This window comes from Diabrotica virgifera, chromosome 4 (genome assembly GCF_917563875.1).
Source record: "Diabrotica virgifera virgifera chromosome 4, PGI_DIABVI_V3a".
Classification (NCBI taxonomy): Eukaryota; Metazoa; Arthropoda; class Insecta; order Coleoptera; family Chrysomelidae; genus Diabrotica; species Diabrotica virgifera.
This window is the reverse complement of record NC_065446.1, coordinates 101034004-102187436: the sequence shown is the minus strand read 5'-3', so window position 1 is coordinate 102187436 and position 1153433 is coordinate 101034004. Positions and strand designations below refer to the sequence as shown.

General features: G+C 33.4%; 9 protein-coding genes and 2 long non-coding RNA genes across 22 annotated transcripts; 7 read left to right on the top strand and 4 right to left on the bottom strand.

Moving 5' to 3' along the window:
* The first annotated feature begins 84382 nt into the window (after positions 1-84382).
* Positions 84383-85165, top strand: LOC126883627 (uncharacterized). The gene has a single exon (XM_050649280.1). It carries the CDS (start codon positions 84383-84385, stop codon positions 85163-85165), a length of 783 nt encoding a protein of 260 aa, XP_050505237.1.
* Positions 85165-93553, top strand: LOC126883626 (uncharacterized). The gene is made up of 2 exons (XM_050649279.1): positions 85165-85642; positions 93438-93553. Exons 1-2 carry the CDS (start codon positions 85165-85167, stop codon positions 93551-93553), a joined length of 594 nt encoding a protein of 197 aa, XP_050505236.1.
* A 37034-nt stretch (positions 93554-130587) lies between these two features.
* On the bottom strand, positions 130588-253808 carry LOC126883876 (uncharacterized). Its single transcript, XM_050649567.1, has 16 exons — positions 253555-253808; positions 235159-235231; positions 229451-229647; positions 220993-221199; positions 200722-200886; positions 200538-200665; positions 192427-192594; positions 188646-188872; positions 181331-181656; positions 178562-178721; positions 164155-164426; positions 163549-163769; positions 150619-150740; positions 142870-143164; positions 136906-137025; positions 130588-131002 (listed from the first exon to the last, which is right to left on the bottom strand). Exons 1-16 carry the CDS (start codon positions 253595-253597, stop codon positions 130850-130852), a joined length of 2877 nt encoding a protein of 958 aa, XP_050505524.1. The 5' UTR covers positions 253598-253808; the 3' UTR covers positions 130588-130849.
* On the top strand, positions 182163-184048 carry LOC126883877 (uncharacterized). The gene is made up of 2 exons (XR_007697729.1): positions 182163-182528; positions 183673-184048. It is a non-coding gene; the product is annotated as an uncharacterized LOC126883877 (long non-coding RNA).
* Positions 253809-286233: 32425 nt separating the features above from the next.
* Positions 286234-286869, top strand: LOC126883625 (uncharacterized). The gene has a single exon (XM_050649278.1). It carries the CDS (start codon positions 286234-286236, stop codon positions 286867-286869), a length of 636 nt encoding a protein of 211 aa, XP_050505235.1.
* An 810-nt stretch (positions 286870-287679) lies between these two features.
* LOC126883624 (uncharacterized) lies at positions 287680-288240 on the top strand. The gene has a single exon (XM_050649277.1). The coding sequence runs from the start codon at positions 287680-287682 to the stop codon at positions 288238-288240; it is 561 nt and encodes a 186-aa protein (XP_050505234.1).
* Positions 288241-317859: 29619 nt separating this feature from the next.
* On the bottom strand, positions 317860-773993 carry LOC114338869 (uncharacterized). 4 transcript variants are annotated; one of them, XM_050649556.1, is made up of 16 exons: positions 773854-773914; positions 412657-412729; positions 405348-405544; positions 404269-404475; positions 396167-396331; positions 390191-390312; positions 386591-386758; positions 374342-374568; positions 372979-373301; positions 360311-360470; positions 356855-357234; positions 345596-345816; positions 343469-343590; positions 335569-335860; positions 320205-320321; positions 317860-318095 (listed from the first exon to the last, which is right to left on the bottom strand). In XM_050649556.1, exons 1-16 carry the CDS (start codon positions 773897-773899, stop codon positions 317943-317945), a joined length of 2973 nt encoding a protein of 990 aa, XP_050505513.1. In that variant the 5' UTR covers positions 773900-773914; the 3' UTR covers positions 317860-317942. The 4 variants fall into 4 exon arrangements, with proteins under 4 accessions (XP_050505513.1, XP_050505512.1, XP_050505514.1 ...); XM_050649555.1 differs by lacking the exon at positions 773854-773914 and adding an exon at positions 423384-423627; XM_050649557.1 differs by lacking the exon at positions 773854-773914 and adding an exon at positions 423331-423349.
* On the bottom strand, positions 436366-872002 carry LOC114338870 (uncharacterized). Of its 4 annotated transcripts, none has more exons than XM_050649561.1 (16): positions 871861-872002; positions 866215-866281; positions 862647-862843; positions 858422-858628; positions 849665-849829; positions 837233-837354; positions 528535-528702; positions 528179-528405; positions 526507-526832; positions 515038-515197; positions 503555-503862; positions 500595-500815; positions 495034-495155; positions 492401-492692; positions 440407-440523; positions 436366-436606 (listed from the first exon to the last, which is right to left on the bottom strand). In XM_050649561.1, the coding sequence occupies exons 1-16, from the start codon at positions 871904-871906 to the stop codon at positions 436451-436453; spliced, it is 2901 nt and encodes a 966-aa protein (XP_050505518.1). In that variant the 5' UTR covers positions 871907-872002; the 3' UTR covers positions 436366-436450. The 4 variants fall into 4 exon arrangements, with proteins under 4 accessions (XP_050505518.1, XP_050505516.1, XP_050505517.1 ...); XM_050649559.1 differs by lacking the exon at positions 837233-837354 and adding an exon at positions 536443-536564; XM_050649560.1 differs by lacking the exons at positions 837233-837354; positions 849665-849829 and adding exons at positions 536443-536564; positions 552661-552825 and having other exon boundaries at positions 871861-872001.
* On the top strand, positions 724608-1033522 carry LOC126883875 (protein white). Of its 5 annotated transcripts, none has more exons than XM_050649566.1 (12): positions 724608-724818; positions 914680-914914; positions 929744-929982; positions 932914-932985; positions 935853-936187; positions 976072-976240; positions 984865-985023; positions 995140-995271; positions 996002-996230; positions 1016907-1017012; positions 1024194-1024365; positions 1033267-1033522. In XM_050649566.1, the coding sequence occupies exons 2-12, from the start codon at positions 914800-914802 to the stop codon at positions 1033363-1033365; spliced, it is 1827 nt and encodes a 608-aa protein (XP_050505523.1). In that variant the 5' UTR covers positions 724608-724818; positions 914680-914799; the 3' UTR covers positions 1033366-1033522. The 5 variants fall into 5 exon arrangements, with proteins under 5 accessions (XP_050505523.1, XP_050505522.1, XP_050505519.1 ...); XM_050649562.1 differs by lacking the exon at positions 724608-724818 and adding an exon at positions 749850-749882; XM_050649564.1 differs by lacking the exon at positions 724608-724818 and adding an exon at positions 876018-876185.
* A 35241-nt stretch (positions 1033523-1068763) lies between these two features.
* Positions 1068764-1110331, top strand: LOC126883874 (uncharacterized). 2 transcript variants are annotated; one of them, XM_050649554.1, is made up of 4 exons: positions 1068764-1069001; positions 1074220-1074513; positions 1087202-1087416; positions 1110183-1110331. In XM_050649554.1, the coding sequence occupies exons 1-4, from the start codon at positions 1068942-1068944 to the stop codon at positions 1110196-1110198; spliced, it is 585 nt and encodes a 194-aa protein (XP_050505511.1). In that variant the 5' UTR covers positions 1068764-1068941; the 3' UTR covers positions 1110199-1110331. The 2 variants fall into 2 exon arrangements, with proteins under 2 accessions (XP_050505511.1, XP_050505509.1); XM_050649552.1 differs by lacking the exon at positions 1110183-1110331 and adding an exon at positions 1093590-1093932 and having other exon boundaries at positions 1068765-1069001.
* Positions 1110332-1112627: 2296 nt separating this feature from the next.
* Positions 1112628-1116974, bottom strand: LOC126883873 (uncharacterized). The gene is made up of 3 exons (XR_007697728.1): positions 1116367-1116974; positions 1113434-1113604; positions 1112628-1112774 (listed from the first exon to the last, which is right to left on the bottom strand). It is a non-coding gene; the product is annotated as an uncharacterized LOC126883873 (long non-coding RNA).
* Positions 1116975-1153433: the final 36459 nt, after the last annotated feature.

Sequence of the window (1153433 nt, the reverse complement as noted above, 5' to 3'; positions counted from 1 at the left end):
GAGTTTTTTGATTATAAAAATATTTTGTCTGATCAAAGAATATGTTTCCTCGTAAAGAATTTGAAAAAACACATTGTAGTGAATTATAATCGAAGATATGTTTATAGTGATATTGTTGTTTTATTTTAAATAGGTAAATATTGGTAGCAGTTTTTGTAAAAACTGTGAATAAATTTTGTGTGATTTTATTTGAAACATAATAAATAAGATTGCCGCCCCCCTATAAAAGAACCCCCTAGAATAGAATAGAACAGAAAATTTGTGGTTTCTCGAAATGCGCATTTTTTGAATTTTTGTGCATATCTTGAGCATATTTCGTAATTTTTTACCGCATATATATGCGCATATTTCATCAAAATTAATCGCATATAAATCCGCTCCCTAATTATTATAATAATAATTTGTTTTATTCTTTTTAGCTTAATGCCTCGACAACTTATGGCCGTTGGCGTGGTACAGTGGATTTATGCAATCAGGTACCTAGTGTAATGTGTAGTGTGTGTGTTGAGTAAATGTCTTGTTACTTAGTAAAGTCGACGTCATTGTCTTTACAAAGAGACGCTAATTGTATCCGAACGTCTGCGGTCCCTCCGGTGAGTACCTACCGATCCCACAAAGATATAAACTATTTTCACCCAGGTTAGAAATGAAAAATTCTCCACCCAGGTTAGATTCGAACTCACGAACTTTTAGGTCCAAAGGTAGACGCTCTTACCACGAGTTAATTTGTTTAATTAAAATTCAAAACATGATCCTTTTCAGTTGTGTTGTATGTTGCATATGTATTGGGTATGGACTTTCAGGTGTGTGTTGATTTCGGGTGTTACTGTTGAAATTTTCTTGTTCTTGACTTATTCTTTAAGTATTGGTAAACAAAGCCTGCTGCATTCTGCTGATAGATTTGCTATATATTTTTCTTCGTTGAGTAGGATGAGCCCTGCTTCTTTGCCTTTTCTCTTTTTCATGTCTGTTGCTTAAAGCAATGATGCAATGAGACAGACGACAGACGGCAGTAAACTCTTTCCTAACCAGTGGCTTAGCTAGCCCCACAGGGGCTCCATATCAAAGTTTGTCGATGGGCCCTTTTCCACCACTGATATGGCATAGTGCTAAAAAAATTTTCAACAAAAGAAGCAAAAACGCTTGTATAGAATAGAATCGAAATATGCTTTATTGTCACGGAAAGTTTTACAATTTTATGGACAAAGCTTACAAAGATTAGGAAAAAAACAATAACAAATACAGTTTACTGAAATTGCAAAAATCATCAATATTATTATAAAATAAGAGATAATGAAATAAAACAAAACAATATAGGGTGTTTCATTAATAATTGGAAATATGTAGATTCCTGGGCTCAAAATATTAAGGATTCACCCAAATCAGCTACTCCGGAAATCCGGATTACTCAGCATGAGTAACTTTTAGTACTGGAATACCTTATAATTTAATAATCTAGTGTCAAAAATGTTTCAAAATTAAACACACAAAAAATAATGCGATAAAATATCCGTTGACCTACCCAAAACGGACGCATATGATGGGTACTAGAAATTCGCAATTGATGAAATCGATTCATCTCTGGAATAAACGAACCACTTTTCATTTTTTGTTTTTGGGTTAAATCTTAATATTTTGAGCCCAGGAATCTACAGGTAAATTATTTCCAATTATTAATGAAACACCCTGTATATTGCAAAATTTAAATAAATTGCAAATTGCATATTACAAACTTAGAAACTAATAAGTTCTGCGTATAAAACCCTAATAATATCTAATAAACCTAATAAACTCTAATAAACCAAAGTCGAAAAAGAGATTTGAATTGTTGAGACTCGTTGTTTTAAAACAGATTCAGTTTTTTCAAGCCAAGTGTAAATGGACATAGAAAATGAACGTAAACAAAGAAGCTCTGTACTTTAACGGCGAGCGAATGACAAATACATAGATATACCTAAATACAATTTACCTATAGATAAGGAACATATTACACGAATATATACGCAAACAATACACAGTGTTTCAATGTTTCAAATATTCAAAGGTAAAGCGATTACAAATATTGCAATTTGGCATTATACATTATACAATGTCTCACATACAACCAACAGTGAATAGACAATAAAAAGTAGCTTGAAAACAAAAAAACTCTGTAGTTATAGAAAGGCGAGAGGCAGAAAATAGATAGGTATCTGTACATAAATATAGTTTCTGTTTCTATTATAGATAAAGTATCCATTTCACGAAAATGTCGAAATCCAAACAATATACACTGTTCAAAGCGTTTTAATAGTGAAATAATTCTAGAACATTTTGTTCATTTTTTTAATGGAATTTTGTGTCGACATTCCGCACTGGGGCCCCTGAATGTCGGGGGCCCCATATAATTGATAGGGCTGATACGGCGGTAGCTACGCCTCTGTTCCTAACCTAATTTAGCTTTGTGAATGAGTATTTATTGTAATGAGGATGAATGGACACCAGTCCATAGTACTGAACAGAAAGTACTGTTTTAAAGTCGTCGGAATAGTACAAGCTATATATTATTCGACGCGGCTCAGCAATACGAGAACAAATATATATTTCCGGTTTCATGACTGTCTGTTTGTCTGGCCGTCAACGAAATACGCCACTATAACCGCCCAGTGTCTACGATTTTGTCTGCTCTCAAACTCTCAGAGCAGTCACCAAAAATCGACACATCCTGCCCCTGGGTACAAAGGTTATAGACGCTTCAGTCAAAACGGCTCCTACAATCCACACAACCACACGCACAATCAGATACACCGCATTCACTGTTCAGCTACAGAGTTGCCAGATGTGATTTTATAAATCTCCCACTTAGAAACTGAAATTCCCTCTAATTGAAGCTCAAATCTCCCAAATTTAAATTTTTGGCACATTTTAATGAAGTAGTAGTCATATGTAAAGAAGAGTAAACCAAAATTATACTACTTATTAACAGAGGCCCTGGAAATAATTCATAGGTCCTATCGTCTTCGATTATAATGAGAGTATAATATACAGTTCTATGTACATTCGCAAATTTAATTCCCCTAGACGGTTTCAAATTACCAAAAAATTGTGGGAAAATACCCCAATCTGGCAACCCTGTTCAGCGACGATCTTTCAGCGATTAAACGAGCCAGCCGCGCCAGTAAAAACGTATCTTAGACGGGACTTACCATAATACTTATAACAAATCCACAGGGTACCAGGCGGTGCCGTGGTCGAAAAATTGTTTAAACAATTTTTTTAAACAAATTCAGAAAAGAAAATTTTTCATTTTGAACAAATTTTTTTTAGATAACCTATGGTCATTCTGAGTAAAAATGGTTCCTTGTCATTTTTCTCTAAGATTGATTGTTGTCGAGTTATACGCGATTTAAGATTTGAAAAATGCGAAAAAATGGCCATATACCTAACTCGACAACAATCAATTTTAGAGAAAAAAATCACTAGAGACCTTTTTTGCTCAGAATAACCCAATTTATCTAAAAAAAATTGTTCGAAGTGAAAAAATTATTTTTGTGAATTTGATTTAAAAAGTTGTTTAAACAATTTTTCGACCAAGGTACCGCCTGGAGCCCTGTGGATTTGTTATAAAGGCCTCTTTTTGAGTAAGTTTTTGCAAAAAAAAACCATCGAAATAATTTCGCTAACGGGGGCAACTATAGAGCTTGGGCTATAGCGCTAATTGTTAATAATTAAAAACAACAGCTTTGTAATAAAATCATGACAAAAATTTCTTCAGGATCTTGAAGGAGGGGTTTTAAACTTTGACTTCGTCACTTTTTGACTCTCATATTAATAATTTTTAATCGAGTTATTAAGCCTTAAAAATGGCCATTTTCGCATTTTTAAAGTTTAAATCGCGTTTAACTCGACAACAATCAATTTTAATGAAAAATGACAAGAGACATTTTTTACTCAGAATGACCCAAGCTATCAAAAAAAAAATTGTTCGAATGAAAAAAATTATTTTTGTGAATTTGTTTTAATAAGTTTTCAACCAAGGCACCGCCTGGCTCTCTGGATTTGTTCTAAGGACCTCATTTTGAGTAATGTGCAAAAAAATTGAATCGAAATAATTTCGCTAACGGGGACGAAGATACAGGCCGGTCTAATTAGTTATTTGATGCGTATGCGATTATCAAATATTGTCGATTCATCATTTGAGTGTCACACAATCGTTGGGTTATCGATGAGATAGAATTACCGCCCACACACTACTACTTACATGTTTAGAATTTTTCCACGAAATCAGGGCTTAGTTAGGTATTTCTTATCTACAGTTTTGTCTACGGAATGGGTGTTTGTTATTTTTATAGCAGGATTTTTTATTTTAGATCTATAGAAAAACTAATAATGTCATCCAAACAAAATAAAACTGATCTATTTAATTTCTCAACTTTTATGTTAAAATTAATTTTTGCTTTTTGATTTTTTTTTGTAAATATTTTTGCAATTTTTGATCCTCAATTTTTGCGCCCCTAACGGATGGCGCCCGTGTGCATTTCACACTTTGCACTTATGGTAGCGGGGGCCCTGGGAACCCGGGACGCACTTCTTGCACTAACTGTATTATTGCAGAAATGCCGAGATCAAAGGAAAGACGTCTTTGCTGTATTTATTGACTATGAAAAGGCCTTTGATCGTGTCTAGCATCACAAATTAATTACATATTAAAGGATAAAGGAGTTGATAATTAAGACGTACGAAGGGTTGTATACCGTCCCCACTGTTATTCAATCTAAATTCAGATAGAATATTTAAAGAAGCGCTGCATAATTTGGAATGGGGCGTGAAAGTTAATGGAATCCTGATAAATACAATCAGATGTGCAGATGATACAGTTATTTTAAGTGATGACATGAATGGATTGCAATGCCTTTTAAATGCCATTGACACAGTGGGAACAGAGTTTGGCCTAAACATAAACTGTTTAAAAACAAAATACATGGCGTTTAGCCGTTTAGCACATCACGATTCACGGTTATATGTTGATGGCCATATACACACACCCAAACTTATATGGAATCACCATATATTTCAAAGTAATATTTATTTCTTTTAAAAAATCTTGACATTGTTGCGAAGAATAAAGGTTTTTATTGAAATTAAACAAATATATAAGACAATCGGATAGTACAGCTCGGTACGGTATAGGTTATTGGCTTGAGTTGCAAATTGAACGAAAATAAATAAACTAACTTTTGCGTCCAAAAACGAAAAAAATGCCTGATGTGGGGTTATAGAACTTACAACGAGGAAAGATTATTGGTCTTGTGGAGAGAGTAATGTTCTCAGAGGGACATGACATAGCTGTAGAGCTAGGCGTACTACAGGGCGTTCTGTCCAAAACCTATGCTAGGCAACAGGAACTAGGAAAGCCCAAAAATAAAGCAAGGGAAAGTCGCCAAAAATAATAACGGCTTTCCAAGATCGTTTAATTGTCCAATCAGCTGGAAGACACCCAACCATTTCTCACCTGCAGCTCCAAAGGCAGCTTTTGAAAGCTACAGTTGTAACTGTTTCAGTTGAAACGATAAGAAGAAGAGTGCGTACCAAGAAGTATACAGCAGGAGATAGTTATGGGTTCCCGAGTTATCCAGGCAGCAAAAGATTGATCGCCTAAATTGGTATCTTCACCACCAAAACTGGAACATTGGAAATTGACAAAATATGCTATTTTCAAAAACAGTCAGGATTTATGTAAAATCAGATGACCCATGAAATCGTGTACTTTTTAACTGCTCACAGGTATGTTGATAACCTGTAGTCAGGTTCTGGAGAGGTGCAACAGGAGAAAATTTAATTTTATTGCATGATAATGGACCTCTACATACCATTAGAGTGACTACAGACATCCTTGAAGAAGATGGTATCCCTTGTTTGGAGTGGCCTGTTTGCTCACCCAAACTTAATCCTATAGAGTATTTGTGGGATATGCTTAAAAGAAAAATTAGAGCTCACCGGGATAATCCACAAAACACCGCACGGCTAGTACAAGCTCCTCTTAAAGGATGGAGCAACCTACCACAACAAAATGTTGATAATATGATTAGGAGCGTGCCCACGCAAATTGAAGCTTGCATAAGGACTAGAGGTTAAAACACTGACTACCACAAAATACAAAAAAAAAAATTATAAAAACAATTTAAACATTATTCGTTTTACATTGAAATTTTGTATGCTATTGACTTTAAAACAACTACTTTCAATGTGTTTGTTAAATACTTTATTGTTTTATTTAATTTATATGTATTTGTTATTAAATTGCTTTAAAATAAATATTGTTTGACTTCGTGTGTTCGTTTTTTTTTTGAAATTCGCACGAAAGAGTAAGAAATATCAGATGATTCCATATAAGTTTGGGTATGTGTAATTCAAAGAGTATCCAGTTTTAAATATCTTGGTTGCCATATTACTGAACAACTAGATCCAGATAAAGAGATAAAATGTAGAATCGAGATAGCCTCACATTTCTAAAAATGAGGTCATTCTTTAGTAATGATAACTTGCAACTTCAACTTCGAAAGCGTATAATTAAATTTTACATTTGGTCAGTCCTCTTATACGGTGTCGAAGCATGGACATTAAAAATATCCACCATTAATCGTTTGGAGGCCTTTGAAATGTGGCTGCACAGATGTACACTAAAAATACCACGGGCGGCTATGCTGACAAATATGGCAGTCCTTAAGAGACCAAATGCTTGATAATATCAAATGTAGAAAGATGGCCTATTTTGGACACGTAGTGAGGGGAGACCGATATAATATTCTTCAACTTATTATGATGGGCAAAATCGAAGGACGCAGAGGAATTGGTAGAAAGCAGGCATCTTGGTTGAAGAATATCAGGGAGTGGAGAGGCATAAAGAAAGCAGAGCAACTTTTTAGAATAGCTCGAGACAGAGACAGTTTCGCCTTGTTAATCGCCGACGTCAAGGGGACTTGATAGGGCAGTTAAGAAGAAGAATGTAAACTTTAAAACAAAATTTTTGAACAAAATTTGTTGAAAATCTACATAATAAATAAATAATAAAATTCCGTTATTCAATTTTAAAAATACTATTTTAACATTACGTACCTGTAGATATAATTTGTTTAAAATATAAATTATGGTAGGGGAGCCCAAGCGGGGGTTTTTGCAGTTACTCGAGCGCGTCAGATTATTACGTACATGGGGAGAAACCTTGTACCCTGAAAAAGTACCTCTACCATATGTTGGCTCTTAATGCAGGGGAGTTCGTTAAGGGGGGCCGAAAAAAAAATCTATCCTTAGAAAAACTCGAAATCGTCAGATTAAGATGAGGTAAGTTAGGTACACGCAAAACAGTGTATATTTAAAAAATCTGACGATTTAAGCGCTGCGTAAGGAAATGGGTGATACCCAAAGTTTCACAAGAAAAAAGCGAATAATTCCCGAAATGAATGACAGATCGAAAAACTAAAAAATACCTGCTTAATATTTTTCAAAAACCTATCGAATGATACCAAACACAACCTACCATGGAGTGGGGGTAAATTTTAAAATTAAAAAAAAAATTTAAATAGGAATCCCGCGAAAAACTGTAAAACACACTTATACAATATTTTTGAAAAATCTATCGAATGGCACCAAACACGACACCCCACGGAGGTGGGGTGGATGGTTACTTTAAAATCTTAAATGGGAGCCCCCATTTGTTATTGCAGATTTGGATTCCTGACGTAAAAATAAGTAACTTTTACTCGAGACATTTTTTCGAATTATGGATAGATGGCGCTATAATCTAAAAAAAACGATTGTTGGAAATGAAAAATTAAATTAAAAATTGATTAAATTGATGAAATGAAAATTATATCCCCACTAAAATGGAAATCTTTACTTAAATTTTTTGGTTCTAGGACCTACTCTTCACAACCCAATAGGTCCCCATAACGTTCGAGTGGCTGCACATTTAGCATACTTTGCTCCCCTATCATTAATAATAAATATAAATCATAAAATTATCGGGAATCATTGTAACTTAACATCACGAATTGTCTCGGACAAACTGCACGACCTGCCGTTCTAGAGTTTTATTATTCAGCCAATCGCGTCCATTACTGGACACATGCCTCCCTCAGTTCTTTAAAGTGTTATCTAAAGTCACTGCTCCATAAGTTTGTACGGGCAAACCACATTGGTGATACACCTTTCACTTGAGACATATGGGAATTTTTTAGAATATTAGTTTGCAAAATGCTGCTCATTTCAGACATATTCGCCCCTGTATTTCATGTGTTTGATTATCTCAGCTTATTTTGATCTCGTGTCCCAGATATTTGTACTTAATTGTCTGTTTGTTGGATGGTATTACTGTCAATAGTTATATTTCCACTCATTATAGACAAGGCTAAAACGGCGGGTTCGTTGGAAAAAATATTCCCATGAGATTTTTTTGCATAATCACATTCTTGAGACACCCCACAATAAGGTTCAAGAAGTCGCCCACGCGAAAAGTGGTCCAATTTTTATTTTTAATTTTTTTTTAAATCAAATTGCAAAAATCAATATTTTCGTCCCCGAGATTTTTTTTTACATTTTTCGGACCATTTCGGACAGAAAAGGTTTCTTAAAATTTTTCTCTAAAGTTGATCGTGTTCGAGTTATAAGCAATTTAAAATTTGAGAAACGCGAAAATGGCCATTTTTAAGACTTAATAACTCGGTTAAAAATGATTATTATGAAAGTCAGAAAGTGACTAAATCAAATTTAAAGCCCCCTTTCATGATCCTGAAGAAATTTGTGTCATTAATTTAATTACTAAGCTGGTGTTTTTAATTATTAATAATGAGTGGTAAGATCGTATTGACGCGGCTGTAAATGTGAGTGCGAGTGAGATGCGGCATTGGACTGCCTGAACTGCATCTCTTTCGCACTCATCATGGACGGCCGCCTAATACGTGGATGCCGCTCATTATTTTACTTAAAAATAACAGCTTAGTAATCAAATAATGACAAAAATTTCTTCAGGATCTTGTAGGGGCGCTTTAAACTTTAATTTAGTTATTTTCTGACATTCATAGTAATAACTTTTAACCGGGTTATTAAGCCTTAAAAATCGCCATTTTTCGTTTTTTCAATTTTAAAATGCTTTTACCTCGAAAACCAATAACTTTAGAGAAAAATTATAAGAGACCTTTTTTATCCAGAATGGTCCAAAAAACCTAAAAGAAATTTGGTTCGGCCAAAAATATTGATTTTTAAAATTTGATTAAAAAAATTGTTAAAAAATATTTAGACCACTTCTCGCGTGGGCGACTTCTTGAATCTTATTCTGGAATGCCTCTTCTTCTTCTTCTTCTTAGCCTTCTATCGTCCACGTTTGGACATAGGCCTCTCCCAACTCCTTCCATCGGTCTCTATCCTGAGCAACATATTTCCAATTCGTTCCGGCTACTCTTTTAATATCATCAACCCATCTCATCTGTGGTCTTCCTCTCGGTCGTTTACTTTGGTAAGGTCTCCAATGTTGTATCGTGGCATTCCAACGTTGGTCTTTTTGTCTAACAGTGTGGCCTGCAAAGCTCCATTTAAGTTTGGCAACTTTTGTTGTTATGTCCTCGACTTTTGTTTTTGATCTTACCCAGTCGCTCCTCTTTTTATCTGACAGTCGTATACCTGACATTGCTCTTTCCATAGCTCTTTCTGTTGTAGCTAGTTTATTCATATTTGCCTTGGTTAGGGTCCAGGTTTGACACCCATATGTCATGATAGGAAGGATGCACTGGTTGAACACTTTGGTCCTCAAATATTGAGGTATTTTGCGGTTCTTAAGTATCCAACCAAGTTTTCCAAATCCTGCCCATGCTAGTCTTGCTCTCCTATTAATTTCCGCACTTTGGTTTTCTTTGTCAAGTTTCAGGATTTGGCCTAGGTAGATATATTCCTGGACTTTTTCTATCTCACTGCCATTTATAGTTATGCGTCTGGGGTCATCTGTGTTTGTCATTATTTTTGTTTTCTTCATGTTCATTTTTAGACCGACGTATTGGGAGCTGCCTGCGAGTTCCTCTATCATAATTTGCAGTTCCTCGAATGAGCTCGCTATAATCACAATGTCGTCAGCGAATCTGAGGTGATTTAGCTTCTTGCCATTAACGTTAATGCCATAGGTTGACCAATTTGTCGTTTTGAAGACGTCTTCTAGTGCTAGGTTGAAAAGCTTTGGCGATATTACGTCTCCTTGTCTCACGCCTCTCTTAATAGGGATGGGATTTGTATTTTCGTCTAGTTGTACTATCATAGTTGCATTTTCATATATATTATGTATTAGTTGTCTATATCTCGAATCTATTCTACAATTATTAATAGCTTGTTCTATGGCCCACATCTCGATACTATCAAACGCCTTTTCATAGTCTACGAAGGCAAGAAATACGGGTAGTTGGTATTCATTTGCCTTCTCTATCAATGTTCTCATTGTCAGCAGATGGTCTGATGTACTATATCCTTTGCGGAAGCCAGCCTGTTCCACTGGTTGGTAATTGTCCATTTTGTAGGTCAACCGGTTGTTAATAATTCTCATGAATAGTTTGTATACTTGACTGAGCAACGATATCGGTCTATAATTCTGTAGGTCACATTTGTCCCCTTTTTTGTGTAAAAGTATTACTAGACTTTCGTTCCAGTCTTTAGGGATCTTGCTATTATGGAGACATTTATTAAATAGCTCTGTTAGTATAGGGATTGTTACTGTCTTGCTTATTTTCAAGAGCTCGGCAATTATACCGTCCTGTCCTGGAGCTTTATTATTTTTTAGTTCTTTTAAAGCTCTTTCTATTTCGAATCCCTTTATATTTGGTAGTACTTCTGATCCCACGTTTTTTATTTTTCTTTTGACGTTCTCCTTTGTTGATTCATTAGGCTGGCTTTGCGAGCTGTACAAGCTTTTGTAGAAGTCTTCGACTATTTTTGTTATTTTATATTTGTCCTTCTCTTCCTTACTATTGGCGTCTTTAATTTTAATGATTTTTTGAACACCCAATGCGGGTCTTAGACATTTTAAGCCTCTGTTGTTTTCAATGACTCGCTCTATTATGTTCTCGTTCCATTTTTGTAAGTCGCGTTTTAGTTCTTTTCTAATTGTTTTATTAAGTTCTATGTATTCTTGAGTATGGCGTTTGTTTTGCGTTAGTAGTTGTCGTCTTTCCGTCATTAGTTGTTTAGTTTCGTTGCTTATTTTGTCTTCTTTAGTACTTGTTTTCTTTGCGACCTGTAGTCCGGCTTCGAGAAGGTTCTTATTGATGTTTTTGTTAATTTCGTCAATTTCATCTTGATTATGTGAAGGATCATATTTGAACTTATCCGCTAAGACCTCTCGGAATTGCTCTTCATTTGTTTTTACTTTAAAGGCATCTATTCGCGTTGTTTTTTAAATAATCTTTTCCTCTCTTCTTTCATGTTAATATTTATTTTTGCTCTAACTATACGATGGTCACTACCCGTTGTTACGTTGTTTATTGTTGTTACGTCTTCGAATATTCTTTTGTTGTTTGAGAGAAAATAGTCTATTTCATTTTTGGTGGTTCCGTTAGGTGCAACCCATGTCCACTTTCTGTTAGGTTTCTTTTTGTAGAAGGTATTCATAATATACATGTTTTCTTGTTCCAGAAATTCCATAAGTTTTTCTCCCCTTGTGTTTCTTGTGCCGAATCCAAAATTTCCAATCTTGCTTTCAGAGTCTTCAATCTTACTTCCAATTTTGGCGTTAAAATCTCCCATTATTATTATTTTGGATTCTCTGTTGGTGTCTATAGCTTTTTTAAGATCTTCGTAAAAAGTATTTATTTCTTCATCAGTTGCCTTTTCAGTTGGAGCATAAACTTGCACAATCTTTAATTTGGTTTTTGGATTTAGTTTTAAAATCATGTATGTAACCCTGTCTGAGATGCTGTCAATTATTTGAATTTGTGATTTTCTCTTCTTGTTGATTAAGAAACCTACTCCACCGTACGTATAGTCTTCATTGCCTTTATAATAGAGCCTGTTGCCTGAGTGTAAGTCTACATACCCTTCACCTCTTCTTTTAACTTCTGATAGTCCCATTATATCCCAATTCATATTCCCTAATTCCTCTTCTAGTTCGTAGAGTTTTTCGTCTTTTGCCATGGAACGGATGTTGTAAGTTGCTATGTGGAGTTGTTTGTTGTTCTTCTTTTTCAATGTCGACTGGAATGCCTCACGAATGTGATTATGCAAAAAAGATCTCATGGGAATATTTTCTCCAAAGAACCCGCCGTTTCCGCCTTGTCTATTACGAGATTTGTTATAACTTTATATAATATTAGATATTCATCCATTCAAACATTGTAATATCAACAACGTTAAAAAGAAAGTTAGTTCCACGTTTCTTTCAGGTGCGAGCTCCTTTGAACTACCGTTAACGAGATCCACGGCCTCGGAGTAGATGTTTATAGGCCAGGAGGCGTGATGGAATCACCATCCAGGAAGAAACGGAGAGAAGGAGCATGGCGTTGTGGTCGGTTATCCTGCAGGATGCACTCCAATTCCCGAATAGCGACCGACCGACCGAAAAGCTGGAATATGCGTGGGTTGACGTCAGGTTCGTTTCGTTTCGTTTCTCTCTTCTCTCGCTGAAATGTCAAAGTTCGGCCTCTTGTAAATCGATAAAGCGCCCTGAATTACAGCACCCGGGCCTCCTTCCGATTATCAAATAGAGCGGATTTTAAATTTGCTCCTAACGACAGAAATCTGTCATGATATTTAAATGTTGGCGATTGAACCGAATGCGAATTTAGAAGGTGTTAAGCCATATACAGAATGAGTTTTTAAGTGACTATTTGAGTATTTAAATTTTTGCTTGTGAGGGTTTTATATTACAACAGATCTAATGGTAGTATTTACTTTGTTATCAAATTTTCTGTCTTCTTAAAATATGTTCTATAAATTTTATCTAGTCGTGTTCTATAGAGTTTACTTTTTAGGCGTCCCCACAAAAATCCAGGAGAGACAATCTGGTGACCGAAGAGGCCATTCGATGCTGTCTCTTCCCCCAATCCAATGCCGTGGTAAATTTTGTTCTAAATATTGACAAACAAGTAAAGCATAATGCGGAGGAGCAATGTCTTGTTGAAAAGTCAAACGATCTTTTCGTCAAGGATCCTATGAGTAATTCTGTTAAGGAGAAGCTTTTCTAATATTTTATATTATACAATGCTGAGTAGGGCTATGGGGCGGTACTTTTCTGGATACATCATTTGGTTTGTACGGTTTTGAAATTGCAATTATCTTTGTTTGTTTAAGTGAGAAAGGAATGTTGAATAAGTAAAGTATATCAGTATAGAACATTGCAAGCCACTGTTTAGTGTATGCATCACTGTGTATCAGGTTGTGCAACACTCAGGATGGATGCCATCAGACCAGGGCCCGGATTACGTACACTCGATACGCATCGTATCCGCCATGTTTTACCGTAGCGCCTTATGGGAAAACATGGCGGATACTATTCGTATCGAGTGTTCGTAATCCGGGCCCTGGTGTTTTACCTGATTTTATCTTCTTTCAGCGCATGTGTCATTTCACAAATAAGAATTCGACACAGATAAGATTCCGTTTTGTTCGTTTGTTTTAATTCCCTTAAGTCTCTTTTCGGTCTTGTGGAGCTGTAGATAGGGATACTCTATGGGAAGCAACCCTGTTAGGAGACATTTTATCCTTTCTGGATTCCAGTTGGTTAGCTCCTACAAATTTTCGTAACATGGATCATGCCTGCCAGCTTGATTTTCTGAAGTCAAGGTTGTCGACAGTCTCTATCCAATTTTGGCGACTAGTTTGGCGACTCCATCGATGTTGTGTAAGAGCTCGTCGGCTATTTCTCGATCTGTGCTTCTCGGCTATTCTGTGCGTATAAGTCTTCAAATGTTTCAGTCCACCCGGGCATATATTCTGTGCGATAACCCCTAGGGGTGGTTTTCCTTTGCAGCGCTTATTACTACATACACAAATATCTCCTAATTTTTGCTGGTTGGTGGGATACAGCTCATGGTGTGGTCTAGTTGTTCAGATAACTTCTTTCAGTTGGCTTTTCTAAGATTCCATCTAGGTTGAGGATATGAACTAATAATTAGGATTGATATGCCAATGGTGATAAACAGAGGATGATGTTGAGTATGTGGAAAGTATGCAAAAATACTTCTCGCAGTTGTTAGTGGTCTATCGTTGGTATCTTTTGAAACAAACCATATACTTTATGGTTATTTCTTTTCTCCATGCAGCTGAATAATTAATGTTCCTGTGTCATTGACATAGAAAACTAGATATGGTGCTTTGCTGTTAGGACCATTACTAGTGCCTCCCCATTTTTATCATTCGTGGTATATCACGATATAAGTGGTATATGGTATACCGTCACATTTCTTGGTGGCTGTTGAAGTCACCGATGTATATAGTAGGATGTGGATGATTCTTTACTATTTCTTATTTTCATGTAGTTTCTGTAGGTTTATATAGGTATGTTAACTACGGTATTCTCCCCAATTTTGGTGACCACTTCATGTATATTATTTTCAGAAAGCAGGAAAGCCGGAACATATTTTCTAAATTGTTGCGAATATAGACTCCAACTCTGTAATTTTGATTGTAATATGCTCCCAGTAAATCTCAGCCCGGCATCTTTCCCCTTAGATCAAGCTGAACGTTGTCTTCAGCATGGGTCCCTTGTATGGTTACCAGGTTAATGTGGTTATCGTATAGAATTTGGCATAACATTTGGCATTTTGCTTTGCTTATACCATCGAAGAACCTATACGTCAGAGTTTAAAACAAGAAATAAATGATAACTTAAAGAAAATCAAACAAGACGTGATAAAAACAACAGATGTTAATGACAAATGGAACATGATATATGAAACGTTAGTAGAAGCAGGAAAGAAGATGTTACAGACAAAAATAAGAAAGAAACGGAGATGGATGACTTCAGAAATCCTATAGATAATGGTGGAAAGAAGGAAACATAAAGGCAGGAGTAAGGCAAAATACAAAGAAATACAGAGATTAATAGGAAAGAAAATAAAAGAAGCCTGGCTGGCACCTGGCTGGCAAATCAATGCAGTGAAATAGAAGAATATTCTAAAAAGCATGATAGCTTTAACATGCACAAGAAAATAAAGGAAATCACAAATACACAGCGAAAAAAGAAAGATGACCTTCTTAAAGACATAAATGGGAAAATTATTATAAAAGTCAAAGAGAAATTAAAAAAGTGCAAGACATACATAACAGATCTGTTTGAGAATAATAGACTAGAACTGGAAGAAATCGACAGCGAAACAGGACCAGAGATCATAATGGACGAAATCGAACAAGCAATACGAAACGCAAAAAACGGAAAAACTGTAGGTCCAGACGAAATACCTGCGGAATTATTGAAGTGTCTAGACGATGAAACTCTACCTATACTACTGGATTTGCTTAAGGCTATGGGTACATAATTCGCAAATATTTTACGGCTATCCCTACCTTTTCTGTATTTACATGGCAAATTACGTGTAGTAAAATTCACGCTGGTATGGATATGTACATATTACTAGAATGTCATTCTACTTGACAATGTCATAACTAGCTTAAAGAGATGGCTTTTGAATGTTCTTGGATAACTTTTATTTTTTGTATAATTGCAAATTATTAATTCAGTTAATAAATGTGATAATTTTTTCACTAGCTATGTATTCAGTGATTGTAATACTATGTACCTACAACAAAAACTAATACTCAATCGAGAAAAGAGCAAAAGTGTTAAAGTGATTTTTTAATAATTATATTGTTACTATGGAACGCTTACAATTTTGAACATCTTTAAAAACAAAATACTTGGATCACAGAATATATCTTAATGTATTCTCTGCTTCTATCTTCCATAAATAATACACAATAAATAACTTTTTATAAAGTTCACCTCTTAAATCAATTATTTATCAAATACACTATATATCAATATTATTTTTAATCAACAACTAAAAATATTCCCGATTCATGTCAAATAATTATTTAAAATTGTCACTGATTGTCAGTGTCTGACTGACAATATTCTATTCGACTAAGTGCGTTGTATGACAAAGATAGATTTGGCAAATATTACCACGGACATTGTGTTAATTTTTTTCGAATCCTGAAAAAACCAATAAATATTTTTGAAAAATGTAAACGCAGAATGAAAGACTAAATTATTACCAAGGGCCGAAAGTCCCTTAGAATAAATAAAAAGTTTATTTTCAATGAGATATTTGAAATTAAAAATAACACTAAATTTTCTCTTAGTTTTTCACCCCTGTAACTTATTAAAATAAACAATATAGAAGTTCTCAGGGACTTTCGGCCCTCGCTAATAACGTAATCTTTCATTCTGCGTTTAAATTTTTTAAAAATACTTATTAGTTTTCTCAGGATTCGAAAAAAATGAATCCCCATTTGAATAGCATTGCAGCCGAAAAAACGTACCGATCCTCTTAAGTACATATATATAAAACTGGAAAAATCCCTCAGGACTGGATGGTGTCCATCTTTGTAACAATACCAAAAACAATATATGCCAAAGATTGTTCGGACTATAGGACCATATCACTAATAAGCCATACCCTCAAAATATTTCTAAAGGTGATTCATGGAAGATTTTACAGAAAGATGGAAGATGATATGGATGATACCCAGTTTGGGTTCCGCAAAGGACTTGGAACAAGAGAGGCATTGTTTGCGTTTAATGTTCTCTTTCATAGATGCTTAGATATGAACCTGAATATTTATTCCTGTTTTATCGACTTCGAAAAAGCGTTCGACAGGGTCCGACATAAAAAACTAATACCTAGAATTATTGAAAAATAGAGATATAGACAGACGAGATTTACGAATTATTATCAATCTGTATTGGAATCAAAAAGCCAAAATAAAGATAGAAGAACAGGAGTCCGAGAATATCGATATAAAGAGAGGAGTAAGACAGAGTTGTGTTCTGTCGCCGCTACTGTTTAACGTGTACAGTGAAGCCATATTTCAGGAAGCGATAGCGGAACTAAGTGTTGGAAAATCTATAAACGGAAGAATAGTAAATAACATAAGATTCGCTGATGACACCGTTATAATGGCAGACACCACGGAATTGCTACAAGAATTGTTAAATAGAATTAACGATTATTGCATTCGATATGGACTAAAAATAAACAAGAAAAAAAAATAATGTGTGTGTACTTTGTATGTACGCACGTAAGAAGTTATACTTCTACTACATATTATGTAATTTTTAAGACAATACCAAAAATTTAAAAAAATAAAAGAATAAAACGCACACAAACACATTGAAAAATACCACAAAGAAAAAATGATTTCTGAACGATAATAATTGTTGGCAAAAATTTTAAATACGCATTTTCTGAAAAAAAAAATTATATAACAAATATACTTACAATCATAAAAAAATAAAAAAATAAAAACTTGCATCGGGAATCGAACCCGTGAATTTCGGGTCGCTTTGATTCGTAATCGACGCCTAGACTCACTCGTCCAATTCCACATTATTTGTCATGTGGAAAAATAGGGTAACTGAACGTTTTACTGTTTGACAGTTGTTTTGAATATAATTAAATTATGTAGTTTAAATTTTGTGGAAGAAAATATTAAAATATAACAAAACAGTAAGAAAACAATATATTAGATGAAGATTGGTAGAACTTTTGTTGGTAATCAAATTAAGTATGTAAATCAAAGCATTGCATACCTACTAGATAAATAAATCTACGCCAAAAAATCATAATTTAAAAATAAAAATCGGACCTAATTTGGGATTTCTCTCTAAAATCCCCATTCTTGAGAAAATAAATGTACAGTAGAGCGTCGATTATCCGAACGTCGATCAACCGAACGACCGCTTATTCGAACTATCGACTCCCGGGTCCCGCACTCGAATACCGAGCAAGCGTTAGTAATTGACGCTTAAAATATCTTCAATTTTCTTCAATATTGTATCCAAAAATAATTATGTTGTTGCAAAGACTGCACTTTTTTGTTTAGTTGCTAGTTGTCATTATCAAGATATAAATAAATATGTAGGTATATAAATATGGCTTTTATTCACTTGTGGATAAATATGTATGACTATAAATATGTATCAATATATTGTAGTTCGATTATCCGAACAAATCGGTTATCCGAACACCTATGTCCCCCAATTAGTTCGGATAATCGACGCTCTACTGTATTTCAACCTAATCCAAATGTATAATTACAATATGCTTATAATAAAAACTACTTACCAAATTAGAATGAGTTTTCCTTATCCAAAATAGTCCAAAAGTCGAAAAATATAGGTAAATGAAAACTATTTAAAAAGGCAGTATAACTATTAACTAACTTTTGTTTGTTGTTTCTTTTCACACAAATTTTAAAATGCAACAACCATAAATAATCTAACTACAGCTGTGCCACAGCCGCCATATTGAATAATTTTTGACATGTCATTTGAACATCCAATCAGAACAAAGTTATAATGCGCATGCGCCGGGATCATAGGTTTTAACATATAAAAATTCACCCTCATATCGCCGGTAAAGAAGTATAACTTCAAAAACTAAATTTATGATTGTCTCAAAAACACAACATGCAATCGCCTTCATGACATTCGTGTTCATTGCCGACATGATATTATTGTTCAACGACGCCAAAAACCTTGGATAAGGAGTTTGCATTGATTTTGTATCAAATTTTTACAAAACTCCAGGTGCACCGGAGATTATCGCCGTCATGATATTCGTGTTGAGCGCCCCCTAAAATGCAACGATTAATAAGTTTGCTTCGATTTTGTATCGAATTACCATAAAACTCTAGATCAGACGCATTTTTCATTAGAGCTTCACGATATTCGATAAAAATATCGATATTGTATTGATATCGTATCGAAAATCAATACGATACCGATACAATACATACCTTAGCAATATGAATGTCGATACGATACTCATTCTTTGAAATCAATACAATACTCTTGTATTGTCGATACGCCTGCCGCGATATTATTAAGAATATTGATATCGGGAAAAAAAAATAAAACGCCACGTGAGTGCTACATAAGCCTATTATACAGTTCAAAAATAAGAGTGATAAGACGTACAAGTCCGTATGCTTTCCATTGATGCGAGAGAGAAGGATGATGAACCCAATAAGTCAATCAATTTCGATATTTTATTTTTAAAATCATCAGATAATATCGATGTTTTAAAAAAGAAATTGAAAACTACTTGCAGTCTCCAAGATCTGGACCAGACACAAATATTTTATTATGGGGGAAATCATATAGTAGTGTTTTCCTTGTTTTATCTCGGATAGATAGGGATCTTTTGTGTGTCCAAACGACGTCCGTACCAGTCGAGCGGCTTTTTTCTGAGGCAGCGCTGGTACAAAAAAAATACTAACGGATAAAAGATGCGCTTTAAAACATAAAAGTATCAAAGAACTCATTTGTGTGAACAGATGAATGAAGAGCTCTTTAAAAGATAATAATGAAGACCTCGTTACCTGTGAGGTTACAATGTAATTTATCCTATTTCTAAAGAATTGTTTTTTATTAATTTAATCCTTTTCATGTCGATATTTTATCGAGTATTGTATCGATATCGTATCGAAATCAATATCAATACGATAAAGTATCGATATTGTATCGTATCGTGAAGATCTACCCCTTATGGACACCATGTGTCTCGGATACACCATCGCCGACATGATATTCGTATGTAGCGACCCCAAAAACTGCCGTGTACCGAGTTTGCATAGATTAGTATCACATTTCGATAAAATTCCAGGAGACGAGGCCAGTACTGGGCACCCGAGACCTCGGAGATCATCGCCTACGTGATATTAGTGTTCAACGACCACAAAAACCTCGAATAAGGAGTTTGCATTGATTTTGTATCAATTTCCTCCAAATTCCAGGAGACGAGGCTCGTCGTTAGAACCAGGTGCATCGGAGACCGTCGCCGTCAGGATATTCGTGTTGAGCGTCTCCTAAAACTAGGCTTACCATACGTCCTAGTTTGACCGGGACGGTCCCGGTTTGAGTGTCCTGTCCCGGCGCCCCGGCCGGTTTGCATTAGCGTCCCGGTCAAACTTGAACACCATCAAATCACGGCCATTAATCAAGAACCGTATTAGTGCTCGAAACACAAGGCCAGCACAAGTGCCATTGCAAGCTCATCTACTATACCGTTTTTCAACAATGCCAAACTCGCAGAAAATGAACTTTCCATTGTTGCTAAAGAAGCTACTTTTGCATTCCATACAACAAGACCCGATATAATTTTTACATCTAATTGCTCCTCAAAGTTAATTTTGATGCTGGTTGAGCCCAAACTCGGGTCTCCGCGTACCAAATGCCAAGCGATCATTACGGGAGTGATTGCACCGAGAGCAAGAGATCAACTACACAACGAGCTAAAGCAATTTTTTGAGGATTTCAACTTTCAACAGACACATCAAACAGACATGATGTTAAATTGACATCGATAGTTGTTAGGTACTATATATATATAAAGGGTTGTCTACAGCTAATGCCGTTTCCCTTCCGTCAGCCAGGACTTCCATTTTTTTCGATCTTCCCAGTCTCCGTCTTCCAATCCTTTCTTAGACATGGCTTCGTCGACTTCATTTTTCCAAGATCTTCTAGGTCGTCCTCTTCTTCTCGTTCCTCTTGGGCTCCATTCTGCAACCTTGTTTATCCAAGTGTTTTCTGCTCTGCGTACGTGGCCGTACCATTTCAGTCTTCTCTCGTCTATATATTGCAGGGCATCTTTTTCCACTTGCATTCTTCTCCTTACCTCCTCATTTGTTATTCTGTCTCTTCTGGTGAGACCACAGCATCTTCTCCAGTATTCCATTTCGGTTGCCAGAATATGTTCTATATGTCATGATGCTTCTTACTATTGTTTGGTATATCATTCTTTTTGTTTTTCCCTTGATGTTTTTATTCCAGATTACATTATGGAGTTGTCTGATGCAAGATCTTGTTTGTCCCAATCTACTTTTTATTTCTGCTTCTGTTGTTCCGCTTTTCGACATTATAAAGCCCAAATATTTAAAATTCTTCGTTTCTTTTATTTTAACTTGTTCTTCTACTTCTAAGTTTTTTACGTCTTCTTCCGATATTACTAAGTATTCCGTTTTCTTCATATTTATTTCCAGGCCCACCTTTTTGTATTCCTCTTTTAGTTTTCTTACCATGTAACTGATATCCTCTTCATCTTGAGCCATCACCACCTGATCGTCTGCGAAACACAATGTGTAGAGATAATCGTCCCTTATCGGTATTCCCATACCCCTACACTTTGTCTTCCAAGTTGTTAGTGCGTGTTCTAAAAATATTTTAAATAGAGTCGGTGACATTGGGCATCCCTGTAGTAATCCTTTTGTTGTTTTGAAGTTAGCAACTACCTTGTTTCCGATTTTTATATTTACTTCATTTCCACTGTACATGTTTTTGATTGCTTGTGTTAGATTAGGTGGTATCCCTATTTTAGTCATTGCTTTGTACAGTTCTTTCCTTGGCACGGTGTCGTATGCCTTCCTAAGGTCTATAAACGCCATGTGTACATCTTTGTTCTTAGCTCTTTTTTTCTCTATTGTCTGTTGTATTGTATGGATATGATCTAGACATGATTTCCCTGCTGTAAAACCTGCTTGTTCTTCTCCGATTTTACCTTCTTTGGTACTTTTTTACTTTGGTAACTTTGTAACTGAAAGAGGTATATCTGTAAAGTTACTCGATTTTCCATGTGTCGCCGGAGAAACGTCTGAAATCTTGGCAGATGACGCAATGTCGATAATAAAAAAAAACACGAAATACAAAATAAGGTGGCTGCTTTCTGTTGTGATAACAGTAATACAAATTTCGAAGGGGTAAGAAGGCGAGGCATGATCTAAGCGAAGATCGGTGGGATAACCGCATTTTATCAATGAAATTCGATATTTTTAAGACATTCCAGAAGCCGCTACAGATAAAATGTTTTAACAGCCCATTAATCATTCCGAATTAGTAGATGGATATTAGTACAGTTAAAATAATTAAGACGATAATGATTTAATGAGTGAAATTTCAAGTTTTCTCTACTTTAAGACAAAAAAAGCAAGCTAATTAGCAGAACCCAATTAGAAATTATGTTGCACATCATATTTGAAACATTATTTAGTTGAAAAATCTCATTTTTGTTGGCAAAAAAATATATTAATTTGTCTGGACTAAATTATAGTTCTGTTATCTTAAAAGAGATATGTTATTATCAACATTAACACAGTGTTGCCAAACTGCATTTTGTTATTTTGAGTGTAAATTTTCCCAGGGATCTCCGAGGGTACATACCAACGTATATTCCAGGCTGAAGGAATATATCGGCGTTAACGTAAAAGGCATTTGTTGCAGCTCACACATCGTTCACAATACAATTCAACATGCAGTTGATGGTCTTCTTGCCGTAATAGAGACTATCGTTGTAAAAGTATACAAATATTTTTGTATAAAATATTATATTCTTCTTCTTAAAGTTCCATCTCCTAGCGGAGGTTGGATATCATAATGGCTATGGTCACTTTGTTGGCTGCTGCTCTGAACAGTTGTAATGAACTACAGTTAAACCATTCTCTAAGGTTCCTCAGCCAGGAGATGCGTCTTCTTCCTATGCTTCTTTTTCCTTGGATCCTTCCTTGCATAATAACTCTCAGCAGCTCATATTTCTCTCCTCTGGTAATGTGACCTAAATATTCTAGTTTTCTTGTTTTTATACTGTTCATAATTTCTAACTCCTTATTTAAACGTCGTAGCACTTCAACATTGGTAATCCTTTGAACCCACTGAATTTTCAACATTTTTCTATAACACCACATTTCGAACACTTCTATTTTTCTTATGTGTTGCCTTTTCAATGTCCAAGCTTCCATTCCGTATAGTAATATAGAAAATATGTAGCATCTTAGAGCCCTCAATCTGAGAGGCAACTGAAGGTCTTTGTTTGTAAGCAGTGTCTTCATTTTTATAAATGCTTGCCTTGCAGTTTCAATTCGGATTTTAATTTATTTGCTTTGGTCATTTTTGTCATCAACCCAGGTTCCCAGATATTTGTATGTCTTTACTTTTTCTATTTGGGTTTGCTCTAGTATTAACCTTTCATTTCCATGTTGTGCTTTTGAGACAATCATAAATTTAGTTTTTTTCTTGTTTATTTTGAGTCCATATCGAATGCAATAATCGTTAATTCTATTTAACAATTCTTGTAGCGACTCCAGGGTGTCTGCCATTATAACGGTGTCATCAGCGAATCTTATGTTATTTACTATTCTTCCGTTTATAGAGATTCCATCACTTAGTTCCGCTATCGCTTCCTGAAATATGGCTTCACTGTACACGTTAAACAGTAGCGGCGACAGTACACAACCCTGTCTTACTCCTCTCTTTATATCAATATTCTCGGACTCTTGTTCGTCTATCTTTATATTGGCCTTTTGATTCCAATACAGATTGATGACGAGATAAGTCTCGTCTGTCTATATCTCTGTTTTTCAATAATTCTATTAGTCTTTCATGTCGGACTCTGTCGAACGCTTTTGCGAAGTCGATGAAACAGGAATAAATATCCAGGTTCATATCTAAGCATCTTTGAGAGAGGACATTAAATGCAAACAATGCCTCTCTTGTTCCAAGTCCTTTGCTGAACCCAAATTGGGTATCATCCATATCATTTTCTAGCTTTCTGTATAATCTTCCATGAATCACCTTTAGAAATATTTTGAGGGTATGGCTTATTAGCGATATTGTCCTATAGTCTGAACAATCTTTGGCATATATTGTTTTAGGTATTTTTACAAAGGTGGACACCAACCATTCCTGAGGTATTTTTCCGGTTTTATATACTTCATTAAACAGATCCAGTAGTACAGGTAGAGTTTCATCGTCTAGACACTTCAGTAATTCTGCAGGTATTTCGTCTGGACCTACAGTTTTTCCGTTTTTTGCGTTTCGTATTGCTTGTTCGATTTCTTCCATTATGATCTCTGGTCCGGTTTCGCTATATAAAATATTATATACTCGTTGCAATTAAGAGTTTAGTGAAACACCTGACATCCAGTACAAAAAATTAGTGAAACATGGAAATACAAGATTCCTGTCTTTATTACTAGCCGTGGAAAGAATCCTGCAGCTAGACGAAGGCTTGAAATATTATTTTCTTGCTCAAGTAAACTGCCTTCTCGCATTGCGACAGTTCTTCGCAACGGAAATTGGAGCACTTTACTTTTGGTTTGTGCTCGGACGGTTAAATGTATTTAACAAAACCATTGAGCCTATGGAGAAGACTAACTCAACTGCGACAGATGTAGATATGGAGTTGACAAAGTGAAAAGCTAATCTTCAAAACAGGATGGAAAACAAATTTCTTCCACGAGCAGCTAAACAAATTCTTAACCTTTACCGAGCGGCATAATTTTACACCGGTAACAGACGGCATAGGTACAATTGTACCTATTACATATTTTCTGAAAAATTCCTTAATCTAAAGGGAAATATTTGTTAGTTTTAAGATAATATTATATATTGCTAGCATAACTGGTAAAAAATTGTGCAATATTGCAATAAATGAATAATAATATTCGGTAATTTGTTCTTGTATGGATTTACAGACAAAGATTGGAAGCCGCTTTTAAGTAATCCCTGTTATCTATCGTAAATTATTGAAATCACTGCAACAATAAACTTTTAGAAATAGTGGTCGTAAAAAAATTCTAGGAAGAGTAGCATTGTATTGTATTTCAACTGGAAACATAGATCTCATTAACATTTAGTTGTTGGTGTTTGTCAGTATGTGTATACCTGAAAATTTTCATTAGTATTAATGATTCTACATCTACTTTACCAAAATGCCGACAAAAGAGGTATAAATAGAATCAACTAAGAAAACTTGTATGAGATGGGGAATATGGAGTCTCTGCGACTCATACTTGCAGCTATGTTTCGTGATCATCTCAAGAATATGCTAATACTTATAAGATTTGACATCAAAAATACCTGCCAATAACGCAAAAAAGCCGATAAGGGTGTACTCATACGAGATATGTGGACAATGCTGAATAAAAATATTCAACAAGACTACAAACCATCCCAATGCATAACCATAGATGAACAGTTGTGTCCGTTTAGAGGCCATAACTACAAAATGTACACAATATATATCTTCCAGACACACTAATCATAGTATTTTGGGTTTGTAATGCATCATACACCTTATCCCATACAAATTCATCTTTATATTTGAAAAACAGAATATGGTTCCCTACAAGTTAACGTTGACAAATGAACAGTTTTGGATCTGGTCACGTCTTATAAAGGTTCTGGGCGAAAGGTTACCACAGATAACTTTTTACCAGTTTTGAACTCGCTAAATCTAGAATTTGTGTCACGACGTTAGTGGGCTCATTTAGAAAAAAAAAGAGATTTCTGCTCACCAATATGAAAGAAAGCAAGGAAAGAGCTGATTTTTCACAAATATGGCATACAATCATGATGCTACTCATATTTGCTAAGGAAAAACAAAGCAGTAGTGTTACTCTCGTCCATGCATATGGTAGGACAAGTAGCCTGAAATGATTAAGTATTAGAGTAAAACTAAAGGGAGGTTGATACTATGGATAAAATTCTGGGTGAATGTACGCTCAAGCGTCGAACATTAAGTTGGTACTTGACCTTTTTTTATAATATAATTGACGTCACTGGCTTAGTATCCTACATTATATCGAGACCACAATCCATTACAAAAAAAAGGACCAACGCAAGAAGTTTTTTTGAAGGATCTTTCAAAAGATCTTTGTCTTGCTGTAGATACTTCTCCTCAAGTATCTCACAGCATTCGTGGATCTACTTCAGTAACACGAAGTTACCATGTTTGTGAAAACGAACGGAAAAGACAGCCTAAAACGAGAAAAAGTTGTGTAGTATGTTTTCTACCTGTGTGTGACGAACATTCTTTGTCCAAAAAGGCCTTGTATGTTGCGAAAATCCACACTAACATCCATTTTTCATTTTTGAATTTTGGTTCAAATAAACTATCATTTAAATACAAAATGGATTGTTTTTGAAATAACATTTATTAAAAAAAAATACAAGGTACAAATGTACCTATGCCGTCGTTTATGGGGGTAGGAAGAATTTAAGCCCCCTGCTGGGACTAAACGAATATTTCTTTGTTATATTTGGCTCACATAATCTACTCGATAAATGTAGAGATGTCACAAAAGTTCAAGTCTCTATCTCTTTAGCAAAAAAAGTTATCAAAATTTAAAAACTCAAAAGTTACAATTGTACCTGTACCGCCCGACAAAGGTTAAATACGTTGAAAGATTCCGTAAATGTCGAAATCTTTTTGAGTGACGTTCTAGCCTTTTATGAGCGCTGCATTTCGTATTTAGCGTATTTAGAATTATGGGAAAAGTACTTCAACGGAGCCGAAGATTTTGAGTGAATCTGCTCGAAAGATGAGAACTGGAGTGAAAGCGAAAACGCAACAGAAAATATAAATAAAATGCAAAAACCGCAATCGAAAACCCAAATAATGATTGATGAGCTATTTAATGATGTGTTATTGGCAAAAGGCTTCTCCCAAATTTCTAGTGAAGCTAGTTACTTCGTAAAGTGTGTCCAGCTTTTCAACCACTTTCACAAGCAGGATATTAAGGTGCTAAATTAAAAAAATCGCGGTGGTTTGAAGATCGGAGGAGGAATGGGGAATGCGTTGTGGAAGCCTTGGTTACGTGCTAGCTCAACTTGAACATGTCATGCAGTGAATTTTATGACAAAATTAAGTATGACAAAGATATTCTGAAGAAGGTGCACTCTGGTGAAAAATATTAAGAACGTGCAAGCAAATAATAAAATTTTGTTTGCATTTCAAATAGGAAAAACACAAATTAAGCGAAAAGCAAAACGGAAATGACCATCTTTCTCTTCTGAGTTCCGGTTTGGCTCTTCATAATTATGGTAAGCCTACCCAAAACCCTCCGAGTAATGAGTTTGCTTTGATTTTGTATCGAATTACTATAAAACTCTAGATCAGACCCATTATGGACCATTTGTCTCGGAGACCTTCGCTGACATGATATTAGTATGTAGCGACCCCAAAAACCGCCGTGTAACGAGTTTGCATTGATTAGTATCACATTTAGATAAAACTCCAGGAGACAAGCCCAATCGTGGGCCTCGGAGATCATCGCCGACATGATATTAGTGTTCAGCGTTCCCAAAAACCTTGAGTTACGAGTTAGAATTGATTGTGTATCGAATTTCCATAAAACTGCAGGAGACGAAGCCTATCCTGGGCAGCACCTGCTTCTGAGACCATCTCCGTCATGATTTTTGTGTTAGCGAGCCCAAAAACCCGAAGGTAGCAAAATTGATTTCATTTTCATCTATTATTTAAGAATTACAAATTTATCATTGTTCATCACTTCGAAATGCCTTTGGAAAATGAATGCATTTTCCTTATTCAATAGTGCAATTGTCATTTCGTCGTCACCATGTTTACTTAAAAAGTATCCTAACGCTTTTCGGCTGCTAATCCAATGACCCTCACCGTTGACATTTATATGACACTTCGTAACCAACCTACAAGACGTCGACTTAAATTTTGCTTCAAACATGTAAAATTTTAAAAATTTGTTTGTTCTTTAAGGCTATGGGTACATAATTCGCAAATATTTTACGGCTATCCCTACCTTTTCTGTCTTTACATGGCAAATTACGTGTAGTAAAATTCACACTGGTATGGATATGTACAAATGTACATATTACTAGAATGTCATTCTACTTGACAATGTCATAACTAGCTTAAAGAGATGGCTTTTGAATGTTCTTGGATAACTGTTATTTTTTGTATAATTGCAAATTATTAATTCAGTTAATAAATGTGATAATTTTTTCACTAGCTATGTATTCAGTGATTGTAATAACATGTACCTACAACAAAAACTAATACTCAATCGAGAAAAGAGCAAAAGTGTTAAAGTGATTTTTTAATAATATATTGTTACTATGGAACGCTTACAATTTTGAACATCTTTAAAAAAAATACTTGGATCACAGAATATATCTTAATGTATTCTCTGCTTCTATCTTCCATAAATAATAGACAATAAATAGCTTTTTATAAAGTTCACCTCTTAAATAAATTATTTATCAAATACACTATATATCAATATTATTTAATTAACAACTAAAAATATTCCCGATTCATGTCAAATAATTATTTAAAATTGTCACTGATTGTCAGTGTCTGACTGACAATATTCTATTCGACTAAGTGCGTTGTATGACAAAGATAGATTTGGAAAATATTACCACGGACATTGTGTTTATTTTTTTTGAATCCTGTAAAAACCAATAAATATTTTTGAAAAATTTTAACGCAGAATGAAAGACTAAGTTATTACCGAGGGCCGAAAGTCCCTTAGAATAAATAAAAAGTTTATTTTGAATGATATATTTGAAATTAAAAATAGCACTAAATTTTCTCTTAGTTTTTCACCCATGTAACTTCTTAAAATAAACAATATAGAAGTTCTCAGGGACTTTCGGCCCTCGCTAGTAACGTAGTCTTTCATTCTCCGTTTAAATTTTTTAAACATACTTATTAGTTTTCTCAGGATTCGAAAAAAATGAATCCCCATTTGAATAGCATTACAGCCGAAAAAAACGTACCGATCCTCTTAATGTTTTTAAAGAAATTTTAATTGTACCGGCACATAATGAAAACACACTTATATTGCAGTGGTAACTATTATGCTTCTAACTAGAATACACACAGGAATTTTCCAAGGTGTTTTTTATTCACTAAGTCTTTAACATGATGACACTAACTTTTTTATACACCTTTTTAGCCACCAAACATCAGCATTTTTTCATCAGCATTTTTCAGTACATCACAAATGATAGAAAAAAAGGTAAGTCCGTGATAATATACATTTTAGTGAAATGACATTTTAGTTAAATCTGACAGTTGTCACATTTTATTTGCAATTTGGCATAAAACCAAATCAATTGTGTTTATTGCATTTATAAAATGGTATTTTCTTTGATTTGTACTCTTATAAATTGTACAGATTATATTCGTAGATATATTATATAATTCGTAAATATTTCTTTTTTTCGATTATAGCGCCATCTATTGACAACTAGAATAAATGTTATAAATGTCACCGATGAAATGTAATCAACGACGTGCGTTTTTTTCTGTCACATACAATTTAATGCGTTTCAATGAAATCGAAAAACTGTGACGCACTGAAAGATGCTCATGAGAAAAAGCATAGCACACTTTGGCTTTCATTTTTGGCTGCTTAACCAAAGACCCTCACCATTGACATTAATATCAATTAGACAGCTGTGATCATTCTTTAGTTAAATAGTGAAGCGATAAGCTACCACAGATAATTAAATACTATTGAAAAATAATATTTCAATCAACTATGATAGTTATTATTTACCCTAGACTAGCTCAATCTCCACCTTGTCTTAATAAAAAAATATGATCTCTGAAAATCTAGAATGGAGCAAATAAAACAATAATTTAACTATACTAAATTTAAAATTTCTTGGTCTGTTCTCTCTTGGACCAAGCGAGGACCAGGCGAGGAGTAGGCAGACCGCAGAAGAGGTGGGCAGATGATATCAAACAAGTAGCGAGCAAGCAGTGGATGAGAATTGCCAAGAGTAGAAATCGATGGAAGCAAATGGAAGAGGCCTATGTCCAGCAGTAGACGAACACAGGCTGAAGAAGAAATTTAAAATCAAGATGCAGTAGAAATAAACAAAAGACACGTTAAATGCTACAAGTATCACTCCCGAATCATAATTTACAATGTATAAACTTTGGAAATCATGATTTGGGATTTACAATGTATATTTACATTGTAAACTATGATTCGTGGGTGCTCCTAGTAGCATTTAACGTGTCTTGGTTTGCTTATTTCTACTGCATCTTGATCGTAAATTTAGTATAATCATGTTTATTTTTTATAAAAGACATAATTAAGTAATGTATTAAAAGATATACAAGACCTTGCCACTTACCAAAATCTTACAGGTCAGATTATACTATATGGTATATTTACTATATGATGGCACTTGCCATCACTGGTGTCTTGCGGTTGGTTCTGTAACTGGCTCTGGGGTCATAGATGTTCGGAACCACCAGGCCTACAGGTGTTGGTTGGTTGTTAGACGTGTAGTTGATGGTCATCGCTGCATCGCCGGCGACATTGGGGGCTCCAGGTTCAAAAAGTCCTCCCGGTGAACAGAGCTGGGCAATACCCGGGTACAAATATCCGAATTTTGTACTCGTAAGTACATTTTGGATACTCAGTACCCAGTACCCGAGTACATTTTCAATAAAGTACTCGGTACTCGTACCCGTAGCGTATGGGTAAAATACCCGGTACCCGCGTTTATTATACGAGTACATTTTCCGAGTACTTTTTGCAAGTCTAAACTTGTCGCTGTATGTGGAACAGCAAATTAATAGCAACCCGCAAAACGCCGTTTTCAGTATCAGTCCATTCGCAAAGTCAAGCAAACGCATATTCTCTTATGCCATAATAATTAATTGCCCTTCAAGAAATGCTCTGAAGAACTGATAAAACTTTGAAAAATTAGTTGTCTTTTTTTTTTTTTTTTTTTTTTTTTTTTTTTTTTTTTTAATTAATGGCTTTGACATAGCCAATTAGCCAGACTATTTGTTTTTTTTTTGTATGGCATTACAATAACAATTTTAAGTTAATATCTAAGCCTACTTATTATCTAAATTTACAGGGTGTTATAATATATTAATGGATACATTTTTCAATTTTGATATTTTTACAATTTTTAATTTTATTATCTAAGCCTATTTAAAATTTAAATTTACAGGACGTTACATATTCGTAAAGACATTGTAACGTCTGCTTATTTTTTGGAAAAAGAATTTCGTTTAAATCAAGGGCGGATCCAGGAAGGGGGCCATGGGGGCCATGGCCCCCTCTGAGAATTTAAAGAAATATACATTTAAATATTTTCAGTTCAAATGTTTTTAGTTTCAATTATATAAAATATATGTACAAAACAGGGGATAAATATGTTTTCTAGACTAGAATTAAACAAAAGCAGCAACACAAGCTTCAAGAATGACATAGGATATTTTGTAAATCAAAATGTTGATAATCTTACAAAGTGCCAATTGTTAGAATGACCTTGGCAGCCATCAAAATCGTATCAATTTCCATATTCTGTACACACAAAGAATAAAAAAGAAATGAAACGTTACTTGGATCACCATCACTTAGAACAAAGTAGTTGGTTGGTACTTTCTCACAGTCAAAAGGTTGTTTTACAAGTATTGCGTTTTATTTTTCTAATGAAAAATATGGTCACAATAAAAGGGATGACAGCCCAAAGCCTTGTCATGAAATCTTTAATATCTCTCGCCAAACTCATGGACAACGACGAAGCCATACAAACCGATGAAAAAACATCATACCACAAGGAGTGCGTTCAGGTTGGGCTGGATTTTCTACAGAGTTATCGCAACTCGCAAAAGCCAGTGATTAACCAGATAGACTCTCAGAGGTCTAAACAGATAAATGTAAATAGAGAAACACTACGACCAATAGTAGAGTCTAAGTCTATAGTGTTCTTAGGTCGACAAAATATTCTCTAAGAGGCCATCATGATGATGGCCTCCTGCTTCTGGACGAAGATGCTGGATCTAGCAATGAGGGGAATTGTTAAGGTTTGAAATCGCATCAGGAGATAAGACTCTTAAACAACACCTATCCGCAGCATCTTTCCGAGCAACATACATTAGTAGCACCAGTCAAAATCAATTGATAACATGTGGTGAAGAAATAATTCAATAAAATAATGAATCAGGTTCAAAGTGAAAATTAGTACTCTGACATATTTGACGAATGGACCGACGTATCCCATGTGGAACAACTTTCTCTAAATTTGAGATACATACACAATAACAGCATTCGTGAAGACTTTGACGGTCATTGACGCTTATGAGAACATAAACATAATTAGTGAAAATCAAGAAATAGGGAAAGAACAAGGTCTGACAGGAGAAGCATTGGGAAAAACAGTATTAAACTTGTTGAAAGAACTTCACTTGGATTCGAAGAAATGTGTAGGAATCGCTACTGTCTTAACTAATACTGTAATAACGATAACTTTTGAATGTCTTAATGACACTCAAAAGTGTGTAAAAGTACCTTAAAACTCACCATTGTAAACCTATTTTTTAAAAATTACCCCCAGACCCCCGGTACCCTCCCCAAAAAAAGTTCATGGCCCCTCCCGAAAATCGGTCCTGGATCCGCCCTTATTTTAAATTGACAGGTAAAGGACAATTTAGATCAATTAACTTTTCATACATTACTTTAATATTTTGTCTGTACTGTCCACACTCCAATATGAGGTGCTGTAGATCTCCCATTCCAACACAGGCGCAATATGGGTTATCACTGATACCTATGCTGTTTGTATGCTGAGGTTAGTGCGTGATTTGACCTCATTCTGTTTATTGTTTTTATAAATAGCCTATTTGATTCTTGTTTAAACCATCTCTCATTGGGAATTAGTGGTTGGCAATTTCTAAAATTTATTCCCGTTGTACTTTGGTTATATACACGTTGCCAATTTTGTTTGCAATGGTTTTTACTGATATTATCTATATCGGTTACTGGTAGAAGTTATTATTAGTTATCTTAAAAGCCAATAAAATTAATCAGTGAGTGTGAGTGGTGTTATACTGATTAAAGTAAAACCTGTGTTACCGGCCACCTGCCAAAATCAGCCACCTGTACTTACGGCCAGTTTCAAAATTCCGCAAATCAATTATATGTATATTCGCTTATTTATGACCTGCTATTTAAGGCCACTTTTATAATACGGACTCGGCCACATATTCACATATTTTTAAAGCCCATTTTATAGAAATTGAATGTGAATGTTAGCCAAAATAATTTTGTCTATTTGTTGATGGAAATTCCCAGTACTATTTATTAGGACCTAATGGGGCGTTTAAACACGGCGATAAGTTGTGCAACTAGTTGTGATGACAAGTTGCTGTGATTTGTTGATGATTGAAACGCTGTTTAGACGCTGCGATAAGTTGACCACAACAAGTTGAAGAGGGGACCATTGTGTACCACAACAAGTTGAAGAGGGTCTAAAAGACCCTTTTAGACCCTTCAATGAATTATAACTACAAAGTTAACCTCACTGTATAAATAAAAATAAGCACAACGGCAATGGTTTATTGATGCCATATTTTTTTATTTATTGTCAAAATTTTAAAAAATTATTGATATTGCTAATTTACTTTATATCTAATAAAGGGTGAGTTAAAACTCAAGTACATTATTTTTTCAGTAAAATTTAAATGGGATACCCTGTATTTTATATCAATATTAAAAAGTACCATTACCGTACTTTAATTTGTATACAACATTACCTATGCGTACGTTCAGAGTGGAGCGAAGAAAGAGTGCGAGCAAAGAGCAAAGAGCACAAGCAAAGAGCAAAGAAGTGTACGTTCAGAGTGGAGCGAAGAAAGAGTACGAGCAAGGAGCAAAGAAGTGCTAAACCAGAGTGGGAGCTGGTAGTTACGCCGAGACGAGAGTTTAGTTCTTTCCCACTCGGCAGTCATAGATAGTTATTTTCTTTTTTTTTTAGAAAACTCCTCATTGAAAACGTGGTACTTCCTAACTCGCAGAAAATGTTAGAGAATTCATCGTAAAGGCAGGTATACATATGCGCTCTGCTCGGTGTGCGAGCCGCTCGCGCGCAGCATGTTCGTCAGATTAGTACGTGTTTTCAAGTGGCGCACAAACGGCACGCACACGGCGCACCACAATCTAACTTCTGTCGGTTTTTCAACAAAAGCTTTGATGGTTCGCAATACGTATTTGGACGGGTTTGCGAGTGGTTTGTTGGTTTTGGCGCGCCTGAGTTGAAAATATAAAAAAAACATTCATAAATTAAAAATTTAACTTTGTTTCTGGTGAAGCAACACAGTTGGAAAAAGCAGATATAATATTATAATTGTCACCGGAAAGCGAAAAAGGTAACGCACAACTAGAAAGAACCTATAGATTTCTAACTTCGTTTCTGGTGAAGCAACGCAGTTGGAACAAGCAGATATATTATAACTGTGTCACCGGAAAGCGAAAGAGGTACCTCACAACTTGGAAGAGCCTATAGTTTTCTAACTTCGCTTTTGGTGAAGAAACGGAGTTGGAATAAGCAGATATATTATAATTGTGTCACCGGGAAGCAAAAAAGGTAACGCACAACTTGGAAGAACCTATAGTTTTCTAACTTCGCTTCTGGTGAAGCAACAGAGTTGGAACAAGCAGATATATTATAATTGTGTCAACGGAAAGTGAAAAAGGTAACTCACAACTTGGAAGACCCTATAGTTTTCTAACTTCGCTTCTGGTGAAGCAACGGAGTTGGAACAAGCAGAAATATTATAATTGTGTCACCGGTAAGCGAAAAAGGTAACGCACAACTTGGAAGAACCTATAGTTTTCTAACTTCGCTTCTGGTGAAGCAACAGGGTTGGAACAAGCAGATATATTACAATTGTGTCAACGGAAAGTGAAAAAGGTAACTCACAACTTCGAAGACCCTATAGTTTTCTAACTTCGCTTCTGGTGAAGCAACGGAGTTGGAACAAGCACATATATTATAATTGTGTCACCGGTAAGCGAAAAAGGTAACGCACAACTTAGAATAACCTATAGTTTTCAGGGACTACCTTCTTCGCTTTCCGGTGACACAATTATAATATATCTGATTGTTCCAACTGCGTTACTTCACCAGAAATGAAGTTAGAAAACTATAGGCTCTTCCAAGTTGTGCGTTACCTTTTTCGTTTTCCGGTGACATAATTATAATATTCTCTGCTTGTTCCAACTGCGTTGCTTCACCAGAAACGAAGTTAGAAAACTATAGGTTCTTCCAAGTTGTGCGTTACCTTTTTCGCTTTCCGGTGACACAATTATAATATATCTGCTTGTTCAAACTGCGCTGCTTCACCAGAAACGAAGTTAGAAATATATAAGTTCTTTCAAGTTGTGCGTTACCTTTTTCGCTTTCCGGTGACAATTATAATATTCTGTTTGTTCCAACTGCGTTGCCTCACCCGAAACAAAGTTAAATGTTTAATTTATGAATGTTTTTTTTATATTGATAACGATTTCCGAAGTGGAAGTCGAAACGTCAAGTAAACTTGATTTCAAACTCGAATTGTGGCTTATGTCCAAATAAAATAGTAAATGTTATTTTGTATTTCTCACGCCGGTAAGAAGACAACAATGAAATGACCTTTTTTACATTGTTCCGCATGTATATTTTTTATTTCAGCTTCGAGATGGATGACGTCACTAGTATGTAAATGCCACAAAATCATAATTTAAAAATAAAAATCGACCTGTTTCCGGATTTTTTAGTCGTCGGTTTACGAAATAATGAAGTTATTCCATTTGGTTTTGCTACACTGTAGAACGTAGAACTTTGGAATCCTGAGAAAACTAAAAATCCTAAGTATTTTTGAGAAATTTAAACGCAGAATGAAAGATTTGCCTGAATTCAGGTTGCCTGAATGACACAATATGGAGAAATAAAAATATCGGAAAAGATATGAAAGGCAAAATTTACAACAGTCATCAGAATAATAATGACATACGCGGTAGAAACACCCGACACAGAGAGAACAAAAAGATTGCTCGAAACAGCGGAGATGAAAACCCTTCGAAAAATCGATGGTGAGACTCTATGGGACAGAGCTGGAAGTGCAGATATACGACAGAAGACAGGGTAAAAAACAGAAAAATAGAATGGAATGACCATATATAAGCCGAATGACAACAGAGTAGTCAGGACAGCGAGAGACGGTTTCCCAATAGGCAGACGATCAGTGGTAAGACCATGAAAACGATTGCACTACTACTTACTAGAGGCACATTGAAAAAACAGACTGTCATGTCTATACAAAAATTAGAAGAAGAAGAATTTATGAAAATTTTGATAATTCGTGATGAAAAACAAAGTATCTGACCTCTGGTAGAATAAATTTAAACTACTATAAGTGGTATAAACAAACCAGAAAATTGTTGATTTGAATGGAATTTGGTCACTATTCAGAAATTTTTAGTAAATTTTAGCATTATGAGTACATTAAAATATTTTAAATCAAATCGGTATTGTTCTGTTCCTCAATTAAATGTTTGTTTATACCATTTATATCGGCTATTTTCCTGCATTCGACCTGCCCTCTATATTCCGTTTCAATCGCGAATAAATAAAAAATTATGGCATCAATAATCTATTGCTTTTGTGCTTATTTTTATTTATACAATGAGTTAACTTGTTACAATTTTCGTATAAAATTGGTTATAACTTTGTAAAATACCCTGTATAACATAACAATCCTTTATACATTTGTAATGGCGAAGTTAAGAAGATTTTGAATATAAAATAAAATACAGGGTGTTCCATTTAAAAAAACATAAGTTAGGTCTGCCACTATGTTATCGAACACCCTCTGTAACATTCTAATTAATTTTGAAATGTGAATCTCAAAGTTGTCTACAATTTTTGTTATTAACTTTTATTGGATCTATATACTTATATAATTATTATATCTATTACTATAACGGATCTACGTAGCTTTACCCCACTAATCAATCACCCTGTACATTTAATTGGATATGTAAATAAATTCTAATTCGGTAAGATTCTCCTAAATTGATGCAACCCAACTCCAATGATAAATCACTGTACCGTTTAGACACGACGATTCAATCCAAGTTGATTCAATCCAATACCAACTTCAACCCAACTCCAACTTTGATAAGTCGTGCGATGCACCGTTTACACACAATGATAAGTTGCAACAACTCGATTGACCTTGATAAGTTGTTTGATTTATCGCTGTGTTTAAACGACCCTTAAGGAGATTAATAACCTTCATCGGGTCGGTTGTCACAATAGGTTCTTAAAATCCTATAATAAAATATAAAAGTGTTGTAAAAGAGAAACGTTTGTTATATTTATAAGTATGATTACAAATTCACAAAAGTTGGCCGAAAAATATGGTGTAAGAACTCAAATTTTCAAGGGATATAAAAAAATAAAAGTGGGTTGAAAAATTCTTTAAAAAAGCTTAACATCAATATGTTTTTTCCGTAGTATAGTTTTCTTTTATATTAGGATATTAAAGTAGTTTTAGTACAGTTGAGTCCACGAGTCTTTACCCGTGCGTCATCATTTAAAGCATACGAAATAAGTCGGAAATTTACTAAACGCAACAGCAAGTGACAGAAAGTGGGTATTATTCCGATCACGGGTTATAGTATAAAATTTGACGTTATCAAATAAATAGAATGTCAAATTTAAAAAGTTCCAATTACCTTTTATGTATTTGTGGACTACAAAAACTGGAAATAACGGCCACCTTTCTATATCGGCCAATAGTTCCTACATTTTTAGTGGCCGTTACTGACAGGTTTTATTGTATTAATCAATGATCAATTTTTAAAATTCTTATTTTTTTATTTCTACGTTATTTTATGTTTTCATGTCTCATAAATAAATATGTCTGGAGAGGCAGAGATAATTATTACCTTCTTACATTTTTCGGGTTCTATATTCAAATGTACTCGAAATAAGTACCCGAGAAATTCGGGTAATTGTACTTTGAGTATTGTACTCTGAGTACTTTTTTTGAGCAATGTAATCGATACTCTGTACTCGTTCCTCAAATATGAAAAGTACCCGGTACTCTGTACCCGAGTACAATTTATCAGTACCCGACCCAGCTCTGCCGGTAAAGGGGTTGCACAGTTAATTTATTATTTTGAAGCTATTTTCTTGTGGCATTTTTGTAATTAACTAGTTTTGATGGGAAATAAGCCACAATTTTACTAAAAAAATGATTTTATTAACGTTTCGACGTCCAAATCGGATGCCGTTGTCAAAATACAAAAAATATTAATGAATTAACAAAAATGTTGTTGCTTATTAAAAAATTCTTCTAATAATTTATTTAATCTGACTCAGTTATATCGCAAAATTCAGACATATATTATACATTTTAAAGTAGAAGACTTTAAAATAATATTGCCAATATTTATGAGTGGCGTTCCTGGGACGACTTTACTGAAATTTTTAACGCGAGAATTTTACTGTCACCGTTGCATGTGGTTGTCTTTTTAAAGACAGATCACATGTTATGATTTTTTTGTGACGGATATTCTTGAGTTGGGGTTGATTTCATGTAATCGAATGAACTATCTTTCAGTAAAGTCGTCCCAGAAACGCAACTCATAAATATTGGCAATATCATTTTAAAGTCTTCTACTTTAAAATGTATAATATATGTCTGAATTGCCGATATAAATGAGTCAGATTAAATAAACTATTAGAAGAATCTTTTACTAAGCAACAACATTTTTGTTTAATTCATTAATATTTTTTGTATTTTGACAACGGCATCCGATTTGGACGTCGAAATGTTAATAAAATCATTTTTTTTGTAGTAAAATTGTGGCTTATTTCCCATCAACTCTAGTTAATTTATTATTTGTGCAGAAAACTACAAATATAATGTGTACAGGGTGATTCATTAAGAATGTCCAATCTCTGAGTTGTAGATTCTAGACCTCAAAATATTAAGATTTAACCCAAATCACTTATATAAAATGTGCCTTGTTACTGAGTTACAGGGTGTTCTATTTAAAAATTTAATAATCATTCTTACCCAGTGCATTAAAACTATTTGACATATCCTTGTCATACTTTGCAGAAAGTGTATTTGCCGTACACCCTACTAAATTATGATAAACAAACGTTTCTGGCTACTACCAGAGGCGTACGACAGGGGACAGTGCATGGTTTACCCTTCCCAAATTCTTCGCCACTGGCGAAATTGCTATTTTAGCACAATATTTCGATTTTCTAATACTTTCTATGTAAATAATATACTTTTATACGTAACGTTAAGGTCATTAGTTTTCGAGATATTTGAAGTTGAAAATGAAACTTTACAGTTATTTTGATTAATGTATTGTGCCCCTACATTGTTAACTTCAAATATCCCGAAAATTAATGATTTTATCGATACGGATGAAGAGTATATTATTTGCATAGAAAGTATTGGAGAATCTAAAAATTATGCTGAAATGGCAATTCCATCAGTGGCGTAGAATTTGGGAAAGTTCAGCCAATCATTTCCCCTCTACGCCTCTGGCAATAACCAGAAACGTTTATTTAACATAAATTAATAAGGTCTGCAGTACCTACACTTTTTGGCAAGCTTGATACGGCAATTTCAAATACTTTTAAAGTACTGGGTACAAATATTTTTTAAATTTTTAAATCAAACATCCCTATTACATAAATATTAACTATTTGTATCCAGTATTTTAAAAGTATTTGACATATCCTTATCATACTTAGCAGATAGTATAGATACTGTACAACCTACTAAAATATGTTAAATAAAACTTTCTGGCTAGTACTAGACGCGTACGACAGGGGAAAGTGAATGGTTGACCCTCCCCACATTCTACGCCACTGGCGGAATTACTATTTTATTGCAATTTTTAGATTCTCCAATACTTTCTATCCAAATAATATACTCTTCATCCGTACGGATCAAATCATTAGTTTTCGGGATATTTAAAGTTAAAAATGAAGGAGCACAATACATTAATCAAAATAGCTATGCCGTTTCATTTTCAACGTCAAATATCTCGAAAACTAATGACTTTAACGTTACGAATGAAGAGTATATTACTTACATAGAAAGTATTGGAAAATCTAAATATTGTGCTAAAATAGCAATTTCGCCAGTGGCGTAGAATTTGGGAAGGGTCAACCATTCACTTTCCCCTGTCGTACGCCTCTGGTAGTAGCCAGAAGAGTTTGTTTATCATAATTTAGTAGGATGTACAGTACATATATTTTCTGCCAAGTATGACAAGGATATGTCAAATAGTTTTAAAGCCCTGGGTAAAAATAGTTATAAAATTTTTAAATAAAACACCCTGTAACTCAGTAACGAGCCACAATTTATTTAAATGATTTGGGTTAAATCTTAATATATTGAAGTCTAGAATCTACATCTCAAAGATTGGACATTCTTAATAAATCACCCTGTATAAGACACCAAGACTAATCAAATGCAAAAAGACCCATATTAAGCTGCACCCCCCACCATCGCGAATAAAGTTCGGACTAGGCAAAAAATTTAGTGCTATTTATGTGCTAATTAGTTGCTCTATTCCGAATTTTGTTGCTCAAACCGTTTACCAGGAAATCGCGTTGAAAGTGGGGGGGTGCAGGTTAATGTAAAGCTGCACCCACCCACACCGAAAAAAGCTCTAACTTCTTGATTTTTTTGGTGATAAATTTAGTGCTATTTATGTGCTAATTAGTTGCTCTATTCCGAAATTTGTTGCTTAAACCGTTGACCAAGAAATCGCGTTGAAAGTGGGGGGGGGGGTGCAGGTTAATGGCAAGCTGCACCCACCCAAACCGAAACAAGCTCAAACTTCTTTATTTTTTTTGGTGAAAAATTTAGTGCTATTTATGTGCTAATTAATTGCTCTATTCCGAATTTTGTTGCTCAAACAGTTGACCAGGAAATCGCGTTCAAATTGGGGTGGTTCAACTTAATGGCAAATTGCACACACCCACACCGAAAAAAGTTTAAACTTATTGATTTTTTTTTGAGATAAATTTAGTACTATTTATGTGCTAATTAGCTGCTCTAATCCGAATTTTGTTGCTCAAACCGTTGACCAGGAAATCGCGTTCAAATTGGGGGGTCCAGCTTAATGGCAAGCTGCACCCACCCAAACCGAAAAAAGCTCAAACTGATTGATTTTTTTGGTGAATAATTTAGTGCCATTTATGTGCTAATTAGTTGCTCTATTCTGAATTTTGTTGCTCAAACCGTTGACTAGGAAATCGCGTTGAAAAAGGGGGGGTGCAGGTTAATGGCAAGCCTGCATCCACCCACCCCGAAACAAGCTCAAACTTCTTGATTTTTTTTGTTGAAAAGTTTAGTGCTATTTATGTGCTAATTAGTTGCTCTATTCCGAATTTTGTTGCTCAAACAGTTGACCAGGAAATCGCGTTCAAATTGGGGGGGTCCAACTTAATGGCAAATTGAACCCACCCACACCGAAAAAAGTCCAAACTTATTGATTTTTTTTTTGAGATAAATTTAGTACTATTTATGTGCTAATTAGTTGCTCTAATCCGAATTTTGTTGCTCAAACCGTTGACCAGGAAATCGCGTTCAAATTGGGGGGTCCAGCTAAATGGCAAGCTGCACCCACCCAAACCGAAAAAAGCTCAAACTGATTGATTTTTTTGGTGAATAATTTAGTGCCATTTATGTGCTAATTAGTTGCTCTATTCTGAATTTTGTTGCTCAAACCGTTGACTAGGAAATCGCGTTGAAAAAGGGGGGGTGCAGGTTAATGGCAAGCCTGCATCCACCCACCCCGAAACAAGCTCAAACTTCTTGATTTTTTTTGTTGAAAAGTTTAGTGCTATTTATGTGCTAATTAGTTGCTCTATTCCGAATTTTGTTGCTCAAACAGTTGACCAGGAAATCGCGTTCAAATTGGGGGGGTCCAACTTAATGGCAAATTGAACCCACCCACACCGAAAAAAGTCCAAACTTATTGATTTTTTTTTTTTGAGATAAATTTAGTACTATTTATGTGCTAATTAGTTGCTCTAATCCGAATTTTGTTGCTCAAACCGTTGACCAGGAAATCGCGTTCAAATTGGGGGGTCCAGCTTAATGGCAAGCTGCACCCACCCACACCGAAAAGAGTTCATACTTATTGAATTTTGGTGATAAATTTAGTGCTATTTATGTGCTAATTAGTTGCTCTAATCCTAATTTTGTTGCTCAAACCGTTGACCAGGAAATCGCGTTGAAATTGGGGGGTGCAGTTTAATGGCAATCCTGACCCACCCACACCGAAGCAAACTCAAACTTCTTGATTTTTTTGGTGAAAAATTTAGTGCTATTTATGTGCTAATTAATTGCTCTATTCCGAACGTTCTTGCTCAAACCGTTGACTAGGAAATCGCGTCGAAAATGGGGGGGGGGGGTGCAAGTTAATGGCAAGCCTGCATCCACCCACACCGAAACAAGCTCAAACTTCTTGATTTTTTTGGTGAAAAATTTAGTGCTATTTATGTGCTAATTAGTTGCTCTAATCAAAATTTTGTTGCTCAAACCGTTGACCAGGAAATCGCGTTCAAAGTGGGGCGGTGCCAGCTTCTCATTAGACGCACAACGAAACACTTGTATGTTCACTAAAACAATGAGAAATAAAATCAGATAGAAGTATAATTTGATGGTACGTGTTCCCTAAATTATTTTAGTACCAAATAATATGTACGAGTAACTTATTTATTTAACATAGAACAGAGACACTATATACATACTTCCACATTTTGTAATAAACATACAAACTTTCACCAAGTAACCATCATGTTGATGTAAGATACGAATATGAGTGTGAATTATAAATTTCTAAAAAAATACAAAATCTTTGTGGCTTGTGAATGTTTTAAAAATAAAACAATTGAATATTAGTCTTAAAGGTGGTGTTGAAGCGGCTGAAGTTTCATTCTTCGGTGAGGTATCTTACAGTCCGACCAGATTCACTTTGTATTTGAGATTTGGATGCGCATTGTTGTTGACTTTCGGATTTTCCAAATTTTGTGATTTTTACTTTGATAACATCTCGTCAAGTAAAATACCTGCACGGTACCAAAATAAAATTCAGAAAATGTGGAAAACCCGGACGCCAAGCATTAGTGCACATCCAAAATCTCAAATACACACTGAATCTGGCCCGACTGTACACTGGTGAGTGTTTTATAGAAATCACTAATATAGTTTTAAAAATTTTTATTACAAAATCTAATACAATATCTTACATTTATTGATTATTATATTAACAGAAATAAAATACATTTTGATATAGCACAAATTATTTGCGGTAAAACTCAAGCAAATCTATTAAATTTTTTCTACAATCTTTTGATAAAGAAGACTTTTTCGCTTGTCAATGGCAACGAAAAGTTAACGTTTACTGAGTACCGTCACTTTATAGCGCTAGCGCGTTAAAGTTTGATTACCGCGCGTCGTCCGTAGCAACCGTACAACCATACAATACTCGTACAATTTGAAAATTCAAATTGAATAGTTATTTATGTATTAAGAACGAAAAGTGATACATTATTCCTTGAGAGTAAGAGTTACCACTCGACCGTAGCGGAGAGCGGTAATTACTCGAAAGAAATAATGTCACTTTGCGCTTGTAATACATACAACATTTTTTCTACAATCACTTAATAAAATGAAACTATTTTTAAATCACTAACTTTATTGTAACTATTTTATATCTGTCGTTATAATGTCATAACATTAACTTTTATATCTTTCAGTTTGAATGTTCAATGTGATTGTATTGTATGGTTGTACGGTTGCTACGGACGACGAGCGTAAAATCAAACTACGCGCTAGAGCAGCGTTTTCCAAATGGTGGGTCGCGACCCGGTACCGGGCCACCAAAGCAAAATGCCGGGTCGCCTCGCCTCGCCGTTTCACATGAACATCTTCTTTTAGACTGCGAAGTGCGTTGACTATCAAAAGGGAATGTTTAAAGAAAACTTTTTTTGAATTAATTGAATAATTCAAGGAAGAAATTTCAATATTCTTAGAACAACATCCACCAACGGCTAGGGATGCAATATTTCAATTTAAAGACAGTTTTCATGATGCCAATCGGTTAATCAAGGTAGCGTATATTTGTTATATTTTTGACTTCTTCAAGAATTTAAATATGACATTACAAGGTAGCAATGTAGTACAAGAGAAGCTGGAAGCTGCAATAAAGTTTGCAAGTTTGCCATACTTATTTAAAAACACCCTGTATCGATGAAAAATAAGGCGAGCTGTTAAATTATTACCTAACTTTTTTACTATCCAACATAAGCGAATGAATCGAAAAACAGAATGTTAAGAACACATGAGGCTATAGTTGGGTTTTAATTTCAGTATTTTATAAATGCAAGAATATTCCACAGGGTGTGGTGACTTTGAGAAAAAATTACTTTTTGATTGGTACACCCGGTATACAATAACAATGGACAGCCGGAGTGATGACGTAGAAGTGTCAATTTTTATTGACATATGTCATGTCAGAGTTTTCCAAACAAACGTTGTTTAGTGTGGCAAATTTGTATTTTTTATTGTTTTTTTCAGTTTTTACAGAGAATATTTCTGTTTTTTGCAATATTTAAGTATTATTATAGTTACTACAACAGTTTTAGAAGGTTGTGTAAATAATAAAGCATGACGTTTTATATAAATAACAATAAAATGTATGTCTCGGTAATGTAAGGTTACAAAATTTATTTGTTTTTTATAAATTTTAGATTTTATATTTTATTTTATTTTTTTAGATTGAATACTAATTAAAAAGTCTTGAGATTCGGTAAAACCTTACTTTTCAACGTGTTTACAATCTTTGTTTGCAAGTGATCATCATAACACTGAATATAGCCGCAGTTGGCTGTGACGTCACACTCCGGTCGTCTATTTACCTGTCTAGCAACAATATTATTAAACGAAAATGTTCAAAAATATATCGAAAACAGGTTTAGGAAATATGAGACATAAAAAGTGACCAATTTTTAAGGTGATACGTTAATTTCTTGGAGAAATGTAGATATACATAAATACAATAAAGATAAAGAACAGATTATACGAACATACATAATATACCCGAACAATACATACTGTTTCAAATATTCAAAGATAAAGCGATTACAAAAATTGCAATTCGGCATTCTTCAATATACATTATACAATAACTCACACACAGCCAACGGAATTGACAATGAGAGATACCTTGAAAACAATAAAGCTCTGTTGTTATGGGGCAGAGAATAGATAATAGGTAAATATGATTTATATAGGTATATATAAAGAATCCACTACACCAAAATGTTGATATCCAAACAACATACACTGTTTCAAAGCGTTTTAATAGTGAAATACCTGTAGAATATTTAGTTCAACCTTTGCAAATGGAATTTTGTTTCGACATGCCGCGATGGGGCCCTTGAATGTCGGGGGCCCCGTATAATTGATACGGCTGATACGACGGTAGCTACGCCCCTGGCGTTAAGTAACAATGTATTTTAAATGGGATTTACTTTTTCGCACTGTTTGTAACTTTCGAGTTGTCATGGTGACAATCCTTAATTTTCGCGTTGTCATGGTGATGACAATATGAGCAATGAATTATAACAAGAATTTTGACAGTTTTGTGGTTTGAAAGTAGTTGTAATTTTTAAATTTCAAAGTTCTAAAAATTGTAGAATAGAAGAGTTACAGCTTTTTTTATTTGTTTATCGTAGATAAAATATTGTATGAAACTGTGCGTGAAGTACTTTTTGCGAACTTGCTCCGTTGTCGCTCGTGCTCTAAAAATCGCGTGCGATCGCAAAAAGCATACTTCACGAACTGTTTCATTAATAACTATTTTAGCACTCCATTGGAGCGTTAAAAATGCTACTTTATAGCACTAGTGCTTTAAAATTTTTAAGGCACTGCAGTTAAAAGTGAATTGTCAAATTGTGAAAAGTCAAAATATTTATATTTCATTTACTAACATTAATATTAATAGTAAAACTTGCACAATTTGAAAACGGTGGTTTAAAGGTTTTTTTAAAATTTAATTTAAACTCTATTATTGCATTTTTAACACGTTTGTAGAAAAAACAAGTTTATATAACGGTATAATATTTTCACTAAGAATTTTTAGATATTCCCCTCGAGTGTAGACAACCAGTTCTATCTTTTACGGGTGATAGGTTTCATGGTTTCAGCAATTAACAAAAATATTGTATTTTATATATTTATAACGTTTGTAGAAAAAATATTGTATGATATACGTGTTAAAAAGTACATTTTTAAGGCACTCATGTGAATTTCAGAATTCGCTTCGCTCATTCCGACTAAATATATTCTTTATATGCAAAAAATTTGAATGAATTTTGAATTAATTCGTTTTCAAGTAAGTACATTTATCAGCAATAGTCGTAACGTAATTGTTGTAAACCATAGTTTTATTACTAATTAGCTAATTAGCACATAAATGACACTAAATTCTTCACCAAAAAAATCAAGCAGTTTGAGCTTTTTTCGGTTTGGGTGGGTGCAGCTTGCCAACGCGATTTCTTGGTCAACGGTTTGAGCAACAAAATTCGGATTAGAGCAACTAATTAGCACATAAATAGCACTAAATTTATCACCACAAAAAAATCAATAAGATTGAACTTTTTTCGGTGTGGGTGGGTGCAGCTTGCCATTAAGCTGGACGCCCCCATTTTGACCGAGATTTCCTGGTCAACGGTTTGAGCAACAAAATTCGGAATAGAGCAACTAATTAGCACATAAACAGCACTAAATTTTTCATCAAAAAAATCAAGAAATTTGAGCTTTTTTCGGTGTGAGTGGGTGCAGCTTGCCATTAAGCTGGACCCCCCACTTTGAACGCGATTTCCTGGTCAACGGTTTGAGCAACAAAATTCGGAATAGAGCAACTAATTAGCACATAAATAGCACTAAATTTATCATAAAAAAATCAAGAAATTTGAGCTTTTTTCGGTGTGGGTGGGTGCAGCTTGCCATTAACCTGCACCCCCCACTTTCAACGCGATTTCCTGGTAAATGGTTTGAGCAACAAATTTCGGAAGAGAGCAACTAATTAGCACATAAATAGCACTAAATTTATCACCAAAAAAATCAAGAAGTTTGAGCTTTCTTCGGTGTGAGTGAGTGCAGCTTGCCATTAACTTGCACCCCCCCCCCCACTTTCAACGCGATTTCTTGGTCAACGGTTTGAGCAACAAAATTCGAATTAGAGCAAATAATTAGCACATAAATAGCACTAAATCACTAAATTTTTCACCAAAAAAATCAAGAAGTTTGAGCTTTTTTCGGTGTGAGTGGGTGCAGCTTGCCATTAAGCTGGACCCCCCACTTTGAACGCGATATCCTGGTAAACGGTTTGAGCAACAAAATTCGAAATAGAGCAAGTAATTAGCACATAAATAGCACTAAATTTTTCACCAAAAAAGTCAAGAAGTTTGAGCTTTTTTCGGTGTGGGTGGGTGCAACTTGCCATTAACTTGCACCGCCCCAATTTCAACGCGATTTCTTGGTCAACGGTTTGAGCAACAAAATTCGGATTGTAGCAACTAATTAGCACATAAATAGCACTAAATTTATCACCAAAAAAATCAATAAGTTTGAACTTTTTTCGGTGTGAGCGGGTGCAGCTTGCCATTAAGCTGGACCCCCCCACTTTGAACGCGATTTCCTGGTCAACTGTTTGAGCAACAAAATTCGGAATAGAGCAACTAATTAGCACATAAATAGCACTAAATTTTCACCAAAAAAATCAAGAAGTTTGAGCTTTTTTCGTTGTGGGTGGGTGCAACTTGCCATTAATTTGCACCCTCCACTTTCAACGCGATTTCTTGGTCAACGGTTTGAGCAACAAAATTAGAATTAGAGCAACTAATTAGCATATAAATAGTACTAAATTTATCACCAAAAAATTCAATAAGTTTGAAGTTTTTTCGGTGTGGGTGGGTGCAGTTTGCCATTAAGCTTGACCCCCCCAATTTGAACGCGATTTCCTGGTAAACGGTTTGAGCAACAAAATTCGGAATAGAGCAACTAATTAACACATAAACAGCACTAAAATTTTCATAAAAAAAATCAAGAAATTTGAGCTTTTTTCGGTGTGAGTGGGTGCAGCTTGCCATTAAGCTGGACCCCCCACTTTGAACGCGATTTCCTGGTCAACGGTTTGAGCAACAACATTCGGAATAGAGCAACTAATTAGCACATAAATAGCACTAAATTTATCACCAAAAAAAATCAAGAAGTTTGAGCTTTTTTCGTTGTGGGTGGGTGCAGCTTTCCATTAACCTGCACCCCCCCCACTTTCAACGCGATTTCCTGGTAAACGGTTTGAGCAACAAAATTCGGAATAGAGCAGCTAATTAGCACATAAATAGCACTAAATTTATCACCAAAAAAAATCAAGAAGTTTGAGCTTTTTTCGGTGTGGGTGGGTGCAGCTTTCCATTAACCTGCACCCCCCACTTTCAACGCGATTTCCTGGTAAACGGTTTGAGCAACAAATTTCGGAATAGAGCAACTAATTAGCACATAAATAGCACTAAATTTATCACCAAAAAAAATCAAGAAGTTTGAGCTTTTTTCGGTGTGGGTGGGTGCAGCTTTACATTAACCTGCACCCCCCCACTTTCAACGCGATTTCCTGGTAAACGGTTTGAGCAACAAAATTCGGAAGAGAGCAACTAATTAGCACATAAATAGCACTAAATTTATCACCAAAAAAAATCAAGAAGTTTGAGCTTTTTTCGGTGTGGGTGGGTGCAGCTTTACATTAACCTGCACCCCCCCCACTTTCAACGCGATTTCCTGGTAAACGGTTTGAGCAACAAAATTCGGAATAGAGCAACTAATTAGCACATAAATAGCACTAAATTTTTTGCCTAGTCCGAACTTTATTCGCCATGGTGGGGGGTGCAGCTTAATATGGGTTGCAAAAAGTTTAATTGAGATTTATCCAACTACAAAAATTTGGTATTTGGTCTATTGCTTCATTTCCTCGCCAATTTTGAGTTTTCAATATTATGTTTTTTATAATTATTGAGTACCTAAACATTCTAAAATGAATAAACTCGATTTCCATTGAAAATCGTGCTTGTTCACAACTCCCAACTATCGAATAATTTTCTCGCAAACTTATAGAAGTTTATAAGCATACTACCAAACATGGTAATTACAACTCTGCTTAGCTAATTCAGAATTTATGCACCACTTCCTTATTAACTAGTGCCATCATTAATATCAGAAGATTAAGTTGTCCTGGTTGTGTATAGTCAAGGCGTTTGGTTGTAAAATTAAAGCTAAATAATATAAAAGGTATACCTACATGCAATTCATTAGTGTATGATTGAAATACACACAACTAAACTTATATGGAATCATCTGATGTTTCTTATTATTTCGTGCGAATTAAAAAAAAACGAACACACGGAGTGAAACAATATTTACTTTAAGGGGATGGGTACGTATTTTCGGCTGCAATGCTATTCAAATGGGGATTCATTTTTTTCGAATCCTGAGAAAACTAATAAGTATTTTTGAAAAATTTAACGCAGAATGAAAGATTACGTTATTGCCAAGGGCAGAAAGTCACTGAAAACTTCTATAATGTTTATTTTAATAAGTTACAGGGGTGAAAAACTAAGAGAAAATGTAGTGTCATTTTTAATTTCAAATATCTCATTCAAAAGAAACTTTTTATATATTCTAAGGGACTTTCGGCCCTCGAAAATAATTTAGTCTATCATTTAGTCCTGTCGCCAGGGGGGGTACAACGGCCTCGTTAATTCAGATGGACTTACTCAAGTTTTTTTTATGTATTTTGACCCGTAGAACACGAATTTTTTGGGTAACAGTTGATCCGGATGTCGATAAGATTGTTATAGACCAAGAACTTGAGGAATCAAATAACAGCGATTTTTGGCAAAACAAAACAATATTTTGTATTTTTTGGGCCATTTTAAGTAAAAAATATTTCTACAAGTTTTTTCGTAGGATGCACAGTTTTCGAGATAAACGCGGTTGAACTTTAAAAAAATCGAAAAATTGCAATTTTTGAACCCGAATAACTTTTGATTAAAAAATAAAATAGCAAGTCTGCTTACCGCATTTGAAAGTTTAAGTCAAATTATATCGGTTTTGATTATTTGCATTGGTAAAAATTTATTTTTTTATTGTTTAACAAAGCTATAAACACGTAGGGTTTCCCGTGCTTTTACATGCGTTTTAACGCATGTAACGTAGAAATAGTCTTGATTGCACTAGTACCTATTCTACCTACTCGTTCGATTTTAAATGAGAAATCATAGAAACATCACTCACGCACTAGTTGTTTGTAGCTTTGTTTAGCAATAACACAATAAATTTTTAGCAATGCAAATAATCAAAACCGACATAATTTGACTTGAACTTTCAAAGGCGCTAAGCAGAATTGCTATTTTATTTTTTAATCAAAAGTTATTCGGGTTTAAAAATTGCAGTTTTTCGATTTTTTGAAAGTTCAACCGCGTTTATCTCGAAAACTGTGCATCCTACTAAAAAACTTGTAGAAATATTTTTTGCTTAAAATAACCCAAAAAATACAAAATATTGTTTTGTTTTGCCAAAAATCGCTGTTATTTGATTCCTCAAGTTCTTGGTCTATAACAATCTTATCGACATCCGGATCAACTGTTACCCAAAAAATTCGTGTTCTACGGGTCAAAATACATAAAAAAAATTTGGGTAAGTCCATCTGAATTAACGAGGCCGTTGTACCCCCCCTGGCGACAGGACTAATTCTTCGTTTAAATTTTTTAAAAACATTTATTAGTTTCTTCAGGATTCGAAAAAAATGGACACCATGTCCGTGGTGATATTTTCCAAATCGAACATTCGCTATCTGTCATACAACGCACTGAGTCAAATAGAATATGATGACAAGACAGTGACAGTTTTAAATATTTTAAATATTTGACATGGCACCGGGAATATTTTGAGTTGTTGGTTAAATTATATTGATAATGTATTTGATAAATAATTGATTTAAGACCTGAACTTAGTTATTTATTGTTTGTTATTTAGGGAAGATCCAAGCAGTGAATACATCAGGATTATATTCTGTGATCCAATTATTTTGTCGTTAAAGATGTTCAAAATAATTGTAAGCGTTCCATAGTAACAATATATTATTAAAAAATCACTTTAACACTTTTTCTCTTTTCTAGATTGAGTATTAGTTTTTGTTGTACATATAAATTATTACAATCACTGGATACATAGTTAGTGAAAAAATTATTACATTTATTAACTGAGTTATTAATTTGCAATTATACAAATAACAGTTATCCAAGAACATTCAAAAGCCATCTCTTTAAAGTTAATGATGACATTGTCAAGTAGAATGAAATTCTAGTAATGTTTACAGTGTGAATTTTACTACACATAATTTGCCGTGTAAAGCCAGAAAAAGTAGGGATAGCCGTAAAATATTTGCGAATTATTACCCACGGCCAATAATACATGACAATCAAATAAAATAAAAAAATATTTAACAAACAAATTAGTCCAGAAAGCCACTGCGCATCCGCTAGGAAAAATATTCTGATTCGGATTTTTTGCACAATCTTACTCAAAAAGGACTTCTTTTAACAAATTTGCATGTTGCCAGGACCAAAATGTGGTCAAAAATTTTTTAAACGTTTTTTTTTGTTTTTTTCTTAAAATTATTTTTTTGCACGGAAAAAAGTTTTTTTAGGTTTTTTGGATAATTTCAAACAGAAAAGGCATTTAGTGACTTTTCTTTAAAAATGATAGCTTTTGACATATAAGCGATTAAAAATTGAAAAATTGCGAAATCGGTCATTTTTAACACTCAAAAACTATGTGAACAACTGAAAATTTGAATCTTGCCAAGGTAGGTAGATATTCTTTAAACATCGATTGATGAAATCCCGAAAAGTTTTTTGCAATACAATATTCAAAACTCCTTTGTTTTTTAATTGCTAATCAAGCGTGCGCGACACTATTTTCCACCGACAGTATGGTGCAAATGAAAGGAATAAATTCGTTATTTCGTAAACCGGCGACTTTAAGGAAAAATCCCGAAACAGGTCGAGTTTTATTTTTAAGTTATGATATTGTGGCATATATGGTATACTAGTGACATCATCCGTCTGGGCGTGATGACGTAATCGATGATTTTTTTGAATGAGAATAAGGGTCGTGTGGTAGCTCATTTGAAAGGTTCTTCAATTCTCTATTCAGTAATGTAAATATTTACATAATTATTTATACTATTTATGTCCATCTACTTCTTTTTTTGTCAAATAATTTATTTTAATAAAAATTTTTTAGACACCCTGTATAAATAATTATGTAAATGTTTATATTACTGAATAGAGAATTCAAGAACCTTTCAAATGAGCTAGCACACGACCCCTATTCTCATTCAAAAAAATCATCGATTACGTCATCACGTCCAGATGGATGACGTCACTAGTATACCATAATATATGCCACAATATCATAACTTAAAAATGAAAATCGACCTGTTTCGGGATTTTTCCTTAAATTTGCCGGTTTACGAAATAACGAATTTATTCCTTTCATTTGCACCATACTGTCGGTTGTAAATAGTGTCGCGCACGCTTGATTAGCAATTAAAAAACAAAGGAGTTTTGAATATTATATTGCAAAAAACTCTTCGTGATTTCATCAATCGATGTTTAAAAAATATCTACTTACCTTGGCAACATTCAAATTTTTAGTTCTTCATATAGTTTTTGAGGGTTAAAAATGACTGATTTCGCAATTTTTCAATTTTTAATCGCTTTTATGTCAAAAACTATCATTTTTAGAGAAAAGTCACTAAACACCTTTTCTATTTAGAATGATCCAAAAAACCTAAAAAAACTTTTTTCCATGCAAAAAAAATAATTTTAGGAAAAAATAAACAAAAAACGTTTAAAAAATTTTTGACCACCTTTTGGTCCTGGCAACATGCAAATTTGTTAAATGGAGTCCTTTTTGAGTAAAATTGTACAAAAAATCCGAATTAGAATATTTTTCCTAGCGGATGCGCAGTGGCTTTCTGGACTAAATTGAAACTAGTTGTTTTAAAGTCAATAGCATAAAAAATTTCAATATAAAACGAATAATGTTTAAATTGTTTTAATTTATTTCTTTTTTGTTTTTTTTTGTAGTTAGTGTTATTATCTCTAGTCCTTATGCAAGCTTCAGTTTGCGTGGGCATGCTTCTAATCAAATTATCAACATTTTGTTGTGGTAAGTTGCTACATTCTTCAAGAGCAGCTTGTACTAGCCGTGCGGTGTTTTGTGGATTATCCCAGCGAGCTCCAATTTTTCTTTTAAGCTTATCTCTTTCCAGAGATAAGCTTTCTTCTAAGCTTATCTAGAGGGTTAAGCTCGGGCAAGCAAGCAGTCCACTCCAAACAAGGGATACCTTCTGCTTCAATGATGTCTCTAGTCACTCTAATGATATGTGGAAGTCATGCACGAAAATTAAATTTTCTCCTGTTCCACCTCTCCAGAGCCTAACTACAGGATATCAACATACCTGTGAGCTATTAAAGCTTATTGGATGAAAATTAAAGGAGTTTCTTACGGATAACAAGTCCTCTCCAGGACATTACAGTTCCCCTTGTATATTTCTGAACAGATATGACAGTTCTCATTATTGCTCATGTCTTCCTCATCCTCTAAGTACACGATTTCGTGGATCATCTGCTTTTACACAAATCCTGACTTTTTCTGAAAATAGCACATTTTGTCAATTCCCAATGTTGCAGTTTTGGTAAAGACACCAATTTAGGCGATCAATCTTGTGCTGCCTGGATAACTCGGGAACCCATAACTGTCTCATACTGTATACTTCTTGACACGAACTCTTCTTCTTATCGTTTCAATTGAAACAGTTACACCTGTAGCTTCCAAAAGCTGCCTTTGGAGCTGAAGGTGAGAAATGGGTAGGTGTCTTCCAACTAATTGGACAATTAAACGATCGTGGCGAGCCCTTATTACTTTATGGCGACTTTCCCTTGCTTTATTTTTGAGCTTGCCTAGTTCCTGTTACCTAGGATATGTTTTGGACAGAACGCCCAGTTTTACGCCTAGCTCTGCAGCTATGTCCCTCTGAGAACATGATTTGCTCCACAAGACCAATAATATTTCCCCGTTGTAAGTTCTATAACCCAACATGGAGCATATTTTCGTTTTTGGGCGCAAAAGTTAGTTTATTTATTTTCGTTCAATTTGCAACTCAAGCAAATAATCTGTACCGTACCGGGCTGTATTGTGTACTATCTGATTGTCTTATCGATTTGTTCATTTTCAATAAAAAGCTTTATTCTTCGCAACAATAACAAGTTTTTTCAAAAGAAATAAATATTGCTTTGAAATACATGGTGATTCCATATACAGTTGAGTCCGCGAATCTTTACCCGTGTGTCATTATTTAAAGCATAACAGCAAGTGACAGTAAGTGACTTGCTGTTGCGTTTAGTAAATTTCAATTTCCGACTTATTATCGACTTATTTCGTATGCTTTAAATGATGATACACAGGTAAAGATTCCCGGACTCAACTGTAAGTTTGGTTGTGTGCACTTTTAATGCAATTTTATCGATTTTAAATTTTTATTTGCGAGACTCGTCCTCACCAGAATAGAAAAAAATGTCGACAAGCTCCTCATCCCACAACAAGGAAATTCAGACTCGGCAAATCCTGCACCGGTCAACCCTCGCACTAATAGAACACATTTAAGTGGGCTTCGAAGAAAAACGTATAACAGGGGCTGCTTTGGTGAATTTGACAGCAGTCTATGATACAGTAAGGCACAAAACATTGCTCCACAAATTGTACTACACTCTCAATGACCACCATCTAGATAAGGTCGTATATTCCCTACTACAACACAAATGTTTTTTCGTCATGATAGAGGGCAAAGTAAGTAGGTGGAGAGTTCAAAAGAACGGTATCCGACAGAGAATGGTTTTAGCACCAACGCTTTTCAATATATATATTATACAAACGACCAACCCACGCCGACTGAAACTAAGCACTACGTCTATGTTGACGATCTCGCAATATTTACTCAAGGAAAATGCTTTGAAGCGATGGAGGAGAAATTTGAAACTGCATTAAAAGCAACGACGGAGTACAACCTACAGCATTCCCTGAGACCTAATCCTTCTAAAACCCAAGTCTACGCCTTCCACCGTCGCGCAAAGGAAGCCAAACGAAAACTCCAAATTGCGTAGAATAGTAATGCATTAGAATACACAGACCAACCTATTTATCTTGGAGTAACTTTGTACTGGTCCCTCACCTACAGACCACATTGCATAAAAACGAGAGGGAAAGTAACAATATTATTAAAAGCATACTCAGAAAGCTAACGGGAAGTAAATGGGATGCATGTCGTGGCTTCTTAAGAACAACGCCATAGGCACTGTGTTTGTCAACTGCTGAATATGCGTGTCCAGTTCGGGGCAAATCTGCCCACATGAGACAAGTTGATACTGCGCTAAATGAGACAAGAAAAGCTTCCTTGGAACAATGCCGGATGGACCGCACGAGTATATTTCTCTTCCCCAAGTTCAATGGACCGACCAATCTCTGGCCTTTAAAATGTGAAAAAATATGAATAGTATAAGAACGGGAGTCCCTCCACTAAAATCAGACATGCGAACTTGGGGGGAAATAGACCAAGATGATGTGAACTGTGACTGTGGAGAAATACATAATATGAAAAATCTTCTTACATGCAGAAACTGTCTTCAACGGAATACCCTCGAAAATTTGTGGCTATCCAACCAAGATGGAATTGACGTAGCATGAAACTGGACCGAAATTATATCAATGACATGTCCGGACACGATGAAGTAAAGTAAGTAGTTTGTAATTTGAGAATAATTTCCAAATCATTCCGTTGCTTACCTGATTATATCAATCGGTTAAATATCTTCCGTCTGCTTTCGAAGGCTGGCGATCATTATGACTATTTGCATGCTGTTTACAGCTGACCCACTGACCCACCTATCATGGACGATCGTTCGAGATGGAAGCGAGTTGTGCAGTCACTCAAGACAAACTCCGGATTGTAGTGCTACCAGAAGAAGAAGAAGAAGAAGAAGAAGAAGAAGAAGAAGAAGAAGAAGAAGAAACAGAAGAAGTTTACAGCTGCTCTAAAAAGCTGATTAGATGAACAATTCAACCACTCCCTAAGATTGCACAACCATGACATTCATCGTCTGCCAACGCTACGCTTTCCTAACATTTTTCCCTGCATGATATTCTGTAGAAGTTAGTATTTTCTTCTTCTCAGCATGTGGCCAAGGTATTGTAATTTTCGTATCTTGATTTCATTAAGCAGTTCTCAGAGTTCTCTATCTTTTGAAAGTCTTTGCAAGACTCCTTCATTCGTGACTCTGTCTACCTAAGATATTCTCAGGATCTTTCTGTAAATTCTATTCTGTAAATTCAGTCTATATTCGTAAGCCACAACACGTAACGTAGTCCCTCTTCGTTTGCCTTTGTTATCGTCCACGTTTCGCTACCATATATCACTACGGGTGGTATGCTTATTTTATATAGTTGTATATTTGTATGTTTTGCTAGTTGTTTCGATTTTATAATGTTTTGAAGGGCATACATATACTTGTTGTCGACTTGTATCCTATTTATTTCTTGGGATCCGTTATTAGTATGGTATAACTAGACCCAAACCCACACATCCAAAGTGAAAGTTATCTTTCAACACCAAATTGTTCTTTATGGTCCATATATTATTCAGTCAAAAGTTACACCATTTTGAGCGTCGCGTTTGGGGGGGAGGTGGGAGAGAAATCGGCAAATTAGTAGTTTGTTACGTTTTTCGTCAATAGTTCTAAAACTATGCGGTTTAGCGTGAATAATGTTATATACAAAAATATTCTACATTAAATTTTAAACAAAAAAGGCACTATGCATAATCCTCCTAGAAGTAACGGTAACGGTTCTAAAGTTACGGAGGTAGCATAGTATAATTGGTCCAAAAAAAGGCCTAACCCCGTCATCCAAAATTAAAGTTTTCCTCCAACACCAAATTGTTCTACCATATATAGTATATGATCCACCACATATTGTTCAGTAAAAAGTTACACCATTTTGAGCGTCGTGTTTGGGGGGGGGGGGGAAGGGAGGGGAGTAGTCGGTAAATGAGTAGTTTTTTAGTTTTTTACGTTTTTCGTCAATATTTCTAAACCTAAGCGGTTTAGCGTGAACAATATTCTATACAAAAATGTTCTACATTATACTTAGAACGAAAATTTTACTGTTGGAAAGATATTCATGCGACATTGTCGATAGAAAGTTCAGAGTGGGTTTCTTCGTACCAGAGATTTATATGGCCTAGGCCTGTAGAAGGCCTGTTGCCTTCAGAAGCCACCTCTTGAAGGTGGTGAGTTTGACGTTCCTTCAATGGCTTATCAGTAACATACCACCCGCCATTGAAATAGCAAATTATATTTCAAAAAACACAAACCTGTTAAATAAATTAGTTTCCTCAGTAATAACATTAAAATTTGCCAAAAAAATGTAAAAAATATGGAAAACCTACACTTTACACCCTCCTTAACTCCGAAACCGTTGATTTTAGAACAATTATGCATCGGACCTTATTCGTTTCAAATTTAATGCAGAACATTTTTGTGTAGAATATTGTTCACGTTAAATAGCTTACGTTTAGAAATATTGACGAAAAACGTAAAAAAAGAATGTGTGTGTACTTTGTACGCACGTAAGAAGGTATACTTCTATTATTTATGATTTCAACGAAATCAATATAACAGTTTATTTATATTTTATTTAAATATTAAACTTATTTTAATACTTACTACTTTCCAAAAATTTTTTTTAAAACAATACGAAAAATTAAAAAAATAAAGGAATAAAACACACGCAAACACATTGAAAAATGCAACCAAAGAAATTATTTCTGAACAATTGTTGAGAAAATTTGAACTAAATACGTATTTTCTGAAAAAAAATATAATAAATACTTACAATCATAAAATGTATAAAAAAAAATAAAAACAATAACAATTTGCATTGGGAATTGGGAATTGAACCTGCACTCCACGCAGAATTTAACTACCGAGACATGTGAATGAAGTGGAAAGATATACCTAGCAACTAAACGTTTTAAAAAATGTTTGACAGTTGCTTATTCTGTTAGTTTAATCAAATAAGTTTGATTCTTGTGGAATTAAAATACGACAAAATATGGACTAAAAAAGCAATACCTATATTAGATGGAGATTTTTGTTGGTAATCAAATTATGTAAATCAAAGCATTACCTACTAGCTAGGTAGGTACATTTTACAAATAGGTATTTACCTAATTTGTAATTTTTTATTACAATACTGAAACATTTACAATAAGGTACGTACCTGTTGCTTTTAAAAACTATTTAAAAAATCACTACAATTATGGACTTGCTTTTTGTCACTGCCCTCACAACAATAAAAACTAATATACACAACATTTTGTTTATCCAGAATCTCCATTTGAACAATTATTAACAGATGATTTTAACACCCAATCAGATCCCTCATAACGTTTCATACCATACTGTCGGTGTGCCCATGCGCCCAGCAAAATCAAAATTTACCCTCGTGCCTAAAGAAGTATAACTTCAAAAATTACTAATTTACCGACTTTCCCCTCCCGCTCACCCCAAACTCGAGCTCAAAATGGTGTAACTTTTTACTGAACATTATGTGGACCATGGATAGAACAATTTGGTGTTGGAGGAAAACTTTCACTTTGGGTGTCTGGCTTATGCCTTTTTTTGGATCAATTGTATCATACTATTATGGCCTTTAATTATTGTTGTTCCAATATACTTAAATTATCTGACGCGCTCAAAGTTAAAGTCATCAATGGTGATGTTCTGTTCAATCTCATCTTCTCTGCTTACTTCACGAAGCTGACGAAATGTTTCTCATCTGAAAGTAGAAAATTATTCGGTAATTGCCAATACACTTACAAAAGTAAAACGCTGAAAGAAAATAGCTTTAGAACAATATTAACTACTTAATTTGTAATTGTGTATTCGTATTTACATTTTTTCCAAACTGCGAAAGAAATTTACTTATTGTTGGGTAGCTTCCACATACGGACATACAGACATACACTTCTTTGTTTTAAAATTCTGCTCATGCGAAGCATCCTTTATTTGTTCAGCATATTGTGTCAGGAAAAATTCCTTACTTGATTAAAGAAATTGATAAAAAAGTCAGTGCCCCCCATTCCAGTAAAATCTTTGGTGCACTTTATACCTCGGCTTTAACGTAAAGATGTTGTTAAATAAAAGTGGAGTGATGATATTTCAGTTTTAAAACTATTAGACATTTTTTCTCGTTTAACAAATGTAAGTTTGTTATGGAGACTGGAGAAAACTTGGAGATACCAAACAGGGGTGGACTTGTTGCAATATATTTCTATTTGTAGAAGTTTGCTAAGTCAAGCAGTCAGATTTAACGAGTGAATATCTTTTGTGATACAGTGCTAATTGTTTTTATGATTTCTGCGAGTTAACTATTAGTCGTTTAGGGACAACAACTGAAAAAATTAGTTTGGGAAAAATCTATTCAAATTGAACAGCTTCTTTTACATAAAAGGAGTATCGGAGATGGACGTAGTAGAAGCCCGAATAGAAAAACCAGGAACGAGGTCGATCGATTTTATGATTATTGACAATAGGCAAATCTTTAGAGACGTTACCTAATACAGTAGTACCAGTTTTCATCAGGTAGCATTCATAGAATGACAAAAGCCTCGATAGAAACAGACCTTGAGAAAAATACCACATGATCATTAAAGAAGTCTACACCTATCTGTACAGCGCCTTATAAAACAAATGCATTTAAAGAACACATCAACAACATTCTCGAAAGCAATAATAATACAGACGTAAATGTTAACATTCTGAATGACATTACTTCTTCTTCTTGTAGTTCCTTCTCCTCTCGGAGGTTGGCTATCATCACAACTATCCGTACCTTATTGGCGGCTGCTCTGAAAAGATCTACTGAGCTGCAACTATACCACTCTCTTAAGTTTCTCAGCCAGGAAATACTTCTTCTTCCTATGGATCTTTTACCCTTAATTTTACCTTGCATTATGAGCCTTAATATCTCATATTTCGCACCTCTAGTAATGTGGCCTAAATATTCTAGCTTTCTTGTTTTGATGTTCTTTATCACCTCGCAATCCTTTTGCAGCCTTCTTAACACTTCTGCATTTGTAACTCGTTAGATCCATGGTATTTTCAAAATCCTTCTATAGCACCGCATCTTAAAGGCTTCCAACTTCTTTATATTTTCTACTTTAGTGTCCAGCTTTCCAGTCCATACAACAAAGTCGAGAACACGTAGCATCTTAAGGCTTTTATCCTCAGCTCCAGAGGAAGGTCTCGATTAACAAACATCTTTTTCATTTTTATAAATGCTTGTCTTGCAATTTCAATGCGTGTCCTGATTTCTCTACCCTGGCCATTGTTTTCATTTACCCAGTCTTCACTCTTTCTACTTGTTTTCCCTCGATATCCAACCTTCCTACTGTATGTTGCTTAGAAATAATCATGAACTTGGTTTTCTTAACGTTCATTTGTAGTCCATAGTCCATACTGACTTGATGTAATCTATTTACTAATAGTTGCAGTGCATTTAGACTGTCTGCAAAAATAGGGGTGTCGTCTGCGAATCTTATGTTGTTTCAGATTTTTCCGTTTATTGATATACCCTGTTCTTCATCTGATATTGCTTCCTTAAAAATAGCTTCGCTGTACAGATTGAATAACAATGGAGACAACACGCAACCCTGTCTCTTGATTTTTATGGCCTCTGTTTCGACATTTTCGATTTTAACCGTTGCTTTTTGATTCCAGTACAGATTGACAATAACCCGTATATCTCGACTGTCCACATTCTTCTCTTTTAAAAGTTTTATGAGTTTCTGATGTCGTACTCCATCAAAAGCCTTTTGATAATCTATAAAGCAGACATAGAGATCTTGGTTCATATCTAGTCGTCTTTGCGCGAGAACGTTAAAAGCGAACAGAGCCTCTCTCGTTCCTAGTCCTCCTCTGAAACCAAAGTGGGTGTCATCTATGTCTTCCTCTATTTTTTTTGTATAGTCTTCCATGCATTATTTTGAGGAATATCTTAAGTGTGTGGCTTATTAAAGAAATTGTTCTGTACTGGGAGCATTCTGTCGCATGTATTGACTTTGGTAGTGTTACAAATGTGGACAGCAACCAATCCTGGGGTTTTACTCCTGTTGTATATACCTTGTTGAACAGATCTAAAAGTATATGCAGTGTTTCTTCGTCAATGCATTTAATTAGCTCAGTGGGTATCTGATCTGGGCCTACTGCTTTTCCGGTCTTTGCATTTCTAATTCCCTGTTCTAATTCGCACATTATTATTTTCGGTCCTGTTTGTTCCTGTGGTTCTTCTTGTGTCATTATATCATCGTCGAATAGTTTCATTATGTATTCCTGCCAAAACCTTAATTTATCTTTGATGTCTGCGATGAGTTTACCGTTATCATATTTAAGTATCCCATAGTGTGGTCGCTTTTTGGTACTTGTTAGTTCTTTTATTTTTTATGCATATTAAAACTGTCGTATTTTCTGTCATACTCTTCTATTTCTTTGCATTGTTCTGTTAACCACATTTCGTTGGCCTTTTTTATCTCTACTTTAATTTTATTTTGTAGTTCTTTGTATTTTGGCTCATTTCTCCCTTTGGCTTTTCTGCTCTCTTCCATTAATGCTAGAATTTCCGAAGTCATCCACTTCTGCTTTTTATTTGTCTTTGCAGGCTTTAAATTTTCTTCCCCAGCCTTTGGCAATGCCTTCTGTATTTTATTCCATTTTTCATTGACATCTTCTGATGTTAAAATTTCTTCTTCTACTTGTGTTAGATTTGAGTTGACTTGTTGGATCATTTTTTGATGTATTTCTGTTTTTCTTAATTTCGTATAATCAAGTGATGGTTTATTTTTACATCTTACTCTCTTTTTGAGTTTCAAGTGCATTACTGCTATCAGCGGGTTATGATCTGAGTTGACATCTGCTCCGGAGTACGCCTTTACTGCTTTAATTGAATTTTTGTATCTATTTTTGACCAGTATATAGTCTATTTGGTTTCTGACGATGCGATCTTTGTTGTCTGTAGGAGATCTCCAAGTGTACAATCTTCTGTCGGGTAGCTGGAACATTGTGTTCATTACTGCCAAATGTTCATTTTGACAAAAATCCACGAGTCTATCCCCTCTTTCGTTTCTGACACCTAGTCCAAATTCCCCAACATATTCGTCAACTTTTCCTCTCCCGATTTTAGCATTAAAGTCCCCCGTTACTATCGTAATGTCGTCTTTTCTAATAGCTATTAAAATTGTGTCTAACTCCATTTAAAACTGTTCTATCTCCTCTTCATCCTTATCAGCTGTTGGTGCGTATACTTGAATTAAGTTAATTTGTTGTATGGTCGTCTTCAATTGAACCATTATCATTCTCTCTGAATAAGGAGTGAAGCTGATAATTGATTTATTAGTTTCTCTGTTTAACAAGATTGCGACTCCATAGCGATGGGCCGGATCGTTGTTCCCAACATAATACATCATGCCATTTTTGGTTGTAAGTTTACCGGTGTCTGGCCATTGTACGTCACTTACGCCCAGTATATTTATTTCAATTCTGGTCATTTCTTGTATTAAATTATCTAATTTTCCTGGCTGGTACAAGCTTCTTACATTCCATGTTGCAAGTCTTATTGGTCTACATTTGTGTGTTCTTAGACTATTAATTTTATTATCCAAACGAGTATTTTGCTTGCTCTCGACCTGGAAGGCCTCGTCTTTTACATGATTTTTTCCTTCCCTGCCGGATCTTGGTTTCCGAATTCCATGATCCGTAACGGCTTGACTTTTTTACGTATTTGCCATGATGAATGACTAGGGATGTTCTGTTGAACCTTTAATGCAGTGGTTTCCCGTTGCCTTCTGCATTCTTCTGCAGTTGACCAATTTATTGGTTCTTCCGCCTTTGGAGTCGATTTCTCAGCTCCAGGACAAAAGAGTGTCCTACTACCTACCGACTCATCCGCCCGAAGCCGTTGGTCAGTAAGCAGGGGATTGCTTATACCGGCAGTCACTCGGTCCCTATCTGCGTTAGCCATCAACATTGATGTTGCCCACCTTATACCACGTGGAGGTGCAAATTCGGATTTTTCCTTCATCGAGATTAAGACCTTTCGGCATTTCCTAATCTCTCCAGAGCTTTAAATGACATTACAATATAAGCTAATAGACAGTAATAGAGGAAAGCCAGAAGATTCACTGCCAAAAAAATCATGTAAAGAAAGAATTAGCCTCTAAACACAAGCATTAATGGAACAGAAGAGAAAAAGATAAAGTAATAGAAGCAAAGAACACCATGAACTTGGAGAGATAAGCAGAAGAATACAAAAATTTATTAGATGGATAACCGAAAGCACAAAAGTGAAAAAATCCAACAAATGATTAAAGATAACAAGAGTCTTAAAGTTGTAAGTGTAGAAAATTAACAAATGGCAAAAAAGAAATAAAGAAATTAAAGGATAAATATGGAAATATTATCACCAACAGGGATAAAATACTAAGGGTAGTAGATGATTTCTAAATATAATTATACAAAGTCAACAAAACCATGATGAGCAACTAACAGAAAAGTAAAAAAATTCAGGAAAAAGATTAGTCAACCAAGAATCGAAAATGATGCCTGATACTCGTATGTCAACAGACAAAATAAGAAACAAAATAAGGAAAATAAAGAAATAAAGCTCCGGGAGGAGATTATCTGTACTCCAAACTGATCGCGAACATTATACAATAATGTAACAATGACTGTAAGACTGCACAAATATACAAAATTTATAAAAATCAATAGTAGTCCAAGTAATGAAGCTTGAAATAGGACAAAACCTCGCAATTTTTAAAGAATGGATCGATTTGCTTGAAAATTTGAGAATAAGTAGTGGATAGTCCAAGGATAAAAATCTATATGATACCGAAAGGCGCTTTTACCATGGGGGTGGTTGCCACGCCCTGTTGGGGGTGGAAATTTTTTATTATATTTTGACCGCAAAAGTTGGTAAAAACGTTCATTCTAAGCAAAAAATGTTCTATACATTTTTTTGATAAAATTAATAGTTTTCGATTTATTCGCTATCGAAAGTGTTAGTATTATATCGAAAAATCAATGTTTTCTGCTAATAACTCCAAAAGTTTTCGTTTTATCAAAACAACCTTACTTAACAAAAATGTACTATTTGAAAAAATAAACAAAACCTTGTTTTTTAATTTTATTTAAGACCAACAGTAATCAAGATATATTTTATTATATGTTAGCTCTCCTTTGTCAAATGCTAAATATTGTAGTTTCAAAGTCAAAAGACGGGAAAAATATGCATTTTTCGAGAATAACTTGTAAAAACTAATTTAAAGAACTTAAAAATATCTATCTCTAAAAATAAAAAAGAAGTCTCTAGCTCAAAAATTAAGTGACTTATAATGAAAAAAATGTCACTCCCTATTTTTTTCAGCGCAAAAGTGGTCGGAAGAAACCCCGTAATCACCACCCTAATTAAAACTAGTCATTGACCTTATTTGGTCTTATTTATTTATGTATTATTAATAGGTTCAAAAAGTTTGACCGACTTAGAATGATTCGTTATTAAAAAAATGAAGTTAACAGCGATTAACGAATTTTTGTAGTTTGGAAAAAATGGCTTTTTCTTCTGAATACAAAGATTAGCATCATAGATGTGAAAAAATGTTTAAATATTATATTGTAGTCAATTTAATTCCCAAGAATTTGGTATGAAAAAAATTTTTCTACAATAAAAATTAAGTGAGCTATTGACAATTAAAACTTGTAATAGCATGCAAAAACCACCTTTACCAACCCTTTCAAAGTCACCTCTTTTTGTGACTAAGCATTTTAATAAGATTTAATATTAATAAGCTTGTAGATCTTATAAAAACCTACAAAATTCTTTTATACCAAACTTTCTAAGATACAAAATAAAAAAGTTACGGTTAAAAAATTAATATATTTTTTGAGAAAAAAAAAGGAGAAATCCCATTGGAAGCATAATAATGTAAGTTAGCGGTGTTTTTAGTCATTGGCCTTATTCATTCTTCTTTATTTGTGTATTATTAATAGATTCTAGAAGTTTGTCTGGCTTAAAATGATTAGTTTTTAAAAAACTGAAGTTAACAGCGATAAAGAATTTTTGTAGTTTTGTAAAAAATGCCATTTTCTTCAGAATAGAAAGATTAGCATCAAAGATAAGAAAAAATGTTTAAATATGAAATTGTAGTATATTTAATTCTTAATAACTTGGTGTGAAAAATTTTTTTCTACGACAAAAATTGAGTGAATAGTAAATGAGTATACTATAGAATGACATTGATTTTTTCCATATAAAACTAACATTTTCGATAGCGAATAAATCGAAAACTATTAGTTTTATCAAAAAAATGTATACAACATTTTTTGCTTAGAACGAATGTTTTTATCAACTTTTGCTGTCAAAATATAATAAAAAATTTCCACCCACGAGATGGGGTGGCAACCACCCCCATAATAAAAGCGCCTTTCGGCATCATATAGATTTTGATCCTTGGATAATCCACTACTTATTCTCAAATTTTCAAGCAAATCGATCCATTCTGTAAAAATTGCGTGGTGAAAAGCTTCGGTTCCTGGACTATAGAGGAATTGGACAAAGAGACACATTATCTTTCCAAGTCTTTACGGCAGTACTGGAAGATGCCTTTAAATAATTGGAGTGGAACGCCAAAGGAATCAATGTCGACAGTGAAATGCTTTCCCACCAAAGATTCGTGGATGACATAGTTCTGATAACAGGACTTAAAGAGATTGGGACTATGCTTACTGAGTTAGATGCCGCCTGTAGGGAAGTTGGTTTGAACATAAATTTTGGAGACACAATACATGACAAATCTGGTACCAAGCGAAAATCTAAAAGTCGACTGGAATGAAATAGCATTAGTTCATAAATATAAATGGTTAAGTTGGTTATGAAATCCAAATTGTTAGGGACAATCAAACCGCTGTGTTGCAAAAAGAATCACTTGAGCAACATGCCAAATTATTTGAAAAATAATACATTTGACCAATATGTCCTTCCAGTTATGACTTACGGCGCCAAAACACTTTTCTCAATCCAGACTACATCAATTAAATTCAGTGTGGCCCAAAGAAGAATGGAACGTTGGAGAATGGAATGGTCGTTATTCTGATTCCCAGAGAAAGGGTTAGAAACGAGGAAATCGGAAGAACAGATGAAGAACAGGCGTCACAGATGCCATAAAGCGCAGAGCATGGCTGAAGTGGAACTGGGCGAGCCATGTGGAAATCGGCAGATGCACTTAAAGTTTATATGATAGATCTTGTTATTGTAGACTTAAGACATCAATAGAATATAATAAATGTCCGTACCAGAAGAGGATCAAATGCGAATTCTGATCACTACCTGGTCGAAAATATGGCAAAGACTCGAATCTCAAACATAAAAAAGGTAAGCGGTCCTAAACACGAACGATACAATGTAGAAGGACTCAAAGGTATGAATAAAAATAAAGAACATAAAGAATATATAAAAATCAAACTAGAAAATAGACCCAAACATGAAAACATAATTGATGAGTGGGAAGAGTGCCAAAACATTATAAAACAAGCAGCTGAAAAAGTACTTGGCACTAAAGGTAAATAAAGAAGAATAGGAATGAATGACTAGTTTCACGACAAATGTCAATATACAGTATAGCCCGAAATAAACAGTACTGAAGCTGATACGTACGTTTATTATTAATTATTAATAATTGTTAAGAATTACTTGGCAGGTCTATACAAGTTAATTTGAGAATGACAGCGTGCAGAAAGAGAAACCTTTGTTTCAGTTTCAGTACTGTTTATTTCGGGCTATACTGTATTATACCAGACAGAAAAATAGATACAACGTGGACACATACCCTGACAAGTAGAGGAGGAATATAAACAACTACGTAAAGAAGAAAATAAAAGACACCGAAGAGAGAAGGGAAAAGATACGAACAAAAAAATTCAAGAACTACAAGAACTAAGTAAGCCAACATAGACAAAGACAAGAATTACCAGGAACCAAACAAAAGTAGAAAATAATACAAAAGGAGAACAACGATGTGTAGAGATTAGGAGGGTAATATATTGACAGAACAGCAAGGAAAACTAAGAAAATGGAGAGAGGATTTTAAGAAAATGCTTAAGGAAGATAGGAATGAGGTAGGAGAGATAATAGGAGAGAAGCATCCTCATATACCATTAGATCAAGTAGACAACAAATGATGGATGGAGAAAAATAACCAACCACAAAGAATAAGAGAAGTTCACAGAGCCAAAATTACCATAAATCTTAAGGCACAAAGAATGAGGTGACTTCCCACTATCATACTAAAAGAATGATAGTGGGAAGATTGCCAAAGATAGACTTACGTAAGAGGGCCATAGGAAGTAGAAGAAGGGTAGGACCTAGGATGAACAGAAAAGGTTGAAAGTTGGACTGAAGAAGATAAGCAGAAGACAGAAGATAAAGTATCGTCAAGAACTTTAGTAAAAAATAACAAAGTATTTTAAATGTAACTTTTTGCCTAAGGCCTATGGTGCAGTGTACACAAAATTTGTTTAGAAATCTTGCTTTTGAATTCAATTTAGGCCTTTTACTAAATCTGGTTAAGATCAGCTAGCAGCAAGATATCAGCCGAAATTGACTCTTCTTCTTCTTCTAGTGCCGGCTTTAGTAATGAATGTTGGCTATAATCATTGCAAATTCGTCTCTATCTTCTGCTTTTCTTAAAAGCGTCTGTGCGGTTAACCCGGTCCAGTTGCGAATGTTTTTCAGCCAATTTGGTCTCTACCAAGATTTTTATTTATTTATATTTTATTTTATTTATATTCTATTTTTCCTTCAATTTTCACTTTATAATCAGCTTCACTAAAAATTGAGATAGACCCTGAACAAGAAATAACGGATATAAAAAGATTAGGAAAGCAAAATGGCCAAAAATAAAAACAGACCTGTACTGATAGAAATAAGGAGCGAAACTAAGAGAACAGATGTACTGAAAGGATCCAAGTATCTTAAAGGAACAAAAATATATATAAGTGAAGACTTCCCAAAGCAAGTAATCGCCGAAAGAAAACAACTCACGGAACATATGAAAAAAGCAAGGGAGGGAGGATACCTGGCACATTTAAGATACAATACATTATGGATAAATCGAGAAAGGTATTCTCTCGACCAACTTCAAAGCGAAGACATAAACGAACCGGCAAAAGAAACATGTCCACTGGGAAAAACAATTGAAGAAGATAGTAGAGCACCGGAGAACAAAAATAATGCTAGAAAATTTAGTCAAAGATCTCCCATGGGAAGCCCAAGCACAGAAGATAATATAGCAAAAATAACAAAGCTAAACAATACTCCAAAAAACTAGGGAATAATTCAGCAAATGATAAAAATCAGGAACGAAAATTGGCTATGAAAAAGGAAACGGTTTTAAACAGTATAATGAAAAACAAAAAACAAAAAAATAGAAGTAAAAGAAAAAATAACAGGATAAGAATAGGACCATGGAACATTAGGACTTTATTAAGAGCAGGGAAAATGGAAGAGCTCGCGAATGAGATGGAATAGTACAAGATCGAAATCTTAGCGTTACAAGAAATTCGATGGAGAGATCAAGGAGCGATAGTAAAAAATAAATACACAATGTTTTATTCCGGAGATACCAAACAAGGACATAATTCCTAATTGGCAGTAAATTAAGGGACAAGGTGATAGATTTCAAAGCAATATGTGGAAGATTAACTTATGTCAGAATAAAGAACAAGCAATCCAATTTAACATTCATTAATGCATATGCTCCCACTGAGAATGCGAAAGAAGAAGACAAAAATGATTTTTACGAGAAACTCGAAGAGATATATGAAAATATACTCAAGAATGACATAATAATTTTACTAGGTGATTTCAACGCAATGATAGGAAAGGAAGATATAAACAAGGACGTCGCTGGTAAGGAAACTCTCCACACAAATACGAATACTAATGGGAGAATGCTTTGTAACCTAGCAGCAGCAACAGACACATTTATAATGAGCACACACTTCAAACACAAAAAAGAACATAAGGTAACGTGGCTAATACTAGGATCAACTGAGGGTAATCAAATCGATCATATTTTGATTTCAAAAAAGTGGAGGAGAACAATTCAAGATGTCAGGTCGTACCGTGGTGCAAATGCAGATTCTGACCACTTCTTAGTAATAGGAAATATGGAAATGAAAATAATTAAAGACCCAAAGAAATACACGAAAAGGAAAAATGGGAACGTAAGGAAACTAGATTCGGATACTCTTCAGAAAGATTATTCTAAAGAGTGAGCGGTCGTGGAGTAACGGCATAAACGCTGGCCTCATACGCCAGTAGACGTGGGTTCGATCCCTGCCAAAGACAAACCATTTTCATTTCCAATAATGACACGAGCCGTCTCACCGTGCCTCGGAGAGCACGTAAAGCCGTCGGTCCCCCTGGGCTAGTGTACATCGGCACTAGTTACTTAAAACAGGGTTAAAGATGTAAATGGCGCCGGAACTATCCGAAAGGATCTCCCCGGTAAAAATGCCATACGATATTATTATTATATTCTAAAGAGTTTGAAGCAAATTTAAAAGTTACGAACGCTAATAACATAGAAGAAACGTGGAAAGAAATAAAAGGGCACATTTCGATAGCGGCGGAAAAAGTAATAGGATACAAAGAAATAAAAAGGCAAAAAGAATGGTATGACGAAGACTGAGAAACAGCAACCAGGGAAAAAAAATCTAGCTCGAAAGAAATGGCTGAAGACAGGTAGAGAAGAGGATTTGGAAGGATATAGGAGAAAAAAAAAGAGTCAGACAAATGCTCTTTCTGCTGCTTTGTAAATCTTCAGTTTAATATTCTGAGTAAGCTTCTTATCTTTTAGGAAGTTATTGTATTTCCAGTAGGCTCTGTTTCCTGCCTGGATTCTTTCACTGATTACGATGCTTCTATCGTTAGTTCCATTAACTGAGACTCCAAGATATTTAAAGTGTTCTACCTTTTCAAACTTATTTTCACCAATATTTAAACTTGTTACATTATCTGCATTTTTTCTTGAGCAAATTAGGTATTTTGTTTTGTTTTGATTTATTTCTAAACCCCTTTTGGATGCTTCCTTGCATAACTTCGTAAATTCTTCCTTTAAACTATTCAGGTTTCTGTTAATTAATGCTATGTCGTCAGCATACGCCACAAGTTGCGACATCTATGTTATAATTGTACCTTTTATATCTGTAGCTCTTATTGTTCCTTCTATTGCGACATTAAATAATGACGTTGATAGAGAGTCACCTTGTCGTTATCCACTTGCTATTTCTAAATTTTTCTTGATACCGTTATCTGTAATTATTGCTGCAGTCGATCCTTCCATTGTCATTTTCGTAAGTTTTATAAGTTTCATTGGTATATCTAGGTTTTTCATGTCTTCTATTAGGTCGGGTCTTGTTAAGCTGTCAAAGGCTTGCTTGAAATCTACGAAAAGGATGTGTAAGTCGATATCATGTTCGTAGCATTTCTCAATTTACTGTGTGATTATGTGAACTGCGTCTATTGTTGACTTTCCCTCTCTAAATCCGTGCTGGTAGTCTTCTATTTTAGTTTCAATGTATTTTGAGAGTTTTTGTCTGATTAGTGCTGTCAATATCTTGTAGCAGCTGTTTAACAGTGTTACTCCTCTATAGTTGTTGCATTTTGTAGTGTCCCCTTTCTTTAGAATCGGAAATATCCATCCAGTTTTCCATTCTTAGGGCATTCTTTCTTCTTCCCAAATCCTTGGTATTAGCTCGTATATTTTCCGTTGTAGTTCTTCTCCGCCTCGTTTTATTAGCTCGTTTGGGATTTCATCTGGGCCTGCTGCTTTCTTTTGTTTTAGGTTTCTTATCACACGTAAAATGTCCTCATATGACGGTTTTTCGATTTCGATTTCATCATCAAGGTCTGCATCCTGTGTATATTCGAGAGAACTTTCTCTCGCCTTAAATAACTCTTCGTAGTATTTCTCCCATACTTTGGCATCAACCTTAACTGTTGGTTTCATCTTATTTTGTGATTTTATATATTTGTAAAGCTTTACATTATTCTTGCTATTTACTTCCATCTCTTCTATAACTTCATCAATCCATATCTTTTTTTGGTTGTACAGCATTTGTTTGAGTCTTTCTTTTTTCTCCTATACTCTTCAAAATCCTCTTCTCTACCTGTCTTCAGCCATTTCTTTCGAGCTAGATTTTTCCCTGGTTGCTGTTTCGCAGTTTTCGTCATACCATTCTTTTTGCCTTTTTATTTCTTTGTATCCTATTACTTTTTCCGCTGCTATCGAAATGTGCCCTTTTATTTCTTTCCACGTTTCTTCTAAGTTATTAGGGATCGTAACTTTTAAATTTGCTTCAAACTCTTTAGAATAATCTTTCTGAACAGTATCCGAATCTAGTTTCCTTACGCTCCAATTTTTCCTTTTCGTGTATTTCTTTGTCTTTAATTATTTTCATTTCCATATTTCCTATTACTAAGAAGTGGTCAGAATCTGCATTTGCACCACGGTACGACCTGACATCTTGAATTGTTCTCCTCCACTTTTTTGAAATCAAAATATGATCGATTTGATTACCCTCAGTTGATCCTAGTATTAGCCACGTTACCTTATGTTCTTTTTTGTGTTTGAAGTGTGTGCTCATTATAAATGTGTCTGTTGCTGCTGCTAGGTTACAAAGCATTCTCCCATTAGTATTCGTAGTTGTGTGGAGAGTTTCCTTACCAGCGACGTCCTTGTTTATATCTTCCTTTCCTATCATTGCGTTGAAATCACCTAGTAAAATTATTATGTCATTCTTGGGTATATTTTCATATATCTCTTCGAGTTTCTCGTAAAAATAATTTTTGTCTTCTTCTTTCGCATTCTCAGTGGGAGCATATGCATTAATGAATGTTAAATTAGATTGCTTGTTCTTTATTCTGACATAAGATAATCTTCCACATATTGCTTTGAAATCTATCACCTTGTCCCTTAAGTTACTGCTAATTAGGAAGGCTGTAACCATTATGTCCTTGTTTGGTATCTCCGGAATAAAACATTGTGTATATATTTTTTGCTATTGATCCTTGATCTTTCCATCGAATTTCTTGTAACACTAAGATTTCGATCTTGTACTTTTCCATCTCATTCGCGAGCTCTTCCATTTTCCCTGCTCTTAATAAAGTCCTAATGTTCCATGTTCCTATTCTTATCCTGTTAGTTTTTATTTTACTTCTATTTTTTGTTTTTTGTTTTTCATTATACTGTCTACAACCGTTTCCTTATTCATAACCAATTTCTTTCCTGATTTTTATCATTTGCTGAATTATTCCCTAGTTTTTGGTGTATTGTTTAGCTTTGTTATTTTTGCTATATTATCTTCTGTGCTTGGGCTTCCCATGGGAGATCTTTGACTAAATTTCCTAGTATTATTTTTGTTTTCCGGTGCTCTACTATCTTCTTCAATTGTTTTTCCCAGTGGACATGTTGGAATACCTTTCTCCATTTATCCATAATGTATTGTATCTTAAATGTGCCAGGTATCCTTCCTCCCTTGCTTTTTTCATATGTTCCGTGAGTTGTTTTGTTTCGGCGATTACTTGATTTGGGAAGTCTTCACTTATACAGTACGTAAATCGTTCTGCTGGACATAGAGAATATACATTGAGAGAATTGTGGCAACTGCGCTAACCTGTGTTCGTTGAAGCTTCTGTTCGAGTACGAGTTTTTGGTGCAATAGAGCTGTTAGAACGAATAGAATGAGTGACTTTTGAAGCAAGGCTATCCATAAATAAATCAAAAACAAAGTTAATAATTAATAAGTTAATAATTTTACTTTAATTTTTATATGTTTTATTTAAATTTCAAAACTAAACAGTTTTTTCACTCCCTTAGGCCAAAAATATTTAGCTATTGCATTGTCATATTTTGACGTTTATTTGTGTCAGTCGAAATGAATTGTCAATTTTGAGGTTAATGCTCCTTAATGCAAATAACTATATTGTCATCGAGAGAGCTCAGTTGCCACAAGTATCTCAATATAATACAATGTAGGTATTTATGTATCTAAATATATACAATGTATGTTCCCTATGTCCAGCTGAACGAGTTACGTACTGTATATATTTTTTTCCTTTAAGATACTTAAATCCTTTCAGTACAACTGTTCTCTTAGTTTCGCTCCTCATTTCTATCAGTATAGGTCTGTTTTTTATTTTTGGGCCATCTTGCTTTCCTATTCTTTTTATATCCGTTATTTCTTGTTCAGGGTCTATTTCAATTTTTAGTGAAGCTGATTATAAAATGAAAAGCGAAGGAAAAATAGTTGGTAGAGACCAAATTGGCTGAAAAACATTCGCAACTGGATCGGGTTAACCACACAGACGCTCTTAAGAAAAGCAGAAGATAGAGACGAATTTGCAATGATTATAGCCAACATTCATTACTAAAGCCGGCACTAGAAGAAGAAGAGTCAATTTCGGCTGATACCTTGCTGGTAGCTGATCTTAACCAGATTTAGTAAGACGCTTAAAATGAATTCAAAAGCCAGATTTCTAAACAAATTTTATGTACACTATACCATAGGCCTTAGGCAAAAATTACATTTAAAATATTTTTTATTTTTTACTAAAGTTCTTGACGATACTTCTCTATCTTCTGTCTTCTGCTTATCTTCTCCAGTCCAACTTTCAACCTTTTCTGTTCATCCTAGATCCTACCTTTCTTCTACTTTCTATGGCCCTCTTACGTAAGTCTATCTTTGGCAATCTTCCCACTATCATTCTTTTAGTATGATAGTGGGAAGTCACCTCATTCTTTGTGCCTTAAGATTTATGGTAATTTTGGCTCTGTGAACTTCTCTTATTCTTTGTGGTTGGTTATTTTTCTCCATCCATCATTTGTTGTCTACTTGATCTAATGGTATATCAGGATGCCTCTCTTCTATTATCTCTCCTACCTCATTCCTGTCTTCCTTAAGAATTTTCTTAAAATCCTCTCTCCATTTTCTTAGTTTTTCTCGCTGTTCTGTCAATATATTACCCTAATAATCTCTACACATCGTTGTTCTCCTTTTGTATTATTTTTTACTTTTTTTGGTTCCTGGTAATTCTTGTCTTTGTCTCTGCTGGCTTACTTAGTTCTTGTAGTTCTTGAATTTTTTTTGTTCGTATCTTTTCCCTTCTCTCTTCGGGATCTTTTATTTTCTTCTTTACGTAGTTGTTTATATTCCTCCTCTACTTGTCAGGGTATGTGTCCATGTTGTATCTATTTTTCTGTCTGGTATATTATGTATATTGACATTTGTCGTGAAACTAGTCATTCATTCCTATTCTTCTTTATTTACCTTAGTGACCAGTACTTCTTCAGCTGCTTGTTTTATAATTTTTTGACACTCTTCCCACTCATCAATTATGTTTTCATGTTTGGGTCTATTTTCTAGTTTGATTTTTATATAGTATTATTTATATTCTCTATTTTTATTCATACCTTTGAGTCCTTCTACATTGTATCGTTCATGTTTAGAACCGCTTACCTTTTTTATGTTTTAGATTCGAGTCTTTGCCATATTTTCGAACAGGTAGTTATCAGAATTCGCATTTGGTCCTCTTCTGGTGCGGACATTTATTATATTCTATTGATGTCTTAAGTCTACAATAACAAGATCTATCATATAAACTGTAAGTCCATCTGCCGATTTCCACATGGCTCGCCCACTTCCACTTCAGCCATTCTCTGCGCTTTATGGCATCTGTGACGCCTGTTCTTCATCTATTCTTCCGATTTCCTCGTTTCTAACCCTTTCTCTGGGAATCAGAGTAACCACCATTCCATTCTCCAGCGTTCCATTCTTCTTTGGGCCACACTGAGTTTAGTTGATGTAGTCTGGATTAAGGAAAGTGTTTTGGCGCCGTAAGTCATGACTGGAAGCACATATTGATCAAATGTATTATTTTTCAAATAATTTGGCATGTTGCTCAAGTGATTCTTCTTTGCAGCACAGCGGTTTAGTTGTCCCTAACAATTTGGATTTCATAACCAACCTAAGCATTTATATTTATGAACTAATGCTATTTCGTTCTAGTCGACTTTTGGATTTTCGCTTGGTACCAGATTTGTCATGTATTGTGTCTCTCCAAAATTTATGTTCAAACCAACTTCCCTACAGGCGGCATCTAACTCAGTAGGCATAGTCCCAATCTCTTTAAGTTCTGTTATCAGAACTATGTCATCCACGAATCTTTGGTGGGACAGCATTTCACTGTCGACATTGATTCCTTTGGCGTTCCACTCCAATTATTTAAAGGCATCTTCCAGCACTGCCGTAAAGACTTGGAAAGATAATATACCGTTATGTAAACCAATTGTAAAACCAAAATGTTAATGCGGATTGATTCACCGCGACAAACGAATTGGAAGAGCCCAAAGAGGGCGGCAATCACTCCGCTAGGAGTGTGGATGCCATGATGATGATGAAGATGATAAATCAGCTTCAACAACTCGTACCTATCATTTCTAAGTATGTGACCCAAATATGCTGTCTTTCTCCTTTTAATGGTGTTCAAAAGTTTTGACTTGAGAACCAAATTGACACAAAATTTTTTTATTGATGTGTTTTTGCAAAATTGGTTATATTTTGTTTAATAAATAGAAAAGATACTCAAGATGACCATTGTCAATTTTAATAAAATTTTCTTCGAATTCTTTCTTTAGCTTACTTTCCATTTATATTAAATCTCAAAAGCTGTTCTAATGTTTCTACATCTATTCAAATCCAGAACTTCAATTTCGTTTAATTGAAATAGTCTCTGATTACAAGTATAATTCCTTAAAAAACTAATCTACCCGTACCCAGATTTAGCCGTTACGGGAAGCTATTTTTCGTTTATTTTTTGTACTCTAAAAGATTGCCGAACTATTTTGCAGCCCAGTCCTGTAGTCTAAAAGAGTTTTGTAGACAACAATGGGAAATTATCCGTATCTCAACCACTTTCTACATGTTTCGTCAATCTGATTTTCTTGGAACATGGTTGTTAACAGTATATTTTTTTGAATGGGGATGGAAAATTGGAGATAACCAACCAGATAGATCCGGACGTCTGCAGGAAGTTAGCAGAGAAGTTTATATCGACATTTTTTATCACTTTATATATATATATATATATATATATATATATATATATATATATATATATATATGTATAATAACAATAACAGTATTAAGCTTAATGCTTAATTATATATATATATATATATATATATATATATATATATATATATATATATATATATATATATATATATATATATGCTTTCTGTTGTTTTCCGGGTTTGACTCCGCGTTGAATAATTTTGGTTTTGAGAAAAACCATTATTTTGACGACGTTTCAGCAAGATCTCACTTGCCATTGTCAAGTCAGGTAGTTCCGCTTCTCGCTGTTGCTTGAAGTAGACTGAATTTTTATTCACGATACCGTAACTTATATAGTTGACCCTGATGTATTTGCTTGACCTGCGCGTCTCTTGGATCTGGTGATTGGTCCAGTATATGTTGGGGGGTCTGGAAGGGTGACACACGTAGATGTCGTTGCTTGATTTATTTTGGTCTTTCTCTTCAATACCGTTTTCCATGTTGTAGGAAGCCGTTGCGCATCATCTCTTTGGTTTAGACCGTTGGGATTTCTTTCGATTTCTATCGATTCTCTGATTTCACGTTCTCTTTATGTTAAGGGTACAACAGAGAAAATAGGGAGAGTGCTGAGAAAACATAACATAGAAACGATATTTAACACCACGTATACGAGATTCCGTGTGGGGATTGTGGAAAGTCGTACATTGAACAGACCAACCGAAGAATCCATGTAAGACGAGAAGAACACCGAAATGCCATCGAAAGGGGAGAAACCACGTCATCCCTTGCACAACATGTCGCAAATACAGGACATAAAATAAACCTGAACCAAACAACGATGTTAGCTAACATAGAAATCAAAAGAAAACGTGAAATCAGAGAATCGATAGAAATCGAAAGAAATCCCAACGGTCTAAACCAAAGAGATGATGCGCAACGGCTTCCTACAACATGGAAAACGGTATTGAAGAAAAAGACCAAAATAAATCAAGCAGCGACATCTACGCGTGTCACCCTTTCAGACCCCCCAACATATATTGGACCAATCACCAGATCCAAGAGACGCGCAGGTCAAGCAAATACATCAGGATCAACTATATAAGTTACGGTATCGTGAATAAAAATTCAGTCTACTTCAAGCAATAGCGAGAAGCGGAACTACCTGACTTGAAAATGGCAAGTGAGATCTTGCCGAAACGTCGTCAAAATAATGGTTTTTCTCAAAACCAAAATTATTCAACGCGGAGTCAAACCCGGAAAATAACAGAAAGCACATATAGCTCCCGCGGAAACTTCGAGTGTAACACATATATATATATATATATATATATATATATATATATATATATATATATATATATATATATATATATATATATATGGTTTCTGTTGTTTTCCGGGTTTGACTCCGCGTTGAATAATTTTGGTTTTGAGAAAAACCATTATTTTGACGACGTTTCGGCAAGATCTCACTTGCCGTTGTCAAGTCAGGTAGATCCGCTTCTCGCTGCTGCTTGAAGTTAACTTCAAAGTTGATGCCTCGCATTATAATAATGCCGCGCATTATAATAATGCCTCGCAGTATAATATATGCATGTATGAACAACTGAACAACTAATTTATTAATTTATTTTCTTTTAATCTGGTTCCCCTGGTGAATCGATTTATTTACGACATTGATGATGCGTCGTTTTCATTATGCAATTTTTCGTGGATACCTTTTATGACGTTGAAAAGCTTTGCACTAATAAACCATTGCCAACGTCATCCATTTAGATAACCAAACTCCACCGTGATATTTTGCATAATAACTTATTTCTTTGGTGAATGAGGCCAAAGAGGCGCCTGACGTTTCGTCACTCAATACGTTTAATTGAAAAACTCTTTACGAACTGAAAGTGAAGTATTCGCTCTGTAAACGACATTTTTATATATCTCCGTGAAAATTTCAATTTTTATGGAATTGCCTGTGTGGGAATGAATCGATCCTGTATCAGACATCTATAAGTAGCCTTTCTCGCTTCCCACGCGGTCTTAACTTGCTTCTGTATTTCCTTATATTGCGTTGGTAAAAAGCGTCTATTTACTAGCTACTGTTATTCAAACTGACTACTAATAGGCGAGCGGCTTACTCCTAAAAAGAATATACATACCAACTAAATAGGTATCGAAACAGAATATACCGACTTTTGCTTTTCTGCCGCTCCAAACGGCAGATTTTCATTCGATTCTATAATATGACATATTTTGCAAAGTTCAAATATGTTTTAATTTTTCCAATTTAGTCCATTGAAATGTTACATTAGGGTTGCATTTTTTAGACGAGTCAATTTTATTTTTTTAATGTGTAGGGGGGATCAGTAGAAGCTTAAGTTAAAGTTTTTGGGGTCACCACCCTTGTCCCCCGGCCGCCATCTTGGAAAAGGAGTGCAAAGGGGTTTCGCGCTATATCTCGTGAACTACCAACCCTACGGAACATCTAATAAAACATAAAATGTTGCAAATTAAATTTAATACAATTTTGTTTCTATTACTTTTTATCGTCAAGTGACCAACAAAAAAGTTATAAACAAAATTAAGAGAAAATTTTGTAAGAAGTTTCCTTTTGGAGGTTATAACTATTTTTCCGTTCATTTTACAATAAAATAACATCATAGAGATTTTATAGAGGATTTTTCAACGAAAAACTTCCACTATAAAGTTGTTTAATTTTATTTATTTATCTAAGTTTAACAGCGCTCCAAACTTGACCAGATTCTCGAATTCTCATAGGAAAAACAAAACCTTGGGCTTATTTTCTATCTAGTCGTATATATTTTTTATTATGATATTTGTTATTATGATTTTAACATTCCTATGCTATTATTAAGCTATTTTTAACCCTTTTCCCGGCCACCTGTGAGGTAGAGTCTGCAGGCGCGTTTTTTGTGTGGTATCCCCAAGAGGCCTAATCCACGGACAATTTCTAGACAAAATAATATTATTTATTATTATGTTGAAAAAGATCTATCATAGTTATTATTTTTTAATTTTTTTCGATAGTCCAGGCTGCGAGTCAAGATCTGAATCAGTATCCTAGGTGAATTTTTGTGGTATATTGAGAGTTAAAATTGGCGTCATTGTCGGTAATTCATCTACTAATTCATTTTCTTTAATAATTAATGTTGATATGTCCGCCATATAAAGGGAAGAAAAATGTTCGCCGACAACAGTGAGTAAAGATGGCACGACTTTCCCATTGATAAATAATTTTCCCCAGAGGTCTCTTACAAATAAAATAACCACCACTCATGATGCGCTCTTACAAAAAACACAAAATGCTTATCTAAACATAAAAATATAAATTTCACCCACAAAACTCTCAATAGTACTATCTATAAAACTCAAAATACTTTTCACAATTTTTGATACGACTGCACGTGGCCAAATAGGTAGCACAACTATAAGAATAAGTTAAGTAGAGGGGACCGACTGCTGTGCCACCTAGGATAAATTATAATAATAAAAGTAATGGCAGGCAGATATTCAGTCCGGTACGGAAGAAAAATGACGTGAATGCAAATTTTTTCAATTCCTGTTTATTGCGCAATTAACTTTTAAAATACTATGTAAAGATGATACAAAAAGACAGAACTGTAAAAATGTGCTGAGCCACTATATGGTAGTTGCGTCGTTACTGAAATACGCGCTATGTTAGACCTTGTTTCAGATGCATAATGACGCAACTGTAGATAGGGTTGAAAATGGGGCGATTAAATTAAGATAACGAAATTCGAACCAATATCGATGAAAATAAAAGCCAACGTTGTCAAAAAACAAACGCCATACTGATGCTCCTGGACGATTACTCTTCATTTAATCCCTATTTTAAATATTTAAATAGCGTTTTTTGCTCTTCTGAAGAACTTTGCATTTTGCGGTTGCATCATTCTTCTTCTGGACCGGCGAATTCGTCCTCAAACAACTTCTTGGGCCTTTTCTATATATGCTTAGGGTTCTAAGTTTTATAGTGGGGAGGAAGGTCAAAAATAAATTAATAATAGCATAGGAATGTTAAAATCATAATAAAATGTATGAACAAAGAAAATATTAAGATAGAAAAGTAAGCCTAACATTTTGTTTTTATTGTATCCCTATGAGTATTCGAGAATCTGGTCAAGTTTGGAGCGCTGTAAAACCTAGATAAATAAATAAAATTAAACACCATTATAGTGAAAAGTGTTCGCTGAAAAACCCTCTACAAAATTACTATTACGTTATTTTATTGTAAAATGGACTGAAAAAAAGTTGTAACGTCCAAAAGGAAACTTGTTAAAATATCTTTACGTATTTTTGTTTATATCTTTTTTGTTGGTTACTTGACGATAAAAAGTAATAGGAACAAAAGTGTAGAAAATTTAATTTGCTACGTTTTATGTTTTACTAGATTTTCCGTAGGGTTGGTAGTTTACGAGATATAGCGCGAAACCCCTTTGCACTCCGTTTCCAAGATGGCGGCCGGGGGACAAGGGTGGCGACTCCAAAAACTTTATTGACTCCTCTAACAAATGCAAGGTATGGCCTAAAAAATGTAACATTTCAATGAACTAATTTCCCGAATCGCCTCCAATAAAATTTTTTTAGTCGTATCTCATCTAAATAAGTACATTTTTTTCTTGGTAGTTTTTGGAAAAATGCTTCCTATTCGAGTTAATTGCATATTTTGTTGAAAAAATGCCTTAATTAGTGATTTTTGGAATTTTTGTTTTCTAACACACTTCAAATGAATTGGAATCCTACAAAAACCATTATAATCTTTAAACATTAAAGTACACGGAAGAATATTTTGAAAAGGATAAGTGGTTTTTATCTTGCTAAAAACATAGTTTTAAATTTATTCTTCTTCTTCCTCTTTTTGTATAGACATGACTGTGTGTTTTTTCAAAATGCCTTCAGTAAGTTGTCGTTCCATCGTTTTCGTGGTCTCTCCACTGATCATCTTCCTATGGAGGAACCGTCTCTCGCTGTTGTTACTACTCTATTTGTTGTCATTCGGCTTATGTGGTCATTCCATGCTACTCTTCTGTTTCGTACTGAGTTCTTAATGTTGTCTACCTTGCATATCCGTAGTATGTCTGTAATTCCAGCTCTGTCCCATAGTGTCCTACCATCCATTTTTCGAAGGCTTTTTATCTCTGCAGTGTCTAACATTCTTTTTGTCCTCTCTGTGTCAGGTCGTGTTTGTGCCGCGTACATCATTATTGATCTGATGCCTGTTTTGTAAATTTTCCTGCAACTCCGTTTTTTTCTCCGAAAACCTTCAACATCCTTGAAACCTTCAATATCCTCTCAATTGACGCAGTTCAACCCAGAAGCTTGGTGAGTTTATTATTTACCTATATTAATTTTATGGATGAGGTTCTTTTAATGGACGAGGGTAAGGAAATGTGCGCAGATATAATGAAAATGGTTAAAGAGTTGCTACAAGAAAACAAAGAAAATCATGAAATAATTAAGAATATAAAAGAAGAAAACCAACAACTACGCAAAGACCTCGAAAATTTGAAAGGCAGACTGGAAGGAATGGAAAATAAACTCGAAAGCAAGGAAAAAGAAACAACCAAAAATAATATTGTCATAAGGGGAATAAAAATAGAACAGCCTGATGCGGATAAACAAATAGAACAGCTAATTAAAACAAAACTCAAGCTAGATGTTAAAATAACATACGTTCAAAATATTCCACTAAGGGAGAACAAACAACTGACAATTGCTACAGTTGCTTACCTAACGGACAAAAAAGCAATATTGCGAGAAAAAAGGCAATTGAAAGGAACACATATCTTTATAGACGAAGACCTAGGTAAGAATTAACGAAAAATACAGAAAATTATACGTGACAGGGCTAACATGGAAAGGAAACAAGGAAACAGAATAAAAATGGGTACAAAAAGTTGTGGATAAATGGAGCACTGTGGAGATGGAGCAATGAGGGAGAGAAATTGGAACCAAACGAGCATACAAGCGCAAGTCCAAATCCAAAAAACTGATAACTGAAATAACCGAATTGGAAAATAGGGAAACAACCGCAAGAAAAAGGAAAACGAGCACACAAGAAGATAAGATAAAGTTAGACAATAAGAAACGGAAGAGAATAAATAAAAGAAAAATAAAAATTGGATTTTGGAACGTGAGGACACTACTATAATCAGGAAAAATGCAGGAAATGGCAAATGAGCTACAAAGATACAAAGTAGATATTGCTGGATTACAGGAAGTCAGATGGGGAGGACAAGGCAAAATAGAAAAAAGTGATTATACAATATGGTATGCAGGAGAGGATAAACTAGGGCAAGGAGGGACAGCATTTTACATCAGAGGAAAATTAAGAAAGGAAGTCTTAGAATTTAAAGCAGTCGATGACAGAATATCATATATAGTAGTGATGAAATAACCAAACAAGACTTTTATGATTATAGCATATATCTTTTATGCTTTTATGATTATAGATTATGTGGCATAGCAGCAGCACTAGAAATGGAAATAAGTAGCACCAAATATCAGCATAAAGATGTACACAAAATAACATGGTTAAGACCTGGAACTAATACCGGAAACTAAATCGATCACATTCTGATCAAGAAAAAACAAGCGAAGTCAATAAATGATGTACGATCATATAGAGGAGCGAACATAGACTCCGACCACTTCCTGGTGATTGCAAAATGCAAAATTAAGGCAAAACCAAAAGGAACAAGAGTAGCGAAAAAGAAATGGAACATACAAAAACTGGAGGAGGATGAAATAAAAGATAGATACAAAGAAGAACTTAAAAGAGGAATACAACACGAAGAACAAGAAATAGAAGAACAATGGAAACGAATTAAACAAGCCATAGAAAAGGCAGCGGATACAGAAATTGGCACAATAAGAAACATCAAAAGAAATGAATGGTTTGACCAGGAATGTAGAGAACAAATATAAAGAAAGAATAAAGCCAGATTGAAATGGATAAACTCAGAAACAGCAGAAGATATGGAAACATATAGGAGAGCAAGGACAATAGCAAAGCAAACATGTCAAATGAAAAAGAAAAGAAAATTAGAAGAAATAATGATGGACATCGAAAGAGAAAACATGAAAAAGAATACTAAACCACTATATAATTACTTAAAATTAGGAAAAAAAATCAAAACCGATGGTAGCCATAGAAGAAGACATTTGAATAAGACATTTCGAGGAATTATATAATGCAACAGGTGAGACGACACAGAAAGGGGACATAATAAGGATAAGACAGGACGCGGAGGAATACAAGGAACCTACATACGAAGAAGTAGCAGAAAGTATCAAGAAGATCAAGAACAGAAAAGCAGCGGGTTATGACAACATAAACGGAGAACTCATCCAATATGGTGGAGAAGCTCTAACTAGAAAAATACATGAATTAATTGTAACGATTTGAAAAGAGGAAAGAATGCCAGAAGACTGGAAAACGGGAATAATTATAACGATACCTAAAAATGGAGACCAAAAAATATGCAAAAACTATAGAGGAACTACCTTGCTAAATGTGACATATAAGGTCATGACGGGAATAATAAAGAACAGACTAGCAGAGCATACCGAAAAAATCATAGGAAATTACCAGTATGGATTCAGAAAAGAAAAATCGACGATAGACGCTATTCACATAATAAGACAAATCATGGAAAAAGCATATGAACACAACATGGAACTGCATATGCTTTTTGTGGATTTTAAACAGGCCTTCGATAAACTAAAAGAGGAGAACTAATAGAAGATCTAACACGCATAAAAATACCAGGCAAATTAATACAGTTAATAAAAATGACAATAAAAGAGGCACAAGCAGTAATAGATTTAGGTTGTGGCAGATTGACAGTTAGCCTACGACCACATATGTGTTGACCGGCTGGGGAAAGAAGAGGAGACGGATTGACGGACGTCTGTCAGAAGATTTTAGAAACTGAGAATACAACTGTCATAATTTTTCTTACTTGTTTTAGTATGTAGTTTGTTGTAAATAAACAAATAAAATAGTTTAAAGTGTGCCCCGACTACTTTGCAGCCCGCAAACCGGCCACATTGGTGACCCCGAGAAAAAGACTGTAAGTACAAGGATTTAAAGACGACATTATGACAGATAACGACCAAACAATGCCAAACGATAATGCTACACCATACGAAGGCAATGATCACCCAATAATTGCACGGGTAGGCATAAAAGCTCCAGAGTTTTGGCGCAATGAACCAGAACTATGGTTTCTTCGGCTGGAGGCGCAGTTCCGACAAGCCAAAATAACATCTGACAACTGCAAATTCGATCATACTGTTGCTAGTTTAAACAGTGACATACTAATAGAAGTGGCGGATATTGTAAAGAATCCAACTGCTGGCAATGCCTATACACAACTGAAAGCTCGCCTTCTCGAAAGGTATGGCATTAGCTCAGATGAAAGGATCCACAGATTAATGGAGCTCACTCTGGGTGACTTAAAACCCACTCAACTACTCCACAGAATGCAAGCTCTGGCCACGGATAGCATTAGTACACAAGTTCTAAAAAATTTTTGGTTGGACCGCCTACCACCTTCGGTTCGAAGTGTTATATCTGTTCTTGATGGAGATCTAGAAGAGCTTGCTAAGAAAGCCGATAAGTACCTCCGATGTTCCAATTTTCCAGTCATGGCTGTTACCGAAAGCCCTATCTTAGACAAAGCAGTGGCTGCATTGAATGACCAAGTGAGCGCTTTATCCAACAGATTAGCTGTAGCTGAAGAACGGCAACAGATTCAAATGGTCAAGAGTGCCAAGTCATCATCTGACGAGCAGTGTTACTACCATCGAAGATTTGGTGCACAAGCAAAGAAATGTAGACCACCCTGCAGTTTTACAAAAAACGACGAAAGGGCGCAGTAATGGCGGCAACTGCAGCCCCTCACATACCACGCCGCCTCTTCATTACCGATAGTGTTCTCCAACTTCAGTTCCTTATTGATACAGGGGCAGACCTGAGTGTGCTTCCACGTAAAATCTGCACTGCGACTCGGCCCAGCACTGTATGCCTATATTCTGCCACCGGATCGTGCATCCAAACGTATGGGCAGAGACAACTTTCATTAAACCTTGGTCTAGACCAACCTGTAACATGGACTTTTGTAGTCGCAGATGTCACCACACCCATACTAGGAGCCGATTTTCTTACACATTATGGCATTAGTGTTGACATGAGAAACAAACGACTAGTAAGCTCAAATATGTCAAGCAGTATTACCTGTGTGTCTCGTCGTGTTAAAGTACCAGAAGTAGGCCTATCCACTGCCCATCCTTACGATCGTCCGGCAGCCACTATACCAGAGGATACTGAAAGGGTCCAGCACTATATTGAGACTCGAGGTACACCAGTATTTTCTAAACCACGAAGACTTCCACCAGATCGTTTTCAAGCTGCACGAGCAGAATTTAATGAGCTGATGCAGGCAGGCATTATCCGACCATCAAAGTCATCTTGGGCTAGTCCGCTTCACTTGGTTAAGAAGTCCAATGGACGATGGCGAGCCTGTGGAGATTTTCGCCGTCTAAATGCCATGACCAAACCAGATCGCTACCCAATACCGCACATCCAGGATTTTGCTAACCAGCTACATGGAAAGAGAATTTTCTCTTGTATTGATTTGGTACGTGCTTTTTACCAAATTCCAGTCCACCCGAAGGATGTACAAAAGACGGCTGTAATAACCCCCTTTGGACTTTACGAGTTTCTCCGAATGCCATTCGGTTTGCGAAATGCTGCCCAGACGTTCCAGAGGTACCTCGATCACCTTTTTCGAGAATGCCCATATGTGTATGTATACATCGACGATATTTTGGTTGCCTCGGAGACTGATACCGAGCATGAGAAACACCTGGCATCAGTACTTCGGATTCTGGAAGCAAATGGACTTCAAATCAATAAGGATAAATCAAAATTCCGTGAAAGTGAAGTAAACTTCCTGGGTGCCACGGTCTCCCCAACTGGCGTTCGTCCATTGCCGGCTAAAGTAGGCGCAATTCGTAACTTTCCACAACCTACGACCTATCGACAGCTACGAAGGTTTATGGGTATGCTCAATTTCTACAGACGTTGGTTACCAAATGCTGCGAATGAACTAATGCCATTAACCGACTTACTGTCTCAGCAAAAGAAAAAGAAGCAAGAACTGACATTAACACCAGCAGCTGCAGCAGCTTTCTCCAAAGTCAAAGAACTCTTGGCCGCGTCGACTGAATTGGTTTTCCCAGCACCGAATGCCCAATTGAACATGTCAGTTGATGCCTCAGATGTTGCCATCGGCGGTGTTTTGCAACAGCTTATAGGTGAACATCTACAACCCATCGCTTTCTTCTCTAGAAAGCTTTCTAAGACGGAGCGAAACTATAGCACTTATGACCGAGAGCTGCTGGCCATATTCAGTGGCATACATCACTTCCGCCATTTTCTTGAGGGCATGCCGTTTACCATTTATACTGACCACAAGCCTTTAACGTTTGCCTTCCAACAGCGACATGAGCGGCAGTCCCCACGACAGATACGCCAACTAGAATTTATTGGACAATTCTCGACCGACATTCGACATATTCAGGGTGCAGCCAATATCGTTGCCGATTGTCTCTCACGACCCGAAGTAGACGCTGTCACAACACCCATTACGATTGACTATAACCGGCTATCCGAAGCTCAGACTACAGATGAGACTCTCCAACAAACTCTGAACGATCCTGCTAGCTCCTTACAACTTCAGCGAATAGTTCTACCAGATAGCCAACGACCTATTTATTGTTCAGTCCAAGATGGTCGTATACGAGTTTATGTGCCAGCTGTGTTCCAGAGAGACGTTTTCCTGAAGTTCCACACGCAGTCCCACCCAGGACATGCTGCTACATTACGAATGATTGCCGAACGCTTTGTGTGGCATAACATGAATCGCCAAGTCAAGCAGTGGTCACGAGAGTGCATCGAATGTCAACGTGCCAAAATTGGACGTCACACTGTTACACCTGTGACACCTATAGGAATGCCAGACGATCGATTCGCACACATACATGTCGACATTGTGGGCCCACTTCCAACAAATCAGAACTTTCGATACCTGCTCACAATCATCGATCGTTTCACAAGATGGCCCGAGGCCATACCTATCTCGGAAATTACAGCCGAAGTTGTTGCGCAGAAGCTCCTTGAGGGATGGATATCTCGGTTTGGTGTGCCAGCAACCATAACAACGGATCGAGGTAGGCAATTTGAGAGCCACTTATTTCGCCAGCTCAATAGATTGCTAGGTGTACAACATATTAAAACCACTGCCTACCACCCACAGTCAAATGGATGTATTGAACGTTTCCACCGAACCCTTAAGGCTGCTCTCATCGCCGCGGACACAGTATCGTGGGTTGACGCCCTCCCTCTGGTCATGCTAAGCCTTCGAAACACTTTCAAACAGGACATTGCGTGTACAGCCTCCGAGTTAGTGTATGGTAAACCAATATGTCTCCCTGGACAGCTGCTTGTCCCTAGTGCTGCTACACCCGACGAGCATAGTTTTGTCCAACGACTACGTCAGACCATGGGAGCATTGCGGCCTATACCGACGAGCAACCACTCAGTCCGCACTGCCTTTGTCCATCCGGATCTGCAGACTACGAGTCATGTGTTTGTGCGGACTGATAAAGTAAAGCCTCCGCTTACACCTCACTATACCGGCCCGTTCAGAGTGTTGGAACGAAGTGACAAGTTTCTAACTGTAGATGTCAAAAATGTTCCTCAGAGAATTTCCATGGACCGACTCAAGCCAGCATATATTCCAGCGGCCCAACAGGTACAGGAAGAACATGTATATGCCAACCGTCTGATGAGTAACACGGTCAACATTGCCGTTCGAAACCAGTAGGTTCTTCACTGGAGGGGAGCCCTGTGGCAGATTGACAGTTAGCCTACGACCACATATGTGTTGACCGGCTGGGGAAAGAAGAGGAGACGGATTGACGGACGTCTGTCAGAAGATTTTAGAAACTGAGAATACAACTGTCATAATTTTTCTTACTTGTTTTAGTATGTAGTTTGTTGTAAATAAACAAATAAAATAGTTTAAAGTGTGCCCCGACTACTTTGCAGCCCGCAAACTGGCCACAAGGTCAAAAGACAACAGAGAAGATTAGGGTCCAAAACGGAGTCAGACAAGGGGATGCCCTGTCAACTGAGTTATTCATTACAGCTCTAGATTGTGCAATATAAGAAGCAACAAATAACGGAATAATTAATAAAAATGCAGTACAAATAGTAGGTTATGCAGATGATGTCGTTATAATAGCTCGGGACAAAAGATCATCAATTAAGGCATTCTCCGAAAGAGAAAAAGGGGCAAAAAGGAGAGAACTAGATATTAATATGGAAAAAACAAAGTACATGAACGCAAGCAGATTCAAGAAAACAAGACTAACACAAATGATAATAAATAATTACAGATTTGAGGAAGTAGATACATTCAAATACTTGGGAACGATGATTAGTAGAGATAATGAAAAAATAGACCTGAAACACAAACTACAAGCAGGAAATAGAGCTTACCACAAAAATAAAAAAATAATAAAAGATAAAAAATTAAGCAGAAATACAAAGATGCAAATATATAAGACTACCAAAAGGCCAGTGGTAATGTATGCCATAGAAACCAACACCCTAACGTTAAAAGAAGAAGAGCAGCTGAAAGTATTTGAAAGAAAAATAATGCGCAACATTCTGGGACCAAAAGTAATAAATGAAAACGAAAGAAGACCCTGGATGAACCACGAAATAGAACAATGGATGGAAGGAGAAAACATAGTGAAAGAAGCAAAAGCACGAAGAATAAGGTGGTATGGTCATATAAGTAGAAAAAGTGAAGATGATCCCATTAAAGTTATTACCAACTGGATACCCCCTGAGACAAGAGCACGAGGCAGACCAAAAGCAAGATGGAAACAGCAAGTCAAAAACGACTTAAGAGTTATGGGAATTCGAAACTGGAAAAAAAAGACTGAGAACCGAAATGAGTGGAGAAAAGTAGTGACGGAAACGAAGACACACCAGAAGCTTTGAGGAGACAGATTAGAAGAAAAGTGGACTGATCCCCCATGTCTTAACGGATCATTAAAATGAAAAACAGCTATAACTTCCACGGGAGTGTACAGCTTATATACATATACATATTAATTTTAGTTTTATGTTTAATTGTATATAATAACCGTTAAAACCTTTCCGAACATAAATATATACATTGTGTTCCAATGAAAATTTGACCCCCCCCCAGAAATTCAGAAACGACGAGTTTATTTACAATTAAAAAAACACGTCGGTTTGTATTGAAAAAGGGACGAATTTTCATGCAAAATTCATGCCCTCAAATATAACCCCCTACTGCCCGAATCAACCCCCAGATTTTTTAAATAGCAATTGTAGTCGAGCGGCACATTCTTTGAAAAGTATTTTTTTCTCTACATGTCCCTTTATTTTTTTGAGTTTGCGGAATAACCTTAAAGATAATTCCGGATATAACTAATTTATATTTGTTAAGTCCAAAATTATCTTCAAAATTATTAGGTAAATTAAAAAAAATTAGAGTACCGTATAGAGAAAAAAATTACCTTCCAAATGATGTACCACTCGACCACACTTGCTATTTTAAAAAAACTGAGGGTTGATGCGGGAAAGTAGGGGGTTACATTTGAGGGCATGAATTTTGCATGAAAATTCGTTCCCCTCCCAATATAAATTGACATGTTTTTTTTAAATTTCGAAGAAACTCTTTGTTTCTGAGTTTCTGGGGGCGTCAAATTTTCGTTGGAACAGTCTGTATACACGGTGACGCAGATAAAGGGCCTATTAGAAATATCTCGAGAACTAAAGGCAACTGAATCATGAAAATTGGAATGAAGGGGTTTTAAAGACTGATCTATTTAATGAAAATATTTTCATCTATTTGGTACTTCCGGTTATACCGGAAGTTGCTTATAACTTGGTTTTTTTTAAATGGGACACCCTTTATATTTTCACATTTTTGGATTCTCCTTGATTATTCTTTCTTAAAATATGAGGTTTTATAATATTATACAGGGTAGTTTTACGTTTTTTTATTAATTTCGTAGCAACTTTCACACCCTGTAGAATTGTAGTAGTTTGATATCAAAAACTCTATTTATATTTAAATGATTTTTAATATAGTCTACTATTGTTAAGAATTATAAGTATAGCTAAATTTTTAATTTTAGTATACAGGGTTGGTCGAAACTCGGAATGAGTATTTTCTGAGTTTTCTTAAATAGAACACCCTGTATTTTAGTATTGCAATGAAATACTATTTTACGGTACTTTTTAATTTCTTAAGCATACCCTATACCTAACTGCTTTAATTTGTGAATTATTGGTGATTCAAACCAAACAATACGTGAAATTTTTTTAAGTTGGCCGTGAAAATGTTCTATCACAAAAAGGTTTTCGGAAATAAATACATATTAATCTAGACTGGTACTTAAAATTGCCAATAATGGTTGAGCTATCAAAAGAACTACGTAGTTAAGATTGCTGCTGCGATTAACAATTAAGCACAAATTAAAGCAGTTAGGTATAGGGAATGCTTAAGAAATTAAAAAGTACCATAAAATAGCATTTCATTACAATACTAAAATACAGAGTGTTCCATTTAAGAAAACTCAGAAAATACTCATTCCGAATTTCGACCAACCCTGTATACTAAAATTAAAAATTTAGCTATACTAATCATTCTTAACAATAGTAGACTATATTAAAAATCATTTAAATATAAATAGAATTTTTGATGTCAAACTACTACAATTCTACAGGGTGTGAAATTTGCTACGAAATTAATAAAAAAAACGTAATTGTCTTTTAAACTACCCTGTATAATATTATAAAACCTCATATTTTAAGAAAGAAGAAATCAAGGAGAATCCAAGAATATGAAAATATACAGGGTGTCCTATTTAAAAAAAAAACGAAGTTATACGCAACTTCCGGTATAACCGGAAGTACCAAATATATGAAAATATTTTCATTAAATAGATCAGTCTTTAAAACCCCTTTATTCCAATTTTCCCCCAAATAGGCCCTTTATCTGCCTCACCCTATATACAGTAAAACCTCCGTCAACCAAAATAATTGAGTGAGGGAGGGTGTTTCGGATAACAAGAATTTAGGTTAAAAATAACATTGTTTTTGTATTCTTCTGGTATCAAATTACATAGTATTCTTGGTCAAAATTGGTATTAATAATACTAAGAGGTGATTTCGTAATGTTTTCTTTAATATGTAAATAAAGATTAAAGCAATAAAATTAAGTCTAACAATAAAACACTAAAAATCGTTTGTTTTCTATACTTCCACAAAATTTATTATAACTATGTGACTACTGCTGTTTCGGCAGAGTGCATTTCTCAAGTGATTTAGTTTACTATGTGTTTGCCTTTTTAAAGTCTTTAACTGAAGAGGTTCAGAAGTGGGGAGCTGTTTGTCTCGAGTTGGTCATTCAGATTTATTTCTGTATTTTTTAATTTATTAATTTCCATAGATTCTAATAAAGATAGCTTAAGGCTTTTATTTTGAATATGCAGAATTTGAAACCCTTCATTAAAAGAATGATTATGATCTAGAAGGTGAAGTGCGTATGTAGAAGTGTCTGTTTTTCTATTGTTGAAAGCCCTTTTGTGTTCTGCTATCCGTTTGTCAAAGGTTCTGCCAGTTTGACCGATGTAAGTTTTCGGACAGTCACCTCAAGTTAGTTTGTAGACACCACTCTGTAGTTGTTTTTTCTTTCATGTCTACAAACTAACTTGTGGTGACTGTCCGAAAACTTACATCGGTCAAACTGGCAGAACTTTTGACAAATGGATAGCAGAACACAAAAGGGCTTTCAACAATAGAAAAACAGACACTTCTACATACGCACTTCACCTTCTAGATCATAATCATTCTTTTAATGAAGAGTTTCAAATTCTGCATATTCAAAATAAAGGCATTAAGCTATCTTTATTAGAATCTATGGAAATTAATAAATTAAAAAATACAGATATAATTCTGAATGACCAACTCAAGACAAACAGCAATATATTATATTATATATTATATTTTATTTTGTCAGGTATACTAAAACAAATTTCTTCGGCGCGTTTGTATCATTCTGGAATATAGTCGTTTTTATTCTCTCATTTTTCCTTTTCCTGAATAAAAATATAAGAGGAATATTGAACTATCCTTTTAGAATGCGCAGAGTTGTTCAGTCTCTATGGCTACTAATGATAATCTCACTTACTAAAACAGCAATTTACCTTCCACCAGCAGCATGCCTTATCGCTTCAAACTCTCATCTAGCCACGCCGAGAAAAATCAGAAGTGGAATAGAGAATATCTAAAGTTCCCTTATACGAGAATGATAAACTGACAATTTCCTTTCAGATTTTGTTTTTAAACAAGCTGTATTTACATAGAATACCAAATAGACCTTTTTTTGTTTATAAGATTTTTCCTTTAAATTGTAATGCGTAACATTAACCCATTATAGACCGGCGTCCTATTTATAGATCACTTAAAATTTTATTTTTTTAAGCTATACTTCTTTACGATCGTGAGTGAAATTTTATAATACCGGGCTCATGTGCACACAGACGGCATGTAGTTCGTTGCTAATCTTTCAAGATATGCATATATCAGCGCTGTCAGCGCAAATGTCATTAAAAGTATATATTAGTGTTTTTAGTAAATGTATTATTTATTATAATTTTTGTGTCATTGGATTTGTCGTCCTCGGGAATAAGATATTTTATAATAATAGTAAGTATATTTAAAGTATTTTTGTATACTTCACTTGGTCTATTAAATTTGTCAGTATGTATGAGAAATGTTTTAATAAAATTTTTTTAAAAGTGGTAGGTAAGAAAGTTAGTTTAATATTTAAATAAAATACAAATAACCTGTTAAGTATATTTATTTCTTTGAAATTATATAATAGAAGTATAACTTCTTACGTGCGTACAAAGTACACACACATTCTTTTTTTTCAACCCTTGAAGTTTGTTTAAATTTCAAGAAAAATTTTCCGAGGTTATTTTATGCTGTATTATACTGAATTATGTTTTGTTGTATTATATTTTCAATATTCACAAGAGTGTTTAAGAGGAGTGCTGGAAGAGCTTGAGGAAAAAGATAATAAAAAGATAATACGGCCAATCACCAGTGGGAAGCCAACAGAAATATTGTGGTACGACTGGGAGACGAAGTGACTGAACGTCTAGTGCAGGCTCTGGAAGTATTTGAGTATGCAAAACCTGAGGGCCGGCAACTATGTATGGATTCTTTTACCTGAGACCTTGAAGAAAGAAAAACTGAATCTTGCCGGAAGGTGAGATGGCAGGGAGTTTTTGTAGCTACGTAACGTAACGTATCTCCCTATACGTAAAGCACTAACGTATCGTAAGAATGATGAACGTTAATAGGTAGTTTTTGTAACTGCCTAACGTAACGTAAAGTTATTTTTAAATTCCGTTGACATTAAAAATATAAAACAATGTTTACACAATATAGATATAGTTAATAAATAAATATAAAAAAAGGTAAATGTGAATGATGAAATTGTATGGTTTTAATTGCTTCTATTTAAATATAAAAATATTATTTTTCCTTAGTTTTAAATTTTTTATTTTTGTTTATACCTACTTATTAGTTGTAAATTATTGTACCTACATCAGAATTCCAGTATAATGTAAATAGTGTGTTCATATTTATTTGAAATTTTTACTGAAGTTAGGGCATTTGTTTATCTAGTTATTGTGGTGATCACTGTATTTCTTAAATACAAGATTTGTTTGTTTTGCTTTATTAATAGACAACTTAAAAAACAATCAAATTTTAAATTATGAAGTTCCAATTTCCAATAACAAACATAGAATAATTTTACACAAATATACTAAATGAATATAACCTTAAATGTTTATACACGGACAATCCTCTGATACTCTGATGAAATGTTGATTTGGTAGGTAATCGCCGTAATCGGGTAAGATCCGCTTGTGCATTCGGTAACTTTCGTCTCGATAGGGATGCGTCTGAACGTACGTATCAGAGCGTTACTTTAGGTAATACGTATCGAGATACGGGAGTTCAACCATTAATGCGCAAGCGTATATGTCAAAATGATGCGTTACGTTTACGTATTTGTGTGCACAAAAACTCCCTGGTGTTTTCTTACCCCCTCCCCCCATGTTAAGGGCAGATAAAAAGCGATTTTTCGCAAAAAAAAATTTCTTTTTATTTTTGGGTCATTCTAAGAAAAAAATGTTCTTACAAGTTTTTTCGTAAAATGCATAGTTTTCGAGATAAACGCGGTTAAACTTTAAAAAAATCGAAAACGTGCAATTTTTGAACCCGAATAACTTTTGATTAAAAAATAGAATAGCAATTCTGCTTGCAGCATTTGAAAGTTTAAGTCAAATTATACCAGTTTTGATTATTTGCCTTGCTAAAAATAATTTTTTTTATTGTTAAACAAAGCTATAAACAAACAGTGTTTGAGCGTTTTGTCGCATGTCCGCATCGAGCCAAGGATTAAAACCGAACGGAACCGACTAGGTACATAGTCCAGAGTCCAGAGTAATAAGGATTTTCTCGGGACACTCAAAGATCCAGGTAGCTGACTACTTTTTTAGTTATTGTAGACCTATAGGAAGAAAACCTATATGTTTCCTGCCTAGAGTTCGCGTCCGTTTTTTAATTATTACCTAATTACCTATTACCTTAATACCTAAAAAATTAAATTTTGTAATTTTATGTCAACTATTTATCTTTTGAATGGGGTGCCAAAAATTGAAAAAATCGCGATTTTTGCACCAAATTGTTAATAATTAAAAAACAGACGCGAACTCTAGGCAGGAAACAGGTAGGTTTTCTTCCTATACGTATACAATAACTATAAAAATAGTCAGCTACCTGGATCTTTGAGTGTCCCGAACATGGTCTATTTCTAGCTTATTACCCACGCGGTACGAATGGATTAATATAAGTTTATGGATATGTAATATGAAGTAAAGAAACACAGACTTACTCACAATCATTTAATTTACTTCGACGACCGGTTTCGATCATCTTCTGGTCGGCGTTTTTTTTTCTTAGATCGAACCGGGTGGCCATGGGGCCCGTGCTACAGCCTGAGTAGGCTTATTGCACACCGCTCGGTCTCGGGTTAAACCATCATTGGGTTTTTGTCCCCAATGGGTTCGGGATTACTTAACTTGAAGTTAAGTCGTCTGTTACCTATAAGAGGTCCATTCTCCCAGCTAGCAGGACAAGACCCTTTATTAGGTTCTTGACCTGACTTCTGACACTTAGGTTCGAGTTTTCGACCCCGTATTGCAGTCGCCATCGGGTTTGGGCTGGACAGTCAAATATGACATGTGAGGCAGTTTCATCTGCCTCCCCACATTTCCTGCAAACAGGGTCTCCGTGAAAGATCCCCATGTTGTGCAGGTGTTTTCTTAGGGTGCAGTGTCCGGTTAGTAAGCCAGTTACCGCCCTAAGCTTTTTCCTTCCGAGTCGTAGGGCCTCATCGGTTAGCGAGGGGTTTGGCCGCCCCATCATTAACTTGCTGTGCCGCTGTCCCGAAATATCGTTCCAGTGTCGGGTGTGCTGCGCAAGGATCCATTTAGCAACGGCTTCTTTGACAGCCGATTTGGTCACCCCTAGGCCAGGCTCAGGCCCAGTAAGGGGGACAGCCGAGCCCTCTCTCGCAAGTGAGTCGGCTCTTTCGTTTCCTTCAACCCCCGTATGTCCCGGCACCCACCCGAGTTCCACTCGGTTTCGGTAGGCCAGGGTTTCCAGGTGTTGTCGGCATTCCAGCACGAGCTTAGAGTTAATTCTCCAGCTGGCAATGGCCTTAAGTGCTGCCTGACTGTCCGAGAGAATACGTATGGTCCTATTCTCAAGGCCCATTCGAATATTCTCTACGACGCAAGTCGTGATAGCAGCCACCTCCGCCTGGAATATAGTGGTGTACTTCCCAAGAAGCATAGATATGCACACCTCGCGTTCCACACCATACACTCCAGCTCCAGAGCGCCCGCCCATCACTGAACCGTCCGTGAACCATGTTAGCTCACTCTGCGGTCTTTTATCCCCCTCCAACGGGGGTTTTAACCCCAGCTTGAAGGGAGGATCAAATTTGTGAGTGACCGGACTCTAGTCACTTACCATATCCAGGATGGGGTCACGAATGTGCCCCACAATCCTGGTGTGCCCGTATGACCTTTGCCTCCAGACACCATTTAACTGCAGCCTGTAGGCCCCTAGCCTCACCTCGACCATCACCAGAAGGTGCAGGGGAGGGAGTCCCATGAGTACCTCCATGGCTGCCGTCGGGGTACTTTTCATTACCCCGGTAACACAAAGTAGTGCTAGCCTCTGAACTTTCCCAAGTTCTTTGGCTGCACAACTTTGGTTCATTTTTGTCCACCACACAGCACTAGCATATGTGAGGGAGGGCCTCACTATAGCAGTATAAATCCACTTAGTGATTCCCGGGCTTAAGCCCCAAGTTTTGCCAATTGCCCTACGAGCAATCATGAGGGTTTTCTTGCCCTTGGCAACGGTCGCTGCTAGTTGTGCATTCCAGGTTAGCTTGGTATCAAGCATAAGGCCCAGGTAGCGCACCTCTGTAGCCAAATTGAGTTGCACACCCATGAGTTTGGGGGGCGTGAGGCCCTCCAATTTCCTCCTGTGTGTGAACGGTATAATAACTGTTTTTGAGGGGTTAACACTTAAGCTGACCCTCTCGCACCAGCTTTCTACGACTTTTATAGCCCGGAGCGTTAGCTCCGAAACTACGTGTGGAATCTTCCCCCGGATTAAAATACAGATATCATCTGCATAACCCTGGGTGTAGAATCCCAAGTTATTCAGTTCTACCAGAAGTTCGTCTACCACTAGGTTCCATAGCAGCGGGGATATTACTCCCCCTGCGCTGTTCCCTTTGTAGCAGTGACCCTCATGGTTTCCCCAAATAGTGAAGCCTGTGCCTGTCGGCCATGCAGTGTGGAGCTAATCCACCTGCGACAGGTTTCATCTATGCCGTGCCTCTCCGCCGCCTTAAGCATGGCATCATACGTGGTGTTGTTAAACGCTCCCTCGATATCGAGGAAGGTACCAAGCGCCACTTCTTTGTGTTCAATCGTCTCCTCTATCCTAGACACCAAATGGTGCAAGGCTGAGTCGCACGATCTGCCCACCCGGTAAGCATGTTGATTGCAGTGCAGTGGCCTTTCTTTGAGAAAGGTTTGCCGCACATGCATCCCCATCAATTTCTCTAGTGCTTTTAAAATAAAGGACGGGAGAGTAATAGGTCTATATGCCTTGGGGTCTAGAGGATTCTTGCCCGGCTTAGGTATAAAGACCACCCTGGCCAGTTTCCAGTCACGCGGGACATACCCAAATGCCACGCTCGCCCGGAAAATCCTGCACATGAGCGGTCCAATAATGTCCCACCCCTGTTGCAGTAATACAGGATATATCCCTTCTGGTCCGGTGGATTTATAGGGTAAAAATGAGTGTATGGCCTATTCCACCCTAGCATATGTGACAGCCTTTTTGCCGTTTCCCAGCTAGCTCTAGAGGTTCTGTTTTCCAGTCCCTCCTGACCCAGCCGAGCATCCGGCTCATTGGTTACCACCGAGTCAGGGAGATGTGTCTGGAGCATAAGCTCCAGTGTCTCCTTGCCATCTGCTGTAAAGCCACCCCCGGGGGCCTCGAGGGTCCCCAGTGGGTTAGCCGGCTGTTTGGAGAGTATCCGTTGGAGTTTAGCAGGAGCGGGAGCCGTGGCGATCTCCTCACATTGCTTTCTCCAATCTTTTCTCCTAGCCTTTCTCACAGCTTTGTTAAACTTGGTCAGAGCCCGGGCATATCCGGCCCAGTCATCTGTTCTTTTCGCTTCTTTAAAGAGGCGCCGAGTCTTTTTCCGCAATTTGCCCCGGTCGGCGTTACAAGTGATTAAATGATGCCGTTACAAGGGATGCTTTGTAAGTTCATCGATAACATGTTTAAACGATCTGTATATTGTAGAGATCGAAACCGGTCGTCGAAGTAAATTAAATGATTGTGAGTAAGGCTGTGTTTCTTTACTTCATTTGAAATGAACTCACATATGCAACCCATTCAACATTTTATGGATATGTACTTATAACATACAATTTCACCTAAAATAGTACTGGCGAAGCGTCCATGTAACCACTGTTACCATTGGTAACAGTTAAAAATCTTGCAAATAAATATTTTATGACGATGAATAATTCTATTTACCAATATTTTTACCAATAGAAATATATTATTATATTATGTGGTAATAGTACCTAACTCAATAAATCGTCAACTACTCGTAGACACGAAAATATTGGCGAGTTTATGTGACTCGGTTGCACTTTATTATACTCTGTCAGCAGACTCATTTCTGGTTACAATGGTTATATACCCACGCTGGCACTCGGGACCGGCTAGTGACTGAAAATTTTGAAGAAGCGACGGCATAATCGCGCTGTGTATCAGTAGCGCTGTTACCAGATTTAAAATTGGTGACAGTACCTATAAAAAGTGTGCGTGCAGTTAACCATGGATAAGTGTCGCTTCTTAATCGATCAACTACTTGAAAAGTAATTCTCCTTGTATAATTTTGAAGAAAAAAATGAGATTGAAAATGAAAGACCTATTTTAAACAATTTAAAAAAGGAATCAACAAAAGTAGTTCGATATTTTAAATTTAGTTGGTACAGTGAAAATCCTTGGTTATATTATGGTTGCAAGAAAAATACACTGTATTCTTGACCATGTCTTCTGGTTTCTACAGAAAAATGGGTGGACCAGGTTCACGATTTTAATAGTGTTAGATTTTTAAAAAGGAGACATGGAATTTCTCCGTTACCTACATATAAGATGTATACCCAATTTGATTCAGTTTGGCATAACAAAAATCAAAAGTTCTCTTAACCAAGCTTTTAAAGCAAATATTGCTAAACATAATGAGTTTGTTAAAAAAATAGATAGGTATATCCTTAGCACACTTATAATAGATACTGTATGTTTTTGGGCCAAACAAGAACTAGCGTTTAGTGGTCATTTTGAGTGCGACGACTATGACAATCCAGGCAATTGTTAACATTAATTGCCAAAAAAGATCAAAAATTTTGTCAACATCTAGAAACATCTGTTTTTTCGAGAGTTTCAAGTGATATACAAAATGATATTATTGAAGCTACACTCACTGGCACAAAATTCCGCCACCCAAAATTTTTGATTAAGTTTGACAATTTATAACTTTATTATTTGTGCTCCGATTTTCAAGATTCTTGCACCAGTTTGTAGGTACATGTATTCTTATTGTTTGGTATTATTCCAATAACAAAAAATTTTGCTTGCATGTCATTGTACAGGGGTGAAATGAAGCGTTGTATTATCTCCTAATTTTAAAAAATTCTGTGGAAAAATGGAATAGCTGATTTTGTTTCATAGTCCTGTCATATTTTCCCGGAGGCATCACGAACATTTTGTTTTTGAATTATCCGAATATCTTTTTTCTTGTAAGAGCTGTACCATTTTTTGTAAATAAAAACACTGATTGACTCATACAATTGAGGTTGGATTGATAAGATTAGAATGGCCCGCATGCAGCCCAGATCTCAATCATATTAAGCATTTATGGGATGAATAAAAAAAGCTATTTGCCGTCATCCTAGGCCTCCAGAAAATTTGGTACAGTTATGCCCCTGGTAGAGGAATATCGGGCTATTCCCCAGGCAAGGAAAACACAGGCGAGCAGTCGTTGCTGCAAGAGGTGGACATAACCGCTATGGAATTGTTTGGTTTTGTTGTTAAATTTGTTTTGTTTTGTTAATTTTAGTGCGTTTGATATTTTTAATTAAATAAACCTTCAAAGCAGTGTTTTTAATTACAGCTCTTACAAGAAAAGAGACATTCAGATAATTCAAAAAACAGGACCTTAGTGATACCTCCAGGATAATACAAAAGGAGTATGAAACAAAATCAGCCCTCCAATTTTTCCACAGAATTTTTTAAAGTTAGGAAAAAAAACAACGCTTACATTCACCCCAAAATTTTTTCTTACCGGAATAATAGCAATTGACATCAATACATGTATGTACCTACAAACTCGTGCAAGAATCTCTAAAATCGAAGTACAGATAATAAAGTAATAGATTGTCAAACTTAATCAAAAATTTTGGGTGGCGGAATTTTGTGCCGGTGAGTGTATATATACATTTAGCCATATCTTCATTTTTTTAAATAAGATTTTTTGCATCTGGTTTTGGTAACACTTCAGAAAAAGTCACTCGTCGCCACTGTAAAATAGATCAAAATTTTAATAATTTTATATAATATAGGTAGGTACATTAACTCCTTCAGTCATAACCGTCGTAGATCTTCATATAATTATATGAAACTTGGTAAACAGTAAACAGTCATGTTAATAGCTTGCAATCTTTACCATTTATAAAAACAACTTATTTACATGAAATATTGATTAATACTGACAACTAACGTTTATACAAATACTCGTCAATCCATTTTAAAGAAAAACTTTTAAATAGAAAGTTGTAGTAAATTAAAAAAGCCACAATTTGAGATGAGGACCGCATTCCACCAATGGATTTGGTGCGATGGTGCCTTGTTATCCCCTCCCTTCCCCTATGTTAAGGGCAGATAAAAAGCGATTTTTCGCAAAACAAAACATTTTTTTTTGTATTTTTTTGGGTCATTCTAAGTAAAAAATGTTCTTTTCGTAAAATGCATAGTTTTCGAGATAAACGAGGTTGAACTTTCAGAAAATTGAAAAAATGCAATTTTTGAAACCGAATAACTTTTGATTAAAAAATAAAATAGCAATTCTGCTTGCAGAATTTGAAAGCTCAAGTCAAATTATACCGATTTTGATTATTTGCATTGCTAAAAATTATTTTTTTATTGTTAAACAAAGCTATAGACCAGGGGTGGCCAAGCTCATTGATAGTCCGAGCCCTTTTTCAAAATTTGAAATGTTTCGAGAGACGCAATTAAACAATTATCTAAAAAGTGTACAGAAGGTATTCAATTTTTCTCTCACTGTTTGGATTTCACGAATTTTAAAGTGAAATAAAATGGTTAACATCGTTGTTTCAAATATTCAAATAATTCTACAAGCAGCTTTTGCTAATTCAGGATACTTCGATTGTCCATCATCCTTCCATCTTTTTCTGGGGCTGACTACTTATCTTCTATCGTCTTTCAAAAAACACCGCCTTTAACCCTCTGTCTTCCTCTGATTTACCACATGAACTGCCCATCTCATCTTAGCGAATAATTAGCTATACAGTCTTAATTTAGATTGTCTTTTTAGCTGCTTAGATCTTAATAATGATGCTAGGGAGTATAATGTTTTATTCCACGCAACTATCCTTACTGAGACCTCTTTTTAGATGAGCCCATCAGAATCAAAACCTGCTAAATTCTAAATTTTTCGTTCTGCTAAATCCAAACTAAGTACAAATTTCTGAAGATGTAATGGGCGTGCAGAAAAATTACAAATTAGTGTGCCATTTTATGATATTTATTGATGCCCCTTTGATTGAAGAATACCGGATAGGTTTTGGAAAATTTACATTTTTATATCGGCGTAACCAGGGGGGTTTTGGGGGTTATAACCCCCCCCCATTGGGATGTACTTTGAGCTCTATATGCTTAACACCATACCCTTCAGAGACCTTCCAGTAGTTGTAACCCCCCCTTTAAGGTAGTTGTAACCCCCCTTAGGATCATCCTGGTTACGGCTATGCATTTTTAATATTCTTTTAGCCTCCTGACAAAATTTCAACACATGGATCTAGCAGGTTTTGATTCTATAGGTCTCAGATATAGTTGTCATGTGTGATTACCGCCATATATTTAACTCTTTTTTTACCAATTGCAAATTGTGGCCATTAATAGTTATGTTCTGCCTAACTCCTTGGTCTTGGAGTTTTGGGTATTAGCATGTATTTCGTCTTCTCTACATATATTTGACGGCCCAGACTACCTGTTTTCTCCTCGAGTTGTGAAAACAACTCTCTTACGTCTCTTGTGTAAATTGAGTGACTGCACCTATATCATCAGCAAATGACAACAATAGTTTTGATCCTCGATTAGCAAATCTTCCTGTCAGCTTAGATCATATATTACTTATTACATAATATTCTAAGGCAAAATTGAATAGCAACAGTGATAAGGGGTCTCCTTGTCCAAGTCCTGATGTTACACTTAGTCTTTTATATTTGTTGTCAGTAATTTAAGACATTTTGAAAAACAAAAATTAAAAGTAAATCAGGTCCATTTATTGAGAGCCACAAATAATCCTTCAAAGAGCCACAGTTTGGCCACCCCTGCTATAGACACATACTGCTTTGTTAATAGGTTTTAATCCTTGGCGCGGTGCGGACATGAGACAAAACGCTTAAACACTGTTTTATTATAGCTTTGTTTAACAATAAACAAAAATAAATTTTTAGCAAAGCAGATAATCAAAACCGGTATAATTTGACTTGAACTTTAAAATGCTGGAAGTAGAATTGCTATCTAATTTTTGAATCAAAAGTTATTCGGGTTCAAAAATTGCAATTTTTCGATTTTTTAAAGTTTAACCGAGTTTATATCGAAAACTATGCATTTTACGAAAAAACTTGTCCGAACTTTTTTTGCTTAGAATGCGAATGCCCCAAAAATTAAAAAAAAATGTTTTCTTTTGCAAAAAATCACTTTTTATCTGCCCTTAACAGAGGGGTTGGAAGGAGGTAACAAGGCACCGTAGCACCTTCCGGCAAGATTCAGTTTTTCATTGTACAAGGTCTCAGGTAAAAGAATCCGAACATAGTTGCCGGATAGTTGCCATCAGGTTTTGCATACTCAAATACTTCAAGAGCCCGGTCTAATCTGATGAAGAGTCTCCTAGAGACAAAGAAATTCGGTGGTGTCTTGATGAAGTGCAAGAGAATGTTAGAGAAAAGAAAGAGGCTAGAAAAAAGTATGATAGAGTGAGAACAAAGGGAAATAGGGAGCAACAAGGTAACAAAGAGGAAAGCAAAGCGCGCCGTAGTTACTACTAATAGACGGAGAAGCAGCGCTGAAAAATCTCTTTAAATTTACTAAAGCTAAATTTTTCACAGTTGATTACTGTGATTGTGTAGAGAAACATACTGCGGTCGGTCAAGCGAAACGTAGAACAGGGGTTACTGAGAGGGTATCAAAGTTGCTTTCGTACGAAGGTAATTAAATCCATTTACTAAGGCTGAAAATCAGTTCACACATTCTAAATTGAATAAAAATAAAAGTTATTATAGTCGGTCAGCTGTATGACGGAACAGAGCCGGTCGGTCGGCCCCAATAAATGTACAGGGTTATTCACTATATTTTGACCCCCTTGTAAACTGCTTTATTTACAGAATTAGAAAAAATGTAAAATACAAAAGTTATTCGATTTTTTAATTATGATTTTTTGACATATATATCGTACTAGTCAGGTAATCCATCTGGGCGTGATGACGTAATCGACTATTTTTTTAAATGAGAATAGGGGTCGTGTGCTAGCTCACTTGAAAGGCTATTCAATTGTCTATACAGTACTATAAACATTAAGATCATTATTTATACAGGGTGTCCAATTTTTTTTTTGAATTATTAATTAAATAATTAATTTAATTAAAAAAATGTTTTTGGACACCCTGTATAATTAGTCATGTTAATGTTTATATTACTGAATAGGGAATTGAATAGCCTTTAAAATGAGCTAGCACTCGACCTCTATTCCCATTTAAAAAATAGTCGATTACGTCATCACGCCCAAATGGATGACGTCACTAGTACGATATATATATATATGTCAAAAAATCATAATTTAAAAATCGAATAACTTTTGCATTTTACATTTTTTTCTAATTCTGTAAATAAAGCAGTTTACAAGGGGATCAAAATATAGTGAATAACCCTGTACATTCACTGGGCGGGGCCGACCGACCGGCTCTGTCCCGTCATACAGCTGATCGACTATAATAACTTTTATTTATATTTAATTTAGAATGTGTGTACTGATTTTCATCCTTAGTAAATGGATTTAATTACCTTCGTAGGAAAGCAATTTTGATACCCTCTCAGTAACTCCTGTTCTACGTTTCGCTTGACCGACCGCAGCATGTTTCTCTACACACTCACAGTAACCAACTGTGAAAAATCTAGCTTTAGTAAATTTAAAGAGATTTTTCAGCGCTGCCTCTTGGACTATAATAAGGAAAGATCGTCTGCACAGCTGTATGAAGAGTTGGAAACATTCGATGAAATGAAAAGGTTATAATAGCATTGCTAAAGTAAGGGTTAAGTCATCAAAAGACTTGACTCATGTACGGCAGATTAAGAGTGTAGATGGAAGAGTATTAAGAACCAATGCAGAAATAGATCAAAGACAGTATAAGTACTTACTTTGGAAAGTTTCTAAACGAAGAACATCAGACGAGAAACAGAGCATGCGGGATCCCAAATGAAAATGTAATACCGAAGATAGCGAGATAGCTAGAGACGAGTTGTCGAGACGGTAAATAGGATGAAAAATAGTAAAGCAGTAGGACCTGATGAAATACTTGTGGAGGTTTGGACAGCTCTAGGAGAGGAATGGATTGACATTTCGTGGCAGAGAGAACTGTAGAGCGAAGGTTAAAGACAGAGACATCGATAGGAAAACAGTTTGGGTTTATGCCAGAAGAAAAGAGAACTACATTTGGTATTTATAGATCTTGAGAAGGCGTACGACACAGTTCCTAGTCAAGAGCTATGGACATGTATGAGAGATAATTGGGTTCCTGAGAAGTACGTAAAGCTCGTGAAGGAGTGCAAGTAGTGAAGAGAAACAGAGCATGCGGGATCCCAAATGAGAATGTAATACCGAAGATAGCGAGATAGCTAGAGACGAGTTGTCGAGGCGGTAAATAGGATGAAAAATGGTAAAGCAGTAGGACCTGATGAAATACTTGTGGAGGTTTGGACAGCTCTAGAAGAGGAATGGATTAACATTTCGTGGCAGAGAGAACTGTAGAGCGAAGGTTAAAGAGAGAGACATCGATAGGAAAACAGTTTGGGTTTATGTCAGAAGAAAAGAGAACTACATTTGGTATTTATAGATCTTGAGAAGGCGTACGACACAGTTCCTAGTCAAGAGCTATGGAGGTGTATGAGAGATAATTGGGTTCCTGAGAAGTACGTAAAGCTCGTGAAGGAGTGCAAGTAGTGAAGAGAAACAGAGCATGCGGGATCCCAAATGAGAATGTAATACCGAAGATAGCGAGATAGCTAGAGACGAGTAGTCGAGACGGTAAATAAGATGAAAAAAAAAAAAATAAAGTAGTAGGACCTGATGGAATACTTGTGGAGGTTTGGACAGCTCTAGGAGAGGAATGGATTGACGTTTCGTGGCAGAGAGAACTGTAGAGCGAAGGTTAAAGACAGAGACATCGATAGGAGAACAGTTTGGGTTTATGCCAGAAGAAAAGAGAACTACATTTGGTATTTATAGATCTTGTAGCGTACGACACAGTTCCTAGTAAAGAGCTATGGAGATGTATGAGAGATAACTGGGTTGACCTGATGAAATACTTGTGGAGGTTTGGACAGCTCTAGGAGAGGAAGGGGTTGACATTTCGTGGCAGAGAGAACTGTAGAGCGAAGGTTAAAGAGAGAGACATCGATAGGACAACAGTTTGGGTTTATGCCTGAAGAAAAGAGAACTACAATTGGTATTTATAGATCTTGTGAAAGCAGTTCCTAGTCAAGAGCTATGGAGATGTATGAGAGATAATTGGGTTCCTGAGAAGTACGTTAAGCTCGTGAAGGAGTGCACACCAAAGTAAGTACTTGTGTCGAATTGACAAAGTTCTACAGTGACGGTTGGTTTGCATTAAGGCTTTTCACTGCGTCCCTACCTGTTTAACCTTATATATGTTCTACCAGAGAATAGTTATTGAAGAGGAAGGACTGAAGATCGGCAGGTCTAAAATGGAATATAAATATGTGGTTGGGAGAAACAAGAATGGTTGGATAATTACTTTGAGAACTAGGACGAGTAGGGAAACAAAGAGCTAAAAGAAAATATATACAATAGTGTGGTGAGAATAGCACTGATGTAAGTGTGGCCCTATAAAGAAGGTTCAGGAAAAAAAGATGAGCTGATGTGATCATGTTACGGTGGTTGTTGGGTAAGACTAGAATGGAGACGATCAGGAACGACTTGATTATGGAAAGAGCTAGGGTAACTAAAGTCCCAAGAAAAATTTTAAAACAAAGACTGCAATTACACGTAGACATGAAAATTTGTCGGACGAAAGATAGAGTGTTATGAGTGGCGAAGAAGAAGAAGAGAAATTAGAAACAGCGATTCCTGAAAAGGGACAACTGAGCAGGAAGAAGAAACAGAATAAAATCAGTCAGATAACGAAAATATTTGGTCAAATAAGAATTATTACTAATAAAAAAATATGAAAAAATCATTATTTTTTATTATTATATTATTTTTTTAAGAAACGCTCTTCTTTAATTACGAGTGACTTAAATTAAAAATATAAAAAAGTCAACTAAAAAGCAAAAAAAAAAAATTGAAAAAATCGTAACACATTCGTCAAAGAAAAGCGTGGCGCGTCTTCATCGAATAAACGGTTTTCGCCCCACGCTTTTCTTTAACGAATTTGTTAGATTTTTTCAATATTCTTTATTTTTTGCTTTTTAGTCGATTTTTTTATAATATTTCGAATTTCAGTCACTCGTAACTAAAGAAAAAGCGTTTTTAAAAATATTTTTTCATATTTTTTTATTTTTTACTTTGTAGTCTTACACTTTTCAAACATTAAAATATATCGTCATGTTTACTAAAATATGTGTAAAACATATGATGTACAAACATGAAAAGTAGTCGGAATCGGTAAAAAATTTGAAACTTTATTGTTCATTTATGAAGCATCACGTAAACAATTAACGTAAAAAGTGAAATTATGGTTCATATAATTAGCAACAATCTGTAAAAGTTTCAAGTTTCTTCATTGAAAAAAACAAGAGAATTTAAGCATTTTCGTTAAAATGGTTTTTTATTTAAACAATTAATAAACATACAAATTTTTTTTATTGACTATTCGTGTATTGTTCCCGCGAATGCATAGGTCTGCAAATTTTTAGTCATTTGCATTGAAGAAAAGGCAGTTAAATTAGTGTCCAAAGATTTGATCCAAACGATTGAACTAAAGAAAAGCGATTAATTAATTAATACGCCAAAACGCATTCTAATGTTAATTGTAGCACAAAACGTCTCTACCGGTGGTTTTTCTAAGAATAAATAAGACTAAATAATTCTAAGATAAAAACACGAATTTTTTTGAATTCGAATTTTGGTTGAAATTTTGTTTTGTATCGTATTGAAATTTGACACGAATAAGCGTCGATTTTTATATAAACAAATTTATGAGCGTTCAAACTTTGAAACTTTATTGTTTATTTATGAAGCATAACGTAAACAATTAACGTAAAAAATGAAATTCTGTATAGTTCATATCATTAGCTACAATCCGTAAAAGTTGCAAGTTTCTACATTGTAAAAAACAAGAGAATTCGAGCATTTTCCATTAAAATCGTTTTTTTATTTAAACAATTAATAAACATAAAAACATTTTTTTATTGACTATTCGTGTATTGTTCCCGCGAATGCATATGTCTGCAAATTTTCATTCATTTGCATTGAAGAAAAGACAGTCAAATTAACGTCTAAATATTTGACGCAAACTATTGAACTAAAGAAAAGCGTTTAAAAATCCCAAAGTATAACCAAAAAAATCGAAATGCCTGTCATCAGGACATTAATCATCATGTAATCATTTTTATTTTGGTGACAGTGTCAACATATTTGGTTTATTGTAAAAGACCGATACTAATATAACTACTATTAAAACTCGACAACAACTTTTAGTTTGTCCTATATACCAGTAGATAAAAATCTGTAGTGTTTAAAAGAAGTTTTTAATGTTTAGCTACCTCCAGAAGGACCAGCACGAACTTGTTTACGAATACTACAATAAACGAGAATCCTTAAAAGAGGGAGGGAAATTTGTGCCCAAGTTTTGACCTGCCATAGTAGGTCGAGGTCAGGGCTGGTCTCGCCCGCACGCTTCTATCTCTCTCTCGCAGCAGCAGGAGCAGCAGGAACAGCAGGATTCGGTCGATGGAGCTCTGCGCAAACACAATACACTCGGCCCGATTTCGGATAACGTACACAGATCTTGCCAATTACACCTACAGCTTTTTTGTTATCTTTTTTTTTAATAATTAACATATTTATAAATCAATTTGGAAATATCTTTTAAAAATAAACAAAAGTGTAAAACATAATATGTACTATCGAAAAATATAGTGTAATGGTAAATATAGGAAAATCCAGATATAATTTTATTTATAAAGCTCAATAGGCCTTGAACGCCGAGGGCTTAAATACAATTATACTATTTATCTTCTTCTTCTTCTTATACTTGTTGTAGATCTGTCGATCTGTTTATTCCGGCGTTGAAGTATTTCTTGACAGGTAGACTGCCAGCTATCTCTCCATCTTTTTGGTGGTCTCCCCGGTGGATGCTTGCCTGCTGGTTTTCCTTCTAGCGCAATTCTTGGTAGTCTGTGCTTCTCCATCCTTTTTACATGACTGAACCATTCTCTTCGTCTTTGCCTACCCCATCTGACTACATCTTGCACGCCACATTGTTCCCTGATGATGTTGTTTCGTATTCTATCTCGTCTTGTCTTTCCTGCTATTGCTCTTAGTGTCTTCATTTCGGCTGTTCGTAGCATGCTTTTGGTTTTATTGGTGTCTTCTCTCTTGATTCAATGCCATAGGTCATAACAGGTCTGATGCAAGTTTTATAAAATCTAACTTTGCTTTCCATTCTCATATATGGGTTATTCCAGACCACATCTCTCAAACATCCGGACAAGACCTTGTTAATTTGTCCTCTTAAGTCTCTGGCTGGGTCATGATAACTTGATAACTCTACACCTAGATATTTGAACTGGTTTAGCTGTTCTATGGGTTTCCCCTCTACCACCAGCTTGCATTTAATTGGGTCTTTCGCAATGGTAATGCATTGTGTTTTCTGCGTGGATATGTTCATGTTGAGTCGTCGACATGCTTGATAGAATTGATAAAGTTGTCTTTGTAGGGCATCCTTGTCCTCTGCAATCAGAGCTGCATCATCCGCATTGCTCTGCAATCATAGTTGTAGCGATTCCACATCTTCTATTATTTCATCCACTTGCATATTGAATAGAAATGGACTGAGGCTGTTTCCCTGCCTGATTCCTCCTGGTGTTGGTATGTTGGCCGTATTGGTGTCGTTTTGTTTTAATTTTTGTCGTGTTGTTATTGTTCATTTGTTTTATGACTTCAACAATGTTTGCCGGTATCCTTTTTTGCTTAATTTTTTTATTATATCGATAAGTTTGACTCTGTCAAATGATTTCGTTAGGTCTACGAAGCAAATATATGCAGGTTTGTTATATTCTATCGACTTCTCTTTCACTTGTTTCATGACAAATATTGCGTCCGTCGTCGACCTATCTTTTAAGTTCGTTATACAATTCCTCTAGCTCCTTGTTTGTTCGTCGTACCCAACCTTCCACCATCCACATATAGCTCTGAGCATTTTCCTTTCCCATCTTTCCAATTTCTCCATATTTGCGTATTTACTGCCCATATGTCACTGTGGGTTTTCTCGATATATATTTGGATTTCATCAGTGTTCTTAGGCTTCCCATCTTTTTATTTCCCTTTGCCAATCTGGCATTCAGTTCCCATTCTTCCTGACCTTTCTTTTCGATAATAACCCCCAGATACGTAAAATGGACACTATTTTGAAATTATATTATTGATTCATTAGATATGAAAGTAAACTGTTCTTGTTGCACTGTATTTCCGAGTATCATGTACTTTGATTTTTTCTGGTTTATTTCAAGGTCAAAATATTTGCCTCATTTTCTAATCTTTAATAGTGATGATGAAAAAGTAACTATCCGTTACAAAGTACTCGTTACTTACGAATGCCGAAAGTAACGATTACTATACAGAGAGGCAAATCGTTACTTTGATTACTCTGTTTGAACTATTGTATCTACTTTGATTACTTTGCTTACTCTGATTACTTCGTTACTTCGTACCAATCGTATCAGAGCGAGTAACGACTATTATATCTACTTTTTTTTATTTATTTATGCCTCAACCTCAAAGGGTCATTGGAGCAATACAGTTAAAACGTTTAAAATCTATTTAGTACATTTATAGAATACAAGTATGATGCTTGTACGGTGTCTTGTAGTTTATATTGAAGTCTCTCCATGCAATAGAGAAGACACTCCAGTAAAATGTGGCGAACACTGAGCACAATATCACATACGTAGCACTGTGGTTTTACTTCACTCTCCAGCAGATGTTTATGCGTGATGGCGGTGTGGCCTATTCTCAGACGAGAGAGAATGGTTTGAAGTAATCGCTTATTTGGGGTTGATTTCCAAGGTAGTATTGTTTTATTTTTTATTTTATTGTTTTACTTCTTGCAGTTTGGATGTCGATTGATCCCACTTCGTCTGCCAAGCATTGATTACCAAGTTCTTGATTACAGGTTTTACATCTAGATGTGGAATGCTTCTGATTTCTACAGCTTCCATGCTTATTACTGCTAGTTTTGCCAATGAATCTACTTCTTCATTACCAGCAACTCCGATTTGTGATGGAATCCATTCAAAGTTGACATTGATATTCATAGTTTGCAATTGGTGTAATGCTGATTTAATAAGTAGTAGACTTGGATGACGAGGATATAGGTCATTTAAGGCAGTTACAGAACTTAGGGAATCCGTAATAATGACAGGATTTTTCATGTTATTTTCTACCACAAAATTTATTGCGTTGAAGATAGCGGTTAACTCGACTGTATACATGGAAGTTAATTTCGGGAGTTTAATTAATATTTTAGTTTTATTGACCATAAATGCTGCTCCCACTCCGTCCATGGTTTTAGAGGCATCGGTATATATAAGATTATGATTACCGTATGTTTTGAGTTCTTGGAGGGCATATTGATATAATACTTTGGGATGGTTATCTGTTTTTTATGTATGGAGAGTGGAGAGTTTGGTATTTATAGTTGGGATAGAAATAGTCCATGGAGGAACAGTGTTGACAGTTGGTAAAAAATACATATCTGGAAATTCGAATTCAAGTTCATTGAGGTATTTATTGACCCTTTCATAAAAAGGAACGTCAAGCCTAGAATGTCTTGTAAAAATATTCCTAAAACGGTCTGAATTTACGGAGTGGTTAACAGGATTCATGGGATTTGCCTGTATTGATGCCGCATATGTTAGGGAAAGTTGTTTTCTTCGAAACTCTAGGGGGCTTCTCCAGCTCCACAATGTAAACTTTCAGTTGGGCTAGTATAAAAGGCACCTAGTATGGTTCGCAAAGCACTATTTAGTATTCGATCCAGTTGTTTTATCAAATATGGTTTTGCTGAATCGTAAATAATACTAGTGTAATCGAGTTTAGACCTGATCAATGACTTGTACATAAGAGTCAGTGTTTTACTATCTGCTCCCCACTTGTTGTGCGCAACCGTTTTTATAATGTTAAGTGCAGATTGACAAGTACTTTTTAGGTCATGAATGTGGTGATTCCACGATAATCTGTTGTCAAATATCATGCCTAAACACTTAATTTTCTCAATATATTTAATTTCTTTGTTAAACAGTTTTAGTTCTGAGTGATATAACTTCGTTTTTTCGAAAATAACATAGCCTTTGATTTTGTGGTTGATAATTGAAACCCAATAGAATTTGTCCATGATTCGAGCTTCCATAACACTTTCTGTAGATGGGCCTGGAGAGTCTTTTCATTTATTCCCTTAACAAATATGATTAAATCACCAGCGAAGAGTCTAGCTTTTACTGGTGAGGCACAAGCGGAGGTAATATTTATTGCAACAAGAAATAGGGAGACGCTTAAATTTGATCCTTGGGGAATTCCATTTTTTTGAATTTTTGTATTGGATAAAGTTCCGTTAACTCGTACCTTGAAAGTTCGATGAGATAAGAAATTTTTTATGAATTGTGCTATATTACCTTTTATTCCCCATTGAATAAGTGTTTGAATAATACCATGTCGCCATACTGTATCGTATGCCCTAGTTATGTCAAAAAATACTGCGATACATTTTTGTCCACATGCCATTGCTTCATGAATCTCAGACTCTAAACTAATAAGATAATCCAGTGTTGAACGATTTTTCCGGAATCCGCTTTGTTCCGGGGCAAGTAATTTTTTATTTTAGTTTTTGTACTTGCAGTAAGAAAAATCACTTAGATTCACTCTATACGTAAACCTAGAATTACTTTGTTGGTTTTTAACACATAAATAACTAGTTTTATTGTGGAGCTTGTTTTAAGCGTACGACTCGTTCGATTTCTAATTAGGAGACTATTATATCTACTTTGATTACTTTAATTACTCTGATTACTTCGTATCAATCGTAACAGAGCGAGTAACGACTATTGTATCTACTTTGATTACTTTGATTACTCTGATTACTTCGTACTTCGTGAAGGTCGTTATTATATCTTAATACCTATACAAAATACCTATCTACTGAGAAATATGATTCTCGATATGATTACCGGTACTCAAATGCAAAAGTAACAAAAGTAATCATAGTAATCAAATAATTTTAATCCCTTAAACAGATTGGTGAAGGTTGTTGTTATATCGGAATACCTATACAAACCTACCTACTGAGAAATACGATTCTCGATATGATTACCGGTACTCAAATACAAAAGTAACAGAAGTAATCGTAGTATCTAATCAAATTATTTTTATCCCTTAAACAGATCGGTGAAGGTCGATATTATATCGGAATACCTATACAAAATAGCTACCTACTGATAAATACGATTCTAGATATGATTACCGGTACTCAAATACAAAAGTAACGAAAGTAATTATAGTAATCAATGTAACGAATACTGTAAATGATTACTTTATACAAAATACCTACCTACTGAGAAATACGATTCTCGATATGATTACCGGTACTCAAATAATAAAGTAACAAAAGTAATAAAATAGTAATTAAAGTAACGAATACTCTAAATGATTACTTTATACAAAATACCTCCTACTGAGGAATAAGATTCTCGATATGATTACCGGTATGTACCTACTCAATCAAATACAAAAGTAACAAAAGTAATCATAGTAATCAAAGTAACGAATACTGTAAATGATTACTTTATACAAAAGTAACGATTTGTAACGAATACTCGAAAGTAACTATAATCAACATCACTAATCTTTGATAACATTCCGTTATTTTTTTCTTGTTTTCGTAAGAAATTGTTTTAAATATTTGGCATACTAAAACTTTGGTCCAATCTTTGGGCATATTTTGCTCTTCCCATATCCTCCTGATACGGTTATACATCCTTTTTTATAGTTAGTTCTTCTTCTACATTGTTTAAAATTTCCGCAGCTATTTAATTTTCACCCGGTCTTTTGTTATTTCTGAGTCCATTGATTATACTTTTAATCTCTCCTTCACTAGGCACTCCTAATATTCCATCATCCTCTATAAGGAAATTTTTATTCTCATCTGAATTTGCCTATGCAGTAGTTCACTAAAATGTCTCTGCCATTACCATATACCTATCGCTGATTATGTTTCACTTGTGAATACCGATAATTAATGAATCAATACCAAACTATGTACTTATAATATTTGGTATAAAGGAGGAAATTGAATTAGAAGTTTTAACTCATTAAGGGAAACGGAACAATATGCAAAATTTTGACGCATTTCAAAATTTTTAATGTGTTTTAAATGTATTCATTTTTTTCGAATCCTGAGAAAACTAATAAATATTTTTGAAAAATTTAAACGCAGAATGAAAGATTACATTATTACCGAGGGTCGAAAGTCCCTGAAAACCTTTATAATGTTTATAAGTTACAGGGGTGAAAATAAAAGAGAAACTTGAGTGTGATTTTTAATTGCAAATATTTCATTCAAAAGAAACTTTTTATTTATTCTAAGGGACTTCTGCCCCCGGTAATAAAGTAGTCTCTCATGCGTTTAAATTTTTATTCGTTGTTTTCGCACAAACTTACTCAAAAAGTGGTTCTTGTTCTTATAACAAACCCGCAGGGCGCCGGGAGGTGCCGCGGTGGGAAAATTGTTTAAACAATTTTTTTTAAACAAATTCAAAATATAATTTTTTTTACTTCGTACAAATTTTTTTAGATTACATGGGTCATTCTGCGCAAAAATGGTCTCTTTTGATTTTTCTCCAAAATTGATTGTTGTCAAGTTATATGCGATTTAAAATTTGAAAAATGCGTAAATGGCCATTTTCAAGGCTCAATAACTCGGTTAAAAATAATTATTATGAAAGTCAGAAAGTAACCAAATCAAAATTTAAAACCCCTCCTTCAAGATCCTGAAGAAATTTTTGTCATTATTTTATTACAAAGCTGTTGTTTTTAATTATTAACAATTAGCGCTATATAATTATAATTTTTAATCGAGTTATTAAGCCTTGAAAATAGCCATTTTCGCATTTTTCAAATTTTAAAGTACGTATAACCCGACAACAATTAATTTGGGAGAAAAATCACAAAAGACCTTTTTTGCTCAGAATGACCCATGTAATCTAAAAAAAAAATCGTACGAAGTGAACAAATTTATTTTTTGACCGCGGTATCTCCCGGCACCCTGTGGATTTGTTATAAGGACCTCTTTTTGAGTAAGTTTGTGCAAAAACAACGAATCGGAATAATTTACCTAATGGTGGCGAAGATACAGCTTGGACTATAGCGCTAATTGTTAATACAGTGGAACCCCGTTAACTCGGATTAATCGGGACCGCGGCCGATCCGGGTTATCGAAAATTCGGGTTAGCCGGAGAAAATGGTAAAAATTATTAAAATATGGTATGCTTACAGATAAACTCCGTTATAATTGGCACACAGACACTTGTAAACCACGTTCGCGTTCCACACATACAAAGCGTCGTCGAGAGTCTCATTTTTAGCTTTCTTATCTTTGCACCGATTGTCCAAACTGTCTTTTGTTATCATTTTGAAACAAAAACAACATTTTAAGTTTTATTACCATTACGTAGACAAAAAATCACGCAAACACAAAATCTGAATATATTTACGAACGATTACAGAATGGAACGAACAATGCGACTTTACTACACACAATACCGTCTCGCAACGAGAACGAACTTATGTTATTTAATAAGAGTGAAGACTAAGACCATTGTTTGAAAAATAATTTAATAATTTTTTCTAAACAATGCTAAGACAGTTTCAAGTAAATAAAGGATACTACAGATGCCTGTTGGTTTCGATAACACATTTTTACTAAGGTATATTATGTATCAAATTACACAAATACGCATTATCTCTCATTGTATAATGTGTTTGACACTGAAAATTAAAACGAATGAACTACATAGGAATTCGCTAAAGCGACAAATTTTTACGAAGAAAGTTTATTATGATAAATAAAATTAGCCTGAAAAATATAAGATATTATAGTATTCGAACAATATATTTATAAGGAAAGATAAAAGAAAATATTTTAAGATGTTGAAAAGAAATTGGAAAATCCAGCATAAAGGACATACATTTTTATTGTTGGATAGCGCTTATCTAAAAGGTACCAAGCGCCAAATTGCCATTTCTGACTTAATTACATTAACTGGCCGATAATATTAAACTATGTTTATCTAAAAATTCCCAAGCACCAACTAAACGTCAGAGACCTCTTTTGGCAAAGGTTACCAAGTTGCGTGTTATGAATTATAGGACTCTGTTTATCTCTAAACGGATCCAAGCGACGAAAGTTTTATCATGTCGCATGTCGCTTGGATTCCTTTTGACAATTTATTTCAATCATTTGGTTTTCTTTTGATTAACGTGTTTTCGTAGAGTCCTTCTGATAATCCTCTTTAAGAAGTGCTGAAATATATAAGATGATTAAAGAAGCTGATGAGTCTGATTTGACTCTACAGACCAAGAACAAGATGATGAACAAGAAGATGAACCACAACACCACACTCGTCTAACAGGTCGACTAAAGAAAGGGGGATTTGCAAAATATCCCGGACACTCTTTTAAATCCAGAAAAAAAATTAAAAGACGGTAACAAAAAACACTACACACTGAAAGGAATATTGAAGGAACAAAATCATATATCGACTTTCAGTGTAAATGTACATTAAAATGTAATGAACGCTTAATGAATGTTGACAGGTTATTAAAAAAAGGTTATAATTGAATGGTATGAACAACTTATTAATGTTCTGTTATTTAATAAAAGGATCCAAGTAAACAGTAGTTTTATATAAAAGATCCAAATCCTAAAATTAGTATTTAAACAGATTTATATACATTATTTAGATTTTATCAAAAAAGAACCAAGCGCCATTTCATACTACAAAAAAGAGAAAAACTATTTTATTATATTTTTTTATAGAAGACAAATATCTAAACACAATCTTTCCCCTAAAAAAATTGAGAAACTTAAAAAATGATAAAATGCCGATTTTTAAAACTGATAAATCTTTAATCTTAATTTACTCAAAACTGCAAAATGGCTGTTGGTACCTTTTTGATAAGCGCTAATGTTTGTCTGATAAAAATCGGTCCGGGTTAGCCGGACTTCCGGGTTATCGGGGGCCGACTTATCGGGGTTCCACTGTAATTAAAAATAACAGTTTTGTAATAAAATAATGACAAAAATTTCTTCAGGATCTTGAAGGAGGGATTTTAAACTTTAATTTGATCACTTTCTGACTTTCATATTATAATTTTTAATCGAGTAATTAAGCCTTGAAAATGGTAATTTTCGCATTTTTCAAAATTTAAATCGCGTATAACTCGACAACAATCAGTTTTAGAGAAAAATGATACCAGACCTTTCAGAACGTCCCAAATTATCTAAACAAAAATTTGTTTGAAATGAAAAATTTTTTTTTGTGAATTTGTTTAAAAATAATTGTTTAAACAATTCTTCGACTACGGCACCGCCTGGCACCCTATGGATTTGTTATAAGGACCTCTTTTTGAGTAAGTTTGTGCAAAAAAGCGAATCGGAATAATTTCGCTAACGGGGGCGACGGTACAGCGCCGTCTATTTATAGGTCACACTTCATCGGCGTAACTTTCCTTTCGGCCCACAGGTATCTGCAGATTATAGTTAAACGAAAAACACAAACAAAAATATCAAATATTTTATTCAAAAATTGTATTATTATAAAAAAACTAAAACAATTATTAATAATCTAAAAAATGGATATCAATAAACTAAAAAATGAACAATACATACTCTAAAAGTAGTAAAATATTTACAAATTATACTAACACTATTTAAATATTTAACCTAATGAAAGACAGTAGATTATGTTAAAAAATCATGTACTGTTTTTATTTTCACAAAGTTATCATAATGAAAAACAAAATTGAAAAGAAAATGTTTTTAAAAACCCGCAAAAAATTCCTAATCTTAAAAACCGGACAAATCAATTTGCGCCTTAGTAAAATATCACAACAAGAGTAGAAAGGAAAAGTCACCGAAGAAAGAAGAGAGAAAATAACAACACAGAAATTCAAAATTACAACAACTAAGTAAGCCAACAAGTACAAGAAAGTTTTATCAGTAACTAAATTCAAGTAGAAAATAATTCAAACCGTAAACAACGATATAAAACATATACTATATATCAACGATAGACAAGAAGGGTATATTGACAGTACAACAAGAAATGCTAAGAAGATGGACAGAACATGTGAAAGAAAAGCTTGAGAGAGTTAGGAGACACAAATATAGCATTAGACCAAGCAGACAACAGAGGAAAATGTCCAACAACAATAGGCAATATTAGAACAGTAACAGGGAATAGATACTAAGGAAAGTATATGGCCAGGTGCAAGAAAAAGACGACACAAATGTGTTTGAATAAGCAGTTACCAGCCAATGGGAGTAGCGATCTTATTGTACAATAACGTAAACAAGGATACCAGTAAGAATGTGGAAACTACCATGGAATCACGCTGTTGAACGCAGCATACAAATAATGTCTAAGTCCATTTATGGAAGGCTTATTCATATGTATTTTATACCTCTAGAGACGTGGCCTAGAAACTCAAGTTTTCTCGACTGTATAGTAAATATAATTTCAGGTTAAATATTCAGTCTTTCCAGCACTGTCTGATGGATTGACATCATTCATTATGCTTACAAGCCGGTAATCATCACAGATGGTAGGACGGGACTTCTTCTTCGGAATGGCGACAAAGATGGAGATGAGCCATTATTTTGGAATTAATGCAGTTTTATATACACTCACCGGCACAAAAAAACGGGCACCCCAAAAAATGGGTCATTTTTAATGATTTGTATTTCCTAAACCTGATATCCGATTTAAGTAATTTTTTTAATATGTTATAGTCTTATTCTTTATCAATATCGCTGTGATAATATTATTGCCATTGTATACAAGGTGTACGAATCAAAATGTGTTTTTGTCTCAAACTTTGGAACACCCTGTTGAATGTTCTAGCGTTTATAAAATACTGAAATTAAAACTCAACTATAGCCTAAGGTTTTCTTAACATTATGTTTTTTGATTCATTCGCTTATGTTGGATAATAAAAAAGTTAGGCACTTTAACAACTACCCCGGTTTTTCGTCAATACAGGGTGTTTTTAAATAAGTACGGCAAGTTTTAAAGGGTAATTCTGCATGATAAAATAATGACAGTTTGCTTTGTAAACGTTAGCCCTCAAATGCTTCGTTTCCTATATAGGGGGTGTTGAAATTGTTCTTACAAACTGACGATTTATTTATTGCTCTAAAACGGTTTGTGATATGCAAATGAAATTTGGTAGATTTTAAGAGGTAGTTATTGCGCATTATTTGGCATACAATTAAGAATTTTATATTCACCTTTGGCGTGCATACGGGATATATCTAAAATGTTTATACCCGTATGCATGCCAATGGTGAATATAAAATTCTTAATTGTATGCCAAAAAATGCGCAATAACTACCTCTTAAAATCTGCGAAATTTCATTTGCATATCACAAACCGTTTTAGAGCAATAAATAAATCGTCAGTTTGTAAGAACAATTTCAACACCCCTATCTCGGAAACGAAGCATTTGCGGGCATACGTTTATAAAGCAAACTGTCATTATTTCATCATGCAGAATTACCCCTTAAAGATTGCCGTACTTATTTAAAAACACCCTGTATTGTCAAAAACAGGGGCAGTTGTTAAAGCCTAAATATTTTTATTATCCAACATAAGCGAATGAATCAAAAAACAGAATGTTAAGAAAACCTGAGGCTATAGTTGGGTTTTAATTTGAGTATTTTATAAAAGCTAGAACATTCCACAGGGTCTTCCAAAGTTTGAGAAAAAAACACAGTTTGATTATACACCCTGTATACAATGACAATGTACCTGCCTAGCAACAATATTATTACAGCGATATTGTTAAAGAATAAGGCTATAACATATTAAAAAAATTACTTAAATCGGATATTAGGTTTAGGAAATACAAGTCATTAAAAATGGCCCATTTTTTAGGGTGCCCGTTTTTTGTGCCGGTGAGTGTATAATTGAACGAGTCTACCAAAACAGATATACAGGGTGAATGATTAGTGGGGTAAATCTCAATAGATCCGCTATAGTAATAGATAGCAATTAAAGTTAATAACAAAATTTTAGCCACCTTTGAGCTTCACATTACAAAATTAGTTAGAATGTTACAGGGTGTTCGATAACACAGTGGCAGACCAAACTTATGTTTTTTTTTTAAATAGAACACCCTATATTTTATTTTAAATTCGAAATCCTGTTAACTTCTCCATCACAAAAATATAAAGGTTTGTTGTGTTATACAGGGTATTTACAAAGTTATAACTAATTTTATATATGAAAATCGTAACAAGTTCAACTCCTCGTATAAATAAAAATAAGCAAAAGAGCAATGCTTTATTAATGCCATATTTTTTTTCGTTTTGTCAAAATCTTCAGGAATGATTAATATTGCTAATTTTCTTTATACCAAATACAGGGTGAGTCAACACGCAAGTACATTATTTTCTCAGTAATTTTAAATGGAACACCCAGTATTTTATACCACTATTGAAAAGTACCATTACCGTACTTTAATATTTAGATAACATTCCCTATGCGTGGCCACCAACATGCGACCAGTAGCGTGGCCACCCAAATCACCAGAATTTAATAAACTGGACTGATTCTTTTGGGGTTACGTTAATAATGAAGTTTATAAAATACATACCTCCAACAACAAGGGATGGGATGAAAAATAGAATACAAAGTGTATTTCGACGTGTTAATTTACAAATGCTTCGTAGAGTAAGTAGCTCGTTCAATGATCGTTTTTAGGCGTGCATATATGTGTTAGGAGGTAATTTTGAACACCTTATGTAATTAAATATGAAAAATATTTTATTAAAAGTAGCTTCTAATTGTTTCAAACATGTTTATTTTGCAAAATGTATTACTGATAAATTATTTTTCCACCTACCTCTACCGAAAGTATACCTTTCCGGACCTGATTGTAGGGAGCAAAGTTGTACTTTTCCTCCCTAGGGAGGAAAATATTTTTCCTCCCTAGGGAGGAAAAGTAAAAGTGACGTCATGGTATTTCATTCATGAAATATAACTTATTGACGCCCTGTATAATATCTATTTTCTATTACGAAGTATCTATACATTTTAAAGTTTATTTATAAAACATCCTGTATTTTGCAGAATGGTAAAAAACAGTAAATTGTTATTTTGATTTGACAATGTTTACATTATTAATTTGACTTATATTTGACAGTTGACAGTTATATTGTACCTATTTGTTGTTTTAGTTCTAATAGATTTTGTTGGTTAGTTACATAAATAAATTAAGTAAAAATGAAAAAATGACTTGTTATTTGAGGAAGGTGGAAAACCCATATGTATAACATGGGAGTAAAGTGCCTTTTCCTCCCTTGAATGATTACTGCCCTCCGCTACGCGTCGGGCAGTAAACTTCATTCTCGGGAGGAAAAGTTACACTTTCCTCCCTTGTTATACAAATAGCTATTTCCACCTACCTCTACCGAAAGTATACTTTTCCGGACCTGATTGTAGGGAGCAAAGTTGTACTTTTCCTCCCTAGGGAGGAAAAGTAAAAGTGACGTCATGAAATTTCGTTCATGAAATATAACTTATTGACGCCCTGTACAATATCTATTTTCTATTACGTAAGTATCTATACATTTTAACGTTTATTTATAAAACACCCTGTATTTTGTAGAAAGGTAAAAAACAGTAAATTATTATTTTGGTTTAACAATGTTTACATTAATAATTTGACTTATATTTGACAGTTGACAGTTATATTGTACCTACTTGTTAGTTTTAGTTCTAATAAATTTTGTTGGTTAGTTACATAAATAAATTAAGTAAAAATGAAAGAATGACTTGTTATTTGAGGAAGGTGGAAAAACCATATGTATAACATGGGAGTAAAGTGCCTTTTCCTCCCTTGAATGATTACTCCCCTCCGCTACGCGTCGGGCAGTAAACTTCATTCTCGGGAGGAAAAGTACCACTACAAATAGCTATTTCGTTCTTTATTTGTTACATTGTTACATTTACATAAAAAGTAGTGTTTAATTGTAGTCACAAAATGTTGTATTTTGTGTTTGTGTGTTTTTTTTTGTAAACTTTATTACAGTGAAACCTCTATCCGTCTCTCCATTAACCGTCACCTCTGTTAACCGTCAGGGTCCGTACATAAGTTTAATTGACTACATAAGCAAAAAATGAGTCAATTCATTTTGTTTGAGCATTGAGATAAGCCAAACGAATGGTTAATTTGTGAGGTGGATGCAGACAGCTATCAAATGCTGACAAATGATGAAATCGATGAAATGGCAACAGAGGCGGACGAAGAAGGAAGCTGATACAGACTTGGAATTTGATGGTAGCTAGGTTTGAAGAAGCTAAATTTGAGTAAAGAAGCTAAAAAAGCTGCATAGCACATACAACAATTCATCGAGTGGTATTCTCAACAAGGAGAAGCCAATAAAATAGATTGCATGATCTTACTCCGATTAAGAAACTCAGCTGTTGCAAAATGTGAAGCAACAGTAAAACAAACAAAGATTTTAGAATATGTTATACCAAATTGATTCGATTGCCCATACATAAATCCTTCTTATATTGTGAAATAGAAGATACAAATAAAATTTAAGAGTTGTACTCTGACATTTTCACTGACACTGTACTAATTTTCTTTCTTTATTTGTTACATTTACATAAAAAAGTAGTTTTGAATTGTTTCAAAAATGTTGCATGTTGTGGTTGTGTTCTTTTGTAAAATGTATTACTAATAAATTATTTTTATTTCTTTATTTGCTACATTGTTACACTGACTCCGGATTGATAATCAGTAATCGTCAATTGTCAATTCAGTCATGGCTTACTTAAAATTTAGATAAATTTAGACAACTAAAATAATTTGCTTTGAAAAATGAAAATATCTCGAAAACTAATCAATTTGGACGTAGGGAATGTTATATAAAAATTAAAGTAGGGTAATGTTACTTTTCAATAATAATATAAAATACAGGGTGTTCCATTTAACATTACTGAGAAAATAATGTACTTGCGTTTTGACCCACCCTGTATTTGATATAAAGAAAATTAGCAATGTCAATAATTCTTGAAAATTTTGACAATAAATAAAAAATATGGCATTAATAAACCATTGCCGTTGTGCTTATTTTTATTTATAAAGGGAGTTGAACTTGTTACGATTTTCATACAAAATTGGTTATAACTTTGTAAATACCCTGTGTAACATAACAAACCTTTATATTTTTGTGATGGAGAAGTTAACAGGATTTCGAATTTAAAATAAAATATAGGGTGATCTATTTAAAAAAACAAAATTTTGGTCTGCCACTGTGTTATCGAACACCCTGTAACATTCTAACTAATTTTGTAATGTGAAGCTCAAAGTTGGCTACAATTTTTGTTATTAACTTTTATTTCTATCTATTACTATAGCGGATCTATTGAGCTTTACCCCACTAATCAATCACCCTGTACACAGGGTGTTTCATTGGGAAAGTAACATACGTTAACTGTAGAAAGAGGACACTTAGGGGGTCTCAAAAATACCATACTTAATGGGTCTTACTTCATTAATAACAAAGATACTGGGTGTTTTATCTATTTTGCCATTTTCTTATTTGGTTCATAACTTTTTAACCACACTGTATATTCATTTTATATTTGGCACGCAAATATTCTTTAAGGTGTGTAATAAATTAATTTATTTACAATTGTAAAAAATCCAGGTCCGAATTAAAAAATATTGGAAAAATATTCCGACCCAAAAACAACACCCTGTACATTAAATTTTTTTAAAATGGATTTTGCATTTGAAAAGAAGATCTTCTTCTTCTTCTTCCTCTTTATAAGCAATTCTGCTTGTTCATTGGCGGATTGATACCTCTATGGAAGGTTGTCGCTCCATCTTTTGCGCGGTCGGCCGATACTTCTTCTGCCGATTGGTGATTTATCTCGTGCTATTTTGACCACACGTGTCTCCCCCATTCTGGTTATATGGTTGTTCCATTCTTTTTTTATATTTAGTGTCCATTCGTTTATAAACTGTACGTTACATTGTCTTCTAATATCTTCGTTCCTCTTTCGATCTCTCAGTGTATTTCCTGTAATTCTTCTCAGTACTCTCATCTCTGCCGTTTCCAGTAGTCTTTGTGTTGTGGCTGTATCGGGTCTTGTTTCTGATGCATATGTCATTATTGGTCTTACACTGGCTTTATAAATTCTTGACTTCATCTCAGTGTTAATATGTCGGTTTCGCCATATAGTGTTATTAAGGCATCCTGCCAATCTATTTGCTTTTTGTACTTGATTTCTCACTTCTTTGTCTAGGTCTCCGTAACTTGACAATGTAATTCCAAGGTATTTTACTTCCATTACTTGTTCAATACTGATACCATCAATTTCTATTTTGCATCTGATTGGTTCTTTACTGATTACTAAAGTTTTAGTTTTTTGAGATGAAATTGTCATATTGAATTCTTTTGCTCTTATGTTAAATCTGTGGACTAATCTTTGCAGACTATCTTCATCTTGGGCTATCAATATTGCGTCGTCTGCGTAGCAGAGTATTTTTACTTCTTTGTTTCCCATTCTATATCCTCTTCCTTTGTTGACGTTTTTGATGATTTCATCCATGATTAAATTGAAAAGCAGAGGACTCAATGAGTCTCCCTGTCTTATTCCGCTGCCTATATCTACAGGTTCTGTAAGTTGTCCATCTATTCTGACTTCCATCTTGTTATTTTGGTAGATGTTCTCAATAGTTTTTATGATATCTAGAGGGATTTCTCTATTATACAGAAGGTGGATTACATCCCTGAGTCTTACTCTGTCAAATGTTTTCTTTAAGTCAATCAGACATAGAAATGCTGGTCTATTATACTCTAGTGATTTCTCAGTAATTTGCTTTATGACGAATATTGCATCTGTACACGATCTTCCAGTACGAAAACCCTGTTGTTCATCTGCTAAACTTATCCTCTGATTCATTACGTCTTGTAAGATTTTAGTTGTAAGTTTTAGGGTAGTATTTAACAAGTTGATACCTCTGTAGTTCTCTGGCTGCTTTTTATCTCCTTTTTTGAATAGTAGGATTAGTTCGCTCGTTCTCCATTCTTCCGGTATTTTACCGTGTTTTATGATTTTGTTAATTAATGTTGTTAATTGTTCTGTCATTGCTGCTCCACAATATTTCAGTAGTTCGTTTGGTATTCCATCCTTACCTGCAGCTTTTCTGTTCTTCAGCTTTTCGAGTGTTTTTCGTACTTCCTGTGCACTTATATTAACATCTTCATCTGTGGTAATTTCTGGTGTTTCCGGTTCTAGCATTATTTGTTCTTCCTCTGCATAAAGCTTTTTTAGATAGTCAATCCATGTATCCTTTTCTATGTGTTTTGGTTCTATTAGTTCCTTTACCTCCATTCTTTGACCTCTTATAAAGCGCCATATTTCCTTTTGGAGACCATAAAAATCATGTTCCATTTCTTTCGAAAAACGTTCCCAGTGATCGTTTTTTATTCTTCTTACTACTGAATGTGTTTCGTTTCTTATGGTCTTATAATTATCGTATGCCTCTTGTGTTTTAGTTGACATGTATTTTAGGTAGGCTTTTTTCTTCTCTTTACATTTTTCCTTCACTTCTGTACAAAACCATGGAGTTCTTCGTCTTGGAAGCGATTTATTTTTATTAATGTTTCTTTCACCAAGAACTTCCTTGGCTGAGGCTAAGATATTAGACTTAATTTTTGCCCAGCTTTCTTCGACTCCGTCACTTTCTGTGGTATACATGTTGCTGCTTTTTTCCGTTAGTCTTTTTTGGAATAGGTATCTGGTGGAGTCGTCCTGTAAGCTTTCGACTTTAATCTTGGTGGTGTATTCTGCTGTTTTGTTATCACATAGATGTGTTTTCATTCTGATTTTGCACAATACCAATTTATGATCGCTTCCTATTTCTGCTGATGTTAGTGCTCTTACATCCAAGATTAGAGACGGGTGTAACTCTCTATTCGACAGAATATAGTCTATCATAGATCTTTGTCCTCTAATGTTTTCAAAAGTGTATTTGTATTGTTCTTTGTGAGGGAAAAATGTATTGTTAATTCGTATTTCATTTATGCTGCAGAGGTCCGTTAGAAGGTCTCCGTTTTCATTTCTGATATTTTCATTATATCGTTGTTTTATTCCCGGAACTGTGTCATTGCCAACACGGGCATTAAAGTCACCCATAATGATTATATATTCATCATTTGGGATCTCGTTTATTACAGTCTGAAGGTGTTCATAGAAGTTTTCTCTTATGGTGGCATCCCTGTTGTTCTCAGGTGCATAGATCGCTATCACGTTCAGAGGCTTGACATCCAGTTTGACTTTTACACTAACTATTCTTTCGGAGATATATCGGCACTCTTGTACTTGGTGTACAAATTTTCTGTGAACTAGCAGTGCGACTCCTTCCTTGGCTCTTGTATCCTTTGCAACACCACTGTAAATCATCAGATAGTCATCCAGCATAATTTGACCCTTTCCTTTTTTCTTTGTCTCTTGTAGTGCACATATGTGTATATTTTTTTCTACAAGCTCTTTTGTGATTTCCTGCTCTCTTGTGTTTAGAGACTTTACATTCCAAGTACCGATGCGAAGTATATTTTTCTTTTTCCATAAATTCGTTGTCCTTTTTCTCGCGTTGGTCGTCGTAATGAAATCATTCCTGTTCCGAGGCATAATCCTGTTTCTATGAGCTATGGTTTTAACGTCTATCAGTAGGGTGCTAACCTGGCTGTAGACCCCCTCCTCCTTTATCCGGGCTTGGGACCGGCAACAGTTCTGTGAGCTACTCGATCACACCAAACAAAACTGCAGGCGGAGCTGAAAAGAAGATGAAAAACTAAATTTAATGGTACACTTGGAATTTTCGGCAAAATGATTTTTCTGGGAAAATTTTGAATTTGAATTCTGAAATTATGTGAATTGCGAAGCTCGAAGTAAAAAAAATTAAAATATGACTGAATTTTAATCAATACTATTATTTAATCTAAATTGGTAAAATATTAACACTTTGACACATAACTAATTTTTAATGGTGGTAATTTTGAATAGGTACTTTAGTTTTGCCTAGTTATTAGTTATTACCTCGCAAATTTTTGCTGTTTTGTTTTAATCTTTAGATACTTTGTTGATTAAAGTTATGTATTTTTTATTGACTCTTTATTATTTATTCATTATTTATAGATAAATATTAGCTATAAACTATTTGTCACACATAATAAAAACCAATGAAATGTTAACATTTTACCAATTTAGATTAAATAATGGTGTTAATTAAAATTACGGCGCATTTTATTTTTTTTCTACTTAGAGCTCTCGCAATTCACATAATTTCAGAATTCAAATTTGAAATTTTACCAGAAAAATCATTTTGCTGAAAATTCAAAGTATACCATTAAATTAAGTTTTTCATCCTCTTTTCAAATGCAAAATCCATTTTAAAAAAATTTAATGTACAGGGTGTTTTCTTGGGTAGCAATATTTTCCAATATTTTTTAATCCGGACCTGAATTTTTTACAATTGTAAATAAATTAATTTATTGTACACCTTAAAGAATTGCGTGTCAAATATAAAATGAATATACAGTGTGGCTAAGAAGTTATGAACCAAATAAAAAAATGGCACAATAGATAAAACACCCAGTATCTTGGTTATTAATGAAGTAAGACTCATTAAGTATGGTATTTTTGAGATCGCCTAAGTGTCCTCTTTCTACAGTTAACGTATGTTACTCTCCCAATGAAACACCCATTAGTTAATAATTAATGATTAATGATTAGTTAATAATTAATTTACCCGTTGGATTAAATTTTAAACCCACTAGTACTCATTACGGGTACGCCTATGGCCGTTTCCGTAAATAACTACCCTTATCTAAAATTGGCTATCATAACGGTACTGGCACAATTAGTGTCGGTATGACCAACGCAAATAACTGGAGTCCATTATTATAAACGGAACCATTTTTTATTGCATTTTTGCCTGTACACAATGTTTTGGAAATAGACCCAAAGCATCCTATTTATGGTGTTATTGTTATCTGTTAGTATGAGAACAGTAAGTTTCCGTTAAGAAACCTCTCCAAAGTTTACTACCTACATTCCGTTAGGTATGACATTTTATACAAAGCGGCATGGTATTGCGATGTTTTATTGGACTTTCCGTTTCTGTAAGATTTCAAAGGAATCACTGTCCCTTTCGAAAACCTCCGTTAGGTTCGTTGCTTTCTCTTGCGGTCTGTTTGAAGCGCGACCCTATTTCAAAGGATCTATTTTTTTTAACACTTTACAACTCAAATAACGTTACTTTACTTAAAAACGCAAATAGGTCGGTTCCTTTTGAGAAATGCAATTTTTTTGAGTAGGGAGATTATATCCCCACTTTTTTAGAAGGAAAGCATCGCAAAGATTGCGAGGAAGGACAAGGACTTAGCGGCTGAATGGCTAGAAGTACAGACGTGTGTCTCTAGAGTACCGTATATCTGATCTACCGTATATCTTATCTGAGTGATATTCACTCTCGTATCGTATCTGTAATTGGATTTAACATCCGATTAGATTCAATTACCAAATAACTTCAGTGTTTGCTTACTAAGTAAAGTAAATAATATAGAGTCAGTGAAGATTAAGAGGCAGAGCAACTGTAAGTGTCTTAATAATCCTACCTAAAACTATTTCCAAACATAGAGCAATCTAAGGGCTATCTACCGCAACATATCTTCATCTGTGGTTAAGGCTAACCTCCGATGAATCTCATCAGTGATTTCCTCAATAGTTTTTTATTCATTAATAAAACTTTTCACTGTCAAAACTAAGTACAAACATTCACTAATTCCTTAATAGCTGTGCGATTGGCTTTTTGTTTATAAAACCAAGTACGGGCTGGGCTGGTTTTTGATTTTTGAACAGTAAACATTTGTTAACTTTGTATGCTTGCATTCAATTTTATTATATCTTTGTACGTTATATTTTCTATCAATCATTAAGGTTACCATATCCGTTATCTCGAGATAAGCTCTAGTCCAGTAAAGAGAGATTTCTCATTATAGATGCTTGATTTGTTTTTTTTAATTCATAACCAGGCTCTCTTTACTGTGTTTTTAATTGTGCATGTTTTTGTTATAATATGTTACTTGTATTTATTCCATCATAATTTTTGTTTATTTCTAACTGTACACCACAACACATTAATTGTTGGTGCAGTTTTGATGGGTGTATATACATTATTTTCTCTTTATTTCTTGTGTTTTTTTGGTCTCACCCTTCTGGTGAGCCATTTGTTTAATATATTGTTTTTTATTTATTTTACTAGTTTTATTTATCTACTCATAATAAATTCCCTTATAATAAATTACCGCTAAATATTTACTAATTAACTGTCTATATCTTTTCTTGTATTTGGTCTCAGAACCTCATTATCTTTCTGTTTTCTACCTGTTTTCGTTTCTAAGGTTTCTTAATTTTCCCCTTTCAACCCCAAAAAGTTAAGTGGCGCCCTGTATCTCTTCTCTTATCGTAGGTAACTTTACCTATCTATCTTTGTATCTGTTTCGCTCTCTTCTCTAAGCCAGCTTCTCTTGTCTTATGTTTACCTACTTCTTCTATTGACTCCCTTCCACGTTTCAAAAGCTAGTTTCGAACCCACGACTCGCTCTCCACCTACCATCTGGCTGCCGTCGCAGTGTCTCCATTGGTGACCTTTCTAGCACCATCCACAAAAAGGTTTCCGAGGTTACAAGACGTCCATGGAAACACCCTGTATATTTGTCATCCAGTATTCTTAAGAGATCACAATAAATTATTTCATCTCACCTTACTGCTTTTTACTTGTCAAAACCTAAACAATAAACAGAAACGAAAAGTAAAATCTATGTTGGTAGAATTTCAAGACGTAAAATGACCCTACTATAGTACAGTAAAACTTGGATAATTCGAATCTCAAGAGACTGTTAAAAAAATTCGAATTATCCAAAAATTCGAATTAAAAATATCTACAAAAACAATGGATACCTACCTCGCGATATCGCTTGCAAACGTTTTAATTACTATTTTTGCACGAATTTTGCCAACCGAAAAAAAGGGCCAACCAAATTCGACCAAGAATACCAATTAAAATATTTGCAAGCTATAAAAAAGACATACATACTTTAATTTTTTTCAAAGAAATTCTAAATTTTTAGCTGCTTTTTAGAATGTAGCTTCTTGGTAATGACAACAGATTCTAAGATATTCAGAGAAGATAGTAGAAAAGTTCGAATTATCCAAAATATAATTTGAATTATTCACGATTTTTTACCATTACTTATATAGGAAATGCTAGGGAGCAGAATAAAAATTTGAATTAAAGAAGATTTCGAATTAGAGAAGTTCGAATTAAGCAGGTTCCACTGTACTTATAGAATTTATAAACAATCATACCAACCATAAAAAATGCTTTTTTATAATTATTGTCAATTTTAATTGATGGAAACGTGATCTGGAAATAAAACAAATTGTCATCATTTGGATTTTAAACTACATTCGCATATAAATTTAATTTTAAGACTCCCTAATGTGCCGTATATATTTTCAAAAACTTATTTCTCATTCCAAATAAGTGCTCTACATTTATACCAGCCACAATAAGAGAAGAATATTTAATAATAAATATAAAACAGTACTTAAACTTATATTGTTAAAGTCTTATCATAGCTTAATCAGTTCTTCTTCTCCCAGTTCACTCTATGTCCCATACCAGAATGAAGAAATTTGAGTAAAATATGCTTTTCACCGCAAATGCCTGTGTTGTCATCTCCGTCTAATGGGTAAACGTTTACACCAGCAAATCCGTTAGTCTTTATATATTCTCCCTAAAAATGTTAACGATGTTATTATTTATTCAATGTCAAAACATACATATCTTAAATTAGTATTATTTTTTTAAAGTAAGGTTTCAAACTGCTATCGTAAAAATTGGAGATAACTACACCGACGAAATCTCCACAGAACGAGGAGTCACAAAAGGTTGCATTTTGTCGCCAACATTGAACAATGTTTACTCTTCTTCTTCTTCTTCTTCTTCTTCTTCTCCTTCTTCTTCTTCTTCTTCTTCTTCTTCTTATTCTTCTTCTTCTTCTTCTTCTTTTTTTTGTATAGACATGCTCTGTCTGTTTTTTCCATGTGCCTCTAGTAAGTTGTCGTTCCATCGTTTTCGTGGTCTTCCCACTGATCGTCTTCCTATTGGGGAACCGTCTCTCGCTGTCCTGACTATCCTATTTGTTGTCAATCGGCTTATGTGGTCATTCAATTCTATTCTACTGTTTCTTACCCAGTTATTAATGTTATACACCTTGCATCTCCGTCATATATCTGTACTTCTAGCTCTGTCCCATAGAGTATTACCATCGATTTTTCGAAGGATTTTCATCTCCGCTGTTTCGTGCAATATTTTGTCCTCTCTGTCGGGTCGTGTTTCTGCCGCGTATGTCATTATTGGCCTGATGACTGTTTTGTAAATTCTGCCTTTCATTTCTTTTCCGATATTTTTATTTCTCCATATTGTGTCATTCAGGCAACCTGCGGCTATGTTTGCTCTATTCACTTGATCTTCCACTTTTGTTTCGAGCCTCCCGTAGCTAGATAGTATGATGCCTAGGTATAAACTCCATCACTTGTTCTATTATCTGATCTTCCAGCTCCAATTTACATATTATTGGATCTGCTGTTATAACCATGCATTTTGTCTTTTGTGAGGAAATTAACATGTTAAATTTTCTGGCGATTATGTTGAATTGGTGTAGCATACGTTGTGAATCATCTTCACTTTGAGAGATTAGTATTGCATCGTCCGTATAGCAGATTATTTTAAGCTGTTCTTCTCCCATTTGGTATCCTTTTTTAGTTCTTAATTTTTTTATTATCTCGTCCATGATCAGGTTGAACAATAAAGGACTCAAGGAATACCCCTGTCTTATCACATTGCCGGCTTCAATTGGGTCAGTTAATTCATCGTCCACTGTTACTTTTATTGTGTTGTTCTGGTAGATGTTTTCGATCGTTTTAATTATTCCTAGAGGTAGGTACCCCTCTCGAGTATAACAAATGGATAACGTCCTTTAATGTGACCCTGTCAAATGCTTTCTTAAGGTCCACGAAACATTTATATGCCGGTTTGTTTTATTCCAACGATTTCTCTTGAACTTGCCTCATAATAAATATAGCGTCAGTGCATGACCTTCCCGACCTAAAACCTTGTTGTTCTTCTGCTAATGTTATAATTTCATTCAATTTGTATGTTATCACTTTGGTTGTTAATTCTAATGTTGTGTTTAATAAGTTAATTCCTCTGTAATTCTCCGGGTCCGATTTGTCTCCTTTTATGAAAAGAGAGGTATTAGGATGTTTGGTCTCCATTCTTGTGGTATTCTGTATTGTTCTATTATTTTTTGTATTAACTTTAATAGTTGTTTAGTTAGATCTTGTCCTCCGTACTTTAGGAGTTCGTTCGATATTCTGTCCTCTCCTGGAGATTTTCTATTTTTTAATTTTCTTAATGCTTCATTAACCTCTCCCTCCTCGATGTTTATTTCTTCGTTTGTTGTAACTTCAGGTGTTGGTGGTTCATTATCGTCGCCTTTAGCAAATAGAGATCGAAAGTAGTCTGCCCATGTTTCCTTCTGAATGTGTTTCGCTTTTATTAATTCGTTCGTTTCCTTTCCTTGCCCTCTGATCATTCTCCATACTTCTTTTTGTGTTCCATCTGTTTTGAGAAACTCTGCCAGTGCTCCAGTAAACAATGTTTACTAGGACCAGTTATCTAAAAAGGCAGGTGAGATACAGCCATATGGAATAAAAATCAACGGAGAACTACTTTTAATGTAATTAGATACGCGAACGATATAGTAGTTTTGTCAGAGAATATTGAAGGTCTCCAAATTCTGCTTGATCGTACTCACGAAGTAGGAGAAGAAATGAGCATTAAAATAAACTCAAAGAAAACTAAACTTTTAGGTTTTAGTCGTAACCCACATCCAGACGCAGAGCTTCAATTAACTGGAGTACAAGTTGAAAAATCTTACAAAATGACATATTTGGGAACTGTCATAACGGACCAACTAGATCCAGACATAAAAATAAAACGCAGAATAGCAATGACTAAAACTACTTTCATGAAAATAAAGTCATTTCTTTGCAATAATCATCACAGTTTAGAACTAAGACGAAGAATGGTTAAGTGCTATGTTTGGTGTGTAGAGTTGGTGCAAAACCTCGTGAACCTTGAAGATGCGTATGTATAACCGGAATAAAGTGAAGCCTAAAAGGATACGACTATTTTATTTGCTGCGAATTGCGCGACAGGGTCCCATCTGCAACCTGATATTTTCAGTAATGTCGGATTCAATCGTTTCGTTCGTATATTGACGTCATATAATGAATGAATTAGGTTCACGAGATTTTGTAACAGCAATACTTTTGTATGGTGTAGAAGTATGAACACTAAAAGTATCGAACATGAACAGAATTGAAGCATTGAAAATGTGGATTCATACAGAGATGCTGAAGATACCTTGGACAACAAGAAAAATTAAGGAGGAAGTAATAAGGACGGCCAACAAAGATAAAGAATTGCTAAAGACTGTTAAACACCAGAAACTGTCTTATCTGCAACATATACCTAGTGAGGAGAAATTGTTATAGAATACTGCAACTGATCCTTAGAGACAAAATAGAGGGCCGTAGAAGTGTAGGAAGAAAACAAGTTTGTTGGTTAACAATCATTTCTGCATGGACTCAGATATCAAATGCAGGACAATTGAGGTCATGAGAGCCGGAGTGGCCTAAGTGATTTTAACATTACTTTACATAATCAAAGAAAATGATCAGAAGCTATCAATGTCCGATAGTTTTAGTAATTGTGTGTTGACTAGTGTTGCCCAAATGCAAGACTAAGACGAGACTTGGAGAGTCTTGGTCTTGGTCTTGCATCAATACACCTGGTCTTGTTCTTGGTCTTGGTATTGCCCTCCCGGTCTTGGTCTTGGTCTTGCAGCAATAGTCTTGCAAGTCTCGCAGTTACCCACTAGCATATTGCTATTTATTAAACGTTACTTTAGATCTTAGAACAACGTAACAGTATAGGTACATTTTCAGCTTGACTTAACACACAGGGTGAGGCAGATAACCTTTCTATTAAAAATATCTCGAAAACTAAAAACAACGGAATCATGAAAATTGGAATAGGGGGTTTTTGAAGAGTGGTCTATTTAATGAAAATATTTTTATATATTTCCTACTTCAGCTTATAAGTTGCTTATAACTTCGTTTTTTAAAATGGAACACCCTGTATATTTTTACATTTCTGAATTTTCTTCCATGTCTTCTTTCTAAAAGTATGAGGTTTTGTAATGTTATATAGGGTAGTTTGAAAGATAATTACGTTTTCTTATTAATTTCGTAGCAACTTTCACACCCTGTAGAATTGTAGTTATTTGGCATCAAAAACTTTATTTATGTTCAAATGATTTTTAATATAGTCTACTATTGTTAAAAATTATTAGTATGTATATTTAAATGTTGCGTTTAATATACAGGGTTGGTCGAAACTCGGAATGAGTATTTTCTGAGTTTTCTTTAATGGAACACCCTGTATTTTAGTATTGTAATGAAATGGTATTTTATGGTACTTTTTTATTTCTTAAGCATTCCCTATACATAACTGCTTTAATTTGTGCTTAATTGTTAATCGCGCCAACAATGTTAACTACGTAGGTATTTTGATAGCCCAACCATTATTGGTAATTTTTAGGATCAGTCTAGATTAATATGTATTCCTAGATTAATATGTGTTCCAAAAAATTATTTGCGATTGAAAATTTCACGTATTTTTTGTTGCAATTAATATTTGGCTTTAATCACCAATAACTCACAAACTAAAGCAGTTAGGTATAGGGAATGCTTAAGAAATAAAAAAGTACCATAACATATCATTTTATTACAATACTAAAATACAGGGTGTTCCATTTAAGAAAACCCAGAAAATACTCATTCCGTGTTTCGACCAACCCTTTATTCTAAAATTAAAAATTTAGCTATACATACTAACAATCCTTAACAATAGTAGACTATATTAAAAATCATATGAACGTTAACTGAGTTTTTGATGGCAAACTACTACAATTCTACAGGGTGTGAATAGTGCTACGAAATTAAAAAAAATGTAATTCTCTTTTAAACTACCCTATATAACATTACAAAACCTTATATTTTAACAGCGAAGACATCGAGGAGAATTTAAAAATGTAAAAGTATACAGAGCGCCCCATTAAAAAAAAATGAAGTTATCAGCAACATCCGGCATAATCGGAAGTAGGAAATAGATAAAAATATTTTTATTAAATAGATTACTCTTTAAAACCCCTTCGTTTCCATTTTCATAATTCTGTTGCCTTTAGTTTTCGAGATATTTCTAATAGGACCTTTATCTGCTTCACCCTGTAGACATAGTAAAAACCAGCCAAATTAATAAATGTCTAATCAACTCACATCGGGTGGGGTTTGAACCCACGATCTAAACTACCCCTGCCTATACTCTCACTAACTGAGCTATCTACCATATCCTACGGGAGTCAGTCTGTTTCTTTAAACGTTTGCATTTAATATCCTTATATTTATTACATATGTGCTAAAACATGGTTAAAACACAAAAACCCAAACAAATGACGTGTAAACTTGACTGTATTAAAGAACATTCTCTGTCTAAAAGTCTAAAGAAAGGAATTTTGTTTGATCCATTGATATAAAATTGCACACTCTGCAGAAAGGTTAAAAATGTTACATAAAATGTTTAATCTTTATACGATCTGGTATTTAGAATCCTACTAATTGATAAGGAAAAACAATTGAGTGTGTGTTGTATTATATTTTTTATCAACTTTAGAAAGTTTCAAGTTACTGTCGGCGTCACAACACAGATTATTTTATGAAAGGACAGCTATTCTCAAAATCTAGACAATTACATACAATTAATTTCAGAGCGAAGGTGTGCGTCGCCGTCGTCTGCTAGGAAAGAATGTATTATAAAATATATAATTTTTACATTGTAATAATTTATTATGACCTCTGAGTACGTGTCAAATAAATATGTCAAATGTTCTTTTAATGAATATTTTGATTCGCTATGTATGTTTATTGTATTGTTCATAATCCGCATTAGTCCAATTTTCCAAATTTTTGTTACATATTTTTTTGCGTCTCATAGTCTCTAAGCATATACCCGAACTACTATATTCCCTAAAATGACACTCAATCCTAACTGCAAGGCGCAAGAGTCTCGCAGGCTTAGTTTTGTTCTTGCTCAAGTCTTGCAAGGTCAGTCTTGGTCTTGTTCTTGCTAAAATAAAGCGGTCTTGGTCTTGGTCTTGCGAAAACGCAAGAACAAGACCAAGACTGCAAGACCAAGACCGATTTTGGGCAACACTAATGTTGACCAATAATGATTCTTGGTCAATATAAAATTACTAAAACAATCGGACATTGTTAGCTTCTGATCATTTTCTTTGATTATGTAAAGTAATGTTAAAATCAGTTAGGCCACTCTGGCTGTCATGGGCTCAATTTTTCCATGTTGCAAAAGATTGAGAAGCCTTCGCATTGGTGATCGCCAATATGGCACGTGAAGAAGAAAAAATATGAAGTCTTAGTTACCTATCAATTTAAATATAAATTGAATCCAAATTAACAATAATAAAATTGATCTTAATATAAAACATATTACCTTTATCCATACAGAGTCTTTATTGTTGTAGCCAATCCAAACTGTGTCATTATATAAATAAGGTGACTTGGTTTCGCTGTCCCACTTTTCTGTAAAACCTTTTTGATATTGGGAACATATCTAAAACAAAACAAAATATGTAAATTAAAAGTATACTAAACACCAATTTTATACGAGGTATACCAGGGAACAGAACGAAAAACAAAAAAGATAAGACTACAGAGTGGAGTTAGACAAGGAGATTCTATCTCACCCAAACTATTTACTTTAGCTATAGAAGATATGTTTCGAACTTTGGAATTGTCAAAGCTTAACCTAAAGGCTGTTTTAAAGAGATGTTCTTCTTTCCAAACTTTCCAACCCAATACGCCAATACCAAAAAAGGCAAAAACCTTCGATCAGTACGTATTACCGATTCCGACTGAAATATGGGAAACTAGGGAACTGAAACATGGGCTTTTAACAACAGGGTAGTCCACAAACTTCGACTGACTCAGAGAGAATGGAACTTAGAATGCTCAACATTAAGCTCAGTGATCGCAAAACCAATGAAGAGATAAGAAAACAATGAAAAGTAACAGATGTGATCCAGAAGATTACCATGTTAACTAGGCAGGGCACATGGGAAACATAGGAAAAAAATGGAAGACAACCGTTGGACAAAGCGAATTTTTGAATTGTGACCAAGGGCAAGTAAGAGAAGTAGAGGCAGACCTTGTAATATATGTGGTGCCACTGTTAGGCAACCAACATGACATGACCCTGGTGGTGACATAACCTGTCATCATAGGGGGCAGTCAACATGTGAATGTGTCATGAAAATGATCACAATAAAAGGTCTTGAATCAAACATATTCTATTTATTCATCTTTATACCCTGGCAGGTTTACCAGGATATTACATGGTGTCAGGTGTTTATTCGGGCTAAAAAGTCTACTAGTTTTATATATTTTGTGACTAATATGGAGAATTTGTGCCGACCTCCTGAACCGTTGACCCTAGATGGAAATATAGCGGCAAACTGGAAAAGATTTTCACAAAAGTTTGAGTTATTCTTGACAGCCACAGGATTGCTAGATAAGCCAGAAGCACAGAAGATAGCCGTATTCTTGAACCTTGTGGGCGATGAAGGACTGGACCTTCACAATAGCTTTACATACACATAAGAGGAAGAGAAAAAACTAGAATCAATCATAAAGAAATTCGAAGATTACTCCTCGCCGACTGCTAATTTGATATTTGAACGATTTAAGTTCAATAGTGTAATGCAAGCCGAAGGCCAAACATTTGACAACTTTCTCAAAGAGCTGAGAAAGGCAGTAAAAACTACTAGTTACCAAGACCAAGGTGAAATGGTAAGAGACAGAATAGTAATGAGTATATGGGACCAAAAATACCCAAGAAAAACTACTAAGAGAACCAAAACTAACATTAACAAAGGCTATTGAATTCTGTAGGGCAGTTGAGGTCAGTAAATCACAATCCAAAGCTCTTCAAAGTGAATTAGGAGTTAATGCATTGAGAAGTAAGCCATCGTCATCGTCAACACCTAATTTGAACCAGAGCAGTTGCCATAGATGTGGATACAAACACAAGAAAAATGTAAATTGTCCAGCGATTGGTAAAAGTTGTGCCAAATGCCAAAAGCCAAATCAATTTGCTGCAGTATGTAAACATGATGAAAAGAAGAAAGAAAAGAATAGAAGCTGGAAACAAAAAAATGTGCACTTGGTAGAGAAAGAAGACAACAGTAGTGACAGTGATAGTGTATGTGATGTACATTTCCTAAGTTCAATAAATGTAATAGATTCAGTAGATTCAACATGTAGAAAAAGTGTGAAAGTGTTTGGAAGCAAAAGATAAACATAGGACACAGTCATGTAGAATTTAAACTAGACACGGGTGCTGAAGAAAGTCAGAAAGTGTTGTGCCATATTATGTTTAAAAAAAACCTGAAATTAGATAATAAACTAAACAGAACTTCAGTAACCCTGTTATCTTATGGTAGTCCAGATTTCAAAATTAAACCTTGTGGAGAGATTAAGTTATTATGCAAAGCTAATAAGTGTGAAAGTGTTATTAAATTTATTGTTGTTGATTTAGATAACCAAATACCCTTATTAGGGCTACAAGGGTGTTTAGAATTAAAATTAATAAAACGGTTAGCTTATGTAGGACAGGGTGTGGATGTTGTTTTTAGTTCGTTAGATAACGTAAAAAGCAGTATAATTCAGTTTTTGATGGTTTAGGAGAATTTCCGACTGAGCAGTGGCGGCTCGTACCACTTTAAGAAGGTAGTGCCAGAACTCGGGTAGCCGCCAAAATTTTTAGTGGCGGATTCACGATATTGTCAAAAAAAGGTATACTGACAACAAAAACTAAAAAAAAATATGCGCGGATACTTCTATCTTATGTATCTTAAGTTTATTGATCTGAGGTGCCAAGCAATTGTCCAACATTGATCAAAACAGTTCCGTAAATTAATTAATAATAAAAACCTCTTAACCTACTACCAGAATTTACTGCTGATAGTAATAGTGCTTGAAAATTGTTATTACGATTTAGTCTCTATTTACTAATTTATAAAAATATTACTATTTCATTATTCACACACATGCACAAATTTTTGTAATGTCACTTTTAAAGTTTACGATATATGAAGTTCATTCTCCTATTTTTTCGTTGCAAAGATTTCAATGACTTTATAATTAAAATTATCAATACAATTTACAAAATGCTTTTCTGCAGATAGCATACCTAAAGCACTATGTTTTAGCATCGAAAAACAGCGTTCTGCTTCAGATGTTGATATAGGAATGGTAATTAAAATACTTAAAAGTTTAGTTATTTCTTCAAATGTGCTTTTTAAACCTTCCCTCTACAATAAAACCGATAGCGAAACAGCCCCAGAGGTAGTACTTAATTCGTCTCGCTAATACAGTACCTACTTCTAATTCAGTTTTAAACCGAGTTTTGATTAAAAATTAAAATTGTCTCCATGTTTCATTAAGAAATGATTCGAAAAACTGATGCTTATAAGCAGAAAACTTCTCCGACATAAATAAATTAGAAGCAACTAAATGTCCGGAGAAGGTAGACCTTTGAAAGATCTGGCACTTTGAATAATATGAACCTTAAATATGCCTCTATTTTCTGAATTTTCTTTTTCGTCGTGACCTCTTTAAGCTAACTCGAAAGCTCCACAACACCTTATAACATTTGTAGTTTTTAGCTAGCGAAAAACCACCAAAAAATTTTTTTAAGATACTAATCTTCATTGTCAATTAATAAATTAAACTTAAGAAATAATCAAAATACATATCAAAATACCCACGATCATGATGTACTAAAAGTTTAATTATAAATACAAAAACTTTTTAACAGAAAATATACATAATAAAAGCGACAAACCAGCACGTAAAGAAACTGAAAATAAATAGACCTGCTATCATACCCTCGTGCCTGGCACAGAGATTCTAATTTTAAGGTATACTAATAGTCCAATATAGCTCTTTCTCTATCACTTACATAGAATGCTCGTAAAATCTTTCTCTCTTTAGTCGTGCCAGTACTGACTTCGGCACGAAGGAGATTCTCTCGTCGAATACTGTCCGCTGTCGGCAGGGATTGTATTACGCCCATAGTTGCCATATTTTTTATAATTTATGAAGATCAAAAGAAATACACACAAAAAAATTAACAGGAATTAAAAAGTTTTGAAGATAAAAAATATGCTTCTGCATAGTTAGCAAGGTAGTGCCATGGCTCTATGGCACTGCCTCACGTGCCGCCACTGCGACTGAGTACCACATAACCTTAAAAAGCAATGCTAAACCGTATGTTCAGCCCCCCAGTAGGGTACCTATATCACTTCATGATAGACTCAGATATAAATTAAATCAACTTGAAGATCAAGGTGTCATTAAAAAAATAGAAAAACCTGGCGATTTAAGGTTGTGTCTTAATCCTCAACGTTTAAATAATGCTATACAACGAGAACACTTTTTAATACCTACAGCTGAAGAAATTGCAGTCGTTGTGTGACAAAGAATACTTCACTGTCTTAGATATGAAAGATGGCTACTTTCAAGTCAGGATAGACGATCAAAGTGCTGATTACACCGCTTTTGGAACCCCATTTGGGAGGTACTGATTTGTTAGGTTACCTCTTGGAATTTGCTCAGCACCAGAAGTTTTTCAATGAAAAAACTTTGAAATATTTGGAGATTTAGATAGAGTGGGACTTTCCTTTGATGATCTTATTGTGACAGGCTCAAATGAACAAGAGCATGATCAGAACCTAAAATTGGTCCTAGAACGAGCACTAGAATACAATATTAAATTTAATAGCTCTAAAGTTCAATTTAAACTAAAATCAGTAACGTTTTTGGGACAAATTTATTAAAAAGGTGGAGTTCAAAAAGTGGACTATTATTGATGTCTCATAAAGTCATAGTGCCCCAGTCACTGCGTTTAGAAATGTTGAAATTGCTGCATGAGGGTCACATTGGCATTGAAAAAAGCAAAGCTCGTGTAAGACAGATATTATATTGACCAGGTATTAATTCTGACATTGAACATCACATTAATGCATGCAGAACATGTGAGTCGAATGCACACAAGCAACAGAAAGAAACTCTGCAACTGTACCCAATATCTGAGCGCCCTCGGGAACGCCTAGGCCTAGATATTTTTACATATGCTGGAAATAGCCACCTAGTTATATTTGATTCATTTTCAAATTGGTTAGATCTGCATTTGATAAAAAATAAATCTTCCAAAGCTGTTATTGGGGTATTAGGAAGAGTGTTCTCTGTGTTTGGTTCACCAGATTGTATAACATGTGATAATATACCATTTGATAGTTTGTATTGTAAAAATTTTGCCAGAGAATGGAATTTCAAAATCATCACTAGAAGCTCGAATTATCTACGCTCCAATGGTCTCGCTGAGAAAGGAGTAGGAATAGCAAAAAATATAATTAAGAAATCAGTAAAAGAAGGTGATACTGAAATCTCATTACTTCAATACCGTACCACACCTCTCAAGCATATTGGTTACTCCCCGTCTCAATTGTTAATGAGCCGGATTTGTAAAACTAAAATACCTCAGTTCAGAGTTATTGCAACCTAAGTTATGTGAAAATGTGCTTGAGAAGCTGCAACATAGGCGCAATACATATAATAAGTATTATAATAGAAGTGCCAAAGATTTACCACCGTTAACAAATAATACTGATGTTACAGTTTACAATCATGTTCAGAAGAAATGAAAACCAGGGCAAATAGTTAGCCAACATGGGACATCAAGGTCCTAGATGGTTTTAAATGAAAAAGGAGACACAGTTAGACGCAACAGAGTAGATTTAAGAAAATCACTAAATGTGTTCAAATAGTTCAAAACAGCTTCTGAACATGATACTAAACAATGTAGTCTGTTCAATCCTGATTCAAGTGACCCGCCCCAGTGTGAATTGAATATCTTGCCCACTGAGCAAAGAGAGTCTTGTAGAAACCAGAGAGATAGTGTTCATGGATTGCCTCTTGTGGAGCCAGTCTATGAACCATCGCTTAAAACTACTAGGTCGGATCGCTCTGTAAAACCCCCTGAACGCTTAGATCTATAAGAGGGAGGATGTAATATATGTGGTGCCACTGTTAGGCAACCAACATGACATGAGCCTGGTGGTGACATAACCTGTCATCATATGTGAATGTGTCATGAAAACGATACAGGTCACAATAAAAGGTCTTGAATCAAATATATTCTATTTATTCATCTTTATACCCTGGCAGGTTTACCAGGATATTACAGACCTCAAACAAGATGGACTGATGACAACCAGCGAATGGCTGACTACGCAAGGATGCAGAAAACAGCAAACAGCAATGAATGAACACACCTAAGGGAGACTTACATCCGATGATGGATGGAATAGCTGTTAATGATGATGATGATACTTACCTGATAATACCGTAAAATTCCTCCCACACTAGGTCCGGCTCCAAGAACAGGAGCATGCACACCATTCTGGTTTTTGTCTTTTAACAAAAAGCTTATGCCGTAGAAGGCAACGCTTAAAACAATTTTCTCTTTATTGAGACCAGCTTTTATCCAGTTGTTTGCGACAGCTTCCATGTTGTAGTGCTGTTTTTGCCATTCAGTGTCCTTTGATGAAGCATATAAATTGTTGTGATTGCTGGTGTATTGATTTATGTCGACAAGGCCGTATGTGTTGAGTGTTACCCAATCAAATAACCTACAAGCAAAAATGTTTAGTCAATGTCAAGATAAAACCTTTTTGTGGTTAAAATATTTATTTATATAAAAGCTCCAACGCCCCTGAGGGGCATAAGGAGTTTCGAGAAAGAAGAAGATTTATATAAAAGAGAAAAAATTAGAGTAAAAACAGCTCTAAAGTTATTTTTTGAGGCATTTTATGTAAAAAATATTCTATGATTCAGGCTGTCCACTTCTGCAAATGCCAGGTTGTATGGTTGGTTATCTACCGTTAGTACTTAGTAAATTTATTATTATTTCCGTTAGTAGTGGCTGCTGTTATCAGGGCCGGCTTAACCTTCCGAAACTAACTTAGGTTTTCTGAACATTAAAGGTTTCTACAAATATTATCATGCACTCATCGTTTCACAAAGATGAGACTTAACGTTCCCGAAAACGGAGTGGGACAAGCCGAACTGAACCGACTACAAGCACAACCAGATTGTCGATCTTTCGATGTACTTCGCGGTATTAGGTATGATACGAATGCGTGATACGAATGGATTACTTATTATAAGCAAATTATTTTTCTTTATTTATTTGTTACATTTACATACAAAAGTAGTTTTTAAGTGTTTCAAAAGTAGTGGTTGTGTTTTTTTTCTGTAAAATTTATTACTAATAAATTATTTGTCTTTCTTTATTTGCTACATAGCCCGATCAAAGAACAATCTGACCCAAAAAAAACTAAAGGAAGGATGAAAGATAACTTAAAAAATTATTTTATTAACGTTTCCACTTCCACATCAGACGTTTACATACAACAAAAGTAGTTTTTTAGTGTATCAAAAGTTGTGGTTGTGTTTTTTTTTGTAAAATTATTACTAATAAATTATTATTTGTCTTTCTTTACTTGCTACATAGCCCGATCAAAGAAAAATCTGACCAAAAAAAATGAAGGAAGGATGAAAATTTGGGAATAGGTAGTTGAAATTGTCTATTATTATATAAGAAAAAGTTTACAGTTCTACATTCCCTCCATTTTACAAAAGTGGAGGGGAATACCCCCTTCTCGGGGGTGAAAAATATACATTCAAAATAAGTCCGGTATTGGATAAAATGATTTATTCTAAGCAACTTTTGTTCTATAGAGTTTTTTTACTAAGTCAATAGTGAATATGTTCATTTTTAACAAAAAAAAAACATGTTTTTGGACAGTGTTTCGCAAATAACTCAAAAAAGCAAGTGTTCTATTGAAAAAAATATTCTTAGCAAAAATATAAGTAGCTTATATAAAAGTGAAAAAAATGGTGTATGTAATAAAATATATGTAAAACCTTTAACAAGATCAGAGAAGAACATGCAATAGAAAAGAAAGAGAAGAGAAAGATTTGGATGAATGACACTATACTGCAACTTATCGAAGAAAGAAGAAAATAAAGAACAACAAAATAATGTACAACAAGATTCAGAGACAAATAAAAACCGAAATGCGAAAGGCCAAAAAATGGTTAAAATCACATGATAGTGATTCTTAGAAAAAGATTTGTTAGAACAAAGACATAATAGGTAACATGCTTAAATAGGTGAAACAAGCAGCTATAGTCTTCCGAAATCCAACACAGCTAGCAAACTGCGAGAACAACAGGAGAATATTATCACAGACAAAAATTAAGAAATCTGCATATGGACAAAATACATAGAAGAACTCTTTGATGATACTAGATTCGATCCGAAGTCAATAGGTAGGTACTTTTCGAGTTATTCGAAGTAGAATGTAGAATATGTTCATTTTTAACAAAAAAAAAACCATATACAATCTACATGCATTGTTTAAGTTAAATTGTGGCTTATTTCCCATTTAGAATAATAAATTACATAAATGCAACAAAGAAATAGCTTCAGAATAATACATACTATAATAATATATAATATAATAATATATTAGGTGATAATGAACAATGATTTAGAATAAACAATGTTTTAAATACTTTTAAACTTATAAGATTTTTAGAAGTTTTATACTTTTAAAATACTACTTATAATAATCCATTCGTACCTAATATACCGCGGATACATACATCGAAAGATCGACAATCTAGCTGTGCTTGTAGTCGGTTCAGTTCGGCTTGTCCCACTCCGTTTTCGGGAACGTTAAGTAAAGATAAGTCTTGCATGCCCCGGAATCTCATATGGAAAATTTGGGGAATTTCCCCCACCACTTCCACACCGGTCAGCTAAATAAAGAGAAATGACAGCCAGAATATGTGATTTTATTTATGACTTGTATTTTTGTTACACCCTGTATAATAGGTGAATTACGCCATTCAGCTCTACACGGTTAAATTCCTTTTGTAGATCTATGAAGCAACAGTAAACCGGGACGTTGTATTCTAGTGATTTTTCCATGACTTGCCTGACGACAAAAACTGCATCGTTACAGGATCGCCCGGACCTAAAGCCTTGCTGTTCATCTGCTAGATCTATTTCGTTGGCGATTTTGGTGGTTATGACTTTTGTGGTCAATTTAAGAGCTGTACTAAGCAGGTTTATTCCTCTTTAGTTTTCGGGTACCGTTTTATCACCCTTTTTAAACATTAAGATCGTTGTGCTAGTGCGCCAGCTGTTAGGTATTGTATGTCCCATCTAAATCAATAAGTGTAATCAGATATGTGTATCATCTAAATCAATACTCAATAATTTCAAAAATTCTAACAAATAATTTGCTAATCAGTAACTGGTATAAAAAACCTAGACTAACTGCGGTCATCATAAAAGATTCTTCCCTCCACCTTTAAAAAATACCGACTATTTTTAGTACATTTTTTTTAGCTAGCTTTTAAATACATAGCTCCGCAAATGACAGTTATACTTTGGTCTGCAGAATCGGAACTTTAAGCATTAATGCATTTGTAAAAAATACCGAAAGAGCACTTATATATTTTTGTTATTTGTAGTTTTTTTTAAGGACAAAAAGCGCAAGTTTGAGTCTAGCAAGTGTTCGGCTTGCACCCCTTGGATTTGGCACCCGTGGCCTCGCATCCCTTGCACCCCCCGGGTTGAGCCGGCCCTGTATGTTATGAATATGTTTATTATAAATAAACACAACCTGACACAGAGAGAAAGGATACCAGACAAAAAGGATACTTGAAACAGTAGAGATGAAAACCCTTCGAAAAATTGATGGTAAAACACTATATGGGACAGAGCTAGAAGTGCAGATATACGATGGAGATGGAGATGCAAGGTGGAAAATATCAAGAACTGGGTAAGAAACTGAAGAGTATGAATATCAGCAAATAGAGTAGTAAAAGCGGTTCCCCAATAGGAAGACGATCAGTGGGAAGACGACAAAAACGATGGAACAACAACTTACTGGAGGTACATTGGAAAAAACACTGGACGGAAGGACCGCCCGAGAACTTTATCGTACCGATATATTATCGTTATGGTACTAGATACTGACATTCTATAAAAATAACAAAGTTACTCGTTATTTTGATATTTTAGAAACACCTTGTGTACTTGAAAGTATTTTATGGTTCTAGGCATCATTAATTCCTGCAGTTGAGAAAATGTTCGATGCCATATTTCGGGGACACACTATAGATGTGTAGATTATAGCATAAATCAATAGAATATTATAGTCATACTTTCATTTCAAATTAGTTCATTTTTCTGAGAAATTAATAGTTTACAATATTTACATTTCATTCTATTTCGATTACGCCAGTCAATGAGCGAGATTAACAACAAGATATTACCTCCGAATTCTATCCTACTGCATGGATTTTAATCAAATTTTGGGAGTAGCCCAATCTCCTAATTCAAAGTCTATCCTACATATATACTATGGCGCTTTTATCATGGGGGCGGTTCCCACCACTTCTCAGGGGTGAAATATTTTTATTTTCGAATTACATGGAGAAAAAGGAAGATTTTTAAGAAAATTTAAAAATGCATTCTATAATTTGATCTCATTTTTTAGAAAAACCATTCATTTTAAACCCGTTCAACTTTTTGAAAGTAGAATAACACTATATTAAAAGGTATTGCAAAAGAAAAACAATGCATTTAAATTATGGTGGATGGGGAGTTGAATTTATATACTTCTCATTTTTCCTTAAAGTACATTAGTCATATATTTTTTTTGCACCATATCTCGCTTAGTTTGTAAGTAACCGACATTTAACGGTGCTCGTTTTAAAGGCATTTTCAAACACTGCAAAAGGTGTTGGTAGCATTATACACCTTAAACCTACCGTTCCTCTGTCATTTCAAGTTGAATACATCAATTTGTGCATGCACCAAAAAACAAACTATTTTCACCTACCATATCTCTTTTTATATTATAAATAGAACATTTACGAAAGAACGAATCTCTTTATTATTTATAATCTAAAAAATGTTTTATATAGTGTTTTTAGTTCGATGCATAGTTTTTAAGGAATCACAAAAAATCCGTCCGAAAAGGTGTCATTTTTCAATGAAAATGACCAATTTTTAACTATGCAAGACTCAAAAAGCATTGGGTTCTCAAAAAAAGTATAGACCAGTTTTTGCTTAGAAATAGGTTCTTTAGCCACTTCCGTGCTTATTTTGACCAACAAATTTTCCACCCCCTTGAAGAAGTGGGAACCGCCCCAAGATAAAAAGCGCCATAGTATATAGGGTAGATTTCGTTTCTTGGGCTATTCCCTACTTACTGTGAAAATATCAAGTTACATCAATGTAGTAGGACGAAATTCGGAGCCAAATACCCTCATTGACTGCCCTACAATAATGCTCTGCTATGATCGCGTGAGAGAGGACACACATAAGATTATAGCAAAATTTCTATTTACCGTAACTTTTCGAGTTTTTGAGCTACAGCAACTAATTTTATGTCATTGGAAAGGTAATTTTACATTCTTTCAAAATGTGTAAAAATATACAGAGCGCATCTAAAAAATAAGATTTTTTCTTCACTTCCTGTTCAACCCGAAGCTATATTTTTGGTAAAATTTATTGTGATAATAGATAATAAAGTACCATATATGTCTGCAAAATTTCAAATTTCAACTTCTATTAAGAAGGAAGTTACGGGCACTCGAATATTTTTTAATAAAAAATTCATAACTCCCCTCCTATGGGGAGTTAAGAAATCTGACTATTGTCATTCAATTTATCCATAGGATATCAAAAATATATCAAAAAATAAAAACATTCCTTGGAGCCATTTTTGAGAAAATCCAGTTCAAATTTTGACCCCTTAAATATAGGCAACCCGTAACTTTTCCTGAAAAACGATAATATTCTTCTTATAGCCCCATCTTTAGGCTACCTATATAACGACTTTTTCAAATTAAACTTATCTTAAACAAGTTTTTAGATAGTTAGGGAAATGTGTCGGGTGGGCGGTCGGCCATGTTGGCCGCCATTTTGAATTTGGAAATGTCAAATTCGGTATTTTTACTTACCTATCGATGGGCTAACTTTGAGTTGAATTTCATTCATTTCGGTCAAAATTTGCAAAAATGGGCCCTAAATAACCCCCCTATTTCGGCCCCCTTTGAGAGGTTTTTTTTTAAAAGCTTAGTCTCTCGACAAAATTCTCTTAAACTTACTCATACCGAATTTCATCGAAATCGGTCCAGTAGTTTTTGCTGGGCGGTGGCGACATACGTACGTACGTACCGTACGTACATACGTACGTAGATACTTCCGACATGTTTTTTTATTTGCTTTTTAGACTCAGGGGACTCAAAACGTCGAAAAAAAGTGAAATCTGAAAATTTTTTTTTGCACGATCCAATAACTTTTTCTATTATACTATACTACGTATAAAGTACGATAAAATAATATCTATTATACTATACTACGTATAATATAGTACGATAAAGTAATATACTATACTACGTATATATTACGATAAAGTAAAAAACGGACAGTTATATCTACACAAAAAGAAGATGAAGGATGTCTTTAACACAGCACAAAATATTATGAAACATATAATTGCAAATCAGTGATACGCATATCACTTTTGAAGTTAATAAATAAAGATAACAAATAGTCCTCGCCAGTGGGGGTACAACGACCTCCTTAATTCAGATGGACTTACTTAAGTTTTTTTAATATATTTTGACCCGTAGAACACGAATTTTTTGGGTAACAGTCGATCCCGATGTCGATAAGGTTGTTATAAACAAAGAACTTGACCAATCACATAACAGTGATTTTTCGCGAAACAAAACATTTTTTTGTATTTTTTGGGTCATTCTAAGCAAAACATGTTTTTACAAGTTTTTTCCTAGGATGCATAGTTTTCGACATAAACGCGGTTGAACTTTCAAAAAATCGAAAAATTGCAATTTTTGAACCCAAATAACTTTTGATTGAAAAATAAAATAGCAATTATGCTTACCGCATTTGAAAGTTCAAGTCAAATTCTATCGGTTTTGATTTCTTTCATTGCTAAAAATTAATTTTTTATTGTTAAACAAAGCTATAAACACATAGTGATTGAATGATGTTTTCAATGCATTTCTCATTTGAAATCCAACGAGTACGCGCATACAGACAATTTCTACGTAGATTACGTACATTAAAACGCATGCATTGGGCACGGGAAACACTATGTGTTTATGGCTTTGTTTAACAAATAAAAACTTAATTTCTAGCAATGCAAATAATCAAAACCGATAGAATTTAACTTGAAGTTTCAAATGCAGTAAGCAGAATTGCTATTTTATTTTTTAATCAAAAGTTATTCGGGTTCAAAAATTAAACTTTTTCGATTTTTTGAAAGTTCAACTGCGTTTATCTCGAAAACTATACATCCTACGAAAAAACTTGTAAGATCATTTTTTGCTGAGAATCACCCAGAAAATACAGAAATATGTTTTGTTTTGCGAAAAGTCACTGATATGTAATTCCTCAAGTTCTTTGTTTATAACAATCTTATGGACATCCGGATCAACTGTTACCCAAAAAATTCTTGTTCTACGGGTCAAAATACATAAAAAAACTTGGGTAAGTCCATCTGAATTAAGGAGGTCGTTGTACACCCCCTGGCGACAGGACTAAAAGATACGGAACAAAGAAACAGCGGTAGGGAAAAAAGAAACAACTAATGGAACTAAAAATTATTAATAAAAAAATTTAAAATAAACAGAAAGAAAAATGGTAGTGCCTTGGAGATCTTCTGTAGGTATACCGTAAATAAAAAATACGTGGAAAAGTAGGTAGATAAAAAAATTAAATAGAAGAAAAAATAAATCATTGACACCTGAATTGTAGAAATGGTTTAGCAGGGGTAAAACTCATATCTGAATTTTGGTGGTTACTTGGTGATTACTTAAGATATTTACGTCTTTTAGAGATTTCAAAAAAGAATTTGAAATTATGCAGCATGAAAAATTTAAGGAATCTGATATTATTAATGAGCAATAATATACGTCCGCAAATACAAAGTTGCTATAATAAGGTTGATTTATAAAAGTTTCTATTTACCTGTTCATCTCCTTGGGATTATAGCCAGTTTTATCAAAATCAGGACGGACGGAGGCGCTCAATAGCCAACCGTTGATGTCAGCTTCTTGTCTTATTGTTTCGATGAATCTGATGTAGTTATCCTAAAACAGAATTGCATAAGAGTAAGAGAGTACTTTTAGTAGGGGAAGAAAGTATGCTAAATTTGCAGTTACTCGAGCGTTATGGGGACCTACTGAGTTGTAAATAGTAGGTACTAAAACCAAAAAAAGTTAAGTTGAGTTTTCTATGAAGTGGGAAACTTTCCATTTTTTAATTTAATTTTCCATTTCCAACAATCGTTTTTTGCGATTATAGCGCCATCTATCTATAATTCGAAAAAATGTCTCGAATAACAGTTACTCATTTTTACGTAAGGAAGTCAAATCTGCAATAAAAAATGGTGGCTCCTATTTAAGATTTCAATTTTAAAGTAATCCCCCACCACACCTTCGTGGGGTATCGTTTTTGGCACCCCTCTCCGTGGGGATCGTATTTGGTATCATTCGATAGGTTTTTGAAAAATATTGAACACGTATTTTTTAGTTTTTCGATCTGAAGTTCATTTCGCGAAATATTCGCTTTTTTTGTGAAATTTTGTGACTCGCTAATTTGCTTACGCCCAGAGGCGGCTTTACCTATTGTGCAGGGTGTGCGGTGCACACGGGCGCCGGGATATTGGGGGCGCCGAGCTCCAAAGATCGGGTCCTTTACTTTGTTTTAACATAAAATATGCTTTAAAACGATTAATTAAAAATTACATTGGCACTTAAGCGCGATTTATAGATTGCCACCCGCTCGTCCTACCTTTTGATTCATTTGAAGACATACCGACAATATTTCCGAAATCGGTTGTGGAACCTATAAAGGTCAAATTGCTTGTCGCGGGATAATTTTGCGAAATAAACTTTGACGGAATGGATTAAGTATTATATTTAAGTTAACATGTAAATATAAAATAAAGCGGTTTTTCTTCTTCTTGTTGTCTTTTTTCCTTATGCCTATTACGGCGTCGTATTATGGTCCGTTGTTTCTTTCACCCATTTTTCCACTCTATTCTGTTTTTGGCTAGGCGTTTCATTTCTTCTTTCGTTTTCCCTCGTGCATTTCCTATGTCCTCTATTTGATCCCTCCAATTCTTTCGGGACGCCCTCTTCTCCTTTTTGTTGTGTTTCCCATTTCCAGAATTTTCCTGGGCATCCTTTCTGGTTTCATTCTTATCATATGTCCATACCATTCTAGTTGTTTATTTTGAATATTATATAATATTTGGCTCTATTTCAGTTCTTCTTCTTATTTCTTCATTTCTTATTCTATCCCATTTTTATTTTTCTACGACCTTTCTTAAGTATTTCATCTCCATGGCTGCTATTTTTGACTCATGTTTCTTCTGTATTGTCAAATTTTCGACTTTTCTTTTGATTAAAATTATTTAATAGGAAGACTTTCTTTTATTGCTACCACAATTATTGCGACTTTCAGCGTGAGTCAGAGCTTGGAGTCAACATTGTCGCAAAGTCGATTGACAAATTTATCACTAGTAAGTATTGAACATGAAATAAAAATTCGAGTAAGTGATATTATTCAAGATTTTGCTAATGCAAAAGCACGAAAACTATCTTTATCTACTTTATGCCATATTATGTATAAGTTTTTAGTTTGTGAAAACTGTCATTATAGATAGCAGTGCGTGAAGCGTTTAAAGTGTGCGTGAAGTAACAATGTATTTTAAATGGGATTTACTTTTTCGCACATTTTCAATCGATTTTTGGCACACTTTCATATAATCAAATATCCTTAACATTCGCGTTGTCATGGTGGTGACAATATGAGCAACGACTTACAACAAAATTTTTGACAGTTTTGTGGTTTGAAAATAGTTAGGATTTTTAAATGTCAAAGTTCTAAAAATTGTAGAATAGAAATGAATTCCAGTGACGAAGAGTTACTGTTTTTTTATTTGTTTATCGTAGAGTAGGTAAAATATTGTATGAAACTGTACGTGAAGTACTTTTTGCGAACTTATGCGATGTATAACACTCGCTCCGTTGTCGCTCGTGCTCTAAAAATCGCGTGCGTTCGCAAAAAGCATACTTCACGAACTGTTTCATAAATAACTATTTTTGTAATATGTTGTAGTATGTGAGTCCAGTAATAATTTGTTAATAAATTGTTATTAAATAATCACAAAGTTGTTCTTTGTTATTCATGTAACCAATTCCTTCCTAAAAGTACTATTTACTCGTGTACTCAAACCTGTCAAATTTCCTCAACCAGTTTTCAACCATACTTCATAAATAAAAAAGTTCATTTTTAATTAAATATTTTTAACAGATTTGGGTAGGTTGTTCTGAAGCCTTGAATACCTATTGGCTCCCGACATCATTTAATATTGCACTATTTGCATCTAGATTTGTGTTTACATTATAAGCGTACCTAATACCATCTAATACCCTATGTACTAGTGCTAGGTCTATTCGACTATTCCATTTTTACTGCGCGTCTACCAAAGGGCGCCAGCGCATCGACTGCACACGGGCGCTACATGGGCTAGAGCCGCCTCTGCGTACGCCCCGCTCAAATCGTCAGATTTTTTAAATATATACTGTTTTGCATGTACTTTACGTGATAGATTTTTTTTCGGAGCCCCTTAACGAACTCCCCTGTATTAAGAGCCAATATATGGTAGAGGTATATTTACTGGGTACAAGGTTTCTCCCCATGTGATAATCTGACGCGCTCGAGTAACTGCAAAAATTCCCGCTTTTGCTCCCCTACCATTTATGTAAATCCTTTAACTAATATGTGTGATGTTGTTGGTATAATAAATACAACGCTGCCTATAGAAAAAATAGAATACCTTACCATAAATGTAACGACTAGAAATATTAAAAAGAGTAAACACAGTAATCAGATAAATTTTAGAAATAACATACAATTATGTATATAAGTTTGGTGTATTAAAGAACGACTTATTTAGATAAAAGCATTTTATATTTCATTTCGATTCAGAGATCATTACCATTTCTCTATGGACCATTTCGAACTTTTGCTCTCATCAGGAGAGCTTGTAATGATGCTCTGAATCGAAATTAGACATATTTGCCAATTACAAAGAAATAATCAACATTTAGACGCACTTGCGACCTCTATTAAAGAAACGACGAAACCCAAAAGACTCGATTTTCAAACAAATAAACATTTAAAAATAAAATCTTTGGATTTCGTAATTCGGAAACAGATTCTCTCTTATACCTATAACCCATCCTTCTAAAATTTGCAAGGAATAAAGGGTGATGAACTGGTCAGGCCATGGACTTCGGGGGGTACGAGGTTTGCAGCGCAGTATATCGTGCCCCCAGTTGTACATGCTATGGCATGCTGGACGAGCCATACAGCCTGTAGTCACTACCCCGATGTATGAGCGGGAACACAATATGCATAAATACTCATACGCTCATGAATCGCACCTGGCGAGTCATGAGGGCCTTCACATTTCACTCTTCTTCAACTGGTCTTAAGTGAAATGTTCTTTGATCTATCCTATCAGCCTTCCTTGGCTAACTCTTGTTTTCTTCCGACCCCGAATGGCTATTAGGTTTCCGAGGGCAGACGGGTCACTATTTTATTCACACCATCTATTATTTCCTCTTAAACTCGCCAACACGCATGGCAAGCGCGGCGTTTTAAATTGCCATTTTCCCTCGAAAAATGAAATGTCAGATAATAAAGGAAGATTACCCCAGGTGAGTAGGGTTCAAAACCCAGAGTCTCACACTGATCTATCAGTCTGTCCCACGGATTCTGGGGGGGACAAAGTTCTGACACAACCTGAGAAAAACACAAAGCGATTTACGATGAAAGTTGCAACGCTTAACGTTAGATCCCTGATGTCGGAAGACAGATTACTGGAATTAGAAAACGAACTACAGAACATTAAATGGGACGTAGTCGGACTCAGTGAGGTAAGAAGACGAGGAGAGTCTCTCGAAACACTAAACTCTGGTCACCTACTTTACTATATGGGAAGTGAACACATCTCTGTAGGAGGAGTAGGCATCATAATACACAAGAAACTCTCCAAAAATGTGGTGTTAGTAAAAGCAATATCTGAGAGAGTAATTTATATAAATATACAGTTAAATAAAAAATGTACTGTTAAGTTCATACAAGTCTATTCACCAACATCAACCCATCGTGACGAAGAGGTAGAACAATTTTACGAGGATATATTAGAAGCCATAAGAGAGAATAATGCCCACTACACTGTCATAGGTGGTGATTTCAACGCAAAAATGGGAACACAGTTAGATGCATCGGAAATATCTCTGGGAAATTTCGGAAGTCCGGGTAGAAATGAGAGAGGTGAAATGCTTTTGTCATTTCTACTAGAGAATAATCTTTATCAAATGAATAGCTTTTTCTACAAAAAGCTACACAGACGCTGGACATGGAGGAGCCCAGACGGTAATACCCGCAACGAAATAGATTATTTTATTACAGATAAAAAATTTATATTTAGAGATGTGACCGTTCTTAATAGATTCTCGACAAACACTGACCATAGGATGGTTAGAGCTACCATTGAGATACCAACTCATTTAGATAGAAGCCATATATTAAAAAAGAAATACTTTCACTGGACACGCCCACAAGACGAAACAGCATTTGGAGACTACATTAATAACACTCTTGATCACACCATAATATCAAACGATGTCGATGAGTTGAACAAACAAATAGTTGATACAGTTAAACTGGCACAAGCACGTTTTTGCCCAAAGACCAAACGAGATGAAAAGATCACTTTAGAAACACAACACAAAATAACAGAAAGAAGACAGTTAAAAAGTGAAAGGGACATTGATCCACAAACCATTAGGGCACTCAATAAAGACATATCGAAAGCTGTGAGAAGAGATATTAGGAAATTTAAACATGAAAAAATAGTACAGACTATAGAGCAAAACCGGAGCATGAAGGTAATGAGACGAAAAATGACGACAAGTAGAAAAGAAATTTTCCAGCTTAGGGATAAAAATGGTGAGATAACAACAGACAGACAGAAAATACTAGGAATAGTCGAAGAGTTCTACACTATATTATACACAAACCAAGTTAACAATGTCATAAATCCAGAAAATAGACACACGGTACAAAACCAGGGATCTGAGGATATTCCAGAAATTAGTCAAGATGAGATACAATATGCACTCCAAAAAATGAAAAACAACAAGGCTCCGGGAGATGATGGAATAGTTACAGAAGCTATAAAACTTGGCGGAACTTCTCTTCTGAAAAAAATACAAGACCTCTTCAATCTCTGCTTGTATAGCCAAAAATTCCTATAGCTTGGAATAACTCAATTACAATTCTTATGCATAAGAAGGGTGACAACATGAACCTAGAGAATTACAGGCCAATTTCTCTACTCAACCATTTATACAAACTGTACACCAGAATAATAACCAATCGATTGGAAGCAAAATTTGAGCTGTACCAACCAAAAGAACAGGCTGGTTTTCGCCCCAACTACGGTACAAATGACCACCTACAGTGCCTCAAAGTCTTGATTGAAAAATCAATTGAATATAATAGACCTCTAGTTCTAACGTTTATAGACTTCCATAAAGCGTTTGATACTATCGAATTACCCGCACTACTTAAGGCATTGGAAGAGTGTCGAATTGATCATAGGTACACCAATATTATAGAAAATATATACAGAAATGCTACAACAACTATAAATCTGCACGGTCCTACCAATAAGATATATATCAGGAGAGGTATTCGACAGGGAGATACTATGTCGCCTAAGTTGTTCATTACTGTACTTGAACATGCTTTGAAATCACTGGAATGGGAAAATAAAGGAATAAATATCGATGGTGAGATGCTCAGTCATCTTCGATTCGCAGATGATATTGTTCTGATTTCAGATGACCTAAAAACTGCCAATGATATGTTGAATGAACTCCGCAATGCAGCACGTAAAGTAGGTCTAAATATTAATTACCAAAAGACCAAAATGATGACGAATTTAGTTCCGAGCCATCCTTTAAAGGTAGAAGACGTCGAAATTGAAGTTGTTGACAGCTACATATACCTTGGACATACGGTAAAAATTAGCAGAGACAATCAAACTGCTGAGCTGCTAAGAAGAATAACTCTGGGATGGGCAGCATATGGAAGACTACGTGATATTTTTAAAGGTGATATACCTATCAGCTTAAAAAGAAGAGCCTTTAATCAATGTGTCCTGCCTGTTCTTACATATGGCGCAGATACACTTACCCTAACAAGGACATCTGCACGAAAACTACAAGTGACGCAACGTAGAATGGAAAGATCATTGTTGGGCATAACGTTAAGAGATAGGGTAAGAAACGAAGAAATTCGTAGAAGAAGTGGTGTAGAAGACATAATAAAACACATAGCCAAAATTAAATGGAAGTGGGCAGGACACGTCGCTAGAATGAAAGATGATAGGTGGACCAAAAAAATCTTGGAATGGAGACCGAGAGCGGATAGACGAAACCCGGGAAGACCACCCACAAGATGGACTGACGACATAAAGAGGATTTGTACCAACTGGATTGCAGCAGCGCAGGATAGATCTGAATGGAAGTTTTTCGAGGAGGCCTATGTTCAGCAGTGGACGACTATGGGCTGATGATGATGAAAGGGTGATGAATGCAGAGACATGGGCAGTCTATATAGTTGCACTCCACAACACATCAATTGAACGAGGCAAAAATCAACAAATCTGTTTCCTAGTACTCAATACGTGAGTAAAAACGCAGGTAGATAAAGGCATTTTATATTTAATTTCGATTCAGAGATCATTACCATCTCTCTATGGACCATTTAGAACTTTTGTTCTCCTCAGGAGAGCTTGTAATGATGTTCTGAATCGAAATTAGACATATTTGCCAAGTATGCCAATTACAAAGAAATAATCAACATTTAGACTCACTCGCGACCTCTATTACTACTTATTTCTTCATGCAATGACTTTCCTGAACACGCAGTCTTTAAAAAATACATTAGAACTAGTGTCAGAAGTGGGATGAATTGAAGTCGTGATCGAATGTGAAAACAAAATAATTAAAAGAAAGTAGGTGCCATGCTACTCCATTCCATGGACAGCATATCGTAAAAATAAGTCTGTGTTTCAAGAACTAAATATGCATAACAGATCCATTACAACAATCAACAGAAATGTGTTGAGGTACACTTGGACCTTGAGCGAAGATAATATGTGCAGAAAATTGAAAGCATTTGAGATGGGTCTGTATAGGAGAATACTTAAAATCCCGTGGACTGAGCGGGTCGCAAATGAAGAGGTCCTCAGGAGAATGAAGTATAACCAAGAGGTATGACTACCATAAAATCTCGAGAGTTACAATACTTCGGACACTTTATGGGAAATTAATCCAGATATAAACTCCTACAAGCCACCCTGCAAGGAAAAATATCTGGAAAGCGAGGTCCAGGAAGTAGAAGAATATTCTGTTTAAAGAACCTCAAAATCTAGTTTAACACAACATCTGTGCAGCTTTTTCGCAGATAAGATAAAGATTGCCTGGATGATCGCCATTCGTCACAGATGGGCACATAAAGAAGAAGACTTTGGATCATTTCACTAGAAGCAAAGAGAGCATGGGAAGACTGATCGTCGAAGGCAGAAGATCTAGAGGCAGATCTCCTTCACGGTGGTCTGATCAAATTAAAAAATTCACAGGAACCTCCCTGTTAAAAATATCTCACAAGGCTCAAAGTATAGTTAAATGTAATAGTCTAGGAAACAGAGGTTGAACCTCGCAAAATGGACACAAGTCCAATTTAATTTTTTTCTGGTATATCAAGGGGTGCTTATTATGAGACTAACATTTTCTTAAAAAATTTCGCCCCGGAACCCCTTTTTCATCCCATAAAGGGGCTCATTTGTGGTTTTTGCGAAACGTAGCCCTTCCTGTACGTTTTAAAAAAAATTTACTTAATAGTAAAATGAAGAGGACTATATTTCCTACTATTTATTTCCCGACAGCATATGTCTATCACACACCGTTTAGCGGGGGTGGCGCCCCAAAGTTGACAAATTTTTAAAAAAGATGTTTTTAAAAAATTATTTTTCCCTAACTGTACTAAAAATTAAGAATAAACCCTGCGGCGATTAATCACAAATAAGTGGCTGATTTTTTTGGTATAGGCTTCATTTAAGAGCAATTGCAAATTTTTTAATTACAGGGTGTTACATTTTAAGGTTAGGATTTTAAGGATTTTAGGGTTAGTATAAAATCTATCACATGGAAATGGGAAGCAGCATTTTCATTACTGTGTTAAGGTGGAGAAAAAGTTTCGGAACAGTTTAATACGGACACTTTTAGGCGACAATTACTATATTAGATTGATACGGCTAAAACACTGCGATGGGGAGGGCAACGGGAAACCACCCCATTATAATCCCTAGTAAAGTTATCATGAAATCAATTCGTGAAACGAATAACATTACTGATCATGGGCTGCGGAACTCAAGATCCGGCAGGGGAAGGAATACAAAATTAAACCACAGGGCTTCCCAGGTCGCTAGCCAGCGAAATCCCTGTGAGCAAAACATCACCAGACATAAGATGAAAATGAAGAATCCTTGTAAAATAGCTACATGGAATGTAACAACTTTATATGAAGCCGGTAAGCTGAGAAATCTACTCTCTGAAATGGACAGACTAAACATTACTATCATGGGGGTATGTGAAACAAGATGGCCAAATACAGGGAATTTCATAGCACACGGATACGCCGTTTATTTTTCTGGAAATCAAGACCATATGCATCAAAACGGAGTAGCAATAATTATGAAACAGCATATTAGTAAATATGTGACTAACTTCATCCCAATGTCAGACAGAGTAATTTTAATACAGCTGAATGCTAAACCTGTAAATATAAATATCATCCAAGTTTATGCTCCCACTACAGATGCAGATGAGCAGAAAATGGAAGAATTCTACCATCAAATAGAAGAAGTGCTAAAAACAACAAAGAAACACGAAACAACAATAATTATGGGAGACTTTAACGCTAAAGTTGGACAAAAGATGACACAAAACATCACCGGAAAGTTCGGCTTGGGAGAGAGAAATCAAAGAGGTGAGCGTCTAATAGAATTCTGCCAAGAAAATGACTTCGTCATTACAAATACCTGGTTTCAACTTCCAGAAAGGCGTCTCTACACGTGGAAATCCCCTCAAGATGGACATCAAGGTAAAATAGTACGGAATCGAATAGACTACATCCTAATAAACCATCGATTTCGGAACAATATTAAAGATGTAAGAACTTACCCCGGCGCCGACATAAACTCAAATCATAATTTACTCTGCTCCAAAATACAAATTAAATTAAATAAACTAACAAAGCCAACTAAGCCTAGTAAGATATATCTCGACCCCCTTAAAAACACCCAAACGCGCGAACACATAGCACAGCAGATAAATAGTAAAATGCACAGAATATCAAATATACCAAACGAAAACAGAACTATTAACGAATGTTGGTACAATATTCAAAACTCGATTTTAGAGGACGTAAGGGAATCTTTAAAAACACCTACAATGTTGGCAAAAAATGAATGGATGAACCAAGAAATTCTAGACTTGATGGAAGTTCGACGAAAATACAAAAATAGAAATATTATCAAATACCGTAAAATTAACAAACTCATAAAAAGAAAAATTAAACAGGCCAAAGAATCCTGGCTCGAGAATTCATGTAAAGAAATAGAAGACCTCCAAAAAAAGCATGACAGTTTCAACCTCCACAAGAAACTTAAATATACCTCCGGAATTAGAAAACAGAAAAATGCTCACGTACTTAAAACCGCAGACGGAAAAATTTGTGATCACGAACAACAGTGCAAAGAATGGGAGAGATACATCAGTGACCTTTTTGACGATGCTTCTCGAGAAAATGCTCCAAATACTACCTGTGACAAACAATTAGACAGAGGTCCCAGTATACTGAAGTCAGAAGCCATAAAAGCAATACAACAAGCCAAAAACAATAAAGCACCTGGACCAGATCAAATCCCTGTTGAGCTACTTAAACTTTTGGATGAGGAAAACATTACCTACTTGACTACTTTCTTTAACAAAATTTACAACGAAGGAAAAATACCAGATGATTGGTTGGAGTCACTGTTTATAACATTACCAAAGAAAAGCAGGCCCACCACATGCAGCGATTTTAGACTAATCAGTTTGATGAGTCACACACTTAAGATACTTTTACGTATTATACAAAACCGAGTATTCCTTCTGTGCGAAACTAGAATGGGTAATAAGCAATTTGGATTTAGAAATGGTCTAGGAACTAGAGAAGCACTATTTTGTATGCGCGTTCTATTACAAAAAAGTTGTGAATTCCGAAAGAACGTTTATGTTTGTTTCATCGACTTCGAGAAGGCATTCGACCGAGTACAACATGATACACTTTTCGATTGCCTGCAGGCAGCAGGACTTGACCACTACGATATAAGACTGCTGAAATACTTATATTACAATCAAGTAGCCTCTATCCAAATTGGAGAAAGTCGTACTGAAAAACTGCCGATAAAACGTGGAGTACGACAAGGTTGTGTTTTATCACCCACCCTTTTTAATCTGTACTCTGAAGAAATCTTTAGGGAGGCTTTGGATGACAGACAAGAGGGAGTAAGGCTAGGCGGAGAAGTAATCAACAATATTAGATACGCTGACGATACAGCCATTCTTGCTGAAAATTTACAAGATCTTCAGACACTACTAAATCTAGTCAGTGAAGCAAGCTATCGGAGAGGCCTTAAAATCAACATTTCAAAAACAAAGTGGATGGCAGTTGGAAAGATTAATATAGATCAAGGTGAGCTTTCTCTTGATGGAGAGGAGTTAGAACGGGTAAATCATTTCAAGTACCTTGGCAGCTGGTTAAATGTAAATTGTGACTCTGATGAAGAGATAATAACTAGGATCGAAATATCACGGAAGGCTTTTGTGACCTGGAAACCAGTTTTATGTAATAGAAACCTGTCGATGAATATTCGAAAGAAGGTGCTGAAATGTTATGTGTGGTCTATCCTATTGTATGGTTGTGAGACATGGACGTTAAAAACCACAATGCTAAACAAAATAGAAGCATTCGAATTGTGGTGCTATCGACGAATCCTAAAGATATCGTGGGTTTCGCACACTTCCAATGAAGATGTTCTTCAAATGATGAATTCGGAACGTCTGCTCATAAGCATCATAAAGAGGAGAAAAACAGAATACTTCAGCCATATAATTAGAGGACCTAAATACCATCTGCTTCGCCTTATAATACAAGGAAAAGTGGAGGGAAAGAGATGGATTGGTCGAAAGAAACTTTCATGGCTGCGTAATATTAAAAAATGGTGTGGCTGCACAGTAGAAGAATTATTTCGCGCAGCAGCCGATAGAGAGAGATTTCAAGAAATTGTAAACATGATGACGGCCAACGTCTGAATACAGACACGGCACCTAAAGAAGAAGACATTTTAAAAAACCACTTTTTATACCATCTAAACCGCCTATGCTAGAGTAAAAAAACTTTCAGCGATTATCCATCTACTGGTGTTATTTACAAATTTCTATAATGCACCCCCACTTTTTTCCGGAACCACCCCGAAAAAAAGGAGAATTAATAAAGAAAGTGATGTTATTGGAATCCTTCCCCTTTATTAAAATGCTTCATATATTATTTTGTGCACGTTCTTATTAAACATGCATGGTCACCAAAAACGAATTCTTGATGCAACCCCTGTAGCCAAAAATAAAAAATAAAGGGGGTTGAAAAAAATTTTGTTTTTTTTTTGCATTTTGGCCCATATGGACATATGCTCCATCAATAGGGTTTTTCATAAATATATATGATTATTGCAACATCCCTGCGGAAAGTACCCCTATCCTTGAAAATAAACTGCAGAAACTACCCCTATTCCTTGGAGAGCATGTTTTTACGATTTTCTCATTACCTATGCATTTTTTAAAACAAAACTTATACAGAATTAAAGACCACTATTTTCTCTATAAATAAGGTCCTATGGATTTTTTCGTATAAGCAACCGTTACGGCACAGTGGCGCCGTAAACCTCAGAAATGCTTTGGCGGGCTCCAGTTTTTGTTTTTTTTTTCGTCACCTATTCATTTTATTGATAATGCACTTATGGAAAATAAAAGAAGACTCTGTCTGCTACACATTATGACCTATGCATATTTTATTTTCTTTGCACACTAAAGCCACAGTGGTTGCCCAAAATCAATTTTTGATTATTTTCTTTATTAATTCTCCTTTTTTTTGGGTGGTGTATTATACCAATTTGTAAATAAAACCAGTACATGGATAATCGCTGAAAGTTTTTTTACTCTAGCATAGGCGGTTCAGATGGTATAAAAAGGGGTTTTTTAAAATGTGTTTCTTCTTAATGTTCATTACAGTTAGGGAAAAATAATTTTTTTTAAAAACATCTTTTTTAGAAATTTGTCAACTTTGGGGCGTCACCCCCGCTAAACGGTGGGTGATAGGCGAGAAATAAATAGTAGGAAATATAGTCCTCTTCATTTTACTATTGAGTAAATTTTTTGTAAAACGTACAGGAAGGGCTACGTTTCGCAAAAACCACAAATTTCCCCCTTTAAATGTTAGTCTCATAATAAGCACCCCTTGATATATCAGCAAAAAATAAAACCGGACTTGTGTCCATTTTGCAAGGTTCAACCTCTGTTTCCTATACCAAAAAGTAAAATAAAATTAAGAACAGAGCGAAGCCGAATATGAGAATCAGCTGAAAAGGAAGGTAGAATAAAAAACAAAAAGTAGATAAGAACAAAGTAAATATTTAACAGTTTTTCTCACTTTGTCACTTTCTGCAGGATAATTCCAAGCGATGTCTAGTCCATCAAAGTGATATGTTTTTATAAAATAACCAGCACTTCCCAAGAAAGCTCCTGTTTTGGCAGCGTGACTAGAAACTCTGGTGAACAAAGTGTTATTACTAGCTGCATCTCCACCAACACTTAATAGAACCTTGAGGTTTTTGTTCTTTGACTTCAGGTCATTTATCCTGTTGTATAAACCTGAAATTTTTGGGAATATTAACATAAACGTTTAAAGTAGTTCACAGTTAATGTATTTTTACTTGAGTACCAAATATTTTTAGTGAAATGGCTCTTTTAACGAGCAGCAGTTAACACTGAATAGAAGACTTTTCCAATTATTTTAAGCGTTATATAGATATGTATATATAATCGGTTCTTAACGTTCTATGACGTCTTCCGATTCCCAATCGCCATTGCTCTCGATCGTAGCACATGTCTTCTTTCAAGCCTCTTTCTCTGATTTCCCTATGGATTCCTTCTATCCAGCTTTTCCTAGGTCTTCCTCTTTTCCGTTATATAGATAATCTTTTAAAAAAACTTGATACTCGAAGAAAAACAAACATGAAAAAATTTGATAAATTACCCCTTTGTTCTGTATCAAGATCCAGTGGATCATCTTCAACTCTAACATCACCTTTATCCCAAATACCAATAAACTGGTAAATAATGTGAGTACACAATGTAGCATCAAAGTCTTCAGGATTTACGTTGTGGTATGACCACCAACTGGCGTATGTGCAAATAACTTTTTTGCCATCTTTGTCCATGGGAGGTAGTGTGGTAGTTCTGGGTTTGTTTGATTTTGCAAAAACGCAAGTGGGAGCAGGTCTACCATAGGAGCCCTTTATACAATACCTGTAAAAATGAAAATTTAATATAAATTATCTACGGATTGAGTACTTGGGGATATTTTAAATAGAAAATGGTATTTGCCAGCCTGTTTAATGCCAAATATAGACTGGATCGAAAAATATAAGATTGTAAAAAAATGCAACAGACGTCTTTCCTACTGTCTATGTTGTTGTCTTGTTTTTAATTTTAATGGTTCAAACTACATATACAGGATGTCCCAGACTAATTTATCCAAGCTATATCTGTTAGACGAATAGAGATTTTCGAATGGGACAAAAACTGTTCTATTGCATTTGTAATACACTTAAATAAGGCGTAGAAAAAATCATCCCCTAAATATTCACCCCTTAGTTACAACCCCTAACTTTAATTTTTTTAATAGCACCCTGTACATTTTTTTTATAATTTTGGATCTGGTCTTTCATCGTCTATTCAACAGATTTTTTAAAAATAAATTCGGCTTGTAAGTAATCAAGAAAATGTCAGTTCATTTTTGTTAATTATGTGTCCTAAACTAATTTTTCCAGGCTATATTTCTTAAACGAATAGAGATTTTCGAAAGGGACAAAAATTGATATATTCTATTTGAAATACATTTTAATATGGCGTAGAAAAAAACCATCCCCTAAATATTCATCCCTTATTTACAACCCCTAACTTTAATTTTTTTAATAGCACCCTGTAACTAAGGGATTAATATTTAGGAAATGATTTTTTTTCTGCGCCATGTTAAGGTGTATTACAAATGGAACAGATCAGTTTTTGTCCCATTCGAAAATCTCTATTCGTTTAAGAAATATAGCCTGGATAAATTAGTCTGGGACACATAATTAACAAAAATAAATAGATATTTTCTTGATTACTTACGAACCGTTTTTATTTTTAAAAAATCGGTTGAGTAGACGATAGAAGACCACATCCAAAACTATAAAAAATGTACAGGGGGCTATTAAAATTAAAGTTAGGGGTTGTAACTAGAGGGATGAATATTTAGAGGATGATATTCTCTACGACATATTAAAGTGTATTACAAACGAAATAGATCAGTTTTCGTCCCATTTGAAAGTCTCTATTCATTAAAGAGATATAGCCTGGATAAATTAGTCTGGGACACCCTGTATATCAATCACAGATAAGCAAGAATTGAAATTTTGCTTGCTTTATTTTCTCAATATGCTATTGAACCAATAAGCCTTCTTTATGACTCGTAAAGCTACTTACCAGAACAATTGAAGGGTTTATTTAAAAAACAACCAATGTCAAAAAAAAAGGAAATTTTAAGAAATAAATAAAAAGTGAATAAACAGATAGTATGCCAATGTTTTTTTTTCTAATTTTTATGAATTAGAATATGTACAAACAAATATTATTTAATATACTAGGTGCCAAAAGGGTATTTACTTTTTGAAAAAATAATCAAAAACACTTTGACATTGGCTGTTTTTGACTGAAAAAACCCACGACTTGCTGCAAATATTTTATGAATCAGAACGTAGTGTTTTTTTTCATTAAAGTTATGTTCATCTCCTGCTATCGCCATCTTCATCAACGTACAGTTGGTGCCGGGTCAGTGACTCGAAATTTTTGAAAGAATAGAACGATTTGCGGGATGCATATTTACAGATGCTAGCGTGTGTAGACACCAGGGTGTTGAAATCAGTTATGGTTTGGAAAAACAGTACATTTACAGATGCTAGCGTGTGTTGACACCAGGGTGTTGAAATCAGTTAGGGTTTGGAAAAACAGTACATTTACAAATACTAATACAGATTAGGACACCAGAGTGTCAAAACCAGCTAGCTTTTGTAGTGGCTATACATGCATAGATGCTAACGCCTATTGACACTGCTTTTAAATGCTACTCACATGGCGGCTGTCTCGTTGCTGGTTTGCGAAAAAATACTCTGAGAATATAATAATAAATACAGTTTACATAAATGAGTATAAATTATTAGTTAATAAACAAAATTAATTACATTAATCAATAAGAGAGATACAATATTTATACTATTATCATTATTACTTAATATTGTTATCCAGATTTAGCCATACGGCTCACACTCCCTATAAGGGGAAAATTGACTCATTCCAGATAACTACGGTATCAAAAGGATTGAGCTCTGGTGTGACTCTTTCCGTGTTATCGAGCACTAGGTGACTTGGAATCCAGGTGTATCTCTTCTGGCCGTCGCGTCGCGAGTAGTACAGCTTTCTGCATGGTCTTATAAAGATGTTCATTCAGACCCAGCTTTTTTATGCTTTCGAGGAGGGTCTTCGGAATGACTCCAGTAGTAGACATAATAATCGGTATCGTCTGGGTACTTTGCATTATCCATTGCCTTCGTATTTGAATTTCCAGATCTCTGTACTTGGCGATCTTTTCATTAAATTTACTACGTAGATTATTGTTGTTAGGTATCGCCACATCAATTAGTGTTGTTTGTCTTGTTAATTTATTAACTAGTACGAGATGTGGTCTATTATGTGCAACTGTTTGGTCTGTGAGCACAGTGTGGTCCCAGTGTAGCTTGTAGTTGCCATCCTCAAGCATACTCTCAGGAACGTATTGATAATACGGGAGATGGTCCGTTTGGAGAAGTCCCAGCTTGATAGCTTTCTCTCGATGAAGGATTTTTCCCACTGCGTCATACCGTTCCTTGTATTCAGTTGCAGCAAATGCCTGGCAGCCCTCTGTAATATGTTGGATGGTTTCTTGGGCTTGACATCCGTAACGGCATCTGTCGTTTCGAACCTGAGTGTCTTTGACGATATATTTCAGGTAATTTCTGGTTGGTATAACCTGATCCTGAATGGCCAGTAATGAACCCTCCGTTTCAGGGAACATCTTTCCTGATGTCAACCAATAGTTCGACGCTGTATTGTCGACATAGTCTTTCTTGGCTGACCTCATTGGGATGTTGCCCGTGCAGAGGTTTACCCATCCAGGTGCGCATTTTTTCGTCTTTAGTGAGGTGGTTTATGCGCATTTCTGGTTCCCTCAGTTTGATCGGTGTTGTATAATCTACTGCGCAGATAGCGCGATGTAGAGTAGATGTCTCAGCTTGCATATGAAACTAAGTTCTTAAATTAGCAATTTGTTTATCTAATTGCTCAACTATATCCATAAGTCCTCTCTCTCCTAGATTCCGTGGTAATGTCGTTCTTTCTACTGCACTTTTAGGATGGTGTTTTTGTGCCTTTGTGAGATGTGTTCTTACTTTTCGCTGAAGATTCTCTATGTCCGTTTTTGTCCACTTAACAATGCCAAACGAATAGCTAAGCGCGGAACATGCGTAGGTGTTTAGTGCCTTAAACAAATTTCTACTTTTAAGGTGTGAACGAAGCAGTTGTTTTACCCTTCATACAAACTCCGCAGTTATCTCAGTTTTCATTTGCTTATGGTCAATTTTCCGCGCTTGCTTTACTCCAAGATATTTATACATATCGTTTTCACCCATGGCCTCGATGTTCTGGCCATCTTGCATATCGAATCCTCCGGGCTGTACTTTTCCTCTGACTATATTTAAAACACGGCACTTGTCTAGTCCGAAGTGCATACTAATGTCATTTGAAAAGAATTCTATAGTTCTTAGCATCTCATCAAGTTGGTTTCGAGTGGAAGCCATTAATTTCAAATCATCCATATACAACAGATGATTAAGCTTCGCCACCACATTGTTGTTTTTTTTTATGCTAAAACCTGCGTCAGTGGAGTTCAATAGTTGGGATAGTGAGTTCATAGCTAGAGAGAACCACAGTGGACTTAAGGAATCTCCTTGGAACAGGCCCCCCGCTAATTGCGATATTTTCAGTTTCGATGTTATTTTCACCAGGTATTTGAAGGTGAATTCTAGTCTTCCAGTCTGTCATTATATGCTGTAAAAAGGTCACTATATTATCATCGACTTTATATATTCTCAATATATCTATAAGCCATTCATGCGGCACTGAATCAAAGGCCTTCTTGTAATCAATGAAGTCAGTAAATAGGTTCCTCTTTTTGGAATATGCTTGATTAGAAATGACCGAGTCGATGATAAGTTGTTCTTTGCAACCCATGGAACCCTATCCTTTCTGGTGAAGCTCTATGATATTGTTCAGTGCACAGTGTTGGTAGATAAGCCGGACTACACAGGATGTGACCAACTTATACAAAGTTAGAAGACAAGTAATTGGGCGGTATTTGGCTGGATCTTGAGTGTTATTTTGATCCTTCGGTATTAAATAAGTAAATATTGTTATTATTATAACGATGGCTACTAGCATATAATGATGGCTACTACTCACGATGATGAAGTGAGTAATAGCCATTACATGAGAGTGGAATACCATACTTTTTCTACGACCTTTTTTGATTTTAATTAGTAAAAAAATAATATTACCAACTACTCGAGATTAAAATCATAATATACAAAAATAAATGTTGTAGCATTAAAGTAGTAATAAAAGGCATGGATCTGGAAATTAACCTAATAATATTTTTTATGTTGTTCTTTTGTGTTAAATATTTATATTGTTCATATCCCAACAACGTTTAATTATTTATTAATACCTAAATCACTTAAATATTTTTCGACAGAAGTAGGTACATAAAATCAATGTCAATAGCAGTTAGCATCTAGGCATTTATAGCCACTAAAAAAGCTAGCTGGTTTCAACACTCTGGTGTCAAAACCTGTTTAGTATTTGTAAATGTACTGTTTTTTCAAACCCTAACTGATTTCAACACCCTGGTGTCTACACACGCTAGCATCTGTAAATATGCATTAGGGATTTTTAAAAATGCACTTAGTGATATAATATTCTATTTTAACAGAACTGGTAGAAATTGGACACTGATAACTTATCTAAGTATTTAGTATTAACGAATATTCTCTCTTATTTCGAACAGCACAATGAGTCAGTATCTCAATACTAAGAGCTTCTCTAAAACCCAAATTTGGTCTTGGCCGCTTTATAAAATATTGGAAAAATGCTTTAATTATGTGGAAAAATTTTTTCCAGAGTCATATTGACTACCTTAAATGAGATGACTTTTCTATTGATTCAGGGCCGGACTGGCTCATGAAAAAGGCGCCAACCCAAATTCTAAAAAAAGCGCCAACCTAATATCTAAACAAAGGCGGACCCCCTCCTAAGATTTTACATCAAACTTTTTATGCAAAGTAAATCAACATTACTCGTGAATTTTTTTAAGTTTAATTTGAATTTAACTCCATGAAGTAATTTACTGTTTTTATTGGGAATAATAAATTATATTAAAATGCCACAAAAATATAGCTTCAGGTTCCCAGTATCCCTTTTAGTCCGGAGACATTGGAGTGAGTCATCAGTGGTGGTGCAGCTGGAACAAACTATGAATGAATGAGATGATATGGAACATCATCAACTACATCAACATCAGTAGTGAAGGGAAAAAAGGCAAGTACTTAGCAAAGAGGAAAATAATAAGGAGGAAACTATTATCTTCGGAAGAAGAGGGTCTTGGGTTAGAAGATATCCGGTTAGGGGTAGGGACCTGACCAAGACGGATCTTCCAGGGGAGGCAACCTTGCAAAGGAGCTCCTCACTTGGGGAAAAAAGATCTAGAGAGAAGGAGGAGAACTCCGTCATAAGACAAAAGAGAGATAGAAATGATCGCAACGGTCCCGAACTCAGGGGGCCCTGCATTACTCTTAATAATGGGGGGCTATAGAAGTAGGAACATTAGGCAAATCCTGAAAGTACTCTTCATGGGTATGGACATCCACCTCTCACTGAGGAGTACGAACGCGGGGACGCAGAAGTTGATTGTGAAGGGAGGTAGAAAATCCTACGCCGTTTCTAATCAAGGGTAGCGCAGACACGACGAAGGAGGGGATTAGCGTCAAAAGCGCTAAGAAGACTAGGCGCGGGGACCTCAACCTCGAAGTGGCAGAAAAAGAACAAGCCGAGCACCTGAAGAAGACTATTGTGGCCCGCACGGAGGGAAACACAGTAGAAGATGTCCGGAGCTATCAGGACCAGGTGAAAATATTTTATATAGACGGAGATGTCACAAAGGAAGAACTCCTGAAGATTGTTCGGAGGTATACCGGCAGCAGGAAGCCTAACTAGTCTCTATGGGAAAATGGAGAAGGCAATACAACCGTAACAGTCGGAATCGCAGCCAAGAAGGCGCTGGAAGAGAACATATACCCATTGGCCGGAAGTCGTGCAAGATACGAGAGAGTCTGCATGTGCCTCAGCGGTGCCTCAGATACCTGCAATTCGGGCATAATAAAACCGACTACAAGGGAAAAGACAAATCGGCCTCCTGCTACCGATAAGGCAAGGGGGCACTAGGCACGAGATTAAAGTAGTGAGGCGACTTTCTGCCTTACGTGTAAAGTCCGGTCACAGAGCCGACAGCTTACAGTTCTCGGAGTATAAAAAACTGATCCTGGAAAAGCGGGACCTCAAGAGAAACCCTGCCACAAGGGACGAAGAAAGGGTGGATGAAAGCACCTAGGACCAGGAATCAGACAAAAACCATCTAATACGAAGTTCTTTCAAATAAATCTGGGAAGGGCGAGGACCGCTCACGATGTTGCAGAAACACTTGCACGAAGAGAAAGTTGTGACGTGATCCTCTTTCAGGAGTCCAATGTAAAGTTGGTCTCTCGACAAAGAATCATTAAACATAGGAGATCTGATGAGACAGGGAAAAACCTATCAGAATGGATCCACGCCACAGAGATTACTTTGCTAAATGACGGTAAGGCACCTACGTTTGTGAGAGATAATAGTGAATCATTTCTGAACATCTCACTGGTTTCAACGTCACTTCTAAACAGGGTCATAAGTTAGACTGTTTTGGAAGAAAAATCGCTCAGCTTACATAAATATGTGAGTTTTGAAATAACGAGCAAGAGGAAGAAACAGGAAGATAGATATATCGATCTAAAGAGACTTTGACATGAGGAGGTTTTTATGGATGCTTTTGGCTTGATTGGTCCGAGATGCGAGGATGTAAGTAAGTTGATCGAGGGTCTAAGTGCGACATCACAGTTGGCTTATGTGAAGTCAAACGGGAGGTATAAAAGGAAACAACCATACTGGTGCAATGAGCGGCATGAATATCTGAGGACTAATTGTATTACGCCCGGTTTCATAATCAACTTAAAGTGAACATTAACTAAAGTTCACTTTAACGTTGACATTAGCCATATGAATTACATTGATAAGGGTACCAACTTAAAATTTGAAGTCCACATTAAGTGATTATGAAACCGAGCGTTAGAGTAAGAAGGATACAACAAAATTCAACTCGTATCAGGTATCAGATTAGCTTTAATGGTAGCAGATTAGATAAAGAATGCATGATATGAGTTGAACGAGTTGAATTTTGTTGTACCCACTGGCCTTATTATGTAGCACTCTAGAGGCAAAAATTTTATATGTATAATGTAGAAGTAAAAATTGTCTTCGAAGGCGCCGCTCGTTGCATCTAAGCTATTTATTAAAATAGAATCAGCGGGGATTGATACTTGATACCTACGAAAGGCGCCTGAATCGCAAAAATGGTCTTTGAGGGCGGCGCGCATCGCATCTAAGCTGTTTGATTATCTGATACCTGATACATGTTGACAAGTTGTATTTTGTTCATTGTCTGCCTTCATTATTTAGGATTCTGGGGCGCAACAATCCAGTATGTTTACCGTAGTTATGGAGCGCAGAAAAATACACCTGTATAATTTAGGCCAATTGTGGGATGTACCATGTAACACTCTTTATATCAGATATCAGATAATCAAATAGCTTAGATGCGAGGCGCAGTGCCCTCGAATACCATTTTTACAATTTGGGCGCTTTTCGTAGGTATAAACAATTTCTATTATATTAGAAACAGCGGAAATTAATACCTATATGTCTTCGAGGGCGTCGATAAAAATTTTCTTCGAGGGCGCCGCTCGTTGCATCGTAAGCTATTTATTAAAATAAAATCAGCGGAGATTGATACCTACCAAAGGCGCCTGAATCGAAAAAATTGTCTTCGAGGGCGCCGCGTCTAAGCTTTTTATTATAATGGAAACAGCGGAAATTGATATCTACGAAAGGCGCCCGAATCGTAAAAATTGTCTTCGAGGGCGCCGCTCGTTGCATCCAAGCTATTTATTATAAAAAAACAGCGGATATTGATACCTACGAAAGGTGCCCGAATCGTAAAAATCGTCTTCGAGGGCGCCGCGTCTAAGCTATTTATTATAATACACACAGCGGAAATTACTTACGAAAGGCGCCCGAATCGTAAAAATTGTCTTCGAGGGCGCCGCTAGTTGCATCCAAGCTATTATAAAAGAAACAGCGGATATTGATACATATGACAGGCGCCCGAATTGTAAAAATGGTCTTCGAGGGCGCCGTCCGACGTAGCTAAACTATTTGATTATCTGATGCCTGATAAAAGTTGTCTTTTATTGTACCAACTGGCTTCATTATGTAGGATTCTGATTACTGAGGCATGTAAAAACATTTTTTAGGAGAATGGTATCATCTTTGTGTAAAGCTTCAAAAAAAAATTTTCCAGTTTAATTTTTTTTTTATGAATAGATAGGTACTAACGAAGGCAAAAGGCGCACCGGCCCGAGGGCCGGTGGGCCGGCGGGCCAGTCCGGGCCTGTATTGATTCTATTGAACTTATGAGTTCATCCCAATCTTCTGGCAATTCTGGACTGCACATTCTCTTTTTTTCTCAATCGGGGCAAAGTTATGGTCATTCGAAAGGAAGGAATGCCCCTGATGGGAAATAGGTGGGCTATTTTTTTAAACCTTTAAAGAATGCACCAGCATATACTGGAAATAAACCATAACATGGTTTTTGTTCTGAAGAGAACATCCGGCTATTTATCTGACCAATCAAAATTGAGAATTAAGAGCAAAAGCTACCGATGTCAAATGACATTGCTTGTTATTGACAAAATATATACCGACTTTGGTCGTTTATGCAAAAACAGTGTATTTAATAGTTATTTATGAAATAAGTGTTAAAAGTACAATTTTAAGGCACGCATGTGAAAGTTTGCAGAATGAGCGAAGCGAATTCTGTAATTCACATGAGTGCCTTAACAATGTACTTTTTAACACGTATATCATACAATATTCTTTCTACAAACGTCTTATGTATCAACAATTATAATTTATTCATTCTCAATTACAGGACAATATATACAAAAACTTTTACTTGAACTTGACTGATATTCCATTTTTATATTTTTCTTATCATTACATCAAAACTGCCTATACGCTGTGAGCTCGTACATAGAGGGGATATTTACAAATTCGCGAGCGCCAGTAGTGGCAAGTCTGTAAACGTTTACCGGAAATTTGACATAAATGTCAAAGTGATTAATTTAAAATTAAAATTAAAAACATTAATTATAAAAAATATTAGTTGGCCAAAGCTGTGGTATATATTTTTACCTTAAATATACTTACGTTTTAAATACTGAATTTACGTTTTTTTAATGTTCCGTAATATGTAATTATAAATTAATATATTAATCTTGGCGCCATCTATACGATAATGGTGAAAGTATCCGAAGTGAGAAATTCATATTTTATCAATAGAACGTCAAAATGATTAGCAAAATCTTAAAAAAAATCGATTACAATTTAATTACTTTTTTGCGTTGTAAATATTAAGCGATAACAATTAAATAATAAATTTAAAAATTACCGGTGAAAGTTGAATTAGTATCCGCTAGGAGCGCCACCAGCGAAGCTCGGAGCGTATACGCTCTGAGCTTCGCTGGTGTCGCTCCTAGCGACTACTAATTCAACTTTCACTGGTAATTGTTAAATTTATTATTTTATTGTTATTGCTTAATATTTACAACGCAAAAAAGTAATTAAATTGTAATCGATTTTTTTAAGATTTTGCTAATCATTTTGACGTTCTATTGATAAAATATGAATTTCTTACTTCGGATACTTTCACAATTATCGTGTAGATGGCGCTAAGATTAATTTATAATAACATATTACGGAACATTAAAAAAACTTAAATTCAGTATTTAAAACGTAAGTATATTTAAGGTAAAAATATATACCACAGCTTTGACCAACTAATATTTTTTATAATTAATGTTTTTAATTTTAATTTTAAATTAATCACTTTGACATATATGTCAAATTTCCGGTAAACGTTTACAGACTTGCCACTACTAGCGCTCGCGAATTTGTAAATATCCCCTCTACGTACGAGCTCACAGCGTATACTGTCAATACGTAAATCATAACAACTATAGAATAACATCTTACGTTTATTGTTGTATATTCTAACAAATTTTAATATGTAGTTTTTTTCTACAAACGTGTTAAAAATGCAATAATACAGTTTAAATTAAAAAACCCTTTAAACCACATTTTTCAAATTGCGCAAGTTGTACTATGTATTAATATTAATGTTAATAAATGAAATATAAATATTTTGACGTTTCACAATTTGACAATTTACTTTGAACTGCAGTGCCTTAAAATTTTTATAGCACTAGTGCTATAAAGTAGCATTTTTAACGCTCCTATGGAGTGCTAAAAATTGCATTTTTAACACGGTTGTAGAAAAAAATCGTTGTAATTTTAGGATTATGACGGTTTTTGTCAAGATAAGTTTCTGACAAATTGTAAATGTTAATTTGCTATCAAGTAGTGCCAATAGTTAAATATTTCATAAAACTGACATTGGTTATTTTTGAAATAAATCTTTCAATTGTCAAACGCCTGGAAGGTAAACTGGATCTCTATCAATCAAGAGAACAAACAGCAGGATTCCGAAAAACTTAGGATATATCTTCAAGCAATTAAGGTCGTGATAAAAAGTATGTGGAATATACTAGACCATTGGCCTAGGTCTTTATCCATTATAAAGCATTTGACAAGGTAGAACCAACAAAAATAACAACAGCATTGAAACAATTCCTCTTTCTAAAAGATTTCCCCCTTCCAATATGTGAACCACCATCAGCTTGACAACGTAAGCCAATCCAAATATCTTGGCTGCTGGTTCAACAATCAACTTAATCATAAACAAAAATTAAGAGCGAGAAAAGAGGTAGCCCGACAAGGCTTTATCAAAATGAAGAGCTTATTTTGTAAAAGTAGCATTAATATCAGTCTTAGATGTCGGTTTGTGCCTTGCTATATACAGGGTGAGTCATGAGGAACTGTACATACTCCTACCTCGTGTAGAGGCTCCTATGGGGAATAACAAATGACTATTAAAAAGTGTCTGCTCCCATTGTTTATTAATATACAGGGCGAGTTTCGCATTTTGACAGAAATTTGTATTCGTCATAATTTTTGAACGGTCAGATCGATGTGTCTCTTATTTTGGTCAATCGTTACACTATTACCACCTAACCAACTGATTTATTCAAACTAGAAAAAAATCAGGTCCGGCTTCAAAAAAATTAATTCGTTTGGGTCTTAGAAAAAATTTCACCCTGTATACGCTTTTTGAAAACTATAATATGAATTTTACAAATTAGACAAATAGGCAATTAAAATGACATGTTTATTTTTTCCCCAAACAATTACTTCATTTTTTATAAAAAAATCAAATTTGAGTATGAATTAAAAGTTTGGTAAAGTGAACCATAGATTTAAAAAAAATAACTTTTATTACAAAAATTAATTTTTTTTTAACAAATATTTAAATTATGTTACCACCCAATCAACTGATTTATACAAACTAGAAAAAAATCAGGCCCGGATTTAAAAAATTAGTTCGTTTTGGTCTTAGAAAAAATTTCACCTTGTATACTCTTTCTGAAAACGCTAATATGAATTTTACAAATTAGACAAATAGGCAATTAAAATGACATGTTTATTTTTTCCCCAAACAATTACTTCATTTTTTATAAAAAAATCAAATTTGAGTATGAATTAAAAGTTTGGTAAAGTGAACCATAGATTTAAAAAAAAATAACTTTTATTACAAAAATTAATTTTTTTTAACAAATATTTAATTTATGTTACCACCCAATCAACTGATTTATACAAACTAGAAAAAAATCAGGCCCGGATTTAAAAAATTAGTTCGTTTTGGTCTTAGAAAAAATTTCACCCTGTATACGCTTTTTGAAAACTATAATATAAATTTTACAAATTACATAAATAGGCAATTAAAATGGCATATTTATTTTCTTCCCACACGATTACTTAATTTTTTATAAAAAAATCAAATTTGACACTGAATAATTAAAAGTTTGGTAAAGTGAACCATAGATTTTAAAAAATTAACTTTTATTACAAAAATTAATTTTTTTTGAACAAATATTTAACTTATGTTACCACCCAATCAACTGATTTATACAAACTAGAAAAAAATCAGGCCCGGATTTAAAAAATTAGTTCGTTTTGGTCTTAGAAAAAATTTCACCCTGTATACTCTTTATGAAAACGCTAATATGAATTTTACAAATTAGACAAATAGGCAATTAAAATGGCATACATATTTATTTTTTTCTCCACACATTTACTTAATTTTTTATTAAAAAATCAAGTTTGTCAAAATCGGAATTTTAACCTAAAACTGAAAAAAAAAAAAATGAAATCACGGCTTCGCTACAACTCGCTACAACTCTGTTCCATTTTAATATTTTTTTTTCTGAAATTTTACAGCACATAATTATCTCTTACCATTGTGAATATGAAAATTGTTGTAGACTTTCCGTCTTCTTATAAAAGTTATGAATTTTTAAAAATAAAAGGTGCAGATTCGTGAATTGCAAAGTTGAATCGCAAAAATTAAGTGAAAAAATTTAAGATTTATCTATTTGATCACGTCTATGTTAAACTATAGAGTCCAAAGAGAAGTGTTATGGGTTTTAGATCTAGACGTGGTATAGAAAAAAAAATTGTGAAGCTTTTAATTTTGAGAAAAACATAGTTTAATTTTTTTTTATGGTAAAATTCCGATTTTGACAAATTTGATTTTTTAATAAAAAATTAAGTAATCGTGTGGGGAAAAATAAAGTACGCCATTTTAATTGCCTATTTGTCTAATTTGCAAAATTCATACTAGAGTTTTCAAAAAGCGTATACAGGGTGAAATTTTTTCTAAGACCAAAACGAACTAATTTTTCAAATCCGGGCCTGATTTTTTTCTAGTTTGAATAAATCAGTTGATTGGGTGGTAACATAAATTAAATATTTGTTCAAAAAAAAAATTAATTTTTGTAATAAAAGTTATTTTTTTTAAATTTATGGTTCACTTTACCAAACTTTTAATTCATACTCAAATTTGATTTTTTTTTATAAAAAATTAAGTAATCGTGTGGGCAAAAAATTAATACGTCATTTTAATTGCCTCTTTGTCTAATTTGTAAAATTCATATTATAGTTTTCAAAAAGCGTATACAGGGTGAAATTTTGTCTAAGACCCAAACGAACTAATTTTTTTGAAGCCGGACCTGATTTTTTTCTAGTTTGAATAAATCAGTTGATTAGGTGGCAATAGTGTAACGATTGACCAAAATAAGAGACACATCGATCTGACCGTTCAAAAATTATGACGAATACAAATTTCTGTCAAAATGCGAAACTCGCCCTGTATATTATTAAACAATGGGAGCAGACACTTTTTAATGGTCATTTGTTATTCCCCATATGGGCCTCTATACGAGGTAGGAATATGTACAGTTCCTCATGACTCACCCTGTATATGATTAATACTTTTAATAATATGATTAATACTAGGCGCCAAACACAACAATGATTGAATAAGTTAGAAGCCTTTGAACTGTGGCCTTATAGAATAATCTTGAAAATGCCTTGGACAACCCACACCATCAACGAATATGGAGAATAGCTACAGATGCGGAGCTGCTAAAGATCATCAAAGTTAGAAAAGTTAGCTGCCTGGCACACATAATAAGAAACAAAAACAACGCCTCGCACAACTGATCATCCAAAAGAAGAGTGAAGGAAACCTGGGTCCCGGAAGGCGCCAGATTTCATGGCTTAGAAATATCAGAGACTGGACTGGCCTTGATTCAATAATTTGTTTAAAGCCGCATTGGACAGAGACAAAATTGGCTGTGTAGTCGCTAACCTCCATTAAAGGAGGCACCACAAGAATAAGAAAAGATTTCCATTAAAAATAGCAGATTTATTACCTTGTGCTAGTTTGGGATCCTCGATCTGATTCGAAACCTGGTGGACATGTGAACGTAATGCTTGAACCTTCTGAAGCATCTGAGCAGTCAATAATTTGGTCTCTCTTGTTCTTGCAAGCTATAACAGTGGATCCAGGGAATATCAGTTGTGGGCATCGCACTAAAATTTAAATTATGATAGATTATTTTTGAGTTGAAACATATTTGTGATTTGTTGACTACTCCAATACCTTCGATAACGTAAAATGGGATAAAATATGGCATATACTTGGAGAAATGGGTACGCTGGAACATACAATGTATTTATTACAAGAACTGTATATAGAGTGGTTTCGAAAAACTTCAAATTAAAATCTGGAGTTTGACAGAGATGTGTAATATCCTCAATTTTATTCAATATAATATATACAGTGAGCACGTAAAGCTTGGAATAAATTCATTTTCTCGAGAATGGATGATTTTGAATTCTCTATTCAGTAATATAAACATTAACATAATTATTTATACAGGGTGTTCAAAAAATATATTTTTTGAATTCAATTTATTGACATAAAAAAAAGAAGAATGTGTGTAATTTATTTAACTCAAAATACATTTTACTGCTATCAGAAAACAGGAAATATTGTTTATTTGACAAAAAATATTGCTTTTTGCATAAATTCAATATTAGGGGGCATCCATAAACTACGTCGTAAAAAATTTGGACTTTTTAATACCCTCCTCCCCCTCCGTCGTAATTCGTCGTTTAGAGACGACCCCCCCCCCATGTCGACGTCGTCATTGCAACTCACGACCCCCCTTCATTGATTTAAAAAAAATCAATATTATTTCTGGTTTTTTTTTAAATCAAATATGAGGGGGTACGCGTACAATCTTGGTCCAATGCTATTTAAATGCATTAATTATTTTCGAATCCTGAGATAACTAATAAATATATTTGAAAAATTTAAACGTAGAATAAAATATTACATTATTACCGAGAGCTAAAAGTCCCTTAGAATAAACAAAAGGTTTCTTTTGAATGAAAAATAAACAGATGAACATTTGATAAATATTTTAATAGATTTAAAACTTGACTACTTGTAGTTAAATTTTCATTTTAAAGAATCATACTAATTAGTTAGATAATAATTGTGTATAAAAGACTCGGCGAAAAAACGAATTATTTTTATTTATCCAGAGTAACTAATATTTCTAAAATATTTTTTTACTGTGATTTGTTATTCTTAACATTAATCATAAATTTAAAAGGTACTTACTGTAACAAAAAAGTTTGTAAACGCAGCCTTCCTTTTTGTCGCTGATTCCAATAATTTTTTTATTTCCAAATCGGTATTATTATGTAGGTCATTAATATCTGCGTACTTTTTTTTCAATTCACTCCACAACTCATTAGCCTTATTTTGACAAAAAACACCACTTTTATCGGGGTATGCTTTCTTAACTGCATCATATAAATCTTGATATTTATTTTGTTTTGATTTCGATGCCATTTTATTTCTATTCGTTCTTCAGAACTGTTGTTTCACACACATATGCAGCACATAAATGAACTAACATTGACAAAATATTAAATTGAATTTAATATTTTTTGCTTCCAGCCGTTGTTCTGTATATAGAAGCGATTGTTTAAACCCAAAGAACAATGTCTTATTGTTTTGCTGTCCTGTACAAAAGTGATAATATAATATTATTTTAACGCTGTGACTGATAATAAAAACGAAATGAAAAGTATGCGATAAAAGTATCTATAATAGAATTATTGTTTTTAATTTTAACAAAGGTATATTTATTCGTAAACGTTTTGTTCTATTTTCAATTTCATATCAAAAACTATACGTTTTTATATGAATATCTGATACTTTAATGCTGGTAGAAGCTAGTAAAAAATTATTTTTATAGACACAATAGCGACAAATTTAAATATAGCTACCAATATATTAAACGACGTCGAATGGTCACTCATACCCCCCTCCCCCCTGTCGTATTCCGTCGTAATAAGCAAGCCCCCCCCTCTTCTCAACGACGTAGTTTATGGATGCCCCCTTAAACCGCCACCCACCTACCTCTTGACAGTTTGAACATTTAATTTAAGCGAAAAGCAATGATTATTTTTCAAATAAACATTTGTTTCTGTTATCTGAGAGCAATAAAATGTATTTTGAAGTAAATAAATTAAATTCATTCTTCTTTTATGTCAATAAATTTAATTCTAAATAATTTTTTTTGACACCCTGTATAAATAATTATGTAAATATTTATACTGCTGGATAGAGAAATAAATTGCCTTTCAAATGAGCTATCACACGATCGATTACGCTTCAGAAACTTGGAAAATAAAAAAGCCGATTACCACAGCCAATATATTATGGACCGCACATCGCATAAACAATTTAATACTAGCAGAACTTAACATATAACTAGACTCACCACAACTATCAACCAAAATATACTGATGTATTTTGGACATATAACTAGAAAAAGAGAAGGAATGGAACGAGTGATAGTTGAAGCCAACATAGCGGGAAAATATCCAGAGGAAGATGAATATTTCCAGCACGATGGTTGGACCAAATAAAGTATCTACATGACTGGTTACTCATTCTCCGAAGCAAAACAACACGACAGGAGAGAGATAATGGGACAGAATGACAGAAATAGTGAAACAAATTACATAACGCCACTACATCTTTACGAAAAAGAATGATAGCGGAGGAGGAGGATATTATTTATATTTTTAAATGAGTCTGATACATCAATAAAACTTACAACTACAAGTAGGAGCATTGTTGGTATTTTCACATTCGTAATACTGACTTCCAGATGTCAATTTATACCGTCTGTTACAAGAGAACTTCAATATGGTTGTAGATGGCACGATGTCCCCTGGATTTTTCTCTGCATCATTTTGAAGTTCCCATTTCCCATTTTTCGGATGCACTGGAAGTACGCAGTCTTCTACATAATGCTTTGTCATTTCTCTATCTATAAATCCGTAATAGAAAGCAACACTAGTATATAGAGCATTGGTTTCAAAGTTACAAAAAGAAGTGTGTAGATTTGGAGCTATGCTCACTATTCCGTGTATGTAGTACCTAAAACAATAACGATTTGCTTTTAGATTGTTGTAAAGCAGTGGTGGGCAAAGTACGGCCCGCGAATGTATTTAATGCGGCCCGCCGAGGGTCCATCAACATATAGTCTAAGAGCTAGTGAACCCTCCGACTAACGGTCTTCCTGTAAGACTAGAAATTTGTATAGTGATAATTCATAGCACACCAAGGCTAAAACCATGACCTGGCAGGCATCAGCCCTGCACTTGTATCTACCAGGTGAATTGAGAAGTGCATAGTTTAAGGGAAAAATAAACTTTCTCCTGTAAAGTTTAAATTTAAGTATGTGTTTGAGTAAGTCATTTAGAAGAAATGTGTACAATAACAGGCGATTCTGAACAGCATAAGACCTTGCCAGGCGAGGGAAAGATTATTGGTTTTTCCTAAAATTACTTTTTTTGCATCGAACAAAGTTTTTTTAGGTTTTTTGAATCATTCCAAATAGAAAAGGTCTTTAGTGACTTTTCTCTTAGGTAAATAGTTTTTGTTATATCGATACATTTTTGGCAAAGTAACGTAAGTGACATTTTTGGCGAAAATCATGTTTTTTCATTAAACTAACGCTATTAGTGTTTAGAAGGTACTGCCAAAGTGTAGTAAGCCTAGAATTACTTTAAACCTTTTTTTTTTTAAATATTTTAAAAACGTATGTCCAGAATTGTTTTAATCATACCCGCAAAAGAAACGCAACTTTAGCACTATTTCCATAATAATAACGTAAGCAAACATCGTTTACCGCCATAATAACGTAAGTACCGGTCGGATTCTGTTACTTACGTCAGATTTTCGCAGTCAGTGTTTGGCTTACGACAGTGACAGATTCGTGCTACAATCGACTAAATTATTGATTTTAGGTAAGTTATAACGAAAAACATGTATTTGTAGTTATTTCAAAAAACTCTAAAACCTTAACTAACATTATGAACCTGTAAAACTCCATTTCATATTTAATTTCGTTTATTTATTACAAATTATTTTGAGATAACCTAAAAAAAATTCGGTTGAATTGTTTGTTAAAAAATCTTTGTAAATTTTGATATAAAATATAAACTGTTTGTGAAAAAAATAAGTTTAAAATTGTAAAATTATCAATTTGAACTCTTGTATCTAGAAAACGGTTAGAAATAAAGAAATACTGCTTGCATGTTTCTATTCTGATTTGCATAGAATAGTGCAGTCACTGAAGGTTTTTACCTCCGATTTCGTTGAGCCTTCATCGATTTTCATGAACATTGGTGAGTAGTTAGAGGATACCTCAAGGAATAAAGGTGACATGATGCAAACTTGCTCTTTTACCCTGGGGGTGGATGCTACCCCTTCTCGGGGGTGAAATTATTTTATTAAAAATTATACCATAAGCCGATAGAGGGACAAATTCTAAGCCAAATTTGTTATATAACGTTATTAAAATAAATCAATACATTTTGAGTTATTAAATAAATATCAAAGATTTTATTTTTTTCGTAAAAAATGCCTGTTTTAAAGTTGTTTTTCACGTATAACTCAAAAACTATAAGCTTTTACAAAAAACTTATTATTGACGAAATTGAAGATAATAAAAAACTAAATACACACCCCTTACATAAAGAACTAAACTAACGTTAATTCAAAGTGAGTTCTGGGTAATTGAGTGTATATTATTTTCGACGAGTACTCAAATCTAAGCATTCAAGCTTAAATAACGGGAAAACGATGCACTTTATAAAATCTGCAAATCACTTGTCAAAGTACTTCGTAATACCTATCAAATGAGCTGCAGAAGAAGTTAATAGCTTCGAAATTAAGCAAGTTATGATGAAAAGAAGAGAACCCTTTCGAATTTTTTAGAAAAAAGTTTATTAAGAACACTTGTTTAGAACTGAATTTTATTTACCAGTTATGCCTTACCGAAACTTGATCAGTGCCTAGATATTTTTAAGCTAAACTACTGTTAATAAACTACAAATAAAAAAATGAATACGCAATTGCAGATTATCCTAAAGCGTTTGTTTTTTTAAGGTCGAAAGCGACAAGAAAAGGTCGTTTGTGAACCTGAAAAAATTTATAAGCAACTGCTTCCAATATCCGAATTGAAAAAAAGGGATCTGGAAAAACTCTGCAAAAATAATCTCATACCTGCCAGGTTTCATGATGAATATTTTAAATTAAAATGTAAGTCTTCTCTTCAAGATGAGTTAGCAGAGACTGATGCAAAGGATGACACTGATGATGAAGCCTCCAAAACTTAATAAAAAATATTATGTATTTAGTTTATTATGTATTTACTAGCAAGAATTTAATATTTCCTTTAGTTTTTTTTTCATCTAGCTATATAAATTCACTTAAATAAATATCAGATTGTTGTAACGTTATTATAATAAACGATTGTTTGTAATTCTTTCCAAATTACTTTAACTGCTACAATTTCCCGCCAAAGTGACGTATGTGTGTGCTTACGTTACATTTTTTATCAAGACTCAAGATTTTAGAACCCGTAAAGTAACTTAAGTATCAATTAACCGCTAAAACTATACAAAAACTTTAAAAAATATTGTTCTTTATTAAACTGTAGACCTCAAAAAACACCCTGGTAAATTTTGTATAATTTAAATAAGCTTAACCAGGTTAAATTAAAAACGTGGTTTTTCTACAAAAACGTTTTTGGTGACTTACGTTACTATGCCAAAAGTGTATCGATATAAGCGATTAAAAATTTCGAAAATTGCGAAATCGGCCATTTTTAACCCTAAATCGGACATTTAACTAAAAATTTCAATGTTGCCAAGGTAGTAGATATTCTTTAAACATTGATTGATGAAATCCCGAAGAGTTTTTTGTAATACAATATCGAAAACCCCTTCGTTTTTTAATTGTTAATCAAACGGGCGCGACACTGTAGTATAAGTGAGGACGTTTGAGTTTGCATAAATTCATTATCTCGAGAACGGACAAATTTGAAGAGAAATCCTCAGACAGGTCGATTTTTATTCTTAAATTAGGATTTTTTGGCACATATATAATACTAGTGACGTCATCCATCTGGGCGTGATGACGTAATCGATGATTTTATTAAATGAGAGTAGGGATTGTGTGATAGCTCATTTGAAAGGTTATTTAATTTTCTATTCAGCAATATAAACATTAACATAATTATTTATACAGTGTGTACAAAAATTTTTTTTATTTAATTAATTTAGACAAAAAGAAGAAAATTTTTTTTTGTAGATTCTGTATAAATAATTAGTTTGCTATGGAACTCTAAGGACCTCATTGCCTTCCTTATGTATGAACAGAAAACAAAAAAAGTTGTGACTGGCTAAATGACACCCAAGTCTATGCCATAAAAAAAAAGAAAAAAAAATGTTTATATTACTGAATAGAGAAATAAATAACATTTCAAATGAGCTATCACACAACCCCTACTCTCATTTAAAGAAATCATCGATTACGTCATCACGCCCAGATGGATGACGTCACTAGTATTATATATATGCCAAAAAGTCCTAATTTAAAAATAAAAATCGACCTGTCTGAGAATTTCTCTTCAAATTTGCCCATTCTCGAGATAATGAATTTATGCAAACTCAAACGTCCTCACTTAAGTATAGGTACTTCAGTGTCGCGCCCGCTTGAGTAGCAATTAAAAAACAAAGGGGTTTTCGATATTGTATTGCAAAAAACTCTTCGGGATTTCATCAATCAATGTTTAAAGAATATCTACCTACCTTGGCAATATTGAAATTTTTAGTTAAATGTCCGATTTAGATAACCGATTTCACAATTTTCAAAATTTTTAATCGCTTATATAACAAAAACTATTAACCTAAGAGAAAAATCACTAAAGACCTTTTCTGTTTGGAATGATGCAGAAAATCTAAAAAACTTTGTTCGATGCAAAAAAAATAATTTTAGGAAAAACCCCTAATCTTAATTTCCCCTCGCCTGGCAAGGTGTTATGCTGTTCAGAATCGCCTGTCATTGTACACATTTCTTCTAAATGACTTACTCAGACACATACTTAAATTTAAACTTTACAGGACAAAGTTTATTTTGCCCCTAAACTATGCACTTTTCGATTCACCTGGTAGATACACGTGCAGGACTGATTCCTGCCAGGTCATGGTTTTTAGCCTTGGTGTGCTATGAGTTATCACTATACAAATTTCTAGCCTTACAGGAAGACCTTACAGGTTAGTCGGAGGGTTCACTACACTAGCTCTTAGACTGATATGGATAGTATATATATATAGCTTTAACACAAAATGCATTTTTTCTATGGTTCTGGCAATCCTATAGAATTTCTTGAACTTTGTGGCCCCCATTAAAAACGTTTGCCCACCACTATTGTAGAGTATCCCACACGGGTGTACATAGGGCAATACCTTTAATTATTAAAATATAAGTTAGGTCATACATCGTAATAACCAAATATTGCTTGATTCAACAAGCCTACAGAGATCATGAAAACTATGTATATCGTTTTTAAAAACCACTCAGCTCTACAAGAAGATTTAATATAATAGACATTAGTTAAAGTTATATAATTATTATAATTTTTCGTTATTTAATTATGTATCTTATGTTAGTGTTCTTGTACCAATGGCCATAGTTGTCGAGGTACTTTATGTAAATAATAAAAAAAAATGTCAAACAACGTTAATAAGCATTCAACAAACTTCTTACTTAACCTTGTAGAGTCAGCAAAAAATACCTGTCAGAAATTCGAAAACACAAATTTAAAAAAATTTGGTATTACAATGTATTATCAGTAGGTACCAACCCAGGTATACTATTCCCAAGAAAAGGAATGCCAGACTAGTGTGTGAATGCCAGTGTAGCGACTATCGACTTATCAGTTTAATGAGTAATGAGTCACACGCTCAAAATTTTTATAAAAATATTGCATTCTCGCATATTTAAACAATCTTTGTGAGGAGATAACTGGCGACGAACTGTTTGGTTTCCGAAACTGTATGAGTATGGGTATACTTTTTTTTTGCATGCGAATACTCTTATAAAAGAGCATTGACTTAAGGAAAGATATTTACGTCTGCTTTATAGATTTCGGAAAAGCCTTTGATAGAGTACCACATACATTACTATTTCAATGCTTGGACTTAGTTTTCTGGACACGTACCATATTAGATTGCTTAAAAATCTTTACTACAATCAGACCATCAGACCGCTCGTATTAAGTTGGACCAAGAAGTTTCAGCTAAAGTTTCTGTTAAGCGTGGTGTCAGACAGGGGTGTGATATGTCACCGACATTGTTCAATGCCTACACCGAACCAATTTTTGAGGAAGCTTTAAATACCAGTAGTCGTCGCGAAGGTGTTAAAATCGGTGGTGAAATCATTAATAACATCAGACACGCAGATGACACCGCCATAATGGCCAGAGAGTTTGGAAGACCTTCAAACCCTGTTGAACGCTGTGAACAACGAATGTATTGCGAAGAGCTTTACAATCAAAGCAAAGAAAACAAAATGGATGGTGGTCGGAAATATTAATATCGAAGACTCAGTACTAAAATTAGATAACAAAATCCTGGAAAAGGTGGAACACTTTAGATATTTGGGTGGCTGGATTGACTGCAGGGTTGAAAGTGATGAGGAAATTTCGACCTGAATAGAACTTGCACGAAAAAGCTTTATTAGCTGGCGTTCTTAATTGTGCAGTAGAAGTCTGTCATTGACCACACGTCTAAGAATATTGAAGTGCTACGTCTGGTCCGTTTTGTTCTATGGATGTGAAACTTGGACAACAAAACTGAAGACTCTCAACAAATTAGAAGCATTCGAGTTGTGGTGTTACCATCGCATGCTCAGAATCCCGTAGACAGCATACATATCTAACGAACGTGTGGTGGAGACCATGCACAAAAAGCGAGAATTGATCAACGCCATAAAAATGAGAAAGGTTCAATAGTTCGAGCATACAATGAGAGGACCTAAATATCGTGTACTTCGGTTGATCATTCAGGGTAAAATCGAAGGAAAACGCTGATGTGAAAGAAAACAACTGTCCTGGCTGCGTAACATTAGACAATGGACAGGTCGAACGGTCGAGGAATTGCTTCATATACCTGCGGACTGAGAAACATTTCATCAGCTTGTTAATACCACGGTAGACATCGCTTGAAAACAAGCACGGCACACAAAGAAGAAGACCCAGTTATGATGTATTGTTAAGTTTACCCATAAAGAAAAGGAAAGTACAATATTTTAAAGTTTAAATAAAGTTTAAATAATAAAGTTTAAGTTCTAATAAAGTTTAAATAAAGTTTAAATATTTTAAAGTTACAGTTCGAAGTTTTCGATCCGAAGAATTAAAGACTTTTACTAGAACCAAGTTCTGGTAAACTACCCAAATACGTGCTTTCTAAAACTTGCAAATCAAATGAAGGATGAATTAGGAGGAGACAAGGGAGTCTGTCGGTCTATTCATCTAGGTAAATATTCCATCGAAACTAATAGAAGACGAAAATAAAAGACTTATGTATGTTTCACCCTCTCAGGAATCATCAAAGAGGCACTGGGGGACACTGGTCTCTTTTCAAGGTAGGAGTCACTTGGACTGATTTTGTTTCATTCATTTTAATTCTCTACTTGTTGGACCACGCCTCGATTTCATTATGTGTGAAGTTGGACCTGAAGATGAAGATGTACCTGTAAAATGTTAAATGCTACAGATAGATTTTCGTCGGCTGCAAATATGACAGCATCATCTGCAAACGTACCAGTGATGGTTTCATTATTGAAAGGTAGATTTGCTGTGTATAGCACATATAATATTTGTTCAAGAACGCTGCCTTGTGGAACACCAGATTTTATAGGAAAATTATTGGAATAAATTTCATTTATTCTTGTTCTGAATTCTCCCCTATTTAGATAGAATTTTAACAGTTTCAGGTAGGTGATGGAAAGCTTTATCGATTGTATTAAAAGCAATTTTCTGAAACAGGTGAAAAAATATACTAATAGCATTTTACCTATTATCGTCACGATTTTGGAAAATAAGACCACTTCCACTATCACCCTGGCATACGCTCATGTTACTATGATAATGACCAGCGCATATCTTATCGAAAAAATTAAATTTTTCCTCCCATTCGTAAGGTAGTTCTCTACTACACGTTGAACCTTCTTTAAATGGCAGTTTTAAGACTCGTAAATGTTCTGCAGGTTTATTATTATCAGTAAGGCCCCATCCCGCAACCTGAAAATAATATAAAACATAATATAAATAAAAAAATCCACGAGGAAAAAAATTTTCTGTAGTTGGCTGTATACCATTTATTACAAAAAACCATGAAATCCTTTATAAAAGGTATATTTGTTAAAATCCCTATGCAGGGCTACATCATAAAACAAACAGAACTACTTTTCAATCGGTTGACCGATCATCATCAGTGTTTCTTGAATCATACATGCTAACCACCAAAGTAAAAATATTAGGGTGAAAACCCTTTAAAATTAATCCGTCATAGGAACATATAAAATTGATGTGATTTTACATATGGATGTACAAAATATCCAATGTTTCACGCCCTAGGTACCATTGAGCTAAATATGACTTGTTCACATCATGGCTGTGTAGAAGCAAATGACTTGCTTCTACACAGCTTTTATATGGATATGGATGATTTTATTGGTTGAGTATTTCTTCACCGTCAGATTCTGACAATAAAGAAATACTCAATTAAAAGGTATTTTTTTCTTCAAATCTTCATTTTGCATCTCAATGTTTTCGTCGTAGATTTGGTAGATTTAGATATTAGTTTATGGTTCCTGCACCTCTTTCCTCTTCTTCAACGGAAGCTTCATCTAAATTTGGTGAAGATTCCAAAAAATTTATATCTTGTTCAACCTCTTCTATTTATTTATTTAGTTCAAAATTTTTACATGTCTGACCATTGCAGTGCCGACAATAATAAATTTTTTTTATTTTTGGTATTTTTCACACGTACCTACATAATACCGATCGTTTTTATTACTATATATGTTATGAGTTTCTTGAAGATATGAAAATTTATACGTAGAAAGAGGACCGAAACAAAAAGTTCATGGTTCAAAAAATAACCATCCTATTGTTTATAATTTGGTCGCAAATGCCGGTCAACTTTGACAGGTTGTATCTCAGGAACCACTCATCTCAATTAAACTTTTTTTTGTTTTAAAAGAAGCGTCCTTTCGAATACCGTGTTGCTAATTTAATTTAATCTAATAATTGCCAAGATATTCTATTTGCTTATAAGCCAAAAAATTGTTTACAACTTTATAGGCCGTTCAAATAGTCCAATTTCTGTAAAGTACGTTAGATAGGTACCTATAGTGCCTTTTTATAAGAAAATCATTGTTATTCTGGTGTAACCTATGGTGTATCATCCAGATTTAGCCATACGGCTCACACTCCCTCTAAGGGGAAAATTGACTCATCCCAGATACCTACGGTATCAAAAGGATTGAGCTCTGGTGGGACTCTTTCCGTGTTATCGAGGCCTAGGTGACTTGGTATGCAGGTGTATCTCCCAAAAATTTTCGTACACATCTGGCCGTTGCGAGTAGTACTGCTTTCTGCATGGTCATATAAAGATGTTCATTAAGACCCAGCTTTTTATGCTTTCGAGGAGGGTCTTCGGAATGACTCCAGTAGTAGACATTATAATCGGTATCGTCTGGGTACTTTGCATTCTCCATTGTCTCCGTATTTGAATTTCCAGATCTCTGTACTTGGCTATCTTTTCAGTAAATTTATTACATAGATTATTGTTGTTAGGAATCGCCACATCAATGAGGGTTGTTTGTCTCGGTAATTTATTGACTAATACGAGATCTGGTCTATTATGCGCCACTGTTTGGTCTGTGAGCACAGTGCGGTCCCAGTATAGCTTGTAGTTGCCATCCTCAAGCATACTCTCGGGGACGTATTGATAATATGGGAGATGGTCGGTTTGGAGAAGTCCCAGCTTGATAGCTATCTCCTGATGAAGGATTTTTCCCACTGCGTCATGCCGTTCCTTGTACTCAGTTGCAGCAAATGCCTGTCAGCCCCCTGTAAGATGTTGGATGGTTTCTTGGGCTTGACATCCATATCGGCATCTGTCGTTTTGAACATGAGGGTCTTTGATGATATATTTCAGGTAATTTCTGGTTGGTATAACCCGATCCTGAATGGCCAGTAATGAACCCTCCGTTTCAGGGAACATCTTTCCTGGTGTCAACCACTAGTTCGACGCTATATTGTCGACATAATCTTGGCTGACCTCATTGGGATGTCGCCCGTGTAGAGGTTTACCCATCCAGGCGCGCACTTTTTCGTCCTTAGTAAGGTGGTTTATGCGCAGTTCTGCTTCCCTCAGTTTTATCGGTGTTGTGTCATCTACTGCGCAGAGAGCGCGATGTAGAGTAGATGTTTCAGCCTGCATCTGAAAATAAGATCTTAAATTAGCAATTTGTTTGTCTAATTGCTCACCTATATCCATAAGTCCTCTTCCTCCTAAATTCCGTGGTAATGTCGTTCTTTCTACTTTTTGGATGGTGTTTTTGTGCCTTTGTGAGGTGCGTTCTTACTTTCCGCTGAAGATTTTCTATGTCCGTTTTTGTCCACTTAACAATGCCAAATGAATAGCTAAGCGCGGAACATGCGTAGGTGTTTAGTGCCTTAAACAAATTTCTACTATTAAGGTATGAGCGAAGCAGCTGTTTTACCCTTCGTATAAACTCAGTAGTTATCTCTATTTTCATTTGTTTATGGTCAATTCTCCGCGCTTGCTTCACTCCAAGATATTTATACATATCGTTTTCACCCATGGCCACGATGTTCTGGCCATTTTGCATATCGAATCCTCCGGGCTGTACTTTTCCTCTGACTATATTTAAAACACGGCACTTGTCTAGTCCGAAGTGCATACTAATGTCATTTGAAAAGAATTCTATAGTTCTTAGCATCTCATCAAGTTGGTTTCGAGTGGAAGCCATTAATTTCAAATCATCCATATACAATAAATGATTAAGCTTCGCCACCACATTGTTGTTATTTTTGATGCTAAAACCTGCGTCTGTGGAGTTCATTAGCTGAGATAGTGGGTTCATAGCTAGACAGAACCACAATGGACTCAACGAATCTCCTTGAAACAGGCCCCGGCTGATTGCGATATTTGCAGTTTCGATGTTATTTTCACCATGTATTTGAAGGTGAATTCTAGTCTTCCACTCAGTCATTGTATGCTCTAAAAAGGTCACTATAATTATTATGATTATTATTACGGCTGTAAATTGTTAATTAACAATTTAATTGTTGCTAAACTATTCGTTCAATTTCCACCGGCTTCTGGAATTATAACCTATATCAAAAAAGCTTTTATGCCACCAAGTTATTTAATCATTGATAAATAATAATTTACCTAAAATTTTAGTTGAAAATAAAAGATTTTTTGGGAAAACCCGTATTTTCCGAGGAAAATTTTCGTCGAAGCCAATCGGGAAAAAATATCTCTATGCAGAATTAAATTAAGGTGAATTTTTATTTGGGTGTTTTTGGTATACAGTTAAAATATTCGGTGTTACAGAGCCATAATTAAAAAAAAAGACGATTTCGGAGCGCTAATTTGTTTATAAAAAAATTGCAGACTATCTGCGGACTTTGCGTTCCTATATTATTAATATTATACAAACATAAGATTCGATTCCAGCAATAAAATTGCTGGTAAATAACTTTTCCTTGTTTTTTCGTAATTTGACCAGAGTAATATTATTTTTATTTGTACATACCTCCCCCAATTGTCGGTTATTTAAATAAATGGAGTTGACATTATTAATGCAAATTGGCTGGACAAATGGTCCTAGTTTAAAAAGTTGATGCGTTACAAGCACAGCAATATCAGCAACGTATCTTTGACTTTCTCCTCTGTATCCATCATGCACAATTATTTTGGTTAACTAAAAATAAAAATATGTTATCTAACCTTATAAAATCCTAATGTGACAAGTCACGCAGTTTGTCCGGTTCGGTTTCGATATGTAAACACATGACGTTTAATAAACGTCAGTTTGTTATATCTTTTTTATAACAGCTCCAGAATGACTCAATCGAATTAGATAATTCGTATTTGTAGAAGTCCAAGGAAGGTTTAAAAGGTGAGAAAATGTGATGGAATTGTAAAAAAATACTAAAAACAACAATATTATTGTCATATACACACAGTTATATTATACTCCTTTAGATTTAGGTACGTCACTAAAACTTCGGCTAACTTTGGGTATTTACTTTTTACGTTTCCCGTGAAATCCATACTTTTTGCATTTTGTTTGATCTAAAAATGGTATTTAGAATTGTTTCATTAAATTTATAATTATTAAAATGTATGGCATTAATGCATAAACTTGAATTTAAAAATTAACTTTATCGCAGAAAAAATATTGAAAAATAGTTTTTATTATTTTAAGTAAAAATGTTTTAAAATTAGTTTTAATTATGAACATATTTTCTGTAAATTAATTTTCGATATTGTCAAAAATAGAAATATTCTTGAGCAATGAGCACATTTTTTACACATTTCCTATACAACTAATAAAATTTGATATCTGATGCGATATTTTAAAGATCTTCTTCCGTAGACTTCTACAAATATTTCAAAATCAAAGGTAGCCAAATCAATTCAGTGTTTCTCGAGTTATAAAATTACAATATAAAAAAATAAGAGTCAGAAAAAATGGAGGGTATCAGATAAAATTAGAGGGCGCCAGAAAAAATTGAGAAAATCAGAAAAAAAAGGAGGGTGTCAGAAAAAATTGGAAGGAAATACGATAAAATAGGAGGATGTCACAAAAAATGGAGTGCAGTGACTGTAGAAGGCAATTGATTGTATTCCCCGTCCCCCTCGCATGGCGACAGGCAAAATCACTAGTAAATTATAATCAAATTAGTAATGTGAGGATATTAATTTTACAAACGTGGAATAAATCTAGAGAAGCCTTTTCCATTTATTATACCATTCAAATAACCGACATCATCCATTTACTACATAATATATCATTTCTCGTAGAGCCTTTAAAAAATACGCCTGAAAAAGTAGGTTATTAAATACAGCACCTGTCTACCTAACGCATACTAAAAAATAATAAATCAGTAGTATTTTTCAGCGAAAGCGAACAGGAACATCAATTCGGTCTTCTTCTTCTTCTTCTTTTGCCCTTTAATTCGTCCAATTCTGAACATAGGCTTCCCCCAGTTTCCTCCATTCGCTTCTGTTTAGTGCTTTCTGTTTCCAGTGCGTTCCTCCTATCTTTTTAATGTCGTCTCCCCATCTCATCTGGGGTCGTCCTCTTGCTCTCTTTCCTGTCCATGGTCTCCATTGTTGTATCGTGCTATTTCACCTATTGTCCGTTTGTCTAGCGTTATGACCTGCGAAGCTCCATTTTAGCCTGGTTATATGTTGACCTGCGTCTTTGACTTTTGTTCTATTTCTGACCCAGTTGTTTTGCTTTTTGTCTGCCAATTTTACTCCTAACATTGCTCTCTCCATGGCTCTTTGTGTCTTTATTATTTTATCCATGTTTGCTTTGGTCAAGGTCCATGTTTGGCATGCGTATGTGAGAATTGGGAGTATGCACTGGTCAAACACTCTTGTTTTTAAGTATTGTTGTATTTTTTTATTCTTTAGGACCCATTTTAATTTTCCAAATCCTGCCCAGGCTAATCTGACCCTTCTTTTTACCTCCGCTGTTTGGTTTTCCTTATTTATTTTTATAATCTGTCCCAAATGTATATAATCATTAACCGCTTCTATTGTGGTGTCGTTTAGTATTACGTTTCTATTGTCTTGTGTGTTTGTCATTGTTTTTGTTTTGGCAAAATTCATTTTTAGACCTATTTGTTCGGATTCATTTGCTCGTTCGGTTAGCATGGTTTGTAGTTCTTCAAAACTTGATGCTATGACTACTACATCGTCTGCATATCTCAGGTGGTTTAGTTTCTTTCCATTTATGTTTATTCCCATGTTTGTCCATTCCTTTGTTTTGAAAACATCTTCCAGTGCTAATGTAAATATTTTAGGAGAAATAACATCTCCCTGTCGCACTCCTCTGTTAATTGGTATGGGTTTTGTGGTTTCTTCCAATTGTACTGTCATTGTTGCTTTCTTATATAAGAGCTATATAAGCTTTCATTGTTTTTATAAGAAATAAGAAAGCATCAATTCGGTACTGGCTTTATATTCAAGGAAAGTCTTGTGGGGTCAGTCATAACTTTCAAACCCGTTAATGAAAGACTCTGTTATATCAGACTCAAAGGACAACTACATAACTATTCCCTAGTTGCTGCCCATGCACCGACAGAGGAAAAGGAAGAGTATGTAAAAGATAACTTCTATGAGAAACCAGAGGAACTGATAAATAATCTCCCCAAACAGGACATGTATATTATCTTAGGAGATTTCAATGCAAATATTGGGAATGAAGCAGCGCACAAACCAACAATAGGTAACCATAGTCTTTACGATGTCAGCAACGATAAGTGAACAAGGTTAATAGACTTTGCAGCGTCCCACAACCTACTAATAAAATCGACAATGTTCGAACACAAGAAAATACACAAACAAACATGGGTCTCCAACGACGGCGCGCCGCGGCGTCACAAGAAATCAGATCGATCACGTTCTAGTAGATGTCAGGAGAGGTAGTAACTGCGTAGACGTAAGAAGCCAAAGAGGAGCTGATGGAGATACGGATCATTTTCTGGTAAAAACGAAGATAAGGACAAGAATAGCGTCTCAAAACACACAAGAATATACCAACACAGTTATGGAATACCGAAGTTCTACGTGATAATGAGACAGAACAGAAATTTCAAAAGGCTATAAAAATAGCTCTAACACAGACAGAGGACTATAACAACATGGACTCAGCTTGGGAAAATATAAAATTAGCTCTAACAAGCGTATCGGATGAAATACTAGGACACAAAAAGAGAACAACAAAAAAATGGTTCGATGATGATTGCCTGAAATCCATAACAGGAAGAAATATGGCTAGAAGGAACATGCTACAAAACCCCTCGCACAACAACAATGAAATGTTTAAACAAAGAAGAACAGAGACAAGAAAACTACTAATGAGAAGAAAGAAGACGGAGTATCAGGAACAAATAATCAGAGATAAAGAAGAAAAAAGAAGGAACAAACAAGCGAGACAGTTCTTCAAAGGAGTTTCAGATATCAAGACCGGGTACCAAGCAAGAATAGGAAACTTCCTTCAAATGACAGCGGGCAGCTTATCACTGACGACAAGGAAATCCTAAAAACCTGGAAGGAATACTTCTGCCAACTATTAAACGACCAAGCTAGCAGAAATACATCAAACACAGAAGTACATACAGCTGAAATAGAAGACCAATACTCGACATACGAAGAATTAATACAGGAAATTAAAAAACTTAAAAATAATAAGACACCAGGTAGCGTTGGTATGCCCACAGAGTGCTTAAAACATGGATGAGAAGCGTTGTACAGTTCCATATACAAGCTAATTCAAGACATTTGGCGAGAAGAAACAATGCCAGATGAATGGAAAGAAGTAGTTATTGTACCAATACACAAAAAAGGAAACAAAAAGCAATGTATTAACTACCGGGGAATAACACTCCTAAACACCACCTGTAAAATCCTTGCAAACATCCTGCTAGAAAGAACCAAAAAATACACAGAAGAAATCGTTGGAGATTATCAATGAGGATTTAGACCGGGCCGCTCTACTTTTGACCAGATATTTACAATAAAACAGATAATGGAGAAATGCTGGGAATTTGATCGTGAGCTTCATCAGATGTTCATAGATTTTAAACAAGCATTTGATAGAGTATGCAGGGATAGACTGTGGACAGCGATGCAGGAACTTGGCTTTCCAAAAAAACTAGTCAGGGTGATACGGATGTGTATGGAACGGTTACGATGTAAGGTGAGAGTTGGACAGCAATACTCGGAGACATTTGAAATAAACAATGGACTAAAACAGGGAGATGTACTTTCACCAAAACTCTTCAATTTAGCTCTGGAGCACATAATCAGAAGTGCAAGAATAGAAAAACCCAATACAGTATTTCATCGAGAAGGACCAAACTTACTACTGGCATTTGCAGACGATATCGATCTAATAGGTAACACACGATTAATGATGAAGAAGTCTTTCGTGAGGTTCGAGAAGGAATCAGAGAATATCGGGCTCCAAATCAACGAAAACAAGACAAAATATATGTATATGAGCCGCAAAAACCAAAGCAGAGAGAGAATTGGTCAGAACATCACCATCGATGACTTTAACTTTGAGCGCGTTAGAGAATTCAAGTATCTTGGAACAACAATAACTGAAGACAATAGCGGATCACAAGAAATAAAGAACAGGATACAGGCCGGCAACAGATGTCTTTTTGCCCTCCAAAACCTTATAAAATCAAAACAATTAACAAGACGTACGAAAATACAAGTCTCTAAAACAATCATACGACCCGTTGTGATGTATGGAAGCGAAACGTGGACGATAACAAAGGCAAACGAAGAGAGACTACTTGTTTGGGAAAGAAGAATCCTAAGGAAGATGTTTGGTCCTGTGCTGGGTGAAGCATCAGGACAATATAGGATAAGAACTAAAAAAGAGCTCGAAAAACTTTACCCAGACGCCAACATTATAAAAGAAATAAAGTCCAGAAGACTCCAATGGGCAGGACACCTCAGAAGACATTCTGACCAAAGAACAGTAAGACTGGTGTGGGAGGAAGTCCCAACTGGAAGGAGACCACGAGGACGCCCTCGACTCCGGTGGGGAGATAATATAGCAGGAGACCTAAGCGCGATGGACCAGTATATTCAGAGCAAAATTTTGTTGCTCGGAGATTTTGGGGTCGCTGAACACGAATATGCCATCAGAACAGATTCCCGGAACACCTGCTGCCCAAGATTACTGCTAAGGCACGTCATCTTCTAGAGTTTCGAGAGTTTTCGGCACTAAATTGATGCAGGACATTTACCATAACATCAGTTGCACTCCTTTTTGAAATAATAAACTAAAATGGTTTAGTCTTTATAATAATTCACCACACGATTATACGCCTGTAGAATGATATAATCAACAAGAAGAACTAATAATTATTACAGCGGCACAAACAAGAATAGAACAAAGAAAAGAGTATGTATAACTAGGACATATAATTAAATTAAATAAAGAGAAGAGAAGATTGGCCTGTGCATCACTTGGAAAATTACCTTATATTCTAAAGAACAGAAATTTCCCGAATGCCTTAAAACAAGAGTCTTCAATCAATGTATAGTCCCTCGTATATATGGCTTTCAGACCTGGACGTTTACCAAGGAAAATATTGAAAAAATAGCAAAGACAGAAAAGTCCCTGGTAAGCAGTGTTGCCAATCGGCGGATAATTATCCGATTTGCGTACCTTTTTGAGAGTTGTCGTATATTCTTCGTATCTTTAAATAAATCGGATATTTTTCAGTGTATCTACCATCGACTAAAACTTTCTCATCCATATATTCCCAACACCAACAACACATTAATTTTGTTTGGTTCCACCCAAATTTTTTAAATAGCCTATACTGGATGAATGTTAATGACATCCAATACTTTTCATCTTTTGACAAAAGGGACATGCGCCGATTCTTTTGTTTATAATTTAAATGCACAAGTTCATCCACTTAAGGCATACTAATCCAATTCAAATTTCAAAAACCGTCTGCCGTCCGATGTTATTTATGAGTTTTTAGTTTTAAGTCTTTAAACTTATGAAAGCTAATTCACGCATGATTTAGTTTTATTTTCATTTTATGTAGTGCAGTGCGTAAGTAAACGTTTCCAGATTTCTTGGACATGAGATGTAGTTAAATCTAGTTCTTTTTTGTAAAGTTCTATCAAATCTAATATCTTAAACAAAACCATTTCATCAAAACATGTTATACTTACTTAATTATATTTATGATTTTTTTGAGGAATGTAATGGTACTATGCAGAAAAGAACTTTCCGGCACAGAAACGTCACTTTTCTGCACACTACTGTCAGTTATTCTGTGAGAAGATATTAAGTTTGTTAACATAAAATTGTGCAGAAAAATGTATTTGGAATAGTGGTTGTAGAAAAATCTACTTATTTGAAACTAGTAATATCTAGATATCTACTAATTAACTCAAAAATCCTTCAAATTTTTTGCCTATAAAAATTATGTAGTCGGGCATTAACGTTGAACGCACCACGGGTATTATGGAAAATAACTTTGATACCTTAATAACTACAAGACAGTCAAATACATTTCTATTGTTTTAGTTGTAATAAATCTTTAGTTGTTAAAAGAGCGTAGGCGCAAAATTTCAGACCAATAATCTTTAAAAGTACATATTCATTTTTTTCGAATCCTGAGAAAACTAATAAAATTCTTGAATAATTTTAACGCAGAATGAAAGATTACATTATTACCGAGGGCTGAAAGTCCCTTAGAATAAACAAAATGTTTCTTTTGAATGAGATATTTGAAATTAAAATCACACTTAATATTCTCTTTTCCTTTTACCCCTGTAACATATTAGAATAAAAATTATAGAAGTCTTCAGGGACTTTCGGCCCTCGGTAATAATGTAGTCTTTCATTCTGCTTTTAAATTTTTAAATAATACTTATTAGCTTTCTCAGGACTCGAAAAAAATATTGCATTTTAAAAGCATTGACCAGAAATTTTGCGCCTATGCTATTAATGTAGCTGTAGTTTATTTTGTATGGATTTATTTATTATTTATTTTTCCAGTACCTAGTTTTAGGTAGTTATTACGTTTTAATAAAATAATATTTAAAAGTGTTTTTTTTTTACTTAAATAATTATAATAAATTAATATAACGATCCAAATAATGAAATATTTAGATTTATTTATTTATTTAGAATTTAACACTTACGATAATACAAAATACGAATAATATAATAATAGTAAGTAAATAGTATTTACATACATGAATTAGGTAATAATCAGCTAGGATACGAGATTTTCATCTATAAACGAAAATTTTTAAACTGTGAAATAGAGAATCCAGTAGATTAAAGGGCCGGTTGTTCGAACGCTAATCAGAAATGGAATCAACTGATCATTATCAAATATTTAATTACTGTCAATGTCAACTTTGATTGGGTTGCTGAAAACATAATTGATTGCAATTATGAGATTAATTAATTAATTAATCAATTATGTTAATAATTGTTACGTTAATTGATAATTAATAATTAATTAATCAATCAATTATGTTAATTATCATAATGATAATTGATTAAAATCAACTGATTGGCGTACGAACAACGGATTTTGTTATTTGATGATTGTTAAGGGGACTAAAAGAATAACATTGGCAACATTGATTTTAATAACAGAATAATTTTTGACCTAGCGTACCTTTTCGTGACAAATGGGATATTTTTCTAGCGATCATCGGATAATGTAGAGAAATGCGATTGGCAACACTGCTGGTAAGACAAATACTGAACATTAAACTAACAGACAGGAAAAGAGACGAATGGATCCGTAACAAAACAAAAGTGAGAGATGTCTCAACCTAAGTAGCAAAGCTTAAATGGAAGTTCGCCGGACATACATAAGATACATAAGTAATACATTGGAGACCGTGGAACCACAAACGAAAAAGGGGAAGGCAACAAATGCGATGGTCAGATAATCTGAAGAATCAACCGGATAAAACTGGATGCAAAATGCCCCAGATAGAGAGGAATGGAAGAAGGAAGAGGACGCCTATGTTCAAGAATGGATGTTTAGGGCTGATTAGACAGATATATAGAATAATAACTATCAGATTCGGCTAGAAAGTCTGGTGTCAGATTAATCTTACCTTTCTATATTGCACTGGATATTGATTATCTCGAGGATCTTCATACTCGTTGTAATATTTCCCGGCAGCAAGCATAAACTCGTCATATGAAAGAGCATTGCCATATTCGTTGGTAACACAGTGGGCAGCTAAAAAATGCAGTATGAAGAGAGATACATTTGTTTGTGTTTTAAAAATAAATTACCCGTAAGAGCAACTCTCCTGCTAACTAACGTGGCTCCACATACATTCTTAAATTTTCCCCTTTCCCTCTTGTATAAGGCTAGAACCCAAGGAAACTCCAATTCTTTAGTGTTTTTACCTTTCCAAATCAGCGCGGTAGTCTCATTATTAAATTTTTTTCCACAAACTAAAACAAAAATGCATAAAACATTGAGTTATTTTGACTAGATATATCTCATTTGGTGATTAATGCATTATCGGAGTGCTTCCCTTCTTGCTCCGGTAAAATATTCTTCTGTTCTCTAAAATAGAGCAAAAGAAACGTTTGGATCAGAGGAGTAACCAAAGTGAAAGACGTTAATGCCGGATTTATACTCATCCATTGCCACTGCTGCTGCCGCTGCCAGAAATATTGCCCGAAATACGATATCGACGCGAATGAGGTGTTCACATCAGTTCCTCGCGAATGTCCTCACTACTCATTTACCGAACGACTCTCAAGAATGGAATGTGACGATAGCATCGTCTTGCTCCCTTATTCACTTGACACTTTGCCGGCGGTAAGTCAAAGAGAGAGAGAGAGAGAGAGTAGTTGAATGTGAATACCATTCCATCCCAAAAACCGACTTTTGAGGGAGCGCCGTGCAATAGCAGTAGAATGAGCAGCGGCAGCGCGAGTGAGCTATTTACACATTCACGCTGCCCACTTCCCTGCCCAATTCCCTGTCCAACAGGACTGAGTGTAAATGCGGTATAAGGAACAGGTGGCAAAACTCAAATGGAAATTTTCAGGTCACACCATCTGACAAGTAAAAAGATGGAACAAGCAAATAATCTACTGGCGACCATGGGAACATAAGAGAGAAAGAGGAAGGCGTCAGATGACATGGAGCGACGACCTCAAAAAGCATTCCTGATCCAGATTGATGACGACAGCGCTGGATAGAAACCAGTGGAAAAGAAAAAGAGAAGGGGAGGCCTATGTCTAAAGATGGATAGATTAAGGCTCGAAGATAGATGGAAGAAAAAATATTCTTACACAAGAAACAAAAATTTTAGGCCAAATTAACATTCCTACGTCAATTACGATTCAATTTCGATACACTTCAAAGAATATTTTACCGACAGTAGGTCGAAGATGTTCTTCTAAACTTTTAACACATTTGGTACAGTATTTTGCTTACTTACAAGTTCAATTTGATTAAGCTAAGGGGATAGGCTCAAAATCTTGGCCAATGCTATTTAAATGCATTAATTTTTTCAGATCTTGAGAAAACTAATAAGCATTTTAAAAAAATTTAAACGCAGAATGAAAGACTACATTATTACCGAGGGCCGAATGTCCTTGAAAACTTCTATGTTTATTTTAATAAGTTATATACAGGGTGAGGCAGATAAAGGGCCTATTAGAAATATCTCGAGAACTAAAGGTAAGAGAATCATGAAAATTGGAACACAGGGGTTTTGAGGTATGAACTATTTAATGAAAATATTTTGGTATCTTTGCTACTTCCGGTTATACCGGAGGTTGATTGTAATTTCGTTTTTTTAAATAAGACACTCTGTATATTTTTACATTTTTCGATTCTGCTCGATGTCTTCTTTCTTAAAATTTGAGGTTTTGTAATATTATACAGGGTAGTTTAAAAGATAATTACGGTTTTTTATAAATTTTGTAGCAAACTTCACACCCTGTAGAATTGTACTGATTCGATATCAAAAACTTCATTTATGTTCAAGTGATTTTTAATATAGTCTATTATTATTAAAATTTATTATTATAGCAAAATGTTTAATTTTATTATACAGGGTTGGTCGAAACAGGGAATGAGTATTTTCTGAGTTTTCTTAAATGGAACACCCTCTATTTTTGTATTGTAATGAAATGATATTTTATAGTACTTCTTTCTTTCTTAATCATTCCCTATACCTAACTACTTTAATTTGTATGTTATTCGTAGTTCTTTAAGCCAAACATTAATTGCAACAAAAATTACGTGAAATTTTATTGGGTTTGCCGTGAAAATATTCAATCATAAATAATTTTTCGAAAATAAACACATATTAATCTCGACTGACCCTTAATTTATTAATACTGGTTGATAATTCAAAATACCTACGTAGTTAAGATTGTTGCTGTGTTTAATATTAATAAAAACATACAATATTCTATCTAGTTGGCTATGACTTTGACACTAAATATGTTTAAACATTTGCTTTGCTTAAACATTCTACTATTTTTGAAGTTCCAGTTGCTTTGCTGCCATTACTAATATGAATTTTTCTAATGAGGAACTGATTCAGATGTTTTTTCTTCTAGGGGAGTATAACAAAATAAAAATGATAAAATGAATTAAATGTTAGTGTTACTGAGAATCTGCATATTAGTATGACCGTTCTCGACGTCGAAACTATTCTAGTAAAAGACTAAGTTTTCAATTAATGGCATATAAAACAACATAATGTTACTCTACATCCCACCAGACTGAAAACAATGGGAAACTTCTCTGGTTACACCTACGAGGCTTCTACAATTTGCAAGCCATAACGGATGCTGAGACTAAGGAAGATGAGGGAATTTTACAATTTCTTATTTACGTCCCATCTGCTCAACGCGGTAAAGTTCCAACGAGAATGGTTCCCTTCGTACTCCAATCAGAGTAAACATATAAAATCAAAAATGAATAACCATTTTTAACTTCGTTGCAAAACGAAAATACAGTTGCATCATATTCTAGTCCAATCAGAGAGTGCAGCAAGCACCTCTACCGGTTTCGAAACTTATTAGTCTCTCATCAGGAGGCACATATGCTGCTCTCTCTGATCCAACCAAATCAAACCCCGGCGTTTTGTCACGGATTACAACGAACGAAATGGCATAGATGCCCTAGCCGCAACTGCTAGCAAAAGACTAAGTTTTCAATCTAATGGCATATAAAACAACATAATGTTACTCTACATCCCACCAGACTGAAAACAATGGGAACCTTCTCTGGTTACACATCCGAGGCTTCTACAATTTGCAAGCCATAACAAGCCATTGTTTTCAGTCTGGTGGGAAGTAAAGTAACATTATGTTGTTTTATATGCCATTAGATTGAAAACTTAGTCTTTTGCTAGCAGTTACCGCTAGGGCATCTATGCCATTTCGTTCGTTGCAATCCGTGAATACACGCCGGGGTTTGTTTTGGTTGGATCAGAGAGAGCAGCATATGTGCCTCCTGATGAGAGACTAATAAGTTTCGAAACCGGTAGAGGTGCTTGCTGCACTCTCTGATTGGACTAGAATATGATGCAACTGTATTTTCGTTTTGCAACGAAGTTGAAAATGGTTATTCATTTTTGATATTCTAGTAAACTTTGAAAAGTTTCTCTTCTTGGTTGTCGTCTATCAATGAGTTGCAGATGATAAATTATGATTTGTAGTAGTACATTTTTGTTATACTCTCATAGAACAAAAACTTTACTAATCAGTTCCCAATTACAAAAATTTATATTAGTAATGGCAAATACTATTGACTGTAATACATCCAACTCCCACAGAAATCTGGAAGCACGTTGCCACTAGCGCGCTAGTGCCACTGTCGGCTTGAAGTGAATCTACGTTTTGTAATTGTAAAATTTGACGTAAACATTCAAATTTAATTTTATAAATTTTTGAATAACGAGCTAATTTTGCTAAATCAAATTAAAATAAAAAGAGTTCAAACACTTATACAAAAACAATAATAAAGCAATTTTATAAATGTAAGGTTAGATTGCTCTGGTTATCACCGCACACCACTAGATGGCGCTATATTGCTTGCTTACTCAAATGTAATGGGAAATGTCAAGAGTTGTATGTATTACAGTCAATAGTATTTGGTAATGGTAACAAAGCAACTGGAACTATAAAAATAATACAATGTCTAATGGTTTAATCAAGTTTAGTGTCAAAGCCATAGCCAACTAGGTAGAATATGGTTTGTTTTTATTAATTTTTTATGCACCAACAATCTTAACAACATAGGCATTTTGGTATCTCATCCAATATTAACCAATTAAGGATCATTCTAGATTAACATGTATTTATTTTCAAAAAATTATTTATGATTGAATATTTTCACGGCAAACCTAATAAAATTTCAAGTAAGTTTTGTTGCAATTAATGTTTGGCTTAAAGAACTACAAATAACTTACAAATTAAAGCAATTAGCTGTAGGGAATGCTTAAACAATAAAAAAGTACTATAAAATATAACTTCATTACAATACTAAAATACAGGGTGTTCTATTTAAGAAAACTCAGAAAATACTCATTCCGGGTTTCAACCAACCCTGTTTACTAAAATTAAACATTTCGCTATATTAAGGCTATCGGTAACATTACTAGAATGTCATTCTACTTGAAAATGTCATCATTAACTTAAAGAGATGGCTTTTGAATGTTCTTGGATAACTGTTATTTGTAAAATTGCAAATTATTAATTCAGTTAATAAATGTGATTATTTCATTCATAGGAGATTCTGACCAATAGAAAGCTACAGACATGCAAATTAAGGTGAAAATTCCACACCTGTAATTTTGAACCAATCAAAATACGTTATTTTGACAGATCACCATGGCAACGGAGGTATTTTATCGGAAATTTTTTGCTCGTGGGGTACCCAACAGCGAATTATAGTGGAAATTTTTTGACGTTTACAATAACAGAACATTTTTGACAGACTGGTTTTTATTTGTTTACATAATTTAAAATAAAACGCCAAAAAATAATTTCACTTGTAGTTACTCAAAACTTATGTAAAATTGAAGAATATACTATTTTCTATCTTGAAATGGTATTCCCATGCAACTACAATGAGTAGAAATTACGAATTTGAAAGCCTAAATAATTGCTGACAAAGCTATGGCGCGCTATTAATCTGTTCATGCAGCTTTGGATTTTCAAATGCAAATTTGGTGTGGAATTTTCTTACCGAATACCACGCGAAGTCAAATTAATATCCGGAAATTTTTTTTTGATCATGAATATTTTTAGAAAATTTCCGGAAATAATTTGACCTCTAGTGGTATTACTAGTGATAATTTTTGATAATCTCCCGTCGTTAAGCATATTACATCAGATGCCCTTCGTTGCTACGAAAAAATACATTCAGTGACATTAATGACAAATGTTTTAAAAATTATAAAAGTGATGACTTTCAACCGTCAAATACATATTTATAACAACTGTGTGTTTAATTTCACTAATTGGTACTTACATATATAAATTACAATAACATTTTGGTTTTGAACAGTTTTATTCATGAAAAAATCGCAACAAATTGCACTCGAACTCTAAAATTAATATAGAATTTTTGCCCTCGTGACACTTTGACATAATTTCACTCGCCTTCGGCTCGTGAAATTAAAACTGCCAAAGTGACACTCGGGAAAAATTCAATAATTTTAGAGCTCTTGTGCAATTACTACTGATAATTTTTTCACTAACTATGTATTCAGTGATTGTAATAAATTATATGTACAATACTCAATCGAGAAAAGAGGAAAAGTTTTAAAGTGATTTTTTAATAATATATTATAACTATGGAACGCTTACAATTTTGAACATCTTTAACAACAAAATACTTGGATCACAGAATATATTATCCTGATGTATTCTCTGCTTGGATCTTCCACAAATAATACACAATAAATACCTTTTTATTAAGTTCACGTCTTAAATCAATTATTTATCAAATACACTATATTTCAATATTATTTAATCAACAACGCAAAATATTCCCGATGCCATGTCAAATATTTAAAATTGTCACTGATTGTCACTGTTTGACTGACAATTATGCTGACAATATTCTATTCGACTGAGTGCGTTGTAAGACAAAGATAGATTTGGAAAATATTACCACGGACATTGTGTTCATTTTTTTTTGAATCCTGAAAAAACCAATAAATATTTTTGAAAAATTTAAACGCTGAATGAAAGACTAAATTATTACCGAGGGCAGAAAGTACCTTAGAATAAATAAAAAATTTATTTTGAATGAGATATTTGAAATTAAAAATCACACTAAATTTTCTGTTAGTTTTTCACCCCTGTAACTTATTAAAATAAACATTATAGAAGTTCTCAGGAACTTTCGGCCCTCGCTAATAACGTAGTCTTTCATTCTGCGTTTAAATTTTTCACAAAAATACTTATTAGTTTTCCCAGGATTCGAAAAAAATGAATCCCTATTTGAATAGCATTGCAGCCGAAAATACGTACCCATCCTCTTAATAATTTTTGATAGTAATAAACTATATAAAAAATCACTTGAACATAAATGGAGGTTTCGATATTAAATCAGTACAATTCTACAGGGTGTGAAGTTTGCTACAAAATTTATAAAAAACCGTAATTATCTTTTAAACTACTCTGTATAATATTACAAAACCTCATATTTTAAGAAAGAAGACATCGAACAGAATCGAAAAATGTAAAAATATACAGGGTGTCTTTAAAAAAAACGAAGTTACAATCAACTTCCGGTATAACCGGAAGTAGCAAAAAGACCAAAATATTTTCATTAAATAGCTCATACCTCAAAACCCCTGTGTTCCAATTTTCATGATTCTCTTACCTTTAGTTCTCGAGATATTTCTAATAGGCCCTTTATCTGCCTTACCCTATATATACACCGTTCTTAGGCGTCAACGCCCTTCGGTAGGGATCTATGGAGGAGTATCACCAAGCCACAAGCCCTTATCCCTTGCAGTACCGCTCCTCCATAGGCCGATCAGACGCTAGTTTATTCCAGACCAAATCGTAGACTCTCTTGAGTTTTATGCTAAGCGTTCGCCTTTTATTAATTTCATGACCTAGCTGAGCCTCGAACCAGCGATCGCAAATCTCAAATCCACTAAACTTGTCGATCGACTGCGCCTCAGCTAACTGGACGGTCAAGACAGACTTTTAATAAGTTACAGGGGTGAAAAAAAAAAGAGAAAATTTAGTGCGATTTTTAATTTCAAATATTTCATTCAAAAGAAACTTTTTGTTAATTCTAAGGGACTTTCGGCCCTCGGTAATAATGTAATTTTTCATTCTGCGTTTAAATTTTTCAAAAATATTTACTAGTTTTCTCAGGACTCGAAAAAAATTAATGTATTTAAATAACATTAGACCAAGATTTTGCAGTGTGCTTTATTATGGAGCTGAATCTTGGACATTAAATTGAAATGCAATAAATCGACTTAACGTGTTTGAAATGTGAACATTTCATGGGTAGATAGAGTCACGGATATAGAAGTGTCAAGGAGAATAGGCAGAGAGAGAGAGAGAGAGGGAACACAATAAAATAAAGGAAATTGCAATGTCTCGGACATGTGATGAGAGGGGAAAGATAAAACATCTTGAGACTCATAATTCAAGGAAAAATAGAGGGTATGAGAAGCGTAGGAAAGACTCTGGTTTCCTGGTTGAAGAACTTGAGATAATGGTTTGGTTGCAGCTCAAGGCAATTGTTCTGAGCAGCTGCCTCGAAGGTCAAAATAGCCATGATGATTGCCAACCTTCGTTGCGGAGATGGCACTTCAAACAGTAGAAGATTTTGCGCCTACCTCTATCAAAACGGAAAACGCGTTCCAAGATTGTAGTTTTAATTGTGAATATTTTGTTGAATTATTTGGCACACATTCATACAACTAATAAATAATAAATAAAGCTACCATAAGCTTTCAAAATTTTCTTATACTAGTTAACCCGTTCGCTACCAAGGGGTATATGTTTCGTCCTCATAGACCAAGCTTTTTAAAATTGCCATTATGTGCACTGCGACCTCCGGCTCACGGGTGAGACGCTGGTCTATGGGAAAAATCGATGTAACTCATATTATGCGTCGCTTGGTAGCGAACGTGTTGAAGTTTATTTTTCAAATTTTTGCCGCCGTATTTTTTCTTCCGCAAAATAGCGCCCTCTAGTTAATAAGATTATAGAGCAGGGAGTTCGATTCGACCTCACATATAATATAGGTTATTTAATAGAACTCTGTAATTTTCGAAAATGTTCAATCTAAATAATACTTACAATAGTTCTCATTCAGATCAAAAGATGACGCAAGTTTAAATTTATTTTATAGTGTTTAAATTTATTTCCTTCAGTGCCCTCTATATCTTAATATTTATATTAAGCACCAAAGTGCACCATCGTGAATTGGAAAGAAAACTTTAATATTGTAGAAAACGTTTATACTTATAAAGGAAGTCACATGGGGAATAAATATAGGGAACAGAAGTTTTTTACTAAATTAGTAAAAGTTAGTAAATAAGTGTGACAAATTTCAGAGGGGATTCTGCATGAAAAATAATAAAAGTTTGCTTTATAAACGTATGCCTGTAAATGCTTCTTTTCCAATATACGGAGTGTTGAAATTTTTGCTACCAACCGGCGATTTATTTATTGCTCCGAAATCGGTTGAGATATGCAAATAAAATTTGGTGAGGTTTAAGAGACAGTTACTGCGCATGGTTTGACATATAATTAAAAATTTTATATTCATCATTCACCTGTTTGATCAAGTTAAGGAACGAGTCTGAAAAATATAATGTCATGAAAAATAAAATCAAACTAAGAGGCTACAGACAAGGAAAAATATATATTAACGAGGACATGAGCAAGAAGGAGAGGGGTATACAAGGAAAAATAAGAATTAAGGCAAAAGAAGAAAAAAGCAAGGGGAAGAAAGTTAAAGTAAGGTTTCAAAAAATAATAATAGATAACGAAGAATGGATATGGGACAATGATGCGGATAAACTAATACCTGAGATAAGCAACAAATACCCAAGAACAATCCATCCAAAAAACTGATAAGCGAATTGGACGGAGAGACATTGGTGACGACCAGGAAAGGACATGGAACATCCAGTAATATGAAAGAGCAATCAACGAGGAAAACTAATAACAAGGAAGAAAAGAAAAATGAAAACAAATGTCAAACGAGAATAGGTACATGGAATTTAACCTCGATATCAGGAAAGGAACGTGAATTAACAGAGGAAATGGAAAGATTTGAGCTGCAGTTGATAGGAGTAAGCGAGACGAAAAAAGTAGGAAATGGAATTGTCGATATTGGAGGGCAGCACTAGAGTTGCACAAGTTTGACTTGAATGTTTGAACTTGACTTGAGTTTGACTTAATTTCAATTCAAACTCAAGTCAATCCTTCCGACAAATAATTCAAGTCAAGTCAAACTGGTCAATCGTACAGATTTGAAAATTCAAACTGTTTGTCAAACTAGTTTGAAAAAGTTTGTAAAATAATTTATTTCGTACAGATATACTTTTTTGTTGAGATAGACATGTTAGTTGCCAATTACGATAAGAAATTTAATAACACAATGAGTTCCATATAAAGTAACTTGATATTTGATATAGGAAGCGATTATAGTTAAAACAGGGTAATAAATTTCTTAAAAATGATTGCTGTATGCTTAGAATTGCTTGCAAGTTTCGTTTTATCGATATCACTATTTTATATTTTTATTTGAGTGTTATTGCTAGATTAAAACAAAGAATTCGTTGAATGGTTTTTTTATCATAACAAGTGTAATTTAGTCTACTTTAACAAAAATTTATGAAGGAACAACAAAATATAATATTTTTAATAGAACAGGTTTAATGCATTTTTTGGGACTTTTCAATTTTGTTTTAAAGAATTAGTTTACTATTTGTCATTTTATAACGCTGTTCTTTATTTTTACATATTATGCACTTTGCAATTTTCATGGTTTTGAAATCGCCTGCCGCAACATAAAATAAATCAGTATATATATTTTTCTTAATTATTAATACTGCTTCGACTACAGATTGTTTCTCTTAACTTTTGCAGTGGGAATACCTTCAAAATCAGACTCAGTTTGTTCCGGTACTTATTCTGAGCCGAAAAATGTCCAGGTTCAGATATTATCTCACAAAGCACACACTTCAAGACGAACGTAATAAACAAGCCAAACATATACGTCTAAATATGAACTACAACTACGGGTGGATAGGGAAATTCCTCCACCCCCTCCCAGGAAGGTCCAAAAAATTTTTTTGACAAATTTCAAAAACTTAATGCATCTACATTAATTTATTTAAAATTTAAATCCAAACATAACATTATTTGTAGCCTGTATCCGAAAAAAATTTAAAACCAATAACCCTATGGTCAGTTTTGAATTTTAGAAAATTGTCGTGTTTTACAGGGAACTGCAGGTTGGTACCAGATGTTGTTTTCGATGAGATAAATGCCTCTGTTAATAAAAGAAAGTCATAGAAACTCCAAATGGCTATTTTGAATTGTCCATTGATAAACCAAATAGTATTTTTTGCAACCATTAAGGGCATAGGCGTAACATGTCCCTGTAAAAATATTCAATGTGTTTTAAATGTATTTATTTTTTCGAATCCTGAGAAAACTAATAAATTTTTTTGAAAAATTTAAACGCAGCATGAAAGATTACATTATTTCTGAGGGCAGAAAATCCCTGAAAACTTCTATAATGTTTAGTTTAATAAATTACAGAGTAAAAATAAAAGGGAAAATTTAGTGTGATTTTTAATTGAAATATTTAATTCAAAAGAAACTTAGATATTATTTATTCTAAGGGATTTTCGGCCCTCGGTAATAACGTAATCTTTCATTCTGCGTTTAAATTTTTCAAAAATACAGGATTCGAAAAAAAAAATGAATATCTACATTTAAAACACATTAAAAATTTTGATAGGCGACATTTTGCACATGTCCCCTTAACGAGAACTCGAACTAACAAAGCGCTTTATTCCTGTTCGAAAGTCAAACTATCCGTGTAGATTTATTTCTTCATATTACAAGTTGTAAGACTCCCGTTTAGTAATTCCTAAGTTCTTTATATCTTGAATGTACTGATCTCGTTACTGGTTAATTTTTTAAGTGAAACTTTTTATTAAATATAATGTATTAGATTATAAACCTGGTACATTCCAGGTCAAATCACTCAGACAAAAACTTTTGGATCTCAGATTTGTCTGAAACTTAGTGTATAGCTTCTGCTTAATTCTTCTTTTCTTTCTCTCAAAATACCATTTTAAGCGATTTTACAGTGATTTGGTATTTATTTAAACAAATTTGCATTTTTATCGTAAAATATCAATAGAAAAAATAATGTTTTAATAGTAGGGACTCAAAAATTCATTATAACGCATTATAACAAGTTATTTTAATTAAAAATAAGTTTTTGATCCAATTTTTGATGGCACAAAAAATTATAATAAAAGAAATTAGAGGAGATCATATTTTTAACAATTTCAATCCTTACTCTTTTTGTCTAAAAGTTAAAAATGGCGGAGATATTGAGCAAAAACGGTTCTCCTTTAAAATCAAGATGACGGAATTCATTCGCGATTTTAAATTTACACTACTATTGACCCCCTAAAGATTAGAAAAATAGAATCTTGCTTGGGTAGCTCGGCATGCAAGATCAAATGCTAACCCGACTGAACTATATATAATTTTGACTCTGATATTATTGAATGTAACTTTTCTTGTATTGTAAAACTATATAAATTCATCGAACCACTTAAAGTCCTGTGTTTTGGCTATGTGTGGGCAAATTTTCAGCCAAATCGAATAACTTATATTTTGGGAATGGAGGAACATGTAAAAATAGTATTTTAACGTTTTCTACACTAAAATTAGATCAAAAACTTGTTTTAAATAAAAAAACCTGTTATATTGCCTAATATTCACATTTTTGAGTCCTTCTATTTGTTTAAATAAACACCAAATAACTGAAAAATCACTTAAAATAATAGTTTGAGAAAAAAAGAAGAAGAAGAAAACGTTTCGACCATCAATGTCTTATTTTTACCCCCGCCCCCCACAGGCAAATTTCTAGATCCGCCATTGGCGGAGTAGCAGGGAGAATTGGAAATAAACACGTTGCCCAATATGATATTCAAACTTCAAACTGTTTGAAGAAGTTTGATTTCAAGTCAAACCTAAAGATATCGAATTTTACAAAAAAAGTTTGGTTTTCAAGTCAAGTCAAGTTTGCTGAATAAAATCAAACTAGTTTGACTTGATGCATCTCTAGGCAGCACATACTATACTATTCCGGAGTTCAGATAGGACAAAGGGCAAAAGAAGGCGTGGGAATAGTTGTAACGAAAGAAATGGATAGAAGAATAACCAAATTCAAACCAGTATCATCAAGAACCATATACATAAAAATAGAGTTAGAAAAAGAAGAATGTCACATAATACAGGTATATGCACCGGTAGAAGGAACAGAGCATGAAAAAACAGAACTATTCTATGATGAGATACAGAAACTTATTGATGAGATACAAGAGGAAAGCAAAAACATCATTTTACTAGGAGGCTGGAATGCACGAATAGGAAATGATGAAAATATGGCATTAGGCTGCTTGGGAAGGTATGGTGAAGAGACGATAAATAGAAATGGTAGAAGAATGATAAGTTTCTACCAAATAAATGACTTGTTAATAGGTAATTCTTTCTGGTATCAACCGAGAAACGAAAAATATACATACTTAGCAGAAGAAAGAAATGCGAGAAGCATAATTGACTACATAGTATATCCTCGAGACGCAGAACTAACGATACAAAATATAAAAACAGAGAACGAAGCCGAACTCGGTACCCAGCACAGACTAGTGACAGCAGAGATACACATGAAACTAATGGAAATAATAGAGAGTCCTCAATATACAAGAATAGCAATACATAAAATGAAAAAAATGGAAATGAGAAAGTTATACCAAAGAGAGACAGATAAAATACTGGAAGAGCATGAAAACAATGAGGAAATATGGAATATGGAAGAGAGATGGAAAAAATTGAGAGATACGTTATGGAACACTGCAAAACAAATATGTGGAATAAGAAAGAATGGGAAGAATAATGAAAGAACGGGATGGTGGAATAAGGAAATAAAGCAAGCTGTAAAAAAGAAGAAAGAAATGTGGAAGCGATACATAAACACAAATGAAGAGCAAGACAGAGACGAATACAGAAGACAGAGAAATATAGTGAAAGAACTAGTAAAAGATGCGAAGAAGAAGAGCTGAAAGGAATTCGGTGAAGAATTGAACGAAGGTTTTGGGAATAACAATAAACAGTTTTGGAATAAAATATGAAGCATGAAAGGAACAAAAAGGAAACAAATAAGAGGAATTAGAAATGAGCGAAATGAATTGAAAACAAACATACAAGACACACTAACCATATGGAATAAGCACTATAAAGAAAAATTCGAGGCAAGTAACCAACAAAATGAGGAGAGACGACAGCAGGCAAGAGAAGTGGATAGAGACAACCGAGTAGACGAAATTCATATCAAAGATATTGAAGAAGGATTGGCAAGAATAAAGATTGAAAAAGCGGGAGGTGCCGATGACATAGATCCGGAGATGATGAAGTACGTGGGCGACCGAGGCAAGCTTTGGCTACTGGAAATAATGAGGGAAGCATGGAGAACAGAAAAGATACCGGAAGACTGGGAAGAAAACTTATTGATACCAATACACAAGAAAGGAGATGAAGCGGAATGTGATAACTATAGGGATATATGCTTATCATCAGTGACATATAAAGTCTACACGGGGATAATAGAAAGGAAGCTCAGAAAAGAACTGGAAGGAAAACTAGAAGAAGAACAAGCGGCTTTTAGGAAAGAAAGAGGAACAACAGATAATATATACACACTGAGAAATATAATTGAAAGGAAAAACGAAATAGGAGAAGACTTATATATTACGTTTATAGATATTAAAGCTGCTTTTGATTCTATAAATAGAGAAGTAATATGGTCAGTAATGGAAGATCTGCAAATCCCGCAAAATATAGTAAGCGTGGTAAAAAGTACATATAGAAACGTACTTGCTAAAGTACAAATAAACGGAAATAGATCGCCAATAATAAACCTAAGGAGAGGAATAAAACAAGGGGACAGTCTCAGCCCAGTTTTGTTTATATTAGTAATGGATAGAGTAATGAAGAGCGCTAAAAGAAGGTCAAAGCAATTACAGTCAATAATAGGGTACATGAATTTAGTACCAGTGAGAATGGAGGGATTACTGTATGCAGATGACTTAGTAATAATAGCAGACAATAAAGAGAAAATGCAAAAATTAATCGATATATGGGTGGAGGAAATAGAAAATTTGAAAATGGAGGTAAATGTAAAGAAAACGAAGACCATGATAGTAACACAAAAGAAAAGGGAAGAAATAAACCAAACGATATTTAGGTGCAAAAACGAAATAATAGAAACAGTCTCGACGTTTGAATACCTTGGAGTAATAATATCAGAGGATGGAAAGATAGATCAAGAAATCTCATACAGAGCGAAAAAAGCAAATAAGATCTACTACGCACTAAATAAAACAATATTTGGAAAGGAAGAAATAGATAAAGAAATAAAACTGAAGGTATACAACGCAATCTCTGTACCAAATTTAATATATGCAAGTGAGACATGGGTAAACAATGCAAAAATAGACAGTACAATAAACGCAGCGGAGATGAAGCAGCTAAGAAAAATAGCAGGAAAAACGAAATTGGACAGAATAAGAAATGAATATATTAGACAAAGACTGAAACAGGAATCGATAATAACCAAGATACAAAAAAGAAAATTAAAATGGTATGGACACATTAAGAGAATGGACCAGGGAAGACTACCAAAGCAGGTGATGGAATCGAAAAGATATGGTAAAAGAAGGAAAAGGAGGCCAAGGAAGAGATGGATCGATCAGATTATAGAAATTGGACAGGAAAAAGGAAAAACACATCAACAAATGAAAGAGTTAGCAAAGGACCGCAAGAAATGGAAGAGATGGATAGAAGATGAATAAAACCTCCGACGCCCCTGAGGGGCATAAGGAGTTTCGAGAAAGAAGAAGAATATTCATCATTGGCACATATACAGGTCTGAATTTTTATAAAGAAAAAAATAGTACGTCAATGAGATATTTCAAATTAAAAATAATTTTTGAATCAGTTGTTGGGTGACAAAAAATCTCTCTTATCTATTTCTGATATGAGGCGCCGTTTTTATACAAAAAAAAAATGTGTGTGTACTTTGTACGTTAAGAAGTTATACTTCATTATATGATTTCAACGAAATAAATATACTTTAAACAGTTTATTTTTATTTTCTTAATTTTAATACTTACCATTTTCCAAAAATTTTTATTAAAACAATACCAAAAATAAAAAAAAGAATAAGAATCGTCCGGATTTGAACCTCGGACCTCTCGATCTATAGTCGAATGCTCTACCAATGACCCACAGTCGCTCTATTTACATGATTTCTTGAAAATAATGACAAATCACGGTAACAAATAGACGATGTGAAATATAAAAATGTTTCAATAATACTTATTATCTTACTCCCGAGAAAGAAAAATCCAAAGACACAAAAATTATAATAAATATATTTACTAAAAACACTAATACACTGCGGTGCATAAAACATCGATCCACTACAAATTTGATCATTTTTGATGTTTCGAATTTCCTAAACCTGTCGTCCGATTTAAGTGATTTTTTACCACGTTATAGCCTGATTCATTGACAATATCTCTGTAATAATATTGTTGCTAGACAGTCATCATTGTATACCGGGTGTACGAATCAAACTGTGTTTTTTTCTCAAAGTTCGCATCACCCTGTGGACTATTCTGGCATTTATAAAATACTGAAATTAAAGCCCAACTATAGCCTCAGGTTTTCTTAACATTTTCTCTTTCGATTCATTCACTTATGTTGGATAATAAAAAAGTTAGGTACTTTAACAACTGGCCATGTTCGTCATCAGTACAGGGTGATTCTAAAATATTTGCGCAAAACTTTAAGGGGTTATTGTACATGAGAAAATAATGACAATTTGCTTTATAATCATATGCCCGCAAACGCTTCGTTTCCGAGATACGGGATGTTAATTTTTTTTTACAAACTGATGATTTACTTATTGCTTTAAAATCAGTTGAGATATGCAACTAAAATTTGGTGGGTTTTAAGACGTAGTTATTGCACATTTTTTGACATACAATTAAGAGCTTAATATTTACCAGTGGCGCGCAAACGGGTATTATGACCGATAATATTACCCGTACGCACGTCAATGGTGAATATAAAATTCTTAATTGTATGTCAAAAAATGTGCAATACCTACGTTTTAAAACCCACCGAATTTATTCTGCATATCTCAACTGGTTTTAAAGCAATAAATAAATCGTCAGTTTGTAAAAAAAAAGAATGTGTGTGTACTTTGTACGCACGTAAGAAGTTATACTTCTATTATATAATTTCAACGAAATAAATATACTTAACAGTTACAATACCAAAAATTAACAATAATTACCAAAAATTAACCAAAGCTTAACAATACCAAAAATAAAAAAAGAATGTGTGTGTACTTTGTACGCACGTAAGAAGTTATACTTCTATTATAATATAATTTCAAGGAAATAAATATACTTACTTAACCCATTACCCGCCAAGCAAAGAAATACTGCAATAATATGTATATATTTGATTAAGTAGAGTAAAATAAACTTAAACATTCGTAAAAAAATTTTTTTACACTGTGATAATGGCAGGTGTCACAACAACAAAATGGTTCGTTTTCGAACCTTTGGCGGAAATGAGATATAAAAATTGAAATACACAATTTTATTTGTTGTGAAAAGTCTCAAAACATTTAGAGTGTAAATGGACCTGGAAGTTTTCATAAACAAAAATAATATGGTTTGAACATTGCCTACACCTTCTTCAGCTTCTTTGTCAAAAATGAAGTCGAACGGCCCTCTATCCTTTTTAGAAATTATTTTAGATATTTGAAGTTTACACTTTCCAATCCTGTATCTTGCACTGTGCCAGTTGCATAAATTCGACGAATCGACATATTGTCTACTGTCTACAACACTACACATCCACCCTTATGGAGCCCCCCCTCCCCCACCCTAGATTATAACAAAACTGAATACCAGAATACCCGTCTTTCTAAAGGTACGTATCCACTATGTTCGTAATATTGGACCACCGAGGCACTGCCGCACGGTCTTTGGCGCACTGTTGCACGGTCCGGGAGTGCCAACCATCCACTATGTTCACGAACCTCTTGCACTCCGCGCTCCCTGCAACTGCTCCAATCGATACGGTATGCGTTCCTCTACATATAAACCGACACCAATTGGAACGCCGAGAGGGAGCGCGCACTGTTGCACGGTCCGGGAGTGCCTACCATTCACTATGTTTACAAACCTCTGGCGCTCCGCGCTCCCTGCAACTGCTCCCATCTACATGCATGCGCTCCTCTACATATAAACCGCCACCTATTGGACCGTTGAGGCGGAGCGCACACTGTTGCATCGTCGGAGAGCGCCAACCATCCACTATGTTCACGAACTTCTTGCGCTCCGCGCTCCCTGCATTTGCTCCAATCGATACGGTATGCGCTCCCTTACATATAAACCGCCCCAGATTGGAGCGCCGAGGCAGAGTGCGCAAAATTGCACAGCCCGGGAGCGCCAAACGTGTCCACTATGTGGAGCAGTTGCAGGAGCTCGGAGTGAAAGCATAGTGGATACGTGTTTTTACACATAATAAAGAAATATCCCAACAAATTACTGCCTGTGCATCACCTTGAACTTATTCCTGATCAGACAGGATTATATGTCGACTTCCGCCAATGGTTCGTTATCGAACCATTATTTTCAAACACGAGATGTGATGACTCAGAAATTATTTTTTTTGTATTTTTATAACAATTGGTGTACATATAGGTTAAAAAAATAATGTTTTAATTTATTTGACCACAAAAGTGTTATGCCGATAAAATTACTACAGTAAAAATAAAGTTGCGTCAAAGGATTGAAAATGTCGGACATTTAGAAAATATTTTTGTGATGAAAGCATGAGTTTGGAAATTAAACAAAATTAAATTTAGTTACACTTAAATATCTTCTGGTTGCTTAAAAAATACAAAGATTAAAAAAAAAATTAACGAATTGCCAAAAAAAAATTCTACAAAAAAATGGTGCGTTTTCGCACCTTTGGCGCTAAATGGGTTAACAGTTACAATACAAAAAATTAACAATAATTACCAAAAATGAACCAAAACTTAACAATGCCAAATATTAAAAAAAAAAAAAGAAAAAAATATGAATCGTCCGGGATTTGAACCCGCAATCTCGCGATTTTTTTATCTCTGGTCAATGCTCTACCAACAAGGCCACCAAACCGCATGCTACTTACCTTTCAGATATACATAATTATACATCACGGTGACAAGTGAAATATAAAAATAGATGTTTTATTATTTTACGCCCAAGGAAGACAAATCCAAAGACACAAAATTATAATAAAAAACCTTTTAAACCACCTTTTTCAAATTCGCAAGTTGTATTATTAATATTAATGTTAATAAATGAAATATAAATATTTTGACGTTTCACAATTTGACAATTCACTTTTAACTGCAGTGCTTTAAAAATTTTAAAGCACTAGTACCTTAAAGTAGCATTTTTAACGCTCCTATGGAGTCCTAAAAATTGCATTTTTAACACGTTTGTAGAAAAATATATTTAAAAACACTAATATATTCTTTCCACACCTTTTCTGGACTGATACATACATAAATTAAAACATTTTGAAGTATAACTTCAAAAATATAATATGAAAACTATTTAAAAAGGCAGTATAACTATTAACTAACCTTTGTTGTTTCTCTTCCCACAAATTTTAAAACGGAACAACCATACATAACCAAACCGTTAACCGTCCAAACCACAGCTGCGCTACAGCTGCCATATTGGATAATTTTTGACATGTCATTTGAACATCCAATCAGAACAAAGTTATAATGCGCATGCGCCGGGATCGTAGGTTTTAACATATAAAAATTCACCCTTATATCGCGCGTAAAGAAGTATAACTTAAAAAAAAATGGATATGAATCGTCCGGGATTTGAACCCGCGATCTCTCGATGTCTGGTCCAATGCTATACCAACCGAGCTATCAAGCCCCGTGCTATTGACGTGTCGGATATAACTACACATCACGGTGGCAAATAGATCAAAGTGATGTATAAAAATAGATATTTTATTATCTTAGAAGAAGACAAATCCAAAGACACAAAAATTATAATAAATAATACATTTACTAAGAACACTAATATATTATTTTAATGACTTATTTGCGCTGATATAGTCCGTCCGCTATAACTTTTCCCATGCGGTACGATTAATTTTCAATCAAATTAAGTTAAAACAGAAAGTGAAACGTTCGCCGATGTGTGTAGTATATAGTATACAGTATACAAAATGTATATACACATCGACGTTCGTTTCAATTTATGTTTTGACTTAATTTGATTGAAAATGAATCGTACCGCATGGGAAAAGTTATAGCGGACGGACTATACATACATAATTTGAAAGATTAGCAACGAACTACATACTGTCTGTCTGGCGCATACGACAGGAAATTATAAAATTTCACCCTCGATCGTAAAGAAGTATAACTTCAAAAAATTGAACATCCCGTATCTCGGAAACGAAGCGTGTACTGACATATGATTGTAAAGCAAATTGTCATTATTTTCTCATGTAAAATTACCCCTTAAAGTTTGTCGCACTTATTTAGAAACACCCTGTACTGATAACGAACATGGCCAGTTGTTCTTTTTTTAATATTCAACATAAACGAATGAGTTGAAAGACAAAATGTTAAGAAAACCTAAGGCTATAGTTGGGTTTTAATTTCAGTATTTTATAAATGCTAGAATAGTTCACAGGGTGATGCGAACTTTGAGGACACAGTTTAATTCGTACACCAGGTATACAATGACATCGATATTACATCGATATTATTACATCGATATTGTCAATGGATAAGGCTATAACGTGGTAAAAAATCACTTAAATCGGACAACAGGTTTAGGAAATTCAAAACATCAAAAATGACCAAATTTTTAGTGGATCGATTTTTTGCACCGCAGTGTATATTCTTTTCGCACCTTTTTTGCACTGATACATAGATAACTTGAAATATTTAGCAACTAACTCCATACTGTCTGTGTGCGCATGCGCGGAACATAATAAAAATTCACTCCCAATCGCGCCTAAAGAAGTATAACTTCAATAAAACAACGCGTTAATAAATCATTAACGCGTTAGGATGTTTTATTTTTTGAAAATCAAAAAATTTGGAATGAAAAAGTAAAGATATTTTTTAAGAATAATAATATGCATATCAATTATGTATTAAGAACTGCTTACCTGGTTGACAAACGGGTCTGGGAAAGTCCCACGTTCCTGCTTTACAGAACAAACTACTTTTACTACCTGGAGGAACTTCATAATAAGCTATGCAATCAAATGTCAGATAAGTTCCATCTATGGCTTGATCACATTCAATTTTGTTGCCATCTCTATCTAGACATCTTAAGGTTGTCGTCGCTGATGAATAAAAAGATGGACATTTTTCTAAAACAAAAACATATTAAACATGTTAAACACCGCAAAGCCAAAGGTGATGGTTGTTAGTTAAACATCAATACAACCGAAACTAGTCAGGGCCGCGTTTAGGTCAATTGACGCCCTAGGCAATTCTCTAGTAGCCGCCCTTCAACCATGTACCATTTTTGCGAAAAAAAAATTGCAGAAATTTGCAAAAACACTAAAAATGGATTTAAACTACGATGTGTATATACCTATAACAGAAAAAATTTTCATTCCAGTTCGATCACATCAGAGAAATCTTTTCAAAAAAGACTTTTCAAAAAAAATTTTTTTCTTGACAAAATCGACAAATTGCACACGACAAATTATTTTTAATTCTTGACATTTTCGAAAATGACCTTTCAGCGGACACGTTGGCACCTGGGATGCACAAGTAAATGTGCAAAGCCATGTCAAAATTAGGGAAAATATCTTTCAATCCACTTGGTGCAGTCACTGAAGGTTTTCACCTCCGATATCGTTGAACCTCCATCAATTTTCATGAAAATTGGTGAGTAGTTACAGGATACCTCAAGGAACAAAGGTGACATGATGAGAACTTGCGCTTTTACCGTGGTGGTGAATGCCACCCGTTCTTTGATGACCCCTTCTCTCCTCTTTGATGAAAATTATTTTTTTTAATAATTTTATAAATCGATAGAGAGACAAATTCTAAGCAAAATTTGTTATATAAAGTTATTAATATAAGTCAATACTTTTTGAGTTATTAAAGATCAAAGATTTTATTTTTTCGTAAAAAAATGCATATTTTAAAGCTGTTTTTGACGTAGAACTTAATAACTATAAGCTTTTACAAAAAACTTATTATTATCAAAATTGAAGATAATAAAAAGCTGAATCTCCTTGCTTAAAGAACTAAACTAATGTTAATTCAAAGTGAGTTATGGTTAATTGAATGTATATTGTTTCGAGTATTCAAGCGAGTACTCAAATCTAAGTATGCAAGCTTAAATAACGGGAAAAAGATGCATTTTATTAAATATACCTATACTAAACACTTGTCAAAGTACTTCGGAGTACCTATCAAATGAGCTCCAGTAGAAGTCAATATGATCACAATTAAGTAAGTTATGATGAAAATAAGAGAACCCTTTAGAATTTTTAGGAAAAAGTGAAAAATAAAACATACGCCATTTCCACAAAAATTAAAATTTATAGTAATCCTTAGAAGAATTTCTTTATATTAGCATAAATAATGGTTTCAACCATTTTGACTGGTTTAGAATACATATTAAAAAAAAGATATAAATAATTTTAAAAAATCAGAATTTTTAAAATTATCGTAATTTTTATTTTCTTTTGATAATAACTCCAAAAATACTCAATATGCGTAAAAAGTGATATATGTATAACCAAATTTTAGTTTTCTGTGTATCAAATATTTTAACTTTATATAACTATATAAAACTATAGGGTTTTTATATAAATCTATATAAAACTATAGGTCCAACTTTTTTGGAAAAATTCTTAAAAGATAAATTTTGAAAAATATTTGGTGCATACATTTTAATGCTATCAACTTGTTCGGGTGCTCATTTGATAGATATTTCTAAGTAGTTTGACAAATTAATGTTTAATAAGGTTATATTGTAAAATGCATAATTTTCCCGTTATTTAAGCTTGAATACTTAGATTTGGGTACTCGGCGAAAAAAATATACATTCAATTACATATAACTCACATTTAGTTAACATTAAAAGGTCTTTTCAGTAAGGAGTTTATTTCATTTTTATTAGATTCAATTTTGGTAGTATAGTCGGTTCGCTAAACTCAGACACAACCGGCTAGTGATTTTAGTGGATAATTTTTTTGTTTTTGGCCAATTTTGCCAAAATTGGCAAAATTACTAACTATGTAGTAGTTATTAACTATTTGGTAATTATTTTTTTGCCAATTTTACAACATTGGCCTAATTACTTACTAATATCACTAGCCAATTGTGTCTGAGTTTAGCGAACGGACTATAATAACCTTTTTGTAAAATCTTATAGTTTTTGAGTTATTTATGAAAAATCGGTTAAAAACATGCATTTGTCTCACAAAAAATTAAAATCTTTGATCTTTAATAACTCAAAAAGTTTTGATTTATTTTAATAACTTTATGTAACAAATTTTGCTTAGAATTTGCCCCTCTATCGAATTCTGGGGATATTTTTAATAAAATAATTTTCACTCCCGAGAAGGGGTGACATCAACCCCCAGGGTAAAACCGCAAGTTGACACCATGTCACCTTTGTTCCTTGAGATATCCTCTAACGACTCACCAATTTTCATGCAAATCGATGGAGGTTCAACGAAATAAGAGGTAATATCTCATATCCACCTTCAATTACTGCACTAACTCTCTTTAAATATTAAGATATATTATGTCAATATATGTCAATTGGTGATTTTATTGTGGTATCCAAATGCATTCCGAATGCATTCTTGCATGAATGATGTATCTTGGTCGTCTTTATTTTGTACCGAATTTTCAGCTTCTTTAATAATTTCTTCATTGCTTAATTTTGGAAAATCTGTTAATAACACGAAAACTTTGATAAATAAGTCGGTAAGATTCCAGACGTCTATTCAGGTCTCTTATCAGAGTGTCGATTATAATATAGAATGTGTGGATTTTCATCTCATCACTAGCTGAAAAGTTTAGTTCATCATCGGCCCCCTCGTCAAATTGAATTTTTATTTTTCTCTTTCTTATTTCTTTATATGTTTTATTTGGGCACAATTTTTTGACTTCCTTGCCGTAAAGTAATTTGAAAGAGCTCCATACTCTTTAATGACAGTACCCAGATCCATAATTTTTATAGACAAATATTTCTTGTACAGTATTTGTGCCGCCCTCTCATAATGTGCCGCCCTAGGCAGCTGCCTATATTGCCTAATGGATAAAGCAGCCCTGAAACTAGTATCTAATAGCTTATAATGAACAACTGGAGAGAACTAACAGTATTACTCCAGAGAAATAAGGCAAAATATACCATGTTTGGGACACTTGACCAGCCAGGTTGCAAATTGGTTTTTTGGGAATTATTGTACTATATACCTAATACATTATAAATACAAAAATGCCTGTCACAGTTCGGACGCGAATTTTAGATATTAACAAATAAGGGTCAAAAACGGCAGTTCCTTCCTTTAAATCGCTACGCTACAGGACAGGTATAAATAACGCAATTAAATATATTATTTAGAGTATTCATCTTTTAGTAGATGAACAAAGGTTTAAAATGGCAGTTTTTAAATTTTGGTCAGATCATTTGTTGCTTTGTAAATTGCAAAATACTAAAATTTTTAAAATCAAAAATTTACTACAACTTTTTAAAAAATAAACATAAGACTTTGATGCTGCATTAAAAGTTGAGTCAAGTAATCATTATAATGCATAAACAATTTCAAGACGATTCTTTAATTGATTTAAATTTTATTCAATTTGTTTATCCCACACGGTTTTTTGCAATATTGCTCAGAAAATAATAACGATACAGTCATTCTACGAGAACAACATGAAAGAAAAAGACTTTTATTTTTAAGGATTTAAAAAATTATTAGTTTTCTCAGGATTCGAAAAAAAATGAATGCGTTTAAAAAGCATTGAAGCCGAAATTTTGCGCCTATGCCCTTAAACAGATATTACAAACCAGTGGCTTTCTATTTAAATGGACTACAAAAATAATAATAATTTCATTGTTCTAATAATTTATTAAAGCTTGCAAAAAAATATTACTTTTTTAATTGTGTAGGTAATAATTATTAGAACTATACCGTTACGCCACTGAAAATACTTGTCAGAAATAGTAAACCAATAGGAGAATCATTAGGCCAGCAAATGAAGCATTTTGGCTCGCAATTTTTTCGTCCAGCATGTATTTACTTGAAATTTTCACAGAAGGTAGGGAATAGTCCAAGGATCATTTTCTATATCATGCCGCTGTACGCTAAAATCTTGGGGGTGGTTGACACCCCATCTCGAGGGTGGGAATTTTTTATTACATTTTAACAATGTAAATCTATGTAAAAATTTATTCTAAAAAAAATGTTTTTTACATTTTCTTCGTAAAACTAATATTTTTCGAGTTATTCGCGGTTGAAAGTAACAGTTTTTCGACAAAAAATCCACCTTTTTTGAGGGTTTTTTGAGAATAACTCGAAAAATATGCATTTAATAAAAAAAACTGTACTTATCAAAATTGTATCTTTTAGTAACACAAACCAAATTATTTTTCTATAATATTTTTGCGACCAATACGAACCGAGATACGTCATGTTAAAGTTTAGCTTTTTTCGTCAAATGCATTATAAATACACCCAAGAAGTTTGACCTATTTAAAAGGCCTAATTTTAGAAACATTAGAGTTTAAAGAAAAACAATTTTTTGCAATTTCGTATTTTTCACCTTTTCTTCAAAATATCTCCGAAAAAATGATAGACTACTAAATTGTAGCTTTTTTAATAACTAAAATTTTTTTGTGCCTAAATTTTCATTACAGTGAATAGTTAGCAAGATATAGCTGTTTAAAACCTCTATTTACGAGCAAACACCCCCTTATTCGAACCCTTTAAACCCACCCCAATTAAAAACTAAGAGATCTTATGGAATTTAATTAGCTCTTAAAAAATCCTACAAAATAATTTTTGAAAAAACTTTTTATCGAGAAAAATGAAGGAGCTATGTTTATAACACGAATTTTTGTTTTCGAAAACTCATATAGCAGTTTCAATGTATAGTATATGTATAATACCACAGAGCCGGTTCGTATACTGGAAGATGACTAAAAAACTATTTGTATTTGTATTTGTACATATTTGTAAATTCGTATATTCGTGTAAATAAATGTTTTTGAAATTCTTTAATTCTACTTTTTTTTTCTGTATAGATCTATTAAATTATCTATTTATAAAAATTGCAATGTTTTAAGGGTGGTTTTTAAGGGTTGAAATATTATGATATTATATCCTTTAGCATAAAACAATCATTATTTAATCAATCAAAACCAAATTTTACCCATATTAAAGTTTACAATGTTTTATATGATTTTTGACAAAAAGGGGTAGTTTATTACATCCCTAAAAATAATCTACGCCCTTGAGCATGATATAGAATATGAAGTACAGGGTGAGATGATCCTAATCCCAAATTTTTATGTAAATCGATGCAAGCCGAAATTATTCTTTTACGATAAGTAAATTTTTTATATACAGGGTGAGTCACCACTAACGGGACGGAAGATTACAGCGAAGTGGTAAAAGATTTGAAAAAAATTTTGAATTAATAGTTTGTAAGTTGATAAAAGCTACATTTTAAAATTATTTTGAAATATACCCGTACACCATATTGAACACCCCGTATTTTATTGTATTTTTTAATTGTCCGCAAAAAATAAGGTATAGTTTCATAAGGCTTCCCTATACCTATGTACAGAGTGTTCTGAGTTATGTTGACTTTTCTTAAAATGTAAAGTTTTAAAAGAAGACTTATTCTCAAGTTATTTAAGTAATTATAAAAACATTACTTTTACATCTAAATAGTTGGATATTGGTTGAATGTATTCCATGATTAATTATTACACATTTGTCTACAGGGTGTTCAAAATTTATAGTTTCATTATTGGAGTATTCAATGTGTCATATGATGCTTATTTTAAATGGAACACCATGTATATTAATAAATAATTATACTAAACAAATTTACCTCTTTCGAATGGTATATGAATGTCCTATACCTAGGTGTCATAGTTTTTGTGTAATTTACAATTATTTAAATTCTTACTCTGTAAATCGATTTTAAAACAAAAGATGAAGTTAATTAATGTCATTGTATGACATTGTCATTTTATGACAATACGGTCTGGTAATTATCTTATAATTAATGCATTCCATGATTGATTATTACACATTTATTTACAGGGTGTTCAAAATTTACAGTTTCATTTTTAGATTATTCAATATAGCATAATATGATGGGTATTTTATTAGAACACCATGTATATTAATCAAAGATTGTACTAAACATAGGTTCCTGGGTTAGGAAGTACAGCATTTACAATATTTTTAATATAACCTTATTTAAAAAAATTCATCTTGGTCAATCCTGGTGACCTAGTTGGCCAAATATATGGACCGAATCTATCTATCCATTTATTTCTAAATTTTATGTTGAGGTTGTTCTTAACATCACGTCAAAAATAAGAAGGAGCTCTGTTCAATTGGAGCCAAATGTTTGTTCGCACGCTAAGTGGAAGGTTTTAAGAAGGATTCCAAAAAATTGTTTTAAGAAATTTAAAAAAGTTGCTCCATTCAGATTTTCGTCAGAAAATATGGGTCGATAACGTACTGGCTCAGAATACTGCCCCAAACATTAACACTTCATCGGTGTTGGCGATCAACAGTAAAATGTTTAAGACTAAGTTTTCACTCTAATGGCATACAACATATCCCACCAGAATGAAAACAATGGGAACACTCTCTGATTGGACTGGAATATGGTTCGGCTGTATTTTCGTTTTGCAACGAAATTGAAAATGGTTATTCATTTTAGTAAAATGTTTGTTTACTGTATCATAATAAAATGAAAGCTATGTCTATTAACTAGACGATTATTATTAAAAGTAGGTAGATTTGTCTGTACACAATACATTCTTAAGAAAAATCAGGATCTTCTCCAAATTCTAAAGTATATAAACGAAAAGTTAAACGTTCCTGTTCTGTCTAATACTGGTGTAGTTGAGTTTTATACGGATGATAGTGGTTTTTCTCATGTATTCTACATACATACACTCGTTTGACTGATTTCCAATTGACTCGAAATTTTTCACGTACTAGTATTTGGGTTTTCCGTAACAGAAAGCAGGACATCAAGTTCGTTGACGTCATTAAAAATAAATGGTTTATTTTTATTTAACTTTTCCTACCTATGCAACATTACCAACAGCACAGAATCTATCGAGAAATTTCTCAAAAATGTCCTTTTTTGGGTGTCTTCTATCAGGATACTTTTAAGCGTAAACTTTAGAAGCTAAGAGAAAATTTTAAAAATATTCCCCAATGCAAAGTAGCATGTCTACTCTTTCATAGATAGTGTGATTATTCATTTTTAGGAACAATTAAATTTTAATGTAATTGGCTCTTCCAAAGCCATTTTTAAGTAAAAAGATTGAATATCATACACGGATGTTTATAGTTTTGATAATTACAAGACCGTACTGTCATAAACTGACAATGTCATACTATGATATTAATAATCTTTTGTTTTAAAATCGATTTAGAGATTAAGAATTTAAATAATTGTAAATTACGCAAAAACTATGACACCTAGGTATAGGATATTCATATACCATTCGAAAGAGGTAAATTTGTTTAGTATAATTATTTATTAATATACATGGTGTTCCATTTAAAATAAGTATCAAATGACACATTGAATACTCCAATAATGAAACTGTAAATTTTGAACACCCTGTAGACAAATGTGTAATAATTAATCATTGAATACATTCAACCAATATCCAACTATTTAGATGTAAAAGTAATGTTTTTATAATTTCGTAAATAACTTGAGAATAAGCCTTCTTCTAAAACTTTACATTTTAAGAAAAGTCAACATAACTCAGAACACTCTGTACATAGGTATAGGGAAGCCTTATGAAACTATACCTTATTTTTTGCGGACAATTAAAAAATACAATAAAATACAGGGTGTTCCTTAAGAAAAAATATAACTTTGATACGCCGCCATTTATTGGGACACCCTGTATATTTCCAAATAATTTTAAAATGTAGTTTTTATCAACTTACAAACTAATCAATTTAATTTTTTTTCAAATCTTTTACCGTTTCGCTGTAATCTTCCGTCCCGTTAGTGGTGACTCACCCTGTATAGCTCCAACAAGGGTGGTTGTACGGGTTGAAATATTATGATATAATATCTTAAAACATAAAACAATCATTATGTAACTGATAAGAACCAAATGTTGACAATATTAAAGTTTAAAATAATATTATATTATTTTTTACAATTAGGGGTAGTTTTCACCCTTAAAAAACCAAAAGCGTACAACGGCTCAATATATAATCCCAAATTTTTTGTACAAATCGATGCTGGACGAAAAAATTGAGAGGTATTGCCATTTTTTAGTTTCATTTCCTCGACTACATAGGGCGTAAATCTGTCGTGCGTATTCCGTCGCCAACGTAACTGGCGTTTGCTGTACATACTTACTTTCGCATTTTGGAAGAACAGCCGCCTCCCAGTTATCATCACACGCTAGAAATGGAATGTTTGGGTGTAATCGATAGCCCTCCTTACATTCTATTTGAAGGATGGTGTTAACTTCAATTTCGTCACCTGGATTACCTTCTCCATTAATTATGATCCATCTTCCATTAGGTGGGAACTGTGGTAGCGTACATTTGTAACTACAACATAATTTTAGTTTTATTTAAATACAAGCGAAACATAAATATAAATATAAATGTTATTAAAGATAAAGATCGTTTTTTAAAGATATCATTGTCAATTAGCCTATATTTGTCCACTACTGAACGTAGGCCTCCCGTAAAATTTTACTCCTAGCCAGAGCTGGGCAATACTCGGGTACAAGTACCCGATTTTGTACTCTAAGTACATTTTGGGTACTCAGTATCCAGCACCCGAGTACATTTTCAATAAAGTACTCGGCACTCGTACCCGTAGCGTATCGGTAAAATACTCGGTAGGTACCCGCGTTTATTACACGAGTACATTTTCCGAGTACTTTTTGCAAGTCTAAACTTTTCGCTGCATGTGGGACAGCAAATTAATAGCAACACGCAAAACGCCGTTTTCAGCATCAGCCCATTCGCAAAGTCAAGCAAACGCCTATTCTCTTATGCCATAATAATTAATAGCCCTTCAAGAAATGCTATGAAGAACTCAGGGCCGTGCGTGCTATGATGCGCTGAGGCAGCCACATCAGGCGGCATCACAAGGGGGCGGCATAATCAGTAAAATCAAAATACAAATTGAGCCATTCAATAATTAAAAATATACATAGGACCAAGTGTCAGCCAAAAATATTTAATTGGTGAAGGTTTAACAGAACTTATTTTGACAAATTTGGAAAAATTAGTTCTTGATTTAAAACGGCTCAGAGGACAAGGCTACGATAACGGGATTAATATGAAAGGAATAAGAAAGGGTGTGCAAAACAGAATATTTGAAAAATATCCGAGGTGAATTTTACGTGCCATGCGCATGCCACCTTAGTCATAAATGACGCAGCGTCTTCTTCTACAGAAACAACAACCTTTTTTTGTATTATACAAGAACTGTACACATTTTTTCTGGTTTTACAAAGCGTTGGGAAGTTCCGAAAAAAAAAAACATGTTTCACAACAACACTAAAACCATTGACTACTAGATGGTTAAGTCGAATAGATGCATTGAAACCCCTAAGATTTCGTGAGATATATAATGCCTTATTCGAAATAATAGAAGACGTCAACAATGATTCAGAAACTAAAGTCAAAGCACGAGGATTAGTAAAAAATATTAAAAATTATAAATTTATATGCCGTGTAGTTCTTTGGCATGATATTTTATTTCATATAAATTCAGTCTCGAAGATGTTGCAACAGATGTTGCATAAATTTGTCAGATAGTGTAAAAATGTCAAACTATGGAAAAAATTAAAATTTACTGACAATTTCGCTATGACCAAATTAAAATTACTGATAATGAAATTGCAGAAAATCTTGTAAATAAGTTCCTAATTTCCTGCTGAAAATGAATATTGAGGCAAGAGAAAAATGCGTTGAGGCGAAATTGAGGCGAAAAATTTGATCTCTAGATCAGCCTTAACAGAGGAAGGTAAATTTAAAGTAATTTTTTTTATCTATATTTTAAATATTGCCTTTAATTCTTTGATTGATCGATTTTCGCTTTTAGAAACTCGTAATAAAAATTTTAAATTTTTGTATGATATTTTTAACTTGAGGGAAATTTAAGAAAAGGGAAAAAAAGGAAAGATGATAAAATACTAGAAAAATATTATAAAATCTTCATTCAATACTTTTCATAGAAAAAGAATCTGATATAGAGTCAAATGATTTTCTAGAAAAATTATTGCATGATTTATCCCAAACGATACCATACTCCATGAATACTTTAGAGGTTTTGAACTATTTGTGCCAAAATAACCTAATTTCTTTATACCCAAATATAGTTGTATCACTAAGGGCCGGTATTATCTGTCCCGATTAAACCCAGGTTAGAGGAATTTTGTCATGCGAGGTGCAGAAAGTACCGGCCCTAAGAATTTTATTAACACTCTTTGTCTCGGTAGCTTGGGGAAAGAAGTTCAAAATTAAAAATGATTAAAAACTATTTACGAGATAGACAAACAATACTAAAAAAATTAGCATTTATTTCGATAGAGTCCTCACTAGCTGCTACTTTAGACTACACCAATCTGATTGACGAGTTTTCCAAAATTAAAATCAAAAGGATAACATTGAAATTTTTTTAGATGTTATTTAATGTTAATACATATTTCATTTAATTTAAGGTATGTTTTGTTTTTAAAGTAAAAGTTTTAGTTCATTTTGTGTAACTTCATTTAATAAAAATAAATACTAGTATTAAGTTTCAATAATATTTAGGGGGCGGCATTTCAAAGACTTGCATCATATTGAAAAGATGTACCGCACGGCTCTGGAAGAACTGATGAAACTTTGAAAAATTAGTTATCTTAAAAGCCAATAAAATTAATCAGTGAGTGTGAGTGGTGTTATACTGATTACAGTAAAACCTGTGTTGTCGGACACCTGCCAAAATCGGCCACCTGCCAAAATCGGCCACCTGTACTTACGGCCAGTTTCAAAATTCCGCAAAGCAATTATATGTATATTCGCTTATTTATGACCTGTATTTACGGCCACCTTTATAATATGGACTCGGCCAAATATTCACATATTTTTAAAGCCCATTTTATAGAAATTGAATGTGAATGTTGGCCAAAATAATGTTTTGTCTATTTGTTGATGGAAATTCCCAGTACTATTTATTAGGATCTATTGTATCTACCTAAACAGGGGATTAAATTAACCTTCATCGGGTCGGTGGTCACAGTACGTTCTTAAAATCCTATAATAAAATGTCGTAAAAGTGTTGTAAAAGAGAAACGTTTGTCACTATTTATAAGTATGATTACAATTCACAAAAGTTGGCCTAAAAATATGGTGTAAAAACTCAAATTATCAAAGGAAATAAAAAAAATAAAAGTCGGTAAAAAAACGCAACTGCAAGTGACATAAAGTGGGTATTATTCCGATCACGGGTTATAGTATAAAATTTGACGTTATCAAATAAATAGAATGTCAAATTTAAATTTTGCTTTAAAATTGTGGTGCATAATTACAGCTACATTTGAAGTAGCTTAATAAATTATTTTATGATCATTAATTAATCAATAAATAAAAAATTTATAAAAAAATTCAACATATTTTCTTTTTGTTATTTTATTCACTTTGGCGGAACATTAAACACAGGCATACAAATTTTTAAGATTTTTTCACTTGAATAGATACTATTGTCCTATTTTAACATGAGCGGAGCGTGAGGGGGCAATATAATACAATCCAGGGTTTCTATGTAAAATATAAACGAAAGTTGAAAAGTTGGGGGATTGTGATTCCGTTATTTTTTTATTTAAGTTAAAAAGCAATGTTACGTAACGCGCTGTTTGAACCTCCCCCCCCGTATAACGCGCCGTAACGTTTTACATGGCTCCACTCCCCCCAACTTGCGTTACGTAATATTTGAAAGCTTCCAAAGTAGATTAAATTACACTTGGTACGATAAAAAAACTATCCAACGAATTCTTTGTTTTAATCTAGTAACACTCAAATATAAAAAAGTTTTATATCGATAAAACGAAACTTGCCAGCAAGCAATTCTAAGCATACAGGAATCATTTTCAAAAAATTTACCCTATTTTGATTATAATCGCTTCCTGTATCAAGATACTTTTATGTGGCACTCATTGTATTATTAATTTTCTTATCTTAATTGGCAACTAACATGTCAATCTCGACAAAAAAGTAGATCTACTAAATAAATTATTTTTCAAACTCTTTCAAACTAGTTTGACAAACAGTTTGAACTTTCAAACCTGTACGATTGACCAGTTTGAGTTGATTTGAATTATTTGTCAGAAGTATTGACTTGAGTTTGACTTAATTTCAAATCAAACATTAATTAATTTCATTGACTTGAAATTAAGTCAAACTCAAGTCAAGTTCAAACATTCAAGTCAAACTCGTGCAACTCTAGGAACACAACACCAATGGTTTATTGATGCCATATTTTTTGTCGATTGTCAAAATTTTTAAAAATAATTGATATTGCTAATTTTCTTTATATCAAATACAGGGTGAGTCAAAACGCATGTACATTATTTTCTCAGTAATTTTAAATGGAACACCCTGTTAGTTTTCGAGATATTTTCATTTTTTAGAGCAAATTATGAATAAGGCGTCTAAATTTTTCCAAATTGTAGGTAAACCATGACTGAATTGTCTAAAACTGACGGTTCATTATAATTGTTTGTGTATTGTGTTATTAAATAGTTAAGATGAATTTTACTGTTGATGAAATGGTAGTTATGATCTGGAATTGGGGGATTGCAATAAAAATGCGTTATTATCGGTAAGAATTTATCATAAACGATTCCCTGAAAGATTACAACCTACAACAGCAAACTTTAAAACACTAAGGATTCGTTTTTAACCGCACTGGTTCAGTTATGTATAAAAAACACGGCCGAACAAAAAGTACTGTAAGAGAGGAAAACGAAATAACTGTGTTGCTGGCAGTTACTAAAAATCAACATACAAGTATACGAAATATTCTCAAAGCAAACGAACTAATTTACTACTCTGTGCAAAGAGTTCTTGCAAAAAACAGAACGCACCCTTATTGTCCCTTACCGCATTTAATTGTACCAAGAATTAATTAAGGAAGATTCTGAAAAGAGAATATTATTATTTTGTGAATGGGCTTTAGATAAAATCAACTGAAAGGAAGATTTTTTCGATAATGTACTATTTGGAGATGAAGATACGTTTCATAAAAACGATTAAGTTAATAGGCATAACTTTATTATTAGGTTAGACACATAATTATTAATTTCCTCTAAAAAATGAAAATATCTCGATAACTAACAAATTTGGACATAGGCAATACTATATAAAAATTAAAGTACGGTAATGGTACTTTTAGATATTGATATAAAATACAGGGTGTTCCATTTAAAATTTCTGAGAAAAGAATATTTTTGACTCACCCTGTATTCGATATAAAGAAAATTAGAAATATCAACAATCTTAACAATTTTCACAATCAACAAAAAATATGGTACCAATAAACCTTAGCTGTTGTGCTTATTTTTATTTATACAGGGAGCCGAACTTGTTAGGATTTTCATATACAATTGGTTATAACTTTGTAAATACCCTGTATAACAAAACAAACCTTTATATTATTGTGATGGAGTAGTTAAGATGATCTCGAATATAAAATAAAATATAGGGTGTTCATTATAAAAAAAACATAAGTTTTGTCTGCCACTATGTTATCGAACACCCTGTAACATTCTACAACTAATTTTGTAATGTAAAGCTCATAGTTGGCTACAATCTTTGCTTTTATTGCTATCTATTACTATAGCGGATCTACTGAGCTTTATCACACTAATCAATCACCCTGTAGATATTATTGCATTATGCCAACACGAAAGAACAATTTAGATATAAAGATTATTCAATTATTTTTATAATATCAACACACTTCAAAATTAAATGAAAATTAATTTTTTTCACCAGGAATCTGCGGGTAAAATGATACCCATTATTTTATGGATCACCGTGTATATTACAAAAAACAATTACCTAGTGTTTTCTCTTCTTCTTCTTACTGTAGAATTAATGTGCTCACTGTTTATAAATTGTGAAGTCGCTGTAGCTAAAACAATAGAATGATATACATAGTAGTATAAAGAAACTCAATAAAAATAAAAATGAAAAGTTAAATTTTTTTACATAATACAGTATGCGGCAAAATAAACAGTACCTACTGAAATGAATATCGAAATGTTGATGATTATTTGTATATTCTTTTTCTCATGAGCATCTTTCAGTGCGTCACAGTTTTTCGATTTCTTTCTAACGCATTAAATTATATGTGACAGAAAAAAGGCACGTCTGCGATTAGAGACATTTATAACATTTATTCTGGTTGTCGATAGATGGCGCTATAATCGAAAAAAAAAATTATTTGCGAATTATATAATATATCTACGAATAAAATCTGTACAATTTATAGGACTATACAAATCAAAGAAAATACGATTTTATAAATGCAATAGATACAATTGATTTGTTTTTATGCCAAATGGCAAATACAATGTGACAACTGTCAGATTTAACTAAAATGTCATGTTAGAATAAATGTTATACATGTGTATTGTCACGGACTTACCTTTTTTTTATATCATTTGTGACGCACTGAAAAATGCTCATGAAAAGGACTTTATCTAGTACATGATATAGCCTTTCAAACATTATTCACGACGACGCACGTTCCCGATAAAACAGCTGTTAAAGATGCCCTCTGGCTAGTGGTGGATCTACGGGGAGGGAAAATAAGGAAGATTTCCCCCCTAACAAGGTCCAAAATTAAAGAAAAAAATTGTTTAAACATAAAAATATATTAGCTGATATGAAACCGTGACCGCAGAAAGACAAATTCAACCCAATAAACAGCTAGTTAGGAAAATTAAAGGAACTTAATGCCTATAAGTGATTATTTATGTCTTTAATGTAATCTAAGTTTATCTTTTTTATGTTGTTGGTTTGTTTTCCACCTAAGGCAAATTTCCGATCCCAAGGCAAATTTATAGATCCGCCACTGCCTCTGGCACGAAAAAATCTTTAATTCTAGTCCCAATTCCGAAATGGCAGACGGTGGATCTGTCTGACCCCTTCAGCATTCCCCATGTGTACGCATCTGGTGGCGTTAGTTCTGGTGAGTGGTAAGGCTACGGCTCCACGGGCGAGAAATTGACGCTAGCAGTAGCAGTAAAATGAACTTAAGGTTCCGCGGAACGGAGTGGGAAAAGCCGAACTGAACCGACTACGCACAAGTCCTGTAGTCGGTACAGTTCGGCTATTCCTATTCCGTTCCGCGGAATCTTAAGTTCATTTTACTGCTACTGCTAGCGTCAATTTCTCGCCCGTGGAGCCGTAGCCTAACTCCCAAAATAATCGCGCAGTATTCGAAGAGACGCCCTGACAGTGTTACAGGTTGTTCCGTCCTGCTAAAACCATTGTTGATTTTAAGCTTGGACCGTTTTTGTGACCTTTTCCGTATGACCGAAAATAGTACTCCACCATAAATTTTTTTTCTGCAAAACTGAGAACCATTCTGAAGCACCTAACATTATGACGACATTCACATACGTTATAACGAAGTTCGGAAACCACTCAGTACGTTTCGGCGCCTGACACATACAAATTTGAGGCATACGAATTTCAGTACTGTTTATTTTGCCGCATACCGTATATACGTTTTTTAATATATGGAAATACCTTTGCTAGTAAGTTAAAAAAATTCAGGCTCTTATGCAGGTATAAATGTTACCGATATATCCGTCATAGATTTATGCCGTGGGCTTTCCAGAAAAAATTATTTTGAATAATCAAAGCAAATAATTAATAGATGGTATTGTAAAAAAGTTCGAAAAATATATAAATTATAAATACGTGTTATTCTAAATTATACTGCTAGGAAGAAATTTAGGGCACTCGTGGGAGTGCCAACAGAAGTGAAAACTTCTTACGAAGCAGGCCCCGTCGGGTACACACTGTATCCCTCCTCCAACCATTATAACTTCGGTCGAACTTATACGCAATTCAACCTTTCTTCTTTTTGTCCACGGTACACAGAGAACCGGTATGCCGATTGTCGTCGCTAAATTTGGTTTCGGTCGCGCAGCACGTCACGTGGGAACCTAAAAGATATTTGCTTATTGTTTGGATGCATTATTTCGTATGTGGTGGCGTTGAAAGTGAATAGATTGAGGCGGTTTTAAAATATTAATTAAGCTGTTAACGATTGAAGTAATTCTATATTATTTTAGTTACAAATTGTTGTTTATTAGCATAACTGTGTATTTTTAAAACTATTATAATAGAACTATTAGTTTTATAGTAATTTATTAAAACCGAAACTATAATGCCATTTGAGGTGATATTATGCATGTGCAGAATACGAACATATATTAGAATGAGGGATATTAACAGAAAAAAGTTTTAAAAACTGCCAGAGATCCCTTGACAAAAAGATATCTAAATTTTCTAATTTTAAAAAATGATTTTATTAATAGATACTAATTCTAATATTATTAATAAAACTTTTCCCGCAAATTTGTTTTTTTAATAATATACATAATATGTATTATACAGTAGGATAAATGAAAGAATAGCTATGAACGAACATATAAAACACTCTGTATTTTCCTGTCACCGTGTCACACAAAAAATTGGCCAGCGCAAGTACATGTAATAATTATTATTACATGTATTTGCGTTGTATTGGGCAATTTTTTGTGTGACACGGTGACAGGAAAATACAGCGTGTTTTATATGTTCGTTCATGGGTATTCGTTCATTTTTCCGACTGTACATAGTATTAATATACATAATTGATTTAAAGTTAAACCAGGTTAAGAATCTAAAAATTTAAAGTGTGAACATTTTATACATACATATACAGAGTGGGCCAAGGAAAACAGTCCACCTCGATATTTGGCAGTATTTATTAGATTTTAAGGAAATGAAGAAACAGGTCGATTTTTAATCTAAGGGGCATACATTTTGACGGTACATACATCTGTCATTTGTCAACACCCTCCCTTCCATTTCCCCCACCCCTTATTTTTAAATAGGGAATACGGGTCGTGTGCTACCTCATTTGAAATGTTATTAAATTCTTTATTCAGTAATATTAACATTGACATAATTATTTATACAGGGTGTCCAAGAAAAATTATTTTGAATTAAATTAATTGACACAAAAAGAAGAATGTATACAATTTATTTAAATCAAAATACATTCTACTACTGACAGAAAACAGAGAAAAATGTTTATTTGATAAATAAATGTTGTTTTTCGCTTAAATTCAATATTCAACCTACCAAGAGGCAGATGGGTCGCAGCTTGAATATTGAAATTAAGCGAAGAGCAATGTTTATTTATCAAAAAACATTTTTTTTTGTTTTGTGGTAGCAGTAGAATGTATTCTGAATTAAATAAATTACATACATTCTTCTATTTGTGTCAATTAATTTAATTAAAATATTTTTTTCTTGAACACCCTGTATAAATAATTATGTTTATGTTTATATTACTGAATAGAGAATCGAGTAACCTTTTAAATGAGCTAGCACACGACCCCTATTCCCTATTTAAAAATAAGGGGTGAGGGGAGTGGAAGGGAGGGGGTTGACAAATGACAAATGTATGTACCGTAAAAATGTGTCCCACTTAGATCAAAAATCGACCTGCTTCGTCATTTCCTTAAAATCTAATAAATACTGCCAAATATCGAGGTGGACTGTTTTCTTTGGCCCACTCTGTATATGTATGTATATTACAGTCTAATAAAATGTTCGCACTTGAAATTTTTAGATTTCTAACCTGGTTTAACTTAAAATCAACATTTTTCTATTTTGTAAATAAAATTTGAAAGTCATCAAGTAATTGGTTCTATTCATCTAAAACTTCAAATTTCTTAATTGATTTGTGGTTAAATTTTTATTTTTAGTCAAATATTTTTCAACAATCTAGAATAACAGTAAGTAGACACAATTTTATGTGAAACATTTTTACAGACCCAGCAGTAAAGTGAATGTTTATATTATTTCTGTTTTATTTTTTTAATATACTATGATGAATGTTTATTGGACAACAGATACCTAAAATCTTTATTTTTCAACGGAAATTCATGTTTAAATTAAATGCACATTGGAAAATGACAGTAAAAAGAATATACAATACAATTTCTTATTTAAAAGGCAATGATAGGTACATAATTTTAAAATTCAAACAATATTGCCGCTTCATTTAGCATTGCCGGATGAAAATTAAGGTTCCCATATGACGTCACGCGTTCGCCTTCCATGCGTGCGAACATACCGGTTCTCTGTGTACCGTGCTTTTTGTCTAGACATGACTCTGCGTCTGTTTTTCAATGTGCCTCCAGTAGGTTGTCATTCCGGAACGCATATTTACAGATGCTCCTATACTACGGCACCAGAGTGCTGAAATCGGTTAGCCTTTGAAATACACTATTACGCTACAAACCCTCATTGATTTCGGCACCTATTAAATTATAAGACATCTATTAAATTTTGGTGCCGGGGCCTAAGTTTTTATTGCAATTAATATTATTGTAAGTGTTGTATATTTATATTTCAATTGATTGCTTGAAAAACCGGAATAGAAATGTCTTTCGAAATGTCGAAATTTTTAATAGAAATGTCTAAACTGCAATAAACCTAGAATATTTAAAAATGTGTTTTTTGACCCTAACCCGAGAAACAAATTAAACAAAAATTATAAAAAAACGCCATTGAATAAAAAAGAAATAAATGTTTTTTATTTTTATTTATTTATAGTTACAGATATAATTACTCGTATATAGTGCGTCCATAAAGTATCGCATACATTCGTTATTAGCTAAATAAACAACATTATTAGAAATTACCGAAACAGGCCGACTTTTGATTTTAATTTATGATATTTGGCATATATATCATACTAGTGACGTCATGCGTCTGGACGTGATGACGTAATCGTAATCGATGATTTTTTAAAGGAGAATAGGGGTCGTGTGCTAGCTCATTTGAAAGGCAATTCAATTCTCTCTTCAACAATATAAACATTAACATAATTATTTATACAGGGTGTCCAAATTTTTTTTATATTAAGTAAAGTAAATATATTATATTAAGTAAATATTGCCTTTTGGCTTAAATTAAATGTTCAAACTGTCAAGAGGAAGGTGAGTGGCAGCTTAAACATTGAATTAAGCAAAAGTAATGTTTATATTTGAAACAAACAATTTATTTCTGTTTTCTGACAGCAGTAAAATGTATTTTAAATTGAATAAACTACGCAAAGACTTCTTTTTGTGTCAATCAATTAAATTACACCCATTGAAAAATGGAAAAATAGACAAACATTGTCCTTCGTTCACATGCAGTTGAGTATATAGTATGGTGCAAATGAAAGGAATAAATTCGTTATTTCGTAAACCGGCAAGTCGATTTTTATTTTTAAATTGTGATATTTTGGCATATATATCACACGAGTGACGTCATCCATCTGGGCGTGATGACGTAATCCATGATTTTATTCCTTTTCCATGAGGTTATTCAATTCTCTATCCAGTAATATAAACATTAACATCATTATATAAATATACAGGGTGTCCAAAAACAATTTTTATATATTAAATTAATTGACAAAAAAAGAAGACTGTATATAATTTATTTAATTCAAATATATTTAATACTGTCAGAAAACAAGAAGATTTTATTGAAAATTATGAAAAATAAACATTGCTTTTCGCTTAAATTAAATGTTCAAACTTCCAAAAAGCAGGTGCCTAGCGGGAGGTGGCTTAAATGTTAAATTTAAGCGAAGAGCAATGTTTATTTTTCAAACTAACATTTTCTTTCTATTTTCTGATAACAGTAAAAACTATTTTGAATTTAATAAATTACATACATTCTTCTTTTTTTGTCAATTAATTTAATTTAAAAAATTGTTTTTGAACACCCTGCATAAATAATTATGTTAATATTTACATTACTAAATAGAGAATTGAATAACCTTTCGAATGAGCTATCACACGACCCCTATTCTCATTAAAAAAATCATTGAATATGTCATCACGCCTAGATAGATGACGTCACTCATGTGATATATATGCTAAAATATCATAATTTAAAAATAAAAATCGACCTGTTTCGGGATTTTCCCTTAATGTCGCCGGTTTACGAAAGAACGAATTTATTCCTTTCATTTGCACCATACTGTATGTGCTAAAAACACGGACAAAAGTATCAAAAAAAGTGTGTTTGTCGTATTTTGAGCATTTTCTTGTCTGAAAATGGCATACGTGATCCCGTTATTAGAATTAGCAAATAAAAATTATCAAAAATTCTTATTTATGGTCATGCAGTTGAGTTTGTGAGCTAAGAATATGGAGAAAACACAAACATGGGTTTTTTCGAATTTGCAGGATGTTTTGGAAAGAAAATGGCAAATCTAATGGTGGGGGAGTTCAAGCGGAAAGTTTTGCAGTTACTCGAATGCGTCAAAAAACACAAGGGGAGAAACCTTGTACCCTGTAAGTGCACGCCTTCCAATGGACTCTTAATACAGGGGAGTTCGTTAAGGGGGTCCGAAAAAAAAAGTATCCTTAGAAGAACTCAAAATAGTCAGATTAGGATAAGGTAAGTTAAGTACATACAGAACAATGTATATTTCAAAAATCTGACGACCTAAGAGGGCGTAAGGGAATGAGTGAGTCACAAATTTTCACAGAAAAAGCGAATATTTCGTGAAATCGACGTCAGATCGAAAAACTGAAAAATACGTATTCAATATTTTTCAAAAATCTATCGAATGATACCAATCACGACTGTCCAAGGTGAGGGGTAACTTTAAAATTTTAAATAGGAGTCCCCATTTTGTATTGCAGATTTGGATTCCTTAAGGGGATCGGTGCAAACTATCGGCTGCAATGCTATTTACATGGATTAATTTTTTTGAAATCCTGAGAAAACCAATAAGTATTTTTGAAAAATTTAAACGCAGAATGAAAGATTACTTTATTACCGAGGGTCTAAAGTCCCTAAAAACTTATATAATGTTTATTTTAATAAGTAACAGGGGTGAAAAACTAAAAGAAAATTTCGTCTGATTTTTAATTTTAAATATCTCATTCAAAAGAATATTTTTATTTATTCTCAGGGACTTTCTGCCCTCGGTAATAATTTAGTCTTTTATTTGCGTTTAAATTTTTCAAAAATATTTATTACTATTCTCAGGATTCGAAAAAAATGAGGACCATGTCGGTGGTAATATTTTCCAAATCGAACATTCGCTATCTTTGTCCTACAACGCACTCAATCGAACAAAATGTGCTGAGAAGACAGTGATATTTTTAGGTATTTGACACGGCTTCAATAGTATATTAAGTATGGAGAACGGTAAGGGTTTTATACCGATCGAAGACAATTGTTTGGAGGAGGAGCGGAGCGACGACTACAATTATTGTCTGAGATCGGTTACCCTTAACGTTCGACATGCTTATAACGTTTTTTGCACGATTGATACCATTATAAATTATAAAATTAAACATTTTCGTCATATTGACTAGTTTCATCCATTTTATCAAGATAGATACTTTGGTTGTTAGGTAGTAACTAGGGTGCATAACAACAATGGAGAATTGAGTTTTTATTTAGTTGTCAATAATTTTAAGTACAATTTTGATTATTATAAATTAAAATATGAGCGAAAGTGAATTTGAAGAAATTGAACTGGCTTGGGAAGAAGGGTGTTCCGCAATTATTCCCGAAAAATCCAAAATCCGTTATCAAAATACTTACCAAAGTTTTAAAAAATGGTGCGAAGGCAAGAATTTAAGAATCGAAGAAAAGACTCTATTGGCATATTTCTTTCAAAGACATATGCAGTTGAAAGCTCCTGGAAGCCTCTGGGCAGAATATTCAATGATTAAATCCACCGTTTTTCTTTATGATGGCATTGATATTTCCAAATTTTTAACTTTGATCGCGTATTTGAAGAGAAAAAATGTTGGCTATAGGCCTAAGAAAGCGAGCATTTTTACACGGGAGCAATTGGAAAAATTTCTGATGGAAGCACCGGATGAAGAATTTCTAGTTCACAAGGTAATATAAGCTAGTTTAGGTAAAAGAAATACTCTAATGAAGATTTTTTCATAATTTGTAGGTCGCAATGATATTGGGAATATCTGGTGCCTGTAGAAGAGAAGAATTATATAATATTACTATCAATGACATCCAACAAACCGATGGTTTAATGATTGTTAAAGTACCCAATACAAAAACGAACATCCAGCGTACTTTTACAGTCGTTAAGCCCAAACAAGTGGGATTTCATTAAATAATTTAACAAATTGTACCATAAGTTTTAATATTAATAAATAATTCGTTAGGTTTCTTTATTCTTTCAAAAAATAAATTAGAATTAAGAGATTTTTTAACTCGACGGTAAGTGAATTACTTACCGTCGAGTTGGAGTACTTACTGCCGAGTTGGATTACTTACCGTCGAGTTGCTAGTAAATGTCACCTACTGACGTAAAATCTGTCACGAAACAGTCAAAAATGATCAATCGTGCAAAAAAATATTTTGAGTTGTTTATTAAATAATATTGATAGTGTATTTGATAAATAATTGGTTTAAGACGTGAAATTAATAAAAAGTTATTTATTGTTTAATTATGGAAGATACCAAGCAGAGAATACACCAGGATATATATTCTGCGATCCCAGTATTTTGTTGTTAAAGATGTTCAATATTTAATCTAAGCGTTCCATAGTAACAATATATCATTAAAAAAATCACTTTATCACTTTTCTCCTTTTCTCGATTAAGAATTAGTTTTGATTGCATAGTATATAAATTAATATATTCATTGAATACACACAATACTTAGTGAAAAAAATATCATATTAATTAACTAAATTAATAATTTAGCAATTATACAAGTAACAGTTATCCAAAAACATTCAAAAGTCATCTCTAAGTTAATGGTTACAATGTCATTGTCAAGTAATGTTTATATACTGTAACAATAAAACGAGCAATTCGTATTTATATACGACTTTATTATACCCCATTCCACGAATATACGACCCTCTTGGATTATCGTGACAACGAATATTTTACTGTGCAAAATATGAAGAACGAGAGTTAATTGCAAATTATATTGTTGTTTATTGGAGTAATTATTAGAGCAAAATACTTTCGTACTTCTTATGTTGCACACTAAAATATTCGTTGTCGCGATAATCCAGAGCAGTCGTGGTATATTCGTGGAATACACCATAACTTATTTATACAAGTTTTATTTTACAAACTCTAGCTTAAACTAAACTCTATTTATAAAATTCGCTCCTATATAAACACCAGCCGTTATTTCTCGAAGATTCTGCCCATCTCTAGTTATTGTCGCAACATTCGGAGAATTGCTCGTCTTCCGCCCCGCTGCATCGCGTCTTATCAAGAAAGATCGATGTGGATCTGCGTGTGTGGAGATGGGACCTGTTATACGAGGGTCGGTCAAAAGTAACCTTTTGTTCCAATACATATCTATACCAGTGAGAATTTTATTAAACGTAATTTGCCGTGTAAAGAAAGAAAAATTAGGGATAGACGTAAAATATTTGCGCCTGCGCTCGTAAGTAAAAATAATTAACTTTTATTCGAGACATTTTTTCGAACTATGGATAGATGGCGCTATAATCGGAAAACACGATTGTTGAAAATGGAAAATTAAATTAAAAACTCAAAAATCCCCACTAAAATCAAAAATTTAACTTTTTTTGGTTTTAGGACCTAATCTTCACAACCCAACAGGAACCCATAACGCTCGAGTAACTGCAAATTTAGGATACTTGCCTCTTATACTACAACGTTACCATTTAAAAGGACGAAAAAAAAATACACAAAAAATAAAGTTACACCACTTATGTAGGAAATATACCACATGTTACCTACATAACCAAATTTTTTTTGAAAAAAATTCGAATATTTTTCCTGACCTTAATTTTAGACCAAAAAGCTAAACAAAATCAGTGTTTGTGAGCATGAAAATGTATGTTCATGAAATGTTTCCGATTGTTTAAAGCAAAGGATTACTTAGGGTTTTTTTTTGAAAATTACATTTTTGGCGCTAGCAAAAGAATCTAGTCGTTCATATGGAATATTATTTTATAAACAAAATATTTTAACAATAAAAGGCCATTAACCATCTCTTGTGATATTTTATGTATATATGTCTGTAACTGAAATAAATAAGATATTTTTAAACCCGTCTTGTAGATTTAACAATATCTTTTCTTAAGATCGTCTTGTTTTGAAACCACATTTAAAATGTGTTTCTTCTTAAATTATCTGTGAATGACTCTGCGACCTTCATAAGAATCGGAAGCATATTGACTTCTTCGTATTATGACCTTTAATTAAGCGATTATTTAAAAGATTTTACCATAATTAATTAATATTCAATCGTTGACAATACATATTATATCGCACACTCCTGTTTGCTGATTAAAGAAGATCCATCGTGAATATTTATCAATAAAAATATGATTAAGGTATTTTAACTTTTTTGGCATTTACTTCGTTGTTAGTTATAATAGTTCAGTGAAGATCATGTCTACAAATTCATAATTTTACTAAAAATCCAGCTAAGGAGCGAGCACAGAGGTGGAATTATTAAAAAATGTGTTAATAATTAATACGCCTGGATCCCGCGTAACAAAAAATATGATTTAGCAAGTTGAAAATTTGTTAGTAGCTTAACGGTATCTAATCGGACAAACTTTGATGTATGGGAACACTGGAACAGGGAAAGTTTTAATTGTGGAACAGGTTACAGGTTTCGAAGGTCAGACTACGAAACGTTCCATGTATTTTGTCGGACAGAACTTCCAATTGATTTGTTACCATATCGGTAAACTCTCATGCAAAAATCAGACTGCTATTTGTTACCAACATAATTACTGTCATTTGAAATGTTCTACCTGTCGGACTTATAAAACGCCCAATATATTTGTCAGACAAACATTTTTTCATATATTATAATATAAAGATTGCTATTGAATAAACTTGAAAACAACCTGCTAGTTTTCACAATCATAAATTTGTCAGGATGACACGTTCCACAATAGTGAATTTGCACATCTTTTTTATTACATAATAATGTTCAGTTTTGTTTAAAACTTAGATTTCCAAAATTTCACCCTTCAAAAACTCATAATAATTTAGAAGTACAAGTTTAAAATCTTCTGTGTATTAAAAATAGTTCAAACGAACCGTGACGTCACATAGTTATACTTGATTTAAGTTTATGTTTATGGTTATGTTTATATTCTTCTTCTTCTTTAGTTTATTGGCCTCCACCTACTTGGGTATTGGGCCAGCTCGTCGTCGCGGAATAAGGAAAAAATATTTATATTTTAATGAAATTTATCGTAAGTCATTGTTATAATATTAATATACCAGTTTGTTGAGATTGGAGTTTGATACAGTTTTTGAAGAGATAGTATTTATATATTTTTTAATCTTCTATGTATTTAAAATAGTTCAAACGATCAAAAATACTTGTGACGTCACATAACTGTACTTTTCACTGACGTTTACAATGTCTAATAAATATGCTTCTTTTTATGAGCATTTTTCAGTGCATCACAAATGATAGAAAAAAAGGTAAGTCCGTGATAATATACATTTTAGTGACATGACATTTTAGTTAAATCTGACAGTCGTCAAATTTTATTTGCAATTTGGCATAAAAACAAATTAATTCTGTTTATTACATTTATAAAACGGTATTTTCTTTGATTTGTATAGTCTTATAAATTGTACAGATTATATTCGTAGATATATTATATAATTCGAAAATAATTTTTATTTCGATTATAGCGCCATCTATTGACAACTAGAATAAATGTTATAAATGTCACCGACGAAATGTAATCACCGACGTGCGTTTGTTTTTGTCACAGGCAATTTAACGCGCTATAAAGAAATCGAAAAACTGTGAAGCACTGAAAGTTCCTCATGAGAAAAAGCATACATACAATCTTGTTTACTTTGTTGGTGCAGAATGTTAATATATAACAATATGACGTCACGACGCGTTTTGGGCTAGGTACTATAATTATTTGAATTTAGAATCGTCTTTAGGGGCCAAACGGAACTCAAAAACAACTTTTTTTTATCTTTGATACATGTTTTAAATTATGTTCTGTTGTGATTTATAACATTTTTTTCGAATTTAAAATTTTATGCAAGTTCCCTATTAAAATCACGTCCCACAATTAAAACTTCCCCTGTTCCAGTGTTCCCATACATAAAACTTTGTCCGACTAGACACCGTTAAGCTATTAACAAATTTTCAGCTTGCTTTTAATCAGTGGCGGCTCGTGATTTTGACAATAGGGGAGGCTATACCTAGCTCTAAAATATCTAGACAAATTTGCACTAGCAAAAAAATGCGCCAAAAAATGTAATGTAAGGCCCCATTTTTTGACCATTTTTATTTACATTTTATAATATCATCATAATTCATAATTTCATAATATCATATCATTTTAAAAATAATTAGTCTAATTGTAAAAGTTTAATACCAAAGTTTGTGTCGTTTAATTGTTAACAATTCCATCGATCTTTGTAAATAGATATGCATATCAAAATAATAGACTAAGAGCCGCTATAGGTGAAATTTCTTAATCATTTTAGGCACGATGGAACCCTATAACTTAAATAGTAGAACCTAAAAGAAAACGTTTGAACACTGTGCCGTCACTTTTCAGTGGCACATGCGTCGACAGTGGCGCATCAAACTTTCCACTTATGGACGGAATAAATAAATTAAAAGTTACCCTCCCTTACTAACAGAATTAATTTTTTTTATTTTTTTAAGTTCTATGTCATTAACACATAGGATTCAGCGTAATAACCTAACCTAACCTAACCTAACCCACCACCCCCTTCCCCCTGCCCCCACCGTCAAAAACTTCATTTTTCGTTTTTATTTTTTTTTTGGTGGGATGCAATCAATTTTAAAATTTCAAAAAATTCACACGCATAGCTGAGGCTTTTATAAAACATGCCTATTTTTTATAGACCCATAGGTAGAGTGTACATAACCTCAAAAAATTAAAAGAAATTTTTTTTTTCAAAAAAGCGTATAACTTTTTTTGAGGAATAGCTGCAGGTCTAATTTTTCTTAATTTTGTGTGTTTTATCAAACACTATATTTTTAATTTTTTTCAGATTTTTCCGTAAGCCTCCCCACCTTCAAAAATCCGAAAAACTGTTTTTTGGGGGTTTTGGGGGATATTCCCTATTTTATAGAGTTCATAATATATCAAATCAATTTTATTTTTATAGGTTATATGTAACTTGAAGTAACTGAGTCCTTTAGAATATTTAAAAATCAGAAAAACACGTTCAAACCCCCCAAAACCCCCTTAAAAAACAGGCTTTTGGATTTTTGAAGGTGACCAGCGTTACAGAAAAATCTGAAAAAAATTAGAAATGTAGTGTTTGATAAAATACACAAGACTAAGAAAAAATTAGATCTGCAGCTATCCCCAAAAAAAAAGTTATATACTTTTTTCCAAAAAAAAAATTTTAAATTTTTTTGAGGTTATGTAAACTCAACCTACAGGTCTATAAAAAAAGACGTGTTTTATAAAAGCCTTAACTATGCTTGTGAATGTTTTGAAATTTTAAAATTGATTGCATCCCACCAAAAAAAACCAAAAAATAAAGTTTTTGATGGTGGTGGCAGGGAGAAGGGGGTGGTGGGTTAAAATTACGATGAATCTTATGTCTTAATCACATAGAACTTAAAAAAATGAAAAAAATTAAATTCTTGTAATGAGGGAGGGTATTTTTAATTTATATATCCCGTCCATAAGTGAAAAGTTTGATGCGCCACTGTAGACGCATGTGCCACTGAAAAGTGACGGCACAGTGCTTAAACGTTTTCTTTTAGGTTCTACTATTTAAGTTATAGGGTCCCGTCGTGCCTAAAATGATTACGAAATTTCACCTATAGCGGCTCTTAGTCTATAAATACAGATTTGAAGTTTTGCAGTTCATACAGGTTGAAGGTTCACATTTTTTCAGATACTCAACTGAATTTTTTGAATTCTAAACGCGGCCTACTGCGAATCCAAAAACATGATAAATTACCGATATTTTGCTTTGCGTTACAAATATCGGAAAAAGTTATTTGAACAAGTTGTTCCAAATATTATTTAACCCCAAATACCAAATTTCATAACAAAATTCGCACTTAGTTTTTTCATTATTTTTAGTCAGGACCCTAAAATTCGTTGTCCCGAGATGCACGCAACGGCAACGGAGCCGAGAAGCTAATTAGCCTCCGTTGGTAAATCTCCGGGCAGCGTATGATGGCACCGTAGCGTAGATACCACTGTTAGGAGACCGGGTCTCCTTAAACGCCTGCTGCGCTGCGCGGAGCATTAGCAACGGAGGGTGGCCGGCTTCTCGGCTCCGTTCATGCATCTCGTGATAATCCAGGGTCCTGCCTACCATAATAATAAAAAAACTGAGACGCAATCATGCGTTCTAATGCTAATGCTCCGTGCGTATGGATATTTAGTGATAATATGGAATTTACACGTTGTATAATAGTGAGAGTGCTTGTTGTTTTTCGCAATTCAAGATAAACAAAACAGTGTAGCGTGTGTAAAAAATTTATGGGGAGGCTAAGACTCCCTTGCCTCCTCTGACGAGCCGCCACTGCTTTTAATCAATTTTTTTTGGTACGCGGGATCCAGAAATATAACTACAATAAGTAGGATTGGAAATATTTTATTAAGTCATGACTTTTAATAGAAAATCATTTAAAACTACAAACAATTTCCAACCTGTAAGTTGACACATCAATAAAATATTTTTAATCTTATAATTCAAGTTAATTTCCAATATTAATAATAGGTCTGGATCCCGCGTATGAAAAAAAGTTGATTAATAGCAAGCTGAAAATTTATTTTAATAGCTTAAGGGTGTCTAGTCGGACAAACTTTGATGTATGGGAACACTGGAAGAGGGGAAGTTTTAATGGTGGAACAGGTTAAAAATTTGGAACGTCAGACTACGAAAACGTCCCATGTATTTTGTCGGACAGAACTTCCAATGAATTCGTTACCCTTTCATTAAACTGTCCTTCAAAAATCAGACTGCTATTTATCATCAACTGGGCATTTTAATGAGTGGAGCACGTAGAACATGTCAAATGACATGAATTATGACAGGTGGCAAATAGCAGTCTGATTTTTACATGAGAGTTTAATGACAGGGTAGCAAATCAATTTGAAGTTCTGTCCTACAAAATACATGGGACGTTTTCGTGGTCTGACGTTCCAAATTTTTAACCTGTTCCACAATTAAAACTTTCCCTGTTCCAGTGTTCCCATTCATCAAAGTTTGTCCGACTAGACACCCTTAAGCCATTAACAAATTTTCAGCTTGCTGTTAAACCTTTTTTTCATACGCGGGATCCACAGCTATAATTGTATTACGGATCACCGTACAGTTGTCATTTGATGATGTTAACTAACACTTTTCTTTTTCAAAATAAAACAACCAGTACCAAGAACAAGTGGATGACTGACGAAATATTAGAGATGATGGAAAAACGCAGGTAGTGTGAGATCAAACAGGACCAAGTAGGGTACCGAAAGAATCACAGCAAAATTCGTAAAGAAATTATAGCGGCAAAGGAGATCTAGATGACTACACTTTGCACCGAAGCTGAAAATCTATATTATATACTCGACGGCAGCTTCAATTTCCACAAGAAAATTAAGGAAATTAATGGGATCTTCCAAAAACCACTCACTGGTATACAGGGTGTTTCATTAATAATAATTATTGTCCATATAATAACTGAAGAAACCTTAACACAAAACACGAAGATTTAACCTAAAACACTTAAATAAAATGTGGTTCCTTACTGATGTACAGGGTGTTTTAAGTAAAAATTTAAAAACTATTTTTGCTCAGCATTTTTAAACTATCTGACGTATCGTTTTCATACTTGGCAGGAAATATAGGTACTGTACAAACTACCGAATTATGTTAAACAAACGTTTATGGCTATTACCAGAGGGGTGCGGCGTGGGAAAGTGAATGGTTGACCCTTTTCAAATTCTACTCTACTGGTGGAATTGCTATTTTAGTCCAGTATTTGGATTCTCCAATACTTTTTATGATAATAATGTACTCTTCATTCGTAACGATAAAGTCATTAGTTTTTGAGATATTTGAAGTTGAAAATGCAACGGCACAGCTATTTTGGTTAATAAATATATTGTGCCCCTTCATTTTTAACTTCAAATATCTCGAAAACTAATGATTTTATCGATACGAATGAAGAGTTAGTTATGTACATAAAAAGTGTTGGAGAATCGAAAAATTGCACTAAACTAATAATTACGCCAGTGGCGTAGAACATGGGAAGGGTCAACCATTCATTTTCGCCTCTGGTATGTGAATTTTTAAAGTGCTATTAATACATCAAAACTTTATTATTTATATGGCCATTTCGCCGATTCAAGTTCATATAATAGCCAACCCAAATTACACGGCACAAAGTAGTGGGTCAGGATTTAGACAGAATTTTATCGCTCGGTATGGAATCTTGACGGGACGAAAAGCGTATTTGGCGTGATTAAAAAATCGTGACGCAAGTGGTAACATTGCGGTATACCGTAATATACGTATTTAGACACTTATTATTTATTTATATTATATTAAATTAATAATAAATTATAATGTTTGTATGTATCAACAAATCATAGGTACGTTGTTTACATTTGAGTTTGACAGATCCGTCAAAGTCAAACTAAATTTTAAAATATTAATAAAATATAAATATCATTTTTGATATCGAATTTAATTACATATTATATAAAATAGGTACCTATATAGAATGTTTAAAAATACACTTTGTGTACTTGTAGTTTGAAAGGAGCTAATTAGCAATTAATGTTAAAAAGGTTATGTTTACATTTTTGTATACCTCATTTTAACGGGAGTAAATGGAAAATGGACTCTTCCATCATCTATTTCGAATCTAATTGAATGTAATCGAATCGAATGTATAAAGCTTTTCATCGATTGTCATTTGTTTCGAGCTTCTGTCATGTGTCACATAATATTAATATATCTACACCATACTTTGGTTTGTATCATTGTTATATACCAATAACGCATGACGTAGATATATTAATATCGTGTGACACATGACAGAAGCTCGAAACAAATGACTGTGAATGAAAAGCCCTATTGGGACCGTGCAAGTTCGGCAAAGCGACACCTAGTTTCTACGCTCGGAAACATTTTTCGCACTTTTAATTATACTATTGGCCAATTATATTATATCTGGTTACTGGATAATTGTCAAGGCCATAGTTCAAAAAAATAATAAGAAGAAAAAATAAGATTCAGGTTATGTTATTAAAACGTAAACAATTGTATGTAGTAAATAAAATTAGTTATTAAAATGCAGTACTGCAAGCAAAATAGAATTAATTAAATTTACCTTTATATAATAATTGCATATAATATCAATATTGTGGAGCAATATATAATTTTTCTTCTTCAATGACAGTAGGTATGAAATTTAAGTCAATTTGACAATTTCAATTGACAATATGAATTATTTAAGAAAGTTACAATATTTCTCCGCTATTCGCTCAAGATCGTTTCTCGTATCCCCTCCAAGTACTTGCACACCGCGAATAAGAAGTAAATATTCACTTCTGTCGGCACTTTGCAAGAGCAACGCTCTCTTTTTTTTTTTTTCAAAACCAGGCGAACAACCCTATTTTTTGTTGTTAATTAATGCTTACGCCTTAAATTGATATGTTAAAAAATTGCATCTAATTTGTAAATGCCGGTGAACTACCACCAGAGTTACTGCAACTAATTTATGTATTAAAGACGCTATCTTCTAAAGCAGGGGTGGGCAAATACTTTTAAGCGCGGGCCAAAATGACATTTTCAAAATGTCTCCCGGCCCGGAAGACTATACCCTGAACGTACGCTGTTCACCCGCCAATCTTTTTGGTGGAGACTTTTCCACGCACTCCCGAAGAAATTTTTTGGACACAAATGATATAAGTATCATTTTAAAGCATTTAGACAAAGAAATTTGATGAAGAAGAATTTTTCAACGGGCCGGATAAAGTAAGCAAAAGGGCCGGATCCGGCCCTTGGGCCGGCTTTGTTCTAAAGGTTAAAAATGTGAATTTAAACAAACTTCTGCCGTCATAAATATAGCTATTTCTGTTTCTAAATGCGCAGCCAAATGTTTCAAAATAATAACTGTGCTGCATATCAATTAGATATTTGTTTATTTACTAAAGATCTTGATCAGAGTTACTACTTACTTACCTATAAATAGGCAAAACCACAACAATAGATCACAGGCTTTCATATTTAAACCGAATCTTTGAATACATACACTTCACAATCTTTCCTCAGAACACAAAACTAAATAGCACCAACTGGTACTGCAAGGAAGAGACCGTGCGGTTAGTTTACGTTAGTTCATATCGCTTTACTTATTGTTTATAACAGATTATAGTTGTTTCTTATTTTTAATTACCACTTCCAGTTCCAGTTCAGAACAAGTCGCGATTGGAGCGAACGATCAACAACTAACCAACAAACAGGACAGAGACGGACCTTTGGGAGCAATTTGGAAAATCCATTTTGGAATTTACAAGTTTACTTACCGCAGTGATACAGATATTAACATACGGTTCATTTCATAATGCAACTTGATAAGAACGGGAATTTGTTGCTAAATATACAGCGAAATCTCTTTTAAAACACTAAAAATGAAATTGTCTGCATACTAAGGAACAACCTTAGATAATATCAAAGACGTCACCGTAATTATAATTTTGTGAGTTAAGTTCTGTTGTTGTAAATTTCAAAACAAGAATAAAAAACCGCTAAACGCCGTAAAAATGAGTGGCGCATACAATATTCCAGCTACAAAAGATCTGATATGACTATTACGTGGCGCGAAATGTATTTTCATTTTGATGCAAAACAAAATTCTAGTTTTAATGTAAAAGATTTTTTCATAATATTTGCTCAATTAAAAGTACACGAGCCACAAAAGAGTAACTTTGGTACAGTTTGAATATTGAAACTCTTTTGTGGCGCGTTTACTTCAAATTTAGCAAATGTTATGAAAAAATCTTTTAAATTAAAACTAGAATTTTGTTTTGCATCAAAATGAAAATACATTTTCGCGCCACGTATTAGTCATATCAGATCTTTTGTAGCTGGAATATTGTATGCGCCACTCATTTTTACGGCGTTTAGCGGGTTTTTATTCTTGTGTCAGGAGTTTTTCAAAGTTATTTATAAATTAAATGTATGAAGTTGAATGCAATGTTTCTCGATTACACGTTAATATTTATAAATGGTCGCCTTTGTCGCATTACCTCCCAAATGATCTAGTGTCCATCGAATGTACACTAGATTTTTTTCTATTCGAAATAGATTGAAAAAGATATTGGGATGGCCGGTAAATAAACTCGGATTACCATTGCCAGATCAAATTTAGCGTCGTAACCACTGCAACTACATAAACGGAATAATCGTTAATTGGATTATACTTTTGTAGCTTAATAACTTCTAAACGGCTTAACCGATTTTGATCCCTAAACATGAGTTTGAAACATGTTGACAAGTAATATCTGATGCATCGAAGATCAAGTAAGATAACTGAAGCTATTACAGGAATTATTGAGCTTGAAAAACCGTTTTTCCCGTAGATAATAGATTTGATCATACTTATGAAGCCTATTACTTAAAAATTCAAATTTTCCCGAATATGAGGTATATACCGTTAGATTTGTCTGGAGTCCTTCTACAAATGCTTAGTTATTGGCGCAATTTGTAGGTTGAAATTTTGAGTAATTGTAGAAAAACCAAAATTTTCAAAGTTTAGTTTTTCAGTTTTTCGGCTACACTGAGCCGAGTATATGTCTGATCCTGACAGCTTATACACCAGTTGAAAGCTTAACTCAAAACTATTGATTTTGTGTATTTGAGGTTCTCCTGTCTCTTGTTGAACCGAAGATATATACCCCCAAAAAATATGCCGTTTTGTACCTACCAAGTTCTATAGCTGGCTTATGGGTGGTCAAAAGTCACAAACTACACCGGTTCTGAATCGGCCCTGACCCCCTCTTCAAACACAGAAAAAAAATAGATCGGTTTAACTTTTCCACACACATACATACATACATACATATGTACATACATACATACATACATACATACATACTATCATATATAGTACATACATATCCACAAATATTTTCCCTTTTTTAAATAGAAATTGAGTCATATTTCTGAGCTCGGTAACTATTGAATGGTATAACCGATTTTCAAAATTAGACATGCGTTGGAAAGGTAATGATCAGTACTATTAGAGGCCGCAAAGGTGGACTTAAACTTTCGAAATTTTTGGGAGTTTTTTGGACTAGAACGAAAAACAGACCCTAAATAGGAAGGGCCGTAAAATCCACACCCTTGGACCAAAATGGATGATTGACATATGAATGGGTGAGTAATTTCCTGAACTTTAAGATGGGAGTTGGCCCAATTTTCAATTCAGTCAGATTTAGAAAATCGAAAATTTCGTGTATATAATATAGTGTCGCGTGTAGGGGGGTGTAGGTGTGCGCCACTGACGAGAACTGCCGTTCTCTGGTAATAAGTTTTTAACGTACACCATACAAAAAAGCACCGCTAACCTACATTATTATGCTTCCAATTGGATTTTTCCATTTTTTTTTATTTATTGGTTTTTTAACCTTAACTTTTTATTTTTTATATTAGCAAGTTTGTTAAAAAATTTTTTTTGTAGGTTTTTATAAGATCTATAAGACTGTTAATATTAAATCCTTTTAAAATCCTCAGTCGCAAAAAGAGGTGACTTTGAAAGGATTGGTAAAGTTGGTTTTTGCATGTTATTACAAGTACTAATTGTCTGTAGCTCACTCAAATCTTGTTATAGAAAAAATTTTCGTAAACCAAATTCTTAAGAATTAAACAAGCTACATTTTCATATCTAAACATTTTTTCGCATCTCTGATGCTAATCTTTCTATTCTGAAGAAAACAGCATGTTTTATCAAACTACAAAAATTCGTTATTCGCTTATAACTCCAGTTTTTTAAAAACTAATTCTTTTAAGCAGGTCAAACTTCTGTAATCTATTAAAAATACATAAATAAAAACACGGAATAAGGATGATGACTAATTTTAATTAGGGTGGTAATTAGGGGGTTGTTTCCGATAACTTTTGACTGAAAAAATAGGGACTGACATTCTTTTCATTATAAGTCACTTAATTTTTAAGCTACATACTTTATTTTTTATTTTTGAAGATAGATCTTTTTAAACATTTAAAATTAGTTTCTATAAGTTATCCTCGAAAAATGCATAGTTTTTCCGTCTTTTGACATTGAAACTACAATATTTAGCATTTGACGAAGAAGAGCTAACATATAATAAAGTACAGGTCGATTACTATTAGTCTTAAAGAAAATTAAAAAAAAATTTGTTTCTTTTTAAAAGGTATATTCGTTAAGTAAATTTGTTTTGATAAAGCAAAAACTTTTTGAGTTATTAGCAGAAAACTGATTAATAACATTGATTTTTTCGATATGAAACTAACACTTTCGATAACCAATAAATCCAAAACTATTAATTTTATCAAAAAAATGAATAACACATTTTTTGCTTACAATTAATGTTTTTACCAACATTTGGGATCAAAATATAATAAAAAATTTCCACCCCCAAGATGGGGTGGTAACCACCCCATCCTAAAAGCGTCTTTCGGCATCATATAGATTTTGATCCTTGGACTTTCCACTACTTATTGTCAAATTTTCAAGCAAATCGATCCATTCTGTAAAAATTGCGAAGTGAAAAGTTTCAGTTCCTGGACTAATTATACTTTTGGGGCTCTATAACTTTTGAACGGCATAACTGATTTTGATCAATAAACATGAGTTTGAAACGTATTGAGAAGTAGTATCTGATGCATCTAAGAATAAGTATGATAACTGAACGTATTACAGGAATTATTGAGCTTGAAAAACCGCTTTTCCCAAAAGAAATAGATTAAATCATACTTATGAAGCCTATAACTTAAAAATTAGAATTTTCCCAGATATAATGTATACACCGTTAGATGCGTCTAGAGACCTTCTACAAACGCTCAATTATTGGCGCAATTCGTAGGTTGAAATTTTGAGTAATTGTCGAAAAACCAAAATTTTCAAAGTTTAATTTTTTAGTTTTTCTGCTATGGTGAGCAGTGTGTATGTCTCAGCTTAATACCTTAGGCATCGTTTGAAAGTTTAACTCAACCCTATTGATTTGGTGTGTTTGCGGTTTTCCTGTCTCTCCTTGAACCTAAGATATATACGCCCAAAAAATATGCTATTTTGTATCTACCTAGCCCTCTAGCGGGCTTACGAGGAGACAGAAGTCAAAAAATACACCGGTTCTGAATCGGCCCTCACACCCTCTTGAAACAAAGAAAAAAAATTCAGATCGGTGTAACTTTTCCACACACATACAAACATACATACATACAAAAATATCCACAAATATTTCCCCTTTTTAAATAAAAATTGAGTCATACTTCTGAGCTCGGTAACTTTTGAATGGTACAACCGATTTTCAAAATTAGATATCCGTTGGAAAGGTAATGATCAGTACTATCAGAAGCCGTAAAGGTCGGACTTAAATTTTTGGGAGTTTTGAGGACGAGAACGAAAAACAGACCCTAAATGGGAAGGGCCGTAAAATCCACACCCTTGGACCAAAATGGAGAGTTGACATATGGATGGGTGAGTTTTTTCCTAAACTTTAAGATGGGATTTGGTCCAATTTTCAATTCAGTCAGATTTAGAAAATCGAAAATTTCGTGTATATATAGTGTCGCTTGTAGGTGTATTGTTGTTGGGGTTGTGCGCCACTGACGAGAACTGCCGTTCCCTGGTAATATGTTAAATATTATGTTTATATATAATTAAGCTACAATTGATTGTAATACAAATTACATTTATTTACAAATAAGGCACAATGTAAACAGAACAACGGTTGCTAATTTATCCAAAAGACAAATGAACGCAACAGAATATCTGATGTTCACAAGAGGTCTAAATTATGCTGCTCCCAATCAGTTCCCAAACGAGACATAATTAGTGCTGTTGAAAAAAGTCTGTCAACAATTTCAAATACATGGAAAGAAAGAATATAAAAGGAATCTGGAGAAAAACACAAAATAAAAAACAAATGTTAGTACAGAGGAAATATAAGCTATCAAAGTTCTCCAAGAAAATGAGTCTAAGATAATATTAACAGCTAACAAAGGTAACGCAACTGTAATTATTGATAAAGGGCAAAAATGAGGAAGGATCCAACCAAATCACTGGAAAACAGAGTATATAAAACACTACGCAAATATAACGATACCATCGAGGAAAGCTGGCAAGAACTGGTAGATAACATAATTAACGCAGCTTGGAGTGAGGGAAGTAACGAATACTAACATATCAAAAAAGAAAACCTAATGCTTTTCAGAGGAAATGAAGATGAAATGCGAAGAAAAGAAGACAGACTTTTTACAATATAGAACAAAACAAACACAACTGGCATACAGCCACTGCTAACGAATCAGAAACAAAACCAAAACTTTAGTTAGACAAACAAAAAGAACAAAAATTGAAGAAAAAAAATCTTGTGTGTAAAAGGTATATTTATTTGAAAACCCCAATAGAGGGCTATATTAAAGGGGTTATTCTTCGTTAAACTTCTTTATTGGGGTTTTCAAATAAATATAAATTTTACACAGAAGAGTTTTTTTTCTTCAATTTTTGTAATTAATGGTATACAGCCAGCCACAGGAAATGTTTTCCTTATGGATTTTAAAAAGAGAACACTGACAGAGTTTCTCAAAACAGATGGAACACGACTTCTACAAAACACAAAAATAAGTATGGGGAATGATCAGAGGACAAAGAAAATAGATGGCCGAACTAATAAAGATGAAACAAATTCAGAAGCAAACATGAAAGCAGGAGAGATCACTTTCGATCTCTATTTGCTAAAGGCGATGATAATGAACCATCAACATCTGAAGTGACGACAAATGAAGAAATAAACATCAAGAAGGGAGAGGAAGCTTTAAGGAAATTAAAAAATAGAAAATCACCAGGTGAAGACAGAATATCGGATGAACTCCTAAAGTAAGGAAGACAAGATCCGACCAAATAGCTATGAAAACTAATCAAAAAAATAATAGAACAAAACAGAATACCAGAAGAATGGAGATCAAGCATCCTAATAGGTATTTATCTTCAAAAAGGGAGACAAATCGTAACAACATTAAAATTAACAACGAAAGCGAAAATCTGATAACAAACAAACTGAATGAAATTATAATATTAGCAGAAAAATAACAAGGTTTCAGGTCGGAAAGTTCATGCACTGGCGCTGTATTTATAATGAGGCAAGTTCTTGAAGAAGGCATTTGTTAAACTAAATGGCGTAAACTGGTTCTGCAAGGAAGAAACCGTGCCGTTAGTTTACGTTAATTCAAAGCTAAAAGCAAGATTCGGATGGACAAATTTGGAAAAAGACGTCAGAAAATAGATTAAACAATGTCATGAGTGTCAAATTAACAAACCGAAAAGAACACATGTCGAAGAATTCATGATATCGGACACTTCTTCCAAACCATGGGACACAGTATACATAGATACGATAGGTCAATTCACTAGAAGTAATGAAAGCAATGAAGACAAAAAAGAGCGTCAAGAAGAGAATAAGTCCAAAGCGACGCCATAACACTTCAAAATAGGAGACCTATTCCTGGTAAAAAGAGAAGAGAACGGTAAGTGTAATAGTCTTTATGTAGGCCCCTTCACAATAACAGAGATAAATAACGTTTATTGTAAAATTAAAATAGAAAATAATAAGATCAAGGAAATACATAAGAACGGACTATATGCTTACAGTCCAAGGACACAGTGAGTGACAGGTGAAAACGGGAACAATGTTGATATCGAACATTTTTCTTTGTGTTTAGTTATTAGTTATAGGGAGTAGATATTTAATTTTGTATTTTTTGAAACACAGTAATCAGTTGGTGACGTTGTCTAGAAAAATTTTCTTCTTTGTTGGAAGGGCAGAGAAAATAATGTACATCTCTCAGAAAATTTTTCTTGTAAGGGATAGGGATGTAAAGGATTTATTTTAGCATCCAAAAATAAGAGTTAATCCATATCGATTTAATTTTTAAAAGTCTTAAGCAAATATTATTAACATGCATTGTTTGGATTTCGTAAATGATTGACATTGGTTTTGTAATCTAGGTCACGCATTTTGAAAACACCGAAGTCAGCAATTATACTGCTATTAGTAATTCACGGTCACATTCAAGTATAGTCAATCATAACAAGCAATTGGGATTTATTTATAGATACGTAGAAAGTAAAGAAAGAGATTATTCATTATTCAGAAACTGACGTGGTTAGAGTATAGACGTTTCCATCCCTTACACCAACTACTTACTGTCGTACATTGTGACTTAAATAAATATATTCCGACAACCCCGTACCATATGACTACTTCTAGATGGCTACCTCTACTTCTTGATGTACCTATCCTTGACGAATGTTGGCGAACATCATGGCGATCTTTATATTGTCTGCAGCAGCGCGGAAAAGCTACACAGATGTTGTGTTCAACCAGGTTCTGAGGTTCTTCAACCATGATGTTCTTCTTCTTCCTGGACCAAGCTTTCCAAATTGTTTTCTTTGCAGGATGGCTTGTAGGAGGGTATATCTGGATTCATTGCGCATAATGTGTCCGAAGTATTGTAACTTTCGATATTTAATGGTTTCAGTACCTCTCGGTTCTTCTTCATTCTTTTGAGAACCTCCTCATTTTTGACTCCGTCAGTACAGGATATTTTAAGTAGTTTCCGACGATTTATCCACATCTCAAATGCTTCCAATTTTCTGCACATATCGTCGTTCCAGGTGCAAGATTCAACACCATAAAAATGGACATAGAAGACGTATTGCAGGAATCTTACTTTTCTATCAAGAGAGAGGTTGTGTCTCTTGAAGAAGGCCACCATTCGGTTGAAGCTTTTCCGATGCGCGCTCATATCTGTTGGTTATGAATTCATAGCGATTTACTAATTGTTTATAACAGATTATACTTCTTAGTTTCTTATTTTTAATTACCACTTTCAGTTCCAGTTCAGAACAATTCGCGATTGAACCAAACGATCAACAAGTAACCAACAAACAGGACAGAGACGGACCGTTGGGAGCAATTTGGAAAATCCATTTTGAAATCTACAAGTTTACTTACCGCAGTGATACGGACATTAAGATGCGGTTCATTTCATAGTGCAACTTGATAAGAATGGTAATTGTTGCTAAATATACAGCGAAATCTTTTTTGAAACATTAAAAATGAAATTGACTGCATACTAAGGAACAATATACGTATTATCAAAGATGTCACCGCAATTCAAATTTTGTGAGTCAAGTTCTATTGTTGTAAATTACAAAATAAGTTAAATATTATGTTTATATAGTATTAAGCTACAATTAATTGTAATGCAAATTACATTTATTTGCAAATAAGGCACAATGTAAACAGAACAACGGTTGTTAATTTATCCAAAAGAGAATGCAACGCACCAGAAAATCTGATGCTCACAAGAGGTCTAAATTATGCTGTTCCCAATCAGTTCCCAAACGAGACATAATTAGTGCTGTTGAAAAAAGTCTGTCAACAACTGCAAATACATAGAAAGTGAGAATATAGAGTACCTACCTAGTATGCAAAAGGGAACTGGACAAAAGGACAAAATAAAAAAAAATGGTAGTACAGAGGAAGTAAAAGCTATCAAAGCTCTTAACGAAGATGAGTCCAAAATAATATTACTAGCTGATGATCAGCAAAATAGACAGGGAACTTACTGAGCCCTAAGCTCTTCAATTTTGTTATGGATAAAATCATCAAATGTGTTGGCAAAGGAAGAGGGTACAGAATGGGAAACAAAGTAAAAATACTCTGTTACGCAGACGACGCAATATTGATAGCCCAAGATGAAGAGAGTCTGCAAAGATTAGTCCACAGTTTTAACATAAGAGCAAAATAATTCAATATTGTAATTTCATCTCAGAAAACTAAAATAATATTAATCATAAAAAACCAATCAGATGTAAAATATGTAGAGACAAAAAGCAAATAGACTGGCAGGATGGCAGGAATAAAACACTATATGGCGAAACCGACATATTAACACTGAGATGAAGTCAAAAGTTATTTATAAAGCCAGTGAAAGACCAACAATGAATATGCATTAGAATCAAGATCTGATACAGTCACAACACAAATACTACAAGAAACGGCAGAAGTGAGAGTACTGAGAAGAATTATTATACGAAATACTCTGAGACATCAAAAGAGGCGTGAAGACATTAGAAGAAAATGTAAGGTAGAGTGGATAAACGAATGGACACTAAATAGAAAAAAGAATTGAATAAACACATTGTAGCAGACAATAAAAACATAAAACATGCTCTTCTTATTTTGGTAGCACTACAACGCGGTGTGGGTCTTAACTGACTACACAACTCGCTTCCATCTCGAACGTTCATCCATGATATTTGGGTCAGTGGGTAGCCCCATTGTTCTTCAATCTGACCATATATTGTCTCTCCATCGCACTCGTGGACTTCCTAAGGGCCTTCTTCCTGTGGGGGCTTCTTCCCAGATCAACTTGACAAGGCGGTTATTAGGGAGTCTATGAACATGGCCAGCCCATCATAGACGCTGAGATTTACTTTGTTGGACTACGTAGCTCTTACTATACATCTGTTTGACATCAGCATTTGTATAGCCATATAAGGGTGTCCCGAAAAGATTGTTTATAAATTATACCACAGATTCTGTGGTCAAAAATAGGTTAATTTAACTTCACTTACCTATGTAAAATATTGCACACAAAAAAAGTTACAGCCCTTTGAAATTACAAAATGAAAATCGATTTTTTTTATATATCGAAATCTCTTAAAAATTTTTTACTGAAAATGGACATGTGGTATTCTTTTTGCAGCAACATCTTAAAAAAAGATTAAAGTAAAATTTGTGAATCCCATAAAAATTTTATGGGGGTTTTGTTCCCTTAAACCCTCCCAAACTTTTGTGTACGTCCCAATTAAATTATTATTGTGGCACCACTAGTTAAACACAATATTTTTTAAGACTTTTTTGCTTCTTAGTACTTTTTCGATAAGTCAGTGTTTATTGAGATATTTTGAATATTTGTCGAATCCACCACATATTTGTATATGGTTAAGTACGATTATAGAGACCTGTTAATAATCTGAAAATTTATTTATAATTTACACTATTAATATTTTGAAAAAGAAACCACATCTGGGTAAAAGGTGACCACATCAAAAAAAGACTAGGAGGCAAAACAGTTTTAAACACACTGTGTTTAACTAATGGTACTACAATAATAGTTTAATTGGAACGTACATAAACATTTGGGGGGTTTAAAGGAACAAAACCCCCATAAAATTTATATGTAGACATATTAAAGAAGAAGCCGCATCTCGATAAAAACTGGCTTATCGAAAAAATACTAGGAGGCAAAAAGTTTTAAAAACGTTGTGTTTAACCACAATACACAGAGAAGTATAACCACGGTACACAGATCTCTGTGTACCGTGGTGTTTAACTACTGGTATCACAATAAGGAATTAATTGGAACGTACACAAAAGTTCGGGATGGGGGGGGGGGGGGTTTAAGGGAACAAAACACCCATAAAATTTTTATGGGGTGGACAAATTTCGCTATAATTTTGTTTTAAGATGTTCCTGCCGTAAGCATGCCACATGCCCATTTTCAATAAAAAATTTCTAATAGTTTTCGATATATTGAAAAAAATCGATTTTCATTTTGCAATTTCAAAGGGCTGTAACTTTTTTTTATGAGCACATTTGTACTAAGGTAAGTTAGGTTCAATCGAACTATTTTTGACCCCAGAATGTGTGGGATAATTTATGACCAATTTTTCGGGACACCCTGTATATGTTGACAACGTTCTATACAAAAATGTTATATGCCAAATTTAAAACAAGAAAGGGCCTATGCATAATTGTTCTAAAATCAACGGTTCCGGAGTTACGGAAGGTGACAAGTGGAGGTTTTCCATATTTTTTTATATTTTTCGGGCAAATTATAATATTATTACAGGAGAAACTAATTTTTTTAACAGGAGTGTGTTTTCTCAATATATTTTAAGTGACCAGTAGTATGTTACTGATAAGCCCTTTAAGTAACGTCAACCTCACCATCTTCAAGAGGCTTACATAGGCCTAGGTCTTATAAATCTTTGGTACGGAGATACTCACTCTGAGCTATCTATGCACAATGTCGCATGAATATCTTTCACAAGAATTTACAAGAGCAACACAAAACCACTTTCTTAGCATCATAAATAGCTGTTAAAGCTATTAATAAGTCAGTGTCACCCGATGCTTGATGAACTGTGCAACCACATCTTTCCAAGAGTACTGTAACAAATTAAATAAAGCCCATTTTGTTGTTAGCGTTACCTAAAAGTTCACTTTGTTTTATATTAAATGGAATGAGCCTTCTACTTCAATGCTAGAACATGCCCTGCGTGTTTTTCATCTTTTGTTTTTTTTTGCTGGTATCCATCGAATAAAGAATCCATAACAATTTCATCGAGAAGGAACAAACTTACTATTGGCATTTGTGGAAGATATCTATTTAATAGAAAACACCCGATTAAGGATGAAGGACGCGCTCGTAAGACTCGAGAAGGAAGCAGAGAAGATGGGGCTCCTAATCAACGAAAATAAGACGAAATATCTGTATATGAGCCGCAATAACCAAAGCAGAAACAGAATCAGTCAGAACATCGCCATCGATGACTTTAAATTTGAGCGCGTTAGAGAATTTAAATATCTTGGAATAACAATAGCGGAAGACAATAACGGATCACAAGAAATAAGCAATAGGATACAGGCCGGGAACAGATGTCTTTATGCCCTTCAAACCCTTAAAAAATCGAAACAACTAACAAAACGTAAGAAGATACAAGTGTATAAAACAGTCATACGACCCGTTGTGATGAATGGAAACGAAACGTGGACGATAACAAAGGCAAACGAAGAGAAACTACGTGTTTGGGAAAGAAAAATCCTAAGGAAGATCTTTGGGTCTGTGCTGGATGAAGCATCAGGACAATATAGGATAAGAACTAACAAAGAGCTCGAAGAACTTTAGCCAGACGACAACATCATAAAAGAAATAAAGTTCAGAAGACTCCAATGGACAGGACACCTCAGAAGACATTCTGACCAAAGAACAGTAAGACTAGTGTGGGAGGAAGACCCAACTGGAAGAAGACTACTTGGACTCCCTCAACTCCGGTGGCGAGATAATATAACAAGAGACCTAAACACTATGGGCGTGAAGAATTGGATGGATGTTGGTCAAGACAGAGAACAGTGGAGGCATGTTGTCGAGTCGGCTAAAACCCACGAAGGGTTGTAACGCCACGGAGTAAGTAAGCAATCCATCAAATACAACAGACGCTATTCAGTAATGAGTATTTACGTAATCTCTGTATTACTCGCAAATCTGTTTAAAGGTAGCTGGGCGTCGCCAGACAATACGATGCATGAGGTGACCTCTATCAATGATGAATAACATTTTACCGGAATCTAGAGTACATGATGATTCTTTATTTGTGTTCGGAACCAAAAACAGTAACCTTTGAAGATTTGCTTCCTTCTCTCATCACGACAGATTCGTCGAGTAAAGATGGAGGATACATACACATAGTTCATATTAAAATATTTATTCAAGTCTCTCATCACCTCTTACTATGCACACCATCCGACGTAATAGAGTGTTTGGGTTTAAGAATACCGTGGCGGTGTTAATTATTGTCATCGATCTGGTTATAGAGGCTAGCTGTGGAGGGCGACCACAGTCGCCGCTGGCCAATATTTGGCAATATTTCCAACTCCGGTTTAGAATTTTTATTTGGATCAAAATCTTCCATCCAATCTCTATTATTAGACACATGTCTACTAGCACAATTATCAAGATAAAAATCTTTAAAATTTGGAGAACTTACAAACATAGTAGTAGGAGTAAATAAAACATTCTTAGTTTCACCATGATTCTCCTTGAATTGGTCCTTACCAGTTGGGGGTTTGGAATTAAGTTTCCAATTTTTGGAATTCCTCTTGGGACATTTAGGTAGGATATGGCCTTTGACTCCGCAGCTGGGACAAGTAGGGATGAATTCGGTAGTGGATTAAAGAAAAGGCTTCTTCTTTCTAAAATTATCTTTTGTAAACAAAGCTTTATCCTCACCATTTTCTCTCAACTTCTCACGATCAGTAATATCATTCAACAAGGTTATGACTTCTTCACTTTTAATAACTGTATGTGTTGCATAGTATCCATTAACAACCTGTTCTTCAGTGTCAGGAAGTCCACATAACATCAATGTCCCAACCTCACTATCATCAATCACTATATTTAATTCTGCAAGTTCCTGAACAATATCAAGTATTCCAGATATATAATCACTAACACAAGAAAAATCTTCTAACTTTGCACGATATAACTTTCTTTTTAGAAACATTTGTCTAGTTAAACCGGCACTTTGATACGCCTTTTTAAGTTATCCCAACCTTCTTTTGAGGTAGTTGCTTTTCTTAGATGAGCTAAGCAAGGTTGGTTTCACAGATAAACTTAGTTTGGCTAACGCTCTTTGGTCTTTATCTGGATCTTTATCATTCCCATTAATACAATTCCATAGACCATATAATCTATCAAAATATTTTCATTTGAAACTGCCAGATTTCGCAGTTTCGACTTCCATCTAATTTTTCGATATTTGGGGCACCAGGACTAACAAAAACATTATTAATAGTTCTCGATTCAACTTTTTTTTGTTCAGACATTTCGTCGAGAAAAATAATTCAATAGAACAGCAGCAAACACATATATCTTAGACACCACAAAATATACCTATCACGTGAAGAGTTTTCAACAATTTTTGTTTTCTTCACTTTTGTAGCACAGTGGAAATATACAGTGCGTCCATAAAGTAACGCATATATTCGTTATTTCGTAAACCTGCGACTTCAAAGAAATATCCCGAAACAGGTCGATTTTTATTTTTAAATTGCGATTTTTTTGAATATATATCATACTAGTGACATCATCCGTCTGGGCGTGATGACGTGATCGATGATTTTTTTAAATGAGAATAGGGTCATGTGATAGCTCATTTGAAAGGGTATCCAATTCTCTATTCACTAATATAAACATTAACATAATTATTTTTACAGGGTGTTCAAAAAATCAATTTTTTAATCAAATTAATTGAGACAAAAAGAAGAATGTATGTAATTTATTTAATTCAAAATGCATTTTACTACTGTCAGAAAAGAGAAAAAATTGTATTTGACAAATAAACATTGATTTTCGCTTAAACGAAATGTTCAAACTGCCAAGAGGCTAGTGGGTGGCAGCTTTAACATTGAATTTAAGCGAAAAACAATATTTATTTGTCAAATAAAAGTTTTTTCCTCTTTTCCGACAATATTAAAACGTATTTTGAATTAAATAAATTACATACATTCTTCTTTTTGTCTCAATTATTTTAATAAAAAAAATATTTTTTGAACACCTTGTATAAATAATTATGTTAATGTTTATATTAGTGAATAGAGAATTGAATATCCGTTCAAATGAGCTATCACATGACCCCTATTCCCATTTAAAAAAATCATCGATTACGTCATCACTCCCAGATGGATGACGTCACTATTATGATATATATTCCAAAAAATCGGAATTTAAAAATAAAAATCGACCTTTTTCGGGATTTTTCCTTAAAGTCGCCGGTCTACGAAATAACGAATTTATGCGTTACTTTATGGACGCACTGTATGTAGCGCAAACTGGGTCCATAGCCTATTAGGATTTTATTTTAATATTTAGAATAAAATCATATATGGTGCTTTTTAAGTTTTAATGAAAAATTTCTATATGACAATTAATATATAATTAACTGACAACTGTCAGACACACAGTGTACATGCACTTAAAAGTATGCTTAAACTTACAGTTTACATATTAATAATAACTGTTTTTTCCAACAGTTAATCCTATTAAAACGTCGCACTGTGGTATTTGAAGTAAATAAATACCATTAAGCATTTGAAATGACCTACCTATTTCAATGAACATGAAACACTGTTATTTTTATAATAGTTCTGTATATATTTAAATGCCGATAATAACATTTTAAAAGTAAATTTGATTTGAAATAAAAATGCTATCCCTTTGATTTAAAGAGAACATGATTTTACTTCCTTGGCTTTCCTTTTGTTTTTAAATTACGTTCTTTTTGTTTTAAAATACGTTCCTTTTATTTCAAAACTTCCAGCAATATTATAAGTTTTTTGTCAATTTAAATCAAATTGTTTTCTTTATGAATTAAAATGAAATGTTTATTAATATATTAGTATTATATATATATATATATATATATATATATATATATATATATATATATATATATATATATATATATAATGTTCTTGAACTCCTAAGTGGAGCATAGAGCTTCAGTGAAAACGCGCCATCGGGTTCTATTTTGCGCTAGGGCCTTCACCTCATTCCAAGACTTTCCTTGACTTCTTATCTCGTCCATGATGGATCTTCTCTAAGTTTGTCTGGGCGACCTCTTTTTATTTTTCCTTGGGGATTCCACTCTAGGGCACTTTTTGCAATACTGGAACTATCTTTTCGGAGTGTGTGACCTATCCACCCCACTTTCTGGATTTTATTTCATTTTCTACCCTATTTTGTTGGGTCAGGTGTAGCAGATCTTCGTTTCTGATGGTGTTTGGCCAGAAAATACGCACACTTCTTCGTAGACATTTGTTAACAAAGACCTGCAATTTGTCTGTAAGGGATTTTGTCACTTTCCATGTTTCACATCCATAGAGTAGAACAGATATAACATTTGACTGGAATATTCGGATCTTTGTCCTTGTAGTATATTCCCCAGACCTCCAAACAGGGTTAAGCATGCTGATGAAGCATGTATTTTACTTTGTTTAAAGTTTGAGCCGACTTTAATTCAAGCGCATTAGTACAAACATTTTAAATCAATTCAACAATAAATTTATAACAAAAATATATATTTTAATAATTTTGCATATACAAAAATAATAATATAAGAGCTGTGAGACATTTTTGAGAAGGTATTTTAGGCAACCTGAAAATTTTTCAGGTGACTCTTCTATGATAGTCTAATACAAAAATGCCGGTCTGGCTGGAGGGTAGCGGTTATTTTCCCCAAAAATCCCCCCAAATTAAAAAAAAAAAGGTAAAAATTGTTATTACAAAAAATATCATTGATATGACTTGAAAGTAAATTTAAATATTCAAATATAAAGAAAATAAACAGACCAGGCGATTTGAGGGCGATTTTAACTCTGCAAGATACTTGCATGGGCGCCCCAGGATTACTTTCAGGGGGTGCATCTGAACTTCAGAATACTATTAACATACTATTAACGAGTATAAAATATACAACTATACATGCATAGCTATGTACATTCCTTCCGGACAGGGAGGTGCAATTGTTATTTTGACGGGGTATTTTTTAATTTTAAAAATAAATATTCTAAAAAAGACAGGTTTTTTTAGTGAAATTATCCAATTGCCATGTGATCAAACAAATTACGCGTGCATATAAATGAATCCGCTATAGGTAAGCAGCAGTGTGAGAAAGAGCGTATACCCATAGCTGTTTGCGTCCTCTGTTGTAGCTGAGCGAGTCCGTTCACTCGAGAAAATCACGTGACCTGGCGATATCCATGTTGTTGTGCCTCGAAACGTTAGAATAATTATTATATATATTATAGTTTTTTAAGTAATTTTTCTTAATAAAAGGAAAATAATACGTACTATACAATAGATTTTGCAAATATGATAGAAAAAGGCAAGTTTATTGTTATAAATACAAATGTATATAGGTAAAAAAGTATAAAACTTTTAAACTAAATTAATTCTGTGTCCGAATCTTGTACTTCTTTTTCAAACTCCTCATCTGAGCTTAAATGTTCATTCTCTTCTTCTTCGTCAGACTCCCCTCGAGACTAAGATTCCTCTTCTACATGATCTGTAAATAGTTGTAATATGTATTTAGAATTAATTAAAAATTAATCAGTGATTAATTAATCGAGTTGCTACGTATTCTCTGTCCTTTTATACGGAGTCGAAGCCTGGACAATCACGGGCGCATCTGAAGAAAGACTTGCCATTGTTGAGATGTGGTGTTTCGATAACGTGGATAATGTAAAAAATATCATGGAAACAACACTTAACAAACAAGGAAACATCAAGAAAGATGAAAAAGGCAAAAGAAATACTCAACACATGCTTACATACAATGCTCAATACTTTTCCTGATATAACCAATCACATCACGTTTTTTTATTTATTAGTATATGACCAAAGTAGGTCATGTTTCTTTCCTTCTTAGTGTTGAGTATTTCTTTTGCCTTTTTCATCTTTCTTAATGTTTCCGTGTTTGTTACGTGTGTCCATGATATATTTAACATTATTCGATAACTCCACATCTCAACAATGGCAAGTCTTTCTTCAGATGCACCCGTGATTGTCCAGGCTTCTACTCCGTATAAATGGACGGAGAATACGTAGCAACTCAACTAATTAATGACTAATTAATTTTTAGATAATTCTACATACATATTACAACTATTTACAGATCATGCAGAAGAGGAATCTTAGTCTCGAGGGGAGTCTGACGAAGAAGAAGAGAATGAATATTTAAGCTCAGATGTGGTTTTGAAGAAGAAGTACAAGATTCGGACACAGAAATAATTTAGTTTATAGTTTTATACTTTTCTACCTATATATTTATAGGGTCTAGGACGTTTCATCGCCGCCGTTTCGATGCCGCCAGTTCGATGCCGATGCCGGCCGATTCATCGCCAGTCAATTAATCGCTATCTGATATATTTCCGAATTTTCGACAGTTACAATTATTAGTTATTTTTAGTATTAATTAGGAATTCTAGGAAATGCGAGATATGACGGCGATGAAATGGACTGGCGATGAACCGGCGGCATCGAAACGGCCGGCGATGAACCGGCGGCATCGAAACGTCCCATTCCGATATTTATAATAATAAATTTGGCTTTTTTCTATCATATTAGCAAAATATATTGTATAGTACGTATTTTTTTCTTCTTTAATTAAGAAAAATTAGAAAACTATAATATATAATAATTACTCTAACGTTTCGAGAAACAACAACATGGATAACTAAAGGCCACGTGATTTTTCTAGCTACAACAGAGGACGCAAACAGCTATCGATATACGATCTTTCTCACACTGCTGCTTACCTATAGCGCTTTTCATTTATATGCACGCGTAATTTGTTTAATCACCTGGCAGTTGGTAAATTCCAACAAAAAAAACCTGTCTTTTTTAGAATATTTATTTTTAATATTTAAAAATACCCTGTCAAAATAACAATTGCACCTCCCTGTCCGGAAGGAATGTACATAGCTATGCATGTATAGTTGTATATTTTATACTCGTTAATAGTATGTACAGATTCAGATGAAATCTTATGAAGTTCAGATGCATCCCCTGAAAATAATCCTGGGGCGCCCATGCAAGTATCTTGCAGAGTTAAAATCGCCCTTAAATCGCCTGGCCTGTTTATTTTCTTTATATTTGAATATTTAAATTTACTTTAAAGTCACGTCAATGATATTTTTTGTAATAACAATTTTTACCCTTTTGTTTAAATTTGGGGGGGATTTTTGGGGAAAATAACCGCTACCCTCCAGCCAGACCGGCATTTTTGTATTAGGTTATCATGGAAGAGTCACCTGAAAAATTTTCAGGTTGCCTAAAATACCTACTCAAAAATGTCTCACAGCTCTTGGACCATAACGTAAACCTATTATAATATCAGTCTAAAAATAATCCCTTTTCTACTGGAAACCGACTAGTTGGTAGAATAATGGAGTTTAATAATGTGGCCAAGATGTCCTCAACATCTAAAACAGAAACAAATTTGAATCATAGATAATATATAAAAAAGAAAAATAGAATGAAATTTTTTTTTCAAAAGTTGTATATTTGACACACTGTTTGCTAAAATGTATATTTATTTGGTATACCAAGACCAAGTTGGAAAAAAATCGACAAAACACTTATATTAGAGACTTGGTAAAAATAGTTTTTGTTAGGATAAAATTTGCTTTTAGCACAAGTAGCAACTAACTTATTATATTACAAAAAAACTTACTTGTTTTAGATTTGTCATTTAAAGATGAAAATAATAATTTGCAGGATTTATCATTTATATTATTTGTTCTATACAATGATTTTATCTTCTTCTTAAAATCCGCCCATTTAATATACATAGCAAAATCTCTTTTCCAGGAAATAGCAAGCGAAAATCAATGTCAATCTGAAAATAATAAAATAATATTAGATGCCTTGAATATAAATGCATCGCACATAAAGCAAGTGATGCATATTATTATAGCAAGAAACTTGTCCAGAGAAAGTTGCAAGAAAGTCTTTTGTATTAGCATCGTCATCATCATTCTCTTTGCCTTATCCCTATGCGGGGTCGGCTTCCCTAATTGCATTTCTCCACACAAATCTATCCTGGGTCATATCAATATTAATCCCCTTTACCAACATGTCCTGCCTAATCGTCTCCTCCACGTCTTCTTTGGTCTTTATATTGGATGATTAACGTCTCGACGTTGAACATGACCAAACCATCTCAACCTATGCTCTCTAATTTTGGCATCAATTGGTGCCACACCTAGACTTCCCCTAATATACTCTTCTTTAATTTTATCCTTCCTTGTCACTCCACTCATCTTTTGTATTAGCATGTCTTGTATTAGCATGTTTTGTATTAGCAAGTCTTTTGTATTAGCATGCGAATATAAAGGCCAGTCCTAAAAAAATAACTATATTTGTATCATGGCTAGAAGCTTTCAAGTATCGATGTCGAAGGACAAAAGTTTTTTCCCATTTATCTTTCACTGCTTCCCAGGTTATACTCTAATTGTTGCTGAAGTGACACTTAGTAAAACAAGAAAATATTTGAATTAAAACTAAAAATTCAAATATATTGACTTTGATAGAAAGCGATCGGCGTTAGCGATTGTACACAGAATTCCACCGCAGGATGGCGACTGCATCGAGTTTCTATTGGACAGTATTAGGTCACGCTGGTAAAATTCGCCGCAGTTTTTTTAAAATGTTAGCGAATTTTATAGAAACAATATCTTCTCGCTCTTAAAATAAAAATGTTCACATAAAATTAAAAGGATGTCTTATTGATATAAGCAGACGGGGAAAACATCTTCATATAATAATGCATTGCCGTTTGATTCGAATGTGGTTCTTTTAAATCATATATCCGCTAATAATTGATTTAAAGGGAATAGTATGGTATAGTTAGACCCAAACCCAGACATCCAAAATGAAAGTTATCCTCCAACACCAAATTGTTCTATATGGTCCACATAATGTTCAGAAAAAAGTCACACCATTTTGAGCATCGGGTTTGGGGTGGAGAGGGAGGGGAAATCTGTAAATTCGTAGTTTTTTAGGGTTTTCGTCAATATTTCTAAAATTATGCGGTTTAGCATGAACAACCTTCTATACAAAACTGTTCTACATTAAATTTTAAATAAAAAAGGTCCTATGCATAACCCTTCTAAAATGAACGATTCCAAAGTTACGGAGGTAGTATGGTATAATTGGTCCAAAAAAGGCCTAACCCAGACATCCAAAGTAAAAGTTTTCCTTCAACACCAAATTTTTCAGTAAAACGTTACACCATTTTGAGCGTCCGGTTTGGGGGGGGGGGAGATGGGGGAGAAATCGGTAAATTAGTAGTTTTTGTACGTTTTTCGTCAATATTTCTAAAACTCTGCTTTAGCGTAACAATGTTCTATACAAAAATGTTCTACATAAAATTAAAACAAAAATTGTTCTACACATAATTGTTATAAAATCAACGGTTCCAGAGTTACGGAGGATGAAAAGTGGTGGTTTTCGATACTTTTTATATTTTTTGGGCAATTAATGATGATTTTGGGTGGTGAGGTTGACGGTTCTTCAAGGGCTTATCACTAACATACCATCGGCCACTGAAATAGCAAATTTTATTTACAAAACACAATACTGTTAAAGAAAGTTTCTATAAATTGCCCAAAGAATATAAAAAGTATCGAAAACCTCCACTTTTCACCCTCCGTAACTCTAGAACAATTGATTTTATAACAATTATGTATAAAAATTTTTTATTTTAAATTTCATGTAGAACATTTTTGTATATAACATTGTTTACGCTAAAGGATAGTTTTAGAAATATTGACGAAAAACCTAAAAAAACTACTAATTTACCAACTTCTCCCCCATCACCCCCCAAACCGGACGCTCAAAATGCTGTAACTTTTTACTTAACAATATGTGGACCATACAGAACAATTTGGTGTTGGAGGAAAACTTTTACTTTGGATGCTTGGGTTAGTCCTTTTTTTGGACCAGTTATACTATACTACCTTCGTAACTTTGGAACCATTCATTTTAGAAGGATTATGCATTGGACCTTTTTTATTTAGAATTTAATGTAGAACAATTTTGTATAAAGGGTTGTTCATGCCAAACCGCATAGTTTTAGAAATATTGACGAAAAACCTAAAAAACTACGAATTTACCGATTTCTCCCCCTTCTGCCCACCAAACCCGACGCTCAAAATGGTGTGACTTTTTTCTGGACATTGTATGGATCATATAGAGCAATTTGGTGTTGAAGGATAACTTTCACTTTGGATGTCTGGGTTATGCCATCTTTTGGATCAATTATACTATATGTACTAGAAATACTAGTAAACATTTAAGAAAAGCAAATAAAAATAAAAATGTGTATAGTTGATTGTATCGCCGCCCTATTAATGTTAGTAGACAAGTAAAACAATTTAGAAATGCTGCTTTATTTTAAATGTGGTTCTTTTAAATTATATGTGATAATATTAATTTAAAAAGAAGTAATATTAGATATCAAAGAAAAGGAAATTCCCTTAATTTTAAATAATTACATTTTTATTATGTATTCAAATCAATATCATATCATTAGTGAACGTTTATGAAATAAATTCTTTTAATTAATTAAATTAATCAGATCAACTTAATTATTTTAACGTGATTTGTTGTGCTTTTTAAAACGCATATATTTTCTGAGTGTTGTTCACGCTAAATCGCATAGTAGGGGAGTGCATTTAGATTTTCACTTCGAAAAAAATCAAACAAGATAAAACTTTTTGTAATTTCATTAAGAAATCTTTAATAAACAACATATCAACAAGTTAGATGTTCTTTTAAATAACTCCGAAAATATAATTTTTAGAAAAAAACTGACTTGACCATTGAAAAATTCAGAAAATTTTACAAAAAAACCCTCTTCTCTTCTTCTTATGCAATCCACTAATGGATGTTCGCGATCACGTTTGACCATTTTTCTCTATCCCTTGCAGTATGTATTAGGTCTCCTGTTTTTTAGTCCTGTCCATTGTTTGACATTACGGAGCCATGACATTTTCTTCCTGCCCACTCCTCTTCTTCCTTCGATCTTTCCTTCAATTAAGGTTTGCAGAAACTGGTATCTTTCATTTCTAATTAGGTGCCCCAGGTATGCCGTTTTTCTCTGTTTAATTGTGCACATCAGTTGTCGTTCTGTACCAATTCTTCTCAGGTTTTTTCATTTGTTATTCTTATATAAAAATTTTTCTAAAATTAAATCTCCAGCTTCTGTAATTTTTTATTTACAACGCTAAAGTCACCCTTCTCACACACATTTGCGCACTGGAAACTAGCGTTGGAAGAAGTGCACGGTTGAGTTTTTTAATGTAATTCTTTAACTAATGTACCAAAAGAAATTTTACAAATTGTACATGAAAGAAGAGGAAATAAGCTATCTTATGGTTGTAATAGAAAGAAACAAAATATATGGACATAAGTACGGTGTGGGCGGAAAGTGAGCCTTACATGAATTTTGTTTAAAAATGATTTAAAAATGTGTAACTAATACAATTTTACTTATAAAACTCTCAAATTTGCATAATTTACCTCTTAATCATCTAGCTAAATGATGTTTCGTAAAAAAAAATCAAAAATTTAATTCAAATAATACGATGTCTCAAAAAATGTAATGAATCATAGTTTTACAGAATTCCCACCAATTTAAGACGGTATTACTCAAGGTTGAATAAATCTAATACAATTTTTTTTATATTCTTTTAAAGCTTAGGATGTAATCTTTAAAAAACACTGAATTATTTTAATTTAAAAATGAAATAAACAATTTCTTTTTGAGAAAACTAAGAAAGATAACAAAAATGTAATACAAAAACCGAAAATTACCAGCTGAAAAAATGTATATACAGAGTGATCAAAACTTTTTTCTGTAAAACTTACCTAAAATACATTTAATAATAAGCTTCAACAATAATAAATGTTAAACAAAAAAATTTTTTTTAGCTCATACAGTATGTCTGCGTAACTTGGAACCTATTGATAACTTTTTTAATATCAGTTTTACGAAAAAAATTTATTCCTTATAAAATACTCTGCATCGTATATAACATAAGATGCAACCATCAAATATCAAATTTTGTTAATTTTGTACGAGGTATCTCAAAAAATACGAATTTCACTCAAGAGTAAAGTACCTTTATATTTCACAATATCGAAAATTTTTATAAAGAAAAGTTGTTTGGAATTAAAAACTATGTTCCAGTGTGTAAGTATATCCTTCTAATCGAAAATTTGTTTTTTTTTTAAATATTGTTTCAAATTAATTATACCCAACATCATTAAATTTTCACTTATTATTTATGATAACTGTTTTATTATTAATTTTATGAAGAAAGTTATTCGTCATAAATAGCTGTGCATGGTCTAACACTTAATATGCAAATATAAAATGTTATATTTTATCAATATTATACGAGGTATGTAAAAAAATTATATTTCGCGCAATAAATATGTACCTTTATAGTTCACAATATTTCGATTAGAAGAGTGTAATTGCATATTGACACATCGTTTTTCATTCTGAACAACTTTCCATAATAACAATTTTCAGTATTATGAAAAATATAGAAAAAAAAAATAAAAAACAAATATATAAAAAAATTTTTACTCCTAACTGAAATTTTTATTTATTGACATATCTTATACAACATTGATAAAAATTGATATTTTATGATTGCATTTAAAGTTTTAGAATATGCAGAGCTTTTTACCTAGAATAACTTTTTTATTTATGATCCCATCGCATCAATTTTTTGAAAAGGTAGAAGCACAATTTTCACATCATTACGAGTAAGGCCGAATTTAATTAAGAGCGAACGAAACGATTCATATTAAGAGCAAAAAAATACATATTTTGTTCATCAATAGAAAAATTATTAAGATAACAATTTGTTAACGTTTTAAAGCGGTCGTTTTTGAATGTATATATATATATATATATATATATATATATATATATATATATATATATATATATATATTTGTAATATATGAAATGGTGGATGTGTGAATTGTTCGTAAGGGGATTTTTCCACATTCTCTATTTCATTTGTTTGATATATATATATATATATATATATATATATATATATATATATATATATATATATATATATATATATATATATATATAGATTTATCAAAGCTCTCAAAAATAAATATATGTAGAAATAAATACATTTTGTAAAGAAATTATGAATTGACAACTATTTTTTAAGTTATCCGCCATTTTGGATCTGCCATTTTATAATTTAAATTATCAAAATTTGATTCAGGTTCAGCAACCTCTCAAAAATATCCACATATATGTAAACAAACACGTTTTATAAAGAAATCCGGATTTTACAACTACTTTTTAAGGATTTTTAGCAAAAAATCCGCCATTTTGAATCCGCCATTTTGAATTTGCAAATTGTAATGTCAGATTCGGGTTCAGCATAATCAAAACTAAAATAAAAATATTTTTATCAAAATAAAATGTTGAATTCACCCATATTCTTAACATTATTTATACAAAACAATTGTTATTGTTTAAACAATTAATAAACAATTAGCGGCGAAATTTGTGAGTAGAACTTTGTACTTTAACATATTTATAAACTGACAAAAAAAGTTTTAGGAAAATATAACCTTGTTTGATTTTTTACGAAACATTGTATCTTTTCGTTCTAATTGCACTCCCCTATGGTTTTATAATTATTGACGAACCATATAAAAAACTACTAATTTACCGACTTCTCCCCTCCCTCTTTCCCAAACTTTTTACTGAACAATATATGTGGCCCATATAGAACAATTTGGTGTTGGAGGATCACTTTTACTTTGGATATCTGGGTTAGGCCTTTTTTGGAAAAATTGTATCATACAACTAGTATGCCTCATCATCCAGCCTCAAAAGTCCACTGCTGAACACAGGCCTCTTGTCATGACCGATCATGCCTACTAGCATGATCGGTCATGCTAGTAGGCTACTCCCTGTTCATTGTCATCAAGTCTTCCCCGGACGATGAGCTCCAGCATTCTCGCCATCGTTTTGGTGGTCTCCCCTGTGTTTTTTTACCTACTGGGTTATTCGTTTTTGCACTTTTAACGAGTCTGCTGTCTTCCATTCTCTTTATATGTTTGTTCCAATACCTTCTTCTCAGTGGTGTAACTAGTCTGACCTGCGCCCCAATGCAAGTATTCCTCGTGCGCCCCTATTCCCAGACTTATTCTCCACCCCTCCCCAACCTCCAACACTATCAATACTTTATCCATTTGCGGATAAAGTATTTTGGTAAAGTTTTGTTTTGTTATATAAGTTGAAGCCATGCTTGTGGAATGTAAAAAGTAAAGAATATTCTAACAGGCAACTGCGAAACAACGAAAATTTTTATTTTTTGCTTTTTATTATTCATAGGACAGTGGAAAACAGTTAAATACACAACGCGGGAACCAGTACAACTGTGAGATTTGTCCGTGAATGTGTAGTAATAACGGATCTGTCCGTCGGACATATCCGCCGGACGCATGTGAATAGGGCCCTTTTGCTACGTGGGACGGATACAGACGTAGGACGGATAGAATTTTTAAAATGATTTTAAATTGACTCCCAGTGAAAAACTCCTGTCATCGTGAGCTCCAAAAACTCCTCTGAAGATCAGTTGGGTAGAAAGAGTTATAAACGAAAGGGTTTTGCAACGTTTGAATAAAAAGGTGTGAAGTAGTGAACACGGTTAAAAGGCTAAAATTGGAATACTTTGATCATATAATGCGTCACCCAGAAAACTATGACATACTTCACCTCGTCATTCAAGGTAAAATAATGGGAAAAGGAAGTGTGGGCCTCCGTACAACTTTTTGGCTTAAAAACCTACGCCAATTATTTGGGAAAACTAGCACTGAACTATTTCGTGCGGCTGTAAATAAGACAGTGATTGTTAATATGCTACGCAACATGAAAGCCAACGATCGACATGCGGTCTCGGCATCTTAAGAAGAAGAAAAACTCCTTTTGTGTTAAACCTACTTAGTGATACTTAGTAATATAACAAATGCTATATTACATACTATTTAAGGAATATATCCATGATACTATAATTTTAACATGTCCTTATAAAACAAATTAATTCTATCACAATGTGAGAAAGTTGAAAAGTAAATTAAGCTGTTCCAGCATTTTTCATCACTAAGAAAGATTATACAAAGAAATATAACAGTAATTTTAAAGTTAATTATTAAAAAGTTATTATTCAAAAAATTAATTAAAAGTAAAATTAAGGGGTTATCCTAGTGTAAAAGTACGAAATTCACATACTTTTTTTTATTTCTAAAATAAAAAGAACTGTACCAATTGTTTTGAAAATTTGCATGAGCATTGCACCGTGAAAATAAAAACATAGCTCCACTGCTGCAGTGATTGGGACTAATAGAGACCCTGAAACATGAAATTTCAAAGTTATTATTGAAATATAAGTTATTTTCTATACCATCAACTAGGGGTATTTGATAGGATAAAAAATGTCAATTTGGCGGTTTCTCAAACTGCAAATGTTTTAGCTAATTTTAAAAAAATTTTCAACACTTTGTCATTTTCCCAAATTTTAATATTTTTCAAAAATCATAGTTGATGGTATAGGAAATCTGTTGTGACTGAACGGAAGTGAGTGAACGGAATCAAATATCACGAATATTTTTTTACATTTTTTATTTTCGGGAATCTACAGGGAGTTTTGCTTCAACATATTTTTTTGCTAAAATTTTTCCAGAACATCAGTTTTTTGCGCCCCCCTAAGGCCTGCGCCCCAATGCACCGCATTGGTTGCATTGGCGTTAGTTACGCCACTGCTTCTTCTCAATCTGACCCACCTTCCTATGTCCTGTAATCCAAAGTTTTGTCTAATGTGTTCACTTCTTATTATATCAAGTAGAGTTTTGCCTTGTATACTTCTTAGTGTTCTCATTTCAACTGTTCTCATCATTTGTAATGTTCTATTTGTATCTGGTCTTGTTTCTGCCGCATATGTTATAATAGGTCTTATTGTTGTTTTATATATTTTGACTTTGCTTTCAGTATTTAGATATTTGTTCTTTAATACGATTTCATTCAGGTATCCCGAGATTCTAGCTGCTTTCATTGTTATAATGCTTTCAACATAATTAAAGAGGAAAAGAGATTGAGTCATTAAAATAATCATAAGTACTTAACAAGATTTCGATTTATTTCACAATAAAAAAAGGCGAAATTTCGTTACACAGTTACATATTTGAGAGAAAAAATTTACAATTTTTCATTTTTAAATACCTGCTGTTTGTGCTTGCTTGTCTTTGCTGGCGAAACTCCTAGATGCAATGTCTTTTTAACACATCTTTAACACTTTGTCTACACCAGAGAGAGTTACGTTGTCTTTTTGTTGTATTCAAAGTGAAAATTCCATATATAGAGCAGTCACTGAAGGTTTTCATGAAAATTGGTGAGCAGTTAGAGGATACCTCAAGGAACAAAGGTGACATTATGAGGCCAACTTGCGCTTTTACCCTGGGGGTGGATGCCACCCCTTTTCTGGGGTGAAAATTATTTTATTAAAAATAATACCATACATCGATAAAGGGACAAATTCTAAGCAAAATTTGTTATATTAAGATATTAACATAAATTAGCTTTTAGAAAAAAGGTATTCGTACCAAAATTGAAGAGAATAAAACATTAAATGCATTATTCATTCAAAGTACTAAACTAATGTTAATTCAAAGTGAGTTATGGGAAATTGAATGTATATTTTTTTCGATGAGTTCTCAAATCTAAGTATTCAAGCTTAAATAACGGGAAAACGATGCATTTTATAAAATATACCTGCTAAACACTTATTCCGGTATTAGACCTGGATCCCGCGTAAGAAAAAAAAGTTGATTAATAGCAAGCTGAAAATTTGTTAATAGCTTAACGGTGTCTAGTCGGACAAACATTGATGCACGGGAACACTGAAACAGGGGAAGTTTTAACGGTGGAGCATGATAAACGTGTCGTCCTGACAAGTTTATGATGGTGAAAAATAGCAAGTTGTTTTTAAGTTTATTCAATAGCCAACGTTATATATTATATGAAAAAATGTTTGTCCGACAAAAAGGTTGGGCATTTTAACGAGTCCGACACGTAGAACATGTCACATCACAGGAACTATGTTGGTGACGAATAGCAGTCTGATTTTTGCATGAGAGTTTAATGAAAGGTTAAAAAAGCAATTGGAAGTTCTGTCGGACAAAATGAATGGGAAATTTTCCTAGTCGGACATTCTAAACATGTAAGATATAGACAAAAATGTTGGTGATAAATAGCAAGCTAATTTTGATTTTTTTATGTACAAATTATATTTTGTAACGCAAAAAGTTATGTCGGACAAAAAGTTTGGGCAAATCGAAGGAAATAAATAAAAAACATTTTTTCAGAATGACTTAAGTCACCTATTGATAAAGCTATTTTAGTTGTACATTATTATTTATATTCACATATTTGCATGTGAATATATATACATGCACACTCCAAAAACAGTGAGGTAAGTATCAATGCATGTATATATTGCAAAACAATTATTTTTTTGGGTGGAGTTTGTTCTAGATATTCTCAAAATGACAATAAAAAATGTCAAAGAACATGTGAAAGCAATCTCTCAGGGTTTTCTAATTAGGCGCGTCAGAAAGTACGGAAAATTTCCTACAAAAAACGTTGCATACATTTTTTTCCATACCCAAATCTTAACCCTGTAAACGACATTGAAAAATGTGAAGAGTCTAAAACTTCAGTGCTTATAAGAATAGACGTAAATATGACACATTATGCTTAGACGTATGTATTAGAAGGCTGCATTTGTCAGTGTGACACTTTGTGCTATACAAAGTAGTATTTGAAAGTACATGGTCTCTGAGTTTCTGTTTGCCACGTGTGTTGGAAATTAAAATTTATATTAACTATGGAGTGTTTTTGTGTCTATTTTTGAGTGTCAACAATTTAAATTTTAAATCGCCAAATCAAAAGTGAAACCATTCAACGGGACATTTTTGAGTAATTTTCGAACATTTTACAAAGTTAGTAAAATACTTGGTCATCAATTCAATGAGGTTCAGTTGCCAGATAATTGTGAAAGTTCTATTGAATATCATTCTTCGTGCTATAATGCTTTGCTTGATTGAAAAAGGGTACCTAAATAAATTATTACTAAAATTGTATAACGTAATTTTTCTCAACTTTCTACAAATGAAATAATAATGTAATTAATATGTCACATGGCAAGAAATAATTTGCTGCCAAAATAAATCGATTAGTTTAAATTTGAAGTTACGATTGCAATTTATTATGAATTATTGTCAAAAGTGACAGTTTTTCTTAAATTGAAATGTATTCATAGACATAAGGGTAGACAGGGAATACAGTGCAAAAATTCGATATGTGGTCTATCTATCTCTTTTATCCAAGCGATCCCGCGCATGTGGCAGACAAAGATAGCTAGACCACTCAATCCATAATATAATTTGCCTTATCTACTATAAATGTATTACAGTGAGGTATCTAAATGATGTTGACATAAATCGAAAGATATCGATTGTAATTGATTGCAGGTACTTTTGACATAGAATAATCACCCCTTATTGAAATTTCAAAAATTATTTTTTTAAATTGTCCGACTACAAAATCTACCCCTTATTTTTTTCCGACAACAGTCATTCTTGGCAAGGAATAATTTACTTAATTAAATTTCGTCTTTGTCGGAAAGCTATTTATCACCAGCATTTTTGTCTGTATCTTACCTGTTTAGAATGTCCGACTACGAAAACTTCCCATTAATTTTGTCGGAGAGAACTTCCAATTGCTTTTTAAACCTTTCATTAAACTCTCATGCAAAAATCAGACTGCTATTAATCACCAACATAATTCCTGTGATGTGACATGTTCTACGTGTCGGACTCGTTAAAATGCCCAACATTTTTGTCGGACAAACATTTTCGCATATATTACATAACGTTGGCTATCGAATAAACTTAAAAACAACTTGCTATTTTTCACAATCATAAACTTGTCAGGACGACACGTTTATCATGCTCCACAGTTAAAACTTCCCCTGTTCCAGTGTTCCCGTGCATCAAAGTTTGTCCGACTAGACACCGTTAAGCTATTAACAAATTTTCAGCTTGCTATTAATCAACTTTTCTTTCTTACGCGGGATCCAGGTCTATATGTGTGTTGCTGGAATTTAATTAAAAATGAATATAATAAAACGAACGGTAATTTTATTGTTGTAACGACAATGTGTTTCGTTTAGGTCTCTCGGACCAAAGGGTCGATGTTAGCGACGGCCAAGGGGTGTGACCCGATACGTATGCCTGCCGAGTTTTTACTGAAGAAAAAAACCACAAACGATAATATGTTTGTGTTCCTTTTACTCTGACCAGCTGTCAACAAATCACTAGGTCTGGCGTACACTTTTGCAGTTTTAAGAAAACATTAGAATACCTAACAAATGAGCTCCAGAATAAGTTAATAACATCAAAATTAAGCAAGTTATGATGAAACTAAGGCAAGCCGCACACCAAAGAAACATGAAACTAAAAACATGAAACATGAAACGTGAAACATGTTTCATGAAAATAAAACACTGCTAAACAAATCTCAAAGTCCGCCTACCAATGAAACGAGTGTGATTCATGCTCATGACACATTTTTATTTTCGGAGAGTTTCATAAATGGCCGGACGTATATTTGTTTAGCAGTGTTTTATTTCCATGAAACGTAATTTACGTTTCATGTTTCTTTGATGTGCGGCCTACCTAAGAGAACCGTTTCGAATTATTTAGGAAAAAGTTAAAAATAAAACAAACGCCATTTCCACAAATATTAAAATTTATGGTAATCCTTAAAAAATTTATTTGTATTAGCATAAGTAATTATTTTAACAATTTTCACCTGTTTAGAATGCATATTTTTGAAAAAAAGATATAATTTAAAAAAAAATTAGAATTTTTCAAATTATCGTCATTTTCATTTTCCTTTGATAATATCTATAAAAATACTAATATGCGTAGAAAAGGATACATAACCAAATTTTAGTATTTTCTATATCAAATAATATACGTACCTTTTTTACCATTTCTGTAGGGTGAAAAATAACCGAGATAGATACGTTTAAAGCTTAATGTTGGAAATCCCATAGAATTGATTTGGTTGCTTAAATAGTTTGAAATCATATCCCTTTTTTTCCCTTGTCGACGCCTGTGTTGTTCCTTGTTCGCATGTTATCGAAATCCACATGTGTCGCGATAAAGGGAATGGGACGCTTACCACTTGACATGCAAGATTCTACTCCTATGGCATAAGAAAAACAGATGAGATGCATCCAATACTCGAATGGGTACAGACGTGTAATAGTTAGAATTCGTTCGTTTGGTTTTTCGATCGTTGTGTCTTCAGCCGGAGGCGAAATAGTGTGGACTTCGTCGATGATGTCCTGATTGTAAGTAACTTGTATTTTTACCTTGTATTTTTTGTTACCTATATCTCCTTTGTTTCGTATTTTGAAATATTTACCAATCAGATTGATTTGAATATGTGTGTTTAGGCGCTTATGAGGAAACTCCATTTTCTCTACCAATAGACGCTATCAGAAGGGATAAAAAGATTTGTAAGCAGGTGTTGTAATTATTATGGATTGCTTGTTTTGATTTTATTAATTATCGTTTCGTTCAATACCTGCTAGTAAACGTACATTTGATCCATCTCACCGGGTGTGAATTATTTGTCAATTAGTTAATACACATATATTTAAATTTTAATTGTGGTTTTGTTGGATACGAGGGAAAATTTTATCGTTGGTATTAGGACGCCGCGTCGTGTCGAAGCATATGTTTAACCGTGATTAATGAGTGGGCGTGCTATTAGAACAAGAATTTAGGTCGGAGTGTCGCATCTCATGGTGTATTTTAGTAGAAGCGGATATATTTATGTATATTCAAATTAGGTAGTTTTTGAGTTTGGGTTTTAAAGATTTAATTATCGCTTATCTCAGTTTGAGAAACAAAATATTACGTTGTATTTATCCAGATCGTCGCAAACGGCGTAGATAATTATTTTTTTTGTTATACTTAGAGTTTGTGGATTTAGGTCTATAATCGCCTTTCATGTTAGTATCTTATTGCATTTTCGGTCATCGCTATTTTAATACAGTTAACATTATTTTATTGTTGGTCATTTCATCTCGGTTTGAAATTTTGATATAAAAAGTTAGAATGGATAAATCCAGAAAATTAAAATTCCTTCGACATACAGCGCTTAATGATATTCAGTCGATTTGTGATTTAGGTAGTAGAGCAGTGTTAGACTCGACTTTAAGATCTTTGTTTAAAATTAGATTTAGCGAACTAGATGTGATCAAGGAGGAATTTTTAAAACAGCATACAAGTATTATTAATAATGTTTTGTCGGTACCGGATTCGGATACGGGGGACGAAGAAAAAGTCCGAGAATTATTCTTGGACTTATTCTACAAAATAAAAGTTTTTAACGCGGAATTCTTTGGGTCACCATCTGAAAGTCCAGGTCCAGCGTCTTGTGCTTCAGGTGGAGCACATCCATCCCACATTCGTCTGCCTAGGATCGATCTTCCTCGTTTTCAAGGAAATTTCATTAATTTTGCATCCTTTTTAGACCTTTACAATTCGATAGTGCATAACAATGCAGCCCTAGGAAACGTAGAAAAATTCAAATATTTGAAAGGTTGTTTAGACGGGCCTCCGCTTAGTTTGATTCGCAATTTACCCATAACTAACGATAATTACCAAGTGGTTTACGATTTAATCGTCAAACGGTACACAAATGTTCGTCGTTGTGCGACCGCCCATTGGGACGCGATAATGGGCGTTTAAAAAATCTCCGCGGTTAACTAGAAAAATCTAGCTAAATTGGTAGACACATTTTTGGAAAATTTAGCCGCATTGAAAACCTTAGGCCCTCCCACCGAGCATTGGGATTTCATTATGTTCAATTTGCTTTTGTCCAAATTAGATGTTGATTCCATCAAGTTATTCGAGTTGGAAAATAAGTCTAATGAAATTCCGTCATTCAACAAAATAGTAGCGTTCATCGAAACCCAATACATAGCGTATGAAAACCTAGACAGTAGTACAGGTGAGGGAAAGAAGTCGTCGCGGGCCCCAAATAACATGGAACCAAAGGTCAACCCGAAATACCAGGCTAATGATTCAAGACATAATCGTAGTAGCTCGTCGTTCGTGACAAATTCGTCATCAGTATGTTGCGCTTTATGCAAACAAAGCCATTATGTCAACCAGTGTTCGTTGTTCTTGAAAAAATTTCCAAAAGAGAGATATCAGTTTTGTAAAGAGTCTTCTTCTTCTTTTAAGTGTCTTAATCAGGCTAACCATTAAGTCAAGTCGTGTCCTAAATCCTTAAAATGTAGCAAATGTAGTAGTCATCTCCATAATAGTTTGTTGCACTTTGATAGAAACCGTTCCAATAGTCAGTCGTCCTCAGAAAATAATAGTCCAGGGACATCGGGAATCGAATCGTCTACGGAAGTATCCCATTGTGCCGCTAGTTTTGTGGGAAAGAAAAATGAAACCAAAAAGGAAATCTTGCTCGGTACTGTTTTGGTTCATGCAATTGACAATAAAGGGTGTAAACAACCCTTGAGATGTCTTCTTGATTCGGGTTCGATGAGTTCGTTCATTAGTCGAAAGGCTGTCAATCGATTGGGATGGCCTAAAACTCCTTGCTCGTTCGAAATTAACGGACTCAATTCGATGCAAACGAAACTGAATCAGGGTAAAATAAGTTTCTCTACCCAACCTCGTCATCAGAAGTCAACGGTGTTTCATTTGGAGGCTATTATTACAGATCGGGTTTGCTCGGATTTGCCCAGCACCCAAATAGATATTTCTGCTTGGAATTATATTAAAAATTTGAAGTTACCGGATCCCAAATTTAATTGTAGTCAATCTGTCGATTTGTTAATTGGTTGCAGTATATTTTCGAAGGTGTTGTTAGAGGGTAAAATTGAAGGTAAACCGGGACAACCTGATGCCCTAAATACCGTTTTTGGATATATTTTGTTGGGACCAACTAGCACACCTAATCTTTCATCAACGTCGCTTGTTTGTCTTTCAAATGTGGAAAACTCATTAGATTCTTGGTTAAGGAAATTTTGGGAACTGGAGAACATACCGGAAGAGCCAGTTTCAGAACCGGAAGACGTTCTGTGCGAAACCATTTATTAGGAAACGCATAGTCGGGACGTCTCAGGGAAATATGTCGTGTCTTTGCCTTTTCATGAATCACCGCCTTGTTTAAAAGATAGCTATGATGTTGCTTTAAATATATTTGTTTCATTAGAACGTCAACGTCGCTTGTTTCGTCAGCCTAGTCTGCAAAAGGAATATTCGTCCCATATGTGTAAATGTATATTGATTAGGCCATATGCAATTGGTCCCTGAGGTCGAAAAGACAAATGGAAAGTATTATATTCCACATCATTGTGTTGTTAAATCGGAAAGTGTTTCTACCAAAATCCGAGTGGTATATAATGCGTCTCAGAAAAGTCCCAGACTTGGTAAATCGTTGAATGATTGTTTATTAGTCGGTCCTAAGCTAAAACAGGCATAGGCGCCCATACACACGGGCAGGGGGGCCGTGGCAGACGTCTTTTCAGGAAAGAACAAAAATTAAATTTATATTACATAAACGTATTTTTGTCAAAAAATTATTGGATAATTTTGAGAGATAAATTGGAAACAACATATTTATTAATAAAAAAAATTCACATATTGGGTAATTAATAGTTTAACAGAAAATCTGTACTATAAAGAAATTCAATGTACAATACCATCAAGACCATGGTTTGCAATGACAACTCCTCCAAAATACGCAGTGAGACAAATATGCCGTTTAAGATTTAACCATGCATTGATTCCAACATATCTACATAAAATTCATTTAAGAGACAATCCATATTGTCAATGTGGAGAAATAGGTGATGCTGAACATATGATTTTAAATTGCCCTCTAATACAAATAAATATAAATATGTTTATAAGTAAATTATACAGTTGTAAAAATATAATACACCCAATAAATTACACATATATATTATCACAAATTAAGAATACAGAATTAATGCAATTATTTATAGAACATATTAAAAATATAAAAATTAAATTATAAACTGACTAACGTAAAGACCGAAATTAAAATCTATTATAATATATATAGTCGAGGAAATGAAGCATTTTGGCTCGCAATTTTTTCGTCCAGCATGGATTTACTTGAAATTTTCACAGAAGGTAGGGAATAGTCCAAGGATCATTTTCTATATCATGCCGCTGTACGCTAAAACCTTGGGGGTGGTTACCACCCCATCTCGGGGGCGGGAATTTTTTATTCCATTTTAACTATGTAAATCGATGTAAAAGGTGATTATAAGAAAAAAATGTTTGTTACATTTTCTTCGTAAAACTAATATTTTTCGAGTTATTCGCGCTTGAAAGTAACAGTTTTTGGATGAAAAATCGACTTTTAGAGGGTTTTTTGAGAATACCTCGAAAAATATGCATTTAATAAAAAAAACTGTAGATATCAAAATTGTATCTTTTAGTAACACAACCCAAATTATTTTTCTGCAATGTCTCTAAGACAAATGCAAACCGAGATACGGCATGTTAAAAGTTAGCTTTCTTCGTCAAATGCATAACTTGAAATTTTCAAAGTAAAATTTCTTGCATTTGCATTTTTCGAGGAAAACTGAAATAATCTTTTTTCAAGTATACAGTTAGGACTTTCAAAAAAAAAATAATAAATATTTCTAGTCTGTAAAGTAAGCGACTTATGATCAAAAAAGATCGGTACCTGCTTTTCTCTATGAAAAAATCAGTGAAAACAACCCCCTAACTACCCTCTTGATTAAAATTGGTCTTCACCTTTCTGTAATTCCTTTTATATTTGTATTATAAATACACCCACGAAGTTTGACCTATTTAAAAGGCCTAATTTTAGAAAAATTGGAGTTTAAAGAAAAATTAATTTTTTGGAATTTCCCATTTTTAACCATTTACTTCAAAATATCTCCGAAAATACTGGAGATATGAAAAAAATGATAGATTACCAAATTGTAGCTTCTTTAATAACTAAAATTCTTTTGTGCATAGATTTTCCTTACAGTCAACAGTTAGCGAGATATAGCTGTTTAAAACCTCTATTTACGAGCAAACACCCCCTTATTCGAGCCCTATAAACCCACCCTAATTAAAAACTGAGGGATCTTACGGAATTTAGTTTACACATTCTTATTACTCTTCAAAAATCCTACAAGTTCATTTTTGAAAAATCTTTTCACCGCCAAAAATGAAGGAGCTATGTTTATAAAACGAATTTTTTTTTCGAAAAATTCGGATAGTCCGCTTATGGATAATTTTCAATGTATGTATTCTCCTTTTCATGAACATTTTTCAGTGCGTCACAAATTATAGAAAAAAAGGTAAGTCCGTGATAATACACATTTATGACATTTATTCTAAGGTGACATTTTAGTTAAATCTGACAGTTGTCAAATTTTATTTTCAATTTGGAATAAAACCAAATCAATTGTGTCTATTGCATTTATAAAATGGTATTTTCTTTCATTTGTATAGTCTTATAAATTGTACAGATTATATTGATAATATTATTATTTTATTTAATAAATAATTCTTTTTTGATTATGGCGCCATCTATCGACAACTAGAATAATCACCGCACTAGAATAATTACCAAAGTATTCACAGACGTGCCTTTTTTTCTGTCACATACAATTTAATGCGTTAGAGAGAAATCGAAAAACTGTGACGCACTGAAAGGTGATCATGAGAAAAAGAATATAATACCACAGAACCGGTTCGTATACTGGAAGATGACTAAAAAACTATTTGTATTTGTATTTGTACATATTTGTAAATTCGTATTTTTGTGTAAATAAATGTTTTTGTAATTCTTTAATTCTACTTTTTTTCCGTATAGACCTATTAAAATATCTACTTATAAAAACTGTAAGCTATTAAGGGTGGTTTTTAAGGGTTGAAATATTATGATATTATATCCTAAAGTATAAAACAATCATTATTTAACCAATCAAAACCAAATTTTACCAATATTAAAGTATACATTGTTGTTAAGTACATTGACTTTGAAATTTATTAGACTCTGCCAATTATTGTACAAGTGCGTATTACCGAAGATTGCCGAACGAAGTGACCCAAGTTCATTCGCCAGGGTTACTGGGTGACGAAAAAGTACATAACGACGAGAATACACACAAAAACAACGCTTCGATGAACGAACATTTTTACTCCTTACATTCAAGTTATTGTAATTTGTTTTAGATCTGTTGTATTAAAATTTACGTGAAATTCTGAAAATTCTTCACCACATCCACAAATATTGGTCCTTCGAACTGCGAATCTACAGTGCCAGCAGAACTACAAAGAAAATAGCAGCTTTACATTCTATAAACCGACGTCGTACTTGACTCTCTCTGTATAAACCCCAGGAAGCTACATTATTTACAACACTGAATACTGAATCCTTTTTATAATTTCACATTTTTTCAGTCTCTATTTGATAAATATTTTAAGTACATGAGTTTCAATCTAAATTAATATATTTATTTCGAATAGTGACATATTATTTGACGTTTTACCTACTCTCGTATTCATTGTGAATGTGCTAGCTGATTTTTTATTTTATTATGACAGATCGTAACTAAACGTTAATAATTATTCTTACGTACATAATAATATTTGAATCACAAAACATTTATTTCCGTTTTCTGCACTTGAATAAATCATTTCTTTTTATTTAATTACATTAATCGAAGATCAAATATTTATTTCTTTAAACATCAAACACATTTTGATTGTTTATATCTGTATAATAATATACGCCACATACATACATAATATTTAATTATTTTGCATCCTCATAAATTTTGGTCATATTTTCAAAAATGTCAGACCAAAACAAAACAAAGAGAATGGCCACTAAAGGTGCTCTTACACGTTTAACAACATATTTTAGAAGTGTAGAAACAGTAGCGATCAAAAGGTAGCGAAAACGCGTTCCAAGATTGCGGCTGTAATTTTGAATATTTTTTCGAAATATTTGGCACACGTACTCGTAATATAATGAAGAATGGCGCTACAGAGCCCAATTTGAAAAATATATTAATATGTGGAAATTACTCTGTAATTAAATACAATATTAAAAAATCGAGCCTGTACCGCGATTAAGAAGAACAAAAAAATACACTTTCTTCAAATAAATTTTTTATTCGATGCCTAGATTTTGTGTCATTTTGGAACTACTAATGAAATAAAAAAAATTAGTAGTTCCAAAATGACACAAAATCTAGGCATCGGATAAAAAAGTTTATTTGAAGAAAGTGTATTTTTTTGTTCTTGTCAATGGCGGTACAGGCTCGTTTTCTTAATATTGTATTTAATTACAGAGTAATTTCCACATATTAATAAATTTTACAAATTGGGCTCTGTACCGCCATTCTTTATTATATTACGAATACGTGTGCCAAATATCTTAAAAAAATATTCAAAATTACAGCCGCAATCTTGGAACGCGTTTTTGCTACCTGTTGATCGCTACTGTATCACCTTAAGCTTAAGTTTTAATAGTTGTTTGTTTAATAATATATATTGGATTTGTTTGTTTTGTCATTGCTTGTTGCTCAAGTAGTGATATGTAGTATTAGTTATTGTTAAATGCCTTATGGCCTTTAAGGGGGGAGAATGTTGGAAATCCCATAGAATTGATTTGGTTGCTTAAATAGTTCGAAATCATATCCCTTTTTTTCCGTTGTCGACGCTTGTGTTGTTCCTTGTTCGCATGCTATGGAAATCCACATGTGTCGCGATAAAGAGAATGGGACGCTTACCACTTGACATGCAAGATTCTACCCCTATGGCATAAGAAAAACAGATGAGATGCATCCAACACTCGAATGGGCACAGACGTGTAATAGTTAGCGAATTCGTTCGTTTGGTTTTTCGATCGTTGTGTCTTCAGCCGGAGGCGAAATAGTGTGGACTTCGTCGATGATGTCCTGATTGTAAGTACCTTGTATTTTTACCTTGTATTTTTTGTTACCTATATCTCCTTTGTTTCGTTTTTTGAAAAATTTACCAATCAGATTGATTTGAATATGTGTGTTTATGCGCTTGAGGAAACTCCATTTTCTCTACCAATAGACGCTATCAGAAGGGATAAAAAGATTTGTAAGCAGGTGTTGTAGTTATTGTAGATTGCTTGTTTTGATTTTATTAATTATCATTTCGTTCAATACCTGCTAGTAAACATACACTTAAATTTTGCTGCGACAACTTTTGATTTTTAAAAAAGTAAGAGGTTTAAAAGATTAAATTCAACGCGTTTTAATAGCCTTTGGAATTACCTTTCAAACGCTTTTTAGGTGAACCTGATATCTTAAAAATTAACAGAGTTATTAAAAAAAACGATAACATTTTTTGGAAAATTTTTTAAAAGATACAGTTTGAAAAATTTTTGTAGCATAACTTTTAATGCTATTAACTTGTTCGGCACCTCATTTGATAGATATTTCTAAGTACTTTCAGAAATGTTTAATAAGTTTATGTTATAAAATGCATCATGTTCCCGTAGTTTAAGCTTGAATACTTAGATTTGTGTACTCGCCGAAAAAAATATGCATTCAATTACCTAAAACTGACTTTTAATTAATATTAAAGGGTTTTTTTAGTAAGGAGTTTATTTTATTTTTTATTAGCTTCAATTTTAGTAGTAACTTTTTTGTAAAAGCTTTTAGTTATCTATGAAAAATCGGTTAAAAACATGCATTTTTCTTACGAAAAATTAAAATTTTTGATCTTTAATAACTCAAAAAGTTTTGATTTATTTTAATAACTTTATCCTCTTCAGCCCCAAGGAAAAAGTTTTTATTATTTTAACAATATTTTTTATTTTCTCTCCTCATTTGTGAAAACAATAAACGAAAACCTATAAAAACTATAAAAAAATTATTTGACAGACATAATATGACATGTCCCAGCATAATGGACATCAGGACTTAGCTTTCATATAATTTAAGTATGAAACTGAAAAAACATTCTGGTTCAGGAGAAATACACATATACATTTTGCATTTTGTACAAAAGAATCTCGTCTTCTTAGCGCGTTCAAGAGGTTTAGGCAACGCGATAAGAATTTCTATTGCTGACAGCATATTGGCAAATGGTCATTACTGGTTTTTCTTACATCTATAGGCGGTAACTGGAAAACTGTAGATCTTTTTACAGGAATTATGGACACTTCATCTTCAGATGTCTCCGGTTTTCTTGAAATAGACGCACTAGCTTGCCTTCCACTTTCAAGTTTATCACCTAGAGCTAGTGACCTTCCAACATACAGCTTAAATTCCTGTAAGTCCATTTCCTTTAATCATTATCGCTATCTTCATTGACGAGAAAATCGTTATCTGTCAAAATAGCCTCCAATGCACTTTCCATCAATATCCTTTTACTATCTGTAACTAAATTTAAAAAATGTGAGTATGGTAACATATTTGGCTAACTAAGGCCCAATGTCCAAAATGCTGGACTAAAAGTTTAGAGGACCACTAACGTGTCCAGTTGTAATTATTTTCAAATATATATTTACCACAAATACGTCCAACCATCAAGTAAAATACATTAAAAACAATCAATACTTTAAAGTACAGAAAAACATGACAACTTACTGTGTTTTTGTGGAGCCACCATCATAACTTAAAAAGTTTCACCACATGTAACAAAAAACTACTGAGGTAGGCGCTGTTGTCGAATTTTTCAAGTGAGTAAATTTGACTGATAAATAGGAAGTCCAATATGCTGCAATAAAGACGCAGCGATGCCCAACTCGAATAGTCACCGTGTAATAAATTAGTAAACATTGTCCAGCTGGCTGGACCTCTGGACTGAGGAGGTTATACAGGGTGTCCCGAAAAGATTGGTCATAAATTATACCACACATTCCCGAGTCAAAAATAGTTTGATTGAACCTAACTTTTCTTAGTACAAATGTGCTCATAAAAAAAGTTACAGCCCTTTGAAGTTACAAAATAAAAATCGATTTTTTTCAATATATCGAAAACTATTAGAGATGTTTTATTGAAAATGGACATGTATCATTCTTATGGCAGGAACATCTTAAAACAAAATTATAGTAAAATTTGTCCACCCCATAAAATTTTATGGGGGTTTTGCTCCCTTAAACCCCCCAAACTTTTGTTTTCCTTCCAATTAATTCATTATTGTGTGCCATTAGTTAACACAACGTTTTTAAAACTTTTTGCCTCCTAGTATTTTTTCGATAAGTCAGTTTTTATCGAGATGCGGCTTCTTTTTTAATATATTTATGGGTTTTAAAAATAACCCCATAATTTAAATATGGGGTTATTTTTAATAAAATAATTTTCACCCCGAGAACGGGTGGCATCCACCCCAAGGGTAAAAGCGCAAGTTGGCACCATGTTACCTTTGTTTCTTGAGTTATCCTCTAATCACTCACCAATTTTCATGCAAATGGATGGAGGTTGAACGAAATCGGAGGTAATAGCTCATATCCACTAACCTTCAGTGACTCCACTAATAATTTGTTAAAAGAAACCTAGCTGCTTTTCTTTGTTTGGGTAAAACAACCCACTATACTGAACGGCTTAACATTTGTAACATTTTGTAGAAAAATCTTTTGTTGAAGTACTAATAAATTAGTGCGTTCTGATTAAGGTGATACAGTAGCGATCAACATGTAGAAAAAACGCGTTCCAAGATTGCGGCTGTAATTTTGAATATTTTTTCGAGATATTTGGCACACGTATTCGTAATATAATAAAGAATGGCGGTACAGAGCCCAATTTGAAAAATATATTAATATGTGGAAATTACTCTGTAATTAAATACAATATTAAAAAAACGAGCCTGTACCGCCATTAAGAAGAAAAAAAAAATACACTTTCTTCAAATAAACTTTTTTATCCGATGCCTAGATTTTGTGCCATTTTGGAACTACTAAAATTTTTTATTTCATTAAAAGTTCCACAATAACACAAAATCTACGCATCGGATAAAAAAGTTTATTTGAAGAAAGTGTATTTTTTGTTCTTCTTAATGGCGGTACAGGCTCGTTTTTTTAATATTGTATTTAATTACAGAGTAATTTCCCCATATTAATATATTTTTCAAATTGGGCTCTGTACCGCCATTCTTTATTATATTACGAATACGTGTGCCAAATATCTCGATAAAATGTTCAAAATTACAGCCGCAATCTTGGAACGCGTTTTCGCTACCTGTTGATCGCTACTGTTTCCTCTTAAGGAACTAAAACTGTGCGGCCCACAAAAATGAGACCTCTAAATTCTCACTGGGACAACTGGGCTCACATCAGACGCACAAAACAAGATACTCCTTCCACTAAAACTCATGTTAAAACGAAATACTAAGAACCCGCATTTACGCCGACAGATAAATTAGCTAACGACATCTGGATTTTCTTCTTCTGAACGAATTAATACGGGATCCGAATATAGGTCGATCTGCACCCATCTGCTTTCCGGATGAAACATTTTTTGAAGTTATACTTCTTTAGGCGCGATTGAGAGTAAAATTTCATAATACTGCGCGCATGCGCACACAGACAGTATGGCGTTTAGTTGCTGAATCTTTCAAGTTATGTATAAATATATCAGTGCAAGAAAAGGTGTGAAAAGGATATATTAGTGTTTTTAGTAAATGTATTAGTTATTATAATTTTTGTGTCTTTGGATTTGTCTTCCTCGGGAATAAGATATTTTATAACAATAGTAAGTATATTAAAGTATTTTTGTATTAAATTTGTCAGTATGTATGAGAAATCTTGTAACCTGTCAAAGCAAAAGGGATATAGCTCAGGGGTAGAGCATGTGACCGGAGATCAAGAGTTCTTGGGTTCAAATCCCGGACTGTTCATATTTTTTTTTATATTTTTGGTATCGTTTCAATAAAATTTTTTTAAAAGTGGTAGATAAAGAAAGTTAGTTTAATATTTAAATAAAATACAAATAACCTGTTAAGTATATTAATTTCGTTGAAATCATAATAATAGATGTATAACTTCTTACGTGAGTACAAAGTACACACACATTCTTTTTTTATTAAATTTCATACATAGACAAATATTTCTAGCATTGGTTGCCTATTAAAATCGTGTCATAGCTATCCTTTAGTTCTTCGGGTAATCAACACTCTTAAATTCTTCGTTCATTGCGAGCTCTCCTTCTAGATCCGCGACTGTGTTTATTTTTTTGGGGAAAAATATAAGATAGGACAAAATGAAAAAATTAAAAGAATGTACTATAAAATTTATTTAACACCCTGTTTCTTTCAATCAATTCTAAGTCCCAAGTCATTATGTAATCCCTTCAATACAGCATATTTTTCTCCGCAATATCCTCTGTATTCATCAAATTCTATATAAAAGACAGCAAGACCACCCAAATCATTTTCTTTAACGTAGCGACCATAAAACAGAGATTATGGAAAACAATTATAATAGTCGCTAGTACACACACCTTTTTTCTAAATGGTTACAGCAGTCTTAAAAATGGCTTTAACTGCTTCGTTTGGACAAGTCTACCACTTCCTCAAAATTTTCAGAGTGGAGGTTGGACCCTCTACTGCACCCACAACCCCTAAACCTGTAGCTCTAGCACCCAGCTATACACAGTAAAAATTATTACAATATGTATTCGAGGATTGTTTTGTTTCGCCAACATTTATTTTACAGATTAACTGTTTAATTTTTTTGAATGCTTAATTTTGTTGTTGGCGGTCTTGCACTGCATAAGATTGTGTAAATATCGAGAGTTTTCATTGAGTATTTTAATAAATGTTACATTGAAAGTTACGATGACGCTTTTTATTTAATTATTATTTACAGCTCAAGACTAGAACATTTTTGTTTTGCCGTAGCAGTGTTGCTAAATTTTTTATTCTAGCGTTATGTATCGTTAATTGTACCTTTGAGTATTTGTTGATCAAAATACCTGGCGCCCTATATTTTCGTTTGTGTATTCAGTATTTACGTTTTATTAGAGTCCAAGTGTCAAACCATCAGTTAATGTTATCTATTTATCTTTTGTCTATCTTCGTTTCATTAGCTCTATTCGCATATCTTTATTTATTCATTTAACATCTTTCATTGCAACAGAAGCCCAACCCAAAGAACCACGCCCACATCTCTTCCGACTGAGCAACGTGGCCTTTGTTTCGTCAATGTAGGCGATTGGACCTTTCCACCTTCGGTCATTCCTTATTCCATCTAAGGATAATATCGTCCTGATCCTTCTGGTTCAGCCTACATGACCCCTTGTCCATCCGATTGTTATAACACGGCATGGAAGCTTGGACGTTAACAGTCAGCTCGTTACGATGTTACTTTCGAGTATTCGTTACAAATCGTTACTTTTGTATAAAGTAATCATTTACAGTATTCGTTACTTTGATTACTATGATTAATTTTGTTACTTTTGTATTTGAGTACCGGTAATCATATCTAGAATAGTATTTCTCAGTAGGTAGTTATTTTGTATAGGTATTCCGATATAACAACGACCTTCACCGATCTGTTTAAGGGATAAAAGTGATTTGATTACTATAATTACTTTTGTTACTTTTGCATTTGAGTACCGGTAATCATATCGAGAATCGTATTTCTCAGTAGGTAGGTATCTTGTATAGGTATTCCGATATAATAACGACCTTCACGAAGTACGAAGTAATCAGAGTAATCAAAGTAATCAAAGTAGATACAATAGTCGTTACTCGCTTTGATACGATTGGTACGAAGTAACGAAGTAATCAGAGTAATCAAAGTAACGATTTGCCTCTCTGTATACTGCCGTGCTAAGCCCAAAGGCGGTAACTGATTTTTTATCGAAAATGAGATTTTTGTATTTTTAGGTAGAATAGGGTATTTAGTATATATTTATAAAGTCTTTGGAGTTGTAAAAGCATTATATTTTAAATAAAATTGCAATTTTGTTAGCGGTATCTACACTTTTCAGTTAAAATACTAAGCCATTTGGCGGTAAATGTTAAATACTATGGCGTTTTGACGGTATCTGCTACCGTTGCCGTTAATATACCTTAGCATATTGCACTTACCGCTAATCTACTTTAAAGAATGCTACGCCTACATTTAGAAACCGCCAAATCGCCTTAGTATTACGAATTAAATTCGGCCTAACTTTACAAGGTTAAATTATTGTGTTAGTTAAAACAGTTGTGTTAGTAAAAGAAATAATTAGCGAGGATGATGAGAACTTTTCGAGATTATTATATCTATTGAAATGTATTTTCATTTTTGTTTATAGTGTTTCAAGGATTAACTAATTATGTTGTCCTAAACAATATGACTCTGCTCCAAGTGGATGATTTATATCTTGAATTAGGCAGTAAGAGATTTTCACATTTAAAAATATTCCTTTTTTTTAATTAGGTTTTAAAAACTTAATAATATATCCACACGCTGTCCACAAGCATTTTTAGAAAAAGAGACTTAAAATATTTTGTTTTTTTTAGAAAATCAAGTAGAGTCGAGTAAGAGTTGTGAAACACGAGATGAAACCACTGAAGACAATATTATAGAAAGAGGACAATTTATTGTAAAGTAATTACAAGAGGTGAAAAAAAATATGTTCAGCGTGTACAGGCGCAAGGTTTGTTTCATACTTAAAGGTTTCTGTAATTAACCCTTTGTTGGTCGTACATGGGATTAGCAGTCCCATTGATTGCATTTTTTTTGTTTAAATACAAGCTATTATCATTGTTTAACTAGACAAAATTTAGTAGTCTAGTTATACAATGCTATTATAAATAGGTAAAAGACAATGTGATCATATTTTAATCATAACATATAACTAGTTTGTACAATACAACTAATAAAATGTTAAAATTTGCCCTAATTACATTAAGTAATGGGATTTTAATACCCAATATGATATTGTGAAATACCCAATAATATAACAATGCATAATAATATTAGGGTAGGTGTCACGTTAAAGCTCTAAAATAACATGTCGTAAATAAATAGCGAACCTTTGTCGCTAAGAATATAATAGCCGAAAATAGAAAGTGAAAAGTATGGTTTACAATCACATTCACAGTTCAAGAATTCTTTAAAACGCTTAACATCAGCAGATAACAATCTGAAGGGATTCTGTTTTTTCCTAGTATAAGTACAGTTTCGCCTAAATTATTAGACGGACTATAAAAGATTTTATAAAAAATGTTAATTATGAGGTAATACCATTGTAATACTAAATAGGTTTTTCGGTATGTACCAGACACAAGGTATGTTGTTCGGTTGTCTATTTAATTGTCTATATTGAATCACAAATGGAACATTATTATTAATGAACCAATATATTATTGTATTTTCAATTTATCAATCAAAGGCAAAATGAAAATTAAATATTACAATATATCATAACAATACATACATTGTTACAGATCATAACAATATATTTATTGACTCTTGAAAGAAAACAGATATAACGACAACTAGATATTGTCAATTTGTTGTTGTCATATCGTGGCTCAATAACATTTAATAGTACTTTAATTCTTTCAATTTAATAAACTTTAATACACAGAAAAGCTTTTTATTTCATATACTGTTTATCAACTGTAAACCACATACCGCTAATAGGCTTAGTATTATAGTAAGTTTTGATAAAACGTTTTAGCGGTATCTACCTCTTTTCATATAAAACTTTGTTTTAAAATATAATTAATGGTTCCCTTAATAAACTGGGGCATATATCCATGCATTAAATCTATTAGCTAGTCCATAAATTCCTAACGGGCCAAAATTGTAGCATTCAATTTTGAAATCGATTTTGCCACCATTTTTTCAAATGTTAGTTACCGCCTTTGGGCCTAGCATGGCAGTATAGTAATCGTTACTTTCGGTATTCGTAAGCAACGAGTACTTTGTAACAAATAGTTACTTTTTCAACATCACTAGTTTAGAGAGCTTTGAGATGTGGGTATTTCGTTGTATGTTGAAAATTTCATGGACCGACCACGTTAGATATGCAGAAGTTTTAAGGCGTAGGAATAGAGAACGTGAATAGAAATTGTGAAGAAACGAAAAACATCTTACTATGGACACATATTTAGACACGACAGGTATTATAGCTATCAGCTTATTCTTTTTCTTCTTCGTCTCGCTATTCACGTCCACATCTGAACATAAGCATCTTCAAGTCTTTCTTTCCATTGTCTTTTATTGTACGCTACTTGTAGCCAATTTTTCCCGGCAGTCCGTTTCAGATCATCCGTCCATCATAGGAGGTCTACCTCTTGGTCTTTTGTGCTGGTACGGACACCAGGTTAGAATTGTTCTGTGTCATTTGTTTACGTCGCTCCTAGCTACATATCCAGCGTACACTCATTTCAATTTTAATGATTTCTTTACCACATCGGTGATTTTGGTTTTATGTCTTATTCATATGTTTGTTTTCCTGTCCTTAAGTGATATGCCTAGCATTGCTCTTTTATCGCGTGTTGAGTGACTCTGAGTATATTCATATTCTGTATTTTGTGATTGTCCATGTTTGTGCCCTATATGCTAGTATCGGAATAATGCATGCATCCAAAGGATGGACAGGATTGGACTTTCAAAGTTTAATAAGAAAAGCACAAAATAGAAAAGACTTTGCAGAAGTCATCGCCTACCTTCGCTAAGAAGACGGCACCTAAAGAAGAAGAAGATTATTTTATTTATTGCAATATCTTTTAACTGCCCTTCTTAACCCATTCGATGCTAACCGAAGCAACTGGAACTCCGCTAGGAGTCATTCTGTTTAACGGCATCTGACTGAAGTAAACATATCACATGCTGGCGCGTTATCGGCAGCGAATGGGTTAAAGTTATTACTGTTTGGTTAATTTCCTCTAGGTTGTAACGTTATGAACTTCACATGTTTGTTATTTTTTTTTAAATTATTTTATTCCAGTTTTCGTTGATTTTATTCATTTCTTAACTGTGTGTTTTGTTTTACTATTTGTCTTCTAAAAATAATTGGCGCTCAAATCTTATATCTAGTGCGGCAGATTCGTGCAAATATTATAAGAATTGTGCATTTAATGATAGACGCATATAATTTGGACCACACATACTACACATCTAAAGGTTCAAAATTAGGTGGGAGGCCATCTCAGGTTTTGTTTTTACAAAAATGGCGGGCATTCAAAATGGCGACTATACATATGTGACTAATAGCACGATAACTTTTGAACGAAACATCCGATTTCAACCAAATTTGGTACGTAAGATCTTTAATTTGATGTGTAAGATCGAACTTTCGAACCGGAAGAATCGGTTTACCAGAAGTTTTGTGTTTCTTGATTTTTTATGTAAAAATATGTTGTCTTTTTTTTCAATTCTTTCTCCCCGTATGTATTAATTTTTCAAAATGTTAATACCGCCATTGAAAAGAGCGTAAAAATATTTTTTAGGAAATATTTTGAACTTTTTAGTTATGTTAATTACCATTTAATAAAGGCATAACGTATCTTCACATGTACCTGTGTGCGTCAGATTCGTTCAAATATTTTAAGAATTATTGTGCATTTAATGTTAAAAGCATATAATTTGGACCACATATAATGCATACATAAACGTTCAAATTTAGATATGATGCCATCTCAGTTTTTGTTCTTTTTACGAAAATGGCGGGAATTCACAATGGCGACTATACATATGTAACTAACAGCACGATAACTTTTGAACGAGACGTCAGATTTCAACCAAATTTGGTATGTATGTTCTTTCTTTGATAAATAAGATCAAGGTCTTGAACAAAAAGAATCGGTTTACCAGAAGTTGTGTTTTTACTGGTTTTTTATGTAAAAATATGTTGTTTCTTTTTCAATTCTTTTACCCTGTATACATAAATTTTTCAAAAAGGTAATACGGCCGTTGAAAAGAGTGTAAATATATTTTTAGGAAATATTTAAAACTTTTTAGTTATACTAATTACCATTTAATAAATGCCTAACGTATGTGCACATGTACCCATGGGCGGCAGATTCATTTTGAATGCCCGCCATTTTTGTAAAAAAGACAAAATCTGAGATGGCCTCATATCTAAATTTGAATTTTTGTATGTGTAGTATGTGTGATCCAAATTACATGCTTCTAGCATTAAATGCACAATAATTCTTGTATTATTATTTGCACGAATCTGCCGCACATAGGTACCTACATGTGAAGATACGTTATGCATTTATTAAATGGTAATTAATATAACTAAAGAGTTCAAAATATTTCTTAAAAAATATTTTTACGCTCTTTTCAACACCGGTATTACCTTTTTGAAAACTTAATATATACAGGGTAAAAGAATTGAAAAAATTAACAACATATTTTTACGAGAAAATCAGGATAAACACAACTTCTGGTAAACCGATTCTTCCGGTTCAAAAGCTCGATCTTATACTTACACATCAAGAAAAGAACCTATTTACCAAATTTGGTTGAAATCGGACTTTTCGTTTAAAAGTTATCGTGATAATAGTCACATATGTATAGTCGCCATTTTGAATGCGCGCCATTTTTGTAACAGGCAAAATCTGAGTTGGCCTCATATCTAAGTTTGAACCTTTGTATGTGTAGTATATGTGGTCCAAATTATATGCTTCTACCATTAAATGCACAATAATTCTTATAATATTTGCACGAATCTGCCGCACATAGGTACATGTGAAGATAAGTTATACATTTATTAAATGGTAATTAACATAACTAAAAAGTTCAAAATATTTCCTAAAAAATATTCTTACGCTCTTTTCAATAGCGTTATTACCTTTTTGAAAAATTAATACGTACTGGGTGAAATAATTGAAATAAAAACAACATATTTTTACATAAAAAACCAGGAAAACACAACTTCTGGTAAGCCGATTCTTGCGGTGCAAGACCTCGATTTTATACATAAAAAAAGAACCTACCCAAGCAACCAAATAACGTTTACAGAACGTTGAAAAAACGTCATAATTATCATCAAACGACGTCAGTTTATCACGTTTTTTCGACGTCGAAAATCACGTGAATATGTCCCACCACAATGCACGTCAATTTTGTCACGTTTTAAATACGTGATATGAAAAACGTAGTTTTTACGTCGATTTGTTCACCATAATTCACGTTTTAAATACGTGATATGAAAAACATAGTTTTTACGTCGATTTTGCGTCGTTTTTTAGATTAATTTTTCATTTTATGGTTTTAGAAATACACAAAAACTGAATGGGTCCGCCACATGGTTGGTTTTTGAGAAGTCAAAAAAAATTTTTACATTGTGATAATGGTGAATTTATACATTTTAAAGGTGAGTAATACAGTTCGTATTTTGTATTTAAAAACTGTATTACTAACCCTTAAAATGTATAAACTCACCATTCTCACAATATTAAAACTTTTCCTTTGACTTCTCAAAAACAAACCATTTGGCGCTTACAACGTTATTCGGCAGACCCCACAGTGGTCCAAAAACCCGAAAAGATGGCCAAAATATGAAAGCTTTTTTTGATTTGGATGAAATTAGGCATCCAGGGGTTTTTGAGGTCGCTAATTACGAATCCGAAGTGTAAATTGCAAAAAACAAAATGGCGGATGTAATATGGCGGGTTTATGTATTTTAAATATATGTAATACCGTCGAAATTTTATATCCGGGGGTTTTTGAGGTTGCTGATTACGAATTCGAAATCAAAATTTCAAAAAACAAAATGGCGGATGCAATGGCGGATTTTTTATTCCAACGTTAAATTCGATTATTAATCATATGAAAGTCAAAACTAATTTTTACTTTATTTTTCAACAATACTGTACTTGACCCATTTATCTCTGATTTTACCCTATGATACTGAAATAACTAAAGATCTACAGTCATAACAACTACCTGAATGCTGCGGCATGATCAGTTTATTCTGCGTTGTTAACGATTCATATTGAAACTAATAGCGCAGAGCGCTTGTACAAAAAATATTCTCGCAAAACCAAAGAGGCAGATAGTGGCAGCTAATTTTTTTGGAAACTTAAAGAGGGAAATATAAGCTAAAAGATGATTGTAGTAACATCTTGGAATTCGATGGAATATATAACTATTTGCATATCTGAAAATTTAATTTTTTCAAAATATATACTCTCTTATTACTTAATTTCAACTTAAAATATACTAAATATAACACATATAAAAATATTTTAATATTATCGGCTTTTATTAAAGATGGATCCACGAATATCGTCCATTTTGCAGAATTGAATTTGCGCACTTCGTTTTCGAGATACACGCACAAGACTGTGCGTATAAAATATTCATTATTCTTAACTGCGCTTCTGTTCCGTAAGAAGGTCAACTTTGAACTGAACTGGAAATTCAGATATACAAGATATAGCTCTAGGGTTGCCAACACTGAATAGGGGAATTTAATTCTCTTTTAGAAAATATAATAATATTCTCGAAACGTTGAATTTGTTTTTTGACTTTTGGCCAGCTTTTCAGCTTTTTGGACCACTGTGGACCCATTCAATTATTCGTATGGGCATTGTTAGTATTGCAATTTTTCCATTTAAGTAAAACCAAATGAAAGGCTCGTTAAAATGCATAGAATTACAATATCCTCAATGCAACATAACATACATAGAATTTTCACTTTTTATATTATAAGTATTTACTGTGTCAATAGTGAAACAACATATAAACTAATAAATCATTTATTAACAAATTAAACATTTAAGTCACAATTTAATAACAAACAAGTTTACACAAAGTTTTAAAAATTTAAGTAATATAATATATATAATTATTATAATTATACCACACACTTTAAAGGTACGATTCCAACAACGACTGCAGACGGCAGTTACAGTTGTCACCATGACAGACGTCATTATTTTGCACTATTAATTTGCATAATTATTAGCAACTGACGTTCTGCCAGACAGCAGTTGCAATCAGATGTCGGAATCAGTCTCACACAGATACATAGTGCAAAGTAGTAACATCCATATCGCAGAGAACTGCAACTCATGTTTGCAGTTGCCGTCTGCAGTCGTTGTCAGAATCGTACCTTTAGTCAGAAATGAATACATACAATAATAAGACCCAATATTTCAATTTCAATGAAAACTATCTGCATTATATTTATAAATTTTAAGGAAGACCATTGAATGATAAAAAATAGGAAAAAACTATAATAGTCTGTGTTCTCATATATTTCCATACTCTTATAATCCTCAAATTGATTTCAAATAATTATTTCAAATTTTTGCATACAAAAAGATCTACAGACACCTGAAAAATATATTTTTTGATTAAGGGACTCTAATGACTAAATTAAAATGATAAAAACAATTTAAATACACACTTAAAAGACTAATAGGGCTTTTCATCGACTGTCATTTGTTTCGAGCTTCTGTCATGTGTCACATAATATTAATATATTTACGCCATACGTCTTTGGTTTGTATCATTGGTATATATCAATAACGTATGACGTAGATATATTAGTATTATGTGACACATGACAGAAGCTCGAAACAAATGACTGTGAATGAAAAGCCCTATACATAAATACTCATGATGAAGAAGTACATTATAATTAAAAATGACTAACCATTTTCATATCGCTGCAGCATGAGGCCAAAGCCGTCTTATATTTCAGTTCGTTTAGAGAGCGCAACAAGCACTCTGACCGAACAGTTTCAAAACTCATTAGTTTCTCATCAGAGAATGTACATAGCTGTAACATCTGTACATGCATTGGGTTCTTCTTCTGTCTTGCTGTGGGCATACTCAGCTGCAAATAAGATTGCTGCAAACTTCACTATTACCGGCCATACACATACAATGTGCATTTGCTATGCCATTGGAACTGGCTATCACCCAAGCATTTAGTGGTTTAGCATTAGCTTTTTGGGAATGCTTCACCTAAAAAAAATATTTTATATTTGTGGGAATGCTTCAACTACAAAAATTTATTTTTGTTAGAGTATTTGCGTTCTTTACAATGATTGAGAATATTTTAAAATCAGATATTCGACATTCATATAATAATAGGTTTGTTCTAGCAAACAGTCAAACTAGTCAGAAACCGTCAGCAAACAGTTGGTCAGTGAGAGAACATAATACAGTCACCAGTGCTATCCCTGCTACTCGCGCTGGTCGACTATTCACAGATGGTTTCAAATCGTTTGAAACTGATGCTAGAACAAACCTATAATTTTAGAACAAACAATCATGACTGTTTATACTCTTTTACATCATAGCAATTACATGTCGTCTACCTAATCTGTAAACTGCGTAACTCCATTTATCCGAATTTTACAGAGGCACAAAAATTTGTTCTCTAAATATGACTAATGTGAATACTACGTATCTCCCATTTTAAAAGATAGGATGCTAAAATGGAATATTTTATAGATAGGTACACATCTCACTAACATTTGAACCTATATTGTTTAATGAGTGTATTTAATATTTTATTTACCATCAACTTTTTCTTGAAAATATCACTTTCTAAACAGTGAGGTCAGTCGTGTGGTATGACAAACTGGCGAGTTATAAAGTTTTCGTACTAAATTTGCCGCAAGGGAGATACAGTGTATACGAAGATGTCACTATTTACTCTTCTGGTAAAAATTTGCATGTGCATCCTTTTTTAAACGAGTAGGGATTTTTTCAAATAAATGGCAGTAATAACTCATTTTCACAGAAATATGGAGTTACACAGTTTACAAATTAGGACGACAATATGTCTGGTTTCATACAGATATATAAACGTAAATAAATCTAATATTTAAAACCAATTTATCCAAAAGATACTAATACTGTTATCCATATATTTCTTAATGGCGAACAAATAAAATAAAGGCTTACCTTTCCAACAATAATATAGAAATCATTAACAATTTTTACTCCAACTTTCAAAACAAATCCAGTTGTGAAGGCTTTTATGTGCCTGAAGGTTTTTATATGCTTTCATCTGCTACTTAGAGTAGTAACTGTGAGACTCCACCAGATATGTATAAACATCTATAATAGTGATTTTTGGGATAACTTTAACTTTACTGTAAAATCCAATTCTGATGACTGAATTGTATATGGATCTAAATCTCCAATTATTTTAAGCTTAAATGAGTATCTAAAACAATAAAAGAAATAATGTTATTGCTTGCAAAATTCATCATTATTGATAAATATCAGGGAAAAATGAATAGTAAATAAAAATTGTTTCGCTTACCTTCTTCCAACATCTGCTGAGTTTCCAATAATAATTTCCTTAAATAATCATTTTGCATTGTGGTAAATTTATAAAATTCACAAAAGACAAACAAAAGTTTTCAGAAATACACAAAAAAACAGCCACAAAATCTAAATGAATCCAAAATAGGCAAAATACCACAAGAGAAACAATGAAATGAAACGACGCTACAAACATAACCTTTGTTTTGTAACTTTTAAGCTCCTCCCAATTTCGTGACGTCAGTCCCGTCAGACTTAAGCTGTCTGAAATGAAAACGTCTTTGAAACGTATTTTAACGTCATTAATCTTACGTATTTAAAATCACCTACAAAAGACGTCGATATGACGTAATATTCAACCACGTGTATATATTCCGCCAAAAACTGACGTTCTTGACGTCACTTGGTTGCCTGGGTATATACCAAATTTGGTTAAAATCGGACCTTTTTTTGTAAAAGGCAAAATCTGAGATGGCCTCCCATCTTAACTTGAACCTTTATATGTGTAGTATAATGTGGTCCAAATTATATGCTTCTATCATCAAATGCACAATTGTTTCACATATCGGCTGCACTAATTCACTAAATATTCTGTTTATAGTACGTTCTTTAACGGTAAAATATTGTAAAACCTCTAAGTTTTAAAGAACTGGTTGGATTGACATGAAATTTGGCATACACATAGCTAACAAGTCAAAGAAAAAAAATTATATTGTGCCGATGTGTGCTTTTGCCCTGGGGGTGACTTTCGCTCCCTCTAGGGGGTGAAAAAATATATGTCCAAAGTTAATCCGGAAATCGATAAACTATCTAATTCTTAGCAACTTTTGTTTTATAGAGTTTTTTCACCAAGTCAATACTTGTCGAGTTATTTGCGCGTGAACATGTTCCTTTTTCAACATAATAATCACGTTTTTAGACAGTTTTTCGGAAATAACTCAAAAAGTAAGTCTTTTGTCGTAAAAACATTCTTAAGAAAAATATCGCCTGCGAGAAAGTGAAAAAAACGGTGTATATATTGGCTCTCTACACCTAGCAGAACCAGAGTTATAGCTAATGAAATGAGGATTAGAAAGTAGTTGAGAGGAAGGATCTTTCTTTTTTTTGTATAGCCGGCCAGTGTGCCAGACTTTGTCAAAAGCCTGCGAGACATCCAAAAAGGCTGCAGAACAGTATTGCTTCTCTTCTAAGGTTTTGTTTATGGAGTTGCAGACTCTCTGCTAAGACTCATCATCCAAGGAAAAATCTCGGGAAAGAGAAATGTGGGACGTAGGAGGATTTCCTGGTTGCGAAATTTAAGAGAGTGGTATGGGTGCAGTTCAATACAGTTGTTCAGAGCTGCAGCCAACAAAGTTAAGATTGCTGTGATGGTAGCCAACCTCCGATAGGAGACGGTACTGCAAGAAGAAGAAGAAGAAGAAGAAGGAGACTCGGTGAATTTGCTCGGTGGTAGCATGTTGTTGTCTAAATCCAAACTGGTGGTTGGGTATTAGCTGCTTTTCCACGAGTATTGGCTGTAATCTGTCTAGTAAAAGTTTTTCAAAAACCTTTGACATTACTGAAAGTAGACTGATAGGTCTATGGGACTTAACTTTTTCTACAGGCATGCCTGGTTTGGGTACTAAGATGATTTGTGCCACTTTCAACAAAAGGGGATATTTAGTAACCAGCTCTTAAGATTGCGTTAAAAATCTGTGTCAAATATTACACTCCTTTCTTGGGAAGTTCTTTTAGAATTATTGCAGTGATTAAGTCGAACCCTGGGGACTTTTCCGGATTCAGATCTGTTTGGATTTTGTTGAAAACTTGTTTGGCTGTGAATTTCTCCAATGGTGTTTCTAGTTGGTATGGATATTCTAAATGCAATTGAATATTATCTTCTGCATCAGGGTCGTTGTTTTGGGCATGTGGTTGGAACACTTCCTCCAGGTATTTGGCAAAGACTGCAGTTTTTTCCTTGTTACTTTTAGCCCATCGTCCATTACTGACCCGGATAGGCGGATTAGAGAGTTTTGGCCTGTTAATCCTTCGTGTTGCCTTCCATAGCGAGTATTCGGTTCCATAGATTTTGTAGATATCGTTTTATGTCGTTGTTTTTATTGTTGTTTAACAAAGTTTTTAGTCGTGCTGTAGCTTGGTTTAATCTATTTTTATCCTGGGGTGCAGGGGTTCGTTGCCATACTTTCTTTAGTCTTATTTTTTCTGCTATTTTTCTTTTATTTCGTTGGATAAGTCTTTGTGTATGATTGATTTTGGTTGTGTAGGTGTTGGCAACCCTTGACTTCCGTTCTGTCATGTCAGTCTCCGCTTTAATGAAGGGAATGTTTTATAGTATCTGTCGTATATTGAAGTTAAAGTTTTAGTCACTAATCTCATATTATTTCAATAAATCTTATTGAATTTTTTGGCCTTATTTTATATTTTTGTCCTCCTTTTCGGGAGGGACTTTCTGGAGCCTCCTTCCTCCAACACATCGGATACATACACATATCCAACACATCGGATGAATACACATGGGATAATAACAGCATGAATTAAAATCTGCAGCTACTTTTCAAAACACAATGGTTATTTATACATTAACCCCAAACTTTCTGTGGTATTGCAAAAGTTACAAAGTATGGACCTACTTTCTAGGTTTTAAAGACGTTTCTCCCAATATTTTATGTACCTACTTAGAAGAGTTTTTTTGTTAGCTTCCTCTTCATTATCAACTTGACCCCATCAAATAACCATGTTTCGATAATTCACTTAAACCGGGAATCCAGTATGTAGCTGCTCGGGAAGCAAAAGTCGTACTCGCCTTTGCCGATGACGTAGATACAGAAGCACAATCAACATTACTTATTAAAGTTAGTACCCTTCCAGACTAAGACATTAGTATCTGATACCAGTGTCCGCCACCGTGCAACATTCCATTGTTTTAAATGAACGACTACAGACGAGCCACTGACTACTTGAGTGTCTGGCTGATTTTAGTGGCTCAACAATGCTTTGCTGCAATTGAACACCGGTGGCGGACACAGTGTCAGACACCAGTGTCTAGCTGTGTATGGAAGTAAAACATGGACGCTAACAAAAAGAGAAGTAAATAAACTGCTGGTATGTGAACGTAAAATCATTCGAATGGTATATGGTATATATGTTAGAGTCTCTCTTCGGAAAGGAAAATATAGTCCGATATATAAAGCCTGATTCTCATTAGACGTGCAAGGAACCGGACCGGCAACGGCAAGGCACGGGCAAGGTTTTCGGAGCCAATTCACACTGCGAAAGGCTTGCCGCGGGTTGGTTGCTTTGTGTAGTGAACAATGTTGAAATTGAACGTTAATAAAAATTGCTCTAATATTAGACGAAGAAACAGAAAATGGAAACGCATATTGCAGAAATAGAAAAAGACGTTGTTGGGTGCTTAAAATGATAAAGAAACACACAAAAGAAGGAGAATTTGCAACCTTACACTCCGAACTTTTAGACGATCAGACAAATTTTTTTAAATATAACCGAATGACAGTGGATGAATTTAACAACTTATTGCTGCATATTGAACCATAATATTCAACCTAGTTCTTGAATCACTCATCAGAAAAACCAATGAAACACCAAGACAGTACAAATTACTGCATATGCAGACGATGTAGTTCTACACTTTAATACGACTAACTGAAGCGTTCAAAAACATTGATCCTGAAGCACGAAAAAGGGAGCTTTAAATAAACGAAGCAAAAACAAATTACATGACCGTCAAAAGAACACCTGACAATGAAAATTATATTACAATAGACAACTATACTTTTGAACGTGTGGATGCCTTCACATATCTGGGCACATCGAAATTATTAGACAAAAGAACCAAAATGACTTTCTACAGAACAGTGATTAGACCCGTATGGTTGTGAAACCTGAGCAATGACGAAAAGGGATGAAGCCCAACTCAGTACATTCGAGAGAAAAATACTGAGAAAAGTATATTACCCGGTGCAAGAGGAAGACGGCACATGGAGAATCAGTAGAAAGAACGAGGTTAATGAATTGAATGAAGGTTACGATATTGTACAATTTGTGAAAAGTCAAAGAGTGTAATAGCTGGGATATGTGCAGAGAAAAGACAATCAATAAACAACAAAGAAAATATTACAATGGAAGCCGATAGGGAAGCGAAAAAAAAAGAAAGGGCCAGAACGGGAGAGATGGATGACGTGAAGGACGACATGAAAAACATGAACATAAGACAATGGAGAAAACATACACAAGAGAAATCCGAATGGAAGGACGTAGCCAGACAAGACCCATCCAGAGTTATGATGCCAAAAGAAGAAGAAAAATTGGAGCATACTGAGGGACCTCTTCAAAAACAAAATACTTCTTTTCTCTATCGTCTTTATAAAACTGCTTTTAAACAACCAAGATTGCAGATTGCTTGCCGATAAGGTATTCACACTGTCGTGACCTTCACGGCACATTCTAGGCAAAGATTGTTTCGAAAAGAACGTCGCATGCAATTCCCGTCGCTTGCCGGTGCCTGGCACGCATAGTGTGAATTTAGTCCCGTGAAGTTCATAAGATTTTATGTAAAATGTATATTGCCGAGCCGATGCCTTGCCCATGCCGAGCACTTGCCTTGCATGATAGTGAGAATCAGCCTTATAGGTCAATAGACTCAGATGGCAAGACACGTGATACGCAGTATCGACAATCGCTTTATAAATAATGTGTTTTGGGAAAAGCCAGATGGGAGACGTAAGACAGGTAAGAGGGCCTAGAAAAAGGTGGAAAGATGTAGTGAGAGAATATCTGGAGAAAATGGGAGTGACACAATGGGAAATAGTGGCACAGGACTGACAAAGGCAACAGTAAACGAGGCAAAGACTCATGAAGAGTTGTAAGGCCATTGATGATGATGATGATGGGAATCCAATATCCGCCTCATACTCTTTGTTTTCGCATTTGTAATTTTATAATAAAAAGGGACTTGGCAACGTGGCATTGGAACGCAAATAAGGTGTTTAAATTTACTCCTGCATTTTCCCCGAATATCGCGTGGTGTAGTGAAATTTAAATACAAAGCAAGTGCGAAACGTAAATTATAAAAGTGAAGACGTTCTATTGGGACGAAAAAAGTGGAAATAGACAAACATAAACAGAACAGTGTTTTTTATAAGGTAACTATTGTGGTTGATAAATAATAAACATTGGAACACTACAAAAAGCTAAGGGGTCAAGCAGATAAGAAAACCAGTATACCAGAGGCGAAGTTCTGCTTGAATTTTAAGCAGTGTTGCCGGATTTAAAATAAAAACAACAATCTACAGAAAATAAAAATAAGAATACTTTCGAAAAATAAGAATATTTTTGGTGCGTGGATAAGTGGACACACCTCCGCGTGGTTGAAACGGGTGTGGCTCATTTTACGCTACGTAACAAAATAGTAAAATTATAATCTCTGAGATTGGATAAAAGCAAAGTCTTACGAACCGTCGAAGTGAGAAAGATTCTAACGCTAGCCTAGAGATTTAGAAAAATAATCCATAGTCGAAAAAAGATGGAGGAAATGATGAAAAAGATGAGTGAAAAATTAGATTGTATGGATAATAGAGGCATAAGAATAGAACAAAAACTAAATGAAGTGCAAAATGATTTACAGCTCATGAAACTGGAAATCGCAGAATTAAAAGCTGAAAATATAGCATTAAAATCAGAAAATAAAGTACACGAAAAAAGAATAGAAGATCTAGAAAGAGAGGTAAGAAAGAAAAATATTATAGTATACGGTATAACAGAGAAAGAAGGTGAACAAGAAAATGATATGATAAATGATATACAAAATATGGCAATTAAAATCCAAGTTCCACTAAACGAACACACAGACATAATAGACATAAAACGCGTTGGTATACAAAGAGATCCCCTAAGACAGTTACCGAGACCTATACTACTGGAACTTAAAATCGGTTCCAAAAGAACTGAAATATTGAACCAATCGAAAAGACTAAAAGGAACAGACATTTACCTAAGTGAAGATTATTCCAAGGAGATACAAGACCAGAGAAAAATACTGAAACAACACTTAAAGGAAGCAAGAGAAAGGGGTCAGAAGGCATCGCTAAATTATAATAAGCTAAAAATAACCGACAAAACATATACTGTGGAAAGCTTAGGATACAAGAGGACACAAAGCGAAACGATGAATACTAAAGCACCTCAAGGAAAACCCAGAGGAAGAACATATACTGAAAGATCACCAGGAGATGACGAAAATGAATCAGAAAATATGGCGAAAATAACCAAGACTGCAAATAATTCCGGCACAAAGCCAAAAAACTGAGATTGTATGTAAAAGTAGCACATAGTAAAGAACAAACGACTAGTATCACTAAAACATACCGGCAAACGAATATGGAAAACGCATTTATGGAATGTAAAGAGACTGTAAAGAAAATGGATGAAAACCTGAAGACGAAACTAGCACGAAAAAAGAACAACGAATCAAACATAAGAAAAAGAGATAGAAAAAAAAACCAAGAAGAAAAATAGAGTAAAAGTAGGAACCTGGAACGTTCAAACATTATTGAGACCAGGAAAAATGGAAGAGGTAGCAAGAGAAATGCAAAGATACAGAATATACATACTAGCACTACAAGAAGTACGATGGAAAGGAGAAGGAAATATCAAAAAGAAAAACTACACAATATACTACTCGGGAGAAAACAAGCAAGGGAAAAACGGTACAGCATTCATGGTTAACAGTAAGATTAGGGACAAAGTTATAGAATTTAAAGCGATAAATGGACGAATATCGTATATAAAAGTAGAAAACAAACAAGCCAATATGACAATCATAAACATATATGTACCCACAGAAAATGCACCAGAAAATGATAAAATTGAATTGTATGAACAACTGGAAGAATTATATGAAAGATTACCCAGAAATGATATAGTACTAATGGTTGGTGACTTCAATGCAAAGGTAGGCAACGAAAACCAGTATAAGGAAGTAGCAGGGAAAGAAACTATTCATGACGAGACAAACGATAACGGAAGAAAATTATGCCAACTAGCAGCAATAACAAACAGTTACATTATAAGTACAAACTTCATGCACAGAAGAGAGCATAAAGTAACATGGTTGATACCTGGCACAACAGATGGCAATCAGATAGATCACATACTAATATCAAAAAAATGGAAAGCAATAATGCACGATGTCAGATCATTTAGAGGAGCAAACGCGGACACAGACCATTTTCTAGTAATAGGAGAAATCAAAATGAAGATAATTAAAGCAGAGAGAACAAGACAAAACAAAAGAAGATGGAATCTGGAGAAGTTAAAATACAGGAACTAAGAGGACAATATGAGACAACCCTAAAGAAAACCTAACACAAGCAAATAACACAGAGGACATATGGAAAAATATAAAAGAATCCATTTTGAATTCAGCTGAAGAGGTGCTAGGACAGAGGGAAATAAAAAGAAGGAAAGAGTGGTTTGATGCAGAATGCGAAAACAAAATCAAACAGAAAAACCAAGCAAGAGATAAATGGATATCAACTAAAGAAGTGCATCATCGAAACGAATATAAAGAAAAAAAGAAAGCAGCCGATAATTGTTGCAAGAACAAAAAAAAACTGTGGATCGAAGAGCTGTTAAAGGAACTAGAAATGAATAGTAAAGACAGCGCCAAACTATTTGGATACCTAAAAGCTCAACAAAGAAAAGGCAGACCAGTAGTTAAAATTGACAATAGATCATGGGAAACACACTTCACAGAACTATATAGATGCAAAGAAAGCCCGGCAGAGGAGTTAGGCGCAATGGAAGACATTAGAGATAATGAAATAGGGATGCCAACACATGATGAATATTTAGCCATCATTCAAAGAATGAAACAGAAAAGAACACCAGGCCCAGATGCAATTCCCAATGAGCTCATTAAAAACGGAGGGGAAAAGTTATTAACAAGTATCTATAACCTAATAGTTAGAATATGGGAAGCAGAAGAAATGCCCGAGGATTGGAAAGAAGGCAGAATTATACCAATATTTAAGAAAGGAGAAGTAACAAACTGTAACAGTTATAGAGCAATATCTCTACTGAGTACAACATATAAAATTCTAACAGCCCTCATCAAACAAAAACTCAATCAATTCACAGAGAAAAAAATTGGGGACTACCAGCAAGGATTCAGAGAAGGCAGATCACTACAGATGCGATCCACATAGTTACACAAACAATCGAAAAATGCCACGAACACAACATAGAACTCCACATCCTCTTCGTAGACTTCAGACAAGCCTTTGACTGTATTGGATGAAATAAATTATTTATTGAAATGAGAAATCAAGATATACCAGCAAAATTAATCAGATTAACAAAAATGACCATGGATGGAGCTCGAGCCAAAGTAACAACAGAAGAAGGTAGCACAAAATCAATTGCAATAGAAACAGGGTGCGACAAGGCGACTCCCTGTCAACCACATTATTCAACATTGCACTAGAAGGAACAGTCAAGGCCAGCAAAATTAAAGGAACTACAGCCCACTCCTCAACACAAATAGTTGCATATGCAGATGATTTAGTTCTCATGGGAAGAGGCAAGGAAAGATTAAAAGAAGCAGTAACAATCCTGGCAAAAGAAGCACGGAAAAGAGGTCTAGAAATTAACGAAGGAAAAACAAAATATCTACTCTGCTCTAGAAGAGAAGATAACAGGATGAGAGAAATCAAAATAGAAAACTACACTTTTGAAAGAGTCCAACAATTTAAATATTTGGGAGTAATAGTGAATGGCCAAAACAAGAGAAGTGAAGAAGTAACGGAACGAATACTAACAGGCAACAAAACATACTGGAGATATCATAGGCTTATGAAGGACAAGAACTTATCCAGAAATACAAAACTGAAAATATACAGAGTTGCAATCAGACCAGTAGTTACGTACGCAGCTGAGACAATGTGCCTCACGGAAAAAGATGAAGAAAAATTGAGAATATTCGAAAGGAAAATCCTCAGACGCATCATGGGCCAGATAAGAATGGACAACGGAGAAATGAGAAGAAGAATGAACCATGAACTAAGAGACGTAATGAAGGGAGAAGATATAGTTAGATTTATTAAATCACAGAGGCTGAGATGGCTGGGACACATAGAAAGAAGGAAAAACGACCGACTGATCAAGAAGATCACCAGATGGAAACCGGCAACTGAAAGACCAAGAGGAAGACCCAGAGAGAGATGGGAGGACCAGGTCATGAGAGATATCAAAATTCTGGAAGTGAGAAACTGGAGGGAACTATGCACATATCGAAATGAGTGGAAGAAAATAGTATCGAAAGCCAAGTCATACAACAAACTTTGACAACATACAAGTGGAATGCGGAGTGATTCACCGCAATAAGCGAATCTGAGAGCTCTAAGTAAGAGCGGCAAACATTCCACCTGGAATGAAAAGCCCTGATGATGATGATGAATTTTATAAAAAAGGTATACACGTAAGGTAATATTTTATTGGAAAAATATTCAATGATTGCAAGTTTAGTACAAAAATTAAAATTTATTTATGATTTCAGTCAATTGTCTTTCAACCATGTTAGACTATGTCCCATGCCAGTATTTAGATTCTTTAGGAGAACGTATTTTTCCCCACACACTCCTTTATTGTCATCGCCGTCTATTGAGAAAACGTTTAGACCGGCCAATTGTTCATTTTTAACATATTCTCCCTAAAAAAATAAAGTATGTTAAACGAAATGGTCTAAAAAGAGGTTAAAAGGCAAATGTAAGGGTATAATAAAGATTAAAAGGATAAAACAACATAGCGAGTTTGCATAATATGAATTGTCCAATAATTTCTAGATCCAACACCGTGCAAAAAGTATTGGACGACGCGGCGTTGAGGGAAAGAGTGTTTCTTCTTCTTTTTTCTTCTTTTCCTCTTTTCCTTCTTCTCTCTTGCTAGTAGGCTACTGCCTGTTCATTGCCATCAAGTCTTCTCTAGACGATGAGGTCCAGCATTTTCGCCATCGTTTTGGTGGCCTACCCTGTGATCTTTTAGCTACTGGGTTATTCGTTTTTGCGCTTTTAACGTGTCTGCTGTCCTCCATTTACTTTATATGTTTGTTACAATATGGTCGCCTCTGTCTGACCCACCTTCCTATGTCCTGTATTCCACAGTTTTTTCTAATGTCTTCACTTCTATCACGTAGAGTTTTGCCTTGTATACTTCTTAGTGTTCTCATTTCAACTGTTCTTACCATTTTTGTAACGTTCTATTTGTGTCTGGTCTTGTTTCTGCCGCATATATTATAATAGGCCTTATTGTTGTTTTATATATTTTGACTTTACTTTAAGTACCTATTTTGATATTTGTTCTTCCATATCATCATACGATTTCTTTCAGGCATCCCGAGATTCCAGCTGCTTTCATTGTTTGTTCTCTGACCTCTTTTGAGAGATTTCCAGAGGTTGATATTTCCACTCCAAGATATTTGAAGTGATTCACCTGTTCCACAATTTTAGAGTCGATTTCTAATTTGCATCTTATCGGTTCTTTTGAAATTACTAGGCACTTAGTCTTCTCGGTGTTAATGAGCATATTTAGTTCTTTAGCTTTAGTATTAAATACATGCAGTAGCCTTTGGAGATTGTCTTCAAAATGGGCGATAAGGACAACATCGTCAGCGTAGCAAACGACTACTCTAAAGAATGTGTTACACATCTTAAATCCAGCTGTTCTGGAAAGGTTTTTTATTATATAGCCCATTATTAAATTAAATATGAAAGGGCTCAGTGAATCGCCTTGACGGATTTCTGTGTTTATAACTATGTCTTCTGTTGTCAAACATCCTACTCTTATATTTGTTTTATAGTAATACCGAGTTATGGTTTGTTCAACAGTAAATAGTTGAGTTTAATTAGTGCGGTCGTAAATATTATTAAATTTATCTGACCTGGCCCATTGTTAAGACCCACCCGGAGCGATAAGCAACCGAGGTAGACAGAGTTGGTCTTTTGACAATTAACACTGACGAGACGGTACTCCCATAATAAAGCCTGAAATAAATTTTACCTGAAACCGGGCCTTTTATACTATTATCGGTTAATACAGGATGTTTATAGTGGTAACTCATTGAACTCAACCATTTACTGTTAAACATACCATATCTGCAACCGTGAGGAGAAGAGACGACAGACGTTCGTTTATGCGGTGCAAGTGACCCCTGTTAGGGTATGTTCAGCGTTTTTGTTAACTCTGTTATACTGAACATTGTTTGTTAATATCGTGTACTAGGTTAATTATCCCATGGTTTAAGAACAAATACCCTCAAAAACGGTAAGCTGGAAATATATACATTTTGAAATGTTGAACGGGACATACATTTTGATTTTACTTTTAATTTTTTTCTGATTCTGATTTGTTCCGATTTAAGCAAAAAAATATATTGCTCTACGCTTCACACTTTCTTTCTAGTACGCAGTAATACCAGGCATCTGGTCAAATAAGTTTTGAGTTACAATGGCCACCTTTGAAAAAAGCAGTTTTGAGAAAAACGCTTTTGACACCTTTTATTTTCAATTTATTATTTGTTTTTCAATTCAAAAAGTGATGCACACCGGAATATGTTTCTGAATCGCGGAGTAATTTACAAAAGAGAAGGGAAACAGCTGCTGACCGCTACTCACTGCTCTTAAGCGTGCTTCCGAATTCCGATAATTTTGCTCCGATCCATCTGAAATTTTCAGAGAGTATTCTTAAAGTTATGTGGAATCTGTGCTGACCCTCTATGCCTATGTAGCTATTACTATACATAGCAATTTATTTGATTACTAACTTTAAGTCGCACTGCCTGTGGATCGTTGAAGCCAATCCAAAATGTGTCGTTGTACGAATATGGTGTCTTCGTTTCGTTATCCCACACTTTTGTAAAATCGGCGTGTTTTGTGCAGATCTGAAACAAACAAAATTCGATTTACAAATATTATAATTGTAGCAAATGTGGTTTATACATCGTTAGGAAATAACATTCAGTATGATGCAAAGATAAGGGATAAGTTCACTACGTCACAAACAGACGACTTTAGAAAAAAAATTAAGACAGGTCAATTTTATTGTTTGAATGACCATTCATGGCTTTATATATGTTGGACTTTACATCATAAGTATTGCCGTTTGATCTCTTCTAGTCGGACCAATTAACACAACTGGGACAAGGTTCAGCTGCAATGTTAAAACAGCTTCTGGATAGACAAAAAAAGGAAAATACATAATATATCGTTGCTTGAATGAGTTAGAGAATTAACTGGACTAACCACAACGTGAGTTTTTCATAACAGAAACTATATATAACAGAAATTGTACCAGAAAACAAGACTAATCAACAAAAGTGTCCACATCGGACACAAAAACTATGTCCAAAGTATGGCGTGTGTGTGTTATTTATAGCTTTAGCCAGAATAACTAGTAATCGAAGAGCAATATGAACATTCTTAAGATAGTGCAACTGAGTTTAAACTACGCTGTGGATTTCATGTACTTTTACATAATTAGACCCAGACAAAATCCTTTATAAGGAGAAACTTGAAAATAGTGCATAGTCATCGGCAATAAAACTGTATATCATCATCATTATCATACAGGCTTCTGCACCCAAAGTTGAACATAGGCCTCCCCTAATTTATTCCAGTTCTTTTTGTCTTGGACTTCCTGCAACCAATTCCCAGCAACCCTTTTGACGTCGGCGTCGTCTGTCCATCGTTTAGGTGGTCTACTTATACTTCTTCTGTCTGCTCGTGATATCCACACTGTAATTTTTGGGTCCACCTCACTCCCTTCTTTCTGGCTACATGGCCCGCCAAATTCCACTTCAGCCATGCTATTCGCTTTATGACATCAGTGACGCCTGTCCTTCTGATTTCTTCGTTTCTAACCCTGTCTCTGAACGAATCGCTCTTATGAACGAAGTTAAGGGAATACGAAAAGACCAGCAGAACTTTCAAGAGAAAATTCGCAACCTAAAAAAGAAAATTGTGAGTTGAAGGGAAAGGTAAATTTCCTGGAAAGCAGGATTGAAAAGATGGATAAACAATTTCGAAAAAAAACATTGTGATTAAAGGACATGATTTCAAAGAAAATGAGGAAATTAAAGATGCCACCAACTTCATAGCAAATCAATTGAATGTGAACGTGAAAATAAAAGATGTGCAGAAAATAAGAACCTCTCAAGGGAAACTGCCAGTGGCGATAGTAAAAATAGATACAATGAAGGATAAATAACTTATTATGAAGAACAAGAGTAAATTAAGAGGAACGCGCTACTTCATTGAAAGTGATCTAACACAAGCCGATGCCAGACTACAGAAAGAGTTAAGAGATATGGCGAGAGAAGGAAAAGGAAAAGGTAATGAAACGAAAGTCGTATATCAGAAAATATGTATAAATGATGAATGGTGGAAATGGAACCATAGTACCGAAAAATTAGAGAAAATGGAAAAAAACTAAGGCCAAACAAACACAGTGGACAGATAAATACGGAAACGAATAAGGCACGAAATATGATTATGATTATGATAGGGCAATGGAAGGTTAGCGGGACTTTTGAAGTAGGGGCACTAAAAAATTTACCAGATACATTGGAGAAATATGAGATAGATATTGCAGCTATACAAGCTGCATATTCTTCAACAGTGGAGACAATGAACGTATATTTGGAGTTGGTTTCCTTGTAAAGAAAATAAAAAAATATGAAAAAAAATTTTTTAAGAAACGCTTTTCTTTAGTTACGAGTGACTAAAATTAAAAATATTATAAAAAAATCAACTAAAAAGCAAAAAATAAAAAAAATTTAAAAAATCTAACGCATCCGTCAAAGGAAAGCGTGGCGCGTGTTAATCGAGTAAACGGTTTTCGCCCCATGCTTTTCTTTAACGAATGTGTTAGATTTTTTCATTTTTTTTTATTTTTTTCTTTTTAGTTGATTTTTTTATAATATTTTTAATTTTAGTCACTCGTAACTAAAGAAAAGCGTTTCTTAAGAAAATTTTTTTCATATTTTTTTATTTTTTACTTTTTAGTCTTACACTTTTCAAACATTAAAATATATCGTCATGTTTATTAAAATATGTATAAAACATATGATGTACTAACATGAAAAGTAGTCGGAATCGGCAAAAAATTTGAAATTTTATTGTTTATTAACGAAGCATAACGTAAACAATTAACGTAAAAAGCGAAATTATGTATTGTTCATATCATTAGCTATACAATCCGTAAAAGTTTCAAATTTTTACATTGTAAAAAACAATAGAATTTAAGCGTTTTCCATTAAAATCGTTTTTTTTTATTCAAACAATTAATAAACATGAAAAAATTTTTTTATTGACTATTCGTGTATTGTTCCTGCGAATGCATATGTCTGCAAATTTTCATTCATTTGCATTGAAGAAAAGGCAGTCAAACTAACGTCTAAAGATTTGACGCAAACTATTGAACTAAATAAAAGCGTTTAAAAATTGCCAGTCTGGTGATAGATTTTGAGGCAGTCACAAGCAGATTATGCAAAATAAGAATGAGGGGAAACTATAGCAAAATAACCCTTATAAACGTACATGCACCAACGGAAAATACAGAAGAAGATGTTAAAGATAGCTTTTATGAACAGTTAGAGTATTCGTTCTACAAATACCATCATATGACACAAAAATAATTGTAGGAGATTTCTATGCCAAGATACGACCAAGGACGTATACAAACAAATAATAGGGGGAAAAAGTTAACATAGGGAGAGTACCCTGAATGGAAAAAGAGTACATAATAGAATTTGCTTTCGAACACAATATTTCGACCACAAATAAATTCATAAAAGTACCTGGGTATCACCAGATGGACAAACAGTTAATCAAATAGATCATTTGCTAATAGAAGCCAAACATACGAGAGCCATAAAAGATAGCCGAAGTTATAGAGGTGCAGATGCAAATTCTGATCACTTTGTGGTCAAAGTCAAAATGGAGCAAATAATTCCCACAATTCATAAGACTAGTTGTACAAAAATGAAAAGATATAACGGTGCACTACTTCAGAATGAAGAGGTTAAGGAAAATTTCAAGCAGCAAATTGAAGAGAAAGTAGAAAGCCAGACAACAGTAGATGATATAGAAAGCAGATGGGTGCAGCTAAGGGGAAACATTCAAGAGGCAGCTGACTCAGTATTATTAAGAAAAAGACAAAGTAAACAAACAGACTGGTATGATGAAGATTGTAAAAAAGCAATTAGGGACCGAAATAAAGCCAGAATAAACAGCATAATCAGAAATAGTGAAGAAAGTAAACAAGCTTATGCTGAAAAAAGACGGGAAGCAAAGAAGATCTGTAGAAGAAAGAAGCGGTTAAATCTAGAGCAGAAATTAGACCACATTGAAGAAGATTTTTTAAATAAACAAGTGTGGAATTTCTACCAAGAAATAAAATGAGACCGAACCCAGTACAAAACCACATCAAGATATTATAAAGACGAAGAGGGAAATCTGATAGGTGGAATAGATGAAAAATTAAGAAGATAGACCAATTATTTCGAGAACATATTATGCACAGACGACCAAGATGGAATACAGCAAATAATGCAACTACCACATGAAGAAGAAAGAGACCCAAATGTGAATGAGGAAGTACCTACCAAGAAAGAAATTATAGATATCATAAAAAACTTAAAAACAACAAAGCACCGGGAGAAAACGGTATCACTGCAGAGTTTTTAAAAGATGGTGGCGAAGGACTTCAAGAAGAAATCACTGAGTTAATATGTGAAGTGTGGATCAAAGAAACAATACCCAATCAGTGGAAAGAAGCTATCCTATGTCCTGTACATAAAAAAGGAGACGTTACAGAATGTAGAAATTACAGGGGAATAGCTCTACAAGATTACAGTATATAAGATTCTGGCCATATTAGTTAGAAATAAAATTAAAACAAAAGTTGAAAATTGTCTAGCTGAATATCAAGCGGGTTTTAGAGCGCACAGATCGGTAATAGACCAAATATTTGCAATGAGACAAATTTTATCTAGCTCATATAAATTCAACCTAGCATTAAATATGTTATTTATTGATTTTAGACAGGCATACGATACCATAAAAAGAAGTGAAGTATATGTAAATCATCTTGGAGGAGATTACTAACTCAGTGAGCTTTATTAGTGGACTGTTTAGCATAGGGTGAATTTAAAATAGAATAAAAAAAATAACAGTAAAAAAACCAGACCTTAAAGTAAATTGTAATAAAAATATTTCCTACCTTGTCATTTCTCGTTGCACAAGCTGGAGCAGGCCTGCTATTTTTCGTACTGCTATTGCTGAGTAGTATAAAGTATAAATCACTCGCGAGGACTATATTGAGTTTCTATACACTTTTCGGAATGATTGTAAGTGACTGTTAACCAAGAGAGTTGGTTGGCGAATTGTCTTTTTAAAATGAGGCGAGTAGGCAGGTAATTACATACAAAAAACTTTAAGGTTTTTACTTGAAAATAATGATAAAAATTAATACATACTCACTGAATTAGGTATTGGCCTACTCGTATATACGGGGTGTCCCATAATATTGAAAAGAAAATGAATTAAAATATTCTTTACAAAAACAAGAAAATTAAAAATTGTTATTCCTACTTATGTGGACGAACCACAACCGCCCACCACAATACGCAGTATTGTTACGGCTCAAAAGGCAAAGGACATAATTTTACTATAGAGCGTTTATATATACCACTATTAGTTTTCACTGTGGCCACTCTAACTATACCATCAGATCCAGGATGAACCTCAATTATACGGCCCAAAGGCCATTGTAGCGGGGGAATATTATTTTGGCGGATTACCACTAAGGTACCTAGTTGGACGTTTGGAGACGGAGAATTCCATTTAGCCCTTTGATGAAGAGTTTGGAGGTACTCCTTAGACCACCGTTCCCAAATCTGTTGGTGCAACTTATTTAATAATTGCCAACGATTCAACCGATTGTGCGGAACATCGAGCAACGTTTCTTCGGGCGGAGCACTCAAAGGCTCCATGGTCAAAAAATGTCCTGGAGTTAACGCACTAAGATCGTTTGGGTCTGAACTTAACGGGCATATTGGCCTCGAATTCATGATGGCCTCAATTTGAGAAAAAATAGTATATAACTCTTCAAAAGTTAGTACTTGTTCTCCAATTGTGCGAATTAAATGACCCTTTACCGTCTTAATATTAGATTCCCATAAACCTCCAAAGTGTGGAGAAGAAGGGGGAATGAGATGCCATTGAATAGATTCATGAGAAGCAGCTTGTGATGCCAATCTGTTAAGTTCTGCTCTGGCTCCAACAAAGTTAGTGCCATTGTCACTATAAACATGTTGACATCGGCCTCTACGACTGACAAATCGCTTAAACGCAGCTAAAAACGCGTCAGTGGATAAATCAGATACGAGCTCTAAATGAAGAGCTTTTGTTGAGAAACAAATAAAAAGCGACAAATACGCTTTAAGAGTTTGAGACTTTCGAAGTTTGGAAGCTCTTATAGGAAAAGGGCCCGCAAAATCAACTCCAACATTACTGAAAGGTTTTAGTTGAGATATTCGAGCTAGCGGTAGATTTCCCATTAACGGAACTGGGGACAAAGGATTCACCTTAAAACATTTAACACATTTAGACAGTACTCTACGAATGGCTCGTTTGGAAGATATAATCCAAAAACGCTGAGAAATTAGGTATTGAACAGTTTGAAGCCCGGCGTGTAGATATTGCAGATGAGTAGATTCAATAATCATATCAGTTAATTTACAACTGTTAGGAAGTAATGCCGGAAATTTGCGATCATACGAAATGGGCGCATTAGCTAGGCGACTACCTACACGTAGAATTCCCTTTGCATCGATAAAAGGTGAAAGCTTTCTTAAATTTTTTGGAAGCAGCTGTTTATCTTGGATAAAATTTATTAAAGTATTAAAAAAGATCTGCTGTGTTCGTTTAACAAAAACCAGTAAGGAGTTATGTTGCTCCAATAAACTTAAACAACCTATTTCCAGATTACCATATCGGTTTTTGGTTACATAATGGAAAAAACGAATAATGTAACACAAACATCGAACACACCTATTTAAAGACGAATGACGATCCAATAAAATATCTAAAAAATTATTGGGAATTTCAGCAATCAATGCGACAGTCCGCACTTCCAAATTTACATTAGTAGACTCCTTTGAATTAAGTTCAAAGAACGTTAGCGGATCAGATTGTAAGAAGGTTGGCCCCGCCCACCATTTGGAACAGTTAATTAACTCAGAGGGTAAGCAACCCCTTGAACCAATGTCAGCAGGATTTTCTTCAGAAGGAACATAGTGCCAACATGAAGAAGTTACTCGTTCCTGCACATAAGCTACTCTATTGCTCACAAAAGTTTTCCACTGATGAGGGGAAGATTGTAACCAACGTAATGTAACAGCAGAATCAGAATAACAGTATATTTCCTTGATTTCTACTTTATCTTTAATAACAGAAGAAACAAAGGAGACTAGTCGAGCCACTAAAACCGCAGCAGACAATTCTAATCTGGGAATAGTAAGTCCCTTATTAATGGGTGCGACCTTAGATTTAGCTATAACAAAAGAAACAAAAGGTTGGCCTGAAGGTGATAAGCATCGAAAGTACAAGACAGCGCAGTAACCTTTCTCGCTAGCGTCACCAAAACAGTGAACTTCTAAGCGTAAAATATCGTCAATTAATAAACGACGAGGTAAATTTAATTTACTCAAATATGCTACATCATCAATGTATTTTTTCCACAAACGGATAATTTCTTTTGATGGAGCATCATCCCAACCAATCTTTTGAGTCCATATTCTTTGAATAAGGTGTTTAATTAGAAATGTTATTGGAGATAAAAATCCAAGAGGATCAAATATTTTTGCTAAATTGGACAAAAGATGACGTTTTGTACAAGAAGAGTCTAAAACTTGAACTTTAAAAGCAAATGTATCCGAAGAAGCGTCCCATTCCAACCCTAATACTTTAAGTGTTTTGGACGAAATATCATCATTAAATGTAAGAGGTTTTATTGCTAAATCTGATACAGCTAATCCTTTCAATAAATCGGGTACATTACTGGACCATTTTTTCAACTCAAAACCTCCTTTGGCAAGTAAGGCAATAAGTTCGTCTCTTAGTGCTAAGGCATTTTCGAAACTAGGACAGGAAGAAATGATATCATCAACGTAGGTTCCAGTTTTAAGTGCCTCGGCTGCTAGAGGAAACGAATCCCCGTCATCATTAGCCAACTGATGTAGACATCTAATAGCAAGATAAGGAGAACAAGAGAGACCATAAACAACTCTGTTGATACGAAGATCTCGAACAGGTTCAGAATTATTAGAACGCCAAAGTACTCTTTGATAATCTGTTTGAGTAGGATTAATTAAAATTTGCCTATACATTTTAGAAATATCGGCCGTAATTACATAACCATGCAATCGAAAATTAATCAAAATTGTACAGATGTCAGTCTGAAGCTTAGGACCAGTGAATAATTTGTCATTGAGTGAGGGTTGATTTGGAAGATGCCCGGAACCATTAAAAACGACCCTTAATTTACTTGTTAGACTTTCAGGTCTTAAAACACAATGATGCGATAAATAGTAAACATAAGGTGAATCGAAGTTATTCAATGGGACAGGTTCCATGTGACCGAGCTCAACAAATTCCTTCATAAAGGTGCGGTATTGGTCATAAAGTTCAGGAGATTTTTGAAGCCTTCTTTCTAATGAATAAAACCTACTAAGAGCAAGTGATCTAATATTAGGAAAGACAGGATTTTCTTCCTTAAAAGGTAGATCTACTACAAAGCGTCCTGATTGTTCACGCTTATAAGTATTCATAAACATATTTTCCACTTTAGCGTCATCAGGAGCTAAGCAAAAAACTTCAGGGACTGCTTCTAATTCCCAGAATTTCTTTATTTGCTGATCCAAAGAAACCGTATCTTCAACTTGGCAAAATAAAGAAGTAAGAGTAGGTGCCTTTGAAATATTTACTTTTCCCATAAGCACATAGCCAAATATAGTATTAATTGCATCAGGTTGATCTTGATTGCCGTAAATACGTCCATCCAAAAGAATTGTAGAGAATACATCAGCTCCTAAAAGAATGTCGATGGATCCTCTACGAAAGAAGTTATCATCTGCTAACTTTAAATTAGCAATATGGGGCCAAGTATTAACTTCTAAATTACATAAAGGCTGATCCTCACATATTTTTGTCAAGACTAACGCATCGGTTGTCAAAATAGGAGAAGATTTACGTACTGGTTTAAAAGAAATGGTAACCCCACCTAAATTAGTGGTCGACTGCATAGAACCTAATCCTTGGATGTTAGCTGAAGTTTTCATGGGACGTAAACCTAAACGCCTAAGGGTCTTTTGACAGATAAAGGACGTCATGCTTCCCGAATCTAACAGACACCTAACAGGTTGGTAGTTACCGTGACAATCAAGCACCTCAATACATGCAGTGGAAAGCAAAGTACTTTTATCAGCGGAAGAAAAACACACAGAAACGGATGATCCAGTCGTTGAATTTAAAGTGGATGCCGCCGAATCTTGAACATTCTCTTCTTTCTTAGAAGAGGAGAAGCAAAGGAGTGTATGATGTTTTTTATGGCACGAGTGACAAGTCCATGTAGATTTGCATAGGCTAGAACGATGTGATCCAAGACAGTTAATACACATCTTGTTCTTTTTTATTAATTGAAATCGATCTACAGGAGATTTTGCCAAAAAAACGGAGCATTTATAAATGGCATGGGTATCATTAGTTTTACAGATAGAACATTTTGGTTCAGGTTCTGTTTGAGCAAGCAATGATGTAGATTTGGAAGAATTAGGTTTTTTAGAAAAGTTAGATTTTGGTTTAGTGTGAAAATCAATATTATCTAAAGCGAGACAACTTTGATTTAAAAAATCAATCAGTTTTTTATAGCTTGGGATGGTTGAATTATTATGAAAAAGCTCAAAACGTGTTACTAAAGAAACAGTTAATCGTTTTAAAATCATTTGAACAAGTATAAAATCCCAATGTACTGTGGGTAGTCCTAGCTTATTTAGAGATGCCACATTTTTCGAAAATGTATCTAACAACTTGCGTAGTTCTTTTGGATCTTCTGAAGTCAGTTGTGGTGAACTTTCAAGGTTATTCCATAAATTGGCAGCGATTACCCTAACATTATTAAACCTTTCACAAAGCAGATCATAGGCAATTGGATAATTGTTTGCTGTGATGTCAATATGATCCACAGCATCGCGCGCTGCACCCTTTAAACACGATAGTAACAAATTAAATTTGTCAATTGGTTGTAAGTAAGTAAGAGTATGAACGCGAGCATCAAACTGATCTATAAAACTTCTAAATTCAGTTATTTTTCCACTGAAAGATGGCAATTCCGGTTTCGGTAAATTAAAATAATTTATAGGTAAAGGATTTTGAGACTGTGAAGTTGATGTAGTTTGCTGACTTGATGTTGAAGATTTTCTAAAGGCTTGCACGTATGTTAATTTAATTTTATAATATAATTTGTCAAAATTACTACGGCAATCATCTTCGACTTTAAATAGCGCGTCCTCATTATCTTGCTCAGAAACTAACATAATTATTTTATTATGAAGATCATAAAAATTGTCACGAATTTTTTCCAATCCTTCATACATAACTTCCAAAACCGGGTAAAAATTCTTATCGTCAGCAGCTACCTTTAAAGCAACAGCATGAATTTCAGTCATTTGTTGCACTTCAACTTGTCTTAAAGATTGATATTTTTTAATTTTATCTGCCATTTTGTAAATTTAAATGTAGAATTAATAAATTTAGAAAAATATGAAATTAGCGTTAGGAAATAAAATAGGTTCACCACACGAAAATTAATAAAATACAACCGAACTTTGTGCTAATAAAATAGAAAACTATGTCCTCTGCTATTTGAATATTTATAGACAAAAAATAATTATAAAACATAAACCCTTTAAATAAAAATCACTGTGTAAAATAAACACACAGTTTCATCTATAATAGAGTCAACCTGTATAATAATTATTATAACAAAATTTGTCTATTGGCCGACGTTGACAATTTAATAATAATTACTTTTACATTAATGTGTTCCTTTTTTACTTAAAAAACAACATTAACTGAGGTATAGGTACCACTAACGATCGGCACAAACAAAAAACCAATGTACTAATTGATACGTGATTTTAATTTTGTAAAGAATATTTTATCGCCTTATGTTAAAGAATAACAAAAAATAAAGTCAAAGGAAATGCGGTTAAATAACCTGAATTTGATTCTGATCTTTGTAAATTAGCAAAGTATGACAATAAAATCAAACAATTCAGGTTTAAAAGAAACTTTCCCCGACTATATTACCCTCTTAGAAAAATGAAAAATGCAAGAAAAAAATATAGAAAATGGATCTATCAGGCTCGTAACGGATCAATAAATCATCTTGGAGGAGATTACTAACTCAGTGAGCTTTATTAGTGGACTGTTTAGCATAGGGTGAATTTAAAATAGAATAAAAAAAATAACAGTAAAAAAACCAGACCTTAAAGTAAATTGTAATAAAAATATTTCCTACCTTGTCATTTCTCGTTGCACAAGCTGGAGCAGGCCTGCTATTTTTCGTACTGCTATTGCTGAGTAGTATAAAGTATAAATCACTCGCGAGGACTATATTGAGTTTCTATACACTTTTCGGAATGATTGTAAGTGACTGTTAACCAAGAGAGTTGGTTGGCGAATTGTCTTTTTAAAATGAGGCGAGTAGGCAGGTAATTACATACAAAAAACTTTAAGGTTTTTACTTGAAAATAATGATAAAAATTAATACATACTCACTGAATTAGGTATTGGCCTACTCGTATATACGGGGTGTCCCATAATATTGAAAAGAAAATGAATTAAAATATTCTTTACAAAAACAAGAAAATTAAAAATTGTTATTCCTACTTATGTGGACGAACCAATATGAAACGCTAGAATATTTTGAATTTCCACCAAAAATAGTAAGATTGACTAAATACATACTTAGTGACACTAAAAGTAAAATTATGATAGAAGGACGGGTTTCGGATAGCTTTATCACCAATAGAGGCCTGCGACAAGGTGACCCGTTATCAACAGATTTCTTCAATTTAATTTTAGAGAAGATTTTACGAGAATGCAATATCTATATTAAAGGCACATTATATCATCACAGACATCAATTTGTAGCATACGCAGATGATATTGCCTTAATAACAAGGAGACCTGCGGAATTAAGAGACATCTTTAATAGACTAGACAGAACAGCCAAGGAATATGGTTTAGAAATAAACGAGGAAAAAACGAAATATATGGTGATAAAGGGAAATGAAAATCATCTGGGACAGTCCTTTAAGATACAAAGCCCAAATAAAGAATATAACTTCGAAATGGTCGGCCAATTCGATTACTTGGGAGTAACACTAACAAATAGGAACGAAGAGAACCAAGAAATCGCAAAAAGAATGGCGAAAGGTAGTAAGAGTGCTGGAAGTCTAACTAAGATACTGAGGTCAAAGATAATATCCAGAAAAGCAAAAAAACGAATATATATAACAGTTATCCGACCTACAGTACTCTATGCTAGCGAGACCTGGACATTAAATAAAGACATGGAAGTAAAATTAGATAGATGGGAACGAAAGACCCTCAGAAGGATACACGGAGGTCTAAATGAGGGGAATATCTGGCGAAGAAGAACGAATAAAGAAATAATGCAAATATATGGACAACCAAAAATAACAACACTCGCCAAAATTCAAAGATTAAGATGGCTCGGGCATATAGTAAGAATGGAAGAAGGAGGAGTTCCCAATGAACCAATAAACACGGAGGCTGGTACAAAAAGAAAAAGAGGACGCCTCCGAAGAAGATGGTTGAAGTCGGCAAAAGAATATCTGAAGTCGCTGAGGGTACAAGATTGGAAAAACCTAGCACAAGACAGAAAGAAATGGAAGAAAATCATTGAAGCTTTGGGCCCCTGAGGCCTTTTGAGCTGAACTATATATAGATAACCCTGTCTCTGAAAATAAGTCCAAGTAGTGACCGTTCCATTCTCCTTTGGGCCACTCTTAAGTCTCGATTGGAAGCACACGTTTGTCGAACGTCTTCTGTTTTAGATAATTTTGCATGTTGTTCTTGAAGATGTCTGATAGAGCTCCATACGCAGCCCGTACTAAGGTGATTCCTCTTTATCTTTCTGATAAACTATATATACAGGGTGTTTCATTGGGAAAATAACATACGTTAACTGTGGAAAGAGGACACTTAGGCGGTCTCAAAAATACCGTACTTAATGGGTATTACTTCAATAATATCCTATGCCATTTTTTATTTGGTTCATAACTTTTAACCACACTATATTTATTTGATATTTGGCAAGCAAATATTCTTTAAGGTGTACAAAGAATTAATTTATTTGCAATTGTAAAAAATCTAGGTCCGGATTAAAAAATATTGGAAAAATATCCTGACCCAAAAAAATCACTCTGTACATTAAATTTTTTTAAAATAGATTTTGCATTTAAAAAGGAAATGAAAAACTAAATTTAGTGGTATACTTTGAATTTTCGGCAAAATGATTTTTCTGGTCAAATTTTGAATTTAAATTCTGAAATTATGCAAACTGCGCGACCTCGAAGTAGAAAAAAAATTGAAATACGACTTACAACTTGTTAAACACACTGTATATTTATTTTATATTTAACACCGAATATCACTACAAATGTTCAATCAATTAATTTATTTACAATTATAAAAAATCCAGGGCCGGATTAAAAAATATTGGAAAAATGTTCCCACCCAAAAAAAACACCCTGTACATTAAATACTTTTAAAATGGATTTTACATTTGAAAAGAAGATGAAAAAATAGGACCCCGCACAAACCTTATGGAAAATAGGTCCCAGTGGATTTCGTTCATACTTTGGGAAAATACACTTTGAAGCATCCTGATAAAAAGTTCTCATGGGCACAACTCAATCGTATGAAGGATTTTCAAGATATAGAGGCCCAAACTCGGAAAATTATAAGATTTACGGGGTATTCCAATTCCGTGAGTTACTGGTTATTTGGCAACATGTAGAAGTTTGGATCAAAGAAAAGTACTAGTAGTCTATGATTTTTTCCTGGCTATCCAATGGTGACCTTTACTTTGACCTTGACCTTCAACGGACGTCATCTTCTAGAGTTTCGAGGGTTTTCGGCATTCGTAAATCTTATAATTTTCCGAGTTTGGACCTCTATATCTTGAAAATCCTTCATACGATTGAGTTTTGCCCATGAGAACTTTTTATCAGGATACTTCAAAGAGTATTTTCCCAAGGTATGAACGAAATCCACTGGGACCTATTTTCCATAAGGTTTGTGCGGGGTCCTTTAGTGGTATACTTTTAATTTTCGGTAAAATTATTTTTCTGTCCAAATTTTGAATTTGAATTCTGAAATTATGTGAATTGCGAAAGCTCGAAGTAAAAAAAATTAAAATGTGACTTAATTTTAATTAATACCATTATTTAATCTAAATTGGTAAAATGTTAACATTTTAGTACTTTTTTATTATGGCGACAAATAATTCATAACAAAAATATTCACCTTTAATTAACGGATAATAAATAAAGAGTCCACAAAGAATACATAATTTTAATCAACAGACTACCTTAAAAATTAAAAAATTTGCTGAAAAATAACTTTTGGATATCTAAAATCCAAAGTTTATAACGAGGAAATAAATAGAACTTCTTGACCGGATTCCAGACGCCTTCCAAGAAATGAAGAATAACCCTGAAGAGATTAGGAAGTCAGTCAGACAAATAACAAAAGAGCATGAGTTTGCCTTTAACAAGGTGGTGGCCATTTTGAACAATTACTAGATATAGTTTGGATAAATTATTTTCAGAAAAATTTTTCTGTTTTTTTTAATATTTGAGATAGTTCGTTGATTATGTACATAAAGTTATGTAGGTATTTTTGTGGATTCTTTAATATGTATTCGTTAATTAAGGGTGAATGTATGTTATGAATAATTTGTCGCCATAATAAAAATCGCTGAAATGTTAACATTTTAACCCATTTAGATTAAATAATGGTATTAATTAAAATTAAGTCACATTTTAATTTTTTTACGTCGAGCTCTCGCAATTCACATAATTTCAGAATTCAAATTCAATATAGGTATTATCAGAAAAATTATTTTGTCGAAAATAAAGTATACCACTAAATTTAGTTTTTCATCCTATTTTCAAATGCAGATCCATTTAAAAAAAAATAATGTACAGGGTGTTTTTTGGGTAGGAACATTTTTCCACTATGTCTTAATCCGGCCCTGTATTTTTTATAATTGTAAATAAATTAATTCATTGAACGCTTTAAAGAACATTCGGTGTTAAATATAAAATAAATAAACAGTGTGTTTAACACGTGGTAAGTCGTATTTCAATTTTTTTTCTACTTCGAGCTCTCGCAATTCTCATAATTTTAGAATTCAAATTCAAAATTTTAACAGAAAAATCATTTTGCCGAAAATTAAAAGTATACCACTAAATTTAGTTTTATCTTCTTTTCAAACGCAAAATATATTTTAAAAAAATTTAATGTACAGGGTGTTGTTTTTGGGTCAGAATATTTTTCCAATATTTTTTAATCCGGACCTGGATCTTTTACAATTGTAAATAAATTAGTTGATTGTACACCTTAAAGAATATTTGGGTGCCAAATATCATAGAAATATACAGTGTGGTTAAAAAGTTATGAACCAAATAAAAAAAATGGCAAAATAGGTAAAACACGTAGTATTCTTGTTTCTAATGAAGTAAGACTCATTAACTATGATATTTTTGAGACCGCCGAAGTTTCCTCTTTCTACAATTAACGTATGTTACTTTCCCAATGAAACACCATGTATACTAGAAAGAAAGGGGCTATCGTCAGAAGTGTTACACATTTTTCTAACTAGATTGAATACACGTCAGTTAATGATATGAACACTCAAAAGATGAGGTGGTTTAGAACAGCGCTAACCAAAAGTTTTAAGCTTTAGGAAAATTTAAATGCTAAAAAGTAAACATCAAAGAAAATAATTTTTATGGAAATACATTTGCTTACCGTATAGTATCTTATTTCTCCAAATGAAGGAGCCTTATTTATTGGAGCGTGTACACCAGTTTCCGATTTATCTTTCAAAGAGAATCCGACTCCTGAAAATGCAACACCTAAGACAAGCTTGTTCTTGTAGAGACCTGCCTTAAGCCAAGTTTTGGCAACAGCATCAAGGTTATAACGTTGTTTCTCCCAGCCATTCTCTTTGGAAGAAGGATATAATGCATTATGATTTCCAGTGTAGAGGCTCCAGCTTCCATAGAAGTCGTAAGTTTTAATAGTCACCCAATCTACGATCCTACAAAAATGACGTCAAGTTGTAATAAATCAATCGACCTTTTCAAAAGGAAAAACAGTGTAGTTGGTAATATACAGGGTGTAGCAAAACAGGCAGGCCAAAAATTTAATCACATATTCTGGGACCAAAAATTGTTTGATTGAACCTAACTTACCTTTGCACAAATGTTCACACAAAAAAATTACCGCCCTTAGAAGATACAAAATGAAAATTGATTTTTTCCAATATATTGAAAACTATTCGAGATTTGTTGTTGAAAATGGATATGTGGCTTTTTTATGGCAAGAATATCTTAAAACAAGTAACAGTAAAATGTATACACATCATAAAAAATGTATGGTGTTTTGTTCCCTTAAACACCCCCAAATGTTTGTGTACGTTCCAATTAAATATTTACTGTGGTAGGTACTACTAGTTAACTAGTTAAAATCAAAGTTTCTAAAACTTTTTTGCCTCTTAGTACTTTTTTGATAAGCCAGTTTTTATCGAGATATTTTGAACATGTTTAAAATCCATCCCATATTTGAAAATGGATAAATAAGATTATATAATAGTTTCATATTATTAATAGGTCTCTATAATCTTACTTTATCATTTACAATTATGTGGATTTTACAAATAAATGTTCAAAATATTTCGATAAAAACTGGTTTATCGAAAAATACTAAGAGGCATTTTTTTAAACATATTGTATTTAACTAATAGAACCATAGTAATAATTTAATTGGAACGTAAACAAATATTTGGGGTTGAAGGGGGAGGGTTTAAGGAACAAATCCCCATAACATTTTTATGGTGTGCAAAAATTGCACTGTTATTTTTTTTAATATGTACCTGTCATAAGAATGCCGCCCGTCCATTTTCAATCAAAAATCTGTAATAATTTTCGATATATTGGCAAAAAATAGAATTTAATTTTGTAACTTCAAAGGGTTGTCCCTTTTTTAGGGCGGGTGTATTTTCCTCACCAAAATAATTTTTTACCTGCGTTTGGAAGGGTATGCCATAATCCCACAGGTATTTTCCTCACCAAAACCGAAATAGTTCTTTCAGGTAGATTTTACTAAAAGGTATTCAGGGAATTATTTATCTACTATAAAATTACAGTAGGTACCTATAATAATAATTAGTTAATTGATTATAGTATTTTATTTTTAGTGGAATTTTGACAAAAATGGCATGTTTAATAGAAAGTAATTGCGGTAAACCTTTACTGGTATTTGAAAATTTTATTTTTTATAAAATGAAAGTTTTAAGAAGTGAAGAAGGGTTCTGGAGGTGTAATAAAACAACTTGTAGTGCGAAATTGTTTACTATTGGTGCAAATTTTACAATATCTCGAAGTAGCCTACACCATAATCATGAACCAGATCGTCAGAAGATATATCTAAAAATTGTTTCTAACTCTTGTAAACGTGAATCCGAAGAGAATCTAACTGAAAAACCAGCAAAAATTATACGCCAAGAGCTTGCAGGTAATTTGACTGAAACAATTACTACGATTGATGTCAGTTACATAAGAAAATATATTTATATATTTATCGACGAAAAATGATGCCTGGTCAACCCCCTTCCAATATTGATGAGGTTCAAGAATTTGTGAAGAGCTGTGCTCAAAAAACAACCAAGGGGGAACATTTTCTCTTTATAAACTGTGTTAAAAGTAAGATAATTGTATTTAGTTGTGAAACAAATATAAGACTTTTAGCCACATTGAATTTTATACTACAGAGAGGGTAAAAATTGTGGAATAAATTCATTTTCTCTAAAATGGACGATTTTGGAAAAAAATTCCTAAACAGGTTGGTTTTTATTTTTAAATTAAAATTTTGTGGCATATATTTTTTCATACTAGTCACGTTTGTTAGCTCATTTGAAAGGTAAAATAATTCTCTATTCAATAATATAAACATTAACATCATTATTTATACAGGGTGACCAAAAAAATAATTTTTGAATTGAATTAATTGACGCAGAAAGAAGAATGTACGTAAGTACTTTATTTAACTCAAAATGCATTGTACTGCTGTCAGAGTAGCAAGTAGAAAAAAATGTTTATTTTACAAATAAACATTTCTTTCCACTTAAATTAAATCTCAAACAGCCTCTCACCTGCCTCTTGGCAATTCGAACATTTAATTTAAGCGAAAAGCAATGGTCATTTGCCAAATAAACATTTTTTTCTATTCTCTGGGAGCAATATTATTTTAAGTCAAATAAATTAAATGCATTCTTCTTTTTGTGTCAATTAATTTAATCCAAGAATTATTTTTTTGGCCACCCTGTACAAATAAATATATTAATGTTTATATTACTGAATAGAAAATTAAACATCCTTTCAAATGAGCTACCACACGACCCCTATTTCCATTTAAAAAAATTATCGACTACGTGATCACGTTCAGATGGATGACGTCACTAGTATTAAATATAGGCCAAATAATTGTAATTTAAAAATAAAAATCGACCTGTTTCGGCATTTTTCTCCAAAATCGTCCATTTTAGAGAAAATTAATTTATTTCATAATTTTGCCCCTCTCGTATGTATGGTACATTTGTTACTGTACCACATATTATTTGCAATTATTCACTAGTCTTGGGTTAAGTAATGGGCATTATGTATATGGGCATTATAGTTTTATTAGATATACTGTTTACTGCCAGACAAAAAATAGAAACTTACAACAATTTTTTTATTTATTAAAATCAGAAATTTTTAAAGCTCTCAAAATTGAGTTTGGGGGCGTTCAAGTATTACGTAACGCAATTTTTAAAGATTTTTGACCCCGCCCTCCCCCCTATGTAACGCACCGTAATGGGGCGTTCACGTATTACGTAACGCAATTTTTGAAGATTTTTGATCGCCCCTCCCACCAATCAATCCTAGTAAAATTTTTGTAGATTTTGAAAAGGCTATACATAATGCAATCATCCAAATGTGTCCGAACATTGAAATACATGGTTCTAGATTTCATCTACACCAAGCTTGGTATAGAAAAATTCAGTCTCTTGATTTAACATCAGAATATACCAAATGATTCTGAAGTAAGTGACTCAAACAGACTTTTGGCCTTACATATTATACAGTGCTAGTCAAAAGTCCGTACCCCCCCTCTTATCTTTTGAACGGTTATACCTATAATAGTGAAATTTGGAGGGAGGAAATAAACGGACGTAAGCTTCTTAACTAGTCATGACAGGTGACGTAATAGTGACAGATGACGTTACAAGGCCACTGCGACCGATAATTTTAAATGGGACCTTATGGCAAGTGATACCTCGTTTGGAAGGTATTGAAAATACCTATTCAGTCATACTAATTTTGTTTGAGTTTAAGCTAATTTTAATGTACAAATGAAATAAATATAAAATTGTAGTTTCGCATTTAATTAATAAAAATTCAAAATTCCGCCTATGATTACTTGTCAAACAGGTTGACGTTGACGTAAAAACTACTAGAGAATTAAAAAACGTCAACTTTTTTGACAAAAAAATCCATAGGCGGACATTTGAATTTTTATTAATTAAATTCGAAACTACAATATTATATTTATTTAATTTATTCACCAAAATCAAAATCAAATTAAACCAAAAAAAAATTAGTATGAATAGGTATTTTAAATACCGTTCAAACGAGGTATCACTTGCCATAAGGTCCCATTTAAAATTATCTGTCACAGTGGCGCTGTAAAGTCATCTGTCACTATTACGTCACCTGTCATGACTAGTTAAGAAGCTTACGTCCGTTTATTTCCTCCCTCCAAATTTCACTATTATAGGTATAACCGTTCAAAAGATACTAGGGGGGTACGGACTTTTGACTAGCACTGTATATAAAACCAGAAGACGTATCAGATTGTTTTGTGTTTAATTTAATGTCATGCAAACCAGAAAATGAAATTTTAGATAATATGTTGATTATTTAGTTGAAACTTATGTAGACGAAAATACCATATTCTCCCCATATTTGTGAGCAGAGGCAAATTCTTCTGTTATTCGTACTACGAATGCTTGCGAATCTTTTCAGTAGCATTTTAGTTCATCGTTTTATAATACGCATCCATCCATTATATCTTCTTAGAATAAATTAAAGAATTTCAGATATATACGTATGTTCAAATTTAAAGTTTGCATATTGCTAAACCTATCAAAGATAAAGAAGTTAAACTGAAATTGAAAAATAACTGTAGAACATTTATTAATATCATTCTAATCAAATGAATTTTGTACGGATTTTGTAAAGTGTGTCTCTTAGTATAATAGTAAATATTAAATAATAATTTATACATTTTGCTTATTATCTATATTATAAACTATTATTTTAACGTAAGGAATTTAATGTCTTTTATTCAGATTTTGGATGCTTTCATAATAATCATTCTTAAATTACATCTATATTTTTATTTTATTACCTGAGTGAGTTGGTGAGGAAAATACCTACCGGATTAATAGGAACCCTTAAATTTGGTGAGGAAAATACCTGTCGGATTATATGTTTTTACTGGTTGGTGAGGAATTTACCTCCGCCCCTTTTTTATGTGCACATTTTTATTAATGTAAGTTAGGTTCAATCGAAACTATTTTTGGTCACAGAATATGTGATTAAATTTATGACCTCACTCTTTGTTACTCCCTGCATATTAAATTTTGTGATACGTTGAAAATTGATTTAAGCGCGCGGTTACGCGCGCCCTCATTGGCTGCGAGCTGACCTTGCTCCTCAGAGCGTGTTATTTAAAGTTTTATAATATCTTTGTCAAAAATGAAAAATGCTACTTTAAGGCACTAGTGTAGTGCTTTAAAATATTTTTAAGGCACTGCAGTTCGTATTGACCGTATAGGCAATTTTGATGTAATGTCAAAAAAATATAAAAATGGAATGTCAGTCAAGTTCAAGTAAAAGTTTTTGTTGATATTGTCCTGTAATTACGTTTGTAGAAAAAATATTGTATGATATGCGTGTTAAAAAGTACATTTTTAAGGCACTCATGTAAATTGCAGAACTCGCTATCTCTCTTTCTGCAAACTTTCACATGCGTGCCTTAAACGTGTACTTTTAACACTTATATCATAAATAACTATTACCATAGCTTAAAATGTTCGTTTTGAGATTGTCTATAACTTCCATTGGGTAGATTTTCAAAGTTTATAACGTAATTTTGTTGAATTCTCTTATAAACAAATTAATTCTGAAGTTTTTAGTGAAATTTTTAATGTTTAATTATTATAACTTTTTTATTAAAAAATATAAAGTAATTTTGATGGTTTTTTAAGCTGAAACAAGTAATTTGACTTCGTAAGTCCTAAGTTTTCACCCAGAGTAATCGAAAGTAGATTTGGAAGTCGATATTTTAGTCCTGTCGCCAGGGGGGGTACAACGGCCTTCTTAATTCAGATGGACTTACCCAAGTTTTTTTTATGTATTTTGACCCGTAGAACACGAATTTTTTGGGTAACAGTTGATCCTGATGTCGATAAGATTGTTATAAACAAAGAAGTTGAGGAATTACATAACAGCGATTTCTCGCAAAACAAAACATTTTTTTCTATTTTTTAGGTCATTCTAACCAAAAAATGTTCCTACAAGTATTTTCGTACGATGCATAGTTTTCGAGATAAACGCGGTTGAACTTTCAAAAAATGGAAAAATTGCAATTTTTGAACCCGAATAACGTTTGAACAAAAAATAAAATAGCAATCCTGCTTACCGCCTTTAAAAGTTTAAGTCAAATTATATCTGTTTTTAATATTTGCATTGCTAAAAAATTATTTTTTGATTGTTAAAAGAAGCTATAAACACATACTGTTTCCCTTGCCTAATACATGCGTTTTAATGCATGCTACTTACAAATAGCCCCGCTTGCACTTTTATCTCCTCTACGTACTCGTTCGATTTTAAATGAGAAATCATTGAAACATCACTCAAGCACTAGGTGTTTATACAATAAAATAATATATTTTTGGCCATACCAATAATTAAAACCGATATAATTTGACTTGAACTTTCAAATGCGGTAAGCAGAATTGCTATTTTATTTTTTAATCAAAAGTTTTTCGGGTTCAAAAATTCCAATTTTTCGTTTTTTTGAAAGTTCAACCGCGTTTATCTCGAAAACTATGCATCCTACGAAAAAAATTGAAGGAACATTTTTTGGTTAAAATGGCCCAAAAAATACAAAAAAATGTTTTGTTTTGCGAGAAATCGCTGTTATGTGATTCCTCAACTTCTTGGTTTATAACAATCTTATCGACATCCGGATCAACTGTTACCCAAAAAATTCGTGTTCTACAGGTCAAAATACATAAAAAAAACTTGGGTAAGTCCATCTGAATACAGGAAGCCGTTGTACCCCCCCTGGCGACAGGACTATTTGAACTATTCGTGTAACTTTGCGTCGATTGATATACGGTTTTATTAATTTTTTATTTAATACCATCCTTGGGTTATAAGCTTTCATTCGACACCTCATTTATCATATTACCTGGTATAATGAGGAGTTATATTCGCAGTCGGACAGACAGACGGACAGACAGCCTAGGTCAAATTTACCACCTATGCTACCATCCTTGGATTATAAGCTTTTAATTGACACCGCATTTGTCATTCTACCTGGTAACCTGGTATAATGACGAATGAGTTATATTCGCGGTCGGATGGACAGACGGACAGACAGCCTAGGTCAAGTTTATCACCTTTAATACCAACCTTGGATTGTAAGCGTTCATTTGACACCTCATTTGTCTTTCTACCTAGTATAATCAGACAGACGGAAAGACGGACGTGGATAATTTCAAAGTTTTCACATTTTTTCGAAATTGGGTGAAAACAACAAATTACCTTTAAAATGAGGTGGTTTAGAATGTTAATTTCACACATCAAAGCTGAGTACTTGGAAAAGCCCCATTCAGTGCCTATTTTGCAATTGTTTTTCACGAAATTTGTTATAGCTCTTTTTCTAACAATCGGATCGAAGCATACCAAATGCCATTTTGTTCATTTTTTTAAAAGAACAATTTTTACATTAAATTATTTGATAGTTTCTTCTTCTTTGGGTGCCGTCTTTTTAGCGAAGGTTGGCGATGACTTCTGCAAAGTTTTCTCTATTTTGGGCTCTTCTTATTAGACTTTGACAGTCTAATCCTGTCCATTCTTTGATGTTGCGCAGCCAGGTCATTTGTCGTCTACCTGGCCGCGTCTTCCTTCTATTTTCCCTTCCATAATAAGTTGAAGGAAGTTATACCTGTCATGTGTAAATATGTGTCCAAGATAAGATATTTTACGTTTCTTGACAATTTCTGTGAGTTTATTTAATAGTTAAAACGATTAAATTGTTAATAACAAATTATTTAAGGTCCTGCAGCCTAGTACCCACGAAAAATCGAATCTACGTATAGAAAAAACATAAAAAAGTTAAGGTGCCAAAGGGACATAAAAGTGCATACTCTACTCTCCTGGCTTCTAGACTAATTAGTTTCATATTTTTTCGATATATCGATATATTTTCGATTTTTTTCGATATATTTTTTCGATTTCGTTCGATGCGATGCTGCGGTTGAAAATCGAACATTCAGTCCATTTCACTGTAATTAAGTTAAAGGATGCTTTACCTGCTGATTTCTTTAGCGTCGTAACCATGCTGTTCAATTACTGGATGAACAGTGATACTTAATATCCATCCATTTTTCTCAAAATCACGTTTAATGGTTTCCAAGAGATGAATAAAATTTGCCTTAAACATACAAATAATGGTAGAGATTAATTGAAAATGAAGTATTAAAGATTATAGTAATAAATAAATAACCTTTATTTTATAAGAACTTTGAATTATTATCCAGGTATGTGATAATGGATATCTTTATTATTCTGGTCAATTATTTATTCTGGTCCATTCCTACAATTTAAATAAATTTTTGAAATATAGCTTTGTCGAATGCCTTTCAAATGTCAATGAAACATACGAATGCGTGAAAGATAATGGCTCGTGCTTTCTGGTTCATAAAGTGTTTAATTTTATGAAATCAATACGAGTTAGCAACGAATTAGAGGGATACTCTGTGATTGAAAAACCGGATAAAGGAAATTCAAAGGAAAGATATAGAAGAGTGTGTTGTGGCCAGCGTTTGGCGTACGGCGTTGTAGCTGGACCTGTAGAAAATGTCCAGGAAAAGAAGGTGAAGACGAAAACTGAAGAGAAGTTGTAAGGACTGTGTGGCAGAGGATTTGAGAGAAAACGGTTTAAATGAAGAAAACACGATGGAAAGAAATGAGTGACGAAGAAGAGGAAGGAACAGCTACCCCAGAAAAGAGAAAAGTTAAAGCAGCAAAAAATCCCTAGGTACAAAAATGAGACATTTGAGAAGTTATGTTTCTCTATATTATTGTACGGAGCGGAGGCGTGGACGCTTACAGACACCACTATTAAAAAACTTGAAGCATTTGAGATGTGGCAAGGACCACGAACAAGCAAGTTCTAGAAAGAATGAAGAAGGAACCGGATATTTTGACCATCAAACGCCAAAATTGCAGTATCTGGGACACGTTATGAGAAATCAGCACCGTTACTCACTGCTGCAGTCCATATTGCAAGATAAAGTCAGAGGTAGAATGTAGAATGTAGAAAATGGGGCGGCCAATAGAGCCTGATACACTGCGACCTTAGTAGATCTATTGTGTTTCCCCTTTCTTTTAAAGCACTTCATCTAGCTTAGTCCTCTTAATGAGACTTAACAGCCTTGATAGTGGCCTTTTCATGTAGCCTGGTGCTTCCGGTTTTTCCTCACCGAGTTCTAGAAACCGCACTCGTGCGAGACCTTCGCAATGACACAGAACGTGTAGAGCGGTTTCCTCTTCTTCCAGACAGAACCGACAGGTGTCCTCTTCTGTCAGGCCTATGAGACTCAAGTGTCTATTGAGTCTACAGTGTCCAGTCAGCAGACCCACTATCATTCTGACAGTGCTTCGACTGCGCGAAAGTAAGTCTGTTGTAAATTTAGCCGAATGTCCTTTGATGAACTGTTTGGCCTGTCTCTGTCCTGGGGAGTTGTTCCACCATTCAAGAGACCTCTGTTGCGCCCATTTTTGTATAGCTGCTCTTTTTATCGTATTTGCGATTCCAAAGACGGGTTCCGGACCAACCAGTGGCGTAGATGCGCCTTCTCGGGCCAATTCATCGGCCTTCTCGTTGCCACGATAACCCTTATGTCCCGGCACCCAGGCAAGTGTCAATCTGTTTCGACTTCCCACCTGAGAGAGGACACTCAAACAGTTCCATACCAGCCATGAATCGACCTGTACCGAACTGAGAGCCTTCAGAGCCGCTTGACTATCCGAATAGATAACGATGGAGTCGTTATCTAGATTCCGACTGATTAGTTCCATAGCGCACCTTTGTATAGCAGCTACTTCGGTTTGAAATACGGTCGCATATGTCCCTAGACATACCCGGACTTCCGTCCTTGGTTTTAAGCCATATATTCCAGCCCCTGTACCTATATCGGTTTTGGAGCCGTCCGAAAGTCAGAGGTAAGAGAGGACCCGGTAGAAGGAGAATATTATCTTAACAGAACTATTTCGAGCCTCAGCGAGCAAGGTTGTAATTGTCAATATGTTTTCAAATATCCGAAACGGATAGGAACCAGAAGAAGAAGAAATAGAAGACTGCAAAATAATCAATAATCTGGATGTAATATAAACACATGCAAAATATCTAAGTGTATCTAGTTTATAGTAAATACCTTATCGTCTTTTGCCGGGGAAAACCAAAAGATGTCCAACCCATCAAAATTGTACGTTTCCATTATTTTTGCGGCACTAGATAAAAATGCTTTTATTTTGTCGTCATCTTTAGAAAGATCCCTGAAAAGTGTTTCATTAGTGGCTCCACTACCACCAACACTGAGCAGTACTTTTAAATCTTTGTTCCTCTGTTTTAAGTCAGTCGTCATCCTGTACAAACCTAAAATAAGATGCAGTGAAATAGAGTAAAGTAAAGCAAAACCATAGGAAGTCTAATGCCTGGTTGCACCAATAAATCTTAAGCTTCAGCTTAGCCAAGCGCAGCTTATAGAAAGGGCCGCTTTAAGTCTCACTTACTTTGCACCATAATTTTCGATTTTTATCCATCCAATCCACGTGGTAATCGATTATGTTAAGCTAAAAATTGATCTAAGACTCAATGGTGTAATACGAATGTTTCGTAAGCTGAGCTTAAGGCACATCTTAAGCTTAAGATCTGTTGCTGCAACAGCCATTAGATCAGAAAATCTGAAACTTTTATCGTTGGAACCAAGATTCTGATGAAAACCTAAATTCGTGCCTTCTAAGGTAAACAAACGATAAATAAAGCAGACTGGGGGAATCTAAGATTCCGTTCCACAATCCTTCTATTAATCTAGGTAAAATTCCATCGACTCTTGATTCCTTGGTCTCAGATAGGAGCAAAACTAAGAGAAAATGAAAGACAATTAATATTTCATTCCGTTTCAGAAGTAATCACCATTCCATTACGTACGTTTCACCTTTTGGGGTCTTCACAGAGGCCTGTACGAATTAAATTAAAGCTGATTAAAAAACCTACGCAAAGTAGAATTGATGTTAAGAGATTAAGGGAACCACAAACAAAGGAACAAACTGTAAAAACTCTTACTAAAAATTTACATATTGCCCAAGAACTGAATAAAAGTAGCTATAACATTGATCAGAAATGGGAAAATATAAAACAAGCAGTAATTAAAACAGCGAGTGAAAACTTAAAACCAAAGAAAAGAAAACATAAAGACTGGATGACTGAAGGGATAATATTATTAATGAATGAAAGAAAATCATTCAAAACAAAAAATCCAATTAAATATAATGTAACCCATAGATTAATTAAAAAGAAAATAAAAGAAGCTAAAGAGATAATGTTACATGAGCAGTGTCAAGAACTGGAAGAATTTGAGAAAAAATATGACTTTTTTTAACATGCATAAAATAATTGGAGAACTAACAGGAGTGACAAAAACACTTCAAACTAGGCAACTGAGAGATGAAAGTGGTGCACTTATGACAGATATAAACCAGAAAATGCAGAGATGGACACAATATATAGCACAGCTTTTTGAAGACAAAGAGAGAACAGAAGCACCAAAAGAATTTAAAGATGATACGGGACCTGACATTATACGAGAAGAAGTCGAATATGTAATGAAACAAGCTAAAAGTGGTAAATATCCCGGGCCTGATGAAGTTCCTATCGAATTACTCAAAATTGTGGATACTGAATCTATTGACCTTCTTTTGGATTTATTTAACACCATATATATAACAGGTATTACACCTAAAGAATGGCTCCAATCGACATTTATATTGCTACCCAAAAAAGCGAATGCAAAGGAGTGCAATGAACATCGCACCATAGCCTTAATGAGTCATGTCTTGAAATTTTTTTTAAATGTGATTCACAATAGAATACATAAGAAATTAGACGAAGGCATAAGTGATACACAAATGGGATTTAGGAAAGGTCTGGGAACACGGGACGCACTGTTTGCAGTAAGTGTTCTTTCGCAGAGATGTCTAGATATGAATCAGGAAGTATATGCCTGTTTCATTGATTTTGAGAAGGCATTTGACAAAGTGCAGCATAATCGTCTCAAAGAAATTTTGTTAAATAAAAACATAGACAGTAGAGACATTAGAATTATATGTAACTTCTATTGGAATCAAACAGCAAAAGTGAAAGTTGCAAATGTACTGACTGAGGATATCCAGATTCGCCGTGGGGTGCGCCAAGGGTGTGTTTTATCACCATTGTTATTTAATTTATATAGTGAAGCCATCTCAGAATTAGCGTTGGCCGAAGTCAATGAGGGCCTAATAATAAACGGTGAGCCACTTAATAATATAAGATATGCTGACGATACCGTACTTCTAGCGGGAACACTGGAAGAATTGCAACACCTTGCTCAACAACTAAATATACATTGAAACGATTATGGACTAAAAATAAATTTGAAGAAAACCAAGTTTATGGTATTTACAAAAGCACAAAACATCAGAGCTAGACTAGTACTGGATAATACAGAAATTGAGCAAATATCTTCGTACAAATACCTTGGAGCATGGATCATAGAAGATACTGATCAGACAAAAGAAATAAAAGGCCGCATTGAAATTGCACGATCCATTTTTAACAGAATGAGGAAACTTTTCTGTAATCGCAATATCAATATAACGCTCCGGATAAGAATGCTTCGCTGTTATATTTTCTCCACCCTTTTGTATGGGGTTGAGGCATGGACACTAAAACAATCCAACATTAAAAACCTGGAAGCATTCGAAATGTGGTGTTATAGACGTATTCTGAAAATATCATGGACAGATCGTAAAACAAACGCACAAGTGCTCGAACAACTAGGAAAACAATGCGAAGTTTTAAATTCCATAAAAATCAGGAAGTTGGAATACTTGGGCACATCATGAGAGGTGAAAAATACGAACTACTACGGAATATAATGCAGGGCAAAATCAAAGGCAGAAGAAGCGTAGGAAAACGTAAAATCTCGTGGCTACGCAATCTCCGTGAATGGTTTGGATGCAGCTCAATTGAACTATTCCGGCGCGTAACCAACAAAATTATAATTGCCAGAATGATTTCCAATCTCCGATAGGAGCGGAACTTTAAGAAGAAGAAGACCAAGAGGCCTGTGGTCTGCTCTGAATCGTAACGAAAACCAACCGTCTTACTAAGCAAAATTCTTAGATTAATAAATTTAACATGTCATTTTAGTAATAAATTATCTCTTTACTACTATTTTGCCGTTCTATTATTTTTATTTGAGTTCTATTATTTTTATGCTGTTATACTTTTTCATTTTGTAGTTCCTTTTCCTATCGGAGGTTAGCTATCATCACAGCTATCCGTACCTTATTGGCGGCTGCTCTGAAAAGATCTACTGAGCTACAACTATACCACTCTCTTAAGTTTCTCAGCCAGGAAATTCTTCTTCTACCTATGGATCTTTTCCCCTTAATTTTGCCCTGCATTATGAGCCTTAATATCTCATATTTCGCACCTCCAGTAATGTGACCCAAATATTCCAGTTTTCTTGTTTTGATGTTCTTTATCACCTCACAAACCTTTTGTAACCTTCATAACACTTCTGCATTCGTAACTCTTTGGATCCATGGTATTTTCAAAATCCTTCTGTAGCACCACATCTCAAATGCTTCCAACTTCTTTATGTTGTCTACTTTTAGTGTATAGCTTTCCATTCCATACAACAAAGTCGAAAACACGTGGCATCTTAAGGCTCTTATTCTTAGCTCCAGAGGAAGGTCTCGATTAACAACTTTTTTTTCATTTTCAACGAAAACATTTCGTTTATAAATTCGCAGAAGTCTGTGTGTTATTGCGTTGCCGCTCCTGCAATACTCAGATCAGATTTATCGATGGATTCTTAGGTAGTTTTTTCTTCTGAATCCAAATCTGAAAACGGTATTTCGATATTTCTAACCGTCGCTAAAATGTGACGTCACAATCGGGTTATTTTCTTCCGACACACTACACGTCCAGCTGAAATCGTTGCTATTAAGTAGGCTAATTTTTTAATCTCGATTTGTTTAGCAAAGCATAATAGGTTATTTACATTTGAGTTTGACACTTCGTGAATGTCAAACTAAATTTTAAATTAAGTATTAATAAAACATTAATGACATTTGATAGTGAATTTAATTATTATATAAAATAAATAAGATGTTCAAAAATACAATTTGAGTATATTTTAAAAGCAATAATTTATTAACAGCTTCAAAAAGGTTTATACGAGTATGCGGCCCCCCTTTATGATAAATGGACTGTTCCATTTGCTATGAAATTAAAATATAGTCGGTTCGCTAAACTCAACACAAATGGCTAGTGATTTTAGTAGGTAATTTTTTTGTTTTTGCGAATTTTGCCAAAATTGACAAAATTACTAATTATTTAGTAATTATTAACTAATTAGTAATTATTTTTTTGCCAAATTGGCAAAATTATTGACTAAAATCACTAACCAGTTGTGTCTGAGTTTAGCGTACCGACAGTATATGAAAGAATATTGTTTGGTATAAACAATTATGGTCTGATATATGCAATTACATCTTTCTAATGGAAAAAATATTTGAAGATTTTTCTCAAATTATGGGTACCAGCAACATTTTCATTTATAACTCTTTTATTTTTAATTTGACGAAGAAAAGTTATTCTTCATAAAAAGCTATTAATGTTCTAAGATTTATGATGCAACTATCATATGTAAAATTTTATTAATTTTATACGAGGTATATAAAAAATACGAATTTCGATCAAGAGTGAACTGCGTTTATAGTTCATAACATTTAAATTAGAATGATATAATTCCACATTAAAACATAATTATTAATTCTTAACTACTTTTCATAATAGCAATTTTCCATATTATGAATTAAAATACGTAAATAAATAAAGTTTTCGTTATGATAATGCTCGCATTTTCAGCTTGTTATAAATGCTTTTCTTCCAATTTCGTTGCGTGTCCTGATTTCTCTACCTTGGTCGTTGTTTTCTATTACCCAGGTTCCCAGGTATTTGTAGTTATTCACTCTTTCTTGTTTTCTTTCGATGTCGAGCCTTCATATATATTGTGTATTGCTTAGAAATAATCATGAACTTGGTTTTCTTAACGTTTATTTTGTAGTTCATATTTTATACTGACTTGATGTAATCTACTTACTAATTGTTGCAGTGCTTCTAGACTGTCTGCAAAAATAGCGGTGTCGTCTGCGAATCTTATGGTGTTCCAAGATTTTTCCGTTCCTGTTCTTCCTCTAATGTTGCTTCCATAAAAATAGCTTCGCTCTACAGATTGAATAACAATGGAGACAACACGCAACCCTGTCTAACACCTCTTTTGATTTCTATGGTTTCCGTTTCGACATTTTCGATTTTAACTTTTGCCTTTTGATTCCAGTACAGATTGACAAGAACCCGTATATCTCGACTGTTCACATTATACTGCTATTATACAAAAATATATATTTAACCCGAGAACGCTCGCACCTCGGTCTTTTTGACGCCAAGGTTGAACTTGTCCCCTACTGTCCCCAATTGCACCGCATATGTGCAGTGGAGATTGTAGTGGTATTTCCACAAGTGGAGAGCAGTATTATTTCAAGTGAAAGTGTTGATCTATCCGGGAAAACAAGAGATAACTGCCTCCAAAATTCATCATCTCAATAAATAGAACAAATATTTTTGGACTTACAAATAACTTAACTTTACTTACCAAAAAAGGTAAAACTGTTACATTGATTTCGACAATGCATCAAATTAAGACGATGCCCACAAAAACCGGAAATAATATTACTTACTTACTTACTTATTCCTCTTCACTCCATGCGGAGCATAGGGCGTCAACTGTCTGCCTCCATTCTGTCCTATCCTTTGCACTAATCTTTATTTCTGCCCAGGTTTTCCCAATAGCATTAATTTCTTTGTCCACACTTCTTTTCCACGTTTCTACGGGTCTACCTGGTCTTCTCTTGCCATGTGGTGTGTATTCTAGGGCTTGCCTTGCAATATCTGTATCAGGTCTTCTTAGTGTGTGCCCCATCCAACTCCATTTCCTTTTGCATATTTTCTTAGATATAGGTACCTGGTTAGTTCTTGTCCATAATTCTTGGTTTGATATGCGGTTTGGCCAGTAAATGTTAAGAATCTTCCTTAGGCATTTATTTGTAAACACTTGCATCTGTCCAATACATTTTCTTGACACTTTCCAAGTTTCTGCTCCGTGTAATAACACAGTCTTCACGTTGCTGTTGAATAATCTTATCTTGGTTTTACTTGTCATCTGACGTGAAGACCACATTTTTCTTAGCATATTGAATGCGTTTTGAGCTATTCCTATTCTCCGTTTTACGTCCTCCTCCGAAATAATATTCTACTACAATAAAACAAAGGGTGTTGTTGATAAAGTTAATGAAGGTAAAGTCAGAAAAAGACAGGAAATAGTAAGTCAAAAGAGACAGTAAAATCTCGGACGTTTCGGAGCCAGGATTTTTTCTTTCTTCCTATATCCTTTTACCTTCGATTTTGACTTCTAATACAACCTGGAGCTGCTCAAGTTCCCTATGGCACATTATTTGTTCTAGATATGACGTCTTTCTAATTTTGATTGTATTGACCAGATAAGGACGTGTGTTTGTTATTTCCAGTACTTCTTCATTCGTAGTTCTGCTGGTCCAGCTTCTTCTTAACATTCGGCGATACATCCACATTTCGAATGAATTCAGTTTATTGACGTTATACTGTTTTAATATCCAAGTCTAACAGCCATATAGCAATAGAGATCACACAAAATATTTAAGTGTTCTCAGTGTCTATTATTCGATAAGGGGATCTATAATTGCATATACGACTTGTCGTTCACCGTGCTGACAATCATTAGCGAACTAGTTCCTTTTATGCCCACAAAAGTGAATACAAATAAAATAAAAGTAAAGATGATTCAGATTTGTGTATAAGACACGGCCTCTTTTATGTACTTATACGAATTTCGGCTTCAACTTCGCCTTATTGGAGCACCTATGTAGAGGCTTGAGTAGGGGCCTCTTTTAGGGTCTCGGATTAAGTAAGATCATTTTTCTCTACTTTAATGATGTACTTTAATAATATTACAGTTCTATGCTTTTCAATTTAATACACAGTCAGTTTAATGCACAGTTAAACAAATACTAGCCAAAGCATGGGAATATGACATGGACGTTTACAATCTCTTTGTAGATTTTAAACAAGCCTATCATTCAATAGATAGAACAATTCTACCTAATATATTGGAAGAATTTGGCATACCATCAAAATTAATACGACTAGTGCAAATGACAATGACAGAAACAGAAGCACAGGTATGTATTCAAGGACAGATCACTGATGCGTTTACAATAACGCAAGGACTGAAGGCGACGGACTGGCTCCAACGCTTTTTAATCTTGTTCTTGAATATGTAATTAGACGGTTGACGGTGAGCGGAAATAACATACTTACAAACAAATCTACCCAATTAGCAGCATACGCAGATGATATAAACATAATGAGCAGAACAATGAATGCAGCGGAAGAAACCTACGTTGAGTTGAAACAGAGTGCAGAAGCAGTAGGGCTAGCAATAAATACAAATAAAACAAAACTACTCATACAAACCAGATCAAATAGACCGGCGCAACAACACTTTATTGACGATATAGAACATGTGAATAAATTCACCTACCTAGGAATGGATCTGGTTGCAAGCAATGAAGAAGAACCGGAAATAAATAGAAGGCTTGTCTGGAAAATAAAGCCTATTTCGCGATGGGCCACATATTCAAATCGCGAGACGTACACCGGAAAACAAAACTCCGGGTATATAAAACAATAATCAGGCCCATAGTAAGTTATGGCTGCGAAACATGGGTGGTGACACAGAAATCTGCCAATGCATTAGATATGTTTGAAAGAAAAGTATTACGTAGGATACTGGGCCCAATAAGTGAAAATAACAACTGGCGAATTAGGTATAATAGAGAAATATACGAGCAATACAGCGAACCAACTCTAGCACAATACACTAAACTGCAGAGATTACGGTGGGCAGGGCACGTGGTCCGCATGCATGAGGATAGAATCCCCAGAAAATTGCTGAATGCAAGAATGCAGGGAAGAAGACCTGATGGGAGACCTAAAAAGAGATGGGAAGACGAAGTCGATGAGGATGCCAGGAACTTCCTGGGAACGCGTTCATGGAAAAGAACAGTGGTAAATCGAAATGATTGGAGAAGCTTGTTGAAGGAGGCCAAGGCTCGATTTGGGCTGTAGTGCCATTGGATGGATGGATGGTTTTCAATTTAATCATGGATAAAATCATCAAAAGCGTCAACAAAGGAAGAGGATACATAATGGGAAACAAAGAAGCAAATGAAGATAGTCTGCAGAAATTAGTCAACAGATTTAACATAAGAGCAAAAGAATTCAATATGACAATTTCACGTCAGAAAACTAAAACAATAGTAATCAATAAAGAAACAATCACATGTACAATGGAAACTGATGCTATCAGTATTGAACAAGTAATGGAAATAAAATACCTTGGAATTACGTTGTCAAGCTACGGAGACCTGGACAAAGAAGTGAGAAATCAAATACAAAAAGCAAATAGACTGGCAAGATGTCTTAATAACACTATTACGACATAACACTATATAAACAACCACAAGATATAGAAAAAGCAATAGAAACACTAACAAAAGGAAGCTGCATGCGAATTTACAAAACAAAATTTTGAACGAAAACAGTTCCATAAGGATGGCCCAATAATAATAAGAACAAAAATATTAGAAAAACGAAAACGTCGTAAAAAATGGCAGCAAACTCGTTCACCTCAAGAAAAAACAGAATTAAGCATAATGTGTAGAGAAATAAAAGAACTACTAAAACAACATAGTAACGCAAATTTCCAATATTACCTAGAAAATCTGACACCTTATTCAGATAGCGATTACTCATTATGGAAGGCCACAAATAAGCTAAAGCGGTCACAAAACCAAATTCCACCTATCAGAACAGAAGATTTAAAATGGTTAAAGACAGATCAGGAAAAAGCAGACGCTTTCACAAAACATCTAGAAAAGGTATTTCAGCCACTAACAAACAGAGCCAATGAAGACGACGACATCTATGAATATTTAGATATAGTATTTTTACTACAAAAACGTTATTACGTAGGTCAAAATTTTTGACGTAAGAGAACTGTCAAAACATTAGAATGTGACTTTTCATTATTACCATATATATAATAAACATGGCAATAATGAAAAGTCACATTCTAATGTTTTGACAGTTCTCTTACGTCAAAAATTTTGACCTACGTAATAACGTTTTTGTAGTAAAAATACTATAGTCCTAATCAAATGAATCTACCACCAAAATGGGCAACTCCTAATGAAGTAAAAGGTCTAATAAAAAACCTCAATAAAAAGAAGTCACCTGGACATGATCTGATAACGGCCAACATATTAAATAACCTACCAAGAAAAGGAAGAGTAAGTTTAACACAGATCATTAACTCGATACTAATAACAGGCTATTTTCCTGCAGAATGGAAGTTAGCAGAAATCATAACGATTCCAAAACCAGGAAAACCTCCACATGAGATTACATCCTACCGACCCATTAGCCTATTACCAGTTATGTCCAAAGTTGCAGAGAAAATCATTGCAAGTAGATTAATTATTGAGATACAGACAAACAATATTATACCAAATCATCAGTTCGGTTTTCGCCAAAACTACGGCACAACTGAACAAGTGCATAGGGTGGTAGAAAACATACAAACAGCCTTCCAGGGAAAGAGCTATTGCAATGCCATTTTCCAGGATGTAAGTCAAGCATTTGACAAGGTCGGGCATCCAGGATTGTTATTCAAACTGAAGAAAGAAATCTCTCAGCCGCTATATACAATACTAAAATCATATCTCGAAGAAAGGCTATTTTACACAAGATACGAAGAAAGTGTGTCTGAAATTCACAACATAAATGCTGGGGTCCCGCAAGGCAGCGTCTTGGGACCAATTCTCTACAAAATCTTTACAGCTGATTTCCCAACTGGAGAAGAATCTACAATCGCAACATTCGCAGATGACACTGCAATTCTGGTAAAAAACCCAGATCCCATACAGGCAGCTGACATTTTGCAACAAAACATACATCTAATTGAAATATGGGCTAAGAAATGGAAGATAAAGATCAACGAAGCAAAATCAGTTAACGTAGTATTCACTAAATGTCACAAAGAAACACCGAATATTCTAATGCATAACAAAAATATTCCTAAGAATGATACTGTAAAATATCTCGGATTACACCTTGACAAGGGGCTAACATGGAGAACACACATCTGGATGAAGAGGAAGCAATTAGGAATACAATACAAAAAACACTATTGGTTACTCGGTTGAAAATCCACCTTATCTCTACCAAACAAAATATTAGTGTATAAAGCAATCATCCGGCCCATCTGGACATACGGGATTGAACTGTGGGGAACTGCAGCAGACAGCAACCTAGCAATACTGGAGCGGTTTCAATCCAAGGTTCTTCGTGCTATCACAAATGCACCGTGGTTCATTCCAAATGCAGACATTTACAGGGACTTAAAGATCGAGACAGTGAAGCAGATGATCATCAAATGCAGTGACAAATATTTCAAACGACTGGAAAAGCACCCCAATGAATTAGCAGTGAATTTATTGGACAACTCTACACAACTAAATAGACTGAAAATTAGAACTCCTCTTGACTTGCCATTTAGAACATAAGTGTCTTAAAGTGTTTTAAGGTTTTAAGTGAAAATAAGTGACTTTATAAGTGTATTTATTAGTAACAAACCTACTAGGAGTTGATAGTCATTGGACTAAAACTCCTCTCACATTTGTTCGTTCAACAAAAATGCTTAGTGTTACTTTTTTTGTGAGGTAACAGGTTGTATTTAAAAACAAATAAAAAAAAACACTATATGGCGAAACCGACATACATATTATTTAACACTGAGTCAAGAATTTATAAAGCCAGTATAAGACCAATAATAACAGAAACAAGACCCGATACAGTGACAACACAAAGACTACTATGGAAACGGCAGATATGAGAGTGCTGAGAAGTATTACAGGAAATACTTTGAGAGATCGAAAAGAGGAGTGAAGAAATTAGAAGACAATGTAACATGCAGTGTACAAACGAATGGGCATTAAATAGAAAAAAAGAATGGAATAACCACATAAGCAGAATGGGGGAGACACGTTGGGTCAAAATATCAAAATCACCAATCGGAAGAAGAAGTATCTCCTGACTGTGCAAAAAGTGGAGCGACAACCTTTCATAGAAGTATCAATCCGCCAATGAACAAGCTGAATTGCTTATAAATAACAAGACGAAGAAGAATAAAAATATTACAATTTACCTTGTTCCTGAAAATAGAGATCTAGCCACTCGTCTCCTATTCTCAACTCTCCATTTTCACGAAGACCAATAAATTGGTAGACCAAATGAGTACACAATCTTGACTCAAAATTTTCTGGGTAGACCTCTTGATAGGCCATCCAACTGGCGTACGTGCAAATCACTTTTAATCCATCGGTACCTATTTCGACACCTTGTTCTGGTACTGTAATCGATACGCTAGGTTTGGTAGGCCTGGTTATTGGTTTTGATGGTATAAGAGAATATGGTTCGGTACTACCACTGCTAGACGGTTTTTTGTGTTTCTCTGGCGTTGGCTTGTACAATGCCTTTAGTATACAGGAAGGTGCGGTATTGCTAAATGCTCCATTTCGACAGTACCTGTAAAGTAAAAAAGTGACGTAAGCAAAAAGAAAACAAAGGAAATATATACAGGCGCTGGCTAAGAACGCAAAGATGTACTACACAGTATTGTAAATCCTTTTTCGGAACATAGGAACTTACAATGCAACAAGTTAAATTATTGATTTGCAATTAACCAGTGTAAACTTAAAGAGAACGTTGCGATGTTTCATAGTTAATTCATTTATTCGACTGCACCGAAATGAGATCTCTGATTTGCAATTAACCAGTGTAAATTTCAATATAACGTCGCGATGTTTTAAAGTTAATTCATTTGCTCGACTGTAATCCCTTTACAGCTGGCTATCACACAAACAATGCAATCCGATGGGGCACCTCAGTTCAGTGCAGTCGAAAAAAGGGATTAAATATTATGAAACATCGCGACGTTGTCTTGAAATTTATACTGGTTAATTTAGTCCAGAAAGCCACTGCGCATCCGCTAGGAAAAATATTCCGATTCGGATTTTTTGCACAATCTTACTCAAAAATTTGCATGTTGCCAGGACCAAAAGTAATAGTCCTGTCGCCAGGGGGGGTACAACGGCCTCCTTAATTCAGATGGACTTACCCAAGTTTTTTTATATATTTTGACCCGTAGAATACGAATTTTTTGGGTAACAGTTGATCCGGATGTTGATAAGATTGTTATAGACAAAGAACTTGAGGAATTACATAACAGCGATTTCTCGCAAAACAAAACATCTTTTTGTATTTTTTGGGTCATTTTAAGCAAAAAATATTCCTACAAGTTTTTTCGTAGAATGCATAGTTTTCGAGATAACCGCGGTTGAACTTTCAAAAAATCGAAAAATTGCAATTTATGAACCCGAATAACTTTTGATTAAAAAATAAAGTAGCAATTCTGCTTACCGCATTTGAAAGTTTAAGTCAAATTATATCGGTTTTGATTATTTGCATTGCTAAAAATTAATTTTTTTATTGTTAAACTAATCTATAAACACATGGTGTTTCCCGTGCCTAATACATACGTCTTAACGCATGCTACGTAGAAATTGCCTCGCTTGCACTTGTAGCTGCTCTACCTACTCGTTCGATTTTAAATGAGAAATCATAGAAAACATCACTCACATACTAGGTGTTTATAGCTTTGTTTAACAATAAAATAATAAATTTTTAGCAATGCAAATAATCAAAACCGATATAATTTGACTTAAACTTTCAAATGCGGTAAGCAGAATTGTTACTTTATTTTTTAATCAAAAGTTATTAGGGATCAAAAATTACAATTTTTCGATTTTTTGAAAGTTCAACCGCGGTTATCTCGAAAACTATGCATTCTACGAAAAAACTTGTAGGAATATTTTTTTGCTTAAAATGACCCAAAAAATGCAAAAAGATGTTTTGTTTTGCGAGAAATCGCTGTTATGTAATTCCTCAAGTTCTTTGTCTATAACAATCTTAACGACATCCGGATCAACTGTTACCCAAAAAATTCGTATTCTGCGGGTCAAAATATATAAAAAAAACTTGGGTAAGTCCATCTGAATTAAGGAGGCCGTTGTACCCCCCCTGGCGACAGGACTATAAGTCAAAAATTTTTTAAACGTTTTTTTTTGTTTTTTTCCTAAAAATAATTTTTTTGCATGGAGCCAAGTTTTTTTTAGATTTTTTGGATCATTCCAAACAGAAAAGGCCTTTAGCGATATTTCTCTAAAGTTGATAGTTTTTGACATATAAGCGATTAAAAATTGAAAAATTGCGAAATTAGTCATTTTTAACCCTCAAAAACTATGTGAAAAACTGAAAATTTGAATGTGGCCAAGGTAGGTAGATATTCTTTAAACATCGATTGATGAAATCCTGAAGAGTTTTTTGCCATACAATATTCAAAACTCCTTTGTTTTTTAATTGCTAATCAAGCGTGCGCGACACTATTTTCCACCGACAGTATGGTGCAAATGAAAGGAATAAATTCGTTATTTCGTAAACCGGCGACTTTAAGGAAAAATCCCGAAACAGGTCGATTTTTATTTTTAAGTTTTGATATTGTGGCATATATATGGTATACTAGTGACGTCATCCATCTGGGCGTGATGACGTAATCGATGATTTTTTTAAATGAGAATAGGGATTGTGTGCTAGCTCATTTGAAAGGTTCTTCAATTCTCTATTCAGTAATATAAATATATTTATACAGGGTGTCCTTCTAATTCTTTTTTTGTCAAATAATTTAATTTAATAAAAAATTTTTGGACACCCTGTATAAATAATTATATAAATGTTTACATTACTGAATAAAGAATTGAAGAACCTTTCAAATGAGCTACCACACAACCCCTATTCTCATTTAAAAAATCATCGATTACGTCATCACGCCCAGACGGATGACGTCACTAGTGTACCATGTATGCCACAATATCATAACTTAAAAACAAAATTCGACCTGTTTCGGGTTTTTTGCTTAAACTCGCCGGTTTACAAAATAACGAATTTATTCCTTTCATTTGCACCATACTGTATACACATGCAACGGTGGAAAATAATGTCGCGCACGCGTGATTAGAAATTAAAAAACAAAGGAGTTTTGAATTCTGTATTGCAAAAAACTCTTCGGGATTTCATCAATGGATATTTAAAGAATATCTACCTACCTTGACAACATTCAAATTTTAAGTTTTTCACATAGTTTTTAAAGGTTAAAAATGACCGATTTCGAATTTTTCAATTTTTTATCGTTTATTTATATGTCAAAAACTATCGACTTTAGAGAAAAGTCACTAAAGACCTTTTCTGTTTGGAATGATAAAAAAAAATAAAAAAACTTTGTTCCATGCAAAGAAAAATAAATTTAGGAAAAAAACAAAAAAAAAACGTTTAAAAAATTTTGACCCATTTTTGGTCCTGGCAGTATGCAAATTTGTTAAAAGAGGTCCTTTTTGAGTAAAATTGTGCAAAAAATCCGAATCGGAATATTTTTCCTAGCGGATGCGCAGTGCCTTTCTGGACTAATTGCAAATCAAGAATCTAACTTGTTGCATTGAAAGTTCCTATGCTCCGAAAAAGATTTCCAATACTGTATATTGTTACCTACTTTGTACTGGTGGGTGTTCCTCGGTCTGATACAAAGCCGTTTGGACATGTGAAAGTTACGCTGCCACCATCAGCCACATCTTCACATTGTATATGTTGATTTTTTGCATTTTTGCAGATAATTTGTGATCCACTGGGTAATGACATTTTCGGGCATAGTACTAAAATTAATTTATTTAATAATTAATTTCTGTAAGGTTTTGTGAAATATCTGTGTATGAACTGAAATCCACAGACTGAAAGATATAGGTACTCTAGTAATAAACTTATCTAAATATCTGGTACACGACCGTGGAGAGGGATACAACTCCAATTGATTATACAGGGAAAGATTCAAGGAAAGAGAAGCATAGGGAGACGCAGAATATCGTGGCTGCGCAACCTGAGAGAATGGTACGGATGTACATCAAATGAACTTTTCAGAGCAGCCATCACTAAAGTCTGAATAGCTAGGATGATTGCCGACCTCCGTCACGGAGATGCTACTTAAAGAAGAATTAGCTTTGTTCACGCTGCAATTAAAGCTTTTGTTTTCTAGGGCGTCTAGATGGTTATTGGCATGGAACATAGAAGGTATGTTAGAGACTGAAACCTATAAATATAAGCAATGCGCATATTGGATTAATCCTTCTTCTTCTTGGGGTACCTATCCGTGATAAACGTTGACGATCATCATGACAATCTGTCTTGTTTGCGACAGCACGAAAAAGCTGCACTGATGAACTAGGTTCTAAGGTTCTTCTTCTTCTTGGAAGATGCTTTTCAAATATTTTTCCTTGTAGGATGGCTTGTAGGAGCGCATGTCTGGATTCTGCAGCGTCTCCTTAGGAATTCCATCCAACACCCATAAGTCATGATACCCCTTGTCATGGTGTTATACATTTGTTCCGTGGTGGGTTACGGAAACAGTTAAATGAAATAATATTAATAAAACGCAAACAACTGTCAATACAATATTTATTTATGTTTGGTAGAAAAACGTGTTTTGCTTATATCTCGTAAGGGTTTGTTGTTGTTTTGCCCAGCGAGGGTTTTATGACCGACCGACGCCTGTTGGTGTCTGAACCAACCCGAGGCTGTGAATCGACTGACTTACAAACATCAGTTTGTCATTATGTGGTTTTAAGAACCGTCTTCGAATGCATTTACAAAGTGATTTATTGACATAAGGTCTGATAAGGTAACTATTTAATGGGGAATTTTGTTTCCAATACATAAACTGAGACTGAACAGGCCATTAACATCTGGTTTCGTATAGAAAGAAATGTGAATTTTAAATGGCCCATTATATTTCATTTTGAAAAAGTTATTAAAAATTAAAATTAAAATTAGCATTTGTAGTAAAATAGTAATTGAAGCATGTCGCCACACATTCTTCTTTTTGTTTTTATAGTGATGTTTTTATCCCCCAGTACCGGGTTCAATTTTCCTATGGAGTCTCTTGTTTGTTATATACTAAATTTACAATCAAGATGCAGTAGAAAGAAACAAGCCAAGATACGTTAAATGCTACTAGGAGCACTCCCGAATCATAGTATATACATTGTAAATCCCAAACATTTATATACCCAAATAAACAAACCAAGACACGTTAAATTCTACTAGAAGCACTCCCTAATCAATGTAGATTGTAGATAATTGATAATCCTAAATCATGATTTCCAAAGTTTATACATTGAAAATTATGATTCGGGAGTGCCCTAGTAGCATTTAACGTGTCTTAGTTTGTTTATTTCTACTGCATCTTGATTGTAAATTTAATATAGTTTATTTGTTTATACCTTCTTGTGTTGTTATTTTGTTTAATATTATGAAACCTAAATACTGGCACTTGTGTGTTCCGTTAATTTGTATACATCCTTATATTTCCAGCTGTTTTATCGCTGTATCCTCCGTTGTTAGGTAGGTATTCAGTCTTCTTTAGGTTTATTTCCATTCTATCCTTTGAATATTCCTCTTCCAGTTTTCTCATTATAAAGCTGAGGTCACCTTCGCCTTGTGCGATCACTATTTGGTCGTCAGCAAAATTTAGGATATATTGGTATTCTGGGTTTTTTACAGGCATATTTTGAACAGGATATGAGATGAGCAGCAGCCGTGTAGTAGTCCCTTCCTTTGTCGTCTTAAATGGACTGTACATATATTCTATTGCCCGTTTTGAAAGCTACTTTTTTATTTATTGTAGAGTGTTTTTACTGCTTTTATGAATATTCGTGGAACTGCGATGTCTTCCATCGTTTCCCATAGCTTGGTTGTAGGTACCCAGTCATAGGCCTTCTTAAGATCCACAAACGCCAGATGGATGGATCTATTTTTGGCCATTATTTTTTGCTATTATTTGTTCAACTATGCAGATGTTATTTAAACTTGATTTTCTCGCTATAAACCCTGCCTGTTTAACGGTGATTGTACTAAGAATTATCAATATTTCTCTATCTATATAAGAATTTTTACAGCTTTCGCCGCGTTCCCTCTTTCAGCCAACGTCTTTTTGTCTTTTTGTTCTGCCATTCTCCGTCTCTAAGATCTCATCTTTCCATGGCCTCGTCCAGTTCATCCCTCCATGATCTACGGGGTCTACCTCTTCTTCTCTTTCCTATTGGGCTCCAATCCGAAATCTTTGATATCCATCTTGTACGATCTGCTCTTCTCACATGTCCATACCAAATAAGTTTTTCTTCGATGTAGCTGAGTATGTCTTGTTTTACTGCCATTCCTCGTTTTATCTCCTCATTTCTAATGCGATCTATTCTTATCACTCTGCAGCTTCTTCTCATGAACTCAATTTCAGTTGCTGTGATTTCGGACCTGTTTCGTTTGTTTATTACACAATTGTCTGTTCCATAGATCATTACGTTACGTACCAAGGTGTTATAATATATTCTCTTCTTTGTATTTATGTTAATCTGTCTATCCCTCGGTACCCCGTTCATTTGTTTAATGCATGTTCTTTTCTGTGCTAATCTGCTGGTTGCTCGGTGGTTCCATCCTTTGAGAGTATGAATCCTAATTATTTGAATTTTTTAGTACCGTTAATTTCCCTATCATCGTCCATTTCAAAGTCTCTCATTGATTCTTGGTCTCTTGTCAAGTAGTGGGTCTTATCTAGGTTTATTTTTAGTCCATTTTTGTATATTCCTCTTCGAATTTTCGGAGCATATAGGACATATCTTCTTCATCTTGAGCAGTTACTACTTGGCCATCTGCAAAACTTAATATGTACAAGAAGTTGTCCCGGATTGGTATTTCCATCCCTTCACATTTCCTTTTCCATGACTTTAATATTTGTTCCAGGAATATCTTGAACATTGTCAGAGATGAGAGCATCCCTGTAATAAGCCTTTTGTGGTCTTAAATTCGTTGGTGCATTTATTGCCGGTTTTTACTCTAATAATATTCTACTCTAATAATAGTAATCTCCTTCTTCATACACTGCCTTATCTTTAAGGACGTAGGCCATTATAGTCTGTTCGCTAAACTCAGACGCAACTTTCTAGATATTTTAGTCGGTAATTTTGCCAATTTTAGTAAAGTTGGCAAAAAATAATTACTAAATAGTTAATAATCACTAAATAGTTAGTGATTTTGCCAATTTTTGCAAAATTGGCAAAAAACAAAAAAAATATTGACTAAAATATCTAGCCGGTTGCGTCTGAGTTTAGCGAACCGACTATACATTTTTGTCCATTTAATATTCGTCCATTGTCGTAGGTTTTTTATGCCAAGAGTTGCGTCTTCTTCCTGATCCCCTTTTGATTTTGCCTTCGATTATAAGTTGGAGCAGTTCATACTTTTGATTTCTTACGATGTGACTAAAATATTGTTTTTTTTTTCGTTCTTTTATTATAAACATAAGTCTCTCCACAAGACTTCCTCATTTCTGGTATGGCTCATGTAGGATATTCTGAGCATTTTACGGTAACACCAGAGTTCGAATGCTTGGATTCTTTTTTGTGTTGTTTCTGTATTTGTCGAGGCTTCAACACCATAGAGCAAGCAGGGCCGCGTTTAGGTCAATTGACGCCCTAGGCAATTTTCTAGTAGCCTCCCTCCAACCATGTACCATTTTTGTGAAAAAAAAATTGCAGAAATTTGCAAAAACACTAAAAATGGATTTAAACTACGATGTGTATAGTGTATATACCTATAACAGAAAAAATTGTCATTCCAGTTCGATCACATCAGAGATATCTTTTCAAAAAAGACTTTTCAAAAAAAAATTTTTTCTCGACAAAATCGACAAATTGCACATTCTTGCGTCATACTTGATGAAAAATTATTTTTAATTCTTGACATTTTCGAAAATGACCTTTCAGCGGACACGTTGGCACCTGGGATGCACAAGGAAATGTGCAAACCAATATGTCAAAATTAGGGAAAATATCTTTCAATCCACTTGGTGCAGTCACTGAAGGTTTTCACTTCCGATATCGTTGAACCTCCATCAATTTTCATAAAAATTGGTGAGTAGTTAGAGGATACCTCAAGGTACAAAGGTAACATGATGCCAACTTGCGCTTTTACCGTGGTGGTGAATGCCACCCCTTCTCGAGGATGAAAATTATTTTTTTTAATAATTCCACAAATCGATATAGAGACAAATTCTAAGCAAAATTTGTTATATAAAGTTATTAATATAAATCAATACTTTTTAAGTTATTAAAGATCAAAGATTTTATTTTTTCGTAAAAAATGCATATTTTAAAGCTGCTTTTGACGTAGAACTTAATAACTATAAGCTTTTACAAAAAACTTATTATTATCAAAATTGAAGATAATAAAAAGCTGAATACACTCCTTGTTTAAAGAACTAAACTAATGTTAATTCAAAGTGAGTTATGGTTAATTGAATGTATATTTTTTCGAGTATTCAAATCTAAGTATTCAAGCTTAAATAACGGGAAAAAGATGCATTTTATTAAATATACCTATACTAAACACTTGTCAAAGTACTTCGGAGTACCTATCAAATGAGCTTCAGTAGAAGTCAATATGATCACAATTAAGCAAGTTATGATGAAAATAAGAGAACCCTTTAGAATTTTTAAGAAAAAGTGAAAAATAAAACATACGCCATTTCCACAAAAATTAAAATTTATAGTAATCCTTAGAAGAATTTCTTTATATTAGCATAAATAATGATTTCAACCATTTTGACTGGTTTAGAATACATATTAAAAAAAAAGATATAATTTAAAAAAATCAGAATCTTTAAAATTATCGTAATTTTTATTTTCTTTTGATAATAACTCCAAAAATACTCAATATGCGTAGAAAGTGATAATATATGTATAACCAAATTTTAGTTTTCTCTGTATCAAATATTTTAACTTTATATAACTATATAAAACTATAGGGTTTTTTATATAAAACTATATAAAACTATAGGTCCAACTTTTTTGGAAAAGTCTTAAAAGATAAATTTTGAAAAATATTTGGTGCATACATTTTAATGCTATCAACTTGTTCGGGTGCTCATTTGATAGATATTTCTAAGTAGTTTAACAAAATAACGTTTAATAAGGTTATGTTATAAAATGCATAATTTTCCCGTTATTTAAGCTTGAATACTTAGATTTGGGTACTCGGCGAAAAAATATATATTCAATTACATATAACTCACTTTTAGTTAACATTAAAAGGTCTTTTCAGTAAGGAGTTTACTTCATTTTTTATGAGATTTTATTTTGGTAGTAATAATAACCTTTTTGTAAAATCTTATAGTTTTTGAGTTATTTATGAAAAATCGGTTAAAAACATGCATTTTTCTCACAAAAATTAAAATCTTTGATCTTTAATAACTCAAAAAGTTTTGATTTATTTTAATAACTTTATGTAACAAATTTTGCTTAGAATTTGCCCCTCTATCGAATTCTGGGGATATTTTTAATAAAATAATTTTCACTCCCGAGAAGGGGTGGCATTAACCCCCAGGGTAAAAGCGCAAGTTGACACCATGTCACCTTTGTTCCTTGAGATATCCTCTAACTATTCACCAATTTTCATGCAAATCGATGGAGGTTCAACGAAATCGGAGGTAATAGCTCATATCCACCTTCAGTTACTGCACTAACTCTCTTTAAATATTACATAAGATATATGTCAATTGGTGATTTTATTGTGGTATCCAAATGCATTTCGAATGCATTCATGCACGAATGATGTATCTTGGTTGTCTTTATTGTGTACCGAATTTTCATCTTCTTTAATAATTTCTTCATTGCTTAATTTTGGCAAATCTGTTAATAACACGAAAACGTTGATAAATAAGTCGATAAGATTCCAGACGTCTATTCAGGTCTCTTATCAGAGTGTCGATTATAATATAGAATGTGTGGATTTTCTTCTCATCACTAGCTGAAAAGTTTAGTTCATCATCGGCCCCCTCGTCAAATTGAATTTTTCTTTTTCTCTTTCTTATTTCTTTATATGTTTTATTTGGGCACAATTTTTTGACGTCCTTGCGGTAAAGTAATTTGAAAGAGCTTCATACTCTTTAATGACAGCCCAAGTAGCAATTTGTCGACGCGATAACGTTGTCTACCGCGTGGCAACGTTTAGTTACAACGTTGTTATTGCCTAGAAGACGACCCAATTCTGCACTAATTTGGTGGACGATTTTTGAGTTGTCTTGACGTTGCCTAGGCAACCTTAAGCGTTGCATAAGACAAATGAAGCGACTATAAAAAGTGACTGCGTGCAATGGTTGCTCAAAGAGTCGGGCTGGTTGTGTTTTTTTACCTATATAAAAAGTAAACTATTTTGACAGCATATCAGGTATTTAAATTTATATAAATACATAAATAAGGACTTAAACAAAAGTACCTGATGTGAAATTTATAAACCCATCTCAGATTACCGTCAAATATGGATATTCCACCTTTAAAAAACACACGCGCTCATTTTTTATCACCTTTTTAACAAAAAATATGTATATTTAAAAAATCTAATTTTAATATAAAAGCCAGAATTTATGTTAAAGATGTTTTGTATAAATTTAATATATTGATGGTGCTTTTAAAGGTATTAGAAAATGCCTGCATTTTTTATATTTTGTTTTTTATTTTTTTTACATCCCAAAAAAACCAAAATGGTGCATTAAACAACATTACCAATATTACTTAAAATATACCTTATTACCAACCATAGACGGATGAGACAACCGAGAAGTCCAATCGCCGACCAAACACGGCCTGGACCGACTATCCCAACCACTTTAGAACGCACCCTCTTATTGGGTGACAGAGGTCATGTGACCAGTGCAATGAAGTGCATCATTCTCCTTAACAACGTTGCCACATTTAGTAGATATCTATTGTTTTGGTATATTTTTGATATTATTAAAAAAATTCTAGTAGGCAATGTTTTTTTTTAGATGTTTGGTATATTTCCATATTTTGTTATCACTAAAATAAAATTTGCTTTTTAATAGTATTCACCCCATTTCTAAATTAATTTTCAGACATTTTGTTACAATTTCCCAATGTCATTACCGAAAATAAGATTCAGGACGTAGATGATGATAATAGATGGACAGAGAAATGAAACTGGTAAATGCCAGATCTAAATAAGGAAATCTTCATATAATTGGTTTGGAGAATTTTCAAAATGATTGTAACGCTCGGTTTCATAATCAGTTAAGGATTTTAAATTTTAAGTAAGTTGGTACCTACCTTTATCACAATTCATATATGGGTAAATGTCAACTTTAAAGTGAACTTTACTTAATGTTTACTTTAAGTTGATTATGAAACCGGGCGATTTTGACAGGTAGCCGTTAACACAGATTTTACTGTATTTACAGGGCCTAAAAAGAATCTACTGATTTCTATTGATTTTTTGAAAGCAAAACTACTATCCGCTGCAAGATAATTCGGATGGAATTCAGACAAAATATGTACAAAAAGTACATATTTTGTCGGAGTTTCAGCCAAATTATCTTGCAACGGATATAGTACTGAAAGAGTAAGAACTGGCCTGGCAGCCCTGTCTAGCAAAGCTGATACAAAGATTTAAGCTTATCAAATCTACTGATAAAACAATGGACAATGGAGAAACCAGCTAATAAAAAACAAATAAACAGGTTGTTAAATAAATCGAAAATTTCCAGCAAAATAAAATATAAAATAATAAGAAAAAAGTACGATTATAAAGTAAATTCTTTTTTTGCTCCTGAAGTTGCCGTAAACGTGTCACACATCCATAGAACTATACGTAAAGGCCCTGGGGTCGTGAGAGACAACTACCTGGTCGGCCAGAAAACCCATGGGCGTAAATTAGTTTAGCATTATAACGTTTTTAAGTAGTTGCGATTGTTGAAAAAACTTAACTGTGATATGTATAGTTGTCACAATAGTAATAACTTAGTTGCCCATATAACTAAAGATATTACTTAACGTTGTGACATCGTAATGTCAGTCGGGTTAGGGGTCGTTGGCCGAAACAACTGAAAGTCCACTGTGGCAACGTTATATACAGTGCATTTGTTTGTACTGACAACCAATGCGTAGAAAAATTGCTTCTTGGGAGTACCCAGATCCATAATTTTTATAGACAAATATTTCTTGTACAGTATTTGTGTCGCCCTCTCATAATGTGCCGCCCTAGGCAGCTGCCTGCATTGCCTAATGGATAAAGCAGCCCTAAGAGCAAGGTGAGAACAAAGATAACACTTAAGTATTCTAGTTCATACCCAGCTGGCATAGCGGTTGCATAGAACTTTTTGGGTTTTGTAAAACACTGTATGTGCCTCTTCCAGACGTGTTCTTATTTCTAGTGAGTGGTTCCAAGTTTCATCAAAATTACTTTTAAAGTACGTTATTCTTGTTACTCTTTCCAAATCTGTTCCTTCGACATTCGCGACACCTGATATGAAAAACATTGTATCTCCACTTACAATGTTTTTCAACTATGGCTTAAATAGCATCTATAAACGATAACCTTCAATTTGGTCTAAGAACTTTTATCCTATCTTATGTAATTATAAAGTTATTTAACAAAATAACCTCATTGTAAGTGCAAATTTTTGATCACTGGGTGGAAAAAACATTGTAACCAATGTTACAATATTAAAATTTTTTATTATTGATGAAACTTTTTTACTAAAACATTGTAACATGGGATACAATGTTTTTCTCGAAACATTTATTGAGTAAGTTTTTATAACTGCATTGTAAGTTGTGATACAAGAAAGCAAGGTAGTGGAATATTACGATGAACAACATTGTAACTCAATATAGTCAGGAGGTAAATTATATATTATTAACTGCTGAGTATAGTAAGCATGCCTCAAATCGTAAAAACTCACATAAAAATACTAGTTTAGAATTTCAAACAAAAATAATAACACCTATATCATTCACTGCTGAACTAACTTCTACTGATGAAACTCAGATAATCAATGGTCACAGTGGATTGCACGCTCAAGATACATCGACAGTGCAAACTTCTACATGCATCGAAGATACAATTAGATACGTCTGCTAAGAAAAAACAATACCCCAAGAAGAAAAATCTTAGAAGGAAGAGACAAAGGGATCCTAGTGTTTGAAAAATGAATGTCTTGAAGAAACTGAGGCCAAGAATTTACTGGCAAAACGAAAATTAGAGAACTGGGACCTGGATGTAATGATAAATGTATCAGAAAATGTAAATCGAAATTATCAGAAAATTATAGACTCAATGTATTTAATAATTTTTGGGCAATGGCTGATCATGACCAACAAAGCGAATATTTATGTTATCAGACAAAAGAGGAAAGTTGCAAAGCTAAAAGAGTCCAGAAGACACTGGACATATGAATATAATTTGCAGTTGACAGAACACTGACTTCAAGTTTGTAAGAAAACATTTTTGGACACTTTTAACATAACAGATATTATGTGGTTAACTACACTATTCAAAAAAATTGATAGTCATGAAGGCGGAGGCCGTATACCTGGAGATATGCGTCGTCGCCACAAGAACAGGGCAAATGCTGCAGACGAAAGTATTAAAAATTCGATTCGTGGGCATATAAACTCTGTTCCAGCAAAAGAATCCCATTACGTAAGGCAAAGAACAAGTAAGATGTATTTTGATGAGTCTTTAACTTTTCCCAAATTGTATTCACTATATAATGAAAGGATGTTAGAGAATCACCCATGCGATAAACCAGCCACCAAAAGTCAGTACAGAAACATATTCAATACTGAGTTTAATATCGGTTTTTTTGCACCGAAAAAAGATATGTGTCTTACTTGCAATCTACATAACACTAAAGCAGAGAAAGGCCAAATAGAAAAAGAATATGCTTTACATATTATTGCAAATAAATGTGTTACACGTGAAACCAAAAATCGCGATAAAGATCTAAGACCACTAAGAAAACAGAAACGGTTGTAACTGCCTGCTTTGATTTGCAAAAAATATTAACTACGCTCCAATCAGATGTATCATTGTTTTATTATAAAAGGAAGTTTAAAGTGTATAACTTAACTATCTTTGATCTTGGATCTGCGGAAGGTTATTGTTATGCATGGGATGAAACCACAGGTAAAAAGGGGCCTAATGAAATCAGCAGTGCGCTATTTGATTTTATTAAGAGAAAAGTTGCTGGTGGAGCATTAGAGTTTAGATTTTATTCAGATTGTTCTGGAGGACAAAATCGAAATCGGATAATATTTTTAATGTATATTTATGCAGCTAAGATCATGAATATTAATATTACACACACGTTTTTTGAGGTGGGCCACTCTCAATCTGAGGGTGATTCAATGCACGCCCTTATTGAGCGAAGAAAAAAGAACCAAGTTGTTTATGTACCACACTAGTGGTATACACTGATAAGGTGTGCTAAAGTCACAGGAAAACCATACGATTTGAAAGAACTAAGTCAAAATGACATCTTGGATTTTAAATCAATGTTAAAGAAAATACCGAATTGGGATTTAGATATAGATAAACGACAAGTTTTCTGTTCGAAAATACAATACGTAAAAATATATAAAGAACAACCACATATTATATTAGTTTTCAGTACGATCTTATTTCTGATCAATTATCGTTTATAAACAGAATGCAAACCAAAATCGAGCAAAAGGGCTACCAAATCCAGGAATAAAAATATACACGATTTATGGGAAGTACAATTATTTCATTTAGCATTTAATGGGTTACTTCACATAACCACTTCAAAATATAAAGATCTTGTTGCTTTGTGCTCTGGTAAAGCAGTTTTTATTTAAATCTTCCCCACTCTCAACAAACGGAATATTCGGATAATGACTCTGAATAAAAGTTTGCATGGGGTTAATTTTGTTTATTTTTTAATAGAATATAAACTGTTTTTTAATTTGTAAATGTTCTAAAATAAACTATTTTTAATGGGAAATAAGCCACAATTTTACCAAATAAAAAAAAATGATTTTATTAACATTAAATTTATTTTATTAAAATTAAATAAATTATTAGAAGAATTTTTTTACTTAGCAACAACATTTTTGTTTATTTTAGTAGTATTTTGAATTTTGACAACGAAACCCGATTTGAGCTTCGAAACGTTAATAAAATAATTTGTTGGTAAAATTGTGGCTAATTTCCCATTAAAAATAGTTTATTATAAAAATGCCACAAGGAAATAGTTTCAGAACAACATTGTAAATGTTCATTTTGTAATAAATAAATCTAAAAGATATTATTTTATTTACCTACTTCTTGTTAGTATGTATGACGTAAATTCTTAAATACTACTTGTCTGAGCAAAAAAATCACGTTTCAAGTAAAACCAGTAAAATAAATTAATTATAATCTCTTTATTTGGATATTTACTGATTGGTTACAATTTATATGCACCTAACCAAAGAAACATACTGTGTTGAAATATCATTGTATAAACCACTTACAATGATTTTCACCAAAAATTCTGAAAAAATTTGCTATTGTAACTCGACCTAAATCAGGACCAGTAATGTTGACAACAATGTTATATATAAAAGTGAAAAGCTGAGAAAAAGTTATAAAATATGGATTAAGAACATTACAAAAAATATAAAAGCTGACCCAGTAAAAAAATAAAATGTTTTGGAAATTTCTTTAAATCGCTCTCCTGTAAACTAAGCAAAAGTGAGTTACAATGTTTTTCATATCAGGTGTCGATGACCTTCACCCTTCTGTTTTAGTGCTTCTGATGACTATCATTTTTGTTTTCTTTGTATTCAATTTCATTCCAAATTCTCTACAGGCTGTCGTTACTCGGTTCATTAGTCGTTGCAGTGTTTCAGCATTATCTGCCAGAATGGCCGTATCATCAGCATATCGCAGGTTATTTATACATTACCCGTTTATAATTATACCATCCGATGTGTCTTCCAAAGCTTTCTTAAATAATATCTTCTAAGAGTAAACATTGAACAGCAATGGTGACAGGATACATCCCTGTCTTACTCCCTTCTCGATATTGATTTTTCCAGATATTTCGCTTTTTATTCTAATTTTAGCCTTTTGTTCTTGGTAGAGGTTTGAAGTAATCCTTGAAGTCTTTATCGATATGACCTTATATGACCTTAAAATATTTATTAGTTTATCATGTTTCACCAGGTCAAAAGCCTTCTGAAAGTCTATAAAACATACAATAATAGTAATATATATTTATATAATTTATAATAAATATTTCTAAACTAAAATACTTACTGAGACAAGTGGGTGGGTTGTAAGAGTTTGCACAATCATAATGAGGAGATATTGAAGATAATATATATCCCCTATTGCAGGAGAACGTTAAAATAGTGTTGGACAATACAATATCACCAGGTTTTTTTTCTCCTCCACCCACAGACCATTTTCCATTTCTTGGATGTGGTGGAAGTAAGCAGTCTTCTAAATAATTTATCGTCATTTCTTTGTTTATCCATGTGTAATAGAATGCGACGCTAGTATACAGGGCGTTTGTTTGGTAGTTACATTTGGATGTATACAGATTTGGGGCTATGCTTACTAATCCTTGAATATAGTATCTGTAAAGTAAAAACCAATTACTGGAGTACTTAAATATTAGAATTAAATACAGTCGAACCCACTTATTAGAATACCTGTTAAAGGAATATCCCGGTTTAAGGAATAGAAATTTGATGTCCCGAAACGTTTTTACTAGCCACCAATGATCGGTTATTAGAATATCCCGGATATAGGAATACTTTTGCTTGGCACCAAGACTACTCCAATAAGCGGGTTTGACTGTATAGAGTATGATCCAGGAAAAGGAACAAGGAAAAGGACAGATAATAGAAAAAACGATGGAATAAAATATAGCAATGCTGCTTTGTTTCGGAGATTACGAAAAGGCTTTCGATTCAGTCAATTAGCATTCCCTCTGGAGTATAATGGATACTGTAGGAGTACCTAACCACCTAGTTAGCTAAATAAGAAATTTATAAAAACTCAGTCATGTCATGTATTATAAAAACTATTATAAAAACTCAGTCAAAATGAAAGGAAACGGAAAATATTCAAATGTGTTCAAAACAAAGAAAAGTACTATATACGGCTGCATACAGTCACTATTGTTATACAACATTTATTCTGAGGAAGAAAGTGCTAGACGAATGGGATGGAGGAATTACTATAAGTGGCAGAAAAACCAGTAACCTACAATAAGCATATTAAAAAAATTAACTGCTCCTCGGTATTTCAAATTTCTTCAGAATTATTTGATGCCACAGCTTCCAAATATAAATGATTTGTGGTTCCAGAAGGACTGGGCTCCTTCACACTACGACGTTGAGGTACGAAATTACTTAAATCACGGTTTCCCCGGTAGGTGGATAGGTAGAAGAGGATCTATCGAATGGCCATTAAGGTGTCCAGATTTGACTCCGTTAGATTTTTTATGGAAATAATGTAGAAATATTGAAGGGGCGCTTCAGAACGGAAATTGCACAAAAACGGCTGAAGTCGAAAATAAAATAATGTCCTGAAAAAAACATGTTTTTCATTTCAAAGGATGTTATTTATCAGATCATGTAGTATAAACAGGATAGTCGTATAGTTTTTTTACCTACTGTCTTCTCGATTTTTAAAGACCAGACCACTACCACTATCCCCTTGGCATACAGCAATTTGCTGATCCACTCGTCCAGCACAAATTTTGTCCAAAAAGTTATACTGTTCCTCCCAACTTTCGGGTAGTTCTCTGGAGCATGTAGCACCTTCTTTGTACGGTATTTTAATAACTCTGAGACGTTCTGAGGGCTTTTCTTCTTCGGTAAGACCCCAACCAGCTACCTAAAAAATGTACCATGTATTTAGGTATAACTAAAGAGCGATCCACAATTATTTTCATCAAAGCTATCCGAGCAAAAAATTACGCATACCTTGTTATAAAGTGAATTTGAATGATTGGTTTAATTATTTTGATTAACATTGTAAAAATTAAAAAAATCTGTCAAAACCTTTGACACAGAACTTTCAAAAATCAAAAATATAAGTACCTAACAGTAATGAATAAAGTCATAGATAGAAGATGCTGGATATGTCCACTGCCAACATCACTCTACATAACGATAGGGTGCGTTCACTGCAGAGACCATCGCATGGTATCCTAGCCTAGATCATAGTATCCTACTCTTCATATTCGTGAATTCTCGCATATAAAATAATGCATTTATTTTACCTGGCGATCGAAACTATATTATCGATCGCTATGTAAAATAAATGCATTATTTTGAATGCCAGATTTCACGGATATGAAGAGTAGGATACTATGCTCTAGGCTAGGCCGTAGTGAACGTAACTCTCCTTCTCATTGAGTCTATAACGTTGTTTAGAACCCACCAAATAGTATTTAATTCTTCAATATGATTCTCTATTGTTTGTCTTAAGGTGTCTCAGCAAACAGGTTTGAGCCCAGTTACGTGATGATTACGTTAAATTTACGCCAAATTTCAACGAATACGTAACTCGGTGATTTATGACGGGAAAAAAACGTATTTCAGTGCCAAATCATTCACCTATATATTAGTGCTTCCTCTATACATGTTTGACATTAGAATAATATAAAATCATAATGACGAATATAGTACATGTTTTTTATAATAGGTGTGAATGTCGGTTACATCGCAAAGGTACGTTTATTTCACGTAATAATCACGAAACAGAAATAACTTCCTTTGGTTAAATTTTGAGAAATATTTTGGAAAACAAAATTTTACAACGGTGTTGATTAAATACGTATCGCTTGAATTTTACTCACTGTATTTTATGGACGTCGAAAAATTAGATGTAATTCACGTAAAAGTAATGTAAATAATAATAACATTTAAACAAAAAGTTTATGATTTCGCTTTTAAAATCATTTAGCATAACTATTTCAATCCAACCTTGATTTGGAGCTATTTTTGCTATTTTTTTTTCTTTAAAAATATCACAGGAGCTAAAATGATGTCGAGTGATGACGTAAATGATTCAAATCGCTCGCGGTGATGACGTACTACCACGCCTTTCTCCTCCTTTAAATACTATCACATGACCGCGGTACGCGACTAACATAGTTGGTTCGAAAACTAAATTAATCGATTTATCGAATAATAGATACGTTTCGATAGGATTATTTTTTATATTATTCTGGTATTGAAATAGATTTTTAGTAAGACCAATTAGTTAATAGTAGAAGAAATTTAAAACAAAATGAAAATACGTAATACTAATTTAAAGTATAAGTACAATAGTTTAACTGTAACTTAAAATAATCGATTTTTATAATCGATGATCATAACCTCTAATATCAACTTCTCACAACAAAAAGTGAAACGTGAAGAGCTTTATTTCCCTCGTTTTATTTTAGGCGGGTTTATTTATAATAATGGCTTTCGTATTAACTTTTACCTCACTGCTCGAGGGTTGAAGTGCCGATGATGCAATTAGAAAAACCAAGAAAGTGTCCTTCTCGAAATAAAAAGTGACCTGTGTTGTGTTTTGTGTTGGCAAATTTTTTAATGTGTCTTTAGGTCGGTACCATTTTTGGTTCATTATCTTCTATAATAATTATACAAGACAAATGTTTTAAAGTCTCTAAATTCTACTAAATAAATACATTGTTAATACTTTATATGCTTGTTTTATTTATATCATATGAGGATAATAATTACGTGATTCATAAGTTAATTAAGGTCGAATTATTTACGTGAACCGAGGACGTATCTTTCACGTGAATACTAATATATACATTCCCTAAAAGATACGTTAATCAACACGTATTTGCAACGTGAATTTCCCGAAACATTTTATTGCTATTTAAGGTAAATAACACGTCTATTGAAGACGAGTTTTTCACGTAATTTAAAGACGTATTTTCAATGTGACAATCCAACCAAATTTTCACGTGAAATTCACGTAAGCAATTTACGTATATTGGTGACAAATGTACCCAAAATTCACGTAATTAACACGTCGGTTTGTTTGCTGGGGTGTCTCTACCAAAGTAACATACTTTGGTGTTTTACGATTTTGTAGTAGGTTAAATTAAGTTTTATATTTTTGTAACAATGTCTCCACCCAAGCAATTTTGTTGTACCAGTGATGGAGTTGTATTTGCGACGCAACAGTTTTTTATTTTGGGCGACGAAAAAGGCACCTGCTCCGGATTTCTTCATAGCCTTGTTTTTTTCCTATTTTTGTAGTATAAATCTGGGACCAGGCTTCATGAATAGCTTCTTTGCATTTCTAATTTTTATCAGTTGCATTTCAAAGACATGTATGTTGTTTAATTCAGCCCTGTGATGGATGACCGAAGTTATCGTTAACGTAAAGTTATCCTGTAGTTATGTTATAACCATCGAATTGGTGTGATGTATCATACTTAACTTAACTATTTGCGTTATTTCTTGACAGTTCTTGAGTTATCTGGTCACTTTATAACGCGACGTTAAACCTCAAGTTATGAGATAACTCTGTAGTTATGCAAGGTTAGGTTCATCTTTTGACTTGTTTTTAGACAGAAATCAAGTGAATTTAGAAGCTAGTAATTTAATAATTAAGAATAGAAGGGTAATACAATTTTAAAAATTATACAAAAATCAAATCAAGCGATATAAGTTGAAATTTTATTTTAAGTACCTACTGAGCTTTCTATCCAGAGTTGCCAGATGATATTTTATAAATCCCCCACTTAGAAACTGAAATTCCCTGAAATTGAAGCTTAAATACCCCAAAGTCCCCAAATTTAAATTGTTGCCGCATTTTAATAAATTATTAGTTAAATGAAGAGAACAGTAAAGCAAAATTCATACTACAATATCAACGAGGGCCATGGAAATAATTCATAGTTCCTATCGTCTTCGATTATATCGGAGTATAATATACAGTTCTATGTACATTTGCAAATTTAATTTATCATAACCCCTTAAAATCATTCATAATTTTCCGCCCCCAAAAAATCCCACTACAATTTCTGCTTAGAAAAATTTCAATAGACGCTTTCAAATTAACCCAAAATTTTGGGAAAATACACCAATCTGGCAACCCTGTTTCTATCTACCGTTTGAAAGCAACTTAGAAACACCAACGAACCCAAACAGCTGTTTGGTGTTCGGTCATCGGCGGTAGCCGACGACGGGTATGTTCGGAACAATCTCTCGCGCTTACTCCAACTTGTACTATTTGTACATAAGGTTCTCTTTGTTACTTCAAAATTTGTTCCTCAAAACTTCTTTTTAATATAACGTTGATGATATAACTATCTCATAACTACGAGCGATACATCACACCAAATTTTACCTATATAATTATGGGCACGTTATTCCTGAGAATTATCTTAACTTTAACTCAAACGTTAAACTTAACTTCGGTCATCTATCACACGACTAATTGTCTATAAAATTAATGCAGATTTCTACAGTTCATTTAAATACCATTTTATAACCAAATTCAAAAAACACAACAAAACAGTTCGAACCTGTCAACAACTAGGGACTACGACCATAGGCGTAACCAGGATGATCCTAAGGGGGGGTTACAACTACCTGAAAGGGGGGGGTTACAACTACTTTAAGGTCTCTGAGGGCTATGGTGTTAAGCGTATAGAGCTAGCTCAAAATACATCCCAATGGAGGGGGGGGGGTTACAAACCCCAAACCCCCCTGGTTACGCCTATGACTACGACTAATTACAAGCCGTCCACACTGATGTTAACATTTGCCACTGTTGCACAATGTTGCAAGATTTCCTTTTATATTTACCGCCGAAGATGGAAACACACAACATACTCCCACTGCGACATAAATATACTGCAACGCAGTGTAAGATACTACAACAACAGCCAACTTTTATGTTGTTGTTGCAGTAAGTTGCGGTATGCTGCTTTGGTGGAGATAAAGCTTAAGATCTTCCAAATCCGCTACAGGAGTTTTAAAAATCGAATTTTTTAAATGTGACTACAGAAAGAAATCGCAGGGAGTCAAATTACAGAATCGAGGGGGGAATATAATCGGTGTATTTAAATTTATGACCCTATTGTCGAAAAAGTCCATAATAAAATTCAAATTTTGCAGCGTTTTATGAATTTGAGCCCCGACTTGCTTAAAATATCCTTACATGTAACCAGATTAACACCAGACACCAAATTAGAAGATATGGAATCGATGATAAAACAGCATTTTCCAAAAGCAAAATGTGAAAACCATAAATCAAAACATCCAGAGACTTATGCATCATTGAGTTAACTATTAACCAATCAAATTTCAGAAAGGATTGGCAAAGAGATAAATGGCCCAGCGGATCATTAGCATCTAAGTTTCTTGCCAGCAAAAGGATGCCACCACACCAACGATGAATGCAACAGTGGGTCCTGCAAATTGAGAAATCAAGAAAATTCAGGTTATAATAAAGCAGTACAAAACATTATACAATGTAAGAGTGAGGTGAGTATTTTTCATATTAATGCTCAATGTTTATCAAACAAGATTGAAATGTTTGAGGTGTTTCTTACAGAACAAAATTTTGATATTTTTTGTGTGTCTGAACACTGGCAAACTGACATTAACCTAAGAACCATTAATTTTGATAGCTATATAAATGCAGCTTTCTTTTCTAGAACTGACAAAATTCACGGTAGTGTAGTAATTTTTACTAAAACACATGTAAATTTTCGTGTAATAGACCAGGGTAATAAGGATTTTCTCGGGACACTCAAAGATCCATGTAACTGACTACTTTTTTAGTTATTGTAGACCTATAGGAAGAAAACCTACCTGTTTCCTGCCTAGAGTTCGCGTCCGTTTTTTAATTATTAACAATTTAGCGCAAAAATCGTGATTTTTTCGATTTTTGCACTCCATTCAAAAACTAAATAGTTGACATAAAATTACAAAATTCAGTTTTTTAGAACATTGAAAAACCTTCAAAATGCCGATTTTTGAAAGTTAAAAAGTTAATTTGTTGCTACGCAAACTGCAAAATAAGTGAAAATCGTTATTTGTTAAAAACTTTTACTAAAACCACCATAGAACTTTATTGTTTCACCCAAAGTTGGATATTGGGGTACTTAACAAACTCTCAAAATTTGAGACTGATCCATTAATTAGTTTAAGAGTTATTCTATTGGTTTATCCCAGAGACCTTTATTTTGCAATAAGATAAGACAGAAAATAATGAAGATAGAGCAATTCTGAGTATGTCAAATGAAAGTAGAAGAGTGATGGTATCAAAATGTATTAAAAAAAATAAAAAAATGATTAACATAGTCAAAAATTTTAATGCCAAATTTTTAAAATTTTGTAGTTTATAAACATTTAGAATATCTTTAAAAATGTTGTCCGTAGAAACAATCTTTTTATATATTCGAACATATAGTATTTTAACACGAATTTTCAAATAAAAAATTTAGCCTGGGCTCATTTGGGACAAAGTTAGCCATATTTTTTTAATCACAGCTAATTTGTTTATAATAATTAAGGAATCTCATTAATGCCATTTTAAAGAAGGGGATTTGTATTTTTTCTTAAAAAATTTGCATAAAACATTATACCTTCACAGCACCACTAGGATTTTTCAAAAATGTAGTGCAAACGATTACTAGGGGAACCTACAAATCCAGTGAGTTAAAATACCGAAAAAGCAATTTCAAACGAATATAATTTGCTGTATCCCCGGATCAACTCAATGGATTTTGATCTTTCTTTTTTAATTGGTATGTAATTTTTAAGTACATTACAAATATGCAATTTGTTTATAAATTTATTAATTAATAAACAGTCTAATTTGTTTAAACAATGCTTGAAAAAATATGTTTTTACAAAAATCTATTTTTGTAATTATAGTATCATTAATGATCACAGAAAAAGTTAAACTACACATTAATAAATAAATGATTTTTATGATGAAGATAATGAAATGATGAAGATAATTTATTTATTAAAGTATACCTTAACTTTTTCTATGATTAATAGGGATAGTATAATTAAAATCATGGATATTTGGGAAAAAATTATTTTTTCAAAAATTGTTTAAACAAATTAGACTGTTTATTAATTAATAACTGTCTAGACAAATTCTATATTTGTAGTGTACAGAAAAATTACAAATAAATTAAAAAAAAAACCATCAAAATATATTCAATAGATCCCGAGATATAAAAAATAATATTAGTTTTAAGTTGCTTTTTTAGTTTTTGAACTCGTGCATTTGTCGGCTCCCAGCTCCCCCTTCACTTACCACGACTAGTCACCAGTTAAACTACATTTTTAAAAATTCGTTTAAAATACCAGCTTTTCTAATATGTAAAATGACATTTTCTACAGACAATATTTTTAAAGTTATTCTAAATGTTTTTAAACTGCAAAATTTCACAAATTTAGAATTAGGATTTTTGACTATAATTATTAGATAATCTTTTTATCGTTTTTTAGTACATTTTGATAGTATCAGTTTTCTACTTTTATTTGGCATACTCAGATATTTTCCGTCTTATGTTATTGCAAATAAAGGTCTCTGGGATATACAATTAGAATAACTCTTAAACTAATTAATGGATCGGTCTCAAATTTTGAGGGTTTGTTAAGTACCCCAATACCCAACTTTGGGTGAAACACTAAAGTTCTAAGGTAGTATTAGTAAAAGTTATTAACACATAACCATTTTCACTTATTTTGCAGTTTACGTAGCAACAAATTAACTTTTTAACTTTCAAAAATCGGCATTTTGAAGGTTTTTTAATGTTCTAAAAAATTAAATTTTGGAATTTTATGTCAACTATTTAGCTTTTGAATGGGGTGCAAAAAATCGAAAAATCACGATTTTTGCACTAAATTGTTAATAATTAAAAAACGGACGCGAACTCTAGGCAGGAAACAGGTAGGTTTTCATCCAATAGGTATACAATAACTTAAAAAGTAGTCAGCTACCTGGATCTTTGAGTGTCCCGAACGTGGTCTATTTCTAGCTTATTACCCTGGTCTATAATAGCTCTAGAAGATTTTAATATGGAGCAGTCAAGCGAGTTTTGTGCGGTCGAGATTTGTAAGCTGCAACTTCTTCTTGTGACAGTTTATAGGTCCGGTAAGGGTGATGTAAAATATTTCTTAAAAATTTTAAAAATATGTTATCCACAATATTCACTCCAGAAAAAATATAGTAATATTAGGGGATTTTAACATTGATTTTAAAATTAATCATATCCATCTAGATGAATTAATTAGACCATTTTGTTGTCTTTTGGACTTTTCATAAAAATTGACGAATACACGAGAGTTACTGCTACTTCTGCCCCGTGCTTGGATAACATAATAACAAACTACGATTACTCTTCGATTGTTACCGGTATACTTTAGGGGTTAGGTGGAAGAGCAGACGTACGTTGACTGCTAAAGCTTCTCTGTAAAAATATATTGTTAAAAGTAACGTACGAACTGAATCTCGCCCCAAATTTTTTTCTGTTATTTTTGTATCTTTTTTTTTGGAAGACATTAATAAAGGCATTTATTATTATTATCCAGATTTAGCCATACGGCTCACACTCCCTCTAAGGGGAAAATTTACTCATCCCAGATACCTACGGTATCAAAAGGATTGAGCTCTGGTGGGACTCTTTCCGTGTTATCGAGCCCTAGGTGACTTGGTATGCAGGTGTATCTCCCAAAAATTTTCGTACACATCTGGCCGTTGCGAGTAGTACTGCTTTCTGCATGGTCTTATAAAGATGTTCATTAAGACCCAGCTTTTTTATGCTTTCGAGGAGGGTCTTCGGAATGACTCCAGTAGTAGACATAATAATCGGTATCGTCTGGGTACTTTACATTCTCCATTGTCTCCGTATTTGAATTTCCAGATCTCTGTACTTGGCGATCTTTTCAGTAAATTTAGTACGTAGATTATTGTTGTTAGGAATCGCCACATCAATGAGGGTTGTTTGTCTCGTTAATTTATTGACTAATACGAGATCTGGTCTATTATGCGCCACTGTTTGGTCTGTGAGCACAGTGCGGTCCCAGTATAGCTTGTAGTTGCCATCCTCAAGCATACTCTCAGGGACGTATTGATAATATGGGAGATGGTCGGTTTGGAGAAGTCCCAGCTTGATAGCTATCTCCTGATGAAGGATTTTTCCCACGCGGTCATGCCGTTCCTTGTACTCAGTTGCAGCAAATGCCAGGCAGCCCCCTGTAAGATGTTGGATGGTTTCTTGGACTTGACATCCATATCGGCATCTGTCGTTTTGAACATGAGGGTCTTTGATGATATATTTCAGGTAATTTCTGGTTGGTATAACCTGATCCTGAATGGCCAGTAATGAACCCTCCGTTTCAGGGAACATCTTTCCTGATGTCAACCAGTAGTTCGACGCTATATTGTCGACATAATCTTGGCTGACCTCATTGGGATGTCGCCCGTGCAGAGGTTTACCCATCCAGGCGCGCACTTTTTCGTCCTTAGTAAGGTGGTTTATGCGAAGTTCTGCTTCCCAATTATTATTATTATTACTTGAACCAGGCATCTCAGATCATCGTGGTCAGTATATATCAATTTTTAAAACTATGGAAATATCTTCGCAAGCATCGTTCAGAAGGGTTTTTACAGAGAACTCAATATTAAAAATTAAATAATGTTTAAGTCTTTTTGATTGGTTTATTTTTAATTCAATTAAGTCGGTCTAAGACACTGACTACTGTTCCAATTTTCTTATCACTAAGTATCAACATTTAGTATGTGATTATTGTCCAGTAAAAAGTATATTTCCAAGGACAAATATTCTCCAGTTGATTGTTATAATGATGATCTAAGATTAATGAAAAACTCACTAACTGCTGCTAAGATTAGGGCAGATGTAAGTAGAAAAATCTGTGATTTCAAAGTTGTCACCCAGCTCAAAAATATTTATAAAAATCAATTCAAGAATGCAAAGAAAGCAGCATATGATAAATTTATACCTTCGTCTGATAATAAGTCAAAAGCTTGCTGGAAAATAATTAATTTCGAAAGGAATAAATCTGTTCATGATCCACCTTCTATTGAACTATCTCCTGATGCATTCAATGATTTTTTCGTTAATGTGGCAATTGATATAATTAGGTCTCTGCCATTTGTGTGCAACAAAGATTTGTTAAATTTTAGAAATTTACCGAATCCGAGTGATTCTTTTTATCTTTATCCGGTTTTGCCAGAAGAGTCATCTGACACAATTAATTGTTTAAAAAATTCTAAATGTTTAGATATTAGTGAATTAAATAGCAAAGTAATAAAAGAGACTAGTGACTTCATTATAGTTCCAATTACAAACCTAGTACATTATGTTTTTAATTCAGGTGTTTTTCCTGACTGCTTTAAACGGGTCTACCCCAAAATCCCGATAGCCAAAATCCCGACGGCCAAAATCCCGACACGCCAGAATCCCGACAGGCCAAAATCCCGACACGCCAGAATCCCGACAGGTTTGATTTTGTTTGACAAGTTTTTTTTTAACATATAATTACATTTATTTCTGGTTTTTTGTTTATGGCCATCTGTTCCTTATTTTTTGGTACTAAACAAAAGTATTTACCATTTGTTATGAAGTAATTTTCTAAATAAAATTTCTAACATGGGTATATGAATTAAATTATTTGTTTTGCCAATATATAGTCCAATAATATATGTATAAAATGCTGAATTCAGGTTTACTTTTATATAATAGATATTGTCATGTCACTTACAACCTTCGATTTCAGTAAGTACCTATAGCTTTTATATTATAAAATGAAAAATTTCTGCAAAAAGAGAATATAAAATAGTTCTGCAAAAGACGTCATAATGAACCGTAATATTGGTGAATTCTTCAAAAAGGTCTTCGTTGGAATAAACCCCCTTGGTTATTCATTAGCGAAAACCATTTTTAATAATAATTTTGTTTACTAAAACTCGAAAATAGTCCAGAAAGCCACTGCGCATCCGCTAGGAAAAATATTCTGATTCGGATTTTTTGCACAATCTTACTCAAAAAGCTTTTAACAAATTTGCATGTTGCCAGGACCAAAAGTGGGTCAAAAATTTTTTAAACGTTTTTTTTTGTTTTTTCCTAATATTATTTTTCTTGCATTGAACAAAGTTTTTTTTAGGTTTTTTGGATCATTCCAAACAGAAAAGGTCTTTAGTGACTTTTCTCTAAATTTGATAGTTTTTGACATAATATAAACGATTAAAAATTGAAAAATTGCGAAATCGGCCATTTTTACACTTCAAAAACTATGTGAAAAACTTAAAATTTGAATGTTGCCAAGGTAGGTAGATATTCTTTAAACATCGATTGATGAAATCCCGAAGAGTTTTTTGCAATACAATATTCAAAACTCCTTTGCTTTTTAATTTCTAATCACGCGTGCGCCACACTATTTTCCACCGTTGCATGTGTATACACTAGTATACAGTATGGTGCAAATGAAAGGAATAAATTCGTTATTTCGTAAACCGGCGACTTTAAGGAAAAAACTCGAAACAGGTCGATTTTTATTTTTAAGTTATGATATTGTGGCATATATGGTATACTAGTGACGTCATCCGTCTGGGCGTGATGACGTAATCGATGATTTTTTAAACGAGAATAGGGGTCGTGTGGTAGCTCATTTGAAAGGTTCTTTAATTCTCTATTCAGTAATGTAAACATTTACATAATTATTTATAAAGGGTGTCCAAAAAATTTTTATTAAATTAAATTATTTGACCAAAAAAGAAGTATAAGGACACCCTGTATAGATAATTATATAAATGTTTATATTACTGAATAAAGAACTGAAGAACCTTTCAAATGAGCTAGCACACGACTCCTATTCTCATTTAAAAACATCATCGATTACGTCATCACGCCTAGATGGATGACGTCACTAGTATACCATATATGCCACAATATCATAACTTAAAAATAAAAATCGACCTATTTTGGGATTTTTCCTTAAAGTCGCCGGTTTACGAAATAACGAATTTATTCCTTTCATTTGCACCATACTGATGGTGGAAAATAGTGTCGCGCACGCTTGATTAGCAATTAAAAAACAAAGGAGTTTTGAATATTGGATTGCAAAAAACTTCAGGATTTCATCAATCGATGTTCAAAGAATACGTACCTACCTTGGTAACATTCAAATTTTCAGTTTTTCACATAGTTTTTGAGGGTTAAAAATGGCCAATTTCGCAATTTTTCAATTTATAATCGCTTATTATGTCAAAAACTATTAACTTTAGAGAAACGTCAATAAAGACCTATTCTGTTTGGAATGATCCAAAAAATCTAAAAAAAACTTTGTTCCATACAAAAGAAATAATTTTAGGAAAAAAAGCAAAAAAAAAACGTTTAAAAAATTTTTGACCCACTTTTGGTCGTGGCAACATGCAAATTTGTTAAAAGGGGTCCTTTTTGAGTAAGATTGTACAAAAAATCCGAATCGGAATATTTTTCCTAGCGGATGCGCAGTGGCTTTCTGGACTAAAAATTAAAGTTGACGTAAACTGAAAAAATTATCTGAATTAATGATAGACACGCACAATATCTTTGTCCTACGGAGCTGACTATGATGACAATAATTTTGGATCAGCGGATATTTGTGTATCGTATAATTCAATCAAAAACGTTATGGCTTTATCCAACTAATTCTCCAAGGGAAGGTAAAAGGCCAAGACAGGACCGGGAAGAATACGCATTTCCTGTCTTGAAAATTTACGAAAGTGGTATAACACGACTACCACTGAACTGTTCCGCACTGTGGTAAACAAAGTCAAGATAGCCATGATGATCGACAACATTTGGAATGGATAGTCATTTTGAAGAAGACAATTCAATATTACTTACCTCTCCCACTTGATAATTTTTCAAATATATGGTATTAACATTATCAAAACACGCCGGCATAATTACTGGTTCAAGTTTGAATAGTTCTTGTGTAATAAGTAAAGCCAAGTCAGCAACATATCGCTGACTGACTCCTCTATATCCTGGATGCACAACGACCTGTGATATCTGAAAAATATAAAAATTAGTGATGGATTCGACCGTTACTTGATGGAAGTTCATTTTTAGGCGAGGAAATAAACCTTTTGTACTAGATTCGGGAGAGCTTCAGGAAAATTTAGAGCTTCACGATACGATACAATATCGATACTTTTTAAGAATTAAGTATTTTATTGGTTATGCCAATGAAGTATCGTATCGTATATCGATATCGGCAATACTTTCTTATAAAAATATCGTATTGATATTGATTTCGATACGGTATCGATACAATACTCGATAAAATATCGACATAAAAAGGATAATACATCTGAGCTGTGTAGGCCCTTTATGTCCACTTTTGCATGCTTGGTAAATGGACATTATTCTAAAAATATTACGAATACTGCTTATAACTTATATGTATATTCTTATAAAGATTGAATATGATTGAATGCTTCTTTGAAAGTCGACAAATACTTACTAATTCTGTATATAGGGAATGTAATATAGGGAAATCCCCAAAGATTCGGAATAAATCGCAATTCAGTATTTGTTAAAAATTTTTTTGAGTCATCATCACTTACTTCCATAATATTGCCGCAAATGCCACATGACTTAAACAGTGTAATTATAACAGACATTTACTCACTATCAAGAATTTCAAGTTCATGCACTCAAGTGTAAAATCTTATAACAGCTGATGCTTGGGTTGCAGATCACTTATACTTTTATGTATATGTAATAAATAATTAATGATCTAAATACCTGTTCCACAAAATATAATCAAACAACAAAGCCAAAATTTTCAGGAGAGCAAAAAAGCGATTTTTAGCTATCTAAATTACGGATAAAATGAGAAGTAATCGTCCAGGAGTATCGGTATGGCGGTTATTCTTACAATGATGGCTTTTATTTTATCACTATTGGTTCGAGTTTCATTCTCTTAATTTAATACCCCCATTTTCAACCCTATCAACAGTTGCGTCATTCTTGGTCTTAAAATTTTTCTGTACAAAAAAATTATTTTTCAATATTTAGTATGCCGTATATTCTTACAGCGATGGCTTTTATTCTCATCCCTATTGGTCCCAGTTTCATTATCTTCATTAAGTCCCCCCATTTTCAACCCTATTTACAGTTACGTTATTTTTCATCTGAAAGAAGGTCTAAAATGGCCCGTATTTCAATAACGACGCAACTACCTTGTAGTGACTCAGCACATAGTTACAGTTCTGTCGCTTTTGTATCATGTGTACATAGTATTTTAGAAGTTAATTAAGCAATAAAAAGGAATTGAAAAAATTTGCAGCTACGTCATTGTTACTCCGGACCCGCGATATGTAGAGGAACCATGTACCCCTACCATATATTGGCTCTTAATACAGCGGAGTTCGTTAAAGGTGGTCCGAAAAAAAATATATTCTTAGATAAACTCGAAATCGTCAGATTAAAATAAGGTAAGTTAAGTAAATGCAAAACAGTGTATATTTACAAAAATCTGACGATTTGAGCGTTGAGGGGCGTAAGGAAAGGGGCGAGTCACAAAGTTTCACATAAAAAGCGAATATTTCGCGAAATGGACGTCAGATCGAAGATCTAAAAAATACGTGTTAAATATTATTCAAAAATCTATCGAATGATGCCAAACACGACCCCCATGGAGAGAGGTGGGGGTAAATTTACAATTTTAAATACGAATCCCGCGATATTTCGCGAAATGAACATCAGATCGAAAAACTGCAAAATACACGTAGGTCGATATATTCCATATTTTTGAAAAATCTGTCGGTTGGCACCAAACACGACCCCCCACGGAGGTGGGCTGGGGGTTACTTTAAAATCTTAAATTTAAATTTAAGATTGCACTAAAATAAAATTTTTCATCACCAATACCGATTGCTCGATTACATGTACAGACAAAATATCAGCAGAAATATCGGTATTACAGAGTAATGGGGAAATAGATGGAGATTACAGCAGAATTGGGGTTGGATGAATGAAGTAGAAGAAAGCGAGTGGTGTATTGTGTGACAGAAAAATTCCAATGATGCTGAAAGGCAATTTCTATAAAACAGCCATTAGACCGGCTATGATGTACTACGCAACTGAATGTTGGGCAGTTAAGAGGAACAACGAGTGCATGTGGCAGAAATGAGAATGCATAGATGGATGAGTGGCGTGATGAGTATATTAGGGGAAGTCTAGGGGTAGCACAAATTGATGCCAAAACGAGACAGCATTGGTTAAGATGGTTTGGTCATGTTCAACGTCGAGACCTTAAACTTTCAGAGTTAACGTGCGGACTATGATTCCGGTTGTCTAAATATTTGTCGATTTCTGACGATTAATTACGATCTCGGTCGTGGCGTGCTCGCTAGCTTCAAGTGAGGGGATACTCTATTCAGTACGATTCAGTACTTTTGTGAGAATTGTCTTAGTGCGTTTAGTTCTGCTGCTATATTGACTTGCGGAACGTGAGTCCGCACGTTATACAACTTGTCACAAATCTTCAGGTAAGATTTAAATTTAAAATATTTTGTTTTTAGGGTAAATATAAAAATATTTATGTAATTTATAATTGGGAGTGATCTACTGATTACGTTTTCTGTATATTTGATTGATATAATCTTATTTTTGTTACAGATTTTTTAAGATGAGGTTCGAAAAGCAACTAGCATATCTTGAAAAGCTGCATGCGGAATTTGTCTCTGATTCTGAGCCAGAAGCTGAACCTGACGATGATGATGCTAGTTTGGAAGGAGATGATGAAGAAGTACAGGACCACGATACCGACATGGAAGAAGACATTGAGGAGAGAATCTTAGAATGTCCGAAAACAGCAGCGAAGATTGACTTATTTCCGTTCATTCATGTATCTACTTTGCGCAGCTCAAACATTTGTTTTTTATTTAGTCATTGTTTAGTTTCTTAGAAATAATTGTTTTGTATTTTTTTAATTTAGGTTTTTGTGATTTATAGGACTCAAAATGTGAAAAAGATATATCCGTTCACTTTTATTTTTGAAGCATGAGTTTAAGTGCAAGTTATAATAAATTTGTTTGCAAATGTTTTTTTTGTTTTTATATTTAAACAATTGACAAGTTTTCAGAGCGTTTTTGCGAAAATATTTGTTTTTTGGACCTTTTTTGGATGTGCGGATTGTGAGTCCGCACGTTACACTTTATGTACCATCATGCCACGTTATCTCTGAAAGGTTAATTAACAAATACGAAGAATTGCTGATATTCAGGTTCCTTGAACGAATAGGAGAGGAAGACCAAAGTAGAATTGAACGAGACGCTTAGGCAAGACATGTCAGTAAAGAAAATTGTTATTGATATAACCCAAGATAGAAAGTTGTTCAGGAATGTAATTAGGGAAGCCGACTCTGCATAAGGATCAAGGCAAAGATAATAAAATCCATTACAAATACTATTGTTTGTTTAATTAAAGTTGTACCTTTCTATATTGAGCATGTTTATCTCGTGGGTCTCCGAAGGCGTTGTAAAGTTTTCCAGCTGCCACCTGAAAGTTTTCTCTACCAAGAGCATTGCCATAATTATCAGTAACACAATGCGCAGCTAAAAAATAATTGTACTATTATTAGTCTTATATGTCTAATACATATACCCAAATTGCCACATCACTCAATAAGTCTTCGATATGCCTGCCAAAACTTAAGCTGATTCGACACTAAGCTATAAATTCTTTAACTTTAAGGGGAAAGGCGCAAAATGTCGTCTGTCCAAATTTTCAATGTATTTTAAATTTATTCATTTTTTTCGAATCCTGAGAAAACTAATAAGTATTTTTGAAAAATTTAAACGCAGAATGAAAGATTACGCTATTACCGAGAGCCGAAAGTCACTTAGAATAAATAAAAAGTTTCTTTTGAATGAAATATTTTCAATAAAAAATCACACTAAATTTTCTGTTTTATTTTCACCCCTGTAACTTACTAAACTAAACATCATAGAATTTTTCAGGGACTTTCGGCCCTCGGTAATAACGTAGTCTTTCATTCTGTGTTTAAATTTTTCAAAAATACTTATTAGTTTTCCCAGGATTCGAAAAAAATGAATACATTTAAAACACTTTGAAAATTTTAACAGGCGACATTTTGCGCCTTTTCCCTTAAGTAAAGCTTTTTTGTTACTTAACATTTTCAATACTAGGATTTTCAATATATCTGAGATATATACAGGGTGAGTAATGAGGAACTGTACATACTCCTACCTCGTATAGAGGCTCCTATGGGGAATAACAAATGACCATTAAAAACTGTCTGCTCCCATTGTTTAATAATATACAGGGCGAGTTTCGCATTTTGACAGAAAATTGTATTCGTCATAATTTTTGAACGGTCAGATCGATGTGTCTCTTGTTTTGGTCAATCGTTACACTATTATCACCCAATCAACTGATTTAGTCAAACTAGAAAACAATCAGGTCCGGCTTTAAAAAATTAGTTCGTTTGGGCCTTAGAAAAAATTTCACCCTGTATACGCTTTTTGAAAACTCTAATATTAATTTTACAAATTAGACAAATAGGCATTTAAAATGGCATATTTATTTTTTCCCCACACGATTACTTAATTTTTTATAAGAAAATCAAATTTGACTATGAATTAAACGTTTGGTAAAGTGAACCATAGATTTAAAAAAAATAACTTTTATTACAAAAATTTATTTTTTTAAACAAATATTTAATTTATGTTACCACCCAATCAACTGATTTATTTAAACTAGAAAAAAATCAAGTCTGGCTTTAAAAACACCAGTTCGTTTGGGTCTTAGAAAAAATTTCACCCTGTATACGCTTTTTGAAAACTCTAATATGAATTTTACAAATTAGACAAATAGGCAATTAAAATGGCGTATTTATTTTTTCCCCACACAATTACTTAATTTTTTATAAAAAAATCAAATTTGACTATGAATAATTATTAAAAGTTTGGTAAAGTGAACCATAGATTTAAAAAAATTAACTTTTATTACAAAAATTAATTTTTTTTAACAAATACTTAATTTATGTTACTACCCAATCAACTGATTTATTCTAACTAGAAAAAAATCAGGCCCGGATTTAAAAAATTAGTTCGTTTTGGTCTTAGAAAAAATTTCACCCTGTATAATCTTTTTGAAAACTCTAATATGAATTTTACAAATTAGACCAACAGGCAATTAAAATTGCATATTTATTTTTCTCCCCACACGATTACTTAATTTTTTATTAAAAAATCAAATTTGTCAAAATCGGAATTTTAACCTAAAAATGAAAAAAGAAAATGAAATCACGGTAACTCGCTACAACTCTGTTCCATTTTAATATTTTTTTTCTGAAATTTTTACAGCGCATATCTCTTACCATTGTGAAGACTATGAAAATTGTTGTAGACTTTCAGTCTTCTTCTCGTAAACGTTATGAATTTAAAAAAATAAAAGGTGCAGATTCGTGAATTGCAAAGTTAAATCGCAAAAATTAGGTGAAAAAATTTAAAATTTATCTATTTGATCACGTCTACGTTAAACTATAGAGTTCAAAGAGAAGTGTATGAGGAGTTTTAGATCTAGACGTGTTATAGAAAAAAAAAATGGTGAAACTTTTAATTTTAAGAAAAACGTTGTTTAATTTTTTTATTTTTATGGTAAAATTGCGATTTTGACAAAATTGATTTTTTAATAAAAAATTAAGTAATCGTGTGGAGAAAAAAATAAACATGCCATTTTAATTCCCTCTTTGTCTAATTTGTAAAATTCATATTAGAGTTTTCAAAAAGCGTATACAGGGTGAAATTTTTTCAACCTATACCCAAACGAACCAATTTTTTAAAGCCGGACCTGATTATTTTCTAGTTTGAATAAATCAGTTGATTGACTGGCAACATAAATTAAATATTTGTTTAAAAAAACTAATTTTTGTAATAAAAGTTAATTTTTTTAAATCTATGGTTCACTTTACCAAACTTTTAATTCATAGTCAAATTTGATTTTTTTATAAAAAATTAAGTAATCGTGTGGGGAAAAAAATAAATATGCCATTTTAATTGCCTATTTGTCTAATTTCTAAAATTCATATTAGAGTTTTCAAAAAGCGTATACAGGGTGAAATTTTTTCTAAGACCCAAACGAACTAATTTTTTAAAGCCGGACCTGATTTTTTTCTAGTTTGACTAAATCAGTTGATTAGGTGGTAATAGTGTAACGATTGACCAAAATAAGAGACACATCGATTTGACCGTTCAAAAATTATGACGAATACAAATTTCTGTCAAAATGCGAAACTCGCCCTGTATATTATTAAACAATGGGAGCAGACACTTTTTAATGGTCATTTGTTATTCCCCATAGGGGCCTCTATACGAGGTAGGAGTATGTACAGTTCCTCATGACTCACCCTGTATATTTCAACATATCTGTTAAATGAAGAGTTAACCAACAAATTGAAGAATTGCTAAATTTGTAAGGCCGTCCGCACATGGGGCGACGCTCGAACTACTCGACTCGATTCCAGTCGCGTAAGTCTCTCCCCGCCAGTCAAGTTCCTTCGTTGTGGCATTTCTCCGTACACGGAGCGTTTAGGATTGCAAATCTCCTCGTCTTGTACGACTCTCGTCGCTAGCGATCCGTAGCGCAGGAGAAAGTTCGAGTGAGACGCACATTTCCAGTCATATAGGTAGTTTATTTTATTTGTTTCCTTCGTTTTTTGTTGTTTTTTGGGCTGAATGAAATTTTAGTTTTATTTAAAGATCGGTGCATGTTATGTTCTTTGATTGTAGTACTATTTACCAGCTTTGTGGAAATATATTGTTTGTAATATAAAATTCTCAAAACATTGAACTTCTGTTTCTATTTTTTTTTTGTAGGTGTTTAATATAAAATTCGTTGGGGAAGTCGAAAAATGTCCTCATTGTATTCAAATTATACTAAAAATATAACAATACCGTGCTTTTGACATATCGAAATAGTCGTTTTGGTTAATATATAACAAATGGGTTCTTCCTGGTTGGAAGATGTGAGCAAACTGAATCGACTAGTGTGCGGAGAACAACCGCTTGTGCCGCGTGGTTCGTACAAGACGAGCAAGACGCACGAACTTCGAGACGTGTCTTCGATCGACCCATGTGCGGACGGCCTAAGTCTTTTTTATAAAACAGGGAAGAAAGTCTTAACTAATGGGCGTTTTATTAATATTTTAACATCAGCAATCTTAGCTGCTTAGGTGTTTTGAGATATCATCCAATACTAACACATTCAGGATCAGTGTCAGTAAGTAATTTCTATTACGTTTTCCATTGTAAAATAAGGTTTTCATATTATTAAAAGTGCTTGTGGCCATCTCAGTCCGTCGTTTTATTTCAAGGCTGCGGTCCCATTGTTGAACTCACATCCCAAGTATTTGTATGTGGGTACTTTCTCTAAAGCTTTTTCTTTAACGTAGTTTACATTGTTTCGTGTTCAATCTTCTTCCTACTGACAATCACGATTTTTGTTTTTTTTTTGTGTTCAGTGTCATTCCATACTAGTACGTTCTTTAACGGTAAAATATTGCAAAACCTCTAACTTTTAAAGAACCGCTTGGGTTGACATGAAATTTGGCATACACATAGCTAACAAGTCAAAGAAAAAAAGTGATATTGTGCCGATATGTGCTTTTGCCCCGGGGGTGCCTTTCATCCCCTCTTGGTGGTGAAAAAGTATTCGTCCAAAGTAAGTCCGGAAATTGATAAACTGACTAATTTTAAGTAACTTTTGTTCTATAGAGTTTTTTCACTAAGTCAATACTTTTCGAGTTATTTGCCAGTGAATATGTTCATTTTTTCAACAAAATAACCACGCTTTTAGACGGTTTTTTGCAAATAACTCAAATAGTACGTATTTTGTCGAAAAAACATTCATAGCAGAAATATAGCCTGTAAAAATTTTTAAAAAATGGTGTATATATCACGTTTCTGTACCTAGTAGAAGCAGAGTTATAGCTAATTAAAAATAGGTTCATATTCGTCAAATTCCAAATGGAATACTTTAATGTGAAATAACCAAAAATGAAGCATTTTTCGGGGAAAACTCATTACAACTTATTTAAAGTGATTAAAAAAGCATATTTTTCAAAATTAAAATTTTTAAAAATTTTACTTTAAAACCAAATTTTTTCCAAAATAAGCACTATGAATCGATAAAACTTACAGATCATATAAACACAACATAAGTAAAAGAATTTGTGGAGCCCTAACGATTAATTTCATTTAAGTTGCTAATTATGGGGTGGTCTTCCCGATTTTTTTGCCAAAACAAAAGCGACCAACTTTATTTTGAGCGTAACTTGCTTAAATTTAATGCTAGAAACTTTTTATTCAAATAGAAATAAAGCTTTTTTTAAACACTTTAAAAAAGTTATAATGGATTTTCCCCAAAAAGTGCTTAATTTTTTTGGATATTTGACTTCGAAGTGTTCTATTTGAAATTTGGTGAATATGAATCTATTTTTCATTGGCTATAACTCTGGTTTTACGAGGTCCAGAGACTTAACGCGTACACCATTTTTTTACTTTTTTACAGGCTGTATACTTACTTTTGAGTTATTTGCGAAAAACCGTCTAAAAGCGTGGTTATTTTGTTGAAAAAAAGAACATATTCACTCGCACATAACTCGAAAAGTATTGAATTAGTGAAAAAACTCTATAGAACAAAAGTTGCTTGAAATTAGTCAGTTTATCAATTTCCTGACTTACTTTGGACGAATACTTTTACACCCGCAAGAGGGGGTGAAAAGCACCCCCGGGGCAAAAGCACATATCGGCACAATATCACTTTTTTCTTTGACGTGTAAGCTATGCGTACGCCAAATTTCATGTCAATCCAAGCGGTTCTTTAAAATTCAGAGCAAAAACCGTGAAAGAATGGACTATCTCGCAGTAGAGCGTAGCGCGATCAACCAAAATTTGCTATGCTCAAGGAATATTTCATCGTCTGCATAGCTGAGATTATTCACCAGTGTTCCGTTAATTGTAAAAACTTGTAAGAATATACAGAGTGTTTTATTTAAAAAGAGTTTGTTCACCCTGTCAAAATGAGGTGCTCTGTATATTTGAAAATATGTAGTATTTTCCAACTTTCAACTAAATAAGTTTTTTCGTGTGTGTTGCAACAAATGAGTAATTTGACTTTCTCAAACTAATGTCACACACTGTAGATAACTTAAATTTTATAGCTAAGAACATTTTACTTACAACACGTAAGTTTCCTAAAAAAGTTTTTATGCTTGGGTAGTAAGGTTAAGTATTGCTGTTGTTAACTTAAAGCTGTTTTATAAGTTAATCACTAGACTTATTCAAGAAGGTGCTATCTTGCACTAAATTTCTTAAAATAATATCTTTCTGGCCAATTGGCTCTGCCAATGCCATCAAATTCACACACAAAAAAATCTTTACTTACCGGTTACAACAACTCTACGGCTGACCAACGTTCCGCCACAGACATTTTCGTATTTTCCTGCTAATTTCTTAAACATCGCAATCACCCATGGATATTCATATCCTTTAACATCAGTGCCACCCCAAGTAAGTTCTGTTGTATCCGTAGTAACTTTCTTTCCACAAACTATTCAGAAAACATTATAATTAGAACAGTGTTATCAAAATTGTAACAAGATGGTAACCTATGTAGCATTTTTTGTTCATTCCATACATCATAAAAAATTCGTAAGGTTTTTATTTAACATTTAGAATCGAGCTTTAAACTTTTGAAAGCGAATAAACATAATCCAATTGTTTATTTACAATGTAAAATGCCGCTGAGCGAAACCAGACGTTATTTTTTTCTGATCCTACGAATATCGTCCCTGTTTTGCACGATTTTCAAATAATATTAGAACTAAATAACCAGAAAACACATCAGGAAGATTGAGAATCGAAATCTGTATGCGCTAAATATAATTTTTAGAATATAATCACCACCCACCCATAGGAAATCCTAGAGAGACGTAGAATATCCTGGCTGTGCAACTTGGCAGAATGGTATAGATGTACATCAAATGAACTTTTCAGAGAAGCTGTCTCTAAAGTCCGAACAGAGTTCACCTCGACTATTAAGAGAACAACCTTACATACCACACTGAAAACGGATGACAAATTTAAATCCACTGAAGACAAATTGAAAGAATGGGAAAACTACATCAAAATACTTTTCAACGGCATATCAGAAGAACTAAGAACATTGGAAAACGACAACGAAGGACCAGAAATTCTGAAAACTGAAATTACAAATGCCATTCATGAGTTAGAGAGCGGAATATATGCAACACAACATTACCAAAATATGCGCATATATATGCATTACTTTTACTACAAATATGCAGGTATTTTTCTAAATTTGTCTAAATATGCAAATGCATATTAAAAATACTCAAAAATAAAACAATATATTAAGTCGTAAGATCTTCAGAAAAGTTGCCTTTAAAAATACGTACAACTTTCCTCAAACAATCGAAGCCCTCATTTTTTTCTAAAACATTTTTTAATTTATTTCTAATTGTAATCCCTGTATTTCCGGGAATTTTTTGACAATGAGCAGAAAAAGTGTTAACAAGATTAACCGAATCACTTAATTGTAAATTCCTTTGTTCTAATGACTTTATAGGCTATTGATTATATTCAAAATAAGATAGCTAAAAGGAACTACAACGTTAACGGGGTTTTATTATTTCATATGGTCAATGGACATCTATATATGAAAAAACCGCGGAGTGCTACCATTTAAAAGGGTGCGTTTTTGAGAAATGGGTGAATTAGTTCCTGGGCACAGGTTACATTAGGGTGAGTTCTATGCACTTTTGGTACAAACATACCTACATAAAAATTGTTCCTGGTTAAATTTCCTATCTAAATATCACTTTTTAAAGTCAATGATACTTTTTTTTACAAAAATATATTCAAAAGAAAAAGCACTAAGAAACCCAAAAGAAAGAAAATTTGTTTCTTTCCCCATATCTTTTGTCCACGAGAATATAGGTATAGACATTGCTTTACAAAAAAACCTACATCGACTTTTTTTTAAAGAGATTATGGTTTTTCAAGATTTTATACTTTTAAATATAAAAATAAAATAATATTATTATATAATATATTATATTCTATATAGAATATATAATATAATATTATATTATATATTATATAATACCTAAAATAAAAAAAAATATTATTTTTTACATTATTTACGATCATTTTTGAAATTTCTCATTATAACTTTTTTCTTCTACATTTAGGTATATATTATATTATATAATAAAAAAAGCTTATTTTGTTTACTTTAAAATGGTGTATTACAAAAGTTCTAGGATTATTTTTTAAATTTCTCATTGTAACTTTTTTTTTCTTGTACATGAATATACTATATATTGCTCAATAAAGAGGGCTTACTTTCTGTTCTTTAAAATGGTGTATCGTCTATATTTAAATAATGAAAACCGAGTGATTCTTTGATATTTTTTTACCTGTATTATTTAAAATTATTTATTTTACAAAAATTACATAGACATTAGTCTTAGAAAACATCACTTTAGTTGAAATTATTTAAACGTTGACATTTGAAAAAACTTCAAAATCAAAGTCCATCCCTTCATTAGCATTAGCTTCAATATCTTCCTCTGACACCTCAGTTATCTTAGAGTTCCCACAATTAATACCCATGCACATGCACCCTTTGCAGAATATTGAACAACTATAATTCCTATCTTCCTACAACCGCAGTTTTTTGTACATCCTTTGGTACATTTACATGCTATTTTTTCAAACAAATCTTGTAGTGCAGGAGCTTTAAGAGTAAATATTGGAATTAATCCATATTTTAAAGCTTGCCCGGCCGAGTCAAGTGGATCCAAAGTATTACCTATAAAAAATAAGATTCAGTCATAACACACAATCACATAAAAAAGTTATAATGAGAAATTTAAAAAATAATCCTAAAATCAAAAATCGTTGCATGTACTTATTATATTTTGAAAAAGCATATCTTATTCAAAAATAATCCTAGAAATTTTTGTAATACACCATTTTAAAGTAAACAGAATAAGCTTTCTTTTTTATTATATAATATATACCTAAATGTAGAAACAAAAGTTATAATGGGAAATTTAACAAATAATCCTAAAAAATATAAAAACTCGTTAAAAGTATAAAATCTTGAAAAAAATAAGCTCTTTAAAAGAAGCCGTACAACATTATACAGTAGAACATTTTAAAGGTAATTGATTTCTATTCCTCTTGCATGTACCATTGCATATGACTAAAGTTGCGTAGAAAAAAGTTACAGAACAATATTTGCGAAATAACAAGGAAAATTGCCCAAAATTGCTGTGAGTGGCGAAATTTGAAAAATCATATTTCGAAAACTGTAAATCTAATGACCTCTACCAAACATCATGTTAAAGAGAAAATATGTAAGTTCTTTTTCTGTGAAGCAATGTCTATACCTATATCCCCGTGGATAAAAGTTATGGGACAAAAAAAAATTTCTTTCTTTTGGGTTTCTTTGTGCTTTTTCTTTTGAATATATTTTTGTAAAAAAAAGTATCTTTGACTTTAAAAAGTTATATTTAGATAGGAAATTTAACCAGGAACAATTTTTATGTAGACGAGTTTGTACCAAAAGTGCATAGAACTCACCCTAATGTAACCTGTGCCAGGGACTAATTCACCCTTTTCTCAAAAACGCACCCCTTTAAATGGTAGCACTCCGCGGTTTTTTCATATATAGAGATTCATTGACCATATGAAATAATAAAACCCCGTTAACGTTGTAGTTCCTTTCTATAATAGCCTATTATTAGATCTGGTAAAAAACTAAAATTAACTTTTATGAACATAAGTTCTTTAGCAATTTGTACGTTACTTAAAGAACAAAGTACGTTACTTAAGCTGAAGAACAAAAGCGGAATTGTCTACAATTTGATGGATTTTTGTATTTTGATGCTTCTCTCTATGTCCGTTTTTATAGAAGTAAAAGCGAATTTGTCGAATAAAAACACTCTTTCCAGAAAAATTTCTTTTGTGGGACATGATGCTTTTGTTTGTCAGTTCCTCATTTAAAAAATGAAATGTGAAAATGAATGTAACTTACGATTTTGGAACAGGCCTTGCACAATACTTTGTCTCCACTTAGCTTTAACTCGGGAAAACACTTTATCCAAGCACTTTTTTGAATGGTAGACATATTTAAATTTAATATATACCAATCACTTCAAAAACACTAAATACGATACAACATTTACTTTAAACAAATGTTGGCCGGAAACTGACAAAATAATTATTAGACCCTTAAAAGCAGGTAGGTACCTACGACTTGCTACGCTAATAAAATAATATTTTTCTGGGAACACCCATAATTGTTAAATTCAGGTAGTAATGGGAAAGTCCAGATGAGCGATAGATAGATAAATAACGAGCTCGTTCATATCGAAGTTATAAAATTCCAACTAAGAGAGGAAAATTTTAAACTTTTATATAATTTATTTTTAAAATATTCAAAATAAATCGTGTTTAGCTTAAATATGCAATGTGTTTGTTGTCTGAAAATATGCAATATATGCCTCTATATGCACTTTGCATATATTCCGCTCTCTATTCATGAGTCAAGGTGAAGTGTTGGTTGTGCATTCCGAGTTGAGTCTACTACAACTTATAGACCAAGAGGCAGCGCTGAAAAGTCTCTTTGAATTTACTAAAGCTAGATTTTTCACAGTTGATTAGCGTGAGTGTGTAGACAAACATACTGCGGTCGGTCAAGCGAAACGTAGAACAGGTGTTACTGAGAGGGAATCAAAGTTGCTTTCCTACGAAAGTAATTAAATCCATTTACTAAGGCTGAAAATCAGTATACACATTATAAATTAAATATAAATAAAAGTTATTATGGTCGGTCAGCTGTATGACGGGACAGAGCCGGTCGGTCTGCCCCAGTCCCAATAGTCGATTGAGGAAATGAAGCATTTTGGCTCGCAATTTTTTCGTCTAGCATGGATTTACTTGAAATTTTTACAGAAGGTAGGGAATAGTCCAAGGATCATTTTCTATATCATGCCGCTATCATACGCTAAAACCTTAGGGGTGGTTGCCACCCCATTTCGGGGGTGGGAATTTTTTATTACATTTCAATCATGTGATTCGATGGAAAAAGTGATTCTAAAATAACAGTTTTTCGACGAAAAAATCGACTTTTTTAGAGGGTTTTTTGAGAATACCTCGAAAAATATGCATTTAATCAAAAAAACTGTAGATATCAAAATTGTATCTTTTAGTAACACAAACCAAATTCTTTTCCAATAATATCTATAAGACGAATACAAACCGAGATACGGCATGTTAAAGGTTAACTTTTTTGTCAAATGCATAATTTGAAATATTAGCCAAAGCCAAATAATGGTAAAAATTTGCATTTTTCGAAGAAAACTTAAATATTCTTTTTTTAAGTATACAACTAGACCTTTCAAAAAAATGATAAAAAGTTTCTAGCATGAAAATTAAGCGACTTATAATCAAAAAAATATCGGTAGCTGCTTTTCTCTACGAAACAATCAGTGAAAACAACCCCCTAACTACCTTTCTGATTCAAAATTGATCTTCACTTTTCTGTAGTTCCTTTTATATTTATATTAACAATACACTCAAGGAGTTTGACCTATTTAAATTCCTGATTTTGGAAAAATTGGAGTTTAAAGAAAAATTGTTTTTTTGCAATTTGGTATTTTTCACGTTTTACTTCAAAATATCTCCGAAAATACTGAAGATACGAAAAAAATTATAAACTATTAAATTGTAGCTTTTTTAATGACTAAAATTACCCTGCACATAAATTTTCATTACAGTGAATTGTTAGCCAGATATAGCTGTTTAAAACCTCTATTTACCAGCAAACACCCCCTTATTCGAGCCCTTTAAACCCGCCCCAATTAAAAACTAAGGGATCTTACGGAAATTACTTTACACAGTGTTATAATAGCTCTTTAAAAATTCTACAAAATCATTTTTGAAAAAACTTTTTATTGCCAAAAATATATGGAATATTTTTCGAGGTATTCTCAAAAAACCCTCTAAAAAAGTCGATTTTTTCGTCGAAAAACTGTTATTTTCAAGCGCGAATAACTCGAAAAATATTAGTTTAACGAAGAAAATGTAAAAAACATTTTTTCTTAGAATCACGTTTTTATCGAATCACATAATTAACATGTAATAAAAAATTCCCACCCCCGAGATGGGGTGGCAACCACCCCCAAGGCTTTAGCGTATGATAGCGGCATGATATAGAAAATGCTCCTTGGACTATTCCCTACCTTCTGTGAAAATTTCAAGTAAATCCATGCTGGACGAAAAAATTGCGAGCCAAAATGCTTCATTTCCTCAATCGATTATTGGGGCCGACCGACCGGCTCTGTCCCGTCATTCAGCTGACCGACTATAATAACTTTTATTTATATTTAATTTAGAACGTGTATACTGATTTTCAGCCTTAGTAAATGGATTTAATTACGTTTCTGTTCTACGTTTCGCTTGACCGACCGCAGTATGTTTCTCTACACACTCACAGTAATCAACTGTGAAAAATCTAGCTTTAGTAAATTCAAAGAGATTTTTCAGCGCTGCCTCTTCGTCTATTATCGATAGTACCAACTAGGTTTGTTTTTAATTTAATATAAAAAAGGGCTGTCAATCCGAAAAACCAAAATGTACCACAACTTTGCACTGAAGACATGCATACTTTAGAACGGGCCAACATGTTCAAGTACCTAACAATGATGTTGAATCTATAGTAGTCTAAATCCGGACATACAAATAAGATCGAGAATAGAACAGGACCTGAAAATCTTTCGAAAAAACCAAAAGCTGTTATGTGATTTTTGATTAAAACTCGAAACTCGACTATACCGGTCAAAAAGCTAAACGGAGGACCTTTTAAACATCAACTTTAAATAAATTGAAAGCCTCTGAAATGTTGATCTACCGGAGAATTCTTTAGAAAACGTGCCTACAACATATACTGAGAAATAATAAGTACCAATATGCTCAACTAATAGTGAAAGTTAGGATCGAGGGAAAGAAGGGACTAGGAAGATAGTATCTAAGGCTAAGAGATTTTGGGTTACATTTTGGACAGCTGAAGATAGAGAGGAGTTTGCAATTGTAGTAGCCCAATTTCCATTGAGGACAAGACGCTTTAAGAACAAAAAACTGGATTTAGATGCAATGTATATTTTCTTGTAATATTTTCATATCTTTACATCATTTATCATTTATAGTTTCTCTCTTTTCAAGGTTTTATCTTACCAATAAATCTCTTAAGAGGCTACATTAGCGCGTCATCAAGAGGGAAAACGCCTTCCAAGATTTCATCTTTAATTCAGAATATTTTGTTGAGTTATTTGGCACACTTATTCGTAATATAGTAAACAATGGCGGTACAGAGTCAAATTTGTGAAATATGTTAGTATGTGGAAATTATTTCATAATAAAATAAAATATTACAAAAACGAGCCTGTACCGCCATCAAGAACAACAAAAAATACACTATTTTATCCCATGCCTAGATTTTGTGTCACATTGGAATTACTAAGATCGATTATCTATAACAAGAAATCGAAATTAACTGACTGACTTGGCAACAATTAGCGTACCTATGAGTATATTATTATTAGAATATTGTGCTTTCGTCTTTGATAGTGTCACGTACTGCCGACACACTGTTGCTAACGGTTCGCAGAATTTTCGAAAAACGGTGAGGTTACTATCTCTCGAATTGTATCGATGAGGTGCTGATGTAGAGTCTTAATATTTTGAAGACCGGGACCAGTAGGGGACTTGCCACAAAAGATTATTTTGGAGAAAACACCATTTTAAACTTATTTTCAGATTCTGAAATCCAATTTTTACATTTTTCTCGGAAGTAAGGTCCACAATCAATCGTTTGGAAATATGTATGTTATTAAATACATAATTAAAGTAGAACAAAAGTTTAGCGGTTTTTGAACATTTTTTGAAAAATATAAGGCTTATCCTCTTTTGTCCAAAAAAAATTATATTCTATATTCTATAATTAAAGTCTTCGTCATCTTCGCTTTTATTTAAAAATGGATTTTAATCACTTTGTTTCAGAATCAAACTAATCAAAGTCTATTTTCCGTTTACATGCACCGGAATGTTCCGCCGCCGTGTTGATTACTACTGTGGCTTGTCTCCTTCTGTTTCTGTTGCAATATAAAGTGATGGTGACACAACGGGACTTACTACAGCGGAGCCACCTATGAGAAAAAAGCCGAAACTTCTGTTTGGGACATTAATATGGTCTTAGAGTGTGCGATTTCTACTTTAACTCATTTTTGACGAAATTGTGGCTTGTCCCCTTCTAGTCCCAAGGTCTTCAATTGACAAATTAAAATAAGTAAGTAGGTATAATAAAGTATTAAACTAAATTTTATTGATTTAACAGTAAAAACTTTCAGATTTATTATTGTGCTACTATAAAGTGATTAAAAAGTGAAATTTGCTTACTTGGTTTACACAGAGGTTTGGGAAAATCCCAAATGCCATCGTTACAATAAAGAACGTTTTTCCCACCTGGCGGGACTTCATAGAAAGCGACGCAACTATAGGTTAAGTACGTCCCGTCAGTCGCTTTGTCGCAAGTGATAGTGTTTTCATCTTTATCTTTGCATATCAGCTTTGTAGTTGCCGTTGAATAAAACGAAGGACATTTTTCTAAAAAAAAAAAAATAATAAAATATAAAATTAACAAATGTGTAATAAATAAAAATAGAGATCATATTACCAAAATGAGCGCCAATGGTGAATAATCATTAAATTCTTAATTATTGTATGTCAAAAATGTGCAATAAATACGTCCTAAAACCCACCGAATTACATTTGCATAATTATTATCTCAATCGGTTTTAAAGCAATAAATATATCGTCAGTTTATAAGAAAAAATTCAACACCCCCTATCTCGAAGACGAAGCATTTGTTTATCTGTCAAATGAACTGTCATTGTTTTTTCATGCAGAATTACCCCCTAAAGTTTGCCATACTTATTTAAAAATACCCTGGTATTGATGAAAATCATGGCTAGTTGTTAAAGTACCTAACTTTTTTATGGTACAACATAAGCAAATAAATCAAAAAACAGAATGTTGAGAAAACATGAGACTATAGTTCGGTTTTAATTTCAGTATTTTACAAATGCTAGAATATTCCACAGGGTGTTGCAAACTTTGAGAAAAAAAACACAGTTTGATTGGTACATCCTGTATACAATGAAAATTTACGTGCTTAGGAACAATATTATTGCAGCGTTATTTTTAAAAAATAAGGCTATAATATATTAAAAATTCACTTAAATCGGACAACAGGTTTAGGAAATTGGAGACATCAAAATTGACCCATTTTTAAGGTGGACGGTTAGTTTTGCTGGTGAGTGTATGGTTTAATCATTAAAGAAGATATTAACGCCCGTTTTGGCAATGATATAGTTCTAGGAATGAGGCTAAATGAGGCCGTCATGAAGTCTCCTGCTGTTATCAATAAGAATGAAGAAGAAGAACTAATGGCATATATAAATTAAATTTGTACTTACTTCTACACACTGGAAAATCTTCTTCATCCCAATTGCTATCACAAGCCATGAGTGTGTTGTAAGGGTACAACTGATATCCTTCATTACATTCTAATCTTACTATTGTGTTAACTTCTATTTGATCACCTGGCTGAACATCTGCTTCAGTTATTAACCATTTTCCATTTTCTATCTGTGGTGGCAGAGTGCACTTCAAGCTAAAAAATGTAAAAGAAATTAGTTTAATTTTTGTGTACAATGTGTAAATAAATAAGGTCGTGTAAATATTCCTGGTGTACTTCTTTTCCCCCAAATTCAAAAATCTAAAGGATTTAAATCCGGCGATTGAGCAGGTCCCTGTACCATACCCTTCCTACCTATCCAACGATTTGTATGTATATATACCGTATCTAAGTAATTGCAATGAGCAAGTGCACCGTCATGCATGAACCATAAAAGTGTCCCTCAGCTATAGTGGGACTTCTTTAAAAAGAATAGATAAGTCTTACATTAGGAAACTATGGTAAGATTCGCATGGTAATCGTTGTGGTAGAAGATATGGACCGATTAGATAATCATCAATTACCGCAATTCATTTATTTACTGAACACTGACGCTAAAAATGAGTTTCAAAGAATCCTTCTGAATTTGCCTCAGCGCATAGGTGATTAATATTGAAATTACTTATAAAATTTCGTCCAAAAGTAGCCTCGAAAGTAAACAAAACATAATTTAAAAAATTAGGAACTTGACCATTTTAATCAAGAATAGAGTGCCAAAAAATAAAAGTGGAAAAAAATATCTTTGTAGTAGAGCTTGCACACGTTGGACATGAATCGGATGCAATTGAAGTTCTTCAAGAATTTTAAATATTTTCAAGATGCTTATGTTCAATTAGTTGACAATTTTGGCGCAAACTTTGGTGGAGACCTGCTAGCTCCTAAAAGGAGTAGGTGAAGACAACCAAGGAGGACCTGGAAAGACTCCGGTAGGATTTCTGTGTAGGTCATTAATATTGGTATGTCTTTTGAAGAAATTAGCGTAATTTTCGTTTCATTTAAAATTGATACAACAGAATTAGCAATAAGTAGTAATTCCATAACAGTAGAGGGAATGTTATAAACCACTCAACGACATTACAATAAATAATATTAAGTTAAAAACAAAGAACCCATATCAAGGCTAAAAAAGACGAAATACCTACAATAAATAATACATTCTTAGAAAAACAATTTAACAAATGATTAATTAATTTATCGAACACATATTTGGTAATACGAAGAAACATCTTGTTTTAAATTTTAGACATTAAGGAAATAATAAATTTTAAATAAAAAAACCTTTTGTAGTATTCACTCCTCATAAATAATTTATATAATCTTATAGGCCTGGATCCCCCGTACCAAAAAACGGTCATTAAAAGCAAGCTGAAAATTTGTTAATAGCTTAACAGTGTCTAGTCGGACAAACTTTAATATACGGGAACACTGGAACAGGGGAAGTTTTAATTGTGCAACGGGTTACAGGTTTCGAACGTGCGACTACGAAAACGTCTCATGTATTTTGTCGGAGAGAATTTTCAATTGATTTATTACCCTTTCGTTAAACTTTCCCTGTTGCAGTGTTCCCATACATCAAAGTTTGTTCGAATAGACACAAGCTATTAACTCATTTTGAGCTAGTTATTAATAAACTTTTTTTGGTACGCGCGATCCTGGCCTATAATCTTTATGAAGTACGATTGTTTCGATACAATGCACATTTTCAATATACTTTATATTACGTAGTATACAAAGTTATGAATAGATGGACACGCGCCAACTCGTAACTTTTAATGACAAAAATTTTCAAATCAAAATGTACACCGGACAATTCGTAACTTTTCTCTTACCTGACCTGCCAACTCGAAACTTTCTTCAGGTGAATTCTAAACCATTGATTAAATCTAATACCTACCTTAAATCTAAACCGAATGTTTCTTGGTTTGCTTAAAAACATTATATTTGCATTATATGTACCTATAAAAAATAGCAAAAATTGAAATATCTTAATAAAATAATTGAAACAATCTTATTGTGTGTCATTAACACGTGTTATAAATATTATTTCCATCAAGTATAGAAGTATAGCTCTACACGTGCTTGGTTTTTATCAAGTAATTGTAAATTCAATATTTAGATGTTTAGCAATGATAAATTATTTAAATCCATCTGATAATTTAAAAGCAAACAGATTTTCCATATATTTATTTCAAGTCTAAAAGATTATACCTTTATTTAGTTACGAATTCACCGGTAGTTGATTGGTTACCGAAAAATTACCTCAGGGCCAGAGTTACCAATTGGCCTGTAATTAGGATAGAGGATTAAAATAGTTACGAATTCACCGGGACCCCAATAGATATACCTATTTTTGTATGCGGAACAAGATTTTTTGTGAATTTTAGAAAACCTTAAGAGCATAGGCGCAAACTTTCGTTCTAATGTTTTTTAAATGCATTCATTTTCTTCGAATCCTGATAAAACTAATAAGTAATTATGAAAAAATTTAAACGCAGAATGAAAGATTACATCATTATCGAGGGTAGAAAGTCCCTGAAGACCTCTATAATGTTTATTACATATTTATATAATTTATAATGTTTAAAGTTACAGGGGCGAAAAAGAAAAGAAAATTGAGTGTGATTTTTAATTTCAAATATTTTATTCAAAAAAATCTTTTTGTTTATTCTAAGGGACTTTCGACCATAGGTAATAATGTAATCTTTCATTCTGTGTTTGAACTTTTTTAAAAATATTGATTATTTTTTCCAAGGTTTCGAAAACAATGAAATCGAGCATTCGCTATCTTTGTCATACAACGCACTCAGTCGAACAGAATGTGGTGACATTGACGAGGCTACTAAATATTTGACAAGGCTTTAGGAATATTTTGAGTTGCTTATTAAATAATATTGATATTATATTTGATAAGTAATATATATAATAAATAATAAGTAATTATTCAAGGCGTGAAATTAATAAAAAGTTAATTATTGTTTATTATTTATGGAAGATCCAAGTACAGAATACACCAGGGTATATTCTGTGATCCAAGTATTTTGTTTTAAATATGTTCAACAGTTATCTAAGCGTTCCAAAATAACAGTATATTATTAAAATCAAGTCAAAGTTTTCAACTTAATAAAATATAAAATAATATTAAATTAAAAACCCTATTCGTAACATTTTTCTGGGGTGGCTTCTAAAACTGCCAATCGGATGCTGGAGCAAAAGAAGATGAGGGAATTTTATGATTTGCAATTTACATCCCATATGTCCAACGCGGAAATCGGAAATATTCCAACGAAAAGTGGACCCTACATATTCAGATAGGAGTAATAAATAATAATGAATCACCATTTTCATTTCGTTGCAACACGAAGCTAAACTAAAAATGCTTATCCGTTTTTATTATTTATTTTTATTAAAATCACTTTATCAATTTATTTATTTTCTCGATTATTAGTTTTTATTGTATAGTATATAAATTATTGTAATAACTGAATACATAGTTTCTGAAAAAATAATCCTATTAATGAACTGAATTAACAATTTAACCAATTATACAAGTAACGGCTATCCAAGAATATTCAAAAACTACACGAAGTAGCCATCTCTATGTTAATGATGACTAGACTTAGGCAAATATTCAAATAAATATGCATGTTTATCTAGAAAATATTCATGTAACAAAAAATATATGATACAGTATCTTCACATGTTTTGTTAATTAACATGTACATAATGGTAGTGGAGCAAAGTATGCTAAATGTGCAGTCACTCGAGCGCTTTGGGGACCTATTGGGTTGTGAAGAGTAGGTCCTAAAACCAAAAAAAGTTAAGTAAAGTTTTCCATTTTAGTGGGCGCTTGCCATTTTTTAATTTAATTTTCCATTTCCAACATCGTTTTTTCCAATTATAACGCCATCTATCCATAATTCGAAAAAATGTTTCGAATAAAAGTTACTTATTTTTATGTAAGGAACCCAAATCTGCAATAAAAAATGAGGGCTCCTATTTAAGATTTTAAAGTAACCCCCCACCCCACATCCTTGGGGGTCGTGTTTGGTACCATTCGATAGATTTTTCAAAAATATTGAATAAGTGTATTTTACAGTTTTTCGATCGGATGTTTATTTCGCGAAATATCGCGGGATTTACCCCCCACCCCTCTCCGCGGGAAGTCGTGTTTGGTATCATTCGATAGATTTTAAAAAAATATTGGGCACATATTTTTTAGTTTTTCGATCTGTCATTCATTTCGCGAAATATTCGCTTTTTTCTTGTGAAAATTTGGGACTCACCCATTTCCTTACGCCCGGCTCAAATCGTCAGATTTTTGAAATATACACTCTTTTGCATGTACTTAACTTACCTTATCTTAATCTGACAATTTCGAGTTTTTTTAAGGATAGATTTTTTTTTCGGGCCCCCCTTAACGAACTCCCCTGTGTTAAGAGCCAATATATGGTAGAGGTACATCTGCAGGGTACCATGTTTCTCCCATATGCTAATCTGACGCGCTCGAGTAACTGCAAAAATCCCCGCTTGGGCTCCCCTACCACTATGTATTTTACAAACTAAGCTTATGTAATTAAACATTTAAGTATTTTAACAAATAAATGATATTATTTTGAATTAAGGTAAAAATAAAGTATCAAATGCTATTCAAAAGTTTCTAATAAAAATTTATAGCTTCCATCTGAGTACAAAGAAAACTTCTTTCGACATCAACTGATGTAACTGGGGCATTTTTCAATTTTACAATAATAGTTGGTTCTAAATTAAGTGGTTCGGAAAATGTCCCAGCTAATTCTTGAACCACTTCAGAAAGAACCTGGTAACCACTGTTTTTTTCCCACGGTTGTTTAAATTTTTGGAAAATTTTCTTTCCAATATGTATTACTTTTTTAACGTTTTGACACAGTGATTCAAATTCTTTTATTAAAAGTGTACTATCTGACAATGATAATTTGAAAGATTCTAATTGGGTAATAGTTTTTTGACTTAATCCAACAAAATAAATCCAACATAAGCGAATGAAGAAAAAAAAATGTTAAGAAAACCTGAGGCTATAGTTGGGTTATAATTTCAGTATTTTATAAATGCTAGCAAATTCCACAGGGTGTTACGAACTTTGAGAAAAAACACAGTTTGATTTATCTGTTTAGCAACAACATTATTACAACGATATTGCTAAATAACAAAGCTATAAGATTTTAAGAAAATCACTTAAGAGGAAACAGTAGCGATCAACAGGTAGCGAAAACGCGTTCCAAGATTGCGGCTGTAATTTTGAATATTTTTTCGAGATATTTGTCACATGTATTCGTAATATAATAAAGAATGGCGGTACAGAGCCCAATTTGAAAAATATATTAATATGTGGAAATTACTCTGTAATTAAATACAATATTAAAAAAACGAGCCTGTACCGCCATTAAGAAGAACAAAAAAATACACTTTCTTCAAATAAACTTTTTTATCCGATGCCTAGATTTTGTGTCATTTTGGAACTAATAATTTTTTTTATTTCATTAGTAGTTCCAAAATGACACAAAATCTAGGCATCGGATAAAAAAGTTTATTTGAAGAAAGTGTATTTTTTGTTCTTCTTCATGGCGGTACAGGCTCGTTTTTTTAATATTGTATTTAATTACAGAGTAATTTCCACATATTAATATATTTTTCAAATTGGGCTCTATACCGCCATTCTTTATTATATTACGAATAAGTGTGCCAAATATCTCGAAAAAATATTCAAAATTACAGCCGCAATCTTGGAACGCGTTTTGGCTACCTGTTGGTCGCTACTGTATCACCTTAAATCGAACAACAGATTTAGGAAATTTGAGACATCAAAAATGACCAATTTTGTGGGCCGCCCAGTTTCTTTTTGACGCACAGTGTAGTTTGATTTTATGAATGACACTGAATTGTTTGTTTTCGACATTTTCAAAGCACAATAATCATTCACAATTATTATAAAGACACAGGTTCACGGCTTATTTTACAACAAAAGTGAAATGTACCGTCAAAATAAAAATTTTTTACCTAGAGATATAAACTGGCAGATTTTGGAACCCTTGTGTCAAGGACAAAAAGTGACAAAATTATGTATAAGCCCATAAATCTTTTATGAGTTACTACATTCCGATACCAAAAATTTGAATATCAATACATTATAAAACATAAAACAAAGTGAAATATTGAGATTTCCAAGCTATTTGTTACATGATTATAAAAAGATATGTACAGTTACAATCAAAATTTACAACTATATGCACTTTATGCACAATCATATAAAAATATGCAAAATTGGCCACTTTTGCATTTTTTATGCATAATACAGTATTGCCCAAAATAAACAGTACTGAAACTGAAACACATAATATGTCTCTTTGTGCGCGCTGTCATATTCAAATTAACTAGTATAGACCTGTCAAGTAATCCTTAAACAATTAATTATTAAGGCCTAATTGTTAACAATGGTGTTAATTACAGAGGAGAAAGTGTTTCTTGTGGAGCATTATTTTCGCTGATACGGAATCAGCCGACGTAATAGTGTAAGTCTGCAATACGTATGTGATCAATTCACACAACGGTTTAATAAACGTTCTCCAAGTAATGCTGTAATTTTCAACAACATTCAAAATTACAGCATTACTTGGAGAACGTTTATTAAACTGTTGTGTGAATTGATCACACACGTATCGCAGACTTGCACTATTAAGTGAGCGAAAACATTGCTCCACAAGAAACACTTTCTCCTCTGTATTTAACACCATTTTTAACAATTAGGCCTTAATAAGTAATTATTTAAAGATTACTCGACAGGTCTATACTAGTTAATTTGAATATGACACCACGCACAAAGAGATATCTGTGTTTCAGTTTCAGTACTGTTTATTTTGGGCAATACTGTATATTCAAAATATGCAATTTGCATATTTGCCTAAGTCTAATGATGACAATGTTATTGTCAACTAATATTTACATATCCATACCAGTAGAATTTAACTACACGTAATTTGCCGTGTAAAGAAAGAAAAAGTAGAAATAGCCGTAAAATATTTGCGCCTAAGTTCTTAAATACGCTTTGATAATTTGCTTAATAAAAATAAACAAAATCTACCACCACGTTGTTTTCTGGAATTGGTCTTAAAGTGAATATTTTATCTACATTGGAGCTGTATCATCTAAATGTCCTTGACTTTTAATAAAAATTTGTACAGCTATTCGTATTAAGAAATCAGCATAATATTATCGAATAAAAAAATATCTCTTACCTGCTTTGCCGTGTTTTTCTGATAATGGAATTTGTATCGATACTATTAATTTCTAATGTTGCGGAGACTAATCCTAAAAATATATTGATGAGAGGAATATTTATTTTTTTATGTAGTACAAAGATGTTTATATTATAGTCTTGATATGGCTCGTTGATTTTCCTTCCCGTTTACCATCAAAGCTACCATACTGTCTCATGTAGCAAATGTATGTATCACAAATCAGAAAAAAAATATTCTTGGACTTGACCCACTTCATACCTCTACGATCAAACTTAAGCAAGAAGACAATTAAGAGAAGATTTCAAAAAAGGTTTACTTATGTCAAGTAGGGAAGTTTTGGGAGATGTTTTGACAGAAATAACTAAGAAAAACTGGGTAGAAAAGAAGAAGATAGAAAAGAATGGAATGTAGATGAAACTTGAAATCTTGTCGGAAAAAGAAAACTGTTAAAAAAGATATCTTTGCAAGCAATCAGTAAATACAGCAGTTGAAATGAATGCAAGAGGAGACAAAAGAAGGTAGGCTGAAGATTTGGCAAAACAAGTAGAAAGAGCTGCACAACACAAGAAAACTAGAGAGCTATATCAAATTACTAGACTACTAATAAAAAATGGGCCCAACTTTTCGAACATTGTAATATCCAAGATAGGTGAATTTCTTACTACACCAGATGGCCACGTAAAGAGATGGAAAGAGCATTTTCAGGAGATACTAGGTACACACAGGGATAACGCAGATGAAATTACCGAAAACCCTGTAGAATATAGATTTGCATATATCTTGCGAGGTGCCTTTCAAAACGGAAATAACAACAGCTACCAACGGAGCACACTAGTTCGCACACTAGTTCGCTCACAAGGTCAAAAAACCCTCTTAATTACATACTAGTTCGCTCTGAAAACCATAACCTAGTTCGCTCCCGTGGTTAAGCGGATTAAGTATTTATTTATTAAGTTCTAGGAAAATTAATATCAGCAAAATTATTGGTACTGTGATTTTGTCTTTTATATATAAATTATATAAAATATTGGTTGTGACATATTTATATAAATATTATGAGACACTGGAATAAGATTATTTATAATAAAAATGACCATTTACTAATTACTCTGGGCTAATTAGCAAAATACGAGGAATAGCTATTTGTATAACAAGGGAGGAAAGTGCTACTTTTCCTCCCGAGAATGAAGTTTACTGCCCGACGCGTAGCGGAGGGCAGTAATCATTCAAGGGAGGAAAAGGCACTTTACTCCCATGTTATACATATGGTTTTTCCACCTTCCTCAAATAACAAGTCATTTTTTTATTTTTACTTAATTTATTTATGTAACTAACCAACAAAATTTATTAGAACTAAAACTAGCAAGTAGGTACAATATAACTGTCAACTGTCAAATATAAGTCAAATTATTAATGTAAACATTGTTAAATCAAAATAACAATTTACTGTTTTTTACCATTCTGCAAAATAATTCTGTTTTATAAATAAACGTTAAATGTATAGATACTTACGTAATAGAAAATAGATATTGTACAGGGCGTCAATAAGTTATATTTCATGAATGACGTCACTTTTACTTTTCCTCCCTAGGGAGGAAAAATATTTTCCTCCCTAGGGAGGAAAAGTACAACTTTGCTCCCTACAATCAGGTCCGGAAAAGTATACTTTCGGTAGAGGTAGGTGGAAAAAGTTATTTACCAGCAATTTTATTGCTGGAATCGAATCTTATGATTGTAATATATAGGTCTGGATCCCGCGTATGAAAAAAAAGTTGATTAATAGCAAGCTGAAAATTTGTAAATAGCTTAAGGGTGTCTAGTCGGACAAACTTTGATATATGGGAACACTGGAACAGGGGAAGTTTTAATTGTGGAACAGGTTAAAAATTTGGAACGGTCAGACCACGAAAACGGCACATGTATTTTGTCCGACAGAACAGACTTAAACTCTCCGAACAGAGATTCAACTCTCATGCAAAAATCAGACTGCTATTTATCACCAAATGGGCGTTTTAATGAGTGGAACATGTAGAATATGTTAAATGACAGGAATTATGACAGGTGATAAATAGCAGTCTGATTTTTGCATGAGAGTTTAATATCTGTTAGGAGAGTTTAAGTCTATTCTGTCGGACAAAATAAATGTGCCGTTTTCGTGGTCTGACCGTTCCAAATTTTTAACCTGTTCCACAATTAAAACTGCCCCTGTTCCAGTGTTCCCATATATCAAAGTTTACCGAGTAGACACCCTTAAGCTATTAACAAATTTTCAGCTTGCTATTAATCAACTTTTTTTACATACGCGGGATCCAGACCTAATATTAATAATATAGGTATGCAAAGTCCGCAGATAGTGTGCTACTTTTTTTATAAACAAAATGGCGCCCGAAAATCGTGTTTTTTCAATTTTTGCACTATATCTCCAAAGATTTTAACTTTACACCAAAAACGTCCAAATAAAAATTCACCGTAATTAAATTCTGCATAGAGAACTGTTTTTCCTGATTTACTTCGACAAAAATTGTCCCCGGAAAATTTAGGTTTTTTCAACAAAATTTTTAATTTTCAACTAAAATTTTAGATAAATAATTGTTCATCAATAATTAAATAACTTGGTAATGTAAAAGATCCTTTCGTATAGATTATAATTCCAGAAGCCGATTGAAATTGAATGAACAGTTTAGCAACAATTGAATTGTTAATTGAAAATTTACGGTCACTATAATAACCACAATAATAATGATACATAAGAATAACTATGATTTTTGTATAAAAAGACGATTCTAATGCACATTACGAAATTGAAATTGCACTATTTAAGCGGCCTCAGGAATATTTTAAAATTATAAACAATGTTTTGGCTTATAAACAAATATAATATCTCGGGAAATATTAAATTAAATTAAATCATGAAAACGGTATTGGAAAAAAAGAGGCAGGAGGCTTCTTTTAAAAGAAAAAAAGTTTAATTGTGATGAGTGGTTCCTGATATATAACCGGTCAAATTTGACAGGCAGTTACGGCAAAGATATAAACAATAGGATCATACTTTTTGAACCACCACCTTTTTGTTTTTGTCCTCTTTCTCTGCACAAATTTTCATAGCTTTAAAATACTCATAACATATATTATTATAATAAAAACTATCGATATTACGAGTGAAAATTGCCAAAAATAGCAAAATTCCAATCAAAAATTAGGTTGGAGAAAATGTAATCTCAAAGTTCAAAATCGATATACGTTAAAAAAATGCATTTTCTCGTCTTCCCATGGAGCAATTTTCTTCATTCTTTTTTTATTCCTAAGTAACTCGAGTAGAGCCATCTAACTAACGCATTATTAAATGTCAATCTTGCTTTGTTTTATTATAATAAATTAATTTATTTATAAGAAAAGAAAACCACAAACTTTTTTCCAGTTGTAGACTTTTTTTAGATAAACTTACTACAAGTATACCTTTTAACGTTAGAAACACAAATATTCTCATTTGAAAGCTGTACAGTTATTTAAACAATCTTTATTTAAACAGATTAAAAAATTTTGTTATAATAAATAAATAAATTTATTAACAAAAGCAACTTTCATATAATAATGCGTTAGTTGGATGGCTCTACTCGAGTTACTTGGGAACAAAAAAGAATGAAGAAAATTGCTTCATGGGAAGCCTAGAAAATGAATTTTTTTAACGTATACCGATTTTGAACTTTGAGATTACATTCTCTCCAACCTAATTTTTGATTGGAATTTTGCTATTTTTGGCAATTTTCACTCGTAATATCGACAGATTTTATTATAATAATATATGTTATGAGTATTTAAAAGATATGAAAATTGGTGTAGAGAAAGAGGGCAAAAATAAAAAGGTGATGGTTCGAAAATTATGATCTTATTGTTTATATCTTTGCCATAAATTCCAGTCAACTTTGACCGGTTGTATCTCAGGAAGGAACCACTTATCCCAATTAAACGTTTTTTCTTTTAAAAGAAGCGTCCTGCAGCTTTTTTTCCAATACCGTTTTCATGATTTAATTTAATTTATTATTTCCCGAGATATTCTATTTGTTTATAAGCAAAAAAATTGTTTATAATTTTAAAATATTCCTGAGGCCGCTTAAATAGTCCAATTTTAATTCCGTAAAGTATAGTGCCGACAAAAAATATCTTTACATTGCCAAATAAATCACCAAATTTGAAGACAATTTGCATGCGTTCTGTCTGCGCTTGGAGGGTAGGGTAGGGGAGGGGGATAGCGTATTTGCGACGACAATTATCTGTAGTTTACGGACCCCTTGGCTAATTTGGGGTATTCTGCGCGTTTGCACTGTAAACAGTTGGTTTGTGCGGGTAGTCAGTGGTAAACTTCTTCTCATTTATTGTGTAAAGTTTGAGATCGTCAAATTCTAAATTGAACTGACAAATATGGGTCGAAAGAAACTCGCAAAAGATGAGAATGTTCGTGCTTTAACATTACTGGAGAAAGGAGACTCTGTAATTACCGTAGCACGTGATATTGGTGCTTCAACAGAAGCTATTTATCAACTGAAACCTTGCAGCCGAACGTTTCAGTTGATAAATAGCCCCTCTTGAAGCACCAATATCAGGTGCTACAGTAATTACAGTCTCCTTTCTCCAGTAATGTTAAAGCACAAACCTTCTCGTCTTTTGTGAGTTTCTTTCGATCCATATTTGTCAGTTCAATTTAGAATTTGACGATCTCAAACTTTACGGGGTAAATGAGAAGAAGTTTAACACTGACTACCCGCACAAAGCCAACTGTTTACAGTGCAAACGCGCAGAAAACCCTAAATAAGCCAAGCGGTCCGTAAACTACAGATAATTTCCGTCGCAAGTACGCTATCCCCCTCCCTTCCCCTCCAAGCGCAGACAGAACGCATGCAAATTGTCTTCAAATTTGGTGATTTATTTGGCAATGTAAAGATTTTTTTTGCCGGCACTGTATATTAGATAGGTACAGTGTCTTTTTATACAAAAATCAAAGTTATTCTTATGTATCATAATTATTGTGGTTATTATAGCGACCGTAAATTTTTAATTAACAATTCAATCGTTGCTAAACTGTTCATTCAATTTCGATCGGCTTCTGGAATTATAATCTATACGAAAGGATCTTTTATATTACTAAGTTATTTAATTATTGATGAATAATTACTTATCTAAAATTTTAGTAGAAAAATAGAAATTTTGTTGGAAAAACCCGCATTTTCCGGGGAAAATTATCGTCGAGGTAAATCGGGAAAAACACATCTCTATATAGAATTTAATTACGGTGAATTTTTATTTGAGTCTTTTTGGTATAAAGTTAAAATCTTTAACGTTATAGAGCAAAAATTGAAAAAAAAACATGATTTTCGGGCGCCATTTTGTTTATAAAAAAAGTAGCACTCTATCTGCGGACTTTGCATACTGATATTATTAATATGTACAGTCATAAGATTCGATTCCAGCAATAAAATTGCTGGTAAATAACTTTTCCCAAAAACGGCCTATTCTCCGATAACCTGCCCAGACTAAATGTAATTTTCCGCGTTACCACGGATTTGCTAGAAAATTTGGTTTTCGGTTCTACTTACCCTCCAATTCAAAGTTGGACTTGTGCCGTTGGTTGTTTTACTTGAGGGTGAAAGACACCCTTTCTCGAGGGTGAAAAAACATATGTTTAAAATAAGAAATGGATAAATTGACTAATTAGCCATTCATCACCCATGGTTAGTATCTCGAAAAATAAGCGTTATTTTGGTAATTTATAACGTCGATATTAAAAGTTGCACCATTTTTTTTCTATAAAACATTTTTATCTAAAATTTTGCAGAAAACTTCTTTGTACTCTATATTTTATATATTTTTACATAAAGGTGATTAAAAAGCTAAATTTCAAAGTTCGTCGTTCAACTTTTGCGAATAACCTTTGCAATTCAAGAATCTTCACCGTTTACTTTAAAAAATTCATAACTTTTTTTAGAATAATATATGTTAATATTATTAATAGCATATGAGCTCTAACATTATAATACTTTATTGATAATATCGTTTCAATTTTAATATAATTTTAAGCAAGAAATAGTCTTATATTCAGGTAAATACAAAGTCTGATAACAATTTTATTAATAAAATCTATTAAAGTACTTTTTTTGTACCTGCTGTGTGAAGGCAACATTATCTATTTACGCTGACCCTGGCTATTCATTATTATTCGTTGTGTATCCAGTAAAAGCATTTTTCAACTATCTTTTGTAAGAAATATATAGCCGGAGCGAATTTACCTATGCCCCTTTTATGTAGTAAGGTATTAAAATCTGGCCGCCGCGCCGGAGCGAACTAGTTCATGCCCGCTACCAAAGCTCTGAGAAACAACAAGACCCCGGGAATTGATAACATGGCTGCCAAAATACTTAAAACTGATCCGCATCTAATCTGAACTTTTTCTCCCCATAATCCGAGAGGCGTGTAAAACAAACCGTATTCCAGCGGGCTGGAAAAAAGGTAACATTATTAAGCTTCCAAAAAAGGACAATCTGGCACTGTGGAGACATTGGAGAGGAATAATCTTGCTTACCGCCATAAATGAAATTTTCACGACCACCATACTGAAAAGATTAACAAAGATGAATTTCGAGCAAATCAAGAAGACTTTAGACCAGAATCCTCCTGCATAGACCACATTAATACTGTGAGGGTAATATTGGAACAATCGGTTAAATGGAACACACCCGAAACATGGTTTTGTTGATTTCGAACGTGCCTTTGACAGCTTACTCACGCTGCTCTATGGCAAGTTTTAGAGCTAAGGAACATCCCGCATAAAATAATTTTTGATATTCTAAGGGCCGGTTGTTCGAACGCTAATCAACAATGATCACTATCAAATATTTAATTACTGTCACCAACTGTCAATGTCAACTTTGGTTGGGTTGCTGAAAACATAATTGATTATAATTATGAGATTAGTTAATCAATTAACATAACAATTATTAACATAATTGATTAACTAATTTCATAATTGTAATCAATAATTATGTTTTCAGCAACCCAATCAAAGTTGACATTGACAGTTGTGACAGTAATTAAATATTTGATAATGATCATTTTTGATTAGCGTTCGAACAACCGGCCCTGAGTTTTTCAACCTAATAAAAATATTTGTAAAATAAAATACTTTTAAAATATTTTTAATTGAAAAACTTATTGGATCATTTTCCTGGTGGCAATCTCCATGGCTTCTAAAAATTGCAAGCTAGATGGATGCTGCAGTGAAGAAAAGAGGGAATTCTAAAAAGTTGCAATTCACAACCCTGTCTACAGCTTGGTAAAGTTCCAACGGATTATTACGAAAGATAACTTCTATTATAAAGTAACTGTACACTGAAGCGACATGGCTAATCGTATAAATGCTGATCTATCAAACTTTTCAGGGCAGCCTCATCTAAGATCAGAATAGCTATGATGGTTGCTAACGTCCGGTGCAGATATGTCAAATAAAGAAGAAATTAAAGAAGGCGTCGATATGTAAAAAAAATTTCAAGACCAACTGTGAAGAGAAGGCACCAATATTTTTATCTGGGTGAAATACATATTATTAATGAAGGATATTCTCTAAGAAAAGTTTGGGATCAGTTGGTTAAAAATACTTGTGAGGCGTTTGCAACAATAATTTCACAAATTTATTCACACATTCATGTTATTAATGGAAAATTAATAGTATATACTAATGACAGAATTTTAAACATTAAAATTCAATTTAAACGGCGAGCTAGGAACAGGTTAATTATTAGTCAATAGATTCATAGAAAATAGTGATAAGTATGAAAAAGAATCACACAATTAAAGCAATCACTGATTTATTTCTTGACCATGATTAAAAAAAATCAATATCTACTAATCGAAAACACACACAAGAGTACCTACACAACTGAAGAACCACTACCTACCTCCAAACATACATTTATAGACATATTACTATAGTACAAAACAAACTAATTGAACACGTTAAAAAGTTTAATTATCAAGGATACTGGATACATGAGACCTTAGACTCATGAGTATACATCGTAAAGGTGTAGAGATTATTCTTCTTCTTACGGCACCTTATCCTTAAGGACCTTGGCCATTACATTTGCCCATTTAATCCATAGCGACCCTATGAAGCCGCCCTGAATAGTTATATGGAGGTCATATTGTCGTAGGTTTTTAAGCCAAGAGTTGCGTCTTCTTTCTGGTCCCATTTTGCTATTGATTTTGGCTTCGATTATAAGTTGTAGCAGTTCATACTTTTGATTTCTTACGATGTGAACAAACTATTATGTTTTCTGCTCTATTATTATAAGCACAAGTTCTCTTTCCTTGTTCATCCTCCGGAAGACTTCCGCATTTGTTGTATGCCTCATGTAGGATATTCTGAGCATTTTACGGTAACACCAGAGTTCGAATGCTTGGATTCTTTTTTATGTTGCTTCTGTCATTGTCCAGGCTTCAACACCATAGAGGAAAGTGGAGAAAATATAGCACTTAACTATCTTCTTAGAGTAAAGGTTGAACAACAAAGGTGACAGAACACATCATTGTCTTACTCTCTTCTCGATATTGATTGTTCCAGATGTTTCGCTTTTTATTCTGATTTTAGCCTTTTGTTCTTGGTAGAGGTTTGAGATGATCCTTAAGTTTTTATGGTCGATATTACATGGCCTTAAAATATCCATTAGTTTATCATATTTCACAGGGTCAAAAGCCTTTTGAAAGTGTATAAAACACAAGTATACATCAGAAATTACATCTCTACATCTTACAACTAGCACACGTATTGAAAAAAGTGCCTTTTTTAAAACCAAATTGAGTTTGACCAGTGTGTTCGACTAATTTATTGTATACTCTATTGTGTATTATTCAAGAGATTATTAAAAAACGAAAAATATCTTATCTTGCACATATATTCGGACTCAAAGGAAATACAGAAGAAAAGTGTGATCCTAGCCGATGACAAATAACTTAGCTGCATACCACTAAGAATTGGACAGTACCTTCTAGATCTCCAAACCTTAACAGGAAAAGCACAGTATAGAAATGAATTTGCAGAAGTCATCGCCAACCACCATTAGAAATGGCATCTAAAGGAGACTATAGAAGATTGAAGTCTTTTGTCCCTTACAAAACAGTCAAATAGATCGACTTGGTATTTCTAGTCATCTCGCTAGGTATTAATATTGGACTTCGCCAATATCTACTGAGTAACCACCACCTAAAGAAGGAAGAATGGGACAGAAGAAATACCCAACTGCGTAGTAATGGTATGGTGTTATTACTAAAATTCTACTTTGTATTCAGCATCCACTAGGTATTGCTGGCCAAACAGTATCGCCTATACACGTAGTTCCACTACCATGTTTGTTTATGTTATTGTTTCATACCATTAACATATGGATATACAAGCTGGTCAGGTACGATGGATTTACCAGTACAAAGTAACTAAAGATTATTGTTTGGTTGCTCCTGAAGATGAAGACTTTAAGCATTGAGATGAGGTAGTAAATATTAAAACTGACTAGTCGTCTCAAAACAACAACGAGGCGAATAAGGCAAAATACTACTATACATGATCATAACTTCGAAGTGGTTAAATAATTTAAATATTTAGGAGCAACAATCACCATCAATGACAACAAAATAGATCGAGAAGTTGCAACGCGAATAATGACAGGGAACAGACATTTTTTGCAACGCAACATCTAATGAAGTCAAAACTTCTCTCACGAGGTGCAAAAATCCAGATATTACGACTATAATACGACCAGCAGTTGCGCATAGAAGCGAAAAATGGAAGCTAACAAAAAGAGAAGTAAATAAATTGCTGCAGAGACAGCGTGACAAACGAACGGAGACGCACATACAATAACGGGTTAGAGCTGTTAGTTAAAGGTCAATACACTATGATGGGCAGGGCATGTGATACTCAGTAATGACAATCGCCTTATAAACAATGTATTCTTGGAAAGACCAGATGGGAGAAGGTCTGTAGGACGGCCTAGACAAAGATGGAAAGATGCAGTCAGAGAAGAGCTGGAGAAAATGGAAGTAAGACAATGGGAAATAGTGGCACAGGATCGACAAACATGGAAGGCAATTGTAAACGCGGCAAAAACTTGGAATAGTTGTAACGCCATTGATGATGATGATGATCTACTGTGTACTGCTTATCAAATAATATTACCTATAAACCGAGTTACATTAGCATGCTTGTATATGTTACTGTTTTATGCCATTAACATATGCAAGGTGGTACAAGCTAGTACACTGGCTCTAACAGTACATTGACCTTATCGGTAACTATGAGGACAAATAATAACATATTATAGTGAATGTCTACCCAATTTTATTAAAATATAGTTATTTTCCTTTCTTGATCAATAACAACAATTTTGGAGAAATTTGTCTAATATTCTAGTTATGGAACCTTTGCAATGTCACTTAACAAGCAAAGCATTTTGCAGCAAACTTTTTTGAACTGAACAACTTTTTTAAATAAAAAAAATAGCTATTTAATAACAACTTGAAGTAATTGGAGATTATTCTTCGACAGGTACTGAAAATGAAGACTTGACGCATTGGTAAGCATTGGTGGGGTAGCATATATTGAAATATCGAAAACAAGTAATTATTTACCTTAGTTTGAGTCGCTTAAGTTATAATATTGTTATTGTAATTGTTAAACTAACCTATAAAACTAAACCATAAGCACAATAAACTAAAACTACCATTCACTTCCATACTAACAAAAGCACATTACAACAACGAATACCAACGACTATAGCAATTTAGGATTCCACTTGATTATTGGTAATTCCCGAGGTAAGATTCTAGTTAGTTTCATTTCTGTTAATTTTTCAACATCACAATTCACAACCGGTTTTTTAATGATCTCTCATCAAGACTATTTTATCACGACACACCTGATGGGATTTGAACTTCAACTTGAACTGAATATATTATTTATTGTTTATTTGGTATTTTTGCAATAGTCCAAGCTGTGGGTGAAAATAGGTCGATTTCAGAATATAATTCAGGAAGTTTTGAAACCTATCAGAGGTTGTAAATGACGATTTTAGGAATAACTACTTTATAGGTCTGGATCCTGCGTATGAAAAAAAAGTTGATTAATAGCAAGCTGAAAATTTGTTAATAGCTTAAGGGTGTCTAGTCGGATAAACTTTAATATATGGGAACACTGGAACAGGGGCAGTTTTAATTGTGGAACAGGTTAAAAATTTGGAACGGTCACACCACGAAAACGGCACATTTATTTTGTCCGACAGAACAGACTTAAACTCCTCGAACAGAGATTAAACTCTCATGCAAAAATCAGACTGCTATTTATCACCAAATGGGCGTTTTAATGAGTGAAACATGTAGAATATGTTAAATGACAGGAATTATGACAGGGGATAAATAGCAGTCTGATTTTTGCATGAGAGTTAAATCTCTGTTCGGAGAGTTTAAGTCTGTTCTGTCGGACAAAATAAATGTGCCGTTTCCGTGGTGTGACCGTTCCAAATTTTTAACCCGTTCCACAATTAAAAATGCCCCAGTTCCAGTGTTCCCATATATCAAAGTTTATCCGACTAGACACCCTTAAGCTATTAACAAATTTTCAGCTTGCTATTAATCAACTTTTTTTTCATACGCGGGATCCAGACCTATTAATGTAACACCTAATTTTGGGTGCCGTCTATTTATTTATACCGTTTTTACGTTGTAAAATTTACAGATTTTAGCGATTTCCAATTCTGCAGGTTAGGATATTCATTTTATTCATTCATTTTAGAGAAAATCCGTCAAATAGAAAGTTACAGAAAATTAAAAAACCTACCTTACAGAAAATTTCCCATTGCTGCACTCCTATTTTGCGTAGATCACTGGCTACTGCGTCCTTCCGTCTCTATAATATTGGGCGACCAACTGACCTTTTGCAATCGGGCCTTTTCCAGAATGTGGCATTCAGAAGTCTTTCGTCACTCGACCTTAGCACGTGGCCCGCCCATTTTATTCGGTTTGTTCTAATGTAGCTTAGGTCATTAATGAGTAATATGCCCTGTTTCCTGCAATGATCCTGGCTGCCACGTACTTTTCATATTTATTTTCAGATGTTATGATCGCTCCCAAATACTTGAATTCTTTGACGACTTCAAAGACGTATTCATTAATGGTTACGATTTGTCTAACCCTTGGCCTTGGGTTCTTCGTAACCACCATGTACTTGGTCTTATCCTCGTTGACCTTAAGACCAACTTCCTTGGCTCCATTCTCGAATAGGGTTAAAACTTCTTTTGTATCTCTGGTGGATTGTATAATTGTGTCCACGTCATCCGCAAAGGCCAATAGTATTTTTGATCCTTGGGCGGCAAATCTGTTTGTCAGTTGTGGCTGAGCTTTCCTTACTGCATGTTTAAGTGCGAAGTTAAACAGCAGGGGGGCGAGAGGATCTCCTTGTCTAAGCCCGGTGTTGAGAAATGAGGAATTCCTCTGACGTGGTGCTGTCAATTGTGATCCATGCGGAAGCGTTCTCCATACTCACATGTGCTAATGGTACCATCTTTCCAGGTACTCCCATTTCTACCATGGTTTTCCACAATGCTTATCTGCTAACAGAATCGTAAGCTTGTTCAAAGTCCACGAAGATTTGGTGTACATCGCGGTTGAATTCCCAGTTTTTTTCCAACACCTGACGTAGGACGAAGATCTGGTCTATGGTCGACTTTCCCGGTCTGAATCCACTTTGGTAGTCGCCTATTATTTCCTCTGCATATGAAGGTTAGTATGCTAAACAGTATTATGAATATGATTTTATATGTTGTATTGACTAAAGATATTCCTCTATAGTTCCGACATATTTGTTTGTCTCCCTTCTTGTGGATAGGTACTATGAAAAATTTTCTAACATATGGATAATTATAATTCCTGCTTATATAATCTCAATACAATTCATCGCATCTTTGAATATTTCAAAATGAACACATCTGCCTATTTTGTTGCTTCCAACTAACTAAATCGCATCGAGAAAATATTGCATTTCCGTTGGCCCTTTTTGAGTCTAAGATACAAGGAACGTTGCGCTATGAAAATATTCGATTCTAAGATACATCCTGTTTCTTACAGCTTCGGCCGAAAATGAAAATAGTTTTACACTCTAACTTGACCACGTGTGGATTAAGTCAAATGCTAAAAGTATAACCTTTTTATAAAAAATCGTAGAAAGTTAATCCGTTTACGATGTGCTGTCCACCTGGCATTCTTGATCACCTAGTCAGCAGAGGACCGGAAGTGTTTCTATATCAGCGCAACTCCACTACGTGCCACCTCTCCGCTGAAACCAAGGAGTAACTGTTACCGAGAGTGTACTTAAGAAAGAATGCAGGATCATGAAATTAGTTTCAATCAATCTACTGAATTGAAAGGAACTCAAACAGCGGCTGCCAGCAGGGGGCCGACCAGCGGCAGTAATGCGATGGAATGAATCGGAATTCTGCCGAGGTGGAAGTGCTCTGTAGTGAAGAGATGTTCCGCCGGAACTGTAACCGCAGTGAGTGGTAGCTGCTATCTCCGACCCGAAGTCGCACACTCTCGATTGTGATCGCACTGGATTGAAGTGCGATGAGCTATGAGTCTGTGTGTGCAATTACGTAGACAGATTGAGTCCGTGTAGCATGATTGCAATTTCGTATATACTGTGTTGTGTATTGTATTATTTTAATATTGTAACCTGTTACTTAGAGCATGGAAAAGAGGGTCAAACTTCGTTATAAACATTTAGAGCTGCAGCGGATACTATAGATAAAACGAGTCTCTATATATTCTTTCTGTCTTTGCTGAAGACAAATTATGTTATTTTGGTTCAAAAATAATGTAATTGCAAATAATAGCCATTTTGTACATTTGGCGGGTTGTTTTGCAATAACCAATTAACAAAATTTTACTTGCCATAGCTCAAACTGTAGGTTTTTTAATTTTCTATAACTTTATATTTAAAAGTTTCTCTGTAAAATGAATACCCTAGCTGCAGATTTAAAATCTCTAAAAATTGCAAATTTTACAACTTAAAAACTCATAAATAAAAAATAGGCACCCAAAATTAGGTGTTACATTTTATTGGAAGTTATTCCTGACATCGTCCTTTATAACGTCTAATAGCTAATAAATAGGTTTTAAAAATTCTTGAATTATAACACGTTTTTTCACCAACACTCTTGACTAAATTCAAAAAAATATACTTCGACATTTTCTTGGTATCTGTGAGGTTTTATCCAAATTGGGTTTACCGAAACTGAAAATTTAACTTATAGATGCAGTTCCAATTCACACAAGTATTCGACAAGGTTAGAAAATATTATCAATATAAATAATTAATATAATGTAGGAGAATATTATGAGTAGATGTAGACAAATATTTATCAATAATCAATACCTACTATGGGTGCTTTCATCGTTTTTGGCAAAATTTCTAAATTAAAATTAATCAATCGTAATTCAACTATCATCATCATCATCATCATGATGATGATAGTTGAATTACGATTGATTAATTTTAATTTAGAAATTTTGCCAAATTAATCAGGCCTCCTGTTCTCTACACTGGGCCGCTTGTAGCCAATTTCCCGCTTCTATTTTTATATCGTTGGTCCATCTAGTCTAGTCGGTGCTCCTCCTCAGCTTCTTTTATAGTTTCTTGGCCTGCATTCCATGATTCATCTTGTCTACCGTCCATCTTGTATTCTTGCTAAGTGCTCTGCCAAGTTCCACTTAAGCGTCGTAGCTCTTTCGATGACGTCTTGAACTGATTTTTACCTGATTTATTGGTTTGTTATATGGTCCCGAAGGCTCGCGTTCAGCATTGCACGTTCCATGGCTCGTTGTGTTAAGTTTATTGTGTTCTCCGCAATATGTATTTATTGTCTGCTCCATAAGTTTGTACAGGCAAAACACATTGGTTGTAAACGTTTCGCTTCCCAGCTAGCACAAGTACGTTTTATGGACATGCTATGGACGTACATGGGTGTACATTGGAACGTCCAATGGACGTCCCGCTAAGGTACAATGGACATCCGATAGACGTCCAACGAACGTCCAGAGTTCACAAAATTGGACGTCCATAGAACGTCCGCTACAAACGTACAGTGTACGTTGTTGAAGCTTTCAGTGTACATCTTATGAACATTCAATGTACATCTGATGTACATTCAATGTACGTCTTATGGACATTTTTGTAGGGCACTTTTCAGAAAGCAATCTAGTGTCCATAATTTTTTGAATACATACATAGCAAAAAGCCTTTAGGTATAGGAAATAGTTCCTATTATACTAAACTTATACTTTAAAATATTACACAAAATACCTTTTTTATTTCTCTTTATTATAACTTTATTATGTATACTTTATTATAGGAATTTCATTAATGCACGACTGCACTTGCAAGATAAACAGCAAACACAAAGATATCACAGGATGTATTATATTGTATGTAATAATTTAATAAATAAAAAATTCAGATAATGGCGCCCTATGAAGCATGTACATTAAAAGAGGTTTATTTCTGTTCTGTTCTGAGTGTTCTGTTTCCTTCCAAACATTATTTCTTAGAACTTAGAGTCAGTACGGTTGTATATTGCAAGTGGGTTTGCCATTCAGTGAATTATCATAAATAAATCCTCCTTCAGTATTCCACAACAATAATTACAGCGGTAATCCCCTAAAAGTACCTGCCTAGTACTACCTTTTACGACCGATAGCGTGAAGAGCGACAACGTTGTCAAGAAGATTCTCATTTAGTTTGGCGGGAAATATAACAATTTAACAAGTTACAAAATGCACATTTAAGATTTAAATTGGTAGTGTCTAATTATTGTAAGTTCTATAATTACCGATACGCGATGTAGCTCCGTTATTCTGAAAAAGTTTACCATCGTTTTATCATCATCTAATATTATATAGGTTTAATTAAAATAATTTTAGTGGTTCAGTGTTTTAATTCGATGATGAAAAAATATGTGACTACATTTATTAGAAGCTTCTTGTATTCTACTAATAATATTGCTTTGATTAAAACAAGAAGCTATATATAATTACTGATAATAATAGTCGCGTTTTGTGTAAAATGTCCATGGACCACAAATGGATGTCCAATGTACGTTGAAATCAAGCGTCCAATGGACGTCGCGTAATGGACGTACATAGTACGTCCAGTTTTGGTCCATGGACGTTTGGACTTTAAATGTACGTTATATGGACGTCCATCGGACGTTGTGTGCTACATGGGTTGAGACACATGAGAATTAAACTTTTTGAAATATGGCTTGTTTGCAAATGTTGCCCATGTCAGGCCTATTCGCCTCTGTATTTCATGTGTTTGATTGTCTCTGCTAATTTTGATCTCGTGTCCCAGATATTTTTAAGTGTCTGTTTGTTGTATGGTATTATTGTCAATAGTTATATTTCCACTCATTACGAGATTTGTCATAAGTTTAGTTTTCACAAAGTTTATTTTTAATCCTGCTTTCTCACCAGAGGCGGCTCGTGATTTTTACAATAGGGGAGGCTATATCTAACTGAAAAATATCTAGACAAATTTGCACTAGCAAAAAAAATCCGCCAAAAAATCTAATTTAAGGCACCATTTTTGACCATTTTTTATTTACATTTTATAATATCATCATAATTCATAATTTCATAATATGTATCATATCATTTTAAAAATAGTTAGTCTAATTGTAAAAGTGTATTACCAAAGCTTGTGTCGTTTATTTGTTAACAATTCTATCTCTGTAAGTAGATATGCATATCAAGATAAATACAGATTTGAAGTTTTGCAGTCCATACAGGTTGAAGGTTCACATTTTTTAAGATACTCAACTGAATTTTTTTAATTCTAAAAGCGGCCTACTGCGAATCCAAAAACACTGTAAATTATCGATATTTTGCTTTGCATTGCAGATATCGGAAAAAGTTATTTGAACAAGTTGTTGCAAATATTATTCTAATCCCACATACAAAATTTCATCACAAAATTTGCACTTTTAGTTTTTTCATTATTTGTAGTCAGCAGGATCCTAAAATCGCAGAGGAGGCTGCTGGCCGATCAGCCGCCTTTGCCCAATCTCCGGGCAGCGTGTGCGTTAAGCGGTAATGCAGCTCTAAAAACCATCCTTAAACGCTGCTGGGCTGAGCGGAGCATTAGCAAGTGAGATTTTCCGGCCAGCAGCCTCCGGTCCTATTTTAGGATCCTGACTACAAATAATGAAAAAACTAAAAGTGAGAATTTTGTGATGAAATTTGGTATGTGGGGTTAGAATATTATTTGGAACAACTTGTTCAAATAAATTTTTCCTATACAGAAAAGACGAGAAATTTTCGGATCATACACGATACATGTATTTGGGCTCAACTCTGCTCTAGGTTGTTGACCAACAAAAGGTTTTCAAATAATTATATTATAATTCATCATACAATAGTTCATCGGGCTACTGGATTCTGAACTCATTCAAAAACAAGTCAAAATTTAACTCCACCCAAATAGTTGCTACGGCTCCGCCCATCACATATAAAAATTGAAAGCCGCACCTGTGGCGAAAACTAGACTAACCTCTAACCTGACTAACCTGTCAAAACTGCTTTTGCATGTCCGCACAGCCCAAGGATTATAACCGAACCGACTACAAGCACAAGCCAATTGCCGATCCTAGCTTTCTACGCATACGCGGTACGAATGGACTACGTATTATGGATATGTACTTAAAACATATATTTTCACCTAAAATACATCAAACTTTTAACAATTTTTTCTACAATCACTTGATAAAGAAGACTTTTTCGCTTGTCAATGGCAACAAAAAGTTGACGTTTAGTGAGTTTAGTGAGAACCACACCACCATACAATATAAACAATTTGAAAATTCATACTCATAAAAGCGCGTCGTCCGTAGCAACCATAAATCCATACAATACAAACGAATTGAATGTTCAAACTCATAAAGTTAATGATTTAAAAATAGTTTCATTTTATTAAATGATTGTAGAAAAATTTTTGTATGTATTACAAGCATAAAGTGACATTATTGCTTTCGAGAAATTAACGCGCTCCGCTACACGTCGCGTGGTAACTATTACTCTCAAGCAATAATGTATCACTTTTCGCTCTTAATACATAAATAACTATTACCTATAGGGTGTCCCAAAAGTAGCGGAACATCGTAGCGAAAAACTGAAAAATACGTGTTGAATAATTTTCAAAAATATATCCAATGACAGTAAACACGACCCCCACTCCACCTCCTACAGGTGGGGTGGGGGTAACTTTAAAATCTTAAACGGAAACCCCCAGTTTTTATTGCAGATTTGAATTTCTTACATAAAAGTAAGTAACTTTTATTCGAGACTTTTTTTTGAACTGTGGATAGGTGGCGCTATAATTGGAAAAAACAATTTATCCTGAAGGTAAAATATAGAAGTTGGTCTAATATCTCGAGAAATACACTTCCAAATGACAACTGAAATACACGTGTTTTATATTTTTCAAAAACTTATCGAATGAGACTAACCACGACGACCCCCCCCCACTCCACACCCTGGAGGTGGGGTGGGGGTAACTCTAAAATCTAAAATAGGAACCCCCATTTTTATTCCAGCTTTGGATTCCTCATGAATCAATAAGTAACATTTATTCGAAACATTTTTTAGAATTGTTGGTAGATGGCGCTAATAAATCGTATATTTATAGCGCATCAATCAACAATTCTAAAAAATGTTTCGAATAAATGTTGCTTAGTTTTTCATGACAAATCCAAATCTGCAATAAAAAATACAGGTTCCTATTTAAGATTTTAAAGTTACCCCCCCTCTATCTTCATGGGATGGGGTAGACGGTGTTATTCGATAGGTTATTAAAAAATATTAAATATGAATTGTTTGGTTTATCATTTGGAGGTGTAATTCTCGAGATATTAAACCGTTTCTATAATTTACCTATGTTATCACGATAAATATTTTTTCCCGATTTTTGCGCCATCTATCCAAAATTCGGAAAAATGTCTCGAATAAAAGTTGCTTACTTTTACGTACGGAATCCAAATCTGCAATAAAAACTGGGGGTTTCTTTAAGATTTTAAAGTTACCCCCACCCTATTCCTAGGGTGTGGAGTGGGGGATCGTGTTTAATGTCATTGGATAGATTTTTTAAAATGATTGAACACGTATTTTTCAGTTTTTAGATCCGATGTTTATTTCGCGAGATACTCGACCGTTCCGCTACTTTTCTACTTTTGGGACACCCTGTATATAATCAGTCATAATCATTGCAGATAAGTACATAATTATATGAAACTTCGTAAAAAGTCGTGTAATAGGTAAATTGAAATCTTTACCTTACCATTTATAAAAACAACTTATTATTTACATGAAATCTTGATCAATACTGACAACTAACATTTTATAAAAATATTCATTCCTTCATTTTAGAGAAAAACTTTTAAACAGAAAATTGTAGTAAATTAAAACAGCCACAATTTGAGCTACGGTAAGTTTAATTTCGTTAATTTGTTGTTGCAAAACAGCCCGCGAAATGTCCAAAATGGCCGTTTTTATTCTTTAAGGTCTTAAAAGGCCTTCTATTAAAAGTTTTTCTCTAAAACGAATGAATAATTTTATAAATTAAGTTGTCAGTATTAATCAATATTTCGTGTAAATAATAAGTTGCTTTTATAAATGGTAAAAATTTGAATCTATTAACATGACTTTTTATGAAGTTTCATATAATTAGGTCTGTAAAGATCTGCGACGATTAGGTATGACTGAAGGGTACCTAGATATGTATTAATTTATAGAATTATTAAAATTTTGATGTATTTTAGGTGAAATTACCTATATTATGTTTTAAGTACATATCAATAAACTTATACTAATCATTCTTACCGCGTATGCGTAGAAAGCAAGAGGTTATGCAATCGGCTTGTGCTTGTATTCAGTTTGGTTATAATCCTTGGGGCTGTGCGGACATGCAGGTTTCGTTAGTTTTCTTTCTTCTAGTTCCTTTTCTAAACACTCAGACGGCTACTTTGGGCAGTGTTGCCAATCGCATTTCTCTAGATAATATTTCTCTCAAACAAGGTATAATAACGTTTAACCATAAAATATTTACAGGAAAGAAAGGAAATAACTACAAATAACCATAAGTTTATTTTTGTTATTAGTCTGTTGTAGTAGATTGGTAGTTACACTGAAACATATAGGCAAATATCTGATTATTTTTACTGATTACAACAACTCTCAAACAGATCCGCAAATCGGATTATTATACGCCGCTTGGCAACATTGACTTTGGGCGGCGTTATGGGCTGTGGCCCTCTGAAAAGGAGACAGATAGTTGAACGATATTTTATACAATGTGTATTAACCTGGTATGGATATCTGTGTGTCGAAGTTTTATATTGGTCCACTATTTTAAATGCAGTTCAACTCAATGCAATGTTCCGAAATTTTCTCGTTTATTCTGTATATCTAACGCGAAGCAAAATAGCAAAGTAAACAAAACAGTGTAGCATGTGTAAAAAAATTACGGGGAGGCTAAGCCTCCCTTGCCTCCTCTGACCAGCCGCCACTGTTTCTCACACCTAGTTGTAAGCGAATTTATCATAGAAATTGTATCCTGTAAGTTATATGCGATTAATACATCATCTGCAAATATCAAATTATTTAATCTAGAATGCGCTGGAATAAGTGCTACCCCCCACCCATATAAAGTTGTTTATTTTCAGCAGATAAGCAAAACGCTCGGACAGGTCGATTTTTAAAATAATCATAGTACACTCACCGGCACAAAATTCCAGCACCAAAATTTTTGATTAAGTTTGACAATTTATAACTTTATTATTTGTGCTCCGATTTTCAAGATTCTTGCACCAGTTTATTAGTATGGTATAACTAGATCCAAACCCAGACATCCAAAGTGAAAGTTATCCTCCAACACCAAATTGTTCTATATGGTCCACATAATGTTCAGAAAAAAGTCACACCATTTTGAGCGTCGGGTTTGGGGGAGAGGGGGGAGAAATTGGTAAATTCGTAGTTTTTTAAATTTTTCGTCAATATTTCTAAAACTATGCGGTTTAGCATGAACAACCTTCTATACAAAAATGTTCTACATTAAATTTGAAACAAAAAAGGTCCTATGAATAATCCTTCTAAAATGAACGGTTCCAAAGTTACGGAGGTAGTATAATATAATTGATTAAAAGTAAAAGTTTTCCGCCAACACCAAATTGTTCTATATGGTCCAGATATTGTTCAGTAAAAAGTTACACCATTTTGAGCATATGAGATGGGGGAGAAATCGGTAAATTAGTAGTTTTTTTTATGTTTTTCGTCAATATTTCTAAAAATATGCTTTAGCGTAAACAATGTTCTGTACAAAAATGTTCTACATCAAACTTAAAACCAAAAAGGTCCCATACATAATTGTTATAAAATCAACGATTCCAGACTTACGGAGGGTCAAATGTGAAGGTTTTCGATACTTTTTATATTCCTTGGGCAATTTATACCTAATATTTTTACTGATTGAAAGAAATTTTCTTTAACAGGATTTGCTATTTCAGTGGCCGATGGTATGTAAGTGATAAGCCCTTGAAGAAACGTCAACCTCACCACCCAAAATCATCATCAATTGCCCAAAAAATATAAAAAGTATCGAAAACCTCCACATTTCACCCTCCGTAACTCTGCAACCTTTGATTTTATGACAATTATGGATAGGACCATTTTTGTTTTAAATGTTATGTAGAACGTTTTTGTATAGAACGCTTAAACATAGTTTTAGAAATTTTGACGAAAAACTTAAAAAACTACTAATTTACCGACTTCTCCCCCATCTCCCCCCCAAACTGGACGCTCAAAATGGTGTAACTTTTTACTGAACAATATGTGGACCATATAGAACAATTTGGTGTTGGAGGAAAACTTTTACTTTGGATGTCTGGGTTAGGCCTTTTTTTGGACCAATTATACTATACTACCTCCGTAACTTTGGAACCGTTCACTTTAGAAGGATTTTGTACAAAGCCTTTTTATTTCAAATTTAATGAAGAACATTTTTGTATAGAGAATTGTTTATGCTAAACCTTATAGTTTTAGAAATATTGACGAAAAACGTAAAAAAACTACAAATCCGCCGATTTCTCCCCCCTCCCCCCCCCCCAAACCCGACGCTCAAATAGGTGTGACTTTTTTCTGAACATTATATGGATCATATAGAACAATTTGGTGTTGTAGGATAACTTTCACTTTGGATGTCTGGGTTATGTCATTTTTTGAATCAATTCTATCATACTATATAGGTACATCTATTGGCATCGTTTGGTATTACTCCGGTAACACAAAAATTTTGCTTGCATGGCATTATACAGGGGTGAATGAAAGCGTTGTATTTTCTCCTAACTTTAAAAAATTTTGTGGAAAAATGGAAGAGTTGAGTTTGTTTCATAGTCCTGTCATATTATCCCTAAGGTATCACTAAAATTTTATTTCATGAAATATCCGAATATCTCTTTGCTTGTAAGAGAGTAAGAGCTGTACCATTTTTTGTAAATAAAAGCATTGAAGGACTCATAAAATAGAGGTTGGATTGATAAGATTAGAATGGCCTGCATGCAGCCCAGATCTCAATCCTATTGAGCATTTATGGGATGAATTTAAAAAAGCTATTCGCCGTCATCCTATCTATGCCTACAGAAAATTTGGTACAGCTATGGTCCTAGTAGAGGAATATCGGGCTATTCCCCAGGCAAGGATAACACATCTTTATTCGATGCCAAACAGAATGCGAGCAGTCGTTGCTGCAAGAGGAAATACCCGCTATTGAATTGGTTTGTTTTGTTAATTTTATTGTGTTTGATACTTTTAATTAAAAAAAAAACATCAACGCAGTGTTTTTATTTACAGCTCTTACAAGAAAAGAGATATTCGGATAATTCAAAAAACAAAACATTAGTGATATCTCCAGGATAATACAAAAGGAGTATGAAACAAAATCATCCCTCCAATTTTTCCACAGAATCTTTTTAAATTAGGAGAAAACACAACGCTTCCATTGACCCTCATATAATGCCATCTTAACAAAAATTCCTTGTTACCGGAATAATAACAAACGACATTAATACATATACCTACACACTGATGTAAGAATCTTGAAAATCGGAATACAAATAAAAAAGTTATAGATTGTCAAACCTAATCACAAATTTTGAGTTTCGGAGTTTTGTGCCGGTGAGTATTAGAGCATCAATGTTTCGAAATTTATGCGATTCCTTTCCAAGTGACAGTCATAACTTTGATTTTTTGAATGGCAATGTGACACCTTATTTAAAATCTTTTGAAATACTGATTACAAAAATGTATAATACTTGGACAAAAATTAGGTCTAATGCTTTTTAAACACATTCATTTTTTTTTAATCCTGAGAAAACTAATAAAAATTTAATTCTCCAATCTTGTGCTTCTATTTTCCAGCCCTCACCTTCACGTGTTAAGGTCTTCATTCACTTTATTAATCCACCTCGTTCTGGGTCAACCTCTTCTTTTGGGACCGATTAGTTTTCTGGTCATTACTAAATCATTACTGCCCTATAACTTATTATATACTAATTAAAAAATAAAACTCCATAAATTCTTACTGCTTTATTTCACATATATTTAACGATTTATTAACTAAGTATTCGCATAATTAAAATTTATTTTCAAAATTCAGTCAATTGTCGTTTAACCACGTTAAGTCATGTCCCATACCACCATGTAAATGCTTCAGTAAAACAAATTTATCTCCCCCACATAAACGAGTATTATCGTCGCCATCTATTGAATAAATAACAGCACCACCAAATTGATTTTTCTTTACATAGTCTCCCTGAAACAAAAAAAAAATAAATCAAATAAACCAGAAATAGGATTTCCATAAGTAACATTGATTAGAATATGAAGTTAAGTGGACAAAGAACCCCGCAACGCTCCTTATGGAAAAGTGGTCCCGGTCAAATTTAACGAAACTTCGGTCAATGATACTTCTCATATCAGCAACGACTTGGAAAATAAGCGATATTGCTCAGCAGCGTTTCTTGACATAAGCCAAGCGTTCGATAAAGTCTGGCACAAAGGTCTACTTTATAAACTAAAAAACCTATTGCCTTATCCATATTATGAACTTCTAAAGTCTTACTTATCTGACAGATTCTATTCAGTTAAATACCATTCAGAATATTCAAAATTATACCAAATAAAATCAGGAGTACCGCAAGGCAGCGTGTTAGGACCAATGTTGTACCAGCTTTTTACTGCAGATCTACCAACTTCAAGAACTACAATAACAGCAACCTTCGCAGATGATACTGCAAAACTCGCCTCACATCATGATCCAGTAACTGCCTCAAGAAACTTACAAGCCAGCCTTAATAATATCCAAGCATGGTTAAGAAAATGGAAAATTCGAGTTAATGAGACCAAATCAATCCATGTTACCTTTACACTAAGAAGAGGTATATGTCCAGCAGTGTTATTAAATAATCAAATGATTACTCAGAGAAATGAAGTCAAATATTTACGTTTACATCTTGACAGAAGATTAACATGGAGAACACATATATTTACAAAACGAAAACAATTGGGTCTCAAACTAAGACAACTTTACTGGCTTATTGGCAGGAAATCACAATTAAATCTCACAAATAAGATCTTAATATATAAAGCCGTACTGAAGCCAATATGGATATATGGAATTCAATTATGGGGTCCTGCTAGCAATTCAAACCTAGAAATCCTACAAAGATTCCAGAACAAAGTTCTTCGAATTATAACCAATGCTCCGTGGTATGTTTCGAACAACATAATAGAAAAAGACCTCCAAGTTTAATCCATAAAAACAGAAGTCACAAAGTACAGTGAAAAATACAAAAACAAAACTAGTGCTCACTCTAATGACTTAGTGCGAGAACTGTTTAATGTCAACGATGAAGTGCGTCGACTAATGCGTTTTAAGCCTACATACTTAATAAACAGATTTATATAAAATTAATTAACATTTACCACTGCATTATTAATTTTGTTTGTTAATTATATGTTAAAAAGAAGCTATGGAGAGAATTCCTAGAAGTCATTTTTTCTTCTAATTATTGTCATAAAATTTACTTATTGTTACGAGTGATAACAGATTGTAAATTATATGGAGATAAATAAAAAAAAATTATACTTCTCAGTGAGAGGTTATCACCTTTAGTATCATCCTTGAATTATAAGCATTCATTTGACACCTCATTTTTCATTCTACCTGCTATAATGACGGAGGAGTTATATTTGCGGTCAGACGGAAAAGTGGTCCCGGTCAAATTTGATGAAAGTTTGGTCAATAATACTTCTTGATGTGTAGATTAAAAAAGTCCATGGCACCTGGGTCTGAAAAACTACTGTTCTCGAGCTACAGCCCTCTGAAGTTCTTAACTTCAGATACCTACTCGGTTTACGTTAAGTGCACTAATTCACGGTCAAGTGAATGAAAATATCTATTGTTGAAAAAAGACAGGCTCATTTTCTTCATGTATATTTGCGTGTTGCATATAAATTCGTGGTCAAAAATAGATGCATAGTATATTATTCTACAGAAAACTTCCGAAAAGTCCTCAGAAAACTGAAGAGGTGCGATAGAAAATGTGCTGCTAGATTGACATAAGAATTATCATGTTTTCATGAATGGTTACCAATACCAGCATTGCTGAAGTTCTACCTTATCTTTAGAAAACTACTGAACAGTGGCGGACCTAGGGGGGAAATAGGGTATTTCCCCCGTAACACGGTCCAGAATTAAAGAAAAATTGTTGAAACATAAAAACTATATTATTAGCTGATAGGAAACTTACTACAAATTCAACCCAATTAACTCGACAGTTAAGAAAATTAAGAGAACTTATTGCGCGTGTTATTATCTGTCTTTTATATAGTTTGGGTTTATCTATTTTGGGTTTGATGTTTTATTGGAAGTCGCCCCCCTCCCCCAAGGCAATTGTTCCGCCACTGCTACTGAAGCGTCTTCAGAAAACTGAGGAACAACCACAATAAGTGCTGTCAGAGAAGCACAAGACATCTCACGTTTTCACGCATGCAGAATAGAGTGCCTCTAAATATGCCGACGAAACAGTAGCTTTTGCAAATAGCCTGGATGGTTTGCAAAGAATAATACTCCGCATATTAGATATGAGTAGAAAACATGGACTTGATATCAATACGAAAAAAAAAAACAAGGTACATACATGGTAGTGAGTAAACGCGAAATATTAATAACAATCTTCTATGGAAAAATCGGGTTTTTGTCATCTTTCGTGTTAACTATCCTGTCTTTCGTTATAAATGTTTGGACGGCTCCATCTAGTTCATTCTCGTTATGTGGCCTAGCCACTACAGCCTGCTTATTGTGATGGATCTACCAATGCTACATCGATGCATACGTGAAAACATAAGAAGTCTTGTGCGGCTCTAACACCACTTGTTGTGGTTTGTCCTGAGTTTTATAAAGGCGCTTCATTAGCAGTGGCGGATCTATACATTTTCCCTTGACGGAACTTCCAATGAAACACCAACCAAAAGACATATTGAAAAAGATAAACCCAAACTGCTTAAAAGACATAGGTGCTATAGTTCTCTTTATTTTCTTAACTGTCGAAATAATTTGGTTGAATTTGTCTGTCTTTAGTAATTTTTATGTCAGCTAATATATTTTTTATGTTTCAACAATTTTTTGCTTAATTCTGGACCGTGTTACGGGGAATTCCCATCCTAGATCCGCCACTGTTCAGTGGTTTTCTAAAGATAAGGTGGAACTGCAGCTATGCTGGTATTGGATAAGTTTGAACCATTCATGAAAACATAATAATTCTTTTGTCAATCTAGAAGCACATTTTCTATCGTACTTCTTCAGTTTTCTGAGGACTTTTTGGAGGTTTTCTGAAGACAAAAATACTATGCATCTTTTTTAGACCACGAATTCAATTGCAACACGCAAATATACATGAAGAAAATGAGTGATAGATATTTTCATTCACTTGACCGTGAATTAGTGCACTTAACGTAATCCGAGTATTTACCTGAATTTAAGAACTTCAGAGGGCTGTAAGTAGCTCGAGAACAGTATTTTTTCAGACCCAGGTGTCAAGGACTTTTTTAATCTACCTACTCACTAAGAACTATCATTGACCGAAGTTTCGTTAAATTTGACCGGAACCACTTTTCCATAAGTAGTGTTGCGGGGTTCTTTTGCAAAAATATAAATATTGCGCTGAGCAGGTCACCTTATAAGAATGGATAATGACATAACGCCTAGTAGAATGCTTAGCGGAACTATGGTGGGATGTCGGAGAGTAGGAAGACCAAGAAAGAGGTGGATAGACAAAGTGAGAACCGACGCTACAGAGATATTGAGGTTGGATAACTGAAGGAGAGTAGCCAGAGATATGTGGAGGTGGATGCTGGGGGAGGCCAGGACCTGACTTGGACTGTAGCGCTATAGCAGAGTGAGAAAAATCGAATAATTAAATAAATACTAAAGTACAAACAGAAATGAAGAAGAAGTGTAGACGATGCTCCTTAAAAAATTATGCAAGTTATGATTGATATTCTATATTCTGTATATTTTTTATTAGGATGAACATGTTTTAAATTACAAACCTTTATCCAAATAGCAATAGGGTCATTATAACCAATCCAGTAAGTACCATTGTACAAGTATGGTGTTTTTGTCTCGTCATCCCATACTTTTGTAAAGTTATCGTATTGTGAACAAATCTAAAACAAAACACATACCTATATTTAATTATACAATCACTTTTTTTAATAAATACTTTTAAAAAAAAACGAGGAAGACGAAAATTTTCAGATACAAAGTTTACTGTAGGCAATTTTATACGAGTATTTTCACCAAAATAAATTAACAAAAGTGATATACCTGTTCAATAAAGTTAGTGTTATAAGAAGACCTAAAAACGTGAGTAGAAGAATATTAATTAGATTGAAATAATATATTTATTTTGGAAATCTAACCAAATAAAATCTTCATATCAACACAACACCAGACTGGTTTTTTATTAACAACAAATAAAACCAGTGCCGTACTTGAATATGATAATAATTAAAATAAATCCTTCAAGTAATATTAAATGATGAATAATAATTTATCAACAATGGAAACTTCTACCACTTCTCAAAACAATCCAATATACTCTACTATTGCATCTCAACAAATTAGTCCAAAAACTCCACTAAAAGAAGAAGCCATCATCTTCAGTTCAATCAATATCGCAAAATTGCAAGATTATCTATTGCAACTAGGACCACTCGTTCAACCAAAAAATATTATTTATTGGTCAAGAATTTCTAATAACCGAGTATGCATTTATCTTTCAAATAAAGCTGTAGTTGATGACTTTCTTAATAACACAGGATCCATAAAAATAAATAATGAAGTACTTCTAGCACGTAGATTAGTTACTCCATCAGAACGTCTTACCTTATCTAATGTTCATCCAACAATACCACAGGAAATGTTGAGCAATCTTCTCCAGAACCTAGGCGTGAAATTAATGTCACCAATAACATGTCTGAGAATTGGAGCTACAAATCCTGAATATAGCCACATACTCAGTTTTAGGCGTCAAGTATACATAGAACCCCTAAATGATATAACCATACCTGATTTTATCATGGTTAATCATGATAATGTTAGCTACAAAATATTTTTGTCCAGCGACCAATCGCTTTGCTTCAAATGCAAACAACATGGCAATCTTGCCTCACAATGTTCATCAGAAACCTCTCCCCTAACTAATTCTGATATGTCAAATACTACTCCAACTTCTAATCCACCTCAAAGTATCACTTCACAGGTTACCACAACAGATCACCAAGAAAATAATTCACCAAGTACCCCTCCTCCAATAAATTCGATGGAGGTGTCAAATATTAACCTTCCAATAACAGAAACATCAACATCAACCAAAAGACATTTATCAGATACCCCATCTCCAACAGAAGAGCTAGCATCCAATGTATTTAACACAGAACGTAATAAAAGTAATCCTACATCCAAAAAAATAAGAGCCGACATCAATTCTGAACTCGAAAAAAGCATAATAACATCCATTCAAGACTCACCCCAAGAATAGCAGACACAAGTAGACCAGAAATCACAAAATCAAATATACGCAGCAGCTAAAGTAACAATAGAAACCGAAGAAGCTGCTAAAAGATTTATCAATAAACATTCAAAATCATATGTCTTAAATTACGATCAATTTCGGGATTTACTAAATGAGACACACGGAGCTAAAGATGCCTATAATATTGTTAAGGATTATACACCAGATTTAACATCACTCATTAAAATGCTTACAGACACTCATCCTCATTTTACTGACTCAAAATTAAAAAATCGAATCACACGACTACGCAAAAAAATAAAAAAAACTATTACAGCTTGAAGCGTCTGAACCCGATAGTGATTCATGTGCTTCAACTAAATAATAAATAATTTTCAATAGTATATTACAATGGAATTTAAATGGGTATTACACCCATTTAAGAATGTTGCAACTTCTATCTCAGAACATGCACCAGATTTTATTTCGTTACGAGAAACCCACTTCAAAAATAACTCAACACACAACCTGAAAGGTTATACCGGATTTTACACTAATCGACCCAATCAATACTATGCCAGTGGAGGAGTAGCTCTCTATATAAGGTCAAATACACCTTGTCAAAATATCAACCTCACAACTAATATTGAAGCAGTCGCTGTAACAGTACTGGCCCCACTAAAGTTCAATATTTGTAGCATTTATGTTCCACCAGACAAAACTCTAACTAAACCCGAATTACGTAATCTTCTCCAACAAGTTCCTTCCCCTCAAATAATCACGGGAGATTTTAATTGCCGTAATATTACATGGGGATCAAATAAAACAACACCGAGGGGAAATATGTTAGAAAACGTTTTTAACACTATGAACCTATGCCTACTTAACGATGGCTCTCCAACAAGATTCAATATGGCTACGGGAACTTCTTCCGCCATTGATCTCTCCATATGTGAACCCTCATTGCTCACCCAACTCGACTGGACAGCACTAAAAGATTTGTATAGTAGTGACCCAATCTTAATAAAGCGTACTGTAAATTTAAACACAAATACAATACCAACTCAAAAATGGAAACTAAAAAAGGCAAATTGGATTGAATTTGAGAAAATTATATCAAACAGAATGGATCCGATTACAATTTCAGATTCCATTGACGACACACTCACGAGCTTCAACCAGCTTGTACTGGATGCTGCTAATATAACTATAGGAAAATCCCAATTTTTGAAAAAGCGCAAACAAGTTCCCTGGTGGAATACACAATATGAGGCCGCTATTAAATTAAGTAAAGCAATTGGGAACCGCTACAAAAAATACAAAAATATTGATCTATTAACAGAGTACAAAAAATGTAGAGCTGAAGCAAGAAGAATAATAAAGAAAAGCAAACAAGAATCATGGCAGAAATAGGTATCTAGCATAAACAGCAGTACAAACGTATCATCAGTTTGGAAAAAGGTTAAAAAAAACAGGACAGCATACTTACTAACAAATTATAGAATAGAATAGAAATATGCTTTATTGTCACTGAAAATACAAATTTTATGGACAAAGCTTAATTAAACTCAGAAAAAATAAATAAATAATATCGAACAATAACAATAACAAATACAATTTTCTGAAATTTGATAAATCGTCAATATAAAAAAAATATACATAAATACAAAATATAAGTTAATAAAGTAAAGAAAAAAAAACAAAATCGATATATTGCAACAATTTATAGAAATTGCAAAGTGAATATACAAAAAAGTAAACTATTTATAGACATAGGAACTAATAAGTTTAAGCTGCTGCATGTGACACTCAAATATAGATAAGTTTGGTTACTTGTACATTACTGTAATTTCTTAGTTAGTCATTGAGAAACTCTTCTACTGAATAATATTGTCTTTTAGATAGATGAGCTTTTGTCATTTTACGGAACTTGAGGAAAGATGTTGCAGATTTGAGTTGTAAAGGAAGATGGTTGTATAGTTTTTTTGCGGAATATAATCTAGATTTCTTTACTAACTCAGAGGACGGGATCAGTAAATAGACATCAAAATTTGAATTTCTGGTGGAGTAGTCATGACGTGGCCTTGCTGGAAAGACATGCATGTGTTTACGAATTAAGCAAACAGTTTCTAAAATATATAAAGATGTAAGGGTTAAAATGCCGTGATCTTTGAAGTAACTTCTGCAATGTGTTGTTCTTCTGAGGCCAAACAGATACCTTATCGCTCTTTTTTGTAATTTAAAAATAACATCTAATTGGGCAGCTGTACTAGAACCCCAAAAAGGAAGACCATATCGAAGATGAGACTCGAACAAAGAAAAATATGTTAGTTCAGAAGATGCTAAATTGAGTTCTTTCGAAACAGATCTTATAGCATAGCAGGCTGAGGCGAGTTTCTTACTTAACAAATCGATATGAAGGGACCATTTGAGGTTGCTGAGGTTGCAAAAATACCAAGAAATTTTACAGAATCAACGGTAGAGATCTGGCTGTTGTTATTAACAAGCAGGGGTTGAAGAGCACTTTTATAGGATAATGCTACTGTCTAATCCACGTTAAAAGAGATTAAATTAGAGTCAGACCAGGTTTTTATCTAGAGATAAAGAGATCTGGCTGTTGTTATTAACAAGCAGGGGTTGAAGAGCACTTTTATAGGATAATGCTACTGTCTAATCCACGTTAAAAGAGATTAAATTAGAGTCAGACCAGGTTTTTATCGTAAGCAAATCAGAAGTTATAGTTGCATGAAGAGATGCAATAGTTGAGTTGCTGCAGGTGATACTGGTATCATCAGCAAAAAGAAAAATTTTTTCATCGATTTTTAAGTTAGTGATGTCATTTATAAAGATAAGGAACAGTAGAGGACCCAATACTGAACCTTGTGGTACTCCACATACAATGTTTTTGAGACTAGAGTCAGTATCATTTGCTCTAACTAGTTGTTTCCTATTATTCAAGTAAGATTGGAACCAATTCAAAGAAATACCTCGAATCCCATAGAAATTTAGTATTTTAATCAAAATGTCGTGATTTACACAATCAAAAGCTTTGGCATAGTCACAGAAAACAGTGGCAGTATAAAGATTATTGTTTAGTGCTTGGTAAACCTCATGAAGCACAGAAAACAAGGCATCAGTGGTACATTTATTAGTTAAAAAGCCGAACTGATTTTGGGATAAGATGTTGTTATCAATGAGAAAGGACATAAGACGGGTTTTTATGAGTCTCTTAATAATTTTTGAAAGTACCGGTAGTAAGGCAATAGGTCTATAGTTGCAAGCATTAGATTTTTCACCACCCTTATGAAGGGGAATAATAATGGCTATCTTTAGGCACTCTGGGAATTTTCCTCTTTCAAAGGAACACATTTTCTGTGAGATTTGAGAAGATTTTTATGGATAGTCCATCAGTACTACAGGATGATTTGCTTTTGATACTATTAATAGTTTGGATCAGTTCAGATACATCGATTGGTCTTAAAAATAATGAATTCGAGAACACTCCTGAATTGGGGAGATAGGAAATGGGATCTTTTTGTGGCAAAATAGTAGAAGTTATATTTTTACTCACATTAACGAAATATTCGTTTAGATTTTCCGGGTCTGGAAGGTTAAATGTTTGAACTGCGTGAGTTCAATTTCGAAGATCGTTTATTATGGACCAAGTTTCTTTTGCAACACTTTTAGAGCTTTCCATACGATTTTGATAGTAGGCTTTTTTAGCTGATTTGATGAGTTTTAGATAGGTTACCCTGTACTTGGTGGTATATTGAGTGACAGAGACGTTGGTAGCAAATTTCTTGATATACAATAGTGAGCGCATATTTTTGGCTGATATGCGGATACCTTTGGTAGCCCAGGGTTTGTGATGTTTTGGCTTAATTGAAATTAAAGGAAATGCCTTATTGAAGAGAGAGACAAGCTTTTCTCTATAAAATCGTTGAAATTATAGTCCACGTCCGCAGAAGGAAAATGCCACTCAGAAGTTAAGCATAAATTTTGAAATTTATGAAAATTCCGAGCGGAAAAAATCCTACCTAAACGTCGGGTTTTCGAGGAGGGTTTGCTGAAGATGTTAAACTTCGTAAATACTGCTTCATAATCTGATAATCCCGCATTAATAATTGTAGAGCAGACATCAAGGGGTGAGAAATCTGAGACAATATAGTCAATTATGGTAGATGAAGTTTTTGTAATCCTTGTAGGAGAATTAACGTGCATTGAGAGACCATATGATTCAAATATGTTGACCAAGGACATTTGGGTAGCACAAGCAGCATCATAATTAATGTTGAAGTCCCCGCATAGAATTTTTCTGCTTCTATGAGGCAAGTCATCTAACAAATTTAGCAGGTTCTGAAAAAATAGTTCCACAGGGGAGTCAGGTGATCTATAGATGCAAATAATGTAAAGATTAAGATTTTTATTATAAACTAGGGAAAACTCAAAGAAGGCTTCATTTAACAGAAAGTCATATTTTGTAATCAGAGAAAAATCATTATTTCTAGAAATAATTAGGGTGCCTCCATGAGCTGAACTTGGACGATCATACCTAGCAATTGTGGTATATTTTTATACAAAAAAAGGCTCGTTGACTTCAAGCCAGTGCTCTGTAACCGCAACTATCGGGGGAAATCCTAATTCTTCCAGAAACAAAAATAATTCGTCAGTTTTATTTCTTATAGAACGAATATTAATCAGAACCATACTAAAGTTGTCATCACTAAAATTATTCGAGGTTTCTATTTCCTCAGAACACGTCGTGTTATTTAAAAATTTCGTCTTGGAGAGCTAGTAGAATAATAATTTCGGTGACATTCCCTTGATTTTTGTAGATGTATGATTCTTTCTGAACTTAGAAAGGACCTATAAGCAACAAGATCAGCTTCCACCTCAGCTGGACCAATTCCATAGGCATCATTAAATTCTAGAAGAACTTTTCTTAGTTCCTCAGTCTTGGTAGGTACTCCTTCGGAAGCCAAAAATAGTTTCACACTGGTGTTGGTTTATCCATCACAAAATACTGAGGCAGGCTGGTCGTGTAGGAAAGCAAGATGTAGCTTAATTGCTTTTATTATACCAAGAAAGACGCTTTCTCTGTAACAGCTATAGTTAATTTAAAGAAAACAAACAAATAAAAGTCAGACCATAGAGATTTGAGACTTCTCTGGGGTGGGTTAGAAAACATAAGAAGGAATCATTTTAGTCTGGCCTAAAATGATTTATTCAAAGTAGATTTTAGGAATATCTAATTACAGGGCGCCAGCAAAAATATGTGAGAATTATAAATTAAATAGTAAATACATATAACTTTATTACCAAAACAAATATTATTTATTATAAACATCAATATAATAAGTATATCGTTACAATGTTTGAAATGAAAGAGAAAAACACTTGCTAAAAAGTCACCTCGAAGAGGTTTCAACTAAAGTACCTAAATTCCCTAAGAGCTCTTTACATTATTTTAAAATAAAACTGTTGAATAATAATTTTATTATGACTTTAATGAAGTAATAAAATATTATCTATCTTAGGAACAGATTGACTAGTGAGATGTTGAAGTGTCTCTCAAATAAAAAAACAAACAAAAGAATAGTCTTTTCTACGCGAAAGTAGTGATGTAAATAATTTCACTAACCTTTAGTTCCAAAACTTGAACGTCTTCACACCATCAACATTCTTACAAACAACCAATAGAAAAAGTTGCATCCAACAACTTCATTACTGCATTTCGGCAAACATCAAATCGGAATAAATATCCGACTTCAGCGGACAAAGGTCTCCAACTAATATTTAAAATACATATAATTCACAGCCTGTATACAAAATTCTGGAAAATCTATGCGGTGGAAACACGTGGTTTTTTTCTTCGTGCAAAAAATGTATGGCTAACGAAGGCTTTCACAGAAACTAGATTCTATAATCTCCAACAAGGAATCGGAAAACTAAGTCCATACGATGTTCCACAAACTGATGTATTCTTTAGAATAATCCAAAATATAATTTGTGATAATATATGCACATGTTGATCGAAGTCTGATCGGTTTACTTAAAAAACCATGCTTTTACTTCAAGCTATCAACGAAGACCAGCCTCAAAATTAATTACTATTTCGCACCTGACAGAAACCTTGAACTTAGCCCAATCAAAATAAAATATAGTATTTACTATTTCCGTTACTATTTAAATGTTAAATAAGGCCTAATAGGTATACAACTTGTTATACATCTTATCAAAATTTGATATTCATTATGAATTATACAAGAACTTTGAGAAAAAGACCTTTCAACCGTAACAACTCCCCCAAAAACCGTGCAAAAAAAACTCGAAAGGGTTTTTTTTTCTCTTTTCTACCAACCAAAATAACGAAAAAAAAAAATTCACTCATTGATGTAGACAATAATGAACCACATATTTATTAATGAGATCTCTTCCTTTCGTAAGAAATCCTGACAAGCAACAAAAACAAAAAAAAAAATATATTTCAACTAAAGGTTCTATATTGCCAAATACCAAAATTTAGGCCAACCAATCAAAAGAATTGAGCTCTCTGTTGCAGATACTCGTACATTTCTCCTAACACACACCTTTTATTCGGGCCCGCAATACAGATTCATCTACAATCATTCGCTCATCCATACAGCATCGTGCTTCAGATCACTTTCAAATCTGATTACCTGATCTAAACAAAAAAGTAAGGCATACGATACGAATATTTAGTAATATCCCTAACTACGAAATCCGTAACTTTTGAAGATCAGAACTATCCTGAAGAGCTATCAGTATCATCCATCGATGGATAGTTTTGAGAGCGGCCTCGCAGGATGTAAATTGCGCCGTGGCTCTGAACTCAAACCTCACACTATACACTATTCATATGAAAGAAAATCCGACAACACTCCAGTATGAACTTCGCAAACAAAAGAAACATCATTTTCACTTTGTACTCAAAACAAAATCCACTTACAAATCTAGAATTTAGGAAAAATCCAAGTACTCCCAACTAAACCCTAGTAAATTATAGAATTTATCAATCTAAAATTTTTTTTTTTTGACTCTACTAATTTACAATTGAATGGTACTCCGACTAAAGTACTATGAATAATCTTACGAATCTGCAGAAGAGACCATGTTAGCAAGATAGCAGTAGTGCTGATCAGCATAGTCGATAGCGACCCGTAGGAATATCTATCTACCCAACCAAATGCAATCCACGTCGAACTCTGAAAACTTCCTTGTCATTAAAGACACAGTTTCGTAACCCATTCATACCACTAAAGATAAAGTCTAACAAAAAAAACCAATCAAAATTTAAAAAAAAAATATATCTATATATATTAGGACAACCCTAAGTTACTACATATTATATCCTTCTCACCGAAATTCCTACAAAACCATTTATAACAGCGGTGAACTTACAAAAATATATATGTATACGAACATATATCAGGTCACTACAACCAAAATATGTACATACATAACTAAATTTGGGGTTATGAAATGTTTACCATAACACGTTGTATCTTTTACTGACTTAAACTTATCAGAAGTTAAAACACAACTTAAGGTATTGTGTACTGAGAGCTAACAATTAAAAGTACAATAGAATAGGTCAAATAAGGTGACCACTACCATACACCTATAAAATGCTTAAGGAAGTTTCACTTAACAACTGGATCATAGCTAAAGACACGAAAGTCTTGAATTAGGAAGCCAGAAAGCAGAAGTTTCCATGAAAATCTTACAGATTTACAGACAACAATTTCATATACACCAACTTAATGTTCTATTTACCTACCAAAGTAAATCAAAATTATGAATATAATTCCTTTGCACCAACTAACTAAATGGGAGACATAAAATCAACCATTTATCGTTTGAACAAAACTAACATTAGAATTATGACTAAGCTCAACAGCTTTACCAAACTATACTGTCGTGAACTTGACCGCAACAACAAAATGACTTCAGTATTCTCTTAACGAATGGAAGTTGTAACTACTAACTTAAGAAGTAAGTAATTAAAAGAACAACAAAAACCAGAATAGAAAGAGAACTGAAAAATTACGGACAACTAAGTTCTAAGCTTGTCATAATACTTATCATTAACTACTTATTTCAATAGAAACTACATCAACACATACTAAACTTTCATTGTATCCGGTTTGTATTAGTAATTAACAAAGTGAAATACATATATTCAACAAAGACAAAAACAAAATAACCACTCAAAAATAAAGGTTCACAAATTCAACCTAAATGGAAAAATGTGTACCATTTACAAGACAATAACTCTATTACTAAACAGAGGAGTCAGAAGACTCATCATATTTATCATCATTGTTATCACCATCATGCACAGAACTATCAGAGTCATCAAAACCCGTAGTATCTGGGCGCAAAGTAGAAATATGCCATCTACCCAGACGTGTTCCATCTCGCGATTTAAGCTCATATACTAATGGACTAATAACCCGAGTTATTACACAAAGAACATACTTTGGCAACAATTTAGCTGCAGTATAATTACTTTTGTCGGACTTTTGGAAATTCTTCTTCCAAACAGCATCTCCAAACGACCTTCCAAACGATGAATCTTACTTTCAACTGACCATAGATTATCAGCGTTTTCATGAATTTTACCATAAAAGTCTCCACTTATTGGAACTTGACGAGCAAAAACCAAAAATGATGGTGTTTGTCCGGTTATTTCATGCTTGGATAGGCGAATAGCTTGACCTATCTGATGTATGTTTTCATCCCAAGTACGATGATTTTCGTGACAATACGAACGTATAGCAGTAACGATGGACTTGTTTACACGTTCTGTGTGATTAACTTGGGGATGGAAATTCGCATTATAAAAAATTTTCTGAACAGAATACTTAGACATAAGCTTCTTAAACATGGTAGAGGTAAATTGCTTACCATTATCACAACACACAATTTGTGGAGCTCCAAAAATAAGAAAAACATGATTCTCTAAAAATCTACATACAGCTCTTGAAGTAGCTTTAGACAAAGGCTGAACTAATGAAAATTTCGTAAACCAATCCACAATAACAAACACGAATGAGTTACCATTTTTAGAACGAGGATAAGGACCTAACAGATCACATGACACCATCTGAAATGGATGATTAATATTTCTATACGAACCCATCAAACCAGCTTGAGGGAGATTTGAAGGTTTACAAGCAGCACATACTTGACATTTACGAACATAATTGTGAATAGTTTTTCGCATCTTAGGCCAATAATACAACTCTGATACACGAGCTAAAGTTTTATATACGCCAAGATGACTTGCAGTAGGATCATCATGAAATTGAGAAATTACTTCAGAACGATGGGCATTTGGTACAACTATTTTCCAGTTGGACTGAGAAGAAAGAAGATCAAAGCGATTAAAAAGATGTTTGTACAGAAGGCCATTTTCAACCTTATAAGTAGGGTATTTATCTGGATCCTCTATAACATTACTGATCATCTGACGGTACCATTTGTCAATTTTCAATTGTGACAAATCCAATAGATTGACATCATGAACTCTAGACAATGCATCAGCTACAACAGTACCAGAAGCTTTACGATGAACAACTTCAAAATCAAAAGCGGACAGACGAATAATCCAACGAGCTAACCTAGAAGAAGGAGTCTTCAAATTTTTAAGCCAAACTAGTGCTGAGTGATCGGTCACAGCATAGAAAAAACGACTATCCAAATAGTACCTAAAGTGTTCTACTCCATGCAAAATAGCTAATAATTCTTTCTCAGTGGTTGAAAATTTTTGTTCATTTTTGTTGAACTTCTTACTCATATAAGCAATAGGGTGTTCCAAACCATCCTCAATCTGGAACAATACACATCCCGTTCCTACATTACTAGCATCACACATGAGATAGAAAGTTTTAGTAAAATCAGGACTACTTAGCACAGGGGCAGTAGTTAAAGCTACTTTAATTTGCTCGAAGGACATTTGAGCGTCTGCATTCCAAACAATATTCTGACCTTTTTTCCTATCACGCAACAGATTAGAAATAGGGGTTGCTAAAGTTGCATAATTAACTAAAAAACGACGATAATAATTAGTCATTCCTAAGAAACGTCTCACTTGAGTAGTAGTCCTGGGAACAGGGAAATCACATATCGTAGAAACCTTATCTGGATCAGTTCTGAGTCCAAACTGATCTACAACATATCCTAAATATTTTAAAGAAGGACGACAAAACTTACACTTTAATAGATTAACTGTCAAGTTCGCTTCTTTCAATCTTTCAAAAACTTTCTTTAAGATTTCAAGATGAGTCTCAAAAGTGGGCGTAACGATCACAATATCATCCAGATACCAAAAAACATATTCATCAAATGCGGGACCTAGTACTAAGTCCATCAAACGACACATGGTTTGGGGTGCGGACACAAGACCAAAGGGCATAACACGAAATTGGTACAGTCCTTTACCATGAACAGCAAAAGCCGTCTTAGCTTTTGAACTTTCTTCCAATGGAATTTGAAAAAAAGCATTTTTCAAGTCAATAGACGAAATATAACGAGCATCACGAAGTTTAGACAGAATAGTGTCAATCAGAGGTAGTGGGAAGGCATCTTTGTTAACAGTGACTGAATTTAGTTTTCTACCATCAAAACAAATACGGTATGTATCATCAGATTTTTTAACAAGCCAAATAGGAGAAGCGTATGATGATTTACTCTCTTCAATAATTCCCAACTTTAACATATGATCGAGTTCTTTCAATAGATGTTCTTGCATAGCATGAGATAAAGGATATTGTCTCTGCTTAAAAGGAGGGGAATTACCAGTATCAATATAGTGTTCCAAAAGTGAAGTTCTCCCTAATCGATCATCAGAACCAATTTCTTTAAACAAATTTACAATTTGATCAAGTTGTTCCTTTTGACTCTTATTCAAGCAACCAAAATCTTGAATAGTGTTCACAATACATAAAGATAGTGATGACATTTCACAATTCTTCCTTGAGAAATCTATACTAACCTTAAATTGATTTAAAAAGTCCATTCCTAAAATTAAATCATGCTTGACAGAGGAAATCATAAAAAATTTTACAATTTTACTTTTACCGGAAAAAGTTACTAAAATGTCTACACAACCTAAGACTTCTTGAATCTGTCCATCAGCAGTAGAAACAGATAGATCTTTTACAGGGCTAAAAGTCAAACTAGAATCCTGAACTAAATTAATAAACTTCCCACCAATGACTGAAATATTTGAACCTGAATCAACTAATCCTTTAAAATGACCATCTAACATTGACAAAGGCAAATATACTCTACTATCTAACGCGTCACCGAAACCAATAGAATCTATGTTTGGTTGGTATGAAAGGATACCATACTTCACAAAATTCTTCACAATTTTCAACCAATTTTTCCATTCACAAGAAGACCTACTAATACTTTCGACTAAATTTTCTGTCCTAACATAATCTGAACTATCATTACTAACACTATTTAAACTATTCATAACAGGACACTGACTAGATGAACCTAACTTATTCTTAAATCTGGAAAATCCTATTGATGAGATGGGCCTGGATTTCCTTTGGATTTTTGATTGTTCCTTCGTTGCTTTCCTTTGCCTTGTTTTGGTGTGGTAACTTCGATTCCTGTTGTTTCCTGAGGAGAACTGCCGGAACTCACAATTTCCTCCTTTTTGAAGTTTTTTGAACAGTTCACACAATGAGAACGAATGACACCAGAAAGACCACATCCATAACAAAACATCTGTCTAGGAGCCGAACAACCAGAAGCCATATGACCACTTCCTTTACAATTCCAACAAACAATGTCTGAACTAAGAGCAGAAACATTCATAAAGTTCTTTGAAGTTTGATTGCGAGAGGTAGAAGCAGCATAACGAGAGAACTGAGAATTTTCTCTTTGAATAGGATCGGTAGGAACAGTCGATGAAGCTTTCATCCAAACTTGAGCTTCTTCCAAACGCCTACATTTATCAGTTAACTGACTAACAGTATTTATATCCAGTACTGACAACGATTGGATATATTCTGGCAGCAAATTCTTACGAATAAATCTAACAATCTGATTTTCCTCTAAAGGTGTCTCCAATCTATGACATAAATTTTGAACAGCATTAATGAAAATGGTGACTGGTTCATTTACTTTTTGTCTTCGGTTCTTAATTTCAACCAAAATGTGATCCTGGTAGTCATAAGGCAGATAATTTGACTTAAGATTTCGAACTAAATCTGACCAAGACTGAAATAAAGACTTATTATTCTTGTACCATACAAAAGCTGAGCCAACAAATAAATCACCAGCAGACAAGAAAAGTTGTGTCTCACTTATATCCCTTGATGCACAAAGACATTCCAGGCGTTCCAAGAAGTCAATCACAGATTCACTCTTCTCATCCCCTGAAAAAGACAGTCCCAACTTATGCACAGGAAAAGATTTTTGACTGGTAAGATTCTGACTAACTCTAGGAATAGGAGAAGACTGAGCCAAAGGTACCTCACTATCAGTTTTTTCAACCAAAACACCTTCTAAACTAAAAACTTCATTTAACCATTTAGATTTCTTCATTTCTTCTTCTTCACTCTGACAAATTAACCTTAAAATACGACCTGTTACATGTGAAATCCTAGATAAGAGTTTTGCATAACTATTGGAGCTAGTATTTCCATAAAAATCATCAATATTTGCTTTTAAATCTAGACGAGTGGACTGAATAGCGGCTTCCTCTTGCTTAAAGTCCATCATAACAGTTGTATCTAAGACACTCCTATTAGTAACTTCTTGATGTATTACTCCCCCCAAAGTTGACATTTTTAACTCAACAGTAGATGGTATCTCAAGTCCTCTAACTTTTAACTCATAGTCTAATTCTTCAGGAAGCAAATGTTCAACTTTAAATCTGGATGGAGCCATACTATCAATAAACTTTATTTCAGATACTAGTATTAACACTCAGAAAATAACACAGATCAACAAAAATCCGTTGGTTCAAAAGAAGTATCTACAATTCACCTATTCTTTACTATACTTACTTAAAATTCCAACATTACATCATAAAAGTAAAGGCATCTTCATTAAAAACTCGACAAAAAAAATTTAATATATTTCCATTGTTCAAAACTATTTAACTCTCACATATACTTGCAAAATCAATACCTAACCAAATAGATAGTTCAAAACTGTCCAAAACAAAAAAAAAAAAAAATAAAAACAACAAACAACCTTAATTCCTAAAATGAACTCCCTATGTATTCTCAAACAAAAATGTTACTAAACTATATCAGGTTTTATTATCCAATATAAAAAAAATAGCAGAGACTAAACCTATGATCAATTTATAATCATATACGAGACAATCTGTATAAGAAAAATTAGCAAGATAAGAAAATAATTTTAACTTAGTTCAATGATCGAAAATAATAATACTTATATAAGAAAAATTAGCAAAATGAGAAATGATTTTAAGTTAGTTTAATGATCAAAAACAATAATACTAATTAGCAAGGACAATCTGTATAAAAGAATCAACCATTAGAAACAACATTAATTTACTTCAATAAACCAGTCAATTAACATTAATCAATTAACTAGTAATTAACATCAATTAGTGTACACATAAATATTTAGCAAACACCGAAGAAAACCAAAACAGGCTAGCACTAAAAATCATACAGCACAAAAAATAAAAAGAACAACAAAAGATATGTCTGACCGGCAAAAAAGTACAAAATCGGGCCCCAAGTTGAAAGGCGACAAAATATATTGTTACCAAGAAAGACGCTTTCTCTGTAACAGCTATAGTTAATTTAAAGAAAACAAACAAATAAAAGTCAGACCATAGAGATTTGAGACTTCTCTGGGGTGGGTTAGAAAACATAAGAAGGAATCATTTTAGTCTGGCCTAAAATGATTTATTCAAAGTAGATTTTAGGAATATCTAATTACAGGGCGCCAGCAAAAATATGTGAGAATTATAAATTAAATAGTAAATACATATAACTTTATTACCAAAACAAATATTATTTATTATAAACATCAATATAATAAGTATATCGTTACAATGTTTGAAATGAAAGAGAAAAACACTTGCTAAAAAGTCACCTCGAAGAGGTTCCAACTAAAGTACCTAAATTCCCTAAGAGCTCTTTACATTATTTTAAAATAAAACTGTTGAATAATAATTTTATTATGACTTTAATGAAGTAATAAAATATTATCTATCTTAGGAACAGATTGACTAGTGAGATGTTGAAGTGTCTCTCAAATAAAAAAACAAACAAAAGAATAGTCTTTTCTACGCGAAAGTAGTGATGTAAATAATTTCACTAACCTTTAGTTCCAAAACTTGAACGTCTTCACACCATCAACATTCTTACAAACAACCAATAGAAAAAGTTGCATCCAACAACTTCATTACTGCATTTCGGCAAACATCAAATCGGAATAAATATCCGACTTCAGCGGACAAAGGTCTCCAACTAATATTTAAAATACATATAATTCACAGCCTGTATACAAAATTCTGGAAAATCTATGCGGTGGAAACACGTGGTTTTTTTCTTCGTGCAAAAAATGTATGGCTAACGAAGGCTTTCACAGAAACTAGATTCTATAATCTCCAACAAGGAATCGGAAAACTAAGTCCATACGATGTTCCACAAACTGATGTATTCTTTAGAATAATCCAAAATATAATTTGTGATAATATATGCACATGTTGATCGAAGTCTGATCGGTTTACTTAAAAAACCATGCTTTTACTTCAAGCTATCAACGAAGACCAGCCTCAAAATTAATTACTATTTCGCACCTGACAGAAACCTTGAACTTAGCCCAATCAAAATAAAATATAGTATTTACTATTTCCGTTACTATTTAAATGTTAAATAAGGCCTAATAGGTATACAACTTGTTATACATCTTATCAAAATTTGATATTCATTATGAATTATACAAGAACTTTGAGAAAAAGACCTTTCAACCGTAACAACTCCCCCAAAAACCGTGCAAAAAAAAACTCGAAAGGGTTTTTTTTTCTCTTTCCTACCAACCAAAATAACGAAAAAAAAAAAAAATTCACTCATTGATGTAGACAATAATGAACCACATATTTATTAATGAGATCTCTTCCTTTCGTAAGAAATCCTGACAAGCAACAAAAACAAAAAAAATATATTTCAACTAAAGGTTCTATATTGCCAAATACCAAAATTTAGGCCAACCAATCAAAAGAATTGAGCTCTCTGTTGCAGATACTCGTACATTTCTCCTAACACACACCTTTTATTCGGGCCCGCAATACAGATTCATCTACAATCATTCGCTCATCCATACAGCATCGTGCTTCAGATCACTTTCAAATCTGATTACCTGATCTAAACAAAAAAGTAAGGCATACGATACGAATATTTAGTAATATCCCTAACTACGAAATCCGTAACTTTTGAAGATCAGAACTATCCTGAAGAGCTATCAGTATCATCCATCGATGGATAGTTTTGAGAGCGGCCTCGCAGGATGTAAATTGCGCCGTGGCTCTGAACTCAAACCTCACACTATACACTATTCATATGAAAGAAAATCCGACAACACTCCAGTATGAACTTCGCAAACAAAAGAAACATCATTTTCACTTTGTACTCAAAACAAAATCCACTTACAAATCTAGAATTTAGGAAAAATCCAAGTACTCCCAACTAAACCCTAGTAAATTATAGAATTTATCAATCTAAATTTTTTTTTTTTTTGACTCTACTAATTTACAATTGAATGGTACTCCGACTAAAGTACTATGAATAATCTTACGAATCTGCAGAAGAGACCATGTTAGCAAGATAGCAGTAGTGCTGATCAGCATAGTCGATAGCGACCCGTAGGAATATCTATCTACCCAACCAAATGCAATCCACGTCGAACTCTGAAAACTTCCTTGTCATTAAAGACACAGTTTCGTAACCCATTCATACCACTAAAGATAAAGTCTAACAAAAAAAACCAATCAAAATTTAAAAAAAAAATATATCTATATATATTAGGACAACCCTAAGTTACTACATATTATATCCTTCTCACCGAAATTCCTACAAAACCATTTATAACAGCGGTGAACTTACAAAAATATATATGTATACGAACATATATCAGGTCACTTCAACCAAAATATGTACATACATAACTAAATTTGGGGTTATGAAATGTTTACCATAACACGTTGTATCTTTTACTGACTTAAACTTATCAGAAGTTAAAACACAACTTAAGGTATTGTGTACTGAGAGCTAACAATTAAAAGTACAATAGAATAGGTCAAATAAGGTGACCACTACCATACACCTATAAAATGCTTAAGGAAGTTTCACTTAACAACTGGATCATAGCTAAAGACACGAAAGTCTTGAATTAGGAAGCCAGAAAGCAGAAGTTTCCATGAAAATCTTACAGATTTACAGACAACAATTTCATATACACCAACTTAATGTTCTATTTACCTACCAAAGTAAATCAAAATTATGAATATAATTCCTTTGCACCAACTAACTAAATGGGAGACATAAAATCAACCATTTATCGTTTGAACAAAACTAACATTAGAATTATGACTAAGCTCAACAGCTTTACCAAACTATACTGTCGTGAACTTGACCGCAACAACAAAATGACTTCAGTATTCTCTTAACGAATGGAAGTTGTAACTACTAACTTAAGAAGTAAGTAATTAAAAGAACAACAAAAACCAGAATAGAAAGAGAACTGAAAAATTACGGACAACTAAGTTCTAAGCTTGTCATAATACTTATCATTAACTACTTATTTCAATAGAAACTACATCAACACATACTAAACTTTCATTGTATCCGGTTTGTATTAGTAATTAACAAAGTGAAATACATACACACACCGGCAAAATTAGCCGAACACGTTAAAAATGGGACATGTTTGATGTCTCGTATTTCATAAACCAGTGGTCCGATTTGAGTGATTCTTTTAGTATGTTATAGCCTTATTATTTAAGAATATCGGTGTAATAATATTGTTGCTAGACAGGTGAAGGTCATTTTATACCGGGTGTAAAAAGCATACTGTGTTTTTTTCTTAAAGTTCGGAACACCCTGTGGAATATTCCAGCGTATATAAAATATTAAAATTAAAACTCGATTGTAGAATTATTCTTTCTTAACATTTTCTTTTTTGATTCATTTGCTTATGTTGGAAAATAAAAAAGTTATGTGCTTTAACAACTAACCATGTTTTTTATCAATAAATCCTCATAGTAGGGGAGAAAAGTATGGTAAATTTGCAATTACTCGAGCGTTCTTGGGACCTGGAGTGGATTGTGAAGAGTGGGTGCTACAACCAAAAATGTTAAGTTAAGTTTTCCATAAAGTGTGGGACTCTCCATTTTTCAATTTAATTTTCCATTTCCACCAATCGTTTTTTCCGATTATAGCGCCATTTTTCCATAATAGGAAAAAACGTTGCGAATAAAACTTGCTTATTTTTACGCCAAGGATCCAAATCTGCAATAAAAATTGGTGGCTCCTATTTAATATTTTAATGTAACCCCCCACCCCACCTCCGTGGGGGGTTGTGTTTGGTGCCATTCGGTAGATTTTTGAAAAATATTGAATAGGTATATTTTGCAGTTTTACGATCTGATGTTCATTTCGCAAAATATCGCGGGGTCGTATTTATAATTTTTAATTTACCCCTCTCCGTGGGGTGTCACGAGCCCCCACGGAGGTGGGGTGGGGGATTTAATTTAAAATATTAAATAGGAGCCCCCAATTTTTATTGCAGATTTAGATTCTTTACGTAAAAATAAGCAACTTTTATTCGACATATTTTTTCGAATTATGGATAGACAGCGCTATAATCGGAGAAAAATGATTGTTTCAAATGGAACATTAAATTAAAAAATGAAAAGTCCCCCACTTTATGGAAAACCTAACTTAACCTTTTTCTGATTTTAGCACATACTTTTCACAATCCAATAGGTCCCCATAACGCTCGAGTAACTGCAAATTTAGTATTCTTTCCTCCCCTACTATGAGGATTTATTGATGAAAAACATGGATAGCTGTTAACGTACATAACTTTTTTATTATCTCACATAAGTAAATGAATCGAAAAGGAAAATGATAAGCAAGCCTAAGTCTACAATCGAGTATTAATTCTAATATTTTACATATGCTAGAATATTCCACAGGGTGTTCCAAACTTTACGAAAAAACCACAGTATGATTGGTACACCCAGTATAAAATGGTATTTACCTGTCTAGTAACAATATTACTAGAACGATATTCTTAAATAATAAGGCTATAACATACTGAAAGAATCACTCCAATCGGACCACTGGTTTATGAAATACGAGACATCAAACATGTCCAATTTTTAACGTGTTCGGCTAATTTTGCCGGTGTGTGTATATTCAACAAAGACAAAAACAAAATAACCACTCAAAAATAAAGGTTCACAAATTCAACCTAAATGGAAAAATGTGTACCATTTACAAGACAATAACTCTATTACTAAACAGAGGAGTCAGAAGACTCATCATATTTATCATCATTGTTATCACCATCATGCACAGAACTATCAGAGTCATCAAAACCCGTAGTATCTGGGCGCAAAGTAGAAATATGCCATATACCCAGACGTGTTCCATCTCGCGATTTAAGCTCATATACTAATGGACTAATAACCCGAGTTATTACACAAAGAACATACTTTGGCAACAATTTAGCTGCAGTATAATTACTTTTGTCGGACTTTTGGAAATTCTTCTTCCAAACAGCATCTCCAAACGACCTTCCAAACGATGAATCTTACTTTCAACTGACCATAGATTATCAGCGTTTTCATGAATTTTACCATAAAAGTCTCCACTTATTGGAACTTGACGAGCAAAAACCAAAAATGATGGTGTTTGTCCGGTTATTTCATGCTTGGATAGGCGAATAGCTTGACCTATCTGATGTATGTTTTCATCCCAAGTACGATGATTTTCGTGACAATACGAACGTATAGCAGTAACGATGGACTTGTTTACACGTTCTGTGTGATTAACTTGGGGATGGAAATTCGCATTATAAAAAATTTTCTGAACAGAATACTTAGACATAAGCTTCTTAAACATGGTAGAGGTAAATTGCTTACCATTATCACAACACACAATTTGTGGAGCTCCAAAAATAAGAAAAACATGATTCTCTAAAAATCTACATACAGCTCTTGAAGTAGCTTTAGACAAAGGCTGAACTAATGAAAATTTCGTAAACCAATCCACAATAACAAACACGAATGAGTTACCATTTTTAGAACGAGGATAAGGACCTAACAGATCACATGACACCATCTGAAATGGATGATTAATATTTCTATACGAACCCATCAAACCAGCTTGAGGGAGATTTGAAGGTTTACAAGCAGCACATACTTGACATTTACGAACATAATTGTGAATAGTTTTTCGCATCTTAGGCCAATAATACAACTCTGATACACGAGCTAAAGTTTTATATACGCCAAGATGACTTGCAGTAGGATCATCATGAAATTGAGAAATTACTTCAGAACGATGGGCATTTGGTACAACTATTTTCCAGTTGGACTGAGAAGAAAGAAGATCAAAGCGATTAAAAAGATGTTTGTACAGAAGGCCATTTTCAACCTTATAAGTAGGGTATTTATCTGGATCCTCTATAACATTACTGATCATCTGACGGTACCATTTGTCAATTTTCAATTGTGACAAATCCAATAGATTGACATCATGAACTCTAGACAATGCATCAGCTACAACAGTACCAGAAGCTTTACGATGAACAACTTCAAAATCAAAAGCGGACATACGAATAATCCAACGAGCTAACCTAGAAGAAGGAGTCTTCAAATTTTTAAGCCAAACTAGTGCTGAGTGATCGGTCACAGCATAGAAAAAACGACTATCCAAATAGTACCTAAAGTGTTCTACTCCATGCAAAATAGCTAATAATTCTTTCTCAGTGGTTGAAAATTTTTGTTCATTTTTGTTGAACTTCTTACTCATATAAGCAATAGGGTGTTCCAAACCATCCTCAATCTGGAACAATACACATCCCGTTCCTACATTACTAGCATCACACATGAGATAGAAAGTTTTAGTAAAATCAGGACTACTTAGCACAGGGGCAGTAGTTAAAGCTACTTTAATTTGCTCGAAGGACATTTGAGCGTCTGCATTCCAAACAATATTCTGACCTTTTTTCCTATCACGCAACAGATTAGAAATAGGGGTTGCTAAAGTTGCATAATTAACTAAAAAACGACGATAATAATTAGTCATTCCTAAGAAACGTCTCACTTGAGTAGTAGTCCTGGGAACAGGGAAATCACATATCGTAGAAACCTTATCTGGATCAGTTCTGAGTCCAAACTGATCTACAACATATCCTAAATATTTTAAAGAAGGACGACAAAACTTACACTTTAATAGATTAACTGTCAAGTTCGCTTCTTTCAATCTTTCAAAAACTTTCTTTAAGATTTCAAGATGAGTCTCAAAAGTGGGCGTAACGATCACAATATCATCCAGATACCAAAAAACATATTCATCAAATGCGGGACCTAGTACTAAGTCCATCAAACGACACATGGTTTGGGGTGCGGACACAAGACCAAAGGGCATAACACGAAATTGGTACAGTCCTTTACCATGAACAGCAAAAGCCGTCTTAGCTTTTGAACTTTCTTCCAATGGAATTTGAAAAAAAGCATTTTTCAAGTCAATAGACGAAATATAACGAGCATCACGAAGTTTAGACAGAATAGTGTCAATCAGAGGTAGTGGGAAGGCATCTTTGTTAACAGTGACTGAATTTAGTTTTCTACCATCAAAACAAATACGGTATGTATCATCAGATTTTTTAACAAGCCAAATAGGAGAAGCGTATGATGATTTACTCTCTTCAATAATTCCCAACTTTAACATATGATCGAGTTCTTTCAATAGATGTTCTTGCATAGCATGAGATAAAGGATATTGTCTCTGCTTAAAAGGAGGGGAATCACCAGTATCAATATAGTGTTCCAAAAGTGAAGTTCTCCCTAATCGATCATCAGAACCAATTTCTTTAAACAAATTTACAATTTGATCAAGTTGTTCCTTTTGACTCTTATTCAAGCAACCAAAATCTTGAATAGTGTTCACAATACATAAAGATAGTGATGACATTTCACAATTCTTCCTTGAGAAATCTATACTAACCTTAAATTGATTTAAAAAGTCCATTCCTAAAATTAAATCATGCTTGACAGAGGAAATCATAAAAAATTTTACAATTTTACTTTTACCGGAAAAAGTTACTAAAATGTCTACACAACCTAAGACTTCTTGAATCTGTCCATCAGCAGTAGAAACAGATAGATCTTTTACAGGGCTAAAAGTCAAACTAGAATCCTGAACTAAATTAATAAACTTCCCACCAATGACTGAAATATTTGAACCTGAATCAACTAATCCTTTAAAATGACCATCTAACATTGACAAAGGCAAATATACTCTACTATCTAACGCGTCACCGAAACCAATAGAATCTATGTTTGGTTGGTATGAAAGGATACCATACTTCACAAAATTCTTCACAATTTTCAACCAATTTTTCCATTCACAAGAAGACCTACTAATACTTTCGACTAAATTTTCTGTCCTAACATAATCTGAACTATCATTACTAACACTATTTAAACTATTCATAACAGGACACTGACTAGATGAACCTAACTTATTCTTAACTCTGGAAAATCCTATTGATGAGATGGGCCTGGATTTCCTTTGGATTTTTGATTGTTCCTTCGTTGCTTTCCTTTGCCTTGTTTTGGTGTGGTAACTTCGATTCCTGTTGTTTCCTGAGGAGAACTGCCGGAACTCACAATTTCCTCCTTTTTGAAGTTTTTTGAACAGTTCACACAATGAGAACGAATGACACCAGAAAGACCACATCCATAACAAAACATCTGTCTAGGAGCCGAACAACCAGAAGCCATATGACCACTTCCTTTACAATTCCAACAAACAATGTCTGAACTAAGAGCAGAAACATTCATAAAGTTCTTTGAAGTTTGATTGCGAGAGGTAGAAGCAGCATAACGAGAGAACTGAGAATTTTCTCTTTGAATAGGATCGGTAGGAACAGTCGATGAAGCTTTCATCCAAACTTGAGCTTCTTCCAAACGCCTACATTTATCAGTTAACTGACTAACAGTATTTATATCCAGTACTGACAACGATTGGATATATTCTGGCAGCAAATTCTTACGAATAAATCTAACAATCTGATTTTCCTCTAAAGGTGTCTCCAATCTATGACATAAATTTTGAACAGCATTAATGAAAATGGTGACTGGTTCATTTACTTTTTGTCTTCGGTTCTTAATTTCAACCAAAATGTGATCCTGGTAGTCATAAGGCAGATAATTTGACTTAAGATTTCGAACTAAATCTGACCAAGACTGAAATAAAGACTTATTATTCTTGTACCATACAAAAGCTGAGCCAACAAATAAATCACCAGCAGACAAGAAAAGTTGTGTCTCACTTATATCCCTTGATGCACAAAGACATTCCAGGCGTTCCAAGAAGTCAATCACAGATTCACTCTTCTCATCCCCTGAAAAAGACAGTCCCAACTTATGCACAGGAAAAGATTTTTGACTGGTAAGATTCTGACTAACTCTAGGAATAGGAGAAGACTGAGCCAAAGGTACCTCACTATCAGTTTTTTCAACCAAAACACCTTCTAAACTAAAAACTTCATTTAACCATTTAGATTTCTTCATTTCTTCTTCTTCACTCTGACAAATTAACCTTAAAATACGACCTGTTACATGTGAAATCCTAGATAAGAGTTTTGCATAACTATTGGAGCTAGTATTTCCATAAAAATCATCAATATTTGCTTTTAAATCTAGACGAGTGGACTGAATAGCGGCTTCCTCTTGCTTAAAGTCCATCATAACAGTTGTATCTAAGACACTCCTATTAGTAACTTCTTGATGTATTACTCCCCCCAAAGTTGACATTTTTAACTCAACAGTAGATGGTATCTCAAGTCCTCTAACTTTTAACTCATAGTCTAATTCTTCAGGAAGCAAATGTTCAACTTTAAATCTGGATGGAGCCATACTATCAATAAACTTTATTTCAGATACTAGTATTAACACTCAGAAAATAACACAGATCAACAAAAATCCGTTGGTTCAAAAGAAGTATCTACAATTCACCTATTCTTTACTATACTTACTTAAAATTCCAACATTACATCATAAAAGTAAAGGCATCTTCATTAAAAACTCGACAAAAAAAATTTAATATATTTCCATTGTTCAAAACTATTTAACTCTCACATATACTTGCAAAATCAATACCTAACCAAATAGATAGTTCAAAACTGTCCAAAACAAAAAAAAAAAAAAAATAAAAACAACAAACAACCTTAATTCCTAAAATGAACTCCCTATGTATTCTCAAACAAAAATGTTACTAAACTATATCAGGTTTTATTATCCAATATAAAAAAAAATAGCAGAGACTAAACCTATGATCAATTTATAATCATATACGAGACAATCTGTATAAGAAAAATTAGCAAGATAAGAAAATAATTTTAACTTAGTTCAATGATCGAAAATAATAATACTTATATAAGAAAAATTAGCAAAATGAGAAATGATTTTAAGTTAGTTTAATGATCAAAAACAATAATACTAATTAGCAAGGACAATCTGTATAAAAGAATCAACCATTAGAAACAACATTAATTTACTTCAATAAGCCAGTCAATTAACATTAATCAATTAACTAGTAATTAACATCAATTAGTGTACACATAAATATTTAGCAAACACCGAAGAAAACCAAAACAGGCTAGCACTAAAAATCATACAGCACAAAAAATAAAAAGAACAACAAAAGAAATGTCTGACCGGCAAAAAAGTACAAAATCGGGCCCCAAGTTGAAAGGCGACAAAATATATTGTTACCAAGAAAGACGCTTTCTCTGTAACAGCTATAGTTAATTTAAAGAAAACAAACAAATAAAAGTCAGACCATAGAGATTTGAGACTTCTCTGGGGTGGGTTAGAAAACATAAGAAGGAATCATTTTAGTCTGGCCTAAAATGATTTATTCAAAGTAGATTTTAGGAATATCTAATTACAGGGCGCCAGCAAAAATATGTGAGAATTATAAATTAAATAGTAAATACATATAACTTTATTACCAAAACAAATATTATTTATTATAAACATCAATATAATAAGTATATCGTTACAATGTTTGAAATGAAAGAGAAAAACACTTGCTAAAAAGTCACCTCGAAGAGGTTCCAACTAAAGTACCTAAATTCCCTAAGAGCTCTTTACATTATTTTAAAATAAAACTGTTGAATAATAATTTTATTATGACTTTAATGAAGTAATAAAATATTATCTATCTTAGGAACAGATTGACTAGTGAGATGTTGAAGTGTCTCTCAAATAAAAAAACAAACAAAAGAATAGTCTTTTCTACGCGAAAGTAGTGATGTAAATAATTTCACTAACCTTTAGTTCCAAAACTTGAACGTCTTCACACCATCAACATTCTTACAAACAACCAATAGAAAAAGTTGCATCCAACAACTTCATTACTGCATTTCGGCAAACATCAAATCGGAATAAATATCCGACTTCAGCGGACAAAGGTCTCCAACTAATATTTAAAATACATATAATTCACAGCCTGTATACAAAATTCTGGAAAATCTATGCGGTGGAAACACGTGGTTTTTTTCTTCGTGCAAAAAATGTATGGCTAACGAAGGCTTTCACAGAAACTAGATTCTATAATCTCCAACAAGGAATCGGAAAACTAAGTCCATACGATGTTCCACAAACTGATGTATTCTTTAGAATAATCCAAAATATAATTTGTGATAATATATGCACATGTTGATCGAAGTCTGATCGGTTTACTTAAAAAACCATGCTTTTACTTCAAGCTATCAACGAAGACCAGCCTCAAAATTAATTACTATTTCGCACCTGACAGAAACCTTGAACTTAGCCCAATCAAAATAAAATATAGTATTTACTATTTCCGTTACTATTTAAATGTTAAATAAGGCCTAATAGGTATACAACTTGTTATACATCTTATCAAAATTTGATATTCATTATGAATTATACAAGAACTTTGAGAAAAAGACCTTTCAACCGTAACAACTCCCCCAAAAACCGTGCAAAAAAAACTCGAAAGGGTTTTTTTTTCTCTTTCCTACCAACCAAAATAACGAAAAAAAAAATTCACTCATTGATGTAGACAATAATGAACCACATATTTATTAATGAGATCTCTTCCTTTCGTAAGAAATCCTGACAAGCAACAAAAACAAAAAAAAATATATTTCAACTAAAGGTTCTATATTGCCAAATACCAAAATTTAGGCCAACCAATCAAAAGAATTGAGCTCTCTGTTGCAGATACTCGTACATTTCTCCTAACACACACCTTTTATTCGGGCCCGCAATACAGATTCATCTACAATCATTCGCTCATCCATACAGCATCGTGCTTCAGATCACTTTCAAATCTGATTACCTGATCTAAACAAAAAAGTAAGGCATACGATACGAATATTTAGTAATATCCCTAACTACGAAATCCGTAACTTTTGAAGATCAGAACTATCCTGAAGAGCTATCAGTATCATCCATCGATGGATAGTTTTGAGAGCGGCCTCGCAGGATGTAAATTGCGCCGTGGCTCTGAACTCAAACCTCACACTATACACTATTCATATGAAAGAAAATCCGACAACACTCCAGTATGAACTTCGCAAACAAAAGAAACATCATTTTCACTTTGTACTCAAAACAAAATCCACTTACAAATCTAGAATTTAGGAAAAATCCAAGTACTCCCAACTAAACCCTAGTAAATTATAGAATTTATCAATCTAAAATTTTTTTTTTGACTCTACTAATTTACAATTGAATGGTACTCCGACTAAAGTACTATGAATAATCTTACGAATCTGCAGAAGAGACCATGTTAGCAAGATAGCAGTAGTGCTGATCAGCATAGTCGATAGCGACCCGTAGGAATATCTATCTACCCAACCAAATGCAATCCACGTCGAACTCTGAAAACTTCCTTGTCATTAAAGACACAGTTTCGTAACCCATTCATACCACTAAAGATAAAGTCTAACAAAAAAAACCAATCAAAATTTAAAAAAAAAATATATCTATATATATTAGGACAACCCTAAGTTACTACATATTATATCCTTCTCACCGAAATTCCTACAAAACCATTTATAACAGCGGTGAACTTACAAAAATATATATGTATACGAACATATATCAGGTCACTACAACCAAAATATGTACATACATAACTAAATTTGGGGTTATGAAATGTTTACCATAACACGTTGTATCTTTTACTGACTTAAACTTATCAGAAGTTAAAACACAACTTAAGGTATTGTGTACTGAGAGCTAACAATTAAAAGTACAATAGAATAGGTCAAATAAGGTGACCACTACCATACACCTATAAAATGCTTAAGGAAGTTTCACTTAACAACTGGATCATAGCTAAAGACACGAAAGTCTTGAATTAGGAAGCCAGAAAGCAGAAGTTTCCATGAAAATCTTACAGATTTACAGACAACAATTTCATATACACCAACTTAATGTTCTATTTACCTACCAAAGTAAATCAAAATTATGAATATAATTCCTTTGCACCAACTAACTAAATGGGAGACATAAAATCAACCATTTATCGTTTGAACAAAACTAACATTAGAATTATGACTAAGCTCAACAGCTTTACCAAACTATACTGTCGTGAACTTGACCGCAACAACAAAATGACTTCAGTATTCTCTTAACGAATGGAAGTTGTAACTACTAACTTAAGAAGTAAGTAATTAAAAGAACAACAAAAACCAGAATAGAAAGAGAACTGAAAAATTACGGACAACTAAGTTCTAAGCTTGTCATAATACTTATCATTAACTACTTATTTCAATAGAAACTACATCAACACATACTAAACTTTCATTGTATCCGGTTTGTATTAGTAATTAACAAAGTGAAATACATATATTCAACAAAGACAAAAACAAAATAACCACTCAAAAATAAAGGTTCACAAATTCAACCTAAATGGAAAAATGTGTACCATTTACAAGACAATAACTCTATTACTAAACAGAGGAGTCAGAAGACTCATCATATTTATCATCATTGTTATCACCATCATGCACAGAACTATCAGACTGTTGAATAATAATTTTATTATGACTTTAATGAAGTAATAAAATATTATCTATCTTAGGAACAGATTGACTAGTGAGATGTTGAAGTGTCTCTCAAATAAAAAAACAAACAAAAGAATAGTCTTTTCTACGCGAAAGTAGTGATGTAAATAATTTCACTAACCTTTAGTTCCAAAACTTGAACGTCTTCACACCATCAACATTCTTACAAACAACCAATAGAAAAAGTTGCATCCAACAACTTCATTACTGCATTTCGGCAAACATCAAATCGGAATAAATATCCGACTTCAGCGGACAAAGGTCTCCAACTAATATTTAAAATACATATAATTCACAGCCTGTATACAAAATTCTGGAAAATCTATGCGGTGGAAACACGTGGTTTTTTTCTTCGTGCAAAAAATGTATGGCTAACGAAGGCTTTCACAGAAACTAGATTCTATAATCTCCAACAAGGAATCGGAAAACTAAGTCCATACGATGTTCCACAAACTAATGTATTCTTTAGAATAATCCAAAATATAATTTGTGATAATATATGCACATGTTGATCGAAGTCTGATCGGTTTACTTAAAAAACCATGCTTTTACTTCAAGCTATCAACGAAGACCAGCCTCAAAATTAATTATCTATTTCGCACCTGACAGAAACCTTGAACTTAGCCCAATCAAAATAAAATATAGTATTTACTATTTCCGTTACTATTTAAATGTTAAATAAGGCCTAATAGGTATACAACTTGTTATACATCTTATCAAAATTTGATATTCATTATGAATTATACAAGAACTTTGAGAAAAAGACCTTTCAACCGTAACACGGTTCCCTTACTCTTGCTAGAAGATATCGACTGTTTGAGTTATTGGTTAATCTAACTCTTGGTGGTGTTAAAGGGTCCAAATTTATGGATGGTTCCAAAGTATCTTTCTTAATGAAATTAATTTGGGAACGGAACGGATCTTTAGATTTGCAAATTTCGATGGCCTGCTTGTCAGTAAGTATATTTGTGTTTTGAACTTCATTTTTGTTTTTACTTGGAATGGTAATTGTATTTTCCAAGCTAACTGGGCTTCTGATGTGCTTCGGTTTCATATTTGCCTCAGATGAAGTTGTTGGTTCGGAGCATGAGGATTCTGTAGACCATTTAATGTTTACACCAGGTGGCCAAATTTCCTTATTAAATAATAAGTCAATAGATGTTTTAGACTTAATACCTATTTTGAATGAGGACCCTGTTATTGTGTTGGCATCTTTAAGAAGGACATAGCATCTTATATATTCCTTGATACCTAGCTTCTCTTTAATGTAGTGAACTACTTGAATAGGAGTGTAAATTGGGGTTAAGTTGCTAATAACGACAAAGTGGTATTTATCTTCTGCACTTTTTGATTTTGTGACTGGACTAGCTTCGAAATGTTGAGTGTCTTCGGTTTGAGTACTTGAAGTGGCATACACAATGTCTCTCTTCGATACATCTTTCTTCGTTGGTATAACAGGTAGTTTATTTGAATTGTGGTCTACAGAAAGAAAGAACGCTACTAACTAAGCCACAGGATATAGTAAATGAACTAGCTGATAGCTATCAAAAATTCTTATCCAACCAAATTTACAACAACGAGTTCCTATTATACAAACAAGAGGAGGAGGCAGTACCCATTGTAGAATTATTGAGACAATCTTTATTTAGCACTTTATTACCATTATATTTCAAAGCGACAATCCATATCATTAACCTAACTTCTACTAACATCTTGACATCCTGTCCTTCTCCCCAAAGAGGTTCTGTCTCAAGTACCGCCTACGTTTCTGAAGGAAACGTATAAGTGGTTGCATACTGAGCTGACTCTACATTCTCCTCTTTTTAAATGAGGTAAGCCACAGAGCTCTCTATGAAAATTCCAGGACCCCAGCAAATATAGAATGAATACATAACATAACATAATATACATAACTTAACAACTATAGTCGGACAAGTAAATTGGCTTTTTAATGTTCCTTTTAGGCCTCAATAACAGATCAGGTTCCTGTACAGGTAAGTGTTCACTTTGGACATCACTTTTATTTGGTGAAGCATCGACTCCGCAACTCTGACTCCCATGTATAGTCTCTAAAGTATCAGAGGAATTATTTATATTCTCATTCTCCTTTTCTTTGTGGGAGAAGCCTGGAGTTGCTAAGTCGCTGCCGTCAACAAATTTCTTAGGAACTAACTGGTTACTGGTATCAGGAGTATAGTAAGGTGCCTGGACCAAATGCCATCTGTTACGTCTGAATTGACCACTATTAGTTTGAACAACATAAGAGCGTGGTTCTTCACAAATTTCAATTACCTTTCCATATTGCCTAATATCAATAATCCAGACAGAATCGCCCACATATAAAGGTTGCATATCCTTGGCTCGGTGTCTACTATTATAATTATCTGCTTGTTTTTCCTTATTTTCCCTTTCTCTTAATGACACTCCCCCCTTAACAACCGATTGTTCCAAATTTAATGACAACTGTGGTAGATTAGTTCTTAATTTTCTAGAGAAAAACAGCTCTGCTGGTGAAAGTCCACACCTTAAAGGTGTAGCCCTATAGGCTAAGAGCGCTAAAAATATATCTTCACTATTCTTTTTGATTAGTTCTTTAGCAGTCTTAACTGCCCGTTCAACTAATCCATTGCTCTGTGCAAAGTATGGGCTACTAGTTACATGAATAAAATTATAATTTGAAGCAAATTTCTTAAATAATGTTGAAAATTGTGGTCCATTGTCACTACGCACAATATTCGGAATACCATATCTAGAGAATAAACCTTTCAAGTGATTTATAATAACGATTTCAGTCATGGAACTGAGCTCAAATATTTCAAAATATCTGGAGTAGTAGTCCACGACAATCAAGAACCATTTATCCAGTTTAAAAAGATCTAGCGCTATCTTTTCCCAAGGTCGTGTACATGATTCTTCTTTGTAAAAAGTTTCTTTTATATTTTCACGATTTTCCACACAATTGGGACAATTTCTAATCATTTTTTCTATTTGAGAAGACAGCCCGATCCACCACACTGTAGATTTAGCCCTGTCCCTGCACTTGACTACCCCCAGATGACCTGTGTGAATATATTCTAGACATTTAAGTTGTAAAGCTGCTGGTATAATAATTCGAGAACTTTTTAATAACAAATTTTCACAAAATGATGTATCATATCTGAATTGAAAATATGGCAAAACATGCACAGGAATTTTAGACTTTTCTGGCCATGAAGTCAACGTATATTGTTTTATTATTTGTAAAACAGGGTCATTGCTTTGTTCCTCGATTATTTGCTTTATAAACCGATCTTTTATGGGTAAATTACGGATTACAGATTTAACATACTCCTCGACTTCAATACCTGTCAACTCATCACTACTAGGTACAGAATTTTTTATGGGACTTCGACTTAGTGCGTCTGACACAACCAACTGTTTTCCTGGGATGTAAACTACTTTATAATTGTAACGCATTAATCTCATCCGAAACCGCTGCAACCTAGGAGATAATTCATCCACATTTTTCGTCTGTAGAATTTTAACAAGGGGTTTTGAGTCTGTTTCAAAAATCAAATCTTTGACCCCTGTTATATAATCAGCAAACTTTTCAGCTGCCCACGTAATCGCCAGGGCTTCTTTTTCTATCTGTGCATATCGACCCTCTACTTGACTTAATAATCGAGATGAAAATGCCACTATTTCGCGAGATTTATCTAGATTTTCTTGCATCAGACAAGTTCCTATACCAAAACAACTAGAGTCTGAATTTACAACAATAGTTTTGTTCGCATCAAAATATGATAAATTTGGGGAACTTTCTAAACATTTTTTTAGAGTATTTAGAGCTTGAATTTGAGCAGGTCCCCATAAGAATACTGAGTCCTTTTTTAGAAGAGATGTTAAAGGTTCTAAAATTTCAGATTTGTTTTTAATATATTTACCAGCAAAATTAATCATACCTAATAATCTTAAAAGTTCTGTTTTATTTTCTGGTTCTGGGAATTCTCTAATTGCTCTGACCCGTTCAGGATCTATTTTAACCCCAGGAGTAGTGATGATATGCCCCAAGTACTTGACTGACTTAGCAGCAATGACACATTTGTTTTTATTAAGGGTTATACCTTCACTGTGTAATTTTATTAGAACTTGGTTTAAAATTTCGTCATGTTCTTTGACTGAACTAGCATGGATTAAAATATCATCCATATAAAAGACTACCCCTTTCATACCTGAAAGAATCTTAGAAAACCTAAGTGCAAAATATTCTGGAGAACATGAAATTCTAAAGGGAAGACGTGTAAAAAAGTATCGACTAAATGGTGTGATGAATGTTGTTAGCAATTGGCTTTCTGGTTTCAGTTTAATTTGGAAGTAACCACTAGTTGTGTCGAGCTTAGAAAATATTATTGAATTTTTCAGTTGAGCCAAAGTATGCTCTATTTTTGGAAGTGGGAAATAAGCTCTTAATACACTTTGGTTAAGTTTTGTGTAATCTCCGCACAACCTAACAGAGTCACCCTTTGGTACACAAACAATAGGACTTACCCACCTGGTATGTTCTTCAATTGGTTTTATTATACCCAACTGAGGTAGACGGTCTAACTCAACTTTTAACTTGGGCATGAGTGGTAAGGGAACTACTCGTGGTACTGACTGAGCAAATGGCTGAACATTAGATTTTAGCTCAAGTTTCATTTCTGTTTTAAATTCCCCAATATCATCAAATATTCCTTGAAATGACTCAGCTATCGTTTCTAATGAGTACTTGCTAGCACTGTAGGTCTCTGATTCTGCCCCAAATGCATTTATATTTTTAGATACTAAGTTATTAATATAACGTGAACTATTTTTATTAATATTAAGCATTTTTAATTTTATAATTCCAGGCCGACCAAGGATAGGCACCTTTAGATTTTTTACAACATATAAAGATTCTGAACACATATTGTCATTATAAGTCAAATTAACATCAATTTTACCCTCAATTTCTAGTTTTTTATTATCAGGGCCCCCTATGGACTCCTGGCAAACATACATTTTATTTTTGTAGAAATCAGACAACATATTTCTAGAGACACAACTTACATCAGCACCTGTATCAACAAGAAAAGGCATAACATATTTATTGTCAACTAAAACTTTTGCAAACCACTGATCTTTATCATTAGTGTAAATGTGTCCTAGATGAAAATCAAAGTTATTTACCTGTAAGTTTTCCATTTCATTTTCTATTCCTACCTCACTTTCAGCACAGTTTTGACCTTCAACTACTCTTACATTCCTGCCGGATCTACATCTAGCTTGCCAATGTCCTTTCTTTCCACATAATCGACAACGACTATCTTTTGCTGGACATCTTTCTCGGCTGTTGCAGCTTGGTACACTACAGTATGTACATTGGTAGTTTTTGTTGGATTTCCCCTGTGTGTTCTGTTGTCCATATTTATTTGGTTCTGCTTGTGATTGTGACCAGTAGTTACCTCTGTGTGCATTGACCGTAGCTACTTCTTGTACTCGTTCTTGCCTAAGAATCCTGTTTTGAGAATTCTGCAGCTCGGCTTGACGTACTGTTAATACAGCTTCCCCTAATGTTAGGTTCTTTTGGAGTTGTAACCTCTCACTTACTTTTACATCTAAAACTCCTACTACTATGCGGTCTCTTATTAACTCATCTTTTAGAGCCCCATAACTACAATGCTCTGCCAGGCTATGGAGTGCAGTGATATATGCATCCACTGACTCCCCTGGCTGTTGACTACGTGTGTTGAACTTGAATCGTTCAAATATTACGTTCTTTTGGGGTATAAAATGAGCGTCAAACTTCTCGATAATAATACTATATACTTGCTGTGCGGGTGTTAGATTAAATTGAGTTATAATTTCCTCTGCTTCTGCCCCCATTAGATACACTAACATATCAATTTTTTCAGCTTCTGGTTTGTTTATAAACCCACTAACCGACATATATCTTTGTAACCTCTTTTTCCACTGATTCCATGATCCTGGAAGGGAGAAATTAAACTCAGAAGGAGCTGATACTGTTGCCATGTTGGCAAGCACATGGCTTCCTGCTTGATTCTCTGCCATCCCTGGAATTATTTAACTCTATTTCTGCTCTTCGAAGAAGGTTCTACTTGCCAAATATTCCTCGGAGTATTTGCAAGTTCGCTGCCACCATGTAGAATTATTGAGACAATCTTTATTTAGCACTTTATTACCATTATATTTCAAAGCGACAATCCATATCATTAACCTAACTTCTACTAACATCTTGACATCCTGTCCTTCTCCCCAAAGAGGTTCTGTCTCAAGTACCGCCTACGTTTCTGAAGGAAACGTATAAGTGGTTGCATACTGAGCTGACTCTACACCCATTACAATTTCCGACGAATCCAACGCTATTAATACACCTCTTAGTTATGAGGAGTTTCAAGAAGCGCTGAATAGCATAAAAGACACTTCACCAGGTCTAGACGACATACCAATACAATACAGACTTGCTTCTATACAGCCATGATGTGAACTAGTCAAATTGAGCTCATTGATACCTCGGGCGTAAAACATTGGATATTTTATACATCCATGTTATAAATCACATCTTTTTCATATGTTCCTATGACGGATCAATTATAAAGGGTTTATACCCAAATATTTTTTACTTTGGTGGTTAGCATGTTAGATTCTAAGATTACACTGATGATGATCGGTCAACCGATCGAAAACTAGTTATGTCTTTGATGTAGCCCTGTATAGGGATTTTAACAAATATACCTTTTATAAAGGATTTTATGTTTTTGTAACGGAATACAATACCGAACAAAGATAAATTACACCCAGAATCATATCGTCCTATATCATTAACATGTTCCTCATGTAAACTTATGGAAAAAATAGTCAACAGAAGGTTAATGTGGAACCTGGAACGCAATGATCAACCTACCATCGAACAAGCTGGCTTTAGACCAGTCAGATCTACAAACGAAAACATTATCGATCTGGAAAACGCTATTCACGAAGCTTTTAAAAATAACCAAAAATGTATGGCGATTTACTTTGACATAACTAAAGCATTTGATACGGTATGGAAACAACGTATATTGAACATTCTAAACAAGTTGGGATATCAAGCAAATATTTTGGCATACATACATAAACAATTTTTTAACTCAACGAACATTTCAAATCCGAGCGAATGATGCCATATCCTATTGTAACGGTCCACCCGTTATAATATAATTTTAGCTCTTTAATTATTTTTTATAATTATTTTCTCTTGACCTCCCAATTAATTTCTGTAACTTTCTCGTAAAGGACCACTTATGTGACGTCACACGTCGACGTCTGCGGAACAATTGTAGAATCGTTCCGTGACATTTAATTCATGTTCTGTGGTCGTTTGAGATGCTCCTCTTGGAAGGTGAGGGAGACTTGCGGTTAGCGAAAACCAAATACTTTGGCTTCGGAGCTTCTAGACAATTGACAGTTATAATTATTGGGGACTTAAAAATTTTACACCCGTATTTTGAATTTCTCTAATAGATGGTTTGTTTAAACCCTAAATTTTCCTTTCAGGTTTTTTCTTATTAATTGAAAACAATCATTTTTGTTTAAGAATATTTTTATTATGTGAAATATTTATGTTTTTCTTTGGTAGTAGGTACCTACTGTTTTTGATTTGGTAATAATATTAACATTTATAATATGGTTAATTATTTGACTGTAATTTATAACTTTCCTATGGTTAATTATTTTATAGAGAAATTCAAAATACTGGTAAAATTGCTAAGTCCCCAAGAGGTACCGAACTATAAGTAACATATCCTATACATAAGTACATATTATTATAAGGTACCTACATGACAAAGTTTTTTATTTAAAATATTGCTAATATGTAATATATAATTAGGTTAATTAGGGCCGGTCTTTTCACCTCCGAGTAACTATTTATTGGGAAGTTTATCCGGCAGATTACATGTAAATCTGTCAAATAAACCTCCATAACTTTTATTCGGAGGTGAAAAGACCGGGCCTAGGTATATTTTGAATTTCATTTACATTTATATAGATAATCTACCAAGCGAAGTGAGGTTTTTCATTTACTGTCTTAAACTCAATGATGTATAAGTTGTATAATATGATGTATAAGTAGTATAGGTACAATATATATACTTTGCCCGCCAAATGCAGAGAACTGTCAATTGTCTAGAAGCTCCGAAGCAAAGTATTTGGTTTTCTCTAGACGCAAGTGTGAGGGAGAAGTTCCGTGGCACGTGGCACTTGTGGTTGGAGATTCAACGAGCATGGATGGGTGGCGTGTGCAAATAGTAGGTCAAATTTAGAGGTTAGACCTCCAATATGTGAATTTTGGAGTTTGGATCACCAAAAACTTATTTGTGGAAGGAATAAGTAATTAATCCAATGGGATTTCTGCACAACATCATCGTATCACACGGTAAATAGCAATATCTGTTTTTTATAAATACTTTTTATAACCACCTGTTGTCACTCTTGTTCCAGGTGACAAAATATATATTCTTTCTGATGTGTGCGATGTGTAAATTTAATCAGTGAATTGTTCTTTTAATTATTCTATTATCTATAAGTAATATCTTTTAATTAGTCCCATATCTATAGATAATATTCATCCAGAGAAAATTCTAATAGTTTTAATTTTTTTTGGTTATACTAAAGTAACTTCTAATATCATTTATAAGTACCCTATAATAATTACTTTAAAGAAATCATATTTATTCCAAATCCACATGTCTGTAATGAGAACTCACATAAACTTTGTCAAGGTCAAGTACTTCAGTAATTAAGAGGTCTCTTTTTGTGTGTTTTTTTATTACTATCTATTCAAAAAAAAACACTTTCCTAGTTTTTTTTCCTTTTCTTTGATTTATTGTATACTTGGGAAATTGAAATAAACGGGGGTTATGTTTTTTGTAGCCACCCATGTGAGAACTTAAAACACCTCGAAACACCGTGAGGCCAATCTCCAACCATAAGTCGCCAGGGAATACGTCTTTTTGGGAACAAGCTATGGGAGCGTTCCAGCTCAATTTTCGTCTTGGCACCTGGGCCTACAGGAGTCATGGGGTCGCACCATCCTGGTGCATCATTTTCTAGGATGCAACCGCAACCTCGTTTGGGAACATTTAGTGAGGTGTTGTAGTAACTATTGGTTTTTTTATATTTCAGACTATCTGTTAAATACACTGTTTTTTTTCCAGATTTAGGTTACCTCTGGTTTTTTTTGACATATTTGTATATTAGATTATTTGGTTCCCAAACTTTGTATGGTAACTTCTTGTGCACAGGAATAAGCCTAGAGAAAATTAGGTTTTTAATACTTTATTATTGCTTTGATATTGGTTTATGTAATTCGGGTAAATTTATTTTTTAATATTACTAGCTTGTTTCCCAAATATTTTACTGTTATTCGCTTTATTCCATTTGTTCGGTTAATTTAGGTCATCGTCAGTATTTATCTCAACTTCATTTCTACTTTAGTCAATTGTATATTTAACTTTATTTATTCATTACTGTATTTTCCCTTAGTGAGGCTTGGGCCTATTTATTTGTAGTATTTTCATCTTTGTCAGTTTCCTTTAGTTGTACATAGCAGGCGTACTATAACCATTTGGTAGAAGACTTATGTAATTTTGTACCCTATATGTTAGTGAGAGGTACTTATACCTGTAATTTTGTAACAGATAACATTATTGTTGTTATCTTAGAGATAACTTTTTGTATAACTTATGTCATTTTAGAGTCACATGATATACACTTTGTGTAACTCAGAGATTGTCAAAAATCTGGTAGTTAATTTTAATAAATATTTACTTATTTTGTATATCAATTATTTTATTACTCCTTTATGTTCATTATTACAGATTTAATATATTTACTATCTGACAACAGTATAAGATACCTGGGAAAATGATCGAAGATCATTTTCATGGCGCCCATGATTTGTTAGATTTATTTATTTTGTTCGTCTTTAGCAATTATCCATCTTCATTCAGTTTCAGTACATTATTTATATTTTATTATTTCATCTTTTAGTCATCATTACTATCTATATAGAGCTACTGTTCTTCGACAGGCATGCAAATGAGCCGTATCCATCCTTGAGTGTCAAGTGGTTTTCTTGCATCTCTTGCTAGCCAACTCTATTCAGTTTGCCTCTGTCTCTCCATACTTCTTCTATAGGTACTGTTATCCCCTTCTCTTCATTTCTACATCTTTCCACTTTCCTTCACTCATTTCATCTTATCATTTTAGTTCAACAAATACTACTGCAAAGTAGTATTTTTGTTACATATCATTTTTTCCTTACTTCTGTTGGAGTATATCTTTCTTTTTACTTTCACTCCAACAGAAGTTTTCTTATTTTTGTTACACTATCTTAGAGAACAACAAAATGGAATCCCACAAGGATCAGTCATCAGCCCTACTCTATTTTTAATAGCAATAAACGATGTAATAAAACTCATTGCGAAACCTGTTCAGGCACGACTATATTATGCTGACGACCTGATTCTTTACATCAAAGGCAAAAACGTAAATCATATGGCGTCAATATTACAGGAACACTTAAATAAACTAGTAAATTGGTCCCTTAGTACCGGTTTTAGTTTTTGTTCTAATAAAACAAAATGTATAATCTTTTCAAAAAAACATATTGAGGATAAACCAAACCTTACGCTTGAGAATCAAAATCTTTCCTATACAAACGAAATAAAATTCCTAGGAATGATATTTGATCAACAGTTAAATTGGAAAAGTCATATTCAGCAGTTAGTTCTTTCATGTCGAAATGACCTTAACTTGTTAAAGTATCTAGCTCACAGAACTTGGGGTGCTGAAGGTAAAACACTGCTCATGCTATATAGATCGTTAATTTATTCTAAGATTGATTACGGATGTGTCGCATATGCATCTGCCAGTAAAACAACCTTAAAACCTTTGGATACGCTACATAACACCTCCCTAAGGATTATACTTGGAGCATACAGAACAACTCCGATAAATAGCTGAAATAGGCGAACCCACTCTAATGCTTCGTAGACAGTTGTTAACCCTTAATTACGCTACTAACATAAATGTACACAAAAGAATTCCAATAAATAACATTTTAGACATATCCACGACTAAAGACTCTTCAAAGCTCAATCTCCCATATTCTCGCAGAATCTACCATGCAATGAAGCTATTTAACTGGCAGGAATTTCCACCCTTATATCAGTACAAAGACATATCTTCATCTCCACCTTGGACTGTAAAAATTCCAACAGTCAATTGCAGTCTGTTACAATTCCAAAAAAAAAGCACTACCCCTAAATCATCTTGGAGGAGATTACTAACTCAGTGAGCTTTATTAGTGGACTGTTTAGCATAGGGTGAATTTAAAATAGAATAAAAAAAATAACAGTAAAAAAACCAGACCTTAAAGTAAATTGTAATAAAAATATTTCCTACCTTGTCATTTCTCGTTGCACAAGCTGGAGCAGGCCTGCTATTTTTCGTACTGCTATTGCTGAGTAGTATAAAGTATAAATCACTCGCGAGGACTATATTGAGTTTCTATACACTTTTCGGAATGATTGTAAGTGACTGTTAACCAAGAGAGTTGGTTGGCGAATTGTCTTTTTAAAATGAGGCGAGTAGGCAGGTAATTACATACAAAAAACTTTAAGGTTTTTACTTGAAAATAATGATAAAAATTAATACATACTCACTGAATTAGGTATTGGCCTACTCGTATATACGGGGTGTCCCATAATATTGAAAAGAAAATGAATTAAAATATTCTTTACAAAAACAAGAAAATTAAAAATTGTTATTCCTACTTATGTGGACGAACCACAACCGCCCACCACAATACGCAGTATTGTTACGGCTCAAAAGGCAAAGGACATAATTTTACTATAGAGCGTTTATATATACCACTATTAGTTTTCACTGTGGCCACTCTAACTATACCATCAGATCCAGGATGAACCTCAATTATACGGCCCAAAGGCCATTGTAGCGGGGGAATATTATTTTGGCGGATTACCACTAAGGTACCTAGTTGGACGTTTGGAGACGGAGAATTCCATTTAGCCCTTTGATGAAGAGTTTGGAGGTACTCCTTAGACCACCGTTCCCAAATCTGTTGGTGCAACTTATTTAATAATTGCCAACGATTCAACCGATTGTGCGGAACATCGAGCAACGTTTCTTCGGGCGGAGCACTCAAAGGCTCCATGGTCAAAAAATGTCCTGGAGTTAACGCACTAAGATCGTTTGGGTCTGAACTTAACGGGCATATTGGCCTCGAATTCATGATGGCCTCAATTTGAGAAAAAATAGTATATAACTCTTCAAAAGTTAGTACTTGTTCTCCAATTGTGCGAATTAAATGACCCTTTACCGTCTTAATATTAGATTCCCATAAACCTCCAAAGTGTGGAGAAGAAGGGGGAATGAGATGCCATTGAATAGATTCATGAGAAGCAGCTTGTGATGCCAATCTGTTAAGTTCTGCTCTGGCTCCAACAAAGTTAGTGCCATTGTCACTATAAACATGTTGACATCGGCCTCTACGACTGACAAATCGCTTAAACGCAGCTAAAAACGCGTCAGTGGATAAATCAGATACGAGCTCTAAATGAAGAGCTTTTGTTGAGAAACAAATAAAAAGCGACAAATACGCTTTAAGAGTTTGAGACTTTCGAAGTTTGGAAGCTCTTATAGGAAAAGGGCCCGCAAAATCAACTCCAACATTACTGAAAGGTTTTAGTTGAGATATTCGAGCTAGCGGTAGATTTCCCATTAACGGAACTGGGGACAAAGGATTCACCTTAAAACATTTAACACATTTAGACAGTACTCTACGAATGGCTCGTTTGGAAGATATAATCCAAAAACGCTGAGAAATTAGGTATTGAACAGTTTGAAGCCCGGCGTGTAGATATTGCAGATGAGTAGATTCAATAATCATATCAGTTAATTTACAACTGTTAGGAAGTAATGCCGGAAATTTGCGATCATACGAAATGGGCGCATTAGCTAGGCGACTACCTACACGTAGAATTCCCTTTGCATCGATAAAAGGTGAAAGCTTTCTTAAATTTTTTGGAAGCAGCTGTTTATCTTGGATAAAATTTATTAAAGTATTAAAAAAGATCTGCTGTGTTCGTTTAACAAAAACCAGTAAGGAGTTATGTTGCTCCAATAAACTTAAACAACCTATTTCCAGATTACCATATCGGTTTTTGGTTACATAATGGAAAAAACGAATAATGTAACACAAACATCGAACACACCTATTTAAAGACGAATGACGATCCAATAAAATATCTAAAAAATTATTGGGAATTTCAGCAATCAATGCGACAGTCCGCACTTCCAAATTTACATTAGTAGACTCCTTTGAATTAAGTTCAAAGAACGTTAGCGGGTCAGATTGTAAGAAGGTTGGCCCCGCCCACCATTTGGAACAGTTAATTAACTCAGAGGGTAAGCAACCCCTTGAACCAATGTCAGCAGGATTTTCTTCAGAAGGAACATAGTGCCAACATGAAGAAGTTACTCGTTCCTGCACATAAGCTACTCTATTGCTCACAAAAGTTTTCCACTGATGAGGGGAAGATTGTAACCAACGTAATGTAACAGCAGAATCAGAATAACAGTATATTTCCTTGATTTCTACTTTATCTTTAATAACAGAAGAAACAAAGGAGACTAGTCGAGCCACTAAAACCGCAGCAGACAATTCTAATCTGGGAATAGTAAGTCCCTTATTAATGGGTGCGACCTTAGATTTAGCTATAACAAAAGAAACAAAAGGTTGGCCTGAAGGTGATAAGCATCGAAAGTACAAGACAGCGCAGTAACCTTTCTCGCTAGCGTCACCAAAACAGTGAACTTCTAAGCGTAAAATATCGTCAATTAATAAACGACGAGGTAAATTTAATTTACTCAAATATGCTACATCATCAATGTATTTTTTCCACAAACGGATAATTTCTTTTGATGGAGCATCATCCCAACCAATCTTTTGAGTCCATATTCTTTGAATAAGGTGTTTAATTAGAAATGTTATTGGAGATAAAAATCCAAGAGGATCAAATATTTTTGCTAAATTGGACAAAAGATGACGTTTTGTACAAGAAGAGTCTAAAACTTGAACTTTAAAAGCAAATGTATCCGAAGAAGCGTCCCATTCCAACCCTAATACTTTAAGTGTTTTGGACGAAATATCATCATTAAATGTAAGAGGTTTTATTGCTAAATCTGATACAGCTAATCCTTTCAATAAATCGGGTACATTACTGGACCATTTTTTCAACTCAAAACCTCCTTTGGCAAGTAAGGCAATAAGTTCGTCTCTTAGTGCTAAGGCATTTTCGAAACTAGGACAGGAAGAAACGATATCATCAACGTAGGTTCCAGTTTTAAGTGCCTCGGCTGCTAGAGGAAACGAATCCCCGTCATCATTAGCCAACTGATGTAGACATCTAATAGCAAGATAAGGAGAACAAGAGAGACCATAAACAACTCTGTTGATACGAAGATCTCGAACAGGTTCAGAATTATTAGAACGCCAAAGTACTCTTTGATAATCTGTTTGAGTAGGATTAATTAAAATTTGCCTATACATTTTAGAAATATCGGCCGTAATTACATAACCATGCAATCGAAAATTAATCAAAATTGTACAGATGTCAGTCTGAAGCTTAGGACCAGTGAATAATTTGTCATTGAGTGAGGGTTGATTTGGAAGATGCCCGGAACCATTAAAAACGACCCTTAATTTACTTGTTAGACTTTCAGGTCTTAAAACACAATGATGCGATAAATAGTAAACATAAGGTGAATCGAAGTTATTCAATGGGACAGGTTCCATGTGACCGAGCTCAACAAATTCCTTCATAAAGGTGCGGTATTGGTCATAAAGTTCAGGAGATTTTTGAAGCCTTCTTTCTAATGAATAAAACCTACTAAGAGCAAGTGATCTAATATTAGGAAAGACAGGATTTTCTTCCTTAAAAGGTAGATCTACTACAAAGCGTCCTGATTGTTCACGCTTATAAGTATTCATAAACATATTTTCCACTTTAGCGTCATCAGGAGCTAAGCAAAAAACTTCAGGGACTGCTTCTAATTCCCAGAATTTCTTTATTTGCTGATCCAAAGAAACCGTATCTTCAACTTGGCAAAATAAAGAAGTAAGAGTAGGTGCCTTTGAAATATTTACTTTTCCCATAAGCACATAGCCAAATATAGTATTAATTGCATCAGGTTGATCTTGATTGCCGTAAATACGTCCATCCAAAAGAATTGTAGAGAATACATCAGCTCCTAAAAGAATGTCGATGGATCCTCTACGAAAGAAGTTATCATCTGCTAACTTTAAATTAGCAATATGGGGCCAAGTATTAACTTCTAAATTACATAAAGGCTGATCCTCACATATTTTTGTCAAGACTAACGCATCGGTTGTCAAAATAGGAGAAGATTTACGTACTGGTTTAAAAGAAATGGTAACCCCACCTAAATTAGTGGTCGACTGCATAGAACCTAATCCTTGGATGTTAGCTGAAGTTTTCATGGGACGTAAACCTAAACGCCTAAGGGTCTTTTGACAGATGAAGGACGTCATGCTTCCCGAATCTAACAGACACCTAACAGGTTGGTAGTTACCGTGACAATCAAGCACCTCAATACATGCAGTGGAAAGCAAAGTACTTTTATCAGCGGAAGAAAAACACACAGAAACGGATGATCCAGTCGTTGAATTTAAAGTGGATGCCGCCGAATCTTGAACATTCTCTTCTTTCTTAGAAGAGGAGAAGCAAAGGAGTGTATGATGTTTTTTATGGCACGAGTGACAAGTCCATGTAGATTTGCATAGGCTAGAACGATGTGATCCAAGACAGTTAATACACATCTTGTTCTTTTTTATTAATTGAAATCGATCTACAGGAGATTTTGCCAAAAAAACGGAGCATTTATAAATGGCATGGGTATCATTAGTTTTACAGATAGAACATTTTGGTTCAGGTTCTGTTTGAGCAAGCAATGATGTAGATTTGGAAGAATTAGGTTTTTTAGAAAAGTTAGATTTTGGTTTAGTGTGAAAATCAATATTATCTAAAGCGAGACAACTTTGATTTAAAAAATCAATCAGTTTTTTATAGCTTGGGATGGTTGAATTATTATGAAAAAGCTCAAAACGTGTTACTAAAGAAACAGTTAATCGTTTTAAAATCATTTGAACAAGTATAAAATCCCAATGTACTGTGGGTAGTCCTAGCTTATTTAGAGATGCCACATTTTTCGAAAATGTATCTAACAACTTGCGTAGTTCTTTTGGATCTTCTGAAGTCAGTTGTGGTGAACTTTCAAGGTTATTCCATAAATTGGCAGCGATTACCCTAACATTATTAAACCTTTCACAAAGCAGATCATAGGCAATTGGATAATTGTTTGCTGTGATGTCAATATGATCCACAGCATCGCGCGCTGCACCCTTTAAACACGATAGTAACAAATTAAATTTGTCAATTGGTTGTAAGTAAGTAAGAGTATGAACGCGAGCATCAAACTGATCTATAAAACTTCTAAATTCAGTTATTTTTCCACTGAAAGATGGCAATTCCGGTTTCGGTAAATTAAAATAATTTATAGGTAAAGGATTTTGAGACTGTGAAGTTGATGTAGTTTGCTGACTTGATGTTGAAGATTTTCTAAAGGCTTGCACGTATGTTAATTTAATTTTATAATATAATTTGTCAAAATTACTACGGCAATCATCTTCGACTTTAAATAGCGCGTCCTCATTATCTTGCTCAGAAACTAACATAATTATTTTATTATGAAGATCATAAAAATTGTCACGAATTTTTTCCAATCCTTCATACATAACTTCCAAAACCGGGTAAAAATTCTTATCGTCAGCAGCTACCTTTAAAGCAACAGCATGAATTTCAGTCATTTGTTGCACTTCAACTTGTCTTAAAGATTGATATTTTTTAATTTTATCTGCCATTTTGTAAATTTAAATGTAGAATTAATAAATTTAGAAAAATATGAAATTAGCGTTAGGAAATAAAATAGGTTCACCACACGAAAATTAATAAAATACAACCGAACTTTGTGCTAATAAAATAGAAAACTATGTCCTCTGCTATTTGAATATTTATAGACAAAAAATAATTATAAAACATAAACCCTTTAAATAAAAATTACTGTGTAAAATAAACACACAGTTTCATCTATAATAGAGTCAACCTGTATAATAATTATTATAACAAAATTTGTCTATTGGCCGACGTTGACAATTTAATAATAATTACTTTTACATTAATGTGTTCCTTTTTTACTTAAAAAACAACATTAACTGAGGTATAGGTACCACTAACGATCGGCACAAACAAAAAACCAATGTACTAATTGATACGTGATTTTAATTTTGTAAAGAATATTTTATCGCCTTATGTTAAAGAATAACAAAAAATAAAGTCAAAGGAAATGCGGTTAAATAACCTGAATTTGATTCTGATCTTTGTAAATTAGCAAAGTATGACAATAAAATCAAACAATTCAGGTTTAAAAGAAACTTTCCCCGACTATATTACCCTCTTAGAAAAATGAAAAATGCAAGAAAAAAATATAGAAAATGGATCTATCAGGCTCGTAACGGATCAATAAATCATCTTGGAGGAGATTACTAACTCAGTGAGCTTTATTAGTGGACTGTTTAGCATAGGGTGAATTTAAAATAGAATAAAAAAAATAACAGTAAAAAAACCAGACCTTAAAGTAAATTGTAATAAAAATATTTCCTACCTTGTCATTTCTCGTTGCACAAGCTGGAGCAGGCCTGCTATTTTTCGTACTGCTATTGCTGAGTAGTATAAAGTATAAATCACTCGCGAGGACTATATTGAGTTTCTATACACTTTTCGGAATGATTGTAAGTGACTGTTAACCAAGAGAGTTGGTTGGCGAATTGTCTTTTTAAAATGAGGCGAGTAGGCAGGTAATTACATACAAAAAACTTTAAGGTTTTTACTTGAAAATAATGATAAAAATTAATACATACTCACTGAATTAGGTATTGGCCTACTCGTATATACGGGGTGTCCCATAATATTGAAAAGAAAATGAATTAAAATATTCTTTACAAAAACAAGAAAATTAAAAATTGTTATTCCTACTTATGTGGACGAACCAACCCCTAATCTCATCATACAACACTTCAGAGATCTAATTAACTCGCATTCCGATTACACAGTATACAGACGCGTCTAAAACTGAAAATAGAGTCGGAGTGGCAATTGTTAATAACACAGAGATTCTCAAATATAAAATTCCAGATACCGCAACTGTATTAACCGGAGAACTTTACGCAATCTACCAAGCAATACTACATGCCAATGCGAATAAGAAGAACAAAATATTAATCGTGACAGATTCTATGTCATCACTACACGTAATCAGGAAAATGTACACGCAGCATCCAATAGCCTTACTAATAAAGGAAGAACTACATAAATTGCACACTGAAGATTTAAGTATCAAGTTTATCTGGGTCCCATCACATGTTGGAGTAGCAGGTAATGAAGCAGCAGACCGAAATTCCAAAGAAGCCATAAATGAGAATTGCATTCCCATGTCACCCCAATCTGTAAGTATGGATCTAAAAAGTTACTTCATAAAACATCTATTCGAAAACTGGAACAATAATATATGACTCATAATGCAAGGAGGGGTAGATAGCAGAAGAAGCATCAGAAGAAGACGAATTTCATGGCTGAGGTTTGGATGCAGCTCAAAACAACTATTCAGAGCTACTGACTCAAAAATTAAAATAGCTATGATGATTGCCAACCTCCGTAGCAGAGATAGCATATGAAGAAGAAGAAGAAGTGGAAAATGTTGAAGTGGACATGTTGGAGTAGCAGGTAATGAAGCAGCAGACCGAAATGCCAAAGAAGCCATAAATGAGAACAGCATTCCCATGTCACCCCAATCTGTAAGTATGGATCTAAAAAGTTACTTCATAAAACATCTATTCGAAAACTGGAACAATAAATGGAAATCCACACCATCAAAGCTTCAGGAGGTAAAAAATAAGGTTGGACCATGGCAACAACCCGACGTATCCAGACGACAGCAAACAATTATTTCCCGTTTACGACTTGGACAATCCCAGTTTTCTCATGAACATTTGCTTAAAAAAGAAGAATCTCCAATTTGTGATGAGTGCGGTTCACCCCTTACAGTGAAGCATGTGCTAGTGGAAAAGTGTGAAAAATTCAATAGACATAGATACCATTTAGCAAACCATCTTAAATACATTTTAGACAATAACAGCACTAATAAACTATTTTTGTATCTCAAAGACTAATTATTTAAACAAAGTGTAATAAACTGTTAACTATCCCGCTAATAACCTTATTAGGTTGAAGCGGATTGTTGTAAATAAAAAAAGTTTACTGTAATAAAACAAATAAAATAATTGAAGTAAAATAATAAACAATATTTTAAATCTAAGACTCTTCATCAACAGAAACTGCTTTTGGTTGCATCCGGAATCTCCGGCTTTAACAATTTATAAGCACGGAGACGACAAAAATATAGAAGAAATCAGAAAGGACAACGGTCACGCATCTACTCCCTCTTCGTCTAGGAAAAGAGCCGAAACAGGGTTTTTGTTTTTATTTGATTTAGAGTTGGACCACCATCTCCAGATAGCTATTTCTGATTCTCAGGCGTCATCGGTGGGGCTATGCAGTCACAACTCTAAACCAAATATCAACAACCTGCCTTATTTAAGGTAAACTACCGCGAATGCAATAATTCCACCCTTGAGATGCAAAACAGCGACATCTTTCGTAAAAACGAGGAAGACGAAAAGTCTCAGATACAAAGTTTACTGTAATAAAACAATTAAAACTTGTAATAAAATTTGTATATGACATTTTTCGTCTTCCTCATTTTTACGAAAGATGTTTCCTTTAATAAGGCAGGCTGTTGATATTTGGTTTAGAGTTGTGACTGCATAGCCTCCACTAAGGACACATAAGATGCAGAACTAGCTATCTGGAGATCGTGGTCCAACTCTGAATCAAATAAAAACAAAAACTGCCTTTCATGCAGTAAAATATGAAACGTGCAGTACAGCTCAATATACATTGCGTCCATAAAGTAACGCATAAATTCGTTATTTCGTAAACCGGTGCCTTTAAGGAAAAATTCTTAAGCTACGATTTTTTGGTATGTATACAGGAACAAGGGAGAGACATGAACAAGGTGGCTAGCAGGTTTATTTAGTAAAATTATGGAAGTTGGACAAATGCCAGATGAATGGAGAAGCAGTATAGTAGTACCTGTGTACAAAAACACGGGAGATATACAGCAGTGTACAAACTACAGGGCTATAAAACTGCTTAGCCACACCATGAAAATATGGGAGAGAGTAATTTATAGACGGATACGTGAAGAGACCGACATATCCGAGAATCAATTTGGCTTTATGCATGGCAGATCAACAACAGACGCAATTTTCATTGTAAGGCAACTGATGGAAAAATACAGGAATGAAGAGACCAACGCTCATATGGTATTCATTGATCTTGAGAAAGCACACGATAGAGTTCCTCGAGAGATTCTGTTGTGGGCACTCAATAAGAAAGGAGTCCTTGGTGTATATGTAAAGATTGTGAGGGATATGTATGAGGGAGTAATGACTAGTGTTAGGACAGGTGTGGGAGAGACTGATAAATTTCATGTGAAAGTAGGATTGCACCAAGGCTCGGTGCTTAGTCCGTATTTATTCTCATTAGTTTTGGACCAGATAACAGCGAAACTACAGGGTAACATTCCATGGTGCTTAATGTATGCTGATGCTGTCGTGTTAGTAGGAAATAGTGAAAGAGACTTAGAACAAAAATTGGAACAGTGGACACGATCTCTGGAGGAAAAAGGTTTAAAACTTAGTAGGACAAAGACAGAGTATTTGGAATATTCATTTAAAGATGGAGTTACTACAAATATAATGGTATCTTTGGATGGCGAACTGATTGTAAAAAGCAATAGTTTTAAGTACCTGGGATCGGTATTACAGAGTAATGGAGAAATAGATGGAGATGCATGCAGTAGAATTAGGGCTGGATGGCTGAAGTGGAAGGAAGCGAGTGGTGTGTTGTGTGACAGAAAAGTTCCAATATAGCTGAAAGGAAAATTCTATAAAACAGCCATAAGACCGGCTATGATGTATGGAACTGAATGTTGGGCAGTGAAACAGAAAGAGGAACAACGAACGCATGTGGCGGAGATGAGAATGCTTAGATGGATGAGTGGAGTGACAAGAAAGGATAAAATTAAAAATGAGTATATTAGGGGAAGTCTAGGTGTGGCACCAATTGATGCCAAAATAAGAGAGCATAGGCTGAGATGGTTTGGTCATGTTCAACGTCGAGACGTTAATCATCCAATACGAAGAGTATTGGATGGTAAAGGGGATTAATAATGATATGACCCAGGATAGAATTGTGTGGAGAATGAAATTAGGGAAGCCGACCCCGCATAGGGATAAGGCAAAGAGAGTGATGATGATGATGATAATGATTTTTTGGCATGTATATCATACTAGTGACATCATCCATCTGAGCGTGATGACGTAATCGACGATCTTTTTAAACGAGAATAGGGGTCATGTGATAGCTCATTTGAAAGGGTATTTAATTTTCTATTCACTAATATAAACATTAACATAATTATTTATACAGGGTACTCAAAAAACATTTTTTTTTTATTAAAATAATTGAGACAAAAAGAAGAATGTATGTAATTAATTTAATTTAAAATACATATTACTAGTGCCAAAAAACAGAAAAAAAATTTATTTGACAAATAAAAATTGATTTTCGCTTAAACGAAATGTTCAAACTACCAAGGGGTAGGTGGGTGGCAGCTTTAACATTAAATTTAAGCGAAAACCAATATTTATTTGTCAAATAAACATTTGTTTCTTGTTTTCTGACAACAGCATAAACTTTAAATTACATACTTAAATTAAATAAATTACATATATATTTTAACCAAAAAAATGTTCTTTAAACACCTTGTATAAATAATTATGTGCCTGGTTATATTAGTGAATAGAGAATTGAATACTCTTTCAAATGAGCTATCACAAGACCCCTATTTTCATTTGAAATAATCATCGATTACGTCATCACTCTCAGATGGATGGCGTCACTAGTATGATATATTATATGGCAAAAATCGAAATTCAAAAAAAAATTATGCGTTACTTTATGGACGCACTGTATACAAGACCTTAATAAGGCCAATTTTGATATATAGGGCTAAAATGTGGACCTTATTTCAAAATGATGAAAGACTTCTTGGTATTTTTGAGAGAAAAATTCTTAGAATGATTTTTGGGGCACTAAATGAAAATGGGCTATGGCGTAGAAGACACAACTTTGAACTATATCAGTCATAGACCAATATAAATATTGTGAAATTAGTGAAAGTGCAGAGAATCAGATCAGCTGGACACATTGCTAGGATGTCAGATCACGAATACACGAAGAGATTAACATTTTTAAAACCATAGGACACAAGAAGTAGAGGACGACCACGAAGAAGATGGATTGATGGTGTAAAAGAAGATCTAATGATTTTAAGAGTCAGAAGATGGAGGGAAGTTGCCAGGAATCGACAGGAGTGGCGACTTCTTTGCGAGCAGGCAAGACTGCACTTGTTTGAAGAGGGGCCATCGATTTATTCAGTCTTCGGTCAAAAAATCTGAAGAAACTCTTTTGAAATCTACTTAAGATACGAAACCTATTAATTAATTCACAGAGAAGTTTTAAGAAGTTTTTTGACAAAGTTTACGATGTTGTTTATATGGTTTGTTTATGTAGAGCTTATAAAAAGTTTTAGTTTTTTAGAGCTCCGTTCGTTTGGCCAAAAATGTAAATGAAAAGCTTTTCTTTTGTTTAAGACATACTTTTCAGCCCGCAAAATGTTTCCAAAGAAAAAGTTTTAACTTTCAATTTAGCGTTTTATACTATTTTAAAAGTAATCGCTAACATAGATTTACTAAAAAAACTTTCCTTAAGCCTTTGATCCTAAAGACACCAGTTTATATCACTTACCTCATAATATCTAAGCTCTCCAAGGGCAGATCCCTTTATTACAGGAGCATGTATACCAGTTTCATTGCTAGCTTTCAACTCAAAACTCACTCCATAGAATGCAACACCTAAAACCGTCTTCTCTTTGGATAGGCCTGCATTGAGCCAGTTCTTAGCGGCTGCCGCTATGTTAGAATGTTCCTTTTCCCAATTATACTCTTTTGAGGAAAAATAAAGAGAGTTATGATTGCCAGTGGAAGAACTCCAACTTCCGTAAAAATCATAAGTTTTGAGATTCACCCAGTCCACTATCCTAAAAGTATAATTTCGGTTACATAGTGTGAACAAACAGACCAACATGTGCAATTGGTAGATTAGTTACCTACCGTAAAATTATCAGGTTAAAATTACATAAATGTGACACAAGATTACTACAGTCGAACCCGCTTATTAGAATCCCTGTTATAGGAATATCCCGGTTTATGGAATATAAATTCACGTTCCCGAAACATTTCCATTTACTCCTTAATAAATTTATCTGTTTATTGTAATAGGATCTAACTAGATAATATCGCTTATTAGCATATTTTGCAGGTCAAAGAATATTTTTTTTACAATTTACGAAAAATTTATTTATGTTTGGTATTATGGTTTGTCGTCAACGGCCTGTAGTGCTGGATTAGATATTATTAGGGTAATAAATATTTATTACTTTGTTACGAATATCAATTCGATCTTTAGCATGGCCGACAAATGCATGGGTCATAAAATAATTTTTATTTGTCTACACAAAGGCACTGTTGCCTGTTATAAAATTGTTAGAAGCAGTTTATTTAGAATTCACTCAGAGAGTACCTACCTGTTTGCAAGATGTAAATTATGGCTTTGTTAAATTCGAAAAGAAGAGAAAAGAACAAGAATGTAACAATCCATTTCTTGACGTCAATAAAACTTCTATTCAACCAATGGATTAAGGATGACCACACGGATTAACAACGAAAAAGCTATAATTACCAATAATTTCTCAAGGAAAAAAGTAATTTTGTTATATTTGCATTTTAATAAGAAAATATTTACATATCTACATATTGCTACATTTCATATTAATTCCCTAATGTATTCATTCACATACATGTAATGTAATTTGGTATTTAACACATACATAGATAAGTACTAGTTACACTACTGTATTATTGACGTAAAAAGACCTAAAACCATTTACATACACTGTCTATGTAGGTACATAATATATGATATACATATTGGCATAGTATGTAATAAAACTACATATTGGAATAGTATGTAAAACTACACATTGGCATAGTATGTAAATAATATTATTACGTATATTCGGTAACACTTATTTCGACTAGCCACCAATGATCGGTTATTAGAATATCCCGGTTATAAGAATATTTTTGCATTGCACAAAGGCTATTCCAATAAGCGGGTTCGACTGTATCTTATCTAATAGGAATATTACGTTAACAACTTCTAATCACAAATTACCTATACTTTAAGAAATGGAGATTACAACCAAGCAATACAAAATCTGAAGTACCAGCTTTTTATCTCATCAAACACAGAATTGCGCGTGTATTTTAATAAAAAAGTGTTAAAACACAATAAATAACCCGAAATACCTTGGAGTTACCCCAGACAGGACGCTAAGAATCAGTCATATCGACTTGGTCGACATTCAGCTATACCGTGCTATGCGTATGATAATAGGCACAATTATGCACAACCCTATAATATGGCTATCCACCCCTTGTGACTTAGCACCACCCATCATACATCGCGAACATGCATTGGTTAAAGCATAAAACAAAATTATAAATAGTCCTCAACTTCCAGTCCACAACTATATCCCGATATATATCCCAATATTCTTGGAAATCGTCTTCTAATCAGGTTACCTCCCCTGAAATCCGCTCAAGCAATCCAAATCTGCAGCAATCCAATTTTAACTTAAATGCCCGATGAGGAGAAGAATGGGAAAGTAAGACAGACCCGCATTACCATAGTCTAAAGGACATAAGAGACAAACCTAACGAATTGGAACGTCCCAGTAATATTTTAGCAGCCCTTAATCGAATCAGAACAAACTGTGGAAGATGCGCCGACTGCTTCTACGGATGGAGTAAACTTCTCTCGCCTTCTCGTGACAGCGACGTTGCAACTGCATATAACATTGACTGATCATTCTGCCAATAAATTAAGAATAACCTAAAGAAAAATGGAAAGAGCAATGTTAGAAATAACAACAGAAGATATTGTACCAAATAGGATATTGAGAAAGAGGGGTAAATTGACAGATGTCATAAAAAAAATGGCACAAGCCAAATGGAGATGGGCTTTACATGTAGCATGTTTAAATGATAATAGATGGACCACAAACACACATAAAATGGAGACCTAGAGAAGATAGAAGACACCGAGATAGACTACCAAAAAGATGGATAAATAACTTGAGAAAAACAGTGGGAAATTGGATACAGAAGGCACAAGATAGAGAGCAATGGAAGAATATGGAGGAGACCTATATCCAACGGTGGATGTAAGAGGTTGAGAAATGATGATGATGATGATCGTATTTTGCACTAACATTTTGGGAACCACTGCGCTATCAGTGTATTTTTTCTCATACTTACCCATCCATTTTCTTAGGATCGTATCCCGCATCTTCCAATCCAGGTCGTACGGTCACACATAATAGCCATCTTTGCTTCTTAAAGTTATTCTTTATTTTCTCTAACAGACGGATATATCTCTCCTAAAAGAGCGAGAGAGATAAACATTTTTTTAATGCATATGACCAACTATTTATTCCAAACTTTGATTCCAGATATCAATTCAAGAAAACCATTTATGTACAGAAAACAAGTAGGTACACTTATAGACCGTCGGAGTTCAATGGAGTTCAGCAACGATTTTCTCCCTTATGCCTTTTGGACCAAGAGCTAGCAACGTCCGAAAAAAAGTATTTTAAGACAACTGGTTCTTTAATATATTATTCCCTATGCTTCCTCGAACACCGTACCGACCATCTGGCTAATGATACAGGTTGCGTTCATTACTGCGCAGCACACTTGTACAGGTAAATATATCGAATTTAAAATTAGTTTAAGACGAAAAATTTTTTTGTCATTACTTTTTAAACATTATTAGAAATATGAACTATAATTGCCAGACATTTCTGTGGTTTAAAAAGTAATGACAAATAGTTATTTTCCTAACTAGTGCGGAAAGTGATACTTTCACGCACGAGACTGCCGTTGACCCGAACGACGCGATAGCGGAGTTCGGGAAAGCAGTCGAGTGCGGGGAAGATACTTTCCGCATGAGTTAGGAACAATATTATTTCTAGGGCTCGTACGTTTGGAAAAAAGCCACAAAAAATAGAGTTATATCAATTTTTGTTTAGAAGTGAAAATACACAAATTAATTCTTTGACAAGGTTGCCAAAACCAAACTTTCAATATAATGGGTTACCAAGACGATGGTATTGGTTTCCATGACGGCGATTCAAAACTGTAATTGTCTACTGATCTGACTTTTAAATATTGTATCAAAATAATTTTATTTCATCGAATTATCTCGCTAATTTCATTAAAACATGAACATAATAAAAATAAATTTGAAATAAATTAGTAAATAATAACTAAATATTAGTTCATTGCATGTATTATAATATATTATAATGCCGTATTACAAGGTATTTTACTTTTCCGCAAGTCGTGCGGGAAAATTTACTTTCACGCACGCCATGCGGGAACGTGCAACTTTCGGAAACGAAATGCGTGCGTGAAAGTGGCACTTTTAGCACGGCCGTAGAAAAAAAAATGTTTCGTCCTAAAATAATTTAAATTCAATATACAGGGTGATTGATGAGTGTGATAAAGCTCAGTATATTCGCTATAGTAATAGATATACCCTATTCCACGAACACACGACTGTTGTGGATTATCTCGACAACGAATATTTTACTGTGCAAATTATGAAAAACGAAAGTAAATTGCAAAATACATTGTTGTTTATTGGAACAATTATTAGAGCCATTTACTTTCGCACTTCTTATGTTGCACACTAAAATATTCGTTGTCGCGATAATCCAAGACAGTCGTATATTCGTGGAATTGCCCATATCAATAAAAGTAAAGAGCATCATTACGATAACTTTCCTGATGAGAACTAAAGGGTTCGAAATGGCCATAGAAAGGGGGTAATGGTCTCTGAATTGAAAATAAAAATAATGCCTTCTTCTACCTACGTTCTTACTCACGTTTTGAGTATTAGGAGACAGTTTCGTTGATCTTTGCCTCGATGAATTGACGTGTAGTGGAGTGCAACTATTTAGACCCCCACGTCTCTGCATTCATCACCCTTTATTCCTTGTAAATTGTAGAAGGATGGGGCATAGGTATAAGAGAGAATCTGTTTCCGAACTAAGAAATCCAAAGATTTTATTAAATTTTTAAACATTTATTTGTTTAAAGATGGAGTCTTTTGGTTTCGACAATTTGTTTTTAAGAATTGTTGATATAGTCGGTTCGCTAAACTCAGACACAACTTTCTAGTGATTTTAGTAAGTAATTTTGCCAATTTCGTAAAATTGGCAAAAAGATAGTTACTAAATAGTTAATAATTACTAAATAGTTAGTAATTTTGCCAGTGGCGTGCTGGAACTTTTCAAGCGGCCCGGTGATTTTATAGAAAAGCGGCCTCCCATCCGCATTTTACCTTCTATTATCAGGATGTTTTATTGGGTATTTAAAAAAACAAAAAAAAAAGCAAAAATATAAATTATTTTTGAATCAAACATAAAACTTTGAATTCAATGATTTTTTTCTTAATTTGCTATATTTTTTCATTTAAGAATAATAAATCTTACAAATAATAATTGGCATGTATGACAATATTGTATGCAGTAAGGCAGAAACCATAATTTCCTAAATAAATATAATATGAATTTGATGTAATTAAGGTACATGTAAAATAAAATTGAGAATTTTTCAATTATGTATGTATTAGGTTGCATTTTAGTAAATCAATTATACAAGAGAGTACAAATACAAGTACAGTGCAAATACTTTAATTTGACAATATTTAAAATGTTAATAGAACGCAATAATCTAAATATTCTTTTGCAATTATTTTATAAAATAATTACTTAACTCTCGATCAATAATTTCCGCATTAAAATAGATTTTTGAGCAAATTCGTCGATTATTTCATCATTTTTAAGCTCATACAAAGCTTATTTTTCTATAGCTATTAGCATAAAAGTGATCTTGTGTTAAAGTACTTCTTAACCGATTTTTTATGTATTTCAATGTTGAAAAGCTTTTTTCTCTAGATACTTGTGTCAATGAAAGAGTTAATAAATGCTTTATATTATACTATTTAAATTTGGATAAGCACACTGATATAAGTTAGACTTATGCAAAACAGCGTAACAGCAAGCTATACAATATTTACACATTTTAGTACCACACGGAGGTGAGGTTTTCACGATATCAACATTGTCATTTGTTACTTCATGTTCATTATCACTTGGATTAATAATATCATCCTTCATATTTTCTGTAGGCTGAACATATTCATCATTAACTCCATCTTCTATAATCTCATTATTTTGCAAAATCCTATTTTTAATATAATCCATTTATCAGCAAAATCCATAAGTTTTTCTCTAATTGCAGTCACAGATGATAATATGGTAGGATAAAACTTTCTTAATTTTTCAGTAAATGATTTAAATGCCATCAAAAGTATACCATTTTTTTATTGTATCAAAATTTCTAGGATGTAGAGTGCTTATATCATTATAAAACAATTTGATTTGTCTTGATCAAATCGCTTTTAGATACTTTCAATAATTCGGTCAAAAATGAGCAAGACGTTTTTCCATTTTTTAGTTATGCAGAGTACATACATGTTTGACGGAAATTGGAAAACCATAAATATACTTGTATGTATGAAAATAAATAATATTATCTGTAGCAATCTATTTATGTATATAGACTATAGAATCTTACTCATTTACTTAAACTGTACTACACAATTAACAAAAAATTTGATTTTTTTAAATATTTTATTAATATTATTAGCAAAATTAACCGATTAAACATTAAAAATTTTTTTTTTGTTACATCTAAAAATTTTTGTGAAAACCTATTTGACCAGCCTCAAGAGGCCGCGGCCTCTCGGTGATTGCACCGATTCATTTATATGGCCAGCACGCCACTGGCTGAATTTTGCCAATTTTGGCAAAATTGGCCAAAACCAAAAAATTACCTACTAAAATCACTAGCCAGTGGTGTCTGAGTTTAGCGAACCGACTCTATTGCTAATTTTCCTTATATCGAATACAGGGTGAGTCAAAACGCAAGTATGTACATTCATTTCTCAGAAATTTTAAATGGAACACTCTGTATTTTATATCATTATCGGAAAGTATCATTACCGTACTTCAATTTTTGCATAATATTCCCTATGCCTAAATTTGTTAGTTTTCGAGATATTTTTATTTTTCAGAGCAAGTTATTAATTAGGGTGTTCTATTTAAAATTACTGAGAAAATAATGTACTTGCGTCTTGACGCACCCTGTATTCGATATAAAGAAAATTAGCAATATTAACTATTTTTATAAATTTTGACAATCAACAAAAAAATATGGCACCAATAAACCATTGCTGATGTGCTTATTTTTATGCATACAGGGAGCTGAACTTATTACAATTTTCATAGACCATTAGTTATAACTTTATATTTTTGTGATGGGGAGGTTAAGAAGAATATAAAATTAGATATGGGGTATTCTATTTAAAGAAAACAAAAGTTTGGTGTGCCACTATGTTATCGAATACCCTGTAACATTCTAACTAATTTTGTAATGTGAAGCTCAAAATTTGCTACAATTTTTGTTATTAACTTGTATCGCTATCTATTACTATAACGTATTTACGAAGCTTTACCCCACTCATCAATCACCCTGATTTTGTATTTACCTATACAGGTGCGCTGCTCAGTAATGAACGCAACCTGTATCAGCAGCCAGATGGTCGGTACGGTGTTCGAGGAAGCATAGGGAACAATATATGAAAGAATCAGCTGTCTTAAAATACTTTCTCGAAAACGTGTGAGAGTGTTTCTCTTAGATCATTTGAGAGTGTGTACTGAAAGATGAAATCAAGGGGCATCCTAGTGAAAATGTAATTTTGTTTTGTATAGAAAATCGCATGTGCTGCTACGATCCTTATGCCTTTTTTCATATCGACAGATAAGTATTCTTCTTCTTCTAATAGCGCTACAACTCTGTGTAAGTCTTGGCCTGCTTAATAATGTTCTTCCATCCTGCCCTATCGGATGCTTTCCTTTGCCACTTCCTGATGTTCATAGTTTTAAGATCCCCATCTACGTCGGCGTCGTTTATCCATCTTTCACGGAGCCTTCCTCTTGTTCTATTTCCTTGGGGCTTCCAACTCTGGATTACTTTTACAGCTCGATTTTACAGCTCGACATTCTTTCTAAGTGACCAAGACAGTTTAGTTTTTGTGACTTTACAAATCTAACAATAGTTATGTAGGGAAATAGGTGTGCTACTCACAATGTTATTATTCGATTTTATTTATTTAAAAATTGTAAAAGGTTGAGCGACCGGTTTCGATGTTTAAAAGTTTTACATCATCCTGAGGCCTCCTAGAAACAAAGATATCAGTACAGACAATTACAGTTCTTCATTGCCTTTAGGTGGTACATACTTATTGAGATAGTGGTAAATAGAAAATTAGTGGCAGTCAGTTGCCATCGACCGTTTAAGATATGAGGTTGTAGCAAATAGCTGAACCTCAGGACGTGTGCCCACTCATGTGAGGGTCAAGTGGTGACTGGTGCTTATTCATGAATTATTTATAACATCCATGTCATTTAAAACAAGTTTTGTATCCATATATTTTAAATTTTGGTGGCTTAGCATGTGAACATTCTGTTCATCACTGATGATGATCTAAATTCAGATCGAAAATGTTCCGTATTTGTGATGTATATATGACGTATCTGCATATTGAATTTTAAAAAAATTATATACCTTTTATAAAGGATTTTAATTAGATTTTTTTAAACATTAATAATTTTTTAAAAAACCCTCTATTATTAGGTGGTTAGAATATATTTTGTAAACCATACAAATAGATTAATTAAAACAAATACCTTATCATCCACTTCTGGGTAGAACCAAAATATATCCAATCCATCAAACTGGTAGGTTTGTATTATTTTTGCCGCACTTGATAAGAAAGCTTTTGTTTTATTGTTATTGTTAGCAAGTTCTCTAAAAAGTGATGAGTTCGTGCCTCCGCTACCACCAACGCTTAGTAATACTTTTAAACTTTTGTTCCTCTTTTTTAAATCAGTTGTCATCTTAAACAAACCTAAAAAAATGTGGTTAAGGGGGAGTAAGGTTTGAAATATTTAATTTTTTTATTATTTCAAATAAATGTGCATACTTTCAAGAATACCTTCCGAAAATTTCAGATTGATCGGAGTAAAATTACCAGAGATACAACGTGTTGAATATCCCTCCCTTCGACTAGCTTTGCCACGGCTTCGCGCCATCACGCTTAAGCGTAGTAAGAAATGTTAAACATCTGTTCGCCTTCTCTTTTGTAGATTACTCCGCGATTCAAAAAGCATATTCCAATGTGCATCACTTTAAGATTTGGCAGACAAATAAGAAGATGAAGATGCAGTTGTCAAAATTTTAAACTCATTTTTCTCAAAACTGCTTTTTCAAATGCGGTGGCCATTGCAACTGAAAAAATACTTGACCGATCTAGTTGAAATTTTGCACAGATTTTCTTTAGACATTTCATGAGGTAGCAATGTCGAGATATCTTTCGTTTTGTGCTTTTTTTTTGTTCAACAATAATAAATCTGTTGATTTTCACAAAATTTTTACCAAAAATTTCGTAGTTTTTACTTCTGAGCGATACCAAAAATTCAAAAATCATTAAAAATAAAATAAAACTCGACGTTATTACCTCGTGAAACTCATAAGCTAATTAAATCTTTTTGAATTTTTTGTTTCGTGTGATCCAGTGACAAGTTCTGATGTCCACCGCAAAATGCATTTTTTAGCTGCCTGTCAAAATTTGTCACCAATGGCTTATTTTTCAATATTTTGGATTAAGTTTTTTTTAAATATCCTTTGAATTGTACTTAATATGTTTATTTAATTTAAAAATAAAATAATTCTACCCTAACTTCGAAAAAAAAATTACAAAAGTGTGCTTGATATGTTGATTTCAAACCCTTAAAGGTAGTTTGAGAATTAATAAAATAACATTTAGTAACTAAATAATCAATGGACTACCAAAAAGCATTTGATATATGTAGTTCAACACCGAAAAATGATGGATGTTCTAACAAAAACCCGAATGGATGATAAGAACAAATCTTGGACATGAACCAACGAAAACAGAGAACATCTTTAGTGAAGCCTAGGAAAATTGTGAACATGGAAGACTCCTAAATGGAGGATAAACAATATGCGCTATGCAGATGACACCGTTATTTTTGCAGACAATTTGAACAGTTTACAGCAACTAATAAACCAAGTAAATGAGGTAAGTGAAAGATTTGGACTACAAGTAAACATATTAAAAACTTAATTTATGGTCATCAGCAAAAATTAAATTAAAGACGCCCAACTGCTTATCAAGAATACACCAGTGTATACCTATCTCGGAACCATAGTCAACGAACAATGGGATCACTCACAAGAAGTAAAATGTAGAATAGAAAAGGCTAGGAATACATTCAATAACATGGTTAAACTCTTTAAAAGCCATAACCTTAATCTGGAGATAAAAGTAAGGCACCTACGATGTTATATCTTCTCAATATTATACTACGGAGTTGAATCATGAACACTCACTGAAGCGATGGAGAAAAAACTTCAAGCTTTTTATATGTGGCTTAAAAGGCGAATCCTAAGTATATCATGACGGACAAGATAACCAACGAGACCGTTTTACGAAGAAGGGGGAAAGAAAAAAAGGTGTTGTATACCTTTAAAAGGAGAAAGTTAGATGAAGTAAAGAAACACAGACTTACAATCATTTAATAATACTTCGACGACCGGTTTCGATCTCTACACTATTCAGATCATCTTCAGGTCGGCGTTACAAGTAGTTAAATGATGCCGTTACAAGGGATGCTTTGTAAGTTCATCGATAACATGTTTAAACGTCCACCTACCTGAAGATGATCTGAATAGTGTAGAGATCGAAACCGGTCGTCGAAGTATTATTAAATGATTGTAAGTCTGTGTTTCTTTACTTCATTTAATATGGACTCACATATGCAACCCATTCAACATTTGAGAAAGATAGAATTTCTCTGACACATAATGAGAAACGGCACTAAAAACAGATTACTGAAGGTACTCCTTCAAGGCAAAGTATTCGAAAAGCGGGAAATTAGAGAAGAATATTATCTTGGTTAAATAACCTAATGTAATGGTTTTGCACAACAACAACAACTATTCTATTTAAAGCGTCAGTTAATAAAATAATTAAGATAGCCAGATATTCGAAACGATTGGGCAGCAAAAAAAGAAAAAGAAATAATCAATATTTAACGCAAAAAATTTTAAAGTACATGCAGAGATATAGAAAACACCCCTTTCAGATCTATCGATCTGAAATGCCTCTATTCCAAGCACTACTTTATACAGAATAATTATAAAGCATTATTATAGTTACTAATAATTAAAAGTTATTATTCACTAATAACCACCACGACCAAAGCAAACGAAGGAAAGCTCAGACGTTTTGAACGAAAATTATTTAACACAGCCAACACGCCACGACATTAACACAGTATAGGATCAGAACCAATATCGAATTAAAAGCACCCTAAAATGACGCCGATATTGTCCAAGAAATTACAACACAGCGACTAAGATGAGCAGGCCGTGTACAGGCAAAAGACCACTCGGACGTCCCAGAATGCGATGGAAAGATAACATCCACCCAGATCTCCGGAAAATGAATATTCCATTTGACCCTAGGTTGATGGAAGACCGAATAAATTGGAAAACAGTTGTACAGTCAGCCAGGACCCACCCAGGGTTGTAGCGCTACGTGATGATAATGAATAATACTTACCCATCCCTTTATATTTAATGTCCAACGATTCATCTATTCGTATCTCTCCATTTTCATGGAGACCAACAAATTGGTAGATTAAATGAGTGCACAACGAAGGTTCAAAAGTGTCCGGAGTTGCTCCACTATAGGCTCTCCAACTAGCGTAAATGCACACTACTTTAATTCCGTCGTTACCAATTGCTACAGTATTTGGAGGTTCTGGTGTAGGAGGTGTAGGTGTAACTGGTACTCTTACTTTTGGTTTATATAAAGTCTTAAGGATACACGAAGGTGGGGAACTGCTAAATACTCCATTTCGACAGTATCTGAAAATTTGTTTATTTATAAGATCTCTCAAAGAAGATAGAATTGATGAAAATAAGAGACAGCTAATGTTCCGTTTCAGCTCAGAGATGATCAATCATCCCCTTTAGTGCAGTCATTGAAGGTTTTCACCTCCGATTTCGTTGAACCTCCATCGATTTTCATGAAAATTGGTGAGCAGTTAGAGGATACCTCAAGGAACAATCGTGATATGATGCCAACTTGAGCTTTTACCCTTGGGGTGGATGCCACCCCTTTTCTGGGGTGAAAATTATTTTATTAAAAATAATACCACAAATTGATAGAGGGACAAATTCTAAGCAAAATTTCTTATATTAAGTTATTAACATAAATCAATACTTTTTGAGTTATTAAAGATCAAATATTTTATTTATTCGTAAAAATATGCATGTTTTAAAGCTGTTTTTCACGTATAACTCAAAAACTATTAGCTTTTACAAAAAACTTATTCTTACAAAAATTGAAGACAATAAAAAATTGAATACATTATTCACTCAAAGTACTAAACTAATGTTAATTCAAAGTGATTTATGGGTAATTGAATGTATATTTTTTTCGATAAGCACTCAAATCTAAGTTCTCAAGCTTAAATAACGGGAAAACGATGCATTTTATAAAATATAACTGCTAAACACTTATCAAAGTACTTCGGAATACCTAACAAATGAGCTCCAGAAGAAGTTCATAGCATCAAAATTAAGCAAGTTATGATGAAACTGAGAATCCTTTCGAATTTTTTAGGAGAAAGTGAAAAATATAACATACGCCATTTCCACAAAAATTAAAAATAAAATTTTTAAAATTATCGTTATTTTCATTTTCTTTTGATAATAATAACTATAAAAATACTCAATATACGTAAAAATGGTAAATTACCAAATTTTAGTTTTTTCTATACTAAATATTATACCTGTTTTACCATTTCTGTAGGGTGAAAATTAACCGAGATAGAAACGTTTAAAGCTTAAATTTTGCTGCAAGAACCATGTAATCGTGGCATCTTCGATTTTTAAAAAAGAAAGGGGTTTAAAAGATGACATTCAATGCATTTTAATAGCCTTTGGAATTACCTTTCAAACCGTTTTTAGGAGAACCTGATATCTTAAAAATTAACGGAGTTACTAAAAAAAGACCATAACATTTTTTAGAAAAATTTTTAAAAGATAAAGTTTGAAAAATTTTTGGAGCATAAATTTTAATGCTATTAACTTGTTTTGTATCTCGTTTGATAGATATTTCTAAGTACTTTTACAAATATTTAATAAATTTATGTTATAAAGTGCATCATTTTCCCGTAATTTAAGCTTGAATACTTAGATTTGGGTACTCGCCGAAAAAAAATGCATTCAATTACCTATAACTCACTTAAAAGGTTCTTTTAGTAAGGAGTTTATTTAGTTTTTTATTAGCTTCAATTTTGGTAATAATCTCTTTTTTGTAAAAACTTATAATTTTTGAGTTGTACAATAAATATATTATACACGGCTCACTAAAATAATTAGTTACGCCCCTGTACTACTGATTACTTAAAATTCAAGTAGTATTTATGTAACCTTTCTGGAAACTCCAGGTTATTGTTGAGACTCGCATTTGAACCCCTCGCCGGGGCAGATCGTCAAAAGCTTCCTAACGAGAATCATCTCTAATCTATCGACGCTCCCGCTATTCGTAAAAAGGCCGCATTTTACCGGCTTTTTTTGCTATCGTTTTATACCGCTCAGATAATTCAATCTGCTCAGTATTATCGACGATGATTTATTTAGCGTATTAGTGAGTGCCTTACAAATGAACCAAATGGATTATGGAATTCAATCAGAGCTCTGATGTGACACGTCATCAAGGAATAAAACTGTAAGTACTCTACATGTATGTGAACATAACTTATTAGTCGTGATACTGTATGCATTTTGAACCATATACCTCTCGTAGCAAATATTCTTTGTGCCATTTATGCAGATAATACTTTAAATTACATATGAAAAATCGTTATCTACTCTTAACCAGCTTACCTATGGGAATATACTCTATAACCGTACAATAAGTATAGGTTACTATTGTTAAGGATACTTTACGTATTGCCTAAACATTTCTGTTCCATCGAGCCGTATCATATTAATTATTTATTAATTAAATCCTCAAGGTCCTTCGTATTTGCATATTTTGATAATCTCTATTCTGAGAATAACGGTTTTTCATTTATAGTGTCTTTCTGTTGCATTTGGAAATTTCCAAGCCACGCCGCCCCGGCACAAAAATAAAATATTCCTCTCTTTCTGCACTCAAATTCTCAGTATTTAACCCAGCACGTCTCTACAATAGCTGGTAGGTTGTTAAGCCCGGTCTACACGTGCAATTTCAGAAACTACTTGCTTTGTTCAAATAAAGGAGTCGTTTTGTTTGTATGAAAAAATATTTGCATATATTACATTATTTTATTTTCGTAAATATATTTTTCTGTTTATAGTATACAAAAAGTGTACTCATTTCTTGGCTGATAGTACGGGTGTTATAATTTTAACATTGTTTGTTCAACCTTTTGATTTAAATTAAATTTATAATTTTGAATCCGATTAAGCCTGGTTCACAGGTTACAAAAATTATTAAAAATAATTTTGTTTTCTTGCATAAATTGTAAGTTTTTGCTACATTTAGCTTCGCTTAAGCTCATTTTACACTTCTAGAAAACTATAGAAAATAAATAATTGTTTTTTCCTTCAATTTAATTAATTTAAATACTTGTTAAGGGTGTCTCACACTTGCTGAAAAATACCCATTTTGGAAAATTGCATATATTTTGAAATTTTATAGTTTTGCATTTCATATACTAATCTGCGCTCATACAGGGTGATACTATTAAGCCAATCTCACACTATTAAACGTGTAATATATAATATATTGTACATATTCTCTCATTTTCGCATCGATTTATAGGTTTAGACATTTGCAAATAATCTATCTAATCTCACATTCTCGCAACATGGCTGACCGATCAAAATATAACCGACAGAGGCTCACCGCAAAACTTGATATAACCAAGTTGGCTGATTCGGTTCCCACAACTCTTAATTCTCTAAACAAATATAAAATTCGTGAAATAATTTCACAACTCAAACATTCTTACGGACTTTTCCGCGATGCTCAAAATGTGCTGGAGACGATCCCCGAGGAACCTACCCCCTCTACTGATTCCTCTGTGGTTTTTGATAAATATTTGGATACAATTTCTCTATTGGAAGAAAGGTTAGAGGTCATTGAAAGTTCTAATGTGACTGCTACCCCCTCCCTCCAATTTGACCCTAATTCTTCTCTAACCTCACAGTCTATGGCTAGGCAACGAACAGTAAACCTCCCTCGTATTCAGTTAAAACCATTTAGTGGCTTAGTTACTGAATACAATTCATTCATTGAGACCTTTGATACAATAATAGGATCTGATACTACATTAAGTGATCTGGAAAAACTCATTTACCTCAAAAGTTTTCTAACTTCCGAGCCTTTGACGCTTCTCGAGCATATCCCACTCACAGGTGACAATTACAAAATAGCCCGGGATAACCTGACACAAAGGTACGCCAACTCTAAATCGCTTATCAAAACTCTCATCTCTCAAATTCTTGATGCGCCTCCTATTTCTGGAAACGCAAATCACTCACAATTAAGAAATTTTCATACGGTCATGTCAAATAATTTCAAGGCCCTATTGAACTTGAATAGGCCCCCTTCAGATCTCTTGCATTTACTTCTCATACATATCGCTACTCAGAAACTCGACGCACCTACCATTAGGGCTCTTGAGTTCCAATCCGGTGGTAGCCAAGCTACCCCTGATTTTGTCCATTTTCTAGGGGAAATCGAGACACGCGTTGTTCATCTTGAGAATATTCAATCTCAATCAAAACCAAAATCGACTACTACTTCCAGACACTCTTTACACCTAGCCTCAGACACTTCTACCAGTAACCTTTCGCCTCGCTTAGGTCCTAAGAAATGTTCCTATTGCAACGACTCTCACTCGATCTACTCTTGTCCTCAGTTCAAGCAGTTGAATTCTAAAGAACGTTTTAGTTTTGTCAAACAAAATAAATTTTGTATTAATTGTCTTGGGTCTCACATGCTCGATCAGTGTAAATCCAAATTCTCTTGCATAGTTTGTAAATCTCGTCATCACACGTTGCTCCATTTCGACAAAACGGGTCATAGTAACCCTTCCGCGGCTGTTGGCCAACACAACTCAAATAATCATAATAAAACCGCTATCTCAAATAACTCCCATACACAGGGTAATTCACAACAGGGGCCCTCACATGTTAGAGCTCCTGAAACGGAAGTTAATCTTCAAAATTCGACTCCACATTCAATGGCTCTATCTGCAGCCTCGCTTGATAATCATTTGGTGTTATTAAGCACACTCCAGGTCTATCTTGTCGCTCCTAGCGGCAAGAGGGTCTTCGCAAAGGCACTTTTAGACTCGGCCTCACAGGTTTCATTTATTAGTGCTGACCTCGTAAAGGAACTGTCACTCACCACTAGAGATGGAAAATTACGGATCAATGGAATTAACTCCACCTCATCCTCGTCTCAATCTATTGTAGATACAACAATTTTCGCTGTCGCTAACGACGTTCCTTTTGACATCTCGTGCTCTGTACTCCCAAAGATAACAAATCCGCTTCCTCAAATTTCTATTTCGGCGAGCAAACTAAACATACCCTCAGAGATACCATTAGGTGATCCGATGTTCCATGTAACATCCCCAATTGGTATCCTGCTCGGTGCAGACCTGTATAACGATATCATTCAACCTGAAATAATTCGTTTGGGAAAAGGTCTTCCCGTTCTTCAACGCACTCTACTCGGGTACACGATATCAGGGTCAGTTCCAGACTTTGCTCTTAAGTCGAAAAATACTAAAAAGGCTTTGGAATTTTATTCAAACTCTCTCGTTACTTGTTGTTCTCATAACACTCCTTCCGCCGTAAATGAGCCGGTAGTGTCCAACGAGGAACTATCCGATCATTTACAAAAATTCTGGGAGCTGGAAGAAGCCGCTCCTCAGAACACCGATCTCATTAATGATCACCCCGCTGAAATTAATTTTGTAAAACATGTTAATGTTCTCCCCAATGGACGATATGAGTCCACACTCAATCTCAAACTCCCTATCGAAGATATAGACATGGGAAATTCGTTTCTCTCGGCAAAAAGACGTTTTCTCAGTCTCGAGAAACGTTTTCAACTCAACCCTGATTTATTGGAAAAATATCAGGACATTATATCGGAATATCTCAATAACGGACAAATAATTCAAGTGCCGTTAAAAATGCTAAATGACTCAGGTAAACCTAATTACTTTCTCCCTCACTTTCCCGTTTTCAAATCCAACTCTACTACTTCCACTCGTATAGTTTTCGATCCAAACAATAAATCGTCTACGGGAATCTCCCTCAGTGACGTCATAGACAAAGGTTATGTCGTCCAACATGAACTTTTTGACATTCTCGCTAAGTTTCGTCAGTTTAAATTCGCACTAGTAGGCGACATCAAGGCTATGTTCCTACAAATCGCCATTTGTCCCACTGAAACATTTCTGTTAAATTTTCTCTTTAGGGACAATATTCAGCAGCCTTTACGGTGCTATCAATTTCAAAGATTACCCTTCGGGCTCCCAAGTAGCCCATTTATCGCTCAAAGAGTTATCAAGCACATCGCTGACAACAACAAACATACCCACGAACTTGCTACTAGTGTTCTGCAAGAATCTATCTATATGGATGACCTGATCAGCGGTGCTGACAGTCTTCATGAATTAAGTTGTCTTTTCGAACAATTAACTTCTTTGCTAGAAACCCATGGTTTCCTCCTCCACAAGTGGAACTGCAGTTCTTCAGAATTTCTGTCTCAACACAATTTAAATCCCGTCTCTGAAGTCAGTCTTAACTTCACGGGATCTGATAAAGTCTTAGGCATATTCTGGGATTCAGAACGCGACCACTTTTCGTTTAAAACTCCTATCTTCAAATTGGCTAATGTTGTTACTAAACGTACTATTCTCTCCTACATTGCTACTTTGTATGACCCGCTAGGATGGTTATCCCCTGTCCTTGTGAACGCTAAGCTCTTGATACAGGAAATATGGTCCCAGAAACTGGACTGGGATCAACCCATTGACTCACCCATCATTATGAAAAATTGGCAAAACCTCTTATCGACATTCAAAACTATAGAAGAGGTCAAGGTACCTCGATGCTTACTTTTACAAAAGAAAGTTGTTGATGTTCAATTAATTATTTTCACCGACGCATCGGAAAAAATATACAGCACTTGTGTGTATCTCAAAGCGACATACTCAGACTTTTCTGTATCGTCGCGGCTTATCGCTTCTAAAAACAAAATTTCTCCGCTAAAAAATAAACTCACCATCCCCAAATTGGAACTTTGTGGAATAGTGTTGGGAGTCACTCTGGCTCATAGACTTTTTCACATCTTCAAGAAAAATTTGAGTATATCTTCATCTCATCTCTTTGCTGACTCTACAATTGCCTTGTCTTGGATACTTTCTAAAAAACACATTTGGAACATTTTTGTACAAAACAGAATTCAAAAGGTCAATTCCTTGTTGGAAACTTTTCCTTGTGATTTCCATTTCGTCAGAAGTCACGAAAACATCGCTGACCCCGCTTCCAGAGGGATAAATGTCTTTGATAATCCCCAGACCACCGAAGACTGGTTATGCGGACCTAGCTTTATTAGAGACAATCCCATCGATTTTTCTCTTCATCAAATTCCTCATTTTCAGGATGATCTTCCTGAATTAAGGAAGTTAGTTGTCTCAAACATAGCAACAAATCACGAACTCAACGACACCTTTGAAAATCTATTCGCTAAATCTTCTTCTTTTCGTAAAATTCAAAGAATTGTCGCTTATCTTTTTAGATTCATCAGTAATATTAAAAAGAAAATAAATAACTCTCCACGAGATACGGATATATTGACGCCACCCGAAATGGAGATCGCTGATCACGCGATCATCAGGTATATCCAAAGTATCTACTTTAAAAAAGAGATTCTTGAATTGAAAAATGCTAAACTCGTGACCAATAAAGCCATTCGTAAACTCAACCCCTTCCTACAACATAATGATGGGCTGATTCGTGTGGGAGGACGTCTCCGACACGCCCCCATATCGTATAATCAAAAACACCCCATTCTACTTCCTTCTAAATGTCGAGTTGTAGAACTAATCTTGACTCAAGCTCATCATAAGTTATTACATTCAGGCGCGCAAACAGTACTTTCGTATGTCAAAATGAAGTACTGGCCAATTGACGGATTAAGACAGATTAAACGCTTAATTCGTAAGTGTGTAAACTGTTTCCGATTCATGACACCCAATTCTGTTCAACAGATGGCAGATATGCATCCCGATCGTGTACTCCCCACTAGACCCTTCCAAGTCGTCTCAGTGGACTATGGGGGGTTCTTCTTAATTAAGTCCTCACATTTGAGGAAGGCACCGCTTTACAAAGCATACGTAGCCTATTTCATTTGCATGAGCACTAAATGTGTTCATATCGAACTCGTCACAGGATTAAGCGCAGAAGCCTATATTCTTACTCTGAAAAGGTTTATTGCCAGAAGATCCACGCCCAGTATTATTTGGAGCGACAATGCCACAAATTTCCATGGGGCAAAAAATGAAATGCGCGAATTCTATGATTTTTTCTTAAATCAAAATAATTCGGAACAGATTAAGGAATTCTGTACTCAAAACTCCATAACTTTCAAGATGGGTGTTCCCCGCAACCCCCATCAATTCGGCCTCCATGAGGTAGGAATAAAGAGTGTGAAGTATCACCTCTATCGAATTATAGGAAATTCCCACTTCACCTTTGAAGTGTTTAACACAGTATTATGCCAAATCGAGGCTATTCTAAATTCGAGACCCATCACTAGGATGTCGTCTGACGCCAATGACTTCGCTTTCCTATCTCCAGCTCACTTCTTAGTTCAAAGAAGTTTAACCGCGCCCCCTGAACCAAGTGTTTCAGAGATACCTGAAAATAGGTTGAATCTTTTTCAGCGTATTAGTAAAATTCAACAGCAATTTTGGAAATTGTGGAAAAAAGACTATCTTTGCCTCCTGCAGCAAAGAAATAAATGGACCGACCCTACTGACCCTGTCAAGATCGGGGATTTGGTTCTGTTGAAGGAGGATGGTACTCCTCCACTCTTATGGCCAACTGCCAGGGTAATAGATGTATTGCCTGGTAAGGATGGTCTAGTTCGTACTGTCAAGATTCACACTACTCACGGTGATTTTCTTCGTGGTATTACGAAAATCGCTGTGATTCCCCTGGAAGATTAAAATCTATCCCTAGGGGGAAAACTTATCGTTTTCCTCCATTTTATCGTTGTTACCCCTTGTGTATATAAACTCTAATTTCTTCAAACATTTCTTATCGTTGTGCACATCTTTGCCAATCCCCTCTCTTCGAGGTGATATAGGCCATCTCTCTCGCCTGTCGCCCCCGGCAATATGTACAATAAATATATTATACACGGCTCACTAAAATAATTAGTTACGCCCCTGTACTACTGATTACTTAAAATTCAAGTAGTATTTATGTAACCTTTCTGGAAACTCCAGGTTATTGTTGAGACTCGCATTTGAACCCCTCGCCGGGGCAGATCGTCAAAAGCTTCCTAACGAGAATCATCTCTAATCTATCGACGCTCCCGCTATTCGTAAAAAGGCCGCATTTTACCGGCTTTTTTTGCTATCGTTTTATACCGCTCAGATAATTCAATCTGCTCAGTATTATCGACGATGATTTATTTAGCGTATTAGTGAGTGCCTTACAAATGAACCAAATGGATTATGGAATTCAATCAGAGCTCTGATGTGACACGTCATCAAGGAATAAAACTGTAAGTACTCTACATGTATGTGAACATAACTTATTAGTCGTGATACTGTATGCATTTTGAACCATATACCTCTCGTAGCAAATATTCTTTGTGCCATTTATGCAGATAATACTTTAAATTACATATGAAAAATCGTTATCTACTCTTAACCAGCTTACCTATGGGAATATACTCTATAACCGTACAATAAGTATAGGTTACTATTGTTAAGGATACTTTACGTATTGCCTAAACATGAGTTATCTATGAAAAATCTGTTAAAAACATGCATTTTTCTTACGAAAAATAAATTTTTTTGATCTTTAATAACTCAAAAAGTTTTGATTTATTTTAATAACTTTATATAACAAATGTTGCTTAGAATTTGTCCCTATATCGATTTGTGGTATTATTTTTAATAAAATAATTTTCACCCCAGAAAAGGGGTGGCATCCACCTCCAGGGTAAAAGCGCAAGTTGGCACCTTTGTTTCTTGAGATATCCTCTAACCACTCACCAATTTTCATGCAAATCGATTGAGGTTGAACGAAATCGGAGGTAGGGATGGGAAAAACCTACCGGTTTTAACATAAAACCGTTTTTTTTACTTCGCAATAACCGGTTTTACCGGTTGTTTTTTTGTCCCGGTTATAACCGGTTTTTTATTTTTAAAGTAAAAACCGGTTATTAGGTTTTTACGGTGATTAGGATTAGGTTAGGTATTATTTTGGATCCCAATCATAATTATTATTCTCAAGTAATCATTCCAAACAAAACCATAATGCAAATTTTATTTTATAAATACAGAAGCAAACTGAAAGTGAAAACATCAGCCAGAGACAATTAAGTTTTATTATAATATTTGTAATCATAATATTTACATAAGGAGTGATCTGGTTGAAGTAGACGCAAACATCATCTATGTATTTTTCACACTTGACTCTTTACATTCAAAGTGGGTGAATGACTTTTTCTGATTACCAAAAATAATGTTCTGACTATGAATATCGAATTACCTATTACGAGTACGAATCTCCAAGGATTTCCCTACGTTTTCAAAACGATACACCCATACAGGAAGTAATAAATAAGTTAAAATATACCTATTACACAAATATACAAACGTGTTAAAAGAAATACATGATAAATTTTTTTTGATGGTAGTCAAAATAAAAGATAAATTGCATTATCCAATTTAATTTTAAGTAAAATATTTATGTTGATATTATTTTTTTTAAATCCCAGTTGAAAGAATCTGGGAAATTTTTTATAAGTTGAAATGGTTGGGTTAAATTGTATATTATTGCAATATGTATATATTAATCTTACGATATATTATATTTAATAATAATCAATAAATATATAATAATAATAAAATAATAAATAAATATAATAATTAATAGAATAAAATGGTTTTATTAAAAATTGTATTTTATTTATATTGATGTTCTTTCGATAGTACTAATTTTGATCATATTGATATCGAGTATCGAGTCGAGTGGAGTATCGCAAACTAAACTGCATTGTAAATGTTACATTGTAACCTATTGGATTAAAAAAACCAAAAACCGGTTTTTTTGCCGGTTATAACAGCTAGGTTAAACCGTAAACAAAAAAAAACCGGTATAACCGAAAACCGGTGTTTTGTCAAAAACCGTCATCCCTAATCCGAGGTAATAGCTCATATCCACCTTCAGTGACTCCACTACTTACGTATATTTCGGTCTCTCCAGACCTCATAAGAGGGGCTATATAATCAGCTCTGATCAAAGCTGATTAAATAGCCTCTCAGAGCTGATCATATAGCCCCTCTGATGAGGTTTGGGGAGACTGAAATCTCTGATAATCTCTAAGTTGAAAGGAAACGTAAATTGTCTTTCATTTTCTCACTTTGCTCATATTGCGAGTACACGGAAATAACTATCGTTGGAATTTTTCCCTAGACGAATGGATGGATGGATTTTTTTGCTCTTATATTAAATCTGTGAACTAATCTTTGCACACTATCTTCATATTTGGCTAGCAATATTGCGTTCTCTGCGTCCTCTTCCTTTGTTGATACCTTTGATGATTTCATCCATGGTTAAATTGAATAGCATAGGACTCAATGAGTCTCTCTGTCTTATTCCGTTGCCTATGTCTATAGATTCTGTAACTTGTCCATCTATTTTGACTTCCATCAGGTTATACATAAAATGTGATGTAATATTATATCATATGTTAAAAAAATAAATGTTGGTCAAGTTTACCTTGTACTAGATGCTGTTCCTCGGTCTGTTACAAAGCCACTTGGACACGTGAATGTAATACTCCCACCATCAGCAACATCTGCACATTGTATGGGTTGATCGTTGAAGTTTCTACAGACTATGTCTGTCCCACTTGGTAACGACACCTTAGGACATAGCACTGAAATCCATTTCAATTAATAATGTTTCATTGCATCAAACATAACAAGTTTTACTTGGGATGAAAGTATTTAAAAAGTTAAAAACCTTATTTTGTAAAAGGTATATGTATTTAAAATCCCTAAAAAGGGCTGTATCACAAAACGTTTTCGGAATCAATATTCCATAATCAGTGTTATCACAGGTTTACATGCTTTAAGCCACCAAAATGTACGGGTAAAAACCCTTAAATTGATTTTAAACAGTTGGGGTTACATTATATTATCTGATTTTAAAAGATATTTAAAATATTTCCAGATTAACCCCTGACATCACATGACATCAACCATATTGGTTGGAAAAGTGAAGGTATAACCTCACGGAACAAGAAAAAATTATGACGTCAATCGTTTCCCTGGGAGAAGGCACCTCTTCAGACAACGGCAGATGGGAAGAAGTTCGTCATAGAAGCAGAAGACAGAGACAAGCTATTGTAGGCACAAGTACAGATACCACGATAAAAGGTATCTAAAGCCTCATTTCCAGAGGTCATTTGTGAGGGGATAAATTCACGTCATCCTGAACTATATGCATCCTTCAAAGTACGGATACACCAAGAACACTTCAAGAAGGCGATGGATCCTGCAGTATTGCCTAAGAACGCCTGTGTAAATAGTTTTTTATACCTACGGGGGCAACCCCAAAATCAGGGGTAAGTTTTAATCCAAATTTAATGCTGTTAAATATTCAAAGCATAAATAGTGATAAAATTTGTGATGTTATTTTAGAACTTAATTCTCATAAGAGCATAAATATTATCTGTTTAACGGAATTATGGGAATCAAATGATTCTATTGGGAACGTCAACATTGAAGGTTTTATCCTAGCAAGTTGTTATTTGCGAGGTAACTCAATAAGAGGAGGAGGCGTAGGAATTTGGGTTCGAAAAGGTCTTAATTTTAATAACAAACTCAACTCTAGGGTAAAGCAATATTGTGTTGATAAACATTCTGAATTTTGTATTATTTCTTTCAAAGACAAGAAAAATAACTCATATGTTATATTAAATTGTTACAGATCACCATCTGGTGATTTAAGTATTTTTTTGAATAACCTCGAAAGTATTTTAAATTATTTATATAAACCAAATATACGTTTTGTAATATGTGGTGATTTTAATGTAGATACCAGAAATATGACTAACGGCCATGTTAGTCTACTCAATGTTTGACTGAATTTTAATATTAATTTTAATCTTGTTAATTGGCCAACTAGGGTCACAGATACCAGCGTTACAACATTAGACAATGTATTTGTAAATTTCTCGAACTCCGGTTTGTCATGTGTACTTGACAACACTGTATCAGATCAAAGAACAGTTTTGGTGGAACTTGACTTTGAAACGGAATTGTCATACTTTATACAAAAAAGACAATTTGGTGAGGACTCGATAAATCACTTTATCGTTAACCTCATTAACGAAAACTGGAACAGTGTTTATGGAATCTTAGACACTAATCTAGCATTTCAAGCTTTTTTAAATATCTTTTTGTATCATTTTAATAATAGCTTTCCATCAACAAGGAAAAAATCAAAACAACTAAAAATAAATGGATTAATAGTGAAGTGTGAAAATCGAGTTTTGAATTAAGAAATTTACACGCATTATCAAGAGCAGTACCAATTCTTAGAGATTTTTATCAACAGCAAAGGAAAAAACATTGAAAACTTTTGACCAAAACAAGAAAAGATTATTACCAGAAAATCATTACTTCGTCTGATAATCCTAATAAAGTCGCGTGGAAAATTGTCAATGATTTTTCAAAAAGTGCTAATGACAATGCTAATACTTGTTTGATGTATGATGATAATAATATAATTACAGATCCCCAAGAGGTAGCATGCACTTTTAACACATTTTTTAAAAACGCACCCATTGATATCGTGTCGAAAATTCCATGTAATGCAATAGACAAAGACATTCAGTCAATTATTACAGATCATGAAAATTTATTTCAGTTGTACCCATTTACTGAGCAGGAACTGATCGAAGTCCTGCAGTGTAAACTTAAAAAATAATCCTCTAGTGGTTTTGACGAAATACCTGCATACTTATCTCACCAATTTGTCTTTTTGCAATGGGGATTTTCCTAATTACTTAAAGACAGGCAAAGTAGTTCCAATTTTTAAAAAAGGAGATCCAAAACTGGTCAGCAATTATAGGCCTATAACAATTCCCAGTATATTTTCAAAGGTATTTGAGTATGGATATTTAAAGAGATTAAATGAATATCTAAAAAACAATAATATCATAACTATAAATCAACATGGTTTTCAAGAAAATAAATCTACTAATACGACAGTCCAGGCATTTTATGCTCATTTAACCAGTTTGATTGATGCAGGCGAATGTCCTATTGGAATATTTTGTGATCTCAGTAGAGCATTTGACTGTGTCAAACATGAAATATTATTTAAAAAACTAAAACAGATAGATATTACAGGAAATTCTTTACAGTGGATTATGTCATTTCCAAACAATATACAACAATATGTGAGCCTGCAGATGAGGATCGAGGATTGTGTGACCAGTTGTGGATCTAGTCTTCTTACTACAAACATGGGTGTTCCCCAAGGATCTATAATAGGACCAATTCTCTTTGTAGTCTACATTAACGACAACGTACAAGTGGACAGGGCGGTAAATTTCACTATATATGCGGATGATACGTCAATTATTCTATCAAACAAATCCAACGTTGTCCTACAACATCAATGTAATGATTTTCTTTCATCTTTATATTCTTGGTTTTGTGATAACTCGTTGCATCTTAATGCAGAAAAAACGCAAGTTATACATTTTCCCAATAAACAAAAATATCTTCAAAATCTTCAGTTTATTTTTAACAACATGCAAATAGCTACGGTGTCGTCAGTCAAGTTTTTGAGAATAACGATCGACGAAAGCTTTGATTGGAAGTTGCATTGTGGAGCGGTAGTTTCGAAGTTGAGTTCCATTAACTATCTAATTAGAAATTTAAAATATGTTTTACGGAAAATTAGCTAATTATGATATATTATGCACTTGTGGAGTCCAGGCTAAGATACGGGATATGTTTTTGGGGTATGTCTGGTTATGCAAACGGTCGCTGGTGTCTCCCGACTAACTAGTTGTAGAGAATATTTTAAAAAATATAAAATTTTAACATTGGCGTGTCTATACATTTTTGAATTATGTGTTTTTATTTTTAATAACTTACATCAGTTTAAAACGAGTTGTGATATGTATAATTTAATTACCAGATATTGTAATAAACTTTATATACCATTTTCAAAAGGTAACATTAAATTTAAATCGCCCAGGGTATACGGGCTACAGGTGTTTATTAATTTGCCCACAGATGTAAAGTCCACCAGTTCAATAAATGTGTTTAAGAGGAATCTTAGGCAATTTTTGCGTGAAAAAGTGTTTTATACAGTCGAAGAGTTTTTTAGATCTTAGATATTAGCTGTATTTCATTTAGCTTATAAGTTTATTTCATTTTATGTCTTGTTCAGTCTAGTTTAGTGTTTAGTTTTTAGCAATGTATATTTATGACTAATTCTATACAAACTATGTTTGTCAGAAAGAAAATAAAGAATTTGAATTTGAATTTGAATTTGACATGGCAGAGTTTAGGTGACAAACTCTGCCATGTAAGGTTATACCTTCACTTTTCCAACCAATATGGTTGTCATGTGGTGCCAGGGGTTAATCTGGAAATATTTTAAACATCTTTCAAATTCAGATAATATAATGTAACCCCAACTGTTTAAAATCAATTTAAGGGTTTTTACCCGTACATATTGGTGGCTTAAAACATGTAAACCTGTGATAACACTGATGGTGGAATATTGATTCCGAAAACGTTTTGTGATGCAGCCCTTTTTAGGGATTTTAAATACATATACCTTTTACAAAATAAGGTTTTTATTTTTTTGTGTAGCAAACCCATCTGCAAACTATGGCATTGTTGCCAATACTGAAAGATGGAGTCAACAAAAAAATATATATACCAACAATAGCGGAATAAAGGAAGTCGAAGAACAAATCTACTACAATCTCATACACAATAGATACGCAACACACAATACCCAAATCTATGTTACAGAGAGAGAATAGAATAGGCCAGAAAATCATTCGAAAAAATCAAAAGACTGCTATGTGATTATTGAATAAAACTCGAAATTCGACTGTGTAATCTATCTAATTAGCCTTCTGTGGTCCATCTTTGGACATACGCCTCCCCAATCATTTTTCATTCTTCTCTGTATGTTGCTACAGTTCCACAGAGAGCCCACGTGCTTATTGATATCATCTGCCCATCTCATTTGTGGCCTTCCTCTGCTTCGTTTATATTCCCACGGTCTCCAATTTATAAAAATTTTGTTCCATCGGTCTTCTTTTTGACTTATAGTGTCTCTGGCAAATCCCCATTTCAATTTTGCAACTTCTTGTCTAACATCCCTAATTTTGGTTTTCTCTCCTATCCACTCGTTTCTCTTTTTCATAGTCGAAATTCGACTATGTTTATCAAAATGCTACGTCCGGTTGACTCTTATTTATGCAATTGAGACGAGGGCCCTTAAAATGTGGCTGCACAGACGTATTCTGAAAATACCATGGACGGCTATGCTGACAAATGTAGCAGTCCTTAAGAGAGCAAATGCTACCCGCGAGCTGCTTGATAACATCAAATATAGAAAGATGGCCTATTTTGGACACGTAATAAGGGGAGACCGGTATAATATTCTTCAACTTATTAAGATGTGTAAAATCAAAGGATGCAGAGGAATTGGTAGAAAGCAGGTCTCTTGGTTGAAGAATATCCGGGAGTGGACAGGAATAAAGAAAGCAGAACACCTATTTAGAATAGCTCCAGACAGAGACAGTTTCGCCATATTAATCGCCAACGTCAAGGGGACTTGATAGGGCACGTTAAGAAGAAGAAGCCCTTAAAATATTAACCGTAAATAAATTGGAGGCTTTTGAAATGAGGATCTACCGGAGAATCCTCAAAATTTCATGGATATCTCATACCTCAAACGAAGAAGTGGAGCATATAATTGGCAAAAAACGAGAACTTTTAAATACAGTGAAAGTTAGAAAAACATCATACCCTAGGTCACATACTGAGAAATAATAAGTAGGTACCAATATGCTCATCTAATAGTAAAAGGAAGGATCGGGGGAAAGACATGGGAAGACCTAGGAAGGAAAAGACTATCGTGAATAAGAAACCTCCGACAATGGACGGGGCTAAATTTTGAACAGCTAACGAACAACTGAAGACAGGCAAGAGTTTGCAATTAGTAGCCTACCTCGATAGAAGGTAGGGCACTTTAAGGAAAAGAATGTTACAAAACTTAGAAAAATAGACCAAAGCGGTCTATTCACATGCGTATCTGACCGGAGGATATGTCCGACGGACAGATAATCCGGACAGATCCGCATGTGTGTATCCGTGCGTACGCCGTATTAGACCAGGGCGCATCTGTAAAAATATTAATACATTTCGACGTTGAGAGATGACTCAAATTTTTTTGCAGAAATAGCTTGAAAATAAATCAAATAATAATATTTCAGTTATCCTCCCTCTCAAAAAGGTCCGGAACATTGTTTAAATAATCAAAATGTCAAAAAATTAAGGAAAAATTCGATTTTTTTTCTTCGTTTTTTGATTATAACTTTAAAAGTGTTCATTTTCGAGAAAAGTTGTACTAACATAAAAGTTGCGTAATTAAATTTCCTACAACATAAAATTGGTTAAAAATTAAAAAATAGTCACCCTTGTTGCAAAACAGCAATAATTGCGAAAAAAACCATACAAAAATAAGTATTTGCATTTTACGTTTTTCAACCATTTATGCTACACTTAGGACCTTCATATTTCACCCAGAAAAACTTTATGATACAGTAAAATAAAAATGTCAATTTAATTAAGATTGGTTCAATAGATTTTGCAAAATAAATTTTGCAATCCAGCTTTCGCAAAAAAAATTCATTTTTTTAAAATGTTACAGGACTGAAAATAAAGCAGATAGTAAGTTGAAATTTTTTTCGCGTATAGAAGTGTACTGTAAATTTCATTTGCAATTTTGCATAATTAAAATCGATTAACACCACAGCGTCAGGAATTTTTTTAAAATAAACATTAATTATTGGTGCTACGCGCAGGACAGCGGATAGTTTGCTCTGATTGGGCATTCCATTGACCTTTGATAATGATTGATACATTTTAATGTTTATTACATTTCGATATAATTAAATAAATTTGTTTATTGCAAAATAAAAACACATACTCTATCCTTTGAAATAACACTTTCATTAGCAAAAACTTTCTTTGTTCATATATTTTAACTTAGAGAATAAAAGTTAATTATTTTTAAAACATATGCAATTGTTTAAACAATATTTCACAAACAATAATAAAATTAGTTTGTTTTGTGTGGAATTAGAATATTAAAATACAACAAAATATAGAGTAAGGAAATAATATATTAGATAAAGATTGGAAGAAATTTTGGTGAAAATCAACTTGTGTGAATCGAACACCGCTGTCCTGCGCGTAGCACCAAAAATTAATGTTTATTTCAAAAATTTCCTGACGCCGTGGTAATTAATCAATTTTAATTTTGCAAATTGCAAATGAAAGGTACAATACACTTCTATAAGCAAAAAAAAAATCAACTTGCTATCTGCTTTATTTTCAGTCCTGTAGCATTTTGAAAAAATAAATTTTTTTTGCGAAAGCTGGATTGCAAAATTTATTTTGCAAAATCTATTGAACCGATCTTAATTACACTTACAGTATTTTTTTACTGTATCATAACGTTTTTCTGGGCGAAATATGAAGGTCCTAATGTAGCATAAATGGTTGAAAAACGTAAAATGCGAATACTTGTTTTTGTATGGTTTTTTCGCAATTATTGCTATTTTGCAACTAGGGTGACTATTTTTTAAATTTCTAACCAATTCTATATTGTATCAAATTTAATTACGCAACTTTTACGCCAGTACAACTTTTCTCGGAAATGAAAACTTTTAAAGTTATAATCAAAAAACGAAGAAAAAAATCGAATTTTTCCTTAATTTTTTGACATTTTGATTATTTAAACAATGTTCCGGGCTTTTATGAGAGGGAGGATAACTGAAATATTATTATTTGATTTATTTTCAAGCAATTTCTGCAAAAAAATTTGAGTCACCTCTCAATGTCTATCTCAAAACAGATGCGCCCTGGAAGATATGTGTCTTGCTGACCGTCTGTGGTTCAAGACGACGAGTACAGACAGCGAGCCAGACATATACGCATGTGTGTGAATAGTTTCAAGGATTTGTTCGCCGGACGAAGAGTATCTGTTAAATTTGTTTCAATCTTCATTTTAGCCACGGTACTAAGCGTGTATTTATATTACATTAAAATGACATTTGCGGATAATAAAGTATTTTGGGAAAGTTTTATTTTGTTATATAAGTTGAAACCATGCTTGTGGAATGTAAAAAGTAAAGAATATTCTAACAGGTAACTACGAAAAATCGCATATGAAGAATTAGTGGAAAAATGCCAAGAAATTTGCTCCAATTATTGCTAGTTGCTTTTTATTATTCATAGCACAGTGGAAAACAGATAAACACACAATGCGGGAACCAGTACAACTGAGAGATTTGTCCGTGAATGTGTAGCACCAACCAATTTGTCTGGAAACACATCTGTCTGTATATAGCTAACAACGGATCTGTCCGTCGGACATATCCGCCGGACAAATACTCATGTGAATAGGGCCCTTAAGGTAAAAACACCAAACTTAGATTTTTTCCAACCTTTCACATGCTGTCACCTATAAGATCGAGGCCAAGTATGTCAAATTTAAAAAGACGTAACCTAACAAAATTTGGTCCTACATCTTCTCAGAATTTCTTAAAATAATCTTTTTTAAAAACGATTTCCAGAGTAGAAATTAAAATGTCAAACAAACATTAATTATTTTAAAAATGTAATTTTAATTACACCATTAATTGTGAGATAATGCCATGTAAATATAATACTTCACTAACTTAAATAAAATATTGCCAAAAAGTAAGAAAATAAGACAAAAACTTGGTATGGCGAAGAATGTTGAAATCGACTATAAAAAAATAAAATAAAATGGAAGCGTTTTATTGGAAGTTTTATATGGAAGCGAGAAGAAACAAGGAAATTGAAGATAGGAAATGAACAACAAAAATTTTACGTAATAGAAAGAAATCGAGTTCAGGCCGGTTCTACAGAGTTCTACGGAGCAATCTCCTTCACCAGTCTATTATCTGATCGCAATCAGTGCTTTTTGGGAATCCCAATGACGTCTCTTGACCGAAATCTTTTGTAACTGCTGTTTTTTTTGGCAAGTTGAGGAGCATAATCTCGCACGTGAAAAATTATGTCAGAATGATGACACAGTTTTCCAAATTTATTAAGAATATTAATGTTTAATCTCAAATATTCATATTTCATATCCGAAGATTAAACAATATTTTTATCACCCTGTATATTATATTAACTCAGTTTTGTTATTATATTCTGCATGTGCGACCTGCTAATTTATTTGGTGATAACACATTGTCATCATAAACAATATTTTGTGTATTGCACATAAATGCTGATCATAATTTTAAAACATCCTTTGTTCTTTTATATTTGTAATAACATGACGCGTGTGAGTCCTGACCCAGAAATATATTGCCACTAAGAAAAGCATGCAATTTTATCATTCATTCGAATCCGTTCCTTGGGACAAGATGTAGTTTCATTATAAGGCAAGTATCATTCAAACTTTGTTAGAATTACCATGACTATTGTATTTTATTTCCCAATTTTATTTAATCAAGTGTTGGATGCTAAAAGATCAGAAAGAAGGTCTATTCAGGGAAAGAATAGTAGAAAAAATATGTTGGAACATGAAAGGAAGCCCTAACACAATTTGGAGAAAAATGGCCAACATTATTAGAGAGACGGCTATTGAAATACTTGGGAAAACGTCAGGAAAGAAGTTCGAGGATAAAGAGACTTGGTGGTGGTCAAATGAAGTACAAGAAAAAATAAAAGAGAAGGGAAAATTATATAAAAAGTGGCAAGAAACCAGATCGGACATAGATCTTCAAAACTATATGGTCGTCAAAAGGGAAGCGAAAGTAGCAGTAGCAAAATTTAAAGCAGAAGCGTATTCAAACCTATACGATCAACTTAATACCAGGGAAGGCGAAGCAAAGATATATAAAATAGCCAAACAGAGAGCAAATAAAGCAAGAAATTTTAATCGGATTAGATGTATCCGAGATGAAAATAATAAAATACTAATTCACGAAAAGGATGTCAAAAAGAGATGGAGAAAGTATTTTGACAGTTTATCAAATGAAGAACTTGACAGACAGCTTGTGGAGTTAACGGAGACAGTAACAGCAATGGTTACCAGAATAACAAACGTGGAAGTGACTCAAGCGCTTCAAAAAATAAAGAAAGGAAGAGCAGTCTTAGCAGATGATATTCCTGGGGAAGTATGGAGAGCACTGGGAGAGACAGGAATAAGTTGGTTAGCAGGTCTATTTAATAGAATTATGGAAGTTGGACAAATGCCGGACGAATGGAGAAGCAGTATATTAGTACCTGTCTACAAAAACAAGGGAAACATACCACAATATACAAAATACAGGGCTATAAAACTACTTAGCCACACCATGAAAATATGGGAGAGAGTAATTGATAGACGGATACGTGAAGAAAGCGAAATATCCGATAATCAATTTGGCTTTTTGCAGGGCAGATCAACAACAGATGCAATTTTCATTGTAAGGCAACTGATGGAAAAATACAGGAATAAAGAGACCAACGCTCATATGGTATTCATTGATCTTGAGAAAGCATATGATAGAGTTCCTCGAGAGATTCTGTGGTGGGCACTCAATAAGAAAGGAGTCCCTGGCGAATATGTAAAAATTGTGAGAGATATGTATGAGGGAGTAACGACTAGTGTTAGGACAGGTGTGGGAGAGACTGATAAATTTCAGGTGAAAGTAGGATTGCACCAAGGCTCGGTGCTTAGTCCTTATTTATTCTCATTAGTTTTGGACCAGATAATAGCGAAACTACAGGGTAGCATTCCATGGTGCCTAATGTATGCTGATGATGGAGTGTTAATAGGAAATAGTGAAAGAGACTTAGAACAAAAACTGGAACAGTGGAGACAAGCTCTGAAGGAAAAAGGTTTAAAAGTTAGTAGGACAAAAACAGAGTATTTGGAATGTTTATTTAAAGATGGAGTTACTACAAATAAAATGGTATCTTTGGATGGTGAAATGATTGTGAAAAGAAATAGTTTTAAGTACCTAGGATCGGTATTACAGAGTAATGGAGAAATAGATGGAGATGCATGCAGTAGAGTTAGGGCTGGATGGATGAAGTGGAAAGAAGCGAGTGGTGTGTTGTGTGATAGAAAAATTCCAATGAAGCTGAAGGAAAAATTCTATAAAACAACCATAAGACCGGCTATGATGTACGGAACTGAATGTTGGGCAGTGAAAAAGAAAGAGGAACAACGAATGTATGTGGCGGAAATGAGAATGCTTAGATGGATGAGTAGAGTGACAAAAAACGATAAAATTAGAAATGAGTATATTAGGGGAAGTCTAGGTGTGGCACCAATTGATGCCAAAATGAGAGAGCATAGGTTAAGGTGGTTTGGTCATGTTCAACGTCGAGACGTTAATCACCCAATACGAAGAATAGCTGAAGTGCAGATTCCTGGAAGGAGTAGGAGAGGAAGACCAAAGAAGACCTGGGCAGAGACGATAAGGCAGGACATGTTGGTAAAAGGGATTAACATTGATATTACTCAAAATATAATTGTGTGGAGAAATGCAATTAGGGAAGCCGACCCCGCATAGGGATAAGGCAAAGAGAATGATGATGATTGTATTTTATTTCCCGGGTAGCTGGGGGTTTTAATAAACAGTGTAAAACAGTGGTTTCTGGAGATCATACTACATTCAACAGCCCTACAATTCGACGAAGCTTAGATTGCTGATTCTATTCATGGTCCTTCGAGCCGCAGCCAATCTTTTTCGCATGGCAATATGTTTAATCTCAAATATTCATATTTCATATCCATAAGCCTTATATGATAGGCTTAGATTGCTGATTCTATTCCATTAGAGAAGATCATTTTATTATGCAACAATCTATACTAAAATATACATTTGCCTTTTATTAAGGACCTTATAAATAAGTTTAGAAATATTAGAAATATTATACTTACAAAGACAAACAGGCGGATTATAAGAACTTTCACAGTCATGATATGGCGATACAGTAGACAATATATATTTTCTATTACATGAAAATTGTAAAATAGCATTAGACGTTACTATATCACCTGGCTTCTTCTGTGCATCACTTTCGAGATACCATTTACCATTTTTTGGATATTCTGGAAGTTTGCAGTCCTCCATATGGTTTTTGTTCATTTCTATTTTTATAAAAGCATAATAGAATATCACGCTAGTGTATAGAGCATTTGTTCGGTTGTTGCAGCTGGCAGTATATAGATTTGGAGCTATGCTTACTATTCCGTGGATGTAGTACCTTTAAAGAAACAAAAAATATACATATCTTCTTGATAGTATTGTGTCGATTTAAGGAGTTACATGAATATATGTTGACGATTTACGAGCGGTAATCGGGGTGACCAGACGTGATCGGAAAATAAACGAAGAAATACGTGAAAAGTGCGGTATCGGAATCACCTTAGACAGACTTGAAACGAAACAGTTATCGTGGTTCGGATATATGGCGAGAATGAGTGAAGGTAAAACTGTAAAGAGGATATGAAAAGCTATTTGTATACACCGTTCTTAGGCGTCAACGCCCTTCGGTAGGGATCTATGGAGGAGTATCACCAAGCCGGAAGCCCTTATCCCTTCCCGTACCGCTCCTCCATAGGCCGATCAGACGCCAGTTTATTCCAGACCAAGCCGTAGACTCTATTGAGTTTTATACTACGGCGTTGGCCTTTTATAAATTTCATGACCTAGCTGAGGCTCGAACCAGCGACCGCAAATCGCAAATCCACTAAACTTGTCGATCGACTGAGCCCCAGCTAACTGGACCGTCAAGACCGACATGAAAAGCTCCATCCGACAAAAACCGACAAAGCTACAGGCCAGCAAGAAAATGGAACGTAGATATTGGAAAGGCTTGCACAAAAAGAAATATTGGGTGGAGAGAGTCAGAGAGACTAGCTACTGACCGAAAGGCATGGAGATGTCTGATTTCTCAAGCAAGTAATACCAAGTAATAACGAAACATCTATGTTGATTAAAATTTACACACGAAATATTAATGTTTGGGAACAATTTGTAGCTAAGGCACAGAATAACTAACCCACAGAAGCGAAACTCAGGCCGAAAACGGTAACATAATTTTCATGCTCATGCGTCACGTAAGTGGTGCAATCTCACTTTTGCGACTGACAGTGACAGTTGTTTATAGTTAAATTTTATATTTATATATGATTGATTTTATATTTTATTTATATTTTATAGCTAAATTTTATATCTCATATTTAATTAATAACTACTTATCAAAAATATTACATCATTTGGAATGGTCTATTCCTTAGAATTTAGACATCAAGTTCTATTCTATAAGTGGTGCACAAGGTCAAATATTTCGGTCCCAACAAAATCAATGGAAACGACAGTCAGATTCGCTTCTGTCAAATACTATGGACAATCCATAGTATTTGCTTTTGTGCGGTTAGTTATTCTGTGGCTAAGGGTATAGGCATAATTTTTACAATAATATACCGAACAACAATCATGAGTGGACAAAATACAAAAATTTTTATTAACCTTATTTTAAAGTTATTATTGCGAATAATTACGTAAAAATCATTTGCCCTTTTACTGTAACGTTTACACCTACTGTACCTATTGTCTTCTCGGTTTTGAAATACAAGACCACTCCCACTATCTCCCTGACAGACTGCAATACTTTCATTCTGACGACCAGCACAAATTTTGTCTAAGAAATTATACTCTTGCTCCCAGCTAGCTGGCAGCTCTCTAGCACATGTGCCACCTTCTTTGTATGGTATTCTAATAACTCTAAGACGATCGGAGGGTTTGTCGTTTTCTGTAAGACCCCAACCAGCGACCTAAAAGTTGGATGAAGTGTTAAGTTAAAGCCAAATTTGTAGAACAACTACTTATAAAATGATAAATGATTTTTACAAGTAGATATAATATGTAATGTATCTACTTATCTAAAATTATATAGTACATACTTCTCCCATTTGGTAATTTGTTAGGAACATATTATTGACATTATCAGTACACACTGGCTGAACCACTGGGTCTAGTTTGAACAGTTCTTGAGTAATGAGTAAGGCTAAGTCAGCAATATATCTCTGACTGACTCCTCTATATCCTTTGTGAACAATAACCTGTGATATCTAAAATGAATAAAATAGTAAAAATTAAAATAAATAAGAATAACCATTATAAGAAGTATCATATTCGAAACTTATATTCGAAGCCCTTCATTTAGGGTCTCTTCACTCCGATCCTCAGCACCTACTTTATCTGGTAAGAGAAAGATTTCATCACCATCATCCAGCCTTTTACGTCCAAAGTTGAGGCCGTTGCGTTCAAAGTTGAGCCTCCTCTAATTTCTTCCAATTCTGTAAATCTTGAGCTTCCTGCTTAAGCTTCCATTTCCTAGCGATTCTTTTGACGTTGCCTGTATAGGTGGTCTACCTCTGGTTCTTCTGTGTGCTTGTGGTCTCCACACTGTAGTTTTGTGACTCCGTTACTCCTGACTATACAAACTGACTTTAGAAGAGAAGTATTTCTGGCTAATTAAAATAAGGCCTTTGTAACTTATAAAAATAGAATCTAATATAACAGTAACAATAAAATAAGTAAAATAAAATAAAAATGTATTGCATTTTTAATAATTCAGTTGCAATGCGAAGGAAAAACTGTCTTATTTTTAACTTAAAACAGGGAGCGCAAACCAGCACTCTAAATCGACGATTTTCGACTCTAATTGCAGTCATCATCAGAGAGGCGTATGTATGCTGCTCTCTGCCCGAAGTGATAAAATTCTGAGAGCCTATCCCTGCATTGCAACTGACGTTTATGGAGTAGGTGACTATATCCCCGCATTGCAACTGACGTTTATGGAGTAGGTGACTAAGGTGGAGTAGTCACCTACTCCATAAACGTCAGTTGCAATGCGGGGATAGACTCTCAGAGTTTTATCATTTTGGGCAGAGAGCAACAAACCTACGCCTCTCTGATGATGACTCCAATTAGAGTCGAAAATCGTCGATTTAGAGTGCTGTTTGTGCTCCCTATTCTAAGTGAAAAATAAGACAGTTTTGCCTTCGCATTGCAACTGAATTAAAAATGGAATACATTTTTATTCTATTTTCATATTGGTTTTACTCCTTTGACTAACTAGGTCCATTTTCCATTGGAATTTACCAGCTGAACAGACGGGGTCGTGAATTGTAAGTTTTTGAATTCCCTCTTGTTTTCTTCGCTTCAGCATCCATCTGGCTTGCAATTTTTTAGAAGCCGTGGAGGTGTTACCAGAAAAATAGACCAATAAGTTTTTAATTAAATATCTTTTAGGAATATTTTTAATATTTTTCAATATTCTTAATGTTTCTATTAGGTTGAAAACTTTACTTGTCAGTTTTCAGATGACGCTAGTCACCTACTTCATAAACGTCAGTTGCAATGCGGGGATAGGCTCTCAGAGTTTTCTCACTTCGGGCAAAGAGCAGCAAACCTACGCCTCTCTGATGATGACTCCAATTAGAGTCGATTTAGAGTGCTGGTTTGCGCTCCCTGTTCTAAGTGAAAAATACCCGTGTTGAGCTGCCCCCCCCCCCCCCCACTTGCAAAAATCAAAAAAAATAGCCCTGATTTATGAGCTATTTATGAGCTCTCATATTCCGCAAACTAAAAATTTTGAGCTCGTTCCACTGAGCAGGAATTTGATACTTTAGTGGGGGGGCTGAGTCAGCCCCCCCCCCCACTTCTTAAAAATAGGAATATTGAATCGGTTTTTGCGGCAGAATTATGAGCTATTTATGAGCTCTTGAAATTATATAGTTACGATTTTTGCGCTCATCCCCTTCACCCCCAAACAACCCTTTAATTGATTTAACTTAAGAAAAAATGCTGAGAAAACTTAAAATATATCGTATTGCGGATATAATTCCTATAGCTCATATACTCTGAGAATAAACTATTAAATCACGTGCATTTCGATTATTGAGCTACAACCCCTTCGCAAGAAAACCACCCTATCTTCCCGGCTTAAGAGAAAGTTGTACTTAAAATGCATTAAACTAATTATTTGGCGACTATATATCATTGATTAATTTATAAGCTTCCAAATTACGCGCATTTAAATCAGTAAATTGCAATTTATTTTGTATAGTGCAGTCACTGAAAGTAAAAATCAAGAATTACCTTCAATTTCGGTGAACCTTCATCGATTTTCACGAAAATTGGTCAGTGGTTAGAGGATACCTCAAGAAACAAAGGTGACATGGTACCACCTTGCGTCTTTACCCTGAGGGTGGATACCGGCCCTTCTCGGGGGTAAAAATTATTTTATAAAAAATAACTGCACAAATCTATAAAAGAACAAATTATAAGCAAAATTTATTATATAAAGTTATTAAAATAAGTCAATACTTTTTAAGTTATTAAAGATAAAAATTTTAATTATTCGTGAAAAAAATGCATGTTTTGAAGCGGTTTTTCGTAAATCACTGAAAAACTGTAAGTTTTTACAAAAAAGTTAATAGTAGTTTAATTCGTATAGCCTATATTCTAAGAATATACTCTTAAATCACGCGCCTTTCGATTATAGAGCTACAACCCCTTCGCAAGAAAACCATCCCATAATCCTCGCTTAAGAGAGAGTTGTACTTAAAATAATTTAAATTAACTATTTGGCGACTACATATCGTTTAATAATTTCTGAGCTTGCAAAATGTACGCATCTCAATTATTAAATTGCCATTTTCTTTCTATAGTGCAGTCACTGAAGGTAAAAATCAACTATGACCTTCGATTTCGGTAATTCTCCATTCATTTTGACGAATTAACAATAACAACTGTGGGTTTTAACCTGGGGTATATGTCACCCCTTCTCGGGGGTGAAAATTACTTTATTAAAATTAGCCCCACAAATCGAGAGAGGGACAAATTGTAAGCAAAATTTGTTATACATTGTGATTAAAATAAATCAATACTTTTTGGATTATTAAAGATCAAATATTTTAATTTTTGTGAAAGAAAATGCATGCTTTAAAGCGATTTTTCATAAATAACTCAAAAACTGTAAGTTTTTACAAAAAAGTTTTCATCACTAAAATTGAAGGTAATAAAAAATATAATAAATTGCTTACTTGAAAAACCCTTTAATGTTAATTTAAAGTAAGTTATTGACAATTAAATGTATATTTTTTTCTATGACTTCAAATCTAAGGATTCAAGCTTAAATAACGGGAAAGAGATGCATTTTATAACACTTAAGTACTGAATACTTGTCAAAGTACTTAGAAATACCTATCAAAAATGAGCTCCAGAAAAAGTTGGTAGCATCAAAATCCGCTCACCAATTTTCATGAAAATGAATGAAGATTTACTGAAATCGAATGTCATAGTTGATTTTTACCTTCAGTGCCTGCACCATAGAAAGAAAATGACAAATAAATAATTGAGATGCGTATATTTTGCGAGCTCATAAATTTTTAAACCATATCTAGTCGCCAAATAATTAATTTAAATTATTTTAAGTACAACTCTCAAGCCGGGAATATGGGATGGTTTTCTTGCGAAGGGGTTGTAGCTCAATAAATCGAAAGGCGCGTGATTTAAGAGTATATTCTTAGAATATAGGCTATACTAATTAAACTACTATTAACTTTTTTGTAAAAACTTACAGTTTTTCAGTGATTTACGAAAAACCGCTTCATAACATGCATTTTTTTCACTAATAATTAAAATCTTTGATCTTTAATAACTTAAAAAGTATTGACTTATTTTATTAACTTTATATAATATATTTTGCTTTTAATTTGTTCTTTTATTGATTTGTGCAGTTATTTTTAACAAAAAAAGAATGTGTGTGTGTATTATGTACGCACGTAAGAAGATATTCTTCTATTATATAATAGGTAATTTAAACGAAGTAAATATACTTAAAAGGTTATTTGTATTTTATTTAAAAATCAAACTAACTTTCTTATCTACCACTTTCAAAAAATTTTTATTAAAACAACCAAAAATAAAAAAAATATATGAACCGCCCGGGAATTGAACCCGCAACCTTCCAATCTCAGTGCTAACGCATTTCTAACTACTCCATCGAGGCACTAGAAATAGACATGTAAGTTTCGGATATAATTACACAACACAGCACACGACATATAGTGTAAAAATGTTATGCTTACATAATATTTTATTAATCCAAAAACACAAGAATTTTAATAAATAATACATTTCCTAAAACCACTAATATATTCTTTTAATGACTTATTTGCACGGTTACAGATACATACATACCTATCTTGAAAGATTAGCAATGAGCAATGAATGTCAAAACTACATACTGTCAGTGTGCGCAGGCGCGCGGTAAATGTACAATTTTACCCTCAATCGATTCGCCGCTAAAGAAGAATATCTTCAATAATTTTCACCCCCGAAAAGGGGCGGTATCCACCCTCAGAGTAAAGGCGCAAGGTGGTACCATGTCACCTTTGTTTCTTGACGTATCCTCTAACCACTGACCAATTTTCGTGAAAATCGATGAAGGTTCACCGAAATTGAAGGTAATCGTTGATTTTTACCTTCAGTGACTGCACTATACAAAATAAATTGCAATTGACTGATCTAAATGCGCGTAATTTGGAAGCTTATAAATTATTCAATGATATACAGAGTCGGTATTTTCTTATCGATGGTATGGGCTTTTAATAAGAGCAACAAAGAGACATGCATTTATTATACATTTAAAACGGGTTAGAAGATATTGGGCGGCTGAAGTAGGAAGAGCCACCAAAAAATTTCGCGTTGTAGGTATGGCTTTGTCAGACAGCGTTGCCGAATTTGGAAATTATTTAAAGAAGATAGAGAATAAATTTAAGATATTTAAATAATATAGTTAACTTTTTGTAAACAGATATAATAAACAAATTATTTAAAAATAACAAAATATTGTTTTCACCCATTTTAAAAAAAATGTGAAAACGTTGAATTATAATTCAACGTTTATTTTTTTACTTATATTTTTCTTTTAAATAATTTGTTTAGTAGATGTACTTATTTGTTCACAAAAAATAATATAGGTACAGTAATGAGTGCGCTATTAAGAACCGGCAAAATAACCCAAAAGATGGAAATTATAATACGTTGTGAAATAAAAAGAGATGAAACTAATAGAGATGTAAAATTATCGATAGGAACCTATAAATTTACATAACATTACATAGTTTCGCACCTTTAGACATATCTGAGGAGTATAACAAATCTAACCGTGACAGGAGAATTTTATAAAATTCTAAATGTTTTCTGTCACAGACGTCTAAAAGAGGGAAACTATGTAGGTACCTGATGTAATGTAAACTTATAGGTTCCTATCGATAATTTTACACATCTACTAGTTTCATCTCTTTTTATTTCACAAAGTATTAAGTTTTCCATCTTTTGCGTTATTTTGCCGGCTATTAGCGCGCTCATCACTGTATTATTATTTTTTTCTACTTTGATGGATAATTACGCATGTCTGTCTCTCTCAGAGACTTTGTAAACACAACTTTTCCGTCAATAGATAAGACAGGACAAATGAGCTGTCGAATGAAAGTTCATTACCCAACGATCTTATTAAGGTGAGAAATTTGACCTTGCACTTCCAGTTTTAGAGTTGAAACTTGAAGTACTATTTTAAAGTCGCCCAATAAATATTATAAACGACTTATTATTGGACGCGCTTTAGCAAGACGAAAACCATTATATTTTTCCGGCTTTGTGCAAGTCTGTCCGTTCGTCTGTCTATCGAATATAACTCCTACGTTATTAAAACACTCAACTCCGGTAGCAAGATAATATAGCAGGAGACCTGAAAGCTACGGGCGTGGAGAACTGGACAGAGATTGTCTAAGACAGAGAAGAGTGAAGGCATGCTGTCGAGTGGGCTAAAACCCACGAAGGGTTGTAACGCCACGTAGTACGTAGTAGGTATGAGGTGTCGAATTAAGGATGGTATTAAAGCTGAGAAATTGGACTTCACACTTTCGGTTGCAGAGTTGAAACTGGAAGTAGTGTTTTAAAGCCGCCGAAATAGTACAAGCGACATATTATTCGATGCGCTTGAGCAATACGAAGACAAGGTATCAAATTAGATCTTATAACCCAAAGATGGTATCAGTTGCAACCGGAAGTACTGTTTTAAAATCACCGAAATAGTACAATACATTTGTTTTCGTCTTGCTAAAGCGTGTTAAATAATACATTGCTTGTATTAATTCGGCGTCATTAAAACCGTACTCCCGGTTGTAACTCTATAAACGGAAGTCCGAGGTCAAATTTCTTACTTCTAATGCCATCTTTGGGTTATAAGCTCTCATTCCACACATCATTTGTCATTCAATTTTTTTGTCGGACTTGACTAATACCGGAAGCATCTTGCTACGGCGCGTCGAATAATATGTCGCTTGTACTATTTCGGCGACTTTAAAATAGTACTTGTGTTATCAAGTTTCTCACTTTAATAACATCCTTGGGTTAAGAGCTTTCACTCTTACATCTTATTTGTCCTTCTGTCTGATCTTATGACGGAAAAGTTGTGTTTACAAAGTCTCTGGGACAGAAAAACTTGCATAATTAAAGTAGAAAACATATTATATTAATTTTTGTTAACAAATAGTGTAGGTACTAACCAAATTATTTAAAAGAAAAAATTAATAAAAAAATAAACGTTGAAATATAATTCAACGTTTTCACATTTTTTAAAATTGGCGAAAACAATATTTTTTTACTTAAGTTTTTTTCTTTTAAATAATTTGTTTATTATATCTGTTTACAAAAAGTTAAATATATTATTTTTTCTATTTTAATATTTTCTTTTGATAATTTCCAACTTTGGCAACACTGTCTGACAAAGCCATTACCTACGACCCGAAATTTTTTGGTGACCCTTCCCAGTTCCGCCACGTTCGACCGTCCCACATCTTCTAACCCGTTTTAAATGTATAATAAATACATGTCTCTTTGTTGCTCTTATTAAATGCTCATACCATCGATAACAAAATACCGACTCAGTCGCCAAATAATTAGTTTAATGCATTTTAAGTACAACTTTCTGTTAAGCCGGGAAGATAGGGTGGTTTTCTTGCGAAGGGGTTGTAGCTCAATAATCTAACTGCACGTGATTTAATAGTTTATTCTTAGAGTATATAAGCTATAGGAATTATATCCGCAATACGATATATTTTAAATTTTTTCAGCATTTTTTCTTAAGTTAAATCAATTAAAGGGTTGTTTGGGGGTGAAGGGGATGAGCTCAAAAATCGTAACTATATAATTTCAAGAGCTCATAAATAGCTCATAATTCTGCCGCAAAAACCGATTCCATATTCCTATTTTTAAGTAGTGGGGGGGGGGCTGACTCGGCCCCCCACTAAAGTATCAAATTCCTGCTCAGTGGAACGAACTCAAAATTTTTAGTTTGCGGAATATGAGAGCTCGTAAATAGCTCATAAATCAGGGCTATTTGTTTTTTGATTTGAGTGTGAAAAATAAGACAGTTTTGCATTCGTATTGCAACTGAATTAAAAATGGAATACATTTTTATTTTATTTTCATACTGGTTTTACTCCTTTGAGTAACTAGGTCCATTTTCCGTTGGAATTTACCAGCTGAACAGATGGGTCGTGAATTGTAAGTTTTTGAATTCCCTCTTGTCTTCTTCGCTCCAGCATCCATCTAGCTTGCAATTTTTTAGAAGCCATGGAGGTGTTACCAGGAAAATGGACCAATAAGTTTTCAATTAAATATCTTTTAGGAATATTTCTAATATTTATCAATATTCGTAATGTTTTTGTTAGGTTGAAAACTTTGCCTTTTTAATAAAATAAGTATTTAAGCTCTAAACTTTGAATCAGTACCTTTCTGTATTGCGCTTTCGTATCTCTTTGATCTCCAAAAGCATTGTAATATTTACCAGCAGCAACTTGAAAGTTCTCCCTACCAATAGCATTGCCATAATCGTCAGTAACACAATGAGCAGCTAAAAATATAAAAAAATTACCCTAATAATATTATTCGAATATATGTAATAGTTCAATTATGTCGGCAATGAATATTAATAAAAACGAAACAATGGTCGCATTCAGGAGACGAAAAAGTGAGGGAGCAGTTCCCGATGGAGCGGTAACAGTTGTGTTTCGTCTTGTGAACGCTCCTCTCTCTAAATTCGTGACAGCCTCTCACTTTCGGTTAATACTCCAGGGTAATAAGCTAGAAATAGACCATGTTCGGGAAACTAAAAGATCCAGGTAGCTGACTATTTTTTTAGTTATTGTAGACCTATAGGAAAAAAACCTACCTGATTCCTGCCTAAAGTTCGCGTCCGTTTTTTAATTATTAACAATAGACCAGGGCGCATCTGTAAAAATATTAGTACATTTGGACGTTGAGAGGTGACTCAAATGTTTTTGCAGAAATTGCTTGAAAATAAATCAAATAATAATATTTGAGTTATCCTCCCTCTCAAAAAGGTCCGGAACATTGTTTAAATAATCAAAATGTCAAAAATTAAGGAAAAATTCGATTTTTTTCTTGGTTTTTTGATTATAACTTTAAAAGTATTCATTTCCGAAAAAAGTTGAACTGACATAAAAGTTGCGTAATTAAATTTCCTACAATATAGAATTGGTTAAAAATTTAAGAAATAGTCACCCTTGTTGCAAAATAGCAATAATTGTGAAAAAAACATACAAAAACAAGTATTCGCATTTTACGTTTTTCAACCATTTATTCTACATTTAGGACCTTCATATTTCACCAAGAAAACTTTATGATACAGTAAAATAATACTGTAAATGTCATTAATATCGGTTTAATAGATTTTGTAAAATAAATTTTGCAGTACAGCTTTCGCAAAAAAAAATTCATTTTTTCAAAATGTTACAGGACTGAAAATAAAGCAGATAGCAAGTTGAATTTTTTTTTTGATTATAGAAGTGTACTGTACCTTTAATTTGCAATTTTCAAAATTAAAATCGATTAATTACCACGGCGTCACAAAATTTTTGAAATAAACAATAATATTTGGTGCTACGCGCAGGACAGCGGATAGGTTGCTCTGATTGGGCATTCCAATGACCTTTGATAATGATTGATACATTTTAATTTTTATGACATTTTGATATAAATAAATAAATTTGTTTATTGCAAAATAAAAACACTTACTCTATCCTTTGAAATAACACTTTTATTAGCAAAAACTTTCTTTGTTCATATATTTTAACTTAAATAATAAAAGTTTATTATTTTTAAACATATGCAATTGTTTAAACAATATTTCACAAACAATAATAAAATTAGTTTGATTTTTGTGGAATTAAAAAATTAAAATACAACAAAATATAAAGTAGGAAAATAATATATTAGATAAAGATTGGAAGAAATTTTGGTGGAAATCAACCTGTGTGAATCGAACACCGCTGTCCTGCGCGTAGCACCAAAAATTATTGTTTATTTAAAAAATTTTCTGACGCTGTGGTAATTAATCGATTTTAATCTTGAAAATTGCAAATGAAAGGTACAGTACACTTCTATAAGCAAAAAAAATTCAACTTGCTATCTGCTTTATTTTCAGTCCTGTAACATTTTGAAAAAATGAATTTTTTTTGCGAAAGCTGTATTGCAAAATTTATTTTACAAAATATATTAAACCGATCTTAATGAAATTTACAGTATTGTTTTACTGTATCATAAAGTTTTTCTGGGTGCAATACGAAGGTCCTAAGTGTAGCATAAATGGTTGAAAAACGTAAAATGCGAATACTTGTTTTTGTATGTTTTTTTCACAATTATTGCTATTTTGCAACAAGGGTGACTATTTCTTAAATTTTTAACTAATTCTATATTGTAGGAAATTTAATTACGCAACTTTTATGTCAGTACAACTTTTCTCGGAAATGAATACTTTTAAAGTTATAATCAAAAAACCAAGAAAAAAATCGAATTTTTCCTTAATTTTTTGACATTTTGATTATTTAAACAATGTTCCGGACCTTTTTGAGAGGGAGGATAACTCAAATATTATTATTTGATTTATTTTCAAGCAATTTCTGCAAAAACATTTGAGTCACCTCTCAACGTCCATCTCAAAACAGATCCGCCCTGGACTACAATTTAGTGCAAAAATCGCGATTTTTTCGATTTTTTGCACCCCATTCAAAAGATAAATAGTTGAAATAAAATTACAAAATTTAATTTTTTAGAACATTAAAAAACCTTCAAAATGCCGATTTTTTAAAGTTAAAAAGTTAATTTGTTGCTACGCAAACTGCAAAATAAGTGAAAATCGTTATTTGTAAATAACTTTTACTAAAACTATCTTAGAACTTTAGTGTTTCACCCAAAGTTGGGTATTGGGGTACTTAATAAACCCTCAATTAATTTGAGCCTGATCAATTAATTAGTTTAAGAGTTATTCTAATTGTTTATTCCAGAGACCTTTATTTTGCAATAACATAAGACAGAAAATAATGAAGATAAGGCAATTCTGCGTCCAAATGAAAGTAGAAAACTGATGCTATCAAAATGTATTAAAAAAAGATAAAAATTATCTAATTTAGTTAAAAATCCTAATGTCAAATTTGTTAAATTTTGTAGTTTATAAACATTTAGAATAACTTTAAAAATATTGTCCGTAGAAACAATCATTTTACATATTAGAAAGGCTGATATTTTACACGAATTTTTAAAAATGTAGTTCAATTGGTGACTAGTCGTAGTAAGCTGGGAGCCGACAATCCGACAAATGCACGAGTTCAAAAACTAAAAAGGCAACTTAAAACTACTATTATTTTCTATACCTCGGGATCTATTGAATATATTTTGACAGTTCTTTTTTTAATTTGTATGTAATTTTTCTGTACATTACAAATATGCAATTTGTCTAGACAATCATTATAGAATAGAATAGAAATAAAAGAACCTAAGTATAAACTTCAAAGCTTTATTCATGAAAGTACTAAAGAGCTGTATCAAAGAAGACTAGATCAAAATCTCAATGAGCATTTAGAAAACACAAGAGAACTATATCAAAACATGCTATGGGCAATGCAGAAAAGTGCCAAAGAAGTGTTAGGAGAACAACCAAAAACCAAACCAAGCAATAAACTCTGGTGGAACGAGGAAATAGAACAACTAGTTTTGACCAAGAAGAAGCTTTACCAAAAATGGTTAAATACTAAAAATGACGAAGATCGAATAGAGTACAACAGAATAAAGCGAGCAGTGCGAAACACTGTTATAAAGGAGAAAAACGATTTATGGGATCGCAAATGTATGGAGATAAACACATATATAGGTGGCAGGAAAACCACAGAAGCTTGGAGATTTATAAATTCTGTAAAAAAATGATAAAGAAAAAGTACCCATACACTGTATACAGTCACAAAAATGGATGGACCACTATAAAAAATTGTTAACAGAAGAACGAGGCGAATATCTAGAAAATATAGCTACACCAGGTATAGAAATAGAAGGAGAACATATAAATATCGACGTAGAAAGTCTGATAAAAGCGGTGAGAAGCTTAAAAAATGGTAAAGCTTGCGGTCCAGAAGGTATTCCAGCAGAACTGATTAAAAATGGAACAGCTAAGCTATTTCGAATGCTAACAAAAGTCTTCGTCGAACTCTTAAATGGACATCCAGTGCCTCATGAATGGAAAATGGCTTATATCTCATCCATCCATAAGAAAGGAGATAAGCGAAATTGCGAAAACTACAGGGGAATTTCGGTGACCAGCACACTCAGTAGACTGTATGGTAGAATACTGAGAGACCTAATAGAGTCCGAATATAGCCAATATGAAGAAGAAGAACAAGGGGGCTTTAGAGCTGGCCGCTCCTGTACAGACAACGTATTTAGTTTAAAACAAATTATAGAGAAAAAAACAGCCAGAAACAGAGAAGTGCACCTGACATTCGTTGACTTACAAAAAGCTTATGATAACATACCCTTAAATAAGATGTGGGAAGTTCTACATGCTTCACCAGTAAGCTACACTCTCACCAATGCATTAAAAAATCTATATGCAGGATCACGTTCACGAGTAAAGATAGGAAACTCACTTACTAACAGCTTTCCAGTAACTAAGGGGCTTAGACAAGGATGTTGCATATCTCCGACCCTGTTTAAAATCTACGTTGCAGCAGCACTTAAAGGTTGGAAGGGGAAAGTAAATGGAATGGGCATCGAGCTAAACAATACATGCCTCTACACGCTCCAGTTCGCGGACGACCAGGTCGTATTAGCAAACGACAGGGAAGACATAGAATACATGATGCGTAAGTTGCTCGAGGAATATTCAAAATGGGGATTGGACGTCAATATAGATAAAACAAAGTACTTATGTGTTGGTTCAGAAGAGAACGATATTCATCTTACTATGGAAAATAATCAAAAAATTAAAGCCTGCCAAGATTATAAATATCTAGGAGTAACATTTGATAAAACTGGAACTGATGACAAAGAAATTACTTCCAGAATTATACAAGCAAAAAGAGCAATCCGATGTCTCAATAATATTCTTTGGAGTACTCAAATATCGAATAAGAGAAAATTTAATATCTACGAAACTATGATTAAGAGTAGTTTATTATATGATGCTGAAACTTGGAGGCTTACAGAAAAAAACAAAAACAAAATTGAAGTAGTGGAAATGGATGCAATCAGAAGGTCATTACGTATATCCAGAAGAGAACATATCAGAAATGAAGACATTAAAAATCGAATGGGAATAGAAGGAACAATAATGAAAGATATAGAGAGAAGACAACTGATCTGGTATGGACACGTAAACAGAATGAATGACGAGAGACTTCCAAAACAATGTCTGGAATGGCAACCTCCTGAACATCGGAAGCGAGGGAGACCGAAAGTTAATTGGACCACCGGCATTCGGAAAGCGATGAGCGCGCGAGACCTCAGGGATGACCTGTGGCAAAATAGGAAGGAATGGAATTTGGGAATCGGACAACGCCGCAAGACGTTCTAAACCGATCATATATATATATAGATATATATATATATATATATATATATATATATATATATATATATATATATATATATATATATATATATATATATATATATATATATATATATAGAAATATGCTTTATTGTCATGAAAAATTTAACAATTTTATAGACAAAGCTTACTAGAATCATAAATAAGAACAATAACAAATAACAAATACAATTTACTAAAATGATATGAATCGTCTATATAAATAAAATATAATGAAGAGAAACAAAAAACAGTAACAATCTATTGCAAAATTAAAAAAAAATGCAAATTGCATACTCTACCTTAAAAAATTTAATAAGTTAAGTTAAGCTGCTGCATATGGCACTCAAATATAGATTAAGATTACACTTATAAATAAGAATACTATACTTTCTTAGTTATTGGTTAAGAAACTCTGCTGTTGAATAATATGGTCTTTCAAATAAATAGGCTTTAGTCATTTTACGGAACTTGGAGAAAGATGTTGCAAATTTAAGTTGTAGAGGGAGATGGTTGTAAAGTTTCTTAAACTTTAAAGTTTCATTAATTAATAAACAGTCTAATTTGTTGAAACAATTTTTGAAAAAATTATTTTTCCAAAAAATCATAGAAAAAACATAGAAAAAGTTAAGGTATACTTTAATAAATAAATTATCTTCAATAAATAATTATCTAATAAAAATCATTTATTTATTAAAGTGTACTTTAATTTTTTCTATGATAATTAATAATACTATGATTAAAAAAAAATAGATTTTTGTAAAAAAATATTTTTTCAAGAATTGTTTAAACAAATTGGACTGTTTATTAATTAATAAATATATAAACAAATTGCATATTTGTAATGTACCGGGTGTCCCAATAAGAATGGCTCTCGGCCATATCTCAGGAACCGCTTATAGTACAGTTTTGAGAAAAAAATATTTATAACAAAAGTTGCCTCGGGAAAAGCCTGGAAATTATTTTCATAATTGTAGGTCCACCGCTAGAGGGCGTAATTGAATATCAAAAATTCAAAATTCAAAATTTTACAAAATTTACCTAATGAAAGGGCACTGGAAATCCAATCATCGTATTCTTCATAAATTTTTGCGCATATTTGATTTCACAAATTTAAGTCTACCATTGCAAATAAAAGGTGGGGGTAAGTGGGAAACTTCTCATGAAAAAATGGCTTATAAGTCCGGTTCTGCTAAATCGAAATTTGCATACTTGGTCTTGTTGAAAACAGCTCTTTTCCGTCAATGTGTCTTATTTTTGAAATAGCCTAATAAGTAATATGCAAGCTAGAAGGCGTTATTTCATTATTTTTAGAAATCTAGTTTTCTTTGGAAAATATTAAATACAATTATGCATTTTTAATCCTGTATTACAAAATTAGACCAAATTAGCAACATAATACCGGAACCGCATGTCGATACCTTTTTTCTATCTCGAGATATCTTAAGAAATGTGTAAATTTTAAACATGACTGTTACTGTCACCGGTAAACGTGGTTAAGGAAAAGCAGTGTGCTATGAAAAAGACAAATAAATATTTTCCAGATGTAAATGTATATAATTAATTAAAACAACAATAAGACAAAGAACACTATAAAATATAACAAAGAAATAAATGCAACTACTTACTCAGCCTTAGTGACTGCCTAAATGTTCAAATTGTTGCCCATCATTTTAGATGCAAGCATTTACTCTTTCAAGAGTAGATTGAATAGCAACAGATTTATCTGTTTTAGACTTTTATTTACGAGGACGGAAAAAAGACCTTGTTTTGCCGTTAGGCCCACTACGCGAGAAAACATGATCTAGAATCTCGAGAGAGAATACGAAACGCCATTCAAGGCATTGCGAAAGCAGAAATTGAGACTGCTGTTCAATCTAGTCTTGAAAGAGTAAATGCTTGAATCGAAAATAATGAGCAACAATTTGAACATTTAGGTCGTCACTAAGTAAGTAGTTGCTTTTATTTCTTTGTTATATTTTATAGTGTTGTTTGTCTTATTGTTGTTTTAATTAATTATATACGTTTACATCTGGAAAATGTTTCTTTGTTTTTCCATAGCACACTACTTTTCCTTAACTTCGTTTACCAGTGACATTAACAGTTCTTTAAAATTTACACGTTTTTTAAGATATCTCAAGATAGAAAATGCGGTTTTCGGTATTATGTTGCTAATTCGGTCTAATTTTGTAATAAAGGATTAAAAATGCATACTTTTATTTAATATTCTCCAAAGAAAACTAGATTTCCGAAAATAAATAAATAACGCCTACTAGCTTGCATATTACTCATTAGGCTATTTCGAGAATAAGACTCTTACATTGACGAAAAAGAGCTGTTTTCAACAAGACCAAGTATGTATGTAAAATTCGATTAAGCAGAACCGGACTTACAGCCATTTTTTAATAAGAAGGTTCCCACTCACCCCCACCTCTTAATTGCAAAGGTAGACTTAAACTTGTGAAATCAAATATGCGCAGAATTTTATGATGAATACGATGATTGGATTTCCAGTGCCCTTTCATTAGGTAAATTTTGGAAAATTTTGATTTTTTAATTTTTGATATTCAACTACGCCCTCTGGCAGGGGACCTACAATTATGAAAATAATTTCCAGGCTTTTCCCGAGGCAACTTTTGTAATAAATATTTTTTTCTCAAAGTTGTACTATAAACGGTTCCTGAAATATGGCCGAGAGCCATTCTTATTGGGACACCCGGTACGTAGAAATTACATACAAATTAAACAAAGAAAGATCAAAACCCATTGAGTTGATCCGGAGATACAGAAAATTATGTTCGTTTGAAATTGCTTTTTCGGTATTTTAACTCGGTGAATTTGTAGGCTCCCCTAGTAATCGTGTGAACTACATTTTTGAAAAATCGTAGAGGGTGCTGTGAAGGTATAATGTTTGTGCAATTTTTTAAGAAAAAAATACAAATCACATTCTTTAAAATGGCATTAATGAGATTCCTTAATTATTATAAACAAATTAGCTGTGAATTAAAAAAAAAACATGGCTAACTTTGTCCCAAATGCACCCAGGCTAAATTTTTTTATTTAAAAATTTGTGTTAAAATACTATCTTTTCGAATATATAAAAAGATTGTTTCTACGGACAACATTTTTAAAGTTATTCTAAATGTTTATAAACTACAAAATTTCAAAAATTTGGCATTAGAATTTTTGACTATATTAATTATTTTCTTTTTATCTTTTTTTTAATACATTTTGATACTATCACTCTTCTACTTTCACTTGGCATACGCAGAATTGCCATATCTTCATTATTTTCTTTATTATCTTATTGCAAAATAAAGGTCATCCGACAACTTACAAGTGTCCGATGAGGCTTTCGTGCTAATCTGTATCAAAAATCAGTACAACACCCAAAATAAAATAATAAAGTAATAATATATAGATAAATAGGGCATTGTTAAATAAAAAGGATGTTAAATATAATGTTTATCATAAATAAATAAGTGCAATTATGCAAAAAGTTTAAAATTGTAAAATATGATGCTTTACAAACAAAAAATTTTTTTTTTCTATTTCAACAGTTATCTTCCTCTTGGGTTTTTGAAAAGAGATCAACCTTTCCCTCTTCGGAAACCTAAGCCCCACATCACCGGTGATGCACACTTAAAGGCAAAGACAAGATGACATCCAGACTGCAACACCTAACATCTCCAACTGCAGAGGCCTAGGGCCCAAGATCCGCCCAGGCCTACAAGAAGTCTACAGCAGCACCATACGACATCAAGAAGATAGCATCAGCTACCAAAAGCCATAAGTATAATCCAGAATTGTTAGTTTTTGGCAAGAATTTGAATACATTTGTTAATGCAATTTACTAAGTCATTTTATTTATTATATCTTATGAACAATAAACATGATTAGTTAAAAATATTGTTTTGTTTGCTTCCATTCCAATTTTCATAGTTCATATCTAAGGTTAGGATAAGACGAACACACACCTGAGTGACTGAGCTAAGCTAAGGGTGTGGCGATGGCTATCTTGGTTGATTGAGGTAATATTTTCGAATATTGTTTCAATTAGCTTGGGTAGTCCATCGCTTTACTCGTTTCAACTGCATTCAACAATAATTATCAGAAGTTGATAGGAGAATAGAGCTCAAGTATAAATAAGTGTCATATTGTTGAAAGTTGTGTATTGGGAAAATGCCTCGGAATTAAAAAAAATTAAATAGATCTCTTCTTTAGGAAACGAAGCCCGGAGCGAGGACTTAAGGCCCGAGCAAGCAATACAGATCAATGATAGATCACTAGTCACTAGAAATAGCGGCAATAGAGTGACTCACGCATTGATCGGGGTAGGATTTAGTGTGTGACTCCTTGTACCCAAGACGTCTCACATAAGCACTTTGGTGATAGAGCCCTATAGCGCATCAGAGTGTTATCAGGTGGGAAGTGGCTCGACCCTCGACTCTTAAGAAAATATTTTTATATCCTTATTTAATCGCTTCCCCTTTAGAAAAAGTCACCGCACGCCACTGCTCTACAATAACTAAAAAAGCAGTCAGCTACCTGGATCTTTGACTGTCCCGAGAAAATCCTTATTACTCTGGACTATAATGTGAGGTTATATGCTTGCCTCTGCACAATAAATTGATTTTTACTTCATAATCAGGGTCAAAGACCATAGATTGTTTACCGTTTGCGATATTTTCCAATTGATAATTAGTACTAGACAACAAGTCTATTGACAAAATGGAGGCCTTGAGAGGTAGATCTATCGACGGGTATTACGGATCAGTTGTGTTTATCGAATAAGAAATGAAACAGTCTTACATCGAATGAATAAGTGCACAGAACTAACAAAAACAATAAAAATTCGAAAGTTACAATATTTCGGTCATGTAATGAGACACCCAGAGACAGAAGCGTAGCTACCGTCGTATCAGCCGTATTTAAGTTTCATTTAAGGGCATCCAAAGTCCCATTTAACGACAATGTTAACATTATGTCATATAGCTCTGTAACCAAAGCACTTAGAGACCTAATTTTTATTTTATTTTGAAACTACATGTATTGTTTAGTCCAGCGTAGATTTTTGTAAAGTTAGAGCGAAAGAAGCATTTATTTTAAAATTTTTTAAAATACCCTTACAAAAAAAAAACCCAAAAAAGTTTAGATTTTATTTTTTATTTTACTTGTTTTTGTACATTTTTCAATAAAAATTTACGCGGGACTAGATATTATCTATCTAAAATTACTGTAAAAATTTGGACCTTCTATCATCTAAGGAACCAGAGATATCTGACATCAAAAGCTAAAAACGTAGTATTCGGGAAATCGCAAAACATAAAACACTCTAATAGGCTATAAAGCTACCGGTACACGGTAAGTTGAGTGCAGACGTTCAGAAAACAAATAGTTTCGTAACCATGGATATTTTATACTATAATGTGTTATATGTCGTTGGAAAGAGAAGATTTCAGAGAATAATTTTCAATCATTACCCAAAAAACTTAAAAAATTCAATTTTCGGACTTTGGCTGCCCTTAAAAGAATTGAACAAAATATTCTACAATTTTACTATTAAAATGCTTTGAAACAGTGTGCATTGTTTGGATATCCATATTTTCTTGTAATGGATTCTTTATCTATCTTATTATAAACTGTATATACCTACCTAGCTTTTCATTGTTCATTGTCCATTCACCGCTGGGTGTGTGTGAGACATTCTATAATATATAATGCCAAATTGCAATTTTTGTAATCGCTATGCCTTTGAACATTTTTGAAACAGTTTGCATTGTTTGGGTATATTTGCGTTAATATATTTTTATCTTCTTCTTTCTTCATCTTCTTTTTATATAGACATTACTCTGTCTGTTTTTCAATGTGTCTCCAGTAAGTTGTCATTCCATCTTTTTCGTGGTCTTCCCACTGATCGTCTTCCTATTGGGGAACCGTCTTTCGCCGTCCCTACTACTCTATTTGCTGTCATTCGGCTTATGTGGTCGTTCCATTCTACTCTTCTGCTTTTCACCCAGTTATTAATGTTGTCTACCTTGCATCTCCTTCGTATATCTGCCCTTCTAGCTCTATCCCACAGCGTCTTATCCTCGATTTTTCGCAATGTTTTCATCTCTGCTCTTTCCAGCATTCTTTTTGTCCTTTCTCTATCAGGTCGTGTTTCTGCCGCGTATGTCATAATTGGTCTGATGACTGTTTTGTAAATTCTGCCTTTCACTTCTTTTCTTATGTTTTTATTTCTCCATATTGTTTCATTCAGGCAACCTGCGGCTCTGTTTGCTTTATTCACCTGATCTTCCACTTCTGTTTCGAGCTTTCCGTAGCTGCATAGTGTGATTCCTAGATATTTAAACTCCATGACTTGTTCTATTATTTGACCCTCCAGCTCTAATTTACACCTTATTAGATCTGCTGTTATAACCATGCATTTAGTCTTTTTTGGGGAAATTAACATGTTAAATTTTCTAGCGGTTATATTAAATTCGTGCAGCATACGTTGTAAATCATCATCTATCATCTATTATCATAATCATCTATTTTTATCTATATATTTTATTTATGTATATAAATTTCTACGGACTTCGAGGTATTTATTCTTCGAGGTAACAACTGGTTAGAGCAAATGATACTGGCTTTAGTCTCACATACATTGTATGAGGAGTACCATAGGGTTCAGTATCGGGTCTTCTAATTTTTCTTATCTTTATAAGTGACATCAATAATTTAAAAATCGATGGAAACATTTATTTACTGATGATACACAATACAATAAAAACCTGACCCGACTATAATTTACTCTCTTTTAAGGTGGATAAGATAGTATAGCATTATTCAAGCCTTGCTTCTTAATAACAGCTAGATTAGTACCGTTGACTCTGTAAAATTTCTTGGTATTTTTTTAGATAGCAAATTAAATGGTCCTTTCTTATCGGTTTGTTAAGTAAGAAATTAGCCTCAGCTTGCTACGTGATTAGATCTGTTTCGAAAGAAATCAATTTAGCACCTTCCAAAATAACAAATTTTTCTTTTGTTCGAGATATGGTCTACCTTTTGCGCCCAATCTGATAATATTTTTAAATTACAAAAAAGTGCAATAAGTTATCTGTTTGGCCTCCAAAAGAACAACACATTGCAGAAGCTACTTCAAAGATCACGGAATTTTAACACTTCCTTCTATATTCTGTATTCTAGAAACTTTCTGCTTAATTTGTAAACACCTAAATGTCGTTCTAGCAAGACCTAATCACGATTACTCCATCAGAAATTCAACCTTTGATGCTTTAATGTCTATTTACCGATCTTTTCCACTAGTTAGTAAAGATATAGGATATATTATATTCGAAAAAAAAAACATACAACCATCGAAGCATCTCCCTTTACAACTTCAATCTGCAACATCTTTCCCCAAGTTCCGTAAAATGACAAAAGCCTATCTAACTGAAAGACCATACTATTCGGTAGAAGAGTTTCTTAATGAATAAATAAAAAGTACAGTTAGCCATATGTACAAGGAACTAAAGTATTTTTATCTACATATATTTGGGTGTGATACGGAGAACTTATTAGTTCCTAATGGTTGTACTATGCAATTTGCAATTTATTTAAGTCTTGCAATAGATTGTTTTGTTTTATTTTTTTATCTTTTATTTTTTCATATTGACGATTTATGTAATTTCAGTAAACTGTATTTGTTGTCTTTTCCTACTCTTTGTAAGCTTTGTCCATAAAATTGTAAAATTTTCAGTGACAAGAGAGTATATTGCTATTCCATTCCATACAAGCGTTTTTGCTGCATTTGTTGAACATTTTCTAACACTATCCCATATCAGTCTTGGAAAAGGGCCCGAAAAGGGATCTGCTGTTATAACCATGCATTTAGTCTTTTTTGGGGAAATTAACATGTTAAATTTTCTAACGGTTATATTAAATTCGTCCAGCATACGTTGTAAATCATCTTCTATCATCTATTATCATAATCATCTATTTTTTATCTATATATTTTATTTATGCATATAAATTTCTACGGACTTCGAGGTATTTATTCTTCGAGGTAACAACTGGTTAGAGCAAATGATACTGGCTTTAGTCTCACATACATTGTATGAGGGGTACCACAGGGTTCAGTATCGGGTCTTCTAATTTTTCTTATCTTTATAAGTGACATCAATAATTTAAAAATCGATGAAAACATTTTTTTACTGATGATATACAATACAATAAAAACCTGGTCCGACTTTAATTTACTCTCTTTTAAGGTGGATAAGATAGTAGTATTGTTCAAGCCTTGCTTCTTAATAACAGCCAGATTAGTACCGTTGACTCTGTAAAGTTTATTGGTATTTTTTTAGATAGCAAATTAAATGGTCCTTTCTTATCGGTTTGTTAAGTAAGAAATTAGCCTCAGCTTGCTACGTGATTAGATCTGTTTCGAAAGAAATCAATTTAGCACCTTCCAAAATAACAAATTTTTCTTTTGTTAGAGATATGGTCTACCTTTTGGGCCCAATCTGATAATATTTTTAATTTACAAAAAAGAGCAATAAGGTATCTGTTTGGCCTCCAAAAGAACAACACATTGCAAAAGCCACTTCAAAGATCACAGAATTTTAACACATCAAATTCAACCTTTGATGCTTTAATGTCTATTTACCGATCTTTTCCACTAGTTAGTAAAGATATAGGATATATTATATTCGAAAAAAAAACATACAACCATCGAAGCATCTCCCTTTACAACTTCAATCTGCAACATCTTTCCCCAAGTTCCGTAAAATGACAAAAGCCTATCTAACTGAAAGACCATACTATTCGGTAGAAGAGTTTCTTAATGAATAAATAAAAAGTACAGTTAGCCATATGTACAAGGAACTAAAGTATTTTTATCTACATATATTTGGGTGTGATACGGAGAACTTAATAGTTCCTAATGGTTGTACTATGCAATTTGCAATTTATTTAAATCTTGCAATAGATTGTTTTGTTTTATTTTTTTATCTTTTATTTTTTCATATTGACGATTTATGTAATTTCAGTAAACTGTATTTGTTGTCTTTTCCTACTCTTTGTAAGCTTTGTCCATAAAATTGTAAAATTTTCAGTGACAAGAGAGTATATTGCTATTCCATTCCATACAAGCGTTTTTGCTGCATTTGTTGAACATTTTCTAACACTATCCCATATCAGTCTTGGAAAAGGGCCCGAAAAGGGATCTGCTGTTATAACCATGCATTTAGTCTTTTTTGGGGAAATTAACATGTTAAATTTTCTAACGGTTATATTAAATTCGTCCAGCATACGTTGTAAATCATCTTCTATCATCTATTATCATAATCATCTATTTTTTATCTATATATTTTATTTATGTATATAAATTTCTACGGACTTCGAGGTATTTATTCTTCGAGGTAACAACTGGTTAGAGCAAATGATACTGGCTTTAGTCTCACATACATTGTATGAGGGGTACCACAGGGTTCAGTATCGGGTCTTCTAATTTTTCTTATCTTTATAAGTGACATCAATAATTTAAAAATCGATGAAAACATTTTTTTACTGATGATATACAATACAATAAAAACCTGGTCCGACTTTAATTTACTCTCTTTTAAGGTGGATAAGATAGTAGTATTGTTCAAGCCTTGCTTCTTAATAACAGCCAGATTAGTACCGTTGACTCTGTAAAGTTTATTGGTATTTTTTTAGATAGCAAATTAAATGGTCCTTTCTTATCGGTTTGTTAAGTAAGAAATTAGCCTCAGCTTGCTACGTGATTAGATCTGTTTCGAAAGAAATCCATTTAGCACCTTCCAAAATAACAAATGTTTCTTTTGTTAGAGATATGGTCTACCTTTTGGGCCCAATCTGATAATATTTTTAAATTACAAAAAAGAGCAATAAGGTATCTGTTTGGCCTCCAAAAGAACAACACATTGCAAAAGCCACTTCAAAGATCACAGAATTTTAACACATCAAATTCAACCTTTGATGCTTTAATGTCTATTTACCGATCTTTTCCACTAGTTAGTAAAGAAATAGGAGATATTATATTCTGCAAAAAAAACATACAACCATCGAACCATCTCCCTTTACAACTTCAATCTGCAACATCTTTCCCCAAGTTCCGTAAAATGACAAAAGCCTATCTATCTGAAAGACCATACTATTCGGTAGAAGAGTTTCTTAATGAGTAACTAAAAAGTACAGTTACCCATATGTACAAGGATCTAAAGTATTTTTATCTACATATATTTGGGTGTGATACGGAGAACTTATTAGTTCCTAAGGTTGTATTATGCAATTTGCAATTTATTTAAATCTTGAAATATATTGTTTTTGTTTTATTTTATTATCTTTTATTTTGTCATATTGACGATTTATGTAATTTCAGTAAACTGTATTTGTTGTTTTTTCCTACTCTTTGTAAGCTTTGTCCATAAAATTGTAAAATTTTCAGTGACAATAGAGTATATTTCTATTCTATTCCATACAAGCGTTTTTGCTGCATTTGTTGAACATTTTCTGACACTATCCCATATCAGTCGTGGAAAAGGGCCCGAGACAAGAGCCCCTGTGGGGCTAGCTATGCCACTACCCAGAGAAGTATAACTTTCTACTCCTCATAATACAGGGCAAGGTCGTCGGAAGAAGGGCCTAGGCCGAAAAAGAACATCCTGGCTCCGAAATCTCCGGGAGTGAGATTCCCAACAGTTGCAGAACCGCTCCGTCACTTTTCCGTCACCTGAGTGCGACAAGTGACAATATTGGAGTTCCGGAGTTGATTAATAGATGAAAAGATGAATAGTTAGGTGGATGTTTTATGTCTTAGTCTATGTTTTTTTTTGACATTTGCAATATACCAGTCTCTCCTACTCCTTTACTCTACTGAATAGTTTATTGGCTACCATTAAACTATTCACCACTATTTTACTCACCAGATTTAGATTTATACTACATAATACCCTAAGTCTAAACTTGATAGAATATTAAGCAGAAGAAAAAGAACAAGCAAATGTGATATCTGTATTCGACTAAATTAATGGATTAAATGATTGATTAATGTTATACTTACCAGTTATAACAACTCTTCGGCTGATTAAGGTACCCCCACATACATTCCGGTATCGTCCACCTGCATTCTTATACAAAGCTATAACCCACGGATACTCAAAATCCTTAACATCATTTCCACCCCAAGTAAGTGCTATTGTTTCCTTATTAAACTTCTTTCCACACTCTGTTAAAAATAATAAAATTAACAAAAATCTTATAGCAAATATAAATTTGTAACAAAAAGTATAATTAAAGATTGATTTCTTTACCCCACGTGGTGGATGGTAGTTAGGGGAAGCTAGAGCTAACAAAAGCACGACTGTCTTCTCCAGCAGTAGAAACAATATGAGGTATATCGACAGGTACTTTCTCTTTGAATTACAAAAGATGAGGGTGACTATTAGGCCAATGTTACTTAATTCTTAATGATATTTTCTTCTCCTTTGATTTGTAATACAGGCAACCAGTAGGAGCTAGATTGGGCGGCTTGATACGAATCAGAAATAATTCCTGTTTTTAATATTTAATACTGGCGAAACTGAAACAGTTTCCAGATTATGCCTGTCACCCAATTATTTCGTCCCCTTTATTTCGTATTGACCACAAATGACAAGGATAATAGTCCTTGCATTAGTACGTCTTCTTCTTCTTAAGGTACCATCTTATATTGAAGGTTGGATATTAACATTGCAATTCTTATTTTAATTACAGCAGCTCTAAAGAGTTGGTTAGAGCTCAGACTAAACCATTCCCTTACATTTCGAACCAGGAGGTTCGTCTTCTTCCTGTTTCTCTTTTACCTTCTATAATCAAACGCAGCAGACTATAACGAGGACCTCTTACTATATGACCGAAATATTCAATCTTCCGAATTTTAATTGTAGGCAATTGAATATGTATTTTAGAAAGGAACTACAACAATAACGGGGTTTTATTGCTTCATATAGTCAATGGACCTCTAAATATGAAAAAACCGCAAAGTGCTACCATTTAAAGGAGTGAGTTTTTAAGAAAGGGGTGAATTAGTCCCCAGGCACATGGCGAATTAGGGTGAGTTCTATGGACTTTTGGTACAGACACGTCTACAGAAAAATTGTTTCAGGTTAAATTTACTGTCAAAATATCGCATATTAAAGTTAAAAATATTTTTTTTACAAAAATATATTCAAAAGAAAGTAAAGAAAAAACTAGAAATATGGCAATTTTATTTCTTGTCCCATAACTTTTTTCCACGGGGAAATAGATATAAATATTGCTTCACAAGAAAAAACTTACATCCTTCCTCTTTAAAATGACGTTTAGTAGAAGTGTCTATAATTTATAGTTTCCAAAATATGATTTTTCAAAGTTCGCCACTCACAGCGATTTTGAGCCATTTTCCTTGTTACCTCGCAAATATTGTTCTGTAACTTTTTTCTACGTATTTTTATGTATACTCAGTGTTTCATTTAAGAGGAAGAAAAGTCAATTCCATACCTTTAAAATGGTCTATTCTAGAAGGCTGCTTGACTATTTTTGAGCAAGATATGGTTTTTCAAAGTTTAATACTTTTAATGATTTTTGACATATTTTACGATTATTTTTAAATTTTTCATTATAACTTGTTTTATTGTATATTTAGGTATACCGGGTGGTGAATTGGAAAACGGGCCATAGGAAACTCAATGTAAAATTCTAAATTGTTGAATTCCTGCTTCCCTAATTATTTTACATCAAAAGTCATGAGAAACTATTTGTAGAGGATTAAAATCTGTATTAAAAACAAAAGTTAAAATTGTTCTACGATTTAAACAGAGTCCAAAATTTTGAAAAATAGAATACATTTGCCATACCTAAGTAAGTGCGTAAAAGTAAGGCCACACCTTACTATTTCTGACAGTACGCAAACTATTGACTGAATAAAACATCTTTATTATTACTACTTTCTCCTCAACTGAGGACATCTTTTCGACTTTATTGTTTTTTAAGCAATAAAAATGATAAAATAAAAATACTAACAGTTCAAAATATTTTTAATACAGTGCTAGTCAAAAGTCCGTACCCCCTAGTATCTTTTGAACGGTTATACTTATAATAGTGAAATTTGGAGGGAGGAAATAAACGGTTGTAGGCGTCTTAACTAGTTATGACAGGTGACGTAATAGTGACAGATGACGTTGCAGCGCCACCATGACAGATAATTTTAAATGGGACTTTATGGCAAGTGATACCTCGTTTGAAAGGTATTGAAAATACCTATTCAGTCATACTAATTTTGTTTGAGTTTAAGCTAATTTTGATGAATAAATAAAATAATAATAAAATTGTACTTTCGCATTTAATTAATAAAAATTCAAACCTCCGTCTATGATTACTTGTCAAAAGGGTTGACGTTGACGTAAAAACTATTAGAGAACTGAAAAACGTGAACTTTTTTGACAAAAAAACCATAGGCAGACATTTGAATTTTTATTAATTAAATGCGAAACTACAATTTTATATTTATTTCATTTATTCACCAAAATCAAAATCAATTTATATCCAAAAAAATTAGTATGACTGAATAGGTATTTTGAATATCTTTCAAACGAGGTATTACTTGCCATAAGATCCCATTTAAAATTATCTGTCACAGTGGCGCTGTAAAGTCATCTGTCACTATAACGTCACCTGTCATGACTAGTTAAGAAGCCTACGTCCGTTTATTTCCTCCCTCCAAATTTCACTATTATAAGTATAACCGTTCAGAAGATACGAGGGGGGGTACGGACTTTTGACTAGCACTGTATAATAATTTCATTGTGAACGAAGACAACCTTATACACATTCTTGAACTGTGTGTGGCCTAAATTTGGCAAATACTTTGATAAAGTTTATTATATTTTACAAAATTTTGAATGTGTTTAATTCGTAGAACAATTTTAACAATTGTTTTCAATAAAGATTTCAATCCTCTACAAATAGTTTCTTATGTCTTTTGATGTAGAATAATTAGGGAAGCAGGAATTCAACAGTTTAGAACTTTACATTGAGTTTCCTATGGCCCGTTTTCCAATTCACCACCCTGTATACGTTGTGCAATAAAAAAGAAAGCTTATTTTCTTTACTTTAAAACGGTGTATTCTAAAAAACACTACGACTATTTTTAAAGAAGATATATATGCTTTTTCAAAGTGTGACATATACACATGAAATAGGTCCCACTAAGTTGGAACCATATGAAAAACTTTTTTATTATTAACTTTATGAAAAAACATATTATAAAATGCTCTGCATAGTCTAAAACCTAAGTTGCAACCATCAGATATAAAATATTGTCAATAGTGTACGAGGTATGTTAAAAATATAAATTTCGCTCAAGAGTAAAGTACCTTTATATTTCATAATATCGAAAAGTGTTATTAAGAAAGTTATTTGGAATTAAAAATTATGTTATAATATGCAATTATATACTTCTAATTGAAAAAAATAAAAAAAATTATTTTTTTCCCAAATTACGGATACCCTTGGATATCCTACGTATATCTTGTTTAAAAATAGTCCTAGAATTTTTTGCAATACATCATTTTAGAGTAAAGAAAATAATCTTTTTTCTTTTACAATGTATATACCTCAATGTAGAAGAAAAAAGTCATAATGAGAAATTAAAAAAATAATGATAAAAAATATAAAAAATCATTAACAGTACAGGGTGTTTCATTGGGAAAGTAACATACGTTAACTGTAGAAAGGGAACACTTAGACGGTCTTAAAAATACCATACTTAATGGGTCTTACTCCATTAGTAACAAAGATACTGGGTGTTTTACCTATTTTGCCATTTTCTTAATTGTTTCATAACTTTTTAACCACACTATATATTTATTTTATAGCTGTCACGCAAATATCACTTAAAGTGTACAATGAACTAATTTATTTACAATTGTAAAAAATCCAGGTCCGGATTAAAAAATATTGGAAAAATGTTCCGACCCAAAAACAACACCCTGTACATTAAATTTTTTTAAAATAGATTTTTTGGTTGAAAAGAGGATAAAAAACTAAATTTAGTGGTATACTTTGAATTTTCGGCAAAATGATTTTTCTGGTCAAATTTTGAATTTGAATTCTGAAATTATGTGAATTGCGAGAGCTCTAAGTAGAAAAAAATTGAAATACAGCTTACAACTTGTCAACCGCACTGCATATTGATTTTAAATTTAACATGCGAATATTCTTTTAGGTGTCCAATCAATTAATTTATGTACAATTATAAAAAATCCAGGTCCGGATTAAAAAATATCGTATAAATGTTCCGACCTAAAAAATACCCTGTATATTATTTTTTTTTTTAAATGGATTTTGCATTTGAAAATAATATGAAAAACTAAATTTAGTGGTATACTTTGAATTTTGGGCAAAATTATTTTTCTGTTAAAATTTTGAATTTGAATTCTGAAATTATGTGCATTGCGAAGCTCTAAATAAAATAAATTAAATTATGATTTAATTTTCATTAATACCATTATTTAATCTAAATATTAACATTTGCACACATAACAATAATTTTTTATGGTGGTAATTTTGAATAAGTGCTTTAGTTTTAAATAGTTATTATACTGCAAATTTTCGCCCTTTGTTATAATTTTTAGATACTTTTTGATTAAATTGATGTTTTTTTTTCTTTATTGGCCCTTTATTATTTATTCATTATTTAAAGATGAATATTCGCTGTAAACTATTTGTCACACATAACTAAAAAACCCTGAAATGTTGACATTTTACGAATTTAGATTAAATAATGGTATTAATTAAAATTAAGTCGCATTTTAATTTTTTCTGCTTAGAGCTCTCGCAATTGACATAATTTCATAATTCAAATTCAAAATTTTACCAGAAAAATCATTTTGCCGAAAATTCAAAGTATACCACTAAATTTAGTTTTTCATCTTATTTTCAAATGCAAAATCCATTTAAAAAAAATTAATATAGAGGGTATTTTTTTGGGTCGGAACATTTATACAATATTTTTTAATACGGACCTGGATTTTTTATAATTGTAAGTAAATTAATTGATTGGGTACCTAAAAGAATATTCAAGTGTTAAATATAAAATCAATATACAGTGCGGTTGACAAGTTGTAAGCTGTATTTCAATTTTTTCTACTTAGAGCTCTCGCAATTCACATAATTTCAGAATTCAAACTCAAAATTTGACCACAAAAATCATTTTGCTGAAAACTCAAAGTGTACCACTAAATTTGGTTTTCATCCTCTTTTCAACTGAAAAATCGATTTTAAAAAAATTTATGTACAGGGTGTTGTTTTTGGGTCGGAACATTTTTCAAATATTTTTTAATCCGGACCTGGATTTTCTACAATTGTAAATAAATTAATTTATTGTATGTACACCTTAAATGACATTTGCGTGCCAAATATAAAATAAATATACAGTGTGGTTAAAAAGTTATGAACCAATTAAGAAAATGACAAAATAGATAAAACACCCAGTATCTTTGTTATTAATGGAGTAAGACCCATTAAGTATGGTGTTTTTGAGACCGCCTCTTTCTACGTATGAGGCACGGAAAGTGTCCTCTTTCTACAGTTAATGTATGTTACTTTCCCAATGAAACACCCTGTATAAAAACTTGAAAAAGTATAACTTGCTTAAAAATAGTCGCACAACCTCATATAATAAACCATTTTAAAGGTAATTGACTTTTCTTTCTACTAACTTTGCATATACCTAGAAATGTGTAGAAAAAAGTTACAGAACAATATTTGTGAAATAATGGGGAAAATGGCTCAAAAATGCTGTGAGCGGTGAAATTTTAAAAATCCTATTTTGGAAACTGTAAATCCTAGAGACATCTACCAAACGTCATTTTAAAGAGGAAGAATGGAAGTTATTTTTTGCTGAAGCAATACCTATACTTATATCATTGTGGAAAAAAGTTATGGGGCAAAAAACAAAATTGCTTTCTTTCGTGTTTTTTTCTTGCTTTTCTTTTGTAAATATTTTTGTAAAAACAAATACTTTTAACTTTAAAATGTGTAACTTTAAAAAACCCCTGTTTTAAAAACGCACCCAATTAAATGGTAGCACTTCGCGGTGTTTTCAAATTTAGAGGTCCATTGACCACATGAGATAATAAAATCCCGTTAACGTTGTAGTTCCTTTTAGCTCTCTTATGTTGAACATAATCAATAGCCTATTGTCTGTATAATTTCTTCCCTCTTAATAACCCTATTAATGACTTCAATATTGCTAATTTTGTCTACCCACGGTATTTGTAGCATCCTTCGATAACACTAACACTCAGAAGCTTCCAATTTCTTAATCTCTAATTGCTTCAATCTTCAGGACTCAGATCCGTAGAACAAACTTGTAAAAACGTAGCAGCTCAACAACTTTATCTGAGATCCATCCAACTCTGCTGCAATGTTTGTCAGACTTTATAGAGTTGAAGTGAATATGACAGTGTCATCGGCATATCTTATATTATTAAGGATTTCACCATTTATGATCATACCCTCCTTACACTCTCCTAGAGCTTCTTGGAAGACGGCTTCTTAGTACGTCATCTTTCTCTTATTTCTCTGTCTTTGTCTTAGTTATTGCATATCTTCTAGATATTATTTATTTTCTTGACTTGTTTTTTTGCTCTCACTTCTTGTAATTTTGTGTCATTTGTTGAAGTTATTTTTTCATCTTTTTTCATTTTTCCTATATATTTGTTAGTAACTAAAAGATAATTAAAAATGTGAATCTACTTACTTGGTTGACATATCGGTTTTGGAAAGTCCCAAATACCATTATTACAGTAAAGAACATTTCTGCCTCCGGGTGGAATTTCATAATAAGCAGCACATTCGTAAGTTAAGTATGTACCATCAATGGCTTTGTCACAAGTTACTGTATTTTCATCTTTATCTTTGCATAGTAACTGTGTAGTTACTGTTGAATAAAACGGAGGACATTTTTCTAAAATATTAACATCTTAAAATAATCGTGGCGAGAAAAAAAAACTGAAATAAAAATATAAAAATCTCAAAAATTTAAAAAAACGAGATGGTGTAAAGTTGAATTTTTGCAAGTGGACAATTCGTTGTAAGTCTCGAATTGTTTCTAATGCCCTGTGTCGATGATGTCGTTTATTCTCGATCGATGATGATAAATAAATGTTTAAAGTCTTGTAGTAAAAACACAATTATTACACTACAGTTGATGGTTAGGTAAAATTTTATAATAGACTGCTCTCCAAAAAGCCCAAATCCCCTAATTTATGAGTTAACAAATAATGTATACCCCAGCATAGAAGTTAATGCATCTATCACAGTAAAAAACTTTGAACTTTGAAAGCTTACAATACAATTTAATAGAGGAAGTGATTGCAACACTAGGAAGTAATAACACTATTTGTCAATTTATTGAGTTTGCAGGAAGTTGAACGGACTCCAATTATTAAGCTATTAATTGATATATGTTTTACAATTATACCCGTGAAACTATAAAAATTTAAGAAGTTATGATTAATGTGAGATTACAAATTAAGGGATTAATTTGTGATTGAACAGCAAGGTATTAAACATATTAAAGGTGGTCACGAGTTTCTTCAAAGGCTCTAGATATACTTACTTTTACATGTTGGAATTTTTATCCCTTCCCAGTTCGTATCACATACAAGGAAAGGAGTATTAGGTTGTAACTGGTAACCTTCGTGGCATTCTAATCTTAAAATCGAATTAACCTCTACCTGGTCACCTGGTTTGACATCTGCTTCAGTTATTAACCACCTCCCATTTTGTAATTGTGGGGGCAGTGTACATTTAAAACTAAAAATAGAGCATTCAATTGTTGAGAAAATTTCGAATAATGTGAATTTATGTTGAATAACAAATAACGATGCTTCAAAACTATAGAACAGCACAAATAAGGATGGGTTCAATGATAGAACCCTGGAAAATTGTGAAATCATTACGAGCTAACAGGAAAGAGAAAACTTTTATACAATACATACCAGACGACGAGTGGGATAACCACTATAAAAATCTACTGATAGAGCAAAGACCAGAATTCAGCATCGATGGAGACGAACAAAAAATAATGACCACAGAGGAAGAAAAAATAGTCATAACAGACAAAGAGATGAAACAAGCAATAAATTCCATGAAGAACAATAAAGCTGGAGGACCAGGAGGAATTGTGGCGGAACTAATCAAATACGGAACACAGAAATTAAGAAGAATGATATGCCGAATCATGGAAAGAGCAATAAATGGAGAGGACATCCCTAAACAATGGCAGGAAGCCTACATAACATCGATATACAAAAAAGGTAACAGAAAAGATTGCGAAAATTACAGGGGGATAAGCGTCATCGCTACAATGGGAAGACTGTATGGCAGGATCCTCAGGAACAAAATAGAGAAAAATATAGAAGGTAAAATCGGAGAAGAACAAGCAGGTTTCACAGCAGGGAAATCATGTCCAGATCATATCCATACAATACAACAGACAATAGAGAAAAAAAGAGCTAAGAACAAAGATGTACACATGGCGTTTATAGACCTTAGGAAGGCATACGACACCGTGCCAAGGAAAGAACTGTGCAAAGCAATGACTAAAATAGGGATACCACCTAACCTAACAGAAGCAATCAAAAACATGTACAGTGGAAATGAAGTAAATATAAAAATCGGAAACAAGGTAGTTGCTAACTTCAAAACAACAAAAGGATTACTACAGGGATGCCCAACGTCACCGACTCTATTTAAAATATTTTTAGAACACGCACTAACAACTTGGAAGACAAAGTGTAGGGGTATGGGAATACCGATAAGGGACGATTATCTCTACACATTGTGTTTTGCAGACGATAAGGTGGTGATGGCTCAAGATGAAGAGGATATCAGTTACATGGTAAGAAAACTAAAAGAGGAATACAAAAAGGTGGGCCTGGAAATAAATATGAAGAAAACGGAATACTTAGTAATATCGGAAGAAGACGTAAAAACTTAGAAGTAGAAGAACAAGTTGAAATAAAAGGAACGAAGAATTTTAAATATTTGGGCTTTATAATGTCGAAAAGCGGAACAACAGAAGCAGAAATAAAAAGTAGATTGGGACAAACAAGATCTTGCATCAGACAACTCCATAATGTAATCTGGAATAAAAACATCAAGGGAAAAACAAAAAGAATGATATACCAGACAATAGTAAGAAGCATCATGACATACGCCGCAGAAATTTGGGTCATAAACAAAAAAACCCAAAAAAGCATTCTGGCAACCGAAATGGAATACTGGAGAAGATGCTGTGGTCTCACCAGAAGAGACAGAATAACAAATGAGGAGATAAGGAGAAGAATGCAAGTGGAAAAAGATGCCCTGCAATATATAGACGAGAGAAGACTGAAATGGTACGGCCACGTACGCAGAGCAGAAAACACTTGGATAAACAAGGTTGCAGGATGGAGCCCAAGAGGAACGAGAAGAAGAGGACGACCTAGAAGATCTTGGAAAAATGAAGTCGACGAAGCCATGTCTAAGAAAGGATTGGAAGACGGAGACTGGGAAGATCGAAAAAAATGGAAGTCCTGGCTGACGGAAGGGAAACGGCATTAGCTGTAGACAACCCTCTATATATATATATATATATATATATATATATATATATATATATATATATATATATATATATATATATATCAATGATAGGAGCAACAATCAAAGACGAGATCACAAACGAAGACCTACGAAACAGAACCAGCAGAGTTACAAATGTTGCAGATCAAAATGGAGATAGGCTAGCCACTTGGGAAAGATGAAGGATGGAAAGTGAACACGCAGGTTAACCGAATGGAGATCAAGAACAGATCAACTAAACAGAGGAAGAGAGACATCACACGATGGTAAGATGATTACATGATCTGGGACAGATGACGAAAAATTGGATCAATACCTACTGCATAAGACCGTGCACTTTGCGTAACCTTTGTTCTGCAGCGTACATAAAATGGGCTAATGATGAAGATATAATATGTCTTCATCATTACAATCATATCAACCTCCATTGTCTTTGACCTATTAAGTCGATATTTTTTATTGATTTAAATATTACTAATAGACTGATAGTAATCTCAATAATCTCTGCGAGGAAGCAAACGAAATGCCTACAGAGCTTGCCAAAGCAGCTGAAGAGGTTGGTTTGTTAATAAAGACAAAACCAAAATGATGACTAACTTGGTGTTAGGAGGATAAATGACACTCGAAGATAATATCATACAAGAAATAAGTATCGATATCTCGGATACGAGACATCAAAATTCCTGGAGACAATCAGACCCAAGGGATAGATATAAGGATTGGTTTATAAATAGGCTGGGCAGCATATGGAAGATTGAAAGACATATTAATTTATCAGTGCAATTCCTTTAAGATTTAGGGTCAGTCAGGGAAACAGGGTGATTGGAACAGTACTCCCGACGGCTAGAAATGAAATATTACAACAATATCACATACACAGAATTACAGTTCCATCTTTGCTTATTGTGTGGTATGTTATTCATTTGTTTACATACTAAGTGAATGTCCATTCTGTGCAATTTAAATTTGATTGTTTTTAAACACATAAATCGATTTAGAACAGTGCCAATATTTTACAAAGCTACAAATTTTATCTCTCTGTATTAAGTAGGTATACTGATTATATAATTTATAGCTATAATAATATTTATATTGCCTACAATGTTAATTTGAATGTTATTTACTACAAGAAGTCAGTACAGTAAGTGTTCACAATTACCCCCTTAAATCTTGAGCATGGGGTAAATGAAAACACCTGTTAGGGGTAAATGGAAACAATGTGAGGTAAATGGAAATCAATGTTTTATGTTAAGGTTGTAGGTCTTGCCATTTTTAAAATGTTGAGGAAGTACATACGGAAGAGAGAACCAATGAAATACTCTTTGAATAATTTAAAAATGAGGTGACAGATGTTAAAACAAAAAAAGTAACATATAGGGAGGCTGCTGCTTACACATTGTATTCCACATTGCGTTATTTACAACTGCATAAAGTGTAGAAACATACGAACTAATAAGATGGAACGAGTGTGCTAACTGCATGGTTAGCCAATATTGAAGACCATATTGTTACGTGTTTAAAAGCCTGAGATTGTTGTTTACTTTTACCCCATTTTTTATTTTTTTTTTTTCAAATTTCTGGGGTAAATGGAAACTTTGAATATCTTATTTTTTTGTAACTTTTTCTTACTAGTTTTTAAGACATTCTACTGTAGACTTATCGTATAATAGCTAAAAGCTTTTATTTTATTATAATATAAAACAGTATATTTTTAAATAAATTTCAAATGCTTAGATGTCATGATATTTCAAATAGTGTTTCCAATTACCCTGACTGACCCTAAAAGGAAAGTATACAATCAATGTGTTTTTCCAGTCATTACGTACGGAGCTAAAACTAACACTAACATTAACCAAAGCAAGGGTGTCAAAGCTTAGAATAGCACAGAGGAAAATGGAAAGATCCATACTAGGAATAAGACTTGCGGATCTAATGAGAAATTTAGAAATAAGGCAAAGAACGGGTGTGCAAGATATATAATGGAGAACTCTCATGGACAAAACAAGCAGAGGCAGACCACCAACACACAGGACATACGACATAAAAAGAATATATGGTAGATGGATGCAATTAGCACAAGATCAAGCTTCCTGGAGACGTGCTGAGGAGGCTAATGCCTGCACTGGACAAGAGAAGAAGCTGGATGGTTGATGATGATGAATCTCAACAAATTAAACGACATTGTATATTAGCTCTCTTACCTACTTTGTCGTCTTTGTCTTAATGTGGAATAATTGTTATTGCTTTCTAATTGTTCGCTTGTAAAACCTGAAAAGTAATTCATAATTAATTTATTATCATGAGTACCGTAAAATGAAAATACACTAACACATGAGGATGACCGATGGAACAAAATGATTTTACATTGGAGACCTTGGAATCATAAGCGTCAAAGAGGAAAACCACAACCAATGTGGTCAGATGAACATAAAACATCATGCTGGACCGAGATGGAAATGTAGATAGAGAACTTTATAAAAATTAAAGAGAGGCACATGTCCAAAGATGGCTGTTATTGGCTGATAACATAGATATTTCGGATATGCCATTAACTGTCCAATTGTAAAATAAACATTACACAAACTTATACCTACACATACACGCCTAGATGACTACACCAGACTCAGTAAAGCATAAGATTTATACTGGGACTATTATGTCCTCCAATCAAAGACCAGAAAAGCGACGGGACCAGATTGAATACCGAGTTAAATAATATGGCTCTTCGACAGTTCAGGTAAAAGATCTCTCCTTCATCCATTAATGAAGTTTATCAAACTGGCTATATTATACCAACGGATTGGCTGCTGTCGACTTTTGTGGTGATACCTAAAAAAGCAAATGCGAAAAGATGTAGTGACTACCGAACCATCAGCTTGATGAGTCATGTTTTAAAGATATTTCTACGAATTTGACACTCTAGGATGTACCGAAAAATAGAAGTACAACTTGGTGATACAACGCTCGATAATCGATCACGGCACATGAAAACGAAGAATCAAGGAGTGTAACATCAGGACAATTCAGAAGAAAACTGTTACCTAAGAAATACCTTAGAGAGTTAGTTCGTGAGTATAAAATAAACTCGAAAGAAAGGAGATGGCCTAGAAATGAGTGTCTCTTTTCCAAACTAAAGACTAAAAAAGACTTAAGTCTATAAAGTAATTAATAACAAATAAACTGAACGAAATTATAATACCAACAGGAGAATAACAAAGCTTCAGAAAAGCGAAACAAGGTAAGAGAAATCATTAGAATACAAAAACTTGCGGATTTATGTTTCTTGGATCTTAAGAAGGCATGAGACAGGGTCAAATTAAAGGACATTATTCATTTATTATACGCAATAGAGATACAATTAAAACGATCGAGAATATCTGCCAGAACCACATAATAAAAGCAAAAGTAGAAGAAGAACTAAGTGACTCAATTGAATATGGCAATGGGATAAAACATTCGCTGAGAATTCTATTGTTCAACCTGATACTAAATGAAATAATAAAAAAAATAAGAAAGAAAAAGATAACAAATCGAAGAAAACCAACTTAAAATGGTAATTTGCTATGCAGACGATGCAATATTAACCTCTCAAAGTGAAGATGGTTATTACAGCAAATCTACTAAGATGTAAATTAGAGCCGGAGGGTCAGATAACAGAACAAGTGATGGAGTTTAAATATTTAGGCATCATATTATCTATGTAGCTACGGACAGTTCGAAACATAAGTGGAAGATCAAGTAAATAGAGCAAACAAAGCTGCATGTTGCCTGAATGAAACAATATGGAGAAATAAAAACATAGGAAAAGAAATGAAAGGTAGAATTTACAAAAACAGTCATCAGACTAATAATGACATACTCGGCAGAAACACGAGCCGACACACAGAGAACAAAAATAATGCTAGAGACAGCAGATATGAAAACTGTTAGAAAAATTGATAGTAGACACCACGGAACAGAGCTAGAAGTACGAATATACGACGGAGATGCAAAATGAAGAGCATCAAAATCTGGGTAAGAAAGATACGAGTAGAATGGAATAATCATCTAAGTATAATAACGACAAATAGACGGAAAAGACGGTAAGCGGTTTCCAAATAGAAAGACGATCAGTGGGAGACCATCAAAACGATGGAACTATAACTTACGCGCTGTTTGCTATGTTACTGCTAACAACAGTAATTAAAACTACTAAGTATATTATAATAAACTTTATTTTACATAGTTGCAATTAATGTTGAGTATAGAGGGTGTTCCATTAATATGTGGGAATATAAAAATATATAAATGTTTTTTTTTTGCGTTAATAGGATGGACCCAATAAATTCGGTTCCTCTTATTTTTCTTTCTTCGACGATAAAGTAACCACAACGCTATTATTTGATTTCTCTCCATATAATATATACCTTTTATTCTACGAAATTATATTTAGTTTTATAGGGTAAACGACTCGGTGAAGACTGGAGTAGGGCGGCGGTCACGTCTTGTGTGAACTTATCTAAAAACAACATTTAAAACGAGGAGAACAACATTTAAAAATGAATGGATGACAGAGGGTCCTTTAAATTCTCTACATGAAAAACATAGATTGTAATGTTGTTCTGAAGCTGTTTTCTTGTAGAATTTTTATAATAAACTATTCTAAATGGGAAATAAGCTACAATTTAACTAAAAAAATAATTTTATTAACGTTTCGACGCCCAAATCGGATGTCGAAACGTTAATAAAATCATTTTTTAGTTCAATTGTGGTTTATTTCCCATTTAGAATAGTTTATTACATATATTGTATGAGCTAATTAGATGAACTAATCCAAGATCCCACAAATAACTTATAGTAGAACAACGATTATAAAAACAAATTAAGACTTTTAATTAAAAACAAAAGAAATAATAACTGACAAAATAGAAATTGCAAGTGAATTAAATACGCATTATAGTACATTAGGACAAAACTATGGACAAAAAATACCCATTTGTAATGATACATCGTAATGATACATATCAGACATCGTATCATGTACTTACCTCAGCCACAAAGTGTAAATAAAAATAATATCCCAAACCACACAGCAACATATCTTCGTGCGACTCAATTCTTAGCGTGTGAAAAGGATACGTGCGTCAAAACTACCGCACGAGAAAACCCTCGCACGTTCAAAATTCTTATAATGTGAAACAGCCCTACTGAAGGTACAAAAACAGATATAGCTTATTTAAGCCCCAAATCAGTGGCGAATCTACGATGAGAGAAAATGAGGAAATTGGGAAATCCCGCCCCCTAACAGGTCCAAAATTAAAGAAAAACGTTGTTGACATATAAAAAATATATTTGCTGACATAAAACTTAAACTACAGACAGACAAACTCAACCCAATAAAAACGCTAGTTAGGAAAATTAAGGGAACTTAATGCATAATATAAATTATTATTTATGTCTTTCATGTAGTTTGAGTTTAGATTTTTTATTCCTTTTGGTTGGTGTTTCATTGGAAGTTCCCCTCTAACTAAGGAAAATTTCCCCTCCCAAGGCAAATGTCTAGATCCGCCACTGCCCCAAATAGGTGTTAACTTATCCAATTAGAGGCATATTGAAAGCCGAGAGGAGAGCAGATAAAATACAGAAAATACTGACAAGAATCGAGTGATATAATGACTGAACCAAGAATATGGCAACTATACTGAGTAAAGAATGTACTATATTACAGAAACACGTAAAAATTCGTGAAAGTGGTCCAGTGGCGGCTGGTCCTATGAGGCAGGTGAGGCAGTGCCTCACCAATATATCAATCTACTATTTACGTTATTTCGTTATTTCATCATCAATTCTTTAAATACAATTTAACTGTCTGAAATTTGCTAAATCACTTAATTTTCGTTATTTCATCATCAATTCTTTAAATACAATTTATCTTTTTGAAATTTGCTAAATAACTTAATTTTTATTATAAAACTTAATAACTTTATTTTTATGATAAAAAATAAAAATAGGTACGGCCCTGGCCCGTTCTTCATAAACACACCGGTACCTACTCTACGTGGGAGTATATATGCGTCTTATTCTCACTTTCTCAAATTATACAGCAGAGGCACCGTAGATGCGTGCCTCTGATGGTGCCTTGTCTAGCATATTACGAAGCCGACGGAGATCGGCCGACAGCAATAAAATTTAAACTAAGAATAATTTTTGGAACCGGGATTAAGTATCCTTTCAGAGGCAGCCAAAAATATGCCTCTAGCGTGGTTTTGCAGTGTTAGGTATTTGGTTAGAACAGTTTGTTCTAGTTACGTGTGCTTGGCCTTTATACACTCTGGTTATTTACTATTCGCGGTGTGCAAGTACTTGGAAGGGAATTGAGAAACGATCGTGCGCGATTAGCGGAGAAATATTGCAACTTTCTTAATTTTTTTTTTTTATATTTTATTCTGGCCTTGGTTCAGAACCTTTAGCCACGTAACTACATATACAATTATTATTCGTTCATAAGTATAAAATTGTCCAGTATACACTTAAAAATAAAAAATAAAAAAAAATAAAGCTTACAAATAACAATGCCTACGTACTATGTTAATAAATACAACTATATTATTTTTTTTTCTTTTTCACTACGGTAAGAACTAAAAACATACATAGGTTACAAAATAATATAATTAATTACAGTAAATATCTCATTCCTACATTACATAATACAAAAGAAATACCTATTCATTCAAACTTTCTTAAATAATTCATTTTGTCAATTGAAATTGTCAAATTGACGTACATTTCATATCTACTGTCATTTAAGAAGAAAAATTATATGTTGCTCCACAATATTGATATGATATGCAATTATTATATAAAGGTAAATTTAATTAATTGTATTTTGCTTGCAGTACTGCATTTTAATAACTAATTTTATTTAATGTTGTTCTGAAGCTATTTCCTTGTGGCATTTTTGTAGTCAACTATTTTTAATGGGAATAAGCCACAATTTTACCAAAAAAATGATTTTATTAACGTTTAGAAGCCCAAATCGGGTTTCGCTGTCAAAATACAAAATACTACTAAAATAAACAAAAATGTTGTTGCTAAGTAAAAAAATTCTTCTAATAATTTATTTAATCTCACTCATTTATATTGGCAATTCAGACGTATATTATAAAATATAAAACGAAACGTTAATAAAATTATTTTTTTGGTAAAATTGTGGCTTATTCCCATTAAAAATAGTTGACTAATTTTATTTACTACATACAATTGTTTACCTTTTAATAACATAACCTGAATCTTATTTTTTCTAATTATTTTTTTGGACTATGGCCTTGACAATTATCCAGTAACCAGGACTAAAATAATTGGCCAATATAATAAAAAGTGCGAATAAAGTTGCAGAGCGTTGAAATAGGTGTCGTTTTGCCGAACTTTCACGGTCCCAGTTAGTATAATTAGATGTTTAGAATATGTTATCATGCTGTGACTGGCTGTAAGCTATTTGCTAATATCAATTAAAGAAATAAATTAATAAAAAAATTAGAAATTATGATTTCTTACATAATAATTCATTTACTTTTAAGCACGCTGTTTATAAAAAAATCCAAAAAAATAATATTTAACCCTTAGTTTATTTAACATAAAAAATCAATCTTATAATATAACAGTAATTTGTTTATTTTCTTGTTTCTATTTCCGTATATTCAATACATTTACAATATAAGATTGGTTCTAAAATGAAATCATCACGTGTTTGTAGGTATATTGTTTGCGTACAATAATTTAATGTTGGCAAGTGATTAATAATAACAGAATCAGTCAACGGCGTAACCAGGATGATCCTAGGGGGGGGGGGGCTACAACTGGTGGATCTCTGGGGTATGGAATTAAGGAGAATGTTAAGCGTATGGGGGGCTTATAACCCCCAAAACCTTCCTGGTTACGCCACTGGAATCAGTTGTCCGTAGTTGTCATGTAGTGTAAAATGTAAATTTTGCTTAATATGGCTGTACAACGCTGATGAGACCAAGGAAGGACTAAACATCTGATTCATACTGTTTTGATATGTGGTATCATATTAATTATGTTTAGCTAAAAAAACAGCTACTATGAGTATGAACCTGTTAGAGACTTAGAACTTTCGGGGCTATACTTTTGCGAATAAAATTGTTATTTTATCGTTTGCAAGCCTTAAAACAAATACGGTGCCGTTCTGTGACGTTATGACGTCACAAAATCGACCTTCCGGCTATTAAAGAAAAGCTAACCATAATAATAATATTCCTCAGATGTAGTGTGCCTCACCATCTTATACTATCACGAGCCTCCCCTGAAGTGGTCTATGTCTAATATGAATGTAGACATTAATGAAGGGATTTTGGTAAATTGTAAATAATGCGTATTTAAAAAATTAAGTATTCAACTGTTAGACCTTGTAATTTTACGACTATTATAATATATTATAATAATCGTGAATAGTATTAACTTTTTGTTGTACTAACCTTTAAAAATAAACAACAAGCAAAACAAAACGCAATGTACATCCATACTATCACAGTCACGTAAAAACAAAGATTAACAGTATCTAAAAATAAACTATCACAATAATTTTTTAATTGACGTTGTCTTCATGTCTTCTTAACTGTTAAACCAAAAAGGAAAACACTGTATGAATCTCATTTACTCTAAATGACAACCGGTTTATAATGATCTCGGATTATTAATATTATGTTATCAACACGAATGAATGACAAGCATAGTTGATAGTATTTCTGATTAATTTTGAAATTGCGGTTTGTTTAATAGATAGTTTTGTTTGGCTTTAAATAAAATTTATGTTTGGGAAATTTATGTTTCATCAAATAATATGAATATAAATGTTTACTATATTTGAGAAGAAAAACCAAAATGCTCTAATAGTACGGCAGATTCGTGCAAATATTTTAAGCATTGTGCATTTAATGATAGAAGCATATAATTTGGACCACATATACTACAAATATAAAGACTTAAAATTAGATACGAGGCCATCTCAGATTTTACCTTTTACAAAAATGGCGGGATTCAAAATGGCGACGATACATATGTGACTAATGGCACGATAACTTTTAAACCAAAAGTCCGACTTCAACCAAATTTGGCATAGGGGTTCTTTTTTTGATGTATGAGATCGAGTTCGTGAACCGGAAAAATCGGTTTGCCAGAAGTTGTGTTTTTCTTGATTTTTTTATGTAAAAATAATGTTGTTTTTTTAAATCTTTCACCCTTTATGTATTAATTTTTCAAATAGGTAATACCGGCATTGAAAAGAGCATAAAAATATCTTTTAGGAAGTATTTTGAACTTTTTAGTTATGTTAAGGCTATGGGTACATAATTCGCAAATATTTTACGTGTATCCCTACTTTTTCTGTCTTTACACGGCAAATTACGCGTAGTAAAATTCACACTGGTATGGATATGTAAACATTACTAGAATGTCATTTTACTTGAAAATGTCATCATTAATTTAAAGAGATGGGTTTTGAATGTTCTTGGATAACTGTTATTTTTATAATTGGAAATTATTAATTCAGTTAATAAATGTGATAATTTTTCACTAACTATGTATTCAGTGATTGTAATAATTTATTTGTACATCAAAGACTAATACTTAATCGAGAAAAGAGGAAAAGTGTTAAAGTGATTTTTTAATAATATATTGTTATGGAACGCTTCCAATTTTGAACATCTTTAACAACAAAATGCTTGGATCACAGAATATATTATCCTGATGTATTCTCTGCTTGGATCTTCCACAAATAATACACAATAAATAACTTTTTATTAAGTTCACGTCTTAAATCAACTATTTATCAAATACACTATATTTCAATAATATTTAATCAATAACTCAACATATTCCCGATGCAATGTCAAATATTTAAAATTGTCACTGATTGTCAGTGTCTGACTGACAATATATTTATGCTGACAATATTATATTTGGCTGAGTGCGTTGTAAGACAAAGATAGATTTGGAAAATATTACCACGACATTGTGCTAATTTTTTTCAAATCCTGAAAAAACCAATAAATATTTTTGAAAAATTTAAACGCAGAATGAAAGATTAAATTATTACCGAGGGCCGAAAGTCCCTTAGAATAAATAAAAAGTTTATTTTGAATGATATATTTGAAATTAAAAATCACACTAAATTTTCTCTTAGTTTTTTCACCCCTGTAACTTATTAAAATAAACATTATAGAAGTTCTCAGGGACTTTCGGCCCTCGCTAATAACGTAATCTTTCATTCTGCGTTTAAATTTTTCAAAAATAATTATTGGTTTTCTCAGGATTTGAAAAAAATGAATCCCCATTTGAATAGCATTGCAGCCGAAAAAACGTACCGATCCTCTTAATTACCATGTAATAAATGCATAACTTATCGTCACATGTACCTATGTGCGGCAAATTCGTGCATATTATAAGAATTATTGTGCATTTAATGATAGAAGCATATAATTTGGACCACATATACTACACATAGAAAGGTTCAAATAATTTAGATATGAGGCCATCTCAGATTTTGCCTTTTACAAAAAGGCGGGCATTCAAAATGGCGACTATACATATTTGACTGATAGCACGCTAACTTTTTTTAACGAAAAGTCCGATTTCAACCAAATTTGGTATATAGGTTCTTTTTTTTATGTATAAGATCGAGCTCTTTAACCGGAAGAATCGGTTTACCAGAAGATGTGTTTTCCTGATTTTTTTGTAAAAATATGTTGTTAATTTTTTCAATTCTTTCACCCTGTATATATCAATTTTTCAAAAAGTTAATACCGGCGTTGAAAAGAGCGTAGAAATATTTTTTAGGGAATATTTTGAACTCTCTTTTTATATTAATTACCATTTAATAAATACATAATATATCTTCACATGTAGGTACCTATGTGCTGCAGATTCGTGCAAATAATAATATAAGAATTATTGTGAATGTAATGGTAGAAGCATATAATTTGGACCACACATACTACACATACAGAGATTTAAATTTAGATATGAGGCCATCTCAGATTTTGTCTTTTACAAAAATGGCGGGCATTCAAAATGAATATGCAGCCCATAGGTACATGTGAATATTTGTTATGAATTTATTAAATGGTAATTAACATAACTAAAAAGTTTAAAATATTTCCTAAAAAATATTTTACACTCTTTTTAATGGCGGTATTACCTTTTTGAAAAAATTATATATAGAGGGTAAAAGAATTGAAAAAGGAACAACATTTTCTTACATAAAAGGAAAACAGTAAAGACACAACTTGTAGTAAACCGATTATTTCGGTTCAAACCTCGATCTTATTCATCAAAAAAATAACCTATATACCAAATTTGGTTGAAATCTGACGTCTCGTTCAAAAGTTATCATGCTATTAGTCACATATGTACAGTCGCCATTGTGAATGCCCGCCATTTTTGTAAAAGGACCAAAAACTGGGATGGCATCATATCTAAATTTACACCTTTATATGTGTAGTATGTATATGTGGTCCAAATTATATGCTTCTACTATTAAATGCACAATAATTCTTATAGAATTTGCACTAATCTGCTGTACATGGGTACATTTGAAGATACCTACGTTATGCATTTATTAAATGGTAATTAACATAACTAAAAAGTGCAAAATATTTCCTAGAAAATATTTTTGCACTCTTTTCAATGGCGGTATTATCATTTTGAAAAATTAATAAATACAGGGTGAAAAAATTGTATATTTTTACATAAAAAACAGGAAAAACACAACTTCTGGTGAACCGATTCTTCCGGTTCAAGACCTCGATCTTATACATCAAAAAAGAACCTATATAGCAAATTTGGTTGAAATCTGACGTCTCGTTTAAAAGTTATCGTGCTATTAGCCACATATGTATAGTCGCCATTTTGAATGCCCGCCATGTTTGTACAAGACCAAATCTGAGATGACCTCATATCTAAATTTGAACCTTTATATGTGTAGTATATGTGGTCCAAATTATATACTTCTATCATTAAATGCACAATTGTTTCACATATCGGCTGCACTATAACGTATGTTGAAAAGCAACTATTGTATCAATAGTACATTCATTTAAGATATTCACCTCGCAATTCTAAAGGCCTTCATGGATTTATTTGAAATTTTGAGAGTAGCTCAAAAATGATGCAAATAAGAAACCTGACTTGCCAATGTATGCTTCCACCCCGGGGGTGAATGCCACCCCATGTGGCAAAATGTAGAATAAAATTTTTTACTTAACTTGAGAATTTCTGAGTTATTCGCGATTAAAGATTACAAAACAAACCACCTTTTTCAATAGTTTTTCACGAATAACTCGAAAATCACGTATTTTCAGGAAAAAAGTCGTCCTTATTAAAATTGAAGCTTATAAAAAAAACAAAGAAACTAGTCAGTTTTAATTCAAGTTTTTAGATAATGTTAAGCAACTTATGAGTAATTGAAAACGAATTTTTCATAGAAAATGTTAATAAACATTTTTAAAGTACTTTTTATATCTTCAAAATAAGCTTCGATAAAAGCCTCTGGCATGATAATTAAGCGAGTTATGACGAAAATGAATCAAATACCTCGAATTTATAAAAAAAAAATAACGGTAAAATGTATGCCATGTGCGTCAAAATTCATATTAATCGTAGCCTATGTAGTCCATTCGGGTTAGACGAATAACAGGCCTAACCTTGCATTAGGAGCTGCCCCAAATTTTGTTTTTGTAATATTTAGGGGGGTCAATATTAGTGTAAATTTAAAATCTCGACTGAATTCCGCCATTGCGTTAGCCGCCATCTTGATTTTTAACGAGATCAGTTTTTGCTCAATATCTCCGCCATTTTCAACTTTTCGATAAAAAATACCGAACAACCAAAATTGTTGAAAATGTAATTTTCTATCATTTCTATTTTTACAATTTTTTCGTGCCATCGATATTTTCCGAATTATAGCGGAAAATAGTGACAGTTATATATAAATAGAGCATAATTATTGAATTATCTCGTTTATTGTTAGTTTTACGACAAAAATGTTCCCATTCAAAAATAGAGAGAATTGAATTCTACACAATTTTAATTTGTTTCATTTTTTTGCCAAAGTTAATATTTAAAGTAGTATGTATGCGATAATAGCGCGAGCGTAAGACCTGATTGATTTTGTAGCAATTGTTTTATTCAATATCTACGCCATTTTCAACTTAAATTGTTCCAAATCTGATTTCCTACAATTTCTTTTTAACAATTTTTTTTCATGCGGTTAATATTTTCCGAGTTAAGTGGGAAAATAGTAAAAAGTGGTGGGGGGAGCATAATTACTGAATTGAATATTTTTTCCGAGCTGCCCCAAATTTTATAATTCTATCCTTAAGGGGAGATCAATAGTAGTATAAATTTAAAATCTCGACTGAATTCCGCGGTTGCATTAGCCGCCATATTGATTTTAAAGGAGAACCGTTGTTGCTTAATATATCCGCCATTTTCAACTTTTCGACAAAAACGGTAGGAACTAAAATTGTTGGAAACGCAATTTCCTACAATTTCTTTTGCACAATTTTTTTATGCGATCAATATTCTCCGAGTTAAGGAGGAAAATAATGGAAGCGGAGGGGAAGCATAATTATTGAATTGTCTCATTTATTATTAACTTTATGACATAATTGTACATAAACAAAAATAAAGAGAATTATATTTTATACAATTTTTGAAACTTCCAATGAAACACCAACCAAACAAAGTACATAAAAGACATAAATAATAACTTATATGCATTAAGTTCACTTAATTTTATTAACTAGCGGGTTTTATTGGTTGAATTTGTCTGTCGATTATTAAATTTCATGTCAGCTAACATATCTTAATATTTCAACAATTTTTTTTTTAATTTTGGACCCCGTTGGGGGGAGTTTTCCCATTCCCCCTATCTTAAACTCGCCACTGGTTCTCTCGAAAAATTGTAGTAAATCGTAATTGCAACAATTTCAGTCCTTACACTTTTTGTCGAAAAGTTGAAAATGGGGAAGGTATTGAACAAAAACCATTGCTTTAAAATCAATCGGTTCTTACGCTCGCGCTTTTACCGCATACGTACTAACTTAAATATTGGTTTTATCAAAAAAATTAAAGAGATTCAAATTGTAAGAAATTTAATTCTCTTCATTTTTGTATGGGTCAAAATTTGTTGTAAAAGTAATAATAAACGAGATAATTCAATAAATCAATAATTATGCTTTAACTGTCACAGTTCTTTCCCCATAACTCGGAAAATATGGATCGCACGAAAAAAATTATAATAAACGAAATTATAGAAAATCGTATTTTCCACAATTTCAGTTTGTATATTTTTTGTCGAAAAGTTGAAAATCATGGAGATATTGAGCAAAAACGGTTCTCGTTTAAAATCAAGATGGCGGCTAACGCAACGGTCAAATTCAGTCGAGATTTTAAGTTTATACTACTATTGACTTCCCCTAAAGATTAGAAAAATAAAATTTGGGGCAGCTCCTAATGCAAGGTCAAATGGTATCCCGACTGGGCTAATGTAAAATTAACTTTATTGATGGTCCGGCAATATGTTCCAAAAGTTTGAGTTATTTAGAACAATTAAATTTTGAAAACACTTGTTTTAAGTAAATTTCTTTTTTTTTCCATTTTTCAAAAAATACGTTATTTTTTCAAAATATCTTAAAAACCATTGGATTTATGAAAAAAGTGTGCTAACCAAAAATTTAGCTTTTTTTATACTGAAAATTTTGGTTTTCTAAAACTCACGTAGCTCATAAATTAAGCGAGATATAATTCCAATATCCGCTAACTCCACACACAACATATTTTCAGTAAAAGCAAAAAACTGTATTTATTATTTCAGACCACCTGTATAAATGAATTGAAATTAATCCATTAGGGAAGATAATTCTAATTTTTTGATAACCCTTATTTACGTAACTTGGTTAATAAAACAAAAGATACAATTTTTTATGTTTAAAAAAGTGTATTTAGCAGGTTTTGAAACTAAGCAGTGGAGATAGCGTGGAATTAGCGAATTTTGGATATAACTACAGGTGAATTTAAAGACTTTTTCTTTTTCTTCTTTTATTAGGACATGCTTTTTTAACTTGTTTAGTTATTTCTTCCAATATTTTAATTAATAAAAGAAAATTACGGGCAACAATATTCACACAGTTTTGAACTATACCGTCATATTGAAATCTTTAGAATGAAAGGTGCTGGCGGCTTTGCATGTAACAAAAAATTGTCTTATGCACATAGTCATTATAAACGAGTTTTGTTTTAAGGTTGTATTACGTTTAAACGACTTAAAATCAATTTTTCTGGTAAAACTAACAACGGTTCTTAGTGACTTAGTCATATTATACCCCAGGCTGTGGATGAAAAAACGTGATATAATTCAGGAATTTTTGAAACCTATCAGGTATTGTAAAGGCCGATGCCAGGAATAACTTATTCTAAAATGTAACCAAAAATTTTGTGCGGTTTTTTATTTATGACGATTTTCATTTGTTAAATTTACAATTTTTAAAGATTTTTAATTTTGCAGCTTAGGATATTTATTTTAGAGAAAAACTTTTAAATAGAAAATTGTAGTAAATTAAAAAACGTATAATTTGAGCTATGGCAAGTTTAATTTTGTTAATATGTACGTTATTGCAAAACAGCCTTCGAAAAATCCAAAATGGCCGTTTTTTGCAATTGCCTTATTTATTTTTATGTATTTTTTAAGGCTTTAAAATGAAGATCTTTCAATACTAAACTTAAAAAAAATTTGTAGTGCCCGATCGGTGAACTTGTTGTTTAGATATTATAATTTGTTTTCCCAAGAGGTCAAATATCCAAGGCTATAACTTTTTAAAAAAAAAATCTTACAGAATTAATCCAAGATCCACCCTCCTTCTAAAGACTTATATTTTCATATTCTGATGTAAATATATGCGTATAACATTTTTCAACCTATTATTTCTGGTTTGAAAATAAGGGGGCAAATATCGTTATAAACATTTAGAACTGAAGCCGCCCCTGTACATCCTATGAGTTTTTAACTTGGAGGTTATTGTTGCTGAAGACAAAATAAAGATTCACAACTAAATAAAAATTTCTATGACCAACTGAAGTCGAAATAATTGTTTTTGTTTCTTAAATCGTATTGAATTTATTTATAACAATTAAGAAATTATTTCACAGTCATTGACTAAAGAAAGACTTATATTATTTTAAAATATAAATTATTTTAACCGAAAATTACATTTAATTATTAAAAATAATTTTTAAAATGTAATGGAAATTTATTTTTCGTTACGACTATGATTTATTGTGTCGGTTGCCCTTAGCAACGGCTAGCAACTTATAATACATTGTATCACGGTTTTTGCTTTAAATTTTAAAGCACCGCTTGGATTGACATGAAATTTGGCGAACACATAGATAACATGTTAAAGAATAAAGATGATATTGGGCCTCCGTGTGCTTTTGTACTGGGGGTGAGTTTCACCTCTTATGAGGGGTGAAAATATATATGTTCAAAATAAGTTCGGAAACGGATAAAACGTCTAATTCTAAGCACTTTTCGTTCTATAGCATTTTTTCACCAAGTTAATACCTTTCGAGCTATTTTCGAGTAAATACCTTAATTTTTCAACAACAAAAAAAAACGTTTTTAGGCGGTTTTTGACAAATAACTCAAAAAATAAGTGTTTTTTTGAAAAAATGGATTTTAACAAAAATATAGAAAATTAAAAATTGAAAAAAATGATGTATGCATGAAATCTATAGACCCATCCAGTATAAACAAAGTTCTAGCTAATGAAAAATAGGTTCATATCCGTCAAATTTCAAAGTGAATTATTTCAACGGGGAATAATCAAAAAATTATGCACTTTTTGGAGAAAAATCATTTTTTAAAGTATTTAAAAAAATATGTATATCTGTTTTTAAAAAATGTTTCTAGCATCAAAAGTAAGCAAGTTACTCTGAAAATAAAGTTGATCTCTTTTTTTTTGGTCAAAAAACTCGAAAGTCAACCCCCAATTAGCATCTTAAATCAAATTAATCATTACCGCTTCATAAGTTACTTTGCTCATGTATTATTTATATGATCTGTAAGTATCATCGGTTCAAAGGGCTTATTAAAAAAAAAATTGGTTTTAAAGTAAATATGTTTTAATTTTTAATTAAAAAAAAAATGTTTTTTTTTTCTAAATAACTTAAAATTTATTAATGTGACCAAAAATCACAAAGAGTAAAAAAAAAATAGTTTTTGCTGTTACGAATATTTTGGATTTTTTGCTTTTTTCTGGAAGGCAAAAATGTGTTAAGATATGGCTGTTCTAAATTTGCATACACTCGTGATTATTGTATATTCAAGTCCTTTTAACTACTGCCCCTTCAAAAATAAGCACTTTGAACCGATGAAACTTACAGACATAAACGACACATACATGAGTAACACAAAATTGAAGTAAAATTGATTAATTTCATTTTTGATGCTAATTAGGGGGTGTCTTTCCCGAGTTTTATGACAAAAAAAAAGAGATCAACTTTATTTTCAGCGCAACTTGCTTACTTTTGATGCTATAAACTTTTTTTTAAAACATATATACATATTTTTTTAAACACTTTAAAAAAGTTTTAATGATTTTTTTCCAAAAAGTGCATGATTTTTCGGTTATTTCACGTTGAAATAATTCACTTTAAAATTTGACGGATATGAACATCTTTTCCATTAGCTATTAGAACTTTGTTTTTACTGGGTGCAGAGATTTCACGCGTACATCGTTTTTTTCAATTTTTAATTTGCTATATTTTTGTTAAAACTCTTTTTTTCAATAAAATACTTACTTTTAGAGTTATTTGTCAAAAACCGCCTAAAAACGTGTCTTTTTGTTGTTGAAAAATGAAGGTATTTACTCGAAAATAACTCGAAAGGTATTAACTTGGTGAAAAAATGCTATAGGACAAAAGGTGCTTAGAATTAGACGTTTTATCCATGAAAACTCACCACGTGAAACTCACCCCTAGGACAAAAGCGCACAGAGGCCCAATATCATTTTTATTCTTTAACTTTTTATCTATGTGTTTGCCAAATTTCATGTCAATCCAAGCGGTGCTTTAAAATTTAAAGCGAAAACCGTGATTCAATGTATTATAAGTTGCTAGCCGTTGCTAAGGGCAACCGACACAATAATTAATCACAGTCGAAACAAAAAATAAATCTCCACTACATTTTAAAAATCATTTTTAATAATTAAATGTAACTTTCGGTCACAATAATTTTTATTTTAAGATAATATCAGTCTTTCTTTAGTCAATGACTGTGAAATAATTTCTTAATTGTTATAAATAAAGTCACTACGATTTAAGAAAACAAAAACAATTATCTGGGCTTCAGTTGGTCGTAGAATATTTTTATTTGGTTTTTAATCTTTATTTTGGCTTCAGCAATAATAATCTGTAAGTTAGAAACTCATAGGATGTACAGGGGCGGCTTTAGTTCTAAATGTTTATAACGAAATTTGCCCCCTTATTTTCAAACCCGAAATAAGAGGTTGAAAAATGTTATACTAATTTATTTATATCAGAATATGAAAATATAAGTCTTTAGAAGGAGAGTGGATCTTGGATTAACTCTGTACGATTTTTTTTTCAAAAAGTTATAGCCTTTGACATTTGACCTCTTGGGATAAACAAACTATAATATCTAAACAACAAGTTCACCAATCGGGCACTACAAATTTTTTTTTATGATTAGTATTGAAAGATCTTCATTTTAAAGCCTTAAAAAATATATAAAAAATATTTTTACAATAAATAACGCAATTGCAAAAACGGCCATTTTGGACCTTTCGCAGGCTGTTTTGCAATAACATATTAACGAAATTAAACTTGCAATAGCTCAAATTGTAGGTTTTTAAAATTTGCTACAATTTTCTATTTAAAACTTTTTCTCTAAAATGAATATCCTAAGCTGCAAAATTAAAAATCTTTAAAAATTGCAAATTTAACAAATGCAAATCGTCATAAATAAAAAACCGCACAAAATTTTTGGTTACATTTTAGTATAAGTTATTCCTGGCATCGTCCTTTACAACACCTGATAGGTTTCAAAAATTCCTGAATTATATCCTGAAATCGACCTATTTTTAACCCACAGCTTTAGTCCTGTCGCCAGGGGGGGTACAACGGCCTCGTTAATTCAGATGGACTTACCCAAGTTTTTTTTATGTATTTTGACCCGTAGAACCCGAATTTTTTGGGTAACAGTTGATCCGGATGTCGATAAGATTGTTATAGACCAAGAACTTGAGGAATCAAATAACAGCGATTTTTGGCAAAACAAAACAATATTTTGTATTTTTTGGGTCATTTTAAGCAAAAAATATTTCTACAAGTTTTTTAGTAGGATGCACAGTTTTCGAGATAAACGCGGTTGAACTTTCAAAAAATCGAAAAACTGCAATTTTTAAACCCGAATAACTTTTGATTAAAAAATAAAATAGCAATTCTGCTTAGCGCCTTTGAAAGTTCAAGTCAAATTATGTCGGTTTTGATTATTTGCATTGCTAAAAATTTATTGTGTTATTGTTAAACAAAGCTACAAACAACTAGTGCGTGAGTGATGTTTCTATGATTTCTCATTTAAAATCGAACGAGTAGGTAGAATAGGTACTAGTGCAATCAAGACTATTTCTACGTTACATGCGTTAAAACGCATGTAAAAGCACGGGAAACCCTACGTGTTTATAGCTTTGTTAAACAATAAAAAAATAAATTTTTACCAACGCAAATAATCAAAACCGATATAATTTGACTTAAACTTTCAAATGCGGTAAGCAGACTTGCTATTTTATTTTTTAATCAAAAGTTATTCGGGTTCAAAAATTGCAATTTTTCGATTTTTTTAAAGTTCAACCGCGTTTATCTCGAAAACTGTGCATCCTACGAAAAAACTTGTAGAAATATTTTTTACTTAAAATGGCCCAAAAAATACAAAATATTGTTTTGTTTTGCCAAAAATCGCTGTTATTTGATTCCTCAAGTTCTTGGTCTATAACAATCTTATCGACATCCGGATCAACTGTTACCCAAAAAATTCGTGTTCTACGGGTCAAAATACATAAAAAAAACTTGAGTAAGTCCATCTGAATTAACGAGGCCGTTGTACCCCCCCTGGCGACAGGACTACTTGGACTATTAGACAAGTTAACTCAAAACTGACAAAATTTGACTTGGTCAGTTTTTGGCCGACGCTTTGAGAGTGAAAATGTTTATTTTTCAACAAAAAATCCACCAGAACTAGAACAACAAGAAAACTAATAGATCCCAGAAAAAGAGCTAGACCAAAAGGGGGATTAATAAAGTAGTGGACGACCTTAAATACGTGAAGGTAAGGGACAGGGCCTATTTTACTACTAGGCCCGTGAGGCACCTGCCTCGGGCCCGCATTTTAATGGGGCCCGGAAAGATCACCAAAAAAAAAATTTGAAGTTATACTTCTTTAGGCGCGATTGACAGTAAAATTTCATAATTCTGCGCGCATGCGCACACAGACAGTATGGCGTTTAGTTGCTAAATATTTCAAGTTATGTACACTCCGTCTAATTTACTTACCGTTGCACGTCGTTATCTACGCCAGAGATCTAAGTTGACATAGTTGCCAAAGTATAAAAAAATCCTGAATCCATTTTAAATCAAATAGATCACATAATTATTGTAAACGTGGATTATACAATAAAACAAATTAATATTCAATGTAAACAAATAAAAACTTAAGAAATAGAGAACAAGAATTAAGCTATAATCATTTAAGATTTGCAGTGCAAGCGTTTTTGCACTGCATTGTTTAATTTTAAAAAAACGGCTCCGAACTCTTGGGAGAAGCCGATAGGTTTCTTTGTATATATCTACAGTGACAACTAAAAAAGTTGTCAGATACCTCGATTATTCCAAGTCGTGATAAAATTAGGTGACATTTATATTTTTATAGTAGAGGAGCTTTTTATAGTAAAGTAAATAATAAAAACAGTAAATATAATAGAACAGACACTTATAGTAAAGAATATAAACAAATATGAAGTGTCATCACCGTAACTGTCAAATAAATGTTACCAATTTATTCTAAAATGTCACCTTCATTCGATTACAGTTACAGTGTGTTCCGAACAAATGTGCTTCACAAAATCGCTTTATAATCCATTTATACAAATTAAATGAAACATGTTATTGTGTATTTCTTTAGGTCAACATTAATAGAAATCTTCAAATATTATTTCTACGCGTATATAATAAAATATGTCTAGTGGCTGCAATTCCAGTGTACTCGGCAAAATGATTCTAAAAAAGAACACACCTACCGCCAAATATTTCGTGTTGGTATCATGCGACGTCACAGGCTATGACGCGGATAACGTGCAACGGTTAGTAAATTAGACGAAGTATATAAATATATCAGTGCAAGAAAAGGCGTGAAAAGAATATATTAGTGTTTTTAGTAAATACATTTATTAAAATTTTTGTGTCTTTGGATTTGTCTTCATCAGGAGTAAGATAAGTATTATTAAAACATTTTATTGTATATTTATTATACTTCACCTTGTCTGTTTGTCACCGTGAATTGTCATTAGGTACGTCCGAACCGATACAGACACAGTCCTTGTAGCGTATTTTGTATAGCATTCGGCCAGAGATCGAGAGGTCTTGAGTTCGAATTCGGAGCAATCCTATACTTTTTTTTAAATTTTTTTGAAAGCGGTAAGCACAAAATTAGTTTGGTGTTTAAAAAAAATTAAAACAAACTGTTTAAAGTATATTTATTTTTAAGAAATCATATAATAGAAGTATAACTTCTTACGTGGGTACAAAGTACACACACATTCTTTTTTTTTATTGCAACAAACAGATAAATTTTCATAATTCTTTCATTTTACGAACAGGAAATGATAAATGATGACTCCACTGTTGATTTTCAAGCGACTTGTCACAAGTACATCTCCGTCATCTCCTATTGGCTCCGTGCGTCTCCCCTCGATTTACAGAAATTTACAGTCACGTGACACGCTGTCAGTTTTGTAAGGGACGTTTTAGTATTGACTCTTATGGGATTATTTCGTTAAACTTGAATATTTTATTTTCTAGTGATAATAAACGAATACAAATTGTTAGAATTCATTAGCTATTCTTTTATAATGTCATTTATAGTTCAACAAAAATATTTTTTGTCGTTAATAATGATTTATTGACATAATTTGCGATAATGAGGTTATTTAGGACATACCGTATCCGTACTTTTTGGAGTCAATTCGGATTTATCGGAGCTAAAAGTGTATGTAATATGTACAAAACTTATCAAAACGTAAATAATATTATTATATCATGTGTATATTGCCACATTTTTTGTATTTATAGAAAAAGTTAACCTAACTTCATCTTTATAACAGCGTTAATTAATATTATTCTTTGATCTAATTTTTTTGGGAATGAGGAAAATAAAAGTATTTCACGTCACTAGTTTCCCATGTATTTTTACAGTGAACAACACAACAAATAACGTGATATGGCATTTTTTTTAAATGTCCCATTTAAACATACAATAAAGTGTCCTTACAAAGATTCAAGCAACCGTCACCATGAGCAGGTCGGTCGATTTTGCTTTGACACTTTGTTAACGCTCGGAGCGAATAGAAAACGACAATGTCAATAACTCTTTTCCTAACGATATAGGCGAAAACATTTAAATCTGGAATTTCAACAATATTTTATAAGTAATCGAACGATTCAATACAGGGTGAGGCAGATAAAAGTCTTATTAGAAATATCTCGAGAACTAAAGCCACCAGAATCATGAAAATTGGAATGAAGGGATTTTGAAGAGTGATCTCTTTAATGAAAATATTTTCATCGATTTGCTACTTCCGGCTATACCGGAAGTGGCTTATAACTTCGTTTTTTTAAATGGAACATCCTCTATATTTTTACATTTTTGGATTCTCCTGGATGTCTTCTTTCTTAAAATATGAGGTTTTGTAATGTTATACAGGGTAGTTTAAAAGATAATTACGTTTTTTTCTTAATTTCCCAGCAATATTCACACTCTGTAGAATTGTAGTAGTTTGACATCAAAAACTCTATTTATGTTCAAATGATTTTTAATATAGTCTACTATTGTTAAAATTTGTTAGTACAGCTAAATGTTGAATTGTACTATACAGGGTTGGTCGAAATTCGGAAAGAGTATTTTCTGAGTTTTCTTAAATGGAACACCCTATATTTTATTATCGTAATGAAATGATATTTTTGCTACTTTTTTATTTCTTAAGCATTCCCTATACCCAACTGCTTTAATTTGTGAGTTATTGGTGATTCAATCCAAACATTAATTTCAAAAAAAAATATGTGAAATTTTATTAGGTTGCCCGTGAAAATATTAAATCACAAATAATTTTTCGGAAATAAATACATATTAATCTTGACTGATCTTTAAAATTGCCAATAATGGTTGAGCTATCAAAATACCTACGTAGTTAACATTCTTGGCGCGATTAACAATTAAGCACAAATTAAAGCATTTAGGTACAGGGAATGCTGGTACCAATAAAAATATACCATAAAATAAAAAAGTACCATAAAATGTCTTTTCATTGCAATACTAAAATACAGAGTGTTCCATTTAAGAAAATTCAGAAAATCCTCATTCCGAGTTTCGACCAAACCTGTATACTAAAACTTAACATTTAGCTATACTAATAATTTTTAATAATAGTAGACTATATTAAAAATCATTTTAACATAAATAGAGTTTTTGGTATCCCACTACTACAATTCTACAGGGTGTGAAAATTGCTACGAAATATTAAAAAAAAAAAACGTAATTAGCTTTTAAACTACCCTGTATACCATTACCAAACCGCATATTTTAAGAAAGAAGACATCGAGTAGAATCTAAAAATGTAAAAATATACAGGGTGTCCCATTTAAAAAAACGAAGTTTTAAGCAACTTCCGGTATAAACGGAAGTGGCAAATTGATGAAAATATTTTCATTAAATAGATCACCCTTCAAAACCCCTTCATTCCAATTTTCATGATTCTGTTGCCTTTAGTTCTCTAAATATTTCTAATAGGCCAGTTATCTGCCTCACCCTATATACTGATAAAATTAGTGAATGTGTTACACAATTGGATAATAATAAAACCAGACACTTGCAAATAGTGTTACCCAAATGCAAGACCAAGACGAGACTTAGATAGTCTTGGTCTTGGTCTTGCGCCAGTACACCTGGTCTTGGTCTTGGTCTTGGTATTGCGCTCCCGGTCTTGGTCTTGGTCTTGAAGCAAGAGTCTTGCAAGTCTCGCAGTTGCCCATTAGCATATTGCATATCTTAAAACAACTTAACAGAGTAGGTACATTTTTAGATTGAATATCATAGCCATAGGAAAAACCAACCAAATTAATAAATATCTGACACCGGGTGGGGTTTGAACTCACGGTGTAAGTGATCCGTGCCCATATTCTAACTAACTAAAGTTTATTAGAAACATGCATTTTTTAGTGCATTTGTTATTCACTATCAGAGATTTGAAAAGCATTCAATTCAGTGACAGATCTACACAGTATGTTAATGTCAGTTCTAATTTTTATCCACTACGTTGGGTTGGACAGACCAGTATGGGTTTCAGATTTTATGGCACGTCAGCTGCTTCACAAGCAAAGTGAAACTTACTCTTCAATATCTCACTTGTTAGCCTTATATATAAGGCTATATAGCCGTATGCTTTAACAATATCGCTGGAAAAATGTTGTTGCTAGACAGGTAAAGTGTCATTGTATACCGGATACCGGATATACCAATCAAACTGTGTTTTTTCTCAAAGTTCGCATCATTTTGTGGAATATTCTAGCATATAAAATACTGAAATTAAAACCCAACTATAGTCTAATGTTTTCTTAACATTCTGTTTTTGATTCATTCGCTTATGTTGTATAACAAAAAATTTAGGTATTTTATCAACTAGCCATGTTTTTCATTAATACAGTGTGTTTTTAAATAAGTATGGCAAACTTTAAGGGGTAATTCTAAACAAACGAGTCATGTTACATGAGTCATGTATGCATGCCAATGGTGAATATTAAATTCTTAATTGTATGTCAAAAATGCGCAATAACTACCTCATAAAACTCACCAAATTTCATTTGCATATTTCAACCGGTTTTAGAGCAATAAATAAATCCTCAGTTTGTAAGAAAAATTTTAATACCCCTATTTCGGAAACGAAGCATTTGCGGACATACCCTCCTATTAGAGGTGAAACTCACAAAGTGCACTTTTTTGAGATTTTGACATTTTCATCAATTTGAACTCAATACGGTACTGTCCAGCTCTGTAGAAATCAACTGGGGCCCTATTCTAATTGCTGAGATAATTTTATGGTATACTTCACTAAGTGCATGATTGTGAATTTCGGTTTCAAGGTAAAACTCATTAAAACTTATTATTGCCCTTAGTGAATTTTTCCTTACAATCTGGAGTGCCGAATCAGTAATACATATTATTTAGTGATCTTTCAAACAATACATTATTAAACATAACTGTTTATTATTTTTGTGTTCATTATCTATTCGGCGATTGATTAAAGAAATGAGCTTATATTATTTTTTTGTAGCAAATATTTTACATAATCTATTTTGCGATCAAGCAGGCGATTTGTGTGTTATATTGTATTGTTGAAACTGTATATTATTCGTGTGCATTACCTGTTCGGCGATTGATTAAAAAAATATGGGTTTAAATTTCTTTGTAACAGATAGCCTATGCTTACATAATGAATAACATTATCTATTTTATGGTTAAGAAGGCTACTTTTGTGGCTGTCGCCGAAAATAATGGCATTTATTTTCAAACAACGAAACTTATTGTTCATTTTTTAAAGAATAGACTGTTATTTTTGACAGATCGTTAGTAGTTTTAAGTCAGCAAAATTTTGTATAGGTACCCTTGTATGTATAAAATGGATGTTGATATTTTAACAGTAACATTACTTCTGTTTTTATCACGTGTGATTTTCTATAGAGGCAACTGTTTTCTATAAACTTATTTATGTACTTAATAATTATTTATTAACATTGTATTCATTACCTATTTCATTTTAATTCCCAACGTCATGATACTTTATGGAGATAAATTCATTAACTTCTCAATATCCAATAGTTGTGTTCATGGAAAAACTTATGTACAAAGTGTAGCTATTGAATTTTACCTCTAATAGGACATACCTATGTTTATAAATCAAATCAAACTGTCATTATTTTTCGTGCTCTTGGTAACCCTGTAAGGTTACCATACTTATTTAAAACACCCTGCATTGATGAAAAACATGGCTAGTTAAAAAAGTACCTAAGTTTTTTATTATCCAACATAAACGAATGAATTAAAAAACAAAATGTTAAGAAAATATGTATTTAAAAACACAGTTTGATTGGTACGCTCGTACCAAAACCCTGGACAATTAAGTTCATGGCAAAGAAATCGTCTGCTGTTAAAGATGTGCAAAATATTTTATTCTCCTATATACTCCCTAAAACGACTTTCAGTTCTAACCGCAAGACGCAAGAGTCTCGCAGGCTTAGTCTTGTTCTTGCTTAAGTCTTGCATGCTAAGTCTTGGTCTTGGTCTTGCTAAAATTAGGCGGTCTTGGTCTTGGTCTTGCGAAAACGCAAGAACAAGACCAAGACTGCAAGACCAAGACCGATTTTGGGCAACACTATCTATAATAGAGTTTTTTCACTAAGTCAATACTTTTTGAGTTATTTGCGAGTGAATATGTTCATTTTCAACAAAAATAAAACATGTTTTTGGACGGTTTTTCGCATATAACTCAAAAAGTAAGTATTTTGGCAAAAAAAAATATTCTTAGCAAAAATAAAGCTTATAAAAACATAAAAAAATGGTGTATGCACGAAGACATTAGGCTCGCTAGAAGCAGAGTTGTAACTAATGCAAAGTAGGTTCTTATTCGTCAAATGCCAAATTGAATATTTCAACGTGAAATTATCAAAAAACGGAGCACTTTTCGACGAAAGGTTTTTTTTTTGTTTTTTAAAAAGACTTCTAACATTAAAAGTAAGTGCGGTACACTCAAAATATTGTTGATCCCTTTTATTTTTTGGTAAAAAAACCGCGAAAATCACCCCCTAATTAGCTTCCCAAATAAAATTAATCGTTACCGCTTTACAAGTTATTTTACTTATGTATTATTGGTATGATCTATAAGTTTCATTGGTTCAAAGTGCTTATTTTTGAAAAAAATTGGTTTTAAAATAAAACATTTATTTTAATTATGAAAAAAAAATCCAATTTTTTTCAATTTAACTTAAAAATTATTAGTAATACCAAAAATCTCAAAGAGTAATAAAATGTACGTTTTGCTTTTCTTAATATTTTGGATTTTTGTTTTGCTATGGCTGTTCAAAATTTGCCTAAACTCGTGATTAGTTACTCGTTCAAGCCATTTTAACTACAGTTTTTTCAAAAATAAGCACTTTGAATCGATGAAACTTACAGATCATATATAGAATACATAATCAAAGTAACTTGTGAAGCGATAATGATTAAATTTATTTTCGGGTGATAATTAGGGTGTGATTTTCGTTATTCTTTTTGCCAAAAAATAAGAGGGACCAACAATATTTTGAGCGTTACTCACTTCCTTTTAATGTTAGAACTTTTTTTGAAAAACAAAAATAAACCTTTTTTTAAACACTTTAAAAAAGTTGTAATGAATTTTCCCTGAAAAGTGCTTCGTTTTTTGGTTATTTAACATAGAAATATTCGATTTGGAATTTGACGAAGAAGAACCTACTTTTCATTAGCTACAACTCTGGTTCTACTGGGTCTATAGACTTCATGCGTACACCATTTTTTCAATTTTTTATAGGCTATATTTTTGCAAAGAATATTTTTTTCGATAAAATGTTTACTTTTTGAGGTATTTGCGAAAAACCGTCTAAAAACATGTTTTTTCTTGTTAACATGAACATATTCATTCGCAAATAACTCGAAAATATTGACTTCGGGAAAAAACTCTATAGAACAAAAGTTGTTTAGAATCAGTCATTTTATTTAATTCCGGACTTATTTTGAATGTATATTTTTCACCCCCAAGAAGGGGTATCCTCTCCATTTTTGCAAAATGGAGGGGATGTAGAATTGTAAACTTTTTCTTATATAATAATAGACAATTTCAACTACCTATTTCCAAATTTTCATCCTTCCTTTATTTTTTTTTGGGGTTCTTTGATCGGGCTAAATACCAGGAGAAAATGCAAGAGTTGGTTACAAAAGGACAAAAATGAGGAAGGATCCAACCAAATCACTGGAAAACAGAGTATATAAAACACTACGCAAATATAACGATACCATCGAGGAAAGCTGGCAAGAACTGGTAGATAACATAATTAACGCAGCTTGGAGTGAGGGAAGTAACGAATACTAACATATCAAAAAAGAAAACCCCATGCTTTTCAGAGGAAATGAAGATGCAATACGAAGAAAAGAAGACAGACTTTTTACCATATAGAACAAAACAAACACAACTGGCATACAGCCACTGCTAACGAATCAGAAACAACGTAGAATGAAGTAAACACTTTTGTTGTATGTAGGTATATGAATTTATTAAAATTCTTAAAATTTATCCACAAGGGCGTGGAAGTACAAAACGTTTTCAGTCAAACTGACCATCATCAGTGTAAACCTGGAAATAAGTGAACCACTTAGATTGAAATGCAAAAGGGGTGAAATTTTGACAGTTAAAAAAAATAAAGAAAATGTGGTTACTTACGTCCAGTGAACAAGTAATTGAAACTAGCCACTTCAATAGGTGTAAAAACCTCTAAATAACATTATTGCTACATTATGAGCTAAATAGTAATCGACATTAAGTCGATGTCTTAAGATTCTAAATATATAGAATATATAGAATATATTTAGAATATATAGTATACAGGGTGTTTCATTAATAATTGTCCATACAGTAACTAAACTAAACTAAACTAACTAAAACACTTAAATAAAATGTGGTTCCTTACTGAGTTTCAGGGTGTTTTATCTAAAAATTTAAAAAATATTTTTGCTCATAATTTTAAAAGTATTAGACGTATCCTTTTCATACTTGGCAGAAAGTTCTACTACTATACACCCTACTAAATTATGATAAACAAACGTTTATAGCTACTACCAGAGGCGTACGACAGGGGATAGTGAATGGTTGACACTTCTCAAATTCTACGCCACTGGAGGAATTACTATTTTAGTGCCATTTTTAAATTTTCCAATACCTTCTACGTAAATAATATACTCTTCATTGGTAACGATAAAGTCATTAGTTTTCGAGATATTTGAAGTTAAATATGAAACGGCACAGTTATTTTGATTTATGATATGATTCATATTATGATTAAAATTTAAAAATCATTTGTACCCAGTACTTTAAAGCTCTTTGGCGTATCCTTATCATACTTGGCAGAAAGTGTAGGTACTGTACACCCTACTAAATTAAGATAAATAAACGTTTCTAGCTACTACCAGAGGCGCACGACAGGGGATAGTGGCTGGTTGACCCTTCCCAAATTCTACGCCACTGACGAAATTGCAATTTTAGTGTAATTTTTTGATTTTCCAATACTTTTTATGTAAATAATACACTCTTCATTAGTAACGATAGAATGATTAGTTTTTGAGATATTTCAAATTAAAAATGAAGCGACACAATACATTAATCAAAATAACCGTGTCGTTTCATTTTTAACTTCAAAGATCTCGAAAACTAATGACTTTATCGTTACGAATGAAGAATATATTATTTTCATAGAGGGTATTGAAGAATCCAAAAATTTAACTAAGACAGCAATTCCACCAGTGGCGTAGGATTTGGAAAGGGTCAATCATTCACTTTCCCCCGTCGTACGCCTCTGGTAATAGCCAGAAACGTTTGGTTAACATAATTTAGTAGTATTTACAGTACCTATACTTTCTGCCAAGTATGAAAAGGATACGTTGAATAGTTTTAAAATGCTGAGCAAAAATAATTTTTAAATTTTTAGATAAAACACCCTGTAACTCAGTAAGGAACCACATTTTATTTAAGTGTTTTAGGTTAAATCCTCGTATTTTGTACTAAGGTTTCTCCAGTTAATATATGGATAATTATTAATGAAACACCCTGTATATAGAATATATTTAGAATCTTAAGACATCGACTTAATGTCGATTACTATTTAGCTCATAATGTAGCAATAATGTTATTTAGAGGTTTTTACACCTATTGAAGTGGCTAGTTTCAATTACTTGTACACTGGACGTAAGTAACCACATTTTCTTTTTTTTTTAACTGTCAAAATTTCACCCCTTTTGCATTTCAATCTAAGTGGTTCACTTATTTCCAGGTTTACACTGATGATGGTCAGTTTGACCGAAAACGTTTTGTACTTCCACTCCCTTGTGGATAAATTTTAAGAATTTTAATAAATTCATATACCTACATACAACAGAAGTGTTTACTTCATTCTACGTTGTTTTAACAAAGGTATACAGCCAACTACAGGGTTTACCCCTTTTAAAGTTTGAATCAGAAACAAAACCAAAACTTTAGTAAGACAAATAAAGAGAACAAAAATTTAAGAAAAAAAATCTTCTGTGTAAAAGGTATATTTATTTGAAAACCTGAATATAGGGCTACATTAATGGGGTTATTCTTCGTTAAACTTCTTTATTGGGGTTTTCAAACAAATATACCTTTTACACAGAAGAGTTTTTTTTTCTTCAATTTTAATGGTATACAGCCAGCCACAGGAAATTTTTTCCTTATGGATTTTAAAAAGAGAAAACTGACAGTGTTTCTCAAAACAGATGGAACACGACTTCTACAAAACACAAAAATAAGTATGGGGAATGATTAGGGGACAAAGAAAATAGATGGCCGAACTAATAAAGATGAAACAAATTCGGAAGGAAACATGAAAGCAGGAAATATCACTTTCAATCTTTATTTGCTACAGGTGACGATAATGAACCATTAACACCTGAAGTGACGACAAATGAAGAAATAAAATTAAAAATTAGAAATTAAAAAATAGGAAATCAGCAGGTGAAGACAGAATATCGGATAAACTCCTAAAGTAAGGAAGAGAAGATCTGACCAAAGAACTATGAAAACTAATCCAAAAAATTATAGAACAAAACAGAATACCAGAAAAATGGAGATCAAGCATCCTAATAGGCCTATCTTCAAAAAGGGAGACAAATCGGAGCTGGAGAAATACAGAGGAATTAATTTATTAAATACAACATTAAAATTAACAACCAAAGTGAAAATCTGATAACAAACAAACTGAAATAAATTATAATATTAGCAGAAAAATAACAAGGATTCAGGTCGCAAAGTTCATGCACTGACGCTGTATTTATAATGAGGCAAGTTCAAGAGAAATCATTAGAATATAATAAATCGGCATACTTATATTTTGTGCACCTGAAGAAGGCATTTGTTAAACTAAATGGCGTAAACTGGTTCTGCAAGGAAGAAACCGTGCCGTCAGTTTACGTTAATTTAAAGCTAAAAGCTAAAAGCAAGATTCAGATGAAAAAATTTGGAAAAAGACGTAAGAAAATACATTAACCAATGTCATGAATGTCAAATTAACAAACCGAAAAGAACACATGTCGAAGAATTCGTGATATCGGACACTTCTTCCAAACCATGGGACATAGTATACATAGATACGATAGGTCAATTCACTAGAAGTAATAAAAGCAATGAAGTAAGATAAAAAGAGCGTCAAGAAGAGAATAAGTCCAAAGCGACGCCACAACACTTCAAAATAGGAGATCTAGTCCTGGTAAAAGGAGAAGAGAACGGTAAGTGTGATAGTCTTTATGTAGGCCCCTTCACAATAACAGAGGTAAATAACGTTTATTGTAAAATTAAAATAGAAAATAATAAGCTCAAGGAAATACATAAGAGCAGACTATATGCTTACAGTCCAAGGACACAGTGAGTGACAGGTGAAAACGGGAACAATGTTGATATCGAACATTATTCTTTGTGTTTAGTTATTAGTTATAGGGAGTAGATATTTAATTTTGTATTGTTTAAAATACAGTTATCAGTTGGTGACGTTTTCCAGAAAAAATTTCTTCTTTGCTCGAAGGGCAGAGAAAATAATGTACATCTCTCAGAAAATTTTTCTTATAAGGGAAAGGGATGTAAAGGATTTATATTAGCATCCAAAAATAAGAGTTAATCCATATCGATTTAATTTAATTTTTAAAAGTCTTAAGCAAATACACTGACCAACGATGAAAAAACATTTTTGATATGATTACCTGTATCTTATGTATTTTAGTGTGCTTAGTCCGAAAAGCATATTAAAAATGCTGTATCACCCACCACTTTTTCACAATTTAACGTTTAAAATTGCAGAATTACCTTTGAAACTAAGATGGCTACTAATGAAAAAAAAAGCTTGTACTGCATTCAAAAAAGTTGTAGCCAAGTTTTTAGGTAATGTGAAAGACCCTAACCACGACCTTATATTATCTAATCAAGTATATTCAAATGGGAAATAAGCCACAATTTTACCTAAAAATGATTTTATTAACGTTTCGACGCCCAAGTCGGGTGTCGTTGTCAAAATATAAAATAATACTAAATAAACAAAAATGTTGTTGCTTAGTAAAAAATTCTTCTAATAATTTATTTAATCTGACTCATTTATATCGGCAATTCAGACACGTATTATACATTTCAAAGTAGACGACTTTAAAATGATATTGCCAATATTGATGAGTTGCGTTCCTGGGACGACTTTACTAAAAGATAGTTCATTCGATTACATGAAATCAATCCCAACTCAAGAATATCCGCCACAAAAAATCATAGCATGTGATCTGTCTTTAAAAAGACAACCAAATGCAACGGTGGCACTGAAATTCTCGCGTTAGAGATTCCATAGTAAATCACGAGGGAAAACCAGGAAAAACCTCGTGATACTATCCCGACATCGTAAGTATTTGGGTTTACATTTAGTTTACTCTCAAAACTAGTACCAAATTCTGACTTGATATTTTAAATTTTAAATAATACTATAATACTAAATATGTACTAACTCGATATGTTACTGATTTACTAATTATGGTATTTTCTTTCTATTGACTTCCTCCTTTAATATGGGTAACCACATCCTACTGCATTCTACCGAGGAATTTGCGACACAATTGGTTTCATTTAGCATAATTAGAGCCGCTTCTTTTATTTTTCAATAATAAGTTGGAAAATAAAAAAATAAAAAGAAAAATAAAAAGGAGGAAGTCAATAGAAAGAAAATACCTCAATTAGTAAATCAGTAACATATCGAGTTAGTACATATTTAGTATTATAGTATTATTTAAAATTTAAAATATCAAGTCAGAATTTGGTATTAGTTTTGAGAGTAAACTAAATGTAAACCCAAATACTTACGATGTCGGGATAGTATCACGAGGTTTTTCCTGGTTTTCCCTCGTGATTTACTATGGAATCTCTAACGCGAGAATTTCAGTGCCACCGTTGCATTTGGTTGTCTTTTTAAAGACAGATCACATGCTATGATTTTTTGTGGCGGATATTCTTGAGTTGGGATTGATTTCATCTAATCGAATGAACTATCTTTTAGTAAAGTCGTCCCAGGAATGCAACTCATCAATATTGGCAATATCATTTTAAAGTCGTCTACTTTGAAATGTATAATACGTGTCTGAATTGCCGATATAAATGAGTCAGATTAAATAAATTATTAGAAGAACTTTTTACTAAGCAACAACATTTTTGTTTATTTAGTATTATTTTATATTTTGACAACGACACCCGACTTGGGCGTCGAAACGTTAATAAAATCATTTTTAGGTAAAATTGTGGCTTATTTCCCATTTGAATATACTTGATTATAAAAATGCCACAAGAAAATAGCTTCAGAACAACATTATATTATCTAATTTATTAGATAAGTTTTTTAAGATATTAGATAAGATTTAAGATTTGAGATGTCAAATGAGCCTCAAAATCCACCTTTTGCATAACCATCTTGACTTTTTCCCTGAAAATCTGGGTGATGTCAGCGAAGAACAAGGCAAACGATTCCATTACGATATCAAGGTGATGGAGAAACGATACCAGGGACGTTGGAACACTAATGTGATGGGTGATAACTGTTGGTCACTTCATCAGGAACAACAGAGTGCCTCGCATGGGAGAAAAAGCTACTTCAGAAGTTTTACATCAAAAAGAGAAAGAAAATACAAAAGCATTGACACTTGAAATGATTGCACAGGCCTATAATATTACAATATATGAATTAGATAAAAGGTTTTATTCTAATAATGTATCATGTTAATGTACAGTCCGTCTAATTTACTTACCGTTGCACGTTATTATCTACGCCAGAGATCTAAGTTGACATAGTTGCCAAAGTATAAAAAAATCCTGAATCCATTTTAAATCAAATAGACCACATAATTATTGTAAACTTTGATTATACAACAAAACAAATTAATATTCAATGTAAATAAATATAAACTTAAAAAATAGAGAACAATAATTAAGTTATAATCATTTAAGGTTTGCAGTGCAATCGTTTTTGCACTGCATTGTTAATAATTATTAAAAAAACGGCTCCGAACTCTTGGGAGAAGCCGATAGGTTTCTTTGTATATGCCTACAATAACAACTAAAAAAGTTGTCAGATACCTCGATTATTCCAAGTACAGTAAAACCTCGATATAACGGACAAATTGGGGGGACGGGATGTCCGTTAAAGCCGAAAGTCCGTTGTATGACAATAGGTTTAAAATCAATCAATTTTTTTTTTGAAATTATGTAGGTACTGTATTTCTATTTAGATACAGAGTACAAATCTGTACGTTAAAAAGGAATAATGTTTTGTTCGGTATTTTTTTACTTTTCTACTTCATCTAAAAACTTTCTGTAATATACTTATTTGGTTGACAAAATTATTCTAATTTACAATACTTTCAGGAGGATTAGCAGGAGCTTTGTCTAAACTCAATAAACATTTCACCTCTTTAGGCGGTACTACCAGTTTCTTCTCTTGAAATTTTCTCACTGCAGGTACAAATCCTTTAAAAATAATAAATTTTTGAAAATATCTCTGGTGAACCATGCCCTATTAGAGCTATAATATGAAACGGGCAGATGATGCCTTTTGATGATTATATCTTTGACAACACTAGGTTTACGAGATTTACCAACAAGTAGTCAATCCATGAGATCCATCGGCGTTAGCACAAAGCACTGCCAAGATCCTGTCCTTGTTGTTTTTTCTTCTAGAATTCGATTTTTCATATTTTTTTGATTCAATTTTTTTTTACCTTTGATCTTATTTTTTGTCCGTTATATCCGAAGTCCGTTTTATAGAGGTCCGTTCTATCGAGGTTTTACTGTAGTGATAAAATTAGGTAAAATTTATATTTTTATAGTAGAGGATCTTTTTATAGCAAAGTAAATAATAAAAACAGTAAATATAATAGAACAGATACTTATGGTAAAGAATATAAACAAATATGAAGTGTCATCACCGCAACTGTCAAATAAATGTTACCAATTTATTCTAAAATTTAATAAATGAAAAATAGTTTCTGTCCTTGTGGGATCGGTACTCACCGGAGGGACCGCAGACGTTCGGAAACAATTAGCGTTTCTTTACAAAGACAATGACGTCGACTTTGCAAAGACAATGACGTCGACTTTGCAAAGTAACAAGACACTTACTCAACACACACACTACACATTACTCCCCTGACTTAGTGATCAGTTATACAATTACGTGGCTAAAGGTTCTAGTTCTAAACCAAAGCCAGAATCAGAGAAAAAAAAATATTCTAAAATGTCACCTTCGTTCGATTACAGTTACAGTGTGTTCCGAACAAATGTGCTTCATAAAAGCGCTTTATAATCCATTTATACAAATTAAATGAAACATATTATTGTGTATTTCTCTAGGTCAACATTAATAGAAATCTTCAAATATTATTTCTACGGGTATATAATAAAATATGTCTAGTGGCTGTAATTCCAGTGTACTCGGCAAAATGATTCTAAAAAAGAACACACCTACCGCCAAATATTTCGTGTTGGTATCATGCGACGTCACAGGCTATGACGCGAATGAAGTGCAACGGTTAGTAAATTAGACGAAGTATATTTCGGTATTTTGTCTTTTTCAAATTATTATAATGTAGATATAATAAACTAGTGTCATATTGTGGGAAAACTATGGGTGTTATTAATGTGATACTATTACTACTGTGATATAATTTACATGCATTGTTTGGATTTCGTAAATAGGTGACATTGGTTTTGTAATCTAGGCCACGCATTTTGAAAACACCGAAGTCAGCAATTATACTGCTATTAGTAATTCACCGTCACATTGAAGTATGGTCAATGATAACAAACAATTGGGATTTATTCATATATACGTAGAAACTAAAGAAAGAGCTTATTCATTATTCAGAAACCGACGTGGTTAGAGTATAGACGTTTCCATCCCTTACACCAACTACTTACTGTCATACATGGTGACTTAATAAATATATTCCGGTAATTAGTGTCTCAACTTAAGCAACCCCATTATCGGGGGTGGCAACCCCGTACTACCATATGGCTACTTCTACTTCTTGATGTACCTACCCTTGACGAATGTTGGCGAAAATCATGGCGATCTTTATATTGTCTGCAGCAGCGCGGACAAGCTGCACAGATGTTGTGTTCAACCAGGTTCTGAGGTTCTTTAACCATGATGTTCTTCTTCTTCCTGGACCCCGCTTTCTAAATTGTTTTCCTTGCAGGATGGCTTGTAGGAGGGCATATCTGGATTCATTTCGCATAATGTGTCCGAAGTATTGTAACTCTCGAGATTTAATGGTTTCAGTACCTCTTGGTTCTTCTTCATTCTTTTGAGAACCTCCTCATTTTTGACTCCGGCAGTAAACGAGATTTTAAGTAGTTTCCGATTTATCCACATCTCAAATGCTTCCAATTTTAATAAATAAAAATGTATACCATTTTTATTCAGTTGCAATGCGAAGGCAAAACTATCCTATTTTTCACTTAGAATACGGAGCGCAGTCCAGCATTCTGAATCGGCGATTTTCGACTCTTATTGGAGTCATCTTCGGAGAGGCGTAGGCCTGCTGCTCCATACTCGAGGTGACCAACCATGAAAGCTTATCCCACATTGCAACTGACGTGTATGGATTAGGTGACTAGCGTCATCTGGCAATTGAAAGGTAAATTTTCCAATCCTAATAGCAGCACTAATAATATTGAAAAATATTAAAAATATTACTAAAAGATTTTTAAATTGAAAACTTATTGGTCCATTTCCCTGGTGACACCTCCAAGGCTTCTACAATATGCAAGCCAGATGGATGCTGCAGTGAAGACAAAAGGGAAGGAATTCTACACTATGCAATTCACAACACCCGTCTGCATCTTGGTAAAGTTCCAACGGAAAATGGACCTAGTTACCCTATAGGAGTAATATTAATATGAAATAAATAAAAATGTATACCATTTTTATTCAGTTGCAATGCGAAGGCAAAACTATCCTATTTTTCACTTGGAATACGGAACGCAGTCCAGCACTCTGAATCTGCGATTTTCGACTCTTATTGGAGTCATCTTCGGAGAGGCGTAGGCCTGCTGCTCCATACTCGAAGTGACCAACCATGAAAGCTTATCCCCACATTGCAACTGACGTGTATGGATTAGGTGACTAGTGTCATCTGACAATTGAAAGGTAAAGTTTTCAATTCTAATAGCAACCTTAATAATATTGAAAAATATTAAAAATATTACTAAAAGATTTTTAAATTGAAAACTTATTGGTCCATTTCCCTGGTGACACCTCCAAGGCTTCTATAATATGCAAGCCAGATGGATGCTGCAGTGAAGACAAAAGGGAAGAAATTCTACACTATGCAATTCACAACCCCTGTCTGCAGCTTGGTAAAGTTCCAACGGAAAATGGACCTAGTTACTCTATATGAGTAATACTAATATGAAATTAATAAAAATGTAGCTTTCAATTTTCTGCACATATCTTCGTTGGAGGTACAAGATTCAACACCATAAAAAAGGACATAGAAGACGTATCGCAGGAATCTTACTTTTCTACCAAGAGAAAGGTTGTGGCTCTTGAAGAAGGCCACCATCCAGTTGAAGGTAGATCTAGCTTTTCCGGTGCGCACTCGTATCTATTGGTTATGAATTCATCTTCTTCTTCTTTAAGTACCGTGCCCAAATTTAGGCGTGGGTAGCTTCCATAACAATTTGCCGATATCGTTCTCGATCTTGTGCGGCATGTAACAATTGATCTGCTGATAAGCCAGTCCATTGACGAAGGTTTCGGAGCCATGAATATTTCTTTCGACCAATTCCTCTTTTTCCGTCGATCCTTCCATTGAGTATTAACTGCAGCATACTGTATCTGCTACCTCTCATTATATGCCCCAGATATTCAAGTTTTCTCTTTATTATCATCTTCATTAAGTCACCTTCGCCTTGGCCTACTCTGTTTAAGACTTCTCTGTTTGAAATGCGTTGAACCCAAGATATTCTGAGCATTCTACGATACGACCACATCTCAAAGGCTTCTAACTTGTTCATCATGTTAACCTGCATGATCCAGCTTTCACATCCATATAGTAATACAGGATACACATAACATTTTAGGAACTTGATTCTTAGTTGTAAGTTCAGCTGAGAGTTGCTCAGAATAGATCTAAGTTTCATAAATGCTCCTCTTGAAATTTCTATACGAGTTTTAATTTCTTCATCCGGATTTAGTGTCTCGTTGATCCAACATCCTAGGTATTTAAAATGGTTAACTTTTGTTATTGATTCATCACTGACAATTAGTTGCATAGGGCCGACGTCTTGTTTACTAACCACAAATAACTTTGTCTTTGTTGCATTTATGTTAAGTCCGTTATTGGAGCATTCGATATTTTCAGCCATGATCGCGGTGTCGTCTGCATATCTGATGTTGTTAATAGTTTCTCCCCCGATTCGAACTCCACATTGTCCTTCCAAGGCTTCATTAAAAATTATTTCTGAGTATACATTAAACAAAGTTGGGGATAACACACAACCTTGTCTGACACCTCTTTGAATGCAAATTTTGTCCGTTTCTTTGCCGTTTACCAAAATAGAAGCTTCTTGATTCCAATATAGATGTTGTAAAAGTCTCAGATCTTTATCATCTATTCCAATCATTTCTAGATATTCAAACAACCTATCATGTTGAACTCTATCAAACGCCTTCTCAAAATCTATAAAGCAGACGTAAATTGGTTTCTGTACTTCCCATGATCGTTGAAGTAATGTTAATATTGAGAACAAAGCTTCCCTTGTTCCCAATCCTTCTCTGAAACCGAATTGTTTGTTTCCCATTGTCTCTTCACATTTCTGATTGATTCTATTAAGAATTATCTTAAGAAGTAGCTTGAGAGAGTGGCTCATGAGACTAATTAGTTTTAAGTCTTTACATGATGATGTATTAGGTTTTTTTGGGAGTGGAATAAATGTAGACTATGAATTCATAGCGATTTACTAATACTAATTGTTTATAACATATTATACTTCTTAGTTTCTTATTTTTAATTACCACTTCCAGTTCCAGTTCAGATACAAGTTGCGATTGAACCAAACGATCAACAAGTAACCAACAAACAGGACAGAGACGGACCGTTATATTGGAATCTACAAGTTTACTTACCGCAGTGATACGGACATTAAGATGCGGTTCATTTCATAGTGCAACTTGATAAGAATGGTAATTGTTGCTAAATATACAGCTAAATATTTTTTGAAACACTAATAAAAAAATATGAAAAAAATATTTTTATGAAACGCTTTTCTTTAGTTACGAGTGACTATGATTAAACATATTATAAAAAAATCAACTAAAAAGCAAAAAATAAAAAAAAGTGAAAAAATCTAACACATTCGTCAAAGAAAAGCTTTTTCCGCAAATCGCCAGGAAATTTTGACATTCCTGTCAAAATTTCTTGAAGAAAAAGTCAGGACTTCCTTACTGTAAGGAAATGATATTTCCGTACAGTTGTTAGTGTTCTATTTATAAGCGTCAAGTTTGACAATTCAACCTCAATACGTTTCCATAGTAACCCAAGTAATTTTATTAGGAATTTCAAAGCACCATTTATTTGGGAATAAAATTATCGCGTTTTTTTTAAATCAATCAATATCTGTCGAATTTTAAACGATTTGCGGAAAAATAGTATGTTTACCTCGTAGGAAAAGCCACATTCCTGGACTCTGTGTTGCTAAGTCTCGGCTTGCGCCTCGACTTAGCAATCTTCACAGTCGTCCAGGAATGTTAAGCTTTTCCTACCCGGTAAACAATGTACTATTCTTTAACGAATGTGTTAGATTTTTTCAATTTTTTTTATTTTTTGCTTTTTAGTTGATTTTTTTATAATATGTTTAATTATAGTCACTCGTAACTAAAGAAAAGCGTTTCATAAAAATATTTTTTTTTTTATTTTTTTATTTTTTACTTTTTAATCTTACACTTCTCAAACAATAAAATATATCGTCATGTTTATTAAAATATGTATAAAACATATGATGTACAAACATGAAAAGTAGTCGGAATCGGCAAAAAATTTGAAACTTTATTGTTTATTTATGAAGCATAACGTAAACAATTAACGTAAAAAGTGAAATTATGTATAGTTCATATTATTATTAGATACAATCTGTAAAAGTTTCAAGTTTCTTCATTGTAAAAAACAAGAGAATTGAAGCATTTTCCGTTAAAATCGTTTTTTATTTAAACAATTAATAAACAAAAAAGAATTTTATCGAATTGTTCCCGCGAATGCATATGTCTGTAAATTTTTTTGTCATTTGCATTGAAGAAAAGGCTGTCAAATTAACGTCCAAAGATTTGGCCCAAACGATTGAACTAAAGAATAGCGTTTAATTAATTAATACGACAAAACGAATTCTAATGTTAATTGTAGCACAAAACGTTTCTACCGGTGGTTTTTCTAAGACTACGATAAAAACACGAATTTTTTGAATTAACGTTTTGGTTGAAGTTTTCTTTCGTATCGTATTGAAATTTGACACGAACAAACGCCGATTTACATATAAACAAATGTATGAGCGTTCAAAATTTGAAACTTTATTGTCTATTTATGAAGCATAACGTAAACAATTAACGAAAAAAGTGAAATTATGTATAGTTCATATAATTAGCTACAATCCGTGAAAGTTTCAAGTTTCTACATTGTAAAAAACAAGAGAATTTAAGCATTTTCCATTAAAATCGTTTTTTTTTATTTAAACAATTAATAAACATAAAAAAATTTTTATTGATTCGTGTATTGTTCCCGCGAATGCATATGTCTGCAAATTTTCATTCAATTGCATTGAAGAAAAGTCAGTCAAACTAACGTCTAAAGATTTGATGCAAACTATTGAAGTAAAGAAAAGCGTTTAAAAAAAGAAGAATGTGTGTAACTTATTAAATTTAAATTAAAATACATTTTACTGCTGTCAAAAACCAGACAAAAATGTCAAAAAATCACAAATAATTTGCTTTTCGCTTAAATTGAATGTTAAAACTACCAAGAGGCAGGTGGCTGGCGGGAGCTGGCTTGAATATTTAGTTTAATCGAAAAGCAATGTTTATTTCTGAAATACACATTTTTTTCTGTTTACGGGCAACTGTAAAATGTATTCTGAGTTAAATAAATTACATACATTTTTCTTTTTTGTCAAATAATTTAATTAAAAAATTATTTTTGGACACCCTGTACATATAATTATATAAATTTTTATACTACTGAATAAAGAATTGAATGACCTTTCAAATGAGCTATCGCATGTCCCCTATTTTCATTTAAAAAAATCATCGATTACGTCATCGCGCCCAGATGGATGACGTCACTGGTATGGCATATATGCATCCTTAAAGTCACCTATTTACGAAATAACGAATTTATTCCTTTCATTTGCATCGTACTGTATAAACAAATATATGAGCGTTCAAAATTTAAAACTTTATTGTTTATTTATGACGCATAACATAAACAATTAACGTAAAAAGTGAAATTATGTATAGGTTATATCATTAGCTACAATCCGTAAAAGTTTCAAGTTTCTACATTGTAAAAAACAAGAGAAATTAGGCATTTTTCTATTAAAATCGTTTTTTTTATTTAAACAATTAATAAATATAATTCTATTCGTGTATTGTTCCCGCGAATGCATATGTCTGCAAATTTTCATTCATTTGCATGGAAGAAAAGGTAGTCAAATTAACATCCAAAAATTTGACTCAATCTATTGAACTAAATAAAAGCGTTTAAAAATGAAATTGACTGCATACTAAGGAACAATATAGAGATTATCAAAGATGTCACCGCAGTGTGAGTCAAGTTCTGTTGTAAATTACAAAATAAGTTAAATATTATGTTTATATAGGATTAAGCTACAATTTATTGTAATGAAAATTATATTTATTTACAAATAAGGCACAATGGAAACAGAACAACGGTTGTTAATTTATCCAAAATAGAATGGAACGCACCAGAAAATCTGATGCTCACAAGGGGTCTAAATTATGCTGTTCCCAATCAGTTCCCAAACGAGACATAATTAGTGCTGTTGAAAAAAGTCTGTCCACAACTGCAAATACATAGAAAGGGAGAATATAGAGTACCTACCTACTATGCAAGAGAGAACTGGAAAAAAGAACAAAATCAAAAGAAAATGGTAGTACAGAAGAACTAAAAGCTATCAAAGCTCTTAACGAAATGAGTCCAAAATAACATTACTAGCTGATGAGCAGCAAAATAGATAGGGAACTTACTATTAGGGATCAGCCCTATGCTCTTCAATTTAGTTATGGATAAAATCATCAAATGTGTCAGCAGAGGAAGAGGGTACAGAATGGGAAACAAAGAAGTAAAAATACTCTGTTTAATCCGGTCAACGTAGACATCAAAATAGTTGGCAAATAACAAAAATTGCCGGAGAGCCAAATTTTGGTGGAGAGCTAGAGTTTACCATAACAAATAAAGTTTTAAACATGTGTGCAAATGTTTACAACAAAAGTTATTCGGGGTCAAAGGTCAAAATTTGAGATTTTTTGGATTTTTCTCGAAAACGGTAAGTTTTATCAAAAATAAAAATCAAACCAAAGTTGTAGATCTTAACATTCTCTACAAAAATAGCCCTTACAATTTTTTTTCCTAAGAGTTACCATTCCTGAGATATCGCGATTTTAAAAGTTATTTTATACATTATGCACATATTATAAGCCACGTATATACATAATGTGGCACTTAAGACAAGTATAAATGCCTATTTGTGTCTCTTTTATATAATATATTATACTATTCTGAAAATATTTCTTCAAAAGATAATCAGTCCCAAACTGAATTTCCTCTATCCACGTGGCCTTGAAAAACATTTGACTATACCATTGTTTAAAAAAGAACAGATTGTCTATTGTAAACAATGGCTACAGTATTGTCCGTAGGTCTTGTTCATATTATCTGCTTCTTTTAGTGCTAAAGGTTCAGTTCAAGTGAATATAAGTAGGTACTTATTACAAGCGTCTACCATTTAGCATTTAGCAGACATTACGGGCTTACAGTGACAGTGGTATTTGACGGCTACAGTACAGTGACTCGACAAAGAATATTAAAGCTGCAGTACAACGTCGTCGAACTACAAAAACATCATCGGGTTCCGAGATTATCTTTGATGAAAATGTAACAGTTCCAGCGAATCAACTACAATTTTTCGCTATCATTAATAATACATCTCGTTTCATTTCCATGTTAACCGACAAATTAACAGCTGCGAATATTGAAGTGAAAAAAGCTAAAAATAACGCAGATGTCCTTATAATTGAGACAGCACTTGAAAAATTTAAGGCAACAAACACAACAATTGTAGTTGGTGAAGATGTTGATTTGTTAATACTGCCTACTGGAAGGACTCCAGTAGATATAGTTTATCGGCTTATCCCAAATGCCAAAAGTACATTTTATTTTTACATGCGATAACCGGCTGCGACACTACGTCAGCAATGTACAGAAGAGGCAAAACGTCAGTACTTAAATTATTCGAAAAAAAAAAAGATTTGACTGACTGCTGTAAAGTTTTTACAGAACTTGATTCCACACCGCAAATACTATAGTCTAGGAGCCAAATAGAGGTCACCGTGTCCTTTTCAATTCTGATGGACAAACTCAACGGTTTCTTATGGATTTTTAGCTGCTGATTACGAATTTCGAGGGTGGAAATCGATCCGAGTGGTCAAAAAATTATTATAAACAATTTAATTGTTTATAAATTGTTTATAAGGATCTGGCTCATAAACTAAAAGAGATAAAAAAGAATGTTTTAAATAAAATTTCTTCGTTAATAAACAACGAAGAAAAAAACGTTTACTAAACTTAAATCCAACAATTAGAACTCAAGATATTGTAAAATTAGTGCACAATGCAAATTTCAAATTACAAAATCAGTATTTTTCGAAGCTTTATTGATCGTAACTCGGCTTCTACGCATGCAAATGAGCCTTAGGAGATCTTATTTTTAAGTTTAGTAAATATGCTTTTAAGCAAAGTTTGCTAAATTATTTTGTCTTCATTTGTATTAAAGTTATATCCGATTGAAATTAAAATTTCCTTAAAAAAATTGTACATTAATTTGTTTATAAGGGGTTCAAGCAAATTTGAGCTATAAACATTTATACTTTAATTAATAATAATGATAGAAGAACTCAAAAGGGACATTTTGAGCTTAAAAAAATGTTCATATGTTTATTTTTGGCCGAGATATCCATATTTTAATAGCGCGCTCTGAGGCGCGAGATTGGCTCACCACGTAAAGGTTCACGCGCTAACTGCTCGATGTAAATTATAATATCTATATACTGTTGTGGAATTGTTTTTTTAAGAAATTAAAAAAAAAATTAAATTTATATCAACGACCATAAAATCATAGTTTTTCATCACCCTGTATATCACCAATATTGTTTAGAATTTAATTTTGCTATTAAGCAAGTGTTTCGGGAAAAAGTGAAACGACTAATAAGTGATTCGACGAATTGCACGGGACATGAACAAACAAATTCGGTGATTAGAAAGTTGGACATCGTTGACGAAAACAAAGACGTTTTTAAGATCCTTCCGGGAAGGTATTTTAATGTGGTAAACAAACTGTATTAGCTTTTAGTTTTAAAAGTAGAAAGTAGTAAAGAACTAATTATGATATTCTTTGAAATTTGACAAATTGTAAAAGTTGTTGGAAGAATATTTGGTTTCTTAAGAAATAAATGGTTTGAGAGAGGTTGTTGTTTATATGATGGAAAATATCAGGAGAAGGGATAATGATTGTGAGAGTATGGATTTGAGAGAAAAATAAAGACACTGTGTAATTGACATCGGAAGAGAGCAGTCCAATTTTGTTATAAAGTGTAGAATCAGTGTAGAGTGGTGTGATCGGCCTTTGCGAGCAGAATCAAGTTGAAACCAAATCGTCGACCGGTTGAAGAGTTAATTTTCCTGGTCCGAGGGAGATTCCTTTGGTTTGTCTAGAACGAGTAGCTGATTATTATCCGTTTGTGCACAAGATATTCGAGCAATTCCTGTGTGTTTTTCTTGTAAGCAGTTTGGACGAGAGGGACTTTTTCGCAACATCCAGAGAGTACGTCAGAATGAAAGGTTAGTCAAATCATTTGTCGGAATTGAGAAAATTTATTTATATCAAAACCATATTTGTTGGAGATATCAGAGTTGGAGTTTAATTTATTAAGTTAGAGATTGTTGCAACAAAGTTAAATTTTAGCATTTTTGAATCTTATGTACACGGCTTATTTGATAGAAACAATAGATTACATTTATATGATTTTCAGTGTTTTCAATTTCCCTGTTTCTACCCTGGAAGAAGTAAGCAACCAGAAATACTAGAAGCCACAGATCACAGGTATTGTATCAAATACAAGATTAGCCCTGAGAATAAAATTGATTGGAAAATTTAGTTGTGTTTTTACACAGGCAAGAAATAAAATAATTGAATAATCAATTAAATTAAGAATTTGCTAATTAATCTAAATAAATAGAAAAAGTAGAGCATAACAATACGTTATGTTCATTTTTCATTTTTGAAGATCCGAATAAAATTTATCATATAATTCTTATAGTTAAATCATCATACTGTACCTAGTATCACCTTTCATTCTATTTACTTTGTCTTCTATTTTTTGTACTAAATGAGAAAAAAACATTAAAAACTAATATTCCAGATTAATTATTTATATGGGAAATAAGCCACAATTAAGCCACGTTAATAAAATTATTTTTTTCATTTTAATTGTGGCTTATTTCCCATATAAATAATTAATCATAAAAATGCCACAAGGAAATAGCTTCAGAACAACATTAATATTCCAGAAATATAACTAAACATTAAGTTGAGATTATTTATTAATAATATTTTTACAAACATTATCTTTCATGCCTCTGCATCGAGATATACAGAGAATCTCAGCATTTTTACTTCTGTATAAGTTCTTAGAGCAATTTTTACAGTTACATGGTGGTACTAAGTCTGTTCTTATAGGCAGTAAAACTAAAACTTTCTGGGGCCTCAGAGTCTAATTATCTATAATGATGTCCATATAAAGTGGATCTAGTTCTTTTGCAACATCATCAAGGCACGTCAATTGTGTGTATGCCGCCACAACATAAATGCTCGCCTTATATGCAATGATGATGCTATAAAAGAAATCGATTCATTTTTATATAGATATTACATATTGGCTCATTTGCATGCGTAGAAGCCGAGTTACGATCGATAAAGTGTCGAAAAATACTTACATACTTGACTGTGAGCCGATTTTGCGCCTCTAGCGTGCCATTAAAATATCGATATCTTGACCAAAAATAAACTTACGAACATTTTAAAAAGCTCAAAATATTCCTTTTGAGTTTTTCTATCATTATTGTTAATTAAAGTATAAATGTTTACAGCTCAAATTTACTTGAAACCCTTATAAAGAAATTAATGTACAATTTTTTTAAGAAAATTATAACTTCAAACTGGTATAACTTTAAAACAAATGAAGATAAGGTAATTTAACAAACTTTGTTTGGAAGCCTATTAACGAAGCTTTAAAATAAGACCTACTAGTAGTTCAGAGAAATAAGGAAAAAAATATCCTGTTAATGAAACAACCCCCTCCAGGCCGAAACCAAATTTGTTGAGTAGTATGGTCATCTATAATAATAACCTATATGTTTCCTGCAGCCGATTTTGATGATATACATAGTTATAAACAAATGAAGATCAAAAAAAGCAAAATTTTCGCTTTTTTCGTCTATTACCAAAAAGTGAAGCATTTTAAACAAATTTATCAGAAAGAAATTCATAAATCATATAAAAAACTTCAATATGACGTTCGCTGAATATGTCTATCCCTAATGGTTGCTTAGAAAATTGCAAAATGATTCATAAATTTTGAGTTTTTATAAATATTCATAACTTATTTATGTAAAAATTAACTTAGAACCTTCGTATTAACCGGATTGCTGAGACTCCTGGTGCTTAAATTATATCCTAAATTTCAAAGCAATTGGTCAAATCGTTTAAAAGTTATTTAATTTGTTTATCCCAAATTAACTTTTTTTGCAACACTATAAGTCAGAAAATGATGAAGTTACAGTAATACTTTGGATAGTTTATAAAAGAAGAAGATTTATACTATTAACTTAATTAAAACAAAATTGCAAAAAATAATTCTAAATATTGCAAAATTATTTTGCAAGAACATGTCGATTTTTTGCTTATAAATAATTAGATTAACGTTTTAACCATTACCCGTAGAAAAATTATTTTTTCACATTTAGAAAGACTGAATTTTTATACAAATTTTAAAAAGAAAAAACTGTCCTAGGACAATTAGGGACGAAGTTGGCCCCCCTTTTTACTTTATCGTACTACATACGTAGTATGAGTATAATAGATAAAGTTATAGGATCGTGCAAAAAATTTTTTTTCAGATTTCACTTTTTTTCGATGTTTTGAGTCCCCTGAGTCTATAAAGCAAATAAAAAAAAACATGTCGGAAGTATGTACGTACGTACGTATGTCGCCACCGCCCAGCAAAAACTACTGGACCGATTTCGATGAAATTCGGTATGAGTAAGTTTAAGAGAATTTTGTCGAGAAACTAAGCTTTTGAAAAAAACCTCTCAAAGGGGGGCCGAAATAGGGGGTTATTTGGGGCCCAGTTTTTCAAATTTTGACCGAAACGAATGAAATTTAACTTAAAGTTAGCTCATTGATAGGTAAATAGAAATACGGAATTTGACATTTCCAAATCCAAAATGGCGGCCAGCATGGCCGACCGCCCACGCGAGACATTTCCGTACCAGTCTAAAAACTTGTTTAAGATAAATTTAATTTAAAAAAACATTTATATAGCCTAAAGATGGGGCTATAACAAGAATATTATAGTTTTTCAGAAAAAGTTATGAGTTGCCTATATTTAAGGGGTCAAAATTTGATATAAATTTGAACTAGATTTTCTCAAAAATAGCTCCAAGGAATTTGTTTATTTTTTGATATATTTTTAATATCCTATCGTTAAATTGAATAACGTTAGTCAGATTTCTTAACTCCTCATAAGAGGGGAGTTATGAATTTTTTATAAAAAAATATTCGAGTGCCCGTAACTTCCTCTGTAATATAAACTAAAATTTGAAATTTGGCAGATATATATATATATATATATATATATATATAAATATATATAATATATATATATATATATATATATATATATATATATATATATATATATATATATATATATTGATGCACGTTAAGTTGTGACTTCCGGTATACAGAAGAGGCTGTCTGGCTTCCACCTTTTCTACTTGGGATTATTTTTTAAAAATTGCATATTTGATAAGAGGGGGGGTGCTACGATAGATCTACATATTGAGGGGAAAGGATTTACCATAATAAATGTTGTATATATCTAGGTATATACGGAAGCGGACATAATACGTTGTGGCTTCTGTAAATAGGGTAGTTCAAGTCGCGTTGTCACTTCCAGCGATGTTGTCATGTTTTTGGAAGTCACAGCGTCTCTTCTGCCAAATTTACCTCGTAGTTTGAGCGTGATCTGTTATCTTAGAGTCTCACACTTGGCAGTGGAATTCATTGGTATCTAGCGTTCCAATAAGAATGTCTTCTTTTTAAAGTGCCTACCCGTTCCGGATGTTGGCGATCATCATGGCTATCTTGACTTTGTTTACCGCAGCGCGGGACAGTTCAGTGGTAGTCATGTTATACCACGTTCGTAAAGCTTACCACTTTTACCACGTCCTCTTTTACCACTTACCTTCCCTTGAAAAATCCGTTGGAGAAGGCGGTAACGTTTTTGATTTCTCATTACATGTCATTTTCGCATTGGAAATCGAAATTGGTTAATTGGTTTAATTGGTTAATTGGTTAAAAGGCTTAATTCTATATATAAAATATCATTAATATTATATAGTTTAACTGTAATAATAATTGTTACAATAATTAAAACTATGCATTAGTCAATTACAGCTATTAATGAACATAATTCTGTGAATGAATATGAGTCTGTAATTCGGACCCCCGGAGAATTACAGAGGAATTAATTTATTAAACACAACACTAAGTGATAACAAACACACTGAATACAATTATAAGATTAGCAGAAGAACAACAAGGTTTTAGGTCGGGAAGATCATGTACCGACGCTATATTTATAATGAGGCAGATTCAAGAGAAATCAGTAGAATACAACAAACCGGCATACTTATGTTTCGTCGATTTTAAAAAGGAATTTGACAGAGTCAAATTAAAAGACGTTATCCATTTATTGTACGCAAGAGAGGTACCTCTAGGAATAATTAAAACAATCGAAAATATCTATCAGAACAACACGATCAGAGTAAAAGTAGATAAAGAACTAACTGACCCAATTGAAGCTGGCAATGGGATAAGACAGGGAGAAAATTAAGAATTTGCCGAGCTCTGTTAATATGATGTATTTCTGCACACGTTTAAAGCAAAAAACTTTTAATAATTAGATACAATTATTCTATTATAAAGTGAACTCTCCCTTGGATGGACAGTAGTTGATCCGCATAATCTGTCCGTTTAAGGCAGGCGTCCGTTTAAGGGAAAAATAAATATGATATAATTAATTATTTTTAATGAGAAATAAGCCACAATTTTACTAAAAAAAATTATTTCATTAACGTTTCGACGCCCAAGTCGGGTGTCATCAAAATAAATATTACTAGAGTAACAATGTATTACTAGAGTAATATTTTGTATTTTGACAACGACAAATATAAAAATGCCACAAGGAAATAGCTTCAGAACAACAATGAATATGTTAATTTAAAATTTTTAATAACTTTAATAACTAAAATTATTTCAGTTACTTTAATTATATGTACATATAGGTTGATGGCTCAGATCATGCACAAAATTTATCGTGAAATTTAATCCGAAAATAATTTACGAAATTTTTACCAAAACGCTAAGACCTACAAATTAATACAATGACGTCTATTGAACTCAAATATCTTCATTCGACAATTAAGTTAAGATTCATATTTCAGTCAAAACACAAAAATTTATCCAGGTATTTATTATCAGAGTAATAATGGGGTCAGCAATTCTTTCATGGATCGACATACACATTAAAATTTTGCTTGCGTTGCTAACAGTTAAAAGATGTGAACAGATTTGTATTACATAATTAATATAGCGTAAACAGTATTCATACCTAATATCAAATATCACTCGTGTAAAGATCTGTTGCCCGATCAAGGAATACAAAACTTATCGAAAACCTCCAAAAAATAAATTAAGGATGAAAATTTGGGAATAGGTAGTTGAAATTGTCTATTATTATATAAGAAAATGTTTACAATTCTATATCTCCTCCATTTTACAAAAATGGAGGGGAATACACCCTTCTTGGGGTTGAAAATATACATTCAAAATAAGTCCGGAATTGGATAAAATAACTAATTTTAAGCAACTTTTGTTCTATAGAGTTTTTTCACTAGTCAATACTTTTCGAGTTATTTGCAAGTGAATATGTTCATTTTTATGCTTATGAACGGTTTTTCGCAAGTAACTCAAAAAGTAAGTATTTTATCGAAAAATGTATTCTTAGCAAAAATATAGCTTATAAAAAAGTGAAACAAATGGTGTACACATGAAGTCTGTTGACCCAGAAGAAGCAGAGTTGTAGCTAATGAGGAGTAGGTCCTTCTTCGTCAAATTTCAAATCAAATGTTTCGACGTGAAATGACCAAAAAACGGAGCACTTTTCAGGGAAAATTAATTACAACTTTTTTAAAGTGTTTAAAAAAAGGTTTATTTTTGTTTTTAAAAGAACTTTTAACGTTAAAAGTAAGTGAGTTACGCTCAAAATATTGTTACGCAAATAAAAGGGCTCAACCCTTTTTATTTTTTGGTATAAAAATCGCGAAAATCACCCCCTAATTAGCATCTCAAATAAATTTAATCGTTACCGCTTCACACTTTACTTTTCTTATGTATTCTTTATATGATCTGTAAGTTTCATCGGTTCAAAGTGCTTCTTTTTGAAATGGCTTTAGTTAAAATGGCTTGAACAAGTCACTAATCACGAGTGTATGCAAATTTTGAACAGTCTTAGCGTAACCAATTTTTGTCTACCAGGAAAACAAAAAATCCAAAATAATCAGAAAAGCAAAACGTACATTTTATTACTGTTTGAGGTTTTTGGTATTACTAATAATTTTTCAGTTATTTTGAAAAAAAAAGGAATTTTTTTCAAAATCAGAAAAAATGTTTTATTTTAAAACCAATTTTTTTCAAAATTGAACAGTTTGAACCAATACAACTTATAGATCATTATAAAGAATACATAAACAAAATACCTTGTGAAGCAGTAACGATTCATTTTATTTGGGATGCTAATTAGGGGGTGATTTTCGCGATTGTTTTTACCAAAATATAAAAGGGAGCAAAAATATTTTGAGCGCAACTCACTTACTTTTAATGTTAGAAGTTAAAAAAAAAACAAAAATAAGCCTGTTTTTAAACACTTTAAAAAATTTTTTAATAAGTTTTCCCCGGAAAGTTCTCCGTTTTTTGGTTATTTCACTTTAAAATATTCGATTTGGAATTGGGCGAATAAGGACCTACTTTTCATTAGTTACAACTCCGCTTCTACTGGGTATACAGATTTCATGCGTACTCCATTCTTTTCACTATTTATAAGCTATATTTTTACTAAGAATATCTTCTTCGATAAAATACTTACTTTTTGAGTTATTTGCGAAAAACCGTCTAAAACATGTTTTTTGTTGTTAAAAATGAATATATTCACTCGCAAATAACTCTATATTTTTCACCCCCGAGAAGGGGTATTCCCCTCCATTTTTGTAAAATGGAGGGTGTGTAGATAGTTAACTTTTTCTTATATAATAATAGACAATTTCAACTACCTATTCCCAAATTTTCATCCTTCCTTTATTTTTTTTGGGTCAGATCGGGCTATGTATCAATTTGAAACGATAAAAAATGACCTACAGTATCATACGCAAAGCATGCGAAACATGGGTGCTGAAAAGTCAGAAACAGACCTTTTAGAAAGATTGCAGAGAAAAATGCTAAGAGCAATATAATATGGAGGTGCGAAAATAGATCAGTGGAGAAGAAGAACCAAGAAAGAACTGGAAGAACTGTATAAAGAGCCAACGATAACGATGACGATCAAAGCACAGAGAATAATATTTGGGGCAAATCGAAAGAATGAGAAGTAAAAGAATGCCAAAATGGTACTCTTACGTAGACCATAACAAAAGAGAAGGAAAGGCAGGCCAAGAGAAAGATGGGAGGACAGTGTGTACGAAGACCTGAAGAAAAGTAACATTGAGAGATGGAAACAACTAGCATTGAACTGAAGGAGAGGGAAGTAGGTGGTGAAAGATTGTATAAATGGACTGAATTATAATTATATAAAATTTATAAGACTAAAATAAAATGTAGTCAGAAATGTAAACGTTTTATTCCTAGGCCAACAAGGAATATTGAGCTTAATAAATAATAAAAAATGTAGTTTTATATCGTAAAATATTTGGAAAAAGTTCTTCATTTTATATTTACTATCCACATTTGCGGATACGTGCTGTCGTGCACGGATGGGTGCTGTCGCCACAATTATTCAATGTGTACTCCCAACTAATATTTCAGGAGGCACTATGGGAAAGAGTTGAAGGTGTAATGATTGGAGGGAGCATCATTAATAACATAAGATTTGCAGACGATACCGCAATCATGGCAGAGAATATAGACAATTTACAAATTCTCCTATATATCATTAACAGAGAAAGCAAAAAGATGGGACTAACAATGAATATAAATAAAACCACATTAATGGTGATCTCAAAAAACCCTGTTGACAACATACATCTGACATTGGAGGTAAACCGATAGAAAGAACCGAGAGGTATAAATACCTAGGAGCAATTATAAACTCACAATTAGATCAAGATGAGGAAATAAAGGTGAGAATAGAAATATCTCAAAAAGGATTTATAAAATTCAAGTTAATGTTTACAAATAAGAAATTGAGTATGGACATTAGATTGAGGTTCGTCGAATGTTATGTTTGGTCGCAACTACTATATGGGGTAGAAGCTTGGACTCTAAAAGCACAATCCGTAAAAAAATTGGAGGCATTCGAGATGTGGCTGTATAGGCTTATTCTGAAAATTCCTTGGACTGCAAAAGTCTCAAACGAAGAATTGTTAAGAAGAATTGGACATGGCAGGAAGTTTATGAACACAATTAAAATAAGAAAAACATCGTATCTGGGCCACATACTTCGTAACTATAAATACTCTCTGCTACACGTCATCATGCAAGGAAGAGTAGCGGGGAAAAAGTTTTGGGAAGAAAGAAGAAATCTTGGCTGAGGAATATCAGAGATTGGACTAACCTCAGTGTTGAACAGATATTTCACTTTGCAAAAGACAGAGAAGCATTTAAAAAGGTGATCGCCAACCTTGGTTAGAAGACGGCATAAGAAGAAGAAGAAGATCCGCATTTACACATCATTTTTACTGTCAACGTCCGGTGTTGAGTGTCAGTTGTCAGTTGAAGGGTACAGGTTCATATATCGCCGAATTATTTTTGTTTGAAAAACCGTCCATATAGAGGAGGTGCCCGGCAAAGGGAGGTGTCTGTTAAGAGAGAGTTTACTGTATTTCATATTATTACTAGAATTTATTACTTTATTAGAGCTATTTATCACTTTTAATTCATTGTTTCATTTTTGTGTGTTTTTATACTTTTACTTACTTCCGAAGTAACAATCACTAAAATTGACTTTTCAGCCTAGGCCCAAAATACATATACGCGATTTTTGGCAATTTCGTGAAATGAAAATACTTACCTAAATTTATTTTTTAATAAGGTTTTTAAAAAATAATTTATATTATTTAATGGACACTTTGAATTTTGTACATGTATAATATACTAATTATAGAGATAATATATTTAATTTAACGCTAACTATGAAAGTAAATCAGATCTGCTATTACTCATATTTAAATAACAGCTGCACAAAATACTACGACCGCAAATCTATAACAATGAAATGTCTGGCGTCTGGGAACGTTTGCACAGCGTTGCCAAATAACGGAAGTCACAACGAGCGGTGTGGTATACGGAAGTCTCTACGCGTTGTGTATATCACGTGCATTCTCGTACGGGAGCGACACTAGCGCTGATGATATACCGTCGTACTAAAATCTGATCTTATGAGTATATTAGATACGATGTGACTTCTAGTGAAATTTTTGATATAAGCCTTCTAATACCATCTAGTAGCCAAATTCGTAAAAATTTAGGCAAAACGTTGTGACTTCCGAAATCGGAAGTCATAACGGTATATATGAAGTGACAACGTATTACGAGTATCTACTTTGGAAGTTACATGGATACATGTATCAATATATATATATATATATATATATATATATATATATATATATATATATATATATATATATATATATATATATATATATTTATGCACAGATATCAAAGTGAGGTCCTGACATTACGCGCACTTAGTGAGGACCGGTAGAAAACGTAGACATAATCGTTTCAACTCTTCATAGTGACCTTGACAAGTAAATAGCAATTAAAAAATGACGAGTATACACAAAAAAAATTACGTATATGTGCCCCGTATTGTTCAAGTATATTGCCACCCAAGTGAGGCCATTATACGCAGCTATTAAAGTGAGACTGTGTATACTTTTTCGTTATGCGCACAAAGTGAGGACAACTTTACGTGTATATTTCCTTACAGCTCATCAAGTGAGGACCATACAGTGTTGTCGATAAATATGAGATTAATGGTTTCTACTGCCTTTTTCTGTATAACACAGTAAGAATTATTATTGTTTCGATGTTTCGGTCACTTGTAGTTATAAGAAGATGTGGACTCTTTGTTCTTGCTCGTACTGTTTGTTAATTTTATAACATTTTAGTACCTCAGCATTAAATCACGGTAGCCTTATCGGAGACTAGCGTTAATAAAGAAATAGTTTTATATTTTTTAATAATTTACGTTAAAGATGGATAGGAAAGCAAGAATTTTGAAAATAGCGTTAGTTGAGAACAATAATAATCAAAATGGAGGATACAGTGATAGTTCAGTTATGTGAAATTTATATTGAACTTAACATATAAATATAAAAGCCCGACTTTTGATCTAAGGGGAACACAGTTTTTACGGTACATACATATCTGTCATTTGTCAACCCCCTCCCTTCCATTTCCCCCACCCCTTATTTTTAAATAGGGAAGAGGGGCGTGTGCTAGCTCATTTGAAAGGATATTCAATTCTCTATCCAGTATTATTAACATTGACATAATTATCTATACAGAGTGTATTTTAGTATAGGTACTGTTGCCCCTGTCGATTTTCATTTTGAAATGACAATTTTAGAACCTTAATTTTAGTATACAAGATGATTTACTTAATTTAATTAAACTTAGTGTACCTTTTTTACTGACTTAATTTTACAGTTATTCCACTAGATGGTAAATACAGTGAATATGTGCATATGTTTTATTTCGAATAATCATTTTAAAATAGTTTTAGTTTTCTATTTTCTCTGAAAATTGTTGCAAGCTTCTTGTTCTTATACTTAAAATCATGTCACTACAAATTTATACGAGACTACATATTAAGAGTATAGAAAGTATTATAATATATGACATACATGCTTTTTTCCATTTATTGAAGATATTTCACCTTATCCTGAAACAATGCAATGTGACCAAGTGTCCTCAACTAAAAAAATATATCCCACTATTTTGATATTAAATGTATAGTTTGTACTATAAACCGTATTGAAATAGATTGCAACATGTGTGTGTGTGTGGTTGGGATATTGACTGCGAAACCTAAGGCTTCATTCGCCTAATCATATTTACCTTTGATTCTTATAACAATAAATAAAATTGATTAACATTTTATATCAATATTATTAGTGTTTTTAAACATCAGTATGATATATCAGTATGATAAAGTCAAGATAAACAATACTATAACAGAAAGCTTTGAGGTCAAACAAGGACTGCGACAGGGTGATCCATTATCGCCTATAATGTTTAGCATATTACTAGAAAAGGTTATACAGGAATCAAACATTAATAGAACAGGTCTGATCTACCACAAAAAACAACAGTGCTTGGCATTCGCAGACGATTTGGTAATCTTGGCTAGGAGCAAAATAGAACTTATAGAAACACTCATGAAACTCGAGGAGAGGGCAGCAACCAAAGGATTGTATATAAATGAAGCAAAAACAAAGTATATGGAATGGACAAATAAGCAATTCGTTCGGGGGCAATACATAACAATGACAACAGCGAAGGGAACACAGTATAAATTCGAAGAAGTTGAGAGATTTGAGTACTTAGGAACTGTCTTCACAAGAGATCCTAACTGTGAAGAAAAAATACAAAAGAGAATTATGTCGGGCAACCGCGCTATATTTGCTTTTAATGGGTTGTTAAGAAGTAAACATATATCACGAAAAGCAAAACTAAGAACTTACAAGACCGTAATAAGGCCGACAGTAACGTATGCTTCTGAAACATGGGTCACAACAAAAAAACATCAAGAGTTGTTATTAGTTTGGGAGAGGAAAATACTGCGCAAAATCTTCGGTGGGAAAAACTTAAATGGACAATGGGTAAGAAGAACAAATAAGGAACTAACTGAGCTCTATCAAGATCCTAACATACTAGCAGTAATTAAGGCGCAAAGACTTAGATGGTTGGGCCATGTGCAGAGGATGATTCCATCTAGAATTCCCAGAATGGTACTATCTAGTGCATTGGCAGGGAAAAGACGAAGAGGAAGACCGAGGTCACGATGGAGTAATGGAGTTAGAGAAGATATGAGAAGAATTAACTTAAGGAACTGGGAAACAAAAGCGACTGACAAAAGGGAGTGGAAAAGAATAGTACATCAAGCCATGGGCCTACTAGGCTCGTAGTGCTTACATATTATAATATCAGTTTTCTAATATTATCCAGTTCCATATCCAGTTCCGAATCCAGTGGTTATATTTCTTCCGTATTGTTTAGTTTCGCTTCCAGTGATTGTATTTTTTTTTCTGGTTTTTTTTTGAAATATTTATTTATTATTTTATTACTATATTTTTTTATTGTGCTCATAATAGATTGCAACATTGTCTACAGACATGAATGCAGTAACAATAAATAAAAAAAGAATGTGTGTGTACTATGTACGCACGTAAGAAGATATTCTTCTATTATATAATAGGTAATTTAAACGAAGTAAATATACTTAAAAGGTTATTTGTATTTTATTTAAAAATCAAACTAACTTTCTTATCTACCACTTTCAAAAAATTTTTATTAAAACAACAAAAAATTTTTATTAAAACAACAAAAAATAAAAAAAAATATGAATCGCCCCGGGAATTGAACCTGCAACCTTCCAATCTCAGTGTTAACGCATTTCTAACTACTCCATCGAGGCACTAGAAATAGACATGTAAGTTTCGGATATAATTACACAACACGGCAACATATAGTGTAAAAATGTTATGCTTACATAATATTTTATTAATCCAAAAACACAAGAATTATAATAAATAATACATTTCCTAAAACCACTAATATATTCTTTTAATGACTTATTTGCACGGTTACAGATACATACATACCTATCTTGAAAGATTAGCAATGAACTACATACTGTCAGTGTGCACAGGCGCGCGGTAAATGTACAATTTTACCCTCAATCGATTCGCCGCTAAAGAAGAATATCTTCAAAAATCGGAGATCCACACCCCGGATTTGAAATCGAAACCTCTGCTTTACGAATCCGAGATCCGAGGTCTACCCACTAGGTCACTAGGCTATCGCTCTTAGACAATATTTTTTCCTGAAACGGGGAACTTTTAAAGCCGGGTCTAGACTATGTAACAAAACATGCTAATAACAAAGTTGTACAACAAATTTGTTGTACAACTTTGTTATGTAACTTGTTAATAGCATGAGTATCCAGACTATATAACAAAAAACAAAACAACAACATGAGCATAAATTTTGCAGCATTTTAGATGGATAGCTGGTAGGTTAGGTAGTATATAAAATTGCGTCATATAAGTATGGAGGATCTCTTCATAGCAACAGCAGCTTGTGTAATATTGTGAAGGCGACACCGGCGTGTTAAATTAATATTTTGGATGTGTCCTTCATTAGCAGCTCGAGCAAAATATAGGTAGTGGTACAGCTCTTTTAGCTGATCTGGAAAGAGATAACGTAGACCCATCGACAGGAGACATTAAATGTGATGGCAGTTTTAAAAACTTCTTAAGAATAGAAAGTTCTGATTTTGAATTTCTTATAAATGAAATCGGCCATAAAATAGGCAGGAAAGACATTTCGAGATGCAATTCCAGTAACAGAAAGATTAACAGTTATATTATTAGCAAAGTATATGAGGGGTTCTTTGCAAAAACCCCAGTTGTCCTTTTTTTTCGGAAATGAACTTATGGCTTCTATGGATTGAAGGACTAATTACCTACGTTCCTTGCGTAAGAAACTTGCATTAAAATTACAGTAGTCCAAAATATAAGCGACAAAAATATAGGCGATTCCGCCTAAACCCCATATGTCAAGCGCAATTCCCTTCAAAACCATAGTTGTTATTGGTGTTTTTGCGGGAAACTTTATCGCTTGGCTGTCAGAACCGTGGGCTGTCAGTAGGTTTTTATAGGTTAAATATCCTTCGAATAGTTGTGTTGCGTGATTTTATAAGTAAACACAATTTTTCGTTCATATTTTATTTTGGTTTATTACTATAAATATCGTTTTTCCTATAAATTAATGAAAAATTCCTGCAAAAACCCCATATGTCAAATGAATAAATGTCCTTCATAAATAAACAAAAGGAAAAAATAATGTTATTTATATTGTAAACTGTGTGTAATCATCAAAATAATAAATCACTAATTTGAGAATTCCGTAAACTTAATAGGGTTCAATTAAATAACTTTTTTTTTAAATGTCTCCGATGTTGTAAAAAGTGACATATGGGGTTTTTGCAAAGAACGCCTCATATTTTTTAAACTTTTTACTCATTGTTTCAGAGAGGAAGTATAACATTTCTGTAGAATTTAATTCCTCAGTATTATCGTCTTCACCTGTTCATGATTGAGTGTCACTGTCTGTTTGAATTGGTGTAGCTGGAGAAGTAGCGGATGTAGGTGTAGTGGACGGAATAGAAAGGCTCAGATATATTGTATGATTGAGTGCCTGTTTGAGTAGCTGATGAAGCAGTCTGCATCTGTGTAGCGAATGAAGTGAATGTTACAGGTTTTATGTCTGAACACTCTGCTCTGTAGAGAATAGTATTTATGTCAAATTTAGAGTTGATTTGCACCGATTTGCTGTTAAGGTTCCGCCAGAGAACAATAACCACAATTGTTCTCTGGTTCCGCGTACTGCTTTTCTTTTGTTGGCTTGAGTTATAGGCGTAAATACGTGCATTGCATTAGTTTTAACTACAGTTTCTGTATCTATTTTCACTTCTATTTCAGTCTATTCATCGTGTTTTTTATTTGTTTTTTAAATCAATAAATGTAGCTCATCCCATAGCAATCCCATAATACTCGTTACTTACGAAATAGCTCAATTAAATGAGTAGTCAGTTCTTTCGACAATTTCATCGCGTAAATAACCCTACGTGAACAGAGCAAAGAAAAATCTAGCACAATCACTCCAGAATTAACAATGCGATATGACTCCAACGGTTGCTGCTCGCGTAGGTACTATGCCAGAGAAATGTTTCAATAACATGTTTTTAGGTGTAGATCAGTCGCGGTGCGGTTTTATAACTTTCTTTGATGTTTACCGACATCTGTTGGATAACATAAAACATGCTATATAACCAGAAAAATGTTATACAACACTGTGTTTTAAAACTTGTTTATTTAAAATTTTGTAACAAGTTACAAAACTTTGTTATTTAACATGTTTTGTTACATAGTCTGGACCCGGCTTAACGGTAACTTCTTATAGGTAATACACTACAATTTCTGAATATTTTTTCTGAAATCTATCGAATGGTACCAAACACGACCCCACGGAGGTGGGGGGGGGGGGGGGTTACTTTAAAATCTTAAATAGGAACTCCTTTTTTTATTTCAGATTTGGATTCTTTGCGTAAAAATAAGCAACTTTTATTCGAAACGTTTTTTCTAATTACGGATAGGTGGCGCTATAATCGGAGAAAACGGGTGTTGGAAATGGAAAATTAAATTAAAATACGGAAAGTCCCCACTAAAATGGAAAATTTTACTTAACTTTTTTGGTTTTAGAACCTAATAATCACAACCCAATAGGTCCCCAAAGCTCTCGAGTGACTGCACATTTAGCATACTTTGCTCCCCTACTATATATGTATTATAAATAATATGCGAAGTAATTATTAACCCAAACAACCATAATTCAACTTTTATTTACTAATAAAGAACTGGACGAAAGTGTCACATCAGCTTTTATGAAACACATGAATATTTACATAAAAAGGTACTAGTGATCTGCTTGAAATCGATATCCCCAAAATCATCTAAAAATTGTTTATACTTGAGTACTTTGAGACTCTTGTATGAAATGTGAATACCGAAATACGGTTAGGAATCTCCATTATGTAATTTTTAAATAATACATAATTCTTAGGAAATGAAAGGTATTATACAAACGTGTTAAAAAATACTACCTACTGAAATTTTTTGATGGCAATAAATGATGCATTGGTTTATCGAATTTATTTTTAAGGTGATACAGTAGCTATCAACAGGTAGCCAAAACGCGTTCCAAGATTGAGGCTGTAATTTTGAATATTTTTTCGAGATATTTGGCACACGTATTTGTAATATAATAAAGAATGGCGGTACAGAGCCCAATTTGAAAAATATATTAATATGTGGAAATTACTCTGTAAATAAATACAATATTAAAAAAAACGAGTCGGTACCGCCATTAAGAAGAACAAAATAATATACTTTCTTCAAATAAACTTTTTTATCAGATACCTAGATTTTGTGTCATTTTGGAACTACTAATGAAATAAAAAATTTTAGTAGTTCCAAAATGACACAAAATCTAGGCATCGGATAAAAAAGTTTATTTGAAGAAAATGTATTTTTTTTGTTCTTCTTAGTGGCGGTACAGGCTCGTTTTTTTAATCTTGTATTTAATTACAGAGTAATTTCCACATATTAATATATTTTTTAAATTTAGCTCTGTACCGCCATTCTTTATTATATTACGAATACGTGTGCCACATATCTCGCAAAAATATTCAAAATTACAGCCGCAATCTTGGAACGCGTTTTCGCTACCTGTTGATCGCTACTGTTTCCTCTTAAGTAAAATATGTCATTTGGATATTTTTTTAAACTCGATAGATCCTAGGGACATGTCGGTAGATCGGCAGGATCATCACTTTTGGGAGTTTTGGGAATATCCCAATTGACAACGCAATATACACCGACGCCGTCTACAACGAGCGACGAATCAGAGATGCCAGATTGGGGTACTTTCGCCCATTTTTAGGGTAATTTGAAAGCACATGGGAAAATTTTTATAGGTTGAATTGGTTGGGGAATTTTTCGGGAGGAAAATTGAGCAAACTGAATTGCAATATAAATGTATTGTTATGATCTGCTTTTTATTAATTTTATATTAATTATTATTTATCTGATTAATTATTTAATTGTCGCAAATCATACATAAAAATGAATAAAAAATCTCAGGGTGCCTTTTTATACTATAAAAAAAAATCTAAATTATCTCACGTTATACTTATCTTCTCTCGTGGGTTCAGTATCTCTTAGTTGATCCTAATCGGGATAAAATAGGGAAAAGAAATAAAGCAAAATATTAAAATAAACATACAGAATTGTCTTTTATTTGTCAAAATCAATACTCTAAACTCTATCAAATCTAAAACCTGTGGACACAGATGTCTGAATGAAATCTTTACCATTTAAATTTATTATAGTTAAAAAAAACAATTTATCGGTTTGTTCCCGATGACTTTGGTAAAACAAACTAAACAAAACAAATTTATGTATTCGCAAGATTAGCTATACTTCCTATTTACTTTTAGAAATATTGGAATTTTAATTCATATGCCTTTTACTCAAAATTTTAGTTTCCGAACATAAAAATATCTTTCACATAAATTGACTGACCTTTTGCTTCACTCACTCTGATGTCTTCTCGTGACCCAAAACAGCTCTCCCTCGTTGACTATGTTAAAGGCTACTCATCAAAGCCCTCTCCGTTCTCCAGCTTCAAAACTATCAGCATACCAGCACCAATTCTCCAACAAGCCGGGCCTCTTTTGACACGTACTCGATTCAAACAAAACTCCAAAAATTCTCTGCTCTCCTTCTCACAATAATACAGAATCAAAGAGGTATTTCGTCTCAATTTGATCTGTCTCTCGTTCCACTTTTCAACACTATTCTCCACTATCAAACAGCCACTGGTATCTGCTAACTATCTATCCACTAAAACGTCGAACCGCTCCTCAGCGATGCCAAAAACATAATGACTTCCCCTTCAAACTCTCTTAATCATTCAAACTACTTTTCCCCTTGCACGTTGCCAAGAATCCGAAACATCGACTTTTCCATTCGACAAACAAAACAGTCACCCTCAAAACCATTCCGACCATCCTAATTACCTTCTGAGAACTATACAACATTTACTCGTGCTGAAACAAAGATACTAAAATTCCAAACTTTCTCCTAAAACCACTTTTCTAGAAATTGATAATTACCTCTACCCTAAACAATCTTTTTCCATTTTAAATCTAAATACATCGTTATTTTCACTTTAATTATTCACAAAAGTCTTTAATGGTTCATCGGAAAGCTCATTAAAAAAAGAAATCCACTTACATCCAAACTAAATTCTAATAAATATTTACAGATCAATATACAGGGTGTATCAAATGTATGTGCCCGCGTAATTAAAAAAAAATTAATTTAATTTTTATTTTGCCTTTGATTGATAAAATTGAAAACACAATATTATGTAACACATAACATTATATTAACATTATAACCTATCGAGTATTTGCTTCTGATTAAAAAAACCGAAAAATGGTTTTTGGAACAACCGCTTTTTTTGACCAGTTATAACCGCCAGGTTAAACCGTAAGTAAAAAACCGGTATAACCGAAAACCGGTTTTTTGTTCAACAACCGCCATCCCTACCTTGGTTGTTACAAATACAGTTCGCTGGAATAAGTTTTACCCCCCTTATTAACTTATTTATTTTTAGCACATAAGAAAAACGCTCGGATAGGTCGATTTTTAAGATAATCATAGTATATTATAGCGTAAATGTTTCGAACTTTACGCGATCCCTCTTCTTCAGGTGACAGGCACAACTTTGATTTTTTTAAATAGGAAAGTAAGTACATCATGTGACACCTCATTTAAAGGCTTTTTTCTACAACCGTGTTAAAAATGCAATTTTTAGAACTCCATACGTGCGTTAAAAATGCTACTTTAAGGCAGGGCCGGTTTTAGGGTTCTGAGCGCCCCTGGCAAAATAAAATTTGGCGCCCCTTCATATAAGAATATACAAATTTACTGCAAATATAAAAAAATAGGAAAAAATCAAAATTTTACCATAAAGAACTATGTAAAAATATATTTATTTAAAAATTAGTAGGATAGTTATTACTTATAACTTATCCAACATAGGCCATAGCATAGCGAGCACATTTTAAGTTCAAGCGACGAAGAAGCGAGGTAAAAGATAAATGCACATTATCAACAACCAGTAAAAAATGTATATAAATAACTATTTAGATGGAAAATAAGCCACAATTAAATTGAAAAAAATAATTTTATTATCGTTTCGACGCCCAAATCGGGTGTCGTTGTCAAAATACAAAATACTACTAAATTAAACAAAAATGTTGTTGCTTAGTAAAAAATTCGTCTAATCATTTATTTAATCTGACTCATTTATATCATTTAGTGTGTATAAATCTTCTACAAGACCAAAAAACATGTTGATTGTGCGCAAGATATAGCTGCATCCCCAATAACTAAATTGAGGGAGTGGCATCCACTTAGCATAAAATAACATGCGGATATTCTTTGCAAACGCGAGCTTGTACATCTTTATTTTTTCTCTTCCTTTTAGAGCCGTTGTGATATCCTTGGCCTTACAATCATCTATGCAAATTCAAATAAAATCATTCATTATTTTTTTTATTATCTCATGAGCTTTTTATTATCTCTATGACTCGATACCTATAGAACCAAGCTATGGTTTTAGGTATCGAGTTACTAGGACAAACAATATGCTGCATACTAAAATTAAACCCGGTACTGTGGGATAAGAACATCAGTATAAAAACAAAAAGAAGAATATAATATAACACCATGACAAAAAGTATTCTGAATAATGGGTGTGAAAATTGAATAAAAAATACGAAAACCAAATGCAAAATAAGAGCAACAGAGATCGAATACCTAAGTAGAAGCTGTAGAAGGGATATAATAAATAACATAGAGATTAAGAAAATAATGGTAATGAATTCAAGGGATAATAGACAACATAGAAAAAAAGACATTAACCTGGTACGGACATGGCAGAAGAGCAGACCAAAATCGTTGATAAACAGAATAACAGATTGGAGCCCGATAAGAAGAAGGAAGAGAGACAGACCCCGAAAATCTTTTAGAGATAAAATGGACGAAGCAATATTAGAAAAGAAACCTGCAGGACTGGAAAAACAGAAAGAACTGAAAATAATGGTCAAGTGAAATAATACAGGAAAAACTATGGAAATCCAGGGTGGTCAAGAAAAAACAGGATGTTTCTAAATAAATGCAACAAACTTTAAAGGGTAATTCTATATGAAAAAATAATGACAGTTTGCTCTATAAGCGTATGTCAGCAAATACTTCGTTTCCGAGATATGGGGTGTTGACATTTTTCTTACAAACTGACGATTTCTTTATTGTTCTAAAACCGGTTCAGATATGCAAATGAAATTTGATGTGTTTTAAGAGGTAATTATTGCGCATTTTTTGACATAAAATTAATAATTTTATATCTACTGTTGAAATGGTGTGAATTTTTTTAAAGAAAAACATAGTACGCCACTGAGATATTTCAAATAACAAATCATTTTGGAATTACTCGTTCAATTTATGATATATACAAAAATCTATTATTCCTTTTTTTCATACGTCGTTCGTGCCGTTTTTATGCAAAAAGTGAAACATCTTAACGCGTACAAAGTATTCGAAATAAATTTCTATATATTCATATTATGAAAAAGAACTTGTCAATTCTAATTCATATAGATATACCTGGTTTGTTTTTTTTTATTTCAAATTACACACCCACGGACACACGACAATGTTCATAAAGCAAAGTTTACAGAACAGGAAGACAAAACTATCTAACCATTGAGGCTATAATGACAAGCAGCAGTATAATAATATCACTGACTATTCATAAATTTGTTGATACTTCGTAAATCTGATCTTCGTGTATTTTAAGTATGTATGTATAACATTGTAATACCATAAAAGTGATAGGTATTACCTGACAAATGACCTTTAAAAGCCATAACAGTTTTTAGGTTGCATTATTTTTATTAGAGAATTTTTGTGAGCTAGAAATAGTTTTCTTATTGTTACAATTATTTAATATTAATTGTCTTAGGAGTAATCTTAGCCCAAAGATAATCTATAAAGTCCAAAAAAATAGTGAATGTAAAAAATATTATATTTTTTTTGTTTAGCTAATGCCTCGACAACTAATGGCCATTGGCATGGTAGGTACGGTAATTTTGAACAGTTAGGTACCTAGTGTCATGTGTAAGTAGTGTGTGCGTTGAGTAAGTGGCTTGTTACTTTGCAATGTCGACGTCATTGTCTTTGCAAAGAGACGCTAATTGTATCAACGTCTGCGGTCCCTCCGGTGAGAACCGATCCCACGCGGACAGAAACTATATTCATTTATTAATTTATAATAAATGAAAAATTTCCGACCCTGGTGAGATTCGAACCCACAACCTTTCGGATTTTTTCGATCCAAAGGCAGGCGCTCTTACCACTGAGCCACGGAGGGGGGTAAATATTATATTTATATATCAGCGTCTCTCAAAATTTGGCGCCCTCAAATTCTGGCGCCCCGGGCGGTCGCCCGGCTCGCCCGCCCCTTTATCCGGCGCTGCTTTAAGGCACTAGTGCTTTAAAATTTTTATGGCACTGCAATTCGTATTGATCGTATAGGCAATTTTGATGTAATGTCAAAAAAATATAAAAATGGAATGTCAGTCAAGTTCAAGTAAAAGTTTTTGTAGATATTGTCCTGTAATTACGTTTGTAGAAAAAATATTGCATGATATGCGTGTTAAAAAGTGCATTTTTAAGGCACTCATGTGAATTGCAGAACTCGCTGTCGCTCATTCTGCAAACTTTCACATGCGTGCCTTAAACGTGTACTTTTAACACTTATATCATAAATAACTATTGAAATACTGATTACAAAAATTTATAGTATTTTAAGCCTTTCTGAGAGCATATGCGCAAAAATTTCGCTCGAATTATTTTTAAATGCGTTCATTTTTTTCGAATACTGAGAAAACCTTAAGTATTTTTAAAAAATTTAAACGCAGAACGAAATATTACTGTATTATCCATGGTCGAAAGTCCTTGAGAACTTCTATAATATTTATTTTAATAAGTCACAGGGGTGAAAAAAAATAGTCTGATTTTTAATTTTAAATATATATTACAAAAGAAACTTTTTGTTCATTATAAGGGACTTTCTGCCCTCGGGAATAATGTAGTCTTCTATTTTGCGTTTAAATATTTTAAAAATACCTATTAGTTATCTCAGGATTCGAAAAAAATAAATGCGTTTAAAAAGAACTCGACCGAAATTTTGCGCCTACGCTCTCAAAAAGGAATAAAGTATTAAACATTTTTGTACTGTTTGAATTTATGCGACGATTGACGATCCACTGTTTTAAAGATTGGTTGAACAGATGTTGCCAGTTGTATGGTCCTCACTATGTGTATCGTAAGTTATTCAACAGGGCATAGAATATACATGGTTAGAAAATATACGCCAAAGTCAGCGCCTCTATGCGGAAAATCTCTGAACTAAAAATTGATGTGGACCATACAAAGTGAGGTCCCACTTTTTTTTGTAAAAAAACAGTGTTTGCTATCAGTACATGTCTACGAAAAAGTCTTACATTGATTGACAAAGTGAGGTCCGTATACTGGACCTCACTTTGTATAGGACCTCACTTCAACCGCAGTTTCTTTTGATATGTGGCTCACTTCATACGCTGGGAGTAAATATATATATATATATATATATATATATATATATATATATATATATATATATATATAGTACTTTATTATCTATTAGCACAATAAATTTTAGCCACAATATGGCTTCCGGTTGAACCGGAAATGAAAAAAAATCTTAATTTTTTTAGATGCGCCCCATATATTTTTACATATTTTGAAATAATGTAAAATTACCTTTCCAAAGACATAAAACTCGTTGCTGTAACTCAAAAACTCGAAAAGTTACAGAAAAGAGAAATTTTGCTAGAATCTTGTGTGTGTCCTCTCTCACGAGATCATAGCAGAGAATTATTATAGGGCAGTCAATGAGGGTATGGCTTCGAATTCCATCCTACTACATCGATGTACTTGATATTTTCACAGTAAGTAGGGAATAGCTTAAGGAACAATATCTACCCTATATACTATGGCGCTTTTATCTTGGGGCAATTCCCACCCCTTCAAGGGGGTGGAAAATTTGTTGGTCAAAATAAGCATTGAAGTAGCTAGAGAACCTATTTTTAAGCAAAAACTGATCTATACTTTTTTTGAGAACTCAATACTTTTTGAGTTATGCGTAGTTGAAAATTGGCCATTTTCATTTAAAAATGACACGTTTTCGGACGGTTTTTTGTGAATACCTTAAAAATTATCCATCAAACTAAAAACACTATATAAAAATTTTTTTAGATTATAAATAACGAAAGAGATTCGTTCCTTCCTAAATTTTCTATTTATAATACAAAAAGAGATATGGTAGGTAAAAAGAGTTTGTTTTTTGGTGCATGTTCAAAGTGCTCATGCTTTTGTAGTGTTTGAAAAGGCCTTTAAAACGAGCACCGTTAAATGTCGGTTACATTCAAACTAAGCGAGATATGGAGCAAAAAAATATATGACTAATGTATTTTAAGGAAAAATAAGAAGTACATACATTTAACCCCTCATCCACCAGCATTTAAATGCATTGTTTTTCTTTTGAAATACCTCTTAATATAGTGTTATTTCTACTTTCAAAAAGTTGGGCGGGTGAAAAAATAAGATCAAATTATAGAGCACATTTTAAAATTTTTTTAAAATTCTTCCTTTTGCTCCATGCAATTCGAAAATAAAAATGTTCTATCCCCGAGAAGTGGTGGGAACCGCCCCCATCATAAAAGCGCCATAGTATATAGTATATAGGATAGACTTTGAATTAGGAGATTGGGCTACTCCCAAAATTTCATTAAAATCCATGCAGTAAAATGCAAATATTTTAAACTATTAATTTCTCAGAAAAATGAACTAATTTGAAATGAAAGTATGACTAATATTCTATTGATTTATACAATAATCTATAGTGTGTCCCCGAACATTTTCTCAAATGCAGGAATTAATAATGCGTAGAACAATACAATATTTTCAAGTATACAAGGTGTTTCTAAAATATCAAAATAACGAGTAATTTTGTTATTTTTATAGAATGCCAGTATTTAGAACGATAACGATAATAGACCGGTACGATAAAGTTCTCGGGCGGCCCTTCCGTCCAGCGTTTTTTAATTCACAGCAGCTTTCTTTATAACAATTACGAAATCAAGACAGCCACATTTGAAAGAACATACTTCAAAATTTTAATGTAACAAATATAAAAAATATATACTTTCAAACAAATCGTCCACAAAGCTTTAAAATGTGACCCTTAACATCGGCGGCCTTGAAACTTGAGAGATCGATGAGAAGGGGGAAGGAACTGTTAGTTGTATCTCTGGTTCTCGCCTATGGATTTCGACGTTTCTGTTTTTAATTTGTGTGTATTTTTTGCGTACAGTATGACTATGCATTATTTAAATAAATAAATTGTTATATATACCATCAAATTTGTTTAAACAATTTTTATTTCAATTTTTTTTAATATTTGAAGTAATTTTAATCACAAGACATAAATATTTATGAATAATATAATAATACATAGTCTTTCATTAAACTTAGTAATAATTTAAAATATGAAAAAACAAATTATCCCATTCAATTGTTTCTAAAAATAGTATTGGTCTATGGAAATCAAAAAATATCAAAAGAACTAGGTTTTATTTTTTTGCTAAACATGCTATTAGATGAATGAAAAACTGAAGTTACAGAACCACCAAACAGGAGATAAACGTAATTGATTGGGGTTGGAAATTCAGCTAAGAACAGTAGTTAGTACCGATCAGATCAATAGATCTTCTTTATACCAGATATTTTATTAAGATAAATTACCTATTCTTGAAAAACTGATTGCACTGAGTACCTGATAGTACAGAGATATAAATATTTTATGGACTTCGATAACCAAAACCTCAATCTTTCTCTATTATCTATTTTGAAGTTTCTTTTTTTATCTGTATGTACTCTGTGCGTACGTTACGGATAGGTTTTTTGTTAATAAAGTGGTTATTTAATTAACTATGTAAATAGTGTAAACAATTTTTGGAAATTCTTTTATGGTATTTTTAGATTGACTTTGTTGTCAATCATAGGAGTGGATCATTTGCACTTGAATTTACCATAACTTATAATAAATAAGTAACTGATAATTGTTACGTTTTTCATAAAAATTCAAGTAATCCTAGATAAATATCCTTTTATTTTTTTTAATAGTATTTTTATCATACCAAAATGTATGAACTATATTAATTTTTGTGTTTTTACAATCTTAAAAAATTATAACTTTAAATGTTGTAATATACAATTATTATAATATTGTAGAAAATTTCTGCAAATAATTTTGTTCTTTTTGTCCTACCTCTAATTTTGTTAAATTTCGTTTTTCATTTATCTAGTAGCATGTTTATCAAAAAATAAAACCTAGTTTATTTGAGATTTTTATTTTCAATGCAATATTATAAACCAATGTTAGTTTTAGGAATAATTGAATAGAATTAGTATGTATATATTACTTATTAGACTTAGGCAACTTTGCAAATAAAAAGGTATTAAATATGCGCATTAATATGCAGTGTTTTACTTAAAAATATGCAAGTTTATCTAGAAAATATGCATGTAATAAAAAAATATTTATGATATTTTTTAATTGACAACAAACGATATTATTTCGAATTTCGGACTACAAAAAATTTTTCTAACAAAAACAAATCTGGCTTCTATCTGAGTACATAGAAAAACGTCTTTCGACATCAAGTGATGTAACTGGGGCATTTTTCAAATTCACCATAATAGTTGGCTAGTACTTGCACTAAAAATGTCCCAGCTAGTATTTGAACCACTCCTATTTTTTCCATGGTAGTTTAAATCTTTGGAATGTTTACTTTCCAATATGTATTACTTTTAACGTTTTGACACAATGATTAAAATTCTTTTATTAAAAATGTACTGTCTAACAATAATAATTTGGAGGAATCCAATTGGGTAATAGTTTTCTGAGAAAAACTGTAGTTTGATTTTACGAATGACACTGAACTGTTTATTTTCGGCATTTTCAAAGCACAACAATTACAGAGACAGGTGTTCACGGCTTATTTTACAACAAAAGTTAAAAGGACCGTCAAAATAAAAATGTTTACCTAGAGATATAAACTGGCAGATTTTGGAACTGTCTTTTATTAGTTACGATACCAAAAAATTTAATACCAAGAGATTATAAAACAAAATAAATATTGAGATTTCCAAGCTATTGGTTACATGAATGTAAAGAAAAACTATTGTTTATTTTTCTTTAATAGCTTTTCTTTTAATATTTATTTATATTCTCATTTTGTTACGCCACTGTCAAAACATTAAGTTCTTCTTTTTATTTTTATGTTGACTTATGACTTATGACATGTGAGGTGTTTTGACAGTGACAATTAATTAATTTCGATGGTTGAAATATTTGTTACCTGCTGAGCATTATAAACTAAAATCTAGAATATAAGCTTTAAATGTTGTTTCTTTTTCTTACAGGTAACGTTTTTGTAAATCGTTAATATTGTACATAAAATAATAAAGTTCCTTTTTCTTACAGAGAGAAACACAATTGAGTTTTTTATTCACCAAAAGTTTGATGGTTAAAAACATTATTACAAAACAACATTTTTGCTGATAGAAATATAATAATTTTCCATTATAAAATGGCAAAACTGAGATTTGAATTTACCGTTAAATCATTGCAGACTGATACAAAAACAAATATCATCACGATCACCTCAATTGAGACTGAGGAAAATGAAATTTTTTCAATACCTAATGATATGCAAAATATTTCCTATCATAAAAAAATCCAGACGACAGCAGCTTTTGAGAAAGTAAAACGGGTTCTAACAAAACGGGGCACTACAAGAAAAGTTTGGATTGCAGATGAAGATATTTTGAAAGTTTATATGGACGAATATGGGAATATACAATTCAATGATTTTCTCTTAGAACAACAAAGCATTCAAGGGAGAGAATCTTTAACATCCACACCTGGTATCTCACTAGATACGTTAGAACAGATCTTAGAGAGAGTATCAAAGTCAAATGAAACACAATGTATTGAATCCTTTAATAAAAAAAAAGTATCAGAACAATTTGTGATAGAAAAATTTACAGGAAAAAATGTGAATGTTTTACAATGGATGGAAACATTTGAAAATGAGTGCACAAGATTGCAAATAGATAAAAATACTGAAAAAATTGAAATTCTAAGACTATTTTTAGAAGGATCATGTGTGGATTGGTACAGGTCAATGCTTATAAAATATTCAATAAATTCTGATTGGGATGAATGGAAAAACAAATTTTGTGATACCTATGCAGACAAAGGGTGGACTCCAGTGAGGTATGCGTTTGAGTTCAAATACATGAATGGTTCTTTATTAGAATATACAAGAAATAAACAAGTCATTGAATAAAAAAATTATGATTGATTTGATAGCTATTGGACTCCCAAATTATATTGCTGATAGAATTGATAGAGACACTTTGAAAGAAACGGAAGATCTCTTCAATGAAATTAGAGGTCTAGAACACTTAATAAAAATGAAGACTTCAGAAAAAAAAGAAATACCATACTTTAAGAAAAAACAAGCCTGCAAAATTTGTGAAAAAGAAGGAAAAGGTTTACGTTATCATCTGGAATCAAGTTGCTGGTACAAAAGCAAAAGTGAAGTACCGAAAAATCAAGAGGTAAGAACTGTCAACAACCATAAACTAGAATTAGAATTAAACGAAACAAATCCAAAAAACTGTTAATTCCACCACTAATTAGAATCAAGTTACTATTAAATGACACTTTAGAGATCTATGGAGTATATGACTCAGGATCAAATATATCATTGATTAATGCAAACTTATTACAGATAAAGGCACATAATAGAGGTGACCTTCAAATAGTAAACTTGAGGACAATTAATGGTGTGAAAAAAACAAATGGTATAGTAACACTTAAGATAAAAATCTATGACATTGAAAAAAAAAATGGATGTATTTATTGTAGATGATGAAAATTTCAATCATGATTTTTTAATTGGGTTAGATTGTATTAAAAGTTTTAGATTAATTCAAAATGAGGATCTAAGGATCACACAATGCAACAGCTCTAAAGAAATTGAAAATGTGTCAACTATTGATAAAGTAAGCATTCCTGACTTTCCAGGTAACATATATTTAAATGCATCTAAAGAAAAGATTAATGATATATTCAAATATGAAATAAATTTTAATGAGAGTATAAATACTGACAATTTTGAAATAGCAATTAATCATTTAGATTTAAATCAGCAATCAGAAATTGAACAATTGATTAATAAATATAAATCAGCATTTGCTAAAGACAAATATGATGTAGGTACTATAAGAGATTATGAAGCTCATATTGACTTAGTTGTAGATAAATACTGCTCCAAACGTCCATATAGATGTACCATTGAAGATAGAAATGAGATAGAAAGTCAGATAGCAGAACTTTTGAAGAATAATTTAATTGAAGAGTCATATAGTCCATTTGCGGCTCCAGTGACACTAGCATTCAAAAAAGGAGAGGACAGAAAGACCAGACTCTGCATAGATTTTAGGGAACTAAATAAAATCGTTGTTCCCCAATCGCAACCTTTTCCATTGATCGAGGACTTAATGGTAAAAACTAGCAATTGTAAGTACTTTTCTACTTTAGACATAAATTCAGCATTCTGGTCAATTCCAATGAGAGTACAAGATAAAGAAAAAACAGCATTTGTGACACAAGAAGGCCATTTCCAGTGGACTTGCCTCCCATTTGGTTTGAAAACGGCTCCAGCAATTTTTCAACGTATTTTAAGCAGCATTATAAGAAAATATAAACTTTCAGATTTCACAGTCAATTATATAGATGATATCCTAATTTTTTCAAAAACCTTTGACGAACATATATTACACTTGTCCAAGTTATTTGATGCAATATTAAATGAAGGTTTTAGACTAAAATTTTCGAAATGTACCTTTGCAGAAAAATCAGTAAAATACTTAGGACACATAATAGAAAATAATTCCATAAGACCTGTAAAAGACTACTTGATTGCTGTGAAAAATTTCCCTGTTCCACAAACTAGAAAGAATGTACGTCAATTTTTGGGAAAAATCAATTATTATCATAAGTTTGTCCAAGATATTGCAATCATTTTAGACCCGCTGCACAACTTATTGAGAAAAGATGTTGACTTTATTTGGTCTAAGGAATGTCAAGAATCTTTCGATAGAATAAAGTCATTACTTTGTTCGGAACCAATATTAAGTATTTTCAACCCTGATTTGCCAATTAATATATATACAGATGCCAGCATAAAAGGAGTAGGAGCTGTATTAAAACAAATTGATAAAAACGGATGTAGCAAGCCTGTGGCATATTTTTCCAAAAAATTAATGGAAAGTCAAAAGAAAAAGAAGGCAAATATTTAGAATGTCTAGCGATAAAGGAAGCTATAAAATATTGGCAACATCTGCTCATTGGAAAAGAGTTTATAGTATATTCAGATCACAAACCTTTAGAAAATTTAAACATAAAAGCTAGAACAGATGAAGAATTGGGAGACTTGACATTTTACTTATCTCAATATAATTTTAAAGTAAAGTATAATCCAGGAAAATATAACCAAGAAGCAGACAGTTTAAGCAGAAATCCAGTTTTAGAATCTCAAGAAAATACAGATGAAGTATTAAAAGTAGTAAACTTGATTAATCTGGAAGATATAAAAATTGACCAACTCTCAAATATTGATCTACAAAATAATAAGACTAAATACAGTTTCAAGAATGATATTTATTATAAAAAGTCAAACAGAAAAGACAAAATTATTTTATCTGAAGATTTAAGTAAAACATTGATAAAAAGTGTACACAATACTTACTGTCATTTAGGAACAAACCAGATGTTAAATAAAATATCACCATTTTATACAGCCAACAATATGACTACTAGCATTAAGAAAATATGTGAGAACTGTGATATCTGCATTAAAAATAAATCAAGACGGAAACCTGACTATGGTTTAATGTCACAATTAGGACCAGCGACATATCCATTTGAAATTGTCTCGATTGACACGATTGGTGGTTTTGGAGGATCTCGTTCAACAAAAAAAAAATCTTCATCTCCTAGTAGACCATTTCTCAAGATATGCCTATTGTTTGACATCAAAAACACAAAACTCTGATGACTTCATAAAGTTAATTAAAAAGGTAACAGAAGATCACAAAATTAAAACTGTGATGACTGATCAATATCCTGGCATCAACTCAAAAGAATTCAAAAATTTCCTAAAGGTCAATAACATAAAAATGATATTTACTGCCGTTGATGCACCATTTTCAAATGGTATCAATGAAAGGTTAAATCAAACATTGGTTAATAAAATCAGATGCAAAATAAATGAAGGTGACAGGAAAACAGCATGGACAACAATTGCTCAAAAATGTATAGAAAAATATAATGAAACTGAACATACCATCACAAAATTTTCACCAAAATATTTAGTAGAAGGAGAAAGTGTAAGCATCCTACCAAACGAACTAAAACCTAAAGTCACAGATGCAGATCTCGAAATAGATAGAACAGTTGCCTTGAAAAATACAAAAAAATCACATGATTATAATAAAAAGCAGTTCGATCGACATAGGAAGGAAATTGATTTGAACATTGGGGATTTAGTATATGTGGAGAACGGTAACCGTCTAAACAGAAAAAGTTGGACGAATTAAGGATTGGACCATACAAAATACTAAAGAAGATTTCCAATTCAATTTACGAAGTTGATACTGGGCATAGGAAAACAGAATCAAACCTCTTCCATATAACTAAACTTACTCCAGTATTGAAAGAAAATATTTAGTGAAAGTTCAATTTTTGTTTTGAAACTCTCCAAGGGGGGGAGATGTAAAGAAAAACTATTGTTTATTTTTCTTTAATAGCTTTTCTTTTAATATTTATTTATATTCTCATTTTGTTACGCCACTGTCAAAACATTAAGTTCTTCTTTTTATTTTTATGTTGACTTATGACTTATGACATGTGAGGTGTTTTGACAGTGACAATTAATTAATTTCGATGGTTGAAATATTTGTTACCTGCTGAGCATTATAAACTAAAATCTAGAATATAAGCTTTAAATGTTGTTTCTTTTTCTTACAGGTAACGTTTTTGTAAATCGTTAATATTGTACATAAAATAATAAAGTTCCTTTTTCTTACAGAGAGAAACACAATTGAGTTTTTTATTCACCAAAAGTTTGATGGTTAAAAACATTATTACATGAATATAAAAATACATACATGTATACAAAGAAAATTTCAAATTATATGCACTTTATGCCCATTAATATAAAAATATGCAGAATTGGAGATTTTTGCATTTTGTATGCATAATATGCAAAATATGCAATTTGCATATTTGCCTAAGTCTATTAATTATAAATAATATGTACGTTTTACAATAAAAGTTACATCTACTATTATTTAAAAAATTTAAAAAAAATGTTTAAACAAATTTGATGGTGTAAATAACAATTAATTTATTTATTTAAATAATGCATATTCGTAATGTACGTAAAAAGTACATACAAATTAAAAAAAGAAACGTCGAAATAAATAATAGAGAACCAGAGATACAGTTAACAGCTCCTTCCCCCTTCTCATCTCTATCCCAAGTTTCAAGGCCGGCAGATTTTAAGGGCCACATTTTAAGCGTTGTGGACGATTTCCTTGAAAGCAAATCTTTTTTATTTTTGGCACATTAATACTATGAAGTACGTTCTTTCAAATGCGGCTAATTTTATTTCTTAAGTGTTATAAACAAACTGCTGTGAATTAAAAAATAAGGGGGCTAACTTCGTCCCTAATTGTCCTAGGAAAATTGTTTTTCTTTCTAAACGTGTATAAAAATTCATTCTTTCTAAATATGAAAAAATTATTTTTCTACGGGTAACGGTTAAAAAGTTATTCTAATTGTTTATAAGCAAAAAATCGACATGTCCTTGCAAAATAATTTTACACTATTTAAGATTATTATTTGTCATTTTTTTTAATTAAGTTAATAGTATAAATCTTCTTCTTTCATAAACTGTACGAAGTATTAATGTAACCTCATCATTTTCTGACTTATAATGTTGCAAAAAAAAATTAATTTGGTATAAACAAATTAAATAATTTTTAAACTATTTGACCAATTACTTTGAAATTTACAGTGTTATTTAAGCACCGGAAGTCTCAACAATCCGGTTAATAAGAAGGTTCTAAGTTAATTTTTGACATAAGTTAGGAATATTTATAAAAACTTAAAATTTATGATTTATTTTGCTATTTTCTAAGCAACAAATAAGGATAGACATATGCAGTGAACGCCGTATTGAAGTTTTCTACATGTTTTATGAGTTTTTTATTCTCAAATTTGTTTAAAATTGTTCACTTTTTAGTAATAGAAGAAAAAAGCTAAAATTTAGCGTTTTTTGATCTTCATTTGTTTATAACTATGTATATCATCAAAATCGGCTGCAGGAAACATATAGTTTATTAATGTAGATGTCCATACTACTCAAAAAATTTAGTTTCGGCCTGGAGGGGGATGTGTCACGAGAAAAGTCTTATTTCTCTGGACTATAGGGCTCATTTACATGCGTAGAAACTGAGTTACGATCGATAAAGCTTCGAAAAATAATTATTTTGCAAATTACAATTTGCATTGTGCACTAATTTGACAATATCTTGAGTTCTAATTGTTGGATTTAAGTTTCGTGAACGGTTTTTTCTTCGTTATTTATTAACGAACAAATTTTATTTAAAACATTCTGTTTTATCTCTTTTAGTTTATGAGCCAGAGCCTTATAAACAATGTATAAACAATTAAATTGTTTATAACAATTTTTTGACCACTCCGATCGAAATCAACCCTCGAAATTCGTAATCAGCAGCCAAAAATCGATAAGACACCGTTGAGTTTGTTCATCAGAATTGAAAAGGACACGGTGACCCCTTTGGCGCCTAGACTAAGTGGAGTATATACTATTATACTATTTATTTCTTGAAAAATTCAGACCATTACCCTTATACGCGCCAATGATGAATATAAATTTTCAAGCAACTTCTGCAAAAAAATTTGAGTCACCTCTCAACGTCAACGTCCAAATGTACTAATATTTTTACAGCTGCGCCTGGTCTAATATTATTAGACGCTTATATGTATAGGTGGTTTTATAGATTAGTTTGTTTATTGATAAGAAATAAAACATTTAATTGTACTGCTGTCTTTTTTTTTACTTAATGATAAAACATCATAACAAAAAAGTTTACAAAATGATGGAAAATAATATTTTAACCAATAAAATTTGTTAAATATTTATAAATAATATGAAGGGTACAGACGAAGAATGGCAATAGTCCATTTGGATCGATTTCGAACAAATTGAAAATGACGATTTAACTTACAAAGTCAAAGTAATTATTATTATTCTTTAAATTTGACTTTATAATAAGTTAATAAATATTAATTTTAAATTTGCTCGAAATAAATTCAAATGAACTATTGCCATTCTTCTGTACCATTTATATAGGTATATATCAACAGTTAAATAGTGAAACCTTAAGTTAAAATCTACAACTTTTCAGGAGAGCGAAAAAACGTTACTGCTTACTACAGGTTTTTTATTTCTGAGTATTTATTTATTTACAACAACCCTCCTAGAAGAATCCTTATGTCACAACCTGTGGGAAGTAGAAATAGGGGTAGGTCAAAACTTAGATGGAAAGATGGTGTAGATGAGGATGGGAGATAAATAGGCGCAGCAAACTGGCAACGGTTGGCAATGGATAGGACTGACTGGCGTAATAGACTTGGGAAGGTCGAGGCTCTTTCATAGGGCTGTAGCGCCATTGATGATGATTTATTTATTTAATACTTTGAAAAAAGATGCTTTAAAACAGAAGAAATAAAAACATGTACTAAGCAGTGAAGCTTTTTCGCTATCCTGAAAAGTTGTAGATTTTGAGGTTTCAGTATTTAACCGTTGATATAATAGACTCTAGTTTCTTATTGAGGTTACAGTCATTTATTTGTAAGGGATGGGATAAGAGATACTCTTTGTTACTATCGATTATAACTATAAATATCGTCGCTGATTTGCAAAAAGGTGTCAAGTGACATTTTATTCAAAAGAGGGGTTACGTGCAAAATGATAGGTTCTACCTATTCTGTAACAAGGGGTCAAGTGTATTACGTACTCTTGTTGAGATAACAAGTCTCATAATTTTTTGGTGCCAAGTAACATTTTTTTTAAACTGGTTGTGTGAAGAGGAGCTAAGTTCAACTTAGTAAAAATATAAAAATGTTACTTGGCTCCTTTTTGTAAATCAGCGACGATATTGAAAAGGAAAATTATTGGTAAAAACTCAAAATGAGGATACAAAAAAGCTATAGCTCATCGCGAAAAAATGTATAAAATGTAAAGTGAATAAAAAGTAGCCAAAAATATACTGTGCAAATTTCAGATCAATCCGAGTAGCCTTACTAATGTAGAAAATTACCAAAAGAGCAATTTAACACAAGAAAGGATTACTACTGGAGCAACGTTACCATTTTTGTGATAACAATGTCAGAAGGCGCTGCTTTTCAGGGTGACTACTAACACAGTCCTACTACCTGAGCCACAGAAAGCCAAGACGTTATGAAATAAAGGAATTCACAATTTTCTCTTACAAAAGGCATATACATTATCTTAATGTTGAACGTAGCAATAAGAAAACACCAACATTTATTTTTATATTTATTTTTAAAATAATCTATGTACAGCATAAAAATATATATAATATCACAGAAGCAGAATATATAAGACCTTTTGCAACATTCTTCCAAATGGTTCTGTTAATTACTGGTGTTTTCTTCATGAAACCATTCGGTTGATCTGAACAGTACATACCATACATATTTTTTCATGTTCATTTTCAATTTCATGCATACAACAATTATGTACACCACTAGTTTCATCACAATATTGTCAGATGAAAAATATTTACATAAACTACTATCTCTAACAGAATATAGGACCCTTTTTGCAGCACTCTTCGAGCTGATTCTAATAATGCCTGGTCTTTTTTCCATTTGATTAATCTGAACAGTACATGTTTATCAATATTCTACATTCAATACTTCCAACTTTCTAAAACCATTCCAATAATGAATATTCGAATTCCAAATTTCCAAAAAAAAAGAAATGTAAGGTTAGAAAGAAAAAATAAATTTAAATGTGACATGACATTACGTCTAACTAACTGCTACGGCACCGTCAACGAAAAGTTCTGAGCTCGTAGGTAGAGGGGATAATTAAATAACAAGTTTGTAAACCTTTACTGGAAAGCTTTTTGACGTTCTGCATTAAGAGTGGCATATTATAGCTTTTAAATGTCTCACGAAAGTTGTTGTATTAAAGAGTGTCGAATTACTGGTTACAATAGTAACTGTGTATTCTACAACTTTCCTGTCGCTAAGCATAAGGTGATTCAACGACAAAAATGGATTGATGCAATTAGAAAAAAGTAAGTAAACACAATTTTAATTTTAAAACGGTAGAAAAATTGTAGCTAAAGGATCAGTTAGCACACTCTCGAATTTTGACGGTTTCAATTTTACAATCCAATCCTGAAACAAAATTTGAATGCGTGAAGATAACGACCAATCACAGTTAACGTAGGATGCCGTTAACTGTCATTCATAAGTTAATATTTAAGAAGTATTATACTATACCTAATTAATTATATTAAATTATTATGCTTTTTTGCAGAATAATTTTTTTCTAATATTAGTTGTCAACATAAACGTCAAAACGATAAGCAAAATCTTAAAAATAATCATAATGAATAATAAATTCTGTACTTACTGCTATTAATTATCGATTACAATCCAATTACTTCTTTACGTTTTAAATATTACACGATAAGAAGTAAATAATAAGTTTTAAACAAATATTATTTGCTTTTCTACTGTCCTCTTTAAAATTCCGGCCGAAATAGGAACACTAGTCAACCGTTAGATGGCGATAGCCGCCATATTAGCGAAACTCACAGAGTATAGGCAACACTTTTTTCTTTCCAGAAAATTTCCGGTAAAAGTTATTCTAGAATCCTGTAAGGTAGGTGGCGATACCAATGAAGCTCGGAGCGGATACGAACGTCAAGGTCAACGTCGAACGGCAACGTTAACGACAACGTCGAGCTTAAATTCTTCCCAAATATTTTGTGTGCCTGTGCGAACTTAAAATCCGAAACAAAATCCTCGAACGTCGAGAGGGTATCCCGGACATGTTCAGGATCGTTTTTCTGTACTGCGCAAACACCGAATTAAAAAGCCGTACGGTGTTCAGAGGGAAAAATTCGACCACCGCGAACGCTCGATTTTATAATGCGCAGGCGTTCTCACTCTGGGTACATTCGGGTTGGCCAGCGTGAACAAAGCTAAGGTTAATTTATAGGTTTATAATGATCATTTCCACCTCCACCAGTTGCATCTCTTTTTGTTTCGCAGTGTATTATGTTTTCAATCTCTTGGCTATTTTGCCAGGTCCATGTCACCAGCCCCCCCTTTTTCGATTTGAGGGTCAAAAAAAAGCTCATTCGTTTGTATTGCGTTAGTACTGGATTGTATCACCCTTCATTCGTTTGTACTGCCCCCACCCTTTTAAATCTGCCTGGAGGGGCTGGTGACATGCCATCCCCCCCTTTTTCGATTTGAGGGTCAAAAAAAAGCTCATTCGTTTGTATTGCGTTAGTACTGGATTGTATCACCCTTCATTCGTTTGTACTGCCCCCACCCTTTTAAATCTGCCTGGAGGGGCTGGTGACATGCCATCCCCCCCTTTTTCGATCTGGGGGTCCTGGATGGGTACGTTCGTTTGTACTGCGTTAGTATCGGATTGTATCGCCCTTATTTTGTTTGTACTGCCCCCACCCGTCTAGATTGGCCTGGGGGGGCCAGTGACATGCTACCCTCTACTCTGCACTTTTTGCCTTCTGAATGTCGAAAATAGGTTATTTCGTTTGTACTGCGTTAGTACTGGATTGTATCACCCTTCATTCGTTTGTACTGCCCCCACCCTTTTAAATCTGCCTGGAGGGGCTGGTGACATGCCTTCCCCCCCTTTTTCGATTTGAGGGTCAAAAAAAAGCTCATTCGTTTGTATTGCGTTAGTACTGGATTGTATCACCCTTCATTCGTTTGTACTGCCCCCACCCTTTTAAATCTGCCTGGAGGGGCTGGTGACATGCTATCCCCCCCTTTTTCGATATGGGGGTCCGGGATGGGTATGTTCGTTTGTACTACGTTAGTATCGGATTGTATCGCCCTTATTTTGTTTGTACCACCCCCACCCGTCTAGATTGGCCTGGGGGGGCCAGTGACATGCTACCCCTCTACTATGCATTCTTTGCCATCTGAATGTCAAAAATAGGCTATTTCGTTTGTACTGCGTTAGTACTCAATTGTATCGCCCTTATTTTGTTTGTACTACCCCTACCCTTCTAAATTTAAAACAGAGAAGGATTAGTGCTAGGAGTAAGGACACAAAATCAGCCAAACCTTGCACATAGTAACACCGCGGGTGTAAAATTTGGTAAAATCGTCAAAAATGAAACGAATTAAATTTTGAAACTGAAAAACAGGCTTGCAAGCCACTCTCCACTCTCCATGGGGAATGGAAATTTACCCCCTCAGATGGATCTCGGTGTAGTAGCGATTTGAAAAATGGTACATGTATTTGTTGGAGATATTTTGAACACCATTTTCAATCTAAAATCAGAGAGCAGCGACCTTGTCTTTCCCTACTAGGAAGAAATGTATCCATCCCCTCAATAAATTTTACAGTTTCAGACGCTATCGATATGAAAATCAAAGATCTTATGCGGCGCATTCCGAAATGCACTCTTCGTTGTACAATTTCAACCTCTCTGGATAACTAATTAACTGAAGCATACATACGACAGAATTCATTGGAATCGAAAATTATTAAAAGAAAGTATTTGGAACATTAAATGAAAAAGTCCCACAGTCAATATCTTTCTTACCATCTAATGTCAGAGACCAGATAACAATAATTGCCGCTGCTATGTTATGGTAATTTGTTTTCTAGAAAGGTTTGTATTGTTCGTTTATGACTGCAATAAGATTCAGAATTTCCGTATTTCATTTGTAAAATAAATATAGTGTCAAAAACTTGCTTATACATTTGACGCACGGTCCGTCAACGTGTTAATTGACTCTACATATTCAGTGCCAAAACGAGACATTTTTATAGAAAAATATTTACAAGTATATTAAATGCCAAACTGACCTATTAAATAAACAATGTCATTGCAATTTTCGATTTCTACTATGGAATTATCGCTGTATAGACCAGGGCGGATCTGTTTTGAGGTGGATGTGAGAGGTGGCATTCCGATTTTTGCAGATAAAATTAGGTGACAACTTCAGTAATTATAATTGACTTATGCTCCTTCTCAAATATGTTTGGAACATTATTAAAAAAATTTAAATATTTGAAAAATTTCGAAAAACATCGATTTTTTCAACTTTCATTGATTGTAACTTAAAAACGATTCATTTTGGAACAAAGTCATAGGGAAATAAAATAAAGAAATTAAAATTCAATTGATAATTGAATTGAATTGAATAATTGAATTTATGACATTATGATATGTCATAAAGATATATCATAATGATAATTGAATTGATAATTGATCATTGAAGTGACATACGACACGACTGGTATAAAATATCTTAAATGATTTTCCTTTCTGCAAAATAGCAATAAATACAAAATAAGAGGGCAAAATAAGCCTCTTTTTATTCAGTGTTTTTCAACCACTTTGGTTGCACTTAGAACCTTCGTATTTTACTTAAAAAATTTTTACGACATACTCAATCCGTCCACCAAATTTCATTAAAATCAACATAATAGATTTTGCATACTAATTTTGCAATCTAAATTTTTTTAGAAAAAGTTCAAATTTTTAAAAACTTTCTGAACAAAAAGTAGACCTGTTAGAAGTTTGCTAATTTTTTTACATATCGAGAGGTACTTTACCAATCCAATACACTTTACAAAATTAAAATCGGATTATTTAAGCGGCCTCAGCACTGTCTTAAGGATATAAACAATTTTTTTGCTTATAAACAAATATAGTGAGGACGTTTGAGTTGGAGTAAATTCATTTTCTCGAGAATGGGCAACTCTGGAGATAAATCCCTAAACAGGTCGATTTTTATATTTAAATTATAATTTTTGGGATATCTATCATACTACTAACATCATCCATCTGGGTGTGATGATGTAATCGATGATTTTTTAAAATGAAAATGTGGGTCGTGTGCTAGCTTATTTGAAAGATTATTCAATTCTCTATTTATTACATAATTATTTATACAGGGTGCCCAAATTTTTTAAAATTAATTGAGACAAACAGAAGAAAGTATTTAATTTAGTTAATTCGAGATACATTTTACTGTTGTCCTAAAACAGAAAAAAATGTTTATTTGATAAATAACAGAAACATGAATTTATTGGTATTTATTAACTCAAACGTCCTCACTGTATTTGTTTATAAGCCAAAAAATTGTGTATAACTTTAAAACATTGCTGAGGCCAATTAAATAAACCAACTTAAGTTCTGTAAAGTGTATTAGATAGGTAGGGCGTATCTTTCTATGTAAAAAAATTAGCAAACTTCTAAATAATGGTCTACTTTTTGTTCAGAAAGATTATAAAAAATTTTAACTTTTTTAAAAAAATTTAGATTGCAAAATTATTATGCAAAATCTATTAAGTGTATTTTATAGTCGTATATCATAAAAACTTCAATTATCTTTATTTTATTTCCCTACGACTTTGTTCTAAAATGAATCGTTTTAAAAACGATTGAAAAGTTGAAAAAAATCGATGTTCTTCGAAATTTTTAAATATTTGAAGGTTTTTATTAATGTTCCGGACATATTTGAGAAGGAGCATAAGCCAATTATAATTACTGAAGTTGTCACCTAATTTTATCTGCAAAAATCGGAATGCCACCTCTCACATCCACTTCAAAACAGATCCGCTCTGGTCTATACAGCGATAATTCCATAGTAAAAAAATCGAAAATTGCACTGTCATTGTTTATTTAATAGGTCAGTTTGGCATTTCATATATTTGCAAATATTTTTCTATAAAAATGTCTCGTTTTGGCACTGAATCTGTAGAGTCAATTAACACGTTGACGGACAGTGCGTCAAATGTATAAGCAAGTTTTTGACACTATATTTATTTTGCAAATGGAATACGGAAATTCTGAATCTCATTGCAGTCATAAATGAACAATACAAACCTTTCTAGAAAACAAATTACCATAACATAGCAACGGCAATTATTATCTGGTCTCTCGCATTAGATGGTAGGAAAGACATTGATTGTGGGAATTTTTCATTTAATGTTCCAAATACTTTTAATAATTTTCGATTCCAATGAATTCTGCATGTAAGTTTCAGTTAATCAGTTATCCAGAGAGGTTGAAATTGTACAACGAAGAGTGCATTTCGGAATGCGCCGCATGAGATCTTTGATTTTCATATCGATAGCGTGTAAAACTGTAAAATTTATTGAGGGGATGGATAAATTTCTTCCTACTAGGAAAAGGCAAGGTCGCTCCTCTGATTTCTGATCGAAAATGGTGTTCAAAATATCTCCAACAAATACATGTACCATTTTTCAAATCGGTAGCATGGAACTACTCCGAGATCCATCTGAGGGTGTAACTTTCCATTCCCCTTGGAGAGTGGCTTGCAAGCCTGTTTTTCAGTTTCAAAATGTAATTCGTTACATTTTTCACGAATTTACCATTACACCCGCGGTGTTACTATAATAGTTTTGGCTAATTTTGTGTCCTTACTCCTAGCATTAATCTTTCCCTGTTTTAAATGTAGAAGGGTAGCATGTCACTGGCCCCCCAGGCTAACCTAGACGGGTGGGGGCGGTACAAACAAAATAAGGGCGATACAATCCGATACTAACGCAGTACAAATGAACATACCCATCCCGGACAACCATATCGAAAAAGGGGGGATGGCATGTCACCAGCCCCTCCAGACAGATTTAAAAGGGTGAAGGCAGTACAAACGAATGAAGAGTGATACAATCCAGTACTAACGCAGTACAAACGAAATAGCCTATTTTCGACGTTCAGAAGACAAAGAGTGCACAGTAGAGGGTAGCATGTCGCTGGCCCCCCAGGCCAATCTAGACGGGTGGAAGCGGTACAAACAAAATAAGGGCGATACAATCCGATACTAACGCAGTACAAACGAACATACCCATCCCGGACCCCGTGATCGAAAAAAGGGATCCCCCTCCAGTCAGATTTAAAAGGGTGGGGCAGTACAAACGGATGAAGGGTGATACAATCCAGTACTAACGCAGTACAAACGAAATAGCCTACTTTCGACGTCAGATGGCAAAAAGTGCAGATTAGAGGGGTAGCATGTCACTGGGCCCCCCAGGCCAATCTAGACGGGTGGGGGTGGTACAAACAAAATAAGGGCGATACAATCCGATACTAACGTAGTACAAACGAACATACCCATCCCGGACCCCTATATCGAAAACGGGGGGATGGCATGTCACCAGTCCCTCCAGGCAGATTTAAAAGGGTGGAGGCAGTACAAAAGAATGAAGGGTGATACAATCCAGTACTAACACAGTACAAACGAAGTAGCCTATTTTCGACATTCAGAAGGCAAAAAGTGCAGAGTAGAGGGTAGCATGTCACTGGCCCCCCCAGGCCAATCTAGACGGGTGGGGGTAGTACAAACAAAATAAGGACGATACAATCCGATACTAACGCAGTACAAACGAACATACCCATCCCGAACCTTCAGATCGAAAAAGGGGGGGATGACATGTCACCAGCCCCTCCAGGCAGATTTAAAAGGGTGGGGGCAGTACAAACGAATGAAGGGTGATACAATCCAGTACTAACGCAATACAAACGAATGAGCTTTTTTTTGACCCTCAAATCGAAAAAGGGGGGGATGGCATGTCACCAGCCCCTCCAGGCAGATTTAAAAGGGTGGGGGCAGTACAAACGAATGAAGGGTGATACAATCCAGTACTAACGCAATACAAACGAATGAGCTTTTTTTTTACCCTCAAATTGAAAAAGGGGGGGCTGGTGACATGGACCTTATTTTGCCGGTTATTAGCACGCTCATTACTGTATATGTTAGAGTCTCTCTTCAGAAAGGAAAATATAGTCCGATATATAAAGGTCAATAGACTCAGATGGCAGGGCATATGATACGCAGTATCGACAATCGCTTTATAAATAATGTGTTTTGGGAAAAGCCAGATGGGAGACGGTTTGTAGGAGGGCCTAGAAAAAGGTGGAAAGATGTAGTGAGAGAACATCTGGAGAAAATGGGAGTGAGACAATGGGAAATAGTGGCACAGCACCAACAAAGGCAATAGTAAACGAGGCAAAGACTTATGAAGAGTTGTAAGGCCATTGATGATGATGATGATGGAAATGCAGTATCCGCCTCATACTCTTTGTTTTCGCATTTGTAATTTCATAAAAAAGGTATACACGTAAGGTAATATTTTATTGGAAAAATATTCAATAATTGCAAGTTTAGTACAAAAATTGAGATTTATTTATGATTTCAGTCAATTGTCTTTCAACCATGTTAAACTATGTCCCATGCCAGTATTTAGATTCTTCAGGAGAACGTATTTTTCCCCACACACTCCTTTATTGTCATCGCCGTCTATTGAGAAAACGTTTAGACCGGCGAATTGTTCATTTTTAACATATTCTCCCTAAAAGAATAAAGATTGTTAAACAACATGGTCCAAAAAGAGGTTAAAAGGCAAATGTAAGGGTATCATAAAGATTAAAAGGATAAAATAAGGTATTGGAATATAGCGAATTAGCATAGATGAATTGTCCAATAATTTCTAGATCCACCACCGTGCAAAAAGTATTGGACGGCGTTGAGAAGAAGAGTACTACCTCTTCTTTCTTCTTCTTCTTCTTTCTAGCATGATCAATACGGTGGGTCGATTTTGTAAAAATAAATTTTTTTTTCAAATTTCATAGGTGGGTAGTTTTCAAAAGTTGCATAATACTGAATTGTTTGAGATCATGCTTTTAGATTTTTAATTCAATATAGTTTATAGCCCTCTACCTGCCTTTGAAATGTCAGATTTTTCTATTTTTTTTTCTTTGATTTTTAAAGAGTAGAATAAAATTTAAACAAGCTGTTTAAAAAGAAAGAATATTTATTATTAATTAAACATACATTTTTGACAAATCCAGAAAAAAAATAGGTACACTAAATATAAGACTTTAAGTAAAAAAATATAATAAACTGTGAGAAAAATTGCAATGTTAACACTTAAATTCAGCTTTACAATCAAAAGATGGCATAAGACCTCTAGACTCGAGTGTGGTACGAATTAATCCATCACGAGCCCTTTCACCTACTACAGTGATAGATGCCTCAGTTACCAGTTTTACGCAACGTTCAACTGCTTGAGTATGGCAGGGAAATTTTGAAAATTCTATTTTAATTGAACATATGTTTGACAGCATATCCACAAGAGTTGAGTCGGTAATGTCTCCTAGTAAGGGAGGTGAAGTTACTAGTAAATCGGCCCAGTGTATCATTTCAATATAGTCTGTTGCATTGAAATTTAGTTTCGGAACTTTAAACACTCTTACCTTATCACCTGATTCCTTTCTTGCTTTTATGATACGTCTTAGACCTAATTCTTTGACGAAACCTCTGTTGTCTGTTATCATAGCAAGCAAAAGATTTTCCGGATGGGCAAAAAATGCATTACGTTGTATTACTGGATCAACAACTATTTTCACTTTATCTGATAAACATCTGGAGTATTTAATTAATTTAAAAAGATGTTTGGGTCCCATTTCACACGAAGGTTGTTCTTTGATGTGGAACCATACGGGAGCGTAGACTTTCATGATATAATCAACTAGTGTCTGTAGTTCTTCAGATGGGTCAATGGTTCCAATGTAAAGGCGTAATATGCGGTTGGCCGTTGTAAGCCAGCGAGAATGTGACATATTGCCAGGCTGCCTGTTAGCGAGTTCGTCGCTACACACACCCAATGATACAGCCTGACACATTTCGTACATGTATTTTTGATCAGTGCTAAAAGATTTTATCACATCTTCTTTTTGAGAAATAAGGTTACCGGAGACAGGGCTGAACGCTTTAACACAGAGATGGTCGCAGGTTTCCAGTGCCTTTCCGATAGGCCCAGTGAATCCCTGAGGCCCGCTGGTTCGCCCATCCAATACACTAAATAAATGTCTTAGAGGCAATTCGTTTGCGTGTAGTAGGCAAATAAACCATTGAAGAGGCCTTTGTAGACGTAACTCCATAAATCGAATTGCTCCAGACTTCCATCCAGTATTCGTATTAGTTCCGTCACATCCTATACATTTTAGAAAATCTAACTTCACATTATTGGTTGAAAGAAAGCTAAGAAGAGAATCACATATAGCTTTTCCAGTTCCAATTACTGGTGTCGTATGTCCTAAATATTGTGAGTTTGGTTGGCTTATGATAGAAATATGTTCTCTTGATACCAATTTTCGATAAGAACGACCATTTTTCTTTTCGATCGTTAAGGTTTTATCTTTTCTCCCATCGAAATAAATACTTTCTAGAGAGCTTTGGTGTACATTACTTTGTAGATGTTGCCTTGCTTTATTTCGTGCTCGACGTACCTTGCTCTTATCTATAACCAAACGGTTCTCTTCGGAGGACACTAGGCCGACATCTTGTAACACTGCAGTAGCAATAGCAGCCGCGGATCGGTTTGAAACTCCATATCTATCGCAGATTCTTGCGAGCTTTGGAAGATGTAATGTATTATAGGTTTTATTAGACTCCGAAGTTGATGTTGAAGGTATAGATTCCGTATCAACGTCAACACTATCATTATCAACATGTGCTTCTGAAACATTCTTACTCATTTCAGACATCTTTCTTTTTTTGAAAGGACTTCTATCATTGAGTTCGATTTCTTTATGTTTCATTTGTCGATCCAATGCGCGCTGTAATTTAATGGTAGTATTTTTATCGACACCTGTTATCATCATTTTTCTTTCTTTCCTCTGGTCTAATAGGAAAGGACGCTCGATAATAGGGACTTTGTGATTCTTAGGGCATTTGCAAGAATCAAAAGTCATGCATTTACACGATGCAATGTCAAAAAGTCTTGTCATGGAAGTTTCTCGGAAAGCGTCCACTTTTTGTGTGTATGTATCAGATCTTTTTGTTTTTGGATATCGAATTAATTTAATATATTCATCATAATACCTTTTAAGAAGGTCCTTAATGCGTTTTGAGCTTACAGTTGGAATTGAAGCCAAAGACCAGATCTTTTCAATGCGTTGACAAACAACAGCGTGAACTTCGGTTATAGGCGGCTGTTTTCCGGAGTTTGCTTCTTGTAAATCATACCGCACATATAATATATACCTTATAATGTCACTAACAGTAGGCAAAACACTTGAAGATGGTTCAGAAGGTATTCCAAATATAGGACAACGCACTTTACTTCGAATTTTTAAAAGTTTTGAACTCATTTTACTAACACACTTATATCTTTTTTAGTTTAATAAACTAATTAGTTATAAAAAGTTATTACGGCAATAATACAGTACACAACACGCAACAGTTTCAATTATACAAAATCCGACAACAAATCATACAAAAAAAATAGTGATCTGCCAACCTGTTCAGACAAAACTGTACTGCGATTTCTACGAAATTAGCTGAAAGGTCAGTCTAGTAATCTCGCTCGCGCATGCGTTAAACAAGCGACAACAGCCAATCAGTAGCGTAACACGCATTCATTTTCTTTAGAACCAAAAATTTAGATGAATACAACTTTGTTTTATTTTGTAAAACTAATTCGAAAGTCAGGGGGAAAATTTCCATTTATGGGAAATTTCAAGTCCCGGTAGAGAGCTAAAACATATATGTGATATATTTTTTATTATTTTTATACTGTTTCTAATAGTCTAATGCAACTTCCGATTCATACCCATACTAATTTTGTTCGATTTGAAAAATTCGACCCACCCTAATGATCAATCCTGCTAGTAGGCTACTGGCTTGTTTTATATATTTTGACTTTGCTTTCAGTATGTATTTAGATATTTATTCTTTCATACGATCTCTTTCAGGCATCCCGAGATTCTAGTTGCTTTCATTGCTTGTTCTCTGACCTCTTTTGAGAGATTTCCATAGCTTGTTATTTCCGCTCCAAGATATTTGGAATGATTCTCACCTGTTCCACAGTTTTGGAGTCAATTTCTAATTGATCACAGAAAAAACACTAACAGGTTCATATATTTACAGGATCATATATTTACCTTGAAAGAAATTACTAACAGGAAGTGGATGGCGGAGAAACCGATATATTTAGCCTTTATGGATATGGAAAAGGCATTTGATAAAGTAAAGAGAGCAAAGATTTGGAAATATTAAAAAAAAATGTAAATCAGAAACTAATAAGGGTAATACAAAGTTTATATAAAGAAACAAATAATTGTGTGGTAATATATAATATATCAGAAAACATTTTTAACAAATGTAGGAGTTTAGACAGGCAGGGGGATTAAGTCCACTCCTGTTCATAATATTTATGGATGAAATAATTAGAGAAAGTAAACAAAGAACTTAACCAATATACATAGGATATAGGAAATTAGAACAAATAGGGATGACAGAATGTGCATTTGCGGATGATGTGGTTATTAAAGCAGGAAACGCGAAAAACCTAAGAAAAAGCTTGATAGTATGGAATGAGGTATTAACAAAATACGGTATGAAATTGAACAAGAGTAAAACAGAGACAATGGTAATAGATAGAAATAGGAAAAGGATAAATATGCAAATAGATGGGGTAGAAATAGAGCAAGTCATTAAATATCAACACCTAGGTATTATATTTGAAGAAAACGGAAAACAAGAAATAGATATAAACTATAGGATACAAAAAAAAAACAGACTATATTATGCAATAAACAGTGGATTTGTAAATAGACGAGAAATGTCAAGAAAAACTAAAATTAGTGAATACAAAACTGTGTATAGACCTGTATTCACATATGGATGCGAATCGTGGATATTGTCAAAAAGGGATAAAAGTAACCTACAGGAAATAGAAATGAAATATCTAAGAAGAGTAATGGGAGTGACTAGAAGGGATAGAGTTAAAAATATAAAAATAGAAGAATTAGAAATATATCTCTCTTATATAGAAGAGAGACAGCTGGGTTGGTGGGGACACTTACAAATAATGAGTGATAATATACCCGTTAAAAGAATCTGGGAAAGTAAAAATATAGAAAGGAAAAAACGTGGTAGACCAAGAAGACAGTGGAATGCAGTAATAATAGATATTTTAGAAAAGAGGGGAACAACATGGAACGATGCCAAAAAATGAACAGAGAATATGGAAGAAATTTGTGAAGAACGAAAAATAATGAAAGAATCAGAAACAGTTCTGGGAAGGTTTTCTATTATTTTGTCCATTAATAAAGTAAATATGAAAGGGCTCAGTGAAGGGTTCGCCTTGACTTATTCCTATATTTATAACTACATAATATGTCTTCTGTTGTCAAATGTCCTCCTCATATTTTTGTTTTACATTGTTTATTAATAGTGTGTACTAGGTTAATTAGCCTGTGGTTTAGCCTTTTTTCTCCCATTATTTCATTATTTCTTTTTCTTCTTTAAGTGGCTCAATCAGTGAAAATTGGCAACAATTTCGACAAGACAAAGGCAAAGATATATGGTTAGATCAAGTAACCTCAAAAACGGTATTCTGGAAATATAGGTATACATTTAGATTTTACTTTTAATTTTTTTCTGATATTGATTTTTTCTGATTTAAGCAGAAAAATATGTTGCTCTAAATTTTTTTTTTAGGATTTTTCAATAATATCTATAAATACTTATAGGTGATATTCTTAGGGGGGTGTATGGTTTGAAATCAACATTTCAAGCATATTTTTGTGATTTTTTTAAACTATGTTAGAATTATTTTATTTTTAAATTAAATAAGTATATTCAGTGAAACTAAAAGAATTTTTTCAGACACCTAAAAAAAAATTTTGCGGCGAACATCAGAATTTGTCATTGGATCATGTGAAACAAAAAATTCAAAAAGATTTTATTAGTTTATCAGTTTATCGAGGTTACTCTGTCGAATTATTTTAGTTATGCTTCTTTTCATGAGCATTTTTCAGTGCGTCACAAATGATAGAAAAAAAAGGTAAGTCCGTGATAGTACACATTTATGACATTTATAACATGACATTTTAGTTAAATCTGACAGTTGTCACATTTTATTTGCAATTTGGCATAAAAACAAATCAATTGAGTTTATTGCATTTATAAAATGGTATTTTCTTTGATTTGTATAGTCTTATAAATTGTACAGAGTATATTCGTAGATATATTATATAATTAGTAAATAATTTTTTTTCGATTATAGCGTCATCTATTTCAACTAGAATAAATGTTATAAATGTCACCGACGAAATGTAATCACCGACGTGCGTTTTTTCTGTCACATAAAATTTAATGCGTCAGAAAGAAATCGAAAAACTGTGACGCACTGAAAGATCCTCATGAGTAAAAGCATATAATGATTTTTGAGTTTATTTATTATAACTCCGAATCTACATAATGAATTTTTTTGTAAGCAAGTGTGAAAATCAACATATTTATTATTGTTGAACAAAACATATGTGTAACACAAGAATATCTCAACAGTCATGAACATTCAATTCATGACAATATACCTCGTGAAATGTCTAAAGATAGACTAAAAACTTTGCAAAATAGTAGGCGGATCGGTCAAGTATGTTTTGAGTTACAATGGCCAACTTTGAAAAAAGCAGTTTTGAGAAAAACGCTTTTGACAACTTTTATTTTCAATTTCTTATTTGCCTCCCAATTCACAAAGTGATGCCCACCGGAATATGTTTTTGAATCGCGGAGTAGTTTACAAAAGAGACAGTGAACAGCTGCTGACCGCTACTCACTACCCTCAAGTGCGCTGGCGCAAACCTGCTTCAAAGCGACTCGAGATATTCAACATGCCCTATTTACGATAATTTTGCTCCGATCCATCTGAAATTTTCAGAGAGTATTCTTGAAGTTATGTGGAATCTGTGCAGACCCTCTATACATATGTAGTTCTTACTATATTTGATTACTAACTTTAAGTCGCACTGCCTGTGGATCGTTAAAGCCAATCCAAAATGTGTCGTTGTACGAATATGGTGTCTTCGTTTCGTTATCCCACACTTTTGTAAAATCGGCGTATTTTGTGCAGATCTGAAACAAACAAAATTCGATTTACAAATATTATAATAGCAAACGAATTTAAAAAAAATAGGACACGTCAATTTTATTGTTTGAATGACCATTCATTGTATATATGTTGGACTTTACATCATCAGTGTTGGCGTTTGATCTCTTCTAGTTGGACCAAATAACACAACTGGGACAAGGTTCAGCTGCAATGTTGAAACAGCTTTTGGATAGGCAGATTTAAAAAAAGGAAATACATAATATATCGTTGTTTGAATGAGTTAAGAGAATTTATTGGACTTACCACAACGTGAGTTTTTCATAACAGAAACTGTACCAGAAAACAAGACTAATCTACAGAAGTGTCCACATCGGACACCAAAACTATGTCCAAAGTATGGTGTGTGCGTGTAGTTTATAGCTTTAGCCAGGCTAACTAGTAATCGAAGACAAATATGAACATTCTTAAGATAGTGCAGCTGAGTTTAAACTACGATGTGGATTTCATGTAATTTTACATAATTAGACTCAGAGAAAATCCTTTATAAGAAGAAACTTGAAAATAGTGCATAGTCATCGGCAATAAAACTGTATATCATCATCATTATTATAGAGTCTTCTGCATCCAAAGTCGAACGTAAGCCTCCCCTAATTTATTTCAGTTCTGTTGGTCTTGGACTTCCTGCAACCAATTCCCAGCAATCCTTTGACGTCGTCTGTCCATCGTGTAGGTGGTCTACCTCTACTTCTCCTGTCTGCTCGTGATATCCAAACTGTAATTTTTTGGGTCCACCTCCCGTCCTTCATTCTGGCTACATGGCCCGCCCAATTCCACTTCAGCCATGCTATTCGCTTTATGACGGCTGTGACGCCTGTCCTTCTGATTTCCTCGTTTCTAACCCTGTCTCTGAGAATAAGTCCAAGTAGTGACCGTTCCATTCTCCTTTGGGAAACTCTTAGGTTTGGTTGCTGTGGCCTGGGTTAACGATAGTGTTTCGGCGCCTTAAGTCACGATTGGAAGCACATGTTTGTCGAACGTCTTCTGTTTCAGATAATTTGGCATGTTGTTCTTGAAGATGTCTGATAGAGCTCCATATGCAGCCCATGCTAAGATGATTCTTCTTTATGTTTCTGATAAACTAGATATAAACTAGAAAGAAAGGGACTATCGTCAGAAGTGTTACACATTTTTCTAACTAGATTGAACACACGTCAGTTAATGATATGAACACTCAAAAGATTTAATGTAGTCGAGGAAATGAAGCTGGAAAAATGGCAAAACCTCGCAATTTTTTCGTTCAGCATCGATTTGTACAAAAATTTGGGATTAGGCTCATTTCACCCTCTAGTTCATTTTCTATATTGAGCCGTTGTACGCTTTTGGTTTTTTAAGGGTGAAAACATTGTAAAATATGTAAAAAATTATAAAATAACATTTTAAACTTTAATATTGTCAAGATTTGCTTCTTATTAGTTACATAATGATTGTTTTATGCTTTAAGGTATAATATCATAATATTTAAACCCTTAAAACCACCCTTGTTGGAGCTATATATAAAAAGTTTACTTATCCTAAAAGAATAATTTTGGATTTCATCAATTTACATAAAAATTTGGGGCTAAGATCATTTTACCCCGTACTTCATATTCTATATCATGCTCAAGGGCGTTGATAATTTTTAGTGGTGTAAACTACCCCTTATTGTCAAAAAATATATAAAAAAATTGTAAACTTTAATATGGGTAAAATTTGGTTTTAACTGGTTAAATAATGATTGTTTTATGCTTTAGGATATAATATAATAATATTTCAACCCTTAAAAACCACCATTTATAACATTGCAGTTTTTATAAGTAGATAATTTAATATATCTATACAGGAAAAAAAGTAGAATTAAAGAGTTACAAAAACATTTATTTACACAAAAATACGAATTTACAAATATGTAAAAATACACATATATAATATAGTTTTTTAGTCATCATCCAGTATACGAACCGGTTCTGTGGTATTATATACATTGAAAATGCTCTATAAGAGGACTATTCGAAGTTTTCGAAAAAAAAATTAGTTTTATAAACATAGCTCCTTTCATTTTTGGCGATAAAAAGTTTTTTCAATAACAGTTTTGTAGGATTTTTGAAGAGTTATAAGACTATGTAAACTAAATTCCGCAAGATCTCTTAATTTTTAATTGAGGTGGGTTTAAAGGGCTCGAATAAGAAGGCGTTTGCTCGTAAATAGATGGTTTAAACAGCTATATCTCGCTAAGTGTTCACTGTAATGAAAATCTCTGCGTAATATTATTTTAGTTATTAAAAAAGCTACAATTTAGTAGTCTATCATTTTTTTCGTATCTCCAGTATTTTCGGAGATATTTTGAAGAAAATGATAAAAAATGCGAAATTGCAAAAAATCAATTTTTCTTTAAACTCCAATTTTTCTAAAATTGGGCCTTTTAATTAGGTGAAACTTCTTGGGTGTATTGTTAATATAAATATAAAAGGAATGACAGAAAGGCGAAGACCAATTTTTAATTACGAGGGTAGTTAGGGGGTGGTTTTTACTGTTTTTTTTGTAGAGAAAAACAGGTACCGACTTTTTTTTGATCATAAGTTGCTCAATTTTTATGCTAGAAACTTTTTATTATTTTTTTTGACAGATGTTATTGTACGCTGGAAAAAACATCATCTAAGTTTTCCTGCAAAAATGCAAAGTTTCCCCGTTATTTGGCTTTGATTATTTTAAATTATGCATTTGACGAAAAAAGCTAACTTTTAACATGCCGTATCTCGGTTTGTATTGGCCATAAAACTATTATAGAAAAACAGTTTGGTTTGTGTTACTAAAAGATACAATTTTGATATCCACAGTTTTTTTGATTAAATGCATATTTTTCGAGTTATTCTAAAAAAACCCTCTAAAAAAGTCGATTTTCCGTCGAAAAACTTTTCATTCAACCACGAATAACTCGAAAAATATTAGTTTTACGAAGAAAATGTAAAAAATATTGGTTTCTTAGAATTACCTTTTACATCGATTTACATGGTTAAAATGTAATAAAAAATTCCCACCCACGAGCTGGGGTGGCAACCACCCCCAAGGTTTTACCGTACAGCGGCATGATATAGAAAATGATCCTTGGACTATTCCCTACCATCTGTGATAATTTCAAGTAAATCCATGCTGGACGAAAAAATTGCGAGCCAAAATGCTTCATTTCCTCGACTAATGAGGTGGTTTAGAACAGCGCTAGCCATAAGTTTTAAACTTTAGGAAAATTTAAATGCTACAAAGTGAACATCAAAGAAAATAATATTTATGGAAATAAAATTGCTTACCGTATAGTATCTTATTTCTCCAAATGAAGGAGCCTTATTTATTGGAGCGTGTACACCAGTTTCTTCTTTATCTTTCAAAGAAAACCCGACTCCTGAAAATGCAACACCTAAGACAAGTTTGTTCTTGGAAAGACCTGCCTTAAGCCAGGTCTTGGCAACTGCATCAAGGTTGTAACGCTGCTTCTCCCAGCTATTCTCTTTGGAGGAAGGATATAATGCATTATGGTTTCCAGTGTAGAGGCTCCAGCTTCCATACAAGTCGTAAGTTTTAATAGTCACCCAATCTACTATTCTAAAAAGATGATTCCAAGTTGTAATACCTAAATCAATCAAACTGTTAAAACTGAAAAACAGATATTGATAATAGCCCTCCCTGTTGAGTTGGTAATATACACGGTGTAAAGGTAATATGTACAGGTAGGTAATATAAATGCACTGGGAACGACGGAAGCCCTGTTCGCTGTAAATTAACTTGTGCAAAGGTGCATGGAAGTTAATCAGCCAGTACATGTGTTTCTAGGATTACAAGAAAGCCTTTGATAAGGTCAGACATAACCGCCTTACCGAATTACTTGAAAAGAAAAACTTAGACATGAGAGACATCAGGATTATTCGCAATATTTATTATAACAGATCGTTGTGGCAAAAGAGAACAACGTCTTTTCAAATAAAATACAGATTGAGAGGGGCGTCAGGCAAGGCTGTGCCATGTCTCCTACCTTGTTCAATTTGTATTAAGAGGAAATAATCCAGGAAGCACTAGAAGAACTAACGCCGGAAATAAAAGTAAATGGTCGAACAATCAATGATATACGGTTTGCCGACGACACTATTTTATTAAGCAGAATGTCTTGAAGATTTACAACAAATGGTTGACAGAGTGATAGAAGTCAGTAAAGAAAACGGACTGTCCCTAAACACAAAAAAGAAAAAATTTATGGTAATAACAAAAGCACAACAGCGTCAAGAAAGTATAACAATACATGAAGAACAAATTAAAAAAGTGGAAAAATATAAACACCTGATGGGTACAATAAAATTAATGAAAGTAATGCATACACAGAAGAAATTAAAGCAAGAATAGGACAGGCAAGAAATGCGTCCAACAAACTGAAAAAAGTATTCTGTAGCAGGGATATACAATTTCTTTAAAGATAAGACTTCTGAGATGCTACATGTTGTCCGTATTATTTTATGGATTGGAAGCTTGAACATTAAAGAACAATGTTTCGGACAGATTAGAAGCCGTTGAGTTATGGGCCCACACAAGAATATTAAGAATAAGTTGGGTGGCAAGCATCACGAATATCGAGCTGTTGAGAAGAACGGAAAAAGAAAGAGAGGTTTTGAATACAACTAAAGTTAAAAAACTGCAATACCTGGGACATGTCATGAGGGGCGAGCATTATATCTTATTGTAACTAATAATACAAGGAAGAATACAGGGTAGAAGTAGTCATGGAAGAAGACGCATCTTGTGGTTAAACAATTTGAGAGCTTGGTTTATCTGCACTTCTGTTAATCTCATTAGAGCAGAGGTATTGAAAGTTCGAATTGCCATGATAATTGCCGACCTTCTTAGAGGAGATGGCACATGAAGAAGAAGATACAGGGTGTAACAAACAGGCAGGCCAAAAATAGTGCGATTAAACCTAACTTACCTTTGTACAAATGTCCACATGAAAAAAATTACAGCCCTTTGAAGTTACAAAATGAAAATCAATTTTTTTCAATATCTCGAAAATATAGATAGATAGAAAATATAGAGCCAGTATGCACTGACTCTTAGACTAATTATTATGGCAAATATCATTCTTTTGTGTTTTGTTTTGTCAATATTAAATTAAAAAAAGCGGTAAAAAAGCACAAAATGGACATTGGCCCTTTTAGAACAAAGCCACAGAATTAGTTTAATACATTTCGATCTATTTTCATGCGATTCTGCGGTTGAATAAATCTAACATTCAGACTGCTTAGAATAGAAGTAATTACACTGGTCAACATGGAAAAATGAACAGACACTCTGATGGGTGTTCTTAACTAATTTTGGGTCGCTGAACTCGAATATGACCTCCGTTTTTTTCCATCACCCTCCATTTTTCCGCTCCCCCCTATTCTTGCCAAAATAGTGGTGAAATAAGTAAATTTCGTTTAATTTGCTCATTTCGCCGCGATAAATGCCAACTTATAGATTAAAATTACAGTAAAATAATGATTAAGATTATGCCCAACGATAAACATAATTGGGGATCCGAGGGGGCGAAAAAAGGGGAAGAAAGGGGTATTTTTCTGAAAAAAACGTAAAAAATCAGCATTTTTCAGTATTTTTTTGGAAAAAAAAGCGACATTACAGGCCTTTTGCCATTTTTTACACCTTCCCACTACCCCTTTGCACCTTCCTATCTCTCTTTTTCACCCCCCTTCTCTCTTTTACACTACTTGAATTCGCAAGCAAGCACCTGTCAGTTGCAGTGAGCGTGTTGTTCGAGACAGACTGTCTCGAAGTTTTTAAAAGTGAGGTGTTTGCGTTTAGCACACGTGCTTTTTTTCTGTGCTTCAAGTACATTTCTTTGTAAAGTTTTTGGAGTTACAATGCCGCGTTTTTGTAAGAATGATGTGAATTCTTTCTGTTATATTTGTGGAGAAGTAACTTTTAAGAATCAAAGGAGACCTTTAAATAAGATGGTTCGAAAAGCTTATGAGCATTATTTCGGTTGCAAAGTCGGGGATCAAGACAAGCCATGGGCCCCAAAATTATGTTGCAATAGTTGTTACACTAATTTAAGTTCGTGGTTACGTGGGAAATCACGTCCGATGTCCTTCGCTGTACCAATGGTCTGGCGTGAGCCCACTTCTCATGCCGAGGACTGTTATTTTTGTATGACGAAAATATCTGGATTTTCGCGAAAATCGAAACGTACCATCACTTATCCGAATTTCCCTTCGGAAATTAGACCCGTGGAACATAGTAATATGCTGCCTGTTCCCATACCACCCGTAAACTACACCCTAGATGATGAAGAATCAGCAACTGAACAGAATGCGTCACCACTGGAAGAGGAGACCTCACATGGGAGCCAAGATGGAGACTACACGCCTAACGGTTCGAACGAACCACAACTTTTTACTCAGGAGGAATTGAACGACTTAGTTCGCGATTTAGACCTGCCTAAAATAAAAGCTAAGCTTCTTGGTTCACGACTTCAGCAGAAAAATCTCCTGCAGAAAGATGTCAATATTACGTTTTTCAGAAAAAGAAATTCCGCCTTCATTTCTTTTTTCTCGCGAGATGATGATGATGAAGATTTAATTAGCTGTAACAACATTGCAGGACTAATGACTGAGCTAAAAATACCATACGTATCTGAAAACTGGAGACTTTTCATTGATTCCTCAAAAACTAGTTTAAAAGCGGTTTTACTTAATAATGGAAATGATCTACCATCGGTCCCTGTTGCCTATGCAACCAGTATGAAGGAAACATATGAGAATCTAAGAAAAATTTTGGAAAAAATTAGTTACGATCATCATCAATGGAATGTTTGTGCTGACCTCAAAGTAGTGGCAATATTAACTGGATTGCAAGCTGGATACACTAAATTTTGTTGCTTTCTTTGTGAATGGGACAGCCGTGCTAAAGATCAACATTATGTGCGAAAAGACTGGCCCTTGCGCGTGAATGATATTCCCGGTTGTAAAAACATCGCTTTTGGTGCCTTAGTAGACAAAAAAAAATCATTATACCTCCACTTCACATTAAGCTGGGCCTTTTTAAACAATTCGTTAAGGCTCTAAATAGGGATGGTAAAGGATTCTTATACCTGAAGCAAAAATTTCCGCATATAAGTGATGCCAAAATCAAAGAAGGCGTATTTGTGGGACCCCAGATTAAACAGTTATTTGATGACGATGCTTTCTCCAACAGTTTGTCAAGAAAAGAGAAAAGAGCCTGGGAATCTTTTGTTTTTGTTTGTCGCAATTTTCTTGGAAACAAAAGGTCAGATGACTATCAAAAACGAATTGATGAGCTACTTAAATCTTACAAGGCTTTAGGTTGCAATATGTCATTGAAAGTCCATTTTCTCCACTCCCACTTGAGTTTTTTCCCGGAAAATTGTGGAGCCGTTTCGGACGAGCATGGTGAAAGATTTCATCAGCAGATTGCCCAAATGGAGAAGAGATACGCTGGAAAATGGAACCCTAGTATGTTGGCGGACTGGTGTTGGACTCAAATTCGAGAAACACCGGAGGACGCTTACAAAAGGAGAAAAATTTCCAAGTAGATGCAGGTATGTTTTTTTTCAGACTTTTTGATTGCTTAGCCTTATGATTAATTTCAATACTTTTTCTCCCCCTCCACCTTGTCTAATCATATTTTTGTCATAATTCTCAGATACAATCAAAACCACATAAGAGTTTGTTTCAAATAAATAGGTAACTTCTTTTTTTTTGTACATCCATATTTATGTTTTTTTTTCTTGTTGAAGAACGAGGGGGCTTTAAGGGGGGAGGGTGAAAAAGAGAGATATGATGATGCAAGGCGGTTCAAGGGGGGTATTGGGAAGGTGTAAAAAATGGCAAAAGGCCTGTAATGTCGCTTTTTTTCCAAAAAAAATACTGAAAAATGCTGATTTTTTACGTTTTTTTCAGAAAAATACCCCTTTCTTCCCCTTTTTTCGCCCCCTCGGATCCCCAATTATGTTTATCGTTGGCCATAATCTTAATCATTATTTTACTGTAATTTTAATCTATAAGTTGGCATTTATCGCGGCGAAATGAGCAAATTAAACGAAATTTACCTATTTCACCACTATTTTGGCAAGAATAGGGGGGAGCGGAAAAATGGAGGGTGATGGAAAAAAACGGAGGTCATATTCGAGTTCAGCGACCCAAAATTAGTTAAGAACACCCATCAGAGTGTCTGTTCATTTTTTTTTTCAATTTTTTTTGTTGACCAGTGTTATGATAACAAATGCTTTACCTGCTGATTTCTTTGGCATCGTAACCATGCTGTGCAATTACTGGATGAACAGTAATACTTAATAACCATCCATTTTTCTCAAAATCACGTTTAATTGTTTCCAAAAGATGAATAAAATTTGCCTTAAACATACAAATGACATAGGCATGGGTCACGCGTACCAAAAAATTTGTTTAATAGCAAGCTGAAAATTTGTCAATAGCTTAACGGTGTCTAGTCAGATAAACTTTGATGTACGGGAACACTGAACAGGGGAAGTTTTAATTGTGGAAAAGGTTACAGTTTCGAACGTCAGACTACGAAAACGTCCCATGTATTTTGTCGGAGAGAACTTCCAATTGATTTCTTACCCTTTCATTAAACTCTCATGCAAAATCAAACTGCTATTTACCACCAATATAATTTCTGTCATTTGACATGTTTTACGTGTCGGACTTATTAAAATGCCCAACGTATTTGCCGGACAAACATTCTTTCATATATTATATACAATTGGCTATTAAATAAAGTTAAAAACACCCTGCTAGTTTTCACAATCACAAAATTATCAGGATGACACGTTCCACAATTAAAATCACGTTCCACAATTAAAACTTCCCCTGTTCCAGTGTTCCCATACAACAAAGTTTGTCCGATTAGACACCGTTAAGCTATTGTCAAATTTTCAGCTTGCTATTAAACAACTTTTTTGGTACGTGTAATCCAGGCCTAATACAGATTAATTGAAAATAAATTATTTATATTTTAAAGCAGCGGTTCTCAACCTTTTTGAGTGATATACCACCTACAGTTATTTTTATTATTTTTGGTACCACCTATATTTTTAAATTGTATAATTAATACTTACTAAGTACTACTATTTTTATTTTTTCTGTGTCTTGTGTACCACCGCCAATAATGATATTATATACCACCAGTGGTATATGTACCACAGATTGAGAATCTCTGTTTTAAAGTAGTTCCATAATTGTTAAATTGCTCTGAGATCCTTGAGATCTCCAAGAACCCTGAGGATCTCAACTTTCAATGTTGAAGCTTGACAGGTAAAGGAAGACAGTTCGTCGATTTCATGCAAAGGAAAAGGATTGGTGTATTTTGAGTGCAACAAACTTGTTGAAGAGGTAATAAATTGAGCAATCTTGGAGATGGATGCAATTTGGTATACAGCAGTGATAACACTTATGGCATAAATGGAGTGAGTACTATTTTGAATAACAAATTCGTTATGCCACGCACGCCACTATTAAATTAAACAGAAATATTAAATTCAACAGAATCTCTAAAATATAGGTCGGAGGAACTAAATAGAAGATATTCAGCCCTATTCTGCAACTTTTAACAAATCGAATAGAAATCGAATAGAAATCGAATAGAAAGTCGAATCGTAATTACCTGAAATCGGAATGTTTGATATATATCTTATCATTTTCGTGTTTGGATTGGCATTCTGTAACTCACATCGTAATCAGGGTAAATCGAAATCGGCAATTTCTATTTCACGCGGTCAGGAGGGGGTGGCAACCCCGCATTGTCAAGCGAAATTAGTGTTCTGTGGCCTGTTTGTTACTGGTTCTAAATTTGAAATACAACACCGTTGCCATATCTTCAATTTTGTATATTATCACATTACAAACAGTTGCATTTAAAAAATAGTTTTCAAATAACAAAAAAGAAAAGTATTGAAAAGTAAACAATAAAATATTAGTGTAAAAATATTAGACGTAAAAAGCTCAAAATATGATAACTGGTTTTAAATCAAAGTTAATTAAAATTGTTATAAAAAAGAAGATAAACTGATAAATAAAATAGATAAATAAAGATAAGATGTATGATGTCAGATATTACTAATAACAATCTTAAGATTTGATTCTAGCTAAAATAACTGATAAACAACTCTTCCCAAAAATGGCGTCTTTTCTATAATTATTTTCTTTTCTATTCTCCTTTTCATGAACATTTTTCAGTGCGTCACAAATTATAGAAAAAAAGGTAAGTCCGTGATAATACACATTTATGACATTTATTCTAGCGTGACATTTTAGTTAAATCTGACAGTTGTCAAATTTTATTTTTAATTTGGAATAAAACCAAATCAATTGTGTCTATTGCATTTATAAAATGGTATTTTCTTTCATTTGTATAGTCTTATAAATTGTACAGATTATATTGATAATATTATTATTTTATTTAATAAATAATTCTTTTTTGATTATGGCGCCATCTATCGACAACTAGAATAGACACCGAACTAGAATAATTACCCAAAGTATTCACAGACGTGCCTTTTTTTCTGTCACATACAATTTAATGCGTTAGAGAGAAATCGAAAAACTGTGACGCACTGAAAGATGATCATGAGAAAAAGAATATAAGCGTTGATTAATAAAAATACAAGTAAACTGGTATAATATATATTATCATTCAACGCTGTAAGTCTATCTTAATATTTTAAACGGCCGTGTACAATCTATTCTTGTACATTATACCATTGATTGAAATTGTACAAGAAATAAACAAAAAAGTATGGCAATACTGTGACTGGCAAACATTCAGCATTCAGATGCATCAAATGAGGTTAGGTTCAATGCATACTCCTACAACATGACTAAATTAAATATACAATTCCCTAAGTAAATAACACCACAGATTAAAAAATTAAGCAGATACAAAAGGTAAAAATTTTATATAGTAATCAATTATTTTTAGTAGATATAAAACATAAACGTCAAAACAAAATACAATGCGCTTGCGTCAAGCACAATTCCGATATCGAAATCTAATTTCGACAGGGTAAATGTTGTCGAAGTGATTTCTATTCACTATTCCGATTGTAAAGATTCCGAGGGAGTTATGGAATACCGCTTTTGCCAATTTCTATTCGACGTGGCCGCTTATATTCGATTTTCCTTATTTCTATTATCGAAATGAGTTACAGAATAGGCATGATTAGCACAAAAGCGTTAAAAACACAAATTTGGTAATATCCTCGAAATACAACTAGAAAATTGGATATATAATATTGGAGACAATTTTGATGGATATAAGAGAGAGGACAGGTCTCAACAAGACGAGTAGTAGAAGAAAGACTCCTGAACAAACAATAAACTGAATGTAATACAAACCAATGCAAAACTATTTAGATGAGAAATAAGCCACAATTAAATTGAAAAAATAATTTTATTAACGTTTCGAAGCCTAAGTCGGGATTCGTTAAATAATTATTTATAATTTATTTCGTTATTATTATTTATAATTTAAACACATTAAAGTCAGAATTTGGTATTAGTTTTTGAAAATAAATTAAATGTAAGACCAAATACTTACAATGTCGGGATAGTATCACGAGGTTTTTTCCTGTTTATCCCTCGTGATTTACTATGGAATCTCTAACGCAAGAATTTTACTGTCATCGTTGCATTTGGTTGTCTTTTTAAAGACAGATCACATGCTATGATTTTGGATATGTGACGGATATTCTTGAGCTGGGATTGATTTCATGTAATCTAATGAAGTATCTTTTAGTAAAATCGTCCCAGGAACGCAACTCATAAATATTGGCGATATCATTTTAAAGTCTTCTATTTTAAAATGTATATTATACGTCTGAATTGCCAATATAAATGAGTCAGATTAAATAAATTAATAGAAGAATTTTTTTTACTTAGCAACAACATTTTTGTTTAATTTAGTAGTATTTTGTATTTTGACAACGAAACACGATTTGGGCTTCGAAACGTTAATAAAATTATTTTTTCAATTTAATTGTGGCCATCATAAAAATGCCACAAAGAAATAGCTTCAGAACAACATTAAAAAACAAATGCAAAATCTCTAAGTATATCTAACCGATAGCAAATACCTTATCATCTTTTGCCGGAGTAAACCAGAAGATATCCAACCCATCAAAATTGTACGTTTCCATTATTTTTGCGGCACTAGATAAAAATGTTTTTATTTTGTCGTCATCTTTAGAAAGATCCCTGAAAAGTGTCTCGTTAGTGGTTTCACTATAAAAAAGGCTGAGTAGTACTTTTAAATCTTTGTTCCTCTGTTTTAAGTCAGTCGTCATCCTGTACAAACCTGAAATAAGACGCAGTGAAATAAAGTAAGTAGGTAAAGCAAAATAATGAAAAGTTTCTGAAACTCTAACAATAAAAAACTGAAAACGCTTGTTTTCTATACTTCCACAAAATTTATTATAACTATGTGACTACAGCTGTTTCGGCAGAGTGCCTTTCTCAAGTGATTTATTTTGTTATGGGTTTGCCTTTTTAAAGTCTTTAGATAGCTTAAGGTCTTTATTTTGAATATGCAGAATTTGAAACTCTTCATTAAAAGAATGATTATGATCTAGAAGGTGAAGTGCGTATGTAGAAGTGCCTGTTTTTCTATTGTTGAAAGCCCTTTTGTGTTCTGCTATCCGTTTGTCAAAGGTTCTGCAAGTTTGACCGATGTAAGTTATCGGACAGTCACCACAAGTTAGTTTGTAGACACCACTCTGTAGTTGTTTTCTCTTTCGGCTCTTATTGTTCTCAATATACAGGGTGTCCCGAAAAGATTGGTCATAAATTATACCACACATTCTGGGGTCAAAAATAGTTCGATTGAACCTAATTCACCTTAGTAGAAATGTGCACATAAAAAAAGTCATAGCCCTTTGAAGTTACAAAATGAAAATGGATTTTTTTCAATATATCGAAAACTGTTAGAGATTTTTTATTGAAAATGGAAATGTATCATTCCTATGGCACTAACATTTTAAAACAAAATTATAGTGAAATTTGTCCACCCCATACAAAATTTATGGGGATTTTGTTCAATTAAACCCCCCAAACTTTTGTGTACGTTCCAATTAATTCATTATTGTGGTACCATTAGTTAAACACAACGTTTTTAAAACTTTTTTGCCTCCTAGTATTTTTTCGATAAGCCAGTTTTTATCGAGATGCGTCTTCTTTTTCAATATATTTACTTAAAAATCGTATGGGGGTTTTGTTCCTTTACACCCCCCAATGTTTGTGTACGTTCTAATTAAACTATTATTGTGGTACAATTAGTTAAACAGTGTTTTTAAAACTTTTGCCTCTTAGTCTTTTTTTCATAGGTCACCTTTTATCGAGATGTACATTCTTTTTCAAAATATACCCAAAAATGTAAACTATAAATAAATTTTCAGATTATTAACAGCTCTATTACATATATGTATAACGTACTTAACCATATACAAATATGTAGTGGATTCGACAAATATTCAAAATATCTCGATAAACACTGGATTATCGAAAAAGTACTGGGAGGCAAAAAAGTTTTAAAAACATTGTGTTTAACTAATGGTGCCACAATAATAATTTAATTGGAAGGTACACAAAAGTTTGGGGGGTTAAAGGGAACAAAACCCCCATAAAATTTTTATGGGTTGCACAAATTTCACTTTAATTTTTTTTACGATGTTGCTGCCATAAAAATGCCACATGTCCATTTTCAATAAAAAATCTCTGAGAGTTTTCGATATATGAAAAAAAATCGATTTTCATTTTGTAACTTCAAAGGGCTGTAACTTTTTTTGTGTGCACTATTCTATATAGGTAAGTGAAGTTCAATCGACCTATTTTTGACCCCAGAATCTCTGGTATAATTTATGACCAATCTTTTCGGGACGCCCTGTATTTGCTAAAGTTGTTGATAGTTCTGAAAGTTGGTGTTATAGTGTTATTCCTTTCTTTTTTATGTATCTGGCTATTTTGTTATCTTGCCTGTATATGTGATAGAGCAGAAGGTACTGGGTTCTTTCTGTGGTGGTGGATAGACTAATTTCAGGGCTTTCTTATGGAGTTTTTGGTTTAAAATTTTATTACTTGTTTGTTCGTTATAGCCATTGTTTACTGCTATTTGTTTAATGATGTTCAGTTCTATTTCGAAGTTATTTTTTGACATAAGAATTTCTATCAGTCTATGTATCATGCTACGGTAGGCTGCTAATTTGTGTTGTGTAGGATGGGATGATGAATTGTGTATACGCTCTGAGCTTCGCTGGTGTCGCTCCTAGCGGATTAGTAATGCAACTTTCACCGGTAATTTTTAAATATATTATTTAATTGTTATCGCTTAATATTTACAACGAAAAAAATTAATTAAATTGTAATCGATTTTTTTAAGATTTTGCTAATCATTTTGACGTTCTATTGATAAAATATGAATTTCTTACTTCGGATACCTTCACAATTATCGTGTAGATAGCGCTAAGATTAATTTATAATTACATATTACGGAACATTAAAAAAACTTAAATTCAGTATTTAAAACGTAAGTATATTTAAGGTAAAAATATATACCACAGCTTTGACCAACTAATATTTTTTATAATTAATGTTTTTACTTTTAATTTTAAATTAATCACTTTGACATTTATGTCAAATGCTGTGAGCTCGTAACGTAGAGGGGATATTTATAAATTCGCGAGCGCCAGTAATGGCAAGTCTGTAAACGTTTACCGGAAATTTGACATTAATGTCAAAGTGATTAATTTAAAATTAAAATTAAAAACATTAATTATAAAAAATATCAGTTTGTCAAAGCTGTGGTATATATTTTTACCTTAAGTAATTAGTAAGAAATAGAATAGAATAGAAGTAGAAATAAGAAATTAGTGTATCCACCACCACAGAAAGAACCCGGTACCTTCTGCTCTATCACATCTACTGGCAAGATAACAACAAAAATAGCCAGATACATAAAAAAGAAAAGAATAACACCAGCTTTCAGAACTAACAACAACTTAAGCAAATATATTAAGAACAACAAGAGCCGAAAATGAAAACATTTACAGAGTGGTGTCTATAAACTAACTTGTGGTTACTGTCCGAAAACTTACATCGGTCAAACTATCAGAACATTTGACAAACGGATAGCAGAACACAAAAGGGTTTTCAGCAATAGAAAAACAGACACTTCTACATACGCACTTCAAATTATAGATCATAATCATTCTTTTAATGAAGAGTTTCAAATTCTGCATAATCAAAATAAAGGCCTTAAGCTATCTTTATTAGAATCTATGGAAATTAATAAATTAAAAAATACAAATATAATTCTGAATGACCAACTCGAGACAAACAGCTCCCCACTCCTCAACCTCTTCAGTTAAAGACTAAAAAGACAAACTCATAGTAAACTAAATCACTTGAGAAAGGCACTCTGCCGAAAGAGCTGTAGTCACATAGTTATAACAAATTTTGTGGAAGTATAGAAAACAAACGTTTTCAGTGTTTCATTGTTAGATAAAATGACCTTCCATCAAGTAACGGTGGAATCCATCAATTATCTCTGAAACTTCTGTCGTTGGAACCAAGATTCTGGTGACAACCTGAATTCTACAATTTGCAAGGCAAACGAATGATGAATAACGAAGACTAGGGAGAATCTAAGATTGCATTCCACAACCCGTCAAATTATCTAGGTAAAATCCCATCGAATCTTGATTCCTTGTACTCAGATAGGAGTAAAAAGTGCATCTAAAAGAAAATGAAAGACAGTTGATATTTCTTTCCGTTTTAAAGTCAACCACCATTCTTTTACGTCACCCTTTGGGATCTTCAGAGAGGGCTGTGGTCTACTCTAAATCGTAACGAAAACCAACCGCCTTACTAACAATACATAATATATACATAATCGAAAACCTCTTACATACGGGAGTGCATATCGATTTTCACTTCAGAAAAAATCAAACAAGATAGAACTTTTTGTAATTTCATTAAGAAATGTTTAATAAACAACATATCAAAAAGTTTTACTCGAGAAGTGGCTGCTTCATATTTTATTAAACAAATGAACTACGAAATTAGATGTTTTTTTTTTAAATAACTCCGAAAATATAAATTTTACAAAAAACTGACTTGACCATTGAAAAATTCAGAAAATTTTACAAAAAAAACCTTTTATAAAGAATTTTCTAAAATTAAATCTGTATCTTCTACAATGTTTTATTTATAACGCTGAAGTCACCCTTCTCACAAACGTTGGCGGACTGTAAACTAACGTACGGCGAAGTGCACCCTTGAGTTATTTTAATGTAATTCTTTAACTAATGGATCAAATGAAATTTTACAAATTGAACATGAAAAAAGAATAATTAAGCTATCTTATGGTTATAATAGAAAGAAATAAAATATATGGGCATAAGTACGGTCTGGGCGGAAAGTGAGCCTTACATGAATTTTGTTTAAAAATGATTTAAAAATGTGTAACTAATACAATTTTTTTTATAAACTCTCAATTTTGCACAACTTACCTTTCAAGCATCTTACTAAATGATGTTTCATTCAAAAAAGATCTCAAAAATTTAATTCAAATGATATGACGTCTCAAAATATGTAATTTTTGAAATCTTCGTAGTTTTATATAATTACCACTATTTTAAGACGGTATTACTCAAGTTTGAACAGATGTATTACATATTTATAAGTGCTTTTTTAAATCTTAGGATGTAATCTTTAAAATGCACTAAATTATTTTACTTTAGAAATGAAATAAACTATTTCGTTTTAAGAAAATTAAGAAAGATAACAAAAATGTAATAAAAAAACCGAGAATTACCAGCTAAAAAAATGTTTATACAAAGTGACCAAAACTTTTTTCCATAAAAAGGATCAGAAAAAAAATTTTTTTAGCTCTTATACAGTATGTCTGCGTAACAAAGAAATATTGTATGCACTAAAGAACACCAGCAACGGAAAAATGAATAGAACATGAGTACATAGATGTCACCTTAAAGCTCTTTAATGAAATTTACCAGTCGGGTGACATACCCAATGAATGGTTGACCTCAACATTTATTTGTCTCCCAAAAAAAGAAAAATGCTAGATAATGCATCGGCCACCGCAACATAAGCCTGATGTCTCACACATTTAAAATGTTTTTAAAAATCATTCATAAACGCATTTACCAAACATTTGATATTGATATTGAAGAAACCCAATTTGGATTCCGTAGAGGCGTAGGTACCCGTGAAGCTCTCTTTGCATTCAACGTACTAATCCAGAGATGTTTGGATGTGAACCAGAATATGTACGTCTGTTTTATAGATTACAACAAGGCTTTCGATAAAGTTCGCCACAAACAGCTAATTGACGTCCTCAGAGCAAAACAATTACAATACAATGACCTTCGAATTATAACAAATCTATATTATAAACAGCAAGCACACATACGCATTAATGAACAAACATCAGAAGAGTTCGAAATTAAAAGAGGAGTGCGACAGGGGTGTGTATTGTCACCACTACTATTCAATGCATGCTCTGAAGAAATTATGCAAAGAGCTCTTGAGAGAGAAACAGCAGGAATAAAGGTAAATGGAACGCCAATTAACAACATTAGATATGCGGATGATACTATCATAATAGCAAATAACCTTAAAGACCTCCAAAAGCTAATGAACAAGATAGTTGAGTATGGAGAAGAATATGGATAAACATCAAGAAAACTAAATTTATGAGGATATCAAAAACCCAAAATAATGATGAAAGCCTGACAATTAAAGGTAAAACTTTAGAACAAATTGAAAACAACAACTATATTGGCACAATAATTAATCACACAAACGATTACTCCAAAGAAATCAAAGTTCGAATAGAGAAAGCAAGAACAAACTTCAATAAAATGAGAAAGGTACTTTGTGCAATAGAACTGAAATTAGACTTGAGAGTTAGGCTGGCAAGGTGTTAAATTTTCTCGACCCTGCTTTACGGGATAGAAGCATTAACACTTAATGCGTCGACTACTAAAAACTTGAAAGCATTTGAACTGTGGGTGTATAGAAGAATCCTGAAGATATCATGGATCGAGCATATAACAAACAACGAAGTCATGAGAAGAGTCAACAAAAGACTGGAAATATTGGAAACCATCAAGACACGAAAGCTGCAATACCTAGGCCATGTTATGCGTAATGAGAGATAAACATACTTCAATTGATTATACAGAGGAAAATCCAGGGCAAGAGAAGTGCAGGAAGGAGAAGAATGTCATGGTTGCGTAACTTGAGGGAATGGTACGGAATCACATCAACCGAACTATTCAGAGCAGCAGCATCTAAGATTATAACAGCCATGATGATTTCCAACCTCCGTCGCGGAGATGGCACGTGAAGAAGAAGATGGAAAAAACACCCTAGAACCTAAATGTCAAATATTTATCTCCATGCATCACATCCAATATGGTCTAGTCAGTCTAGCCGCTAGGATACCTGGCTTTCACCCAGGAGTGTAGGGTTCGATTCCTGGCATCGGAAATCCTCTATTGTGTCATATAAATAATAAAAACGTGGTATTATAAAAAAATCTTTTTTAATGGAAATAAAATACCTTGGAATTACGTTGTCAAGCTAGGAGACCTGGACAAAGAAGTCAGAAATCAACTACAAAAAGCAAATAGACTGACAGGATGTCTTAATAACACTATACGGCGAAGCCGACCTATTAACACTGAGATGAGGTCAAGAATTTAAAAAGCCAGAAGTCAGTGTAAGACCAATAATGACATGCATCAAAAATAAGACCCGTAACAGCCACAACACAAAGACTACTGGAAACGGCAGAGATGAGGGTACTGAGAACAATTACATGAAATACGCTGAGAGATCGAAAAGCTTAGAAGACAATGTAACGTACAGCTCATAAACGAATGGACACTAAATAGAAAAAAGAATGGAATACCTACATAAGCAGAATGGGGGAGACACGCGTGCTCAAATTAGCAAGTGTGATAAATCACCAATCGGTAGAAGTATCGATCGACTGTGCAAAAGGTAGAGTGAAAACCTGCCATAGAGGTATCAATCCGCCAATGAACAAGCAGAATTGCTTATAAATAGAAATAAGAAGAAGAAGAAGAATATTACAATTTACCTTGTTCCTGAAAATACAGATCCAGCCACTCATCTCTTATTCTCAACTCTCCATTTTCACGAAGATTAATAGATTGGTAGACCAAATGAGTACACAACCTTGGCTCAAAATTTTCTGGGTAGACCTCTTGATAGGCCATCCAACTGGCGTAAGTGCAAATCACTTTTAGTCCGTCGGTACCTATTTCGACAACTGGTTCTGGTACTGTAATCGGTACGCTTGGTTTGGTAGGCCTGCTTATTGGTTTTGATGGTATAAGAGAATATGGTTCGTTACTACCACCGCTAGACGGTTGTTTGCGTTTTTCTGTCGTTGGCTTGTATAATGCCTTTAGTACACAGGATGGTGCAGTATTGCTAAATGCTCCATTTCGACAGTACCTGTAAAGAAAAAAGTGAAGTAAGAAAAAAGAAAACAAAGGAAGTACAGGGTCGGGCATCAGTGTGACAAAGTCCAATTACTCGTTTGCCGTAAGATATAGAAAAAAAGTTATTTATACAAAGGTTAGGTACAAATAGTACCGTAACATAATAGTATATTACATACCTAGCGGGAAAGTACTCGGAAAGTAGCGGCAAGGTAGTTTACCGAGGTGCGAAGCACCGAGGTAAACTACAGACGCGAGGCTAGAATGAGTTCCCGCGAGGTTTGTATACTATTTTACTCACAATTGGTTAGTAGTTTATGGATTTCTAATACTCACAATCTACCAATAATAATTTCGTTTCAAATATCTGTATTCATTTTCATTATGTGATAAGATGAATTATATTAAGTAACCTGTGAGATCGTTGCTAGGTAACAAAACAAGTTTGTTGAATCTGACATTTAGGCGATACACGACGCCATTAATTGTACATATAATCAAATTGTGTTTATTTTACAAAAATGTCTGATAGTGAATTTGAATGTACGCCACCAGAACTGCGGGTAGCTGCAGAGAGAGCTACTGAAGGAATAATTCCTGAAAAAAGCAGGGAGAGGTATGGAAACACCTATGAACTATACAGTAAATGGTGCGTGGCTAAAGGTGTGCAGCATACCTCTGTAGAAAAGTGACAGATGCTAGCCGGGAAAGTACTTTACCGGCTAGCTGGGAAAGTAAAGTAAGTAATAAGTCGCTTCCTGATTATTTCAAAGGTTAGAAATCCATAAAGTACTAACCGATTGTGAGTAAAAATATTTTTAAATATACAGAGCCACCCGTATTGAAAGAGTGACACAAACTTTTGTTTTTTTTTAATGTAATACCTTTTATATTTTTACAGTTTTGAATTCTTTTCGATGCATTCTTTCATAAAATATAAACATAGGGTCTTGTTGTATTATAAGAGGTAGTTTAAAAGATAATTACGTTATTTTGTTAATTTAGTAGCAATATTAACACCATGTAGATTTGTAGTGATTAAGGATTACATTTAATTTATTTTATCCATTTATAATAGTTTTTGTCCCATCAGTTTTTTCTTGTAATCTTCTCGTAGTCCGTTGAAACCGATCTAGTAAACTTTAAAAAGTTTCTCTTCTTAGTTGTCGTATATCAGGGAATTGCTGAAGATAAATTCTCATTGCTAGTAGCACATTTTTGTTATACAATTCTAGCACAAAAACCATACTAATAAATTACTCATTAGAAAAATTCATATTAATACTGGTAACAAAGCAACTAGAATTATAAAAATAGTATAATGTCAAATGTTTAAGCAAATTTAGTGTCGTAGCCAACTAGGTAGACTATTGTATTCTTTTATTAATATTTTACGCACCAGCAATCTTAACTACGTAAGTATTTTGACATCTCATCCAATATTAATAAATTAAGAATCAGTCTAGATTAATATGTATTTTTTTTCGAAAAATTCTTATTGATTGAATATTTTCACCGCTACCTAACAATATTACACGTAATTTTTGTTGCAGTTAATGTTTGGCCTAAAAAATCACGAATAACTCACAAATTAAAGCACTTAGGTATAAGGAATGCTGAGGAAATAAAAAAGTACCATAAAATATAATTTCATTACAATACTAAAACACAGGATGTTTCATTTAAAAAAACTCAGACAATACTCATTCCGAGTTTCGACCAACCCTGTATACTAAAATTAAACGTTTAGTTATATTAATAATGTTTAACAATAGTAGACTGTATTAAAAATCGTTTAAACATGAATAGAAATTTTTACAGGGTGTGAATATTGCTACGAAATTAACAAACAAACGTAATTATCTTTTAAACTATCTCGTATAATATTACAAAACGCAAATTTTTTGAAAGAAACCATCGGGGACAACCAAAAATATAAAAATATATCTACAGGGTGTTCCATTAAAAAATAAAAATAATAATGTCCCGCTGTCAATACGGGTGGCCCATTATATTTGAAATTATTTTTTTTATTTTATGGTCCTATCTGTGTTCCAACTTTTACCTAAATAACTTTTTTCGTATCTCTTACGACAAACGAGTAATTGGACTTTGTCACACTAATGCCCCACCCTGTACATACAGGTGCTGGCTAAGAACGCTAACATGTACTATATCTTTTTACCTACTTTGTACTGGTGGGTGTTCCTCGGTCTGATACAAAGCGATTTGGACATGTGAAAGTTACGCTGCCACCATCAGCCACATCTTCACATTGTATATGTTGATTTCTTGCATTTTTGCAGATAATTTGTGATCCACTGGGTAATGACATTTTCGGGCATAGTACTAAAATTAATTTATTTAATAATTAATTCCTGTAAGGTTTTGTGAAATATCTGTGTATGAACAGAAATCCACAGACTGAAAGATATACACTAGTAATAAACTTATCTAAATATCTGGGACATGACCGTGGAGGGGGATACAACTTGCTCCAATTGATTATACAGGGAAAGATTCAAGGAAAGAGAAGCATAGGGAGACGCAGAATATCGTGGCTGCGCAACCTGAGAGAATGGTACGGATGTACATCAAATGAACTTTTCAGAGCAGCCGTCACTAAAGTCTGAATAGCTAGGATGATTGCCGACCTCCGTCACGGAGATGCTACTTAAAGAAGAATTAGCTTTGTTCACGCTGCAATTAAAGCTTTTGTTTTCTAGGGCGTCTAGATGGTTATTGGCATGGAACATAGAAGGTATATTAGAGACTGAAACCTATAAATATAAGCAATGCGCATATTGGATTAATCCTTCTTCTTCTTGGTGTACCTATCCGTGATAAACGTTGACGATCATCATGACAATCTGTCTTGTTTGCGACAGCACGAAAAAGCTGCACTGATGAAATAGGTTCTAAGGTTCTTCTTCTTCTTGGAAGATGCTTTTCAAATATTTTTCCTTGTAGGATGGCTTGTAGGTGCGCATGTCTGGATTCTGCAGCGTCTCCTTAGGAATTCCATCCAACACCCATAAGTCATGATACCCCTTGTCATGGTGTTATACCGTCTTAGTTTCCACTTATATTTTCCCCCATTTTAACTGCCTATATCTTCTAAACGGTTCAAGATAGAAATATGCGTTTTTCGCTGAAATGTTTTATTTTAGTAAAAGTTTTGTCTGAATGGATTGCATTTTTTATATCGCTTTCAAATACGAAATAAAAAATGGCGGATTTTTGAAAAAAACTTTGTTGACTTTTTTTTAATGGAACACCCAGTATATTTTTTTGTAAATTGAAAGAGAGGTCATTCACCTATCCAGCGATATAAAGTTTTTCAAAATCGGTTGTCAAATCACTGAGTAATTAATTTTTAAAATGAAAGGTGCAACGTGTATATTACATACTTAAATAACATAACTGAGCAAAATGATATTATGTTATGTAATTTCCACATTGCATCTCTCATTTTAAAAATTAATTGGTCAGTCATTTCGCAACCGATTTTAAAAAAATTTATGTCGCTGGATAAGTAAATGACCGTTTTTTCAAGACACAAAAAAATATACTGGGTGTTTTAATAAAAAAAGTCAACAACGTTTTTTTTTCAAAAATCTGCCATTTTTTATTTAAAAGCGATATAAAAAATAGTAATTTACCTAAAAACTTGAAAAAACGGTCATTTATCTATCCAGCGATATTAAATTTTTTAAAATCGGTTGTCAAATGATTGAGCAATTAATTTTTAAAATGAGAAATGCAATGTGGAAATCACATAACTTGCTTAGTTATGTTATTTAGGTATGTGATATCCACGTTGCACCTCTCATTTTAAAAATTAATTACTCAGTGATTTGACAACCGATTTTGAAAAACTTTATATCGCTAGATAGGTACAAAAGAATATACTGGGTGTTCCATTAAAAAAAAGTCAACAAAGTTCTTTTCAAAAATCCGCCATTTTTTATTTCGTATTTGAAAGCGCTATAGAAAATTCCATCCATTCAGACAAAACTTTTACTAAAATAAAACATTTCAGTGAAAACCGCATATTTCTATCTTGAGCCGTTTAGAAGTTATAGGCAGTTAAAATGGGGGAAAATATAAGTGGACACCCGGTACATTTGTTCCGTGGTGGGTTACGGAAACAATTAAATGAAATAATATTAATAAAACGCAAACAACTGTCAATACAATATTTATTTATTTTTGGTAAAAAAACGTGTTTTCCTTATATCTCGTAAGGGTTTGTTGTTGTTTTGCCCAGCGAGGGTTTTATGACCGACCGACGCCTGTTGGTGTGTGAACCAACCCGAGGCTGTGAATCGACTGACTTACAAACATCAGTTTGTCATTATGTGGTTTTAAGAAACGTCTTCGAATGCATTTACAAAGTGATTTATTGACATAAGGTCTGATAAGGTAACTATATAATGGGGAATTTTGTTTCCCATACATAAACTGAGACTGAATAGGCCATTAACATCTGGTTTTGTATAGAAAGAAATGTGAATTTTAAATGGCCCATTATATTTCATTTTGAAAAAGTTATTAAAAATTAAAATTAAAATTAGCATTTAAAAAGTCGTAAAATAGTAATCGAAGCATGTCGCCACACATTCTTCTTTTTGTTTTTATAGTGATGTTCTTATCCCCCAGTACCGGGTTCAGTTTTCCTATGGAGTCTCTTGTTTGTTCTATACTAAATTTACAATCAAGATGCAGTAGAAATAAACAAGCCAAGACACGTTAAATGCTACTAGAAGCACTCCCAAATCAATGTAGATACATAACATTGTAAATTCTAAATCATGATTTCCAAAGTTTATACATTGAAAATTATGATTCGGGAGTACCCCTAGTAGCATTTAACGTGCCTTAGTTTGTTTATTTCTACTGCATCTTGATTGTAAATTTAGTATAGTTTATTTTTTATACCTTCTTGTGTTGTTATTTTGTTTAATATTATGAAACCTAAATACTGGTACTTGTGTGTTCCGTTAATTTGTATACATCCTTATATTTCCAGCTGTTTTATTGCTGTATCCTCCGTTGTTAGGTAGGTATTCAGTCTTCTTTAGGTTTATTTCCATTCTATCCTTTGTATATTCCTCTTCCAGTTTTCTCATTATAAAGCTGAGGTCACTTTCGCCTTGTGCAATCACTATTTGGTCGTCAGCAAAATTTAGGATATATTGGTATTCGTTTCTTACTGGTATGTCCATTCCTTCGGTTTTTCTTTTCCATGGTTTCTGGGTTTTTTACAGGAATATTTTGAACAGAGTAGGGGATGTAAAGCAGCCCTGTAGTAGTCCCTTCCTTTGTCGTCTTAAATGGACTGTACATATATCTATTGCCCGTTTTGAAAGCTACTTTGTTATTTATTGTAGAGTGCTTTTACTTCTTTTATGAATATTCGTGGAACTGCGATGTCTTCCATCGTTTCCCATAGCTTGGTTGTAGGTACCGAGTCATAGGCCTTCTTTAGATGTACAAACGCCAGATGGACGGATCTATTTTTGGCCATTATTTTTCCTACTATTTGTTCAACTATGCAGATGTTATTTAAACTTGATTTTCTCGCTATAAACCCTGCCTGTTTAACGGTGATTGTACTAAGAATTATAAATATTTCTCTATCTATTCTTGTTCTCATGATCATTTTTCAGTGCGTCATTAATTATGACGTCATATACTGTATTGGGTGTGTCGAGACTTATTTCATGTAATTATTGACGAATCTGACAGATGCCACAATCGTACTTAGCCATAGGTGAAAAGCTTGTGGAATTAAACTAATTAGTAATTTAGTAGATTTGATTTTTACACAATATGTTAACATGTAAGTATTTTTTGTAAAGGGGAATAAAATTAAAAAGTAAACAATATTGTTAATTAAATTTATAAATATGGAAACATTAAAAAATGACACAAAACTGTCCATAAACTGTGTTTTTATCTTCTTCTCTAGGTGCTGTCTCCGCTTCAAAAGTTAGCAATCATCAGAGAGATCTTTATTTCTGAAACAGCGGCTCTAAATAATTCATTGTTATTACATCCAAACCAGTTCCTAAGGTTCTTCAGCCATGAGTTACGTCTCCTTACTATGGATCTTTTTCTTGCATAATGATCTGGAGTATTAGATATACATCTCTCATCACATGTCCCATATATCTCAGTTTTCTTGTTATTTGTTAGTTCTCGTTCCTTATGCGTAAGTCTCATTACCTCCACGTTGGCTATTCTATCTACTCATGAAATATTTAGCACTCTTCGGTACAAATCGAATGTCTCTAGTCTCCTCACGCCAATGACTAACTTTTAACGAACTAAATTCTAAACCAAAACACAAAATAATGCACAAAGACGTTGTGAAACACAAGTGAAGTCGAATTCGAAATTTCAAAATGACAGGTACACAAAATACTGACCTGAATAATAACCGTCACTTGACTCTCTGACACTTCTAAAAAATGGCCAAAATGGACGAAGTTTTTGTCAAATGTTCGTAATACGTGTATTTGATTGGCTAGAAAAAACGCGCATTCTAAATATCAACGAATCAAAGGTAGGTTAGGAATAGACATCTTATGTATATAACCATTGTAATGCTGCATTATTTTTGTGTTTAATCACGGAGCTACCGCTTTTTCCGTCTCATCTAACTTAATGCATTAGAGAGAAATCGAAAAACTGTGACGCACTGAAAAATGATCATGAGAACAAGAATATATTAGAATTTTTACAGCTTTCGCCGCGTTCCCTCTTTCAGCCAACGTCTTTTTGTTTTTTTGTTCTGCCATTCTCCGTCTCTAAGATCTCATCTTTCCATGGCCTCGTCCAGTTCATCCCTCCATGATCTACGGGGTCTACCTCTTCTTCTCTTTCCTATTGGGCTCCAATCCGAAATCTTTGATATCCATCTTGTACGATCTGCTGTTCTCACATGTCCATATCAAATTAAAAGTTTTTTTTTGATGTAGCTGAGTATGTCTTGTTCTACTGCCATTCTTCGTTTTATCTCCTCATTTCTAATGCAATCTATTCTTATCACTCTGATGCTTCTTCTCATGGACTCCATTTTTCTTGCTGTGATTTCGGACCTGTTTCGTTTGTTTATTACACAATTGTCTGTTCCATAAATCATTACGTTACGTACCAAGGTGTTATAATATATTATCTTCTTTGTATTTACGTTAATCTGTCTATCCCTCAGTACCCCGTTCATTTGTTTAATACATGTTTTTTTCTGTGCTAATCTGCTGGTTGCCCGGTGGTTCCATCCTTTGAGAGTATGAATCCTAATTATTTGAATTTTTCAGTACCGTTAATTTCCCTATCATCGTCCATTTCAAAGTTTCTCACTGATTCTTGTTCTCTTGTTAAGTAGTGGGTCTTATCTAGGTTTATTTTTAGTCCATTTTTGTATATTTCTCTTCTAATTTTTGGAGCATGTAGGACATATCTTCTTCATCTTGAGCAGTTACCACTTGGCCATCTGCAAAACTTAATATGTACAAGAAGTTGTCCTGGATTGGTATTCCCATTCCTTCACATTTCCTTTTCCATGGTTTTAATATTTGTTCTAGGAATATCTTGAACAGTGTAGGAGATGAGAAGCATCCCTGAAATGAGCCTTTTGTGGTCTTAAATTCGTTGGAGTATTTATTTTTAATAACTCCGGTTTTAACTCTCATAAAATTCTACTCTAATAATAGTAAAGAGCCGGTATACGAGGTGTGCAAGTACTTGGAGGGGATACGAGAAACGATGGTCTGTCATATGTCGTATAATCCGTGTATATTAATATACATACACACAGATTATTCAACATATGACAGAAGCTCGAAACAAATGACAATCGATGAAAAGCCCTATGCGCTATGAGCTTCGCTGGTATCGCCACCTACCTAGCGGATTTAATTACTAATATAACTTTCGCTTTAATGAGAAAAGTGTTGCCTATCTTCTGTGAGTTTAGCTGGTGTGGCTGGTATCGCCACCTAGCGGGTGACTAGTACTGTTTCGGCCGAAAATTTAAAGAGGAAAGGAGAAAAGTAAATAATAATTGTTTCAAACTTATTATTTAATTTTTATCGTGTAATATTTACAACGCAAGAATTAATTAGATTGTAATCGATGGTCAATATCAGTAAGTACAGAATTTATGATTCATTACGATTATTTTTTTAAGATTTAATTTATTATTTTGACGTTATATTGACTAGTTTCCTTCTTTCCTACTTCAGATACTTTTATAATTATCGTGTAGATGGCGCTAAATGAATAAATTAATTATTATTATAGAACATAAAAAACGACATTTTAGTATTTAAATTGTAACTATATTTAAGGTAAAAATATATGCCACAGCTTTGGCCAACTAATATTTTTTCCTATTAATGTTTTCAATTTCAATATTTTAAATTAATCACTTTGACAGTTAGGTTAAATTTCCAGAAAAAGTTCACTGACTTGTCACTACTGGCGCTCACGAACTTTTAAAATCCCCTCTACCTACGAGCTCACGGCGGATAGCGGAGAAATATTGCAATTTTCTTAAATAATTTGTATTGTCAAATTGACGTATACTTCATACCTACTGTCACTGAAGAAGAAAAATTATACATTGCTCCACAATATTGATATGAAATGCAATTATTATATAAAGGTAAATTTATTTATATGTATTTTGCTAACAGTACTGCATTTTAATAACTAATTTTATTTACTACATACACTTGTTTATGTTTTAATAACATAACCTGAATCTGACTTTCTCTACTTATTATTTTTTTGGACTATGGCCTTGACAATTATCCAGTAACCAGGACTAATATAATTGGCCAATATAATTAAAAGTGCGAACAATTTTGCTGAGCGTAGAAACCAGGTGTCGCTTTGCCGAACTTGCACGGTCCCAATAGGTGAAATTTGCTAATCATGTTAGGCACGTTAAGACCCTATAACTTAAATAGTAGAACCTAAAAGAAAACCTATTATTTAACACTGTTCCGTCACTTTTAGTGGCACACACGTCGACAGTGGCGCATCAAACTTTCCACTTATGGACGGAATAAATAAATTAAAAGGTACCCTTCCTCACTCCCAGTTTTTTTTTTATTTTTTAAAGTTGTATGTGATTAAAACATAAGACTAAGCGTAATTTTAACCCACCACCCCCTTCCCCTTTCCATAAAAAACTTCATTTTTCGTTTTTATTTTTTTAGGTAGGATGCAATCAATTTTAAAATTTCAAAAAATTTACACGCGTAGTTGAGGCTTTTACAAAACATGCCTATTTTTTATAGACTCCTAGGTTGAGTGTACATAACCTCAAAAAAAATTATTTTTATTTTGAGGAATTTTTATTTTTATTTTACGGAAAAAAGCGTATAACTTTTTTTGGGAATGGCTGTCTAATTTTGTTTAGTCCTGTGTATTTTATCAAACACTATATTTCCATTTTCCTTTCAGATCTTTCCGTAAGGTTCATCACCTTCAAAAATCCGAAAAACTGTTTTTAGGGTTTTTTTGTGGATTTTTCCTATTTTATAGACTTCAAAATAGATCAAATAAATGTTGTTTTATACAATATATGTAAATTAAAGTAACGGAGTCCTTTCGAACATTTCAAAATGGGAGAAACACGGTCAAACCCCCTAAAAAACAGTTTTTTTGGATTTTTGAAGGTGGCGAACCTTACGAAAAATCTGAGAAAAATTAGAAATATAGTGTTTGATAAAATACACAAGATTAAAAAAATAGACCTGCAGCCTTACCCAAAAAAAAGTTATACGTTTTTTCCAAAATTAAAATTAAAATATTTTAATGAGGTTATGTAGACTCAACCTAGGGGTATATAAAAAATAGACATGTTTTATAAAATTCTCAACTATGCGTGTGTATTTTTTGAAATTTTAAAAATGATTGCATTCCACCTAAAAAAAATATAATCGAAAAATGAAGTTTTTGATAGCGGGGGAATGTGGACGGGAGTGGTGGGTTAAAATTACGCTGTCTTATTTTCCAATAACATACAATTTAAAAAAATGAAAAAAAAAAAAGAATGTGTGTGTACTTTGTACGCACGTAAGAAGATATTCTTGTATTATATAGGTAATTTAAACGAAGTAAATATACTTAACAGGTTATTTGTATTTTATTTAAAAATTAAACTAACTTTCTTATCTACCACTTTCAAAAAATTTTTATTAAAATAACGAAAAATAAAAAAAAGTATGAATCGTCTAGGATTAGAACCCGCGACCTTCCGTGTGCTTCCGTTCTCTGTCCCACCGCTCTGCCAACTACGCCATCGAGCCACTTGAATTGACATGTAAGTTTCGGATATAATTACACAACACGGCGACAAACTAAAAATGTTATGCCTACATATTTTATTATTTTACTACAGGGAAACACAAATCCAAAAACACAAGAATTATAAAATAATACATTTCCTAAAACCACTAATATATTCTTTTAATGACTTATTTGCACGGTTACAGATACATAACATACCTATCTTGAAAGATCAGCAATGAACTACATACTGTCAGAACTACATAGTGTCAGTGTGCGCAGGCGCGTGGTTCATGTACAATTTTACCCTCAATCGATTCGCCGCTAAAGAAGAATATCTTCAAAAATAATTCTAGGAGTGAGGAAGGGTACCTCTTAATTTTTTATCCCGTCCATAAGTGGAAAGTTTGATGCGCCACTGTCGACACATGTGCCACTAAAAAGTGACGGCACAGTGTTCATACGTTTTCTTTCAGGTTCTATTATTTAAGTTATAGGGTTTTATCGTGCCTAAAATGATTAGCAAATTTCACCTATAGCGGCTCTTAGTCTATAATAAATATTTCTAATCTAAAATACTTACTCAGACAAGTGGGTGGGTTGTAAGAGTTTGCACAATCATAATGAGGAGATATTGAAGATAATATATATCCCTTATTGCAGGAAAACGTTAAAATAGTGTTGGACAATACAATATCACCAGGTTTTTTTTCTCTTCCACCTTCGATAGACCATTTTCCATTTCTTGGATGTGGTGGAAGTAAGCAGTCTTCTAAATAATTTATCGTCATTTCTTTGTTTATCCATGTGTAATAGAATGCAACGCTAGTATACAGGGCGTTTGTTTGGTAGTTACATTTGGATGTATACAGATTTGGGGCTATGCTTACTAATCCTTGAATATAGTATCTGTAAAGTAAAAACCAATTACTAGAGTACTTACATATTAGAATTAAATATAGAGTATGATCCGGGAAAAGGAACAAGAAAAAGGACAGATAATGGGAAAAAACGAGGGAATACAGCAGTGCTGCTTTGTTTCGTAGGTTACGAAAAGGCTTTCGATTCAGTAAATTAGCATTCCTTCTGGAGTATACTGGATAATGTAGGGGCCGGTGGTTCGAACGCTAATCAACGATGATCATTATCAAATATTTAATTACTGTCACCAACTGTCAATATCAACTTTGATTGGGTTGCTGAGATCATAATTATTGATTACAATTATGAAATTACTTAATCAATTATGTTAATAATTGTTATGTTAATTGGTTAACTAATCTCATAATTATAATCAATTATGTTTTTAGCAACCGAATAAAAGTTGATATTGACAGTTGGTGAGAGTAATTAAATATTTGATAGTGATCATTTTTGATTAGCGTTCGAACAACCGGCCCTAGGAATAGCTAACCACCTAGTTAGCCAAATAAGAAATCTGTATTATAAAAACTCAGTCAAAATTAAAGGAAAGAGAATATAATCAAATGCGTTCAAAACAAAGAAAAGTATTAAATACGGCTGCATACAGTCACCATTATTATACAACATCTGAGGAGGAAAGTGCTAGACGAATGGGATGGACGAATTACTATAAGAGGCAGAAAGACCAGTAACCTATGATAAGCATATTAAAAAAATTAACTGCTGCTCGTTATCTCTAGTTTCTTCAGAATTATTTGATGCCACAGCTTCCAAATAGAAATGATTTGTGGTTCCAGAAGAACGGGGCTCCTTCACACTACGAGGTTGAGGTACGAAATTACTTAAATCACGGTTTCCCAGGTAGGTGGATAGGTAGAAGAGGATCTATCGAATGGCCATTAAGATGTCCAGATTTGACTTCGTTAGATTTTTTATGAAAATAATGTAGAAATGTTGAAGGAACGCTTTAGAACGGAAATTGGACAAAAATGGCTGAAGTCGTCGAAAATAAAATAATGTTCTGAAAAAAAAACATGTTTTTCATTTCAAAGGATGTTATTTATCAGATCATGTAGTATAAACAAGATAGTCGTATAATTTTTTTACCTACTGTCTTCTCGATTTTTAAAGACCAGACCACTACCACTATCCCCTTGGCATACAGCAATTTGTTGATCCACTCGTCCAGCACAAATTTTGTCCAAAAAGTTATACTGTTCCTCCCAACTTTCGGGTAGTTCTCTGGAGCATGTAGCACCTTCTTTGTACGGTATTTTAATAACTCTGAGACGTTCTGAGGGCTTTTCTTCTTCGGTAAGACCCCAACCAGCTACCTAAAAAATGTACCATGTATTTAGATATAACTATATAAAGAGCGATCCACAATTATTTTCATCAAAGCTATCCGAGCAAAAAATTACGTATACATACCTTGTTATAATGTGAATTTGAATGATTGGATTAATAATTTTGATTAACATTGTAAAACATAAAATTCAATCTTACTTACCTCTCCCACTTGATAATTTTTCAAATATATGGAATTGACATTATCAAAACACGCCGGCATAATTACTGGTTCAAGTTGGAATAGTTCTTGTGTAATAAGTAAAGCCAAGTCAGCAACATATCGCTGACTGACTCCTCTATATCCTGGATGCACTACGACCTGTGATATCTGAAAAATATAAAAATTAATGATGGATTCGACCGTTACTTGATGGAAGTTTCGCCGAGCCGATATTCGTGTTCAGCGGCTTCAAAAACCTCACGAGTGTAAAAATTTAACTCATTCTCATGATTAGTTTCCAAGTTGTGAATTTTTATAATTTGAACACTTTGAGATGAACTTTGGAAAATACATTTTCCGCCTACAACAATGCAATTTTCTTTTTGAAGTTATACTTCTTTAGGCGCGATAGAGAGTGAATTTTTTTATTCTGCGCGCATGCGCACAGAGACAGTATGTTATTCGTTTCTAAATCTTTTAAGTTACATGTATCAGTCCAAAAAAGGTGTAGAAAAAATATATTAGTGTTTTTAGTAAATATATTTATTATAATTTTTGTGTCTTTGGATTTTTTATCCTCGGGAGTAAGGTAATACGTATTATTAAAACATTTTTATTTAATACTTCACTTCGTCTATTTGTTACCGTGGTTTGTCATAATGTCCGAGAAACCGTCAAAACAAATGCCTTCGTAGCCTCATTAGTACGGCATTCGACTACGGATCGAGAGGTCCCGGGTTCAAATGCGGACAATTGCTGTCTTTTTTTTTAATTTTGGATTTTTGGAAAGTGGTAAATAACTATTAAAATCAGTTTAATATTTAATAAAACAAAAATAAACTGTTAAAAGTTGACCCACATATTTTTGTAAAATTATATCTTGGTGGTTAGCATGTAAACTTCACGTGAGTATAACCGACAGCTTTTTAACCCTAGTCAAAATTTCAATCTTTGCATTATTATAGTATAAGTATAACTTCTTACTTGCATACAAAGTATACACACATTCTTTTTTTATTCTTTGTGTAAATAGGTCAACTTTTTTCCTAAAGCTCTCCCTAATCGAATGCAAAAGATTTCATAACGATTGGCCTTACTTTAATTAACTTAGAGGTTTAAGCAATTTTAGTGCTTTATATCCTCTCCTATTTATCTAATGGACGGGGAGCCTAAGCTGGGATTTTTGCAGTTACTCGAGCGCACCAGATTATCATATCGCCGGTTCGGAATAAGAATGACCTAACTGCAAAAACCCAAATATCTCAGGAGAGCAAAAAACCATTTTTAAATATCTAAATTAGGGATTAAATGAGAACAGTGCCGGATTCACCATTAGGCAAAGTAGGCAGTTGCCTAGGGGCCTCGGCCCAAAGGGGCCTCGCGGGGACCAAAACGAAAAAATGTTGAAAGATTCAAATATCGCACAATACCATAATAGTTATGGTGGACGTATAAAGCTAATTACAATGCATACTTTTGTTTACATAGAAAGTATATGCTGTGGGAATACATCGCTAATGAATGCCCTTTGGTAGAAGGACCAGTACTACAAATGGAAACAAGAAAACAAGATTCGAAAGTGAGAAAAAAACACAAGAAATATCAGGACAAAGAACAGATCCTTAATCAAAATCCAAAACAGAAGCAAAACTTATTTAAACTCAGTTTCACACGGAAATCCATAGCTAGTGAAGCTGCAACCAATGAAAATGTACGTGATGGAATAGAAATAACTGAGGGAAACATAGCTTCCCTAACTGAAGAAGATGAAAAAACATGTAACGACAGTTCTATTCCAGTTCAAGAAGTTAAAGAACCAGAAACCGAAACTAAGTTAAAAATTGAAGTTAAAGATAAATTGGGTCCTAAATTCGGAAAACGGCATAGGATTGCGGAATACAGTAACTAAAGAAGTAAGGACATTTTGGATTGGGAAAGGTCTTCAGAATGTAAAAACCTTGATGGAAGTGTTTCAGCGACAAAAAGAAATTTTGAAGGCATTACAAGATTTTTATACAATATTGGCTAATTGGCTCTGTCAAAGCCATTAATAAAAAAAAAAAAAAAAAAAACAAAAAAAAATGGTTTTTCGAAATCAAATCAATGGAACAAAAATTAAAAGAGATTGGCTGACGTATTTTTCCTCAAACGGAATATCGTATTTTGGGTTTGTTCAGTCTGTGTACAACTTTTTTTCATCCTCTGCCCACCGTTGGGAAGTTATGATCAAATGATGAAACTCCACTAAGCCATCTCATTCGCCACGATCTCGTTCTTATAACAACAAGCAGCACATGCCATAAGACCTTTGCCTGAAAGTTAAAACGCTTTCATATCTGCTCTTCATACTCTTGCTGAAGACACTAATCAGAAAGCTGAAACAGTTCATAAGGCTAAAGTATTTGTTGAAAGAAATATCAAAAAAAGAAACATTCATAATGAATGAGTTTTGGGTAACAATTTTAGAACGCATCAACGCTGCCAGTAAATCATTGCAGAGAGAAGACATTGAACTTCAAACTGCAGTTCAGCTTTTAAATTCACTTTTGAAGTTCTTAAAATTCAAAAAAGATAATTTTGCTTATTACGAGCAGAGGACCTGCGACCTACAATTCTCTGAATATTCTCTACTATACTCTAATTACTGAGCTGAGTCGTCGGTCGGTTGACAGTGTACTGGCCAATGAACTTAGTATTAATTTGGTCTTTTGTGTTTTTCCAAAATTCAGTGATAGTCAAATAAAGGAGTGTGCTTCAAAACTACATGAAAACTATCCTGATGATATTGAATATGAACTTGAAAATGAACTAGAACAGTTCAAATATTTTATAGCCCAGCTTCAAACTTACTTTATTTATTTATTTATTTATTAAGCGCAACAGGCCTTGTAGGCCTAGGGCTAAAATGTTTACATTTCTGATTACATTAATAATATAGTAAATAAGTTAATATAACTTACATAATTTATAAATTTTATTTAAATACACTTCAGTCTTTTTATACACTCCTTCACCACCTCTCTCCATCTCCTTCTGTCCAATGCTAGTTCCTTCCATCTCTCAATGTTACTTTTCTTCAAGTCTTCATATACACTGTCCTTCCATCTTTTCCTTGGCCTGCCTTTCCTCCTCTTTTGTATTGGTCTTCGTGAAAGTACCATTTTTGGCATTCCCTCTATGTGCCCCAAGTATCGTATTCTCTGAGCTTTGATCGTCGTCGTAATCGTTGGCTCTTGATATAGTTCTTCCAATTCTTTATTGGTTCTTCTTCTCCACTGACCTTCTATTTTCACACCTCCATATATTGCTCTTTGCATTTTTCTCTCCCATCTTTCTAACAGGTCTGTTTCTGACTTTTTGAGCACCCATGTTTCGCTTGCGTATGTTACTGTAGGTCTGATAACAGTCTTATAAATTCTTATTTTTGTTTTTCTTGATACGTATTTGGATTTCAATAATGTGCGTAATGCTCCATATTTTTTAGTTCCTTTAGCTATTCTTGCCTTTATCTCCCCTTCTTCATGACCATTTTCATCTATTTTGGCTCCCAGGTAAATAATTTCTTTGGATCTTTTGAACGAGTATGTTTTTTTTCCATCTATTTGTACTATGATGTTATTCTCTTTTTCTTTTTGGATCTCTCCCATTATCATATACTTTGTCTTTTCTTCATTTATTTTAAGTCAGAATTTTTTGGCTTCTGTTATTATGTTTTTCATTAACTTTGGTAGTTCTTTTTTGCTTGTTGCTAATAGCGTCAGATCATCTGCAAATGCTATGCATTGGTGGCCGTTTTTAAAAGCGTTTCTTGCATGTTTATTCTGCTTTTCCTGATTATTCCTTCCAATGTTAGATTGAATGCCATTGTTGATAGTGGGTCTCCTTGTCGTAATCCTTCCTTGGTTTCAAACTTTTTGGATGTATACCCTTTCCAAGCTATTTCGCTTGTTGTGTTTTCCATCGTCATCTTTATCATCCTGACAATTTTACTTGGTATCCCCAATTCTTTCATCAGTTCGGACATCTGCTGTCTATTTACTGTGTCGTAAGCCTGCTTAAAGTCTATGAACAAAGCATATAGTACTGTTTTATGTTCGTAACAGGTAGTCTGTATTTCTTTTAAGGCAAATATTTGGTCAGTCGTTGATCTGTTGTTTCTAAAACCTGCCTGGTATTCCCCCAGTATTTTTTCCGAATAATGACTTAGCCTTTTTCTTATACTTTGTGCCAAGATTTTGTAAACTATTTCTAATAGTGCGATGCCTCTGTAGTTTTCGCATAGCATTCTATCACCTTTTTTTATATATATGGCATATTCTTGCTATGGTCCACTCTTCTGGCATTTTTTCTACTTCCCATATTCTTTTTATCAGGTCATATATCTCTTTCTGTAGTCTTTTCCCTCCTGATTTTATCATTTCGGCCGATATTTCTGTTATTCCTGGGCTTTTGTTATTTTTCAAGCTCTTTATTTCGTTCTTTATTTCTTGTTCTGTGGGTATTTCTATTGCTATCTGATCATCTTCAATTTCATGGTTTGTTTCCTTTTGTACTTCGCTCTTATTTAGCAGTTCTGTGAAATAGTTTTGCCAGTTTTCCATTATTTTTTCAGGCTCATTTAGCAACATCCCTTTATCATCACTCATATATGGGTTGTTTTTTTGATATCCTCTTTCCATTTTTTTTGCTTCCTGGTAGATCTTTTATTTTACTTTCCAATCTTATTTCTTTTTTTTGAAATTTATCTTCTATTTCTTTCAGTTTGTTCTCGTTGTATTTTCTCTTTTTGCTTCTACATTTTCTTTTCATGATTTTTCTCAATTCTCTGTATTCTTCTCTAGTGCGTTCTTCGTCATTTGTGAGATTTTTGAGCTTCAAACTTACAGGGAAAACAATTTATTCCTGATTCACAGCCATTTTGGGTTATTTCGCAACGGGCGAAAGGACATTTTCAAAAATAAAAATTATTAAAAACGGAGTAACCTAGGTTTCTTAAGGGGTCTCATAGCTTGGGTTGCCTAGGGGCCTCAGGACTCTTAATCCGGCACTGAATGAGAAGTAATCGTCCAGGAGCATCGGTATGGCGTTTATTCTTACAATGATGGCTTTTATCCCTATTGGTTCGAGTTTCATTCTCTTAATTTAATCCCCCCATTTGCAACCCTATCTACAGTTGCTTCATTCTTGATCTTAAAATTTTTCTGTACAAAAAAACTATTTTTAAATATTTAGTATGCCGTATATTCTTACAGCGATGGCTTTTATTTTCATCCCTATTGGTCCGAATTTCATTATCTTAATTTAGTCCCTCCATTTTCAACGCTATTTAGAGTTACGTCATTATTCATCTGAAACAAGGCCTAAAATGGCGCGTATTTCAATAACGACGCAACTACCCTGTAGTGGCTTAGCACATAATTACAGTTCTGTCGCTTTTGTATCATCTGTACACAGTATTTTAAACGTTAATTACGCAATAAACAGGAATTGACAAAATTTGCAGTTACTTCATTCTTTTTCCGGACCGGCGATATGTAGAGGAACCTTGTACCCTGTAAATGTACTTCTACCATATTGGCTCTTAATACAGCTGAGTTCGTTAAAGGTGGTCCGAAAAAAAATCTATCCTAAGATAAACTCGGAATCGTCAGATTAAAATAAGGTAAGTTAAGTAAATGCAAAACAGTGTATATTTAAAAAATCTGACGATTTGAGCGTTGAGGGGCGCAAAGAAAGGGGTGAGTCACAAAGTTTCACATAAAAAGCGAATATTTCGCGAAATGGACGTCAGATAGAATATCTAAAAATCGTAACCAGACACCTCGTAACGCGACAGTTCGTAACCGGACAGTTGGTAACGGACAATTCGTAACAGCGACAGTTCGTAACGGCGACACTTGGTAACGGCGACAGTTCGTAACTATACAAATTCGTAAGGGACAATTCGTAACGTCCAAATTGAATTATTAAGTTTATTTTTGTTAACGTGGAAACTAGCTGTCATTACAGTTGTGTGTGTGTGAGAGATCCTGGCATCAGACAAAATCTATTTGCCACAAAACATGTAAATTCTTAATTACATTAAATTATTTCATATTGTCTATTTCTAAACTATACCGCTATTTTTGAATTTCTGATAAAATTAATGATGGAATCTAGTAGTTATAATTGAAATTATGTTTATCAATTTAACGAATCAGTATGGAAAAACATGTTTAACACATTTTATATTTCGTGTTTCAGAATATTTAAAAGTCTTTAACCCTTAACTACAGACATCCCAATATTATCACGTAACTACAGACTTCCGGTATTTTTTACCGGTCATTATAAAATAGAGTCAAAATATAAAGTTAATAATATAAAACAAAAACGTTTTGCATTATGTGTTCTTATGGAGTCTCTAGATATGGGAAAAATGGTAAAATGAGTGATTTTAATAATATAATACAAGATTTTTGAAGAATAATCTATTAAAGCAGAATTTTGGTTACATTTTTGGTCTATTGAAACAAACGGCCATAAATGCTATGGACAAAAATTTAAGATTTTTTTAACAAATGAACGTAACATAGAATCACAAAGGAAATATAAAATAGCACCCACGAAAATTTTTACATCCATGAAAAAAAATCTGCAAGGGGTAAAATTGTAATAAAATTAAATGGCAATTCCATTTTTGCAAAGTGGCCTCAAAATTTTTATCTTCAAATTTAACCTTCATTGAAGGTCGAGGATGTCTTCCACAGTCCATTTCTTTACTTTCTCCCCAAAAACACAAAAAAAAATAATGTAAACCTTTCAGATTTACAAATATAGTACTCATATAAAAATACTCCCTTAACACAGACATCCGGTAATTTTTACCGGTTAAGATTTTTGATGTGTACCAGAAAAGAAAATATTGACAATACACAATACACGCTTTGACTAGCATTGTTATACAAACTGCCCGAGAGGTACAGAGACACATGAACTTGTAAGTTGTGAGGTTACCACGAAATCCACATTTTGGGAATGCCCGCCGGTAAAAAATACCGGATGTCTGTAGTTAAGGGTTAAACACAAACAAATATATTTAAATACATAGAAACTTTTACCATTATTTTTAAAATTTTATCACTCTTATTGTTCCTTAAATTTAAATATACCTAGACAAAGGAACAAAGAAGTACTTAATTCCTGAAATCTTTAATCTGACAACTGACTTTAGACATTCCAAACTTTTTTTAAATAAACATTTTTTAAAGGAAAGATTATAATTACCTGTTATTATAATATACCTTGTGATTGGTGATAGCTTTGGGGCATTCAATCAACGGTTATAGTTGATAAGAGGGATGGCTTGTATAATTTAATGCTTGGTTTTAATACCTACCACTTTTATTATATTCTGAAACACGAAATTAATATGAAATGCCTTAAAAATGTTTATCCTGATACTGATTCGTTAAATTGATAAACATAATTTTATTTATAACTGTAATAACAGTTACAGTTTCCACGTTAACAACAATAAACAGAATAATTCAATTTGGAGGTTACGAATTGTCCGTTACAAATTTGTTTAGTTACGAACTGTCGCCGTTACGAAGTGTCGACGTTACGAACTGTCGCTGTTACGAATTGTCCGTTACCAACTGTCCGGTTACGAACTGTCGCGTTACGAGATGTCATGGAACCCTAAAAAATAAGTCTTCAATATTATTCAAAAATCTATCGAATGATGCCAAACACGCCCCCCACGGAGAGGGGTCGGGGTAAATTTACAATTATAAATACGAATCCCGCGAAATGAACATCAGATCTAAAAACTGCAAAATACACGTAGGTAGGCATATTCCATATTTTTGAGAAATCTATCGGTTGACACCAAACACGACCCCCCCTTTAAAATCTTAAATTTATATTTAAGTATGCACTAAAATAAAAATTTTTATCACCAACACCGTTTGCTCGATTACATGTACAGACAAAATATCAGCAAAAATATCGGTATTACAGAGTAATGGGGAAATAGATGGAGATTACAGCAGAATTAGGGTTGGATGAATGAAGTAGAAGAAAGCGAGTGGTGTAATGTGTGACAGAAAAATTCCAGTGATGCTGAAGGGCAATTTCTATAAAACAGCCATAAGACCGGCTATGATGTACTACGCAACTGAATGTTGGGCAGTTAAGAGGAACAACGAGTGCATGTGGCAGAAATTATAATGCATAGATGGATGAGTGGCGTGACAAAAAAGGATAACATTAAGAATGAGTATATTAGGGGAAGTCTAGGGGTAGTACCAATTGATGCCAAAACGAGACAGCATTGGTTAAGATGGTTTAGTCATGTTCAACGTCGAGACCTTAATTAACAAATACGAAGAATTGCTGATCTTCAGGTTCCTTGAAGGAATAGGAGAGGAAGACCAAAGTAGAACTCAACGAGACGCTTAGGCAAAACATGTCAGTAAAGAGAATTGCTATTGATATAACTATAATAATATAATAATACTAACTATCAAAAGACGAAAACTTGAGTACTTGGGACATGTAATGAGAGGGCAAAAATACTCATTATTACAACTTATTATGCAAGGCAAAATCCGTGGAAAGCAAAATGTGGGAAGACGAAGAACATCCTGGCTTAAGAACTTACGGGAATGGTTCGAATGCAGTAGTGCAGAGCTATTTAGAGCGGCAGTCAACAGGGTCTGCATTGCCATGATGATTTTCAACCTTCGATAGAAGATGGAAGTTTGAAGAAGATTGATATAACCCAAGATAGAAAGTTGATCAGGAATGTAATTAGGGAAGCCGACTCTGCATAAGGATCAAGGCAAAGATAATAGAATTCATTACAAATACTATTGTTTGTTTAATTAAAGTTGTACCTTTCTATATTGAGCATGTTCATCTCGTGGGTCTCCGAAGGCGTTGTAAAGTTTTCCAGCTGCCACCTGAAAGTTTTCTCTACCAAGAGCAGTGCCATAATTATCAGTAACACAATGCGCAACTAAAAAGTAATTGTATTGTTATTAGTCTTATATTTCTAATACATATATCCAAATTGCCACATTAAGTACTCAATAAGTCTTGGATATGCCTGCCAAAACTTAAGCTGATTCGACACTAAGCTATAAATTCTTTAACTTTAAGGGGAAAGGCGCAAAATGTAGTCATTCCAAATTTTCAATGTATTTTAAATCTATTCATTTTTTTTCGAATCCTGAGAAAACTAATAAGTATTTTTGAAAAATTTAAACGCAGAATGAAAGATTACACTCATATTTTCAATTAAAAATCACACTAAATTTTCTGTTTTATTTTCACCCCTGTAACTTATTAAACTAAACATCATAGAATTTTTCAGGGACTTTCGGCCCTCGGTAATAACGTAACCTTTTATTCTGCGTTTAAATTTTTCAAAAATACTTATTAGTTTTCTCATGATTCGAAAAAATGAATCCCCATTTGAATAGCATTGCAGCCGAAAATACGTACTCATCCCCTTACTCCTTTTACGAAAAAATCAACTATGAAAATGAGCATAAATTTTGTATATCCCTAACTTAAGCCTCGCAGTATATTTTGCTTTTATTCTGGTTTTCTAGTTAATTCTACTATTTTCCTGTGTACATTAAAGTTATCATATTTATGTTGTAGCGTTTTTATTTCACCACATTTTTCTTTTAGCCAATTTTCTTTTGCTATGGGAATTTGTCTCCGTATTTCACTTTGTGTTTGCTGATATAGTGACGTATTTTTAACTTTATGTATTCTTCTTTTGTTTTTCAAGTTTAGTTACTTCGTCTGTCATATAATCATTTTTCAATTTTTTGGTTTTGCGTAGACACTTTTTTGAAGGTTCTTATTAGTAAGAACCTTTGCGGAAGTTTTGAAAGTTCATATTAGATTTCCCAGGATTCGAAAAAAATGAATACATTTAAAATAAAAATGATGCCTCCTGATGAGAGACTGAGTACCTCCTGATGAGAGACTAATAAGTTTCGAAACCGGTAGAGGTGCTTGCTGCACTCTCTGATTGGACCGGAATATGGTTCGGCTGTATTTTCGTTTTGCAACGAAATTGAAAATGGTTATTCATTTTTGATTTACATTTACTCTGATTGAAGTACGAAGGGAACCATTCTCGTTGGAACTTTACCGCGCTAAGCAGATGGGACGTGAATTGTAAATTGTAGAATTCCCTCATCTGCCTTAGTCTCAGCATCCGTATGGCTTGCAAATTGTAGAAGCCTCGGAGGTGTAACCAGAGAAGGTTCCCATTGTTTTTATTCTGGTGGGATGTGGAATAGCATTATGTTGTTTTATATGCCATTAGAGTGAAAACTTAGTCTTTTTTGCATTTAAAACATTTTGAAAATTTTAACAGGCGACATTTTGCGCCTTTTCCCTTAAGTAAAGCTTTTTTGTTACTTAACATTTTCAATACTAGGATTTTCAATATATCTGAGATATATGTATTTCAACATATCTGTTAAATGAAGAATCAACCAACAAATTGAAGAACTGCTAAATTTGTAAGGCCGTCCGCACATGGGGCGACGCTCGAACTACTCGACTCGATTCCAGTCGCGTAAGTCTCTCCCCGCCAGTCAAGTTCCTTCGTTGTGGCATTTCTCCGTACACGGAGCGTTTAGGATTGCAAATCTCCTCGTCTTGTACGAGTCTCGTCGCTTGCGATCCGTAGCGCAGGAGAAAGTTCAAGTGAGATGCACGTTTCCAGTCATATAGGTAGTTTATTTTATTTGTTTCCTTCGTTTTTTGTTGTTTTTTGAGCTGAATGAAATTTTAGTTTTATTTAAAGATCGGTGCATGTTATGTTCTTTGATTGTAGTACTATTTACCAGCTTTGTGGAAATATATTGTTTCTAATATAAAATTCTCAAAACATTGAACTTCTGTTTCTAGGTGTTTAATATAAAATTCGTTGGGGAAGTCGAAACATGTCCTCATTGTATTCAAATTATACTAAAAATATAACAATACCGTGCTTCTTACATATCGAAATAGTCGTTTTGGTTAATATATAACAAATGGGTTCTTCCTGGTTGGAAGATGTGAGCAAACTGAATCGACTAGTGTGCGGAGAACAACCGCTTGTGCCGCGTGGTTCGTACAAGACGAGCAAGACGCGCGAACTTCGAGACGTGTCTTCGATCGACCCATGTGCGGACGGCCTAAGTCTTTCTTATAAAACAGAGAAGAGTGTCTTAACTAATGGGCGTCTTATTAATATTTTAACACCAGCAATCTTTGCTGCTTAGGTGTTTTGAGATGTCATCCGAAACACATTTAGGATCAGTCAGTAATGCCCGGTTGCACCAACAGATCTTAAGCTTAAGTCGAGAATATCATAATAATTAATATAATATAATTATAATATATGACAATAAGAATACCATAATATAATAATAGATATAATTGATAATAAGGTAAGAATCTAAAATTATGGTGCAACGTAAGTGATACTCAAGGAGACCCTATCTATAAGTAGAGCTTAGCTGAGCTGGAGCTTAAGATCTGTTGGTGCAACCAGGCATAAGTAATTTCTATTACGTTTTCCATTGTAAAATAATGTTTTCATCTGACCAAAAGTGCTTCTGGCCATCTGAATCCGTCGTTTTATTTCAAGGCTGCGGTCCCATTGTTAGTTGAACTCACATCCCAAGTATTTTTGTATCTGGGTACTTTCTCTAAAGCTTTTTCTTTAACGTAGATTACATTGTTTCGTGTTCAATCTTCTTCCTACTGACAATCACGACTTTTGGTTTTTTTTTGTGTTCAGTGTCATTCCATACCTCGCACTAGAGCGTAGCGCGATCAACCAAAATTTGCTATGCTCAAGGAGTATTTTATCGTCTGCATAGCTGAGATTATTCACAAGTGTTCCGTTAATTGTAAAAACTTGTAAGAATATACAGAGTGTTCTATTAAAAAAAGAGTTTGTTCCACCCTGCCAAAATGAGGTGCCCTATATATTTGAAAATGTGTAGTTAATAGTGTGTTCCAACTTTTAACTAAATAAGCTTTTTCGTGTGTTTTGCAACAAATGAGTAATTTGACTTCCTCAAACAAATGTCGCACACTGTAGATAACTTAAATTTTATAGCTAAGAACATTTTACTTACAACACGAAAGTTTCCTAAAAAAAGTTTTTATGCTTGGGTAGTAAGGTTAAGTATTGTGTATTGCTGTTGTTAACTTAAAGTTGTTTTATAAGTTAATCACTAGACTTACTAAAGAAGATGTTATCTTGCACTAAATTTCTTAAAAGAATATCTTTCTGGCTACTTGGCTCTGCCAAGGCCATCAAATTCACACAAAAAATATCTTTACTTACCGGATATAACAACTCTACGGCTGACCAACGTTCCGCCACAGACATTCTCGTATTTTCCTGCTAATTTCTTAAACATCGCAATCACCCATGGATATTCATATCCTTTAACATCAGTGCCACGCCAAGTAAGTACTGTTGTATCCGTAGTAACTTTCTTTCCACAAACTATTCAGAAAAAAATATAATTAGAATAGTGTTATCAAAATTGTAACAAGATGCAGATGCAGTGCCGCATTTAGGTCAATTGACGCCTTAGACAATTTCTCTAGTAGCCACCCTTCAAACATGTACCATTTTTGCTTTTGCCGCCCTCTCATAATTTGCCGCCCTAGGGTAGGGCAAACATCTGCCTATATTTCCTAATGGATAAAGCGGCCTGACAAGATGTATAGCCATGTAGCATTTTTTGTTCATTCCATACATCATAACAATTTCGTTTTTATTTAACATTTAGAATCGAGCTTTACATCTTTAAAAGAGAATAAACATAATCCAATTGTTTATTTACAATGTTAAATGCCGCTAAGCGAAACCAGACGTTATTTCTTTCTGATCCTACGAATTACGTCCGCGTTTGGCACGATTTTCAAATAATATTAGAATGAAATAACCAGAAAACACCCCCGATAGGGGCTTCACGACCTTGACGTTGGTTCGGCGGCTTAAGCTGACTGTTCAGATAGGGCAGTAGTCTGGCGCAGGAAGTGGATCAAGTATGTGTGTACGAATGCATGGGATCTCCCTAATAAGGAGCTCTCCGATGAAAGAAGGCATCCCCTATAAACGGGCAAGGCCTAATGCATGGTAAGTATGAAAGGATGTGAAACAACCTCGCCAGACCGGTTCCTGTCACGACTTAGCTCTCTGGAGTATCTGGGAATCTTTCCTAGGTACTCGAGAGACTAGGAATGTATGAACTGCTTCAGCGACCAAGAAGTAGCCCGCCCTAAGTTAACCCACCCATGTCTGGTTGTACCACTCCCCTGGCGTAAATTTAAGTAGAAGACCCTCTGGTCTTCACTGCCACATCTCCATTCTACGGCACTGTTCACATCGCCAATATATAGTCAACCGACCCGATATTATCTACCAGCTGTATCTATCCTACACTCCGAGTACAACCAGAAAATGCTATCCCTCCTTCATCCTTTTTCCCACTAAACCTACACCCCCAACACACAAGGTAAAGGTGTAATTGTACCGTGCCCAGGCCTGCATGGCAGTTGTGTGTCTAAATTGAACTGTCTCAAACGGTCGACTGGGGGAACCAGGCCACACCCCCTTTCATTTAAGGCCTTGTACCGGCAGAGGGAGCGCTGCTGGTATGGACAGTTTATTTCTCCCATACTCGTGGGATCAATATGGAACCATGCAAAAATTTAAAAGATTTAACCCTAGGGGTCTCGCAGGAGAACCCAACAAACAATCAAACTTCCACTGAGACTGTTCGGCAGAATCTGGAAGAAAATAATCCCATCACATCGGGTAATAAAAATACTGAGGACGCAATGCGGACTCATTTAAAAGATGCTGAGGATGAGGTTTCTCGGCCAAAAATATCTGGGGCACAGAGAAGAAAGCTTCGGAAAATGAGAGAACAGGGAATTGACACTTCTAAGGTCAAATTACCTCCTAGACCTCAAAATAAAACTCCTGGAAATGCCGAAATCACACAAGCTGTCAAGCGGGCTGTGTCTGATAGAAGCACTCCTGAGGAGAAATTAATAAAAAAGAGCAGAACTGCTGCTGCCTCTTTCAAAAAGCTCAGCAGCAACTACAAAGCAGCTCTTACGGGAATAAAGACGGCAATAATTCCCAAAGAATACCCAGACATATCTGTAACGGAAAAAGACGTTGGGGCAATAAAAGAGGCCCTAATTAAACTTATCGATGAGGTTCCTTGCGCACCTCGTTACGAAGGTAATCGGCTCATGGATGGATACTATGGGTTGATATGTGCTGACGAGGAGTCCTTTAAGATCACAAAGGATTTCTTGGAAGAAAATACGGAGTGGAAGGTCGTTAAGGCTGAGGAACTCCCAAAATCGAAGCGTGTACTGATGTACCTTCCAGAGACTAAAAATGAGGATCTGAAAGTGCCACTGGCACGAATTGAAAAACAAAATCCTGAACTAAGGACCAGTCGTTGGGCAATTCTGAGTTCCAAACCAGCAACTGACGGAGGACTGCATGTGAATCTCCGAATTGATAAGGAGTCAGAGGCACAGCTCGAAAGGCTTCAATGGAAGCCTTATTACCTTCTACAGCGAGCAAGTATTATACCGTTGGAAGAGGGTAAAGCAAGACAGGCTGGGAACATTGGGGAACCAAAACCTGCAACGATTACTTCCGAACTGCAGGAGGCCGAAGGGGAATCTATGCAGGTGGAAGAAATTACAAGAGGGCCTGTTAGAGACCCTAAAAATGAATAAACTGCAACATTAAGATCATACAGATCAATTTGCAGCACAAAAAAACAGCTTCGGCACTTTTGTGCCAGGAAGTAGCTGAGAAAAACATTGATATGGTGCTTATTCAAGAACCGTGGATAAATGAAGGTAAGATACGGGGATTAAATGTTAAGGGATGGGAACTAATTTTGGGAGTACCTGACAATAAAATCAGAACTTGTATATTTTGTAGATCTGACCTTAACCTGGTACCAGTTATGGAGCTCTGTACGGGAGACATGACAGCTGCCAGAATTAAACTGAATTGCAATGGGTTGGTTACAGAGTTGATTGTTGCGTCTCTTTACCTTCCTATTGACAGTAAAGAACAACTTCCAGGGACTAACATAGAGAACCTTCTAGAATACACCAATGATAAGCATACAGAACTTATCATTGGAGTCGACTCCAACGCCCACCACATCATTTGGGGAAGCAGAGATACAAACAATAGAGGTAAGTTACTTTTTGAGTACCTTTGCACTACTGAACTTGATCTTCTGAACAGGGGTAATAAGCCCACTTTCAGGACATCAAGAGCAGAATCACTAATCGACCTAAGCCTATGCTCTATGGGGATTGGGAACATAATATCTGACTGGCATGTGTCGGATGCGTTATCCTTATCGGATCATGCATACATATGCTTTGAGATAAACTCAGTCAAACCGGAACCAAGGTTCTATAGAGACCCTAAGGTGACCGATTGGGAATCCTTTAAGAGGGATCTTGGAACAAGGGTACGGAATTATCCTAAAAGGCCAAAAAACAATGTTGAGGTTGAGATGGCAGTAGACTGGTTGCAGCATGCAATAGTCGTCTCATATGAGGAAAACTGCCCGTTAAAAGAAAGTCGCCCTCCCAGGCAAGTAACTTGGTGGAATAAGGAGCTGTCTGATCTCAAAAGAGAAACAAGACGGCTCTTCAATAGGGCGAAGAAATCAGGTGATTGGGAAGCATATAAGGCTAAACTGAAAACCTATAATAAGAAAATCCAATCCGCTAAGGAAAGATCCTGGAGAGAATTCTGTGAAAACATTGAAAGTGTACCTGAAAGCGCCAGGGTTAACAGAATCCTCAAAAGAGATAACATTAACAAACCCAAGTCAATGAAATTGCCCAATGGGAAGTATACGGACACAGAGAAGGAGGCTGTAGAGCATCTTTTAAGTGTTCACTTTCCAGGGTCGACGCAATTGACTGCTAATAACAATCATCAAGCAAACAATAGCCCAACCAAAAGGGACTGGCTGACCTCTGACGAGATCTTTGGTTCTCACAAGGTCAGATGGGCTATTGAAACTTTTGAACCTTATAAAACTGCGGGACCGGATGGTATATTTCCTAAGCTTCTCCAGGAGGGTCTGGAAATAATCATGGGTCCCCTGATCACAATATTTAGAGCTAGCCATGCTCTGGGATACATTCCCAAAGCTTGGAGAAGGGCAAGGGTGGCGTTTATTCCCAAACCAGGAAAAACAGATTACACCTTAGCAAAATCCTACAGGCCTATAAGTCTGACCTCATTCATGTTAAAAACCATGGAAAAAATCTTGAACGAACACATCAAGAAAAACAATTTAAATGAAAATCCACTGCACCAACGGCAATGGGCGTATCAGGCAGGGAAATCAGGTGAAGCCGCCCTGCACAATCTAGTGTCGGAACTCGAAAGGAGTCTGCATCAGAAAGAAGTCGCCCTTGCTGCATTTTTAGATATAGAAGGTGCATTTGATAATACCTCAATCGAGTCTATACAAAGCGCACTGGTGAGGAAGAAAATCAACAACACAACATGCAAGTGGATTATTCAGATGCTTCAGAGCAGAATAATATCCACAGATACGCATGAAGATACCATAAATCTGAGGGCAACTAAGGGATGCCCTCAAGGCGGTGTATTGTCACCGTCATTATGGAACATAGTTGTCGATGATCTGATTCATGGGCTAAGCGCCCAAGGAATCTGGGTCCAGGGTTTCGCAGATGATATCGTGATAATAACTAGGGGAAAATTTCCCAGCACTGTTGCGTATCAGATGCGATATGCCCTTCACTACATAGAGAACTGGTGTCTGAAAGAGAACCTCTCCGTGAACCCTTCTAAAACTAAACTGGTAGCCTTTACAAATAAGAGGAAGCTTACTGGACTGAGTGAGCTGAAATTATTTGGAGAGGTACTGGAAAGAACCAATGAGGTTAAGTATCTAGGGGTAACCCTGGATTCGAAACTCAATTGGAATACTCATATTACCAATATAACCAATAGGGCTAAGCGACTGTTCTGGAACTGCAGACGAGTTGTAGGTAAAACCTGGGGATTGAAACCAAAGGTGATATGTTGGTTGTACACATCAGTGATACGACCGACAGTTACTTATGGGTCAGTACTCTGGTGGAGAAAGACGGCTTTGCAATCTTGTGTGACCACTCTCACCACCCTACAAAGACAAGCGCTTCTAAATATAACAGGAGCCTTGAATAGTACAGGAACGGCTTCATTAGAGGCTATCACAGGTCTCCCTCCGCTGGAATTGTATATTTCGGCGGTAGCCTTTATGACCATCCTGAGGCTCAAAGCAAACAATACTTGGAGGCCAAATTATGTATTGAATAGCCACACAAACATTACTGGGACTATACTTGAGGAATACATCTTTATGATGAACTTAGATATGATGACACCAGAACTAATCTTCACTGAGAAGATTAACACAATTATACCATCTAGAGAACAAAAAGTCCCAAACATTAATGGAGACTTAATATGGTTCACTGATGGATCTAAAACTGCCCATGGTACTGGATCAGGAGTCTTTGGGCAAACATGTAACTATAATAAATCTTACAGCCTAGGTCAACATACAACGGTGTTCCAGGCTGAAGTTTTTGCTTTGGTGGCCTGCATTGATGAAATAATTGATGAGGACCCTAAAGCTAAGAGAATCAACATTTACACAGATAGCCAATCGGCTATTCTGGCTGTAAAGAACCCTCTCACCAAATCAAAACTGGTGAGAAACTGCAAAGCTCTCCTCAATAACCTGGCAAAAGACAACAAAGTGTCTTTAATATGGGTGCCGGGTCATGAAGGGGTGCATGGGAACGAACGAGCAGATATGTTAGCGAAACAAGGCTCGAGAAAAACTTTTGAAGGCCCAGAACCTTTCTGTGGCATCACTAAAGATGCTATGAAAAACGAGGTTCAGAAATGGCTGATAAAGAATCATCAAAATAAATGGAGAACCACTCAAGGGCAAATCCAGACTAAAAAAATAATCAAGAATATTGATAAAAAACTCTCGAACAGTTTGATGAACCTCAATAAACGAGAGATCAAAACGGTCACTGAAATGGTGACTGGACATTGTCGTTTAAGAAATCACCTATACAAACTAGGTAAGGTGAATGAACCATGGTGCAGAAAGTGCGAAATGGAAGAAGAAACTGCCATACACATACTATGCTATTGCAGTGTGCTAGATGATGTAAGGCAGAACTTCACTGGTCAAATGAGGTTTGAACCAGAAGAGATCTTAAAACTACCAATAAGAAAACTGTTGGCCTTCGTTGAGGCCACAGGACTTATTAAAGTTTAAGGAGAAGAACAGGGTTTGGTACAAAGGTCTTATGACCAAGTGCCAGAGACTAACGAGTCTCGCCTGAGTTAAGAAGAAGAAGAAGAAGAACCAGAAAACACATCAGGAAGATTGAGAATCGAAATCTGTAAGCGCTAAATATAATTTTGAGAATATATCCACCACCCATCCATAGGAAATTCTAGAGAGACGTAGAATATCCTGGCTGTGTAACTTGGCAGAATGGTAAAGACTTACATCAAATGAACTGTTCAGGGAAGCTGTCTCTAAAGTCCGAACAGAGTTCACATCGACTATTAAGAGAACAACCTTACATACCACACTGAAAACGGATGAAAAATTTGAATTCACTGAAGACAAACTGAAAGAATGGGAAAAATACATCAAAATACTTTTTAACGGGATATTAGAAGAACCAAGAACATTGGAAAAGGACAACGAAGGACCAGAGATTCTGAAAACTGAAATTACAAATGCGATTCATGAGTCAAGGTGAAGTGTTGGTTATGCATTCCGAGTTGAGTCTATTACAACTTGTCGATAGTACCAACTAGGTTTGTTTTTAATTTATTATAAAAAGATCTGTCAATCAGAGAAATCAAAATGTACCTCAACCTTGCACTGAAGACAGACATACTTTAGAACAGGCCAACATGTTCAAGTACCTAACAATGATGTTGAATGGCTAGTAGTCTAAATCCGGATCTACAAATAAGATCGAGAATATAACAGGACCTGAAAATCTTTCAGGTCCAGTTATTGTTTGGGGGTCTGTCTTTCGGGGTGTTGGGGTGTTTTATAGAGGTAGTACCTTTTATGAGAACGGCCACATCGAGCGTAATATACGGGAGATAGTTCGAAATAACTGGTCCTCATAAGACATCCAACTGTCACTTATGGCTCCAATTGCCACACCCTGGACAACTGCATTGGGTTTGTAGGCTAAACTAAGTGAGGGTAACCACCGAGCAATTGCCGGTATAAGCAATTCCCACGTACTAGCCAAAAGCTTCGGGTGGATGAGCTAGTAAGTATTAGGGCACTCTTTTGTCCAGAGACTGAGAAATCGGTCTCGAAGGCGAATGAACCCTACATAATGGTCAACGGCATAAGGATGCAGAAGGCAACGAAGAACCACTGCATTAAGGACTCATAGAGTACCCCTAGTAGCAATCATCATGGTGGACATGCAAAGGAGAAGTACTGATCATGGATATCGGATACCAAGATCCGGCAGAGAAAGACAAATAGATAAGTACAAGGCTTGCTCGGTCGTAAACCTGCGAAACCCTTGTAATAAGAAAAAGACAACCATAAAAATTTCTACGTGGAATGTAAGGAGCTTATTCTCTTCGGGAAAATTAGATAACGCCGTGTTGGAAATGAATCGTTTGGTTATAGACATATTAGGCCTAAGCGATACACAATGGCCAGAAAATGGCAAATGTCCCACAACTAATCATGGTATGTTTTATTATGCCGGCAGTGACACCACAACCCATCAATACGGAGTTGGAGCCATCATCTCAAAAAAATGGAAAGATGCTGTAGCAAATTTTACTCCATTCTCAGAGCGCGTGATGTTAATACAATTGAAAGATAAGAAGAACATAACAAACATCATACAAGTGTACGCTCCTACAGCAGACAAAGAAGAAGAGGAAATCGAACAATTCTATAATAACTTAGAAGAGGTGATGAGAACAACAAAGAGACAACACATTAACATAGTAATGGGCTATCTGAACGCCAAGGTAGGTCAGGGTAAAGTTGGAGAAAATGTCGGGGAATACGGCTTAGGTAATATAAATGAAAGGGGTGATCATTTAGTTCAGTTTTGTCAAAGCGAAGATTTAATAATAACTAATACATTATTTAAATTACCCCCAAGGCGACTATATACGTGGACGTCACCTCAACACACACACAAGAAAAAGTAATCAGAAACCAAATAGATTACATAATGGTGACAAAAAGATACCGTAATGCCGTGAAATCTACTAAAACTTACCCTGGAACTGATATCGGTTCGGATCATAATCCAGTAGTATCTGTGTTAGAAGCTAGACCAAAGAAAATGAGAAAAACCATCATCCCAGCGTTAGACTTAAGCCAGCTTAAAAGTGAACACCGACGAAAAACAGTGCGAGAAGAAAGCAACACCAGGCTCAGTGTAGCAGAAAACCAAATCTGCAGAACAGACAATATAGATGAAAAACTGAAATATATAAACACTGTAATAAGAACTACGGGAAAGAAACACCTAACCAAATATACAAAGAAATATAAGGTGTGGATGATACCAGACATACTAGAACTAATGGATGAAAGACTCAAATTGAAGAATAATGCAAGAAATACAGAGAGGTTGATAAGAACATAAAGCAAATAATAAAGAAGGCCAAAGAATCATGTATTAAAGAAAAATGTGTAGAAATTGAAAACTATGAAAGAAAGTATGACACATTCAATATACATCAAAAAGTAAAAGAAATTACAGGAACCCAAAGAAGACATCAAATACGTCTGCTTAAGCACAAAGACGGAAATATTATTATAGACTTAACAGAAAAAATAATAGATGGAGTGAATACATATAAGAGAATTGTTTGAGGACAAGAGAAATAACATTGTCCAGGTAAATGGTGAAACGGGACCTGAAATCCTAAAATGTGAAGTAGAAATGGCACTTAGAAATCAAAACTGGAAAGGCAAATGGACCCGATGAGGTTCCTACTGAATTACTAAAGCTCTTGAATGATGAATCAATAGGTATAATATTGCACTTATTTAACACAGTATACAATACTGGTATTATACCTCAAGAATGGCTGTTGTCTACATTCGTTACACTGCCAAAGAAATCCAATGCAAAGAATGTTCAGAACATCGAACAATATCTTTAATGAGCCATCTACTAAAGATATTTCTAAAAATCATCCACAACCGAGTTTATCAAAAGTTGGAGTCAGATATTAGTTATACACAGATGGGGTTCAGAAAAGGACTAGGTACTCGAGAAGCTCTCTTCGGTTTGAATGTTCTTACACAAAGATGCCTAGACATTAATCAAGAAGTACATGCATGTTTTATCGATTTTGAAAAAGCGTTTGACAGAGTACTCCACAATAGGCTAAGAGACATTCTTGAAATAAAAGACATAGATAATAAAGATCTGCGAATAATTCTCAACTTATATTGGAATCAGAAAGCTGACATCAAAATAGTAAATGAGATATCAAAAGCAATAGAAATACGTAGAGAAGTACGACAGGGATGCATTTTGTCGCCACTGCTATTTAATGTATATAGTGAAAGCATCTGCCAGGAAGCCCTTTTGCAAGCAAATGAAGGAATCGTAATCAACGGAGAGGTTGTAAATAATATTCGATACGCTGACGACACTGTACTAGTTGCAAGAACAGTAGAAGAATTACAACGATTACTTACAAACATAGATATTTCCTGCAACAATTATGGCATAAACATTAATATCAAAAAAACCAAGTATATGGTCTTCAGTAAAATCATGACACAACCAGCACATATTAGTATAAACAGCATTCAAATTGAAAAAGTATCAAGTTACAAATACTTGGGAATTTTAATAAACGAAACTGGAGACCAAAACAATGAAATAAAAAGACGTATCGAAATTGCCAGGGCCATCTTCATAAAGATGAGAAAATTCTTCTGCAACAGAGATATAAGCATCCCTCTACGATTAAGAATGCTAAGAGGCTACGTACTTAACACGCTACTATACGGTGTAGAGGCCTGGACTCTCAAACAGAACAATCGTCGAATGCTGAAGATAAGTTAGGTTGAAAGAATCATAAACCTTGAAGTAATACGAAGGATAGGAAGAGACCCAGAAATTTTGTTAACGATAAAACGAAGAAAACTCGAGTATTTGGGTCACCTGATGAGAGGTCATAAATACGCATTACTTCAAAATATAATGCAAGGAAAAATAGAAGGAAAACGGAATCCAGGCCGTAGAAGAATGTCATGGTTGCGGAATTTGAGAGAGTGGTTTGGCTGCACCACTAATGAACTTTTTAGGTCAGCTGTAAACAAGGTCAGGGTAGCCTTGATGATTTCCAATCTCCGATAGGAGTGGCACAAGAAGAAGAAAGAAGAAAATATTTCGAAAAAACCAAAAACTGTTATGTGTTTTTTGATTAAAACTCGAAACTGGACTATGATGGTCAAAAAGCTAAACGGTGGACCTTTTAAACATCAACTTTAAATAAATCGAAAGCCTCTGAAATGTTGATCTACCGGAGAATTCTTTAAAAAACGTACCCACACCATATACTGAGAAATAATAAGTACCAATATGCTCAACTAATAGTGAAAGTTAGGATCGAGGGAAAGAGGGGTCTCGGAAGAGAGTATCTAAGGCTAAGAAATTTTGGGTTACATTTTGGACAGCTGAGATAGAGAGGAGTTTGCAATTGTAGTCGCCCAATTTCCATTGAGGACAAGACGCTTTAAGAACAAAAAACTGGATTTAGATAGGTACAATGTATATTTTCTTGTGATATTTTCACATCTTTATATAATGTATCATTTATAGTTTTCTCTCTTTTCAAGATTTTATCTTACCAATAAATCTCAATAAATCTTAAGAGGCTACATTAGTACGTCATCAAGACGGAAAACGCCTTCCAAGATTGCAGTTTTAATTCAGAATATTTTGTTGAGTTATTTGGCACAATTATTCGTAATATAGTAAATAATGGCCATGGCGGTACAGAGCCCAATTTGAAAAATATATTAATATGTGGAAATTACTCTGTAATTAAATACCTACAATATTAAAAAACGAGCCTGTACCGCCAGAATAACAAAAAAATACACTTTCTTCAAATAAACTTTTTTAACCCATGCCTAGATTTTGTGTCACATTGGAATTACTAAGATCGATTATCTTTAACAAGAAATCGAAATTAACTGACTGATTTGGCAACAATTAACGTACCTATGAGTATATTACTATCACAATATTGTGCTTTCGTCTTTGATAGTGTCACGTACTGCCAACACACTGTTGCTAACGGTTCGCAGAATTTTCGAAAAACGGTGCGGTTACTATCTCTCGAATTATATTAATGAGGTCCTGATGTAGCTTCTTGATATTTTGAAGACCGGGACCGGTAGGGGACATGCCACAAAAGATTATTTTGGAGAAAACACCATTTTAAACTTATTTTCAGATCCTGAAATCCAATTTTTACATTTTTCATGAAAGTAAGGTCAACAATCGTTTCGAAATATGTTATTAAATACACAATAATTAAAGTAACATAAATGTTTATTTAGCAATTTTTGAGTTTTTGGACATTTTTTGAAAAATATTAGGCTTATCCTCTTTTGTACAAAAAAAATTATATTCTATATTCTAATTATAGGCCAGGCTTTTCACCTCGCAATTTTTACAGAGTGGATCGATTTGCTTGAAAATTTGAGAATAAGTAGTGGATAGTCCAAGGATCAAAATCTATATGATTCTAAAAGGCGCTTTTACCATGGGGGTGGTTGCCACCCCATCCCGGTAGTGGAAATGTTTAATTATATTTTGACCGCAAAAGTTAATAAAAACATTCATTCTAAGCAAAAAATTTTCTATACATTTTTTTGATAAAATTAATAGTTTTCGATTTATTCGCTATCGAAAGTGTTAGTTTTGTATAGAAAAAATCAATATTTTTCGATATACTCTTCTAGGATTCACTCAATTTTTGCCGTAGAAAAATGTTTTTAAACCAGATTCTTCGGAATTAAATAGCCTACAATTTTATATTGAAACATTTTTTCGTATCTCTGATGCTAATCTTTCTATTCTGAGGAAAATGGCATTTTTTACCAAACTGCAAAAATTCGTTATTCGCTTTTAACTCCAGTTTTTTAAAAACTAATCATTCTAAGCCAGTCAAACTTCTAGAATCTATTAATAATCCATAAATAAAGAAGAATGAATAAGGTCAATCACTAAAAACACTGCTAACTTACATTATTGTGCTTCCAATTGGATTTCTCCTTTTATTTTTCAAAAAAAAAAAAATTATTGAATTTTTTAACCGTCACTTTTTTATTTTTCATCTTAGAAAGTTTGGTAATAAATAATTTTGTAGGTTTTTACACGATCTATAAGACTATTCATATTAAATCGTTTTAAAATTCTCAATCGCAAAAAGAGGTGACTTTGAAAGGGTTGGTAAAGGTGGGTTTTGCATGTTATTACAAGATTTAATTGTCAATAGCTCACTAAATTTTTGACGTAGAACCAAATTTTTGTAAACCAGGTTCTTGGGAATTAAATAAGCTACAATTTCATATTTAAACATTTTTTCGTATCTCTGATGCTAATCTTGCTATTCTGAAGAAAAAGCCATTTTTTCCAAACTACAAACATTCGTTATTCGCTTTTAACTCCATTTTTTTTTAAACTAATCCCTGTAAGCCGGTCAAACTTCTAGAACCTATTAATAATACTTATAATACTTATTAAATAAAAAAGACCAAATAAGGTTAATAACTAATTTTAATTAAGGTGGTGATTAGGTGGAGATAAATATTTTTAGTTAGTTTAAATTAGTTTGAGCAAGTTGTCCTCGAAAAATGCAAACATTTTTTGCTGAGATGAACGTTTTTACCAACTTTTGCAATTAAAATATAATAAAAAATTTCAACCCCCGAGATGGGGTGGCAACCATCCCCATGGTAAAAGCGCCTTTCGACATGATATATAGATTTTGATCATTGGGCTATCCACTACTTATTCTCACATTTTCAAACACATCGATCCATTCTGTAAAAATTGCGAGGTTTTGTCCTATTTTAAGCAAGCAATTTGATTCAACCCGACCTGTGGGAGATGTCCACCCTATCGAAAAATACATTCGAATGTAACAATTCATTGGGAGAGGTGTTTTGACCCGAGCTAAAACAGGGATCACCCCACCTCGCTCCAATGCCCCAGGCCATCCCTTTCCTCCCCATAGCACGCTGATGCGCGATGGGGGCACAACTATTCCACAGATTCCAATGTGGTGCCCTAATCGAATTACAAAACTAGGCCAGCGTGAAGCGCTCTATGCCTTTATCTTCTAGTTACTTATCCGCGGTACTAAAATTGCTTGCTTGGGCCCCAGGTCACTGTACCAAGCCCCACTGAGCTCGGTCCAATGGTTGTCCTATTTTAACCCTTAAACGCTCAAGGGTGGGTAAAAAGTGTCCACCTAATGCGTATTCCCCTGTAACATATTTATTACGTGTTTAAAAATTTTCCAAAAATTATTTATTGTTAAAAATACAGCCTTTTATCGAATGTTAAATTGGTTCTACCGATATTTTTGAAAATAAAAGTAATATCTTAAGTTAAATATGGGTGGGCATAAAAAGTACACCCTTTGTAAAACTTGTAACTAAAGGTTTCTCTTTAATTTCTCGTTGGTAGGAACATAATTCATATAATTATCGACGTATAATTACATAATCCACATAATTATCCACCAATGAAGAGGCTCAAAGGAAGAATGTGGAGAAAATCGACAAATCTGAATTACTGGCTTTTACTGGTATGTTAATTTTGATGTACATTGTAATTTTGTTGTAAGGTTTGTAAATTGTTTATATTAATATTTTAGAAGATGCTGTGTTTATTAAGCATTAGATTCTTAAGTTTAATCCATTTCCAACAACTCTCAATAAATATATCAGCTATTTTCGAGGTGGACATTTTTTACCCACCCTTGGGCGTACATGGAACCTAAAAAAGGTTGGGCGTTTAAGGGTTAAGCTTCATTACTTGGACTATTATAGTCTTTGTCATCTTCGCTTTTATTTAAAAATGGAATTTAGTCACTTTCCTTCAGAATCAAACTAATCAGTCTATTTTCCGTTTACATGCACCGGAATGTTCCGCCGCCATGTTGATTACTACTGTGGCTTGTCTCCTTCTGTTACAATAAAGTGATGGTGACACAACGGGACTTACTACAGCGGCGCCACCTATGAGAAAAAAAGTTGAAATTTTCTGTTTGGGACATTAATATGGTTTTAGAGTGTGCGATTTCTATTTTAACTCATTTTTGACGAAATTGTGGCTTGTCCCCTTCTAGTCACAAGGTCTTCAATTGCCAAATTAAAATAAGTAAGTACATAGGTATAATTAAGTATTAAACAAAATTTCATTGATTTTACAATAAAAATTTTCAGATTTATCATTGTGCTACTATAAAGTGATTAAAAAGTGAAATTTGCTTACTTGGTTTACACAGAGGTTTGGGAAAATCCCAAATGCCATGGTTACAATAAAGAACGTTTTTCCCACCTGGCGGAACTTCATAGAAAGCGACGCAACTATAGGCTAAGTACGTCCCGTCAGTCGCTTTGTCGCAAGTGATAATGTTTTCATCTTTATCTTTGCATATCAGCTTTGTAGTTGCCGTTGAATAAAACGAAGGACATTTTTCTAAAAAAAATAATAAAATATAAAGTTAACAAATGTGTAATAAATAAAAATACAGGTTATATTACCCGTATGCGCGCCAATGGTGAATAATTATTAAATTCTTAATTATTGTATGTCAAAAATGTGCAATAAATACGTCTTAAAACCCACCAAATTTCATTTGCATAATTATTATCTCAACCGGTTTTAAAGCAATAAATAAATCGTCAGTTTATAAAAAAAATTTCAACACCCCTATCTCGAAGAGGAAGCATTTGTTTATCTGTCCAATGAACTGTCATTGTTTTTAATGCGGAATTATCCCTTAAAGTTTGCCATACTTATTTAAATATACCCTGGTATTGATGAAAATCATGGCTAGCTGTTAAAGTACCTAACTTTTTTATAGTACAACATAAGCGAATAAATAAAAAAACAGAATGTTGAGAAAACATGAGATTATAGTTGGGTTTTAATTTCAGTATTTTACAAATGCTAGACTATTCCACAGGGTGTTGCAAACTTTGAGAAAAAAACACAGTTTGATTGGTACACCCTGTATACAATGAAAATTTACCTGTTTAGGAACAATAATATTGCAGCGATATTTTTAAAAAAATAAGGCTATAATATATTAAAAAATCACTTAAATCGGACTGCAGGTTTAGGAAATTGGAGACATCAAAATTGACCCATTTTTAAGGTGGATGGTTAATTTTGCTGGTGAGTGTATGGTTTAAGATGTTATGGTGTTATGGTTTTGATAGAGTAAAGATAGTGATGATGATATCCAACCTTTGATTAGGAGACGGCACTTGAAGAAGAAGAAGTATGGTTTAATCATTAAAGAAGATTTTAACGCCCGTTTTGGCAATGATATAGTTGTAGGAATGAGGCTAAATGAGGTCTTCATGAAGTCTTCTGCTGTTATCAATAAGAATGAAGAAGAAGAACTAATGGCATATATAAATTAAATATGTACTTACTTCTACACACTGGAAAATCTTCTTCATCCCAATTGCTATCACAAGCCATGAGTGTGTTGTTGTAAGGGTACAACTGATATCCTTCATTACATTCTAATCTTACTACGGTGTTAACTTCTATTTGATCACCTGGCTGAACATCTGCTTCTGTTACTATCCATTTTCCATTTTCTATCTGCGGTGGCAGAGTGCACTTCAAGCTAAAAAATGTAATAGAAATGAATTTAATTTTTTTGTACAATGTGTAATTAAAAATCGCGTATGTATTCCTGGTGTACTTCTTTTCCCCCAAATTCAAAAATCTAAAGGATTTAAATCGGGCGATTGAGCAGGTCCCTGTACCATACCCCTCCTACCTATTTAACGATTTGTATGTATATACCGTATCTAAATAATTGCAATGAGCAGGTGCACCATCATGCATGAACCATAAGTGTCCCTCAGCTATAGAGGGACTTCTTTAAAAAGAATAGATAACTCTTACATTAGGAAACTATGGTAAGATTCACATGGTAATCGTTGTGGTAGAAGATATGGACCGATTAGATGATCATCAATTACCGCAATTCATTTATTTATTGAACACTGATGCTAAAAATGAGTTTCAAAGATTCCTTCTGAATTTGCCCCAGCGCATAGGTGATTGATATGGAAATTACTTATAAAATGTCGTCCAAAAGTAGCCTCGAAAGTAAACAAAACGTAATTTAAAAAATTAGGAACTTGACCATTTTAATCAAGAATAGAGTGGCAAAAAATAAAAGTGGAAAAAATCTCTTTGTAGTAGAGCTTGCACACGTTGGACATGAATCGGATGCAATTGAAGATCTTCAAGAATTTTAAATATTTTCAAGTTGCTTATGTTCAATCAGTTGGCAATTTTGGCGCAATTTTTGGTGAAGTCCTGCTAGCTCCTAAAAGGGGTAGGGTAAAAACAACCAAGGAGGACCTGGAAAGACTCGGGTAGGATTTCTGTGAAAGTCATTGATATTGGTATGACTTTTGAAGAAATTAGCGTGGTTTTCGTTTTATTTAATATTGATACAACAGAATTAGCAATAAGTAGTAGTTCCATAATAGTAGAGGGAATGTTATAAACCACCCAACGACATTACAATAAATAATATCAAGCTAAAAACAAAGAACCCATATCAAGGCTAAAAAAGACGAAATACCTACAATAAATAATACATTCTTAGAAAAACAATTTAACAAATGATTAATTAATTTATCGAACACATATTTGGTAATACGAAGAAACATCTTGTTTTAAATTGTAGACATTAAAGAAATAATAAATTTTTAATAAAAAAACCTTTTGTAGTATTCACTTTTCATAAATAATTTATATAATCTTATAGGCCTGGATCCCCCGTACCAAAAAAAGTTTATTAAAAGCAAGCTGAAAATTTGTTAATAGCTTAACAGTGTCTAGTCGGACAAACTTTAATGTACGGGAACACTGGAACAGGGGAAGTTTTAATTATGGAACAGGTTACAGGTTTCGAACGTCAGACTACGAAAACGTCTCATATATTTTGCTAGAGAGAACTTTCAATTGATTTATTACCCTTTCGTTAAACTCTCATGCAAAAATCAGACTGATGGTTATCACCAACTGGGCATTTTAATGAGTGGAACACGAAGAACATGTCAAATGACAGGAATCATGTTGGTTAGTAATAGCAGTCTGATTTTTGCATGAGAGTTTAATGAAAGGGTAACAAATCAATTGGAAGTTCTGTCCGACAAAATACATGGGACGTATTTGGCACCCGAGTTGCCCCAAAAGGCAGGAACCAGCTTCCTCATAACTTGCTCAAATTAAAAGCAATTGTTGCTGAGAGGAAGGTTCCTCCAATAACCCTTACAGACCATGCTAAGCTGGTGATGGAATTTATCACCATGCTTTTGCTAAACGTCCTTCCTGACAGAAGGGACACTATTGGCAAGTACGCATCCGATCTATGTACAACTTTCTTTGGTCAGCGCATGGTACCACATCCCAGGAACAACAGCTTAGAAATAACCTTTGTTCCCGTCCACTAATCTTTTAAAGTCACATTCAACTGTGTATTGGGTACAGTCAACTGTCAGGGTATTGGCAGAAAGAGAGCGGTAATCAAACAACTGCTCTTTGACAACAATATACAGATCCTTTCCCTCACCGATACCCTGTCAAAAACTACACCTAATTTTACAGGCTACACTTCTAACCACCTTCCTAAAACCAGGTCAGCCGTGGAAACGGCTTACTTATACACAACAGTATACCTACCTCGCCTCATATCCTTCCCCCTATATCCAATTCCCTGACCCGGATTTCCTGGAAGTTGACATCTATGTACAAAATAACATCAAAATTACGAGAAATTCCTACTATAAACATCCTAATCAACCCCTTTCTAACCCACTGTTACAGTATTTTTCCACACTCAACTCAGCAGTGTTGATGGGCGATCTCAATAGCAGACATACCCAATTCGGTGATACTTCAAGAAATCCAGCAGGCTCACAAATCTACTTCTTGATCTGCCAATATCCAGAATCACCAACTCTGAAGTCACGTTTTTTGGACCGGCTGGAATGTCCATTATCGACCATATCCTCTGTACAGATAATGTGCTGGGTATGTTCGATGATGAATGCTTCATAGCTGATTCAATAATCTCTGACCACCTTCCATTGTTAGTGAAAACTAACTTTACAGATCCTCCACAAATAAGACTTGTCATATATAGGGAAGATTATCGTAAAGCTAATTGGGAACTATTCCAAGACTACATCAATCATAACATTTCTCAGTTAGGTAATATGTCAACCACCAATGAAGTTTACACAGGCATTTCTAAAATTGAGAGCCTTCTACAGGAAGCCTCATCCTTAGCAATTCCAATAACTCGATATAACCTATGTACTCCAGCACTACCTCCCAGAATAATCGCTAACATCAAAACAAAGCGACGACTTATCAGAGAGTACAAAAGGTTTCTAGACCCTCTCATCAAAACAGAGTACAAGCGACTCTCAGCGTCCATCAGGTTGGAGGTCAACAGGCTGAAACAAGCTCAGTGGAGCCATGCTACTTCCCAACTGGACTACAGAGAAGGGAGTAAATTATGGAAAAAGTTCAAAATCCTACCTAAACAAAAATCAAAACATCATTCACATCTCTTAGTCAATAACGTCATTCTTAACAATCCACTAGATAAGGCTGAAGCTTTCAAAAGCTCCCTCCAAGCAGCCTTCATCTCACCTAATAACCAAATTTTAACGAGCGATACAGACGCAATATCGAAATGAGAGTGGAAGAAATACTCCTAACCCCCCAACATATGGCAGCCTACCCTCATCCGATGGTGGCTCCTGTGGAGGAGGAAACCGTCAGGCAGATGTGTAACATTGGTAAAAACACATCTCCTGGTCCAGATGGTATCCACAGAAGATGCCTCAAAAAACTCCCCGAGAGTATCATTCCGCCGCTAACCAAAACAATCAATGCATGTCTTAGGTTGAGCTACTTTCCAATTTCATGGAAAGTAGCCAACACAGTCATGCTTGCTAAACCTAGGAAACCACCCATTAACACAGAATCCTATAGACCTATTTCTCTACTAAACACACTAGGTAAAGTCTACGAGAGGATCCTCAAGGAAGGCTCGTAGAATTCCTAGAGACAAACCACATCCTCCCCAGTTTTCAATTTGGATTCAGAGCTGAACATTCCACAACCAACGCATTGATTGAAGCGGCCACTTTCATCTCCCAAACCATAAATGAGCATAGAAAATATGCTGTAGGCATCTTCCTAGACGTTCAAAAGGCTTTTGATCAGGTCTGACACTCAGGTCTAATCGAAAAACTCCGCCGATTTGGACTGCCCATAACTTTCATCAAACTCATCCATTCCTATCTCTCAGATCGAACAGTTCGCGTCAAAGTCGCCAACCAATTTTCCACCCCATTTACTCCACAAGCAGGACTACCTCAAGGGTCAATATTAGCTCCTATACTATACACAGCATGCAACAGTGATATCTCCCATCCCATTAATCGAACTGAGTCAATCCTCTTTTACGCCGACGATACTGCTTTGCTTACTACGGATACTGCATATGGTACGCTGAGGCACCCCTCTGTCTGCGATAGGGCCCAAACACAACTAAACAAGGTTGTTACACGGTGTAACAAATGGAGAGTCACCCTCAACCCAACTAAAACCCAAATGATAGCCTTAAGATACCCTAAAAGTTCCAAGAACGAAAGGGCTAGAATAACCCTTCAAGGAGAGGCTCTTGAATTTCGTTCGTCGGTGGTCTACTTGGGGGTCCATTTTAGCAGGACACTCAACTGGAACATTGACATCCAACACACCTTAAACAAGGTAAGAAATAGAGCTAAACCTTGGAGCGCTATCTGGAAAGTTTGGAGGCACATCAAGCAAGACTCTCCTACACACCTACAAAACGTACATAAGGCCCATTATCGACTACAGAGCAGTTATCTATGCCTCACTAAACCGACCACACAACAACAACATCCTCGGTTGCGAACGCAGAATACTCAGAATGTGCCTCAGGAAGCACTGGGGATATCCATCGGTATTGGTACACCCACTCGCAAAAATGCTCCTCATTAACGAGTGAATACGTTCTCTCAGCAACAAATACGTTTCGCGTACGATTAATGGAAATAACCACAGAGCAAAATATGTTCTAACCACCCCTTGCAATCGGCAAGGTCACATACTCACCAGGATCACCAAAGACAAAGTTCCATTCCCTCCAGCCAATCTTCTACAATTGGCTAGAAACGAACTACCTGATGAGTACTACGAAATTTTAGAACAAACTCCCCTAATATATCGCAGATAACCAAGCTACATCCCCACACGCTGATCCAAGAGCCGTTCCTCTATGGTGACAGATTTGGACCCTCCTTGGCTGACTGGACGCTTTACTGGGCTACGGCAACTTCCGTCCTTCATCTCTATAGCTTCTGTGCTAAAACCACCTTCTGAACCCCTGCTCCACTGGCAATTTTGCTCCTTCACTCTATTCACCTAACAGTCACAACAAGCTTACTTTTATCGTCCCTATACTCCTAAAAAGGAGGTTCCTTCACCCTAAAGAGGCACAAGCCTAAACAGGGTATAAATAACGCGTTTCATTCATGCAAAAATCAAACTGCTATTTACCACCAATTTAAGTCCTGTCATTTGACATGTTCTACGTGTCGAACTTAATAAAGTCAGAGAATGAGGACCACAGAGAAGCGACACGCCTTTGATCTTTCGTGGCCACGCCGCCAATGACCTTCAAACCAACCTGAACAACCAGCATACCAATAGTCAGTGGGCATATCACACAATATAAATTCGTAAATAAAATTAAGCATTTATGTTGACTTTCAATAAATATAAAATATTGCACCGAAAAAAAGTTGCGTGCAGGGCCGACTTTTGTTTTACAAAAGCGATTTACAAAAGATTGCAAATATATCGCACAATGCAAAGTAATGGTGAAAATCATATTTATTGGAACCATAAATGAAAATACCTTTTTCTTTATCCTGCTTTTGGCATTGAAAGACCAATAATAAAATATACCTATTTCCTACGGTAGGTGTGACATTCACTGATTGTTTTTGGCTTGGGCTGATACAAGATATAATTTGTTTGTCGGGGTATTCCCAATAAATTATATTTTTTAATATAGGTTATCGAAAAATAACACAGCCATTGTAACTTCCACGGAAATGTCACAAACTCTGAAAGTTCCAATTCTCTTTGGGTGACAAATGTTCGTGATCGATAACAAAAAACTTTATGTTGAAATCGAATGTTAATATTGTTATTGTCTTTTAAACCTATACCTTCTCTGATATATCTTTGGAGTAAAAGTATGAAGACATTTTACATTTAATTCTCTTCATGTTTCATAATTTGACAATGTTTCTTTAAGTGGAATTTTATCTCTGTAAATATTTTAAATTGGCTCTAAGCAGTACAAATATTGCCGAACGTCAATAACCTAAAGCTTGTCACGCACGGGAAGCTTTACTATAATATACGGTGATGAGTGCGCTAATACCCAAAAAAATAACGCAAAAGACGGAAAACATAATAGGTTGTGAAATAAAACACAAGACTAAAATATAATATCGATGTATCCACCTTTGTACCTTTGCATCCACAAAAGACATGTTAAACTACAAAACCGTCTATTTTCTTTGTTTCTAAAGATATCAGGTACATTCAAAAAACAAACTATTCAGAAAACAACACTACAATACGATTCCGATGTATACTGCGATCCATATATATAGGTAATCTTTGTTATTTATATTTAAATAATTAAAAGTTGGTATACAATTTTTGTATACTGCACTGCAAAAGGTAGATAAGTATCTAGTTTTTTCATAATTGAATGTAAGTTTGTTTATTTTCAACCGTGTTTTTGCAATTTTGAGGTCTTGTTCTGCTATAATTTTAAGATTGTCTCAATTATCGGCCCTAATTATGTTCCCAACAATTTTTGTTCGAATCGTATTTGGTTTTTGTCGTTTAAATCAGAAATTCTCGTGTATAGAACTGTTTATATATTTTTATTTCGTAAAAATAGGATATCTTGGAGTGCGATGACACACGGAAAACATCTGTTGAATTTTTGACCTGGCTGACCCTTCGTAGACTTGCGTCTGACACCAAATTTAATATTTTTATTTTGAAATATCCCTTGCTTGGCAGAGCGAAGTTTAGTTTTTATGCATTACGTAGGGGTAATTTAATTCAAGAAAATGAATCACTTTCCTCATGATTTATTGTCAATATTATTTAATCAAGTCAAATTAGGACTATTAGATACGTAATAACTAATACTTATGTAAAAATTACAAAGCAATAACAATTACCTGTTATTATTCTTAGGAAATCTAAATAAACTTATTCCTCTTCCTGTCGCAGATGAACATCCGTGAAACACATACGAGTAACCAGACATTTTAACTATTATAATTATATAAATGCTCAAACAAACTTTTTAAGTCGAGTATTTACCATACACGCCTACGGACTATCGTAAAACAACCAGGAGGGACAGAATTAGCATGTTGGTGATACTTAAAGCAACCAGGTTCGTGCATGCGTCTTCAAAAACGGTACACGTTTTTAGTGCGGTTGTGTCGTTTCTCTGTGGTCCTTGTTCTCTGATAAAGTGCCCAACATATTTGTCTCACATACATTTTTTTCATATATGATATAAAGTTTACTATCGAATAAACTAAAAAACAATCTGTTAGTTTTCACAATCATAAACTTGTCAGGGTGACACGTTCCACAATTAAAACTTTCCCGGTTGCAATGTTCCCATACATCAAAGTTTGTTCGAATAGACACCGGTAAGCTATTAACACATTTTGGGATGGTTATTAAGAAACTTTTTTTGGTACGCGCGATCCAGGCCTATAATCTTTATGAAGTACGATTGTTTCGATACAATGCACATTTTGAATATAGTTTATATTACGTAGTATACAAAGTTATCAATAGATATACCTATTTTTGTATTCGGAACAAGATTTTTTGTCAATTTTAGAAAACCTTAAGAGCATAGGCTCAAACTTTCTTTCTAATGCTTTTTAAATGCATTCGTTTTCTTCGAATCGTGATAAAACTAATAAGTAATTATGAAAAAATTTAATCGCAGAATGAAAGATTACATCATTATCGAGGGTAGAAATTCCCTGAAGACTTCTACAATGTTTATTACATATCTAATATTTATAATGTTTAAAGTTACAGGGACGAAAAAGAAAAGAAAATTGAGTGTGATGTTGTTCAAATATTTTATTCAAAAGAAACTTTTTGTTTATTCTAAGGAACTTTCTACCATCGCATCGGTAATAATGAAATCTTTCATTCTGCGTTTGAATTTTTTTTAAATATTGATGAATTAAGGTTTCGAAAAAAATTAAATCGAGCATTCGCTATCTTTGTCATAAAACGCACTCAATCGAACAAAATGTGTGACAAGACAGTGACAAACAAGGCTACTAAATATTTGACACGACTTCAAAAATATTTTGAGTTGTTTATTAAATAATATTGATATTATATTTGATGAGTAGTTGATTCAAGGCGTGAAATTAATAAAAAGTTAATTATTGTTTATTATTTATGGAAGATCCAAGTACAGAATACACCATGGTATATTCTGTGATCCAAGTATTTTGTTTTAAATATGTTCAACAGTTATCTAAGCGGACCAAAATAACAGTATATTATTAAAATCAAGTCAAAGTTTTCAACGTAATACAATATAAAATAATATTGAATTAAAAACTGCCAAGCTTCTACACCCACTGGGTGGCTTCTAAAACTGCGAAGCGGATGCTGGAGCAAAAGAAGATGAGGGAATTCTTTGATTTGCAATTTACATCCCATATGTCCAACGCTGAAATCGGAAATATTCCAACGAAAAGTGGACCCTACATACTCAGATAGGACTAATAAATAAAAATGAATCACCATTTTCATTTCGTTGCAACACGAAGCTAAAGTAAAAATGCTTATCCATTTTTATTTTTTATTTTTATTAAAATCACTTTATCAATTTATTTCTTTTCTCGATTATTAGTTTTTATTGTATAGTACAGCGTTTCCCAACCGGTGGGTCGCGACCCACTAGTGGGTCGCGGGCGGATTTCAGGTGGGTCGCGACGTGGCTCTTACAGTAGCCGAGTAGCATACAGACCGGTTTTCTCCCACTGGCTCTCTTACTCAGACCCAAACACTTGATTCTTGTTCTCAGTCTGGCTCTGGTATTTCCCCGAGTAGTAACATACGACAGTGAAATACGACAGAGTAACATACTCTTTCTAGAGTTGTTTTCGTTTAAAAGTAGTGAAATTTTCACTACTTTTGATACCATTTAACGATATAAAACTGGCTGAAAAGTTGGTCTTGTGTTAAGAGAAAACTGCAATCTACTGACCAAGATGATCGTCCATATTCTAGCAATGACGCTAAAGTGCCTCCAGTAGGTATTGTCAAATGTTACGAAAGGGAAGAAAGAAGGTTTCACGTTCATAGGTACGGAAGAAGAACCTATACACAATGTCTTGGCTAAACCTTCATTCTTCCGAAAGTATGAAGCCTTCAAAACTACATTTCAACCACATTTCAACCAAAAATCTCGAAACCTTAAATATACGTTTGTTGTTCTTCAAAGCACTGATTTCGACTCGGTTGAATATGGAGAATGTAGCATCGTGACAAGGTAATAAATAAAATTACCGTGGCCTCTTACCAACTGTCTTTGCTAATAGCAAAAAATAGCACTCCACACACAGCAGGCGAGAACCTCATTTTACCTGGGGTAGAAATAATTTCATCACTTATTCTGTACAATTAGACGAAAGTACAGATATTGCTGAAAAAGTTAATTTGTTATGCTTAGTAAGGTTTAGTTTCAATGGATCAGTTGAAGAAGAAATGTTATTTTGTCACACACTAAACAGCACTGCAACTTGCCAAGACATTTTCTATTCCTTGGACAGTTTTTTTCTCGAAAATGGAACTAATTGGTCCAAATGTATCGGGCTTACAACTGATGGAGGTGAGGGATGGGTCGCGAATTTGAAAAAACATCAGAAGGTGGGTCGCCAGATATAAAAGGTTGGGAACCACTGGTATAGTATATAAATTATTGTAATAACTGAATACATAGTTTCTGAAAAAATAATCCTATTAATGAACTGAATTAACAATTTAACCGATTATACAAGTAACGGCTATCCAAGAATATTCAAAAACTACACGAAGTAGCCATCTCTATGTTAATGATGACCATGTTATTGTCAACTAATATTTACATCTCCATACCAGTACAGTGAGAGTTTAACTACACGGAATTTGCCGTGAAAAGAAAGAAAAAGTAGAAATAGCCGTAAAATATTTGCTTATACGTTTTTAAGATACGTATTGATAATTTGCACGTAGAACCTGAATAAAAATAAACAAAATCTACCACCACGTTGTTTTCTGGAACTGGTCTTAAGGCCGGCCGTTGTATGAAAGAGAGGTCCCCAAGTCGCAGTGCAACAGAGAGAAAAGATTCTTTCCCGAGAGATGCTGCCTCTATCGGAAAAATAACGCAATATATATCTAAGCGAAGCGCGGACTCCAGACTTTATAGTCAGCTGATAGTTTAGTTTCAGTACAGAGAGGTATGCAGGTGCGGTCTCGCTAAGATGACTCGAAATCGTTTTATATATGAGGTGCGAACTTTTCATTTTCTAGGAGGTTTAAGGACGGGTTCTCGCTGAAAATTTTACTCGGATAAATACTGTGCTCGTATCTCGTGGTAAAATCTAAACCAAAAGTATTGGAAAAATCTATTTCGCATATTGGTTCATCATAGTTTGTTACCTACTTCTCATGTCCCAATATTATAAAATTATACCAGGGAAGAACAATTATATCACTCAAAATTGTCTAATTGTCTAATTTAGAATGAAAATGTAATTAATGTTTAGAACATTTAATGAAAGCTTATAACCAAGGATGGTACTAAAGATGAGCAATTTGGTCCGTCGGTCTGCCTGACCGCGAATATAACTCCTCCGTCACTGTACCAGGTAGAATAGCGAATGAGGTGTCGAATGAAAGCCTATAATCCAAGGATGGTACTAAAGCTGATAAATTTGACCAAGGCTGTCTGTCCATCTGTCCGTCCGACCGCGAACGTAACTACTCCGTCATTATGCCAGGTAGAATGACAAATGAGGTGTCGAATGAATGGTTATAATCCAACGATGGTACTAAAGATAAGCAATTTGGTCCGTCGGTCTGCCTGACCGCGAATATAACTCCTCCGTCACTGTACCAGGTAGAATGACAAATAAGGTTTCGAATGAAAGCTTATAACCGAGGATGGTACTAAAGATGAAAAATTTGACCAAGGCTGTCGGTCCATTTGTCCGTCCGACCGCGAATGTAACTTCTCCGTCATTATGCCAGGGAAAATGACAAATGAGGTTTCAAATGAACGATTATAATCCAACGATGGTACTAAAGTTGAGCAATTTGGTCCGTCGGTCTGCCTGACCGCGAATATAACTCCTCCGTCACTGTACCAGGTAGAATGACCAATAAGGTTTCGAATGAAAGCTTATAACCAAGGATGGTACTAAAGATGAGAAATTTGACCAAGGCTGCCTGTCCATCTGTCCGTCCGACCGCAAATGTAACTTCTCTCCGTCATCATGCCAGGGAAAATGACAAATGAGGTTTCGAATGAACGATTATAATCTAACGATGGTACTAAAGATGAGCAATTTGGTCCGTCGGTCTGCCTGATCGCGAATATAACTCCTCCGTTACTGTACCAGGTAGAATGACAAATGAGGTGTCGAATGAAAGCTTATAATCCAAGGATGGTACTAAAGATGAGCAATTTGACCAAGGCTGTCTGTCCGTCGGTCCGTCCGACCGCGAATATAACTCTTCCGTCACTATACCAGGTTGAATGACAAATGAGGTGTCGAATGAAAGCTTATAATCCAAGGATGGTACTAAAGGTGAGAAATTTGACCAAGTACTTCCGGTTTTACAAATGGGACCGGAAATACTGTTTTAAAGTCACCGGAATAGTAAAAGTGATATATTATTCGACGAGCCTTCGCAAGGCGAGAACAAATATATACTTCCGGTTTCATGAGTGTCTTTCCGTCTGTCCTCCTACATACAACTCCTCCGTATTAATACAGATATGACAAATAATGAGGTTTCGAATAAAAGATTATAACAGAAGGATGGTATTAAAGATGAGTAATTTAACATCGGACTTCAGTTTTAGAGTTGCAACCGCAAGTATCTGTTTTAAAGTGACTCAAAGTATGGTATGAATGTAAATGAATATGATCCAAAATTAGTAAAATCGTATATGAATCGACGCAAAGTTACACGAAGAGTTAAAATATTGACTTCCAGTTCTACTTTCGATTACTTTGGATGAAAACCTAGGACTTACGAAGTCCAATTACTTGTTAACACATGCTCTTGTGAACATGAACGGAAAGAAATAACACGAGTAGCGTTCATCAGCAAATCATCAACGGCTGATAGCAAAACTCTACGAAACTATATATACGTTATAGTCTAAGATCCGAATATAGGTCGACCTGCACCCATCTGCTTTCCGGATGAGACATTTTTTTATTAAATTTCATACATAGACAAAAACGACTTGCATGGCTTGCCTATCAAATTCGTGTCATAGCTATCCTTAAGGTGGGGTGAGCTTAGAGTTTGAAATAAATATTTCAAGCATATTTTTTTGAATTTTTTTTGAACTTATAATAGAATTCTTAAAATCCCATTGACTGATCGGGTCACAAATGAGGAGGTCCTTGCAGAAGAATGGGGAAAAACCGAGACCATCAAATCTCAAAAGTTGGAATACTTTGGACACATTATGCGAAATGAATCCAGATATGCCCTCCTACAAGCCATTCTCCAAGGAAAAATATTTGGAAAGCGAGGTCCAGGAAGAAGAAGAACATCCTGGTTAAAGAACCTCAGAACCTGGTTCAACTCAACATATGTGAAGCTTTCCTGCATTGCTGCAGATAAAATAAAGATTGCCATGCCATGGAGATCGCCAACATTCGTCACGGACAGGCACAGCAAGAAGAAGAGGATAGAATTATTTTATTTTTAAATTAAATAAGCATATTCACTATAATCGTTGATTGATATATTGGACGGCCTCTAATATCTCAATCAACGCTATAATTCAATGAATTAAAAAAAAATAAGGAATAATATTAAAAAATAAGCCAACGCTCAGTGAATCATGTGAAACGAAAAGATCAAAAATATTTTATTAGCTTTATGAGTATTATGAGTTTATCGAGCATAAATCTGTCGAGTTTTTTCAGTTATAACGATTTTTGACTTTTTGGTATTACTCAGAAGTCAAAACAACCAAATTTTTGCTCACGAATGGGTGAAAATCAACATATTTATTATAATAAAAAATAAGCATAAACAAAAAAAATTGTATGTGCAATTTTTGTATGCACGTTAAAAATTCGGTTAAAATTCACATTCTTATTCCAGTCAAAACACAATAATTAACAAGTCGCTGATGTGGCATTTCGATCATCGACCGAGAAACACATTAAATTTTTATTACTGGTGTTGATAACGTGAACGGTATCAAATATCACATCGTGGGCAGCTGTATTGATTTTAAATAATAAAAAATGTGGCAGAGTCTCGAAGAGTTATAACGCCATTGATGATGATGATGACCAAATACTTTTGAAATTACAAAAATGAATAGGTTTTTTTGTATTACAATCAAGATTATCGTTTTCAGGACAAGCAATTATCATCACAAATAGGATGTTTTGAACAGGGTTATTCAAAGCAGAGTGCTGCATGCACGATTTTTGAAAGAACTCACAATTGGAATTCGATATTTGGTAATCGAAATTACAATTCATGCTTAAATTTAATTGCTAATCACTATTTTCGTACCAAAAACCGGTTTAATGGCGATTGCTATAATAGCCCTATCTATACCTATAACCCATCTGCACACTAATGGAACGCAGATTCAGATAGAGCGCGTTAAACAGTCTTGCTACCTGGGAACTATTATAAATAATGAGCAGTAGAGCAAAAAAGTTGAAAATGGTGGAGGTATTTAGCATCAACGGTTCTCCTTTAAAATCAATATGACGGCTAACCCTTCAGCGGAATTCAGTCGCAATTTTAAATTTACACCACTATTGATCTCCCCTAAAGGTTAGAATTATAAAATTTGGGGCAGCTCGGAAACAAGATTCAATTCAATATTTATGCTCCCCCACCCCTTTTTAATATATTCCCGCTAACTCGGAAAATATCAACCGCACGAAAAAAATTGTCAAAAAGAAATAATTGTAGGAAATCATATTTGAAACAATTTTAAATATTCGTAAAAAAAAATGAAAGAGATCAAAATTCAAAATTATGTAAAAGTTAATTCTATCTACTAAGTTCTATTTTTGTATTATAGGTACCTACATTTTTGTCGTAAAACTCATAATTAACGAGACAATTCAATAGTTATGCTCTAACTCTAACCTCTAACTGTCACTATTTCCCCCCATAACTTGGAAAATATCGACATCATAAAATAGTTATTTTCCTAACTAGTGCGGAAAGTGATAATTTCACGCACGAGACTGCCGTTGACCCGAACGACGCGATAGCGGGCGAGGAACACACTTTCCGCACGAGTTAGGAATAATATTTATTCTAGGGCCGTACGTTTGGAAAAAGCCACAAAAAATAGAGTTATATCGATTTTTATTTAGAAGTGAAAATACACAAATCAATTATTTGACAAGGTTGTCAAAAACAAACTTTCAATATTAGTTTATTGCATGTATTATAATATATTATAATGCAATATTACAAGGTATTTTACTTTCCCGCACGTCGTGCGTGAAAGTGCAACTTTCGGAAACGAAATGCGTGAGTGAATCTTTAGTACCATGGTTGGATTATAACCGTTCACTATACACTCGTCACCTCATCTGTCATTCTGCCTGGCATAATGACGGAGTAGTTACATTCGCGGTCGGACGGACCGATGGACAGACAGCCTTGGTCTAATTTCTCATCTTTAGTACCATCCTTGGATTATAAGCTTTCATTTGACACCTCATTTGTCATTCTACCTGGTACAGTGACGGAGGAGTTATATTCGCGATCAGGCACACCGACGGATCAAATTTCTCATCTTTAGTACCATCGTTGGATTATAACCATTCATTCGACACCTCATTTGTCATTCTACCTGGCATATTGACGGAGTAGTTACATTCGCGGTCGGACGGACCGATGGACAGACAGCCTTGGTCAAATTTCTCAACCTTAGTACCATCCTTGGTTATAAGCTTTCATTCGACACCTTATTTGTCATTCGACCTGGTACAGTGACGGAAGACTTATATTCGCGGTCAGGCAGACCAACGGACCAAATTGCTCATCTTTAGTACCATCGTTGGAATATAACCGTTCATTCGACACCCCATTTGTCAATCTACCTGGCATAATGACGGAGTAGTTACATTCGCGGTCGGACGGACCGATGGACAGACATCCTTGGTCTAATTTCTCATCTTTAATACCATCTTTGGATTATAAGCTTTCATTCGACACCTCATTTGTCATTCTACCTGGTACAGTGATGGAGGAGTTATATTCGTGGTCAAGCAGACCGACGGACCAAATTGCTCATCTGTAGTACCATTGTTGGATTATAACCGTTCATTCGACCCCTCATGTGTCATTCTACCTGGCATAATGACGGAGTAGTTATATGCGCGGTCGGACGTACCGACGGACAGACAGTCTAAATTTCTCATCTGTAGTACCATCCTTGGATTATAAGCATTCATTTGACAACTTTATTGGGCAAAAATATTTCTTGGGGATTTTTTGCGGGGATATTTTGTCAAAAAAAAATTGTGGGGATTATCTGTCCGGGATTTTTTGTGGGGATTATTTGTCCGGGGATTATTTGTGGGGATTATTTGTGAGGATTATTTGTGGGGATTTTTTGTCCGGGGATAATTTGTGGGGATTTTTTGTCCGGGATTATTTGTCCGGACCCCTAATAAACTCATATTTGTCAAGTACCGAAATATCCTAAGGAAAGTTTCAAACGGGCCATTACGCTCCTGAATTTTTTATGTTTATTTAATTTTTTTCGTAGCGCCATCTTATACATAATTGCTACATTAACAGAGCTTAGATTCTTACAGATTCCTATACTTTTTGTGTATTATATGTACAAGATTTACGTTTCACATGCCAATTTCTATTAATTCCAGAAATTTATTTTAAAAGTACACCACGCAAAAAGTACTTTATTAATTCACATTTTTTTAACGTTACATCCTTCCGTTACATGTAGGCTAGTGCTAAACGGACTTTTATCATGAAATTCATTTAAATACTTGAGTAATTTAGATATAAACGCTCTTATATTTATTGAGAAAAAAGCAAAACTTTCACATTTTTTTATAAACAATACACAACAGGTAGGGTAGCAAAAATATGGCTGTAATTAGCGAGATATATTGTTAGTAGGTTAAGCATTTTTCGGTATACATATATGCTCTAGATTATGAGTGGTGTACTTTATAAAGGTGATGGGATCGCCTATACTTGTAACATTACCAATGGCCGGCCTTAAAGTGAATATTTTATCTACATTGGAGCTCTGTATCATCTAAATGTCCTTGACTTTTAATAAAAATTTGTACAGCTATTCGTATTAAGAAATCAGCATAATATTATCGAATAAAAAAATATCTCTTACCTGCTTTGCCGTGTTTTTCTGATAATGGCATTTGTATCGATACTATTAATTTCTAATGTTGCGGAAATTAATCCTAAAAATATATTGATGAGAGGAATATTTATTTTTTTTATGTATTACAAAGATGTTTATACAGTGAGCACGTAAAGGTTGGAATTAATTCATTTTCTCGAGAATGGACGATTCTGGAAAAAAATTCCGAAACAGGTCAAGTTTAATTTTTAAATTATGACTTTTTGGCATACATATCATACTAGTGACGTCACCTATGTGGGCGTGATGACGTCATCGTTGATTTTTTTAAATGAGAATACGGGTCGTGTAATAGCTTATTTGAAAGGTAATTTAATTATCTATTCAGTAGTATAAATATTAACATAATTATTTATACAGGGTGTCCAAAAATAATTTTTTTAATTAAATTTATTGACATAAAAAGAAGAATGTATGTAATTTATACAATGTATAATTTATCAAAATACATTTCACTGCTCTCAGAAAACAGAAAAAAATGTTTATTTGAAAAAAATCATCGGTTTTCGCTTAAACTAAATGTTCAAACTGCCAAGAGGCAGGTGGGTGGCTGCATTAATATTGAATTTAAGCAAAAAACAATATTTATTTGCTAAACAAACATTTTTTTATGTTTTCTGAGAGCAGTAAAATATATTTTGAATTCAATAAATTACATACGTTCTTCTTTTTTGCCAATAAATTTAATTCAAAATTTTTTTTGTACACCCTGTATAAATAATTGTGTTAATGTTTATACTACTGAATAGAGAATTGAATTACCTTTCAAATGAGCTATCACACGACCCCTATTCTCAATTAAATAAATCATCGATGACGTGATCACGCCCAGATGGGTGACGTCAGTAGTATGATATATATGCCAAAACGTAATTTAAAAATAAAAATAGACCTGTTTCGGGATTTCTTTCCAAAATCGTCCATTCTCGAGAAAATGAATTTATTCGAACCTTTACGTGCTCACTGTATAGTCTTGACAAGAGTAAAAAACCGCTATACGCCGTAAAAATGAGTGGCGCATACAATATTCCAGCTATAAAAGAGCTGCTATGAATATTACGTGGCGCGATAATGTATTTTCATTTTGATGGAAAATAAAATTCTAGTTTTATTTTAAAAGATTTTTCCCTAATATTCCGGTAGGTGTGAGATGAAGGAATTAATTAAAAATAAGTAAACGACGAACAGTAAAATATTTATTTATTTTGATAACAAAAAGGTGTTTTGCTTAGGTCTTGGAAGAGGGTCGATTTTGTGTCCGCGTGGTTCGCATGCTGTGAATAGACTGTTAAGAAAGCCACAGACGCTAACCTGTTTGTGTCTCTACCCTCTGACCAGATGGGCAATAAATTATTTAGATCTGGAGTATAAAAAGTATAAAAACAGAAGCACTTCTGCAGTTTTAAAACGATTGCATGTCCAAAGTGAGTTGTTGACATAATGGTCTGATAATATGATAATTAATTTATGGGGAATTCAGTTTGTTACACTGAACATACCACAAACATATGGTTAGGGATGCATTTCGTTTCGTAAAACCATGTATTTCTTAGCACCTTGTTTGTATATTAACTGTGACTTTTATATGGCCCATATTATTTCGTTTTGAGAAAAATTATTAAAATTAGCAAAAATGGTAATTAAAGCGTATCGCTATATACCCCCCTCCGAGAGACTAAGACGATAGATAATACATAATACAGTAAAACTCCACAAATCCGAACTAATTGGGGGGCCAATTCGGGCCTGTTCGGATTATCCGAAAGTTGGTCTAACTAATAATTCAAAGCTTTTGTTGTCATTGATTTTGAGTCGCTGCATCTATCTCACTCCATTTTTCCAAGCTCCATTATAAGATGACCTCCTAGAAGTCATATCAAAATTTCCAGGATGTGAAAACGAAGAAAAAAGTGCAATTACAGAGTGGATTGAAGCTGACGACAATGGGCACCAAGAATTTACGGACGAAGAGAATGTAGACTTGGTTCAACCTCAAGGTAATTCTAATGAAGATGAAGAAAGCAAAGAAGAAGTTTCCCTGCCACATCGACTGTCACACGCAGATGCCACTAAAACTCTGGATGTGGCTCTACGTTACGTGTAACAGAACTGTGCTGCGTTGCCGGTGGATGTAATGAATAAATGGTTCAACATCGCTGCGTTAAGTCACTAAACCTCCATGCATCACAAATGCATACATCAGAAAGTGGCCGACTTCATTAAAATGCGCCTTAGCGCCGGATTTCACTTGTAGTCCAGGACGGATCTGTTTTGAGATGGACGTTGAGAGGTGACTCAAATTTTTTTGCAGAAATTGCTTGAAAATAAATCAAATAATAATATTTGAGTTATCCTCCCTCTCAAAAAGGTCCGGAACATTGTTTAAATAATCAAAATATCAAAAATTAAAGGAAAAATTCGATTTTTTTCTTCGTTTTTTGATTATAACTTTAAAAGTATTCATTTCCGAGAAAAGTTGTACTGACATAAAAGTTGCGTATTTAAATTTCCTACAATATAAAATTGGTTAAAATTTTAAAAAATAGTTACCCTAGTTGCAAAATAGCAATAATTGCGAAAAAACCATACAAAAACAAGTATTTGCATTTTACGTTTTTCAAACATTTATGCTATACTTACGACCTTCATGTTTCACCCAGAAAAACTTTAGGATACAGTAAAACCATACTGTAAATTTCTCTAAGATCGGTTTAATAGATTTTGCAAAATAAATTTTGCAATCCAGCTTTCGCAAAAAAAAATTCATATTTTCAAAATGTTACAGGACTGAAAATAAAGCAGATAGAAAGTTAAATTTTTTTTGCTTATAGAAGTGTACTGTACCTTTCATTTGCAATTTTCAAAATTAAAATCGATTAATTACCACGGCGTCAGAAAATTTTTGAAATAAACAATAATTTTTGGTGCTAAGCGCAGGACAGCGGTGTTCGATTCACACAAGTTGATTTGCACCAAAATTTCTTCCAATCTTTATCTAATGGTAGGGGAGCAAAGTATGCTAAATGTGCAGTCACTCGAGCGCTTTGGGGACCTATTGTGTTATGATTATTAGGTCCTAAAACCAAAAAAAGTTAAGTAAAATTTTCCATTTTAGCGGGCGCATGCTATTTTTTGATTTAATTTTCCATTTCCATTAATTGTTTTTTCCGATTATAGCGCCATCTATCCATAATTCGAAAAAAGGGTTCGAATAAAAGTTGCTTATTTTTATGCAGATAATCCAAATCTGCAATAAAAAATGGGGGTTCCCATTTAAAATTTTAAAGTAACCCCCCACCCCACCTCCGTGGGGGGTCGCGTTTGGTACCATTCAATATATTTTTCAAAAATATTAAATAAGTGTATTTTGCAGTTTTTCGATGTGATGTTTATTTTGCTAAATATTGCGGGATTTGTATTTAAAATTTTAAAATTTTAAATTTACCCCCCACCCCTCTCTGTGAGGGGTCATGTTTGGTATCTTTCGATAGATTTTTGAAAAATATTGAACGTGCAATTTTGAGTTAGACTCACCAATTTCCTTACGCCCCGCTCAAATCGTCAGTTTTTTTTAAATATACACTGTTTTGCATGTACTTAACTTACCTTATCTTAATCTGACAATTTCGAGTATTTTTAAGGATAGATTTTTATTTTCGGGCCCCCCTAAACGAACTCCCCTGTGTTAAGAGCCAATATATGGCAGAGGTACATCTGCAGGGTACCACGTTTCTCCCCATATGATAATCTGACGCGCTCGAGTAACTGCAAAAATCCCCGCTTGGGCTCCCCTACCATAATATATATTGTTTGTGAAATATTGTTTAAACAATTGCATATGTTTAAAAATAATAAACTTTTATTATTTAAGTTAAAATATATGAACAAAGAAAGTTTTTGCTAATAAAAGTGTTATTTCAAAGGATAGAGTATGTGATTTTATTTTGCAATAAACAAATTTATTTATTTATATCGAAATGTAATAAAAATTAAAATGTATCAATCATTATCAAAGGTCATTGGAATGCCCAATCAGAGCAAACTATTCTCTGTTCTGAGTAGCACCAATAATTAATGTTTATTTAAAAAAATTCCTGACGCCGTGGTGTTAATCGGTTTTAATTTTGCAAATTCCGAATAAAAGGTACAGTACACTTCTATACGCAAAAAAATTTTCAAGTTGTTATCTGCTTTATTTTCAGTCCTGTAACATTTTGAAAAAATGTATTTTTTACGAAAGCTGGATTGCAAAATTTATTTTGCAAAATCCATTGAACCGATCTTAATGAAATTTACAGTATTGTTTTACTGTATCATAAAGTTTTTCAGGGTGAAATATGAAGGTCCTTAGTGTAACATAAATGGTTGAAAAACGTAAAATACGAATACTTGTTTTCATATGTTTTTTTCACAATTATTGCTATTTTGCAACAAGGGTGACTATTTTTTAAATTTTTAACTAATTTTACATTGTAGGAAATTTAATTACACAACTTTTATGTCTGTACAACTTTTCTCGGAAATGAATACTTTTAAAGTTATAATCAAAAAACCAAGAAAAAAATCGAATTTTTCCTTAATTTTTTTAAATTTTGATTATTCCGGACCTTTTTGAGAGGGAGGATAGGTCAAATATTATTATTTGAGTTATTTTCAAGCAATTTCTGCAAAAAAATTTGAGTCACCTCTCAACGTCCAAATGTACTAATATTTTTACAGATGCGCCCTGGTCTATTGCTATTTTGTAGTCGCGCGATTGTTTTCTCGCGAACATTGAACACATTGTTTCAAATACAAGTCAATCCACGATTATTTAGTCTCAAATGGATTGACTTGTATGTATTTGAAACAGTGTATTCAATCTTCGCGACAAAACAGTCGCGCGACTACAAGCGCAAGTGGAGTTACAAACTTTCTCGCAAGAGTGTCGACAAATATTTTTGGACTCAAATTGACTACAAGAGAAACGACATAATATTTATATGTTTCTGTATAACTGTTATAAGCACTACGAATAAATTACCTCGTATTCATTTTTAAGAAATGTTATATCTCAAAGTCCTATTAATCCTACATTGCTCAATTTTCTGGTTTTACTCTGTATAATAAACACGTTTTTAAATTTTTGTCTTGAATTTTTTTTATTTTTTTCCACTTTCCGTTGGTTCGGATTTGCCGAACGTTCGGATTTTCGGGGTTCGGATTTGCGGGGTTCTACTGTATATACATATGATGAACACACACCCTGAGAGACTGAGCTAAGCTAGGGTGAACGATATAGACTAAGAGCCGCTATAGGTGAAAATTCTTAATCATTTTAGGCACGACGGGACCCTATAACTTAAATAGTAGAACCTAAAAGAAAACGTTTGAACACTGTGCCGTCACTTTTCAGTGGCACATGCGTCTACAGTGGCGCATCAAACTTTCCACTTATGGACGGGATACATAAATTAAAAAATACCCTCCCTAATTACCAGAATTTAATTTTTTTCATTTTTTTAAGTTTTATGTGATTAAGACATAAGATTCATCGTAATTTTAACCCACCACCCCCTTCTCCCTGCCCCCACCATCAAAAACTTTATTTTTCGATTTTATTTTTTTTTTGGTGGGATGCAATCAATTTTTAAATTTCAAAAAATTTACACGCATAGTTAAGGGTTTTATAAAACACGTCTATTTTTTAAAGACCTGTAGGTTGAGTGTACATAACCTCAAAGAAATTTTAAAATTTTTTTTTTGAAAAAAAGTATATAACTTTTTTTTGGGGATAGCTGCAGATCTAATTTTTTCTTAGTCTTGTGTATTTTATCAAATACTATATTTCTAATTTTTTTCAGATTTTTCTGTAACGTTGGTCACCTTCAAAAATCCAAAAAACTGTTTCTTAAGGGGGTTTTGGGGGGTTTGAACTTGTTTTTCTGATTTTTAAATATTCTAAAGAACTCAAGTTACTTCAAGTTACATATAACCTATGAAAACAAAATTGATTTGATATATTATGAAGTCTATAAAATAGGGAAAATCCCCCAAAACCCCCCAAAAAACAGTTTTTCGGATTTTTGAAGGTGGGGAGACTTACGGAAAAATCTGAAAAAAATTTAAAATATAGTGTTTGATAAAACACACAAGATTAAGAAAAAATTAGACCGGCAACTATTCCTCAAAAAAAGTTATACGCTTTTTTGAAAAAAAAAATTTCTTTTAATTTTTTGAGGTTATGTACACTCTACCTATGGGTCTGTAAAAAATAGGCATGTTTTACAAAAGCCTCAACTATGCGTGTGAATTTTTTGAAATTTTTAAATTTATTGCATCCCACCAAAAAAAAATAAAAACGAAAAATGAAGTTTTTGATGGTGGGGGCAGGGAAAAGGGGGTGGTGGGTTAAAATCACGATGAATCCTATGTGTTAATCACATAGAACCTAAAAAAATGAAAAAAAAATTAATTCTGTTAGTAAGTTCTGTTAACTTTTAATTTATTTATCCCGTCCATAAGTGGAAAGTTTGATGCGCCACTGTCGACGCATGTGCCACTAAAAAGTGACGGCACAGTGTTCAAACGTTTTCTTTTAGGTTCTACTATTTAAGTTATAGGGTCCCATCGTGCCTAAAATGATTAAGAAATTTACCTATAGCGGCTCTTATTCTAATAGCTGTTTTGGAGGATTGAAATATTATTTTCGAATATTATTTCAATTAGCTGGGGTAGTCTATTGTCGTTTTCGTTTCAATACAATGAAGAAAATATCAACAAAAGCTGGGAAGAAATAAAGGCTGACTTAATAGAACCTTCAAAAAAGAATGTGTGTGCTTTGTACGCACGTAAGGAGTTATACTTCTATTATATGATATCTTAAAAATAAATATACTTTAAACAGTGTGTTTTATTTTTTTTAAGCAACAAACTAATTTTGTGCTTACCGCTTTCAAAAAAATAAAAAAAAAACGTATAGGATTGCCCCGGATTCGAACTCAAGACCTCTCGATCTCTAGCTGTATGCTATACCAAATACGTTACGAGGACTGTGTCTGTGTCGGTTCGGACGTACCTAATGACAATTCACAGTAAACAAACACACAAGGTGATGTATAATAAATATACAATAAAATGTTTTAATAATACTCATCTTACTCCTGAGGAAGACAAATCCAAAGACGCAAAAATTATAATAAATATATTTACTAAAAAGACTAATATATTCTTTTCACACCTTTTCTTGCACTGATATATTTATACATATACCTTATTCCACGAATATACGTCTGTTTTGGATTATTTCGACAACGAATATTTTATTGTGCAAAATATGAAGAACGTAAATAAATTGCAAATTACATTGCTGTTTATTGGAATAATTATTAGAGCCATTTACTTCGGTACTTCGTATGTTGCATACTGAAATATTCGTTGTCGCGATAATCCAAAACAGAATTATGTTGGTGGAATGAACCATAACTTGAAAGATTTAGCAACTAAACGCCATACTGTCTGTGTGCGCATGCGCGCAGTATTATGAAATTTTACTCTCAATCGCGCCTAAAGAAGTATAACTTCAAAAAGTGTCTACGCAAAACCACAAAATTGAAAACCGATTATATGACAGATGAAGTAACTACACTTGAAAAACAAAAGAAGAATACATAAAGATAAGAATAAAGAATAAATCACTATATTAGCAAACACAAAATGAAATACGGCGATAAATTCGCATAGCAAAAGAAAATTGGCTAAAAGAAAAATGTGGTGAAATAGAAACGTTACAACATAAATATGATAACTTTAATGTACACAGGAAAATAGTAGAATCAACTATAAAACCAGAATAAAAGCAAAATATACTGCGAGGCATAAGTTAGGGATATAGAAAATTTATGCTTGTTTTCATAGTTGATTTTTTCGTAAACGGATTCCGCTAATTTTTTTTATTATTTTAGATATTTCTTCAGTATTTATTCAGTTGTGCAAATATTTACTCAAACTTTTTTTTTTGTACTTATACCGGGTGGAAGAAAAGAAACGTTTTTCTTATATTAAGTTTGAAACACTATGTAGGGAGAACGAGGTACAAATCTGAATATACATCAGAATCGTATTAGTCTTAAAGGGGTGATGCACACGCGAGTAAGTACGCGAACTTATGGCTCGCGACCTTTTTCGCGCGTGTATCACCGCCAGTACGCGTACTTTAAGTCCGCCGAGTAAGTACGCCGTCGATCCAACAAGTTTGAAATCTTACTCGTAACTCGTACGTGTATCACTGCCACGCCACGAGCCGCGAGCCTCGAGCCATCATATTATTGCGTATAAAGTTACACTTATATTTTCACTAATTAAGCAAATTGCTTAGAAATAATTCAATCGTTTATTGTTGAAAGGAGACAAGTTACCTACATTTTATAAGTTTTGAGAAAACCGTAAAACACTATTTTAAGCTATACTAAATTATTTTTGATTATTTGTTTTTGAGTAAACCTAATTATTTATAGGCTGTTTTTTATCCTCCTGATGAAAATATTACCATCCGAGGACAGTTTCTAAATTTTTTGCTAAACACACTTCTCACAGCAGGCTACGATAGGATCCATGCATAAGTAACATTTGCAAAGTGTGCAAAATATCTGGTTTTCCGTTTTCCTTTTCGTGCAGTGTTTGAAATGCCTTTTACCTGGTTGTTGGATAAGGTCGTTTTTGTGTAGGCATTCCAGAGTATGTATTTCATAACAGCTTATCGAATATGAGAAAGTCATTCTGAGGATGCAGTCCTAATTTGAAAATAACTTTCTACTAGGTCTATTATAATTTTTTAATAAATAATTGTCTCCATTGTTTAGTATATTCCCTATTAGGGTTATTAGGTAAATGTTTATACTGGCGATATTTAGAACCCCATAAAAAAATTACAAGTAGCCACCGTTTAATATTTCTAGACAAATTATAAGGTGACGCCATTTTATGTACCTACAATATCTATTTAACATTTGATATCATTATAGAATAAAATCATCTCTGGCGTGTTGCTAATTTCGTCTATTCAGTCTGCTGGATCAGTGTAATGAAATTATGAAACCAGTAATACATTTCTATTCTTTTTGGGTACATGATAATCTTCCTTATCTCCACGTAACTCTCTAACTAAATTCACATGTGATAAACGCTCTCTTTGCGTAAGCCAGTGCTTAACCCACACTTTTCGATTTCGTCTTTTTTATTAGTATTTAAAATATAATATGATAAAATTCCTAAATAGCACAAAGCATCTTCTCTCGACGACATTGCAATGAGTTATGAGTAAAGACTGGATTATATGCAAAATGCATATGCATATATATGCTGCATATTTCTCATGTTTTTCATAAATGCATATGCCTTGCATATTTGGAGATTTAAGAGCATATAAATGCATATTTTGATGGGAATTTACTCTACCCCATTTAAAAATAAGGTATATATTAGTAACATCAACATCCATTAAAATAAAATGTGAAAGTAAATATTTTGCTGTTAAGCTCCTTTGTTGTTGTACCCATAAACATAATGGGCGTTATTTATAGCTGCAGGTATCATTATCCGGATATTTAAGATTTATAGACTTCTCAGAATTTACAAATTACCTAAGTAAATACCGATTATATTTTGAATAACATTACAAATATTACCTGTACTTTCTGCTGGTGTCGGCCAACTATGAATTATTCTGGGAAAACCAACCAAAACGAAATTTTAAGCATTTTAAGGGTAGGATAGATTATTTTATTTTATGAATGGTTAGTCTTAAATCAATCGCCGATTATTCGACTTTTGTGATTGCAAGTTATTGACTATACTGTGTAAAAAAATCATTTTATTATTATTGTGAAAATGCCTAAAGTAGCAAGGGAAAAATCAAGTCTTCTCAGAAGTTGGATTGGAAGTAACAATCATCTAAAAGTTATCGACAGTGAAAGTATGTTTTGCACCATTTGTGATAAAAAGGTAAGTTCTCCACTTCAATAGATTTTTAAACTTATCAAACTTCTTTGCACATCTATGTGTCTGTCTATTCTAAAATGACAAACCGTCCCATTTCTTCAAAAACTGTTTTTTAAAGTTCGCAACGGTTTGGCTTATACAGAGCGAGGTGTTGAGAGTGGCCCACCCTGTATACTACGGTACACTGACTGTACTTTATTGTTTGACGATTTCAATTTCACTTTGAGAAATAAAAAAAAATTGGGGGAGGTTTAAAAAGTTTGATCATTTTAATGTAGGTATCTATTTACGAAAACATCTAAAACATCATTATCATTATATTCCAGATTCCATGTCAAAAGAAATTCCAAGTAGTTCAACACATAAAAACTTCACTTCACCAAACTAAGCTATCAAAAAATGATAATAAACCTCGCCAGCAGATTCTACAGAACAGTTTGCAGATTCAGAATACGTCAGTTGGGCAAGAAACCTTTGCAAAGGATTTATGCCATTTTTTTTTGAACTGCAATATCCCTCTGCACAAGTTAGAACATAAATCGTGTCAAAACTTTTTAAAAACTTATTGCAAGATTAAAGATAAACCAGCTCAAATACCAAGTTCTTCAACTCTTCGGAAAAAATATGTCAGTGCATGTTACAAAGATGTGATGACGAGTATTAAAAATCAATTAAAAGCCGAATATCTTTGGATTTCCGTCGACGAAACAACGGATACAAAGGGTCGACAAATTGCGAATCTAATTGTTGGAGTTCTTAACGACTCTGGCGATTTTAAAAACTCATACTTAATTAGTGTAAAATGTTTGGAAAAAACAAACTATGCTACAATAGCTAGATTTGTTAACGAATCCCTAACAAATTTTTTTTTACCTGATCAAGTACCATTTAAAAAAATATTATTAATGCTTAGTGATGCCGCCTCATATATGATGAAAGCTGCATCCAATCTTAAAATCTTTTTCCCTAATTTAATTCACTGTACATGTTTGGCGCACGGCCTAAACAGAGTTGCAGAGAAAGTTAGAATTGAATTTCCCAATGTAAACACCTTAATAAATAATGTAAAAAAAGTATTTCTGAAAGCACCACTACGTGTACAGGTATATAGGGAGATGCTTCCCGATATTCCTTTACCACCAGAACCAGTATTAACCAGATGGGGAACTTGGCTTAAAAGTGCTATATTTTTATCTGAACACTACGACGACATCAAAAGCGTTATTTCAAGTTTTGATCCGACTTGTACCGCTATTGATAACTGTCAAAATATTTTTAAAGAAAAGTCTATTAAAAATCAATTGTTGTATATAAAATCGAATTTCGATATCATTGAAAGTTCAATTACAAAATTAGAGGCTCAAAATTTATGTCTTCACAATAGTATGTCTATTGTTGATTCGGATAACAAATCTGAATGGGGAAATTGGAGTAAAAATTAAAGATAAACTTGATGACGTTTTAAACAAAAATGAGGGTTTCACTTTATTGCGTTCAATAAATAATATAATCAATTTTGGAAACTTCGATGAAAATATTAATATGGATCCGTCTCTAATAGCAAAGTTTAAATATGCCCCAATTACATCTTGTGACGTTGAGAGATCTTTTTCTGCCTATAAACAAATATTAACAGATAGAAGACATAATATTAGTTTAGAAAATATGAATCAATATATGATTATTTATTGTAACAATAAAAATATGTAAATTTGTTTTATTGTACTCTTTTTATAATATTAGTTTAGAAAATATGAATCAATATTGTAACAATAAAAATATGTACATTTATTTTATTGTACTCTTATTTATCTTGTGGTCAAAATAAAATATTTTGCCGTTTTATTTGTCACAAAACCTGAAGTTAAAAAAATATATTAAGAAATAATAATACAATTTGGTTTAAATTCAAACCTATTTATTTATTTTTATTATTTTTTATTTATTTATGTATTTAACGTAAACCATAAAATTATTCATATAAAAATAAGTGCATATATAAATGCATATTTGCATGTTAATTGTGCATATTCAGCTTGTTTTAAAATGCATATTGCATGCATATTTTAGACATTTTTTAGTGCATATTTTCCAGTCTCTAGTTATGAGTAAGTCTGCCGTGTGTCTTACCGACGGCGACCGCGATCTTTAAAACCGCGCACGGTACACAGAGAACCGGTATGCCGATTGTCGTCGCTAAATTTGGTTCGGCCGCGCAGCACGTCACGTGGGAACCTAAGAGATATTTGCTTATTGTTTGGATGCATTATTTCGTATGTGGTGGCGTTGAAAGTGAATAGATTGAGGCGGTTTTAAAATATTAAGCTGTTAACGATTGAAGTAATACTATATTATTTTAGTTACAAATTGTTGTTTATTAGCATAACTGTGTATTTTTAAAACTATTATAATATAACTATTAGTTTTATAGTAATTTATTAAAACCGAGACTATAATGCCATTTGAGGTGATATTATGCATATGCAGAACACGAACATATATTAGAATGAGAGATATTAACAGAAAAATAAGTTTTAAAAACTGCCAGAGAGCACTTGACAAAAAGATATATAAATTTTCTAATGTTAAAAAATGATTTTAATTATACTAATTCTAATATTATTAATAAAACCTTTCCCGCAAATTTGTTTTTTTTTATTAATATACACAATTGATTTAAAGTTAAACCAGGTTAGGAACCTAAAAATTTAAAGTGCGAACATTTTATACATACATATACAGAGTGGGCCAAAGAAAGCAGTCCACCTCGATATTTGACAGTATTTATTAGATTTTAAGGAAATGAAGAATCAGGTCGATTTTTAATCTAAGGGGGGCACATTTTTACGGTACATACATCTGCCATTTGTCAACCCCCTCCCATCCATTCCCCCCACCCCTTATTTTCAAATAGGGAATACGGGTCGTGTGCTCCCTCATTTGAAAGGTTATTTAATTTTCTATTCAGTAATATTAACATAGACATAATCATTTACACAGGGTGTCCAAGAAAAATTATTTTGAAATAAATTAATTGACACAAAAGGAAGAATGTATGCAATTTATTTAAATCAAAATACATTCTACTACTGACAGAAAACAGAGAAAAATGTTTATTTGACAAATAAATATTGTTTTTCGCTTAAATTCAATATTCAACCTACCAAGAGGCAGATGGGTGGCAGCTTGAATATTGAAATTACGCGAAGAGCAATGTTTATTTATCAAAAAATATATTTTTCTGTTTTATGACAGCAGTAGAATGTATTTTGAATTAAATTAATTACATACATTCTTCTTTTTGTGTCAATTAATTTAATTAAAATATTTTTTTCTGTATAAATAATTATGTTAATGTTTATATTACTGAGTAGATAATCGCGTAACCTTTTAAATGAGCTAGAAGAGGATCTCTATTCCCTATTTAAAAATAAGGGGCGGGGGAAGTAGAAGGAAGGGGGTTGACAAATGATAAATGTATGTACCGTAAAAATGTGTCCCACTTAGATCAAAAATCGACCTGTTTCGTCATTTCCTTAAAATCTAATAAATACCGTCAAATATCGAGGTGGACTGTTTTCTTTGGCCCACTCTGTATGTATGTATATTACCGTCTAATAAAATTTTCGCAGTTGAAATTTTTAGATTCCTCAACCTTTTTCTATTTTGTAAATAAAATTTGAAAGTCATCAAAATTTCTTAATTGATTTGTGGATAAGTTTTTATTTTTAGTCAAATATTTTTCAACAATTTAGAATAACAGTAAGTAGACACAATTTTATGTGAAATATTATTACAGACCCAGAAGTAAAGTGAATGTTTATATTATTTCTGTTTTATTTTTTTAATATACTATGGTGAATGTATATTGGACAACAGATACCTAAAATCTTTATTTTTCAATGGAAATTCATGTTTAAATTAAATGCATATTGGAAAATGACAGTAAAAAGAATATAAAATACAATTTTTTATTTAAAAAGCGATGATAGGTACATAATTTTAAAATTCGAACAATATTACCGCTTCATTTAGAATTGCCGGATGAAAATTAAGGTTCCCATATGACGCCACGCGTTCGCCTTCCATGCGTGCGAACATACCGGTTCTCTGTGTACCGTGAAACCGCGTACTTTAAGTCTGCCGTGTATCACCGACGGCGAGCCGAGTAAGTCCGCGATCTTTAAACTCGCGTACTTAAAGATTGCATGTGTATCACGCGCTTTAATGTTTTATTAACATTTTGTTTTTAGAATGTTCCTGATATTTTGAGAAACAAAGATAATACGCGGTTTTGTAGTTTAACATGTGCTATAACCGAAACAAAAGTTTGAGACACCCTGTAGTGGCCTGTAGGAAGGAAAAGGTAAAAAGTTGGTTATGCATATGCATCGATACTATGTTGTAGTATCATATTTTGTAAACCTTCTATTTTTTAAGTTTCTCTGATATCTTAAGATGAAATTATTTCCTATATATAGTGCGAAAGGAAAAGAATGTTCGAAGAAAAAAAATATATGTAATGTACCTCTCGCTATTTAAATAGCCTCCACGTAGACACCAAATTCGTATTACTTTTAGGGAAATTCCACCTCAAAACATCACATAGCCTCCATTAAACAATTTCGTCTATCTTTTGTTGCGCTTTGCGTATCGCTTACCTGGTCGACAAATAACTCTTATCGGTGTCGATAAAAACTGTTTACGTTATGTACTTTTCTGTTTTTACAGTTTTGTTTACTGTTATTTTTTATTGTTAATTTAGTTTTGTTTCAGCTAAAACACATGGTAAAGAGTAAAACCACCTATTTTCTCTATTTTTAAGATATCAGGGAGATTAAAAAAAAAACAAAATATTCACAAAACATAAGACTATAATACGATTTCGATGAATACTCAGATTTGTACTTTGTCCTCCCTATAGGGCGTTTCAAACTTTTCGTTTGTTTCAAAAACATTTCGTTTCTTCTACCCGGTATAAATACAAAAAAAAGTTTGAGTAAATCTTTGCACAACTGTGTAAATACTAAAGAAATATCTAAAATAATAAAAAAAACTAGCGGAATCCGTTAATCCCTTCACAAAAAAATCAACTATGACAATGAGCACACATTTTCTATATCCGTAAAAAGCTATAAGTCTTATGCCTCGCTGTGTATACTAGTTGATGAAAAGGGAGACATAGTACCTACACTGAAAAAAATATTGTACATAGTACCAATGAACGCCAATCATTGACTTTTTTTACATTGATTCAATGAAAATTTCGTTAATACTATAAACACGTAGTCATTAAGTAATGACCATATTCATTATTATAATGTATTTCTATTCATTAAAAAATAATGAGTAGAATCATTAATCCTATGAAACGTTTTGTCTATCCAATGACTTTTTTCATAATACTAATAATTTGTTCATTGTATATATGAAACTATACATCAGGATTATGCGGTTAAATTAATGAATATAAAACATTGCACTAATGTACAGTGTTCTTTAAATTACGAACTCGTTTATTGAATCAATGTTTTCGTAACATTAAATCAATATTTTCGACTTTGATTAATAACTAGATACATTGTTTTGATGTAACGCAATCATTGTATTAATGCAATATTCCTGAGTCAATGATCAATACATTGTAGCAACAATCTTGTACATAAACCGATACATTTCTTAAAACTCTATAAGTGTTTTTATTGGTGTAAAAAAATCACGTGACAACAGTTGCAGCCTCCTAGCAGACAGTCACCCTGCAGACTCTGAGGGGCGGTGTTTGGCACTAGTGATTTGGTTGATTTTTCTAAGGTATGCATTTACATATATTTTTAACTATTTATAAATTATTTTGTTGGATTTCTATAAAAAAAGTTGTATTTCTATTTCTACTTTTGCAGATTGATATGGAGTTTGGAGTGGCATTTGGAAATGTAAATGGACTTATTGATGGATGGGACAGCAATCTCGAAAGAATTATCTCATTTCTTCGGTAAGAAAGTCATATCAAGGATAAAACAAATAAATTTTTATTTGAAAAGACTACCCATGAAGACATTACGGAATGTAAGTACCTATTTCATTATTCAATCCTGCATATCTAGTAATAATTAATTTTTGTTCTCTGTAAATGTTTTCAAAAGCTAATTCGACACGTAGGTAAAAGAAAATAGGAACCATTTGAAAATATTTCTAAAGGGTATAATCTTATAAAAGATTAATAAATTCAATCTTTAAGTGATTAAACCGTAAATAATTGAAAAATATTATTAACTCTTGCAATCGGTAGTATCTATCAAAAGTAAAAATAAACATCTCAACATCTAGCAATTTTTTTCAGGATAAATTAAAATATTTCTATAAAAAAAAGTGATACCAAAAATACAACTATGTTCACTATTTAGAATTATTTTTTTATAATAATTAATTATTAGTATAAATTGTAGATGGCTAATATGCAGTTCTTCTTTGGGTTCTACATCGATATTTTGTGCGAACTAATAAAATGGTTAAAAAAACATCTTAATGGACAACCAAATATATAATAAAATATACCATCAGAGATTTCCAGTAATCATTCTTACATTCTTACAAGTCGAAGATCATATTAGATTTTTGAAATCAAAGAAAAATGCCATTCAACCATTTGTTTTTTGTATGGGTGGTGATAATTAATCCCAGAGAGATGTATTTATGGAGATGTTATTGTAGATGTATTTATTTTCACGATATTAGGTATACATTTTTTATATAATATAAATAGATATATTTTTATATATTTTATAAGAAGAATCAATTTCTGTTATATTTAGTTATTCAGTTTTTTCCAAATTTTCCATTATAAAAGTTGTTTGTGTTAATTAAAAATATATGTTTTTTCTTTCTTTAAACTTATAGATACTTAAGATTAGTTTGAGAATCGGCAAAAAGTCGGTGCTTCAACCTATATTTGTAATATTTATGTAGATATTAAGTCGTGATTTTGTTTACTTATTAACTATTTGTATGTTATATACAAATATACATGAAGATGACATTTGCTGAACCAAAAAAGTACGTAAATATAATGAAAAAAATATTGATTCAAAAACGGGGAGCATTAATTTTCGTCCAAAGATCAGTATTGTTGGTCCAATGTAAGTAGATACATTAACTAATGCTCAAAAACATTAACTTGTATGAATTAGTACGTTCATTCAATGTACTTTCTAGTTAAGAATTAATGTACCGATACATTGATTCAATGTACCGATCCATTGATTCAATGTACCAATACATTGATTCAATGTACCGATACATTGATTCTTAACTAGAAAGTACATTAAATTACCGTACTAATTCATAAAAATTAATATTTTTGAGCATTAGTTAATGTATCTACTTACATTGGACCAATGATACTGATCTTTGGACGAAAATTAATGCTCCCCTCTTGTGAATCAATGTTTTTTTCATTATATTTACGTACTTTTTTGGTTCAGTGTACAGTCGGAAAAATGAAAGTATACCCATAAACGATCATATCAATCACTTATTTATGCTGTATTTTTCTAGAACAAACGTTAGTTATTTATAGAAAAATACAGTAAATACAAAATAAGCGATTGATGTGATCGTTCATGGGTATTCTTTCATTTTTCCGACTGTAATGGATACAGAAAACAAATTAATGGTATGGGCAAACTATAATATAGAACAGCTTGCTGTTTAACGACAAACAAGACACAATAGATAACGAATATTTCGTTAAAGAAACTGGACCAGAAATAACAGAAGGTGAAGTACAACTCAACTCACAACAATTAAAGAATTGAAAACTGGGAAAGCTGTAGGACCGGACGAAATACCGACGGAAATATTGCAACTTATAGCCGATTGCAACACACATATAATTGTCGACTTATTTAATATCATTTATTACTATACAGCTAAAAGAAGGCCATAAGAGAAATTTGAAAACAAACTGTGAAGAGAAGGCACAAATATTTTTTATCCGTGTGAAATTCATACCTATTAATGAAAGATACTTTCTAAGAAAAGTTTGGAATCAGTTGGTTAAAAATGCTTATGAGGCGTTTCACGCTTTTTATTCACATATTCTTGATATTAATGGAAAAACCAAATAAAATTAAGTTAATTACAACCTTATTAACATACAACAAACTAATCATACAAACAGTCAAACATTAAAATTTAATTTAAACCGCTAGCTAAGAACAGGTTCTTATTCAATAGATGTATAGAATATAATAGTGACAAGTTTGAAAAGAATCACACAATTAAAGAAATCACTGATTTATTTATTTACCATAATCGAAAAACATGATCTATATCTTCTAGTCGAAACACACACACACACAAGTGTACACAACTGAAGATCCACTACCTACCTCCGAACAAAAATATATAAACATATTAGTACATAACAAACTAATTTTGAACAAGTAGAAAGGTTTAAATATCTAGGATGCTGGATACATGAAACCATAGACTCATGAATATATTATATCCTAAAAGTGTAGAGATTATTAAAAAACGGAAGACATTTTATCTTGGACATGTAATTAGATTCGAAAGATAGTTTCCTGAACTAAAACTGTAAGGAAAAATAGAAGTAAAGCGTGATCCTATAGCAGACGACAAATAACCTAGCTGGGTACCATCAATGATTGGACAGAACTAGATCTTCAAACCTTAATAAGAAAAGCACAGGATATAGATGAATTTGCCGAAGACCTGGCCAACCTCCATTAGAGACGGCTTATAAAGGAGAAGATAGAAGTTTGAAGTGTTTTTCTCATACACAAAAAAGTCAACTAGATGCTCCATGGTCTGGTAGAGCTGGTGACCTAGTTAGGAAATATTAAATATTAGACTGGGTTGTAAATAAGAAATTCCAAATTACGGGACAATCTGTAGAACTCTTCGCCAAGATATACTGTAAGAAGCACCTAAAGAAGGCAGAGTGGGACACAAAAAAAATGCCAAAATACGGAGTAATCAGTTTAATTGGGTTTGGTGTAATTTATACAATTCTAGTTCGTATTCAGCATCTATAGTTACTAGTACTAGTACCTAAATGCACAAGAAAGAACAAATGGAATCCTATATGAATATGAACCATAGAAAAATTTCACTACTCAATACTACGTACGCCGAAGAAATGGTTGGTGACTACCAGCGTGGTTTCGGGCCTAAACCATCGACTATTGATCAAATATTTACTATTAGACAAATGCTTGAAAAGCATTGGGAGTATAATGAAGACGTGCATCAGATCTTTATAGATTTTAAAAAGGCTTATGTTTTAATTAATCCTCCAAAACTATTGCAATGGTCGAGCTGGGCGTACCCAAGAAATTATCTGCGGTAACTAAAATGTGTGTAAATAACTCTTTTGCACAAGCTAGAATAATAGAAAAAATATCAAATGCTTTCTGCGTAAATTATGGACTGAGACAGGGAGATCCGTTGTCCTCAATGTTGTTTAACGTGGCCTTAGAATACGACACGCGAAAAGTTTTCCGAAAAATCAAACTTGCTGCTCGGGGAACAAAAATCGTACTTGACTTTGTCAATAACTTAGATTAGTCTGGGCTGATTATCGGAGAATAGGCCATTTTTGGGAAAAGTTATTTACCAGCAATTTTATTGCTGGAATCAAATTATAAGATCCTATTTATTAATAATATAGGTATGCAAAGTCCTCAGATAGTGTGCTACTTTTTTTATAAACAAAATGGCGCCCGAAAATCGTGTTTTTTTCAATTATTGCTCTATAACTCCGAATATTTTAACTTTACAACAAAAACACCCAAATAAAAATTCACCGTAATTAAATTCTGCATAGAGACGTGTTTTTCGCGATCTGCTCCGACGAAAATTTTCCTGGGAAAATGCGGGTTTTCCCAACAAAATCTTTAACTTTCAAATAAAGTTTTAGATAAGTAATTATTTACCAATAATTAAATAATTTGGTGACTTAAAAGCCTTCTTGGTTTAGATTATAGTTCCAGGATCTGGTAAAAACTAAACGAATATTTTAGCAAAAATTCAATTCTTAATTAATAATTTACAGTCGCAAAAATAACCAAAATAATTATGATACACTAATCAAACTTTGAAATATTATAAAGATGAGATGCCTATTTAACATTTTGTCGACAAAATATAAATTTTTTATTTTTTCCATAATCTTTAAATGTATAAAAAATAGTTATAAACAAATTAACGTTTCTCAGAAAGTTTTTATTATATTATAATTTTAAAAAATGAGTAAAATGCGCATTTCAAATATCTTGAAAATGAATGCCTTAAAACTTTTTTGTAACCATTTGAAAAAAAGTTATGAAACAGCAGAGTAAACATACGATTACTACGGTATTTATATATTTTTTTAATTCTTTCAAAGCGTAGAAGTGAGTTTAAAGTACAAGCTAATTATTTATAAAAAAATATCGATTATCAGTTTAATGGTTATATTTTAATTAAAGATTATAAATATATTTTTTTTTAGTTAACACGCGCGAAAGTAGAATAATACAGTACCGTAGCTACCCGCCCACATACACAACTCGCGCGAGTTTAAGCGTGTCAGTCGCTTCGAGTGAACATTTCATCTCCGGCTCTGTATCAAGCCTACTTTCGCGCTTAAAATTACAAAAAAAAAGTATTTTTAATCTTTGATTAACATATAAACATTGCACTAACTTTTGACATTCTTTGTGAGTAATAAATTGTACCATAGACTCACTTTTAAGCTTTGAAACAATTTAAACAAATTATAAACAACGGAGAATTCGTATATTTATTTTGCTGTTTCATAACTTTTTTGCAAATGGTTGGAAATTTGTTTTAAAGGATTCATTTTCAAGACCTATGAAATACGCATTTTAAGTATTTTTTAAAATTAGAATATAATAAACAGTTTCTGAGAAATATTAATTTGTTTATAACAATTTTTTTTAAACATTTAAAGATTATGCAAAAAAATGAAAAATTTATATTTTGTCGACAAAATATTAAATAGGCATCACACCTTTATATTCTTTCTAAGTTTGATCAATGTCTCATGATTATTTTGGTTGTTATTGCGACTGTAAATTGTTAATTAACAATTGAATTGTTGCTAAAATATTCGTTTCATTTTCACCGGCTTCTGAATTTATAATCTATATCAAGAAAGCTTTTATTTCACCAAGCTATATAATTATTAATAAATAATTACTGGCCCAAAAAATTTATTTGAAAATTCGAGATTTTGTTGGGAAAACCCATATTTTCCGAGGAAAATTTTCGTCGGAGCAAATCGGGCAAAACATGCCTCTATGCAGAATTAAATCGGGGTGAATTTTTATTTGAGTGTTTTTTGTGTAAAGTTAAAATCTTCGGTTATAGAGCAATAATTGAAAAAAATACGATTTGTGGGCGCCGTTTTGTTTATAAAAAAAGTAGCACACTATATGCGGACTACGCATACCTATATTAATAATATATAGGATCTTATAATTCGATTCCAGCAATAAAATTGCTGGTAAATAACCTTTCTTTGTACTTTACTAATTAGACCAGCGTATTATAACTATTTTTTTTTTCAAAATTTAAAGATTATGCAAAAAAAAAGAAAAATTTATATTTTGTCGATAAAATATTAAATAAGCATCTCATCTTTATAATCTTCATAAGTTTGATCAATGTATCATGATTATTTTGGTTATTATTGCGATCGTAATTTGTTAATTAACAATTGGATTGTTGCTAAAATATTCGTTTAATTTTCACCGGCTTCTGGAATTACAATCTATACCAAGAAAGCTTTGATGTCACTAAGTTATTTAATTATTGATTAATAATTACTTACCTAAAACTTTATTTGAAAACTAGAGTTTTTGTTAGGAAAACCCGCATTTTCCGAGGAAAATTTTCGTCGGAGCAAATCGTGAAAAACATATCTCTATGAAGAATTTAATTGCGGTGAATTTTTATAAAGGTGTTTTTGTTGTAAATTTAAAATCTTCGGAGTTATAGAGCAATCATTGAAAAAAATACGATTTGTCGGCGCCATTTTGTTTATAAAAAAAGTAGCACACTATCTGCGGACTTTGCATACCTATATTATTAATATATAGGATCTTATAATTCGATTCCAGCAATAAAATTGCTGGTAAATAACTTTTCCATGAATTTTGCTAATTAGCCTAGAGTAGATGTAGTAGCACAATAAACATTAGTAGCCCAGAAAATGAAGCTGAAAAAATGGCAAAACCACGCAATTTTTTCTTCCAGCATCGATTTGTACAAAAATTTGGGATTAGGCTCATTTCACCCTCTAGTTCATTTTCTATATTGAGCCGTTGCACGCTTTTGGTTTTTTTGAGGGTGAAAACTACCCCTAATTGTAAAAAATTATAAAATTACAGTTTAATTTAATATGATCACCGTTTGGTTTTTATTAGTTAAGTAATGATTGTTTTATGCTGAAGGATATAATATCATAATATTTCAACCATTAAAAGCACCCTTTTTTGAACTACATGTAAAAAATTTATTTATCTTAAAAGAATGATTTCAGCTTGCATCGATTTAGACAAAAATTTGGTACTAGGATCATCTCACCCTATACTACTTATTCCATATCATGCTCAAGGCCGTTGATTATTTTTAGGGGTGTAGACTACCTCTTATTGTCAACTATTCTTGTAAAAACATTGTAAACCTTAATATGGGTAAACTTGGGTAAACTATGGTTTTGATTGGTTAAATAATGATTGTTTTATGCTTTAGTACATAATATCATAATATTTCAACCCTTAAAAACCACCCTTAATAACATTACAATTTTTATTAACATTGTCGAGGAATCAACGAAATATACACTGACACACGCAGACAGATGAGCAGATGTTTCTTCTTTTATGTCTTTCGATTTGAATGGAGAAAGTGGAACATATTATAACGTATTACTGCCAAAAATACATATGTTACAGTTCAAGTTGATTCTCAGTTAGAGTCGACTCCAACTAGTTGGAGTCAACTCCAACTGAAACGAGCAGTAAAAGTTGATTTTAAAAATTTAAATCAACTTGTACTAGTTGGAGTTGACTCTTCCTGGATCGATTCAGTAAATGTTGATTATACGAGAATCTCAAGTGCATTTTTGATGAGTGTGCGTTTCTTTGTTTTGACCGTTTCAACTACTTATTAGTAGAGTCTGTAACGTCGTCCCCGTTAGGTTAATTATTCTGATTCGATTTTTTGCACAAACTTACTCAAAGAAATACATCCGTATAACAATCCTTATAACAAATACACAGGGTGTCACGCGGTACCGCGGTCGAAAAATTGTTTAACCAATTTTTGTTAAATTCACAAAAATAATTTTTATCTACTTTATCTCATATTATGTAAGTAAAGGTTTTATCGTGTGAAAATTGTAAATATAGATGGGTGTACATGAAGGGCTTAAAGTGTGTCACGCGGTACCGCGGTCGAAAAATTGTTTAACCAATTTTTGTTAAATTCACAAAAATAATTTTTATCTACTTTATCTCATATTATGTAAGTAAAGGTTTTATTGTGTGAAAATTGTAAATATAGATGGGTGTACATGAAGGGCTTAAAGTGTGTCACGCGGTACCGCGGTCGAAAAATTGTTTAACCAATTTTTGTTAAATTCACAAAAATAATTTTTATCTACTTTATCTCATATTATGTAAGTAAAGGTTGTATTGTGCGAAAATTGTAAATATAGATGGGTGTACATGAAGGGCTTAAAGTGTGTCTGTAGTAACAATGTATTTTAAATGGCTTTTAATTTTTCGCACTGTTTTTTATGGATATGGATTATCAATAAACATCAAGAAAACTAAATTTATGAGGATATCAAAAACCCAAAATAATGATGAAAGCCTGACAAGTAAAGGTAAAACTTTAGAACAAGTAGAAAACTATAACTATCTTGGTACAATAATTAATCACACAAACGATTACTCCAAAGAAATCAAAGTTCGAATAGAGAAAGCAAGAACAAACTTCAATAAAATGAGAAAGGTACTTTGTGCAAGAGAACTGAAATTAGACTTGAGAGTTAGGCTGGCAAGCATTTTTTCGACTCTGCTTTACGGGATAGAAGCATAGACTCTTAACGCATCGACTACTAAAAAGTTGGAAGCATTTGAACTGTGGGTGTATAGAAGAATCCTGAAGATATCATGGACCGAGCATATAACAAACAACGAAGTCATGAAAAGAGTCAACAAAAGACTGGAAATATTGGAAACCATCAAGACACGAAAGCTGCAGTACCTGGGGCATGTTATGCGTAATGAGAGATACAACGTACTTCAGTTGATTATACAAGGGAAAATCCAGGGCAAGAGAAGTGTAGGAAGGAGACGAATTTCGTGGTTGCGTAACTAAAGAGAATGGTACGAATGCACATCAACCGAACTGTTTAGAGCAGCAGCATCTAAGATCAGAATAGCCATGATGATTGCCAACCTCCGTCGCGGAGATGGCACGTGAAGAAGAAGAAGAAGAAGAAGAAGACTGTTTTTTAGCACACTTTCATATAATTAAACATCCTTAACTTTCGCCTTCGGGAGGAAATCAGACTCGCCCTTGCAACGGCAACTGAAATGCTCACAAAACAGCGACCACGGAAGCAAAGATGGATGACAGAGGAAATATTGGATTTAATGGATAAAAGAAGAAAATTTAAACAGCACAAAGCAATGTACAAAGCATTAAATAGAACTATTAAACAAAAAATAAAAATTGCAAAAGAAAAATGGATAACAGAGCAATGTGAAGAAATCGAAAACTTATATAAAAAACATGATGACTTCCATCTGTATAAGAAACTCAGGAATTCACAGGCACGACATATTCACAAGGACTAAATAATCTAATCAACGCAGAAGGCAAACTGATTTCAAGCCCTGAAGAACAAATAAACATGTGGGAAGACTATATAAAGGAACTCTTCTATCACATCAGAGAACCTCCTACATTAAATACCGAAAACGACGAAGGTCTTTCAATACTGAAGTCCGAACTGGAATATGCTCTACGTCAACTAAAAAACAACAAATCTGTAGGAAAAGATGAAAAACCAGCTGAGCTGTTGAAGTTAATCAACGAGAAAACTTAAACCTTCTTCTTGGACTATTTAATAATGTTTACAATACAGGGACTATCCCTAAAATATGGCTTGAATCAATCTTCATACCACTACCTACAAAGAAGAATGCCAAATTATGCCAGGACTTCCGCCTTATAAGTCTATTAAATAACATTCTAAAGCTTTTCTTGCGTATCATACAGAACAGAATATACAGTAGAGTCTCGGTTATCCGCCCTTCATTTATCCGCCGTTCCGTTTTATCCGCCGCTCCATTTAAGTAATATTTTTTTTTCAAATTTATATAACTTTGAAAATATTAAAGAATGAGTAAAAATTTTTTAAGATGAGATAAAATAAGCCGAACATTCCGAGCAACAAGAAGAAAGAGCTGTCGATATTATGATGCTACAAGATGGCGAGTATTGGCAGCAACAAAACGAGATACATCAGCAAGGCAGATGAAAATCGCTAGTTTTTTTCGTTCATCCTAAATCATTCTATCTACAATGTCCAATGTCAGTCAAAATTAAACTGATTCTCTTCTTCTTCTTCTTGTGCCACTCCTATCGGAGACTGGAAATCATCAAGGGCTCAACTTGTGTTTCATTTAACGCTCCCTATTATCCGCCATTTTTGCTTATTCGCCCTTCCGTCGGCCTGTTTATGGCGGATAACCGAGATTCTAATGTATTATAAAAAATGTGATGAGGTCACCGGTCAAGAACAATTTGGCTTCAGGAAAGGTATGGGGACACGAGAAGCAATATTCTGTCTTCAAACTCTGGCACAAAGATACAAAGATCAGCAAGCAGACCTTTTTATCTGTTTCATAGATTTTGAAAAAGCATTCGATAGGGTGATGCACAAGACCTTGATAGAAAGATTGAACAACATCGGAGTCGACAAAAGAGATTCTAAAATTATAGAGACAATTAATTGGAACCAGGCAGCAATCGTAAAGACCAATGGTAATACGTCAAGGCCAATTGAAATACAACGAGGTGTTAGACAGGGTTGTGTGCTATCACCCATACTTTTAACGTCTACTCTTAGGTAATATTTGCGAACTCTTTATCGCACTCTTCAGAAGGAATCAGGATAAACGGTCAGAGAGTAAATAACATCCGCTATGCAGATGACACAGTATTAATGACTGATTTGGACCATAGTCTGCAGATACTGTTGGATAGCGATACTGAGAGTTGTGAAAAAATGGGGATGAAGATCAATACTGCGAAAACCAAAGTTATAAAAATATCAAGGAACAAAAATTTACCTCTTCCAATAAATATGTGAAACACCAACAGCTTGAATACGTAAGCCAGTACAAATATCTTGGTTGCTGGTTCAACAATCAACTTGATTATAAACAAGAAGTCAAGAGCGAAAATACAGGTAGCCCGACAGGGGTTTATCAAAATGAAAAGCTTATTTTGTAACAGCATTAATATCAGCCTTAGATGTCGTTTTCTGCATTGCTATGTGTGGTCAATACTTTTGTATATAACAGAGGCCTGGACACAACACAATACTGATGAACAAGCCTTTGAACTCTGGCTTTATAGCAGTGACTTGAAAATACCTTGGACAACCCACACCACCAACGAATATGTTCTGAGGAGAATAGGTACAAGTAGGGAACTGCTAAAAATCATTAGTCAGAAAAGTTAGCTACCTGGGACACATAATGAGAAACGAAAAGTACCGCCTCACGCAACTGATCATCCAGGGTAAGATTGAAGGAAAACGGGGTCCCGGTAGGCGCCAGATTTCATGGCTTAGAAATATCAGAGACTGGACCGGCCTTGATTCAACATCTTTGTTTAGAGCCGCATTGGACAGATACAGATTTACCAGTGTAGTCGCTAACCTCCACTAAAGGAGAAAGCACCACAAGAAGAAGAACTTTCGCCTTGTCATGGTGATGACATGTGAGCAATAAATTACAAAAAAAGTGTTTTTGTGGTTTCACAGAAGTTTGAATTTTTAAATGTCAAAATGGTGCAATGGTGCATCTCACTCGCACTCACATTGATAGCTGCGTCAATACGCTCCTAGCGCTCATTGTTAATAATTAAAAATAACCGCTTAGTAATAAAATAATAACAAAAATTTCTTCAGTATCTTGTAGGGGGGTCGTTAAAATTTTATTTGGTGACTTTCGGACTTTCTCGTGACTTTCGGACTTTCTCGTGACTTTCGGTGACTTTCTCGTCACTTTCGGTGACTAATATAATTTTTAACTGAGTTATTAAGCCTTGATAATGGTCATTTTCGTATTTTGCAAATTTTAAATCGCGTATAACTAAAGAACAATAAATTTTACAGAAAAATCACAAAAGACCTCTTTTGACCTTGCTCCGAATGACCCAAATGATTTAAAGAAAATTGTCCTAAATGAATTTTTTTTGTGAGTTTGTTTAAAAAAGTTGTTTAAACAATTTTTCGACCACAGTACCATCTGACACCCTGTGGATTCGTTATAAGGACCTCTTTTTGAGCAAGTTTGTGCAAAAAAATCGAACCGGAATAATTTACCTATCGGAGGCGACGATACAGCCTAGAATATAAATATCACAATTTGAACATAATTATTTCCAGTAACATTTAATTTCTAGAATCGGTTGTTTGCGTGAATCAACTTTTGCTAAATGGCATTGGGAAGAGTATACTTTAACTAGTTGGAGTCTACTTTTTGGTTTTGCTTAAACAATTATGAACCAAAATTTAGTAAAGATGACTCAAAATTAGTAAAATCGTATACCAATCGACGCAAAGTTAAACGAAGAGTTTAAATATTGACTTCCAGTTCTACTTTAGATTACTTTGGGTGAAAATCTAGGACTTACGAAGTCCAATTACTTGTTAATTAAATTTATGTCAAAAACTGAAATTCTGTAGTGTTTTTCAATTATATTCATATAAAATAAGTAAATACTTTAAAGATTTAGTAATTAGTTATTCAATATTGATAATTATCGATTAAAACATCGAAACCGGCCATCATGCAAAAGTCATCTGTCATTACTGTCACCCAAAATTTTTATTTCGTCTGAAATAAAAAAAAATCTTAAATTGCATAATGTTTTTTACGATTGGCGATAAAATTTTGTATGCACCACGTCAGTAAAGACTCTTTATCGAACTCGTCTGTTACTCGCCTCGCTCGCTTAGCTCCCGCTGCTCGTAATATCAGACTCGTTCGATAAAGAGTCACTGTAGAGGGCCTCCATTTTTGACCCGTTTAGTAGACGAAGCGAATACGTTCGATAACGAAGCGAAGGGCCAAAAATCGAGGCCCTGACTTGTTACATAAATAACTATTTTACGAGTTATTAAGCCTTGAAAATGGTCATTTTCGCATTTTTCAAATTTTAAATCGCGTATAACTCGACAACATTCAATTTTATAGAAAAATCACAAAATACCTTTTTTTGCTCAGAATAACTCAAATGATCTAAAAGAAAATTGTTCGAAGTAAAAAAATTATTTTTGTGAATTTGTCTGAAAAAAATTGTTTAAACAATTTATCGCCTGGCACCCAGTAGATTTGTTATAAGGACCTCTTTTTGAGTAAGTTTGTGCAAAAAAATCGAATCGGAGTAATTTCACTAACGGGGACGACGATACAGCCTAGACTAATTTGAACATATTCAGTAACATTAATTTAATTTCTAGAATCGGCTGTTTCTGTGAATCAGAATCAACTTTTACTAAATGGCATTTGGAAGAGTATACTTTTCCTAGTTGGAGTCTACTTTTACTAGTAAATGTTGAATATAAATCTTCATTTTATATTTATAATCAACTTTTACTGAAACCAGCCGTTAGAGTCGACTCCAACTAGTTGGAGTCGACTCCAACTGGATAATCAACTTGAACTGTAACATATATACACTGAATAATATTCTCTATTACACTCCGACGCAGGTTAGTCGAATTTTTCGAAAAAAAAAATTCGTTTCTTAAACATAGCTCCTTTATTTTAGGTGGTAAAATGATTTTTCAAATATGATTTTGTAGTGTTTTTGAAGAGCTTTAAAACTATGTAAATTAAATTTCGTAAGATCCCTGAATTTTTAAGTGGAGTAATTTTAAACGGCTCGAATAAGGTGGTGTTTGCTCGTATATAAAGGCTTTAAACAGCTTTACCTCGCTAAATATTCACTGGAAAGAAAATCTATGCACAGAGAAATTTTAGCTATTAAAAAGGATACAATTTAGTACTCTATCATTTTTCTCGTACCTCCAGTATTTTCTGCGATATTTTGAAGAAAAACGTGAAAAATACGAAATTACAGCAAATCAATTTATTTTTAAAATCCAATTTCTCTAAAATTATGCATTTTAAATAGGTCTCAAACTTCTTAATTGTATTTATAATACCTATTTAAAAATAATTAGAGAAGAGTGGAGATCGATTTTAATCAGGAGGGTAGTTAGGGAGTTGTTTTCACTGATTTTTTCGTAAAAAAGTAGGTACCAACCGTATTTTGATCGTAAGTCGTTTATTTTTACGCTAGAAATTTATTTTTATTTTTTTTGAAACGTCTAGTTGTATGCTTAAAAAAAAGATTCTGCAAGTTTTCCTCGAAAAGTGCAAAGTTTTACCATTATTTGGCCTTGAATATTTCAAATTGTGCATTTGACGAAAAAAGCTAACCTTAACATGCAGTATTTCCGTTTTTATTGATCGTAGAAAAATTATAAAAAAAAATTTCTTTGTATTCCTAAAATATAAAATTTTGATTTCTATAGTTTTTTTTTGTTTAAATACATATATTTCGAGGTATTCCCAAAAAACCCTCTAAAAAAGTCGATTTTTTCGTCGAAAAACTATTACTTTCGAATAACTCGAAAAATATTAGCTTAACGAAGAAAATGTAAAGAATATTTTTTTCTTAGGATTACTAATTCCATCGATTTCCATGGTTAAAATTTAATACAAAATTCCCACCCCCCAGATAGGGTGGCAACCACCCCCAAGGTTTTAGTGTACAGCGGCATGATATAGAAAATGATCCTTGGACTATTGCCTACTTTCTGTTAATATTTCAAGTAAATCCATGGACGAAAAAATTGCGAGCCAAAATGCTTCATTTCTTGACCTATAGAAGTTAAGGATATTTTGTAGAGCTTTGAGGAAGCTGCATTAAACCACGGTCTAAAAATAAATGCTGACAAAATAAGATACACTGTCGTTTCAAAACAAGAATGACGGCGAATATGACGGTTTCTTCTTCTTTATCTAACCATTCACGTCCACATCTGAACATAAACTTCTTCAAGTCTTCCTTTCCATTATTTTTTATTGTACGCTACTTGTAGCCAATTTTATCCCGACAGTCCGTTTCAGCTCACCTGTCAATCCCATAAGAGGTCTGCCTCTGGGTCTTTTGTGTTGGTATTGTCTCCAGGTTAAAATTGTTCTGTGCCATTTGTTTACATCGCTCCTAGCTACATATCCAGCGTATTCCCATTTCAATGTTAATGATTTTTGTACCACACCAATGAGTTTGGTTTTCTGTCTTATTCATGTGTGTCTTTCCTGTCCTTAAGTGATATGCCTAGCATTGCTCTTTCCATCGCAATATGAGTGACTCTAAGTATATTCTTTTTTATTATCCATGTTTGTGCCCCATATGTTAATATCGGAATAATGCATGCATCAAAAACTTTAGATCTAAGATGTAGTTCAATTTGTTGAATTATGAGTATATAGTTCACCTTGCCCAATGCTGCATGCTAACTTTCTCATTCTTTTTATTTCTTCCGTTTGAATTTCCCTATTTAGTAATATTTTTTGTAATAAGTATACAGGGTGTCCAGAAACTCTACCGACAAACGAAGACAGGAGATTTCTCAGATAATTTTATGACAATTTAACCCAATTCACCTAGTCCGAAAATGCTTCCTAAGGGAGCTAGAGCTCTTTGAAGATGGCGCCATGTAATTAGTTTTTCTTAAATACCTCCAGAACGCTTCTATTTAGAAAAACGAAAATTGGTATATTTATTTACTTTCCTGAAATGAATCGATTCCATCCATTGCGAATTTCTAGTACCGGTCATAGGCGTACGTTTTGGGTAGGGCAACGGTTATTTTATTGCATAACTTTTCTGTCTTCAACTTTTAAGCATTTTTGATACTGGATTATTAAATTGTGAGGTATTCTAGTACAAAAAGGTACTCTTACTTTAAGTCGATAGGATACACCGTTTTCTAGAAAAATCTATTTGAATGTTTTTAGTTTTGGGAATTTGAAAAAAAAAGTTAAAAAAATTTTTAAAGAAACCGATGTATTTTACCAACTTAAAGCAAGAGTAACTTTTAGTACTCGAATATCTCATAATTGAATAATCTCGTGTCAAAAATATTTAAAAATTAAAGACAATAAAGGTATGCTATAAAATAACTGTTGACCTACCCAAAACGGACGCCTATGACCGGTACTAGAAATTCGCCATTAATGAAATCGATTAATCTCTGGAATATAAATAAATGTACCAGTTTTCATCTTTCTAAATAGTTTTTTTTTAATCTTTTTTTTTTAAATTCAAGGAACGAAAAATTTTCAAATCGATTTTTCTAGAAAACGGTGTGTCCTATCGACTTAAACTAAGAGTATCTTTTAGTACTAGAATAAGTCACAATTAAATAATTCAGAGTCAAAAATGCTTAAAAATTAAAGACAAAAAGTTAGGCGATAAAATAACCGTTGCCCTACCCAAAACGGACGCCTATGACCTGTACTAGAAATTAGCAATAGATGGAATCGATTCATTTCTGGAAAGTAAATGTGTATACCAATTTTCGTTTTTCTAAATAGAAGCCTTCTGGAGGTATTTAAGAAAAACTAATTACATGACGCCGTCTTCAAAGAGCTCTAGCTCCCTTAGGAAGCATTTTCGGACTAGGTGAATTGGGTTAAATTATCTTAAAATTATCTGAGGAATCTCCTGTCTTCGTTTGTCGGTAGAGTTTCTGGACACCCTGTATAATATAATATTCAACTTTTTCTATAACTTTGTCATTTATTATTGTCACAGATTTTTCGGAGTGCATGACTTTTGTTTTGTTTAAAATAATATTCAGTCCTATTTTAGAGGATTCGGTATAATGTAGTTCTAAAGGCATGGTTTGCAGTTCTTTTAGGTCAGTAGCTATAAGGATTATGTCATCCGTAAATCATAGATTACTAAGGTAACGGCCATTAATGATGTTTATTTCCTTATATTTCCAATTTAGGTTTTTTAAAAACGTCCTCCTAAACTAAGGTAAACAGTTTGGGTGATAGAGTGTCTGTTTGACTCCTATGTTTAATGGTACAGAGTTCGTGTATTCATTTTCATTTAGGTAGTATCTAGCTGTAGCGTGGTTCATAGCTTCCATTATTAAGTTAATTAGTCGAAGCAATAAAGTACTGAACCTCCGAAAAAAAAAAGGACAAGACGGATCTTAATAATTATTTTTGCATTCGATTCGTGACTATGCCAGGAAACTTTTTTGAACTGAACCCATGATATAATATTGAAAAACTGCATACAAAAATGCATTCTTAAGTGCATCTCAAACAGACAAAAAGAAATCAGAACTCGTCAATTATCGGCGGAAATGAGTTCAATTTTTTTAATCGGGGGTTTTTGGGGTCACTGAAAACGAATAGGATGTCAGAAGTGATATCCGGAGTGCCTGGTGCCCAGGGTACCTTGTGTGTACCTCGTCTTGTGGAGTTTTCGGCAAATTCATTAAAAATTAGTAAAAAATCATTACTCGGGGGGTTTTTGGGGTCACTAACGGCGAATATGGCATCTGAAGTAATTTCTGGAGTACCTAGTGCACAGGGTACCTACTGTTTACCTCGTCTTGTGGAGTTTTCGGCAAAAAAATTATTAAAAAATTAGTCAAAAATAATTACTCGGGTGTTTTTGGGATCACTAACAACGAATATGACATCGGAAGCGATCTCCGGAATACCTGGTGCCCAGGGTACCTACTTCTTATGGAGTTTTCATCAAGTTCATTAAATAATTATTAGCCAAAAATCATTACTTGGGGTCTTTTGGGTCGCTGACGACGAATATTACATCGGAAGTGCTCTACGGACTACTTGGTACCCAGGATACCTACTGTTTACCTCGTTTTACCTGAAGTTTTTGGCAAATTCATTAAACAGTTAGTTAAAATTCATTACTTAGGGGTTTTTGGGGTCTCTGACGACGAATATGACATCGGAAGTGATCTCCGGTGTACCTGGTGCCCAGGATACCTACTGTTTATCTCGTAACTAATTATGTTTGACTAATGTTTTAATGAATTTGCCGAAAACTCCAGAAAACGAGTTAAACAGTAGGTACCCTGGGTACCAGGTACTCCGTAGATCACTTCCGATGTCATATTCGTCGTCAGCTACCCAGAAACACCCCAAGTAATGATTTTTGGCTAATTTTTTAATTAATTTGCCGAAAGCTCTATAAGAAGTAGGTACCCTGGGCACCAGGTATTCCGGATATCGCTTCCGATGTCATATTCGCCGTTAGCGACCCCAAAAATCCCCGAGTAATTATTTTTGACTACTTTTTCAATAAATTTTTTACCGAAAACTCCACAAGAGAGCTAAACAGTAGGTACCCTTGGCAACAGGTACTCCGAAGTCCACTTTCGACATCATATTCGTTTTCAGCGACCTCAAAAACCCCCCGAATAACAAAATTGAACTCATTTCCGCCGATAATTGACGAATTCTGAATTTTTTTATTGTCTGTTTGAGATGCACTTTCAGAATGCATTTTTTGTATGGCTCGGGGTCACAAAGTTTCCTGAAGCATTCACGAATCGAATGCAAAAAGAATTATTAAGATCCGTCTTGTCCTTTTTTTTCGGAGGTAAGGCCGATTTTAGTGCTTTATTGCTTCGTCTAAATATGTCTGCTCTCTATTCTACTTATTTTGCATTGCGTTTATTAGGGTCGTGTGTTCTATGGTGTCGAAAGCTTTCTCATAGTCTACAAATGCTATGAAAACGGAAAACTTGTATTTGTTATATTGTTCTATAAATATTTTTGTGGTTAGCAGGTGATCAGAATTTGAATATTCTTCTTTAAAACCTGTGTGTTCATATGGTTCGAAGTCTTCTTCTTGACTGGCTTTACAACTCGGGGTGAGTCTTCGCCGCATCCACTATGGCCCTCCATCGTCTGCGATCTTGCGCTTCGATTTGCCATTGTTGTACCCCAATCCTAGATAGATCGGTTTCAACATCATCCTTCCATCTTTTTCTGGGACGGCCCACTGGTCTTCTACCGTCTGGTCTCTCGAAGAACACTGTCTTTAGCACTATGTCTTCCTCTGATCTTACTACCCCAGATAGCACAAGTAGATAGATAGATAGATAGATAGATAGATAGATAGATAGATAGATAGATAGATATGTTTATTGTTTCTAATGAAAAATCATATAACAAGAGGTTGAGTACAAATTATTACACATAAATAGTCGACGCTTAATGGAGATTTGGTTACAATTATTCATTTAATATAAATGAACGCAATCTGAGTGCATTAATAAAAAATGTACACAGTTCCTTAATCTCAGTGGGAGAATGGGTTGTATTTAAAAACAGAAAAAAGCTCTCGGTATTCTCTACAAATGATCGAATAAGGGGTGATCTAAAACACGAGTATAATGGACATTCCAACAAAATGTGGGAAGCAGATAGCACAAGTACGTTTTATGGACATCCAATGGACGTACATCTGTGTGCATTGGAACGTCCAATGGACATCCCGCTAAGGTACAATGGACATCCGATGGACGTCCAACGAATGTCCAGATTTCACAAAATTGGACGTCCATAGAACGTCCGCTACAAACGTACATTGTACGTTGTATTGTACATTCAATGTACGTCTTATGGACATTTGTAGGGCACTTTTCAGAAAGCAATCTAGTATCCATAATTTTGTGAATACATAGCAAAAAGCCTTTATAGGAAATAGTTCCTTATAATACTAAACTTATACTTAAAAATATTACAAAAAAGACCTTTTTTATTTCTCTTTACTATAACTTCATTATAATATATACTTTATTATAGGAACTTCATTAATGCACGACTGCACTTGCACGATAAACAGAAAACACAAATATATCACAGGATGTATTTTCATAAAGACGAGATTCAGATAATGACGCCCTAGGAAGCATAAGCATGCACATTAAAAGAGGTTTAATCTCTGTTCTGTTTCTGTTCCAAACTATTTTTAGATTTTAGAGTCAGTACGGTTGTTGTATATTACAAGCTGGTTTGCCATTCTGTGAATTATCATAAATAAACCCTCCTTCAGTATTCCACAACAATTAACAGCAATAATCCCCTAAAAGTACCTGCCTAATACTACTTTTCACGACCGATAGCGCGAAGAGCGACAACGTTGTCAAGAAGATTCTCATTTAGTTTGTATTGGGACTTAATATAATAGTCGCGTTTTGTGTAAAATATCCATGCCATGGACCACAAATGGATGTCCAATGTACGTTGAAATCAAACGTCCAATGGACGTCCCGTAATGTACGTACATAGTACGTACAGTTTTGGTCCATGGACGTTTGGACTTTGTGTGCTATATGGGACATGACCTGCCCATCTTATCCGATTAGCTTTTATATGTCTGACGATGTTTTCAGTACCATATAGAGTCACCAATTCAGCATTGCGGCGCCTTCTCCACTCTCCTGTCAATTCATCTCTTTGAGGACCAAATATCATTCTGAGGACTTTCCTTTCAAATATCAGCAATTTATTTATTTCTCGCTGATGTAGAGTCCATGTTTCACTCCCATATGTAACAACTGGGCGAATAATTGACATGTACAGTCTTAATTTAGATTGTCTTTTCAGCAGCTTAGATCTTAATAATGATGATAGGGAGTATAATGCTCTATTTCCCGCAGCTATTCTTGCTGAGACCCCTTTTTCTATGTGATTGTCCTCTGTGATTACTGCTCCCAGATATTTAAACTCTTTTACTACTTCAAAGTTGTGGTCATTAATAGTTACGTTCTGCCTAACTCTTGGTCTTGGATTTTTGGTCACCAGCATATATTTCGTCTTCTCTTCATTTATTCGAAGGCCCAGGTTACCTGTTTCCTCCTCGAGCTGTGAAAACACCTCTCTTACGTCTCTTGTAGAATGAGCGACTGCATCTAGATCATCGGCAAAGGCCAACAATAGTTTTGATCCTAGATTTGCGAATCCCCCTGTTAGTTCAGACGATATTTTACTTACTGCGTATTCTAAAGCCAAATTGAATAGCAATGGTGATAAAGGGTCTCCTTGTCTAAGCCCTGATGTTATACTAAATGGCATCGATATTCTGTTTCTTATCTTTACCTGTGCATATGAGTCTGCCACGCACATTTGAGTGAGTTGCACTAATTTTCTTGGTATTCCCATTTCAAGCATTGCTAGCCATAGTCTGCTTCTTTTTATCGAGTCATATGCTTGCTGGAAATCTACGAAGATTTGGTGTACATCTCGGTTGAATTCCCAGTTTTTTTCTAATATTTGTCGGATGGTAAATATTTGATCTATTGTTGTCCTTCCACTTCGAAAGCCGCATTGGTAGTCGCCTAGAATATCTTCCGAATACGGAGTGAGTCTCTTTAGTAAGATAATTGATAGAATCTTATACGCTGTACTAATAAGCGATATGCCTCTGTAGTTTCGGAATTGCTCTTTATTTCCCTTCTTATGCATGGGTATTATAACGCTTCCATTCCATTCTCTAGGCATTTTCTGCTGTTGCCATACTCTGAGAATAATGTCATACAATTTTTGATGTAAAACGTTTCCTCCTTTTTTTATCAATTCTCCATTCATACCATCATTTCCTGGTGCTTTGTGATCTTTAAGAGATGCTATTGCATTCTTTACTTGTTGGAGTGTTGGTGGTGGTATTTCCACATCTGCAGAATGAAATGTAGTCTCTGATTCCTCCATCTCACTTTCAATATTTAGTAAATTCCGAAAGTATTCCTTTCATCGCTCTACGATTTCTGTTTCCATCATTATCAGTTCACCTGCTTCATTTCTCATAGCTTGTGTTACCCCAACATTTCCACCTTGTCTGACTGTCTTCACTTCCCTAAAGAATTTTCTTATTTGATTCCTCTCGCCACTTATTTCCATTAATCGTATTTGCTGTTCTATGTAGCTTCTCTTTTTAGATCTGAGTAGTTGCCTTGTCTGTGCCCTCGTTTTGCGAAAATCTGCTTTGTTCTCATCTGTAGGGTTTTGTAGCATTTTCATTCTTTTGTGAGTTTTTGTTTCCAGCATTTCTTCGCATTGTTTGTCAAACCATTTCTGTTTTGGGCGAGTCCTCTTTTTCCCAATGGTTTCTTTCGCTGCTTGTTCTATTACTGATGCCACTCGCTGCCATGCATCTCCTAGGTCTACATTTTGGTCTTCCTCTCCCAGCAATTGAAATCTGTTGCTTATGGCTACTTGGTACTCCAGTTCTTTACTTGGTGTTTGAAGAGCTTCTATGTCCCATCTTTCTCTTTGTTCTTGTTGCTCCATCTTCTGTACTGATATTCGTGTTCTCAACTTTGATTTTACAAGAAAATGATCACTATCGCTGTCAGCTCCTCTCATACTTCGTGTATTAATAATGCTACTAGAGTGTCTTGCATCAATGAGGACATGATCTATTTGGTTACGTGTTCTTCCATCATTTGACACCCATGTGACCTTGTAAATGTCCTTTCTTTCAAATTGGGTGGATTTAATAATCATGTTATTAGATATTGCGAATTGTGTTAGCCGGTGTCCATTATCATTTGTTGTATCGTGTAGGCTATGTTTACCAATTACTTCTCTTAAATAGTCTTCCTTACCTAGTTTAGCATTACAGTCCCCCATTACTATTTTGATGTCATGTTTTGGCGCTGCTTTATACTGTTGGTCTAGTAATTCGTAAAATTCGTCCTTCCTATCTTCTTCGGCATCTTCTGTTGGGGCATAAATTGAGAATATAGTGAGATTGAACCACTTACCTTTGAGTCTAATATAGCAGATACGTTCGTTTATTGGCTTGAAATCTATCACTGCCGTTTTTAATCTTTTTGCAATTACGAATCCACATCCGTATTCATGTCTGTTCTCACTACCCGACCAAAAGACTATAACATCTTCCATTTCTAAATTTCCCGTTGCTGTCCATCTTATTTCCTGTATTGCTGTTATATCCATGTTATATTCTTGCAGTTGTCTAATGGCTCTTGTCGCTATTCCAGGTCTGTACCAACTTAACACATTCCACGTACCTATGCAAATATTCTTATTCCGTTGCGTGTGTCGTTTATATCGAGTATCCGTCTTGTTCCGAGGCAATAGTTTCTGTTTCGTGGCTTCAAAATTTTCATATGTACGGGACGCCGGCCCATAGCACAACCCCCTTTTCGGAGGACCATTTCACCCGCTCTCGTCCGTTCCCGACCCCACTTTCCACCCGGGTTTGATACCGGATCTCCGGCGGGGTTGCTCGGTTTAACAGGAGGTACCAGCGTGAAGGTGAGAGTCGGATTTGAGTAGAAGAGGCTAAGTGGAGTAAACTGGAATCAACTCCATATATTCGCATTCTACCCCTTTACCCCCCTTTACCTTTATGGTTCGAAGTGGTTAAAGATTTTAAATATATGGGAGCAACAATCACCAATAACAACAAAATAGAATGAAAAGTTAAAACGCGAATAATAGCGGGAAACATATCTTTCTTTGCAATGCAATATCTAATGACGTCAAAACTTCTCTCGTGAGGTGCAAAAATCCAGGTATATAAGATCACAATACGACTACCATTTGCACATGGAAGCTAAACAGGGACGCTAATAAAAAGAGAAGTAAATAAATTGCTGGTGTGGGAACGTAAAATCCTTCGAATGATATATGGCCCTTGCAGAGACAGCGTGACAAACGAATGAAGACGCAGAGACAATAACGAGTTAGAGTCTTTATTCGCAAAAGAAAATCTCGTCAGATATATAAAGGCCAATTGACTAAGATGGGCAGGGTATGTGATACGCAGTAACAACAATCGCCTGTTATTAAACAATGTTATTTTGGAAGACCAGATGGGAGGTCTGTAGGACGACCTAGAAAAATGTGGAAATATGCAGTCAGAATGAGCTGGAGAAAACGGGAATAAAACAATGGGAAATAGTGGCACAGGACCGACAAACATGGAAGACAATAGTAATTGCGGCAAAGACTCACGAAGATTTGTAACGCTATTGATGATGATGATGATCTACTAGATACTTCTGGTCAAACAGTATTGCCTATATACGTTGTTACACTAGCACGGTCGTATTATCAATTACTTTTAATGTAATTATTTTAATGTACTTATTTTCTATTAAAAGTAATCGGTCGTATTATGTTAATGTTTTATGCCATTAACATATTTATATAAGCTGGTACACGGTGGTACCCTGGATTTAAAAGTACTTAGGTATATTCAGCTTAGCGGTAATTGTGAAGAAAAATAACAACAATTGTAGTGAATGTCTATCGAATTTTATTAAAATGCATGTATTTTCCTTTCTTGAATTCTTGATTTCTTACAGAAGTTTGTCTAATATGTATTCTAGTTATGGAACCTTTGTAATGCCACTTAGTAAGCAGAGTATTTTGCAGTAAACGTTTTTGAACGAAACAACTTTTAAAAAAAAAATATGGGTACCTAGCTATTTACTTGCAACTTAGAGTAATTAGAGATTATTGTTTGACAGGTCGGAGGATGAAGACTTCAAGCAATGGTGAGTGGGTAAATATTGAAATATCGAAAACAAGTAAGCGTTATTTACTTAGTTGCTTAAGTTGTAATATTGATATTGTAAGTGTAAACTAACCTATAAAACTAAACCATAAACACAATAAACTACCATTCACTTCCATACTAACAAAAGCACATTACAACAACGAATACCAGCGTCTATCGTAATTTAGGATTCCACTTTGATTACTGGTAATTCCCGAGGCTAAAGATTATAGTCAGTTTCATTTCTGTTAGTTTTCCAACATCACAATTCACAACCGGTTTTTTAATGATCATTTATCAAGACTAATATTTTATCACGACATACCTGATAGGATTTGAACTTCAACTTGAACTGAATATATTATTTATTGTTTATTTGGTTTTTTTGCAATTCAACAAAATATACTTCGAGAGTTTCTTGGTATCTGTGAGGTATTATCCAAATTGGTTTTACCGAAACTCAAAATTCAGTTAACATTCAGTTAATATTATCAATATAAATAATCAATAAATACAGGAGACTATTATGAGTAGATGTGGACAAAATGTATCAATGACTGCGTTCACCAGATGCAAACAGGTTCACAAATGTTTGTGCTTTGATTCTAAACTTGTTGACAGCGAGCTGAACGGTTGGTTGTTTAGGTTAAAATTTGACATTTTGCTCGCTTGGTTTGAATGTAACCTAAAATAAATTTTCTCAATAAATACGTTTTTGAATTTATTTTTTTTTATTAAAGGAAAAAAGAAAATTTATTTAATAGATAATAACGTAGCAGAATGTCTTCAGTAGCCTTAATTTTATATATAAAACTATAAAACCCTTATCAATATATTCTACAATATATACAATTCAAATTCCCGCCATATTTTTTCAATATTCAACACGTTTGCAAAGTTCAACTTAAATATCTTATGTTTGCAAAAATGGCGACCGCTTTCCAAACATGTTTGACGTTAGCAAGTCGTTCAGAACCATAAAGCGCAAACTGATTGCCAACGTTTACATCTGGTGAACGCGCCCAATACTATAAGATTAGATTATGTGAGGTCGTTAAAACCATTCAGCCTCTCCGCATTTCTCTAGGATGCCAATACTTCTGATGCATAGGCGTAACCAGAATGACCTTAAGGGGGGGTTACAACTACCTGAAAGAGGGGGGTTACAACTACCTGAAAGGGGGGGGGGGGTTACAACTGCTGGAAGGTCTCTAAGGGCTATGGTGTTAAGCAGAGGTCAAAGTACATCCAATGGGGGGGGGGGTTATAACCTCCAAAATCTCCCCTGGTTACGCCTATGTTCTGATGAAGTTGATTAGCGTCCTAGGTGACTTGTTTCCTATGTCAAAGGGCTCTAGAGTGGCCCCTTCTAGGAATTTTTGTCGTTTGCAGAACTGTGCTCCACATTTGCCTAGTATAAGTATATTTTCTACCGTTTCTTTTCGTTGTCACAGAACTGACAGTTCTATCTGATTTGCTCTGATATATAATATATTATCGGTTTACAACGTTCTCCGTGTCAGGGATGGCGGTTTTTGACAAAACACCGGTTTTCGGTTATACCGGCTTTTTTGCTTACGCTTTAACCTGGCGGTTATAACCGGCCAAAAAACCCGGTTTTTGGAAAAACCGGTTTTTGGTTTTTTTAATCCAATAGGTTACAAAGTTACATTTACAATACACTTTAGTTTGCGATACTCCATTCGACTCGATATTAATATGATCAAAATTATTACTATCGAAAGAACATGTATTACTTTTAAGAGGAAACAGTAGCGATCAACAGGTATCGAAAACGCGTTCCAAGATTGCGGCTATAATTTTGAATATTTTTTCGAGATATTTGGCACACGTATTCGTAATATAATAAAGAATGGCGGTACAGAGCCCAATTTGAAAAATATATTAATATGTGGAAATTACTCTGTAATTAAATACAATATTAAAAAACGAGCCTGTACCGCCATTAAGAAGAACAAAAAAATACACTCTTTAAATAAACTTTTTTATCCGATGTCTAGATTTTGTGTCATTTTGGAACTACTAAAAATTTTTATTTCATTAGTAGTTCCAAAATGACACAAAATCTAGGCATCGGATAAAAAAGTTTATTTGAAGAAAGTGTATTTTTTTGTTCTTCTTAATGGCGGTACAGGCTCGTTTTTTAATATTTTATTTAATTACAGAGTAATTTCCACATATTAATATATTTTGCAAATTGGGCTCTGTACCGCCATTCTTTATTATATTACGAATACGTGTGCCAAATATCTCGAAAAAATATTCAAAATTACAGCCGCAATCTTGGAACGCGTTTTGGCTACCTGTTGATCGTTACTGTATCACCTTAACACGTTTGTATATTTGTCTAATAGGTACATTTTAACTCATTTAATACTTCCTGTATGAGTGTATCGTTTTGAAAACGTAGCGAAATTCTTGGAGATTCGTATTCGTAATCAGTAATTCGATATTCCTAGTCAGAGCATTATTTTTGGTAATCAGAAAAAGTCATTCACCTACTTTCAATGTCAAGAGTTAAGTGTGAAAAATAGATGATGTTTGCGTCTAATTCAACCAGATCACTTCTTATGTAAATATTATGATTACAAATACCTTTTAAAGGAAATATTATAATAAAACTTAATAATTGTTTCTGGCTGATGTGAGATTGCACTTTCAGTTTGCTTCTGTATTTTATAAAATAAAATAAAATTTAAATTATGGTTTTGTTTGAAATAATTACTTGAGAATAATAATTATGATTGGGATCCAAAATAATACCTAATCTAATCCTAATCACCGTAAAAACCTAATAACCGGTTTTTACTTTAAAAAGAAAAAAACCGGTTATAACCGGGACAAAAAACAACCGGTAAAACCGATTATTGCGAAGTAAAAAACCGGTTTTAGGTTTAAACCGGCAGGTTTTTCCCATCCCTACTCCGTGTTCCGATATCCGTTCTTTATTTCTCTCTGTCCGCACATTAATCTACTTGAAGACCTCTTTCATCCATGGCTTTGTTTATTCCTGCCTGCCAACTTTGTCTCGGTCTACCTCTTCTTCTTCTACCTTGAGGTTTCGAATTTTGTACTTGTTTTGGGATTCTGTCCTCATGCATTCTTTGTACGTGACTAAACCATCTTAGTTGTATGTCGTTGATTTCGTCATTTATTGTATGTGTGACCTTTATTATTTCCCGTATCCGTCCATTGGTGACATGTTCTCTCCTTGATCTTCCTGCAGCTATTTTCCAGAAATCCATTTCGGTGACCTATAACATTTCTTTTATTTCTCCTTCATATGCCATACTTCGCAGCTGTATGTAATACAGTGGAACCCCGATAAGTCGGACCCCGATAACCCGGAAGTCCGGCTAACCCAGACCCATTTTCATCAGATAAACATTTTGATTTTAAGTACATATTTTGTATTTTGACAATGACACCCGTTCTTGGCGTCGAAATGTTAATAACATTATTTTTTCAATTTAATTGTGGCTTATTTCCCATCAAAATAGATAAATATCAGAAAAACATTTCAACAAATAAAAATGTATGTATATAATATATTTGAGAGATAATGCGTACTTGTGTAATTTGAACTATACGATAGTAAAAATGACTCATGGCACAAGCCGGCAAGAAACAACAGGCACCTGTCTGTAGTATTCCTTTATTTTTTATTTCAAACTGTGTTAGCATTGTTTAAGAAAGACTATTTAAAAAATTCTTTTTTAATCAATGGTCTTAGTTTTCACTGTTCTTAATACATAATAACAAAACATCGTTCAGATTGTGACTGTATGAATACAGTATTGTATTGTTCGCTTCCGTTTGCTTAGGTTTGTGTTTGCGTGTTTTTAGTAATTTAGATGTGTATAGTATTTTTACAACAAAAGCGATATTACGTAGGTCAAAATTTTTGACGTAAGAGAACTGTCAAAACATTAGAATGTGACTTTTCATTATTGCCATGTTTATTAATAAACATAACTACAATTAATTAAACATAAACATGACTAATGAAAAGTCACATTCTAATGTTTTGACAGTTCTCTTACGTCAAAAATTTTGACCTACGTAATATCGCTTTTGTAGTAAAAATACTATAGGTACTGTGCATATTTATATATTATTATATTTCATGTTATTTCAATTCTAACGTAGTTTACCTGTAAGTATACCGTATTTTATTAATTTTTACCATATTCTCCTGCTAATCCGGATTTTCGATAACCCGATTCTTTCTACGTCATTTTATATGTCATTTCTGTCATTTTTTTATAGATATTAGAGATGTCGTATCTTTCTGAAGTTGTTCGCATGCCCCGCTCACTCTAATAAAAAACATGTAATCGTATTTATTTTCCTTCCATTTAGTCAGAGGCGCTGATGTCGGCCTTGTGATTGGTGGAACATGACTTTTGACAAATCCTGCGCTATCTGTGAATCTGTAATCTGTGTTCGTGTTCGTTCGTTCGTTGTCGTTCACTTATTTTATATGGTCGGTTATGTGATGTATTTGTGTCACCATAAAAAGCTTATATTCAGTCGTGTTTTTTGATATTTTTGTTATTTCATAATCGAGTACCTTTTTAAAGGTAAGTTTTTCTGATTGTAGGTACTGTTTATCCAACAGTTTTAAAATACACATTTTATTTCACGTTTTGTTGTTAGGTCTAATGGCTCCGTTCAGTGTTGTGTGCAGACGGTGGAAAAATTCGACAAGTAAACATTTATTTAATCCAAATTACTCATATTTCTATGTAAAATGTCACATTATTGTTTAAATAAATAAGTAAGAATCAAAAGTTGTTTGTGTTTTACCTTTATTGTCCACTTGAATAAATAAAATATTAAATGTTGGAAGTACCTTATGGAGGCTATGATGTACCTAGCATGGAGGCTAGATTATGCCACTCTTCCTATCCAATCAACAGCAAGAATGTTTAAAATTTCACACCTATCATGTAGAAGCTACAGACCACTTATGTGGAGGCCAGATTTGTAGTATCCTTCCAATTAAACAGGTGCTGAAATACGTGACATATTTTTTTGAAGGGTAAGATCGCATTCTACCAAATCACACAACACTTTTTTCTATGGTTGTTCGATTTATAATCATTTTGCTGATATCCAATTTTCTTTAGCTTCTCTGCACTTTTCTCCAATAATTTATAATTTAAATAATTATGTATTTATAATATAACTATAATGATTTTATTAATTCATTTGTATTCTACTGGATTTGTTATATGGGTTCCTCTTACGTCCATGAAGTCCACGATCTCTTGTATTATTCATTCTTGTTTTCTATTGTTTTTCATGAACCCGATGTCTTCTTCTTATATCTTTGTTATTTTCGTTTTCAGAGCAGTCCACGTTACTTCAACGTCTGTCTGTACCAAGTTCTCTATCGTTTCTATTTCTTTGTCAACCTTTGACACTTATTCCTTTTTTCCTTTCAGGGTTCTTCTGTTTTGAGATGTCTATTTTTCTTGTCACGTTTTCCTTTTGATCATCCTCCGGCTTGTCACTTGTTGGAGCATAGACCTGAATAATATTTAGGGTTCATCAGCTTTACAGCTGATTACTAAGGGAAAAATGGAAGGAAAAGTGGTCCTGTTAGACGAAAAATATCCTGGCAGAAAAACACTCACGACTGAACCGGGTTAAATATATAGACGCTTTTCAGAAAAGCAGAAGAAAGAGACGAATTTGCAATGCTAATAGACGATCTTCATTACTGGAGTCGGCATTGCAAGAAGAAGATGCAGATACTTTTATTTGCATCCGTGTGTCTTCAATACTTCCATTTTCTGCAATATTATCTAATTCTCTGCTGACTATTATTTCATATTTGTTCTTTATCTGATAGTCGCCTAACATGTTTAGTTGCTTTATACTTTTTTTCTGTTGGTTTATAAGAACTGGTAAAAGCTGCTTCATTTTTATTCTGACTATAAAGTGATCTATGTCCACATCTGGTCCTCTGTATATTCTTCTGTTCTTTTTATATTTTCCATGTCTTTTTCAACGCGGACACGATCTATTTCGGTTACAATTTTTCAATCTGGCGATCTCCATGTTCCTTGGTATATTCGTCTGTGTTGGATATATGTATCTATCAATGGTGTTGGTTTAGATAAGTAACTTTAATTAAAGAAAAACTTTTATAAATTCGTACAGTTTTATTTCACATATTTATATTTAATGGTTTATTAATTAAATGTTAACATATTAAAATTTATTTTCGAACTTCAGTGAATTAGTCTTCTTCAGTCAACTAGTCAACTTCAGTCTTTTAACCACGTTAAATCATGTCCCATGCCACCATGTAAATGCTTCAGTAAGACATATTTATCTAAATTACATAAACGGGTATTATCGTCACCATCTATTGAATAAATAACAGCACCACCAAATTGATTTTTCTTTACATAGTCTCCCTAAAACAACAAAAATTAACTCAAATGTACCAAAAATATGATTTCCATAAAAATAAAATTGGTTAGAATAACTAATAGGTTTGGATCCCCCGTACCAAAAAAAGTTGATTAATAGCAAGCTGAAAATTTGTTAATAGCTTAATGGTTTCTAATCGAACAAACTTTGATGTACGGGAACACTGAAACAGGAGAAGTCTTAATTGTGGAACAGGTTTCGAACATCAGAATTCGAAAACGTCCCAAGTATTTTGTCGGACAGAACTTCCAATTGATTTGTTACCCTTTTAATAAACTCTAGATATCCTAACATATTTGTCGGACAAACATTTTTAACGAAAACTTTTCGTTTATAAATTCGCAAAGTCTGTGTGTTATTGCGTCGCCGCTCCTGCAATACTTAGAGCAGATTTATCAATGAATTCATATGTAGTTTTAGCTTCTGAATCCGAATCTGAAAACGGCATTTCGATATCTCTAACTGTCTTCGAGATAATCGACCTCAAAGTCTAAAATGTGACGTCACTTCCTTTTATTTTCCGCCGATACACTAAAGGTCAGCTGAAATCGTTTATAGTAAGTAGGCTAGTTTTTTTATTCTGAATTTGTTAAGCCAAGCATAGGTTCTTTACATTTGAGTTTGACATTTCGTGAATGTCAAACTAAATTTTAAATTAAGTATTAATAAAATATCAATGACATTTGATAGTGAATTTAATTATTATATAAAATAAATAAGATGTTCAAAAATAAAATTTGAGTGTATTTTGAAAGCAATAATTTATTAACTTTAAAAAGGTTTATACGAGTACACGGCCTACCCTCTAATGGGACTACCTAATGATAAATGGACTGTTCCATTTGTTATGAAATGAAAATTGTTATTATAGTCGGTTCGCTAAACTCAGACACAACTGGTTAGTTATTTTAGTAGGTAATTTTTTGTTTTTTGTCAATTTTGCCGAAATTGGCAAATTTACTAATTATTTAGTAATTATTAACTATTTAGTAATTATTTTTTTTTGTCGAATTGGCAAAATTTCAGACTAAAATCACTAGCCAGTTGTGTCTGAGTCTAGCGAACCGAATATATGAAATGTTGTTTGAAATAAAAAATTATGGTCTTATATGTGTGCAATTACATCCTTCTAATGGAAAAAAATATTTGAAGATTTTTCTCAAACTATGGATACCAACAACATTTTCATTTATAACTCTTTTATTTTTAATTTGACGAAGAAAAATTATTCTTCATAAAAAGCTCTTCATGGTCTAAGATTTATGATGCAACCATCATATATAAAATTTTATTAATTTTATACGAGGTATATAAAAAATATGAATTTCGATCAAGAGTAAAGTACCTTTATAGTTCACAACATTTAACCCTGGAAGATCACACCTATTTTTTTTTTAAATAAATCGCACACATGGGTATTAGATACCTAATGATTTTTTGTGAAGAAATAAAAAATAGTAATTATTTTATTATTTCCAGAGACTCTCTAATCACTATTAAATACATAAAAATAATTAAATGAATCATTTTATTTTCTCTCTCATATTTGTAGTAACACAAAACAAAAAAATATTAAAAATACATAAAAATAATTAAAAAACATTTTCTAAAAAACCGGAAAGATAATTTAAAATATTTTAATTTAATTTAACAACAAAATGGTCTTTCTATCTAAAATATAACACCTTTTGATTATAGAACTCATATTCATTCTTAGCCACGTATTTTAGTTTCACTCATTTTAGTGACTACATTCATAAGACAGTGTGGCTCTATGCTCCATTCATTATGCTTTATAGCAAGCCGAGCATGCAGTCTGTGCTTTTCCATCTTTGTCTTTGCAAAAATAACACCTAGTTTGCTTTACTAAATTTGTGGGATGTTGTGTTGTTAGGTCATTAACTTGAACGCACACTTGATCGCAAACCTCACACATGGGTGCTACATACCCTAGCCTGTATTCAATAAATTTTCGTGATTAAAAATTTCGCTCAAATGATACCGCAACTACACACCCGTCCTTGGCAGACTAGAGACTGGAATTTACATAAAACAGCATTACCATTGAAATGCAGCTGCGCAAGATACATGCAGTTAAGTGTCGCGATGGGTATCTCACACCCAAGTGTGAGCTTCCAGGGTTAAATTAGAAGGATATAATTGCACATTAACCCGCGAGTAGTCGCGCGGTGAGATAGAATCTCAATTTTTATCCTTTTTCGCGATAACTTGATGAAAAATTTTGCAATTTTGAAAAAATTTCGTAAGTGCCTCGAGGAAGGGTGTAGTAATGCGTAGAAATTTTTTTTTCTTCTTCTTTTTGTGGAATTTATGGCTTTGGGGAGAGCCAATTAGCTTTAACCCGCGAGTAGTCGCGCCGTTAGATAGAATCTCACATTTCATCCTTTTTCGTAATACAGTAAAACCTGACAGTAACGGCCACTAAAAATTAAAGAACTATTGGCCGATATAGAAAGGTCGCCGCTATTGTCAGTTTTTGTAGTCTACATATAATTGGTTTGGGGAATTTTTAAACTGGCCGTTAGGACTGGTGGCCGATGTTGGCAGGAGGCCGTTAATACAGGTTTTACTGTACAGTAAAATTTGTCAGTAACTGCCACTAAAAATGAAAGAACTATTGGCCGATATAGAAAGGTAGACGGTATTGCCAGTTTTTGTAGTCTACATATAATTGGTTTGAGAAATTTTTAAACTGGCCGTTAGGACAGGTGGCCGATGTTGGCAGGTGGCCGATGTTGGCAGGTGGCCGTTAACAGAGGTTTTTTTAGTAAAATTGTTAGAAATATATATTTTCAATATAAAAAGTAGATAAAAATAGTACAAAATAAAAATTTGTTTTAAATTCCTATTTTGAGATAGAATCTCACACGCGACTATCGACGTTACAGAAGTGAGCGCGACTACTCCCGGGTTAAAACATAATTTTTAATTCTGAACAACTTTTCATATTAGCAAATTTTCCATATTTTGAATTAAAATACGTAAATAAAGTTTTCGTTATGATAATGCTCGCATTTTCAGCTTGTTTCATATATTATACAGTACGTAAATCGTTCAGCTGGACATAGGGAACATATATATTGTATATATTTAGATACATAAATACATACATTGTATTATATTGAGATACTTGTGGCAACTGAGCTCTCTCGATGACAATATGGTTATTAGCATTAAGGGGCACTCAAAATTCACAACTCATTTCGACTGACACAAATAAATGTCAAAATACGACAATGTAGCTGAATATATTTGGCCCAAGGGAATGAGAAAACTGTTTAGTTTTAAAATTAGTTTTTAAATAAAAAATATTTTAAAAATTAAAGTAAAATTATTAACTCATTAATCATAAACTTTGTTTTTGATTTATTTATGGACAGCCTTGCTTCAAAAGTCACTCATTCTATTCGTTCAAACAGCCCTATTGCACCAAAAACTCGTACTCGAACAGAAGCTTCGACTAACACAGTTTAGCGCAGTTGCCACAATTCTCTCCATGTATATTCCCTATGTCCAGCTGAACGATTTACGTACTTATAAACTTTGCTGTTGAACAAACTTAAAAACAACCTGCTTGTTTTCACAATCATAAACTTGTCAGGATGATACGTTCCACAATTAAAATAATGTTCCACAATAATTAAAACTTCCCGTGTTACAGTGTTCGCGTAGATCAAAGTTTGTACGACTAGACACCGTTAAGTTATTAAAAAAATTTCAGCTTGATTTTTATCAATTTTTTTTGGTACGCGTGATCCAGGCCTATAGTTAAAAGTGGGCAAATTATGCAATAATACAAAGATTGCGCTGGGCAGGTCACCTTATAAGACTGGATAATGACAGAGCACGAAGTAGAATGCATAGTGAAACTACGGTGGAACGTCGGGCAGTAGGAAGACCGAGTAAGAGTGGATAGACGAAGTGAAAACCGATGCTAAAGAGATATTGAGATTGGATAACTAAAGGACAATAGCCAGGGATATTTTGAAGGCGGACGCTGGGAGAGACCAGGACTTGACTGGGGGTATAGCGCAAAAGCGCTAGAATAGCAGAGTGAAAAAAATCTAATAGCTAAACAAATACTAAAGTACAAACAGAAAGGAAGAATGAGTGTAGAAGGCTGCTCCTTAAAAAGATGGTGCAAATTATGATTGATCGACTGCCTGTGTATCCTTTATTAAGATACATTAGGAACATATCGGACCTTCGCTCAAACAAGCCAAAAAAGCAAAGTATTGAGAAAACGACGTTTGAAGTTAGTGCTAGGAAACGACAAATAAATTGACGAAAAATTTACGAAATATTATTTATTGCCAACCGTCATTAAGTCGTTCATTATTGTACTCATTTGCCCTCATTTGCGGCAGTAAAGTAACACTTTATTGTACTGAAAGAAGTATTTTACTTTACCTGCCACGATTAATCAAATTAACCCAGATTGAATGTAAGTGGTCGATGGCAGTAATCGAATGGCGAGAATTTGAGAGAACTTAACATTTATTTACTTTAATTATTAAAAATATTGTACACCTTTATCGTTATATCAATTAAATGTATGTCAAAAAGTATTTTGTAAATATATTCAAATAAAATAAATTAAAACTTTACCGATTTAGTAATTATGCAATATTGATAACTATCGATTAAAAATCGAAAGCGGCCATCTTGCAAAAGTTATCTATCATCTCTGTCATGAAATTATTATGACATCTAAAATTTAAAAAGTTCTTAAATTGTAAATTGTAAGTAAGTGTTAAACAATATCAAATTATTGTATGTGTGTGTGTGTGTGTAGTTTTATTTTATGACTATGGACATAATCCATTAGCCTATTCTGTTTTGATAAATAATTCAAGTTTTTTTTTTAACAACTGTTATAGAGAGAACCCGTAACAACAATATAGATCTAATCTTATCTTGACTTATACATATATTTTTTATCTAGTACATAGCTACATATATTTTTTTTATTTATCATATTCTATTTATTATTTTTTTTATTTATTTTTTTTATTATTTTTTTTATTATACTTTTTTTTATATTTTTTTATTTTTTTTATTATTTATTGTAGAAATAAATATTGTATATTGTATAAATTATTGTAGAAAGTGAAATTGTAGATAAAATATATTTTGGCATTATCCAAGCTGTCCAGCTTTCAGTACTTCATTTTCCAGTTTTTCATTCAGAGGTTATTAAAGTTAAAGATGATTAATTTTATGAAATAATGAAGATAATCAAATTAAAAAAATTGTGTAGTGTTATAATGAGATTTTAAAGAAGTTAAATAAACGACAGATTTCTATTCAATTTATTTCATAAATTTTATATTATTTTTAAATAATTGCAGAGCCCAAAGTCTTACGTAGTCAACTTTAAGGTGCGAATCATCGGAATTCAAATTCTAAGTTGATTTCCAATCAAATTATGTTGGCGATAAAATTTTGTATGCACCACGTAGGTAATGACTCTTTATCGAACTCGTCTGTTACTCGCCTCGCTCGCTACGCTCGCTCTTCTCATAATATCAAGACTCGTTCGATACAGAGTCACTTTACTGACTTGGTACATAAATAACTATTATTAAAAGTGGTTCTTGCAGTTCAGATCATAATATCATTATTATTATTTGGCAATAGAGTTATACTTTTTTACGATCTAACTTTAAATATAAGTAACACCATGAATTAAAAAATTTTGCAAAAAGAAAAATAAATGTGTCACTTTTCTTGAACATTAGCAGATTGTTTTGAATAAAACTGTCTTACCTCGACAAACGACGATTTATACAGATCTTAAAAAGGCAAATGACTTGCACAAGTCGATATATGACACTGTTTATGTTCGGTGCATCGTCAATTTTGGTTAACCATATAATGACGCTAGAGGGTCATCTAACGACAAATACCTGAACCATAGACGTAACACTTTTTGAGATAGGATTTTATACTTTTATTGACTGTTGGTGCAACAAAACTGTTTTTATTATTTTTTAAGTTATGACACTGTTAGAGTGAAGGTGCGATATTCAAAATTACAAACCTTTATCCAAATCGCGATAGGGTCATTATAACCAATCCAATATGTACCATTGTGCAAGTATGGTGTTTTCGTTTCGTCATCCCACACTTTTGTAAAGTTATCGTATTGTGAACAAATCTAAAACAAAACATGTATTATTTAGTCATTATTATACCACTTTTTTAATAACCATTTTTTTTAATTTAAATCCACTAACATATTTGTTATTAGAATGGCCAGGGTACCTAATTATTACCATGGCCTATTATAGTTTATGCAATAAAACTTCTATCTATTCCGATGGGTGAGTTGCCGGAATTTAATTAAAAATGAATATAATAAAACAAACGGTAATTTTATTGTTGTAACGAAAATGTGTTTCGTTTAGGTCTCTCGGAGACGGTCGAGTCGGTGTGTGTGTGAATCGTTCGCATGCTGTGTAGTGACTGGTGAAAACAACCACAAACGATGATAATGTTTGTATTCCTTTTCCCCTGACCAGATGAGCAAATAAATCACTAGGTCTGCTGTCTACTTTCGCAGTTTTAAGAAAAACAATTTCGAATGCATAGTGAGTTGTTGACACAATAATTGTCTGATAAAGTACTTAATTAATGAGGGTGCAGCTTGTTGCACCGCACAGACGAAAAACAGATGTGACAGGGTAAAGCCATGTCTCTTAACATTTGTATTCGAATGACTAACGCTGTTTCGTTTTTGAGGAAAAATATTAAAATTAAAATTAGCAAAAATAGTAATTAAAGCGTATTTCTATATATCTCTTGGATGCTTATCGATTTTCGTTCAATGCATAAAATCATAAAATAAATATCAACATAACCTAACTTTTGTAGACAATTTATATAATTGTTTTCTTCTTCTTCTTAGTTCAGGCAAGACCCGCTAATCTCTGCCAATTGGTCATAAGACCTTTGTACCATACCTTGTTTTTCCATTAAACTCAAATAAGTCCTGTGACCTCAACGAAGATTAACAGCTTCCTTATTGGTAGTTTTAGGATCTATTCTGGTCCAATCCCTCAGTGTACCAGTGAATTCTTGCCTCATATAATTTAGCACATTGCAATAGCATCTGCTATTATGTATGACAGTCTCTTCTTTTATTTCGAATTTTCTGAACCATGGTTCAATCTTCTTCTTCTTGTAGTGCCTATCCGTTTCGGATGTTGGCGACCATCATGGCAATCTGTACTTTGCACACTGCTGCTCTGAAAAGATTTGTAGTGGTCGTGTTGAACCACGTACGTAGATTTTTCAGCCACGAAATTCTTCGCCTTCCTGGTCCTCGCTTTCCCTCTACTTTTCCCTGTAAGACCAGTTGCAGCAGTCCATATCTTTCACTATTCCTCATGATGTGACCGAGGTATTCGATTTTGGCTGTTTTTATTTTAATTAACAGCTCTTTTTCTTTTTGCATTCTCAGCAAAACACCCTCATTAGTAATGTGGTCGGTATAAGATATCTTCAGGATTCGACGATAAAGCCACATCTCAAAAGCCTCAATTTTCTTGCAGGTGGCGTCTGTAAGAGTCCACGACTCAACTCCGTACAACAGTATAGGGAAGATATAACATCGTAATAATCTGACTTTTATGGGTATCGACAAATCATGACATTTGAACAACTTTGCCATTTTTTGAAATGCAGATCTTGCTTTCTCTATCCTACATTTGATTTCTATATAATGGTCCCAATTTTCATTGACGTTCGTACCAAGGTAGGTATATGTCTTTACTCTTTCTATTTGTTGACCATTTACACTGAGTCGTCCAAATTGCTCTTTGTTCTTAGAGATAATCATACATTTTGTTTTCTTAGTGTTTAGTGAAAGTCCGTATCTCTGACTGACCCCCGCGATTCTGTTCATTAACTTCTGTAGGGCTTCAGAACTGTCAGCGAATACCACAGTGTCGTCTGCTTATCTTATGTTATTGATACATTCTCCGTTAATTCGAATTCCGGCTTCAACATCATCCACTGCTTCTTGAAAGATTTCTTCAGAGTAGATGTTAAACAGCAGGGGGGATAGTATACATCCCTGACGGACCCCACGTTTGATTTTGATATCGTCGGATTCTCCTGCCTCTGTCCGGATAGAGGATGTTTGATTCCAGTACAGATTGCTGATAATCCTTAAATCACAGGTGTTAATTCCAATATTGGTTAATATCTCAATAATCTTACCTATTTTCATGGTTCAATAATCTTACCTATTTTCTGTAGGTGTTTTTTTCAGTTACCATTTCGATGACGGTTTTTATTTCTCAGATTTTGCAGTTCATTACATTCTTCTAGAGTTTGTGAGTGGGTGGCCTGTTGGGTATCTCTCCATTTATTTTGATGATTCCGTATCTGCCGCTTCTGAATCTCGATTCTTGAAGCATCTCTGGTGATACCACATAATGGTTCTGGGTTGGAAATATTTGTCTTGTCTTGAGCCTTATTTTGATAACCATTCTGCTCGTTCATCTGTTTGCATTTGAAGAGAAGATCTTTGCAGCTTCTCATTAGTTTTGATTTTCTGAAGATATAACTAAGTGCTTGGAGGGCAGCTGTGTGTAGCCTTATTTGAAAAGGGGGCCATCAACTTATTCAGTCTTTGGTCGAAAAATCTGGAGAAACTCTATTTGAAGTCTACTTAAGATACGAAATATATTCATAAGAGAACTTTAGGAACTTTTTGAAGATATTCTTCTTTAGCGACGAATCGATTGAGGGTAAAATTGTACATGAACCACGCGCCTGCGCACACTGACAGTATGTAGTTCATTGCTAATCTTTCAAGATAGGTATGTATGTATCTGTAACCGTGCAAATAAGTCATTAAAAGAATATATTAGTGGTTTTAGGAAATGTATTATTTATTTTAATTCTTGTGTTTTTGGATTTGTGTTTCCCTGTAGTAAAATAATAAAATATGTAAGCATATCATTTACAGTTTGTCGCCGTTTTGTGTAATTATATCCGAATCTTACGTGTCAATTCAAGTGGCTCGATGGCGTAGTTGGCTGAGCGGTGGGACAGAGAACGGAAGGTCGCGGGTTCTAATCCTTGGACGATTCATACTTTTTTTTATTTTTCGTTATTTTAATAAAAAATTTTTGAAAGTGGTAGATAAGAAAGTTAGTTTAAAAATTTTTTGAAAGTGGTAGATAAGAAAGTTAGTTTAATTTTTAAATAAAATACAAATAACCTGTTAAGTATATTTACTTCGTTTAAATTACCTATATAATAAAAGAATATCTTCTTACGTGCGTACAAAGTACACACACATTATTTTTTGACAAAGTTTATGATGTTGTTTATAAGGTTTGTTCATGTATTTTATGTTTTTTAGAGCTCCGTTCATTTGGCCAAAAATTGCAATAAAAAGGTTTTCTTTTTCTTTAATAAACTTTTCAGCCCCATTACTATTTTTAATACGCCTTCAAATTAAAAACTGCAGAGATAAAGCGTAAAAGTCAAAGTTTTCAATTTAATAAAATATAAAATAATATTGAATTAAAAACTTTATTGGGACCATATTTTTGGTTACACATCCGTAGCTTCTAAAAATGCAAGCCAAGGGGATGCTGAAGCAAAAGAAGATGAGCGAATTCTATGATTTATAATTCACCTCCCATCTGCCCAGCGCGAAAAATTCCAACGAAAAATGGACCCTACATACTCAGATAGGAGTAATACCAATAGAAATAAAAATGAACAACCATTTTAATTTCGTTGCAACACGAAGCCAAAGCCGTCTTACATTTCAGTTCGCTTAGAGAGCGCTATAAACACTCTGACCGGTTTCAACACTCGTTAATTTTTCATCAGATAATGCATATTTTTATTTTATTTTTTTTTTTTATTATTTATTTAGTACCCAAATAACAGTACTGGACCAATTACAATCTGGGTTAGTGTATTAAGCGTATTAGTAAATTTACCGTTTACAGATCATAAACATAACAACAAAACAGTATAAAATACATAGACTACATAAACGCCGTTTATATGTAAGTGTGTGAAAAAACTCAAAATGAGAAAAACACACTCACATACGAACAACGACGAACAAAAACTTATAAAGTAATTAAAGAAAAACAGAAAATACATAGTATGTAAAACAATTAAATACAAAAATACAGAATAAATATATGATATAACAGCAAGATGCTAAAAAGTGACTGGTTGCAACCTAATATCGTTAGCAGTATTCTTAATGATGCGTAAATTAGAATTGAAGATGTCAAAGAGATCAGAGTTCGCATTGTAGTGAGCTTGCATTTGTACTAGAGGTGACTGCACCAAAATATTTGATCTGGCTCTGTTAACATAAAACGTTTGTGAAGTACGAGAAGCAACACGTGGTACGTGGAGATTAAGAAGTTGCAATAACTCAGGAGTATTTACTTGATTGTTAATAATTTTAAATAAAAAGCATAAAGATTGAGTTATTCTACGACGCTGGAGACTTTGCATCTTAAATTTATCGAGAAGTAGCTCTTCAGAAAATCCCCTAGCAGGATAAATGCCAGTGGATTTAAAGTGCATACTTTTTAAAAACCGCCTCTGTACTGATTCCAAAACAGTTGTGTGATTTTGATAAATTGGAGACCAAACTATCGATGGATAATCGAGTTTGGGGAGAACAAGAGATGAATATAAAAATTTGCAAGTGTCAATATCGGTAAGTTCTTTCGCATTTCGTAAAATGAAACCTATTGTAGAGTACTAAACGCACCCGCAACGATATTAGTGATGTGTGGAACAAATGATAGTCTGCAGTCAAATATGACCCCCAGGTCCTTAACAGAGCTGGGGCGACAAATGGAAGTATTATGTATATGATAATCGTAGTGTGTTGGAGAAGGGGTTCTAGAAAAAGACATAACATTACATTTAGACGCATTTAGCTGCAAACAATTAGTGTCACACCATATACTGATTTTATTTAAATTTTCTTGAAGTCTAATGCAATCGGAGGGTGACTTAATTTCAAAAAATAATTTTAAATTGTCCGCATAAATTAGTGAATGAACATCTAGGTCATCAACAATATCATTAACGAATATCACAAACAGTAGCGGCATATATAGCTATTACTCTGGGCTAATTAGCAAAATTCATGGAATAGCTATTTGTATAACAAGGGAGGAAAGTGTAACTTTTCCTCCCGAGAATGAAGTTTACTGCCCGACGCGTAGCGGAGGGCAGTAATCATTCAAGGGAGGAAAAGGCACTTTACTCCCATGTTATACATATGGGTTTTCCACCTTCCTCAAATAACAAGTCATTTTTTAATTTTTACTTAATTTATTTATGTAACTAACCAACAAAATGTATTAGAACTAAAACAACAAGTAGGTACAATATAACTGTCAACTGTCAAATATAAGTCAAATTATTAATGTAAACATTGTTAAATCAAACTAACAATTTACTGTTTTTTACCATTCTGCAAAATACAGGATGTTTTATAAATAAACGTTAAAATGTATAGATACTTCGTAATAGAAAATAGATATTATACAGGGCGTCAATAAGTTATATTTCATGAATGAAATACCATGACGTCACTTTTACTTTTCCTCCCTAGGGAGGAAAAATATTTTCCTCCCTAGGGAGGAAAAGTACAACTTTGCTCCCTACAATCAGGTCCGGAAAAGTATACTTTCGGTAGAGGTAGGTGGAAAAAGTTATTTACCAGCAATTTTATTGCTGGAATCGAATTATCAGATCCTATATATTAATAATATAGTTATGCAAAGTCCGCAGATAGTGTGCTACTTTTTTTATAAACAAAATGGCGCCGACAAATCGTATTTTTTTCAATTATTTCTCTATAACTCCGACGATTTTAACTTTACAACAAAAACACTCAAACAAAAATTCACCGCAATTAAATTCTGCAGAGCGATATGTTTTTCACGATTTGCTCCGACGAAAATTTTCCTCGGAAAATGCGGGTTTTCCTAACAAAAACTCTAATTTTCAAATAAAGTTTTAGGTAAGTAATTATTAATCAATAATTAAATAACTTAGTGACATCAAAGCTTTCTTGGTATAGATTGTAATTCCAGAAGCCGGTGAAAATTAAACGAATATTTTAGCAACAATTCAATTGTTAATAAACAATTTACGATCGCAATAATAACCAAAATAATCATGATACATTGATCAAACTTATAAAGATTATAAAGATGAGATGCTTATTTAATATTTTATCGACAAAATATAAATTTTTCTTTTTTTTTGCATAATCTTTAAATTTTGAAAAAAAATAGTTATAATACGCTGGTCTAATTAGTACAGTACAAAGAAAGGTTATTTACCAGCAATTTTATTGCTGGAATCGAATTATAAGATCCTATATATTATTAATATAGGTATGCAAAGTCCGCAGATAGTGTGCTACTTTTTTTATAAACAAAATGGCGCCGACAAATCGTATTTTTTCAATTATTGCTCTATAACTCCGAAGATTTTAACTTTACACCATAAACACTCAAATAAAAATTCACCCCAATTTAATTCTACATAGAAGCATGTTTTTTCCGATTTGCTCCGACGAAAATTTTCCTCGGAAAATGTGGGTTTTCCCAACAAAATCTCGAATTTTCAAATAAATTTTTTGGGCCAATAATTATTTATCAATAATTATATAGCTTGGTGAAATAAAAGCCTTCTTGGTATAGATTATAAATTCAGAAGCCGGTGAAAATGAAACGAATATTTTAGCAACAATTTAATTGTTAATTAAAAATTTACAGTCGCAATAACAACCAAAATAATCATGAGACATTGATCAAACTTAGAAAGATTATAAAGGTGTGATGCCTATTTAATATTTTGTCGACAAAATATAAATTTTTCATTTTTTTGCATAATCTTTAAATGTTTAAAAAAAATTGTTATAAAAAAATTAACATTTCTCAGAAATTGTTTATTATATTCTAATTTTATAAAATACTTAAAATGCGTATTTCATAGATCTTGAAAACGAATGCTTTAAAAAAATTTTCCAACCATTTGCAAAAAAGTTATGAAACAACAAAATAAATATACGATTTCTCTGTTGTTTATAATTTGTTTTAATTGTTTCAAAGTTTAAAAGTGAGTCTATGGTACAATCTAATTACTCACAAAGAATGTCAAAAATTAGTACAATGGTTATATTTTAATCAAAGATTAAAAATACTATTTTTTGTAATTTTTAGCGTAAAAGTAGGCATGATACAGAGTCGGAGCTAAAATGTGCACTTGAAGCGACTGACACGCAGCATATATTATTTATAAAAGTGTACGTCTCGCGCGGCCGGTCGTCGCTCCGAGTGAAAATTTCAGCTACAGTGCTGTATTATTCTACTTTCGCGCGTGTAAATTACAAAAAAATATATTTATAATCTTTAATTTAAATATAACCATTAAACTGATAATCGATATTTTTTTGTAAATAATTAGCTTGTACGTTATACTCACTTCTACGCTTTGAAAGAATTAAAAATATATATAAACACCGTAGTAATCGTATGTTTATTTTGCTATTTCATAACTTTTTTGTAAATGGTTGCAAAAAAGTTTTAAAGCATTCATTTTCAAGATATTTGAAATGCGCATTTTAGCTATGTTTTAAAATTACAATATAATAAAAACTTTCTGAGAAACGTTAATTTGTTTATAACTATTTTTTTTAAACATTTAAAGATTATGAAAAAAAATAAAAAATTTATATTTTGTCGACAAAATTTTATAAAGGCATCTCATGTTTATAAGATTTCAAAGTTTGATCAGTGTATCATAATTATTTTGGTTATTATTGCGACCGTAAATTATTAATTAACAATTGAATTGTTGCTAAAATATTCGTTTAATTTGCATCAGCTTCTGGAACTATAATCTAAACCAAGAAGGCTTTCAAGTCACCAAATTATTTAAATATTGGTAGATAATTACTTATCTAAAAATTTATTTGAAAATTAAAGATTTTGTTGGGAAAACCCGCATTTTCCGAGGAAAATTTTCATCGGAGCAGATCGGAAAAAACACGTCTCTATGCAGAATTTAATCACGGTGAATTTTTATCTGGGAGTTTTTGTTGTAAAATTAAAATCTTCGAAGTTATAGAGCAATAATTGAAAAAAACACGATTTTCGGGCGCCATTTTGTTTATAAAAAAAGTAGCACACTATCTGAGGACTTTGCATACCTATATTATTAATATATAGGATCTTATAATTCTATTCCAGCAATAAAATTGCTGGTAAATAACTTTTCCCAAAAATGGCCTATTCTCCGATAATCAGCCCAGACTACTATGTCTAAATCAAACTGAAACAATTCAGATGACCAGCCTCGAATTGCAACTAACGAAATAGCCTGGGTGTCATAGTGACATCTATGTAGGGTCCATTTTCGTTGGAATTTTGCCGCGCTGGACAGATTGGATGTTAATTGCAAATCATAGAATTCGCTCATTTTCTTTTTTTTTTCAGCATACACTTGGCTTGGATTTTTATAAGCCTCGGAGTTGCAACCAGAAAAATGGTCCCAATAAGGTTTTTAATTTAATATTTTTTTATATTTTATTAAATTGAAAACTTTAACTTCTATTTAGAGATGTCGCTGTGACCTCCAGGCACTTTCGTTTGTTCCAATTCGAGCAACTTAGTCATCTGAGTTATTGTTTCAGTTTGTTTTAGATGTTTTAGAGTTTTAGAGAGATTTTTAGAGATATATAATGCATTCTCTGATAAAAAACTAATGAGTTTTTTAGAGTCAGAGTACATATAGCGCTCTCTAAGTGAAATTAAATGTAAGATGGCTTTGGTTTCGTATTGCAATCAAGTGAAAATGGTTTTCATTTTTATTTTTATAAAGCGTAAACTTTGAATTCAGCGTTTTATAATATTTTACTAGTAATCGCGAAAATAAATTTATTTAAAAAAACATTTCTTTAATAGACCAGGGCGCATCTGTAAAAATATTAGTACATTTGGACGTTGAGAGGTGACTCAAATTTTTTTGCAGAAATTGCTTGAAAATGATTCAAATAATAATATTTGAGTTATCCTCCCTCTCAAAAAGGTCCGGAACATTGTTTAAATAATCAAAATATCAAAAAATTAAGGAAAAATTCGATTTTTTTCTTGGTTTTTTGATTATAACTTTAAAAGTATTCATTTCCGAGAAATGTTATGCTAACATAAAAGTTGTGTAATTAAATTTCTTACAATATAGAATTGGTTAACAATTTAAAACAAAGTCACCCTTGTTGCAAAATAGCAATAATCGTGAAAAAAACATACAAAAACAAGTATTTGTATTTTACGTTTTTCAACCATTTCTGTTACACATAGGACCTTCATATTTCACCTTGAAAAACTTTATGATACAGTAAAACAATGCTGTAAATTTCATTAAGATCGGTTCAACAGATTTTGCAAAATAAATTTTGCAATCCAGCTTTCGTAAAAATATTCATTTTTTCAAAATGTTACAGGACTGAAAATAAAGCAGAGAGCAAGTTGAAATTTTTTTTGCGTATAGAAGTGTACTGTACCTTTCATTCGCAATTTTGTAAAATTAAAATCGATTAACACCACGGCGTCAGGAATTTTTTTAAATAAACATTAATTATTGGTGCTACGCGCAGGACAGCGGATAGTTTGCTCTGATTGGGCATTCCAATGACCTTTGATAATGATTGATACATTTTAGTTTTTATTACATTTCGATATAAATAAATAAATTTGTTTATTGCAAAATAAAAACACATACTCTATCCTTGGAAATAACACTTTTATTAGCAAAAACTTTCTTTGTTCATATATTTTAACTTAAATAATAAAAGTTTATTATTTTTAAACATATGCAATTGTTTAAACAATATTTCACAAACAATAATAAAATTAGTTTGATTTTTGTGGAATTAAAATATTAAAATACAACAAAATATAGAGTAAGAAAATAATATATTAGATAAAGATTGGAAGAAATTTTGGTGGAAATCAACTTGTGTGAATCGAACACCGCTGTCCTGCGCGTAGCACCAAAAATTATTGTTTATTTCAAAAATTTTCTGACACCGTCGTAAATAATCGATTTTAATTTTGAAAATTGCAAATGAAAGGCACAGTACACTTCTATAAGCAAAAAAAATTTAACTTGCTATCTGCTTTATTTTCAGTCCTGTAACATTTTGAAAAAATGAATTTTTTTTGCGAAAGCTGGATTGCAAAATTTATTTTGCAAAATCTATTAAACCGATCTTAAAGAACTTTACAGTATTGTTTTATTGTATCATAAAGTTTTTCTGGGTAAAATATGAGGGTCCTAAGTGTAGCATAAATGGTTGAAAGACGTAAAATGCGAATACTTGTTTTTGTATGGTTTTTTCGCAATTATTTCTATTTTGCAACTAGGGTGACTCTTTTTTAAATGTTTAACCAATTTTATATTGTAGGAAATTTAAATACGCAACTTTTATGTCGGAACAATTTTTCTCGAAAATGAATACTTTTAAAGTTATAATCAGAAAACGAAGAAAAAAATCGAATTTTTCGTTCAATTTTTGACATTTTGATTATTTAAACAATGTTCCGGACCTTTTTGAGAGGGAGGATAACTCAAATATTATTATTTGATTTATTTTCAAGCAATTTCTGCAAAAAAAATTGAGTCACCTCTCAACGTCCATCTCAAAACAGATCCGCCCTGGACTATAACCCTTTGATCCTAAAAATAACAGTTTATATCACTTACCTCATAGTATCTAAGTTCTCCAAGAGCAGACCCCTTTATTACAGGAGCATGTATACCAGTCTCATTGCTAGCTTTCAACTCAAAGCTCACTCCATAGAATGCAACACCTAAAACCGTCTTCTCTTTGGATAGGCCTGCATTGAGCCAGTTCTGAGCGGCTGCCGCTATGTTAGAATGTTCCTTTTCCCAGTTATACTCTTTTGAGGAAAAATAAAGAGAATTATGATTGCCAGTGGAAGAACTCCAACTTCCATAAAAATCGTAAGTTTTGAGATTCACCCAGTCCACTATCCTAAAAGTATAACTTCAGTTACACATAGTGTAAATGAACAAACTAATATGGTTTATTGATACATTAGTAAAATTATCCAGTTAAGATTACGTAAATGTCACAAGAGTTTAATAACTTATCTAATATGGATAATACGTTAACAACTTCACTGTCCAATGTATTAGATACGATTAAAAAAACCTAAATGTGTCCCTAATACGTACGTCCATGAATCAAATATGATTCAAGGATAGAAGTGATCTTAATATTAAAATAGGTTTATTAGTGGTAAACTCTTGGTATATGACATTGTACAACCTTTTATAAAAATAAAATCAGGCACACAAGTGGGACAAAATAAATTTTCATTTAGTTCCAAAATTTCTTGATTTAACCTGATTTAGTATTTTTGGAAAGAAGATTTGATTACTTACTTTTAATTCCATCCTATTGCATGGATTTTAATGAAATTTTGGGAAAGCCTCTACTTATCTCCCTATTCAAAGTCTACCCTATTCCGATGTGCGCTTTTATCTTGTGGGCGGTTCCCACCCCTTCTGGAGGGTGAAAAATTCTTTGTTCAAATTAACCACGGAAGTGGTTAGAGAACCTAATTTTAAGCAAAAACTGTTCTACAATTTTTTTTGAACACTCTTTTTGAGATATTCGAGGTTGAAAATTTGCCATTTTTATTGAAAAATATCACGTTTTCGGACAGTTTTAGGCGAATACCTTAAAAATTATGCATCTATCCAAAAAACTACATATATAAAACGTTTTTGTACCTCATGAAAAATTAAAGAGATTGGTTTCTTCATAAATCTTCCAGTTCGAATACAAAAGGAGATATTATGGTACCTAGGTGCAAAGAGATTTTTTTTGGTGCATGCTCAAATCGGTGTGTTCAACATAACATAACAGAGAAATGTTCGATTTTAGAGGTATAATGCTTCCAATATCTTTTGTAGTGGTTGAAAAGACCTTTAAAACGAGCACTATGTCGATTGCATTCAAACTAAGCGAGATATGGTACAAAAATATTTATGACTGATGTATTTAAAGGAAAAATTAGAAGTATATTTAACCCTCCAACTACCTGAATTTAAATACTTCAATTTTCTTCTACAGTACCTTTTATAATAGTGTAATTTCTATGTTCAAAAAGTTGGACGGGTTTAAATTGCATGGTTTTGAAAAAAAAAATCAAATTAAATTATAGAGGGCATTTTTAAATTTTCTTAAAAACCTTCCTTTTTCTCCATGTACCTCTAAAATGATAAGAGATACGAAAAAAGATACAGTACAAAAATATAGAATTTTGTCAGATAACAATTTTGTTTTTCTTTCACTATTGTATCCCTTTATCATTATTTCTACTATTAGTTATCCTACTCGTATTACTAACACTAGCACAACTTTGGTAGATTATGTGCTTTCTAATCAAAATAATATAAGTGCTTGTGTTCACGACTGTCCAAAAATTACTGATCATTCCGTTATTTCAGTAAATATCTCTAATAATAATAGTTATAATATATCTGATGGTAATATATCCAAGTTTAGAAATTTATGTAATCAAAACTTGGATAAAATCAAAACTAGTCTTATCATGTGTCACTTTAATTTGGATTCTGTTGATGTTAATATCATTTACCAGGAAATTTTGCAAAATTGTGAAAATGTAATCAATGGCATAATACCAATTGTAACATGTCAGTTTCAATCTAAATTATCTTGGTTTGATTATGAGGTGTTTAAACAAATTAAACAGCGTGACAGGGCTTATAAAGATTTTAAAAAATGTATTGACGTTATTGAAGAAGAAATAAATGGCAAGTTTTTAAGAGACATAGAAATGAGGTAGTAAATATGTTAAAGCTAAAGAAAGAGCGATTCTATTTTAACAAAATAGACAGGTATAGAAACAATTCAAAACAAATGTGGAAAACTTTAAAAAAATTAATCAATGATAATAGCCGAGAGATGCCAAACTCTGTAATCTTTGAAACTGCTACAGGCCCAAAACGGTTAACAAACAACTTAGAAATAGCTCAGTTTTAATGAGTATTTTGTTGAAAGCATTGAAAGTATTGTTCAAAGTATTGAGAATTCTGAAACATGGTGTAATGTAAATAATAATCTATATTTAAATTTTGATAAATTTGAAGAGCTTTCAATACAGGATTTGAGAAAAATTGTTGGCAATTTGGATAATAAATTCTCACTGCACGAAACGTTAAATTGCAGAATGGTAAAGGAAGTTTTTGAAACCATTGGGCACGTTATGTTAAATTTAATTAATACATCTCTTGCTACGGGTAAAATTCCTGAAGTATTAAAAATAAGTACTATCACCCCTATACAAAAAATACCCAATACTACAAAAGCTGAAGAATTTCGTCCAATCAATACTTTACCCCCTATAGAAAAACTATTAGAAATTGCTGTTTATGAACAATTATTGGAACATGTAACAAAAAGTAAAATGTTAATTAATAATCAATCAGGGTTTCGTAAACAATTCTCTTGTGAATCAGCATTACAAGTTACATTATGTCACATAAAGAGTAATTTAGAGAAAAATAAGTACGTAGTCGGAGTAATTCTAGATTTAAAAAGGGCTTTTGAGACCATCGACAGGAAAATATTGATATCAAAACTTAAACAGTATGGTATAGAAGGTGCAGTAATTGAGTGGTTAGAAAATTATTTAGAACATCGCAAACAGAAAGTACGTTTTAAAGACCAATTATCATCTGAAATGGATAGTAAGACAGGTATTCCTCAAGGCAGTGTATTAGGCCCTCTTTAATTTATTCTGTACATTAACGATATCGATATTTTTGTAAATTGTGAGTTTATTAACCTTTTTGCCGATGATACTCTAATCTGTTGTAGTGATGAAAATTTTGATATAGCCATTCAAAAAATTAATACTATTTTAGATATGGTTAACAAATACTTGATAATTAATAAACTTAAGTTAAATGTTAAAAAAACAAATGCAATGGTTTTCACTACTAAAAACATAAATATAGCTTGCTCGATTCTGAGAACATAAATTTAAATATTAATAATGAAAAAATTGAAGTGGTTACAACAGCTAAATATTTGGGATTCCAACTTGACAATATTCTGAATTTTGACAGTCATTTCGAGTATGTTCATAAAAAAATATCAAAAAAACTATACTTTCTGAACAGAATATCTCAAAATGTGTCAATGGAGTCAAAATTACAGTATATAACACAATTATTCAACCTCATTTTGACTATTGCTCATCAATCTTATATTTATTTAATCTTAATAAACTTAACATGCTACAAAAAATACAAAACCGTGGAAAGAGAATAATTCTTAAAACAAATCGTCGTACCCCAATTAGGATGATGCTAAATACTCTAAACTGGTTCTCTGTTGAAAACAGATTGTTTTATTTCACCATTATTTTGGTCTTCAAAATAGTAAATGGCTTATCACCTGAATATTTTCAAGAATTCATTTCTTTTAATAAAAATATTCATTCTTATAATACCAGAGGTTTAGATGACATATATATATATATATATATATATATATATATATATATATATATATATATATATATATTTTTTGTATTCACATTCACATTGCGAGTTATTTGCCAATGATTTTTCTTTTCTATATATATATATATATATATATATATATATATATATATATATATATATATATATATATATATATATATATATATATATATACCTAGAACTATGTATAAAAGTACGATGAATTCGCTCTTTTTTAAAAGCTTTCTTAAGTTTAATCAGTTACCTGCAGCTGTAAAAAAATGTACTAGTCTCAATAATTTCAAAATATTGCTTAAACAACATATCAAAAATTTATAGTGTACTTTCTTTTCTTTATATTGTATGCATATTAGGTTTTTTTCTATTTAAATAAAGATCTATCTATCTATCTATCTATCATTTTCGAGTTACATCTAGAAAAAGGAAGATTTACCTATACGAAAATTTTGTCGGCTCTATAATTTGATCTTATTTTTTTCAAAAACCATTCATTTTAAACCCGTCCAACTTTTTGAACATAGAAGTAACACTACAATAAAAGGTGTTGTAGAAGTAAAATTATATATTTAGATGTGGTTTATGAGGGGTTAAAAATATAGTTCTGGTATGAAAACCCTGAAAAGGTCTTTTCAAGCACTACAAAAGATATTGGTAGAATTATACCATTAAAATTGACCATTTCTCTGTTATTTTAAGTTGAACACACGAACACACAAAAATCTCTTTTCACCTACCATTACTCTTTTTGTATTATAACTAGAAGATATATTATGAAGAAACGAATCTCTTTGATTTTTCATAAGCTACAGAAATGATTTATATAGTTTTTTTCGTTAGATGCAAAATTGTTAAATTATTCGCATGAGACCGTCCGAAAAGGTGACATTTTTCAATAAAAATAAGTGACAGTTTTAAAAAAAATTATAGAAGAGTTTTTGCTTAGAATTAGGTTCTCTAGCCACTTGTGGTTATTTTGACCAAAAAATTTTCCACCTCCAAGAAGGGATGGGAGCCACGAGCCACCTCCAAGATAAAAGCACACATCACAAAAGGCATAAGGTAGGCTTTGAATTAGGAGATAAGTAAAGGCTATTCCCAACATTTCATGGAAATCCATGCAATAGGATAGAATTCGGAGGTACTATCCTCTTTTTTCTCTCATTGACTGACGTTAAGCTATTAACAAATTTTCAGTTTGCTATTAATAACCTTTTTTTGGTATGCGGGATTTAAGCCTATTATAAAATTACGCTAACTTTTACTACAATTTTAAATAAAAAAAAAAGTACGAAGAAAAGAACTGACACATCACGGGTGATCAGAAAGACACAAAAGGATACATAAGGTAAACTTATGGGAAAACAAAACATAAAAAGCAGAAAGAACTAATTATATATAAAAAAAGAATGAATGTATTTTGTACGCACGTAAGAAGTTATACTTCTATTATATGATTTCAACGAAATCAATATACTTTAAACAGTTTCTCTACTACTTTCCAAAAATTTTTATTAAAACAATACCAAAAATTAAACAAATAAAAGAATAAAACACACACAAACACATTGAAAAATGCCACAAATGATTTCTGAACAATAATTGTTGAAAAATTTGTTAATTAAATACGTATTTTCTGAAAAAAATTATATAATAATATACTTATAATCATAAAATCTGTAAAAAAAAATAAAAAAATGATATAACTTGCATTGGGCTTGAACCTACTTCCCGTGTATCCCGCAGTACGAGAGTCGAAGCGATTTCAAACTGCACCACCTTCGCGTATACGTCATGTGGGAATATACACAAACTGAACAACTTTTTGACATTTTGTTTATATGAATTTTTATTAGTTTGATTTTTGTCGAATTAAAATACAACAATACATAGAGTAAGAAAACGATACATTAGATGAAAATTTGTAGAAAGTTTGTTTGTAATCAGATTATGTAAATTAAAGCATTGACTACTAGGGGTATAGCATAGCAAGTACTAGGTAAGTACATTATTTTTTTTTACATTTTCCAAATAGGTAGAAGATAATTTTTTATTGGAATACAACTGAAACATTTAGAATTACGTACCTGTGGCTTTTCAAAACTATTTAAAAAGTCACTATAATTATAAATTTGATATTATTTCTGTCCTCACAACAATAAAAACTAATATATTATACAACATTTTTGTTTACCGATAACCTCCATATTGAACAATTATTGACAGATCATTTCAACACCCAATCAGAGCCCGTATAAAGACTAATACCAAACTGTCGGTGTGCGCATGCGCGCAGATCAATATAAATTCACCCTCAATCTCAATCGCGCCTAAAGAAGTATAACTTCAAAAAAAATAGAGATAGATATATTAATGTATATAAAGCTCAAACGCAAGAGAGGCATAGAAAACGTTGAGGAACTTCAGACAGAATATCCAAGATAGACAAAACCAATACGAAAAGACGAATGGGTAAAATATTCCTCAGCGTTATTACAAGAAAAAGATATCGATATACATACTCCCGTCAATCAGGGACCGGCAAATGCAAGTTGAGAATGTATCTAAAAACGATATTAAAAATGCTCTAAACAGGATGAAAAATAATAGAGCAACTCACCCTGGAGACACACCTGTAGTAGAACTGCCCTTAATTGCCCCTTCAGCCTTAATACAATAATTAAAACAAATATTTACAAAAATTGTTTATTTGAAGGAAAAATAGCGAAGTAATGGAAAAGAAGCTACAATATCCACACATATAAAGAAAAATAAAGAAGACGCCAATAATTATAGCGAATAATTATAGCGATACCAAGGTAATTATCGATCCTATAGATTACCTTTCGTACACTTTTACCAGTGGCTGTGTTTGTTTATAAGTTGCTCTATCACAATGTTTTCCAAAATGTCTTAGATCGGGGTGCTCTTTTGACAAAAAAATAGTTAGCGACCGGACCCCGTTGTTTTATGGGGTTTTATGTTTAATAACGTGTATCTTAAATATGGCTTTACAGTTATTTCAGATGGTCCACAGTGAGGTATTTGTGGAGAATTTTGGTCAAAAGAATGTATGAAGCCATCGAACCTATGTACATTGGTATATAAAAAGCAAGTACATCATCATTCTCTTTGCCTTATCCCTATGCGGGGTCGGCTTCCCTAATTGCATTTGTCCACACAACTCTATCTTGGGTCATAGCAATGTTAATCCCCTTTACCAACATGTCCTGCCTTATCCCCCCAGGTGAAAAAGCAAATACCCAGACAAAAAAGAAAAGTATGTAGAACTCTTTGAAAGAAAGCTAAGGTCTATTTCCAATCTACAAGCGATTTTTTCATCATCAATCACTACAAATGAGAGATCTTTAAATGAAGTAAAAGACAGACGTACTCTCAATCATTTATTGTAACTTCCGACGACCGGTTTCCCTCTCTAAAGTATGCAGAGCATCTTCAGGTCAACGGTTACAAGTCACTAAATGATTCGGTTACAAGGAGCTACTACCTCAGTATTCATTAACATGATATTTCTGCTTAAGTTATGTTAACGGGATATGGTGGAATAGACGGAAAATGTTGCAAAGGTAAACAAGTTTATGGGATTTGGGAATTCTTGAGGGTGAAAAGATAGTTGGTGAAAGAAATCCAACAAATCTATGCCTGTTATTTTGTTTGTGAAGTAAACTACTACAGTGAATGTCATATATACAATGTTTTTAAAATGTAATGGTTTTAAAGATTTTAATTTCTATTTATTAAAAGATTTTGTTTTTAATTATATTTATTAAAAGATTTCTATTATACATACATAGTTAATATGTATGTTAGATGTAGATGTGCAGCTGTAACCTAAATTGTTAAGGTCAGTACTTCTTGATATTTTAATGAGAGGAGTAATGGTCGTATGAGGGATGACAAATCGGAAAGCTTAAAAATTGTAGCTAAAATATTAAATAAGCAGTCATATAATAAAAACAGTAATACATGTGAATTGATAGACAACAATGTAGGTACATGAAGCTGAGATATAAAATTAAAGGGTGGAGAATTAGAGTAGAAAGAAAAGATAGGAATTAAAATTCAGTTGAAAGTAATTTATTGTAAATAGAGACTATGTTCTAATGATATAAGCAGTGAAGAAATGTTAACAAACTATTGAATCAGATAAAAGAAAGGAATAGTAATAAATAAATTATATTTTGGGGGTATATCTACATTGTGTTTTAAAATTCGTCAATAAATAAATAAATAATTATTTTAATGTTAATAAATAATTATTTATGTATATAAATAGTTATTTATTGACGAATTTTAAAACACAATGTAGGTATACCCTCAAAATATAATTTATTTATTACTATTCCTTTCTTTCATCTGATTCAATAGTTTATTAACATTTCTTCACTGCTTATATCATTTAAACATAGTCTCAATTTACAATCAACTACTTTCAACTGAATTTTAATTCCTATCTTTTCTTTCTACTCTAATTCTCCACCCTTTAATTTTATATCTCAGCTTCGTGTAATACCTACATTGTTGTCTATCAATTTACATTTATTACTGTTTTTATTATATGACTGCAAATTTAATATTTTAGATACAATTTTTAAGATTTCCGATTTGTCGTCCCTTATACGACCACTACTCCTCTCATTAAAACATCAAGAAGTACTGACCTTAACAATTTAGGTTACAGCTGCACATCCACATCTAACATACATATTAAATATTCGACCCGTTTTGATCCAAACGTTGTTAATCTTACACTAACACATACATTAATGAATAGAATTCTTTTAATAAATATAAATAAAAACAAAATCTTTTAATAAATAGAAATAAAAATCTTTAAAACCATAACATTTTAAAAAAATTGTGTATATGACATTCACTGTATTTTATTTCCCAAACATAATAACAGGCACAGATTTGTTGGTTGTTTTTCACCAACTTTTTTTTCCCCTCTGCTTTTTACGGTTTATACCAGCGATGTTCCTTCCTATGTTTCAAGTAAAATATCGTTATATGCTGATGACACAAAAATATATGCCAATCCTATCACAAACCAGTTAGCCCTCCAAAGAGACTTGGACTCTATTTTTACTTGGTGTTCCCAGTGGTTACTACCCTTAAACACGGAAAAATGTGTAGTGCTTAGAATTGGTAAAAACAATCCACTTGTGCCGTACTTCGTTAACGGACAACCATTAGATTCAGTGTTCTCGTATAACGACCTCGGTGTTATCGTAAACAGCAGCCTAACGTGGTCCGACCATATTCAGTCTATTTGTAAACGTGCGAACTCCAGACTATATCTTATTCGGAGGTGTTTTTCGAGAGCTTCAATGCAGTCATTCTGTAAACTTTACACTATTTACATAAGACCGATTCTTGAATATGCTGGCCCAACGTGGTATCCTGATTTGGTTCGAGACAAAATTTTGTTGGAAAACGTCCAAAGAAAAGCCACTCGAATTCCATTGGGACTGAGAAGACCTTCCTATGAAGAAAGGCTCAGTATGGCCCACCTAACTTCTTTTGGACTTCGCCGACAACGTGGTGACTTAATAACCACATTTAAAATATTAAAATTTAATTTCGGAAATCTCGACGAAATTTTTACAATCAATCAAGATGAACGCCTTAGAGGTCAACAACTTAAACTGAAAAAAGAGAACTTTTGTACGAGACCAAGACAGAATTTTTTAACAAATAGAGTTTTCGATATTTGGAATAACCTGGATGATAACATTGTCTCAGCCCCCTCTACCAACACATTTAAAAACAGACTTGACAGTTTTCTATTATAGTTGAAATATTTTTTTATGTAAACCCAAATTGTATCTTTTTTTTGTTGTTGTTGTTTTTTTTATATTGTATTTACTAGTAGGTTACTTATGTAATTTCTTTGTTTTTGGGCATAATAGGGACTTGTCCCTCTGCCCTTGTTTATGTATAATAATAATAATAATAATAATAACTATCTCTTCACCCTCAAGAATTCCCATAAACTTGTTTACCTTTGCAACATTCTCCGTCTATTCCACCATATCCTATTAGCATAACTTAAGCAGAAACATCATGATAATGAATACTGAGGTAGTAGCTCCTTGTATCCGAATCATTTAGTGACTTGTAACCGTTGACCTGAAGATGCTCTGTATACTTTAGAGAGCGAAACCGGTCGTCGGAAGTTACAATAAATGATTGAGAGTACGTCTGTCTTTTGCTTCATTTAAAATGAACTCTCACATGCAACCCATTCAACATGAGAAATCTTTACTAGGAAGCTATAGAGTTATATTTTGTATTTTGAACTCATTTGGGAATCACCGCGCTAGCATATGGTGTATTTTTTCTCATACTTACTCATCTATTTTCTTAGGATCATATCCCGCATCTTCCAATCCTGGTCGTACGGTTACACATAATAGCCATCCTTGCTTCTTAAAGTTATTCCTTATTTTCTCTAGCATACGAGTATATCTCTCCTTAAACATAGGACGGTTTTGAAAATAGATCGATTATTTTAATACATATTATACCAATATACATACTAGGTATAACCAATTTTTTTTTTACTTAATGACAGACAAAGAAAAAGATTACAAGCTACAGAAATGAGATACTTAAGAAAAGTGGTGGGAGCAAGAAGATTAGAGAAAAGAAGGAACGAAGATAGATATGAAGTACAGGTAAAATCGCTCAACGAAAAAGTTGAAGAAAAGAAGTTAAAATGGGCTGGACACATGATAAGAATGAGTGGTGACAGACAAGTGAAAATACATGGGAGGCCAAAGCAGTGGGTAAAAGCACGAGGTGCAGACCAAGGAAAAGCTGGAACACTAATGTAAACGAAATACATACTTAAGAAAAGAGGAACATCGTGGCAAGAAGCAAAAGTGGCGTAAATTTGCAGAGAGTATCATATAAAGGAGGAATCCTCGACACCTAATGGTGAAAGAGGCAATCGATTATGTAAGCATGTATGTATATGTTATAGCCAAAGCCCGAATTTCAGGCCCTCCTAGGTTTGACTAGGCAATCTTCAGGTCTGACTGACGGTCTTAGTCAAAGCCCGAAATAAATTACAGTTTCGGCCTTTGACTAGTCAAACCTAGGAGAGACTAAGTTGTTTAGGCAAAGGTCGAAATTTAATTTTATAAAATCGGGGTTTGACTAGTCAAACCCCGATCAGCTATTAAAATGTCTTAATTTGTTAGATTAGGCTTAATAAAACGTCATTTTTTAATTTTAATGTTTACTATTTTTATATTGTTATTAAAATAAAAAAAATGTGTTTATTCTTACATGTTGAGGTATTATGGCATTTAGAGGTGCGCAATACGTTTACCTTTTACACTTACATAATTTTGAAGAGCATTTCTTATTGCAGTAGCATTTTGCCTGGTCTTCCAAATTTATAATCTTTTTTAATAATTTCTCTTAGAGATAGCTTAACATCTGGAACATCCTCTAAATTAAGAAAATTCTCTTTGCATTCTCCTATTTGATTTTTTGAAAAAAGTGTTGTTTTATCTTGTATGATACTCACAACACTTCGAGCATCTCCTTTGGCTCTATCAAAGCTGGGGATATGTATTGTTAGTTTTTCTGATTGAAATTGGAGGAAATTTTTTTCACTAAATTGTTTGAGTAACATACAAGATAAAATAATTGACGGTTTATATAGAGTTGGTACGAAATACGGAAAAATAAACAAACTTTTTTTAAGAAATCAAATAATAAGAGAATGCAAACAGAGTTTTCTTAATTTTGAAGATGTTCCAGACCCAGACGTTAAGCTGTCTCTAAAAGAATTTAGTACAAAAGCTTCTAAATTTGGAAGAAAAGGCTTTATAAAATGCTACTGCAATAAGAAATTCTCTTCAAAATTATGTAACTGTAAAATGTCTAACGCATTGTGCAACTCTAAATGCTTATTTTAATTACGACTAGTCAAACCCCGATTTCACAAAATTGAATTTCGACCTTTGCCTGAACAACTGTCTTTCCTAGGTTTGACTAGTCAAAGGCCGAAACTGTAATTTATTTCGGGCTTTGACTAAGACCGTCAGTCAGACCTGAGGATTGTCTAGTCAAACCTAGGAGTGCCTGAAATTCGGGCTTTGACTATAACATATATAACCAAATATTATTTTTATTAAAAAAAAACCGTTTATTCTTCCGTGGAGTTCTAGTTACTTGAACTTTTATTCCAGAAACTGATTCAAGAAAAATTAGTTATCTACAGAAAACAACTAGATAGACTTATAGACCGTCGGATTACAATAGAAGTTCAGACTCGATTTTATCTATTATGCTTTTGAGAGTACTGATAGATGAAACCAAGAAGTGAAGTGATAAAACCATGAATATGTGAAAACTGTGGGATTTCCTAGGAACATCTGGGTGAAAATTGAATTTTCTTTTGTAAACAAAATAGCTGCGACAATTTGCTTCCTTATGCCATTTTATTAATCGGTATAGGATTATTGATACTAATTTAAAAAATTTTGGCATAAGCGCTGTTGGTTTCCTAAGGGTGTTCATATGACCTAAATATGTAATGTTAAGAGGTCATCATCATTATCATCAGTGGCGTTACAGCTCTTTATAAGCCAAAGTCGTCTTCAGAACAATCCTCCATTCGCCCCTGTCTCTAGCAACTCTTATCCATGCTCTAACTCCAATAGATTTTAAATCATTTTTTAGGTTGTCTTGGTACCTAAGTCTCGGCCTTCCTCTTGCTTCCTCCTTTCGGCCTCTTCGGTCAAAAACTTTTCTGACTATGGCATCTTTCTCTCGTCTGATTACTTGACCTATCCATCTAAGGCGTGCTAGCTTAATTAATTTTACAACGCCAGGTTCTCCAAAACTTTTATACAACTCAAAGTTGTAACGCCTGCGCTACACACCTTGGTCTTCTATGCCTCCATATATTATGTGTAATTGACCGTTTCTGAACCATATGTTAGCACTAGTCTTATTAGTGTTTTGTACACAGTCAATTTAATTTGTCTATGTATTTTTGAGGCCATCTGTCTTCTTAACCCCTAGTAACACTTATTGGCGAGCACTTTTCTTTTTTTAATTTCTTTACTGACATTGTTATCTTTAGTTAGCAGCGAGCTTAAGTATATGAAGGTGTCGACACCTATTATCCTTATAGGTGTCGGGTTGCTTGACTTGGTGCAACACATTTATTTGGTCTTTTGAACATTTACATTTTTAGTCTCATTCTCTGTGTAGGTGCAGTCAGAGATTCTGTGGACCTACCTATGGTGTCTATGTCATCTGCGTATCCGACGCAGTAATTTGTACTGCTTTGTTAAAGATAGTACCATTAGCATTAATCTGGGACTCTCGAATTATTTTTTCTTATGCCAGGTTAAATAAGAGACATGATAGTCCATCACCCTGTCTTAATTCGTTTTTGCAATGGAAGGGTCTTGAGAACTCGTTTTGGATTTTTACCATGTTAAGCTTAGTATCCGTAATTTTCTTCTTCATGACATTTGAAAGCTTGCCAATTTTCACGATAAGGTACCTGCAAAAAAAAGGCTTAACGGCAAGTCATGAAAACGAAAAATTTCACCTTGGATAAGTTGCGGAAAATAAAAAAAAATCGATTTTTAGAAAAAGCAACCAGGTTCAACTCTAAATATTTTTTTTATCTCATATGATTTTTCAGTAAACAAAAAAGCATAAAGGATCAAATCGTGGTTGAACTTAGTACTGAAATCCGACAGTTTATTAGTTCAAGACTTACCACACAAAACTAATATTTTTTTAATACAATTGTTCAGAGGTGCAGCCAACAAAGTTAAAATTGCTGTGATGGTAGCCAACCTCCGATAGGAGACGGTACTTCAAGAAAAATAATAATTGTTTTATAAAACATTCCATGGGGTCAATTTAGAAGATTTTCATGTATGTATTGATAAATAAGTTTACGGTAGGTTTTGAAAATCATACAAATATAATAATTAAAAACAAATACCTTATCATCCTTTTCTGGAAAGAACCAAAATATGTCCAATCCATCAAACTGGTAAGTTTGTATTATTTTTGCCGCACTTGATAAGAAAGCCTTCATTTTATCATTATTGTTAGCAAGTTCTCTAAAAAGTGTCTCGTTAGTGCCTCCACTACCACCAACGCTGAGTAGTACTTTTAAATTTTTATTCCTCTTTTTTAAATCAGTTGTCATTTTGAACAAACCTGAAACAAATTGTGGTTAAAGATAGTTTGAGAATTAATAAAACAAAATTTAGTAACTGGAGTATCAATGGACTACTAAAAAGCATTTGATATAGTTCAACACCAAACAATGATTCATGTTTTAACAAAAGCCCAAATGGATCATCAAGACCGGCGTATAATACAAAATCTTGGAGATGAACCAACGGAAGCGATCCAGATTATACGATGTTGTTCTGAAGTTATTTTCTTGTGGCATTTTTGTAATTATCTATTTTTAATGGGAAATAAGCCACAATTTTACTAAAAAAAATGATTTTAGTAACGTTTCGACGTCCAAATCCGATGCCGTTGTCAAAATACAAAAAATATTAATAAATTAAACAAAAATGTTGTTGCTTAGTAAAAAATTTTCTAATAATTTATTTAATCTGACTCATTTATATCGGCAATTCAGACATATATTATACATTTTAAAGTAGAAGACTTTAAAATAATATTGCCAATATTTATGAGTTCCTGGGACGACTTTACTGAAAGATAGTTCATTCGATTGCATGAAATCAACCCCAACTCAGGAATATCCGTCACAAAAAAATCATAGCATGTTATCTGTCTTTAAAAAGACAACCACATGCAACGGTGACAGTAAAACTCTCGTGTTCCATAGTAAATCACGAGGGAAAACCAGGAAAAAACCTCGTGATACTATCCCGACATCGTAAGTATTAGGTCTTACATTAGTTTACTCTCAAAAACTAATACCAAATTTTGACCTTAATATGTACATATGTTATTTTAAATTATAAATTATATTAATAATACATAGATATATAAAAAATACTAAAATATAAAATATGTACTAACTCGATATGTTATTGACTTACTAATCGTGGTATTTTCTTTCTATTGACTTCCTCTTTTAGTATGGGTCACCACATTCTACTGCATTCTACCCAGGAATTTGCAACACAATTGGTTTCATTTAGATTTAGCATAATTAGAACCGCTTCTTTGATTTTTCTCTTTTTACTATCTGTTTCTTTCAGGACTATACTTGAATCTCTCCACTGAACTCTACGTCCATTATCCCATGCGTGTTGACATATGTGAGATTTAATCAAATTCTCTATTTTTAAGATAAGACTGATGTTCACTTATTATATAATATAACAAATAATAATAATGAACATAGGGTTCAGTGGAGAGATTCAAGTATAGTCCTGAAAGAAACAGATAGTAAAAAGAAAAAAATTAAAGAAGCGGCTCCAATTATGCTACCAATTGTGTCGCAACCAATTAGTAGTAGGCTCCAACCAATTGTGTCGCAATTTCCTCGATATAATGCAGTAGTATGTGGTTACCCATACTAAAAGAGGAAGTCAAAAGAAAGAAAATACCACGGTTAGTAAGTCAATAACATATCGAGTTAGTACATATTTTATATTTTAGTATTTTTATATATCTATTTATTATTAATATTATTTAAAATTTAAAATAACATATGTACATATTAAACTTAGAATTTTGGTATTAGTTTTTGAGGGTAAACTATAGTATCACGAGATTTTTCCTGGTTTTCCCTCGCGATATACTATGGAATCTCTAACACGAGAATTTTGCTGTCACCGTTGCATGTGGTTGTCTTTTTAAAGACCGATCACATGCTATGATTTTTTTGTGACGGATATTCTTGAGTTGGGGTTCATTTCATGTAATCGAATGAACTATCTTTCAGTAAAGTCTTCCCAGGAACGCAACTCATAAATATTGGCAATATCATTTTAAAGTCTTCTACTTTAAAATGTATAATATAATGTCTAAATTGCCGATATAAATGAGTCCGATTAAATAAATTATTGGAAGAATTTTTTACTAAGCAACAACATTTTTGTGTAATTAATTAATATTTTTTGTATTATGACAAAGGCACCCGATTTGGACGTCAAAACGTTAATAAAATAATTTTTTAGTAAAATTGTGGCTTATTTCCCATTAAAAATAGTTAATTACAGATTCTACGAGGCGTTAGACAAGGATGTATACTTTCACTGATATTATTTAACCTATATTCAGAGAAAATATTTAGTGAAGCCTTGGAAAATTGCGAACATGGAATACTCCTAAATTAAAAACGCCTAAATAACATCCGCTTTAACCAGTTTACAGCAACTAATAAACAAAGTAAATGAAGTAAGTGAAAGATTTGGACTACAACTAAACATATCGCACGCTAATTTCTATACTGTCATTAAACAAAAACGTGTATTTTACAGGAGAAGCAAAATTAGATTTAAGTTGTTATAGAAATAACTTCTTGTTGCTTTAACAGATATTAATTATTATAAGAAATTATGATTTTATGCTGTAGACAAAAATCATGAAGGTGATTTCATTATTATGTAATTTTTGGTTTTAGTACTATAGTGTCGTTTTTCCTATTAATATTATAGGGACTTTTGTTTAACTCGTTATTTGTTAAAAAATGAGTAGCAAACTTTTGTAGTAAATACAGCTAAATTCTTCACATAAACTCTCAAAAATAAAATGTAGATGTAAATTGTTATTAAATTATAAACAAAACCTGTATTGTCTGGTAACAGAAACAAAAAATCTACTTCTAAACTAAAAATTAAAAGTAATTAAAAGTAAAATTACAGTAGAAATCCTAGTATTTTACGGCTTCTCGACATATTCGATATAACAGAAACCACATTCGATTAATTGTATAATAGTTAAGTCATCAATGTATTGTTGGTGCTACTATAGTATGCGGTCTACCTCAAGGGTGTGATTACCTGAAAGGTTTCGCATACCCTGGGAGAGGATTACGGTGTTATTTGAATATTAGTAAAGAAATTAAATTTGCATAAAATTTACTGTTTATTGTAATATTTATTGGTATTTAGCAATAAACATTATTTCTCCTACAAAAGTGCCTTTATCATTGTGTTCAAACGCTTCTGAGAAAAGATTATGGTAATAAACCGACATGCTGATATAACACGTATACATCGAAAAAAAAAAATCTTTACAAAGAGAATTAAACCCACAAGTAAGAAGAATTTTACAAGTTAATACCTTGTCATAATAATAATTTAGTATTTTAGTTGTGAATAATAAACAAAATTGGCTTTTTCTAAACTTAAAATAGGAAATTCATTTGAAAAATTAAATTATTATTATTAAGTAACTATTAGTTCCTTGAATGTCATTAAATTATTTAAAAGAATATGATCTTTTGTCTTTTTAATCTGTCTCTGTTATTTAGAACTCAGTGATTAATATTGTAATAATTAGCTAGTCTCTATAATAATGATTGTAGGATCGAAGATTTTTGTCACAATTTTATTCTAGTATTTAAGGATTAGTAATTAACTGTAATAATAATTAGTTATAAGTCATCCTTTTAATTAATTATTGTATATCCAATATTGTTTGTGGCAATGGTCATTGTAGCCGAGACACATTAATTTAAATAAATAAAAAGTACCTATTAATTTGTAAAATTAAAATAATAATTCTTGTAGTTTACGTATTTTTCACTTTGTAAAGACTCTTTTGTCGGCATTGTTATATAATATTACAGCTTATGCATAGCATCTCTCGGTAGACCGCAAGCTATAGTAGAAACGCGACGGTAGACCGCAAACTATAGTAGCACCGTATTTTTTAATTCAAAAACTTTAGTTGGAAAAATTATTAGTATCTACAACGATTTTATACCGAAAATACCTTGTCTTACTAAGATTTTTATTAATTTTCATTATAGTAACAACGGAAAAGTGACATTAAATGAAAAAGATCGGTCTGTATCCGATTAGTTATTAAACATTTGTATGTAACTTTTGTAGGCTATAATGACCTTAAACAAAAAAGTGTATGGAAAACTGACATTAAAACTAAAGGGTCGTTATTGTATTCAATTAATCACCACTAACTTATTTACATTTTAACCGGAAAAGTGCACTTAAACAAATGGTGATGTTGTTGCACTTAACGTTCGAACTATTATCCACAACTAAAGCGTACTTATCGTTTTAATGACAGTTTAGTACTGACGCCTTTGGCAACTTGCTCTAAAGTTCAAAGTGACATTGATGCCTTTTCTCGAGTCACGTTAGTAAATTACTTTACCGAATTTTACTAGGTTGTAGTGCTCGAAATCTGCTAATAAATAGCGGTAAAATCTAAACTTCGAAAATTTTGTTTAGTGACAGTATTGGAATTAACGTGCGATATCAAAAACTAAATTTATGGTCATCAGCAAAAATAAAATTAGAGATGCCCAACTTTTCAAGAATACACCAGTACCTATCTTGGAACAATAGTAAACGAACAATGGGATCGTTCACAAGAAGTATATATCGCACACCTAGTTCAATAGTGCCACAAGTGCAAAACACAATATTCTCGAGAAATGAGCAAAACGTTCTGTAGTAAATGCGTTATGGCCTGTAAATAATTTATTTTGAGAGTGACTGGCTTCAAAATTACAATTTAGGTAGTAAATTATACACTTATTGGCTGGATCTTATTACAATTTATTAAAAATAAAACGTTATTATTGTTTTGATAGTTATGGCGATATTGCATTGTGAAGAAAGTCATTTATAAAACAATACTTAGGAGATACGGCGGCAATATAATGAAAAAATCAATTGATTTTTGCAGTTGTGGCCGTATTGAATTATACCGGTTGTATTGTGGCAGTGTATATTATCGCCACATCTCCCAGTTATGGCCGTATTGCATTTTCAAAACCTCCAAAAACCCTACAGTGAAATACCGAAGTAACTTACTTTATACTTATCCAAAACAATATTTTAGTTCAGGCTGTATTGCATTAGATGGGCCATTATATAGGCAATATTTTACAGCCTTAACCCAAAATTCGAATTTTTTGCAGTTGTGGCACAATTGAACTAGGTGTGCGATATGTTACAGTTCAGGTTGATTCTCAGTTACTAGTTGGAGTCAACTCCAACTGAAACGAGCAGTAAAAGTTGATTTTAAAAATTTAAATCAACTTTTACTAGTTGGAGTTGACTCTTCCTGGATCGATTCAGTAAATGTTGATTATACGAGAATCTCAAGTGCATTTTTGATGAGTGTGCGTTTCTTTGTTTTGACCGTTTCAACTACTTATTAGTAGAGACTGGAAAATATGCACTAAAAAATGTCTAAAATATGCATGCAATATGCATTTTAAAACAAGCTGAATATGCACAATTAACATGCAAATATGCATTTATATATGCACTTATTTTTATATGAATAATTTTATGGTTTACGTTAAATACATAAATAAATAAAAAATAATAAAAATAAATAAATAGGTTTGAATTTAAACCAAATTGTATTATTATTTCTTAATATATTTTTTTAACTTCAGGTTTTGTGACAAATAAAACGGCAAAATATTTTATTTTGACCACAAGATAAATAAGAGTACAATAAAATAAATGTACATATTTTTATTGTTACAATATTGATTCATATTTTCTAAACTAATATTATAAAAAGAGTACAATAAAACAAATTTACATATTTTTATTGTTACAATAAATAATCATATATTGATTCATATTTTCTAAACTAATATTATGTCTTCTATCTGTTAATATTTGTTTATAGGCAGAAAAAGATCTCTCAACGTCACAAGATGTAATTGGGGCATATTTAAACTTTGCTATTAGAGACGGATCCATATTAATATTTTCATCGAAGTTTCCAAAATTGATTATATTATTTATTGAACGCAATAAAGTGAAACCCTCATTTTTGTTTAAAACGTCATCAAGTTTATCTTTAATTTTTACTCCAATTTCCCCATTCAGATTTGTTATTTTCTGTTTAACCGAATCAACAATAGACATACTATTGTGAAGACATAAATTTTGAGCCTCTAATTTTGTAATTGAACTTTCAATGATATCGAAATTCGATTTTATATACAACAATTGATTTTTAATAGACTTTTCTTTAAAAATATTTTGACAGTTATCAATAGCGGTACAAGTCGGATCAAAACTTGAAATAACGCTTTTGATGTCGTCGTAGTGTTCAGATAAAAATATAGCACTTTTAAGCCAAGTTCCCCATCTGGTTAATACTGGTTCTGGTGGTAAAGGAATATCGGGAAGCATCTCCCTATATACCTGTACACGTAGTGGTGCTTTCAGAAATACTTTTTTTACATTATTTATTAAGGTGTTTACATTGGGAAATTCAATTCTAACTTTCTCTGCAACTCTGTTTAGGCCGTGCGCCAAACATGTACAGTGAATTAAATTAGGGAAAAAGATTTTAAGATTGGATGCAGCTTTCATCATATATGAGGCGGCATCACTAAGCATTAATAATATTTTTTCAAATGGTACTTGATCAGGTAAAAAAAAATTTGTTAGGGATTCGTTAACAAATCTAGCTATTGTAGCATAGTTTGTTTTTTCCAAACATTTTACACTAATTAAGTATGAGTTTTTAAAATCGCCAGAGTCGTTAAGAACTCCAACAATTAGATTCGCAATTTGTCGACCCTTTGTATCCGTTGTTTCGTCGACGGAAATCCAAAGATATTCGGCTTTTAACTGATTTTTAATACTCGTCATCACATCTTTGTAACATGCACTGACATATTTTTTCCGAAGAGTTGAAGAACTTGGTATTTGAGCTGGTTTATCTTTAATCTTGCAATAAGTTTTTAAAAAGTTTTGACACGATTTATGTTCTAACTTGTGCAGAGGGATATTGCAGTTCAAAAAAAAATGGCATAAATCCTTTGCAAAGGTTTCTTGCCCAACTGACGTATTCTGAATCTGCAAACTGTTCTGTAGAATCTGCTGGCGAGGTTTATTATCATTTTTTGATAGCTTAGTTTGGTGAAGTGAAGTTTTTATGTGTTGAACTACTTGGAATTTCTTTTGACATGGAATCTGGAATATAATGATAATGATGTTTTAGATGTTTTCGTAAATAGATACCTACATTAAAATGATCAAACTTTTTAAACCTCCCCCAATTTTTTTTTATTTCTCAAAGTGAAATTGAAATCGTCAAACAATAAAGTACAGTCAGTGTACCGTAGTATACAGGGTGGGCCACTCTCAACACCTCGCTCTGTATAAGCCAAACCGTTGCGAACTTTAAAAAACAGTTTTTGAAGAAATGGGACGGTTTGTCATTTTAGAATAGACAGACACATAGATGTGCAAAGAAGTTTGATAAGTTTAAAAATCTATTGAAGTGGAGAACTTACCTTTTTATCACAAATGGTGCAAAACATACTTTCACTGTCGATAACTTTTAGATGATTGTTACTTCCAATCCAACTTCTGAGAAGACTTGATTTTTCCCTTGCTACTTTAGGCATTTTCACAATAATAATAAAATGATTTTTTTACACAGTATAGTCAATAACTTGCAATCACAAAAGTTGAATAATCGGCGATTGATTTAAGACTAACCATTCATAAAATAAAATAATCTATCCTACCCTTAAAATGCTTAAAATTTCGTTTTGGTTGGTTTTCCCAGAATAATTCATAGTTGGCCGACACCAGCAGGAAGTACAGGTAATATTTGTAATGTTATTCAAAATATAATCGGTATTTACTTAGGTAATTTGTAAATTCTGAGAAGTCTATAAATCTTAAATATCCGGATAATGATACCTGCAGCTATAAATAACGCCCATTATGTTTATGGGTACAACAACAAAGGAGCTTAACAGCAAAATATTTACTTTCACATTTTATTTTAATGGATGTTGATGTTACTAATATATACCTTATTTTTAAATGGGGTAGAGTAAATTCCCATCAAAATATGCATTTATATGCTCTTAAATCTCCAAATATGCAAGGCATATGCATTTATGAAAAACATGAGAAATATGCAGCATATATATGCATATGCATTTTGCATATAATCCAGTCTTTACTTATTAGTATAGTCTGTAACGTCGCCCCCGTTAGGTAAATTATTCTGATTCGATTTTTTGCACAAACTTACTCAAAGAAATACATCCGTATAACAATCCTTATAACAAATACACAAGGTGTCACGCGGTACCGCGGTCGAAAAATTATTTAACCAATTTTTGTTAACCAAATTCACAAAAATAATTTTTATCTACTCTATCTCATATAATGTAAAGGTTTTATTGTGTGAAAATTGTAAATATAGATAGAAGTACATGAAGGGTTTAGACTGTGTCTGAAGTAACAATCTATTTTGTATGAATATAATTGCGAAACACTACAGAATTTTACTTTTTGACATAAATTTTATTAATAATAAGATAAATTTTGTTCAATATTTTTAATAATTAAAGTAAATAAATTTTAATTTCATTCAAATAAATAATCAATTGCTGCCATTGACCACTTACATTCAATCTCGGTTAATCTGATTAATAATCGCGGCAGGTAAAGTAACATTCTTCTTTCAATACAACAAAGTGTTACTTCTGCCGAAAATGAGGGCAAATGAGTACAATAATGAATGATTTTAGTGAAGTCAGAAACTAAAAAAAATCAAAGATTAAAGCTACCTCTATAAGATCCTGAAGAAATTTTTGTCATTATTTCATTAATAAGATATTATTTTTAATTATCAACAATGAGCGCTAAGCGTGTATTGAGGCGGCCGTCAATGTGAGTGCGAGTGAGATTCACCATTGGACGGCCGGAATGGTGCATCTCTTTAGCACTCACCATTGACGGCCGCCTAATACGCACTTAGCGCTCATTGTTAATAATTATAGATAAAGCTTAGTAATAAAATAGTGACAAAAAATGTCTGCTGGATCTTGTAGAGGGGGCTATAAACTTTGATTTGGTCACTTTCTGACTTTCATAATAATGGATTTTAACCGAGTTATTAAACCTTGAAAACGGCTATTTTCGCATTTTTCAAATTTTAAATCGCGTATAACTCGACAACAGTCAATTTTAGAGAAAAATCACAAAATACCTTTTTTTGCTCAGAATAAACCAAATGATCTAAAAAAAATTACTCGAAGTGAAAAAATTATTTTTGAGAATTTGTCTAAAAAAAATTATTTAAACAATTTATCGATAAAGGTACTGCCTGGCACCCAGTAGATTTGTAATAAGGACCTCTTTTTTAGTAAGTTTGTGCAAAAAATTCGAATCGGAGTAATTTACCTAACGGGGGCGACGATACAGCCTAGACTAATTTGAACATATTCAGTAACATTTAATTTCTAGAATCGGCTGTTTATGTGAATCAGAATCAACTTTTACTAAATGGCATTGGGAAGAGTATACTTTTCCTAGTTGGAGTCTACTTTTACTAGTAAATGTTGAATATAAATCTTCATTTTATATTTGTAATCAACTTTTACTGAAACCAGCCGTTAGAGTTGACTCCAACTAGTTGGAGTCAACTCCAACTGGATATTCAACTTGAACTGTAACATATATATTATATATGTTACAGTTCAAGTTGATTCTCAGTTAGAGTTGACTCCAACTAGTTGGAGTCAACTCCAACTGAAACGAGCAGTAAAAGTTGATTTTAAAAATTTAAATCAACTTTTACTAGTTGGAGTTGACTCTTCCTGGATCGATTCAGTAAATGTTGATTATACGAGAATCTCAAGTGCATTTTTGATGAGTGTGCGTTTCTTTGTTTTGACCGTTTCAACTGCTTATTAATATAGTCTGTAACGTCGCCCCCGTTAGGTAAATTATTCTGATTCGATTTTTTGCACAAACTTACTCAAAGAAATACATTCGTATAACAATCCTTATAACAAATACACAGGGTGTCACGCGGTCCGCGGTCGAAAAATTGGTTAACCAATTTTCGTTAACCAAATTCACAAAAATAATTTTTATCTACTCTATCTCATATTATGTAAAGTTGTAAAGGTTTTATTGTGTGAAAATTGTAAATATAGATAGCAGTACATGAAGAGTTTAAAGTGTGTCTGAAGTAACAATGTATTTTAAATGGGTTTTACTTTTTCGCACTGTTTTTTAGCACACTTTCATCTAATTAAACATCCTTAACTTTCGCCTTCGGGAGGAAATCAGACACGCCCTTGCAACGGCAACTGAAATGCTCACAAAACAGCGACCACGGAAGCAAAGATGGATGACAGAGGAAATATTAGATTTTATCGATGAAAGAAGAAAATGCAAACAGCGCAATGTACAAGGCATTAAATAGAACCATTAAACAAAAAATAAAAATTGCAAAAGAAAAATGGATAACAGAACAATGTGAAGAAATCGAAAACTTTATTAAAAAACATGATGACTTCCATCTGTATAAGAAACTCAAGGAATTCACGGGCACGACATACTCACAAGAACCAAATAATCTAATCAACGCAGAAGACAAACTGATTTCAAGTCCTGAAGAACAAATAAACATGTGGGAAGACTATATAAAGAAACTCTTCTATGACATCAGAGAACCTCCTACATTAAATACCGAAAACGACGAAGGTCTTCCAATACTGAAGTCCGAACTGGAATATGCTCTACTTCAACTAAAAAACAACAAATCTGTAGGAAAAGATGAAATACCAGCTGAGCTATTGAAGCTAATCAACGAGGAAAACTTAGACCTTCTTCTTGGACTATTTAATAATGTTTACAATACAGGGACTATCCCTAAAATATGGCTTGAATCAGTCTTCATACCACTGCCCAAAAAGAAGAACGCCAAATTATGCCAGGACTTCCGCCTTATAAGTCTATTAAATAACATTTTGAAGCTTTTCTTGCGTATCATACAGAACAGGATATATTATAAAAAATGTGATGAGGTCACCGGTCAAGAACAATTTTGCTTCAGGAAAGGTATGGGGACACGAGAAGCAATATTCTGTCTTCAAACTCTGGCACAAAGATAAAAAGATCAGCAAGCAGACCTTTTTATCTGTTTCATAGATTTTGAGAAAGCGTTCGATAGGGTGAAGCACAAGACCTTGATAGAAAGATTGAACGACATCGGAGTCGACAAAAGAGATTCTAAAATTATAGAGACTATTTATTGGAATCAGACAGCAATCATAAAGACCAATGGTAATACGTCAAGGCCAATTGAAATACAACGAGGTGTTAGACATGGTTGTGTGCTATTACCCATACTTTTTACGTCTACTCTGTGGTAATATTTGCGAACTCTTTATCGCACCCTTCAGAAGGAATGAGGATAAACGGTCAGAGAGTAAATAACATCCGCTATGCAGATGACACAGTATTATTGACTGATTCGGACCATAGTCTGCAGATACTGTTGGATAGGGTTGCTGAGAGTTGTGAAAAAATGGGGATGAAGATCAATACTGCGAAAACCAAAGTTATAAGAATATCAAGGAACAAACATTTACCTCTTCCAATAAATATGTGAAACACCAACAGCTTGAATACGTAAGTCAGTACAAATATCTTGGTTGTTCGTTCAACAATCAACTTGATTATAAACAAGAAGTCAAGAGCGAGAATAGAGGTATCCCGACAGAGGTTTATCAAAATAAGAAGCTTATTTTGTAACAGTAGCATTAATATCAGCCTTAGATGTCGTTTTCTGCATTGCTATGTGTGGTCAATACTTTTGTATGGAACGGAGGCCTGAACACAACACAACACTGATGAACAAGTTGGACGCCTTTGAACGCTGGCTTTATAGAAGAGACTTGAAAATACCTGATCATCCAGGGTCAGATTGAAGGAAAACGGGTCCCGGTAGGCGCCAGATTTCATGGCTTAGAAATATCAGAGACTGGACCGGCCTTGATTCAACATCTTTGTTTAGAGCCGCATTGGACAGAGACAGATTTGCCAGACTTTCGGACTTTCATAATAATAATTTTTAACTGAGTTATTAAGCCTTGAAAATGGCCATTTTCGTATTTTGCAAATTTTAAATCGCGTATAACTCGAGAACAATAAATTTTACAGAAAAATCACAAAAGACCTCTTTTGCTCCGAATGACCCAAATCATGTAAATAAAATTGTCCTAAATGAATTTTTTTTGTGAGTTTGTTTAAAAAAATGGTTTAAACAATTTCTCGACCACAGTACCATCTGACACCATGTGGAGTCGTTATAAGGACCTCTTTTTGAGTAAGTTTGTGCAAAAAAATCGAACTGGAATAATTTACCTAACGGGGGCGACGATACAGCCTAGACTAATTTGAACATATTCAGTAACATTTAATTTCTAGAATCGGCTGTTTGTGTGAATCAGAATCAACTTTTACTAAATGGCATTGGGAAGAGTATACTTTTCCTAGTTGGAGTCTACTTTTACTAGTAAATGTTGAATATAAATCTTCATTTTATATTTATAATCAACTTTTACTGAAACCAGCCGTTAGAGTTGACTCCAACTAGTTGGAGTCAACGCCAACTGGATAATCAACTTGAACTGTCACATATATAACACCGGTTTATAGCGTCCTGCGCCTTCCGCTCCTATTTTCCAGCCGCGTCGATCTGTCCAATCTCCTGGTCGTAAATTTCTCTCAAACATTGCTTTCTGGATTCCACTTATCCAGGTTGTTTTCGTTCTGCCCCTTTTCCTTCTTTCCGGGGGTTGTCATTCCGTTATTAGCTTTGGGAGTCGATGTTCCTCCATTCTTTGTACATGACCATACCAATAAAGTTGTTTTTGTTGGACTTCTTCTACTATGTTTGTTTTTCTATTCATAATATCTGGTACCCGTTCATTCGTGATATGTGATACTCTGGAGATGCAGGCCGATCTTCGCCAGAAGTTCATTTCTAGTGCGAGCAACTTATGTTTTGTTTGCTTATTTAGTTGCCAGGTTTCTGTGTTTTCTTATTAGCTGTGTTTTCTTTTCTTTTGATATGGTTTTTGACCAAAGTAGTGGGTTCATAGCTCCTATTACCTTATTTCCTTTCATAATTCTTTCCTCTATTTCGAATTATGTCCTTCCACTTTGTTGGATTCTCGTTCTCTAGTTGTAACTCATTTTTCTGTCCTCCTATACACATATATTTGGCTTTATCTATATTAACGTATAGGCCCCATTTTTTGTATTCTCGAAATAGCCTGTTTGTCATAAATATTAGATCATCTTTATCCTGGACAATCACCACCTGATCGTCAGCAAAATGCAGTGTGCATAGTGTTGAGTCGTCGTTTAATTGTATCCCCATTCCAGAACATGATTTCCGCCACTTATTCAAGACCTCATTTATGCTTGCTTTACTCCTCTTGATTCCATTTGGAACAATGGGGCCTCTACAGTCCCCCTCCATTCATCTCTGTTTCTGGCCAGGGCTTTCACTTCTTTTCATGTTAACCCATTGTCTTCTAGCTCTCTGGTAATATTTCTTTTTCAGGATGTCATTGGTCTGCCTTGTTTTCTTTTTCCAGTTGGTTGGTAATCCAGGGCTTGTTTGGTTATATCATCTTCATTTTTCCTTAATGTGTGTCCAATAAACTTCCATTTGCGTCTGTTTATCGTTTTGGCTATCGGCTCTTGATTAGTTTTTCTCCAAAGTTCCTTGTTACTTATCCGATTTGGCCAATATATTTGCAATATTCGTCTAAGGCATATATTTACAAATTTTTGAACCTTTTGTATAATCTTTTTCTCTATTTTCCAAGTTTCTGCTGCATATAGCAAAATGCTCTTTACATTTGTATTAAATATCCTGATTTTGATTTTGGTTGTTAATTTATTGGACTCCCATGTTTTCTTCAGTGTATAGAACGCATTTTGGGCTTTAGTTATCCTTCCAATAATTTCCTCTTCTATTCCACCGCTAGCGTCAATTATGCTTCCCAGATAGCAAAACTTCTGTACATTTTCTACTACTTCTCCTTCAATGAATATACCCATTTCTCTTTCCGTATTTATCTTCATAAGTTTGGTTTTCCTTGTGTTAATCTCTAGTCCTATTTTTCTTGCTTCTTTTGTCACCTTTTCTGTTTTTTTCTGCATATGTTGTCTTTTATCGGACACCAGACATATATCATCTGCAAAGTCTAGATCTTCAAGCTGACCGAAAGCATTCCATCTAATTCCTGTTTTATTTTTCGTTGCTTTCTTCATGACCCAGTCAATTAAGATCAAAAATATGGTTGGAGATAGAATACACCCCTGTCTGACTCCACTGTCTATGTTGATTGGTTCTGTGAAAAACCTCATTTATACAGATTTTAAAATTAACAGAAGAAGTAAAATGTAGAATAGAGAAGGCTAGGAGTGCATTCAATAATATGGCCAAACTCTTTAAAAGCAACAACCTTAATTTGGAGATTAAAGTAAGGCACCTACGATGTTATTTCTTCTCAATATTGTACTATGGAGTTGAATCCTGAACACTCACTGAAGCGATGGAGAAAAAACTCAAAGCCGTTGATATGTGGCTATACAGGCGAATCCTAAGTATTTCATGAAGGACAAGATAACCAACGAGACCGTTTTACGAAGAAGGGGGAAGGAAAGAGAGGTGATGTGTACCATTAAAAGGAGAAAGTTAGAATATCTTTGACACATAATAATAAACGGTACTAAATAAAGATTACTGTAGGTAATACTTCAAGGTAAAGTATTCGGAAAGCGGGAAATTGGGAGAAGAAGAATATCCTGGTTAAAGAACCCAAGGAAATGGTTCTCCACAACAACAACTATTCTATTTAAAGCATCAGTTAATAAAATAATTATAGCCAGAATGATCGCCAATATTTGAAACGAATAGGCTCCAAAAGAAGAAGAAGAAATAATCAATATTTAACGCAAATATTTTAAACTGCATGCAGAGATGTTGAAAACACCCCTTTCAGATCTGTCGATCTGAAATGCCGCTATTCCAACCACAGCTCCATACAGAATTTTAAAGCATTATTATAGTCACTAATAACCAAACGTTGTTAATCACTAATAACCACCATAACCAAAGCAAACGAAGAAAAGCTCAGACGTTTTGAACGAAAAATATTTAGAAAAATTTTCGGACCTCACCACGACATTAACACAAACCAGTATAGGATAAGAACCAATATCGAATTAAACGCACTCTACAATGACACCGATATTGACCAAGACATTTATTCACAGCGACTAAGATGGGCATGGGCATGCCACGTGCACAGACTTCATGAGAGACTTGCAAGACTGGTGTGGTAGGAGATTCCTACAGGCAAACGACCACTCGGACGTCCCAAAATGCAATGGAAAGATAACATCCAAGCAGATCTCCGGAAAATGAACATTCCATTTGACCCTAGGTTGATGGAAGACCGAACAAATTGGAAGAAAGTTGTACAGTCAGCCAGGACCCACCCATGGTTGTAGCGCTACGTGATGATAATGAATAATACTTACCCATCCCTTTATATTTAATGTCCAACGATTCATCTATTCGTATCTCTCCATTTCCATGGAGACCAACAAATTGGTAGATTAAATGAGTGCACAATGAAGGTTCAAAAGTGTCCGGAGTTGCTCCACTATAGGCTCTCCAACTGGCGTAAATGCACACTACTTTAATTCCGTCGCTACCAATTGCTACAGTATTTGGAGGCTCTGGTGTAGGGGGTGTAGGTGTAACTGGTACTCTTACTTTTGGTTTAAATAATGTCTTAAGGATACACGAAGGTGGGGAACTGCTAAATACTCCATTTCGACAGTATCTGAAAATTTGTTTATTTATAAGATTTCTCAAAGAAGATAGAATTAATGAAAATAAGAGACAGCTAATGTTCCGTTTCAGCTCAGAGATGATCAATCATCCCCTTACGTATATTTCGGTCTCTCCAGACCTTATCAGAGGGGCTATATAATAAGCTCTGATCAAAGCTGACTACATAGCCTCTCAAGCTGGTATAGCCGCTCTGATGAGGTTTGAGGAGACTGAAGTCTCTGATAATCTCTGAGTCTAACGGAAAGATAAGTTGTCTTTCATTTTCTCACTTTGCTCATATTGTGAGCACACGGAAATAAATATCGTTGTAATTTTTTCCTAGACGAATGGGCGGATGGATTCTTTTGCTTTTATATTAAATCTGTGAACTAATCTTTGCAGACTACATATCTTCATATTTGGCCAGCAATATTGCGTCCTCTGCGTCATCTTTCTTTATTGACACTTTTGATGATTTCATCCATGGTTAAATTGAAGAACATAGGACTCAATGTCTTATTCCGTTGCCTATGTCTATAGATTCTGTAACTTGTCCATCTATTTTGATTTCCATCAGGTTACATATAAAATGTGATGTAATATTATATCAAATGCTAAAAAATAAATGTTGGTCAAGTTTACCTTGTACTAGATGCTGTTCCTCGGTCTGTTACAAAGGCACTTGGACACGTGAATGTAATACTCCCACCATCAGCAACATCTGCACATTGTATGGGTTGATCGTTGAAGTTTCTACAGACTATCTCTGTCCCACTTGGTAACGACACCTTAGGACATAGCACTGAAATCCATTTCAATTAATAATGTTTCATTGATTCACACATAACAAGTTTTACTTGGGATGAAAGTATTTAAAAAGTTAAGAACCTTATTTTGTAAAAGGTATATGTATTTGAAATCCCTAAAAGGGGCTGTATCACAAAACGTTTTCGGAATCAATATTCCATCATCAGTGTTATCACAGGTTTACATGATTTAAGCCACCAAAATGTACGGGTAAACCCGTATCGTGGATAAGAAACCTCGGACAATGGACGGGGCTAAACAACTAACGAACAGCTGAAGACAGGCAAGAGTTTGCAATTAGTAGCCTACCTCCATTGAAGGTAGGGCACTTTAAGGAAAAGAATGTTACAAAACTTACTTTACAGAATCACAACAAGGTACAGATTAAACAGTTAGAATTTGATATCTCTAAGGTAAAAACACCAAACTTAGATTTTTAAACCTTTCACATGCTGTGGCCTATAAGATCGAGGCCAAGTATGTCAATTTTAAAAAGACGTAACCCAACAAAATTTGGTTCTACATCTTCTCAGAATTTCTTAAAATAATATTTTTTGAGAACGATTTCCAGAGTAGAAATTGAAATGTCAAACATTAGTTATTTTAAAAATGCAATTTTAATTACACCATTAATTGTGACATAATGCCATGTAAATATAATACTTAACTAACTTAAATATAATATTGGCAAAAAGTAAGAAAATAAGACAAAAACTTGGTATGACGAAGAATGTTGAAATCAACTACAAAAAATAAAAATAAAATTTAAGCGTTTTATTGCAAGTTTTATATGGAAGCGAGAAGAAACAAGGAAATTGAAGAAAGGAAAATGAACAACAAAAATTTTACGTAATAGAAAGAAATCGAGTTCAGGCCGGTTCTACAGAGTTCTACGGAGCAATCTCTTTCACCAGACTATTATCTGATCGCAATCAGTGCTTTTTGGGAATCCTAATGACGTCTCTTGACCGAAATCTTTTGTAACTGCTGTTTTTTTGGCAAGTTGAGGAGCATAATATAGGACACAGTTTTCCAAATTTATAAAGAATATTAGTGTTTAATCTCAAATATTCATTAAGATTAAACAATATTTTTATCACCCTGTATATCATATTAACTCAGTTTTGTTATTGTATTCTGCATGTGCGACCTGCTAATTTATTTGGTAATAACACATCGTAAACAATATTTCGGGTATTGCACATAAATGCTGATCATAATTTTAAAACATCCTTTGTTCTTTTATATCTGTAATAACATGACGCGTGTGGGGCCTGACTCAGAAACATATTGCCACTAAGAAAAGCATACATTTTTACCATTCATTCGAATCCGTTCCTTGGGACAAGATGTAGTTTCATTATAGGGCAAGTATCATTCAAACTTTGTTAGAATTACCATGACTATTGTATTTTATTTCCCAGGTAGCTGGGGGTTTTATTAAACGGTGTAAAACAGTGGTTTCTGGAATTCATACTACATTCAACAGCCCTACAATTCGACGAAGCTTAGATTGCTGATTCTATTCATGGTCCTTCGAGCCGGAGCCATACTTTTTCGCATGGCAATATGTTTAATCTCAAATATTCATATTTCATATCCATAAGCCTTATATCATAGGCTTAGATTGCAGATTTTATTTAATTAGAGAGAATCATTTTATTATGCAACAATCTATACTAAAATATACATTTGCCTTTTATTAAGGACCTTATAAATAAGTTTAAAAATATTAGAAATATTATACTTACAAAGACAAACAGGCGGATTATAAGAACTTTCACAGTCATGATATGGCGATACAGTAGACAATATATATTTTCTATTACATGAAAACTGTAAAATAGCATTAGACGTTACTATATCACCTGGCTTTTTCTGTGCATCACTTTCGAGATACCATTTACCATTTTTCGGATATTCTGGAAGTTTTCAGTCCTCCATATGGTTTTTGTTCATTTCTCTTTTTATAAAAGCGTAATAGAATATCACGCTAGTGTATAGAGCATTTGTTCGGTTGTTGCAGCTGGCAGTATATAGATTTGGAGCTATGCTTACTATTCCGTGGATGTAGTACCTTTAAAGAAACAAAGAATATACATATCTTCTTGATAGTATTGTGTCGATTTAAGGAGTTACATAAATATATGTTGACGATTTACGAGCGGTAATCGGGGTGACCAGACGTGATCGGAAAATAAACGAAGAAATACGTGAAAGGTGCGGTATCGGAATCACCTTAGACAGACTTGAAACGAAACAGTTATCGTGGTTCGGACATATGGCGAGAATGAGTGAAGGTAGAACTGTAAAGAGGATATGAAAAGCTGCATCCGACAAAAACCGACAAAGCGGCAGGCCAGCAAGAAAATGGAACGTAGATATTGGAAAGGCTTGCACAAAAAGAAATATTGGGTGGAAAGAGGCAGAGAGACTAGCTACTGACCGACAGGCATGGAGATGTCTGATTTCTCAAGCAAGTAATACATTTGTGTTGACGAAAAAAAACCAATTGTTTCAAATAATTGTATTTTAAAAACCAAGCATCTATGTTGGTTAAAATTTACACACGAAATATTAATGTTTGGGAACAATTTGTAGCTAAGGCACAGAATAACTAACGACACAGAAGCGAAGCTCAGGCCGAAAACGGCAACATCATTTTCATGCTCATGCGTCACGTAAGTGGTGCAACCTCACTTTTTCGACTGACAGTGACAGTTGTTTATAGTTAAATTTTATATTTATATATGTTTTATTTTATATTTTATTTATATTTTATAGTTAAATTTTATATTTCATATTTAATTAATAACTACTTATCAAAAATATTACATCATTTGGAATGGTCTGTTCCTTAGAATTTAGAACATCAAGTTCTATTCTATAAGTGGTGCACAAGGTCAAATATTTCGGTACCAACAAAATCAATGGAAACGACAGTCAGATTCGCTTCTGTGTGGTTAGTTATTCCATGGCTAAGGGTGTAGGCATAATTTTTACAATAATATACCGAACACGAATCAATAGTGAGCAAAATACAAAAAATTTTATTAACCCTATTTTAAAGTTATAATTGCGAATAATTACGTAAAAATTATTTGCCCTTTTTTTTACTGTAACGTTTACACCTATAGTATTTTTACTACAAAAGCAAATAATACATATCTACCACAAGAACCGACACGGACGGATTATCTATGAACTAAATTTTTATGCGCATGTGCGAGATCGGCCATTTCTCAATTTGCCTCCATAGCAAATAATTTTGGTGACTTTTGTATTGTACAGGATCAGCGTTTGATATTTGTTTGGCTTGGCTTGGCGTTAGTATTTTGTTTTTGTATCAGTTTGTAGTTCGTAATATTTTGTATAGACTTACTTTCTAGGTTTTAAGTTTAGTTTTTATTTTATTTGTGTATAGTGTATTAGTTTATTAGTGTAGTATTTATTCGTGTGTACATAGTTAAGTGGTTTATTTACTGTTGGAAGGGCTGCGAAACGACGAGGGTTTTCATGTATATTTCGTGGCTGCCAGACAAGAACAGGGGATGGTATAAGCCTATTTTCAATCCCAAAAAATCAGGAAAGGTGTATAGTAATTTTGTTATACCTTATTCTTTATCGATAGAGAAGTTTTTTATGTATACATAATGGTAATAATACTGCAGTATAGCGACACGAGTTTTGTTGGAATCATGAGAGTGAGTACAAAGACACACACAGAATATTTTTTTTTTCTAATTCCGCTTTAAATTCACCGTACCTTGCATCAAAACTATTACGCAAGAAAGTTATCATTATTATCACAAGAGAGTGAGTATATTGTGTACTATATATATATATATATATATATATATATATATATATATATATATATATATATATATATATATATATATATTTTAAGTTATTACATCTTTATATTATTTATAGAAATAAAATAGTACAATACTTATTGGTTTTTTATTTATTTACCCCGTTATTCGACTTTAAAGATGTACCTACTTTTGGCTGGTTTCCAAGAAAATAAAAATTAAAAATATTAACATTCGATTTTAACATACCTACAGTTTCTTGTTGTTGATGACGAACATTTATAAGCTTTCATTCGACACCTCATTTGTCATTCTATTTGTATTAGTAACTGAGGAGTTGTATTCGCGTCGAATAATATATCACTTGTGCTATTTCGGTGACTTTAAAAGTGACGGAAGGACGTTATCTACGTTTCTAGTGACGGAAGGAGTTATATTCGCGGTCGGACGGACAGACAGCCTATTAAGTCACACCAAGTCGTTCAAATTTTCACCAACTTGTTCACATTTTTTCAAAATTGGTGAAAATAACAAATTATATTTTGTATCGTTGTATCATTATAAGCCAAAAAAGAATAATTAGTGAATGTCACGCCACTATAATATATTTTATTATTGGTCTTTCAATGCTAAAATCAGGATTAAAAAGGTATTTTATCCATGGTTTTAATCAATATAATTCTCACCATTACTTTCTGTTGTATTTGCAACCTTTTGTAAATCAAAAATAATTCCACCATATTAAGAATGTCAACAAAAGCCGGCCCTGCATGCAACCTTTTTCTCAGTGCAACTAAAATTTTATTGATAAACGCCAGAAATGTGTGAGACTTTTCTCAGTGTACTCGTGTGTCCTCTTGCCAACTCGATACTAAAATTAAGTACATGCTAATAACAAAAGAATTGCCGTTCGTGTCGGTTCTTGTGGTAGATATGTATTCTTTGACAAAAGCTACAAGATTACGTATGTCAAAATTTTTGACGTATGAGCACTGTCAAAACATTAGAATGTGACTTTTCATCATGGCCACGTTTATGTCATTACTTGTCAGAGATACTTTTCTTTGTTTTTTGTTTACTATAAAAATAATATCTACTTATATATCTACTTATATCTACTTATATATATTAATGATGTCAATTGGTTTTCATTACTTGCCGAAATATATTAATTAGCAACAATATTATCCTATTGTAGGTATAACCATTAAAATAGATTATTTTACAGCTCATAGCATAATTGATCGCAACCAGCAACACTGAACTGTTATTTGCGTTTGAATGTATGAGTAGTGTACGAATATCTAAAATATTTAACTGAAATTATTACTTTTTGGAATATTGAACTTAAATAATTGTTTTAGAAAATTTATATTATTGATAATAATAAATGTTTTTGGTTATTTAATTAATATAATTCTAAAATTCTCAATGTAATCGCGATTACGTTTTTTTTTTATTAAAATAGTAAACGTACCTATTATCGGCACCTTTAGCACGTTAAGCACAATGGAGCTTCATTTTAATTAGGTTAGTAACCAAATTAGCTGAATAAAGTGTATTCAGATTATTGTTTTGGTTAATAAAATATATCACAATTACACACAGAATATTTACTTTGTCTTAAACAAACTCATAATATTTAATAAATTAATAAAATAAAAAGTGTCGTAAGTCCCCATTATCGGCATTCTAAATTAAATTCATGCTCTAATTTTCGGCATATCAAGGATCCTTTTTTCGGCATGAACTAGATACCCAAAATTTGAATAATTATTGTATAAGATACCTACTTACCTAAATATTTACTTGGATACTATTGAAGTAAATAATTTATTGTATGTAAATACATATTATTTTTAACAATTATTAAAGCTAATTGGCTCTTCCCAAAGCCATAAATTCCACAAAAAGAAGAAAAAGAATTCCTACGCATTACTACACCCTTCCTTGAGGCACTTACGAAATTTTTTCAAAATTTCAAAATTTTTTATCAAGTTTTCGCGAAAAAGGATAAAATGTGAGATTCTATCTAACGGCGCGACTACTCGCGGGTTAAACACACTTTATTTTAGTAGTCATTGACACAAGCATTTCCTTTTCATTTTCCTCTTCTGGTGTGGAAAACGGGCCTTCGTGACATTATTCAATTTATTCTTTGTCTTGCGATTAGAGATTCTATTATTTGTGCAACTTTTTTTTCTTTTCGTTTTCCAATTTTTTTTGGTTGCTCTTTTCTTTCCGTTACATTTTTAGCTGTTCTTGTTTTCCTTTTCTTCTATTTTCTTGTAATATTGTCGCCACTGAGATTGTTTGTATGTTCTAAAAAAAGTTATTATTTCAATAAATCATTGAAACTGCCTATCCAGCAACTGCGTTTTTGTTGCAGGAAATCCACAGGCTGCAATCCGAAATAGTCATGCTATCAGTAGGTTTTCTTCTTCTTCTGTTAGTGTGATCCCTGGTCCAGATTTCTTCTCTAAAGAAGTTCTACCGTTTACTTTATCCTGTAGAGTCGATCTAGGTACCTTATACAATTTGCCAGCTGTTTTAAATGGCATTCCTGACTAAACAGTTACAACAGTTTTGTTTATATCTTCTGAAGAATATTGAATTCTATTTTTCTTTTACATTGTTAATTTCTTAATTTTAGTCTAAAACAAAGAATTTCCAATTATCGGCACGTATAGTCATGTATTATCCGCAGTGTTATACTTGGTCAAATTATGGCTATTTCTAGTATAGATATGGGATGCCGAAAATTGGTACAGAGAATCATCGTTTTTTATTGCATGTAATGACCAAACATTTGTCATAGTAAGTTAAAAGATGACGCTAAAATCAACATATATAGAGTATAATGCATATAACCAATTATCGGCACTCCATCCGATGATTGGATCATCTGTTAATATTTACGTACCTATTATCGGCACCCTCAAAATACTGCAAAAAGCTGTAGAAAAACAGTTTTTATCCAACAAATAATCAAAATCAACTATTTCTCAACACATAAAACTTAATAAAACGGTTATTCGAAATTTTAATCAGAAATTATAGCATTCTATAGCTTACCTGTTTCTTAACACATACAATAAGAAACACTTCCCATGAGAGCTTGGCGCCAACAGGCCAATATATTTTTAAATGTAATTACAGTTTTCGTCTGACAATTGACATATTTTTCGTACGCGTGGATAAAGGTTCTTATAAATTAGTGAAATACTTTCGTTCAACAATCACGAGCAAGAATTCTTATTTTTTTCGATTATGAAGAATTACTGCCGATAATTGGGGTAGTGCCGAAAATAGGGTCGTAGTGAACGCTTATACAAGATCGGACAGTTCCGTGTTGGTGTCGTATTTTAGCTGTGCTACACAAATATCAATTCTAGAGTTGATGTTATGGAATATCATTATTTTCGTTAACATTAACAAATATTTTGGCATATGATTAATATATTTCGGCAATTGATGAAATCCGATTGACATCGTTAATTAGAATAAAGAATTACAGATATTATTTTTATAGTAAAGAAAAACAAAGAAAAATATCTGACAAGTAATGACATTAACGTGGTCATGATGAAAAGTCACATTCTAATGTTTTGACAGTGCTTTTACGTCAGAAATTTTGACCTACGTAATCTTGCTTTTGCAGTAAAAATACTATACTGTACCTATTGTCTTCTCGGTTTTGAAATACAAGACCACTCCCACTATCTCCCTGACAGACTGCAATACTTTCATTCTGACGACCAGCACAAATTTTGTCTAAGAAATTATACTGTTGTTCCCAGCTAGCTGGCAGCTCTCTAGCACATGTGCCACCTTCTTTGTATGGTATTCGAATAACTCTAAGACGATCGGAGGGTTTGTCGTTTTCTGTAAGACCCCAACCAGCGACCTGAAAGTTGGATGAAGTGTTAAGTTAAAGGCAAATTTGTAGAACAACTACTTATAAAATGATAAATGATTTTTACAAGTAGATATATGTAATGTATCTACTTATCTAAGATTATATAGTACATACTTCTCCCATTTGGTAGTTTGTTAGGAACATATTATTGACATTATCCGTACACACTGGCTGAACCACTGGGTCTAGTTGGAACAGTTCTTGAGTAATGAGTAAGGCTAAGTCAGCAATATATCTTTGACTGACTCCTCTGTATCCTTTGTGAACAATAACCTGTGATATCTGAAATGAATAAAATAGTAATAAAAAAAATTGAAAAAATCTAACACATTCGTCAAAGAAAAGGGTCTTCATCAAATAAATGATTTTCGCCCCACGCTTTTTTTTAACGAATGTGTTAGATTTCTCCAATTTTTTTTATTTTTTGCTTTTTAGTTGACTTTTTTATAATATTTTTAATTTTAGTCACTCATAACTAAAGAAAAGCGTTTATTAAAAAAAATTTTCATATATTTTTTTATTTTTTACTTTTTAGTCTTACACTTTTCAAACATTAAAATATCGTAATGATTATTAAAATATTTCTAAACCTATGATGAACTAATATGAAAAGTAGTCGAAATCGGCCAAAAATTTGAAACTTTATTTTTTATTTATGAAGCATAAAGTATACAATTAACGTAAGAAGTGAAATTATGTATAGTTTATATAATTAGCTACAATCTATAATAGTTTCAAATTTCTTCATTGTAAAAAACAAGAGAATTTAAGCATTTTCCGTTAAAAACGTTTTTTTATTTAAACAATTATTAATAAACATAAAAAAAATTTATTGACTATTCGTGTATGGTTCTCGCGAATGCATATGTCTGCAAATTTTCAGTCATTTGCATTGAAGAAAAGGCAGTCAAATTAACGTCTAAAGATTTGACCCAAACGATTGAGCAAAAGAAAAGCGAAAAGAATACGCCAAAACGAATTCTAATGTTAATTGTAGCACAAAACATCTCTACCGGTGGGTTTTCTAAGACTACGATAAAAACACGAATTTCTTCAATTCGAGTTTTGGTTGAAGTTTTGTTTCTTATCTTATTAAAATTTGACACGAATAAGCGCTGATTTTTTTATAAACAAATATATGAGCGTTCAAAATTTGAAACTTTATTGTTTATTTATGAAGCATAACGTAAACAATTAACGCAAAAAGTGAAATTATGTATAGTTCATATCATTAGCTACAATCCGTAAAAGTTTCAAGTTTCTACATTGTAAAAAACAAGAGAATTTAAGCATTTTCCATTAAAATCGTTTTTTTATTTAAACAATTAATAATCATAAAAAAAAATTTATTGACTATTCCTGTATTGTTCTCGCGAATGCATATGTCTGCAAATTTTCATTCATTTGCATTGGAGAAAAGGCAGTCAAATTAACGTCTAAAGATTTGACGCAAACTATTGAACCAAAGAAAAGCGTTTAAAAGAGCGTCTAAAAATTAAAATAAATAAGAATATACAGTATAAAAAATATCATATTCGAAACTTATATTCGATGGCCTTCATTTAGGGTCTCTTCACTCCTATCCTCAGTACCTACTTTATTTGGTAAAAGAAAGATTTCATCACCATCATCCAGCCTTTTGCATCCAAAGTTGAGGCCGTACAGGCCTCCTCTAATTTCTTCCAATTCTGTAGATCTTGAGCTTCCTGTTTGAGCTTCCATTTCTTAGCGATTGTTTTGACGTTGTTCGTATAGGTAGTCTACCTCTGGTTCTTCTGTGTGCTTGTGGTCTCCACACTGTAGTTTTGTGACTCCGTTACTCCTGACTATACAAACTGACTTTAGAAGAAAAGTATTTATGGCTAATTAAAATAAGGCCTTTGTAAATTATAAAGATAGAATCTAATATAACAGTAACAATAAAATAATTATTTGAGCCCTAAACTTTGAATCAGTACCTTTCTGTATTGCGCTTTCGTATCTCTTTGATCTCCAAAAGCATTGTAATATTTACCAGCAGCAACCTGAAAGTTCTCTCTGCCAAGAGCATTGCCATAATCGTCAGTAACACAATGAGCAGCTATAAATATAAAAAAAATTAAAATAAAAATGTATACCATTTTTATTCAGTTGCAATGCGAAGGCAAAACAATCTTATTTTTCACTTAGAATAGGGAGCGCAGTCCAGCACACTGAATCGACGATTTTCGACTCTTATTGGAGTCATCATCGGAGAGTCCTATACCTGCTGTTCTCTACTCGAAGTGACCAACCATGAAAGGTTATCCCCACATTGCAACTGACGTGTATGGATTAGGTGACTAGCGTCATCTGGCAATTGAAAGGTAAAGTTTTCAATCCTAATAGCAACATTAATAATATTGAAAAATATTAAAAACTTTACTAAAAGATTTTTAAATTGAAAACTTATTGGTCCATTTCTCTGGTGACACCTTCAAGGATTTTAAAATTTGCAAGCCAAATGGATGCTGCAGTAAAGACAAAAGGAAGGAATTCTAAACGTTGCAATTCACAATCCCCGTCTGCAGCTTGGTAAAGTTCCAACGGAAAATGGACCTAGTTACTCTAAAGGAGTAATACTACTATAAAATAAAAATGTATACCATTTTTATTCAGTTTCAAAGCGAAGGCAAAACAATCTTAGTTTTCACTTAGAATAGGAAGCGCAGTCCAGCACTCTGAATCGACGATTTTCGACACTTATTGGAATCATCATCGGAAAGACCTAGGCCTGCTGCTCTCTACTCGTAGTGACCAACCCTGAAAGCTTATCCCCACATTTCAACTGACGTGAATGGATTAGGTGACTAGCGTCATCTGGCAATTGAAAGGTAAAGTTTTCAATCCTCATAGCAACATTAATAATACTGAAAAATATTAAAAACATTACTAAAAGATTTTTACATTGAAAACTTATTGATCCATTTCCCTAGCAGTACCTGTCTACAGCAGGCCTAGGCCTCTCCGATGATGACTCCAATAACAGTCGAAAATGGTCGATTCAGAATGCTGGACTCCGCTTCCTATTCTAAGTGAAAACTAAGATTGTTTTGCCTTCGCTTTGAAACTGAATAAAAATGGTACACATTTTTATTTTATATTAGTATTACTCCTTTAGAGTAACTAGGTTCATTTTCCGTTGGAACTTTACCAAGCTGCAGACGGGGATTGTGAATTGCAACGTTTAGAATTCCTTCCTTTTGTCTTTACTGCAGCATCCATTTGGCTTGCAAATTTTAGAAGCATTGGAGGTGTCACCAGGGAAATGGACCAATAAGTTTTCAATTTAAAAATCTTTTAATAATGTTTTTAATATTTTTCAATATTATTAATGTTGCTATTAGGATTGAAAACTTTACCTTTATAAAAAAATTAATTTAATATTATTATTTGAATATATCTAAAAGTTCAATTGTGTCGGTAATGAATATTATCCAAAAAGAAAAAATGTTCGCATTCAGGAGACGAAAAAGCGAGGGAGCAGTTCCCGATGGAGCGGTAACAGTTGTGTTTCGTCTTGTGAACGCTCTGCTCCCTAAATTCGTGACAGCGTATCACTTTCTGTTAATGTAAGGTTATATGCTTGCCTCTGCACAATAAATTGTTTTTTACTTCATAATCCTGGTCAAAGACCATGGATTGTTTACCATCTGCGATATTTTTCAATTGATAATTAGTACTAGACGCCATCTTTCAACAAGTCTATTGACAAATTGGAGGCCTTGAGATGTGGATCTATCGACGGATATTACGGATCAGTTGTGTTCATCGAATAAGAAATGAAACAGTCTTACATTGAATGGATACGAGCACATAAATAACAAAAACAATAAAAATTCGAAAGTTACAATATTTCGGCGATGTAATGAGATACCCAGAGAGGTGTAACTTTCTACACCTCATAATACAGGGCAAGATCGCCGGAAGAAGGGGCTAGGCCGAAGAAGGGTGAACATCCTTGCTCCGAAATCTCCGGGAGTGAGATTCACTCAAAAAAATTTAGTTCGTAATATTGATTAACAGTGATTATTGAATAATATTTCGTTGTAACAACAATTTAATTTTTTGTTTCAACGAACTTGTAGACATTGGTGAACGTATTTGGTTATTGTCACAATGATTGAATAATAATTGTGAAAATAACTAGAGTACATTAATCAATAACACTCAATTTATTCAGCCAATAAGTTAGTTTCATATATTTAATAAATAATGATATGTAATTCTGGCAGCAAAACACTTTCTTGATTTCGTAGGTGATAAACAATTACCTTGGTTTATCGTGACAACGTACAGATTTCATTAAAACAATGTACAAAAATGTTGTTAATATAGAGTAATATTTGATTATTCCATAGATGTAAACTGATTGTTGTGACAACGAATGCATTAATCAATCTACTACTGCGTTTAATGACCACAATCAATGCGTTCATGATCACAATAAACGCAGTTGTTGAAACAATAAATGTTTTGCTTGACCATTTGAAATGTAACGTCTTTTCCTTATCGTGATACCCCGAGCTTCTCTGTGTTACCATTGTTTAAAAAAATTATTTGTTAAACAATGCTGTTACCTCTACCGAAGTGCCGAATAATTTCATTTCGTTTCCAAGTGTAGTCCGTACTGGAAGGAAGTTTTCGTGTGTCTATTATCGTATTCATTTTTTTTCGAATCATGAGAAAACGAATTAGTATTTTTGAAAAATTTAAACGCAGAATAAAATATTACAGTATTATCGAGGGCTGAAGTCCCTGAGAACTTCTATAATGATTATTTTAATAAGTCACAGGGACGAAAAACGCAAATATAGTATGATTTTTGATTTCAAATATACCATTCAAAAAAAACTTTTCGTTTATTCTAAGGGACTTTCAGCCCTCGGTAATAATGTTGTCTTTTATTCTGCGTTTAAAGTTTTCAAAAATACTTTTTTTTTCTCAGTTTTCTCAGGATTCCAAAAAAAATGAATGCGTTTAAAAAGAATTCAATCGAAATTTTGCACCTGCGCTCTCAAAAAGGATTAAAGTGTTATACATTTTTGTAATCACTATTTCAAACGCTTTTAAATGAGCTGCCGCATAATGTACGTCCCCATTTAAAAAAATTAAAGTTGTCCCTGTCACCTGAAGAGGGATCGCGTAAAGTTCGAAACATTGATATTATAATATATTTTGATTATTTTAAAAATAGACCTGTCCGAGCGTTTTGCTTATGTGCTAAAAATAAATAAGTAAATAGGGGGGGTTAACACTTATTCCAGCGCACTGTATAAGTGAAATCATATAAGAAATCACACAGTGTAAAGTCCATTAGGTTTAAGACAAAAAAGGGGATTTTCAAAATTATTATTAATCAATTAATATCATATATTGAGCTAATGCATTCAGTAATTAATATAAAATACGTTCATAGTAGGAATGAACGAAACTGATTGTAGGAATGAATATAATTGCTTGTAAGAATAACCGTATTTATTGTGGGAATGAACGGAATTAATTGTGAGAATAAACGGAAATAATTTTAGAAATAAACGAAATTTATTGGATGCATGAAGCAGTATACGTTAGGAGAAATAACACTGTTATTGGCACAACGAATAGTCTTCGTCGGTCAATTATCGACGTTGTTGTTTCAATGAATAGTGTTCGTAATATCAATAAAGTGATATGGTATACATAATTTCAATAAACGTAAAATATTGGATTAACTAACGAAAATAATGAATTGATGAACATCGCTTTGTTGTTATAAAACCAAGAATTGGACAAATTTTAAGTATTGCATTTCGTTGATTGGGAAGAATAGTATGATAAGTCAAAAATGGTACATTTTTAGTTTATATCAACAAACTACTTAGAATGAATGGATCTATTATAGAGAAAAGTATTGCAAGCAAGCAATTTGATTCAACCCGACCTGTGGGATGTGTCCACCCTATCGAAAAAGTACATTCGGGTGTAACAATTCATTGGAGCGAGGTGTTTTGACCCGAGTATGAACAGGGATCACCCCACCTCGCTCCAATGCCCCAGGCCATCCCTTTCCCCCCCATAGCACGCTGATGCGCGATGGGGGCACAACTATCGTAGCCAAGTGCTCTTCACAATGGAATCCTGGGTAATAAGATTCCATGTGGTACCCTAATCGAATGCAAAAAACTAGGCCAGCGTGAAGCGCTCTATGCCTTTATCTTCTTACTTACTTATCCGCGGAAACTAAAATTGCTTGCTTGGGCCCCAAGTCATTGTACCGAGCCCCATTGAGCTCTGTCCAATGACTTGTTGCTCGAGTTTTTTTTTTTGAGTGTTTTTTGGTTTTTTATTTTTTTTTGGGGGCTTACGCCTTTTTTGTATTTTATATATTTTTTTGGGGGCTTACGCCCTTCTGTAATTTTCTATTACTGTCTTACCTTGAGGTGATCGTGGTATTGAACCTACGTGTGTTACGTTATCTTCGGCACTTGTTGTTTTCGAGCTACGAACGGTTCACTGTTTTCACTATTTTTCCCATTTCACAATATTTGCTGTTTGGGACGTTTGTGTTTCCATCGGTGGAACGCATCGTACCCTAGCATCTCTCGCAGTATGTGACTTGGGTGGTGCTCCAGTTCCGCGAATTTGACCCTTGCCTTGTCTGTCATCATTTCGGTGACTCTCACCTGTTGAAGTTCTCTGAACAGGAATCTTTCTGCTACGTATCTTGGGACTCTGGCTGCTTCTCTTAAGCTGCTGTTATGGACCGCTTGTATCTTCTTTTTGTGGGTGTTACATACTTGTCCCCATGCGAGAGATGCGTATGTTAATACCGGTAATATTATGCTGTTTATTAATCTTAACCTTGTTTTTAGTCTTAGTTTACTTTTTCTTCCTGTGAGTCCTCTTAATGTTGCTCTCGCTATGTTGGCCTTCTGGACTGTGGCTTCTACATGTTTTTGGAAGGTTAATCCTTTGTCCATGATGACACCTAGGTATTTAGCTTCATTTTTCCACTCGATGGGGGTGTTCTGCACTGTCAGCTGTTCTTCTGGCTGTTGTCTTCCCTTCTTGTATAGTACCGCTTGCGTCTTTTCTGAGTTTATGGCTATCTTCCATTTTATACTCCATTCCTCGATGTCTTCTAACGCTGTTTGCAGGTTGGTCACTGCTATGTCTACATTTCTGTGTTTGGCCGCTATCGCTGTATCATCGGCGTAGAGGCTCATTAGGGTCCCTGGTGTTCTAGGTACGTCAGCGGTGTATATTGTGTACAGCAGAGGTGACAGGACCGCTCCCTGTGGCACTCCAGCTTCCGGGCTCCCGAGCTCGGACAGGACTTGTCCTATCCGAATCCTGAAACTCCGGTCGCCCAAGTACGAAGAGATCAGTCTCGTCATCGCCCCGCTGTACCCATATCCTCGCATTTTATAAATGAGCCCCTTATGCCATACTCTGTCGAAAGCTTTGCTTACGTCCAGGAATGCCGCTCCAGTGTACTGCTTATCATTGAAACCAGCTGCTATGTACTCAGTTAGTCTGAGTACTTGTAGCTCACTGGAGTGCTCTGCTCTGAATCCAAATTGAGCTTCAGGGATTATCTCTAATCTATTTGTTTCCGCTTGCAGTCTGCTGAGGATGATTCTTTCCACTATCTTGCTGATAGCTGGGAGTAAGCTGATTGGCCTGTAGTTCTGCGGGAACGTGTGGTTTTTGCCAGGTTTTGGGATCATGATGACATGGGCCTCTTTCCATCTGTTTGGGAATCTTTTATATCTGAGTATAGCGTTCACTATGTTCGTAAAATACACTATAGCTTTTCTGGGAAGGTATTTCAGAGCTCTATTTGATATTTGGTCTAGACCAGGCGCTTTTCTCGGAGAACTGTTTCTTATATGTTCGTTAATTTCTTCCGGTGATGTTGGGGGAATAATGTCTTCCGGATCCTCTGGTACCTCTTCTTGCTCTTCTACTTCTTCCAAGAAGTCATCGTCTTCGTCTACATGGAAGTTTAGCCTGCATTCACTTTCGAGTGTGGACCTCATCGCCTCAGCTTTTTCTTCTATGGAGTATACTATGCCGTTTACTCCGTGTAATGGGGGGATGGGTTTTCTATCGCTTTTTAGCATTTTCTGAAGCTTCCAGACGTTTTTCATGTTTGAGTCTGTTTCTTCCATCTCTTGTACGTAGTTTTCCCATTTTTTGCTGCGGTGTAGTCGAAGAGCCGTCTTCACCTCTCTATTTAGTGTATTTGCCCAGGTTTTGTCTACTCTGTTTCTCGTTCTTCTGGCTATTTGCTTCGTTCTGTTCTTTTCCCTTATAAGATCTTTTATTTCTTGTGTTATGTCTTTGAACCTTCCCGTGTGGATCTCGACTTCTTCTTCCGTTGTGCTGTTTCTAATTGCTTCTTGTATGGTGTTTTCTAATTCTAGGACTTTTTCTTCTATTTGTTCTGGGTCAGTTAGAATTGGTACTATATTTATTCTTTCACTAACTAGTCTTTTGTAATTTGTCCACTTTATTTTCTTTTTAGTTCTCTTCGGTTTGTTTGTTTCTTCCCATGTTCCTATTTCTAGTAGAATGGGGTTGTGATCTGTGGTTCCTTCATTTAGTGTGATTAATTCTGTTTGGAGTCCTAGGTTTTTAGCAACAACGATGTCTATGTGGGTGGGAAGTCCATTTCCTGGGAAGTGTGTTGGATCTTCTGGGCCCATTGCCACTGTATCTTCGTTGTTTTCTATGTAACTGTTTAATAATCTTCCGTTTCGGTTCGTAGCTCTATCATTCCAGTTGGGGGATCTTGCATTAAGGTCTCCTATTATTATTGATGGTTCTGGGATGTTTAGGAACGCCTCTAGATCTTCGTCCATTAATGGGTCTTGCGGTCTTACGTAGGCTGATGTTATTCTGACTGCGCCGTACCTCATTTTCACTTCTACCGTTGTTGCCTCCATGTTTACTAGTGGTGGAGTCGTGAATCTTGTGTGTTTAATTCCCTTCTTGACTAGTATGGCCGTTCCTCCTGATCTTCTTGTGTGGTCGTTCCTGTAAACATCGTACCCAGGAAACTTTAGGTTGAAGTTGTTAGTGAGCTTGGTTTCCTGTATTGCTACGATGTCCATCTCGTATCTATTGACGAGTTCATCTAGGATGTTTTGGTTGGTTGAAATACCGCCTGGATTCCAGGAACCTATCCTCAAGTATCCCCTTTCTGTCACCATTACTTCTGTGCCTCCCTGGTGCCCAATATCACCTCTCTGACTACCCTAGTCACTATTCTGACTATGTAGTCTTCGTCTGGGATCGCTGTGGTGTTTTGCGCGTTTTGTGTGGCCTGGGCGTAGGAAACCCCGGCTGCTTGTGGTCGTCTTTGTTGTTGTGCTTGTTGGTGTTGTGGCCTCCTTGGCGGTGGTCTTCCCCATATTGGGCACCTAGGGCATCCTCTGTAGCTGGCTGGATGGCTGCCTTTGCAGTTTGCGCAAGTTGCTTTGACATCTCTGACACGTTTGCACTCTTTTGTTTGGTGGTCTTCACCGCACTTAACACACTTTGGGTCTTTGTGGCAAGCGTTTTGGGCGTGATGAAAGCCCTGGCAGTTAAAGCACTGCGTTGGTCCGTTTGCCTTTCGTAGGTCCTCTACCACGACCTTCATATGGCACAGGTTGGTTATCCGCTTTGCACCCTCAACGTCTTCGTGGTCCAGAGTCAGGACGAACATCGGAAGCTGTCTCTTGGGACCGGCTCTGGTGGACATGTTTTTCGCCGAATGGCAGACAATGTTATATTGTGCTGCCATTTCGTCTTTTATTGTCTCTTCTGTGGTGTTCGTTGGTAACCCTCTTAAAACCACTCTGGGTTTTCTATCCTCGTCTAACGGGAAGGCTATCCATTGTAGCCTTTTGGTTTTTTCTTTTGCGTCGTATGCTTTTGCATAGTCTTCCACTATCCTGACCATGCTTCTGTAATCTTCGGGGCTTTTTGCTTGAATGAGGGTTTCCCTACCGCTCCTGGAGATTTTGTTTATCGTGATTATTTTTTTCTTTTGGGCGATGCTGAGGATGGCCCCTGTCTCGCTCACGCTCTGTAATTTTATTACAGGCGGTTTTCGGTGATGTGTTACCTGTTGTTCAGTCAACACAGCGGTGTCTTCGTCTTCGTTTGTTTCCATCCGACTTTCTGACTCTGAGACACTGGGACGTCTCGGGGCAGGCGTGTCGCCACCTGCGCTCGTAGCTGGATGGATTGGGGAAACTGATCCTTGGGGCAGGTTGGGGGTGTCTTGCATCTGGGGAGACTTTGCCCTCATAGCGTTGCCTGCTTGGAGTTCCCATGCCGTCGCCTCTTCCTTTGAAATCGGTGATTTCAGCGCTGGGAAATCTTCTTTGTTTTTTGGTTTAGCTTCGTTTCGGATATTTTTTAATCTCTCTTCAGCAGTTGGTTTCTGCTTTTTATCTTCAGGGCTTGGCTGTGGCTTCTTCACGTCAGAGGCTGGCTGTGGCTTCGGTTTAATCTGCTGTAGCTGTTGTTGCATCTGTTCCATGAGTTTTCTTGTTTCTTTCTGTTCTGTCAACAGGTCGTCCAATCGGTTTGTCATCTTCCGGAGTTCAGCTCTTAGTCGCTCGTTTTCTTCTTCTTTCTTTGCCATTTGTTCTTCGGCATTTTGAAAACTGGCCCTCATCGTTTCTATTATTTCTTCTAGGATTGCTACTTTGTCTCTCGGTTCATCTTCGCTCTCGGATTTTGATGTCCGTGCTCTTTTGGTCGTACCTCTGCCTGCCTCATCGGGAACTTCTTCCTCCATGGCCTCTACTTCCGAGCTTTTCTTTTCTTTCTTGTCGCTCTCTTTCTTTTTCTCCTCTTTCTTTATTTTTGACTTTTCCTTCTTTATCTCGCTCTTGGGGAGTTTAAAACCATCGGTTTTTGCGTTCTCGTCCACGGACGAGTATCCATCATTTTCTTCCGAACCTAATCTCTGAAACACGTTTGAACCCACTTTACGTGTGTCCTCATAAGTTGGCGGGGTAGGCGCCATGGAACGGGGGGGTGATCGAGATCTAGCTCGATTCATCTGGGGTTTGGGGACGGATTTATCTAATTTTGATGAAGCCTTTTTGTCTGCCGACTGGTCCGACACCACGTCGGCTTCAGGGTTGGCTCCCTGCACAAAGGCGCGGTTGTTCACGTACTCAGACAGAACTGAGTACGGGATCCTCTTGCTGTTCTCGTTCTACTGACCTAGGGGCCGGGGCTGCCCGATGTAGTTTCCAAAGAACTACACCTTGCAGTGTCGATACCCTTACGGAGGCACAGTAGAAATCCCGTGACGGGCTCAAGTAGAGCCCGTCTTGCTTTTTCCGCTAACCGTTGTCTAGCTAGGGCGTCTCAGAGAATCCAATAAAATCAAATTCCCTAAGTTTCACCGCATCCAGTCAATCGGCCTTTGCCTCTGCTTCTCGCCTCGGAGAGTGAGTATCGCTCAACTGGTGTTGCTCTTACATCCGCAACTGGACTGAGAAGTCCACAGTCAAGCTACCCCCACCTCGTTCGGCTGCTCTTCGCTGTTGCAGCGCTCCGCTGGCACGTCTTTACTGTTCAGCGTCCGACGCTGAACTACTGAAAAGTATTGTAAGTGCAGTTTAAACGGCAAGCACTAGAGAGCTCTGTGACCAACTATGGCATCTCCCACTTCCACACAACCGGTGTGGAGAAGACTCGGGTAACTCAGTTGTCTACAGTTCGTACTAAGCTTAAGTCATTTTTATTTAATCAATACTATTATAAGTCAAAATATTAACACTGCTTGCATCTTATTAGTGAAAATTTTCGGAGCAAGAGAATTATATTTCAAAATATCATACTCTTCTTTAACAGGTAAGCATTTATTTTTATTATAATTTTGGTCAGTATGATGATTACAAATAATATGATACTCTTGAATAAAATAAGTACACCTGTGGGCATTTTATCTTTATTTTATTTTGAGTTAACATAGTTTTGAATATAATTTTGCCCTAAGTATAACGTGATATTTTTAGTTAATATTGTCTTCAACATAATTTAACTCAAATCCAAGAAATTATTTCGTTTTATCATTCTATTCCTTAAAATATTTTTTTCTTACAAGACACTTAATAACGCATTTTTTTCACATACGCAGGAGAAAAAATTCGTGTTTGTAAATCCTTCTTTATGGCAACTCTTTGCATTAACTCTCAAGTAATTGAGACCATTTTACGCAAACAAAATAATGAAGTAAATGGAATAATACAGGCAGATAATCGAGGTAGACATGAAAAACATAGCAGTGTTCCAGAGGAGTTGAAAGAAGAAGTGCGTAGTCGTATTCGATCTATTCCTCGAATGGAGAGCCACTACTGCCGATCTCAATCAAAGAAAGAATACATTGAAGGAGGAGAAACTATTGCCGACCTGCACAGAGATTATGAGCAGCGTTGTAAAGAACTCGGGAAACCTATCGTAAACTACTTGATGTACTCCAATATATTCAAAGGAGAGTTTAATTTATCTTTTTTTATTTCAAAAAAAAGATAAGTGCGATTTTTGCCAGGGTTTTACTAACCCCTCCGAGGTAGAAAAACAAGAACTTCAGGAACAGTACAATAACCATATTGAAGACAAAGAACTGGCAAGAAAAGAGAAGGACATGGATAAAAATTCTCCGGATAAAATTGACGCTGTTTATGATATGTAGGCAGAATTGCCATGTCCACAAGGGGACTGGTCTTCTTTTTATTATGTATCAAAACTAAGTGTGTATAATTTAACATTGTACGAGCTTAAAAGTACGGAAGCAATGAGTTTTATGTGGTACGAAGGTCTTGCTCACAGAGGTGCAAATGAAGTAGGTTCGTGCGTTTGGAACTATTTGCATTCTGTGAACGCCAAAAATACTGAAATGGTAGATGTTGTATTTTATACTGACAACTGTTTCGGACAAAATAAGAAGCGCTTCGTATTTGCTTTATACATCCATGCAGTTTCTATTCTGGAAAATATTAGGTCCATCACCCATAAATTTTTAATTAGTGGTCATAATCAGAACGAGGGAGACCACGTTCATTCTGTTATTCATAGAACGTTCAATTTATAGAACATATTATAGTGTTATAGAACGTTTACGTACCAGATCAATATGTAACATTGGTTAGACAAGCAAAGAAGAATGGAAATCCATTCAACGTACATGAAATGGGTCATGAGAATTTTTTTGATCTAAAACAACTATCAAGTGATATGGGCATGAAGGATTATTTTAAGACGGAAGAAGGTGGGTCAGTCCCTCTCTCAGCAATATGCGTTTTAAAAGTTACCAAAGAAAATCCTAGTCACCTGCAATATAAAATGTCGTAAAAAGAACAGGAATTTAAAACCATAAACGTTCTTAAAAGCAAACGATGACTTCCATCAGCACGTTACGTTACTCTAAAACAAACTTACAAGAAGAAAGTGGAAATAAGTGAAAAAAGAAAGCTGGCCTGCTCTCTCTTTTTGAAAAGAAAAAAATGTAGCAGTTATGCCACAATACTATAGGGATTTTTACGCTAACTTGTAGAAACTTTAATTTTTTTTTAATGGGAGCCCAATTTTTTTGTTTTTTATATTTGTATTGTACTATAACTGCGATTTTTTTCATTCATTGTTGTTTAAATTCTAATAAAACATTAAAACTGTTCCGTTTTATTGTCCCTAATAACCTTATAATTGCGAAATAGAACAAAACTTTTATAAAGAAAGTATTATAACTCAAAATGGGGATGAAAAATATGAGTTGGGGGTGGTATATGGATTGGATGTAAAACCCATATTGTCAGTTAATACTGTAAGTTTTAATTATTCTAATGAAAAGGATATTTAATATTGTATTGCTTAAGTAATCCGATCTCGTAACCCATTTCAATCTTTAATTGTCTTTTCTGTAAACTTAATGTTTTTGAAATATCATACTATTCTTCCCAATCAACGATTTGTTGTCTGAATTAACATTTTTATTATTATTACGTACCTTTTTCGTTGAGTGTTTCCAACAGTTGCGGAACCGCTCCGTCACTTTTTCGTCTCCTGAATGCGACAAATGACAATATTGGAGTTCCGGAGTGGATTAATAGATGAATAGATGAATAGTTAGGTGGATGTTTTATGTCTTAGTCCATGGTTTTTCTGAAATTTGCAATATACCATTCTCTCCTACTTCTTCACTCTACTGAATAGTTTATTGGCTACCAATATACTATTAACCAGATTTAGATTTATACTACATACTACCCAAGGTCTAAACTTGACAGAATATTAAGCAGAATAAAAAGAACAAGCAAATATGATATCTGTATTCGACTCAATTAATTGATTAAATGACTGATTAATGTTATACTTACCAGTTATAACAACTCTTCGGCTGATTAAGGTACCCCCACATACATTCCGGTATCGTCCACCTTCATTCTTATACAAAGCTATAACCCACGGATACTCAAAATCCTTAACATCATTTCCACCCCAAGTAAGTGCTATTGTTTCCTTATTGAACTTCTTTCCACACTCTGTTAAAAATAATAAAATAAACTATAAAATTAACAAAAATCATATAGAAAATATAAATTTGTAACAAATAGACCAGTGCAGATAGCTCTAAAATGGACCAAAAAAATAAAAAATTAATAATTAATAATTAAATAATTAATAATTATTAATTAATTAATAATTATTAATTAATAATTAATAATCCTGCTTAAAGCAGGATGAGACTAATTCCAAATGAAAGTACACATATTAGATAACATGTGGAACATTTTTCACCAAATCTGGATGAGGGGAACATGGGTTGGGGGAGCGCTTTTAGGGGTGAAAACGGTTAATTACGATTTGCGGCAAAACGGCACATCCTATCGAAAAAAGTTAAATTGAAAAGTTGTAGGAAATAAAAAGATCTACAACTTTTGTAAATAAACATTTTTCACATAACCTCAAAATATCCGAGAAAATCAGAAAATTCGATGTTTTTGATTTTATTTTTTTCTCACTGAAAAAAAAAGTTTTTTTTACCAAATATGGTGGAAACTTACCTCTTTCTGTCCCAAATACGCTGTAATTTTTCTGCATAAAAATATTTTTTAAAACTCTTGTTTTTTATGTTTAAGGGAAAATGTAAGCATTTTTTCAATTGAAAAATCTCCCGAAATTTTTTTAGCTTTTTTAAAGAAGTTGGCATTTTTTTTGTTTACTGAAACCTCTATTTTCTGATGGTGTAAAAAAATATATACATTACTGTGGAAAATTTTGTCACAAAAGGCAAAAATCGGAAATTTATTTTCAACCTCTCACCATTTTCAGATTCTCAGACGTAATATAAGTTGCATAGCGAGCAGGAACCAACGAACCTCTGTTAAAAATTTACTAAACTAATGCCGTTGTCTGTGATTTTTAATTTTGTGAATAAATTATATAGTTAAAAAAAATAAAAAACACGCTTTTAAAGCACTAAAAATTTAAAAATGAAATATTACTAGCTTTAATTTTAAAAGTTATTTTTAAATTTTTAGTGCTTTAAAAGCGTGTTTGTTATTTTTTTTAAACTATATTTTTTTTTAAGTCGGCCTACTTACCTATAAACTACGTTTTTTTTTAAACTTTTTTCTCATGAAACAAATTAAAAGTCGCAACAACTTTTTTAACGAAAAAGTTTATTTAATACAAAAGAAAGTAATTATTATAATTTTAATGGCCAATTTTTCATCAATTAATTAAGTTTTCGCTTCTTTGATGGCATTTCTTCATCACATTCGGTAATGCTTACAGATTCTGCAGTTTCCTCTAAATCTTCTAGACCATCATGGTCTTCGTCTACATTTTCTTCATTTGGCGTTGGTTTCTCATCCATAATGTCATCATATTCATTAATATCAAGAAAATGGTTTTTCGACATTGGAGCATTTATCAGAAGTACAATTTGAACATAAATTGGTACATACCCAACCACGGACTGGGACGTTTCGCCGTCGCCGTTTCGCCGTCGCCATTTCGCCGTCGCCGTTTCGCCTTCGAGCCACTTCGCCGTCGGCCGTTTCGCCGTCGAGCCAGTTCGCCGTCGGCCGTTTCGCCGTTGCCATCCAGGCATTGGTTAAGTTTACAAGAACGTGATAACATACTAACTTTTTTTATACTAAATGTCGCAAGAACGTGATAACATACTAACTTTTTTTGATACTAAATGTCAGTGTAAATAAAATGCTGATGTGATGAAGAATATTGAAAAAATGGATTTCAATTTCAATTGTTTTTACTGTATCAAAAATAAAAAACTTCATTATGCAAAAGTAATAGTATATAATCGTTCGAAAACCATTCAAAACTTATATACAAGTAATAATCATCCCGAAATTATAAGTACGAATGCTAACAACGAAATGACGACGGCGAAATGGCTCGACGGCGAAATGGCGACGGCGAAATGGCTCGACGGCGAAACGGCGACGGCGAAATGGCGACGGCGAAACGGCGACGGCGAAATGTCCTAGACCCTTCAAACCATGCTTTCGGCACCCACATTTTTGACTATTGCATCCAGTCTCACAGCTGCAGCAAATACTTTTTAGTAATATTTTTGGAATTAATTCTGCATTTGTGAATATGAACTTTTATGAAAAAAAGCTGATGCCATATATGCAAATTTTTTGTGTCTACTGTCAAATCTTTTTTTACCAGACTCCACTAAACGTTTCAAAGCATTTTATTTTATTTTATACAACTGCTTATTATCTGCCTCATTGCAGATTATACAGATTCTTCCATATCCATAGTGATAACCTACAAATACAAAATCATGATTTTACAATTTTCTCTTTGAGTAAAACTAAATTTGCAAAAGAAAGAAATTATTGTTTGTTAATATTGTACTGAAGTACCTATTTCTAATTTATTTTGAAATATATTGTATTAAATTATTATTAAAAATTTGTTAATTAAAAAAATAAAAAAATTTCAGGTTATTTTAGTCATACTATTTATGAAAGAAAATGATAATATTTCATTGATTAATTGAGAATAAGACACAGGTAGTATTTACCTTTTTATATCGATTCCACAATTTCCTTTAAAATAAATAAATTTGTCCCGAAATTCTTTTCACAAAATTATGTTTAACACGTACGTTTGATTCACTGTATGTGTCATCATGGTACACATAATCGCTGCGGCGCGGCGCGCCGTCTGGCTGGGCTGCACCTACTCGCTATGCAACTTACATTACGTCTGAGAATCTGAAAATGGTGAGGGGTTGAAAATAAATTTCCGATTTTTGCCTTTTGTGACAAAATTTTCCACAGTAACGTATATATATTTTTTACACCATTAGAAAATAGAGGTTTCAATAAACAAAAAAAATGCCAACTTCTTTAAAAAAGCTAAAAAAATTTCGGGAGATTTTTCAATTGAAAAAATGCTTACATTTTCCCTTAAACATAAAAAACAAGAGTTTTAAAAAATATTTTTAAACAAAAAAATTACAGCGTGTTTGGGACATAAAGAGGTAAGTGTTCACCATATTTGGTAAAAAAAACTTTTTTTTTCAGTGAGAAAAAAATAAAATCAAAAACATCGAATTTTCTGATTTTCTCGGATATTTTGAGGTTATGTGAAAAATGCTTATTTACAAAAGTTGTAGATCTTCTTATAGCCTACCACATTGCAATTTAACTTTTTTCGATAGGATGTGCCGTTTTGCCGCAAATCGTAATTAACCGTTTTCACCCCTAAAAGCGCTCCCCCAACCCATGTTCCCCTCATCCAGATTTGGTGAAAAATGTTCCACATGTTATCTAATATGTGTACTTTCATTTGGAATTGGTCTCACCCTGCTATTAATTTTTTATTGTTTTTTTTGCTATTTGCACTGGTCTAAAACAGTATAATTAAAACTTGATTTCTTTACCCCACGTGGTGGATGGAGGTAGGGGAAGCTAGAGCTACAAAAGCACGACTGGCTTCTCCAGCATTAGGAACAATATGAGGTAGATCGATACGTACTTTCTCTTCGAATTAGAAAAGATGAGGGTGACTATTAGGCCAATGTTACTTAATTCTTAATGATATTTTCTTCTCCTTTGATTTGTAATACAAGCAACCAGTAGGAGCTGGATTAAGCGGAAATACTGACGAAACTGCAACAGTTTCCAGATTGTGCCTGTCACCCAATTATTTCATCCCCTTTATTTCCTATTGACCACAAATGACAAAGATAATAGTCCTTGCATTAGTACGTCTTCTTCTTCTTAAGGTTCCATCTTATATTGAAGGTTGGATATCAACATGGCAATTCTTATTTTACTCACAGCAGCTCTAAATAGTTGATTAGAGCTCAGATTAAACCAAACGAAGCAGACTATAACAATGACCTCTTACTATATGACCGAAATATTCAATCTTTCGAATTTTAATAGTCTTTATAATTTCTTCCCTCTTAATAACCCTATCAGAGACTTTAATATTGCTAATTTTGTCTACGTACGATATTTGTAGCATTCTTCGATAACACCAACATTCAAAACCTTCCAATTTCTTAATCTCTAATTGCTTCAATCTCTAGGCCTCAGATCCGTACAGCAAAGTTATAAAAACGTAGCAGCTCAACAACTTTATCTGAGATCCATTCTTAGGTCTACTGCATAATAGATGTTTCATTTTCACAAATTTTGCTCTTGATATTTTTATACAGCTTTTAACCCTTTGCGGTCGTTGTCATGTGATACATGACACCATTACAACTCGTATAAATTTACTAACAATTTTGCCCACAGGTCGCCTGGCATGTCATACATGAAAATCGAAAAACACGGATTTAGTCGTTGGCATCTCTAGCATGCCGTAAATCTAAAGTCTTATAACTCATTAACCATGCAATAAAAATAGATGCCAATTTTAACGGGATGTTTGAATATCTCAGTAGATTTCGGTTGATAATCGCCCATATTATTTCGGTTTTTCGGCAAATTCTGGTAAATGTTTTGAAAGTATTTATGTTTGACCGTGCACGTGCTCAACATCATTCCATTTCAATTAGCGAGAAGTGTTTATATGGAGTTCTGTTGATTTTATAAAGATTGTGTTAATATTGTTAACATGAGTACAAGAAAATATTTAACTCAGGCAGAGTTAGAGGCCATATTATAGTCTAAGATCCGAATATAGGTCGATCTGTACCCATCTGGTTGCCGGATGAAACATTTTTGAAGTTATACTTCTTTACGCGCGATATGAGGGTGAATTTTTATATGTTAAAACCTACGATCCGGGCGCATGCGCATTATAACTTTGTTCTGATTGGATGTTCAAATGACATGTCAAAAATTATCCAATATGGCAGCTGTAGCGCAGCTGTGGTTTGGAAGGTTGACGGTTTGGTTATGTATGGTTGTTGCGTTTTAAAATTTGTGGGAAGAGGAACAACAAAAGGTTAGTTAATAGTTATACTGCCTTTTTAAATAGTTTTCATATTATATTTTTGAAGTGATACTTCAAAATGTTTTAATTTATGTATGTATCAGTCCAGAAAAGCTGTGGAAAGAATATATTAGTGTTTTTAAATATATTTTTCTACAAACGTGTTAAAAATGCAATTTTTAGGACTCCATAGGAGCGTTAAAAATGCTACTTTAAGGCACTAGTGCTTTAAAATTTTTAAGGCACTGCAGTTAAAAGTGAATTGTCAAATTGTGAAACGTCAAAATATTTATATTTCATTTATTAACATTAATATTAATAATACAACTTGGGCAATTTGAAAAAAGTGGTTTAAAAGGTTTTTTATTATAATTTTGTGTCTTTGGATTTGTCTTCCTTGTCACCGTGATGTATAATTATGTATATCTGAAAGGTAAGTAGCATGCGGCTTGATGGCCTTGTTGGTAGAGCATTGGACCAGAGATCAAAAAATCGCGAGATTGCGGGTTCAAATCCAGGACGATTCATACTTTTTTCTTTTTTTTTAAGATATTCTTCTTTATCGGCGAATCGATTGAGGGTAAAATTGTACATGATCCGCGCGCCTGCGCACACTGACAGTATGTAGTTCTGACAGTATGTAGTTCATTGCTAATCTTTCAAGATAGGTATGTATGTATCTGTAACCGTGCAAATAAGTCATTAAAAGAATATATTAGTGGTTTTAGGAAATGTATTATTTATTATAATTCTTGTGTTTTTGGATTTGTGTTTCCCTGTAGTAAAATAATAAAATATTATGTAAGCATAACATTTTTACACTATATGTCGCCGTGTTGTGTAATTATATCCGAAACTTACATGTCTATTTCTAGGGCTTCGCTGGAGTAGTGGGAAATGCGTTAGCATTGAGATTGGCGGGTTCAATTCCTGGGCGATTCATATTTTTTTTATTTTTGGTTGTTTTAATAAAAATTTTTTGAAAGTGGAAGATAAGAAAGTTAGTTTGATTTTTAAATAAAATACAAATAACCTTTTAAGTATATTTACTTCGTTTAAATTACCTATTATATAATAGAAGAATATCTTCTTACGTGCGTACAAAGTACACACACATTCTTTTTTAATATTTGGCATTATTAAGTTTTGGTTCATTTTTGGTAATTATTGTTAATTTTTTGCATTGTAACTGTTAAGTAGGTATATTTATTTCGTTGAAATTATATTATAATAGAAATATAACTTCTTACGTGCGTACAAAGTACACACACATTCTTTTTTTTTATTAAATTTCATATATATTGTTATGATCTGCTTCTTATTAATTTTATATTAATTATTATTTATTTGATTAATTATTTAATTGTCGCAAATCATACATAAACATGAATAAAAAATCTCAGGGTGCCTTTTTATACTATTAACAAAAAATCTAAATTATCTCACGTTATACTTATCTTCTCTCGTGGGTTCAGTATCTCTTAGTTGATCCTAATCGGGATAAAATAGGGAAAAGAAATAAAGCCAAATGTAAAATAAACATACAGAATTGTCTTTTATTTATCAAAATCGATACTCTAAAATCTATCAAATCTAAAACCTGTGGACACAGATGTCCGAATGAAATTTTTACCACTTAAATTTATTATAGTTAAAAAAAAACAATTTATCGGTTTGTTCCCGATGACTTTGGTAAAACAAACTAAACAAAACAAATTTATGTATTCGCAAGATTAGCTATACTTTTAGAAATATTGGAATTTTAATTCATATGCTTTTTACTCAAAATTTTAGTTTCCGAACATAAAAATATCTTTCACATAAGTTGACTGACCTTTTTCTTCACTCACTCTGATGTCTTCTCGTGACCCAAAAACAGCTCTCCCTCGTTGACTATGTTAAAGGCTACTCATCAAAGCCCTCTCCGTTCTCCAGCTTCAAAACTATCAGCTTACCAGCACCAATTCTCCAACAAGCCGGGCCTCTTTTGACACGTACTCGATTCAAACAAAACTCCAAAAATTCTCTGCTCTCCTTCTCATAATAATACAGAATCAAAGAGGTATTTCGTCTCAATTTGATCTGTCTCTCGTTCCACTTTTCAACACTATTCTCCACTATCAAACAGCCACTGGTACTTGCTAACTATCTATCCACGAAAACGTCGAACTGCTCTTCAGCGATGCCAAAAACATAATGACCTCTTTTTCAAACTCTCTCAATCATTCAAACCACTTTTCCCCTTCCAACTTGCCAAGAATCAGAAACAATCTCTTCCATTCGACAAACAAACAGTCATTTTCAAAATTATTCCGACCATCCTTAATTACTTTCGGGGAAACTCTACAACATTTACTCGGGCTGAAACAAATATTAAAATTCCAAACTTTCTCCCAAACCACTCTTCTAGAAATTGATAATAATTACCATCCACCTGTGGATTTTATAGTTCCCGTAATACAATCTTTTTCCATTTTAAACCTAAATACATCGTCCTTTTCACTTTAATTATCCACAAAAGTCTCTAATGGTTCATCGGAAAACTCATTAAAAAAGAAATCCACTTACATCCAAACTAAATTCTAATAAATATTTACAGATCAATATACAGGGTGTATCAAATTTATGTGCCCGCGTTATTTAAAAAAAAATTTAATTTAATTTTTATTTTGCCTTTGATTGATAAATTGAAAACACAATAATATATAGACTAGTATTTCTAAATTCAACCTGTTGCTTGTTTAACATGTTTTGTTTAATTCTACCAAATATAAATATTTTAGAACAAATAGAAAAAAAGATAGAGCTATCTTAAATAATGCTATTAGAAATATTAGATTGATTAAATTGCTACAGCGACCTCAGCGCACTTTCATATATCAAACAGTAACGAGCAGTTCAGTAGGCATGTAATACATGCCAACGACCTGTACGGCACTTTACTTGTCATCGCTCTCGACCGCGAAGGGTTAATCTCTTGTGTTTGTTCTACGTTTTGACTAACCAATGTTCCTAGATATTTGTATTTATCTCACCTTTCTGTCTGGATATTATTAATATGGAGTGTCTCATTGTCTCAATTTTATTTTCTGTAAGTTGATTTTAATATTGTTCGTCCGCTATAACTTTTCCCATGCGTCATGATTCATGATTCATTTTCAAACAAATTAAGTCAAAACATAAAGTGAAACGAACGTCGATGTGTATATACATTTTGTGTACTGTATTCTATATACTAAACATATCGGCGTACGTTTTACTTTATATTATTATGTTTTGACTTAATTTGTTTGAAAATGAATCATGACGCATGGGAAAAGTTATAGCGGACAAACAAAAGGTACACTTTTCGTTCAACCGTTCCAGTATGTTTGTCAGACTTTATAGAGTGAAGTGAATATGACAGTGTCATCGGCATATCTTATATTATTAAGGATTTCACCATTTATGATCATACCATCCTTACACTCTCCTAAACCTTCTTAGAAGACGGCTTCTTAGTACGTCATCTTTCTCTTATTTCTCTGCCTTTGTTTAGTTCTTGCATATCTTCTAGATATTATTTATTTTCTTGACTTGTTTTTTTGCTCTCACTTCTTGTAATTTTGTGTCATTTGTTGGAAGTTATTTTTTCATCTTTTTTCATTTTTTCTATATATTGGTTAGTGACTAAAAGATAAAAATGTGAATCTACTTACTTGGTTGACATATCGGTTTTGGAAAGTCCCAAATACCATTATTACAGTAAAGAACATTTCTGCCTCCGGGTGGAATTTCATAATAAGCAGCACATTCGTAAGTTAAGTATGTACCATCAATGGCTTTGTCACAAGTTACTGTATTTTCATCTTTATCTTTGCATAGTAACTGTGTAGTTACTGTTGAATAAAACGGAGGACATTTTTCTACAACATTAAAAACATCTTAAAATAATCGTTCCGAAAAAAAAAAATGAAATAAAAATATAAAAATCTCAAAATAGGGCAGTCAATGAGAGCAAGAACAGGTTAGGATTTTAATGAAATTTTAGGAATAGCCTGAAAATATCTCCTTATTCAAAGTCTACCCTATGCCGATGTGTGCTTTTGTCTTGGGGTGGTTCCCACCCCTTCTCAGGGGTCGAAATTTTTTTTGTTAAACAACTACGGAAGTTGCTAGAGAACCCAATTCTAAGCCAAAACTGTTTTTTTGTATTTTTTGTAAACTGTATAATTTTTTTTCGAAAACTCAATAGGTACTTCTTGAGTTATTCGTGGTTGAAAATTGGCCATTTTTATTGAAATATAACACCTTTTCAAATGGTTTTTTGCGAATACCTTAAAAACAATGCATCTAACTAAAAAAATTATATAAAACATTTTGATAGCTCATAAAAAACAAAGAGATTCGTTCCTTCATCAATCTTCTAGTTATAACACAAAAAGAGATATGGTAGGTAAAAAGAGTTTGTTTTTTGGTGCATGCTCAAAGCAGTGTATTCAAAGTGAAATAACAGAGAAACGGTCGATTTTATGCATATAATGCTTCCAATACCTTTTATTGTGCTTGAAAAGTCCTTTCAAATAAGCCATATTAAATGTCGATTATATTCAGACTAAGCGAGATATGCTGCAAAAAATTGATGACTGACGAATTTTAAGTAAAATTGAGAAGTGTATTTAAACCCTCACCCACAAGAATTTAAATGCATCGTTTTCCTTCTATAATGCATTTTACTACAGTGTCATTTTTATGTTCAAAAAGTTGAGCGTGTTTAAAATGAATGGTTTTTGAAAAAAATAATATCAAATTATAGATCGCATATTTAAATTTTCTTATAAATCTTCTTTTTCTCCATGTAACTTGAAAATGATAAGAGATACTGTAATAAAAAGTAAAATCAAAATGTTTATCTCGAAGAAACCTTCATTTTTGTATGGCATCTTTTTTTGGCATCCCTTATCATTTTCGAGTTACATGGAGAAAAACGAAATTTTTAAGAAAATTTAAAAATGCGCTCGATAATTAATCTTATTGTTTTTTCAAAAACCATTCATTTTAAACTAGCATAGTTTGAATGTAATCGTCATTTAATATTGCTTATTTTAAAGGTCTTCAAGCACAATAAAAGTTATTGGTAGCATTATACACCTAAAATCGACCGTTTCTCTGTTATTTCAAGTTAAATACACTGATTTGAGCATGCACCAAGAAAACAAGTTTTTTTCACTTACCATATCTCTTTTTGTGTTATAACTAGAAGATTCATAAAGGAAAGAATCTCTTTGTTATTTTATAAGCTACAAAAATGTTTTATATAGTTTTTTTAGTTAGATGCATAGTTTTTAAGGTATTCGCAAAAAACCGTTTGAAAAGGTGTTAATGTTTCAATGAAAATGGCCAATTTTCAACCAGGAATAACTCAAAAAGTATTGAGTTTTCGAAAAAAAAAATTATAGAACAGTTTTTGCTTAGTATTAGGTTTTCTAGCAACTTCCGTAGTTATGCAAAAAAAATTCCACCCCCGAGAAGGGGGAACAACCTCCAAGACAAAAGCACTCATCGGCATAGGGTAGACTTTGTTTCTTGGGCTATTCCCTACTTACTGTGAAAATATCACGTAAATCGATATAGTAGGATAGAATTCGGAGCCACATACCCTCATTGACTGACCTAAAAGTTAAAAAAAAAACGAGATGGTTTAAAGTTGAATTTTTGCAAGTGGACAATTCGTTGTAAGTCTCGAATTGTTTCTAATGCCCTGTGTTAGTACGTTCTTTAAAGGTAAAATATTGCAAAATCCTCTAAATTTTAAAGAACCGCTTGGATTGACCTGAAATTTGGCATACACATAGCTAACAAGTCAAAGAAAAAAGTGATATTTTGTTGATGATGCTTTTGCCCTAGTGGTGAGTTTCACCCTCTTTTGGGTGTGAAAAATATATGTTCGAAATAAGTCCGGAAATGGATAAAATATCCAATTCCAAGCAACTTTTGTTCTATAAGGTTTTTTCACCAAATTAATACTTTTCGAGTTATTTGCGAGTGAATATTTCAATTTTTCTACAAAATAACCACATTTCCAGACGTTTTTTCGCAAATAAGTCAAAAAGTAAGTATTTGGAAAAAAAAATTCTTATCAAAAATATAGCACCTAAAAAAGTGAAAAGCATGGTGCATATATTAGGTCACTACATGTAGTAGAAGCAGAATTATAGCTAATGAAAAAGAGGTTTATATTCGTCAAATTCCAAATCGAACATTTTAACGTCCCATAACCAAAAAACGAAGCACTTTTTTGGGAAAGACGCATTTTAACTTTTTTTAAAGTGTTTATATACTGATATGCTTATTTTTGTTTTTTTAAAAAAAGTTTTAGCATCAAAAGTAAACAAGTTACGCTAAAAATAAAGTTGGACCCTTTTTTTGGTAGGAAGTCGGGAAAATCCCCTACTAATTAGCATTTCAAATGAACTTAATTGTTACCACTTCATAAGTTTTTTACTCGCGTTTGTATTGATCATATGATCTGTAAGTTTCATCGGTTCAAAGTCCTTATTTTTGAAAGAGCTGTAGTTAACAGGGCTTGAACGAGTCACTTATCACGACTTATCACTTTAAAACCAATTTTTTTCAAAAATAAGCACGTTGAATCGATGAAACTTACATATCATATAACACAACATAAGTAAAATAACTTGTGAAGCCGTAACGATTAATTTCATTTAAGTTGCTAATTGGGGGGTGATCTTCCTGATTTTTTTTTGCCAAAACAAAAGGGACCTTACATTGATCGTAACTTACTTACATTTGACACTAGAATTTTTTTTATAAAAACAGAAATAAAGCTTTTTTTAAACACTTTAAAAAAGTTGTAATGTGTTTTACCCAAGAATGATTCATTATTTGGATATTTCACATTGAATTATTCTACTTGGATTTTTTCGAATATGAACCTATTTTTCATTAGCTATAACTCTGCTTCTGCTAGGTATAGAGACCTAACATATACACCGTTTTTTTCATTTTTCTATAGGCTATAGTTTTTGCTAAGAATATTTTTTTTGACAAAGTGTCGAACTTTGTCGAATGTGCTTACGTTTTGAGTTATTTGCGAAAAACCGTCTAAAAACGTGGTTATTTTGTTGAAAAATGAACATATTCTCTTGCAAATAACTCAAAAAGTATTGATTTGGTGAAAAAACTCTATAGAACAAAAGTTGCTTAGAATTGGTCATTTTATCCATTTCGGAACTTATCTTGGACATATATTTATTCACCCCCGAGAGGAGGTGAAACTCACCCCCAAGATAAAAACACACATCGGCTAGATATCACTTTTTTTCTTTGACATGGTAGCTATGCGTATCTCAAGTTACATATCAATCCAAAGAGTTCTTTAAAATTTACAGCAAGAACCGTGAAATAATGTACTAGTTTATTCTCGATCGATGATGATAAATAGATGTTTGAAGTCGTGTAGTAAAAAATATGGTTTTATTGACAGCTACTGAATTATTACACTACAGTTGTTGGTTAGGTAAAATTATATAATAAACTGCTCTTCAAAAAGCCCAAATCCCCTAATTTATGTGTTAACAAATAATGTATACCTCAGCATAGAAATTAATGCATCTATCACAGTAAAGAACTTTGAACTTTGATAGCTTACAATACAATTTAATCGAGGAAGTGATTGCAACACTACGAAGTAATAATACTATTTGTCAATTTATTCAGTTTGCAGGAAGTTGAATGGACTTCAATTATTAAGCTATTAATTGATATTATGTTTTACAATTATACCCGGTGAAACTATAAAAATTTAAAAAGTTATTATTAATGTGAGATTACAAATTAAGGGATTCATTTGTGATTGAACAGCAAGCTGTAAACATATTGAAGGTGGTCACGAGTTTCTTCAAAGGCTCTAAATATACTTACTTTTACATGTTGGAATTTTTATTGCTTCCCAGTTCGTATCACATACAAGGAGAGGAGTATTAGGTTGTAACTGGTAACCTTCGTGGCATTCTAATCTTAAAATCGAATTAACCTCTACCTGGTCACCTGGCCTGACATCTGCTTCAGTTATTAACCACCTCCCATTTTGTAATTGTGGGGGCAGCGTACATTTAAAACTAAAAATAGAGCATTCAAGTGTAGACGAAATTTCGAATAATGTGAAAATATGTTGAATAACAAATAACGATGCTTCAAAACTATAGAACAGCAGAAATAAGGATGGGTTCAATGATAGGAGCAACAATTAAAGACAAGATCACAAACGAAGACCTACGAAACAGAACCAGCAGAGTTACAAATGTTGCAGATTAAAATGAAGATAGGCAGGCCACTTGGGAAAGATGAAGGATGGAAAGTGAACACGCAGGTTAGCCGAATGGAGATCAAGAACAGATAAACTAAACAGAGGAAGAGAGACATCACACGATGGTAAGATGATTACATGATCTGGGACAGATGACGAAAAATTGGATCTATACCTACTGCATAAGACCGTGCATTTTGCGTAACCTATGCTCTGCAGCGTACATAAAATGGGCTAATGATGAGGATATAATATGTCTTCATCATTACAATCATATCAACCTCCATTGTATTTGACCTATTAAGTCGATATTTTTTATTGATTTAAATATTACTAATAGACTGATAGTAATCTCAATAATCTCTACGAGGAAGCAAACGAAATGCCCACAGAGCTTGCCAAAGCAGCTGAAGAGGTTGGTTTGTTAATAAAGACAAAACCAAAATGATGACTAACTTGGTGTTAGGATCAATAGCACTCAAAGATAATATCATACAAGAAATAAGTATCAATATTTCGGACACGAGACATCAAAATTCCTGGAGACAATCAGACCCAAGAGATAGATAGAAGAATTGGTCTATAAATAGGCTCGGCAGCATATGACAGATTGAAAGACATATTTAGCAGTGCCATTCCTTTAAGATTTAAAAGGAAAGTATACAATCAATGTGTTTTTTCAGTCATTACGTACAGAGCTGAAACACTAAAATTAACCAAAGCAAGGGTATCAAAGCTTAGCATAGCACAGCTAGTCCAGGAACCAAAGCTTTTCACCTCGCAATTTTTACAGAATGGATCAATTTACTGAAAATTTGAGAATAAGTAGTGGATAGTCCATGAATTAAAATCTATATGATGCCGACAGGCGCTTTTACCATGGGGATGGTTGCCACCCCATCTCGGGGGTGGAAATTTTTTATTATATTTTGACCGCAAAAGTTAATAAAAACATTCATTTTAAGCAAAAAATGTTCTATACATTTTTTTGATGAAATTAATAGTTTTTTATTTATTCGCTATCGAAAGTGTTAGCTTTATATCTAATAAAAAATCAATGTTTTTCGATGGTAGGTATACTCATTTACGATTCACTCAATTTTTGCCGTAAAACAAATTTTATCAAACCAATTCCTTGGGAATTAAATTACCTACAATTTCATATTTAAATATTTTTCCGTATCTCTGATGCTAATCTTTCTATTCTGAAGAAAATCGCATTTTTTGACAAATTGCAAACATTCGTTATTCTCTTTAAACTTCCGTTTTTTAAAAACTAATCATTCGAAGCCAGTCAAACGTCTAGAATCTATTAATAATACATAAATAAAGAAGAATAAATAAGGCCAATGACTAAAAACACCGCTAACTTACATTATTATGCTTTCAATTGGATTTCTCCTTTTTTTTTTCAAAAAAAAATATATTGATTTTTTAATCGTAACTTTTTTTATTTTTTATCTTAGAAAGTTCGTTAAAAAAATTTTGTAGGTTTTTACTAGATCTATAAGGCTATTAATATTAAATCTTTTTAAAATTCTCAGTCACAAAAAGAAGCGGCATTGAAAGGGTTGGTAAAGGTGGTTTTTGCATGATACTACAAGTTTTAATTGTTAATAGCTCACTCAAATTTTGCCGTAAAAAAATTTTGCATACCAAATTCTCGGGAATTAAATAAGTTACAATTCCATTATTACATATTTTTTCGTATATCTGATGATAATCTTTCTATTCTGAATAAAAGGCATTTTTTACAAATTACAAAAACTCGTTATTCGATTTTAACTCCATTTTTTTTAAACTAATCATTCTAAACCGGCCAAACTTGTATGGTCTGTTTTGGATTGTCGCGACAACGAATATTTTAGTGTGCAACATAAGAAGTACGAAAGTATTTTGCTCTAATAATTACTCCAATAAACAACAATATAATTGTGCAATTTACTTTCGTTCTTCATATTTTGCACAGTAAAATATTCGTTGTCGCGATAATCCAAAACAGACGTATGTTCGTGGAATGGGGTATAGAACCTATTACCAATAAATCAAGAAAACCGAATCAGGTCAATGACAAATTTTAATTATGTTGGTGATTTGAGGGTTGTTTACGATCACTTTTTTGCTGGAAAAATAGGGACTGACGTTTTTTTCATTATAAGTCACGTAATTTTTTTAGCTAGAGATTTTTTTTTATTTCCGGAGATAGATATTATTAATAACTTTAAATTAGTTTCAACAAGTTATCCTCGAAAAATGCATAGTTTTCCCGTCCTTTGACTTTGAAACTTCAATATTTAGCATTTGACGAAGAAGAGCCAACATTTAATAAAGTATAGCTCGATTACTATTAGTCTTAAAGAAAATAAAAAAAAACGGTTTTGTTAATTTTTTCCAAAGGTACATTATTGTTAGGTAAATTGGTTTTGATACAACGAAAACTTTTTGAGTTATTAGCAGAAAACTGATTAAAAACATTGATTTTTTCGATATAAAACTAACACTTTCGATAGCGAATAAATCGAAAACTATTAATTTTATCAAAAAAATAGAACGTTTTTTGCTTATAATGAATGTTTTTACCAACTCTTGCGGTCAAAATATAATAAAAATTTCCACCCCTGAGATGGGGTGGCAACCACCCCCATGGTAAAGGCGCCTTTTGGCATGATATAGATTTTGATCCTTGGACTATCCATTACTTATTCTCAAATTTTCAAGCAAATCGATCCATTCTGTAAAAATTGCGAGGTTTTGTCCTATTTTAAGCTTCATTACTTGTACTAAGTGGAAAATGGAAAGATACATACTAGGAATAAGATTTGCGGATCGAATGAGAAATTTAGAAATAATGCAAAGATTGGATGTGTAAGATATCACAGAAAAAAATTACCAGATTTAAATGGAGTTTCGCCGGATATATAGCGGGACTGCAGGATGACAGGAGCATAAAAAAACTGTTAGAATGGAGACCTCTCATTGACAAAACAAGCAGATTCAGACCACCAACACACATTACATACGACATAAAAAGAATAGATGATAGATTGATGCAACTAGCACAAGATCGAGCTTCCTGGAAACGTGCTGAGGAGTCTTATGCCTGCAGTGGACAAGAGAAGAAGCTGGATGGTTGATGATGATGAAAATCAAAAGTTAAACGACATTGTATATTATTTCTCTTACCTACTTTGTCGTCTTTGTCTTAATGTGGAATAATTGTTATTACTTTCTAGTTGTTCGCTTGTAAAACCTGAAAAGTAAAGCATAATTAATTCATTATCATGAGTACCGTAAAAATAAAATACCTTAACACATGAGGATGACCGATGAAACAAAATTATTTTAAAACAAACTAAGTTATCAATCGAAGTAGCACAGAAAACGACAATAATATCGTCTCCATACCACCAGATTGACAACAGGTGGAATACTTCCTTTGGTTACACCTTCTGAGATTTTCAAAATTTATAAATCATACAGGGTGCCGAGGAAATTAAGATGAGAGAATTTTGAATAATTCACAACTCATCTACTCAGCGTGGTACTCGGCACCCTGTATGATTTATAAATTTTGAAAATCTCAGGAGGTGTAACCAAAGGAAGTATTCCACCTCTTGTCAATCTGGTGGTACGGAGGCGACATTTATTGTCGTTTTCTGTGCTACTTCGATTGATAACTTAGATAGTTTTTCGGTAGATGGCCCTAGTTCATCCGTGACATGTCTTTCTTTGCAACTCGGGAAGGCCCAAGCTATGCTAAATGGTTAAAGCGGAGAGAAGAGGATATGGATTTACTGATGAGGGGAAAAAGATCTCCGAAACCGGTATAGACTCTTCCTGCACTCTCCGATTTAAACAGAGTATTATGCAGCTGCTGAATTTTCGTTTCGCAAAGAAATTGAGAATGTTTATACATTTTTAAAATTATTCTACATTGGAGACCTTGGAATCATAAGCGTCAAAGAGGAAAACCACAACCAAGGTGGTCAGATGAACATAAACAACATGCTGGACCGAGGTGGAAACGTAGATAGAGAACTTTATAAAAATTAGAAAGAGGCACATGTCCAAAGATGTTTGTTATTGGCTGACAACATAGATATTTCAGATATGTCATTAACTGTCCAACTGTAAAATGAACATTACACAAACTTATACCTACACATACACGCCTAGATGACTATACCAGTAAAGCGACTCAGTTAAGCGTACGATTTATACTGGGACTATTATGTCCTCCAATCAAATACCAGAAAAGCGACGGGACCAGATAAAATACCGAGTGAAATAATATGGTTCTTCGACAGTTCAGGTAAAAGATATCTCCTTCAGCTTGTTAATAAAGTTTATCAAACTGGCTATATATTAACGGATTGGCTGCTGTCGACTTTTCTGGTGATACCTAAAAAAGCAAATGCGAAAAGATGTAGTGACTACCGAACCATCAGCTTGATGAGTCATATTTTAAAGATATTTCTACGAATTTTGCACTCTAGGATGTACCGAAAAATAGAAGAACACCTTGGTGATAGAACGCTCGATAATCGAGCACGGCACATGAAGAAGAAGGATCAAGGAGTGTAACATCAGGACAATCAAGAAAAAAACTGTTACCTAAGAAATACCTTAGAGAGTTAGTTCGTGAGTATAAAATAGACATGAAAGAAAAAGAGACGGCCTAGAAATGAGTGTCTCTTTTCGAAACTAAAGTCTACAAAATACTTAAGTCTGCAAAGTAATAACAAATAAACTGAACGAAATAATAACACCAACAGTAGAATAACAAAGCTTCAGAAAAGCGAAACAAGGTAAGATAAATCATTAGAATACAAAAACTTGCGGATTTACTTGTTTCGTGGATCTTAAAAAGGTATGAGACCGAGTCAAATTAAAGGACAATATTCATTTATTGTACGCAAGAGAGATACAATTAAAACGATCGAAAATATGTGCCAGAACCACATAATAAAAGCAAAAGTAGAAGAAGAACTAAGTGACTCAATTGAATATGGTAATGGGATAAAACATTCCCTGAGCATTATATTGTTCAACCTGATACTAAATGAAAAAATTAATAAAAAAATAAGACCGAAAAAGATAACAAATCGAAGAAAACCGACTTAAAATGGTAATTTGCTATGCAGACGATGCAATATTAACCTCTCAAAGTGAAGATGGTTATTACAGCAAATCTACTAAGATGTAAATTAGAGCCGGAGGGTCATATAACAGAACAAGTGATGGAGTTTAAATATTTAGGCATCACATTATCTAGCTACGGAAAGTTCGAAACATAAGTGGAAGATCAAGTAAATAGAGCAAACAGAGCTGCATGTTGACTGAATGAAACAATATGGAGAAATAAAAACATAGGAAAAGAAATGAAAGGTAGAATTTACAAAAACAATCATCAGACCAATAATGACATACGCGGCAGAGACACGAGCCGACACAGAGAGAACAAAAAGAATGCTAGAGACAGCAGATATGAAAACTCTTAGAAAAATTGATAGTAAGACACCACGGGACAGAGCTAGAAGTACGAATATACGACGGAGATGCAAAATGAAGAACATCAAAATCTGGGTAAGAAAGATACGAGTAGAATGGAATGATCATCTAAGTATAATAACGACAAATAGACGGAAAAGACGGTAAGCGGTTTCCAAATAGGAAGACGATCAGTGGGAGACCATCAAAACGATGGGACTATAACTTACGCGCTGTTTGCTATGTTACTGCTAACAACAGTAATTAAAACTGCTAAGTATATTATAATAAACTTTATTTTACATAGTTGCAATTAATGTTGAGTATAGAGGGTGTTCCATTAATATGTCTGAATATAAAAATATATAAATCGTATCTTTTTGCGTTAATAGGATGGACCCAATAAATTCGGTTCCTCTTATTTTTCTTTCTTCGACGATAAAGTAACCACAACGCTATTATTTGATTTTGCTCCATATAATATATACCTTTTATTCTACGAAATTATATTTAGTTTTATAGGGTAAACGACTCGGTGAAGACTGGAGTAGGGCGGCGGTCACGTCTTGTGTGAACTTATCTAAAAACAACATTTAAAACGAGGAGAACAACATTTAAAAATTAATGGATGACAGAAGATCCTTTAAATTCTGTACATGAAAAACATAGATTGTAATGTTGTTCTGAAGCTGTTTTCTTGTATAATTTTTATAATAAACTATTCTAAATGGGAAATAAGCCACAATTAAACTAAACAAATAATTTTATTAACGTTTCGACGCCCAAATGGGATGTCGAAACGTTAATAAAATCAATTTTTTAGTTCAATTGTGGTTTATTTCCCATTTAGAATAGTTTATTACATAGATTGTATGAGCTAATTAGATAAGCTAATCCAAGATCCCACAAATAACTTATAGTAGAACAACGATAATAAAAACAAATTAAGACTTTTAATTAAAAACAAAAGAAATAATAACTGACAAAATAGAAATTGCAAATGAATTAAATACGCATTATAGTAAATTAGGACAAACCTATGGACAAGAAATACCCATCTGTAATGATACATCGTAATGATACATATCAGACATCGTATCATGTACTTATCTCAGCCACAAAGTGTAAATAAAAATAATATCCCAAACAACACAGCAAAATATCTTCGTGCGACTCAATCCTTAGCGTGTGAAAAGGATACGTGCGTCAAAACTACCGCACGAGAAAACCCTCGCACGTTCAAAATTCTTATAATGTGAAACAGCCCTACTGAAATTACAAAAACAGACATGGCTTATTTAAGCCCCAAATCAGTGGCGGATCTACGAGGAGGGAAAATGAGGAAATTGGGAAATCCCGCCCCTAACAGGGTCCAAAATTAAAGAAAAACGTTGTTGAAATATAAAAATATATTTGCTGACATGAAACTTAAACCACAGACAGACAAATTCAACCCAATAAACACGCTAGTTAGGAAAATTAAGGGAACTTAAAGCATAATACACTAAGCATCAAAATTATCGCACCACATTAAAAATGGGACATTTTTGATGTCTTGTATTTCCTAAACCTGTTATCGGATTTTAGGGATTTTTTTTAATATGTTATAGCTTTATTCTTCAAGAATATCGATGTAATAATATTGTTGCTAAACAGATACAGTCGGAAAAATGAAAGAATACCCATGGACGAACATATAAAACACGCTGTATTTTCCTGTCACCGTGTCACAAAGTAAATTGTCCAGTGCAAGTACACCTAACAATAATTATTACATGTACTTGCGCTGGCCAATTTTTTGTGTGACACGTTGACAGGAAAATACAGCGTGTTTTATATGTTCGTTCATGGGTATTCTTTCATTTTTCCTACTGTAAGTGTCATTGTATACCGGGTGTAACAATGATAGTTTGTTTTTTCCTCAAAGTTTGGAACACTCTGTGGAATATTCTGGCGTATATAAAATATTGAAATTAAAACTCAACTGTAGCCTTAGGCTTTCTTAACCTTATGCTTTTTAATTCATTTGCTTATGTTGGATAATAAAAAAGTTAGGTACTTTAACAACTAGACATATTCTTCATCAATACAGGGCGTTTCTGAATAAGTGGGACAAACTTTAAAGAGTAATTCTACATGAAAAAATAATGACTGTTTGCTTTATAAACATATGTCCGCAAATGCTTCGTTTCCGAGATATGGGATGTTGAATTTCTTCTTACAAACTGACGACTTAGTTATTGCTCTAAAACCGGTTGAAATATGCAACTGAAATATGGTAGGTTTTAAGAGGTAGTTATTGCGCATTTTTTAGCATACAATTAAGAATTTTATATTCACCATTGACGTGCAAACGGGTAATTCGGGCAAACAAATTCAACATCCCATATCTCGGGAACGAAGCACTTGCGGACATATGTTTATAAAGCAAATGGTCATTATTTTTTCATGCAGAATTACGCCTTAAAGTTTGTCGCACTTATTTAGAAACGCCCTGCATTGATGAATAACATGGCTAGTTGTTAAAGTACCTAGCTTTTTTTTATTATCCCACATAAGCGAATGAATAGAAATGCAAAATATTAAGAAAGCCTAAGGCTACAGTTGAGTTTTAATTTCAATATTTTATATACGCTAGAATATTCCACAGGGTGTTCCAAACTTTAGGGAAAAACACACTATTATTGTTACACCCGGTATACAATGATACTTACCTGTTTAGCAATAATATTACTACATCGATATTATTGAAGAATAAAGCTATAACATAATAAAAAAATTACTCAAATCGGACAACAGATTTGGGAAATACGAGACATCAAAAATGTCCCATTTTTAAGGTGGTGCTTTAATTTTGATGCTTAGTGTATAAGTTATTATTTATGTCTTTTATGTAGTTTGAGTTTATCTTTTCTATTTCTTTTGGTTGGTGTTTCATTGGAAGTTCCCCCCCTAAGGAAAATTTCCTCTCCCAAGGCAAATGTCTAGATTCGCCATTGCCACAAATAGGTGCTAACTTTCCCAATTAGAGGCATATTGAAAGCCGAGAGGAGAGCAGATAAAATACAGAAAATACTGACAAGAATCGAGTGATATAATGACTGAACCAAGAATATGGCAACTAACCTGAATACAGAACCTGAATTACAGAAACACGTAAAAATTCGTGAACGTGTTCTATATCTAATATGAATATAGACACTAATGAAGGGATTTGGGTAAATTGTAAATTATGCGTATTTAAAAAATTAGGTATTCAACTGTTAGATATTGTAATTTTACGACTATAATAGTATATTATAGTAATCGTGAATATCATTAATTTTTTGTTGTACTAACCTTTAAAAATAAACAACAAGCAAACCAAAATGCAATGTACATCCATACTATCACAGTCACGTAAAAACAAAGATTAACAGTATCTAAAAATACACTATCACAATAATTTTTTAATTGACGTTGTCTTCTTAACTGCTAAACCCAAAAGGAAAACACTCTATGAATCTCATTTACTCTAAATGACAACCGGTTTATAATGTTCTCGGATTATTAATATTTTATCAACACGAATGAATGACAAGCATAGTTGGTAGTATTTCCTTGATAAATTTTGAAATTGCTGTTTGTTTGGTAGTTTTGTTTGGCTTTAAATAAAATTTATGTTTGTTTAGGAAATTTGATGTTACATCAAATAACAGGAATACAAATGCTTACTATATTTGAGAAAAAATTCAAAATGCTCTAATGTATGTTGAAAAGGAACTATCACACCAGGGAAATAAGGCAAAAATATACCATGTTCGGGACACTTGAGCAGCCAAATTGCAAATGGGTTTTTGGGTACTATATATAGTACTAAATATAGTACTATATATAGTACTATATATAGTACTATATATAGTACTATATATAGCACTATATGTTACTATATATAGCACTATATGGTACTATATATAGAATACGTGAATAGATTCATATACTTAGGAATGGACCTGGTCGCAAATAATGAAAAAGAACCGAAAATAAATAGAAGGCTTTGCTGGCAAATAAAGCCTATCTCGCGATGGATCACATATTCAAATCGCGAGACGTTTACCGAAAAACAAAACTCCGGATCTATAATACAATAATCTGGCCCATAGTAAGTTGTTGGTGTGAAATACGGGATATAACATAGAAATCTGCCAATGCATTAGACGTGTTCGAAAGAAAAATATTACGTAAGATACTGGGCCCAATAAGTGAAAATAACAGCTTGTGAATGAGATATAATAAAGAAATATTCGAACACTATGTCGAACCAATACTAGCACAATACACAATACACTATTAAGGTTGGCAGGGCACATAGTCATGCTTTAGAACAGAATCCCCAAAACACTGCTATATAAAGGCATTCTTATAGGAAAAAGATCTGTTTGAAGACCAAAAAGAGATGGGAAACGAAGTAGTTAAAGTGCCAAAACCTCCTAGAAACGCGTTCACGGAAAAGAACAGCAATAAATCGAGATGATTGGAGCTTTTCCAGCCACATACATACATAATTACATATCCACAAACATTTTTCCTTTTATAAATAGAAATTGAGTCATATCTCTGAGCTCGGTAACTTTTGAATGGTATTTCAGATTTCCAAAATTAGACATGCGTTGGAAAGGCAATTATCAGTACTATTAGAAACCGCAAAGGTCGGACTTAAATTTTCGAAGTTTTTGGGAGTTTTGGAGACGAGAACGAAAAACAGGCCCTAAATAAGAAGCGCCGTAAAATCCACACCCTTGGACCAAAATGGATGGTTGATATATGAATGGGTGAGTCTTTTCCTGAACTTTAAGATGGGAGTTGGCACAATTTTCAATTCCGTCAGATTTAGAAAATCGAAAATTTCGTGTATATACAGGGTGAGGCAAATAAAGTGCCTATTAGAAATATCTCGAGAACTAAAGGCAACAGAATCATGAAAATTGGAATAAAGGGGTTTTGAAGGATGATCTATTAAATGAAAATATTTTCATCTCTTTGCAACTTCCGGCTATACCGGAAGTTGCTTATAACTTCGTTTTTTTTAATGGGACACCCTGTATATTTTTACATTTTTGGATTCTCTTTGATGTCTTCTTTCTTAAAATATGAAGTTTTGTAATATTATACAGGGTATTTTAAAAGATAATTACGTTTTTTTATTAATTTCGTAGCAAAATTAACACCCTGTAGAATTGTAGTAGTTTGACATCTAAAACTCTACTTACGTTCAAATGATTTTTAATATACTCTACTATTGTTAAGGATCATTAGTATAGCTAAATTTTTAATTTTAGTATACAGGGTTGGTCGAAACTCGGAATGAGTATTTTCTGAGTTTTCTTAAATGGAACACCCTGTATTTTTGTATTGTAATGAAATGATATTTTATGATACTTTTTTATTTCTTAAGCATTCCCTATACCTAACTGCTTTAATTTGTGCTTAATTGTTAATCGCACCAACAATCTTAACTACGTAGGTATTTTGATAGCTAAACCATAATTGGCAATTTTAAGGACCAGTCTGGATTAATATGTATTTATTTTTGAAAAATTATTTGGGATTGAGTATTTTCACGGCCAATCTAATAAAACTTTACGTATTTTTTTTTGCAATTAATGTTTAGTTTGAATCACCAATAACTCACAAATTAAAGCAGTTAGGTATAGGGAATGCTTAAGAAATAAAAAAGTACTATAAAATATCATTTCACTGCAATACAAAAATACGTTCTATTTAAGAAAACTCAGAAAATACTCATTCCGAGTTTCGACCAACCCTGTATACTAAAATTAAAAATTTAGCTATACTAATGATTCTTAACAATAGTAGAGTATATTAAAAATCATTTGAACGTAAGTAGAGTTTTAGATGTCAAACTACTACAATTCTACAGGGTGTGAATATTGCTACGAAATTAATAAAAAAAGTAATTATCTTTTAAAATACCCTGTATAATATTACAAAACCTCATATTTTAAGAAAGAAGACATCGAAGAGAATCCAAAAATGTAAAAATATACAGGGTGTCCCATTTAAAAAAACGAAATTATAAGCAACTTCCGGTATAACCGGAAGTTGCAAAGAGATGAAAATATTTTCATTTAATAGATCATCCTTCAAAAACCCTTTATTGTTGTTTTGTTGTACTTCTGCCACAAACATTGTTATATCTTCCTTATACAGGGTGTCCAGAAACTCTACCGACAAACGAAGACAGGAGATTCCTCAGACACTTTTAAGACAATTTAACTCAATTCACCTAGTCCGAAAATGCTTCTTAAGGGAGCTAGAGCTCTTTGAAGATGGCGTCATGAAATTAGTTTTTCTTAAATACCTCCAAAACGCCTCTATCTAGAAACACGAAAATTGGTGTGCTTATTTACTTTTCAGAGATGAATCGATTCCATCCATTGCAAATTTCTAGTACCGGTCATAGGCGTCCGTTTTGGGTAGAGCAACGGGTATTTTATCGCATAACTTTTTTGTCCATAACTTTTATGCATTTTTGACACCGGATTATTAAATTGTGAGGTATTCTAGTACTAAAAGGTACTCTTACTTTAAGTCGGTAGGACACACCGTTTTCTAGATAAATCGATTTGAAAGTTTTTCGTTTTTGGAATTTGAAACAAAATTGAAAGAGCTTTTCAACAAAAAACGAAGTATGTTACCAACATAAAGTAAGAGTAACTTTTAGTACTCGAATACCTCATAATTTAATAATCTAATGTCAAAAATACTTAAAAATTCAAGACAAAAAGTTATGCTATAAAATAACTGTTGACCTACGCAAAAGGGACGCCTATGACCAGTACTAGAAATTCGCAATTAATGAAATAGATTTATCTCTGGAATATAAATAAATGTACCAGTTTTCTTCTTTCTAAACAGTTTGTTTTTGAAATGTTTTTTTTTTATTCAAAAAGCGAAAAATTTTCAAATCGGTTTTTCTAGAAAACGGTATGTCCTACCGATTTAAAACAAGAGTACCTTTTGGTACTAGAATACCTCATAATTTAATAATCCAGTGTCAGAAATGCATAAAAGTTAAAGATAAAAAAGTTATGCGATATAATAACCGTTACCCTTCCCAAAACGGACGCCTATGATCAGTACTAGAAATTTGCAATGGGTGTATAAAATTTATATCTTAAAGATAAATACGCAAACCAAATTTTTGTTTTTCTAAATAGAAGCGTTCTGGCGGTATTTAAGAAAAACTAATTACAAGACGCCATCTTCAAAGAGCTCTAGCTCCCTTGGGAAGCAATTTCGGACTAAGTGAATTGGGTTAAATTATCTTAAAATTATCTGAAGAATCTCCTGTCTTCGTTTGTCGGTAGAGTTTCTGGACACCCTGTATTAACAAGTTTTCTATTGTAGATACTAAAAAAGCATTATCACTGTACCTATATAGCAAAAAGTCGTCAAACGTCAAAATTCATGGTACCTAGGTACTAAAAGCTTTAGGTACCAATACCAATATTGGTCGCTTAAAAAGACATTCGTATTTTGTGTTACGTGAAACGTCTGATATACATGTATGTTGTATTTTTTGTAATCGTTTTATACATATAATCGTATATTTTATCTGTGAATTTTTGTCTATTATGGCTGTTTACAATCGTGGAGGCAGGGTAAGTTATATGGGAAACTTACTTTTTAATACGAAATCGTTCTTTTCAGAATTTAATTTTTTTTCTTAAGACATGTATATGTCCGGTTTAATTTTGTTCTTTGCTAAGAGCATGGGATTTTTGGAGATCGAAAAGTCACACATTTTCCAAGTACCAATTTAGTTGCTTGCATTTCATAGTGTCGCTTACTTCTCATATCACCAAAACCAGGAAACTGTGCAGGATATATGCACAAGTATATGTATATTATTGGTATCAAATGTATGTATGTGCATGTGCATCTACATCCATCCAATGGCACTACAGCCCAAACCGGATCATCCTTCAGCAAGCTTCTCCAATCATCTCGATTTATTGCTGTTCTTTTCCGTGAACGCGTTTCTTGGAGGTTTTGGCACTTTAACTACTTCGTTTCCCATCTCTTTTTTGGTCTTCCAACAGATCTTTTCTCCTGTAAGAATGCATTTATATAGCAGTTTTCTGGGAATTATGTTCTAAAGCATGACTATGTGCTCTGCCAACCTTAATCTCTGCAGTCTAGTGTATTGTGCTAGTGTTGGTTCGACATAGTGTTCGAATATTTCATTATTATATCTAATTCTCAAGCTGTTATTTTCACTTATTGGGACCAGTATCTCACGTACCTAATATTTTTCTTTCGAACACGTCTAATGCATTGGCAGATTTCTATGTTATATCCCGTGTTTTACACCAACAACTTACTATGGGCCAGATTATTGTTTTATAGATCCGGGGTTTTGTTTTTCGGTGAACGTCTCGCGATTTGAATATGTGATCCATCGCGAGATAGGCTTTATTTGCCAGCAAAGCCTTCTATTTATTTTCGGTTCTTCTTCATTATTTGCGACCAGGTCCATTCCTAAGTATGTAAATCTATTCACGTGTTCTATATCACCCAAAGGTCTTGCGCCTGTCTATTTGATCTGGTTTGTATAAGTAGCTTTGTTTTTTATTTATTTATTGTTGTATGTATGTGCATCTATTTGAAGATAATATGCACATCATAAACCAAGGGCGGATGCAGGGAGGGGGCCATGGGGGCCATGGCCCCCTCAGAGAATTTAAAAAAATATAAATTTAAATATTTGCAGTTCAACTGTTTTTAATTTCAAACACATATATGTACAAAACAGGGGATAAATATGTTTTCTGGACTAGAATTGAAAAAAGGAAGTAACGGAAGCTTCAAGCATGACTTGGGTTTTTTATAAATCAAAATGTTGATAATTTTATAGTGCCAGTTTTATAGTAATTTTATATAAAAGTGCCAATTGTTATAACGACCTTGACAGCGATCAAAATCATATAAATTTCCATATTCTATACACACAAAGAATAAAAAGAAATGAAGCGTTACTTGGGTCACTAGCACTTAGAACAAAGGAGTTGGTTGGTATTTTCGCACAGTCAAAAATAATTGTTTTACAAGTATTGTGTTTTATTTTTCTAATGAAAAATATGGTCACAATAACGAAATTACAGCCCAAAGCCTTTTCACGGAACCTTTAACATCTTTCGCCAAATTCATGAGCAAAGACGGAGCCATATAAACCCATGAAAAAACATCATACCACAAGGAGTGCGTTCAGGTTGAGCTGGATACAAAGTTATCGCAACCCTCAAAAGCCAGTCATTAACCAGATAGACTCTCAGAGGTCTAAACAGATACAAAAAAAAAATAAAGAAAGACTACGACCAATAGTAGGGTCTATAGTGTTCTTATCTTAGGTCGACAAAATATTCCTCTAGAGATCATCGTGATAATGGCCTTCTGCTTCTTGACGAAGATGCTGGACCTAGCAATGAGGGGAATTGTTTATCCTTAAAATCGCATCAGAAGATAAGACTCTTAAATAACACATATCCACAGCATCTTCCTGAGCAACATACATTAGTAGCACTAGTTGTGGTGAAGAAATAATTGAACAGAGAATGAATCAGGTTCAAAGTGCAAATTATTACTCTGTCTGTCATATTTGACGAAACGACCGACGTATCCCACGTTTAACAGCTTTCCCTAAATTTGAGATACATACACAATAACAACATTCGTGAAGACTTTGTCAAGTTCATCGACGCTTATGAGAACCTAAAAATAATTAGTGAAAATCAAGAAAGAGGTAAAGAACAATGTCTGACAGGAGAAGCATTGGAAAAATAGTATTAAACTTGTTGAAAGAACTGCACTATGATCCGAAGAAATGTGTAGGAATCGGTACTACGGTAGGGATGGTGAATTTTAAGGCACTTCTCACACACGGTAAAAGTGTGTGAAAAGTGTTTTAAAACTCACCATTGTAACCCTAATTTTTAACAATTACCCCACCTACCCCCGGTACCTCTCCCCAAAAACAGTTCATGGCCCCTCCCGAAAATCGGTCCTGGATCCGCCCTTGTGATAAACAGTTTAAATCGTGGTTGATGCCCAATAAAAACAGTAGTTTATTAGGAAAACATGTATCCATTTTTCACAAATGTTGTCTAGAGGTACTGCTTAGATGAACTACAAAATGTATTAAAACCAAATAAAGTTTAAAATATTTGGACGCGTTTAGGACCAACACGAGCCGTCATCAGCAACTACAGGAACAAACTGACCAACAGAAAGGAGAAATAATCAATTAGGCTCGATTGCTTGATTGAGCCTAATTGATTTTTGCTGATTGAGCCTGAATGATTATTTCTCCTTACTCCTGGTTGATTGTTCTTCTAGTTGCTTAAGATGGCTCGTGTTGGGCAAAAACGCGTCCAAATATTGTATCCTTTAATTTTAATTGTTTTTAATAAATTTTGTGCGTCTTCTTCGAAAGGTGCCTTCTCTTCTAGAGATGTTGGCGACCATATTGACCCATCTTATTCTATTCACAGCAGCTCGAAATAGATCAGTTTACGTTAGACCAGTCCACTTCCTAAGATTGGCCAGCCAGGATATACGTCTACATACCTCCAAGGCCTCTCTTGCCCTTAATTTTACCTTGTAGAATCATTTATAGAAGTCGGTGTTTATTATTACGTATAATGTAGCTGAAGTTAGCCAATTTTATGTTCTTTATGGTGTTAATGATTTTTTTGTCTTTTCTTAGCCTCTGGAGAATAGTTATGTTAGTTGTGTGGTGTATACAGGGTGTTCCAAAAAGATTGGTCATAAATTATACCACAGATTCTGGGGTCAAAAATATGTTGGTTGAACCTAACTTTCCTTAGTACAAATGTGCACATAAAAAAAGTAATAGCCCTTTGAAGTTACAAAATGAAAATCAATTTTTTACAATATTTCGAAAACTATTAGAGATTTAGTGAATTATAGTGAAATTTGTGCACCCTATAAAAATTTTATGGGGGTTTTGTACTCTTAAGCCCCCCTAAACTCTTGTGTATGTTCATATTAAACTATTGTTAAAGTATTTTTAGTTAAACAAAGTGTTTCTAAAACTTTTTTGCCTGTTAGTACTTTCTCGAAAAGCCAGTTTTTATCGAGATATTTTGAATATTTTTCAAATCCGCCACCTACTTTATATGGTTAAGTACGATTATAGAGACCTGATAATAATATGAAAAATCTATAATTTACATTTTTATAATATGAAAATATACTAAGAGGCAAAAAAGTTTTAAAAACACTGTGTTTAACTAACAAGAATAAAAAACCGCTAAACGCCGTAAAAATGAGTGGCGCATAAAATATTCCAGCTACAAAAGATCTGATATGAATGTTACGTGGCGCGAAAATGGATTTTCATTTGATGCAAAACAAAATTCTAGTTTTATTTTAAAAGATTTTTCCATAATATTTGCTAAATTTGAAGTAAACGCGCCACAAAAGAGTAACTTTGATACAGTTTGTATTTTGAAACTCTTTTGTGGCGCGTTTACTTCAAATTTAGCAAATAATATGGAAAAATATTTTAAAATAAAACTAGAATTTTGTTTTGCATCAAATGAAAATCCATTTTCGCGCCACGTTACATCATTTTAGATCTTTTGTAGCTGGAATATTTTATGCGTTACTCATTTTTACGGCGTTTAGCGGTTTTTTTATTCTTGTATCAGGAGTTTTTCAAAGTTATTTATAAATTAAATGCATGAAGTTGAATGCAATGTTCCTCTATTACACGTCAAGCTTTATAAATGGTCACCTTTGTTGCATTATCTTCCAAATCATCTAGTGTCCATCGAATGTACACTAGATTTTTTTCTATTCGAAATAGATTGAAAAAAAAAATATATTGAGATGGCCGGTAAATGAAGTCGGATTGCCCGTTGCCAGATCAAATTTAGCGTCGTAACCACTACAACTCATAAACCATTTGGGGAATAATCGTTAATTGGATTATACTTTTGTATCTTAATAACTTCTAAACGGCTTATCCGATTTTGATCAGTAAACATGAGTTTGAAACATATTGACTAGTATCTGATGGATCTAAGGTAAAGTATGATAACTGAAGCTATTAGTTACAGGAATTATTGAGCTTTCAAAACCGTTTTTCCCACAGAAAATAGATTTTATCATATTTATTAAGCCTATAACCTAAAAATTCGAATTTTCCCGGATATGAGGTATACATCGTTAGATTCGTCTTGAGTCCTTCTACAAACGTTAAGTTATTGGCGCAATTCGTACGTTGAAATGTTGAGTAATTGTCGAAAAACCAAAATTTTCAAAGTTTAGTTTTTCAGTTTTTCGGCTATACTGAATCGTGTGTATGTCTGATCCTGGAGGCTTGGACACCATTTGAAAGTTTAAGTCAACACTATTGATTTGGTGTATTTGCGGTTCTCCTGCCTCTTCTTGATCCGAATATATATACCCCCAAAAAATATGCCGTTTTGTACCTACCAAGTCCTATAGCTGGCTTATGGGTGGTCAAAAGTCACAAACTACACCGGTTCTAAATCGGCCCTGACCCCCTCTTTAAACACAGAGAAAAAATATCAAATCGATTTAACTTTCAAACACACATACATACATATCCACAAACATTTTCCCTTTTTTAAATAAAAATTGAGTCACATTTCTAAGCTCTATAACTTTTGAATGGTACAACCGATTTTAAAAATTAGACATGCGTTGGAAAGGTAATGATCAGTTCTATTAGAAACCGCAAAGCTTGGACAAATTTTTAAACTTTTTGGGAGTTTTAGTGACGAGAACGAAAAACAGACCCTAAATAGGAAGGGCGGTAAAATCTACACCCTTGGACCAAAATCGATGGTTGACATATAAATTTGTGAGTCTTTTCTGAACTTTAAGATGGGAGTTGGCCCAATTTTCAATTCAGTCAGATTTAGAAAATCGAAAATTTTGTGTATATTATTGTGTTTTCAATTTATCAAGCAAAGGCAAAATAGAAATTAAATTTTATTTTTTTTAAAATAACATTTAAAAATAACAAAATAACAAATAAAATTTTTTTTTATTTTTATTAAATATTTTTATGTTCGGAAACTAAAATGTTGAGTAAAAAGCGTAGGAATTAAAATTCCAATATTTCAAAAAGTAAATAGGAAGTATAGCTAATCTTGCGAATACATAATTTGGTTTTGTTTAATTTGTTGTACCAAAGTCATCGGGAACAAACCGATAAATTGTTTTTTTTTTAACTAGAATAAATTTAAGTGGTAAAAATTTCATTCGGACATCTGTGTCCACAGGTTTTAGATTTGATAGATTTTTAGAGTATTGATTTTGATAAATAAAAGACAATTCTGTATGTTTATTTTATATTTTGCTTTATTTCTTTTTCCTATTTTATCCCGATTAGGATCAACTAAGAGATACTGAACCACGAGAGAAGATAAGTATAACGTAAGATAATTTAGACATTTTTTAATATTATAAAAAGGCATCCTGAGATTTTTTATTCATTTTTTATGTATGATTTGCGACAATTAAATAATTAATCAAATAAATAATAATTAATATAAAATTAATAAGAAGCAGATCATAACAATATATAGTGTCGCGTGTAGGGTGGTGTGGGTGTGCACCACTGGCGAGAACTGCCGTTCTCTGGCAATGTTCAAAATTAGACATGCGTTGGAAAGGTAATGATCAGTACTGTTAGGAGCCGCAAAGGTCGGACTTAAATTTTCGAAGTTTTTGGGAGTTTTGGGGACCAGAACGAAAAACAGACCCTAAATAGGAAGGGTCGTAAAATCGACACCCTTGGACCAAAATGGATGGTTGACATATGAATGGGTGAGTCTTTTTCTGAACTTGAAGATGGGAGTTGGCACAATTTTCAATTCAGTCAGATTTAGAAAATTGAAAATTTCGTGTATATAATAGTGTCGCGTATAGGGGGGTGTATTTCTGCGCCACTGGCGAGAACTGCCGTTATCTGGTAATCTTTTCGATATAAAACTAACAGCTTCGATAACTAATAAATCGAAAACTATTAATTTTATCAAAAAAATGTATAATGAAAATTTTTTGTTTATAATTAATATTTTTACCAGCATTTGCGGTCAAAATATAAAAAAAAATTTCCACCCTCGAGATGAGGTGGCAACCACCCCATGGTAAAAGCGTCTTTGGGCATCATATAGATTTTGATCCTTGGACTATCCACTACTTATGGTCAATTTTTTAAGCAAATCCATCCATTCTGTAAGTGAAAAATTTCAGTTCCTGGACTAATTATACTTTTGGAGCTCTATAACTTCTGAACGGCTTACCTGATGTTGATCACTAAACATGAATTTGAAACGTATTGACAAGTAGTATCTGATGCATCCAAGATCGAGTATGATAACTGAACGTATTACAGGAATTATTGAGCTTGAAAAACCGTTTTTCCTATAAGAAATAGATTTGATCATACTTATGAACCCTATAACTTAAAAATTCGAATTTTCCCAGATATAAGGTATACACCGTTAGACGCGTCCTGAGTCCTTCTACAAACGCTCAGCTACTGGCGCAATTCGTAGGTTGAAATTTTGAGTAATTGTCGAAAAACCAAAATTTTCAAAGTTTAATTTTTCAGTTTTTTAGACCCGTGTTGAGCTGCCCCCCCCCCCACTTGCAAAAATTAAAAAACAAATAGCCCTGATTTATGAGCTATTTATGAACTCTCATATTCCGCAAACTAAAAATTTTGAGCTCGTTCCACTGAGCAGGAATTTAATACCCTAGTGGAGGGGCTGAGTCAGCCCCCCCCCCACTACTTAAAAATAGGAATATTGAATCGGTTTTTGCGGCAGAATTACGAGCTATTTATGAGCTCTTGAAATTATATAGTTTCGATTTTTGAGCTCATCGCCTTCACCCCCAAACAACCCTTTAATTGATTTAACTTAAGAGAAAGATGCTGAGAAAACTTAAAATATATCGTATTGCGGATATAATTCCTATAGCTTATATACTCTAAGAATAAACTATTAAATCAAGGGCATTTCGATTATTGAGCTACAACCCCTTCGCAAGAAAACCACCCTATCTTCCCGGCTTAAGAGAAAGTTGTACTTAAAATGCGTTAAACTAATTATTTGGCGACTACATATCATTTAATAATTTATAAGCTTCTAAATTACGCGCATTTAGATCAGTAAATTGCAATTTATTTTGTATAGTGCAGTCACTGAAGGTAAAAATCAACGATTACCTTCAAGTTCGGTGAACCTTCATCGATTTTCACGAAAATTGGTCAGTGGTTAGAGGATATGTCAAGAAACAAAGGTGACATGGTACCACCTTGCGCCTTTACTCTGAGGGTGGATACCGCCCCTTCTCGGGGGTGAAAATTATTTTATAAAAAATAACTGCACAAATCAATAAAAGAACAAATTAAAAGCAAAATTTATTATATAAAGTTAATAAAATAAATCAATACTTTTTAAGTTATTAAAGATCAAAGATTTTAATTATTTGTGAAAAAAATGCATGTTTTGAAGAGGTTTTTTGCATATCACTGAAAAACTGTAAGTTTTTACAAAAAAGTTAATAGTAGTTTAATTCGTATAGCTTATATTCTAAGAATAAACTCTTAAATCACGCACCTTTCGATTATATAGCTACAACCCCTTCGCAAGAAAACGACCCCATTTTCCCGGCTTAAGAGAGAGTTGTTCTTAAAATAATTTAAATTGATTATTTGGCGACTACATATCGTTTAATAATTTATTAGCTTGCAAAATATACGCATCTCAATTATTGAATTGTCATTTTCTTTCTATAGTGCAGTCACGGAAGGTAAAAATCAACTATTACCTTCGATTTCGGTAAATCTCCATTTATTTTCACGAATTGACAATAACAACTTGGAGTTTTAGCCTGGGGTATATGTCACCCCTTCTCGGGAGTGAAAATTACTTTATTAAAATTACCCCACAAATCGAGAGAGGGACAAATTGTAAGCAAAATTTGTTATATAATGTGATTAAAATAAATCAATACTTTTTGAGTTATTAAAGATCAAATATTTTAATTTTTGGAAAGAAAATGCATGCTTTAGAGCGATTTTTCATAAATGACTCAAAAACTGTAAGTTTTTACAAAAAAGTTTTCATCACTAAAATTGAAGATAATAAAAAATATAATAAATTGCTTACTTGAAAAACCTTTAATGTTAATTTAAAGTAAGTTATTGGTAATTAAATGTATATTTTTTTCCGCGACTGTTCAAATCTAAGGGTTCAAGCTTAAATAACGGGAAAAAGATGCATTTTATAACACTTAGGTACTAAATACTTGTCAAAGTACTTAGAAATACCCATCAAAAATAAGATCCAGAAAAAGTTGATAGTATCAAAATCCGCTTACCAATTTTCGTGAAAATGAATGGAGATTTACCGAAATCGAAGGTCATAGTTGATTTTTACCTTCAGTGACTGCACTATAGAAAGAAAATGGCAATTCAATAATTGAGATGCTTATATTTTGCGAGCTCAAAAATTATTAAACAATATATAGTCGACAAATAATTAATTTGAATTATTTTAAGTACAACCCTCTCTTAAGCCGGGAATATGGGATGGTTTTCTTTTAGAAGGGGTTGTAGTTCAATAATCGAAAGGCGCGTGATTTTAGAGTTTATTCTTAGAATATAAGCTATACGAATTAAACTACTATTAACTTTTTTGTAAAAACTTACAGTTTTTCAGTGATTTACAAAAAACCTCTTCAAAACATGCATTTTTTCACAAATAATTAAAATCTTTGATCTTTAATAACTTAAAAAGTATTGACTTATTTTATTAACTTTATATAATAAATTTTGCTTTTAATTTGTTCTTTTATTGATTTGTGCACTTATTTTTTATAAAATAATTTTCACCCCCGAGAAGGGGCGGTATCCACCCTCAGGGTAAAGGCGCAAGGTGGTACCATGTCACCATTGTTTCTTGACGTATCCTCTAACCACTGACCAATTTTCCTGAAAATCGATGAAGGTTCACCGAACTTGAAGGTAATCGTTGATTTTTACCTTCAGTGACTGCACTATACAAAATAAATTGCAATTAACTGATCTAAATGCGCGTAATTTGAAAGCTTATAAATTATTAAATGATATGTAGTCGCCAAATAATTATTTTAACGCATTTTAAGTACAACTTTCTCTTAATCCGGGAAGATAGGGTGGTTTTCTTGCGAAGGGGTTGTAGCTCAATAATCGAAATGCCCTTGATTTAATAGTTTATTCTTAGAGTACATAAGCTATAGGAATTATATCCGCAATACGATATATTTTAAGTTTTCTCAGCATCTTTCTCTTAAGTTAAATCAATTAAAGGGTTGTTTGGGGGTGAAGGCGATGAGCTCAAAAATCGAAACTATATAATTTCAAGAGCTCATAAATAGCTCGTAATTCTGCCGCAAAAACCGATTCAATATTCCTATTTTTAAGTAGTGGGGGGGGGGGCACTAGGGTATTAAATTCCTGCTCAGTGGAACGAGCTCAAAATTTTTAGTTTGCGGAATATGAGAGCTCATAAATCAGGGCTATTTGTTTTTTAATTTTTGCAAGTGGGGGGGGGGGCAGCTCAACACGGGTGTTTGTTAGCTATGGTGAGCAGTGCGTATGTCTCAGCTTGATCGCTCAGGCGCCATTTGAAAGCTCAACCCTATTGATTTAGTGTATTTTCGGTTTTCCTGTCTTTCCTTGAACCTAAGATACATACGCCCAAAAAATATGCTATTTTGTATTTACCTAGTCCTCTAGCTAACTTACGAGTAGTCAGAAGTCAAAAATTAGACCAGTTCTGAATCGGCCCTCACACCCTCTTGAAACACAGAAAAAACAATTCAAATCGGTTTAACTTTTCCACACACATACATACAAACATACATATCCACAAACATTTTCCATTTTTTAAATAAAAATTGAGTCATATTTCTGAGCTCGATAACTTTTGAATGGTATAACCGATTTTCAAAATTAAACATGCGTTGGAAAGGTAATGATCTATGCTATCAGAAACCGCAAAGGTCGGGCTTAAATTTTTGAAATTTTTGGGAGTTTTGGGGACGAAAACGAAAAACAGGCTTTAAATGGGAAGGGCCGTAAAATCCACACCCTTGGACCAAAATGGAAAAGTAACATATGGATGGACGAGTCTTTTCCTAAACTTTAAGATGGGATTTGGCCCAATTTTCCATTCAGTCAGGTTTAGAAAATCGAAAATGTCGTGTATATATAGTGTCTGTCGCTTGTAGGGGTGTTGTGCGCCACTGGTGAGAACTGCCGTTCTCTGTGGATGGTACCCTAATAAAAGTTTAATTGGAACGTACACAAACATTTGGGGGTTTAAAGGACGAAACCCCATACAATTTTTATGTAAACATATTAAAAAGAAGCCGCATCTCGATAAAAAGTGGTTTATCGAAAAAAAGACTAAGAGGCAAAAAAGTTTTAAAAATATTGTGTCTAACTATTGGTATCACAACAATAATTTAATTGGAACGTACACAAAAGTTTGGGAGGGGTTTAAGGGAACAAAACCCCATAAAATTTTTATGGGGTGCACAAATTTCACTATAATTTTTTGTTAATATGCTCCTGCCATAAGAATGCCACGTGCCTATTTTCAATAAAAAATCTCTAATAGTTTTCGAAATATTGGAAAAAATTTATTTTAATTTTGTAATTTTAGAGGGCTATAACTTTTTTTATGTGCACCTTTTTACTAAAGTAAGTTAGGTTCAATCAACATATTTTTGACCCCAGAATCTATGGTATAATTTATAACCAATCTTTTCGGGACACCCTGTATATGAGACGATGTATATATACGTCGGTAGCACCACATTTCAAACGCCTCTAATCCTTTTATGACATCTTCTGTAAGACTTCAGCTTTCTACTCCGTAGAGGAGGACACTAAAGACGTAACATCTAAAAATTCTTATGCGTATATTCACACTTCTTAAAGATAAGTTGCAGAGAATATTCCTAAGACTGCTAAAAGAGCTTCTTCTGGCTTTTTCAATAAGAGTTTTTATTTCGTAGCCATGATCCCAAGATCAAGGGGGTCGGAGCAAAATGCAAAATTTTGACGCATCTCAAAACTTTCAATATGTTTTAAATGTATTCATTTTTTTTTCGAATCCTGAGAAAACTAATAAATATTTTTGAAAAATTTAAATATAGAATGTTTATTTTAATAAGTTGCGGGGGTGAAAATTGAAGAAAAAATTTAGTCTGATTTTTAATTGCAAATATTTCATTCAAAAGAAACTTTTTATTTATTCTAAGGGACTTTCGGCTCTCAGTAGGTAATAAAGTAGTCTTTCATTCTGCGTTTAAATTTTTCAAAAATACTTATTAGTTTCCTCAGGATTTGAAAAAAATTAAATTTAAATTTAAAACACATTAAAAATTTTGACATGCGTCAAAATTTTGCATTTTACTCCGTTCCCCTTAATATGGCAGCTCAGATAATATATTTTCTGTACTTTTTCTAGGGGTGTATTGTTTGTTGTTATTTGGGCGTTTATGTTGGTGTTTTTACTGAGGATCATTATTTTTGTCTTATTGCAATTTAGTTTTAGGCCGTATTACTTATATGCTTCTACAATATTATCCATCATCCTTTGAAGCCCCTGTGCCCTGCCCTATCTGACAGCAATACTGTATCGTCTATGCATATCTAATACTGTTTATGAGTTGTTAATTTACTGCAATGCCGTCTTCTAGTTTGTCCAAGGCCTCTCTAAAAATGTTTTCAGATTATATGTTAACTAATGCTGGTGACAGTATGTAACCCTGTCCAACTCCTTTTTCGAGTGAATATTTCGGACAGTTCATTTTCGAATCGAACTGTTGCATTTTGTTGGAGGTATAAGTTTGAGACCAGTCTTACATCCTTACCATCGAGTCCTGATGTTTTTGGGATATCGATTAGATTCCCATGTGCGACTTTATCAAACGCCTTCTCGAAATCTACCAAACATCCATACACATCGCAGTTGTGCCCTAGCTCTCGGTATTAGAACTTTCAAACTGAAAAGTGCTTCCCTCGTTCCGAGTCCTGCTCTGAATCCAAATTGAACTTCACTCAGGTGTTCTTCTGATTTGGTGTATATGCGCAAGTGAATATGATAATAAGGAATACTTTAGGTACATGGTTCATCAAACCAACCAATGTATGTTCTTCACATTTTCTAGCTTTGGCTTTTTTTGAGAACTGGAGTGAATATGAATAGTAGCCAGTCTTTTGGCAAGTAACCAGTCTCATGTATGTTGTTAAATAATTTCGTAAGAGCTGTGAGTTGGTGTGCCTTTAATAGCTTTAAAATTTCACCATGCACCTCATTAGGTCCTGATAGTTTCCCATTTTTAATCCGCTTAGTAGCCATATCCATTCTTCGTTTGTTATTTCTAGGCAGTAGGGATTGTCTATTTTAGTCGGACTCCATGCTGCATCTTCGAGTAATTATTGCATAATATGTTCTTTCCATCTTTTTAATTTTATATTAAAATGTCACAAAAGACAGCTTCAGTAGAGTTTGTGTAAATATTATGCAATTTAGGAACTACTAGCATTTCATAAAAACTATCGTGTAACTTTACACATATCACTACCAGAAAATTGACCTGTATTTTGCGCCGCACATAATTTATTAACCTTCGAGTAGAAATTTTTATTCCTAACTGTAAACCAACTAAGTGCATGTAAATAAGGCTTAACAGAAAGGGGAGAAATATAATATCCTACGTGAAACTAGCACAGCCATGATCAATTTACAATCAATTTTTAAAATACGCTTCTACACTTGAATAACTTTTTGTTGAATGTCTATAGAGTTCGTCCACCTATGCTAGAAGAATATGCAGTGAAACAATGTTATTATCTTTATTTGGTTAATTTAACTATTACCGTGAGATAACGGCCGGTAAAATATTATTGAGGTAGTAGTGTTGGATGCAATAGTGTTGACAAAATTGTGAAATATGGATGAAGAAAAATTGCCTCTTTTGGTGACTGGGCCTATTACAAGTCCTATAGTGAAATCTGACGAGAGCGTGAGTAATATATTAGTAACAATATTTTTTTACGACAAATTATTAAAAAATACATACAGGGTGAGTCACAACTAACGCGACGGAAGATTACAGCGAAATGGTAAAAGATTTCAAAAAAGTTTAAATTCAATAATTCGTAAGTTGATAAAAGCTACATTTTCAAATTATTTTGAAATATACAGGGTGTCCCAATAAATGGCGGCGTATCAAAGTTATATTTTTTCTTATGGAATGCCCTATATTTTATTGAATTGTCTAATTGTCCGCAAAAAATAAGGTATAATTTCATAAGACTTCCCTATACCTATGTACAGAGTGTTCTGAGTTATGTTGACTTTTCTTCAAATGTAAAGTTTTAAAAGAAGGCTTATTCTCAAGTTATTTACGAAATTATAAAAACATTACTTTTACATCTAAATAGTTGGATATTGGTTGAATGTATTCCATGATTAACTATTACACATTTGTCATTATTACTATTACACATTGGTTGAATGTATTACAATTTTGAACACCCTGTAGTTCAAAATTTACAGTTTCATTAGTGGAGTATTCAATGTGTCATATGATGCTTATTTTAAATGAAACACCATGTATATTACTAAATAATTATACTAAACGAATATACCTCTTTCGAATGGTATATGGATGTCTTATACCTAGGTGTCATAGTTTTTGGCATAATTTAAAATTATTTAAATTCTTAATCTGTAAATCGATTTTAAAACAAAAGATGAAGTTAATTAATGTCATTGTATGACAACACAGTCTGGTAACTATCTTATAATTAATGTATTCCATGCTTGATTATTACACATTTATTTACAGGGTGTTCAAAATTTACAGTTTCATTATTGGATTATTCAATGTAGCATAATATGATGGTTATTTTATTTGAACACCATGTATATTAATCAAGGATTATACTAAACACAGGTTGTTCCTCTTTCGAATGGTATATGGTATATGTTCTATAACAGGGAGTCATAGTTTTTGCGTAATTTACAATTTTCTTAAACGGTACATTGACATTAAAAATATTTGTTACTCTCGATTTTTAAACCCATCATCTTGGCATAGTTGTTATAGAGCAGGGGTGGGCAAACTTTTTTTAGAAAGGGTCACAAAATGTTCTTGGTCTATTACCGAGGGCCGCAATATTGCGGCCGGCCGCAATATTTGTTACCTTAACATGTTCGAATTTTTAACTTTTTACTAATTTTGTTAGGGGGGTATGGTTTGAAATCAACAATTTAAGCACCTTTTTTGAATTTGATTTCAAACTATGGTAGAATTATTTTATTTTTTAATTAAACAAACATATTTAATATAATTCAAAGAATATTCAAGACTAAATATTGAAAAATGAGCCAACGGGGCAAATTTTTACAGACACCTCAAAAAAATTTTTTTGCAATAATCATTAGAACTCGTAATTGGATCATATGAAACAAAAAATTCAGAAATATTTTATTAGAATGAGTTTCTTCTTCTTGAGATAACGCTCTCGAGTTTTTTAGTATTAACGAATTTTGAGATTTTTAAAACACCCAGAAGACAAAATAAAGAATTTTTTTGTAAAAAAGGGTAAAAATCAACCTATTTATTATCTTTAAACAAAAAATAAGCCTAAAAAAATAGCTCGAGAGAGTTACCTCACGAAATACCTAAAGAAAATTTATGAAAAATTTCAGGTGGATCTGTCAAGTAGCTTTTGAGTTACAATGTCGACCGCCTTTGAAAAAAGTAGTTTTGAGAAAATCGCGTTTAAAGTTGTGACAAATTTTATTTCCAATTCCTTTTTTTATTTGTTAAAGCGTAAGCGATGCACATCGGAATATGTTTTTGAACCGCAGAATAATTTACAAAATAGAATGTAACGAGTTTGTTTTTTTGGTGCATGCTTAAATCGGTGTATTCAACTTGAAATATCAGAGAAACGGTCGATTTTAGGTGTATAATGCTACCAATACCTTTTGTAGTTCTTGAAAAGACCTTTAAAATGAGCAATATTAAATGTCGATTACGTTCAAACTAAACGAGATATGCTGCAAAAAAATTGATGACTAATGTATTTTAAGAAAAAAATGAGAAATATATTTAACCCCTCATCAACCCTCATCAACCATGCATCGTTTTTTTTTTGTACATACAATACATTTTATTATAGTGTTAGTTATATAGTAATTTTAGTTAGATGCATAGTTTTTAAGGAATTTGCAAAAAAACGTCCGAAAAGGTGTCTTTATTCAGTGAAAATGGCCAATTTTCAACCACGAATAACTCAAAAAGTATTGAGTTTTCAAAAAATTATAGAATAAAATTAGGTTCTCTAGCGACTTCCGTGGTTATTTTGACAAAAAAATTTTCCACTCTTTTGAAGGGGTGTGAACCGCCCCCAAGATAAAAGCGCACGTGCGTCGTCATAAGATAGACTTTGAATTAGGAGATAAGGAAAGGCTATTCTCAAAATTTCATTAAAATCCATGCAGTGGGATTTAATTCGGAGGTTATATCCTGTTCTTGCTCTCATTGACTGGCGTATAAAGCAATTTCCTCCCCTAATTCACAGCATCTTTTAAGAACCTTTTCTAAACTTAACCATCGAAGATGATTGTGGTATAAGACATCAGAATGTTCCGTTTCTAACTCTTCCCAAAATGGTATAAATGCACGATGATTTAATCATTTTGAAGGAATACAATTAACAATATTAGTTATAATAAATGACGTTGTCTACTTGCAAAACATTTTTGCATAACACCTGTTCTGGAAATTGTTTATAAACGTAACCTTTAAGTTTTCTCAACATTACAATAGTTGCTCCTCTTAAATTTTGGTGCTCCGTCGGTGGTTGTTACTCTTACTAGGTGGTTACGGGTTAATTAAAAATTTTTCAAACAGTTCCTGATTAGTTCAAAAATATCGTTTCCATTTGTTGAAATTTCATGGATTTCATTTTTCGTTTTCCTCTTAATTCATGTATTTCATTGAGGGAGCCGACAAAATTCTGTGCCGGAAACTCAAATAATTGCCCGCGTTATGTTATAATAGCCCGCGTAATAGCTGCATTGTCTATATTTATTTATTAATATTAGCAATAATTTTAAAAAAATATTTAAATGAAATAAATTTACTATTTTCCGCGGGCCGCAAAAAAATGTATAAAGGGCCGGATGCGGCCCGCGGGCCGCACTTTGCCCACCCCTGTTATAGAGTGTAGTTGTAAATAAATATGTGGATATATTTTTATTTGCTGATTTGTAAAATAAGTTTTTTCGTTATTAAGTAATAATATTAAGAAAGTAACTAAATACAAAATGAACCACAACTTACTATACTATGAGTAAAAAATTATCAGTTATGTAATACATGTTCAAAATGTTTATACAACAAGCGAGTTTAAATGATTTGTTTACATTATTTAACATAGCTGGTGTTATAGACGCAAAAGCGTTCGAAATTCTTCTTCTTCTTCTTGTGCCACTCCTATCGGAGATCATCAAGGCTACCCTGACTTTGTTTACAGCTGACCTAAAAAGTTCATTAGTGGTGCAGCCAAACCACTCTCTCAAATTCCGCATCCGTGACATTCTTCTACGGCCTGGATTCCGTTTTCCTTCTATTTTTCCTTGCATTATATTTTGAAGTAATGCGTATTTATGACCTCTCATCAGGTGACCCAAATACTCGAGTTTTCTTCTTTTTATCGTTAATAAAATTTCTGGGTCTCTTCCTATCCTTCGTATTACTTCAAGATTTGTGATTCCTTCAACCCAACTTATCTTCAGCATTCGACGGTAACACCACATCTCGAAATTTTCAATATTTTTTATGTTGGTCTGTTTGAGAGTCCATGCCTCTACACCGTATAATAGCGTGTTAAATACGTAGCCTTTTAGCATTCTTAATCGTAGAGGGATGTTTATATCTCTGTTGCAGAAGAATTTTCTCATCTTTATGAAGGTGGCCCTGGCAATTTCGATAGGTCTTTTTATTTCATTGTTTTGGTCTCCAGTTTCGTTTATTAAAGTTCCCAAGTATTTGTACCTTGATACTTTTTCAATTTGAATGCCGTTTATACTAATATGTGCTGGTTGTGTCATGATTTTACTGAAGACCATATACTTAGTTTTTTTGATATCAATGTTTATGCCATAATTGTTGCAAGCAATATTTATGTTTGTAAGTAATCGTTGTAATTCTTCTACTGTTCTTGCAACTAGTACAGTGTCGTCTGCGTATCGAATATTATTTACAACCTCTCCATTGATTTTAGGATTCCTTCATTTGCTTGCAAAAGGGCTTCCTGACAGATGCTTTCACTATATACATTAAATAGCAGTGGTGACAAGATGCATCCCTGTCTTACTCCTCTACGTGTTTCTATTGCTTTTGATATCTCATTTTCTATTTTGATGTTAGCTTTCTGATTCCAATATAAGTTGAGAATTATTCGCAGATCTTTATTATACATTCTTTCAAGAATATCTCTTAGCCTATCGTGGCGTACTCTGTCAAACGCTTTTTAAAAATCGATAAAACATGCATGAACTTCTTGATTAACGTCTAGGTATCTTTGTGTAAGAACATTCAAACCGAAGAGAGCTTCTCGAGTACCTAGTCCTTTTCTGAACCCCATCTGTGGATGATTTTTAGAAATATCTTTAGTAGATAGCTCATTAAAGATATTGTTCGATGTTCTGAACATTCTTTGGCATTGGATTTCTTTGGCAGTGTAACGAATGTAGACAGCAGCCACTCTTGAGGTATAATACCAGTATTGTATACTGAGTTAAATAAGTGCAATAGTATACCTATTGATTCATCATTCAAGAGCTTTAGTAATTCAGTAGGAACCTCATCGGTTCCATTTGCCTTTCCAGTTTTGGACTTTCTAAGTGCCGTTTCTACTTCACATTTTAGGATTTCAGGTCCCGTTTCACCATTTACCTTGTCAATGTTATTTCTGTTGTCCTCAAACAATTCTCTTATGTATTCACTCCATCTATTAATTTTTCTGTTAAGTCATTGCCGTCTTTGTCCTTAAGCAAACTTATTTGATGTCTTCTTGGGGTTCCTGTAAGTTCTTTTAATTTTTATGTATATTGAATGTGTCATACTTTCTTTCATAGTCTTCCATTTATATACATTGTTCTTTAATCCATGATTCTTTGGCTTTCTTTATTATTTGCTTTATGTTCTTATCAACCTCTCTGTATTTTTCTGAATTATTCTTCAATTTGCGTCTTTCATCCATTAGTTCTAGTATGTCTGGTGTCATCCACACCTTATGTTTCTTTGTAGATTTGGTTAGGTGTTTCTTTCCCGTGTTTATATACTTCAGTTTTTCATCTATGTTGTCTGTTCTGCGGATTTGGTTTTCTGCTACACTGAGGCCGGTGTTGATTTCTTCGCGCACTGTTTGTCGTCGGTGTTCACTTTTAAGCTGACTTAAGTCTAACGCTGGGATCATGGTTTTTCTTATTTTCTTTGGTCTAGCTTCTAACACAGATACTACTGGATTATGATCCGAACCGATATCAGTTCCAGGGTAAGTTTTAGTAGATTTCACGGCATTACGGTATCTTTTTGTCATCATTATGTAATCTATTTGGTTTCTGATTACTTTTTCTTGTGTGTGTTGAGGTGATGTCCACGTATACAGTCTCCTCGGGGGTAATTTAAAGAATGTATTAGTTATTATTAAATCTTCGCTTTGACAAAACTGAATTAACGATCACCCCTTTCATTTCTATTACCTAAGCCGTATTCACCGACATTTTCTCCAACTTTACCCTGACCTACCTTGGCGTTCAAATCGCCCATTACTATGTTAATGTGTTGTCTCTTTGTTGTTCTCATCACCTCTTCTAAGTTATTATAGAATTGTTCTATTTCCTCTTCGTCTTTGTCTGCTGTAGGAGCGTACACTTGTATGATATTTATTATGTTCTTCTTATTTTTCAGTTGTATTAACATCATGCGCTCTGAGAATGGAGTAAAATTTGCTACAGCATCTTTCCATTTTTTTGAGATGATGACTCCAACTCCGTATCGATGGGTTGTGGTGTCACTTCCGGCATAATAAAACATACCCAGATTAGTTGTGGGGCATTTGCCATTTCCTGGCCATTGTGTATCGCTTATGCCTAATATGTCTATACCCAAACGATCCATTTCCAACACGGCGTTATCTAATTTTCCCGAAGAGAATAAGCTCCTCACATTCAACGTAGCAATTTTTATGGTTGTCTTTTTCTTATTACAAGGGTTTCGCAGGTTTACGACCGAGGAAGCCTTGTACTTATCTATTTGTCTTCCTCTGCCGGATCTTGGTATCCGATGTCCATGATCAGTACTTTTCCTTTGCATGTCCACCATGATGATTACTACTAGGTGTACTCTATGAGTCCTTAATGCAGTGGTTCCCCGTTACCTTCTGCATCCTTATGCCGTTGACCATTCTGTAGGGTTCATCCGTCTTCGAGACCGATTTCTCAGTCTCAGGACAAAAGAGTGCCCTAGCACTTACTAGCTCATCCACCCGAAGCTGTTGGCTAGTAAGTGGAGATTGCTTTTACCGGCAATCGCTCGGTGGTAAATTCTTAATTTCATAAAAATACCATCTGAAGTAGTAGGGTAGGAAGTGTAGCATTTACAATATTTTTAATATAACCCCATTTAAAAAAATTCATCTTGGTCAATCCTGGTGACCTAGATGGCCAAATATATAAGCAGGAGCTCCGTCCAATTGGAGCCACATGTTTGTTCGCACGCTAAGTGGAAGGTTTTAAGAAGGATCCAAAAAACTTGTTTTAAGAAATTTAAAAAAGCTGCTCTATTCAGATTTTCGTCAAAAAAATATGGATCGATAACGTATTCGCTCAGAATACTGCCCCAAACATTAACACTTCATCGGTGTTGGTGATCAACAGTAAAATGTTTGTTTACTGTACCATAATAAAATGAAAGCTACGTCCATTAACTAAACGATTATTATGAAAAGTAGGTAGATTCGTTTGTACACAATACATTCTTTAAAAAAATCAAGATCTTCTCCAAATTCTTAAGTCTATAAACGAAAAGTTAAACGTTCCTGTTCTGTCTAATGCTGGTGTAGTTGAGTTGTATACGGATGATAGTGTTTTTTCTTATGTATTCTACATATACTCGTTTGACTGATTTCCAATTGACTCGACATTTTTCACGTAGGTACTAGTATTTGGGTTTTCCGTAACAGAAAGCAGGACATCAAGTTCGTTGACGTCATTAAAAATAAATGGTATATTTCTATTTAACTTTTCGTACCTATCCAACATTACCAGTAGCACGGAATCTATCGAGAAATCTCTCAAAAACGTCCTTTTTTGAGTGCCTTCTATCAGGATACTTTTAAGCGTAAACTTTAGAAGCTAAGAGACAATTTTAAAAATATTCCCCAATGAAAAGTAGCACGTCTACTCTTTCATAGATATCGCGATTATTCATTTTTAGGAACAATTAAATTTGAATTTAATTGGCTCTGCCAAAGTCATTTTTAAGTAAAAAAAATTGAATATCATACACCGATGTTTATAGTTTTGATAATTACCAGACCGTACTGTCATAAACTGACAATGTCATACAATGACATTAATTAACTAGATCTTTTGTTTTAAAATCTATTTACAGATTAAAATTTAAATAATTGTAAATTACGCAAAAACTATGACACCTAGGTATAGGACATCCATATACCATTCGAAAGAGGTAAATTTGTTTAGTATAATTATTTCTTAATATACATGGTGTTCTATTTAAAATAAGCATCATATGACACATTGAATACTCCACTAATGAAACTGTAAATTTTGAACACTCTGTAGACAAATGTGTAATAATTAATCATGGAATACATTCAACCAATATAAAACTATTTAGATGTAAAAGTAATATTTTTATAATTTCGTAAATAACGTGAGAATAGGCCTTCTTTTAAAACTTTACATTTTTAGAAAAGAAAACATAACTCAGAACACTCTGTACATAAGTATAGGGAAGCCTTATGAAACTATACCTTATTTTTTGCGGAAAATTAAAAAATTCAATAAAATACATGGTGTTCCATAAGAAAAAATATAACTTTGATACGCCGCCATTTATATTTCAAAATAATTTTAAAATGTAGCTTTTATCAACAAACAAACTATTCGATTTAATTTTTTTTTCAAATCTTTTACCATTTCGCTGTAATCTTCCGTCGCGTTAGTGGTGACTCACCCTGTATATTTTTTTATTAACACCATCAAGCACTGAGCGGGCTATTTGCGGGAGGACAAAATACATATATTCCTCTTTTAATTTTCGGAGAATATAGGACAGATCTTCTTCATCTTGAGCCGCTACTACTTGGTGATCTGCAAAACCAAACGTGTTAAAGAAGTTGTCCCGGAATGGTCAAAATACAATAAAATTACAATATAAAATTACAAAGTAGATTACAATAATTTCATTTGGTATGTTATTTAAAGAATAACATACCAAACTCACACAAAATAAAATGTAGAATAGAGAAGGCTAGGAGTGCATTCAGTAACATGGCAAAACTCTTTAAAAGTCACAACCTTAATCTGGAGATAAAAGTAAGGCTCCTACGATGTTATATCTTCTCAATACTACACACACCCAAACTTATATGGAATCATCTGATATTTCTTACTATTTCGTGCGAATCTAAAAAAAAACAAACACACGAAGTCAAACAATATTTATTTTAAAGCAATTTAATAACAAATACCTAACAATTAAATAAAACAATAAAGTATTTAACAAACAAATTGAAAGTAGTTGTTCTAAAGTCAATTTCATAAAAAAGTTCAATGTAAAACGAATAATGTTTTAATTGTTTTTATTTTTTTTTGTATTTTGTGGTACCTAGTCAGTGTTATCACCTCTAGTCCTTATGCAAGCTTCAGTTTGCTTGGGCACGCTCCTAATCAAATTATCAACATTTTGTTGTGGTAGGTTGCTCCATCCTTTAAGAGCAGCTTGTACTAGCCGTGCGGTGTTTTGTGGATTATCCCGGCGAGCTCTAATTTTTCTTTTAAGCATATCCCACAAATGCTCTATAGGATTAAGCTCGGGTAAGCAAGCCGGCCACTCAAACAAGGGATACCTTCTGCTTCAATGATGTCTGTAGTCATTCTAATGGTATGTAGAGGTCCATTATCATGCAATAAAATTAAATTTTCTCTTGTTGCACCTCTCCAGAGGCTAACTACTAACTACAGGTTATCAACATAACTGTGAGCAGTTAAAGTTGATTGGATGAAAATTAAAGGAGTTTTTTTACGGATCACAATTCCTCTCCAGAAAATTACACTTCCCCTTGTATATTTGTGAATATATCTGACAGTTTTCGTTCTTGCTTGTCTTCCTCGACCTCTAACTACACGATTTCATGGGTCATTTGATTTTACATAAATCCTGACTTTTTTGAAAATAGCACATTTTGTCAATTTCGAATGTCCCAGTTTTGGTGGTGAAGACACCAATTTAGGCGATCAATCTTGTGCTGCCTGGATAACTCGGGAACCCATAACTGTCTCCTGTGAACTTCTTGGTACGAACTCTTCTTATCGTTTCAATTGAAACAGTTACACCTGTAGCTTCCAAAATCTGCCTTTGGAGCTGCTGGTGAGAAATGGTTGGGTGTCTTCCAGCTGATTGGACAATTAAACGATCTTGGAGAGCCGTTATTACACCGAGAGAAAAAATTCTTGACATAAAGAAACTTTATTAATATTTAAGAAAGATCGACTTGGCATATTGCCTAAGAAATATATCTTTGTATGTAAGATATAATTTTCTAAAATATTTCAAATAAATTCTACTACAGCCAAAGAAATATATCTTAAACATGATGGAACTATCACTTTCTGGCAAACTTTAAACCCATTTATCAGAAAGAAATTACACTTGATGTTAATTAATTTTATTAGTCATAAAAATACATTTTCTACACATTACAAAACTATTCTTTCTGAGCAATAATATTTCTTAGTAAGGAATATTATTATTTTACTATTAATAATTAATGTATTTAATGTTAAGAAATATATTTCGCAGAGATAAACGTATATTTAGAGTTAAGTTAATATTTCTTGAAAATAAAGTGATATTACATACGGCGCAATAAATCATTGTGTTAAGGTAAAATCATTATTTATTAATAAAACAATATACAGAACGTTATTATTACATACAAATATTTTCTCCACTCTTAAACCACTGGCTTCTACACAACAATAAAAGGATGGAGAGGCAAATCCAACTTCCTCAAATTTTCCTTCTTTTGTTAATAGCACTTTGTATATCAGCAATTCACTAAAACAAAATCGTTATGTAGAAAGAGTAAACTTACTTTAATAAAATTTTTTTTATAAAGATATAGATATTTATTTTGACACATTTAGGAAATACAAAAAAAAAACAAATACACGGCCCCACATAAGAACTATTAATACTAATAATAATCAATCATATTTAGTTCAAACATGGCATTATTTAACCTACACATCTTTGTTTATTTTTTTCTTTTTGTTAATGAAATATTAATTATGTATCTGTATAATATTAAGTCACTTTGTTTAGCTAAAACAAGAGGGAAAATACAACCAATGAAAACATTGAAGCAGACATAATAATATGTAGTTTTCTTAATTTTTATAATCTAAAAGAGACAGCATACCTAATCATTAAGAAATTTTATTACGGCAAAGTATTATTAGTTTACATCTAAGTCATTTAATATATATTAACTAATTCACGGTTTTCGGCAATAACGTTTCTTAACCATAAACATATATATTTCTTTTAGACTAACTGATATCTTTATCTCAAATAAATTAACAGAAAACATCCTCAGCGTTGCACCCGCCATGTTTGATATAGCGTTGTATTGTATATTTTTATAGAAGACGATACATTCAAGAAACCTATTATAGTTGATACATAAGTATACACATCTTTAAAAAGGTACTTACATGTATAAAGTTCTAACATTTCTGGAAGGCCCCGCAGTTGGTTAATAACTCCTTTCTTAATATTGTTCTGAAGCTATATATTAATATCATTCTGTCCCAGCTTTAAATTGTGAAATATTTCCCAGTTAGAATAATAAGCTCCTTTATTTCAGAGTCGTCCATCATTATACCTAAAAAGCGTATAAAGATACTATCTATTATGTTTCTTTTTTAACCATTCGGATACGCAACAATATTATTATTACATCTTAAATTACTCAATTCACTTTTATTTAATACCTATATATGTACGTACCTTCAAAATATCCGTTAATTTTTAAGGAACACCAATAAATCAAAAATCCATCTATATGAACATGAACATATCACGACATCTTGACAAGCACTGACGACTAAACCATAAATAGTTAATCTGCGCAATTCTTTTGTGGAAGAAAATCTCTTTGCAAGTAACATTTCGGCATTAATGACAAAGTTTTTATTTTATAACCACAGTTACTACAGAGGGTACTTCTGAAGAATTATTTCTTGTGGTTTAAAATATTTATTTGATTGCAAGAAAATTTCTTGTTCACAAATATAAATATGGATTAACTTAACATTATATTTCTTATACTGCAAAATATTTGTAGTTTTCAATTTAAGAAATAAAAACTTTAGGATAAGAAAATTAAATGTAACCATTAATGCATTTCTTAGTATTGAAGAAATAATCTGTAAGTAATTATTGAGTTGTGTTTAAAAAACTCGTTTCTTTATGTGAACCGGTATGTTAATAGGTAAGTTAATAGGATACGTTAACTTTTAAGAAATATTGCTCAAAGAAATCGGTATTTTAGGAGAAAAGATATTGTTCTCTCGGTGTACTTTTGGCGACTTCCTCTTGCTTTATTTTTGAGCTTTCCTAGTTCCTGTTACCTAGCATAGGTTTTGGACAGAACGCCCTGTATTACGCCTAGCTCTACAGCTCTGAGAATATTACTTTCTCCACAAGACCAATAATCTTTCCTCGTTGTAAGTTCTATAACCCCACATCAGGCATATTTTTACATGCCATTTTTATATGCATTTTTAGATAATAACATGTTTTTTCAAAAGAAATAAATATTGCTTTGAAATACATGGTGATTCCATATAAGTTTGGGTGTGTGTATATTTTAAACAGTTAATCGTATATTTATTTAAATATTAAACCAATTTTAACACTTAAAATAAAATACCAAAAATTAAAAATACCGTTAATAGTTACGTTATGTTTATGAAGTGTAGCCTCCCGCAGCGCAGCTGCTTTTGCCTTGATGAATAGTAGAAAATCTAAATAAATATATTTCCTAACAAATTATCATTAATATCTGTCACCGTCCTATATACATATAATCAAAGTAATAACAACATCATTTCATAATATACAATTTGTATTTGCATTAATACAAAACTTAAAAGATTAAGGAATTTTATTAATTTTAGACGAAATAAAAATTTCGTATGACAGTAATGACGATGACAGAAAGCTTTTGCATGATGGCCGATTTCGATGTTTAATCGATAGTTGTTATCAATATTGAATAAGTACCTAATTACTAAATCTGTAAAGTTTTGATTTATGTTTTGTACAATAAAATTTTGTACAATATTTTTAATAATTAAAGTAAATAAATTTTAAGTTCACTCAAATAAATAATCAATTACTGTCATCGACCGCTTACATTCAATCTCAGTTAATTTGATTAATCGCGGCAGGTAAAGTAAAATTCTTCTTTCAGTACAATAAAGTGTTACTTTACTGCCGCAAATGGCGGCAAATGAGTACAATAATGAATGACTTTAGTGACGGTTGGCGATAAAAATAATTATTCTTGAGCTATTCCAGGTCAAATCAACACGCTTTTAATTAATTTTTTTCCTGACCTATTTAGATTTTGTTAAGATTTAGAGTACTCGTAATGGATAATTACGTGAACAAAAATACAAAATTTTAAATTTTATCTCAAGCCATTTCCGAAATATGGTTATGTAAAGTTTTCCAAAAAAATCCAAAACACCGCGACCATATTTTATTGGAATGGTTGTAGAAGCTGTCCTAATTGAGCTAGAATGCTGGGAGAAGTGTCATTTTGCAGCATTTTTTAAGCTTTTTACAGTAATATATACAATATGATGTTATGATAAAATAGTTTTTCTCAAACAAAACAAAAATATATTTTGATTAAGTTTTTTTCCAAAAAGTACATCATTTAAAATTTTCATAATACTCTTACAAATACATGGTACTGTTGTTAATAACATATAAAAAATTTATCATGGGATGGTGATGGTTTCAACATAAAAAAATTAATTTCACACTTGCAGTATGGTGCACATGAAAGGAATAAATTCGTAATGTCGCAAGCTGGCGACTTTAAGGAAAACTCCCGAAAAGGTCGATTTTTAATTTTTGAATTATAATTTTTTGGCATATATATATAACTAGTGACGTCATCCATCTGGGCGTGATGATGTAATCGATGATTTTTTTAAATGGGACTAGGGGTCGTGTGGTAGCTTATTTGAAAGGCTATTCAATTCTCTATTAAGTAATATAAACAATAATATAATTATTTATACAGGGTAGCAAAAAAAGTTTGTTTTAATTATATTAATTGACAAAAAAAGAAAAACGTATATAATTTATTTAATTTAAATTCTACTGTTGCCAGAAACAGATAAATTACATACAATCTTGTTTTTTGTCAATTAATTAAATTAATAAAACATTTTTTGCCACCCTGTATAAATAGTTATGTTATTGTTTATATTACTGAACAGAGAATTAAATAAATAATCTTTCAAATGAGGTAACACACGAACTATAGTCTCATTTAAAATATCATCGATTATGTCATCACGCCCAGATGGGTGACGTCACTAGTATGATATATTTGCCAAAAAATTACAATTTAAAAATAAAAATCGACCTGTTTCGGGATTTTTCCTTAAAGTAGCCAGCTTGCGATATTACGAATTTATTCCTTTCATTCGCACCATACTGTATGTGTGTAATTTATTTTTTTTATGCTGAACCCATCACCGTGATAAAATTTTTATATGTTATTAACAACAGGATTTGTAAGAATACAATGTATTTGTAGGAATATTATGAAAATTTTAAATTATGTACTTTTTGGAAAAATACTTAATCAGAATATATCATTTTTCTTTGAAAAAAACTTGTTTATCATAACATCAAATTGTATATATCACTGCAAAGAGCTTAAAAAATGCTGCAAAATTACACCTCTCCCAGCATTCTAGCTCAATTAGGACAGCTTCTACAACCATTCCAATAAAGTATGGTCGCGGTGTTTTGGATTCTTTGGAAAACTTTACATAACCATATTTTGGAAACGGCTTGTGATAAAAATTAAAAATTTTGTAAATTTGTTTTCCTTATTAGCCACTATGAGTATCCCAAATTATAACCAAATCTGAAGAGGGGTGGAAATTAGGTGTGTTGAGTTCATATGGAATGACCCACAACTAACTGTTTTCTGCCGAAGTTCTAAGTAGCCCAGTAAATGAACGGGAAATTCGGCGACACCGTGTAATTTTCAGGGGCACCCCGAATTGCATAAAAATTTGGATTTAGGTTCTACTTACCCTCCACTTCAAAGTTGAAATTGTGCCGTTAGTTGCTTTTACTTGGGGGGTAACAGTCACCCCTCTCAGGGGTGAAAAAACGTACGTCCAAGATAAGACCGGAAATGAATAAATTGACTAATTCTAAGCAACTTTTGTTCTATAGAGTTTTTTACGTAAGTGAATACTTTTTGAGTTATTTGCCATTGAAAATGTTGATTTTTCGACAAAAAAACTACGTTTTCAGATAACGGTTTTTCGCAAATAACTCAAAAAGTAAATATTTCATCGAAAAAAATATCCTTATCAAAAGTGTAGCTTATAAAAAACCCAAAAATATGGTGTATCAGTAAAGTATATCAATCAAATAAAAAAAAAGTTGTAGCTCATGAAAAATACGTTCTTATTCGTCTAATTCCAAATCGAATATTTCAAGGTGAAATCACCGAAACATTAAGCACTTTTCGGGAAAAACCCATTTAAACTTTTTTAAAGTGTTTATAAAAAGCTTTGTTTTAATTGTTAACAAAAGTTTTAGCATTATAAATAAGCCAATTAGGCTCAAAATAAAGTTGGCCCTCTTTTTTTTTGAAAAAATCATGAAAATCTCGCCGTGTTTAGCTTCCCAAACGAAATTAATCGCTACCCCTTTACAAACAATTTACTTACCTATCTATTTTTTATATGATCTGTCAGTCTCACCGGTTTAAAGTGTTTATTTTTGAAAGGGTTATAATTGAGAAACTTGAATGGGTCACTAATCAGGAGTGTATGCAAATTTTGAACAACCATATCTTAACCAATTTTTGTCTTACGGAGAAACAAAATAAAACTAGCATATTTATAATAGCAAAACCTACATTTTTTTACCCCTTAAGATTTTTCTAATCACTAATACTTTTTAAGTTATTTTGAAAAAATGAAATTTTTCAGAAATTTTTAGAAATTTTTTTTTACTATAAAACCAAATGTTTTCAAAAATAAACACTTCAAACCAATCAAATTTACAGATCATATAAACAATACACATACAGTTAAAATAGATGGTAAAGCCAAACGATTCATTTCATTTAGGGTGCTAAATAGAGGGAGGTTTTCACGATTTTTTACCAAAAAAAAGGGGCCAACATTTTTTTCAGTGTACCTCGTTTATTTTTGATGCTGTAAACCTTTTTAAAAAACAAATATAAAGCTTTTTTTCGATACTTTAAAAATGTTAATAAGTTTTTCCCGAAAAACGCTTCTTTCCTCGATGATTTCGCGTTGAATTATTCGATTTGGAATTAGACGAATAAGAACGTATTTTTCATGAGCTACAACTTTGCTTCTACTCAATCCGTAGACGTTACTGGTACACAATTTTTTTCGTTTTTTTATAGGCTAAACTTTTGCTAAAAGTATTTTTTTCGATAAAATATTTACTTTTTGAGTTATTTGGGGAAAACGGTCTGAAAACGTAGTTTTTTGTCGAAAAATCAACATTTTAAATCGCGAATAACCCGAAAAGTATTGTCTTACGTAAAAAACTTTATAGAACAAAAGGTGCTTAAAATAAGTAAATTTATCCATTTCCGGCCTTATTTTAAAAACACGTTTTTCACCCCCCGAGAAGGGGTTAATGTCACCCCCCAAGTAAAAGCAACCAACGGCACAAATTCAACTTTGAAGTGGAGGGTAAGTAGAACCTAAATACAAATTTTCATGCAATTCGTAGTTGCCCCTGGAAATTACGCTCAAAAACGGTCATTGATTGGGCTAAAGATAAAGTTCGAATTTTTAAAACGCAAGCAAATCTTTTGTGTGGGAAGCTATATTGGTTTTTATGATATACTTAAGGTGACCATATCTTTTTAAAGAAAAAAAAGTACAAAAAACAAAAATGTATTAAAAACGCAAAATGTATCTTGTTATTGGACAAATATAACTTTTTCAACTATGTAGCTAAACATAAAAAATTATATTAATTAAACTAAACATAACACATTATATTAACTTTGAAAAAGTTGCAAGCCTGTAATTATGAGTTTTTAGATGAGGGACCTGGAATAGCCTCATCTTCTTCCGGTTTTTTGCATCATTCATATTTTTCTGAACTTAAAACTAATTTAAGAAGGTCCGGCTTCGACTAAAGTAAATGAAACATTTCATACAAGTCTTATCAAAATTTGCGTACACCAGCATCGCTGCCTTGAGAGTGGATATGGACATTTGAGACTTTTCCGACGTCCAATAATTATTACAGAAAATAAACGCTCGATAGCCGGACCAGTACCCGGAAGACAAAACATAAATTCGCATAATATTTGTAAGTTTTTCAGTTTCAATTGATCTACACATTTAAAAACTTCAAGTTATCGATCCTGACTATTTTTTTCTTCTCTGTTCCACTCAGCAATTTTTTCACTTGTAGCCACGTCTTTCAAAATTCCCAGTTCGTCAAAGAGTTGATCTTCATTTAACATGGTTGCCTTGATATACAATTTAAAAGTTTCGAGAGAATAACAAACATCGTTCCATGTTATTTCACTTCTTAGATCTATCCTTTTGAATAGTTTAAATTCATGAAAATTTGTACTCCAGTTGTCTAGGTAGGTTACACATTTTATGTAAAAATATTTCACTTGTGCACTGAAGTTTTGTGCACGACCACAGCACCATAAGCCTGATGTCTCATACACTTAAAATGTTTTTAAAGATCATTCATAAACGCATTTACCAAACACTTGATATGGATATTGAAGAAACCCACTTTGGATTCCGTAGAGGCGTAGGTACCCGTGAAGCTCTGTTTGTATTCAACATACTAATCCAGAGATGCTTGGATGTGAACCAGGATATGTACGTCTGTTTCATAGATTACAACAAGGCTTTCGATAAAGTCCGTCACAAAGAGCTAATGGACGTCCTCAAAGCAAAACAATTACAATACAATGACCTTTGAATTATAACAAATCTATATTATAAACAGCAGGCACACATACGCATTAACGAACACACATCATAAGAGTTCGAAATTAAAAGAGGAGTGCGATAGGGGCGTGTATTGTCACTACTACTATTCAGTGCATACTCTGAAGAAATTATGAAAAAAGCTCTTCAGGGAGGAACAGCAGGAATAAAGGTAAATGGAACGCCAATTAACAACATTAGATAGGTATGCAGACGATACTATCATAATAGCGGACAACCTCCAAGACCTCCAAAACACAAGATAGTTGAGTATGGAGAAGAATATGAATTATCAGTAAACATCAAGAAAACTAAACATTTTATGAGGATATCAAAAACCCAAAATAATGATAAAAGACTGACAATTAAAGGTAAAACTTTAGAACAAGTTGAAAACTACAACTATCTTGGCACAATAATTAATCACACAAACGATTACTCCAAAGAAATCAAAGTTCGAATAGAGAGGACAAGAACAAACTTCAATAAAATGAGAAAGGTAGTTTGTGTAAGAGAACTGAAATAATTAAGACTTGAGAGTTAGGCTGGCAAGGTGTTATGTTTTCTCGACTCTGCTTTACATGATAGAAGCATGGTCAATTAACACGTCGACTACTAAAAAGTTGGAAGCATTTGAACTGTGGGTGAAGGTACCTGAAGATAGCATGAACCGAGCCTGTCACAAACAACGAAGTCATAAGAAGAGTCAACAAAAGAATGGAAATATTGGAAACCATCAACACACAAAAGCTGCAATACCTGAAACAGTATACAAAGAAATTTGTTTAAAAGTACATAGTAAAATAAAAAATATTCATTTTTTAGAAAAAATAAGTACATTTGCGTGTCCTTGGAAAGGTTTTAAAGTACATTAGGACAATATTTAAAAATAAGTACTGTCCTACTTAAATAAGTACATATGGTCACCGTAGATATACTGGGTCGCACAAAAGTTGTTGGTTTCTGAATTAGACGGAATAAAAAAATTCTTTCGGGATCCTTATAGTATTCACATCATAATTTATTTGAAATTATGAAAAGTCCTAGAGGCAAAATTCATTAATAAAATATTAAATAATAATTTAAATTTGAAATTTTCATGGAACAACATTCTGCAACCACAACTGCCACAAGACTGGAATACCGGAGTAATTTTTCCACTACATAAAAATGGAGATCAGCTTGAATGTAAAAACTACCGGCAATAACGCTACTGACTGTGGCATTTAAAATACTGTCAAATATTGTGTATGAGCGATTGAGACCATATGCGGAACAAATAGTTGGGGTATATCAATGTGGTTTCTGCAGGCAGAAGTCCACGATAGATCAGATCTTCGTCTTGAGGCAAATCTTGGAAAAGACTAGTGAATTTAATATAGACACACATCATCTCTTCATTGATTTTGAGAGTGCCTATGATAGTATACATCGAGAATTTCTGATCCACGCCCTGAAAGAGTTTAATATTCCAACTCAACTCATTGATAAAGTAAAAGAAACACAAAGTACAAAGCAAAATTCGAATTCAAAACGCACTAACAGATACAATCCATGTTAGAACGGGCCTACGACAGGGAGATGCAATATCCTGTATTCTATTCAACATCACATTAGAAAAAATAATTAGGGAGTCAAAAGTCAACACCAGAGGGACAATAATAACAAAAGTGTACAAATATTGGCATTTGCAGATGATGTTGATATCATAGCTAGAAGCAAAAGAGAAATGATAGAAGCATTTAATGCGATAGAAAGAGCGGCACAAAACAGTGGCCTAAATATTAATGAAATAAAAACCAAATACATGAAGGCCAGCAAATCGACAGGCCAAAGAAACCTACAGAATCTGACAATAGGAGACTATAACATCGAAAGCGTAAAATTTTTTACATATCTAAGTTCATGAGTTACCGCAGATGACAATGTCAGCGAAGTAGTTAAGAGAAGAATACATATTGCTAATAAAACATATAATGGACCAATTGGACATCTAAGATCTATCAATATCACGAGAAAAACCAAATGCAAAATACAGGGTGCGCCAAACCTCTGGTTTTCTTTGATTACGGCTAAACTATGAGATATACAAAAAAATGTTTATAAAAAAACTAATGTGTATCACACAGGTCTATATTCTAAAATTATTTTTGATTATACAGGGTGAGTCAGAACGACGGTATGAACTAAAGTTTTATTTTTTTAAATGGAACACCCTGTATATTAAATCATTTTTAAATATATTATTTAAAAATATGAAAAATTTGTATAAAGTCTTATAGGCCTGAAGTTAATAATTTTCGAAATATTTACATTTTTATTGAGAAAAATGGTAATATTTATAGGGTTGTGGATTATGTTTCCAAGGAAATAAAAATTTAGATGATAGGTCAAAGTTTTTAAAATATAGTGTTATTTTTAAATAATTTAACATTTTTTACTTTTAGCCATAAAATATACAGTGTGATCACTATTTACAAATACAAAATTTTCTCATTTTTTTTAATGGGACACCCTGTATATTAGTTTTGCGTTTTGTAGTAAATATTACAACCTTTCTTTTGGTATAAGGTTGTATGTACCTAGCATGTTTCGTTTTGTAGATATTTTAAAAAAACTATAGATTTTACGTGTTTGTGGATTTTTTATTTAAAAATTTTTTTGCAAAAAAAAATAAATATAATCTGGTTTTAGAAACATACACTAAAATATAAAATATGAAAATAAAAACGTAATTAAAGATTAAAATAAATCGTATGCTAGTAGAATTCAATTGAATTTAATAACTTTAAATTATTTTACAAAAAATATTTTACCATATTAATGAATGCATAAATTAGTTACTAAATTAAATAAACAACCAAATTTTAAATCAACCGTAGTAATTTTTCTACTACAGCAACTTTCCTGTACCAAATTAATTGTTAGTTAAATTGTATTTAGTTAAACTTTTAATTTACCTTTTAAATTTACTTACATACATCTTGAGAATATAAAAATTATTATAAAGTATGCTTTGAAACAAATGAATGTTAAATGTATCAGCCAAATTATTTATTGATATAAATAGTATTTCCTGGTGTCACAAAAGCTGGTAATACTTTTGTAGTTGAAATTTTTGTAACAATTTTTTATATTTTAAATTTTAATTTTTTAACCAAAAAATTTTTGGATATGACATTTGTTTTGGGCGAAACCATTAAAAATTATTACCAGCTTTTGTGACACGAGTAGGTAGATAGATACTATTTACTTTTTAATATACTTCCATAACGTTAATTTGTTTCAAAGCATACTTTATACATTCTCAAGGTGTAGGTAAATTAAAAAGTTATTAACTGATCTTACTCGTAAATACAATATAACTAACAATTAATTTGGTACAGGAAAGTTGCTGCGGTAGAAGAATTACTACGGTTGATTTAAAATTTGGTTGTTTATTTAATTTAGTGACTAATTTATGCTTTCATTAATATGGTAAAATATTTTTTGTAAAATAATTTAAAGTTATTAAATTCAATTGAATTGTACTAGCATACGATTTATTTTAATCTTTAATTACGTTTTTATTTTCATATTTTATATTTTAGTGTATGTTTCTAAAACCAGATTATAATTATTTTTATGCAAAAAAATTTAAAAAAAATCCGCAAAAACGTAAAATCTATAGTTTTTTTAAAATATCTACAAAACGAAATATGCTAGGTACATACAACCTTATACCAAAAGAAAGGTTGTAATATTTACTACAAAACGCAAAACTAATATACAGGGTGTCCCATTTAAAAAAAAATTAAAAAATTTTGTATTTGCAAATAGTGATCACACTGTATATTTTATGGCTAAAAGTAAAAAATGTTAAATTATTTAAAAATAACACTATATTTTAAAAACTTTCACCTATCACATAAATTTTTATTTCCTTGGAAACATAATCCACAACCCTATAAATATTACCATTTTTCTATACAGGCCTATAAGACCTTATACAAATTTTTCATATTTTTAAATAATATATTCAAAAATGATTTAATATACAGGGTGTTCCATTTAACAAAATAAAACTTTGGTTCATACCGTCGTTCTGACTCACCCTGTATAATTGAAAATAATTTTAAATTATAGACCTCTTTGATACACATTAGTTTTGTTATAAACATTTATTTGTATATCTCATAGTTTAGCCGTAATCAAAGAAAACCAGAGGTTTGGAGCACCCTGTATACAAATCCCTGGTAAAACCGGTCCTTATATATGGATCAGAGACATGGACACTGTCGAAAAGCGATAAGAACTTATTAGGTACGTTTGAACGAAAAATCCTCAGACACATATATAAGGGGGTGAAAGAAAATGACGTATGGCGCAGAAGATATAATTTTGAACTATACGCAGCATACAACGAACCCGACGTCATAACATCCATAAAGATCGGACGTCTGCGCTGGATGAGCCATGTTGAACGGATGTTGGAGACCGAAACACCAAAACATATAATGAGGCAAACACCACTAGGGAGAAGGTCAAAGGGAAGAGCCAAGTTCCCTTAGATATATACATGGAACAAGTGGAACAAGATCTGAAAACACTTGATATTACCCACTGGAAGAGCAAAGCAAGGAACAGAACAGAATGGCGAAAAATCCTAGAACAAGCCAGGACCCACAAAGGGTTGGCGAGCTACTGATGATGATGATGACATTCTGCAACATCCTTAACTTTGACTTTTACAATTTATAAGGTAAGAGACGACGAATGAAGCTAGCGAAAAGGGCTCTACAATATGCAGTCATCGATAAAATACTTTCGAGTACACCAAATCTAAGTAAAGGTAAAAGTGAAAGACAGTTTATGTTCTTCTTTTTTCGATTTAGAGATGGTCACCACCCTCTGATAGCTGTTTCGGTCTCTAGACATCTTCAAAACTGTTTTTCATATACAGTTGAACCCAAATCCGAACTAATTGGGGGACAGCTTGCTCGGATTCCGAAAAGTTCGGATTATCCGAAATTTAGCCTAACTAGTAATTCAAAGCTTTTATTTCGTTGATTTTGAGTCGCAAGACGTTCTCGCAAGAGTGTGGACAATGTTTTTGGACTCAAATTGACTACGAGGAAACCGAAGTAGGTTTATGTTTAACCTTTATAAGCAAGCACTACATATTAAAGTATGTATTTATTTTTAAGAAATTTTAAATGTGCTATTAATCCTACATTGTTCAATTTTCTGGTTTTACTCTGTATAATAAAAATGAAGAATTTGACAGACAGCCTGTGGAGTCAACGGAGACAGTAGCAGCAATGGTCACCAAAATAACAAACGTGGAAGTGGCTCAAGCGCTTCAAAAAATAAAGAAAGGAAAAGCGGTAGGACCAAATGATACTCCTGGAGAAGTATGGAGAGCATTGGGAGAGACAGGAACAAGGTGGCTAGCAGGTTTATTTAATAGAATTATGGAAGTTGGAAAAATGCCAGACGAATGGAGAAGCAGTATACTGGTACCTGTCTACAAAAACAAGGGAGATATACAATAATGTACAAACTACAGGGCTATAAAACTGCTTAGCCACACCATGAAAATATGGGAAAGAGTAATTTATAGACGGATACGTGAAGAGACCGAAATATCCGAGAATCAATTTGGCTTTATGCGGGGCAGATCAACAACAGACGCAATGTTCATTATTCGCGGTGTGCAAGTACTTGGAAAGGGAAACGAGAAACGACCCTGCGCGAGTCGCGTAGAAATATTGCAACTATCTTAAATAATTCATATTGTCAATTGAAATTGTCAAATTGACGTATATTTCATACCTTCTGTCAATGAAGCAGAAAAATTATATATTGCTCCACAATATTGATATGATATGCAATTATTATATAAAGGTAAATTTAATTAATTGTATTTTGCTTGCAGTACTGCATTTTAATAACTAATTTTATTTACTACATACAATTGTTGACGTTTTCATAACATAACCTGAATCTTATTTTTTCTTCTTATTATTTTTTTGGACTATGGCCTTGACAATTATCCAGTAACCAGGACTAATATAATTGGCCAATATAATTAAAAGTGCGAATAAAGTTGCAGAGCGTAGAAATAGGTGTCGCTTTGCCGAACTTGCACGGTCCCAATAAGGCAGTTGATGGGAAAATACAGGAGTAAAGAAACAAACGCTCATATGGTATTCATTGATCTTGAGAAAGCATATGATAGAGTTCCTCGAGAGATTCTGTGGTGGGCACTCAATAAGAAAGGAGTCCCTGGTGAATATGTAAAGATTGTAAGGGATATGTATGAGGGAGTAACGACTAGTGTTAGGACAGGTGTGGGAGAGACTGATAAATTTCATGTGAAAGTAGGATTGCACCAAGGCCCGGTGCTTAGTCCGTATTTATTCTCATTAGTTTTGGACCAGATAACAGCGAAACTACAGGGTAACATTCCATGGTGTTGTATGCTGATGATGTCGTGTTAGTAGGAAATAGTGAAAGAGAACAAAAACTGGAACAGTTAAAACAAGCTCTGGAGGAAAAAGGTTTAAAACTTAGTAGGACAAAGACAGAGTATTTGGAATGTTCATTTAAAGATGGAGTTACTACAAATAAAATGGTATCTTTGGATAGTGAACTGATTATAAAAAGCAATAGTTTTAAGTACCTGTGGGATCAGTATTACAAAGTAATGGAGAAATAGATGGATATGCATGCAGTAGAATTAGGGCTGGATGGATGAAGTGGAAGGAAGCGAGTGGTGTGTTGTGTGACAGAAAATTCCAATGAAACTGAAAGGAAAATTCTATAAAACAGCCATTATACCGGCTCTGATGGACGGAACTGAATGTTGGGCAGTGAAAAATAAATAGGAACAACGAATGCATGTGGCGGAAATGAGAATGCTTAGATGGATGAGTGGAGTGACAAGAAAGGATAAAATTAAAAATAAGTACATTAGAGGAAGTCTAGGTGTGGCACCAATTGATGCCAAAATCAGAGAGCATAGGTTGAGATGGTTTGGTCATATTCAACTAATTCGTATTTAATAATAAATTCGAGATGTTAATCACCCAATACGAAAAGTAGCTGATGTGCAGATTCCTGGAAGGAGTAGGAGAGGAAGACCAAAAAGACGTGGGGGTAGGTTATTAGGCAGGACATGTTGGTAAAGGGGATTTTTATATTAATATGACCCAAGATAGAATTGTGTGGAGAAATACAATTAGGGAAGCCGACCCCGCATAGGGATAAGGGAAAGAGAATGTTGACGACTCTGCATAATAAACATGTTTTTAGGTTTTTGCCTTGAATTTTTAAATTTTATTCACTTTCCGTTGGTTCGGATTTGCCGAACCTTCGGATTAGCTGGGTTCGGATTTGCGGGATTCTACTGTAATTCATTTCTTTGTTGTAGGAAGAAGAATCCTCAGCCTCAGAATCGTTATCGTTAGCAGCTAGGCTAGGTTTAAGAGTAGTTAGAGATTATGGGACGGATTTTCGCTCAGTGGGAAGAGTTATTCCAATTGAGGAGCGGATGAAATTTACCTGGAACGATATAAATGTATTCGCAATGACCAAAACCATCAAAAATAAATTTTGTTGTTTCGGATTTATGTCTCATGGTTATGATGAACACATATTAAAAAGTGGTAAGAAGTTTATAATTATTATTATATTGTTTCCTTTATAGAGTGTGTCAATTCGAAAAGGTGCCACCCTCTATAATTGAAGCGCTTATTGTATAAAGGGTATAAGTCCACAATACTTAGTTTTGAGAAAAACGAAAAAACTATTTAGTTTAGAAATTTGATGACCTACAAAATCTTGTTCTACAGATGAATTGTAGAAGGAGACTAGTAGAGTGACATGTGATACAACAAACTTGGCTTTGAAAACGATTAAGGCCAAAAAGTCGTTTTTAAAGGCTGGGCCTTGATTTTTTTTATACAATCAATGAATAAAAGACAAAATGGTGCTGCTTTTCTACAGTTAAATTATTAATTTATTTATAAAAAAAGGTTTATTATTACAAACAAGACCTAAAATACATCGTAAGACTAACTAACATAAGCTAACATAAACGAATCTGTAAACAAAATGCCACAAACGATGGTGGGGCCACAAGGATTACTGTATAAAGGTAATCAGTCCCGGACTAGTTCCCTTTATACGCTCAACAAATATTTTATCGTGCGATATTTCGCATATGGCGAGAGATATTAACAAAATGCATATCTCACTTTACTTTTGTACGGAAGTGGGCTTATTCCCTTTATACAATAAGCGATTCAATTTGGTCCCTTAGAATATCTAAAAATATGCAAAAACACGTCAAATTTATTTGTGTGTCGGACATTTTGTAGACCAATTTTCTTCTAACTTACTCAACCCTCTAACGGGGACGAACACAGCCCCCAAAATCTTTAATAGGAAGGATGTTTGAGTGATACCTCATTTTAAAGTTAGCTCAACTACCTTTTCAAAAATACCACATAAATTTATGTTTCTTTTCAGTAGTTTTGGAGAAATCAAGTAAAATCGTAAAGATATCATGTATTGAGTTCAGAAGTCCCATTTTTTTTTGAGTATTAAACTCCAAATTTATTTCTTTGGGCATTGGATTATTTTGAGTTTTTTTTGGAGTATTTTTTTAAATCAAGTAAAACCGTAATGATATTCGTATCGAGTTCAGGACTTCAATTTTTTTTTGAAATATCGAGTCCAAGATTTTTTAAAAGTACTTTTTTTTTATTAACATCCAAGTTTTTTTACAATCTGTTTTACAATGAAAACAATAAGTAAAATTGTTTGTCTTTACAATGGCAGAGAGATGTAAGGTCCAGTGACCAAAGCATCACGACACACACACATTACCTTGTTTACCGGTGAGATGCGCACATACACTGATACGCGAGCACGAAAACTAAAACTAAAACTGGCACAGAACACAATGACTGGACGCTGTTGAAGGCGTAGCTTCCTCTGCTGTAGGCTCTGTCAGGATCGGTTAGGTAGGTCCAAGGGATCATATCGCTTCAATCTCTTCGCTTGTTGCTTGTTGAGAAGATTGTGTGCCAGGGTGTTTGGATGTACCCGCAACCTATTTTGATATTGTTTAGAAGATTTTTTGCACTCTTCGGGGACTGATAGTACCTGAAGATCTCTATGTATTGCGTCATTATGGATGTACCAAGGGGCATTAGCGATTGTTCTTAAAGTTTTGGATTGAAATCTTTGTATTTTCATAATATTAGATTTGCTAGCTGATCCCCAGAGCTGCGAACCATATGTCCAAATGGGTTTTATTATTGTTTTGTATATAAGCAGCTTGTTATCGATCGATAGGTGAGAGTTTTTTCCCAACATCCAGTAAAGTTTTCTGTATACAATTCCCAGTTGAAGTCTTTTCGTCCACATATGTTTGGTCCAAGTTAGTCGTTTGTCAAGGTGAATACCTAGATATTTTACGTCATCCTTTTGAGGTAAAGGATGTCCATCGAGATTAAGTTCTCGACATGTACCTCTTCTTAGAGTGAATGTAATGTGTGTGGATTTTGAGGGGTTTACTCTAATTCTCCAGAGTTTAAGCCATTCATTTGTTTTGTTCAGATGTAGTTGCAGTCTCTCTGATGCTATTATTGGATTACCATGAGAGGCCAGGAAAGCAGTATCATCTGCGAATGTTGCAAGTGTTAGGTCGTTGCTTGTTGGCAAGTCAGCCGTATATATAAGGTATAGGGTCGGTCCGAGCACACTACCCTGAGGTACACCAGATAGGATGGGGTAGAGTTTTGTATAGGCTTCACTATATTTTACCAGATATCTCCTTTCTGTAAGGTATGATTGAAGCAGTTTGAAGTAAGTGTAAGGTAGGGTTTTCTTTAATTTGTACAGAAGTCCTGTGTGCCACACCTTGTCAAAAGCTTGAGAGGCGTCTAAAACGGCTGCAGTCGAGTATTGCTTGTTTTCGAGACTAGTTCTTATTGTTGTGTACAGTCTGTGAACTTGTTCTATTGTACTATGTTGATTACGAAATCCGAATTGATGGTCAGGTATGAGACTCTTCTCTTCTAATATTGGTTTTATTTTTCTTAACAGAAGTTTTTCAAACACCTTAGAGATGACTGGGAGCAGACTTATCGGTCGGTATGAGTTGACATCTTTTGGATCTTTTCCAGGTTTTTGAATTAGTATAATCTGTGCCACTTTCCATTGCAACGGGAAGTAGTGCAGACTTAACATAGCATTAAAGATCATAGCGATTATTCTGTAACAATCATCGGTTAGTTCCTGAAGGACCTTACCCGTTATGAGGTCGAATCCTGGTGCCTTATTAGGTGGTATCTCATTATTTATTATCTGTTTTACTTCTTTAATATTAAACTTGGAGATTGGCAGTTCCATTTGATATGGAGCCTCAAGAAAAGAATGAAATGGTTCTTCTTGTTCTAATGGTACTACTCTAGTAAAGGGACTAAATACTGTCGAAAGATGTTCTGCGAATGTCTCGTATTTCTCTGTGTCTGTTCTTGCCCATTTACCTTTGGCATTTTTTAAAGGAGGTATGGTGTCTTTTGGTCCTTTTACTTTTCTCGTCGCCTTCCATAGCGAATAGTTAGTGTCTTTGAATGGAGTCAGATTTTCTAAGTAACTTTGAATCCCCCTGTTTTTTTCTTCTTTTAATAGATTTTTAAATCTTCTGGTAATTCTGTTTAGATTTTCTTTGTCAAAAGGTGCATGTGTGTTTTGCCATTTTCTCCTAAGTTTTCTATTTTCTTCAATCATGTTTTTTGCACTCAGAGAACAATTTATGGTTTCCTTCCATAATGTTTGTTCAGGTGTAGCACTCCATCCCGCCTTTTGTATGGAGGTAGTAAGTTGTTGTACAGCATTTTCAATTTGTATTTCTGTTTTAAGTGGCAAATTCGTTGATATTTGTTCTGTTAATGCACTTCGGAATATGTTCCAATTTGTTTGGTTATTGGTTAGGACTGGAGGCTTATTTTTGAGTATGACTTTGGAGTCTAGGTCAATTAGAATGGAGAATGATCTGACGAGAGGTCCCAGCATGATTGTATTGCTAAGTAGTTAAGAGAGATACCTTTAATCACACAGAAGTCTAAGAGATCTGGTGTTTTATTTGGATCTGTAGGCCAATAAGTTGGTTCTCCTGTAGATATGTGTTGTAGATTGTTTCCTATTATCGACTTCAGCAGTTTTCTACCACTTGTTGTGATTATTCTAGAGCCCCAGTGATGATGTTTACAGTTAAAGTCTCCTCCTGCTATGAATTTGTGTCCAAGTGAACTAAAATAGGTATTAAAGTTATTTTCGTTGATGGATTGGCCAGGAGAACAGTAGACAGACAGCAGATAAGGTAAGGTTGCCTAACCAGTCATCAATGACAATGCTAGTTGACTGCAGGTACTTTTCACTGAACTTATTTAACTCATGGTGTTTTATATTAGATTTGATAATGATAGCTGTGCCACCGTGTGCTTTGTCATTTGGATGTTTTGTGTAGTGAACAGTGTATTTTGGAATTTTTATATAATTTTTGTCTGTTAGATGGGCTTCTGATATGAGCATAACATCAATTTTCTTCTCGTCGAGAAAAATTTTTATTTCTTGGATATGATTCGTTAGCCCATTTGAGTTCCAGACGGCTATTTTAAGTGCGTTTTGCATTAGTGCATTTTGGAGATCATAGTGGTAAAGAGATTAAGCATAGTATCCATTCTCTCCATTAATTTTGCCATAATGTTTTCCAGGTTGGCAATTGTCGTTAAATGGTTTGAGCCAACATTACTTTGTTCGTTTGTGATTTCAGCTGTTTGACTATTTCCTGACGTTTTTTGAGCGTAAGAAACACCAGGGGTTACTGTTTGGCTGTTAATTGTATTGATGTCTGTTCTATAGGTCTCTTGTTTCTGTCTTAGTTGGGGGAACTTTTCTTTTTGTATTTGTTTGTATACGCTGTAGCCCTTATATAGTTGGCCGGATGGTTTCCCATACAGAGTACACATTGTACGTTATTGCTGCGTTCCTTGCGTGGGCAGTCTAGAGTATGATGATTACTTGCACACTTTACGCATCTTGGAGGCATATAACAGAATTTTTGTGTGTGGCCATAACCTTGACATTTGGTACATTGGGGAACCTGACGCTTGGGATGTGGTGGTTCGAAGGACACAATCATATTCTGAAGTGCTCTCACTTCATAAATGTCTTTATTATTTGGCTTAGCTTTTAGTTCTATATAAAAAAGCGGAAGCTCCGTTTTGGATCCATTCTTATATATATTAGCTATGTTGGTTACTTCGTGTCCCATTTGTGCTAACTCATCTTTTAAAGCATCTTTATCTGCTGTTTGATGCATATTACGAAGTACAACTCGGAATGTTCTTTCTTCCTTTGTTTGGTAGGTGTAATAGTGGGTTTTTTTCTCATTTAGTGCTTTGGCTATGTTTCGGTAATGTTCAGAGGTTGTGGGCTGGATCTTTACTTGGTTGTTATAAAGGCATTTGATGGTGTATCCCAGTGGGGATATTGTTTCTAACAATTCTCTAAGAGGTTTTATATCACCTACATCTGAAACAAATATGGGTGGGGGCTGAATACTATTTTTAACTTCATCAGTTTCGGTTAGGTTGGTCTCATCAGGTATTTCATCTAAGCTAGCAAATCTATTAGACGTTGGTGTGGGTGCTTTGAGCCAGTAATCGCTCATTATTGTTTGTCTTAGTTGTTTATCAGCTTCAGGGCTGTCCTTTCTTGCTCTTTTGCGCGCTTGAACAGTGTCCCATCCTTAGTCCTGATTTTCTTGGCTATCGTTTAGATTACTGATGTGTATTTGTAACGGTTGATAAGAATAAGAAGAAGAAGAAGCATGATTAGAAAGAAAAGAGTTACCTGGGTGTTCTTGTTGATTGTTAGTAGAATCAGTCTCTTGGTGCACTATAATGCTTGAGTAATTTTCATTGCTTTGTTGCTCACTAGACGAGGCTGTGGTTGAATCTCTCGATGGTTGTTCCATGATATTTGTTTGCAAGTTAGCGGTGTATTCTTCCGAAGTTGATCTTATCGTCGGAGATCTGCTCACTTTATTTGAATTTAGAAACGGATTGTCTTTGTCTATGATTTCTACATTTTCGCTCATCCTGTATCACAATTAAATGTTTTATACAACACGAACAATTATTTTATGGGACGCCTATGACTTTATTTGCCGGTATTTTTGCGTATAGACAATAGAAATAGTACTTGTTTTATTTTATTTGCGTTTTTAAAACACTGGTAATTAATATTACTAATTAACGATAAAGTTTGGAACAAAAACTGGTTACTAGATATTTTTGTACTAAAAATAAATTTATGCGACCGTCTCTAGCAAAGGTTGGATCGAGACTTCAAAAGTACTTAGAAAAGAAATAAAATGTATAGGGTATTTTTGAAAAGTTAGTTGAACGATTTCTTAGAGATTTTTAGCGACATCTAATAAAAGATAGGCGAAACCCAAGGGACTTTCATTTCAAATAAATGAAATAAAAATCTGAAAACATTTTTTCTGCGTCTATTTGTTAATTATTTAATTATAATTGGCATACACGGCAGAAAGATTTGATTTCGATTCGGAACACCACTAAAGGCTATTCTGAAGAGACCAAGAGGTTGAAATGTACGTACATACACAGATAGTAGTGGCCCATTGAATCGTAATTAAATCGTCATTGCTTTTACCTACCTTCATTTTACTCACGTATTCTTCTTCTTGTAGTGCCTATCCGTTTCGGATGTTGGCGACCATCATGGCAATCTGTACTTTGCACACTGCTGCTCTAAAAAGACTTGTGGTTGTTGTGTTGGACCATGTGCGTAGATTCTTCAGTCAGAAAATCATTCGCCTTCCTGGTCCACGTTTTCCCTCCACTTTTCCCTGCAAGATTAGTGGCAGTAGTCCATATTTTTCGCTGTTTCTCATGATGTGACCGAGGTATTAGATTTTGCTGCTTTTATTGTGGTTAACAGCTCTTTTTCTTTTTGCATTCTCAGCAATACACCCTCATTAGTAACGTGGTCGGTATAAGATACCTTCAGGATTCGACGATAAAACCACATCTCAAAATCCTCAATTTCCTTGCAGGTGGCGCTGTGAGAGTCCACGACTCAACTCCGTACAACAGTATAGGAAAGATATAACATTGCAGTAACCTGCCTTTTATGGACAATGATAAATCATGACATTTGAATAACTTAGCCATTTTTTGAAATGCAGATCTTGCTTTCTCTATCCTACATTTAATTTCTATGGAATGGTCCCAGTTTTCATTGACGTTCGTACCAAGGTAGGTGTATGTTTTTACTCTTTCTATTTGTTGACCTTTCACACTGATCCGCCCAAATTGCTGTTCCTTCTTAGAGACTTAGAGATGATCATACATTTTGCTTTCTTAGTGTTTAGTGAAAGTCCGTATCTCCGGCTGACTTCTGTGATTCTGTTCATTAACTCCTGGAAGGCTTCAGAACTGTCAGCGAATACCACCGTGTCGTCTGCGTATCTTATATTATTGATACATTCTCCGTTAATTCTAATTCCGACTTCAATATCATCCACTGCTTCTTGAAAGATTTGCTCAGCGTAGATGTTAAACAGCAGTGGTGATAATATACATCCCTGACGGACCCCACGATTGATTTTGATATTGTCTGATTCTCCTACCTCTGTCCGGATAGTTGATGTTTGATTCCAGTACAGATTGCTGATAATTCTTAAATCACAGGTGTTTATTCCAATATTGGTTAGTACCTCCATCAGCTTGTCGTTCTTTACTGTATCGAACGCTTTATGGTAATCAATGAAGCATGCATAAATATTGCAATTTACGTCTCTACATCGTTGAAATAGCACTTGTATACTAAGGAGAGCCTCTGTCGTACCCAATGCATTCCGAAAACCAAACTGTGTACGGCTGATTTTCTCTTCGCACAGTCTATATATCCTTTGATGTATAATTTTTCGAAATAGTTTTAAAATACGGCTCATTAAACTGATGGTTCGGAAATCACTGCAGGATACGGATTTTGTTTTCTTTGGTAAAGCAATAAACGTCGACTTCAGACATGTACTAATAGGCGTTGAGTACCGTCGGTATTAAATAGTTTTATCAGTTCAGCATATGCATTGTCAGTTCCAGGAGCTTTGCCATCTTTTAGTTGTGATATTGCTCTTTCCACTTCATCTGATGTGATTGGTAAGTGGTCATCAGATATATGTAGGATGACTCACGTATTGAGTGCTAGAAATCAATTTTTTTTATCTTTACCTAGACAAATTGACGTGTTGTGAAATGCATATTATAGATTCCCCATGCCTATGCATTTATTGCCCCATTTACTTGCAAATTATAGAGGGGGAGGGTATAGGTATCAGTGTTGTTTCTAACTTAAGAAATCTTTTAAATTTTTAATTCATTTGTTTGGAATGGAGGTCTCTTGGGTTTCGCCTATCTTTTATTATATGTCGCTACTGCGTCTACTTGTTAATTATTTCATTATAATTGTCATACATAGCAGAAATATTTTAGATTTTTTATTAGAGAGACTGATATTGAAATACTTGGGAAAACGTCAGGAAAAAAGTTTGAGGATAAAGAGACTTGGTGGTGGTGAAACGAAGTACAAGGAAAAATAAAAGAGAAGGGCAAATTATATAAAAAGTGGCAAGAAACCAGATCCGACACAGATCTTCAAAACTATATGGTGGCGAAAAAGGAAGCGAAAGTAGCAGTAGCAAAACCCAAAGCAGAAGCGTATTCAAACCTATACGATCAACTTGATACCAGGGAAGGCGAAACGAAGATATATAAAATAGCCAAACAGAGAGCAAAGAGGCAAAAGATTTTAATTAGATTAGATGTATCCGAGATGAAAATATTAAAATACTAGTTCACGAAAGGGATGTCAAAAAGAGATGGAGAAAGTACTTTGACAGCTTATTAAATGAAGAATTTGACAGACAGCCTGTAGAGTCAACGGAGACAGTAGTAGCAATGGTCACCAAAATAACAAACGAGGAAGTGGCTCAAGCGCTTCAAAAAATAAAAAAGGAATAGCGGTAGGACCAGATGATATTCCTGGGGAAGTATGGAGAGCATTGGGAGAGACAGGAACAAGGTGGCTAGCAGGTCTATTTAATAGAATTAGGGAGGTTGGACAAATGCCAGATGAATGGAGAAGCAGTATACTGGTACCTGTTTACAAAAACAAGGGAGATATACAACAATGTACAAACTACAGGGCTATAAAACTGCTTAGCCACACCATGAAAATATGGGAAAGAGTAATTGATAGACGGATAGGTGAAGAGACCGAAATATCCGAGAATCCATTTGGCTTTATGCAGGGCAGATCAACAACAGATGCAATTTTCATTATAAGGCAGTTGATGAAAAAATACAGGAGTAAAGAAACAAACGCTCATATGGTATTCATTGATCTTGAGAAAGCATAATATGATAGAGTTCCTCGAGAGATTCTGTGGTGGGCACTCAATAAGAAAAGAGTGCCTGGTGAATATGTAAAGATTGTGAGGGATATGTATGAGGGAGTAACGACTAGTGTTAGGACAGGTGTGGGAGAGACTGATAAATTTCATGTGAAAGTAGGATTGCACCAAGGCTCGGTGCTTAGTCCGTATTCATTCTCATTAGTTTTGGACCAGATAACAGCGAAACTACAGGGTAACATTCCATGGTGCTTAATGTATGCTGATGATGTTGTGCTAGTAGGAAATAGTGAAAGAGACTTAGAACAAAAACTGGAACAGTGGAGGCAAGCTCTGGAGGAAAAAGGTTTAAAACTTAGTAGGACAAAAACAGAGTATTTGGAATGTTCATTTAAAGATGGAGTTACTACAAATAAAATGGTATCTTTGGATGGTGAACTGATTGTAAAAAGCAATAGTTTTAAGTACCTGGGATCGGTATTACAGAGTAATGGAGAAATAGATAAAGATTCATGCAGTAGAATTAGAGCTGGATGGATGAAGTGGAAAGAAGCGAGTGGTGTGTTGTGAGACAGAAAAATTCCAATGAAGCTGAAGGAAAAATTCTATAAAACAGCCATAAGACCGGCTATGATGTACGGAACTGAATGTTGGGCAGTGAAGAAGAAAGAGGGACAACGAATGCATGAGGCGGAAATGAGAATGCTTAGATGGATGAGTGGAGTGACAAAGAAGGATAAAATTAGAAATGAGTATATTAGGGGAAGTCTAGGTTTGGCACCAATTTATGCCAAAATGAGAGAGCATGGGTTAAGATGGATTGGTCATGTTTAACGTCGAGACGTTAATCACCCAATACGAAGAATAGCTGAAGTGCAGATTCCTGGAAGGAGTAGGAGAGGAAGACCAAAGAAGGCCTGGGGGGAAACGATAAGGCAGGACATGTTGGTAAAGGGGATTAACATTGATATGACCCAAGATAGAATTGTGTGGAGAAATGCAATTAGGGAAGCCGACCCCGCATAGGAATAAGGCAAAGAGAATGATGATGACATAGCAGAAAGATTTGATTTCGAATCGGAGCACCACTACAGGCTGTTCTGAAGCGACCAAGAGGTTGAAATAGACCATAGACAGATAGTAGAGGTCTCTGAATCGTAATTAAATCTTAACTGCCTTTATTCACCTTCGTTTTTACTCACGTATTAAGTACTAGGAATCAAATTTGTTGATCTCTACCTAGATAAATTGACGTGTTGTGAAATGCATATTATAGATTCCCCTTACCTATACACTTATCGACCTCTTTCCTTGCAAATTATAGAATAGAGTATAGGTGTAAGTGATAATTTGTTTCCATTTTAAGAAATCTTTTTAGATTTTGTTTTTATTTGTTTGAAATGGTGAGTGCAGTTAACCCACTATATGGTAAACATCAGCCATTGTTTGTTGAGTACTAATACCTCAAAAATAGTGAATTAGCATCGTTTAAAAATAGTGAAAGTGAAAGTGAAATTTATTTTCGAATGTTTTTATTTTATTATTCTTGGGTGCGACTCAATTGCACTAGACAAGAAATATTAATCATCCATTTATAAAAATGTTTTTGGCTGGAAATGGGAACGGATCCGGTCCAGTCAACAATATATATAATGCACAAATGAATCAACCCTCAAATACAATGATACCAATGCAACCAAATCATCAATATATGCAACAACACAACTCTGTATCAGCAGACATGATGCACTATTATCAAAATCAATTCACACCTCTTCCAAATATGTACACTCATCCATCTAATTTCCAAAATTTATCCTTACCTCAAATGAGCCAAAACTCAGTTCCTCCGCAGCCAGAGATACACTCAAAAACTTTCGAAGAAGGAATAGAATATTCCCTACCGTCCTCATCAAGTGACGATGAAAACATGGAAAGTGATGCAAATGCTTGTCCGTGGCAACAACTAAAAGAGTCGAGATCAAAAAGAAAACGTAGAAAAATAGCAGAAACTACTGAGCAAGGTGCTTCAGTAAGCACATCTAATAGGTTTCAAACTCTCTCAGAAGAAAACGCAGATACAAACCAAATCCATACCAGTAAAAGAAACGATGACAACCCAAATACCCAAACGAAAGATCCCAAGCCGCCCCCTATTTATGTTTACGGAGTAATAGACTACAAAGCAATGACTGACTCTATAGCGCAAGTTACTGAAGATGAAACATATTATACTACCACTCTTCCTGAAAATGTTGTTAAAATAAATGCTAAAACACCTGATTCTTATAGAAAAATAATAAATTACATGAGAGAAGAAAAAATAGTACACCATAGCTATCAACTCAAACAAGAAAGAGCATATAGAGTCGTCCTAAGAGGTTTACACCATTCTATACCCTTAGAGTAAATAAAATCTGAATTATTAAGGCAAGGCCACACAGTCAGAAATGTTTTAAACATCCGGCATAGAGTAACAAAAGAGCCCCTACCATTATTTTTCGTCGATTTGGAACCAAAAAACAACAATAATAGTTTTTAATGTGGAATTATATACAATACCAGAATTAGAGTAGAAGCTCCGAAACACAAGAACACCATTGTGCAATGCACTCGATGTCAGGCATACGGACACTCTAAGTCATACTGTTATAAACCTTATAAATGTGCTAAATGTGGAGGATCACACGACACCAAAAGTTGCACAAAGCCGAAAGACACACCTGCAACATGTACTCTTTGCAAGGGCAACCACCCAGCGAACTATAAAGGCTGAACTGTTTATCGAGACTTATTAAAAGCAAAGAACAGGAATAACGACACAACTGGACCTAGAAACACACAAGGATACATAAATCCCAATCCAGCACTGCACCAAATGACTCAACAATATGCGCAAAATGGAATGAATTATGCTCAAGTAACCTCAGGAAACATCAACAGACCAAATAATGGTGAAGATTTAACACACATGATGTCAAGCTTCTTAAATGAATTCAAAAATCTATTTAATCAACTTCTGAACCAAAATAGCATGATCCTGAACATGCTAACAACAGTCATTAGTAAAATAACGAATTAATGGCTCCATCAATTAGAATAGCCGCCTGGAACGCCAACGGGCTACCAAACCATGTACAGGAAATCACAGCATTTTTAAAAGTAAATAAATTAGATGTTCTTCTCATCTCAGAATCACACTCAACCGAAAGAACAGTAGTAAAAATCCCTTTATACACAACGTACCTTACTCATCATCCTGATGGAACTGCTCACGCAGGAACAGCAATTATTATTAAATCTTCTATTAAACACTATTTCCTACAAAATTACGCCACACCTAAAATACAAGGAACCATACTAAAAATAGAAACATTTACATGGCCACTTGCTATTGCAGCAATTTACTGTCCTCCTAGACACTCCATATCAATTGAAGAATACGAGACCTTTTTTCAAGAACTAGGACCCCGATTTATAGCAGCTGGAGACTGGAACGCCAAACACACCGTATGGGGATCGAGGCTTATAACACCAAAGGGTAGAAATTTATTGGCGTGCTCGCAGAGAAATAATTTAAACTTCCTTTCGACAGGTCAGCCAACGTATTGGCCGACTGATCAAAACAGGATTCCTGACCTGCTAGACTTTGCCGTTATCAAAGGTATCTCAAATATACATTACAAAATAGAAGCCAGTCTTGATTTAAGTTCAGATCACACCGCAATAATCATAACACTAAGTACAACTGTAATTTGGAAGGAACCTGTCGCAAAACTCTGCAATAAAAGAACCAACTGGGAACAATTTCAAGCTATTATTAACACAAATATAAACTTAAAACATCGAATTAAAGAACCCCATGAAATAGAAAAAGCAGTGCAACATTTAACAGAAGTAATACAAGATGCTGCATGGAAGTCAACTCCAGATGATAAAAAAATTACCACCCATGATCATAACATTCCTTTACAAATTAAAGAAAATTTAAATGAAAAAAGAAGAGCTAGAGCCAAATGGCAGCGGTCAAGGAATCCCCGGGATAAAACACAATTAAATCGGTTAACACATCAACTGCATACAGCTTTAATCCAGGCCCGTAATGAGACTTTTAAATATTACATCTCCAACCTAACACCTAATGACCATTCATTATGGCAAGCGACCAAAAAATTCAAGAGACCAATAACATCTATTCCACCAATTAGAAAATCGGATCTAAGCTGGGCAAAAACTGATGAAGAAAAATCAAACACATTAGCACAACACCTCGCCCACGTATTTAGTCTACATACAGAAGTCAATGCTGAAGATGAAGAAGTATACACATTTCTCGACGCTCCTTGTCAATTATCACTACCACTGAAACCATGTACACCAACAGAGATCTGGAAGGCGATAAATAAAATAAACCCTCATAAGGCTCCAGGTTATGACTTAATTAATGGTGATGTACTAAAGCATTTGCCTAGAAAAGCGATAGTCCTGCTAACTATTGTATATAACAGCATGATAAGACTGTGTCACTTTCCTATTCAATGGAAATACGCACAAATAATTATGATTGCGAAACCGGGCAAACCGCCTACAGAACCCTCCTCCTATCGTCCTATAAGCCTTCTACCAATAATGTAAAAAATTTTCGAAAGACTTCTTTTAGTCCGAATTCTCGAAAGAATAAACATAAATAACATAATACCTGACCATCAATTTGGCTTTCGACAGAACTACTCAACAATACAGCAGTGCCATAGGATTGTAAATTATATAAAAGAAACTTTAAAAGGAAAGAAAATGTGTGCGGCAGTATTCCTTGATGTGGAAAAAGCATTTGATAAGGTGTGGCATAAAGGCCTGTTGTATAAAGTGAAAAAGAATATGCCTAATGAAATATACCTGATATTAAAATCATATCTGAACGAGCGATTTTTCCAAATCAAAGTAAATATCTCACTTTCCAAATATCATCCTATACAATCCGGAGTACCTCAAGGTAGTGTCCTCGGTCCCTTCCTTTATCTCCTTTACACTGCTGATATACCTGCTGATGATGACATTACTACGGCCACATTTGCCGACGATACAGGAATCCTTACATCAGACGATAACCCAGATAGAGCTTCTAACAAACTGCAAAACTATTTACGTTCACTTCAAACATGGTTAACAAAATGGAAGATTAAAGTAAACGGTGAAAAGTCTTCACAAATTACGTTCACAACAAGAAGGATCGACTGTCCGCAGGTTCATATTAACAACATTCCTATCCCCTTAAAATCAGATGTCAAGTACCTGGGACTCCATTTGGACCGAAAGCTGACATGGAAGAACCATATCAAAACCAAGAAAGCTCAACTAAATTTAAAAGTCAGACAAATGTATTGGCTGCTAGGTAAAAGATCCCAGTTATCATTAGAAAACAAAGTATTATTATACAAAATTATACTAAAGCCGATATGGAGTTATGGTATAGAGTTATGGGACTGCAGCAAACCGAGCAACACTAAAATACTGCAAACTTTTCAATCAAAGACGCTGCGCATGATAGCGAATGCACCATGGTACGTCTCCAATATAACTATCCATAATGACCTTGGGATACCATTCATCGAAGATGTTATTAGACTACAGGCAACCAAAGCCCAAGAAAGAAATTTCGCCCATGAAAGTCAAACTATTCAACAACTCTACCAGCCGCCACTTGTGGGAAGAAGACTGAAAAGGACACATGGCCAGAGGACCTAACTGATTAGGTGTATTGGAGAACCATCGATGGATGGTGCCCAAAGCATGCCAGGATTCAAGACTTTGCTACTATTTGCTAAATACACTGTGTTTTAATTGGAGTAGATTGTAAATCTGCACTTAATAAAATGAAAAAAAAAAAAAAAAATTGTTTGAAATGGAAGTCTCTTGGGTTTCGCCTATCTTTTAAAAATTTTTTACTAAACTGTTTTATTTTAATATTTTTCAGTTGACGGAGTAGCGTGCTCAGGAGAGTTATTAGCCATATTGGGCTCAAGTGGGTCTGGAAAGACCACTCTTTTAAATGCTCTAACATATCTACCAATGGATGGAATGGTCGTTTCAGGAATGCGGTGTATAAATGGTGTGCCCGTGGATGGTCAGAGGTTAAGAAACGTGTCAGCTTTTGTTCAGCAGGATGATTGTTTTATAACAACCTTGACAGTTCGAGAACATTTGGTTTTTCAGGTATATATCGATATAGAATTTTTTACCCAAATGACGGTTATATCATTTTGTGTCATCTTTTTCAAGTTAGTACTTCTTATCGCTCGGTATGAAATTTGGACGGGACTAAAATCGTATTTAGCGTCATTCCAAAATCGGGACGCGTGTACTAGCCTTACGGTATACCGTAAATATATACATATATTTTTTATAAATATATACGTATATTTTTACATTTATTTCAACTTTATTAGTAAACAAGTATACAGGGTGACTATAGAGGCTCCTATGGGGAATAACAAATGACCATTAAAAAGTGTCTGCTCCCATTGTTTAATAATATACAGGGCGAGTTTCGCATTTTGACAGAAATTTATATTCGTCATAATTTTTAAACGGTCAGATCGATGTGTCTCTTATTTTGGTCAATCGTTACACTATTACCACCTAATCAACTGATTTATTCAAACTAGAAAAAAAATCAGGTCCGGCTTTAAAAAATTAGTTCGTTTGGGTCTTAGAAAAAATTTCACCCTGTATACTTTTTGAAAACTCTAATATTAATTTTACAAATTAGACAAATAGGCATTTAAAATGACATATTTATTTTTTCCCCACACGATTACTTAATTTTTTATAAAAAAATCAAAGTTGACTATGAATTAAAAATTTGGTAAAGTGAACCATAGAGTTAAAAAAAATTTACTTTTATTACAAAAATTAATTTTTTTAAACAAATATTTGATTTATGTTACCACCCAACCAACTGATTTATTCAAACTAGAAAAAAATCAGGTCCGGCTTTAAAAAATTAGTTCGTTTGAGTCTTAGAAAAAATTTCACCCTGTATACGCTTTTTGAAAACTCTATTATAAATTTAACAAATTAGACAAATAGATTGACACGATTACTTAATCTTTTATTAAAAAATCAAATTTGTCAAAATCGCAATTTTACCATAAAAATAAAAAAAATTAAACAACGTTTTTTTTTTAAATTTAAAGTTTCACAATTTTTTTTTCTATAACACGTCTAGATCTAAAACCCCATAACACTTCTCTTTGGACTCTATAGTTTAACATAGACGTGATCAAATAGATAAATTTTAAATTTTTTCACTTAGTTTTTGCGATTTAACTTTGCAATTCACGAAGTGAACTTTTATTTTTAAAGATTCATAACTTTTACGAGAAGAAGAGTGAAAGTCTACAACAATTGTCATAGTCTTCACAATGGTAAGAGATATGTGCTGTAAAACTTTCAGAAAAAAAATTTAAATGGAACGTTGTAGCGAGTTAAACCGTGATTTCATCTTTTTTTTTTTTCATTTTTAGGTTAAAATTCCGATTTTGACAAATTTTATTTTTTAATAAAAAATTAAGTAATCGTGTGGGAAAAAATAAATATGCCATTTTAATTGTATATTTGTCTAATTTGTAAAATTCATGTTAGAGTTTTCAAAAAGCGTATACAGGGTAAAATTTTTTCTAAGACCAAAACGAAATAATATTTTAAATCCCGGACTGATTTTTTTCTAGTTTGAATAAATCAGTTGATTGGGTGGTAACATAAATTAAATATTTGTTAAAAAAAAATAATTTTTGTAATAAAAGTAATTTTTTTTTAAATCTATGGTTCACTTTACCAAATTTTTAATTATTATTCATAGTCAAATTTGATCTTTTGATAAAAAATTAAGTAATCATGTGGGGAAAAAATAAATATGCCATTTTAATTGCAGACCCAAACGAACTAATTTTTTAAAGCCGGACCTGATTTTTTTTAGTTTGAATAAATCAGTTGATTGGGTGTTAACATAAATCAAATCTTTGTTAAAAAAAATTAATTTTTGTAATAAAAGTTAATTTTTTTAAATCTATGGTTTACTTTACCAAACTTTTAATTCATAGTCAAATTTGATTTTTTTATAAAAAATTAAGTAATCGTGTGGGGAAAAAAATAAATACGCCATTTTAATTGACTATTTGTCTAATTTGTAAAATTCATATTAGAGTTTTCAAAAAGCGTATACAGTGTGAAATTTTTTCTAAGGCCCAAACGAACTAATGTTTTAAAGCCGGACCTGATTTTTTTCTAGTTTGAATAAATCAGTTGATTAGGTGGTAATAGTGTAACGATTGATCAAAATAAGACACATCGTTCTGACCGTTCAAAAATTATGACGAATATAAATTTCTGTCAAAATGCGAAACTCGCACTGTATATTATTAAACAAGGGGGACATACACTTTTTAATGGTCATTTGTTATTGCCCATAGGAGCCTCTATACGAGGTAGGAGTATGTACAGTTCCTCATGACTCACCCTGTATATCCCGAATTTTCTATTGTTTGACTTGTTTAAGGGTGATTTCAAGTACAATCAAACCCGCTTATTAGAATACCGGTTATAGGAATATCCCGCTTTAACGATTAGAAACTTGAGGTCCCGAAAACGTAGCCATCGATGATCGGTTATTAGCATATCCCGGTTATAGGAATACTTTTCTTTGGCACGAAGGCTATTCCAATAAGCGGGTTTGACTGTATAGATCCCGAAATTTAAATTATTAATCGAATCAGATGTTCGGGGTGAAATCAAATTAAATCAAACTAAATAAAATCAAATAAAACTAAATAAAATTAGCTAAATAAAATAAAAGTAAGTTAAATTAAATAAAATTATATAAAATTATATAAAATTGAATAAAATTAAACAAAATTAAACAAAATTAAATAAAATTGGTAAAATTAAATAAAATAAATCGAGTCAGATAGAATCGAATAGAATCGAATCGAATCAAAACAAATTGAATCGAATCGAATATAATCGAATCTATAAGAAGTATTCACTTCTGTTAGCACTCAGTAAGTGCCACGCCCTTTTTTACTTTTCTGTCCTCATTTTTCTCTACGATCTGTCTAAAAAAAGTAATTTTATTAAAATTTTTAGGCTCTGGTAAGAATGGAACGCGGTGTGTCATATAATCAAAGACTGATAAGAGTTGATGAAGTATTGTCTGAAGTAAGTAGCCGTTAAAGTTTGAAATAAAATAATTACATTACCAAGAACGATGGACAGGCCCAAAAAGGGAATATACTTCGAAAAACAGCTAAAGATTAGCTATGATTATCTCCCTAATTCAGGATTGTCTCGAATTCATTCTTTAAAAGACCAATCTATAAATCTGAATTGATCCAAACGATCAATAGTATCAAAAGCAAATCATCTTGTAGTACTGATGGCCTATCCATAAAAATCTTTTCAAATCTCACAGATAATGTGTTAGAACTCCTCGTCTCACTAATTAATGGTTCCTTTGAAAATGGCAAATTTCCAGAGTGCCTAAAGACAGCCATTATTATTCCTCTTCATAACGGTGGCGAAAAATCTAATGTCTGCAACTACTATAGACCTATTGCCTTATTACCGGTACTCTCCAAAATTATTGAGAGGCTCATAAAAACCCGACTTATGTCCTTTCTCTTCGATAACAATATTTTATCACAAAATCAGTTCGACTTTTTAACTAATAAATATACTACTGATACCATGTTTTCTGTACTTCACTAGGTTTACCAAGCACTAAACCATAATCTTTATACTGTCAAAGCTGTTTTCTGTGACTATGCCAAAACTTTTGATTGTGTAAATCACGACATTTTGATTAAAAAACTAAATTTCTATGGAATTCGAGGTATTTCTTTGAATTGGTTCAAATCTTACTTAGATAATAGGAAACAACTGGTTAGAGCAAATGATACTGACTCTAGTCTCAAAAACATTGTATGTGGAGTACCACAAGGTTCAGTATTGGGTCCTCTACTTTTCCTTATTTATAAATGACATCACTAATTTAAAAATCGATGGAAATTTTTTTCTTTTTGCTGATGATACCAGTATCACTTGGAGCAACTTAACTATTGCAACTCTTATTGCAACTATAACTTCTGATTTTCTTACGATAAAAACCTCGTCTTACTCTAATTTATTCTCCTTTTACGTGGATAAAACTGTAGCATTATCATATAAAGGTGCTCTTCAACCCCTGCTTGTGAATAACAGCCTGATCTCTACCGTCGATTCTGTAAAATTTCTTGGTATTCTTTTAGACAGCAACCTCAAATGGTCCCTTCATATCGATTTGATAAGTAAGAAACTCGCCTCAGCCTGCTATGCCATAAGATCTGTTTCGACGGAACTCAATTTAGCATCTTCTAAAATAACATATTTTCTTTGTTCGAGTCTCATCTTCGATATGGTCTTCCTTTTTAGGGGTGTAGTACAGCTGCCCAATTTGAAGTTAATTTCAAATTACAAAAAAGAGCAATAAGATACCTGTTTGGCCTCAGAAGAACAACCCATTGCAGAAGTTACTTTAAAGATCTCGAAATTTTAACCCTTCCATCTTTGTATATTTTAGAAACTGTTTGCTTAATTCGTAAACACCTGAATGTCTTTCCAGCAAGGAATCATCATGACTACTCCACCAGAAATTCAACTTTTGATGTTTATTTACCGATCCCGTCTTCTGAGTTAGTAAAGAAATCTATACTATATTCCGCAAAAAAACTATACAAACATCTCCCTTTACAACTTAAATCTGCAACATCTTTCCTCAAGTTCCGTAAAATGACAAAAGCTCATTTATCTAAAAGACCATATTATTCAGTAGAAGAGTTTCTTAATGACTAACTAAGAAATTACAGTAATGTACAAGTAACTAAAGTATATTTATCTATATTTGGGTGTCATATACAGCAGCTTAAACTTATTAGTTCCTTTGTTTGTGTTTTATTATATGTTTTATGTTCAATTTTGGAATTTATAGTAATTTTGCGATATATTGGTTTTGTTTTTTGCTTCACTTTTTTAACTTATATATTTTTTTTATTGACGATTTATCTAATTTCAGAAAATTGTATTTGTTATTGTTATATATTTATTTTTCTTGGTGACTATGTTAAGCTTTGTCCATAAAATTGTATAATTTTCAGTGACAATAAAGCATATTTCTATTCTATTCTATTCTATTCTTTTCCTAACCGCTACTTTGATCAGTCCTCTTCAACTGGATCGATTCGTTATAACTTATACAAATAGGTACGTATAGGTACTTTACGAGGTATGGGACAATGAACTTAAATGGGTTCAAGATATAGGTATTTATAAGACTCTTAAAAATACCAAGGATATACCATACCACTAACGAGACAGAATTGTTTACAATTGACCATGACAGAGAAGTTTAAACATTATTAAGAAGCCCAAAACCAGTTATCGAGGACATGTTTACCGGGAAGGGCATTATGAGTTTTTTGAGGTTGAAAATGGAGGAGAAAATTGAAGGAAAGGGCCAGTAGGAAAAAATGTTCATGGTTGAAAAACATCAGAGAGCCAATATGTCTTAACACTTAAAAGTTATTAAGAGCCGCACAGGATAGGGAAAGATTTGTGAGAATTGTTGCCATACTTCAGAATATACTAAGAAGACGAATATTCTTCTTCTTTTGGCTTCATAACCCCCATCGAGTCTTTGTCTGTCTGGCTATGACCTTCCATTCAGATCCCTCTTGTGTCCTTTTTTTTCCATTGTCTTATATTAATGGTTTTCAGGTTGTCTTCCACGTCATTCAACCATCTTGTTCTGGGCCTTCCTTCTTTTCGCCTTCCTATCAACTGCCATTGTAATATTTTCTTTGTTGTTTTTGAATCGTCTTGTCTCTGGATATGTCCCAGCCGTGACAGACTTTCACTTTTTACAAATCTTACAATATCATACCTTCCATTCAACTCGTTAACTTCGTCCTTTCTCCTGATTCTCCAGGAGGTGTCTAAGAAGAAGAACCACTTTAAATTTTTTTATATTTTAATATTTCTTTATTTTGCAGTTGCTGCTTAAAAAATGCGAAAATACCATAATTGGCTCTACAGATAAAGGAGGCATCTCAGGAGGAGAGAGAAAGCGGCTGACGTTCGCCTCAGAAATGCTGACAAATCCGCATATAATGTTCTGTGACGAGCCGACCTCTGGCTTGGATTCTTTCATGGCGCTACAAGTCGTCCAAGCTCTAAAAGCCATGGCTCAAAATGGGAGGACCGTTATTTGTACCATTCACCAACCTAGCTCCGAGTTATACGTCTTGTTTGACAAAATTATGTTGATGACTGAAGGAATTACTTGTTTTCTGGGAACCAGAGAGGATGCTGATGGGTTCTTTATAACGTAAGTGTTTAAGTGATTTATATGTACAGTGAGGACGTTTGAGTTGGAATGGAGAGCTATTTGAAGATGGCGTCAGGTAATTAGTTTTGCTTAAATCCCTCCGGAACGCTTTTATTTAGAAAAACAAAAATTGGTCTACGTATTTATCTTTCAGAGATAAATCTATTCCATCGATTGCGAATTTCTAGTACCGGTCATAGGCGTTCGTTTTGGGTAGAACAACGGTTACTTTATCGCATAACTTTTTTGTCTTTAATTTTTAAGCAGTTTTGACTCTGGATTATTAAATTGTGAGGTATTCTAATACTAAAAGGTACTCTTGCTTTAAGTCGATAGAATACATCGTTTTTTAGAAAAATCAATTTGAAAATTTTTCGTTTTTTGAATTATATTTAGAAAAACGAAAACTTGTACGTTTAATTATATTCCAGAGACGAATCGATTACATTAATTGTGAATTTCTAATGCCGGTTATATGCGTCGGTTTTGGGTATGTCAACGGGTATTTTACCGCATAACTTTTTTGTCTTTAATTTTTAAGCATTTTTGACATTGGATTATTAAATTATGAGGTACTCTAGTACAAAAAGTTACTCTTACTGTAAGTTGATAAAATACACAGTTATTTAAAAAAAAATTCATTTTTTTTTTCAAATTCAAGAGACGAAAAGTTTTCAAATTGATTTTTCTAGAAAACGGTGTTCTACCGACTTTAAGCAAGAGTACCTTTTAGTACTAGGATACCCCACAGTTTATTATTCCAGAGTAAAGAATGCTTAAATTTTCTAGAAAAAAAAAGTTATTCGATAAAATAACCGTTGACCTACCCAAAACGGACGCCCATCTCCGGTACTAGAAATTGGCAATAGATGGAATCGACTTATCTCTGGAAGATAAATATGGGTACCAATTTTCGTTTTTCTAAGTAGAAGCGTTCTGGAAGTATTTAAGACTATTTAAAACTAATTACAAGACGCCATCTTCAAAGAGCTCTAGCTACCTTAGGAAGCATTTTTAGACTGGGTGAATTTGGTTAAATTGTCTTTTAAAATGATCTGAGGAATCTCCTGCCTTCGTTTGTCGGTCGAGTTCCTGGACACCCTGTATAATATCATGCTAGTGCTAGTGACATCATCCATCTGGACGTGATGACGTAATGGATAATTTTTTTAAATAAGAGTGGGGGTCTTGTGATAGCTCTTTTGAAAGGCTATGTAATTCTCAATTCAGTAATATAAACGTTAACATAATTATTATTTATACAGGATGTCCAAAAAAAAAATTGAATTAAATTAATTGAGGCAAAAAGAAGAATTTATGTAATTCATTTAATTTAAAATCATTTTAGTACCGTCAGAAAAAAGGAAGGAAGGTTTATTTGACAAATAAATATTGTTTTTAGCTTAAATTCAAAGTTAAAGCTGCCACCCACCTATCTCTTAGCAGTTTGGACATTGAATTTAAGCGAAAATCGATGTTTTTTTTTTGTAAAATAAACATTTGTTTTTTCCTGTTTTTTCTGACAGCACTAATATGTATTTTAAATTAAATGAATTACATACATTCTTCTTTTTATCTCAATTAATTTGACACAAAAATTTTTTTTTAGACACTATATAAATAATTATGTTAACGTTTAATTTACGAAATTGAGAATTTCATAACCTTTCACATGAACTATCACACGGCCACTACTGTGATTTAAAAAAATCATCGATTACATCGTCACATCCAGATGGGTAACGTCACTACTACGATATATCTGCCAATAACTCATAATTGAAAAATAAATATCGACCTCTTTCGGGATTTCTCTCTAAAATCACCCATTCTCGAGAAAATGAATATATTCCAACTCACTGTATAAAGGCTGATTTATGTTACACCGGGACGTGGACGGCACGGAGCGCGGAACAATAGAAATCGCACGTCCTTGACACTTCCCGGTCTCGCCCTGTTCCGTCGTAAGGTAAATCAGCCAATGCTTTTCATATAGGACGATCTTTCAACGTGCCCCGTCCCGTCCACGTCCCTGTTGTAACATAAATCCGGCTCAAGTCTATAAGTTTAGGACGGGACGTGGACGACACGGCTCTCTTGCGGGGCACGTTGAAGAATCGTGTGATATGAAAGACAATGGCTAGTTTATAGTACAACGGGCCAGAGCGACACCGGGGACGTGCGCCGTCTATTGTTCCACGGCTCGTGTCATCCACTTCTTCTTCTTCTTCCTTCTTGTATGTAGGCTTTAAAGCCTGTTTCTTCTTCAATATTAGCCTCCTAAATTATTTAAGTTATCGCACCATCTTTTTCTTGGTCTGCCAATACTTTTTCGTCCATTTGGTGACTTATCTCGTGCAATTCGTATTATCCTATCCTCTGCCATTCTACTAATGTGTTCGTTCCACTCCTGTTTCCGTTTTGTCACCCATCCATTTATGTCTTCTACATTTCATGATCTTCTTATGTTTTCGCTTCTCTCCCTATCCAACAGACTTTTCCCTGATATTCGTCGGAGTATTTTCATCTCTGTTGTTTCTAGTAGTCGTATCGTTTTAAATGTGTCAGGTCTTGTCTCCTCCGTGTATGTCAATAAAGGTCTAATTGCTGCTTTATAGATTCTTGCTTTTGTGTCTTGTCTTATGTGTTTATTCTTCCAGATTGTGTCATTAAGGAATCATGCCGCTTTACTTGCTTTTAAGCTTTGTTGTCGTACTTCCTCTTTAATATCTCCGTAACTATTATACACTGCGCGTCATAGAAAACGGGCACCGTAAAAAATGGGTCATTTTTGATGTCGAATATCTCCTTAACTTGTTGTCCCATTTAAGTGATTTTTTAAATATGTTATAGCCTTATTCTTTGTCAATATTCTTGTAATAATATTGTTGCTAAATAGGTAAATTTTCATTGTATACCGGGTATACGAATCAAACTGTGTTTTTTTCTCAAAGTTTGCAACACCCTGTGGAATATTCTAGTCTTTATAAAATACTGAAATGAAACCTCGACTATAGCCTCAGGTTTTCTGAACATTCTGTTTTTTTTATTCATTCTCTTATGTTGGATAATACAAAAGTTAGGTACTTTAACAACTAGTCATGTTCTTCATCAGTATAGGTTGTTTGTAAATAAGTGCGACAAACTTTAAGGGGCAATTCTGCATAAAAAAATAATTACCGTTTTAGGTCTGGATCCCGCGTGTGAAAAAAAAGTTGATTAATAGCAAGCTGAAAATTTGTTAATAGCTTAAGGGTGTCTAGTCGAATAAACTTTGATATGTGTGAACACTGGAACAGGGGTAGTTTTAATTGTGGAACAGGTTAAAAATTTGGAACGGTCACAGCACGAAAACGGCACATTTATTTTGTCCGACAGAACAGACTTAAACTCTTCGAACAGAGATTAAACTCTCATGCAAAAATCAGACTGCTATTTATCACCAAATGGGCGTTTTAATGAGTGGAACATGTAGAATATGTCAAATGACAGGAATTATGACAGGTAATAAATAGCAGTCTGATTTTTTCATGAGAGTTTAATCTCTGTTCGGAGAGTTTAAGTCTGTTCTGTCGGACAAAATAAATGTGCCGTTTTCGTGCTGTGACCGTTCCAAATTTTTAACCTGTTCCACAATTAAAACTACCCCTGTTTCAGTGTTCCCATATATCAAAGTTTATTCGACTAGACACCCTTAAGCTATTAACAAATTTTCAGCTTGCTATTAATCAACTTTTTTTTCATACGCGGGATCCAGACCTATTTGCTTTATAAACTTATGTCGGCAAATGCTTCGTTTACGAGATACGGGATGTTAAATTTTTTTTTTCAAACTGACGATTTATTTTATTGCCCTAAAATCGGTTGAAATATGCAAATGAAATTTGGTAGGTTTTAAGAGATAGTTATTGCGATTTTTTTGACTTGCAATCAAGAATTTTATATTCACTATTGGCGTGCATATTACCCGTATGCACGCCAATAGTGATTATGAAATTCTTAATTGTATGTCAAAGAATGTGCCATAACTACGTCTTAAAACCCATCAAATTTCATTTGCATATCTCAACCGGTTAAATAAATCGTCAGTTTGTAAGAAACAATTCAATATCCCGTATCTATCTCGCAAACGAAGCATTTGCGGACATACGAATATAAAGAAAACTGTCATTATTTTTTAACGCTGTTTAGCAAAAATATTACTACAGAGATATTGACCAAGAATAAGGCTATAACATATTCAAAAATCACTTAAATCGGACAACAGGTTTAGGAGATAGGCAACCTCAAAAATTACACAATTTTTAGGGTGCCCGTTTTCTATGACGCGCAGTTTATAAATCTAAACCTTGCTTCCTGCTTTATTATTTTCCCATCAATTTCGATTTTACATCATAGTGGGTATTTAGATGTTGTCATACATTTGGTTTTTTTTTGCTGATAGTATCATATTGTATTTCTTGGCTGTTGTATTGAAGATGTGTGTTAATCTTTGGAGATCGTCTTCTGTCTCGGTGATTATTGCGGCGTCGTCTGCATAACATAATATTTGGATTTCTTTGTTCCCCATTCTGTAATCATTACCTTTACGTACCCCTTCTATTATTTCGTCCATTATTATATTAAAGAGCAGTGGGCTTAATGAGTCACCTTGTCTGACTACGCTTTGTACTGGTATAAACTGCGTTAGTTTTCCATTTATCTTTGCCTGTATTCGATTATGAAAATAGTTGTTTTCGATGGTTCGTATAATATTGATTGGTATGTTTCTTCTATACAGTAAATGTAAGACGTCTTCGACATGGATGGTCGACTTTGTCAGGTCTATAAAATATAGATATGCTAGTTTATTGTACTCAGTGGCTTTTTCTGTGATTTGTCTCAGTACAAATACGGCGTCTACGCAGGATCTTCCGGATCTGAATCCTTGTTGTACATCTGATAAAGTTGTTAGTTTATTGATTTTGTTGGTTAGGACTTTTGTGGTTAGCTTAAGTACGGTGTTCAGTAGATTTATACCTCTATAATTGTTGGGGTCTTCTTTGTCTCCTTTCTTAAACATTGGCATCATTATGCTGTTTCTCCATGTGTCTGGTATCTTGCAGTGCAATATTAGTTTTTGTATAAGTTTTGTCATCTCTAGGGTTATACTTTCTCCTCCGTATTTTAGAAGCTCGTTGATTATTCCGTCTGGTCCTGGTGACTTTCTGTTTTTGAGTGAATTTATGGCTATCTCTACTTCCTGAAAACTGATTTTTATTTCGTGTCTTAATTCAGGTAGGTTATTGTTTTGATTATTATTTTCCTTTCCGTTAAACAGTTCCGTCAAGTATCTTTCCGATTCTTTTGCTGGTATGTTATTGTATTCCTTCAATTCTGTCATTTCTTTCCGTTGGTTTCTTATGAATCTCCATATTTGTTTTTGTGTTCCGTAGAAGTCGCTTTCCGTGTCATACACGCTCCGTCGCGTCGTAAGGTAAATCCGGCTTATTTTGTAAATATTTTTCTTAGAGCATACTTATATTATACAAATTTCATTTTCATTTGTTATTCCAGGCATCGTAGGGTGCCTGTTACTGTTAATGTCATCTACCTATCTCATCTACGGTCTTCCTCTTGACCGCCTATCTCTGTCAGGTCTCCAATGTTTTATTGTGGAATTCTAACCTTGGTCTTCTCATCAAGCAGGGTAACCTCCACTCAATTACCACTCTATTTGAGTTTTGCTATTTTTGATGTGATACCATCATTTGTGGCATTTACAACTCTTCGTGAGCCATTGCCGCGTTTACTATTGTCTTCCATTGTTTCCGATCCTGTGCTACTATTTCCCATGGTCTCACTTCCATCTTTTCCATGTCTTCTCTGACTGCATCTTTCCACCTTTTTCTAGGCCGTTCTACCGGTCTTCTACCGTCTGGTTTTTCTCAAAACACATTGCTAATCAGCCTTTCGTCATCATTCCGTACCAAGTGGTCTACCTATCTTAGTCTATTGGCTTTTATGTATCTCACGATGTGTCCCTGAACGAAGAGAGTCTCTGATTCATTGTTGTATCTGCTCCTCCATTCATTTGTCACACTGTCCCTGGTAGGACCATATATAACTCGCAGGATTTTGGGTTCCCATAATAATAGTTTATTGATTTCTTTCTTCTTCAATGTCCCTGTTCCGTATGTCACTGCTGGTCATATTATGGTTTTGTACATTTAGATTTTGGCACTTCTTGAGAGAAGCGTTGACCTCATTAGATGTTAAATGGCAAAGAAAGATTCATTCCTCGCCAGTATTGGTATTTCAGCCTCACGTTCTTCTGTGTTATCATCGGAAATTGTTGTTACTAGTTATTTGAATTCATTGACCACCTCAGAATTATGATCGTTTTTGGTAATGTTTTGTCTTATTTGCTGTCGTTCATTCTTTGACACGACCATGTCTTTAGTTTTTTCTTCGTTTATTTTCAGGCCTACGTTTAATGTTGCTTCTTCAAAGTTCGAAACGATATCCTTATCTTCCAGTGTTGCGAGATGCTACTGCATCTACGGCATCTGCAAATGCGAGAACAATCTTTGCTCCTCTGGCAGTTGTGTCTGGTTTGACTTTGGTATAGATTTTTCGCATTGTATCCTGTTGGTGACACAGCCCCCTCTAGGTCGAAACCAAATTTTTTGAGTAGTATAGACATCTATAATAATAACCTATATGTTTCCTGCAGCCGATTTTGATGATATACATAGTTATAAACACATGAAGATCTTCTTCTTCTTCTTCAAGTGCCGCCTCCTAATCGGAGGTTGGATATCATCATCACTATCTTGACTCCATCCACCGCTGCTCTAAAGAGAACTGCATCTAAACCAGTCCCTTAAATTCTTTAACCATGACACTCTCCTTCTGCCTATACTCCTTCCGCCTCTTACCTTTCCCTGTATTATCAGTCTTAGCATTTCATATCGCGGTCCCCTCATTACGTGTCCCAGATATTGTAACTTTCTTATTTTTATTGTGTTTATTATTTCGCATTCTTTACCCATTTCTCGCAGTACTTCCGTGTTCGTTTTCTTCTGTGTCCATGTTATTCTAAGCATCCTTCTGTAACACCACATTCCAAATGACTGTAGTTTATTTATGTGTTCTTGCTTTAATGTCCAGCTTTCAAGTCCATATTGTAGTATCGAGAACACATAGCATCTCAAAGCTCTTACTCCCAGTTCTAAGCTAAGTTCTTTGTTGCAGAGAACTGTTTTCATTTTTACAAACGCATTTCTTGCTATTTCTATCCTGGTCCTTATTTCTGTTGTTTGACCATTTTTCTCTGAAATCCAGGTTCCTAGGTATTTGTATTTATCAACCCTTTCTATCGGTACATTTCCCAAATGTAGGCTTGTTTGTATGTGTGTTTTCTTAGTTATTATCGTATATTTGGTCTTTTTTATATTAATTTTTAGTCCATATTCTTCACAGAAATTGTTTGTTTTGTTTAGTAGTAGTTGGAGTTGTTCAGCAGAGCTTGCCATAATCACGGTGTCATCTGCATCTTCATCTTATGTTGTTAATAGATCTTCCGTTAATTATTATTCCTTCACTTTGAGATAGCAATGCTTCTTCAAAAATGGCTTCACTATATACATTAAAGAGTAATGGAGACATAATACATCCCTGCCGAACTCCTCTCCTGATTTCAATTTCTGGACTGGGTTCGTTATCTATTACAATTTGTGCTCTTTGATTCCAGTAAAGGTTTCTTATTATTCGTAAGTCCCTTTTGTCTATGTTTTTTGTCTTTAGAATTTTGACTAATTTTTCATGTCTTACTTTGTCAAAAGCTTTCTCAAAATCAACGTAACAAACATGCACATCCACATTCATGTCCATGCATCTTTGAGCTAACACATTAAAATCAAATAACGCCTCTCTGGTTCCTAGTCCGTTTCTGAACCCAAACTGACTATCATCTATTCCTTCTTCTAGTTTTTTGTTTATACGACCATGTATTATTTTCAAGAATAATTTGAGAATGTGACTTATTAATGATATTGTTCTGTACTCACTGCAATCTTTAGCGTTTGTATTTTTAGGGATAGCACCAAAGGTTGAGAGTAACCATTGTTTTGGTATGTTTCCTGTTTTGTACACCGTGTTAAACAAGTCTACGATAATGTCTAAGGTTTCATCATTTATGCATTTTAAGCTTTCTACTGGGATTTGTTCTGGACCTACTGCTTTACCATTTTTGCTGTTTTTAATGCCGATTTAATTTCTTCTTTTAATATCTTCAAAACCGTATCATCCTCTACTTCGACTTCCATCTGCTCTGTTCTATTGTCTTTGAACAATTCATTTATGTATCCTGTCCCTGTCCATCTCTTTAATTTTTCGTTAGTACTCAACACAAGTTTTCCATCTGTATCTTTTAGTATTCCCAGTTTTCTTTTTCTGTTGATCTGAGTTAATTCCTCAATTTTTTTATGTTTGTTAAAATTATCATGTCTTTTCTGGTGTTCTTCTATTTCTGCGCATTATTCTTTTAACCACTGTTCTTTAGCCTGTTTAATTTTGGATTTTATTTGTTTATCCACATTTTTGTACATCCGATTATCTTTGTTTTTATGCTGACGTCTTTCTTCCATTAAATCTAAAATTTCCTCCGTCGTCCATTGTTTCTTTTTGTATCTGGTTGGTGTAAGAATTTCTTTTTGATATTTATCTATTTCTGTCTTTATTAATAACCATTTTGTCTCTGTTTCAGTATTTTGCTGGATTTGTTCATTTACATGAACATTCATTAATAATAATAGTCTCCCGTTTTATACCGCACGCGGCTTTGGGACCGTGCAAGTTCGGCAAAGCGACCTCTATTTCTACGCTCTGTACTTTTATTCGCACTTTTAATTATATTGGCCAATTATATTAGTCCTGGTTGCTGGATAATTGTCAAGACCATAGTCCAAAAAAATAATAAGAAGAAAAAAATAAGATGCAGGTTATGTTTAGCAAACGTAAACAATTGTATGTAGTAAATAAAATCCGTTATTAAAATGCAGTATTGCAAGCAAAATACAATTAATTAAATTTACCTTTATATAATAATTGCATATCATATCAATATTGTGGAGCAATATATAATTTTTCTAAGTCAATGACAGAAGGTATGAAATATACGTCAATTTGACAATTTCAATTGACAATATGAATTATTTAAGATAGTTGCAATATTTCTCCGCGACTCGCGCACGGTCGTTTCTCGTTTCCCTTTCCAAGTACTTGCACACCGCGCAGGGTAGTCTGCTATATCTAGGGCCTACGGTATACAAGGAAGGTAACAGGGCCAGTGCTACGCTTCAACCGCCTATTATTACCCCTGGTTTTATTCAAGGTACTCATTTTATTCAGGCTGAGTCGACCTGGGGTCTATAGACATTTTAAAAATGTCTAGTTGTTCTTGCCGGCCGTAGGATTTGAACTCCGGACCACCGGCATGCGAGGCAAGCACACTACCACCTGCGCTACGCCGGCCCATTTAACATTCATTAAACGGTTATTAATTTGTAATTACTTGTATCGATTTTTCATCTGTTATTCTGCGTTTTATTATTTTCATTTTGAGCCTAATTTTGGTCACTACTGGGTTGTGATCTGATCCTATGTCGGCACCTGGATAGGTTTTAAAGATATAATTGCGTTCTTGTATCTTTGTCTAATCAATACATAATCTATTTGGTTTCTTACAATTCTCCCTTCTTGATCTGCTGGTGACTTCCAGGTACATAGTCTTCTCTTTGGCATTTTAAACAATGTATTAGTTATGACAAAATTATTGTTTTGGCAAAATTCGATAAGCCTGTCACCTCTTTCGTTTCTGTTGTCCAGACCATATCCTCCTGTACATTCTTCTACTTTTTCGTATCCAACCTTTATGGTAAAATCTCCCATTATAATTGTAAAATCCTGCGTTTTAATGGATTTTAAAATATTGTCTAGGTCTTCGTAGAAAGTTTCAATATCGCTCTCTGGTTTGTCCGCAGTCGGAGCATAAACTTGTATTATGTTTAATTTGGGTTTATTCTGATTTAATTTTAAGAGGCTAATTCTGGTATAGTATGAAATGAAATTTACTACAGCTTTATCAATGTGTTTGTTTAGTATTATCCCGACACCATATCTGTGTCGGGATAATACTAAACAAACACATTGTTAACCCGCGAGTAGTCGCGCGGTGAGATAGAATCTCAATTTTTATCCTTTTTCGCGATAACTTGATGAAAAATTTTGCAATTTTGAAAAAAATTCGTAAGTGCCTCGAGGAAGGGTGTAGTAATGCGTAGGAATTTTTTTTTCTTCTTCTTCTTTTTTTTGTGGAATTTATGGCTTTGGGGAGAGCCAATTAGCTTTAACACGCGAGTAGTCGCGCCGTTAGATAGAATCTCACATTTCATCCTTTTTCCTAATACAGTAAAACCTGTCAGTAACGGCCACTAAAAATGAAAGAACTATTGGCCGATATAGAAAGGTGGCCGCTATTGCCAGTTTTTGTAGTCTACATATAATTGGTTTAGGAAATTTTTAAACTGGCCGTTAGGAATTAAAAGGGGGGGGGGATAACTTCGTCCCTAATTCTCCGAGGACAATTATTTTTCTTTCTAAATGTGTATAAAAATCCAGTCTTTGTAAATATGAAAAAGTAATTTTTCTACGGGTAACGGTTAAAAAGTTCTTCTTATTGTTTTTAAGTAAGCAAAAAATCGACATGTTTATTAAAAATAATTTTACACTGTTTATAATTACTTTTTGTCATTTTTAAATAATTACGTTAATAGTATAAATGTTCTTCTTTCATAAACTGTCCGAATTATTACTGTAACCTCATACTTTTCTGACTTATAGTGTTGCAAATAAATGAATTTGGGATAAACAAATAAAATAACTTTTGAACTATTTGACCAATTGCTTTGAAATTTAAAATATAATTTAAGGACAAGAAGTCTCAGCATTTCGTGTACTAAGAAGATTCTAAGTTAATTTTTACTAAGTTATGAATATTTATAAAAACTCAAAATTTATGATTTACTTTGCAATTTTCTAAGCAACCAATAAGGATAGACATATTTAGCGAACGCCATAATGAAGTTTTTTATAAGGTTTATGAGATTCTTGCTCTCAAATTTGTTTAAAATGCCTAAATTTTTGGTAATATACAAAAAAGAGAAATTCACCGTTTTTTTATCATCATTTGTTTATAACTATGTATAACATCAAAATCGGCTGCAGGAAACATATAGGTTATTAATATAGATGTCCATACTACTCAAAAAATTTGATTTCGGCCTGGAGTGGGATGTGTCATGAGAAAAATCTTATTTCTCTGAACTATACTTAGTAATGGGAACAGTCGTTTGTTGTGATATACCAACTTTTATTTTTGATCTTACTCACTCGTCCCTTTTTTCTGACAGTCTAGTTATATGACATTGCCCTTTCCATTGCCCTTTATTTTGTAGATAGTTTATTCATATTTGCCTTGGTGAGGATCCAGTTTTGATTTTAGGTATGTGGAATCTGGTTCTCTTGTGTACTCTTGGCACACTCTTCTTAGAAAGGCGTATTCAAAAATTCGTCTTAGCCATCTGTTCTGTTGTATTCGTTTTATATATCCTGATCAGTTTCATTGTGACATGGCAATTTTTTGACCAATTATCTTAATTTTGATCTCCATCTTATTTCGGTATTTGGTATTTATATATTTGTAGTTCAACAGGCATTAAGGGCCCATGGCTTGGAATTTCTCCACGGTTTTCCTTCTTTTTCCCCTGTCCATGGTCGCAGTTCTCCAATTCTCAATTTCTTGGCGTTCTTCCCCCTTACTTGTTAGAGTTAGTCCTAGATACTCAACTCGTTGTCTTCGTACTTTACCCTCGTTGTCTCTGGAAGTCTTCAGTGGTGTTTCTTCATATGCGGTCTGTCCCATTTCCATATACTTGAAGTAAAGGCCCAGTATAGACTGAAGATTAACGAAGCAAAAAACAAAGAGTTTGAAAATCCTCAGCAGGGCCCTTTCAGTTCTTTCCATTAGCACTGCATCGTCCGCAAGGGCCAGTACCTGGCTTCTGTTGTCATAGATCATACCTTTGGTTCATTCCACTCTCTCTTAATATTGTCTCCAACAAGAAAGTGAAGAGTACTGGGGACAGCGAATCTCCCTGCTTTAATAACCTTTTAACTTCAAATTTTTCGGTTAAGCTTCTTTCTATCCTTACCCTATTATCGGTCTTCATTAAGGTCATTTTTGCTACTCTGATCATCTTTTCCGGAATTTCGAGTACCCTTAGAGCCTGGTACAGACGGCTTCTTATCACAGAATCGTAAGCTTGTTTGAAATCTATAAAGAGGAGGTTTAGCTTTAACTGTTGCTCATACGTACTGCTCTGAATCATTTTCAACACGAATATTTGCTCAATGGTGGATCTGCCCTTTTTGAATACTCCCTGGTGTTCACCAACCTGCTCGTTTAAGTTCCTTTCCAGTCTGCTTTTTATGAATCTGGCGAGTACCTTATATGTTACGTCTAGAAGAGTGATACCCCTGTAGTTTTCGCATACTGTCCTGTCTCCCTTGTTATGAATGGGACATACTATTGCCTCTCTCCGTCCTTCCGGCATTTCCTCTCGCTCTTAGATTTTAGTCAGCAGGCTATATTATATTCGCGATATAAGCGATTTTCCCCCATGCTTGATTAATTCTGTAGTAATACCATTGCTGCCTGTATTTTTATTGTTTTTCATGCTATGTATGATTTCTCTTATTTCTTCCACGGTTGGAGTTTCCGTTGTTTCCGTCGTTAACTTCCTCTATCATTTCTACTTGCCCCTCATCACTTCCATTCAGTTCTTCATTAAGTAGCTCTCTAAAATGCTCCTAAAACCAACATATTATGGCCAGTACCTACAAAAGCTGAGCTTAGACTCCGCAGTTGAAATAGTTGTTAGTAATAGGTAGGGAGCGGATTTTATGCTAAATGCATATTGCATGCATATTTCGCATATTTGAGAACTTTACTAAATTTTGCATATTTTTAAAGAAAAATGCATATTTTGTGCCTATTTAAAAACATTTAAGTCCAAAAAAAAATTTATTTTTTAATTCGACAAAAAATATTTCCCCACACAGGCTGTCGTATCTATTAATTCGAGAACTACCTGAAGAGAGACATGTCCTTCAGTGCCTTTTCATTTTTTCTTAGAAAATACCCGATCTTTACACAAAGTACTTATAGTGCTGCTGTTATAAAATGATTGTAGGATGTTAAAATGATGAAGGATGGTTTACCGGGAAATCCGAATATTATTTACTTTTATTATATTTAGTAGGTACCTATAACTCTGGTGATTCTTTAAATCCCCTATTATTAAGAGAATTTACACCTTTAACCATAGTTTTACGATTTTCTAATGGAAATTGAAATATTCATGCTTTAGATCAGATCCCTTCTTTAAACGGCTTTAAAACTTTGGAGGACATATGCGAATTTTTTAAGGGAAATCTTGAAATTGATTTGGTGCAGAATTTTCGGCTTTAATAAGTTATTTTAAATACACCCCAATTACTTCTGTTAATGTTGAAAGGATTTTTTCAAGTTATAAAAATATTTTATCTGATCAAAGAAAATGTTTCCTCGTAAAAAATTTGGAAAAACACATTGTAGTGAATTATAGTCGAAGATACCTATGTATAGTGATATTGTTGTTTTATTTTAAATAGGTAACTATTGGAATCAGTTTTTGTAAAAAATGTGAATAAATTGCATATATAAAAAATAATGATTTTATTTGAAAGATAATAAATAAGATTGCACCCCCCTATAAAAGAACCCCCTAGAATAGAATAGAACAGAAAATTTGTGGTTTCTCGAAATGCGCATTTTTTTAATTTTTGTGCATATCTTGCGCATATTTCGTAATTTTTTACTGCATATATATGCGCATATTTCACCAAAATTGATCGCATATAAATCCGCTCCCTAGTAATAGGGTAGAAGCAGTCGTGGAAGAAGACGCAACTTCTGTTGAAACAATTTAAGAGCTTGGTTTTTGTGCACTACTACTACAACATGTCGGTTTATAATGTTCTCAGCCGTTTTTCGACGTCCAATCCTTCTTTTTTTTAGTGGACCTACATTAGAGCTGCACAGAGTGATACTTTTCACTGTCTAATACATATTGTTATGATCTGCTTTCTCTTACTTTTATATTAATTAGTATTTATTTAATTAATTATTCAATTGTCGCAAATCATACATAAAAAAATTAAGAAAAATCTCAGGGTGCCTTTTTGTCATAAAAAAATAACTAAATTATCTTAGGTTATACTTATCCTGTCTCGTGGCTGCAGTATCTCTTAGTTGATCTTTATCGGGATAAAATAGGAAAAGGAAATAAATAGAAATACCATAAATAAGCACATACAAATACCTTTATTATCAAAAGCAATGCTCTGAAAACTTATCAATTAAATCATGTGGGCATAACTGTCCAAATGAAACTTTTACCATATAAATTAATCTAATTCAAACAAATATTTATCGCTTTGTTCTTGATGCCATTAATAAAACAAGCTAAACAAACAAATTTAGGTATTCGCAAAACTACTTATACTTCCTATTAAATTTTTGAAATGTTGGAATTTTAATTCATAAGCTTTTACGTAAAAAAATTAACTTCTGATTATAAAGAAAATCTATCACATAAGTTATTGACTGACCTTTTTGATTCACACACAATGATGTCTCCTCTTGACCCAAACAGCTCTTGCTTGTTGATTATGTTAGGCTACCAATCAAAGCCCTCTCCGTTCTCAGCATCAATCCAGCAGCATACCAGCAACTATTTCTCCAAAACACGAGCCAGGCCTCTTTTGACCAGTACTCGTTCAATAAACTCCAAAACTCTCTCCTCTCTTTCTCACAATAATAATCTCCTGGGCCCCAAATATCTTTTTTACTTGAAAATCCACAAGGAAAAGAAAAGGTTTTCCTGTAGTTGGCTGTATACCATCAATCACAAAATTGGAAAGAAATCCTTTGTAAAAGGTATAAAATTTTTTTATTAAAAATCCCTTAAAAGGGCTACATCACAACAAAACGTTTTCGATTTTTATAAAAAATCATCATCAGTGTTCGATCTAAAAATAAGTATAACCGATTTAATGAATATAAAGTTATTATTTAAATTTTGACAAAGGTTAGAGCAAGTTGGTTATACTTACAAACTGGATGCTAGCTGAGCCACAAAAGAAAAATATCTGGATAAAAACCCTTTACATATAATATAGATGCCTTAAAAGTGCATACTTCGATAAAAAGGCCTGTGATGGTCACATGGCAAACAGGATAATGCCCTAAGGTAAGGTATACAGGTTTCCCAACACGTGGGATCCAAATTGAGTTGATCACATTTCAATGACTTAATGGCAACTGATTGCAAAATGATTGATGTTTCTGAAAGGTGTCAAAAGACAGATAGACAACGTGACGTGGAATTTACCCTGTATTACGACAGCCAACTAATTGTTAGTAAAATATTTAATGAAAATTTACATAGTAATAACAAACATCAACAAAGTTATGGCTATAATTACATTTAAGTAAGTACCTTGAATATGTAAGATGAACGTGAAGTAAGAAATGATTTTTATAATGAGAAATAGTCAGAATCTATGCAGCCATCTATACATGTTCCTATTCTAATTGAAGTAAGTTCAACTGTGCTGTGGAAAATTTGATTTCTATGAATTAAAAGGAGTGTTTGGTTTAATTGTACCAATGGCAGAGTAAATTAGAGAGTCTGTAGTAAATGGAAGTCTGATATTAAAGTAGTGTTGAAATCAAGATAAGTTGTATGAGTCACAGGAGGAAACTGATATGATATAATGATATGTGAATTAATTGGTTAAGGTACCTGAGTGTTGATATTGGAAGTGAAGAAGAATATCAATTGAACTAATAACCTGGCAAAAGTATGAGGTCCTTTTATGTAACATAAGCATCTAGGACTAAACATGTTTATGAAATAGGGATTTTTTTTTTCCCTATTTTTTATTTTTTATACCAAGTTATCGAGTTGAATTGAAAAGGTTTAAAACTGGATGGATGTATGAAGGTGTATTGGAAAACAAGCAATATGTGTAAAATTAGAAGGTAGTGAATAATTTGTGATTTGATATCAGAATTGTTTACTGTAATGAGGTGTAATGAAAAAGGCTGGGCGCCCCAGAAACCAGACCCCACATCTATGGATAAGAGAGTGGAAGAATTAGTATAAAAACCTTTTATAAATATTTTTTTTTTCTGAAGTTTAGTTGGACCTATAACGAAAACCTGATCAAATGGCGATAAGTTATGAAATTGGGTGGAAAAGAACAAATAGTGTTAGAGTTGTGACTGGTCGATTTAGTAAAAACTGTGGAAAAGTTAAAGTAGATTATTTTGGAAGACTAGTAGAAGTTAAGGGATAATGAGTTGATGTTAGAAATGGCATCTGTTAGATAAGTAAATATGGAAGAAAGGTTAATATAAATGAAAAAAGAGTTTGGAAACAGCAAAGAAGTTTTGAAATTTAGGTTAAGAAAAAAGTTGACGATGTAAGGGATTGAAGTCACGATTGAAAGACACATGGCGGTTAACACAGTTAGGGCTACTTTGCTTTTCTCTAATTATTTCCAAGTCCTCGTATAGGTCCAGTCTTAAGAAATTCTTTTGAGGTATGTTGTGTATTAGAGAAACATTTTCCGGAATGTTAAGAGTATGACTGTTTTGTTTTAAATGTTGAGAAAAGGTGGAAGTGTTCTCTCTTTTTGTGTGTTCAAGGGAACGAGATGCTAGTGACCTACAAGTTCTTCCTATGTACGTAGCATCACAGTCAGAGCATTGAAGTTTATAAACCCCACTACGATTCATGTAGTTGATAGGGTCTTTGGAGTTGGAAAGACATTGTCCTAAATTATTGGAAACTTTAAAAGAGATGTGCATGTTATCAACTGATCTCTTGATAATATTACTGATATCACCGGAAAGGCTCTCTTGATGGAAAGGTAATGAAGCATAAATGGGTCTGGTGGTCAGATCTCTGGGAAACGCAGCCTCCCTCAGAACCCTCAGTTGTCTCTCATGAAGGAGTTTGGTTATAAGGTTTGGTTCGTAACCGTTATTGAAAGCAATTTGTTTGATAGTGTTGAGTTCTTTAGTGTAGTTAGATTGAGATAGGGGGATGGTTTCTAGACGGTGTATGTAACTGTGGAAGGCAGAGTATTTATGTGACATTGGATGGTTTGAAGACAAGGGTATGGCATGATCAGTCTGTGTTGGTTTCCTATAAATACTAAAATCGAAGTGGTCATTCAATCTGGTGATGGTGAGGACGAGAAAGTTAATTGAATTGGATGATTCAAGTTCCATAGTGAACTTAATGTTGGGGTGGATTTGATTAATTTTAGAAAGCAATAGCTCAGCTGATGTGGAGGGTCCTGTTAAGAAAACTAGACAATCATCTACGTATCGAAACCAGTGTAGAATTTCAGGATTTTTCATAATCTGTGTGGATTCTAAATGATCCATAAATATATCAGCTAAGAGAGGAGATAGACAACTACCCATAGCTAGGCCATCAGGTTGCCTGTAATATGTATTATTAAATACAAAGAAATCTTGAGATAAGCAAAATTGTAATAATTGGATGATTGAATTGGTAGTAGACATAGTAATGGAGCTGTCTCTAAGAAGAGAATGTACCAGATTAATAGTTTCTTGTTTGGGGACCGAAGTAAAAAGGTTGCTGACATCGAATGAAAGCATAGTAATGTTGGGATGAAGATTAATTTGTTGAAGTTTATTGACTAGATGATTGGTGTTTTTGACTGAGAAACGAGGGGAAAAATTCGTCATAGTGTTGATAAGGTTAAGTATGAATTTAGAAAGGATTGACACTGGAGTGTTTATGAAACTAACCACTGGACGAATTGGAATACCCTCTTTGTGTATCTTAGGTAAACCATACAGTCTGGGTGTCAAAGGATTGCTGGGTGTTTTGTAATAAGGTGCATCATGTTCTGAAAAAAATTCTGTGAAAGGTTTGAGGTTGTCTTTAAGTTTGTTTATGAACTTTTTGGAAGGATCCTCATGAAGTCGAGTGAAATTATTATCAGATAAAAAAGTAGTGACTTTTTCATGATAAAGATTTTGGTCTAGAATCTCTAACAATTTTCTTTGTCTGCTTTACTTATGATAAGATTGTTGGATTTGACTTTGTTTTTAATAGATTTCAGGGTGTTGAGGTGGTCTAAACGTTTCTTATCTGAAAGTGAAGGAAAAGAAGAGGTGAAGTAAATGTTTTGAGAAGTAGGTGGTAGATTGAATGAGGATGTATTATTAGGATTATTTGATGAGATATATGCATTAGATAAGTTAGAAGAAGTAGCAGATGGAATATATTTATTTTTGAATTTATTGATAGCTTTGTAACATGAGTTTCTAATTGAAGTTTTTTGATTTAATGGGACAGAAAGATTTTGTATGATGATATCTAGCTCAATGGATAGACTCTGAAGGTCCTCTGAAGGTCCTCCTGTAGTGATTCTAGACCAAAATCTTTATCATGAAAGAGTCACTACTTTTCTATCTGATAATAATTTCACTCGACTTCATGAGGATCCTTCCAAAAAGTTCATAAACAAACTTAAAGACAACCTCAAACCTTTCACAGAATTTTTTTCAGAACATGATGCACCTTATTACAAAACACCCAGCAATCCTTTGACACCCAGACTGTATGGTTTACCTAAGATACACAAAGAGGGTATTCCAATTCGTCCAGTGGTTAGTTTCATAAACACTCCAGTGTCAATCCTTTCTAAATTCATACTTAACCTTATCAACACTATGACGAATTTTTCCCCTCGTTTCTCAGTCAAAAACACCAATCATCTAGTCAATAAACTTCAACAAATTAATCTTCATCCCAACATTACTATGCTTTCATTCGATGTCAGCAACCTTTTTACTTCGGTCCCCAAACAAGAAACTATTAATCTGGTACATTCTCTTCTTAGAGCCAGCTCCATTACTATGTCTACTACCAATTCAATCATCCAATTATTACAATTTTGCTTATCTCAAGATTTCTTTGTATTTAATAATACATATTACAGGCAACCTGATGGCCTAGCTATGGGTAGTTGTCTATCTCCTCTCTTAGCTGATATATTTATGGATCATTTAGAATCCACACAGATTATGAAAAATCCTGAAATTCTACACTGGTTTCGATACGTAGATGATTGTCTAGTTTTCTTAACAGGACCCTCCACATCAGCTGAGCTATTGCTTTCTAAAATTAATCAAATCCACCCCAACATTAAGTTCACTATGGAACTTGAATCATCCAATTCAATTAACTTTCTCGACCTCACCATCACCAGATTGAATGACCACTTCGATTTTAGTATTTATAGGAAACCAACACAGACTGATCATGCCATACCCTTGTCTTCAAACCATCCAATGTCACATAAATACTCTGCCTTCCACAGTTACATACACCGTCTAGAAACCATCCCCCTATCTCAATCTAACTACACTAAAGAACTCAACACTATCAAACAAATTGCTTTCAATAACGGTTACGAACCAAACCTTATAACCAAACTCCTTCATGAGAGACAACTGAGGGTTCTGAGGGAGGCTGCGTTTCCCAGAGATCTGACCACCAGACCCATTTATGCTTCATTACCTTTCCATCAAGAGAGCCTTTCCGGTGATATCAGTAATATTATCAAGAGATCAGTTGATAACATGCACATCTCTTTTAAAGTTTCCAATAATTTAGGACAATGTCTTTCCAACTCCAAAGACCCTATCAACTACATGAATCGTAGTGGGGTTTATAAACTTCAATGCTCTGACTGTGATGCTACGTACATAGGAAGAACTTGTAGGTCACTAGCATCTCGTTCCCTTGAACACACAAAAAGAGAGAACACTTCCACCTTTTCTCAACATTTAAAACAAAACAGTCATACTCTTAACATTCCGGAAAATGTTTCTCTAATACACAACATACCTCAAAAGAATTTCTTAAGACTGGACCTATACGAGGACTTGGAAATAATTAGAGAAAAGCAAAGTAGCCCTAACTGTGTTAACCGCCATGTGTCTTTCAATCGTGACTTCAATCCCTTACATCGTCAACTTTTTTCTTAACCTAAATTTCAAAACTTCTTTGCTGTTTCCAAACTCTTTTTTCATTTATATTAACCTTTCTTCCATATTTACTTATCTAACAGATGCCATTTCTAACATCAACTCATTATCCCTTAACTTCTACTAGTCTTCCAAAATAATCTACTTTAACTTTTCCACAGTTTTTACTAAATCGACCAGTCACAACTCTAACACTATTTGTTCTTTTCCACCCAATTTCATAACTTATCGCCATTTGATCAGGTTTTCGTTATAGGTCCAACTAAACTTCAGAAAAAAAAAATATTTATAAAAGGTTTTTATACTAATTCTTCCACTCTCTTATCCATAGATGTGGGGTCTGGTTTCTGGGGCGCCCAGCCTTTTTCATTACACCTCATTACAGTAAACAATTCTGATATCAAATCACAAATTATTCACTACCTTCTAATTTTACACATATTGCTTGTTTTCCAATACACCTTCATACATCCATCCAGTTTTAAACCTTTTCAATTCAACTCGATAACTTGGTATAAAAAATAAAAAATAGGGAAAAAAAAAATCCCTATTTCATAAACATGTTTAGTCCTAGATGCTTATGTTACATAAAAGGACCTCATACTTTTGCCAGGTTATTAGTTCAATTGATATTCTTCTTCACTTCCAATATCAACACTCAGGTACCTTAACCAATTAATTCACATATCATTATATCATATCAGTTTCCTCCTGTGACTCATACAACTTATCTTGATTTCAACACTACTTTAATATCAGACTTCCATTTACTACAGACTCTCTAATTTACTCTGCCATTGGTACAATTAAACCAAACACTCCTTTTAATTCATAGAAATCAAATTTTCCACAGCACAGTTGAACTTACTTCAATTAGAATAGGAACATGTATAGATGGCTGCATAGATTCTGGCTATTTCTCATTATAAAAATCATTTCTTACTTCACGTTCATCTTACATATTCAAGGTACTTACTTAAATGTAATTATAGCCATAACTTTGTTGATGTTTGTTATTACTATGTAAATTTTCATTAAATATTTTACTAACAATTAGTTGGCTGTCGTAATACAGGGTAAATTCCACGTCACGTTATCTATCTGTCTTTTGACACCTTTCAGAAACATCAATCATTTTGCAATCAGTTGCCATTAAGTCATTGAAATGTGATCAACTCAATTTGGATCCCACGTGTTGGGAAACCTGTATACCTTACCTTAGGGCATTATCCTGTTTGCCATGTGACCATCACAGGCCTTTTTATCGAAGTATGCACTTTTAAGGCATCTATATTATATGTAAAGGGTTTTTACCCAGATATTTTTCTTTTGTGGCTCAGCTAGCATCCAGTTTGTAAATATAACCAACTTGCTCTAACCTTTGTCAAAATTTAAATAATAACTTTATATTCATTAAATCGGTTATACTTATTTTTAGATCGAACACTGATGATGATTTTTTATAAAAATCGAAAACGTTTTGTTGTGATGTAGCCCTTTTAAGGGATTTTTTACTTGGTGTCACAAATAATTTTAATAACTCTAGTTCTTGTAACTTACTCTCTTGGACTTTACAGAATCAAAGAGGTACCTATTTCTTCTCAATTTGATTTGTCTCTCTTTCCACTTTTCAGCTACTCTTCACTATCAAACAACCACTAGTACTTGCTTCTGAACTACTAACGAAAACTTTTGACTGCTCTTCTCGGATGCCGGTCACATAATAATCTCCTTTTCCAAACTGTCTGAACATTCAAACTTCTCTCTCCCCATTCCAAATTACCAAGCCAATCAGAAACATTTCTCTCTCCACATTCCTCTTTTTTCATTCGAAAAAACCCATGCATTCTTTCAACAAATACTTCTACTCATCATAATTACTTTTCGGGAATTCTACAAATATTCTTGGGCTTAAACAAAAGGCCTTAAAATTCCAAATTTCTCTACCTTATTTTTCTAAAAACTAATAATTACAATTACCTGTGGATTTTGCCTTTCCCGTAACAAAACAACCTTTTTAAAATTATAATCCGAAATAAATTGTCTTTTCACTTCACTGTATTTACAAATGTCTTTAATTCTTCAGGGAAAAACTCATTAAGGATAAACCCACTGCGTAAAAGCTACCTTCTAATAACTAAACTCCTGGACAAAATTAACGCACCACTAATATTTTTCTCAATAATCTTCATTTATTAATAGTTTACTGTACGACAAGTTGCCTATGGACCTTGTTTGACAGTGACAGTTATCATGTAAGCTAATAATAGTCTTGCTTTAACAATTATTTGTATTAAACTTCGTTTTAGACTAAAAGTGAGTTAAACTTTTCATAAAAAGTGCCGATTAAAGCAAAGTGCTTGTGAGAAACAAGCTTTTTATTCTGATATTTTTCATCACATGCATGTTTGGAAGTTCATTTGCATAAAAATCAAATAAAAAAATGAACCTCCAAAGAAATTTGTCAATGGATGAGGCAGTGCGAGCATCGACTTTCCTAGATGAAGGATATTCAATGCGATACATTGCAGGTTTGTTAGGAAGACATCATTCCAGCATCAGTCGCAAGGTGAGGCGATATAATGAAACAGGGTCGTACCATCGAAGACCAGGGCAAGGGCGAAAACGTTGCACTAATCAAATTGATGATCGTTTTTTGAGACAACGTGCTCTCAGAGATAGGAGAGTCACCAGCAATTTGCTAAAAAATGAACTAGCAGATGTTCGAAATGTCGCGATTTCGTCTCGAACAGTTAGAAGACGTTTACATGAAGCAGAATTGAGCAACAGGAAACCGGCCAAAAAACCTTTGCTTACCAGAGAACACAGGGTTCAGAGATTAAATTTTGCAAGATTGCATCAAAATTGGACCATCGATGATTGGAAACGAGTTCTTTTCTCCGATGAGACTAGAGTAAGCCTAAAAGCTCCAGATGGTCGTGAGCGTGTCTGGCGAAGGCGAGGAGAAAGGTTTGCCAGCTGCAATATCTCTCCTAAAGTACCTTTTGGTGGTGGCTCTAAAATGTTTTGGGGGGGAATTTGTTTTAAAGCTCGTACGGAGTTGGTCCCTATACGTACGAGGTCTATGAATGCCCATTATTACTTAGACAACATTATTGTCGAACATGTAATGCCTTTTGCTCCGTTTCTTGGGCCTCATTTTTTATTCATGCAAGACAACGCTCGTCCTCATGTGGCTCGACAGGTTATTGGCTACCTAAATGATGTTGATATTCCATTATTAGAGTGGCCACCTAACAGTCCGGACATTAATCCTATAGAGCATCTATGGGATTATCTCAAAAAAAAGATTCGAAGTCGTAGACCCCCTATTGCCAATCACAACCAACTCATTGAGGCCGTTATTAAAGAATGGGAGAATATTCCGCTAGCTTTTGTTGAACATTTGATATCAAGCATGCCTCGACGCATAAATGCAGTCATAAAAAGTAGAGGAGGACCTACACGGTATTAGTGTTGACCCAGATGTATTTTATTTTGTTACTTTACTGATTTTCTTCTTTTTGCAATTTGGAGTTATGCTAGCTTATTTACGCATTTCCAGCAATAACAAATTTTTAAAGAAACAATAAGGCAAATTAAGGTCATAATAAAGTCATGTTGGACTTATTTGTAGGTGTTTATTATTATTTCAATGTAACTTAGGTTTATTTTGTGTTCATATTATAAATATTTAGATTAATTAAAGTGGTGCGTTAATTTTGTCCAGGAGTTTAGTTACAAATCAATATACAGGGTGTATCAAATATATGTGTCCGCGTTATATTAAAAAAATAAAGTTTTTATTATATCTTTGATTGATAAAATGATACATAATAATATATATGTATATCCTCTTTTTATTTTCTTTGCTGGTGGACTGGTCCCATAAAATACTGTTTAACATTGTAGTGGCTTTATTAAAAATATTAAAAATATTACTAAAAGATATTCTAAAAGATATTCAATATTATAAATGTTGCTATTAGGATTGAAAACTTTACCTTTCAATTGCCAGATGACGCTAGTCACCTAATCCATACACGTCAGTTGCAATGTGGGGGTAAGCTTTCATGGTTGGTCACTTCGAGTATGGAGCAGCAGGCCTACGACTCTCCGATGAGACTCCAATAAGAGTCGAAATCGTCGATTCAGAGTGCTGGACTGCGCTCCGTATTCTAAGTGAAAGTAAGATTGTTTTGCCTTCGCATTGCAACTGAATAAAAATGGTATACATTTTTATTTTTATTGTATATTAGTATTACTCCTATAGAGCAACTAGGTCCATTTTCCGTTGCAACTTCCTTCAACTAAGAATTCCTTCCCCTTTGTCTTCACTGCAGCATCCATGTGGCTTGCATATTGTAGAAGCCTTGGATGTGTCACCAGGGAAATGGACCAATAAGTTTTCAATTTAAAAATCTTTTAGTAATATTTTTAATATTTTTTAATATTATAAATGTTGCTTAGTAAATATTATAAATGTAGTAGAGATAGGGACACCTGGTGCGGTGAAACTTTTCTTCGACCAGCACCAATATGTCCCTCTCCTTACGTATAAACCTACTATCGCCGTCATAAATAATACGTCACGTCATAACGTGCCGTCATGAATCATAAATCGCATGTCGCCCGCTCTTTCTTTCATTTATTTGCGATTGAAAACTTTACCTTAGAAATTATTAATAATTACCGGTTACTATTAATACAAACCGAATAGCTAGGTAAAAGTAATAAATATGGCAGAATTAATTACATCGACCGGTAATTATTATTAAATCCCGGATTAGAACGGTAAATGTGATAAATTTCAATACTGTTAAGTGCGTAGAAGCTTGCGGAGTGTAGGGAGGTTTATTAGTCACTGCGCCATACCAGAGCTAAATACGGCGTAAAGTGCATACTACAGTGTTAGTCAATCGGAAGCGGCCGCTGTGTAATACACTATTTAATGTATTAAATACATAAGGCTAAAGTAGGATTAAGAACATCTTTACCTCCTGGTACTTTATCCCAAATTAGAAGAAGATTTAGAAGCGATAATAGCAGATCATTCTGATGACGCTGATGATGGAGCAAAGCACCGTGGTGATATGGAACTCAACACTACAACCGAGGATTCACAGTTAGCGAATATTGAAGATACAGGTAACACTAACAGCCCAATCGAACATAATGCGTGTGCAATAATTGCTGTCAATGAGGAAGACAATGCCAATATTGGCGTTAAAGAAAATGAGGGAGACGAAGAAGATGGCAGTGCAATTGACAAAACTTCAAAATAAAATTCAGGAGACTCGGGATCTTGCTAAACAGTCACTTATAAAAGAGTCTGACAACATGTTAAAGCATTCTAATGATAGATTCCCTGTTGAAAAAGTAGGTCAAGGTGTTAGGGTGCGAATTACAGAAGTTGAGAGAGCTAAGGTCGATAGCCGAAACATTATTGCCATTATTATTTCTGTTATAGATGAAAAGCTATACAAGCTAGGCAATAAGCATGGCATTTTAAACCAACTTCATGCAAGAAACGAATTTTCCACCTGCAAGGAAACACTTATTTCAGTCAATGAAGCGCCTGATACTGAGATAAGTCTCAGTGAATGCGTTCATAAAGATTTGAATTAGGCAGTCAAGGATTCCGAAACTGCGATTGTAGTGGACAATGCAATTAAAAACACTGCAAGCGCAAAAAATTAAGCGTTCTTTGTAATTCTAAGTGCCACAAGAGCCTTTCCTATAAAAACAAGTACTTTATAGTCTAGTAACTTAAATCCTAATGCGTGCGTATGGGTTTGTTTTTACTTATAAGGTGTCTAGTTGAGTTTTTTATTGATAAAATTGTTTAACTTTATTATCAAATTATATAAATAAACAAAATAGTGAAGCCCAAAACGCGTTTTTATTACATTAAACATAATTGTTAGAAAAGTATTAATAATAACCGGTAAATCTAATTATAAAGACATTAATAATCACATTGACCAGCTGCTGCGGTTACTATTAATATTTACCGGTAACTATTAACACAGACCGGATTTATCACATCAACCGTAACATATATGTATACAGTGCTAGTCAAAAGTCCGTACCCCCCCTCGTATCTTTTGAACAGTTATACCTATAATAGTGAAATTTGGAGATAGGAAATAAACGGACGTAAGCTTCTTAACTAGTCATGACAGGTGACGTAATAGTGACAGATGACTTTACAGCGCCACTGTGACAGATAATTTTAAATGGGACCTTATGGCAAGTGACACCTCGTTTGAAAGGTATTGAAAATACCTATTCAGTCATACTAATATTGTTTAAGTTTAAGCTAATTTTGACGAATTAATGAAATAAATATAAAATTGTAGTTTCATTTAATTAATTCAAAATTCAAAATTCCGCCTATGATTACTTGTCAAAAAGGTTGACGTTGATGTAAAAACTACTAGAGAATCGAAAAACGTCAACTTTTTTGAAAAAAAAACATAGGCGTACATTTGAATTTTTATTAATTAAATGCGAAGCTACAATATTATATTTACAGGCTTTTGACTGCGTTTCACATGACATTTTGCTCCACAAATTAAACTATTATGGAATCAGAGGTATCCCTCTTAAGCTTATCTCTTCGTACCTATGTGGTAGACACCAGGCTGTAGTGTCTAAAGGTTATCTCTCCGATTTTCGACCCGTAAAACATGGAGTCCCACAAGGTTCGGTCTTGGGACCTCTTTTATTCATTATATATGTCAACGATTTGCCTCATTTCATATCTCCGTACAAATCAGTACAATTTGCGGATGATACGACATACATAATATCAGGTAATAAAAATGAGGATTTAAAAATGGCTTACGAGGAAGTCTCTGATAAATCTAGCACATGGTTTGCTGCGAACAAACTAAAACTCAATACTGAAAAAACGCAGGACTTGATTATATCTGCAAGTGGTTTACATGGCGATCCAGATGACAAAGACACTGCTAAACTATTAGGAATAACCATAGACAATCGATTGAACTGGTCGGCTCATATTTCACAAGTAAAGGCGAAGCTGTCTAGTTCATTGTTTCTTATTCGTCAACTAGCAAGGGTTGTCAGCTTTGAGACATTGAAGGTGACATATTTTTCTTTATTTCACTCACACCTAAGCTATGGATTAATCTTATGGGGCAATTCAACAAATGCTCTTCAAATTTTCAGGATGCAAAAGAAAGCTATCCGGATTTTAGCAGGGGTTAGTTATCTGGAACATTGCCGACCTCTCTTCATCAAATTAAAAATTATGCCGCTACCTACTCTGTTGATATATCAAGTTCTGACTGAAATTCACAGAAAAAGGTCCCATTTAACAAAGCAGTCTGATGTTCACGTTCACAATACGCGATACTCTCACTATTTACGAACAAATCGCTCTAGATTGCGTCTTTCAGATAAAAATTGTCTTAATTATAACTACTACAATATTTTACCAAAAGATATTAAACAGCTAAGCTGTAACAGTTTCAAAAAAGTAATAAAAAGGTATCTGTTGAAACATTGCTTTTATTGCTCGGAAGAATATATGACTCATTGCAGAACATCTACTGAAATGCTTACCGTGACACAAAATATTTTTTGTTAATCTATATTCTTGTTTGTGATACATATTTATAAGTTGTGTTTTATATTTCTGTTTTATATACCTTGTGATTTTATATACCTTGTAATTTTTATATTCCTTATTTTGACTTTGTAATTTTGACTTGCTACAAACAATTTTTTTTTGTAAAGTAGTTAAATAAATCTATCTATCTATCTATTTATTTAATTTATTCACCAAAATCAAAATCAACTAAAACACAAAAAAATTAGTATGGCTGAGTAGGTATTTTGAATACCTTTCAAACGAGGTATCACTTGCCATAAGGTCCCATTTAAAATTATCGGTCACAGTGGCTCTGTAACGTCATCTGTCACTATTACGTCAACTGTCATAACTAGTTAAGAAGCTTACGTCAGTTAATTTCCTCCATCCAAATTTCACTATTATAGGTAAAACCGTTCAAAAGATAAGAGGGGGGGTACGGACTTTTGACTAGCACTGTATAGTGAAAGCATCTGCCAGGAAACTCTTTTGCAAGCAAACGAAGGAATCGTAATCAATGGAGAGGTTGTAAATAATATTCGATACGCGGACGACACTGTACTAGTGCAAGAACAGTAGAAGAATAATTACAATGATTACTTACAAACATAAATTATTATTGCTTGCAACAATTATGGCATAAACATCACTAGTATATGATCTTCAGTAAAAACATGACACAACCAGCACATATTAGTATAAACGGCATTCAAATTGAAAAAGTATTAAGTTACAAATACTTGGGAACTTTAATAAACAAAACTGGAGACCAAAACAATGAAATAAAAAGACGTGTCGAAATTGCCAGGGCCACCTTCATAAAGATGAAAAAATTCTTCTGCAAAAGAGATATAAGCATCCCTCTACGATTAATAATGCTACGAGGCTACGTATTTAACACGCTATTATACGGTGCAGAGGCCTGGACTCTCAAACAGAATAACATAAAAAATATTGAAAGTTTCGAGATGTGGTGCTACCGTCGAATCCTGAAGATATGTTGGGTTGAAAGAATCACAAACGATAAAACGAAGAAAACTCGAATATCTGGGTCACCTGATGAGAGGACGTAAATACACATTACTTCAAAATACAGTAGAACCTCGAGTATCCGTCAGGGTATGACGGATAATCGAAAAGACGGTTAACAGAACATTTTCTTTATGTAATTATATTTATTTACAATCTACATCATTAAAAGAGTATTAAGTAAATTTTTTCCATGTTTTTGGTCATGAAGAAGAGACTTCCAATGATGTCTCATCTTATTCTATTTATGTTTAAAGTTTTAAAATAGGTCCTGAGGCCAGGTTCTATCTAGTCTCCTTGTGACAGGGCCATTATGAAATAATTCCCTTAATAATTCGTTGTCATGGTGAATGGTACGCTCGTTTTGTGATTCCGAGGCTCGATGGATTTCTTCTCTAATGAAAGGTATATTTAAGTCTTCGTGAAGTGTTTGATTAGTTACATATCAGGGTGCATCCACTATTGATCTTAAAACTTTCGACTGAAATATTTGAATGTTATTCAGTGATGTTGACTTTGCACAGCCCCAGAGGTGTAGTCCGTAGTACCAAATAGGTTTGATTATTGCTTTATACAGAAGAATTTTGTTTTGGATGTTGAGTTTTGATCTGCGTCCAAGGAGCCAATACATTTGCCGAAATTTCAAGTCTAGTTGTCTTTTTTTAGTCTGTATATGTTTTTTCCAAGTAAGACGGTCAAGATGGAGGCCAAGGTATTTAGCTTCTGTTACTGTTGGTATTCGTACATTTTCCATTCTTACAGGTGGGCATGTGCTGTGGCGGTTTGTAAACGTTATTTGAGATGATTTTGTTTTATTTACTTTAGTTCGCCATTTTGTGTACCATTCACTGAGTATGTCCAGATGGTGTTGCAGGTCTTGTGAGGCTTGTATGTGATCTTCATTTACTGTTAGTATTGCTACGTCATCAGCAAAGGAAGCGATCGTAGTATTAGGAGATTCTGGTATATCGGCTGTGTAGAGTGAAAAAAGCAGAGGTCCGAGAACACTACCTTGCGGAACTCCAGAGTTAATAGGACAGAGGCTGGATTGTTGGTCTTTCAATTTTACTGAGAAATATCTATTTGATAAGTAGGATTTGATTAGGAGGAAATAGTTACTAGATAGTGTTAATTTTACTTTGTAAAGCAGTTCTCTGTGCCAAACTTTGTCAAACGCTTGTGAGATATCTAGGAATACAGCGTTGCAGTATTTCTTTTCTTCGAGAGTTTTAGATAATACATTTACTATTCGATGAACTTGTTGTGTAGTAGAGTGATTTTCCCGAAAACCAAACTGATGTTCTGGTAGTAATGTTAAAAATTCATGATCTGCGTATATTCTTTGTAGCAGCAATCTTTCAAAAACTTTACTAACGATTGGGAGTAGGCTGATGTGTCGATAAGATGTTACTTCATTGGGAGCTTTTCCTGGCTTACGGATCATTATAATTTCTGCAAATTTCCATATTTTTGGAAAGTATGATAAACTTAGCATGCGATTAAATATTACTGTTAGTATAATAATGGCCTTACGAGGAAGTTGTTTTAGTACTTGTGCCGAGATTAAGTCATAACCTGGAGCTTTTCGTGAGTTGAGTTTGATTATTTCTTTCTTGACTTCTATAGGAGTAAAACTTGTGATTGGAAGGGACATTTGACATGCTGCGCTAATTACTTCTTCCACTTCTTCATCAAGGTCTGGTGGCTCGGTTTGAAATACACTCGTAAGATGTTCAGCAAAGACGTCCGCTTTTTCTTTGTTGGAACGAGCCCATTCGCCATTTGGTTTATGGAGGGGAGGAATAGTTGTGTATGGTTTTTTGAGTTTCTTAGTCGCCTTCCATAGCGTCTGATCATTTGCTGTAAGGTTTGTAATGTAATGTTCGAAGGTTTCGTTGTTTGCAGCTTTGATGGTTACTCCAAGTTGTCTACGTAGTCTATTGTATATATGTTGATCTATGTTGTTTCTAAATCTTTGCTAGTTTCTTCTCGCACGACGTTTTTCAACAATGAGTTGCCGAAGGTGTAGGGGAACATTTGTTGTATGTGTCGGTCTGCGTTCAGTTCGTGGTGTAGATTGCCATGCCGCTTCTTGCACAAGGGTGGTGAAATATTGAGCTGCTGTATCTATCCAACGGCGGATCCAGCAACCTTTCAAGGTGGGGGCAATGAAATAAAAATTTTCTCGTGACTGGCGTACGCAGGATTCTTTTTTGGGATGGGCTGTTATTTTCTTATTCTTTATGTACCATGTCCTTTCAGAACGTTGGTTACCATCATAAGTATCTTAATTTTATTTATTGCCACCCTAAATGAACCATGAAGTTCTTTTTCGTCCAGAATGCGTTTGCCTGCTATTTTCACTTAAATATTATTTCGTAACAACCTATATTTGGGACCTCTCATTAAATGTCAGAAATAATCCAGCTATCTCTTCTTGGCGCTTTTTATAATCGTAGTAGTCTTGCTGAGACATCCTAGTATTATGGAGTTTCGAATCTTCTCCATCCAATAAACTCTTAAAATTCTTCTATTGCACCACATTTCGAGAGCCTTAAGGCAATTTAGATCGATTTTATTCACAGTCCAAGACTCGACACCATGCAGTAAGACCAAGAACACGTAGCAAACTAGTCGGATCTTTAATGCCAATTTTAGGTCTCTGTTATTTTTAGGTCTCTGTAATACATAATACTTTGGACATCCTTCTAAATGCGGCTCTTATTCGGGGGTTTTATTAAATGATCAAATTACCATAACATAGCACCGGCAATTCCTATTTTTATCTCGTCTCTGGCATTGAATTGAATAGATGGCAATAAACAGATTTATTGTGGGACTTTTTCATTTATTATGTTCCAAAGATTTAATTATTTTCGATTCCAAGGAATCCTGCCATATTTATGTTTTAGTTATTCAGTTATCAACAGGACACAAAATTCACTATTTATGAATTTTATTTCTTAAAAACAGTGTCAGTAGACACCAGGCGAGGTCTCAAGGAGGGGGCAATTGACTCCATTGACCCCCCCTTGGATCCGCGCCTGTATCTATCTCGTGTGGAGATTTGATTCGCAAATTAAGATTAATGTTTTCTTCTAGGTAGTATTGAAAATCTGCCCAGTTGGTGTTTTTTGACGCTAGTCGAGGACATTAAAAAAAATTAAAAATTCATAGTACAACTCTCAAATTTCATTTGTATGGTTTGTTTGACAATATAAGAGGGATTTGTGTTCGTACAATCGAATCAATTTAAAATATTCTGAAATCTTTGTTTGTTTTACTGTTGCTTCACAGTTTGCGACGGCTGAATTTCTTAATCAGCATAAGACCATACAATCTACTTTATTGGCTTCTTGTTGAGAATAACACTCGATGAATTATTACATATGCCATTCAGCTTCTCTAGATTATTTATGCAAATCTTTGTCAGTAATAACAGGTTCATCAACATAGCTACATTCAAATTCCAAGTCTGTGTCAGCTTCTGAATCTGTTTGGTCCGCCTTTGGACAGCAATGGATAGCCGTTTGTGTGCTCATCACAAATCAAAAATGAAATTTTTTTTAAATTTTTCCATTAAAATTTTTTGCTTATGTAGTCAATACAACTTCTGTATGTACCCTGACGGTTAACAGAGGTGACGGTTAATGGAGGGACGGATAATCGAGATTCCACTGTACATATAATGCAAGGAAAAATAGAGGGAAAACGAAATCCAGGTCGTAGAAGAATGTCATGGTTGCGGAATTTGAGAGAGTGGTTTGGCTACACCACTAATGAACTTGTTAGGTCAGCTGTAAACAAGGTCAGGATAGCCTTGATGATTTCCAATCTCCGATAGAAGTGGTACAAGAAGAAGAAGAACATGCAACATCCTTGCTTTAATCCTTTTGATGTTACCAATCCTGTTAGTTGGGTCCCTGTTTTTATCTTTCTTATGGGTTGATTGTATACTTAGCACATTGATGACTTTTATTAATTCTATATTAATATTCGTGTTTTCCATTGACTGCCACAGCTTCTTTAGTGGAACGCTGTTATAGACAATCCGTAGGACGACAAACAACATAAATATGAATTTCTTGATTTCGTGACCTATTTTTTCTATTATCTGGGTTAAGGAGAAAATGTGATCAATAGTGGATCGACCCGTACGAAATCCTGATTGTTCTTCTGCGTCAGTATCTAATAAATATTCTTTCTCGATTCGATTCTTCAAAATCGTTTAACTGTCGTTTAGACGTTTAAATCGTAATCGTTTAACCAGGGCCCCCGTAAGAGCTACAGGCGCCTGTGTGCAAGAAAAATGTTGGCGCCCCTGAAGTCATTTTGGATTATATTTTTTTATTTATTTTTTGAGGGTAGGTAGGTAGGTAAATGCTTGAAATAAAGCAAAAATCTGAACTTTTGAAATACTATTCCTAGTCCATTCACCCACGCACGGTCAAATATTGCAATACCTCCGAATTTTAAACAACCGCATAGATTGACATGAAAGTCGGTATACACATAGCTAACATATCAAAGAAAAAAAGTGCTATTGTGCTGATATGTGCTTTTGCCCTGGATGTAAGTTTCACCCCTTCTCGGGGGCGAAAAAACATACGATCAAAAAAGTCCGGAATTGGATAAAACTACTAATTTTAAGCAACTTTTGTTCTATAGAGTTCTTTCACTAATAGTTTTCAAGTTATTTGCTAGTAAATATGTTCATTTTTCAACAAAAAAAAACAGGGTCTTGACGGGTTTTCGCAAATAACTCAAAAAATAAGTATTTTATCGAAAAAAAATTCTTTGGTTATTCTAAAGTAAATCGTAAAGCGCTAACGATTATTTTCACTTGGGATGCTCAGGGCCGCCGAGAGGGATGAGCGGGCCCCGCTAAAAAGTGAAGTTCGGGCCCCCGGCAAAAAGTGAAGAGCGAAAAAATTGTTTAATTTTTATGGAAATAAAATTATAAATAATAAGAAACATTTCAAACACATATAATAGTTATTTATGATATAAGTGTTAAAAGTACACGTTTAAGGCACGCATGTGAAAGTTTGCAATTCACATGAGTGCCTTAAAAATGTACTTTTTAACACGCATATCATACAATATTTTTTCTACAAACGTAATTACAGGACAATATCTACAAAAACTTTTATTTGAACTTGACTGACATTCCATTTTTATATTTTTTTGACATTACATCAAAATTGTCTCTACGGTAGGGTGGGCCGAAAAAATTATTTGTTTAGTTTTAATACACAATACCCCCAAAAAGATGCCTTTTGGTAAGTATAATCACTGTATTTTTTTTAGGATTTTTAAAAAAACATCTTCAGCCCTCTACCACCCCTAAAGTGAACCCTAAATCAAAATTATTTAATTTAATTAGCAATACCTGTAAAAAGTTTCAATTATATGCAAAGAGTTCATGTTATTTTTTTTATACATTTAGAATAAGATATTCTACCCTCTACCAACAGATAATGATCTTGAATCAAAAATAAAAATAATAAATTCACAATTATTTCTGAAAAATTGTGTGTAAATATGGGAAACTACTGCACATTTTATAGGGTGTTGGGAAATAAAACAAAATTTGAACTGAACTAAAAGTTTATTGGAAACCGAAAACAAACAAAAATATAAATATCCTATTTTTAAACACACTAAAATGCGAAATAAAAATCAATAGAAAAATGCGTTCATTCAATTTTAAATTGTGCTTTGTTATCGTAAGTTACAAGAAAGTCTTTTGATTTTATTTTAGATCGAATAAATCCGTCTCTGCGTTCTGGCCCTGTAACTAGCAAAGATGATTCCGAAACCAATTTCACACATCTCTCCACAGCTTGCGTGTGGCATGGATATTTTGGAAAGTCAAAGTCTGCAATTATAGAGCTATCAATTAACTGTTTCAGCTCATCATCTGGTATGTCAGCTAACATTGGTGGGGCCGTTACTTCACATTCACTCCAGTTTATTAACTCAAAATACTCCGCAGCATTAAAGTTTATTTCTGGTATTTTAAACTGCCTTATTCCGACTTTTTTCTCTTTTCTGGCTTTAATAATTCTCCGTAAAGCTAATTCTCGTACCCATTGACGATTATCTGTTAACATACATAAGAGAAGATTCTCCGGATGAATATAATAGGAGTTTCGTTGGATAACTGCATCTATAATATTTTTAAGATCATCTCTTAAATATCTTGATAGTGTAATGGATTTGAAAACATGCAAACTGGCTTGTGTGCAACTTGGATTAAGCTTTATAAAAAACCACATTGGTGCATAGACTTTAATTATAAATTGAACAAGATCTTTCAATCTTGATGTAGGATGTTCGGTTCCAACGTAGAGGCGGAGAACTCTATTTGCCATTGTCAGCCATCTGGAATGAGCTAACTTTCCAGGGCTACGATTTGCTAAATTTTCATAGACGTTGCCATTTGATATTGCTTGGCATATGTCGTACAGATATGACTGGTCTGAGCTTAATTCTTTAGATGGTATTGTTAGTTCTGGGAGATCACTTTCAATTATTTCAAAATCTACGATTGGAAGGTGTTCGCATTTTTCCAATAATTTCCCGATCACTCCAGAGAATTGACGAGGTCCAGTAGTAGCTCCATCCAAACGTTGAAATAAATGTCTCAATGGCAACTCATTAGCATGTAAGGCACACACAAACCATTGCAAAGGTCGCTTAAGTTCATTTTCGATATATGTTATAACTCCATTTTTATGTCCAGTATTCACTATGGTTCCGTCACAACCAATCGCCACTAAATTATCCAAACAGAAGTTATTTGAAATGAGAAAGTCTATTATTGCCTTTCCAATTGACTTGGCTGAGCCTGCAGATGGGGTAACGTGCCCCAAATAAACAGAATTCGGTTCTTCTATCAATGACACATGTTCTTCTGCAATAGTTCTTTTATGATATCTCTCACCTTTCTTTTCCTGCACTAAGGTTTTGTCCTTCCTGCCATCAAAGTAAATACTCTTAATGGGTTTATTTGTAGACTGAAACTCATTACTAAGGATATTTCTGTTCTTTTGACGAGCTCTTCTAACTTTATTTTTATCGATTACTTTTGAGGTATCACTATCGCAAATAATTCCCACATCTTTTAATACAGCTGTGGCAACAGCAGCTGCTGACCTGTCAGAAATTCCATATTTGTCACATATGGTACCTAATGTGGGCAACTTTATCCTCATTTGACTACAGGATGGTTTCGACGGTAAATCAATATTTGCAACACTAGGTGAGGCTTCAGATGAAGAAGAATTGTCAGAGTCTGTTGATAACCTAGTGACCTCAGTAGAACAGCTGGGCATAGAAATATTGTGAAATTCAGATTTGAATTTTTGTACTCGTTCTGTTTCTTTTGTTTGTCTCTCCGTCCTTACATTCAACTTTTTAGTTGTTTCACGATCAACAGTTCCTATAGCCATATCTCTAGTGGACCGTTGATCCAAAAGAAATTCCTGTTCCTGCTTTGGTACTTTTCTTGATTTATCACACTTGCATGCAGAAAAATCACACTTACAGGCAGCAATGTCGAACAACTTATCCCTTGTTTCCTCTTTGAAGCTGGTAATCTTTAACTCATATTGAACATTTCTTTTGCTTTTTGGATATCTGATAAGGTTTAAATATTTATTATGATATTTACGTAATAATTGCATGATGCGGTCCTTTGACACGGTTGGAATTGACGCTGATTCCCATATACTTTTGATTTTTGGCACAAGCACTTCACAAACTTCATTAAAACTTGGTTCCTTTCCAAAATATTTAGTAAACTTCAGTTCATAACGAATAAACAAATAACATCGAAGCACATGTTCTATCGTTGGTAAAACATGACAGTTTAAGTCGACTGGGTTACCGAAAATTGGACATTCTACTTTACTTCTTGTAATATTTAATTTTAAAGCAGCCATATTTATGGTCGTGCTAGGTATTCACGCAAATACAACAAACACAATCTATTCGTCTTGGCTTTCAACAAATAAACAATAAACATGCGTTTCACCCGAAAGCTTATTTCGCACTAAGAAGATAAGCGACGACAAGTACCATAACTCTCGACGATCCATCTCAGCCGGGACTGTTCGATTGTATCCGAGGCTTCACGACCAAGACCATCAGTATTAAATACTTTTATATTATATTATTATACTTTTTATGCTTTAAAGTTATACGGAGTTAATTTTACATTTTGTGTTTGGAAAAAGTTGGAAAATTGAGATTTTATTTTAGTTAGAGGGTGGTAGAGGGCTGATAAAATCATTTTAAAATAATAAGAAAAAAACAAAAGATTTATACACGGTAAAAGACAAACTTTGAGCGGTATTGTGTTCCTAATTTATTTATTTATTTTTCAAGGTCACTTAAGGGCTGGTAGAGGGCTGAAGACATTTTTTCAAAATAAAACAAAAAATCACAAGTATTTTTTACACATATACGCATCTTTTTACGGGTATTGCGTTCCTGTTTGATTCGTTTTTTTTCTGAAGTCCAGTTTCGGCCCACCCTACTCTACGGTCAATAAGAATTAAAAATATTTTAAAGCACTAGTGCCTTAAAGTAGCATTTTTAACGCACGCATGAAGTGCTAAAAATTGCATTTTTAACACGGTTGTAGAAAAATTTTAATAAATTTTGATTATATAAAATTTTATTCAATTTATAAGAGTGAAAATATTTATAATACAGGTGCTTTTCGAGTTTTCTGATTTGGCAAAAATCGCATGATTTTACCAAATCATTTTCAATTCGCAAACTTGAAAGCCAGCTAACCGATCCTGTTTCATTCATTACCTCATAGCATTTTTATGCGAAAAGAAATCTTTCTGCTTCTGCGACTGTCGCCGGTAATGTGCAAAATATTCTTAACACAATAACGATTCAAATTTGAGATGTTTAATTTTATTAAGCAAATCTATTGGAGAAAGTTGAGATTCACCAATATTATCCTTGTATATCGCTCTCAAATGAAAAATTCCATCTCTCATTTCTTCACTGATGTCTTCTTTATAAAACTTTCGCAATACATACCTATATCAATTTTCTTCTTAATATTGTCGTCATCTTCATCTCGGAATATCCATAAAATGTTAAATAGCGAATGAATTTTATTTTCCACATTAAATCTCCTGGTTAAATTGCTTATTATATAACAATATTAAATATTTCCGCGCGAAATATTGCGTCGGGCTCAAAATTATCAGTCGCATCACTACTAGGCCCAGGCAAATCATCAAAAAATCTCACAGGCTTTTTGCGCCGTTTTTCTTTATTTGATGTAAATTCTGGATTTATTCAATAATTTTACTGATTTCGATTCTTCAATTCTAAATTCGATTCTAATTTCGATTCTTCAACATAGATTCTTCTGATTTTTTGTAAATTCTCTAGAAGCAATGATAGATTTTTAATCTCCATATCCATACCAGAGTTTTATCTGACTGCACTGTAGTATTTGGCTCATGTGATTTATTGCTGTTAAAATTTAAAACCAAATCAAACGAATTATGGACATAAAGTGAAGAGCAAAAAAACGCGGAAAAATTACGTCTTTGGTCTGGTTGACGCCGGGCCTCTTACATCGCCGGGCCCCGGTAAAATGTACCGGCTGTACCGCCCTCTCGGCGGCCCTGGGGATGCTAATTAGGGAGTGAGTCTAGTCTTACGATTTTTTTGGCAAAAAATAAGGGGCCTTTATTTTGAGTGTAATTTACTTACTTTTGATGTTAGAAATTATTTAAAAACAAAATTAAAGCTTTTTTTAAACACTTTAAAGCAGTTGTAATGAGTTTTCCCCTTTTTTTCACTTTTTTGTAAGCTATAATTTTGCTCAGATCATTTTGTTCGATAAAATAATTACCTACTTTATGAGTTATTTGCGAAAAACTGTCTAAAACGAGATTTTTTGTTAAGGAATGAACATATTCACTCGTAAATAACTCGTACAAATATACGCGCGAATAAAGTATTGACTTTGAAACTGTGAACTAACTCTATAGAGCCAAAGTTGCTTAGGAAGTCAGTTTATCCAATTCGGAACATATTTTGAACGTATGTTTTTTCATCCCCGAGAAGGAGTGAAACTCACCCCCAGGGCAAAAAGCAGACATCGACACAATACACTTTTTTCTTTAACATGTTAGCTATGTGTATGCCAAATTGCATGTCAATACAAGCGGTCCTTTAAAACTCACATCAAAAACCGTGAGTATTACTATTATTTGTATACTAAAATATCAAAATAAAACAAACAGAATAAAATTATAATAAAATAAATTAAAATACCTGACTTCTGACATTTTCTCGCACATGGAACCGGCAGTAACTGGATGATGTAGGTACTAATACAATTTCGTGTGAATGTATACCTTCTTCTTCTTTAGGTGCCGTGTCCGTATTCAGAAGTTGGGCGTCATCATGTTTACAAGTCCCTAAAACCTTTCTGTATCGGCTGCTGCGCGAAATACTGTGGTTTTACACATGTTTTTATTTACAATTTTACAACTTACAATTTTATTTACAATTTACACAAATTTTTCTACTGTGGTTCTACACCATTGTCTAATATTACGCAACCATGAAAGTTTCTTTCGACAAATCCTTTTCTTTCCCTCCACTTTTCCTTGTATTATAAGGCGAAGTAGATGGTATTTAGGTCCTCTAATTATATGGCCAAAGTATTCTGTTTTTCTCCTCTTTTTCTCCTATTTATTCCTAATCGTTGTTGACTTCTCAACTTTTATTTTAAAATTAATTTTTGTTTTTTTGCAATTTTTGACTCCGGGTTTTGGCGCCCATGTGCATTGCACACTTTGCACATATGGTAGCGGGGCCCTGCGTTTAACTATACTTTTGGTGATCTCTTTAGTAAAATGGCGTATTGATAAACTTAATATACTTTATATTTTGATTACTGTGATTACTTTTTCCAGTTAAGTGTAAATTGTGTTGTAGCATGGGGGCCGGTTGTCCGAGAAACTATAATCCTGCAGATTATTTCGTAAAATTGCTATCAGTTATTCCAGATAGAGAAGAATCCTGTAGACAAGCCATTGCTTTAATAGCGGACAAATTTCACAATTCCAATTTGGGTAGGAGGCTAGCCGCAGACTCTGCTTATATAGTAAGTAATTACATAAATGATTTTCTACATTTTTCTTGAAATATGATTTTGGTAAGGTTTGAGGGTATCTCAAACCTAACATAAGAAAATATTTATTTTCTTCCACCCGATATAAGTACAAAAAATAAGTTTGATTAAACCTTTTACCAACATAGTCCATTCTTTGACGGTTTTTGCGGTAAATTTTAAAGAACCGCTTGGATTGACTTGAAATTTGGCATACATATAGATAATATGTCAAAGAAAAAAGTGATATTGTGCCGATGTGTGCTTTTGCTCTGGGGGTGGGTACCACCCCTTCTCGGGGGTGCAAATATTTAACCTCAAAATAACCTCGGAAATTGATAGATATTTCAATTCTGAGTAACAAATCTTATATACGACTTTTTCGGTAGATTGATACGATTGGTACGATCGAAATTGATGATTTCCTAAATGAAAAATGCATGTTTTGAGTAGATTTTCACAAATATCTCTAAGATTATGCATTTTTAGGAAAAAGTCGTTATAATTAAAAAGAAACCTATTAAATTAGTGAATGGAGTGGTGTTCTTTAAATTATTATAGCAATAACAAAACCTAAGTTACAGCCTACTTAAAATCGGGGTTTTTTCGAATTAACCTTGAATCAAATATTTTATCATTAAATAACGCAATAAATAGAGATTTTTAGAAAAAAATTATGGAGAAATCTTTTAAATATTTTACTGATACCTATGGTAAAGTAAAATTTAAAAGGTGCTATGATAAAAGTAATTTGGATAAAAAATGGCTGAGTTATTACAAAAACAAAACGATTATGTCGTTGAAAAATCAAAAGAATAATTACTTAAATTGGTGAATTTTCCACAAAAATAAAAATTAACATTATTCCAACCACAATTAGGTTTATTTATAGCCTGACTACGCGTTCTAAACTTTTAACCAGTTTAAAGTGCTTAGTTTTGAAAAAAATTTCAATTTAGTATTAAATTATTTTTTGATATTTTATAAATGTTTTCAATTTTTCCAAAAATTACTTGAAAACGTAGTATTTTTCATACTAAAACTTATTCAGTTTTTTCAATGGTTCTATGGTAAAAACTGAGTGAGATATTTATATTTTAAGTTTGCACGTAAGTGTGAGAAGCAGTTTTCTAAGCCTTTTGAATCGCATGCTTTAAAAATCATAGACCTCCAGAAAGTCCAACTTCTGAATGCTTTTAGCATTTTCAATTACCCACAAAATAAGCTTTGGAACAATGAAATATTCTGAAAATTACAGAAGTTATCGGTAAAAAACCACATTGAAACTTATAGGTCTGGATCCCGCGTATGAAAAAAAAGTTGATTAATAGCAAGCTGAAAATTTGTTAATAGCTTAAGGTTGTCTAGTCGGATAAATTTTGATATATGGGAACACCGGAACAGGGGCAGTTTAAATTGTGGAACAGGTTAAAAATTTGGAACGGTCAGACCACGAAAACGGCACATTTATTTTGTCCGACAGAACAGACTTAAACTCTCCGAACAGAGATTAAACTCTCATGCAAAAATCAGACTGCTATTTATCACCTGTCATAATTCCTATCATTTCACATATTCTACATGTTCCACTCATTAAAACGCCCATTTGGTGCTAAATAGCAGTCTGATTTTTGCATGAGAGTTTAATCTCTGTTCGGTGAGTTTAAGTCTGTTCTGTCGGACAAAATACATGTGCCGTTTTCGTGGTCTGACCGTTCCAAATTTTTAACCTGTTCCACAATTAAAACTTCCCCTGTTCCAGTGTTCCCATATATCAAATTTTGTCCGACTAGACACCCTTAAGCTATTAACAAATTTTCAGCTTGCTATTAATCAACTTTTTTTTCATACGCGGGATCCAGACCTATTATGTCGAATACTTTTTAAGCGTTGATATAAGTATTTTATTTTTTTTTCATCAAAAGGGCGCATCGTATGAAAAAAACGGAAGATATATTTTCTGTCATAAATTAAATAAGTAACTCAAAAATGCTTTTTAATTTGAAATACCTCAGTGGCGTACTATTTTTTTAAATTCAGATTAATACCCGTATGCGCGAAAATGGTGAATATAAAATTCTTAATAGTAAGTCTGTCAATAAATGCGTAATAACTACCTCTTAAAACCAACCAAATTTCATTTGCATATCTCAACCGGTTTTAGAGCAATCAATAAATCTTCACTTTGTAAGAGAAATCTCAACACCCCGTATCTTGGAACTTCATTAGCTACGACTCTTGTTCTACTAGGTCTCCAAACTTCATACATACACAGATTTTTTCAGTTTTTCATAATTATATTTCTGCTCGGAATATCTTTTCGATAAAATACTTACTTTTTGAGTTATTTGCGAAAAACCGTCTAACAACGTGTTTCTTTTGTTGAAAAATGAGCATATTCACTAGCAAATAACTCGAAAAGTATTGACTTAGTGTAAAAACGTTATAGAACAGAAGTTGCTTAGAATTAGTCAGTTTATTCATTTCCGGACTTATTTTGGACCTATATTTTTTCACCCTCGAGAAGGGGTGAAAGTCACCCTCAGGGCAAAAGTACACATCGGTACTATATCACTTTTTTTCCTTAACTTATTAGCTATGTAAATGCCAAATTTCATGTCAACCCAAGCGGTTGTTTAAAATTCACAGGTTTTGCAATATTTTACCGTGAGTGAATGATCTAATAAATCTATTTGTAGGGGTAATTTATAAGGGTTGAACATATTAAATACTTAATAAACTAAATTGCAAACATAAAATAAAGTTTAGATCACTACAAAATACATCATTACCTAATTTAAAGTTACAAAATATTTTTTATACAAATTCTTATTTAGAGGGTAGTTTTTAAGGGTTTAAAAATAGTTATCAACTATAAAATACATTTTAATATGATAAACATTCAAATTCCTATATTTAACATACTATTTAACGTACCTACACATAATTTACATTTAAATAACGCTTATATCGTCTGTTTTTAATTTTTGGTAAAAAAGGTAGTTTTCACCCCTTAAAAATAAAAAGCACACATTGTAGTCATATCAATTTTGAAGAGAAGGATAAGATGAGCTTATTTGCAAAATTTCTTATAAATCGGAGCGGTTCTTTAGAATTTAGAGGTCTTGCAATATTTTACTGTTAACGAACGTACTAACAGTGTAGATGCCAAAGAAAAATCAAAAATAATAAAAAAATAGCGGAATCAGTTAATTGGTGTAAGAGAAATTCAGCTTTAAAAAGGATCATAATTTTCTATATTCTTAGCTTATATCTCGCCGTATACTTAGGAATTGGTAGAGTGCATTCTTCAGTGAGCCACACTGTGATATACGATATACGACAGTTTTCGTTGTGATATTAGGCAACAATAAATAATGCTGATGGTTTTAATACTTGTGAACAAGCCACGTACAATTGACTATGAGGAAAACATGCATCATAATAAATTAGGATTGGACCAACAACCAGGAGATAAATGCGCGTATCAGAAATGAGGGCCCTCCAAGAGTCACAAACTCTCCCTTGGTATAAAACTAAGAATGCTGTGATGCTACGTCTTCCCTGTTCTGCTTTATGGTGTTGAATCGCGGACATTGAACAAAGATATGTGTAGAAGATTTGAACATTTGAGATGTGGCTTTATCGAAGAATACTTATCCCAGAGTCAGGCAAATATGCAAGAGTGCATATGCATATGCATTTGCATATTTTTGTATTTTCTTTTGAATTTTGCATATACTGGTATATTTAAAAATAAAGTGCATAAAATAGGTTTTCAAAACAAATTTATTTGTTGATTTATGGTTCAAATACCTTCGCACCTGATATTTACAAAATATGTAATATTATTCTTATCTTAATCCTTTAACAATTTCTAAAAAGGTACCTGAAAATAGAAAGTAAAAATTCCCAGGAATTAGCCTATTGGGGCTTCTTATTGGCCTTTTTTTAACTTAGGTAAGGAAAATGTCAATGTAGTTTATATATTGAACTTAAGCAGTTACTTTTGGAGTGTACAGAATGATAAAAAGTTTTATCCAGTGTAGTTAAAATGTATAAAGAAGCGAATGTGTCTGCATAGATCAAGACATAATATCCAGAATAAGTCATTGATATGAGAAAAGTATTTTGCTGAGCATGCAGTAAAATTTGTAAGTTAATACAATTACAACTAACAAGTGAAGCAAAGTACTTTAAATTGCATTAAAATAATCAGAAAACCAAAAAATATACATTTTTGGTTGTTAACTTATTTTGTTACACATTTAAATGCTTTAAATAACCTTGGACTAAAAATTACTTAGTTTACTTTAGAAATTTTTTTGCAGATACCATGCGAAAAAAAATTCCAAATAGTTCAGTAAATACTACAAAATTATTTTACACACCGGCAAAAAAAAAAGAAATTAGAATCGTGGGAGGAAAAGCAAGATTACCCGTGTTGAGCTGCCCCCCCCCCCCACTTGCAAAAATTAAAAAACAAATACCCCTGATTTATGAGCTCTCATATTCCGCAAACTAAAAATTTTGAGCTCGTTCCACTGAGCAGGAATTTAATACTCTAGTGGGGGGGGGGGGCTGAGTCAGCCCCCCCCCCACTACTTAAAAATAGGAATATTGAATCGGTTTTTGCAGCAGAATTACGAGCTATTTATGAGCTCTTGAAATTATATAGTTTCGACTTTTGAGCTCATCCCCTTCACCCCCAAACAACCCTTTAATTGATTTAACTTAAGAGAAAGATGCTGAGAAAACTTAAAATATATCGTATTGCGGATATAATTCCTATAGCTTATATACTCTAAGAATAAACTATTAAATCAAGGGCATTTCGATTATTGAGCTGCAACCCCTTCGCAAGAAAACCACCCTATCTTCCCGGCTTAAGAGAAAGTTGTACTTAAAATGCGTTAAACTAATTATTTGGCGACTACATATCATTTAATAATTTATAAGCTTCCAAATTACGTGCATTTAGATCAGTAAATTGCAATTTATTTTGTATAGTGCAGTCACTGAAGGTAAAAATCAACGATTACCTTCAATTTCGGTGAACCTTCATCGATTTTCACGAAAATTGGTCAGTGGTTAGAGGATACGTCAAGAAACAAAGGTGACATGGTACCACCTTGCGCCTTTACCCTGAGGGTGGATACCGCCCCTTCTCGGGGGTGAAAATTATTTTATAAAAAATAACTGCACAAATCAATAAAAGAACAAATTAAAAGCAAAATTTATTATACAAAGTTAATAAAATAAGTCAATACTTTTTAAGTTATTAAAGATCAAAGATTTTAATTATTTGTGAAAAAAATGCATGTTTTGAAGAGGTTTTTTGTAAATCACTGAAAAACTGTAAGTTTTTACAAAAAAGTTAATATAGTTTAATTCGTATAGCTTATATTCTAAGAATAAACTCTAAAATCACGCGCCTTTCGATTATTGAACTACAACCCCTTCGCAAGAAAACCATCCCTTATTCCCGGCTTAAGAGAGGGTTGTACTTAAAATAATTTAAATTAATTATTTGTCGACTATATATTGTTTAATAATTTATGAGCTCGCAAAATACACGCATCTCAATTATTGAATTGCCATTTTCTTTCTATAGTGCAGTCACTGAAGGTAAAAATCAACTATGACCTTCGATTTCGGTAAATCTTCATTCATTTTCACGAAAATTGGTGAGCGGATTTTGATACTATCAACTTTTTCTGGATCTTATTTTTGATGGGTATTTCTAAGTACTTTGACAAGTATTTAGTACCTAAGTGTTATAAAATGCATCTTTTTCCCGTTATTTAAGCTTGAACCCTTAGATTTGAACAGTCGCGGAAAAAATATACATTTAATTACCAATAACTTACTTTAAATTAACATTAAAGGTTTTTCAAGTAAGCAATTTATTATATTCTTTATTAGCTTCAATTTTAGTGATGAAAACTTTTTTGTAAAAACTTACAGTTTTTGAGTCATTTATGAAAAATCGCTTCTTAAGCATGCATTTTCTTTCCAAAAATTAAAATATTTGATATTTAATAACTCAAAAAGTATTGATTTATTTTAATCACATTATATAACAAATTTTGCTTACAATTTGTCCCTCTCTCGATTTGTGGGGTTATTTTTAATAAAGTAATTTTCACTCCCGAGAAGGGGTGACATATACCCCAGGCTAAAACCCCAAGTTGTTATTGTCAATTCGTGAAAATAAATGGAGATTTACCGAAATCGAAGGTAATAGTTGATTTTTACCTTCAGTGACTTCACTATAGAAAGAAAATGGCAATTCAATAATTGAGATGCGTATATTTTGCAAGCTAATAAATTATTAAACGATATGTAGTCGCCAAATAATCAATTTAAATTATTTTAAGAACAACTCTCTCTTAAGCCGGGAAAATGGGGTCGTTTTCTTGCGAAGGGGTTGTAGCTATGTAATCGAAAGGTGCGTGATTTAAGAGTTTATTCTTAGAATATAAGCTATGCGAATTAAACTACTATTAACTTTTTTGTAAAAACTTACAGTTTTTCAGTGATTTACAAAAAAACCTCTTTAAAACATGCATTTTTTTCACAAATAATTAAAATCTTTGATCTTTAATAACTTAAAAAGTATTGACTTATTTTATTAACTTTATATAATAAATTTTGCTTTTAATTTGTTCATTTATTGATTTGTGCAGTTATTTTTTATAAAATAATTTTCACCCCCGAGGAGGGGCGGTATCCACCCTCAGGGTAAAGGCGCAAGGTGGTACCATGTCACCTTTGTTTCTTGACGTATCCTCTAACCACTGACCAATTTTCGTGAAAATCGATGAAGGTTCACCGAACTTGAAGGTAATCGTTGATTTTTACCTTCAGTGACTGCACTATACAAAATAAATTGCAATTTACTGATCCAAATGCGCGTAATTTGGAAGCTTATAAATTATTAAATGATATGTAGTCGCCAAATAATTACTTTAACGCATTTTAAATACAACTTTCTCTTAAGCCGGGAAGATAGGGTGGTTTTCTTGCGAAGGGGTTGCAGCTCAATAATCGAAATGCCCTTGATTTAATAGTTTATTCTTAGAGTATATAAGCTATAGGAATTATATCCGCAATACGATATATTTTCAGTTTTCACAGCATCTTTCTCTTAAGTTAAATCAATTAAAGGGTTGTTTGGGGGTGAAGGGGATGAGCTCAAAAATCGAAACTATATAATTTCAAGAGCTCATAAATAGCTCGTAATTCTGCCGCAAAAACCGATTCAATATTCCTATTTTTAAGTAGTGGGGGGGGCTGACTCAGCCCCCCCCCCACTAGGGTATTAAATTCCTGCTCAGTGGAACGAGCTCAAAATTTTTAGTTTTCGGAATATGAGAGCTCATAAATAGCTCATAAATCAAGGCTATTTGTTTTTTAATTTTTGCAAGTGGGGGGGGGGGGGCAGCTCAACACGGGTAGCAAGATTCGATATCTAGGTGCTCACGACCAACTAATCGTAAATCAAGTGAGCAAGACTAGGGGCCGGTTGTTCGAACGCTAATCAACAATGATCATTATCAAATAATTAATTACTGTCAATGTCAACTTTGTTTGGGTTGCTGTGGAGTCTATAATCAATTAATATAACAATAATTATTAACATAATTAATAATAAATCTCATAATTGTAATTAATTATGTTTTCAGCAACCCAAACAAAGTTGACATTGACAGTTTTGGTGACAGTAATTAAATATTTGATAATGATCATTGTTGATTAGCGTTCGAACAACCGGCCCTTAAGATATTTAAACATGATTTGTGCGAAGCATTGTTAAGCTCAAATATACCTTTGTCTAAACGTTTCCACGAAGAAATTAGAAATAAATTTCCTCTTGTCAATAATTTAATCTCAAATATGAAAAAAATATTTCTTGACACCTATAAGAACAAGAACTCAGTTATATAAAAAATATTTGTATTTAAACGGATTATGAAGTGCACATTTTGTTTAAATAAATGCATCTATATGCATATTTGCCACAAATAATATATGCATATACATGCATATTTGACATAAATAAATGCATGCATATTTGATAAAAATATTATGCATAATATATTATGCGCATATATCATACTTTTTAGCCTGCATATTTGCCTGACTTTGCTTATCACGTAGACTGATCGAGTCACTTATGACAAGATCCTCAGAAGAATAAAGTAGAACCGAGAAGTACTAACCACCATCAAATCTCGAAAGTTGTAATACTTCGAACACATTAAGAGAAATGAATCCAGATATGCTTTCCTACAAGTTATCTTGAAAGGAAATAAAATATTTGGAGAGTGAGGTCCAGGAAGAAGAAGAACATCCTGGATAAGGAACTTCAGAACCTGGTTCAACACAATATTTGTGCAGCTTTTCTGCGCTGCTGCAGATAAAGATTGCCATAATCATCATCATGGCAACATTTGTCACGGATAAGCTCATCCAGAAGTAGAAAAACTTGTTATATAACACTAATAAGCCCACAGAAAAAACACTGTTTTGATTAAAACTTCACAACACTTAGCAATTCGCATGAGGATATAAATTGGCAGATTTTTCTAATCCAAAATGTATTTCTGTTTTAGAGAGCTCAGGAAGAAGTCGACAACGCTGTATGGCTTTCTAATAACTTGAGACCATACAGAAATTCATGCTGGGCACAGTTTCGCGCGGTTCTGTGGAGATCGTGGATAAGCATGTTAAAAGATCCGCTGATAATCAAAGTTAGGTTTTTACAAACTGTGGTAAGTAGAATTGCTAATTTGAAAATTTATATACAGGGTGATTCATTAAGAATGTCCAATCTCTGAGTTGTAGTTTCTAGACCTCAAAATATTAAGATTTAACCCAAATCACTTATAAAAAATTTGCCTCGTTACTGAGTTACAGGGTGTTCTATTTAAAAATGTAATAACCATTTTTACCCAGTACTTTAATACTATCTGACATTGTAACGGTCACGTTACGAAAGTAGCTCTTTAATAATTATTATTATTATTTTCCCTCGGTCTCTCATTGAATTTCTCGTATAGGACTACTGAGGTGACGTCATACCTCGATGATGGAACGTACTCCACCTATCGAGAATGATTTCGTTTCTGAGAGAATTTGACGTTTACCTTGGCGGAGAAGCGCCTCTCGTTCTTTACTTGACTGTTGGCTGTTGTGTCGAATAGAGGTACCATATAGAATGGCCGATGATTTCATCCAACTTATTTTATAACATCAAGCAATTTAAAGTAAAGTAAAAAGTTACCAGCAAGGGTTTTCTGGAGTTAGGGAGACATGTGTGTGACAACTCCTGTTGGAGCCAACTAGGAATCATTCGGTGAGATTTATTTTTTTTGTAATAATTTTTAATTAGCCATTGTCATGTGTTTTTTGTTGTGGAATATTTAAAATATTAGTCCCATTGTTAAACTTTCTTAGTCAATCTATTAAGGGAAGGGTGTAGATGATTTCGATCTTTATATTATCTTTATATCGATCTTTATATTAATGTGGTTTTTGGTTTTACATAACCAAACATTTTTGAAGTCCTCAAATTAATATTGAAAATAATTACCATTTCTCTGTAGGTTTTAAATTATTCAACATCCAATATTTTATAAATTCAATATATTTTTACAGATATTTCCTCAAATAAATCATTTCAATGTCATTTGTCCATGTATTCACACTCAAAACAGTTCAAGGTTACCTGAGATTGGTTTTTGTTCCAGTTTTAATGGTCGGTTTTTCTATAATATTGCTTCTAAAAAGTTCCTCAATTATTTCTTCTTCCCTTTACTTTTTGCTCATGTTTAAAATGAGAAATAAAACTGGGAATGTTTTTTAGCCATTTGGGAGGAACCCTACCATGAAGTCATAGACCTTATTTGACCACCTAGAGAAACCACTACAGCCACAGTCAAGTCATCATGGGAGTATGTCTAATTGGGAGCAAGCTATGGGAGCGTTCCAGCTCAGTTTTCGTCTTGGCACCTGGGCCTACAGGAGTCATGGGTCGCACCATCCTGGTGCATCATTTTCTAGGATGCAACCGCAACCTTTTTAGGAATCATTGGGATTCGTTTGGAAACAATTAGTGTGTTTTAGTAACTATTGGTTTTTTTTTTATATTTCAGACTATCTGTTAAATACACTATGTTTTTTTCCAGATTTAGGTTACCTCTGGTTTTTTTTTGACATATTTGTATATTAGATTATTTGGTTCCCAAACTTTGTATCTACGGTAACTTCTTGTGCACAGGAATAAGCCTAGAGAAAATTAGGTTTTTAATACTTTATTATTGCTTTGATATTGGTTTATGTAATTCGGTTAAATTTATTTTGTAATATTACTTGCTTGTTTCCCAAATATTTTACTGTTATTCGCTTTATTCCATTTGTTCGGTTAATTTAGGTCATCGTCAGTATTTATCTCAACTTCATTTCTACTTTAGTCAATTGTATATTTAACTTTATTTATTCATTATTGTATTTTCCCTTAGTGAGGCTTGGGCCTATTTATTTGCATTATTTTCATCTTTGTCGGTTTCAATTCAGTTGTACGTAGCAGGCGTACTATAACCATTTGGTAGAAGACTTATGTAATTTTGTACCCTATATGTAAGTAAGAGGTACTAATACCTGTAATTTTGTAACAGATAACATTATTGTTGTTATCTTAGAGATGACTTTTTGTATAACTTATGTCATTTTAGAGTCACATGATATACACTTTGTGTAACTCAGAGATTGTTAAAAATCTAGTAGTTATTTTAATAAATATTTATTTATTTTGTATATCATGAATTTTATTATTCCTTTATGTTCATTATTACAGGTTTAATATATTTAATATTTGACAGCAGTATAAGATACCTGGGAAAATGATCGAAGATCATTTTCATGGCGCCCATGATTAGTTAGTTTTATTTATTTTGTTCGTTTTTAGTCATTATTCATCTCCATTCATTTTCAGTATATTATTCTTATTTTATTATTTCATCTTCTAGTCATCATTACTATCTATATAGAGCTACTGTTCTTCGACAGGCATGCAAACGAGCCGTATCCATCCTTGAGTGTCAAGTTGCTCTCTTGCATCTATAGCTAGCCAACTCTATTCAGTTTGCCTCTGTCTCTTCCCACTTCTACTTCTATCCCTTCTAATTCCCCTTTCTTCAGTACTACTGCACTTTAGTAGTATTTTTCCTATTGCGGCTTCTCAACGTAGAAGCCAGCCCACTTCACCCTTTTCTTTACACATCCCACTCTTTCTTCCTTTTTATTACCTAGTTTCTTCTTTCTTTTTTCATTACTTCTGTTGGAGTATATCACTCCAACAGAAGTTCATTTTTGTTACAATATCCTTTTCATACTTTGCAGAAAGTGTAGTTGCCGTACACCCTACTAAATTATGATAAACAAACGTTTCTGGCTACTACCAGAGGCGTACGACAGGGGAAAGTGCATGGTTTACCCTTCCCAAGTTCTACGCCACTGGCGAAATTGCTATTTTAGCACAATATTTCGATTTTCCAATACTTTCTATGTAAATAATATACTCTTCATTCGCAACGTTAAGGTCATTAGTTTTCGACATATTTGAAGTTGAAAATGAAACTTTACAGTTATTTTTATTAATGTATTGTGCCCCTTCATTTTTAACTTCAAATATCTCGAAAACTAATGATTTTATCGATACGAATGAAGAGTATATTATTTGAATAGAAAGTATTGGAGAATCTAAAAATTATGCTGAAATGGCAATTCCATCAGTAGATAGTGTAAAACCTAATAAAATATGTTAAAAATAAAACTTTCTGGCTAGTAGCAGAGGCGTACGACAGGGGAAAGTGAATGGTTGACCCTTCCCACATTCTACGCCACTGGTGAAATTACTATTTTATTGCAATTGTTCGATTCTCCAATACTTTCTATGTAAATAATATACTCTTCACCCATACCGATAAAATCATTAGTTTTCGAGATACTTAAAGTTAAAAATGAAGGGGCACAATACATTAATCAAAATAGCTATGCCGTTTTATATTCAACTTTAAATATCTCGAAAACTAATGACTTTAACGTTACGAATGAAGAGTATATTACTTACACAGAAAGTATTAGAAAATCTAAATATTGTGATAAAATAGCAATTTCGCCAGTGGCGTAGAATTTGGGAAGGGTCAACCATTCACTTTCCCCTTTCGTACGCCCTTGGTAGTAGCCAGAAACGATTATTTACCATAATTTAGTAGGATGTACAGTACCTATATTTTCTGCCAAGTATGACAAGGATGTGTCCAATAGTTTTAAAGCCCTGGGTAAAAATAGTTATTAAATTTTTAAATAAAACACCCTGTAACTCAGTAACGAGACACATTTTATTTAAATGGATTGGGTTAAATCTTAATATTTTCAGGTCTAGAATCTACATCTCAAAGATTGGACATTCTTAATGAATCACCCTGTAGATATACAGTTCTTAGGTCTCTTTACCTTATAGTCCGTTCCTTATCGGTAAAATATTGCAAAACCTCTAAATTTTAAAGAACCGCTTGGATTGACATGAAATGTGGCTTACACATAGCTAACAAGTCAAAGAAAAAAAATGATATTGTGCCGATATGTACTTTTGCCCTGGGGGTGGTTTTCACCCCCTCTTGGGGGTGAAAAAATATTCGTCCAAAGAAAGTCAGGAAATGGATAAACTGGCTAATTTTAAGTAACTTTTCTTCTATAGAGTTTTTTCACTAAGTCAATACTTTTCGAGTTATTTGAAAGTGAGTATGTTCATTTTTTCAACAAAATAACCACGCTTTTAGACGGTTTTTCGTAAATAACTCAAATAGTAAGTATTTTGTCGAAAAAACATTTTTAATAAAAATATAGCCTGTAAAAAATTTAAAAAAATGGTGTATATATCACGTCTCTACACCTAGTAGAAGCAGAGTTATAGCTAATGAAAAATAGGTTCATATTCGTCAAATTCCAAATGGAATATTTAACGTGAAATAATTAAAAATTAAGCATATTTCGGCATTAAAAAAATACGTGATATTCAGAAAAGCAAATCTGACTTTTTTGTTTTTCGAGATTTTTGGTATCTCTAACAATTTTTAAGTTATTTTGAAAAAAAGCATATTTTTCAAAATTTAAATTTTTAAAAATTTTACTTTGAAACCAAATTTTTTCAAAAATAAGCACTTTGACTCGATCAAACTTACAGATCATATAAACACAACATAAGTAAAATAATTTGTGGAGCGGTAACGATTAATTTCATTTAAGTTGCTAATTAGGGGGTGGTCTTCCCGATTTTTTTTTGCAAAAACAAAAGGGACCAACTTTATTTTGAGCGTACCTTGCTTAAATTTAATGCTAGAAACTTTTTGTAAAAACAGAAATAAAGCTTTTTTTAAACACTTTAAAAAAGTTAAAATAAGTTTTCCCCAAAAAGTGCTTAATTTTTTGGATATTTCGCGTCGAAATATTCTATTTGAAATTTGGTGAATATGAATATATTTTTCATTGGCTATAACTCTGGTTCTGCGAGATCCAGAGGCCTAACCCGTACACCATTTTTTTTACTTTTTTATATGCTATATTTTTCCTTAGAACGTTTTTTTCGACAAAATACTTACTTTTTGAGTTATTTGCGAAAAACCGTCCAAAAATGTGGTTATTTTGTTGAAAAATGAACATATTCACTCGCAAATAACTCGAAAAGTGTTGACTTGGCGAAAAAGCTCTATAGAACAAAAGTTACTTAAAATTAGCCAGTTTACCCATTTCCGGACTTATTTTGGACATATATTTTTTCACCCCCAGGGCAAAAGTACACATCGGCACAATATCACTTTTTTTCTTTGACATGTAAGCTATACGTATGCCAAATTCCATGTCAAACCAAGCGGTTCTTTAAAATTTAGAGCAAAAACCGTGAAAGAATGGACTATTATTTTTGAACTATACAACTTGAATTAAAACGAGAAGAGAAGAGAAAATGTAGTTTTTGCTTTTATTTGATTCAGAGTTGAACCCCCATCTCCAGATAGCTATTTTCTGCCTCTCAGGCGTTATCAATGGAGCTATTTAGTCACAACTCTGAATCAAACACTAACAGGCTGCCTTATTTAAGGGAAATTACCGCGAATGCAATACTTCCACCAGATACAAAGTTTACTACAATTAAACAATTAAAATAACTGAAATAAAAGTAATAACAATATTTTAAATCTAAGACTTTTCGTTAAGAAACTGCTTTCTGGTTGCATCCCGTATCTCCGGCTTTCTAAGCACGGAAACGACGAATATAGAAAAAATCAGAAAGGACACGCTCAAGTATCTACTTTATTTTCGTCTAGGAAAAGGACCGACAGTTTCAAGTACTGAATTAAAACGGTTTCTTATTTTTCAAGTAGGGGAGACTAGTTGATTTTAACCATAGCTATCCCAACTGAGACTTTCTACCTTTTTACCTTTTTTTCCTGTTACCTTAGGATCTAATCCATTTTTTTCAATTAATGTGACCACCAGCGGCCATTTTCCAAAATTTTTATTTTGTTTCCTTTTGGGGTACCATGAAACCGAGCAAGGGTATCATGAGGCGAGTGAAAAAAAGAACACCACATTTAAAGAAAACACTTTTTTTATCCAATTAATTTAAAGTAATAAAGAAAGGCCCTAGAGTAAAAAATAAGCTTAACTGGTACTATTGAGGTACAACCACAAAATCATTTTACATTATTAACCCATGTTAAAATTATTGAAATCCATCCCGAATGACATTAAACATTTTTGTCTCTGAATAACCTGAGCCACAGACGAATTTTCCCACAGCATATTTCTGTGTCACTTGTGAAAAGGGTGTTAAGTGCCAAAATCGCATTTTCTTCGAGAAAACGCAATTGAATGTTTCATAATTTTTCCAGAATTTACATATTGATTAAATGCCAGTTTTAAAGTGTCAAAATTTTGGCCGTACTTTTTTATAATATCATAAGAGAGAACATTTTGCCGACAATATTTTCGACTGGTATGAAAGTTTGTTGCCTGGTAATTTTCGCGAATTAAATTTTGACAGTTAAATCACGAGTTAAATCAGTCAGTCGAGTGATTTTGTCAAAATTTCATAAGCGAAAATTGCCAAAAGGCAACAAAATTGAATAACACAAAAAGAAAATTTTGCCGGTAAATAATTTTCTCTCGAATGATATTCGACAAGACTATTTCACAAGACAATTAAAGCACCATATCAACGAAACATAATCTTTATTTATTTGTTAATAATATTAAATGTACGGGGTGTCCCAATAAGAATGGCTCTCCGCCATATCTCAAGAACCGTTTATAGTACAGCTTTGAGAAAACAATATTTATAACAAAAATTGTCTCGGGAAAAGCCTGTAAATTATTTTCATAATTGTAGGTCCACCGCTAGAGGGCGTAATTGATTAAAAAATCAAAATTGTACAAAATTTGCCCAATGAAAGGGCACTAGAAATCCCATCATCATATTCTTCATAAAATTCTCTACATATTTAATTTCACGTGTTTAAGTCTACCTTTGCAAATAAGAGGTGGGGGTGAGTGGGAACCTTCTTATGAGAAAATGGCTGTAAGTCCGGTTCTGCTAAACTGAATTTTTCATACTTGGTTTTGTTGAAAACACCTCTTTTTCGTCAATGTAATTGTGTTATTTTTGAAATAGCCTAATAAGTAATATGCCAACTAGGTGGCGTTATTTAATTATTTTCGGAAATATAGTTTTCTTTGAAAAATATTAAATACAAGTAGGCATTTTTATTCGTGTATTACAAAATTAGACCAAATTAGCAACAGAATACCGAAAACCGCATGTCGATACCGTTTTTCTATCTCGATATGTCTTAAGAAATGTGTAAATTTTAAACATAACTGTTACTCTCACCGGTAAACGAAGTTAAGGAAAAGTAGTGTGCTATGGAAAAAACAGATAATCATTTTCCAGATGTAAACGTAGGTATATAATTAATTAAAACGATAATAATACAGATTTATTTTATAATTTATAAAGAACATCCAGATTTATTTTTGCAGTATGTTAGCCATCTAACCTGACCCCAATGCATCACGCCATTAGCGTTATCTTTTTTGGTGTTAATTAATGATGATTTTAGTAATGCAGAAAAATTATAAAAGTGAATTCTCTCTAATTCTATAACATGAAATTTATTTTTTTCCCGGTGTCACGCATTAATTGAGCCCAGTGATGAGAGTGTTCAATAATTGGTCCATTAAATTATTTTGTTTCTTCTTTATGAGAGCATCAGAGCTATCACACTCCATATATATGAGATTGGCATGAAATAAGAAATTTCTAACTTCTCTTGGAGGCTACCAGAATTTTGAAAAGCTACCCAGCACATGACCGCAATATGGCTAATTGTTGTTTTGGCCAGGGCATGAATGGGAGAACATTGTTACAGATGTTACCGTAGGCTCCAGAATGTTGGTGAAATAGTGGTACAAAAATGATCCAATTTCATTTCCTTCGCGTTCAGCTATGGCTTCGTGCCACACATAACTATAGGTTTGGCTTTTTTTACTGTAACAGTCCAAAATGGTTAAATTAAAGGTCCATGGTGTCGTTTAGTAAAAGGAAATTGAATTTTTTAATATTGGAGTTGCCAGGCATTGTTGCAAATCAAATATAAAGGTTTTCCTTGATGCATCATTTTGAGAAATTTCTTTGTCGCTCCGTTTTTGACCATAAGCCTGGTCAGCATCAGATTGATATAAATGCAGTTTCTCTTGTATCATCGTTTTTTGCTCCTCTTGAACCAACTTTACTTCAAGGTTTAGTCGGTCACAAGTCGCACATATATCGACTTTAGGTTTTTTAAAGTAAAGATTCATCGCGTGAAACTCTTGTGCTATGTACTCTCGTGCTAAGTACAAAAAAAGGTATATAACTCACATTCCACAAATATATAGGTGGAGGAAAATTTGTGCAAAGTGGGCTAATAAGAGCACTTGACTCGTTTTTCACAGATAAAAGTTGTTTTTTGAAGTTTCAACTCATGATTCATAGTGGAATATTTTACGAAATAATAGCGGCATCCCTTAGCCCGTTAGATACAAAGAAATAGAAAAAAATAGCTTATGTTCTTAGCTCAAAATTCACAAATTGGCACTCAACCCATTTTTCACAGGAGACACCAATTTATGTCTGTGCCATTAACCAAGCCAGTGTCACCTGTAAGAGGCTCCATCAATTTGTTTCATTTTCGGTATCGTAGGAATTTAACCTCGTAGTCTCCCTCATGATCTTTTATTTTGGTGATCAAACCAACGTGAAATTTGGATTGGCTCCTAATTTTGAATTCAACTAAGACGTAATCATCTAAAACAGGAAGACGGAACAATTCTGCAAAGTGATCAGGCTCAATAAATCTTCATCCATGTCCATATTATCGTCCTTGTCCAGGAAGCACTGGAGCTATCCGTCGGTGTTAGTACATCCACTCGCAAAAATACCCCCAATCAACGATAAAATCCGTTCTCTCAGCAACAAGTACGTCTCGCGTACGGTTAAGGGTACTAATCATAGAGCAAAAAATGTCCTAAAAACCCCTTGCAATCGACAAGGTTACATACTCATCAGGATTCCCAAAAACAAAGTTCCGTTTCCTCCAGCCAATCTTCTACAATTGGCCAGAAACGAACTTCCTGATGAGTATTACGAAATCCAAGAAAAAATTCCCTTAATATATCGCATATAACTTAAACTGCATCACTATATGCTGAATTAATCCAAGAGCCGTTCCTCATTAGTGGCAGCTTTGCGTCCTCCCTGACTAGTTTGGACAGTCCACGGTAAACTTTCTTCTCCTTCTTCCCAATAGCTTCTGCGCTAGATAACTTAAACTGCATCACTATATGCTGAACTAATCCAAGAGCCGTTCCTTATTAGTGGCAACTGAGGGTCCTCCCTGACTGGTTTGGGCAAGTCCACGGCAAACTTTCTTCTCCTTCTTCCCTATAGCTTCTGCGCTAAAAACAACTCACCTTCTGAACCCCTGTCTCACTAGCAATTTTGCTCCTCCACTTACATCATTCTACATTCACACTCTAGTTTACTCACATCGCCTTATACTCCTGAAATGGAGTTTCTAGTACCCTGAAGGGGCTAAGGCCTAAACGGGGAATAACTAACGTGTTTCGTTTGTTCGTTCTTGTTTACATATTGAACGATCAACGTCCCTTATTTGTGCTGATTTTTTGTACTTGGGTACAAAAAACCTTCTTTTTGTTGCCTTCTTAATGGAAAGGTTTTTCTATTCCAGGCTTTTTCAAGCCTAGTATACCTGATAATGCTCCTTGATTCATATGGTCCTTAAAATGGACACGTGGAAAAATCATTACTGCCAATAATGCTGCCAGATACAGAAACAATGAATATTGTGGTGATGTTAGTGCCTTTTTCTCCACTTTTGCCTTTGCCCACTTGCATGTTTTTAACTTTGCACACGTCTTTTTCAGCCACTATTTGTTGGGGTTTTTATACATCTTTTTTTCTACAGGTGTGGCTGTTTCGTGTAAATTGAACACCCTTGTCCCATCACCAAATTCTGAACACTATTTTTACAATATTTCCAAATTATTGAAGAACATATCTACATTCCCTTTGGTTAAAAAGTTGACTGACTGTAAGATATAAATGCAGAGTAAAACTGTATTTATTAAATAACTTGGTGCTCTTCTTATACTTTTTTCTCTTGATTTTATAATTCTCGTTGCTAGTTACAATATGTTTGCACCAAACGTATTGTCTTATTAAAATCTTAAAACAAACTAGTTTTACTACTCAATCTTTTTTTTTGTAGATAACATCTTTACTTATAGGAATGATTTATTATGGACAAGAACTTAACGAAGAAGGAGTAATGAACATTAATGGTGTCCTTTTTATATTTCTAACCAATATGACTTTCCAAAATGTTTACGCTGTAATCCATGTAAGTAACTATTACACTTAGTTCTCTTTTTGTTTCTCTAAACTGTCTCCTGTCAAGCTACTTTCTTCGCTCTCAGTAAATACTTTTTGGTATCATTATATCAATTTTGTCTCAGTATTTAAACATTTTCTAATAAAAAATGTTAATGGAAATAATGAGACGTTAAAGAACCTCAAAGAGGATAAGAAATAAATAACAAATCAACAAAAGGAACAAGAGAAAAATATGAAGGACATTTCTGAGGAAATAAAAGAGCTCAAAAAGGAACAAAGCGAAAATAAGAAAGAAAAATCAGTAATAAAGTAAGATTCGACAAAAGAATAGATAACGATATTCTTCAAAAAAATGTCGTTTTTCCGAAAAGAATCCACTGAAAGTGACAAAAGAAGAAAAAACGTAAGTGTACAATGAGTCCCGGTAGGTACAAATAATCCAAGTACAGTATAACAGATTTAACAGAAACCCTCAAAGTCACTTGCACCGCATAAACGAACGTCTCTAGTCTCTTCTCCTCACGGTTGCAGATAAATCGGTTTTACTGTATATTATGAGAATCAGTGGAAAATTTGGCAAACGTGGCAATACTGCACGTCTCTTCTCACCGCTTCTATTAGTACATAACGTGTTCTGTCCAGATATTTCTGAGCTATGTCGAGTTGTAACCGTTACTTGCGGTCGGTCGAAATTAACTCTTTTGTTACAATATATTTGATTTTTTTATTCATTTTAGGTATTTACCGCAGAGTTACCAGTGTTCCTTCGAGAGCACAGAAGTGGCATGTATCGCACAGATGTATATTTTATCAGTAAAACATTAGCAGAACTACCCTTCTTTATAATAATACCTGTAGCGTTCACCACAGTATGTTATTATCTAATTGGTCTAAACGGAACACTAACGAAATATTTTATAACCTGTGGAATTGTCATTCTAGTTGCCAATGCTGCCTTAAGTTATGGTAAGTATTTGCATTTGTGGATCATTAGTGATTTTGTCTTTATATGGGATTAGCTACAGTTAATTGTAAAAAGCATTATATTTTTATCTAAAAAGATATGACGTTTGGTTTTCCACTCCAGAAATCGTTTTCACAAAAGATTATTAAGAAAATTGTGTTAGACAAAAGTATGTAATCACCAAGGTGTCGAGGAGGTTAGGATCAAAAATAGAACTACGTGGGACGAACTACCGTCACAAAACTACCTCCTCCTTTATCATTTCTCCTCCGTAAGAATATAGTGTTGTCATGTAATTTTTTTGACTATTTCTGTCCAATTATCTCTCTACTATGCGTGTTGTTTTGTTTCGGAGGATAAGTAACCAGTTATGTACTTTTTTTGGCTCAACCATAGCGCATCGTGCTGGAAATCTTTATCTGGATTTTTGCCCGGTACGTGTTACCTTTATGGCAATCTTAACAGCTACAAAATGATCAAGAAACTGTAACAGTAACTGAAACTGTAACTGGACCTCGGAGGTAAACTACACTATGTCGACATGGTGTTGTTTTGAATAAGTTCCTTTTAATCCACTTGCTGCCATACTTTCACCATGTGAACAAGTCAAACCACAGCTCAGATGTTACCTGGGGCATATTAGTAAAATATTTTAAACATCCATGCTTAAGTTGGCATTTTCAACCGATGTTTCCATTAGTATGATAGAATTGATCCAAAAGATGGCATAACCCAGACATCCAAAGTGAAAATTATCCTCCAACACCAAATTGTTCTATATGGTCCACATAATGTTCAGAAAAAAGTCACACCATTTTGAGGGTCGGGCTTGGGGGGGGGGGGGGGGGGGGGGAGGGGGTAGAAATCGGTAAATTCGTATTTTTTACGTTTTTCGTCAATATTTCTAAAACTGTGCGGTTTAGCATGAACAGCCCTCTATACAAAAATGTCCTACTTTAAATTTGAAATAAAAAAGGTCCTATGCATAATCCTTCTAAAATGAACGGTACCAAAGTTACGGAGGTAGTATACTATAATTGGTCCAAAAAAAGGCCTAACCCAGACATCCAAAATAAAAGTTTTCCTCCTACACCAAATTGTTCTATATGGTCCACATATGGTTCAGTAAAAAGTTACACTATTTTGAGCGTCCGGTTTGGGGGGGAGATGGGAGAGAATTCGGTAAATTAGTAGTTTTTTTACGTTTTTCGTCAATATTTCTAAAACTCTACTTTAGCGTAAACAATGTTCTATACAAAAATGTTCTACATAAAATTTAAAACAAAAAAGGTCCTATACATAATTGTTATAAAATCAACGGTTCCAGAGTTACGGAGGGTGAAGAGTGGAGGTTTTCGATACTTTTTATATTTCTTGGGCAATTGATGATGATTTTGGGTGGTGAGGTTGACGTTTCTTCAAGGGCTTATGACTAAAGGCGGGTTCTCATTAGTCAATCTCATTGATCAGCATCCTTGATTCTATGCTATAGAAGAAAAATAGATTTATATGAACGTCGATTCAGCGATATTGTTCTATTATATGGTATTTCAATAAAAGTGAAAAGCCTTCCTACTTTTGATAGATCAATGGAAAGATTCTGTCAAATAGAACAATGCTTGACAATGAGAACTAGCGTTCAGTTTCTTTAATTTGTATTTTGTGTAGATAAATAGGGCTTTTCATTCACAGTCATTTGTTTCGAGCTTCTGTCATGTGTCACATAATATTAATATATCTACGACATACGTTATTGGTATATACAATAATACAAACCAAAACGTATGACGTAGATATCTTAATATTATGTGACACATGACAGAAGCTCGAAACAAATGACAATCGATGAAAAGCCCTATAGTAAGCATATGAGATGAGGTTAAATTCTTTGTGAAAACCGTAGACATATTATAATTTCGTGAACAATGTCAAATTTTAAAGGGAGAGACAACCATATCTGCAAGTTTCTAGAACTACACCAGAGAGAGGAGTGCTATGGATAATTAGGAGTGAACAATATAAAAACATAATAAAGCGGGACAAAAGCTGTGAAGCTAATCGTCTTGGAATGGAAATAGAAACACTGACTCTAAACGATATTAAAAATAAAATTAAAAGTATCCGCACAACCTACAAAGTTGAACTGAATAAAATATTAAAAGCAAATAAAAGTGGTACAGGAACAGATGATCTGTATAAATATAAACCATCGTAAACCAAAACGTTTAAGAGGTGTTTCCGTTGCAAAATAGAGTCAGAGATGTTGTTGTTTTCCTATTTTTAAGTATGTTTTTTAAATATTCACACCCAATGCGAACGCCAGCATGCACAATTTTCTTCTTTACAGCCATTATTAAAGTTAGCACTTTGTAGACCGAATTCAATATCTTTGAAATAGTGTGAATTTGAATTCTATGTTCAGTTGCATAGAATCAACGCTATTGATCAATGAGGTTGACTAATGTGAACCCACCTTAACATACCATCGGCCGCTGAAATAGCAAATTTGATTTATAAAACACAATCCTGTTAAAGAAAATCAGTAGGAAATTGCCCAAAAAATATAAAAAGTATCGAAAACCTCCACTTTTCACCCTCCGTAACTCTGGACCTGTTGATTTTATAACAATTATGTACACGACCTTTTTTTGTTTTAAATTTTATGTAGAACATTTTTGTATAGAACATTGTTTACGCTAAAGCATAGTTTTAGAAATATTGACGAAAAACTTAAAAAATCTACTAATTTACCGATTTTCCTCCCTCCCCCCCCCCCCCCCCCAAACCCGACGCTCAAAATGGTGTAACTTTTTACTGAACAATATGTGGACCAAATAGAACAATTTGGTGTTGGAGGAAAACTTCTACTTTGGATGTTTAGATTAGGCTTTTTTTGGACCAATTATAAAATGCTACCTCAGTAACTTTGAAACCGTTCATTTTAGAAGGATTATGCATCGAGCCTTTTTTATTTCAAATTTAATGTAGAACATTTTTGTATAGAAGGTTGTTTATGCTAAATCGTATAGTTTTAAAAATATTTACGAAAAACGTAAAAACTACGAATTTACCGATTTCCCCCCCCCCCCAATCCCGACGCTCAAAATGGTGTGACTTTTTCCTGAACATTATGTGGACCATATAGAACAATTTGGTGTTGGAGGATAACTTTCACTTTGGATGTCTGGGTTTGGGTCTAGTTATACCATTCTACATGACGGATTACTTGTATAGGGCTTTGACCCACATATCTTTGTAAAATTATATCTTGGTGGTTAGCATGTTTTCACGTAAGCACTGATGATGATTGGTCAACCAATCGAAAACTAGTTATGTGATTGTGACGTAGCCCTTTTTAGGAATTTTAAACATGTATATACTTGTTATAAAAAATTTTACTGTTTTTTCTTTTAATCCACTTATTTTATTAGTTGGATTATACAAATTGGTTATAAATATTATCATTAGAATATTGTCATATTTTCTTTTAACCAATTATGTGATATATCAGATTTTTATTAACAATCTAAGTGCTCTAGACTTTGTTGCAAACACACGCTAAACACAGTTGCTCGAAATGACATAGTGTAGTTTACCTCCGAGGTCTAGTGTTTTAAAACTAAAGTATCATAAACTTATCAGCTACATAATGAAGCAGCAGTTGAATACTTTGGTATTATAAAGACATTACAAATGGTGGGATGTAGAGTAACATTATGTTGTTTTATATGCCATTAGATTGAAAACTTAGTCTCTTGCTAGCAGTTGCCGCTAGGGCATCTATGCCGTTTCGTTCTTTGCAATCCGTGACTGCACGCCGGGGTTTGTTTTGGTCGGATCAGAGAGAGCAGCATATGTGCCTCCTGATGAGAGACTAATAAGTTTCGAAACCGGTAGAGGTGCTTGCTGCACTCTCTGATTGGACTAGAATATGGTGCGGCTGTATTTTCGTTTTACAACGAAATTGAAAATGGTTATTCATTTTTAATTTTTTTGATTTACATGTTTACTCTGATTGGAGTAAGAAGGTAACCATTCTCGTTGGAACTTTACCGCGCTGAGCAGATTGGACGTGAATTATAAATTGTAAAATTCCCTCATCTTCCTTAGTCTCAGCATCCGTTATGGCTTGCAAATTGTAGAAGCCTCGGAGGTGTTACCAGAGAAGGTTCCCATTGTTTTCGATCTGGAGGGATGCAGAGTAACATTTTGTTGTTTTATATGCCATTAGATTGAAAACTTAGTCTTTTACATTACAAAAGGGTCGAGAACCTTTTCCTTGTGTGAATTGTGCTATGGTAGGTATACTTGATAAAAAGAGGGAACCCGTGATAGAGTATAGTATTAGTAGTCTTCTAGAGAAACTAGCCATTGCAAGTAGTATTACCGTAGATATTACAGGACCGTTCACAAAAAATGAATGCTAAAAATAAATATATCCTAGTGGCGATGGATTATTTTATAAAATCATCATCATCATCAACGCTATTCCATACATCGTCGGATGTAAGCGTCCCTTAGGTATAGTTTAGTCCGCGAGTCTTTACCCGTGCGTCATTAATACCTGGCGAGATAAGACACATACTTTTTATCTAGCATCATTCTCTTCCACGCATGAAACTCATGACAAACCAGCTGCCGTTTGTTATTAAGTAAAAACATATGTTATTTTTATAAACCATCTAGACTCAGTACATTGAAAAGAGATAGGTACAAAAAAGCCGATTCGGCGGTATGTTTTCATATTTTAAGCACAATTTGTTTGACGTTTCTGCTTTGTTTACTTTTGTGGCTGTCAGTTGAATTTTTTGCGGTTTTTGTCGAATTTTTGTGTTTTGAAGTTTCTTTATATTACACAACTGTTGTTTTCACAACTAATTTTATATTGGGCTTTGAAATTTTAAGGTAAATAATTATATTCTGGCAATTAATATTTAAAACATGCAAAGCTAACGTCATTCACACAGTAAAGAAATGATTGTGTTTAGATTTCCGTCAAAGTGAATAAAATAACAAAAATAAAATATGGTATTGATTTTTTTATAAATTGTTTATTTATTTATTAATCAATAATAATAAAATAATTTATTAAGCTACTTCAAATGTAGCTGTAATTCTGCACAAAAATTTTGAAGCAAAACTTACTTTTGACATCCTATATATTTGATAACATTAAATTTTATAATAAAACCCGTAATCGGAACAGTAGCCACTTTCTGTCAGTTGTTGTTGCGTGAAATAGATTTCCGACTTATTTCGTATACTTTAAATGATGACGCACGGGTAAAGACTCGCGGACTCAACTGTATATAAGTTCATTTCTGTCAGCTGTTTTTTGCATCCATTCGTGGCCAGCCATTCGCTTGATGCCATCATCAAACCTAGATTGAGGCAGATCTGGTTTGAGGTCTGCCTCTACTTCTCTTACTTGCCCTTGGTCGTCATTCAAGAATTCGCTTCGTCCAATAGTTGTCCTCTATTCTTTCTGTGTGTCCTGTCCAGTTCCATTTTAACATGGCAATCTTCCGGATTACATCTGTTACTTTTGATCGTCTTCTTATCTCTTCATTGGATTTTCGATAACGGAGCTTAATGTTGAGCATTCTCCGTTCCATTCTTCTCTGAGTGACTTGAAGTTTGTGGACTACGCTGTTGTTAAAAGTCCATGTTTCAGTTCCATATGTCAAAAGAGGCAATGCGTACTGATCGAGGGTTTTTGTCTTTAAAATATTTGGTAAGTTTGATTTAAATACTGTTTGTAATCGACCAAATGCTGCCTATGATAAAGAATATCTTGTATTTATTTTTTTTTGTATTTTTCTATCTAAATCTTTTATAAAATGGACTGAGGTATATGCAATCTTATACCAGGAGTTTTGTACAGTGGCAGATATACTGATTAAGGAGTTTTTCGGCCTTTTTGATTTGACGATTGATTGATGTCAATAATACTAAAACACCATCCCTGCATCCTCACTCAGACGGAATAGTCAAAAGAATTACTCAAACAATGAAAATAGTTATTTTTCTACGGCTGCGCTAAAAGAGCCACTTTCACGCACGTATTTCGTTTCCGAAAGTTGCACTTTCCCGCACGGCGTGCGTGAAAGTAAAATACCTTGTAATATGGCATTACTTATAATATATTATAGTACATGCAATAAACTAATATTTAGATATTATTTACGAATTTATTTCAAATTTATCTTATTGTGTTCATGTTTTAATGAAATTAGCTAGATAATTCCATAAAATAAAATTATTTTGACATAATATTTAAAAGTCAAATCAGTAGACAATTACAATGGTTTTGAATCGTCGTCATGGAAACCAATATCGTCGTCGTGGTAACACATTATATTGAAAGTTGGGTTTTGACAACCTTGTCCAAGAATTAATTTGTGTATTTTCACTTCTAAATAAAAAATTGATAACTCTATTTTTTGTGGCTTTTTCCCAAACGTACGGTCCTAGAAAAAATATTGTTCCTAACTCATGCGGAAAGTCTCTTCCCCGCACTCGACTGTTTGCCTGAACTCCGCTATCGCGTCGTTATGTCGGGTCAACGGCAGTCTCGTGCGTGAAAATATCATTTTCCGCACTAGTTAGGAAATAGTTATTTTCCTAACTAGTGCGCAAAGCGATACTTTCACGCATGAGACTGCCGTTGACCCGAACGACGCGATAGCGGAGTTCGGGCAAGCAGTCGAGTGCGGGGAAGAGACTTTCCGCATGAGTTAGGAACAATATTTTTTTAGAGCAGTACGTTTGGAAAAAAGCCACAAAAAATAGAGTTATATTAATTTTTATTTAGAAGTGTAAATACACAAATTAATTCTTTGACAAGGTTGTCAAAACCAAACTTTCAATATAATGGGTTACCACGGCGACGATATTGGTTCCCATGACGACGATTCAAAACCATTGTAATTATTGTCTACTGATCTGACTTTTAAATATTATGTCAAAATAATTTTATTTCATCGAATTATCAGTAGTAATTGCACAAGAGCTCTAAAATTATCGAATTTTTCCCGGGTGACACTTTGACAGTTTTAATTTCACGGCCCGAAGGGGAGTGAAATTATGTCAAACTGTCACGAGGGCAAAAATTCGATAATAATTTTAGAGATCGAGTGCAATTTGCTGCGATTATTTCATGAATAAAACTGTTCAAAACCAAAATTTTATTGTAATTTATTTATGTAAGTACAAATTAGTACAATTAAACACACAGTTGTGTGTTTGTGTAATACTTGACGGATGAAAGTCATCAATTTTATAATTTTTAAAACATTAATTGTCATTAATGTCACTGAATATATTTTTTCGTAGCAACGAAGGGCATCTGACGTAATATACTTGACGACGGGATATTATCAAAAATTATCACTTTAATTTTTTTTCTGTAGCTTTCTATTGGTCAGAATCTCCTATGAATGAAATAATCAGTAGTAATTGCACAAGAGCTCTAAAATTATCGAATTTTTCCCGAGTGTCACTTTGACAGTTTTAATTTCACGACCCGAAGGGGAGTGAAATTATGTCAAAGTGTCACGAGGGCAAAAATTCGATAATAATTTTAGAGATCGAGTGCAATTTGCTGCGATTATTATTTGATGAATAAAACTGTTCAAAACCAAAATTTGATTGTAATTTGTAAGTACAAATTAGTGCAACTAAACACACAGTTGTTATAAATATTTGACGGTTGAAAGTCATCACTTTTATAACTTTTAAAACGTTAATTGTCGTTAATGTCACTGAATGTATTTTTTGTAGCAACGAAGGGAATCTGACGTAATATACTTGATGATGGGATATTATCAAAAATTATAGGATATAATATCACAAGAGAGTGAGAATAAATTGAAAATTTTGTGACAGTTTTTCGAAAATTTGTTGTCTGGCAATAGACACGAGAGCCCGCAGGGCTCGAGTGGCTATTGTCCAATGACAACCAAATTTGAGTAAAAATGAAGCATTATTTTCTTATTTATTCTTACTGTCGTGTGATATTCGTAAGATTATTTTTTAATACGTATATTATGGATATTTTCTTAAATGTGACAGTTGTCAAAACTAGGAAACTGGTTGCCATTAAACAGAAACAATCTACTTAAAAAAATTCTATCGGTAATTTTCTACAGTAGATAATTCTCAGTATAATTTTAATCTGATTGGACAGAATTAAACACGTGATCAAATATTTTACTATACGATTGGAAATTAAAATCATCAAAAAATAATCACTGGAGGGACGCCGGTGTTCAACATTCCTCCATGGAGAGTTTGGAGTAGTTCCAATGTCTCTTTCCAGCGTTTTGCACTTGCAGTAAGTTCAATGTGTCGCTAAGCCTTCGATAGCTAAGAGGAGAACTTTTAATGAACCGTAAGATGCTGTAATTCTGGCCTGTTGAATTGTTAATGTAAATAAAACACTTTCTATTTTGCTATGACTGTAATGAAGTTGAAAAGGGCAAGAAATAGAATTTTACATGTGAACAATTGAGTAAACAACTTATCCGTGAAAGACGCCACTACACATATATTTACACTTTGTACCGGCTTTTTGCTAATTGCGGCGTGAAGAATTCTCTTCGAAAAAGCGTAAATGAAAAGAGGTTTTTGCGTACGTTCTTAATGAGTGTTGATAGTTGACTGACTGTTGCACCCCGCTCTTGCATACCGTTAACAAATTTTCCCGTTGGGGTGTTTGGGTTTTTGGAGGCGGAGATTAACATTCTTGGAAGAATGGAATTATTATTTATGGTTGTTACAGAGGCGGCGCGGAAATTTGTTGTTGGTGAAATAGAATTTATTTTGGGTGGAGAATACAGTTCTCCAACATTCCCCCCGGCGTTAGAGCCTTGTGGTCTAACCTACTCTTCTTTACCTTGATTAGGGAGAACCGAAATTTTAGAGATTGCCCTTGTGAATTGACCATCGATGGTCTTCAACTTGACCACTCTGACTTTGCCATCTTGCCCGGGCATTGTATCAACTACCCGTGCTAAAGGCCATTTTAGAGGAGGTACATTATCCTCTCTCAGAAGAACTAAGTCATTGACTTTTACGTTTTCCCTTGGTCGGGACCATTTTGGAGAATTTTGTAACCGGTTCAAGTAATCAACAGACCACTTTTTCCAGAAACTTTGTTGTATTTTTGTAATTTGCTGAAACATGGATAGTTTATTTTCCGGAATTTTTTGTAAGTTTTGCTCAGGATGCGCTGACAGGCTGGAGCCAATTATAAAATGCCCAGGACTGAGAAAGTTGTAATCTGAAGGGTCGCTGGACATGGAACAGATAGGCCTTGAATTCATCACAGCTTCAATTTGAACCATGACAGTGTAAAACTGTTCGAAAGTGAAAGAAGAACAGCCTATTAGCCTACGCATATGATATTTTGCGCTTTTTACTGAAGCTTCCCAGAGCCCAGCCCAATGAGGAGATCTAGGGGGGATAAACTTCCACGAGGTTTGATTTTCAGAAAGGTATTCCATAATGGTTTGAGAATTAGACTTATTTTGAAAAAATTTGTGTAATTTCAAGCGTAGATTTGAGAGAACTGTTTGCGCACCAGCATGTCCCAATCTGAGATGTTCATTTTTGATGATAAGATTGACGATAGGATTATTGGAGGGGAGCAGTATCGGATGTTTTTGCAAATAGTCTATGTCGGGACAGTTCGTAAGTCTGCCTCCAACTCTGAGAAAATTAGAAGAATCTAAAAATGGTTTTAGTGACATGAAGTTTTTATTCGAAATAAATTTGTTATTTTTAAGCGCCGAAATTTCTTTTGAAAATGCATCACCCTGTATTTTCTTGATGATGAAATCCATTGCATAATTTAACTCCGCAACAGAAAGAGTTTCAGAAATTTTTTGTTTTTTACAATTAGAAATAAAACGAAATACGTACGCTACTGTACGTTTTAAGCGTGAAATATTTGAGAAACGTGAGAAAATTTTTATCCAGAAATTTTCCACATTAGAATTTACCACGAGGCTTATTTTTCTTTCCTCGGGTAGGTTTTCGAGAACTTTGTCATTTACTAGATTGGAAACATTGAAATTTTTATCTCGCAAGCATTTGGGACCTTGCCACCAGAAGTCGCTATTGAGAATTTCAGAACCAGACATTCCTCGAGAAAGAAGGTCTGCGGCATTTTGCGCAGACTTTATGTGAAGCCATGTAAAGTTTTGAGTCAACTCTTGGACAAGAGCTACCCGGTGAGCCACGAAAACCGACCACCGACTTGGATGACTTTTACACCACGACAGAGCTACTTGGGAGTCTGACCAGAGGCTGACTGAATGAAATTTTATAGATTGATTTTCAAAGATAGAAATTATTTTTGCAACAAGTTTTGAAAGAAGAACCATTGCGCACAGCTCAAGCCTAGGAAGTGTTACCGTCTTTAACGGAGTTATCCTTGATTTGGAAGAAACTAATGCACAAGAGATGGTCTCATCTGAGTAGAAAGTTCTTAGGTATACGCATGCGCCATAAGCTGCCATGCTGCTGTCTGCAAATCCATGAAGCTCAACCTTCAGAATTATTTTTTCAGAAAAATAGAAACGAGGAATTTTTAATTGTTTTAATTGTGACAAGTCCTGTAGAAAGTTGTTCCAATCGTTTAGAATAGTTTTGTCCGAAATTTCTGTGTCCCAGTGAATTTTTTGCAGATATAGTTTCTGCATAAGCATTTTGCCTTTAACAATAAACGGATTGATGAGTCCAAGAGGGTCGAAACATTGCGCTAACGCAGATAGGATTTTTCTTTTTGTTGCTGGTGGGCAGAAATTATTTTCGGGGACGAAAATTGTTATTTGGTCTTCCGCAGGGTCCCATTTTAGGCCTAGAACCTTACTGGAAGTGGAATCGAAATTTAGGTCATATTCCTGAGTAGTATTTTTTGAATGTTCTGGGTTGATTTGTTGCAGGAATATGGATGAATTTGAATGGAATTTATGTAAAGTAAACCCATGGCGGTTTAGAACAGAATTTAATTGCTGAAGTATTTCGAGCAATTCTTCAATATTATTTGACCCACATAAACCATCATCTACGTAGAATTGGTTTTCGAGAAAATGCGAGGCCAATGGGAATTGAACTTTATTTTTATTTGAAATTTCTTGCAAGACTCTCGTCGCAAGAAACGGGGCGCTATTCGTCCCGTATGTGATAGTATTTAATTGAATACATTTTATAGAATCGTGGGTATCGTCCCTCCATAGAATATTTTGTAGAAAGCGTTGATCTTTGTTGATCCACGTCTGTCGAAACATTTTTTGAATGTCACAGGAAAATATGAATTTGTATTGCCTGAAACGAACCAGAATGTCGAATAAATCGGGTTGAACCTGATACCCTTTTAATGAAATGTCGTTCAGACTTTTTCCTGTAGAGCTTTTACAACTAGCGTCCATGACGACACGCAAAGTTGTACTTTTATTTTGTTCGTTGATGACACATAAATGTGGAATAAAATATTTTTTGTCCGAATTTTCATTTACGAACGAAAGAGGTACATATTCAGCATGCCCTAAAGAAATATATGTGTCAATGAAATTTTTGTACTCGAAAAATAATTTTTTATCTTTTTGGAATTTATTTTCGAGTGAAAGAAAACGCCGTTTGGCTATAGAAAATGAATCACCCAGTAATTGGTGTTCTTGTGCACTTTTTAATGGAATATCTACTTCAAAGCGTCCATTTTCAAGGATCTTTGTTGTAGTTTGAAATATTTGTTCGGCCAGCTCGTCAGCTTCCGACAGAATAGGTTTTTGAGAAAGTTCTTCCATGTTCCAGAATTTCGTGAGCAGCTCGTCCGTGCTACACGTAGAAAGTAGAGCAACATCTCCAGAAGCATTGTTTGCTACTGTAGGTGCCGTCAAGTGAGGAGCAATCACGCCGGCTATTAGGTACCCCAGATGAGAAGCCTGCAAAACTGGAAGCCTAGGGCCCAGAGGAATTATGTCAGGAAGAATTAAGTCGTAGTACAAATCAGCCCCAACCAAGATGTCTACCTGACTAGGTTTGTGATAGGAATCGTCGGCGAGAAAAACGTCCCTTGGAATTGGTAATTTTTTTGTAAGAATGCGGAACTGTGGAAGATTGCAAGTAATATTTTTTAAGATGGCACATGAAATTTTGAAAGACTTTTTATTATAGTTAGAATGCATTTTTATGTTGACCATCTTTTTTGAAACCGAATTACTTTGGCCTATGCCAGAAATGTTTAGAGATATGTCATATGGCTTGTAGCCCAGCCTATCAGCGAGACACTGGGTACAAAAGCTATTTTGACTTCCCGTATCGAGTAACAATCGGGCCGTTAAAGGTTTCCCGTTTTTGTCGAAAATGGTTACTTTGGCCGTAGCTAGAAGTATGTTTAAATTTTTTACGGACAAGGCAGAAAAGGAATTTGTAAAAGGTTCTTGCCCTTGAAACGAAGGACCTTGAAAGTTTGAATTTGACGAATGTTCGCGTTCGTAATTGTTTGAATTTGTAGAAGTGGACGGACTTTCATTTTTATGGGTCGTAGAAAAAGTATTATGTTTACCCGAATTATTATTTGGTGCCAGAATGTGCAAATTTGTATTATGGCGCTTTTTACAAACGGTACATACATGTTTTGATGAACAATCTTTAGAATTATGCCTACCTAGGCAATTTACGCAGAGACCTTTTGAATTCACGAATTTTATTTTGTCATCATGCTGAATGTTTTTGAAAAAGTGACATTTGTAAATTTTATGACCTTGCTTTTTGCAGAAAATGCAATAAAAATCAGAAACTAAATTATTTGACGTATTATTTTTATCTGAATCCTCTGATGTGTTATTACTGGATGCATGATGTGAAACTTTTACGTTTTTGGCTTGCCTAGGATTTGTATTTTCCAGGCTTTCCAGAACAATGCACCTTTTTTCAAGAAATTTAAGAAGAACATCCAATTTTGGTACATCTGAATGATTTCGCTCAGTTTCAAAAAGTCTCCTTGTTGAAAAATCTAATTTGCTTTCTAGCAGGAAAACTAAAATTATATCAATGAGCTCTGTACTTGAAAATTGCAAATTTTTTAGCAACTGCATATTTTTTGTTACGGTAGTTAGAAAATTTCTGAGGGCTTGCGGTGAGCTGTTTCTCAGTGTAGGAATATCTATAATTTCTGTTAAGTAAGAATTTATGATTGTGACCTTATTCTGATAGCGGTTCTTTAGAATATCTAAAGCAATCGAAAAATTTTCATTTGTGACTTTCAAAGAATCCACCAACTTAAGAGAATCACCCTGTAGGTAACTTTTCAAATAAAGAAACCTTTGGATGTCAGAAAGGGACTGATTTTGTATTATCAGTGTGTCGAAGAGCTCAAAAAAACTTTCGAAGTCCCCTATTTGCCCGGAAAATTTGCATATGCTTATTACCGGGAGCTTTACGGCCACTTGCTTAGCGGCAGCGACGCTCCCTGTATTGGTAATATCCAATGCTCTAATCGAACTTTGTATTTTTGACAGAACCGCAAAATAATTCTCTTCAAATATGGCACGATCACATTTTTGAGAATCGTCCAGGAATTCAATTTCATCCTGTACGTTATTGTAATCAGAGAACAGGTCTTGTAATCGACCTTCTCTTGTTTTGAATGACAAAACATCTTTTTCCGAGTCATGGTTTGCTTCTAGCCACGTTTGAATTCTATTAACAGAATCTAGAATTGAATGCTTTTTGTTTACTAATTTACTTAAACCTTTTTTGCTCATTGTAATAACTTTAATTTGTTTATTTTTGAATGAAATTATTATTTATTTTTGAATTTTAACAAGCATGCAATATTGAACCAAAAATTCAACCCTGAATAGTTCTTTAAATAGTGTTTAACTTTATTAGAGTAACATTTCGCAAGAGATCTTTGAAAATTAACTTTTTGAATTTACATATAGAAAAGTTTATTTTGTACGTCACCCCTGGGCTCTTGGTACTTGAATGTGGGCTGCTTTTCCTGGAATCAGCTAGTCCTTGAACACCACTTCTTGAAGTAAACTATTATCACTGTTTTTGTTCACAGAATGTTTATTTGTCCGTAGAATAAATAACGCAATCACTTTGTCTCTTGGAATTATTGTCTATTCGACGAGAATATCCGAAAAACGCGACACTTATAATGTCTTTTAGAAAGAGTTGGCATTAGCCAGAAATGTTTTTTAACAAATAATAGAATTAGATAGAAACTTGAATTGAGTGTTTTTTGGCCAGAAAAGTTCGGTCGATGGCTCTAAGGGCCAAATTCGGCTCTTAGAAATAAAATCCGGTCTCGGAGGAACAAAATGGAGGGACGCCGGTGTTCAACATTCCTCCATGGAGAGTTTGGAGTAGTTCCAATGTCTCTTTCCAGCGTTTTGCACTTGCAGTAAGTTCAATGTGTCGCAAAGCCTTCGATAGCTAAGAGGAGAACTTTTAATGAACCGTAAGATGCTGTAATTCTGGCCTGTTGAATTGTTAATGTAAATAAAACACTTTCTATTTTGCTATGACTGTAATGAAGTTGAAAAGGGCAAGAAATAGAATTTTACATGTGAACAATTGAGTAAACAACTTATCCGTGAAAGACGCCACTACACATATATTTACACTTTGTACCGGCTTTTTGCTAATTGCGGCGTGAAGAATTCTCTTCGAAAAAGCGTAAATGAAAAGAGGTTTTTGCGTACGTTCTTAATGAGTGTTGATAGTTGACTGACTGTTGCACCCCGCTCTTGCATACCGTTAACAAATTTTCCCGTTGGGGTGTTTGGGTTTTTGGAGGCGGAGATTAACATTCTTGGAAGAATGGAATTATTATTTATGGTTGTTACAGAGGCGGCGCGGAAATTTGTTGTTGGTGAAATAGAATTTATTTTGGGTGGAGAATACAGTTCTCCAACAATCACTTTAATTTTTATTTCTGTAGCTTTCTATTGGTCAGAATCTCCTGTGAATGAAATAATCGCGCTAATTTCATTAAAACATCAACACAATAAGATAAATTAGAAATAAATTAGTAAATAATGTCTAAAGATTAGTTTGTTGCATGTATTATAATACATATATTTTATAATGCAATACTACAAGGTATTTTACTTTCCGCACGCCGTGCGGGAAAATTTACTTTCACGCACGCCGTGCGGGAAGTGCAACTTTTGGAAACGAAATGCGTACGTGAAAGTGGCTCTTTTAGCACGGCCGTAGAAAAATATCTTTCCAAAGTTTTATTCCAATATCAAAAGAGAATGAGACCAGTACATTCAAAAAGACCCTTAACGATTACTCATTTGCATCTTATGTTCTATATTATTCGAAGTTTATCATAACCTTCGCCATACAAACTGTTTTATTACGTATTTCTAAATCTAGTATTGTCAATCACATTAAAGAACTTTTAATCGAATCAAATTCGCGTGAATATCGACAAAAAGAATGGACAAAAGAAATAATTAGTTCCAAATTATTTTTGATGATCATTTCTTCTTCTTCTTCTAGTTCCATGACCTTTATCGCTCGTTGGATATCATGTTGGCTACCATATTCGCTATCGTGACTTTATTGACAGCAGCTTCGAATAACGATGTAGTTGATTTTCCATATCATTGTCTTAGATTTTTTAGCCATGATGTTCTTCTTCTACCAGTACCACGTTTACCTTGGACCTTTCCCTGAATTTTCTAATGTAAAAGATCATATTTTTCAGGGTGTCTCATAAGGTGACTGAAGTATTCCAGCTTGCGTGTCTTTATTATATTGACCAGTTGTATTGTTTAGTTCAGTCGTCTAAGGTCCTCCTTATTCCTAACAAAAAGGTCCTAATCCTTTCTACTTATCTCTTGATGATAACTAAGCTGTTATAATGCATAGAAGGCTATAATGTAATGAGTAGAGTAATGACTTTCGTACTGTGAACACCACATTCAGTGAGCTCCAGAATACTGTGACTTTTAAGTGGAATTGTTCGAAGTTTTATGTTTTGTCTCCAGTGCATATCAAGTACGGATAAACCATTAGTAAGAATACAGAAATTACTTACAATTACTAAGGTTTTTCTTGGTTAAATCCATTTTTTTTTTCTATTCTATTATCTGTAATCGAATTTTCTATCCTGTGTTGCCAGTTCTCATAGGTTTTATGATGAGTACCAGATCTGTGCGCAGTAGTGTAACCGATGAAAGTGCTATGGAAGCCATTATAACAAAGGTATTGACAAATTCACTTAGCAAAATAGAAGATAAACTTGACAAATTAACTCAAAAATTTGAAGCATTAGATGCAACACTGAATAATGCAGTTACAAAACTAAATCGCCTAGAAGAAAAAGAAAAAAACAATGCAATGAAAATTATAATAATTAATCAGACATTGGATAATCTAAATCAGACAGCAAGAATGAATAGTTTGAGATTTGTTGGAGTAAAAGAAGAAGCGTCGGAGAATGTGATAAGCAAAGTTTTGACATTAATTAATGACCAAATGAAAATTAAATGTTCACTAGTGGAAGTAAATAGAATATTTAGGGTGGGCAAGATTGAAGATGAGCAGAAACCTAGGAGTATCATCGTTGAATTTGTAACCAACCTGAAGCGGAATGAAGTATATAAATCCAGAAACAAGCTTAAAAATACGGGAATATTCTGAATGAAGACCTTACTCAAGTTCGGTTTAAACTTCTCTTAGCTGCTAAGAAAAAATATGGTGTTAAAAGTGCGTGGTCAATGAACGGAAATATTTATGTCAATACTGGCAACGGTGTCAGAACCATTCAGAACGAGAATGAGCTTCTTAATTAGGTACGAAAAACATTAGATACATTATATTGATATGAAATTTTTAAACTTGTTCTTATCTTTTGTTTACATGTTTGACTATTTTAATGAGGATAAGTTTTCATTTGAAATTTTATTTGTTACGAATATAAGTTCGAATGAATCCAACTTAAAATAGTTTAATTTAATTAGCAGGTCTAGTTTTTATTCGGTCCATCAATACATCAATGAGTTCTTGTTTTTTTGTTACATAGAGGTTACAGGTTTTAATGGATAAATGTAAGTTTACTGGTTTCAGTACGTAAATACATCAGACGTATTTTCCAAAAAATGTACTTAATCTTGTTTAAAATGTACTATACTGATAAATTATTGAAGCTACTTCTACATATTTTAAATATATTTAGCCATTGCTTATATGTGTATAGGTCTGAAATTTTTGGGCTGGGCTTTTTTACATGTTTATATTTTCTTTTTGTATAACAATCTGTCAATATTAACGTTACAGTTTTATTACTTTACTGACTATTTTGCTGCAAGAAGAATCAAATATAAATTACTTTTCACAATATGTTCGCAAATCTGTCAAGAGGTACTCATGTGTGGTATGTGGTTTAGAGGTTTCAGATCTATGTTCTTCCGTATTAAGTAATTGACAGTTGTATTATAGTATCTGCTCACAAAAATGAGTTATCCTTTTTCCAGCGATAATATGTATGATGGCGCTATATTTTCTACTTTAATAACATTGTATTAAAATACTATTTACAGTATCTGGGCTTACTGCAATAATAGCTATAAGACATAACAAACAACCTGAATGTTTATTACCAGAATTGTAGGGGTTTGAATACAAAAACACATGATTTTTATAGGGGTTCACAAACCTTGGAATTCGATATTATAATTGCAGTAGAGACATGGATTCAAGATGGGGTTAGGGATGGTGAAATTGTTGATACAAGTATGTATAATTTAATACGGGCAGATAGGGATTTAGAATTCACTGGAAAACTAGAGGAGGGGGAGTTCTTGTGGCAGTAAGAAAGGAGTATAAAATTGCACAAATTTTCAAACATTGTACAAAATTTGAGGCAATAGCGATTCATATTAAATTAGCAGGTAATGAAAAACATACAATTTTTGCTTTATATGTACCCCCAAACAGCTCTGATAATATATATGAACAACTAGTAAATTTCCTTCAAGATAACATTGTTGATATTGAAAAGACGTATATATTTGGTGATTTTAATATACCAGAAATTAAAGGTTACGTGAGTGAGATCAATGTTTCTAATACTAAATTAAATATTTTGCAATCATTTTTAGATTTTAATTCATTTAAGCTTTTTAATAACATTACAAATTTTCAAGGTAAAACACTTGACTTGATAATATGCTCTGAAAATCATTCATCAAAATATGTAGTAACACAAGACTTAACGCCATTTGTGAAGGAAGATCATTATCACCCTACTCTTAATTTTAATATAGTCTACAATAAAAGTAATAAGCAAAAATTTGAAGTAAATTTGTCCAATGAATATAATTATAAAAAAGCAAATTTTGAACTTTTGGTTAATAATGTCCGAAATACAAATTGGGACGCAGTAAAAAATGAAACAAATGTAGACTTAGCTTTAGAAACTTTTTATGAAATATGGAATAAAATTATACAGAATTGTGTACCAAAATTTAAAACATTCAATAATTAAAAATTATTTCCTAGTTGGTATACACAAGAAATAAAAGATTTAATTAAAAATAAAAATAAATTCAGAAAATTACAGAACATCTCAAATTAAATTACTATTTAGAAAAATACAAGGAAAGCAGACGTGCATTAAAATACTTAATAAAAATAGAAGAGAATAAATATTTAAAAGAAGTGCAACAAAATGTGGAGGGTAATATAAATTATTTTTGGAACTATATTAAAAACAAAAAATCCAATTGTACTCATGCTGGAAATTTTGTTTACTTAGGTCAGAATGTTGATGGTGAAAATACAGCTGAAGTATTTGCTAAGTTTTTTGCATCTACATACAACTCAGATAAAGCGACTTATAATTTAGATTTTGGTAATAGTTCTTACTTGCACAATGATTTTTTCGCAATTGAATCAATAGATTACAATGATTTTAAAGAAGCTGTAAAAAAATTAAAGCCAAAGAAAGCTGCGGGTACTGACGGTATTCCACCTTATATATTAAAAGGTTGTAGTGAGTGGTTGATTGAACCGATGGTACATATTTTTAATAGCATAGTTAATTCTAAAGTCTTTCCTACAATTTGGAAAACTGCAGTTACTACACCAATACATAAATCTGGAACATTACAAAACATTGAAAACTACAGACCTATAGCAATCATGTGTGCTCCCGCCAAACTTTTTGAACAAATTATACATAACAAGTTATATTCATATATAGAAAAGTACATAATGTCTCAACAGCACGGTTTTGTGCTAAACAAGTCAGTAAATACAAATTTATTTATTTTTGCAGATCAGGTTGCTGACACATTAAGCACTAAATTGCAACTTGATACGATATACACGGATTTTAGAAAAGATTTTGACCGCGTTAATCATGATGTGTTACTAAAAAAGTTAAGTACTTATGGCTTGTCTAATAATTTTATTGAACTCATCAAAAGTTATCTGGAAAACAGACGTTTTATAGTTCGACACAAAGGTAATGTATCAGGAAAGTTTTACGCCAATTCCGGAGTTCCTCAGGGTTCAAATTTAGGACCTCTTCTCTTTATTATATTCATTAACGACCTTCCTTCTATTTGTAAATATACTGAGTGTCTTTTATTTGCAGATGATTTAAAAATGTACAAAATTATTCAGTCAGTACGTGATTGTATTAAGTTACAGAGAGACATTGATAGTATTTACGAATGGAGTATAGTTAATAAGTTAGAGTTTAATATTAATAAATGCAAAGTTATGACGATAACTCGGTTACAGGAACCAGTTATTTTTGATTATGAGATGGGAGGTGAGAGATTGGCTAGGGTTACTGAAGTAAAAGACTTGGGAGTAACATACAATCAAGTTTTTTCGTTTGGGAAACATATAAATCAGTCGATCTCAGCGGCAAACAAATTGTTTGGATTTATTAGAAGACAGACAATGGCATTTACAAATATTAATACAATAAAATTTCTCTATTTTACTTTAGTGCGACCTAAATTGGAATTTGCAAGCGTAATATGGTTTTGTGAGTATATGTCAACGCTTAAAGAATTAGAAAAGGTACAAAATAAAGTTCTTCGGTATTTGTATTTTAAAAAACACAAAAAATGCCCTGATTATAATTCTGTTAGGTCGGCTCACTTGAGAAACGAGTTTAAAATATTGTCTCTAGGACAAAGAAGGGACTTAATGGTAATTATGTTTATATACAATATAATTAACAATAAGATTAACAGCCCATATTTACTTTCACTCATTCCATTCAATATTGCTCCTCGTCGGACACGATCTTCATTAATGTTCAATATACCTCACAATCTTGTTGCAACAAGATCTCCCCTTGCCAATGCACTTAAGTTATTAAACAATTTTAACAGTTTAATTGATGTAGATTGGTCCTTGAATCGGACAAAGTTCTATAAATTGATACTAAGTCAAATTTTAAACACCTCTATGTAAAAAATATTCAAGCCTCTACAATGCTGGAAGTGATAATGAGATAATTTGTATAATTTTTATATAACTTAGAAAGTCATCTATTTAAAACTATAGAATTGTAAATGTATATATTTTTTTTTAGCCATGTAATGAGACATTTAGTCTGTATGGTTAATAAATAAATAAATAAATAAATAAATAATAATAGCAGTATTATTTGTGTTTTTTAGGTTATTTAGTTTCTTGTATTTCAAGAAATACATCTATGGCCTTGACGCTGGGTGCACCATTAGTCATACCTTTCTTGCTTTTCGGTGGATATTTCATGAACCTGGGGTAAGCTATTTTAATATATGTATAATAAACATCTGTTATGGTCAGTATGATTAATTGGAAATTATTAATAATTACCGGTTACTATTAATACAAACCGAACAGCTAGGTAAAAGTAATAAATATGGCAGAATTAATCACATCGACCGGTAATTATTAATAAATCCCAGATTAGCACGGTAAATATGATACATTTCAATACTGTTACGTGCGTAGAAGCTTACGGAGTGTAGGGAGGTTTATTAGTCACTGCGACATACCAGAGCTAAATATGTCGCATATGGCATACTACAGTGTTAGTCAATCTGTAGTCGGAAGCGGCCACTGTGTAATACACTATTTAATGTATTAAATACATACGGCTAAAGTAGGATTAAAAACAACTGTTCCTCCTGGTACTTTTTCCGAAATCAGAAGATTTAGAAGCGATAATAGCAGATCATTCTGATGACGCTGATGATGGAGCATAGCACCGTGGTGATATGGAACTCAATAGTGCAACCGAGGATTCACAGTTAGCGAATATTGAAGATACAAGTAACAATAACAGCCCAATCGAACATAATGCGTGTGCAATAATTGCTGCCAATGAGGAAGACAATGCCAGTATTGGCGTTAAAGAAAATGATGGAGACGAAGAAGATGGCAGTGCAATTGACGAAACTTCAAAAGAAAATTCAGGAGACTCGGGATCTTGATAAACAGCCACTTATAAAAGAATCTGACAAAATGTTAAAGCATTCTAATGATAGATTCCTTGTTGAAAAAGTAGGTCAACGTGTTAGAGTGCGAATTCCAGAAGTTTAGAGAGCTAAGGCCGATAGCCGAAACATTATTGCCATTATTATTTCTGTTATAGATGAAAAGCTATACAAGCTAGGCAATAAGCAAGGCATTTTAAACCAACTTCATGCAAGAAACGAATTTTCCACCTGCAAGGAAACACTTATTTCAGTCAATGAAGTGCTTGCGTTCGTAAAAATTCGATTTAGGCAGTCAAGGATTCCGCCACTGCAATTATTGTTGTGGACAATGCAATTAAACACGCAGCAAATGCAAAAACTTAAGCGTTCTTTGTAATAATTATAAGTACCACAAGAGTATTTCCTATAAAAACAAGTAATTATAGTCTAGTAACTTAAATCCTACTGCGTCAGTTTGTTTTTATTTATAAGGTGTTTGGTTGAGTTTATTATTCATAAATTCTGTTGCTTTATTACATTAACCAGAATTGTTAGGAAAGTATTAATAATAACCTTCTTCTTCTTTTTGTATAGACATGACTCTGTCTGCTTTTTCAATGTGCCTCTAGTAAGTTGTCGTTCCATCGTTTTCGTGGTCTTCCCACTGATCGTCTTCCTATTGGGGAACCGTCTCTCGCTGTCCTGACTACCCTATTTATTCGGCTTATGTGGTCATTCCATTCTATTCTTCTGTTTCTTACCCAGTTATTAATCTTATCCACCTTGCATCTCCGTCGTATATCTGTACTTCTAGCTCTGTCCCATAGAGGCTTACCATCGATTTTTCGAAGGGTTTTCATCTACTCTGTTTCGAGCAATCTTTTTGTCCTATCTGTGTCGGGTCGTGTTTCTGCCGCGTATGTCATTATTGGTCTGATGACTGTTTTGTAAATTCTGCCTTTCATTTCTTTTCCGATATTTTTATTTCTCCATATTGTGTCATTCAAGCAAACTACGGCTCTGTTTGCTCTATTCACTTGATCTTCCCCTTCTGTTTCGAGCCTTTCGTAGCTAGATAGTGTGATGCCTAGATATTTAAACTCCATCACTTGTTCTATTATCTGACCTTCCAGCTCCAATTTACATCTTATTGGATCTGCTGTTATAACCATGCATTTTGTCTTTTTTGAGGAAATTAACATGTTAAATTTTCTGCCGATTATGTTGAATTGGTGAAGCATACGTTGTAAATCGTCTTCACTTTGAGAGATTAGTATTGCATTATCCTCATAGCAGATTATTTTAAGTTGTTTTTCTCCCATTTGGTATCCTTTTTTAGTTCTTACTTTTTTTATTATTTCGTCCATGATCAGGTTGAACAATAAAGGACTCAAGGAATCCACCTGTCTTATCCCATTGCCGGCTTCAATTGGGTCAGTTGGTTCATCTTCCACTTTTACTTTTATTGTGTTGTTCTGGTAGATGTTTTCTATCGTTTTAATTATTCCCAGAGGTACCTCTCTCGAGTATAACAAGTGCATAACGTCCTTTAATGTGACCCTGCCAAATGCTTTCTTAAGGTCCACGAAACATAAATATGCCGGTTTGTTGTATTCCAATGATTTCTCTTGAACTTGCCTCATTATAAATACAGCGCCAGTGCATGACATTCCCGACCTAAAACCTTGTTGTTCTTCTGCTAATGTTATAATTTCATTCAATTTGTTTGTTATCACTTTTGTTGTTAATTTTAATGCTGTGTTTAATAAGTTAATCCCTCTGTAATTCTCCGGGTCTGATTTGTCTCCTTTTTTGAAGAGAGGTATTAGGATGCTTGATCTCCATTCTTTTGGTATTCTGTTTTGTTCTAATATTTTTTGTATTAGTTTTAATAGTTGTTTAGTTAGATCTTGTCCTCCGTACTTTAGGATTTCGTTCGATATTCTGTCCTCTCCTAGAGATTTTCTATTTTTTAATTTTCTTAATGCTTCCTTTACCTCTCCCTCCTCGATGTTTATTTCTTCGTTTGTCGTAACTTCAGGTATTGGTGGTTCATTATCGTCGCCTTTAGCAAATAGAGATCGGAAGTAGTCTGCCCATGTTTCCTTCTGAATGTGTTTCGCTTTTATTAATTCGTTTATCTCCTTTCTTTGACCTCTGATCATTCTCCATACTTCTTTTTGTGTTCCGTAGAAGTCGTGTTCCATCTGTTTTGAGAAACTCTGCCAGTACTCGTTTGTAGTGGTTGTATGCCTGTTGTGTTTGTTTTGTTCTGTATTGTAAAAAGGCTTTCTTCTTTTCTTCGCATTTTATCTTAACTTCTTCTCTAAACCACGGTGTTTTCATCTTTAATATGTGAGTATTCGTTACTTTTCTCTCTCTAAGTGATTCTGTTGCAACGTCGATTGTATTATTTTTGAGTTTTTGCCAGCTTTCATAGATGTTATCGTTTTCTAATATTCCATTCTCAGCAATCTTCTCTGATATTCTTTTCCTGTATAAGTATTCCGTGGATTCCATATGTAGTCCTTCGACTTTGATTTTTGTTTGTGTTGGTGCTGCCCTCTTAGGTGTGAAATATTTCATAATGATTCCTATTTTACATAATACTAGGCTATAGTTGCTACCTACATCTGCTGAGTTGAGGTATCTTACGTCGATTATTTTTGATGGATGTATATCTCTGTTGGTTACAACATAATCTATCATAGATCTTTGTCCACGAGTGTTATTGAATGTATATTTGTGTTGGTCTTTGTAGTCAATAAATGTGTTGTTTTTTCTAAGTTCGTTATTTGTGCAGAAGTTTTTCATCAGTTCTCAATTTTCGTTTTTAACATTTTCATTGTGTTTTTTCTTAACTCCGGGTATTACTTGGTTACCTATTCGAGCATTAAAATCCCTCAGTATTATCATCTTCCCTCTAACTTGATCTACTACTTGTTGTAATTCGTCATAAAAGATTTCCCTTCTTGTTTGAGGCTTGTTATTTTCTGGGCCGTATACTCCGATGATGTTCACTCCGATTAATAATAACCGGTAAATCTAATTATAAAGGCATTATTAACCACATTGACCAGCTGCTACGGTTACTATTAATATTTACCGGTAATAATTATTAATGCAGACCGGATTTATCACATCAACCGTAACATATCTATACATAATAAGTTTCTAGGATTCTAAGAGAATCCAAGCGGAAAACTATGCCGCCTCTCAGCGATTAGACAGCGAGATAAGAGAAGCTGTCACAGAAGCTAAAAACAAAACTCTGGAATAACAGTAAACACTATTCGTTCAACTTCCACAAAAAAATCAAAGAAGCACCAGACCTCTATAAACCAAAGAAACCGGTACACTTAACAGACACTCAAGAGAATCCAATACCTAATATTGAGATATAAAAACAACATGGATGAACTAGGTGACAATATTTGAAGACAATAGGAGTATCACTATCACACAAAATAAAAATGACGATACCGGACCACCTATTCGCGAAGCGAAAGTAGAAGATGCTATAAACAGCATTAAGGATAGAAAAACGTCAGGTCTAGAAGATTTAACCTTCTGATGACCAAAGGAGGTAAATTTTGACCCCAGTGTATGTTTTATTCAATAAATTCAGAAATATTTTCAATTTTAAACTCATTATTTGTTTATTTGACTTTAATATCATTCTAGATACCTTCATATTTTGTAATAAAAAAAATTCCCTATATTTTACGAAAGAAACAATTTTCTGAATTTGGGGTCAAAGACGAACTCCCTTGGCCTTCCATGTTCCAATTTTATATTAAGTAAATACCGTCTATTACGTGGAATTGTTTGTAAGAAACATTCAAATCTTGAACAAAAAATTGTTTGTTAAGCCTGTGGTGACTTAAATTAGTGTATATTTTAAAATTTCGTTAGTTCTACATTCAAAATGATGATTCCTATTTTTGTTCAGTTGTACTTCTTAAAATATGTTTTACTAATGTTTATTTATTCTTTATTAATACAATACTAACATTAAAATTACGAATACATTATTTTATTTCTTAAAACAACTTAAATTTTGTCAACTGTCATTTTTAACTTGGGTAATTTTTTACCCCCGTTGGTCATCCGTGTAACAAAGAATGGTTGGTCGTCGGAAGGCTAAACGCAGAATTTTTGAATATAGAAAATACAGGGTGTTTGGTAAATAATGGGCCATAGCTTAACCTTCGATTCCTGAGGTTAAAATAGTTAAGTTAAAATTTAAGTTAACTTACCTTAGTACAAAAGTTGATAATAACCGAAATACAGAGTGTAAAATTTAAAATTTTATTTTATATATTTTTGAATATTTCCTGACAGGCATGGGACAACAACACAAAATTTGGTAGGTGGTACTGATATTGTACATTCTACTAAATTATGTGAAACAAACGTTTCTGGCTACAACCAAAGGCGTACGACGGGGGAACGTGAAGGGTTGACCCTTCCCAACTTCTACGCCACTGGCGGCATTTCCATTTTAGTCCAATTTTTGGATTCTCCAATACTTTCTATGTAAAAAACATGCTCTTCATTCGTAACGATTACGCCATTAGTTTTCGAAATATTTGAAGTTAAAACGAAGGAGCATAATTCATTAATCAAAATAAGTGTGCCTTTTCATTTTTAACTTCAAATATCTCGGAAACTAATGACTATATCGTTACAAATAAAGAGCATATTATTTGCACAGAAAGTATTGAAGAATCTAAAAATTATGCTAAAATAGCAGTTTCATCAGTGGCGTAGAATTTGGGAAGGGTCAACCATTCACTTTCCCCTGTCGTACGACTCTGGTATTAGCCAGAAACCATTATTTAAAACAGTTTAGTAGGGTGTACAGTGCCTACACTTTATACCAAGTATCACACGAATATGCTAAATTATTTTAAAGTATGTATTCTCTCTTTTTTAATAATTTATTCTTTACTTAAAACTTTAAGAACTATGTGTGCCCGGTACTATAAAACTATTTGACAAATCTTTATGGTACTTGGCAGAAAGTGTAGGTACGGTACACCCTACTAAATTATGTTAAATAATCGTTTGTGGTTAATACCAGAGGCGTAGGACAGGGGAAAGTGAATGGGTGACACTTCCAAATTCTACACCACTGATGAAATTGCTATTTTCGCATAATTTTTAGATTCTCCAATACTTTCTATGCAAATAACATTCTCTTCATTCGTAACGATAAAGTCATCAGTTTTCGAGATATTTGAAGTTAAAAATGAAAAGGGACACTTATTTGACTAATGTATTATGCTCCTTCGTTTTAGCTTCAAATATCTCGAAAACTAATGGCTTTATCGTTACGAATGAACAGTATGTTATTTAAATAGAAAGTAAAAGAGAATAAAAAAATTGCACTAAAATAGAAATTCCGCCAGTGGCGTAGAATTTGGGAAGGGCTAACCATTCTCGTTCCCCATCGTACGCCTCTGGTAGTAGCCAGAAACGTTTGTTTAACATAATTTAGTAGGGTGTACAGTACCAGCACCACTTACCAAATTTCGTGTTGTTGTACCATGCCTGTCAGGAAATATTTAAAAATAAATAAAATAAAAATTTAACTTTGACACCCTCTATTTCGGTTATTATCAACTTTGGTACTAAGGTAATTTAGCTTAAATCGACCTATTTTGACCTCAGGAATCTAAGATTAAGCTATGGCCCATTCTTTACCAAACACCCTGTATTGGGACCGTGCAAGTTCGGTAAAGCGACACCTGGTTTCTACGCTCTGCACTTTTATTCGCACTTTTAATTATATTGGCCAATCATATGGTCCTGGTTATTGGATAATAATTGTCAAGGCCATAGTCCAAAAAAAATAATAAGAAGAAAAAATAAGATTTAGGTTATGTTATTAAAACGTAAATAATTATATGTAGTAAATAAAATTAGTTATTAAAATGCAGTACTGCAAGCAAAATACAATTAATTAAATTTATCTTTATATAATAATTGCATATCATATCAATATTATGGAGCAATATATAATTTTTCTTCTTAAATGACAATAGGTATGAAATGTACGTCAATTTGAAAATTTCAATTGACAATGTGATTTAAGAAAGTTGCAATTTTTCTCCGCTATTCGCGCACAATCGTTTCGCGTATCCCTTCCAAGTACTTGCACACCGCGAATATTAGAATATAGAAAAGACGCAGTAAAAAGACTTTCTATAATCTTAAACAATATTAATCAAAGTGAAAAAATGTCCCAAAAGTGGCTTAGATCAACTTTTATAACACTACCTAAAAAATTTTTTTATCACTTGTTATCACTTTTAACACTGGTTTTTAATCTTTGTGATTTTTGGATGTGAATATTCGTAATCTTGCACATGACACTGAGACATAGATGTCACAATTTTGTTTTTAAAATTGTATTTCTTACATTTATTAATGAATGAATACAAAAAACATAATTATGATTCAAATATAAACAAATAAAAAATTATAATGTTTTAGTTCTCTACCACACTACCTCAAGTGGTTGTCTTATTTTTCATGGTTTAGATTCGGAAACGAAGCCCTTATGATAAATCAATGGGAAAATATAACTGATATTGATTGTTCAACCAACAGCACGATCTGTCCCAAAAATGGACACGTTATTTTGGAAACATATAATTTCGCAGAGGTACGTATTGATCAATACATTTGAATTGATTCAAGGTATTAGGAAACAACTTTATTACTCCAGGGTAATAAGCTAGAAACAAACTATGTTCGGGACACTCAAAAATCCAGGTAGCTGACTACTTTTTTAGTTATTGTATACCTATAGGACGAAAAACTACCTATTTCGGAAAGTTAGTGCAAAAATCGCGATTTTTTCGATTTTTTGCACACCATTCAAAAGCTAAATTGTTGACATAAAATTTAATTTTTTAGAACATTAAAAAACCTTCAAAACGCCGATTTTTGAAAGTTAAAAAGTTATTTTGTTGCTACGCAAACTGCAAAATAAGTGAAAATTGTTATTTGTTAATAACTTTTACTAAAACTACCTTAGAACTTTAGTGTTTCACCTAAAGTTGGGTATTGTGGTACTTAACAAACCCTCAAAATTTGAGACCGATCCATTAATTAGTTTAAGAGATATTCTAATTGTTTATTCCAGAGACCTTTATTTTGCAATAATATAAGACAGAAAATAATGAAGATAGGGCAATTCTACTTATGACAAATGAAAGTAGAAAACTGATACTATCAAAATGTACTAAAAGACGATAAAAAAATTATCTAATATAGTCAAAAATCCTAATGCCAAATTTGTGAAATTTTGTAGTTTAAAAATATTTAGAATAACTTTAAAAATATTGTCCATAGAAAAAGTCATTTTACATATTAGAAAAGCTGGTATTTTACAAGAATTTTTGAAAATGTACCTAGTTCAATTGTTGACTAGTCGTGGTAAGTGAAGGGGGAGCTGGGAGCCGACAAATGCACGAGTTCAAAAACTAAAAAAAGCAACTTAAAACTACTATCATTTTCGATATCTCGGGATCTACTGAATATATTTTGATCGTTCTTTTTTTAATTTGTATATAATTTTTTGTAAATTACAAATATGCAATTTGTCTAGACATTTATTAATTAATAAACAGTCTAATTTGTTTAAACATTTTTTGAAAAAATAATTTTTTCCCAAAAATCCATGATTTTAATATCATTTAATATCAAAAATTTTAATATTATTCATAGAAAAAGTTAAGGTATACTTTAATAAATAAATTATCTTCAATAAATAATTATCTAATAAAAATCATTTATTTGTTAAAGTGAACTTTAACTTTTTCTGTGATCATTAATGATACTATGATTAAAAAAATAAATTTTTGTAAAAAAAATATTTTTTTCAAGAATTGTTTAAGCAAATTAGACTGTTTATGAATTAATAAATTTATAAACAACTTGCATATTTGTAATGTGCGTAAAAATTACATACCAATTAAAACAAGATAGATCAAAATCTATTGACTTGATCCGGAGATACAGCAAATTATATTCGTTTGAAATTGCTTTTTCGTTATTTTAACTCGGTGGATTTGTAGGTTCCCCCTAGTAATCGTTTGTACTACATTTTTGAAAAATCGTAGAGGGTGCTGTGAAGGTATAATGTTTGTACAAATTTTTTAAGAAAAAATACAAATCCCATGCTTTAAAATGGCATTCATGAGATTCCTTAATTATTATAAAAAAATTAGCTGTGAATTAAAAAAACATATGGCTAACTTTGTCCCAAATGAGCCCAGGCTAAATTTTTTTATTTGAAAATTCGTGTTAAAATACTATCTTTTCGAATATATAAAAAGATTGTTTCTACGGACATTTTTAAAGTTATTCTAAATGTTTATAAACTAAAAATTTTGAAAAATTTGGCATTAGGATTTTTGACTATGTTAATTATTTTTTATTTTTTTTTAATACATTTTGATACTATCACTCTTCTACTTTTATTTGGCATACTCAGAATTGCCCTATCTTCAATATTTTCTGTCTTATCTTATTGAAAAATAAAGGTCTCTGGGATAAACAAATAGAATATCTCTCAAACTAATTAATGGATCGGTCTCAAATTTCTAGAGTTTGTTAAATACCCCAATATCCAACTTTGGGTGAAAAACTAATGTTCTAAGATAGTTTTAGTAAAAGGTATTAACAAATAACGATTTTCACTTATTTTGTAATTTGCGTAGCAACAAATTAACTTTTTAATTTTCAAAAATCGTCATTTTGAAGGTTTTTCAATGGTTTAAAATCTGAACTTTGTAATTTTATGTCAACTATTTAGTTTTCGAATGGAGTGCAAAAAATCAAAAAAATCGCGATTTTAGCACTAAATTGTTATCAATTAAAAAACGGACGCGAACTCTAGCCAGGAAACAGGTAGGTTTTCTTCCTATAGGTCTACAATAACTAAAAAAGTAGTCAGCTACCTGGATCTTTGAGCGTCCCGAGAAAATCCTTATTACCCTGGACTATATCAGGTACAATCGTATGTACTGATAAGACGAAATAGGTCTGGATCCCGCGTATGAAAAAAAAGTTAATTAATAGCAACCTGAAAATTTGTTAATAGCTTAACGGTGTCTAGTCGGATAAACTTTGATATATGGGAACACTGGAACAGGGGCAGTTTTAATTGTGGAACAGGTTAAACATTTGGAACGGCCAGACCACGAAAACGGCACATTTATTTTGTCCGACAGAATAGAGTTAAACTCTCCGAACAGAGATTAAACCAGAGGCGTAGCTACCGCCGTATCAGCCGTATCAATTATACGGGGCCCCCGACATTCAGGGGCCCCAGCGCGGCATGTCGAAACAAAATTCCATTCAAAAAATTGAACAAAATATACTACAATTATTTCACTATTAAAAAGCTTTGAACAGTGTGTATTGTTTGTATATCAACATTTTCGTGAAAGGGATTCTTTATCTATATATAAACTATATTTATGTACAGGTACTTATCTATAACTCTCGCCTTTCTATAACTACAGAGCTTTTTTGTTTTCAAGCTACTTTTTATTGTCTATTCACCGTTGGCTGTGTGTGAGACATTGTAAAATATATAATGCCAAATTGCAATATTTGTAATCGCTTTTTGTCTTTAACTTTTAAGCCTTTTTGACACTGGATTCTTAAATTGTGAAGTGTTCTAGTAATAAAAGGCACTCTTGATTTAAGTCGGTAGGACACACCGTTTTCAAAAAATATGAAAACAAAAACCGAAAACTCGTACGTTTATTCCAGGGATGAATCGATTTCATCAATTGCGAATTTCTAGTACCGGTCATATGCGTCCGTTTTGGGTAGGTCAACGGTTATTTTATCGCATTATTTTTTGTGTCTTTAATTTTGAAGCATTATTGACACTAGATTAGTAAATTATGAGGTATTCTAGTACTAAAAGTTACTCTTGCTTTAGTTCGATAAAATACACTGTTTTTTTTTAAATTTTTTTCAAATTCAAAAAACGAAATATTTTCAAATCGATTTTTCTAGAAAACTGTGTATCCTACCGACTTAAAGTAAGAGTAACTTTTAGTACTAGAATACCTCACAATTTAATAACCAAGTGTCAAAAATGCCTAAAAGTCAAAGACAAAAAAGTTATGCAATAAAATAACCGTTTCCCTACAAAGAGGATGCATATGACCGGTACTAGAAATTCGCAATTTATGAAATCGATTTATCTCTGGAAGATAATTAGATGTACCAGTTTTCGTTTTTTCTAAATAGAAGTGTTCTAGAGGTACATATTAAATAAAAACATTTTCGGAGTAGGTGATTTGGGTTAACCATTTGGGGATTTGGGTATTGTTTTATTTTGTAATAATATTTACGATTTATGTAATTTCAGTAAACTGTATTTGTTATTGTTTTTTCCTAATCTTTGTAAGCTTTGTCCATAAAATTCTAGAACTTTCAGTGACAATAAAGCATATTTCTATTCTATTCCATACAAGCGTGTTTGCTTCTTTTGTTGAACATTTTTTTAGCACTACACTATGCCATATAAGTAGTGGAAAAGGGCCCCGCGACAAACTTTAATATGGGGCCCGTGTGGGGCTAGCTACGCCACTGGATTAAACTCTCATGCAAAAATCAGACTGCTATTTATCACCTGTCATAATTCCTGTCAGTTGACATATTCTACATGTTCCACTCATTAAAACGCCCATTTGGTGATAAATAGCAGTCTGATTTTTGCAGGAGAGTTTAATCTCTGTTCGGAGAGTTTAAGTCTGTTCTGCCGGACAAAATACATGTGCCGTTTTCGTGGTCTGACCGTTCCAAATTTTTAACCTGTTTCACAATTAAAACTTCCCCTGTTCCAGTCTTCCCATATATCAAAGTTTGTCCGACTAGACACTCTTAAGCTATTAACAAATTTTCAGCTTGCTATTAATCAACTTTTTTTTCATACGCGGGATCCAGACCTAAAAGGCTATCATCATCATTATCACTGGCTCTAAAACTCATAGTGGGTATTGGTATATTCTAGGATCAGCTTCCATTGTTTCCTATCCTTCGCTTTGGTTTTCTAATTTGGTACTCCTACACTCGTAATTCGTCTTTCACCTGGTTCTTAAATCGTACTCTGGGCCTGCCTCTTCTTTTCACTCCATCCGGTCTTTGGTTTTAAATGCGTTTCGCCGGCTCCATCTCGTTCATTCTCTCTAAGTGGCCTAGCCATCGCAGACTGTTTATTTTGATGGACCTACCATTACTAGGCTCACTATAAAGGCAGTAAAGCTCAAAATTATACGGTCTACGCCATAATTCGTATATCTTTATAAATTTGTCTGAGGATTTTTACGTCGAAATCTTTCATTTTATCTACAAATAATTCTAATTCCAACAATTTCATAATAGAGCAAACTATTACTAACTTCTTTATGATTGAAAAAATCAGTTCTCGATATATGTTATATACCAGTGTGTTATACCACCCACCACCCTTAATATAATTAATATAAAATATGTTTTACGCCTAATTCCTAATAAAAATGTTATTAAACTGATCCAAAGCTACTGACCATAAGTAAACGTGGCCGTGAAATGAACGTACTGCTGCAATATTTTCATGTAGATATGAACATAAACTAGAACTGAACGTAAACATATACTAGAATCAGGCGTAAGGCATTCGTATTTATTATTAGATATAAATTTTAATTCCCTTAAAATATTAGATATATACACCGTTATTAGGCCTCAACGCCCTTCGGTAGCGATCTATGGAGGAGTATCACCAAGCCGCAAGTCATTATCCCTTGCCGTACCGCTCCTCCATAGGCCGATCAGACGCCAGTTATTCCAGACCAAGCCGTAGATTCTATTGAATTTTATACTACCGACGTTGGCCTTTTAATAATTTCATGACCTGGCTGAGGCTCGAACCGTCGATCGACTGCGCCTCAGCGAAATATACCGTCTAGAGTCTAGACCGACGGTCTAGACGAAAATATTCATCACGTACTACAACCCTGGGTGGGTCCTGGCAGACTGTACAACTTTCTTCCAATTTGTTCGGTCTTCCATCAACCTAGGGTCAAATGGGATGTTTATTTTTCGGAGATCTGCTTGGATGTTACCTCTCCATCGCATTCTGGGACGTCCCAGTGGTCTTTTGCCTGTAGGAATATCCTCCCATACCAGTCTTACAAGTCTCTCGTTATGAAGTCTGTGCACGTGGCCTGCCCATCTTAGTCGCTGTGATTTAATTTCTTGGACAATATCGGTATCATTGTAGAGTTCTTTTAATTCGATGTTGGTTCTGATCCTATACTGGTTTGTGTTAATGTCGTGGTGAGGTCCGAAAATTTTTCTAAGTATTTTTCGTTCAAAACGTCTGAGCTTTTCTTCGTTTGATTTGGTCATGGTCCACGTTTCGCAACCATATGTTAGTACAGGTCTGACGATGGATTTATAGATTTGGATCTTGGAACTTCTTGTAAGATTTTTTGATTTTATAAGCTTCTCCAGGGCGAATAGACAGCGATTTGCTGATTGGATTCTGTCTTTTATTTCTTTAGTTACATCGTTGTCAGCTGTGATTACGGCCCCCAGATACTTAAAACATTGTACTCTTTCGAAATTGAAGGTGTTGACCGTCACATTTCGTCATATCCTGCCTCTTCGTGTCGTTCTATTTATACACATATATTTCGTCTTCTCTTCATTAATCCTCAGCGCTACTTCGCTTGTTGCTCCTTCCACCTTGTTGAAAATGGCTTTGTGGATAGGATGGAGTCTCCAACGAGATCAATGTCATCTGCGTATGCTAGTAATAACTTGGGACCTTGAAGTGATAGCAGTTCTGTTTTTATTTCGGCCGATCTGATGGCTTTCTCTAACACAAGGCTGAAAAGTAGTGGAGATAACGCATCACCCTGTTTGAGTCCACTGTTGATTTCGAAGCTGTCAGATAGTTTATTATTTACACGTACTTTTGATATTTCACCCTCCATATGGACTTTAGTCATCCGAATGAGTTTCTTTGGTAATAAGAACTCCTCCATGGCATTCCATACTTGGCTTCTTTCTACGCTGTCATATGCCTGTCGAAAGTCTATGAAGAGATTGTGTATGGGTCTGTTATACTCCCATCCCTTTTCTAGAAGCTGTCTCAATGTGAATAGTTGATCTATTGTGGATCTTTTTGCCCTAAAACCGGCTTAATATTCTCCTAGGACACTTTCAGCATAAGGTGTTAGTCTACTAAGAATGATATTCGCGCATTTTGTTTTGTTCCCTTTTTTGTAGATGGGCACTATGATGTTTTCCTTCCATCTTGCTGATATCCTTTCTTCTAACCATATATGTGTTATTAATTGGTGGATTTGGCGATGTAGTGTTTCTCCACCATATTTCAGAAATTCTGCTGGTATCTCGTCCGTACCCGGCGGCGTATTTACGTTTCCGTGTTCATTTCAAAACCGGGTAGTTTTGAAATCGGCACGTAAACGGCGGAGCATATCTGCTTTCAAATACGTGTCCATTTCAAGACGTTTAATTTGGAAATGCGCACTGGTTTGTAAAAGAACTTCGCGCGTAAAATTATCACAAATACGTGTTAGGTAAGTTGTAACATTATTGTATTTTATTTGACCTGATTATCACAAATAGCGCCTATCTGCAGAATAACAAATTATCATTCATTGGATCTGTGGAAATAAAACAATTTTGTTTTTGTTGCCAAAGTTACCTTCTTTTTTTCTTTATAATTGTTCAAAAAACTCAAATTAGTGCCAAAATATCCTGTCAAAATAAACTATTACGATACGTATACATTTTGTAGTAATGCACAACAATATAGGTAGGTACTAAAAGTGTTATATTAAAAACGTATTTTAGTTTCAGCTAAACAATTATTGTTCAGCAAACATATATTTAGCTATTTTTAAAGCTATTTTTAATGAAGGAATATCAGAGAAAGAACAGGGTATATCAATAAACGGAGAAATCTTGAAAAACATAAGATTCGCAGACGACACCGCTATTTTTGCAGACAGTTTAAAAGCACTGCAACGATTAGTACCTAAATATATTACATCAAGTCAGTATAAAATATGAACTACGAATGAATGTTAAGAAAACCAAGTTCATGATTAATTCTAAGCAACATACAATAGGAAGGCTAGATATCGAGGGAAAAATCATAATTTTTTTATGTAAATATATCATTTTGCATAAAATTGGTATATAGGAGGTATTGGTAGTAAGGAGTCGGTTTGTTATACCTAATGGTGTAAAAATGTTTGAAGTATGTAGTATGAAACACAAATAGGTACATTTATTTGAAAGTAATTTTTTTTACAAACGTACATTATAACAATAGTATTAATGTTTCTTGCAACAGATTCATTGTTTTTAATGTTTAATGAAATATTATGTTTCCTTTTTTGGGATTCTCCTTTTGTAGTTCTGCCTGATTGAATTCTTCCACTACAAGGTAAGCCTCTATCTTTGCGTCGAGCGATCGATGTAGGCTGTACATACACGGATTTTTCGAGATCTTATAATATTATTTTCACAAATAAATGATATAATATTCGATGGAGTTTTTAGTTGCGACAAATTAGACGGCAAATGATAATAGACCTATTAGTTCTATGCACTTGTTTGTAGAATTCCAACGCCACATATTTCGGTACAAACCCGTGCACATTTCGGGGGTTGGCGCTTTCAAATCAACACCTTTTTGGAACTAGATATATGTATCACCGTTTCGGTGTCCGTTTCAAAACCGCAATGTCTTGAAATGGACACGTAAACGGAAATACGCTACCCGCGGCGCTTTGTGATTTTTCAGCTTCTTTAAGGCCTTTCGGGTTTCTTCAAAAGAGGGATTTTCGGCGGGCATGTCTGCTGTTATATAGATCTCTTCTTTGTGCTGTCCTTCCTGTATGATGTTTAGAAGGTCCCTGAAATACTCTTTACATTCTTCTGTTAGTTCTTTATCGTCGATTATCATATGGCCTTGATTGTCTCTCAGTGTATGGATAGAATTGGTTATATGTCCTCTTTTCTCAGTGGAGATTGCTTTACAGAATTCTCTGGAGCCTGGTTTGCGTTGGTCTCTCTCCATAGCTTCATATTTTTGTTGTTCATAGTTTCTTTTCTTTGTGCGTATCACTTTTCTTCCTTACTGTTTGTCTTTTTTCCAGCTGTTTCGGACATTCATCGTCATACCATGTTTTTGCCCTTTTCTGCCTACTCCTTCCAAAGATCTTGTCAGCTGTCTTGGTTATTATTGCGGCAGTCGTTTCCCACAGCTCTTCTATATCATTGTAAACTGTTTCAGAGTTCAAGGTTTGTTTAAGTTGTTCTATATATTTTTGACGTTTCTTTGTGTTCTGCATTTCGTCCATGTTCCATTGTGGGTTCATTGTTGTATTGTTGACGAAACTGTTGTTGTTTTGTAGACGAAAATATTGCCTATCGATAAAATAAATGAAAAGAGTCACCTTTACAAAATATTTAAGGAGTATCATAAACTAATTATAAATTATATTATTTTCAGGAAAACTTTACTGTGGATATTATAGCACTGTGTATGCTTATACTTGGATTCCGATTCTTTGCATACTTAGCCCTGTTAAACAAAACATGTTCGTGTTAATAAAAACAGATCGTTTTTTTTTATATTATATTTATTAACGTATTCCTTAGCATTGGGAAACGAAATTTTTATAATTTTTTTATGAAATTTGTAGCTTAGATATATTGACTGTCTATGTTTATATAAGCATTTTAAAATAAACGATTTTATACATAAATCCATTCATTTTTCATTTACCATATACGTCACCCACAACGTCTTCTTTATCCTTTTTCTCCTACTCCTTCCAGGAAGTTGTGTCGAAATTTTCGTCAGCTTTTCTCCAGTTAATTAGACAATAACTAATAGATAGACTTAGGCAAATATGCAAATTGCATATTTTGCATATTATGCATAAAATATGCAAAAATCTCAAATTTTGCATATTTCTATAAAAGTATGCATAAAGTGCATATAAATTGAAATTTCATCAGGTGTATAGATATATTCATGAAATAAAATCAACGAAGAACTTGGAAATCCGAATATTTTGTTTCAATATTTCTAGATATTTATTGTAATTTTGTCCTTGGATAAGGGTTCCAAAATCTGCTAGTTTATACTTCTAGGTAAAAATTTTTATTGGGATATTCAGTTTTAGAAATCAATTATTATGTTGTAAAATTGATACCGGTAACATGTGTCCTTGTAATATTATTGTGAATTGCAATTTGAAACTGCCGAAAATAAACGCTGTGTTTTCTCGTACAATAGCCTTTAGTTGCGTGCTTCTAATTTAGGCTCATAATATTTTTTCTTAGATAAAGAGAAAAAAACCAAGAATCTTCTGTAAATATTTGGGGGATCTTCCTGCTTTCATAGTCATATTATCTTGATATTTTAAACATTCCTGATTTTAATTGTTATGCAAATAGACACCAGGTCCTTTCTGAAGTACTTAGTTCAAGTACTAGGTGGGACATTTTTAGGAACCGTTTAATTTGAAAGCAAAGATTACCGTTTAGGTATTTGAAAAATACCCCAGTTACATCAGTTGATGTGGAAAGAAGTTTTTTCATGTAAGTACAAATATATTGTACCTACTCAGAAACCATAAGTTTTTGTTAGACAAATTTAAACAGCCGTTAATCATTTAGTGTTAGCACAATTCAAAGTAATATCATTTATTTGTTAAAATACTTAAATAGATAAATACCTAAGCTTAATTTATAGAATAGAATAGAAATATGCTTTATTGCCATGAACATTTTTATAATTTTATCGACAAAGCTTATAAATAGTCAAAAAAACAAAACAATAACAATCCAATTTAGTAAAATTACATAAATCGTCAATATATTTAAATAATAATAATAATAATGAAGTTAAAACAGAAATAATCAATTGCAAAAATTTAAGTAAATTGCAAATGCATAGTGTACCTAATAATTAATAAAAAAGGTTAAAAAGTTAAAAAGTTAAGCTGCTGCATATGACACCCAAATATAGATATAAAAATAATAAAAATACTACTTGTGCAAAGGGTACTGTAATTTCTTAGTTTTTGACTAAAAAAATCTTCTACTGAATAATATGGTCTTTCAGACAGGTAGGCTTTTGTCAGTTTACGGAATTTGTGGATAGATGGTGCCGATTTTAGTTGTAGTGGGAGACGGTTGTACATTTTTTTTGCGGAATATAATATCGATTTCATTAGTAACTCCGAGGACGGGGTCGGCAAATAGACGTCAAACGTAGAATTTCTCGTGAAGTAGTCATGATTAGGTCTTGGTGGAAAAACATGTAGATGTTTACGAATTAAGCAAACAGTTTCTAAAATATACAAAGATGGAAGGGTTAAAATTCCGTGACCTTTTAAATAACTTCTGCAATGTGTTGTTCTTCTGAGGCCAAACAGATATCTTATTGCTCTTTTTTGTAATTTGAAAATAACATCGAATTGGGCAGCTGTACCAGAACTCCAAAAAGGAAGACCATAACGAAGATGTGACTCGAACAAAGAAAAATATGTTGTTTTGGAAGATGCTAAATTGAGTTCATTCGAAACAGATCTTATAGCATAGCAAGCTGAAGAGAGTTTCTTCCGTAACAAATCGATATGGAGGGACCATTTAAGGTTGCTGTCTAAATAAATACCAAGAAATTTTACAGAATCAACGGTACTGATCTGGCTGTTATTAAGAGGTAAGGGTTGAAGAGCTCCTTTATAAGACAATGCTACTGTTTTATCTACGTTAAACGAGAGTAAATTTGAGTCAGACCAGGTTTTTATTGTAAGTAGATCAGAAGTTATAGTAGCATGAAGAGTTGCAATATTTGAGTTGCTCCAAGTGATACTGGTATCATCAGCAAAAAGTTTGTAAAATAAATAAATGTTAATTACTGTAAATTATGATATAATTAAGATATTTTAACTATTTTTGTAAATAAATCGGATACTACTTTCTGAGCTATTTATATATAGAGTAAAACCTGTCAGTAACGACCACTAAAAATGAAAGAATATTTGGCCGATATAGAAAGGTGGCCGGTATTTCCAGTTTTTGTAGTCTACATATAATTGGTTTGGGGAATTTTTAAACTGGCCGTTAGTACATGTGGCCGGTAACACAGGTTTTACTGTGGGTACTTCTATTTTTTTATTTTTATATGCATATTTTCTAGATACACATGCATATTTTTGTGTAAAATGCTGCATATTTATGCGCATATTTATGCGCATATTGCATATGTTTTTATTTGCACATTTGCCTAAGTCTACTAATAGATATTCAGGAAAGCCTGAAAAATTGTAGTAAGTCATGTATTCTATTATAAAGATTATTAGTCTAGGCGCCAAATAGAGGTCACCGTGTCATTTTCAATTCTGATGGACAAACTCAACGGTTTCTTATGGATTTTTGGCTGCTGATTACGAATTTCGAGGGGGGATTTCGATTCGAGTGGTCAAAAAATTGTCATAAACAATTTAATTGTTTATAAATTGTTAATAAGGCTCTGGCTCATAAACTAAAAAAGGTACAAAAAAATGTTTCAAATAAAATTTGTTCCTTAGTAAAAAACGAAGAAACAACCGTTTACTAAACTTAAATCCGACAATTACAACTCAAGATATTGTAAAATTAGTGCACAATGCAAATTGCAAATTGCAAAATAAGTATTTTTCGAAGCTTTATCGATCGTAACTCGGCTTCTACGCATGTAAATGAGCCTTATAAGGTGTCCTTTTAAAGCTTAATTAAGAGGCTTCCAAACAAAGTTTGTTAAATTATTTGATCTTCATTTGTTTTAAAGTTATACCAGGGGCGTCATTTGGGCGTCCAGGGGGGGGGCATTTGCCCGCCCTGGCCCTAAAAAATGACTGAAATTTACAAAAAATACATCAATATTCATCATAACATCATATATAATGTATTGTATATATAGTGCTTGCCCCCCCCAAACAAAATTTCAAATGACGCTTCTGAGTTATACCCGTTTGAAGTTATAATTTTCTTAAAAATATTGTACATTCATTTGTTTATAAGGGTTTTAAGCAAATTTGAGCTATAAACATTTATACTTTAATTAATAATAATGATAGAAAAACTCAAAAGGAACAATTTGAGCTTAAGAAACTGTTCGTAAGTTTATTTTTGGCTAAGATGTCGATATTTTAATGGCGCGCTATGAGGGGCAAGATTGGCTCACAGCGTAAAGGTTCACGCGCTAAGATCTCGATGCAAATTATAATTTCTATGTATATATACGTTATCTTCATTTTTCATTTTTGAAGATCCTAATAAAATTTTAGCATATACTTCTTATAATTAAATCATCATACTGTATCTCGTATCACCTTTCATTCTATTTAATTTGTCTTCTATTTTTTGTACTAAATGAGAAAAAAAAACACATTAAAAACTAATATTTCAGAAATATAACTAAAAAGTGAGTTGATATTATTTATTACTACTCTTTTTACAAACATTTTCTTTCATACATCTGCATCGAGTATACAGGGAATCTCAGCTTTTTTACATCTGCATAAATTCTTCGAGCAATTTTTACAGACACATGGTGGTCCTAAATCTGATTTTGAAGGCATTAAAATTAAAACTTTTTGGGCCTTCAGAGTTTCATTATCTATAAGATATCCATATACAAGTGGATCAATTTCTTTTGCAGAATCTTCGAGGCACGTTAATTGTGTGTCATAAAATGCTCGTTTTATATGTAAGTGGATTGAGTTTGATGTTGGTGGCATATCTTTAACAAGAGAAATGCCTCCTTCAACAAGAGAAAACAAGAGAAAAATCTTTACGAATATTTGCTTTTTCAATTATACGTGCACAACCGTTCTCAGTAGAAGACACTTTGATGTTGATATTTTTTTGAAATATAATACATAATTTATTATTAACTAAATTATTCATTATTGCAACGAATCAATATCACATTACACCATTAAGAGACAATGACTTTGTTGTAACAAATAGACAGAATTGGCAGTAGTATATTATATTATTGTAGACATTGATAGACATATTAAGAATAGTCAATCAAGGCTTCCTGAGCAAAATAGTGTAACACGAGAGCAGTCGATCGGTATATTTACCATGATATTTATTACTTGACTGTGAGTTGATCTTGAGCCTCAGAGCGTGCTATTATATTATCAATATCTTGGCCAAAAATAAACCTACGAATATTTTCCTAAACTTAAATTACACCTTCTTAGTTTTTATATTATTAGTTTTAATTAAAGTATAAATGTTTATTGCTCAAATTCACTAAAAACCCTTATACAAAAATTAATGTACAAATTATTTAAGAAAATTATAAATTCAAACGAGTATAACTTTAGAACAAATGAAGATAAAATAATTTGACAACTTTGTTTGGAAGTCTATTAACTAAGCTTTAAAATGAGACCATGAAAAGCTCATTTTACTGCGTAGAAGCCGAGTTACGATCGATAAAGCGTCGAAAGCACCATTAAAATATCGACATCTTGGCAAAAAATAAACTTATGAACATTTCCATAACCTCAAATTGTTCCTTTTGATTAAAAAGGGTTCAAGGCAGGTTTTGTTTATATTCGATTCAGAGTTGGACTACCATCTCCATATAGCAACTATTTCAGCATTGTTATGCATCATCAGTGAAGTTTATGCAGTCACAACTCTGAAGGGAATATAAACATTCTGCCTCTTTTAAGGCAAACCATCGCGATGCAATGAACCCACCTTTTGAGACGCAATCCAGCGACATCTCTCGTATTACGAGGAAAACAACGAAAAGCCCCAGATACAAAGTTTACCACTTTTTAAACAATTAGAATAATTGAAATAAAAATATAATAAACAATATTTTAAATCTAAGAATTTTCGTTAATAAACTGCTTTCTGGCTGCATCCCATATCTCCGGATTTTACAATATATAATCACGTAGAGACGACGAAAATAGGAGAAAGCAAATAGAGGACACTTAGGCCACGCATTTACCTTCTCTTCGTCTAGGAAAAGGACCGAAAAACAGTTTCTAAATACTCAAAAACTGAGTAAAATGAAAAAGATTAAAAAGGATTCAAGGCAGGTTTTGATTATATTCGATTCAGAGTTGGACTACCATCTCCATATAGCAACTATTTCAGCTTCCTTATGCATCATCAGTGAAGTTTATGCAGTCACAACTCTGAAGGGAATATAAACATTCCGCCTCTTTTAAGGCAAACCATCGCGATGCAATGAACCCACCTTTTGAGACGCAATCCAGCGACATCTCTCGTATTACGAGGAAAACAACGAAAAGCTCCAGATACAAAGTTTACTACTTTTTAAACAATTAGAATAATTGAAATAAAAATATAAAAAACAATATTTTAAATCTAAGACTTTTCGTTAATAAACTGCTTTCTGGCTGCATCCCATATCTCCGGATTTTACAATATATAATCACGTAGAGCCGACGAAAATAGGAGAAAGCAAATAGAGGACACTTAGGCCACGCATTTACCTTTTCTTCGTCTAGGAAAAGGACCGAAAGACAGTTTCTAAATACTCAAAATCTGAGTAAAATGAAAAAGATTAAAAAGGGCTCAAAGCAGGTTTTGTTTATATTCGATTCAGAGTTGGACTACCATCTCCATATAGCAACTATTTCAGCATCCTTATGCATCATCAGTGAAGTTTATGCAGTCACAACTCTGAAGGGAATATAAACATTCTGCCTCTTTTAAGGCAAACCATCGCGATGCAATGAACCCACCTTTTGAGACGCAATCCAGCGACATCTCTCGTATTACGAGGAAAACAACGAAAAGCCCCAGCTACAAATTTTACTACTTTTAAACAATTAGAATAATTGAAATAAAAATATAATAAACAATATTTTAAATCTAAGACTTTTCGTTAATAAACTGCTTTCTGGCTGCATCCCATATCTCCGGTTTTACAATATATAATCACGTAGAGACGACGAAAATATATATTCTAATACATATTTATTCAATTATTCTAATTGTTTAAAAAGTAGTAAACTTTGTATCTGGGGCTTTTCGTTGTTTTCATCCTAATATGAGAGATATCGCTGGATTGCGTCTCAAAAGGTGGGTTCATTGCATCGCGATGGTTTGCCTTAAAAGAGGCAAAATGTTTATATTCCCTTCAGAGTTGTGACTGCATAAACGTCACTGATGATGCATAAGGATGCTGAAATAGTTGCTATATGGAGATGGTAGTCCAACTCTGAATCGAATATAAACAAAACCTGCCTTGAACCCTTTTTAATCTTTTTCATTTTACTCAGTCTTTGAGTATTTAGAAACTGTCTTTAGGTCCTTTTCCTAGACGAAGAGAAGGTAAATGCGTGACCTAAGTGTCCTCTATTTGCTTTCTCCTATTTTCGTCGTCTCTACGTGATTATATATTGTAAAATCCGGAGATATGGGATGCAGCCAGAAAGCAGTTTATTAACGAAAAGTCTTAGATTTAAAATATTGTTTATTATATTTTTATTTCAATTATTCTAATTGTTTAAAAAGTAGTAAACTTTGTATCTGGGCTTTTCGTTGTTTTCCTCGTAATACGAGAGATGTCGCTGGATTGCGTCTCAAAAGGTGGGTTCATTGCATCGCGATGGTTTGCCTTAAAAGAGGCAGAATATTTATATTCCCTTCAGAGTTGTGACTGCATAAACTTCACTGATGATGCATAAGGATGCTGAAATAGTTGCTATATGGAGATGTTAGTCCAACTCTGAATCGAATATAAACAAAACCTGCCTTGAACCCTTTTTAATCTTTTTCATTTTACTCAGTTTTTGAGTATTTAGAAACTGTCTTTCGGTCCTTTTCCTAGACGAAGAGAAGGTAAATCTTTAAAAAAACTTTTTAATCTTTTTCATTTTACTCAGTTTTTGAGTATTTAGAAACTGTCTTTCGGTCCTTTTCCTAGACGAAGAGAAGGTAAATGCGTGGCCTAAGTGTCCTCTATTTGCTTTCTCCTATTTTCGTCGTCTCTACGTGATTATATATTGTAAAATCCGGAGATATGGGATGCAGCCAGAAAGCAGTTTATTAACGAAAAGTTTTAGATTTAAAATATTGTTTATTATATTTTTATTTCAATTATTCTAATTGTTTAAAAAGTAGTAAACTTTGTATCTGGGGATTTTCGTTGTTTTCCTCTTAATACGAGAGATGTCGCTGGATTGCGTCTCAAAAGGTGGGTTCATTGCATCGCGATGGTTTGCCTTAAAAGAGGCAGAATGTTTATATTCCCTTCAGAGTTGTGACTGCATAAACTTCACTGATGATGCATAAGGATGCTGAAATAGTTGCTATATGAAGATGGTAGTCCAACTCTGAATCGAATATAAACAAAACCTGCCTTGAACCCTTTTTAATCTTTTTCATTTTACTCAGTTTTTGAGTATTTAGAAACTGTCTTTCGGTCCTTTTCCTAGACGAAGAGAAGGTAAATGCGTGGCCTAAGTGTCCTCTATTTGCTTTCTCCTATTTTCGTCGTCTCTACGTGATTATATATTGTAAAATCCGGAGATATGGGATGCAGCCAGAAAGCAGTTTATTAACGAAAAGTCTTAGATTTAAAATATTGTTTATTATATTTTTATTTCAATTATTCTAATTGTTTAAAAAGTAGTAAACTTTGTATCTGGGCTTTTCGTTGTTTTCCTCGTAATACGAGAGATGTCGCTGGATTGCGTCTCAAAAGGTGGGTTCATTGCATCGCGATGGTTTGCCTTAAAAGAGGCAGAATGTTTATATTCCCTTCAGAGTTGTGACTGCATAAACTTCACTGATGATGCATAAGGATGCTGAAATAGTTGCTATATGAAGATGGTAGTCCAACTCTGAATCGAATATAAACAAAACCTGCCTTGAACCCTTTTTAATCTTTTTCATTTTACTCAGTTTTTGAGTATTTAGAAACTGTCTTTCGGTCCTTTTCCTAGACGAAGAGAAGGTAAATGCGTGGCCTAAGTGTCCTCTATTTGCTTTCTCCTATTTTCGTCGTCTCTACGTGATTATATATTGTAAAATCCGGAGATATGGGATGCAGCCAGAAAGCAGTTTATTAACGAAAAGTCTTAGATTTAAAATATTGTTTATTATATTTTTATTTCAATTATTCTAATTGTTTAAAAAGTAGTAAACTTTGTATCTGGGGCTTTTCGTTGTTTTCCTCGTGTTCCTTTTGAGTTTTTCTATCATTATTGTTCATTAAAGTATAAATGTTTATAGCTCAAATTTCCTTGAAACCCTTATAAACAAATAAATGTACAATATTTTTAAGACAATTGTAACTTCAAACGGGTATAACTTTAAAACAAATGAAGATAAAGTAATTTAACAAACTTTGTTTGGAAGCCTGTTAATTAAGCTTTAGAACGACACCCTCTAAGGCTCATTTGCATGGGTAGAAGCCGAGTTACGATCGATAAAGCTTCGAAAAATACTTATTTTACAATTTGCAATTTGCATTGTGCACTAATTTTACAATATGTTGAGTTCTAATGGTTAGATTTAAATTTAGTAAACGGTTATTTTTTCGTTTTTTATCAAGGAACAAATTTTATTTGAAACATTTTTCTATCTCTTTTAGTTTATGAGCCAGAGCCTTATAAACAATTTATAAACAATTAAATTGTTTATAACAATTTTTTGACCACTCTGATCGAAATCCCCCCTCGAAATTCGTAATCAACAGCCAAAAATCCATAAGAAACCGTTGAGTTTGTCTATCAGAATTGAATATGACACGGTGACCCCTCTGGCGCCTAGACTATATTGGGCGTTTTTGCTTTGTTTACCATCTATTTGTCTACCATCTGTAAAAATGAAACATCTATTTTGTAGTAGAGACCTAAGGATGAATCTAAGGATAAGAATGGATCTGAGGTCTGGACATTAAAGCATTTAGAGATTAATAAATTGGAAGCTTTTGAGCGTTGGTGTTATCGAAGAATTCTAAGAATATCATGGGTAGACAAAATAAGCACTACCTATTGAAATCCTTGATAGGGTTAATAAGAAAGAAGAAATTATACAGACAGTTAAGAGGCGGAAGCTTGAATATTTCGGTGACATAGTAAGAGGTCCTCGTTACATCTGCCTCCTTTAAATATAAAGGGTAAAATAAAAGGTAAAAGAAATGTAGGAAGAAGACGAACCTTCTGGTCACTAAATATAAGGGAATGGATTAGTCTAAGCTCTAATCAACTATATGTATAGAGCTGCTGTAAGTAAAATAAGAATTACCATTAGTACGTTCTTTAAAGGTAAAATATTGCAAAACTTCTAAATTTCAAAGAACCGCTTGGATTGACATGAAATTTGACATACACACAGCTAACAAGTCAAAGAAAAAAAGTGATTGTGCCGATGTGTGCTTTTGGGTTTACTGTAAAGAGACCGAAATCATTAGACCGAAAGCAGTAGACCGAACTCATTAGACCGAAAAGCACTTTACCGAAACTTCACTAGACCGAACAGCAGAAGACCGAAAAGCAGTTCTTTTTACTTGTCGCAGTAAAAGAGAAAGACTAATGTAATTACAACTAAATGTTATTTGGATGGTTATTATAAACAGTTAAAATGGTGTTAACGTCACTCTACCCTTAATTTATTTTTACCTTCACTAATTTGTTTAACGGATGAAAATTATTTTATATCAGACTGTACACAGTAACAATTTACACAGTCTATATATAAAATAATACAAAAAAATACAATAAACAAAAAGAAATATATACAAAATCTTAGCATAATTTACTGCAAACTTTTTAAATTTATTTACCATTTCGGTCTAATGCTGTTCGGTCTAGTGAGCTTTCGGTAAAGTGCTTTTCGGTCTAATGAGTTCGGTCTACTGCTTTCGGTCTAATGATTTCGGTCTAATTGTCGTGTACCGTGATTTTGCCCTAGTTGTGAGTTTCGCCCCCTTTTGGGGGTGAAAAATATATGTTCGAAATAAGTCCGGAAATGGATAAAATAAAAAGTAAGTATTTGGTCGAAAAGAAATTTTTATTAAAAATATAGCACGTAAAAAAGTGAAAAACATGGTGTATACATTAGGTCACTATGCCTAGTAGAAGCAGAGTTATAGCCAATGAAAAATCGGTTCATATTCGTCAAATTCCAAATCGAATATTTTAACGTGCCATAACCAAAAAACGAAGCACTTTTTTGGGAAAACTCATTTTAACTTTTTTAAAGTATTTAAAAAATGCTTCTTTTTGTTTTTTAAAAATTTTTTTGCATCAAAAGTAAACAAGTTACGCTCAAAATAACGTTGGTCCCTTTTTTTTGGTAAGAAATCGGGAAAGTGGCCCCCTAATTAGCATTTCAAATGAACTTAACCCATTTAGCGCCAAAGGTGCGAAAACGCACCATTTTTTTGTAGAATTTTTTTTTTTGACAACTCGTTAATTTTTTTAAATATTTGTATTTTTTAAGCAACCAGAAGATGTAAGTGTAACTGAATTTAATTTTATTTAATTTCCAAACTCATGCTTTCATCATAAAAATATTTTCTAAATGTCCGACATTTTCAATCCTTCGACACAACTTTATTTTTACTGTAGTAATTTTGTTGGCATAACACTTTTGTGGTCAAATAAATTAAAACATTATTTTTTTAACCTATTTGTACACCAATTGTTATAAAAATACAAAAAATTTTTTTTCTGAGTCAGCAAATCTCGTGTTTGAAAATAATGGTTCGATAACGAACCATTGGCGGAAGTCGACATATAATAATCCTATCTGATCAGGAATAAGTTCAAGGTGATGCACAGGCAGTAATTTGTTGGGATATTTCTTTATTATGTGTAAAAACACGTATCCACTATGCTTGCGCTCCGAGCTCCTGCAACTGCTCCACATAGTGGACACGTTTGGCGCTCCCGGACTGTGCAATTGTGCGCACTCTGCCTCGGCGCTCCAATCTGTGGCGGTTTATATGTAAGGGAGCGCATACCGTATCGATTGGAGCAGTTTCAGGGAGCGCGGAGCGCAAGAAGTTTCTGAACATAGTGGATGGTTGGCGCTCTCGGACCATGCGACAGTGTGCGCTCCACCTCAACGCTCCAATGAGTGGCGGTTTATATGTAGAGGATCGCATGCATGTAGTAGGGAGCAGTTGCAGAAAGCGCGGAGCGCAAGGGGTTTGTGAACATAGTGGATGGTTGGCGTTCCCGGACCGTGCAAAAGTGCGCGCTTCGCCTCGGCGGTCCAATAGGTGGCGGTTTATATGTAGAGGAGCGCATGCTGTATCGATTGGAGCGTTGCAGGGAGCGCGGAGTGCAAGAGGTTCGTGAACATAGTGGATGGTTGGCGCTCCCGGACCGTGCAACAGTGCGCCAACGACCGTGCGGCATTGCCTCGGTGATCCAATATTACGAACGTAGTGGATACGTACCTTTAGAAAGACGGGTATTCGGGTATTCAGTTTTGTTATAATCTAGGGTGGGGAGGGGGCTACATAAGGGAGGTTGTGTAGTGTTGTAGACAATATGTCGATTTGTCGAATTTATGCAACTGGCACACTGGACTGGATAGAGGATTGGAAAGTGTAAACTGGAAATATCTAAAATAATTTCTAAAAAAGATAGAGGACCGTTCGACTTCGTTTTTGAGAAAGAAGCTGAAGAAGGTGTAGGCAATGTTCTAACCATACTATTTTTGTTTATCAAAACTTCCATGTCCATTTACACTCTAAATGTTTTGAAACTTTTCAAAAAAATAAAATTGTGTATTTCAATTTTTATATCTCATTTCCGCCAAAGGTTCGAAAACGAACCATTTTGTTGTTGTGACACCTGCCATTATCAGAGTGTAAAACAATTTTTTTACGAATGTTTATGTTTATTTTACTCTAGTTAATCAAATATATTACATATTATTTCAGTATTTCTTTGCTTGGCGGTTAATGGGTTAATAGTCTAAGAGCTGGGAGTGGATTTTGTGCGTGATAAGTAATATGAAAAAACTATATGGGAATATGTTGAACTAGTTGTGTACATTACTTTCCCCAACGACCGGAAACCAGAGTTGTGGCCGAGGGTAGATATAAGGGGTCAACGTCGCGGTTTTTATTATTTTTTTTTGTGAGGCTCTTGATAGAGATAGTGCACCAAAATTTGGGAATACGTAGGTCATGATGTAAATAATTACAACATCCAGGGGCGGAAACCTGCGTGGCCGACAAAGGGGTGGGGGAAGGGGTGAATAAAAAAATTATAATTGGGTTTTTTGTGACGTTCCTGATCGAGATAGTGCACAAAAATTTGGGAATAAGTAGACAATGATATAACTAAGTAAAATCCCCAGAGCCGGAAACCAGATTGGGGGACGAGGGTAGTTATAAGGGGTTAAAATCGCAGTTTTTATTATTTTTTTGTGACGCTCATGATCGAGAGAGTGCACCAAAATTTGGGAATAACTAGTTCATGACGTAATTAATTAAAATCTCCAGGGGCAGAAACCTGCGTGTCCGACAAAGGGGTGGGGGAAGGGGTGAATATAAAAATTATAATTGGGTTTTTTTGTGACGTTCCTGATCGAGATATTGCACAAAATTTGGGAATAAGTAGACCATGACATAACTAAGTTAAATCCCCAGAGCCGGAAACCAGAGTGGGGGGACGAGGGTAGTTATAAGGGGTCAAAGTCGCGGTTTTTACTATTTTTTTTTTCTGACGCTCATGATCGAGATAGTGCACCAAAATTTGGGAATAACTAGTTCATGACGTAGCTAAGTAAAATCTCTAAGGGCGAACGCTGCGTGTCCGACAAAGGGGTGGGGGCAGGGGTGAATATATAAATTTTAAGTGGTTTTTTCTGACGTTCGTGATCGAGATAGTGCCCCAAAATTTGGGAATAAGTAGATTATGGCATAACTAAGTAAAATTTTCAGGGGTGGAACGCTATGTGGGGGACAAATGGGTGGGGGCAGAGGTGAATATAAAAATTATAAGGGTTTTTTTGTGACGTTCGTGATCGAGATAATACATCAAAATTTGGCAATTAGTAGATCATGACATAACTAACTAAAATCTCCAGGGGCGGAACGCTGCTTGGGTATGTATAAAGGGGTGATGGGTACGGGTTGAATATACAAATATAGGGGTTTTTGTGACCTTCGTTAACGAGATAGTGTACCAAAATTTGGGAATAAGTAGATTATGAAAAAACTAAATAAAATCTCCAGGGGCGGACAAGGGTGAATACGCAATATTTTTGGGTTATGCTCGTCATCGAGAATATGTCCGTAACTTGCACAATTGATTCATTGTAGAATCAAAATCCAAAAGGGCGGACAACTAGGTGGGGTCAGCTAGATTTGTTAAAAACGACGTCACAATATTTTCATAAAAAATGTAGAGAAAAAATAAAAATTTCTTATATTTTTCAAAAAATGTTGATAACATTGATTTATGCAAATAATTATAATTATTGTTCTCAAAATTTTTATTATTCATTGATAGAAACAATGATGAAATTAGAAAAAAATTCATGGTTTTTCATCGGAAAATATAAATTTATTTACGTCTACAAATATTAAGAGGCTGCATTAGTGTGTCATTAATGTTAATTCGAGCGAAATTTTGCCGCACCGTTTTTCGAAAGTTTTGCGAACCTTTGGCAACAGTGCGTCGGAAATAGGTGACACTATCAAAGACGAAAGCACAATATTGTAATAATAGGCATTGTGATAACGGTGACTATTTCTCTATGTCGCCAAATGTTGTCAGTTAAGTTCGATTTCTTGTTATAGATAAACGATTTTATTAGTTCCAATGTGACAAAAAATCTAGGCATGGGATAAAAAGTTTATTCAAAAAAAGTGTAATTTTTTTTCTTCTTTTATTTAATTATACTTGGAGTAATTTCCACATACTAACATTTTTTTCAAATTGGGCTGTGTACCGCCATTCTTTAATATATTACGTATATGTGTGTCAAATAACCCGACAAAATATTCAAAACAAAAGCTGCAATTTTGGAACGCGTTCTTCGTCTTGATGACGCGCTGATGTAGCCTTTTAACATGTACCAAAATTTACTTAAAGATATACTTTATGCAATACATATAATTACTTTAGTCATCATCACCGCTAATATAATTATCATCAGACTCGTTATTATCATCATTTTCATCACTTTCACACTCAAAATTATCCATCTCATTTTCAGACTCATCATCCCCTATAACAATATCCCGAATAGATTCTAGCAACAGTGGGCCTTTAAACCAATTAAATTTATAAGAGTTATCATCAGCCAGTTTCCATCCATAATCAGTAGGAATGAATTATGTGCTATATGTTATATATTGTGCTCTTAAAAAGTGCTCATATAATTCAATTTTACATGTTGGTGCACTATCTCTATCACGAACGTCACAAAAAAACCCTTATAATTTATATATTCACCCCTGCCCATACCCCTTTGTCCCCAAAAGCAGCGTTCCGCCCCTGGGCATTTTATTTAGTTACGAACTTAGTCATGAACTAGTTATTCCCAAATTTTGATGATCTCGATTATTAGCGTCAGAAAAAAAAAATAGTAAAAACCGCGACTTTGACCCCTTATAACTATCCTCGTCCCCCACTCTGGTTTCCGGCTCTGGGGATTTTACTTAGTTATGTCATGATCTACTATTTCCAAATTTTGGTGCACTATCTCTATCAGGAACGTCACACAAAAAACCCCATTTAATTTTTATATTCACCCCTGTCCCCACCCCTTTGTCGGCCACGTAGCGTTCCGCCCCTGGAGATTTTAATTCGTTACACCATGGCCTAATTATTCCCAAATTTTGGTGTACTATCTCGATCAAGAACGGCAAAAAAACCCCCATATATTTTTATACTCGCCCCTGCCTACCACCCCGTTGTACCCCAAGCAGCGTTCCGCCCCTGAAGATTTTACTTAGTTACGCCATAACCTACTTACTCCCAAATTTTGGTGCACTATCTCCATCATGAGCGCCACAAAAAAAATAATAAAAACCGCGATTTTACCCCTTATAACTACCCTCGTCCGCCACTCTGGTTTTCGCCTCTGGGAATATTACTTACTTATGTCATGGTGTACTTATTCCCAAATTTTGGTGCACTATCTCAATCACGAACGTCGCAAAAAACCCCTTACATTTTTTTATATTCACCCCTGCCCCACCCCTTTGTCGGCCACGCAGCGTTCCACTCCTGGAGATTTTACTTAGTTACGTCATGACCTACTTATTCCCAAATTTTGGCGTGCTATCTCGATCATAAGCGTCACAAAAAAAATAATAAAAAACGGAATTTTGATCCCTTATAACTACCTTCCTTCCCCACTCTGGTTTCCGGCTCTGGGAATTTTAATTATTTATGTCATGGTCTACTTATACCCAAATTTTGGTGCAGTATCTCAATCACGGACGTCGCAAAAAATCTCGATCATGAGCGTCAAAAAAAAATAATAAAAACCGCGAATTTAACCCCTTATAACTACCCTCGTCCCCCAATCTGGTTTACGGCTTTGGGGGTTTTACTTAGTTAGGTCATGGTCTACTTATTCCCAAATTTTGGTGCACTATCTCTATCAGGAACGTCACAAGAAAACCCCTTTTAATTTTTATATTCACCCCTGTCCCCACCCCTTTGTCGGCAACGCAGCGTTCCGCCCCTGGAGATTTTAATTCGTTACGTCATGGGCTACTTATTCCCAAATTTTGGTGCACTGTCTCGATCATGAGCGTCACAAAAAAAAATAATAAAAACCGCGATTTTACCGGCTCTGGAGATTTTATTTAGTTATATCATGGTCTACTTATTCCCAAATTTTGGTGCACTCTCTCGATCAGGAACGTCACAAAAACCCAATTTTAATTTTTAAATTCACCCCTTCCCCCACCCCTTTGTCAGCCACGCAGGTTTCCGCCCCTGGAGATTTTAATTAGTTACGTCATGACCTACTTATTCCCAAATTTTGGTGCACTCTCTCGATCAGGAACGTCACAAAAACCCAATTTTAATTTTTAAATTCACCCCTTCACCCACCCCTTTGTGGGCCACGCAGATTTCCGCCCCTGGAGATTTTAATTAGTTACGTCATGACCTACTTATTTCCAAATTTTGGTGCACTAACTCCATCAAGAGCGTCTCAAAGAAAATAATAAAAACCGCGAATTTGACCCCTTATATCTACCCTCGGCCCCCACTCTGGTTTCCGGCCGTTGGGGAAAGTAATGTACACAACTAGTTCAACATATCCCGATATAGTTTTTCCATATTACTTATCCCGCACAAAATCCGCTTCTATCTCTCCGACTATAATAATTGTTACCACTTCACAAGTTTTTTACTCGCGTATGTATTGATCATATGATCTGTAAGTTTCATCGGTTCAAAGTCCTTATTTTTGAAAAAGCTGTAGTTCAGAGGGCTTGAACGATTTACTTATCACGAGTGTATGCAAATTTAGAATTTTATTGTTTAAGATTTTTGGTATCTCTAACAATTTTTAAGTGATTTTGAAAAAAAGCATTTTTTTCAAAATTAAAATTTTTAAAATTTTTATTTTAAAACCAAATTTTTTCAAAAATAAGCACTTTGAATCGATGAAACTTACCGATCATATAAACACAACATAAGTAAAGTAACTTGTGAAGCGGTACCGATTAATTTCATTTAAGTTGCTAATTGGGGGGTAATCTTCCTGATTTTTTTTTGCCAAAACAAAAGGGACCAACTTTATTTTGAGCGTAACTTGCTTACTACATTTGATGCTAGAAATTTTTTTTATAAAAACAGAAATAAACCTTTTTTTAAACACTTTAAAAAAGTTGTAATGTGTTTTCACCAAGAATGCTTCATTATTTGGAGATTTTACATTGGAGTATTATACATAATATTTGGAATTTTTCGAATATGAACCTATTTTTCATTAGCTATAATTCTGCTTTTGCTAGGTATAGAGACCTAATATATAAACCCTTTTTTTCACTTTTTTATAGGCTATAGTTTTGCTTAGAATATTATTTTCGACAAAATGCTTATGTTTTGAGTTATTGGCAAAAAACCGTCTAAAAACGTGGTTATTTTGTTGAAAAATCAACATATTCACTTGCAAATAACTCAAAAAGTGTTGATTTGGTGAAAAAACTCTATAGAACAAAAGTTGCTTAAAATTAGTCAATTTATCCATTTCGGGACATATCCTGGACATATATCTTTTCACCCCCGAGATGGGGTGAAAATCACCCCCAGGTGAAATAGCACACATCGGCACCATATCACTTTTTTCTTTGACATGTTAGCTATGCGTATGCCGAATTTCATATCAATCCAAGCGGTTCTTTAAAATTTACAGCAAAAACCGTGAAAGAATGTACTACATGTTGATATCCAACCATCGATAAAAGATGGAACTTTAGGACGAAGAGGACGATCTATTTTCACTCTCACCGCATTAATATTTTCTCTCCAGTTTGCATTATCCATATTTGATCATCATCGTCAACCCGTACTCGTCCACTGCTGGACATAGGTCTCCCTCAGCTCTTTCCATCTTTCTCTGTTTTGTGCGGCTTGCATCAATATTTGGTATATCTTGTAATAGTTGGTCTTTCCATCTTACTTTTGGTCTTTATCTTGATACGACTATTGCTGGTTTTCAGTTTGTTATCTTCCTACTAAGAAGGAATCTTCATCTCTTCTTATTGTCCTATCTTCCTAATTGTTGTCTGTCTATGCTGTCTGAGGTTGCCTGTTGGAGGTTGATGAACAATATTTGTAGTTCTATACCATGTTCATAGTTTCTTTCGATGGTTTGCCATACTGCATGTACTTATGCATCTATTGTTGATGTCCCTTTTCGAAATACTCGTGGACACTGTCTTTATCTCAGTTCTTTCTCCGTTTATATCGTCTTCTTCACCAGTGGCGGTTCCAGACCAAAAAAACTGGGGGGGGGGGGTAAGTCACAATAGATTTTGAGTGACAGGTGATTTCGTTTAGTTCTTAAAAACCCCAATCATTGAGATGGGATGTAAACGTTCAAAAAATCAATTCTACAAAAAGATTTACTAATTGAATTCTCGAACAAGAGTCCTGTAAAAAATGGGGGGGGGGCTGTCCCCCTGCTCCGGGCCCGGGCTAGAATCGCCACTGTTCTTCACGTGCCATATCAGAATTATCCGAAGTTGGTAATCATTATTGCGAAGGCTTCTGGACCTTCTGCAACTTGGAATAAGAATTGTCCTGCATTTGATATCGGAGTCAATTCGCAAATATTTTTTGACCAAGAACTTTATTTTCTTCCTACACCTGTAGGACCCTCATTTTAAATAGGCACAAAAAATAATAGAAAAAAAAACAATTCAAATCGCATATTTCTATCATGTAAATATTAAAAATTAAAACATTATGCATAGAAGATACGACATATAGATAAAATGATAAATCTACAGTAAGAAATGGGTAATTACACGGTAATTATCTTATCAGCAATTAGCAAAAATAATTCTATTTTAAGGCTAAAATATATCAACGAAAAAATTAGAAAAAAGGCAGAAATTGTAATAAAGAAAATGGGAGCAATTATTTTTCTGCCACTTAAACTATAATAATTTCAGAATAATACAAATCTGAAACAAGGGGGAAGAGAAAAATAGTATAAACTTGTGACGTCTTGAAGCAATTATTCCTTTGTAGGTATTTCACGAATTTCACCGAGAAAGTTAATAGCAAATTCCCCAATTTTTTTGAAGTACCTGCTGTCAAAGCCAAACGAAAATAGAGTTTAGACTGATCATTAGTCGAGGAAATGAAGCATTTTGGCTCGCAATTTTTTCGTCCAGCATGGATTTACTTGAAATTTTCACAGAAGGTAGGGAATAGACCAAGGATCATTTTCTATATCATGCTGCTGTACGCTAAAACTTTGGGGGTAGTTGCCACCCCATCTCAGGGGTGGGAATTTTTTATTACATTTTAACCATGTATATCGATGTAACAAGTAGTTTCAAGAAAAAAATGTTTTTTACATTTTCTTCGTAAAACTAATATTTTTCGAGTTATTCGTGGTTGAAAGTAAGTTTTTCGAGGGGAAAATCGACTTTTTTTAGAAGGTTTTTTGAGAATAACTCGAAAAATATGCATTCAATCAAAAAAACTGTAGATATCAGAATTGTTTCTTTTAGTAACACAAACGAAAGTGTTTTTCTGTAATATTTTTACGACCAATACAAACCGAAATACGGCATGTTAAACGTTAGCTTTTTTCGTCAAATGCATAATTTGAAATAATCAAAGCCAAATAACGGGAAAACTGAATTTTTTTAGGAAAACTTGCATGATATTTTTTCAAACATACAATAAGATCTTTCAAAAAATAATAATAAAAAGTTTCTAGCATAAAAATTGAGTAACTTATGATCAAAAAAAAGTTGGTACCTATTTTTCTCTACGAAAAAAACAGTGAAAACAACCCCCTAACTACCCTTGTAACTGAAAATTGATCTTCGCCTTTCTGTAATTCCTTTTATATTTATATTATCAATACACCCAAGAAGTTTGACCTATTTAAAAGGCCTAATTTTGAAAAAATTGAAGTTTAAAGCAAAAAAGATTTTTTGCAATTTTGCATTTTTTATCATTTTCTTCAAAATATCTCCGAAAATACTGGAGATACGAAAAAAATGATAGACTACTAAATTGTAGCTTTTTTAAGAGTTAAAATCTTCTTATGCATATATTTTCAGTACAGTGAACAGTTAGCGAGATATAGCTGTTTAAAACATCTCTTTATTAGCAAACATCCCCTTATTCGAGCCCTTTAAACCCACCTCAATTAAAAATTAAGGGATATTACGAAATTTAATTTACATAGTCTTATTACTCTTCACAAATTCTACAAAATTATTATTGAAAAAACTTTTTATCGCCAAAAATGAAGTAGCTAGGTTTATAAAACTAATTATTTTTTTTTCGAAAAATCCGAGGAGTCCCCTTATAGAGCATTATCAATGTACCTATATATGTAATACCACAGAGCCGGTTCGTATACTGGATGACTTAAAAGCTATTTGTGTGTGTATTTTTATATATTTGTAAATTCGTATTTTTGTGTAAATAAATGTTATTGTTATTCTTTAATTCTACTTTTTTTCTGTATAGATCTATTAAATTGTCTACTTATAAAAATTGCAATGTTATTAAGGGTGGTGTTTAAGGGTTGAGATATTATAATATTATATCTTAAAGCATAAAACAATCATTATTTAACCAGTCAAAACCAAATATTACCTATAGTAAAGTTTAAAATATTTTTATATAATTTTTGAAAATAAGGGTAGTTTACACCCCTAAAAATAATCAATGTCCTTGAGCATGATATAGAATATGAAGTACAGGGTAAGATGATCCTAACCCCAAATTTTTATGTAAATTTATGCAGGCCGAAATTATTCTTTTAGGATAAGTAAACTTTTCATATATAGCTCCAGCAAGGGTGGGTTTAAGGGTTGAAATATTGTGATATTATATCTTAAAGCATAAAACAATCATTATGTAACTAATAAGAAGCAAATGTTGACAATATTAAAGTTTAGAATGTTATTTTATAATTTTTACAATTAGGGGTGGTTTTCACCCTTAAAAAACCAAAAGCGTACAACGGCTCAATATAGAAAATGAACTAGAGGGTGAAATGAGTCTAATCACAAATATTTGTACAAATCGATGCTGGACGAAAAAATTGCGAGGTTTTGCCATTTTTCCAGCTTCATTTCCTCGACTACATGTATTTCACATTTATTTCGAGAAATATACAAATATTAGTGCTAAAATATACTCTAAAATAAAAAATACTTTCATTGTTTTTAAATTGTACAGCTGGTTCTTAAAAAGCTGATACGACTCTTAGTAAGATTTGATCATTTTGGGCAGTGTATGATTGATCTGACATTAAATTATATTTATTATGACAGACAAATAATAAAATAAACAAACAAACAGCCATTTTTTGACGTTGAACAGAATAAGTTATGTGACAAATTTTAAGATTTGGCAGTGACAGTGAGAGAATATAAATAATAATTATTTATCCTTCAAAATACACTGCTCAATTTTCTACAAAATACGCTTTAAGAGTCGTATCAGTTTTTTTGGAACCAGCTGTACTTTTAAGTAAGTATTTACCTAGATACTATTAAAATAATTACAATAACACTTAAATTCTGTCTCAAGGAGAAAATTAATATTCATACTGATAATCCATATGAAGATACTTTTCTGTATCTTCATAATATGGATTGTAAATGATTCAGTAAATATCTACTCTTATTTTAATCTCAGAGCTTACTGATTAGAATGGAATGTTTATAGAATAGAACAGAATAGAAATTGTCACTGAAAATTTTACCATTTTATGGACAAAGCTTACATACAGTCAAAAAGTATCAGTAACAAAAATAACAAATACAATTTACTAACAAATTGAAGAGTCTCAGATGCAGAATCCACCAATTTAATAAAATCAAAATGGTAAATAGTCATTTAAACTACTAGACTATTTACCATTTTGATTTTATTAAATTGGTGGATTCTGCATCTGAGACTCTTCAATTTGTTATGAGATGTCGCTGTATCGCGTCTAATGGGAAATTTGAATTATTGTTCAGATTCCCTTTAAAATGATGGTGGAGCTATTTTTCGATTCAGAGGTGTGCACGCTTACAAAAGCTACTGATGACGCCTGAAATGGTAGAAACAGCCTGTCTAGCGGGTGTGCAACCCTCTGAATCGAAAACAAGCAAAACCATCATTTATTAATTTATTATACAATTCACTAAAATTACATAAATCGTCAATATCAGTATATATGGTAGGGAAGCCCAAGCGGGGAATTTTGCAGCTACTCGAGCGCGTCAGATTATCATATGGGGAGAAACCTGGTACACTGCAGATGTACCTCTACCATATATTGGCTCTTAACACAAAGAAGTTCTTTAAGGGGGGCCCGAAAAAATCGATCCTTAAAAATACTTGAAATTGTCAGATTATGATAAGGTAAGTTAAATACATGTAAAAGAGTGTATATATTTCAAAAATCTGATGATTTGAGCGGGGCATATAGTGGAGTCACTGAAGGTGGACATGAGCTATTACCTCCTATTTCGTTGAACCTCTATCGATTTGCATGAAAATTGGTGAGTAGTTAGAGGATATCTCAAGGAACAAAGGTGACATGGTGCCAACTTGCGCTTTTACCATAGGGATGGATGCCACCCCTTCTCGGGAATGAAAATTATTTTATTAAAAATAACCCCATAATTCGATCAAGGGACAAATTTCAAGCAAAATTTGTTATATAAAGTTAATAAAATAAATCAAAACTTTTTGAGTTATTAAAGATCAAAGATTTTAATTTTTCTTGAGAAAAATGCATGTTTTTAACCAATTTTTCATCAATAACTCAAAAAGTTTAAGTTTTTACAAAAATAGTTATTATTATCAAAATTGAAGCAAATAAAAAATGAAATAAACCCCTTACTACAAAAACCTTTTAATGTTAACTAAAAGTGAGTTATAGGTAATTGAATATATGTTTTTTTCGGCGAGTAAAAAACTCTAAGTATTCAGGCTGAAATAACGGGTAATTGATGCATTTTATAACATAAACTTATTAAATATTTGTCAAAGTACTTAAAAATATCTATCAAGTGATCCCCCGAACATGTTGATAGCGTTAAAATTTATGCTCCAAATTTTTTTTCCATATTTATATTTTAAAAATTTTTCCAGAAAATGTTATTGTTTTTTTTTTAATAACTCCGTTCGTGTTTACGATATCAGGTTCATCTAAAAACTGTTTGAAAGCTAATTCCAAGTTCTATTTAATCACGTTGAACCTAATCTTTTAAACCCCTTACTTTTTTAAAAATAATGTACCTATATACAGGGTGAGTTTTTAGTGCGGGATCGGTCGATAATTCCATTACGGTATAGAATATCGAAAAAAGTTATTTAGAAAAAATGTAGGCAATGATATTCTCCACGCTTGGAAAATATGTCTATTTCTACAGGGTGATTAATAACAGCGTGGTATATCAAACATATAATTTTTTAAATGGGACACCCTATATATTTTTTCATATTTATATTCCCCTCATAATTCTTTTTCATATAATATAGGGTTTTGCATTACTATACAGAGTATTTAACAAGTTATGACCATTTTTATTTCGAAATCCCTATGAGATTAACACCCTGTATATAAAGAAGTAATTCATAGACAATAATTTGTTTTATGTAGTAAGATAAACAATATACGGTAGTTTTTAAATTAAGTCCAATTGGAATCATTGACGAATGTTTGTATACAGGGTGAACTACAAAACCAAATTACGATTTTCTCTATTTTTTTAAATGGATCACCCTATATTTTATTCTTCAAAAATATTGCATTTATTATACTCTTTCATTTTTATATAGCATTCCCTATATCTAAACTTATTACTTTCGGAGATATTTTTAGTTTTCTTCAACTTTCGGGAATACATTCAATTTTTCTAGTAGAAATAAGTTGGTATTGAATGATAATTAAACAAAATTATTTTTATTCAATAAATAACTAACACAAAATATAAACCATAGCAATATGCAATGAATTTATCAATAAATGTGATATTAAGGAATTATCATATTTCCCTAATATACATGAATCATACAATTCCTACAAAAAAAATATAGGTATCTTGTGTATAATAAAATTACAAGATTATTTTTATTTAATAAACAACTCACACAAAACATAAATCAAAACAATATACAACCAATTTAATAGTTTTTAATTTTTAGATTATTATATCAACAGCATTCTAAGCCAAGAAGTTTTTAGTAACACATTCCTAATTGCAGATTGTGACCCGCAGTTATTAATTATATCATTTTCATATTAAATTTCATTAATATGCATCATCTCCAAGGGAAGGTAAATGGTAAAAGAGGACCGGGAAGAAGACGCATTTCCTGGCTTCAAAATTTACGATATGAGCTATTACCTCCTATTTCGTTGAACCTCCATCGATTTGCATGAAAATTGGTGAGTGGTTAGAGGATATCTCAAGGAACAAAGGTGACATGGTGCCAACTTGCGCTTTTACCATAGGGATGGATGCCACCCCTTCTCGGGAATGAAAATTATTTTATTAAAAATAACCCCATAATTCGATCGAGGGACAAATTTCAAGCAAAATTTGTTATATAAAGTTAATAAAATAAATCAAAACTTTTTGAGTTATTAAAGATCAAAGATTTTAATTTTTCTTGAGAAAAATGCATGTTTTTAACCAATTTTTCATCAATAACTCAAAAAGTTTAAGTTTTTACAAAAATAGTTATTATTATCAAAATTGAAGCAAATAAAAAATGAAATAAACCCCTTACTACAAAAACCTTTTAATGTTAACTACAAGTGAGTTATAGGTAATTGAATATATGTTTTTTTCGGCGAGTAAAAAACTCTAAGTATTCAGGCTGAAATAACGGGTAATTGATGCATTTTATAACATAAACTTATTAAATATTTGTCAAAGTACTTAAAAATATCTATCAAGTGATCCCCCGAACATGTTGATAGCGTTAAAATTTATGCTCCAAATTTTTTTCAAAATTTATCTTTTAAAAATTTTTCCAGAAAAGTTATTGTTTTTTTTTTAATAACTCCGTTCGTGTTTACGATATCAGGTTCATCTAAAAACTGTTTGAAAGCTAATTCCAAGTTCTATTTAATCACGTTGAACCTAATCTTTTAAACCCCTTACTTTTTTAAAAATAAAAGGTTAAATGACCCCGGTTGCATGGTTCCCATAGCAAAATTTAAGATTTAAACGTTTCTATCTCGGTTATTTTTTACCCTATAGAAATAGTAAAACAGGTAAAATATTTGCCACAGAAAAAAACTAAAATTGGGTTATATTATCAAAAGAATATGATAATTATAATAGTTTTAAAAATTATGATTTTTTTAAATTATAACTTTTTTTCAAAAATATGGATTCTAAACCTGTCAAAATTATCGAAAACATTACTTATGCTAATATAAAGAAATTCTTGTAAGAGTTATTATAAATGTTAATTTTTGTGGAAATGGCGTATGTTTTATTTTTCACTTTTTCCTAAAAAATTCGAAACGGTTCTTTTAATTTCATTATAACTTGCTTAATTTTGACGCTATTAATGAAGCTTGTTCTGAAGCTCATTTGATAGGTATTCGAAAGTACTTTGACAAATGTTTAGCAAGAATATTTTATACATTGCATCGTTTTCCCGTTATTTAAGCTTGAATACTTAGATTTGAGTACTCGTCGAAAAAAATACAAATTCAGTTGCCAATAACTCACCTTGAAATAAGATTAGTTTAGTTTTTTATGTGAGGAGTGTATTCTATTTTTTATTATCTTTAATTTCAGTAATAATAACTTTTTTGTAAAAGCTTATAGTTTTTGATTTGTACGTGAAAAACCGATTTAAAACATGCATTTTTTACAAAAAATAAAAACTTTGGCCTTTAATAACTCAAAAAGGGTTTATTTATTTTAATAACTTTATATAACAAATTTTGCTTATAATTTGTCCCTCTATTGACTTGTGGTATTATTTTTAATAAAATAATTTTCACCCCCGTGAAGGGGTGGCATCCACCCCCCCCCCCAGGGTAAAAGCACAAGTTAGCATCATGTCACCTTGGTTCCTGGAGGTATCCTCTAGTTACTCACCAATTTTTATGAAAATCGATGGAGGTTCAACGAAATCGAAGGTGAAAACCTTCAGTGACTGCACTAATAAGAAAATGGGCGAGTCAAAAAGTTTCACAAACAAAAAGCGAATATTTCGCGAAATGAACGTCAGATCAAAAAACTAAAAATACATCTTTAATATTTTTCAAAAATCTATCGAATGGTACCAAACACGACCCCCCACGGAGGTGGGGTGAAGGGTTACTTTAAAATCTTAAATGGGACCCCCAAATTTTTATTGCAGATTTGGATTCTTTATGTAAAAATAAGCAACTTTTTTTCGAGACATTTTTTCGAAATATGGATAGATGCGCTTTATTCGAAAAAAAAACTATTGTTGGAAATGGAAAATTAAATTATAAAATGGAAAGTCCCACTAAAATGGAAAATTTTACTTAACTTTTTTTGGTTTTAGGACCTAATAATCACAACCCAATAGCAAGCCTAATTTAGCATACTTTGCTCCCCTACCAATGAGAGTATTAAAGTAAAACAGAAACAAAAACAATATATTGCAAAAATTTTATAAATTACAAATTGAACATACAATAAATAAAATCAACATTAGGAACTAATAAGTTTTAGCTGCTGCATATGAAACCCAATTTTCTTAGTTGTTCATTAAGAGGAAACAGTAGCGATCAACAGGTAGCGAAAACGCGTTCCAAGATTGCGGCTGTAATTTTGAATATTTTTTCGAGATATTTGGCACACGTATTCGTAATATAATACAGAATGGCGGTACAGAGCCCAATTTGAAAAATATGTTAATATGTGGAAATTACTCTGTAATTAAATGCAATATTAAAAAAACGAGCCTGTACCGCCATTAAGAAGAACAAAAAAATACACTTTCTTCAAATAAACTTTTTTATCCGATGCCTAGATTTTGTGTCATTTTGGAACTACTAAAATTTTTTATTTCATTAGTAGTTCCAAAATGACACAAAATCTAGGCATCGGATAAAAAAGTTTATTTGAAGAAAGTGTATTTTTTGTTCTTCTTAATGGCGGTACAGGCTCGTTTTTTTAATATTGTATTTAATTACAGAGTAATTTCCACATATTAATATATTTTTCAAATTGGGCTCTGTACCGCCATTCTTTATTATATTATGAATGCGTGTGCCAAATATCTCAAAAAAATATTCAAAACTACAGCCGCAATCTTGGAACGCGTTTTGGCTACCTGTTGATCGCTACTGTATCACCTTAAGAAATTCTTCTACTGAATAATATGATCTTTTAGACAGATAGGCTTTTGCCATTTTACGGAACTTTGGGAAAGATGTTGCAGATTTAAGTTGTGATGGGAGATGGTTGTATAGTTGTTCTTCCCAATATAATACAGATTTCTTTACTAACTCCGTGGACGGGATCGGTAAATAAATATCAAAAGTTGAATTTCTGGTGGATTAAAGATGATTACGCCTTGCTGGAAAGACATGAAGGTGTTTATGAATTAAGTAAACCGTTTCTAGAATATATTATAAAGATGGACGTGTTAAAATTCCGTGATCTCTGAAGTAACTTCTGCAATGTGTAGTTCTTCTGAGGGCAAACATATATCTTATTGCTCTTTTCTGTAATTTAAAAATAATATCAGATTGAGCAGCTGTACTAGAACCCCAAAGAGGAAGACTATATCGAAGATGAGACTCCAACAACGACAAATATGTTATTTTAGAAGATGCTAAATTGATTTCCCTTGAAACAGATCTTATTGCATAGCAAGCTGGGGCGAGTTTCTTACTTAACGAATCCATATGAAGGGACCAATTGAGGTTGCTGTCTAAAAAAATACCACGAAATTTTACAGAATCAACGGTACTGGTCTGGTTGTTATTATAAGAGGCAAAGGCTGAGGAGCTCCTTTATAGGATAATGCTACTGTCTTATCCACGTTAAAAGAGAGTAAATTAGAGTCAGACCAGGTCTTTATCGTCAGTAGATTCGAAGTTATAGTTGCATGAAGAGTTGCAATAGTTGAGTTGCTCCAAGAGATACTGGCATCACCAGCAAAAAGAAAAAAGTTTCCATCGATTTTTAAATTGGTGATGTCATTTATAAAGATAAGGAAAAGTAGAGGATCCAATACTGAACCTTGTGGTACACCACATATAATATTTTTGAGACTTGAGTCACTATCATTTGCTCTAACCAGTTGTTTCCTATTATCCAAGTAGGATCGGAACCGATTTAAAGAAATACCTCGAATTCCGGAGAAATTGAGTTTTTTACACAACTCGGAGCAAACAAACATTTCCGCGTAAAATGTGCAGTGCATATGAATTATGTAAAAATAATTTACTGTAAATACTTAGCTTCTTATTAATAATGTAAAAAAGTTTTAACTATTTAGAATGGGAAATAAGCCACAATATTATTAAAAAATGATTTTTATTAACGTTTCGACGCCCAAATCGGGTGCCGTTGTCAAAATACAAAATACTATTAATATAAACAAAAATGTTGTTGCTTAGTAAAAAAATTCTTCTAATAATTTATTTAATTTGACTCATTTATATCGGCAATTCAGATACATATGATACATTTTAAAGTAGAAGACTTTAAAATGATATTGCCAATATTTATGAGTTGCGTTCCTGGGACGACTTTACTGAAAGATAGTTCATTCGATTACATGAAATCAACCCCAACTCAAGAATATCCGTCACAAAAAAATCATAGCATGTGATCTGTCTTTAAAAAGACAACCACATGCAACGGTGACATTAAAATTCTCGCGTTAGAGATCTCATAGTAAATCACGAGGGAAAACCAGGAAAAACCTCGTGATACTATCCCGACATCGTAAGTATTTGGTCTTACATTTAATTTACTCTCAAAATTAATACCAAATTCTGACTTTACTATAATTTTGTTTAAATTATAAATAATATCAATAATACATGGGTATATAAGTAATACTAAAATATAAAATATGTACTAACTCGACTATTGACTTACTAATTGTGGTATTTTCTTTCTATTGACTTCCTCTTTCAGTATGGGTATCCACATCCTACTGCATTCCACCGAGGAATTTGCGACACAATTGGTTTCGTTTAGCATAATTAGAGCCGCTTCTTTGATTTTTCTCTTTTTACTATCTGTTTCTTTCAGGACTATACTTGAATCTCTCCACTGAACTCTATGTTCATTATCCCATGCGTGTTGACATATTTGAGATCTATCAAATTCTCTATTTTTAATATAAGATTGATGTTCACTTATTCTAACGTTTAATGGTCTTGATGTTTCACCTATATAAAACTGTTCGCATTCACAAGGTATTTTATAAATACAATTCTTTGTCCTTTCTTGTTCATTGTTAGGTTTAGTTTTAGATAGAATAGATCTCAATGTGTTGGTTGTTTTGAATGTTGTTGAAATGTTGAATTTATTTCCTATTGTTTTAGGTTTCTCGGATTTCCTATTGTTTTAAGTCCTTTTATGTATGGTATTGATATTTTCCTCGTATTATTTCTTGTGAATGTTGTAGGATCCCGTTCTATGTTGTTCTGTTCCATTTGAATTCCAAATGAACAAGAAAGGACAAAGAATTGTATTTATAAAATACCTTGTGAATGCGAACAGTTTTATATAGGTGAAACATCAAGACCATTAAACGTTAGAATAAGTGAACATCAATCTTATATTAAAAATAGAGAATTTGATAGATCTCAAATATGTCAACACGCATGGGATAATGAACATAGAGTTCAGTGGAAAGATTCAAGTATAGTCCTGAAAGGAACAGATCGTAAAAAGAGAAAAATCAAAGAAGCGGCTCTAATTATGCTAAACGAAACCAATTGTGTCGCAAATTCCTCGGTGGAATGCAGTAGGATGTGGATACCCATACTGAAAGAGGAAGTCAATAGAAAGAAAATTACACAATTAGTAAGTCAATAGTCGAGTTAGTACATATTTTATATTTTAGTATTACTTATATACCCATGTATTATTGATATTATTTATAATTTAAACAAAATTATAGTAAAGTCAGAATTTGGTATTAATTTTGAGAGTAAATTAAATGTAAGACCAAATACTTACGATGTCGGGATAGTATCACGAGGTTTTTCCTGGTTTTCCCTCGTGATTTACTATGAGATCTCTAACGCGAGAATTTTAATGTCACCGTTGCATGTGGTTGTCTTTTTAAAGACAGATCACATGCTATGATTTTTTTGTGACGGATATTCTTGAGTTGGGGTTGATTTCATGTAATCGAATGAACTATCTTTCAGTAAAGTCGTCCCAGGAACGCAACTCATAAATATTGGCAATATCATTTTAAAGTCTTCTACTTTAAAATGTATCATATGTATCTGAATTGCCGATATAAATGAGTCAAATTAAATAAATTATTAGAAGAATTTTTTTACTAAGCAACAACATTTTTGTTTATATTAATAGTATTTTGTATTTTGACAACGGCACCCGATTTGGGCGTCGAAACGTTAATAAAAATCATTTTTTAATAATATTGTGGCTTATTTCCCATTCTAAATAGTTAAAATTGTAAAAATGCCACAAGAAAATAGCTTCAGAACAACGTAAAAAAGTTTATTAGAGGATTTTTTTAGTAGAGTAATTTACTTTCGTACTTCTTATACTAGATAGTAAGTGGCCCATTAACTGTCGACAGATAATCCAAAAAAATCGAAATTTCGTGAAATATACTTTACTAGGGATTAAGATTAAAAATTAAAAATCTCGCAAAGGTGTTTTCAGGGCTTCAGGACAGAAATATTTTTCGTTACAATATTTTTTATCCAAAAATAATTTGAATTAAATTGTTTTGATAGATAATGCATTTTATTATTTTATCTATACGTGTTATGTAAATATAAGTGCATTTTTGAATGAAATACCAAAACAAAATTAAATAGTGGCGCCATTCAAAAAATATATGAACAAAATTTTTTCTATTGAAATTTTTATAATTTCGTGTTTTAAATTAGTTTAAGTTTAATAGGATAGATATGCATTAGGAACGCAAGTTTTCTCCTACTTTAGTTGCTGATAATCTCACGTGGCAAATCCTAGATAAAACCACGTAGTCCAGGGTAATAAGGATTTTCCCGAGATACTCAAAGATCCAGGTAGCTGACTACTTTTTTAGTTATTGTAGACCTATAGGAAGAAAACCTACCTGTTTCCTGCCTAGAGTTCGCGTTCCTTTTTTAATTATTAAAAATTTAATGCAAAAATCGCAATTTTTTCGATTTTTTGCACTCCATTCAAAAACTAAATAGTTGACATAAAATTACAAAATTCAGTTTTTTAGAACATTGAAAAACCTTCAAAATGCCGATTTTCGAAAGTTAAAAAGTTAATTTGTTGCTACGCAAACTGCAAAATAAGTGAAAATCGTTATTTGTTAATAACTTTTACTAAAACTACCTTAGAACTTTAGTGTTTTACCCAAAGTTGTATACATATTGGGATACTTAACAAACCCTCAACATTTGAGACTGATCCTTTAATTAGTTTAAGAGTTATTCTATTGGTTTATCCCAGAGACCTTTATTTTGCAATAAGATAAGACAGAAAATAATGAAGATAGAGCAATTCTGAGTATGCCAAATAAAAGTAGAAGAGCGATAGTATCAAAATGTATTAAAAAAAGATAAAAAATAATTAATACAGTCAAAAATCCTAATGCAAAATTTTTAAAATTTTGTAGTTTATAAACATTTATAATAACTTTAAAAATGTTGTCCGTAGAAACAATCTTTTTATATATTCGAAAAGATAGTATTTTAACACGAATTTTCAAATAAAAAAATTTAGCCTGGGGTCATTTGGGACAAAGTTAGCCATATGTTTTTTTTAATTCACAGCTAATTTGTTTATTTGTTTAAGGAATCTCATTAATGCCATTTTAAAGAAGCGGATTTGTATTCTTTCTTAAAAAATTATCACAAACATTATACCTTCACAGCACCCTCTACGATTTTTCAAAAATATAGTGCAAACGATTATTAGGGGGAACCTACAAATCCAGTGAGTTAAAATACCGAAAAAGCAATTTCAAACGAATATAATTTGCTGCATCTCCGGATCAACTCAATGGATTTTGATCTTTCTTTTTTAATTGGTATGTAATTTTTACGTATATTACAAATATTCAATTTGTTATAAATTTATTAATTAATTAACAGTCTAATTTGTATAAACAATTCTTGAAAAAATATTTATTGTACAAAAATCTATTTTTTAATGATCCAATAATTTTTGTGATCATTAATGAACACAGAAAAAGTTAAAGTACACTTTAATAAATAAATGCCTTAACTTTGTCTATGATTAACAGGGATAGTATGATTAAAATCATGGATTTTTGGGAAAAAATTATTTTTTCAAAAATTGTTTAAACAAATTAGACTGTTTATTAATTAATAAATGTCTAGACAAATTACATATTTGTAATGTACAGAAAAATTACATGCAAATTAAATATAAAGAACGATAAAAAAATATTCAGTATGTCCCGAGATATAGAAAATGATAGTAGCTTTAAGTTTGATTTTTTTAGTTTTTGAACTCGTGCATTTGTCGGCTCCCAGCTCCCCCTTCACTAACCCGACTCGTCACCAGTTAAACTACATTTTTTTAAATTCGTGTAAAATACCAGCTTTTCTAATATGTAAAATGACTTTTTCTACAGACAATATTTTTAAAGTTATTCTAAATGTTTTTAGACTACAAAATTTCACAAACTTGGCATTAGGATTTTTGACTATATCAAATAATCTTTTTATCGTTTTTTAGTACATTTTGATAGTATCACTTTTCTACTTTCATTTGGCATACTCAGAATTGACCTATCTTCATTATTTTCTGTCTTATGTTATTGCAAAATAAAGGTCTCTGGGAAAAACCATTAGAATAACTCTTAAACTAATTAATGGATCGGTCTCAAATTTTGAGGGTTTGTTAAGTACCCCAATATCCAACTTTGGGTGAAACACTAAAGTTCTAAGGTAGTTTTAGTAAAAGTTATTAACAAATAACGATTTTTACTTATTTTGCAGTTTGCGTAGCAGCAAATTAACTTATTAGCTTTAAAAAATCAGCATTTTGAAGGTTTTTCAATGTTCTAAAAAATAAAATTTTGCAATTTTATGTCAACTGTTTTGCTTTTGAAAGGGGTGCAAAAAATCAAAAAATCGCGATTTTTGCACTAAATTGTTAATGAATAAAAAACGGACGCGAACTCAAGGCAGGAAACAGGTAGGTTTTCATCTTATAGGTATACAATAATTAAAAAAAGTAGTCAGCTACCTGGATCTTTGAGTGTCCCGAACATGGTCTATTTCTAGCTTATTACCCTGGTCTAAAGACCCTGTCGACCGAGTATGGTCAGTATTCCTAACAAAAAAATCATACATATTGGTATATCTAAAGAAGCAAACATATGGTTCTATACATACTTTTCATAGCCCATTCATCAGAATATACTCTTCTTCTTTAAATAGCGTGCCGAAATTTTAGGTGTGGGTAGCTTCCATGACAACTTGCTGATATGTTTCTCGATGTTACGCGGCATGTAATAATTCATTATTGCTGATAGGGCAGTGCGTTGACGAAGGTGTCAGAGGCATGAATATTTCCACAGAAAATATAATACACACACACAATAGTAATTCCTGATCTGAATGAGACTGGGATTCAGGATTGTTCCAGGTAGATTAAAGACCAATCATCCGAACCCCAATGCTCTCCAGGCTCTTAATGCTCTCCTCCATAACCCACCTCCTAGCAGGTTGGTGCGTTATGAGAAGCTACTATCATAATAATTCTTGGAAAACGGGACTCCTACCTGACGTCTTCTCCGCATGAAGTTCAGGACAGTGTGAGGCGCATCGAGCTTCCGTAAGTCTGCTAGAGCTTTTTGGCTGAGCAGACTCCAAAGACTCGACACTCGGATGGAAAAATGAGCCCCCCTGGCCAGGTAGTTTAATGTTTTGTTAGTATTATTTATTGGTGCCATTTTTTGTGTTAGTTTTTTGGTATTTTTTGGTAGCCTAGGCCTTTTTGTGTTTTTTATAATTTTATTTTAGGAATATTGGGATGGGGATCGGCTCAAGATGGGAGTTGGTCGAGCGTTGCAGAGCTACCTATATGCCATCTCTTCTTATTTATTGTCAAGTAGTTGCTGCTTAAGTCTTCTGTGTTTTCATCGGTAAAATATATCACTCCTTATTACCTCTCGCAGGGTGTGGTTGGCATGATCTATTATTCCCGCGAATTTTGTTCCTGCTTTGTAGTCCATCTTTTCTAATACTCTGGGTAAGTGACTCGGAAAAGGAATCTTTCTGTTCTCAATCGAGCGAGGTTGGCTGCTTCTCGTAATACTGCATTTTGTACAGCTTGTATTTTCTTTCTGTTTGTCTTCTGTCTCCATATGGGAAATGCGTATCGCAGGATACTATTGATGAGCCTTGTCTTTGCTCCAAACATGAGTCTATGTTTTGCTGTTTTCTTCTTGTTGCTTCACATGGTTGTCCCATTTGTCGGTCGCGTTTTTTGAAGCTCGTCTTTGATCTGCCTTATTAGTCAGTTGGCTCAGTTATTTTCCATAATTAGGTCCCTTAGCCCTTGGCCTATATCTCCGAATTTACTTCGGTTACTGCTATGTCCCTCTTCACTAGTACTGTTATTTATGGCCTGTCTTCTGATGTTTTCGAAGTTTAGAAATATTTTCTTTAGTTTTCCTGGGAAATCTATGGTTGGGATGTTTCCGATTCCTTCGCTGAGTAGTATTTTGAAGATTGGCCAATTTGTCTTCTTTTTTTAAGTTGAAGGGTGCACTTTTTCATATGTGTCAATGTCGAGATAGGAGTATAATCTCCTGCTCCCTCGTTCAGCAACTGATGACTGTTTATTGTTGCCTCCAAAACCCATATCCATTGTTATAGCTATATTTATCTGGTTCCAACACTTCTCTACAGTCATATACGGAAACAAAAACTTAAAAATATATATAAGTAAAGTAAATTTTGTTTGTTTGTATTTTACATTCATATTTAAAATTTTTGGAATAATTTCTATACCCACTTACGCAATTTTCCCACTCCTATGTCATGTTACCCTTTTTGCGTAGATATACGAAACAAAGTGACGGAATTTCGAAGTCATTTTTAATTCATGTATGAGGTAAAAATATCTACTACGTCAGTGCTAGGTACTTCATCCTCTGAATCAAGGTCAATTTTATTTGGAATGTTTAGATATAAAACCAAACAATGATTTGACGATAATAAAATATAATATAATAATTCAATTGTTGGTGAAATTATTTCAGTGTAATCCCTTCAATCATGGCGCTATTTCAAACTCTGCCTAACGGGTTCAAAATCCCTTCTATTGGATATGGAACAGTAAGTAGAAATAACATTTTGTTTATTACTTATCATATTTATTATTTAGTTAAGTTTATTAAATTTATTGAGGAAATGTTATGGAGAAAAATGTTTCGTATATTTCTGGTAACTTATCCATTCGTTCAAAACTTATTTTCCTTCTAGTGGGAACTAGAACTAGAACTAGAACTAGAACTAGTGTTTCAAAAATTATTATTTATCGTTTTCTTTACGTTGAATTTAAGTTTCGCTGAAAAATTTTTTTAACATTTTAATTGTTTTTCGTTTATTATTTTTTATAATATAAGGGCTTCTTTTTAGCAATTATAGTGGCAAACATTTCTCGGCTTTAGCTGTATGCATCTTCTTCTTCTTCTTCAGCCTTCAGAAATCCTACTTTGGACATAGGCCTCCCCCAATTCAATCCAGTGTTTTCTATTTTGCGCCACCTGTTTCCAGTTATGTCCTCCAAACTTCTTAATGTCATCAGCCCATCTCATTTCTGGCCTTCCTCTGCTTCTCCTTACTAACCATGGTCTCCATTGTTGTATTTAGTCGTTCCATCTTTTATCTTTCAGTCGGGCATTGTATCCTGCGAAGCTCCATTTTAATTTGGCAGCATGTTCTCCTGAGTCTTTTACTTTGGTTTTGCTTCTAATCCATTTGTTTGTTTTTTTTTGTGTATAAATCTCACCCCGAGCATTGATCTTTCCATCGCTCTCTGTGCCTTTACTATTTTATCCATAGTGGCCTTGGTGAGTATCCACGGCTGTGAACCATACGTGAGTATAGGTAGGATACATTGTTCATAAACTCTGGTTTTCAAATATTGTTCAATTTTATTGTCTCTGGTATTTTAGATATTTTTCAAGATCCAACTCAGTTTTTCAAATCCTTCCCACGCCAACGCTAACGTTATTCTTCTGGTAATTTCGGCAGTTTGATTTTCTTTGTTGACTTTCATTATATTATGTCCCAGGTAGATGTATTCCATTACTGTTTCTAAATTTTTGTCGTTCAACGTTATTTTTTTATGTTCGGTGTCTTCGTCACTATTTTTGTTTTTTCCAAGTTCATCTATCCTAAGGATATCATGAACGGACAAGATAGCCAACGAGACCGTATTACGAAGAGTGGCCATAGAAAGAGTGGTGATGCATACCATTAAAAGGAGAAAGTTAGAATATCTCGGACACGTAATGAGAAACGGCACTAAATACAAATTACTGAAGGTAATATATATACAGGGTGTAACAAAAATACAGGTCATAAATTAAATCACATATTCTGGGACCAAAAATAGTTCGAATGAACCTAACTTACCTTAGTACAAATATGCAAATAAAAAAAGTTACAGCCCTTTGAAGTTACAAAATGAAAATAGATTTTTTCGAGTATATTGAAAACTGTTAGAGATTTTTTATTGAAAATGGACATGTGGCATGCTTATACAAGGAGCATCTTAAAGAAAAATTATAGTCAAATTTGTGCACCCCATAAAAATTTTATGGGGGTTTTCTTCCCTTAAGCCCTCCCAAACTTAACTTTTTTGCCTCTTAGTATTTTTTCGATAAGGCAGTTCTTATCGAGTTGCGAGTTCGTTTTTAATATGTTCACATAAAAATTTTATGGGGGTATTGTACTTTTAAACCCCCCAAATGTTTGTGTACGTTCCAATTAAACTATTACTGCGGTACCATTAATTAAACACAGTGTTTTTAAAACTTTTTTGCCTCTTTGTATTGTTTCGATAAGGCACCTTTTATCGAGATGTGGCTTCTTTTTTAATATGGTTCAAAATATACCTAAAAATGTAAATCATAAATAAATTTTCATGTTATTACCAAGTCTCCATAACCGTACTTAACCATATACAAATATGTGGTGGATTTGACAAATATTCAAAATATCTCGATAAAAACTGACTTTTCGAAAAAGTACTAAGAGGTAAAAAAGTTTTTAAAACATTGTGTTTAACTAATGGTACTACAATAATAATTAAATTGGAACGTACATAAAAGTTTGGGGGGATTTAAAGGAACAAAACCCCCATAAAATTTTATGGAGTGTCCAAATTTCACTATAATTTTTTTTTAAGATACTACTGCCATAAGAATGCTACGTGTCCATTTTCAATAAAAAATCTCTAATAGTTTTCGATATATTGGAAAAAATCGATTTTCATTTTGTAACTTCAAAGGGCTGTAACTTTTTTATGTGCACATTTGTACTAAGGTAAGGTAGGTTAAATCGAACTGTTTTTGGTCCCAGAATATGTGGTTAAATTTATGACCTGTATTTTTGTTACACCCTGTATATAAAGGGTTGTCTACAGCTAATGCCGTTTCCCTTCCGTCAGCCAGGACTTCCATTTTTTTTCGATCTTCCCAGTCTCCGTCTTCCAATCCTTTCTTAGACATGGCTTCGTCGACTTCATTTTTCCAAGATCTTCTAGGTCGTCCTCTTCTTCTCGTTCCTCTTGGGCTCCATTCTGCAACCTTGTTTATCCAAGTGTTTTCTGCTCTGCGTACGTGGCCGTACCATTTCAGTCTTCTCTCGTCTATATATTGCAGGGCATCTTTTTCCACTTGCATTCTTCTCCTTATCTCCTCATTTGTTATTACTGAAGGTAATACTTTAAGATAAAGTATTCGGAAAGCGAGGAATTGGGAGAAGAAGAATATCATGGTTAAAGAACCTGAGGAAATGGTTCTCTACAACAACTAATCTATTTAAAGCATTAGTTAATAAAATAATTATAGCCAGAATTATCGCCAATATTCGAAACGAATAGGCACTAAAAGAAGAAGAAGTTCATCTTAAAATCTACTTTTTCCGAAGCTTGAAGTAGTTGCCTCATCATGGTCTGTAGTTCTTCGAAACTTGTAGCGAATATTACAATGTCGTCAGCATGTCTCAAATGACTCAGTTTTCTTCCATTAATAATTATTTCTGTTTCAACGGAAAGTAGTAGTAACTCTATATCACTGCTACTAGAACCCGCAAAAACATTCATTGAAAATCATTCTCCATCTTTCGTTCTTGATTACAACCACCTGGATATGCTTCTAACTAACATTACCGGCTCTGCTGATCCCTTGAGTATCATTCAAGAATACACAAAAGATTACACCGGTCTAATTGATATGTTCTCAAAAGTATATCCCCACTTCAAAGACAGAAGTATAAAGCGAAAATTACCGTCAATTAAGAAGAAAATTTATGCCAACATTGGTATAGAAATTTCTGACTCTTACAGTGACACCTCTCAATTATCTCAAAAATAACATTCACATCATTACTTCAATGGAATATTGATGGATTTTTCCATCACCTCGCTTTTCTCCAACTACTTATGATTCAGTTAATTTGTACTCCACGAACCCCCTAGTGGGAAAGTTTTGGGGTAGTTCTGATTTCTTTCAACATATATAAATTTTGGGCTGCTGAATCCGAATATGAGGTTTGGGGACAAAATTTCTTGCCGGAATATTGAAAAAATCGCGAGAAAAGCGAAAAATTTCAGCTTTTTTCCGCTTTTTTGCTCAAATCCCGAAAACTATTAACTTTTACTAAATGGTCTGTTAACATAAATTAAAGTCATTAAAATTATTTACAAATATCACTATTTACTTTTTTTTTCAGACGAACTATTCGGTCTAAAGTGCAAGTTGAAAATTGCCAATTTTTAACGGTCTCGGCAAAACCCACTTTTTACATTCCAAAACTTTAGTTTTTATTAGAATGCTGTCATTTGATAAATTTCTCCTAGTTTTCTGTAAAAATAATAAATGTTTGTTCATAATATGAATATGGTATGTCTCTTCTCACAGCTTCCATGAATCCATTCCATCCTAAATACCGAGGATATCTCTGTTTTTCCCTTAGAGCCACAGAAGATCAGGCACAGATGGAGTCACAGCTTCAGTTGGTGTGAACATTCCCTTCAGATTTTGATTTCTGATAAACCTTGAGGTTTTGTCCTTTCAAAATGTATTATATTAGTTGAACAGCTCTCTGACTTCCATAAACCTCAGGTGAGGGTTTAGTTTTTAACCGAGGAATGGATTGGTTAGGAGCTATTCCATGTTTTGATGCAATACAAGAAATGCCACCCGTGACGTAAAAAGTGTGGTATCCGTCGATTGTATGTACGTTAACCCTTTCTTTAACAACGCTGTTTATGAAAAAGTGGGTCTGTATTCCCAGCCGCCGTATATATACGTTCAAGGTGTTATGGTCTCAATTTACCAAAACCGAAAATATATAAGTGACATTTCTCCGTGGCAACCGACAGCAAAAATCAGAAAATCCCAAATAATCTTAACACGTCTGAGACTGGGCCATAGTAGGTATACACACGCACACCTATTCACAAACAGCGAAGCTCCAAAGTGTTCCGTTTGTAACGTAGTAGACAGTATAGATCATTTCTTAATTGAGTGTCCTAAATATACTATTGAAAGACGTCTATATGGCATTCCGAACAGCTTACAAACGTTACTGGGAAAGAACTTTGATTACAGAAAAATAATAGGGTATTTATCTTGTATCAATATGTTGTACAAAATTTAATCATGTAAGTACTAGATATTACTGATATTTGTATCTATTGTAAATTGTAACCGTTATGTCGCTAATATCCGTCGGGAGGATGCGGCTTTGTTTTAAATAAAAAAAAACTAATGCTTCTTATTCTCATCGTTGTCAATAGTTCTTGTTCTATAATAATTATATTTAGAACTTTTGTATTTGTTTTTGGTGAAAGCAATCTTAGAAGGAAATTTTTGATTTAATTTTAGTGATTTTTTTTGCTTTGTATACGTAAGCATATTAATCTTAATAGTTTGATTTCTATAATGATTTGATATATTTTATATCGAATTTGAGTCCTTTATAAATCTCTTGGTAAGATTTATTGGTACCCATTGATCTTTGCAGTTTCGTAGCACTCAGTATTTCTTGGTCAAACTGGTTTGCTTCTCGTATAAATAGTCATACCCACCCCAAATGACGCTCTTAATAATGAGAAACGAGACCACCATGTTGTTTTTGTGTTAAGATCGCCTTACTTAAAATTACTGTTTGACCGTTTCACTGTAAATATGACAAAAATAAGGAAGCTGAGCCTTCGTTGACGGTTTCCCGTAAGGAACCTGGAACACTTCTCCACAAAATTATCTATTCTCTCAAACATTATTTAATAACCCAATTTGTATTGCTATGTATTTTACAGGCTGACGCTCAAGAAAATGCCCTAGATCATGCCCTAGAAATAGGCTTTCGTCATCTCGATACTGCCTACGTTTATCAAAGCGAAGCTCTTATAGGGAAAGTTTTAAAGAAATGGGTTCCCAATAAAATAAAAAGGGAAGATATTTTTATTACCAGCAAGTTTCAACCAAAAGATGAATTGGATCCAGAAGATACACTTAAAAAAACCTTAGAGGATCTTCAGCTGGATTATGTTGACTTATATCTAATTCATAATCCATCTGATGATAATGAAAAGAACCTAAAAATATGGAGGGTAAGTACTACAACATTTTTTGTTCTAGTAAAATTTAAGAGAGTCATCAGTATCATCACTATTTAAACTTGTTCTGTCTGAATTTGGTACTATATTGTGGGATTACTAAGTATATTATTTAGCAATTTTCATTTCTTTAATCAACTGTTCTAATTGGGAAATAAGCCACAATTTAACTTGTAAAAAATAATGTTATTAACGTTTCGACCAATTTTTTGAAACGAGACCAATATCAAAGGAGTAGACCAATATGCTTATCCTGGAACAGTGATCAACTCCACAAATGGTTACTTCCAGTAAATAAAAAATCAGAATAGAAAAGGCTATAGCAAATTTTAACAAAATGAGAAAAGTACTCTACTCGAACTGCTTGATAACATCAAGTATAGAAAGATGGCCTTTTTGGACACGTAGTAAGGGGAGACCGGTATAATATTCTTCAATTTATTATGATGGGTAAAATTGAAGGACGCAGAGGAATTGGTAGAAAGCAGGCCTCTTGGTTGTGTACCCTCTTTAATAATAGAATGGAGAACACATTGAACGGCACTAGGCTCCGGGCTCCAGTCGGTTAGAGGTGTCTTAGTCGGGGTTAAAAGGCTCAAATATAAGAGATAGAGGTACGAAAGAGAAAGAGAAGAGAAGAGAAGATAAGGTAAGAGAAGACAATTTTGGGCGCCACCTATCGCTGGATAGGAATTATGAGGAATAGGGAAAGTTAAACGGTACTAAAACAAGAAAAGATAACAAATATGAGGCGAAGGAGATAGGATATGAATAATACGCGGTTGCAAAATAGACTTAAGAGTATAGCTGGTATTTATGTCGCGCGGTAATCACTAGATATCAAAAACACATATACACACGTACATATAAAAAAATAAAAATCAACATACCTGAAAGAGAAACAGAAATATACATGCAACAAAATAAATAATCAGATAGATATGAGGAAATAAAAATAAGTAAATATTTGAGTTAAAAATTATATTGTGATGTTCAAAGTATATATTTATAAAACAAGTAAAAAAAAACAATGATTAAAGGTTGTGTCGTAATTTTCCGCAACGTAATAATCTTCAGATTGATATTCTCAAGACAGGTGAGAAACAAAGAAAATATATAGTTATAGTCCTGTCGCCAGGGGGGGTACAACGGCCTCCTTAATTCAGATGGACTTACCCAAGTTTTTTTTATATATTTTGACCCGTAGAATACGAATTTTTTGGGTAACAGTTGATCCGGATGTCGATAAGATTGTTATAGAAAAAGAACTTGAGGAATTACATAACAGCGATTTCTCGCAAAACAAAACATATTTTTGTATTTTTTGGGTTATTTTAGGCAAAAAATATTCCTACAAATTTTTTCGTAGAATGCATAGTTTTCGAGATAACCGCGGTTGAACGTTCAAAAAATCGAAAAATGGCAATTTTTGAACCCGAATAACTTTTGACTAAAAAATAAAGTAGCAATTCTGCTTACCGCATTTGAAAGTTTAAGTCAAATTATATCGGATTTGATTATTTGCATTGCTAAGAATTATTTTTTTACTGCTGAACAAAGCTATAAACACATAGTGTTTCCCATGCCTAATACATGCGTTTTAACGCATGCTACGTAGAAATTGCCTCGCTTGCACTTGTAGCTACTCTACCTACTCGTTAGATTTTAAATGAGAAATCATTGAAAACATCACTCACGCACTAGGTGTTTATCCGGATGTCGGATAAAATAATAAATTTTTAGCAATGCAAATAATCAAAACCGATATAATTTGACTTAAACTTTCAAATGCGGTAAGCAGAATTGCTACTTTATTTTTTAATCAAAAGTTATTCGGGTTCAAAAATTGCAATTTTTCGATTTTTTGAAAGTTCAACCGCGGTTATCTCGAAAACTATGCATCCTACGAAAAAAATTGTCAGAGCATTTTTTGCCTACAATGACCCAAAAAATACAAAAAGATATTTTGTTTTGCGAGAAATCACTGTTATGTAATTCCTCAAGTTCTTTGTCTATAACAATCTTATCGACATCCGGATCAACTGTTACCCAAAAAATTCGTATTCTACGGGTCAAAATAAATAAAAAAAACTTGGGTAACTCCATCTGAATTAAGGAGGCCGTTGTACCCCCCCTGGCGACAGGACTATTATGTTTATGGAGATGTTTAATTTAAATGAAAATAGGTGAAACGATTGATTATTTAGTCTTGAGAATACGTAAAAAAATTGATAGTGATCACTATACGTATATATAATATCTATAGAAAATAGTCTATCTGTAACAGATGGATTGGTGTTATATCGTATGTATACAGGGTATCCAGAAACTCTACCGACAAACGAAGACAGGAGATTCCTCAGATAATTTTAAGACAATTTAACCCAATTCACCTAGTCCGAAAATGCTTCCTAAGGGAGCTAGAGCTCTTTGAAGATGGCGTCATGTAATTAGTTTTTCTTAACTACCTCCAGAACGCTTCCATTTAGAAAAACGAAAATTGGTATGCTTATTTACTTTCCAGAAGTGAATCTATTCCACCCATTGCGAATTTCTAGTACGGGTCATAGGCGTCCGTTTTGGGTAGGGCAACGGTTATTTTATCGCCTAACTTTTTTGTCTTTAATTTTTAAGCATTTTTGACTCTGAATTATTAAATTGTCAGGTATTCTTGTACTAAAAGGTACTCTTACTTTAAGTCGATAGGGTACTCCGTTTTCTAGAAAAATCGATTTCAAAATTTTTCGTTCTTTGAATTTAAAAAAAAAAAGATAAAAAAAAACTATTTAGAAAGATGAAAACTGGTACATTTATTTATATTCCAGAGATTAATCGATTTCATTAACGGCGAATTTCTAGTACCGGTCATAGACGTCCGTTTTGGGTAGGTCAACAGTTATTTAATAGCATAACTTTATTGTCTTTAATTTTTAAGTATTTTTGACACTAGATTATTCAATTATGATATATTTGAGTACTAAAAGTTACTCTTGCTTTAAGTTGGTAAAATACATCGTTTTTTTTTTTAAATTGTTTTCAATTTTTTTTTCAAATTCCCAAAGCTAAAAACTTTCAAATCGATTTTTCTAGAAAATGGTGTGTCCTACCGACTTAAAGTAAGAGTACCTTTTAGTACCAGAATACCTCACAATTTAATAATCCAGTATCAAAAATGCTTAAAAGTTGAAGACAAAAAAGTTATGCGATAAAATAACCGTTGCCTTACCCAAAACGGACGCCTATGACCGGTATTAGAAATTCGCAATGGATGGAATCGATTCATTTCTGGAAATTAAATATGTATACAAATTTTCGTTCTTCTAAATAGAAGCGTTCTGGAGGCATTTAAGAAAAACTAATTACAGGGCGCCATCTTCAAAGAGCTCTAGCTCCCTTAGGAAGCATTTTCGGACTAGGTGAATTGGGTTAAATTGTCTTAAAATTATCTGAGGAATCCCCTGTCTCCGTTTGTCGGTAGAGTTTCTGGACACCCTGTATATTGTTATGATCTGCTTCTTATTAATTTTATATTAATTATTATTTATTTGATTAATTATTTAATTGTCGCAAATCATACATAAAAATGAATAAAAAATCTCAGGGTGCCTTTTTATACTATTAAAAAAAATCTAAATTATCTCACGTTATACTTATCTCCTCTCGTGGGTTCAGTATCTCTTAGTTGATCCTAATCGGGATAAAATAGGGAAAAGAATTAAAGCAAAATATTAAAATAAACATACAGAATTGTCTTTTATTTATCAAAATCAATACTCTAAAATCTATCAAATCTAAAACCTGTGGACACAGATGTCCGAATGAAATTTTTACCACTTAAATTTATTATAGTTAAAAAAAACAATTTATCGGTTTGTTCCCGATGACTTTGGTAAAACAAACTAAACAAAACAAATTTATGTATTCGCAAGATTACCTATATTTACTATTTACTTTTTGAAATATTGGAATTTAAATTCATATGCTTTTTACTCAAAAATTTAGTTTCCGAACATAAAAATCTCTTGCACATAAATTGACTGACCTTTTTCTTCACTCACTCTGATGTCTTCTCGTGACCCAAAACAGCTCTCCCTCGTTGACTATGTTAAAAGCTACTCATCAAAGCCCTCTCCGTTCTCCAGCTTCAAAACTATCAGCATACCAGCACCAATTCTCCAACAAGCCGGGCCTCTTTTGACACGTACTCGATTCAAACAAAACTCCAAAAATTCTCTGCTCTCCTTCTCACAATAATACAGAATCAAAGAGGTATTTCGTCTCAATTTGATCTGTCTCTCGTTCCACTTTTCACCACTATTCTCCACTATCAAACAACCACTGGTACTTGCTAACTATCTATTCACGAAAACGTCGAACTGCTCCTCAGCGATACCAAAAACATAATGATTTCTTTTTCAAACTCTCTCAATCATTCAAACCACTTTTCCCCTTCCAACCTGCCAAGAATCAGAAACAATCTTTTCCATTCGACAAACAAACAGTCATTTTCAAAATTATTCCGACCATCCTTAATTACTTTCGGGGAAACTCTACAACATTTACTCGGGTTGAAACAAATATTAAAATTCCAAACTTCCTTTTAAACCACTCTTCTCGAAATTGATAATTACCATCTACCTGTGGATTCTATAGTTCCCGTAATACAATCTTTTTCATTTTAAAACTAAATACATCGTCCTTTTCACTTTAATTATTCACAAAAGTCTTTAATGGTTCATCGGAAAGCTCATTAAAAGAGAAATCTACTTACATCCAAACTAAATTCTAATAAATATTTACAGCTCAATATACGGGGTGTATCAAATTTATGTGCCCGCGTTATTTAAATAAAATTTAATTTAATTTTCATTTTGCTTTTGATTGATAAATTGAAAACACAATAACATCCCGCCTTGTTTTGAGATAAAATCAGTATTAATAAGTGCAACAAAAATATGATTTTCTCTCGACAACAACACTTTTCTATGGTGTCAAAATATTGAGTCCCACCTGAAAAACAATTGCTTTCTTTTTCCCAGTGTCTGTACTTAGATGGGATAGGGTAAGTTTTCGATCGGCAATTTCCTAATTCTTTAGTCTCAAATGAATTTTCATACTTTTTGGCTACTGTGTTTTCTTCATTTATTAAATTTTCACATTCCCTCAATATTACACGCAGTTCCTTCTCCTTTTCGCAGTTTCTCCCCAAGCAGTTTCTTCTCCACATATCAATTTTCTTTCTTTTTCCTCTAATTCTCTACACATGTTTGTTGTGTATTCTGTCTTCTCCATTTTGCATACTTGCTCTTTAAATACCGTAGTCTCAATTGTATCTTTTCCGCCTTCTTTTTCTATTCTGATCTCTTCTTCTTCTGGGCTCATCTCATCTTTTGAGGAAACCCAAGCTTCATTTTCCTGTGTCAATCTTTTTTTTTCCTTTTCTTTTTCTGGGCTCATCTCTTTTTTCGAGGAATCCCAATCTTCATTTTTTTTTGTCAATCTTCTTTCTTCTTTTTCTTCTTCTGGGCTCATCTCTTTTTTCGAGGAATCCCAATCTTCATTTTCTTTTATCCATCTTCTTTCTTCTTTTTCTTCTTCTGGGCTCATCTCTTTTTTCGAGGAATCCCAATCTTCATTTTCTTTTATCAATCTTCTTTCTTCTTTTTCTTCTTCTGGACTCATCTCTTTTTTCGAGGAATTCCAATCGTCAATTTCCTTTGTCACTCTTTTTTCTTCTTTTTCTTCTTCTGGGCTCATCTCCTTTTTCGAGGAATCCCAGGCTTCATTGTTTTTATTTATCTTCTGTTGCTTTCTCCTCTTTCTTCTCTGTCCTTGCTTCATTGCCAAATTCATTTCCACCGTTTGTTTTTGTCTACATTATCCTTTTTCGTTTCTCATGTTCCTTGTCCATTTCCAGAATGTTAGGTTCTTCTTCTTATCCATCTGTGATTTTCATCGTGTTATTTTTGAAATCTATCACCACACATTTTTCTGACAATTCATCCACTCCTACGATCATATCATGCAACATGTTTGGCATTATAACACATTGTAGTGCATAAATTTTCTTCCCCAATCGAACCTTTATTCGTATTCCTTCATTTATTGTTGCCAAAGTCCGTTTATTTGCGCCCACTAAATTTACCCTGGGAATTTTGTAAATCAAATTCGTCAAATCAACCTCTTCTATTAATTTCCTGTTAATCAAAGTAATTTCTGACACAGTATCAATCATAATTTTAATCGGTTTCTCATTGATAAAACCATCTACAAATTTTAAATTATATCCACTTCCTTTATCATTATTTCCTGCTAATTTAATAAATTCCTTCTGGTGACAAAAAATTCCTGTTTGCTCTTTTGTTTTTAGTGAGCGCTTTCGTGAAAAGACGCTTGCTGTGCTTCTTCGCTTCTTCTTCCGTCGCTTTGTCTCTCATCCTCATATTCATATATTTGCGTGTTGTTTACCGCTCTTCTGTTTTCTCTTTGTCTGTCGGACCCGTATCGGTTTCCACGATTTTCCTGTTCATTCCTTCTATTATCATTTCTGTCCTCTTGATTTGTGCGGGTGTTATTTCTATTCTGGTTTTCTCGATATCTGTCTTCGTTCCATTGCCGATTTCTTTGTTCATAGTTTCCTCTTCCATTGTCTCTATTTTCGTTTTCTCTTCTTGTATAATCTCTCCTAAAGTTCTGTCTTCTATCTCTATAGTCTCGATTTTCGCGTTGTCTATAATTATCTTGCGATCTTCTTATTTCTCTTTCTCTCATTTTTGCTTCTCGTATTTGTAAGAATTGGCACAAACTGTCGATATCTTTGTAGTTTTGTAGAGTTATGTGATCTTCTAAGGTATCTTCAAAATGTCTGGCTATCAGTTCTACTAGCTGTTCGGATGAATAATTGTACTGTAGATGTTTTGCATTATTATATAATTGTAGTGCATATGTTTTCTCTGAAATACCCATTCTATCATGGTATCTCCCATTTTGCAATTCCTTGTTTATTTCTAGCTGTTGTATTTTTCCCCAGAAATAACTCAGGAACTTTTGTTCGAATTTATGCCAATTGTCCAATTCTTTGTCTTTGCTATCGAACCATAAACTTGCCTCATCTTTAAGATGGTTCCTTATCGTTTCTTTGGCTATCTCGAAGTTACCGATGTGTCGTATTTTCTTTTTTAAATTGTTTATGAAAATTACTGGGTGTAATTTTTTTACATCCCCGCCAAATCTTATTTTCACATCCTCTGTACTATGGATAATCGTTTCTCTTCTTTCTCCGAAATTCTGTTGATTCTTGATTTCCTCCATTTGTCTTTCTATTTCTCGTCTGTCCTCTTGTAATGCGTTTTCCAACTTATTTCCCAAATTTTCTAGTTCCTTTTTCTGGCAATTTGTTAACTCCTCCATTCTATTTTGAATTTTCATTTCTTGTTCTTTCATGTGATCCTTCATTCTCATTTCTTGTTCTTCTATCTCGTTTTTCATTGTTGTCAAATATCCTTTTATTTCCTTTTCATACTTTTCTATGCGTTCCTCTATTTTCTTATTGTTCTCTTCTATTGCTTGTTTTGTTTCCTCCTGATTTTCTTTCATTACTCGTTGTGATTCATCCATTTTTTGATCCACTTTATCCATTTTCTTTGATGTTTCTTCCATTCCTCGTTTTGTTTCTTCCTGATTTTCTTGCATTTTATGTTGTGTTTCATCCATTTTATCCAGTTTTTGTGACTGGAGTTGCATTAGTTGTAATAATTTATCTATTCCTGATAATTCTTGTTGTTCTGATGCCATGATTGTTGTTTCGAAAATGTCTTCTTGTTCTATATGTTCTTCTTGTTCGAAATGTTCTTCTTGTTTTTTGTTTTCTTTGCTTTTGCTTCTGGTTGTTATCGACATGTAGTTAAAATTTTATCCCCGCCTAATATGAAATTCGAAAATACCTTGTATGCTGTCGAGACGAAAATTTTTCTCTCCCCAAATATAATCAATTTATCCCACAATTTTTTAAATATTTCAAATTTCAAATCAATCAAAAATAAAACAAATATGTAAAAACTGTACCTAGATAAAAAAATTAAGTCAAACAAATATTTCAAAAATTTTAAATATATCAACTTTTTCCGACGGGCAAATAAATTTTCCTTCACCTGTTTTTCCGTTTCCTATCCCCTTCAAATTCACAACCAGAGATACTTTAAGGCCCCACGTTGGGCGCCATGTTGTTATGATCTGCTTCTTATTAATTTTATATTAATTATTATTTATTTGATTAATTATTTAATTGTCGCAAATCATACATAAAAATGAATAAAAAATCTCAGGGTGCCTTTTTATACTATTAAAAAAAATCTAAATTATCTCACGTTATACTTATCTTGTCTCGTGGGTTCAGTATCTCTTAGTTGATCCTAATCGGGATAAAATAGGGAAAAGAATTAAAGCAAAATATTAAAATAAACATACAGAATTGTCTTTTATTTATCAAAATCAATACTCTAAAATCTATCAAATCTAAAACCTGTGGACACAGATGTCCGAATGAAATTTTTACCACTTAAATTTATTATAGTTAAAAAAAACAATTTATCGGTTTGTTCCCGATGACTTTGGTAAAACAAACTAAACAAAACAAATTTATGTATTCGCAAGATTACCTATATTTACTATTTACTTTTTGAAATATTGGAATTTTCATTCATATGCTTTTTACTCAAAAATTTAGTTTCCGAACATAAAAATCTCTTTCACATAAATTGACTGACCTTTTTCTTCACTCACTCTGATGTCTTCTCGTGACCCAAAACAGCTCTCCCTCGTTGACTATGTTAAAAGCTACTCATCAAAGCCCTCTCCGTTCTCCAGCTTCAAAACTATCAGCATACCAGCACCAATTCTCCAACAAGCCGGGCCTGTTTTGACACGTACTCGATTCAAACAAAACTCCAAAAATTCTCTGCTCTCCTTCTCACAATAATACAGAATCAAAGAGGTATTTCGTCTTAATTTGATCTGTCTCTCGTTCCACTTTTCAACACTATTCTCCACTATCAAACAACCACTGGTACTTGCTAACTATCTATTCACGAAAACGTCGAACTGCTCCTCAGCGATACCAAAAACATAATAATTTCTTTTTCAAACTCTCTCAATCATTCAAACCACTTTTCCCCTTCCAACTTGCCAAGAATCAGAAACAATATTTTCCATTCGACAAACAAACAGTCATTTTCAAAATTATTCCGACCATCCTTAATTACTTTCGGGGAAACTCTACAACATTTACTCGGGTTGAAACAAATATTAAAATTCCAAACTTTCTTTTAAACCACTCTTCTCGAAATTGATAATTACCATCTACCTGTGGATTCTATAGTTCCCGTAATACAATCTTTTTCATTTTAAAACTAAATACATCGTCCTTTTCACTTTAATTATTCACAAAAGTCTTTAATGGTTCATCGGAAAGCTCATTAAAAGAGAAATCTACTTACATCCAAACTAAATTCTAATAAATATTTACAGCTCAATATACAGGGTGTATCAAATTTATGTGCCCGCGTTATTTAAAAAAAAATTTAATTTAATTTTCATTTTGCTTTTGATTGATAAATTGAAAACACAATAATATATATAATTATTCCTGTACAAATGATATTTTTAATTGTCTGTTTGGTCAAAACCACAATAAACAAATTATAAATTTACCAAACTGCACTAAGCTTTACAGTCAATAACCCACTTTTATTAGGGTTCTTAGGTAAATCCACAATGAATCAGTGGCGGTTTCTCCATAAGTGCACATGTGCACGTGAACCCCCAAAATTATTTTCACACCAACATTCATATATGTAATATTTATCATTCTATAAATAACATTTTAATCTAACTATACAGTAATTGAAATTCGAAATAACAGATCCAAGGAGTTTATAAGTATCTAATAGGTAACATTTAATTATTTTTATTCTATTTCAAAGGAGAAAGTTCACGGATGCGAGGCCTTAAGACAGAACCCCGCGTTCACCGCTCTCACAGTGGTTCCTATACCAATGACTTTTCATACGACGAAATACAACTCACCACCCACCCCGCTACCCGCTCTAGCCCACAAGTTTAGATGGCCACAGGATCACAAGTTGGATGTGCTCTTATGGCATGATCTTTGGTGTTTTCAACGTGCACGGCACACCTGTTTAAATTTTGCTTTCATGAAGTTCGAATTTCGGAACTACGTATATTAAGAATGGAAGGATTTGTGGACGTAAATGTTAGCGTGGAATATTTAAAATCAATTAAATTTTCTTCATTATATTTAGAAGAAAAATAAAAAATGACGAAACCAAATTTGTTAATTAAGAATGTACCAAAGTGCAAACGTCGGGATTATAAATGATTATTTAAAATGGAGATTTGTGTAAAAACTTACAAATTGTGTAGGTGTGAAGCACATATTTGGAGAAGAGGAAGCATAATGAATAAAATAGAAGATACGATTTTAACTATCCAGTTGGAATTCCAGATTGGAATTCTCCAATTATGTACTTGTTACGATGCCAGTGACAACTGCAGAAACAGAACGATGTCTCTCTGCACTGAAACGTATCAAAACTTTCCTTAGAATAGCTATGGGCCAGGATCGATTAACTGCCCTCGCAATGTTTTCAATAAAAAAAATGATTCAAGAAATTCCAAATTTTACTGAATTTGTTTGTGAATAATTTATCTAAAAAATAACAGGCGACTGACTTTCGTTACAAAACTTGCTTGTAACATTTAAACACTAAATTATAATTTTAAGTCAATAAAATACATTATTTATTGTAATTTTTAATAAGGTCCTTTGATTTTTACAATTTGAAGACACTCAAAAACCTTTACCTACGGAAATAGGGTCTTAAGGTCTTTTTATATGTTAACATTATGTGTGCACCCCCAATATTTTACACCAGGCGCCGCCACTGCAATGAATGAATAGTCGTTAAATCATAAATCTGCTGGCGTATTGTATATAAGTACTTACAATATCGGCTCGCGTCAAAACAGGTACGTGTAGCGTTTATGGCTAGACAATCAAGCACGTGTCGGTATGACAGGTGTAGATAGATGAGTAGGTACGGCAATTTTCGCAAGTTGCTGGATGGCAGGTGATAGCAAACGACGAAAGATAGTAGTAGTGACAAACAACGTCAAAGAACGAGATCGGTGAACGCAAAGCCAGCAAACAAAATTGATAGGCTCTGCAAAGACAGAAGAGAATCTCTTTTAAGTATGCTCTAATAGTTCAGATCAGGAAGGAAACAAGAAGTTTTATAAAGGGTACTTACCGGCTGAATTCCGCCTTTTCGTCTCGCACACGTCTTAACAGCACACAAGGACACAGGAAAATGAATTTGTAAGTGCCTCTGAGGGCTAGATTTAGTTCTTAGGGATGAACACCGAAGAAGGGGTATTAGTCAAATATGGTCCGTAATGGCATCTGGAAGACGGGTCATTTAAGAATCTCTCAACTTTCTCTCGCTAAGCGAACATCCTTATATCCGCTAACGGTTTCGAAAGGGTTCGTAGAAATTTTAGTTTTGAGAAAACAAAAGGAAAGAAATTCATTGTTAGAAGAATGGGACTATACTATAAGTATTTCTGCGGAATAGACAAGTCATATAGAGATTTCTAAATGGGAGCATCTTAACAAGGCTGCTTCTTCACCATAGGCGTAGCTAGAGAAATTTTGAGGGGACTTATAAAGGGGGGATTTCACACATGCTACAGTTGAAGAATATCCGGGAGTGGACAGGAATAAAGAAAGCAGAACACCTATTTAGAATAGCTCGAGACAGAGACAGTTTCGCCATGTTAATCGCCAACGTCAAGGGGACTTGATAGGGCACGTTAAGAAGAAGAAGACTCTGCTCAAGAGATTTTAATTTGGAGTTAAGAATTAGGTTGGCTAGGTGCTAAGATTTTTGGACGCTGTTTTATGGAATGAAAGCTTGGACTTTGAATGCGGTTTCAATGAAAAACCTGGAATCATTCAGGCTGTGGGTGTACAGAAGAATTCTGAAAATATTAGACAGAACACAGAATACACAGAATAATATGGACAGAACACGTCAGAAACAAATAGGTTCTGAGACAGATGAATAAAGAATTGGATATCTTAAATACCATCAAAACAAGAAAATATCTTGGACGTATTACACGTAGAGAGGGATACAACTTATTCAATTGGTTACGCTGGGAGAGATTCATGGAAAAAAAGCAATATGGAGACGCAGAATATCGTGGTTGAGCAATCTCAGAAAATGGTACGGATGTACATCAAATCAACTTTTCGGAGCAGCCGTTCCTAAAGTCCGAATAGCTATGATGATTGCCGACCTCCGTCGCGGAGATGGCACTTGAAGAAGAAGATTTCTTTGAAAGAAAAATGTATTTTTTTACCAATAGGATCTTTAGTAATGGCACTTTTTAAATTTTTGACCATAACGCTGAGGATAGCGAAATAGCTCAGTTAGGAATTAATTACAGACTTTTAAAATACATACTTCTCTTTTCTATTCATTAATTTATCATAAGTGTGTACAAAACTATATTAGTGTTATATTTTTAATTGAAAATACATATATATTTCAAACATTTACATTTTTTAGAAACTTCTAATAAAAGTATGGATTGTTTTTAGAGACTAGAAGAACAGGTTGATGCAGGAAGGGTCAAATATATAGGTCTGTCCAACTTTTCTATCGAACAAATAGAATATATTTTGCAGAACGGCAGAGTAAAGCCTGTCAATTTACAAGTGCAACTACATTTGTATGGTCAGCGTAAAGAATTTGTAGAGTATTGCAAAAAGAACAATATCACAGTAGTAGCTTATACTCCCTTAGGAGGCCCAGGGTAAGTCGGTTTTTTAATTATTTTAATTATGTAAAAATAGTCCATTGAAATGTTACATTTAGGGTTGCAGTTCTTAGAGGAGTCAGTTTTATTTCTTTAATGTGTAGGGGGGTTCAGCAGAAGCTTAAGTTCAAATTTTTGGGGTCTCCGCCATCTTGGAAAAAGGGGTGCAAAGGGCTTTCGCGCTGTATCTCCTAAACTAGCAACCATACAGAAAATTTAATTACACAAAAAATGTATAAAATTAAATTTTCTACAATTTTATATCTATAACTTTTTATCGTCAAGTGACCAACAAAATAGTTATAAACAAAAATAAGAGAAAATTTTGTAAGAAGTTTCCTTTCGGAGGTTATAACTTTTTTCCGTTCATTTTACAATAAAATAATATCATAGCTGAGAGTACGGCCCTGAATGACCTAACGAAAGGTGTGTTTATTTCTGGTCTCAACAAAATGGCAAATTTTGTGCAGAAAAAGTAATAGTTTATTTATAAATAGTTCAGTGACAAGTTTATTAGATACCAGTAAGTGCATCCATCGTATTATTTTTATTTAACATAACGTGGTAAACCAGTTTTGGCTAATTCTTATTTAATAACATCGATAAGGTAGGATATAAGCTACAATTTATTCCAGTTTTGTTACTGGTTTAATTACATGCTTAATTACTGGTCAGGTCCGTATTAGTTTTGAACACATGTCTCGTGTTAAATTTAAAAATGGAACCTAACATTCAGAGTCTCTCTGACTCGCAACATGAACAACAACCGCAGACAAATACCAATAAAACCTATTCATTAGCAACTTCTTCTTCTTTTCCGTCGAAACTGCAAGCGATTGTCTTCAGCGCCTTAGAAAATACGAAGCTGCAAGATTACTTAATTGCGTTGGGCAATCTAATTCAACCAAAAAATATTATATTTTCGTCTCGATTGTCGAACAATCGGATATGTATGTACCTTTCAAGCAAACAACTGGTGGACGAATTTATGCAAAAGCACGGACAAATAAAAATCGAGAATAATATTGTACAAGCTAGAAGACTGATTTCTCCAGCCGAACGTATTGTTTTGTCAAACGTATGTCCCAGTATACCACACAGTTTGTTAACTGATTATTTACAAAAAATAGAACTTAATCTTCTCTCCCCAGTCACCTTCCTAAAAATCAGTTCTAATCTTCCTGAATACGATCATATTTTGAGCTTCAGAAGACAAATTTACGTTAGTCCTCACAATATCTCCTTACCCGACTCATTCCTTTTAGACTTCGATAATACAACATATCGAATTTTCTTAGAAACTATGGCCTGTTATACCTGCAAAAAGGCTGGACACATCGCCACAAACTGTCCCGATAAAATGGAATCACTAACCAATTCAAATAACAGTCAACCAATCTCTTCTCCCTTATCCGAAACTATGCCTCAACCTACAGCTACAATTCTATCTCACGAACAAATTCCTATCGAAGAAAGCTCCGCAAATAATCTAAACAATCCTAATATAGAAGAAAGTCAAGAAGATAGCACCATGGACACCTCCATAGCCATTAATGTCGACCTTCAGTCGAAACGTAGTATCAGCGAGGTTCTCACTTCTCCAGAAACAAGTCATACAGAAAAACCCTTTACTGTACCTACATCTAAACCTAAAGCCAAGAAGATTAAAAGCGACGAGGAGCATGTAACATCAAAATCATCAAAATCATATGACCTTGAACCTGTCAAAAATTTTATCCAAAATCGTTCGACCCCTTTTGTCCTCAATTATGACCAACTGAACCTTCTTATTAGCAATATTACTGGAGCGAAAAATCCTATTGATATTATTATTCAAGATTTTACTCCCGACCTAATGCAATTACACGATATGTTAACTGAAGTTTATACACAATTGAAAAACAGATCATTCAAACGCTTTATCACCAATCTCAGAAAGAAAATCTTACGACACTTGGGTAACGAGCTCTCTGAATCCGAGAGCGAGTCATCTCAGGTTAGCCAGTAAACTTACATTTTCATATAATAAAATTCACTAAGCTACTGGAGTAGAATATAGATAAATTTTTCCATCGACTACCAACCTTTCAAACACTTACTTCTGAATTTTCTATTGCGGTTTTATCTGCTAAGCTCTATGCAGTGCTCAAAGCTATCATGCATATGAATTCTAATGGCATTTCTGATTCAGTTAAGATTCACTAAGCGCTCTTCAAACCCTTAAACAGATCTATCCGCAATGTCCTATTGAGAAACACATAAATTCGAACTGATGCAGGCTCAAGAAAACGCTAGAAGAATCAGATTTTTATAGATACCATTCCACATTGGCATTACAGGCAACGAAAAATCCAACCAGTGCGCGAGTGAAATTGCCGTATGTGCTAATATAGAAAAGATGAGTGCCGAAATACCGCGAGTGATATAAAAGCTTACATTAAGAATCGTGTTTTGTGCAAGTGGATATACCTAATGTATAAGTAATTTATTGGGCACTAATTACTCAATGGACAATATTGTAACATTTCTGAAATCCATAGGAATATTTTATAGAATTTACCTTTGTATTCTGTAGCCGCCGCTAATCACCATTAAGGTGGATGCGGCTATACTTTCTAAATAAAAAAAAAAAAAATATCATAGCTATTTTATCGAGGATTTTTCAACGAACAATTTCCACTATAAAATTGTTCAATTTTATTTATTTACCTAGGTTTTACAGCGTTCCAAATTCTCGAATTCTCATAGTAATCAATAAAACAAAACCTTGGGCTTACTTTTCTATCTATATATTTATTTGTTATGACTTTAACATTCCTATGCTATTATTAAGCTCTTTTTGACCCTTTTATCAGCCACATATGAGTCATATGTGGCTGATATTTTTCATTATTTTTAGTCAGGAACCTAAAATTCGTTGTCCCGAGATGCACGCAACGGCAACAGAGCCGAGAAGCTAGTTAGCCTCCGTTGGTAAATCTCCGAGCAGCGTGTGATGGCACCGTAGATGCCACTGTTAGGAGACCGGTTCTCCTTAAACGCCTGCTGCGCTGCGCGGAGCATTAGCAACGGAGGCTGGCCGGCTTCTTGGCTCCGTTCATGCATCTCGGGATAAGCCAGGGTCCTGTCTACAATAATAATTAAAAAACTGGACGCAATCATGCGTTCTAATGCTAACGCTCCGTGCGTATGGATATTTAGTGATAATATGGAATTTACATGTTGTATAATAGTTAGAGTGCTTGTTGTTTTTCGCGATCAAGATAAACAAAACAGTGTAGCGTGTGTAAAAATTTATGGGGAGGCTAAGCCTCCCTTGCATCCTCTGACGAGCCGCCACTGATGTATACTATCTATACATTTCAGCCTACATTCCGCGTACCAAAAAAGTTGATTAATAGCAAGATGAAAATTTTTTTAATAGCTTAACGGTGTCTAGTCAGACAAACTTTGATGTACGGGAACACTGGAACAGGGGAAGTCTTAATTGTGGAACAGTTTAAAAATTTGGAACGTCAGATTACGAAAACGTCCCATGTATTTTGTCGGACAGAACACTTTCATTAAACTCTCATGCAAAAATCAGACGCTATTAAATCAGAATGCTATTACTAACCAACATGATTCCTGTCATTTGACATCTTCTTCGTGTTCCACTCACTAAAACGCCCAATTGGTGATAAACATCAGTCTGATTTTTGCATGAGAGTTTAATGAAATTTTAACAAATCAATTGGAAGTTCTGTCCGACAAAATACATGGAACGTTTTCGTAGCCAAATTTTTAACATGTTCCACCATTAAAACTTCCCTGTTCCAGTGATCCCATACATCAAAGTTTGTCCAACTAGACACCGTTAAGCTATTAACTTTTTAGCTTGCTATTAATCAACTTTTTTTGTACGCGGGATCCAGGTCTAATTACATTCATTAATTATAGAGAACTTTTCGGCGAGAACAGTCATCATTATTTTGCATTATATAGGTTAGATTTTAAATAAAAACGTTTATCTTAGTTTTACAACACGTTTATTAATTCTCTGGCAATATTATCTGCAAAGCATTTATTTTCTGAGCGCACAATCTTATGTCAAGTCCCCTTGTTTGTCATTATTTTCTTGCATTATTCACTTCATGTAACACCGGTTGCCACTTGCCACAGCCCCAAAAAACAAAGAAAGACAAATGATTGCATTGAAACTAATAAATCACCTGCATCTGTCCTAGTGTTTAAGCTTTCACCTGCCCCTGTCAGTTTTTCCAAAGTGACGAGAATGTTTTTGTAATGATGCACTTCCCAGCGATGTGTCAATGAGGAAAAAAAGTATATAGTATTTTTACTACAAAAGCGATATTACGTAGGTCAAAATTTTTGACGTAAGAAAACTGTCAAAACATTAGATTGTGACTTTTCATTATTGCCATGTTTATAATAAACATGACAATAATAAAAAGTCACAATCTAATGTTTTGACAGTTCTCTTACGTCAAAAATTTTGACCTACGTAATATCGCTTATGTAGTAAAAATACTAGAGCAACGTGCTAAAGTCTCGAAAAAAGTTACTGAATCCACCTCAACTGAGGCAGCGTGTAAACAAACTAGGTTTAACGAATGATTTGAGCAAGGTACGAATTCAGCTTTATGGTTTATTTCTCGAATTCTTTGCTGAACTTCTCAGCCATAACAGCAGCATTATCATACGCTTGGCCTCTACAGTTGCTTATATCTAGTCCAAATTGCTATTGCTATCTTGTCCAAAATCATCTTCGAAATTCCTTCAGCAGTTTTGTCTTTAGTTTCAATGAAATCTATAAAAGATTCCATTACTTTTACTTCCTGATTTTCAATTACTACGTATCTTAATACCTGACTTATTTGATCTTTATGAGAAAGATCTGGAGTGCTGTCGTATATAATTGAATAATGCTTAGCCTTTTTTATTTGTCCGATGATATGTTGGCGAACATTATTTCACAAAATGGCAATAAATTCGTTTTATATTTGTGGTGACATATAAGTTATTGAAATTTTGCAACACATTTTAGAACTTACAAGATGTTCACGAAGTACAGGCTTTTATTTTGCAATTAAATTAACCAATTCTAAAAAATTTCCTCTATTGGTACTGGTGTCGTTTTCTATAATGTCCACACAAAGCCAAATTTTGTTTGGCAAAGGATCTTACAATATCAAACATTCTGATAAGAATTTCCTGCCATTTCCTTATTTCTTTTGCCACTATATCTTGCTCTTTTTTGTCAATAGTCTGTCCTTTTTGAAGTCTGCTCTCCAATGCCTTCCATTTGCAATAATTTTGGATGTGTAGTGCACTTGATTGGTGACTTGAAACCTTAGGGTTTAATTTCCACCAAGTATTAAATCCATCAGATGAGCAAAATTTAGATCCATTCCGTATATTTATGCTCTCAAATAAACGACAACAAAAGCAAAATAATGTTGCTTTAGATGGAGAATAAGCCATCCAAGTACGTAAAACTTTTTCGCCGTTAGTCAATGTACGGTAAAACCACTTCTTATACCTAGTAAGCTGTCTTGTCTCTCCTTTTGATTTTAAAGATTCCATGCTCCTTTCAATCGGTCCGAATTTGTAGTTACGATAAAAATATAAAATGGTTAAATTATTTACAAAATATTTTTATTATTTATTGTTAAATTTTGCCGCCCCCTAAAAAGTGCCGCCCGGGGCGCCCCTGCCGCCCCCACTACGCTACGCCACTGCACTTATAGTATCGTTTCAGATTAAGACACTGGTGTTCGCCAACGGCAGCAAAGCATTGTTTTAGATGAACGACTACAGACGAGCCACTTTGAGTGTCTGGCTGATTTTAATGGCTCAACAATGCTTTGCTGCAATTGAACACCGGTGGCGGATACCGGAGTCAGACACCAGTGTCTTAGTCTGAAAGGGTATTAACGGTTACAACTTTTCAACTGGAAGTGATATAAAAACCGGAAGTATACATTTGTTCTCGTTTTGATAAGGCGCGTCGAATAATATATGGCTTGTACTATTTCGGTGACTTTAAAACAGTATTTCCGGTTGCAACTTTCGAACCGGAAGTCCTCTGCCTTTGCACTGAAAACGTCCCTCAAACTGTTTTGTGTTACTAACCATACATGTAAAACTAAACTTGTTTGGTGTTTTAGGGGTGAATATGGAGTAGGATTAGATATTATCGACAACGAGACTGTAAAACAAATTGCCAAAAAGTACAATAAATTACCTTCCCAAATAGCCTTAAGATTTCTGATCCAGAAAAACATTGTACCAATTCCAAAAAGTGTGACTCCAGAACGAATAGAGCAAAATTTTAATGTGTTCGATTTTATCATAAGCGATGAGGATGTCAAAATTTTAGAAGGTTTGGATAAAAATGTGTTCAAAACATTTGTAAACCCACCTTAAAAAGTCTGAAACCTGTATTGTAAAAAATGATTTAAAAATTCAGATCAATAAATATGCTTAAATAAATTTTTGATTAAAACCATAGACACTTTAATTTTTTCTGTTACTTTAAAAAGAAAATTTATATTTATTCATTGATGATGTAACTTCCTGTAGAAGAATAAAAAACGCTGGACGGAAGGGCCGCCCGAGAACTTTATCGTACCGATCTATTATCGTTATCGTACTAGATACTGTCATTCTATAAAAATAACAAAGTTACCTACTCGTTATTTTAATATTTTAGAAACACCTTGTATACTTGAAAATATTTTATGGTTCTACGCATCATTAATTCCTGCATTTGAGAAAATGTTCGGGGACACACTATAGATTATTGCATAAATCAATAGAATATTAGTCATACTTTCATTTCAAATTAGTTAATTTTTCTGAGAAATTAATAGTTTACAATATTTGCATTTTACTGCATCGATTATAATGAAATTTTTTGAGTAGCCCAAAGCCCAATCTCCTAATTCAAAGTCTATCCTATATACTATATACTATGGCGCTTTTATCATGGGGGCGGTTCCCACCACTTCTCGGGGATAGAACATTTTTATTTTCGAATTGCATGGAGCAAAAAGAAGAATTTTAAGAAAATTTAAAAATGCTCTCTATAATTTGATTTTATTTTTTTCACCCGTTCAACTTTTTGAAAGTAGAAATAACACTATATTAAGAGGTATTTCAAAAGAAAAACAATGCATTTAAATTCTGGTGGATGAGGGGTTAAATGTATCTATCATTTTTCCTTAAGGTACATTAGTCATATATTTTTTTGCACCATATCTCGCTTAGTTTGAATGTAACCGACATTTAACGGTGCTCGTTTTAAAGGCATTTTCAAACACTACAAAACCATGAGCACTTTGAGCATGCACCAAAAAACAAACTCTTTTTGCCTACCATATCTCTGTTTGTATTATAAATAGAAAATTTACGAAGGAACAAATCTCTTTGTTATTTATAATCTAAAAAAATTTTATATAGTGTTTTTAGTTTGATGCATAGTTTTTAAGGTATTCACAAAAAACCGTCCGCAAACGTGTCATTTTTAAATGAAAATGGCCAATTTTAAACTACGCATAACTCAAAAAGTATTGAGTTCTCAAAAAAAAGTATAGATCAGTTTTTGCTTAAAAATAGGTTCTCTAGCCACTTCCATGCTTATTTTAACCAACAAATTTTCCACCCTCTTGAAAGGGTGGGAATTGCCCCAAGATAAAACCGCCATAGTATATAGGGTAGATTTTGTTTCTTGAGCTATTCCCTACTTACTGTGAAAATATCAAGTACATCGATGTAGTAGGATGGAATTCGGTGCCAAATACCCTCATTGACTGCCCTATAATAATGCTCTGCTATGATCGCGTGAGTGGGGACACACACAAGATTCTAGCAACATTTCTATTTTCTGTAACTTTTTGAGTTTTTGAGTTACAGCAACGGCTTTTATGTCATTGGAAAGGTAATTTTACATTCTTTCAAAATATGTAAAAATATACAGGGCGTATCTAAAAAATTAAGATTTTTTTTCATTTGTAGGTAAAAAGCCATATTGTAGGTAAAATTTATTGTGCTAATAGATAATAAAGTACTATATATGTCTGCCAAATTTCAAATTTTAGTTTCTATTACAGAGGAAGTTACGGGGACTCGAATATTTTTTTATAAAAAATTCATAACTTCCCTTCTATGAGGAGTTAAGAAATCTGACTAATGTTATTCAATTTACCGATAAGATATAAAAAATATATCAAAAAATAAACAAATTCCTTGAAGCCATTTTTGAGAAAATCTAGTTCAAAGTTATGTCAAATTTTGACCCCTTAAATATAGGCAACCCATAACTTTTTCTGAAAAACGATAATATTCTTGGTATAGCCCCATCTTTAGGCTATATAAATGTTTTTTCAAATTAAATTTATCTTAAACAAATTTTAAGATTGGTAAGGAAATGTATCGGGTGGGCGGTTGGCCATGCTGGGCGCCATTTTGGATTTGACAATGTCAAATTTCGTATTTCTATTTACCTATCGATGAGCTAACTTTAAGTTAAATTTCATTCGTTTCGGTCAAAATTTGCAAAAATGGGCCCCAAATAACCCTCCTATTTCGGCCCCCTTTGAGAGGTTTTTTTCAAAAGCTTAGTTTCTCGACAAAATTCTCTTAAACTTACTCATACCGAATTTCATCGAAATCGGTTCAGTAGTTTTTGCTGGGTGGTGGCGACATACGTACGTACATACTTCCGACATGTTTTTTTTTATTTGCTTTTTAGACTCAGGGGGACTGAAAACGTCGAAAAAAAGTGAAATCTGAAAAAATTTTTTTTGCACGATCCTTTAACTTTATCTATTATACTCGTACTACGTACGTAGTACGATAAAGTAAAAGATGTGAGATAGCTGGACTATTTTATGGAAAATTTCAATTATCAGTTATTCTTCTACACTCTTTGGAGGCTCAGTGGCTAGAAAGAAAATCAGAGAACCAGCGACATACACTGATGGAATAATAAAATAAACAGGATTGTAGAAATGCCTTACTTACATCTATTTTAGTGAACCTCGGACGATTGGTTTTTAACACTAAAATTTGCTGTTCATCTTCAGGTCTCGGAAAAGGTTAACTCAAGATGCTAAAAAAATTGCAAATTTTCTCTAATCTAGTACTATCATATGTGTTATAAATACCTAGTGCCAATAGAAGATGACAAAGATTAGAATTTTGGGAAAAATGAGGAATAAATGTAATAGAAATTCGTTTTTTGTTAACAATATATCATTTTTTCTGATTTATCCTCATTTAATTTAAACGGTACCATAAATAAACAAAATAATTGTCGATATTGGGCACGAACAATTCTCACTGGATGACGAAAACCCATATAATATACGATATGCGGATGACTCGGTCTTAATAGCGGACAATATAGAAGACATCCAAAAACTTCTTTAATCAAATTGGAGAACATAGCACACCGAGAGAAAAAAATTCTTGACATAAAGAAACTTTATTAATATTTAAGAAAGATCGACTTGGCATATTGCCTAAGAAATATATCTTTGTATGTAAGATATAATTTTCTAAAATATTTCAAATAAATTTTAACATACCCAAAGAAATATATTTTAATCATGAGTTAACTATCACTTTCTTGCAAACTGCAAAGCTATTTGTCATAAAGAAATTATACTTGTCATAAGAATATATTTTCTTGGCATTACAAAACTCTTCTTTCTGAGCAATAATATTTCTTAGTAAGGAATATTTGTTATCTTACCATTATTAATTAATATATTTAATGTTAAAAAATATATTTAGCAGATATAATTGTATATTTAAAATTAAGTTACATTTCTTAAAAACAAAGTGATATTACATACGGCGAAATAAATCATTCTGTTAAGGTAAAATTATTCTTTATTAGATAATAAAAACAGGATATAAAACGTTTGATATTACAGTCGAACCCGCTTATTTGAATAGCCTTTGTGCAAGGCAAAAATATTCTTATAACCGGGATATTCTAATAACCGATCATTGGTGGCTAGTCGAAATAAGTGTTACCGAATATACGTAATAATATTATTTACATACTATGCCAATGTGTAGTTTTACATACTATGCCAATATGTAGTTTTATTACATACTATGCCAATATGTATATCATATATGTACGTACATAATCAGTGTATGTAAATTGTTTTAGGTCTTTTTACGTCAATAATACAGTAGTGTAACTAGTACTTATCTATGTATGTGTTAAATACCAAATTACATTACATGTATGTGAATGAATACATTAGGTAATTAATATGAAATGTATGCAATATGTAGATATGTAAATACATATTTTCTTATTAAAATGCATATGTAACAGAATTACTTTTTTTTTCTTGAGAAATTATTGGTAATGATAGCTTTTTCGTTGTTAATCCGTGTGTTCATCCTTAATCCTTAATCCATTGGTTGAATAGAAGTTTTATTGGCGTCAAGAAATGGATTGTTACATTCTTGTTCTTTTCCCTTCTTTTCGAATTTAACAAAGCCATAATTCGCATCTTGTAAACAAGTAGCCTACTCTCTGAGTGAATTCTAAATAAACTGCTTCTAACTTCTAACAATTTTATAACAGGTAACAGTGCCTTTGTGTAGACAAATAAAAATTATTTTATGACCCATGCATATGTCGGCCATGCTAAAGATCGAATTGGTATTCGTAACAAAGTAATAAATATTTATTACCCTAATAATATCTAATCCAGCACTACCGGCCGTTGACGACAAACCATAATACCAAACATAATTTAAATTTTTACTAAATTGTAAAAAAAAAATATTCTTTGACCTGCAAAATATGCTAATAAGCGGTATTATCTAGTTAGATCCTATTCCAATAAACAGATAAATTTATTAAGGAGTAAATGGAAATGTTTCGGGAACTTGAATTTATATTCCATAAACCGGGATATTCCTATAACAGGGATTCTAATAAGCGGGTTCGACTGTAATACATACAAATAATTTCTCCACTCTTAAACCACTGGCTTCTATACAATAATAAAAGGATGGAGAGGCAAATCCAACTTCCTTAATTTTTTCTTCTTTTTCAGCAATTCTTTTTTAATCAGCAATTACCTAAAACAAAACCATTATGTAGAAAGAGTAAACTTATTTTAATAAAAAAATTTTTATAAGGATATAAGTACATACTTACTTTGACAAAAGGAAATACAAAAAAAAAACAAATACACGGGCCCACATAAAACCTATTAATTTTTTTGGTATAAGAACGGTAGGTATCAGTAAAACAGTCTACAATCCAAAAACATTTCTTGGCATTTCAACAAATAATAATCAATCATATTTAGTTCAAACATGGCTTTATTTATCCTACCACCTTTGTTAATTTTGTTCTTTTTGTATATAAAATATTAATTATTTATCTGTATAATATTAAGTCACACAATAGACATTGTTTAGCTAAAACAAGAAGAAAATTACAACCAATCTAAAACATTGAAGCAGACATAATATCGTAATTTTATTTATTTATATAATCCAAAAGAGTCAGCAAACCTAATCATTAAGAAATTTTATTACAGGAAAGTATTATTATTTTACATCTTAAGTTATTTTATACCTATTAACTAAATGTCTTAACAGTTAAGATGTTTCTTTTAGACTAACTAATATTTCTTTACGACAAATAAAGCACACGCCATGTTTGATATAACGTTGAATTGTATGATTGTATATATAGAAGACGATACATTCAAGAAACATATTATAGTTTATAAATAAGTATACAAATTTTTATAAAGGAACTTATCTGTATATAGTTCTACCATTTATGGAAGCCCCTGGTTGGTTAATAGTGTCATATATCAAGGTCATCAAAGATGTCTGGCAACGCAGCTGACAGCCAGGTCCCCAGTTTGACTTTTCTCACAACTCATGTCATGTCGTATAATTTAAAATGTATAAAACTAATTAAATAAAAGTAATTATTAAAGTACAGTGTATATGTAAATTAGATTTTTCCGTATACCTAATATTCAGAACATAACATGGTGGCAGCGGTAAACGGAAAACTAATGTTTAAAATAACTTTGTGTGAAAAGGTTATGTCAACGGCGTGATTTAGCGGTAATCATAAAAACATTTTCGGTTTTTTCTGATAAAAACACATTCAATTAAGGTGGTATAATACCTAGCTGTAGAATTTACTTTCTTAAAATGGCCGAGTCATTTGAACAGTGTAGAACCCCTGAACAATTCGAATTCAAGGGTAACAATCTCCCCAAATTGGAAGTTGTGGAAACAAAAATATCATATTTACATATTGGCTAGTGGGAAGTCAACTAAACCAGACAGCATAAAAATAGCAGTACTATTAAACTATTTAGGAGATGAGGGCATCCGTATCTATAATACCTTCGAGTATGAAGAAGGAGAAGACAAAAACAAATTGTCAGTAGTATTGGAAAAGTTTGATCAATACTGTGAGCCACTTAAAAATCAGGTATTTGAGCACTACAAATTTTTCAAAATCAAGATCTTAGTTTAGCTGAAGCTATAAACATATCCCGGTCAATGGAATTAAGTGTTTTAACCCAGAGACAAATAGCGGCAGACAGTGCATCCGTGAGTGCAATTAATAAACAATACATGCCAAATAGTGATAGTGCGCGTAGTGCAACAAGTAGCAACTTTCAGAAAAATGAACAGTTTCGGTCTAAAGCAGAGCACAGCGGCAACGGTAAAAGTGCTGACATCAGGAGTGGCAGAACGGCTGGAGGTAACTGAACTGCGGTCTTCAACATGTTCGAGGTAAGTGTCCTGCTTTTTATAGAACTTGTGGCCACTGTAACCGGAAGGGTCACTACCGTAAATTTTGCCGCAGCATGAATAGAGTACCCGAAATTTCCGAAAACCTTGAAGACAGTACTGAGGAATTAGAAGTGCATATAGACTCTATTGACTGTTCCGAAAATGTCGTGTGGACAATATACTCAGTTGATGCTATTGAGAGGTTTGAGAGGATATCTCTCATAGGTACTAAAACCAATTTCAAAATTGATACGGGCAGTCATGTAAACATTTTAAATTTTAGTGATTTTAAAAACTTAAATATTTCATCCAGTAAACTTTCATTAATACATGGAAAACTTTCATCATATTCTGGTCATAAAATAGACACTATTGGACAGATTTATATAAATTGTGAATATAATAATATCCAGAAAAAACTTTTATTTTATGTTCTAAGAGACCCCTACCCTAGTTCTATTCTGGGACTTAGTGCTGCTAATGATTTAAAAATAATAAACCTGAATGGCAATAATTGTGAAACTATTATAGACTTCGACAAACACATTCCCATTCCAACTAGTGTAAATAACATTCTGTGCAAACATGCAAAAGTTTTTTCAGGTATAGGACTTGTTGATAGGTCCTACAAAATAGCCTTAAGGGATGATGCTATTCCCAGAATTTCTGGTGCTAGAAAAATACCTGCTGCTCTTAATTCCAAAGTGAAGGAAAAACTTGATGAAATGGTGACTGAAAAAATTATCGTACCTGTAAGTGAGCCAACGGACTGGGTACACCCCATAGTAATAGCACCCAAGGCCAATGGCGATATCAGGGTGTGCATGGACCTTCGGTCCTTAAATGTTTATATTAGACGGGAAAATTTTCCAATCCCCACTCAAGATGTTCTGTTTAGCAAACTCTCTGGTGCCAAATATTTCTCATTACTTGATGCTTCTTCTGCATTTTTGCAAATCCCGCTTAGTGATGATAGCTCATTTCTTTGCACAATAGCAACTCCATTTGGCAGATATCGTTTTTTGAGGTTACCCTATGGCATTTCTTCAGCATCCGAAATATTCCAAAAATTTATTCAAGAAACCTTGGATGGGCTCCCAGGTGTAATTGCATATTTTGATGACATCTTAATTTTTTCAAGATCTCTAGAGTAACATAACAAAAACTTAAATGCTGTTTTAAATAAAATTTCAGAATCTGGCTTGACCTTGAATTTAAAGAAATCAAAATTTTGTGCTAGTCGTCTCAATTTCCTGGGACATGTGCTTAGTGAAAAAGGTGTGGAAGCAGATGAAAAAAAGATTTCTTCCATTGTAAATATGAAAGCTCCAAAAAATTGTAAACAACTCCAAAGGTTTCTGGGAATGATCACATACCTTGCAAAATTTATTCCTAACCTCTCATCTGAAAAAAGACAATCGCTCGATTTAAAAATAATAGCAGTGACTTGGTCTTTATCTGGGTAAAAGGGCATGCCGGAATCAAAGAAAATGAGATAGTGGATGAAATGGCAAAGAATTCAGCAACTATAAATGAAATAGTAGATTTAACAATCTCCAGCGAGTACATTCCAGAATTGCATAAAAAATTAAGAAAGAAATGGGAAACTATTTGGCTTAAGTTTGTACAAACTTCGAGGAATCCATACACTTACATATACCCACAGCTTCCGCAAAATATCCCACATATATTTGGTTATCACCTTACTCGATTTTATTGCACATCCCTAAGTCGCTTAAGATTAAACCATGGCAATTTTCCTGCACATTTAGCTAAAATAGGAATGCGCATCAACTCTCTCTGTTCATGTGATAACTACTCTACTGCAGATTTAAATCATATAATATTTAATTGTGAACTTAATAAATACCATACGAAAGCACTAATTGCTAGACTTCAGGAGCAGAATGTAAGTTTACCGCTGAATATTTCACACCTACTAAGCTTCCACACCGAAACTATTAATGATATTATCATACAATTTCTTAAAGATTCTAAAATAAAAATTTAATATGACATCTTCAATCTTCAACTTCCAAATATCTGTGGCAAAAAGTTCATCTAATGCCATCCCCTGTTTGTGAACACACACACACATCTGAAACAGCAGTGCTGAGAAAACTTCTGAGTAAAAAGAATGTATGGCAGTGGACTGCTAATGAAACAAGATGTTTTGAACGACTTAAAAAACTTATAACGTCAACCCCAGTCCTGTCGTTTTTCAATCCAAATCAAGCCGTCACACTTTCTGTTGATGCAAGTCCTTACGGCCTAGGCGCCATGATAAGCCAAGAAGACCACATTATTGAATTTGCCTCTGTATCACTAACCAGCTGTCAACAAAGATATAATCATATCGAGAAAGAGTTATTGGCTGTAGTACATGGATGTGAGCGATTCCATTATTATTTGTTTGGTCGTAGGTTCAAGGTAGAAACTGATCACCGGGCGCTAGTAGGATTACTTAAAAAACCATTAGATGAACTCTCTCCCCGAATCCAACGACTAGTTTTCGACTATTAAGATACGATTTTGAATTGGATAGCGCTTATCAAAAAGGTACCAACAGCCATTTTGCAGTTTTGAGTAAATTAAGATTAAAGATTTATCAGTTTTAAAAATCGGCATTTTATCATTTTTTAAGTTTCTCAATTTTTTTAGGGGAAAGATTGAGTTTAGATATTTGTCTTCTATAAAAAAATATAATAAAATAGTTTTTCTCTTTTTTGTAGTATGAAATGGCGCTTGGTTCTTTTTTGATAAAATCTAAATAATGTATATGAATCTGTTTAAATATTAATTTTAGTATTTGGATCTTTTATATAAAACTACTGTTTACTTGGATCCTTTTATTAAATAACAGAACATTAATAAGTTGTTCGTACCATTCAATTATAACCTTTTTTTAATAACCTGTCAACATTCATTAAGCGTTCATTACATTTTAATGTACATTTACACTGAAAGTCGATATATGTTTTTGTTCCTTCAATATTCCTTTCAGTGTGTAGTGTTTTTTGTTACCGTCTTTTAATTTTTTTTCTGGATTTAAAAGACTGTCCGGGATATTTTGCAAATCCCCCTTTCTTTAGTCGACCTGTTAGACGAGTGTGGTGTTGTGGTTCATCTTCTTGTTCATCATCTTGTTCTTGGTCTGTAGAGTCAAATCAGACTCATCAGCTTCTTTAATCATCTTATATATTTCAGCACTTCTTAAAGAGGATTATCAGAAGGACTCTACGAAAACACGTTAATCAAAAGAAAACCAAATGATTGAAATAAATTGTCAAAAGGAATCCAAGCGACATGCGACATGATAAAACTTTCGTCGCTTGGATCCGTTTAGAGATAAACAGAGTCCTATAATTCATAACACGCAACTTGGTAACCTTTGCCAAAAGAGGTCTCTGACGTTTAGTTGGTGCTTGGGACTTTTTAGATAAAAAAAGTTTAATATTATCGGCCAGTTAATGTAATTAAGTCAGAAATGGCAATTTGGCGCTTGGTACCTTTTAGATAAGCGCTATCCAATTATCCTATATTCCAGGCAAGCTGATGCATGTCCCTGATGCAGCGGCAGATCCAGCATCGTTAAGAGGGGGGGCCGATTGGCTAAAATAAAAATCGGATCGAAGAACTGAAAAATACCTGTTCAGTAATTTTTAAAACTCTATCGAATGACACCAAATACGACCCCCTACTGCAACCCCTGGAGGTAGAGAGGGGCTCAATTTAAAATCGTAAATGGAAATCTCCAGTTTTTATTGCAGATTTGGATTCCTTACGTAAAAGTAAACAACTTTTATTCGAGACATGCTTTCTATTCTATAGAAATAGAATAATATAGAAATAGTCTGTCTCGAGAAATACACTTCCCAATGAAAAACTAAAAAACACGTGTTTAATATTTTTCAAAAACCTATCGAATGACACCGTGTCGTGTTTGTTGGCATTCGCATTCGATAGGATTTTGAAAAATATTCAACTTGTGTTTTTTGATTTTTCATTTAAGAGTGTGTTTCTATAGATATTAAACAATTTCTATAAATTACCCATGGTATCACGATAAATAGTTTTTCCGATTATAGCGGCATCTATCTAGAATTCGAAAAAATGCCTCGAATACAAGTTACTTACTTTTACGTAAGGAATACAAATCTGCAATTAAAACTGGAGGTGTCCATTAAATATTTTAAAGTTACCCCCATCCCACTTCCAGGGGGTCGAGTAGGGGTCGTGTTTGGTATCATTTGATAGATTTTTAAAAATTATTGAACACATATTTTTCATTTTTTCGATCCGATGTTCATTTCGCGAAATATTCAACGGTTCCGCTACTTTTGGGTTGGGACACCCTATATATAATGTTGATCAAATAAAAATAAATACAGGGTGTTTCATTAATAATTGTCCATATAGTAACTGGAGAAACCTTAGCACAAAATACGAAGATTTAACCTAAAACACTTAAATAAAATGTGGTTCCTTACTGAGTTACAGGGTGTTTTATCTAAAAATTTTAAAACTATTTTTGTTCAGCATTTTTAAACTATTCGACGTGTCCTTTTCATACTTGGCAGAAGGTATAGGTACTATACAAACTACTAAATTATGTTAAACAAACGTTTCTGGCTATTACCAGAGGCGTATGACAGGGGAAAGTGAATGGTTGACCCTTTCCAAATTCTACGCCACTGGCGGAATTGATATTTTAGTTAAATTTTTGGATTCTGCAATACTTTCTATGAAAATAATATACTCTTCATTCGTAACGATAAAGTAATTAGTTTTCGAGATCTTTGAAGTTAAAATTGAAACGACACGGGTATTTTGATGAATGTATTGTGTCGCTTCATTTTTAATTTCAAATATCTAGAAAACTAATCATTTTATCGTTACGAATGAAGAGTATATTATTTACTTACAAAGTATTGAAAAATAAACAAATTACACTAAAATAGCGATTTCGTCAGTGGCGTACAATTTGGGAAGGGTCAACCAGCCACTATCCCTATCGTACGCCTCTGGTAGTAGCTAGAAACGTTTATTTTCCTTAATTTAGTAGGGTGTACAGTACTTACACTTTCTGCTAAGTATGATAACGATATGCCAAATAGTTTTAAAGTACTGGGTATAAATAATTTTTCAATTTTAATCATATGAATCATATCATAAATTAATCAAAATAACTGTGCAGTTTCATATTTAACTTGAAATCTCTCCAAAACTAATGACTTTATCGGTACCAACGAAGAATATATTCTTTACGTAGAAAGTATTGGAGAATCTTAAAATGACACTAAAATAGTAATTTCTCCAATGGCGTAGAATTTAAGAAGGGTCAACCATTCGCTATCCCCTGTCGTACGCCTCTGGTAGTAGCTAGAAACGTTTGTTGTATCATAATTTAGTAGGGTGTATAGCAGTCGCACTTTCTGCCGAGTATGAAAAGGATACGTCGAATAATTTTAAAATGCTGAAAAAAAATAATTTTTAAATTTTTAGATAAAACACCCTGTAACTCAGTAAGGAACCACATTTTATTTAAGTGTTTTAGGTTAAATCTTCGTATTTTGTGCTAAGGTTTCTCCAGTTACTATATGGACAATTATTAATGAAACACCCTGTATATGTAGTGAATTATCATTAAAATTTAAAAAAACCTACAAAATGAGACTTTATAAGTTAACAACTTACAGTAGTTTCGGAAATGTAATAATGAATTAACAGAATGTAATTTTCAAAAAATCAAAATACTTTACTTATTTAAGGCAAAAAAATTCATGTCGAAATAGTTTTAATTTTATTTTGTAATGGGAAAGTACATCATGTGACACCTCATTTAAAATCGTTTGAAATACTGATTACAAAAATGTATAATACGTACATGCGCAAAATTTTGGTCAAACGCATTCATTTTTTTTTCGAATTCTGAGAAAACTAATACGAGAATCTTTGAAAAACTTAAACGCAGAATAAAATATTACAATTATTACCGAGGGCCGAAATTAATACGCTGACGGACAGAACGTCTATAGACGTCTAATTTCCATTGATATAATGTGACACAACGTCTATAGACGTTGCATTTTCCCCTATTCTACTTTACAAAATACATATAGTGTCACAACAGTTGCTTATACATTTGACGCACTGTCCGTCAACGTGTTAAAAATCATACTAAATTTTCTCTTTTTTCACCCCTGTAACTTATTAAAATAAACATTATAGAAGTTTTCAGGGATTTTCGACCCTCGGTAATAATCTATTCGTGCATTTTGCGTTTAAATTTTTCAAAAATATTTATTAGTTTTCTCAGGATTATAAAAAAAAATGAATGCATTTAAAAAGCATTGGACGGACATTTTGCACAAGTATTGCCTATACATTTTTGTAATCAGTATCTCAAAAGCTTTTAAAAGAGGTGTCACATGATGTACTTTCCCATAATATGAAGTTTAAAATTTAATTTATTACCATAATTTTATATGTGGATGATTGCATCCCGCGACATGAATGACTATCTCGCGTACTCGTGGAGAAATACTCACTTCTGTCAAACGTGATATAAAATAAACTTATATTATAGTAGGACATATAGTATTTCATGCATAATATAAGTATAAGACATACATTTTTCCATAAAACTCTCGAAAGTAGAATTGGTATTTACAGCATCATCGTTGATTTGTATCGGGCACACTGAAAAATCGCTTGACTTGTTTTGAATTCTCTCAGAACTTATGGTAGGGGAGCCCAAGCGGGGATTTTTGCAGTTACTCGAGCGCGTCAGATTATCATATGGGGAGAAACCTGGTACACTGCAGATGTACCTCTACCATATATTGGCCCTTAACACAGGGGAGTTCGTTAAGGGGGGGGCCGAAAAAAAAATATATCCTTAAAAAAACTCTAAATTGTCAGATTAAGATAAGGTAAGTTAAGCACATGCAAAAGAGTGTATATTTCAAAAATATGACGATTTGAGCCGGGCGTAAGGAAATGGGTGAGCCCCAAAATTTCACAAGAAAAAAGCGAATATTTCGCGAAATTAATGACAGATCGAAAAACTAAAAAATATGTGCTCAATATTTTTAAAAGATCTATCGAATGATACCAAACACCACTTCCCACGGAGAGGGGTGGGGGGTAAATTTAATATTTTAAATACGAATCCCGCGATATTTCGCGAAATGAACATCAGATCGAAAAACTGTAAAATACACTTATCCAATATTTTTGAAAAATCTATCGGATGGCACCAAACCCACCCCTTCACGGAAGTGGGGTGTGGGGTTACTTTAAAATCTTAAATAGGAGCCCCCATTTTTTATTGCAGATTTGGATTCCTTACGTAAAAATAAGTAAGTTTTATTCGAAACATTCGAAACAAAGTTTTCGAATTATGGATAGATGGCGTTATAATCGGAAAAAACGATTGCTGGAAATGAAAAATTAAATTAAAAAATGGCAAGCGCCCACTAAAATGGAAAACTTTAGTTAAATTTTTTTGGTTTTAGGACCTACTCTTCACAACCCAATAGGTCCCCAAAGCGCTCGAGTGACTGCACGTTTAGCATACTTTGCTCCCCTACCATTAAATTGAATCCAAGATCAGTAGGTCTCATAGTATGATCTATCTGATAAGATGTACCTTGTACATATTTATTATCATCATTACTATTAATATTATCACCCAAATTACGTTGATTTTAAAAAAAATAATCAGTTATATTGCGACATTTCAATTTTTTACTCTTTAAGTTCTCGGTAGAAGCTTCTGATTCCTTTCGTTTATCGTTTATTTGACATCTTATAACTCTTCGTAAATCACAAACTATATTAATATAAAAAAAGAAGAATAAACTCAAAATACTATTAATCACGCTAACAATGTACAAACTAAGATCTGTACGAATCAGTATTAGAGATGTTATTTGCATCGATAACCAAAATACACTAATTTGACTAATTACTAATAATTAATAAGGGTGTTCTTTTTTCGTGGTCAGCTATGTCCGTGTGAACATATTTATATTTTCGGCGAATTAATATAGCTTTTGCTAGGCGCGCAATTTTCGAGAGATTTTCGGCGAATCTGTTATCTGCAAATAAAACGATTTTATAATTATACATGGAGATGTTTAAGTATGCGTCCACAGAATATAGGATTACATATTTTTTTAAATATGCTTGTTGTGATTATTTTTAATTCTTAATTTATAAGGAAGGATTATAAATTACATATTCATTTCCAAATACACTGGCGTCACTGGCCCGCTTTAACCAAGTCCTATACTAACAAAATATATTTATATGTACCTAATTCATAAAATTCATATACTATTGTAATTTTAAAACATGTATAATTATCCATTTGAAAAAATAAATGAATGTTTTTGTAATTTTTATATTGTAATAAAAAAAATAAATCACTTGGGTTGAGAGGGGGGGGGGCGATCACCCCCATCGCCCCCCTGGATCCGCCACTGCCCTGATGCACTCAGCCGTGAACAAATCAACGATATTATCAATACTGATTATCTGGAGAACAACCTGAAGGTGTATTCTGTACTATCCACCACTCCAGACAATGAGGCCAGGCTTATTAAAGCTATTAATGAGGATGTTATTCTACATAAAGTCAAATTTTATGCCCTAAATGGCTGGCCAACCCATAAAGCTAATGTTTCAAGTCCTATTAAAGCGTACTGGACAATTCGAGATGATATATATGTTCATAAAGACATGCTTTTTTATCAAAACAGATTAATTATCCCATCTATTCTGAGGGAAGAGTTCTTAAATTTATTACACCGCACTCATCAAGGCATTGTTTCCACCAAAAAATTAGCAAACGACTGTGTATACTGGCCCGGTCTATCAGTAGATGTTGAAAACATTGTGTCAAATTGTTTAACTTGTCAGAAGTATGCAGTCTCAAACCCTAGGGAACCCCTGACCCCTCATGAAATTCCAATATTACCTTGGCAAAAAGTAGGCATGGATTTCAAATCTTTAGGCCAGGAGGATTTCATTGTCCTTGTAGATTACTACAGCAAATTCACTATTGTCAACAAGTTACCAAATAAAAGAGGATCAACTGTCTTGTCAAACCCTAAAAAATATTTTTTCAATCAATGGAATTCATCAAGAGATCTTTTCCGACAATGGTCCTCCATTCAATTCGTACGAATTTCAACAATTTGCAGAGAAATATGACATTCTTCTAAACACTTCCAGTCCCACATATCCCCGCTCAAATGGTATGGTCGAACGAGCCATACAAACAATAAAAGCTTTGTTAACTAAGGCTTATCAGGAAGGTGAAGACCCATTTCTAGCAATCCTACAGTACAACAAAACTCCCAAGTCTGATCTACCTGCTCCTTGCCAATTACTAATGGGTTGGAGGCTCAGATCAATAATACCAGTCAAAACTGATGTCCTTAAACCTAAATTTCCAACTGTTGGTGTAAAGAAGGCACTCGAAAAAAGACAATCTAGACAAAGGGTATATTATAACAAAGGAACGAAAAGGCTCCCAACCCTTGAAGTTGATCAACCAATTTTACTTCAAAAAGGAACCAGAGACTGGACACCAGCCGTTGTCAAACACCAATCAAGCCATGGAGATTATATTATAGTGCAGGCAGGTGATGGCCAATATCGAAGAAACCGATCGTTTCTAAAGCCACTAAACATCAGAAATCACCTTGAAGACAAAAGTTATAACACCCCTCAAATCCATGTGGAAAATTCCCCTATTCGCACTATTCATTCACCAAGCCAACCCACTTCTCAACCCACATCAAACCCAAATGACCCCAAAGGAGAAGAAAATGCAATACGCACAAGAAGTGGACGTACTATAAAGCAGCCAGAAAGATTAAACTTATAATCTTATTGTGTGTAATAGTATTCATACTAAATTTAATTTTTATTTTTAGAAGGGGCGTGTCATAATATCAAGGTCATCAAAGATGTCTGGCAACGCAGCTGACATCCAGGTCCCCAGTTTGACTTATGTCACAACTCATGTCATGTCGTATAATTTAAAATGTATAAAACTAATTAAATAAAAGTAATTATTAAAGTACAGTGTATATGTAAATTAGATTTTCCCGTATACCTAATATTCAGAACATAACAAATAGCTCCTTTCAATATTGTTCTGAAGCTTTATATTATATTATTCTCTCCGAGGTGGAAGTCGAAACGTCAATAAAATCATTTTTTAAGTTAAATTGTGGCTTATTTCCCAGTAAGAATAAGATCCTTTCTTTCAGAGTTGTCCATCATTATAGATATCTAAAATGCATATAAAGATAGGCACTATTATGTTTCTTTTAGAACTACATATTCGGATATGCAACAATATTATTATTACATCTTACCTAAATTAATCAATTGACTTTTATTTAATACCTATATGTACCTACCTTCAAACTATCCCTAAGATTTTAAAGAAAACCGACAAATCTAAAATCCATCTATGAAAATGAACTAATTCCACGCCATCTTGCCAAACGCTGAGATTAAATCACAAATAGTGAATAATGGTTACTGCGCAATTCTTTTGCGGAAGAAAATCTCTTTGCAAGTAAGATTTCGGCATTAATGATAAAGTTTTTATTTAATAACCACAGTTACTACAGAAGGTATTTCTGAAGAATTATTTCTTGTGGTTTTAAGTATTTATTTGATTGCAAGAACATTTCTTGTTCACAAATATAAATATGGATTAACTTAACATATATTTCTTATACTGCATAATATATGTAGTTTTCAATTTAAGAAACAAAAACTTTAGGATAAGAAAATTAAAATGTAACTATTAATGCATTTCTTAGTATTGAAGAAATTATCTGTAAGAAATTATTGAGTTGTATTTAAAAAACTCGTTTCTTTATATGTGAAGCGGTATGTTTAAGTTAATATGATATGGTAACTTTTAAGAAAGATAGCTCAAAGGAATCAGTGTTTTAGGAGAAAAGAAATTGTTCTCTCGGTGCAAGAGCATGAAACTTAGCATCAACATAAAAATGACAGAAGTTCCGTATAATCAACCGTCAATTATGTCAACATCAAAACGCAAGACAAGCATATAACAACCAAGATGTAGAGCGCGTAAGAAAATTTAAGTACCTGGGAACCTGGCTATGTAAAGACTGAATGTCGGATATGAAAATTAATTGTCGGATAGAAAGGGCCAGAAGCGCATTCATAAAATTCAGAAACGTCTTTACGAGCTCTGACTTTGACCTTAACCTAAGACTAAAATTCACGAAATGCTATATAATTATGGTCGGTGCTCCTATGTGGCATGGAAGGATAGACTTTAAAAACAAACACAGTGAATAAGCTAGAGGCATTTGAGATGTGGTTTTAGTGACGAATCCTTAAAGTTCCCTGGACCGCACGAATAACAAATGAAGAAATCCTGAAAAGAATTGGTACAGAACGACAACTGCTATGCATAATTAAACAGAGAAAACGGCATACCTATGGGCTCATAATTAGAAACTATGAAACTAAAGATACCAATTTCTGCAAACCTTAATGGAGGGAAAGATCGAAGGAAGAAGGGGAGTGGGTAGGAAGAAAATGTCATGGCTCCGTAATATCAAACAATGGACAGGACTAAGAAACATAGGAGACCTAATACACACTGCAAAAATGGTCAAACGTGATCGCGAACATCCATTAGTGGATTACATAAGAAGAAGAAGATGAAAACACATACCCAATTCTTTTAAAAGGGTAATAATGGGCAGGAATTATTAGCTTAAAAATTATCAACCCAACTTTATTAGATGAAAATAATTAAATTACATCAGTGGTGAAAATATTTACCCTTGTTGATACAGAAAATATTACTTTCAGGGGTGGCCAAACTGTGGCTCGCGAGCCACATCCCCGAGAGAAAAAAATTATTGACATAAAGAAACTTTATTAATATTTAAGAAAAATCGACTTGGCATATTGCCTAAGAAATATATCTTTGTATGTAAGATATAATTTTCTAAAATATTTCAAATAAATTCTACTATAGCCAAAGAAATATATCTTAAACATGATTGAACTATCACTTTCTGGCAAACTTCAAACCCATTTATCAGAAAGAAATTACACTTGATGTGAATTAATTTTATTAGTCATAAAAATATATTTTCTACACATTACAAAACTATTCTTTCTGGGCAATAATATTTCTTAGTAAGGAATATTATTATTTTACTATTAATAATTAATGTATTTAATGTTAAGAAATATATTTCGCAGAGATAAACGTATATTTAGGGTTAAGTTATATTTCTTGAAAATAAAGTGATATTACATACGGCGAAATAAATCACTGTGTTAAGGTAAAATCATTATTTATTAATAAAACAAGATATAAAACGTTATTATTACACACAAATATTTTCTCCACTCTTAAATCACTGGCTTCTACACAACAATAAAAGGATGGAGAGGCAAATCCAACTTCCTCAAATTTTCCTTCTTTTGTTAATAGTACTTTGTATATCAGCAATTCACTAAAACAAAATCGTTATGTAGAAAGAGTAAACTTACTTTAATAAAAAATTTTTTATAAAGATATATAGATATTTATTTTGACAAATTTAGGAAATACAAAAAAAAAACAAATACACGGCCCCACATAAGAACTATTAATACTAATAATAATCAATCATATTTAGTTCAAACATGGCATTATTTAACCTACACATCTTTGTTTATTTTTTTCCTTATTGTTAATGAAATATTAATTATTTATCTGTATAATATTAAGTCACACAATAAACATTGTTTAGCTAAAACAAGAGGGAAAATACAACCAATGTAAAATTACATAATAATATGTAATTTTCTTAATTTTTATAATCTAAAAGAGACAGCATACCTAATCATTAAGAAATTTTATTACGGGAAAGTATTATTAGTTTACATCTAAGTCATTTAATACATATTAACTAATTCACGGTTTTCGGCAATAACATTTCTTAACCATAAACATATATTTCTTTTAGACTAACTGATTTCTTTATCTCAAATAAATTAACAGAACACATCCTCAGCGTTGCACCCGCCATGTTTGATAGCGTTGTATTGTATATTTTTATAGAAGACGATACATTCAAGAAACCTATTATAGTTGATACATAAGTATACACATTTTTAAAAAGGTACTTACATGTATGAAGTTCTACCATTTCTGGAAGGCCCCGCAGTTGGTTAATAACTCCTTTCTTAATATTGTTCTGAAGCTATATATATTATATCATTCTGTCCCAGCTTTTAATTGTGGCATATTTCCCAGTTAGAATAAGAAGCTTCTTTATTTCAGAGTCGTCCATCATTATACCTAAAAAGCATATAAAGATACTATTATGTTTCTTTTTTAACCATTCGGATATATACCCAGATAGCATGTAAACTTGTGGCAAGTTTGATTCTTCTTTGATTTTTCATTGCTGCGTCAAATATGACGAGGCAAGTTTGTGATAAGTTTGCTGCAATATTGTTATGACAAAGATGATTATTCAAGTTTGTAGCAACTTTGCTTCAAGCTTAGCTTTGCACAGCCCGCTTCGATTCGGTTTTCGTTCGGCGCCCCGACTGATGTCCCGCCCACGACAACGAAAGTGTTGCCACCCGTAGGGAAATTTCTGTGTTTGCGAGAATTTTCAACATACAATTGAAAAAGTTATCTCAAAAGGGAATTTTTGCTCCAGTCCAAATTGCACAATATTTAAAAAAATCAAAAGATTTGAAAATAATTCAAGATATTTTCGCAGATTTTGTAAATAGGAACGAATTTTTTCATAAAAGTGAGAATTTTTAAGGTAAGTTGAGGGAAAAAGCTTACTCGATGGCTGGCAACACGGGAAAAAAATCTGCTACGCGTATGCGGTGACAGTTTGTTGTTGTGGTTATCCAGTTTTTTACAAATTTTCCGTACAATTCTCCGAGGCTATTACCTTAATTATTATTACTAAGCTGAAGCCTATTTTCTTCATTGTTAATAGACCAAACTGCATGCTTACTGCATTACAGATTAGTACCTACTCATTTTGCTCTGGCCAACTCTGGTGGCATTGAGGTAGAGGTAAGTCTTTTTATGTTTTTTTTGTAGCTTCTAACTGTACTCACATACTATTTAAAATAAATTATATATTATAAAATATGTAGATATAATAAATAAATTTTAGGTTTTATTGTAAAATTGTTACTTTAACATATTTTTACATCTTTTAATAACATAGATTAATTCTGTTCACACAGCAAGAGTTTTTAACAATTTCTATTTGTTTCAGAGCTGATAGACAAAACCAAGCATCGGAATCTGAAGCTAGGGTGTTTAATATAAGTTCCAATGAATAATTTTATACAATAGATTGTATTTTAGTCGAGCGATTAATAAATAGTTATATAAAATGGTATTGTACTTTTTATTCACATTGTTTTATTCAAATTGTGGCTAGTATCTCAAAACAAACCTTAAGCAAGTTTGTATCAAGTTTGAAAAAACAAACTTCATGCAACAAAACAAAAACAAACCTTCAGAAAGTTTGTTACATCAAGTTTTTATCAAGTTTGAAAAAACAAACTTCATGCAAGTTTGTCACACACCAACTAGCAAGTTTGATTTAACCTTGCTGCAAGTTTGCAAAGTTGCCATGGCAAACCTGCAGCAAGCTTTCATGTTTGATGTATCAAACTTGTTGCAAGTTTGAAACAAGTTTATATTGTTATCTGGGTAGAAGCGAAAATCGGTTAATCAAAAAATTAAGAACATAGGCGCAAATTTGCTTGCAATGCTTTTTAAATACATTCATTTTTTTCGGATTCTGAAAAATCTATTAGATATTTTTGAAAAATTTAAACGCAGATTGAATGACTGAAAGAAAGAAACCGAGGGCCGAAATTCCCTTAGAATAAACAAATGTTTCTTCTGAATAAGATATTTGAAATTAAAAAGTAGACTAAATTTTCTCTTTTTTTTTTTCACCCCTGTAACTTTTTAGACATATTCAGATATATTTTCTTTTTCAGCTGAAAATTCGGAACTTATATCAAGATTTTCTGCAATTTTATTAAATTTTCATTTGCTCATTAGCCATATTGTCTCTAACTTTTCAGTTTTTCTATAGTTTCTGACAACATTTTTACACAATCTGACACTTTAATTTTTGATTTACATACTGATTATGCCGCCCCACTTTGTAATGCCGCCGTGCTATGACTGCCTCGCCGCATCATAGCACGGCACGGCCCTGATACCCCATTCTGTTACCTGTTACTGACTGACTTTATTGCAGTTATCTCAAAGACGAATAATCCCCTTTTTGTATCTCTTCGGAAATTTACAATACTCTGTGAATTGAAAAGAATATACTGATCCGGAGCTTAATTATTGTATTGTTACATGCTTAAAAATTTTGGACTTTCCTAATACAGTAGAACGTCAATAATCCGGATTAATTGGGACCGGACCCCATCCGGATTATCAAATTATCCGGATTATCGAAATTACCTCAAAAAATGCCAGTACACACTTAAAGTACAACAAACGTTTTAAAATTTTATGTTTTCTATTGTACAGTAAAATGTCTAGAGGTGAAATTAATCAAAACATTTTTTTATGTTTAAACACTGTATTGTAATTAATTTATCATAGCAGCATGTGTACAGTAAAAACATAAAACACTATTTGGGTTTTTAACAAAATGTGTAAAATATTTTGGAACTGCGGTAGAGGTTCGTTTTTTCGCAGCTAAGTTCTTAATTTATTTTAAAAGAATCAGATATGTTTGCTAGATACAAATCAGGATTTTTGACGGTCCGGATTTTTGACGTCCGGATTTTTGACGTCCGGATTATCGACGTTCTACTGTAGTTACGAGTTTCAGTATTGTGAGATATAAATGTATGGACCTTTGACTAATTGTATTTGGTACTAAAATGAAAAATGTGAATTTTAAGTAGAGATATAAAACTAATAAAAATATACCGGGTGATTCATTAAACGTGGCGACCGGCAATATCTCAGAAACTAACAGTCGTAAAACTATGGGAAAAATCCTTATTGTCAAATTAACAAAAAAATATTAACGTGGCACCAACCTTTATAATATGCAAAATCCAGGAGGAAAATAAACTTCCTGTAGCTGGCTGTATACCATAAATCACAAAAATACCAAGTTTCTTGTAAAAGGTATATATTAAAATACCCTAAATAAGGGTCACAATACAAAACGTTTTCGGATTAAGGAATCCATCATTAGTGTTTAAAAGCCCTAAAATTAAGTATAACCTAATTAAATGAGATAAAAGTTAAAATTGACAGAGGTTTTCAAGAACAAGAGGTCATACTTACAAAATTTGCATGCCTGAGCCACCAAAATGTATCGGGTAAAAACCCTTTAAATGTAAATAATAAGGATGTTTTACATATTTATATAAAATTCATTGGATGGTATAGATAAACCTGGATGTTACCCAGGGCAACACAGGACTCTCCCCACGTGGTTGGAACTTTTTTTTGGAGAAAACCTCACATATTGGATTTCAATGGCCAACTGACAAGTGAATTCAAGAGCAACCCAAAATGACATCAAGAACTGTCAATGTAACCTAGTTGTAATATTACTTCAGCCACAACATTAAAGATTAATTTAAATGTTTTAAGATAAAAAACAGTATCAAATTTACAAATAGTAAAAATAAAAGATGTTCACAAAATATGAAAGATTTTATTCTAAAAATAATGCATTAATTAAGTATTCAAAATAGGGAAATGAAATGTTTACGTTACAGGAAGTTATGCAGTCAACAATACCAATAGGTGTTGTATTGGTGGTATAAAATTGTCAATACGATTGGACAAATAATGATAAAGGCCTTATACTTGGAACACAAAATAGTATGTAATGTGTACATATGTGTACGATTTTAAGAGTATTGATCAAATGATAATTGTTTAATGACTGATAACTTTCTTGGTAGTCGACCCCACATAAATTGTATAATGATAGAAAAAGTGATGTGATAATTGTAAAAATACTGTTTTGTTTTTATCTGATTTTTATCTGAAAATGATACTAAAGTAACTTGATGAAACTGAGTCCTCCAGAGACCTGACATCAAATTGGTTAAAAATGAAATGGTTGTAAATATGGGGGGGAGTAGGACGGTATGAGAAGTCTGACAGAGTATGTTGTGATATTGGACCATGGAAGATGTGTAGTGTGTTGTTATGAAATAATAGTTATCTAATCTATAAGCTATGAGATGAGGCTAAGAAGACAGGTGGCTGGAATGAGACTCAATTCTGATGGATGTGGTTGTATATGTGATGTAGGAGCTAAATTTTGGAAAATTAAAGCTGGTGTGAAATAATGAGGATGTAAGAGGATGAGGTACAAATGAATATTAAAGAGTTAAAGTAAGATGTTGCTTATCGACAATTGGGAGTGACCTTCAAACCCTCATATGCTTCCTTACCATATCTTCATGAACGTCTTTCTGGAGACATTAGATATATTCTTAAAAGAGCAGTTGATAATACTCATATTTCTTTCAAAGTGCCCAACAATCTGGGACAGTGTCTTACCAATTCCAAAGACCCTATCAACTACATGGATCGTAGTGGTGTGTATAGATTACAATGCTCTGATTGTGACGCTACATATATAGGTAGGACCTGTAGATCCTTATCTTCACGCTCCTTAGAGCACACCAAAAGAGAAAACACTTCTACTTTCTCTCAACATCTTGTAAAAAACAAACATACCCTTAATATCCCAGAAGATGTCTCGTTATTACATAATATTTCACAAAAAAACTTCCTAAAATTGGACCTGTATGAAGACTTAGAAATAGTTAAAGAGAAGCAGAGAAGTCCTAACTGTGTCAATCGCCATGTGTCATTTAACCGAGATTTTCAACCCCTACACCGTCAACTTTTTTCATAAACCACATCAGATACAATTTCCTCTTCTCTGCTACACCATTCATGACGACCACATACATTATTTCACTCCCAATTGTCGATAAGCAACATCTTACTTTAGCTCTTTAATATTAATTTGTACCTCATCCTCTTACATCCTCATTATTTCACACCAGCTTTAATTTTCCAAAATTTAGCTCCTACATCACATATACAACCACATCCATCAGAATTGAGTCTCATTCCAGCCACCTGTCTTCTTAGCCTCATCTCATAGCTTATAGATTAGATAACTATTATTTCATAACAACACACTACACATCTTCCATGGTCCAATATCACAACATACTCTGTCAGACTTCTCATACCGTCCTACTCCCCCCCATATTTACAACAATTTCATTTTTAACCAATTTGATGTCAGGTCTCTGGAGGACTCAGTTTCATCAAGTTACTTTAGTCTCATTTTCAGATAAAAATCAGATAAAAACAAAACAGTATTTTTACAATTATCACATCACTTTTTCTATCATTATACAATTTATGTGGGGTCGACTACCAAGAAAGTTATCAGTCATTAAACAATTATCATTTCATCAATACTCTTAAAATCGTACACATAATATGTACACATTACATACTATTTTGTGTTCCAAGTATAAGGCCTTTACCGTTATTTGTCTAATCGTATTGACAATTTTATACCACCAATACAACACCTATTGGTATTGTTGACTGCATAACTTCCTGTAACGTAAACATTTCATTTCCCTATTTTGAATACTTAATTAATGCATTATTTTTAGAATAAAATCTTTCATATTTTGTGAACATCTTTTATTTTTACTATTTGTAAATTTGATACTGTTTTTTATCTTAAAACATTTAAATTAATCTTTAATGTTGTGGCTGAAGTAATATTACAACTAGGTTACATTGACAGTTCTTGATGTCATTTTGGGTTGCTCTTGAATTCACTTGTCAGTTGGCCATTGAAATCCAATATGTGAGGTTTTCTCCAAAAAAAAGTTCCAACCACGTGGGGAGAGTCCTGTGTTGCCCTGGGTAACATCCAGGTTTATCTATACCATCCAATGAATTTTATTTAAATATGTAAAACATCCTTATTATTTACATTTAAAGGGTTTTTACCCGATACATTTTGGTGGCTCAGGCATGCAAATTTTGTAAGTATGACCTCTTGTTCTTGAAAACCTCTGTCAATTTTAACTTTTATCTCATTTAATTAGGTTATACTTAATTTTAGGGTTTTTAAACACTGATGATGGATTCCTTAATCCGAAAACGTTTTGTATTGTGACCCTTATTTAGGGTATTTTAATATATACCTTTTACAAGAAACTTGGTATCTTTATAATATGAATTTATACATACACATTTTATTACATTACACTAAATGAAATACGAAATAATAATCCATTTTTCCCTCACAAAGAACAATACAAATACACTTTTGAAAACACTAGAGGACCAAGATCTATGATAGACTATATTCTGTCGAATAGAGAGTTGCACCCGTCTCTAATCTTGGATGTAAGAGCACTAACATCAGCAGAAATAGGAAGCGATCATAAATTGGTATTGTGCAAAATCAGAATGAAAACACATATATGTGATAACAAAACAGCAGAATACACCGCCAGCAGATACCTATTCCAAAAAAGACTAACGGAAAAAAAGCAGCAACACGTATATCACAGAAAGTGACGGAGTCGAAGAAAGCTGGGCAAAAATTAAGTCTAATATCTTAGCCTCAGCCAAGGAAGTTCTTGGTGAAATAAACATTAATAAAAATAAATCGCTTCCAAGACGAAGAACTCCATGGTTTTGTACAGAAGTGAAGGAAAAATGTAAAGAGAAGAAAAAAGCTTACCTAAAATACATGTCAACTAAAACACAAGAGGCATACGATTATTATAAGACTATCAGAAACGAAACACATTCATTAGTAAGAAGAAACGTTTTTCGAAAGAAATGGAACATGATTTTTATGGTCTCCAAATGGCGCTTTATAAGAGGTCAAAGAATGGAGGTAAAGGAACTAATAGAACCAAAACACATAGAAAAGGATACATGGATTGACTACCTAAAAAAGCTCTATGCAGAGGAAGAACAAATGATGCTAGAACCGGAAACACCAGAAATTACCACAAATAAAGATGTTAATATAAGTGCACAGGAAGTACGAAAAACACTCGAAAAGCTGAAGAACAGAAAAGCTGCAGGTAAGGATGGAATACCACACGAATTACTGAAATATTGTAGAGCAGCAATGACAGAACAATTAACAACATTAATTAACAAAATCATAAAACACAATAAAATACCGGAAGAGTGGAGAACGAGCGAACTAATTCTACTATTCAAAAAAGGAGATAAAAAGCAGCCAGAAAACTACAGAGGTATCACATTGTTAAATACTACCCTAAAACTTACAACTAAAATCTTACAAACGTAATGAATCAGAGGATAAGTTTAGCAGATGAACAACAGGGTTTTCGTACTGGAAGATCGTGCACAGATGCAATATTCGTCATAAAGCAAATTACTGAGAAATCACTAAAGTATAATAGACCAGCATTTCTATGTCTGATTGACTTAAAGAAAGCATTTGACAGAGTAAGACTCAAAGATGTAATTCATCTTCTGTATAATAGAGAAGTCCCTCTAGATATCATAAAAACTATTGAGAACATCTACCAAAATAACAAAATGGAAGTCAAAATAGATGGACAACTTACAGAACCTATAGATATAGGCAGCGGAATAAGACAGGGAGACTCATTGAGTCCTATGCTTTTCAATTTAATCATGGATGAAATCGTTAAAAACGTCAACAAAGGAAGAGGTTATAGAATGGGAAACAAAGAAGTAAAAATACTCTGCTACGCAGACGACGCAATATTGATAGCCCAAGATGAAGATAGTCTGCAAAGATTAGTCCACAGATTTAACATAAGAGCAAAAGAATTCAATATGACAATTTCACCTCAGAAAACCAAAACAATAGTAATCAATAAAGAACCAATCAGATGCAAAATATAAATTGATGGTATCAGTATTGAACAAGTAATGGAAGTAAAATACCTTGGAATTACATTGTCAAGTTACGGAGACCTAGACAAAGAAGTGAGAAATGAAGTACAAAAAGCAAATAGATTGGCAGAATGCCTTAATAGCACTATATGGCGAAACCGACATATTAACACTGCGATGAAGTCAAGAATTTATAAAGCCAGTGTAAGGCCAATAATGACATATACATCAGAAACAAAACCCGATACAGCCACAACACAAAGACTATTGGAAACGGTAGAGATGAGAGTACTGAGAAGAATTACAGGAAATACACTGAGAGATCGAAAGAGGAGCGAAGATATTAGAAGACAATGTAACGTACAGTGTATAAACGAATAGACACTAAATAGAAAAAAAGAATGGAACAACCACATAATCAGAATGGGGGAGACACGTGTGGTCAAAATAGCACGAGATAAATCACCAATCGGCAGAAGAAGTATCGGCCGACCGCGCAAAAGATGAAGTGATAACCTTCCATAGAGGTATCAATCCGCCAATGAACAAGCAGAATTACTTATAAAGAGGAAGAAGAAGAAGACATTTTATTACACAAAAAATAAGTGAAGGGTTTCTCAGAGGCTTCTTTCAGTGCGTCATAGTTTTTCAATTTCTTTCTAACCCATTAAGTTGGATATGACGAAAAAAGCGGTAGTTCTTGATTAAATATGAAACTTTTGCAGCATAACATAGATAAGCGGTCTATTTCTAACCTACGTTTGATTCGTTGATATTTAGATGCGCGCTTTCTCCAGCCAATCAAATACGCATGACGGTTGTCGTTCAGGTCAGTATTTGTGTACGACTTGTAGTATTTCGAGTTCAACTTCCGAATAATAATATTTGATATTTCATAGCGTTGTTCAGTTGTGTATTATTTTGCAGCTAACAAATCAAAGAAAAAAAGTGATATTGTGACGACGTGTGCTTTTGCCCTGGGGATGACTTTCACCCCCTCTCGGGGGTCAAAAAATATATTCCAAAATAAGTCCGGAAATCGATAAACTGACTAGTTCTAAGCAACTTTTGTTTTATAGAGTTTTTTCACCAAGTCAATACTTTTCGAGTTATTTGCGCATAAACATGTTCATTTCTCAACATGATAACCAATAATAATCAATACTTGTATGACCAAATATACCTGGGTAGTTATCCCCGGCCTCTCAAATACGCAGCCGCGAAGCTGCCATTCTCGTCTCTCTTTTAACTATCATCTCAATAAGAGGCAGATTAAGCATCGCCCCCATGGCTGCAATAGGAGTGGTGGGCATTGCCTTCAAAGCATACAGACAGGCCAATATCTGTACCGAGCTGGGTTTTCACCCGTGCTTGAAAGGTTTTTGTCCACCATATAGGCGCTCTGAAGGTAGTGATGGGTCTTATCACTTATCATCTTAAGATGTATCCAGTGCAGTGAGGGTTTGAGTTACCAATTTTTTCTTACTATCCGTTCTCAATATGTGAGTTCCAGGTGAGTTTACTAGCAAGGGTCACCCCTAGGTACTTCACCTGCTCTTCAAACTTTAGGACAAGCTGGGGAATTTTAGCCTTCGCCAATTTTTGCTGTTTCGTAAAATGAATGAGGATAGTCATTCAGACCTGTCAGCGCGACAGGGTTTTTCATTACCTCAAGCACTGTTCAAGAAACCTGCCTGAGATAAGGACAACTATGCCATCCGCATCTCCCAGACAGAAATACCTGCTCATGTTCAAGAGAGTTTTTTTTTTTTTTGTAAGCATTTATTAGCAATCATAATTACATATTATATAAGCTAATTTGATAACAAGTACAATAACATATATCAATGTATTATTGTACACTAAAATGGCGTTATGAGGTACATCACCCAGCGGTTTCACCTCAGTTTCAGCGAAGATCTATGGGCCATAATCTTCGCAATCTTCTGTTGTTTAGTGGCTGCAGTAATGGTAATATTAATTGGTTGGGGTGGTCTTCCAATTTCTCGTGATGTCTGTTGGCTCTTTCTTGAATTACTGTGCTGACTAACGGGATGTTTAGGTCTGTATGAAGGGTTTGGTTGGAAATGTACCACGGGGCATTTGCGATGGTGCGTAGAATTTTTGATTGAGTTCTTTGGATAATTTTTGTGTTTGATTTGCTGGCACAACTCCATAGTTCTATACCGTACGTCCATATAGGTTTGATGACTGTTTTATAAATCAGCAGTTTGTTCTCAATTGAGAGTCGAGATTTTCTACCTATAAGCCAATTTATTTCTTTCACTCTCAACTCAATTTGTTTCTTCTTCTTTAAAATGTGTTGTTTCCAGTTTAATTTAGAATCAAGATGAAGCCCCAGGTATTTGACGATGTTCTGTTGTGGTATGTTGACTTGATTAAGGCTAATATTTGGGCATTGGTCTTTCCTTAGTGTGAAAGTTATATGTGTTGACTTAGTTTCGTTAGCTTTTATCTTCCATTTCTTTAACCACTGTCCAATTTGGTCTAGGTGTTCTTGAAGTTTTAATACTGCAGCTCTTGGATCCTCTTCAGTTGCAAATATTGCTGTGTCATCAGCGAAAGTTCCAATGGTGGTTTGTGGAGAGGTTGGTAAATCGGATGTGTACAGTACATAAAGAAGTGGACCCAATATACTACCTTGTGGGACTCCTGATTGAATTTTGTTACGGTTTGATAGTTCATCCTCCACTTTAGTTTCAAATTCTCTGTGATTTAGATATGATTTTAATAAGTCAAAGTATTTGTTGGGTAGGGATTTTTTGATTTTATAAAGTAATCCTGGGTGCCATACCTTATCAAATGCTTGGCTAATGTCCAGAAAGGCTGCTGTGCAATACTGTTTATTGTCCAAAGCTCTATTAATTACATTTGATATGCGATGGCATTGTTGCACTGTAGAATGACCTTGCCGGAATCCAAATTGGTGTTCTGGGATCCAGTTTTGGAATTCTAGGTCGCTCATAATTCTTTTAAGTAACAGCTTTTCAAGAAGTTTTGACATTATTGGCAGTAGACTTATTGGGCGGTATGATGAAACATCCGTTAAAGCTTTACCAGGTTTCGGTATCATAATTACTTGGGCAATTTTTAGTGATATAGGCCAATAATTAAGTCTTAAGATTGCATTTAATATGTACAATAACTTCATGATACCTTTTTTAGGAAGTTGTTTTAGCATTGTTGCTGTTATGAGATCAGTGCCTGGTGCCTTCTTTTCATTCAAATGATTAATTTCATCTTTGATCTCCTTCGGTGTAATTAAAGTTAGTCGCTCTCGTTGATTAATTGGTAAGGCTAGTTCCTGCTCTACTTCTTGTACTTGGTCATTGTCGTGTGGCTTGAAGACTTCAGTTAGATGTTCAGCAAATAAATCAGCTTTTTCTTTGTTGCTTTTTGCCCATGGTCCTGGTGGTAATGAGTTTTTCCGAATTGGAGGTGAAGTATTTATTGGTTTATTTTTGTTTTTGATTGGTTTCCAGATAGAGTTATCTTGACGCGAAAGGTTTGATACATAGTTTTCAAATGAGTTGTTTCTCATCTGTTCTAGAGCTGTTTTTAAGTTTCTTGTTTTGTTATTATAAACTGTCCTGTCGTCTGGTCTGTGAGTTCTTTGCCAAATTGATCTGGCTTTTCGTTTTTCTGCTACTAGTCTTTTTATTTCAAGAGGAATGTTGGTTGAAAATTTTTTTTGTCCAGGTTGAGGGGTAGACTGTTTGGCAGCATTTTGAAGTAAGTTGATTAGATTATTAGTTTCTGTTTCTATTTGTTCGGGAGTTTGCAATCTCACTAGTAGATTTACTTCCTGTTCTATGATTAGCCGGTATGTGTCCCAGTTTGTTTTGAAGTTATGCAGTCGAGGTGTTGGTTTTTTGATTATCACCGTTGTGCTAATTGTGGCAATTATGGGACTATGATCTGATGATAAATCAAAACTTGGTACTACATCTGTATATGATTGAGATATTCCGTTTGTAATAAAGAAATCCAATAGGTCTGGTGTTTTATTTGGATCGGTTGGCCAATATGTCGGTGATCCCGTCGATAGGAATGAGTAGCTTTTATCCTGGATAACTTTTGCTAGCTCTCTGCCTTTGGTGGTTGTTAGGCGTGAACCCCATAGCGTATGTTTACAGTTGTAATCTCCACCTGCTATAAATTTTGGCCCTAGAGTTTCGAAAAAGGGTAGAAGATCTTCTTTTGTAAGTCTATGCCTGGGCGGACAATAAATTGCTGTGACAGTTATATCATATGGAAGAGTTTGTATTTTTATCGATGTTGCTTGATTTTTATTTGTTTTTATGATATTGCAGCAATATTGCTAAAATCTTGCAGGATAACATATTATGGTATTTGAGTGTTGTAAGATTGCAGCCAGACTTAATAAATTGGTGATTTTTATATAGTTACATAATCTTGCCGCAATATTGCTACAAGTCTGCGCAAGAATATATTAGATACGGTATTTGAGTACCGCAAGATAAAAAAAATCGAGGATTTTCATGATCTTGCTACAATCCTGGGCAATAATATATTATGGTATTTGACAGCTGCAAAATTGCAGCAAAATTAATTCAAACAATTATTTATTTGCTTTGCTGAAATATTGCGACAATTTCGCGCAATAAAATTGATGGTATTTTACTGCCGTAAGATAAAAAATCTATAAATTTCATCTATTTTCATGATGCAATATTGTTAGAATCTTGTGCAATAATATATTATATTTTTGGATTGCTGCAATGTTATTGCAGTCTGGTTAAGATTGTTAAAAGTTTGCATATATATTATTAAGTGCTATTTAAATAGCAATTTTCAATAAAAAGGGCCGTGATGTAAAAAAATATTTGTTGGATAAAATTATCCTTGCTCTTTTATTGAGACGGAAGAACAACTTGATTTTTGTAGTAAAGTGATCTTTAGTGTTTACAATAAAACACCAGATATGATAAAACTAAATGTATATCAAAATATACAAAAAAATACTGTTAAAAAAATAGTCCTCATAGTTGACACTTTACAAAAACAAATGTACTCAAACTTTACAGTATATGACCATTTCTTTAAAATACTGTATTTTTCAAAAATTCGTATCTTTTTGTGATGACAATATAAATGTATACGAATGTATACAACAAAATTTCGATTTGTACAATGTCCCCAAACTTTACGTTTTACAAACATATATATATATATATATATATAGACTTTAGTTTTTTATTGAGGTTGCAGTCATTTATTTCTAAGGGGCAGGGTAAGAGAAACTCTGTGTTATAATCAAGCTTTCGCAAAATTTATTTGCTTCGTCAGGATTAGCTAAAATTATTATATAGTTATAAATAAATACAACAAAATGAAAGAACATTGCATAAAAATTAGTACAAAAACTTACAACGTGAGGTTTGTTCCTTAATTTGACATTTCTACAAAACATAAAATATCTAAAAGAATCTTTATCCTATAAATAAATAGGATAAAGAAGATAATAGATAAAACGAAGCAAATAAATTTTGCGAAAGCTTGATTATAACACAGAGTTTCTCTTACCCTGCCCCTTAGAAATAAATGACTGCAACCTCAATAAAAAACTAAAGTCTACATATTATCAGTCAATAATACCAAACTTCTTTATATATATATATATATATATATATATATATATATATATATATATAAAAACGTCCAAGGAGTAATTGGGTTACTAGTAAATAAAAAATTATAAAAATTTCTACGTCTATTTTTTACTACATATTTGTGTCCTTTTGATGTTTTTCATTTTTACCCTTTTAAATGTATAAAGTCAATCCTTCAATTTCTAACTTGTTTATAAAGAAAATATTATCTAATTCTAATGTCCAAATTTCGACCACTTTAAATTTACAATTTTAATAAGTATTACGTTTTACATTTTGTACTCCACATTTTATAAAGAATAGTCGTTTCCTGTAAGTGAACCGGATGGCGGGTCTGAGTGGGAGATTCCCTATCCATAATATTTTTAATAACTTGACGTAGAAGACACAGGGAACGGGTGAGGAGCCGGCATTTCAACAAGTGACAGTTGGAGTGTTGATCGTCTCTACGTTCTCCACCAAAAACATATGTTTTAATGGCAAATCTATTGTAAGAACCATAATAATTTTCTTTACATTTCAAAGATCACCACTACCTTCCGGTTTAGTGGTATCGTTGGATTCGAACGACAGTTCAACAAGTGACAACTGAGCTGTCGGCCATTCTAACGATTTTCATTGCATTCTTTCACCTTTGATCCATCCTTTGCAATTGGTTGGGTGGGAGGTTCTTAATCAGAAGCTCACCACAATTACATCATGAAAAAGAGAAGAAGTGATTTCAGACAGCTGTTCGAATAGTGACAGTCGAATGGTTGTTTGATGTTACGAGTCTCTTCTCTCGAAATCTCTAAACAAATCTTCTATGTGTCAGTCAGACGTAAAAAAAACGGAAGAGGACGTTGACAATCGATGGATCGATAGGTGTCATTTTGTAAATAAAAAAATCAACTTCTAACGACACTTGTCCAAATTTTCTTACAATGGATTAGGTTGAATAGGGAGGATCTGACTCAGTTTCGATATCTGGTTTTATTAGCTAAATAATAACAACAAAAATATCTGTATTACTTATGTATACACAAAAAAGGCAAGGTAAAAGATGTATTCTTATTTTCACTGAGCACTAGTGCACCTATTTCGGTAAGAATTGCTTGTTCTATCTTTAAGCATATTTGTAAAGAATGTTCTTCTTTGTAGCAAGTCCTGAAGAAGCCTAAAAACAATAGGCGAAAGCTTGACCAAAATAAAAGGCACTCACTTTGAAGCACCAGTCTTTCATTGCTTCCTCAGTACCAGGGTTTTCCCAGCTGTTATCTCAGTACTTTTATATATATATATATATACATATATATATATATATATATATATATATATATACATATATATATATATATATATATATATATATATATATATATATATATATATATATATATATATATATATATATATATATCTGAGTTAGTTAGAAGCAACCTACCTTGCTCGTTTCGGTACGAAACCGATCTGTGCCTCTACTTTGAGGCCACGAGATGTCACCTGGTATTTATTGAAAAATACCTACGGCGTCAAACAAGCAGGAAATAATCGCAACTTTCTACTTTTTAAAAAGTATGAAAATAATATGTAAAATATTATACGGGAAATAAATATTCTACCTTCGTCTGTGCTGCCATCTTGGGAACGTTTTCGCTGTCTACAGCTCATCAGCCAAGCTCTCAGAACAGACGAATATGTAGAATATTTCCTCCGTATACCCGAGGCCGTAAGACAGCCATGCAGTCCTTATGGGTCTAGCGCAATCTGAGTTAGTTAGAAGCAACCTACCTTGCTCGTTTCGGTACGAAACCGATCTGTGCCTCTACTTTGAGGCCACGAGATGTCACCTGGTATTTATTGAAAAATACCTACGGCGTCAAACAAGCAGGAAATAATCGCAACTTTCTACTTTTTAAAAAGTATGAAAATAATATGTAAAATATTATACGGGAAATAAATATTCTACCTTCGTCTGTGCTGCCATCTTTGGAACGTTTTCGCTGTCTACAGCTCATCAGCCAAGCTCTCAGAACAGACGAAGATGTAGAATATTTCCTCCGTATACCCGAGGCCGTAAGACAGCCATGCAGTCCTTATGGGACTAGCGCAATCTGAGTTAGTTAGAAGCAACCTACCTTGCTCTAACTACCTTCTAACTAACTCAGATTGCGCTAGTCCCATAAGGACTGCATGGCTGTCTTACGGCCTCGGGTATACGGAGGAAATATTCTACATCTTCGTCTGTTCTGAGAGCTTGGCTGATGAGCTGTAGACAGCAAAAACGTTCCCAAGATGGCAGCACAGACGAAGGTAGAATATTTATTTCCCGTATAATATTTTACACATTATTTTCATACTTTTTAAAAAGTAGAAAGTTGCGATTATTTCCTGCTTGTTTGACGCCGTAGGTATTTTTCAATAAATACCAGGTGACATCTCGTGGCCTCAAAGTAGAGGCACAGATCGGTTTCGTACCGAAACGAGCAAGGTAAGTTGCTTCTAACTAACTCAGATTGCGCTAGTCCCATAAGGACTGCATGGCTGTCTTACGGCCTCGGGTATACGGAGGAAATATTCTACATCTTCGTCTGTTCTGAGAGCTTGGCTGATGAGCTGTAGACAGCGAAAACGTTCCCAAGATGGCAGCACAGACGAAGGTAGAATATTTATTTCCCGTATAATATTTTACATATTATTTTCATACTTTTTAAAAAGTAGAAAGTTGCGATTATTTCCTGCTTGTTTGACGCCGTAGGTATTTTTCAATAAATACCAGGTGACATCTCGTGGCCTCAAAGTAGAGGCACAGATCGGTTTCGTACCGAAACGAGCAAGGTAGGTTGCTTCTAACTAACTCAGATTGCGCTAGTCCCATAAGGACTGCATGGCTGTCTTACGGCCTCGGGTATACGGAGGAAATATTCTACATCTTCGTCTGTTCTGAGAGCTTGGCTGATGAGCTGTAGACAGCGAAAACGTTCCCAAGATGGCAGCACAGACGAAGGTAGAATATTTATTTCCCGTATAATATTTTACATATTATTTTCATACTTTTTAAAAAGTAGAAAGTTGCGATTATTTCCTGCTTGTTTGACGCCGTAGGTATTTTTCAATAAATACCAGGTGACATCTCGTGGCCTCAAAGTAGAGGCACAGATCGGTTTCGTACCGAAACGAGCAAGGTAGGTTGCTTCTAACTAACTTAGATTGCGCTAGTCCCATAAGGACTGCATGGCTGTCTTACGGCCTCGGGTATACGGAGGAAATATTCTACATCTTCGTCTGTTCTGAGAGCTTGGCTGATGAGCTGTAGACAGCGAAAACGTTCCCAAGATGGCAGCACAGACGAAGGTAGAATATTTATTTCCCGTATAATATTTTACATATATATATATATATATATATATATATATATATATATATATATATATATATATATATATATATATAAGGAAAAAAAAAGAAATTTAATCTTTGCAAACTTAAATAGTAAACTCTTAAATATTGGGGAAATCTGCAAGAAAGACTCTAATGAGTATCAATTGTTTCGCCGAACTTTTTTGCCAAAGAGAATTAATTTGGCTTCTTCAGGGCTGAAAGAGAAGAAATTATAATTAGCTACCATATATTACCTATTAAAAAACACTGGAGATCTTACCGTAACTTAGAATTGTAGAGTAAGGATGTTAAAAAAAACTTAGCTAGTAACAACATAGTGGTTTTTTTGTTACTGTTAGAAAAAAGTTACTGTTAGAAATGTATGGTAGCTGTGAACTTGAGACGCAAAAGTGTACCCAAGGGTAACCGAAAAAACCCAAAGCAACTACATTTTAAAGGAATTAATTCTTTGAGTTGTCGGCAATAACTAAATTTTTGATTGTTAAAAAGTTCACATGTGAGGTTCTGTTTTACCAGAACGCATGCGCTGACATGTCAAAGTAGTTCTTATGATTCTTTATAATGTCGTTAAGGTTCATTGGTGTAACAAGATGAAATTAATTACCAGTTTAGGGTAATATTATTATTTCAGATTTTTCTTATTAAAAAATTGTTTTATATATTATATTGTTCATGTGATGTTATTCTAATATCTTATTGAGATGTATATAAGAAAAGCAAGGGAATGTTATCTTCTTTTAAATTAATGAAAATTATTATTTAAGTAGGTTAGTTATTAATGGATAAATCAGTCAAGCTAGTTCTCTGTGATGTTACACTTTTCTTGGTATCGGATTTAAGTAAGAAGTGGTATATATTGATTAGATTCTTAATGTCACTCTTAACATTGATGGAAAAATCGTTAAGGAAAATATATGACATTTCAATGAACTCTCTTTTAGATTTATTGTTCTCGCGGTGGAGAATTGTAGTGTTATTATAGTCCATGAGATGACCAGTGGAATGTACATGTTTGGCTAAAGCACAACGGTCTGGGTGAAGTCGAGAATCACTTTTGTGTAGTGTGATACGTGATTTCAATAATTGAGAGGTTTGGCCGATGTAAGAATTGTTGCAAGAGAGGCATGGAATGTTGTAGACAATGTTACTAAGCATATCTATAGGTGTCTTATCTTTGATCTTAGAATAAAGATTATTAATTGTTAGGGCTGATCTACAAGCCACATTAAGTTTAATATTGTTATTGTTATTACCAAAGCTATTTTCAACACTTTTCAGAATCCTTGTTAACCCCGGAGTGATATCACTGAAGTATGGTAATGAAAAATATTTGTTTATAGGAGTATCCGAGACTGTGCTCCCACTTAAGACATCAGGATCAGCATTGTTAGTCGCGAAGGAAGGTGAAGTACCCTCGTTTTGGACAGTGTTAAACAAAATCTTATTTACTAATGGTGTTGGATAGGCATTTGAAATGAAAAGTTTCTGTAGGATTTGTAGGTTTTTTGTATGAAAAGAAGGATCTGATAGTTTTATTACTCTATTTTTCATCTGTTTGACTAAATTAACTTTGGTAGAATTATTATGGTAAGAGTGGTAGTTAAGGTATCTACCACAATGGGTCGGTTTTTGATACCAATCTATTTTAATCTTGTTATTTTCCCTGATCATCCTTATGTCGAGAAAGGGGACGGACCAATTACCATCTTCCCTCTCTATAGTGAACTGGATGTAGGGGTCATAACTATTGAAGGTGTTTAACAGTTCATCTACCTTGTCATTGGGTATAGCCAAGATGATATCATCAACATATTTTTTAATGAATGGAATTTGAAAGGATAATAAAGGAATGACAGAGTCTAACACATAATTCATAACGTAAGTTGCAATTATAGGAGAAATCTTTGTTCCCATAGGGGTACCGAAAGTTTGTTGATAGAATTTTCCATTAAATGAGAAGTAGGTGTTATTAAAGAGAAATTCGACGATGCTGATGAATCTGTCATAAGACATGGAACAACAACCTCTAATACGGTCCCAATTGACCTCTATTGATGTCAAACAAATTCCTAGATGAACGTTGCTGAATAAGGATACAACGTCAAGGCTAACGAGGACATAATTTGATGGTAGTATGTAACCATTATATTTATTTACCATCTCAAAGAATCTTTAATGTAATACTGAATTTCATAATCATATGCATTAGTAAGGATGTCTGTAACAAAGGCTGATATATTTTCAGTGGGAGTTCCAATGGAAGCTACTATGGGACGAACCGATAGTGTTGGTTTGTGGATTTTTGGCAAAGCATAAAACTTTGTGTGTGTGTGTGTGTGTGTGTTTGAAGAGTTGGCTTGGAAGCTAGTCCTTTAGCCACAGAATGGTAGTAAAGGTTATTGGTATTTAAATAATATATCCAACTTTAAAAAGAAAGTTACATATTAGCTCAAATATTTCTCTACTGTCTAAAGAAAGTAAATGGGTGATGTTTATGGGAGTCTGAATTTTAAGATCTGTTAATTTTAAATAGAGCTGATCTGTTTCAGACTTATGTTTACCGCACTTGAAAAGAATATGGTTGATGTCACATTGTGATATATTATCACATAAGCATAACCCAGAAGGGATAATATTTAACTTAGCTAAGTGAGCTGGGAATGCGCCGTGATTGGTTTTCAGACGAGTTATTGTCGCTGTAGTCTTCTTCGACATTGCGTATTTAAAAATATAGGAATTATCTTGTGGTAAGGTAGGGTGGATAGTATAGTACTGATTATTTGAGTTCGCTGCTATTTTTTTCCATTTTTCTTTCCATTTTATTAAAGTTGTGTTATTATAATGTAGCTGTAAGTCATCCAGTGTGAATATAGGTAAATATAATCCAACATGGGTAGCATCTTTAGCAAGCTGGTCCACCATTACATTTCCCTTGATGCCGGTATGACTTTTTACCCAAATAACTGTAATATCTTTATTATATATTTTATTTTTGATGGCACACAGAATACTATTTCTTTTATGTTGTGTCATATTTGAGTTTAATTCTTTAATGACCGATAATGAATCTGATAATATAACTGCTTTATTTAATTTGTGTGAATTTAACCAATCTAACGCTTTTTCTATTGCTACCGCTTCAGCGGTATATATTGAACAATGTGATGGAAGTTTAATTTTCAAGGATTCGCTTTTATGTGGAATGTAAACTGCACAGCCTGTGGCACCATCCTCTTTTTTGGAACCATCAGTATACATTATAACGTGATCATTATAGTCACTCAATATGGATTTAAGTAAGACAGAATTTATTTCTGTAGATTCTGTGAACTTTGGTATAATGACTTTTGGTTTATTTAACATTACCTGAAAATCACCTCTATATATTGGTAATCTTTTTTCCCTACCATAGATGTTAGAATAATCGTAGGTTTCTAAGAAAGCATCAGCAAGTGGGGGAGAATTTTTTATGCGCCAATAATTATTTGAAAGATTTTCAGTTGATAACTCATACAGTTGTCTAAGTAGATTATTATTGTTTAATCTTAACTTCAAAATATGTTTAATTGCCATCATTTCTCGACGATTTTGAAGAGGCATTTCGTTACTTTCAGCAAGTAGAACAGGGCTAGGAGTAGACTTCATAGTGCCCAAGCATATTCTTAGACATTTGAACTGAATGCGGTCTACAGTCAATAAATGTGTTTTACTGGCAGCACCATACAGAATGCAACCATAGTCTACAATAGATCGCACGTAGGCTCTGTAAAACATCAGTGCAACTTTAGGGTCAGCACCCCATCTACGATTAGTGACACATTTAAGGATATTAATACCTTTTTCACTTCTGCTTTTTATATATTTAACATGTTTTGACCATAAAAGTTTCGGATCAAGAAGAATGCCAAGATATTTGTATTCTTTGACAATAGGTATATCATATCCAGACAGTTTTATTTTGTCAGGCGTACGAATCCTATGTCTAGTGAATATCATTATGGCTGATTTGTCAGGGGAAATGGTCAGCGCATGATTTGTTACCCAATTATTAACCTTATGCATGATGAAGTCCAGAGCCTCCAGGCAATCAGTATACGAGTTACGCTCTGTATAGATGCATATGTCATCGGCGTATTGAATGCAATTAATTGAATTATCAAAAATGCCATGAATACTTACTGAAAATATGTTGAACAATAGCGGGCTTAAAACTGATCCTTGTGGTAGACCTGTATGAGCTATTCTAGGACCATGTAGTTGGTTTAAATGATCTTTAATATATATAACACGATTATTATAAAGATGAACAATATTAGAAGCTATATTTTGAGGTAATCCCATATCATAAAGTTTTTTATGCAACATGGTTAAATCAACAGAATCATATGCCCCTTTTAGGTCTAAAAACAAACAAGCAAGATAGTTGTTTCTGGAAAACGTCATTTGAACGTCTGTGACTAAATGTGATATTGCATCAAGTGTTCCAACACCAGACCTAAATCCATATTGTGTACTTGGGAGAATGCTATAATGTTCTATAAGCCATTCTAACCTAGTCTTAATCAGTCTTTCGAATGTCTTACATATGCAAGACATTAGTGATATCGGTCTATAAGAAGAGGAGAGTGTTTTATCTTTATTAGGTTTGAGAATTAAACAGATAACTATTTCTTTCATATGATCTACATATTTTCCATTGAAAAGCCAATCGTTGAAAACTGTTAGTAGACTTTGTTTACCTATAAGAGGTAATTCATATATAATGTTATAAGTAATTTGATCGCGCCCCGGAGCTGAAGAATTAGAAGACTTGAGTGCAGCCTCAAATTCTTCCATATCAAAACTTTTCTCGAAAATATTGTATTTATAAGTTTGACTGTTATTCTGAATAGGAAGATCAACATATGGCGGAGCAAATTTGTCGAGTAACTGTTCTATTAGTTCATTTGATAGAGGATATCTTCTTGAGTGATAATTTTTATTCGCTAGTTTATTAACAAAATTCCAAATTTTACTGATGGGAGTGTTTTTGTTTAAAGTATTGACAAAGTTAATCCATGAATTTTTTTGTTTGTTTGTAAACAAAAGTTTACTTTTGGCTTGAATATGTTTATATTTAATATAGTTTTCAAAAGTCGATACTTTTTTGTAATTTTTGTATGCAAGTTTCCGAGAATTTATCATATCTTTACATTCATTATCCCACCAGACTGGAGTTCTAGTTTTTGGCTGAAAAGAGTTTTTGATATTCATAGAATATGAGGCAGCATCGTCAATTGTCTTTAAAAGGAAGTCAAAACGATCCTCAGAAGTGATATTATTAAATATATTTTCAGCCAATATTTTTTCTATATGATATTTAAAGATATTCCAGTTTGCCGAAGACTCTTTCCATTTAGAGGAAGGAATTATTGTGCATGGTTGATATTCAAGATCAATATTGATTAGTATAGGTAAGTGAGTTGAACCCAGGGTATCAGGGACAGGATCCCATGTAGTGTATCCAATTAGATTGGATGTAACGAGGGACAGATCCACCATTGATAGAAGTTCATTGGGTCTTGTTACTTTGGTCGGTCTACCGTCGTTTAGCAAAACTAAATTACCGTTATCTAACGCGTCCACTATACACTTACCCTGAGCGGAATCTTTCAAGGAACCCCACCTACTGTGGTGTCCATTGAAATCCCCACCAACAAAAACCTTACCGCTAAATTGACTAAAAAGTTTTTCCCAATCTCTACAAGTAACTATTACTTTAGGAGGTTTATAAATGCAAACAACTACTAGTTTTATTTGTTCTATAAAAACTGCACACGTTTCAATACCTTTATTAAAGTTTTTAGTTACTTTAACCTCAGTAAAACAAAGATTATTTGATATGAGGATGGCTACACCACCAAAACCATCAGGTCTATCAGTTCTGACAATGTAATAACCTGTTAAAGCAAAATTTTTATTTTGAGAAAGCCATGTTTCATTAAGTAAAATGACATCAACTACATTGTTTTCAAGATAACTAAGTAAACTAGGTTTATGTTTATTTATAGATTGACAGTTCCACTGAAGTATGCTAAACGTCCTATTATTCCCCATCACTTTCAGTATTTATTAGGTTGCCTAACATTTTTTCAATTTCTTCCTTTGTATTTTTTTGTAAATTAGGTAAAAATATTTTAGGGTTAATTTTCTTGATAATATTTTCTATCAAAGCTGGGATTTCATTAATTATTTTACATTCTATTTTTTCTTTGTAAGCCATAAACTCGTCCCGGTAGGGATTGGGGATTATGGGTTGGGATATGGTATTTTTAGTTTTGTGAGATCTTGGAAAAGTTGGAGGTTTCTCGGTCGCAGTAGGAGAGACAGCTTTACGCTTGTTTCCTGATCTTTTAAAAGCAGGTACATATGATTGATTTTGATTTGAGCCTTCATGGACATTGGGAGTTAAGGAGGGAAAATTTTCTATAGTATTTAAAATATCGAATCTATTATTTGTAGTTATCTTGGCATATGACGGATTATTAGCTATGGCTTCTGCCTCTTTAAAAGTAGTATTTTCAAAAGCCATGATTGATTTTATTTTGTATTGATGTTTAAATGTAGGACACTGTTTAGAGAGAGAGTTGTGTTCAGAGGAGTTGCAATGTAAACAGAATAGTGAGTTAGTACATGTTTCATTATTATCGTGTATTTGACTACAGTTTTTGCAACGATTTGTTGTTGATTTGCATTGCCGAGCAGTATGGCCGAACCGAAAGCAAAAAAAGCACTGAACAACTGGGTATATATACTGTTCAACATTAAATCTAACCAAGTCTAATTTAACAGTCTTAGGAATGCTATTTCCTTCAAAAGTTAATATTACCATCTGGCGAGGAACAAGAATTGTTTCGTTATCAGAATCGATTATTTTTCTTTTCAACCTTTTTACTTCGATAACTTTTTTATCCGAAACAATATTTTCCAAAATATACTTTTCTTCCAAAAACGTATCACATTCTCTGATTATTCCCTTTTTTTGGACAAAAAATGATGGAATATACGCGACAAGTTTATTGCTCTTAATAAGCTCGTGATCGACTAGAGAATTTGCGCAAGTATAAGTTTTAAAGATTACCTTCACCTTATTTCTACCTACAGCTTTTATGTCTTGTACATCATGTTTGAAAAACTGATTCTTAAATAAATAGTGACCGACGCGGACTGCCGTTAAACGAGTCAACTGTTTATCTATCGACTCACAAAAAACATAGTAAGGGCCTGAATCATTTGGTTTATACCTATGATTTAAATTTATATATGTTTTTTCTTCCGTATCCATTGAGGATGTATTACTCTGGGGTGGTTCAGCACCACCCCCCGAGTCACTCATAATAGTAAATATTTAGATCCTACCTTATACTTGTAGACTGGCCTATTTCTATATTTAAATAAATTACCCACAAATTTATTAATAACACTAGTCAAGGACACCGGCACAGCTATCGATATCGATACACACCTGTTCACTGTCCAACGAATACTGCATAAAACTTTGCAATGTTCCAATTATAAGTTGTTAATTTTTTCCTAGTGTTACGGTCAATCTCATTGGAAGAAGCTAAGGATGCTATTAATGTATTGCATTTCCTTTGTAGAGAAGAAGAGGGATTGGATGTAAGTGACGTGTAAGATCTATCGTTTTCAATGAGAGAAGGACAAAGTTGTAAGTAGTGAGTTCTTTCCAAGATGACTGTAACATTGCCTTTGTCTGCTTTTGTCACCAAAAGCTCAGGATTGGATTTAAGAAATTTTCTAGTTTTAGTATATAAGTTATGAAAAAAAAAGTATTAGATGGTTTAGAAGTATTCAAAATGGATTAGTGATAATGTTGGTGGTTCTTGACCGGATTAAGTTTTGCTCTAATTCAGATGGCAATGATGAAATTATGTATTCCAAATCTGCTAACAGTGTTTTTACTTGAAAATCTTTTCCTAACTTTGGTTCGATGCTAAATTTATTTCCTAATGCCAAGAAACCTAGAACATCATCAGGAATAATTGAGGTAGATAAATTTTTTATCCATTTTGGATCAGTTTTAAGAACAGATTTGCAACAGGACTGATATAGTGAGTCAATTTTTTTGATATTGTGAGATTTAATTGAAAAAAATATTTTATTATATCTAATAGATTGAGTATGTGAAAATTGCAGCCAATCATATTCTGAGGTTGATCTAATGATTTCTGTTTTTTGTTCAGTAAGTGACTTTTCTAACTGTTTGAGAACTCTATGATTGGTTGCAATCTCAACATTTCATCTCCCACTGAAAATATATCAGCCTTTGTTACAGACATCCTTACTAATGCATATGATTATGAAATTCAGTATTACATTAAAGATTCTTTTGAGATGGTAAATAAATATAATGGTTACATGCTACCATCAAATTATGTCCTCGTTAGCCTTGACGTTTTATCCTTATTCAGCAACGTTCATCTAGGAATTTGTTTGACATCAATAGAGGTCAATTGGGACAGTATTAGAGGTTGTTGTTCCATGTTTTATGACAGATTCATCAGCATCGTCGAATTTCTCTTTAATAACACCTACTTCTCATTTAATGGAAAATTCTATCAACAAACTTTCGGTACCCCTATGGGAGCAAAGATTTCTCCTATAATTGCAACTTACGTTATGGATTATGTGTTAGACTCTGTCATTCCTTTATTATCCTTTCAAATTCCATTCATTAAAAAATATGTTGATGATATCATCTTGGCTATACCCAATGACAAGGTAGATGAACTATTAAACACCTTCAATAGTTATGACCCCTACATCCAGTTCACTATAGAGAGGGAAGATGGTAATTGGTCCGTCCCCTTTCTCGACATAAGGATGATCAGGGAAAATAACAACATTAAAATAGATTGGTATCAAAAACCGACCAATTCTGGTAGATACCTTAACTACCACTCTTACCATAATAATTCTACCAAAGTTAATTTAGTCAAACAGATGAAAAATAGAGTAATAAAACTATCAGATCCTTCTTTTCATACAAAAAACCTACAAATCCTACAGAAACTTTTCATTTCAAATGCCTATCCAACACCATTAGTAAATAAGATTTTGTTTAACACTGTCCAAAACGAGGGTACTTCACCTTCCTTCGCGACTAACAATGCTGATCCTGATGTCTTAAGTGGGAGCCCAGTCTCGGATACTCCTATAAACAAATATTTTTCATTACCATACTTCAGTGATATCACTCCGGGGTTAACAAGGATTCTGAACAGTGTTGAAAATAGCTTTGGTAATAACAATAACAATATTAAACTTAATGTGGCTTGTAGATCAGCCCTAACAATTAATAATCTTTATTCTAAGATCAAAGATAAGACACCTATAGATATGCTTAGTAACATTGTCTACAACATTCCATGCCTCTCTTGCAACAATTCTTACATCGGCCAAACCTCTCAATTATTGAAATCACGTATCACACTACACAAAAGTGATTCTCGACTTCACCCAGACCGTTGTGCTTTAGCCAAACATATACATTCCACTGGTCATCTCATGGACTATAATAACACTACAATTCTCCACCGCGAGAACAATAAATCTAAAAGAGAGTTCATTGAAATGTCATATTTTCCTTAACGATTTTTCCATCAATGTTAAGAGTGACATTAAGAATCTAATCAATATATACCACTTCTTACTTAAATCCGATACCAAAAAAAATGTAACATCACAGAGAACTAACTTGACTGATTTATCCATTAATAACTAACCTACTTAAATAATAATTTTCATTAATTTAAAAAAAGATAACATTCCCTTGCTTTTCTTATATACATCTCAATAAGATATTAGAATAACATCACATGAACAATATAATATATAAAACAATGTTTTAATAAGAAAAATCTGAAATAATAATATTACCCTAAACTGGTAATTAATTTCATCTTGTTACACCAATGAACCTTAACGACATTATAAAGAATCATAAGAACTACTTTGACATGTCAGCGCATGCGTTCTGGAAAACAGAACCTCACATGTGAACTTTTTAACAATCAAAAATTTAGTTATTGTCGACAACTCAAAGAATTAATTCCTTTAAATTGTAGTTGCATTGGGTTTTTTCGGTTACCCTTGGGTACACTTTTGCGTCTCAAGTTCACAGCTACCATACATTTCTAACAGTAACTTTTTTCTAACAGTAACAAAAAAACCACTATGTTGTTACTAGCTAAGTTTTTTTTAACATCCTAACTCTAAAATTCTAAGTTACGGTAAGATCTCCAGTGTTTTTTAATAGGTAATATATGGTAGCTAATTATAATTTCTTCTCTTTCACCCCTGAAGAAGCCAAATTAATTCTCTTTGGCGAAAACGTTCGGCGAAACAATTGATACTCATTAGAGTCTTTCTTGCAGATTTCCCCAATATTTAAGAGTTTACTATTTAAGTTATCTGCAAAGATTAAATTTCTTTTTTTTCCTTTTATATATATATATATATATATATATATATATATATATATATATATATATATATATATATATATATATAGTGATTTTTTGAATAACGGCAATTCGGTCAGATGAAATAAAACTCTATTTGTTCTAGGTCTCAATATTTCTTTTGTCCATATCTAATCTTAATAAATTTACAGTTTTCTCCTGAAGAAGTCACCAAATAGTGACGAAATATTGAGACCTAGAACAAATAGAGTTTTATTTCATCTGACCGAATTGCCGTTATTCAAAAAATCACTATTTAACACAGTACGGTCGAAAATATTTGTACAAATATATATATATATATATATATATATATATATATATATATATATAAAACAAGGTTTATTATTGGGGAATTCAGCAAGTTCTAGGTGAAAGAAAACACTTTTTACTTGTCCAAGCTTTCGGAAACCTTAATAAATTGTTCCCATCGTCAGGGTAAACTGCAATATAAAATATATGATGGTAATTTTATGTTACAGGACCTTACAAAATTTATAGTACTTACAGTAAGTTGTGGTTGTTCACAAAAGGTGTTAAAAAAGTTAATTTTTTTGTCAAATATAATTAAAAATAACATTGCCAGCAAAGATTTCTCTTTTCATATCTATCTATATATATATATATATATATATATATATATATATATATATATATATATATATTAATGTGATATTCAAAGATCGTTGTGCTCAAAGCACTTGATTAGATAATTAACTAATTAATTAAATTTAATTTTAATGATGCACTTATGATTTAATCACACTATTTAACGCTCTAATCTCAGGGTTTTATATTCTCGTGCTTCAATATCTCCTTTGCTTTACATATGATAAATAAGGTCAAAGATTAACGGAATAAAACACATATATGGTACAAAAGCATCTATTGAAATAAATTCACCCTCAAAATATCCTCTAAAAATAATATCTCCTATTCTGATTATTGAAATAACCCTACCACTATCTAAAGTACTTATTGAAATTTGCGTTATGAATAATTCTACAAAAAAATAAAACTGTCTCTCGGATGATGAGTTGTCCAAATTCTTGTCTCTGGTCGCCTACAATTTACTCTTAGCAGCCCCCTATGTAGTCAGCAATCTCGCAACAAATTATTGCAAGCCTATTGTCATTAATGACCCCCTACAGATGCACGTATCTTTCAAAAAACAATGCTAGCCTTTTCTCCTCTCGATAAACTGAATCTATTTCTCGTTCCGGCATGCAACGGTGACTCTTGGAATATAAGTAGAACAATATAACTTACAATGCTTTACGTGATGAGCTTCCGTCAGGACACTTATTTCAACAAACTCACAACTATTCACTTATCTGCCTTACTACTTCAGGAGACTCTTAGAGATCACCACTAGTCGACTTAACGATCATTTAACAACTGACTCTTCTTCCACCCTCTAACATTTCGCTAAACTCCCATTCTTCATACCTAGCCCCTCCTTTTTCCTTCTTCACCAATCCGAGTTCCTCAATTTTATCCCCATCTACCTTTCAGATAACAAACACCAATTTTCCCTACCATTAGAAATTTCCTAAAACTAATTACATGCCAATCGGTTTTTTTTTTCCTTTCTTAATATCTAAACAAAGATTACATTCATTTAAATTTCTAAATACAATTATTCCCTCGCCGCAAAAGTCCATTTGGGAAACCCGGTCTCATTGTCCAAACACATAACCACTTTCTTATCATACTAACTGTACAAAGAAAATACTTAATCCCTATTTAAATTTTGTTTACCTACGGCCATCCAAAGATAATTGACTTTCATTTCTTCGAAATGAATTTTGGTATATTTTTATTATATGTTTTAACTTTTCTAAAATATTAAGATCGAAACCATATTAATTCAAATTTTACATATCTTAACAACTCCCCGCCATTTGATTTGCCGAAAAAATTCTGTTATTTATTTAAATGACACAAGTTTTTTTTTAGGATCAAATTATTCCATTATGTTACCAAACTCTACTCATGATACTTATAAATGTCGTGAATGTTAAAAAACCCCGTATCTTGCCTGTCTCTATATGCGCTAATTCATAACTATTTACCCCATTTTCCGTATTGACCCTATATGGACCTTCAAATACCGGCATCAATTTAGCACAAATACCATTTTGTAAATTGGACACCCTCAGTGCCCTCACTAAAACTTTATCCCCTTTCTGGAATGTAACCGGCCTTCTTCTTCGGGTCCTCTCTTGCCTTTGGAGATATTTCTCTCCACTTCGTCTCAATCTTCGTTGAACCACCTCGATCACTTCTTCGTATTGTCTGGGGGCGGTGTCTTCCCACGGTCTCGTAGGCATTGTTCCTTTCATTACATATAAAGGCGTCTCCTTGGTAACCGTATTTGGTGCACAGTTCAAATACGTCTCTATTTCAAACACTTTTCTGTCCCAATGTCGATGATTTTCTTCCGCAGCAATTCTTAGAAATTTTGTGACTGGAGTTGCATCAGTTGCAATAGTTTCTCTATTCCTGTTAATTCCTGTTCTTTTCTCTCCATAATCGTTGTATCTCCTTCATTATCCAATCCTTCTTCAACAATTTTTTCCTCTTCTCTGTTTTCTTGCATTTTGCTTTGCCTCCTTGTGGTCGACATGTTGTTTCTTTTCGTTACTGTTTTCTTTGTCCCCGCCAAATGTGAAATTTTACAACACTCTATAAGTTGCAGAACACGACAAATATTTCTCCCCAAATTTAATAAATTTTCGCCACAAATATCAAATATGCAATCAGTAAATTTCAAAATAAATATCAAATGTACGATTGGTAAAAAAAAATCAAATAATTCAATGGCAGTAAATATCCAATACCTACGATCAATCCATAAATCAAAATTATTTTTACACCTGGAAAAATTGTCAAATTATCTCTGGATCACCTGTAGTTATTCCTTATCTCTTTCCCTACCATCAAATGCAAAGCTGCGATATTTTTAAGCCCCACGTTGGGCGCCAGTTAATGTGATATTCAAAGATCGGTGTGCTCAAAGCACTTGATTAGATAATTAACTAATTAATTAAATTTAATTTTAATGATGCACTTATGATTTAATCACACTATTTAACGCTCTAATCTCAGGGTTTTATATTCTCGTGCTTCAATATCTCCTTTGCTTTACATATGATAAATAAGGTCAAAGATTAACGGAATAAAACACATATATGGTACAAAAGCATCTATTGAAATAAATTCACCCTCAAAATATCCTCTAAAAATAATATCTCCTATTCTGATTATTGAAATAACCCTACCACTATCTAAAGTACTTATTGAAATTTGCGTTATGAATAATTCTACAAAAAAATAAAACTGTCTCTCGGATGATGAGTTGTCCAAATTCTTGTCTCTGGTCGCCTACAATTTACTCTTAGCAGCCCCCTATGTAGTCAGCAATCTCGCAACAAATTATTGCAAGCCTATTGTCATTAATGACCCCCTACAGATGCACGTATCTTTCAAAAAACAATGCTAGCCTTTTCTCCTCTCGATAAACTGAATCTATTTCTCGTTCCGGCATGCAACGGTGACTCTTGGAATATAAGTAGAACAATATAACTTACAATGCTTTACGTGATGAGCTTCCGTCAGGACACTTATTTCAACAAACTCACAACTATTCACTTATCTGCCTTACTACTTCAGGAGACTCTTAGAGATCACCACTAGTCGACTTAACGATCATTTAACAACTGACTCTTCTTCCACCCTCTAACATTTCGCTAAACTCCCATTCTTCATACCTAGCCCCTCCTTTTTCCTTCTTCACCAATCCGAGTTCCTCAATTTTATCCCCATCTACCTTTCAGATAACAAACACCAATTTTCCCTACCATTAGAAATTTCCTAAAACTAATTACATGCCAATCGGTTTTTTTTTTCCTTTCTTAATATCTAAACAAAGATTACATTCATTTAAATTTCTAAATACAATTATTCCCTCGCCGCAAAAGTCCATTTGGGAAACCCGGTCTCATTGTCCAAACACATAACCACTTTCTTATCATACTAACTGTACAAAGAAAATACTTAATCCCTATTTAAATTTTGTTTACCTACGGCCATCCAAAGATAATTGACTTTCATTTCTTCGAAATGAATTTTGGTATATTTTTATTATATGTTTTAACTTTTCTAAAATATTAAGATCGAAACCATATTAATTCAAATTTTACATATCTTAACAATATATATATATATATATATATATATATATATATATATATAATAAAGTATTTGATTTATTATCGACCGTATATTATTTAAACAAAATTTTGGTATTTTTTCGGGTTCTGTCAGTCAGGAATTAAAACAATTCTATTTTTTTGTCACTTAATATTTCGTCAACTGATTGTTGACTTCATCAGAAGTGCACTACAAATTTACAAGAAACAAAGGTATAAGCAACATAAGAAAAATTACATAAAACACTACTTACAATGTGGAATTGTTGACAAATGAACAAAACAAACATTGGTCACACACTCTTACAATTAGACTAACATTTTTGAAATGAAACAAATTAAATATAGATAAAATGATAAAAAATTTACACTAATGACTAGTTTATGTGTATAGATAAAATAAGTATAATTGGTAAATGTTGTATCAATAATCTAATTAAATAGATTGCAGAATATTGCAGTATATATTGCTGAGTTGGTTGGTGTCAGCCTTATAATTAATTACATTTTTTGTTTTTGTGATGTAACACATTTCGAGAAATAGCCTGTTTTTATAGTGTTGTACTGTTTGTAGTATTTCAACATTGGTATAGTCAAACTGATGACCTGTGTTGATGCAGTGATCGACTACAGCGCATGTATTTTTATATTTCTGGCAGTCACTTTTGTGTTGAGTAATACGTTGTTTCAGCCATTGGCTTGTTTGTCCAATATAGCAACCGTCGCAGCCTAAACACGGTAGTTTATAGATCGTATTGGTTGTGTACATAGTTGGTGTATGATCTTTTACACGAGAGAATAAACTTTTGTTATTAATACAGCTGTACTTACCAATTCTGATATTAGAATGTGGTTTAAAGAGAGCCGTAATTTTGTTCGTGAGATTTTCAATAAAGGGTAATCTTCTGTATTTAAAATCTTGTGGAGCATCTCTATCCAATTGTCCATCATAATATTCGGAGTTGTAAATTAGTTGTTTTAATATAGACCTCGGGTAACCGTTGTTGATAAATATGTCAAATAGTTTGCGTTTATTGGTACTTAGGAACTGATCATCACATATATGTAGTATTCTATTTTTCATAGCAAGAACTGTACTATATTTTTGGTTTTTGGGGTGGTTGGATGAAAAATTTAAAAATCTTCCTGATGCAGTAGGTTTTTGATACCAGTCTAGGATGACGTGATTGTCTTCTGTACGAATTACTTTTGTGTCCAAGAAGGGTACGCTGTTATTAGTTTCTCTTTCAACAGTGAATTGTATCTTACTATTGAAAGAATTGAAAGTGCTTAAGATGGTGTCGACCTGATTAATTGGTACGGAACAGATGATGTCATCGACATATTTATATAGGAAAGGCAGTGTGAATGGAAGGTTGGCTATGGTGTTTTCTATTAGATAATCTAAAACAATAAGTGCCAGTATATTGCTTATCGGACTACCCATAGGAGTTCCAAAGGTTTGACGATAAAATATGTTGTTGAATGAAAAGTAAGTATTTTTAAAAATGAATTTTAACAACGTCAAAAAATTGTCTCTAGTTAGAATTGTGTATGATGTTATTATTCAGTTGACGATGTTGATGTTAATCAGTTAATCAGTTGAGACGATTCAGTTGATGTTAATCAGTTGACGAAATATTAAGTGACAAAAAAATAGAATTGTTTTAATTCCTGACCGACAGAACCCGAAAAAATACCAAAATTTTGTTTATATATATATATATATATATATATATATATATATATATATATATATATATGAAAGGAAACGGCAATTGCATTTTATTTCACTTCGACCACCACCGATATTCTACACTACGTGTTTCGAGCTCATGTCAAGCTCTCGTCAGGAACATCTAGGTGGATGGTCGAGGTGTAAGAAAATGCTTTTGGCCTTTCTGGTAATAATAAAATAACCAGACTTCAGTACACTTGGTACGACATCTATATTAATTAAACGAAAAGATTTCTCTGGTATACAGAAGAAATCTTTTCCGTAGGTAGCGGACGCGAAAATGTAAATTTCAAAGTCTTCATAAAAGACGATGAACGACAAAAGACACCTCTTTGTGTCACAGATTTGTCTACAAAGCCACGTTATTCGCTACACATTCGTCAATAACGGAGAAGAACCGTGATATGAAAGGAAACGGCAATTGCATTTTATTTCACTTCGACCACCACCGATATTCTACACGACGTGTTTCGAGCTCATGTCAAGCTCTCGTCAGGAACATCTAGGTGGATGGTCGAGGTGTAAGAAAATGCTTTTGGCCTTTCTGGTAATAATAAAATAACCAGACTTCAGTACACTTGGTACGACATCTATATTAATTAAACGAAAAGATTTCTCTGGTATACAGAAGAAATCTTTTCCGTAGGTAGCGGACGCGAAAATGTAAATTTCAAAGTCTTCATAAAAGACGATGAACGACAAAAGACACCTCTTTGTGTCACAGATTTGTCTACAAAGCCACGTTATTCGCTATACATTCGTCAATAACGGAGAAGAACCGTGATATGAAAGGAAACGGCAATTGCATTTTATTTCACTTCGACCACCACCGATATTCTACACGACGTGTTTCGAGGTCATGTCAAGCTCTCGTCAGGAACATCTAGGTGGATGGTCGAGGTGTAAGAAAATGCTTTTGGCCTTTCTGGTAATAATAAAATAACCAGACTTCAGTACACTTCTATATTAACGACATCTATATCAATTAAACGAAAAGATTTCTCTGGTATACTATGTATCTATGTACTGAAAAGGTATGAGCTCGAAACACGTCGTGTAGAATATCGGTGGTGGTCGAAGTGAAATAAAATGCAATTGCCGTTTCCTTTCATATCACGGTTCTTCTCCGTTATTGACGAATGTGTAGCGAATAACGTGGCTTTGTAGACAAATCTGTGACACAAAGAGGTGTCTTTTGTCGTTCATCGTCTTTTATGAAGACTTTGAAATTTACATTTTCGCGTCCGCTACCTACGGAAAAGATTTCTTCTGTATACCAGAGAAATCTTTTCGTTTAATTAATATAGATGTCGTACCAAGTGTACTGAAGTCTGGTAATTTTATTATTACCAGAAAGGCCAAAAGCATTTTCTTACACCTCGACCATTCACCTAGATGTTCCTGACGAGAGCTTGACATGAGCTCGAAACACGTCGTGTAGAATATCGGTGGTGGTCGAAGTGAAATAAAATGCAATTGCCGTTTCCTTTCATATCACGGTTCTTCTCCGTTATTGACGAATGTGTAGCGAATAACGTGGCTTTGTAGACAAATCTGTGACACAAAGAAGTGTCTTTTGTCGTTCATCGTCTTTTATGAAGACTTTGAAATTTACATTTTCGCGTCCGCTACCTACGGAAAAGATTTCTTCTGTATACCAGAGAAATCTTTTCGTTTAATTAATATATATATATATATATATATATATATATATATATATATATATATATATATATATATATATATATAGACCGGTCACTCTAGTAGAGTATAGGTCGCTCAGGTTCATGAGCTCTTTTAATTCATTTCATGCGGTAGATTGGTCCGCATAAGCCCTCTTCATTATCCTTTATAGATTTTCGTGTTGTTTTGCTTTCTCTGAGATCTGTTTCCATTCTTTCCTATTCTGTATTTTTTCTCTCCAGCCTGTAATTTCCATATTGGATATATCCTCTCGCAGTTGATCTTCCCATCTTATTTTCGGTCTTCCTCTAGGTCTGTTTATTACTGGCGTCCAATTTGTTATCTGCCTAATTAGTTCATCCACTCCTCTTCTTTGGATGTGGCCAAACCATTTAATCTTTGTTCTTTAATGAATCTCACTATGTCTTCTCCTTCCATGGCCTAAATATAAACTGTTCAAAAACAAAATACATGGAATTTACCCGTTTGGCTCATCAAGATTCACGGTTATATGTTGATGGTCATATAATTCAAAGAGTACCCAGTTTTAAATATCTTGGTTGCCATATTACTGAACAACTAGATCCAGATAAAGAGATAAAATGTAGAATCGAGATAGCCCGCACGACATTTTTAAAAATGAGGTCATTCTTCTGTAATGATACCTTGCAAATTCAACTTCGAAAGCGCATGATTAAATGCTACATTTGGTCAGTCCTCTTGTATGGTGTCGAAGCATGGACATTAAAAATATCCACCATTAACCGTTTGGAGGCCTTTGAAATGTGGCTGCACAGACGTATACTGAAAATACCATGGACGGCTATGCTGACAAATGTAGCAGTCCTTAAGAGAGCAAATGCTACCCGCGAGCTGCTTGATAATATCAAATATAGAAAGATGGTTTATTTTGGACACGTAGTAAGGGGAGACCGGTATAATATTCTTCAACTTATTATGATGGGTAAAATCGAAGGACGCAGAGTAATTGGTAGAAACAGGCCTCTTGATTGAAGAATATCCGGGAGTGGACAGGAATAAAGAAAGCAGAACACCTATTTAGAATAGCTCGAGACAAAGACAGTTTCGCCATGTTAATCGCCAACGTCAAGGGGACTTGATAGGGCACGTTAAGAAGAAGAATTATTATTCAATAATTAAACTTAGTGACATCAAAGCTTTATTGGTATATATTGTAATTCCAGAAGCCGGTGAAAATTAAACGATTATTTTAGCAACAATTCAATTGTTAATTAACAATTTACGATCGCAATAATAACCAAAATAATCATGATACATTGATCAAACTTACTAAAATTATAAAGATGAGATGCTTATTTAATATTTTGTCGACAAAATATAAATTTTCCGTTTTTTGCATAATCTTTAACTTTGAAAAAAAAAATAGTTTAATACGCTGCGCTGGTCTAATTAGTAAAGTACGAAGAAAGGTTATTTACCAGCAATTTTATTACTGGAATCGAATAATATGATCATATATATTAATAATATAGGTATACAAAGTCCGCATATAGTGTGCTACTTTTTTTATTAACAAAATGGCGCCCCCAAAAAGGGTTTTTTTTTCTATTATTGGTCTATAACTCCGAAGATTTTAACTTTACGCCAAAAACACTCAAATAAAAATTCACCCTAGTTTAATTATACATAGAGGCATGTTTTTGCCGATTTGCTCCGACGAAAATTTTCCTCGGAAAATGTGGGTTTTCCCAACAAAATCTTGAATTTTCAAATAAATTTTTTGGACAAGTAATTATTTATCAATAATTACATAACTTGGTGAAATAAAAGATTTGTTGGTATAGATTATAACTGCCGAAGTTGGTGAAAATTAAACGAATATTTTAGCAACAATTCAATTGTTAATTAACAATTTACAGTCGCAATAACAACCAAAATAATTATGAGACTTTGATCAAACTTAGAAAGATTATAAAGATGTGGTGCCTATTTAATATTTTGTCGACAAAATATAAATTTTTCATTTTTTTGCATAATCTTTAAATGTTAAAAAAAATAGTTATAAACAAATTAACATTTCTCAGAAATTGTAATATAATTTTAAAAAATACTTAAAATGCGTGTTTCAAAGGACTTGAAAATGAATGCTTTAAAAAAAATGTCCAACCATTTGCAAAAAAGTTATGAAACAGCAAAATAAACATACGATTACTCCGTTGTTTAAAATTTGTTTAATTGTTTCAAAGCTTATTCAATGGTTATATTTTAATCAAAGAGTAAAAATGTTTTTTTTGTAATTTTTAGCACGAAAGTAGGCTTGATACAGAGCCGGAGCTAAAATGTTCACTCGAAGCGATTGCCCCGCAGCATACAAATACTACTGTACGTCGCGCGACGCCGACGGTCGTCGCTTCGAGTGAAAATTTAGCTACGGTACTGTATTAGTCTACTTTCGCGCGTGTAAAGTACAAAAAGAAATATTTATAAAATTTAACCAAACTAACAATCGATATTTTTTGTAAGTAATTAGCTTGTACTTTAAACTCACTTTTACGCTTTGAAAGAATTAAAAAAAATTATAAACAACGTAGTCATCGTATGTTTATTTTGCTGTTTCATAACTTTTTTGCAAATAGTTGCAGAAAAGTTTTAAAGCATTCATTTTCAAGATCTTTGAAATACCCATTTTACCTATTTTTTTTTAAATTGGAATATAATAAAAACTTTCTTAGAAACGTTGATTTGTTTATAACTATTTTTTTAACATTTAAAGATTATTCAAAAAAATTAAAAATTTATATTTTGTCAACAAAATATTAAATAGGCATCTCATCTTTATAAGATTTCAAAGTTTGATCAGTGTATCATATTTATTTTGGTTATTATTGCGACCGTAGATAATTATTAATTAACAATTGAATTGTTGCTAAAATATTCGTTTAATTTTCACCGGCTTCTGGAACTATAATCTAAACCAAGAAAGCTTTTATGTCACCGAGTTATTTAATTATTGGTAGATAATACTTATCTAAAACTTTATTTGCAATTTAAAGATTTTGTGGGAAAACCCGCATTTTCCGAGGAAAATTTTCATCGGAGCAGATCGGGAAAAACATTTCTTTATGCAGAATTTAATTTCGGTGAATTTTTATTAGGGTGTTTTTGGTGTAAAGTTAGAATGTTCGGAGCTATGGAGCAAAAATTGAAAAAAACACGTTTTGTAGGCTCCATTTTGTTAATAAAAAAAGTAGCACACTATCTGCGCACTTTGCATACCTATATTATTAATATATATAATCATAAACTTCGATTACAGCAATAAAATTGCTGGTAAATAACTTTTCCCAAAAATGGACTATTCTCCGATAATCAGCCCAGACTATACTCCAATCTCATATTCTAACATTCCACCATGGACAATAACATTGTCCACTGTAAACACCAGTCTATCAACATATTGAGCTCATCCACACCAAACAGTATGACTCAATCATCTACACAGATGCTTCTAAACTCGAGGATCAAGTTGGTTCTTCTGTGACTACCACCAACGAAGTTATCGCTACCTACCGTCTTCCATATTACTGTAGCATCTTCACAGCCGAACTTTATGCTGTCATGAAAGCACGTAGTTGCCCAACCAACAAAAGCAAAAACCTTGCAATCTGTACTGACTCGCTATCCTCCATACTATCCATCAAGGACTTTTACTCCCAAAACCCACTAATTCAAAATATCCACAATGCATGCCACCTATCTTACATATAAAAATCAATTGCTGTTCGTTAGTCTCTCTAAAACTTGAGAATGGCTGAACCGATTTGGCTAATTTTGATGTTGAATTATTTGTGGAAGTTCAGGGAAGGTTCATACGGTTTTATATAGTCATTTTAGTAGCCACCAAAAATTTTACATCTATATAATGTATGATATACATAATCTACCGATATATGTACAAAATTTATTTCGCCGAAGCGATGACGGTCGCAATGACGGTCGCAATCACGGTCGCGAATTCAATGCTTTTTCCCCTATCCAAAAATCGCACAACTTCCCTAAAGAAGTGTTCACTTCAAAAATTGTTTTAAATAAATTCACAAAAATAGTTATTTCATTTTAATAATTTTTTTTTTAGATTTTTTGAGTCGTTTTGAGCAAAAAAGGTCTCTTGGTATTTTTCTCTAAAATTGATTGTTGTCGAGTTACACGCGATTAAAAATTTGAAAAATGCGAAAATGGCCATTTTCAAGGCTTAATTAACCCTTAAACGCCCAACCTTTTTTAGACTCCATGTACTTCCAAGGGTGGGTAAAAAATGTACACCTCGAAAATAGCTAATATATTTATTGAGAGTTGTTGAAAATGGATTAAACTTAAGAATCTTATGCTTAATAAACACAGCATCTTCTAAAATATTAATATAAACAATTTACAAACCTTACAACAAAATTAAAATGTACATCAAAATTAACATACCAGTAATTCAGATTTGTCGATTTTCTCCATATTCTTTCTTTCAGCCTCCTCATTGGCTGATAATTATGTAGATTATGTAATTATACATCGATAATTACATGGATTATCTTCCTACCAACGAGAAATTATATAGAAACCTTTAGTAACAAGTTTTGCCAAGGGTGTACTTTTTATGCCCATCCATATTTAACTCAAGATGCTGCTTTTATTTTCAAAAATATTGGTAGAACCAAATTAACATTCGATAATGGGCTGTCTTTTTAACAATAAAGAATTAAAAAAAAATTTAAACACGTAATAAATATGTTACAAGGGAATACGCATTAGGTGGACATTTTTTACCCACTCTTGGGCGTTTAAGGGTTAATAACTCGGTTAAAAATAATTATTATGAAAGTCAGAAAAGTACCAAATTTAAGTTTAAAGTCCCCTCTACAAGGTCCTGAAGAAATTTTGGTTATTATTTTATCACTAAGCTCTTATTTTTAATTATTAACATTGAGCGCTAAGCTCATATTAGGCGGCCGTCAA

What these genes read in the sequence shown, in the direction of transcription:
- LOC126883627 (XM_050649280.1), top strand. Translation starts at nt 84,383, where the DNA reads ATGACAGATAACGACCAAACAATGCCAAACGATAATGCTACACCATAC.
- LOC126883626 (XM_050649279.1), top strand. Translation starts at nt 85,165, where the DNA reads ATGGCGGCAACTGCAGCCCCTCACATACCACGCCGCCTCTTCATTACC. An exon ending in GCACTATATTGAGACTCGAG is followed by an intron (nt 85,643 to 93,437) that starts GTACACCAGTAT and finishes AATATTCACAAG; the next exon opens with AGTGTTTAAGAGGAGTGCTG.
- LOC126883876 (XM_050649567.1), bottom strand. Translation starts at nt 253,597, where the DNA reads ATGAAAGCCTGTGATCTATTGTTGTGGTTTTGCCTATTTATAG. An exon ending in AGAAGAAGAGAAAACACTAG is followed by an intron (nt 229,648 to 235,158) that starts GTAATTGTTTTT and finishes ATTATGTTGTAG; the next exon opens with TTACAAATGTACGCTACCAC. An exon ending in TCTTGATACAGAACAAAGGG is followed by an intron (nt 163,770 to 164,154) that starts GTAATTTATCAA and finishes CAAAAATTTCAG; the next exon opens with GTTTATACAACAGGATAAAT.
- LOC126883625 (XM_050649278.1), top strand. Translation starts at nt 286,234, where the DNA reads ATGGATAAATCCAGAAAATTAAAATTCCTTCGACATACAGCGCTTAAT.
- LOC126883624 (XM_050649277.1), top strand. Translation starts at nt 287,680, where the DNA reads ATGAGTTCGTTCATTAGTCGAAAGGCTGTCAATCGATTGGGATGGCCT.
- LOC114338869 (XM_028289498.2), bottom strand. Translation starts at nt 773,899, where the DNA reads ATGGAAGTGAATGGTAGTTTATTGTGTTTATGGTTTAGTTTTATAG. An exon ending in CAACCCACCCACTTGTCTGA is followed by an intron (nt 679,177 to 687,718) that starts GTAAGTATTTTA and finishes AATTAATTTTAG; the next exon opens with TACTATGCCCGAAAATGTCA. An exon ending in CTCCGGCAAAAGATGATAAG is followed by an intron (nt 665,678 to 669,414) that starts GTATTTGCTATC and finishes TGTATGTTTAAG; the next exon opens with GCAAATTTTATTCATCTTTT.
- LOC114338870 (XM_050649561.1), bottom strand. Translation starts at nt 871,906, where the DNA reads ATGGATGTACATTGCATTTTGGTTTGCTTGTTGTTTATTTTTAAAG. An exon ending in AAAAATTCCAACATGTAAAA is followed by an intron (nt 858,629 to 862,646) that starts GTAAGTATATTT and finishes TTAATGTTGTAG; the next exon opens with AAAAATGTCCTCCGTTTTAT. An exon ending in CCGAAGAGTTGTTATAACTG is followed by an intron (nt 837,355 to 849,664) that starts GTAAGTATAACA and finishes TTATATTTATAG; the next exon opens with CTGCTCATTGTGTTACTGAC.
- LOC126883875 (XM_050649563.1), top strand. Translation starts at nt 889,603, where the DNA reads ATGGATGAAGAAAAATTGCCTCTTTTGGTGACTGGGCCTATTACAAGT. An exon ending in TTGATGAAGTATTGTCTGAA is followed by an intron (nt 932,986 to 935,852) that starts GTAAGTAGCCGT and finishes TTTATTTTGCAG; the next exon opens with TTGCTGCTTAAAAAATGCGA. An exon ending in AAACATATAATTTCGCAGAG is followed by an intron (nt 1,024,366 to 1,033,266) that starts GTACGTATTGAT and finishes TATTATTTTCAG; the next exon opens with GAAAACTTTACTGTGGATAT.
- LOC126883874 (XM_050649552.1), top strand. Translation starts at nt 1,068,942, where the DNA reads ATGGCGCTATTTCAAACTCTGCCTAACGGGTTCAAAATCCCTTCTATT. An exon ending in CTTCTATTGGATATGGAACA is followed by an intron (nt 1,069,002 to 1,074,219) that starts GTAAGTAGAAAT and finishes TGTATTTTACAG; the next exon opens with GCTGACGCTCAAGAAAATGC. An exon ending in ACTCCCTTAGGAGGCCCAGG is followed by an intron (nt 1,087,417 to 1,093,589) that starts GTAAGTCGGTTT and finishes TTGGTGTTTTAG; the next exon opens with GGGTGAATATGGAGTAGGAT.